This window comes from Schistocerca americana, chromosome 1 (assembly GCF_021461395.2).
Source record: "Schistocerca americana isolate TAMUIC-IGC-003095 chromosome 1, iqSchAmer2.1, whole genome shotgun sequence".
Classification (NCBI taxonomy): domain Eukaryota; kingdom Metazoa; phylum Arthropoda; class Insecta; order Orthoptera; family Acrididae; genus Schistocerca; species Schistocerca americana.
In genome coordinates this window covers 34,641,987-35,795,419 of record NC_060119.1, presented here as the reverse complement: position 1 = coordinate 35,795,419, position 1,153,433 = coordinate 34,641,987, and the positions used below count along the sequence as shown (strand labels likewise).

The window sequence follows — 1,153,433 nt, the reverse complement described above, 5'->3', positions numbered from 1 at the left end:
GGACTACCGCAAAGAATGACGAAAAGCGATGGGCCCAGTGTCCTGAGTAATCATCATGTTCAGACAGCGAAAGCATCGAAGTAAATTGTTGGTTTTTACTAATGAATCTTTCTTGTAAAATTTTAATGCATTTCCATGACAACATTTCCGAAAAGCATGACTGTATTTCTACAGTAATGTGTGAGAAATGGGGGCCAGTAATAATTCAGAAATTTGAATGGGTCGCTTGTGATTTCCCCTCCCCCCCTTTCCCCTCACCTCCTTATAATCATGATCTCACGCTCACTCACAAACATTTCTCCTACCATCTCAAAAGTTCTGTAAATATTACGAGCAAGTGAGGAATCGAAAAACTTTGGTTTATTTCTGGCAAGAATTTTATGTAAAAGTTCGCATAATACCAACAAGTTCTGGAATGAACTCGTGATTATGTGGGAAAAGAAACTAAACATCTAAATTTTTGTAACCATTAATAACAATTTTTTTTCTCTCATTGCCTTGTAAAAGATCTGTGTCTGAATCTCTGCCCTTAGGGCACATCACTGCATAGAAGGGAGACATGGACAGAATGACAGAGAACATATTTAAAATGTGGTGCTACATAGCAATACTAAGACGTAACTAATAACAGAAAATGTGCTACGGAAGAATACCAGAGTCTGGGTCGACAAATACAATAGGATATGTGGTGTTTCAGAAATATGCTGCTAATACACACATCAAAAAAAGTTTTTCATCACCTCGGTTCCGAGAGTTCCGGAAACTGTATACAATACTGGAATAGAGATCAACATAAACATCATTTCCGCCCCTTTTATTGCTCATGAAAACCATACATTGCATGTTGTACCAACATACAGCGAGACCTTCACAGGTGGTGCAGATTGCTGTACATACCGGTACCTCTAATACCCAGTAGCACGTCCTCTTGCATTGATGCATGCCTGTATTCGTCGTGGCATACTATCCACTACGTTCATCAAGGCACTGTTGGTCTAGATTGTCCCACTCCTCAACGGCGATTCGGAGTAGATTTCTCAGAGTGGTTGGCGGGTCACATCGTCATTAAACACCCCTTTTCAATCCATCCCAGGCATGGCCGATAGGGTTCATGTCTGGATGACATGCTGGCCACTCTAGTCGACCGAGGTTGTTGTCCTGAAGGAAGTCATTCACAAGATGTGCACGATGGGGGCGCGAATTGTCGTCCATGAAGATGAATGCCTCGTCAATATGCTACCGATATGGTTGTACTATCTGTCGGAGCATGGCATTCACGTATCGTACAGCCGTTACTGCGCCACCCCAAAACAGCATCGAACCTCCACCCTGCTGCACCTGCTGGACAGTGTGTCTGAGCCGTTCAGCCTGACCGGGTTGCCTCCAGACGCCCCTCAGACGATTGTCTGGTCGGAGGCATATGCGACACTCATCGGTGAAGACAACGTGATGCCAGCCCTGAGCGGTCCATTCGGCATGTTGTTGGGCACATCTGTACCGCGCTGCATGATGTCGTGGTTGCAAAGATGGACCTCACCATGGACGTCGGGAGTGAAGTTGCGCATCAAGCAGCCTATTGCGCACTGTTTGAGTCGTAACACGACGTCCTGTGGCTGCACAAAAAGCATTATACAACATGGTGACGTTGCTGTCAGGGTTCCTCTGAGCCATAATCCGTAGGTAGCGATGATCCACTGCAGTAGTAGCCCCTGAGCAGCTTGACCGAGGCATGCCATCGACTGTTCCTGTCTCTCTATATCTCCTCCATGTCCGAACAACATCGCTTTGGTTCGCTACAAGACGCCTGGATACTTGCCTTGGTGAGAGCCATTTCTAACACAAAGTAACAATGCGGACGCAATGGAACCGCGGTATTGACCGTCTAGGCATGGTTGCACTACAGGCAACAGGAGCCGTGCACCTCCTTCCTGGTCGAATGACTGGAACTGATCGGCTGTCGGACCCCGTCCGTCAAATAGGCGATGCTCATGCATGGTGGTTTACATCTTTGGGCAGGTTTAGTGACATTTCTGAATAGTCAGAGGGACTGTGTCTGTGATACAATATCCACAGTCAACGTCTATCTTCAGGAGTTTTGGGAAGTGGGCTGATACAAAACTTTTTTTGATGTGTGTAGGTAAGTTGATAAATGCAATAGGACGTGTGACACTACTTGTGACGCTACATACGAATGTTATAAATTAAATGGGCAAAATGCAATACGATATATAACTAAGCGGACAAATATAGTGGGAATTATGGTGCTACAAATCCTAATGTCAGTGGACAAATGTAGCACCACAGAACGTATGGCGCTACAGAAAGATGCTATACAGTAAATGGGCAAATTTAATAGGAAATGTGGTACTTCGAAAGTATACTACAAAGAAACTTGAGAAATTTGTGGCGCTACAGAAGAATGCAATGAAGTTAATGGACTAATAAAATAAGGAGTATGGTGCTGAAGAATAATGCCACAGGGTGATCAATAAGTAAACGCAACTGCCTGGGGGGAATTTTTTTCCGCCTCCAGATGGCTGCCCGCGGCAGCAGGGGCGGGGAATATACCGTATTTCTCTTTATTACAAAGCCACTGTTTGAGTATAACTCTTGTGCAGGTAGCACGTGGTTGTTAGGCGTGGCGAAATACAAGCATTCTACTCCCCAAAGGGTATTCATGTCTGATTCATAAGTACATAGAGAATTAGGGCATGCAGTAAGGAGACTATTTCAAGAGGGAAAAAAATGGCTCTGAGCACTATAGGACTCAACTTCTGAGGTCATCAGTCCCCTAGAACTTAGAACTACTTAAACCTAACTAACCTAAGGACATCACACACGTCCATGCCCGAGGCAGGATTCGAACCTGCGACCGTAGCGGTCTCGCGGTTCCAGACTGTAGCGCCTAGAACCGCACGGCCACTCCGGCCGGCTTCAAGAGGAATTTCTTGATGTTCATGTTCTTGTTTAGAGTACGATTCCTTGATTTCCAAATAAATTTCGTTAAATGGGAAGTTTTTTTTGACAGGAAACGTAGAAACCACATATACACTGAAGCGCCAAAGTACATGGTATAAGCATGCGTATTCAAACACAGAGAGAGCCATGTAAACAGGCAGAATACGGCGCTGCGGTCGGCAACGCCTACATAAGACAACAAGTGACGCTGTTGTTAGATCGGTTACTACTGCTACAATGGCAGATTATCAAGGTTTAGTGAGTTTGAACGTGGCGTTATAGTCGGCGCACGAGCGATGGAACACAGCAGCTCTGAGATAGCGATGAAGTGGGGATTTTGCCGTACGGCCATTTCACGACTGTACCGTGAATATCAGGAATCCGGTAAAAAATCAAATCTCCGACATCCCTTCGGTCGGAAGACGATCCTGCAAGGAGGGGGCCAACGACGAGCGAAGAGAATCTTTCAAGGTGACAGAAGTTCAACCCTTCCGAAAACTGCTGCAGATTTCAATGCTGGGCTATCAACAAGTGTCAGCGTGCGAGTCATTCAACGAAACATCATCGATATGGGCTTTCGGAGCCAAAGGCCCATTCGTGTAATGACAGTACGACACAAAGCTTTATGCCTCGCCTGGGCCCCTCAGCACCGACATTGGACAGTTGTTGACAGGAAACGTGTTGCCTGGTCGGACGAGTGCCGTTTCAAACTGTATTGAAAGGATGGACGTGTATGGCTACGGAGACAACCTCATGAATCCACGGGCGCTGCTTCTCAGCAGGGGCTGCTCGAGCTGACGGAGACTGGGGCATGTCCAGCTCGAGTGTTATGGGACCCCTGATACGTCTAGATACGACTCTGACAGGTGACACGTACGTAAGCATCCTGTCTGATCACCTGCATCCATTCGTCATGACCATTGTGCATTCCGACAAACTTGCGTAATTCCAGCAGGGCAATGCGACATCCCATACGTCCATAATTGCTACAGAGTGGCTCCAGGAACACTCTTCTGAATTTAAACGCTTCCGCTGAATACCAAACTCCCCACACATGAATATCATTGAGCATATCGGGCACGCCTCGCAACGTGCCGTTCAGAAGAGATCTCGACCCCCTCGTACTCTTACGGATTTACGGACAGCCCTGCAGGATTCATGCTGTCAGTTCCCTCTAGTACTACTTCAGGCGTTAGTAGAGTCCATGTCACGTCGTGTTGCGGCACTTCCGTGCGCTCGCGGAGACCCTACAGCTGTACCAGTTGCTTTGGCTCTTCGGTGCAGTACTCAAAGAAGAAACTCCGGATAACAATGGGCATGCTCCTGGCAGGTCTCCTAGAAAATCATTTCGACGTCTTTCTCAGCAAATAGGAATTTACCATTGCTCTGTTCCAACAGCTACAAAGTTACTGAAGTTGCAGACCTATGAAACAACTGCACTGCGAGAATCCACATCGGATAACCCTGCAGAAAGATAGCAGTTTTGTGAAAGATTTTTAGTAGGATTCATGACAGAGAGATTGATCCTTACCTAACTTTCTTATCGAACGAATCATGTTTCACGTAAGGGGATACGTTAATTCACCAAATAACCGCTGCTGAATTTCTGAAGAAATTGGCGGTTCACGTAAGTGGATACGTTAATTCACAAAATAACCGTTATTGAATTTCTGAAGAACTTGACGTGATACACGAGGCACCGCTGCATAATCAAAGAAATAGGAATGTTGTTTGCTATTAGCGGAGAGAGAATAATAGGCCCTGTTTTCTTCCAGGAAACAAAAGTGAGAGATACGTGGGGAACATTTTACGGCTTTATTTTATCCAATTAACAGAGAGAGAACACGCTTTTGCGACTTTTCAGAAGTACTCTGCGATGGCACATATAGCTAGGTAACTTCTGATTACAGGAAATTCAAAATGTATCCCAAGATAACTTATCTATAGGGAACAGATTTTTGTATAAATAAGTATTTTTTGGTTATAGTTAAAAAAAACTTTAATTAGGACAGAAATTCCCAAAACAACACACTTCAATCGTAAACGAAATTCTTGTAATATTTTATGTAAATAAATATTTTGGACAATTTTACTAAAACACGTAATTTGTTACTTTTCTTTGTTGTAATTTTTAATTTTAACCAAATTCTCGTTCATTGTCACTTTATGAGAACGCAGAGAAATATCAGAGCAGAACGTGAAAATGTGCCGAGTACGCACATACCAAAACACACGCGATCGGCGCACGCATAGAGGCGTCAGACGGAAACGTTCCCTACTTTCTGAATAGCTGTCGTATATTTGTAAACGTATCCCATTGTGAGTGACCTCCACTAAACATGCTGCCTCGCTTTCTGAAAGGGGAATCTCTTATTTATAATGCGGATGGCTGAGGCAGTGTACACAGCAGTCTTCAGTCATTGGCCACGCCTTCTTTATAGCAGACCGTTTATACACTACGGTATCTAAAGTAAAGCGACTGGCAATATAGTGGCCAAAAGTAAAGTCGAGTATTCGGTCTCGTTTTCAACAATATGCTGCTGAATTTAGTAACACCTTTACACGTAATGGAAGAATTCTATTCCGTCAAAAATGTGGAAAATCAGTAAATGAAGACAAGCGATCTCAAGTTTTGAGGCATGTAGCAGGTAATAAACTTCATGTACAAACGCTACAAAGTTGTTTTACGTGAAGCAGTTCCTCTTCACATAGCTTACTTGCAAAACGTACCGAATGCTATGCAGATGTATGAAACACTTCTCTGTCACCTGATATTCCTTTATATAAATCGAGAAGCCCAGCGCTCACAAATTTTTGTACAAATACTCAAATTTTGCAATACCAGAAGAATCAATATTAAGGAAACTTTAAGAGCCTGCCTGTTACGAAGAAACGCCAAGAAAGATGTGAAAATAAAAACCAAAAACACCAGACTCTGGCGGTAGGAACGTGGGAAATTGTGGTAGGTGTGCTAAAAATGACGAAATATTTTCCAAGCGGCGTTTTCTATTAACATGTAACAAATATCGGCATCGAATTACATAGCAACGACTCGCTTATTGAATGAATCTCTGCAGTAGTTATGGCCGAATGGAGTGAAATTTGATAGTGTTTTACCCTTACTTCTGGACGCTGCTCCATATATGAAGCAGGCAGCCGAAGCCCTTTCTGTAAGTTACACACACATGACATACGCACCTTCTATAGTACATGATTGACGCAGAGCATGTGAGCTGTTATGTTCATTCTTCCTAACGTGGACAAATTGATCTCGTATCACAAAGAGGTGCTTTGTTCAGACCCAAAAATTGAGATCTTTCACTTTCACAGACACCCTTAATTACTAGTTGAGAGACGTGGTTCGAAGCAGCAGTGTATTATGCAAACAATTTTCAAACTTTTAAATCAGTGACTGATGAATTAAATAAGGATGACACTTCTCCAACTGAATTTCTTCAGAACTTACTCAACGAGAGCAAACTAGATAATGTATCGCCAACTTCGATTTTTTCTTTCACTCTATCAAAAAATTAAAAACAACATCTAACTCGTTAAATGAGACGGTTAATGAAGTGCATGACACTGAGAAAAAAAAATAATTCACTCAAAGATTCAGAAGTGGAAGCTATTAAATAGAAATGAAAAAGTGTGTTGGAAGAAATGATGGATTTCATGCCATGTGTAAAATTGCCAAGGTTTTGGAAGAGGAAGTATATGGTTAAATAGAAAATGTGTGTGCCAATGACATTCCTTTGATGAAATATGTAAGATATCATCATGTGATGTTGAAAGGCGTTCAGTACTTGGTGGTTTTAGAGTAGAGGGAGCACTCGAGAAAAGGGAGGGACGGTAAAGTGTGCAGTATTGGATGTTGAGAATCTTAGATGCTGTTGGATTCGAGAGATCTAGAGATTGTCACCAGCTGAAAAATAAAGGTAGATGGTATCAAGCAGTTAACAGACGAATGACTAAAAATGAAAGAAATGTTGATATCAAATCTTAACCAGTGATCAAGTAGTTTGTGGTGGCTTTACAATGAGGTTATGAGGACAAGTGCTAAGTTTTTCTGAGTCGCTGCCCATCAGGCACATTCCAGTAACGTACTGCTCGGCCATAAAACGTTCAGGGTCCCAGGAGTATGTGATGTTTATTTTCTCTGTTCCCTGATGGTTCTTGGATTTTAATAGGAAAAAATCACTACTGAACGCCTTATTCACCCATGACCATGTTTTCGTAACATACCCTTGTCAGGAAAGTTCCAGGAGAGGTTTTTTAAAAATAAAAAATTGTGCTTACCAAGTAATGATCGTAGCTCTTACCGAAGTAGTCCCCTTGGCTATCTGGCTATCTGTGCATGGTTTACAATATTTCAGGAGGTCTTGGAAGCAAGCAGACAAATTGTCAACTGCGATGCTTGTTAGATCATTTGTCACAGGCCGTTGGTTGTCTTCGATATCTTGAAACTTTCCTCTCGGTCGCCTTTCCACTCGCAGAAAAAAAATCGCAAGGCGAGAGGTGAACAAATATTGCTGATGTGGGAAGGCAATGGCTAAATGTCTGGCCAGATACTCGCTAAGATATAAAGCAGTATGGGGTCTTGCATTGTCATGCAGTAAAAACCAGTCATCAGACTGCAACAAATCAGGGCGGGAACGTCCAAGTGTTTGTCGCAAACGTTTCAAGATTTCGATGTAAAGAGTACGGTTCACTGTTTGACCTGGAGGAACATATTCATGGTGAGCTAGTCCTTTACTGTTAAAGAATGCGATCAACAATGTATTTGTTCTCGAAGGTAGTCGTTTGACTCTTTTGGAGGCTGGTGATCCAGGATTCCGCCATTCAGCGCTTAGGTGCTTCACGTGAGGGTCACACTTGTAACATCATCTTTTATTCCCAACAGTAATCTTTGACAGAAATGTGAGACCACATATGGCTCCATCGAGTAGTTCAGCAGCACTTCTTTGTCTTTCCTCTTTCTCTTCGTCTTTTAGTATATGACGAACGAGTTTTACATGTAGTTTCTGTTTCCTAAAATATCCACGAAAAACTTAATGACACAAATCACGATTGAAATTAAGTTTTTCTGATATCTTACACACAGTGACACGACGGTCTTCTTGCAGTAGCTGCCTTACATACCCCACGTTTGCATCGGCATGTACTGAAGACGGATGATCAGCTCTGGGATGTTCTTGCACTGAATCTCTGCCTTTTCAAAATCTTTTGTGTCACTCGAAAACACGACTTCTCCAAAGTGCCTCGCCTGCATATGCTTCCTTGGTCATTGTCCATGTTTCACGGGGCGTTTTCCCGAGGTTAACACAGAACTTAATGTTCACTCTTTGCTCACACTCAGCACACATTGTTGCCGTAACTAACGCGCCAATGCCACAGCCCTGCCACCTAGTGAGTTTTTTTACAGAAAGGTTGCCAAGGTTGTTTCAAAGACGCACACGTATCAGGTAACATAAAAAAAACATTTGTTCCTTTTTAGTATTGCAAACTCAGAAATAAAAAAACCTATCCTAGAACGTTTCTGACAAAAACTTTAATTGAGCTTTATATTAGCATATATTATAAATCATTATGTAAATGTCTTTAATTCCTCAAAGAAAATCACCCAGAGTACTTGATTCTTGCTTCATTGAGTGTGTTCCTCATTCTCTCTTTGTACATGTCCTAACTATTACGTTTCTCTGCTTTGGAGGAAAGGAAGATTAATGTTTAACGTACTATCAACAATTAAAGTCACTAGAGTTAGAGTTGCAGGGGGGCCCAGACGTGAAACCCATCTGTGCCCTGTCTGAGGTGCTGGGAACCTGTGAACTATAATAAAACATTATTAAAGTTTAGACATGTGTTCACAGTGCTTCGAACTCGTTGATCTCCCACTCCAGCCTCGGCTGAAGCTTCGTTCAGCTCTGTGCTGGATTCTAGCTGGCATCTGCACAGTCAGCTCAGCGTCTGCACGCCCATGCGCTGGTGCTACTGACCTCAGCGCCACAGCAGGTTGTCAGCTGGCGGGCAGTGGATGTGGCCGGTGCTGAAGTTTGGTCTCGTGCTGGCTGTTGGAATGTCTTCCGTTCCACTCTGAATTCTATGATGACCCTTGATGACCGATCAGTGATGTAACTGGTGTTGGTAGTGGTGTGGTCGGTTGATCTCTTACACAATGGGTTGGTAGGTTCCATCACCCACAGGCCCCTGGGCACTGAACAGGAGCATGGACACCAAGAGGCATGAGAGAATGTGATACATCTATCTGGGAAATTGCTGCTCATATAGGACGAAGTGTTTCAGTAGTCCAATGGGTGTGCGCAGAATGGTTCACAGAAAGCTGCAAAACATGATGAGATGGGTCAGGACACACCACCCGGACCGCCCCCCAAGAAGATCGATACCTCGTCCTAATGGCATATCACCCCCCAAGAAGATCGACAACTCATGCTGGACAGATCTGCATCCTCATCAGCTCTGGCACAACAGTGGAACAGTGTATCATATCGTACACTATTTGGGGTGACAGTCCACAGCCATTCATTATGGCACAGGTTATGTGCATGTCATCTACATCTCCATCTACCTTTGAAAAATATTCAGAACCATGCTAGACAGCAATGGTGTATGGAACTACGTCACTGTGGACAGGAATGGCATTAGATAGTGTTTTTGGACGAATACGGGTTCTGTTTGTTTGGAAATGATGGCCGCATTTTGGTTCACCATGCACAGGGCCGGGGGTGGCACTGTAACTGCATCTGCACGAGACATACAGCACGAACTCGAGACCTTATGGTGCATGGTCCTATTGGGTACAACCACAAATCACAGTTGGTGCTTGTCCAGGGAACTGTGACCAATGTGGCCTACTTGAATGACATCCTGCAACCTGTACCCATACACTTTCTGCACAAAACACCCGACAGCATTTTTCATCAAACCAATGCACAAACACATGTTGCTGCATGAACATGTGTCTTCTTGGTGTCACAGAAAGACAGCTTTTTGCCCTGGCCCACCAGATCACAAGACTTGTCGTCAATCGAAAATGTATGAGATGTGGTGAAACTATGGGTGCAGCACTACGATCTAATTCCAGCCACCACAGTTAAACTTTGGAACCAAGTGAATGCAGCATGGATGGCTATATCACAGGACACCATTTGTACCTTACACATGATGATGCCATCATGCATGGAACAAGTTATCAGGACCCATGGCGAACCCTGTGCCTACTAGGCAACAGGACACATGCTGGACTGAGGTAACTGAAATGCTAATCATTCCTGCAGACACGTACTGATGTACATGTCCTGTGAACATGAATGTATTACCTCTAGTCATTGAAGGTGCTCTTTTTCACTGAACATGAATGTAGATCACTACATATCGTAATCATAGGATCACATGCTATTAATGTGAATACCATCAGTTCCAATGATGAACTGATGAGAGCTGGAAAACTGGAGTATTTAAATGGAGGTAGCACAAGGCTGTGATATGAGGCTCCATTTGTAATGACCGCATCTGTCTTCCTCATTGGCCCGCAGCTCGTGGTCGTGCGGTAGCGTTCTCGCTTTCCACGCCCGGGTTCCCGGGTTCGATTCCCGGCGGGGTCAGGGATTTTCTCTGCCTCGTGATGGCTGGGTGTTATGTGCTGTCCTTAGGTTAGTTAGGTTTAAGTAGTTCTAAGTTCTAGGGGACTTATGACCACAGCAGTTGAGTCCCATAGTGCTCAGAGCCATTTGAACCATTTCTTCCTCATTGGGCTATATTCACTTCAGTTGGTTAATTGCTCTATTGCATCCTTGCTACACGTTCTTGCGTAAGAGATAGAGTTTCTTGCACCATACCTTACAAGTTAATGAATATGCTCATCTCACTTCCCATGGTTTCCTATCACAGCCATATTTTTACTGAACACATATTTCTCATTTGGCAGATCATGTTCGAATGTGTGTAAGGCCTGCTCGACTTGCGGCGTACCAGTAAGCTTCCTGCTTCATCCTTTGTCCCTCGCTTAACTTGATATTGCCTGTGGCAGTGCAAATGAGTTTTCAAAAAAATTTCTAATTTATTACCCCTTACTATTCTGTGCCATAACACAGTAAAAACTTGAATTGGACGAGGGATAGTGCGGAAATATGCTGTGACATTCAACTCAACATTCACCTAACTCGATTTAGGGAAATGACATAAACCTATATCTAGATGGCGGCAGGGGTTGAAGGTATGGGATACAAGTTCACTACCCTCCAAACCATACAGGCTGTCTCCAGCGCATTGTGTCTTGCTGTATTATGGGCTTTAAAATGTTGGTTTGCTAAAACAGAGGAAAAGTCAGTTTACAGCATGATTTCATTTCAGATTTTTCAGAAACAGACAATAAGCACAAGCAGTCATATTTTATTATTTACAAACATACTATTTATAGACTTAATAAATATTATAATGCTGTAGTCTTGATATAAAATCAAGTGAACCTGAATAGTTGGTGAACGGCGATTTGGGTTTGCCCAAATCATTACAGTCATATGTTGCTAAGATTCTCATTAATAGACCACGGTCAACAACTTCCCCATTTCCTTGACCAGATTCTTATGCTGTAAGTTTATTAATGTTTTTATTATTACTGTTGTCAGTGTTTTTAACTGTGGATTTTTGAAGTTTTGTACTTTATGTTACATTTGTTCCAATAAGTTTTGATTTATTATGATCTGTTTTATGATTTTCTGCTATGCACACAGGTAATCTGATTAAGATCAATAAAATAAAGAAAGTGCAAGTGTTATTGTGGTTAGTTTTTTAGGCAATACATGCCAACAATCAGAGGCTAGTTATGCAACAGTCATTTTCTGGAGGTCTTTAGCTGAATGTCGGATGTTCGAATAAAATGTTGATTAAATACGTGTACAAGAGTATGGTGGCTGATACTTAAATACAACAAAAATTAGCACCACAGTAATGGAAGTATCATACGTTGTGAATATTCTTATTTCGCATGAGTCATCAACTTTAGGTCACGACAAAGTATACTGACTACAAATTTCAGAACACCACAGCCTTTGACACATTACTTTTACATTTAGAAACTTGATATTTTCTTACGAGTTCCTGGGAATTTTTTCTATTTCTTAAGTCTTCCATGTGTATCAGAGAAACTCATAACAAGAACAGGCTGGCAGTTACTCTTCTATGTTGTGTCCTAGTTCCTTTTAATACAAGGCTGGAAAGGGGGGGGGGGGGGGAGAGGGGTGCTACCAGCCCAGCGCCACAGTAGAAACATGGTATGAACAAGCAGTCACGGTGAGTCAGCAACAGTAAGAGGGGCGTTTGAAAAGTCCGTGCAAAAATAAATGCACTTACATGTTTGGGATAAACCTTCTTTATTTTTCGACATAGTCTCTTTTTACCTCCCTCCATGAACCATGGACCTTGCGGTTGGTGGGGAGGCTTGCGTGCCTCAGCAGTACAGACAGCCGTACCGTAGGTGCAACCACAACGAAGGGGTATCTGTTGAGAGGCCAGACAAACGTGTGGTTCCTGAAGAGGGGCAGCAGCCTTTTCAGTAGTTGCAGGAGCAACAGTCTGGATGATGGACTGATCTGGTCTTGTAACACTAAACAAAATGGCCTTGCTGTGCTGGTACTGCGAACGGCTGAAAGCAAGGGGAAACTACAGCCCTAATTTTTCCCGAGGGCATGCAGTTTTACTGTACGATCAAATGATGATGGCGCCCTCTTGAGTAAAATATTCCGGAGGTAAAATAGTCCCCCATACGGATCTCCGGGCGGGGACTACCCAAGAGGACGTCGTTATCAGGAGAAAGAAAACTGGCGTTCTGTGGATCAGAGCGTGGAATGTCAGATCCCCTAATCGGGCAGGTAGGTTAGAAAATTTAAAAAGGGAAATGGATAGGTTAAAGTTAGATATAGTGGGATTTAGTGAAGTTCGGTGGCAGGAGGAACAAGACTTTTGGTCAGGTGAATACATAGTTATAAATACAAAATCAAATAGGGGTAATGCAGGAGTAGGTTTAATAATGAATTAAAAAATAGAAGTATGGGTAAGCTACTACAAACAGCATAGTCAACGCATTGTTGTGGCCAAGATAGACACGAAGCCCACGCCTACTACAGTAGTACAAGTTTATATGCCAACTAGCTCTGCAGATGACGAAGAAATTGATGAAATGTATGATGAAATAAAAGAAATTATTAAGATAGTGAAGGTAGACGAAAATTTAATAATCATGGGTGACTGGAATTCAAGAGTAGGAAAAGGGAGAGAAGGAAACGTAGTAGGTGAATATGGATTGGGGCTAAGAAATGAAAGAGAAAGCCACCTGGTAGAATTTTGCACAGAGCTCAAAACTTATTCATAGCTAACACTTGGTTCAAGAATCATAAAAGAAGGTTGTATGCATGGAAGAAGCCTGGAGATACTGACAGGTTTCAGATAGATTATATAATGGTAAGACAGAGGTTTAAGAACGAGGTTTTAAATTGTAAGACATCTCCAGGGGCAGATGTGGACTCTACCCACAATCTATTGGTTATGAGCTGTAGATTAAAACTGAAGAAACTGCCAAAAGGTGAGAATTTAAGGAGATGGGACCTGGATAAACTGAAAGAACCAGAGGTTGTACAGAGTTTCAGGGAGAGCATAAGGGAACAATTGACAGGAATGGGGGAAAGAAATACAGTAGAAGAAGAGTGGGTAGCTTTGAGGGATAAAGTATAAGATCGACAGGAAGTGCAAAATGGCTAAGCAGGGATGGCTAGAGGACAAATGTAAGGATGTAGAGGCTTGTCTCACCAGGGGTATGATAGATGCTGCCTACAGTAAAATTAAAGAGACCTTTGGACAAAAGAGAACCACTTGCATGAATATCAAGAGCTCAGATGGAAACCCAGTTCTAAGCAAAGAAGGGAAAGCAGAAAGGGTCTATACAGGGGCGATGTACTTGTTCTTGAGGACAATATTAAGGAAATGGAAGAGGATGTAGATGAAGATGAAATGGGAGATATGATACTGCGTGAAGAATTTGACAGAGCACTGAAAGACCTGAGTCGAAACAAGGCCCTGGGAGTACACAACATCCCATTAGAACTACTGACAGCCCTGGGAGAGCCAGTCCTGACAAAAATCTACAATCTGGTGAGCAAGATATATGAGACAGGCGAAATAACCTCAGACTTCAAGAAGAATATAATAATTCCAATCCCAAAGAAAGCAGGTGTTGACAGATGCGAAAATTACCGAACTATCAGTTTAATAAGTCACAGCTGCAAAATACTAACGCGAATTCTTTACAGACGAATGGAAAAACTAGTAGAAACCAACCTCGGGGAAGATCAGTTTGGATTCCGTAGAAATATTGGTACACGTGAGGCAATACTGACCCTACGACTTATCTTAGAAGCTACATTAAGGAAAGGCAAACCTACGTTTCTACCATTTGTCGACTTAGAGAAAGCTTTTGACAATGTTGACTGGAATACTCTCTTTCAAATTCTGAAGGTGGCAGGGGTAAAATACAGGGAGCGAAAGGCTATCTACAATTTGTACAGAAACCAGATGGCAGTTATAAGAGTCGAGGGTCATTAAAGGGAAGCAGTGGTTGGGAAGGGAGTGAGACAGGGTTGTAGCCTCTCCCCGATGTTATTCAATCTGTATATTCAGCAAGCAGTAAAGTAAACAAAAGAAAAGTTTGGAGTAGGTATTAAAATCCATGGAGAAGAGTTAAAAACTTTGAGGTTCGCCGATGACATTGTAATTCTGTCAGAGACAGCAAAGGACTTGGAAGATCAGTTGAACGGAATGGACAGTCTTGAAAGGAGGGTATAAGATGAACATCAACAAAAGCAAAACGAGGGTAATGGAATGTAGTCGAATTAAGTCGGGTGATTCTGAGGGAATTAGATTAGGAAATGAGACACTTCAAGTAGTGAAGGAGTTTTGCTATTTGGGAAGCAAAATAGCTGATGAAGGTCGAAGTAGAGAGGATATAAAATGTAGACTGGCAATGGGAAGGAAAGCGTTTCTGAAGAAGAGAAATTTGTTAACATCGAGTGTAGCGTCAGGAAGTCGTTTCTGAAAGTATTTGTATGGAGTGTAACCATGTATGGAGGTGAGACATGGACGATTAATAGTTTAGACAAGAAGAGAATAGATGTTTTCGAAATGTGGTGCTACAGAAGAATGCTGAAGATTGGATGGGTAGATCACATAACTAATGAGGAGGCATTGAATAGAATTGTGGAGAAGAGGAGTTTGTAGCAAAACTTGACTAGAGGAAGGGATCAGTTGGTAGGACATGTTCTGAGGCATCAAGGGATCACCAGTTTAGTACTGGAGGGCAGGGTGGAGGGTAAAAATTGTAGAGGGAGACCAAGAGATGAATACACTAAGCAGATTCAGAAGGATGTAGGCTGCAGTAGGTAGTGGGAAATGAAGAAGCTTGCACAGGACAGAGTAGCATGGAGAGCTGCATCAAACCAGTCACAGGACTGAAGACGACAACAAGAACAACAATAACAGTCTCTTTTTAGGTTTATACACTTCGTCCAACGCTGTTCTAGTTTGTTGATCCCTTCCGAATAATAGGAACTGTCCAAGTCTGCAAAATAGCTATTAGTTGCTGCAATCACCTTCTTGTCTGAACAAAATCTTTGTCCCGCCTGCTATTTCTTCAAATTGGGGGACAAATAGCAGTCCGAGGAAGCCAAGTCTGGAGAATAGGGGGGGATGTGAAACGAGTTGGAATCCTATCTCCAATAATTTTGCGACCACAACTGCTAAGGTGTGTGCTGGTGCATTGTCATGATGGAAAAGGACTTTTTTGCGGTCAAATCGTCGGCGATATTCTTGCAGCTCGGTTTTCAAACGGTCCAGTAATGATGAATAATATGCACCTGTAATAGTTTTACCCTTTTCCAGACAGTCGATGAGGATTATCCTTTCTGAATCCGAAAAGACAGTCACCATAACCTTTCCGGGCGAAGGAATGGTCTTCGCGTTTTTAAGTGCACATTCTCCCATGGTAACCCATTGTTTAGATTGTTGTTTGGTCTCAGCAGTATAGTAATGTATCCATGTTCCATCCACAGTGAAGAAACGACGTTTTAAGTCCTGCGGATTCTTCCTGAACAGCTGCAAACCATCCTTGCAACACTTCACACGATTCCGTTTTTTGTCAAGCGTGAGCAATCGTGGAACCCATCTTGCGGATAGCTTTCTCATGTCCAAATGTTTATGCAAAATGTTATGTACCCGTTCATTCGAGATGCCCACAGCACTAGCAATCTCACGCATCTTAAGTCTTCTGTCATCCGTCACCATATCATGGATTTTATCAATGATTTCTGGAGTCGTAACCTCCACAGGGTGTCCAGAACTTTCAGCATTACTTGTGCCCGTATGGCCACTCCAAAAATTTTGAAACCGCTTAAAAACTGTTCTAATCGAAGGTGCAGAGTCACCGTAATGTTTATCAAGCTTCTCTTTAGTCGCCTTAGGCGTTTTGCCTTTCATAAAGTAATGTTTAATCACCACACGAAATTCTTTTTCGCCCATTTTTTGACAATCGCTCGACTTCCTTGATTCACAAGAATGCCAAACACAAAGAAATAGACCAATATGGCTGAAACTTGGTGTGCGTTCTTTCCAAAGATGCTACTAACTAAACATGATCTCGATACGCGGCAGTGGTGCCATCTCTAGGACACTGCACGGACTTTTCAAACACCCCATATAACCACACAGCTTTACCTCGTGCCACAGCTGCCAGTTGCATTTAGCAGTAGACCTCTCGTCACCATTCGTGATGTGTCAAGCAAAATTCGTCAACCAGAAGTCCTGGGCCCAAGTGCCAGCACAGGAGTCTATGGTAGAATTTTTCACCAGGATGTATTAGTCAGAAATATTTCGCTAGTGGCTGCTACCTATGCAAATAAAGTGTCAAAAAGTTCATCTCTTCGAGGCCTAGATATTTTTCATATAAAAGATACACTAGTGTAGTATTTTACTGTCGAAAGAGCTAGCCTTCGAATCAAGTACCAAGTTTATGATATTTCGAGAACAGAAGATGCTAGGAAGGCAAATGAGATGTCAGTAAGATCATGACTTTTAAATAAAACTTGAAACAGGAAGAAACAAATTTTAATAATTGTTGAGAAATTTTGTGAAATGATTCGTCTAAAAGTAAGAAATAAAACAGCTTAGAGAAACATTTTAACATTTTATGTGCCACTGGAAGAAGTTCGAAATAATGTACAGAAAATGAGGTTCATCAAATATTTCGCTAATCAATTTTACTTCTTACTTTTAGCCAAAATACACTCCTGGAAATTGAAATAAGAACACCGTGAATTCATTGTCCCAGGAAGGGGAAACTTTATTGACACATTCCTGGGGTCAGATACATCACATGATCACACTGACAGAACCACAGGCACATAGACACAGGCAACAGAGCATGCACAATGTCGGCACTAGTACAGTGTATATCCACCTTTCGCAGCAATGCAGGCTGCTATTCTCCCATGGAGACGATCGTAGAGATGCTGGATGTAGTCCTGTGGAACGACTTGCCATGCCATTTCCACCTGGCGCCTCAGTTGGACCAGCGTTCGTGCTGGACGTGCAGACCGCGTGAGACGACGCTTCATCCAGTCCCAAACATGCTCAATGGGGGACAGATCCGGAGATCTTGCTGGCCAGGGTAGTTGACTTACACCTTCTAGAGCACGTTGGGTGGCACGGGACACATGCGGACGTGCATTGTCCTGTTGGAACAGCAAGTTCCCTTGCCGGTCTAGGAATGGTAGAACGATGGGTTCGATGACGGTTTGGATGTACCGTGCACTATTCAGTGTCCCCTCGACGATCACCAGTGGTGTACGGCCAGTGTAGGAGATCGCTACCCACACCATGATGCCGGGTGTTGGCCCTGTGTGCCTCGGTCGTATGCAGTCCTGATTGTGGCGCTCACCTGCACGGCGCCAAACACGCATACGACCATCATTGGCACCAAGGCAGAAGCGACTCTCATCGCTGAAGACGACACGTCTCCATTCGTCCCTCCATTCACGCCTGTCGCGACACCACTGGAGGCGGGCTGCACGATGTTGGGGCGTGAGTGGAAGACGGCCTAACGGTGTGCGGGACCGTAGCCCAGCTTCATGGAGACGGTTGCGAATGGTCCTCGCCGATACCCCAGGAGCAACAGTGTCCCTAATTTGCTGGGAAGTGGCGGTGCGGTCCCCTACGGCACTGCGTAGGATCCTACGGTCTTGGCGTGCATCCATGCGTCGCTGCGGTCCGGTCCCTGGTCGACGGGCACGTGCACCTTCCGCCGACCACTGGCGACAACATCGATGTACTGTGGAAACCTCACGCCCCACGTGTTGAGCAATTCTGCGGTACGTCCACCCGGCCTCCCGCATGCCCACTATACGCCCTCGCTCAAAGTCCGTCAACTGCACATACGGTTCACGTCCACGCTGTCGCGGCATGCTACCAGTGTTAAAGACTGCGATGGAGCTCCGTATGCCACGGCAAACTGGCTGACACTGACGGCGGCGGTGCACAAATGCTGCGCAGCTAGCGCCATTCGACGGCCAACACCGCGGTTCCTGGTGTGTCCGCTGTGCCGTGCGTGTGATCATTGCTTGTACAGCCCTCTCGCAGTGTCCGGAGCAAGTATGGTGGGTCTGACACACCGGTGTCAATGTGTTCTTTTTTCCATTTCCAGGAGTGTATTTCACAAAACATTTGGCCTTTTTTTTTAACTTTTATGCTCTATGTATGCTGACTATTTACGTTTATTGAAAAACTTGGCATTAAAACTGATTACTGTAATATGTTCCCAACAATCAAATATCAGTAAAAAATTTTGGTTAGTCATTGTGTTTTATTAGAAATATAATGCTTGTGATGTACTGGGATAGCTGTGTGTACACTTAAAGTACTTTGGAAACACGTTAAAAATATACATTAAGATGACATGTAAACAGTATAGATAAAACTTAATACACAGAACACATGACACGATTTTAGCTGAGTCTGTTAAAATTTAAGAAGTAGCCAGCTCTGAACTCGGGAGCAACAACGATTTAGATTATTACCCAAAGACGTTACCGCTGCCACTGACACGTCAATGAAAGGATGACTTTTTCTTCTGTTCTTGTAATGGTCCGTTTTTCTTCCAAAGTTATCAGCTGCTGAAAGTTCGTGGTCACATTCGAAACACTCGTCTTTAAATTACTGATGAGACAGTCGAACATGCCTGTGCTCATATATTTGAAGAAGGTGGCTGGTGATCTTCGTAGGTGATGATATAAATGATGAAATTCTCCACGAGGAGACCTCCCTTAGCCCACAGTGCTCCTTTTTTGCCTTATTTTCCTAAGTAAAGCTAACTCTGCTGATTTATTTTTCGAGCTACAGCGTCCTACAGTTTACGGACGCAATTTTTTAGAAACAGCTGGACGGTTCTTGTAGTCACATTGTAACGGGAGTTCATCACTCGCATGTGGGACAGCTGAGCATCTAGCCCGATGCTGCTGCTCATAGGGGGAAAGTCGCGCATCCAGAGTCGCTCAAGTAGGACACGGGCTTAAGTCTGTCCAAGTCTCCACGAGTGCAGTGACTTAACGGTACAATTGACCTGATGATGCAGCATAGATCAGCTGAAACCCTTAGGCGGTCTGTACCTCTGCCATACACTCTTGTACATTACATATCGCGGTGAACAATTATTTAGCCACGCACTGAGAACGTTCTTTACATATTGTACTTCCCGTAGCACACTGTAGCAGAGCATTTATGTGGTGGTACACTATGTAGTCAAAAGTGTCTGGACACCCTCAAAACATACGTTTTTCATATTAGGTGGATTGTGCTGCCACCTACTGCCAGGTACTCCATATCAGCGACCTCAGTAGTCATTAGACATCGTGTGAGAGCAGAACGGGGCGCTCCGCGAAACTCCCGGACTTCGAACGTGGTCAGGTGATTGGATGTCTTTTGTGACACACCTCTGTGCGCGAGATTTCCACACTCCTAAACATCCCTAGGTCCACTGTTTCCGATGTCATAATGAAGTGGAAACGTGAAGCGACATGTACAGCACAAAAGCGTACAGGCCGACCTCATCTGTTGACTCACAGAGACCGCCGGCAGTTGAAGAGGGTTGTAATGTGTAATAGGCACTCATCTATCCCGACCATCACACAGAAATTCCATACTGCATCAGGATTCACTGCAAGTACTATGACAGGTGGACGGAGGTGAGAAAACGGATTTCATGGTCGAGCGGCTGCTCATAAGCCACAGATCACGCCAAAGGACGCCTCACGATTGAACAGTGGAAAAACGTTGTGTGGAGTGACGAATGACGGTACACAATGTGGCGATCCGATGGCAGGGTGTGGGTATGACGAATGGTTGGTGAACGTCATCTGCCAGCGTGTGTAGTGCCAACAGTAAAATTCGGAGGCGGTGGTGTTATCGTGTGGTGGTGTTTTTCATGGATTGGGCTTGCATCCCTTGTTGTTTTGCGTAGCACTATCACAGCACAGACCTACATTGATGTTTTAAGCACCTTCTTGCTTCCCACTGTTGAAGAGCAATTCAAGGATGGCGACTGCATCTTTCACCACAATCGAGCACCTGTTCCTAATGCACATCCTGTGGCGGAGTGGTTGACGACAATAACATCCCTGTAATGGACTGGCCTGCACAGAGTCCTGACCTGACTCCCATAGAACACCGCTGAGATGGTTTGGAACGCCGAGTTCGTGCCAGGCCTCACCGACCGACATCGATACCTCTCCTCAGTGCAGCACTTCGTGAAGAATTGGCTGTCATTCCCCAAGAAACCTTCCAGCAGCTGATTGAGCGTATGCCTGTGAAACTGGAAGCTTTCATCAAGGCTAAGGGTGGGCCAACACCATGTTGAATTCCAGAATTACCCATGGAGGGCGCCATGAACGTGTAAGTCATTTTCAGCCAGGTGTCCGAATACTTTTGATCATATAGTGTATTTTTATAATGCTGTACAACTTGTAGATCTAGTTAATGGTAATTACAGTAGTAATTACAAATAATAAACTGATGTGTGTCAGTTTTCAATTATAAATGCTAATTAAGGTAATTTTCATTCGATGAATAATTAAGAGTTGTAGAACGTATTTAAACTACATGATCTTTGCTTTTATTTCCACACAAATAATTCAGTTTGGTCCTACCTCTAACGTGTTTAAGCCAAAACCTACCTATACCAGACTAAGATTTAAAAGTGATAACAAACCTCAATGAGAGGTTAACGGATTATTGGCAGGATACTTGTATTGGGCTGCTTTAGAGCATATCCACATTAGGCAGTGTATGCACTCAGCCATTGTGTTGCATGAATTTTTTTTCTGTTTTTCACTTAAAAATTGTTATGTACAAAAATGATGTATTCGAATCTACAAGTCGTACTCCCAGAAGTAATGAAGGGCTTTCGAACATCTTCTTGACTAAAAAAGCTGACTGCTTATCTGGTGCCATAAACATGGCTAACAGTCCTTTTTTTAAAAACAAATTGATAAAGGCTTTATCTTCTGAATAACAAATTTTACATACATATACTCTAAATGACTGCTTACTTTTTGCTCACAGCTAAACTCCTAGTTTCCCCATATACTTTAATCACAGCTTAATCTCCTGGGTTGATAAGAGCACCAGGCAATTCTTCATTTCTGTCCAATTCTTGATCTTCTTCTGATTAAGCGCTGATGATTACTTTTTCCATTCACACCACAAGTATCGAGAAGACAACCGTCCATTTTCAGTCAGCTGGAACACAAGTCAGATTGAAGTACACTTTAAGAAAGAACCTTTTGTTAATGAAACGGAATTGTACATTTGATTACCATGTACTTAAAACAACACAATTTCGATTGATATTTAACAGATAAATTTCGAAGTATGCAAATTCAACACGTCCTATGTTGTCATAGTGTGAACAAAACACCATCTAAGAGCGTCACCAATTTTGAAACTCATAATTTCCATGTTGTATTGGTTTACTACCATCCTGGACAAACAAATGTTGGACAAACAAATCTTTGAAAGATATTCCCATTTCTCTTTCGACACGATGGGACGGAACTTTTTTGGAAGTTTCGTTTCTGTTCATCTTATTGTTTCTATTCATTCCATTTTACGGTATCTTAATTTATTGGCATGTTCCTGGAGCACATCACTGTCTTTTTTTGTTTATCGAGACGATTTTCTCGATCAAGGCCCATGTTGTTGTTGTTGTTGTTGTGGTCTTCAGTCCTGAGACTGGTTTGATGCAGCTCTCCATGCTACTCTATCCCGTGCAAGCTTCTTCATCTCCCAGTAACTACTGCAACCTACATCCTTCTGAATCTGCTTAGTGTATTCGTCTCTTGGTCTCCGTCTACGATTTTTACCCTCCACGCTGCCCTCCAATACTAAATTGGTGATCCCTTGATGCCTCAGAACATGTCCTACCAACCGATCCCTTCTTCTAGTCAAGTTGTGCCACAAGCTCCTCTTCTCCCCAATCCTATTCAATGCCTCCTCATTAGTTATGTGATCTACCCATCTAATCTTCAGCATTCTTCTGTAGTACCACGATTTCGAAAGCTTCTATTCCCTTCTTGTCCAAACTATTTACCGTCCATGTTTCACTTCCATACGTGGCTACACTCCATACAAATACTTTCAGAAACGACTTCCTGACACTTAAATCTATACTCGATGTTAACAAATTTCTCTTCTTCAGAAACGCTTTCCTTCCCATTGCCAGTCTACATTTTATACCCTCTCTAGTTCGAACATCATCAGTTATTTTGCTCCCCAAATAGCAAAACACCTTCACTACTTTAAGTGTCTCATTTCCTAATCTAATTCCCTCAGCATCACCTGACTTAATTCGACTACATTCCATTATGCTCGTTTTGCTTTTGTTGATGTTCATCTTATATCCTCCTTTCAAGACACTGTCCATTCCGTTCAACTGATCTTCCAAGTCCTTTACTGTCTCTGACAGAATTACAATGTCATCGTCGAACCTCAAAGTTTTTATTTCTTCTCCATGGATTTTAATACCTACTCCGAATTTTTCTTTTGTTCCCTTCACTGTTTGCTCAATATACAGAATGAACCAACCACTGCTTCCCTTTCATGTCCCTCGACTCTTACAACTGCCATCTGGTTTCTGTACAAATTGTAAATAGCCTTTCGCTCCCTGTATTTTACCCCTGCCAACTTCAGAATTTGAAAGAGAGTATTCCAGTCAACACTGTCAAAAGCTTTCTCTAAGTCTACAAATACTAGAAATGTAGGTTTGCCTTTCCTTGATCTTTCTTCTAAGATAAGTCGTAGGGTCAGTATTGCCTCACGTGTTCCAAATTTCTACAGAATCCAAACTGATCTTCCCCGAGGTAGGCTTCTACCACTTTTTACATTCGTCTGTAGAGAATTCGCGTTAGTATTTTGCAGCTGTGGCTTATTAAACTGATAATTCGGTAATTTTCACATCTGTCAACACCTGCTTTCTTTGGGATTGGAATTATTATATTCTTCTTGAAGTCTGAGGTTATTTCGCCTGTCACATATATCTTGCTCACCAGATGGTAGAGTTTTGTCATGACTGGCTCTCCCAAGGCTGTCAGTAGTTCTAATGGAATGTTGTGTACTCCCAGGGCCTTGTTTCGACTCAGATCTTTCAGTGCTCAAGGCCCATATTAAGTTAGAAATCATAAAAAAGCGTATACCAGTTTCTCAGGTCTGCAGAAAAATGTTCGGAGACGTCTCGCTGACACTCCAAGCAATAACAATGTGTGGGAGTCCAGCTTAGCCAGAGCGTAGGGGTTATTTCTAGAACAAAAATTTCCCCCTGCGTAGCTTAATAATACTGTGCCATTTGAGGACAGAGTACTCAGCAGATTGCACTGTGTTGTGTTGTGACAGCTGGTGGTGATGGTGAGCGTGCGGCTGCTGCAGACATCGACTTCACAGGCGATCAAGGACGGCGACCTGACGGACCCGGCGCCTGGATGGGTTCTCTTCCCACCGAGGTAACCAGCCCACTGATTTCAAACGCTGTTCTTGTATTGTGTTCACATGTGCTAATTCTGTAGCCTGCAGAAACCATCAGACCTTGCATGATATGCTTTGCACTGTTCAAACACAACTGATCCCACACATATTCCTTCACATGTGTGCCCCGTCACACAAAGGACATACACAGCACTCTGCACATAGTACATCCAACAACATCAGCAAGAACAAATAAAAACGCCAAGGTTCCTCCTAGGTTCCCAAGCCAGAAAAAACAAAGCGAAGTCGGAATGAAACTGTTTCTATTACAATTGTCACACAGTACCATTCATAAATTTTGTGTTACAGTTATGAGTACATGCTGCAAAATGATGCCTCTGAATTTTCTATGTAAAAACAAACAACTTTCTGGGAAGGGCAACCACAGCTCAGAGACATTATGAATAACGGTAACAACACTCAACACTCAATAATCATTCAAGTTATCATAAAAATTACAACAATTAAAAAGTCAAGAATGATGAGGTGTTTCCAAAAGCCGCATAGTTATCCTATGCCACTATCATTTTTATGATAATTTGAATGATTATTGAGTGTTAGTGTTTTTGTTATTCATTATGTGAAGACACTAAAACCTTTTTATTAGCGTTATTATTTATTTTATGGCTTTCATCACACCACTCCAGTAAGTTATACAAACATTTATACAAGTTGTTATTAGTGAGTAATACAATTCAGATCAATAATAATTCACTAAGGCAAATCGATAGTGGAGTGGTTACCCAAGGATGACTATAATTTATTATTAAATGAAGGGTGTTTTGCTCTTTGGCCTGGCCTATACTTCATTTTATCAGATATTTTCTTTCTTTCTTCATGTGAGATCACTCTCCTTGTAGTACTTTTGACTGGCACTTATCGAATTTATGCATCGAATTACTAATACTGCCAATATCAAAGCACTGACCACCTTTTTTCCTTCTACAGACGAGACTTTCAACGGTTATTTTTCACAGATCGCCATATTGCACTGACAATTAAATCATACAAACTACCATCATATCGTCAAATACCGAAAGTCTCTCATGATAGGACATACAGTTATCCTCTCTTGTCATGCCATAACATAAACCATACTAACTTTACAATGCAATATATACACATTTTACATAACGTAACCCACAGTAACTTTGCCATCCAATATATACACATTTTACACAAACAGTGTAGTTATCTTTTATATTTGTACAGCGCCCGAAAAATTTATCTTATGCCTACACTCACACCGGCTTTATGTCATGATGTTCCTCAATCCTAGGGAAGCACCTTCCACCTTTTCTTTCTTTCTACAGACGTGAGATTCAGTGGCAATAAAATATTTTTCTCTGATCCCCATATTCCACCGAGAGCTAAATCTTGCAAAGTGCCAACACATCGTCAAATATGGAAAGACGCCTACTCAAATACACTGTCCTCCCACTGGGGCCAGGAGCTTGAATATTAGTGCGTGGAACCGATCTCCAACTCAGCAATATATCAACACGTACCGTGTCGATGTAGTAAACATACAATTCCTATCCTACGCCATATAAAATCACCCCCTTTACATCAGAAAGCCCTCAGCGGGCTGAAGTCACACTCAGAACTGATGTGCAAAGACAGGCTCGTTTCCCCCTAGGTAGAAATGCGTGACTGTTTCTAATCCGAACCTGCTTCCCAGCATACTCCCTTTTCTACACGCATTTCCAGACTCGGGGATTACAAGACCACAGCTATTTTCACCATAATATTATACCATTTTCACGGTACATCTCGATATCAAGCACTAGATCACTAGCGCAACATAATTCCCAAGATATAGACTGGAAATTATTTCTCTACAAACCCGAAACTTTAGCTAGGTGGAACGTGCTGTAAACCACTGAGTAACTAGAAACAAATAGACGAAAGTGATATGTCCACGCTCGAATACCGAAGTTGGCCATGTAACAGATTGCAAATTATTGCTATAATTTACAAGCCAACTAAGATCTTTCCCATATCTAGAGAACATGCAGTGGTGTCTTCCACACGCCACAATCGATCTTCTCTCAACTAAATAAATGCGCGAAATGTGCAGAAGCAGTCAATGGAACAATTTACATGGGAGGGAATAACGGTCCAGCGCGAACGGACCATCTTCTCAAATTTCCACTTGATCACGACAGCCGCCCAACACATACTAAGTATTAGTTCGCTATTCGGTCGTCTAGAGGACGGCAAAGTTAACTCAGATACATTCCTACACTCCAACAGGCCTCTGCATTCGGACAGCTGCTGCCATTAACGGGAAACGTGAATCATTCCCACCACAGGCCATGCATGCACGGAATCATTCTAGAAAACTGGTCACATACACGTTTTATTATTACACTTACAATTAAATGATACGATCGCGCTTTCACTGAACGGCATTCGACAATGAGCCAAATATCAGAAATACATCCTGCTGTCGGCGGTGGCTCTGGAAATAGAAATATCACTACCTTTCTTATCACTTGACATACTCTTCCGCTTTTGCTGTCATAGTACTCCAAGTCAAATGCATACCCTCCTTACGACTGGACATAGTCATTTCTTTCCCACAAACACGTACTTTATAAATCTGATACTCAAATGCGAACATATTACACATTCCCTACTACTACTACTAAGTATAATACCTAGTCAATAGCTGATTGCGTATGATACGAAATAATACTGACCGAAAATCAACGATGCATGGACATGTCTCTTAGGTTTTTTCTTGCGAGTCCCACCACCGTGTGCTAGAAAGAGAGACTTAAGTGACCAGATGTTAAAAAAAAACTCGATCTCAGCAAGTACTGCGTGTTACTGTCACAAGAGGTCTTCGTTCTGCAAGTGCACACAATTATACATGTTAAAAGGTATAACCACTTTACAAATCAAGGTACAACATTAACTCTGAATGAGGGTTTTTTTTCTGGACAAATACTGTGACGGTGATCGTAGGAACCTCTATTATCAGACCACAATGCAGCCTAGTGATAAAATTTCCGCATTTTGAAAGTGATTCGGCTAAGGAACGTGGTATGTAAGCGGTATTTGCCACTCCCTCAAACCGATAATTGTACAGTATTTGTAAAGCATTCTTTCTCGAGACCATATCAGAGGTTCCACGATATACCCAGTGAGCTATAGGCGGTGACTGATTGAGATGGAACACAAACAGTAGTAGTATATGATGATATTGAGGTCGTAACAAAATATACACTAGCTTCTCACATCTCTAGTGTTACGCTATCCGCTAGAAATGATGTCTGGGATTTGGAAACAGCTCGTTTCATTCAAGCACATACTAGCGCTGGATTCTATTGACAATTCCTTAGTAAAATTACATCCTGGTTCTAGCCAGTCCCTACACATCCTGCAGCTACGTCCATTTCCACAGCTTCGCGCATGTGTTCGTTCCATTTTAAGTCGGAACTGAGCAGAAGTCGGAGAAGACCATACCCAGCACCTTCTGCAACGCGTGTAGAAACAGAGCGACCTGAGTTAGTGCGACAGGAGCATGTTTTGACCATTCGATGGAAATGCATACAATGTGATACATCTCCAAACTACTTACAAGTACTACCTGTCCTCGTTCATTCAAATCAATCATCCCACCATGCTATCATCGTTATTCTCTACCCCTAAACAGAGAAACATTAAGAACTATAAAAGTTCGACCGATTTAGAAGTCACCTAGGCACCGATGCTGACGTAATTACGCAAAACCGCGGCGGGGCTCCAGCTCGAAGAAAGAGATTTCGCAATGCTCCCCCTGAATACCGCTGCGTGCAGGCATCCAGGCATTCCTAACTGTTTAGCAAATCCGTCACCGGATTTACACCTCAAACTGCTACTGCTACTGCAGCCTATTAAATATGCAGGCACCGCAGCTTCAAAGTTTGTTCACCTATACTCTAGGCGAATGATCCTATCCCGCAGACTACACTAAGTCGCAAGAGACTCTCCCTCTGGTCCTGGTTCAAACACTGTTTGCTAACACGCTTTTGTGCAATGTCAAACATTTCCTTTTTCTGCCACGACTTTGAGGCCAGTGTCAGGTTCTAAACTGGTATTAAGAAGTTCTGATCCACGGCATTTCGCAGGAAACTAGACGCTGCATGGTCTAAATCATATTCTTACAGCGGATAGCATAACACACGACACATGGGTTGATTTTAAATAAAAAACAATTACAAGATATTACAATGAAATGAACACCCGTAGCTGCTTACAGGCGTTGACATACGTCAACGGGGATAGATGAAAATGTGTACCCCGACCGGGACTCGAACAAGGAATCTCCTACTTACATGGCACACGCTCAATCCGTCTGAGCCACCGAGGACACAGAGGATAGCGCAACTGCAGGGATTTATCTCTGGCACGCCTCCCGCGAAACCCACATTCTCAACGTATTGTCCCGCACTACATTCGTAGTACCCCCGCCCATTATACTCTTTACTCGGGGCGCGTTGCCGATTACCGTTAGAGTTCGGGCACTGTTTGTGGATTCGCACTGAAGAAGAAGATGGTCAAGTGGCCGGTGAGCCTTAGTATATACGAGGGTTATTCCAAAAGTAAGGTCCGATCGGTCGCGAAATGGAAACGACTATGAAAATCCGATAAAGCTTTGCACAGATGTGTTGGGTAGTGTCTCTAGTATAACCCCAGTTAGCATCACGTCGCTCTTCTCATTTCTGAGCTCGCAGTGAGTGCGTAAAGATGTCTAGAAAATAGTGTCTGCCACCAAGTACGAGGGCCTGGTGAGAAATTTCGCCTGAAGCTATGCAGCCAACATTACATAACTGTCGTGCTGTTTCGTCTTCACGACAATTCTCAGCCGCATTCTGCAGGGGCAATGAAGATGCTCCTGCATCGTTTTCAAATGGAAATGTGAGATTACCCACAATACAGTCCGCAATTGTCTCCCCCTGAGTTTCATCTCTGGTCACATGAACCGCTGTCTTTGAAGACAACATTTTGACACAGACAACGAGGTGTAGGCCAGCGTGGAGAATTGGCGGAAAGCACTGGCGGCTGCCTTCTATGATGAGGCTATTGAAAAGTTGGTACAACGCTATGACAAAAGTCTAAGTCAGAACGGCGACTACGTAGAGAAGTAGCTGAAAGGTGTAGCTAATTGTTACAAGTAAAACATTTCTGATGTTCACTGTGGTTTCAATTTGGCAATCAGTCGGACCTTACTTTTGGAATAACCCTCGTATATAATTACAAGATAAGCAAAGTGGAAGAGTTTTGCTGCGTTGGCATAGGTCTTCAAACTACAGTCCGAAGGTGATTCACGAGCTCTATATTTATAGACTTCGTGTCTCACACTGACGGAATAGCTGATGATTCTGCGTTCCCTTTGGACTGATTCCTCATATTGCACTCATGTGTGCGATCAGTGTTTCGGTGCTATTCACCCCAGAAGTAGCTGTCCATCGACCAAAACTTTTTCCCCAACTCATACAAGCAATATCAGTCAATCATTATGCCGTAACCAGTGCATGGATGGGATGCAAAAGACAACATCGATGTACTCTAATAATAAGCATCACAGTTGATAGCGTGAACAATTTTACAGTAACTTCAACACCGGCCAGTAATGTGACACCATGCTTCACCAATTTCAGTATCATATCTAAACCACCCCTTCTCCACTTTGCGAGTATCAGTGCGAACATGGATAACTTAGTGTGCAGAGCATCCATTCAGTGTTAATTCTTGAACACATTTTTTTTAAAAGTGCATAAATGAGTAGCTCGCACTAGCTATACGAAATGGCACCACGAAAAGGAGATGTTGGGTGCACGACACTAATTGCAAGAGAGAAAGCTTAGGAGAATACCATCGTCTGTGTATTGATCTAGAGTCTGACGAAGATAGGTTCTTCAAATATTTTCTATGTCGCGAGAATGTTTCGAGGAACTGCATCGCCTGATAAAAAGGTAGCACCGAGAATTGCACAACGAACTGGAGAAAGCCAGTTGATACAAAGCACAGAGTAGCCATTTGTTTGAGGTAAGTTTTACCATTTGTGGCCTCTTTGTGCTTGAAACGGAAGTCATATAATTTATTCCATTTCAGTTTTGCTGTATCATACGAAAGGTTCGGCGGAAGAAAGTGCTATCCCACAACGTAGTTACGAGTGGAGTGATAAATTTATCTTCAGTGTTTACGAATACAGCAAACGATAGTAACATGTAGTTCCGTATATCCCGCTAGAGAGATCTTTCTACTTAATAGATTGTTTTGTTTCATTGTATTCATAACATTGTCATTGAATTTAACCAAACATATCTTTGGTCGTTAACTTATCTATTCGTTCTATCGGCATAATTTATTTTAATCTTTTCCAGATACTTGACTACAGGCGACAGTCACCAGACCATAGCTTTTTCTTTTCGGTTAGGACTTTCAACAGTCTCAGAAACTGTGAAACAAGTGTGCCAGACAATATGGACTGTTCTGCAACCCAAGTATTTACCTACTCCTACAACAGAGATGTGGAAGAAATCTGAAGAAAGATTTCTAGAACTTTGGGGGTTTCCGAACTGCCTTGGAAGCACAGACGGAAAGCATATCAGGTTAAAATGCCCGAAGGATAGTGGATCCCAGTTCTTCTGTTACAAACAATTCTTTTCGCTGGTTCCCCTGGCGATCGTTGATCCATACTACGAAGTTTACAGTAGTTGATATTGGAAATTATGGACGTCAGAGTGACAACACTATTTCTGAGAATTCAGCTTTCTATCTAGAGTATATCGAGGGCAAAAGTATTCTACCTCCAAATCAGGATCGCGTGTATCATACAAAAAGCTGTATTTTCTCACCTCGTCTATAAGTCTCTCCGTGTCCATGATGCATGCACTACGAGCTGCAAGACAAAAACCGCCTGACGCCGTCTTCCAGTGTGACAGCAGAGCAGTTGAGCGCACCAACAGAGGCAAGCAGCCGCTCCGGCTTGCGGCGGCCTGTGCGGCAGGCAGCATGCCGGTGCGTCGGAGGCGCTCCCCGTGTGACGGCCGCCGTACAGTGACGAGCGATTCGACAGTGCGGCCCGCCGGCTGCGGCTCAAGGCCACAGGCCGCGTTCTGTCTGGCCAGGCCTTTGAGACAGCACACCAAGTCAGCGGTGGCACAACACCAGGAGTGCGGCAAACAGATTGATTTTGGTAAAACACGCGTGCTATGCTAGCGAAACAGCTTCTTACTTTCAGGAGGAATATTAGAGAGGCAATAGAAATAGCCAAGCGACCGGCCAACGTGAACAGAGAAGACGGATACCGACTTCCGACGTCTTGCCTGCCACCAACAACAGCGCTACGGGACGACACCTCACGCGCGCTGGGGACCGCAGCTGCCGCAGGTACATTGAGTACTGGCGCGCCTCAGCCGGCGCTAGAAGGCAGGAAAACAACGCCACGTCACAGCTGCCGCCTGCTTTTCCATTCGCCGATTTCCACCAATCACAAGCAATAATGCAAACACAAATAACAGCCTCGGATTTTCACCACTGAAAAGAAATAATGAAAACATCAATAAAGACTTCTAACATCCCTCCACTTCATCCTAAAAAGCCTATCTGAATTACATAACAGCTATGTCTGTAAGTAAATAAGAAACAAAGTTTTCTCATTCAGCACTAAACAAAAGCACCCTGAAAAGTCGCTTGCAACAGGGACCGAAATGTCGGTAGTTTTATATATATATATTGACAATGCTGTCACAAACCCAGAAAAATTTTATTGAATTCAGTCTGTACATTGGGTAAGCTGACAACAAAACGAAAGAAAGATTTAAGAAGAGATTCAAAGTTCAAGGAAAAGAAATAAAAACTGTGAGGTAGTCATTCCGTCAAGAGATGGCAAGAACGTTGCAGGAGCTGTTGGAAAGAGGTTATAAGATGAATATCAACACAAGTAAAGAAACAAGCTAATCGTATGTAGCCAGAATAAACCAGGAAAGCCCAAGATGCAAACATTAACATGGGTACAGAAACAACGGAATTGCATACTCAAAGGATAGAAAATGTCACCAGTACAGATAATTCAAAATGTTCAAATGTGTGTGAAATCTCATGGGACTTAACTGCTAAGGTCATCAGTTCCTAAGCTTACACACTACTTAACCTAAATTATCCTAAGGACAAACACACTCACACCCATGCTCGAGGGAGGACTCGAACCTCCGCCGGGACCAGCCTCACAATCCATGACTGTAGTGCCTGAGGCCGCTCGACTTATCCCGCGCGGCAACAGATAATTCTCAGTGCGTGTTGATACATGCCGATGGCTGATACATACCACTTGCCAATAGGGCACACTTCACGGGAATGCTGAAAGTGTCCAGTTATGGAAGTTGTTGACACAGTAGGATTAAATGGGGCTAATTATACGTCTACCATTGTCTCTTATGAGGAAACTTCTGTCTAATCAGGTTGGTTAGTTCGTGGGGGTTGAAGGGACCAGACTACATGTCTAATCATCTCCACCTGTTTTCACCTACTGTCTCAAAACAGTAACTTCAGAAACACAATGAACTACACGATCGTATTGTTCTGATTTGTGCGACAGCTGTTTGAGGAGCACCATACTCGTATAATGAGGTTAAAGTGACTCCACCATCATCCCGCCACCCTCTGGGTCACTTTCTCTCAGGGGAATTGCTTAGCATGTCAGGACAATCACCTAGCTGAATGTACATACCAATCATACAGATACATGCAATCTCTGTGAACTGTCTGAAGCGACGATGGATGCCTTTCCTAGATGTTCGGCATGTTTTTGCATTCATGTCATGACATAACACTGTCATCAGCAAGGCTAGGGGAGTGTTCCAAACTTCTAGGCAGCTGAATCTCTGAATCTTCATTCCCTAGTTGGTCGCAAATTAAAGACAGTATTGTCAGGTATCGAACTGGAACACTAACTATCTAGGACTAATTCTTGATAGATATTTTACTTTCATAAAACACTGCATGGGCAAGTCAAAAGTTTCCACCAGGAACAATCTTCTACGGAAACTGGACAGATCACATTTGGGGTAGTCAACCTGAAATTCTATGGCGCTATACTGTTAGGCAGTAGAATATGCATATCCTGTTTGGTATAAGCCAACACATGCCAAACAGGTGGACATAGTTCCCAGTGAGACCAGCAGAATCATAACAGATTACATGAAATCAAATGGCTTTACCACATTGCAAGAATAGCACTGCCTTCTGTTCAAAGAGAAAGCTGAAAATGAGAAAAGAAAAACAGTGGTGCAGTAGAGAACGCATCCTCTCTATGGATATGAATTGCACCTGCAAAGACTAAAGAAAGGTCGAGTTCCCTTAGAATATCGATGCACTTAGAAACCGCTACTGAAAAGTCTAGGTTGCAGCTATGGAGGGCTATGACCTACCTTTCTCCCTGGCTGGAAAATAGTTTCAGAAACTCTGCCTCCTGCTTATGACGAGAAATGGACGACTTGTAAGTCTCTGAATAAACTGAGATCTGGACTTGGCTGGTCAGAGGTTAATTTGGCAAGGCATGGCTGCATCGATCAAGATGATATTCAGTGTTAGCGTGGCGTACTCCAGACTGTTCATCGTATGCTTCAGTGGCAACTGTGCCCAGCTTCCCGCAGGGAAAATGATGTCCATCAGGGAAAATAAATGCAGTGTGTGTGGCCAAGGATTTGGGAAAAGTAATATAACTGTGAATAAAATATGAGAGTGAATACATCTTCATTTCGTAACTCTTCTGTGATGATATTAAGCAGTGGGAGTGAATTTCTATGTAACCTCTGGATGATTCATCCACATAAAGCAACAATAAGCCGAGCACTCTTCATGAGGCAGGTATTACAAAGGCCAAAAGAAGCAGCACTGGTACGCCAATGGCACAAACTGGTAAGTCATACACCTCAGAATGCGAATCTTATGTTCCACAAAGCTTCACTGTCACTCCATACATCACATGAGGCACTTCTCGCCCCTGTACCTGAGAGCACCAGCATTGGGGAACATAAAGGCGCCCTTCTAAGAGGTAATTATTCAAACCCTAGTGAGAACTGAAATTTTCATCATGAATACTTGGCAATAAAATGAGGTGAGGGATATTTTTGTCTTATAGTTCCTAATCGCTTTGTAATTTTGACCAGGCACCAACTTCCGGATGAAACTTCAAATTTCTCTGTAATGTCACAATGAATGAGGGCATGTGACACTGTTTCTTATCTGTCAATCAAGTAGGAATGTTAAGTTCTAGGCCCTTCGATGTTTCTACTTAGGTGTACACTATGTTATAGCAGCATCTCTCGGTCCTCCCCTTCCTTCATCATCAATGTCAACAATAAAAACATGATACTTGTAGTGATTATTTTGCACGTAGCCCAACTGATGTAGCTACGGCTAACAAATGTAGCTGAATTTTATTTTTGACTGTGTAGTGCTAAACATGTGCTCTACCATTTATTTAAAAGTTTAAGCGTTTCCTGGTTCACCTCTCTTGAGATGGAATAAAGTATAAAAATGTTAATTCTTCAGGTCAAAATTATTGTCTGAAGTAGTCATAAATTTATTTGATGATTGTCCATGTTGCTTAGACAAAAATGGTTCAAATGGCTCTGAGCACTATGGGATTTAACATCTGAGGTCATCAGTCCCTTAGAACTTAGAACTACTTAAACCTAACTAACCTAAGGACATCACACACATCCATGCCCGAGGCAGGATTCGAACCTGTGACCGTAGCGGTCGAGCGGTTCCAGACCGAAGCGCCTAGAACAGCTCGGCCACAGCGGCCGGCATTGCTTAGACAACTAACGATAACACTGAACATTGCGTTCTGCTGAGTTCAGTGAATTTCTAGTATTTATTCAAACACTCAACTACAATTTTAAATATTTTGATATACATTCATTCAGTTAACAGCTCACGCCATTTTGTTTTTTAAACATGAGACACTGTTTATAGAAGTATATCTCGATGAACTATTTTAAATGCAGAGCTATTTCTCATCTTTCCTCGCTACTTTATTTTAAATCCTTCTTTCTGCGTAACTTAGCAGTTAACTTCAATCTGAATCAATACACAACTGAAGATAAATTTCTTTATAATGTAAAACTCAGTTATGACTTTTTTATCTTCAGATCACCTCCACTTGGTTTATTAAACATCAGAAAATACAATCCAACAGTATGTGTTAAGACTTTAGCTAATAACATACATACAGGGTTATTACAAATGATTGAAGCGATTTCACAGCTCTACAATAACTTTATTATTTGAAATATTTTCACAATGCTTTGCACACACATACAAAAACTCAAAAAGTTTTTTAGGCATTCACAAATGTTCGATATGTGCCCCTTTAGTGATTCGGCAGACATCTAGCCGATAATCAAGTTCCTCCCACACTCGGCGCAGCATGTCCCCATCAATGAGTTCGAAAGCATCGTTGATGCGAGCTCGCAGTTCTGGCACGTTTTTTGGTAGAGGAGGTTTAAACACTGAATCTTTCACATAACCCCACAGAAAGAAATCGCATGGGGTTAAGTCGGGAGAGCGTGGAGCCCATGACATGAATTGCTGATCATGATCTCCACCACGACCGAGCCATCGGTTTTCCAATCTCCTGTTTAAGAAATGCCGAACATCATGATGGAAGTGTGGTGGAGCACCATCCTGTTGAAAGATGAAGTCGGCGCTGTCGGTCTCCAGTTGTGGCATGAGCCAATTTTCCAGCATGTCCAGATACACGTGTCCTGTAACGTTTTTTTCGCAGAAGAAAAAGGGGCCGTAAACTTTAAACCGTGAGATTGCACAAAACACATTAACTTTTGGTGAATTACGAATTTGCTGCACAAATGCGTGAGGATTCTCTAACGCCCAGATTCGCACATTGTGTCTGTTCACTTCACCATCAAGAAGAAATGTTGCTTCATCACTGAAAACAAGTCTCGCACTGAACGCATCCTCTTCCATGAGCTATTGCAACCGCGCCGAAAATTCAAAGCGTTTGACTTTGTCATCGGGTGTCAGGGCTTGTAGCAATTGTAAACGGTAAGGCTTCTGCTTTAGCCTTTTCCGGAAGATTTTCCAAACCGTCGGCTGTGGTACGTTTAGCTCCCTGCTTGCTTTACTCGTCGACTTCCGCGGGCTACGCGTGAAACTTGCACGCACGCGTTCAACCGTTTCTTCGCTCACTGCAGGCCGACCCGTTGATTTCCCCTTACAGAGGCATCCAGAAGCTTTAAACTGCGCATACCATCGCCGAATGGAGTTAGCAGTTGGTGGATCTTTGTTGAACTTCGTCCTGAAGTGTCATTGCACTGTTATGACTGACTGATGTGAGTGCATTTCAAGCACGACATACGCTTTCTCGGTACCTGTAGCCATTTTGTCTCACTACGCTCTCGAGCGCTCTGGCGGCAGAAACCTGAAGTGCGGCTTCAGCCGAACAAAACTTTATGAATTTTTCTACGTATGTGTAGTGTGTCATGACCATATGTCAATGAATGGAGCTACAGTGAATTTATGAAATCACTTCAATCATTTGTAATAGCCCTGTATTAAATAGATCATGGCCAAAACAAGAACTAATTTCAATATCAAAATTCAACCATTAATTTTTGTTGAGTTTTTATTAATTAATAATCACTACAGGAGATTTTTCGTTGTCTTGGACTCCTTGTTAAAGTGAGAGACTGTTGACAAGATGAAATTCGAATCCGGCGATTTCAGTATTCCGTACCCAGCCAAGAACAGCTGTCAGCATTCAATCCCCCATGACGTCTGTGTAACAAAGAAAAACGCACAAATAACTCTATATTCTTATTTTGAACACTTGTTACTGTGCAAAATTATTAACAGACTATGAAACATGTGGTACACCATTTAGGAGGACAGTTCTTCAGTGTTACAGCACAGAAAACTGTATCACTACAGAAGGCCCGGGGAGTAGACAACATTCCATTAGAACTACTGACATCCTTGGGAGAGCCAGTCCTGACAAAACTCTACCATCTGGTAAGAAAGATGTATGAGACGAGCAGAATATCCTCAGACTTCAAGAAGAATATAATAATTCCAATCCCAAAGAAAGCAGGAGTTGACAGATGTGAAAATTACCGAACTATCACTTTAATAAGTCACAGCTGCAAAATACTAACGCGAATTCTTTACAGACGAATGTAAAAACTGATAGAAGCCTACCTCGGGGAAGATCAGTTTGGATTCCGTAGAAATATTGGAACACGTGAGGCATTACTGACCCTACGACTTATATTAGAAGATGGATTAAGGAAAGGCAAACCTACGTTTCTAGCATTTGTAGACTTAGAGAAAGCTTTTGACAATGTTGACTGGAATACTCTCTTTCAAATTCTAAAGGTGGCAGGGGTAAAACACAGGGAGCGAAAGGCTATTTACAATTTGTACAGAAACCAGATGGCAGTTATAAGAGTCGAGGGGCATGAAAGGGAAGCAGTGGTTGGGAAAGGAGTGAGACAGGGTTGTAGCCTATCCCAGATGTTATTCAATCTGTATATTGAGCAAGCAATAAAGGAAACAAAAGAAAAATTTGGAGTAGGTATTAAAATCCATGGAGAAGAAATAAAAAGTTTGAGGTTCGCCGATGACATTGTAATTCTGTCAGAGACAGCAAAGGACTTGGAAGAGCAGTTGAACGGAATGGACAGTGTCTTGAAAGGAGGATATAAGATGAACATCAACAAAAGCAAAACGAGGATAATGGAATGTAGTCGAGTTAACTCGGGTGATGCTGAGGGAATTACATTAGGAAATTAGACACTTAAAGTAGTGAAGGAGTTTTGCTATTTGGGGTGCAAAATAATTGATGATGGACGAAGCAGAGAGGATATAAAATGTAGACTGACAATGGGAAGGAAAGCGTTTCTGAAGAAGAGAAATTTGTTAACATCGAGTATTGATTTAAGGGTCAGGAAGACGTTTCTGAAAGTATTTGTATGGAGTGTAGCCATGTATGGAAGTGAAACATGGACGATAAATAGTTTAGACAAGAAGAGAATAGAAGCTTTCGAAATGTGGTGCTACAGAAGAATGCTGAAGATTAGATGGGTAGATCACATAACTAACGAGGAGGTATTGAATAGAACTGGGGAGAAGAGGAGTTTGTGGCACAACTAGAAGAAGGGATCGGTTGGTAGGACATGTTCTGAGACATCAAGGGATCACCAGTTTAGTATTGGGGGGCAGCGTGGAGGGTAAAAATCGTAGAGGGAGACCAAGAGATGAATACACTAAACAGATTCAGAAGGATGTAGGCTGCAGTAGGTACTGGGAGATGAAGAAGCTTGCACAGGATAGAGTAGCATGGAGAGCTGCATCAAACCAGTCTCAGGACTGAAGACCACAACAACAACACACTCCACTCCACATGCATTCCTCACTCACCTACCTACAAGAAAGGCTCAGAAGAAAGGCTCGTGATACGCGAGTGGTCGGAGTGGCTTCACGTGAGTACGTGCAGTGAGTCGACAGCGACGGCCGCCGCCTGGAGCCTGCAGGTGGCTGTGACGTGCCCGCAGGTCTGCGCTGTCCGAGGCGACAGTGGCGGGCGACGAGTGGTCGCCGCAGCGGCCGAGCAGGCGCACCGCCGCCGGCCAGCCCGGCTCCCCCTCCTCCTCCTCGGAGTCGTCCAAGTCCCAGGACTCCGCCGTCATCGAGCCGTCCGACCACAGGGAGATGCGGCTCACCCGCCAGTCCAACGGAGCGCCTCTCTCACCGCGCCAGGTACAAACCTGTTACTGTCGGCGAACAACTTATTTGCAAGTGATGACACGATTTCCCCTCTACCCTCCATTACTGTCCGGACTATCTGCTGTTGACCCTAACTGACCGTGACTCTGTTGAGCCGAAGGTCAGTAGCTTAACAATTTTGCAGTGTCTGACTTATTCCCCAAAATTTTTGGGTGACGTTTCTAATGTGTTGTCAGTGTGGTTGCTCATCCCTGTGTTTTGTAACTGATCAGCCAGACACATATTCCTGTGAATCTACTTTAGCTTTCTTCTTGTCTTAATTAGATTTACTTCACAGTCCATTTTAACGTTATCTTCCATGATGTGAGCTATTATAAATGTGCGGATGGTCACGAGTAAGACTGGAGAAGTGTGAATGCGATTTTATCACAGATTGATTTTTATCTCATTGTAAGCACATTCGTTTCTACCTTCTTCGAATGGACGCTGATAACCTTGTCGTTACACACACACACACACACACACACACACACATTAGCATGGATATCAATGTTGCCACTTTAAACTGGGCCTTGAAAAACGTATTACGTACGAAATGGAAGACTCGTAAATATTCCCCAATATCTGATCAAGAAAACTGAACAGTACACAGGATTCACATCAAGAACTGGTTCAAATCCCAGTATAACAATTCTGATTAATTTTTTTTTTTCAAAGAGGCCATTTGGGATTTGTATGTTGGAGGGCCTTGAGATACTACAGGTGGATGGAATTAAGGTCCACAGTAGTGGAGTGGGAGGATCGCCCTAGCTACTAAAGAGGCCTAGGTTAATTTTTTGAATTGAGTGAGTACACGGAGAATTGTACAACAGATTCTATTTTAAAACGAAGTTTTACATTTTAAATCGCCACCCAATTGCATTAGTGTCCCCACTGATCGTTCTAAGAAGTGGTACTTTATTGGCCGCTCAGTCCTGTTCCCAAGTATGTCCTTAGGATGAAGCTTCCAGAGCATTTTTCAATTTACTATCTTGAGGCCACTGGAGCAGCCGAGGCAGCGAAGTGGCAAGAAATTCATCATCTTCTCTGATTCCCGAAGTACACTTACTGCTATTAGCCAGATGTACCCAGTGGATAATACGGCGCAAGAAGTTTAGGATGCCCTCCTTCTCCTGCAAAAGGACCAGAAGGAAATAATTATCTGTCGGGTTCCAGGACATATAGAAATCCGGCGAAATGACCTTGCTGATCAGACGTCTGCAGACCGGGGACTTTGCTCGCTCATATTTTCCCGAGAGCGGCCTTTGGCTCTGCACTCCATGGTCGGCCACCAACAGAACTTAAATATGAACCACCTACCGTCCAGTTGCACACTTCATTTAGTTTGTTCGACTTCCTAGACTGGCCTACGCCTGGAACCTCCTCCCTAGGCGTGCCCCTATGTTGTCTTTATTTGACTGTTCTGTCATTTAACGTCATCCCTGGGCGCCGACCTGATGAATCCCAATAGCACGACTTCTTATACATTGTCGCCATAACCGGAATGCAACAACCTTCTGTCTCCGCACTAGTACAGAACTACACTCAATCAGTTTAGCTACGCTGTACACGTGTATTCCTGCGTAGTAGCGTCTGATGCTTTAGGCAATAAAGACAATTTTGAAACAGCTAAATGTCTCACTGACTACGGTAGTTGTTCTGTAAAACCGCCACGTCAGCACATTTTCGCAAGCGATTGTATTCGACACAAACTCAGTTTCAACCTCTTAAAACTTTTGCAGGTATCTATTCATTATTCTTTCATACAGTAGCTGTGTTTACGAATAGTTTTCCCTCTACAACGCCATGTTAGAGTAATCTTAGCTCTCAGAATATGTTTAGTTTCAATAGCTACTATGTTTCGTCGTTTTATGATTAACCTAAAAATTATATCAATTTAATGGTCTTTTAATTTGGGCTATTACGTGCGATCTAAATTGGGACTATATCCAGAGATTGGGCCAGCTGTCACTATGATTGACCTGTGAAGTTTTCGTTCTAGAATGCCGAGAACAAAGCCAAAACACAGCCCAGAGAGAAAAGACAATAAATGGAACGCAACAATGAGCAACGCGAATCGTGAAGTCAGCAATAAACTTACAAAGACACTGAAGGCTGCTAAAATATTTAACGTGCCCTGATCCATGTTAAAAGCATTTAGCAAGGCTGATGTTTCTCCTTAAAAATTAGGATCACGTAAAATTGAAAGAAAAGTTGTGTTAGGTGGAGAGCTGAAAGAAGAACTAGTGTCTTCCCTACTTCGCACAGAAGAAAAATTTTAAGGCCTCACATGTGGTGACCTACATCGAATGAATTACTAGTTAGTGACAAGCAATGGTCTACAATATCATATAAAATATTGGGAATGAGATTTTAGTGTGTTGTAGAGTGGTTTGATCACCAACCATATATGAGTAGTCACCTAACCACAGTAATCTCGCCCCCTTTCAGTTGTACCTGCACTGATATTTTGTAGTTGATTTTGTCTCCAGTTATTCTGCTGTTATTTATTTGTATTTTATGGATGGGCTTTTATGACACTGCCGGTGTCATTGTTATATTTCAAATTCATGTTTGTTAGAATAGCGTGGTTTTAGAATTTATTACTTTTAATAGATCTTAATTACCCTCATCTCTACTTACTTCAAGTAAGAGAGTTGATGACCTCGCCATTTAGCGCCCTGAAACACTAAACACTATCTACCTAACTTCGACTGAATGTTTTCGTGGTTTTAATAAGCCACTTTAGGCTAAGACTAAAATGATTCCGTCAACGAGGCTACAATGGATTTCCTCCAACATCGTTGACTAACTCAGCTAGCACAGCTTCCCTGATAACTTTGAAATTGATGGAACGTTGACCTCTAACTTTCTTCCTTGTGTGGCTCTGGTCATGACCAAATATTCTTGAAGTTTTTGTCTCGCCTGGGGCCTTTACTCAAACTGCCAGTGCAAAATCTAATGGCGTCACAGCAACATACCAACAAACAGAAGGGTGTGCTGTACTCTGCAGGTTTCTTTTTCAACAAGCTTGAGGCGGGAATAGGAAATGTGAGTGATAAACCTCGTATGTTCCTGTCCAGTACGGAAGACTTTGTTGCAGAACATTCGTGTCGTTCTGCATAGAATTTCACCACAGTGGTTTGTAAACTTTACTGTAATGCAGTAGTCGTAAATGTAGGGGGCGGACAAAACTCTGGAAACACCGAAAACGCTCTCCATAGCTGAGTAGTCAGAGCACCTGACTGCCATGCAGAGGGTCGAGGTTCGATTCCCAGTACTGCCAGGGATTTTTCCTTAACGGAAGGAATGGAATGGGGAGCACTCAGGGTTTTGAGGCCAACTGAGGAGCTGCTCGACCGATTAGCATCGGTTCCAAGCTCAAGAAATCCGACGCCGACCGCCAGAGCGGTGTCCTGGCCACACGCCCCTCCATCTGATGACGTCATTGGCAGAGAATGACACAGCGGCTGGTCGGTCAGGCCCAGTCGGAACCAAAAACACAACACTTTACTACGTCTGATACGGTGTAGGACAACTATTGATATTCAAAACAGTTTCCAATCGTCTCGGAATGGAAAAATACAGATCCTGTATGATTTTCCAGGGATTCTTGTAGCACTCTTCCTGAAAATGTAATGATGATAGAGGTCGACAGCCACCACGTACCCTTCTCTGCACAGCAGACCACAAAGGCTCAATTAATATTTAATACTGACATCTAGCGACTGTGATGTCACGGGAGATGCTACAGTTCATTCTTGTACTCACAAAAGCAGTCCTGGACGATGTGAGCTGCCTGAAGACGACCCCTGTAATGTTAGAACACAGCATCATCATTGGGGAACAAACATTGTACCAGGGGATGTACCTGATCAGCCAAAATGGTTACACAACTGTTGAATGTAACGCGATTTGCAGGGTAACCATGGGACTCATGGAATACCACAATACAACTGCCCAAATCATAAAAAAAACCTGCCATGTTTTACTCTTGGGATAATTTGGTAACAGTGTAAAACAAGACTCATCTGACCAAATGTCTTTCTTCCACTGCTGGACAGTCCAGGTTTTATGGCTTCAGCACGAAGTTTCCCTGTTAAGGCCATTTGCATCACTGATGAGTGGTTTTCAGATTCCATCTGATCCTCCAATTCCCAGCTCATTGAGCACCCTTAATGTTGGTTCACTGCTGACAGGGTTTGTGATGCGACATTCAGCTCTGCAATGACTTGAAAAGCGGTAGGCAGTTTTTCAGGCATTATTCATTTAATTTGAGGATGATTTAATAATTGGAGGTTGATAACGAAATGCAATCCAATAGCAATGTTTTTCTTGATATATATCAGGGCACAGTGACTGTTGATACTGAGCTCTTTTGAGCTTCTTTCCCGTTCATTTAACACTGTGCTGGACCCTCGTGTTTTCTGAATGGTTTCTGTGTGCGCGTGGAAGGCACATAACGCTGTATTTGGGACAGGGGGGGGGGGGGGGGGCGGGCAGTAAATGTAGCGCAAAAGGCGGTCCTTTGTGCCGTCAGCGCAGCCTGGAGCCTCAGCTGTTTGTTTCGACGGAAGTCGGGGCTACGGTGCCAGTTGAGGGGGACAGTAGAGCACTGTGGGTTTTACAGCTGGGGCCTGGCCACTGGCCACACTGAAGATGCACGACGACTCCAGCAGCAGGAGCGCGCTGCTTTCTCTTGTTTTATAGAGAGACTATTGAAGAAAGGCAACTTACAGTTTTCGAAAGAAACTAATGCCCTAACCCTGTGAGCAGCTTTCTAATTTCACAGGAGGTCTGTTGCAAGGATTTATGGATCTATGGAGCGAAAAACTAATCTAATGTAATCTAAGGCTAGTTGATGGGCACAAAAAAGCACCATTGGCAAATTCGTCAGTGATGTCATGGAGAGACGGAACTGAAATGCCAGTTTTGAGATATAGACTGGACTTGTGAAATGTTGGCATTTTATAGCGACGTACTGTCATGGCAGGATTTTGCATGCTTCAGGGAACCCCAGTATTGGGCTGCCGTGTATGCATTTTCCGCTTTTGGCTGTATGTACGGTCTGGTGGGGAGAAATAGCCGGGCGTAAGATTCTGTAAAAATATTTAAAAATTGGTGGCTAGACACCAATTTGCTGGTTCAAGTAACTCTGAAAATCGACATGCTCGTAAGTTGGAGTTCCCATAAAGAATTTTTAGAGCATTTCACATTCCATTCATGATCTCTGTGAATTATTATGGCCTTATTGAGTAAATTACTATGTTAATCTAGAGACTGTTCTTGGTAAACACCTATGATTCATATTAAATAATTTATAAGTGCAAATCTCCACTTCAAGGTCTGCAAGTAGAGCCTTAAATAACTCGCGTTGTACATTTAAAATTGTGCGCAATAATTTGTAGCTTAGATCTTATAGGGTTGCCTGGCTCTCGATTAGTTTTCTGGGTCAGAGTAACTTTACACACGCAGCGAGTTTCACAGACTTTTGCAGATGTCATCGTCTTATCTTTCGTCACAAACCTCTTCAATGACCATCCGTCACCATCCCTCGACACACACTTTCGAGCGCGTAGTGACTTAGTGGATGATGTCTTTCCTCTTTTTCTTTCGACATAGTGTCTCCTGAAATGCCAAACAACTCGGCTAACTTAGTCCAACTACACACAAAACTGTTCTGTCCTTGCAACGTATTGATGATATTAGATAGCTGCCATTGTAGTCAAACACAAGAACACAACCTGCAGACTTGGCCACTCCCTGTATATATAGTGTCAAGTTGTTATTTATTAATTTCTTATTCAGCTTACTGTGAAATATATACAGTATGTACCGACTAACTTATGGAGCGTATTTTTTCATTCAGTTGGTATAGAAGATTTACTTGGTTATTGGTTTAGATTTTGCAAGATAATTAATAAAAGGAATTTCTGCTGCATCCCAGGAAACGCTGCTCGTAACTTTTCCAGGAGAATACTTGTATATTTAGGAACAGTACGTCCGACTAACTGTCATTTGTATACAGAAGCAACCACCGAAAGGTACCAGAGTGCCTGTTATGAGGGCTGCTATCGAAGTAGCCACACTGCAACAACTTCTTCCATAACTCTCTGCAAATTCTTCTACAGGCGTGTCCATATCATCTGATAAGCAACTTGGGCAGTTCATCTCGCCAATTGAATTATTTAATGACAACTTTCGTAGCTGTTCCATAATATCCTCTTTTCACATGCTAAAAAGACACGTACACTGACGATGCAGCGCCTCTCTGAAAGAATTGTTCGATTTTCATACACGCCATATTTCCTTCAAGGTCCATGTCTGGTACAGCTGACCATTCAGCTGCCTTAAAAAAGTGCCTTTGTTCTGCAAATTGTGTGTGCGCCTGTCTCGCGACAAAACATTGGCTGGGTGTACAACTGTCTCTTTTGGTCAGACGATAGCACTTTCACCCTAACTCCAGGCTGCTGTCTCCCCTCTCTTCCCTCCCTTCCTCTTCCATATCTTGAGGTGGCAAACATCCAGTCTGACTCACATAACATGTTGTCCCTGCTGCCATGAAATGAAGTCTAGCTGATTTTATTGACTGTTATATGGCTAATATATGACACGATACTGGATATGTGTAATTGAAACTATGGAACTGACGAAGTTGCAGTCACAAATAATTAACGTACTTGCAGCTGTAAGTGGTGTCTAACAGAAAAATTTAAAAAATCTTTGTAATAATGTGGCTTCTGCAGACATTAGTCTCAGAGTGAGTAGCCCATATTCTGTTTCAGAATGAACATTGTTTTCTATGCCTCATCAAAGAACAAGGTCAAGTAAAATAACATTTCATCCTTTTCTACTCTAAATATGTAATGTCTGTGGCAGCAACAAAGGGATAGTACAAAAGGTACACCCTCTGACTTTAAGACATTTAAATTTTCTGCATCTTATGACTTTCTGGGACACCAGTATTGTCTCCACTTTTGTCAATGGGTTCATATAAAGTGACTGGTATTAAGTGATACGTCCCTCTCGCTCTCTCATACCTAATTCACTATTTCTGTTTCTAGGTCTCTGATCTCTCTGACCAGTGGGACGACGAAGCTGCACATGTCACTGAGTGGAGGCTGCCCTCGGAACGGTCATGAAGTTCATGTAATGAGTGTCAGAAAGCTTATCGTTGTTTCCTGCTGCAGCCTGACAAAAAAGAGTGGCCTCAGGTTACTGATGTCTCCACAAGGCTGACGTTCTAAGCGCCAGTTTGTCGCTGGCACTGTGTTGTTATAAAGTGGTTCACACCAGCTTTCGGAGGAGGCAGTGTTGTGATACTACTGGAAAACTATGTAAACTGAATATCTTGAGACTGAACATACCCTTATTAAGAAACTCATTTTCATCACACATCGTATTCAGCTGTGATTCGAAGTTTCTACAGTGACTCTTCTCCATAAAAACAATGTACTTGCAAAATCTCAACATTAATACCTTGGCTGCGTGTGTGTGTGTGTGTGTGTGTGTGTGTGTGTGTGTGTGTTGTTTGTTTATTTGTGTGCAAGTGGAGTCATACGTGACAAACAGTTTCAATTGACAATTGAAGATGACTTGTTTCAGCATCCACTGCACATGTAACAGTGCAGCCATTTCTGGCAGTAGGTGTGATGCTTTTTACCAAGATATGATTTGTAGCACACTTCCATTGCCTCAACCATATTGCGACTAGCAGTTGGGATTTTCTTCGACATGCTTCAAAGTGTCAACTGCAGTCTAGGCAGTATCCTTCTAGTACTTCCTCACGAACAATACAAAGTCACATGTTCAGTGTCATAAACATTGTTATGGTTTTAGACATTTCACTGTCCCACAAACTATGAACTACAAATCAATAAAATATTTGCAAATATTTTTCTAGAAGGTAATGCTGTATTTTAATGGTTTTCGCATTTCATGTTTGTCATACTTCATAATCAAACAAGTTAACACTATACAAAGTAATTTTTAAGAAACTGGCAAACGTTATTATGTTCAGCTCTCCAAATGCAGATTAGATTTATTTCATAGCAATATACCTTACATGATCAAGAGAAGTACTGGGAAACTCGTCATATGCCACCCTCAGAGACAATTTTGTATACTGGAGTGAGTGAGTGTGTGTGTGTGTGTGTGTGTGTGTGTGTGTGTGTGTGTGTGTTTGAGAAAGAGAGGTGGAGAGAGAGAGAGAGATTCTTGTTGGTGTACTGAGTGTGTGTCAGGCTACCAGTCCTAATATCTGGCGTTTGATCCTCAGTCAATCTTGAATTTTGTGTGGCAATGATTTATTAATGTGAAAAATGCCAAGTTGGACCATGTATTAGTGTCCCAATTAAACTGTTGCTACCCCTACAGCCATCAGCGTAACTCGTTTCAAAGGTCAGAAGAAAGCATTATCATTCTACCCCAACAGGATGCACCTGGGGAGGTGGCACAACCGTTGAGCCACAGGATTCGCATCGAAGGAGACTGGGGTTAAATTACCTATCGGACCATCCATATTTAGGCTTTTCTGTGGCGTTCGTAAATCGAATAAGGTTCCATGACAAAAGATGTGGCTACTTGCAACCTCATCCTTCCCCTACACAAGCTTCTGCTTCGTTGGTATTACCCTCATCATCGACAAGTTTTTGTAACTGAAATCTTCTTCCTAACAGTGCCATTCTAAATCAAGCACTCTGGTCCTTAAGCCTTTCTACCGATTGGCGACTGCATAATGTTAACTTATACATATTTCATAGCATCTCACAGGAATGATGAGGATTGAAAGGATTCACTTAGTACAGAAGAGTATCACAATATGTCATGCATAAGACTTTTTTTAGATAGATCAGATAAAGTATGTTATAGACAGCAGTTCTTCACCTTTTAACTTTCGCTTTCAAGTTATCCTAGATACAACTGTTAATAAAGATCTCGCTTTCTTAGAAGTAGCCATCTTCACACAATTAATTTCACTTCTGTGTCCGAACTCTATTGTTGTCCACCCATAAGTTTCTAATTGAACCAGACAAATGAAAGTTTTCCAGTGAGTTGTATACCGTATGTGTCCCTAAAATTTAAAACTTTCGCTGACAATAATACTGCAGAAATGGCTCCTTGTGCTACTTATTTGTCGACCATAACAGAACTTTGAGTGTAATGTGGCTAACAAGTGGTTCTGTGTGCAAATATATTCTTCATGATGTTCATATTACATCATACCCCCAGTTTCACAGTAATTTCTTCTACTGTTGAAATGTATTTAGTTTCACTCATAGTGGATTTTACATTTTGGTCATTCAGAATATAATTATGAGCACTAGGAGTCACACCTTTGGTTACCTGAATAATTTACTTTAACACTGTAAAAGTTTCATGGTCATTCAGGTAAATATATTTAGAAAGTATTTTTTTACATTGTATGGAGAAAAAATTAATTATATCTATTTTTAAGATTTATCATATAAATTTTTCCTTGATCATTTGAGAGATTGCAGGGCACTCTCACTTCTGATTCGGTGTAGGGAATACAATACGATCTACGACGATTTGACTTCATGCATTGTGATGAAAAGGTGGGCAGCAGTTTATGGTCTTGTTTGCGTGCTCTAGGGAAAGAAATACGGTAAGCTTTACCTGCGTTCAAAGGAATAGAGTGCTGACGTAAACGACAACAGTAAAAGCACTGCGTTGGTGGCTGTGACAAAGCGCGTTTTTTCTGGAGAACGATGAAGAGACATTTCCAGACGGCCCCGTGCCGCAGTCGTATTGTGCAGAAACACATTAATCTTGGCGCCACAGACTGGGGCAGACGTCCAGGTATATGGCCTAGTGCCGAAAAGTCGCTGACAGCGCATTGTAGGCCTTGTTAGCGAGCAAGCTGCCAAAAGAAATGTAAAAGTTCAGCAAATGTCCGTGGGACAGGAAAACTGGCGCCCAGACGTGCAAACTCTGTTTCAAAACATGCTTTGTCAATGCAAGTTTATGGCCGTTCTTTGCAAACTTTGAAATGGACGCAACAGGGGAGATAACAAGCTGTTTATGGAGGGCTGTGGTTCCCCCCTGTATTGTGTTAGCAAAAGACACGGCAAACGTGTGGGAAAGAGGCCTCGAAGCTGAATTTTTTTCCGTTTTCTGCCAATTAACTTTAAGTCTCTGATTGGTCAAATCGGTTTGCAGTGCAAAGACCATTCGCTGAGCTTAGAATGCCGAGCACCAGCTTGTAATTGGCTTGTGCGAAATTGGGGGAAGTCAATAAAGAGAAATGTGCTTTTGGAACCAAGCTAAGGAGGCAATACAGAGAAAGGGAGATCGTCACTCTAGTACAAGTCTCTGGTACTGGCGCTTCGCTAGTAAAGAACTGCAGGACTCTACCTAAAAGGTGAGACTTGAGTCCTATGCTAGGGCGCGACTTAGAGCCTGTGCCAGTCACCTTCTGAACCGTCAGAGGTACTGCTTACATCATCACGGTCACAACGAGTGACGCGTGTGTGTACTTATTTGTCTTGAGTCGGCCATTTAAACATTTGATGTATTCTGACACGCACAGTTGAGGTTCGGAGTGAAATTGGTTTGGCAGACCAGCATACTGGTCCACATGCATACTGGAATCCGTCGTGGTTTCAGAGGCTCTTAGGGAAGTACCTGCATTCTGAATGAACCGAACGCGAGACCACGTACTGGCATTTTTCGGGAATGCGCATTTAATAATAGATTTCTGGCGTCCATGACTTCAGTCGCCGAATGCATCATAGTGTGCCGCCTTGGCCAGTAGGATGGTAAAGTATACACTGCTGCAACGTAGGGCTATAATATCTATTTCTAAGCACCCTGTTCTTTCGAACCATATTTTTCCTTTTTTTGTATGGTAGAATAAAGATGCTTGGTAGTGGCATAGTTTGAGGCCATAACATGGATTCTCGTGTATGAAGTGAGATAGACCGAGTAGTGTTCTGGTTAGTGTCGTGTGTCAATCCCCAGCAGATCCCTTTGTCCACCATAGATCCCATTTTAGTAAGGCTTTGTTAAATAAATATCTTTTGTATGATGTTTATTTAATAATTTTGTTGTCTTGTCTTGTTTAAGATCAATAAAATGATTGTGAATTAGACTACAACTTCTCCCTGAGCTCTGATTAACAGTTCCTTCGCAGTTTTATGGCAGTATAGATCAGAAACATAAGGAGTAGCTTTTTTCATTTGGTATCCACTGTGTGGATCTTTTACTTCATTAACTGTAATCGTCTTTCACATTTCCACGTGAATGTTATGGCTCACTGATTTTTCCTGTCATTGGAGGAAGTATTAAGTACAATGTGTCTTTTTGTGCAAATTCTAAATTATTACAATTTATAATATATATAATAAATAGTAATAATTTAGAATTTTACGCATGACACATTGAAAATCATCAGGACGGTGGAACTGGCGAAAGAGGCAGGCTTTTGTATAAAAGCACAAGACTGTAGCGTCTGCCCCCATAGTGGGTGGCTAGAAAACGCGTCTGGCCGCCTCACTTATAGCTCAATGCTTGAATTTTTGTCATGGATAGTTTCAACTACCCTTCCCCAAACCAAACTTTAACCTAAGCCACGCTGGTAAATTTCAAAAGGAAAACTACTCTAGGAAATAACCAATCTTCCATCGCCATCCATGGCGCTGCAACTAGGCCTTTGGATTTTGGAGAGACTAGAACATCATGTAAGGAAGTATCGTCAGTTATTTTCTCTGTACAGTTGATCACAGTTCTCTGAGGTTCTTCTTGTGGTGATTTGGCAGTTTATCAGCAAGTGGGCAACTGTCATGCTCTGCTAGCTTGAGGCCAGCTAAGTGTGTGTGTCCATGAGTCAGGGGAGAATGTCGACACCAACTGAAAGTGAGTGTGAAGAGTTTTACTGTAATCTTGTCAAGTCTGCGTCCAGTTTAGCGCATCCACTCCTTGACCAGTGCCAGACTGACTCTTCTAGTGATCCGGTTGGTGGGTGGAGTTCCGATACATTGAATGATCTTTGCAAACGATGGTACGATTCGGTCCTCACGCATCTCATCAGAAAGACAAGGGAGGCTAGAGGGCACTCCTTTCCATTCCAGTCCTTGTCAGCCTTCTTAATTTGCTGTACATCTCCGCCCTGTAGAGGTCCTTGATGTATGATTTTAGGTTTCCCATTGTACGAAAATTTTGAATATTTCTCGGGTATTCAGCCAGGTGGCACTGTCCAGAATGCGCGATATTTCGGCAAGCCGACTTCTTGGCATCTTCAGGCGTTCCTGGTAACTCACTGTCTTCTGCTGGATACCACCTTTACATGCCCCCCCCCCCTTCCCCACCTGCAACCTCCAGCCAGCTGGCTCTGTGTGCAGATCTGATGGATTGCTGAGGAAAGTGCGACGTCGGGGCTCGATTCAGTGTCCTCATTCACACTGCAGGTGACGCCGGAGGTCTCTTTCAGCGTGGCGACATTCTTTCCTCATCCACTTCAACTGACACGACAGGAACGGATTTCCACATAGATTGCCGCTGTGCTTTGCGCTTGCTGAAGGTAGTGTACCAGGCCTTGCTTAATTGAAAGACGCTGTCCTTATTCGTTAGTTAGACATTTAGTCAAATCTTTACATCCTCTTTTAATGTACAATCCCAGAATACAACTTTGCAAGGATAGAAAATTTTTATGACTGAGAGAAATGACAAATGGAGTCCTACAGGGTTCAATTTGAGGTCCATTCATTATACAGGGTCTTACAAAAAGGTGCGGCCAAACTTTCAGGAAACATTCCTCACACACAAAGAAAGAAAATATGTTATGTGGACATGTGTCTGGAAACGCTTACTTTTCATGTTAGAGCTCATTTTATTACTTTTCTTCAAGTCACATTAATCATGGAATGGAAACACACAGCTGCAGAACGTACCAGCGTGACTTCAAACACTTTGTTACAGGAAATGTTCAAAATGTCCTCCGTTAGCGAGGATACATGCATCCACAATCCGTCGCATGGAATCCCTGAATCGCTGATGCAGCCCTGGAGAATGGCGTATTGTATCACAGCCGTCCACAATACGAGCACGAAGAGTCTCTACATTTGGTACCGGGGTTGCGAAACAAGAGCTTTCAAATGCCCCCATAAATGAAAGTCAAGAGGGTTGAGGTCAGGAGAGCGTGGAGGCCATGGAATTGGTCCGCCTCTACCAATCGATGGAATTGGTCCGCCTCTGCCAATCCATCGGTCACCGAATCTGTTGTTGAGAAGCGTACGAACACTTCGACTGAAATGTGCAGGAGCTCCATCGTGCATGAACCACATGTTGTGTCGTACTTGTAAAGGCACATGTTCTAGCAGCACAGGTAGAGTATCCCGTATGAAATCATGGCGGTGAATCGAGGAAATACTGTACATACTGACGAAACTAAAATGAGCTCTAACATGGAAATTAAGCGTTTCCGGACACATGTCCACACAACATATTTTCTTTCTTTGTGTGTGAGGAATGTTTCCTGAAAGTTTGGCCGTACCTTTTTGTAACACCCTGTATATGTGAACGACCTTCCACTTAACATTCAACAAGCAAAATGGGCACATTTTGCAGACGAAAATAGTGCCCAAATAAATCCTATTAGAGATAAGGTAACAGAAGTAATTGTAAATGACATTTTCCAAAGAATTATTAAGTGGTTCTCAGAAAATGGACTCTTCCTAAATTTTGAAACAACACACTACATTCAGTTCTGTAGAACAAATAGAGTCATGCCAAGAACTGAACAGGAGTCAGTAAGTAGGACAGAATGCTCCAAATTTTTGAATGTACATACTGATAAAAACTTGAACTGGAAGAAGCATATTATTGATCCTCTCAAACAATTAAGTTCAGCTACTTTTGCTCTTTGTGTAATTGTTAATCTTGGAAAGAAACGATTTATCCTCCTGATATATTTTGTATATTTCCACTCGATATAATGTCTTATGGAATAATTTTCTGGGATAGTTCACCAGGATAGCTCACCACTTAGAAAGAAAGTACTGACTGCACAAAAGCAACAAGTAAGAATAATATGATGTGTTCAGCCACAAATATCATTTGGGTACCTCTTCAAGGAGCTAGTTATTTTAACTGTGCCGTCACAATACATGTATTCGTTAACGAATGTCGTCAAAAATAATCTATCACAATTTGAGGAGAACAATGAATTCCACACCCACAATAACAGAGGGAAAAATGACTTTTATTACCCATTATTAAAGCTGTCAGTGGCTCAAAATAGTTTAATATTCAGTAACAAAAATACTTTATCGTTTTCCCTTTAAAGTAAACTGTCTGGTAAGTAGCAAATCAAATTTTAGATCTAACCTAAACTCATTTCACCTATGTAACTCCTTCTATTCCACGAACAAATTTCTGTTTAAGAACCAATAGCCCATAAAAAAGTCAAATAACTTATTTTTAAGAGTAGTTACATCAGTAGGGCTCAAAAATAATGTATACATATCCTGTGAACCGAGTCGTTCCACGGATTTTGATAGAAGAATCGTTCAACTGATCTAGGGAACATGTAGCTAACTAACGAAGTTGGCAACAATTTGTTGGCGTCGCAATTCACGGCATGTGTGTGAGAAACGTAGTGCCGCGCCACAGCCAACTCTGTCGGCTGGTTGTCGTCTGTGTAGCTTTTATGCTCACAGCATCGATCCTGTACCATGTAATATTCGTATCTGTTTCGATAGCTTAAATAAACTTATATTCGATAATCTAACCATGCAGGCTCATAAAAGCCATACAATTTGCGTAAAAATTTCTTAGATCGTCGCTGAGCAGCGACCACCTGATATTTCAAAGAATACCTTACGCGCCATTGACGTCATAAGCAAAGGACAGACGAACCGCGTAGCAGACCACTTGTAGCTGACGTAATACTGTTGACAAACAGACACCGCGAGGTGGTGGAGGGTAAACAGAAATTAATCCCGACAGCAGGTGACACTGACGATATGAACAGCACTCAGTATTCGTTGCGCTCACGTGGAGGCGGTGATATGATTGACACAGACCAAACAATTCAAACGATTCCCGCGGGTAGCAACCCAACTGTAGAGACGAATGCAATGCTCCTTCAAATCCAAAAATTGGATGGAAAATAATGATAGGGAAAAGGAACAATTGCGGTTGGAAAAGGAACGAAAAGCAAGAGAGAGAACTGAACGAGAGGAGGAAAACAAAAAAGAACTAATGCGAGCTGTTACCGATTTAAATGAAAAATTTGAAGTGGTAATAACTCAAAATAACTACCGATTTGAAAACTGATCTGAATACCCAATTGAGCGAGGTCAAGTCGGAAATAAGTGGGCAAATCAAAGTAGTAAAAACTGAGATCCGTAAACAGGTTGAGGCTGAGATCAAGCAGGTATCTAGTAAATTTGATGCAGCACTAGGAGCTGCCAAGGGTGAAATCAATGCCACGGTAAAAGCATACCATAACGAAACTGTAGCATTAAAGGGTAATTGTGATACCATGTCAAAGGAGATCAGCGCCGTGAAACTGATCACTAGATAATTTGACGAAACAAGTAGGATCACTTGACATAGAGGAGCAGATAAAATTACAGTAAAGGCTCACGCCGAAGCGTTATCTGACCACTACACAGAGTGGATAAAAACCAAAGACCGTCTGATAGAAAAAAAGGTAAAGACAGAACTGAAGGGAGTAGTAAGGGAATAACTTATGATCATTTGGCAGAACCAGGAAAATCGGGACACACCGTGTTGTCTGAGCTAGGACAGATAAGGCGAACTTTGGCACAAGACCTTCCTCAATGGAAGCAGCATTGAAGAGGTGCAGACACTAAAGAACAAAGTGGAAAGTCCCTTACTTCCGCTGGGTAGCGAATGGAATCACTTCCCATATCGAAATTACAGTAGGCAGATTCATTACAGCACTCCACTTGATCCGTCATACAACAGTCCGACAGACACAGTGCATAACCACGCTGAAGAGAACAGTCCACCAACACTCATAACCCAAATGCAGGAAGAAAGTGTACTGAAACACAAAACATTTCTAACCTTTCACGCGCAAAAACGTGACATACACCCGATCGTATTTTTGCGAAACTTCTCTGGAATATTTCCGAACAGTTGGACAGACAAGCAAAGAATACAGTTTGTAACGGGGTATATAACAGGAGATGCCGCCTTATAGGGAATAGGAATGACAGACAAGTGCAGGACCTATGATGAATTCGAGCGGATGTTTCTGAACAAATTTTGGAGTGATGGTGTTCAGCAGCGCTTAAGAAAAGAAGTGTTCAATGCCGAAACGTTCAATTCTAAACACGGCAGTCTCAGAAGATATTTCGAAAAATATTTAGCAAAAATTAAATTCTGGGACTCTCCAATTACAAATAAAGACGCGATCATCATTTTGAAAACTAAATTGCCCATCTCTATTAGGGAGATATTAGTTAATGTTTCCGAAGACGATACCGAAGCATTTCTTTCAATACTGGACTCACTGGATTTGATTCGCAAAGACGCGGTAGCAAATGTTGGTAGCGCTCCGAATGAAGTGAGCAGACCAAACAGTGGAGGTTACGCGGTCAACAATGGCAATGATAGAACAGCGCGCGGTAGCGACGCTTACTACCGCCGGACGGGCGGAGCCAACAGAAATCAACAGGTGTCGTACGGAAATGGACAGTTTCGACCGAAGGATAATAATAAACAACCGTGCAATCCAATGGTTAGTACACAACGGCCACAGTATGGAAACTCAGTCTGGAACCGCGCGACCGCTACGGTCGCAGGTTCGAAGACCGCTACGGTCGCAGGTTCGAATCCTGCCTCGGGCATGGATGTGTGTGATGTCATTAGGTTAGTTAGGTTTAAGTAGTTCTAAGTTCTAGGGGATTGATGACCTCAGCAGTTAAGTCCCACAGTGCTCAGAGCAATTTGAACCATTTTTTGAACGGAAGCTCAAAACACAATTATCAGCAAAATCAGTACGGAAACAAACCACCACAACAAGGAAATTATCAGAGCGGACCAGCCTTTAACAGGACGCGTGAGTGGAAATCACATAAATGACATGGGACAAGTGGAGGACAACAACATTTTGCTAATAATGACAACACAACACATTACATGGCCCAGAATACATTCCGACCTCCGACAAATACAAATTTTCCAGGTCACTCAAATGATAATGCAAGAAATCCGAAGCCGAAACGGCAAAGGACTACACAAATCTATTATGCGCAGAGTGGATCGTACACGGGACATGAAACTTGTCCACAACCCTCCGTGCCACAGTCACAACACCAACACGAAACGGAGGAGACGTTAAGGGCCATAGCCGATAGGGAGAACCACCACAATCAGGAAAACTAGAAACAGCATTTTTTAGCCTCCGCAAGAATGCTGCAGAACGCGATGGGGGCACGGAATCTATCAGCTCATTTCAAGTAGATGCAATAGGGTACAACAAAGGCACCGACTTACGTGATGACTTATTGGAAGAGACTGACAATAATGACAGTGACGACATATGGGACGAACAAGTTTAGGCTTCTACGAAGATTTCAGTAGTCAACATGCCCTTAATTGCTATCATTGATACGGGAGTCAGTGTTAATGTTTTATCTTCATGTTTGTTCAAGCAAATTTCTGTAGCGAGTATAGTTTTATCGCTCCCTATACAAGGCTGTACAGTGTCTGTAGCAATAGGGCCTATGACACAGCGTGTAATCTTGCAAGCGCAGCTTCAAGTAAATATTGACTCTATTTCTGTTATGTGCAATTTTCTTATAGTAAACAACTTATCGGTACCATGCCTCCTTGGAATGGAGTTCGTCAGACCGACAAAAGCAAAAATTGACATTGAAAATGGGACTTGTAGATTAACGGTGAACCAGCAAGAGGTAACAATAACATTGTTACGCAACAAGGTAAAACCAGTGCTTAACAAATGTCGGTTTAAGGTGCGGTACTTCACTGACAGACAAAGTTACGGACGGGCAGATAATGAAACCAATTCTGTAGATATTTGTGAGGACGAATATGTTGACTTACTACCTGACAAGACTGAGCTGGATAACAAAGCTTTTGAAGCGACTGGTTTGACCAAGTATCAAAGACGTGAACTTTTTGCCTTGCTAGTTAGTCATGTGGAGATATTCTCCAACAAACCTGGAGTAATAAAGGGATATGAGTATCGTATGCACGTGCTTCCCCATAAGACCTACTGCAAAACGAGCTACACAGTTCCCCAATCACGCCGTGAAGCTGTCAAACGTGACATTAGGAAAACGTTACTCTGGAATGTGATTGAGCCGTCACTTTCTCCGATTCGAGCCCCTTGTTATCAGTTTTAAAAACTGATCGAAGTGTGAGATTAGTTTTAGACGCAATGCTGATAAACAAAATAATAGTGCCGATTCGAACGAGACCCGAAGCCCTGGAAGAGCACTTGCAGAAGTGTAATTGAGTTAAATTCCTCAGCACAATTGACTTAAAAAACAGTTATTGGCAGGTGAGATTAGCGCCAGAGTCAAGAAAATACACGGCATTCATATTTGCAGTCCGATCTTATCACTTTACAGTCATGACCTTTGGACTGAATGTGAGTTCGGGAGTTTTTATTTCAGCGTTAGACTATGTTTTAGGACCGGAGTTATTGGATGAAGTAATTGTGTATGTGGATGACGTCCTAATAGCTTCGAAAACGTGGGAAGACCATGTGATGACACTGCAGAAAATATTTAAAAGATTTATAAATTATGGAGTCACGGCCAATCTTCAAAACTCAAAATTCGGTAAGAGTGAGATCAAGTTCTTAGGAAATATCATCACAGCAAAAGGGTTTAGGCCCGATCCTGAGAGGTTGGCAGCGATTAAGAATTTTCCCACACCCACAACAAAAAGACAGCTGAAAGGTTTTCTCTTCATAATGTTAAGAAAGAATGTGTGTATTGGAATTGGGATTCTGAGGGCCAGAAATGGTTTGAACAAATTAAAAATAGTCTTGTTAACAGCAATATTCTTAATTATCCTAAGATGGATAAAGAATTTTGTATTATGTCCGATGCTTCGTCTGTGGGCATTAGGTCCTGTTTGTTCCAAATCGACATCGTTGATGGACGTGAGCAAGTTCAAGTAATCAGCTTCGCTAGTCGAGTCTTATCAGAATGTGACAAGTTGTATTCCGTTACGGAGCTCGAAGTCCTTGCCATCATCTGGGCATTTAAAACATTTAACTACTACCTCTATGGTAAGAAGATCAAAGTCTTTTCTGATCATCAGGCACTCTCTTTTCTTCAAACGTACAAGCTTCAACATCCCCGCTTAACCAGGTGGTGCAAGTTTCTACAGGAATATTATTTTCAAATAGTATATATTAAAGGAAAAGACAATATCATTGCCGACGCTTTATCCCGATCACCGGAAGGATTGCCTGAAACCAGCAAGTTAGTGGAACAAATGTCTAATTACCGGATACTCTTAATGAAAGACCCGATCCACAGATAATATTTTCTTCAGTTGTGTAAAGATATCCGAGCCCTCCAAGATATCCAAAAATGGAGAAAAGCTAAGCGGATCCTCACAGAAAAGCCTAATCATAAAGTGTCGAGATTTTATAAATTGCATAATCAGGTGCTATTTCACAAAACTTCCGGACCGATCAAAAGATGGTGCGTATGTATTCCAAAAGGTTTTGTTGAACATCTTTTGTGGCGCACACACATTTCTTGGGGTCACTATGGCCCGGAGAAATGTAAAAGAAAAATTTCTTCATATCGTCATGTTCCAAATCTGCATCACGAAGTACAAAAGTTGCTAAGAGGTTGTATCATCTGCCAGAAGGCAAAAGCACTAAATTTTTCCACGTTGATTCCCCTCAGTCCTGTTCTTCCGAAAAAAACAAACAAACTCCTGAGTACTGATTTGGCTGGACCGTTCCCGACTGGTCGGGGAGGTGCAAAGTATCTAATATATAGCCATTCTCGACAATTTCACAAAACACATTAGACTGTCTGCAGCAAAATCTTCTTGCGCCAGGTCAATTGTCCGACAATGTTCCCTTGGCGTGAATTCCTCGCTCTCCACGACATTCAGCAAATTTTAATATCCTATTATCGAGCTCAACCGAATCCGAATGAGAGAATATTCAAGGAATTAAATCGATTCATTAGGACCTATGTTCCTAACAGGCAGACTAAGTGGGTCGAGTTTGTTACTCCGTTTGAAAAGATTATTAATAATCTCCCACACTTGTCAAAAGGTTTCACACCGCATGAACTCATGTCAGCCAACAAAGAGCGAAATGAATGAATCAATCCTCTTCCTAAGGTGGAAGACCAAGAAACTAGTTTAGACACCAAAATCAGGCAGGCGCTGATTTCTCTGACAACGTATGCAAACCTCCGTAAGAAGGCATTTGACAAAAAGGTAAATAAGGTTATTGAATATAGAGAAGGCGAGAGAATCGTACTAAGGACTCATTTTAAACCATCGAAGCTACGAAAGAAAAATCGTAAGTAGCAGCGCGTCTATGAAGGCCCGTATGTTATTGTCAGGAGGCCGCACGCAGGCAGTTACGTGCTAGCCGACCCCGTCACTGGAAGGATTATAGGTCTGTTCCACCGTAGTGACTTAAGAAAATTCCACAATGGTAACACAAGAAACTTACAAGTGTTAATAGTACGAGGCAATTACAAAGCATTATCAGAGAACGAGGTAAGTCGTCGACGTCGAATGATAACTCAAGAAAAATGACAAGCCAGCAGTTAATAAGTCTGGAGGTCTTCATACAGTGCTGACCGTATGAGGAAAGTTTGTACCGATCTGTTAATTGAATACAGGTAAAGGAAAATGTCAAAGAGAGAACTTGGTACTAGTCTTAAGTTACCTATATGATGCATTCTCGTCACATTACCTTAAAAAAAAGGAGTAAATTATAATATACTAAAGAACATGTGTAAGATCCGATGCTTAGAAGAAGTAATGTATGTGGATAACTTAATTAGGAACAGAGTTTTAAAGTCTATGGCAGATAAGTTACGTTGACGCAAATTCGAAGGTGTAGAAAGTAAAAGAAGGGATAGAGATAACGCTATATTATAATTTCCATGGAAATATTATCCTTAGGAAATGCCAGCCGCAAGACTAAATGTAGCGATTAATAACAGGAGTCCGCAATGCTCTACAGAGTGAGCCGCAGGAAAAAAATAAATAAATAAATAAAATAAAATAAAATGAATGGATGACAGCTTCTTGTAGAAGACTAAAGAGTCAAGTAACCAAGTAAACAATTTCAAGATTTTAAACAGGGCTGCAACAGCAACTGTTGAAATTCTTCATGATAAAGGATGACAGCCAAAAACAGTTGCAGGATAAAAATTTATTAAAATTCTTGACCAAGGTTTCGGTACATATAAATATACCTTCATCAGAAGTAAAAAATCCTGAACAGGAAGACACTTTCATTAGAACAGCCTTAGCATCGGAAGTGATTTTTTTTTCCTTTATTGTAATTTTAAACACCTATACAGGCGGGCTGTCAGCAGCATAGTACGCTGCTCTTCAGCCTTAAGTGGAACAATAAACATAACAGAGAGGTGATATATACAATACAAAAAACGGCGGGCAAAAAATGGAGATACAAAAAAAACAAGAAACACGAAGCCGTTCACGTTGGACGAAAAAAACACTAACACTTGGAGACACGGCGCACAAAACACGGAGAACGGCGACGGCACATGTGAACAGTTGAGTTGTAACTGCACGAAACACAAAACGATACACACACACTAAACACTGATGGCGATGATCTCCGGCGTGCGAATGTTCACTGAGCGTGTACGAGTCCGGGGACCTGCCAGGAGAGGAGGTGGAGGAGGAGGAAGGGGAAATGGGAGAGGGGAGAGCAGAGATGCCATGGGCAAAGGAGAGAGGGGGAGGGAGGAAGGGGGAGGGGAAGCCCGGGGGAGAGGGTGGGAGGAAGGGGGGAAGGGAAAGAGAAGGGAAGGGAAAGGGGGGGGAGGGAGGGTGCCTAAAGGAAAGGACACAGGAGGGGGGGGGGAGGATCAAAGTTGATAGGAGGGGTAGATGCAGGGGAGGAGGACATCTTCAGGGAGGGGGAGCTGGCGGAAGCCACCTTGGGAGAGGGTAAGGAGGGTTGAGAGATGGAGACCGGGTGGGACATGGAAATATGGGCGCGGCAGCGGGCGGGGGTGGGTGAGGATCGGGGAGACGAGCGGGTGAGGACGGTCGAGTTTACGGGAGGTGTACAGGATCCGTATCCTTTCAAGGAAAAGGAGGGGAAGGGGGAAGGGGATGAGATCATACAGGATCCGCGTGGGGGAGGGGAGACGGATGCGATAGGCGAGGCAGAGAGCATGGTGTTCAAGGATTTGGAGGGATTTATAAAAGGGAGGGGGGGCAGAGATCCAAGCCGGATGGGCATAACAAAGGATAGGGCGGATGAGGGATTTATAGGTGTGGAGGATGGTGGAGGGGTCCAGACCCCACGTACGGTCGGAGAGGAGCTTGAGGAGACCGAGTCGGGAGCGTGCCTTGGCTTGGATTGTCCGGAGGTGGGGAGTCCAGGAGAGGCGATGGTCGAGGGTGACGCCAAGGTACTTAAGGGTGGGAGTGAGGGCGATAGGACGGCCATAGATGGTGATGTAGAAATCAAGGAGGCGGAAGGAAGGGGTGGTTTTGCCTACAATGATCGCCTGGGTTTTGGAGGGATTGACCTTGAGCAACCACTGGTTGCACCAAGCGGAGAACCGGTCAAGATGGGATTGGAGAAGGTGTTGGGAGCGCTGTAGGGTGGGGGCAAGGGCAAGGAAGGCGGTGTCATCGGCAAACTGGAGAAGGTGGACGGGGGCTGACGGCGGCAGCATGTCCGCCGTGTACAAAAGGTACAGAAGGGGGGAGAGGACTGAGCCTTGGGGCACACCGGCAGAGGGGAAAAAGGTGTAGGAATCTGAGTTACGGACGGTGACATAGGAAGGACGGCGGGAGAGAAAGGAGCCGATCAGACGGACGTAGGTAATGGGAAGAGCGAAGGTTTGGAGCTTGAAGAGGAGACCGGAATGCCATACGCGGTCATAGGCACGTTCGAGGTCCAGGGAGAGGAAGATTGCGGAGCGACGGGAATTAAGCTGTTCGGAAAGGAGATGAGTGAGGTGAAGGAGAAGGTCGTCGGAAGAGAAGGATGGCCGAAAGCCACACTGGGTGACGGGAAGGAGGCGGTGCTGGCGGAGATGCTGGTGGATGCGGCGGGTGAGGATAGATTCCAGGACCTTGCTGAAGACCGAGGTAAGGCTGATGGGGCGGTAGGAGGAGACGGCGGACGGTGGTTTGCCGGGTTTAAGGAACATGAGGATACGGGAGGTTTTCCACAGGTCGGGGTAGTAACCGGTGGACAGGACTACATTGTAGAGCCTGGCCAGGGTGGAGAGGAAAGAGACAGGAGCTTTACGAAGGTGATGGTAGGTGACACGATCGTGACCAGGAGCGGTGTTGCGTTTTGTGCGGAGTGTAGCAATGAGATCCTGTGTAGGGGCATTGAGTTCCGTGTGTGCAATGTTGTCCAAGTACTGGAAACCAGGAGCGAGGGGAGGGGAAGACGTGTCAGTTCGATCGCGGATATCCGGGAAGAGGGAGAAATCGAACTGGGGATCATCGGGGATGGAAAATACATCGGAGAGGTAGGAGGCAAAGTGATTGGCCTTACTAAGGGAGTCAGGGAAAGGGTGATCATCATGGAGAAGAGGATAATAGGGGGAGGGTTTAGCTCCGGTAAGGCGACGGAAGGCCGACCAGAACTTGGACGAGTTGATTGGTAGGGTAGCATTTAAACGGGTGCATGTCTGTCGCCAGTCCCGGCGTTTCTTAGCCACGAGCAAAAGACGAATGTGTCTCTGGAGTTGCCAGTGGCGTCGTAGTGTGTCCGGGTCACGCGTGCGGAGGAAGGCACGGTAGGGACGACGGGATTCACGGAGGAGGAGAACGGCCTGTGGGGGTAAGGTAGGACGGTGGGGGTGGATGGCGACAGTAGGGACGTGGGCCTCCACGGCCTCAGACAAGGTCTGCTGGAGAAAGGAGGCGGCGTGGGTGACATCGTCAGGGTGGTGGTAGGTGAGAGGGTGGCTATCGACCTGGGTGGAAAGGGTATCCCGGTAGGCATTCCAGTCGGCTCGGGAATAGTCGTGGACATACTTAGGTGGAGGGTCAGTACGAGGGTCGGGGCGAGGGCGACGACCGTCTGAAACGGTGAGGAGGACAGGGAGATGGTCGCTACCAATAGGCTCCAGGACATCCACCGTTATGCGGCCAAGGAGGTTGGGGGAGGAGAGGATAACATCAGGAGTGGAGTTGGATTCGGGACGGGTGTGCTGGGGGATGGGAATGAGGTCGCCTTGAAGGGAGGAGAGGAACCGATGCCACCGCCGTAACTGGGCGGCGGAACGACTATGGATGTTGAGGTCGGCGGCGATCACGTAGGAGGAGAAGGTACGGTCAATGTGGGAGAGGAAGTCGAAGGGAATAGGGGCGTTAGGGCGGACATAGATGGTGGCGCAGGTAACGGTAAGGCCAGGGAAGAAGAGACTAAGGATCAGGTGTTCGGTGGGGTCGGGAAAGAGAGGTTGGAGCCGAACGGGGATCTGGCGACGGTGCCCAATGGCAACTCCGCCACGCGCAATTGGGAGGGGATTATCGGAGCGGTGGAGGAGGTAGGGCGAAGTGTGGACGGTGTGGTGGGGTTGGAGGAAGGTTTCATTAAGGAGGAAGGCGTCCACGCGGTGGGTGGCAAGGGTATGGAGAAAGAGGTTCTTGTTGGCGGGAAGGGAGCGGATGTTGTTGAAAAGTCGGAAGTGAGAAACACAAAAGCTTAAGTAATAGTGAAATTACCAGAGTAATACAGGCATAAAATCTTTAGTTACTTACTAAAATTACATCATGCAATGGAAATTAATGAAACAATTGTGCCAAAGGCGTCGTCAATAATTAAGACATCTTCTCCATTTGTACAACGTTTCATATAAGATAAGAAGACTTTTACAGAAACAATACGGTTACAGAGTGGCATTTTCCGTAAATAATAGCCTGAAACAAAGAGTAATTCATACCATTGGAACACGGGAAGAACTCGGCACTAAGTCCGATGTATACAAAATTACTTGTAACGACTGCCCAAACTATTACATTGGACAGACAGGTAGACCCATTAAGGTTGGGTATAAAGAACACATGTTACGTAAAAATGGGGAAAACGTACATAATTCCACGTTTGCTGAACATCTATGGCTCTTACAGCACACGCCACGTGAACTGGGCGACGTAGAGTTGCTTCATGAAGCTAATAAAGGTTACAAACTCGACTTGCTCGAAGAATTAGAGATTTTCAAGCATCTGTCTCTAAAAGATGGTTTTGCTCTTAATGAACAGGTGCAGCTTAGAAACAAAAATTTTTTAGATAGTTTCAAACCCCTCTTTGTCTTAATATAATATAGTCTGGCTGATGCTGGTGAAATGCGCTTTTCTTGTCTTGTTGGGATTTTACGTATCTATTTTTAATGTTTGTTGTTTGTGATTTTCGATGTGTATGTGTGGTTAATCGACTAGTATGTTTTTATTCACAACGACAGATGGTTTTGTTTTATTATAACATTTTGGTTGTTTTCGCTAGTATGTATTTCACCGCCTACTTTACGCGAGATTCTCGCGCATTACACTAGTGCCCTCTCTCGTTAGATGTTCCATAGCGCAAGCTTTATCTGTTTGACACTAGGACACAGGTAAATTGTTTCTATATTTTATATTTTACATAAATGTTTTTAAATGGTCTGATATGTTTTATTTATTAAGACAGAAAGTTTGAATTAACACAACTTTTAATAATTTTTGATGCGCTTATGTATGTATTCATGGATTTTAATATGCGTGAGTGTCTGGCACATACAAGTGCCCTCTCTCGGCGAAACCATCTGCCCTAGTGCTTTCACAGTCTTGTCTCGATAGTTCATAGGCGAAGTAATGGTGCTAAACTGTTCGCTTTGACCCTGTGCCCATAGTCATGTTGTACAAATGGAGAAGATGTCTTAATAATTGACGACGCCTTTGGCACAATTGTTTTATTAATTTCCATTGCATGATGTAATTTTAGTAAGTAACTAAAGATTTTATGCCTGTATTACACTGGTAATTTCACTATTACTTAGGCTTTTGTGTTTCTCACTTCCGATGCTAAGGCTGTTCTAATGGAAGTGTCTTCCTGTTCAGGATTTTTTACTTCTGATGAAGGTATATTTATATGTACCGAAGCCTTGGTCAAGAATTTTAATAAATTTTTATCCTGCAACTGTTTTTGGCTGTCATCCTTTATCGTGAAGTAAATAATTGGTCGAACAAGCACATGCATAGTGGCATGTAAATGAATCAACTCTATTTTCTAAGTAAATGTCACGCAAAAAGCAATTGCAGCAGCATGAGCGCTCACATACAAATGTTTCTTGTTTAGTATGATAATTTTCATAATGTCCAGATTATTTAAATACTTATTTTTGTGTTCCTTTACAAAATGTTATCCAAGATACCGTCCCCTGATAATCCTTCAAACATCCTATTCCAAGGATTAGTTCGTAGAGATTTACTTGTGCTGTCTGGACGAAGCAACTCATGACAAGCGTGTAGGTTCGCGACGAGATCAGTTAAATTTTGCCTGTTGAAGCCAATTAGTCAAGCCACTTGTTTCGCATGCAATTGAGTTTTTTGTCTTTGTAACACGCGATTAGTTAGTCATCGCCCGTATATTTTTAAGTAAATAGTATTCCGCATGGAAAAAGAGGCAGTCTCTCTGTCTGGAGGCTGTCCTCAATTCAAATAACACATTAAATACAAGTTAATGGACACACAAAGGAAAAGAGTGATAAAAAGAGGTGCGTTCTCAAAGAGAAAGTCAATTAGTTTGTCTTTGAGACAATTAAAATATGTAATAAGAATTTGACGGTAAAGAATAAGGTAGCTTGGTTTATAAGAGGAGAATGAAAAATAGTCTTAAGTGGAAGACGTAAATTTTAAGTGGTAGGCGAGAGAGAGCCATAAAGACAATGATCGACAGCAGTTCAGTACCGGACATGACCATTAGACTAAGAATATATATGTATATGTAAACAAACTATGTAAATATTATTAGTCCAGGTATCTTGCTATCCTTCTGTGAAAGTGTTCTTTTTCCAAAGAGAAAGTGAGATGAAGGACGACGTTATTTCACGAACGCCTATCAAAGTGAAAGTGAAAATTTGTGCGTCGAAAAGTGAGTCTGTGTCACGACTCTTTGTACCACACCTTGTGTGTATTAGTTTTATTTTTAACGTGTGCAACGGTCAGTGAATAAGTATCGTTCGCCATGCAGCCCTCGCAAGCCAGCAGAATAACTTCTTTTCACTCACCTGTGAGTCCTTTACGGACAGTTGACGAGTGGTACCACGAGATGACTTAGTGCAGGCTTCCTCGGTGAAGCAACAGCAGCGATCCTCAAACAACGTGCTTTAAACGCAGCACGTTGTCGGCGGACAACACAGCACACACCCAACCTACGATTGCGCGCGTGATACTGGCCGGTGTTGGTCTGTCAACATTGCCGCGCAGCGGCGTATGACGGAATAATGGATATTTGAAACTTTAATGGCCGGGTCCGCGTGGCTCACTCCGGCAATAATTGAGACTTCATACTACGTTGAAGGACATTGTTCTATATGTACACAGCAAACATTATATTTTAGAGACTGCCTCGTGATGACTGGGTGTTGTGTGATGTCCTTACGTTAGTTAGGCTTAAGTAGTTCTAAGTTCTAGGGGACTGATGACCATAGATGTTAAGTCCCATAGTGCTCAGAGCCATTTGAACCATTTGCCTTAACCGCTGGCCGGCCGAAGTGGCCGTGCGGTTAAAGGCGCTACAGTCTGGAACCGCGTGACCGCTGCGGTCGCAGGTTCGAATCCTGCCTCGGGCATGGATGTTTGTGATGTCCTTAGGTTAGTTAGGTTTAATTAGTTCTAAGTTCTAGGGGACTAATGACCTCAGCAGTTGAGTCCCATAGTGCTCAGAGCCATTTGAACCATTTGAACCTTAACCGCTGTCATAAACAAGAGCAGAAATCAGTGCGAAATGAAAGAAAGAAATGACCTTTACGCATCCTGAACGCATTGTAATTAAACCGATATTTTTAGGTAATACTTATGCAGAGTATTCTCTATTTATGTTCCATATTCCATGAGTTGACGGAGACTGGTAAATTCCATTCAGTGAAGTGGTAGAAAAAGGACTCCCATCGTGAGCGATTCTTGACAAACAATTTGACAGGACAGTGTGATCCACGAACAAATCTACAATGTGTGTAAAATAAAAAAGAATATTACGATGAAATAAACACGAGCCTATCGAGCTTGTAGAGACATTGAAAATTTGGAAAAAGTGTGAAACAATAATGAAAATGTCATGCCAATTTCATAGTTTGTAAGCATTTTGGGATTTTATAGGTACTTCTATGTGTATGTATTTTTTTCTCTGCGACAGTGCCTGTCATCTTCACTTAATGTATATAGCTCTTTATTGTGAATAGTAATACTTTCCATGTTGCTGTAGATGTTAAGAAACCCAATGACCATAACACAGATGCAGATGAACCGCACGAAGACAGTTTGTACTAACGATCTTAACAATGAATGTTTTCTCTAGTATGGTAACTTTATGAAACGTCAAGTGTATAGTACTACATGACTACTCAATTTCAGCAATAGACATGTATCAAAAGCCACTAATATTACGAGTGACATGAGGACAGAAGTAATACCTTCGGTATTCCTCCCCTCCTCATGGGAGGCAGTGTAATATTAGTATATGTTTCGATAGCTTAAATAAACTTACATTCGATAATCTAACCATGCAGGCTCATAAAAGCCATGCAATTTGTGTAAAAATTTCTTAGATCGTCGCTGAGCAGCGACCACCTGATATTTCAAAGAATACCTTACGCGCGGAATTCGAATTGTACATAAATTGTATTGATATTTTGTGTTTCTTATTATTTTACAGCTGAAGAATGGTAATCCTCTTCTGTTTCCACAGTCGTCATATTTTTTAAAGACGGCGGACGTGTACATGGCGTGGTCCGCAATCACTAATTAGTTATTATAAAATATTATTATTGTGCTGTGCTATGTAAGAATTTATGTGTGCAGCTAAGATGAAATGTCGACAATGTTAAAGGACTTCATTTAAAGAAACAGCCAGCAAGATATAAAATTGAAATGTACGGAACCTATTGTTAGAAATACTGGTTCAAAAAAATGGCTCTGAGCACTATGGGACTCAACTGCTGTGGTCATTAGTCCCCTAGAACTTAGAACTAGTTAAACCTAACTAACCTAAGGACATCACAAACATCCATGCCCGAGGCAGGATTCGAACCTGCGACCGTAGCGGTCTTGCGGTTCCAGACTGCAGCGCCTTTAACCGCACGGCCACTTCGGCCGGCTAGAAATACTGGCTAAGGTAATTAAATTGGTTATTGTGTTCTCAAATGCTGTAGTGCCTGCTTATTACTTAAAGTATTTCTAAGCTATCCATCTCCTATTAATGCCAACAGAAATAGCTGTGTTTCTATAGTTTTCATACAGCTACCATGGACCGACTGCATGTCGGCAAACGTCGTAGTTAAGGCAGAAGGCGCATTGCTATTTTACCCTGTTTGTGATTTAAATCAAACTTCCTTTAATGTGTGGTGTAGTATAGCAAAGAAAATTTCCAACTCTATCTGGTGCCTTAGGTTTCTCTATTCGTAGTTGCTATGTCTCATATACGGTCTTGATCGAATATGATCACGACACAAATACATTGAGTGGCAATGCGAACTCTGTTCTTGATCTTGTGAACGCTCCGCCTTCTGCAAACGATTTCAGGAAACAATCACACACAGTACTTAAGTTTTTTGAAAAGTCCTTGCCCTTCCCTCCAAGAAGTGGTGCAAAACTCACAACAGATATTTGAATCTTCACAAGAGAATAATAATTTGGTCAAAAGATAAATATTTTTTTACAAAAAACAAGAAAAAAAAGGAACATCACAACCACACAGGTAGTATGGCCTACAAATATTTCGCCGCATCGATTTCTGGAGTCGTATCTCGTCCTCGACTGATCCCAAGAAGGCTTGCGTCTTAGCTAATGAGCATTAGACGCACTTCACGTTATGTTTCCGGAGTACTCTTCATATTTTTGCTCATGTCTTCATGACATATGCGATAATCGCCGTCGTAGAATTTTTCTCTTCCTCCTCAGCAGACTGTGGTCTTGGCGTCTTCTGTCTTAAGGCATGTTGTATCTGGCGATGGCTGTAACCACTCGTATGGATCATGGAGCAGTTCGACTGCTAAACTGTCATGATCTCAGGTTTCGCGCTCCGTGTACACTAGTGTGTTTAGGACACCTTCTCGTCGTGGTTAGACACATCTGTTTCGAGTTCCGTTAGAAAAACCTTCGATAGTGCTTGATAGAATACCATTACGCGGGATAAGCTACACCCATCCTGTCAGAAAGTAGAAATTATTTAGGACAGGTAGTTATGGCAATGCACAGATAAAAAAATCGCAACACCTTGAAATAATTAATGTAGAGTAATGAAATTTCGAGAATGCATTTGTGTGGGTAATATATTTTACTGATTAACATTGCGAGATCACACGTTAATGTAAGCGGGAGATGAGCCATTGTAAATGAGAAATGCTGGTGGATTAATAACGGGTGTCGCCGCGACAACGTTGAATGGCAGCCTACAAACGTGCATGAATTGTTTTGTAAAGGTGTGGGATGTCAGTTTGTGGGATGGAGTTCCACGCGTGCTACACTTGATCAGTCAATACAGGGACGGTTATTGCTGCTTGTGGATGACTTTGCAGCTGTCGTTCGATGGTATCACATAGTGCTCGATTGCAGACAGATCTCGTGACCGAGCAGACCAAAACAACATGTTAACAGTTTGTAGAGCATGGTGGATTACAACAGCGGTATGCTGACGAGCCTTATCCTGGTGAAAAACACTCCCTCGAATGCTGCTCACGACTTCCAGCACAACAGCTCGAAACTGGTGTACAAATTTTCAGTCACGGCGCGTGGGATAGCCACGAGAGTGCTTCTATGTCGTACGAAATCGCACTCCAGGTCATAACTCCAGGTGCATCTGCAGTGTGTCCAGCATGCAGACAAGTTGGTTGCAGGCACTCAACTGGCCTCCTCCTACCCAACACACAGCCATCACTGGCGCTGTGGCAGAGCCAGCTTTCATCAGAAAACACAGCAGACCTCCATCCTGTCCTCCAACGAGCTCTCGCTTGACACCACTGAGGTCGCAGATGACGTTGTTTTGGGGTCAGTGGAATGCACACTACGGTGGGCCTGGATCGGTGCCAACTGCTGCTCAAATACCTGCTACAGATGCAGTACGATGCGGCAGCGCCGCATGTCAAACACAACGGTCTACCCTCGCGGTAGTGCCACATGGCCGTCCACAGCCCGCTCTTCTTGCGACCGTACATTCTTGTGTCCACCACCGCCAGCAATCATATACAGTGGCTAAATTCCTGTTATGTCTTTCTGCATTATCGAAGAAGGAACACCCAGCTTCTCGTAGTCCTATTATATAACACTGTCCAAACGCAGTGAGGAGTTGACAATGGCGTCTTCTTCGACATAAAGGCATTTTTGACTGACATCAGCTCATCACGTCACATCTCAAACGTAACTAACACTGATGACAGTTACGGTGCGTATTTAAAGCAAACCTGATTTGCATCTTCATAGTGGCGCTACTAGCTTAACTCTGATGCGAATGGTGCTGAATTTGAACAGCACATCGCCTTTCAGATGTAGAAACATGCCAACCAACTTTCGTTTCCGTCTCGGTCTTCTGATTTTTTCCCCCAGTGCAGAACACGCATCGCTTCACAAAACACAATTCTCGACAGTAACTTATAAATGTGGACATCAGTAACATACCTATGCTGCTTCCGATACATTTTGTTTACATCTGTGACATGACGTGAGTAGGTCAGTGTCCTAGCCACGACATTACAAGCCATGTGCCTCCTTATCTATGATGTCATCACCTGTATCAGTAACGTCGACACCCATATCAACCACGACATCATCATTACGTGACAGGCTACGTACTTCCCCTCTCCCTCCTCCCCCCCCCCTTTTCCCTTCCCCATCTCTACCCTCCCCACTACAGCCAATCGCAGCGTGGTATTTTAGAGGTCATTAAATCGAAATAGCCAGTTACGCTGTAGCTGTCAAATACATAAGCTTCACTTCAATTGCGTAAAAATGCCGCCGTGTTCAAAGATAGACAGTGGTCATGATGTGTTGGCAGAAGAGGCAACACTTTGTTGCTAGAGGAGGCCGAAATGCACGCGTTTAATTACACGCTGACTGGCGCGAGGTCTGGAACAGGTAAGGGAATTAATAGTAGCAAATAAAGTACATAGTTGATATAATACTGAACTTTAATCCATAATTGGTGTACATCGCTCTTGACGGTCCGTACATGTTCTAATCTCAATATCAAATGCTATGGCGCCTTGCTAGGTCGTAGCAAATGACGTAGCTGAAGGCTATGCTAACTATCGTCTCGGCAAATGAGAGCGTAGTTGTCAGTGATCGATCCCTGGCTAAGTCGGCTGTACAACTGGGGCGAGTGCTAGTAAGTCTCTCTAGACCTGCCGTGTGGTGGCGCTCGGTCTGCAATCACTGACAGTGGCGACACGCGGGTCCGACGTATACTAATGGACCGCGGCCGATTTAAAGGCTACCACCTAGCAAGTGTGGTGTCTGGCGGTGACACCACAGGTCAGCGAGAAAAATATGACCACTGACATACTATCGATATAAAGCCGTCCAGGCGATAGCTTTGTCACCTGGCGAGTAACGACTGGTAGTCAGTTATAAGCATGGTGCATGTAATATCAGCGAGTGTCCTGTCCACTTGAAGAATGGGGAAAGCGCGCGGTCTATCTCAATTTAACCGACGACAGATTGTGATGGCCCAGAGGCTTAGCACAAGCATTTCGGTAACTGCACGACTTGTCGGGTGTTCGAGGAGTGCTGTGGTGTCTTCAACATGTCGGGAAACCGAGGTGAAACCACATACAGACGTCGTGGGGTTAGGCTGCCACCCCTCATTACGGATGTAGGACATCGTAGGCGGGGCACACTGGAAAAACGAGACAGGCGGCGAACTGCAGCCGACGACCCGTACACATGTCAATGTCAACACCACGACAGCGGCAACTCTGAATGCAATGGATGCACGACCAGTACCTTCTTCATCATGCCGACTGGAGGGAGCAAATGCGTCGTCTTCCAAGGGAACGGCTCCTCGACACCTGTACTGAGCGACAGAGACAAACTGGTGGTGACTCCATTATGCTCTGGGGAACATCCACGTGGCCATCCATGGGTGCAGTGGAGCTCGCGCAAGGCACCATGACGGCCTAGGTGTATGGTTCAGTGGTTGCACACCACGTATATCCCATCATGACGATTCTGTTTCCGAATGGCAGTGGCATTTTTCAGCACAATGATGCACCATGTTACAAGAGCAGGAGTGCGATGTAGAAGTTCGACGAACACAGTGGCGAGTTCCAATTGCTGTGCTGCCCCCCCCCCCCCCACACACACCACCCCATCTTGCCATGTCTGTACCCGTTCGAATATATCTAGGATGTGATTGAAAATGGCGACAGAGCTCATTGCCCCTGTGGTGTCACCGCCAGACACCACACTTGCTAGGTGGTAGCCTTTAAATCGGCCGCGGTCCGGTAGTATACGTCCGACCCGCGTGTCGCCACTGTCAGTGATTGCAGACCAAGCGCCGCCACACGGCAGGTCTAGACAGACTTACTAGCACTCGCCCCAGTTGTACAGCCGACTTTGCTAGGAAAGGTTCACTGACAAATACGCTCTCATTTGCCGAGACGATAGTTAGCATAGCCTTCAGCTACGTCATTTGCTACGACCTAGCAAGATTATCAATAGATATTTAACTTGTGATGCCTGTACCGTCAGACCGATGTTCTCCAATTATGGATTAAAGTTAAGTATTGTACCAGTTACCTCCTGTTTTGCTAGTCTTATTTCTCTGACCTGTTCCAGACCTCACGCCAGCCTGCGTGAGCTTAAACGCGTGCCTTTCGGCTACCAGTCATAGTGGACTGGCTGTCGGGCCAGTCCACTACAGCCCCCTTCCACCAATTTATGGAAATTACTTGACTTGTGTGTGGTATTCAAACCGATGGGATCATCAAAGTCGGTGGAGAAGACCTGAAGGAAGTGGAGCGATTCAAATATCTTGGCTCTGTCATATGCAGTGATGGTGAAAGTCTACCGGATGTCCGTGTCCATGTTAACACAGCCTGGATGAGATTGCGCCAGGTGACTGGCGTCTTGTGTGATTGCTGTATGCCTTTACGCCTTAAGTCAAAGGTTTATAGGACTGTAGTACATCCAGTCGAACGTCATGGGTCGCAGTGTTGACCAACAACAACTAAGCATGAGCAGGCTCTCCATGTGACGGAAATGCACATGCTCTGATGGTCCCTTGGGATTACCCGATTTGACCGTGCTACAAACGTCGACGCTCGACGGTGACTTGGAGTTGCACTCATCTCAGGCAAACTATGGGGAAGCAGATTAAGATGGTATGGATACGTCAGGCGCGGTAAAGCAGACTCGGCGGCAAGGACAGCTCTGCACACGGATATAAATGACCGAAGACCTCGTGACAGGATTGACCATATCAAGAAGAACACGCAATTCATCACTGGAACCTATCAAGATGCCCTTGACAGACCCAGATGGAGGTAGATGTGTCAAAAAGCGGGATCATGCTACGAAGGAGAAGAAGACGTGACTCGTGTGTGCAGATTTGGAGGTAGCTCCCTCCAGCGACCTACCAACACCTCATTGCTTCCGTGCTGTTATGCGTTGTCGCTGTCGTCTGTGCCAAAGGTGGACGTATCGGCTATTAGGTAAGTGGCCATAATGTTCTGGCTGATCAGTGAATATTTCAGCTTTCATACTGATCACAGTGAAGTCTGTAAAGCGAGCAGATTGCTGGTGGAATGAGGTATCAACAATGAAATATTTCCTTATATAATATGTTACAAACTTTAAAACTTTACATTTATTTCATTGCTCAAGAAGATACATTCTGCTCATTAGCATCAAGCTATAAATTTTATTATAAAATGCTTTACATGTATTTCATTGTTTAACAACAAGATCCGTTCCACTCATTGGCATCAAATTAACATTACATTTCCTTCATAGTTCAACAACAAGATCTATCCACTCATTGACGTCAAATGAGAAATATTTCAAGTGACAATCACGCCATCTCTGATTCAATAACTCCACATTTAATTCTGCAGCCGCTGGTTCGTATTTGTCAACACACGTTTTCCATCACAACGTAAGAAATGAGGGGCTGTCCTTGTCCTCAGAACTAATTACGTCATATTCTGCCAACACGTTCTTAACCCATTTTACTTTCTCCAGATCTCTCATTCAGACACGTAACTAGGGCATTCTACTCTCCCGCTTTTCTCTACGGTCGCAGGGTCGAATCCTGCCTCGGGCCTAGATGTGTGTGACGTCCTTAGGTTAGTTAGGTTTAAGTAGTTCTAAGTTGTAGGGAACTGATGACCTCAGCAGTTAAGTCCTATACTGCTCAGAGCCATTTCTCCCGCTTTTCCCATGTTCTCTCGTGTTACAGCAACTTTTCCTTAATCCTCCCGGTTTCCTTACTGACCGCCTCTTTCTCCCGTGTATTTCGTCAGTGACAGCTATTATAAATATTAGTCCCACGAAGTACTATCGATAGTTCTAAATCCCTGACCGACAGATCTCAGAAAGTTTTCCTTTAATAATCGATGTATTATCGACTTAGACATTCTGGGTGAAGGCAATATGAGGGGTGGAAGAAGAATGCCATAGCCTTGGCGACTAGAGAGGTTGTGACAGGGGAATGTTTACTTGTTTGTCTTCAGTCAGTACTGGCAACCAACAAATGCGCGCGCCTCTTACCGATCGGAGGCTATGGTATAAATAAGGCACAGAAGTAACAAAGCCTTGAGGAAACGGATTGTAGAGGCAGTCATGTTTAAGCACACTCGTGTTATTTACTTCTCAACTAACTCACACAAGCTTATTGTGTGCTGCGTTAGATCACAGGAGAAATACCTACTGCATCCAACATAATTTTATAGAATTTCATAATCGTAATGAAAAAGAACTGAAGATGTCCTCAAAGTTACTGAAATATTTTGGTAATGGCAGTAAGATCATTAAAAACGTTGCAGGTGATGGGGTTGTGGAAATAAATTATGGAAGTATGCTTTCCATGATTTCTGTTTGACTAAGAAGATAACATGCGGTCGAACGAAGGCAGAATCAATTGTCCGAAAGATTTTGGTCCCAATGTTCAGAATTTCATTGGAGTCTCGAAAGATCCAGCTAAATCAAGCAGCTTTTTCTCTACTGCAGTTAATGCATCCGACCACAAAAACGTAAAGATGTTCCCTCTAGTTGCAAGGCATTTTGAGCCTGAAAAGATAATAAGAAATAGACTTATGGACTCCATGGAACAGACTGATGAAGCAACTATTGTGTCCACAGTCTGATCAAGTCTTCACTTAATTTTCATAATTCAGATGTAAGGAACCTCGTTGTGCACTGTGGAGATAATACAAACATAAATCACAGGAAGCATAATTTTATGTTTAAACTATACTAAGAAGACAACAAGCATTTTATGAAACCAAATGCTAAGAACACACACTGCATAATGCAACAAAGCGTACACGTGATGCATTAAATTCGGATACTGAAATAACTGTCTTGAAAATATACGGACATTTGTCTTTGTCACACCTTCAAAGAAAATGCGATGTAGTTGTGCAGGTGAAATTTATTGCTATTGAATCTTCCTTAAACCTCCCTTAACATCATGGTCAGATGTTGGTCATCTTCCTTAACACCACGATCAAATGTTGGTCGTCCTGCACGTGACTCAGGTGGATGACTGAGTGTGAGGCACTCGACGCTGTCTCCAGTCTCCATTAACACACCAGATGAGCCAATACTGTGGGGATGGCGATTTTAGATTAACCATTTTGCTGAAAGTATAACCAACACATAGCAGGTCATTGTCCACTGTGGAATGAAATCACCAGAAGGAACCATGCTACTTCAGGCACCACGCAACATCCGAAATGCATGTTCCTTTGGAACTAATTGATTGTCTGTTGTGTGAAATACTTGGCACTCAAAGAAGATATCGTATTCATACCTGGTTCTGGAAAAAAAGCAAACATAGAAATGAGCAAATTCATGATAGAAAAAAAAATCCTCAACATGAGAGGTTTCCCCTTTTGATGAGTAAGATATCCGCCATGTGCACACAAACGAGAACTAATTTGTGATTTGCACACAGTTCATTCGTTCATTCCTAACGAGCTCTCTGGGCCAAGCGCCGGCCGCACTAGTGGTTCGTCAATCAGACTCGCCAAGGAACCAACAGGGTCTTCAGCGCCGTATTACAACCAGCAACATTCTCTGCATGATGCAGCTAGTGCTGTCAACCAAACTTTGCTAAGATTTGACCTCTGTACTGGGACATATATGGGCTTTGTTTTTGGCCATCGTAGTGCTTCACATTATTCACATTTTCATACTAAAGTGAACTAAGCAATTAACTTTCTTCTTGGACCGACATCCCGACAGACAGTTATTGTGCTATTCAAGTGCAACTCTGACTTAACCATATATTGTCAATGTAAAAACATACTCTAAGGAGGATATTTGAGTTCATGCGCTTGCTAGTAAACCTGTTCTGTATTAACTAAGTGAAACCACACAGTTCCAGAGACATTTTCAAGTCTCTAACATCTATGACGTAAATATGCTGAGTGAAGCAATGAATAAAAATTTGTACTGAGGCTGGGATTTGAACCCAGCTCTGCTGCCCACTAGGCAGATATGCTAGATGTGAGTTTAGGTGGAATGCCAAGTGGGCTGAAGTGTGAATGAGAATTTGGATTTTTGGGGGGGGGGGGGGAGGGGACAGACATACTAATGTACCCCCTGCAATTGTGAAAAGTCACGGTGCTATAGTGGCATACTGGTTAGCGCATCTGCCTAGTGAGCAAGAGACCTGGTTTCGAATCCCAGCATTGGTACAAATTTTCATTTATCGCTTTTTCTATGTTGTTTACCTGGCCTATGTTCTCACTGCACCTCCAGCGGTGTGATACATATCAAATGGCAGTGAGGCGTTTTTTGTGGAACTCAGTTTTTCATGCATGTGCTATGTTCAAGGTAGAGGGTGGTTTTATTTTGTATGACTTCCAAGTACCGAGTGACCTGACATGTATTTTGCGTTGCAGCATGGCTCAGTCAGCGGATGTTAGTGCCCCAGTGTTACTACTTCTCCAAAATATGTAACAAACTCAACAACTGCTGTTGGAATAGATGGCTATCATCGGCACATCACTGCTAGGAATCTCCAGCAACCTGCCACACATCGATATACTGGTGGAAGGATTCCAAACGCCCTCGCCTTTCTGTTCATTTGACAAAAAGGTCGAGACATGGGCAAACTACACACGCTACATCGAGAAATAAACTGATATAGGGATGTGTATTCAAGTACAGAGATATGTAAACAGGCAGAATACGGCGCTGCGGTCAGCAACGCCTATATAGAACAAGTGTCTGGCACAGTTGTTAGATCGGTTACTGGTGCTACAATGGCAGGTTTTCAAGATTTAAGTGAGTTTGAATGTGGTGTTATAGTGGGCGCATGAGCGATGAGACACAGCATCTCCGAGGTAGCGATGAAGTGGAGATTTTCATTACGACCATTAAACGAGTGTACCGTGAATGTCAGGAATCCGGTAAAATATTAATCTCTGACATCGCTGTGGCAGGAAAAAGATCCTGAAAGGACGGGATCAACAAAGACTGAAGAGAATCGTGTGCCAGAAGTGCAACCCTTCCGCAAATCTCTGAAGATTTCAATCCTGGTCCATCAACAAGTGTCAGCGTGCGAACCATTTAACAAAAGATCATCAATATGGGTTTTCGGAGCTGTCGGCCCGGCCCACTCGTATACCCTTTACGACAAAAAGCTTTACGCCTCGCCTGGGCCCGTCAACACCGACATTGTACTGTTGATGACTGGAAACATGTTGCCTGGTTAGACGAGTCTCGTTTCAGACTGTATTGAGTGGATGGACGTGTACGGGTATGGTGACAACCTCATGAATCCATGGTCCCTGCATGTCAGCAGGGGCTCTTCAAGCTGGTAGCGGCTCTGTTATGGTGTTAAGTGTATGCAGTTGGAATGATATGGGACCCCTGATACGTCTAGATATGACTCTGATATGTGACACATACGTAAGCATCTTGTCTGATCACCTGCATCCATTCATGTCCATTGTGCATTCTGACGGACTTGGGCAATTCCAGCAGGACACTTCTATAGTTGCTACAGAGTGGTTCCACGAACCCTCCGCTGACTTTAAACACTTCTGCTGGCCACCAAACGCCCCAAACACGAACATTATTGAGCATATCTAGAATGCCCAGCAACGTGTTGTTCAGAAGAGATCTCCACCCCTTCGTACTCTTACGGATTGATGGACAGCCCTTCAGGATTCGTGGTGTCAGTTCCCTCTAGTACTCCTTCAGACATCAGTCCAGTCCATGCCAAGTCGTGTTGCGGTACTTCTGGGTGCTCGTGGACGGCGAGGGGGAGGGGGGGGAGGGGCAGGTGATGTTCACCGGCAAGTTTTCTTTTTGTCCTATGAAGGCTCTGAAATGTACCATTTACTGCAGCAGCTCAACCCAGATGTTGAGTCGTATGTCCTTCTGTTTGGACGATTCAATGCATGCTTACTAGACTATTGTGACTCTTAAATGCATATCACAGCTGCCTGTCAAAAGTTTTTCAGCTCCTGTAGGCTCTGTCGGTAAGGTGTATATGGAGTAGATAGCTACGTTACGGCGTATGTACAGAGACTGCCGTTTTCAGTGGGCAAACCCCAGCGCAAACAATTGTTCGCCATGTCGTTAGTCCAGGATATCCTCATTTGTCTGCCTGATGGAGTACTCCACTGCGATCTCCTTCAGCATAAGGACTCGTCAATGGATACGTGTCTTCCCGTCATTAGATCCTCGGCAGCACTGCAGGACCCCCATCTGGTTTTTGCCACCCACGTACTTCTCTGAACCCAGACCCAGTCTCAGCCTCCATATTAGCCCCAGTCGCTTGCCACAGGCAAAGACGCTGTGGACAGGTCCCCACAGCTGCACTCCTGCAGTGATTGTTTCGTGACACATCAGCATCAACAGTACTATTATCGCTGAGCCAAATACTCAGCCAGTGGAAAACGGGTCACAAGGCTGAAGTCTGTCAGTCATCTCTGTAAATGAATGTTTATTATACTCGCCTGGACTCTCTAGATACCGGATCAAATGAGGTGTCTAGAGTTTTCCCTCCTGATGTACTCCATGTTCAGCCCCTTCTCCCTTTCTCCAATAGGTTCTTAATGCTGACAGTGGCTGTCAATGCCATTCCAGTGGTTTACCAAATCGAGACAAGTGTGTCAACAGCCACTATAGATTGGGAAACATACAGCTGTCAGAGCTCTCCACCACTTCAGATGTTCTACAAACAACTCAATAACACCATCGTGATCAAGAGCCAGTTTAATGCTCAATTCCCGTACCAGGCAGCCTGATTATAGCACACCTCATGGTCGATGCAACAGGGGCTACAAACAGTCTGGGTTTAAGCCGTTTTCATGCCCTGAGGTGGAAGTACGTGATTCTACTAACAGTATCGAACCGTTAGTGGCTAGCTCACATCTGCAGGATCTTTGCGCCAAATATGAACAAGTTTTTTCACTTCTCTCTACCATCGTCACAAGAGGCAAACGTCGCACTCCTTCCCTCAGACACGCCCTGTTTCTTTAAAGCGCACATTGTTCCCTTTTTGTTCTGGGATATGCTTCAGAGAGACCTCAAACGCCTGCAGGATGACAGCATCTTGACCCAACTCATCAACAGTCAATTAGCCATTCCCATTGTCATTGTGGGAGAACCGAATTGTTCGCTAAGGACGTGTGGAGACTTCAAAACCACATTTAATGCACATCTTGCATTCCTCCTCTCATATACGCCCTGCTTCTTCAAAGCACACATTGTTCCCTTTGTTTTCTGGGATATGCTTCAGAGCGAGCTCAAACGCCTCCAGGATGAGAGCATCTTGACCTGCCTTATCAATAGTCAGTGAGTCACTCCCATTGTCAATGTGGAAAAACCGAAGGGTCCGCTAAGGATGTGTGGAGACTTCAAAACCACGATCAATGTCCAGTTCATCATTGATTCCTACCTTGCACCTAATGTAGCAGATATTATATCTTGCCAGTTGCAAGATCTATAGAAAAATTTATTTGTGCAGTGCATGTATCCAACTCATGCTAGACGAAGCATCAATGAACATCTTGGTCATCAACAATCCATTTGGTCTTTGTCAGTACAATCGGTTTCTATCAAATATCTTTCACTGTTACTTACAGCATTTTACATGTGACGTGCCAGGGATGGCCAGCTACTTAGATGACATTGTACTTACTGGTAAGAACGCTCAAAATGTAACTGTCAACCTCGACTCATTTGATTTGCTCCAGCTGACCAACGTGTGTAAGAACGACAAATGTTGTTTTTTGTTTTTACCACAAGTAGAATATTTGGGACATATGTTAAGTGTATCAGGGATACAGACCGCACCTCACTACATGCAGGCTATCCAGAAACCCCTAATTACTAACGATGCCAAACAAATAAAATCCGTACATGGTGTAATGGTCGCCTAGTCGTAGATATTTGCTGTAATCGCACTATTTCACTCCCATTTACGGAGCTTGTTATCACTTGATGTTAGGTTGGCGCCATTAAAATGCATTGTGGTAATCGCTGCTGCTTGCTGGATCGCTGCTGTGTCTCGATGCTGATGCTGGCTCTATATCTGGTTGTCTAGGGATAAAAAGATGAGGTCCCGTGTTTTTGATGTGCTTTTGATGATAAATAACGAGCGAAACCAACAAATATTTAAACTTCAAATATTTATACTCCGGTGGCCATCTTAATTCCACTGTCCACCAAAGACAATGACACAACACAAAGTAGTACTTCTTTTACATGTTCTTTGCATTGTTTATCCACCTCGAACAATATCACACAAACACACTTTACCAAAGTGACATTCCGACTACGCTCCCGACCCTTCTTGCTGCTTGTATTTATAACCTTGTCAAAGAACTACTAAAAAGAGATATAGTTTATAAGTCACATGTACATCTGTTATCGTAATTTGTGCAGAAAAGTTATTAATTTATATCAAGTGGCATAATTTAACAGGTTATTAAAATGACAGACAGATTTTTTGGCTTGACAGAATAATTCTTTGTTACAAAAAGGCCGTTTTTTAGAAGTTTGTCAATTGACTTCTCTAATTTGTATAAATAAGGAAATAACATGAATTATTAAGAATTATATTGGTTTTTGTCTAAAATAGGAGTGTTTACGTGAATACTGAGTGAAAACGCTCCTAGTGAACAAATAGGTTTCACTGGGTGATTTTTATTTAAGGAGATCCAAAATACGTGAGTTGGCCACTATTTTTCGTACTTCATATTAATTATTTAAGAAGAACATAGTGTTTTTACATGATGACATTTGCTGTATCAGTGATCAAGTGATATTAACTTTTGTGTGGGTCAGTTAATCAGTATAATTTAATGAGTTGACTGTTTATGGAGACATGTTACGCAATCATTGTTAACATACACAATAACTTTTCTATAATTATAAATACTCGTTAAACTGGTTGCATTTGGAGGGTATCGCATACTTCGGTAAAGTAAAGCCTTTAATAGGTTCCATTAGAATGGACAACTCAACTAGTACAGAAAATTCATTCTTCACATGGGGTGACCATCGCAGAACCACTCCCTCAGCTGATGCTGAAAAACGTTAAATGGAATTGTACTCCCACATGTGACAAAGCTTTCCAGGATTTCTAAAGAGTTCTTCTTCATCCAGAATGTCTCAAGGCCTTCAACCCTTTCAAGACCTTAATTGTCGCAGCAGATACATTGAATTAAGGCTTGGATGAAGTTGATGGGGTGGAACACACTATGGCATTCATCTCCAAGACACAAACACAAACACAACGTAATTACTACTAAATAGAGAAGGAGTCAGGCAGTAGTAGCCGAACGAGACAGAAGCAGCAACAGGGAAGTAACCGCTTTTGTGGCATTTACGAGTTCCTAACCAGAAGCGAATTTTATTATATCATATGTGTGCTTTAATAGTTTAGTTTCTTGAGTTTCAGCGTGTAAATTTAACATCTAATAGCCACAGTTCTAGCGTTTTCGGTTGCAAAGTAAACCGATTTTGTGGCGTATTACAAGTTCCTAATCAGGGACTAAATAATGAGTGCTTTGGTAGTTATGTTTTTGAATATCTGCCTATTACTATACACAGTTCGTGCCTTTTCCTCAGGGTCTACAGTAGAGTTGTGCAGCACATGTCGATAGTCCGTTTATCTGCATAGTTGAGTTTTCCACAGTCTTTAGTATGGACAGGGACTGCGATTGTCGTGTGCGGATGCGAGCCGAGTTGGTGACACTTCGCTCTCAGCTTCAGGCTATGATGGCTTCAGTTACACAGCTTGAGGCTGCAGTGGGTGGACACCACTGTTGTGGGCCGGCTGTGGGGATCCAACGGACGTCCAGCACGTCAGAGTCCTCCGATCGGTCCTCACCGCTGGCCAGCCGAGTTACTGCTGGCACTGAGGCTGACCCCTCACCTGTGGTCGAGTGGGAGGTCGCCCCGGGGCGACGCAGGAGGCGAAAGACTTCCCAGGCGGCCGCACGTAAGGCCTCCCCAGTTTGTCTGACAAACAAGTTCCAGGTGCTGTCTGTGGCTGACACTGTCGCTGAGCCAGACGCTGTCACCTGTCGTGTTTCAGAGGAAACCACTCAGTCTGCAAGATCCGGGCAATCACAGAGGGTAGGATTATTGGTAGTTGGGAGCTCCAACGTAAGGCGCGTTATGGGGCCCCTTAGGGACTTGGCTGATAAGAAGGTTAAGAAAACCAATGTGCACTCGTGTGCATACTGTGTGGAGTCATTCCAGATGTGAAAAGGGTCCTCCCGGATGGGCCGGCAGGAGTGGCCAAGCGGTTCTAGGCGCTTCAGTCTGGAACCGCGCGACTGCTACAGTCGCAGGTTCGAATCGTGTTTCGGGCATCGATATGTGTGATGTCCTTAGGTTAGTTAGGTTTAAGTAGTTCTAAGTTCTAGGGGAATGATGACCTCAGATGTTAAGTCCCATAGTGCTCAGAGCCATTTGAATTTGAACCTCCCAGATGCCATGAAGAGCACAGGGTGCAGCCAGCTGCAGGTGGTTGCTCACGTCGCTTCCAGTGATGTGTGTCACTTTGGATCAGAAGAGATTCTCTCTGGTTTCGAGCGGCTAACAGGAGTGGTGAAGGCTGCCAGTCTTGCTTGCAAGATGAAAGCAGAGTTGACCATTTGCACATAGTCGACAGTACCGATTGCGAACCTCTGGTACAGAGCCGAGTGGAGGGTCTGAATCAGCGGCTCAGACGGTTCTACGACCGTGCAGGCTGCAGATTCCTCGACTTGCGCCAAAGGGTGGTTGGGTTTCGGGTTCCGCTTAATAGATCAGGTGTCCACTATATGCAGGAGGCGGCTACACGAGTAGCAAGGGCTGTGTGGCGTGGACTGGGCGGTTTTTTAGGTTGGGGCCTCGCCAAAACACAAAAAGGGCTACAGTCACAAAGGGTGCAGGCTGAACACAGGAAGAACATAGATACAGGAACCATTGGTATAACAGTTGTAAATTGTCGTAGCTGTGTTGGGAAAGTATCAGAGCTCCAAGCTCCAATAGAAAGCACTATTGCTCAAATCGTTATGGGCACTGAAAGCTGGCTAAAGCCGGATATAAGCTCAGCCGAAATTTTTGCGAAAAACCTAACGGTGTTCCGAAAGGATAGGCTAAACACGGTTGGCGATGGCGTGTTTGTTGCTGTCAGAAGTAGTTTAACTTGTCGCGAATTGAAGTACATAATTCCTTTGAGTTAGTATGGGTAGAGGTCATTGTTGGCAATCAGAATAAAATAATAATTGGATCTCTTTACCGACCTCCCAATTCAGATGATACAGTTGCTGAAAGACTCAAAGAAAACTTGAGTTTGATTTCAAACACGTACCCGATTCATGCTATAATAGTTGATGATGACTTTAATTTACCCTCGATATGTTGGCGAAAATATATGTTTAATTCCGGAGGTACGCATAAAATATCATCCGAAATTTTGTTAGACGCATTCTCTGAAAATTGTTTCGAGCAGTTAGTTCATGAGCCCACGCGACAAATAATCCTGACTTAATAACGAGCATCACAACCGATTCAGGGATTAATGAACACAGGGTTGTCGTAGGGAGATTGAATATTGTAATCCCCAAATCCTCGAAAAATATACCTATTCAAAAAAGCAGTTAAAAATTCACTTGACGCCTTCCTGAGAGACAATCTCCACTCATTCCAAATTAATAATATAAGTGTAGACCAGATGTGGCTTAAATTCAAAGAAACAGTATCGGCAGCAATTGAGAGATTTATACCAAATAAATTAACAAACGGCGCAGCTGATCCTCCTTCGTACACAAAACGCATTTGAACACTGTTGCAGAAACAACGAAACAAACATACCAAATTTAAGCAGACGCAAAATCCCCAAGACTCGCAATATTTTACAGAAGCTCGAAATTTAGCGCGGACTTCAATGCGAGATGCTTACAACAATTTGCACAACGAAACTTTGTCTCGAAACCTGGCAGAAAATCCAAAGAGATTCTGGTCGTATGTGAAGTATGTTAGCGGCAAGAAACAACCAATGCCTTCTCTGCGTGATAGCAATGGAGATACTATCAAAGACAGTGCTGCCAAAGCAGAGTTGCTAAACACAGCCTTCCGAAATGTCTTTACAATAGAAGACGAAGTAAATATTCCAGAATTCGAATCGAGAACAGCTGCCAACATGAGTAAACATCCTCGGAGTAGTGAAGCAACTTAAATCATTTAATAAATGCAAGTCTTCTGGTCCAGATTGTATACCAATTAAGCTCCTTTTGGAGTATGCTGATGCATTAGCTCCATACTTAAGAATCATATACAACCGTTCGCCCTACGAAAGATTCGTACCCAAGGACTGGAAAGTTGCACAGGTCACACTTATATTCAAGAAAGGTAGTAGGAGTAATCCACTAAATTACAGGCCCATATCGTTAACGTCGATATGCAGCAGGATTTTGGAACACATATTGTGTTCGAGTATTATGAATTACCTCGAGGAAAACGGTCTATTTACACACAGTCAACATGGTTCAAATGGCTCTGAGCACTATGGGATTTAACATCTGCGGTCATCAGTCCCCTAGAACTTAGAACTACTTAAACCTAACTAACCTAAGGACATCACTCACATTCATGCCCGAGCCAGGATTCTAACCTGCGACCGTAGGGGGTCTCGCGGTTCAGACTGAAGCGCCTAGAACCGCACGGCCACAACGGTCGGCCACACAGTCAACATGGGTTTAGAAAACATCGTTCCTGTGAAACATAACTAGCTGTTTATTCACATGAAGTGTTGGGTGCTATTGACAAGGGATTTCAGATCGATTCCGTATTTCTGGGTTTCCGGATGGCTTTTTGACACTGTACCACACAAGCGGCTCGTAGTGAAATTGCGTGCTTATGGAATATTGTCTCAGTTACGTGACTGGATTTGTGATTTTCTGTCGTAGTAATTGACGGAAAATCATCGAGTAAAACAAAAGTGATTTCTGGCGTTCCCCAAGGTAGTGTTATTGGCCCTTTGCTGTTCCTTATCTATATAAACGATTAGGGAGAAAATCTGAGCAGCTGTCTTCGATTGTTTGCAGATGACGCTGTCGTTTATCGACTAATAAAGTCATCAGAAGATCAAAACAAACTGCAAAACGATTTAGAAAAGATATCTGAATAGTGCGAAAAGTGGCAGTTGACCCTAAATAACGAAAAGTGTGAGGTCCTCCACATGAGTGCTAAAAGGAACTCGTTAAACTTCGGTTACGCGATAAATCAGTCTAATCTAAAAGCCGTGAATTCAACCAAATACTTAGGCATTACAATTACGAACAACTTAAATTGGAAGGAACACATAGAAAATGTTGTGGGGAAGGCTAACCAAAGACTGCGTTTTTTTGGCGGGACACTTAGAAAATGTAACAGACCTACTAAGCAGACTGCCTACACTACGCTTGTCCGCTCTCTTTTAGAATACTGCTGCGCGATGTCGTATCCTTACCAGACAGGACTGACAGAGTACATCGAAAAAGTTCAAATAAAGGCAGCACGTTTTGTACTATCGCGAAATATGGGAGAGAGTGTCTCTGAAATGATACAGGATTTGGGCTGGACATCATTAAATGAAAGACGTTTTTCGTTGCGACGGAATCTTCTCACGAAATTCCAATCACCAACTTTCTCCTCCGAATGCGAAAATATTTTGTTGACACCGACCTACATAGGGAGGAACGATCACCACGATAAAATAAGGGAAATCAGAGCTGGTACGGAAATATATAGGTGTTCATTCTTTCCGCGCGCTATACGAGATTGGAATAATAGGGAATTGTGAAGGTGATTCGACGAACTCTCTACCAGGCACTTAAATGTGATTTGGAGAGTATCCATGTAGAGGTAGATGTAGATGAAGGAAGCCCTGACTTATCTTCTCCCTGAAAGAGTTCCACAATTGTGTGTACAGCTTACATTTTACTCCATTAACTGATCATAAACCTCTTTTGCCACTGTTCAAGGCCAGCTGCAACATGCCTACCAACAAGGTGTGTCATCTCCAGTGATGGCCATTGTTCCTATCATGGTACAACAAGAACATACTATATAGGTCAATAAAGCAACATCCCTGCAGATATCCTCTGAAGCCTGGCCCTTGGACAAGACCCAGAGTTCTACTCAGCGCCAGGGCGCTGTTTCCATACAGATACTGAATCTGAAGAAGTGATGGCCAACTTCTACTTGCGTTCAGCAATCATTGCCCGCCAATCTTTAGGTGACCCAGTCATTTGGCAAGTAATTCGATTAGTGGATCATGGTTGCCCAGTGGACAGAAAACAACTACACCACCCACAGCTGTAAACGTACTGGTAATGTCGAAACGAACTATCAGTTCTTAACGATGTCCTATGCCTTCAGCGGGACAACAGTTACATGCAAGTGGTGATTCCACAAACCCTCAGACAATGCACAGTGATGCTCCTCTACAAAGCTCCTTGACCAAATGACTGGCTCAGCGACATATAGGTATTGACAACGATTTTGCACCATGCACCACCTGTCAGAGTAAACAGGCAGATCCAACACGGTGATGTTTTCCCTTGCCAGACACATCATCAACATGGACTCGACTCCATTTAGACTTTGCAGGCCTTTTCTTGGAATACTTCTGGTTAATCCTCACTGATGTGTGTTTTGAATGTCTTCAGCATCATTGGCGAAAACACTCCAAGCACTGGCCCATACCTTTTCCATCAAGGGTCTCCCAGAAACCATCATGACAGATAGTACCTCCCCCCTCCCACAGTTTACATCCCCTGAATTTGGAACTTTTTGTTCAGAAAATGGCGTCGCCTAGTTGCCTGTGGCACCGACTACAACAGCGGTTCACCAATCATAGCCTCGGTAAGGAGCCAAGAGGATGTTCAACGCTGTGTGCCAACTATCAATATGATCTACATGGAACAGCCAGTGCTGTCAGCAGACTTCGCTAAGATGTCTCCTTCTCCTTTGCACCAGCAACACGTGTGAACTCCGGTTTTGCTTTATGCTACTAACTTTTTCACTCCAAAGTCAACTGAGCAATTAACTTTGACATTTTCTGGAGCCGTCATCCCAACAAAAAGTTATTGTGCCACTCAAGTGAAAGAAAGAAAGTATAGCAATGAGCATCTCACGCAAAATAAAACTGTCTTCCTAAGCATTATAGTTTTTCTCTTACTTTGAGCAATATGCCTATGTGGCTCTCATGGATTATTAAACATTTTAAAGATACAAGATGGCTGTACTTCCAATCACATGATCATGACGTCACATCTGGTTTTGAAATTACGAGACTCTTTTCTTAAGTACAGCATTGAATGTCCCATGTATGGGTAGGCCTTGTTCCCCAGCTAGTTGAAGGAATAAATGGAATAACGGAATTGTGAATATCATGACAGCATGCTACCACGTTTTTCGGGAACGGTGTTTTTATTTGCATCTCGATTCTCATATCAGTGACAGGAGATTTCAACGTTTCTCCTTCTTAACGCGAACAATCGACAAAATATATGGGACACTTCTGGAACTGTCTACGACTCATCAGCAGATTTCTGGTTAGACCTCTGTCTCCTCAAAACAGCGACTGGATTTTGCAGTACATTTCATACACTTGCGCAGTATTCCTTGTGCTGAATCTGAATTAATAGTTCTCCTCAGCATATTTACGTGAATTCAGATGTATCATCTGTTATGTTAAGTGTATTGCAACGAATATTCTGCAATCACAGGAAATCGAATTTCTTTTTATACGAAAGACTAAAATTACTTATATTTTGAGAGTTGATTTGAGCTCAACTTGCTACGCCCACGTACTATAATTTATGGTGTAACACATTCGATTAAATCCGAATAAAGGAAGCTAGAGCTAGGTTTTATAATTTCATAAAATGTTACGTGATGATATTTGCTCTTTCTTAGACATTCATATTTCTGTCATTTCCCAGTACATTTTGTAGAGTACAATTTTCGACTTGGTGCCTGCGTTATCGGAGACAATACGTTTAGAGTCTTGTCTGGCGAGAATCAGAACAAGTTCGTGGCGGGCGTTGAAAATAATCCTTCTTTAATCCTCTGCGATCCCCAGCACCATACTGAGTGGGAAACAGAAACTGAACTTCCATTGTCAACAAATTCCTTTAGTTCATTTCTCGTTCCCAACCAGCATTCTGCAATGATAACACGTTATTTAGGGTAAAAATACATGTCCTTCCATTAGCGTTGGAGTTCCTGGATTATACACATGAACAATAATTTGGTTTTTCAAGCGATATTGAATTACCGAAAATAAGTGAAGTGTGCAATTTTTGTTTATGTCAATGTCAGTAGCGTATAAAATGCATGTTTCACCTCAGTCACTTTTATTTTAAACGCAAATATCGACTGGTTTCAGTCAAGGACCATCTTCACGGATAAGGGTTAAAATGGTTTAAGCCACGACATTACATTCGACATTACTTAAATAGTGTGTAGAGCATGTGATGAATATCAGTATGCGACACTAGACTTTTAGAAGCAAACATACTAATAACAAGTGGGTGCATTGTACAGTGCAATACTTACAGTCCTGAACTTCTGTTCAGTGCTGCTCTGTGTACACTTGTTATTAGTATGTTTGCTTCTAAAAGTCCTGTGTCGTATATCGATATTCATCACATGCTCTTCACATTATTTAAGTAATGACGAATGTAATGTTGTGGCTTAAACCATTTTTACCCTTATCCGTGAAGATGGTCCATGAATGAAACCGGTTGATATTTGGATTTAAAATAAAAGGAGCTGATGGTCAGACATGCATTTTACACATTACTTGACGGCTGTTGATAGTCAACTTCCAAAAATGTCAATGTCAGTAGCTTTCTATTGTCCTGATTCATCAACAACTCTTTCTTAAACACAGACATCTCTCGAATAGAATAGTTGTGAGCTAAAAGTGGTTGGCGGACTAGTTTAACTAATGATATTCGAAGAGAGTAATAAAGATGTTAACGAGAACTTTTCCTCTCACATTCAGGATATGACTCATCTTCTTCGTGTTCTTCCTCTCCACTCAGCACAATGTTGAATGAGAGCTCGCAGAAAATGTCAATATTTATACCACTGTATACCCTAGTGATTCACTTCCTTAATCTTCTTCACCTCATTCTTCTTCTTTGTATCCGTTTTCTTTTTTTCTTTCCAGACACGTCATGCTGCCTGTACGCAGTGCCCATTTCGATTCCTTAAGTGTATTCGAACAGTTCTCTCTTCACCATTGGAATCCACAAGATTTATGTCTTGATCTCTAAGTGGTATAGTTAATTCTGAAATATATTTTACGATAGTTGCCATGTAAATGGGTAGGTTTAATGGTCTTACATCCAGGTGGTACTGCAGGTCAGAACTGACGTAATGTGTGTGTAGGGGCAGAATTGGGGAATGAACCTACATGCATGTTAACAGTAAATGCACGGGACATTAACATTCTGGATATTTACTGGAAGATTGACTGTCTTTATGGCTTATTTTTCAATTACTTCTCCCTCAAAACCTAAAACTGAGCCTTTATTATCATCCAGCTTAAAATAAACATATGCATTAATCTTCATATCGCTTCGTTCGAGACTTTTATTTTACCTGATGTCCAGTTTGGTGTTGTTTTTCTTTCTTTTTTCTGTGTCACCTTCGTAGTCGTTCTTAATGTACGATTCTGTCTCCCTCAGCTAGGTGAAAATAATGTCATCGAGTTCATAAGTTCCACGATTTAAAGAAACTCTGTCCGGAATTTCCTGATCCCCTCTCTGATTATAACCATTTGGCGACAAAAGAGGTTAATAGATTATGTAAAAACTCACTGTTTCGGTTTGGAGTTACATAAGAGAAGACATTTCATGTTTATTCTCACACTAGAAAATTCTGTTTTCAATAGCTGTGCAAGACACTTAAAAAAATTACAGTACTGGACTGAAAAAATAAAATAAAAACCATAGCTTCTGCTATATCGGCACAGATATGAAAGCTCCGTAAGTTAACCATATAGCAGAGACTCTCTTCTTGTGTTCTGTCACCTGCTAAATCCCGTACCGACATCTCGAACGGTTTAGGATATTCATGAGGGATGTTATGAATGTTTCAGCCTCGAGCGCATGCGGTGGGAAGCGAATGTGCTATATAAATTCCATTTCCTTGAGCCTGGAGACAGATAGAGACCTCCTCCCAAGTTTACAGAAAAATCCAACATCTTAGCTAAATTTCATTCCAAACAAAGTATGTTGTAATATGCACTAAACGCAGAATCATAGCGGCCACTATTTTTCATTGCAAACTTTATTGAATATCGCGCAGTGTCGTACTTATATGCGAATATCACCTTAAGTATAACCACTATCGAAATTTTGAGTAGTTCACCATGAAGCTGACATACAAAGCTATCAATAACATGAAAATAATTTTCTTATGTACTAGTTTCTGTAAAACCGTTTGAGAAACTCGATTCCGTCAGCACAGCGCGTCGCCAACTGGCACACCGAAAGCCAGCAAACTATGTCTCGTTCACTGTGGTTCACCATCTAGGCGCGGGGCCGCGCTAGTCTGCGCCGCCACCCAGCTCCATTGAGTGCCGCCTCATTACATAACAAGGGGGGGACTTTCCACGTTGGGTCAAGCTGCCTCGCACTGGGCCCACCTAGGCTCTCTGTCCGTGCGCGCCCTAAGTCAAGAAATTAACAGAACAACGAAGACAATCACACATGCAATACATTCAGTCGACTCACAACTGAGACTAATATATGACTGGAACTAACTGCTATCTACATTCAGTAGAGTTCTCAAGTACAAAGGCAAAACTTGGACCGGCAGTGCAACCATGGACTTACGTAGTCAGATTCACAGTCTCCCAACTAGGCTCCAGACTAAGTCACTCTCTGACTGTCACACCCCTGGTCTGTGTGAAGTCTGACCTGCCCTTTACCACATCATGAGATGTTCATAGTTGATGTTCCAGCGAACATCTTATGGGATCCAGAAAGTCACTGGCTTACACCACATACCACATCTGTCAATGATGGCCTCTGCCTTTGACAACATTATCTTATTTTCCAAGTCTGTGAACACATAAGTAGAGTTTCTGTCGATAACAGTAGCTAAAATACAGTCTAATTCTGAGTTTATTCTAGAAAACTCAATAAATGTCGACAACCGTTTGGTGGTGTCTTAGAGGGGATGGCTCTAGCCAGCGTCTGCACTGGTACTAACTAATGCTTGCCATTATTAATTTCAGAGGTTTGATTATGTTGCGCATACATGACATCTCCATCCATCTCTCCACATTCCTGTGAATGCAAATTTTCCAAGGCCACAGTCCATCAGTTAAGTCTCTTGTCCTACTATGTAAGACAACAAGCCAGTTCCTATCACTATCATCATTACATTTCTGTTGTATGAAAAAGATACTGTTTACATTGCATTACGTCACTCCTATCAGTGACTACAATACTTATACTGAAAACAGTGGATTATATCAATCCTACCAGCAATTAAAATCCTTTAACTGAAAACGAACGCATATCACATTTAATAAGCAATTTCAAATGTCTGCTGAAAAGATTCGCTTTTCATTCTACATACATATACTGGATACCATGAATACAATACTCATATTCGGTTACTATTTTCCTGTGAGCCACTATGCATTTACAACATATTCTGATAGTTTGTTGGCTCTATCAAGGGACACACTTTCTTCAGTTTCTTCTGATTCATTTTTTAGTGTTATGCTTTTCAGTTTCTGACAGCTTTCATATGATATTAACTCTTGCTCATTAATCCTGTTCACAACAATAGTTCGGCACATAATTTTTCGACAATAGTCACCCGTTATTATTCTAGATAGAAATCGGTGACAGTCTCTGTAACATCTGCAGTGCTGACACATGCATCCAAGGTATTTGTGGTAAGAAATGTCTCTTCGGTATTTCAGTTCATCTCCTGGCTCTCTTAATTTGTGTCCAGTGATCTTTATATCTCTAAATGCCTATTCACGTGGCCTGGAGGAATACCTAGCTTTAATTTCGTTAAATTCATTTTTTCATTGATAATCATGCAGCAATCAGACTCCATCTGGAGTGCAAGCGGAATCTCATTCCTTGTGACACTAGCGCTTATTACATTTTCTAATCGTCATCACGATATATTGTGATTTTATCATTATGGAGGTGAATCGTATCTCTGTTTGCGCCTTATGGCTACATTTTTAACTTACCTCCACAACATTATGTAAGCAGTACGTGTAAAAATTCTTTTTAAGTCAGTGATTTGTTGTCACTTTTACTTTATACGTATATTTTAACATGTAAATAATGTTAACCATTACAGGTGTCAATCATTAATCCTTCTGAAAAGGACGTTTTTAAAGACGTCGCTAACCTAGATCAAGGGGGTTTTAATGAGCGTTTTTACTATTGCAATTGATTTGGCTTTTTGTCACCTCTTCTTCGCGATGATTTCCTAGTTGAATCAATATTTGGGCATCATAACCTCGGCATTTCCTATGAAATTTCAATTTATCGCCCCCTTTCTTAGAGTGTCTGTGGGTGTGGCTTTACATTATTACACGAAACAGTTAATTCTTCCTCCTCAGGAGCGACAAATAATCATTCATTGGTTCTATGTTGATAGGGGACGTGGATGTGGGTAGCGGAGCATCCTGGTAGTTTAACTGGACATCATTACAGTTATCATTTATAGTTAAACACACAATCAATGTACTACATGTCATAATATCGTAACAATCGTCGACAATAACACAGTTTAATAAACAATCCATAGTTAATCATCTACATCTACGTACATACTCCGCAAACCACTGTATGTTGCATGGCGGAGGGTACGTTGTACCACTACTATCATTTCCTTTTCTGTTCTGTTCCTAAATACTGTGAGGGTAAAATGACTATCTGTATGTCTTCATATGAGCCCTAATTTTTCCTACCTTACTTATGTTGGCGGCAGTAGAATCATTCTGCAGTCAGCTTCATTTTCAAGTTCATTAAATTTTCTCAACAGTTTTTCACAAAAGGAACATCCTCTTCCCAGAGATTCGCACTGAAGTTAACGAAGAATGTCCATAACACTCACATATTGATCAGTACTACCAGCAACAAATCTAGCAGCCCACTTCTGAGTTGTTTTGATGCCTTTCTAAACACTCGAGCAGTGCTCAAGAACAGGTCTTACTAGTGTTCTGTATGTGGTTTCCTTTTCAGATGCACAATATTTTCATAAAATTCTTCCAGTAACCAGAATACGACAATTTATCTTCCCTACTGGCATTCTTACACGCTCGTTTCATTTCACATCCCTCTGCCCAGATAGTTAACTGATGTGACCGTGTCGACCAGGACACTACTAATGCTATCTATATCTGGGCATTATAAATTTATTTTTCCTACTTAGCTGCGTTAACTTATTTTTCTACATTTAAAGCAAGCTGCCACTCACCACATTCATTTGCCAACAGGAAAAATAAACCTTACATCTTGCACAAAAGTAAGTGATGTCGTCATACATTTCATTGATATCTAGTCTTTGCCTCCCACCTTTAATACTTTCGCATTTTGATTCTGGTTGTAATGCACCTTATTGTTATTTTACATTTCTTGTTGAACTCTTCTGTACACTGGTGCATTTGATGCGTTTTCTTTGAGCTCCAGTACATACACATCATAATCGTACATTAATCTGGTGCGATCTTTTAGCTATGTCCCAAATATATTACAACTTTCTGCCATAAAACATTTCATGAGGTCCATACCCTGTCGCACTGTGTGGTGTTGCATTGAAAACAAGTACTGGAGAGGGTTTCCATGAATCCCAATCTGTCTGACTCCTATTTACAAAGTGCCTCAGAAACTCAGTTAATGTATGGTGTAATCATTCTAATGGACCATTACTCTCAGGACAATAGCTTTTTGTCTGAATCTTTTCAATTCCCATCATCTACATCCTCATTTAAACATGTCACTGTCAGAATCGTTTCCCATGTCGCTGAGAAGAACTCACAGTATTCCAAACTTCAAAATTATTATCTGTGCTAGTATTCTTGTTATTGCCTTGGCGTATTGTCTTTCTATCGGCTCTGCCACTCTACATTTTTTCAAGGCATCTTTGAACATTATTATGTGTCCTTTTCCTATTTTCTGTCTCCACTAATACATTGTCAATAGCACATTTCTTGAATACGCTTTCTGATGTTTTCATTATTTCTAGCAGCATCTTTATTTTATTCTGCGTAATTTTGTTCCTTTGCTAACTTACACGTGTTCCTGCGTACTCATTTATATCTTTTCTCATACCATCCCAGGTGAGATACTTTTAATCCATTCAATGGTTCTCCCAATCCCTTGATGACCTTCAATAGGTGCATCATATGTTGCTTTAAAATTATTTTTACTTCTTCAGGACTCACCCTTGGATTTTCTCTTTTTCTGGTGAAGATAGTAGATACTCTCTCATCCTCTGTGTCTCCTGCTATCTTGGCCAGTGTGTCAGTTGCCTCTAGCACTGCAGTTATATTTTTGACTTCATGGTTCCTCGATAGTGCATCTGTGTCCTGACTGTTTTTACTGCTTTTATGCCGAATTTCATGTTCATACTCATGTAGCTTCAGTCTAAATTTCATTAATCTTGAGAAGACATCCAGAATATTTCTGACCCACATTAGCTGCTTATGATCACAAATCTACGTCCAAAAACATATGGTCTGTAATGAATATGCTACAGGAAGGTCCTCTGTTAGCTCTCTCTTTGACTTAGTACCACACCAGTATCATCTTGGCTTGCATCGGTTATGATTATGAATTCCTTTATGAAATCCAGGTATGACTGGGGGAATCACCAGCTTTTCACTTAATTCCAGAAACGCGTTTTTGTGCTTCAAGTCCAAGTATATGTAACATGTTTCTTTAATAACACATGCAGGGATCGCGCTGTCTTATTGAATCTATCAGTCTGTCATATCCTACCAGATCTAAATATGTATTCAGTTGTTTCGGTGTTTTTTGGTGCCAGATATTCTTTAATGGCTGCTCTTTTATTCTGTTCTCGTTTTAGTCCTTCTGATGTGTCCTAGCTAAGTCACTTCTTTTTGGAGGAATTTGCACTTATCTGCACCTAGTTTGAGATGGCGTTGCCCTAATTTTTCAAGAACTTCCATGTGTCAGATAATGTGATCGTCTAATGATAATCCAAAAATTAGTATATCATCTAGGTATGTAAATAATTTTTCTCCTTGTAGTCCCATTAATAAGGAATTCATAAAGTTTTGGATTTGCCGTTCATAATGACCATGTCATGTACTGAACACAGTCTTCTCATAGTTCTCACCAGTCAATGCTTGATAATTCCGACTGGACAAATCCAATGTCGAAAAGCAATTGACTTTCCCCAGCCCATCGAGAATCTCGACTGTCTTATTTCTTGGTAAAGAAAACATTGAATTGCATGATATGTCGTTGAGTTTGCAGCAGTCTGCTGCCACTCTCCATTCCTTCTTTTCACTAGTGTCCATCTTCTTTGCAACATTTGTAACACTTCCTTCTGGGAGTGCGGAATTTGATATAGTCTACAATTTATTACTTGACCCCCTGCTTCCGGCAGAAGGATAATTTTACTCTTTACACTCTCGGTGTATGATACTGTATCACCTGGCAAGTGAAATGTGTCATAGCAAGCTGCACACAGTTCTAATATCACATTTCTTTCTTCACAGCTTAAATGCTTTGTTCACATCTTCTCTTTAAGGACAATGATTCTTGCTTTCCCTCCTTTACTTGCTGCATCTGTCTTTGGAATTCTCCTTGTGTCCTGTACTCCTCTTGATACACTCTCTTATTCAGGCCATACAAATTCTACGTGCTTGTTGGTTGGTCCACTGATTAGACATGTATGATTTTCTGCGAATACCAGTGGCTCTCGTAGAAGTATTCCTTCATTGCTTTCTTGCCTTGGCACATCTGCTCCATTTAATCCTTTGTGTCAGTTTTTACTCTAAAAGCTCTTTCTTGTCATGGAAGTGTGATAATTTTTAACTTTCCTTTTCTTCACATCTTTGCATACTGCAGCTAATGTTATTTCTTACACATTCTTCGCCTGCTCCAATTATTTCTTAAACATTCTTTACCTGCTTCAGCGGATTCAAAATTTTCCTCCTTTCTTTGTTTAATGCAACTAACATTATTCCATGGTAATGTTTCGCCTGTTCCTGCAGGTTCGTAGTTTCCCTTGCTTATTGCGACTAGTATGATTTCTGCTTCCCTACATTTCCCTACAATTCTAGTGTGTTTCCATCTGTGTGTTATTCTCCACAGGACTCGTTTTTCCATGAGTTCTATTGATCCTTTAATCCTTGGTTTCATTTTCAATGTTTCGAGGTATTATCGTGATTCCTATGTTATGGCGAGCTACCTTTCGGGCTGTTTTCATTTTCATATTTCTTCCAAGAATTTATGTTGTCTGAGCAGTGTAGTCTATCACTGAGTCTAGTAAAGAAATTTCTACCCACTAGAACTACAAATGTAAGATCCAACACTTTCCCTATAATGTGAAATTCATCTTTCACCAGCATGTTGTCACCTGTTGCCAACTCAAGGTTTACTGTACCTTCCATACTTATTTTATCTTATGGGAGCCTTTATATTTTATGAAGTAACAGCTTTTTCATGAGATGAGAAAACATTTTATTTTCCAAGCACAGATCAAAAACTAACAAGAATAAACAACTCGTAACCAAGCCGACTACGGCAAAGATAAATATCTATCAGCTGCAGCTTTCACCCGCTGTTTTTGGCGCAGTGGATAAATGACGTCGCCACATCAGCCCCCCTCCTTTTGAAACCGGGTGCACCAGGTATGTCGGGAAACTTGCACTTGATTTTTCTACCAGCTCTCATGAAAACATCTGGTGCAGGCAATGGCTGCTCCTGTTCTGCACTTGCTGCTTCGTTGTCCTCTTCTGAAACCGAGGGCTCGGCGAGACTATCGGCTGTTTCTTTGGCCTCCACGTTTGAGGGTGATTTTGCAGACCGAGGAAGGAGTGTACCCTCTTCGGTGTTAGCAGGTTTAAGCCGCTCAATTGAGACTGTCTCTTCTTTACCAACCTTATCGATTTTGAAGCTGTGTCTTCCTCTTGTGATTACCCTGTATGGTCCAGAGTAAGGCGAAACAAGCGGCGGGCGCACCGTATCATCTCTAAGCCACACGTGGGACGTTGCTTGCAGGTCTTTACGTACAAACACTCTCCGGTCTCCATGTCTGACAGGGTTAGTGGGTTTGATGTTTCTCATTCTAACGCTGAGTTGTCTCGCGAATTGGGTGCATAGCTCAGGGGCGAACGGCTGTGTAGATGCTGGAACGATAAATTCTCCAGGAACCCTCAATTGCTCGCCATAAACCAATTCTGCGGAAGAGCATTGTAAATCCTCCTTCACGGCCGTTCTCAATCCGAGTAGGACCAGCGGTAGTGCTTCAGGACATGAAGTGGAACTACACATTAATGCAGCTTTGAGCGTGCGGTGTAGTCGTTCCACCATTCCATTACTAGATGGATGATAGCTTGTGGTGCGTAGGTGGTTGCACCCGCACAGTAGTAAAAGTTCATTGAAAAGTTGGCTTTCAAACTGCCTTCCGCGATCTGTTGTTATGTTTTGTGGAACGCCAAACCTGGAGAACCATGAATGCAACAGTGCTTTTGCAACCGACTCCGCAGAAATGTCTTGTATTACAACTACTTCTGGCCACCTGGTAAAACGATCAATGATTGTGAGCAAATAGCGTTGTTCTGAAGAGCATGATAGCGGGCCCACAATGTCCACATGCATATGTGAAAATCTTGCAGATGGCGTCGGGAAGTCAGCAATAGGTGCAAAGACATGTCTGCTGATTTTATTACGCTGGCATGTTAGGCATGCACGCGCCCATGCACGACAATCTTTTTGTATTCCAGGCCACACTACTTTGGAGGAAACTGACTTGGCTGTAGCTCATACTCCTGGATGTGATAGGTTATGTAGTGCACTATAAATCTCGCGACGATATTGTTCTGGTATGTAAGGTCGCTCCTTTCCTTTTGCTACATCACACCAAATTCCGTCTGGAACATCTGGGACAGACACACGTCTGAGCTGCAGCGCAGGTCTCTGTTCCTCTATTAGACGGGGCAAGAAAGGATCTGCTCGTTGTTTAGACGCTAACTCGGTCCAACGAATTGAATTTAAACTGGCACAATTCCTAGACAGGCAATCTGCGACCAGGTTGTCTTTTTCTGAAATGTGACGCACGTCAGTTGTGAACTGTGCAATGTACTCGACTTGCCTGCACTGACGTGGTGAATTGAGCTCTGTGTCTCGTTGAAATATAGCTACTAACGGCTTGTGATCGGTAAAAATTGCCAAGTGCCTCCCTTTGACAGACGTGCGAAAATGCTTTATGGCTAAGTAAATAGCAAGCAACTCACGGTCAATAGCACTCCATTTTTGCTGCTGTCGAGTCAGGTTTTTAGAGAAAAATGCGAGCGGCTGCCATCTGCCATCTGCCATCAACTTCTTGCTGTAGCGCTGCACCCGCTGCCGTTTGGCTCGCATCAACCATGAGCGCTAAAGGAGCGCTCAATCTTGGATGTCCCAGTAGTGTTGCCCGAGAAAGACATTTCTTTAAGTCATGGAAAGCTGCTTCAGCATCTGGACTCCATGGAATTTTACGATTTCCTGTTGTAGTTTTACCTGCAAGTAACGTTGTGAGTGGCTCTTGGGCGGCAGCTAATTTAGATAAGTGACGTCTGTAATAGTTGAGCATGCCTAAAAATCTGCGAAGTCCTTTGTAAGTTGTGGGAAGGGGCATCTGTTGTACTGCTTCAACCTGCTCAGGCAAAGGCGACAGGCCTGCTGCTGAAACCAAATATCCCAGGAGCTTAACCTCGCGTTTTCCAAACGTGCACTTTGTTTCGTTAATAATTATGACATACTCTGTCAGACGGCGGAAAAGCTGCCGCAGATGTTCGACATGCTGATATACAGAACCAGAGAATACTAAAATGTCGTCCACATAACAAAATACGAATGGTAATTCTCGAAGCACCTAATGCATGAATCTTTGCCATGTTTGGGCTACGTTTCTGAGGCCAAATGGCATAAAATTGTACTCAAACAAACCGAATGGCGTGGTAACTGCTGTTTTTTTTATGTCAGATGGAGCCATGGGAATCTGGGAAAATGCTTTGGCGCAATCAATCACACTAAATATTTTGGCATTGCTAATCGTACTGTTAAAATGAGTCACATTGGGTACTGGGTAGCGGTCGGGAATTGTGCGGGCATTGAGCGCCCTGTAGTCTCCACATACTCTCCATGAATTGTCTTTTTTACGGACCATGTGAATTGGAGATGCCCATGAACTATCAGACCTACTTACAATACCTGTTTTTAGAAGTCTGTCGAACTCAGCTCGCGCCGCGAGCAGCTTCTCTGGAGGCAGACGCCGCGGGCGGAAGGCAACGGGTTGACCTTGTGTCGTGCTGATGTGGTGTTGAGTATTGTGTCTGCAAAAATGGTTCAAATGGCTCTGAGCACTATGGGACTCAACATCTTAGGTCATCAGTCCCCTAGAACTTGGAACTACTTAAACCTAACTAATGTAAGGACATCACACACATCCATGCCCGAGGCAGGATTCGAACCTGCGACCGTAGCAGTCCCGCGGTTCCGGACTGCAGCGCCTAGAACGGCCAAGACCACCGCGGCCGGCATATTGTGTCTGCATTTCCTGGTTGCGTTGACGGGTTCGGTAAGTGCTGGAAAGTCTTGAAGTAGTTAAAGAAAAAGTGATTCCTCCGACAGTGCTCTGATATTGCCTACAGTATACGAATCGTTACGACTGTCGGGTGTCTTCTTGCGTGACGCACACGTGTGCGCCCCGCTTAGTTGCGGGTACGAAATCGTATCACAATATCCCGACGCGGATGACGCGGTAGAGGAGCCGGAAATCTTCGTGCGGAAGACACGGGCACATCGCACTGCACTTGAACCGGCGCGGAAGACGCAGTAGGCAATATCCCTTGTGTGGGAACTGTCACCAAACGACGATTAACCAGGTCGGGCATAAGTCGGTAGTTCCGTAAAAAGATCGCTCTAATTATAGGACTCGGCACATCAGCGACCACAAAAGTCCATTTTGGATGGAAGTTGGAATTCATATGTAATGCCAACTGTTTCTCACCATAGGTAGATATTCTGGAATTGTTTGCCGCAGTCAGCACACGTTGCGTTGTTGTCGTGAGTATATCACCTCTCTTTCTTGGATAAACACTGACTTCTGAACCTGTGTCAATCAGAAACTTCTCACCTGAAGAGAGGTCCAACACGAACAATCGGTGTGATTGGTTGACTGCAGATAACGTGGCGTTTTCACCTCTTTGAATCACGCTATGACTCGGGCGCCTATGTTGTTGTTGACGAACGTTAGAGCCCTTTAACGCCCGCCTTTTAAGTTTGGGTAGCTGCAGGGTTGAATACATTGACGGGCAGTGTTACCGAAGCGTCTGTGGTACCAGCACCATTGATCTGTCAAATCCTGTTGGATAGCATTTCTTCGTCTTTTCCAACTGCGACTTCGTAGCTGCTGGTGGTGTGACGTTACTTGCACGTTGAGTTTTGCCACTTGAGCTGCCAGTTGCTGTATGGTGGGTTCGGTTGATGAGCACTGCTGTTGGGAAGTATTATTGCATGTTCCTGACTCACTGACGTCAGATTCCATCACACTACACGTTCTTGGGCCTCTATCCTGGCTGTAGTTGAATTCGAAACACGCAGAAACTTCGGTTAAGGTGTTTGCGATGGTGTCTGCCTTTTTTGCTAGGACTTGCAATGGTAAGTCTGTTTCTGCTGCAATGACGGCACGGATGTTGGCAGGAAGTTTACGAAGCCATATTAGACGCAAAGACTCTTCAGGTAGGAGTTCCGGGCCGGCTAATGTACGTAAGGCTTTGAGTACTTGTGACGGAGTCTTGTCGCCCAAATCTTCGTATGCGAAAATTTTTTGTAGTCGCAAATCTGGTGACAACGTATAATGCTGTATGAGAGCTTCCTTTAGCACAAAGTAATTTTGTTGCGACAAGGTTTCTTCTACTTGCTCTATCACTTCTAAATTTAGATGTGAAACCACTATATTAAATTTGTCAATGTTGTTAGACACCCCACGCTGCCGAAATATGCATTCAGCCTGCGTAAACCAAAGCTGGGGGCGCGTCGGCCAGAACGCGGAAAGCTTAACACTTCCGTGTCGCGCGTAGGTACTCCCATCTTTTGCGTTAACATCTGTCGTTCCGTTTTGTGGCGAATCAAAGGGCGTGGACCGCGATCCTTGGTCGAACAGACTGTAGTCTTCAATCTTGATTCCACTGCCCCATGCTTTTGTCTCTGAATTCATTATTCTCGTCGGTATATATATTTTCTTTATGCTTCTGCTACGATTTTTCGGGGTCACCACTATGGGAGCCTTTATATTTTAGGAAGTAACAGCTTTTTCATGAGATGAGAAAACGTTTTATTTTCCAAGCACAGATCAAAAACTAACAAGAATAAACAACTCGTAACCAAGCCGACTACGGCAAAGATAAATATCTATCAGCTGCAGCTTTCACCCGCTGTTTTTGGCGCAGTGGATAAATGACGTCGCCACAAACTCTTACCACTTTCTTATTGTTGTGTGCATTCTTCTTAGCAGGAAACATCCAGTCAGGCTCTACCCTTTGTTGTTGCTAAAGCTTTAGGGCTACAGAATTTCATTTAGTTCATGATTCATAATATGGGTAATTTTATAACAAACATCTGATGCAGTCAGCTGTTTTACTTGAAGTGCTAAAAGGTGTTCCTTCACAATAATAATATGTTGGCTGGTGCTGGTATTCCGTGGTATGTCTGATCATCTTCTAACATATCCAAAGAATCTAAATGAGAAGAATGTTCTAGTATTTTTGTCAAGTATTGTTAAGAGTTTCCCTGTGATCTCTATGGAGTGCTGGTTCTTTAAAATTTTTGTGCAGTTATCTAGTACTACGTGAGCTTCACTGCTTTTTAGGAGAGCTTTAAGTGCTGGAACTTTGTTGTGAATACTCTGACTGTTAACCACTAGGATTTTAATGCTCTCACCTGTGAGGGCTATTTCTTTCGTTCTTACACTGATACTTTCAGGCCTCGTACACCTAGCGTTATCTGGAATTGATGGGGTGTCGCATAATGTAAAGAATTCTCGTGTAAACCACACCCACAATCAGCTGAGGGCACCCATCCCCAGAGGTAATGGTGGAGGGGGGGGAGGGGGCACACTCCATACCCCCACCCCACACCTAGCTCTCAAATAAATGGAAAGTAAATAATGTACAATGGTGTTTTTACTTCAAGAAAATGATTTTAAAATCGGTATTTCATGAGTTTTTAACAGGATGAGGACTAGAGGTTTTTTTATGGTTACTTACAAGTCGCCATTCGTCTTTCAAAATATTAAAAATACTCCATACCCCTGGTGTCGCCCTCGCCCCCACCTTCCCCTCAAACTGTCGTATGGATGCCCTTGCAGTCTGCTACATGGATAGCAGCGTCTGGGGTGTAGTGCACACCTGACTCATTTCGGGGGAACCTACAGTTCTCAGTCCTATGGCGCAAGTCTCAGAAGTCATAGACTAGTTTGTCACAGAACCTTTGTGGTATCTGGTTCAAGCCTTCCACTCAACTCAGATCCAGAGGGGCCACGATCTGTTTTGGGGATAATGCTGCAAATAGCGAGCTTCGTTGAAAATCCATGACAAGACTGGTATTCTCAGTCTTCTCTGCCAGTGTGACTTCGTAGACCTGATGGCACGCATCGTTCGTCTCAACGTGTGTTACAATCTGCAGTTGGTTCCCGCAGTGACTTATGGAATAGCCTTTTCAACATTGATTTCCTGCACACTGAATGCACTTGGTGTTCCTTCCTATCCCTTGCTACCATTTCCGTAACGGGTACCATTATTTGCCATACACTTGAACCACCATTGATTAATAGACACGTATGTTTTGTGTTTGTCTCCCCTTAACATGGGACGCAGCACATTTCCAAGCAGGTGAAGTGAGTCTCACTGTCTCAGTTTTGGTTTCAGTGGAAGGCAGTTTTAGTTTGGATGGATGGGTGTAACATACAGAGTTCGCCCTGGTCCCTGGTTCCACTGTATGCTACGTTCAGACCTACCACTTACACGCCACTCACAGTTAAATGCACAAGTAGTCATAGATATTATACTTCCTGCAGAAGGGACAGTTTCATTTCCTGCAGAAGGAATAGTTTCCACAGAACAAGAATTCAATTGAAATGTTACGTTCTCAAAACACTGTTGTGACTGAACTCGCACATTGTCAAATCCTAGCAACTTACGACCCAATTTGGAAACAATTTCTCAGAGTGATAAAGAAATACTAACCGTGAGCTTTGCATAGCGACCGTCTACAATGCGTCTTTTATATGTTAACGAAGGATGTGTGTGCTCTGTAGGTCAGAGAGGAGTGGGATTCAAATCCCCGCCTGGCCGCACAGTTCTCTTCAGCTTTTTTCAAACTTAATTACAGCGAATTCCGAGATGGCCTTTTCAATTACACCACAGCTGATTTCTTTCTCGATTCCAGCTAATCTAATGCTCGACGTCTAGTAAGATTCGTTCTTTCTTTTTCGAAATGTGGAGAAACGGTAGACTAAGAATTATTTACAAAAAGTCCGTTGAACAACAGCAGCACACATGACATAAGGAAAAAAATTGATAAATTAAGTGTCGGTGGCTATCACCATTTTCCTACTTATCACTGATCGCTGAATACAGATTATCACAGCCTGCTCAGATTATCTAAGTAGTACGCCTTATGAGGAGCGTATGAACTTTTCGTTGCCCAAATGTGCATTTTCAAGCGTCGTTCAACCAAGGCGGCACTACATATATTTATCGGTACGCCAGGAGAAACGATAAATATCATAGCGTGGCATGTCTGAATCAGAAAGATATATTTCACGTCTGTACTCACTACTGGATCGCAACTCTGAGAGGCAGTGACTGAAAAAAAATCTTGCGGTTTGGAAATGTAAAATTACCTTTATAAAAACTTATTATCATACACGGTTATGCCTATCCGAATAGCAACGGACGAAGCGCGTTGATGCCAGCAGAGTTTCAGACACTTGTTGTAGTTATGTCTTTCAGAAAATCACCACTTTTCCCTTAGTAACCCTGTAACAATCTTCAGTTAATTGAGTTGTTTTACACTGCGTATGATCTAGCGTGTCTATGGATTGGATTGCGCTGAGTCACAACAGGTGTATTAATTATTGCCGCTTTATGTAAAATGCAATAACAGCAGCAACGCGTAAGAAATTTCACAGGAGAAAGTTTGTTGCACATCATATACATATATATGTATATGTATTTCGGTTTAAATATTTTATTTTCCAGTTAAGTGGGATATATCAATCATACGCCTATTAATTATAAACATTATAACAGATAGCTTAATCAGGTGTACCATACGCCTATTAATTATAAACATTATATCAGATAGCTTAATCAAGTGTACTATATTTCATTTGTTGTAGAACAGCGTTGGGGGTATAGCTCAGTGGTAGAGCATTCGACTGCAGATCGAGAGGTCCCCGGTTCAAACCCGGGTGCCCCCTTAATTTTGATGTTTTTTTTCTCGATTAGTTCATTTATAGTTATAATGGTGAATTGGATGCACACTATAGTGTATTTAACGACTGTACACTAACGGAGACAAAAACAATTTCACCATGTCCTCTGCATACCATATGTCAGATGTCTTCGAAACATGTTGTTCGTTAGTGTTTTGTTTTGCGTGTTGGAAGCGGTGAGTGTGTGGCCGTGTGTAATGTGAGTGTGCAGTGTAATTTCAAAAGTGTTAACTGGTAGCCACAGAACTCATAGATAGAAACAACAGATTTCAGTAAATATAGGGCACTGAAATGAACTATAACGCTTCAGCAGGAGCAAGACATCGTAAGTGTAGGTGGTCTCACTTAAATCAGATGTGGTGAACAACTGGTTAATCAAATCTGTCGTTCGCTAGAAGCATTTTGGGTAGATTTGCACGAAAAGTATCTGCACAGTAGTCAGCAAAGTAATATGTATAGTATACAAAAATTAAATGTTGACTGTAACGTAAATTGTAGCTTTGGAGGTTAATTGTAGTGCTCTTTTGCCATTAGAATCTTGATGTTTAAGTGCAGTTGGACTACTTGACAACTTTTTGGTTTTCTTTAGTTAACGTGGCGTTGACAGTTGATAGTAGTTTGTGATCACCACACCTAGTTTATTTGTGACCAAAACAGTTAGTGTAGAACTATTGGTTTTGGGTGCTTACAGCAAATGTGCAGCTTACACTTAAATTTTTGCATCGTCATAGTGATTTGTTTTCATATCATTTACCACTGAAAAAAAGTTTGTGTGTAGTTATGCAACATAGTGCACGTAAGTATCGTGTGTGTGCCGTTGTACTTTAATCATTTGTAGTTGATAGTTGTAGCTATTCACTTACGGGCAATTTACGTAATAGTTACGCGAATAATACATAACATATCGGTAGATGTTTAATTAAAACATTTTCCCATGGGCTGCATACTTAACAGCACACTTAAATGCAAATTAATGGATAAACATTAAATGTCATGCGTTAAGCTCATTCTCGCCATCTCATTTCATGGCAAACATACTTTGCAGTACATGTGTTTTCGGTAGTCTTTGCTCAAAAATTGCTTTTTAAAATTTATGATTGGTAAAATTTGATGTCCAATAACTTTCTCACTACTTTCATTATAAAATAAGAGTGCAAGAGTTTCATTTCCAGACAAGTGAAAGAAGAAAAGGAAACTGTGACCATCATGGGATGTAAATATAATCCAAGGTCTTAACATTTTATTGCAGTGGTCATAATATTACTTCTCTGGTTAACATGTAATGTATTGTGCCACCAGTGGATCCTTTACTAGGGGCATGGAATGTGTGGAGTTTCACCCTTACATGTACTCTGTGGAAAGTAATTTATTGTTCATTTATGCAAATGGAAGGAACTGGATCTACGTTTTTGATATTCCTTTATCTGTACAAATTTATATGTAGAGCTTATCCGTGCAATTAATGACTTGAGAATAGGAATAGTGATTATTTAATAGATTTCATACTTGCTACATTAAATTGAACGCATTTTCATAACTGCTGTGTTTTCAGTAGGCCTACATTCTTGCTTTTCATAGTGGGATCCAAATATGAAATTTTAAAAGAAATTTCTTTTCTTTTACATTCCTAAAATTTTGCTTCTGCATTAATCAGCGATGTTTGCCAGCATGGACCACTGCTGTTCTCCAAAGTGTTGCCCAGTAATACAATCGCATATGTATTACTCTAGAGAAATTTGAAGAAATGTTTTTAGGCAATTTATCCTCAAGCACCAGTGTGTGAGTCACATACAATACACAGTTTCTAGGGCTCTGTCTATGCTGTCAGATGTGTCCTTATTACTGTAGCTCCCTGTTTTGTTGTTGTGGTCTTCAGTCCTAATGTATGTTTTATTCTAGTTTTACCTACTGTAACCTACATCCACTAAATCTGCTACTTGCGCTTAAGCCTTGGTCTCCCCTCCTCTCCCTTCCTTTCATTAACAATCTAAAGATGGCGTGATGCCATGTGATGTGTCCTATCAAATAATTTGGTCATGTTGTGCCATTAATTCATGTTGTCCGCAGCTCGATTCAGTTCCTCCTCAGTGTTTTGCTCTACCCATCTAATCTTCAGTGTTCTTCCGTAGCATCACATTTTCAAAGTAGTTGTTTTTTTTCCCCTCTGACCTGTTTATTGACCTCATTTTACTTCCTTATAAGGCTACACTCCAGATTTACTAACACTTATTTTTTTTAACTTCCTTTTTCAGACAAACTTTTAATGTTATTGTCAGCCTGCATTTTATAACCTTTCTGTTTAATCAGTCCTCAGGTATTTTGATGCACAAACAACAACAGCTTGTAGATTCCTTTTTTAGTGTCTCATTGCCAATCTAATTTCCTCAGCATCACAAGATTTATTCTGCTATATTCCATTACACCCGATGTAGTGTTGTTAATACTCATCTTGTGTCCTCTTTTCAAGGCAGTAGCCATTGTGCTCAACTGCTCTTTCAAGTCCTTTTTTATTACTGACAGAATTGCAATGTCATTAGCAAATCTCAGTGTTCTTATTTCTTCTCTTTGTACTTTATTCATCATTTCAAATTTCTCCTCAGTTTCCTTTACTTTTGGCTCAATGTACATGCTGAAGAACTCCCTTCTCAACTATTGTTTCCCTTTCATGCACTTCAGCTCGTAACTGCAATTGAAAATAAGTCATGGGGTCAGTGTTGCCTTGCATGTTTATAATCAAACTGACCTTCCCTAACATAGCCCTCTACCAAGTTTTCTCTTCTCTTTTTCTCTTCTCATTATTTTCTGAGAATAACTTAGTGAACTGATAGTTCAGTACTATTCACACCTGTCAGCACCTGCCTTCTTTGCAGTTGGAATTACTTATTACATTCTTCTTTAAATCTGAAAGTATTTCATCTGTCTTATACACCATATAAAATGTTTCATCGTGGCTGGCTCTCTCGAGGGTCTCAGTAATTTTGAGGGGAAGGTGTCAACTCTGGAGGTTTTTTTTTTTTATTTAGATCTTTCAGAGCTTTGTCAAATTCTTCTTGTAGTGCAATATCTCACTTTTATCTACTTTCTTTTTCCCCTTCTGTTATCACATATGATTTACCTAAATGGGAAGAGAGGGAATTAACCGCAAGCCTTGTGAAGACACCATCTGAGCAATCAGCTGAAGAGACATCGCCTAACCGTGTGAAACGTAAATGGTCAAATGTATGAAACTTCCTGGATTAAACCTGTGTGCTGGTCTGAGACCTGAACTCGGGACCTTTGTCTTTCACAGGAAAAGTGCTCTACCGACTGAGTTACCCGAGCACGACTCGTGATCTACGCTCACAATTTTACTTCTGCCAGTACCTTGTCACCTACCTTCCAAACTTCACAGATGTTCTCCTCGAAACTTGCGGGTCTAGCACTTCTGGAAGAAAGGATGTTGTGGAGATGGCTTAGCCACAACCTGGGGGATGTTTTCTGAATGAAATTTTCACACTGCAGCAGAGTGTGCACCAACATGAAACTTCCTGGCAGATTAAAACTGTGTGACAGACCGAGACTCTAACTTGGGACCTTTGCCTTTTGTGAGCAAGTTCTCTACTGACTGAGCTACTCAAGCCATGTGTCCACAATATCATTTTTTCCAGAAGTGCTAGTCACCCAGGTTTCATGGGAGAACTTCTGTGAAGTTTCAAAAACAGGATACAAGGTACTGGCAGAAGTAAAATTATGAAGGCAGGTCATGAGCCATGCTTGGGTAGCTCAGTCAGAAGAGCACTTGCCTGCGAAAGGTAGAGTTTGAGTCTTGGTCCAGCACACAGTTTCGATCTACCAGGATGTTTCATATCAGGGCATACTCCACTGCAGAGTGAAAATTTCATTCTGGTCAGATGTGTATTTTAACCACAGTCCACCTTAATATGACATAGTCCATGTCCATTGAGGTAGGCTAGGACCTTCATAGTCTCAGATGTTACTGAATTTAGGATATGTTAAAATGAAGGATTAAGTAAGCAACACTTTTTTTCCCCCTCTAAAAAAGTTTCTGCTCAGAGATACAGCCCTTCAAAGATGAAGGTGTGCATACCATTTTCGAGATGTGAATTTTGGGAAAAAATATTGAAATGGTGTATCTCTGGAATAGTTCTAGATATTCTATGTGCTTTTTTTCATTTCTAAGATAATTGCTTTATAATGGCAAAGAAATCCACCATTTGGACTTATCTGTCATAGTTCTTTTACTATAGCTTTCTGAACTTTTTTAAATTTCTGGAATGTTTTTTCCTTCCAAAATGCCGATCCATAAATTTTTCTTTTTTTAACTGAGCGAGGTGGCGCAGTGGTTAGCACACTGGACTCACATTCGGGAGGACGACGGTTCAATCCCGTCTCCGGCCATCCTGATTTAGGTTTTCCGTGATTTCCCTAAATCGCTTCAGGCAAATGCCGGGATGTTTCCTTTGTAAGGGCACGGCCGGTTTCCTTCCCCATCCTTCCCTCATCCGAGCTTGCGCTCCGTCTCTAATGACCTCGTTGTCGACGGGACGTTAAACACTAATGTCCTCCTCCTCCTTTTTTTTCTGTTGATTATTACCATATAGCTCTAATTCCCTGAAAAGGAGAGCTTCCACTTTTAGGTTCAACAAATTTTATAAACAGTTGAAATTTTTGCCATACATAAAACCTGTTTTATTACCACATTATCACATAACAGGCTAATAAAAATCAAAATCTAGCCTTATTTAACATAATTTTAGTTTTGAAAGATGAGTAAGAGACTCATTTTTCAAACATTTTAAATTATTCCAAAATAGCCTATATGCGAAAGACTTAAAGGTTTCAGTTTATGCAAGAGTGATGCCTTCCTGTTGAACGAATAGGAACTGGAGCACTTACAATAATTAAAACATTGTGAACAGGAAGTGAGCACTGATGACGTTGTTGCTGCCCTTCAGCTGGAAACCTATATATCCAACAGCTGGCCCATGTGGGAGCACAAAGTTCGCTGCAGTTTCATTTAACTCATAACTAGTGTCTATAATCTCTGCAATCCACCAGTCACAGTCATACGCCACAAACATCCCCCTTCTCATGTTGTGAATTTGAATATTATCCTGCTGTTTCTGAGATGTTGGCCGAATGAACGAAATTTCTTCTTTTTTGCTCTCTAAAGTGCGTGCAATACGAGTTCGCCCATCACTTTGAGTCCAAAAATGTGTCTTCTGAATTTCTTTCAGCATTCTGAATCACAGCTGTATGTATTTGGTCTGGTAAGATGATGTTTTGTAGCATGGTGTTTCAGGAGGCCTCCTACACCATCACAAGGCCCCTACCCGTGGCCAGTAGCGCTGTATACCCAGTCAGTTGGCACAAGCGACTTGCTCAATTCAAACAGCTGGTACGATTTTTAAAATGACTAAGAGCACCATCAGCAATAATGATGATCTTCTCTGCCCCTGTTTGCAGTTGAAGAATTTTGCGTGTTGTTAGGAAAGCATGTGCTGTGTCATGTCGTGTGTCATCACTTATAACTGCAACACTTGTGGTCTTGTTTTGAAAATATGTCACTCCTGTTAAAATTGAAACCTGTTCATTACTCCAATGATATCCTTGTACTTCTTGTGGGAGAATTACAGACCAGTTCTCAGCAAAATCACAGTGAAGCACTAAACATAGTTCTTCAGCCTGTAGACACCCTTTCACTTTTGCAATCTGTTATTGTTGCAATTTCTTCAGATACTGGCGTATTACTGCTTTCACTGACCATTTACCAAGTTCATCAATGAAACTGTCAAAGGCAACAGTTTTCTTAGTTTATTTTCATCCCATGCCACATATATAATTTCTGCAGGTTTTATCTGCTACGTCTTCCAGGCCAGTTGTCTGTAAAGACAGTCCTCCCTTTCCAGGGCAGTCACCACATTCTTGAAACAAATAAGTCTTTCGCCTTACGTCACAGATTACTAATGACTTCACGTGCCCAACCAAGATGTCATATGTCACGTGCTTCAGTAATTTCTTCAGAGTTACCACACAAAGTTCAAAATTTGCACAGTACACACATAAACAAACATCTCTAGATGGGTGTGGAAATACCATCTTAGGTCATAGTGTATAAAATTTTGATCTTCCAATATGTGAAGTTGTATAGTTGCTCTTATAAATTGCAAAAGTTTAAGACTGCAAGTCATGTACCTCTTCACTTTCACAACTTTTTAACCTTCAGCTGTTACAGTTATACCGCCTTTTTTGTTGGCACTCTGGCGAGAACAGTTCCATTTATCTTCCAAATAAAATGACTGCACTGTTTGAATTTGAGCTGCTTCTACATGACAATAATAGGAATCTTGCCTTCCAAAGATTCCTTTTACAGACCTCATATTTCTTGATTTGTTTGCCGTGTACTTTGATACTGATGGAATGTGGTTCAGAATTGTTTTGTTTGAAAATGTCTCTGGAATAATAGTTAAAACTTGAATCTTTTCTCTGTAGGATGCACAATATTCAACAGCTGAATTGATATTTGTGAAAAATTCCTGGCAAGAGATGCAAGAATACTTTGGTTCATTTTCTTCTGAAGATGTAATTTCTACTTTAAAGAGTGTGGTCAGTTTTGCTGTAGTGTAATCATCCATAGCTTTAGTAATTTGTCTGCACTTTCTTGATGCATAGAGCTTATGACTAGACTTCCTCTTTAATCGAGATGAAAATAGTCAGCACACTTCACTCTTCAGTGGCCCCAGTCAGGAGACATATCAAACAATCCTTTTTACAAAATGCTCTGCAACTGTGTCAACTGGCAGATTCCTCACGAAAATACAGAACTCACTGGATGGTCTCAAATTTGTTGAAAGCCTCTTCAGTAAGCAAATTAGCACTGAACAACTACAATACAGAAATCTGTGATGAACAACCATGACAAAGAAACTACAACAAAGGGTAAGAAATATCTGCAACAAAGAAAGTGAAAAGAAATAACTGCAACAAAGACAATAGAAATAAACATTGTAACAAAGAAATGAGTAAGAAACAATTTCCGTGAAGACTTACATTACCCATAAAGGTTTAAAAAAATGATTTTTTGAAATAAAACCTGTCCAACTTAAAAGTGGTAGCTCTCCTTTGCAGAGAATATGTACAGAGTACATAGTGCTAATCAACAGTAAAAATCTAACTTTTCTGGATTGGCATTTAAAAAAATTCTGTAAATTATAAAAAAAATTCAAAAGGTGACAGTGAAAGAACTTTCACAGTTATGACCAAACGAAGGATACCATTGAATCATAAAACAATTATCTTTCAAATAAAGAAAACTCTAACAAATGATCTAGAACTGTTACCGAGGTACAGCATTTTAAAAAAATTTCCAAATTTCACATCTTCAAGATGGTGTTTGCAGAGTAGTCTTTGCAGGCCTGTGTCTCGGGGCAGGAATTTTTTGGGAGAATACAAAAAATATGTGATTCTTACTTACTCCTGAATTTTAACATATTCAAAATTCAATAACATCTGGGACTATGAAGGTAACCCCCCCTGCCTGAAGTGACACGGATTATGCCAGATGCTATGTTTTTGTGTTATTTCATAATTTATTTGATTTGCTGTATGCTCCTGCCTGAACTGTAAAAACTGTGTCTTTATTGTTTATAAAGAAAACGTGTCATCTGCTACAGTTAGTTAACTCGTTAATTTTTCAAGCATAAAATTACCCAGTGGAACATTTCATCGCATACTGTTCCCTGTTGAATGCAAGCTCATTTCCTGCTTTGTAACACTTTAAGGGTCTGCTTCCTACAGCGAAAATAGTTCAGTGGTGGTCTAATGTTATTGATTTAAGAAAATACTGTCTGTTAAAAGCAGTAGTCAAGTTACAGTAAATAAACAGTGGCTGCAGTGAGTATCTTCTATTACTGTGCTGTATGAAAAGCACCTGGTCAACAAGTAAGACATTCATAAAACCAGACTGCAAATCTATTAGTAAATTGTGCTCAGAAAGGAAACTACTCTGCCGTGTATTGTCTATGGCTGTAGTTATCAATTTTTGTTTTGGAGAAGAAATTAATGAACAAATATGTTATGCACATGCTGCACAAATGTTCATTATATAATTTGGTTTTTCAGTGGAGTCATCTGAATTCTTACACTTGAGAAGCTTACTGTTTGCTTGTCTCTCCAGACTATTTGCCTTCAATGGGTTCCACTCAGGCTATTCTCTTTAAAAAATGTGTGTAAAAATACGTAACTGGTATGTACAATAAATTTTGATGTAGGCTACCACAAGAGGTAAATAAAAATAGGGATAAAGAGGAATATTCAGTATGATTTGTGAGCTTTTCCAGTAATGTAGAAAATGTGAAAAATACCAGTGGCGATTTTTTGAAATGGTCTAATGTACAGATCAGTCTGTCACAACAACAATTCTTTTACTTCCACGTTCGTTGGCTTCATCAAGTAACAATCAGACTATGAATATACGCACCAAAAGATGACATCACAGCAGCCATTAACATTACATCAGTAGTCAAAGCTGATATATCATATCAAATATCCCTTTTGACTCAAAAATAGTAGTTAATTTTGTTTGTCTCAGTGTTAGTAATTATTCTCTCACTTCAGTGATTTTGAGTTTTTTGGTTAGGCTCCATGACACTACTATCTTCACTATAACAACATATCTTAAGTTGTTAAAGTATACGGTCGCAGGTTCGAATCCTGCCTCGGGCATGGATGTTTGTGATGTCCTTAGGTTAGTTAGGTTTAACTAGTTCTAAGTTCTAGGGGACTAATGACCTCAGCAGTTGAGTCCCATAGTGCTCAGAGCCATTTGAACCATTTTTTTGTTAAAGTATTTTCTGTTGTAAGCTACTCACCCTAATGCTTCTCCTTTTATCTTTGTCTGCCCTCGTTGCCACTATAAAGGTGGGCTCCCACATCCTGGGGTCAAGTGCCCTGCCCTTCCTCTTTAATCTCCCCCAACCTACCACTCTCTCCTCTTGGAGAGATTTTAATATACATTTGGTTTGCTGCTCACCTCCTAGCATTCTGGTCCTTGATTCCCATGCAACTGACCAACCTACAAGGTGTATAACTTTGCTTCCACCATTTTTCCCCAACATTTGAGGCTTTAATGAAACATGTTGGTTACACGTGTATCATTCAAAGTATTTTCCTTCACTGGCCACTACTTTCTCCCACCTTTCGGGCAGTGTATGAATCCCGTGTCGAAAAAATTGTTCATCTTTTGAAGCGATCCACGAATCAATCCAATGTGTGACTTCTTCATAAGATTGTAAGTGTTGGTCAGCCAGGCCATGCACCATTGATCTAAACAGGTGATAGTCAGAGGGAGCAATGTCTGGAGAATACAGCGGGTGGGTTAGGACTTCCCATTTTAATGTTTCCAAGTACGTTTTGACCTCTTTTGCAACGTGGGGTCTAGCATTGTCGTGCTGCAAGATCACTTTATTGCGCCTCTTGCTGTATTGCAGCCGTTTGTGTTTTAATGCTCTGCTCAAATGCATTAATTGCAACATTCGATAACGAGCACCTGTGATTGTTTCACTTTGTTTTAACGCCTCATAGTACATGACACCAAGCTAGTCCCACCAAATGCAGAGCATGATCTTGGAGTCATGAATATTCGGTTTGGCCGTCGACGTGGAAGCATGGCCAGGATATCCCCATGATTTTTTGCATTTAGAGTTATCATAATGAACCCATTTTTCGTCCCCGGTCATAATATGATGCAGAAATCCCTTCTGTTTTTGCCCCTAAAGCAACTGTTCACAAAACCCACAAATGCTGTTCAACATCTCTTGGTTTCTGCTCACACAGGACCCAAGTTCCTTCTTCCTGAATGATGCCCATAGCCTTGAGATGTTTTGGAAATGGCTTGCTGTGTCACTCCCACTAATCATGCCAATTCTTCTTGAGTTTGACACGAGTTTTCACTCATCAATGTCTCCAATTCTGCATCTTCAAGAACATTCTCTCTTCCACCACCATGCCAGTCTACGACATTAAAATCACCGTTCTTGAATCATTGAAACCTTCACAACACATTCTTTCACTATTAGCATCCTTACCATACGTATCTGAGAGCATCTGGTGAGACTCAGCCGCTGTTTTCATCATATTGAAACAAAACAGTAACATCTCCCACAAATGACAAGAATTAGGCTCGTAAACTGACATTTTCAGTCATGAACAATGTTATGATGCAGACACAAATCAACTAATGTTTGAATGAGGTTATGTTGACTGAGATCCAAGCTAACTGCCTGACGTCTACAATCTCTCTCTTTTGACCGCTACTTACCGTTGTCGCCACCTATTGGCAAACGGCAGAAGCAAAGTTGGACACCTTGTAGTATTTCCTGTAACTGACAGCTTACACCAGACCATGGCCGGTGCATAGTTGTGGTACTTGCTTCTTCTTAACATCCCACAATATGTTAAAGTTTCTCAGTATTGTTATGTCTGCTCTACTCTCATACAGTTACACTTTATGCACCTATACACCCCACTCTTGACAACTGACTACCCTGTTTTCCATCTGAGCCAATTCTATTTCCTCCATCTGTTGTGCCAACTTCTGACCAGTTTCCGGCCCTCACCATCTACCTGCAACACTAAGCAACCCCCTTCCCTTGTCACTTAAAATGTGTATAAAGAGTGGAAGTCTCCGTGTGTCCAACAACGTGAGAAGTCTGAATTATTGGGAAAGGGTATCACTTTTTCTTTTAATTTGTTCCTCTATCTTTTTGTTTTACAATTTTTTCCACAGATTTTCTGTTTTCTGCTGTTTTGTATGAATTGCTCAAGTTTTTCACTTGCATCTCACTTCTTGCAGTTACTATCTTTTGTTTTTACCAATTGCTTGCCTGCTGCCTTAAACTATTTTTACAATGTTGAATCTGTACTGTACTCTTATTTTTCAGTCAAGTAATAATAAGATAATTTATTGTGATTATTATATATATATATATGTGTCTGTTGTTTAATGTGGTCTGTTGTCTTTCTATGTCATTTCATATATTTTCTTTTATTACTGGTTTCAGCTGCAAGCAGGAAAAAGCACTATGTTAGTGACAGTTCTGTTACTAGCTCACCGGCACCGAACTATCCACCACCGTACAATCCGTATGCTGCAAGTCCTCAAGGGCCAGTCCTGCAACCTGGTGTCAGTCCGTACATTGACACAAGAGCTTCCCCTCCTCCATATGGGGCACCACCAGGTTAGTGACACTCCCTTCTTCTTTGTTTAGAATACTATTTTCTGCTTTTTTGTGATCACACATTTCAGTTGGTTAATAAAATTGATCTGTGATCGTTCTCAGTGAGAATTCTTTGGATGGCACAGAACAGGGAAGAAGCATGTTTATGTGTTGACTAGGGCACATTCACCCAAGAGACCTGAGGACTGCTCTTTATTCACCCAGGGTGGATCCTGACTTTGTTATCTTACCCACAAACAAGGATAATCCTACAGTGATGCATAAGTAGACCATAATATAATATGTGGCAAAATTTCAACTTGTTATTGCAAGGCATTTGTGTACAATAAAAGTTGACAGAGATGTATTTGGTTACGTTTCTTTTAACACTATTTAGCAAGTAATAGTGATGATGCAGACAACTTGTTTCACATAAAGCTGCAGCAATTGTGGGGAACCATTAAGCAACAGAAAGTTAAACAGTGGTAGTTTTCAGGGACAGAATGAGTCATTGTTAGGCAGGAACAACAAAGGAAACAAGCAACAATTACAGGTTACTCATGTTTTTAAGATTATAGTTTAGACTGGTCAGTACTGTTGTGGAAAGTCAGTATGGAGGCAGGAGAGTGTACTAGTGGTGCTTTTGTTCAAACAAGTTTCAGTATTGGTAGAGCACAAGCATCTGAATGTCATAAAACAACACATGGAACAAAATGTGGCATTTGCTTTGTACAGTATGATCTGGATGAATCGGACCAAGATTTGTTGCTATGGAGATCCGGGATACACCCTGTGGGCACAAGAAGTACAGTTCCAGGAAACTTTAGTGTTTGTTATCATCATATGAAAGTGTTTCTGGATAAGTATTCTTTTCTACAAAGATGTTGTTTTGATCCATTTCGGATTCATAAGAAGACAGTGAAGTGTAGCCTCAGAGAAATTGATATAAAATCAGTATTGAAAGTGAATCAGTGCATGGGACTTAACATGAAACCAGGACAAAAGCTATGTTCCAGGTGTGTTACACTGCTAAAATATGAAGAATATTCAGATAATTTACATGACAGTGATGAAGAGTATCAGCTACCTACAACCACAGCGGATGAGCAATTAAATACATGACTGCTCTTGGTTTGTCTCCCATGAAGATACACAAAGTTGGAAAAAGAGACAGGCCCAGCTGTGGTAGAAGAAAACTACAAGAAGCTCAAATGGAATTAAAACACAAAAAAGCTGACACATTAATGGTGGAAGAGGAAGAACTATCTGCTCCAAAGGAACAGAAATCATGCCAGAAATGCTCTGATTTGGACAAAATTGTGCATGATTTGAAAGAAAAATGTGCCATATCCACACGCCAGAAAAAGGTAGCTATTCTTACCTTTGTACCTTCCAGCTGGTCTATTGACTACACTGCAAAGGAATTCAGTGTTTCTACATATATGGTAAAGCAAGCTAGGAAAATAAAATCAACCCAAGGAGTGCTTCCACAACTTCAGCAGGCTCAGGGTAAGCAATTGAGTTAAGAAATAAAGGTGCTAGTGTCGGAGTTTTATGAAAATAATGACTACAGCTGAATAATCCCTGGGAAAAAAGACTAACAAGGGAACCTCCCCATCGCACCCCCCTCAGATTTAGTTATAAGTTGGCACAGTGGATAGGCCTTGAAAAACTGAACACAGATCAATTGAGAAAACAGGAAGAAGTTGTGTGGAACTATGAAAAAAATAAGCAAAATATACAAACTGAGTAATCCATGCGCAAGATAGGCAACATCAAGGACAGTGTGAGCTCAGGGGCACCGTGGTCCCGTGGTTAGCGTGAGCAGCTGAGGCACGAGAGGTCCTTGGTTCAAGTCTTCCCTTGAGTGAAAAGTTTACTTTCTTTATTTTCACAAATTTATTATCTGTCCGTTCGTTCATTGTTCACTGTAGTAAGTTTAGTGTCTGTGTTTTGCGACTGCATCGCAAAACCGTGCGATTAGTAGACGAAAGGACGTGCCTCTCCAATGGGAACCGAAAACATTTGATCGCAGGGTCATAGGTCAACCGATTCCTCCACAGGAAAACACGTCTGATATAATCTATACGACACTGGTGACGGCATGTGCGTCACACGACAGGAATATGTTGTCATCCCACCTAATTTGTACACTTGGCGAATGGGTAAAAAGATTCTTCTACCTTGCCCGATTTAGATTTTCGTGTGGATGTGATAATCACTCCCCAAAGAAGTGTTTAGGTGTAGCGTCCCCATACTACGGCGCAGTTACCTCGCATCAGACAGACAGATAATAATTGTCTGAAAATAAAAAATTAAACTTTTTCACGCGAGGGAAGACTTGAACCCCGACGGACGGACGGACAGATAATAATTGTCTGAAAATAAAAATTTAAACTTTTTCATGCGAGGGAAGACTTGAACCAAGGACCTCTCGTTCCGCAGCTGCTTACGCTAACCACGGGACCACAGCACTCCTGAGCTCACACTGTCCTTGATGTTGCATATCTTGCGCATGGACTACTCAGATTTTATATTTTGCTTATTTTTTTCATAGTCTCACACAACTTCTTCCTGTTTTCTCGATTGATCTGTGTTCAGCTTTTCAAGGCCTATCCACTGTGCCAACTTATAAGTAAATCTGAGGGAGGTGCGATGGGGAGGTTCCCTTGTAAGTAATGGTGAAAATGGGAAATGTATATGTACAGATGCAAAAAAGACTTTTGCTATGCAACATATCAGAGCTATATGTAGAATTCAAGGAAAAGTATCCCAATACTAAAGTAGGTTTATCATCTTTTTTCAATCTTTGGCCAAAATGGGTTGTGCCTGTAAGTGCAAGGGGCACACACAATGTTTGTGTATGTGAGACCCATCAAAATGCTAAGCTGATGTTTGCTGCTATAAAGGATTCTGGTCTGGATTACAAAGGTGCAATGAAGCTGCTAGTGTGTGACATGAGTTCCTACCAGTGCGTGATACACAGGTGTGAAAAGTGTCCTGGTAAGGCAAGTCTTGCAGAACACATGAATAACAAACTGTATGGTGAACTTATGGATGACGATGAACTTGTTTCTTATAAACAATGGATACACATGGATCGCACAAGTCTTGAAACAAAGCAAAATACAGTGGAAGATTTTGTTGAAATGTGTTGTCAAAAAACGGACAATCTGACCACACACAGCTTCACAACAACAGCACAATCGGCTTATCTCCAGTTTTGTAAGGATAATTTGAAACAAGATGAAATTAGAGTAATACTAGACTTTTCTGAAAATTATGCATTTATAGTTCAAGGTACCATCCAAGGATATCCTTGGGACGACAGTCAAGCAACTCTCCAGCCATTTGCGATTTACTATAGAGGTGAATCAGGTGATGTGTCTGTCATGAACCTGTGCATTTTTAGTGACTGTTTAATTCATGATGCCATTGCAGTTCATGTCCACATTCGCACTGTCATGGCATATGTGAAAAACAAGCTGCCTCACATACATTTTGCGAAATACTTCAGTGATGGGGCAGCTAGTCAGTACAAAATCTGTAAAAATCTCAAAAATTTATGCATGCATTACCATGATTTTCAAATTCATGCAGAATGGAATTTTTTCACAAGTCATGGTAAAAATGTATGTGATGGTATTGGTGCTACCATTAAGTGCATGGCACCAGCAGGACCAGCAAGATCATTTCATTGACCGTGTTTGGCAGACAGGTGTTGGATTCCTTTTGAACATATTCTTATAACAGTTCCAGTTCCTACTACAGTGTCCGGAATACAGTACGATTTCCACTCAATGTACAGAGTACAGTAGCTAAAGTGTGGGAGAACTTCTGTTCGAAGCACAATCGACTGGTTGTTAGCAGTTAAGGTGCAGTAAACATTAATGATAGGTTAAGTTAATCTGTCTGTATGTTGTTGCTTAGTGATTAAACAGTTGTGGGAGAGTATAAGAAGAGGCAGAACAGTTTACGATATGTTTTTACAAAATTGTGTTGTGGAACAATGGCCACATCACCAAATACATCTATCGACTAGATTGTACACAAATGTCTTGCAATGACATGCTGAAATTTTGAGATAAATATAATTATGGTCTACCTATGCAGTGTGTGAAATTTGGCTTGGATACCATTTGTCCCTTTTCAGCTACCACACTTTGAAAATCCATGTTTTTTTCAGGTAATTTTTCAAATTTTTCTATTTTTGTGTGCATGTAACTCTGTTTTTGTGACTGATATAGGCATGATGAGTTCTGTGTGTGTTTAGGCCACATTAAGCTTACCACAAAAAAATTTATACACTTTTTGAGTGAATTATATTTGGCATAGAGGGCACCTACAATATGTACCTTTTAATGTATTACATTTGTAATCACATTTTGGAATTTTTTATTTTCCCTCAGAAATATGTTGTTGGTATTTTGATTCATGGAGTGTGTTCTCTAAATGGCTGTTACTGGGTTCTAAAAATTTCACTGGACTATGTGGAATAGTTCCAAAATAATTAAGACCTGAAGTTGGGTCTGAAGATAGATTGCCAGATGCGGGTTGCAATTTCCGGGTCACGCCACTTCCGTTCACAAGTCATAATTCTGGAACTAATTTGCAGGGGAAACTAACACTTTGTACACAAGTGTTCCACACATGGTAGAATTAGTGTACCGAATTTCAGTCAAATCTGAGACTATGAGCTGGAGCCCCTGGTTGACTGACATGGAATGACCCAATAGTAACCTCACACTTTTTGCAGATGATGCAGATATCTAGGCTAAATTCTAGATCAGGGCCAGTGAAAGTCAAGGCGGTGCTTATCTGCTGCTAATAGGTTGGCAACATGTCAGTTTTACGTAGCCAATAGGATGATTCTTTGACATAACCAATGAGAGGCAAAAACTGAGACAATGTATTTCTAGCACTGAAATGGAAACCATTGTCTGGTTTGTTAGTGTGTTTTGAGAAATATGTTTTGTGATTATGGCTGCGACTGCTATAAAGTGGATCAATTTAAGGGATTTAGCTGTGCACGACAATGGCATCTGTTGGTGCATGTCTAATGAAGTAAATTGCAAAGGCGCAAAAAGGTTTCAGATGTGGTGGTGAAATGACTCAAGAGTCAAGGGGTTGTGTGGAGGAAATGACCTGGAAGTGCATCAAAAGCTGCCACTTTGAATAAGTGGATTAATGTTTTATTAATTCAGTCATGGGAGAACGTAGGTGGATCAGTTTTTATTAATAAATAGATACACTTTTAATATATTGATAAGCATTGATCCACCTACCTTCTCCCATGATTTAATTAAATACATCAATCAACCTATCTCTTCCCATAATTCAATTAAAAAATGTTGATCAACTTACTCAGTATGCTTGCACAGATCTATTGTGTAGTATCAAAGAGCAGAGAAATATTCCACTGCTTTTTTAAAAATATTCTGGGTTGCTATTCTGTCCTTAATTTGCAGATACTAGCTAGCAGAGTTTAGAGAGTTGTGACTCAAACAAACAGCAGTTAATTTCTAATCATTTACAGCAATATTTCACCCTTTCTTCCAAATGTATTACTTTGAAATACGTTATCTGCCTACTGCTCTCTCACTGGCTGTGTAACACAAACAGCTGACACACCTTCATTTGTTCCCATCATACCTCACGGCAGGTGCTGACAACATTCCTGCAAGAAACATGTAAGTAGGCCATTGGCCCTATTCTAGACCTTTGCGAACTGTAATGAAATAATGACAAAAAAAATTATACAATTATTCAGTAAGATCTTGATAAGATTTCAAAGTGTAGCAAAGATTGCCATTCATTTAAATGTTCAGAAATGTCAAATTATGCACATCACAAAATGAAAAACAATAGTATCCTACGACTGCAATATCAATTAGTCATAATTTGAGTCAGCCAACTCACACATTTGTTATTGGTCGGAAACGGGGAAAATGCAGTCTGCAAAGGAAACATATACACAAATAATCTGACAGATAGGGTGAGCAGTGTTCTGTCACTCTGCTAATGACACGGTAGTGTATGGGAAAGTGTTCATCATTGAGTGACTGTAGAAAAATACACAGTGACTTAAGACAGAGTTTATGTTTGGTGTGATGAATGGCAGCTTGTTTTAAAAGTAGAAAAATATGAGTTAATGCAGATGAGTAAGAAAACCAATCCTGTAATATTCAAGTACAGTGTTGGTGGTGTGCTGCTTGACACAGACATGACTATTTAATATCTAGGCGTAACAGTGCAGAACAGTATGAAATGAAACTAGCACCTAATGTCAGTAGTAGGGAAGGCAAATGGTTGACTTTGGTTTGTTCAGAACAATACAGAAGTGTGGCTCATTTGTGAAGGAGACCACATGTAGAACACTAGTTCAACCCATTGTTGAGTACTGCTAGAGTGTGAGAGATCCCCACCAGGTCAGATTAAGGGAAGGTTTACCATCTGTGGCCTGAAAAAAGCACGTTCTTTGAGAGAATTTTTTTCTCGGGATATTTTATAGATACCAATGTCAAATTTTGTCAAAATGTTTATTGATATTTCCTTTACAAACTGGAATTTTGTCGACTGGAAATCTCGAAGAGCAAATGCGGAAGTACCGTCAGAACGAAACAAAATTTCGATGTAGACCTCCACGTGCGGTATGTCACAGGTCAGCTGGCCCGTCTGAAATCAAAATTGAGTTGACGTTAGCGAAGTATATAAGATTCTTTAGGAGTTGTATCTCGCTTAAGTTATTTGGACCTTGGGAAACAAAATGGCGGGCATTTGAAACAAAATAAAGTTTTTTCATCAATTTTTCAATTTCGTTGGCCAAATAAAAATATTTATAGTTGATGGATCGGAATAAGAGTGGTACAACTCCTACACGATTTAGTTAGCTTCATCGGAAACAAAGAATCATGCCAGTTGGTTCAGTAGATTTGAAGTTTCCACATCGCGCGATAAAAAAAAAGTCATTTCGAGAAAAACGCGTTTGAAGTTTTGACTACATGTAAATGCAATATTATGCAACTTACGTTCAATCTGATATTCTGGGTCCATAAACTGGTCCTTCCTCTTCCTCATAGAGGGCGTTCTGCTCAATCTGGGCCATCCTGCGCTGCTCCAGAGGTGCTCATACGGCCGGTGACAGGCGGTTTTCGGCTGCGTGGATCTGGTGGTGGTCCAAATGCTTGGTGAACTGCGTCGAATAGGGTCCCAGGGTGATGTCCTCCATTGTCATTGGTCTTTAGAATTGTGGGATACCCTTAGTTGAAGCCGCTCGCTGCCAGAAAAGTTGCAGTCTCCCGTCTTCGCACCAGAATGCAAATGCTTGGGGGCTAACTTCCAGACACAAGCGTTCAAACTTTCATTTGAATTTTGTGTGTTTCCACCCAAGCACCGGTACAATAACTCGTCCTCCGAAAGGGCCTCATAGATCGAATGAATCACCTTTTGAACTTCTTTGGAGAGCAGCTGGCCGTGTTGATATTCGTCCAAATGTTCGGTAGCCTCTGCAATGCGCCACTTGCACCAACTAGTTTCCCCAGCCAGACAATTTTGGTGTTGTGGGCGGTCATCCGTCGAACACTTGTGGAAATACGTTGCCCAAATTGCCTTCTTCATCTGTTCCACTGAATTGGAATGCCGTCGGACTGCCAAGCTGTAGTACGTCATAATCTCCTTGATCACTTGATCCTTGGGCAAGCACATAGAATAATTTTTCCCAGCTACAAAGTCGAAATTCCCAAAAAAACTTGTGTGAAAAAGGCCGATTTCAGGCAGGTGCATTTTTTGTTCAGCCGCGAATAACAAACATTTCCATTCCGTATTTGGGAAAACCGTTTCAGGGGTGGATTCTAAACACTTTTACAGATCCAAAAATGCAATTTACAAAAAAAAAAAATCGAATTTTTGAACCAAAAGATAGTAAACCGCCCTTTAAAGGAAGACATCAAAGCAGTGCAGGGGTGTGCTGTGAGATTTGTTTCCAACAGGTTTGATGAAGATGCGAATATTAAAGAGATGCTTCCTGAACTCAAATGAAAGGAGACAGTGTTCTTTTCTGAAGCATTGTTGAGAAAATTTAGAGAGCCGGCAATTGTGGTTGACTCAATAATGCTTCTACTGCCAACAACATACATTTTGCGAAAGGACCATGAAGACAAGATGAGAGAAATTAAGGCCTGTACTGAAAGATATAGACACCAGTGTTTTCCGCAACTCATTTGTGAGTGGAACAGAAAAGGGAGTGGTACAGTGTATCCTCTGCTTTGCACTGTATGGTGGCTTGTAGTGTACATATGTTGATGCAGGTGTAAATGAAACTGCTTACAAATCACGTGTGATGTGGGACCCGTACCAAATTCGACTAATCTGCCTGCAATCCACACACAATCAGAATGAGAAGAAACAGTAAAATGTACCTGGCTAAGTATATTGCACCATTCACTTCTAGTGATTTGCAGAAGAAGTATGTACACGTAGAAGACATGAAAGCGGCTGAAAAATGCTATTAGTTGCAGGTCGTGTGATATATTGTCACCTGCTAAAGTGCATTTCCCAGCCACACACTTTCTTAGTTGCACGTAACTCTAGCTTTGCCTGATTGCATCTCCTTGTGATGGTTTTAGTATCCACATGGTATGTATAATTTTACATGTTCATTGTCCTTTCAGTTTGATGTTTCCATTTAGAATAAATATTTGTCTGATATGATTAGGTCATGAACATCATATTATTCACTACACATGAATTCAATTTTTGGAAGTGAATAAAATTATTTGGATTTTATCTAGCCTTTCAGGAGAACAAAGAAATGCCTTGATTTGAGGTTCCTGGTAACCACCCTGTCTTTTGACAAACATTTGAGCCAGCCCATTGTCATGATGGGACAAGATACTACACAGGCCTATTTTGTAGTGACTCTCTCGAATTTGTTTCAGTTTTTGGTTACAAACCTACTTTCCTCTGTGGTTACGGAAATATGTCCTTTTCTGCCAAGTAAATACATAGCTTTTATTTCCTTCCTCCCTTTCTTTGTTGAACATCATCAGAGTAGAATTAAACACAACTAATGCTTTATCTAGAAATCAGGATTGTACAGTTATGATTTCTCCTCAGTTACAATGTTGAATAACAGTTTTAACTTGTGAGAATCAAACCATCAGTTGCTTGTTGTGGAACTCAAACTGTCTGCCCTCTATCTCGTGTGTGGCATCCACTAACTACAAACTTTACCTACAAAAATGTTCTGAAGTATGTAGTGACGAGACAGTTGTTGATGTAATCTTGAATGGAAACTGAATGTGTTAGTAGGCATCACCTTCAATACGTTTCTGGCAGCTAAAAGTGTTATCTTCAGAGGGAAGAGTATCTGTGTGCTCATATCATCTCAAATTTTCGAGATAATTTGCTTTATCTCAGAGTTCATTTGAACCATTGAAATATTGTGAAAACAGAGCGATTCTCAACTGCAAATACAGTGAACAAAGGCACTAATTTACCCAGAAACTCACTTTGAAGAACTAAGAAACCTTTTGATGGAAATACCAGTGTTAAAAACCTTCAGCTGATAGCAAATGAATGCTGTGAAGAGCACAGTAATATAAGTACTTCTAATAGGCACACAGCTCTCAACGTTTTATCGCTGGATGAAGTAGGCTGCTTCAGCCATGTGCTTTTTGGAATGTGCTGCAGTTATGATAATCCAATCAGTCTCAAAATGTTCACAATATGCCTTGCATACCCTCTGAAAACAAGTACTGTTGTATTTGACTTTTTCGTTGTGTTTCCCACAGGTTACAGTCAGCGGCCCAGTTATTCACCAATGGATGTGGATCAAGGGTACTCTATACCTAGCCAGTTTCTTAATGAACCACTGGTTGCAAATGTTGCTATGCAATATGGGCAGGCATTGGTTGGATCAGGAAAGCAAATTGTTGATAGAGAGCTGGAGAAATATGTGCCTGTTACAAGACTGAAGTATTATTTTGCTGTAAACACAGCTTATGTAACAAAGAAGCTTGGATTGCTGTTATTCCCCTTCTCACATGGGGTAAGATTCTATAAAAATTCTTCACATTACTGATGTTAATCTATGTGTGTAGAAAATTTTTGAGGTAAGATTTATTAAAATAATGAGTTACATACACTGTAAAAACATTTACAAGATGTGACTGCTCTCATTATTTAGAAACTATTTGTCACACACACACACACACACACACACCCACACACCCACACCCACACCTCTTGTCTGTTTTATGTTGGATCTGTAAGTGATATTTTCCAGCCTACTTTAAAAACACAACCTTAAGAAACTGCTCATCCACTGTGACTAAGATGAAACTTACCACAGCATAAGGAATTGCTTATGTTGAAAAACACTCTCACAATAGTTACAACAGTAAATAGTTTCTTGGTGAAGTGGCTGTGTCATTCCACTTTACAGAACTCATACAGTAATTAATGGAAGAAATTTATTATTGTTGTTGTTATTATTATTATTATTATTATTATTATTATATAAGATTAATTTGTACAAAAGGTCACTTAATAACAACATTTTGCTGTATTCCTGTTATCTTATGCCAAGCATCCTTATTCATCGTGTCATTCTTGTGTGCACCATGATGCTTCACTGTTTTGTTGATACGGTCTTTCCAAGAATGTTGTCGTCTGCCGCATTTCTATCTGTGAGGTGATTTCCATTCAAAAATTTTCTTTGTCTGCTGGTGACATGGCATTTTTCATAAATGCCCATACCAGTTTAATAATATTTTTAGTCCTTTCTTTCACTGCTTCATTTGTCCTCCTTCTAGCTCTTTGTCATCAATTTTTTTCTCGGTTCTTGATATTCTGGTACTCCTTTGAAAATAATTCATTTCCACATGTATCAGTCATCTTGTAAAGTCAGCATTTAAAATCCATAATTCTGATGCATAGCATAGGATAGATTTAACTATTAGTTTGCCCACTCATTTCTTACCATTATTGGAAATGTTATTGTTAAAAAAAAAGAATTCATTCATATGGCCTATTACTTTTCTGCTTTGTTGTATTCTGTATTTTACTTCTGTATTACCCAACCCACTGCTGCCAATATGTGCCCCTAGATATTTAAATTTTTCTGACGTTCAGATATAGAAGCTACTCTTTCAGCCTAGTAAATTAGTTGGACATTAGCTCACATCCTATTGAATCTCGTTTTCTGGAATATCTGTTAGTTTGATGGACAAAAACTGAAATTTCTTGATTATATTCTACATTTAACTGTAATAAAAATAATAACTATATCTAAGGTTTGGTTTCTATTTCTACAACATTTTGTTGTCGTCGTCGTCGTTGTTGGCAGTCCAAAGACTAGTTTGATGCAGCTCTCCCTGCTGTCCTGTCCTGTGTGTGCATCTCCATCTCTGAATAATTGCTGCAACCTACATCCTTCTGTATCTGTGTGCTGTTTTCATCTCTTAGTCTCACTCCACAATTTTTATGTCTCGCACTTCCCTCCAATACTAAATTGATGATTCGTTGGTGTCTCAGCATGTGTCCTGTCAACAAATGCCTTATTTTAGTCAAGTTGTGCTATAAATTGCTTTCCTCCACAATTCAATTCAGTGTCTCCTCATTAGTTATTTGGTCTACCCATGTAATCTTCAGCATTCTTCTGTAGCATCACATTTCAAAAGCTTCTGTTCTCTTTTTGTGTGAACTGGTTATCGCCCTCATACTATTTCTGTAGATTGCTTATCTCCAGACAAATGTCATATAAAAAAAATTCCTAACACTGAAATTTTGTATTTGATGTTAACAAATTTCTCTTTTCCAGAAATGCTTTTCTTGTCATTGCCAATCTAAGTTTCCTATCCTCTCTTCTGTGGCCACCATTAGTAATTTAGCTGTACAAATAGCAAAACTACTTTTAGTGTCACGTTTCCGAATCTAATTCCCTCAGCATCACTTGATTTAATTTTACTACATTCCATTATCCTTGTTCGTGTCTGTCTTCCAGTTCTTTTCAAGACGCTGTTCAGTATGCTCATCTGCTCTTCCAAGTCTTTCGCTGTCTGACACAATTGCAGTGTCATTGGCAAACAGCAAAAGCTTTATTTCCTCTTCGTAAACATTTATTCTCTTTCCATATTTCTCCTTGGTTTCCTTTACTGCTTGCTGAGTTTACAGATTGAATAACATTGGGGATTGGCTACAGTCCTATCACACTTCCCTATTTCTTATATTTCACCACACTTTATCCCTTCCTCCAAAGAAATGGTGTTTCTGTATGTAACGATTTTCCTTTACCTCATCACAAGTGTAGGTCCTCCTCCTTCGGTACGTGTACCATATTTCCTACCATACTGCACACATTAGGGCAGAGCACCTGTTTGAAAACCCTACCTCCTTCTTTGTGCATTGAGAAAGTTTTATCCCTCGTAGTTTCCTGATTTATCTCTATATACTATGTACCCATCTAGACTACTTGAGCTGGCAATCTTTGTAAATAATTTAAAGGTTTTTTATTCTAGCTAGCACTCCTTGCCTTTAAGTTAGTCATTATAAAATTATATTAGTCTTCCACAGTTGTTTTTGCAGGTACAAAGGCGCATAATTATTGTTAATTTTGATACTGATGATAGCACATTATAAATAATAGCAAATGGGGAGGGGGCCAAAGGAGACATCTGTAATAGCAAATGCATAATTGTGGCTATTAAATCCAAAAATTGGAAATTGAAATTGTAACAGAGAAAAAGGGGACTCACAGTGAGTACCTGTCAATGTGCAATATGAAATCAGTACCCAAAAGAGGGAAGAAAATGATCTAGTATTTTGAGATCAAAGAAGGAAAGAAGATAGCTCTGACACCACCAGCATCAACCCCATAGGCCCTGAAAAGTGTTCTCAGCATCCTGCTATTGCAGACCTGTAAGGATTACATATTCTCTATTAAAGAAAATGATCCTGATTGCACCCTGCCCTTTCCACCCGATTACGTACTCCCATCACAATAGTTAGAGAAAATGTAACCAAAGTATACAGTAGGAGAGAAGAATTGTTGTACTAAAACAAATATAAGTAAATAAACTGACTGACTCAGGACTTTGTAAGCATCAGCCCAGAAATTCACAAAGAACATGAATCCCCTGAAAGCTATCATTTGAATTATGAATGTTTTAACTATATCTGTATTATATAATTCCTTATCTTTTGCACTCAATGACTATGGGAAATGCTACTTCTGGTTGTGGAATGTCTGCCACCCTATAAGGACCTTCATACCTATGGAAAAACTTACTAGTCCCTTTCCATATAATGGAGATTTTGAGACACAGAGAAGCCCATTCTGGATTTTCCATTGTTTGTTTTTATGAGTCCCTTTCTTTATAAAGTAACTTAGATGATACTTCTTGACTAATGCTAAGGCATCCTCCTTCAAATCAAGAGTTATGATTAAGCTGGTTTGCTCTGTTGTGCACCTTTTTATTTGATTTGTTTTTTGTTGAATTATACTGTCTAGCCATTTAAGTAATTTCAGTAATGGTTTTCCAATAAACTTCCTGTTTGAAACATGCAAAGGCAAAATCCTGTAGTTAGATGAGGTAACTTGTTTAAAATACTTAGAATTCAGGTACCAGCTGTATCTAGGTTGTATGTCAACTCATACAATTACAACAAAGTCATCCAGTTTCCTTCGTTACTCTTTTGGATGGATAAGATTATATGTGTGGTGTCTAAAATTGTAATATGATGTACCCATTCCCAAGATAAAAATTCCTTAAAGTTTTTTCTTATAAACTGTGTACCATTATACATAAATAATTTTCTAGTCAAATGCTTTGAACTTTCGTCTACTCTCCAAAATAAAATCTCTTCTCATAACAACCGCTTACTTTTATCCTTTTTAGAAAATGTTCCATCGTTCCAAGATGTAACAATAGGGCCGAAATATGCTTCAGATCTTAAACTTTATTTTATTCCTCATGCTAACAATCTTACTTTGTTGTTAAAATAATGTGTTGACCTAAAATTAACTCTGTATTCATTATTCATACCTAATGATAAATGAGAAAGTATATCAAAAACCATATTTAGTGAACCTGTAATGTAATCAATTTCTAATTTCATTTCCTGTACAAATAATAGCCATACCACCAATTCACTATGTAATTATCTACTTTCCATGAAGAATTCAACATTGGATTGTCTGTACATATTATTATTTTAGAGCCCCATATTATTAGAGTCGGACATTTTTGTAGACGTCAAATGAGAGGCAGAATTTCCTCATCACTCACTGAGTAATTCAGCTAGTGCTTACTAAGACTGCGACTAGTAAAAGAGAGAGAGTTCATTGTTCACGCTGGAGCAATTCATAATCACAACCAGACTGTGACTCTTTTGTGGTCCATTTAAATGCTTGATTCATTTTAGGATGATGCAAAATTTTAGCTTCAAGTAGTGCTTGCTTGATATTACCAAAAGCTTCATATGTGCCATCATCCAATGCCCACTTAGCTTCTTATTTTAGTAGGTTTAATCATCTTTGATCATTTGTAGCCTGTCCCTTTATAAATTTTCTGTAGCAACCAGCCAAACCTAAAAGTGAACATGATTGTTCACATTCTTTTCGGCTCCAGACAGCCCTTGACAGACAGGGGAGGGGAGGGGGTTGAATAAATGATTTTCTGGATATCCGATCTTTTTAAAAAAAAAAAAAAAAAAAAAAAAAAAAAAAAAAAGGTACCATTGTCATGGGAAACAATATGAAACAAAGAAACAGCTATGTGTATTAAGCACAAAGCTGCCTATATTTTTTTTATTAGAATTAAAGGAAACCACTGACCAAAAGGCAGAAGCATTGAGTTGTTGATTGTATATATGGACTGGAGTGGAGTGTGTATCAGCCCAAAGGGAGGCAGCCGGTTTGCTGTCTATGAATGTGGTACGGAGGGTTGGCAGGTACATGAGCTGGCACAATTGTAGTGGCTGCTGGGAAGCAGCACATGCTGAAGGCAACTTGGGAATGTGAATTGGGAGGAGGTGACGGGACATAGCAAGGGGAAACACTGAAGGCAGCGTGGGGACTTGAATTGGGAGGATGTTGGAGGAACGTAACAAGGGGGAAACTGTTGGGTGTAGAATGCAGGGACAGTGGGTTACCTGAGATTGAGGCTAAGAGGATTACGGGAGTGCAGGATGTGTTGTAAGGATAACTTCTGTTTGCAAGGTTCAAGAGAAGCTGGTGGTGGACAGAAGAATCCATATGGCACAGTCTGTGAAGCAGCCATTGAGATTTAGCATGTTGTGCTCAGATGTCTTTATGCCACCAGGTGGTCAACTTTGTCCTAGACAACAGTTTGGCAGTGGCCATTCATCCTGATGGACAGCTGGCTAGTAGTCATACCCAACATAAAAGGCTTTTGAAGTGTTTGCAGCAGAGCTGGTATATGACATAGCTGCTTTCACAAGTAGCCCAGCCTCTGATGGGGTAGGATAAACCTGTTACAGAACAGGAGTAGGAGATGCTGGCTGGGTGGATTGGGAAGGTCTTGCACCTTTGTCTTCCACAGGGACATGATCCTCCTGACAAAGGGTTAGGAGTGGGAGTGGCATAGGGATGGACTAGAATGTTATGTAGGTAGGCTAGGCGATGGGACACTACTTTAGGTGATCTTGGGTAGGATGTCCCTCATTTCAGGCCAGGATGAGATATAATCAAAGCTTTGGTGAAGAATGTGGTGCAGCTGTTCCAGTACGGGGTAACATTGAGTGACAGAGACACTGCTTTGTAGCTCCCCCAGGGGGTCCACAACTCTTTTGTGGATACGTGCGTAGCGAGCACGGGACCCCGAGCTAATGTGGCCTTCCTTCCTTTCCAGGCTGCATACCTTCCCTTTCTGCATCCTTCCTCATCCCTCATCTTTGCCCCCCCCCCCCTCAACTCCGCCTCTTTCCTTCCCTTTCTCCCCCTCTGGGAGTATGTTTTGTGCCTACATCTGGAGACGGATGCTCGAAACTGTAACAAATTCTTTGCTTTCTCTGCTTGCAAGTCTTCATCCTTCCCTTGTCCTTCTCTTTTCCTTACCTCTTCTCTTTGCCCTTTTCTCCGCTGCGGCGTTTGAGACCTCTCTTCTCTCCTTTCCCTTTCTCTTTTTTCCTCCCTGTGCGTGTCCGAAGGCCGACCCACGCATTTCCATGCGTAGCCGGTGAGGGGGTAACGCGTAATTCCCTGCCCCGGGTAGACAGGTAGGACACATACGTACCCCCTGGTAATGGCCAGGCCCAGGGAGGGGTGCTTACCCGAACTGATACCTTCCGAAAGTGCCGATTGGTCCCTCCGTCCGTTTGTCGGGAGGTGTGACCTGAGGTGTGAACAATCACCTAAGGCGGGAGTGCCCTCAGAGAGGGCCCCCACAAGGAAGGAGCACGCCATCGGAGACGCCGGTAATCATGGGGGATACTTTCGCAATGGTTCCCTCATCTTCTACTATGTCAGCTCACAAGCGTAAGTTCAATGAGTCTCAGCGACAGACAGTCCTTCCATCGTTGCCACAGTTCCTTGTTGTTTCTCGGTCTGATGAAGGTCACGACTTCTCCACAGTCAACCCTTTCATTATTCAGAAAGGTGTCGACGCAATTGCAGGTCCGGTAAAGTCTTGTTCCAGATTACAAAATGGCACCTTGTTGTTAGACACAGTCAGTGCCCTCCAGGCACAAAAATTGCTGCGTAGTTCACTGCTACACACCTTCCCTGTCCGGGTGGAACCGCACCGTACTTTAAATTCATCATGTGGGGTCATTTATACACGCTCCCTCGACGGATTGTCAGACGAGGAAATTCAACACTACCTGTCTGACCAGGGTGTAATGGCTGTTCATAGAGTCATGAAAAGGGTTGACACGAACATCATTCCAACCCGTACTGTCTTCTTGACATTTGACAAAGTTCAACTCCCATCGAAAATCAAAGCAGGCTATGAGATAATTTCCATTCACTCTTACATCCCAAACCCTATGCGTTGCTATCGGTGTTAGCGGTTCAATCACACCAGCCAGTGCTGTTCCAATCCGGCCAAATGTGTTACGTGTGGTAAGGATGCCCATGAGGGTGCTTTCCCACCTCCATCCCCTCGTTGCATCAACTGTATGGGTGACCACGCTGCTTCCTCTCGAGATTGCCCCATTTTTAAAGACGAAAAGCTCATTCAGGATATCAGAGTGAAGGAAAAGATGTCGACCTTTGCTGCTCGAAAATTATTCGCCAGTCGACAGCCCACTGTGCCTCAGACAGGAAAATACAGCACTGTCCTTGCCTCTCCTCGGCCAACAAAGGAGGCGGCCACGCAGACTTGTGACCTTACCTTTAGTGCCACGGTCGTCAGATCGGCCAGCGCAAAGATCGCCCGTTCAACCTCCCCCCCTTTCGCCTGCCCACTCTATGGCTCACCCTTCATCGGGTTCTGCTAAATCTCGATCCCAAAAGTCAGACACCAAGACTTCGTAAAAAGAGCATACTCGTGAAGATTTTTTACGTACCCCAACTTCACAACCATAGGTTCCTCCTTCATCTAAACATCATGTTTCCAAAAAGGCTAGTAAGAAACCCAGTTCATTTCCTTCTCCGCCAAGGCGTGTCTCATCTACAGCACCACCTGGCGGTAATCGCCCTCGGCCGTCTTCTGTGTCGCCGAGGCGCGCTGCTGGCGGCCGATCAACCGGCCGGTCGCTGGTGGCAGGAGCTGCCCCTGAACAACCTATGTATCAGGATCTTCTGCCTTCGGCTGAATGCCATTCCATGCTGTCGGTCCCAAGCTCTGAGCAGTCGCTGAGTTGACGGCAACCTTGGTCACATTCCTCCATTTTCTGTTCACCCTATGTCCATTATCCACTGCAATATCCGCGGCCTTCGAACCAATCAGGATGAATTGTCGTTCCTCTTATGATCCTATTCGCCGGTCATCTTCTGTCTTCGGGAAACAAAGCTGCGTCCCCATGACCGCTTTGTCTCACCCATTTTCAGTCCGTCTGATTTGATCTCTCCTCTGTTGAAGGCACTCCAGCACATGGAGGACTCATGATTCTTCTCCATGATACTCTCCATTATCACCCAATCCCCTTAAACACTTCCTTCCGAGCTGTCGCTGTCCGTCTTTCCCGTTCTGGATATACCTTTTCTCTTTGTACTGTATACATTCCATCGTCCACATCAATGGCACCAGCTGATCTCCTTCATCTTCTTGGTCAGCTTCCACCCCCGTATTTGCTGGTTGGGGACTTCAATGCCCACCACCCGCTTTGGGGATCTCCACATCCTTGTCCGCATGGCTCACTATTGCTAGACGTCTTCCACCAAGCGGATCTAGTTTGCCTCAACACTGGGGACCCTACATTTTTGTCTGCCCCCACAACAAATTTCTCTCATTTGGACCTTTCGGTCGGTACTGTTCCGCTAGCTCGGTGCTTCGAATGGTTTGCCCTTGATGATACACACTCGAGTGACCACTTTCCATGTGTCCTTAGATTGCAGCCTCAACAGTCATATATGCGCCCGCGACGCTGGAAGTTTGGCCAAGCCGATTGGACACTTTTTTCGTCTCTAGCGACATTCGATGACCGTCACTTTCTTAGCATTGACAATGAGGTCACACGTATTACAGACGTTATTCTTACAGCTGCGGAATGTTCAGTACCACGCACCTCCGCATTGCCCTGGCGCCCCCCAGTTCCTTGGTGGAACGCGGCATGCCGTGACGCAATACGTGAGCGGCGATGTGCTCTTCGTATTTTCCGCCACCATCCTACTTTGGACACCTGTATCCGCTATAAGCAGTTCCGAGCGCGATGCCGTCACATCATCCGCGATAGCAAGAAGGAAGGCTGGAAATTCTTTACTAGCTCATTTAACACCTTCACTCACTCCTCGGAAGTTTGAAGTCGGATTCGACGGTTCTCAGGCGCGGCTAGTTTCTCCCCGGTCTCTGGGCTCACTGTCGCGCATGATACCTTAGTGGACCCCATCGCCATTTCTAACTCGTTGGGTCAACACTTTGCTGAGATTTCGAGCTCTTCAAATTACCCGCCAGCGTTTCTCCCAAAGAAATGTGCAGCGGAAGTGCGACCTCTTGCTTTCTCCTCTCAAAATCGCGAAAGCTACAATACTGTTTTCTCCATGCGGGAACTCCAACATGCACTTTCTTCTTCTCGCTCCTCCGCCCCAGGACCGGATGGTATCCACATCCAAATGTTGTTGCATTTATCAACCCATAGACTGCGTTACCTCCTTCGCCTTTATAATCGAATTTGGACCGACAGTACTTTTCCCAGATGATGGCGGGAAGCTATCGTCGTTCCTGTTCCACAACCTGGAAAGGACAAACATCTCCCCTCTAGCTATCGCCCCATTTCTCTCACGAGTAGTGTATGTAAGGTTTTGGAGCGTATGGTGAATTGCCGTTTAGCCTGGTGGCTGCAGTCCCGAAGTCTAACACCTGCCCAATGCGGTTTCCGAAAGCATCGTTCTGCAGTTGACCATCTTGTTGCTCTCTCCACTTATATCATGAACAATTTTCTCCGGAAACACCAAAAAGTAGCAATATTTTTTGATCTGGAGAGAGCATACGATACCTGTTGGAGGACAGGCATCCTCCGCACACTGTTCTCTTGGGGCTTTCGAGGTCGGCTGCCTCTTTTTCTTCACGAATTTATGGCAGAGATCACATTTAGAGTGCAGGTGAACACCACTCTCTCCCGTACTTTCTCCCAAGAGAACGGGATACCCCAGGGCTCCGTGCTGAGTGTTGTACTGTTTGCCATTGCCATAAATCCGATTATGATTGTCTCCTTCCTGATGTCTCGGGCTCCCTCTTTGTGGACGATTTTACGATCTACTAGAGCTCTCAACAGACCAGCCTTCTTGAACGACGTCTTCAAGGATGTCTCGATCGCCTCCACTCTTGGAGCATCGAAACCGGCTTCCGTTTTTCTCCCAGTAAGACCGTTTGTGTTAATTTTTGGTGACGTAAGGAGTTTCTTCCACCCTCCTTACATCTAGGACCAGTCAACCTTCCGTTTTCGGACATCGCTAAATTCTTGGATCTTATGTTTGACAGAAAACTGTGCTGGTCCTCCCACATTTCCTATCTTTCGACTCGCTGTCTGCGATCCCTCAACACCCTCCGTGTCCTGAATGGTACCTCCTGGGGAGCGGACCGAGTGGTCCTTCTCCGCCTCTATCGCGCCTTAGTGCGCTCGAAATTGGACTATGGTAGCATAGTTTACTCCTCTGCCCGGCCGTCTATTCTTCGGCATCTCGACTCTATCCACCACCGTGGATTACGTTTAGTGTCTGGAGCTTTTTACACCAGCCCTGTGGAAAGCCTTTATGCTGAGACTGCTGAACCTCCGCTGTCCAATCGGCGGGCAGTCCTTCTGAGTCGTTATGCTAGCCATCTGTCTTCCATGCCTGCAAATCCAGCCCATGACATTTTTTTCGACGCCTCCTTGGATGTAGGGTATGCAGGCCGCTCCTCCTCCCTACTACCACCGGGAGTCCGCTTCCATCAACTGCTCCAGTCTCTTTCCTTCTGCTTTCCTAAAACCTTCTTGACAACTTGGGGTACAGCACCGCCTTGGCTCCGTCTACGGATCCTCCTGCTCCTTGACCTATGTCAATTTCCCAAGGATGGTACCCCTTCACTTGTTTATCGTCAGGCATTTGCTGCTCTATGTGCACAAATGAAGGAAGCCACATTTATTTACACTGATGGCTCGAAAACATCGTTAGGTGTAGGGAGTGCCTATATTGTTGACGACACCCAAATCGATTTCGGCTTCCCGACCAGTGTTTGGTTTATACTGCGGAGCTTTAAGCTGTTCTCCAGGCTGTCCACTAAATCCGCCGCCATCAGCGGATACAGTATGTTATCTGTTCAGATTCTCTCAGCTCTCTCCTCAGTCTCCAAGCTCTGTACCCTGTCCACCCACTGGTCCACCGAATTCAGGACTGCCTGCACTTGCTCCATTTGGGGGGCATCTCTGTGGTATTCCTGTGGATCCCAGGACACGTTGGTATCTGTGGCAATGAGGCGGCCGATATAGCGGCCAAGGCTGCAGTCTCTCTTCTTCGACCAGCTATTCGATCGATTCCCTTCGCCGATCTACGGAGCGTTTTATGTCGTCATGTTGTTCTTTTATGGCACGCACATTGGTCGACACTTCCTCATAATAAATTGCGGGATGTGAAAACTCTTCCATGTGTTTGGACGTCTTCCTCCCGAATGCGTCGTCGGGAGGAGGAAATTTTAACTAGACTCCGGATAGGGCACTGTCTTTTTAGCCATCGACATCTTTTAAGCGGCGATCCTCCCCCACTCTGTCCCCACTGCTCTCAGCTGTGGACGGTAAGACACCTTTTAATTGAGTGCCCCTATTTTACTCCGTTACACGCCCGTCTACAGCTATCGCCTGATATATCGTCCATTTTAGCATTTTAGCAGATGACACGCGCTCGGCTGATCACGTTCTCGAGTTTATTAGTGCCAGTGAGATGACGTCAGTCATTTGAAGCTCTTTTTGGGGACAACCGACCCCTTTCTGTAGTGGATTTGTAAGCATTCCTTCTGCTTTTAGTTTCTCCAATTTTTTAGTTTCGTTCCCATTGCTGCTGCCTTCCATTTTTGTTTTTTACCGTTTCCTAAGTCACAGACCGGGCGCTAATGACCATAGCAGTTTTGCGGGGGGGGAAAAAAAAGACTGCTTTGTAGCTTATTCTTGGGGGGGGATTGGAGGTGTATGAGAATATGGTGTGGGAAATTTGTTTGTGTACTATGTTTGGGGGTTATTGCCATTCTGTGAAGACCTTCAGCATACTGGGCAGGGAAGTTCTTGCACTGCAGATACGTCATCCACCTTGCAACTGCAGATAGGTCATCCACGCATGGCTAGGCTGTACGGGAGGGATTTTTTGGTGTGGCCTTCACCACAGTCAGGCAATTTCCCCTCACCCCTCCTTCAAAACATAATCCACAAACAGATTTCTCATGCCATGTTCTTACACGCCAGAACCAGTTAGAAAGGAGTGCCCCCTTTGTTATGCAATACCACCTTGGAGTGGAGCAACTGAAGCATATTCTTCGCCAGGGCTTCCATTATCTCTCATCCTGCCCTGTAATGAGGGACATCCTATGCAGCATCCTTCCCACAACCTCCTAAAGTAATATCCCATTGCCCACGCAATCTACACAACATCCTAGTCCATCCCTATGCCACTCACACTCCCTACCCCTTGCCACAGGGATCATAACCCTGATGCTGAGCAATGTGCAAGACCTGTCCAATCTACCCACCAAGCACTTCCTATTCTAGTTCTATCACAGGCTTTGGGCCACCTTGAAAGCATCCAAGTCATGTTCCAACTCTGCTGTAAACATTGCACAGCCTTTTATGTTCGTATGACTACCAACCAGCTGTCCACGAACACTGCTGAACTATTGTCAAGAACAAAGTTGACCACCTGGTAGCATTATGTGCAGCTGATCCCCACATGCTCATTTCAGTGGCTGCTTCACAGCCCAAGCCATCTGGATCCTTCACTCCAACACCAGCTTCTCTGAACTACACAGATGAAAATTACCCTTGCAACACATCCTCCACTCCCCCCAGGGGGCTCGCCACTCTTTGGCAGGTTTGTGCTTGGCTACCACAGGGCCCCAGCCATTGCAGCATTTTTTCCCTTCCGTGCTGCATGTCTATCCTCTTGCTATTCTTTTTCCCTTCCCTTGGGGAACATGTATGGGGTGTTATTGGGAATGTTCTGCATTGTCTGTCGCTGACGTAAGAACAGTCTTACCTTTGTTTGTCACTCCCTTTTCCTTTCTTTGTTTCCCTTCTCGTCTCGTTGCTCTGCTTCAGGTTTTGAGGTTCCTCTTTTTCTACTTCCACCCAGTGCGTTCCTGATGGCTGGCCCATGCATCTGATATGTTACAGGTGGTTGGGTAATGGTTAATTCACAGCCCCAGGTCGACAGGTAGGGTTCGCATGTACCTCCTGGTACAGGCCAGGCCCATGGAGGGGTGATTGCCTGAGCTGCAACCTTCCAAAATTGCTGATTGGTCCCTCTGTCGGGTGTTCGGGAGGTGTGACCTGAGGTGTGAACAATAACCTAAGGCGGGTGTGCCCCCTTGTGAAGGGGTCCCCCAGTTGGAAGCAGCACGCCATCGGAGACGCTGTCAATCGTGGGGGATTTTCTCACAATGAGTCAATCATCTACCCATTCAACGTCTACGAAACGTAAATGTAAAGAGGCTAATGATTCAAAGACCCTTCCCGCTGCACCATGGTTCCTCGTGGTCTCACATACTGAAGACGGTCAGTCCTTCGCCACGGTAAATCCGTTTATTATTCAGGAAGGTGTTGATGCAATTGCTGGTCCTGTGAAATCCTGCTCTCATTTACGGAATGGCACTTTGCTTTTGGAGACTACTTCTGATTCTCAAGCAACCCAATGCGCTGCTACTAGTGTCATCGTTTCAACCACACTAGAACGTCTTGTCGACACCCAGCCAAATGTGTAACTTGTAGTAGGGATGCGCACGAGGGCGATTGTCCGCCTCCTCCTCCCCGCTGTATCAACTGCGATGGCGCCCATACTGCCTCCTCTCGGGATTGCCCCGTGTATCTTGATGAGCGGGCTATCCAAGAGATTTGGGTGAAGGAAAAAGTGCCTAACCCAGTCACTCGCAAGTTACTGGCTAGTCGCAAACCCTGCATTCCCCCATCTGGCACCTATAGTTCGTTTCTTGTTACCCCTCGCTCCATGAAGGACATGACCATGCAGACGTGCAACTTCCAATTCAGCTCTAAGGTTGTGACATTGCCTAGTGTCAAGGTGGCATTGCCATCCCCCCATCCAGCTGTGCAACAAGCCAGCAAACTCTCTCCTCAAAGGGCGACGCCACCAGCTATACAGCCGATGGGCTGGGAAGTACATAAGGAGTACTCCTGTGAAGACTTCCTCCATCTCTCCAGCCAAACAAAACCTGAGTCTTCCTCTAACCGGAAAGGCTCAAAGAAATCCACCAAAGGCAAACGGTTTCTCCTTCACCAACTCGATGGTCCTCTTCAATGATGTCGCCACATGATACCTTAGCCTGGCCAGGCTCCGTGTCCCCCCCAGGGGGGTCCACAACTCTTCTTTTGTGGACACGTGGGTAGCGAGCACGGGACCCCGAGCTAATGTGGCCCTCCTTCCTTTCCGGGCTGCATACCTTCCCTTCCCTTTCCGCATCCTTCCCCGTCCCCCATCTTCGCCCCCCCCCCCCCCCTCACCTCTGGCTCTTCCCTCCCTTTCTCCCCCTCTGGGAGTATGGTTTGTGCCAACGTCCGGAGACGGACGCTCGAAACTGTTCCAAATTCCTTGCTTTCTACACTTGCAAGTCCTCGTCCTTCCTCTGTCCTTCTCTTTTCCTTCCCTCTTCTCCTTGCCCTTTTCTCCGCTGCAGCGTTTGAGACCCCCTCTTCTTTCCTTTCCCTTTCTCTTTTTTCCTCCCTGTGCGTGTCCGAAGGCCGACCCACGCATTTCCATGCGTAGCCGGTGAGGGGGTAACGCGTAATTCCCTGCCCCGGGTAGACAGGTAGGACACGTACGTACCCCCTGGTAACGGCCAGGCCCAGGGAGGGGTGATTACCCGAGCTGATACCTTCCAAAAGTGCCGATTGGTCCCTCCGTCCGTTTGTCGGGAGGTGTGACCTGAGGTGTGAACAATCACCTAAGGCGGGTGTGCCCTCGGTGAGGGTCCCCACAAGGGAGGAGCGCGCCATCGGAGATGCCGGTAATCATGGGGGATTCTTCCGCAATGGTTTCCTCACCTTCCACTATGTCTGCTCACAAACGTAAGTTCACTGAGTCTCAGCCACAGACGGTTCTTCCATCGTTGCCACAGTTCCTTGTTGTTTCTCGGTCTGACGAAGGTCACAACTTCTCCACGGTCAACCCTTTCATTATTCAGAAAGGTGTCGACGCAATTGCGGGTCCTGTAAAGTCTTGTTCCAGATTACGGAATGGCACCCTGTTGTTAGAAACACACAGTGCCCTCCAGGCTCAAAAATTGCTGCGTAGTTCACTGCTCCACACCTTCCCTGTCCGGGTGGAACCGCATCGTACCTTAAATTCCTCGGGTGGAGTCGTTTATACCCGCTCCCTCGATGGATTGTCTGACGAAGAAATTCAGCACTACCTGTCTGACCAGGGCGTCACGGCTGTTCATCGGGTTATGAAAAGGGTTGACACGAACATCATTCCAACCCGCACTGTCTTCTTGACATTTGACAAAGTTCAACTCCCATCGAAAATCAAAGCAGGCTATGAGATAATTTCCGTTCGCCCTTACGTCCCAAACCCTACACGTTGCTATCGATGTCAGCGGTTCAATCACACCAGCCAGTCCTGTTCCAATCCGGCCAAACGTGTTACGTGTGGCAAGGATGCCCATGAGGGTGCTTATCCACCTCCATCCCCTCGCTGCATCAACTGTATGGGTGACCACGCTGCTTCCTCTCGAGATTGTCCCGTTTTTAAGGACGAAAAGCTCATCCAGGAAATAAGAGTGAAGGAAAAGGTGTCGACCTTTGCTGCTCGAAAATTATTCGCCAGTCGTCAGCCCACCGTGCCTCAGACGGGAAAATACAGCACTGTCCTTGCTTCTCCTCGGCCAACAAAGGAGGCGGCCACGCACACTTGCGACCTCACCTTTAGTACCACGGTCGTCAGATCGGCCAGCGCAAAGATCGCCCGTTCAACCTCACCACTTTCGCCTGCCCACTCTATGGCTCACCCTTCGTCGGGTTCTGCTAAATCTCGAGCCCAAAAGTCAGACGCCAAATCTTCGAAAAAAGAGCATACTCGTGAAGAGTTTTTACGTACCGCAACTTCACAACCATTGGTTCCTCCTTCATCTAAACATCATACTTCCAAGAAGGCTACGAAGAAACACAGTTCCTCTCCTTCTCCGCCAAGGCGTGTCCCATCTACAGCACCACCTGGCGGAAATCGCCCTCGGCCGTCTTCTGTGTCGCCGAGGCGCACTGCTGGTGGCCGGTCAACCGGCTGATCGCTGGTGGCAGGAGCTGCTCCTGACCAACCTATGGATCAGGATCTTCGGCCTTCGACTGAATGCCATTCCATGCTGTCGGTCGCAAGCTCTGAGCAGTCGTTGAGTTGACAGCACCCTTGGTCACGTTCCTCCATTTTATGTTCACCCTATGTCCATTATCCACTGGAATATCAGTGGCATTCGAGCCAATCGGGATGAATTGTCGATCCTCTTACGATCCTACTCGCCGGTCATCTTTTGTCTTCAGGAAACAAAGCTGCGTCCCCATAACCGCTTTGTTCTCCCTCATTTTCAGTCCATCCGATATGACCTCCCCTCTGTTGAAGGCACTCCAGCCCATGGAGGACTCATGATTCTTCTCCATGATACTCTCCATTATCACCCAATCCCCTTAAACAGTTCCTTCCAAGCTGTCGCCGTTCGTCTTTCCCTTTCTGGATACACGTTCTCTCTTTGTACGGTATACATTCCATCGTCCACACCAATGGCACGAGTTGATCTCCTTCATCTTCTTGGTCAGCTTCCACCCCCCTATTTGCTGGTTGGGGACTTAAATGCCCACCACCTGCTTTGGGGATCTCCACATCCTTGTCCACGTGGCTCACTATTGCTAGACATCTTCCACCAAGCGGATCTAGTTTGCCTCAACACTGGGGTCCCCAAATTTTTGTTTGCCTCCACGACAAATTTATCTCATTTGGACCTTGCGGTCGGTACTGTTCTGCTAGCTCGGCGCTTCGAATGGTTCGCCCTTGATGATACACGCTCGAGTGACCACTTTCCATGTGTTCTTAGACTGCAGCCTCAACTGCCATATATGCGCTCGCGACGCTGGAAGTTTGCCCAAGCCGATTGGACACTTTTTTCGTCTCTAGCGACATTCGATGACCATCGTTTTCCCAGCGTCGACGATGAGGTCACACATATTACCACCGTTATTCTTACAGCTGCGGAACGTTCAGTACCACGCACCTCCGAATTGCCCCGGCGCCCCCCAGTTCCTTGGTGGAATGAGGCATGCCGTGACGCAATACGTGAGCGGTGACGTGCTCTTCGCATTTTCCGTCACCATCCAACTTTGGCCAACTGTATCCGCTATAAGCAGCTCCGTGCGCGATGCCGTCGCGTCATCCGCGGTAGCAAGAAGGCAAACTGGAAATTCTTTATTAGCTCATTTAACACCTTCACTCCCTCCTCGGAAGTTTGGAGTCGGCTTCGACGGTTCTCAGGCGCGCCTAGTTTCTCCCCGGTCTCTGGGCTCACTGTCGCGCATGATACCTTAGTGGACCCCGTCGCAATTTCTAACTCATTGCGTCAGCACTTTGCTGAGATTTCGAGCTCTTCAAATTACCCGCCAGCGTTTCTCCCGAAGAAACGTGCAGCGGAAGTGCGACATCTTGCTTTCTCCTCTCAAAATCACGAAAGCTACAATACTGTTTTCTCCATGCGGGAACTCCAACATGCCCTCTCTTCTTCTCGCTCCTCCGCCCCAGGACCGGATGGTATCCATGTCCAAATGTTGCTGCATTTATCAACCCATAGTCTGCGTTACCTCCTTCGCCCTTTACAATCGAATTTGGACCGACAGTACCTTTCCCAGACGATGGCGGGAAGCTATTGTCGTTCCCGTTCCGAAACCTGGAAAGGACAAACATCTCCCCTCTAGCTATCGCCCCATTTCTCTCACGAGTAGTGTCTGTAAGGTTTTGGAGCGTATGGTGAATTACCGTTTAGCTTGGTGGCTGGAATCCCGCAGTCTTTTAACACCAGCCCAATGCGGATTCCGAAAGCATTGTTCTACAGTTGACCATCTTGTTGCTCTCTCCACTTATATCATGAACAATTTTCTCCGGAAACGCCAAACGGTAGCAATATTTTTTGGTCTGGAGAGAGCATACGATACCTGTTGGAGGACAGGCATCCTCCGCACACTGTTCTCTTGGGGCTTTCGAGGCCGGCTTCCCCTTTTTCTTCGCGAATTTATGGCAGAGCGCACATTTAAGGTGCGGCTGAACACTACTCTCTCCCGTACTTTCTCCCAAGAAAACGGGGTACCCCAGGGCTCCGTGCTGAGTGTTGTACTGTTTGCCATCGCCATAAATCCAATTATGGATTGTCTCCTTCCTGATGTCTCGGGCTCCCTCTTTGTGGACGATTTTGCGATCTGCTACAGCTCTCACTGGACCAGCCTTCTTGAAAGACGTCTACAAGGATGTCTCGATCGCCTCCACTCGTGGAGCATCGAAACCGGCTTCCGTTTCTCACCCAGTAAGACCGTTTGTGTTAATTTTTGGCGACGTAAGGAGTTTCTTCCACCCTCCTTACATCTAGGTCCTGTCAACCTTCCGTTTTCCGACGTCGCTAAATTCTTGGGACTTATGTTTGACAGAAAACTGTGCTGGTCCTCCCACATTTCCTATCTTTCGGCTCGCTGTCTGCGTTCCCTTAACACCCTCCGTGTCCTGAATGGTACCTCCTGGGGAGCGGACCGAGTGGTCCTTCTCCGCCTCTATCGCGCCTTAGTGCGCTCGAAATTGGATTATGGAAGCATAGTCTACTCCTCTGCTCGGCCGTCTATTCTTCGGCATCTCGACTCTATCCACCACCGTGGATTACGTTTAGTGTCTGGAGCTTTTTACACCAGCCCTGTGGAAAGCCTTTATGCTGAGACTGCTGAACCTCCGCTGTCCAATCGGCGGGCAGTCCTTCTGAGTCTTTATGCTAGCCATCTGTCTTCCATGCCTGCTAATCCAGCCCATGACCTTTTTTTCGACGCCTCCTTTGATGTAGGGTATGCAGGCCGCTCCTCCTCCCTACTACCCCCGGGAGTCCGCTTCCGTCAACTGCTCCATTCTCTTTCCTTCCGCTTTCCTAAAACCTTCTTGACAACTTGGGGTACAGCACCGCCTTGGCTCCGTTCCCGGATCTACTTGCTCCGTGACCTATGTCAATTTCCCAAGGATGGTACCCCTACACTTGTTTACCGTCGGGCATTTGCTGCTCTATGTGCACAAATGACGGACGCCACATTTATTTACACCGACGGCTCGAAAACATTGTTAGGTGTAGGGAGTGCCTATATTGTTGGCGACACCCCAAATCACTTTCGGCTTCCTGACCAGTGTTCGGTTTATACTGCGGATCTTTACGCTGTTCTCCAGGCTGTCCACTACATCCGCCGCCATCAGCGGATACAGTATGTTATCTGCTCAGATTCTCTCAGCTCTCTTTTCAGTCTCCAAGCTCTTTACCCTGTGCACCCTCTGGTCCACCGGATTCAGGACTGTCTGCGCTTGCTCCACCTTGGGGGCGTCTCGGTGGCATTCCTCTGGCTCCCGGGACACGCTGGTATCTGTGGGTATGAGGCGGCCGATATAGCGGCCAAGGCTGCAGTCTCTCTTCCTCGGCCAGCTATTCAGTCGCTTCCCTGCACCGATCTACGGAGCGGTTTATGTCGCCAAGTTGCTCATTTATGGCATGCGCATTGGTCAACACTTCCCCATAATAAATTGTGGGAAGTGAAAGCCCTTCCTTGCACTTGGACCTCTTCCTCCCGAACGCGTCGTCGGGAGGAGGTAATTTTAGCTAGACTCCGGATAGGGCACTGTCTTTTTAGCCATCAACATCTTTTAAGCAGCGATCCTCCCCCACTCTGTTCCCACTGCTCTCAGCTGTGGACGGTCAGACACCTTTTAATTGAATGCCCCTATTTTAATCCGTTATGCTCCCGTCTACAGCTATCGCCTGATCTATCGTCGATTTTAGCAGATGACACGCGCTCAGCCGACCGCGTTCTCCAGTTTATTAGTGACAGTGAAATGACGTCAGTCATTTGAAGCTTTTTTTGGGGACAACCAACCCCTTTCTGTTGTGGATTTGTAAGCATTCCTTCTGCTTTTAGTTTCTCAAATTTTATGACTTTGTTCCCATTGCTGCTGGTTTTAAATTTCGGTGTTTTTCCTGTTTCCTAAGTCACGGGCTGGGCGCTAATGACCATAGAAGTTTTGCGCCCTAAAACCACAAAAAAAAAAAAAAAAAAAAAAAAAAAAAACAGGCTCCGTGTCGCTGGTGCCCACCACCAACCGTTTTTCAGTGTTGGACTCAACGGACCCACCGCACAAGCAAGCCAATCCTTCCGTGGACCCCATGGAGCAGGATTCTCCTGCATCTGTGCCCTATAGTAGCAACTTTTCACCAGCTGTCATTCGGCAGCTGCCGAGGTGACACCCCTACATCTCTTCCTCATTGTGACTCTCCTCCAATGGAACGTTCATGGCCTTTGGTCCCACAAAGAGGATTTACGGCTGCTTTTAGCATCACAGCTTGCCTTTGTACTCTGCCTTCAAGAAATGAAATTGCGCCCTCATGACTGCTTTGAGCTTTCACATTTCTTACCAATTCGTTTTGACCTTCCCCCTGAGGTCGGAATTCCAACTCATGAGGGTGTCATGCTGCTCATACAGGACGACATTCATAGTCAGCCCATCTCCTGACAACCCATCTTCAGACTGTTGCAGTTCGCCTTTTCCTTCCCCTCCTGACTTTTTCCCACTGTACCATTTATGTCTCTCTGTCATTCGATGTCACCACGGCAGAATTCCTCCAGCTTATTGGGCAGCTACCTCCCCCATTTTTGCTACTCAGTGACTTTAATGGGCATTATCCCCTGTGGGTTTCTCCCAGGACCTGTCGGAGAGGTGCCCTCTTGAATGACCTTCTTAACCAACTTAACCCCTTTGAAACTTCCTGGCAGATTAAAACTGTGTGCCCGACCGAGACTCAAACTCGGGACCTTTGCCTTTCGCGGGCAAGTGCTCTACCATCTGAGCTACCGAAGCACAACTCACGCCCGGTACTCACAGCTTTACTTCTGCCAGTACCTCGTCTCCTACCTTCCAAACTTTACAGAAGCTCTCCTGCGAACCAGGAGAGCTTCTGTAAAGTTTGGAAGGTAGGAGACGAGGTACTGGCAGAAGTAAAGCTGTGAGTACCGGGCGTGAGTTGTGCTTCGGTAGCTCAGATGGTAGAGCACTTGCCCGCGAAAGGCAAAGGTCCCGAGTTTGAGTCTCGGTCGGGCACACAGTTTTAATCTGCCAGTAAGTTTCATATCAGCGCACACTCCGCTGCAGAGTAAAAATCTCATTCTGTTAACCCCTTTGCCTTAAATCTGGAGCACCCACTTTCCTTTCCAACTCCTCGCACACCTGTTCCCATTTGGACCTATCCTTCTGCACTACCCAGCTTGCCCATTGTCTATAGTAGTCCGTTCTTTCTGATACCCACTCGATCGACCATTTCCCGTGTGCTATCCATTTGCTAAATCCTACCCCATCTGCGTGCATGCCCAAATGGCAGCTTATTAAGGCTTACTGGCAGCTTTACTCCTCCCTGGCGACCTTCGAAGAACAAAATTTCCCCAGTTGTGATGACCAGGAGGAATATCTCACAAAAATTATCCTTACTGCTGCAGTATGTTCCATTCCTCGCACTTCCTCTTTACTACGTTGTGTCCCAGTCGCTTGGTGGACTGAGACATGCTGCGATGCAATTTTTGCACAGAGACGTGCTCTCTGTGTTTTTAACCCTCATCCTACAATGGCAAACTGCTTTTGGATTTCATTCACTAGTTCTTTTAACAGTTCCACCCCTTCCTCTGTCGTGCGGGGCACCTCTGACAGCTTTCTGGGACGAAGATCCATTCCCCAATTTCCTGCCTGGAAGTAGCAGACGATGTTATCATGGACCGTATTGCTATCTCTAACACCTTGGTCCACCATTTTGTGGGAGTTTCGAGCTCGTCCCACTATCACCCTGCCTTCCTCCATCGGAAACGAGTGGAGGCGGTTTACGCGATACCCTTCTCTTCTCCGAATCATGAGTGCTACAATGCCACCTTTACTATGAAGGATGTAGATCATGCTCTCAGTTCATCCGAATCCTCCGCCCTTGGGCCAGACACCATCCACATTCAGATGTTGTAGCACCTTTCCCTTGCGGGCAGGCAGTTTCTCCTTAACACGGTACAACTGCATCCAGGCAGAGGGCACATTTCCTGGATGCTGGCATGAAGCCACCACCGTACCCGTACCTATATCTGGTAAGGACAGAAACCTTCCTTTTAGCTACTGCCCCATGTCTCTTACCAGCTGCATTTGCAGGGTGATGGAACATATGATTCATGCCCAGCTGGTATGGTGGCTCCAGTCTCGCAATTTACTGATGAATGCACAGTGTGGATTTCGAGCGCGGTGTTCTGCAGTTGACCATCTCGTTATTTGGTCCACCCATGTCAAGAATGGTTTTCTGCGGAAGTCCCAGACTGTGGCTGTGTTTTTCAATTTGGAGAAAGCCTATGACACCTGCTGGAAAACTGGTATCCTCCATACTCTTTACAGGTGGAGCTGGGTGACCGCCTGCCCTGTTTCCTTCAGACATTTTTAAGAGACCGAGTTTTCATGGTGTGTGTGTGTGTGTGGGTTCTGCCTTGTCAGACACCTTTATTCAGGAAAACAGTGTGCCTCAGGGTTCAGTCCTGAATTTCACCCTCTTTGCTGTTGCCATTAACCCTATAATGGCCGTCTCCCGCCAGGCATCTCCGGCTGCCTTTTTGTTGGCAATTTTGCCATCTATTGCAGTTCTCTATGGACTTGTCTCACTGAGCGGCGTCTTCAGCGATGTCTAGATCGTATTTACTCCTGGAGCATTGACAATTGGTTTTGCTATTCCACTGACAAAACCGTCTGTATGAATTTCTTGTGACACAATTGGTTTTTCCCACCATCTTTACATCTTGGACCTGTTGCCCTTCGGTTCGTTTAAACTATGCCATTCTTGGGGCTCATGTTCGATAGGAAACACTCTTTGTCTTCCCATGTGTCTTACCTTCAGCTTACTGTACTTGGTCCCTCAATGTCCTACATGTCCTCAATTGTACTTCCCAGTGTGTTGAACGAACCACCCTCCTCTGTTTATACTGGTCTTTTGTCCATTCGGAACTCAACTATAGGTGTATTTTTTTATGCGTCTGCACGTCCATCCCTCTTACGCTGTCTCAACACTATCCACCATCATGGCATCCATTTGGCTATGGCTGCTTTTTACTCTAGCCCAGTTGAGAGTGTGTATGCTGAAGCTGCTGAACTACCCCTGTCCTACTGCCATGACTTTCTCCTCGGCAGGTATGCATGCCGTTTGTCTGCCTTGCATGCTGTGTATTGGTCACTGCCTTTTTAGTCATCATCATTTGCTAAGTGGCGCTGCCCCACCACTTTCTACACATTGCCGCCCAAGTTTTAACTGTCTGTCACTTCCTGATGAAATGCTCATTTTTTAACCGTTTACGTTGCCGCTTGGGTTTTCCATCTGATTTATCTGCCATTTTAGCAAATGACACACGGGCTGTTTACTGTGTTTTTATCTGCCAAAGCAGTATGGCGATGGCGATTTAATTTTTAGTTTTGGACCTCATTTTTTGTATGGTGTCTTTTTTAGCCCTTTTTCCATGTGCCTGTTTTTAGCTGTCTTCTATTATGTCAATTGGGACTTATGTATAGTTGTTTTTTAACTCGTCTCTGTCTTTGTGTTCTGTAGTTTTGACTTGGGCACATATGACCCCAGTTGTTTTTGTATCCTCTCACTGGTCTGTTAGACTTCATCTTTTGTCTCTCTGTGCTTCTGTTACCCTTACAACACATCCTCCACTCTTGTAATTGTCGTGACCTCAGTATCAGGTAACCCACTGTCTTCGCACCCTGCACCCAACAGTTTCCCCTTGCTCTGCCCTGCCATCCCCTCCTAATTCATGTCCCCATGTTGCCTTCGGGGTGTGCTGCTTCCCACCACCAACTACAATTGTGCCAGCCCATTGTCATTCCTTCCTTCTGCATTACTAGGCTGAAAATCGGACACCTCTCCCTGCCTCCCCCCTCCCTCTCCACCACTTACCCTACCCGGCACTGCTCCCTTCAGAACCAGTTCGCTTACCAAAAATGAGCACTGGCACTGTCAGTCTAGTGGGTACCTCGTGTGTGTGTGTGTGTGTGTGTGTGTGTGTGTGTGTGTGTGTGTGTGTGTCTGATGAAAAGAAGTCCAAAATTGACTTTTGCTGCAGAACTGAGACATGCTTTTTTGCCAACAAAGCTCATATATGTCTTAAACACTGCAACTGGAAATCACTCTCTTCTTGTTTTTCGAATGGTTTAACAGCCATCTCAAGGCAGTGAAAAGTTTCCTCACTGGGTGGTACTTTTACGGTACATTTTTAAATATCCAATATTATAAGATGCCCAACTCCATATTCCCTAGATAAACTTCATCCACTAGCACCGTTCTTCAATCGGTCTATTACTTTAAGTTTATCGTATACACTGAGTACAAAATGCTTGCAGTTACATGCCAGGCTAATGACACAACTCCAGCACGACATCAAAAGCAAAGACTCACGCGCTGCTGATAGTGACTTCTTGAGGCTCAAGGCGAGGCACGTCATTGTTCAATGATTGCAGGAGAGGGAAAGAGCATCAGCGCCAAAGAACTAGCAGAAGTGTATGGCACACGGATTTAAATTTGCTGATTGGAACCCTTTTGGTTGATCGATATTAGGATAATTGATTCTCTGTTGCAACTTACAGTAACCATCACAAGACTCAGAAAACTAGAAATAAATCATCTATATATGAGGTGCTATCCAAAATTTTCAGGACTGGTTCTGCCATCTGTTGTAAACCTTACCTTTGCGCTAATTGTCACCATCACCCTCGAAGTAGTTCCCATCCGCACGTACACACCAGTCCCTGTTCTTCTGCCACTGGTCAAACGTTTTCTGGAAGTCCTGTTCTTTGAGGGTTGATCACCGCCAGCAATGCTTCTTGAATCCTCTCTAGAGTGTCGAACCGACGGCCTTTCAACTTGAGTTTCAGTTTAGGGAATAGCGCGAAGTCGCAAGGTGCCAAATCTGGTGAGTACGGTGGGTGGCCACCATGTTGTTTTTTGCCAAAAAGGTCCATATGAGCGAAGACGTATGACAGGGTGCGTTGTCATGATGCAGCAGCCAGTTCCCTTGACGCCAAAGTTTGGGCCATTGTCTCCATACGTTTTCACGGAGCCAACGCAAAACATCACAGTAGTATGCGGAATTCACTGTTTGGCTGGGTGGGACAAATTCTTTGTGCACAATTCCCTTGCTATCAAAGAAAATGATGAACATGCTCTTCACCTGTCTTGCGTTTTTTGGTCTTGGAGGGCCCGGTCTCTTCTACTGGGACAGCTCATGCTCTGTAGCACTTTTCCCGAGATTCCCACAGAATTTGATACACATGTGCTGTTCTGTTCGCAGATCCATCGTAAAATCGCCACACACCAAACACAGAGTATTATGGATATCACTGTGGACATGCAACACATCCTCCCAGCACACATTGACTCATCAGATATGTAGCTCTCGCCACCTAGCGGTGCAAAGATCTACTACTCCTACTTTCCAGATGGCAGCACCCGTCCTGAAAATTTTGGATTCCACCTCGTACATTGTTAGATTTTACACTAAGTCGTTTCCCAACGATTTGTGTAAACCTGGAATAAAAACTACAACTGAGATATTTATTGCAAAGGGTAATACTTTAAATGGATAAGATATACCTCCAATCAAGAAACCATATGATCTTTATTCTTCAACTGATTTAGGGGCAGCCAAGAATTCTGACCCCAAGTGCAGAGCTCCCGCACGTGTGTGGGTCTCTGTCACCTGACTGCACATGTTCTCCAGTACCACACCACCCTCTCACAGCAAGAAGAGGGGAAACATCTTTCATTCTCGAAGCGCCCCTGGCCTCAACTTTCACTAGTTCCGATCCTCCAGTTGCCTATCCCTTTCTGTGTTCCCACTTCAGCAATACACATGGCTTCTATACTGCCAAAGTGCCTACTAGTTCTTTCCCTTTTTCTACTTCCCTTCTCTCTGCTCTTCCTTTCTGCCCTCCCCCACCACCACCCCACCACCCCTACCCCCATCCTCTCCCCCAGCACAGCCAGCCTCTCAACACTGCACCTAGCAGTCCTATCTTTTGTATTTATTGACCATGAACATATACAACATCAGTTGGATAACATAACAAATCTGTCAAATTGTATTGTCCGACATGAGACCTCAGCATAGAAGTCCATCCAAAGAAAGACCATGAATAATTTTAAGCATGCAAGAACAAAAGCTGTTTGCAGAATCCCCTTAAAGAAACAGTTGACCGTTTGATTCCTTTGGAAAATGAAGTATTAGACGTAATTATTGTTGGATCTAACAGATATGAATAGCAAGTTATCTGTAGTGCCAGAATATCAAGCCACAGCAGAATCAGTAAGGGGATCCCGATATGTATGGAAGTGATAAAGAAGTTTTTGAGAATAGTTATGCAACTGGCTTGAACGAATGTTGTGTTATCAAATCCTACTGTTCAACCAAACCAGTATGCCAGAATACTGTTCCAGCAAACGTTATGTCTCACAACATATACGAACTTCTCTTGCACCTGATTTACTCCACACATAATTAAAACATAGTGGTGTATAACAAGTTGTGGAAAATAATTCCACTCATAGATGTACTGCACAAGGAGTTCCAGGAAGTATTTTATCCACAGGAAAACATTTTGAAAATAACACTTAAATAAGATGATATTGAACTCAATCACGCGTAACTTATCAGTATTTATTCACTCCATATGTCAGTTTTCATTTTGTAAATGCACGAAACACTGTATTACCTGCTTGGTAAGGTTGCTGTCTATTGGCAAGCGGACTGTAGCAATCACTCTCATTTGACTTTTATCAATTCAGCAACTCCCAACAGCCAACTCTCTATGTGTAAATCTATCGTGTGCACATACTGATGTGTCGTTTTCCTCATGTAATCATGACTGATGAAAAACATCTGTACATGGTTTATATTGCAATTATTTTGCAGTAATTCTGTAGCCCTCTCCTCACTTGTCTTTCATTGTGGCCTTTAGTGATGAAACGGTTTCGATATCAGTTAATTATACACCTGGCGCAGGGCTTGTAGACTTTCTGCTCTTCCTATATCGTCTCTAGTACTGACATTGCCAGACTCTTAAACTGTAATATTGAATTTTAGCCATTTTGTGTATTGCTGTTTGGATAACAGTTACATCACTATTGTGTATTTTAGGATTGGTCTATAAAATACGAGCATGAAGAACCAGTTGCACCAAGGTATGAAGTTAATGCTCCAGATTTGTACATACCAACTATGGCATACTTGACATATGTTGTTGTTGCTGGTTTGATGCTGGGCACACAGAACAGGTAAATGAATTTGTGTGTCCTCTCATTTTGTAATGTTACAGATTAAAATGTTCAGAAGTTATATCTTGAATTAGAAACTAAATTTATGTACTTATTATTATGAAATTGCAGACAAGCATGTAGAAGAGATTGATTTCTATTAGAACTTTTTGACAAAATATTTACTTCATCAGTGATATATAAAAACCATTTCTTGAAGTTTTCTAAATTTGTCATTTTGATAATGACTGAGTGTTATTTCATGGTTAAATATTAATAATGTGTTTGTCATGAATATATTATTGTAACAGATATGCTTAACAATAGATCATTTCACATTCAAAACCATTGCTAAAAAGTCTTTGCTCTTAATATCATTCCATGGTAATATAATATTCCTTATAATATTTTTGTACTTCTGAATGGCTGGTAAATATTACCATCATTTCACACAAAGGGCTTCCTTTACCTTTAGTAATTTTGACTTATTTACCATTTTGCTGCAGCTAAATCTTAAGCCACTTATAACATTTTGTAGAGTGCAGCAGATGCCCAGAAGACTTGTCAGCTTTAAAGGGGAAGCAGTGTTCTCATTGTTGGGTGTTCATAATTCATTGTATGGGAATCATAATTATCTGTCAAATTACACATTATTGAAATAACTTATTTCCTTTTTTAGCTTCTTACTGAAATGTTTCTAATTTGGCATGCTGAATGATCCAATTTTACTGTCTGTCCTTTTATTCTTATTCACTGTGCACTAAGAGCTACTCTCAAATATAACCCTAGCCTGACCAACACGTCACTAAATACTTTTGATCTTGATTGGATGGTATGGATCAACCTCATTCTTCAGCAACTTGTATACATTGTACACAGTTTCACAGCTCAGACTATGCACAATTTCCTTACTACTTACTTTTATCAGTCTATGATTCAGTTATTGTTTTCTGAACATAGTCAAACAAACAAAGTGAGAATTGAAACAGTCACTACAGGAATGAGCTAGTTCATTCACTACACAAGCACATAGCTAATGTGCCTGGTGATGTCATTGCTCATGCTACATCTTGCTGACTCTGCACCTCTCATATGCAAGCTTTAAAGAGAAAATAAAATTCAGAGACAAATTAAATCAGAATTAATTCAGTTGGAGAACTGTACGCTAGGCATGAATTGTATGACGTGCAACAAACAGGTACAAACAGGAGCTTTGGGTATGCGGAAGACTTATCGTTTAGAGCAGTGTGAGGAAAATCCTCAGACTAGTTTTGACAATTGTCAGCCATCCTTGGCCAGTTCGGAGCTGTCACTCAAACAGCTTGTTGCTCACCAAGGACAAGTGGAAGAAGTCAGTTGTGCTGCTCGAATGCTGTTTTCACATTGTGCATGCATGTGACTCTTTTGGAATGCTGCTTGAACAGACCTATTTTTATAATGTACACTGGTGTAAATATTAATTGTGTGTGTTTTTTTTTTTTTTTAATTTTTATAGTCTTACTTTTTCATTTTGAAACTGGTAATATCAACTTTCTGTGAATTATTTAGTGACATGTTCCATGAACAAGAAGATTTTGTTCTAATGATTCCACAGGATCTGATGAAATTGAATTAAATTTAGTTATACCCTCCATATTTCATTAACATTTCTTGTTTTATCTATTACGTAAAGATGAGTGAGAATTCAGTGCTTTCTTCTGTTATTATTATTATTATTATTACTACTACTACTACTACTACTACTACTACTGTTACTGTTATCATTGTCATCATTATTTGAATTTTTAATTTCTTGCTTAATTGTCATTAAGAAAAGTACTCATTATAAACTTGTGTTTTTTTCTAAGACCATGGCTCATTTTCAGGTTCAGTCCAGAAATGATTGGTATTCATGCAAGCTCTGCATTGGCGTGGTTAGTTGTTGAGATTGTGGTTGAGATGATAACACTTTATGTAACCAGCATACAAACAAAACTCAAAACTTTAGACCTGGTTGCATTTGGAGGGTACAAGTATGTTGGGTAAGTGATGTGATAAAACTGGTAATTGGAACTGCCTCATTGCTTTGACTGATTTTGCCACAGAGATGTTGTGAACTCTTGCAAAAAGTTTACCAGTGTTCAAGTGCATGGGAAACCAACACAAGTTATGACAAAAATTCACATAGCTTACAAGATTGTTTTGTGGTTAAAATGCAGAAATTGTTTTTTGGAGTAGTTTATTTCTAATCCAAATTTAGGTACTTCATGCATTTCCCAAAACTCATTTTGGGCAAACGTTGGAGCGCTTTCCTGAAATAACACGTAACTATTGTCCAATTAAAATTACTGGACAGTTGATGGTTCAAAATGGTTCAAAAGGCTCTGAGCACTATGGGACTCAACATCTGTGGTCATCAGTTCCCTAGAACTTAGAACTACTTAAACCTAACTAACCTAAGGCCACCACACACATCCATGCCCGAGGCAGGATTCGAACCTGCGACCGTAGCAGCCTCGCGGTTCCGGACTGAGCACCTAGAACCGCTAGACCACCGCGGCCACGGCAGTTGATGTTTGTCACTTCCCGCGGCAGTGGCTGCTGACTGCTGCTCAGCTACTCTGGCTACACACAAACGTGGCGGGTCACCTCACAGTTGTTGTTAGTGTGTAATGCGGAGCAGTGTTGTTGGTTGTAGTCCTGAATTTAAACAGCTGTCCTAATCTAACGACAACCTCTTGATGTGCAAAGTATTGAGAAAACTGCAGTGGACAGTCTGCGGCAGAAAAAAAGTCACAGTCACTTTGTTCATAGTAATTAAAGCAAACCTCTGCGAACAAACTTGAGACAGAAAATTTTAAGTTTCAATTTTTCACTATCGTTGGTTCCCTGAAACTATCATCACAGTGGCTGCACAAGTTGCCACATTACCAACTGGTGAGCAGTGCTGGTTGGCCGTTGCTTGCAGGTTATGGGTGACACAGGAATATTCCAGGCGAAAAAAGGATGATAGAAAAGAAAGTAAGCACAAATAAAATAAAGTCAAGACAATGGGCAAAGTGATATGGCAAAGTATTGTGAATTTAAAATAATCACACATTGAACCAATTAACTGATTAAAAATAATAATCAAAGTATTTTGATTATATTTAGAAATAAAAAAATTTCACTGCATTTGACAATATTTGAACCTACAACCTCCTACATGACAAGTTTATATGCTAACCACTGTACTCCACCACTGTGTTGCATTACGATGTTTTATTTGTGACTCTGGAGATCCAGTCACACGAATGAATAGCAGCCTACAAAAATTTGGTTTCACATAATGTGCGAAGCTTATCTAATGTAACATTTGTGCATGTGTGTGTGTTGGGGGGGGGGGGGGGGGGGGGTTATTGTGTGTGATGAAATATAAAATAAAAAGGCCAAGATTTGGGATCCAGTCGCATCAAGAAAGAAAGCCAGGCAAAAAATTTGAAATTAACTGACCAATCGTTGTTCAGCTACAGCAAACGGTTTGGCATGATGAGCAGTTTGATAGGAGGAAACCAGCTCCAACACATGAAGCGTCAACATCAAGTAATTTTAATTGAACTGTAGTTAGTCCTCACACACCCCACCAATCAATTAGCATAGAAAAAAATTGTCAAAAACTTTACTTTTAAGTGTGGTCTTACATTTCTGTAAAAGCTGGACACTGTTGAAGATAGACAGAAGTAATCAGAAACAGTAACTTTGAAAAGGCTAATGATAAGCAGCTGGACAAAAAGAAAATCCAATGAATATATTCTGGAAGAGATTAGCAGCTATCCAAGAAAGTAAAACAAAATGTTTTGAAGCTTTTTAGACATCCTAAGTTTTTAGCAGACAATGGAAGGGAAAATTTTGGGATTGAAAACAAAGAGGAAATCAAGAAATAAAATTGTGGAAGATATATTTGAGGTAACAAAGTGTCAGAATTATCAAGAAATGAAGAGGGCAGCATAAAATAAACAGTGCAGCAGTGACAAGGCATAGCCATTAGAAGACAATGATGATGAACATAGCCAACAGAGAATACCTTTTATCAGAGGTGTATTGTGCTACGATGGGAATTATGATTTGCTTGCCTCACAAAGCACATGTTCTAATATGAATGGGGAATATGAGGCAATGTCAAAATGAATAACACTGCTTCATTACTATAAAATGGCATCTAATGAGAGGCAGCAATATTTTAACATTAGTGTGATTTTTAGTGTCTACTCAACAAGAGTTGACGAACTACATCAGTCCAATCCATCTCTCATAACTCTTTCAATGGCTAGCGGCATCTCTGATTTTCAGTACTATGTAGTTCTCCCTCTCCCCCTCTCCCTCTCCCTCTCCCTCTCCCTCTCCCTCTCCCCACCTCTCTCTCCCCCCTCTCCCCCCCTCCTCTCCCCCCCTCTCCCCCCCCTCCCCCTCCTCCTCTCCCCCCCTCCTCACCCCGTTTCTACTATATTTCGTACACAAACCTAGTTGCATTACTGTAAGAGCAAGAAAAATTCTGCACATGTTCATTTTATTGGTGTCTCAGTTTCGAGTATTTCAATGGTGTTGCTTAATGTAATACTTAATTAAGAAAGTGGAATCATGTTACACACCTTCAGCATTGGTTGCCATGTAATACTATAGTCTCTCAATGTATAAAGAAAATTGTATTTTCATTATTTTTATGTCATACATATTGAAATGCATGATTGTTTAGTTTGTACCTCAAAATTTCTCCATATTACATTCAGCCCAAAACTATTCTTTCTGTGCTTGGTTAGGGCAAGAGAAATGCTGTGATTTGTTTGAAGTACGCTTAATTTCGTCAGATGTGTGTCATTTGGGAGTTACATTACTTTCTACAATTTTCTAATAGATAAAGTGATGTACATATTTGCTTCACCCACCATTTATATGACCTGTGCTAATCTTTTTGCAAATGCCTGTAACAGTGCCATCTGTCACATGTTAAGGATCTCCACATTGTGATTGTCCTGAGTTTTATATCTGTTTTTTGCAGAAATGGGTCGCTGTAAGAAGTACTACAATGAATGACACAAACTTTATTTTGATAAGTTTATTTGTTGTAAGATCTTTGAAATTCCAGTATCAGCTGTTACAGTTCGTCCCCCATTTATTTCTCTCCTAATGCAGAGTTGAGACTGGCCTTTTTTCTCTCCTTAAATTTTTACATTTGTTGTTTATTTTGTTCTCCTGTTGATGAAACAGTTGCTAGACATTTCAGAAAGCTCAAAATGTAGTAGCTGGGTGTTACGACCTGGGAGATCCGGGCAAAACCCAGAAATTTTGTCATCCGGGAAAAACCCAGGAATTTTTTTTAATTCTGGGAATTTTTCATTGTTTTTGTTCTCAGTTGCATTTTTGTAATTTTGACTGGTAGGAACCAATACTCTAACAAAGTATATTACTGTATCCTGCTACTGCAGAATAATACTGCACCAATAAAACGTGAACGAGAGAAAATACGAAAATAAAACTTAAATGCGCCATATACAACAACAAAACACAGTGCTCATACAGGCACCTGCCAACAGCAAAATGTTTCAAAAGCTTTAGGAGGACTATGCTGTTCCAGAGGTTGCCCCTCAGTCTGCAAGATCCGGGCAGTCGCAGAGGGTGGGCTTACTGGTAGTTGGGAGCTCCAACGTCAGGCGCGTAATGGGGCCCCTTAGGGAAATGGCAGCAAGAGAGGGGAAGAAAACCAATGTGCACTCCGTGTGCATACCGGGGGGAGTCATTCCAGATGTGGAAAGGGTCCTTCCGGATGCCATGAAGGGTACAGGGTGCACCCATCTGCAGGTGGTCGCTCATGTCGGCACCAATGATGTGTGTCGCTATGGATCGGAGGAAATCCTCTCTGGCTTCCGGCGGCTATCTGATTTGGTGAAGACTGCCAGTCTCGCTAGCGGGATGAAAGCAGAGCTCACCATCTGCAGCATCGTCGACAGGACTGACTGCGGACCTTTGGTACAGAGCCGAGTGGAGGGTCTGAATCAGAGGCTGAGACGGTTCTGCGACCGTGTGGGCTGCAGATTCCTCGACTTGCGCCATAGGGTGGTGGAGTTTCGGGTTCCGCTGGATAGGTCAGGAGTCCACTACACGCAACAAGCGGCTACACGGGTAGCAGGGGTTGTGTGGCGTGGGCTGGGCGGTTTTTTAGGTTAGATGGCCTTGGGCAAGTACAGAAAGGGCAACAGCCTCAACGGGTGCGGGGCAAAGTCAGGACATGCAGGGACCAAGCAGCAATCGGTATTGTAATTGTCAACTGTCGAAGCTGCGTTGGTAAAGTACCGGTACTTCAAGCGCTGATAGAAAGCACCGAAGCTGAAATCGTTATAGGTACAGAAAGCTGGCTTAAGCCAGAGATAAATTCTGCCGAAATTTTTACAAAGGTACAGACGGTGTTTAGAAAGGATAGATTGCATGCAACCGGTGGTGGAGTGTTCATCGCTGTTAGTAGTATTTTATCCTGTAGTGAAGTAGAAGTGGATAGTTCCTGTGAATTATTATGGGTGGAGGTTACACTAAACAACCGAACTAGGTTAATAATTGGCTCCTTTTACTGACCTCCCGACTCAGCAGCATTAGTGGCAGAACAACTGAGAGAAAATTTGGAATACATTTCACATAAATTTTCTCAGCATGTTATAGTCTTAGGTGGAGATTTCAATTTACCAGATATAGACTGGGACACTCAGATGTTTAGGACGGGTGGTAGGGACAGAGCATCGAGTGACATTATACTGAGTGCACTATCCGAAAATTACCTCGAGCAATTAAACAGAGAACCGACTCGTGGAGATAACATATTGGACCTACTGATAACAAACAGACCCGAACTTTTCGAATCTGTATGTACAGAACAGGGAATCAGTGATCATAAGGCCGTTGCAGCATCCCTGAATATGGAAGTTAATAGGAATATAGAAAAAGGGACGAAGGTTTATCTGTTTAGCAAGAGTAATAGAAGGCAGATTTCAGACTACCTAACAGATCAAAACGAAAATTTCTGTTCCGACACTGACAATGTTGAGTGTTTATGGAAAAAGTTCAAGGCAATCGTAAAATGCGTTTTAGACAGGTACATGCCAAGTAAAACTGTGAGGGACGGGAAAAACCCACCGTGGTACAACAACAAAGTTAGGAAACTACTGCGAAAGCAAAGAGAGCTCCACTCCAAGTTTAAACGCAGCCAAAACCTCTCAGACAAACAGAAGCTAAACGATGTCAAAGTTAGCGTAAGGAGGGCTATGTGTGAAGCGTTCATTGAATTCGAAAGTAAAATTCTATGTACCGACTTGACAGAAAATCCTAGGAAGTTCTGGTCTTACGTTAAATCAGTAAGTGGCTCGAAACAGCATATCCAGACACTACGGGATGATGATGGCATTGAAACAGAGGATGACACGCGTAAAGCTGAAATACTAAACACCTTTTTCCAAAGCTGTTTCACAGAGGAAGACCGCACTGCAGTTCCTTCTCTAAATCCTCGCACAAACGAAAAAATGGCTGACATCGAAATAAGTGTCCAAGGAATAGAAAAGCAACTGGAGTCACTCAATAGAGGAAAGTCCACTGGACCTGACGGGATACCAATTCGATTCTACACAGAGTACACGAAAGAACTTGCCCCCCTTCTAACAGCCGTGTACCGCAAGTCTCTAGAGGAACGGAGGGTTCCAAATGATTGGAAAAGAGCACAGATAGTCCCAGTCTTCAAGAAGGGTCGTCGAGCAGATGCGCAAAACTATAGACCTATATCTCTTACGTCGATCTCTTGTAGAATTTTAGAACATGTTTTTTGCTCGCGTATCATGTCATTTCTGGAAACCCAGAATCTACTATGTAGGAATCAACATGGATTCCGGAAACAGCGATCGTGTGAGACCCAACTCGCCTTATTTGTTCATGAGACCCAGAAAATATTAGATACAGGCTCCCAGGTAGATGCTATTTTTCTTGACTTCCGGAAGGCGTTCGATACAGTTCCGCACTGTCGCCTGATAAACAAAGTAAGAGCCTACGGAATATCAGACCAGCTGTGTGGCTGGATTGAAGAGTTTTTAGCAAACAGAACACAGCATGTTGTTATCAATGGAGAGACGTCTACAGACGTTAAAGTAACCTCTGGCGTGCCACAGGGGAGTGTTATGGGACCATTGCTTTTCACAATATATATAAATGACTTAGTAGATAGTGTCGGAAGTTCCATGCGGCTTTTCGCGGATGATGCTGTAGTATACAGAGAAGTTGCTGCATTAGAAAATTGTAGCGAAATACAGGAAGATCTGCAGCGGATAGGCACTTGGTGCAGGGAGTGGCAACTGACCCTTAACATAGACAAATGTAATGTATTGCGAATACATAGAGAGAAGGATCCTTTATTGTATGATTATATGATAGCAGAACAAACACTGGTAGCAGTTACTTCTGTAAAATATCTGGGAGTATGCGTACGGAACGATTTGAAGTGGAATGATCATATAAAATTAATTGTTGGTAAGGCGGGGTACCAGGTTGAGATTCATTGGGAGAGTGCTTAGAAAATGTAGTCCATCAACAAAGGAGGTGGCTTACAAAACACTCGTTCGACCTATACTTGAGTATTGCTCATCAGTGTGGGATCCGTACCTCCGTACCAGGTCGGTTTGACGGAGGAGATAGAGAAGATCCAAAGAAGAGCGGCGTGTTTCGTCACTGGGTTATTTGGTAACCGTGATAGCGTTACGGAGATGTTTAATAAACTCAAGTGGCAGACTCTGCAAGAGAGGCGCTCTGCATCGCGGTGTAGATTGCTCGCCAGGTTTCGAGAGGGTGCGTTTCTGGATGAGGTATCGAATATATTGCTTCCCCCTACTTATACTTCCCGAGGAGATCACGAATGTAAAATTAGAGAGATTAGAGCGCGCACGGAGGCTTTCAGACAGTCGTTCTTCCCGCGAACCATACGCGACTGGAACAGGAAAGGGAGGTAATGACAGTGGCACGTAAAGTGCCCTCCGCCACACACCGTTGGGTGGCTTGCGGAGTATCAATGTAGATGTAGATGTAGATGCTTCGTAACAACAAATTGCCTCCGATGAACATGACATCACAACTGTTAACATTAGATTTGTTTCAGCAATTACAAGTGGAATCATGCGCATACGCAGTTGAGTAGTATCTTCTTCCGCTTCTGGCTACAGAAATGTGGCTGTTGGCTCACAGCCTGGGGGGGGGGGGGGGGGGAGGCTAGGTGCTACTGGCAGAAATGTTACTGGCGCGCCCAAGCTGGCAGATTCATGCACGTGCAGCAGCCCTGGATCTAGGAGTTGAGGGGGAGTGGGGGGGCAAATTCATATTCTTGAGGAAAAAACCTTGTTTCACAAAGCACCTAGCATCCAACGCACGTTGGTCTATTGATTATTCGTATGACTTTGAAACTTCTCCCTGTCGGTTTCTGAACATTGCTGAACACATTCTAAGTTGATTTCTGAATGAATCATAAGTTGATTTGTGAATGCGTGCATAGTGTATGTCATGTCTCTGTCAGTGGAATCCTGGTCACATCTAGAAATAAACTTTACTGCAGACAAAAGTGGCTATACGAGCTGAGCGGAGTATAGCTGAACGAAAGAAAGCCACCCACTGTCTGATTATGTGGTTGATTGGATTTGCGAATGATGAGCATTGTTATGATTACCAGCGAAATCCATAGATTCAAACTACCAGAGTGCGAATAAACGACTAACAGGAATAACATAAAGATTACGCATTATCTTCTCGGTGTATCCAAGAAAATGAAATTTTGTCAGAAAATTTTTGGTCAGATCGCTATGCTAGTAAGGGCCAGTTGTATGGTCCCTGGCTAGCAGCTGCCTTAAGGTCTATTCTGGAAGTAACACGGAAAACGCGTTGTACGAACATGTAACAGTGCCTAACCGGAGAATGAAAGCAGGATAACTAAACCGGTGATTCTGGAGGGGTTAGTGAAGTTAACCGGCGAATAAGTTTAGGCAATGGCAGGAATAGAAACAGAATTAGTGATGACATCATTGTTTGTTAGAACGAGGAAGGAGAAGAAACTGGGACATCACTTAAATTATGGAAGAATATGACGATTCCAAATTTATATAAAAATTTCGCACTACTACTTTTCGATCTCATGCTTGAGAAACTGGAGCTATGAATGAAGTGTAAAACTATTTCTTAACGTAAAGCTTTTTGCTTGTAGTAGGCCTAACAGGTATTTGATATTGGTACTTTGTGAATTATATTCTGCTGTGTTATAAAAATGACCATTTGTGCCAAAACAGTCTCGTTTATTTGGCGTGTGTTACAATTGCTGCAGTATTAGAAAGGCCTATTTTGCTTTATGTAGCAGACAGTGACAAAATATACGTAATCAGGTCGAGAAACCACACCAGTCTTGGGTCCTATTTGTATTAACAGCTTTTTCAGTATTAGACAACGACATTTCGATTTTTCGTGCAGCAAAACGTTCGACGAACTTTGATGAGGTTACAGATTTTTTCGCAGAAAGGAAAGCATGCCGTGTAAAGCTATAGCAAGATTAGAGAGAAAAAGAATCTAGGAACTAAGGATTGAAGAAATGTATACTGTCTTGCTTGCCTCTTGTCTTTACTGGTTTTATGTATTCTATACTAAATTTTATGTCACACAAAGCAGCAAGTTAGCTAAAAGGGAATAAAGAGTGTAAATTTTCTGAAGAGTTTAAAAAAAAAAAGAGGGGCAGATGTCAAACCGGCCGACTGGAGGCACTATAGGACATTTTAATTTCCACTGTCCTGAATATAGTTTGATGGCATCCATTACAAAATATACACGTTTCATTTCCACAGAGTGAAATACACTTAAATGCGATAGAAGAATGCTGTGTGAAGAGGTTTAGCAGTGCACTTTGGCACATTTAAGATCAAATAATATGTCTTACGATTCTTCGGACACATATGTTTCTCAGACTCTTCAGAAAGATGTGCACTACAAAACGAACATATTTTTGAAAGTTCAATTTTTTAAATTTTTGGCGTCCTATCTCAAACGCTCGAGGGACGCCACTATCTACTATTGCCCCGGTTCGGAAATAACGTAGATACGGGGCTGATGCACAGAGCAGTCCAAGTTATAATAGGGAAGCGGGTAGTATCCACGTGACCCGTGTTTACATTTTAGTAATTTTGCTGTTTCCTCTTTGTCTACTGCGCTCATGTCAAATGAAAACAAAATTGATTTCTGTGGCCGGGAATTATCATGTGAATTACAATACATTCACATAATTACGGAAGGCTAAAATACATTATTAGTTCAGATTTTATTTCCACCTTTCTGACAGTCAAGCATTAATTGCCATGCAGAACAGTGAAGTTATTTTTATCGGTTTGCTGAAGAAATTTTCTTTTATTAATCTTTTCCGTTGAGGCAGTCAATATATTTGAAATGAAGTGTTTAATTCCACACTATTGGCTAGTTTCAACTGTTCGGTGCATTTCAAATGTACCTTTCCATCTTTTAGCACGTATGGCATTATGCCATAACAAAGAACCAAACATGAGATAACAAAGTACTGGTACTCAAGGAAATTTACAGCCCAAAAACCACATTGAAAAGCTTAATATCAGGTCAAGGCCTACTTCACTTGGAATCTGCGACTCATTTAAAAATCAGCTCTTTGATGATGAGTCATTTAGAAGAATTTAGAGCCCAGAAGATCACACATTTATGTCATTATTAAAAAATTTACTGGCACATTTTTGTGATATATCTTAAAATGTAATATGTGCATAAAAGACCAACATTATATGTGAAAGCTTTGCTTCTCTTGTAGCAACATTATATATATTAATTTAAAACATTAACTTTTCCTGTTCATGTGTTCGCGCTACATCTACATGATTACTCTGCAATTCACATTTAAGTGCTTGGCAGAGGGTTCATTGAACCGCAATCATACTATCTCCCTACCATTCCACTCCCGAACAGCGCGCGGGAAAAACGAACACCTAAACCTTTCTGTTCGAGCTCTGATTTCTCTTATTTTATTTTGATGATCATTCCTACCTATGTAGGTTGGGCTCAACAAAATATTTTCGCATTCGGAAGAGAAAGTTGGTGGCTGAAATTTCGTAAATAGATCTCACCGCGACGAAAAACGTCTTTGCTTTAATCACTTCCATCCCAACTCGCGTATCATATCTGCCACACTCTCTCCCCTATTATGTGATAATACAAAACGAGCTGCCCTTTTTTGTACCCTTTTAATGTCCTCCGTCAATCCCACCTGGTAAGGATCCCACACCGCGCAGCAATATTTTAACAGAGGACGAACGAGTGTAGTATAATCTGTCTCTTTAGTGGACTTGTTGCATCTTCTAAGTGTCCTGCCAATGAAATGCAACCTTTGGCTCGCCTTCCCCACAATATTATCTATGTGGTCTTTTCAACTGAAGTTGTTCATAATTTTTACACCCAGGTACTTAGTTGAATTAACAGCCTTGAGAATTGTAATATTTATTGAGTAATCGAATTCCAATGGATTTCTTTTTGAACTCATGTGGATCACCTCACACTTTTCATTATTTAGTGTCAACTGCCACCTGCCACACCATACAGCAATCTTTTCTAAATCGCTTTGCAACTGATACTGGTCTTCGGATGACCTTACTAGACGGTAAATTACAGCATCATCTGCGAACAACCTAAGAGAACTGCTCAGATTGTCACCCAGGTCAGTTATATAGATCAGAAACAGCAGAGGCCCCAGGACGCTTCCCTGGCGAACACCTGATATCACTTCAATTTCACTCGATGATTTGCCGTCTATTACTACGAACTGCGACCTTCCTGACAGGAAATCACGAATCCAGTCGCACAACTGAGACGATACCCCATAGGCCTGCAGCTTGATTAGAAGTCGCTTGTGAGGAACGGTGTCAAAAGCTTTCCGGAAATCTAGAAATACGGAATCAACTTGAGATCCCCTGTCAGTAGCGGCCATTACTTTGTGCGAATAAAGAGCTAGCTGCATTGCACAAGAACGATGTTTTCTGAAACCATGCTGATTACGTATCAATAGATCATTCCCTTCGAGGTGATTCATAATGTTTGAATACAGTATATGCTCCAAAACCCTACTGCAAACTGACGTCAATGATACAGGTCTGTAGTTCGATGGGTTACTACTACTACTACTACTCTTCTTAAACACTGGTGCGACCTGCGCAATTTTCCAATCTGCAGGTACAGATCTATCGGTGAGCGAGCGGTTGTATATGATTGCTAAGTAGGGAGCTATTGCATCAGCGTAATCTGAAAGGAACCTAATCGGTATACAATCTGGACCTGAAGACGTGCCTGTATCAAGCGATTTGAGTTGCTTCGCAACCCCTAAGGTATCTACTTCTAAGAAACTCATGCTAGCAGCTGTTCATGTTTCAAATTCTGGAATATTCCATTCGTCTTCCCTGGTGAAGGAATTTCGGAAAACTGCGTTCAATAACTCCGCTTTAGCAGCACAGTTGTTGGTAACAGTACCATCTGCAGCGAAGGTATTGACTGCGTCTTGCCACTTATGTACTTTACATATGACCAGAATTTCTTTGGATTTTCTACCAAATTTCGAGACAATGTTTCATTGTGGAACCTATTAAAGGCATCTCGCATTAACAGTGATGTTGCTATTGGCTGACTACACCATATGTCCGAAAGCTCTGAATATCCGCTGTCATTGGCTGGCAAGATCACGTGACATGAGCTGTGACTGGCTTACAAATCGCATTGCAATCTCGATTTCAATGCTTCGGAAAGTAACATGCGATGTTTGGTGGAATTCGAATATATACTTTCGTAATACGAAAATATGCAGCGTACATGTTGCTGCACATCAAACATCTTTCCAAAAGATGTTTTTTCCCCTGAGTTTCGTTTTCTAAAGCGCTGGGAAATTCTACACCCGTGTATAGGACCATAACCATTCAAAGGATTGATAAGTTATACAGTTCTGAGAGAAAATATACTGTCAGTTAATAGAGAAAAACTATGTTTCCACCCAGGAGAAAGTGTTTTTTTAACCGGGAAATCAGGAAGAAATCTGGGAATTGTTTTTCCTTGTCCACGTATAGACCCTGAGTACTGAGTTGTCAAATTGCTACCATTGTTCTTGGTTTAGCACTAATCATCCATTTCTCTATAATGGAATCTGTTTTGTTCATATGTAAGATTATTATTTGGAAGAATTGTGTAATTTTCAAACTGTACAGAGAAGACTTTACCCAAGTGAAACATTATATGGGGTTGCCTATTATGCATACTAGGTGTTGGTATGTTGTTGTTGTTGTTGTTGTTGTTGTGGTCTTCATTCCTGAGACTGGTTTGATGCAGCTCTCCATGCTACTCTATCCTGTGCAAGCATCTTCATCTCCCAGTACCTACTGCAACCTACATCCTTCTGAATCTGCTTAGTGTATTCATGTCTTGGTCTCCCTCTACGATTTTTACCCTCCACGCTGCCCTCCAATGCTAAATTTGTGATCCCTTGATGCCTCAGGACATGTCCTACCAACCGATCCTTTCTTCTAGTCAAGTTAAGCCATAAACTTCTCTTCTCCCCAATCCTATTCAATACCTCCTCATTAGTTATATGATCTAATCTTCAGCATTCTTCTGTAGCACCACATTTCGAAAGCTTGTATTCTCTTCTTGTCTAAACTATTTATCGTCGATGTTTCACTTCCATACATGGCTACAATCCATACAAATACTTTCAAAAACGACTTCCTGACACTTAAATCTATACTCGATGTTAACAAATTTCTCTTCTTCAGAAACGCTTTCCTTGCCATTGCCAGTCTACATTTTATATCCCCTCTGCTTCGACCATCATCAGTTATTTTGCTCCCCAAATAGCAAAACTCCTTTACTACTTTAACCCTTTGTTTCCTGACATAAGAAAAAATTTGCTTTTTAACATTTTCTTTGCAGAATTTGTGCTATTGTGGCCTCAAATGATGGTAGGATTTTTTGTAAAATTTTATTTTATTTTGCACAACTTTTTTCTCTCCTGAAACTCAGAAGTACCGTCAGACTCCATGGACAGAATCACAACATGCGCAGAAAAATGCTCCAATTTTTATAACTTGTATTTTATTCCACATAAATATTAAATATTTTTACATTAGTAAATTAATTAACAGAAATATGATATTTCTGAATTTTTTTTTTAAATTTCGCATAAATTTATTCTAGAGCAACTTCACAATGCATAGTAACTTAGCTATACATTTTTGACAGTGTATACATATCACATATTTAGTGATACCTCATGAAATTGTAGGAAACAGTTCTTTTTTTCATTGCAGCACAAATACACTTTACATGTACTACATTGTGAATGTGGTCTCGACTGAATTTTATTTTTCGCACACATTTCGCATCGTCCTCTTTTACAACTGAACTCTACAAAATGGTTTCCTCGGTTGGCAAGATGTACATCCTTTGGAACAGAAAAATTATCCTTCGTTCTCTTTGGGAGAGTTATTTCATATTTACCAGAGTTTCTCTTTTTGAGATTTGGCACTTGCTGTTCATTCATTAGCCCTAGTGCCACAGCACGCCTGAATTTCAGCAGTGGCAGTGCCCCATGTAGATCACTGAAAATGACGTAAGCATTGACAAAAGCAATTTCTATTGCTCCACAGAAGAGACGGTGCCACCATTTCTTTCATCGCTTGTCAAAACCATAAGTTGAACGTAATCTGTCTGCATGATCCACACCACCCATGTTTTTATTGTAATCACATACAATAACTGGAAATGGTATAGTCATCTTAGTTCCATCTTTCTGATTTTTTGTCACTACGCTCTGTTCAGTGCCATAGAAGTTTGACGCTAAATACACTACTTTATTTTCCTTCCATTGAAATACTGTTAGGTCTAAAGATGACTCTCTGTGATTTGATTTAGACATTTTTCTTTAGGTAAATTCCCTGCCAAACCTTTCCTGTTTGTTCTAATTGTTCCAAAGGCAAATGTATTTACCGATTTCTGTGTGAGAAAAAGTGGACAGAACAACTAGTGAGAGGTAATGCATTGTTGCTGCAATAAAGTGTTCACACAACCTGACGGTACTAATAAGTCCGCCTTATATTTTCCACTTTATCTCGTTCACATGTAACGTAATTCTTCAAACTATTATAAAAAAACAAAGAAGGTAAGTACGTACAATGGAAAACTCAACGGAAGTTTCAATAAATTGCGCACAAATTCAGGCAACGCCATGGAAACAAGCACATACAATCTTCTGCTTTCACAGCAGCGCGCGAAAAACAATTTCAAGCTCTGACCGCCAGAGAGGTCTATGTATTGCACAATAACATCTATGAAACAGTAGAGCAGAGTTACTGTTACGTACCGACAGGCTCTCAGATCACGAAACTGCACCAGGAGAAAATAATGAAAGTCAAAACTTACTGGTACTTTTAAGTACCGTCAGGCAACAAAGGGTTAAGTGCCTCATTTCCTAATCTAATTCTCTCAGCATCACCCGACTTAATTCGACTACATTCCATTATCCTCGTTTTGCTTTTGTTGATGTTCATCTTATATCCTCCTTTCAAGACACTGTCCATTCCGTTCAACTGCTCTTCCAAGTCCTTTGCTGTCTCTGACAGAATTACAATGTCATCGGCGAACCTCAAAGTTTTTATTTCTTCTCCATGGATTTTAATACCTACTCCGAATTTTCCTTTTGTTTCCTTTACTGCTTGCTCAATATACAGATTGAATAACATCGGGGAGAGGCTACAACCCTGTCTCACTCCCTTCCCAACCACTGTTTCCCTTTCATCTCCCTCTACTCTTATAACTGCCATCTGGTTTCTGTACAAATTGTAAATAGCCTTTCGCTCCCTGTATTTTACCTCTGCCACCTTTAGAATTTGAAAGAGAGTATTCCAGTTAGCACTGTCAAAAGCTTTCTCTAAGTCTACAAATGCTAGAAACGTAGGTTTGCCTTTTCTTAATCTTTCTTCTAAGATAAGTCGTAAGGTTAGTATTGCCTCACGTGTTCCAACATTTCTACGGAATCCAAACTGATCTTCCCCGAGGTCGGCTTCTACCAGTTTTTCCATTCGTCTGCAAAGAATTCGCGTTAGTATTTTGCAGCTGTGACTTATTAAACTGATAGTTCGGTAATTTTCACATCTGTCAACACCTGCTTTCTTTGGGATTGGAATTATTATATTCTTCTTGAAGTCTGAGGGTATTTCGCCTGTCTCATGCATCGTGCTCACCAGATGGTAGAGTTTTGTCATGACTGGCTCTCCCGAGGCCATCAGTAGTTCTAATGGAATGTTGTCTACTCCCGGGGCCTTGTTTCGACTCAGGTCTTTCAGTGCTCTGTCAAACTCTTCATGCAGTATCGTATCTCCCATTTCATCTTCATCTACATCCTCTTCCATTTCCATAATATTGTCCTCAAGTACATCGCCCTTGTATAGACCCTCTATATACTCCTTCCACCTTTCTGCTTTCCCCTCTTTGCTTAGAATTGAGTTTCCTTCTCCGCTCTTGATATTCATACAAGTGGTTCTCTTTTCTCCAAAGGTCTCTTTAATTTTCCTGTAGGCTGTATCTATCTTACTCCTAGTGAGATAAGCCTCTACATCCTTACATTTGTCCTCTAGCCATGCCTGCTTAGCTATTTTGCACTTCCTGTCGATCTCATTTTTGAGACGTTTGTATTCCTTTTTGCCTGCTTCATTTACTGCATTTTTATATTTTCTCCTTTCATCAATTAAATTCAATATTTCTTCTGTTACCCAAGGATTTCTACTAGCCCTCGTCTTTTTACCTACTTGATCCTCTGCTGCCTTCACTACTTCATCCCTCAGTGCTACCCATTCTTCTTCTACTGTATCTCTTTCCACCATTCCTGTCAATTATTCCCTCTGTACAACCTCTGGTTTAGTCAGTTTATTCAGGTCCCATCTCCTTAAATTCCCACCGTTTTGCAATTTCTTCAGTTTTAATCTACAGTTCATAACCAATAGATTGTGGTCAGAGTCCACATCTGCCCCTGGAAATGTCCCACAGTTTAAGACCTGGTTCCTAAATCTCTGTCTTACCATTATATAATCTATCTGATACCTTTTAGTACCTCCAGGATTCTTCCATGTATACAACCTTCTTTTATGATTCTTGAACCAAGTGTTGGCTATGATTAAGTTATGCTCTGTGCAAAATTCTAACAGACGGCTTCCTCTTTCATTTCTGAGCCGCAATCCATATTCACCTACTACGTTTTCTTCTCTCCCTTTTCCTACACTCGAATTCCAGTCACCCATGACTATTAAATTTTCGTCTCCCTTCACTACCTGAATAATTTCTTTTATCTCATCATACATTTCTTCAATTTCTTCGTCATCTGCAGAGCTAGTTGGCATATAAACTTGTACTACTGTAGTAGGCATGTGCTTCGTGTCTATCTTGGCCACTATAATATGTTTACTATGCTGTTTGTAGTAGCTTATCCGCACTCCTATTTTTTTATTCATTATTAAACCTACTCCCGCATTACCCCTATTTGATTTTGTATTTATAACCCTGTATTCACCTGACCAGAAGTCTTGTTCCTCCTGCCACCGAACTTCACTAATTCACACTATATCTAACTTTAACCTATCCATTTCCCTTTTTAAATTTTCTAACCTACCTGCCCGATTAAGGGATCTGACATTCCACGCTCCGAACCATAGAATACCAGTTTTCTTTCTCCTGATAACGACATCCTCCTGAGTAGTCCCGCCCGGAGATCCGGATGGGGGACTATTTTACCTCCGGAATATTTTACCCAAGAGGACGCCATCATCATTTAACCATTCAGTAAAGCTGCATGCCCTTGGGAAAAATTACGGCTGTAGTTTCCCCTTGCTATCAGTCGAATACACCCATAAATACTGAAGGCAAAGGAAGAGGGGTGAAAAAAAAAAGGACTTGCGAGATTCCCCTTCAACCTTTCTGCCAGAAGAATGAGCAACTGACTCCAGAAGCTTACAAATTCATTAACCTTTGTGTACATTTTCTCCTGCCACCACTTGATGAATAATTTTTTTTATTTTTCATGCTATATTACACTAGGTGTTAAGTATTTTAGCATCACACTGAGAAAACTGAATCTAAAAATGTATTTGTAAATGTTTAAGCTAATATTTTAATTGTTAATTTGATATTCTAATAAACAAGCATGATGAAGGAATAGGAGATGAATGCTATCAGTGTAACCAAACTGGTTCAGTAACATTTTCTTTTACCCTTATCACTACCTGGTATTTAAATTCTTAGCTGTTACATGTAAAATTACTTGTGAAATACTTTAACACACAATTCCTTACATGTTTCTTTCCTTGCATTTCAGGATGATTTTTGCAATGCTCCTCAGTTTGGTATTTCAGAAAACTGGTTATTATGCTGGACTGCTATATTTTGGCTTATCATTGGCATTTTTCTTGGTAAGTTCTCAGGAATGTAGTGACTTGTAAAAAATGTAGTAGTTTAGCTTTTTTATTCTTAGGATCTAAAATACTTCTTTTTTTTTTTTTTTTAGGTCCGTACTTTAAAGGTTCAAGTGCTACCTGAAGTAAATGGACCTCAGCATGATCCATATAGGACCACAACAGGAAACAAACGAAGAATATATTTTTTGTTATTTATGGCTGGTATTCAGCCTGTATTAATGTGGTGGCTTTCTCATCATCTTGTTGCACCACCTGCTCCAAAACTGTAACACCCATCTTTTTGATCAGAAACAGCACTTCCAAATATTGTGTTTCTTGATAAATAACTATGGCAGCAGGGGAAGGAAACATATTTATTATGTGATGGCAAAGGAAGTGGAAAAAATGAGTTGAAGGTGTGGCTGTGATACTGATAACAGAGTTGTGAGAAAACAGCAGCTTGTGCAGTTCACTGTTAATGAGCAACTTGTGTTTCCTGTAAAATGTGTGCAAGTTGACATTCGTTAAATTTTGCTACAGTATATTACTAAGTTTCTGAATACAGTGATAAAAGAGAATTAATATTCAGATGAAACAAACAAAATAACTAAAAGGGTGCTCAAAAAATATATTATTTATGAATTGGAGAATACTGTCCTTGGTATCTTCCTCCTGTGTATAGGAGCACCATTTGGATTTTCTAGAGACAATGTACATCTGACAGCTTTTATTTCATCTAATCTAGTGTTTATAAAATTTCTCATTATGTGCTGAAAGCAGCCCAATTCACAGCAGTAAATAACTGAATAAAATGTACTTAGCCCTAAAAATGCAAGTCAGAGTACCTATTTTTGAATACAGTTTTTATGTAACTAAGGACACTTGAGCTAAATACAGGTATATGTGTTACTGCAAAGCAATAACTTATTATGATTGTCTTGTTAACAGGGGGCAGATAATTTGAGGATAAAACATTTTTTGAAAAAGATTCATTATGCAACACAGTTTAAGTGACTAATTTTAACAGTGTCTGCAGTTGCTATTAGCTAAAATTTTGTACTTGTTAGGTCAGTTATGTGAAAAATTATTTTTGTATACAATTTTAGTGTGGTTACTTACAAACATAATGAGAAAGAACACTTCTTGTCCAACAATTATGTTTATTTGTATTCAGTTTCAATAAAAGCAAGTACATTTTCCATTTTGAATAAAAACTAAAGATACAAACCAATATTTTTATCATTTTGTTACGAATTATCTTCTAAATATGGTTTGACATTATACATACATTTGCATCTTTCTTTGTAGCAGAACTCTCGTACTCGACTGCTTCTTGCTCCAATGTTAGTTTGTTCAGACTCCTGTGGTACGGTAAGTTCTAATCTGTGGCATTTAGTCACATACGTAAACAAAATAGTAGCATTACACTTACTACACCTCGTGAGCAGTGAAAGTGGCAGCTGGAGAACCAAGTACGGAAGATTATCACTGTTCCCTCCTCCTTTTACCACCTTTTTTTGGATGCTTTCAGGACTGTTACACTCTTACTCACGTCCACAGTCATTAGAAATTCCTTGTAAATAAATCTGCTTCAGCTCCCATCAACCTTTGTGATTAAACTGTTCTATACAGAAGTAGCAACCAAAGCTATTGTTAAATCATTAAATTTTTAATTTACTACTTCTTATTTTGCAAGATCTACAATGCACATTGTCATTATAAATGTTAAAGAGTATGTACCTGTATGGGCGGGTTAGTTTGTTTGTTACCCCTTCACACTGAAACGGCTGGGTGGATTATACACCTATCAAAGTGTTGGGAGTGAAAAAGAGATGTAGCCCACACCTGAATATCCATAATTTATTGATCTAGTATTTGAGAATGAGAGCACTTAGTGACTTGTAATAAACTGTATACATAATTTCAAACCTCTTTATAAAAGACTTTCTCACTGACAAGCCTCGTAAAATGATGAAAGGAAAAAGTTTATGGCAGAGAGCTGCATCAAACCAGTCTCTGGACTGAAGACCACCACAACAACAACAACAACAACAACAACAACATTTTCGCTATACGTGCAGTAAAACTGCCGCATGAAGCACGATGTTTTAATTTATTACTTCTTTACTAGTAACTGTATTTGTGACACATTTTTGCAGACAGTATTCAGATATGCCGCTGAATGTACAAACAAAATTACGTCACTGTACGACAGTTGAGGATATATGATGATGTCAAACACTGAGACGTGCTGCATCATTAACTTTATCACTCCTTTGATGATAACTATGTTGACAACATGTTTCACAGAGAGTATCTGCATGATTGAATGTACCTACAAAAAATATATTGTGTGACACATAGTTCAGGAGGTATGACGTCAAATATTGAGATGTGTGAAAAATTGTCACATCCTGTGTGATGTTTCGATTTATTGCTTCTTTACTGTTAACTTTATTCACAACACATTTTGCCAACAGTAGCTACACATACCACTGGATGTATCCGCAAAATTACATCATTGTATGACTCATAGTTCAGGAGATACGACATCATAAACATTGTGCTGTGTGAAAATGAAACTGCAGGGCAAAATTCACTAGAGATACAGGTAAAATATGTGTACAGATACACGTGAAATTTGTCACAAACATGTGAAATAAATTTGACACATGCATATGCGACCATAGCTGTGGGTAAAAAGCTAATCGTAAACCCCTGGAATGATTTCAACCAGATTTGGTACACACATTAGTTGCGACCTGGAAAGAAAACTGTGCGTGTAAGAACCACCAGCCTCATATGGGAGTAGGGGGAAGGGGAGTGATAATGTGGAAAGAGGAGGAGGAGATGGACAGAGAGAGGCTGGAGGAGAAGGTGAACAGTGAGAGTGGAGGTGAGGAGATGGACAGGGAGAGGAGACTACGAAATTGACTGTATGTGGGTGATGGGGAGGTACCGTATTTACTCGAATCTAAGCCCCACCTGAAAAATGAGACTCGAAATCAAGGAAAAAAAATTTTCCCGAATCTAAGCTGCACCTGAAATTTGAGACTAGAAATTCGAGGGGAGAGAAAAGTTTTAGGCCACACCTCCAAATCGAAACAAAGTTGGTCCATTGTAATATGAGACACAATTTAGGTTGAATGAATTATGATACAGCTACAGTAGTTCGGTTCGAGTCGTAAGCTTAGCAGTTAAGCTTTACCAGGTAGCCATTGCTATGCGTCAGGCACTCTGATCATATTTATACGGGTACCCTTCGTTTTTCACGTGCTTTGTCTGGTTTGAATTGATTGCTTATTTTTCTTTGATCTGATAAGTGCCGTTCTCTTTGTTTTAGGTGTTTACGTCACTCTAAGCTGAAAATGCATTACTGCACTGTGTCATGCATTGTTTGTCACATTCTGATAATGTGTGTTTACGACCTGTCGCCACTCGCGGCATGGCTTGCTTTTGTGCACGCTACCGTCGCTTACAATTAAAAAACAAAAGAGAGAAATCGTCTCATTAGTGAAACAATGGCAAGAGACTGCTATTTGTTGTTACTTACACTGCTGCTTTCTTCCATAATGATCAACAAGAACCAAATAATAGACTGTGTATGATAGAAGATGTTCTGAATGAGAGTTTAGCGAAAATTTTTCTCCGTTTGAAAATCTTTGCAGACACCTCTTTAGTACATTACATTCTGCACAGAAATTAGAATCATCTTAGATTTAAAAATCTAGTCAATTGCCGCGCTTCATTTCTGACTGTACCACTATTAGGCATAAGAATAATACAAATATAAACATGAAATGATATGTATATTCTTCCGCGTTTGCTGTTGTATCACTCAAGTTTCGTAGACAGAATTTAAATGAGATAGCAGCAAACACGAAACAATACATGGCAAAATGTTTATATTCGTATTATTCTTATGGTGAAGAGAATGCTGTATGTGATTCACAATACATAAAAGTTCCTATTAGCAACCATCTCTTCTCACAGGTAGGAAAAAATTGAGAACGTTGAGTTGGCCATATTGACAAACATCCCAAACAGTCTTGCCAGTCGGATTTACAAAGTACATTGAAATGCTGCTACATTCGAAGATGAACAACGCGGAATTTGTATTTACTTCGTTGGATAATGTATGAAAATGCAGTGGTCGAAACTCGGGGAGCAGAAAAAAGCTCATCTTCCACCTTTTTTTTTTTTTTTTTTAATTTATTTACTGACGCAGATGTTTTGGCATGCCTGTGTAGCGCTACATATATTCGACGGCAGAACTTAGTTGTAGCGGCACCTACCAACATTTTTCAGAACTTGCGCTTACTTTGCACTCGATTATAAGCCGCAGGCGGTTTTTTGGATTACAAAAACCGGAAAAAAAGTGTGGCTTAGATTCGAGTAAATATGGTAGACAGAGAGTGTAAGGAAGAGATGGACTAATAGAAGACTGGAATAAATACATTCACGGGCATTTTTTAGACGTAACTGTTTAACTGTGGGGCACAACTAGTATCAGAATATATTACTGGTCAGCTGTTGACTGGTAAAGCAATTTCAGCTTTATTAATGCATTCATTAGTTTCCCTTCTCTGTTTTAACTTTGGTCTAAAGCACGAAATATGAGTTCTATTTCTTTTGTTGGGGACTTGAGTGAGGGAGGCATGCCAGCAGTAGCTATGCAAATCCAACACAGTATTGCTACATAATCATCATCATCAGATATCTGTTTTATAACCATTTTCGTGTGATGCTGCTTGAACAATGTCACAAGTAAAAATTACATCATGACTGCAACAGGTGTTTACAGCCATTGGTCAATATAAAAGCTTCTCATTGGTACTCTCAAGAGGGAACTAGGGATGACAGTTATTGCTGAAACAACCTCTTTTGAGTATCAGTTTAATCTAACTGTTAAACCAATCAAAATAAAGCTTTCTGAAATAACCAGTTTGTGATTATTTAATCCTATTATTTCCTGTAATAAACATAAAAATAGAACAAAGATTGAAAAATTTGGACACTCAGTTTCAAGAGGCATAATATCAAAATATTAAGTTAATAGGCAAGTAAAAGAAAACTTAATCCAGCCACAATTCACTGCTTTTCTCAAAAGTGAAAAGTGGTTGAATTCTACAAAAAAATGCCAGTGTTTTCCTATTGATTCTAATCTTTTGAAACTCACTCAAAAATCATACGAGGGCAGTTCAGTAAGTAATGCAACACATTTTTTTTCTGAAACAGGGGTTGTTTTATTCAGCATTGAAATACACCAGGTTATTCCCCAATCTTTTAGCTACACAACACTATTTTTCAACGTAATCTCCATTCAATGCTACGGCCTTACACCACCTTGAAATGAGGGCCTGTATGCCTGCACGGTACCATTCCACTGGTCGATGTCGGAGCCAACGTCGTACTGCATCAATAACTTCTTCATCATCCGCGTAGTGCCTCCCACGGATTGCGTCCTTCATTGGGCCAAACATATGGAAATCCGACGGTGCGAGATCGGGGCTGTAGGGTGCATGAGGAAGAACAGTCCACTGAAGTTTTGTGAGCTCCTCTCGGGTGCGAAGACTTGTGTGAGGTCTTGTGTTGTCATGAAGAAGGAGAAGTTCGTTCAGATTTTTGTGCCTACGAACACGCTGAAGTCGTTTCTTCAATTTCTGACGAGTAGCACAATACACTTCAGAGTTGATCATTTGACCATGGGGAAGGACATCGAACAGAATAACCCCTTCAGCGTCCGAGAAGACTGTAACCATGACTTTACCGGCTGAGGGTATGGCTTTAAACTTTTTCTTGGTAGGGGAGTGGGTGTGGCGCCACTCCATTGATTGCCGTTTTGTTTCAGGTTGGAAGTGATGAACCCATGTTTCATCGCCTGTAACAATCTTTGACAAGAAATTGTCACCCTCAGCCACATGACGAGCAAGCAATTCCGCACAGATGGTTCTCCTTTGCTCTTTATGGTGTTCGGTTAGACAACGAGGGACCCAGCGGGAACAAACCTTTGAATATCCCAACTGGTGAACAATTGTGACAGCACTACCAACAGAGATGTCAAGTTGAGCACTGAGTTGTTTGATGGTGATCCGTCGATCATCTCGAACGAGTGTGTTCGCACGCTCCGCCATTGCAGGAGTCACAGCTGTGCACGGCCGGCCCGCACGCGGGAGATCAGACAGTCTTGCTTGACCTTGCGTCGATGATGACACACGCTTTGCCCAACGACTCACCGTGCTTTTGTCCACTGCCAGATCACCGTAGACATTCTGCAAGCGCCTATGAATATCTGAGATGCCCTGGTTTTCCGCCAAAAGAAACTCGATCACTGCCCGTTGTTTGCAACGCACATCCGTTACAGACGCCATTTTAACAGCTCCGTACAGCGCTGCCACCTGTCGGAAGTCAATGAAACTATACGAGACGAAGCGGGAATGTTTGAAAATATTCCACAAGAAATTTCCGGTTTTTTCAACCAAAATTGGCCGAGAAAAAAAATGTGTTGCATTACTTATTGAATTGCCCTCGTATTATAATTGGGGCTCATAACACTATTTGGGCATTACGAATAGTCATTGCTGAAGGTTCTGTTTTTCAGGTTAATTCATACATTTTCAAGGACTACAAGCAGATAGAGACAAATTATGTAGACACAGGTGACAAATCAGCTACTTTCTACTTTTAATGTACACACTGAATTAATTCTTAAGTTTCAATTTATTATTATTATTACCATAATTTCCTTCCTCTTTTATTATTTTGTAGAAATGCAGACAAACCTTTACTCTTTTAAAGCAAAGGAAGCATTGTACTTCATTGCTATGTAACTTCATAAAAATATTTCCAGATTGGTGCCATTTTGCAATATAACGGATGGCCGGCAACGACAGAGAGAAACTACCGTACAGATTAGATGGGAGCAAGTTTTGAAAATGGCAAATATAGACATACCTTAAGTCACGGCACATGGCAACTGGGAAATTATTTTTTCAGCAGTGCTGTACCAATTCTTATGCCATGTGTTGGTTGCTCATTTCTGTCAGCATTGTTATTAAATTAAAACTGATTGCTTTTACTATTTTCTGTAATAATGCAATATTTCAAACCAATGCAAATTTTATGAATAAAAATTTCTCTTTTTCTAAAAAAGATTTGCTTAAAAATGAAAAATTTCAATGCTGCTGCTATGACTAATAGATATTTCAGTTTTTTTACTTGGTTATTAGTAAAAAATTAAAATTACATGTTGTAACTGAGACCAAACAAAACCAGTTACTGTATTCAGAACTAAAATAATGGGTTCGCATTTTAACCAGTTGATTTTTCCCATCCCTAAAGAGAACACAGTTTGTGGAAGAGCTGATTTTTTCCTTTCCTGCCACAGTTTAAGCTTTCCTATAGCATAGCTGAAATTCTGCATCATAACTCACAGTAAAATTCCAGCAATTTAACACAGGAGATTAAAATTAAGCTATATGTCGAAGAGCAAATAGTCTTCATGATGTTAAAGTTGATCATTTGGGTTCCAAATGTACTACTCATCACTGTTATTACGCTACACTTGGTGATGAATGTATCTTTTGTTTACATTGTCCAAATGCACATCTGATACTGATTGAAGCAGTCAAAGAAGACAATACAAACCATCTCCATTTGAACATGCTTTTACAGTGTGGGAGCAAACATAACCTAATGTATTAGTCACCTGTTACTGTGCGCAATGAATAAATGAATACGTGGATGAGCAAAGATGTACCCAAAACTGCCTAGAATAGTGCTGCCTTGGATGGAGCTTGGGTACTGTGCACTTCTCCTACTGGGGTGTGCTATACCTTTCCTTCCTAGTTCACTAATGCCTGTAGTATCTCCCACGAAGTTTTTTTTCTGCATTTTGTGAATTTTTTCATTACAACTGTTTTGCTCACTTCTTTTTCTAAGCAACCAAACTGAAGTGAAAAACATACGACTATGAAGTTTTCTTGCTTGGGGAAAACACCACACTTTTTGAAGCTGGATACAGCTTACTTTGGGAGATTCTAGGGTATGCATGGTTTTCTCATTTAAAAACATACTGATTCGCAACTGCCTGAACAGTTGAAAATGTTGAACAGAAACTTCAAATTTGTGCTGGAAGTTGAGCAACGGGCCACTGAGCATATGTGGAATTAACAGGAGTATCTTGTAGCTCAGTTCAATTGTAACTGAAGATTTGGGAATGCCAAATTGATGCCTCACGTTTTGATGGACCACCAAAAAGTGGAAATATGCCATGTTTTGAAGTAACAGCTACAGACTAACGTAATTGACGGTCGGAAATAAGGTTTATCTAAAGCGAAAAGTAGGATACCCGTAGTAAAGAACTGAAGTAATTGTATTATGTTGCCAGAAAACGTGCTTAATTTATTAATTTAATTATGAATATGTTCTTTTGTAATAAATAATGAACTTGTTTAAGATGTTAATGCTATATATATCTTTGGAGTGTACAAGGTCCGTAGACCAAAGAAGCTAAGAAGTGGGAATATCTGCAACTTCCGGACACATGTTGGCTTGCCTGCTACTTTTTTTCAGTCTTGGAGGAAGACAGTCATCCTTTTGTAACCACTGATGTATAACGGAGTCAGATAATCAATGATGATAGTAAAAATGTTAAGAAGTGGAAACTTATATTGCAAACAGTGTAGTTCGGAATGAAAAGTTTGAACAAATATAAGTATTTCCAATCCGGTGGAGTTTATTTGAACAGAAGAAAACCCAGGCCATGCTTGATTTTGGAATGATCATTTTGCAGGCAAAGAAAACAATGAAATCTCCTAGACCAACGAGATTAGCAGTTATTGGGTATGTGATCTTTCAGCAACTACTAACAAATTCGTGCTGAAATTGTGCTGGGACTGGACTTATTATTCCCATTCAAATAGCATATTGAATGGAAATGAATAACACATGGTGAGAGTGCTGTCCTACCACACTATACCGTGTAAGGTTCCATAAACAATTTTTCAGTTATTTAAGAAACCAGTAAGGTAACAATCAGTACAAGACTGACCCAGAATTTTTTCCAAAATCATTGCAGATGATAATGATGGCGCTATGGTGAAGACTCAAAAACCAAACAACACTCGAGACAATGCAAGACACCTGTGTCTCCCCACAGAAATAAATAAAAGCTCATTGAGTGAGGCCTAGCATCAAAAGACAATCATTATAGTTCATCCCAACAGATCAGTGTGTTAGTAAAATTTTCTGTGTGAAGGTTCTGACAAGAGTACAGAACCATATAAAAAATAAATAAATAAAGGACCAGTTTGTGGCTGATGGGTGACTGATTTTCCCATTATGCCATACTCATACTGAATCATCTTGCAAAATATTTACACATACAGGATATGTAAATTATGTATCTAATCTTAAAACAAAATAAAGTACCGGGTGATCAAAAAGTCAGTATAAATTTGAAAATTGAATAAATCATGGAATAATGCAGATAGAGAGGCACAAATTGACACACATGCTTGGAAAGACGGGCTTTTATTAGGAAAAAAAAAAAATACAAAAGTTCAAAAAATGTCCTACAGATGGCGCTTCATCTGATCAGAATAGCAATAATTAGCATAACAAAGTAAGACAAAGCAAAGATGATGTTCTTTACAGGAAATGCTCAATATGTCCACCATCATTCCTCAACAATAGCTGTAGTTGAGGAATAATGTTGTGAACAGCACTGTAAAGCATGTCTGGAGTTATGGTGAGCATTGGCGTCGGACGTTGTCTTTCAGCATCCCTGGAGATGTCGGTCGATCACGATACACTTGCGACTTCAGGTAACCCCAAAGCCAATAATCGCACGGACTAAGGTCTGGGGACCTGGGAGGCCAAGCATGACGAAAGTGGCAGCTGAGCACACGATCATCACCAAACGACGCGCGCAAGAGATCTTTCACGCGTCTAGCAATATGAGGTGGAATGCCATCCTGCATAAACATCGTATGTTCCAGCAGGTGTTTATCAGCCACGCTGGGAATGATACGATTCTGTAACATATCGGCGTACCTCTCACCCGTCACGGTAGCTGCTACAAAACCAGTATCACGCATTTCCTCGAAGAAAAAAGGCCCGATAACGGTAGATGTGGTAAATCCAACCCATACTGTGACTTTCTTGTCATGCAATGGACTTTCCACGACAGTTCTAGGATTTTCGGTAGCCCAAATTCTGCAGTTGTGGACATTGACAGACCCTCGGAGTGTGAAATGAGCTTCGTCAGTCTACAACACGTTACTCAACCAATCATCATCTTCCGCCATCTTTTGAAATGCCCTCTGCCTCACTAAATTGCCAGGTAACAGTTCACGATGCCAATGGATTTTGTATGGATAGCATCGGAAGGTACGCCCCAGTGCCAACCAAACAGTAGTGTATGGAATACCAGTGTCATGTTCAACTGCACGAGCGCTGAATTCCCCATGCATAGACGAACCCGCTACAGTATCCATTTCTTCCTGAACTGCCTCAGCAGCATTACGCCTTCTGCTCGGTCAGCCACTACGGGGTCTATCGTGTAAACAACCCGTGGCTTCGAACTTCGAAATCATTCTCGCCACAGCTGCATTTGTCAACGAACCTTTACCCGTTCGAACCCCCTTCCTACGGCGATAGGGACGTAACACTGAACTAGCACATCCCCATTCTGATAATACAGCTTCACTAAAAGCACCTTTTCAAGTAACGTCAACATGCTGCGAGTGCTGGTGCATCTGATTCTCTCTCTCATTACAGCTCCTTTTATACACGATTGTCATGCGCAGTCACTGACGTTTTGCTATCCAGCGCCATCTGTTGGACATTTTGTGAACTTTTTTTTTAAAAAAAAATAATAAACCCCCATGTCATTCCAAGCATGTGTGTCAATTTTTACCTCTCTATCTACATTATTCTGTGGTTTATTAAGTTTTCAAATTTATACTGACTTTTTGATCACCTGGTACTCTAAAAGGGGCCCATAAAAAAAAAAGTCAACAGTTCAGTACGCGTATATCCAATGCTGCCAAGCTTTGCCAAAAACTAAAGAGACATAGTCAGTAAATATATTGGCTAAATTAGACTGCACAAGAAATAACTACACAGCATAGGCACTGTTCTATTCACACACTGATTCCACTTAGCAGAAAATGAGAACACTTACAGAGACTCAATAACCCACTAGGTAGGTGGCCATGGAGATAATGGTATCACTTCTGGTTTCAATCAAAATTAAATACAAAAGGCCAAATATCAGTACGAGAATAATAATGCATCTGAATAGGGTGAGACAGAAGCAAAATGGATAAAGTAGTACAGACAAGCAAATATAAACTTCCACTCCTGTGTTTTCAATAACTGTGAAGGTTAAACCAGAGCCCAGAATGCTGGAGAAAATAAAATATCTGGTATCTGGCCCGACAAGTTTGAAAGTCCACCAGAATGTGTGGACCTAGATGACAGCCACTAGATGGCACTCCTAATATTTGCGAGTACCGCTGTCACTGCCTCGGTGATAGGCGCAGGCCACGCCCCATCTGTGCTATAAAGCTAGCAGTCCAGGGCCCGGACCTCTGTCATGTTCTGACTGTGCTCTTATATTCATCATTGCACTCATTGTTGTTTTGGTTCCTGATATTGCTATGTCTAGGCTCTCGGTTTGGTGCATTCTCCAGACTGGTCATTCTGCCTTGTTGTCCACCCATTGCTGATGTCTTTCTGTGTGTATCTATAACTCACTGTTGATGCCTTCAGCCAATTGGCCAGTGTCACCTGGTCATGTCCGATTCCAATTACTGTAATTGGTGACAAGCAAAAAAGTTAAAAATGTCTTATGGATGTAAAACTCGTGCAACTTGATCAGCAACAACAACAGCTGCTCCTGCAGCAGCAGCTCCAATAGCAGTTGTCGCAGCAAACAGACTTGTCAAGTCAAGAAATTCAGCTTTTATCTGAATGCTTCCAAGTCCAGGGTCACAACACATCCAGGCTGTGGTCGCTTCCCAGGCAGAGTCCTGCCTACCCGCGTTTCTGACATTTAATTACTCCTAAGAAGATTAGGACATGTATTTGCAGTGGCTGAACTAGCACTTCACCACTTTTTGGATTTCTGATGATGCTCTCCAGTGGTCATTCTTCCTTTCTTGGGCATCCATGGAGACATTTTTCTTACTAAAGAAGTTGATTCCCCCCCTCAAATCTGGTTGCACTCACATTCAGTACAATGTATACGCTGCTGTCGAACTATTGTTCCCAACAATTCCAAGTGGTCACGTCACGCCTTTAGTTCGTCTATACCACAAACAACCACATCAGTTATAATGCTTGTGGGTGATAGATTTGCAAGGACTGAGTCGACATTGTGATTTCACTTGCACAAACCGCTCTTGCAAAATCTCATATTTGTAGATCGAGATGTGGTGGTCCAATTGGCTCCTGATCCAGAAGTACACAATGCAGCCCTCAAACTGGACAATCCCTTCCCATCTTGTACTGACTGCTTCATGATGCAACAACGTGCAAACTGTCGAGATTGCTGGTCACGTTGCACCCATTGTGGAAAGGTTGGGCATCTCTGAACTGTCTGCCATCGAGAATCAGGACAGTCGAACCCAATTCCACATTTGCGTCAAGGGTCGGTGCACGAACTCCATCAGTTTACAACTACAGCAGCATATGAGAAGGTTACATGATCAACAACACTCTTTGTTGTCAATGAAATGAAATGAAATGATTGTATGACATTGTTGGCTGGGAGGCCCCCTGCGGGGAAGTTCAGCCGCCGTATTGCAAGTCCTTTTGAGTTGACGCCACTTTGGCAACTTGCGAGTCAATGGTGATGAAATGATGATGAAGGACACACAACACCCAGTCATCTCGAGGTACAGAAAATCCCTGACCCCACTGGGAATCGAACCTGGGACCCCGTGCGCAGGAAGCGAGAACGCTACCGCAAGACCACAAGCTGCGGACTTTGTTGTCAATAGTCACCTTGCTGGCAACATTTTCGGCCTGGATGCCTTCTCACTATTTGGGTTCTCCATCACAGACGAAATTCGATCATATTGGACACAGTTCCTTTCCAGGAACTTGGCAACCTTTGTGCTTCCTTCACGTCCCTGTTTGAACCTGGCCTAGGGTGTGCCACCAATTTTGAGGCAAATATTTCTCAGTGTCCAGATTTAGTACCCCGTTTCTATCAGGCACGTCAGCTTCTGGTCTGCCTACGGAGTGAGCTCTGTTTCCTTCATGATGGTGGGGTAATTGAACCTGTCAAAACTAGTGCTTGGGTCATATCCCTGGTAGTGATTAAGAAACCAAATGGCTCCATCCTGTTCTGGTGAGATTTTGGGTCAACAATTAATGCCCAGGCACACGTGGAGAACTACTCCATACCACATCAAGAAGAATTCCTCACAAAGGTTGTCGGTGGTGAAAATTTTTCTGAGATAGACCTTGGCAATGCTTATTTATAGATCCCACTAGATGATGAATTGCAGTGCATTATGGTCACCAGTACATCCTTTCTCTTGTACAAGTACAAATGTTTGCCCTTTGAGATCTCGTCTGCTCCAGCTATCTTTCAGAGATACCTGGAACAGTTAACTATGTCCACTCCTACTTGTACCAATTACCTAGATGACTTATAGTTAAAGGTGCTACACGCCAAGACCACCTGCGTAACCCCTGCACCATCTTTACAACATTGCATGATGCAGGGCTTACGTGCCTTCTACACAAATGTTGGTTTTTTCAGGAGCAAGTGGAACACTTTGAACGCCTGCTCAACAAAGATGGGATTCAGCCCACTGAACTCAGCTTTGCGGCTGTTGACACTCTCCCACATCTTCAAAATCTTAAGGGATGCAGGCCTTTCTGAATAAAGTGAATTATTATTATAAGTTCTTCCCACAAGCAGCAAGCATTAATGAACCCATTCAACCTGTTGTGGATAAAGGGCATTCAGTTCTAGTGGTCAGCTGCCTTGTGATCTGCTTTCACCCACCTTGAAGCATACGCTATTCTCAGTGCCCAGCCTTATGCCCTTTTCTTCATCACATCCCTTGTTTTGGCTACAGACACTTTCCTGTTATGGCACTGGTGCAGAGCTGGTACACCGTAATGGTGATGGCACTGGGCAGCCCGTCGCCTGTGCTACTGACACAGACTACTGGCTCAGTGAAATTACTCGCAGATCGAGAAAGAGGCTTTGGTGATCATCTTTGCCATTAAGAAAATCTGTGTGTGCATTTCTGGAACTAAGTTTACACTCATTACTGACAGCAAACCTCTGTTTTGATTCTTTGGGCCACACTCTTTGATTCCACAGTGGACAGCTCAAAGACTTCATCATTGGGCTCTTTTCCTTAGTTCTTACAATTATACCATTAAGTACAAGCCCACTGTGCACACACAGATGCAGATGTACTTTCTTGCCTACATTCAGGACCAGACCCATCATTTGACCAACAGGAGATCTCCTGTTTTCACAGTGTCATAGAACGACAATGCACTTTGGATGGGTTCCCCATCACTTCTACTCAAATGTCTGTAGACACGCACCATAACTCTGTCTTGTGGCATGGTGTGCACTATGTTCTACAAGGGTGGCCTTATTTTTAAAAATGTGCTGACCACAACTCCAGGCCTTGGCTCACCTTTCTCATTGTTTGTCTGTTGTCTTTGATGTTCTGCTGCTGGATATGCAGGTACCCACCATGTTGTTATCCCAACTACCTTGTCCTCTAATGTCTTGGAACTCCTTCATCATGGACATTGGGGTATGTTACAGGTGAGATCCCTTGCTAGGCAACATGCCTACTGGCCAAAACTGAACAAAGATGTAGGGGTTATAGTGCACACCTGTTTTCTGTATGTATGCAACGTCAGGCTGCTCCACCTCAGTCTTTCACGCCCTGGCCCACTCCCCATCATCCCTGGGACTGTGTTCATCTGGACTTTGCTTGTCCCTTTCTGGGTTCTATGTGAATCATTGTTATAGACGCTTATTTCAATTACTCATAAGTGGTTAGCATGGCATCCACCGCTACATCCACCTCACTCAATGCACTTATTCAGATTCTCACTACCGAAGGGCTTCCCCACACCCTTGTGTCAGATAATGGACCCTAATTCATGGTGGCGGCCTTTGAACAGTACTGCAACACTAACGGCATAAACAACACACCGCAGAATCCAACTCCTCAACAGCCATCTCCCACACCGTAGTTTCCCAGCATATTGCACGACATCCTTCATTCCTTCTCACCACTGACAGGCTCCTCCATGAGGACACTAATTGTACCATCAGTTCACCTTCTGAAATATCATCCAGGGCACTTTCGGCCCTACGTGCCCATTTGGGGGGGGGGGGGGGGGGGGGGGACAGTGAGGGATATTGTATCCCAGCCCAATGAGTTCAAAAGACTGCCAGAATGCGTGGACCTAGAAGACAGCCGCAAGGCAGCATTCCTAATGTTTCAGCCACTAGGCACAGACCATGCCCCAGGCACCGGCCTGTCAATACCCGCAGCCATGCTATGAAGCTAGGAATACAGGAGCCTGGACCTCAGTCATGTCCTGACTACACTCTCATATTCATCATTGCACTTTTGATGCCCACAGCCAGTCGGCCAGTGTCTCCTGTCCATGTCTGGTTCTGGTTAATGTAACCCTGTAACTGATACTAAAAGTTGATCATTTGTTTAATTTTTGACATCTCTAAAAAGAACATAAAGTGTTACAGATCCTCGGTTTTTTCTCTCAGTTTGAAAACTTGCCATTTCTTGAACAGGTGGCTGTGTTGCATCGAAACTGCACAGCACATATTACTTGCCGTACACAATGCATGGAGCAATTTCACAAGAAGCTGTACTACTAGGTTGTATTTTATCAATCTCTCATCAGTGCAAGACATTTTCCATTACTGTACAATAGCTCATGAAATAGAAGTACATATTCACTAAAAAAGGCTTTACAAATATAGTAAACACATTACCGCACAACCAGAGTATCATCATTGAAATCAACGAAAGAAAAATCCAATGGCGACATCAAATGAATGGCCTTGATCAACTTAATATACTGTATTCTCTCTGATGGACCAAACAAAGTGACCATTCATGCCACCCTTCTTTGTATATTTCCAGTATCTCTTGTTGGTCCTACAACGTAAGTGGTTTGAAACCTTATCAAGATACGAATGGATATTTGTGCAGCTTTTTTTCAGATTTTCTCATTTAGATAAGTATATTATCTTCAAGAAATCTGAGGTTAAAGTTAATACTGTTGCCAGCTCACTAATGTACAACATGAACAGCAAAGATCCAACACAAATCCCTGGGCTATGCCTGAAGTTAATTCAACACCTGATTCTTCATCCAAGATAACATCCTCCCTAAAAAGAAGTCATCAGTTCAGTCACAAACTTCTTTTGATTTTTGAGAGGGAACATGTAGAGGAATTGTAGCTAAAATTTAAAAGAATAACTGACCGTCACTGGAGAGATTTGTACCAACTAGAAAAATTTGTGATGGGAGGGCCACTCCATGGTATACAGTATCTGTAAAAATGTAAATGAACTTTTAAAGAAATAGCAGTTGCTGTACAATAGATGTAAAACAAAGTATAAGGTTACTCATCCTAAAGAAAATGTTTATCCATCACAAGGGCAATGCATGAAGTTTTTAATGACTATCAAAGCAGAATCTTATCAAGAGACCTCTCCCAAAACGCAAATAAATTCTGATCATATGTAGAGGATGTTTCAGACTCTCGTGGATGACATGATAATCGAAATACAGGGTAACAAAGCAAAAGAAGAAATATGAACTCAACTTACAAATATTCCTTTACAAAGCAATTCCTAGAATTAATGCCCCAGTTTAATCAGCACACCACTGCTACAATGAGTTATATAGATATTACAGCTCACATCATGTTGGAAGGTGGACCTGTTTTCAGCAATTCTGCGCATCCCCCACCATTAACTGCTAGTCATCAACAGTGTTCTGCCTAAAGGCAGGTTTTCACATGGTAGTTCTCCAGGCTGTCCGGTCTTCTGCCATCCTCTTCAGGTCTGCATAATTTCCTCTACCCTTTTGTCGTCTATCATCTTGTATCTCCTTCTTCCTCTCAGTCTTCTCCCACAAACCAATCCTTCCAAAGCATCTGCTAGCAAGCACTCCCTCTCAATGAATGTCCCAATCAGTTCTTTTTCCTTTCTCCTATAACCTTCAGCAGACATCTGTCACCAAACCTTTCCAATACTCTTTCATTACTCACTCTTTCCATCCAGCTTATTCTCTCCATTCTCCTCCACATCCACATCTCAAATGCTTCTAACCTTTTTTCAATCCTCTCATCTCAGCATCCATGTTTCTGCCCCATATAGTACCACACTCCAGACAAAACATTTGCCAAGCCTATTCCTTAGTCCTTTATCTAATTTGTCACATAAGAGTCTCCTCTTTCTGTTGAATGCCTCCCTCGCTATGGCAATTCGAGTTTTCACCTCCTGGTGACATCTCAAGTCTTCAGTTATTGTGCTTCCAAGATATTTAAATGTACTTACTTGGCTAATGGTAGATTGTCCTATTTTAATATTGGACAGTCTGCGTCTTGTACTGAAGACCATACTCTTTGTTTTTGCTGTGTTTATTTGCATACCATATTCCACACAAGCTTCATTCAGATCTTTCAGCATGCTATTCACTGTCTGCTCACTTTCTGCCACTAATACCATGTCATCAGCAAATCTTATAGATTATATTCTCTTTCCACCAATACATATTCCTCTTTTCCCATCTAAGCTTTTCGCAATAATCTCTTCAAGGTATACATTAATCAACAGCGGGAAAAGGCAACAATCTTGTCTAATACCTCATCGAATGCTGCTTCCTTCTGACATTTCATTTCCAATCATTATTCTTACTTTCTGGTGTAAATGTAGATTCTGTATCAATCATCCCTCTTTCCAATCTACTACTTTCCTCTTCAAAATATCCATCAGGTTGTTCCACTGAACTCTGTCAAAAGCCTTTTCTAAATCTATAAAAACAGCAAAGATTTCTCTACCTTTTTCCATATATCTTTTCCCTATAGTTCTTAACAGGCCAATAGCATCTCTTGTTCCTTTTCCTCTTCTAAATCCGAACTGCTCCTCTACAATCCCTCTATCCAGCTTGCCATATAACCTTCTATTCAACAATCTCAGCAAGACTTTAGCTGCATGAGAAATTAGACTGATGGTCCAGTGCTCTTCACATTTTTTAGTGTTTTACTTTTTCTCTATTGGTACCATAACTGTTGCAAGGAAGTCCTCTGGCCATTCCCCTTTGTCATATATCTCGTTACAGAGGTAGACTATTTCTTTTCGTGCCTTGTTTCCCAGACTCTTCAACAGTTCTGCTGGCAAATCATCAATTCCACATGCCTTCTTATTCTTCATCTCCTTCAGTGCCTTTTCTACTTCTGCTTCCAAGATGGTAAATCCCTTTCCATCTTCTGGCACATATTGCTCCTCTTTAACCTTAATTTCGCTTTGCATTTCATCCCCCTTATACAGACATTCAATATGTTCTTGCCATCTGTTCAAAACCTCCAGTGGTTCTTCTGCTAGAGTACCATCTATTTCTATGTTATTCCTCTTTCTTTTATGTTCAAAAACTACCTCACTAGCCAGTCTATACATCATTTCACACTTTTCTTCTTTCTCCATTTTCTCTATTTCGTCGCATTTCTGTTTCATCCATTTTTCTCTTGCTTCTTCAGTTTCTCTTCTTAATTCATTATTCAGTTTCTAGTACCTCTTTTTGCCTTCTTCAGTTTCCACACTTTTCCACTTTCTCCGCTCTTCCATCTTTTTCAATATGTTTTCTGTTATCCATTCTTTCCTGGTGCTTTGGGATACTCTAATTCCTAGTAATTCTTTGCCAGAATCCACGAGTCCTTCCCTCATTTTTTATCCATTTATCGTTAGCACTTTCATCAACACCACCTCTTTGCCATTTTTCCATAAACCTGTTCTCCAAATCTGATGCCTTTCTTACCTCTTGGAGTCCTTCTATGTTTATTCTTTCCTTTAATTTACCTCTACAGACTTTTTTCAACTTCACTTGTATTTCTCCCATTATTAGGTTGTAGTCCGAATTTATATCCGCTCCTGGATAAGCTTTAGCATTCTTCAAACAGTTCCTAAACCTTTTTTGTATCAGGATGTAGTCCAACTGATATCTTTCCCTATTCAAATTTTATATCCATGTGTAACATCTCCTTTTGTGGTGTTCAAATAATGGTTACCCACTGCTAATGAATTTTCTTTCAGGAACTAATTAGTTGTTCACCTCTCTCATTTCTTATTCCTAATCCAAATTTTCCTACTGTATCTTCATCTCTTCCTTCACCCACCAGTGCATTATAGTCCCCCGTGATGGTAACGCAGACATTTCTATTTTCTTTCTTGATGAGTTCTTGTACTTTCTCATAATATTCTTCCACTTCCTCCTCTCTATGCTGGCTGATTGGCATATATACCTGTATTAATACCAAATCTTTTGAACTACCTTTCAGTCGTATCATCATCAGTCTTTCATCAATATATTGTACCTTCATTAACTTATTTTTCAACTTTTGCCCTATCAATACTCCTACTCCGTTTTCACCACTCTTGCTTTCCCCGGAGTAAAAGAGCTTATAATCTCCACTTTCTATCTCCTCATTCTCTCCCCATCTCATTTCACATAAACTGAGGGCATCTAATCTGTTCCTTTTCATCTCCTGTTTTGCATTCTCTAGCTTTCCTGCTTGCAGTAGTGTCCTCACATTCCATGTTCCAATCCTTAACTGCTAGTAGCCAATAAGAAACATTCTCTTTCTGAGTGGCTAGCCGTGAGTTACAAACTGGACTGCGAGAGTCTCTCTCCTGCATACTGCACTGTTGCCGTATTGTGTGACAATGTAGTGTCATTCACAGAGCGACAGAATTATTCATTCAGATGTCGATGTTACTTTCTTGCAGCTGTGAATGTGTATCCATAAATGTTTTAGTGTGATTTCCAAATAAAAATGTCATGTGACGGCAATAAACGTGAAGTTCCTCACAAGCAACTTTAATTAAATTGTGAGCCTATGGAGTATCGTCTTAGTCATGTGACTGGCTCCATGATTTACTGTCAGAAAGATCACTGTATGTAGTAATTGACAGAAAATCATTAACTAAAATTAAAGTGATAGAAGTGATATCTGGCATTTGCAAGGAAGTGTTATAGGCGCTCCTCTGTTCCTGATCTAATAAACAATTTAGGAGACATCTGGGCAGCATTCTTAGACTGTTTGCAGATGATGCTGTGATTTACCATCTTCAGTCATCATAAATTAAAACAAATTAGAAAACGACTTAGGCAAGATATCTGTATGGTGAGAAAAGTGGCAATTGACTCTAAATAATGAAAAGTCGACTGGGAGATGAAGAAGCTTGCACAGGATAGAGTAGCATGGAGAGCTGCATCAAGCCAGTCTCAGGACTGAAGACCACAACAACAACAACAATGAAAAGTCTGAAATCATCCACATGGTTACTAAAAGGAATTCACTAAATTCAGTTTACAGGATGAAACACACAATTCTAAAGACTGTAAATTCAACTAAACACTTAAGGGTTACAACTACAAGTAACTTAAAATGCAACTATCACATGGATAATGTTGTGCGGAAAGCAAACAAAAGACAACGATTTATTGGTAGAACACTTAGAAAATGCAACAGGTTGTCTAAAGAGACTACTTACACCATGCCTTTCTGCCTTCTACTGGAGTATTGCTGTCAGGTGTGGGATCCACAGCAGATAGAATTGATCAAAAAAGTTCAAAGAAGGGTAGTTCGTTTCGTATTTTTACGAAATAGGGGAGAGACTGCCATGGATATGATATGTGAATTGGGGTGGCAACCATTGAAACAATGGCATTTTTCATTGTGGCAGGATTTTCTCATGAAATTGCAGTCACCTACTTTCTCCTCAGAGTGTTGGCGCCCACCTATATAGGAAGGAATGTTCATCATAATACAATAAGAGAAATTAGAGTTCACAAGGAAAGATAAAAGTGTTCTTGTTTCCTGCACACTGTTCAAGAGAACAATGATAGAGAAACAGCTTGAAGGTGATTCTATGAACGCTCCACCAGGCACTTAATTGTCAATTGCAGAGTAATCAAGTAGATGTAGATGCTTCACAAGCAGCCGAGGAGGTTTATGTCCCGCATTTATAACTTCTACAAATTTGAATCTGAAACAGATACTTCTGTTTTTGATGTTTTCAAGACTCAAGAACGAACTGCGGAAGCACATGTCAGCAAAGGAACTATATAGAGAATAGTAAACAAAAGTGTTGGAGCTGTATAGAGAATAATGAACAAAAATGTCGGAGCTGTAGAAAACTCAAGAAATTTTAACAGAATCTTCCATCGGTTCTTGGTAGAACAAAATTATAATAAATGAAAAGCACCAGTTAGCTTTCGTTCTACAATATTTCATCAATCAGGAAATTTTGTTTTCGTGTCATCTGAAAATCATCGAAATCGCAAGAAACCTGTAACACAAACAAGTGGTTTGGACAACAATATTTTAATGCACTCCATGTTTGAAATATGTATAAGAAGGGAACACCCAATATCACAAAAACTTGTTACAATTATGTCTGAGAAAATTGACTTCAAAGGTAGCGCTACGTCAATGTAAAGAATTTTAAGATTCAATTGTTTTTAACATGTTAAGAAGAAAGTTTTTAATTGAAAGAAGTGAAATAGAAGCAGTACGAAGCACATTCTTTATAAAGTTGTACAATACAAGAGGAGGAGGTAGTTCCACAGTGCATTATGTTGATGAAATTCGCTCAGCTGTCCGCGCGGTCTAACGCGCTGCTTCCCGAGCAGGAAGGCATGACAGGTCCCCGGCACGAATCTGCCCGGCGGGTTAGTGTCGAGGTCCGGTGTGCCAGCCAGCCTGTAGATGGTTTTTAAGGCAGTTTTCCATCTGCCTTGGCAAATGCGGATTGGTTTCGCTTATTCCACCTCAGTTACACTATGTCGGCGATTGCTGCGCAAACACTGTCTCTACGTACGCATACACCATTATTGCTCTACCACGCAAACAATGGGGTTACACATGCCTGGTATGTGATGTTCCCAGGAGGTCCACCAGGGGCTGAACTGCACAATACCCGGCTTTAAAGTTCCTTTAGCAAAAGTTTCTCGAATACTGATTCTGCATGCTGGCTCTTCTTCTGATTTGGTTCCTGAGAGTAAACTTGTATTTAGATGTAAGAAAGACAATAATGACTACCATTCAGAAATGAAAGCTTCAAAGTCAGTCATTGTAATTGCAATGCCAGTTATCATTCAGCTGTTACAGAGAAATGACCAAGTACAAGCACCAGGAAAGGGGCTATTGTGCTCTGGCTGAAAAATAAAAATATTCTAATATAAGCCAGACTCGTGCTGAGCTCTTGCAGCTCATTAATTTATAAAAGACACATGACAGAATGTACAAACTGGACTTTCTTGCATGTGAATGTAGTAATACAGTTTTGTGTTTACTCACATATTACTGTCAGTATAATATGACAGAATTAATTTGTGCACAGGTTACAACCTATGTGAGGAAATAAGACAGACACTGAAAGGCTTATGCATGAAGCAATAGACAACATCCACCTTCAGCATGGGTACGCTGTGTGTGTCACACTGAAAAGTTTCAAAAATAAGTCTTTCACAGGGAGGTGAAGATGGATAAAAACTTACATGTATCATCCTAAATTTACAATCAGATGGACTCAGATAGTGTATAGTATTACACTGTAGACTTTGAGAGAAAGTAATGATCTTTCTTGGTTTTAAAGACTCATGGTTTAATGTTTTTGTCAACATATCAATTGCATACACTGTACGTGAGAACTGCCTAGATTTATTGGTTAGGAATATGTAGCCTGTGAAGTATCAGATTATAATGTTCAACACACTGCCCAAGGAGAAGTTGAACTTTTCCCAGCCTGTTGTATGCAAGAATGTGGCTGGATAAATTTGTCAAAAACTCCAACTGCCATTTTCATAGCACAAATTGGAAAATGCCTTAAAATGAAAGGGAGGGTTACCTGTCGAGATATCGGTGGTTTTCGACGTTATCAGTCAGCATTCCGTCGAGTTATTCACAGAAGATGGTTAACTGTTCACTTGTTCAATAGATCATAAATGCATTCTCCCACTTTAATGTCAAATGAGTTAGTTTCAACTCATAATGCCTGTTGACACTGAAAAATACGATAACATACTGACAATTTTTACAATCATCTTTTGCACTAATGTTTGCAATCAGTAATTCTTTTTTATACGTAGTGGTTTACACTGAACAGCAGTGAAACACAACCACATGCGCGCATTATTCACATTTTAAAAAATTATGGAGTAGAGGCAGTTGTCAAACAAATGTAATGATTTCAGTTTGAGTTTGAAGTTTATTTTGTTGCGTATTACATTTTTACTTATAATACAGTCCAAATAGAAATAAATGGCAGGCAACACTCCTCAGCAACAGGGACTTTGTTTGCCCGCTCTCTGCTGCCACGCATGCGCAAACCTCATCCCCTCCACCCCTCCCTATTCCATCATATCCTACACAGAATTTTCATCTTGAGTTACCCCCTTTCTTAACCATAATAAACTGAAGAAATTTGTGATTGGGTTGAGGGATTCTTGGGCAGCATGCCATATATTATATTGAATAGTGAGTCATTGACTGTTACAGAAGTATTTTTATTAGTTGGTCCCCACAGCATACAGATATTTACTGAAAACCTACTGTGTAAATTCTTTATTCTTGTTATCATTTTCGATTGTTACCAATCTGCATTAGACACAAGAAGATTTTCAATTGCAGAATCTGTTTAGATATGTATACAACAACCCACTCCGCATTAGATAACATCAAAAACATGACCTGGATGACAGAAGTCAATGCAGTGGATTTGGACATTGTTCAGCAGACCCAGTGTGTCAATAATTCATACAAAAAAGGTCATCATTAATTGTCACAAGTTTGTTTGAATTATAGAAAAGCACCACAGATAACCTGAATTAGCAGAGGACTGAACATAGGCACCAACTATTTCGTGAGCACCTACTTACAAAGTTTCAAGAATTAGTGTTAAGTTATTAATCTATAAATATACTACTGCCCCCTTGATGATGTTGTTGTTGTGGTCTTCAGTCCTGAGACTGGTTTGATGCAGCTCTCCATGCTACTCCATCCTGTACAAGCCTCTTCATCTCCCAGTATCTACTGCAACCTACATCCTTCTGAATCTGCTTGGTGGATTCATCTCTTGGTCTCCCTCTACGATTTTTACCCTCCACGCTGCCCTCCAATATTAAATTGGTGATCCCTTGATGCCTCAGAACATGTCCTACCAACCGATCCCTTCTTCTAGTCAAGTTGTGCCACAAACTTCTCTTCTCCCCAATCCTATTCGACACCTCCTCATTAGTTACGTGATCTACCCATCTAATCTTCAGCATTCTTCTGTAGCACCACATTTCGAAAGTTTCTATTCTCTTCTTGTTCAAACTATTTATCGTCCATGTTTCACTTCCATACATGGCTACACTCCATACAAATACTTTCAGAAATGACTTCCTAACACTTAAATCAATACTCGATGCTAACAAATTTCTCTTCTTCAGAAACGCTTTCCTTCCCATTGTCAGTCTCCATTTTATATCATCTCTACTTCGACCATCATCAGTTATTTTGCTCCCCAAATAGTAAAACTCCTTTACTACTTTAAGTGTCTCATTTCCTAATCTAATACCCTCAACATCACCTTACTTAATTCGACTACATTCCATTATCCTTGTTTTGCTTTTGTTGATGTTCATCTTATATCCTCCCTTCAAGACACCATTCATTCCGTTCAATTGCTCTTCCAAGTCCTTTGCTGTCCCTGACAGAATTACAATGTCATCGACGAACCTCAAAGTTTTTATTTCTTCTCCATGGACTTTAATACCTACTCCGAATTTTTCTTTTGTTTCCTTCACTGCTTGCTCAATATACAGATTGAATAACATCGGGGAGAGGCTACAACCCTGTCTCACTCCCTTCCCAACCACTGCTTCCCTTTCATGCCCCTCAACTCTGCCATTTGGTTTCTGTAAATAGCCTTTCACTCCCTATATTTTACCCCTGCCACCTTCAGAATTTGAAAGAGAGTATTCCAGTCAACATTCTAAAAAGCTTTCTCTAAGTCTACAAATGCTAGAAACGTAGGTTTGCCTTTCCTTAATCTAGCTTCTAAGATAAGCCGTAGGGTCAGTAGTGCCTCACGTGTTCCAATATTTCTACGGAATCCAAACTGATCTTCCCCAAGGTCGGCTTCTACTAGTTTTTCCATTCGTCTGTAAAGAATTCGCATTAGTATTTTGTAGCCATGACTTATTAAACTGATAGTTCGATAATTTTCACATCTGTCAACACCTGCTTTCTTTGGGATTGGGATTATTATATTCTTCTGAAAGACCTTTCAGTGCTCTGTCGAACTCTTCATGCAGTATCATATCTCCCATTTCATCTTCATCTACATCCTCCTCCATTTCCATAATATTGTCCTCAAGTACATCGCCCTTGTATAGACCCTCTATATACTCCTTCCACCTTTCTGCTTTCCCTTCTTTGCGTAGAACTGGGTTTCCATCTGAGCTCTTGATATTCATACAAGTGGTTCTCTTCTCTCCAAAGGTCTCTTTAATTTTCCTGTAGGCAGTATCTATCTTACCCCTAGTGAGATAAGCCTCTACATCCTTACATTTGTCCTCTAGCCATCCCTGCCTGCTTAGCCATTTTGCACTTCCTGTCGATCTCATTTTTGAGACGTTTGTATTCCTTTTTGCCTGCTTCATTTACTGCATTTTTATATTTTCTCCTTTCATCATTTAAATTCAATATTTCTTCTGTTACCCAAGGATTTCTACTAGCCCTCGTCTTTTTTACCTATATGATCCTCTGCTGCCTTCACTATTTCACCCCTCAAAGCTACCCATTCTTCTTCTACTGTATTTCTTTCCCCCATTCCTGCCATTTGTTCCCTTACGCTCTCCCTGAAACTCTGTACAACCTCTGGTTCTTTCAGTTTATCCAGGTCCCATCTCCTTAAATTCCCACCTTTTCCCCTTAATAACAACTTTTTTGGGACTGAAAAGACAAGATTAGACCAATTACAGTGCACACAGAAACATTTTAGCAGTTATTATTTCCGCAGTTCTAATGCAAATATACCACGAAGAAACATTAATATGTGGTACAAGTACCCTTGCCATGCATGTCACAGTGTTTTACACAGTATGAATGTAGATGCAGAAACCATTTTAGTTTCACTAGTAGAATTTTATGATCTACACAAAGGCATTGACAAAATCACAGAAAATGCCAAATGAACAATTGTTTGTGATTTGTGCTACCAGAAATGGAAAGCTCTCAGGTTTCCAGCTGGGTGGCAGTGTTCAACGTTTCAATGAGTGTCATACTCACCATCTTCTTTGCCAGAAGATGATGATATGCACTCGTCAAAACATTGCAGCATTTTAACACTGCCACCCCGTTGGAGACCCGAGAACATTTCATCAAGATCACACATTTCTTTCTCAGTAGAGAAGCCCATCAGAGCTGCTGTTAAAAGGTTATTGTTGGAAAAGGAATTTAATACTATGTTGTAAACTTTTCAAAAATCAAATCAGTAAATCACATCAAATCCACTAAAATTAAAGTTTTTGGACTTCCACTGATGTCATTGAAAGAAAAGTAGTGGACCCAGTTCTGAACCTTACATAAATCTTTATATAGAATGTTACGAAGCACATAATCCAATGGCTTGGCCAGGACACAGAATATATCAACAAAGGAATTTTTGTTCTGCAGCTTTGTCAAAACCTCATCTTTGTGACTGCATACAGTCTCTCTCTGTATACACTCCCTTATGAAAGCCAAATCAAGGAACAGTCAGCATGTAATACTGTGGGCACAAGGGCAGTATTTGTAGACCACTTTTATTTATTTATGTAGGCATTTGATGTATTTCAGTTGATACACTTTGTACTAATACATATGTTTGTGAAAAGACTGGAAGGACTGAAATAGCTCTGTAAATACAGGTGATTTGCTTATCTGCATTTTTATGAAGAGGTTGTAGAAGCTGTTTCTGGCTTTGGAGACGAATCCGTGAAAAAGTGTTTTTTTTTGCAATATGTTGCACAAAATTATAGTTTGGGAATGTCATTGGATTTCTCGATCTTCTTCTTTCTGTTGTCTGTCATCTTGTTTCAACAAGTGAACTCCAAGTGATGTAAATACATGCTACATGTTGTGATCTTGTACCATAACACGCTTGTGCTCTTCAAAATATTTCCAAGAGCTGAAGCTTAGTGCTTGAAACTACTACTAACAGGTCTTGTGCCATTGCTGAGTTCAACATAGAGAAATTATCAAAGAAGTCAGTCGCCACTTTTGTGCTGGAGAAAAGATATGGTACATTCAAATTATGTAAAACAATGTCACTAATTCTCATTTTTAAACAGTTGTACCAAACATCAGTTTCAAAAATCCCTTACATGTTATCTTCCTTTGAAAAAAGCTTTTACAATGAACACCATGACTCAATAAAATCTTCTTGGTTTATGAGCAGCATGGTTTTGAATAAAATACTTGAACTTTCAATAGCCATCACTGTCATCATCATCATCATCATCATCAGGAGTTAAAATCACTGACTGCAATGGCTGGCAGGGTGTTCTGCTTATACAGAGGTAATGGCATCATCTGGAACATTTCACCAAGGGCCAGAGTGATGCACGCATGGAAGGCAAGGTGAGGAGCCCCTAGCAGCTTCATCTCGCCATGGAACCAAGTGACATCACATGGTGCAAGGAGCCAGTACCACATTTGAAATTTCCACTCCCTCATCCCTATAAGCATCAAGCCTCCATCTTTGCTTTTGCTCAATGTCCAACACTGACATAAATAAGCAGAATGCCATATCAGCCCCGGCAGTCACTGATTTTAACTCCTGATGAGGATAGTGGACAGCTATCAAAAGTTCAAGTCTTTTATTCAAAATGTCACAGCTTGTAAATGGAGATGTTATTGGATCATCCCACCACAAAAGACTACGAGGACAAATACAATGGATATGCAGTGACTGATACACACTGTATGATTTTTCCTGTAAAAGGAGTTCTGCTGTCAACACAGAATGTTAATTGTTCTGAGACAAGATGACTCACAAAGGCTACAGTGGCAGTAAAACTGCTCAAATTTAATTTAAAGTTAGTGGTAGATTCAAACAAAACTTCTCACTTAGCCAGAATATGTTACCTTAGGATATTCTATTCTGATGAAACCAGGTGCAGAAATCGCTGTAGAAGATCAATGGTTGACAGTGTTAAAATGTAACACAGTGAGATGAAATATGTCCCAGTGCCCAACAAAATTGATTACACGTTGTATTACAAACAATACTATGCTGCAGGTTCTGAAAGAGAGAATGCAGATATTCATCTGATAATATGCAGATGGTGTGTAATCATCACGTCACCAACATTTGCTTACCTGCAGAAATTATCAGCTGAAACATAAAATTTTGCTAATATAGATAATAAATGATAATTAATGTCTTCATTGAATCAAACAGTAAATCTATTAAGTCTTAATTAACATCATTATTCATAATTAAATGAAAACTATGAATATGAAGTCCTTGCATGTATCATGACGGAAGAAAGTGTGGAAGTCAAGTGAATTGCAAGAAGGATTGACTCTTAGTGAGCCTCTATGGGCTTTTACCAAAAAAATCAAAAATACTCTATTGACTTTAGCATATTGAGTGTAACAATAGGCATACTTTTTCATTACATTGCATAAATAAGTGACATAATTTAAAATATTACTACCGCCCCCTCAAATGGCTGCAAAAAAGTCTGGAGCAACTAGGAGTAGTCATTCAACCATATTATCAGGGAGTTAGGCATGGACTGTTGACATATTATTTGCAATATTATGGCTACACATTAGTTACTGTTTTATGGTTACAATTAAATGGAGTTGTATTGTTCATCAAGAGTTTACTAATGGATGGTTATAATGGTTACATCTTTGTACTATCACTTCAAGTAATAGAGGTTCACTTTGCTATGCTATACCATAGTCAGTTTTTAAATAGCCATTACATTTGGTTTAACCATCTTTCAGGCAAGAGTTCTGCAGGCAGTAAGTGTATAAAAAATTTATGTCAATGATCAGAGATAAAGTTTTAAAACATCAATGATGACATACCACAGTCTACTGCACATCGCAGGTTAAAGTTCAAACTATCAGTTTGCAAGGCATGAGTGATTCGAGTCTCCTTGTTGTGCTGACCATAGTCATTTGAGTTTTTCAAGTGCAGGATGTCAGGAATGGATATTTGTTGTGGTAGACAATGATGGGGAATGTTGGGACCAAAGGAATGGCACACGCAATGTTACTGTGTTGGGACCCATCCTGTTTCTCAGCCTGTTGATAAAAGGTCATCAGCTGGCATAATAGGTAGCGAACATCTGTCCAATTTGCCATGCATCTAAAGGTTACCTCAGTCAGTCCAGTGCATGAAACAATTGCACAACTTAATAACCAACACATAGGGGATGACCCATGCAGGACATACTAACGAGAGTCATTGTTGGTACACAAATGGCATTTCACAAAGACAGGAAAATGATACATATGTTGTTGTTGTTGTGGTCTTCAGTCCTGAGACTGGTTTGATGCAGCTCTCCATGCTACTCTATCCTGTGCAAGCTTTTTCATCTCCCAGTACCTACTGCAACCTACATCCATCTGAATCTGCTTAGTGTATTCATCTCTTGGTCTCCCTCTACGATTTTTACCCTCCATGCTGCCCTCCAATACTAAATTGGTGATCCCTTGATGCCTCAGAACATGTCCTACCAACCGATCCCTTCTTCTGGTCAAGTTGTGCCACAAACTTCTCTTCTCCCCAACCCTATTCAATACTTCCTCATTAGTTATGTGATCTACCCATCTAATCTTCAGCATTCTTCTGTAGCACCACATTTCAAAAGATTCTATTCTCTTCTTGTCCAAACTATTTATCGTCCATGTTTCACTTCCATACATGGCTACACTCCATACGAATACTTTCAGAAATGACTTCCTGACACTTAAATCAATACTGGATGTTAACAAATTTCTTTTCTTCAGAAACGATTTCCTTGCCATTGCCAGCCTACATTTTATATCCTCTCTACTTCGACCATCATCAGTTATTTTACTCCCTAAATAGCAAAACTCCTTTACTACTTTAAGTGTCTCATTCCCTAATCTAATTCCCTCAGCACCACCCGACTTCATTCGACTACATTCCATTATCCTTGTTTTGCTTTTGTTGATGTTCATCTTATATCCTCCTTTCAAGACACTGTCCATTCCATTCAACTGCTCTTCCAAGTCCTTTGCTGTCTCTGACAGAATTACAATGTCATCGGCAAACCTCAAAGTTTTTATTTCTTCTCCATGAATTTTAATACCTACTCCGAATTTTTCTTTTGTTTCCTTTACTGCTTGCTCAATATACAGATTGAACAACATTGGGGAGAGGCTACAACCCTGTCTCACTCCTTTCCCAACCACTGCTTCCCTTTCATGTCCCTCGACTCTTATAACTGCCATCTGGTTTCTGTACAAATTGTAAATAGCCTTTCGCTCCCTGTATTTTACCCCTGCCACCTTTAGAATTTGAAAGAGAGTATTCCATATATGATACATATATGTATGTACATTTATTACACTTAGGTGACAAAAGTCATGGGATACCTCTTAATATCATGTTGGACCTGCTTCTGCCCAAGGTAGTGCAGCAACGTGACATGGCATGGACTCAACAAGTTGTGCCATGCTGCCTCTACAGCCATCCATAATTATGAAAGTTTTGCCAGTGCAGGATTTTGTACATGAACTGACATCTCAATCTTGACCCATAAATATTCAATTGGATGCATATCGGCCAATCTTGGTGGCCAAAGCATTCACTTGAATTGTCCAGATTGATATTGTGCATTGTCATCCATAAAAATTCCATTGTTGTTTGTAAACATGAAGTCCATGAATGGCTGCAAATCGTCCCCAAGTAGCCAAAGATCCAGAGGACCCATTCTGCTCTGTGTAAACACAGCCTACACCATTATGGAGCCAGCTTACACAGTGCCTTGTTGACAACTTGGGCCCATGGATTTGTGGTGTCTATACCACATTTGAACCCTACCATCAGCTCTTCCCAACTGATATTGAGACTCATCTGACTAGGCCACAGTTTCCCAGTTGTCTAGCATCCAACCAAAATCGTCACAAGCCCAGGAGAAGTACTGCAGGTAATATTATACTATTAGCAAAGACAATAGTGCCTGTCATCTGGTGCCATAGGCCGTTAATGCCAAATTTTGCCACACTGCCCTAATGGATATGTTCATTTTACATCCCTCATTGATTTCTGTGGTTGTTTCATGAAGTGTTGTTTGTCTGTTAGCACTGACAAATTTATGCAAACACTGCTGTTCTTAGTCATTAAGTGAAGGCTGTCAACCACTGTATTGTCTGTCGTAAGAGGTAATGCCTGAAATGTGGTATTCTCGGCACACTCTTGACACTGTGGGCTGCGGAATATTGAATTGCCTAAGAATTTCCAAAACTGAATGTTCCATATGTCTAGCTCCAACTATCACCCCAAATTCATTGTCTGTTAATTCCCTTTGTGCAGCCATAATCACTTAGAAATCTCTTCACATGAATCACTTGAGTACAAATGACGACTCTACCAAGGCATTTCCCTTCTATACCTTGTGCACACGATCCTACTGCCATTTGTATATGTGCATATTGTGATCCCACTACTTTTGTCACCTCAGTGTGTATTAAATGGATCCTTGTTTAGTGTGGGAAACATACGAATTTTTACAGTTAGTGTGTTAGTGCATTGTTTTTTTTTTTTTTCTGTCACAACCGGTCACAAACGAGTTCATCTACTCAAGGTCATATTTTTTTTCTTAATGCCGTAGCATACAGAATGTGAGTGTCTCTGCTAAACTATCCAGAAGGTTCAATTCATAATTCAAGTCAATAATGATGGCATGCCAAGTAGAGACACCAACAATCTGAACTGAAATCACAACTTGCAGAGCAGTTAGCTCAAGCTCGGTATACAGCTGACTCTTTCTCGACAGCAGCATGTAATTCATGTCTGAGTGCTTGTGACATGGTTGATTACAGGTGCAACTCACACAGAGTCCAGCTTCCATTATTCTGCATTACACCACAAGTAATCAGCAAGTCACTAAGTCCATCTCAAGGTAAGTGCATAGCCAACATTTCAGTTTGTCATCTGTAATAACATACTCTACCGTCAATGTTCACTTGGTATGTGTCCAACACTGTCCTATCTTCTATCATATTTACTATTACAGTAAGCCTTTGAAGCTCTGTTTCACTATAACACAGTTTATCATTGTATCATTTATGGTCCATGCTCTCGCGTTTCCTACACAGATTTCAAGATTTTTCAATATAACATAATTAGGTAATTTGTTTACTTGATAAACGTGTACATACATCTTCTTTTAGGAACCTTGCTTATTGATTTTACATAGATATATTTGCTTACACTCATTTATTGGCTTCCTATCTGTGACTCATCAAATGTTGTTTCGGGAAGGTAACATAATTACATAGGACATGCCAATATTGCCTGTCACTGGGTAAAATTAAATTTCTCATAAGAGTGTCAGACCCAATAAATGGTAAAATTTGAATAAAACAAGAAATAGAATAAAATAAATGATTAAAACTGAGCACAACTGATACTCATAGCTCATGAAAACTCAAAATACAGTAACGATTCAAAACCTGCTTACTCTCTCATTCCAATATCTCGAGAGCTTTGACATGAGTAACACTAATAACATTTTGCACACACAAATTTGTGCAGTCATAGCACCTGACGTTCTTATTGCATCTAGAATAGTGACCTCATAAGTGATGATCCTTAAAACTACTCAAATACCTAAATATCGGTCTCTTACTTAATAGTATCTTTCCATAATGTCATCAGGGCACCTCCCTTTCCAATTTGATACATAATTCCTGTAGACATTATGGGTTAACTAGTTATAAATCACCTTTAATAAATACACTTAAACATAAATATTATATATGCAAAAATAAGATCAATTACTAATGAAAATGCTCTTTCAAATCTTGATGGGAATATAATGCCTTTATTTTATCACTTTTGGGATAAAACAGAAGACAACTTCCAGGATGGTGTATTTTTGCAAATCCTATAAGGACCATTACATAAAAATTGTGACTTACAATTTTCCTTGTGCAGAAGTGATGACTTCAGGTGAGGTCTTAAAAGAATGTAGTCTCCCACTTTCTATTTTTGTACCTGTCATAGCTTCCTATTGTGTTGCAACATACACAAGTGTGCCTGTTAGTGTGTCTGTGTAACTAATACTTTCCTGATATTTTCCTGCATACTCTCAGCAGTGGATTTAGCAATTATTCTTCTCTTTGGATTTACTTATCAGCTGGAGTGAACTATGTCTTATACAAAGGAAGACTGTTTACCACCTGTTCAAACAATTCCAAGTACTCGGCCCACTTGGTTTGACAACTGTGTGCATATGTCTTGATGACTCTATTGCACTCTCTAAATATAAGTTCACAATGATTTTCTTCCAAATGAAAAAAAAATGAGATTTATATCTGTTTAATGTAGTGTTCACACAGAAATGTTTCCCAAGCTTGAGAGGTAAAGTTAGATACATTGCCACATAGCAGCACAACAGGATTGCCAACTGCTGAAATGTAATTGCTCACTGTTCTCTTGCTGATTGGAGCTGCTGCTGTCACCTCTGTTGCATATAACTTAACATACTTGGTGAATATATCATATAAGGCTACAACGTATTTAACTCCACCCCTTGCAGAGGGGAGAAGACCAACACTCTCTATGCAAAATATTTGAATGGTTGCCTTGGTATAATAGGATGTAATTCTATATGATGTAATTTAGTGACTGGTTTGGTTGTTGACAAATAGAACATGTTTTTAGTAGTTATTGTGTTTGTTTTTTGGAAAGTACCAGTATAAGTTAATTTTCTATCCATACTTAGATGCACAATAATGGTGTGAAGCATTGTGTGTATATGAGATTAATACACGCAAACACACCAGGTGTTGGAATTAGAATTTTGTTTAGAATAGGACATCATTCAGTCCCATGCATGCTGGTTCAGTCTGTCTAATAGATTTTGCAAAAGTAGTGTCTTTATCTTCTGACAATGATTGTCTGCATTCTGTAACCGAGCCATTTCCTTTAACAGTGCTTGATAGTCAGTGGTTTGTTCAATTATTTCAGAGTATTCAAGAAAACCTCATAGTAATCATGATAGTGTATCTGCTACAATGTTTACTCTTCCAGATATGTAAATGACCACAAAATTGTGCTCCTGGAGGATCAAAGACCAGTGTGTTAAGTGGGTGTACAGTAATTTGCATGATATGAAGAAGCACAATGCTTACTTATGACACAAAGTTCTCATTTCCCTCTTCCCCATTGTAATAATAATAATAGTAATAATAGACAATAATTAAATAAATAATTTATTAAAAGGAAATCTACTAAATAAAAAGTAAAATGAACCTAAATATTTTGACGCACGCACATGCCACTTTCTTAGTCTCTATAATGAAAATTATTTTTTGTCAGAAAATGCACACAATATTATCAACTACATAAAAAAAAATCACTTCACTCCTTAGTTAAGTCTACTCTTTTTTACCTTTTTTATTGTTTGAAGTGAAGGTTGGTAGACTCGTGCCATGCTGAAAAATGGATAATTTGAGTTTCTATAATCTTAGGGAAATTACTAACTGTCTTCTCACCTCGCGAGGAAATTCAGAATAGTTTAATTTAATTTCATGGGTATCGTATAGGCAATGTAAGAAAAAATGTAGTAAAAAAAAGTCTATAACATTTATAAATTGGGGATTAATGATTGTTTCTACGAAATGAAAGCAGAAATGCCAAATTAAACAATTATTATTTAATGAAAGAAGCTTTTAATACAGACATCTGACATCTCATGCATTAATCTCACAGTTTTGAACATAACAGAATTTTTGCCATGTTCCGGCGAAATAGTAGAAATTACAATATCTTAGCACATTTCTGGAGCAGTAGTAGTAGTAGTAGTAGTAGTAGTTTATTCATCCAGTGACAATGTACATTGTATGGATTTTGTCAGAGAACACAGTATAACAAAAAATAAAATTACAGTTTCCTACATAATACAATGGTTCATTGTACCCATCACAATATTTTTAGGCAATACAGCTTTGATTACTGTAATAATATAAAAATATGAGAAGGATCTTTTACATGAAATACATTACAAGTAAATAATTGATTTAACACTTTTGTTCAGGGCCTTTTACATGAAATACATTACAAGTAAATAATTGATTTAACACTTTTGTTCAGAAAACTTAACATTGAGGCTGTGGCAAGCATTTGATTTATGGTACTATTAACATATAGTAAATGAATGTAGTTACTGGCTACAAGGTTACTGCAAATCTTCATTTATACTATAATAGCAGCTGGACATTAAGAATTTAAATATTGCTTCCTTGAATGTAGACAATTTTAGCTTTTGGTTGAGTTGGAAGTTTGTTCTACAACATAGTACCCTGAATGTTAGTTTGTTTTCATGTTAAAGCCTTGTTTACTCTTTTTATGTGGATGTCATTGCACATTCATGCATTGTACGAGTGAAGATCTGAGTCGGTTTTATAATTACCAATGTGCATTTTTATATTAACAACATTTTTTTATATAGAGGCATGGTAAGGGTAGAATATTTAAGTGCTGAAATAACTGTTTGTAAGGTGTTAGCCTTTTACTGTTTGAAATTATTCTAACAGCTCGTTTTTGTACGGTGAAGATGGTTTTCATGTTTGCCTAATTATGACCCCAGAGGGTTAGGCCATATGTGATAGCAGAATGGATGTAAGCAAAGTAGACAGTTTTGCTACACTCTCTACTACACACAGTACTAATTATGTGTAATGCAAAACAAGCAGAGCTTAACTTGTTAGTGAGGTAGAGAATGTGGGCTTTCCAGTCTAAATTTCATCAATTTACACACCTAAGAATTTTGTGGCAGCTACACTTTGATTTGTTTATTTTGAATTTTGAGGTTCACATCATGATGAGACTTTGTTTTCCTGTAATGTATATAATTAGTTTTTCAAATATTTAAAGTTAGCTTGTTCTGTTCAAACCAGTTTTGTATGTATTCCAAAACGCTGGTTGCAGATGTTGGCAATAACCTATTTATGTCTGTTACAACAATATTTGTGTCATCAGCAAACAAAGTTATGTACATACCACTTATTGGGATCTTGATATCATTAATTTATATAAGAAGTAAGAGAGGTCCTAGAATGCTGCCCTGAGGTACTCCGATTGGTGCAGTCTGCATATCCGATCTGTACACAATGCTTTGGTTTTTATTGTTTGTTGAGGTAATTTCTACTACCTGTTTTCTATTTTGGAGATACGACTGAAACCATTTTAATGCAACTCCTCGTATACCTATAGCTTCTAGTTTATCTATCATGATATCTTGATCAACTGTATTGAATGCCTTCGAGAAGTCCAAGTTTATTCCTACTGTACTGTTATTACTTTCAAGTACTATTACAGTGTTTTTGATGAATTGGGTAATTGCTGTTTCTGTACTCATGCCTTTGCGAAAACCGTGTTGGTTTACAGACAAGAGATTGAGTTTTTCGAGGCAATTTCTAATTATATTTTTCATTACAGTCTCTATTATTTTTGAAAATACAGATAACAAAGCTACTGGTCTATTGTTTCCCACATCATATATATTACCCTTTTTATACAATGGTTTTATTTTTGAAATTTTTAATCTTTGTGGGAATGTCCCTTCTGTTAATGATATGTTTATGATATGTGAGAGTGGTTCTGCTATGACACTAGCACATTTAATTATGACTGTACTTCGTACCTTGTCAGTTCTAGTGGACATTTTATTCTTCATTGTTTTTATTATCTTAAGAACTTCTAATTTATTTGTGGATCATATCAATATTGAATTACCACTTTTCTCTCTTTGAACTGTGGTATTAATATTATTAGCAAAATTTTTACTCCGATTAACTGGAGGGTTTATGAAATATTCATTTATGTAATTTTCTTGAGTACGATTTCTGAGTAACATACCCCGATCATCTATAATACAATGTCATCTTGCTTTTTAACACTTTTGTTTGTTTCCTTTTTTATTATATTCCATATTGCTTTCAACTTGTTTGCTGTCTTTATGATTACTTTGTCATTGTCCATTGTATTGGCTGTTGTAATTATTTTCTTATAAATCTTCTTATATGTCTTAACATATTTTGCAAAGTGACTATCTTGGTTGTCTTTCCTCAGTTGATTGAGAAGTTTTATCTTCTGACTGAATACTATGATAGCAGGTGTTATCCACTGGCTGCTGTTTCGTGGCATGACATTAATTCTTGTCAGATTTTTGTAAAACACATCTCAAATATGGACATGAAAGTATTAGAAAATGCCTTGAATGATTCATCAGTTGATGATTTTGAGTACACATCTTCCCAGGTTTCATTTGCTAATGATTGGATAAAAATATTACCCTTCTCTGCGTAGAAGTGCCTTTTATATTCCCACTTATACTTAACCACCTCAGGTACAGAAGAATTTATGCATGTTGGTAGTGTGTTGTGGTCTGAAAGTCCTAAGTTTACGTTTTGTGCCTCAGTAACATCATTTTAGATATTTGTAAAGATATTGTCTAATAGGGATGAATATGATTCTGTTACTCTGGTGGGGTCTGTGAAAAAAGTATTCATAGTAAAGTCATATCAGTAATCACAATTAGCGATAATAATGGCACATTTAAACAAATTCCTAACAGTAATACAGTTTCAGTTCATTTGAACAAAATGGAAAAAAATAAAAGACTGATAGCGTAAGATGCTGTCAGAAAGGTGCGAGACTGAAGAAGAGAAAGAAAAGACAAGTGCGGATTCTTATTTAGAACAAAATACAGATGATAATGCTACGCTGCTCTCATTATCCTGGGTGAACATATTCGTTGACTTGCAGCAAAGTTCATTGACTCAGTGGTTAAATAATATCTTTAACTCTTGATATTTCGATAGGAAAGGAAAATAGTATGTTATTACGTCACAGGCAGAGCACAATATTACATCATGTATTGGAAATTGGCAAGCTACTAATCCATAAAATCATGTGTCAATAACTAAACAAAAATCTTTACTCGTATCAGGATTATGCAGAATGTTGGAATTTAGTAAAGCCTCTCTATTTCATTAAAATCATTCTCACAATCACTTGTCAAATTCCATGGTGCATTTTTTTTTATTTTTTTATTTATTTATTTTTTTTTTCAGTTCAAATTCGAACTGTTTAAAAGTTGGGTTGGTACAAATTGACAAAATGGGAGCAAAAGTCCAAGAATGCTTTGAGTTGTTCCATAGCACATGAGTGAGGAAAATTTTTGATGCCACTAATCTTACTGGGGTTATGTTTTATTTCAATAGAGGGAACGATGTGACCAAGAAACTTAACCTTCTCTCTGACATATTCACACTTTTACAACTTTGCTGTCACTTCTGGCTTGGAGAATTCGTCTAGTGTTTTTTCTGCTAGTTGCACATGCTCTTCCCACATGTGTGTAGCTATTAACATACACCTACATGGAATGTAACTTGGTCAATCAGTTCAGGTCCTAGGACAGCATGCAGGGCCATGATAAATACTTGTGAATTCACATTTAAGCCACATAGCAGTATACAGAACTGATAGCTTCATCGACTGAAAATAAAGACAGTGTATTTCCTAGATTCTTTGGTGAGTTTTATTTGCCATTACAAATTCCATAAATTGATACCAGTGAGGAATTGGACACCAAGAAATTTCTGTAACTGTTCTTCCAAAGCCTCCAGACGAGTTCATACAGGGACAAATTGTTTTTTTTTTTTTAATTACTCTTGCGTCCAAGACCAAATGAACATCATTGCCAGGTTTTATAACAAACAGCAAAAGACTGTAATAGTGCAACATAGACTGTTCTATTACATGCCACTTGAGCATTTTTTATTACCTTATTTACTGCTGCTTTCATAGACCATGGGATGGGGTAGGTATTGTAGCAATGAATCTCATGGGGGTGGACTTTCATATGATAATGATAAATGTTTATGATATCAGGTTTTTTACTAAATAATGTACACAATTTAATAATAAATTTTTTGACTCAGTTGTTTGTGATGAATGAATAGTTGTAGACTCCTTTACTTTGATCATTATCTGGTTCTCAATAGCTTTATCTTGATAACTTTGTGCAGATATTTTGCAGGTAGGTATTGTCTTGGTTTTAATTAACTTTACTTTTGGTAATTGTCAGTACTTATCATTGTTAACTCTCATATTTACCAGATCTATTATTGACATTCAAATGGCATTTAACCAAAAAGAAGTTGATTTTTTCCTCCTCCTTTCAGAAATTGTCTAAGTCCAGAATACATTCAACTATCAATACATTTGTGATTAAGAATGGATGTTTTATTAATCAATTTCCAAACCTTACATCTACTTATACCTAGATCCTAACATTTAACATTTTAACACTGACAGTGCCCACATTGTACAGTTCTGGACAGGATAAGTAGCTGCCTCTGCAACTTTGCATATTTTGTGTTACAAATTAGTTGACGTAATCCTTACCATGGCATCTGTATCAATCACATCAGTTGTTATACCTCTTACCATTACCTGCATGGCAGCCTGCGAAATGTCTTTGGTCTGCTCATTGCATTTAAACTGATTTGTGGCTAATTATTCCCTGATATTGATATCATCATTATAACATAACACCTTTACTGAATTTTCCATGTCCCACAGTCAGTATTTGGGGGCTTAATGAGATGACCCCTCCCCCCCCCCCCATGAACCATGGACCTTGCCGTTGGTGGGGAGGCTTGCGTGCCTCAGCGATACAAATGGCCGTACCGTAGGTGCAACCACAACGGAGGGGTATCTGTTGAGAGGCCAGACAAACGTGTGGTTCCTGAAGAGGGGCAGCGGTCTTTTCAGTAGTTGCAGGGGCAACAGTCTGGATGATTGACTGATCTGGCCTTGTAACATTAACCAAAACGGCCTTGCTGTGCTGGTACAGCGAACAGCTGAAAGCAAGAGGAAACTACAGCCGTAAATTTTCTGGAGGGCATGCAGCTGTACTGTATGATTAAATGATAATGGCGTCCTCTTCGGTAAAATATTCCAGAGGTAAAATAGTCCCCCATCCGGATCTCCGGGCGGGGACTACCCAAGAGGACGTCGTTATCAGGAGAAAGAAAACTGGCATTCTACGGATCGGAGCGTGGAATGTCAGATCCCTTAATCAGGCAGGTAGGTTAGAAAATTTAAAAAGGGAAATGGATAGGTTACAGTTAGATATAGTGGGAATTAGTGAAGTTCGGTGGCAGGAGGAACAAGACTTTTGGTCAGGTGATTACAGGGTTATAAATACAAAATCAAATAGGGGTAATGCAGGAGTAGGTTTAATAATGAATAAAAAAAATAGGAGTGCGGGTTAGCTACTACAAACAGCATAGTGAACGCATTATTGTGGCCAAGATAGACACAAAGCCCATGCCTACTACAGTAGTACAAGTTTATATGCCAACTAGCTCTGCAGAAAATGAAGAAATTGATGAAATGTATGACAAGATAAAAGAAATTATTCAGGTAGTGAAGGGAGACGAAAATTTAATAGTCATGGGTGACTGGAATTCGTCAGTAGGAAAAGGGAGAGAAGGAAACATAGTAGGTGAATATGGATTGGGGGGAAGAAACGAAAGAGGAAGCCGCCTTGTAGAATTTTGCACAGAGCATAACTTAATCATAGCTAACACTTGGTTCAAGAATCATGAAAGAAGGTTGTATACCTGGAAGAATCCTGGAGATACTAAAAGGTATCAGATAGATTACATAATGGTAAGACAGAGATTTAGGAACCAGGTTTTAAATTGTAAGACATTTCCAGGGGCAGATGTGGATTCTGACCACAATATATTGGTTATGAACTGCAGATTGAAACTGAAGAAACTGCAAAAAGGTGAAAATTTAAGGAGATGGGACCTGGATAAACTGAAAGAACCAGAGGTTGTACAGAGTTTCAGGGAAAGCATAAGGGAACAATTGACAGGAATGGGGGAAAGAAATACAGTAGAAGAAGAATGGGTAGCTCTGAGCGATGAAGTAGTGAAGGCAGCAGAGGATCAAGTAGGTAAAAAGACAAGGGCTAGTAGAAATCCTTGGGTAACAGAAGAAATATTGAATTTAATTGATGAAAGGAGTAAATATAAAAATGCAGTAAATTAAGCAGGCAAAAAGGAATACAAAAGTCTCAAAAATGAGATCAACAGGAAGTGCAAAATGGCTAAGCAGGGATGGCTAGAGGACAAATGTAAGGATGTAGAGGCTTGTCTCACTAGGGGTAAGATAGATACTGCCTACAGGAAAATTAAAGAGACCTTTGGAGAGAAGAGAACCACTTGTATGAATATCAAGAGCTCAGATGGCAACCCAGTTCTAAGCAAAGAAGGGGAGGCAGAAAGGTGGAAGGAGTATATAGAGGGTTTATACAAGGGCGATGTACTTGAGGACAAAATTATGGAAATGGAAGAGGATGTCGATGAAGATGACATGGGAGATAAGATACAGTGTGAAGAGTTTGACAGAGCACTGAAAGACCTGAGTCGAAACAAGGCCCCGGGAGTAGACAACATTCCATTAGAACTACTGATGGCCTTGGAAGAGCCAGTCATGACAAAACTCTACCATCTGGTGAGCAAGATGTATGAGACAGGCGAAATACCCACAGACTTCAAGAAGAATATAATAATTCCAATCCCGAAGAAAGCAGGTGTTGACAGATGTGAAAATTACCGAACTATCAGTTTAATAAGTCACAGCTGCAAAATACTAACGCGAATTCTTTCCAGACGAATGGAAAAACTGGTAGAAGCGGACCTCAGGGAAGATCAGTTTGGATTCCATAGAAATGTTGGAACACGTGAGGCAATACTAACCTTACGACTTATCTTAGAAGAAAGACTAAGAAAAGGCAAACCTACGTTTCTAGCATTTGTAGACTTAGAGAAAGCTTTTGACAACGTTAACTGGAATACTCTCTTTCAAATTCTGAAGGTGGCAGGGGTAAAATACAGGGAGCGAAAGGCTATTTACAATTTGTACAGAAACCAGATGGCAGTTATAAGAGTCGAGGGGCATGAAAGGGAAGCAGTGGTTGGGAAAGGAGTGAGACAGGGTTGTAGCCTCTCCCCGATGTTATTCAATCTGTATATTGAGCAAGCAATAAAGGAAACAAAAGAAAAATTCGGAGTAGGTATTAAAATCCATGGAGATGAAGTAAAAACTTTGAGGTTCGCCGATGACATTGTAATTCTGTCAGAGACAGCAAAGGACTTGGAAGAGCAGTTGAACGGAATGGACAGTTTCTTGAAAGGGGGATATAAGATGAACATCAACAAAAGCAAAACAAGGATAATGGAATGTAATCAAATTAAATCGGGTGATGCTGAGGGGATTAGATTAGGAAATGAGACACTTAAAGTAGTAAAGGAGTTTTGCTATTTAGGGAGTAAAATAACTGATGATGGTCGAAGTAGAGAGGATATAAAATGTAGACTGGCAATGGCAAGGAAATCGTTTCTGAAGAAGAGAAATTTGTTAACATCGAGTATAGATTTAAGTGTCAGGAAGTCGTTTCTGAAAGTATTTGTATGGAGTGTAGCCATGTATGGAAGTGAAACATGGACGATAACCAGTTTGGACAAAAAGAGAATAGAAGCTTTCGAAATGTGGTGCTACAGAAGAATGCTGAAGATTAGATGGGTAGATCACATAACTAATGAGGAAGTATTGAATAGGGTTGGGGAGAAGAGAAGTTTGTGGCACAACTTGACTAGAAGAAGGGATCGGTTGGTAGGACATGTTTTGAGGCATCAAGGGATCACAAATTTAGCATTGGAGGGCAGCGTGGAGGGTAAAAATCGTAGAGGGAGACCAAGAGATCAATACACTACGCAGATTCAGAAGGATGTAGGTTGCAGTAGGTACGGGGAGATGAAGAAGCTTGCACAGGATAGAGTAGCATGGAGAGCTGCATCAAACCAGTCTCAGGACTGAAGACCACAACAACAACAACATGTGATGACCGTGTTTAGTTTGTAGACTCTGTATTGGATGGTTGTAGCTCATGAGCCACTTCAATTAAATTCAATTAAATTCACCAGTCATCTTTAATAGTACAAGTGTATACTGGCACCACATAGTCTTACTGCTGTTAATATGATCATGGGTTTGCTGTTGTATCTGATCTCTTGTAGCTGAATTCCATCTGTTTTTGTTGTTGTTGTTGCTGTTGTTGTTGTCATGTTGATTATGGTGTTTTTGCCAGTGGCCATTTTCATTTCCATATTATTCCAGAGAATACTGATTGTCATCTTGCTTTCTTTTATTACTACTAGGTGTTCTGCGACCTACCTAGCGCAGATTCCGCAAGCAAAGTGACCTCAACTGCATTACACACTGTATTCTATTAACCTTTAGGCCACTTTGGATGTACCACTGCCCCCACAGCAAAGAAGGTTGTGCTGCATTGTTATTGTTGTGACTTTTTGCTCTTGAATCCTCTTGTATGAGATCAAGATAATTCAAGACCAACATAAAGTGTCCTCTCCGGCGGACACCACCTTGACAAAGCACTGTCCGTGCAGGTGGAGAGGCTTGCATATCCTCAGGAAGCTGAGGATATGCAAGGACCTACTGCCGGAAAGGCCTCAGCCGATGGATCAGACTAAAAGTGTCCCACAACGTACCATCTTCCGTGTCCACTCCTAGTCCTACCCTATTCGCTTGCCGAGGTGTGCGTGGCACATGGGGAGATGTGTCGCAAATGGAGCCTCAGGGATACCGGCCGACCTCCCTGAGTAATTAGCCTTACTCCGCGCGGGGTATTCATGGTGTGGACCTTCTAGATCTCCAAATATCGTGGGACCAACATGGACACGACTATAGAAAATAAAGAAAAAGAAACTGAAGGGCAAATTGAGATCTCAGATACCCAAACATCGGGGACAGAACCGATGGAAGGCATTTCCACTACTGAATCAGGGTCTAGACCTGAGCCAGAAGTGGGAACTGTTACCAAGAAGCTATACCAGATTAAGATCAAAGGCTTGTCTGGGGCCCAGAGGAGGAAGCTACTCAGGGAACAGAAGAAAAAGGAAAGAAAAGAATGGCTTCCTAAAAACAAGTGGAGGGAAGTAAAGGGACTAGAACCGAAGACCCACAGTAAAAAACTATCTCAGGTTGAAGGGGACACGCAGACCCCCACAACGTCAAAGACAGGTGTAAGCAGATAAGGGAGGATCCAAACGCTCCTCCCTGGATAAGTGAGTCCAGAACAAACCAAGGCAAGAAATAGGGAAACAGACCTATAGTACTGCATTCTCGGTTTTTAGGATGGCGGTTTTCCAGGAAGGTTATCCACTGGTGACCATCGCCTCACAGCAGGAGGAACTAGTACAGATGGCCCTCTTTGAAAAGATTGGGAAAGGGGGGGAGGGGGGGGGGAACCGGCACAGGTCCCAACTTCAGGAGGGTCTATCTAGATCGTGGTGCACTCATTTTTGTCTGTGAGGGGGTGCACACAGTAGAATGGTTCAAGGACAAGGTGCCCATGATATCCCTGTGGGAAGATACGAAGCTGCTGGTCAAGACAGCAGCGGAGCTTCTTAAGACCACAAAGATGTCATTACGGGTACCTAAGATCCTTAAGGAAGTCTCTCCCAAGACTCTGTTGGGGAAAATAGGGGCCCAGAACCCAAAAGTCCTGACAGAAGACTGGAGAGTGATTAATCAGAAGGTTGCTCCAGAAGGACGAACCCTGGTGGTGGAGTTTGGTGAGAAGTCCCTGAAGGCCATGCGGGAGCAGGTCCTGAAACTGTTTTTAGGGTTCTCACAGGTCACCATCAGGGTTCTCAAAGCCCTCAAAGATGGCTGTAAGATGGAGCCTGGAGATGCTGCAGATTAATCTGCAGCACAGTAAAGGGGCCTCTGCCGCCCTGAGTCGCTGCCTGGGGAGACAGGAAGTGGACGTGGCCCTGACACAAGAACCCTATTTATACAAAGGGGGTGTATCGGGCCTCAGAGGCACTGGAGGTAAGCTGATCTATGCTAGGAATCTAAGAAACACCAGAACATGCATCTATGTTAGAAATGGCATTTCTTTCATGCCAATGATGGATTTCTGCTCTAGGGACTTAGTGACCATCAAAATGCAGCAATGTGAGGAAGGTATCATGAGGGAAATTATTTTGGCCTCAGCATACCTTCCTTATGAAGACAGTTCTCCCCCTTCCTTGGAGGTGAGGAGACTGGTAGAGACCTGCCATCGGCAAGGTGACCAACTGCTGGTGGGATACAATGCCAATGCCCACAACTTAGTGTGCAGCAGCAAGGACACCAACAGTAGAGGTGAGTACCTTCTTGAATTTCTCTTAGCTAACAACTTAGAGGTCCTGAATAGGAGCAATGAACCTACATTCAGGAATAGCAGAAGGGAAGAAGTAATTGACATAACATTTGGTTGCATGACGATGGGTAGCTGTGTCAAACAATGGCATGTGGTGTTGGAGTCATCCTCATCGGATCGCATGTACATTAAATTCAAGGTTGAAATGGGAATCAGACAGACCATGACTTATATGAATCCCAGGAAAACAGACTGGGAGACACATAAGAGGGACCTTGACTTAGGCTTATTGGAAATTAAAACCATGATAAGGAAGCCAGTAGAATTTGAGGAAGTAGCAGAGGCTGTTGTTATCTCTGCCATAGTGACCTCGTATCAGGACAACTGCACAGTCACCAGGAAGTGCACAAATAAGAGTGTTCCTTGGTGGAATAACAAACTGGAAATGCAAAGAAAACAGGTACAGAGACTGTTTAATATTGCGAGACGTAAAGGACAATAGGCTAAATATTGTGAGGCCCTTGTCAATTGCAACCTTGCAAGAAGACAAGCAAAGGAGGCATCCTGGAAGGCATTCTGTGAGGAAGTGGAGGGCACGGCTGCACAAGCCAGATTTCACAAGTTTCTCACTAGAGTACCAACGAATTCAGGAGGTACATTGAGGAAGGAGGATGGGGAATATACAAAGACAGCACATGAGACGCTGGAATTGCTCCTCAAAACTCATTTTCCTCAATATGCTCTGCTGGATAACACAGACCAGTATGTGACCCCAGAGAAACAACAGTTCTCAGGCACTCTGAGAGAGGACTGGGAATTGGCCAAGGAGTGTGTGAACTTCAACAAAATCCAGTGGGCAGTGGAAACATTCCAACCATTCAAGTCACCTGGCCCAGATGGAATTATTCCAGCTCTCCTGCAACAGGCAGGAGGGAAGCTTATAAGAGTCCTATGCATGCTATTCAGGGTTAGCTTAGCAGTAGGAGTCTTTCCCAATGCTTGGAGGGCAGTGAAGGTTGTCTTCATCTCAAAGCCAAGGAGAATTGATCATACCAAAGCCAATGATATGAGACCAATCAGTCTGTCCTCCTTCGTTCTCAAAACATTGGAAAAACTGGTTAATGTATATGTTGGGGAGAGGAGGCTAAGTAGTGTCCCTCTTCACCTGAACCAACACACATACCAACCAGGTAAATCATGTGAGACAGCTCTCCTCCAACTCATTGGGAAGGTGGAAAAAGCACTTCACTTCCAAGAAATAGCCCTCTGCATCTTCCTGGATATCGAGGGGGGCTTCAGTAACATGACCTTTGATTCCATGGTAAGGGCAGCAGAGGTGCATGACCTGGGGACCACTACATGTAGGTTGGTTCAAATGGCTCTGAGCACTATGGGACTTAACTTCTGAGGTCATCAGTCCCCTAGAACTTAGAACTGCTTAAACCTAACTAACCCTAAGGACAGCATACACATCCATGCCCTAGGCAGGATTCGAACCTGTGACCATAGCGGTCACGCGGTACCAGACTGAAGCGCCTAGAACCACTCGGCTACACCGGCCGGCCTACATGTAGGTGGACCAGGGCCATGCTTAGTGGAAGGAAGGTAGAGGCTACCATGATGAATGAAAAGATGCTAATTAAGACCACTAGAGGCTGCCCACAAGGAGGCGTTTTGTCTCCTCTATTGTGGAATCTAGTGGTGAACAAACTCATTGAGAAACTAAATTCCGGACAATGCTTCAGCCTAGGATACGCAGATGACCTTGTCAAAGTAATACTTGGCAAATTCACTGACACAGTCAGGAATATGGCACAAGGAGGGTTGGACATAGTGCAAAAATGGTGCATTAAACAGGATCTGAGAGTTAATCCTAAGAAGACTGTTGTGGTGCCATTTATGAAGAGACATATTCAGCATGCAAGTTGGAATCTAAAGCTCTTCAATGAAACTTTACCTGTGAAGGGGACAGTGAAATATCTAGGGGTACATCTACATCTACATCTACATTGATACTCTGCAAGCCACCCAACGGTGTGTGGCGGAGGGCACTTTACGTGCCACTGTCATTACCTCCCTTTCCTGTTCCAGTCGCGTATGGTTCGCGGGAAGAACGACTGTCTGAAAGCCTCCGTGCGCGCTCTAATCTCTCTCATTTTACATTCGTGATCTCCTCGGGAGGTATAAGTAGGGGGAAGCAATATATTCGATACCTCATCCAGAAACGCACCCTCTCGAAACCTGGCAAGCAATCTACACCACGATGCAGAGCGCCTCTCTTGCAGTCTGCCACTTGAGTTTATTAAACATCTCCGTAACGCTTTCACGGTTACCAAATAACCCTGTGACGAAACGCGCCGCTCTTCTTTGGATCTTCTCTATCTCCTCCGTCAGACCGATCTGGTACGGATCCCACACTGATGAGCAATACTCAAGTATAGGTCGAACGAGTGTTTTGTAAGCCACCTCCTTTGTTGATGGACTACATTTTCTAAGCACTCTCCCAATGAATCTCAACCTGGTACCCGCCTTACCAACAATTAATTTTATATGATCATTCCACTTCAAATCGTTCCGTACGCATACTCCCAGATATTTTACAGAAGTAACTGCTACTAGTGTTTGTTCCGCTATCATATAATCATACAATAAAGGCTCCTTCTTTCTATGTATTCGCAATACATTACATTTGTCTATGTTAAGGGTCAGTTGCCACTCCCTGCACCAAGTGCCTATCCGCTGCAGATCTTCCTGTATTTCGCTACAATTTTCTAATGCAGCAACTTCTCTGTATACTACAGCATCATCCGCGAAAAGCCGCATGGAACTTCCGACACTATCTACTAAGTCATTTATATATATTGTGAAAAGCAATGGTCCCATAACACTCCCCTGTGGCACGCCAGAGGTTACTTTAACGTCTGTAGACGTCTCTCCATTGATAACAACATGCTGTGTTCTGTTTGCTAAAAACTCTTCAATCCAGCCACACAGCTGGTCTGATATTCCGTAGGCTCTTACTTTGTTTATCAGGCGACAGTGCGGAACTGTATCGAACGCCTTCCGGAAGTCAAGAAAAATAGCATCTACCTGGGAGCCTGTATCTAATATTTTCTGGGTCTCATGAACAAATAAGGCGAGTTGGGTCTCACACGATCGCTGTTTCCGGAATCCATGTTGATTCCTACATAGTAGATTCTGGGTTTCCAGAAATGACATGATACGCGAGCAAAAAACATGTTCTAAAATTCTACAAGAGATCGACGTAAGAGATATAGGTCTATAGTTTTGCGCATCTGCTCGACGACCCTTCTTGAAGACTGGGACTATCTGTGCTCTTTTCCAATCATTTGGAACTCTCCGTTCCTCTAGAGACTTGCGGTACACGGCTGTTAGAAGGGGGGCAAGTTCTTTCGCGTACTCTGTGTAGAATCGAATTGGTATCACGTCAGGTCCAGTGGACTTTCCTCTATTGAGTGATTCCAGTTGCTTTTCTATTCCTTGGACACTTATTTCGATGTCAGCCATTTTTTCGTTTGTGCGAGGATTTAGAGAAGGAACTGCAGTGTGGTCTTCCTCTGTGAAACAGCTTTGGAAAAAGGTGTTTAGTATTTCAGCTTTACGCGTGTCATCCTCTGTTTCAATGCCATCATCATCCCGTAGTGTCTGGATATGCTGTTTCGAGCCACTTACTGATTTAACGTAAGACCAGAACTTCCTAGGATTTTCTGTCAAGTCGGTACATAGAATTTTACTTTCGAATTCAATGAACGCTTCACGCATAGCCCTCCTTACGCTAACTTTGACATCGTTTAGCTTCTGTTTGTCTGAGAGGTTTTGGCTGCGTTTAAACTTGGAGTGGAGCTCTCTTTGCTTTCGCAGTAGTTTCCTAACATTGTTGTTGTACCACGGTGGGTTTTTCCCGTCCCTCGCAGTTTTACTCGGCACATACCTGTGTAAAACGCATTTTACGATTGCCTTGAACTTTTTCCATAAACACTCAACATTGTCAGTGTCGGAACAGAAATTTTCGTTTTGATCTGTTTGGTAGTCTGAAATCTGCCTTCTATTACTCTTGCTAAACAGATAAACCTTCCTCCCTTTTTTTATATTCCTATTAACTTCCATATTCAGGGATGCTGCAACGGCCTTATGATCACTGATTCCCTGTTCTGTACATACAGAGTCGAAAAGTTCGGGTCTGTTTGTTATCAGTAGGTCCAAGATGTTATCTCCACGAGTCGGTTCTCTGTTTAATTGCTCGAGGTAATTTTCGGATAGTGCACTCAGTATAATGTCACTCGATGCTCTGTCCCTACCACCCGTCCTAAACATCTGAGTGTCCCAGTCTATATCTGGTAAATTGAAATCTCCACCTAAGACTATAACATGCTGGGAAAATTTATGTGAAATGTATTCCAAATTTTCTCTCAGTTGTTCTGCCACTAATGCTGCTGAGTCGGGAGGTCGGTAAAAGGAGCCAATTATTAACCTAGTTCGGTTGTTTAGTGTAACCTCCACCCATAATAATTCACAGGAACTATCCACTTCTACTTCACTACAGGATAAACTACTACTAACAGCGACGAACACTCCACCACCGGTTGCATGCAATCTATCCTTTCTAAACACCGTCTGTACCTTTGTAAAAATTTCGGCAGAATTTATCTCTGGCTTAAGCCAGCTTTCTGTACCTATAACGATTTCAGCTTCGGTGCTTTCTATCAGCGCTTGAAGTTCCGGTACTTTACCAACGCAGCTTCGACAGTTGACAATTACAATACCGATTGCTGCTTGGTCCCCGCATGTCCTGACTTTGCCCCGCACCCGTTGAGGCTGTTGCCCTTTCTGTACTTGCCCAAGGCCATCTAACCTAAAAAACCGCCCAGCCCACGCCACACAACCCCTGCTACCCGTGTAGCCGCTTGTTGTGTGTAGTGGACTCCTGATCTATCCAGCGGAACCCGAAACCCCACCACCCTATGGCGCAAGTCGAGGAATCTGCAGCCCACACGGTCGCAGAACCGTCTCAGCCTCTGATTCAGACCCTCAACTCGGCTCTGTACCAAAGGTCCGCAGTCAGTCCTGTCGACGATGCTGCAGATGGTGAGCTCTGCTTTCATCCTGCTAGCGAGACTGGCAGTCTTCACCAAATCAGATAGCCGCCGGAAGCCAGAGAGGATTTCCTCCGATCCATAGCGACACACATCATTGGTGCCGACATGAGCGACCACCTGCAGATGGGTGCACCCTGTACCCTTCATGGCATCCGGAAGCATCCTTTCCACATCTGGAATGACTCCCCCTGGTATGCACACGGAGTGCACATTGGTTTTCTTCCCCTCTCTTGCTGCCATTTCCCTAAGATGAGATGGATGAGAAGCTAACTTGGACCCCTCATATTAAGAGTATCAGCTCCAAGGCAAAAAGTACTTTAGTGAGTACTAGGAGGGCAAAAACTGGGGCCTAAGCCCCAGGAGTATGCACTGGATATACACCACAGTGGTTAGACCTAGGATTTGCTATGGGGCCATAGTGTGGTGGAAGAAGGCAGAACAGCGGGTTGCTGCTAAAGAGTTTGCTAAGGTGCAGAGATTGGCCTGCTTAGCCATAACGGGTGGAATTAGCAGTACACCAACCACTGGAATGGAAGCCATGCTGGATATGCCTCCACTTCACCTTTGGGTTAAAATGGAGGCAGCAACTAGGGCACACAAACTTAAAACTTGCCAAAACTGGGTGTCATTCGGATATCCAGAATCACACACTAACATAGTGAGTGAGGTAAATATTGGTACGGCTGGGGAAATGCCTGCTGACTATATAACAACTCCCAACTGCTTCAACAAGCCTTACAACATAATAATTGGAAGTAGGGAGCAGTGTGAGAAAATAGTTCGATACTGTACGAGGGACATCATTTGGTTCACCGATGGGTCGAAAACAGACCAAGGCACTGGGGCAGGGTTGTATGGGGTTCAGCCAAGACTGGAGAGCATCATCTCTCTAGGGAAACTGGCCTCTGTACTCCAAGCTGAAATTACTGCAATCAGGGCATGTGTGGAGGAGAATATGTGTAGGTGCTACAATGACCGTAGCATCTACATCTATTCAGACAGCCAGGCAGCCCTGAAATCATTGACAGCTCCTGCAACAAGATCTAAGATTGTTGCAGATTGCCACAGGGCTCTGGTGGAGCTAGGGGGTTACCTGGCCACTCAGGGATCCGTGGCAGTGAACAAGTTGATAGATTGGCTAGGATAGGGGCAACAACCCCATTTATTAGACCGGAACCTGTCTTGACAATCACCAAGGCTATGATCAAATTAGAACTATGGAACTGGCTTAGGAAACAGAACATAGGATATTGGACCAAGGTCCATTAACAAAAACATGGTAAGGTAATGATGCCCAAGCCATGTTTTAAAAGAAGCTCTATAATCCTGCGATTGAACAGGAAAGAGATCAAACTCATGACTGGACTGATGACCGGCCATGGGAACTTAGAAAAACACCAACACACAGTGGGTATAATGGAAGAGGATCCTAAATGTAGGATTTGAGATGAGGGTGAAGAAACTGACTGACACCTAATCTTCGAATGCATGGCATTGGAGAGTAAAAGGTACGGAATCGTCGAGACAACGACACCTGAATAAATTGTGTCTAACAAAAAACTGGTAGAGGGACTCCTTGCGCTATCTAAGGGCACTGGTTGGCTTTACAGAGTGATACCACACAATAAATCTAGTTTCGGTGTGGGCAGTGGCGGGTCAGACCTAAGCTGTTTTAGCTCTCCTATTAAAATCAATCAACATGAAGTGTTCAGTGTCAGTTTCCAGTACTTGTACTAATTTATGCTGGAGAACCATCAGCAATTTGGCCTTCAACATTCTGAATATGTCCTGGTTAGAAACAAGCACATCCCAGTATCAGATCTTTTTTGTATAAGGAGGCTATCCAGAAAGTAACAGACATTTCGAAATAAAAAATTAACACTGTGGAAAAACCAAATTTTATTATATACATTTTAAAGGTACACTCTTAAGCTATTTTTCTACATAATCACCATTCAAATTGAGGCATTTATTATTCTGTGGCACAAGTTTTTGATACTGTCTCTGTAGAAATGTGCCACCTTTGATTGCAACCAGTGTGCATTGCATACCAGTGTGCAGTTCAGTGTAAGTATCAAAATTGCTGGGAAGAGGTGGTAGTTGCTTTGCACAATGGTCATGATGGGAAGACCAAACACCTCCAATCCAAAACCCTGTAAGAGCTCTCAGGTACGATTGGCCATACGTGGATGTGCATTCTAGTGAAAAAACAAAATTTTTGTGCTAAGTTTTCCCCAACGCTTGTTTTGTATCACTCTCCTTAACTTTGTTAGTGTTTGGCAATATATCTATGAGTTAATTGTTGTGCCTGTGGAAGGAAATCAAAGAGACTCAGTCCCTTAGAATCCCAAAACATAGTTGCTATGATCTTTCTTGCCGACAGCATTTGCAAACAGTTCCTTGGGTTCTTGGGAGAATTTGTGCATTCTCATTCCACCGACTGCCTTTCTGTCTCGCTACTGATATGCTTTAGCCAGTCTTGTCCCTAGTTTTGACAAGATCAATAACTTTTTTACGATTTTTCTATAACCTTTGGGGAAGGTCAGGACTGTAGCCAGTTTCTGTTTTCTGTGGTCTTCCGTTACAATTTTGGGAATCCACTTAACACAAAATTTGTAGTAACCAAGCTTCTCCACCACAGTTTTATGCAACAAACTCTGTGAAATTTGGGTAAAATGTTGCAATAGTTGTATAATCATGAAATGATGATTTTCATAAATTTTGTTGTTGATTTTCATCACCAGTTCATCAGTCGCAAGGCGATGCGTATCATTGCGGTCCTCATCATGAACACTGGTACAGCCATTTTTAAAATCACTGCCTCACTTGGATTTCACTCATTGTTCCTTTTCTGAACACACAACAAATGTTGAAGTAAATTTCAATTGGCTTGCCGTTTTTTTGCCAACAAACGCCTAATCACATAATGCACCTCACAAGTGGCAGGATTTTCTATTGCACCACACATTTCAACACATCACAGAAAGCAAAATAGCAGGGACGTAGACCACATTGTAATCTTACCCTTCCACACATTGCCATTACATTCTTCTTTGTCTGTTCATTATTTTCATGAAGCCTCAAGAGGCATAAGATATACAAAAGAAAATCTTTTTTACATCTCTTCATTACCTCGTTGTTGTTGTCGTTGCCAGCTCCAAGTCTTGTTGTGTCTAGGGGTACATTCTTGCAGCTGAAATTTTGGTTTTGTACGTTCTTGATGACTAAATAACTGATGAAGATGTGTCTGTTGCTATGAATATCTTTTTATTTTATCCTATGAATTAATAGAGGGAAACATTCCACATGGGAAAAATATATCTAGAAACAAATATGATGTGACTTACCAAACGAAAGCGCTGGCACGTCGATAGACACACAAACAAACACAAACATACACACAAAATTCAAGCTTTCGCAACAAACTGTTGCCTCATCAGGAAAGAGGGAAGGAGAGGGAAAGACGAAAGGAAGTGGGTTTTAAGGGAGAGTGTAAGGAGTCATTCCAATCCCGGGAGCGGAAAGATTTACCTTAGGGGGAAAAAAGGACGGGTATACACTCGCACACACACACATACCCATCCACACATATACAGACACAAGCAGACATATTTAAAGACAAAGAGTTTGGGCAGAGATGTCAGTCAAGGCGGAAGTGCAGAGGCAAAGATGATGTGAGGTGTGAGTGGCGGCAACTTGAAATGAGGTTGAGGCCTGGTGGGTAACGGGAAGAGAGGATATATTGAAGAGCAAGTTCCCATCTCCGGAGTTCAGATAGGTTGGTGTTGGTGGGAAGTATCCAGATAACCCGGACGGTGTAACATTGTGCCAAGATGTGCTGGCCGTGCACCAAGGCATGTTTAGCCACAGGGTGATCCTCATTACCAACAAACACTGTCTGCCTGTGTCCATTCATGCAAATGGACAGTTTGTTGCTAGTCATTCCCACATAGAATGCATCACAGTGTAGGCAGGTCAGTTGGTAAATCACGGGGGTGCTTTCAAGCGTGGCTCTGCCTTTGATCATGTACACCTTCCGGGTTACAGGACTGGAGGAGGTGGTGGTAGGAGGGTGCATGGGACAGGTTTTACACTGGGGGCGGTTACAAGGATAGGAGCCAGAGGGTAGGGAAGGTGGTTTGGGGATTTCATAGGGATGAACTAACAGGTTACGAAGGTAAGGTGGACGGCGGAAAGACACTCTTGGTGGAGTGGGGAGGATTTCATGAAGGATGGATCTCATTTCAGGGCAGGATTTGAGGAAGTCGTATCCCTGCTGGAGAGCCACATTCAGAGTCTGGTCCAGTCCCGGGCCAACGTGCCAGAGCTTTCGTTTGGTAAGTCACATCATCTTTGTTTCTAGATATATTTTTCCCATGTGGAATGTTTCCCTCTATTAATTCATATCATTAATTTGAACCCAACAACTACGTTTGTTATTGTCACTGTTGCATTTCGAAATCTTTCCTGTCATCTCATTTTCTCTTTTTGTTTTTGCCTGTAGTTTCACTTTGTATTCACCTTCTCCTTTTTACCGTAATCTACTATACAATTTTATCCCGCCTATATATACTCAATAATACGTCACCCACTTCCAAACCATAACCAAAAAATTTTTTCCGCTTTCAACACTACCGCTGCTATAAAATCCACCGTTTCTAGTCCATAAACAGTTCCTTTCACCTATTAAACAACCATTTCGTCTAGTTCTGACAACTTTCGCTTTATTTCCATTTCCGTTTTTCCCACATCACTGATAATTTTTAGCCGCTTCCCACAGGTTTTAACGTCATTATTTCTTCGCCAGACAATTGTTAGCCTCATTTTCATAATCTGCCACCACAAAACCACTCTTTTTAATACATTTACACGCCGTTTTTTCGAAATTTTCCCGAATCTCTCCATCCTTTAACGTGTTTTGGCGGCAACACAACCACCTAACCTTTGTGCACATCATTGTCTACCAACCCAAGTTCACCACAGGATCAACATAGCCCAGCTTTATCCAACACTTTTTCGCCTTTTTTCACAACAGATCTCCAGTTACTTTCTCCAGTTATTTTCATTTTTATTTCAACCTCATGTTACACTTTGCACCTTCTAATACCATGTCACCCTCACAACATCCCCACAACAACCCCATTAAGTTTTATTCACATTCCCTCCGCAAACATGCCTTCACCCTAGCCAGATTACGCTCGCATATTTTATTTTCTCAGGCTTGTCTGACATTTGGCATTACCCCCAAAGGCCTCACACTTAAAGTTCCCATCTCTGGCTGCAACCCTTATTTCCATCAGTCCCTATACCAGTTCCAAACTGAACAATCCATTGCCCTCACCCACCTAATCCTTCACCTACACATCAACTCAGCCAATGAACACACCCATCAACTCCTATCCTTAATAAAAGTCCTCAATCTTTCCTCTCCCACATCCACACCGGCTGTTCAGAGCATCCTCCTACAGGCCAACCGCAAATTAGAACAGCATGCCACCCTTCACCTCAAAAAACTATCCAATCTCCTGGTTTCCCACCTCCGGAAAGGCAACTCACTCACCCTTCACAACCTTTCCAGCAAACCTCAACCTCCTCTCATTGCACACAAACCCAGTCTCTCCCATCTACTCAATCTCCCACTTCCAGCTCCACTCCCTCTAAAACCTCAAAATTCCAATCAACACAATCTGGAACCACAACACCCTAATTCAGTAGTTAACCTTTCCTCCAAACCTCTCCCCCAATCCGAAACCTCTGTCCTATCCAAAGGCCTCACCTTCAGCCCCACTACGAGATTCAACCAAACAGCCCTCGTCAAAGATTTACTGTCCTACACTCGTACTCTCTGCTGGAAGTATCACTTTGCCATGAAGAAAAATGATCCTAATCCTACTCCTAATGATCCAACTCCCCAAGACACTATCCAAATTGAACCCTGCCTGGAACAGTTCCGTCCTCCGTCACAGCGGGACCCACCTCCTCTTCCTCAAAATCACCCTCTCCAAACCTTCCAGGAATTTCTGACTTCCAGCCTTGCCTCTCAATCCTTCTTAAAAAACCTTAATCCTACTCCCAACATCACCACTGCTGAAGACCAGGCTATCCGTGATCTGAGGGCTGACCGGTCCATCGTCATTCTTCCAGCGGACAAGGGTTCCACGACCGTGGTACTTGATCGTTGGGAGTATGTGGCTGAGGGACTGCGTCAGCTTTCAGACACCACCACATACAAAGTTTGCCAAGGTAATCCCATTCCTGATGTCCAGGTGCAGCCTCAAGCAATCCTCAGAACCTTAGGCCCCCTACAAAACCTTTCACCTGACTCCATCAACCTCCTGACCCCACCGACACCCCGCACCCCTACCTTCTACCTTCTTCCTAAATTTCACAAACCCAATCATCCCGGCTGCCCCATTTTAGCTGGTTACCAAGCCCCCACAGAACGTATCTCTGCCTACGTAGATCAACACCTTCAACCCATTACATGCAGTCTCCCATCCTTCATCAAAGACACCAACCACTTTCTCGAACGCCTGGAATCCTTACCCAATCCGTTACCCCCGGAAACCATCCTTGTAACCATTGATGCCACTTCCTTATATACAAATATCCCGCACGTCCAGGGCCTCGCTGCGATGGAGCACTTCCTTTCACGCCGATCACCTGCCACCCTACCTAAAACCTCTTTCCTCATTACCTTAGCCAGCTTCATCCTGACCCACAACTTCTTCACTTTTGAAGGCCAGACATACCAACAATTAAAGGGAACAGCCATGGGTACCAGGATGGCCCCCTCGTACGCCAACCTATTCATGGGTCGCTTAGAGGAAGCCTTCTTGGTTACCCAAGCCTGCCAACCCAAAGTTTGGTACAGATTTATTGATGACATCTTCATGATCTGGACTCACAGTGAAGAAGAACTCCAGATTTTCCTCTCCAACCTCAACTTCTTTGGTTCCATCAGATTCACCTGGTCCTACTCCAAATCCCATGCCACTTTCCTTGATGTTGACCTCCACCTGTCCAATGGCCAGCTTCACACGTCCGTCCACATCAAACCCACCTCTATTATGACAGCTGCCACCCATTCCACATCAAACGGTCCCTTCCCTACAGCCTAGGTCTTCGTGGCAAACGAATCTGCTCCAGTCCGGAATCCCTGAACCATTACACCAACAACCTGACAACAGCTTTCGCATCCCGCAACTACCCTTCCGACCTGGTACAGAAGCAAATAACCAGAGCCACTTCCTCATCCCCTTAAACCCAGAATCCCCCACAGAAGAACCACAAAAGTGCCCCACTTGTGACAGGATACTTTCCAGGATTGGACCAGACTCTGAATGTGGCTCTCCAGCAGGGATACGACTTCCTCAAATCCTGCCCTGAAATGAGATCCATCCTTCATGAAATCCTCCCCACTCCACCAAGAGTGTCTTTAAGCCATCCACCTAACCTTCGTAACCTGTTAGTTCATCCCTATGAAATCCCCAAACCACCTTCCCTACCCTCTGGCTCCTATCCTTGTAACCGCCCCCCGGTGTAAAACCTGTCCCATGCACCCTCCTACCACCACCTACTCCAGTCCTGTAACCCGGAAGGTGTACATGATCAAAGGCAGAGCCACGTGTGAAAGCACCCACGTGATTTACCAACTGACCTGCCTACACTGTGATGCATTCTATGTGGGAATGACCAGCAACAAACTGTCCATTCGCATGAATGGACACAGGCAGACAGTGTTTGTTGGTAATGAGGATCACCCTGTGGCTAAACATGCCTTGGTGCACACCCAGCACATCTTGGCACAGTGTTACACCGTCCGGGTTATCTGGATACTTATCACCAACACCAACCTATCCGAACTCCGGAGATGGGAACTTGCTCTCCAATATATCCTCTCTTCCCGTTACCCACCAGGCCTCAATCTCTGCTAATTTCAAGTTGCCGCCACTCACACCTCACCTGTCATTCAACATCATCTTTGCCTCTGCACTTCCGCCTCGACTGACATCTCTGCCCAAACTCTTTGTCTTTAAATATGTCTGCTTGTGTCTGTATATGTGTGGATGGATATGTGTGTGTGTGCGCGAGTGTATACCCGTCCTTTTTTCCCCCTAAGGCAAGTCTTTCTGCTCCCGGGATTGGAATGACTCCTTACCCTCTCCCTTAAAACCCACTTCTTTTCGTCTTTCCCTCTCCTTCCCTCTTTCCTGATGAGGCAACAGTTTGTTGCGAAAGCTTGAATTTTGTGTGTATGTTTGTGTTTGTTTGTGTGTCTATCGACGTGCCAGCGCTTTCGTTTGGTAAGTCACATCATCTTTGTTTCTAGATATATTTTTATTTTATCCCATTCTTATATATTACATTGACTTCACAACCTCCATTTCAGAAAACTAATTCACATTGTTGAAGACAAAATTAGAAATATACATGTGTTTCCATCAGAAGCATGATCACTACTCTTACATTCTGTGGTTCTAACAATATTCCAAAGAGTTTACAAAGCAAAAGAGTTTACAAACTTTCTTGACACAGAAGAATCTTTGCTAAAATATATCATTATTTTGTAAATGAGTCCATAAGTAAATTTAATAATTGTCATTAGAGTGTGCAATTAATAATATGCATTTTAAGTATGCCAGAAATTTCATAATTCCAAATATATTTAAAAGAAGAGTAATTTTACATTAGTACATATCTATTGTAATGAATTAATTTCCTTTTATACATTTTAGCCTGAAACATAACACATCATATCCCAAATCATATGAAATTCATTCAGTTACACAGCGGATATAATGTTCATCTATACAAGAATGATACTATACATGGTACCAGTTATTTCTATTTTAAAAAAATGATAATGTTAGAGGAGGGTGACCCATTATAACATGCTACCACTGCTGGATGTGTACTGAGCATTGTACTGAGCATAGTAATGTATGGCATCAAGATGGCAGTTATAGCCCTACCCAATGCCACAACAGACAAAAGTATCTGTTACTTTCTGGATAGCCCTTGCATTTTTCAAAATACTTGTGGAGGCTACACTGTTTGCTGTTAAAAGGCCTCACATTAGGTACATCCTTTCTGAGTCTTTATTGTACAGGTCAAGACCAGTACTTTGCTAAAAATGCCCTCTCAAATTCAGTATAATCTTGGCAATTATCAGCCCTCTCAGTGACCCAAAGGGCAGTTTCTGCTTGGATAAAACTAGTGATGCCTTGAAATCTTTGTTTTCCAGTCCAGGACATGGGTAGCATATTTTTAAAAGTTTCAATGAACACAACAGAATGTATACTTTTTTCCTAAGGAATGAATACTTTAAGCTACCTATGTTTAAGTAAGCTTTCATCCACTAGGACAGATGTCAATTGTGGCGCTGCCAGTATGGTCAGATGACATACCAGTCTGATTCAGTTCATTTCCATTCCCTTGCCCACAAGACATAGGACCAATATTACCTTCCATCTGTTCTAAGAGCAGTAAGTGACTAACCACTGATGCACTGCTTAACATTAGCTGAATTTCTTTGACCTATGATACTACATTCTCTCACCACTGTGGCAAATTTTGATTCACTGTGGTCTTCAACAGTTTTAATTCTGTGCTAACAACTTCTTTTAGACTAACTCTGTGTGACAATATTTCATTAACAGATTTCTGAACCACCTACATCAGTTCAGAATCCAAACATTCATTTACAAATTTACCTTTAAAGGCTTTCGTCAAGGTTCTCTACCTGAGCATCTAATTGCAGTTTAATATTAGCTTGTTCTTCTGTAGTGAAATTATCTACATTAAGATCTAATTTACGTACAGATTCTGCAATAAGTGTATGTTCCTCAGATAACTTTCATTTTGGTAGGCAAACGTTTATTTGCATCTTTTAATGCAACTATCTCAGGATTTATGGTAGTTTATTGCAAAGACAAATTTGCTATGGCACACTTTCAGAGCCAGTGGCTCCTTATTCAGGCAGAAGGGTTGAAGGGGAAGGAACAAGGGTGAAGGAAAAGGACTGGAGAAGTCTAAGAAAGGAGGTATTTGGTACCACGTGCCCCAGATTTGGAATACAAGCCAGACGGCATGGAAGGCAAAGACCACTATAGGTCTCTGCACCATCATGCCATAAGCCATGGCAGCGCGCGCCTCCTGGCCCACGTTTAATGTGAGGGCACCACAATGGAACATGTGGCCCCAGTGGCCAATAGCAGCGCCCCAATCATGTATTTAAGCACCTGCCTCTCGCTCAGCCAATGAGTCTAATCATTGAGTGCGTCTTGACACATCGCCTTGACAACAGACAGTGTCTTTACCGTCCTTTGTTTTCATTACTAGTGGATGTCTTGGATTTGTTTGGTAGTCTCTGTCACCCTGTTGCTTCTTGCGTGTTCGTTGTAAGGTCTCTCTCGATCGTCCATTGTTGTTTCGTGTTCGCCCTTTCTGTTCATTTGTTTGTTCAAGGGCGGCTCTCTGTTTGGTCCCGCCACACATTCGCTGCCACCCCTCGACCATTCCGGTTGTGACTACAACATTTCTGGCGGTGAAGTAAACGGAGGTAGTTGTTAGCATGGAGGTGAAGTTGGTCTGTCTTCTGGAGCAAGAACAGCAGCTCATGCAGCAGCAGCAGCTCCAGTTAGACATCTTACAACAGCCGCTGTGGTTGCTAATGGACAAAGTTGATGCCCGGGACGGATTACCACAACAGCTTCCGAGTCCTCGGGTGTCCAATGCTTTCCCACATCTGCCACTGTTCCCACCTTTTAATGATGCTAAAGAGGACTTGGAAACCTACTTACATCAGCTGAAACAACATTTCACAGCTTTTCAAAAAAGTCACAGACAACTTTTTGCAGTGGTCGTTGTTTTTGCCTTTGGTCTCTCCAGACACGTTCTTTCTTCTCCGCAAGTTGGCACCGTTGTCTGATCCTGTGGCTCTCTCTTTCCAGGAGATGTGCCTTTTGCTGACAAACTATTATTCCCAATGCTACCATGTGGTCGCCTCTCGGCCGGAGTTCCACCAATACCATAAACAGCCTGGTCAATCATATCGTTCCTGGGTCATGGATTTGCAGGGTGCACCAATCAGCAGTGTAAGGCTTTGTATGTGGATTCCATGATCCGGGATGTGGTGGCTCAGCTGGCTCCCGATCCTGAGATCCATACTGCGGCGTTGATACTCGATAACCCCTCTTTGGAAGAGATTCTCCGCATTGCCCACTCCTTTGAAATTGCTCAAGTGGCTAACAAGCGTCTTATGGTGTGGCTGCCGATGGCGGCGATCGAGGCATCATGGTGGGTTCAGCCCTTGCAACGTCAACATGGCCCGGCCAACAGAGGCCAGTGCCATTGGCACTCCTCTTTGATGTCTCTATGGCATTGGCGCCTCCAGTCACCCGTCGTTGCCAGTCATGCAGCCCACTTCCATCTTGCCCACAGTGCTTTACTGCACATTCTTGAGCCGATTGTCCCCACCGCTGGAAAACGTGCACGCTGTGTAACAAGGAGGGCCACATCCGATTGGTTTGTCATAGTCGCTCGACTCGCTCCATTCCTGCCTCTCCTGGGCCTCAAGATACCGTCCATGCTCTGCAACCGGTCGTCCCACAGGACGACCCATCAGTGCGGAAGCTTTTCTTCACACTCCAACTTTTCACTGAGGATGTCAGTTTTCAGGTCAACACTGGGGCCACCGTGTCTCTGATTAATATGGCGACATGTACCCGGGCGGGCTCTCCTAAGTTATCACCTCCCTCTTGCCATTTGGTCACCTACAGAGACAGTTCCTTCCCCTTTGTGGGCAGTGCGTCGTCCAGGCGACGTACAAGCATGTTCCCTGGCTCCTTACCCTCTTTCTCATTGACTAACTGTCGGTTTCGAATATTTATGGTATGGATGCATTTCAACTGTTTGGCTTTTCAATTTCTGATGAAGTTAAGGTCATTTCCATGGCTGTTCCTATTCAGGACTTGGATGATCTGTACTCCACTTTTGCGTTGTCATTTGCAATGGATCTCAGATGTGCTTCCGGTTTTCAGGCACACATCGGCCTACGGCCGGACGTGCAGCCTCGCTTTTCCCGGCTCCTTCCAGTGGCCTTATAGCAGGGCCGGAGCAAGCCCAAGTGCCGCCCCGTGTGAGCTGCTAAATTGCTGTCTCCCCCTCCCCTCCCCCTCTTTTTTTTTTTTAACAAATCTGTAGGAAATGTCAGCATTCAATCGCAATTTTTGTTTTTACTTTTCAGATCTACCTAGGTTTTGGCCACTGAGTGGCCAGTCTCAAAGCTTTTAATATATGCTTACACCTGAACCATCATGTTGACAGTTACATTCAGCATGATGGTATAGATGTAAACATAACTCAAAGCATTGATAGTAACCACACTTTCCCAAAATCTATGTAGATCTGGAAAATAAAAACAAAAATTGTGACTGATTGGTAACATTCTCTACACATTTGTACAGAACAGTCGCTGGGCACCAGCTCAAAAATGGAGTCAAACCTGATTGAAGAAATCTAGCTAATTTTAATAAGCCCTGATAATTAACAAAATGCTCAAATGTGTGTGAAATCTTATGGGACTCAACTGCTAAGGTCATCAGTCCCTAAGCTTACACACAACTTAACCTAAATTATCCTAAGGACAAACACACACACCCATGCCCAAGGGAGGACTCGAACCTCTGCCGGGAACAGCCGCACAGTCCATGACTGCAGCGCCTTAGACCGCTCAGCTAATCCCGCGTGGCATGAACTTACAGTTAACATAAATAAACATTTTTCAGTGTTTGTGAACAGAAAATGTATTCAACGGAAAACAAAATATATTTACAATTTAACAATAATTTGGTTTGCACAATAATATTTACAATAACTGTTTAATGTTGCACAAAAGAAGAAACAAGACAGTAAATAATCAAGTCACTGATCATAATACAAAAATTTAAAACAATACTAGACAAATCGAATTCCTGGCTTTTGCTTGTGCAAACTCTTTCACACGATCTGTGTAACTTAAGCCCTCTGCAAGATCATTCAAATGAGTTTGGCTCATCATTGATTGGAGGTATGTCTTTATAAATTTCAGTTGTGAGAAACCCCTCTCTCCACTCGCAACTGTCACTGGGAGTGTTAGGTAAATTCTCAGAGCAATGTTAACATTAGGGCAAAACTTATGTCTTCCTATAAACTTCAGAGTCTCTTTTGGACCTGTTCCATGTTTCAACAATGTTGGAGCACTTTTAGTTCTTCCCTCAACTCCAGTGCATCAATGTCGCTTGACTCATGACCTTGCAAAATCGCTGCGAGGTTTCTACACTTTGTGTACAGGCTGTCAGGAGGTGCATTCTTCAGCTCGCCAATGTCGTAGAGAAAATAAAAATAATCACAATGAGATTTCAGTTGATTGAATCTCTCATCCAAAGATGTGGTTACTATATATAGTAGAATTCAATATATATAGTAGAATTCAATATATATAGTAGAATTCAATATATATAGTAGAATTCAATCTTGTAATGTTTTGTTGGGTCATCTATTGTCTCATCCCTTCCTTCATAGGTAACGTATATTGACTTCTTACTTCATCACTGGGAAATGGTTATCCATGGTAACATTGGATCTACTAGCTGTAATTCTGTAGCCAGTTCTTTGGAATCCGTTAAGAAAGACAAAAACTTTTCTCCTGTTCTGCAGGTCTCAAAATATGCTTTCGTTTTTTCAAGCATTTCCACGGTCTCAGAAACAGTTATGTCAATGGTCTGGAGTGTCTTACTGACTACACTGATGTGAAGCAGAACGTCATACCAGATTACCAGAGGAGTGAGAAAGGTGTAATTTTTTATTTGATTTGCAAGTGATGTTGCTTCACGAGTGGTCATGCCATCGAATTCTTCTGATATCTGAACCAGTGCATCATAAACGCCTCCAATTTGAAACCTCAGGGGAGTAAGTGCATCGATGTGACTTTTCCACCTTCTATCGCTCAGTGGCTTCAGCGACAGCTTAGACAGATACTTCTTCAAGACATCTCAACGTCGAACGGAGGACGAGAAGAAGTCATACAAGCTTTTCACTGTCGAAAACATGGAAACAACATACTTAGAAGACATAGCAGCATTGTTTACAACAAGATTCAATGAGTGACTGCTATATGGTACATAAAATGCTCTCTTGTTCATAGCTGAAATTCTTTTCTGGAGACCAGACTTCTTTCCTTTCATGTTTGCTCCATTGTCGTATCCTTGCCCTCTCATATTACACAATAGGATTTTTTATCTTCCAATAACTTGAATACGACCTGTGTCAAAGTGGAGCTTGAAGAATCAGGCACTGGAAGAAATCCCAGGAAATGCTCCCAAATTTGGACATCGTATACCCCGTCGAGTCTTGTCTCCTGGACAAAACGTACCACAACTGTCATCTGTTCAACTTTTGAAACATCTGGTGTGCAGTCCAGAATTATACTGTAATACTTTGTGGATTTCACCATTAATAGAATGTTGTTGGTTATGGATGATCTGATAGGATGAATTATTTCATTCTGTGTTTCTTTCCAAGATAATCATGATCCTTGTTCTTACCTTGCTGTGTTCTGTGCAGGTGCTCCATCATCACAGTGTCAAACTTTCCGAATAATTCAATGAGTTTCAAGAAGTTTCCATTGTCAGGTTGAAAGAGTGTATCTGTATTTCCTCTCAAAGGCAGACATTGCTGACCCAGGAAATGAATTATTGCTATTAAGCGCTCAAGAACATTTTTACAATGTTTGCTTTCAGTATTCAGAAGCCTTTGATGATGGGTGTCGACAGTTCATGACTTTTTCAGTTCCTCGGAAAATATGATCCACTTTTTATGTGAATTCAAATGCTCGGTAGACTTCCCGTGACTTTTGAGATATGAAGCAAGCTGCCGCCAGTCGCTTATACTGTTCTTTACAATTTTTACTGTAGATGATGAAAAAAGTTTGCAACAAAAGCAGAACACAGCATCCTTTTTCTTTGAGTACACCAACCAATCTCTATCTGCTTCTTGTAAATTCTTCAAAGAATAGCTGTAGTGCACAGGGCTGAAACGCCGGTTGTCTGTATTTTTAGAACATCCTTCAGCTTCCTTAATGCACTCGGGAGGACATCACATGACCAAAGTCATTCGAATGCTGTCAGTAATAATTTCCGGCCATCTTCCGGGATCTAAGTAAATTGCGTCTTCCAGTTTAGGCTCACCTTCAATCCCTCCTCCGGTGGTGAGTATCTCGGCTGATGTTCTTCCAGTATTTTCCAAATTGGGTTGCCCAATTTCAGTTCTGCCTGATGTTTCAATCTTGGAGCTTTCGTCACAAAGCATATCTTGAGTCCAGACGAGGTCTTTTGAACATGTTGTGGATGGTCCACTGTCAGCATTGTTACTGTATGCGGTCATCGGGGTACTGTGTTTGTCAACTTTCTGGTCATGTCCTGAAGATAGAGATGTAGCTGCAGTAGCTCCACTAGTTTCTGTACTTTCAGGATCTACTTTTCCACCCTCGCCGCTGCAAGGTCGTTCTCTCATTGGCTTGAGATATTGTTGTAGTGCATCCTTTAGCTTCGTATTGTCATCTTCCTTCAGCACCCATCTTTTCCCATATTCACTGCCAGGCAGTCTTTTTCTACCAACGGACATGTTTCGATCCAGCCTATAAAGAACAATTATGTGAAACTAATTGTTGATGTCGGTGTACTAACTTTATTTGCAACACACTTCGCAGACAGTTTCCTGATATTCCACTGTACGTAAACAGAAAATTATATAACTGTAGGATACACTGTTCAGGAGATGAAGTCATAAGAACTGTGCCACGTGAAATTGAATTTCAGGCCGAATTTCACTACAGACGCAGGTGAAATGGTCAAAGAGTGGGGCGGAAGACAATGGAGAGAGGAAGAACAAGGAGATGGAGTTACATAATAATGCAATAAATACACACCCGGGCATCAACGGGTACTAATGCTGGTCGAAATATATTAACTCACAGCACTGCGGTTGTTCATTTCAAAGAACTGACACTCGTCATCTGTCATAATTTCCATACGTCACTTCTTTTGTGTCTGATTATGGATTAAGGGGTAACAAATTAGTCATCACCATATCACTTCACTTTTCTTCAATTTATTTTCATTCTAGCTATTGGGACGACGCATGCTTATTTGCCGACTTGCCAATTTTTGAAGTAACAGATCATAAGAAAAATAAATTTTCCTATTCTGCAATCTTGAAATAGAAAAATTCTAACTTATGAGTAACGTGCATGCACAATACTAATTGTACATTATATGAAAAGCGCTTACCTATTACATCCCAAGTTGGAAGAAATTCGGACACACGAATTCTTCTGTTCTTACGAAATGCAATGAAAGTGCTTCTGGCCAATCTCGACTCCCTCGGCCAACCACAGAAATGAATTCTGTAGTTTTCGTTGTAGAAAATGCAACTATACCTATTGCCTCAAAAGGCGAAGTGGTGACGCGGCAGTGCCAGGAACTAGGTCACGTGACGAGGTACAGCGAGGCTATGGTTAAACTAGCGCCCAAAAAAAGGAAGCAAGAAGCTCACAATAAGTATGTGACTGATGACACAGATAAATGTATTATCAGGCAGTAATTTCTATGGCATTACAGACAGTAGAAAGAAATACAACTTTGCAAAAACTGCACAACTTTTGTCAAACAGAAATCAGCTTCAAAGCTAGTAAGGAAACCCTTAGAAGCAATGTTCTGTCTATGGATTTTCGTTTTAGAAGGTGTCACAATTAACGTTTTGTTTTTTGGGCCGGCCGTTGTGACCGAGCAGTGCTAGGTGCTTCAGTCTGGAACCACGTGACCGCTACAGTCACAGGTTCGAATCCTGACTCGGGCATGGATGTATGTGATGTCCTTAGGTTAGTTAGGTTTAAGTAGTTCTTAAGTTCTAGGGGACTGATGACCTCAGATGTTAATTTCCACTGTGCTCAGAGCCATTTGAACCATTTTGGTTTGTGTGGATGAGAGGTCATTGTTGCTAGAAGTCCATGCTTTCTCAGATTTTCATCAGAATCAAAGTGACCAGTAGTTTACTAAGATGAAACATGGATTCGCACGCATTATACAGCAAATAAATGTCCTACACTGGATGATGTACTTAAGATCCAGATAGTCATCTCATACGCCCTACACCTGCCCTTAATGCAACCTCAGAATGATTTGACATGGTTATACGTCATACCCTTAGTCTTAGGGATTGTATACATTTCATTTTGAGATTTATCTTCATACATATAGGTGGCCTCCTATATTCATCTTTTTCTTACTTTCCTTTTCATTCAATCAATTCCAATTGGTATAATCCTGCATACTTGTATAAGACTTATACGTAGGGAGACAGACATTCCTTGATATACAGAGATTGAGAAACTTCTTTGTAACCATGACTGCATGAGGCAGCTACTGGCATTGCATTAATCCACTCAGCACAGTGTGGGGTTGTCCTACGTAAGGGCCCTAATGAAGCACCTATGATGACCAGGTGTTTGATGATTTTATAGTACGATTGCATTGGTTTACTCCGGGAATGCAATTGGGTTTTAAGACAAACTCTTTTATGCTTTTTATCGTTAATATTGCAGCAGCTGTTTGTCATACCACACATAAAATGACCTAAACCACACATAAGTAACTATGTATTCTGACATGGTTGTCACATTTTCTTATATTTTAACTTATTTTATTGTTATTTATATTAGTTAATTTTTATTAAAAAAAATTCTTCCACTGGGCATACAAATACATGCAGGACATCTGATGTGTTGCATGGCCTATTACAACTGTGAGTTACAGTTTTATGAATAATAGTACACACATATGTTCATATATCATGTGTTATTTGAGTAAAACAGGGAAAACTATTAATAGCAGCATGACACAGGCAGAAGCATATGTTCCCTAATGATACATATAGTTTTAATGATATACAATATATCTCTTTGAGCCACTTACATAGTTAACATGATACCTGTCAATTGTTAACACATGTTCTATATTTTTTATAATAGCACATTTCTTCTACTCATTGTACAGGGGCCTGAAGACGGTATCAATGTAATGCTGAAACTGGTAGCACATAGAAGTTTATAAAATAAAATAAATTTCTACGATACATACGGCTGTTGGTAAATTATTGCATCAAGAAGTTCATGCCAGCCATCGTCCCACGATCCATAATGGATCAACAAAGATGATATTTGGAAGTATCTCAAGACTTTTTTCACCTCACTGTATACATAATATTCATACAATTTTTTACAATGTCCTGCCTCAAGGGAGCCAATGTGATTCTTTCCACAGACAAGTTCTGAAGTCAAGATAGAAAGTTAATTGTTCCAAGATAGGACTAAAAATGTTCAAGTTTAATTTAAAGTTAATAGTAGATTCAAACAAAACGTCTCACTTTTCCAGAATATGCACCCTGTTACCTTAGAGTTTTCCTATTCTGGTGAAATCAGGTGCAGAAATCACTGTAGGAGAGTGATAAGTTTGGTGATAGTTGGCCATGTTACAAAGTGGCACAATGCAATGAAATATGTCTCAGTGCCCAACAAAATTAATCAGACTCTGTATGACAAACAGCGTTAGACTCCAGGTTCTGGAAGGAAGGAGCCCAACATTCATCTGATAGCATGTGAATGGTGTGTAATTGTCACATCACCAAACTTTCACCTTGCAGAGGAAACTTTTAGCTCCAACATAAAATTTGCTAATATAGATTATAAATGAAAATTAAGGTCTGTTTTGAATCAAACAGTAAGTCATTTATTATTATTATTTCTTTCCTTTCTCAGACGTTATGTCTAGTTAAAAATGGAAAGTGACGCGGACCTTGATCAAGCGTGACTTCCTTTTAACTGTACGGTATGTGTTACATTGCATTTAGGAACTTTCGGGTAGTTGAGCATGTATCAATAATTACAGATTTCTGTAGTTGTATATATAAGTTTGGATGTAGCTGTATTGCATTGATGTACTGGTGGATATTGTGTGGTATGACTCTGTAGTTGATAGTATAATTGGTATAATGTCAACTTTATCCTGTTGCCACATGTCGTTGACTTCCTCAGCCAGTTGGATGTATTTTTCAATTTTTTCTCCTGTTTTCTTCCCTATATTTGTTGTATTGGGTATGGATATTTCGATTAGTTGCGTTAATTTCTTCTTTTTATTGGTGAGTATGATGTCAGGTTTGTTATGTGGTGTTGTTTTATCTGTTATAATGGTTCTGTTCCAGTATAATTTGTATTCATCATTCTCCAGTACATTTTGTGGTGCATATTTGTATGTGGGAACGTGTTGTTTTATTAGTTTATGTTGTATGGCAAGTTGTTGATGTATTGTTTTTGCTACATTGTCATGTCTTCTGGGGTATTCTGTATTTGCTAGTATTGTACATCCGCTTGTGATGTGATCTACTGTTTCTATTTGTTGTTTGCAAAGTCTGCATTTATCAGTTGTGGTATTGGGATCTTTAATCATATGCTTGCTGTAATACCTGGTGTTTATTGTTTGATCCTGTATTGCAATCATGAATCCTTCTGTCTCACTGTATATATTGCCTTTTCTTAGCCATGTGTTGGATGCGTCTTGATCGATGTGTGGCCGTGTTAGATGATACGGGTGCTTGCCATGAAGTGTTTTCTTTTTCCAATTTACTTTCTTCGTATCTGTTGATGTTATGTGTTCTAAAGGGTTGTAGAAGTGGTTATGAAATTGCAGTGGTGTAGCCGATGTATTTATATGAGTGATTGCCTTGTGTATTTTGCTAGTTTCTGCTCGTTCTAGAAAGAATTTTCTTAAATTGTCTACCTGTCCATAATGTAGGTTTTTTATGTCGATAAATCCCCTGCCTCCTTCCTTTCTGCTTAATGTGAATCTTTCTGTTGCTGAATGTATGTGATGTATTCTATATTTGTGGCATTGTGATCGTGTAAGTGTATTGAGTGCTTCTAGGTCTGTGTTACTCCATTTCACTACTCCAAATGAGTAGGTCAATATTGGTATGGCATAAGTATTTATAGCTTTTGTCTTGTTTCTTGCTGTCAATTCTGTTTTCAGTATTTTTGTTAGTCTTTGTCTATATTTTTCTTTTAGTTCTTCTTTAATATTTGTATTATCTATTCCTATTTTTTGTCTGTATCCTAGATATTTAGAGGCATCTGTTTTTTCCATCGATTCTATGCAGTCGCTGTGGTTATCCAATAAGTAATCTTCTTGTTTAGTGTGTTTTCCCTTGACTATGCTATTTTTCATACATTTGTCTGTTCCAAAAGCCATACTTATATCATTGCTGAATCCTTCTGTTATCTTTAGTAATTGGTTGAGTTGTTGATTTGTTGCTGCCAGTAGTTTTAGATCATCCATGTAGAGCAAATGTGTGATTTTGTGTGGGTATGTTCCAGTAATATTGTATCCATAATTTGTATTATTTAGGATGTTGGATAGTGGGTTCAGAGCAAGGCAGAACTAGAAAGGACTTAATGAGTCTCCTTGGTATATTCCAAGATTAATCTGTATTGGCTGTGATGTGATATTATTTGAATTTGTTTAGATATTAAGTGTGGTTTTCCAATTTTCCATTACTATGTTTAGGAATTGTATCAATTTAGGATCTACTTTGTATATTTCCAATATTTGTAGTAACCATGAGTGGGGTACACTATCAAAACCATTTGGTAATTAATGTATGCGTAGTGTAGCAACCTTTGTTTGGTTTTAGTTTGATATGTCACCTCCGCATCTTATCAGTTGCTCTTTACATCCTCGTGCTCCTTTGCAACAACCTTTTTGTTCTTCATTTATAATTTTGTTCTGTGTTGTATGTGTCATTAATTTCTGTGTAATGACTGAAGTTAATATTTTGTATATTGTTGGTAGGCATGCTATGGGGCGATATTTTGCTGGGCTTGCTGTGTCTGCTTAATCTTTGTGTTTCAGATAAGTTGTTCCATGTGTAAGTGTATCAGGGAATGTGTATGGGTCTGCAATGTAACTGTTAAATAATTTAGTTAGATGTGAATGTGTTGAGGTGAACTTCTTTAGCCAGAAATTTGCTATTTTATCTTTTCCAGGGGCTTTCCAATTTTAAGTAGAATTAATTGCTTGGGTGACTTCATGTTGCAACATTATCACTTCAGGCATTTGTGAATCATCTTGTGTGTGTCTGTTTCTGCTTGTATCCACTGTGCATGTCTTATGTCGTACTGTGTTTGACCATATGTTGCTCCAGAAGTGCTCCATGTCTCTTATGTTTGGTGGATTGTCTATTTTAATGTGTGTGTTATCTATTGTCTGGTAAAATTTCTTTTGGTTTGTGTTGAATGTTTGGTTTTGTTTCCTTCTATTTTCACTTTTTTGTATCTTCTAAGTCGTTTGGCCAATGCTTGTAATTTCTGCTTCTTTTCATCTAATTGCTCTATCGCTTCTTGTTGTGAGATGTTACCTAACCTTTTTCGTTTTTTGTCTGATATTTCATTTCTTATAAATTGTGTTAGCTGTCCGATGTCTTTTCTCAGTTTTTCTATTCTGATCTGTAGCCTGTGTTGCCATGCTGGTTTTGTGGGTTTCTTCTGAGTGTTTGTTGGTTCTCATCTCTGCCTAGTGTGTATATTTAGTGTAGTGAGTGCTCCTTTATAAACCAGTAGTTGTAACTCTTCCATAGTTGTATTTTCATTTATTTTGTTGTGTATGATTGTGATGATAGTTGTTACTGTTGTTTTGACTTGTGGGTTATTTGGTGGTCTATGCAAGAATGGTCTAATGTCTGTATTTGTGTCTTTGTATTCTATATATGTCAGCTGAAATTTCTCTTCTATATCTAACACGTGTCTCTCTTCGTGTTCTATTTGTGCTTGTTCTGGTGGCTGTCTTAAGATTTTGTTTTCCTCTGATTGTTTAACTGATGCGTGTTGGTCTTTGTTTGTTTGCTCTGGGATGTTTGAGTCCATTACTGTATTTTCTTCTTCTTCTGATTGCACATTATTTTGTTCCAGTATTTGTTGTACTTGTTGTTTGATGTTTTCTAATTCTGACTGGGGTATCCTGTTATTTTTTATTATTACACGGATCTGATCAGCTAGTCGTTGTTCTGTTAATAATTTTAATTCTGGGTATCTAGTAATAAATGTTGTGTATACTTGTGATCTGTATCCAGTTGTGTTGGTTCCTAGGTTTGTTGCTTGGTAATAACAGAACATGAGGTGTCGATTAACTTCATCTGACCATCTCATCCTCTGTCTTTGTTTTCCTTCTAGGGTGGTTGCAGGAAGCATATCCTGCAAAACACCTCTATTTGGATTTAAATCATTTTCCAGTTGGCTAGCAGTGTCGTTACCATTGTGGACGGGCATAGGGTTCAAGCGTCGTCCCCGACCATGACGGCGCTTGTCCGAGGCTTCTTTAGTTCTGTCCTGAACCAACTAATCACACTAAAAGGGGGGTTAGCCCTATTAGTGGTTTGTTCTTTTCGTCGCCTTTTACGACAGGCAGAACATACCAGAGGCCTATTCTTTTCCCGGGCCTCCACGGGGATTATTATTATTATTATTATTATTATTATTATTATTATTATTATTATTATTATTTCCTTCACTTTCTCATACGTTAAGTCCGGTTAAAAATGGAGTGACGCGGATCTTGATCAAGCGTCACTTCCTTTTAACTGTACGGTATGTGTTATATTGCATTTAGCAACTTTCGGGTAATTGAACATGTATCAATAATTACGGATTTCTGTTGTTGTATATATATGTTTGGATGTAGCTGTATTGCATTGATGTACTGGTGGATATTGTGTGGTATGACTCCTGTAGTTGATAGTATGATTGGTATGATGTCAACTTTATCCTGATGCCACATGTCTTTGACTTCCTCAGCCAGTTGGATGTATTTTTCAATTTTTTCTCCTGTTTTCTTTTGTATATTTGTTGTATTGGGTATGGATATTTCGATTAGTTGTGTTAATTTCTTCTTTTTATTGGTGAGTATGATGTCAGGTTTGTTATGTGGCGTTGTTTTATCTGTTATAATGGTTCTGTTCCAGTATAATTTGTATTCATCATTCTCCAGTACATTTTGTGGTGTATACTAGTATGTAGGAACGTGTTGCTTTAAAAGTTTATGTTGTAAGGCAAGCTGTTGATGTATTATTTTTGCGACATTGTCATGTCTTCTGGGGTATTCTGTATTTGCTAGTATTGTACATCCGCTTGTGATGTGATCTACTGTTTCTGTTTGTTGTTTACAAAGTCTGCATTTATCCGTTGTGGTATTGGGATCTTTAATAATATGCTTGCTGTAATACCTGGTGTTTATTGTTTGATCCTGTATTGCAATCATGAATCCTTCTGTCTCACTGTATATATTGCCTTTTCTTAGCCATGTGTTGGATGCGTCTTGATCGATGTGTGGCCGTGTTAGATGATACGGGTGCTTGCCATGAAGTGTTTTCTTTTTCCAATTTACTTTCTTCGTATCTGTTGATGTTATGTGTTCTAAAGGGTTGTAGAAGTGGTTATGAAATTGCAGTGGTGTAGCCGATGTATTTATATGAGTGATTGCCTTGTGTATTTTGCTAGTTTCTGCTCGTTCTAGAAAGAATTTTCTTAAATTGTCTACCTGTCCATAATGTAGGTTTTTTATGTCGATAAATCCCCTGCCTCCTTCCTTTCTGCTTAATGTGAATCTTTCTGTTGCTGAATGTATGTGATGTATTCTATATTTGTGGCATTGTGATCGTGTAAGTGTATTGAGTGCTTCTAGGTCTGTGTTACTCCATTTCACTACTCCAAATGAGTAGGTCAATATTGGTATGGCATAAGTATTTATAGCTTTTGTCTTGTTTCTTGCTGTCAATTCTGTTTTCAGTATTTTTGTTAGTCTTTGTCTATATTTTTCTTTTAGTTCTTCTTTAATATTTGTATTATCTATTCCTATTTTTTGTCTGTATCCTAGATATTTAGAGGCATCTGTTTTTTCCATCGATTCTATGCAGTCGCTGTGGTTATCCAATAAGTAATCTTCTTGTTTAGTGTGTTTTCCCTTGACTATGCTATTTTTCATACATTTGTCTGTTCCAAAAGCCATACTTATATCATTGCTGAATCCTTCTGTTATCTTTAGTAATTGGTTGAGTTGTTGATTTGTTGCTGCCAGTAGTTTTAGATCATCCATGTAGAGCAAATGTGTGATTTTGTGTGGGTATGTTCCAGTAATATTGTATCCATAATTTGTATTATTTAGGATGTTGGATAGTGGGTTCAGAGCAAGGCAGAACTAGAAAGGACTTAATGAGTCTCCTTGGTATATTCCAAGATTAATCTGTATTGGCTGTGATGTGATATTATTTGAATTTGTTTAGATATTAAGTGTGGTTTTCCAATTTTCCATTACTATGTTTAGGAATTGTATCAATTTAGGATCTACTTTGTATATTTCCAATATTTGTAGTAACCATGAGTGGGGTACACTATCAAAACCATTTGGTAATTAATGTATGCGTAGTGTAGCAACCTTTGTTTGGTTTTAGTTTGATATGTCACCTCCGCATCTTATCAGTTGCTCTTTACATCCTCGTGCTCCTTTGCAACAACCTTTTTGTTCTTCATTTATAATTTTGTTCTGTGTTGTATGTGTCATTAATTTCTGTGTAATGACTGAAGTTAATATTTTGTATATTGTTGGTAGGCATGCTATGGGGCGATATTTTGCTGGGCTTGCTGTGTCTGCTTAATCTTTGTGTTTCAGATAAGTTGTTCCATGTGTAAGTGTATCAGGGAATGTGTATGGGTCTGCAATGTAACTGTTAAATAATTTAGTTAGATGTGAATGTGTTGAGGTGAACTTCTTTAGCCAGAAATTTGCTATTTTATCTTTTCCAGGGGCTTTCCAATTTTAAGTAGAATTAATTGCTTGGGTGACTTCATGTTGCAACATTATCACTTCAGGCATTTGTGAATCATCTTGTGTGTGTCTGTTTCTGCTTGTATCCACTGTGCATGTCTTATGTCGTACTGTGTTTGACCATATGTTGCTCCAGAAGTGCTCCATGTCTCTTATGTTTGGTGGATTGTCTATTTTAATGTGTGTGTTATCTATTGTCTGGTAAAATTTCTTTTGGTTTGTGTTGAATGTTTGGTTTTGTTTCCTTCTATTTTCACTTTTTTGTATCTTCTAAGTCGTTTGGCCAATGCTTGTAATTTCTGCTTCTTTTCATCTAATTGCTCTATCGCTTCTTGTTGTGAGATGTTACCTAACCTTTTTCGTTTTTTGTCTGATATTTCATTTCTTATAAATTGTGTTAGCTGTCCGATGTCTTTTCTCAGTTTTTCTATTCTGATCTGTAGCCTGTGTTGCCATGCTGGTTTTGTGGGTTTCTTCTGAGTGTTTGTTGGTTCTCATCTCTGCCTAGTGTGTATATTTAGTGTAGTGAGTGCTCCTTTATAAACCAGTAGTTGTAACTCTTCCATAGTTGTATTTTCATTTATTTTGTTGTGTATGATTGTGATGATAGTTGTTACTGTTGTTTTGACTTGTGGGTTATTTGGTGGTCTATGCAAGAATGGTCTAATGTCTGTATTTGTGTCTTTGTATTCTATATATGTCAGCTGAAATTTCTCTTCTATATCTAACACGTGTCTCTCTTCGTGTTCTATTTGTGCTTGTTCTGGTGGCTGTCTTAAGATTTTGTTTTCCTCTGATTGTTTAACTGATGCGTGTTGGTCTTTGTTTGTTTGCTCTGGGATGTTTGAGTCCATTACTGTATTTTCTTCTTCTTCTGATTGCACATTATTTTGTTCCAGTATTTGTTGTACTTGTTGTTTGATGTTTTCTAATTCTGACTGGGGTATCCTGTTATTTTTTATTATTACACGGATCTGATCAGCTAGTCGTTGTTCTGTTAATAATTTTAATTCTGGGTATCTAGTAATAAATGTTGTGTATACTTGTGATCTGTATCCAGTTGTGTTGGTTCCTAGGTTTGTTGCTTGGTAATAACAGAACATGAGGTGTCGATTAACTTCATCTGACCATCTCATCCTCTGTCTTTGTTTTCCTTCTAGGGTGGTTGCAGGAAGCATATCCTGCAAAACACCTCTATTTGGATTTAAATCATTTTCCAGTTGGCTAGCAGTGTCGTTACCATTGTGGACGGGCATAGGGTTCAAGCGTCGTCCCCGACCATGACGGCGCTTGTCCGAGGCTTCTTTAGTTCTGTCCTGAACCAACTAATCACACTAAAAGGGGGGTTAGCCCTATTAGTGGTTTGTTCTTTTCGTCGCCTTTTACGACAGGCAGAACATACCAGAGGCCTATTCTTTTCCCGGGCCTCCACGGGGATTATTATTATTATTATTATTATTATTATTATTATTATTATTATTATTATTTCCTTCACTTTCTCATACGTTAAGTCCGGTTAAAAATGGAGTGACGCGGATCTTGATCAAGCGTCACTTCCTTTTAACTGTACGGTATGTGTTATATTGCATTTAGCAACTTTCGGGTAATTGAACATGTATCAATAATTACGGATTTCTGTTGTTGTATATATATGTTTGGATGTAGCTGTATTGCATTGATGTACTGGTGGATATTGTGTGGTATGACTCCTGTAGTTGATAGTATGATTGGTATGATGTCAACTTTATCCTGATGCCACATGTCTTTGACTTCCTCAGCCAGTTGGATGTATTTTTCAATTGTTTCTCCTGTTTTCTTTTGTATATTTGTTGTATTGGGTATGGATATTTCGATTAGTTGTGTTAATTTCTTCTTTTTATTGGTGAGTATGATGTCAGGTTTGTTATGTGGCGTTGTTTTATCTGTTATAATGGTTCTGTTCCAGTATAATTTGTATTCATCATTCTCCAGTACATTTTGTGGTGTATACTAGTATGTAGGAACGTGTTGCTTTAAAAGTTTATGTTGTAAGGCAAGCTGTTGATGTATTATTTTTGCGACATTGTCATGTCTTCTGGGGTATTCTGTATTTGCTAGTATTGTACATCCGCTTGTGATGTGATCTACTGTTTCTGTTTGTTGTTTACAAAGTCTGCATTTATCCGTTGTGGTATTGGGATCTTTAATAATATGCTTGCTGTAATACCTGGTGTTTATTGTTTGATCCTGTATTGCAATCATGAATCCTTCTGTCTCACTGTATATATTGCCTTTTCTTAGCCATGTGTTGGATGCGTCTTGATCGATGTGTGGCCGTGTTAGATGATACGGGTGCTTGCCATGAAGTGTTTTCTTTTTCCAATTTACTTTCTTCGTATCTGTTGATGTTATGTGTTCTAAAGGGTTGTAGAAGTGGTTATGAAATTGCAGTGGTGTAGCCGATGTATTTATATGAGTGATTGCCTTGTGTATTTTGCTAGTTTCTGCTCGTTCTAGAAAGAATTTTCTTAAATTGTCTACCTGTCCATAATGTAGGTTTTTTATGTCGATAAATCCCCTGCCTCCTTCCTTTCTGCTTAATGTGAATCTTTCTGTTGCTGAATGTATGTGATGTATTCTATATTTGTGGCATTGTGATCGTGTAAGTGTATTGAGTGCTTCTAGGTCTGTGTTACTCCATTTCACTACTCCAAATGAGTAGGTCAATATTGGTATGGCATAAGTATTTATAGCTTTTGTCTTGTTTCTTGCTGTCAATTCTGTTTTCAGTATTTTTGTTAGTCTTTGTCTATATTTTTCTTTTAGTTCTTCTTTAATATTTGTATTATCTATTCCTATTTTTTGTCTGTATCCTAGATATTTAGAGGCATCTGTTTTTTCCATCGATTCTATGCAGTCGCTGTGGTTATCCAATAAGTAATCTTCTTGTTTAGTGTGTTTTCCCTTGACTATGCTATTTTTCATACATTTGTCTGTTCCAAAAGCCATACTTATATCATTGCTGAATCCTTCTGTTATCTTTAGTAATTGGTTGAGTTGTTGATTTGTTGCTGCCAGTAGTTTTAGATCATCCATGTAGAGCAAATGTGTGATTTTGTGTGGGTATGTTCCAGTAATATTGTATCCATAATTTGTATTATTTAGCATGTTGGATAGTGGGTTCAGAGCAAGGCAGAACCAGAAAGGACTTAATGAGTCTCCTTGGTATATTCCAAGATTAATCTGTATTGGCTGTGATGTGATATTATTTGAATTTGTTTAGATATTAAGTGTGGTTTTCCAATTTTCCATTACTATGTTTAGGAATTGTATCAATTTAGGATCTACTTTGTATATTTCCAATATTTGTAGTAACCTTGAGTGGGGTACACTATTAAAAGCTTTTTGGTAATCAATGTATGCGTAGTGTAGCAACCTTTGTTTAGTTTTAGCTTGATATGTCACCTCTGCATCTATTATCAGTTGCTCTTTACATCCTCGTGCTCCTTTGCAACAGCCTTTTTGTTCTTCATTTATAATATTGTTCTGTGTTGTATGTGTCATTAATTTCTGTTTAATGACTGAAGTTAATATTTTGTATATTGTTGGTAGGCATGTTATGGGGCGATATTTAGCTGGGTTCGCTGTGTCTGCTTGATCTTTAGGTTTCAGATATGTTATTCCGTGTGTAAGTGTATCAGGGAATGTGTATAGGTCTGCAATGTAACTGTTAAATAATTTAGTTAGATGTGAATGTGTTGAGGTGAACTTCTTTAGCCAGAAATTTGCTATTTTATCATTTCCAGGGGCTTTCCAATTGTGCGTAGAATTAATTGCTCGGGTGACTTCATGTTGCAAAATTATCACTTCAGGCATTTGTGGTATCATCTTGTGTGTGTCTGTTTCTGCTTGTATCCATCGTGCATGCCTGTTATGTTGTACCGGGTTTGACCATACGTTGCTCCAGAAGTGTTCCATGTCTGTTATGTTTGGTGGATTGTTTATTTTAATGAGTGTGTTATCTATTGTCTGGTAAAATTTCTTTTGGTTTGTGTTGAATGTTTGGTTTGGTTTCCTTCTATTTTCACTTTTTTTGTATCTTCTGAGTCGTTTGGCTAATGCTTGTAATTTCTGCTTCTTTTCGTCTAATTGCTCTGTCGCTTCTTGTTGTGAGATTTTACCTAACCTTTTTCGTTTTTTTTCCGAGATTTCATTTCTTATAAATTGTGTTAGCTGTCCGATGTCTTTTCTCAGTTTTTCTATTCTGATCTGTAGCCTGTGTTGCCATGCTGGTTTTGTGGGTTTCTTCTGTGTGTTGGCTGGTTCTGATCTCTGCCTAGTGTGTATATTTAGTGTAGTGAGTGCTCCTATATAAACCAGTAGTTGTAACTCTTCCATAGTTGTGTTTTCATTTATTTTGTTGTGTATGATTGTGTTGATAGTTTTTATTGTTGTTTCGACTTGTGGGTTATTTGGTGGTCTATGCAAGAATGGTCTAATGTCTGTATTTGTGTCTTTGTATTCTATATATGTTAGCTGAAATTTTTCTTCTATATCTAACATCTGTGTCACTTCGTGTTCTATTTGTGCTTGTTCTGGTGGCTGTCTTAAGATTTCGTTTTCCTCTGATTGTTTAATTGGTGCGTGTTGTTCTTTGTTTGTTTGCTCTGGGATGTTTGAGTCCATTACTGTATTTTCTTCTTCTTCTGATTGCACATTATTTTGTTCCAGTATTTGTTGTACTTGTTGTTTGATGTTTTCTAATTCTGACTGGGGTATCCTGTTATTTTTTATTATTACACGGATCTGATCAGCTAGTCGTCGTTCTGTTAAAAATTTTAATTCTGGGTATCTGGTAATAAATGTTGTGTATACTTGTGATCTGTATCCAGTTGTGTTGGTTCCTAGGTTTGTTGCTTGGTAATAACAGAACATGAGGTGTCGATTAACTTCATCTGACCATCTCATCCTCTGTCTTTGTTTTCCTTCTAGGGTGGTTGCAGGAAGCATATCCTGCAAAACACCTCTATTTGGATTTAAATCATTTTCTAGTTGGCTAGCAGTGTCGTTACCATTGTGGGCGGGCATAGGGTTCAAGCGTCGTCCCCGACCATGACGGCGCTTGTCCGAGGCTTCTTTAGTTCTGTCCTGAACCAACTAATCACACTAAAAGGGGGGTTAGCCCTTTTAGTGGTTTGTTCTTTTCGTCGCCTTTTACGACTGGCAGAACATACCGGAGGCCTATTCTTTTCCCGGGCCTCCACGGGGATTATTATTATTATTATTATTTATTCAGAATTAATGGAATCTTTAGAAGTATTGTGACAGAAGGAAGAGAAGAAGTCAAGTGAATTCCATGAAGGAGTCTTAGTGAGCCTCCCTTGCGTTTTTACAAAAGAAGATTGGAAACAGTCCACCGATTTTAGCATACCGAGTCTAGTGATATACATACTTTTTTTGACATTGGTTAAATAATTATAATTTAATGTATTGTAACTGCTGCTACACAATACTAAAAAAGGAACTTGGAGCTGACTTGGCAGTAGCACAAGGGCAGTCAGCAGTTTTGCATGCTACAGTCTGCAGTAGTAATATTAGGTGTAGATCAGAAGTCGGAATTACAGTCAAGCCTCCCTCATGAGTAAAAAGAGTGAGGAAAAGTTGCAAGTTTGATTACTTTAGTCACACTGCTTTCTGTAGCTTCAGTTCTTCAGAGACTGAAGACAGAAGCATTCATGCACCCCAAGAAGTTCCAAAGCACTCGAACAGTACAGGGAATAAGGTGCAAAGTAAGTCTAGGGAGAAAAGCTTTAACAAAACCAAGGTCTTATTGCAGGGTAGTCTAAGAGTAGGGGAAAGTGAGAAATGGTTCAGAACTCTTTGGGATATTATTGCTCAATTTATTTTATGGACATAAGACTGTTGTCCACAGTATACACTGGCATGACTCTGCGATCTTAGACAATGATCTGATGATGTCATGAACCGACTGTTCTGTAGGAACAAACAAATAGTTCATCTTATTGAACTTGCTTGAGTCTGCAACAGCTTTATAAGTCATTAAAGCCTCTGATGTTGTCTCCAGCATTAGAAGACGAAATGTTAATCAAAGAATCATGCCTTGAGCAATATCCTTATCCCTTAAAACAAGTATCTGCAATAACATAAATACTGGCTATGAAAGCCTGCATGCTTTGGGAAATATTTCGCAGGTACCCATTATTTTTAAGTCGAGTGCAGGCCTCAGTTACTGTTACTTGTGATTTATGTTCCATGAGAAAGTATCTTAGAAAAGGAGATCTTGTAATATTGGTAGAGGGTGCAAGTGATAGTTTGGGCTGTAACCATAATCATACAATTGAGTACAACATCAGGCATATTGCTGAGAATGCTCCACATGTTAGTGCAAAGATTGTGTCATCCTTTGAGCAATACAATAAGCCTTGGATGAAACATTCTGTAGAAGACACTATGCAGAGCTTGGAAAATTGCTCAGGGGAAAGGGCTGTTCACACAGAAGTGTAGTTGATTCATCAAGCCTCACCCAGTTGCATCATGAATGATATAGTTTGGATCTGAAAGCTGCAGTTGAAACATCTACTACTACAACAAAATACTACTGCTTGAAGAAAACCAAGGATGATTGAAGAAAATGCATTTAGTGTCCTCCATCAAAACATCGGGAACTTCATAAATAAAAAGGACAAACTTTTCATATGCATTCAGGATACTGAAGGATAGACAAAACTCAGCTTACTTGTGAATATCAGAAAATCAAGTGGAACACTGAAATAAAAAAAGATTCAGCTTTACAGACACAAGATGATATCATACTATTGTTGAAACAGAAGAATAAAAAGCGACTAGATACACAAGAAATGGAATTAAGTCCCAAGCCCTTCAGATTAACGAATTTGTGTTGAACAGCTTTTTGAATGAGATTTTCACTCTGCAGCGGAGTGTGCGCTGATATGAAACTTCCTGGCAGATTAAAACTGTGTGCCCAACCGAGACTCGAACTCAGGACCTTTGCCTTTCGCGGGCAAGTGCTCTACCATCTGAGCTACCGAAGCACGACTCACGCCCGGTCCTCACAGCTTCACTTCTGCCAGTATCTCGTCTCCTACCTTCCAAACTTTACAGAAGCTCTCCTGCAAACCTTGCAGAACTAGCACTCCTGAAAGAAAGGATACTGCGGAGACATGGCTTAGCCACAGCCTGGGGGATGTTTCCAGAATGAGATTTTCACTCTGCAGCGGAGTGTGCGCTGATATGAAACTTCCTGGCAGATTAAAACTGTGTGCCTGACCGAGACTCGAACTTGGGACCCTTGCCTTTCGCGGGCAAGTGCTCTACCATCTGCGTGAGTCGTGCTTTGGTAGCTCAGATGGTAGAGCACTTGCCTGCGAAAGGCAAAGGTCCCGAGTTCGAGTCTTGGTCAGGCACACAGTTTTAATCTCCCAGGAAGTTTCAGCTTTTTGAATGCTATGCACACATGAGCTTGTTGCACTGACAGTTTACAGGTCACCAGCAGGAACTATCTTAAGCTTCACAAAGCAGCTAGAAACAGTTTTAATAAGATCATGCTGATTTAACTGTAAAATCATAGTTTGTGAAGATTTTAATGTTAATTTTGCTGTCAGACAATGTTGACCAAGGGCACCTAGAGTTGTTGATATTCAGCTTTGGAATATTATACATAATAAAATTTCCTGTGAGAATTGAAGGGCATAACACAACAGCTACTGACACTGTTTTGAGAGCCAACAACCTGCAGTGATTTAGCTATAAAACCAAACAGTCAATAATTTATCTGGCCATATCCACAAAATATTAACATCAAAAATTAAATGACTGACTGAACTAATCATAGAAGAAAATTACTGTATCACAAAATGATAACAATGACTTGGTCATAGTGTTTAGAGAGAGAATATGAGAAGGGCACTGGATAGCAATTTATAGAGCAATGTTGATGGAAAATATCACTCTTCCTCAAATATATTCCTGTAGCACTTTGTGTCTTTTACTCCTCTAGAACAAACAAACACAAAACTGAGCAGAAGCAAAGATAAGTGGTGGATAACTATTGGGATTAAACTGTTTTATGCTTAGTAAAGAAAACTCTACACACTTCAGAAAACAAGCAATGGTCAAGGTTCAAAAGTTCATTATCACCAGTATTGTAAAATACTCCAATCTGCTGGCAAAAAAGGAAGACTTTTGTAGTATGCTCAAAAAATAAAACACTCCAAGAATAAGGCAAAAAATACCTGGAACATTAGTAAACTAGAAAAAAAAACAAATATTGTGATCTATGAGGTCTGTTCAAAATATTTCAGAACATTCGTAAATTTCGCACCAATGGCATGCTGGAGCGAAACGCGGTTGATGTCTACATCTACATCGATACTCCGCAAGCCATCCAACGGTGTGTGGTGGAGGGCACTTTACGTGCCACTGTCATTACCTCCCTTTCCTGTTCCAGTCGCGTATGGTTCGCGGGAAGAACGACTGTCTGAAAGCCTCCGTGCGCGCTCTAATCTCTCTAATTTTACATTCGTGATCTCCTCGGGAGGTATAAGTAGGGGGAAGCAATATATTCGATACCTCATCCAGAAACGCACCCTCTCGAAACCTGGCGAGCAAGCTACACCGCGATGCAGAGCGCCTCTCTTGCAGAGTCTGCCACTTGAGTTTATTAAACATCTCTGTAACGCTATCACAGTTACCAAATAACCCAGTGACGAAACGCGCCGCTCTTCTTTGGATCTTCTCTATCTCCTCCGTCAGACCGATCTGGTACGGATCCCACACTGATGAGCAATACTCAAGTATAGGTCGAACGAGTGTTTTGTAAGCCACCTCCTTTGTTGATGGACTACATTTTCTAAGCACTCTCCCAATGAATCTCAACCTGGTACCCGCCTTACCAACAATTAATTTTATATGATCATTCCACTTCAAATCGTTCCGCACGCATACTCCCAGATATTTTACAGAAGTAACTGCTACCAGTGTTTGTTCCGCTATCATATAATCAGATGGCTGTGTTTAATGTGTAACTGTGGGAAGTTTCATTGTTGTATGTCTATTAGCTATTGTTCAGTACTGTATTGAGTAGAATGTTGTGTCACATAGATTGTGAATCTCGAGATGGCAGTGTTAGAGGAGCGATGCATCTGCATTAAATTTCACATGAAACTCAAGAAAACTACACAGAGACACCAAATGATACAGAAAGCCTATGGTGATGAGTGCTTAAACCATACTTGATGTTGCAAATGGTTCACACAGTTTAAAAATGACCTGATGGAAGTTCAAGATGATCCTCATTCAGGACACCCTTTGACATCTACCAATGACACTCATGTCAGGAACGTCAACAAAATTGCGCATGCCAATCAAAGACAGACTGTCAGAGATTGCAGATGAATTTAACATATCAGTTGGATCATGTCATGAAATCCTGACACAACATCTCGTAATGCATCATGTTGCCACCAAGTTCATCCTACAGCTCATGAGTCACGACCAGGAAGACCTCCGCCTCGCAATTTGTGAAGAGTCTAGATCAGAAAAGCATTCACCTCACAATCTGATAAGAGCTTTTGTATCATACAAATGAGAATTAGATGTTCCTTAAGAGAATCATAACTGGTGATGAGATGTGGGCCTATGGTTATGATGTTGCTACCATGGCTCTATCTTCACAATGGGTCGGAAAAGGTTCTCCAATACCAAAAAAGTTCATCAGGTCAGTCAAATGTCAAAGCCACGCTGATAGTTTTCATTGTCTTTGAAGGACTAGTTCATCATGAATTCATGCCACAGGGCATGGTACAATCAGGATGTGTTGCAATGTCTGTGAGAAAATATGAGAAAGGAATGGTCTGAAATGTGGGGAGACAATTCATGGCTCTTGCATCATGATAAAGCACCCACACATTCATCCCTGTTGGTGTATAACTATTCCATAAAAAACAAAATCACTGTACTGCCTCATCCTCCATACTCTCCAGCATTGGCCACTGCAGATTTTTTTTCCAAAGTTGAAAACTCCATTCAAAGGATGAAGTTTTGTAACAGTAGATGAGATAAAAGAAAATTCACACATGGTGCTTCATGTAATCCAGTAAGAGTCATACCGAGGCTGATTCTGGAAGTGGAATTGCACCTTAAATTTTCTAAGGAATTTATGCATTTTATTTTTGATGATGCATATGTGCATAATATGTTTCTCATTGATTGTGTGGAGGATAACGTTACTAGTTCTCATGTCAAGAAACTGGAAAGATTAGGTGTGAGGTTTGACTGTTTTAGAAGCAGCTTCAAAATGTAATTTTAGTTTCTACCATATGGTTGAGAACCAAACTAACATCATTTTTAATTGTGAGGAAATGTGTTTTTTTAAGTAAAGAGCTACCCCATTGTGTGGGCTCCCCATTTAATCAAAATATGGCCTCTCTGTTGGTGGTCCATACTACTGTTCCCCTGGAGCAGGCTAAATCAGATAACCCCACAAAAACTTAATCTATTAAAAACTGAATAAAGTCATTGCACTACAACTTGGCACAGTAAATCATAAAAATCAGAAACATTGCAATCCCCATAAGAAGTATGTCCATGCACAGGACCAATCCATTTTGCACAACATTAATATGAAGCTTCAGGAAAATCAAGCCATAAGTGTGCGGGTGGACAAAGGCAACACATCAATAGTTTCATACGGGGCCAACTGTGTACAGAAAGCACAAGACTTCCTCTCAAGTCTTATTTTCAAAACATACTCATTTAACCCCACAGCTAAGTTTGTTGCAGAAATTAAGAAAGCACTTAAAGAAACAGATGCATTATTCACCTCTTTTCTTAAAAAAACCTTAATACCGGTGAATCCGAGATTCTCACTTTCAGGGGAATTGTGAAACTCCGCAAGTCACAGGTTCCTCTAAGGCCAATTATCAATGCTATTAATGCCCCAGATTACTTACTGGCTAAGGAATTGTGAAGTTCCGTAGTAAGCATTATTTTTTCCATGATGATCATGCCATTAAGGATAGAGAGGAGTTAATTACACACCTCAAACATGTAACTGTAACCAGTGACACAAATCTTGCAAGACTTGACATTGTAAGCATGTACACAAATATTGCCATTAAAGAGGTGCATCCTATTACTGAATCCAACTTACAGCTGTTCTCTCATCTAGATTCACAAAAAATTAATGAATTTCTTCATTTGCTCAGAATTGTTCTGTACCATAATTTCTTTGCCTTCAAAGACATCATATATAGACAAACTGATGGGTTAGACATGGGATCCCTCATTGCCAGTGTAATAGTTAATATTTACATGAATCACACTGACCATCAGTTTTTTGAGCCCACTCACACCACCTTCAAAGGGTAGTATGTTACAAAAGATACATCGATGACATTATAGTTTTGTATAACAGGACCAATGCCCAGCTGCAACTTTTTCAGCATGACTTTAACAAAATGCACCCCAAAATTCAGTGTACAATAGAATACCTCTCTAGCTTTACACTCCTGTTTTTAGATCTGGAAATTTCGTTACAAGACAGTAAATTTCACTTTAAAGTATTTAGGAAACCAACTGCAACTAGTTCTATTATTCATTGCTCTTCAGTTCATCCTAAACAGCAAAAAATGGCAGCTCTCTGTGCCTTGCTTTACCGCATGGCTAGAGTCCCCTTCTCAAAACATGAGTTGGATACCATTGAATTCATAGCACATGCTAATGGATACCAGCCAAATGATGATGATGTCCTTCACCAGCAAATGCAATCAAAAACCGCTTCCAACGATGAATACTGTACTATCCTGTAATCTACAAGTAATGATAACTCTAAAAACATTTTTGCAGGATCCCATCTGTAGATGTTATATTTGACAGCATTGGCAAATGGCTTAGAAAAGAGGGAGTTATACCCACCATCTACTGCCCCCATAAGGTCAGACACCTGTTGAAGCATCACGAAACCGGAGAAGACAATCGCTATGCACAATCAGATGTCTATTGCATCCAGTGTAGTGAGTGTCCTTCCACATACATAGATCAAACTGGTCACTCTTTAACATACGGTTCAGAGAGCATCAGGATCTTAGCAATTCCAAATCCACTCTCACTAACCACCTGAAGGATCATAACCATTCCATTTCAAATACAAACACAAATTGCAGCATTCTGCATATTCAACAGAAGGGCCCAGTTTTAACCATTTTAGAAGAAATATAAATCAACTGCAGCATTTGCCATGACAAGGCCATCAGAATCCAGCATAGCGTTCCGTATTACCCTCCTGAACCCGCCAATTCCATATTCTGCTAACAGTCATTGGATCTCGACCAACGCGAGCAGCAATGTCGTGATACAATAAATCGCAATCATGACAGGCTACAATCCGACCATTATCAAAGTCTGAAACTAGATGGTACGCATTTCTCCTCCTTACACGAGGCATCACAACAATGTTTCACCAGGCAACGCCGGTCAACCGCTGTTTGTGTATGAGAAATTGGTTGGAAACTTTCGTCATGTCAGCACGTTGTAGGTGGCGCCACCGGCACCAACCTTGTGTGAATGCTCTGTAAAGCTAATCGTTTGCATGTCATAGCATCTTCTTCCTGTTGGTGAAATTGCACATCTGTAGCATGTCATCTTCGTGGTGTAGAAATTTTAATGGCCAGTAGTGTATATAGGAGTGGCCCACGTGTATGTTCTTTTAACTGATGACTGTGGTGTGTTGTTCCACATTGCCTCATATATTATATACCCACTAAATTAAAAACCTGTATGCTGCCCGAGTAAAGGGAAAGTTTCACTGTGTTTTATGGTTTACACATAAATTTCATGTCGCAGCTTCTTGTGTATCACCTTGTTCAACATGCATAATGCACTTTCAATGTTTTTCATGTAAGTTTTTATGTATTGTCTCCTTTTTTTTTAAGTCTTCATTTTAAATTAAATCACTACTTCGAATTGAAAACGGCCAGACTAGTGGCCCCGCATTCTTTGTCCCACCAACAGATGGCAGCACTTTTGCCACTCTGGTTTATCAGTTTGCTTCTTTGTTCACGTCTGCTACTACACGCTCTGCCCTCATCGATAGCACATTGTGTCTGGTACTCATCCACCACAGGGCTCGGAGTCACAGCACTAAGCGTAAGTGTCCTGGTATTCTTTGCATATTTATTCACCCAGTCAGTCATCCATAGTACTGTCTGGTGTCACTTTGGCATTGACTTGGTTTCACAGCACCTAGACTGTCTGGAGGTTTTAAGTGTTTCTAAATTTTTCACAGATTTTTTTGTTTTTGTTTTTTTATGTGTATTGCTGCAAGTAAAAATTATCTCCCATCTCTTGCTATTTTTAGTATGACACTTGAAGATGGGCATATAAGAGCCCAAAACCAGCCGTGTGTTAAATAAAAGAGCCTTACAACTGTAGCTGTATTTTCAACCTCTGGTATAGCATTCACTTGTGGATGTTGCTCTGACAGGATTGTTTGTAATAAATACAGAGTTTGAACAGAAGTACGTAGCTAAGGCAGAATATTGCAAATTTTTGGATGTGTGTCTTGATGAGAGATTGAATTGGAATAAACATACTGATGATCTGCTGAAACATTTGACTTCAGCTACTTATGCTATTAGGGTTATTGCAAAATTTTGGTGATAAACATATAAGTAAATTAGTTTACTATGCCTATATTCATTCACTGCTTTCATATGACATAATTTGGGGTAATTCATCATTCAGGAAAATGTATTCATTGCACAAAATCAGAATAATAGCTGGAGCCCAGCCAAGATCATCTTCCAGATATTTATTTGAGGAACTAGAAATATTCCCAGTAGCTTCACTGTATGAAATTTGTTGTTAATAATCCATCCCAATTCAAAAGCAATTTTATTTTATTTTACATGTCTAGTTCTGTAGGACCAAATTGAGGAGCAAATCTCCAAGGTCATGGAATGCATCAGTACATGAAATTACAACATAAAAGTAATAACAGATAGAATAAAATGTGTATGAACCCAAAACAAAAAAAAAAACAAAAAAATCATAAGTTTATGTAAATGAAATCAACAATATAACACAGGAATCAGCTTAATTTTTCAAACAGCTCCTCAACAGAATAGAAGGAGTGACCCATGAGGAAACTCTTCAGTTTCAATTTGAAAGCACATGGATTACTGCTAAGATTTTGGAATTCTAGTGGTAGCTTATTGAAAATGGATGCAGCAGTATACTGCATGCCTTTCTGCACAAGGTCAAGGAAGTACAATCCAAATGCAGACTGGATTTCTGCCTAGTATTAACTGAGTGAAAGCTGCTAATTCTTGGGATTAAGCTGATATTGTTAACAAGACACCATAGTAAAGAATATGTATATTGAGAGGCCTATGTCAAAATACCCAGACTCGTGAACAGGGGTCGACACAACTTATTGCCTGAATTGCCCATTTCTGAGTCAAAAAATATCCTTTGGGAATACGAAGAGTTACCCCAAAAAACGAGATGTGTTTTTTAAGTAAGGTCCATTTGAACATAAATACACAATGAAAGGTTATGTCAAAAAAGTAAATTTATTTTCAGAAAGTACATACTTCACTCTATTTTCAACATAGTTGCAAAGTTTGTTCAAACACGTATCATACCCTCTCAACCAATTTTAAAATACCCTCTTCATAAAAACTTGCCACCTGCTCCGATAACCAAGAGTTCACTGCCACTTTCACATCATCATCATCATCATCATCATCATCATCATCATCATCATCATCGTAACGGTTGCCGCTGAGGTGTTGTTCGAGGTGGAGGAACAGATGGTAATTGCTCGGCACAAGAACAGGACTGCAGGGTGGGTCATCTAAAACTTCCCAGCCATAACTGTCCAATAAATCGTGGGTCTGACCTGCAGTGTGAGGTCTTGCATTGTCAGGGAGAAGGACAATTCCCTTTGTCAGCATGCCATGTCTTTTGTTTTGAATTGCTCTGCATAACTTTCTCAGGGTTTGGCAGTATGCTTCTGCATTGATAGTGGTTCCACATTGCATGAAGTCGACCAACACAACACCATGTGTATCCCAAAATACTGACACCACGATTTTGTGCTGGAACAGAGTCTGTTGCCCTTCATCTTTACAGGTGAGTGTGTGTGTCTCCATTCCATGCTCTCTTGACTCGATTCGGGCATGATATGTGAAATTCATGTTTCATCTCCAGTTATGATCCGACTCAAGAAGCAGTCACCTTCTTTGTAATAATGAGTCAAGAACTTCATCACACACTCAAATCTTTGGTTTTTGTGGTCCTCTGTTAGGAGTTTTGGGACCCAATGGGAGCACAGTTTCCTAAACTTTCTGTTCAGAAACAATGTTGTAAAGCACTGATCTTGGCACGTCAGGAAATATGTTTGAGAGACCTGTTATTGTGAAGCACCTGTTATCACAAATCCTCGATTTGACTGAAGCCACCACATTGTCTGTAATCAAAGAAGGGCAACCAGAGCAGTCCTCATTATGGACACTGTCATGGCCATCTTTGAATTCTCGTAGCACTTATGCACTTTGCTTTCACTCATAACAGTATCACCGTACACTTCGCAAATCTGTTGACGAATTTCTGCAGTAGACAGGTTCCTTGCTGACAAAAACTGTATCAATGAGCGAACCTAACATACGGCGGGTGAGTTGATAGCCTTAAACATTTTGAAAGCACAGAACAGAACCATACAGGTTAGCTACAGAGCTGAAACTGAGAACAGTTGTTCTCGAGGCATGCCGGTACAAGATGCACATGCTCATTGCGGTATGCGCGTGAACTACTAGTGTCCACAACAAAACGGACGTTACTTAAAAAACATGCCTCTTATAATAACATATGTCATAAGCGAATGAAAATAGCGTTGACCTCCATCTGTCCAATGGCCAGCTTCACACATCTGTCCACATCAAACCCACCAACAAGCAACAGTACCTCCATTATGACAGCTGCCACCCATTCCATATCAAACGGTCCCTTCCCTACAGCCTAGGCCTTCGTGGCCAACGAATCTGCTCCAGTCCGGAATCCCTGAACCATTACACCAACAACATGAAGACAGCTTTCGCATCCCGCAACTACCCTCCGGACCTTGTACAGAAGCAAATAACCAGAGCCACTTCCTCATCCCCTCAAACCCAGAACCTCTCACAGAAGAACCCCAAAACTGCCCCACTTGTGACAGGATACTTTCCGGGACTGGATCAGACTCTGAATGTGGCTCTCCAGCAGGGATACGACTTACTCAAATCCTGCCCTGAAATGAGATCCATCCTTCATGAAATCCTCCCCACTCCACCAAGAGTGTCTTTCCGCCGTCCACCTAACCTTCGTAACCTCTTGGTTCATCCCTACAAAATCCCCAAACCACCTTCCCTATCCTCTGGCTCCTACCCTTGTAACCACCCCCAGCATAAAACCTGTCCCATGCACCCTCCCACCACCACCTACTCCAGTCCTGTAACCCGGAAGGTGTACACGACCAAAGGCAGAGCCACGCTTGAAAGCACCCACGTGATTTACCAACTGACCTGCCTACACTGTGAAGCTTTCTATGTGGGAATGACCAGCAACAAACTGTCCATTCACATGAATGGACACAGGCAGACAGTGTTTGTTGGTAATGAGGATCACCTTGTGGCTAAACATGCCTTAGTGCATGGCCAGCACATCTTGGCACAGTGTTACACCATCTGGGTTATCTGGATACTTCCCACTAACACCAACCTGTCAGAACTCCGGAGATGGGAACTTGCCCTTCAGTATATCCTCTCTTCTCGTTACCCACCAGGCCTCAACTTCCGCTAATTTCAAGTTGCCGCCGCTCATACCTCACCTGTCATTCAACAACATCTTTACCTCTGTACTTCCACCTCGACTGACATCTCTGCCCAAACTCTTTGCCTTTACAAATGGCTGCTTGTGTCTGTGTCTGTGTCTGTGTGTGTGTGTCTGTGTCTGTGTGTGTGTGTGTGTGTGTGTGTGTGTGTGTGTGTGTGTGTGTGTGTGTGTGTCCACTCCCGGGACTGGAATGACTCCTTACCCTCTCCCTTAAAACCCACATCCTTTCGTCTTTCCCTCTCCTTCCCTCTTTCCTGACGAAGAAACCGTTGGTTGTGAAAGCTTGAATTTTGTGTGTATGTTTGGGTTTGTTTGTGTGTCTATCGACATGCCAGTGCTTTCGTTTGGTAAGTCACATCATCTTTGTTTTTAGATATATTTTGAAGACATGTGTCAATAGTTAGCACCAGTCTCCACCAATAGCTGAACACGTCATGAAGAACGGACTCAGTCAATTCAACTTATGCCACTACCAACAGACAGAGAACAACACTCAGGTCTGTTTCCACTGTGGATGCCTTGGACACATTGTATGTTACTGCAGAGAAAGAAGGCAAGTTTCTAATGACTACTATGCTACCCCATGTCAACCATCACAACAGTTCCATTCACACCAGCCAACTGCAGATGACTATAGTTGACCTGTGGGATGAAGCTTATCACTATACCCTGTATGAAGTCACTCCACCATAAACCACAGCAATTCCACATCGCTGTTCAGAGACACCAACCATTCACCTACTCACCAATTTAAAGAAAACTAAGTGAGGCAACCATCTATGAAAGTGAGGCAACCATAGAAGGAAATTCACAATGGCAGTCAATCACCAAAATGTCAGGAAATCTCATTGGCATCATCAGGAATGGCCAACCTGCCTGGGAGCTAGTTGACTTAGGGGCTTCCTTTTCTGTAAAGTCAGATGCTTATCACTATCAGATAAAGAAGCTTATTCTCAGATGGGGCTTCTTGCAGGCATCACATGTAGTCACAGACTGTGGAAGATGAGAGCTCCAGACTGATGAAGCTATTTCAAAGACCGTTCTGCGAAGTTGATTGCCACTAAAGATCTTGTTATCCTACCATCATCAATTAAATGATTACCATTCATTAGTCGAGATGCTCAGTTAAACTGTGTAGCTTTTGTTGATTACAAAAAGCTACTCAGTTCATGAAAGAAATCTACATGCCAGCAACAATCATAAGCATTGTAGGTGGTCAAGGAGAACTTTGGATCACTAACTGTCATGAGCAGCCACAACTCGTCCCCAAATGTGCGTGCATAGGGACAGCGGGATCAGTCCAGGAAGGGCAATTTACTGTCATTAACAAAGAATCGTGCTCCGCTACTGCTGGAGACAACACGGGGGAAGGGAGCACTATCAAACTGCCAATAGGATCTGGCCTGTCTGAGGAACAACATTAGTGGATGATAGCCATTCTGCATGAGTTTTTGGATGCTTTCAAATCTGGAGTGTAGAAAAGATGTGTAGTAACCACAACCAACAGCGGCAACGCCTTGGGCTGCGGATCGGAGCCGCCAGGCAGGGAAGCCGCCGGCGGTGGAGCACGCACCACCGGGTAAACACAGGACGAGTTGGACGACAGACCAACAACAACTGACAACAACCGACCATGACCAACTATGAGCGACACAATGAGGAAGAAATAAACAACGGAGGCTTGTGAAAACCACAACAGCAAACACCAAACGTAAATCAACTCGGAACCAGAGCCAGGCAAATGTCAACAACGAGCAATGACCAGAACGCAGTACCGCCAAGATAGAAACGAAATCCAGAGTGAGTACCAGACTGGCTGGACTAGGGCAGAGCAGGTCCCTATATACGAAACCGGAGGGAGCGGCTATTGGCCGCTGTCTGCACATGGCTTAGCGGTGGCGCCCTCGCTGCGCGAGAGCCGCTGCGCGGAATAACTGCCGCGGAGGCGGAGCCCTCTATGGGCTGACCACGTCCATTTGTAAAGCCGCGTGTTCGACTTCCGCGGCGGAAGGTACTAGAAGATGGACTGGCAGCACATGTAAAGCATCATATCAACACTGGGGATCATCCACCAGTTACTTAGTGCTCATGTAGTGTCACCAGCTGAATAATGGATAGTTTATTTATTTATTTATCCATCTTTAAGCATTTACATGAAACCGATGTTGTCATGAGTAATGAACAGTTTACATATTAAGAAATATAGCTATTGATTAATGGAAAATCTCATATAAGATGTGAAACAAATACTAACAAAGAGATAGAGGGGCTGGCCAGTACTTACCTCAGCTCAGTACAGCCGATAGATACACATAAAACAGAACTGAAAATTTACATTCCTAGCTTTCGGAACTTTGTTCCTTCATCAGGGAGGAGAGAGGGGAAAAAAGGGAAGAAGGGAAAGTGGATTCAGTTACTCACAACCCAGGTTATGAAGCAACAGGGGAAGGTAAACAGGGAGGGTAGCAAGGATGGAGGCATGGTTGTCAGAGGGAAGCCAAAGATATTCTACTGTAAGTACTGTGCCAGCTTCAAACCAAAGAGGATGCATACAGAAGTAAAGTATAAAGATAAACACAACTATGTAGGATGAAAAGATGTGTGAATGGCTAAAGAGGAAAGGGAAAGAGGAGAAGACTGAAGAGTGAATGGGAGTGAGGTTGTTTAACGTAGGTTCAGTCCAGGGGGATGGCAGGATGAAAGGATGTGTTGGAGTGCAAGTTCCCATCTCCGCAGTTCAGAGGGACTGGTGTTGGGTGGGAGAAGCCAAATGGCACATACGGTGTAGCAGGTTCCTAGGTCCCTAGAATTATGCTGGAGGGCATGCTCCGCTACTGGGTATTGGGCATCTCCTAGGCGGACAGTTCGTCTGTGTCCGTTCATTCGCTCAGCCAGTTTGGTTGTTGTCATGCCGATGTAAAAGGCTGTGCAGTGCAGGCACGTCAGTTGATAAATGACATGTGTAGTTTCACACGTAGCCCTGCCTTGAATTCTGTATGTTTTACCAGTAGCGGGGCTGGAGTAGGTGGTTGTGGGCGGATGCATGGGGCAGGTTTTGCAGCGGGGTCGGTTACAGGGGTAGGAACCGCTGGGTAGAGAAGGTAGTCTGGGAATATTGTAGGGTTTAACAAGGATGTTACAGAGGTTAGGGGGGCGACAAAAGGCAACTCTGGGTGGTGTGGGGAGAATTTTGTCAAGGGATGATCTCATTTCAGGGGTTGACATGAGAAAGTCATATCCCTGGCGGAGTAATTTGTTGATGTTTTCGAGGCCAGGATAATATTGGGTGACAAGGGGGATGCTTCTGTGTGGTCTGGGGGTAGGAACATTGTTGTTGGACGGGGAGGAATGTATTGCTCGGGAAATCTGTTTGTGGACAAGGTCTGCAGGATAGTTGCGGGAGAGGAAAGCACTGGTCAGGTTATTGGTGTAGTTGTTGAGGGATTCGTCACTGGAGCAGATACGTTTGCCACGAATACCTAGGCTGTAGGGAAGGGAGCGTTTGATGTGGAAAGGATGGCAGCTATCAAAGTGAAGGTACTGTTGTTTGTTTGTGGGTTTGATATGGACAGAGGTGTGGATGTGAGCTTCAACAAGATGAAGGTCAACATCCAGGAAGGTGGCTTGGGTTTTGGAGAAGGACCAGGTGAAATTCAGATTCGAAAAGGAGTTGAGGTTATGGAGGAAATTAAGGAGTGTTTCTTCACCATGAGTCCAGACCACAAAGATGTCATCTATAAACCTATACCAGGCCAGGGGAAGCAGCTGTTGGGTCTTCAGGAAAGCCTCCTCCATGCGGCCCATGAAGAGGTTGGCATAGGAGGGAGCCATCCTGGTTCCCATGGCCGTTCCCCTGATTTGTTTGTAGGTCTGGCCTTCAAAAGTGAAGTAATTATGGGTGAGGATGAAGTTGGTAAGTGTGATAAGGAACGAGGTTTTTGGAAGATCTTCGGGTGGGCGTTGGGAGAGGTAGTGCTCAAGGGCAGAGAGACCATGGGTATGTGGGATGTTTGTGTAAAGGGATGTAGCATCTATGGTGACAAGAAAGGTTTCAGGTGGGAGAGGAGTGGGAATGGATTTGAGGCATTCTAGGAAGTGGTTTGTGTCTTTGATGTAGGATGGGAGTCTGCGGGTGATAGGTTGTAGGTGCTGGTCTACCAGAGCTGAGATACGTTCGGTTGGGGATTTGAAGCCTGCTACAATGGGACGGCCAGGATGGTTCTCTTTGTGGATTTTGGGTAATAGGTAGAAGGTAGGGGTACGTGGCTCAGGTGGAGTGAGTAAGTCTATGGAAGCCGTTGTGAGGCCTTGTGAGGGACCTTGGATTTTTAGGATTTTTTGCAGCTCAGTCTGGATGGAGGGAATGGGATCCTGGGTAACAGCTTTGTAGGTTGAGGTGTCAGAGAGTTGACGCAGTCCTTCTGCCACATACTCCACACGGTCAAGTACGACAGTTGTGGAGCCTTTATCCGCCGGGAGGATGACAATAGAGTGGTCTATTTTCAGCTCTTTAATGGCACTGTAGCCAAACTGCAATCCCACATACTTTTCCTCCAGTCCTGCTTAACCTTTGGAATTACCCCTAAAGGGCTTACCTTAAAAGTTCCCATCTCTGGGTGCAATTCCTCCTTCCACCAGTCTCTCCTGGGCTTCCAGAACCTTCAATCCTTAGCCCTTACCCAACTTGTCCTGAATCTCTACACTACTTCATGTAACCACCACTCCCAACAGCTCCTATCTCTCTTCAAAGTCCTCCACCTCTCAAACCCTTGCTTGGAGAACACACTGAGGAACATCATCCTAGAAGCCAGCTGCAAACTTGAGTTCCATGCCACACAACACCTGAAAAAACTATCCACAGTGCTAGTGCAACACCTAAGAAGTGGGGTCCCTCTCCCTATCCCTCACAAACACCAACCACAACAGAACCTTCAACAAACCCCCCTCATAGCCAACAAACCTAGCCTAGCCACCCTACTCAATCTCCCCATCCCAGCACATACCCCACACAGACCAAATCTCAACTATAACCACAGTCAAATGCCACATATCACCAGTCCCAATTCAGTCCTAAACCTCTCATCCAGATCCCTCTCTCCTCCAGAGACATCTGTTCTATCAAAAGGCTTAGCCTTTAGCCCCACACCTAAATTCAACCACACTGCCCTGGTTAAAGATCTCCTCTCATTCACCCGGAACCTCAACTGGAAATATCACTTCACTACCCAAACACAGCCCCCAAGTACTAGACCCAGTGTTGAACCCTGTCTAGAACAGTTTCGACTGCCTTCTCAAAGGGATCCTCCTCCCCTCCCCCAAAACCATCCCTTGCAGACATTTCAGGAATTCTTCACATCCAGTGTTGCCTCCCAGTCCTTCTTGAAGAACATCCCGACAACCCCCAACATCACCCCAGCTGAATCCCGTGCCATTAAAGAGCTGAAAATAGACCACTCTATTGTCATCCTCCCGGCGGATAAAGGCTCCACAACTGTCGTACTTGACCGTGTGGAGTATGTGGCAGAAGGACTGCGTCAACTCTCTGACACCTCAACCTACAAAGCTGTTACCCAGGATCCCATTCCCTCCATCCAGACTGAGCTGCAAAAAATCCTAAAAATCCAAGGTCCCTCACAAGGCCTCACAACGGCTTCCATAGACTTACTCACTCCACCTGAGCCACGTACCCCTACCTTCTACCTATTACCCAAAATCCACAAAGAGAACCATCCTGGCCGTCCCATTGTAGCAGGCTTCAAATCCCCAACCGAACGTATCTCAGCTCTGGTAGACCAGCACCTACAACCTATCACCCGCAGACTCCCATCCTACATCAAAGACACAAACCACTTCCTAGAACGCCTCAAATCCATTCCCACTCCTCTCCCACCTGAAACCTTTCTTGTCACCATAGATGCTACATCCCTTTACACAAACATCCCACATACCCATGGTCTCTCTGCCCTTGAGCACTACCTCTCCCAACGCCCACCCGAAGATCTTCCAAAAACCTCGTTCCTTATCACACTTACCAACTTCATCCTCACCCATAATTACTTCACTTTTGAAGGCCAGACCTACAAACAAATCAGGGGAACGGCCATGGGAACCAGGATGGCTCCCTCCTATGCCAACCTCTTCATGGGCCGCATGGAGGAGGCTTTCCTGAAGACCCAACAGCTGCTTCCCCTGGCCTGGTATAGGTTTATAGATGACATCTTTGTGGTCTGGACTCATGGTGAAGAAACACTCCTTAATTTCCTCCATAACCTCAACTCCTTTTCGAATCTGAATTTCACCTGGTCCTTCTCCAAAACCCAAGCCACCTTCCTGGATGTTGACCTTCATCTTGTTGAAGCTCACATCCACACCTCTGTCCATATCAAACCCACAAACAAACAATAGTACCTTCACTTTGATAGCTGCCATCCTTTCTACATCAAACGCTCCCTTCCCTACAGCCTAGGTATTCGTGGCAAACGTATCTGCTCCAGTGACGAATCCCTCAACAACTACACCAATAACCTGACCAGTGCTTTCCTCTCCCGCAACTATCCTGCAGACCTTGTCCACAAACAGATTTCCCGAGCAATACATTCCTCCCCGTCCAACAACAATGTTCCTACCCCCAGACCACACAGAAGCATCCCCCTTGTCACCCAATATTATCCTGGCCTCGAAAACATCAACAAATTACTCCGCCAGGGATATGACTTTCTCAAGTCAACCCCTGAAATGAGATCATCCCTTGACAAAATTCTCCCCACACCACCCAGAGTTGCCTTTCGTCGCCCCCCTAACCTCTGTAACATCCTTGTTAAACCCTACAATATTCCCAGACTACCTTCTCTACCCAGCGGTTCCTACCCCTGTAACCGACCCCGCTGCAAAACCTGCCCCATGCATCCGCCCACAACCACCTACTCCAGCCCCGCTACTGGTAAAACATACAGAATTCAAGGCAGGGCTACGTGTGAAACTACACGTCATTTATCAACTGACGTGCCTGCACTGCACAGCCTTTTACATCGGCATGACAACAACCAAACTGGCTGAGCGAATGAACGGACACAGACGAACTGTCCGCCTAGGAGATGCCCAATACCCAGTAGCGGAGCATGCCCTCCAGCATAATTCTAGGGACCTAGGAACCTGCTACACCGTATGTGCCATTTGGCTTCTCCCACCCAACACCAGTCCCTCTGAACTGCGGAGATGGGAACTTGCACTCCAACACATCCTTTCATCCCGCCATCCCCCTGGACTGAACCTACGTTAAACAACCTCACTCCCATTCACTCTTCAGTCTTCTCCTCTTTCCCTTTCCTCTTTAGCCATTCACGCATCTTTTCATCCTACATAGTTGTGTTTATCTTTATACTTTACTTCTGTATGCATCCTCTTTGGTTTGAAGCTGGCACAGTACTTACAGTAGAATATCTTTGGCTTCCCTCTGACAACCATGCCTCCATCCTTGCTACCCTCCCTGTTTACCTTTCCCTGTTGCTTCATAACCTGGGTTGTGAGTAACTGAATCCACTTTCCCTTCTTCCCTTTTTTTCCCTCTCTCCTCCCTGATGAAGGAACAAAGTTCCGAAAGCTAGGAATGTAAATTTTCAGTTCTGTTTTATGTGTATCTATCGGCTGTACTGAGCTGAGGTAAGTACTGGCCAGCCCCTCTATCTCTTTGTTAGTATTTGTTTCGAAATATAGCTATTGTGAGGTATCACACAAAGCTAAAGTATACATTTTAAAAGAAATAACATAATAAAGGAATACATTTGATACATAAAGATATCCCACATAACTAATGTGTGCATTTTAAAGAATGTGCATAATAAAAGAATACATTTCATTCATAAGGATTTCTCCACATGTTTAACAGTTAAATGTGGAACTATAGAGACAAAAAAAGCTTAGGAAGATGTACAAATAGAGTTGCAAGTTGTTTTGTAAGTCAGGTCTATTTTTGAAGAGTTTTCAAATTCTTTAACACTGTAAAAAGCTTTGTCTTTCAGCCATTTTTTAGTCTTACTTTTAAATGCATTAAGAGAGAGACACAACGTGCCTGCACAGGTAATGGTTGAAAAGCCAATAAAGTAGAGAATATGCTGCTAAATGACATCATTGAATCTTCAGAGTCCTTGGTCCTCTCCTGTGGTGCTCGTGAAGAAGGACAGTACATGGTGTTTCTGCATCAACTGCCAATTATTGAACAAAATCATAAAGGAAGATGCCTACCAATTGCTGTGCATTGATGAGACCCTAGACTGCTTGAAATGAGCAAAGTATTTCTCAGTTATGGATATGTAGGCAGGCTACTGGCAAACATAAAATTACTTCTGATACTAGTCTGGATTGCAAAACGTTTCCATGACCAGAGATCATGATACAAGTTGCTCCATGCTTCAAAATGATGTCTAGTGCAACAAACTTTCCAATTTCTGGTGCTTTGGCAGTCAGCACAACTTTGGTTATAGCATAGCAGGTGAGGCAGTCAGTGCATACTATTATCCATCGATTCCCATTTGTTGACTTGGGTAATTCATTCATTCATTCATTCATTCATTTAATCATAAATTACAAGTGACAAATATAGCAATTTGATTACTCCCCCAAGAAGTCAATAACAGTTCAGTGGAATGGCACTGCTGCAGGCAGAATCAGTACCAGATGTCCTGGAGGCAATTTTGTCACTTCCACCGCTGTCATTCCTTGCAGTGACTCACATAATGTCTAACAGATTGATAGAGACCTGGCCAGTGATACCAGCCAGGAAAAAACTGTCTTAGTAATTCCTGATGGCCTCTATGAGTTTGGATTGTGTAATGCTCCAGCCACTGTTGAATGTCGAGTATGACGGAGAATCTGCTTTAACATCTTAAATGGATGATGTGTGTTTGCTATCCAGATGACATTTGAGGAATATCTAAGCTGCCTGACAACCACAGTGCCATCAGACTGTGGGCCTCTAACTGGATCTGAAAAAATGTAATGGTGATGGATTCCACCCCAATCCAGAGGAAATAAGAGCAACCAAATATGTTCTGCCTCTTTAGAACATTTGTGCTGTGAGGAATTTTCTCAGGATATGCTTATACCACTAGTGATTGATAAAGGACTTCTGTACCATAGCATGTCTCTTGCAAGAACTACTGCTGGGAGTGTCAAATTTTCCTGGAATGAGGCACAAGAAGGATATTTCTTTTGTCCTTAAGGAGTTGCTACTGTTCTCTCCAGTTCTGGCATGGAACAACAAGAATGAAAAAACAGATCTTCACAGTAATGCTAGCAGTTGTGGGGTGTGTGCAGTTCTTATGCAAATTCAGGAAGGTGCTGAAGAGTTGGTAGCTTATGCTTCCACAGTACTCTCCAAATCTAAATAAACTACTCTACAAACAAGAAAGGTCTGGCCATATTTATTTGGCAAACCATTCACCATTGTGATGGACCACATTCTATACACTGGCTGAAGGACCTGTCTCATTGAATGGCGAGATGGGCACTGAGGCATCAGGAGTATGAGATCACAGTGGTATATGAAAGCAGATGCAAACCCAAGGATGCTCACTTCTTTTCAAGAAATCCTTTGGTGGAACACAAAAGCATGGATGGAATCTCAGTCATTGCTGCATTAAATGCTGGAAATCATAGAAGTCTCGAAAGAGGGGAACTGACTAAGAGAGAATTCTAGTTACAATATAGAGCAATATATAAAGGAACTATGATTTAGTGTGGAGGAAATGGTTGCTCGTCACCCCAGCTCATCTACACCCAGCTGTCCTTACATATTTCCATGGCATGCCAACGTATAGGTACCGGGTATTCAAGAAGACTCTAGGCAGCATGAGAGACAGATACCGGTGGCCAGGTCTCTACCAGTCCATTTGATATTATGTAAATTACTGTAAGGAATGCCAGTGATGGAAACTCTGGGACATGTGGTACCAATTCCGCCTACAGCAGCACCATTCCACTGAACTGGTATCAAGTTCTTGGGAAGATTCCCAAAGCCAACAAATGGGACTCAATGGATAATACTCTGCATTGACTGCCTCACACGCTATGCTATAGACAAAACTGTGCTGACTGCCAAAGCACTAAAAATTGTAAAGTTTGTTGCATAGGACATCATTTTGAAGCATGGAGCATCTCATATGATGATCTCTGGTTATGGACACGTTTTGAAGTCCAGACTAGTACCAGAGGTAATTTCACATTGACACATCACTGACAGGATTGCAACCACTTACCAACCACAGATGAATGGCCGCACATAATGCTTTAATAAGACATTGACAAATATGCTCTCAATGTATATTGATATTGAACAGAGAAATTGGTATACAATACACTGCATTGACACATTTGCATACAATACAGTGAAATAAGACTCTACAAGTTTCACACAGTTCTTTCTGCTCCATAGCTGTGAGGCCAAAATGACAATGGATACACTGTTCCCATTCCAACCAAACAACACTAAGGATTACTACCCGAAACACCTCACCGCCAGAACTGAAGAGGCTGGGTAGCTGGCTCACATACAGGGTGTGGAAGCTCAAGAGAAACACTGAGAGCACCGTAACACCATGCCTCATCCAGTGAGACACAGCCCAGGAGACTGGATATGTATTTCTAAATCTGTGTGGAAAGTCACACTATCAGAAAACTTTACTTTCAGCTATATTGTATTCTCTGTCAGTGAGACGTCACGTGTCTAGTCGAGCATTGTGAACCTTCATCAAGAACATAAAAGCGCAGAAATGTTGGCTATGACATCTGTATGAAGCCCATTGAAAGTCCAGAGGTGCAGATCTATGACAGGAGGTTCAAGGAAACAGAAGATCTACTCTTCACCTAAAACCTCCAGGCTCTCCCCTGACATTTTCTCTCCGACTGCAGGAGACATCCTCCAAGATAAAGTGGCAAATGCAGTTGGGTTGGGTGTTAACTGATGATCCAGAGCATGCCAGTTCACCGCTTTATGTCAGAGGATGTATCCCACAGTCAGAGACGAAACATCAGGGAAGAGTGTTACACATCGACCACAGCCTATCAGCCCGGAAGTTTTAAGTGAAGACAATACCGGCCATGAAAGCCTACATTGTACAGTCAGAAGTTCTATCTGATGCTCACAAAGCTTCAATGGGAGAGGCTACCTTTGCTGCTCATTATAGTGAAGATTATCTAACAACACTGCCAGACTGTGAAGATCCTCCAGTGCCACCATGAAGAAGACCCTTGACAAGATCTAGATCCAGGGTGCAGTAGTCAGCTCCAGTGGAGAACTGTTTCTCCAGCAGAGGGGGCAATGCCACGAGCTGTGGTGCATGCAGTTAATATCACTGGCTGGCATGCTATGGATCATCAGTTCAAACCCAACCACCACCAAAAAGTGCCATTAGCATTTGCACTGGACCAACTGCTCAGATGGCAGCTGAAAAGACTATAAATGGTTCACAACTGTTCTTCAAGTCTTAACCTACAGAGACTTGCGTTACACTCTTTCAAACCATAAATACTGACCTGTTAGCATGGAAGTACCGGTAGATATCAATGGTCATAAAATGAATGAAACACACTAAGATTCTTTAGAATCCATCTGGTTAATATGTTAAAATGGAGTCAACATGTTACAATGGAGTCAACCCAAAGATAAACTCATCAAGAAGCTCACTTCAGCTTTAGGAGCATCTCTCAATGTATTCACCCAAAGACAAGATCGGTGGCTTATTCTCCATATCTTCACTCCCTGTTGTCCTATAGAATACTATTCTGGGGATTGCACCTAAAGTAAATAAAGTGTTTATTTGGCAGAAGCAAGCAGTAAGAATATTTTGTAAAAGTAGCCTTTTTAAGGACTTTGGAATTCTTAGACTTACTTCCCAATACTCTTATTCCTTAATGGTTTTTGCTGACAATAATAAAGATCGGTTTCAGCTGAAGTTTGATATACACAGTCACAATACAATACACAAGATTAATTTTCATGTTGACTTTACCTCTTTGTCTAGGATTCAGCTTGGAGTTACGTACTCTAGTAGGAAGGTATTACATAAGCTACAATCTGACATATAGCACGAAAGTGAGAATTTCTAACAAAAAAATTACTAACACACCTCAATGGCCATTCTTTCTACAAATTATCTGAATGCCTCGATTCAGGGATTGAAAGGTTCTGTTAGCTACTTGGCAAGTAGTGGTGATTGTTACAACATGTATGACTGGTAATATTGCACTGTAAGTAGGGCACAGTATTTACAGGCACAAGAAAATATTTCCTTTGGAAAATACCACTAGGACAAAGTAAATATTAAGCTACTAGTAGCAAATAAATAACACAGTAACTGCCTTATAACTAATTTACTCAATTAAATTTAGATGGAATAAGCACGAATAGCATTAAGCTGTGTAGTAGTAATTTTTGTTACAGCAGAATAGAACTTCAGTTTCTATGATTTCTTTGCCTTGAGTCATTCCACATCCCTGAATGTTCATGTCCTTGATGGGATCTTTGGGACAGAATGGATGACCAAATGAATGAATGAATGAATGAATGAATGGAACTGGGGACTAACATTGGTAGTTGGTGACTTGCATAAAGTTCATCAATGGCCTCATAAAAACTGATATTGGCAAAGGAGCATTCCCATTTGATCTTCAGAACTGGCATAAGATACATCAGGTAAAACTGTTTCAGTTTCTTGATGTCATAACAGTAAAGAACACAGGTTTCCTATTCATACAAGGTACGTTCAAAAAATTCCGGAACATTTGTAATTTCACACCTATGGTGTGTTGGAGTGAAATGCGGTTGGCATCCCTGTACCTGCCTATGCTTAATGTGTAACTGCAGGAAGTTTCATTGTTGTATGTCTGTTAGTTATTGTTCAGTGATATATTGAGTAGAACATTGTGTTACACGATTTGCAAATTTATCGATGGCAGAGTTAGAGGAGCAACACATCTGCATTAAATTGTGTGTGAAACTCAAGAAAACCTTTATAGAGACACATCAGATGATGCAGGAAGCCTACAGTGATGAGTGCTTAAGCCGTACTTGATGCTACAAGTGGTTCACATGGTTTAAAAATGGCCAGATTGAAGTTAAAGATGACCCTCCTTCAGGACGCCCTTCTACCTCTACCAACGATGCACTTGTCAGGAACGTCAATGAAACTGTGTATGCCAATTTAAGACTGACTTTCTGAAAAAGATAGCAGAGGAGTAACATTTCAGTTGGATCATGTCATGAAATCCTGAATCATCATCTTGGAATGCATCATGTTGCCACCAAGTTCATCACACAGCTCATGAGTCGAGACCAGAAAGACCTCCGGCATGCATTTTGTGAAGAGTTTTTGGATCGTGCAAAGGAGAATGAAATGTTCCTTAACAGAATCATAACTGGTGATGAGATGTGGGTCTATGGTTATTATGCTGAGACAAAGGTTCAGTCTTCACAATGGGTTGGCAATGTTTCTCCACAGCAAAAAAAAACTCGTCTGTTCAAAAGTCAAAGCCATGCTGATAGTTATCTTTGACTTTCAAGGATGAGTTCATCATGAATTCATGCCACAGGGGCAAACTTTTATTAATTGATTGTACTATTGGGATGTGTTGCGATGCCTGCAAGAAAATGTGAGAAGGAAATGGCCTGAAATGTGGTGAGACAATTCATGGCTCTTGCATCATGATAGTGCACCTGCACACTTATCCCTATTGATGCATGATTACTGAACAAAAACGAAATCACTGTGCTGCCTCAAACTCCATACTTGGCCCCTGCAGACTTTTTTTTCCAAAGTTGACAGCCCCATTGAAAGGACAAAGATTTGCAATGATAGATGAGATAAAAGGAAATTTGCAGATGGCACTTTGCATAATCTAGCAAGAGGCTTACCAAGACTGATTCCAGAAGTGGAAACAGCATTGGGAGTGGTGTACCAATTATGGGGGTTAGTACTCCACACGGAGGCACTAAGTTGTTGGATGTCTACACCTTGACACAGCACATGTAGGTTGGACCCTTGCCCACTCTTCAAATCTGGATAGGTAGTGACCTGTGGTAGATCTAATGACTGAGTACAGTCCAGGAATAGACACAAGTGTTCCAGAGCACATCATTCAGTACACATTTTTGAACATAGGCCTCTGCAGCAGATTACATCTATTATTGTATTGACCCAGCATCCTCATCAGTTATGATTGCAGAGGGCACAGGATGGTTCAGACTGGACTGTGAGTCAATGGGAATGTGTCACCTGGTCATTTCTTGTTACACCAGGTTGATGGTTCTGTCCGTAAACACTGTCATCCAGGTGTGCAGCTGCTCAAAATGTGCACCGCACCACAGACGCACGCCTCTGAGGGCAGTATTATGCTATGGGGGAGATTCATCTGGGCTTCTGTGGGACCTGCGGTAGTAACAGTAGGAACCCTGACAGCTGTGGACTATGTAAACCACCTGTATACCTTCATGCTTAGTGTCTACCCAATGGCGATGGCACATTCCAGTAGAATAACTGCTATGTCACAAGCAGGCAGTAGTCATGCTACAGTGGTTTGAGGAGCACAGTTCTGAACTCATGTTGTGTCTTTGACACTAAATTGCCTCACCTGAACCTGATGATACACATCAGGGATGCTATTGCATCCTGGCTCTGCACTCACAAACCATAGGAATTGCTGACATGTGCATAGACTCCTGGTGCCACATACCTCTGGAAGCCTTCCAATGACTCATTGAATCTGTGTCATACAAAATCAGTGCTGTAGCCAGTTTCAGAGCTGGACTAACACTTATGAAGCAGGCAGTCATAATGTGTTTGCTCACCAGGTTCTATTTTTAATGTTATCCTTGGCAACTGATAAAAGTCACTTCGAATGGACTGTGAATAGTTTATTGCCATAGTTGCTAGTCTGTTGACTGATTTGGTCCATATTTCTATGCTAATTTATCCTACGCATATCTTTTCATACCTGCAAAACTATTGCACTTGCAAAGAAGCAGAATAGGAGAGCACTTAATGGAAACTGTGATTCATGAACAAACATTTTCAATAAATTGCCAGCAGTCATTAAAACCTTGGTTTCATATGAAGCACAGTTTAAACAGAGTTTGAAAGACTTTTTGATAGGCACATCCATATAATCTATAGATGAATATCTTAACGGGACTGTTAGACCAGCTTAACTAAAAATGTCTGTTAGATTTCAGTTTTGTCAGCACTTGATCACAACAGGCAAGATTAGGTAATAAGAGTGTGATGAAGTTATTAAAAGTATCTAACTATGTTCCATTCTGGTAGTGTAGTAATTCTGAAAATATTATAAATTCCTGTTTACTGTAATGCATTTACATATTTTGACACTCTCCTGGCAAATGATCAGGGAGTTGACTACTATATTCAAATTTTTTTATGGTTTTATGTCATACTTTCTTTTTTGCTCCACTCCTGTGAGAATCATATCAGTTTTGGGTCTACGGAACAAAACAATCTAATCTAATCTAATTCCTGGCCAATAGACTTGCATGCTACCATCCTATCAGTAACTCAACAGACTGGTTGCAAGCCCAATGTTGATGAAGCTGAAACTCTTTGTCAAGCAGTATATTCAAATACAATTTCAGAAATGCACCTTAATCCTGTCGCTGTAGAAGAAATTCAAAAAATCATCATGTCCCTAAATAGTAAGAACTCTGCAGGGGTTGATAATATATCTAGTAACTTATTGAAATATTCTTATGTATGGATAAGAGACATTCTCTGTCATATTTTCAATGCTTCCCTTCAGAAAGGTGTTGTTCCCAGTAGACTTAAGGATGCCATTATGAAGCCCCTGCACAAGAAGGGCAATAAAGCTGAACTAACTAATTATTGACCTTTCTCTTTGCTGACAGCTTTCTCCAAAATTCTAGAAAAGCTAATACATGTAAGAATTACTAATCATCTCATGAAGAATGGAGTTCTCAGCAAGAGCCAATTTGGCTTTCAAAAGGGCTGTTCAACAGAAGACGCAGTCTATGCACTTGCAAATGAAGTCCTGGAAACCCTTACTGAAAAAATGCTGGCACTTGGTGGCTTCTGTGATTTATCCGAAGTGTTTGACTGTGTTGATCATCAGATTCTCTTGCAAAAAGCGAAATTAGTAGGAATAAGTGGTGTTGCAGGCAATTGGCTACAGTTGTACCTCCAAGACAGAAAACAAAAAGTTTTCTTGAATAGCTCAGGTGGAGTATGTGACCTTTCCTCATATTCTGAATGGAGTTCTATTACATGTGGAGTGCCTCAGGGCTCAATTCTTGGGCCACTATTATTCCTGATTTTTATAAATGATCTACCATCACGTACAAGCCTGCCGCGTAAATTTACATTATTTGCTGATGATACCAGAATTTTTATGAGCAGTAGAACAGATAGTAATCTTGAGGAACTCATTAATCACATACTCTCAGATGTGGTTATTGGTTCAAGGTGAATGGTCTCTCATTAAATTCCAGTAAGACCAGCTTTATTCAGTTCTGTACAAAAACAGAAAAAGAGAGAGAGATAAGTGTGACATGTGGTAATCAGCCAATACAAAGAATGGAAACAACAAAATTTCTTGGAGAGCACATTGACAAGAAAATAAACTGGTCTTCACATATTATAGATCTCTGTAAGAGGCCTAGCTCTGCTACATATGCTTTATGGGTTGTCACTACATGTGTTGAACCTAACGCTGCAAAAGTGGCATACTATGGCTATTTTCACTCACTCGTTGAATACGGCTCTATTTTTTGGGGCAACCAGCCATTAGCAAGGAAAGTGTTCATTGCACAGAAGCGAGCTTTCAGAATTATATGTGGATTGTGCCCAAGAGACTTGTGTAGAAATAGCTTTTGAAAACTTAAAATATACACAACTACATGTCAATATATTTTTTCTTTCATGTATTTTGTTTGTAAAAATATAGAGATATTTCAACCAAACAGTAATTATCATAAGCATAACACACGAAGGAAGAATGACATATACAGCGAGCATAGAAATTTGAGCTTGGCGCAAAAGTGTGTCTGGAACGAAACTTTTCAATGCTCTTCCTCCTGAAATAAAGACAGAGATTCATAACGAGAATAAGTTTAGGGAAGCACTAAAAATATTTCTGCTAGAAAAAGCTTTTTACAGTCTAGATGAATTTTTTAACTAAATAAATTGTAAAATTTTAATATTATATAATACAAGTTGACATAATGCCACTAAGAATGTTATTTAACTTGAGCTCTGTATCTGTGTGTGCCCTGTATCTGTTTTCTGTGTGCTTTAATGATTCTAAGGTAATATGTATTTTCTTTTTTCTGTATTGCTACTCAAAGAATTTACTGTATAAATTTTTATATAATTATGTACTCAAATGTCTGTATGTGCTATAAGATTATCATATTGTATTTGTAAAAAATTGACTTGTTCCATATCCTTGTGAACCCAACACAGTTGTACCGACACCCCCGGGATAACAAGGCCGTCCAGCAGTGTTAGCGACGTCACACTAAGCGGCCCATAGCCGACGCAGCAGTCCACGGACACCTCCGTACAGACGCGCCTGATGCTAACGATCTTCTGTCCGTCATACAGAAAGGAGCGAACTATAATTCAAACCAAAGACCAAATTATATATATTCTTGTAAACAGCATAAAGGTTCATAACGAAATACCGATTACATATACGGGCAGGAATAAATTTAATCGATTGAGGAACTTTGCCACTATTTTATAATTGTCAGAACACTATTTAGCATTAAAACTCACATACAGGTGGTGACAAATGCCAACTGACAGCAGGACTTAACATTTTCAAGCTATTACACTGAAAGTAAATTATCTTAAACACTGTCATACATAGCAAAACCCTCACAACTTTCGTTTACAATAAGGTAACAAGAGTTCGCTTTAACTCATAAAACACATGACTATTGTGAATTTACTCATATGTTCACGGTGACAGCTCTTTTCAAGAATTTTTACAAGTGTATCCCCAGTAATAAAGAATGGAAACAAAAGATAGATATCAAATATTCTCCTTTTAACATAGACATCACTGAACACAAGATACTGTCTTGCACTGTGATACTAAGGTACTACTCTTTCCTTTAAGAAAGGCCTGACAATTTGAAGTTCACTCTGCTATTGAAGATACACTTCTTGAAACGATATTAAAAATGTTATGAAAGGTAAGGAAATGAAAAACAACCAAGTGCATTACATGTAAGAATGTGAGCAAAAGACTGAGGCTCTCTTTACTTACCATTTTCAATCTCTCTACAGCTTATTTCCTTTTCCACGTAGAAATCACCAACTGCAAGTCTCATTATTGCTGTCTGTTACTAACAAAGTGCTTTTCTATTTAGAAAACCTGACAATTTGATGTTCATTCTGGTACTGAAGATAAACACTTTTCAGAGGAGTTCTAGAACCTATTCCTGCCCGTATATGTAATCGGTATTTCGTTATGAACCTTTATGCTGTTTACAAGAATATATATAATTTGGTCTTTGGTTCGAATTATAGTTCGCTCCTTTCTGTATGACGGACAGAAGATCGTTAGCATCAGGCGCGTCTGCACGGAGGTGTCCGTGGACTGCTGCGTCGGCTATGGGCCGCTTAGTGTGACGTCACTAACACTGCTGGACGGCCTTGTTATCCCGGGGGTGTCGGTTGTACCTATAAAACACGAAATCAAATCAAATCAAATCAAATCTTATGTGAAGCTATGTAATTAAATGAACATATCGTAATGATATTAGTCTACTGTATTGATGAAGATCAGTAATCTGAATCATATTTAAGATGAAATATAATTAATACATCATGATATCTACTCATTAACTGAAAATATGTGTCAACTGCTACAAACAAATTTCGAAACTAGTACTTACAAAATTCGTACATATAAAAGTGACAAACTTTTTTTCAGCTAATTGTAAAGACAAATGTTAGTACAAAAATCAAACCTGTGTTTAATATTACAGTATGGTATTTTATGTAATTTAACTACAATGACCATGATTTTTCAGCCTGTTAACTAATTTACAAATTATGTAATAAGTAGTAGAACCAAATTCTGTAACTTGTTTTGCAAAACTAATTACATTTTAGTTGCAAACTTCAAAAGATCTGTTTATAGCAGTGTATGTTCTTGCTAAAACCAGCACCAGCAGCAGTAGCCATGGTATGGCTAGTTTTGTCTCAGATTTGGTAGGTTCAACATTATGTCATCTTTGTGGTGCAATAAGTAAGTTTTCAAAGCAGTAAACTGCTTCAGCAATATCATTTTAATTTTATTACCTCGATGAGTTGTTCTTCAATACTAAGTGCCCAGACTTACTACAGGTGGAGATTAATGCCACAAAGATACACCTATCCTATTTCAACATCAATGATAATAAAGATGATATGTTGCTGTGGTCTTCAGTCCTGAGACTGGTTTGATGCAGCTCTCCATGCTACCCTATCCTGTGCAAGTTTCTTCATCTCCCAGTACTTACTGCAATCTACATCCTTCTGAATCTGCTTCGTGTATTCATCTCCTGCTCTCCCTCTATGATTTTTACCCTCCACACTGCCCTCCAATGCTAAATTTATGATCCCTTGATGCCTCAGAACATGTCCTACCAACCGGTCGATTCTTCTTGTCAAGTTGTGCCACAAACTCCTCTTCTCCCCAATTCTGTTCAATACCTCCTCATTAGTTATGTGATCTACCCATCTAATCTTCAGCATTCTTCTGTAGCACCACATTTCGAAAGCTTCTATTCTCTTCTTGTCCAAACTATTTATCATCAATGTTTCACTTCCATACATGGCTACACTCCATACAAATACTTTCAGAAACGACTTCCTGACACGTCTATACTCGATGTTAACAAATTTCTCTTCTTCAGAAATGCTTTCCTTGCCATTGCCCGTCTACACTTTATATCTTTTCTACTTCGACCATCATCAGTTATTTTACTCCCCAAATAGCAAAACTCAGTTACTACTTTAAGCGTCTCACTTCCTAATCTAATTCCCTCAGCATCACACGACTTAATTTGAATGCATTCCATTATCCTCTTTTTGCTTTTGTTGATGTTCATCTTATATCCTCCTTTCAAGACACTATCCATTCCGTTCAACTGCTCTTCCAAGTCCTTTGCTGTCTCTGACAGAATTACAACGTCATCGGCGAACCTCAAAGTTTTTATTTCTTCTCCATGGATTTTAATACCTTACCTGAATTTTTCTTTTATTTCCTTTATTGCTTGCTCAATATACAGATTGAATAACATCAGGGAGAGGCTACAACCCTGTCTCACTTCCTTCCCAACCACTGCTTCCCTTTTGTGACCCTCGAGTCTTATAACTGCCATCTGGTTTCTGTACAAATTGTAAATAGCCTTTCGCTCCCTGTATTTTACCCCTGCCACGTTTAGAATTTGAAAGAGTATTCCAGTCAACATTGTCCAAAGCTTTCTCTAAGTCTACAAATGCTAGAAATGTAGGTTTGCCTTTCCTTAATCTTTCTTCTAAGATAAGTCGTAAGGTCAGTATTGCCTCACATGTTCCAATATTTCTATGGAATCCAAACTGATCTTCCCCGAGGTCGGCTTCTAACAGTTTTTCCATTCGTCTGTAAAAAATTCGTGTTAGTATTTTGCAGCCGTGACTTATTAAACTGATAGTTCGGTAATTTTCACATCTGTCAACACCTGCTTTCTTTGGGGTTGGAATTATTATATTCTTCTTAAAGTCTGAGGGTATTTCACCTGTCTCATACATCTTGCTCACCAAATGGAGTTTTGTCAGGACTGGTTCTCCCAAGGCTATCAGTAGTTCTAATGGAATGTTGTCTACTCCCGGGGCCTTGTTTCACCTTAGGTCTTTCAGTGCTCTGTCAAACTCTTCACGCAGTATCGTATCTCCCATTTCATCTTCATCTACATCCTCTTCCATTTCCATAATATTGTCCTCAAGAACATCGCCCTTGTATAGACCCCTCTATATACTCCTTCCACCTTTCTGCTTTCCCTTCTTTGTTTAGAACTGGGTTTCCATCTGAGCTCTTGATATTCATACAAGTGGTTCTCTTCTCTCCAAAGGTCTCTTTAATTTTCCTGTAGGCAGTATCTATCTTACCCCTAGTGAGATAAGCCTCTACATCCTTACATTTGTCCTGTAGCCATCCCTGCTTAGCAGTTTTCCACTTCCTGTTGATCTCATTTTTGAGACGTTTGTATTCCTTTTTGCCTGCTTCATTTACTGCATTTTTATATTTTCTCCTTTCATCAATTAAATTCAATATTTCTTCTGTTACCCAAGGATTTCTACTAGCCCTTGTCTTTTTACCTACTTGATCCTCTGCTGCCTTCACTACTTCATCCCTCAGAGCTACCCATTCTTCTTCTACTGTATTTCTTTCCCCCATTCCTGTCCATTGTTCCCTTATGCTCTCCCTGAAACTCTGTACAGCCTCTGGTTTAGTCAGTTTATCCAGGTGACATCTCCTTGAATTCCCACCTTTTTGCAGTTTCTTCAGTTTTAATCTACAATTCATAACCAATAGATTGTGGTCAGAGTCCACATCTGCCCCTGGAAATGTCTTACAATTTAAAAGCTGGTTCCTAAATCTCTGTCTTACCATTATATAATCTATCTGATATCTTTTAGTACCTCCAGGATTCTTCCATGTATACAACCTTCTTTTATGATTCTTGAACCAAGTGTTAGCTATGATTAAGTTATGCTCTGTGCAAAATTCTACCAGACGGCTTCCTCTTTCATTTCTTACCCCCAATCCATATTCACCTACTATGTTTCCTTCTCTCCCTTTTCCTACTCTCAAATTCCAGTCACCCATGACTATTAAATTTTCGCCTCCCTTCACTATTTGAATAATTTCTTTTATCTCATCATACATTTCATCAATTTCTTCATCATCTGCAGAGCTAGTTGGCATATAAACTTGTACTACTGTAGTAGGCGTGGGCTTCGTGTCTATCTTGGCCACAATAATGCGTTCACTATGCTGTTTGTAGTAGGTTACCCGCACTCCTATTTTCCTATTCATTATTAAACCTATTCCTGCATTACCCCTATTTGATTTTGTATTTATAACCCTGTATTCACCTGACCAAAAGTCTTGTTCCTCCTGACACCGAACTTCACTAATTCCCACTATATCTAACATTAACCTATCCATTTCCCTTTTTAAATTTTCTAACCTACCTGCCCGATTAAGGGATCTGACATTCCACGCTCCGTTCCGTAGAACGCCAGTTTTCTTCCTCCTGATAACGACGTCCTCTTGAGTAGTCCCTGCCCGGAGATCCGAATGGGGGACTATTTTACCTCCGGAATATTTTACCCAAGAGGACGCCATCATCATTTAACCATACAGTAAAGCTACATGCCCTCAGGATAAATTATGACTGTAGTTTCCCCTTGCTTTCAGCTGTTTGCAGTACCAGCACAGCAAGGCCATTTTGGTTATTGTTACAAGGCCAGATCAGTCAATCATCCACACGTTTGTCTGGCCTCTCAACAGATACCCCTCCATTGTAGGTGCACCTACGGGATGGCCATCTGTATCGCTGAGGTACGCAAGCCTCCCCACCAACGGCAAGGTCCATGGTTCATAGGGGGAGGAAAGATGTTAAGTAAACAGTTTTGTAGCCACAAAAAAATAGTTAAGGTTTACACCCTACATTCATTTCTACTGGTAACTGTACCCAAACCTTTCCATACAATACCCCCTTACCCCACCCTCCCCTGCCCACTTATGTTCATGCAGACCACCTCTATTACCAAATTAACTGTTCCTTGATGCCTCCGGATGTCCTACCAAAATATCCATTTTTTAGCCAACTTATGCCATATAGTCCTTTCCTCAACAGTTTGTTATCTCTTCAGTAGTTAACAGATCTATTAATATAATCTTAGGCATTCTTCTGTAGCACCACATATATTTTCTTGTCTGTGCTGCTTATCATCCACATTTCATTTCCATATAAGGCTACACTGCAAACAAATGCTTTAGCATATTCCCCATTATCTGGTTATTGTCTGTCTATACTCTGTATATGTGCTTCATTTGTGTCATTTTGGTTACTTTCACTGCCCAAATAGCAATCCTCATCTACTACTTTTGGCATCTCATTTACTAAACTAACTCTCTCAACACTGCCTGACTTAATTCAGTTATGCTCCATTAGTCTTGTTTTATTTACAATCATATTGTAACCCCACTTCAAGATACTACCCATTCCATTCAACTGACCTTCCAATTCCTTTGCCATCTCAGAGAAAATTACAATATCATCAGCAAACCTCAAAATTTTTATTTATTCTCCTTTTCCATTTACTGGTATATCATCTACTGGGTTACAAAATCCTTAACACTGCAGAAGATAATGCACATGAAAACAATACTCAATTTATACTGTACATACCAGCAACTGTTTTTATCAAAGGTATCTATAAATCAATATACCAACGGAATAGTATAAGTGGAAAAGTAGAAACTGTTTTTAAGTGGAAATAGTGAATCATATGCACACTTGATAACTGTAATAAGCAGGTTACAATTAATGTCAGTCAAATGTTGATATAGTCAACAGAAGCAGTTTATCATATATGCTCATATGTGGTGATGTATATTATTACTCATTTCAGATCGTTGAGTGTTCTCCCTCAAGACAGGATCTACTCACACAAATTTGAGAATGAATTAACCATCAACAAAGGAATTGTTTATTTTAACTTATCTACCACACTGTCATTCTCATCCAAAGTGTACATGTACATACATCATCATAAATTGCTTCAGGCATCCCAAGTATCATGAAGACCAAATTACAGATGAAATAAGATAGTTCATGGATAAAAGAAGATTAAAGATTCATGATGTAGTAAGTGCTGTAGAGTTTACTAAGGTAAGCAATACCACTCAGAAATATTTGTTAGAGGTCAGAAAATGTAATGAGAACATACAAACAATTGAGGCACCTCCCATGGATCGACACTTTTCTACTTACGAAGACATCAGAATGTATCATTTCGACAAATGGAGAGATCATATTATAGGTGTTTGAAGATTTCCCTAAAGTCCCATACAGTTTATAGATTGAAATGGAAAGAAGGAAGATGTGTTATTCAATTCAAGAATAATTACTAATTCCATAAACTGGAGATCATTTTGGACATCACATAAAATCTACAGTATTCGTATAAATGTCCGGACATACAAAAATTATGTTTCAGCACATAAACAGACATGATATACTGATTATATTCTTGTTGTTGTTGTTGTTGATGATGCAGTTCTCCATACTACTCTATCCTGCACAAGCTGCTTCATCTCCGAGTAACTACTGCAACCTACATTCTTCTGACTCTGCTTATGGTATCCATATCTTTGTCTCCCTCTACAATTTTTAACCCACATACTTCCATCCAGTACTAAATTGACGACCCCTTGATGTCTCAGAATGTGTCCTAACAACAAATTCCTTCTTCTATTCAGGTTGAATGACATATTTCTTTTCTCCCTCTTTCTATTCAGTACCTCCCCATTAGTTACGAGATATACCCATGTAATCTTCAGCATTCTTTTGTAGCACCACATTTCAAAAGCTTCTATTCCCTTCTTGTCAAAATTGTTTGTCACCCATGTTTCACTTCCACACATGGCTACACTCCATACAAATAATTTCAGAAAAGACTTTCTGACTCAAATCTGTGCTCAATGTTAGCAAATTTCTCTTCTTCAGAAATGATTTTTTTGCCATTGCCATCCTCTCTACTTTGACCATCATCAGTTATTTGTTTCCCAAATAGCAAAACTCATCTACTATTTTACTATCTCATTTCCTAATGTAATTCCCTCAGAATCAACTGATTTATTTAGACTACATTCCATTATCCTCGTATTGCTTTTGTTGGTGTTCATCTTATATGCTTCTTTCAAGACACTGTCCATTCGATTTAACTGCTCTTCCAAGTCCTTTGCTGTCTCTGACAGAATTACAATGTCACTGGCAGACCTTAAAGTTTTCATTTCTTCTTCCTGGACTTTAACTCCTACTCCAAATTTTTCTTTTGTTCCCCTTACTGCTTGCTCAATCTACAGATTGAATAACATCAGGGATAGGCTACAACCATGTCTTACTCCATTCTCAGCCACTACTTCCCTTTCATGCCCCTCAACTCTTATAACTGCCACCTGCTTTCTGTAGAAATTGTAAATAGCTTTTCTTTCCCTGTATTTTACCACTCGCATCCTTAGAATTAGAAAGAGATTATTCCAGTCAACGTTGTCACAAGCCTCCCCTAAGTCTAAAAATGCTATCAAAGTAGGTTTTCCTTTCCTTAACAATCTTCTATGAGAAGTCATAGGGTCAGTATTGCCATGCGTGTTCCTACATTTTTCCAGAATCCAAACGGATTTTCCCCAACGTCACCTTCTACAGTTTTTCCATTCTTCTGTAAAGAATTTGTATTAGTATTTTGGAACTGTGAGTTATTAAACTGACAGTTCAGTAATTTTCAGCACGAGCTTTCTTCGGAATTGGAATTATTATATCCTCCTTGTAGTATGAAGGTATTTTGCCTATCTCATACATCTTGCCTTTCTTACAAATCTTGTCATTGCTGGCTTTCCCAAGGCTATCAGTAGTTCTAATGGGATGTTATCTACTCCCTGGGCCTTGTTTTGATTTAGGTCTTTCAGTGTTCATAAATGGCTCTGAGCACTATGGGACTTAACTGCTGCGGTCATCAGTTCCCTAGAACTTAGAACTACTTAAACCTAACTAACCTAAGGACATCACACACATCCATGCCCGAGGCAGGATTTGAACCTGTGACTGTAGCGCCTAGAACCGCTCGGTCACTCCGGCCGGTTTTCAGTGTTCTGTCAAATTCTTCAAACACCTTCATATCTCCCATCTCACCTTCATCTACATCCTCCTCTGTTTCCATAAAATTGCCCTCAAGTACATCTCCCTTGTATAGACCCTCAATATACTCCTTCCACCTTTCTGCTTTCCCTTCTTTGCTTAGGACTGGTTTTCGATGTGAGCTATTGATATTCATACAGTTGGTTCTCTTTTCTCCAAGGTCTCTCTAATTTTCCTCTAGGCAGTATCTATCTTACCCCTAGTGACATATGCTTCTACATCCTTACATTTGTCCTCTAGCCATCCCTGCTTAATCAGTTTGCACTTACTGTCAATCTCATTTTTTAGACACTTTTATTTTCTTTTGCCTGCTTCATTCATTGCTTTTTATATTTTCCCCTTTCATCAATTAATTTCAATATCTCTTGTTTTACCAAGGGATTTCCAGCAGCTCTCTTCTTTTTACCTACTTGCTGCTCTGCTGCCTTCACTATTCAGCACTCAAAGTTGCCCATCCTTTGTCTACTGTATTCCTTTCCCCTGTTTTTGTCAGTCGTTCCCTAATGATCCCTCGAAACTCTACACAACCACTGATTCTTTCAGTTTATCCTGGTCCCATCTCCTTAAATTTCTACCTTTTTGCAATTTCTTCAGTTTTAATCTACAGTTCATAACCAGTAAATTTTGGTCAGATTCCACAGCTGCCCCTGGAAATGTGTTACGATTTAAAATCTGGTTTTGAAATCTCTGTCTTACCATTACATAATCAATGTGAACCCTTCTGGTGTCTACAGGTCTCTTCCACATACACAACCTTCTTTCTTGATTCTTACACCAAGTGTTAGCTGTGATCAAATTATGCTCTGTGCAAAATTCTACCCAGCAGCTTCCTCTTTCATTCCTTTCCCCTGTCTATATTCACCTAATATTTTTCCTTTTCTTCCTTTTCCTACTGTTGAATTCTAGTCCCCCATGTCTATTACATTTTCGTCTCTCTTAACTATCTGAATGATTTCTTTTATCTCATCATATATTTCTTCAGTTATATTATATGTTGTTAATGAAATGTTGCACAGTTCCTTGTATCCCTGTGTGAAAGTGTGGCACACTTTCTGTTCCCTAAAATAAACTAATGGTAAATATTATTTATTTTAAAAATACTTTGTATATGTACCATGTTTGCCTCTTGATCGTGTAACATGACAAACACACACATTTAACATGACTTAGAGGGTGCTCCAATGAAGATTCAAGATTCAAGATTCTTTATTAGCCATTGATCATGCAAGATGAAATAGGCTTCGTCAGTACATAAAATAATATTAATATTCCAGACACTATATATAAGGCATAGATATAATTAGCATATGAGTAACTTACAAATAACATAAACCTTAAGCAGGTGACTACAATGCTTAATACATATTCTTGTTTCAGATACATACAAAGGTACCAAAAATGAGTTACATTGTAGTAGCAAACACAGTAGTTACGTAACACATCATAACACTGGCAAATAAAGTAGTTACCTAACAAGTTGAAATACAAAGGTATTAGATATGAAATATTTTGTGACAGTATATATAGTAGTTAATTAAGTTAATTATGCAATTACAGGTTTATCTCTGTGCTACTCAGATCATAATATTCTTGCATAGAATAAAATGGATTGTCAGATAACCAATTGTACAAATTTTGTTTAAGAATTTTTGTGGGCATGTCCCGAGCAGATTGCGGTAGTTTGTTGAATATTTTTAAGGTATTCACTTTGTGTGAGTTACTACTTTTTGTTAGTCTGTGTCTTGGTATATCATAATCTGCCTTCCTTCTAGTGTTGTAGTTATGAATTTCTTCCCTGACAACACCTTCCATACCATTGTTTTTAATGTGTAACACACAGATATAAATATACAAGTTTACAATGGTCAACAGTCTTAGCCTTATAAAGAGAGGACGACAGTGCTCCGTGGGACCGACTTTACACATTATGCGCAGCATTCTTTTCTGCATCAACAAAATTTTGTTACTGTGAGAGCTGTGCCCCCATATGAGAAGGTCATATGTAATATGTGACTGGAAGAGTCCACAGTACATTGTTCTCAGAAAGTTCATGCTAATCATGTCCCTAAGTTTCCAAAGGAGATAGGAGACTCTTGAAAGCTTTTTGCAAACCTGATTTACGTGTTCTTCCCAATTAAGTTTGGAATCAATATGCATTCCTAATAGTTTTACAGTTTTGTTTTCTATGGTTTTGGGTAACCCTAAGAGAAGCTGTTGTGTTTTCTCTGAGTTACACAGTAATTTATTGGATGTGAACCAGTGGATGGCTGATTTGAGTGATTCCTGTGTGTTATTGTCCAAAGCTGAGATGTTCTGATGTGAGGTGAGGAGGGTTGTGTCATCTGCATAGCATATGGTAGTACTATTTATGTGATGAGGTAGGTCAGTGATGGCTATGATGAAGAAGAAGGGTCCCAGAACCGAGCCCTGTGGTACACCAGTACTAACTGCTGCTACAGGGGAGTAATTATTTTTAACTGAGACAAACTGTCTTCTATTATGAAGATATGACTCTATTACTGCTAATGCTGGGTTACATACACCATAAAATTCTAGTTTTGCAACCAGGGTGCCAAAGGGAATGCAGTCAAAAGCTTTGCTCAGATCACACAAGACCAGTGACACCATATTCCGGTCTTCAAAGGCTGTTAATGTCTGGTCAACAATTTCCAGGATGGCCGCAGTGGTATTTCTGCCCTGTCGGAATCCGAACTGACTATTGCTCAAAAGGTTGTGTGTCTCAAAATAGCTACTTAATTGAGTGTACATAAGTGACTCAAATACTTTAGAAAATATTGGCACAATTGAGATTGGGCGATAACTTTTAGGAAGATGTTTGTCACCCTTTTTAAACACTGGAATAACTTTGGAAATTTTGAGGGAGTCGGGAAACACTCCTGACTGTAAACATTTATTAAATATGAATGCCAATGGTTTAGCGATCGAGTCTACAGTTTTTTTTACTATGTAATTGGAGAGCCAGTAGCAGTCCATACTTTTAGAATTTGAAAATTTTGTGACTGTTCTTTTAATCTGAGCAGGTGTGATACTATACCAGTTAAAGACATGATCTACTGGTGGAAGGGCATTAAGTAAATCGCTTGCAGATGTATCTGTTTTTTCTATCTTACTTTCAATTTCTTTAATTGAGCTAATGAAGTAGTCATTTAGTTCCCTTGGAGTGAGCTGAGTTTCATGTGTGTGACGTGTGGGATTTTCTTGTGCTACAATCTGCCATGCTGCCTTGCACTTGTTTGTTGCACCTTCTATGTACCCTTCATAAGCAGCCTTTTTTGTCTGTATCAGCTTAAGTTTGTAGAATTTTTTACATTTTTGGTATGCTGCATAAAAGGTGCCCTCCTGCTCTGATCTTTGTTTACATGCATTTTTATATGCTGTGTATAGTACGAGCATGTTTTTTCTTATCTGGACCAGTTCGTCTGTGTACCATTCCAGCTTTTTATTTTTATATGTTCCAGAAGAGTTGGTTTTAATTAGTGGTGAGCATGAATACCATAATTCTGTATAATTTTTAAGGAAGTTTTCAAAGGTAGTTTCAACATCAGACTTCTCAGATGAACACTTATAGACAAAGTCCCAACTTGCATCCTCTAGTATACGAATAAATGACATAATGTATTCTTCTTTTTGTCTTCTTACCCATGTCATATTGTGCACACTAGTGGAATTTGGTTGCTTACTAAAGAGATTGAGAAGCAATGGGTCGTGGTCTGCAAAGCACCCATTTGCAAGGCTAACAGTGTAGCTGCCACGGGGAAAATTCACAATAATATTGTCTATGCATGAATTTTTACGTGTTGGACACTGGATGGTACAGTACAGATTAAGGGACCTTAATAAATTAAGAAAAGTTCTTGAGGGCTCATTACTTGTGTTTACCATTTCTATATTAAGATCACCACATATGGCAATCTTTGTTTTATGCATTAGTATTTTTCTAACCAGTAGTTCAAATCTTTCAAAAAATGTATCAATGTTGCCATTGGGAGATCTGTATAGGCTTACAATTATTAGATTTTCATCAGTCATTTTTATACAACTAAATTCTGCATCTAACTCTGTACAGTAAGATGATACATCTATTTTTGTAAAGTTGAAATTATCTCTGATAAAGATCCCAGCCCCACCATTTCGCCTCTGCTTTCTGCACATTATGTCTGCAGTGACGTATCCTTGAGGTACAAACATATCTACCTCATTTGCAACTAACCAATGCTCACATACACATATTACATCAACATTCTTAATCTTACAGAAATGTTCCAATTCTAACATCTTATTTCTAATACAACAAATATTAACTTGAAGTAATGTCAGCATATGATCTCCCTTTTTGTTTATCTGGATACAGTTTGACTTTGAATCACAGTTTATATTTTTTACATTACCTACGAGTGGTGTGCTTGTCAGATTGTTGATCCCCATGTCTGTTATGGTGTGCTGTTGCTGATCTGGGGCCAACAAAAATCCTGACTTCTCGCAGGTGGTTGCCTCTTGTGAATTGGTCGGCTGCTGCTGGCTTCATTGTATACAAAATCCTGGTCCTTTAGCTGTTTCTTTCTTCTCTCTCCTCTCCCATATCTTGGCTGCAGGATCTCTGAAGGTGGTGCTTCTTCTTCAGCTGGTGGTGTCACAACTTCTTCTTCTGGAGGTGACAACACTGGTTCTTCTGCTGGTAATAACACTGATTTTTCCTTTATAGGGCAAAGTGGTGACTCTTCCTTTTCTTCCTTCACTGGCAGTGTTATGGGTGGATGTATCTGTTCTTGTGGTTTGTCAATTTTTTCTAATATTTCTTTGCACAGAATTGTTTTACCAAAATTGTTTCTGTGCAACCCATGCTTTGTAAAATGATCTCTCTGAGAGCTTGTTGCATCAATAAATGTTACATTGGCGAAACTGCTACAGATCTTTCTAAATTTTCTATTTGTTCGAATAATTTCTTTATTTACGCATGAAGCTTCCATCAAGTCATGTCTTTGTGGAATGCTTACAACATATACATCTGAATGTGTAATTTTCCCTAAGGTTTCACGTAGAGCCCTTGTTGCATTGACACTTTCGTTTCTATAAACGTCGTTACCTCCTCCAATAATGACACATTTCGAACCTTTTGTTACTGATGTTTCACAGTTTTTTAGCACTTCTCGTAGAGGAGCCCCAGGCTTGGTGGTTCCACTTACTTTTCGTTTATTTTGCATAGTGGCCATTTTACCTGCTAAGCCTCTTCCGTGGCTAGCTGAAAAAATGTAAACATCGCCCTTACTCTCACTTCGTGAACCATTTTGCGAAAATTTAGTGTTTTCTTCACTCTTCAGAGTATGCCCTAGAGACGTGTATTCATTTCTCTTATGTCCCTGGTTGTTCGTCTCTTCATACGTGTCTAGCAGCTCATATTTATTCCTTGTTTTTAGTTCGAAACGATTTCCACTTTGTTTCACACGCCTGTTTATTTTAGGCCTAAGAAAAGGCTCGTTTTCCACTTTTTGTTTTTGTTTGAGATCACTAATCACTGTTTCCAAATTATGTATATACTCTTTAGCGTACAATAAATCCTGTTCTAATGTGGAAACAACGTTTTCTTCTCGCACAGTATCTTGTTTTGATAAGCACATCTATCGCAAACAACAGCCAATTACACCACAGTCACATTTTGCGCTTACCGCGGCAGAACTCGAGATGCATTTTGAATGAATCCATTTTTGACTCGCTGAACATAGTCTGAAACCATTAAAAAGTCTTTCACTGCATAAGATGCACTTTATATCGGCAGTATACATGTTTTTCACGGAGCCACTTACTAAAACTTCTATACAATTTGAGGTAGGGAACCTGGGGTCAGAGAAGCCAGCAACATCTGCTGTTACACTTGTCTGGTATGAGATAGCCATTCAGACGACCAGATAGAAGATATGGTTCAATGAGACTGTCACCTACAATGGCGGCCCAGATTTTCACAGCAAAACGTACTTAATGGTGAGACACTACTACAGCGTGTGGGTTTTCCTCGTTCCACACACGGCTATTCGTGCTGTTCGAAATACCATCACGATCAAAAGAGACCTCGTCAGTAAATTGCACGATTTGGAGGAAATCTTGTCGATTAATCCATTGTTTGAGCAACCACTGACACATTGCGACCCTTGGAGCAAAACCAGTCACAAGCACTGCATGGACTCGTGCGTGATATGGGTGCAATTGTTGTTTGTGGAGTACTCGACGCACGCTAGTATGTGCAGCGTCCATATCACGTTCAACACGACGAATAGTTGTTGTGGAACCCGCTGCAACGCCTTACAGTACCTCCGCTTCAAAATCGAGCGTGCGAGTGGTCCTAATGTTGCCGGATACCTCGTTTCTTCTTTCCAATGAACAAGTCTCCCGCATTCGTCGATCGAGAGAAATAAACACACGTCGTGATGGATGATGCCTGTTAGGAAATCGTTCCCTGCACACCCTTTCAGCAGCGAGAGCATTGTAACGTACTTTCTCAAACACAAGGTGCATATTTGGCTTGTCCTCCTTGTTTCCTTGCAGGAAATAAAGAATGTATATATAAATAAACAGCACAGTAGAGTTGTACGCAAGTTAGTTGCAAATAAACTGAAAAACAGTAGTGCGAGACAAAGCGGTAGAGAAGTTTACTTCCATATGTCCTTACGCTGGCTGCTCCGACCCCAGGATCCCATCTCAAATTGTTCAGTGGAATATTCTCTATGTCCTGTTACATTTTAGCACGCACTTACAGAAACACACTGTATAGCAGATCTTTTGAGTAAATTGTTTACGTTTCTTGCGTGTTAGTGGAGAATTATTTTATGCACATCAAATTAATTTAAATGTTTCGATATAACAAATACTCTGAAATGAGGATATATTTGAACGATGTAATATGACTGTTGAATACCCCATTACGTATCTAGTTCATTTCATAAGTTCCAAATAAATAAAATAAGAGTTGGAACTAAATTTATAAAGAAAACTAAATACCACTTGAATTATTTTACGTAAAAGGCTGTACGAACCAGTCGTAGGAAACAATGTAAAGGCAGATTAGCTGGTTAAATGTTTATACTGAAGGCAATCAGTTTAAATTCACACGGTAAGCCGCTAAAGCGTATTTGATATTAGCGGTCACCTGCAGTACTCCTCGTTGTGAATTGGCGCAGTCCGTAACAGATGGCACTACAAGCAGTCTACGGAGCTCCATCCGTTCAGCGCGCTCTGTACGAAGATTTGGAAACCAATGCTATAATCTCGCCCGGCCGGAATATCTTTGGTCAGTCGGCGTAAACATGGCGGAAAAGGCGAGTAAGCCGCCGCCAATCGTGGGGATGAAGCCCGTTCCTATGAAGCTTTTTGCCACATGGGAAGTGGATAGAACTCCCTCGAACTGCATTCCAAGGTAAGAGGCGCACAAAAATCAGATAGTCAAAGAAAATTACCGTTTATTTCGCCTGCTCCTCTCACTTCGATATTGGCACTGACGTTCGTTGACATTGTCAGTGAACCGTGTCTCGTGGAGTACTTTGCCGCCAAATATTGTTTGTAAATCCTTGTCAGCATCTTGTTGTGTTTGCCATTGGAGAAACAGTGAGAAAGGAATATTAATACGTCACGAAATGCATCGTAGACTCCCTCTTGTTGGCTTACAGCTTACATGTCAACAACGGCCGTTATTCTTACTGGATCGTGTTTTGTTTACTTTTTGATGATGCTGCTTGCAGTTTTTTGCTGAAGTCTTACTGTGCTTAGTGTGTTTAAACTCTATGCTCAGGGATTAATGAATCAAAGTTATATGCATACGTCTTCTGAACATTTATATTTTGAATGAATGATTCATGGAATGGTGTACTTGTTTATGTTTATATTATGTCAAAATATGGGAGTGAAGTACGTGTCTTACAGTTTAAACGTACAGAAGTTTATGCTAACTCTCTGGGTACTGTTTATAAAACGAAGCACTGTTATTTTACAACTTATGCTAATTCTGTTAAGCATAATGCTTTGTGCTATGCTTAGTTTGGTAAGACAGTGCAGTGTTTGAAACTCCACTGTAGTATACTTTGGAAGGCGTAAGCGCTGCAGTGTAGTAAGAATAGTATATACATAGCAGAGAAAGTCCGTTGCCTTTATCAAGTAATATATACGTTATTACGCTGTAAGGATCCGTTACTGAGTTTGCGCTTTTGCCATGAAATATATTTGGCTCCTACGAACAGCCAGCTGACTTGTCATTCGTGCTTGGAAAGCATACAGCACGGCGCAATGTAGATGTGAAATACCATTAATAAAATTATATTTGAAGGATATCTGAATTTTAGTGTTTTGTCGAGGTAAGCATCCAGTCTTTCCAAAAAAGGATAATGATTTTTTTGTCGGTTGTTTATTACCTTTTAAATTCGTCACAAACATGTGAAACAGAGAGCTAAGTTAACAATAGCAATTTCATTATGACAGCAGTTTTTATTATGAACAAAGGAACACAGTTATATAATAGTAGTATGCCGGTATACTTAGCGCTCTGAAGTAAACAGTAAGTGCGCGAAATCTGATACTGAGGGGCTTCCTGGTTTATGGTTGGATACCATATCGCTAAACTGTAATGACATCTGCTCATTCTCAAGGAACGTATTTGGAAGCTACTTGTGCAAGAGCTTTGCTTGTGACAGGTGCAATGTCAGTTGTCCATTATCTCTGTTTATACAGTAATATGAAAGTTATGCAGGAAATTGAAAACTACTAAGACCTTTAGATAAAAAGGCTGTTTTCTTAAGTTGGTTGTGGCTGAGTAATATTAAGGGTTGATATTTTGTACATGACTGTCTTTGACAGTAATTCCTGTGCTTCACGACATTTCTACACTTCCTACGATTCTGCAGAACGTGTTCTATACCTTGCGGGTGTCATTTGCAGCAGCATGGCAATAAGTACAATAGCTACTGAATCTGCGAGCACTTACATTAAAAAATCATCTGTAAGATTTTTAAAATGTTCATTTTCTGCTATGACTGGATTCTTTTGCCACTTGGTTTATAGATGCTGAATCATTTAAATTTTGTGCCGTCTTCGTCTTTCCTTGCTTAATTAAGTTCTGTTGACCGGTACAAAATGTAGACATTCGTGCACACCATTTTTTAGCTAAATGATCATACTCGCGGAATAAGTTGGTAAATATTTATTCTGTTCCAAACCTTTATGCGGCAAGTATCAGTAAGTCGTGCCTTCGGTAGCAGTGCATGAACTCGTATCGTGCCTCTGAAAGTGGGGTCATTGGTGGTTTACGAGTTTTAAAGCGTACAAGAGAGTTATTTTTTTTGACACGATGGTTCGACAACTTCCCTACTTGCCTTCAGCAGGTGTTGGTCGCAGTTTGGACTCTAGCGAAACTGTGAATGGGCGTATCTGTGCGTCTTCCTAGCGTGTTCTGAATGCTGTTACTGTTTCGGGTGCAACGAAAATAAATTCTGCAGGACTGTTTGCGAAATAACTACTGAACTGCCGTAAACGGCTCTGTCTTTCAACTTCCAGTAGGCCGTACTCACTCGAAGGGTCCATAGCGTCCGTGGTAGTAATGCGTTATCCATTGTTAACTGTTACGAGGCCCTCTCAATGTAGAGGACTGGATTGTTTCAGTCGCAAGTAAGTAATTAAAAAAGTTTCTTGACGACTGCCTATTTCTCGGGCCTTGCCGCTAATTTCCAGTACGTGTGGTAATTCTGCAGGGCTTGAGTCCTGTGCGAGCTTTTAGTTCAATCAGCCCTATCACTTAATTGCACTTAATACTTCAATAAATGGACGCCCAATGAAAACTGTAGTTTGGATAAGGAAATATACTACGCTGAACAAGCATAATTTAACTCGGTCCACGGAAAGTGGGACATATGTGTTACCTGTGCGAAGTGATATCAGGCGTTAGTAATTGGATGTTTCTGGGAAAGTGTTTGTACACCGTATAGTATGACACTTCGAAACTCGAACGTCACCAGAAATCAGATAATAGAATTGTAGCGAGACGTAAGGTTTACTGACCTGAACTATAATCCATACTGTTAGTACGTACGCATCGACCGTTAGATTTAAAAATTTATTCACATACGTCATTTACGCATTAGAACGTTGCTCACGAACCGAAACGCGGTCATTGGTGTAAATTGCCATTTGTGGCATAAATTACGGTAGCGTAAATACTGGAACGCGCCGTTGGTTGCGAAAATTACCGAGGAAAATCCTGCAGTAGAATTACGAATCGAGCGCAGCATCATTTCAGTTTTTTTTTTTTTTTTTTTTTTTTTTTCAGTGCAGACGGAGATAGATGGATTGTACATTACCAGAATGGAGCTACAATTTTATTGTAGTAATTTTCGTCGTTCAGTCCTGTGCAGATCATGCATGTCATTCATCTTAGCGCTCCATATTATTAGTGTATTTTATCTGGCAAGATTATGGTCGCGTGATTTTGTAGTCCGAATCAGGTAATCACCAAAATTTTGTTATACTCGAAACAACTTATGAAACGAGAGTTACGGTGCAGTATTACAAATTATGATTGTTGAAGTTATAGTTTATATGATTGATTGATGACAGCCACCACAGCTGTTTTATTGCACATTTATTGTCATTAGCGGTTTCCCACTTAGATCATGAGGTTGCCGAGTTGTGCCAATATCGTGATACAAAAGGTACGGTTTTCACATATATTATAGACAAAACTGGCATCAGAAGCCACAAATGCAGCTGTGGTGGGTTATATTGATAATTAATATTAGGTTGGTGCATAAGTTCGTTGCGTTTTTGTTTTGCATGTTGGTATCCCGGTTGCTTTGGGTTTATTTATCGACTGTTATTGTTTATTTATAGTTAACTTTTGCTGTTTTTTACACAATGTCATTTTATCATTTGGTCGTAGTGCGTGGAGCTGTGGACACTAGAAAATGGGGTGCCAAGTGGAGAAATCGGAACATTCTGACATATTCTTCTTTTTGAGTTCAGTAGAGGGGTGACAGCAGCGGGGGCATCCAGAAACATTTGCGCCGTGTATGGGGACAATGCCATTGGGTAGAACACGGCAGGGAAATGGCTTTCTCGTTTTGACATCAGTGACGCCACTTCCGGGAAGACCTTCGGGGTGTGATGACTATCATTTAAACGCATTAATCCATAATTATCCACAACAGTCTACAACGGTACTGGTAAATGTGATGAACTGTGATCATCCCACCATCGTGAGTCATTTACATGCAAGGTTAAAAAAATTGAGTGTTTGGATACAGAATGCTCCAAGCCAAAATCACAAAAATCAGCGGCTAGCCATATGTGCGTCTCTACTTGCTCGTCACCAACTGGCTCGTGAACGACGACGACCATTGCTATCTTGTGTCATTACGAGACATGGTTTCCTTATGTTAGGAAAGAAGGGAATTGCTGAGCCGAAACGAAGCAACAACTCTTGCACAAAGACCTGCGCACATGAGCAAAGGGTAATTTTTATGCATGCAACTGTGTGTTGTGTGGTGACGTTTTATTGCCAACAACTGAGAGGTCCTGCAGACGCAATCGAAGAGCGACGACCGCCATGACTGCGTGCATGTGACGCTACTGCACGATAACGCCCGCGCGCAGTACGCCAGATTGACAAAAAACACTGTACAGGAGTTGAGTTGAGAAGTCATTCCTCACACACCTTATTAAGCTGAGCTTGCGCCCTCAGATTCTCACCTTTCCCGCTCGCTATGGAACAACCTTCGAAGGAACTACCCTTCCAGATGAAAATGCTTTCCGAACATGGATGAGCGAGTTCTTCGCCTCAAAACCACTTGATTTCTACGGTCGCGGAATCGTTATAAATATTGCAGGAGAATATATAATTGATGACTGAAGTCTCGGTTATGTGTATCTGCTGTGTTTATTAAACTAATGGAAAAAAGCTACGAACTCGTGCAGCAGCTCAATATTAGTGTTAATCAGCTGTTGTCTACAACATGATAAAAGTTATTAAATTACTATTGCTCGAGAAAATACACTTACTGTTTTCATAGCTAGATAAATACTTATCATTTTAAAATACAGATACGTGTAACATTAGTTACGAAAATGTTGCCAAAATAATAGAATAACAAATGAAGTTTTCCATGTGGCTTGGCGCAGCAGTGGAAGTGACAAAGGAAACGAGTGTTACAAAACGCTAGAACACAGGTGAATGGGGGGGGGGGGGGGGGGGGGAAGGATACCTGGAAAGGACGGATGAGTAAAATAAAGTATACGGAGACGATGTACGGAAAAGAAATGTTGAGTTACGTCGCCGATAAGAAACGCCTTATTGTCAATACAAGAATGGTGGCAGAAACCCTATTACTATGTACACACACGGAGACAGAATTAACCACCAGATCTTGAAGAATCATATTCTCGTGTTCCATTAATACTCACAGCTAGCAGCCTCGCTGTGAGTCATCTGATGCATCATTACTACTTACATTTCATATTTTTTGTACCGCCATTTTTGTCCGGTATGTTATTTGGCACTCAAAACTGATGAGCCAGTTTAAGTTGCAAGGGACATGGAATTTCCGTAATCAAGAGCAATGCGAAGTCCAGAAAAAGGATCTGAAGATGGAAAGAAGGATAAACTCTGAAACATTCGCTTAGTAGGCTGATACCTTACCGAGCGGCGTTCAAATAGTGGAAGGGCAGCGAAGAACATGTTTTACCCGACCTAGGTAGATTGTATAGGCGAAGCGCTGCATGGAAAAGCTCAAAATTGTCACCCAGAAAGGTGCCCAGTCATGAGCATGATGATGTGTAACTGTTGGTTCTCGTGGTGTTAGGTTTTGCGTTTTCAATCTTTTCTCCTTCTCGACAGTTTTAGTAACTGGTTCAGGGAACTGAAATTCTCTTCGAAACTAGACGACGTTGCTACTGTAAAGCTTAAAATTTTTTTGTTTCAAACAGCTGGCATTACTCAGAACCAGCTATGTGAAACTGAAAATGGGAATACTCAAAAAATGACGAATTATCAATTTCTAACGCCTCGTTAATTTTTGCAGTTCGAACCTCACCGCATCAGAGGCCCGTTGCTAACTTGACTGCACAGGTCGACCGATTCATGACTCGCTTCGTAGCCAAGCTTTAAATCTCGAATCGCTTTACTACGGACAGCAATTGAAATTCCCTGTGTACGATTCACGGTGCATGATTCGGGAAATCACTGTGCAACATTTATCGATGCACTGCAGCTCTCAGCGGACATGCTTACTTGAGCGACTGCGTCCGCGATGTCTCGACTGTCTTTACTCGTGGATCATTGACGACGACTTCCACTTTTCCAGTGAAAAAGCTGTCTGAACTTTGGCGGCGTAAGGAGTTTCAAATCTCCGTACTGTTGCTCTTCAGTTTGTCAAAACCACGAAATTCTTGGGGCTCAAGCTCGATAGGCAACTATCGGTCCTTCCACGTACCTTATGTGGCAGCACGCTGTACCTGATCTTTAAATGTGCAACGCGTTTTAAACGGTACTTCATGAGGAGCAGATCGGGAAATCATCCTCCACTTATACCAATGCCTTGTCCGATTAAAAATGGACTGTGTGTCTCGTTTACTCATCCGCACGACCGTCTATTTTACACCACCTAGGCGTACATTTGGCTATTGGAGCTTTCTACACTAGGCCAGTTATGAGCCTCTACGCAAACGCTGATCATGGTCTAAGTAGAGATGATATAAAACGTAGACTGGCAGTGGCAAGGAAAGCGTTTCTGAAGAAAACGAATTTGTTAACTTCGAGTATAGATTTAAGTGTCAGGAAGTCGTTTCTGAAAGTATTTGTATGGAAGTGAAACGTTCACGATAAATAGTCTGGACAAGAAGAGAATAGAAGCTTTCGAAGTGTGGTGCTACAGAAGAATGCTGAAGATTAGATGGGTAGATCACATAAGTAATGAGGGGGTATTGAATAGAATTGGGGAGAAGAGGAGTTTGTGGCTCAACTTGACAACTAGAAGGGACCGGTTGGTACGACATGCTCTGAGGCATCGAGGGTTCACAAAGTTAGTACTGGTTGGCAGCGTGGAGGGTAAAAATCGTAGAGGGAGACAAAGAGATGAATACACTAAGCAGACTCAGAAGGATGTAGGTTGCAGTAAGTACTGGGAGATGAAGAAGCTTGCACGGGATAGAGTAGCATGGAGAGCTGCATCAAACCAGTCTCAGGATTGAAGACCACAACAACAACGCAGACGCTGCCGAACTACCGCTTTGATACCGACGTGATGTTTCTCTCAGCAGATACGCGCGCCGTCTGTCCTCTGTGCCCAGCCATCCATCCTATGCGTCCTTTTTTGATGACTGCCTTGACCGTCAATACGGGGTAAGCGCAACTTCTTTGTTGCCTCCCGGAGTTCGCTTGCGTATACTGCTTCGGAAGCTTAACCTTACGTTACCTGCCACGTTCCCAATTTGTGAGAGCCATTCACCTGCCTTGGTTTCGTGCAGAGGTCCACGTTCATCGTGGACATAGTTCGCTTCCTAAGGACACTTCTCAAGATTTGACCCGTCGCTGTTCTTCAACCTTTCACGCAACGCGCAGACAGCACCTTCGTCCACGCTGATATATCTAAGACCGTCCGGGAAATTAAACACCTCCCAACGGCTTGGACGACTGTCTCTCGTCCCACTCTTCACGAGGAGATACTTTCAGCTCGGCTGCGTACTGGACACTGTCGTTTTAGTCACCATCATTTGGAGACACCGTATCGCTCTGTGCTCATTGGAATCAACCATTGACAGTGCGCTATTTTCTGATCCAATGCCGATTTTATAACCGTTGACGTTTTAATTGTGTGTTTGCCATTTGATTTATCAGATATTGTAGCTGATACAGCACGAGCTACAGACCGCGTTTTACTTTTTATTCGTCGTAGTACTACGGCGAAGGATTTTTAATTTTTAACCGTTTGAGCAACTTCCTCAAAGATCGTTTTTAGCTGTCCCTCTACTCCATTCGATTAGGTTCTGAATACTAGCGAGTTCAAATTCATTCGTAATTGACCATTTTAATGTATGACACAGGCGCTTATAATTTCAGCTGTTTTGCGCCATTAGGTAACAACAAACAACAAAATTGTGTGGCATTGAGGCTGTGATTGAGTCATTAGAGTACGCGCCAACGCATATATCCTTGTCCACTGGGGACAAATTTCTATGCAATGTTTACCTTCTGCCGTCTCATGAAGGAAAAAAAAAATGCATCAAACTTTGTTTTCTAAGAAACAGTTGGTACTGTAAATTTTCGTGTTTCTTTCGGTGGGAGGGATAATTCTCCAGAACTTTCTTAGATTTTTTTTGTCTTGCTTGTGATAGAGCACTACCAGTCTCAAGTGCTTCACAATGGGCGGTTTTCTGTTGGAGTAACGATTTTTGTTTTTGGCGCGGTGTTTGCTATTCATCATTAAGATCGTACTGTCGGTATCTTTTCAGCACGGGTTGTTAGGAAAGTATGTTAGTGTCTTGTCTGATATCCGCCGCAGCATGCATTTAGTTGCAGACTTTTTTTTTCCCTCTCAATGTTTTTGTTCCGACTGTAAGAAATTTAAGTTCCCTGAATGTCAAGGAAGTTGCTCAATCTTCGTTTCCAAGAACCTGAATAGTGAAACTAGGGCTGAACAGTGCAAACATTGTTGGAATTGTTAGGTGCGTAGTTTAGATGTGAAACATGTTTCTAACTATTTTAACTTATTCGTAACCATATTCAATGCTGTCTTTACATATTTTCGTTTTTAAAAGTTTAATGTAGAGTAAATAGTTAAGTACGAAAAGAGAAAGATGATGGTAATGTCTGATATCTTTTTACCAAGCTAACCGGGGACGGGGAACATCAGTTTATCGTTGTTCTCATAAATCAATATAGCAGCATGCTCCTGAAAGATAGTAGCAAATTTTTCTTTCCGCGTCCCTTTTTTTTTTCTTTTTTTTCCCCACTCGACTTAGCAGTGGCGAGCTGGTCGGTAAATTTTAGGTGGAGAACACAGCTAGTACCTAAAACGAATTACGTTCTCGAATTAAAATACTACGGTGATGTGTTCGCCTTATTTATACTGCGTAAAAAGAAAAGCGTCTGTAAGTGAGAAGTGTAATCGACGTATTTAAATTTGCGTCTATACCTCCAAGTACATTAAAAGATTATTTTAAGCGTTAGAGGACTGGTTGTTCAATATTGTTATGTTACTCGGGTTATATTCTGTATTATACACTTAAATGACCGCAACTACCGCCGGGAGAATCCACAATTGTGGCGTACTCTAAAACCTATACTATAGGTTGGCTACCCCACATTACAGTCGTATTTGTTCTCGGAAGAAAAGCGCAGCTTTTTGTGTAGATCAAGACCTTGGCTATATCTTAAGTAACAAGATGAGCGTGGATGCGATCATAATGTTGCGTGTGTTGTCCGGGCGCATAAGCGAACTGTTGGTTAAGGTGTTTTAAATATGTCTGAGCGGTCCGTTCAGTGATTCAAGTGTTTCTTATTTCTTTCAGTTGCTCCATTAGCGGTACACCTATGTAATTGCTACAAATTCTTGTTTGTGCTTGCTTTTCAGACAAATTTTAACAAAAACTTGTTTTATGTTTATATAGCATTTGCTTAAGGAACCTGATTTGTGCATGTCGTTGCTTACATCGCCAGGCATAAGGCACAAAGTAAAAAAAAAAAAAAAAACTCTAATGACCCACCTGTGAGAACCCTCTAAAGACGAAATCATCATCTGGTGTTTGGGTCAAACCCTTCTAAATATGGCGCGAAATTAATTTTAACTCTATAGAAATGTGAATCCTACGCGCTTGTATGCAGTGACTTGTCTCAAGGATAGCCTCCATTGCACGCTGTATAGATACGAGAGAGAAAATTCGTCTTAATTCTTACTGAACTTCAAAATCACGAGAGATAAGCGTTGTAAGGTATCAGTGTCAAGAAATCAGCTGCTTTCATTTGGACGCTCTGTGGGATACATATTGTTCACAACTTTTGAAAGTTACGATTCATCTCGTGGAACCAAATACAGTCTCCATGGGATGATCGTCCACGTTTCAGGAGTCGGTGTCGCGCAGTAATGGAGGTTCTGCAGAAGCGCTTTTACGGCGTGGGTCGTTAAGCCCTGTCCTTGGTTCTCAGCAGTTTTCCTGCAGTTCTTCGTTATCTGTTACGACCTGTACCTTTCATTACTGGCATTCAGCACACGTGTAAGCTGCCACTAGTTGTTCTCGAAACGAGTGACCACCCCATTGTGGTTGGAGTGTTTCTCTTCACAACTCAAAGGTGCTTTGTGTGTGACACTCCCGTGGTTTCCCTTTGCTCCAGAGACTGTTCGAACTAGTTGTTATCGTCACTGTTTTGTTGTTGGAAGTGTAATACCGGATGCACACCGATGAGCCATGATATTGTGACCGCCGACTTAGGTGTTTGCCCACCTTTGGAACGCAATATAGCAACAATACTACGTGCCACGGAATCGACAGGCCAGTGTTAGGTTTCAGGGGGTATGTGGCCCAGATGTCTACGACCTGGTCAGGCAGTTCACGTAAATTACGGGCCTGTGGTTTGTGCGTGCGAAGTTGGCGCGCGGTGACGTCAGATGTTTTCCATCTGGTTGGGATCAGGTGACTTTGGTGTCAAAGACATCAACGTGAGTTCACTGTCACGCTGCTCAGATCACCGTAGCACGATTCTGGTCTTGTAATAGGGGGGTTATCCTGCTGGAAGGTAGGCACGTGGTCCGCAGATATGTTCATGTAGACCATAGCTGTCACGGTGCCTTCGCTTACTACGACAAATCTCGTGGAATAGCAGTTGACTGGCCCCCATAACCCGAGACTGCCACCACCAGAGTGGGGCATGTTCGTAACAACCGTTCACCTGGAAGACAACCATCTACCTGCTGCGGCAAGAAACGTGATTCACCCGAGCAGGTGACACGTTTCCACTGATCCAAGGTCTGATCTCTATTACCTCGTGCCCGCTGCTATCGTAATTGACGATGGCGTTGGGTTAACACGGGTGCCCCGAGCAGTCGTCTGCTGCTGCGGAGCGCGTGTTCAACGGTGTGCACTGGACGGTGTGCTCCGAAACACTTGCGCCAGCATTCCAGTCTGCCCAGCTTTACACGGCGGGCGATCTCCCAAGCGCTGCGTTCTGTGACGCTGCACGGATGTCACCAGACACCTCCCCGCTTACCCGTGGTTTCCCCGTTCCTCGGCCACTTTCCACGGATGCTCACAACAGCAGCACGGGAGCAGCCGACCAGCTTTGCTGTTTCCGAGATGCTACTTCCCGAGCATCGAGCCACAAGAATCTTCCCTCTGTTATGTCAGTGGATTTCCCCATTTCCGGTCTGTACCGTCGCTAGAATGGTTTCCAGTTCGCCTCTGCTTGTCTTATACGAAGAGTGTGAGGAAAGTAATGAGACTGACAACGCCGCGAACGCTCAGGCAGCGCTGTCTTGCTGTACTCGTCTAGACCGGTGTGTTCAGCCCTTCCAGACGCTCAGTCAGAATCTCAGCTCCGTGCAGCCGTCACGTGATTTTTTAGAGCGCCATCACTGAAGTTGAAGTTGCGTTTTTGTTGTGTGTTACGAAAATGGAATAGCGGAATTTAAAGCAACGTTATGCCATCGAGTTTTGTATTAAACTTGGGCCTTCCGCGAGTGTGACCTTTGAAAAGATGAAACAAGCCTATGCGGAACATTCCTTATCAAGAGCAAAAGTTTTGCTGGCGCAGATCTTTTTTTGGAAGGCTGAGAACACGTTGGAGTTGAATCTCGCTCAGGGAGACGCCCTGCATCTACGTGGCTATTCTACAAATTACATTTAAGTGTCTGGCAGAGGGTTCATCGAACCACCTTCACAATAGTTCTGTTATTCTAATTTCGAACAGCGCAAGGAAAAAAAGAACGCTTATATATATCTTTCCATGCGAGGTCTGATTTCTACACACATCAAAAAAAGTTTTGATTCACCTCGGTTTGGAGAGTTCTGGAACCTGTCTAGAAAACTGGAATAGAGATCAGCCTGAACATCATTTCCGCACTTTTTATTGCTCGTGAAAACCACATATTGCATATTGTACCGTCATACAGCGAGACCTTCACAGGTGGTGGTCCACATCGCTGTACACACCGCTACCTCTAATACCCCGTAGCACGTCCTCTTGCATTGATGCATGCCTGTATTCGTCGTCACATACTATCCAGAAGTTCATAAAGGCACTGTTGGTCCAGATTGACCCACTCCTCAACTGCGATTCGGCGTGGATCCCTCAGAGGGTCACGTCGTCCATAAACTGCCCTTTTCATTCTATCCCAGGCATCTTCGATAGGGTTCACGTTTGGAGAACATGCTGGACACGTTAGTCGAGCGATGTCGTTGTCCTGTAGGAAGTCATTCACAAACTGTGCACGATGTGGTCGCGAATTGTCGTCCATCAAGACAAATGCTTCGCCAATGTGCTGCCGATACGGTTGCACTGTCGGTCGGAGGATGGCATTCACGTATAGTACAGCCGTTACGGCTCCTTGAACGACCACCAGCGGGGTGTGTCAGCCCCACATAATGCCGCCCCAAAACAGCAGGGAACCTGCACCTTGCTGCACTCACTGGGACAGTGTGTCTAAGGCGTTCAGCCTGACCGGGTTGCCTCCGAACATGTCTCCAACGATAGTCTGGTTGCAGGCATATGCGACACTCATCGGTGGAAAGAATGTTGCCAATCCTTAGCGGTCCATTCGGCATGTTGTTGAGCCCATCTGTACCGCGCTGCATGGTGTCGTGGTTACAAAGATGGACCTCGCCATGGACGTCGGGAGTGAAGTTGCGCGTCATGCAGCCTATTGCGCACAGTTTGAGTCGCGACACGACGTCCTGTGGCTGCACGAAAAGCATTATTCATGGTGACCTTGTGAAGTTGCTTTCAGGGTTCCCCCGAGCCATAATCCATAAGTAGCGGTCATCCACTGCAGTAGTAGCCCTTGGGCGGCCTGAGCGAGGCATATCATCGACAGTTCCCGTCTCTCTGTATCTCCTTCACTCCGAAGCGCCTTGACAGTTCCCTTGTTGACAACACGAGTCGTATACCCCCTTCGTGGCGGAATGACTGGAACTGATCGGCTGTCGGACCGCCTCCGTCTAATAGACGCTGCTCATGCAAGTTTGTTTGCATCTTTGGGCGGGTTTAGTGACATCTCTGAACAGTCAAAGGGACTATGTGTGTGATACAGTATCGTTAGTCAACATCTATCTTCAAGAGTTCTGGGAACCGGGGTGATGCAAAACTTTTTTTGATGTGTGTATTTTATTAGGTGATCATTGTTGTATCCTGCCTACTCGTCTAATGTAGGGTGCCTAGGCAGCGGTTTTCTCGGATCACTAGACAAGAGTTCAAGCAAATCTTATTAATGGCGTTTATTACACTAAGTTAAATTGACAATCCTTAACTTTGCGTTTTCACAAAGAGGTGTCGCAAGTAATTGGCGACATGCAAATAATCAATGTCCTTTGGTATGTACAATGTCCGTGCAAGGAAACCACAACAGTTGACAAGTCACGGCTAAAGCGTTTGGGTGACGGCTCGTCTTCAGTGCGGCCGCAACTAGGCCGAGCGGCACTTGTATGTTGCCTTGGAACAGAGGCCGCTCCTGCCTTGGCGTCGTCGCAGTCAGCGTGCAGTTGGCTGGCGCTGCCCTCTTTGATCTTCCGTTCCTGATTGTCGTGCCGGCGCTTGAGCTTACACTGGAACAGACATTTGTCCCTGTGTAGGTGCAAGTGGGAGTCAACAAAATATTTTCGCATTGAGAGGAGAAAGTTGGTGATCGAAATTTCGTGAGGAGATCCTGCCGCAACGAGAAACTCCTTTGTTTTAATTATGTCCACCCCAAATCCTGTATCATGTCCGCAACACTCCCTCCCCAATTTCTCGATAGTACAAAACGTGCTGCCAGTCTCTGAACTTTCTTGATGTACTCCGCTAGTTCTATCTGGTAAGGATCTCACACCGCGCAGCAGTACACAGAAGCGTAGTGTAGGCAGTCTGTTTAGTGTACCTGTTGCATCTTCTAAGTGCTCTGCCAATAAAACGCAGTCTGTGGTTCGCATTCTCTGTGTGTTCTTTCCGATTTAAGTAGTTGGTAATTGTAATTCCTAGGTATTTAGTTGAATCTACGGCCTTCAGGCTTGATTGATTTTATTATGTAACCGAAGTTTAACGGATTCCTTTGAGCACTCATGTGGATGGCCTCACACTTTTCATTATTTAGGGCCAAGTGGCAGTTTTCGCACCACACGTATCTAAATCGTTTTGTAATTGGTTTAGATGTTCTGATAACTTAACAAGACGAAGAACGACAGCATCATCTGCAGACAACCTAAGACGGCTGCTCAGATTGTCTCCTAAATCGTTTATATACATAAGCAACAGCAAAGGGCCTATAACACTACATAGAGGAACGCCAGTTACTCGACGACTTACCATCAGTTACTGCGAGCTGTGAATTCTCTGACAGGAAATCCCGAATCCAGTTGCATAACTGAGACGATGTTCCATATGCACGCAGTTTGATAGCAAACCGGTTGTGAGGTACGGTATAAAAAGCCTTCTAGAACTCTATAAATACGGAATAAGTTTTAAATCCCTCGTGGATAGCACTCACCACGTAGAGTGCATAAAGAGCTAGTTGTTTCATAAAAACAATATTTTCAAAATCCGTGTGGACTGTGTGTCAATAGACCGTTCTCTTCGAGGTAATTCATTATTTCGAACGCAATATTTGCTCCAAAAGCCTGCTGCATACCATCGTTAATGAATGGGCCTTTAATTTAGTGGACTACTCCTACTCCCTTTCTTGAAAACTGGTGTGACCTGTACAACCTTCCAGTGTTTGGCTGCGGATCTTTCGTCGGGCGAGCGGCTATATATGATCTAAGTACGGGAGCTATTGCATCAACCTAAAAAACTGACGAAAACGTCGAACGTGTGCATGTTCCTGTGAGATAGTTCATTAAGGACAAAGGGTGAACCAAGTGTTACACAAAGATGTCCCTGGAAAGCTCAGGAAGAGGGTAGCTCGAGTGAGACCAGACATTGCAGGGAAGTGGATGCGATGCTGATCATGACAACGTGCCATGTCGCTCGGCCACTCCCATCACGGGATTTTTGACCTCAGAAGGTATTCCTTTTTGTTCCACAGCCCCCCCTATTCAAGTGATCTGAGTCATTGTGACATTTTTCTTCTCCCGAAATTGAAAAAAGTCTTAAAAGTAGTTATTTTTGGACTTTGGAGAACATTGAGTAGACTCTGACCGACGTGTTAAAGGTCGTGCCAGTCGAAGCCTTTCAGCACTGCTACCAAGACTGGGAACGACGACTCTGCTGGTGTACATTGAGGGGGACAGTGTTGCTGTTCAAAAAAAAATAATAATAATAATAATAATAATACAATAAATGTCTCTGCTTTTCTGGCACACCTAGTATAGTTTCCCTGCCGCGTCACGTGCCCTCAAAGCCACCAGACGACGTTTAGTCTCGCGGTGGGCAGTGATGATTGTGTTTTTGCGTACCAGAGTGTGAAGCACACATAAGAAATCTCTAACATTATTTGTCGAATAGTCCAAGTCAACAAAAGGAACAAATATTGTCAGTTAGCTTGAAGACACGAATGCAGACGCTAACCACTAAGAGTTAACTTCTCAACAGCGTTAGTGTGCAGAATCAGATCACCGATCTTTGCAATTCTTAAAGAGTCCGCAAATCTTATGGTCTCACATCTGTGGCTGTCAAATGCATCACGTCTCTCGCCAACGGTGTAGAGTATGCTGTAGCCCCCGTGCCTCAGTAAAGCAAAGCAGATTCTGCATTGGGAAGATCTGGTTGCGTTTGAGAAACTTAGTCATTTGATCCTCGAGAAGGTTAGCGGTTTGGCGTGATGTGCGAGTCAGTCGTTGCTGCGGTGTCAGGTCTGCACCCCTGTGCTCTCTCTAAGTACCACGTTGGAAGTAATTCCGTGAGGTCTTGTGCGTATGAGTAGTGTCTACTGTGCACGTACTGGCCGAAGTGTTTGCATACAAACTAATAATGTTCTCAATCCGAAGGTACGCCCTTAAAATCCTCGACCCTCGAAATGGTTTAGAAAGCCTGTTATACGGGAACCCGGAGTTAAACACGCGCACACGCACACTCGCACACCACCAGAGACGAAAGAAGCGTCAGCCGACAAGAAAAAGAACAAGTCCTAGCAACGACTGAGGATCGAACCCAGAGTTGTTGACTTTGTCTGCTTCTGATTTACTTAGACACTATGCTACACATTTCTTTACAGGGCGCCTGTAAATGTATTTGTACACAGGGTGATTCCTTGATGATACAAATTTTCTAGGATGATGGAGAAGAATGAACATATGTTTGAGGTAAGGGTCTCTCTACCGGAAAGGAACGAGTCGAAAGTTATAAGCGAAAACCGTTCTGATAACTCTGGCAGTAGAATACGTGTAGTTACTGTTGTTGTGAAGATTGTAGTGTAGGCAACTTTCAGAGGTGGTAGTCTGAACCAAACCATGGAAGAAAACGACAAGCAAACAAGACCTCCAAACTGCGAGCAGTTGTTCGTCTTCGCTACTGGTGAAACACATCTCCTCGATTGAACAAGTTCTCATCGTACTTAAGGTAAGCATTTTAGAGTCCATGTTTTCTAGACATTTTATTCGTGCTCGGGTCCATACTGCCACCTTCGAAAGTTGCCTACTCTACAGCCTTACCAACAACATTAGCAGTTTTCGCTTATAACTTCAGACTCGTTCGTTTCCGGTAAAGAAACCCTTACCTCAAATTGATACATGTATCCTTGTCCATCATCTTCATCATCGCGCTGAATATACATGCATTTACAGGCCCCGGCGCCTGTAGCTGTGATGTTCTGTAGCGTCGTTGGAGGACGCTTCCGGACAAGGGTTCCTGTGTAAAACCTGATCTGGTAAGAAGGGGAGTCCACACCGGCCGGCCTCACAGATTTCCTTCAAACGTTGTACATCTATAATAGGCCGTTAAAACAACTAGTAGGGTGCACTACTCTGGGAATTCCGAACACTTTTCACAACAGAAGTTTTACGTAATTGTTCGTAGGTGCCGGACGTTAGTCATGTTGGGCAAATGGTTAGCGTTCGAGCTAAGTAAGGCGGACGCGTATGAGGCTCCCGCTCAAACTTAATTTTTAATCTAATTTTTTCCACCACTGGTCACTTTACTTAATTTATGACATTTGAGAGGTAATATAATTTTCAAAAACCACTTGTATTTTCAGAAGTTTTGGTGAGTTTCATGTTGTTTGACTGCTTAACTATTTTTAATTAAATTTAATTATTAGATCAAACACATATAACTATCTACAAGTAAACGAAGATACGCATAGTGTTTCCTGAAAATGTGTGCCTGTCGTGATTTGCGAAATTCTTACACACTCAGTGCGGTAAGGTACCCGGAACTACTTTGCTCGCATCGAGCTGCAGACACCTGCGCAGCGGTGAGGCTTCGCTAATGTAGCAAGAACGAATATTGTAGGTTGCAAACTTTTTGAATATCACAGAATTTACACTTGTACTACAAAAATTAAGTTTGAGTGGGTGTCGAACGGTCGCCTCATACGCATCCGCCTTACGTAGCTCGAACGCTAACCACTGTACGATCGTGTGACGAGGGCCTCCCGTCGGGTAGACCGTTCGCCTGGTGCAGGTCTTTCGATTTGACGCCACTTCAGCGACTTGCGCGTCGGTGGGGATGAAATGATGATGATTAGGACAACACAACACCCAGTCCGTGAGCGAAGAAAATCTCCGACCCAGCCGGGAATCGAACCCGGGCCCTTAGGATTGTCATTCTGTCGCGCTGACCGCTTTTTTTTAGTCTCATTTTGTTTGTTTTTCGTTCGTTGTATCTGCTCGGGGCGGACGTCGCAAGACACCCGTTTCACTTCGTCGTTGATCCATTAACTCAGTTTTTTTATTACAGAGGGCAGCTAATCCTATGACCCAACACGCTGAGTTACCGTGCCGGCACCCACTCAGCTACCGGGGGCGGACGCTAAGCACTTAACCACCATGAATTCTTAAGTCGGGCACCTACGCACAGTTACATAAGCCACATAATAGACGCGTAAACCTTCTCTTGCGATTTTCTCGGAATTACCAGAGTAGTGCATCTTACTGTTTGCACATACTGTTGTTTTAATGGTCTACTAAAGGTGTACAGCCGGCCGCGGTGGTCTCGCGGTTCTAGGCGCGCAGTCCGGAACCGTGCGACTGCTACGGTCGCAGGTTCGAATCCTACCTCGGGCATGGATGTGTGTGATGTCCTTAGGTTAGTTAGGTTTAAGTAGTTCTAAGTTCTAGGGGACTGATGACCACAGCAGTTGAGTCCCATAGTGCTCAGAGCCATTTTTTAAAGGTGTACAAAGTTTGAAGTAAATCATTCATCCCAACGTCCTGACCTCCACTTGTAAGTCCCCTCTACAACCTCGAGAACCGTGTAACATGAATTGTGAAACACACTGTATAATTTCGTAAGTATGAATAAATTTTAGTACGACAACATAGTGTAGCGTATGAACCTCTGAAGTCAATTTTGGAGGAACGTGCATGGTAGGATAACGGGTTATACCCTGTATTTTCTTTCAGGCTACAGACGTGGACCCAGTAGCCATTTACGAGTTTGAAGTCCCTTTCAGCCGAAAGTTGTTCAGTTCGCCATGCATTCTCAGTTATTTCATATACTACTCAGTGGGTGTTTCTACTAAATTCTAGACGGAATACTCTGTGGTTCTCTGAAGCTTTTTTAGTACGTTACCGCGCGCCCACTCATTTTTTCTCGTTGTGTACTAGACATACGTAGGCTTTCCAATCAGTAGCACTTTTTGCAAAGTCTCATTTAGAGTACGTCAGATCTTCTGATCTCAGTCCTCGTATTTGAGTCTAAGAACAGCTCAACTTCTGTCGTGTTTAACGTACCTTTCGTCTGCAGCAAAACTGAAAGGACGTGAAAAAAACTGCGTATAGCACCACGACGGATTCTCACATTAAATTGCAGATCACTTCCTAACTGGCTGAGCGAGCTGGACAGCGATGCAGTGTTGCGTCCATAGTAAGGTCCTGGTTTATGACTGCTCTAATTTGAGTTCATGATAAGCAGTAGGCGCGCGGCGTGTTATATTTTTGGGTGGAAATCTTTGATTTCCTGAACAACATGATTACTTCTCGCTTATCAGACCTCGCCAAGGCAGGCTATCACTATCGGGGGCAACGAACGCAGCTATCACTACGCGCTGTGACGCTCGCAGGTTCATGCGTTGCCAGCTGTTAGCTCTGACACACCGATATGGGACTCAGCAAAAAGCTTTTAATCGTACCAGCGGGCAGCTACAGGGCAGCGCGTTATCCTCAGACCGACGCGGGGACGTAAATCGGCTAAAATAATTCACTGCCAGGTACTCCGTCAAATTTGGACGAGTTGTTTGCAGAACACGATTGGGTTATTCGCTGGAATTCAACAATACAGCACAGCCTAAACTATACAGACGCGACACTCACTGCTGTGAGAATTGTTACCGTCTTGACAGCCGGTGCGACACTAACGCCCTAAGCGGCGAGAAAGCAGCCCTAAAATCCAAATTTTTATTTCATTATTTTTCTAGATAATTAGGGAAATAGTTATTAAATTTTTGCGTTCCAAACATTAGTAAATTATCAAGAGACATGAATGATCCTCAAATAATGGAAAAACAATGACTTAAGCTGTAACTTAATGAAGATAAAATACTTGCGAATATGTGTATAATTGCAACTTATTCCACTGAAAACAGGAGAATATGAAATATTTCATGCGTCAGAATAATATATTTCCTTTTTGTCTGTTGTTATGAAAAGCACTTTCCTTGGCACGCATCAACTTTGTAGGGAGCATAATGTTTCGCACGATCTTATCACTTCACTCGACTTTCTAACACACAAATATTTTTATAAATGTAATTAACTTTGCTTCAAAGGCGAATGTGTTGAAGATTATTACTGTTTGCAACTCAGATGCAGCAGCAGTCGTGGCATTGGTTTCTTCTCAGTTGGGTAACAATTTTGTTGCTTTTATTCTTTTATTATCTGCTACGTTAAATAATGTAGGTACTGCATTCTGTACAAGTTCCCCATGTTCCACATTCACTGATTTGACTGGAAGTGTAGTGAAGAAAACTTTACGTTTCTGAATAGATATACGGCGCCACTCTGCTTAAAGTCAGGCCTTCTGCTGTTTATTAGCAGTATTTTTGTTCTTAGTGAACACGACAGTCTCCAGTAAATATCTGTACGTTACAATAAAATACAGTAAATATCTGTATGTTACAAGAAAATTGTAAATAAACTATTCTGTATGCAGCGGTTCACCCCTTGTAGAGTCATTAGGAAACCTTAAAAAAAGACGTGTGGTCTCTTATTTCTGTTGTTGTTGCAATTTATTGCGCTACATAAGCTCTTGTTTGTAAAAGCTATTCTACAATTCATTGTAAAACATTAGGATTCTCTTTCACAAGATCTCGTCGAAGTCAATAGTGTAGCTTCCTGGCCGCTTGACGCTATGCAGCCACAGTGGGTAACAAAAAAGAGACGGAGTCTCGTTGACTAGATTTTGATTAGTCGCACGCCAGAGATGTGAAACTTATTTAGTCTATTATTTGTCTTCTAAAACGAACATGAACACTTAGCGACAAACGTAAATTAAAGCACGCTTGAATAATTGAAATATTTACAGACTGTTTTGAACTTCACCTTGACCGATTGCGTTAAATAAAACAAACTGGGTAAGTCCAACATTCAAAATAAACTTGTGAAGCACTTAAGTGGATTATTTATAGTCCAGGTGGGGTGCCAGTTTCTTGCGATCCTAGCAAGGCAACAAAATCCGGTGTGGAGTGTTGTTTAACAGGACTGTCAAATAGTCGAGTGTTTCATTTAGTGAGGAGAAGAAAGTGTCAGGGATCACTCTTTCGACACTAGTTCAGTACATTGTCGTTCTGTTAACTATCTAACACGTGAGATGAAACATTTCTTTTGCGTTGGTGCCCAGCCATCAGGTTTTAAAATCTCTTTGTGCTTTCAGCGCTTTTAAGCACACCATGTGTCGCCGTCGGTCCTCTGCGTTATCCGTCACGAAACTGCCTCCTTACCGCTTTGTACAGTCCGCCCAGCGCAGCGCGCCGTAAAGGTTAACTCGCCGGAAGGGCTGGAATCGTTTATCTCGACTCTCTGATCTCTCATATCAAACCTCTCTTCTAATCTGCGCAGGATTGCCTCCTTTTATTCTTTATTTCTGAAGCTTCTATCCACCGGACAACTAGTGAAACACGTTTAGCATTAGAGTATTATTCAGTCGTTCACAGCCCACTGTAGTCGTGTTCTACCATTTTGTGGTGACGCAAATCTTCTTCCGCCTATCCGTACCCGATTGTACACTCTGCAGTAGAAATTGCAGCCACAATTAAAATCCGGTGCAGTACTGACGTGTATGAAATACAGCTTGCCGTATTTTTCTGTGTACCTTGAGGACACGCAGACGAGGTAATATTACTTCGATAATTACAGGAAACTGACCTTGTCAGTATTCCAGGTAAGATATGTTCCAAGGAAGCACGAAATCGGTTCTGCAAATTTAAGTCGGCCGTTGTGGCCGAGCGGTTCTAGGCGCTTCAGTCCGGACCCGCGCTGCTGCTACGATCGTAGGTTCGAATCCTACCTCGGACATGGATGTGTGTGATGCCCTTAGGTTAGTTAAGTTTAAGTAGTTCTAAGTATAGGAGACTGATGGCCTTAGATGTTAAGTCCCATAGTGCTTAGAGCCATTTGAACCATTTTGCAAATATAATATGCTGGTATTATCTATAAATATAAAGCATGTTATCAGATATAAGTTCGTAAATTATCACTGTAGCTGAATAAATACCGCGCAGCCTTTATATGTAAACTGCGTCATGTTCGAATTTATGTGAATTTTTGACCGCTTTAAGAGACACGTTCTTCTGATTCACAATTTGTGTATGAAGCCCTCCAGTGCTTTATATGAAACACATTTCGCTGATGTGTAGCTAATTTCCTCCAGAACAGGCGGCGGAATTTTGACTATAAAAGTCGCTTCTGGTGGTGAATGGCATTCCTGGAGTCGAAAACTTAAATTTAGTGCTGCCTCTGTTTGACATCATACTATAGAATTATTGACACAGTTTCACTGATATTACACGGTAATTGACTGACTGTTGCGACGAGTTAGATTTTCAAGCGCACCATTCGTTCTGCAATGGCGACGATGGTACACGAGAAACGTTGAATACCTTACCACGTCGCCTTCAGTCGACTTACATTATTCATGCGCTGTGCCTCACCGTCAACAGGCTATTCGTGACCGTATCATCCGCTCATGGGAAATTGACGGCCATGGATGCCGGGACACGGTATAGCGTTCCTGAACGCACTGCGCGGCAGTGGATAAGAAGTTATCGAGATACTAGAGAATCCGGTAAGCACGTAGGAACTTGATTTTAGCGTGTAACATCACCTGTCAGGGATACGGTAAAATATTTATTTTTTTTAAAAACGCGATGCAGTTCAAACGTACTCGGTCAGTGGATAAGGTTGCCAATCGTGACTGGCGGAATGTGATAGTTTCCGACGAATCGGTATTGTCCTTAGGTGAATGATGGTCCATTAACGGTATATAGGCCGTAAGGTGCTAGTTTCTACCCCAACTACATCCGTGAGTCGTCTCTCAGTGGCCGTGCTTACATGAAATTTTGAGGACGAATGTGTTCACGTGGACTTGGAATGCTTCAAAGGATTGATGGCCGACTTGGTGTTAAGAAGTATACCCCTGGTAAGATGAGTATTATGATTCCGCCAGTGTGACAACTACACCTGAGGGAGTAATATTTCCAACAGGCCCAGTCTCTTGTACAGTTGTTAGCTATGGTGCAGGAGTGGTTTTGCGTAACAGAAAGAGATTTCTTTCCTCGATTGGCCTCCTCCGGTATCAGATCTAAAAGGTGTCGAAATAGTGTGGGAAGAGACGAAACGGACTATGCGAGGAAGCTCTCCTTATTTGGCGCCAAAAACTCGTGATGACATTTGCTCTGGAACGCCGCCCTAGCTGCCTGACAGGAGGTGGCAGAAAATGAAAGATTTACGAGGGTTATTCCAAAAGTAAGGTCCGATCGGTCGCGAAATGGAAACGACTATGAAAATCCGATAAAGCTTTGCACAGATGTGTTGGGTAGTGTCTCTAGTATAACCCCAGTTAGCATCACGTCGCTCTTCTCATTTCTGAGCTCGCAGTGAGTGCGTACAGATGTCTAGAAAATAGTGTCTGCCGCCAAGTACGAGGGCCTGGTGAGAAATTTCGCCTGAAGCTATGCAGCCAACATTACATAACTGTCGTGCTGTTTCGTCTTCACGACAATTCTCAGCCGCATTCTGCAGGGGCAATGAAGATGCTCCTGTATCGTTTTCAAATGGAAATGTGAGATTACCCACAATACAGTCCGCAATTGTCTCCCCCTGAGTTTCATCTCTGGTCACATGAACCGCTGTCTTTGAAGACAACATTTTGACACAGACAACGAGGTGTAGGCCAGCGTGGAGAATTGGCGGAAAGCACTGGCGGCTGCCTTCTATGATGAGGCTATTGAAAAGTTGGTACAACGCTATGACAAAAGTCTAAGTCAGAACGGCGACTACGTAGAGAAGTAGCTGAAAGGTGTAGCTAATTGTTACAAGTAAAACATTTCTGAAGTTCACTGTGGTTTCAATTTGGCAATCAATCGGACCTTACTTTTGGAATAACCCTCGTATTACCCACTTCCTCGCAGATTGCAGTCAGTCATTAATGCTGTACTTCTTTGGACGGGATATTAAGTGTTAAAGAAGCCATATGCTGCGTCCTTTCTTTTGTGATAACACGTGCCGATACTACCCTGCCGGCGTCTTTCAGTTGGTAACAGAATAACAGGTTTACGTGAGAGGTCGACACCGACCGTGCGAGGTCCGGCGGACGCAGTGGTGCGCGCCCGCTGGGCCACGCCCGCCCTCTGCTGCCGCGGTACAGGGCGGCGGGCGATGGTGCGCAGGCGCCGACTACTCGCGGCTCTGCAGCCGTCATTCGTGCTTCAGTTCACAGAGCCTCATTCTTGACGTATCATGCATGATAGCTGGGCTCTAATTCCTCCCACAAGTTTTGTAATGAGTCTTTGTACACTTGGAGAAATACAAGCTGTGAGTAAATCTTCTTTTGACCGTGCTGCTTGTTTGCTAATCATTTCTCTAATCATTTCTGCTCCCGTCAGCTTTCCTAAGGCGACACTTGCCGCACCACACTGTAGCACACCTCTCCTTACAGTTGTGTAGTACGATGTTGTACGTAACACTTTTAAGGACTGAAAATATCTTTATAAGAACCATAAACTGCCTGTTCTATTAATTTCGTCCTTTTTTTTTTTTTTTTTTTGTTGCAGTGTTCTCAAAATCGAGTCAAATTTACAAATCACTTTGCAATATGAGCCCACTTGTCAGAATGGCGCTGTGCCCCCTCTAGCGTACGTGCTTGCTCCGGGAAGGCTGACATAAGGTCATTGTATCCTCTATGCATCTACATTTATACTCCGCAATCCATCCAATGGTGTGTGGCGGAGGGCACTTTACGTGCCACTGTCATTACCTCCCTTTCCTGTTCCAGTCGCGTACGGTTCGCGGGAAGAACGACTGCCGCAAAGCCTCCGTGCGCGCTCGTATCTCTCTAATTTTACATCTCCTAGGGAGGTATAAGTAGGGGGAAGCAATATATTCGGTACCCCATCCAGAAACGCACCCTCTCGAAACCTGGACAGCAAGCTACACCGCGGTGCAGAGCGCCTCTCTTGCAGAGTCTGCCACTTGAGTTTGCTAAACATCTCCGTAACGCTTACCAAATAACCCTGTGACGAAACGCGCCGCTCTTCTTTGGATCTTCTCTATCTCCTCTGTCAACCCGACGTGGTGGTACGGATCCCACACTAATGAGCAATACTCAAGTATAGGTCGAACGAGTGTTTTTGTAAGCCACCTCCTTTTCTAGGGACTCTCCCAATGAATCTCAACCTGGCACCCGCCTTGCCAACAATTAATTTTATATGATCATTCCACTTCCAATCGTTTCGTACGCATACTCCCACATATTTTACAGAAGTAACTGCTACCAGTGTTCCAGAGGCAATCTGTGCCACAACTGTTGTAGCTAGACCTCGATGTCCTAGATATTGGACAGGGGCAGAGATGACGTCAGAGCTCGTCCTACACGTGTTCTGTTGGGGGCAAATCTTGAGACCTTCGTATACACGTCAGTACCTCAACATCATGCTGATCACTAACATCACGCAGATAGATCGTGGCGGCACGCGCCGTGAAAAATGGTGTCTCGAACCTGTTCCATGAAAGCTAACACGCAAAGGTGCAGGATGTCTGTGATGTACTGTCGTGCAGTTCTCTCTCTGTCACTACCAGCCGTGACCTGAAGTCCCGCGTGATACCTCCCCACACAGTGACGCCACGAATAACACTACTGTGGCCCTCCAAGACATTCGAAGAAGGTCGCCGCATTAATCGCCGACGATGGTCATCCACAGCATTGCAGTCTCGTAATAGCATCCCGGTCACGGCGCCAATAGAAATGTAGCCGTTTAGTGTTGAAGTGTTACTGGCGGCACCAAGCTCATCGTAACTCCACATCCGCCCTGTCGTCCGTGAACAAGTAATGGACTACAGATTGAGATTTTCACTCTGCAGCGGAGTGTGCGCTGATATGAAACTTCCTGGCAGGTTAAAACTGTGTGTTTCATATCAGCGCACACTCCGCTGCAGAGTGAAAATCTCATTCTGGAAACATCCCCCAGGCTGTGGCTAAGCCATGTCTCCGCAATATCCTTTCTTTCAGGAGAGCTAGTTCTGTAAAGTTTGGAAGGTAGGAGACGAGTTACTGGCAGAAGTAAAGCTGTGAGACCGGGCGTGAGTCGTGCTTCGGTAGCTCAGATGGTAGAGCACTTGCCCGCGAAAGGCAAAGGTCCCGAGTTTGAGTCTCGGTCGGGCACACAGTTTTAATCTGCCAGGAAGTTTCATATCAGCGCACACTCCGCTGCAGAGTGAAAAGCTCATTCTGAATACCTGCGTGATGTTGATGTACTCCTGTGGCCGGGAAGATGTCAAGATCTGTCCCCTATATAAGATGTTGGATTACCTCGGACGTTACCTTAGTCTCAGCGCCCGTACCTGGGATATCAAGGATTAGTTTCAAAAAGCTGTATGACACCGTTCCAAAGTCAATTAGTGTATGCATTGAGGGTAAAAGGGTACGTTGCCATACTCACAACTGGTCTCATAAAGCCAAGTTATTTGTAAATTTTACTCGTGCTCGTAGTCACTGACATAATATTGCGTACCCTCTCAGTCATGTTTAATTTCGTTTCGAGGCCCACCCGCCCCTCATCGTTTTTTTTTTTTTTTTCCTCCGTGTACTTTTAGCAAGACCCCGATATGCGAGCACTGAACTGGAATATGTCCGACCCTAACAGTTCGTATACCACCGCCAACTGCCTACTAGCAACTTTCGCTGATAATCACAAAAGAAAAGAATGTACTTAAAGTCAAATATGGAAATAGTCACACAAAACCACCGCTCTCAGACTTGCGCAGAAACAAATTAAATTTGTTAGCAGTTTACCCTAGCCAAGTTCAAAGTCCGTCACTTTTAAACAGTACCACTTCCAGCTAGCTAATGGCTCGACGCTCTGCAGTGAGTCCTCTCTTTTTACCGTGCGAGTGCACGATCACTAATTAATCCGCAAGGCTCTTCGAAAAGTGCGTAAGCAGGATTAGACGCCCGCACATAGGAAGGCACTTTCGAATGCTTTTTAGGCTTTCCGTATCGGCAAAGTAACATCGTTGATGACGAAGGATCACTAACTAAAGACTTACGGAATGATAACTCTGCCCAGAGGCCCCATCACTTGCCACCACAAACTGACTTGGACTGCTAGATTTCGCGAGATCCCAACGACTCTGTGGAAACAGTTAACGTATTAGACCTTTCAGGAGCGGAATATAGGCATTCTGATACGATGTTTCATGCTCCTACTCACTGTAAATTACTGCCTGCTAGCAAGCCTCTTAAGAATTTTTTCTGCAAGTACATCGGCTAATGTACTGAGTATTGTGCTTCAGTACTGTGTAATAGCTGTCGTACCAGCCGGATCGATGTGCAGCTCAACACCACTATGTGCATGAGTACTGGTACAATGAGACCAACTCTTGTCTACGGTCTTCCACTGCTAAGCAGTATCCATCCACCACAGATACACAGAACTGAGACCCTTGGAAGGGATGACCACAATATACAAGAGAATGAGGAACTACCCATTCATCACGCCGTACCTGTCTTACGAGGAATTGGGCTTCGTTCGAGACACCCGCCACCAGTGCTGTACGCTTAACAGCTAGCAACACCAATGTAAGAGATCTCTGGAACAAGAACTGTGAACATATCGAAAAAAAAACGGGAATTTGAGAAATAGAACTGTGATACTGTGGGTGTCAAACTTTACGTGGAACTGTGGGTCAAATTAAATACAGTCAGCACTGGATATTGTCGGTGCTCTGACTCACTTTTTGTGGAGTCTCCGAGTTGCGTATGTGGTGCAATGAAATAATCTCTCAGACATACAAGAGACTAGTGCGTTCTACGATGCCATAAGGGCTCATGGAATGGTTTTATGAATGTGAATGCCACAGCGGTGGAGTGGGTTAGAAGCTTAAATATTTGTCTTTTTGCTTTGTGCGGTGACATTCATCAAATATTGTAAATATACTGCGTGTGTGTGTGTGTGTGTGTGTGTGTGTGTGTGTGTGTGTGTGTGTGTGTGTGTGTGCTATACGGACGATGATGACAACGACGATGATCATGATGATGAGCAGCCATCACGCGTAGACTACTCGCCTTTATGGTCAATCTAGTCGATTCCAACCGCCATTCATTTACGAGGCTGTTGCATCGCCGCGCCTTTCTTGTCCGTTGCAATCCCGCGTACATATATTCATTCATATACATGCGTAAGTTTAATGTTTCTCGTTAAAGCATTATTCGTGCGCCACGAGCCGTTTGTAGGTTTGCGCCGACGGTGCAGCCTGAACTACTAACGTTGGCCCACTTGTCACATTAACACAAATACGGCGTGTTTGCCTCAGAGACTTCGCTACGTGTGTTGAGCATGCCTTTCTTACGTCACCCACCACCCGCTGACAGCTCGTGGCGTGACAGTAGTATAGAGTCCGTGACGGCGACCTGTCAGTCAGTTACTGCGGCCTAAGAAGGCAGAGCGCAATGTGGACGTCTGGATTGAGCAGTGAGAGCCGGCGGTTGAACGGCCGCCCGCAGACAGACAGGCAAGCAGACTCAGACGCAGACGGAGAGGCCACGTGCGCGGCCTTGCTGCGGCTGGGCGGGACCAGGCCGCCAGCACGTGTGCACCTCGCTCCACTGTGCGTGCCGCGCCGCGCCGCGCCGGCTCCATCCAGCTGCTGCCTTTGTCTCTTCTGTCAGCCGAGAAGCTGCACGTCCTCACAGTACCGCCACCTAGCACACGTTTCTCGCTCTTACCGTCTACTGCAAACTCACCCGGAGTCAGTGACTTTTCTGAGGTGTCAGGTCAGAGGGGTGTTCTGAACACAATGTCGACCAAATCCGCTCAATAGGCTGTGGAGTGGAAGGGGTAGGCTAGCAATACAACAGTGCATCACCATTGACTAGACACTCATTTATTGAACACACAAGTCAGGTATTATCAAACATTTAAACAGGCAAATAGCAATCATTTAACTGAAAGCCTTTAAGAAAGCAAGACTAGAAAATTTGAATGATGAGTTAAAATCATATTTAAATAGGCTCTGACCGAGCACATATTTTTTTCATTTAAGGCGATCAAAATCAATTACATAATCCTCAACAACCATATTACATTCAAGACATTTAAGATTAAAAAGTGATCTATAACATCAGAGAACTGCAGTCCCAAGTTTTAAACAGCACGTTTCAGATGGACTGCACTGCAACAGTACAATACAAGTCCCTCAGAGGATCTCCCCACACAGGAAGTAATTGCCGCAATCGACAAAATATCAACATCATTCCATGTACAGACCTAAAACAAACTAAAAGCTCTCTTTAGTTTGGTACAGTTGATTCCCTTTCAACATAACATACATCACAAGTCTAGCGCTAGGGCGGCACCGACACCCCGCAATTTAGCACGCGAAAAACTACAGCGATGCACTCATCACGTACCCTTACAAAATCCAAGAACAGAGAGCCGGCTCCCCAATAGCGGAACATTTAACCACGCGCAGCGTGCGGGTTTGCGGGATGCTGATCTCGCACTTAACCTCAACACCAGTTCAAATACTAGTCAGCCTACAATCTTGAACCACCATACACATTCCTTCAGTTACTGCATAGAAAGCCAATGTGATAGGCCAGACTTAATGAAACCACCACAGTTTTCGCCTCTAAATTGTCACAGTACAAGTGAGACTCAATCACAAATGTAATTTTACATCACCAGTTCCCGTATAGTCAATACAAGCGCCTGATTTTCACCCGTTTATAACGGCAGGCAGCAACATCGTACGGAAAAGAGCGTAGACACAAGTTCTTACCAATTCTCTTCTCCGAAAGCAGCCACCGCAACTCTCGGGAACCACTGGGACTCCTTCACACAAATTACAGGACGCCCGCTTGCCGCTGCTTGCTACGGCGCCTTCCGTTCAGAGCCAACTTGTATATCTCCATGCGATAGGTCCGGTCCCACACTCGCTGCGTCAACCGACAACCGTCTTCCACCACGTCCCGGAGCACACCCTCACAGGACCTCGCCTCGTTACTCATCGCGTAGGCCCCAGAGGGCGCTGCTTACCGCCCTGACCGTGGCAGGAAAAATAAACCACCAGAGTGCCACTATCGATATGAGCCGCCACGGCTCAATTTCAATTCAAAAAAACCTTCTGTCCGTTGCGAGCCCGCCTCGTCCAACTTTTAAACTACTTTGCTAACCGACAGGAGCTACTACTCGACAGCTGCATCCTTTGCCCATGTGCGTAGTTAGAAGGCTTTACGGAGGCGCATGTGGTTACTACACCGGCCAGCCGCCTGTCAGTGTCAGCTCTGGAAACTGGAGCAACCACATCTGTACTAGCATTCGGGGGGAGGACAGTTAAACTCCCGCCCAGCCATCCAGATAGTTATTCGTGGTTTCGCTGATTCGCTTAAGGCAAATCTACGTACTGCCAGTCTGGCAGTCGTTTGTCCAGTTCGTTTGTTATGTTCTTCGGTGTGAATACTGCTGTGATGCACCCCTCTGTGCTAATCTGTATTGCGCATAACTCTTCAGATAATCGCAGCTACTGCAGCCTGTATCAGCTTAAAACTCCCTTCCCCCCCGTTTACAATTTTTACTCCTCGCACCTCCCTCTGCTGTGAAATAAACTATTTGTGAATGCCTCAGGATGCATCGTACCAAACGATACTTTAATTTTGTAAAGTTGTGCCGTAAATTGCGTTTCTCGTCTATTCAATTCAGAATTCAAACATTAGTTGTACAGACTACCCGTCTAATCATCAGAATTCACCTTGTCGACCTTTTAAAGTCTCCCAAAAAGTACGACTTCAAGACTTTACTACGAAGAGCAGAGTTTGATATCGTTAATCGCATTAAATCTTTCGGACCGGCAGAGAGGCAGTTAAGGAGCCAAACCGGAAGAAAGTTACAAATAACGTAGCATTTCGTAGCGAAGTTTGCCAGTGTTCGAATAGAAAATGCTCATAATCACACGCACCTGGGGAAGGTGGTTTTTAATAGTTTTTTTGGACAGATTACTCTTCACTTTTATTCAGTATCACTCATGACAAGAACTTTTCCAGATAATGGATAAGTATCGCTTCATCCGTAACCCCCCCCCCCCCCCCTCACCAAAGAAAAAAAAATCCCCAACCACCCGCTCCCCAAAAACTGGCTCCAAACGATCGAAGACGTTTCACAATCTTTGAAACACGTTCTCAAGGGGGAATTCACTACGCTGTTGCGTGCTGTCTGGTTGAAAGCAATTTAGACATGATCCAGCAAGCAGGCAGACATATGCAGCTATGACTTTATTGAGGACACTAGATTCCAGTGTCAATTGTAGAGCGAGAACTTTCTCGCCAGGGGAATCCAGCAACGCTTCCAATTGCTAAATATGTATGGGAATTGGATATACGTCGTAATCTCTTTCTCTGCTCTTTCTGTGTCGTCCTCCTCTTTCTCCCCATCTCCTGCTCGCCCTCTCCGCTCATATGCTCCTTCCCCCTCTGTCTGCCCATTTCCATCCTCTCTCTGTCCTTCTCCTCCCCTCTCTCTGTCCTAGAGCCTTGCTTACTGCTAGTGCAAACAAAACCTTGATTGGGAATTGAAGTCGCTTGAAATGAATGGGTAAATCGGTTGGGATCACCAGTAATATCGGGCAGATAATGAGAGAGACCTCTCCAGCTGCTTGATCTGTAAAGGTAACGGCTCCAGTCACAACATTTCGCATAGGTTTAGCCTGCGAATGGGTAAGATCATAAAGCTTTTGACGATTCTTGTTCCGTAATAGTATTCCAATCATGAGACAAAACTTCATAATACACTTCAATATTTTTTGTGAAACCGATGGTGAGTGAAAAAAAAACAGCAAATTGTTGTATATACAATCTTTGTGTGAAGTTGTTTATAAGGAGGAAGAACATATGTGGTAGAAACAGAAAACCTAATAGTTTATATTCCCTGATATCTCAGTTTTCTGACTACGAAAAAGAAAGTTCACTTTACGGCACACCGTTTTCTCTCTCGCAGACATTTGTAACGGAAAACCTGGACATTGTCAGGGTGGCGATTCTTCTGGCAAACGTGCAGTTTTCAGGTTATTACACTTTACCTGAAAAATCACGGGAATTACAGGAATTTCATAAAATCTCAGGTAATTCGATACTTTTAGGCTAGCTCTGGAATTTAATTTTATTCAGTTTTATAAATCACAAATTATAAGATACTCAATATTTCAAGAGTGTTAATTTTATGAATATTATTCCTTATAAATTATCGGTGTTTAAAAACTACGGTGTTCTCAGCCGAGAGGAAAGAAAAGTGTGAGGGGCAATTTTTTCCAGTTTGCGTAGCCACTCTGTTGTGTGTAAAAAAAAAAAAAAAAAAAAAAAAAGTGTCTCACGAAACACGATAGCGGGTCGCGCCGCGCGTTTGCCGGCCGTTGCTGCTGCCTCTGCGCCTGCCGTTGTCGCTCTGCGTAGTTCTCGGACGCCAATACTGCGCTCGGGCCCATACACTGTGCGACTGAGTACGCTGGTGTTTCCTTTTGACGTTTTTTGTGATGGTTTATCGCTACAAATATTCTTGCTAGTCGTCATTATTGCAAGTGCGCCGAGTCCGGGACATTCCCTGCCCCTATGTCGCTGGGCCCTGCCTTCAGACTGGAACGCCCTGCGCGTATCCTCTATACTGTGCGACATCCGGGTGTTTCGTTTTGAATTTCCTGCCTAGGCTCCATTCGGTACGGCATCCACAAAGAATCAGCGAATTTTTTGTGTTGAAATATGCAAAAACAAAATCGTCTGTGCAATGTCGTCTTGAATTCGTACAAAATTTGCCGGTATGCATGTTCCGAACAATTCGATGATACCCACATTAGTGAAGAAACTTCAAGAGACTGAATCTGTGTCGGACAAACGAAGGCCTAGATAACCTAGTGTTTTACCCGAAAATAATTTGGACGAGATAGGGGAGGCCTTGGAAAGAAGTCGGAGAAAATATCTGCGCCGTTTGGCACTTCAAACTGGTGCGTCAAGAGCATCTGTCCACAGAGCTATGGACAAACTGAATCTGACACCATCCGAAATAACGGTAGTGCGTCAACTAGCTCGACGTCGTTATTGCAACTGACTAGTAGAGTCTGTGCACGATGGGGAAGTTGATCCTGGGATGCTTTCCAGCCTGATGACGCATGGCTGCATTTGTCAGGGTACGTAAATTCTCAGAACAATTGACGTTAGAGCTCCGGCAGCCCTCATGAACTACATCAAGAACTTCTGCATCATATGAAAACAGGAGTATGGTGTGCAATTAGTGCAAGACTAAATATTGGACCAATCTTTTTCCACGAAACGATACGTTGTGACAGGCAAGTGAACAACATACTGCATCCTTTTTTTTCTGAGAACTAACACCTAACGGAAAGATATACCGTTATTTTATGCAAGACCACACATCGCCAGTGTTTCTATGAGAGCAATTAGGAGTGTTTTTGGCGATAGCATAGTTGACTGGCTTACTCGTTCACCAGACCTAAATCCGTGTGATTTTTGTCTTTGGGGCATGTTAAAAGGCAAAGTGTATGCAACGAATCCCTACACGCTCGAAGACTGGGAAGACAGAGTCGGCTAGTTGTTTCCCAGATTTCGGCAGCCGAAATTCGTCGAGTGTTTGCCAGTGTGTTCAGGAGATGGCAGGCTGGTCTTGCCACAAGAAACATCATGTTGAGCACCTACTGTAAAGGCGCGCGTGAAGCCAGCTCTGCAGACCAGTCTCGGACAGTCGGGCGTCTTCCGTGAGAAACCCTCTATATACGCCAGCCCGTCTGATGCATATTAGACTACTGTGTAAAAATTTATATATGATGGTTCTCTTCGCCGAACGAGTGAACGCTTAGTAAGCCGAGAAAAACGAGAAAATGCCTAAGCAAAATTCGACACCCCCACACAGCAAGGCACTTTCGAATTCTTTGTAGGCCTTCCACACGGGGAAAGCAATCTCGTTGGTCCAGAAGGATCACTAACTCCAGACTACAAAAACAGTAACCAATTTGAAAGAGAAACTCTGCCCCAGAAGACACACGACATGCCACGTCATACCAAAGAGCGCACCGAGCGAGGTGGCGCAGAGGCTAGCACACAGGACTCGCATTCGGGAGGACGACGGTTCAAACCCGCCACCGGCCATCCTGATTTGGGTTTCGCATGATTTCCCTTAATCGCTTCAGGCAAATGCCGGGATGGTTCCTTTTGAAGGGGCACGGCCGACTTCCTTCTTCGTCTTTCCCTAATCCAAAAAATTTTCAGATGTGTGTGAAATCTTATGAGACTTAACTGCTAAGGTCATCAGTCCCTATGCTTACACACTACTTACCCTAAATTATCCTAAGGACACACACACACACACACACACACACACACACACACACACACAGACACACACACACACACACACACATGCCCGAGGGAGGACTCGAACCTCCGCCGGGACCAGCCGCACAGTCCATGACTGTAGCGCCTCAGACCGCGCGGATTTCCCTAATCCGATGGGATCCGTGACCTCGCTGTTTGTCCCCTCCACCAAATCAACCAACCAACCAAAGAGGGCTGAGGACCGACTCCGGTTTCGCGACTTCCCAAACACTCCACGAAAATATTAAACATATTATATAACTTTCAGGACATATTATATACAAGGTTTGAAGTAAATCGGTCAACTGCTTTCCGAGAGTATTGGTATCAAGGTAATACGAAGTCTTGTGTTTATATGGCAGTGTGCATTGAGTGGAGCGTTGGAGGACACGGCAATTGCTTCTCGGTAGCAGAGCGAGCAGCCGCTCATGTATTTTTCTGTCCTCGGGCTGCTGACTGGCAGCAGTATTTCGCGGCCACGAGCGCGCCGACCCGTCCTATCGGATTCCGATCTCGACAGCCGGCCGGCGGAAATTCGGCAGGCCAGTGGCAGTAGCTGTGTACTGTGCTGTGCTGTGCTCTCGTGTAGCGGATGCGAGGCGCGTACCGGCTCTCGACGTGACATCCTGCGAGCGTCAAGGCCCCCAGGCGCTCTCTCCTCCAAAACAAGGCTCAGCGGCGGCGCGGGCCGTCCTTCACTGGTCTGCACTGGGCTGCTCGGAGTAGGTGTGCAGCGTGGCGGGCGCGGAGCCCTACTGTGTGTCGAAATATGGAGCTGCGCAGGGCACTCCTCAGGCTAAAAAGGCGTGTGCACGGCACCACTCTCCTCTGTGACACTATTGTCAGACCTAGAGGAAAACGAGCTCCTCACAGACGACTAGCCCGTACTCGGGGGAAAAAAACGGCGAGCTTTATTCGTAATCCACAGCTTGCAAACAGTAGATGCAGGTTAACTGGTAGATTCCATTTTCCTACTCTTCAAGCCGCTCGGCACTGAAGCACATCGTCGACTGCTAACAAGGGAACCTCCCCATCGCAACCCCCTCAGATTTAGTTATAAGTTGGCACAGTGGATAGGCCTTGAAAAACTGAACACAGATCAATCGAGAAAACAGGAAGAAGTTGTGTGGAACTATGAAAAAAAAAGTATACTGAGTAGTCCATGTGCAAGATAGGCAACATCAAGGACAGTCTGAGGTCAGGAGCGCCGTGGTCCCGTGGTTAGCGTGAGCATCTGCGGAACGAGAGGTCCTTGGTTCAAGTCTTCCCTCGAGTGAAAAGTTTACTTTCTTTATTTTCGCAAAGTTATGATCTGTCCGTTTGTTCATTGACGTCTCTGTTCACGGAAAAATTTGAGAACGTTAAAAATATACGTTTTGACAGAGCACAGGGAAAACTGTGAAACTGTTGCAGTTTATGTGACAAACTCTTATGTTTTCATCACTTTTTTGGGAGTGATTATCACATCCACAAGAAAACCTAAATCGGGCAAGGTAGAAGAATCTTTTTACCCATTCACCAAATGTACAAGTTAGGTGGGTCGACAGCATATTCCTGTCATGTGATGCACATGCCGCCACCAGTGTCGTATAGAATATATCGGACGTGTTTTCCTGTGGAGGAATCTGTTGACCTATGACCTTGCGATCAAATGTTTTCGGTTACCTTCGGAGAGGCACGTCCTTTCGTCTACTAATCGCACGGTTGTGCGGTGCGGTCGCAAAACACAGACACTAAACTTATTACACTAAATAGAGACGTCAATGAACGAACGGACAGATCATAATTTTGCGAAAATAAACTTTTCACTCGAGGGAAGGCGTGAACCAAGGACCTCTCGTGCCTCAGCTGCTCACGCTAACCACGGGACTACGGCTCCCCTAACCTCACACTGTCCTTGATGTTGCCTATCTTGCGCATGGACTAAAATGGCTTTGAGCACTATGGGACTTAACATCTATGGTCATCAGTCCCCTAGAACTTAGAACTTAGAACTCAACTAAACTAAGGGCAGCACACAACACCCAGTCATCACGAGGCAGAGAAAATCCCTGACTCCGCCGGGAATCGAACCCGGGCGTGGGAAGCGAGAACGCTACCGCACGACCACGAGCTTCGGACGCGCATGGACTACTGTTAGTATACTTTGCTTAATTTTTTTTTTCATAGTTCCACACAACTTCTTCCTGTTATCTCGATTGATCTGTGTTCAGTTTTTTTTTTAATCTGAGGGGGGTGCGATGGGGAGGTTCCCTTGTAAGCAGTAGATGACATGTGGGGTATCTACGTAAATATCTGATTCGCTGGTTGAATACATTTGACTATCAGAACTCGGTACCCTATAGTGGACTGCCAATGATTCACAGAATTGAAAAATGGTAAACATGCCCCCAAGGAAGCGTAATGGGACCTTTGATGTTTCTGAATACGTAAAAGGTTTGTCAAATGGAAACACCAGCACTAAGAGGTTGTTCGCTGACGACGCTGTCGTGTGCAGCAAAGCAGAAGAGCGTGTAGTCGTTAGGAGATCTCGTCCACTTGCTACAGTTAACTTCAATCGTTGGAATTATAACAAACAGAAAAAAACCGTGTAGTAGTTGATTACAAAATTGGTGGTGAAAATCTAGAGTACAGTGTCAATTCTAAAGAGCTGTATGGAGTGGGAGGATCACGTAAAATCACCAATAGTGAAGGCGAATGAAAGAATTGTTTTTAAGAGTTCTCGTAAAATGCAATGCGTCTGTAAAGGAAAACTCATACAGGACACAAATGCGACCAATTCTTGAGCAGCCCCTACTGTTCCAGCGCTTGGTGGGCGTGATAAGATTCAGAAACAAATCATCGGCGCGTTACTGTAGTCGTAACAGGTCGGTGTCACATACAAAAATCGGAATCATTGGAAGAAATACAAAGCTTTTCTCGCGATACGCTGTTGGGGAAGTTTAAAGAACCTGCATTCGAAGAGCACTGGAAGAAGGGGGAAAAAATCGATAATATTTGTACGATGCTCCATACACCATACACTGCACCGTGTATTGCGAGCATATAATACAAAGGACGTTCAAAAAAATTTACACAGTCGTCTCTAATTCTTTTATTTTTTGCGGGAGGAGATAAAACTTTTTGTGAACGTACTCGGAACATTTAGCTATACATTGAGCCTACTCAACGTAACCTGCATCCGCTCTGACGCATCTGACCAAACGTTCTTTCCATGATGTAAATGCACTTTGTAAAAATTCTGGGGATTGACTTTCACACAATAGCTTGCCACAGGAAATAAGGTCTTTCTCACTATCAAATGTTTTACCGCGCAGGTGGGCCTTCAGATGACCAAAGAGGTAAAACTCAAACGGAGCCGAATCCGGACTGTAGGAAGGATGAGGAACAATTTTCCAACCCATTTTCCCGATTTTCTCCTGCGTCATAGGGGCTGTATGGGGTTTGGCATTGTCATGGTGACCCTGAAGATGTTGTCTGCGGGTCTTCATCTCACGGCGCAGCTTGTCCAATGACAAACAGTAACGGTCCCGGTTAATTGTGGAGCCAGGTTCCAAAAAGTCAATGAAAATGACACCACACTGATCCCAGAAGGAGGAGGCCATCATCACCTTTCGGTCTGCTGTTCGTGAAAGTCTTGGTGTCTTCTTCCAAGGGAAACCAGGATGATGCGACTCCATGGATTGGGTTTTGCTCTCAGGTTCGGACAAAAACAACCATGTTTCATACTGGGTGATGACGCCGTCAAAACACTGTTTCCACACTTCAGTAAAGGTCTTCAGGAGACCCTCGCACACATTCTTCCTCATCATTTCATTTCTCTTGCCAGTATCGTAGGCACCCAACGTGAAAAGATTTTTATGTACTCTAGTGACTGTACCAGTGATACCGCACTATCCAATGACAAACGAGTCATTCCAGCAAGCTGTCGTGTCGTCACACATTGTCATTTTGGATGATTTGATCAATGGTCTCCTTATTCACATCACTCACTGCTGTCGATGGTCTACCTCGTCATGTATTGTCCAGTAGAGAGAAATCACCTTCTTCAGACCTCGGCAACCACTGCTGGAGACTGTTGCAATCTACTGTGCCCTCCCCATAAACAGGGAGCAATTTCCTGTGAATCGATGTGACGGAGTCATCGCCGGTCTTGAAGAGGAACTCCAACAGCGACTGTTGTCGCAACCTGACATCTACTTCACGGTCCATGGTGGCTCACCTGTAAATAAAAGAAAATACTTTTAATATACCAAATTATAGCTAAATGTTCCAAGCATGTTCACAAAAAATTTCATTTTCCTCCTGCAAAAAAAAAAAAAAAAAAAAAAAATACAGGGTGAGTCACCTAACGTTACTGCTGGATATGTTTCGTAAACCACATCAAATACTGACCAACCGATTCCACAGACCGAACGTGAGGAGAGGGGCTAGTGTAATTGTTTAATACAAACCATACAAAAAATGCACGGAAGTATGTTTTTTTAACACAAACCTACGTTTTTTTAAATGGAACCCCATTAGTTTTGTTAGCACATCTGAACATATAAACAAATACGTAATCAGTGCCGTTTGTTGCATTGTAAAATGTTAATCCGGAGATATTGTAACCTTAAGTTGACGCTTGAGTACCACTCCTCCGCTGTTAGATCGTGTGTATCGGAGAGCATCGAATTACGTAGGGATCCAAAGGGAACGGTGGTGGACCTTAGGTACAGAAGAGACTGGAACAGCACATTAGTCCACATTGGTCTTTTTCACTGGCGCACACGTACATTACCATGAGGGGTGAGGTACACGTACACACGTGGTTTCCGTTTCCAATTACGGAGTGGAATAGAGTGTGTCCCGACATGTCAGGCCAATAGATGTTCAATGTGGTGGCCATCATTTGCTGCACACAATTGCAATCTCTGGCGTAATGAATGTCGTACACGCCGCAGTACATCTGGTATAATGTCGCCGCAGGCTGCCACAATACGTTGTTTCATATCCTCTGGGGTTGTAGGCACATCACGGTACACATTCTCCTTTAACGTACCCCAAAGAAAGAAGTCCAGAGGTGTAAGATCAGGAGAACGGGCTAGCCAATTTATGCGTCCTTCACGTCCTATGAAGCGCCCGTCGAACATCCTGTCAAAGGTCAGCCTAGTGTTAATTGCGGAATGTGCAGGTGCACCATCATGCTGATACCACATACGTCGACGCGTTTCCAGTGGGACATTTTCGAGCAACGTTGGCAGATCATTCTGTAGAAACGCGATGTATGTTGCAGTGCTCTCCGATACACACGATCGAACAGCGGAGGAGTGGTACTCAAGCGTCAACTTTAGGTTACAATATCTCCGGATGTAATTAACATTTTACAATGTAACAAACGCCACTGATTACGTATTTGTTTATATGTTCAGATGTGCTAACAAAACTAACGTGGTTCCATTTAAAAAAACGTAGGTGTGTGTTAAAAAACATACTTCCGTGCATTTTTGTATGGTTTGTATTAAACAATTAGACTAGCCCCTCTCCTCACGTTCGGTCTGTGGAATCGGTTCGTCAGTATTTGATGTGGTTTACGAAATATATCCAGCGGTACGTTAGGTGACTCACCATATATATATATATATATATATATATATATATATATATATATATATATATATATATAAAAGAGAGATGACTGTGTAAAACTTTTTGAACGCCCTTTGTATATACAGGTAGATAACTTGGTGTCGTCAGTGGAGGTTTTTTACTCACAGTACTTGACGACGGACATTTTCTGCTTCAGCAACTTTTAGAGCTACAAGCTTCCAAAAATACTCAGGAAAAAGTTTTAGGATCCATTCGGCAGAGTAGTACTCCTTCTTCACGTAGCAAAATCATACACTCTCACTAGTAACACGGGAGGGACTACGCTCAACGTAATTATACTGCCACCCCTGTCCACATCAACTTTCCGTGCCTCCCTTTTACTTATTGTGCACGGTCTCCTTCGAAATACTCTCCTCAGCAATTGAGATACATCACTGCAAACGCCGTTTCTACTTCAGGAAGCAGCCTTCATATGCCTCTTGCTGGATCGCACAAAGCGCCGTCTGTGAATTTTCTTTTACCTCGTCTATCATTGCAAATCTTCGTCCTTTCAACGGGATTTTCAACTTTGGGGATAAAGAAAATCCCCAGGTCTGAGGAGTACGGTGGCTGAGGCAGCACAATGATTTCGTTTCTTGTGCAATAGTCGCGCACCAACAGGGATGAGTCTGCGGGTGCATTATCGTGGTGAAAGAGCCATGAGTTGCCTCGCCACATTTCAGGCCGTTTCCTTCTCACATTTTCTGGCAACCGTCACAACATGTCCCGATAGTGCCATCGATTAACAGTTTATCCTTGTGGCACTAATGCATGATGAACTAATCCTTCAAAGACAAAGAAGCATGGCTTTGACATTTGACCTGACCTGACGAGCTTTTTTTGATCTTGGAGAAACTTTTCCGACCCATTGTGAAGACTGAACCGTGATCTCAACATGATGACCGTTGACCCACGTGACATAACCAGTTATGATTCCCGGAAGAAACATCTCGTACACACTTGCGCAATCATAAAGCTTTCCACAGGTTGCGAGGCAGAGGTCTTTCTGGTCTTGACTCATGAGCCGTGGGACGATCTTGGCGCAGCACGACGCATTCAAAGATGCTGTGTCAGAATTTCATGACATACTGCAACTGAAATGTTACATTCTTCTGCAATCGCTCGGACAGTCAGCCCTCGACTGACACGATGACACGCACAATTTCGTTCACATTCCTGACGTGAGCGAAGGGCGTCCTGAACGAGTGTCATCTTTAACTACCGTCCGGTCGTATTTAAACCGTGTGACCCATTCGTAGCACAGAATACGGCTTAAGCACTCATTACCGTTGGCTTCCTGCATCATTTGGTATGTCTCTGTAAAGGTTTTCTTGAGTTTCATACAAAACTTAATGCAGACGTATTACTCTCGATATTCGCAAAATTGTGCGACACAACGCTCTACTCGGTAAAGTACCGAAGGATAACAGACATGCAACAATGAAACTTCCAGAAGTTACACATTAAACACAAGCGTGTCCAGGAATGCCAACCGCATTTCGATCCAACATTGGCGCGAAATTACGAATGTTCGGAAATTTTTTGAACGGACCTCGTACACTACACGTGTAATTTCAGTGCAGGTTTCGTAGAATATTCAAAATTAAGCATAAATACTTATTTATAAGGTGCATATGAAGATTTATTGCATTAAGTTTGTAACTGTGTTGCAAGAAAAGTATTTGGTGGTGTAAAACATCAAAAAATAAGAATTTATAGTAAAGAACATAACAATAGAATTAACTATTTACGCTGTTTCATGACTTAAGAATACTTATTAGATACATAAAAAGTGTCACAATTTTGTTAACGTGTCTGGGATGATCAGTAGGTTCTTAAGATGCAAAACACAATAACCAGAAGGAAATTCTGTAGAGTTGGAGCTGTACAAGTAGTATTATTTGAAAGTGACTCGTGGTTACAGATAGGACAGCTACGTTCAAATAGCATACACGAAAATTATATAGTGTAAGAATAAAATTGTAGATAATTGGAGACACTGAGTAACATCGATATTTGGCTAGACAAGTAAACTTCGATAGCCTAATAAATTAAAGACAACAGCACACAGTACGATGACGACACTACGAAAACGAGCAGCGACATCGTACTTACGGAAATGAAACGCTGTAGACGAGAAGGGGAGAAGTGTGGCAACACCGTGGGCATCTGAAGTGTACAGTTTTATGTGGCGTCTTTTCGGTCAAATAGTAGCCGTGCAGTTAAGTTTGACGAGTGTATCGTGTCTACATAAATGTACAGACTTCTTAATGGCATCGACAGGACTGCGCATGACGTATTGGAAGCAGGAATTTTAATCAATTTCCGAATATATCTTACTCTTAACCGGGTTTAATTAATCCAATAGAATACTTTCGTCCCAATTACAGTATTGGCATGATTATAGAGATTTCTCATAGTCCATTATAGAGATGATTCGTAGACGTAATATTGTAAATGGAGAACTGGGTCTCTTGGTTTATGTCCAGTTAGCTTCTTATCCCCCTCTCCCCCCCCCCCCCCTTTATAGGATGGCACAAACTTGGACCCACTTCCCAAAAACTGATAGAGTTTGAAGAAATTGTCATGTAATTAAAGCCACCAAAAGGTTAACTATGGGCGCAAAAGGAATCGTGCGTTATCGATCGTGAAGTATATACGTTTTATCATTACACATCGGAGAAGTATGCCCTTAATGTTTACTATCTTCTCTTACTCCGTTCGTATTTCATGTACACACAATGGCACAGTTGCTCCTCGTGCAGCCTAGTCTTTAAATTCAGTTAAGTTTCTATTAGATATTTCAGGCACGCCTAAGTGCAATGCGACAATTGTTAAGAAAATTAACACGAGGACTACTTGAAGAGAATTGAAGTAAGATACTCCCCCACTGCTGAGAACGTTTACTGTTCACTCAGGAAATAGCTAATTATGATTTACCACTGTGTTACCGCAAAGTTTTTAATATTCGCGAGGGATGGTAGCAGTTCAGACACACACAGACCTCAGTATTTCGGCAGTCACTGTTTTATATGATGCTTTATGTGCAGCAAAAATTGTGCGGGACATTATAGCCTGGAGCTTAAACTTTCACGGATCCAGGAGTTGGTGTGGCATCTGAAGCAATCGGGACGTAGGTACGACCGTGATATTACAAAAAAAGAAAAAAAAGTAGGAAATGAGAGACTGCGAATTTAAGTATTAGAAAGTCTGGCGTCTGGCTACACGTTTGGAGTGAAGGCTTAACGACAGTGAAGCGTGGACGATGCACAGTTCAGAAAAGAAGAGCTTGAAACGTAGTAGGCGGGAAGAGTACTGTACATTAAATGGCTCGATCGAATAACTAAATGAGCTGACAGTGGATGCTCCTGCGGAGACAATAAATTTGTGACTAAAAGAAAGGACCGCTCGACAGGATACATGTGTGGCCATCGTCAGTTTGGTAATGTGCAGGGGACGAAGAAAAGATTGTAGAGGGAGACCAAGGCACGAATACAGTAAAGCGGGTTGAAATGAATGTAGGCTGTAGTAGTTAGACGTAGCTGATGAGTCTTGCACAGGATGGACGAGCGTGGATATCTGTAACGAACCAGTCTTCAAAGAGCAGGAGACGGCGGTGATAAAAAAAACAACAAGCAAACGTGTTGGGCGAAAAAATGTAGGTACCGTGTACACTTCCGTGTAAAAGGAAAACAATGGCTGTCGTTACACAGAGCGAGCCGCGTCGTCCGCTGCAGACGCGTCCGGATAAGACCTCCGTTAACTGCGGAGGTCGCGGGGGCTGCGCCGTCGCCAGCCGACCGGTAACGACATCTCGAGGTCCCGTTAGCACTGCCGACAGGCCAACTCCTAGCGTAGAGCCGGTTATGGAGAACTGATGCGCGAAACAGCCATTAGCCCGGCACACGGCGCTGCAGGGTCAGGATCAGTGGCTATCATGAGGTAGAGGCACCACCTCGGATGCGGGCTGCAGTCGTCTGACACACTCCCTCCCTCCCTCCCTCCCTCTCCCCGTTCCCCCCCTCCCCCCTCTTCACAATCCCTTCATAGCCTCTCTTCCCTTCCTCTTTTCACTCTCACTGAAGATGCTTGTCTTTTGATATAGGATTGTCTTGAGCTTTTCTTCATGCTAACATTGTCGTACTGTGAATGAAAAAAAATGAATAAATGACTTTTAGACATTAGAAGAGTCAACCAGAGTTTAGAAGCCTTGCCTATGATCTTGTGTGACGGTCGTGTGTGGTGGACACCGACGCTCAAGAACCAGTAAAGCCCCAATTCTACAAAGAATCGAACTCGAATGTATAAGAAAGCTTCAAACTTCTGATTGCTTAACAAATTATTTAATGTTTTAGTAATTTGCCGTTAACCTTGTAAACGTGAAAAAGTTGAGGAAAGATTTGAAATTATGCTTAAAATTTGTCGAAAGTCGCAAAGTGATCTCATTATCAAACGCTAGTTGAATGTAAAGTGGGTCATTTGTGCTTCATTTTAAGCAGAAGAAAGTCTTTCGCGCATCTTAATGTTTATGGCGACATATCTCCTGAACTGTGTCTCGTACTTGCATTTAATTATGCTGGTACATTCGGCAGTGTACGTGGATACTCTGCAAGCTGTGTTGCGGACAGAGGTAGTGACAAAGAAGTAGTAAATTAAACCGACAGGCCTGATGCTGAAGTTCGACGGCATTAACAGCCTAAACGTAGTAAGCTATAAGCTTCCCGTCATCATTTTGTGTGTGTGTGTGTGTGTGTGTGTGGGTGGGTGGGGTGGGGATATTAAATCTCATAACGAGTATATTATTTTAAATTTTTGAGTTCGGTCAATAATTACGCGAAATATTGGAAATCGAATTGTTGTTACCCATAAGCTCCGTATGGTACTGGGTTCCAGTAAAGCTTCCTACTAATATAGGCGCTTTCCAGTGTCTGCTAGTTTTTTCATATTAGAATGTTAATGGGAGAGAGTATAAATGAGCGCATCGTTTGACTATAAAGTTCACTGCTGTCAGTAACCTGTTAACTCTCGTTGTCCGAGGGCTGTGCCATGGCGTGCTAGGAGCCAACCTTTTAATAAGGCTCCTGGAGTACTTCCTTTGACGCAGCTATCGGCTAAGTAGTATTCATGGGAAACTGATAACTAGTCAGTCGAAACCCTTAAAGCCATTAAACATTGTATGTCAGCATCGACTGAAATAAAACACACATACTTTTAACACAAAAAAAGGACACGCCACGGAGGAATTATCCGAATGGGACGGAAATCGGTCTATGTGATGTACATATACAGACAAATGACTAAAATTTCAGAAAAACTGGATTTATTGCCGAGAAATATCATCACAAACTGAGCAAGTCAATAACGCATTGGCTCACCTGTGGTTCTTATGCAAGCAATTACTTGACTAGGTATTGATTGATGGAGTTGGTTTGATGCCCTTCTGAGGGATATCGTGCCAGATTATGTCCATCTGGTGCCCTAGGTCGTTAAAATCCCAAGCTGTGTAGAGGGCCCTGCCCATATTGCTGCAAACGTTCCCTATTGGGCAGAGATTGGACGACTTCGCTGGCCAAGGTAGGGTTTGGCAAGCACGAAGACGAAGCAGTACAAACTGTCGCCGCGTGCGGCCGGGCATTATCTTGCTGAAATGTAGGCCCAGAATGACTTCCAAGAAGGTAACAAAACGAGGTGTAGAATATCGTCGACGTACCGCGGTGCTGTAAGGGTGCCAGAGGTCCTGCTGCCAAGTGAAATGGCGCCCCTGGTTGTCGGGCGCTGCAGCAAGCGACAGTGCGGTTGGTACACAACCGCTGTCTGTGGCATCTCAAGACGCGTTTTCGCTGGTCATCGAGGTGCAGCTCGAAGCGAGAGTCATCACTCGAGAGTCAATGAGATTCCTGGCCGAAGCCGTGTCTGGAGGCGTCCCGCACAGTAGAGATCAGAAAAGAGCTCCTCCGTGTGCTCGATGTAAAGTCGCCGGTGAGCCGTGTGACGTCATCTTCGAACTGGCCGTCTCCGTGTGTCCGTAGAATCGACCCATTCGCCACCTGAGTTTGTCCAGCGATTCAAGGCGACCCGACTCGCTCAGAAAGGAGAGCGAGTACACGGGTTCGCAAGTGTAATCCTGTACTCGCGGCATTCCCGCTACGCACACAACCGTTTTGAAAGAAGTTTCCGCCATTAAACTGTAAGTTACTATTCATTGTTTCACACAATCGTGATTTCAGCTTTATAGCCATTGTCAAGTGCAGCGTGAAATGTCACGGAATGTCCGACCTGCCTAAACGACAAAACAAGTTACTTGCCAGTACATCGACTGATCGGTTAGCAGCGAATATTACTCTATTTAGGCATACGTTTACCTATACAGGGTGTTACAAAAAGGTACGGCCAAACTTTCAGGAAACATTCCTCACACACGCACAAAAAAGAAAATATGTTACGTGGACACGTGTCTGGAAACGCTTACTTTCCGTGTTAGAGCTCATTTTATTACTTCTCTTCAAATCACATTAATCATGGAATGGAAACACACAGCAACAGAACGCACCAACGTGACTTCAAACACTTTGTTACAGGAAATGTTCAAAATGTCCTCCGTTAGCGAGGATACATGCATCCACCCTCCGTCGCGTGGAATCCCTGATGCGCTGATGCAGCCCTGGAGAATGGCGTATTGTATCACAGCCGTCCACAATACGAGCACGAAGAGTCACTACATTTGGTACCGGGGTTGCGTAGACAAGAGCTTTCAAATGCCCCCATAAATGAAAGTCAAGAGGGTTGAGGTCAGGAGCGCGTAGAGGCCATGGAATTGGTCCGCCTCTACCAATCCATCGGTCACCGAATCTGTTCTTGAGAAGCGTACGGACACTTCGACTGAAATGTGGAGGAGCTCCATCGTGCATGAACCACATGTTGTGTCGTACTTGTAAAGGCACATGTTCTAGCAGCACAGGTAGAGTATCCCGTACGAAATCATGACAACGTGCTCCATCGAGCGTAGGTGGAAGAACATGGGGCCCAATCGAGACATCACCAACAATGCCTGCCCAAACGTTCACAGAAAATCTGTGTTGATGACGTGATTGCACAATTGCGTGCGGATTCTCGTCAGCCCACACATGTTGATTGTGAAAATTTACAATTTGATCACGTAGGAATGAAGCCTCATCCGTAAAGAGAACATTTGCACTGAATTGAGGATTGACACGTTGTTGGATGAACCATTCGCAGAAGTGTACCCGTGGAGGCCAATCAGCTGCTGATAGTGCCTGCACACGCTGTACGTGGTACGGAAACAACTGGTTCTCCCGTAGCACTCTCCATACAGTGACGTGGTCAACGTTACCTTGTACAGCTGCAACTTCTCTGACGCTGACATTAGGGTTATCGTCAACTGCACGAAAAATTGCCTCGTCCATTGCAGGTGTCCTCGTCGTTCTAGGTCTTCCCCAGTCGCGAGTCATAGGCTGGAATGTTCCGCGCTCCCTAAGACGCCGATCAATTGCTTCGAACGTCCTCCTGTCGGGACACCTTCGTTCTGGAAATGTGTCTCGATGCAAACGTACCGCGCCCGGGCTATTGCCCCGTGCTAATCCATACATCAAATGGGCATCTGCCAACTCCGCATATGTAAACATTGCACTGACTGCAAAACCACGTTCGTGATGAACACTAACAAGCTAAACGATGTCAAAGTTAGCGTAAGGAGGGCTATGCGTGAAGCGTTCAGTGGAATCGAAAGTAAAATTCTATGTACTGACTTGACAGAAAATCCTAGGAAGTTCTGGTCTTACGTTAAATCAGTAAGTGGCTCGAAACAGCATATCCAGACACTCCGGGATGATGATGGCATTGAAACAGAGGATGACACGCGTAAAGCTGAAATACTAAACACCTTTTTCCAAAGCTGTTTCACAGAGGAAGACCGCACTGCAGTTCCTTCTCTAAATCCTCGCACAAACGAAAAAATGGCTGACATCGAAATAAGTGTCCAAGGAATACAAAAGCAACTGGAATCACTCAACAGAGGAAAGTCCACTGGACCTGACGGGATACCAATTCGATTCTACACAGAGTACGCGAAAGAACTTGCCCCCCTTCTAACAGCCGTGTACCGCAAGTCTCTAGAGGAACGGAAGGTTCCAAATGATTGGAAAAGAGCACAGGTAGTCCCAGTCTTCAAGAAAGGTCGTCGAGCAGATGTGCAAAACTATAGACCTATATCTCTGACGTCGATCTGTTGTAGAATTTTAGAACACGTTTTTTGCTCGAGTATCATGTCGTTTATGGAAACCCAGAATCTACTATGTAGGAATCAACATGGATTCCGGAAACAGCGATCGTGTGAGACCCAACTCGCTTTATTTGTTCATGAGACCCAGAAAATATTAGATACAGGCTCCCAGGTAGATGCTATTTTTCTTGACTTCCGGAAGGCGTTCGATACAGTTCCGCACTGTCGCCTGATAAACAAAGTAAAGAGCCTACGGAATATCAGACCAGCTGTGTGGCTGGATTGAAGAGTTTTTAGCAAACAGAACACAGCATGTTGTTATCAATGGAGAGACGTCTACAGGCGTTAAAGTAACCTCTGGCGTGCCACAGGGGAGTGTTATGGGACCATTGCTTTTCACAATATATGTAAATGACCTAGTAGATAGTGCCGAAAGTCCCATGCGGCTTTTCGCGGATGATGCTGTAGTATACAGAGAAGTTGCAGCATTAGAAAATTGTAGCGAAATGCAGGAAGATCCGCAGCGGATAGGCACTTGGTGCAGGGAGTGGCAACTGACCCTTAACATAGACAAATGTAATGTATTGCGAATACATAGAAAGAAGGATCCTTTATTGTATGATTATATGATAGCGGAACAAACACTGGTAGCAGTTACTTCTGTGAAATATCTGGGAGTATGCGTGCGGAACGATTTGAAGTGGAACGATCATATAAAATTAATTGTTGGTAAGGCGGGTACCAGGTTGAGATTCATTGGGAGAGTCCTTAGAAAATGTAGTCCATCAACAAAGGAGGTGGCTTACAAAACACTCGTTCGACCTATACTTGAGTATTGCTCATCAGTGTGGAATCTGTACCAGGTCGGGTTGATAGAGAAGATCCAAAGAAGAGCGGTGCGTTTCGTCACAGGGTTTTTTGGTGAGAGTGATAGCGTTACGGAGATGTTTAGCAAACTCAAGTGGCAGACTCTGCAAGAGAGGCGCTCTGCATCGCGGTGTAGCTTGCTGTCCAGGTTTCGAGAGGGTGTGTTTCTGGATGAGGTATCGAATATATTGCTTCCCCCTACTTATACCTCCCGAGGAGATCACGAATGTAAAATTAGAGAGATTAGAGCGCGCACGGAGGCTTTCAGACAGTCGTTCTTCCCGCGAACCATATGCGACTGGAACAGGAAAAGGAGGTAATGACAGTGGCACGTAAAGTGCCCTCCGCCACACACCGTCGGGTGGCTTGCGGAGTATAAATGTAGATGTAGATGTAACCTGTTGATGCTACGTGCTGATGTGCTTGATGATAGTACTGTAGAGCAATGAGTCGCATGTCGTCAACACAAGCACCGAAGTCAACATTACCTTCCTTCAATTGAGCCAACTGGCGGTGAATCGAGGAAGTACATTACATACTGACGAAACTAAAATGAGCTCTAACATGGAAATTAAGCGTTTCCGGACACATGTCCACACATCTTTTCTTTATTTGTGTGTGAGGAATGTTTCCTGAAAGTTTGGCCGTACCTTTTTGTAACATCCTGTATAAACGTTTTCGAAGTCTGATGTACATTTATTTTAATAATAATCATAAAATGTCTAACCATTACGCTCACATATACACACATTTGAGGCGTCACCGAATTTGTAACGACAGTACCACAAAATGTGATATGAGGATGAAATGCAATATGGGCAGTGCCCTGCGATCACCTGCCGCGACAGATGGACAGAATTTGGCATGGTATTCCTCACGAGGACATCCGTGACGCTCTTCCTCTTGAAAAATAACCCAATTTTTCTGAATTTGTAATCATTTGTTTGTGTGCACACACCCACCGATGATATCCGTCCCATTCGGATAATTCCTTCGTTTGTGCGCTGTTATTTTTTTCCCTTTAGAGTGTGCTTAAAATGCCGCGTTAGTTTGGTTGTGTTAGCAGCAGAAAGCAGCTTCAAAAGAGCGACCGCACTAAAATTACATATGACAGATGTTTACCAATTTCAAGTCCTGTCACCCGAAAAAATGCATTTATTGAAACCTGATAAAGGTGTCAGAAGGCCGAAAAGCGGGAAATGCGCGCGAACGAATACATACATTTTGGGTTTAACAACACTGTCAATAGACTTGCACTGCAGTTTGCGCCATCTTTATACCCAGTATACCACAATGAAACAGAAAAACCTGAAAACTCAAGATTAACAGGACCCGTGATCTGTGGAGATAAGTTAGAATACCACATTATTACAGCCATTGTGGACTACGAAACAGTCCGTGTAATATCGACATGACACTTTCCGGAAATCATTACGGGTGTTTATATACATGCTCACACAATTTGTAATTAAGAGACGCTACCTCGAGACCTATATTTGATGCATTGTCTTTTGGAGATCGCTCATGAAATAATAATTACAGCATTTGGTGCGACGAGCATCGACACCTTTTTCATCGGCAGTAGTAAGAAAACTACTGCATGACAAGTTGATGTGTCTTGTATCTACTGCTTAACTCGGACGTGTCACGTACATTACTTTTGAGTGGAATCTAATTTATTTGTGTTAATCTCTTTTATATGTCTTGTAATCGCCAGAGACCGAGCATATAATTCTTGGGATCTGTAGTGTAAACAGACAATTGTTTTTCTGCCGCATCCAAACAGTGCGGTAACTGTACTAGATGTCCGAAACATTTTGAAACGCCAGCGTTGTTTGGAAGGGACTTTACAATGAAAATTTGAAGTCTTGATCATGTCATACCGTTTCATACGCTGTCACCGTAATTAATCGTCCATAGAAGTTATTACGCTGGAAATCGTGAAGTGTCTGTGAGTGGCGGCGTTTAATATTTCGGTGATATTGGATGATGAGTCAAACGGAGTGTGTGTGTGTGTGTGTGTGTGTGTGTGTGTGTGTGTGTGTGTGTGTGCTTCGTCGCCGAACCGACGCGCAATTAATCTGCTTTAATTATGCTTGCTACAGCATCGCATAAACTAGCGGCTATGAGGCGCTAGTTAAATCACTCACACTTCGTAAGAACGGTGTCCTGTGCTTATTCAGCCTCCAGGAAAGACTGATAAAGAGTTTAGTGACCCGTCGACGGCGATATTAGAGACGGATCAGATCGTCATTTAAAGAGTGGATGGCGAAACAAAGCGACCGCTATCATTTTAAAAGCACTGTCCTGTCTTTTGCCTTCAGCGATTTAGGGAACCACGGACAGCCTAAACCTCGGTACACGGACGTGGATTTGAACCGCTGCCTTCCAGGGTTAGAGTATAGTACGTTAACCGCGGCGGCATTATGCTCGGTCAGCCTCAAGGCGAAGGGACGGTGTTCAAGCGGAATCTGCTTCGGTGGCAAATAGCTCTCAGAATGAAATGGAACTTCGTAGTTACTACATGGTGTGTTCCGGAAGGAATTACACATGTCGATACTCCAGCTGCTTTGTGTTTGTTTATTGTTTCTCATATATGTTTTGAAGTTTAAGCTGTGAAGTAATGCTTCAGTTAATATAATTGCATTTCTCAACAGTGACTATGACCGTGATTTGGTGATCAGTTCTACTGTATAGTTTGAGTATGCCCACTAATGTACAGGTGTTGAGTACGCCGATATTGTACTGTCTCTGTATACGCGTTTCGTAATGTTGCTTGCGACGTGTTGACTTTTATCGAACAATTACAGCCAAATAAAGGAAAAATGACTTCACGTAATAATTTTGTAAAAGTTGTGGAGTCTCTTTCGACAAAAGGAAACTAAAGATAAACACAAGACCAAACATCGGGAGGTCCAGTTGTCAACCGGCACTAGTATTCTCTGTCACTTCTTGTCCCATTCGGATCGATTGGTGTACATGCAGAATGGAAAAGGGAACTCCGTTGTTTTGTATACGCGTTAAACAGAGGTCTCCGCTATGACTGACTGGGTATGTCCATGCGTGAGAGGAAGTGAAGAGCATACCACATCCAACAGGACGTTTCTAGTCTAGCATTCAGGTGAGCTATTCGAAGCCAATTTTCGAATTTTCAGGGCATATTTACCTTACCATAGTCGTGGTGTATGTAAGCAGAGCAATAACATCCCGTAGAGGCATTTTTAGTCAGCTTGTCAGAAATTTCAAGGAAAGAGAGTGAGAATAATTGCAGTTATTCAGATCACGGATTAGTAAGGAGGATTCCAGTCCCTGTGTAGACTTGGCGATGTCCGCTGCAAAAATGATCAGTCAGTTCCAGCAACCACCCCAAATCAACAATTCTAGTGACAGAGGTGCCCAAGTAAGCTGATGCTTAATCTCAAGAACCTACATCGTCGGCAGGATGTTAAACACGCTCACAAAAGTAGAACTGACGGAGTTTTTACGTCTTTCCGTTTTAAAATGAATGTTATTCTATCTGTGTCCGACTTGAAAAGAAAAATGCTTGATATTGCTTGTACCAAGGCATTGGAAAAAAAACTGAATTACTGAAATTTGGTCAACCAGATAGACCCTGTGCTTATCCGAAGATGGCACGACTGTTTAGGTTAGGGGGAGGGGCAGATGTTGAGTCGGACCACTGTATTGTGGTGGCCAAGCATACGCGGAGGATAACAATCCATAACCATGTAGGAACGTGGGAAGTTTAATGTGCACCTATATCACCAATAAGAAGGAAAGAGCAGAATTTCAGAGAGGACGAAGGTATTAGAGCGAGTGTCGCTAAGGAGGTGCACTGACAACTATTGGAAAAAGCAATACAACAGACAGCGGAATCCAAGCTGTGACAGGAAAACAGACGGAGTGAGTGGTATAATAATGACTTTGAAAAGGGTATTTAGGAATGCAACAGGTCAAGGAAGATGGCACTCCAGCGAGAAGCACAGGCCGGTATACGAAGTGAAGTAGTAGTGAGACATAAAGCAGAAACTATTTTCAGAAGGGAAAAGAGGGAATTTGAGGAAGATAGGTTTATAGACATAAAGGAATATAAAGATGAAAAGGATGGGAGGAAAAGGTGTGTACTAAGTACTGTAATAGTTGCTGTATTCGTACCGCAGCTGCTACTAATTATTACTTGTCACCTTCGCTCCCAGCCATCAATCCTAGAGATATCTCAGCCTTCTTCTTTTCCAGTTAATGCGCCACATTTGGTTGAAATGCTCCTCTCATGCTGGAGATGAGTTTTTATTTCGTCCCCCCCCCCCCCCCCCCACCCTTCCCACTTCCAAATCTAAAGGAAAAGGAAATTAACCTGTCCATAGCTTTCCCTTACAGGCAGTAAGTTTACAAAGTTTGATTGAAATTAGTCGAAGAATACCAGAGATATACTGCAATCCACACGCAGATATTGTCATATACACGCGGACGGACTGTAATGAACTACAATTTCAGTATTTTGTACACGCTGATCTGCCAGCAGAGTGCTCCAGTTGTGCGTAGGTATGATGAAACAGGTTGCTGACGTCATATAATATTGCTGGGTTCCAAGCTTCTTTCGTATTTGTCGCATTTGGGCAAGGGATGATTTCTGTATTGCAAACTGTGCCTAACACCTGCCATCGTGTTCCATGTATTCCCAAAGGGCACAGGTCTATATCCCGATTAAAATTACTTGACATTCGACACTTCACGCGTCGGAGCTGGTTTCCTCCAGCCAGAGAGCCCGTCACGCCCTAACCGTTCGCCGTTACCAAACGGTTACAACAATTGGTGAGTTCACTTCCAGTTCCTTGTCTGGCTTTCTTTCGTGGTGTGTTTGTATGTCGGATACTGGGTCTGAACCTTCTATTTCGCATTTCATCACACACACACACACACACACACACACACACACACACACACATGATGCTAACAAATACACACGTTTCATACACAGCACTAACCAAACAATACATGATCGTCCAGCACAAGAGGCGAATCAAGGTGTCATTTACGGTTATTATATTCGCAGAGATCCGCCTACATTAGATAAGCTTCGCACGAAATTGCCTGAAGACGAACTTTATGAATGCTGCAACGAAGTTTTGCGACCAGGCCATAAGAGTCATAAATATAAAAACCTAACGTGATGTAGTGACATGGCTCAGTGCTTAATGTACCTGCCTGACGTTCAAAAGGTCGTAGGCTCGGATCTCGTCAATTGCTCTAATTTTTTTGTTTCTAAAGTTAGTCAAAAACTCAGGTGATTGTTTTTACTCAATTGATTTAAATGTAATTTTTTTATTTCTGGTACTTCGCCACGTCATTTTCATCATCCTATTGATTTTTGCCTGTTCTTATTTTTCTTCCTATCATTCTTTTTTGGAATCAGCCCGTGTCTTCCGTAATTTGTAATAAAGTGTCGGGCAGGACTGCTCATTGATTGGTAACGCTGCACCTCCTGTAGCCAGTGTGAGGGTAGTTTCTTGTAACCAATTAAAGCGAGAAATTGCAGTTTGCTTTTAGCGGTGAAACTGAGATTTTTCATTTTTCTGTCTTGAGTTCGCTCGTAGAGGTTAGCTTTAATGGCCGTGAGCAATGCGATTGTGATTCTAGTCCTGTCGCAGACTGCTGACCGCTGTTTTCTCTGATGCATTGCACATAAAGAAGTTATGGCTAGGTTCGGATATGAGTTTAAATTCAGTTACAAAACGCGTCGTCTACAGCAGTTCAGTCGATGGTCTCTTTTAAATCAGTTGCCGACGGAGCATTTCCGTCATACCTCGCACAAGCCCCTTCCAACATTGCTCAGCCTTACGCATTAACAGCATATGTGCAGCTACACGCTGTTTTTGTTGTCGCCTGTAACAGAGTGATTGCCGGCAGCCGATGTGGCAACGCTGTATTGGCAAGTGACAGACGTCAACTGTCAAGTAATTTTAATAGGGCTATAATTGTCGTGGTGGGCATTGTCCCAAGAACGACAACACAACAGGTTACGTGATTTTTCGGAAGATATTCAGCGTTGTTCAGTGTTCCCGCAAATGAGCTATCTTCGTTGATGGAGTGATGGTTGTTGACATGTCATGAAAAATGTGTGTTCCTTGGTAAGTGCATATTTTGAATGAATTAAAGTACCTTAGTGTAAACTACACTTCTCCGTAGTATTGATGTAGCCACCTATTGGTTGCAGAAATGGATGCAATCTTTACGATAAATTTCGTTTAGGAAGAAACGTGATGCAAATACTTAAAAGCAGTAGATAGTCTACACATTTCTTTGAAAAAGGTATTTTCATTGTGGGGAGGGAGGTGTCGCGGATGTCGTTTGCAGAGTTGGCCCTCTTGTCGGTTTAGTTTTGATTGTAAGCGGGTCGCAGTTCTGAATCTGGTGCGGACGCCGCTCAGGCGTGTCGCACTGGAGTATTGTGTAGGGTTGTGTTGTCGGGGCAGCCCAGCCCCCGCCGGCGCGCCTCTGCGCTGGACCGCACCACGCCCTCGTGCCCAGCTGCCGGCCGGGGCCGCGGCCCAGCCGCGTGGGAGGGTCGACAACCCGACGCCGATATCGATCACTCGCAGCAGCAGCAGCCGCTGCATGCGCGCACATCAGCCGGCGCACGCCTGCACCGCCGCCCGCCGGGATCCGCGGCGTCAACTCGGTGGCGCCTGCAGCCGGGCGGCCGACGCCGAAAGCGGCGTTCTACACCGAAGAGCCGAAGAAGCTGGCACACCTGTCTGATATCGTGTAGGGCCCGCGCGAGCCCGCAGATGTGCCGCGACTACTGTATGAAGTAATGCTGGAGGGAATTGGCACCGTGAATCCTGCAGGGCTGTCCATAAATCCGTAAGAGTGCAAGGGGTGCACATCTCGTCTGAACAGCATGTTGCAAGGCATCCCAGATACGCTCAATAATGTTGATGATCTTAGGACAGCAACCAGCCACAAATTTACTTTCACTTCCTTTATTCGAAGGGTATCGTTACCGATTTCGAATCGTTGTGATTCATCCTCAGACGGATTACACGGTTTCTTTATGACATGTGGTGTGTTTTTTACACATGAATTGTCCTAAAATATAAATAATACATAATTATAAACATGCCACACACATATGGTTGCGTTACAGATTTTTCGTTGCATGTGACACGTGAAACGTCGGTTTCAGTGAGAACAATTTACGTGTGCAACAATAAGAATGCAGTGGGAATGCATTTACATTTGTTGCACGAATGTTATGAAAACAAACACTCCAAACCGATGTTTCACGTAAATCACATGCAACGAAAATCTGTAACGGAACCATATGTGTGTGGCGTGTTTATAATTATGTATTATTTATATTTTAGGACAATTCATGTGTAAAAAGCACACCACATGTCATAAAGAAAGCGTGTAAACCGTCTGAGGATGAATCAGAACAATTCGAAACCGGTTACGGTACCCTTTCAATAAAGGAACTGAAAGAAAATTTGTAGCTGGTTGCTGTCCTAACACCATCAACATTTGTCTTCAAACAACAGCCACGGTCTCCATCATGTCATCATATGACAAAATTGCATCACGCTCAATAATGTTCGTGTCTGGGGAGTCTGGTGACCATCGGAAGTGTTTAAACTCAGAATTGTGTTCCCGGAGCCACTCTGTAGCAGTTCTGGCCGCGTGTGTTCTCGCATTGCCCTGCTGGAATTGCTCAACTCTGTGGGAATGCACAACGGACATGAATGGATGCAGGTGATCAGACAGGATCCTTACGAAGGTGTCAGTTGTCAGTCGTATCTAGACGTATCAAGGGTCCCATATCACTCCAGCTGCACTCGCCCCTACGCCATTACATAGCCTCTACGAGCTTCAACAGTTTCCTGTTGATATGCAGGTTCCACCAATTCATGAGGTTGTCGACACATCTTACACGTCCGTCCGCTCGACACAATTTGCAACGAGACTCGTTCCACCACTCAACATGGTTCCTGTCATCAACAGTCCAATGTCGGTGTTGACATGCCCAGGGGAGGCGTAAAACTTTGTGTCGTGCAGTCGTCAAGAGTACACGAGTGGGCCTTCGACTCCGAAAGCCCATATCGATGACGTTTCGCTGAATGGCTCGCACGCCGACAGTTATTGATGGTCCATCATTGAAATCTGCAGCAATTTGCGGAAGAGTTGAACGATTCTCTCCGGTCATCGTTGGTCTCGTTGTTGCAGGATCTTTTTCCAGCCGCAGCGATGTCGGAGATTTATTGTTTTACCGGATTCCTGATATACACTCGTGAAATGGCCGTACAGAAAAATCTCCACTTCATCGCTACCTCCGAGATGCTGTGTCCGATCGCCCGTGATCCGGCTATAACGCCACGTTCAGGCTCTCGTAAACCTTGATAACGTGCCACTGTAGCTGCAGTAACCGATATAACTGCCCCAGACACTTGTCTTGTACAGGCGCTGCCGACCACAGCGTCGCATTCTGCCTGTTTGCATATCTCTGTACTTGAAAAGGCGTCTATACCAGTTTCTTCTGCGCTTCAGTGTATACACATCGCCGTTTACCGTCTGTCGAGTGTGAGCACTGCCGCAGAATAACAGGCGGCGTCCTGCACCACCAACGTGATAGCGACGACATCGCTGCGAACATATAGCGGCGCTGGCTTGAAGCTGTTGAGTAATAAATTATTCTCATCTCGGATAAGAACGGAAACGTCTACTAATATATTTTTTGACATTTTATTATATTGCCACCAGTATCGGCGACTCGGTACGCCATCTTCAGTCCTGTATGCATGATCAGTAATGATAGCATCATAAAGTTACAAAGCAAGCAGATACAAAGACAGATTAGAAATAGAATAAAAATCAACGGCAATACTATGTAAGTGAATTTACAGTAATAGTTTGATAAAAACCAACAGGTACGTCCATTGCCACATACCTAAAACAAAATTGTGTGTAGTATACCATAACGAATTTCCAATCTACACGTTATACAAATGTACTATGTATTAATAAATCACTAATTAAATATTACATGATTAAAAACTGGTAGTTAGACAATAGCAAAAACTGCAAAATTGAGTCACGGAAACTGGTTCCAGTATAATAAAATAACATCAAGACGACGGCTGTACGTGTTTCATTTCATTAAGTGAACGTCCGTGGTCCCGCAGACCATCAGCCACAAGGCTGGACATACGGAGACTTGTCGATTTTATATAAGTGTCCAGAAAGTTGCATTTATGTAATTGCGGCTGCATCTCCTTTTCTCCGATGTTGTGTTTGTGTATAACTGAATGATATTCTGATTTCGGAAACTGTTGAAACTTCTACGTTCGTAAACACGTCAGACTTCATAAAATCGTCTCATGCTATAATAATACAGAACAATATTGTGTAATAAAAAGATTTTGCAAGTAAACAAAAACATAGCTGTGATGTGAACTTCTAAAATTTCGAAAGTAACTTATAAATACGAACCTGTAATATGGAAAGTTTAGTGGAAAAAATCGCTAAGAATTGCGTCTAAGTCACTGTGTTTTGATTCCGATGAACAACACTGCGCATTTCGGGAGTCAACATCAATTTTCAGGTTCCTTAGTTGTTAGATAAATACTCTAGTTTAAAATTTTTGCTCTGCAGCGGAGTGTGCAGTGATACGGAACTTGCTGGCAGATTAAAACTTTATGCCAGGCAGAGACTCGAACTCAGAATCTTGCTCGTGAAAGGCAAAGGTCCCGGTTCGAGTCTCAGTCCCGCACACAGTTTTAAACTGACAGTCGAGATAGGATGGCGGCAGTGGTAACTGTTGTGCAAATAAAGAAGACAACTTGCTGAATTTCACCATGTGAAAGGCCCTAATTAATAACCACGATACTTTCTATAGTTGTTTTACACTGACCCCGGCAGCGTTAGAGTGCATTATGACATGGAACCTCGATTATATTTCTGCCGTTGGAAGCTCTGGTTTCCTCTCCGTGGTGTTTTTGTATTAAATTTGGATTATTAAAACTTTGCCTCCTGCAAAACTAATTTTGTTCCATTTTTTGATTCTTGACCCAGGCATATTTGGACACCTAAGTGTAATCTTCGGTAGGTCTCGTTTTATTTGTACAGAATATTATTCAAATGTTTGGTTGATTTTTCTATTGTAGCCATCTAATCTGTATCTGCAAAATAATCTGAACAATATGTTTCTTAGATCTAAGAATAATTATTTTTGTTTATGAGCAGTCGTAACTAAATAAAAATGCAGGTTTTACAGCTTTTGAGACCTAAAATATCTTAGACAAGTTTGCCTGCGTAGCTGAGTGGTCTTCACTTTTGACTGCCATGTAGAGGTCTCGGGTTGAAATCCCGGCATTGCTAACGATTTTTTTCCCCCTGGTGCAGAATTGTAACACGGGACACTCATTCTTATGATTCCAATTGAGGAGCTACGTGAGTGCTGTGAGAAATAGTGACTCCAGTGTGTGGAGAGTCCGCAGAATGTCCGGCAGAGCTGTGCGCTATCCACGTGCCTCTTCGTGACGCATCCAAATGACCCGACAGGGCAGAACTCGACGCGGCGGCCCAGCGGCATCGCGCGGTACTCTGAATCTCGTCGTCTCGTCGCGGAGTTTAGTTTTTATTTTACAGGCATTAAACGAGGCCCACTGAAGATGGCATGCAGGTGTCGGACCATGTTTTGGTGAATAACAACAAAAAAATGAGAATATTGTGTTTAGCAGCACGTGGAGCATGTAAACGGCTGGTTAGTGTATTTACGTGACCCTAAGTAACAACTTTGTATTCAAGAAGCAACAAAAGAAGCAGCACAGGGCTGCTGAAAGTACATACAACGTTCGGAGCGAACTTAATATACCATGTTCATGTTGTAATGCGTTCTGATAAGCACAAGAGCATTCGTTGCTAGATGAACTGGACTATTTGCTTTAGACACTGCCTAGCGACGAAATAGCTGTCCAGTTCCTCCCTTGGAAGTGAGAGCAATGCTGTACCAACGACGTACTTCCTAGAATCGTGCTAGACGTAGGATAGTAATTAAAAACTGCACTTCGAAACCAGTTGCGTTGTCCTGACGATATGTAAGAGTCAGATCTTTTTCCATTATCTTTCGAACCGAGGTTTCTTTTTTCCTTGAGTTAATTTCTTTTCAAGTGACACCAATTTGTGTGTACGTGATTAATGCTGTTCTTGTTGAGGAGAAGTTGCGTTGTTTTGCTTCCTCGGTGAGAAACATTATTTCGCCTCTCGATGCATCACCGAACTTGGACGACGTGTATTTAATAAGTAAGAAACTAGTTCACTCTGTTGCTTGTGCATCACCGAAGCACCCTACTTAAGTGACGTCGACAGTACTTCTGAGTACACAGTTTGTAGAATGATGTTTACCTCATTTAGTTTTCGAGCTTTTCTTTTCTGAATGAAAAGTGTTTCTATTGCCAGCGATACATTGTGAAAGTGGGAAGGTCTCTACGGAAACATTTGAACTTTTGAGGCAGACCTTGGAGCAGATAATGCTCTGTGTCGAATGCAGTGTTACCAATGGTGCTTCCCATTCCAAAGTGGTCGCGGTCGCCAATCAATTGAAGCTGACCCCCGGTAGAGGAAGCCATTAACTTTTAACTGCTGGCGGTCGCGTTCAGGAAATAAAGTATCTGGTGCACGTAAAGGAGCACACGACGCTGGAATCTGTTCGTTCATGTAATTAGATTTCAACCGAAAAATCAAACGTACTGCAGAGCTCGAGCCAACTTTAATGGCAGTTGTTGCTCGAAGGAACATAGAGGGAGCGTTTTCAGAGAACTGTTTGACTGCAACTGACGACCACCATGTTACAGGGCCCCTACACCAAAGGGTTGCTAAGTGATGGTCACAATGTGTTTCGATGGCAATTGATTTACGCTTTTTTTATTTTTGCCTCAAGACAAACATTCAGCGGGCTTTAGAACGTATTTATTTTAAAAAAGTTGGCCCTATAAACTCCCAAAGAGAGGCCATAGTTGTTGCAAATTAAGTCGAAGTTCCTTCTATAACGAAAAGCTAGTTTCCACTTAGCTTTGTCAGTTCGAGAGTTTTCCATCAAAAATCGGACGACCGTTCTCCCCAGCCACCCAACTCCACCGATGTTGCTCTTTGGAAATTTTTCTTGTTTCCAAAACTAAAATCAGTGCCAAAGAAATGCCGTTTCGTGTCGCTGGGGACGTGGAAGAAAATTTGTCAAAGCACTGAAGGACATTGCGAAAAAGCTTTCCAGGGCTGCATTGATTTCACATCTGGGGTAGGTTAGCGAGGAGAGTAGGAGGTAATTCAGAGGAGACAAGGGGAAAACACCCGTATATTGAATAATGGAGTCCGATCACACTTTGAATGTAAACCCGCATCGAGTGATTTTCACGTAGCGTGAGCTCTTATTTGGTTACGTTCGTCTTGGGAATACCGATGCAGCGGCGTGCTTCTAGACTGAAAAATCATGCGGCTGTGTTTACGGTCTGCGTAGACCCTACCAGAGAAGCGTCAAGTGACTGGCTATGCCTATTTATAAACTGAGCGGTTCGTAGAAGCATGCTGGAAGTGAACAACACTAGTTTGCCGGACGTGCAAGATGATGCGTATGTATTTAATTTTAAAACAGAGACGCCTCATGGTAGGAGAAACCAACGTGTTCTTTCTAAGAGACTGAAGAGAATAACTTCGTCTACGGTTTCAGATCTCGTTACTCAGTTTGCAGTTGTGAAAAGTAAATCAAAACCTTTTTGTTTCCTCTAAAACAGGAAACAGTTACGCACAAACGAAACTTCTGGAAAAAGTTTTCAAGTTCTCTGTTTTGCGACGTTACATCACACGTAATTTATTTTTTTAGTACCGGCTGCAGATTTTCGATTATATTGATGGTTGCTGATTTGAAGAAACGAATTTATTTCTGAAATATTGTCCCTGTATTATTGACTATTTACGTATACGATTATCGTGCCATTTGGACAAAACCGCCGTTCAGATAAAATTCAGGTCACTTAAGAAAAAAAATATGGTGCTTGACGATACTTAAAATTTGTGAATGTTCGACAGTGTTTACAAACGATAGGCAGACAATTATTTTAATTAAATTGGGGTTCACAGCTACGACAAATTGTTAAACTATTACATCCTGCAAAAATATGAACATTTGTCGACGACTGTTTTTTCAAAAATATGGTTCAAATGGCTGTGAGCCCTATGCGACTTAACTTCTGAGGTCATGAGTCGCCTAGAACTTAGAACTACTTAAACCTAACTAACCTAAGGACATCACACACATCCATGCCCGAGGCAGGATTCGAACCTGCGACCGTAGCGGTCGCTCGGCTCCAGACTGTAGCGCCTAGAACCGCACGGCCACTCCGGCCGGCTTTCAAAAATATGTCGTGGCTCATTACGCCATTGTGTTCTGTTGCACATGTGTTTGAAGAGTGGCCCCTTGTGAGTGATTTTATACTGAAAGCCTGTACCTCCAGCACAATTAATATGAGTGAACGAACGTATTAACGGTGGTAGTGGTGCGCGCTTTTGTTATAAAATCACCCACCAGCACATTGGCTGTGAACACTCTCCAAATAGAAAATGTGCAAGACATTAGTATGACATAAAATGCAATCGGAGATTTTTGACAAATCAGTTGTCCACACATGTCCAGATACTTGGAAAATACTGAAACCTCAAACTGAACAAAAGCACAATAAACTGACAGTTGCAGCCGGGATGAAATCATTTAAAGGATAAGTAGACGACTAAGACACACATTCTCGACCCTTGCCTACAAAGCAGTCGACTTATTTTGTAAAGTAGAAAACTGAACGAAACATTGTATGTGTGTAAATGTACTTTCCCTTGAACTGCGCTTTGCATTCACAAAGAAGTCGTGGGAAATTTTTTATCCCGTAGACAAACCCACGATGGATCATTCTTAGTGAAAAGCAATTTAAACATTCTCAGAGTGGAGACAAAAATAAATAAAATAATTTTGATCTGTCTGTCGACGTGGAGAAAGAATTGTAGCATCTTGTCCGCCTTTGTTTCTTTCTAATCGATTCAATGTTTTGTGTTCCTCCCTCATTTTTCTCCGGTATTTTGTAGAATTGCGTAGGTTATCGTTTTCCTTAAACGTATAGTATTTTCTCCGTGCTGTAAAATAGGCTTTCAGTTGTCTTCTCCACTCTGCGAAATGCTACAGTAGAGGTTAATTGCGAGACCTTGGTCATCTTTGTTCCCGATGCGGAGGTAGCTTTTTGTCCAAAAGTTTTCAGAAAGTCAGTAACGACTGGGATATTTAAGGCGCAAGTTCGCTTTTTGGACTATAGTGAGAAAAATTGTAGCTAGCTGCGTGTATCTAAGTAGATTCGCTTCGCATAGGCAGTGTATGTTCAGAATTGAGAGCACGTCGCCACCAGTCGCCCAAAAGTTCGCCGTAAACGAGATGACATCCGCAGCCAAATAAATGAGATATCAAAGTAGTAGTTTCAGCAAACTGTATCTGTCCTTGCAACGTGAAATGGTTGACCTCGAAAACTACACTGACCATTTCTGCAAGTATGTAACGCATGTGGTATCAAAAATAACGTACCCCGCAGGAGACAGTAAACTCCTGCGGCGGACTGCGAGAAGGCGTCACGTACGTTTCCAGAACATCGTGTAATTGCTAGGCTGAAGGATGGTGTCGCTCATAGTAGTGGCAACGCTACGTCGCCAAGGCCATCAGAGCCGGTCGTTACGGGTTGTAAGCGAGTCAGAATTACACTACTATCAGCGATAACGGGCGCGGTGCTGGCTGGCTCCATCTCCGTGGCGCGCGCGCGTGGGTATGTGTGTGTGTGTGTGTGTGTGTGTGTGTGTGTGTGTGTGTGTGCGCGCACCAGCGACCAGTGTGATTAAGAAGCTGTTAAGGCGGTTTGGAGCGTCGGCCCAACTTTACGTGGCTGATAGTTTCTGTTCTTGGTGACGGTATTGTAACTGATTCTCGTCGGACTATACGTCATTGCAGGTGGTAAACAATTAGCAGCCATTGAATCAACAGACGAAGATGGTGTGCTTTTGTTAATGCAACACTAGCGTGGAGTGAATGCATATGAACAACGGAAAACTTTAATCTGGAACGGAGGGGTAGTATTTCAGTCGACTGCTTCCCGAAAAGAAGTCAATGTCTTCACCTCCAAACTTAAACAGACTTAAATCGGCAGATTATTCTGTTATCGTTGTGATCTTAGTTGTGCGAAACTAATCTTTAACCAATATCAATCACTATACATCCAGCACTTCCACGAAAATTGCAACTGAAAAATATCTTTCAGATTCTGATATATCAATTCTACAAATAGTGACTCATTTTCTGTTCGAAAGAAATTTGTTATAATGTATAAAGTGACCGATAAGCCTACGCTTCCATTTATAAGATCACACACAGTACCTTTTTTTTCTTCTTTTAAATAGAACCATTGTCCTTGGATACTGATTAATGGTGCCCCATATCTGCTGTGAACGAGTTACGGAGATAAGCGCAGACTTGACGAGAACACTCGCGATGTTACGTAACGGGCGCATAATCGATTCTGAGAAAGTGTTCTTATCGGCGGCTGTCGCCGTAAGAGGAAAACGCTCTGTGTGAAGTCGTTATCTCCGTACATTACTACAGCGTGTGCTCTGTTTTGTCGTGAATTGCGATCTGTGCGTCACATACTGCGCTTTGAACGCCATACGGGGGCTGAGTGAGGCAGCGAGGGTAGTTGTTTGGACAGACACGGGACACTTCCATGTGCTATGGGGTCCAGAAATGAAACTGCTAACCGATACACAGCTGTGCTGTAGCGTCAACAAATGGAAGTCTGCAACTTATTTAGGCGTATTAGAGGTGTCCTCACTTTTGCTAATGACACATGTAAACTATATGACCAGATACCCTTTTCAGACAACAATTTGTAATTCATACCAATCTGATGTGTTTCGACATATAAATAAGTTTTTGTACTTGAAAATGGCCTAAGGCCGAAATCTGGCTTGTGTAACAAGAAAATAAAAATTACTACAGTCAAATGGTGACAGCATCATTCAAAAACTTTATAAGGACTGTGACTCCATCTGAAATAAAAAAATAAAAGTGTGAGAACGATAGCGGTGTGATGGTTTCGTACTCATCGACTCGTTATCTCTTACTAAAGTACGCAAGAATGTGACTAGCCGTGACGTAAATAACTTAATTCCATCTTGCAATTAGGGTGTGTGTGGCTGCGGCTGGTGGATGAGTTGTAAAAATAATACTGCAACAGCCATTATTTTTGTAGCTTTTTATTCCGGCTACCAATTTCGACTCCTCAATAGAGTCATACTCAGGTTTTGTAGTCTGAATGACAAAAGGCATCCAGTCGTACATGTACATGACAGGGAACCAATATTAACGCCTGGTTTCCGTAGGCTGTTGGAGTATTACTTTGACAAGGTTGTGACATAGTGCAGGAGTTGAGTGCGTGATCATACTGCTGTAACGTACGTAGAACTAACAGAGCGAAATCATCGATTGGAATCGTGTGGCATTGTACTAAGTTGTGTTTTGTGAGGCTGTGGCGGGGGTAAGACGGAAATTAAGTAACGCTAGGTATACATTTGCAAATGTGCTTCACTAGAAGAAGGGTGATATCTGCAAAAAGTTCTGTCCTACAGGCCAGACATAAGATGGAAAACATACGAATTTCGTTCAGTGCAAACAAAATGGTTGTGTATCTTGCTTTCTCTCTCCTCCACCACAAGAAAACATATGTGCTTCATGAAACGAAAGCTGGACACAGAGCGTGCACGGGCAAGTGGCGACTAGTGTGGCTTATCATTCGTCTCTGTAACTTTTTCGAACACCGCTATACATTTATTTTAATAATTAATAAGACTACCATTCATCCTCGGTTCATTTTTTCTTGTATTGTTGTCACGGACTGAGTAGCGTGTCGAAACTGTATGTCAGTGTAAATATTAGACATTCTTTATTCGGGAGGATGACAGTCCGGCCATTTGGATTTAGGTTTTCAGTGATTTCGCATTTGCTCCATGCAAATCCCAGGACGATTCCTTTCAAAGGGCAAGGCCGATTCCCTTCCTGACCCTTGTCGCAGTTCGAGCTTGTGCTCCGTCTTTAATGACCTCGATGTAGACGGTACGTTAACTCGTAATCTTGCTTTTCGGTCATTCAGTAACTGTTAGGCACTCTCTGAGCAGAGATTGAATGTTAAAATAAATTTGCAACAGTGTTCATGCTAACAAATCACTCAGTCCATCGTCGTCGTCGTCGTCGTCGTCGTCGTCGTGTAGCCGGTCCTTTGAGTCTCCATTTGTGCCTTCTTAATGTTGCTATATGCTGTTGCAGTCCATCCCATCACCCAGGATCTGAAATCTCTTCTTCCTCGCCGCCTCTTTCTTTCTACATAACCTTCTATGTCTGTTTCTAGAAGCCCCTCCTTGTTTCTTAATATATGTCCAATCCAGTTTAGTTTCCTTCTTTTTATTACAATCAGTAATTGAATTTGCTCTTCCACTCATGTCCGTATCTCTTCACTTTTGTCTCTGTGCATCCAACTTATTCTTTCTCTCATTCGTCTTGCCCTAGTTTCAAAAGCCTCCAGCATTGCCCTATATTTCTTCCTCAACGTGGACGCTTCAGCACCTCACATGACACTCCATACGAAACATTTTAGCAGCCTTTTCCCCGAATCTGTGTCCATATTGCAGCAAGAAATTGTACTTGGGCTACAAAATGCTTCATTCGCGATTGGTGTTCTGGTGTTAATTTCTGTGCTGCTTTTTCATTCGGTTCATATCCTACTTCCGAGATACCTAAAGGTTTGCAGATGTTTTAATACTTCTCCATGCGGCATTGTCTTTACTTAGTCTCATTATTTTCGTTTCATAAATCTTTCCTTTAGCTTCAGTGGTATCCACTGTACCCTGTTTATTCCTTTTCACCTGCATTGGTATACAACAGTCGTAATTCAGTTGCGTCTGTACCAGGCATGCCCCAAGTCATCGGTTATACTTGCCTAGCGGCAATACCGCGAGTCCTTGGTTATAGTTCGCTGACCTGTCAGTGCTAGTCTAGTCCACTTGTAGCCGAAACAGAGTCAAGTACAGAGTTTTCAGTTAAATGGGCAGCGGAGGAGACCGTCTGCGAGCGTACGGAGACGGGGAGTTCCGAGATGACGTCAGAGGAGCCTCTGGCCAGTTTAAAGCGAATATGCGGAGCACGTTTCTGATCTCCGCCTCACACTACTCAACGCCGGCGACCATAACTACTACAAAAAAATGGCTCTGAGCACTGTGGGACTTAACATCTGTGGTCATCAGTCCCCTAGAACTTAGAACCACTTGAACCTAACTAACCTAAGGACATCACACAACACCCAGTCAACTACTACACAGCTGGATGTTACCACACGCCTTACACAGCGGCCGGCGGGAAAGAAGGTTGTAGGTAATCCTCTGTGTAGGAACGAGACTCTCTGATTTCATCCTCGTGGCCTTTTTAGCGAAATATTATGTAGGAAAAAGGAAAATGACTGCTAATTCTTACGCGAACGTGCACCCTCGGAATTTTATCATCTCATCACAACGTGATGCACTCCGTGCCTATTGTAAATTCCGTCACTGGAGTATGGCGAATATCTCCGTGATACTTTCGTGGCCACTGAACGAAACAGTGACGAAATAAGCCACTCTTCTTTGGCAGTCCTGTCTATCAATACTGTGTGGTAAGAAGCTCAGTCTGACGAGCAGTTGTCCAGTATACACCAACGAGGTTTTCGTAAGCTACGTCCTTCGTGGGTGGACTATACTTCGTGAACATCCATGCAGTGAATCTGTCTGACACCTACATTTTCTACCATTAGTTTTTCTAAGTCTCAATAGTTTCATCGCCATATTTAAGACACTTGTGCCACAGGGAGTGCTTTAGCATTTTTGACGGGATGTACGTCTATCGCTTCATATTGTAGCGTTGTTTGCCATAATCCTGCAGTACTTCATAAGTATGAAAATGTTGGCACGGCATACATTTCTTCGCCTGCAAGAAAAAGACGGAAATGAATAGAGGCAAAATCAGTGGAAATAATGACACGTGAAACATGTCCCAGCGCAACGGAAGCAGAAGACGTGTTGCGCGCGAAGCCGTTATGTGGGCGTTTATTGTCGTGGACGAGCGTCACACGGACTGAGCATTCCTCGCGTCGTGTTCTGAATGGCCAGCTACGATTTCCATCACCGGGATATCTGAGGGTTCCGTTATCGCGTAGCGAGCGGGCGCACCAGCTCCACGAGGTCGCCACTGAGAAATGAACGGCAGCCGGCTGCGCCCCCCCCCCCCCCCTCCACCTCGGTCTACCTGTGAGGTACAGTGGTGGGATGCTGTGCACGTGTCATTTAGTCACATTCCTAATAAATAACCTAAAAAACAACTATACGCAAGGTTGCTGTAGCTTTTCCACACTTTCTGTACTAAATCAGTTTAAATGAAAAGAAGACACAATGCAGTTTAATTGCTAATATGACAGAGATCTGATTGCAGACGTCTGCCTGTCCTATAGAATAATTATCCCCAGTGCTTAGGGAATTGTGCGCTCGAGGAGGAGAGGTTAATTGAATATGCATAAGGGGAAATAATCGCCACTTTAATTACGAGCCAGTTTCCGTTAGGAAATTAGAATATTGAAAATTATGACAGGCGATCAAAACGTCTACAACCGAGGCCATTGCTGCAGCCCATATGCAGTGCAGCGCAACTCCGATGCGGGTATATAAGGACCGACGTGTGGCAAGTAGTGTGATGTGCGTGCGGTAAATGCGGAAGCGTCAACTGGGCTACGTCACTACCAAATATGCCCAAACAAGAGCAATGTCTTGGCTACCGAAGGACAAGCACCGAAAGACGTCTATCGGAGAATGAAGAATGTGTAGAGAGGGCAGCATGTCTGCCGAAAACCAACAGTGTGGAATGGTGCGACGAGTTGGTGCTTGTCGCGATAACACGCGTCACTACGTCGCAGTTGTCGTAACGCACAAGTCACGCCATCTGGAAAATTGCGAGATACTCGAGCGCCCGTCCTGTAGTCCCGATCTCTCCCCATCATCATCATCATCACGCGATGAGGCCCAGAGGACCGCGCGCCACCACAGTTAGAGCTCTCCATCCGTCTCTGTCTTCTGCTATCTGTCTCCAGTTTTCCGTGACTCCCAGCTGCAACAGCTCTTCTCTCACTCCATCGATCCACCTCTTTCTAGGTCTTCCCGCTGGTCTGCTCCCTGACGGGATCCAGTCCATTGTGATTTTGGGCCATCTTGTTGCCTCCATTCTAACAACATGTCCAGCCCATTGCAGTCTTTTGCTTCTCATCACTCCCAAGATCTTAGGCTCCTTGTACAGCTCTTCTAATTCAGTGTTATGGCGTCTTCTCCATTCTCCAGTAGTCTGATCTCTGACTGGTCCAAATATTTTCCTGAGGACTTTCCTTTCAAATGTTAGCAGTCGCTTAAGGTCTTGTTTTCGAGTGCTCCAGGTTTGAGAATCATAAAGTACTACTGGCATTATTAATGTCTTATACAACCGTAGCTTTAGTTGTTGCGAGACACTTCTACATTTTAATATAGGGTCTAGAGAGTGATAGTATCTGTTTCCCGCCTGCAGTCGTGCTTTTATCTCTGCTTCAGTTGATGTTACTTCTGTAAAAAATGATCCGAAGTATTTGAACTCTTTCACATGTTTATACCTGGTGTTGTTCACAATTAAATCTTGAGAGTTCTGGATCTTTCTTCCTATGGTCATATACTCTGTCTTTTCAGAGCTAATTTGTAGACCGATCCTAGCTGCCAATAACTCCAAGGTCTGGATACTTCTCTTCAGATCTTCTTTGTGTGCATGCTAATAGTGGAATGTCGTCTGCATAGGCCAGATATGTAATGTGTTCATTACCAATTTGAATGCCCTTGATGTTTTCTTTGTTGAAATCCCGCATTATCTTCTCAAGTGCCAGGTTGAAGAGGACAGGTGATAGCCCATCTCCTTGGCGTAATCCTGTTACAACTTGGAAGCTTTCTGTCATTTGATTGCCTACCTTAACCTTAAGTTTTGTGTCATTTAGGCATACCTGTACCAGTTTGACCAACCTCTTTGGTATACCAAACTCTGTCATAGTTCTAATCGGGCTAGGTCTATGTATACTGTCGTAAGCCTTCTTGAAGCCTACAAACAGGAGATGTATCTCTCGTCCGGGTGATCATTATTGCTTGGGACCCTTCGAAGACTCGACGATTCCTGTCTGATCAGGACGTGCAGCAGCAGCAGCGACGGACTTCTTCACGCAGCAGGACACGGTGCTCTACCAAATGCTATCTTCGACCTGGTGCGTCGGTTGGATTGCAGGCTCAATGGTCACGGCTAGTTTGCGCGATTGGAATACCGATTATGGACTGTACGGTCTTCGATTGAGACTTTCGATCGCCTCCGTATTCTAAACAGTACAATGGAATGTGTAATCGCTTTTATTTTCACATTTCGTTATTTTTTGGTAACTTCATTTCTCGGGTAAGCAATCGTCGCTGTCAGTCTTGGTGGTGCTTTCCCCAGTACGTGCAGCGCGATTCCAAGTAGGGCACCCACACGTCTGTACAGATGTACAATGATCCTCATCTCTAACTACTTCTCCTCAGAAGACAACCGGATGCATTAGATTCTTTACTGCGTCTACGTACTGATTTCAGTTCAACAGTGTACATGTTATCGTAATCAGCGTCATCGTCTTCATGACAAATGCTAGAAACATCATATATCTCCGATGCCTCCTTATCCTCATTACTCCTGTTTTCTTTTTCTTCATTAATGGCTGTTCACTAAAGCACCCATGTATGCTTTTCCCATTCTTGGCCTTAAGCCTAGTCTGTCGTTTCCCTTCATTTCTTACTTTTTTTGTCATTTCAGCCTCTTTTTTACAGAGTGCGCACCTATTGTACTTCATCTAACCGTTACCCCAGTCTGTCGTTAGGTACTAACGCGATCAGGTTCTGTCTGTTAAAGTGTTATATGTACATAGTAAATCTATGCATGGATTCGAGGAATAACAGGTTTTAAATCATATATTCAGATAAAAGTAAATCAGTAGTAACTGTAAGCTTACCTTACTGCTGAGTTTAGCAAGAAACTGGCCTATTTTATTTACCTCATACTCATGTATTCCACAGCTTAAGTGGCACTTTCTCCTCGTTCTGTCTGATAATAATCTGAAGGATGCACCAGTAGTCAGATATCGACTTAGTCGTAAACTTCAAAAATTGAAATTGTGGGATTACATGTTGTGCACAGTTACTCGACTCTTCCATGCTACTGGATGCTCTCCACTTCCCTTTGCCCTGTGATTCTTCCTTAATCTGCTGAGAATTTCGTCCTTTCTTAATATTAGCCAGCATTCCCCCTCCGTCTCTTTTACCTGCAGTTAGTCCTTCAGTAACTCTCCTTACAGGCTATTTCTTCGTGGTGTGTGTGTCCGAGCCATGATGTTTTCCGTATTATTAATACTTCAAGTTTTTTTTTTTTTTTACACTCTTATTCTTAGAAATACATCATTTGTCTTTATGTAAGTCCATTTCACTTTCAGAATTTTTATCCACAGTCAGATTACAAAACTATGCAATGATTTTCCTTCTTTGTTTTGGTTAAGATTCGCTGCCATATGATACTACGCTATTGATAAAACACTTCGCAGAACTCTTCCTTAATTCTGTGGGAAATCTTGTTGCTGCTCACAAATCTTTTAGCTTTTCAAAAGCTGGCTCTCAACTTTCTACCTGTTATTTCTTCCACACATCTTCCTACATTCATCCTCATTCCACGCCTTTTTTCACGTTCTAAGATCCTCTGTCATTAAATGGAGTTGTCTTCTCATTCCAAGAACGCGACTTACCTGCCTAATTAATTGTCTTTACCTTTTTTCCTCCTCCTGTCTCTTAGTTTCTCAGCATACATGGTGAAAATGCATGTTTGGCAAACAGCTTTGTCTAACACCCCGTCCGATGCTTGCCTCATGTGTTCGTCGAGCGCCGGTATTTACCACCAATTTGTCTTGTTGACTTCCTTTACAAGTCTGCTGTCCTCCTAGTGTACGCCAGCAAGGTAGGTTTCTTGACAACCTTTGGGAAATCAGGTACTACATCAACGCAAACTGCTGTCTCTTGATATCCAGCCCATATAGTGCACTAGTATGACGGTAAATTTACATCGACGCTTCTTTCTGTGTAAAGCCGTATCGGAGACGTAGTCTCACATGTAACGGAAAAAAGTAGTACAATTTTTATTTCTTTAATTTTTGTTATCTCCACGGAAACAACGGATTCTTACTTCGATACGATTTGGACTGTATTTGCCTGTATTTGCTTGTATTTGCTTATGGGTGCGTTGGTTATTGTGTACGGATTGTCTCGCTGGAGACTTTCCCATTGGAACTACCTCGCCTCATTGTGCACAACCTGGCTGTACGGCAACGTTCACCAAAGTATCGGTCAGTGTTTGTGCTTTCGACTGCAGCTGTGCAGAACTCACTGTCGACACACACACAAAGATTTGTGTTAGTATCTACAGAGATAAAAAAACAGCGGTACATTGAATGTCGGCATGTGATCGCCCCACTCGCATTTCGCAATACACCAACTGGAAAACCTTTACACTTCGTAGACGGTGTCTATTGCGGTCGCACCGGTTAAAACATAATTTGCATCTGGTTCGCTCAGTTGTAGCGGTAGTTGCATAAGGTGCGAACTCTGTTTAAGATGGCGTTGGTATCTCATTCTCTCCATTTTTGCTTGTCAATTTATATATTTAAAGTTGAAAATATTGTATTTTATTGTAATATATTCATTACTGACCGATTTTCATTTTATTGGGACACGATCATGTCACAATTGAATATCGTCCACATAGACAAGAAATCAAGCCTTTGAAGATAAATGCAAGGGGTATTCGGAAGGTAAGTTCCGATCGGCCGCGAAAGGGAAACCACTGTGAAAATCGCAAATATGTTAATTGCTGTTGTAGTTAGCTACTCCTTACAGCTACTTCTTCACAATGTCACCTTTCCAATTTAGACAGTTGTCGTAGCGTTGTACCGACTTTCCAACACCCTCGTCCTAGAAAGCAGCCAGCAGTAACAAAATTCTAATCAAATTAGGACTAATAATTAAAAAACCTATAGAAAGAATAAATATTAAAACAAATAAAACGATTGAAACGATTTATATTCTTCTCGCCAAATATGTAATGCTTTCAGCCAGTTATCTGCACTGGTCTACAGCTTGTTGACTGTGGCAAAATGTTGTGTTCATAGCCAGCGGTTCTAGTGAGCAGAGATGAAATTCAGAGAGGGCTATTTACGGGTTGTATTGTGGGTGATCAAACACTTCGCATAGAAGACGGTGCAGGAGCATCTTCATTGCCCCTATAGAGTGCCGCTGAGAATTGTCTTGAAGAAGGAAACGCATCACAGTTATGTTGTGTAGGCTGCATAGCTTCAGGCGAAGTTTCTCGCCAAGCCCTCGTACTTGGCGGGAGACATTATTTTCCAGGCATCTTTACGTGCTCACTGTGCGCTCACAACAGAAAAGAGTGACGTGGCGCGATCGACGGACATTCGAGAGACACATCAGTACAAAGCTTCATGGGATTTACGCAGTGGTTTCCATTTCGCGACCGATCGGAACTTACTTTCCGAATAGCCCTCGTATATTAATAACAGCACAGAAAAATTGGTCTGAAATTAGGCAGGAATTGTCAAAAAGTGTTCGTCTTGTGTTGCACGTCAGTTATAGTACTGCATTGTAGTGGCTCGAGACTGTATAAGTAAAAGTGTAAAAATGGTCATCGAACGAGGTGCACACACATAAGTATAAACATCAAGTTTGCACTAATTCATAGTGCAAAGAACGCACTGACACGGAATTATTATTTGGGCTTGGGGGAACAGGTAGGTACGCACTGTAGTGGATTACGGCGACCTAATGGTTGTGTTTTAAGCTGAATGTGCAGTAAGACAGTGTGAAGCTACCTCCAGTAGTACGTCGCCGGCCTGCATACAGCTCGCCTACTCTCGCAGTAGTGTGTTGGACCAGTGATACGTCTCGCTACACCCACTGGACGCACTCCGCTCCCGCAAAGTTTCTTTTACTGAGACATTGCTCGAAGAGACTTGACAGGTCAAGAAGACGTATGGGTCACAATTTTTGCTTTCGTTTCGCGCCGTCAGGGTTTCTCTCAGTGCTCCGGCAGCTTTTGATGTGAAATGTCGCACGACATACAGTGTGATATCTTCCTCTTTACGCGGAAATAACTAAATGTACGTCAGATCTGAACGAAAGTCATCTCGAACAGATCAATGATGATGCTTTTATTCCAAGTAAGAGTCGTGTCGCTCAGTGGGCAAGTGGCCGAGCGGTTCTAGGCGCCTGCTGGCGGTCGCATGTTCGAATCATGCTACGAGCATGGATGTGTGTGATGTCCTTAGGTTAGGTAGGTTTAAGTAGTTCTAGGGGACTGATGATCATAGATGTTAAGTCCCATAGTGCTCAGAGGCATTTCATAAAAAATTAAGTACATCTTAAAAGTACTTTTGTTTGTTACTGATAAATAGTACAATTCTCAAGGCTGTCAATTCAACTAAGTACCTGGGCGTAAAAATTACGAACAACTTGAGTTGGAAAGACCACATAGATAATACTGTGGGGAAGGCGAGCCCAAGGTTGCGTTTCATTGGCGGGACATTTAGAAGATGCAACAAGTCCACTAAAGAGACAGCTTACACTACACTCGTTCGTCCTCTGTTAGAATATTGCTGCGCGGTGTGGGGTCGTTACCTGGTGGGATTGACGGAGGACACCGAAAGGGTGCAAAAAAGGGCAGCTCGTTTTGTATTATCACGTAGTAGGGGGGAGAGTGTGGCAGATATGATACGCGAGTTGGGATGGAAGTCATTAAAGCAAAGACGTTTTCCGTCGCGGCGAGATCTATTTACGAAATTTCAGTCACCAACTTTCTCTTCCGAATGCGAGAATATTTTGTTGAGCCCAACCTACATAGGTAGGAGTGATCATCAAAATAAAATAAGAGAAATCAGAGCTCGAACAGAAAGGTTTAGGTGTTCGTTTTTCCCGCGCGCTGTTCGGGAGTGGAATGGTACAGAGATAGTATGATTGTGGTTCGATGAACCCTCTGCCAAGCACTTAAATGTGAATTGCAGAGTAATCATGTAGATGTAGATGTAGAAGAACAGTACTCTCTTGACGTCAGATGACGTTTTCGGATTCGGCTGTTATTTGCTAGGTACGTGTTCTTATAAAATAATGCTGAGGACCGCGGGCCGTACTAATAATTGAATCGGGCCGCATGCGTCCGCGGGGCCGCAGTTTGACGATCACTCCCGTAAAGTGTATACCGACTCGTTTCACGAGCAAGTTGATTTGGATAACGTGGTGCTACAGAACGTGATAACTGTAGGCTGTTAATAAAAAAACAAATAAAGGAAGGTGTTCGCAAAAGATACGGTTTGCCGAATAGCTTACCATTGGCTTAAGCTGCGCGGAGGTTCGTGAAAAATACACACGGGTAGCGCATCCCTCGCAGCCGGGTCGATTGCCTTTGTGGCTGGAACGTGGTGGAATTACTGATGTCGGTAGTGGGCGGCCCTGGCAATCCGTCCCGATTTGCCGGCCGATCGAATAGTTTTCTCGATTGTCCCTCCGTGGGCTGTGCCGCGGGAAGTGGAAGCGGGCGCAACAGGGCGGTGTGGGGGAGGTGACAGGGCTGTAGTGTGGTCGATGCCGGCTGGCGGCGCGTGAGTGGCAGGCGCGTTGCGTGCCGCGGCAGCCGGCCGCCTTTCAGCGGCGCTCAATATTTAAACGGCGGTTATCGACTGCGCGCCAGATAATAAAGCGGGTCGGCCGGCGCCGGCGCCAGGTGGCTCGTCCCCGATTCCCACGAGGCGCCTTCGCCGCCGCCGCCGCCGCCGCCTGCGCTGGCTCGCCGTCGATAACACGGGGCGTCTCACCTCCCCATCCTCCACTGTCACCACTGTCCTGTTTTCTCGGCGCTTACCCACTGTGTCCAGAAGCCGGGGCTCGGTTCGCCGCTGTTTATCCTACCGAGGAGCGAGCAGTGCTAAACCATCGCGGCTTATCCGCACGTCCCAATCTTCATCGGCTTGCTTACGGTACACCATACGCTCTGTTTGTTCTGATAGAAGAGAGAAAAAAAAGGGGGGGCATAGTTGGCGAGAGGCGTGCCATATTCACAGCTGACGCTCGTTTTTGTATGCGCAGGCGCTGTCATCTCGGATCTGTAGGCGTAATGTCGGATCCGCTACGCAAAAAAATCATTTCCGCCTGAGATAAGCAACATCTGATCGCTATGGACCACACTGAGGTAGCAATACGTTCAGATGGCGACTGTACCGCGCACGCATGAGCTGTCATTTCTACTCAAATGATTCGTATGAAAAGGTTTACCACGTGATTGTGGCTGCATGACGGGAATTAAGACTTTGCACTCGGGCTGGTACTTGAGGGCTAGATGCAAGGGACATTCCATTTCGGAAATCGTTAGGGAATTCAGTATTCCACCGGTCGGGGTGGCCGAGCGGTTCTAGGCGCTACGGTCTGGAACCGCGCTACCGCTACGGTCGCAGGTTCGAACACTGCCTCAGGCATGTATGTTTGTTACTTTTGAATGTATTATGGGAACAGCAGTGATCACTACTAGTGATTCTCCAACAAAGAGGTTCCTACTCAATGGTCTGAAGATGACCACAGTAGTGGTCGAAACCGGTCACCTTGTTAAATAAATCGTGATCAAGACTGTTTTTAATAGTAATTATGGATGTGTGTGATGTCGTTAGTTTAGTTAGCTTTAGGTAGTTCTAACTTCTAGGGGACTGATCACCTTAGAAGTTGAGTCCCATACTGCTCAGAACCAATTCAGTATTCCGAGATCTACAGTGTCAAGAGTGCGCCGAGAACACAAAATTCCAGGCATTAATTCACACCACGGACAACGCAGTGGTCGACGGCCTTCACGTAACGACCGAAAGCACCGGCGTTTGCGCAGTGCCAACAGATAGGTTGGCCTGAAATAACCGCAGAAATCAATGTGAGACGTACAACAGATGTATCCGTTAGTACAGTGCGGCAAAATTTGGCGCTAATGGGCCATGGCAGCAGACGACCGATGCGAGTGCCTCCGCTAACACCACGACATTGTCTACAGTGCCCCTCCTGTGCTCGTGACCATATCCGTTGCACCCTAGACGACTGGAAACCGTGGGCTGGTCGGAGGAGACCCGATTTCAGTTGGTAACAGATCATTGTAGGGTTGGAATGCAGCGCAGACCGGACGAACCCATCGACCCAAATTGTCACAACGCAGTGTGCCAGGTGGTGTTGCGTGCGTAATGGTGTTGGCTGTGTTCGCACTGGTCTAACTGAACCGACCATTGACTGGAAACACACATGTTCGGGTAGTTAGACACCATTCGCAGCCATCGTGGACTTCATGTTCCCGAACAGCGATGGAATTTTTGTGAACAGTGCGCCATGTCAACGGACAACAGATGTTGAGATTGCTTTCAACAACATTCTGGACAGTTCGGACAAATCATTTTGCCGCCCAGATCGCCCGACATGAATCACATCTAACTTTAATGGGACACAACCGACAGGTCACTTCGTGCACAAAATGCTGCACCAGAGAAACTTTCGCAAATATGGCCGGCTATAGAGGCAACATGGCTCTATATTTCTACATGGGACTTCCACTACTTGCTGAGTCCACGCCACATTGAACTGCTGAACTTCGCCGGAAACAGGAGGTCCGACATGACATTAGGAGGTACCTCATAACTTTCGTCAACTGACTGTACGTACCGAGGTGCAGCCGACTCTTACGAGGCGGAGCCCAGGCCTGTTGAAAGCCGAGGACTCGGCAGTCAGCTGTGGCAGCAGCAGCACCCACAACTGTAACATATCCAGGTACACGGGCTCTGTCACCATTAGACCGCCGAAGGAAAAGGGACCGTACACCCTTCTTCTCCGATATGGTGCAGAAGACGTTTACGTTCGGCGAATTCCTTTCCAACTGCAGACGGACGTGAAGCAATTCAGTACCCGACACTCTTGTATTCTACTTTCCCAACAGATAGGAAAGTCGCCTCGTCGTTGAGTATCAGTGTCCCCGCACAAACTCACCATCTTCCATAGCTTGCTGCATTCGGCTACAAAACTCCAATCGGCGGGCATAATCATCTGGAGTCAGTCGCCGTAACAGTTGGTAATCGTTGGGCTTGAAATACAAACGCCGCTGCAAAACGTTCCATACTGTTTTCTGCGCGGAATGCCCGCTTCACGGCTTGCACGGACGGTTCATTTTTGTGGGGGCTGCGTACAGAGCTCTGATTCACGCGCGCCACAGTTTCCTCTGAGGCGCGCGGTCGCCCCACGCGATTCCCTTTACACAGACAATCAGTATCGTGAAACTGGCGAAACCGCCGCAAAATGATCTGGTGGCCAGGTGCAGCTTTCCTGTATTTGCGCTGAAGTGTCCTAACGCATCTTCTAACGGTTTCTCCTGCATTGCCGCCATATTGTAGAGCGACGCCACAGGCCGGCCGCCTAGTGTGAATGCGAAACACGAGGCAGACTTTTTACATTTGGTGAGTGTGTGTGTCTCTTCGTGTACCACCCATCGTTGCACATCGGATACTTGTCAGTAAACAGTGCTTTGAAACCCAAAGAGTCATTCAGGCTAACCCTGAATAGCACAGTCCCTGAACGATTGTATAAACTTTTGATTTTGGTAGACGCGTTGCTTTTTTTTTTTTTTTTTTTTTTTTTTTACGTCAACTGTATATCATTAACAACATGGTATAGTGTCGGGCGAAAGGTCACTGGTTTGATTCTTGCACTGTGAGTAGCAGTCTTACAAGCTGTCAGTTACCATACGCTAATTGCATAAAGACCGGTTTCTCAAAAGAACAAGACTACTCTTAATCAGACACTGATGTAATTAACGTTTCGACAGACACCATCGATTACATTTCGTTCTTTAGAAGTGCACTGCATAATTGTCCTGCAGACGAAATGTATAGTATATTCGTTGGGAGATAGATCGCCTCGTTATGCTGCTCAGCCTGGTTTACTGTGCAGTATCTTAGAGGGAATCTTTTTTAATTTGTGCGCTGTGGTTGTGAATACTCGATGACGTCCTTCTTGCACGCATATTAGGCCGCGATTTAACGAACATCCACGAACCCACTCAAACCACGGAACAGTGGGCAACCTACTCTTACCTTAGTGCCACACTCCCCCTCCCCATTTTGTGTAAACTTGCCGTCAGGGCAGAAAGGTTAACAGACAGAGCATCGTAATTGTTATGTTGCTGAAGTAAGGAAAAGTAATGTTATTCGATAAATAAGACCAGAAAGACAAACCTCCGTTCATAGCGTTTGACAGTGTTGACTGGAATACTTCCAAATTTTATTTGCCTATTTACAACTTGTACAGAAGCCAGATGGCACTTAAGACTCGAGAGGCACAAAAGGGAAGCAGTGGTTGAGAAAGGAGACAGACAAGGTTGTAGCCTATGCTCGATGTTATTCAAAGTATATTGAGCAAGTAGTAAAGGAAACACAAGAAAAATTTGTTGTAGGAATTAAAGTCCAGGTTGTTGTTGTTGTTGTGGTCTTCACTACAGAGACTGGTTTGATGCAGCTCTCCGTGCTACTCTATCCTGTGCAAGCTTCTTCATCTCCCAGTACCTACTGCAACCTACATCCTTCTGAATCTGCTTAATGTATTCATCTCTTGGTCTCCCTCTACGATTTTTACCCTCCACGCTGCCCTCCAATACTAAATTGGTGATCCCTTGATGCCTCAGAACATGTCCTACCAACCGATCCCTTCTTCTAGTCAAGTTGTGCCACAAACTCCTCCCCAATTCTATTCAATACCTCCTCAGGGAGAAGACATAAAGACTTTGAGGTTTGCCGATGACGTTGTAATTATGTCAGAGACAGCAAAGGACATGAAAGAGCAGTTGAACGGAATGGACAGTGTCTTGCAAGGAGGATATAAGATGAACATCAACAAAAACAAGACGAGGATAATGGAATGTAGTCGAATTAAGTCGGGTGATGCTGAGGGAATTAGATTAGAAAATGAGACACTTAAAGTAGTAAAGGAGGTTTGCTATTTGGGGAGCAAAATAACTGATGATGGTCGAAGTAGAGAGGATATAAAATGTAGACTGGCAATGGCAAGGAAAGCGGTTCTGAAGAAGAGAAATTTGTTAACATCGAGTATAGATTTAAATGTCAGGAAGTCGTTTCTGAAAGTATTTGTATGGAGTGTAGCCATGTATGGATTGAAAAATGGACGATAAATAGTTTAGACAAGAAGAGAATAGAAGCTTTTGAAATGTGGTGCTGCAGAAGAATGTTCCAGATTAGATGGGTAGATCGCTTAACTAATGAGGACGTACTGGGTATAATTGGGGAGAAGAGAGATTTGTGGCACAACCTGACTAGAAGAAGAGATCCGTTGGTAGGACAAATTTTGAGATATCAAGGGGTCACCAATTTAGTACTGGAGGGAAGCGTCAGGGGTAAAAATCGTAGAGGTGAATACAGTAAGCAGATTCAGAAGGCTGTTGGTTGCAGTAGGTACTCGGAGGTGAAGAGGCTTGCTTATTATAGGATAACATGGAGACCTGCATCAAACCAATCTTTATACTGAAGACAACAACAAGACAAGGAAATTACGTGTCGATGATATGCCAGTGTTCGAAATTATTGCGCCTTCGTTGATTTAGTCTCCATCGAGTCATTCACTTCATTTCACTGTATTTAATTCATTTCACTTACAGTGGGTCACCGGTGATAGAACGCTCAGCTACAAACAATAGCTATTAACAAAAGCCGCCAAAATCAAAATTCAAACTCCAGAAACGCTGTGGCACATCATGGGGATCAACTGCGTAAACACTCCGTACTTCGATTCTGAGACTGGTTTACCCTGTTGCGGAATGTTGCTCACCAACGTGGGTGAATGGTACTCACATAAAACTTTTTCATACACAGCGCAGCCATCAGACCCACACCCACTTTCAGGTTACCCGTACATAGCCACATGAAAACTGACTATAAAATGGCATGAGCCAAATCATATAGAAAATCCAAGTAGGCAGGTTTCCCCACTGAAACTAATAAACAGCGCCCCAACAGCATCAAACAACCCCAGGCTGAGAAGGACCCTAGTCCTCAGCAGCCGCCACTACCCGAAAGGGTATGGCAATCCTTAAAAATACCACCTCCATTTCTGTGGCGGTAAAGTGCACTTGTACGGGAGTACAAAAGACTACAGAACATCGGAACCTCCCTGTTGACACAGACATTCCAGGCATCAGCAGAGATGCCCTTCACTCTCGTCACCCACCGCTGGAAAATGCAAGAATGTTACTTGGGACAGTTTTACTACTGATGACTGCTGCAGACACACGTGGCAGATTAATGCTACGACAGAACAATTTAAGACGCCATGCATATTGATGAAGCCATCTGGCTTTGGATTGCCACTCAGGATCTTGTCGATTCTTAAACTAATAAGGACCAACACTGGAAGATGTGGCGACTCTTTGCGCAAGTGGTAGAAAATAACTTCGACAAGTTGTCACAGTCAAGCACACTGTTCGCCATGTAATTCAAGAATGTCCTCAGAGAGCTTTTCGTGGTGATGCAACATAGTTCCTGATGATGACGCAGGGATGGATCTGTTATGTATAAATGGAAATGTTTTGAATGGCTGGCTCATTGTCGCGCAGCCCAAACCGATAGGCATAGAAACTTGAAACGTGGAGGAAAGCACAAGAGATTGTTCGAAATTCCACCTCTTAAGAGGGGGAAGTAGGGAATGAAAGGTGTTCCGAAGATGTGTCGCTATTAAGACATTTTTGAAGCTAGAACTACGAAAACTAGTATTCGATTTCTTCTCTAGAGAGTAAAAAAATATGTGCTCCAGCATTTTTGGAAATTCAGTCACTATGGAGGTAAAATAGTGGATAAAAGTGTATTTACATACAACGTTATTGAAGTACTAATAATGTATTATGAAAACTACATCTGAGAAAATTGGTGTTTGGCTTCTCGGCTGGAAATTAAAAAAAAAAATACTTGTTTGTTTTCGGAAATTCGACCCCGAAGGTCCTGAAATAGGGGATGAAAATTTTTATGAAAGTATTTCGTTGTATTAAAAAATTTTTAAAGTTAACTCTATCAGACTTGGTATTTGGCTTGTATGAAAATCAGTTAGAAGTTGAAAGATTCTATGGAAATATCACCACAATAACTCAGAAGACAGGATTAACAAAGACCTCAGAGTCCAGCTGGCATAGTCGCTTTTTAACAGAAGTACATCCGGAAAAGGACAAGCTTCTATGGCCTCAATTAGCGTGAAAAAGTTTAGGGATGTTACTTTTGTGAACAACATAAAAATTGTACTAAAGAAAAATAAAAAGAGAGCAAAAAATCTGTGCGGACCGTACAGTCTACGCAAGCGAAGGAGCCAACTCTAAACTAGTAGATTACATTCGTGGCCTGGGTATTAGTTTGTAGTTTGAGGTAATTGTAGTATTATTTGTTTGTAGTGTAACCATAGGCTAAATAAATTTACGCTTTGTGGTTTGCCACATTACTGTTGTGGATTGCATAATCAAGTAGCGTCATTTTCATGTCTTCTAAGTCAACGCGCACACTGAAGAGAGCTTCCAAAGGGCAGTAATAATACCTGATTAAGACTGAAAATACCAACTTTGGGGCTTGTCTTGTTTTGCCTTTCGCTAAATAGAGAAACTGATAACTGTTAGGTAGTGGTCTTTAGTGATTTAAAGTTATTTGAAGAAGAGATGTATTATAACGGTCGTGTACATGCAACTAACCAACATTACCTTTCTTGTTGTAGGTAAGCTGGTGGTGCGCAACAAGAGAATCAAGAGAGTACAAATGACACGAGTAAGTAACTTAGAACTGCAGATTTTCATTTTATATTTTGAACGAGACCGTATAATTGTGAGAACAGTGCGGTAACTTGAGTTACCGCAGTGTAATTGTCTGGGGTATGATATTCAACCGAAGAAATTACTGAGTGAGTTCATAGCGACCAGTAGACCCACATTGGCGCACAATTTACCGCCTTTCTTTTTTTTCCTAGCTGTTATTTGTACTGGGTTTACGACCTTCAAGTCGGAATACATACTTACGTGTAATTGCAGTAGGGGTAGCTGATACATTAGAGTTGTTTGTGTGTCTTGGGGGGGGGGGGGAGAGAGAGAGAGAGAGAGAGAGAGAGAGAGAGAGAGAGAGAGAGAGAGGCGCCATTTCAGCGAACGTGCTCGTGGTTGCTCGACCCGTGGCGACGCTGCCATCTGTCAACACTGCACAGCTCTCGACTCACCACATGCAGTGTCAGGCCGATCGGGGAATCGACAGACCCAGGCGACGTGGCGGACGGCGCATTGCTGGGGACATGGGTTGCCACTACACTGCACCAGATGACCCGTCCATTCTGCCCTGAACAGTCGGTGAGCAGTATATTATCCAGAAGCTCGTACACGCTGTGGCGAACAGAAGCCGCCGTCGGACACACAGATTGGACATTCGAAGCACGGCAGAAGATAACCTCGACCGATGAGTCCCATTATGCGTTGGCAAACACCGACTATGGGGTGCGAATACATGGAAAGGCAGGCGAGACAGTGGGTTCCACAGGCCAACAGAACGTCGTTCTGGCAACTGACGGAACTTTTCTCGTGTGCTGGGATATTGCCGTGGGGTGAGGTATGAATCCTGAACGTTTCTAATGTCGTCTCTGGCAGGCGAACAATACGGGATATTTAACTGATGATTTCAATCAGTTTTTTCGCCTGCAGCGCCCCACAGCAAGGTAGAGGTAGCAATTGATGGATTCACATTTGTGTAAATAAGCGTTTGAGAGCACACAACAGACGTGAAGTTCTTTATGGGCCAAACGGGTCGTTGTGGCAGCGTGCCCTCAGTCATGCGAGCACACATGGGAGTGCCGTAGAACGAGATGTGCGTGCGGGGGAGGCCACGTCGTAGTGGACCGCGGATCTACGTCCAACTTTGTACACCTCTGTTAGGCCACTAAAACAACATTATGTGCAAGTAGTAAGGTGCACTAAACCGGCAATACCGAGAACATGCCAAGAGAAGCTTTACACGTCTGTTATGTAAGTGATCTATCTCTGTGTAGGTGCCGGACCTTAAAGTTCGTGGTAGCCAGGTGGTTAGCGTTCGACTCCTGCTCAAACTTTTATTTTTGTAGAACAAGTGTAGGTTCTGTGATGTTAAAAAAAATTGCACCTCACTATTCGTTCTTGGTACATTAGCAACGTTTCACCGCTACGCAGGTTAACTGCCAATTGGAATGTGTCTCTGTCTGCATCTCGCGGCGTCGAGGTGCAAAGTAGTTCCGGGTACCTTACCAGATTCCATGTGTAAGGGACTTCGCAAATCACGACAGGCATACATTTTCAGGAAACACTACGCGTGTCTTCATTTACTTGTCGTCAGTTATAAATATGTTTGTTCTAATAATTAAATTTATTTAAAAATAATAAGTAGTCAAATAACACGAAATTCACTAAAATTGACGCAAGTGCGTGTGTTTTTCGAATTATATTACCTCTCAAATGTCATATAAATTAAATGATATGACCAGTGATGAAAAAAATATAGATTAAAAATTGAGTTAGAGCAGGAGGGGAACCGTCGCTTCATACACGTTCGTTTTATAACGTCAAACACTAACCACTTGACGACCACGAGAAATTCGTACGTCTGGCACCTACGGACAGATACATCAGGTACGTAATAGACGCGTAAAATTTCTTTTGCGATTTTCTCGGAGTTGATAGAGTAGTGCACCTTACTGCTTGCACATTATGTTGTACGGGTGGCCTACTAAAGGCGTAAAAGATCTGTGATCCGAACATTGTGGCCTTGTTCGATTTGGCGACCAGACTCTTGTTGTGGAGCGGAGCTTGGGCGGTCGTGGACATGAATGCTCCACAAGCGCCCACGGTGTGTGAACCGAGCACGTCTCGAGACGCTGCGATGCTGTCGTCAGGTCCTGAGGAGCTGCTGCGTAGACAGAGGTTTCTAATTCAGTTCCTGGAGATTGTATTTGCGTGCTAACTCCGTGTCGGTAGTCTCCCGCGTACCCTTCGCAGCTCCCGCGGCGCCAGCGGCCACAGGGAGCGCGGCAGGTGTGTGGTGGCCGCTATGCGGGCCAGCGGTTCGCGTAATGAAGGCAGCACGTACCAACGACCCGCAGGCGCGGGCGCAGGTGAGAGAGACGCTGCGGCGCCCAGGGACGAAGGCGCGCGCCGCGGATTCTCGCCAGGTGACACCCACCACCGTTCTCCAGCCGCCGCGTCTGCCCGCACATTCCGCCAGCGCCGTCGCCTGATAAATTAACTCGGCACGTCTCACACAAGCGTCTTTCCACTTTGCACTGTGTTGTAATTGTTAGGTGTGCGTGTCTGGTGCAGCTGTCCGTGCTACACTGTCTTGTGCAGACTTCATCTCTGCACGACTACTCCAGTCTACATCCATTTGACCCTGCTTTCTGTAGTCGAATTGTGAAATTTAAAAATTTTCGCTCCCGGCGAACTAAATGTTCAAAAAGATTTCGGGCTTGCAGCCGGTCGTCGTTAGCTTCCATCCACGATATTTCGACTTGATAAATGCCATCCATCCTCAGGTGAGCCATCGAAGACTGACGAAGACGCCCTCCGTTCCGCAATGTATAGCGTGCAGCGAGTATTCCGCGCATGCGTCAAAATCATATCGACAGGCGAACCACAGCGCCCACCGGCAGCGCCCTCGCTGGTGGAACTGCAGAACTCAGCTGTCTTCGGCGTTGTCAATTGCCGCGGCCATCGGAGTACTCTGACGTCTTCGTCTGGAGCAGATCTTAGAGATGTCGGGGTTCCACGCATTGAGTGACTGGACACTCAATGGAGTATGACAAGACAACAATTTTGGCCACAGCAACATCCTTTTGGGACTCCGTCATAAAAGAATTAGTGGAAATTCGCATGACAGACTATCTTATGAACCGTGACAGTGGCTACCAGGTAGATAATGCGTGGAACCCCGTCATCTCTAAGATCTGCTCCAGACGAAGACGTCAGAGTACTCCGATGGCCGCGGCAATTGACAACGCCGAAGACAGCTGAGTTCTGCAGTTCCACCAGCGAGGGCGCTGCCGGCGGGCGCTGTGGTTCGCCTGTCGATATGATTTTGACGCATGCGCGGAATATTCGCTGCACGTTATATAATGCGGAACGGAGGGCGTCTTCGTCAGTTTTCGATGGCTCACCTGAGGATGGCTGGCAGTCGTCCAGTCGAAATATCGTGGATGGAAGCTAACGACGACCGGCTGCAAGCCCCAAATCTTTTTGAATACATAGTCGAGTTTTCCCCTCCCTCAACAATTTCACTCCCCATACTTCCCTCCACAACCAAAGGATGTATCCTATCCACTGACCTTGGCCTTTAGTCAAGCTGTACCGTTTATATGTTTTCTCTCTTGACTCCATTCTGTAGCACTTCATTCGTTATCCTTTCCGCTCATCCAATCTGCAACATTCTTCTGTAATATCGTTTTTCAAAAGCTGCTGCGAGGAACGTTTTATAAATAAGGCACACTATTTTTTTTTATTTACACGTTTATTTTTTTTCTTCAATATCTCTTCACACTCCTTCAATATAGCCTCCCTGCTTCTCTACGACCGAACCCGAACGTCCCACAAGCTCTATTAGTCCATTCAGGACGTCACTTCTATTCCTCTGTCGAATGGCTCGGGTAAAGATGGTAGAAAGCTCTTCAAGGGAAAAATAACTACGTCCACGCGTATAGATTTTTAACTTCGGGAGCGAGTTGAAGTCTGGTAGACTCATGTCCGGGCTGTAGGGAGGATGCGCCAACTTGTCCCATCACTATTCGCGCAGTTTTTGGGCTAAAACATGGCCGATATGCGGACAAGCATTGTCGTGGAGGAGCAGTGGCCCAGCCTCCAGCAACTGAGGTCGGCTTCTGTGCATTTTTCTGCACAGGTTTTGCGTGAAGTTACGATAAAACACTTCTGTGACGCTTGTTCCGCGTGGTACTCTCTAATGGATGATCATAAGCAAAAATCATGATCTGATTGAGCGCTTAGAATTTTTTTTGCACGTGGAGAATCTGAAGCTGTCCACTCATTGGACTGTGATCTTTACTCCAGTTCAAAGTCTGTAATACACATTCCAACAATATAGACAGTTCGACGCAAGAATCCTTGACCTTCACGGTCTAATCGATGTCTGAGCAAGGTTGCAGTGTCCAGGTGTTTTCTGCTTCTCTTCAGCAGTCAAACAGTGTGGGACCCATTCCGCAGAAATATTGCTCTTCTTCAAATCATTTGTCAGAACACGGAATACTGATGTTGGGGGAGTTCCCTGGCGTCAGAGAGTTCCTCAAAAGTCGTACTACGATCTTCTTCAGGAATATCTGCCACGAGTTTCACACTTTTTTGATTGTCACCTATGCTCTTACGATCACCATGAAAACGATTAACACCACGTGAGACCATTCTACGACCATCTGTAAACTTACCGCAAACTTAAGTCAACGAACTGTGGATTTCTGTTGGGTTTTTGCCGCGTAAAGCATAGAGCTTGATGTACGTCCTCTGGTCTCCAACAGTCTCAGTACCCGAGTCCCTTGAAGGGTCCATTCCTACCTGTCGCCAATTTTATGTTAGAGTACCCAGCGAACAAACAAGAATAGTGGTTCTTCCTCAAGCTCTGAACTACATCTGACGTAATTGTCATTGTTGTGACAATCAATCCACAGTAATACGAACCTGTACATTATTTATGAAATGCCTCTCGCATTTTGTTCTTGCTCCTACTGCTCACCGTCCTAGGTAATTCCATATGTTGTCGGACTCCACAAATACTCTCTAAAAAGACTTCCTAATACGTAAAATTATTTTCAGTGTTAAATAATTTTCTCGCTATAGCCAATACGCCTTTTTCATTCTCTTTACTTGTGCCATCGTTTGTTATTTTGCCGCCCAAATAACAGGCCTCATCTGCTACTTTTAATAGCTCATTTCCTGATCCAGTTGCGTCTGCATCATCTCATTTAATTCGTTTATACAGTAAAAATCCGCTTCAGTCGCCAGTAATTTTCTTAATTTGTTCCACGACCGATTCCGAACCTTAAAGATTCATCTTTAGTTGCCACCAAATAATTACGGAAACACAAATGTGTGACAGTCATGGGGGACCACACCAGCGTCAAACAAATGCTCGGGAGCTTAGTACCACAACCTCCGTGTATTTCCTTCTGTAGCAAACGAGGCTCAGCCTGTTTTGTTTCCAGTGCTCTCGGGTGTCCAGGCGGATGCGATCGTTGAAGTCCCAAGATATTTCGGCGAATAACCCGAGAGCCCTGGAAACAACACATACGCCGGGAAAGCCTCCGATCACATATGAGGCTCACCCTTCTCATCACGCTTCATATTCAGTAGCGTAGATTCTTGTATCACACTACCGATACCATCCGAAAATGGAGGAAGCCGTATCTCCCACTCAGCGGGCTATTTTCTTGTTGCGTAGTGTCAGTCTTTGATTTAGGGCGAAATATGAGAAACTCTTAACAAAACAGCACTGAATTTCGAAAGTACGAGATATGAGATTCATACTACAAGAAATGCGGTAAGCACAAACCCTTCTTTCCATACCTTTTCACACACCTCGTGCCACTGCTTCAGGAAGTTCGCAACTTGAAAGTGCTTCTTTCCATAACTTTCCTGTAAAGCAACAGATCAGTGGTTCAAAGTCTGTGAATGAGATCACTCAAGTTTCTTCCGTGTCAGGTTGTTATCTCATTCCTTTTATCTTAAAATAGCATATTTGTTTACAAGAAGCCGATACCTGTTGATCTCGTTCTCAGAGCTCAGAAATCTGATTACTTCGAGATTATTTCAGTTTCAGAAGCTGCTCAATAGATTACGTTGACCAACCGGCACAAAAAAAAACGAGACCTCGTTTTTTTTTGTGCCATACAGCGTTAAAAAATGTTATTGCTCTGCGTAAGGAAGAACAAAACTGTTCATCTTGTCGCAGCGAATTTCATTCATTTTCAGGGATATATAAGCAGCTCTGAACTGAGAATAGCTTGTATCGGTTACTTGTTTTCAAATGGTAATTCTGTGTTCGTTGATAGAAATATGTATTTGACATCCTGCCCAAGCGAAGTTTCTATGTTTCAAAATAGGACAATGAAAATTATAATGGCTTGTTTTATTATTAACCTTTAGGTGCCCCTTGCGATAACAGAATCTGTTGGTGTTCATAACAACATCTAAACACAGTTTCATACTGGAATAAACCCTTAGATCCTGTCAAGATCATTCTTCCCTTACATGTTTCATACAAGGAGTGAATTCTATTCCAGAAACTTATTCAGGAGAGTTATTGTGCAGTTGGGAAGGATAGAAGTACTGTAAGTGGAACCTGTGGACGTAGCGTTGCCTTCCACTTCAATTCTTGTTATTTGCTGATGCCATTCCGCGAAAGATGGCTGATCTTTCACCTTAAAGTAATATTGCATCCAAATGTAAAAATGCAATGTCGCACTTCGTTTCGGACTTCACGGTAATCTGTTAGCTCACTTGTTCATTTACAGGATCATTGGTTCTCAAGTCGGCAGAAAACAGTGTCCGACATGATCGTGCCTACTAAATCATTGTGGTCGTCCAACACGCTTTCGGTTTCATATGTGTTGTGTGTCTTTCCCTTGGCGACTGCAGGGACATTTTCATTATCAGTACCATTACTTTTTTTTTCATTTTGTTTGCACTTGCTTTCCTCATTCCCTAATTATTTCCACATGTGCAGTAAACAACGGAGCAGCAAAATATGTAATACCACATCTCTCGCGGTATCTAGTGTCAACTGATGTTAGTGCATACAATTACAGAAACCCAGAAATCTGTGTAGTGTAACCTCCATACACAACACAGCTCATTACAGTCTGAAAATTGGCGTACTGGGTGTTCCGCATGTTGTTAAGACAACTTGCTCAACATCGTGACCTGCATTTAAAAATATATGACGTGTGCGCCAAGTATGAAATCGTTAAAATATTAAAATTGATGTGGATCTCTGCGGGTTACAGGCTGTGGTGTGTAAATGAAATACATCGAAGAGCCAAAGAAACTGGTACGGACTGATGACCTCAACAGCTGAGGTCATCCATAGTGCTCAGAGCCATTTTTGAAACTGGTACGCCTGCTTAATATCGTGTAGGGACCCCGCAAGCACACAAAAGTGCCGCAACACGACGTGGCATGGACTCGACTAATGTCTGAAGTAGTGCTGGAGGGAACTGACACCACGAATCCTGCACGGTTGTCCATAAATCCGTAAGAGTACGAGGGGGTGGACATCTCTTCTGAACAGCACGCCGCAGGGCATCCCAGATATGCTCAATAATGTTCGTGTCCGGGGAGACTGGTGGCCAGCGGACGTGTTTAAACTCAGAAGAGAGTTCCTGGAACCACTCTGTAGCAATTCTGGACGCGTATGGCGTCCCATTGTTCTGATGGAGTTGCCCAAGTCCGTCGGAATACACAATGGACATGAATGGGTGTAGGTGATCAGACAGGATGCTTGCGTACTTGTCTGAAGCATGCGGTCAGAGGAGAGCAGAGAGAGCCTGACTGTCAACACACGCAGGCGAGAGCTGTGCGTGACGGCCGCGGCCGCTGCCAGGGCGATAGCTCGTCTGTAGGCGCAGCCGGGCGGCGGAGGTGGCGGGCGTGGAGCTGGTGGCGAGTCTGCCGTCTCAGAATCATTTTCTACCGAGGTTGGACGTTTTCAGAAATTAGGAAGACTTCAGACAGCACGAGGGGAAAGCAGCGCTGCTGGAGGAAATGAGTAGATGAGTGACCAGTGCACGGGACCAAGAAGCCGTCGCGGTCACCACCGACGTGGCGTGATTACCAGGAAGCCGGTAGCACGGCAGCCAGGTCGCCGGGAGCAGTCAGTGTAGAGTGACACTTTGATACTCACGCAGTAGAAGCTACACTGAAGCGCCAAAGAGGCTGGCACAGGCACGCATATCCAGATACAGAGATTTGTAAAAGGTAGAATACGGCGCTGCGGCCGGCAACACCTATACGGGGTGAAAAGTATTTAAACCGACAAACTCTGGGAGGTTGTAGGGGATATCAAAACAAATGTTTTTCCCTCATGTCATTTTTTCCTATGAGGATTATTTAAACCGGTGGAGGCCGTATTACGCTCTTCAGCTGTAGACAACTGTTGTCTACCAGTGTAGTAGTGCACTGACTCTGTTTACTAATGGAGCGATGCACCTGGAGTGAGTACACTGATATGGTTGGTGCGTACCACGTAGCGCACCACAACGGACGAGCTGCACAGCGGGTTTATCAACAACAATATCCTAATCGCCGTATCCCGCATCATACGACCTTTGCTGCTGTGTACCAACGTCTGCGTGAGACCGGGCCATTTAGCAGATTACCTGGACAGGGACGCCGTCGCACGGTAAGAACGCTGCAATTTGAGGAAGCTGTCATGCAGCATATGGAGCGGGATCCTTCAATCAGCACTCGTGCAAAGAACAGTCCGAGAGCAAGTGTTACGTCCATTTCACTCACAGCGTGTCCACAACCTGGAACCAGTTGAATATCCACCCAGAGCACAAGTTTTCGCAGTGGTACCTGGGACACTGTGAAATGCATCCTACATTTCCATCCACTGTTTCGTTTACCGATGAAGCAATGTTCGGGCGTGATGGAGTCTTCAACATGCACAATTCGCATGTTTGGAGTGAAGATAACCCACATGCCACAGTTACTAGCGCTCATCAAGTGCGGTTCTTCGTTAATGTGTGGGTCGGTGTTGTTGGGGACTGTTTAATTGGGCCGTATCTGCTACCTAGGCCATTAAATGGCAGGCACTATTGCAATTTTCTCCCCAGAGCATTGTGGGAATTGCTGGAAAACGTCCCGCTCCCTGCAAGACAACGCAAGTGGTTCCGACATCGCCGGCACATTTCAGTCGTCGTGTGCCTCGATTCCTGGACCGACGGTTCCCAGAAACGTGGATTGGCGGAGGTGGTCCTTTACCATGGCCTGCTCGATTCCCAGATATGTCCCCTCTGGACATTTTTGTTGGTTTAACTAGTTACCAGAGAAATCTCCCTCTACCGGTTTAAATACTCCTCACAGAAAATAATGACATTAGGAAAAAATATTTGTTTTGATGCCCCCTACAAACTCCCAGAGTTTGTCGGTTTAAATACTCTTCACCCTGTATAAGACAACAAGTGTCTGGCGCTATTGTTAGATCGGTTGGTTCTGCTAAAATGGTAGGTTATCAAGATTTAAGTCAGTTTGAACGTGGTATTGCAGTCGGCGCACGAGCGATGGGACACAGCGTTAGGTAGCGATGAAGCGGGAATTTTTCCGTACGACCATTTGATGAGTGTACCGTGAATATCAGGAATCCGGTAAAACAGCAAATCTCCGACATCGCTGCGGTCAGAAAAAGATCCTGCAAGAAAGGGACCAACGACGACTGAAGAGAATCGTTGAACGTGACAGAAGTGCAACCCTTCCGCAAATTGCTGCAGATTTCAGTGCTGGGCAATCAACAAGTGTCAGCTTGCGAACCATTCAACGAAACATGATCGATATGGGCTTTCGGAGGCAAAGGCCCACTCGTCTACCTTGATGACTGCACGACACAAAGCTTTACGCCTCTCCTGCGTCCGCCTACGCCGACACTGGACCATTGATGACTGCAAACATGTTGCGTGGTCGGACGAGTCTCGTTTCAGATTGTATCGAGCAGATGGACGCGTACGGCTGTGGAGACAACCTCACGAATCCATGGACCCTGCGTGTTTTGTGGTGAGTTCCTATGAGACCAAACTGCTGAGGTCATCGGTCCCTAGACGGTGCATCTCAGCAGGACACTGTTGAAGCAGGTGGAGGCTCTGTAATGGTGTGGGGCGTCTGCAGTTGGAGTGATATGGGACCCCTGATACGTCTAGATACGACTTTCACAGGTGACACGTACGTAAGCATCCTGTCTGATCACCTATATCCATTCACGTCGATTGTGCATTCCGACAGACTTGGGCAATTCCAGCAGGATAGTGCGACACCCCACCCGTCCAGAATTGCTACACAGTGGCTCCAGGAACACTCTTCTAAGTTTAAATGCTTCCGCTGGACACCACACTCCCCAGACACGAGCATATCTGGGATGCCTTGCAACGTGCTGCTCAGAAGAGATCTCTACCCCCTCGTGCTGTTACGGATTTATGGAGAGCCCCGCAGGATTCATGTGTCGGCTGCCTCCAACATTACTTCCGACATTAGTCGAGTCCATGCCCCGTTTTGCTGCGGCACTTTTGTGCTCTCGGGGACGCTGCACGATATGAGGCAGGTGTACCAGTTTCTTTGGCTCTTCAGTGTATGAGAAGTCTGTACACCTCGGAGGAAGGACAGTGTTGAGTTTCCGGTAAGTATCCAGCAACAGTTATCTCTAGTTTTTTGTGTGTTAGTAAACAACGAGCTCTACAGTATTGGTGTCCAGTAGGAGCGACGAGTAATAGTTGTCCTGTCACCATATAGTAAGGGATGAGCGCTGTGTCGTACTTGTCTCGTCTTGTGAAACATTGTGTGAGTCCGTGTGTCAGAACGTACAGAGGAACAAGTGGTGTCTTGCACTTGCCTTCTGGTGTCAATAAAGTATGTGATTGTGTGTCTCCTCATTCTGCTACCAGTAGGATGCTTGTAGCATACCGCCTCTGTATATCCTGTGTTACATTTTCGTCTTGTTTACTCGTTTCAGCATACTGTGGACGTAACATTTGTTTAAAGTCGGAATCTGCCTTTTGTTAAGCCTATGTAACTTCGTACCAGGATGCGATTTAAACTAATGTACACTTTGCATTGTCGAAACGAACTGTAGTATCATATTTCCACTGTTGACATGACTACATGGGCACGTACCGAAAGCCAGTAACTTAAAAATGAAGTCGTTGCGAGTCGCAGCGTGTGATAATTTTGTATTTTCTGTGTGTCAGAATATAGAGAAGGTGATGCGCTATGTGGTAGTGGTGTCCTATTTTGATTAGACTATGTAATCGTTGATGTGTATAGGCATTTATGCATTGGAAGACGCTACTCCGAATAGAGTTGAACTATTGGCAAGCCGGCCGGTGTGGCCGTGCGGTTCTAGGCGCTTCAGTCTGGAACCGCGTGACCGCTACGGTCGCAGGTTCGAATCCTGCCTTGGGCATGGATGTGTGTGAGGTTCTTAGGTTAGTTAGGTTTAAGTTGTTCTAAGTTCTAGGGGACTGATGACCACAGATGTTGAGTCCCATAGTGCTCAGAGCCATTTTTTTTTTTTAACTATTGGCAAATAAATTAATCATAAATTGTGCCAGTAGTGTTTTGCACCTTCATTCACTTCCTACAAAGCCAGCACTTTCTCCATTCCAAAATCACCTGTGCTAACTGTCTTAACAGATTTACTGCCTGTCACACCGTTGAAGGCGACATAGTAGACTTCAGCGTCGTGATAGCGGGCATGCAGCACAGATCTTCGCTCGAAGCTGGTGATAAGAGTAGAAACGTAGGAGGGACGCGACAGTGTTTCCGAGAAGCAATGACTTCTTATAAGACCCTTTGTGAACAGTATTTAGTTTAATTTTATCTCCACGGTCTCTACGTTCGCTACATATAAGAGCTGAAGAATATTCAGATGCCAACCTGAAAAGAGGTTGTTGGACGTTTTATGTCCACATTTTGTGAGCTGCGCTGCGCGCCTCAGGCGAGATATTTCTTCGCTTCCTACTGCCTCAGCGTATAGTCTTTGTATACGCGCCGACGATTGGATCACATATTGTTGAACAGCATTCCACTGTGAACTGTAAAAGTGGTTTTTGAGCCAATGAATTTTCGCATAAAGCTCTTCGTAATCGCTACACACTCCCATTACGAAAAAAACTGATAAGTAGAAAGTGATGCGGTTTGGCTTCCCAAACATTCGTCATACTTCTTGCATGCCTGTTATATCCCTTATTTTAGAAGACTGTATAGAATGACTTATCGTTCTACAGCCGTGTGTCCTCTGATTTGAAACTTCTGAGTAGAGTAAAACTATATGTCGGACCGGCAGTCCAACCTGGGACGTTGCCTTTCGCAGACAAGTGCCCAAACGACTGAAATATCCAAGTACGACTCAGGGCCCGCCGTCACTGCTTTAGTTCAGGTAGTACGTCATGTGCTGCCTTACAGACATGACAAGACCTTCTCGTGAGTCGTGCTCTGATAACTCAGTAGAAAGAGCACTTGTCCGCGAAGTCCGCAGCTCGTGGTCTTGCGGTAGCGTTCTCGCTTCCCGCGCACGGGGTCCCGGTTTGGATTCCCGGTGGGGTCAGGGATTCTATCTGCCTCGTGATGACTAGGTGTTGTCTGTTCTTCTTCATCATCATTGACCCGCAAGTCGTCGAAGTGGCGTCAACTAAAAAGGAGTTGCAATAAGGCGGCCGAACTTCCACGTATGGGGCCTCCCGACCAACAATGCCAACCGATCTTTTCTTCTTCTTTTTTTTTTTTTTTTCCGCAAAAGGCAGAGGTCTCAGGTTCGAATCCTAGTCCGGCGCATAGTTTTCCTCTGCCACTAAGCTTCTTCGCTGCATAGTTTGCCATATTTTTACTGTTCACAGTAATTAACGTAGCGGATAGCATAAACCAGAAAATGAGCGAGTGACACTAAGCTGGGAATAATTGCACTTTCTTCTCTCCGTTCATAAACGAAGGATACACGTTTGAACAGTTTAGGATATTGTTCACTGCTAACACGGGCGGGTAAGTGAAGTGAGGAAATAATGAAACATAATGTAGAAGTGAACGAGAAGTCAAGTGGCCTCTGTAAACGCCGGCCGCTGCGGCCGAGCGGTTCTAGGCGCTTTAGTGTGGAACTGCGCTGCTGCTACGGTCGGAGGTTCGAATCCTGCCTCGGGCATGGATATATGTGATGTCCTTAGGTTAGTTAGGTTTAAGTAGTTCTAAGTGTAGGGGACTCGTGACTTCAGGTGTTAAGTCCCATAGTGCTTAGAGCCATTTGGACCTCTGTAAACGTAGTTTGTTGCTTTGACACGTGCCGTACGCACTAGTGGAAACAAAGAGTGAGGGAAGAGCAGAGTGAGTGTTGGCAAGGATATAGAGGGTTTCACTTTTACATTGTCTCAGTAAGTACTTCTAGGGAAGCAGGAATACAGGTGGACGCAATAGACTTGAATGCGGAAGTGGCTGTGAACGGTGTGGGTGGTGCAGTAAATGTACGGAAACGAAGCGTTAGCATGGGAAAGGGAGTTGGTAGCGGCCGCATCAAAGAAGTCTACGACAGTGCCACCGTTTTGATTGAGACTGGTTTTTTGTAAGCTGTAATGTTTATGCAGCCAGCAAAGCAAACAGAGTTGGCTCCGGCTGTGTCAACAGTATCGCGTTGCCGGAGTGTAAACTCTGCGCTTAGCACGGCACTTCGTGACACGTGGACATCGTCGGCTCGCAAGTTCTTTCGCCGACAAATGATGGGAAAGGAAGGGCGGCTGCGGGCAGCGGCGCGACGCTCGACACGCGAGACGGCGCGCCGTGCTGCAGCGCGGGGGAGGGGCCGGCGCTCGGCCCGCCGCGCCGCGCCACCCGGGCGAGATTCCCCAATCGATACCCGCCGCCGCCGCCGCCGCCGCCGCCGGATCCTCTGGCGGCAGCAGCAGCAGCAGCAGCAGGGCGCCGCGCCGCGCCGCGCCGCGCCGTGCGGAGAACCACCCGCAGCCTGTCTCTAGCCGGAGGGTACTCTCGTACTTCTCTCTCTTCCGTGTTACGCTCTGGGCCACTGTCGGTTACGCCGGTATTACACTGTCAAATTTATTTGATGGTGTAATAGGGAACTTCGTCAAATGTCGTCCAATATTTGATCAAATCTAGGGCCTCGCTGTAGATTTGATCAAAGAAGTCGCTTGTCTTCTGTTCACAGCAATGTGACATGTTACCACATGGAGCGCTAGCATCGCTGCAGCGTTCTGTCGTCTGTAGTGCTTTTATAAACATTGCTGGTAAATACGAGTGGTGTGTGCCGACAACTACAAAATTAATAGAGACGTATGAAGCTGATGAGGCGCTTTACAGCGTGAGGCACCCTGAATACAAAAATAGATTAAGAAGATTGGAGACCTGGCCTAATCTAACCTAACCCAACCCTCTCCTGTAGCAAGGAATCGGAGTGTTACAGTGAGCCTGTCTTCTGGAGGTGAAGCAGTTCTTAAGTGAATATTGTGCTTTGTGATATGAGGATACACTTCACTGAGCACGTACAGAAATGTATGCTCATCCATTCTTAAGTAATTGATGTACGACTTGAAGTTCTCCACTACAAGCTCACGTAACAAGTTTTGTTGAATGCTTTTATCGTGTCGTCATAAAACCCACGGCTTCATCCAGGTATATTTCCTTTTTCACCCCGCTTCTCTTCCGCATGTGCACACAGTGCAATTGTGGTACATGCAACTGCTGCGGTTAATAACAAGTTGTTGTTGTCAGCCATCTTGAACTTTGACGAAAAATATGATGAGTCTAATACCCCTTCTAGCGCCAAGTCAAAGATCTTTGTAAAATATATTTGACGGAATATTTTATCACATCTTCGATCAAATCTTTGACAAAGAAATTTGATAGTGTAATACCGGCCTTAGCCACATGAGCTCTGTTTTCTCTGATTGCCACGTCGTGATTATTTCGCGACGCCTACGTGAGTGGAAGCAATACGTTGCCCGACTCTTCTGAAAACGTATGCTTTCTCAGTTTCGACGGTAAGCCTCTCCTTGACGCAAAACGCCTCTCTGGTAGCGTACGTCGCTGGACTTTGTTGTTTAGCTCCATTACTTTTTCGCGGCTGCTAGACGGCCGCGGGAAGAAACGTGACTTTGACCTCCTGTATCATCTTTACCTCAGCAACCTGGAAGTGGTTCTAGATCCATGGGCAGTATTCGAGAATCGCCCGAATAAATGTTTTGTGAGCCACTTCTTTCGTGGATGAATTACATTTTCTTAAGATAACCAGTGAATCTTAGCCCGGCGGCCCGTTTCCCTACGATTTGTTTTCCGTGGTCATTCCACTATAGGTCTTTCCAGACTGTTATTCCTGGAATTTTTCGATTCAAATTCGAATGGTTCTGAGCACTATGGGACTTAACATCTGAGGTCATCAGTCCCCTAGAGCCACGCGGGATTACCCGAGCGGTCTAGGGCGCTGCAGTCATGGACTGTGCGGCTGATCCGGGCGGAGATTCGAGTCCTCCCTCGGGCATGGGTGTGTGTGTGTTTGTCCTTCAGTTAATTTAGGTTAAGTAGTGTGTAAGCTTAGGGACTGATGACCTTAGCAGTTAAGTCCCGTACGATTTCACACACATTTGAACTTTTTTTTTCGGTTCTGAGGCGTGTCAAAGAATTTGCTCTGGTAACTTCATTCTTCGTACCTCGGATGTGTCTTTCGGGGTAATCGGAGTGTATGGAGTATTTTTAATATTTTTGAAGACGAATGGCGTAAAAACGTCAGAGTTCCGGTCCTGTTATAAACCTGTGCACTGCGGACTTTAAAGTTATTTTCTTGAAAGAAAAACGGCTAACTACACTGTATTTTTTTTCCTTTCCCTGAGAGCTAGGGAAAGGGGGCTTCCTCTCGGGTATTGGGGCAAGTGGGAGGAGCAGGGGGAGGGGGAGGGGATGATAGGAGAGAACGAAACGACTGAGTGGGAAGTTCTCTCTCTCTCTCTCTCTCTCTCTCTCTCTCTCTCTCTCTCTCTCTCTCTAGTGCGCATGCGCTCAAGCAAAACGGCTCACAGAGGTTGCATCAATTGTTAGTCTGAGGGATGTAATAAAGGGAGGTTGTGTGAAGTAATTTGAACGAGGGCAGTTTAAAGAGTCCGCGAAGAAAGTGCTAAGAGCGCGTTTCACGTTCAGCGAAAACTAAATCTCGCGGTAAGACAATGAGAATGTAAGTCTCTGGATTACAGAAAAAATTGACGACTGGTAGGGTATAGCATTTGAGAGAGTGTTTTTCAAAGAGATAGAAAGACAGCGCTGTCGTAAACACTGTTAGTATAGTTGGTTCTGCGAGAAGTGCTGTTAGTATCAGTGTGCATCCAAGGTTGACAGTATGGGACTAGGGTTACAGGCGATTATGCTTCGTTTAGGTAGCGATAGTATTGGCGCGGGACACGCGGTAACCAAGTTGTGACAATCTTACAAAGTGGAGAAGTTTCACCGGAAATACTGGAATGAGCCTGAGGGTTGCTCCAAGATTTCACTTGTAAAGGCAATTGCAGTTTTGTCCGGTTCGTACCTCATTCTAGATACATTTATATACAGCTGGAATTCTTCCTGGCGTAAGTGCTGGTTCCTCAAAATGGTACTCGTGCTGTTGAAGTGATGCAGGCAACCGGGACATTGGTTTCATTGCAACAGAGCGTCGCTTTGCTTGGATCTTGGTATTGCTTATGAACTGTCTAGCAACGTAACTACTTAACAACCGTAGGCCTGCTATAAGACGTGTTTTAGCACCGGGCAACTATGCTACACCTGAATAGTATTTACTGTACTTTGTTCTCTTTATGAATCCTGCATTAACTGAAAACTTAAGGTAGTCAGGTTTTTAAGGAAAGCTGTAGCGCAGCATATGAAATGATTCTCAAGTTTTCAAACATCAGTTTGTCTTCAAAAGTTATAAAAAAGAAGAGAGGATGACTGTAATCTAATGTTCCATCGTGTCCTTTTCAGTTGCAACAGCCCAGCGTTCACTTTAAGCGATTTGGGGAAAATCACCTAAGGATGCGTGATACTTCGGAATGCGATTGCTTCACCGACTCTGTCAAAAATTGTAGTTACCGTCACTATAGTTGGATTTAATATTAATAGTAACGTTCGTTACTCAAAACGCGTGCTTTATGGAGGACGGCTGAACATTAATGATATTTTGACACACGGGAAAACTTATTACCATAGAATACAAATTTGAGGCAAACTGGCTGCAATTAGATTATGCAAAATCTCTCCCCATTGTAGTGCGTACTTCTTTCTTGCGCTTGCTGTGTTAAGGGAACAGTCACGTATTTTATGTTGCACAGGAATACATTCATTTATCGCAAGACTGCCCTACTGCACTGCCTGTGTGTTGTCACGTCCCACACGGACAAAGGCCGGGGTCTGTTGTGTAGTCACTATTACTCACGACCGCGGCCGGAAGACAACGGAACTTATCGCATAGGCAGCGGACAGAGTATATCGAGACGCCATTCGGACCAAGAGCCAGCCACAGTAAAGCATGCATAACTGTCCAGACGGTGAACGTTGGTGTATCGGAAGCAATAAAAGAAGGGAGAGGACGCCAGAAACATTTGAAAACGCGCCGCGAAACTGGTACCGATCTGTACCCGGAGATTTGAGAACCAAATAAAGGTTGCGCAAACTGTAATAAACAGTGGGAATATGAAATCTGTAACGGACACACGAAATCAAGATCAAACGTTATACGTTATGTAGCAACAGTGACGAACGTGTTGTTACATACGATTTCGACGATGTCACGAAGGATACGTGGACTGGCGGACAGGGAGGGGGAGCGATAGATATATAGGAGGTTGGAGTTATGTCCTCTCATAGATATCAAGCTCAAACATTATATGTTCAATTCAAAGGTAATGTACGAAAGCGCGGAGACATAACGCTGAGGTGACAAAAGTCAGGGGAAACCAGTATGCATATGCGTAGATGGAGATAGTATCGCCTATGCAAGATATAAAAGGACACTGCATTGGCGGAGCTGTCATTTGCACTCAGGCGATCCATTTAGTAGGTTTACCGACGTGATTATGCACGTACGACGGGAATTAATAGACTCTGAGCGCGGAATGGAAGCTGGAGCTAGGCGCATGGGATATTCTATTTCGTAAATCGTTAGAGGATTCGGTTCTGTGAGATCTACAGCGTCAAGAGTGTGCCGAAAACACCATATTTCAAGCGTTAACTCTCATTACGGACAACGCAACTCTGCGTGAAATAACCGCATAAATCAGTGTGGGACGTGCGACAAACATATGTGTTTGGACAAGCCGGCGAACTTTGGCAGTAGCGGGCTGTAGCAGCCGACGGCCGACGCGAGAGCCTTTGCTGACAGTACCTGCAGCGCCTCTTCTGGGCCTGTGACCACATCGGTTAGACCCTTAGATGACTGGAAGACCGTGGCCTTGTCACATGAGTCCCGTTTTCAGTTGGTAAGAGCTGATGGTAGAGTTGGAGTGTGGTGCAGACCCCACGAAATCGTGGACCCAAGTTGTCAACAAGGCGCTGTGCTAGTTGGTGGCGGCCCCATAATTGTGTGGTCTGTGTTTACATGGAACGGGACTGAGCTGGACCCTCTGCCCCAGCTGAAGCGATCACTGAGTGCAAATTGTAACGTTCGGCTTCTTGGAGACCATTTCCAGCCATTCATGGACATCATTTCTTTGGATGGCAATGCGCCTTACCATCAGGCCAAAATTTTCGCTATTGGTTTGAAGAACATTCTGGACAATTCGAGCGAATGATTTGGCCGCCTGGAACCGAGCGACCGCTACAGTCGTAGGTTCGAATACTGCCTCGGGCATGGATGTGTGTGATGTCCTTAGGTAAGTTAGGTTTAATTAGTTCTAAGTTCTAGGCGACTGATGACCTCAGAAGTTAAGTCACATAGTGCTCACAGCCATTTGAACCATTTGATTTGGCCGTGCAGATCGCCCAACATGAATGCCATCTAACATTTATGGGACATAACTGAGAGGTCAGTTCGTGCACAAAATCTTGCACTGGAAACACTTTCGCAAACATGGACGGCTATAGAGGCAGCACGCCTAAATATTTCTGCAGGGGACTTCCAACGACTTGCGTCGATGCCACCTCGAGTAGGCAAAAGGAGGTACGACACGATGTTACGAGATATCCCATGACTTTTGTCACCTCATTGTATAGGGATGAAGAATAAATTGGGCAAGATTTGCTGGTCGTGTGATCAGAATATAAGACACTGAACGAGCGCAGACAGGAACTACGAGAGATGTGGATCAACGTAAAAAGGACGTTTAGGAGAACTGGAGAAATTAGAATATTGCAATCGACGTACCAGAGATCAACGGCAGAAGAATATAGAAAATGCTCAGGATCATACTAATGGATGTTGTTGTTGTGGTCTTCAGTCCTGAGACTGGTTTGGTGCAGCTCTCCATGCTACTCTATCCTGTGCAAGCTTCTTCATCTCCCAATACGTACTGCAGCCTACATCCTTCTGAATCTGTTTAGTGTATTCCTCTCTTGGTCTCCCTCTACGATTTTTACCCTCCACGCTGCCCTCCAATACTAAATTGGTGATCCCTTGATGCCTCAGAACATGTCCTACCAACCGATCCGTTCTTCTTGTCAAGTTGTGATCTACCCATCTGATCTTCAACATTCTTCTGTAGCACCACATTTCAAAGGCTTCTATTCTCTTGTTGTCCAAACTATTTATCGTCCATGTTTCACTTCCATACATGGCTACACTCGATACAAATACTTTCAGAAACGACTTCCTGACATTTAAATCTATACTCGATGTTAACAAATTTCTCTTCTTCAGAAACGCTTTCCTTGCCATTTAATGGATATAAGAGAGAATATCATTGTAGAGCACGAATGGAAGAAAGTGTGAAGAGATAAGGAGTTTTCGCGTGATCTATCAGAAGACTGTAACGAAAGAAAAATTACAGGAAGAAACTGCAAATAGGAGGAATTGTTAGTGAATAAATATAACACATCCGTTTCCATACGTGCGCACCTTACATTGACTATACCGTTAGATAAGCTGTCTGAGAGAAGTCTTTCAGACATAGTGTAGCTCATGCCTCCCCCACGCACACCCCACCCTCACCGCCACCCAGTCATTGTCCTCCATCACGGCAACGCTTTGTTTCGTACAGTGTCAAGGAGTGCAGCGAAGTAGACTTCAACGAGCTACCGTTAAACGTCCCGGTCCGTCTCACAGTTTACATCTACCGTGTCGAGTCCGCTGTGGAGTGAAGGATTCATACCGGAAAACGCTGTGCAGTTCTATGCTGAAAAACCGGCCACGTTCCGTCTTCGTGCCACGTACCGCGGCTACAGTACGCTCGGTTTCGCGAACGTACGGTATAGCTGCCGGGTCGGGTTAGGTTAGGGCAGCGCGAGCTGACACGCGAACCGCACCGCTGTAATTAAACGCCGGCGCGCTGTAAATCACACAGCGAAACGTCGCAATTAATTCTCGCGGGGCTTGTTTTGTTTTGTCGGGAATAGTTTTTCGCTTTGAATTTCAGCCGAGTCGCCGGCGTCCCGTTTCGCGGCGCGCAGCCTTAATGGCACTTACGCCATGTTGAAATTTAATTTGGTCGTCGACGCTCCGTTTATTAAAGCCGTCGCCGCCACCACCGTCACGTCCGGCACATCCTACACACGGGTAAGTTGACACACGAAGAAAAGAGAAGATACTTCTGAGTGTTTTATTTCGTTTGAGGCTAGTTTGGCGGTGTAACGGTGTGTCCTTCAAAATAATCTCCAGTTCAATTCGTTCCGAAAGGAATTTTGTTTTTCAGGAGTTATCGCTTGGAACTCCGACAATAAACACTGCTCTGAACATTGAAGCTTAATGGAGTCGTTTGCTCCACAGTGATGGGACACCTCGTAGTATAGTATCGGTCCACCTTCTGTCCGACGTAGTTCAGCAACTCGTCGCGGCACAGACTCAACAAGTCGTTGGAAGTCCCCTCCAGAAACAGTGGACCATGTTGCCTTTGTAGCTCTCCATAATTGTGAAAGTGTTCCCGGTGCAGGATTTTTCAGCCCTCGATTACGTCCCATAAACGTTCGATGGGATTCCTCTCGTGCTATCTGGATGGCCAGATCTTTCGCTCGAATTGTCCAGAACGTTCTTCAAACCAATTGCGAATAATTTCGATGTGGTGACATGGCGTATTGTCATCCAAAAATATTATGTCCACGAGTGGCTCCAGATGGTCTCCAAGTAGCCGAGCGTAACCATTTCCTGTCAGTGATCGGTTTAATTGGACCAGAGGGCCCAGTCAATTCCAACCCTACACAGCTCACAGTGTTACGGACCCACCACCATCTTCCACGATTGTCAACTCGGGTTCGTGGCTTCGTGGCATCTGCGCCATACTGGAATCCTACCAATTGAAGTCGGGATCCATGTGACTGGGCCACGGCTTTCCAGTCGTCTGAGGGTCTAACCGGTGTAGCCACGAGCCCCAGGAGAGGCTCTGCACGCGATGACGTGGTGGTAGCTGCCATAGCCCATTAATGCCAAATTTCGCCGTCTTGTTCAAACGAATATGTTCGTCGTAGTTCCCACATTGATTTCTGCTATTTCTTGACGCAGTGTTGCTTGTCTGTTAACACTGACAAGTTTACGCAAACGCCGCATTCCGCATTCCGCGTTCAGAGGCTTTTAATTCCCGTCGTGCGGCCATAATAACGTCGGAAACATTTTGACACGAATGACGTCAGTCCAGATGACGGCTCCGCCAGTGCACCGCCCTTTTATACCTTACGTACACGACACTGTCGCCACCTGTGTGTGTGTGTGTGTGTGTGTGTGTGTGTGTGTGTGTGTGTGTGTGTGTGTGCGCGCGCGCCCATATCGCTGTCGCATGACTTCTGTGACCCCAGCGTAGAATGAGTACAAATCCGTAGCAGATGTCTTGAGGCTGTATTTTTGTCAGCACTAGAGACAGAGAACACGTATTATCTTACCGCCATCGCTGAGAGGGAAGCGTGAAGTTTTTACATCAACCTCGGATGCACCCCCTGTAAGCATAGTGTGTGACGTAGAAGTTCAGGCGGCAGTTCCGTTACCGCCGAGCATTTTCAGAGATTTAAAGAGCGGCACCGCCGAAAGAACCAGAGGCAGGCTAATGTCTCTTTGTCCACGGACGACCAATTTCGGTCAAACGAGCCCATCTTCAAGTCACCGATGTGCATGACATCAGATTACAGGAAGATCCTTTTGTGAGAAATACGTAATTACATCAGCTGCGTTATTAGATAATAAAATACACTCAGAGTGAGTCGGGAGGAAAGTACATGCTTTGACGTATGATTGAGATTCTCAACGAAATTCGTCATATGAACATGTGTCCCGTTCTGAACAGTTTGCGAGGAAACAAAAGAAAACAATGGCGCACAGGGCAAATGAAAATGATAGTAAATGAAACATTGTGATCTAATTTTTGTTCAATTGTGTATGTTTTATCACAAAAGTTGTTCAAAAAGTCCACGGTCAACTGCAGTGCCTTTTGCAGCTCTTGTAGCTGGCTGATCTGAGTTCATTTGTACGGTCACCTACTTGAGCATATGCACGCAAAATACTATCGAGAATTTGCTCCTTTGCGTTCACTCTACGCTTGTAAACTTTGCTCTTAAGCCAACCCCATGGACTGGACTAATGGACTAAGATCGGCTGACCTTGGTGTCCAAGAAATTACTTCACGGCGACCGATCCAACGAACAGTATAAGTTTCAGTGAGTTACTGTTTCACTGAATATGTAGGGAATCCGTCAAGTACATACGGGGTAGCTTAATGTCACTTTGGTTGTATACGCATGTGAGTGCTGGTCAGGGAGGACTTGTACCTGGCGACGGTGAATTTCAAACAACTTTATGTCGGATATGGCTAATTGAAAGGGTATGTGTTCATTTGAAGCTTTTTGTTCAGAATCGTCAGTACCATCACCCCTCAAAGCATGTACCTCTCTGCCAGACTCGGTGTACTTGACGCCATGAAAACATCATTTGATCTGATGTAGTGCTCTGACTTGACAAGGCCTACCTTGGCCAATACTCGTTGTCCGTCGATAAATATACATGACGGCTACTTTTGGTGGTATCCGTGACGTCGTGCATTAAATATGTTGAAGTTGTGGCTCACTGTTTACCTTCCCAAATACACCTGATTTGGTTTTCTCGGTAATGCGCCGCCTCAGTTCTGTCAACTTCGGAAAGAATCGCACGCAGAGTCGGCCAACTGTGCAGACGTGCGCTGAAGGTGTTGCCCCAAGTTAGTGGGCGATCGTCACCTGTTCAAATAGATTCTAGTATTCGCGGATGTTTGGGCAACAAAGAGGTGGTGACTAGAGCTCTGTCCTTCCCCACTTCTGTCCTGAGTTAACTAATATTCCAACATGCCCAGCGACCGCGAAGAAATGTGACCTACATACGTGTCATTTAGGACATTGTGACTACTGCTCTTTCAGGATAGTGTCGGTTCATCAGCCAATTAATTTATTATGACAAACGTTCGTCGTGATTAATAACGACAAGGAAGCTCTCACGTGACGACTAGGCCGCAGTTTCTGCTGCAGACGCTTCGACAGCCTCGGCATCACTGTTGATGGCGACTGGGAGCGTGGGCAGGCGCACCGCTCGGATTTACGCTGCCGCCAACAGAACCTCTCAGATGCTCCGGTGGTCTGTCTCCACGTATGTACCTCCAGCGCGATCGTTTGATGGGCGGTACGTGCAGTCCCTGTAGCGAAAATGTTGGTACTGTCTTGAGATTGGCGCCGTACAAGCAACACGGCGTCCAAGTCTGCGCACGAATTTAAACATACACAGCAGTTTCTCTGTGTCGGCTACTGAGCCTGGTTTTCCAAAAATATAAAATCTAATGACGACGTCGAAACATGAGACTTGTGTCTGTGAGATGATTGTGAAATGAAGTATGTGGGTTCAGTTTCGGTTAAAGTGTAAGAAACAGTCAGGTATTAACTTTTAGTCGCTGTTTCGCTGTACTTTATGCTTCAAAACAATGACTGTCGATTGTCGTGCTTTGTGGGAGTTTCGGATGTAAACGGCCTGGCGTATCTTCGAAAGGCATAATAGGACGCGGGGACCAAGCGAGGGCTAAATTGTGCTCGCTGAGCTTCGGAGAGGCAACGCTTAATCGCCTACATTTATTTAGCATATGGTAATAAGACACCAATGACAATACAGTTAGTTAAAACTGAAATAATTATAGTTATAAACAAATATGTTACATATTTTTACAAGGTACTGCTTGTGGAGGCGCCATCAGGAAGTCTTCAGGTTTCCCTTCATAAGTTGTCCGAAGGCACTCTTCTGTGATGTGTTTTTCGATTTGGATTTCACAACATTCGTAGAAGGGCGTCGATTTCTTGCCTCATTTATGCAGGAAACGCATGCTGGGTCCGTATGTTGTTCAGAGTTGACCAGGTTTTACGTGGTAACTCAAAACCCGGAGGATTTTGGGTAATACAAAAAATTTCATTAATCTGCTTTGTGTTCCATTGTTGATCCCAGGCTTTAGTCAAGCTGAATTTTTCCTCTGTGATTGTTATTGCCGTTTTGATTTGGGGCTTTCTGGATCGAAGGCGGCTATGGGTGTCGTTTTCAGTGTCCTTGTGTAATGTTAAGATCTTTTTGTACTGTCTCGTGACTGTGCTCATACGACGCAAGTTTCGCGGAGGTATATGTATCATTATTGAGTCATTCCGTAGGAGTAGATTTGATGACTCCTGCGATCATTCTGATTGTGTTATTGAGCTGAGCGTCAATTTTATGAGTTTGGGGACTGTTAAGCCGTACTGGTGCACAATGTCGAGCAGGTGAGAAGACAAGGCTCAGAGCAGATGAGTCTAGGACAGAGGCTGATGCTCCCCATGTTGTCCCACAGAGTCTTTTTTTGTATAATATTGTTCCTAGATTTTAATTTCTCTCCTATTTTTGTCTTTAAATGTGAGAGTTCTTGCGAACGTCGCACGCAGATATATTGGTGTTTTATTGTGCGCAAGCCAAACTGTATTGTAAGCTCCCTTTTTGCAAATTTGTGCAGAGCTAGTTCACCTGCGCGCGATGCACCCTGGGTGGCGCTAAATGAACTAGCAATTACTGGTGGTAAGATAGACGAAGAAAGGGTCTCCTGACCACGCAAGACACAAAACTTTAAATCGGCTACGATTACAGCCGTACCATTTCGCCATCCTACGTGCGTGCAACATTGATCGCTTACTGGTAGCCGGACTCTACACAGCCATCGGCTTGAAGTACTTGTATTCTTTTGATGGATGTGTATGCTGTACAATATGTTTCAGTAAGCATTACAGGTTTTACATGTGACATAATGGATCTGGCTCTGTTACTACTAAAGTTCGTATTCTGAGAAGCAAGGCTGATCTTGGAATTTGTTTCTGGCATTTGTGGCGACTTTTGCCTCCACTAAAGAAACGACTGACACACGTCAGCACAGGGAGGATTACAGCTGAACGCGTCTCCTACTCCTGTCCCTTCCTGTACTATAACGACCTGCTCTGCTAGTTCTCAAGTCGGAGTAAGGAAATGGCAGACAACCTCCAATACCATGATACGCAGTGAAGCACAGTGGTTTTCGCATCAGCCTTCCTGTTAATGACTGTTTCTCTTTGTTTCACGTGATATTCAGTGGTTTCGCGTTTCAAAATAGAACGCAGCAGCAGAGTGTCTTAAATGACCGTGTTGTCCAAAGAGTATTATAGAGCGTGTAGCGTGTGTCTGTCGGTGTGAGCCACGGAGCAGTGGATGTTATTAGGCCAGGGACACGCGGGCAGACTCGCAGAGTTGGGGGAAACGTGGCGCGGCTCCGCTGAATCACCGTGGATGCTGTCTGCCATATTAATAGCGGCCAGATCAATGCCGGCAGGCAGCATTTGCTGGCGCCGCCCGCTGCCTCGAGCACAGCGCCGCCGCCCGCAAACTCCCGACCGACGGCTGCGGTGCCGTCTCTTCCGTCGCAGCTCTTTCTGTAGCGTGTCGCAGCTAGACCAGCTTATTTTCGCGAAACTTCTTTTTCAGCTGCCATGTGTCAATACACTCAATTTCTTACACGACGTTGTCCGTAGATTTGCTGTGGTAAAAAGAGGAAGCAAGCACTGCCCTCAGAGGCGAGATTCCAGGATCGAGTTCCGATGCGACTCAGTAAGTTTTAGAACAGCGCACACTCCCTGCAGAGTGAAATAATCACTACAGGGGTTTCTACAATTTTCTGCTGCACATGTATAGAATTGATGTACTCTGGCTGTGACCTCCTGCCCTCTTATAAAAAACACTGCCGGGGAAAAAATAGTACACCCTCGACACCAAGATAGTTTTAGTGACAAGTGAGGTGACTGGTAGTTCATCACTGTAGAAGTCTGATGACAAATTTAGACCAAATGAAACACACATGTGACAGTAATGGCTGTCCAGGCGATCGAATCAACAGACAGTGAACTCTTCTGTGGCGGCAACGCAGGCCTGTATTGTCGCGTGCAGACGATTGTAAAGGTGCCGAATGAAATCCTGCGGTAGACTGACCTGCCGCGCGCGGTGGCCGTGCTGTCTTAGGCGCCTTGTCACGGTTCGCACAGCTGCTCCCGTTGGAGGTTAGAGTCCTTCCTCGGGCATGGGTGGATGTGTTGTCTTTAGCGTAAGTTAGTTTAAGTTACATTAAGTAGTGTGTAAGCTTAGGAACCGATGACCTCAGCAGTTCGGTCCCATAGGAACTTACCACAAATTTCCATTTCCGGTAGACTGACCCAAATGTCTTGTGCCTTTTGTTGGAATTCGTTATTGGTTCTTCCAGTCCCTTGGAGAATGCGCAAGTTCCCGCTTCATCATGTCCCATACGTGTTCAGTTGGCGAGAGATCTGGTGGTCTTGTTGGCCAGGGCAGTTGTTGTGCACTGTAAAGAGCCCGTCGTGTCGCGTGCGTACGTGCTGAAGAAGCACATCACCTCCCTGTCGAAGAAACAACAGTAGCACTGGGGTGATAACACCCTGTGGAATGTAACGACCTCTGGCTACTTTATCCTGCAGGAACACCAAATGTGACCGTGAGTTGTATCTGATACCGCCGCGCCCTCCCACACCATGAAGCCTCGTGTATAGTGGGGAATACACCGTGGAATAGGCAGCTCATCTGCTCTACACGTATCCGTCCATCACTAGCATATAGACAGAACGTAGTCTCGTCACTCAAGACAATAGAATGCCATTCCACTCTCCAGAAGACTCTTTCAAGACGCCAGATTTCGTCCCTGGATGATGATCGGTCGGCCACCGATGCTCGCACAATGAATCTACATCTATGTGCGGCGGGTGTACGACACGGACATCCAGAACCTGATCTACAGGTGTGTGGATGTTCCACAGATCACTGATGAAAGGGGAGACACACCACTGGCATAATGTACCCAACCTGTGCTGCAATCGGTCGATACGTCCATCCAGCTTTGAGCAGGCCACAGTGCCACACCGTCCAGATGGCCAAAACTCTCCAGCAGGAGTACGTACTTACAGTCAGGACATGCTGCACACTAGAATGAAAGTTGCAACCACTATTCACCTCTAAATTCAGGACAGTCACTGCTCGCAGAGTCAGAACAGAAGGTGCAAAGACAGGCCTCCTGTCATGACTGTGACAAATGACTCACTAACACTAGAACCCGTCACTAAACACGTATTGTATTCCGTAGTGCCACTGAATATGCTCCTTGAAGATGTTATATTTTTTTTCTGCCAGTGTGTTATTCTATTCGGAAAGCAGAGCAGCTTTGAATATTAACACGTTTGGTTTAAAATTCAGTGTGGTGACAGAAGCCTTGTGCCGGTACCTAGGGAGCGACGCACCATTAAGGCGTCAGCTGCCGACTACTGTCGTAATACGATGCTTCCTTTGTCATCGGCGGCGTTGCACGGAAAGGTTACCTCGCGTTGTGCAAGTCTTCCGCCTCGCTCCGTCGTCGCGCGTCAGAGCGTTAGCTTTGTAATTCTGTGACTGGTGCGCTGTTAGCCGTGAGCGAGCCGGCCATTAGCGACGCGGCTGTCGGGAAAAGTGGAGCGCCGGTCCACGTCACCTGTCTCCACCGCGCCGTACCTCGACGGTGCGTCAGCATCCTCAGGCGATGAGTCAGGCGCGCGCTCCTCCGAGCACGCGTCCATTGCGGCACTCAGCTCGGCGGAATTCTAACGTCGTCAAGTCTCTGCTGAGAGACATTCCGTACGTCACAATGCAATACCGTACCTCGTCTAGAGTAAGGAAACGGTTGTGAGATTGTTATGACATTTCCTATAGCTGTGACGATGTGGAGTAGGAAAACTGCGAGCAATCTCGAGATACTTTTCGAAAAATAAAGCGACGTGACCCACTACAGACCTCCCGCGGATTGGGTGCTGCCTTTTGAATCTACATCCACTAGATAGCAAATGAAATGGACGCCTGAAAGACAACGAATCTTTCAAAAATATTTATGAGTCCAAGTAGAACCTCAGAAAAAAGGTATTATCTGGTTTTCCAGCGGGCAGCTACAGTTGTGCCATATACACGGTGTCTGAGTCTTTGCATCAAACGTGTAGGGCATATAGATAAAGTCATGCGACTGACCCTCAACATAGACAAATGTAATGTATTGCGAATACATAGAAAGAAGGATAAAAAAAATGGTTCAAATGGCTCTGAGCACTATGGGACTCAACTGCTGAGGTCATAAGTCCCCTAGAACTTAGAACTACTTAAACCTAACTAACCTAAGGAAATCACACACATCCATGCCCGAGGCAGGATTCGAACCTGCGACCGTAGCGGTCATGCGGCTCCGGACTGAAGCGCCTAGAAGCGCACGGCCACTCCGGCCGGCAAAGAAGGATCCTTTATTGTATGATTATATGCTAGCAGAACAAACACTGGTAGCAGTTACTTCTGTAAAATATCTGGGAACATGCGTACGGAACGATTTGAAGTGGAATGATCATATAAAATTAATTGTTGGTCAGGCGGGTGCCAGGTTGAGATTCATTGGGCGAGTCCTTAGGAAATGTAGTCCATCAACAAAGGAGGTGGCTTACAAAACACTCGTTCGACCTGTACTAGAGTATTGCTCATCATTGTGGGATCCGTACCGGGTCGGGTTGACGGAGAATATAGAGAAGATCCAAAGAAGAACGGCGCGTTTCGTCACATGGTTAATTGGTAAACTTGATGCCGTTACGGAGATGTTTAGCAAACTCAAGTGGCAGACTCTGCAAGAGAGGCGCACTGCTTCGCGGTGTAGCTTGCTGTCCAGGTTTCGAGAGGGTGCGTTTCTGGATGAGCTATCGAATATCTTGCTTCTCCCTATTTATACCTCCCGAGGAGATCACGAATGTAAAATCCGAGAGATTCGAGCGCGCACGGAGGCTTTCCGGCAGTCGTTCTTCCCGCGAACCATATGCGACTGGAACAGGAAAGGGAGGTAATAACAGTGGCACGTAAAGTGCCCTCCGCCGCACACCGTTGAGTGACTTGCGGAGTATAAATGTAGATTTAGATGAACCTTCGTTACATATAAGGGGCGTTCAAAAAGAAACAAGCCGGAGGCATACTTACAGAAAGCAGTACCTCTGTGTTAGAAGTGTTGACCCTGGCTGTTGAGACACAAGGCGGTGAATAGCTGTCTCATAAAATTCCCGTGGCTGCGATGTTAACCAATTCCGCTCGTACAGCGGGACGTCGTCGGCAGAGGTGAGTCGTTTGCCCCCTCAGAGCCTTCATAAGGGGACTAAAATTGGCGTAATCACAGGGAGAGAGGTCCGGACCGTATGGAGGGTGGCCGAGAGCATCCTATTTGAATTTCTGCAAGAGTGCCGCGACTGTGTTGGCCGTATGAAGCTTTGCATTGTCGTGGAGCAGAATGACACTAGAGGTGAGATTGCCTGGACGTTTTGATTTGATCGCTTGGTGAAGGGTGTTCAAGGTTTGCGAGTAACGCTGGGCATTCACTCCTGTCCCGTGCTGCAGGAAGTGAAGAAGAAGGGGGCTATCTTGGTCAAAAAAGAACGTCAGCATAACCTTTCCTGCACTCGTGTGCATGGATGGCTTTTTTTTTTTTTGTGGTGATGACCGTGGATGCTTCTACTGGAGACTTTGTCGTTTTGATTCTGGTTCGAAGCCACCACTGGTGCCAGGAACGCCTTCTCTTCCCGAGCATAGAGCGGCAGATGAGCAAGACAGTGGGCCATTCGACATGCTTCCTGGTGTGGCTGAAGACTGTGAAACACCCATTGGGCAAACACTTTGCGCATGTGCAGTCGTTCCTTCATGATGGTGTGAACCCTTCCGACACTCAATACGACCACGGCGGCTATGGCTTTCACTGTCTCTCGGTGGTCCTTGGTAATGAGTGCATCCACCAGCTGGGCGATGTCATCGGTAATGCAGTGTGGTAGTCCAGACCGTGCATCATGGAGTAGCGACACCTCTCCTTCCCCGAAGGGTTTGTGCCACGCCTTGACCCTTGCAAGGGACACGCAGTGTTCGCCGCACACTTGCGACATTCGTCGATGAATGTCCGTTACTCCTACTCCTTCCGCTGTCAAAAAACGAACAACACCTCTTTGCTCTTCTGTTGACGCCTCCATGTCACTGTTTGCAATGCGACTGCCAGCGTTGGACGCTTGGTGCACGCTGCTGTAGCTCTGAATAGTCACGTGACGTGCACGCGTGCCCTCTAGTGAAGTGCTGTGAACTTCCACGCTCTGGTCGTAACCACACCTCGTTACACACGCCACGATATTACCCTCCTGTCACTCGTTTGCATATTCCAGACTCCGGCTCGTTTCTTTTTGAATGCCCCTTACACGAAACGTTCGCTGGTACTGCCCGGCGACACTATACATCATTCAGTGTTTTCCAGCCGATAGACGGCGAGATTTCACAGAACTGGCAGGTTCTACTGACCACGTGTGCTGCATACTACCTGCCCCAGTAAATTCGTAGGGATTTTCAACATGAACACCTTAAGAATAGGCATTCCTCTGCGGAGAAAGATATTTTAGAAGCTAAATACGAACTTCAATTTTGTTTGGCCTACCTCCTTTTCATACGGAACAGGTGACTGGATTATAGGAACACTGTCGCCACGGACTGCCTATGCCCTGCCGTCTCTCGGGGATATGATCAATACAAAGGGACACCTAGTGTCGGCGAACTTCTCACCTCTAACAAAAGTTGTCCCCCATGACACGGTGTGCCACCACTAGCCTTTGATGCAAACCCTGTACATATATGAATGACGGGCAACTACTGTTGACTGTTTCCGAGATGATTTCATTTTTGACACAATACTTATATGACCTTCTAACATTCTGTATGCTGCAATATTTCTGTTCTCTCCCGTTAAATAATAACTGCAGTTTAATTACAGTATGTATAAATAATAAAGTGGCAGATGTTGCACTGTCCAGCAATGTTAATGTGACCACCTGACAGAAGTTTGTGTAACCAACTTTTGCAGCGCGGACCGCCGCGAGACGTGTAGGAAGTGTGTCTGTGAGATTCCGGAAGGCACCTACAGGGACGTGGGGCGTACCGACTCCACTGCCGTGGACAGTGGCGGTTGAGGACCCGCGGCACCAACAGCCCGTCGACGGCCAGCTCTTCGCTTGTGCTCTTCGAACCACCCATACACTACGGGCGATGTGCCGTGTTGCATTGTCCTCCTGGTAGATGCCGTCGTGCCGACGAAAACCAGTCTGCATGTAGAGGTGGACATGATCCACAAGGAGAGATGCGTACTTCCGTTGATTCATTGTGTTCTCTAAAATGACGCGAAAACGTTCGCCAGGCAATAACGGGTCTCTGGCCTGGACCCTTCAATGATTGTCGCAGGACGGTACACGCCAGCGACCATCTGTCCGACGGAACATGGAACGTGATTCGTGTGAAAAGACCACTTGTCACTCACTGGACGTTCAGTTGCGGTGTCGGCGTACATCCTCCTGCTTTCTTCGCCGGTGGAGAGCACTGACCGTGGCTGCATTAACCGGGTGCCTGCTGCGGAGGCGCATTCGGAGACACTTTTGGTAGCCCCTTGGTTCATCTGGGCGATAAGTCGTTCAGCAGCTGCACATCTACTCGCGCGTACGTATCTCTAGTCGTCGTTCAGCCTTGCCCTACGTGGCCTGTGGTTCACCACAGTTGCCTCGGGGCTGTGTCGGATAGCGCCATTTTGACATGCACGGTATGCTTTAAGCACGACGGCACGTCAAATGTTTTCAGACTTAGCCTTTTCTGAAATGCTTCCACTCTTGGCCCAAAAGGCAGTGATCGTTTCCTTCTGGACGTCAAATAAGTCGCTCCGTTTCCTCTTCACGACATTGACTTCACTGTCTTCCGCGCCCACCCGACACGCTTCATAAATCCTCCAGTGCTAGTGCTGCTACCTGACGCAGGTGAGTTGTTATTCCACGTTGTCGTCAGACATGGGCGGTGGTCACGTTAATGTTACTGCACCGTGTATTTCTACGTAGCTCATACAGTTACATTAGGCAGGCAATTGGAGGCAATGGGCAGCTGCTCGCCTCAGGGTTGTCCCTTCAGCCGACAAGTGGTGATGTTGAACGCTCATCTGTCGCACTGCATGAAGGCGTATTTCGTTATTCCGAAGCTGGGCTAACTGTGTGTCAGACCTATTTCAGATTAAATCCACTTTCTCTACTGATGCGGGTTGAAATTGCAGGAAACACTGAACCCGAAATCTGGCTGGTCTAATCTCCTTTTTCTACTTCTATTACTCTCTTTCGATGTAACACACGTTTAGTTCCTGTGTTAACATTGGTTTAATTTTTCATAATGTTCCTTCCTTCCCCTCGGAAGAAATGTGTAATTAGCAGATTACTATTAGTTGCGGAGGGAAGAGAACTATTTCTTGTGTTCCTGGTTTCGATGATACTACTGGGGGAGAACATTCATATGTAGTTCTTTTCAGAATATTTGTGCTTGTTATATTTCAGTCGACACTCGAAATAGTGTTTGCATTCTCTTGAATACCACAGACCACTGATCACAGACAGGTTGCGCGATGTTGGAAACACGTGACTCATTTTGGAGATGAAACAGCGAGGGTTACAGGTTTTTTTGGAGCTTCCCTAAATCTCTTCGCGCGAGTTCTAAAATGATTCGCTAAAAGTTGACACGCTCGACTTCCTCCTTCATCCATATACCATCTGAGCTGCTCTTGCATCTCCGATTACATGGACGTCAGACGGACGATAAAGGCCGCGCGGGATCAGCCGAGCGGTCTGAGGCGCTGGAGTCAAGGTCTGTGCGGCTGGTCCCGGCGGAGGTTCGAGTCCTCCCTCGGGCATGTGTGTGTGTGTGTGTGTGTGTGTGTGTGTGTGTGTGTGTGTGTGTGTGTGTATGTGTGTGTGTATGTGTGTGTGTGTGTTTGTCCTTAGGATAATTTAGGTTAAGTAGAAAAATGTTCAAATGTGTGTGAAATCTTACGGGACTTAACTGCTAAGGTCATCACTCCCTAAGCTTACACACTACTTAACCTACATTATCCTAAGGACAAACACACACACCCAAGCCCGAGGGAGGACTCGAACCTCCGCCGGGATCATCCGCACAGTCTATGACTGCAGCGCCTTATACCGCTTGGCTAATCCCGCGCGGCAGGTTAAGTAGTGTGTAAGCTTAGGGACTGATGACCGTAGCAGTGAACTCCCGTAAGATTTCACACACATTTGAACATTTTTGACGATAAAGTCAGAGTCCCTTTCTTTCGATAACATACCATTATCGCTGGTATCAACAAGACAACATTTGCTCACGTAATTCGTTGTGATGTCGCTGATTGTATAGTGAGTTTGAGCATGCACCTTGCTACAAAGCTGACCCTACATTTTCTCAATTAATTCTAACTCCACTTGCGTCTGTGACTACACGTTGCACTGATTCGTAAACAACAAACTATTATATGCAAATTGTTAGTCTATTTATGCAACGCCTGGCATATTATGGGAGAGAAAAAAATAAACGTCGTTGTGGGAGTTTAAAACAGTACTTTGCAAATACTAAAGGTTCTCTCACATATCCGTGGTTTCGACTGTATCACTGAGACACTGGTGGGTCATTTCCGTTAACTATTCGCTTTATTTGCAGAATACAGGAAACCTGTCATATGTTAGTGGAAATAAATTCGCCTAGGAAATTGGTGATAACTGAGCCTCCACAAAGTAATCAGAAGGTCATGATTCACATGTCCTTAGTTTATTTAGATCCAACATCACACTCACAAGGGAACCTCCCCATCGCACCCCCCTCAGATTTAGTTATAAGTTGGCAGAGTGGATAGGCCTTGAAAAACTGAACACAGATCGTTCGAGAAAACAGGAAGAAGTTGTGTGGAACTATGAAAAAATAAGCAAAATATACAAACTGAATAGTCCATGAGCAAGATACGCAACATCAAGGAGAATCTGAGCTCAGGAGCGCCGTGGTCCCGTGGTTAGCGTGAGCAGCTGCGGAACGAGAGGTCCTTGGTTCAAGTCTTCCCTCGAGTGAAAAGTTAAATTTTTTATTTTCAGACAATTATCAAAGTTCAGGCACTCACACGTAATCAACTTCGCTCTCCAAAATTCCAGGACATGTTCAGATTTGCTTGGACATATGCAGGATTTGACGGTCTACACACGGAAAAATTTGAATACGTTAAAAACATATGTTTTGACAGAGTACAGGAAAAACTGCGACTGTGAAACTGTTGCATTCATTTGTTGCAGTTTATGTGACAAACTCTTATGTTTTCATCACTTTTTTGGGAGTGATTATCATATCCACAAGAAAACCTAAATGGAGCAAGGTAGAATAATCTTTTTACCCATTCGCCAAGCGTACAAGTTAGGTAGGTCGACAACATATTCCTGTCATGTGACGCACATACCGTCACCAGTGTCGTATAGAATATATCAGACGTGTTTTCCCGTGGAGGAATCGGTTGACCTATGACCTTGCGATCAAATGTTTTCGGTTCCCATTGGAGAGGCACGTCCTTTCGTCTACTAATCGCACGGTTTTGCGGTGCGGTCGCAAAACACAGACACTAAACTTGTTACAGTGAACAGAGACGTCAATGAATGAACGGACAGATCATAACTTAGCGAAAATAAACTTTTCACTCGAGGGAAGGCGTGAACCAAGGACCTCTCGTTCCGCAGCTGCTCACGCTAACCATGGGACTACGGCGCTCCTGGGCTCACATTCTTCTTGATGTTGCCTATCTTGCGCATGGACTACTCAGTTTGTATATTTTGCTTATTTTTTTCATAGTTCCACACAACTTCTTCCTGGTTTCTCGATTGATCTGTGTTCAGTTTTTCAAGGCCTATCCACTGTGCCAACTTATAATTAAAACTGAGGGGGGTGCGATGGATAGGTTCCCTTGTCAGAACGAATCATTAAAGCGCTTCTGCACAGCAGACTCGGACTCCACAGACGTTATGTTAGGCAGTATCGTCGTGTTAATATGGGCTGAGCAGCAGCGAGGAGGACGGTGCAGTCAGCTGCTCGCTGGAGCTGGGACAGCGCAGTGCATTAGGCGCTAGGACTTGCCCGGCGAGTTCTCTTCTGCCGCTGGTGGCGTGGGAGTGCAGGCGCGGTGCATCGCGGCGCGGCGCGGCTCCCCTTACCCAGGCGCCGTGACGTCACTGGCCAGGAATGGGGCTCCCCGAGACAGCGCTATCCACTTACGGCGTGCAGCCGGCTGCGTCTGCCGCCGCCGCCGCGCGCAGATTCCAGTCCCCGCCACCTGCGTCCGTCCCCCGCAGCCGGGGCGACGTCTTGCATCTTGCATTGCGTTCTGACGCTCTGCAGCAAGTAGCGGCACCGTGGCTTGACGTCTATATCTTTTTCACGAGCTCCTCTCTCCCTGGCTGTCTGTCCTCTTCCTCTGTATGCTCACGGCTTCTTGTTCATTCTTGAGTGAACCGCTTATCCCTTTCAGATGTTGTGATTCCGTTTGAAGCTTCCTAGGATTCTCTCTTTTTTGGCATATGCACAGTAGCTACATCTGTAGTCACCCTTCAACTCTCCAGTAGGTGCTGCCCTCTAGCCGCTTCAGATACTTCGTCTGTTAAAATCTTAGGAGTTACACTACCCAAACGTAGGAGCCATTATTGTATGCCGTGCACGATTCTCTTTGTTTTCATTTGTGATTGAATTTGCCTCTGTAAGTCATGGGAAGACCACGACTCCGATAGGTTGATCAGGTCAGAGAGGATATGAGTACGCTGGCGCTGTCTGAAGAAGAATACGTGGACCGAGGACGCTGGAGGAGGCTGATTGGTGAGGCCAAAGACCGACTGCGGTTTGTGTGGCCAACGCAGTCGTGTTTTGCGCACGGGTTAGCTGCAGAAATTTGTACTGTTCCAGTTTATACTCTGAGTGTTGCGATGATAATTAAAATTGTGTGTTTATTTTCGTAATATTTGTGGTGGTTCCTTTTGGAGCCAATGCGGCTGTAAGGGCAACATGGCTAGCTGTGACAGGTTGTTGTATTTCCATTTTCACAAGATGTACTCTAGCAGAATGAAGGAAGAGGAGATTCTACCGTTCTTTTCGGAAGAGATTTCTTTTCATATCGTATCATATTGACTGTAGCAGTGAAAGTGGAGATGTGTTAACTGACGACAGTGATCTCGATTTGGCGACAGTACGCTGTAGCAAATAGTTTTTCGTACTGATCAGAAACTCCTGGGCGTCCAAGAATATCTGAACCATTAGCAAAAAAAAAAGTAATACTGTTGCTACAGTTGAAAAACATACAAAAGAAGCAAAGCATCCACCAATACATGGCATCTGAAAGCACTGTGTAGGCTGTAGCACAAAGAAGGAACCTCCGAAAATCAGAAGGAAACGTGATCTCTGCCAAGTAGCACTATTACTAGCTGCAGAAAGGAACTGAATTTTGCCTTACCACCGAATGTAACGTCATACATGCGGCAGTACCACCATTTGAAACCGCTCCGTGCGTGCTCACCTAGTGTATGTAACACTTGTTTTTTCACGTTGTTATCTCTTAGTGTATACCAATAATGTAATAAAAACAAGAAAATTCAAAAAAATTTAATTTTTAATATTTCGAGTCTGAAAGCATTAATAATACACTTGACTCGCACGTGCAGGTAACAGCCGCGCGTGGTCGCGGCGAGATCGTAGCTCGTAGCATCAGAACTAGTTTCAGTGCCTAGACACACGGCAGCGTCGCAGCGATAATGGCGCAGCAGTACTGTATATATAAAAATAGGTTAGAAGCCAACCAGTATGGACGTAGGCAGAAGAAAGCAGACAGCGTTTGCTTATTTCGTTTACGAATACAATACGAAAGGCAACAGGAGGTTTTGCACTCGTGCAGTGGTCAGTTCACGAATCCTTTGCAGTGCACCTGCAGGTGTTCCTTGTTGCCTCGAGTGGCAAGCACTTGAGAGTAATTACACCAGGACTCAGTAGCTCTCTGTTCTTCAGCTGTAAGAAACTGTTCTGTGCTAGTGATACGGGGTGCACTAAGCCCTTGTAAGGCAAACTGAGGAGTTACTTGATTGAGAAATAGCGGCTCTGGTCTCGTAAACTGACATACAGCCAGGAGAGCGGTGTGCTGACCACATGCCCCTCCATATCCGCATCCATTGATTCCTGTAGGTTGAGGATGACACGACGCCCGGTCGGTACAGTTGGGCCTTCCAAGGCCTGTTCGGACGGGGTTTAGTTTAGTTTGTGCTTGTGATAAACGCTATTATAGAGCCGGTGCTGTCCGTGGAAGCCATATCTGCATTCTCTGCTTCGAAAAGTCCCACTGCGTCTGTTACGAGCGGTTACATTTGTTTGTTTGCATCGTTTTACGAACTCATCCAAGCAATTTTTCCGAAAATGCATTTAGTACAGAGTCGCAGCAATCTTTGTGCTTGCATCTCATTTTAAACGTGTGCGTCTTGTAGTCAACCTTGCAATTTGAAGCATTCTCCTATTGAGCATGATCAAGAGATTTACGGGAGATACTCTCAAAGCTGTCTCTGAAGCGTTCCACCACTTCTATACTTTCAGCGAGGGCAATGGAAACGTCCGATTACTATTTTTGCCCATTACAGAAACTTTCCTACACCAAGATCATCTCGGGAGGGGGGGGGGGGGGGGGACCGTTTTATCGTTTACATCGATATGATTGCTTACAACGAATTTCATCGTGGACTGTTAAGACTAACTGTTTCGGTTGAAGTCAAGGTTTTATAAGACCTGAAAAGTTTATTTAGGGTTCCATGACAAAACAAGTTTGTGGGCCACTAGTCTAGACGGTAGATAAGCTGTATCGGACTTCCCCAGAAGGTGATAACCAGTATCCCGTGCGTCGCACGGCACCTCGCAGGCCAGCGAGCATTTAGGACAATGGAAAACACTGTACTAGTACAAAAACAGAAAAGTAGGTATGTGTTTTAGCAATGTTTGATTCCGAGAACAACTCAAATCAGCACATCAGCATTTTTTCAGTATCCTTTTTTCCTACGAGGCCGCGCTGAAAAGTAATGTCTCCTAATGTTTGATGCGAAAACTCTTAAACCTTTTAAATAAAGCAATCGTTATTAACATTCTGCATCTTTATTCTTCATGCCTACAGATTTGCAGCGCTGTGCCGCAACGAAACAAACTGCAAAACGATCTAGAAAGAATACCTATATGGTGTGAAAATTGGCAATTGATCCTAAATGACGAAAAGTGTGAGGTCATCCACATGGGTGGTAAAAGGAATCCGTTGAACTTCGGTTATACGATAAATCAGTCAAATCTAGAGGGGAATTAAAATCACGAACAACTTAAACTGGAAGGAACACACAGAAAATGTTGTGGGGAAGGCTAACCAAAGACTGCGGTTTACTGGCAGGACACTTAGGAAATATAACAGCCCTACTAAGGAGACCGCTTACACTACGCTTGTCCGTCCTCTTTTCAAATACTGCTGCGCGCTGTGGGATGCTTACCAGATAGGATTGACGGAGTACATCGAAAAAGTTCCAAGAAGGAGAGCACGTTTTGTATTATCGCAAAATAGGGAAGAAAGTGTCACTGAAATGATACAAGATTTGGGATGAACATCACTAAAACAAGGGCTTTTTTCGTTGAGGAGGAATCTTCTCACAAAATTCCAATCATCAACTTTCTCCTCTGAAAGCGAAAAGTTTTCTTTACGCCGACCTACCTAGGTAGAAAAGATCACCACGATATAATAAGGGAAATCAGAGCTTACACGAAAAGATACAGGTGTTCGTTCTTTCTGCGCGCTACACGAGATTTGAATAATAGAGAATTGTAAAGGTGGTTCGATGAACCCTATGCCAAGCACTTAAATGTGATCTGCAGAGTATCCATGTAGATGTAGATAAAGCTCCGAATTGTAGCGCGTAACGCAACTACACTATGTGATCAAAAGTACCCGGACACCCCCAAAAACATACGTTTTTCATATTAGGTGCATTGTGCTGCCACCTACTGCCAGGTACTCCATATCAGCGACCTCAGTGGTCATTAGACATCGTGAGAGAGCAGAATGGGGCGCTCCGCGGAACTCACGGGCTTCGAACGTGGTCAGGTGATTGGGTGTCACTCATGTCATAATTCTGTACGCGAGATTTCCTGTCATACGTCTGTACGCGAGATTTCCACACTCCCAAACAATCCTAGGTCCACTGTTTCCTATGTGATAGTGAAGGGTCACATATAGCACAAAAGCGTACAGAACAACCTAGTCTGTTGACTGACAGAGACCGCCGATAGTTGAAGAGGGTCGTAGTGTGTAACAGGCAGATATCTATCCAGACCATCACACATGATTCCAAACTGCAAGTACTGTGACAACTAGGCGGGAGGCGAGAAAACTTGGATTTCATGGTCGAGAGGCTGCCCATAAGTCACACATCACGCCAGTAAATGCCAAACAGCGCCTCGCTTGATGTAAGGAGCGCAAACATTGGACGACTGAACAGTGGAAAAACGTTGTGTACAGTGACGAATCACGGTACACAGTGTGGCGATCTTATGGCAGTGTCTGGGTATGTCGTAATCGCGGTGAACGCCATCTGCCAGCGTGTGTAGGGCCAACAGTAAAATTCGGAGGCAGTAGTGTTATGGTGTGGTCGTATTTTTCAAGGAGGCAGCTTGCACCCCTTGTTGTTTTGCATGGCACTATCACATCACAGGCCTACATTGATGTTTTAAGCACCTTCCTGCTTCCCACTGTTGAAGAGCAATTCGGGGATAGCGATTGCATCTTTCAGTAGGGTCGAGCACCTGTTTATAATGCACGGCCTGTGGCGGAGTGGTTACACGACAATAACGTCCCTGGAATGGACTGGCCTGCACGGAGTCCTGACCTGTATCCTATAGAAAACCTTTGGCATGTTTTGGAACGCCGATTTCGTGCCAGGCCTCACCTACCGACATGGATACCTCCCCTCAGTGCAGTAGTCCGTGAAGAATGGGCTGCCATTCCCCAAGAAACTTTCCAGCACCTGCTTGAACATATGCCTGCGAGAGTGGAATCTGTCATCAAGGCTAAGGGTGGGCCAGCACCATATTGAATTCTATCATTACCGATGGAGGGCGCCACGAATTTGTTAAATCATTTTCAGCCAGGTGTCCGGATACTTGTGTTCACAAAGTGTATGTAGGTGGGTGATAAACATCGTATTGTAATATTGTTTTGGATTCGAAGAGATCGCCCACACATAGAGCATCCTGTCCTCGAGACTGACAACGCCAGACCAAGCGCACGGGCGGTGTGAAATCTGCAACAGTCAGACGCCCTGGTCTCTTTGTCATCGATCATTCCCCACTCCCCATTCAGTACCGACTTGACCCCGTCCGAATTTCATCTGTTTACAAAAGTTAAAGAACACCTTCGGGGACTTAACTTTGACAGAGACGAAGCGGTACAAGCGAGGTAAGGTTGTGGCTCCGTCAACAGAGTCAAACATTCTGCAGCGATCGTATCAACAAAGCGGTATCTCGTTAGGAGAAATTTATTCGTCGCCAGGGTGACTACATAGATAAATAGATACGTACACATGAAGAATAAAGTTGTAGAATGTTAAGAACGTTTGTTTTACTTAAAATGCTTTAACATTTGTCACATAAAAATTCGGAGGAATTGCTTTTATACGTTATTTAGGACCAACAGTTTTTAATATATATTAACTAAGTAAAGAATGCTTTCTACCTCTGTATGTTCCCTTTCAAGTGAAAACCATCGACGGCTTCCAAATTATAACGTCTATTATATGTTCTTTTAAGGAAGTAGGCGGGCTGTTTGAATCCCACTACTTAGCATAGCATTAGGAGTGCTTAAAGGAGGGTATAAAATACAGTGGCGTTAAACTAAAACTGTATTTATTATAACTTTAAGTAAAATGAAAAGCGTGTCACGAAAAGCGCAGTCAGTGGTAGTTACGAGAAAATATCTTCCACTACGTAACGAAGGCCAGTTTTAACTGGCGGCGCATCTTCGCTCACTACTGGGCAAACAATGGCTGCAATGGGACAGTTCAAATGATCGCTAACCATGTCTACTGTGATTTGATGACGTTCACTAGCTTCCAGGATTACTGGATTTATCCTCTCGTGATGGTACTTGCGGGGCTCCCGTGCAAGAGTGTTCTGCACGACTCGTCCAAGGGCACTGGACGAATTAGGGCAGTGAACTGAAGACGAAAAGTGCTGCAGCGAGCAATGTCAACTACGCCATCTATTCCAGGTGTGGTGAGTTTTTCAAAGTGAGCCAACTATATGAAGGGGGAAGAAGTAAAACAGCATAAAATTTTATTCTTTCAACGCGTCTAGCTTTGGTGTAACATACAATTATTTCATCTCGTTTTTCCGAGCATTACGAGAAGGTCGATACAGTAATGATTGGCAGCATTAGCTGAATGGATACCGAACAGAAAAAACGCTGACCTTGAAAGGAATTGTCAAAAGAAGTAGGGGTGAGGAATGTCCGCTGGAAATACCGCTCATTGTTGTTGAATTGGCAGTTTCTGCCGAAAGTTGGGGCGGTCACCAGATAACATTGGCGCAAAGCGAACGCCTGCTCCTAAGCGGCGGTGTTCCGCGAAGGGCGGGCCGCAGGTTTAATTAAAAAAACCGTTCCGGCGCTGGCGAGTCTGGAGGGCCTGCTTAGGGAAGCAGCGAAAGCCTTAAATTAGGCCCTCGCCAGCAGCGGCGCAGCCCGGCGTCGTTAGCGAGCACACCGGACCACTCCGCCCACCAGCTGCAGCAGACAGAGGCGGGCCGTTAAGCGGAGTGGTAACCCCGTCAGTGTTTCTAGCCAGACATGGAACTCTCAAGATTTCCCGTAGATGTTCTATGCCATCCTGAAACGGTCCAGTTTTTGCGAAAAAATAAAATTATTTCCGTGGTGTTCACTGACTACTTTTCGTTAACCTAAACCACACTACCAGTACATTTCCGAGCAGTGGTTGAGCCATTGTAAACTGTAACCTCCTTAGCACTTTAAGTTATTGATATTCCATCTTGCCTTGCGTCAGTCAACTGTTTTTTCCTTTTTTCATTAGACTGACGCCGGGAGCTGTTTATTTTGCTATATGCCAACGCCGCCGCCACCTTATTATTGTGCACGACTTCGTACACGGTGGTAAGGAGAGGCGGGATACAGAGTGGTGTGGCAACTGTCGTCTCGGGAAAGCTGGACAGGAGCAGAAACGATTAGCGAACAGATTAACACAAGAAACGTAAGGTTTATTTAAGTAGTCTCCCCCTGAGCGAATGAAGAGTTACAAATACGACAAAAAGAAATGGCCTAGTTGTCACAGTGGCAGCTAGGATGAGGCTCACTGTAGTAAGCGCCTTGTAGCAAAATGGCTCCAGTCGCGAGTGGGCTGAGTCGCTGCTGCCAGCCAACCTACATCACAGCGCAAGAGGGCGTTCGTCGTACGGAGTGAGTGCAAGCGTGGCTGAGCGGGCGCCGCAGGCCGGATCCCGCGCGACCTCTGCCGCCGTTGGCCAGCAACACTACCACACTTTCGTCCATCTTTTGCTCGATTGGTTAATCCGCATCTTACTGCCCCTCCGCTATTTTGTGCCTCTGGTTCGTACTCGACAGATACCTTTGACGAAAATATCACAAAGTAAACTCAGCAAAATGGTTTGAATCCATGGTTGGTTATTATCTTCGTATCTGTCATTGTTGTTCGATCGTGTTAATTGTTATGCAATCGGTGCACTTACAAGCCAGTTGTAACACCCAAATTAAACGGATATTTATCGCTATACTATTACCCTGTGTTGTTGTCACGAAGTCGTAGAACGCTAATTTTGCAAACATGATGGTTCCTAAAAACACTGAAGTAATTCATTTATTGCCTTACTGCTCTGAAGTAGAACTCTTCCAAAGTTTTCGCCGAATCCCAAGGTTCGTGAAAATTAAGTTTGGCTGCTGCTGTTTTATAGTTGTTTATCTACATCTACATTTATACTCCGCAAGCCACCCAACGGTGTGTCGCGGAGAGCACTTTACGTGCCACTGTCATTACCTCCCTTTCCTGTTCCAGTCGAGTATGGTTCGCGGGAAGAACGACTGCCGGAAAGCCTCCGTGCGCGCTCGAATCTCTCTAATTTTACATTAGAGGTCTCTTCAGGATGTATAAGTAGGGGGAAGCAATATAATTCGATACCTCATCCAGAAGCGCGCCCTCTAGAAACCTGGACAGCAAGCTATACCGCGATGCAGAGCGCCTCTCTTGCAGAGCCTGCCACTTGAGTTTGCTAAACATCTCCGTAACGCTATCACGCTTACCAAATAACCCTGTGACGAAACGCGCCGCTCTTCTTTGGATCTTCTCTATCTCCTCTGTCAACCCGACGTGGTGGTACGGATCCCACATTAATGAGCAATACTCAAGTATAGGTTGAACGAGTGTTTTGTAAGCCACCTCCTTTTTGATGGACTGCATTTTCTAAGGACTCTCCCAATGAATCTCAACCTGGTACCCGCCTGACCAACAATTAGTTTTATATGATCATTCCACTTCAAATCGTTCCGTACGCATACTGCCAGATATTTTACAGAAGTAACTGCTACCAGTGTTTGTTCCGCTATCATATAATCATACAATAAAGGATCCTTCTTTCTATGTATTCGCAATACATTACATTTGTCTATGTTAAGGGTCAGTTGCCACTCCCTGCACCAAGTGCCTATCAGCTGCAGATCTTCCTTCATTTCGCTGCAATTTTCTAATGCTGCAACTTCTCTGTATACTACAGCATCATCTGCGAAAAGCCGCATGGAACTTCCGACACTATCTACTAGGTCATTTATATATATTGTGAAAAGCAATGGTCCCATAACACTCCCCTGTGGCACGCCAGATGTTACTTTAACGTCTGTAGACGTTCCATTGGGAACAACATGCTGTGTTCTGTTTGCTAAAAACTCTTCAATCCAGCCACACAGCTGGTCTGATATTCCGTAGGTTCTTACTTTGTTTATCAGGCGACAGTGCGGAACTGTATCGAACGCCTTCCGGAAGTCAAGGAAAATGGCATCTACCTGGGAGCCTGTATCTAATATTTTCTGGGTCTCATGAACAAATATAGCGAGTTGGGTCTCACACGATCGCTGTTTCCGGAATCCATGTTGATTCCTACAGATTAGATTCTGAATTTCCAGAAATGACATGATACGCGAGCAAAAAACATGTTCTAAAATTCTACAACAGATCGATATTAGAGATATAGGTCTATAGTTTTGCGCATGTGCTCGACGGCCCTTCTTGAAAACTGGAACTACCTGTGCTCTTTTCCAATGATTTGGAACCTTCTGTTCCTCTAGAGGCTTGCGGTACACCGGTGTTAGAAGGGGGGCAAGTTCATTCGCGTACTCTGTGTAGAATCGAATTGGTATCCCGTCAGGTCCAGTGGACTTTCCTTTGTTGAGTGATTCCAGTTGCTTTTCTATTCCTTGGACACTTATTTCGATGTCAGCCATTTTTTCGTTTGTGCGAGGATGTAGAGAAGGAACTGCAGTGCTGTCTTCCTCTGTGAAACAGCTTTGGAAAAAGGCGTTTATAATTTCAGGTTTACCGTGTCATCCTCTGTTTCAATGCCATCTTCATCCCGGAGTGTCTGGATATGCTGTTTCGAGCCACTTACTGATTTAACGTAAGACCAGAACTTCCTAGGATTTTCTGTCAAGTCGGTACATAGAATTTTACTTTCGAATTCACTGAACGCTTCGCGCATAGCCCTCCTTATGCTAACTTTGACTTGACATCGTTTAGCTTCTGTTTGTCTGAGAAGTGTTGGCTGCGTTTAAATTTGCAGTGAAGCTATCTTTGCTTTCGCAGTAGTTTCCTAACTTTGTTGTTGAACCACGTTGGGTTTTTCCCGTCCCTCACAGTTTTACTCGGCACGTACCTGTGTGAAACGCATTTTACGATTGCCTTGAACTTTTTCCATAAACACTCAGCATTGTTAGTGTCGGAACAGAAATTTTCGTTTTGATCTGTTATTTATCTTAGTTTATCTTTTCTTTCACAAAACAGGTAACAAGTCAGTGTAGATATTAACGCACTCAGAATCGGAGAGTGCTAGAGGTAGTGCCTTTTTTGCCGTGGTTATCTCGGGGGCTGGGGCAGTGAAGTGTAACGTATGTGTTATTAAGTGAGACAAATTGGTGTTATGTAATGGATGACCCAAGCACATCACATAACCGTTCTTTTTTGTTCCGTCTCCCTCGCACAAATTGTTTCATCGTTAACAAATACAGTGACTTTGAAGCTGGACATGTAAAATATAGATTTCTACAGTGATCATAAGCGTACAATTGTTTTGCATTGGAGATTTCTGTTGAGCGTTCTCCAGAAAGAGGAACGGTTACAATGTAATTCCGGGAAACAGGAAATATTACATATACAGCGTTTGATGTTGTCAGCGAAGACAACATATAAATACAAGCGTGGAAGTCTGCCATGTTCGCGAACATTACCCTGCTCGAAAAGACACCAGTAGAAACTCAAGTGACGAAGTTACAGCGATCGATGAGAATGCGGCGTTGACTCATAAAGAGCATCCTACAGTACAGTACAGGACAAATTGAATATTACACCCTTCCTCCAGGAGAAGCAAATGGAGCAGATCGGTTGGTTCTTTTTGCATTAGATATGGTATTTGGCGTGCCTTAAGGGGCTTTTGAAGGCACTATTTAGTGCGTGCGGTTCCTGAGAAAACCCGAAAAATGGCGTTTTTTGGGTAACAAGATTCCGAGATGGATACACAGCAAATGGCTGAAACTCTTTGCGAGACACTCCTAATATCCCGCTCTCGAGCATCTCTGAAAATTTCCGTTAATATCTTCATCCGTTTGTCAAACATAGAGATTCGAATTTACCGTACTTTACGCTTATAATGTCCCGAGTGAGGCGATGGCGTAGTTTATAAAGTGATGTAGCACGGAGAAACACGCTGTAAAGTGTCTCCGTTATCAACAGAGGGGTTCTGGAAACCACATGTTGTTGTACTGAAGCACATGCAATGTTTTTGTCCCGGTAAAATCGGGTCTGACCGGTGAAACTAGTTTTACGTTGTTTCAGTTTCGTATAAACTATCAAAATTTTATTGACCCATAAAGTTCTTTTCATGTGAGTGACATGCGCTACCAGAAGCAGGAACAAGGAGGGATCCAGCGGAAAAATACGCCTATCGGGGCACAGAAAATGCTGAGATATTGCTGCTGACCGAGACTGTTACGGAAAAATGGTGTACGGGATGTCTCGTTCTGCCCTCCTCAACACCTTCAGTAATCATACCCGTGGCAGTGAGAAAGTGACGGGAAAGTAATAAATACTGGAAGCTCTAGAATGTGGTTGTGGTGTAGAAAACCGAAGGAGACAAAGAGGAAGAGAGGGACACACTGTCAGTGTAACATAGCTGACAGTGGCAGCATGTTAAAAAAGCCCCAATATGTTAACTTGCCCCAATTTGTGGGAAAAAATTGTAAAGGTCATGAGGAAGATACAATGTGGCAGCTGGGACTCCTCTTTTCAGCGAGTCTTTTAAAACATGATCATATTAGCCTTTTTTGAACTCCAATAGCATTTTTCCTGTAGTTAGACAATGAATGTATATCAATAAACCTTTGTGATGTCAAAATGCATTAACTTATCGAGTTGCGATAACTCTTACAATACTGTTTCTCGGGTACATCAATCAAATAAGTTAATTACATTATTAGTCACATTTGTTACATAAAAGAATGACTTATCTGACACGGAAGAGAGGCTTCAGGCGTATAAGGAACTGTCAGAAGCCAGCTAACATACTATCCCAAGCAGTAACATCTGTGTTATTTTTCAGCTGCACGTCTAACGACATTATGCTCCAGAGCTCCATTATATCATAACCGAAGCCTTTTCTCAATTTCAATTGTTTTGTGTAGATATTTGGAAAAGTTCTCTCAGAAAAGAGCAAAGTTCTGTTTCGGCGTGTGAACTGAGATTTTGTGCATTACTGTGCGAAGTCTTAAGTAAGTTGCCCACTAACTCTTCCGGGGGTGTCGTTGTGTGTAGACTATTTATTGGTCACACAAGCACTGTAAAGGAGATGAAGTTACTGAGAGTACAGTTTCTCAAAGGCGCTGATGAAAACGCAGGACGGAGTTCATACCTATAACTAAAGCTACTTACTTAGCCTGGCTCAGCTCTAAAACAATGAATTTTAAATTAGTTTTCGGGAAACCTAAATCGCGTCGGTCAGACGGAGAGTTGAACAGCCATCGTGACGAATAAGAATCCAGTGGGCTAACCACTGCGCCACGTCACTCCATGCGAGTATGGAAGAGGAAAGCAGATCAAGCGAGAGCTAATACAGTCAGTACTGCGAAGAAACGAAGTCGAAAGAGATGTGGTATAAGTCTACACCCAGGGCTGGTCTTCAGTGAAAGGACGCCCTCTACACCGCCACCTCCTTTTTTTCCGTCCTCAGAAACAGAAGTGGACCGTCTCAGATTTGAGGTAACAAAAGGGTGTATAACCGTCAGATGGGCTGTGGCTAGTCGTACAGCGTGGCTTTCAAATAGCTCTCACCTGCGTTTAAGAGCGCTGCACTTGTCGTTTGTTAACGTGGCCTCATGGAGGCCCTAAAGCAGGATCCAGCTCGGGGGCCAGAACTGCGCGCTGTGACTCTGCTGTCCGTCCCCGGCCGGAGCCCACGGCGCCACGCCGCTCTTATCTGTGTGTGTGTGTGTGTGTGTGTGTGTGTGTGTGTGTGTGTGTGTGTCACGCTCTGTGGCTGCCTCCTCCTCCTCCTCCATGGCTGTGTGGCGCCGCAGCAAACACAACGCTGCCCGACTTGCTAGCACAGCGCCCGGCCTGCAGCAATATAAGCAAGTAAATGTGGGGAAAAACACTAAACAGTTTTACTTCTCGAGACTTACACCGGCACAGGAGCTCCGTCTTTGGCTTACAACATTGGCGTTTACCTCATCAGCAACCCATCGCAAGTGGAGCTTTTGTACTTTTGATGCAGAACTTATCGGGTAATAGGGACAAAACTGCGAAACGTCTACAATGTCGTACGTTCCCGCAAGCTATGCTGAAGGATTAAAATTAAATATCGTCGGCTGGAGATACGGTGTCGAAATCGTCGTGGTCAGTAAATGTAAATTTTGCTGGCCGATTGTAGAGTCTTTTCTTGCTTGGTCACAAACGCATCACTCGCAAACGAGGCTCTGCGTAACTTGCTACATGGAGCACTTCAGTTGTACAAAATTGTTTCCGCTAGCAGAAAAGTGTACTGTGATCTACTAATCCGAAGTATTTGCGAAACGAGGTGAATCAAAACTTTTTTTTTTCAAATTTAAATCATCATTGTTGCTCTACGAATCACACTTTTCTGTTTGATTGATACTGCAGAGTAACATTTTTCTCACACACACTCTCTACCGTTCCAGTTTTGAATAGCACGTGGGGTAAAATGAACACTTAAACCTCTGTGTGTGAGCTATGCTTTCTGAAGATTATATCACGATGGACATGTCTTCCTGTTTACGTAGGAATCGGGGTGATATTTTGGTAGTCTGAAGAGAAAATCGATGATTGAAGTTACACGAGAAAATCTCGCTGCAACGGAAAACTTTTTTGTAACAGTCACGACACGCACTCGCTTATTAAAAATGGCTCTGAGCACTATGGGACTCAACTGCTGAGGTCATTAGTCCCCTAGAACTTAGAACTAGTTAAACCTAACTAACCTAAGGACATCACACACATCCATGCCCAAGGCAGGATTCGAACCTGCGACCGTAGCGGTCTCGCGGTTCCAGACTGCAGCGCCAGAACCGCGCGGCCACTTCGGCCGGCCTCGCTTATTATACCCGTGACGTAAAGCCCACTAAATTCGTTATAATATCGTAGAACCTGACCTCCCTTGAACTTATTCAATGTCCTCCGTTAGTCCTATCTATTAAGCGTCCCATACCACGCAGCAGTAGTGCAGAAGACGGCGGACAGGTGTGGCGTAGATTGTCATCCCCAAAACGTGTTGTGTGCGGCGGTTTCAATTTAAGTTATTTGTAATTGTAATCCATAGGTTTTCAGTTCAATCGACGACCTTTAAAATTGTGTGATTTATCATGTAAGCGAGATTTAACGGGCCTTTTCCGTACTAATGTAGCCAAACGATCGATAGTTCGGCAGCTACTTACAATCAAGGAATGCATCTTGGATGCCAATATCTGATATCGAGATCATCTTTTTTCTGTCTGCAGGCAAAACAGAGCTAGGGTGCTCACTTTTGAGGGAAATGTGAGGAACAGATGAGAACATTTACAGGGTCATTTGGGGGGGGGGGGGGGGGGGGACGGCCACCGCACGGGTTCATGAGGCGACCAATCTCCAGCAATGAAAGAGTGGTGTTTCTCTCTCTCTCTCTCTCTCTGCTTTTTTTTTTTAAAAAAGCCACTTAGCCGTGTGGTGATCGCGGCGGCCGGAATTCGTCTGGGATGCTCTAGAGCGATACATGTATCCACAGTTCTGGAAAAAGTACAGGTAACTTCTGTTTGATGGGTATTTAATTACAGAAGTGACACTTTTCTTTGCTGCAATTGTTTTTCACTCGTGTGATAAGTACGTCGTAACGCGATAACAGTTTTCTTTGTCTTGCACCGGAGGCTGTCTATCTCAAGGCATAAAAGATACTTCTAGCGCGTCGTCAGATTAATGAAAAATGAGTCAGTGGAAAGCATATTTCTTCCATATTTTATGAAAAATTTGAGAGGAGGGAAGATTACAATAAAGTTTCTAGCTTATTTAGCTTTTCGTGTAGGGTTGGCTCCAGTTCTTCTTGTCGAGGGGTCTGGTTCTTGAAGCTGAAATTCTCACTTTTAGGTCCTCAAGATTGAATTGATCTAAATAAACTTGATCGTTGTAGCAGAATTTTTTTGTTACCTTAATATATTTTGTCACATTTTAATATATCATACACTCTTCTGTATTTTCACATTAACGAAGCCGAAATTACGTTGTTCGCCTAAAATACAAAAATATGCCCAGTCACATCAGAGGCATGCTACTTCACTCCACAGCAATAACCATATTCCAAAGGGTTTACAATTTTTTTGACAAATAAATTTCTATTAATTTAAATTATTACTTCATTAATAAATCCAGAAAGAAACATAGTAAAGAGTACTAGATTGCGTGATTAATAATAGAAATTTTAAGTGAGCCAAATAATTCGTAATGTCAAATTTTTATAAAAGAAATAATTTTAACTGTACGTTCAGAGTTGGTACGTATCGATTGTAACATGGAAAAAAAGTAATTCCGTTTCATATAATTTTATATACAATATGTTATATTTCAAGCTAAAATTTATGAAAGTTTTCAGAAAAGCACCTGAGATGATATTGACCCGTCCATAATCTGACAACTACTGTCAAGGAAAATTAATGCTAGAGGAAAATGTCCCGTTAGTCTTACGCAGCAGACCGTTGAAGACTTGGTTATTGGTAATACTAAATGGGTTACAAGAGTGTTAGCGGTCTAACCGTGTGTTGATTAGAAATCGACGCACGAGTTTATTAAAATTATCTATAATGAAAACTTCATTTTTCAACAGTCATAATACTTACCATGCAGCCACTCAATAAGAACTTTTCTATTATTATTATTATTATTATTATTATTACGGCTATGCATTAGTAGCTCCCAAATTTCGGTCAGTAACTCTCTCTCACGTAGTCAGCCGAAGGCTCGTTTTACAGTTGCTTCTGGCGTTCTCCATGGAGGGATTTCTGCTCCGACGCACCTCTTCTTCTTCATGCTGATGTCCGACCTTCGGCTGCGGATGTGCTTTGTTCCAAACGCTAGCTTGTTTCCTGCCCGAAGGAAAACGTCGGGCAGTGGCCTCAGAAACAGTAGTAAATTGGATATTTAGCAGAGACTTTGAACATCAATCCTTACGCGTGATCTGGTGACCAGCGCTCCAGTGTGTGTGTGTGTGTGTGTGTGTGTGTGTGTGTGTGTGTGTGTGTGTGTTTTCCCACCGCTACTTTATCGAAACTCAACAGACGCTAACTTATACACACACAAAAAAAAGTTCTGCATCACCTCGGCTCCGAGAGTTCCGGAACCTGTACAGAAAATTGAAATTGAGATCAACGTAAACATTATTTCTGGCCTTTTTATTACTCGTGAAAACGGCACATTGCGTGTTGTACCACCATACAGCGAGAACTTCTGAGGTGGAGGTCCAGACGGCTGTACACACCAGTATCTGTAATACCCAGTGGTACGTCCTGTTGCATTGATGCATGCGTGTATTTGTCGTGGCATATTATCCCCAAGTTCATCAAGGCACTGTTGGTACAGATTGTCCCATTCCTCAACGGCGATTCGGCGTAGATCCCTCATAGTGGTTGGTGGGACACGTCGTCCATAAACAGTCCTTTTCCATCTATGCCAGGCATGTTCGATAGGTATTTACTATATTAAAAACAGTCTTGATCACGATTTATTTATTAAGGTGGCCGGTTTCGACCACTACTGTGGTCATCTTCGGACCATTGAGTAGGAACCTCTTTCTGCTGGAGTATTGATTGTCCAGCAGAAAGAGGTTCCTACTCAATGGTTTGAAGATGATCACAGTAATGGTCGAAACCGGCCACCTTAATAAATAAATCGTGATCAAGACTGTTTTTAATAGTAAATATTTGTATCACATTGATCACTGTCACTGCCATAATGTATTCGAAAGTAATGTCGATAGGGTTCGTGTCTGGAGAACTTGCTGGCCGCTCTAGTCGAACAATGTCGTTATGCTGAAGGAAGTCATTCACAAGACGTGCACGATGGGGGCGCGAACTGTCGTCCATGAAGACAAAAGCCTCGTCAATATGCTGCCAATATGGTTGCATTATCGGTCGGAGGACGGCATTCACGTACCGTACAGCTGTTGTCGCGCCTTCCATGACCACCAGTGGCGTACTTTAGCCCCACATAATGCCATCCCAAAAGAGCAAGTGACATCCGTCTTTCTGCACTCGCTGGACAATGTGTCTAACGCGTTCAGCCTGATCGGGTTGCCCTCAAACACGTCTCCGACGATTGTCTGGTTGAAGGCATATGCGATACTCATGGGTGAAGAGAACGTGATGCCAATCCTGAACGGTCCATTCGGCATGTTGCTGAGCCCATCTGTACCGCATTGCACGGTGTCGTGGTTGCAGAGATGGACCTCGCTGTGGACGTCGGGAGTGAAGTTGCGCATCATGCAGCCTATTGCGCACAGTTTGAATCGTAACACGACTTCCTGTGGCTGCACGAAAAGCATTATTCAACATGGTGGCGTTGCTGACAGGGTTCCTCCGAGCCATAATACGTAGGTAGCGGTCATCCACTGCAGTAGTAGCCCTCGGGCGGCCTGAGCGAGGCATGCCATCGACAGTTCCCATCTCTCTGTATCTACTCCGTGTCCGAACTACATAACTTGGGTTCACTCGGGGACGCCTGTACACTTCCCTTGTTGAGAGCCCTTCCTGGCACAGAGTAACAGTGCGGGCGCGATCGGACCGCGGTACTGACCGTGTAGGCATGATTGAATTGCAGACAACACGAGCCGTGTACCTCGGCTGCACTTGCACTGTGCCGGCCGCTCTGTGTGCAGACGCTAATAGCCGGCGCTGCCAGAGTCCGCCAGGCGGCCGCGCTCCCGCCGTGGCCCGGGCGGCCAGCAGCTCGGGGAGCGGCGCGCCCGTTGCGTAACGCCGGCGCGGCGCGGCGCGGCCGTGACTCAGCTGGGCGACACCGTCTCCTCTTCCACGGCTCGGCTCGCCACAGCCGGCACTCTGCACCACTGCGCGCCGCCTCACCACGCTCTGCGCTGGCATCTAAAGCCATCGCTCATTCGACTCGAGGTCGCCCCACCCACAGCAAAATAAACTCCAACTCTTTTTTTTTTTTTCCTAGTCATCAGTCTTCCGACGGGTGGCCGACTGGTTTCGTGCGGCCCGCCACAAATTCCTCTTTTGTGCTACCCCTTCATCTCGGAGTAAAACTTCCGACCTACGTACTCAACTATTTGCTGTACATATTCCAATCTCTGTCTTCCTCTACAGATTTCACCCTCTACAGCTCTCCATAGTACCATCGAAGCTGTTCTACCTTGTCTTAACAGATGTCGTATCATCCTGTCCTTTCTCATTGTCAGTGTTTTCCACATATTCCTTTCCTCTCCGATTCTGCGCAGAACCTCCTCGTTCCTTACCTTATCTTCTTCAACATTCGTCTGTAGCACCACATCTGAAATGTTTCGGTTGTCTTCTGTTCCGGTTTTCCCACAACGCAGTACTTCTGACATACATTCTCAGAAGTTTCTTCCTCAAATTAAGGCCTATATTTGATACTAGTAGACTTCTCTCGGCCAGGAATGCCCTTTTTGGTCTGCTTTTGATGTCGTCCTTGCACCGTCCGTCACTGCTTATTCTGCTATCTAGGAAGCAGAATTCCTCAAATTGATCTACTTCGTGATTACCAATTTTGATACGTTTTTCGTTGTTCCCACTTCTGCTACTTCTCACTACTTTCATCTCTCTTAGATTCACTCTCACTCCATATTCTGTACTCATGGGAATGTTCATTCCATTCAGCAGATCCCGTAATTTTTCTTCACTTTCACCGAGGATAGCAATATCATCAGCGAATTGTATCATTGATATCCTTTCACCTTGAATTTTAATTCCACTCCTGAACCTTTCTTTTATTCCCATCACTGCTTCCTCGATGTACAGATAGAACAGGAGGGGCGAAAGGCTACAACCCTGTCTTACGCCCTTTTTAATCCGAGCATTTCGTTCTTGGTCGTCCACTCTTATTATTCCCTCGTGGCTCTTGTACATATTGTATAGCCGGCCGCGGTGGCCGAGCGGTTCTAGGCGCTTCAGTCCGGAACCGCGCGACTGCTACGGTCGCACGTTCGAATCCTGCGTCTGGCATGGATGTGTGTGATGTCCTTAGGTTAGTTAGGTTTAAGTAGTTCAAAGTCTAGGGGACTGATGACCTCACAAGTTAAGTCCCATAGTGCTCACAGCCATTTGAACCGTATTGTATATTACCCATCTTTTCCTATAGCTTACTCCTATTTTTCTCAGAATTTCGAACATCTTGCACCATTTTACATTGTAGAACGCTTTTTCCAGGTCGACAAATGCTATGAACGTGTCTTTATTTTACTTTAGTCTTGCTTCCATTATAAACCTCAACGTCACAGTGGCCTCTCTTCTGCCTTTACCTTTCCTAAAACCAAACTGATTGTCATCTAACAGATTCTCTCTTTTCTTTCCCATTCTTCTGTGTATTATTCTTGTCAACAACTTGGATGCGTGAGCTGTTACGCTGATCGCGCGATAATTCTCGCACTTGTCAGCTCTTGCAGTCTTCCAGATTGTCTGCGGTATGTTATTCCGAAAGTCAGATGGAATATCGCCAGTGAATAGTCATTTGGCTGCCACTTATCCCAATGATTTTTTAGAAATTATGATGGAATGTTCTTTATCCCGTCTGCCTTATTTGATTGAAAGTCTCACAAAGCTCTTTTAAATTCTGATTCTAACACTGGATCGCCTATCTCTTCTATATCGACACCTGTACCTTCTCATATCAGGTAATCAGACAAGTATCCCCACTCATTGAGGCCTTCAGTGTACTCTTTCCACCTATCAGCTCTTTCTTCTGCATTTAACAGTGGAACTCCCACCGCACTCCTAATGTTACCACCCTTGGTTTAAAGTCCGCCGACGGTTATATGGATCTTCCTATACGCTAAGTCACGGTCATTTCTTTTCCAATTTCTTCACATTTTTCCTGCAGAAATTTCGCCGTAGTTTCCTTGCCCTTTCTGTTTATTTCATTCCCAAGTGACTTGCATTTCTCTGTTCTGAATTTCCCTGAACATTTTTGTACTTCCTTCTCTTTCATCGATCAACTGAAGTATTCCTTATGTTGCCCATGATCTTATTCGCAGTTACCATCTTTGTACCTACGTTTTTCTTTGTAACTTCTGTGACTGCCCTTTTTAGAGACGTCTATCCACCTTCTACTGAACTGCCTGCTGAGCTATTCCTTATTGCTGCAGCTATAGCCCTAGAGAACTTCAAGCGTATCTCTTCATTCCACAGTACTTCCGTATCCCACTTCTTGTAAAATCTCGTAATCTTACCCTCTTCTTCATCACTACTAATTGTGAACTGAGTATATTTGCTCCGGGGTACGCCATACAATCTAGTATATGATTTCGGAGTCTTTTCCTGACCTTGATGTAATCTAATCTTCCCGGCCTTTTCCAAGTATACCTCCTCGTCTTATAATTCTTGAAGAAAATATTCGCTATTACTAGCTGAAATTTATTACAGAACTGAGTCTTTCTCCTCTCTCATTCCTAGTACGAAGCCCACCCCTTCGCCTACAGCCGCACCCCCCTCTACATACTGAATTACTCGTTCTGTATTATCATATACCTTCACAATTTCTTCATCTTCGGCTTCCGACGTCGGCATGTATTCCTGAGCTATAGTTGTCGATTCTGATGAGAGCAACCCTGTCACTGAACCGATTCATAACGAATCTTACGCATGTTGCTCCATTTCTGCCCCTATTGTTATTACCCCATATTCTTCTGATAATAAATTGTCTTCTTTCTATTTCAATTCACTGACGGCCACTATTAATATTTCCCTTTTCAGCTTTCCTACCACGTTTAAACTTCTGGCATTCCATGTTCCGATTGGCAGTGCCCTCACGAAGATCCGAACTAGAGACTAGTCCGCAATCTTTTGCCAATGGAAAGATCATCACCTCACTTCTCTAATTACAGGCCACATGTCCTGTGGATACACGTTATGCCTCTTTAATGCAGTGGTTTCCATTGCCTTCTGCATCCTCACGCCGTTGATCATTACTGATTCTTCCGCCTTTAGGGGCAGTTTCTCACCCCCAAGGACAAGAGTGTCCTGAACCTGTCTCTGCTCTTCCACACTCTTTGACAAGGCCGTTGCAAAAAGAGGATGATTTCTTTTGTTGGAAGTCTTCGGCCGCCATGGCTGATGATTTTTATTTAAAACTTAAGCGATGGTGGCGTTCGAACCCGGGACCGAGGACGTTTTCATTAGTAATCAGAGACGTTAAGTTTCTTTGTTTTTTTTCCTTTTTGTTCGGTATTGTTCGTTGTTTGATCTGGCCGAACGTTACAGAAGGTCGATCATTGATTCCGTTCCTCTTTTTAATTGCAGAGAGCAATCAGCCCTCTGACCGAGTACGCTGAGTTACCGTGCCGACAGTCCTTAGGCCACGAGTGCATAGAAACTGCAGTTACGGTGGAATAAAGATCCAGGACCACGTCATGCTTAGTTCGCTACGTTCAGAGTAATTGGGTACACGACTCAACACATTGTTTAAAAAGGGGGAAAAATCGACTGATGTAAAAGTAATATTGCGGTCGCATCAAAGTAGTGTTATGGGGTTGTACTGTTCGCAGTTCATATAAATCATCTGATGGAAAATGTCGGAAGCTCCGTAAGGCTGTGTGCAAACGGTACTGCTGTCTGCAGGAAGGTGGCGACTGCAAAAGACTAGCGAAATGTTGGAAGGCCTGCAGAGGATGGTGACTGGTGTATAGTAAATGATAATAGCTCTCCTAAGAACGTAGAGAGGAATCTGTAGGGGCACGACGGGGTGGGATGTGTTCAAGCTTGTTGTAACCAACAGGTACACAGTGGGAAGTCCATGGTTATCAGCCTTGGAACTGTTCCAGTGTTTCCGCAGTACAGAACAGAGCTGGGACATCTCTTTTGATTAGGAACACTGTCTGTAGCGGAAATTTCCTCGTCATTTTTATTCATTGAATTTATTTCTATTCTTAGACATTGAAAATTGGCATAATAAAGCATAAATTTTACAGTAACTTATATTGTTAGCCCAGTGTGGATTTTTCAGGGCATCAGCTGACTGTGGAAATAGGTTCATAGTGAATTTTAAACGAAGAACTGCACAAAATTGACGCTTGAGCCTATAGCGAATTTTTAAACTTATTGTGTACCTGAGTACTTTGCTTCTTCTTGCCCATGACAAAACAGTGTATATTCTTCCTCATGTTGCATATTTAATTAATATATAAAATTTTATTATTTGCTGAAAACGTGTTACTAAATAGGTTGTATGGTTTTAAAAGGAGTACATACAAAAATGTCGCGTAACAATTCGACACGTAGTAACTCTTCATCGAGAGCCCCATGTAGGAGGCAGGGAGAACATAGAAGTATCTCGATTTCTGCTGTGAAAAGCAGCACACAAATTGAATTTCCTGGTGTAAGTCTTAATTTAAAATTGAATTGTTGTGTATTAAATGTAAATGCAGCAGTAAAAACAGAATATTGAAAAAAGTTTCCGCCGGCCGAAAGCAAACATAGGCTATTAAAAACTTTTTCATTTCGTCAAAGTTTTGTTCTTTTCTTAGCGCATGAAAGATGAGAGAGAGAGAGAGAGAGAGAGAGAGAGAGAGAGAGAGAGAGAGAGAGAGGAGGAGGCGGGAGAAAGAGAGGGGCAGCGAAACTGAGAGAGAGAGAGAGAGAGAGAGAGAGAGAGAGAGAGAGAGAGAGAGAGAGAGAAATGTCTGGAGTCACATCGAGCGCTTGACAGAAAGCCGGAGCAGCTATGTACTTTTGGGCGAGAGATCTGTGCCAGTATTTTCTTTATTCATCATAGGAGGATAAAAATATAAATAAAAGTTGTTTGTCGATCTTCAGTACTACATAAATCTCACTGATTACCAAATATACGGACGTGACAACAACAATAGATTTGCAGAGAGCCATGCGGAAATGACATGAAAGCTGATGAGGCGCTGGATTTAAGCGCAGACTCATTCCAAAAAAATTACAGCGTCCCTCTCCGAGGTGGAGTAGTGAATGATGTATAGGAATAGGGGCCTATGGCGTTTTGTGTAGAAGGTGTTGTAGGAATGAGGAACAGCAGGTTAACGCTTTTAGAAGATCAGAGGAAAATATTGTTGAAGAGGTGCAACATCTGTGTCAGAATGTCGTTCTACGATCTAAGTTCACAGTCGAATGGAGTAAAACTTACTATTGAAGGTACTATTTCGGCACATAACGTGAATAGAATTGTTCCTTATTTTGCTGTCGATAATTGGTTTGAGATGAGATGATTTAGTCGAATTGATAGGACACGTACTGGTGTAGGGAAGATCGGTGGAAGCAGTTTGGTGCTTCTTGTCCCAGCTTGATGGACCATTGCTTAAGACTCTTGAGTTCATAGTTCAAGGAGGACTGGATTCAAATCCTCGTTCGTCGAATTTTGTTTAATATCGCCGCTGTTTCTGCAAACTACTCCAAACGAATGATGGGGTAGTCAGTTGGACAATGCCACGGGTGGCATTCATTTTTATTGCAACTGGAGCTGTCTCGAATGCTTCCGTTATACCTTCCTTTGTTCGCCTCTGCCGTCTTCTTCACCAGTCCCCGATAGATCTAACAGCTTTATTCGGTTTTTATGCACCTATATTTGCCCATTACAGTTCCCTCTAGTTGCATGGAAGCTATTGTCTGATGTCTTAACACATTCTATCGCTCCTCAGTCAGTGTATTCACATTTTCATTTCCCCTCTGATTATGCGGAGGACCACTTCGTTTATTATGAGACCAGTTAATTTTCAGTATGCTTCAGTAACTCAGTAACTCCACAACTCAGTCTCCGTTTTTCTTCTTTTTCACATTTACCGCGGACTGTGGTTCACCTCAAGACGTACGTTCTCAGAAATTTCAACCCCCAATGAAGACCTGTGAATAACAGCAGGAATGCTTTCGGGAAGAGTGGCGTCTTTCCTTGCCTGCTTTCTATGTGCTCCTTGCGTCTTCCGCCATTTGCTATTTTGGTTTTAAAGCGGCGGAATTCCTTCACTTCATGTACTTCAAGGTACCCAATTTTGAAAAGCTTATCCGTAGTCTCTTTTGTGTTACACCTTATTACTTTTCTTCTTCTTCTTCGGATTACTCTCAATCGATACTCTGACAACTGATAGCATGTGATGGCATCCAATCAAATGGGGAACAGTCTATCGTGAAGTTTATCATGAAACTGGCATAGGTGCAGATATTGCGATAGTATGTTTCATAGATAGGGAAAATACAAACATCCAGAGGCTGAATCTGCCCAGTGGTTGCAGTTGGTGTGAACTGCAATGTGACATTTCAGGAGGAATAGTTGGCTCTAACCCTTTCAGACCTGAATTTTTTCTAGAGGAAGGAAATTTTTGTTTATACTGCAACGCTCTTACACGATTTTTTAATGATTTTACATACAAGATTTAAAAAAATATATACCAGTTTTCAAAATATACTTTGCACACTTTGGTTTTTTTTGTTTTGAAGTAATCACTGTTGTAATGAATAAACTGATCATTCGGTAATTACCATGCAAAAAACAAGTAACTTACCAAATACTTCCGTGTATCGTAGCGGTCAAAAGGTGCTGCGCACCTCTGCATTGATTTGTTGATACTTTTACAGTGAAGCCCAACAGTTGGCTGCGCTTGTACATAAAAGAAAAAGGATTGAACATTCACAAATACGTACAGGACGTTTCCACTGGGGAACAATATTTTTATTGCAACTAAGAGACAGTAAAATTTAATGTTCACAATTATACACTGTGTGCCTGAAGGGGTTAAAGGAGTGTGGTTTTTATATGCGGACCAGGAATCAAGCAAAAGTAAGTTATTTTTTACGAGGTATTGGCCAGTAGCAGTGCTCATACCATAGCTGTAGTTATCTTGTGCCCATTTCCGCACTCTTGCTTGCTGTAATGTAAATACTCCCTACTGCCCTTACAGGATCACGCACGCGAGAAAGAATCGGAAGGGGCAGAGCACCTCAACTTCTCACAGCACAGTAACTTTCCAGCCAATTTACCATTTCTCTGCCTCGTGATGACTGGGTGTTGTGTGATGTCCTTAGGTTAGCTAGGTTTAAGTAGTTCTAAGTTCTAGGGGACTGATGATCTCAGACGTTAAGTCCCATAGGGCTCAGAGCCATTTGAACCAACCAGTTTACCATCAAAATTAACTGTCGGCATAACTGTGTAAGAATGCGTTAAGGCACCGGTGATACAACTATCTCCGTACCTCTAAATTTCCAGCGTCCCCTTCAAATGCATTTCCTCTCCAAATCCTAGTTGGTCTGAGTTGGAAACAACCTCCTTACTGAACGTTGGGATAAGTTTGCGTATCTCATTTACAAATTTTCTGGCCAATTACGCAGTTTGCTGTGCATCGGCAAGTTGACGCTTTGTTTAAAATTCAGTGATATTTCTTCTTCCAGTGCTGTAGCACTGTTTGAAGTTAAGCAACTACCCACTGCTTCTCTCGAGTCAGTGTAATCTATGTCGCACGCAATTTGATGTGCAGAGCGTAGTAGGGTCACTGTCACGCACACCCTGTAAATTATATCGAGCATCCTCGAAACGCGTAAACATCTGTTTTTGTAACAAGTGCGCATTGTTCTTCCTTGTATATCCTTAGTTTTTCTCATGCGCAACACTGTCATATTGCTGTTGATTTATTCTCTAAATCTGATTCTTTTACTATGCTGCGGATGATGTTCCGTGTACGTTCGTGTACGTAACTATTTTTTAATACCCGCTCCTTGGACAACGATTGTCGTTTACTACGTTTCACTGGAGATGGGATTTGTGGCTGTCTGCCCGACAAGGACGATATACTACATGACTCGACATCTCTTTCAATATAACTTTCACTTGTTAAGCACGTATCGTCGTCATTGTACACGTCATGTACGTTGTCGGCACAGTCGTGCGTATTACGATAATACACATTCCACGGACTCATCTTGGATAAACACTAACATTTAATCTGCCACTTTTCTCTCACTGTGCGAACTTCCTTGGGTTGCTTTCTGACAAAACGTGAACTTCGGCAACTGTTGTTGTAGATATGATGCAACGTTTGCATTGTTTACTGTTGCCACTGCTGTGCTTTGTATCGACGCCACTAGTAGTGCAGTACTGATGTGAGTTACTCGTCGACTAAGCTGCGTTGGACAGCTTCATGCTGTGGTCACCCTTAGATACCTCGAGGCCCGCCCCTGTTGCCATTAGCAGTCAATATTGTGGTTGCCTGGTAAACAATATTTGGGGCGTCGAATGCCGTAAACATCATTCGCCTTTCGCGACCTCCTTGTTAGACCTAATGTAATATGTAATACAGCGAAACCAGTAAACATAATGTAAACTGTGTACATGCGACTGGCCATAGTATATGGGACACAAGAACTGGCTAGCGACAGGAGACCGACGCACCACACAGCGTGGGCCGGCTGGGCCTGGTGTGGTGTGGTGTGGTGGGCGGCAGCGGCCGGTGTCGTGTGAGACGGAACGCGGGGGCGTAAGGAGAACGGGCCGCTCGGGTTTCCGCGGCGTCGCTGCCGGTGCTGGACCCCTGTACGACAAGCCGGCTACAGCTGCGGCGTCCACCACAGAGAGAGCGGTTAATCAGGTTCACGGTCCGGCACGAGGGAGGGCTTCCGGCGCCCTCATCGATCGCAGTGCTTTACTAGCTGTCGTCCTATTGCAGATGTATGCCGTTGCACTCCTTCGACCTTTGAACGGACTTACCAGCCAGTTACAGGGGGAACTGTAGTTGAACGTGCATTCCGCACAACAGTGGTATTAGGATTTGGCACATTAACGAACATTCCCAGAGGTGAAAGGAGTGGAAAGAGACAGGTAGAGGAATAACGGGGGATCGAACAGCCAGACACTTCTACATCTACATGATTACTCTGCAGTTCACATTTAAGTGCTTGGCAGAGGGTTCATCGAACGACAATCATACTATCTCTCTACCATTCCACTCCCGAACAGCGCGCGGGAAAAAACGAACACCTAAACCTTTCTGTTCGAGCTCTGATTTCTCTTATTTTATTTTGATGATTATTCCTACCTATGTAGGTTGGGCTCAACAAAATATTTTCGCATTCGGAAGAGAAAGTTGGGGACTGAAATTTCGTAAATAGATCTCGCAGCGACGAAAAACGTCTTTGCTTTAATGACTTCCATCCCAACTCGCGTATCATATCTGCCACACTCTCTCCCCTACTACGTGATAATACAAAACGAGCTGCCCTTTTTTGCACCCTTCCGATGCCCTCCGTCAATCCCACCTGGTAACGATCCCACACCGCGCAGCAATATTCTAACAGAGGACGAACGAGTGTAGTATAATCTGTCTCTCTAGTGGACTTGTTGCATCTTCTAAATGTCCTGCCAATGAAACGCAACCTTTGGCACGCCTTCCCCACAATATTATCTATGTGGTCTTTCCAACTGAAGTTGTTCGTAATTTTTACACCCAGGTACTTAGTTGATTTGACAGCCTTGAGAATTGTACTATTTCTTGAGTAATCGAATTCCAATGGATTTCTTTTGGAACTCATGTGGATCACCTCACACTTTTCGTTACTTAGCGTCAACTGCCACCTCCCACACCACACAGCAATCTTTTCTAAATCGCTTTGCAACTGATACTGGTCTTCGGATGACCTTACTAGACGGTAAATTACAGCATCATCTGCGAACAACCTAAGAGAACTGCTCAGATTGTCACCCAGGTCATTTATATAGATCAGAAACAGCAGAGGTCCCAGGACGCTTCCCTGGCGAACACCTGATGTCACTTCAATTTCACTCGATGATTTGCCGTCTATTACTACGAACTGCGACCTTCCTGACAGGAAATCACGAATCCAGTCGCACAACTGAGACGATACCCCATAGGCCCGCAACTTGATTAGAAGTCGCTTGTGAGGAACGGTGTCAAAAGCTTTCCGGAAATCTAGAAATACGGAATCAACTTGAGATCCCCTATCGATAGCGTCCATTACTTCGTGCTGGCACTGACCCACCAAGCAACACAGTGTTTTTGTGATCGTCAGTCCCGAGACTGGTCTTATGCGTCTAGTGTCTCTTGTGGAAGCCTATTCATACCTGAAATAACTATAGCAACCTACATCCATTTTAAACTGCTTTCTGTATTCACGCCTTGGTTCCCGTCTACAATCCAACGCCCCTCCTTCACACTTCCCCCTTTATCAACGATTCGTTAATAACTCAGGATGTCTCCTACGAACCGATCCCTTCTTTTAATCAGTTTGTGCCGTAAATTTCTTTTTTACGCAATTTTATTCAGTACCTCACTAATTACTTGATCCACCCACTTAATGTTCTTCATTCTTCTGTGGTACTACATGTCAAAAGGTTTTCTTTTCTTCTCTCCGTGTCTGAACTCACTATAGTCCACCTTTCACTATCATACAAAACTCCTCTCGAAGCATACACCTTCAGAAAATACTTTCCAACACTACTTTAGAGTGAGGAGCCAAAGAAACTGCTACACCTGCGTAACATCGTGTAGCGCCCCCGCGAGCACGCAGAAGTGCCGCACACGACTAATGTCTGAAGCAGTGCTCGAGGGCACTGACAACATGAATTCTGCAGGGCTGTCCATAAATCCATAAGAGTACGCGGACGTGGAGATCTGAACACCACGTTACAAGGTATCCCACATGTTGTTGTTGTTGTTGTTGTGGTCTTCAGTCCTGAGACTGGTTTGATGCAGCTCTCCATGCTACTCTATCCTGTGCAAGCTTTTTCATCTCCCAGTACCTACTGCAACCTACATCCTTCTGAATCTGTTTAGTGTATTCATCTCTTGGTCTCCCTCTACGATTTTTACCCTCCACGCTGCCCTCCAATACTAAATTGGTGATCCCTTGATGCCTCAGAACATGTCCTACCAACCGATCCCTTCTTCTGGTCAAGTTGTGCCACAAACTTCTCTCCTCCCCAATCCTATTCAATACCTCCTCATTAGTTATGTGATCTACCCATCTAATCTTCAGCATTCTTCTGTAGCACCACATTTCGAAAGCTTCTATTCTCTTCTTGTCCAAACTATTTATCGTCCATGTTTCACTTCCATACATGGCTACACTCCATACGAATACTTTCAGTAATGACTTCCTGACACTTAAATCAATACTGGATGTTAACAAATTTCTCTTCTTCAGAAACGCTTTCCTTGCCATTGCCAGCCTACATTTTATATCCTCTCTACTTCGACCATCATCAGTTATTTTGCTCCCCAAATAGCAAAACTCCTTTACTACTTTAAGTGCGTCATTTCCTAATCTAATTCCCTCAGCATCACTGGACTTAATTAGACTACATTCCATTATCCTTGTTTTGCTTTTGTTGATGTTCATCTTATATCCTCCTTTCAAGACACTGTCCATTCCATTCAACTGCTCTTCCAAGTCCTTTGCTGTCTCTGACAGAATTACAATGTCATCGGCGAACCTCAAAGTTTTTATTTCTTCTCCATGAATTTTAATACCTACCCCGAATTTTTCTTTTGTTTCCTTTACTGCTTGCTCAATATACAGATTGAACAACATCGGGAAGAGGCTACAACCCTGTCTTACTCCCTTCCCAACCACTGCTTCCCTTTATGTCCCTCGACTCTTATAACTGCCATCTGGTTTCTGTACAAATTGTAAATAGCCTTTCGCTCCCTGTATTTTACCCTTGCCACCTTTAGAATTTGAAAGAGAGTATTCCAGTCAACATTGTCAAAAGCTTTCTCTAAGTCTACAAATGCTAGAAACGTAGGTTTGCCTTTCCTTAGTCTTTCTTCTAAGATAAGTCGTAAGGTCAGTATTGCCTCACGTGTTCAAGTGTTTCTACGGAATCCGAACTGATCTTCCCCGAGGTTGGCTTCTACTAGTTTTTCCATTCGTCTGTAAAGAATTCGTGTTAGTATTTTGCAGCTGTGACTTATTAAGCTGATAGTTCGGTAATTTTCACATATGTCAACACCTGCTTTCTTTGGGATTGGAATTATTATATTCTTCTCGAATTCTGAGGGTATTTCACCTGTCTCATACATCTTGCTCACCAGATGGTAGAGTTTTGTCAGGACTGGCTCTCCCACGGCCGTCAGTAGTTCCAATGGAATATTGTCTACTCCGGGGGCCTTGTTTCGACTCAGGTCTTTCAGTGCTCTGTCAAACTCTTCACGCAGTATCGTATCTCCCATTTCATCTTCATCTACATCCTCTTCCATTTCCATAATATTGTCCTCAAGTACATCGCCCTTGTATAGACCCTCTATATACTCCTTCCACCTTTCTGCTTTCCATTCTTTGCTTAGAACTGGGTTTCCATCTGAGCTCTTGATATTCATACAAGTCGTTCTCTTATCTCCAAAGGTCTCTTTAATTTTCCTGTAGGCGGTATCTATCTTACCCCTAGTGAGATAGGCCTCTACATCCTTACATTTGTCCTCTAACCATCCCTGCTTAGCCATTTTGCACTTCCTGTCGATCTAATTTTTGAGACGTTTGTATTCCTTTTTGCCTGTTTCACTTACTGCATTTTTATATTTTCTCCTTTCATCAATTAAATTCAATATTTCTTCTGTTACCCAAGGATTTCTACTAGCCCTCGTCTTTTTACCTACTTGATCCTCTGCTGCCTTCACTACTTCATCCCTCAAAGCTACCCATTCTTCTTCTACTGTATTTATTTCCCCCATTCCTGTCAATTGCTCCCTTATGCTCTCCCTGAATCTCTGTACAACCTCTGGTTCTTTTAGTTTATCCAGGTCCCATCTCCTTAAATTCCCACCTTTTTGCAGTTTCTTCAGTTTTAATCTACAGGTCATAACCAATAGATTGTGGTCAGAGTCCACATCTGCCCCTGGAAATGTCTTACAATTTAAAACCTGGTTCCTAAATCTCTGTCTTATCATTATATAATCTATCTGATACCTTTTAGTATCTCCAGGGTTCTTCCATGTATACAACCTTCTTTCATGATTCTTAAACCAAGTGTTAGTTATGATTATGTTGTGCTCTGTGCAAAATTCTACCAGGCGGCTTCCTCTTTCATTTCTGTCCCCCAATCCATATTCACCTACTATGTTTCCTTCTCTCCCTTTTCCTACACTCGAATTCCAGTCACCCATGACTATTAAATTTTCGTCTCCCTTCACAATCTGAATAATTTCTTTTATTTCATCATACATTTCTTCAATTTCTTCGTCATCTGCAGAGCTAGTTGGCATATAAACTTGTACTACTGTAGTAGGTGTGGGCTTCGTGTCTATCTTGGCCACAATAATGCGTTCACTATGCTGTTTGTAGTAGCTTACCCGCATTCCTATTTTCCTATTCATTATTAAACCTACTCCTGCATTACCCCTATTTGATTTTGTGTTTATAACCCTGTAGTCACCTGACCAGAAGTCTTGTTCCTCCTGCCACCGAACTTCACTAATTCCCACTATATCTAACTTCAACCTATCCATTTCCCTTTTTAAATTTTCTAACCTACCTGCCCGATTAAGGGATCTGACATTCCACGCTCCGATCCGTAGAACGCCAGTTTTCTTTCTCCTGATAACGACATCCTCTTGAGTAGTCCCCGCCCGGAGATCCGAATGGGGGACTATTTTACCTCCGGAATATTTTACCCAAGAGGACGCCATCATCATGTAATCATACAGTAAAGCTGCATGCCCTCGGGAAAAATTACGGCTGTAGTTTCCCCTTGCTTTCAGCCGTTCGCAGTACCAGCACAGCAAGGCCGTTTTGGTTATTGTTATAAGGCCAGATCAGTCAATCATCCAGACTGTTGCCATTGCAACTACTGAAAAGGCTGCTGCCCCTCTTCAGGCCTCTCAACAGATACCCCTCCGTTGTGGTTGCACCTACGGTACGGCTATCTGTATCGCTGAGGCACGCAAGCCTCCCCACCAACGGCAAGGTCCATGGTTCATGGGGGGGGTATCCCACATATCATCAATGTTCATGTCTGGGGAGTTTGGTGGCCAGCGGATGTGCTTAAACTCGGAAGAGTGTTCCTGGAGCCACTCTGTAGCAGTTCTGGACCTGTGGGGTGTCGCATCGTCCTGCTGGAATTACCGAAGTCTGTCGAAATGCACAATGGACTTGAATGGCTGCAGGTGATCAGACAGGATGCTTACGTACGTGTCATCTGTCAGAGTTCTATCTAAGCGTGTCAGGGGTCCCACATCACTTCAACTGCACATGCCCCACACCATTACAGAGCCTCCACAAGCTTGAACTGTCTCCTGCTGACATGCAGGGTCCACGGGTTCATGAGATCGTCTCCATACCGGTACACGTCCATTTGCTCGATACAGTTTGAAACGAGACTCGTCCGACCAGGTTACATGTTTCCAATCATCAACAGTCCAATGTCGGTGTTGACGGGTCTAGGCGAGACTTAAAAGCTTTGTGTCGTACTGTCATCAAGGGTACGTGAGTGAGCCTTTGGCTCCGAAACCCCAAATCGATGATGGTTCGTTGAGTGTTAGCACGCTGAGACTTGCTGATGGCCGAGCATTGAAATCTGCAGCAATTTGCGGAAAAGTCGCACTATTGTCACGCTGAACGATTCTCTTGAGTCGTCGTTGGTGCCGTTCTTGCAGGGTCTTTTTGCGGCCTCATCGATGTCGGAGATTTGACGTTTTACGGGATTGCTGATATTCACGGTACACTCGTGAAGTGGTAGTACGGGAAAATGTCCACTTCATCGCTACCTCGAAGATGCTGAGTCCTCTCGTTCGAGCGCCGACTGTAACACCACGTTCAAACTCACTTAAATCTTGATAGCCTGCCACTGTAGCAGCAGTGACCGATCTAACAACTGTGCCAGGCACTTGTTGCCTTATATAGGTGTTGCCGGCCGCAGCGCCGTGTTCTACCTGTTTACATATCTCTATATTCGAATACTCACGTCTATACTAATTTCTTTGGCACTCAGTGTATATTAGTTGTTAACAAATTTCGCTTTTTTAGAAATGCTTTCGTAGCTATTTCCAGCCTCCATTGTATATCCTCTTTATTTCGACCATCATGAGCTTTTTTTTCCCCTCTTGCGAAGAGAATTACAATGTCCTCGGCACACTTCAAACTTTCTATTCCTTCTCCTCCAACTTCAGTTCACTTACCAGGATATGTCCTTGGTTCTCTTGACATCTTGCTTAATGTATAGATTCAATAACGTCAATATCTGGCACAGACTACAACCCTGTCTCATTTGCTTTTCAGCCACCACTGTCCCTTCAAGTCTTTCGAGTAATAACTGCACTCTAGTTTCTGTGCAAAATAAGCTTTCGCTTCTTGTATTTTATCCTTGGTACGATTAGGATTTAAAAGAGCGTAATCCAGTTCAAATTGTCAAACGCTTTCTCTAAATCTACAAACGCTGTCAATCTAGGTTTGCCTTTCTTCAAATTATCTTCTAAGGAGTTTGATTAGTTCTGTGTGAAATAGAAAAACTGTCTATATAGCACTTTAGTTAATCACTCGACACTGTCAATTACGCGTTTCGATAGCCTGCCATGTACAGACTGTGTAGTAAAAAAAGACCAAAAAGGTATGAACGTAATTTTTAAACATTAAATAAAGATGTAAGACTTCATAGCAAAATATTAGAAAACACCGAATCAGTAAGCACAAAGATGAGAGAAATGACCGATACAGGATATTTCGTCAAATTTTGTGCTGACTTACGTAGGTTGCAAATACCGATTTGATCTTCGTACTAAAAAGGCAGAATTATCAACCCACCACTAAGTGACGTTCACGGCACATAGGAACTTCCCTCTACATTGAAAAAATACGCGATCAGAATTAAATCTGTTGGTACTTGTTATGTGTCTGACACAGCATGGCGAAGCGCATTTTTTATGATTGATGTGTGGATCAAATGAGATACAGAGTGTCCGAAGACTGGTTTTATACAGTGCGCAACGATCGCTGCTCTTTATGAACACTTTGTCATTTATAAGGGATTAATTAGTGAAGCAGCAGCTTACGTATGAGCTATTGTTCATATCACTTAGTTCCAGTTTCACCAAGAGGTGCAAAGGCCTTGTACTCACGAGTGAAAAAGTTACCGAATATATGAACTCTCAGAGAAGGAAGCGCGCATCAGAACAAAGACGAAGCGTACGCCCCATAACGAAACCGATGAACGGAGGGATGTTGTTACCAAAAACAGTTTCGTAATAGCCAGCGCATTTACGCAGTGCTCTGACAGTTGGAAATGTCAATCGTTATATATCCCTTTTATAATGACAGGTGAGAACGCAGCTTTGTGAAGCGTCTCTCCTGGCCGGAAGCCAGAGCATAGAACAGACAGTAAAATCGTGCGCTAGAGATAGTTAAAATCACTTTTGAGAAAATCAAAATGAAAGGCGTGATGCAGAAAGAACGGGCGAAGTAAGAGGCAGAACGGCACAGCCGTGGTCACCCGGCGATCGGATACACATTCCTTCGCCCTAAGGAAGACAGTCAGGAAGTTGGGCTTGAGAGCTTCTGGGGTGATTTCACTCTTGCCGACCGCAACGTCTCGTATAGTTTTAGTTGCTGGTTCTCTTCTGCAAACAGAAGTTAAGCGTCTCATCGAATTAGGGAAGGAAGTCGGCCGTGCCCTTTCAAAGGAACCATCCCGGCATATGCCTGGAGTGACTTAGGGAAATCAAGGAAAACCGAAATCAGAATGGCCGGACGCGGTATCGAACCGTCGTCCTCCCAAATGCGAGTCCAGTGTGCTAACCATTGAGTCACCTCGCTTCGGTCGCGACGCGGTGAAGGGGCGGCTTGTAAACCCGGACCGCGAGTCACTCCGCGGCGATCGCCACTGACAGAGTGCCCTGGATTTTCTTAAAGACGACTTGAATATCAGTGCCCGAACATCAGTTTCCTACACCCGTACGAGGCAATAAAAATATTTAAAGAAATCTGAAACAACTGTCTTTGAAGATTGGATGATTTCTGAGCGCTGTTCAGTACAAAACTTCTCCACTACGTTAAAAGAAGAGCTGGTAGCGGAGCGCGCGTTAAATCTTGCATTCGCGATCCCTGTCGTCCGATTCCCGGTAGTGGCATTTTTTTAGTAATATCTAAATTTAAATATCTTCAACATTTTGCGGCCCTGTCAGCAACTTATAAATATTAATTTTAATAATCAACAGCCTCAGTTGCACCGTTTACCTAGAATTTACCTAGGTTTCAGTCGGGATAACCCAACCCTCTTCAGAATAACAGTAACCACTATGGACAAACGGTAGTTACTGTTATTCTGAAGAGGGTTGGGTTATCCCGACTAAAACATAGGTAAATTCTAGGTAAACGGTGCAACTGAGGCTGTTGATTATTAAAATTGAAATTAATATCTAAATTCTTTGTTTATTATCGGATGTAAATGTTTATTAACAAATACGGTCTCATATTTATGTTCAATAGTCATAACATTTTTTAAATTTTTAGTTAGAAATTGCACGTGAAAAAGAATATTCGGAATAAATTAAAGTTTGGTACAAAATACAGAAGATCAAATTGAAATTAAATCCTTTTTTAAATTTCTACCGGCTGAACAGAATTATTGTTGCGTATAATTTTTTTCATTTAACAAAAAGGTGTTTCGCGTACCGCATCTGTATCAAATTTTTTCGTTGGATTACTGATTAAAAATAAAGGTATATTTATTAAAATTATGATTTCGGTTTTCATTAACATTTCAGTTGGATTATAGATATAGGATTTAAATAAAAGTAAAAAAAAAAAAAAAAAAAAAGATTGCCACTAGCAAATGGAGCCGGGGAATTTGCGAATATAAGACTTGATTCTACGCGATCTGCCGCCAGCGTTTCTTTCAAAATCCTGGGAGTTACCTCTACTTAACAGGGCTCTAAAACCTAATCTTCAAATGATATATGTACTCCTATATTAGAATTGCGTCATACTGGTTTAGGCACTAACCTTGATCCTTAAAGTGTGAAAAAAATCGAGGAGGGCCAGTCCGTAAGACACTCCCCCCACTGCTACCCCCCAGAAAGTTCTCGCTTTCTTACGCTCGTGGCCGGCTGCCACGTCAACCGTTCGCACTTCCTTATTTTCATTTCCTGGTCCATACTGAACGCAGTGTGGGAAATCAGGAACGTCTGCACAAGCTGCACGCGGAGAATGCACGCGCCTGGTGTATCTTCCTTACGAAGTAAGTTAACATACTGACGTAAACTTCCATGTGAGCTGTATTGTACTCTCCAATTGGATTCTACTTTTTGTCAGGGTATCACATTTCCACATCGCTGCGACTGTTCCAAAACGCCATTCACAACCATCGATGACTTCAGATCTCTCTTTCATAAACTTTTTATTTTGGCTCGTACAGCGCAGTACATCGTAGTAATGTGTCTGGCGGATGTCGTAATGGCAGTCTGTGAAACTCGACAGAATGGTTATCGTGGTTGGACAGAGATGATTTTGCCATGAAAACATCAAAGTGGTCAGAATATAATTTCCCCTGCAGACGGAGGCTGTGTAACTGTTACGCTGAACACACGCGAGTCTGTTCTGCGTGACACCTCTGCGAGGTAAACATAATCAGCCTGGCCAGTGACAGGTTGGGACTCTTCATTCGTACACAGTATTCCATGAACTGTGTACAAAGCCAGACCAACAGGCATTACATGCATTGACCAAAAATGGATAGTGCATTGAGAATGGCTAGTTGCTAGCCGAAATCTAGATCAGCCAATAAATATTCCAAAGGGCTACTGATAGCTGAAATCTATTATTTGCAAATCAAAATAACGGTCGCTGCGCCGGCGGAAGTGGCCGTGCGGTTTAAGGCGCTGCAGTCTGGAACCGCAAGACCGCTACGGTCGCAGGTTCGAATCCTGCCTCGTGCATGGATGTTTGTGATGTCCTTAGGTTAGTTAGGTTTAGCTAGTTCTAAGTTCTAGGGGACTAATGACCTCAGCAGTTGAGTCCCATAGTGCTCAGAGCCATTTGAACCATTTGAACGGTCGCTGCCTGCAACTGCCTCTGTATGGGGGATAACCTGACCTAGTGAGTGAACGCTTGTATTGTTACTTTCATGTACATATATTTCAGAATTGTGTATTTGTGTTAAGTACAGTTCGAGGACTGATTTATATAACCGTCTTTTGATACTAATTCCTGGGTCATCTATAAAGAATGAGTTGATCTTTCGTACCTCTTCATTGTATTTCCTCTTTTGATACAGACAGTAGAGAACCCTAAACATAAAAAAATGAGATCGAAAATCCAGTGGTGTCCAGCGATACGGATACGGTCCATTGTAGTGCTTGCGTGAGACTGCAGGTCGTCACTTTGACCAGTTGCTGTGTAAGTAAGTAGCTGTCGTAATGTGGAATTTCTTTGCGTGAATCAGATAGTATTCACTCACGATCATTAGTTCCGTATATTTTGACCTCAAAGTCGTGTGATACAATGTACTGCTAGAAGGATGTCACCTGTTTTAATATTCGTCCCTAATAGCTGCGACGTCGACAGGACGCTAAATCTTAATTCCGCTTCCTTTCTTCTACTTAATATAAAGAGGCGCAGAAAAAATGACGTAACATGCGCAGAATTCCTAGCCAGCTTAAAATGGCTTGCTAGACCAGGACTCGATTTCGGACGTTTGATGGCACCGTCGGATGGCGCTGTTAGCAAGAGCAAAGATCTGAATGATGTCACCAGGAACTTTCATTGTGCTTGGTGCTTAAATGTATGTATCGTCCTGTAAGGTATGTGCCGTTATATATTTCATACAGGAAATCTGACGCAGTCTTTGTCATTGTGCCAGGGGTTCCGAGAAGCGCTTCACCGCGATGATTTGTCTGTGCTATTTTTGCGGTATTGATTCGCCAGAGGTCAGCCCAGGTGGCTTCTAAAACTGCTCCTAACTGCCTATGGAAATATGCATAACCATCGACCTCGAGTCCAAGAAGAGAAGACACGGTTGCGTTCTGCTTTCCAGGAACACAAATTACAGCGCTGCGTCGCTGTTGTGAATGGAGTTATCACGATGAATTAAGGACTGTTCGTGCACTGTTTCGTTGCTGTCATACTTGTCCCGCAGAGAAACTTGAGAGATAACAACGTAGTTACTGAAGCTATGTTAAATAGTGTGGTTTCTCTGTATGTCTGTCTGGTGTGTGTGTGTGTGTGTGTGTGTGTGTGTGTGTGTGTGAGTAAGTAAGTAATGAAGCCGAATGGGGTGGTGGTTAGAGACAATTAGCAAGACTGGTAAGACGTAGAAAATACGCAAAACCGTGGGTGATAGCGGTCGGTGCGTTGACTGTAGTGCAGCTTAAGAACTCGCAAATAAAATTGGCTCACGGCTGGGGTCGTAGTCGGACGCTTACCGTCGTGCGTGCGTGTGCACCGTCTATCACTCTCTTAAGAACCATCGTATGAATTACTGCCTGTAATAAACGAGTAGATCAAAAGATTTGATTTTTTCCGTACCACTACTTCTGTCCCAGGTAAAATGTCTCGTTAACAACAGACGGCAATTCTCACGGCGGTGAGGCCTTCACACTACACTCAAGGAGTTCCCGCCATCCTTCTTCACGCTTCCCTAACAGTACGAGCGCTTGTTTTGTAATTACCTAGACGGTGACACAGCTCGACACCCCTCTCCCCGACTCTTTCGTCCCCCTTCCTTAATTTTTAAAACGAAACAAGCCAAAGACATACAACCGCCGGCGGCCTAAGTTCGGTGCGTTGCTGTAATAACCAGAGTTGCATTTCCATTGGCTTCTTTAATTTTGATTTACTGCTAGAAAAACTTTTTTGTGAAATAGATTGTATATGCCTGCGTATGAAACCTTACAAAGTTCTCGTGTCCTAAACTGGAATTTTGTACTCCTCCATGAATGCGAGACATGAGTCTCTTTGAAGCAGTAAGACTGACAGAATCCGCTTTATATTTATGTGCGTTGCAGAAGTAAGCCGTAAAGAGGCGTTATCAGACGAACAAGATTGTTTAAAGGTTGCATAATGGCGATTTTCCAAGGTATTTATATTTGCGATTGCTTGGTAACGCCATTTCACGTCCTCGAGATGCTTCTTTCATCTCAAACGGAGAGTGGTGAAATCAAGCAACATTGATAAGGCTGATCCTATTGGGTGTGTAACTAAGCAGAATTGGATAAATCTTGTCGAAATACTATCCTACTTCCTTTACTGTACAGCATATAAACATGTGCTATAGGTCAGTATTCTAAGAACACTGCTATTCGAGTTTCAAAGAATTGTTCTTAACATTGAACTTTTTGTTACAGGTAAGCAACCAGTATGCGGCATGAAATTGCAGTTGACGTTAGTAAGTTCCTAAAATTAAGCATGGTTTTTTTGTACTTGACGTATATTTTGTAGTACAGTCAGCACGTTGCGTTACCATTCTGTAATTAGGACAACGTTAGCTGAGGAAAAACACGTGACCGCAGAAACCACCGCCAGAGATTGTGGAGAGCGACGTCGTCGCTATGAGGAACGGTATACACACACACGCATTAAGTACACGTACTGTGAACCTTACTTATCTTTCTCCTTGTACTCACTTCGGCACAATCAATCTTCCTAACGTTGTGACCATTATCGTAAACCATTTATAGTCTGAACTTCGTCCTATTTGTCGAGGTCTGAGGATAGTGGATAGTGAAGTATACCATTGGTTGGTAGTGGACATTACATCCGTTATGATGTTCACTGCTTATTTATTGTACTTTTTCCGCAGTCGGAACTCTGACATTGGTATATTCTGGCAGGTGGCGTATCGGTTGCGCTCGCTCTCTCTCTCTCTCTCTCTCTCTCTCTCTCTCTCTCTCTCTCTCTCTCTCCTCTTTTTTTTTTGGGGGGGGGGGGGGGGGAGAGGGAGACCAACCCACCTTGAAAAGAAGTCCCAGGAAAAATTGCGCCATTTAATAATCAGCCTATGATCAAACACACATCGCCGTACTGTCGTGACTGTGTACTCTTGCTTTGTTGTAATTTTTCGTTAGTTGCTAGTTGCAGTATATTGTTCTCATAACTATCAGAAGTTATGCATTGCTGGGAAAACAGCTGTCCAGTAATTGGTGTTGCCCTAATAGCGCACCACACTCCTGTTTTCCCGTCATGCAAAGGCTCTGGATGCGACGAATGAGGATTTTGAGAACTCCAACGCTGATTGTTCTGCGAGTCGACGTGCAGCCGTGCTTCTGCCAGAGCAGGACATTTCAGGATGAACCTGTCCAAGAGTGCAATGGCGGAATGAATCTGCGGTGCTGACGTCGAGCACAGAATCTGAAGTGGTTATTCGATGCACCACCGTTACTTTGTCACGTTTCAACTTTAGTCTCCACAGAGCTGTGACCAGATTCCGCTGACACACCACTCTGAAACGCTAAGTGGTGCAACGATTTTCTCGGACTCTTCTAAGGCCGCGCTCCTAACCCGTGCTCGGCTATAAGCGATACGGCAGTGCCTAAGCGTCGTCGGCGATTGCAGCCGGCCTGCCCGGTATTGTTTGCCGGACACGTAAAGCACTCTGCAGCACTAAAAAATGTCGTACAGGCTGCGTAGTGTTGGCGACAAAATAACTGAGGTATAGCGAACGGTGCGGAAGGGTGTGTAGAGCGTCTCGTACTCTTGAGAACAAGTTCGCCACAAACGAGGTAGAATTACTGTCTGAAAGGCTGCTGCACAACAGTTCTGAAACGAACGAAGTGACGCGGTCTGGTTCCTGCAGGGGCCCCTGACTGAGAGCCCCGAGTCTGTTTTCCACAGAGCCATTGTTTCGCGTCAGGCTAAGATCCTGAATGAGAAGAATTACTTACTCCGGTCAGAGCGAATGCGCGAGGCTTTTACCTCTTTCTGTCGAGGGTCTCCAAAAGCTAATAATACAGGAGAAAGTTTCATGTCAAGCTGGGCCCGCCTCGGGATCCTAGCGCCGGTTAAATAACGACTTGATCATCCCGACCGTACTAGCAGCTGTCGATCTTGACGAGCTGATAGCTTAATAAACTCCCATACTAACACATTTCAGGACTCTACTTATAGCAAAGTACTATAGATCTCAGTTCTTAACAGATCCATATCTGCAAAACATTTGAGAGAATACTGACACGTCTTCTCACTTTCCTGATTTAAATGAAAGTAACCATCGAAACAATAACGTTGCCGGCTGTGCAAAGACATCCACTGCTCGTGTTCTCTGCCCAACTCTGTTGTGCGACTGAACCACGTAATGTCCATGAATTGAATTGCGTCAGCTAGTGGGAGACTTTTAGCCAAGCGAACGCGTTTATTTGAACTCAGGTACTGTCCGGAAACACACGTTACCAAAAAGGCACAAGAAACGGACAGACCAGGGGAGCGTCCTACTCTCACTTTCATTCACCGCCTACACGCACGAGTAACGGGCCACTCCACTTTTACTGTGTATGATAGCGGCCTTGCAGTGACATAGCTAGCGAAAATAAATAAAATGGACAATATGCATCTTGGTTTTTGTGAAAACATTTCGGAGCAAAAAGTTCCAGACCAGTAATCCAGTTAACTACAGTTACCAGTCCCATGGAATAAAAGGAGAGAAATTACGCATTTCCTTCCATGTCAGACACAATCATTACACCACTCGTCATTGATACGTTGGCCATCTTCAGGTTATATGCGTCTAGGCAGCATTTGGCGAACAAAGGAACTGTGACTCATAGAATCTGAAGATGGCCAACGTATGGCTGAGCCCGGTTATGGTGTGTTCTTAAAAGATTGTATGATACTGTCTAAAATAAAAAGTATCTAGTACGTCAACAGACTTCTCCATAGCCAGAATGTCACTTTTTCCAAATACTTCACTTATTTTTGGATAATTATTTTCAGAAATATCGAAACATGACTCAAGTTCGTAATTTCAGCTTAAAATTTAAAAACACTGTTGTGACCACGAAACAATGTCGGGCCGCCACAAGCACAATCTGTCGAGGGATGGCTGAGCACGGTACGAATATCTTCCAAAAATCCGCACACGAAAATGCGTTTTTACGGGAGTTCACATCTCGCGTTCTGTTGTTTCACAGAAATAAGGGATCAAGTGTTTTGGATAGCCCTTGCCCTAACGATCATTTGTATAGCTATCGGATGAACGGGCTCCCTGTAGCTATCCTAGGGTCGAAAAGTAGACAGTACTCACTTCCACCAGCCCTGGGAAATTCAGCAAGTTGGTTCGTTCTTGTGCATTAACTTTGGTGTAGGATCGACCTTAGTCGGCTTATAAAAGCACCATTTTCTCGTGCGCGGTTCCTAAGATATCTTCGGAAAACTATAATTTTTTTGGGTACGAAAAGTACCAGTTGTGGGGAGGGTCAGTCCTATAATTTCTATACATGGCAAATCGTCGAAATTTTTACCATATGTTTTTCAGATGATGATCTTGGTGTACCTTGAAACTTTTTTCGATATCATTTTCGTTACCGAGATCCAGAGGTTCAGAGCTACCACACTTACGCACGTAATATCCGGTCTGAGGCATAAATAAAGTTTTAGCTGAATTAGTGAACACATGACAGTGCTTCTGGGGTCATCGCAAGGGTTCCGAGGCCACCAAAGTGTGGTTTAGACAACACTTTTTCACCAGTAAAACTTTATGACGCGTTGTCTCTGTATAATTAGCACTTGACAGCTGTACAAATATGCCTAAAGTGGTACTGCAGTGACAAAAATGGCCTAAGAAGGGTGTTAAAAGAGTGTCCAAATTACGTAAAAATGAAAATTCAGTAAAATATTCGTTTTATATGCACAGCGCATCCTGCTGTAGCAGCAAAAAAAGAAGGGAACCAGCGGAAAATACTATCGGAGCACAAAAAAGTCGAATATGTACCTCTTCTAAAGACTCACAAAAAAGTGGGGAACTAACTCTCTCATTTCGCCTTACTCACCAAAACTTTTGATATGCGAACGTCACTTTTCTATGCTGAAAGAGAGTAGCGGAGGGTCAATGACGTTGGAAGAGAGGGGAGACAGTGGCAGTCGGAAGAAAGAGAGAGAGAGAGAGAGAGAGAGAGAGAGAGAGAGAGAGAGAGAGAGAGGGGGGGGGGTGGCAGTGAAAGATAAAGAAATGAAAAATACGGATGAGTAGTAACCGTAAGTAGGTTTGGGGGGAAGAGGAGGAGGGTGTGTGGACCCTTCCAGGCCGGCGTACTTCAACACGTAGGAATACGGGACCGTGCTATTTGGAATGAAATTTTGAACACGTAGGTAACAGCGGAAACTGTAACTTTGAGCCCCAAAATATCTGAGCTGCTGGAGTATGGTGGATACAGTGGGAGTGTGAAAGGAAACGGAAGGAGAAAATGTAAGTGAGAGACGAGACAGTCGCAGTGGGACGTATTGTAAATAAATGGTAGAGAAAAAAAGGAGACATTGGGAGAGTGACATATACAGGCAGTGGAAGTGAGAGGGAGATGCCGAGTATGAAGGCTCAACTCCAAAGAGTCTTGGTTAAAGGATCTACACTTGCGCTAAAAGAGCGCGGATATATTCGCATGCCACAATTTTGGATGGGGAGGCGGAATGAGGATTGAGCCAGCTGATTCCCACCTTTCTGTCAAGAGTCTTTTACAGAGGAACATATTGTCTTTTTTGTGCTCCGACAGGAGCATTTTTCCGCTGTTATGAGTTTTGTACGTGTATCTGCAGTGCTTTAGAACTGAGCAACATCGTGCGAGCCGCACTCGTCCCAGCCGGCGCTGTTCTCTTTCGGTGAGTAGCAGAAGCACATCTTGCGAGAGTGGCGCATCGCCGCTGTCTAGCGGTTCCCGCTTATTATCGATCGGCAACGCGAAAACCGGGTCGAATTATCGAACGGCGCGACACTGCTGAACCACACTTACCGACAGCTAACGACACGCACGACGTAGGCACGTGACACTAGCATTTCCCAGTTAATTGCTTACTCTCCACTGCGCTCTTCGGGACTACCACCTGGTCACAGCCATTTTTTTTTCTAAACTACGACACTGTTGTGTTCTGCGATCGAAGGACAGCGGTTACTACTGCTGACGAACGAGAAGACTGTGAGTAAGAAACACATATATGGACGTGGAACACCCTTTTTTGCTGATTGCTTGACCACTTTCCCAAGAACGATCTGTTTCTTCACTTTATCTAAAACATAGAAAAAGATAATGAATGAAAGTTGTGTGAAATATGAAATGAAAGTAAACGAATGATGTTCTCAAGGTGAATTGTAAAGTAAACATTAAAAATCTGTAAGATCATTAAAGACATACAGAGAAAAAGTAAGCGGAACATCGGGAGTTGGCAGCTGTTTCGTGGGCAGTATGGACGAATGACAAATGTAATATAGAACAAAAATGTGTGTTTCAAAGCGGAGTATTTGCGAGAAGCTGTATTTTAAGATGTTTTATGTCGTCTCGTTGTGTCTGTAGAGCTGTACCATGGGAAGGAAGGAGAGGATGTTCTTTGGTGGCCGGTACCCTCTTTCCATAACATAAACTGCACACATTTATTAACTGGGTTCTTTATTCACAAGAATAGATAGTTACTTATCTGGCAATAATTGTTGTGGTACAAGCTCTGTGTTTAGTCCACGTCCGCCTCACTGCTGGTGAAGTACAAAGTCCGCTATGTACGCTTTTATGGTTACTACTTGTTGCCAGTCTCTGAGTTAGCGGCGGAGCTAACTGCTGCTGCGATTCCCGCTGGGGTGCGACTGATGACAGACTGGAGCCTAAAACGGTGCGACAGACTCGTCGTCCTGTCAGCGGCGGCGACTCTAAATACTGGCGGCCGACGGGGGCGTTGGCGGCCAGTTTCCTACCAGTCTGTTGTAGGCCTCATAATCTTGCGTCTCGCAGCTTCTTTGCCCCATGGTGTGCTGGCGCCAGCTTATGCCAGCACAAGTTGGTTGGTTGTAGAATCTGAATACTTGTTGCAAGTTTGCCTTAAAGAGTGGAACCCAAGCCCAGCATGAAGTCCATGGAGCAGTTGCTTAGTACAGTATACAAGCATGTTGGGACGCTCAGGAGCAATAGCTTGTCGTGTTTCAAAATAGAGATATTTTCGTGTTGTTAATGGTAATAAAAATTAAAGAGTTGCTTAATGATTTTGGAAGTCGCCGTAATATTAGTGGGGACTGTGCATTTTGTTGAACTGTTTTATTTCGGTGTGACTGAGTTTCCAGAATGTTCTACCTGAACGTGCAAAGTACTTTTGTAGCAATTTGAATTTATTGTGCGGTTTCTACAGGTGCAATTGATATGGAGCTATAAACGAAACACGATGGAACAGGGCTACGACGAAATTACGTTATACCGCAGCTAAAGGTACTTTCGCTGTTTTCAGGTGGGATTTTACTCTTTCCATAGTAGTAGCACAAAAATCAAGTTCAGGTTGGAGGGAAATGTGCTCATTGTAAGTTAGAATGAAATTACAACCCTTAGCTGCTTACAGACGTTGACATATGTCAACGGGGACAGATGAAAATGTGCGCCCCGGCCGGGACTCGAACCCGGGATCTCCTGCTTACATGGCAGACGCTCTACCCATCTGAGCCACCGAGGACACAGAGGATAGTGCGACTGCAGGGATTTACCTCTGGCACGCCTCCCTCGAGACTCACATTCTCAACGTATTGCCCCACACTACATTCGTAGTTAGAATGTCTGCTGTACAGCGAGTTTTAAAGGTGGAGAAACAGCGAAGCGGTGTGTGCCGCTGGTGAGTGAGTGAGGGTAGGGGCTGTGCGCTATGCTTGCGGTTTGTGCCGTGGCGACAGCCCGGCGAGTCCCCTCCGGCCGCAGCACAATCAGCCCCTCTGTTCCGGCCCTGGCGGTTCTTGCGCACGGACGGCGCGCTCTCGTGTTTTCCTCCGTCGACTCGCCTTTTTTGTAATTCCATAGCTGCCCACTGCCGCAGACACATTCCAGAGATGCTAGTCTCGTACCCGTATCCGGTTACGTGTCCGCACTGCGTGACACACACACACACACACACACACACACACACACACACACACTTCTTTCTCCTCTCTCTCTGATGTGTAGCCTACACACGCACTTATATACGCATCATACATCATGTATTGCATTGTGGTATTGGTTTTGGACTTACGGCAAATGGTATTCTTGACGTCGTGTATGATCTATGTTCGATGTACGCAGTCATTTCGAAGCTACCACCGGATTTGAAAGAAAACTATTTGTGGCAAGAAATACCAATTATCAAATGGCTTATAGAGGCAGCGAATATACGTGTCCGCTACGTATCACACTGCACCCCAGAAACTGTCCAAGTTGGAAGTTTGCTTTAATGCGCGGTTTTTACATCTGAACCGATTAGTTTTCCTTTGGTATTCACGTTTATCATAAGCGCTTTTACAGTGACTAGTTTCAACACTGAAGTGGTGTATCAAGTATATCTCAAAGTTTTGATTTATGATGAGATAAAGATTAATCACCGGGAGAAACCTGAGACTGTAATTGACGAGAACGTTCAAACGACAGTTAATCCACAGCTACTGAAAACCTTTATTTTCAGCTGTCGCTATTACTGTATAATTTCTTTCACATATGTTCGTGTGCGGGAGGTGCGCGAAATTAGGCTTTTCTTTTCTTTTTCGACCAGTACAGAGGAGGACGTTTGAGCAGTTGTAAAGGCTAGTGAGGCGAACTTCTCGCTACTGCATTTCTGTATTTACTACCTTAAAATCAGTCAGTGCTTCATGTCGCCAAGTTTCGAAATGCTAGCCTTAAAATTAATGGAGTCTTGCTGTTAGATTTCTCATGCACCGTTTCACGTTTAATACATGGTTTCAACAGTAATATGTATCTCATTAATGAATGCTAAAAGTTTTTTTTGTCCTCTAAACACATTTTCTAGACAGTTTCTGTGTCATTTGGAGAAATCACCTGTCGTAGCAGCCGCCCGGTGTGGCCGTGCGGTTCTACGCGCTTCAGTCTGGAACCGCGTGACCGCTACGGTCGCAGGTTCGAATCCTGCCTCGGGCATGGATGTGTGTGATGTCCTTAGGTTAGTTAGGTTTAATTAGTTCAAAGTTCTAGGGGACTGATGACCACCGATGTTAAGTCCCATAGTGCTCAGACCCATTTTTTGAACCTGTCGTAGCACAAATTCGAGACGTACTGATACTCTTCGCATGCAAATTTACACTTGTTAAGGAATTGTTTCTACATCTGAAGCCGGTGTCTACTTTGGTAGTTGTTTTATAGAGCAGTCGGTCACATAAATCGGAGAAATGGATTTGTTGTATATATTTGCCTTTCCTACGCGTACCAATTCGTGCCTTCCTCCGAAAGCGATCGCGCGATACAGCAAGACAGAAAGCAACTACTGGCTTCAGAGCCTTACAAGCACTAGTAGATGACGAACGTCTCAGCGCATCGGGTTTTCCGATATCTCTTGAATACGCACTGACGAACATTTAACGTAGATTGTGGCGTAAACTTAAACCTCGTGACTTGTATCGATTGGCGTACTGCAAACCTGGTGCCCGTTGGAGAAACGTTCCTATTGTTGTATAGTGCAGGCAACATAATATGCTTTAACAGACAGTCTGGTGACATGAAACTCGGGAGAAGCAACTGGGAAAGCGCCCAAACATCATACGATCCACAAGCCAGAATAGTGGCAACACAGTGATTTAATCTGCCAACGGCCTTGCCGCAGTGATAACACCGGTTCCCGTCAGACCACGGAAGTGTTACGCACTGTCGGGCTGGGCTAGCACTTGGATGGGTGACCATCCGGTCTGCCGAGCGCTGTTGGCAAGCGGGGTGCACTCAGCCCTTGCGAGGCAAAACTGGGGAGCGGCTCCGGTCTCGGAAACTGACACACGGCCGGAAGAGCGGCGTGCTGACCACGTGCCCCTCCATATTCGCATCCAGTGACGCCTGTGGGCTGAGGATGACACGGCGGCCGGCCGGTACCGTTGGGCCTTCATGGCCTGTTCGGGAGAAGTTTTAGTTCAGTGATTTAATCTGTGGAACTCTTATTCAGAACGCCCGAATTACACACGTACAATAAGCGCGCGGTGTGCTTGATGTAACAGTGCTTGATTATCTATTTACCTTCTTGTACGCGGGTCCTTGACCGTGGACTCTTCTCCCGCTAGCGTTCACACAACACCTGTTACGCAGGGACTGCCTCTCACTCGGCATGTCGAGGGCCAGAGCGACGATCGACACAAACTCACAGTGGATGCTGGGAAGCGTGGAACCGACCAAGTCACGACCAGCTCCTTTGTCGACGTACCGTTAGGGGACTCACGAAGTAAGGGTGTTGTAAATACGTTTGCCTTCAGAAATGGGCACTGTGGTGGCAGTACAGTTTCTGGGTTGACCGAAAAATGTGCGGTCTTTTTCCTGGATATCAAGACGGAGACGTCGGAAAATGGAGACACTACCAGGAGACGGCACCAAGTGAGAACGTAAAATTTTTACAACAGCCGGGCGAAATCGACGGGACGCCTACCGTTGATGGGAGAGCTAGTCAATTTGGAGTCAGAGCGCTGGATGGTGAACTCTTGCGTTCAAACGTTTCCCTGTTTTCTTTGGCGTCAGAGGACCTTTTAGTTCTTTTCAGACACGTGAGCAATTTTGCGTCCTGCAGCAAATAATTATCGCCAGTTCTGATTCACGTGAGTACGAGGTACGTTTGAGCAACATGCCGAAATTACTTTTTGAAAGGATGCACCGCCATTTAACTGTGTTCCTGTAGTTTTCTTCCGTACAATCTAGATTTCAGCTTTCACGTCATTTTCGAGTACAATATTCTTAAACCATTCACATCATTTTCCTGTGTACTGTGCAGGATGATGAATATACAGTTAAACACACTTGCTCAACAGTTGTACTAATCGTTAAGCAAATATGTTGAGCTTTGTATTTATCATTCTGCAGAATACACAGCAAAATGATGTTAATGGTCTAAGAACATTGAAAATAGCGTGAAAGTCTAAATCTAGATTGTACAGAAGAAAAATACAGAAATATACAGTCAAATGGTGGAGATGTATCCTTTAAAGAAAAATTTTATGTCTTTGGCTCAGGACCATCGAAAAGTTCTCAGCCCTAGATTAGGCTGTAGGGGTAGTTGGACATTCTGTGCGAACTATAGGGACTGACGATACAGTTTTAATCTTGGGTTTCGTTCATTTTGTCTGGCGATTCTTGCCAAAATAATTCAGGAAACACAGAAGCGTGGGATACTAGTGTTGATCAGCCAATAAAAAGTTTCTCGGTGGACGGTGGAGTAATAATGAAATTTGTATCTCAAGGCGTGTGTGACGGCAATAAATTTTTGCGAATAGAAGGAACGTCTTAATTAATTGCAGTGTCTCTGTCTCGTTGAAGTATTTTGTCATTCCAGCACTAGTATTCCCCATCGTAGAAGACGTTTTTTCTTATGAGGATTCACCAGGAATGACTAGTTCTCTCTCTCGTTCTCTCTCTCTCTCTCTCTCTCTCTCTCTCTCTCTCTCTCTCTCTCTCTCTCCCTCTCTCTCTCTCCCTCTCCCTCTCCCTCTCTCTCTCTCTCTCTCCCTCCCTCTCTCTCTCTCTCTCTCTCTCTGCTTTCCCAGAGCATACTGTGAAGTTGAAGATGGCAATTGGCAATTAATCAATTTAGTATGTCCGTAATAAAAATTAATTTAAATGGAGGTGGGCGGAACATTTACCCACGCGAATGGATGATAGAAGGAGCAAGGTAACTCTTCTCTAGAATCAGAGGTAGGAGAAGACTGTGACAGTGAAGTGATGGAAGATGGGTGGACGGCATTAGAAAAATGCTGGGGTAACATGGATATGGATGCGTATACACTGATGGAAAAAAATCGCCAAAACCAAAAAATGACTAATGTGGATTAATCAAATTTCGGGAATACGTTTGTCTAGGTAACGTATTTGATTAATACCGTAAGACCACAGGTTAATGTAAGGACGAGATAAGTCACTGCAAATGTGAGCTGCTGGCACATTAATAACTGGTTTAACCGCCACTATGTTGAATACAAGCATGCAGCCGTGCATGTGTTATGTTGTACAGCTGCCATATGTCAGTTTCTGGGATGGAGATCCATGCCTGTCGCACTTGGTCCGCCTATGCAGGGACAGGTGTGTGGATGACGCTCGAATGGAAACAGATCTGATGGTCGAGCAGGCCGAGGAATATGTCGCCATCTGTAGAATATGTTGGGTTACAAGAGCGGTATGTGGAGGACCGGTGCCTACTGTTGCTGAAGTAGCTGCAGCAGATGCGGTACGATGTTCCAGAGCCAAACGTCGAAGACGATGGTCTTCCCTCTCGGTAGTGCCCCGTGACCATCCGGAGCTCTGTCTCCTCGCGACCGTACGTTACCGTGGCCACCGCTGTCGTCAGACATGTACAGTGGCTACATTCCCGTCTTGCTGAAATATCGCAGGAGAAACGTCCAGACTCTCCTAGTACTATCATACGATCTCGTGTGATGTTGACAATTTCGTCTTCGTCACGTTATAGGCATTCTTGAGTACATCAACTCACGACGTCCGATCTCAAAGATAAGTAACGCTGACGACCGTAACAGCGTGTGTTTGAAGCAAACGTGATTTGCATCCTCATAGTGGCTACTAGCGCCATTCTTCTACATCTACATGATTACTCTGCAGTTCACATTTAAGTGCTTGGCAGAGGGCTCATGGAACCACAATCATACTATCTCTCTACCATTCCACTCCCGATGAGCGCGCGGGAAAAAACGAACACCTAAACCTTTCTGTTCGAGCTCTGATTTCTCTTATTTTATTTTGATGATCATTCCTACCTATGTAGGTTGGGCTCAACAAAATATTTTCGCATTCGGAAGAGAAAGTTGGGGACTGAAATTTCGTAAATAGATCTCGCTGCGACGAAAAACGTCTTTGCTGTAATGACTTCCATGTCAATTCGCGTATCATATCTGCCACACTCTCTCCCCTACTACGTGATAATACAAAACGAGCTAAAATGTAAACTTTCAAGGCCGGAAATATCATGTCCATTATAATTATCCGGGCTGTTATGCCGTGGTCGGTTGATGAATTCTGTGGTGATTCCCAACGTTTCGTCTCCGACTGCGGGAGACATCTTCAAGGGGGTCCGTAGCTTAATGGAAGGTCAGTAGCGAGCCAGTGTGTGTGTTGGACCTTCCATCAAGCTACGGACCCCCTTGAAGATGTCTCCCGCAGTCGGAGACGAAACGTTGGGAATCACCACAGAATTCATCAACCGACCACGGCATAACAGCCCGGATAATTATAATGGACAAAACGAGCTGCCCTTTTTTTGCACCTTTTCGATGTCCTCCGTCAATCCCACCTGGTAACGATCCCACACCGCGTCTTCTAAGTGTCCTGCCAATGAAACGCAAACTTTGGCTCGCCTTCCCCACAATATTATCTATGTGGTCTTTCCAACTGAAGTTGTTCGTAATTTTAACACCCAGGTACTTAGTTGATTTGACAGCCTTGAGAATTGTACTATTTATCGAGTAATCGAATTCCAACGGATTTCTTTTGGAACTCATGTGAATCACCTGACACTTTTCGTTATTTAGCGTCAACTGCCACCTCCCACACCACACAGCAATCTTTTCTAAATCGCTTTGCAACTGATACTGGTCTTCGGATGACCTTACTAGACGGTAAATTACAGCATCATCTGCGAACAACCTAAGAGAACTGCACAGATTGTCACCCAGGTCATTTATATAGATCAGAAACAGCAGAGGTCCCAGGACGCTTCCCTGGCGAACACCTGATATCACTTCAGTTTTGCTTATACTTACTTATACATCTGACGCAAAATCTGAATAGACACCATCATCTTTCAGATGTAGAAACACGCGTAGCAATTTCATTTATGTCCCGCAACTCCTCATTGGTGTTGCTATTTTTTTCGATCACTGTAGATAAAAAGTGTAAAGCGTGGAAGAGCGTAGAATATCTTGGTGGTGGTGGTCGTCGTCGTCGTCGTCGTCGTCGTGAATGCACAGACACGATATTTTACAAGGTGCGATGTTGGATTTTCAGCCCTTGCATCGGGCCAGACAGCTGACAACCTGCTGCTCGAATCGTGTCGTGTTGAAGTGTGCCGCCTGCTTTAGGCGCCCCCGCGGCGCATGACGCCCGCTATCGGACTCGCTATTAGTGGCGGCGGCGGCAGAGGCAGACGAGTCGGCGGGATCGATGCGGATCGCCAGCGCGAGTTGGCGGGCGGGTTTAGCGGGCGCCCCCGCCACGCCGCCAGCCGAGTTTCCATTAGCACCCGCCTCCCCGGCGCGCCCGCTCGTGGCTTTTTAATGAGCGGCCGTAACGCGGACCGGGAGCCGTGGTCTGGCGCGCCGCGACAGTTCAGTCGCTCAAAGTGATTCGCCGGCGTGGAATCGCGCTTTACAACTTACTGCAGTTAAACAGATTTACAGCCCGCGTTACTCTCATTTGTGTAAACTCTTAACCACTTGTGAGCGCGCCAACATAATACGAAAGCAGCTCTGCCAGTCTCACTGACGCAGTTAGTCTCTCTCGCGGACTGCTGCAGTCTCGGAGTACTGCTGTTGGCTATACCGCTCGTCCGTCTGCTTCCTTCAAGCACTGATTAGCCAGAATATTATGCCTACCGACCTACGATCGATATGGACCCGTCGAGGCGATAGCTGTGTCACATGGCGAGGAATGGCTGCTAATGGGACACGCGCAAAGTACATGTAGTATCGCGCTGTCGTTGTGTAGAATGAGGAAGGCGCGCGATCAGTCTGAGTTTGACTGAGGGCAGATTGTGATGGCATGGGGCTTCGGCACGAGCATTTCGGAAACTGCACGATTTATCGGGAGTTGTAGGAGTGCTGTGGTGATTTTTCAAATCGTGGAGAAACCAAGGTGAAACCACGTCTAGACGTCATGGGGCTTGCGGCCACCCCACATTACAAATGTCTGACGTCGTAGGCAGGGCAGTTTGGTAAAACACGACAGGCAGCTATCTGTGGCAGAACTAACATCAGCCTTTAATGCTGGGCAGAGTAAAAGTGTGCCTGAACACGCAGTGCACCAACACTCCCAACGATTGGCCTCTACAGCTGATGACCCATGCATGTGCCAATATTAATACCACGACATCGGCAGCTACGACTGAAACGGGCACGTGATCTTTGGCACTGGACGTTGGCGTAGTGGCAGAGCTTCATATGGTCTGATCATCATGCCGAAGGGAGGGAGCGAATCGGTGGTCTTCCAGAAGAACGGATCCTCGACACTTATACTGCGGGACGGAGACAAGCCGGCGTCGGCTCCATTATGCGCTTGGACACATTTACGTGGGCATCCACGGGTCCAGTGGAGCTCGTGCAAGGCACCGTGACGGCCGAGGAGCACCGTACACTTGTTGCCGACCGCGTGCGCCACTCCCCGACGATCGTCTTTCCCGACGGCAGTGGCATTTTTCAACAAGATAACTGATCATGTCAGAAGGCCAGGAGTGTGATGAAATGGTTCGAGGAATACTGTGACGAGTTCAAATTGATATGCTGCCCCCCCCCCCCCCCCCAACTCGCCAGATCTGAACTCGATCGAACTCTTCTGGGATGTGACGGAATATGACGTCAAAGCTCATCGCCCCTGTACCCAGAATTTACGGGAATTAGGAGGCCTGTGTGTGCAGATGCGGTGCCAACTACCTCCATCGACCTTCCAAGGCATCATTCCTTCCATGCCGCGACTCGTCGCCGCTGTTACATATGCCATAGGTGGACATACCTGCTATTAGGTAGGTTTCACAATATTCTGGCTGATCATTCTACATTCTGTGAAGTTTGGAAGGTAGGAGACGAGGTAGTGGCAGGATTGAAGCTGTGAGGACGGGTCGTCAGTCGTGCTTGGGTAGCTCAGATGGTAGAGCACTTCCCCGCGAACGGCAAAGGTCCCGAGTTCGGGTCTCGGTCCGGCACACAGTTTTAATTTGCCACGAAGTTTCATTCTACATCTAAATTTGTACTTTGCAAGCTCCCCTTCTCCCTCTTCCCGGCATGCCCACCGTGTTCTGTTCTATTCGCGAATACTGTCCACACACGAGCGGATTTTAGCGATAGGCCACAGCGACGGATTCTACAAAATTTGCGCGCCCCGGGTTACTGGAGACGCTACCTGCAAGCCGTTGCGTACAGTTCTCGAAATCGACGATCACGCCTACCCTACTGGCCACACACGAAGGAACACGGGATTCCTTCGACGGGCCTAGTTCAGAAAGACCGCGAGTTTGGCTGTGATTTTGAGGTGGCAGCAAGCCACAATTGTAATGGAGTAGACCAATGACAACATCTAAATATGTTACACAATTGCACCTCTAAGTACCTTGTATGCGGGAACTGACACATGGCCATATCACGAAAAAGAATGCCAAAAATAGAGCGTACAAAGAGATGGTTGAGCATTTTCTGACGGTATTCCAACAGTGGACTAAAATGTAATAAAATCTAACCTACAGAATTTGAAAAAAAGTTTCATAACAGAGGTCAGAAAGGCACAAAGCGTCTGACAGGAGCAGAAGAAAGGGAGGCTGAATTGTTTAAACGAGAACTGCAATGAATGACCATAAAAAGTCACGTGTCTCATGTTCGTTGTTCTGCCACCCACAGCTGCGTTACCTCTGTTATTTTACAGGTAATGAATTCTTCTCGGGTTATCAGCCGAGTGGTGGCGTAGTCTTGTCGTAACGTTTCAATGAGTTTCGTACCCATCATCTTCTCGCGAAGACGCCACCACTCGGCTGATAACCCGTGAAGAATTCATCAGTGGAATACGCCCAGAAGGTTCAAAATGGTTCAAATGGCTCTGAGCACTGTGGGACTTATCTTAGGTCATCAGTCCCCTAAAAGTTAGAACTACTTAAACCTAATTAACCTAAGGACATCACACACATCCATGCCCGAGGCAGGATTCAAACCTACTACCGTAGCAGTCCCGCGGTTCCGGACTGCAGCGCCTAGAACCGCACGGCCACCGCGGCCGGCCGCCCAGAAGGACTGCAATCGCATATATTTCACAGGTGTTACATATTACTGTACATTGCAAAGGATCAATAACATCCACTTCCTACCATATCGTACATTCACGAGGCTCAGAGAGATGGGGACGACTCTGGTTTAGATACATTATTTTGGAATCTTCCCGTTCGTCAACCCATTTTGACCCTTTTTGTGCTGTTCTTTCCGATAAATATTATGAGTACATAGCGTACAAATAATCGGCAGCTGCCACAATTTTCGTCTTACTGTCGCCCATGCTAACTTCGTGTCGACGATGTAAGCGTGTTTCGAAAACGAAAAACATCGTACAATAAAATAGAGCGTTCATATTTCGTTCTTCAGAAAGTACTTTCGGCGATAGGAAGTCGCAATTACTTAAATCAGTCGCAATTACGTAAATGAATCGCCTCTAACACAACAGCCTTGGGTCCGCGAATTAGTCAATCCCACATAAGAACGGTCGTAGCTTCTGGGCGGATCTGAGAGACAAGAACCGACGGGCTGGGCCTGCACGTTGGCGGAAAACGAAGGACCTCAGATCGGCTGGCAGGATCCGTCAAAAATACCTTGGGAACTGGCCCGCGGCTCTGTGGTCCGTCGCAGGAAATCCGATCGTGTGTGGTCACTCCGTGGTGCGCGGTTGGAAGAGACTGTCGCTAAGCTATCGTACGAGCTCGAATAGCCCTCTCAGTTTTCCCGCCATTTTTATTTCGCGAGATTTATGTGGGAGGAGTTAGTATGTCTCCCTTTCTTTAGACGTGCGTACTCAGAATTTTAACATTACATCCCTTCGTCATATACAACTTCACTCTTGCAGCGCCTGCGTGTTGAGTTTGATAATTCTCTGTAACGCTGACTAAACGAATCCGCTATGGAACGTGCTGCTCTTCGTCTCTTCCCTATCTTCTCTATTAACCCTTCTGGATAAAGGTACCAGAGTCGACTGAGGATTTTGCAAGCTACGCTTTTCACGGATGAATTACAGGCACCAATGAATCTCTGCGTGACGTCTGCTTTTCCTACAAGTACTTTTACGTTATCGTTGCGGTCACATATTCCAAGATATTATATGATTACTATTGTCTCCAGTGATTGATCGACGCTCTTGCAATCGAACAGTATGCGCAGTCCTTAAAAACTGTTTTTGTTGATGTTCAACGTTTACTCCCTGCAACAAGTCTCGATCTAGTGTTGGTATTTCCTACACTTCTCTACAACTTTCTGTCCTAGCGACTTCCCTGTGTGCAAGATAATCAACCGCGAATAGTCTCACGGAACTTCCTACGTTAACCACTGTGCCACAAGCAGTAACGGCCGGTCTTTGCGCCTGGCAAGACTCCATGTTCTCGAGAACCTGCGTATACTGGGTCCTTATTTGTTTTTCGTCGTAACTATAGGTTTGACCTTTTCCACTAACATAAGAGCAAATAGTGTTCCTTTCTACATGGCACTGAAGTTACAGGGTTTAGTGTCAATTGAATACTGTCAGAGAGGGAGGGTGGAATGGGAGAGGGGGTTACGATTGTGCATGGACATGTTTGTCTTACAGGGAAGGGAAGTAAGAGTTACGATAAGTGCTTACAGGAGGTGCTTTTAACGTTTATCTTGTGCATTGTCAGAATTTAGACTGTCTCATGATCCGCTACAGCTCACCACAATTTTCAGACTGCAGTGGCTCCAAACACTGCTGTACGAAGTTAGTGACGCGCACCACACTTTGACACCCCATTTCTCTGACCTTGCCGCCATGGTGATTCTTCTTCTGAAGTACCGTGAAGTGCTCGTATAATTTAATTTCCTCACTTATGACAGTGGCAGCAGAATCCTTGTTTGTTTCGTGAGACGGTGAACGGCACGCGCCCGGTGTCTTCTCCGTTGTCACCTCGTTGCCTTCACCTTACGCTACTCTATTGCATTTTCGTAAGTGACAACGAGAGTGCTAACTCACTTCACCGTAGTAACGTGACCAGTTTACTGTGACTCACCTGCTCCCTTAAATACCTAGGTAACGCTTCCTAAGGCTGTAAACGCCACAAATTTCTGATCAGGGCGGATCCTTTGAAAGAAAACAGCCTGTTTCCTTCCCCATTCTTGCCCTCCGTCGCTAATGACCTCGATTTCGACGGGATTTTTCTTCCTTTTCTCTTGCGATTGTACCATTTTATGAAACAGTCAAAATATTGTGGAATAATAGAGATACCAGGTTCTTGGTTTTTAGCTTAAATGCATGACAGACAACAGTTTGTCAGTTTTACGTCGAGCAGGTGGAAATACACGGAATTCGAAACAATCGGACATGGTATGGCACAGGCTTTCCTTTCTTGTCTGTTTATATTTGCTACATAGCCTACATAAGTAACCTGGCTGAAGCGTTAACATAATATGCAAACTTTACCCTTTGTGCAGGCATAGGAATAAAAAACAGCACCAATCGTTCCCTAGTAAAAAGGCAGCTATTCAAATTTTTTTGAAAACAGATGCTTCAACGCAAATGGATTAAATTTTGACAAGAGTCAGTACATACGGTTATCACTTTTCATACAACTCCACAAGATATAAAAATAGCTTTTTCAAGCTATAAAATACAAGTAGGTAGCGGTGCTTCTGAGATAAAAGCTTAACAGGAAGACTCAGGCCCTAGATTTAGAGAATACCCTTAGTTCAGTTCCATTTGTAGCGTCCATTATTCGTGCCATATATGACATAAATTTTAAGAAAACACTTTGTCGTAGATATTTCCGCTCATGAACTGGGGAATCCATTTTTGTTGAAATTCGATTTGCAGGTATAATATTCTGGGAATACAAGAACTATCACTTGGGTTAGTCTTAGAAAACTATTAAGAAATTTCTATAATGAGAGGTATTCTGTCAGCTGCTTACCAAAAATATACATTCGTTAATGGTCTTTGTCATTTATTGATATATCTCTTTTATTAAAAAAATATTGCGATAGCCAATACGATAATGAGACAGGAAACAACCTCTAAAAAGACTTGAAGTGTTGGACATTAACACAGAAAGGAGCCAGACACATTGGTACAGAATCTGCCAGAGCACATCGCGATGTGTTCGAATTTGAGACAGCAAAATCTTCCTATTGAGAACTTTCTTGTGCTCCATCGAGGAGTATCTTACATTTAATTAACTAATTTATTTATAGCAGAATTAGTATTACTTTTATCGCTCGTAGAGTTATCTCATTGCATTACACTGCAATGAAACGTACTTCATTGACGCTTACATGTCCTATATACCTCTCTTCTCGGGAAACATACTATAAGGTCGATGTAAAGTAGTGTAAAAACTCTTAATGGTTGTCTTCGATCTACCGTCTAACTCAGAACCTGTCAGCTACAGAGTATTCTTTCGTATTCTTTGAGTGCGATCAAGCATCTGAAACATGTTTTTTTGACTTACAATGGACTGCAAGAACTCGTGAAGGAATCACAGGAAGTGAAAAACGACTGTCCGCAGACTACCAGTTTTCGATATTTCCAGAAGCAGCAGCAGCATAGACTGTATCTGTGGGCTTACACAAAAGGCAGGATTACACTTTCGTTCGTGGTTTTCCCTGTAGTAACGGTATAGCAGTACTTCTACTTACGGGACGTTCAGTAATTTCGGTTCTGTGTAATTTTCTACTACTTATGGTGTAGAGACTTCGTCATTGTGCAAAACAACAAAAATGGAAAACTGCCCATGGTAATCGTTACAGAAATGTGCCATATAAATTCGACGGACGTAGCGTTTTCGATGATTCCAGCACCTTGTTTCCTTATATGTCTTCAGAATCGTAACTTTCGATACTGGTGAGTGGGCTCTCTTAAGGAAATTGTTGACGATACACTAACGTGTCTGAAGACAGCATTCGTGGCGTTCACCCTGGACTGAAGTATAATTTCAACACACACAGTAATATTCTGAACTCCTAGTTTTCACATTTCGGCGGCATGTGTTCTTCGATGGCACTTCCGTCGGATACAGTGCGCTGGCCTATCCTTAGTTTCCTACCTAAAGCAGACTACCTAACATAGACAACTTAGTGTAAATGTCCATAGCCGCCGCATACAGCAGTCATTCTGCCTTTTATTGCTCTTCGCTGCTTTCTTTAATTTGTTCAAATTTTGTGGTGGAACGAGATCCAAGTAACTGAGTGCTGGTTTGACTGTTATTCGAGTTATTCTTGACTCTTGCTGCAATATTGGTGGTATTTTCAGTTTTAGTTCTCCTAAAGTGAGATAACGTAATGTATCGATCGTCTGTTGAACGCCTTTCATTCATAAATATAACACAATGTATAGTGAGAGCGTACTCAGATGTTATATCGCTTTCCGTAATCTATTGGAGTTAACAGTTACAGTCTCCTACCAGCCATTTACAAATGTTCCAGTGATACAATCGCCCTTTGAGCAAAATTACTTGCGGAGACGCTTGGCTTGAGTTGTTTCATAGGTCGTAAAAAGTCTTCACCGATAACTGTATGCAAGTAGGAAACTATTACACAAAAGCCGCGCAAACATTCGCGCTTCACAGCGTACTAACATTTTCATGCAGTCCCAAGATTCTTCTTCACGTCTGTGTGTAGTTACATTGTAATACAAGTGGAAGAAAAGTGGTCACTTTGTAATAGTAACATTGATTCAATTTTTTCAATGTTAAGATCTATTTACGCATTTTCAATGAGTGGAGGAATACAGAAACGCGTAATCTATCTCTAAAGCTCTCTCTTTGCATTTTGATTGAGCGGCGAAGAAAAAAGTGTTGTAGGATCAGTTTGATATTGGAAGTGTTGACCGTCCTTTGAAATAAGTGAATGAACGTAGGTGCTCACGTAATCCACGAGGACGTTCACCGATATGGCAAATTTTAACGAAAATTGCGAGATTCCATTTTTTAGTTACCAGAAAAATTGTACGAAGTCAAAGAAATGGCAAACCTTCATCGTACTGACTCTTCCCACGTGTCTCGGATAGATACTGTACAGTGAAAAATGAACGAGTGGCAAGTTCCTGCTATGGCGCAGAGATTGTGTCCGTATTCATGAAATTTTCATTTCACTGTGTTAATACGTGTTGCACAAAACACACGTCTAATTTCTACATGATCTACGGAATAGTATTGTTTCTTCGACTTTTTAAAGAAGTTTTATTGCGTCTACTTCATTCCAGTTGATAACCTGCAATACGACGCCGTCATATTTATCACGAACGGAATTTCTTCCACGGTTGGTGAAGATCGGTAAATAATCTGTTTTTATTTTCAACAGTTATTAAGTGGCAAGTTGCCGTCTTTACTTAAAGGTGATCCCGCAAATTTGCTTTCCTGCTTTGGCCGTAGAAGCTCTAAAGGAATTTGAAGTACGAATTATTGGATCGTCCTCCCTATGCACCAGATATGGCACTCTGTTACTTCTACCAATTTCCACTGATTAAAGAAATTCGTGGCTAAAAAATGTTTAATGTGTGCGAACCATGGACTGGCCTGAAAGAGGGTTAGATTGAAAATGGCGAATCTTTTTACTTGATAAGTTTCCTTTCACTGCCTGGGTGAGAACGTCTCACCTTGCTCCCGAATGCGCGTGCCATAAGCTGTATTAGCGTTAGAGGGAACTTGAGTTCCGCAGTAATTAGTGTCGTGCGATATAACCATTGCAACTCATCAGAATCTGTGCTAGTGATTCCAGAGCATTCATTCAGTTGAATAATGTGCCAATATGCCCCTCCAGATACTATCCTATTACGTGTGGATTTTATATTTATATCGAACTTCTTGAGAGAGTACATAAAATTCCTTAAAATGTATGTGCTATATAATTGTGGAACGTCGATCAGAAAGACTCGCGTACAATCTAAGCGTTAAGTAAGTCTGCAGTTGTCTGTCATAGGACAATTACTTTTACATTCGCAATCTGAGGTTACTTTGAACAGTACGAAGAAAATAGTCAAGTGTGGGTCACAGTAGCTGGAAGAAATATTATAAATTGATGCACTACTTAAGGATGAACATAAAATCAGTTCTGATAGTGTTTCAGAGGTAGAAGGATAAAACAATGTAATAATTTTGAGTGGGTAAATGTTGCTTATAATACCAAATGACTGGTCAATGGGCAAAAACAGTTACAAAAGAAAAGTTAGAAAAACGGTGCAGAATTTGCGTACGGTGCACACAAAGTTCACAAATGCTAATGTCAGCACGTATCTGATTAATAATTGCAGTGCATTAATATCACAGTTGTTGAGAGTTAAACTAGAATACGAAAGTGTGTGAGTAATGGCATATTATTTGTAGCGCCTGCCGGCATTTTTTAAAACTTGTAAAAAATGGTGTCATGTTACGTTTCTATAGCGTAACTATTCTGATAAACCCCAGGATAATGTCAAGACCATGCTGATGAAAGTTAGTTGGAATAGAAAAGCTGAAAACAGAAATCGGAGTAACAGAAATGGTAGTGAAGAAGTCGCCGATGTAGGAAGCAATGTTACATGTGTGTAAATGTATATATGCGACGGAAGAGACGAATCAAAATTTGTTCCAAGGCCGGGCTTCGATCGGAGTCTCCTGCTCACTGGACACGTACGTCATCCAGTACGCCACGCTGGCAGAGCGGCTTTCCACAATTGCACGGGTTACCCTAGCGCTCCCCTCTCCTCAATCCAAATTCCCGTCCACGCCCCAGTCCGTTTGGTATTATCTCTCAACTCGAACAGCTTTGCAGAGGCTTTCCAACTGTGTTAGAACAGGACCTCAGCATCGAAAGGAATAGGGGACCCTGCCTGAAACTCAAGACATGGGTGCTTTTTGGTCCGGTGAAACTGTATGGTTCCAGAGACCTTTTCAAATCTCAATCATGTGTGGTGAATGAGTAGTTTCGTTTGACTAAAGAATCTTTGCCTAGGTTTCGGGCAGGATCCGGCGTTTCGGTCGACGCTGAAGTGCTACTGCAATACAGCTGGAGAGCCTCTGTAATACTCTGCCAGAGCTCAGAGTTAATGCCGAGCAGGCCGAGGCGTGAGTGGGAGTTTGGGTTGAGGGGGCTGGCGTGCAAGGTTAGTCCGTGCAGTTCTGCAAAGGCAGTGTGCCAGGGTGGCGTAGTGACTAGCGCATCTGTCCTATGAGGAGGAAACACATTTCCAATCCTGGCCCTAGTAAAATTTTTCGTTTGTCACTTCATTCTGCATATGGTCTATACATCATAGATGTTTGAGATTTGAAAACGTCTCTGGAACCGTATAGTTTCGTTTGATGTGTGTAAATGTAGATTTAGAAAAGCCAAAGCGAAGATGTCAGCAACAGTAAATTAGTATAATCAGTGAAGAAAGCTTTCCGTTGTGGAAGATAATAATACATATAATCGAGACGGGAGTTGTTAAAAGTCTACACCTGGGCGCGGAATTGTGTGTAAGGTGTAACTCGACGGACAGAGGCGGCAAGTTATGGGAAGGCGTGAGCTGGCGCTCAAACACCTGCCGCCTGGAGGAGAAACAGTGAGCGGGCTGCCCGGCAGTGGCACTGTGCGATCCAAGGCGGCCGCCTCATTCAGAGTCTGACATTTGCGTGCCGAGATGGGCAAGAAGCCGCAGCCAGTGAAAAGGCTCGTCCAGCGAGAATCGAGTTGTGTTACCCACTTTAATACGGAAAAGGTGTGCACTCGTTTCCGCAACAGTGAATCAAACTCATCGACGCTTCAGAACAGCCTGTACTCTGAAAACTCGCAAAGGTATGCCGAGTAAACTGAACATCGCATTGCTCTAATGAATAAAACTATACTTCCTGCTGCAGTACGTCAAACGATAGCTGATATCGACAGCTACAGCGGACCAGGATATATCGGTGATTTATGAAGCCCTTCAGGTGCTACAGCACACTTTAAAAGTAAGCATTATGGAAGTTTGGCGAGAACGCTGTGATTTAGCCGTGAAGACGTAACAAGGCAACAGCATGGTGTAAGCTCAGAAATTTCCTCTCATCTAGTAGTGTACTGTCATAAGATAAGGTATAAGACTGAAACAGCGATTAATAAAACTGATTGTAATTTAAAACTTGTGTAAAATGTGTAAAGCTAGATACTAGATGTGAATGGCGCGAAAAAGATCGCTTCAAAATAACATGTTATGTTAATCACTAAAATAATGTTTGCGAGGGTACTTCAATGAAGTGTCCCACAATTTTTGCCTGAGAATATTTTTGTTTTTAAAAGGTACAGTTTGGTGGTAGTATCAGTCAATATTTCTTTTACATGCCCTATTTTTTTTACGTAGTCCCCTGCACTTTGTATGAGCTTACGTCACAATTGTTTAAGATCATATGCTGCTTGTTGGTGAAACCTTTTGCTCTGTGCTCGTAGCCATGTTTTCAGTGGAAGAATTACGCTCTCGTAATCTTGAAAATGTGCGCACGTAGAGGAAACCTAAGTGGCCCAAACAGGTGGAATTCAGAGGGCGCAAGGACTGGGCTAAAGGATGGATGAGGCAGTGGCGTCCAACACGGTTAGGCAATGTGTCACTGGGTTCTGGGAATTGCGCGTGATGTTGCAGCAAGATTTCTTTTGGATTCTTGCCACGCTGATAGCTGCAGGACACGAATAATCCGCGCGATTCACCGTGTCGGGAGCAGCGGCTGTGGCAGGACGTCCCGAACATGGCCCTTCATGGAGCTCACTCTCTGTAGTTCCTGACGCCTTGACTCTCTTAATACATAGTCCAACAGTACTCCCGTCATTGCTTCATTACCATACACACACGTACGTTTGTGGATGTTGACCACGGTTTCTTTTTCCTCACCCAAGAATTCAGTTACAGCTCGTTGCTTGTAACTACGGTAGTGTCTTGCTTAGACTCCATTCTGATGGTTCAGTACGGCTCTGCCATCGTCGGAATTGTTCGAAACTTCGTACACGTGCAGAAGGGACAGCAAATTTAAAGCAGTTACAAGCATGTTTTCCCGTTTACACTCGTATTAACGGCTGTAAATAAAAAAAAAATATTGAGGCTTTATTTATTGAATGAACTTCGTTGATACCTTTTCGTTGTTTGATATACACTCCTGGAAATGGAAAAAAGAACACATTGACACCGGTGTGTCAGACCCACCATACTTGCTCCGGACACTGCGAGAGGGCTGTACAAGCAATGATCACACGCACGGCACAGCGGACACACCAGGAACCGCGGTGTTGGCCGTCGAATGGCGCTAGCTGCGCAGCATTTGTGCACCGCCGCCGTCAGTGTCAGCCAGTTTGCCGTGGCATACGGAGCTCCATCGCAGTCTTTAACACTGGTAGCATGCCGCGACAGCGTGGACGTGAACCGTATGTGCAGTTGACGGACTTTGAGCGAGGGCGTATAGTGGGCATGCGGGAGGCCGGGTGGACGTACCGCCGAATTGCTCAACACGTGGGGCGTGAGGTCTCCACAGTACATCGATGTTGTCGCCAGTGGTCGGCGGAAGGTGCACGTGCCCGTCGACCTGGGACCGGACCGCAGCGACGCACGGATGCACGCCAAGACCGTAGGATCCTACGCAGTGCCGTAGGGGACCGCACCGCCACTTCCTAGCAAATTAGGGACACTGTTGCTCCTGGGGTATCGGCGAGGACCATTCGCAACCGTCTCCATGAAGCTGGGCTACGGTCCCGCACACCGTTAGGCCGTCTTCCGCTCACGCCCCAACATCGTGCAGCCCGCCGCCAGTGGTGTCGCGACAGGCGTGAATGGAGGGACGAATGGAGACGTGTCGTCTTCAGCGATGAGAGTCGCTTCTGCCTTGGTGCCAATGATGGTCGTATGCGTGTTTGGCGCCGTGCAGGTGAGCGCCACAATCAGGACTGCATACGACCGAGGCACACAGGGCCAACACCCGGCATCATGGTGTGGGGACCGATCTCCTACACTGGCCGTACACCACTGGTGATCGTCGAGGGGACACTGAATAGTGCACGGTACATCCAAACCGTCATCGAACCCATCGTTCTACCATTCCTAGACCGGCAAGGGAACTTGCTGTTGCAACAGGACAATGCACGTCCGCATGTATCCCGTGCCACCCAACGTGCTCTAGAAGGTGTAAGTCAACTACCCTGGCCAGCAAGATCTCCGGATCTGTCCCCCATTGAGCATGTTTGGGACTTGATGAAGCGTCGTCTCACGCGGTCTGCACGTCCAGCACGAACGCTGGTCCAACTGAGGCGCCAGGTGGAAATGGCATGGCAAGCCGTTCCACAGGACTACATCCAGCATCTCTACGATCGTCTCCATGGGAGAATAGCAGCCTGCATTGCTGCGAAAGGTGGATATACACTGTACTAGTGCCGACATTGTGCATGCTCTGTTGCCTGTATCTATGTGCCTGTGGTTCTGTCAGTGTGATCATGTGACGTATCTGACCCCAGGAATGTGTCAATAAAGTTTCCCCTTCCTGGGACAATGAATTCACGGTGTTCTTATTTCAATTTCCAGGAGTCTATTTTGTATGTGTTTGTACATTTACCATACTTGTAATTAAAAGAGAACTAGTAGACGTAGAACCGACTGGAAAGTCTCAGAATAATCAACGTGGAAAGATAAAGTATTCTAGTCCACACATAATTTATGTGGTCTTTCTCGGAAATTTTACGGAGTTCGCAGGAAAGCAAGACAGTAATGGGGAGAGGGGAGCTCGGCTCTAGGTGTACCTCGCCATTGCGCCTGTCAGTGGTGGCAACACAGGCGTTCACGAGCCGCCACAATTCTGTTTTGAAACGGATGCAGTACAGGTCAGCTTGAAAAACACGGCAAGTAATGTGAGATTTTGTATTATGAACTGAGTTTCAGTTTCTGGCAGTACTCGAACATTCCGGGAGTCAGGGTGAGTAGTGGTTCACGTCAACGTGGTTAGGCGCTAGTGTGTGTCACTGAATAACCTGTTGTGGATGTGAACGTGTACGATTAGACTGTTAATCTCTGGTCCGTGACTACATCATCAATAACTTTATGCAGCGATATAAATTTTATCCTGGTTAGATATTTTAGAATCAGTTTGGATAATCGAAACGTGACGTAATCCTATCCAACTACCCTGAGGACTTGTAACTGGTAGTAATTAATAACGTTGATTTAGTCTCTATTGATTACTACTATCCATTTAATGAATAATACAGCAGCGGAAATCAGTTGTTGTTGTTGTTGTTGTTGTTGTTGTGGTCTTCACTACAGAGACTGGTTTGATGCAGCTCTCCGTGCTACTCTATCCTGTGCAAGCTTCTTCATCTCCCAGTACCTACTGCAACCTACATCCTTCTGAATGTGCTTGGTGTATTCATCTCTTGGTCTCCCTCTACGATTTTTACCCTCCACGCTGCCCTCCAATACTAAATTGGTGATCCCTTGATGCCTCAGAATATGCCCTACCAACCGATCCCTTCTTCTAATCAAGTCATGCCACAAACTCCTCTCCAATTCTATTCAATACCTCCTCATTAGTTATGTGATCTACCCATCTAATCTTCAGCGTTCTTCTGTAGCACCACATTTCGAAAGCGTCTATTCTCTTCTTGTCCAAACTATTTATCGTCCATGTTTCACTTCCATACATGGCTACGCTCCATAAAAATACTTTCAGAAACGACTTCCTGACACTTAAATTTATACTCGATGTTAACAAATTTCTCTTCTTCAGAAACGTTTTCCTTGCCATTGCCAGTCTACATTTTATATCCTTTCTACTTCGACCATCATCAGTTATTTTGCTCCCCAAATAGGAAAACTCCTTTACTACTGTAAGTGTCTCACTTCCTAATCTAATTCCCTCAGCATCACCCGACTTAATTCGACTACATTCAATTATCCTCGTCTTGCTTTTGTTGATGTTCATCTTATATCCTCCTTTCAAGACACTGTCCATTCCGTTCAGCTGCTGTTCCAAGTCCTTTGCTGTCTCTGACAGAATTACAATGTCATCGGCGAACCTCAAAGATTTTATTTCTTCTCCATGGACTTTAATACCTACTCCGAATTTTTCTTTTGTTTCCTTCACTGCTTGCTCAATATACAGATTGAATAACATCGGGGAGAGGCTACAACCCTGTGTCACTCCCTTCCCAACCACTGCTTCCCTTTCATCTCCCTCTACTCTTATAACTGCCATCTGGTTTCTGCACAAATTGTAAATAGCTCCCTGTATTTTAACACTGCCACGTTGAGAATTTGAAAGAGTGTATTCCAGTCAACATTGTCAAAAGCTTTCTCTAAGTCTACAAATGCTAGAAACGTAGGTTTGCCTTTCCTTAATCTAGCTTCTAAAGGCAGAAATATGTGCAGGAAAGTTAACAGCGTTGGCTGGAATAGTTGTGTGGAACGTATATGCAAATAGTATGAGACCCAGTATACCGACAAATCCAGTAAAATGGTATCGCATTTGATGCGAGTAGTACATATGTAACTAGATATCAACGATTCAGGCGGTAGAAAGAGGAACTCCGTAAAAAGGCACTCGGCTCCGTGCTGTGTTAGTGTTTGCATACGTGCCTTTACTGTAGATAGGAAACAGACACCATTAGTAACAATGTTTTGTAGCTTCATAAACCTCGATTGTGACAATGGCACGCGGAAAACTGTCATCATGTGAAGATAAAGCAAAAATCTGTGCGTACAAGGAAATGGGACACACTAATCGTTAAGTCGCCAAGATATTGAACCGTTCAAGTACATTGATTGATAATGTCGGCAGATTGAGCACACGATATGGACATAATGGAAAATATGGCCCAGAAGAAACTTATGATGACTCAGAACGCAACTTTTGCGCAAAGAAAGGGCCACTAACGGTTATTCTTCTCAACTTGTTGTTGATTTACAGTTGTCAAATATCTTTCAACCAAGAAACGACTGCAGAAGACTGGTCTCATAGCCAAACATAGACAAACCGGATTCTAGTTTGCTGAAAAACACAGATCACGTATTTTAGGGTGGGGTAAAATGAATGAGTGAGGAGAAGTAGTTTAATATCGGTGAGCCGGATGGATTTCGATATTACTGGCATTTGAGTAGAGTGCAGCAGGTAAGAATGGGCAGAAATTTTGGTAGTGGGAGTGTTGTGATCCGAACAGCATTATGCACTGAAGATAATTCATAGATTGCTTTGGTGAAGTCGATAATGAACTCTGATATGTGTACTGACGTGCTAGCGACAGAATGGATTGGAATGTGTCAGGACCTAGAGGACGAAAGTCGAACGTTTCAACAAGACAACGCATCTGTTTATGTTTCCGCTTCTGCCAAAAAGTGGTTCGAAGATATTGATGTCGTGGGCTGGCCTTCTCGTGGTCCGGACTCGGACCACATGAAAAACGTTCGGGGAATAATTGCAAGGCGTGTTTATCGCAATGGATGGCAATTTGAGGCCGTATGTGACCTGAAAAGAGCGGTAAGAGAACTACGAACACTACCAAAATAGATAGCGAAGAGAATTTTTGAGGTAATTAGGAAGAACGGAGGTTGGACAAAGTACCAGCAGTGCAGTAACAAAACAGGACTTTAGTGCCGTCATACCACGTGCCATTCAGGAAATGCAAGCGCCTTACTTTGTTACTCGTATTGGGAGGCTAACTGTGTAATTCTGTCATGATTGTCTGTCTTGTATGTATCTACTACTTTCATAGTAAGTTCGATACAGGTATGCTTCAGACCTTTTACTATTACTTTAGTAGGAAACCTCCCCTTTTACTGATTTCCACTACTGAATTCACGTTGTGTCGCGTACCCTTACGTGTAGTGCGCTCTTATTTGTAGAACACGTCCTATCAAGCAGGTACATTAACTTGCAAACTGTATGGATCTGCTGGCAAAAACACACACACATTTAAGCGTTAGTAACCAGTGCCTACGCCCACAGTTGCGAACCATCGCTAGTCATTTGAGAAACACCCATTTTAGCCCAGCAGACTACATGTGAACTTAGAACATCAAATGTAGGCCATAATAATTCGGAGTCGGAGAAACTGAAAGCATTTAATGTGTGGTGTCCCAAGACGTGAAATTTTAGTGGACAGGGAAGACGTCAAATGACGAAATGCAAGCATGCAAGCAAGCAAGCAAGAAAGCATAGACGAGCGACGACCTTTCCATGAGAAGGAAGTCGTTTAGTCGATCATATGCTATGGCATCCATATGCAGATAGCTTGGCACTGTAAGGTCAGGGACACTAAAGGAAAAACAGTAGAAGGGCAGAAACTGGAATATGATAGATTTGATGATTGCAGGCCTGTAGAGGTGAAAATACTAGTGCAAATAGTGAATAGGGAAGGATAGACCAGCAAACCAATTCGTGGATTAACGGTTGAAACTAGGACGCTTTAAATACAAGCCGCGCGGTCTTAGGCGTCTTGTCACGGTCCGCGCGGCTCCCCCCCCCCCCCCCCCCCCCCGCGCCTCACCGTTGGAGGTTCGAGTCCTCCTTCCGGCATGGGTGTATGTGTCGTCCTTAGTGTAAGTTAGTTTAAATTAGATTAAGTAATGTGTAAGCTTACTGAGCGATGACAAATTTTCATTTAAATGCAAAAATAAGAACGCAGGGAAAGATCAGATAGCGTGGTGAAGCAGTATGAAGTACAGTGTACGTTGGAGTGTGAAAATTAGTTAAATATTTCTGCCACATTCTAAGCAAGTGTTCCTACCGCCTCCTATACAAGTAACAATCGCTCCAACTTGCCTCAGCTCTGTGAAGTTCGTTGATAATACGAAGTGTAAGAACTAGACAGCACAGCGCTGAGCGGCACGCTTGGAGACGATGCGTACAGTAGGATCGTTCCCAGGGGCAGTGCCATTCGGTGGCGGAGCGTGGCGTCAAGCGCTCTCCCGCTTTCCTCGGCGTGGAACCGGAAGGCGCGCTCGCACCATTGTGCCAGCCAGCAGGTGCCCCCTTCCCCATCGCGCTTGAGATTACAGTCGTGGCGCGCAGTTTCTCACGGGCGGCGGTCCTGCGCCGCAGGTAATTGTCCGTGTCGCTGTCGTTTTCCAACGCTAGCCATTATGCTTCCTTACGCTGAAACATAGAATTCTCTCCTTTTCAGTACTGCTCTGTTTACGCACGTTATTACTATGTTTGCCTCTAAAAGCCCTGTACGTTATACTGGAACGCATGGGATGCTCTACTTATGAGACGTGGCCAGTACTTCAGTAATGACAGGTGTGATGATGTGGCCTAAACTGTTTCAACCCTAATCGGTGAAGATGGTCTGTGACTGAAACCGGTCGATATATGAGTTTCAAATAAAAAAAAGCAGATGATGGTCAAACATGCATTTTATACTGATATTTCTGCTGAGTTAGATACGGATACTGCACTCGTAAAAGCAACATTCTGAGAGAATGTCCTTGTTTTGATACGGTTGCCGCCTCCTCTCCAGTTCCTCTGGTTTAAGTAGCACTATGTGTTGAAACATTACCGGTCATTCGGTGGTTATGTAGCTTCTCGATGTACTTGTGGCGGTATCTGATAGATAACGTATGCATGTTAACCAAAGAATGTAATGAGTTGTGCAGCTGCTGTGCGACAGGTGTTTCTAATACATATTTCATTTTGACGTATGTCTCACAACAGCTGGACTCATTCCGTGTATTTTAACTATGCACAGTTGCAGGAAGAAACACCTCTCTGCTAGTGGTTCACTCTATTTTTCCGCGTCGCATCCGTAAGCAGCACCCGACTGAAATCCAACGTTAGTACGCAGCTATACCTCCAGCCAGAAGAAAAGGTGGGTAAGCCTCGATCATTCCTGTTGGAAAAGTTGTGTCCTGAATCAGTGGGCGTTATGAGCTGGATATTGATCCAGGAGTTCTCTCAACTACGTAATGCTACGTACTGAAGCTGAATATTTTAATTTGCGACTAATTCGTTGGTAAAAAAAATGTAAGAGGAAAGAATTTTGATCTACACATTGTTTGTAGTTCGTGCAAGCAACTTTTACGAACGCACCGAAGAGTTATCCTGATATACTGTGTTATTCATTGATAGGGTCTGACTTACTTTACTATTAGTTTGTCATGCAGTTCACTTGGAGTCTCCCCAGAAGAGATAATAGCCATACAGTTACTTACATCCTTTAATTATTCTAATTTCACCTGTGAGCCCAGAATAAAAAATACGCCTCATTCCTTAACATAGCAGTAGCTTCCTTAGATGTAGACTACATCGTACACCAATCGTGCCATTAAAGAGTATCGACTGAAATTTTGATTCTCGTGATCCGGTACGTTTTTCTATTAGTTCTGCGAGCCACAGTGGATTTCGTACTCAACAAAAAATAAAAAACTTCCTGGCGGATTAAAACTGTGTGCCGAACTGAGAGTGGAATTCGGGACGTTTGCCTTCCACGGTTAAGTGCTCTACCAACTGAGCTACCCAAGCACGACTCACGCCCCGTCCTCACAGCTTTACTTCCGCCAGTACCTCGTCTCCTACCTTCCAAACTTACAGAAGCTCTCCTGCGAACCTTACAGAACTGGCACTCGTGGAAGAAAGGTTAATGCGAAGACATAGCCACAGCCTGGGGGACGTTTCCAGAATGAAATTTTCACTCTGCAGCGGAGTGTGTGCGATCTGAAACTTCCTGGCGGATTAAAACTGTGTGCTGCTTCCGAGTTCGAGTCTCAGTGCGGCACACTGTTTTCATCCGCCAGGAAGTTTCATATCAGCGCACAATCCGCTGTAGAGTGAAAATTTCATTCTGAAAAAATAAAAAAAGTTTGTTTTCTAACAATCGTCGGTCTGCTACATCCGCACCTTCAGTGACAAATGTCGGTGGACTCACAGTGTCGTCTCTGGTACGTCAGTAATTTGCCGCAGATTTCGTCCTATGCAGTGTCGTTATTTTGTCTTCTGTCTCAAGTGTTAGTAATCAGACGTCACTGACAGCCTCTGTCTACAAAAAAATGTTCAAATGTGTGTGAAATCTTATGGGACTTAACTGCTAAGGTCATCAGTCCCTAAGCTTACACACTACTTAACCTAAATCATCCTAAGGACAAACACACACACACACACACACACACACACACACACACACACACACACACACACACACACACACACACACCCATGCCCGGGGGAGGACTCGAACCTCCGCCGGGAGCAGCCGCACAGTCCATGACTGCAGCGCCTGAGACCGCTCGGCTAATCCCGCGCGGCGGACACTGTCTACCACTGCTTTGTTCACGATGGACTGTAATTGTCCCGGGGAAGTGGCCTCAACAGAGAAAAACTGAATTTGTCATCTGATTCCGCTTTCGTAGTTCCGCAAGTCACGTCATGCAACTGCAATCGCGGAGCAAGTCGTTTCATAACTCACATAGGAGTGCAGCTGGAGGAACTGATAACGCTCCGGCTATTGAGACACCTTCCACGCGATCCGAGCATCAGTTAGCTGTTTGAAAAGTGCCGCATCGTGGTTTGTGGCACTTCAAACAGGGATTCGTATATACGAATGGTGCCCATAAATTGTGAGGGTGGTGTTCTAAGATGACGCTCTGTGTGCTGGAGGCGCTGCGCAGCGGGCAGTCACTTGTGCGGGGGCTGGTCATTTGCCGGGCAGAGGGAAGCAATTGAGCGGCCGGCGGGAGGTAGTGGCGGCACGAGAGCGTCTGAGAGAGGGCGCGCGCGTCAGCGCGAGAGGGAGAGCCGCCCCGGGGGCAGCGCTAGCGAGCGAGCGAGGGGCGGGCAAGTTACACGGCCGTTAAGTCCCCACAACAGCGCCGCCGCTTCGTTGTGCGCTGGGAGTGAGCTACAGGTCGCGTCTTTTCTTCCCTCTGTCTGCTGTTCGTCGCGACAAATTCAACACGAAGAGCGTAATATACGTTACGTACACTTCCGGTGAATAGTCTGCTCTGCAGTATGCCTCACGTCACTTCTGGACAATTCTTCAACATGCCTACGTCGATGGCTGACGGCGTGGAATTTTATTCGCTATGGGAAATTACTTCATTTCAAATGTACCGTTGGTGACCTGAATGTTATCGTCTTGGATCCATCATGGACTCGGGACAGCGTCTGATCAAAATGTGTGTAGAACAAGGCGCACAAAACAGCCTTATTTCAATCAGTTCTTACTTGAAACTTCCTGGCAGATTAAAACTGTGTGCCGGACCGAGACTCGAACTCGGGATCTTTGTCTTTCGGGGGCAAGTGCTCTACCATCCGAGCTACCCAAGCCCGACTCATGCCCCTTCCTCAGAGCTTTACTTCTTCAGGAGTGCTAGTTCTGCGCCGGCCGGTGTGGCCGAGCGGTTCTAGGCGCTTCAGTCTGGAACCGCGTGACCGCTACGGTCGCAGGTTCGAATCCTGCCTCGGGCATGGATGTGTGTGATGTCCTTAGGTTAGTTAGGTTTAACTAGTTCTAAGTTCTAGGCGACTGATGACCTCAGCAGTTGAATCGCATAGTGCTCAGAGCCATTTGAACCATTTTTTTTGCTAGTTCTGCAAGGTTCGCAGGAAAGCTTCTGTTAAGTTTGGAAGGTAGGAGACGAGGTACTGGCGGAATTAAAACTGTGAGGACGGGGCATGAGTCGTGATTGGGTAGCTCAGTTGGTAGAGCACTTGCCCGCGAAAGACAAAGGTCCCGAGTTCGATTCTCGGTCCGGCACACAGTTTTAATCTGCCAGGAAGTTTCATATCAGCGCACACTTAGATGCAGAGTCAAAATCTCATTCTGCAGTTCTTACTTATTTTTCTATAATCCACCAGTTTCGGCACTTCCCTGGTCCCATCCTTAGGGCCCCTATGCAACACTGTGAACGGATATACAAGAAACCTAGGTGCAAATACAACAGGGCCCATCAAATAAATCTGGATTCCGATAATATTTTTCTGAATTCAATACCCCATTGGTTAGAGAACAGGTGGACTTATTTGATGGCTCCTGCTGTATTTGCACCAAGCTTTGTGGTAGATCCGTTCAGCCTGCAAAATGGTTCAAATGGCTCTGAGCACTATGGGACTTAACATCTCACGTCCCCTAGAACTTAGAACTTCTTAAACCTAACTAACCTAAGTACATCACACACATCCATGCCCAAGGCAGGATTCGAACCTGCGACTGTAGCGGTCGCGCGGTTGTAGACTGAAGCGCCTAGAACCGCTCGCCCACAACGGCCGGTTTCAGCGTGTATAGGGGCCTGACAGGGCACCAGTGAAGTGCAGAAACTGGTAGCTTAAAGAAAAATAGGTAAGAACTAATTGATATGCGGCTGTTTAGTTTTTGTTCTACATACTGAATATTGCAGTGGTTTCATTCATATAATGCAGCTCATACACAGGTTTTTCTTGTGGCAGTAACGTACTTAATGGATTTTATTGCATTTACGTGAAGTTTAACTTGTAGATCATATATAAAACAGCCTATTCGGCCTAAATTGGCCACTCGCCGCATGTGTTATACTTCAGTTGTATTATATGGAAGTTAGTCACTGGTACTTCTGGAGTGCGGAATCAAATCAGGTGGCACGGGCCTCTTCTGCAAGAGGTCGCTGTTACTAGTGTGTCACCTACATCTACAGCCTCACAGAGTAAACTGAGGTGACAGAAATCATGGGATACCTCCTAATATCGTGTCGGAACTGCTTTTCCCGGCTTAGTGTTTTCGATGAAATTCGTGTGGTGATTCGTACTCATTTACAAGCGCTAGTTTTAGTAAGAGTGATCCATTAAGCGTGATTTGCCTCGAAATTATTGCCAACAAGTGAAATTTTCAGCGATATTAACGACGTTTCTTTCCCGAGTGATGTTCATACAAAGAAATGTGGCTGTGGGAAACCTGCCTTCGTGCGATGCTCGTGGCGTTCGGAATGTCTGTGTTGCGAAAGTTTCTGCGATCAGTATCATTCAACGATTTGCTGCAAATCTTCCTGAAAAATAAACATAATACAATATAAGAATAAAGAACTGATACAAAAATGAAATATAAGAATGCGAGAATTTAAAAAGATAGTAGCCGCTGGAAACACCTCACACATACATATATATAATGATTGTGACAGTTATGGTGAAACCCACTTGTAATTTTGCTATTAATATGATGCCCTTGTATCCCCTGACATGATATCAAACATTCGTGTAGTAATCTCCTATGGACATGGGTAGATAAATGGAAAAGAAAAAAATGAGCAGTACTGGGGTTTCGAAGTCGGTGTGCAAAACCGAGAGACCGCGGCGCTAGGCACTATGCCACGATCAGCGCGCGCTAAAAAGTGTCTACATTTTACGAGAAACGGTCGAGTATCTACGGATAAGGCGAGACGCGTGTTCACTTATTTTGGCTCCTCTTGCACTGCGCAAAGTTCCTGGGCGATCGTGTTATGGCACTTGCCGTGTTGTTGTCATTCTTTCATCGTCGGATGCGGCATGGAGGGGCATTTGGTCGCCACGCCGTACTCCCGGCCGTTGTCGACGTTTCGACCTTGAAAGCGCTACCTTTGCATTAGGTAATTCCTCAGTTGGCCTCACGAGACCGAGTGCACGTCGGTCCAGTACTTCCGCCAACGAAGAATATCAGGCAGCACCGGGAATCGAACGCGGGTCCGCCGCACGAGGATCTGTCACTTTGGCCACTCGGCTTTAGAGGTGGAACCAGTGTTTAGCATGGACTGGAAATTTCAAACGAGCTTGCTCATTATAGTTATTTTGTGTGCAGCTATAAAATGCGGAAAAGGAAGTGAAACGGGGGGCAAATACGCTTTTCCGTAGACTGCATATAGGAGCTGATTACGAATCACGCTGTTGTGAATAGAAGCAAATCTGCAAGACGGACTGGTGGAACAGCAGATCATCTTGAAACGGTAGCCTGTATACTGCGCCACGCCTCCTTGGAATTTTACTTACCTTGGCGACGTCCAGTTGCCGTTTTTGCAGTCAACTGGTGGGCAGTTGGAGGATGCCTGTGTTTGTTCCGATTAGCAAGTTGTCCTAAGGCTAGCCGCGAGGTGGTCAGCAGCGGATTTGTAGTTGGCGTGCGGCTCAGATGGTGACGGCGGTTAATCCTGCAAGGGGGCAATCGCGGGCGCTGTAATCCGATAAAGGCGAGCGAGCAGGATGCCGTGTGGCAATCCGATGCGGTGGCGTGGAGGAGGAGGAGGGGGGGGGGGGGGCTCTACCTGTGTACGGATCGCAACTACTCCAGCCCCTTGGTGGTGGTGCTGCTGCTGCTGCTGCTGCTGCTCAGCGCCTCACTCGACCGCTGCAAATTATTTTATTGTTTATTTTAATTGGCATTATCTCGCTCGCCCGCCAATAAAGTACAATTCCAAACCCAAAAAACCGGTGGATGTGCTTAGCTTGTAATCGTTTGTTGCCCAAAGGGCACGTCCACGGATTGATATGGATGTTTGAGGCGATCTTCAACCTTTATATAAATAACTAGCTGTTCCCAGATACGCGTTGCTGCGGCTCTGCCCCGTTAAGTGGTACACTCTTCTCGTCCAGCACCTCCTACTTCCTCCCCACTCTCTGTCCATCTGCTCACTAAACCCCCCCCCCCCTCGCTCTCTCTCTCTCTCTCTCTCTCTCTCTCTCTCTCTCTCTCTGTCCGCCCCGATAGCAGAGTGGTCAGCGTAGCGGATTGCCGTCTTACGGGTCCGAGTTCGATTCCCGGCTGGGTCTGGGATTTTCTCCGCTCAGGGACTGGGTGTTGTGTTGTTTTCATCATCGTTTATCCCTATCCGGCGCGCAGGTCGCCCAATGTGGCGTCGAATATAATAAGACCTGCACCAAGGCGGCCGACCCTACCCCGCAAGGGGCCTCCCGGTTAATGACGCCAAACGCTCATTTCCACTTTTCTGTCTCCCCCCTCCCCTCCCTTCCCCCTACCTCCCGCCACGGTTCTTCCTTTTACTGGCCTTGCCTTCTTTTCACGGGATCGGTATCGCCGTATTATTCAGGATTTGGTTTTCGTTAATGGTAGAGGGTGTCCGGTGGGCTGCAGGTGAATCCCGTGTAGAACCAACTGTGGTGCGTGTGGGGTAATACGCAAGAGGACAAACAGGAAAGTACTGCAATAAAGTCTGTGCAAGCTGAACAGCGTCGAGGTGCTCTTATCTCGCTTAACGGCCGAGCCGGCTTTGTACTCGTACGTGTGGCTGCAGGCGATTTACGTGGGTGACAGAGGGTCGTTCCGCAAGCGGCGAGACGGCTGTAAGGCCAGGTGATTGAATTACGTTCTTGTCGCGTATCTCTTTTATTGCAGCACGGACAGCAAGTAGTCCACAGCGCATTTACGACTGTTTGTAACCGCGACGTGTGCATCTGGCACATCTTTCGCCGCAGGTGAAATGCTAATCTCGGGGGTAGGGGGCAGGGAAGACAGGATACAGCGACGTCGTATTATTTCTGCTGGTTTAACGAGACTGCCTTTTGCTGTCGCATCTCAGCAGTTTAGCAATGGCACCGTTAATGTCTTATAGTACTGTGTGTCTCCCAGATTTGGGGTTAAGTCAAAGATCTCTGTTCTGCGTTTGAAGGAGTCATTGAATTGAAATATGGGAGCATATGGTGGTCTTCTCTGGCCACATTCGATGCACATGAAGCATCCTTGGTAGGCGCTTCTGTTGTACAACTGCTGCGATACCACTGCACCGGGCCTTTCACAGAACGCTTTTGTTGCTGTTCGTGTCTGTCTGCGATACTTGTAGAATATCCCAGAGGCATCGCGTGTAGATAGGTCGCTGTGGTGTGTTTGTAGGAAAGTACGTAGCTGCCTCTCGAACAAATGTAACTGATCCTTACAAGTTATCGCCAAAGACGCTAATAAGAGGTAGTAGCGTACCTGCACGCTCAACTTTGTGCAGAAAGAGAGGTAACAAAGAAGAATCCAGAGAGTTTTTGAACTGTCTACGGTGAGTTGATAGTTCCTAATGAACTTGAAGCATTAGAAATCAACCAGTCCGACTATCATTTGTTTCCTGGTGTCCTCATTGTGCTTACAATGGCGTCTCAACTTTCTGGAACAAACTTCATCGTGACTGACCAGTACCCTTCTCCAGGTATATAGATTCACGTTTTCCGTGGTTTCCCTAGGTTACCCTAGTGCCTGTGGAAAAAGAGAGAGAGAGAGAGAGAGAGAGAGAGAGAGAGAGAGAGAGAACAGCCGACTCTCTTCCCCTTCTTTGGTCAGTCCGATTTCGTATTCTGTCTCAAATTTCGTCACTGTTAAGCGTAATGGGCGCTCTAATGTTCTCAGTGCAGGTAAACGATTTATCAGACGACAGTATCAGCTACACTACGAGGTTGTTGGTTGACGACGCACTTGTGTGCGGGAACGTGTCGTCGTCGAATGGTCGTGGGGAACTGCAGGAAGGCTAGGACAGAATTATCGCTTGGCGCAACGGATGATAGCTCTCCTTTAATGTGGACAAGTGTTAAGGTAAGAAACCGGTGGTATCTGACTGCAAGATGAGTAGTGTTCATCTTGAGCACGTGACCTCGTGTGAGTATTTAGAGATTATACTGAGAAGCGGTATGAAATGGGACGTTCGCTCATAATCAGTATTAGAGGAGGCGAGTGGAAGTCTCGTATTTGATGGGAGGGTTCTGGGAAAATGGTGTGCGCCTGTTAAGGAGATAGCGCACGAAACCCGAGTGCAGTCAGTTGCAGAACATTTTTTCCACTGTTTGAGGAGCCCTTATCGAGAAGGCACGACAACAGACGTGAAACTAATTCAGAGATGCGCTGGTAGGATCGTAACAGGTTGTTATATCGCATACCGAAGCATAATAGAAATGCTCGGCGAACTTAAAACGGAAATCCGCGGAAAAAGACGGCTCAGGATTCGCGAACGCTGTTGGATAAATTTAGAGAACCGCTACTAGAAGATGACTGTAACGTGCATCTGCCGTAAGAATCCTGAGAAAAAAGACGAGATAATTTGGTGCCCGTATACAGGCATTTCCACAGTCTTTTTTCCCCTCGCTTAACACGTGACTGCGATAGGGAAGAAAACGACGTTTGTAATAGTGGTACTACAGTGTACCCTCCGCCATGCGCTGAACTGTCCGCAGTTGAGGAGGATGCGTGCGACAGGAATGCTACTTGTCGTGAATGTAATTACGAGGACATTATAACAGAAGATTAGACCGACGTAGCTAAATTGTAGCGTCTGACCTCATGCAGGACACGGACACATCCGCGGTAGCACCCGCTAAGTTTTTCACTTCGGTGCACACGGTTATCAGTAGCTGTTGCAACATTAGGTTTTTTAAAATATTGGTTCTGTACATGCAATTTATAAAGTGCTTTTTTCGCCACCCGATATGTTCCGTTAATTCAGCTAAAAGCATATCGCCGATGGATTTTATCGTCCATTTTCTTGCGTAAAATGTGGGTGGCATGTCTGCATTTCACTACATATTTTATCTTTCTCACTGGTATTGTAGTATAAAAAATACAAGAAAATTGGAGCCCACAAATGACGAACAGTGAGACAGGACGAGACTGGCTGACAGTGTAACGTACCGGTAGGGTAATATTTTTCTTAAGGACAATCGTGCAGACGTTAGGCAGCCGCAGGGCGGAAGGGAAAGAGAGGAAGGGCTATTTCCGCCCCACACATGCCTGCTGCCCAGTGGCTTGCGGAGTATTTGTGTAGCGTATACGATACGTTTAACACGTAATCGTCATTGTTACTGTCGTTGTTACGCCATTTCTAATATGATGTTTGTTAACGACATTGCATGTTTGGAGATGGTGCAGCGGTAAGACATTGGGCTTATATTAGAGAGGAGGGTAGTTCTAATCGCCTGACTACCGATCGTATGCAGGTTTTTTCGTGATTTCCCAACACTGATTGGGGGGCGTGCTGGGGTGGTTCCTGTGAAAGGGCACAGTAGGTTTCCGGCCGCAATCCGGGCTTGTGCTGCGTCTCTAATAAGGCCGTCGTCGACGGAACATTAAATGCTGACCTCCCTTCCCCTTCGGACAGTTGAAGACGAGCTGTTGAAAGGGAGTGGTGTTCAAATCGCCGCGCAACCATTCTGATTTACGGTCCGTGATCTACCTATACAAATACCGGGATGGCGCTTGTCCAGTTGAGTTAGTTCGCTGTCTGTAAATTGCTGGGGTGGCAGGTTAAAGAGTTGTATAAGTCACAGCGCAAAATGAAACTGATTGTTACTCGTCGTGCGAGATTGTTCTTATATTCTACATTGTTCATTGCGCAATGAATTTCTTTTTTCGGACAATGCCAGAATGCCCCGTACAGATAGTGTTTTGAGCTAATCGCGCTTTGTCCCTTCACGTACAGAATGACCTCGGCACTTGTGGAATACGCCCCTGAAGCGATGTACGAGCTCCGCTCGAGAGCGGCAGCCACGCCACGCCCCGCCCCGCCGTGTCTTCGAGACACTGCCTCGCCTCGCCTCGCGTTGGGTCGGGTTTGGAGGGCGTGTAGGAGGAGGCGGCTGCCGCCCTCGTGTGGGAAGGCGGCCGCAGTGAATGGGGGGCGCCGGTGCTGCGGTCCCCTGAGGCCGCCCGGACCGAACAAAGGGCGGCAGGAAAAATAAATCGCGGGAGGCGGGCCGCGTGCCGCGTCTGCCGGCGGCGACGCAGCCAGCCTGCTTGTTAGTCCGAGACCAGCTGTCAACACTGAACGCTTCCTCTGCACTCTAAATAAATCGCGGACTTTCGTGGGACGTACTGTGTACCCAAGGAGTGAGCCAGAGGTCTCACATCTCTTACAGCTGCTGTTTGCGTTCCGCCGGCTTTTCGTTCGTGCGGAGAAAGATGCACGCGAGGCGCCAATAGAATCTGTCGAGAGTAGTTGCACTGCCGCTCTCGCAACAGAGACGTATGTCCAATGCTGGGTTCACCCCCCCCCCCCCCCCCGCCCCCCCAAACGAGACAAGTTTTTCGTATCACTCGAAGCGATTTATGTGTCAGTTGTTATTAACGTACCGTACACTGAGGCGAGGAAAGTCATCGGATGCGATATGCTCATATAGACATGGCGGTGTATTCTTGTACAGAAGGTATAAAAGAGCAGGTGGAGCTGTCATTTGTGCTCAAGTGATTCGTGTGAAAATCTATCCGGCGTGATTACGAACGCACGCTGCAATTAGCAGACCTTGAACGCCGAATGCTAGTTGGTAGTAGACGCACGGGACATTCCATTTCGGAAATCGTCGAGAGAATTCATTATTCCGAGATCCAGTGCGTGAAGAGTATGCCGAGAATACCAAACTTCAGGCATTTCCTCTCACCATGGACGACGTAGTGGCCGACGGCGCCGGCCGCTGTGGCCGTGCGGTTCTAGGCGCGTCACTCTGGAACCGCGTGACCGCTACGGTCGCAGGTTCGAATCCTGCTCGGGCATGGATGTGTGTGATGTCCTTAGGTTAGTTAGGTTTAAGTAGTTCTAAGTTCTAGGGGACTGATGACCTCAGAAGTTAAGTCCCAGTCATTTGAACCATTTTTTTTATAATCTTGTAGATGTGCTACTTTTAAACATTCGCTCGCCCTTGTTTCTTGTAGATGTGCTACTTTTAAACATTCGCTCGCCCTTGTTGTTCGTCACTTGCTGCGCCCACCCCCCCACCCCCCCCCCCCGCCCCCCAATTCCCCCACTGGAGCCGCCCAGTTCCCGGCCGCGAAGTACTGTACGGCGGAGTGACAACTAGAGCCCTCTCGCCTCATCAGATGTGCAAGGCGAGAGATGACAAATACGAAGAGGTAACGTCTGCAGAACGTGGTTTGAAATCTTGTTCGAGAATGCATTATTTTACGTGAAATGAGTACGTAAAATGTCAACTAGCTGCACATAAATATGTTCAGTATTATTCCAACAACTACATAGAGCCTCAGAATTAAAATGAATATAGCTAAGCAACTGAAGAATTATTAGGAAAGCAAGTGAATCATTTCGATTAACAATGTCATCTTGTCAGTCACGTTGTAGAACAGCGCAACTCCTCCAAGTATATTTCATTTTAAAAGTTTCCTATTTTCAATCCATAATAAATAATCCTGAACAGCGATCTTGATATTAAAAAATCTGTACGATACTGCGTTAATGACACACCTACTCATTTCATTCGTTCACCTTGCATTTCTTGAATTGTAACATAAAAATGTTCCAATTAAAGAGATCTCTGTCCCCAGCTACAGATTAGAAACAGCGCACTTCGACACAATGAACAAAGCAACGTACAGTAGGTCGCCCTCAGTGAGGCGCAGCTAGTGACTGGCCACCAACGCGCGCCCGCGTTTGAAAGCTGCACTTACACCAGGTCCTAACTGCGTACTACCAGAATAATGGCCCAAATTTTTAGGCGGTATCGATTGCTATGGATGATAGCTTGCAACTGTGCTTTTTTTAAACTTAAAATATGAGGTCAAGTTCTGATGTCTCCTTGTTAGTGTGGTAATAGCTTCCTTTTCCCTTCGTGTACCATTTAATTGTGGTGCGCAGGACCAACAACAGTCGGTAATCATATCAGAATAGAACTTCATCCTATTTTCCGTCGTGATCATTTCGGAGAACGTATTGTGTTAACTTTATGGAACGCGAATTCTGAGAATTGTACCTGTAATACTCCTCTCTCTCTCTCTCTCTCTCTCTCTCTCTCTCTCTCTCTCTCTCTCTCTCTCTCTCTGTGTGTGTGTGTGTGTGTGTGTGTGTGTGTGTGTGTGTGTGTGTGTGTGTGTCCCACCTCCTTATAAACCGTCTGGAACGCACCGTCCTTATTTGGATTTTCTCCACCTCCCGTATTTCTCTTCTTTGGTAAGGGGCCAACACCGACGAGCAGTACTAGAGTATTGTTCGTACGTGGATTTCGCAAGCTACCGCCTTCGTAGCTTTATCACATTTCGATAAGACTGCTTCTGTGGATCCCCTTACTGTAACTTGTTTTATGTCGTCATTCCACTTCAGATCACCCCGAAAGCGTACTCCAAGATACTTCTCAGTTCTGTCTATACTGAGTGATTGCTCTAGCCTGTTGTGTTATAGAATACTAATGAGGCTTTCCGCTAATCCCTGCAACAGGTGTCGATCTTGTGGATTCCCCTACATTGTTCTAGCTTTGTGACATTTCAGTATAAAACGGTAACATCAGCGAACATGCTCGTACAGGTTTCGACTTCACCAGCTTTCATATGTTTCCGTAGTAGAAGAAGAGCGTGCGCAAAACGTACCCGTTCGGTACCGCCGAGTCACTAGTATGAGAACTGCTGGTGTTCAGGAAGCCGAGTTCGAAGAAACTATTACCACACGTGTCTTACGCGATCCCTCGCCTGTGCACGTGGCGATCATGGCGATACCAACCACGTTTCGTTGCCTGACGACTCTAACAACGGAACTACTGTAGTAGTAGTAGTAGTAGTAGTAGTAGTACAAAGCTTGCAGTCGTTTACACCGATTTTAGTTAACTTGGTAATATACCTTTAATGTGAAGCTAACTGTGAAGCACATGGATGCTACAGACTGTTCGCTTGATTTCTTTGTAGTAGTACTTACCAATTAATATAAATGCGTTGGCTGTAAAAGATATTCTCAGACAGTGATTTTAGAAACACATACTTGAAAGAAACCTTGTCGTGTATGACGAGTCGTTCTCTCTCTAGCCATACATCTTCAGTGGTTACCCCACAAGGCGACACTACATTTGACAGTAGCAGCTTTCAGATCGTGACCCAGTCAAGATAAACACTGAACTGGCTCCCCCAGCATGGCAACTCTCTCTTTCATTTATCTCCTCCAGGTGAGTTAGCACTGCATCTGTCTGCAATGAGATTGTGTGTCTCTGTACGTGCGCGTCGGTGAAAACCGGAAACGAGTAACGTCGTCCAAACAGAGCAAGCTCGAAGGAACCATGTCCTTTGCCGTACCGACACCGCGTGGGACTCGGTGCGCTGAGCGACGCTGTTTTACGTCCACACGCGCCGAACTTCTTTTATTGGTTTTGCGCTGCGCAGCCGATGTGGAAGCGACTTCACGTGCTCGCCACTAATTTGGTTTGGGTGATGCGAGACCTCCTAGGCTTTCCAAGGCTATGACCGCACCAAACTGCTGTGGTTTAGCCAGTTGCGTGTTGACTGGGTCGTTATCACGATATTTTGTAATGAGTTCGAACGATCTAGTTTAGAGGCTTCTAACGTAACCCGTATTTAAATATATCTGCGTGCTAACCTTCTGCGTTTATTCTAAGGGCGTACCATGTATTTACTTAAGTACCAGTTACTAATTATGTAGTCGTTTCGCACAGCATTCCTAGAACGCTGCTCTTCGGCAAGTGCAGATACCACAAAATAATTAGTAGTTGCACCATCGTTAATTCTCACAACGTTTTAAAATTCCGAAATAGTGGAGCTACGATGCACTTTTTCTGACGTTGTTCGGTAAGTCTAGAAAGCAGCTACACAGCAGTATACGAGTTGTCCATGTTTAACTGTAAACTCCGTGAACTTTTCGCAAAAGTAACTCAGAAATGTTCTGAATGGTTGCCAGAAATCGGCAGTGCAGAGTTTTTCCTCACCATTCCTCCTGGCGAAAGAGGCGAAACTGCACTGTGCTGGCAGGCTTCATACACAGACTGGAAATGCAGTGTTTATACGTGCAGCAAGCAGTAGCGTATAATTTATTGGCCCTGTTCCGTTGATTGGTTTTCGCCAGCCACCTCTGCATTTTCCTAATTTTCTCGCAGTGCTGCTAGAGCTATGCGGCAGGAGGTTATTTGTTGCTTGATGGTGCAACGCACGCTCTCTGAAATCTGTCCGCGATGCTTAACACGTCTGTTATAGCGTTTGCCACCAAAGTCTCGTGTTCGTCACGGTGCAGTTTTTCTGGAGCTGGAGCAGTCGCATCACTTTGCCCTCCAGTGGTTCCGCTTCAGTAGAGCGCGAGGAATTTCAGAGAGCCGGTCTCCGTTGCCTCGGATTAGCGTCACTTCCTCGTCGAATCCCACGTGTGGAGTGAAGCTTCTGTTACAGTTTACTATTTGATACGCTGAAGGTATTGATAATCTACTTTCACTTCCACAAACAGTCACTGTCGCCTCATGAAGTAGCAAACAGCGGGGTTATCGCTGCCTTGTCAAGTACCGCAATGCCGGTTTCAAATTCGTTTCGCCATGAGAGATTATGCGCTCGTTTGGTTCCAGAACAGTAGTTCTAAATCAGTTCTGCTTAATTTTTTGCAGTCTCCATAATTTAGTACGTTGTTACCTATGTATTAATTACCAGAATTTCTGCAGACCTAGAACACATTTACAAACAATAACCTTAACACACGTAGTATTTTACGAGTAGCATACATTAGATGAGGTGCGGCATATGGCATAAAGTATTCGACCACCAGTGTTATGTTTTATTTTTACTACATTATATACTGGCATCACATGTTACAGGAGTAGTCTCGGCACAGAATGGTATAGGACTGTGTAATAAATAACAGAACAGCATTTTCTTATTTGCATACTTCACTCAAACAAGATTAACAATAATTCATAAAGAATGCCCTTTGTCACAGCCACAAAAGTTTTCTGGCGGTAAGTATAACATTCACAACCTTGTACATTTTAATACCTTGTGTGAAGTCCGTTTTGCTTAATCACTTGTTCCTCCAAGCGTTTAGGCGTGCTGTGAACGAGCTTTCGCGTATAATCAGGACTTATTTGTCGCCATTCTTCCAGTATTTGTTCCTTTAAAGCTTGTTTTGATGTCACTGGCGTTTGTTGCACTTTTCGCTTCAATTCACTCCAAAGATTTTCTACTGGGTTCAAGTCTGGACTCTGAGGAGGGGTATCCAAAACCTTAGGGCAATTATACAGCGTCCAAAGTCTCACAATATCCACATTGTTCTTCGGATCATTGTCATGATACAATTTGAACATCCTTGAAAGCCCGAAACTTGAAGCACTTAGCGGTAAGTTCTCTTTTAGGATGTTCATATACTTACGCTTGTCCATTGTACCTCCAGTGAATGCTAATTCGCTTACCCCAGACGACGACATGGAACCACAAGTCATGAAACCTCCACCTTCGTGTTTAACTGTGGGTTGCAGATGCTTCGATTGAAATTCTTCACGTGGTTTTGTCTAATTCATAGGTCTTCCGTTTGAGGAGAACATGTGCACTTGACATTCATCGACAAAAATTACTTCGTCCCACCAACTGACAATTTTCTTCACGTGCTGCTTCGCGAAGTCCAGTCGTTTCTTTGTATTGCTCTCATTTATCGTAGGCTTCTTCCATTATACCCCTCTCGTCTGGTAATCCGTCGGACTGTTTCAGGCTGCACGTCCTACCCATATTCCTGCTGCACTGCAGCAGCAATTTTCGTTGCCGGCAACCTTGGATTTGTTTTAATTTTTCTTATTACTCCGGTTTCCTCTCATCTTCTCAGCTTCTTTGGTCGCCCTGTTTTTGGTTTATCTTCAATTCTATCTTCTCTGTTGAATCTTCGTATAATGTCACCTAAAGTACTCTTACTCATTTGTAAGAATGCGGGAATCTGCTTTTCGGAACGTCCTTTAGCGCGATGGAGAATACCAAGTTGTTTCTTTTCAAATGACGTATTGTTTCCTTCCCGCCCCATCATACTATGCACCACGCGTGTTAACAGTACGGAAACGCAGCACAGAACGGGCCTGCTCGGTGTACAGCTACGACATGTGCCCGAATAATAAAGTGACTGCATGTTGTGGTCTACAGCTCAGTCTACAGCTACGACATGTGCGCGAATAATAAAGTGACTGCATGTTGTGGTGTCTTGTAATGAAAGTATACATTGCACGTAGTTTATATTATAGAGTGACCTGCTTGAGGTACATTGCCAGACAATATTCACAGTACAGAATGCACCGGGAGTTGCTCCTCGTGGGCTCCAAATGTTCGAAGAGAACTTCACATTTCAAGAACAGTGAGGGTGGTCGAGTACTTTTGTGATGCACTGTACGTAGATTATGTTGCTACTGTGTTTCACCTAATTCTTCAGAAGAGTAGTACACAACAAATAGAATATCTGCCATATTGTCCAAGCATTTTGTTGCCGAGAGAAGCTAAAATTCTGGGTTGTGCCTATTCATCATACCACTGTTATTTTGTAGTGTCGTAAATGATTTGTGAACGTTGAATATTGCTCCACCTGTCGGGTGGGACCATGGACACGGATCGTCGACAGCTTCGAGAACTGCCACACATCGGATCTCCTTTCTGATATATTGAAATAATATTTGTTTTCCGATTACTAATGTAATATCAAATAAAGGAATTTGTGAACGTGTGTAGTCCAGTGTACCTGTTTATCTGTGTAACGTGTAAAATGTGTTAGACACACTATCGGGCCTCTCTGTTGCTGTCTTTCGTCGAATGACCACCTCCTTTCTTTCCTTGTGTGCTGCTCTGGTAGCACTGTAGATAACCGTAGGGGATGCACCAGTCGGAATTCCCAATTTACTGTCCCGTATTCCGGTCCATTGACGGACGCTTCGCTTCTCGTTGGTTCCTACCGTAGTACCGGGAGCAGCGCATCACTCGGAACTCGGAGACAGACTTGGGTGTGCCTATTCATCGTACCATTTCTGTAGTAGTCTTGTCCTTGTTAATCGAACCCGTGAGGAAACACGCCACGCTTTGATATGTCTGCTGTCTCCTTCACTAATCCTGCGTGCTGACGTACCCCGACTGACGAGCGACGCTGAATACTCGTTGTTGTTTCAACAGGGGTTCAGTCTTAATGGGACAACTGCGGTGGCAAGGCAGTAGAGAGGCACGGCGTACAAAAAACGTGAAGAGATGTAGATGGTAATGTAGCGGTGCGGTTAGCAGTGGCACGAGAGACTAGTGGAGCTTCGATTTTGCAAACCAGGGGCGGCAGCAGTGTTCGGGGGCAAGCGCCGGCCCCGTGGGCTGCCCCAGCCCCAGCCGCAGCCTGTGCCGCCTCCGCTGTTGCCCGTAGTGCCGCAGGCGCGCCGCCGTGCCGACGTACGCGCTGGTCCTGTTTACAAACAGGAAGGCCTTCCGCCGCCGCGCCAGAAGGCCTCACCACGTGCGCTCTTCTCTGCGGCCAGGAATCTCTTCCATTCAGCGCTACGGGTTTTTGCTGCTGCTTCCGTGCTAACATGCCTCAAGTTAATGTTTTAATATCTCTCTCCCTCTCTCTTGTCATACACACACACACACACACACATACAAGCACACAAGCAGTCACAAAAAATTAGCTGGAATTCCATTCATTGTTCTGCATCCTGTGTTGAAATATTTTCGTCGCTGGGATGTGTGTTGCGACGAATACCAACGTGAGCATAAGCTCAACCTACCCGACGTGTACATTGCATCTTCCGTAAAACCCGAGTGCCTTGGAAAATCTGCCGCAGTCAGGGGAAGATGGGGGCCCAGCAAGGGAAGTGAGCAACATGTGCTACTGTAACACCCTACGAGGAGGAGGAGGAGGAGGAAGAGGAAGATGATGATAGATAACTTCCGTTCGTCGTAGAAAGAATGAGTGTCTCCGTAAGTGGTGATTGGACGACCACGATTGCCGAGAGGACTACGAGAAGTGGCAAAACGGAACGTTCCTTTTCAGATAAGGAAGCTTATACTTAAGATATATTCTCTCAGTCCATTAACACACAGAGGAATGAGAAACATTGCCTGCCAGCAAGCATCGATTGAAATCAACGGGGAATGTTGAAAACTTGTGTCGAACGGAGGTCTGCTGCTAACTAAACAGAAACGCTGACTAGTAAACCATCCGGACTCAGTGGTCATTGCAACGCGCCTCCCGTCGGACCCAAATTCTCAACTCATCCACATACAACTGACGTGGTGTCCTTTGCCAATTGTCCTCATTACTGGTGGCATTTTGCCGATTCCCTTAAGAGGAGTTCGATCCTGGTGTGTGTGTGTGTGGTGTGTGTGTGTGTGTGTGTGTGTGTGTGTGTGTGTGTGTGTGTGTGTGTGTGTGTGTGTCACCACACGCACGTAAAAATCGTTAATGCCTTTTTTTCCTGGGCAGCAGGTCAGATGATTAAGTGTGAACGCATTGACGCAAAATGGTTCTTCTATACTGGCAGGTACAGTCCACTTGGTGGTGCACAGTATAACCGTGCACAAAACATAAAGTTTGCAAAGTTTGTGACGTTTTTGTGGGAACACCGTTTGACGCAGAGAAAAACAACCAACGCACACTGTATTAAGGTACCACATGAAAATATCTGCACTCGCACCTGTTACACCATGCATATATAATAACGTGCAGATGTCACTCCAGTGTTATGACAGGGGTGGAGGTGCTGAATACTGTCAGGTCCATTGCGATGAGTTCTGCTTACGGTCGAGTCAGCGCTACCTCAGGTCCGCGATTGCTGTCAAAGGGGCAGGCAAGCGTGTGGCGTTTTTACCTCTACGACTTACTCGAAAATGTCACTGGAAACGGCAGCCGCTGTGTTTATCGCAAACGCGTTTCGTGTCTGAAAGCAACTCTGGCGGGTCACGCAAAGACTGTAGCGCGTGCGCCGCTACACGAAATTTCTTTTTTGCGTAACAGCTTCCGCGGCTCCAAAAGAAGTAGGGAGCGTAATGAGAGCAACTGCACGCCGCTCGCGCTTTTTTTCCTCGTAAGGCGATGAATGGGAACGTAATTTGGGTAAAAGTGTGGGTGCGGCAGGCGAGGAATGGGAGACGCGGAACGGAACGGAGCCCAGCATTTGCGCGGAGTGCGAGCTGGCTGGCTGGCTTTTTGAGCGCGCCTTCGCCCCGGAGCGGCGGCAGATAACGCGCCACTGGCAGCAGGGGCGGCTGCTGTATTTACAGTGGCTCCTGATTACGTCGCGGCGCCAGCCGGCTGCTGCACACCGTTTCTCCTCGCGTCTGTGTCTGCCCGTGTCAAGGGTGCGTAAATACCGGGACGGTGTCAGCAGTCGCTCTGAGCGACATTGAGGATCCTCTGATGAGGCAAGCCTGGAGCCGTCCATTGCCAACGGGGTCGGTATTTTGCGCCACGGTACCTGTCCAGTGCCGCGACTTTCTAGAGCCGAGGACGCGCGCAAACGTCTGTTGTGTGCCTCGTCCCTTTAACTGATTTTGGTGTGGACATGATTCTGTAAGTGCCGTTCTCACTATTGGTCTGATGCATCCAGCACATCGGACGGTGTAAGAAATGCTGGTCGCTCGCCTTCTGTGGCAAAGGCAGGATAAGCAAATAATTTTATTCTGAGCTCCAGGACTCATAGGGACCGGCTGCCGAGGAGTCTTGCTCCCTTCCACCTTCAACCGTGATTTATTTTCAAAGAATATTCTTAAGAATTTATTTTATTTACTAGCGATTCATCAAGAACATTAACACATTTAATCACACTATGTAAGCATGGAAGTACTTGCCAGGGAGTAACTGATGAAACCATAACCAAATTCCTTTTAACGAATGGGAATTTTATTCACTTTAATAGTGCCTAAAGCATTTTTTAAAAGAAACAGATTTAAAATTATAAACAGAATGTACCCTCTAAATATCAAAGTTACAATTTATTCAGAGGCAGAAAGAAACAAGTTTGACTGTACGAGCTCTCGGGCAGAGAACCTTGCCTCTCCCTTTTGACACGGCCGTAGTTACGACCGCTCACAACAGCCTCTGAAAGACTACACTGGTGCAAATCTGCAACACACCAGATAACTTTAAACTAAGAGCTTTAACAATTTACACAACCACACCAACTATGCAACTCCTGCAGGAGGGATGTAAATAGTACAAAACAATTAAAATATTAACCTTGCCACCGAAGGTGCAACTTGATTTTAACTTCTAAGAAAAGGGTGGTAACTTTATATACTAAAATAAAAGCCCATGAAATGCAATCTTCTGTAAAATTCTAAAAGGTTGGCCAAACAATAGTTAAGATGCTCTACAGTACACAGACACCACCTCCCAAGATCATAGGCAATAATATCAAAGTTTCCAAAGATCAAAACATATTTCAGGTATTAGGCAGTTACACTCCAAGCAATGAATTCGCTAACACACCAAATGCGACAAACATGACAGAGCCAGCTACTAATGTACGATAGATTCATAGGGAGATTACCAAGCAACCCGAACCGCAGGTTGCACAACCCCCCCCCCCCCCCCCCCCCCCCCCCCCCCCCGGGTTTCCGGGTTCGATTCCCGGCGGGGTCAGGGATTTTCTCTGCCTCGTGATGACTGGGTGTTGTGTGCTGTCCTTAGGTTAGTTAGGTTTAAGTAGTTCTAAGTTCTAGGGGACTGATGACCATAGATGTTGAGTCCCATAGTGCTCAGAGCCATTTGAACCCTCCTCCCCCCCCTGCCCCCTACTCCACAAGGGAAAAACGAACCACCCAATTCATAAATAACCACAGTGGGATGACCCCAAAGCAAAACGGTGACCTCACCAAGATAACAAGTAGAATTTAACAAGAGTGAATCAAACAACATATCACCAATCACTTAACTTCTAATAAACTGCGATTTCTCTAGAAGACCTGGCGCAGCACCCCCAAATCGCTCTCCCGGAACCGTCCGCTGCCAGCCGCTTCAACGGACGCAGGAAGGCGCGCCGATCTCCCGTCTCACGGCGTCGCAGCTCGCACCGGTCAGACCGATGTCGTGGGTTGACTCCTGTTGCTCTCGTGTCGACCGCGAAGCCACTACCCCTCGCTATACGCCGCGGCCCACTGGAGTTACGTGGCGACCTCACATGCGCCGACGCTCAAGGCGGACAAGTCATCTTGTGTCTCAGTGGCGACCGACAAACTGATCGATCCAGCCGCCAATGACTATTGCCTGAGCAAACTCGAGCAGACAGGCGGCGTAACGCGCAGACTCAGGTGCAGGAACTAAGTAAGCCCCGACCGGGCGACCACTCGCTGAGTTCTCTTACTGGCGGAGTGGAAAGACTCATTTTGCCGGCTTTAAAGGTTGATCCGAACGACAGACATACTAGCACTCCGAACGACAGACGAGAGACTGACCCAGACTCACCGACCTCATACATAGCGCCTCTTAAATGCACGTGAACAGGCAACCTTTGCCCTTTCCCACCAGAGGGAGACACCAAAGCTGCGGTTTCCATAGCGGCGTCACCGCCAAAAACGGAGGGCGATTGCTTCACACTACGCGCTGCGGCGCGCTCTTCAAAACGGCAATTTTTACCACGGCTCACACCTCTTGCTCGCTGTTCAGTCCCCCCGCAGCCCGTCGCCTCGTATGTGACCATGTGTTGATCGGAGCCTCAGTGCCTGGAAATGAGGAATAACAAACTGCGTCCAGTAAAACCTTCGGTGCGACCATGGCTTACCTACTTCCCCCCGCGACGAGCTGAAGTAGTGGTCCTTACACGGCCTAAAGCGGGAGACTGCCCTGTGACATACGACTTTCTTTTACGCCGCGAGCAGCTCCCAGTACGTCGCAGATGTGGAACACAGCTGTCAGTGCGACAAATTGTAATTGGCCGTGTTCTATAGCACGACCTGAGGGTTGAACTGGGGCTACCACAGGTTCTGCCCTCTATTTTAGATGATAATGAGGCGAGTTTTTAAGTTTCTGTGTGACGTTCAGAATTCTTCCCAAAACATTGGCTGTGAGATTTTGTCACGGAGTGGCTCGGTCACCCACTGTTTCTAAGTAATCTTCCAGCCACAGTCATCTCTTCACTTTTTAACCGTGTTTATACTGATATTTTACCCTTAATTTTATCTAGTAGTTCTGCAGTGTTTCATCGAATTTTAGTAAGTGCTTTTCTGATACTCTTACTTTTCAATTCTTCTGGGAGAATGCAACTTAGTTTTCCGATTTATTGTTATTTTTCACCTCGGTCGTCTGTATATCATCCATCCAAGGTCTCTCATGGCGTTGCTGTTTAGCATCCTCAGCCACAAATCATCATCATCATCATCATCATCATCATCATCATTATTGCGTGTAGGTATTCTGCATATGTGGTTCGCCAGACAAACAACCAAACAACTAAACAACTCGTATTAATGAGTTTTATTATAACAAGAGAAGTACAGTTACTTAACTTTGATAGAGGTGTCGCAATCAAAGGGCGAGATATTCGTACAAATAATCAATCTTCTTCAGAATAGACAAACACAAGTCTGTGCTACGTAGAGGTTGCTAATGAAGAGGCTACGATGGGTCGACTAACGGAGTGGCCAACGTTGGAACTGCTATCGAAGTGGTCTGCCACCAGTCCAGCGCGGCACTTACGTCGTTTTCACACAGAGGCCGTTGCCGTCGCGTCGTCGTCTTGGACGGAGGTCTGTCAGCGTGCGATTGGCTGACCTCTTCTCACAGGCTTCTCCTCTCTGTCGTTCCCGGCTGGCGTGCCGGCGCTGACTGTACACTGTAACAATAATCATCATCGTTTTGGCATGTATGGGGAAACAATTGGCAAGTATGAGGAGAGAATGCGCCTTGGAGGTGCACTTGAAACGCAGCTCGTTGTTGCACTAGCCGTACACACACTCCCTCCGCAGTGGTTCGCTCAGGCAGTACTGGATGCGACACTCTTTTCTGACCGAGAAAATACGAGACGACTGCGAACCAATGCCAATCGCGTCATGCTGATTTCCAAATTCCCAGATGAGAATCAACCAACTGTGAGGAACAAGAAGCACTCTGACAAACTGTGGGAGAAGTGAGAAGCTGTAACGAACAGTAGTAGCTTGTAACGTAGGTGGAATAACGTATTACATGTAGCCAACATAGCAAAAATTGACGAGCAAGTGATTCCCAGCTGTAGACTTACAGTTGAAAGCGAGCAAGATTGGGCCCTGATAAAACTCTGGACACAGAGTGCTAACGACGCAGTGTCATTGTGTGTGTGTGTGTGTGTGTGTGTGTGTGTGTGTGTGTGTGTAGCAGTAATGGGATTATGACGATGAACCGCTCCCGTCGCCTCCGCACAAAAAAATAGTAGAAGTGTTTAAATTTTTTTCATGTGTCAATTTCCAGGCTTTACAGCTAACATTATGACGGTTTGCCTTCAGTCGTCTAAAATACCATGAGCACAGCAGCTTTTAACCACTCGTTACAGCCGAGTGGACAGAGTTGCAACTGGCGAGAGTGTTTTATTCGTGCTAATGGGCGGGATGATGATGTTGCGCAAGTTCAATATACGCACGAGCTTCGCGGTCCTGTATAAGTCTAGCAGAAAGAAAAGTAGCTGGCAAGCAACAGTGCGCCACACGGCAGTATGCCGGCAGCCGAGCTGCGCCCAAGTGTCTCTGCTGGGGAGACAAGGTGCAGTTCTTGAAATATCCGCTCTTGAAATATCGTCGTTAGAGTTGTGTTCTCGAATGATGTGTGGTCCACACCGAGGTCCAAATGTATTTATTCATTTCAATTCAAGATGTAGCGCTGTTTAAGGAGTATTAAGGCACATTCACTGTTCTGTGTGGATATAGTGAGAATTGGCTTCAGCATGTTGTGATGCGCTAAAGTGGAAGGACGTAGTTCTATTAATTTTATCATCATTTTGAAGTGGAAAGATTTACTCGAAAGTGTTGGATAAGTATTCTTGGGAACAGCTAGAAGTTCGGGGAGTGTTAAATTTTCTCATGTTGGCAGGCACGAACTTCAACAGGCTCTGTCAGCTGGCACTGCAACTGGGTCGTGTCTTAGAACCTTTCCGCGTCGAGATTCGGGAGGGTGGAAAGAGAACAGACTCGTCGATTGTAGCATCCTCGCCGGCCGTGGTGGCCGTGCGGTTCTAGGCGCTGCAGTCCGGAACCGCGCGACCGCTACGGTTGCAGGTTCGAATCCTGCCTCGGGCATGGATGTGTGTGATGTCCTTAGGTTAGTTAGGTTTAAGTAGTTCTAGGTTCTAGGCGACTGATGACCTAAGATGTCTGTAATGCTTTTTTTTTAAAACTACATGTGCATTTGCCATCCTCAGTCCCACCTTCTGGACTGTCTCCAGTGGCGTCATCTTTATCTTCCTCCGTTACAAACCATTAGCTCGCTAGTGACTGATGTAATGACATCTATCACGCAGTTCGCCGACAGACTTGCTACTGTGATCGGCAAGCAGGCATCGCATGCACTCACTCACCAACACCTACCCTCCGTCTGCTACAGTACGACTCACACCAGACCGGTTGGCGAGGAAGTCTCGCGTTTCACTCAGTCGACATTCTTCAGTTAGCTGATTGATCAACATTTTGTCGTATATATTGCTTGTACATTCAGGGGTCGACGTGGAATAATTAATCTATTACAAATCTTCTAATTAGACTAGTGCAGTGAGATGTACCTCGTTACATTGCAAATTACAATTAATAATGCATTTGTTTGAAAGTATTGCCTGCTTGTTAGCTGCCTTTGCTTAGTATAAACTCGTCTCAGTAAATTTTATGAGTATTTGTTTTCTTTCAAAGATGTGGCTCTCAGCTATGATCATTAAACTGGCTGATAGCACAGGATCGATATTCTAGTGGCGACCCTCCTCCCTACCTCCTCTGCTGAGTGTGGTGCCAGGAGATTTTTTTTCTCGCAGTGAGATTCAATTCATTAGCAGAGTTGGATCTTCCGTATTCTCAACGCAGGCCAGATACGTAATAGTGTACCAGTGGTGTTCAGTGTGACGCTGAAATGATTCTAAAGCTTCGATGAACATTTGTGACAAGCTATCAGTTAAGAACTGTGAGTGAAACATCGGTCTCTAAATTTTCAGTATTACTTTTCAAAGCTACGTTATCTTCTGGAATCACTCTTAAGGTTGTAGGATAGTCAGCTAATTGACTCTTTGAGTGTCCACACCAAACCACTATTGTAGTCTTGCCTGAAGCTACACTTAATCTGTTGCATCTACGAAGCCATTCCAGAATCGATATGTCCTTTTCATTTCGGACACTACGCCCGTTCTGACATCGACGATTTCTTTGTCGAGGAAAATCGGAGAGAAGTCAAACGGCCATGTCATAAAACTAAGGTTATATCCGATAACGCAGACTCCGAAGCAACACACAGTAAATACGTTTTATGCCCAGAGGGGAACGCTCAGCGCAGACGTGATTTGCCTACATCTGGGAAGAGCCATTACTGTCCGGATCGGTTACAGACACACGGAGGCACGTCGGAAGAGCCGTAGTTTACGGCGGGACCTCAAAAGGCCATATACCCGCCCGACCTGTCACTAGACGGGACTGGACTAGGCGGGGCAGCGGTAACGGCGGGCCGTTAACGGCTTGATTGAAACTCGCAGGAGGACACGGTAGCCGGGCAGCACGCCAGGTGCCTCCTCGGATGCCGCTTGGCGTGGCGTGGCGTGGCGTGGCCCTCTGGAATGCCCGGGGGATGGCGACAGGCAGAGAGATACGGTGTACACAGGGGCGGGCGGAGGCCGTGGGTGGCACTGGCTGGGGGCTACCGGGGCTGGCTGGCTCGCTCTGCGCTGCCGCTGCACTCGCCACTGTGTGCGGATGGCCGTTCCTAGTTACGCACTAGTAGGGCAATACGTGGGGTTCTGAACATACATGTTTAAATGAGTGTGGCTCAGGAAACCATTAATTTCTTCTCATCAGCGAGACTGTCAGCTTTGCAAACGGTGACTGACGTCAGTCGCGCGACACGTTACTCCATTGAATGAATGTCCGAAGTACTGCTGGCACCTCGTCGAGGGATATGCTCTACTCGCTGTGGCGCCTCTGCGCGTTCTGGTCTGTGCCCAAGCTCACCCTATTCCAGATCAATTTTTTGCCGTCGTCGTCCACTACCGCTTTTCGAGGTGTCGTCTTAAACTGACTCTCCACGCAATACTTGTCATTGTTGTGGAAGCATTTGAGCCTACACACTGTGCCGTCTGTATTCGTAACTCACAGTGGCAGTGAGCTAAACCCAACATTCAGGGAGAAAGTGGATTCTTCCTACGAGTCAAACGTTCGTGCCATTCGTAAAATAGAGCGAATGGTAAGTGTAATGAACAGGTGCTGCTAGATACTATACGTGATTCCGTATACCCTGTACAGTGGCACAATTGTCTTGACCTCTTGGTGCATTGCCGGCCGCTGTGGCCGAGCGGTTCTAGGCGCTTCGGTCCGGAACCGCGCTGCTGCTACGGTCGCAGGTTCGAATCCTGCCTCGGGCATGGATGTGTGTGACGTCCTTAGGTTAGTTCCAAGTCTAGGGGACTGATGACCTCAGATGTTAAGTCCCATAGTGCTCGGAGCCATTTGTTGGGGCATCTCTGGTGAAGCCTAGCGTATCTGTGAATGGAGGACGATAACGGGTGCCCTAGTGACACTGTACGTGTGTGAAGCGTTTCATAATGAAATAAATGTTAAAAAGTTTTCGAAGAGCTCAGAGATTTGGGGGATGTATTTGGCGTTATAAATATATGCAGCAGACTGGTGTGGGATGTGCTATCAGTGTTCAGATGAGACTCGCCTGCGGCAACAAGCGGGTGGTACATCTACCTGTGTGTCGACTGCGCGAGGAGCATGGCCGTAACTGAGCGTACAGTTTAGCAAGGATGTTCTAGAACGATTGTTCAGCAACTACAGGCGCCTCGGACTCCAACGAGAACGTGTGCGCAGTCCCTGAGATACTGAGTAGCGTACTGCTGTTGCAGCGCTACTAGTCTGTAGCCTTTACATGTTCTAAAACAGGGGCTCCAGCCCTATCTGTACCCGTGGGCGACAAAGCGACCCATTGCACGTGTCAGCACCTGTCTTCGCCTCGATAAAGAGCACTAAGTTTCAGTAGAATGTTACGGAAAGGTGTGCAAAGAGCGCACATCGTGTGAGATCTTGAGAATTACATCGTACTGAAATCCAGATGATAACACATCAGGTATGGCTGACAGATACAAATTTGCATTCTTGAAAAGGAGTAAAGGAAATGTGGCAACTAAATATGGTAACCATTCCACATACTTGAATGACTATCATAAAATGAAACTTCATGTCGTAGCTTATTGATGAATGTCTTAATAATTAGTTACGATCAAAATATCGTCATACTTCCCTAACTATGAAGGGACGACAAAATACAGTATAAGTAATTATACTGAATTAGTAATTTAAATTTCTTACAAAGAATTTCTATACTAGGCTAACTTTTATGTGTATTATTTAATAGTTACTCATTTTACAGAACAATGTAAACAGGAATTTTATGTTGTTGTAACATTGTAGTTACATTTTCTTCATAAGTTAAATACAGGCAAAAAGGTTTGGAGGGCTCCTTTGTTACACAAGTCGCCATATATATATATATATATGCGTGTTTGACGGTACTGGGGTGACGTAACTGAAATATTGTGAGTCTGTCGTGTAGGACATTTGCTGCCGATCTTACTTATTGAGGGTAAAGGCAGCAGTAGCCACACTGGACGGTTTGGAACCCTTCCTTCAGACAACTCCGCATGGCGTATTTCAGCACAACTGTGTCCAGTCACACTTAAGGAGGAACGAGCGTTTCGTCTTTTTGCACAGAGATGGCGCCTACCGACTGGTTAGCTTGACTTCATTTCTTGCGTGGGCTTTCCGGAGTATGGCCAGCCGGCATCTCGATCTTTACGAACCCTCACCAACCAATGTTCATAATTTGTAAACTTCCGCACGAATCGTGGGAAGAAAGTCAGCGGGAGGAAACCCGCACCCTCTTCGTTTCAATGTCAGAGGTTGTAGAGGCTTCGATTGCAACACGTGCCTAATTGACACTATAGTGAATTCTCAGATTAGGAATTCACATGCAGTTGCACAATCCTAACCGTTTGTGTATAGGTAAGTACATAATCTGTACTGCAAAACTGGTCACAGCTACAATTTTTTGTGCAGCTAGAGTTTTGCAAACGGTAGGGTATTTTTGTCTTCGCTCAGCAAATCAGAGGCATTGTTGGATATTTGCACTGTCTCACCATTTTTAATTCGACCCGCTAAGAAAGAGGCTTATAAGAGAAAAGCTGTAGTGTGCACAGCCGTGGCAGGGAGGAGGCAGGCTGGCAAGGGGACGGACGTATCCCGTTTTAGTAGGAGAGGCCTGCCAGCCCGAAGGCAACCATGGTGCGGTGCTGCAGCGGCTGCCTGAGCCGAAGTCGGAGGGGGGTAGGGGGGGGGGGATGGGATGTTTCAAGTGTATCTGGCAGCCAGAGAGTACAAGGCAAGGGAAGGCACCACTGTAGGGACGCTGCATCGATCGGCCGGAGCTGCGGCATGACCTACCTGTGGCGCCGCGCCTCGAGCTCTGTGGCTGACTGCGCGCAAAATACGGCGTCACGCTGATTCACACCCTGCTGCTGCTGCCGCCGCCGGGCACCTGCGGCGAAACAGGCCGTCCTAGGCATATCAGTGCGGGTCTCATCCAAACATGCGGCGCGGTTTCGGGCTAGGAACAGAGACCCCGCAGGCAGATTTCCATCACCGCACGACGCTCTGGCAGTTGGCCGTACAGTCCGGCAGGTGGAGTATCGGTTTCAGACATGCGGCCTTGGAAGGAATTCCGAAAAAAATCGCTGCAGCGTTTAGGAATCATCCTATCAGCGTAAACATCTCGTAACTGTGTCATAACCTGATGGCGGAGTATGCTCTTACATTGTCCTTCATGAAAATAGCTGAACGAAATACGCAGACATGCGTATCTTGTCTGTCCTGCTCTCGACTATCGGCATATACACTGAAGCGTCAAAGAAACTGCTATAGACATGCGTATTCACATACAGAGATACGTAAACAGGCACAATACGGTGCTGCGGTCGGCAACGCCTGTGTGTCTGCCGCAGTTGTCAGATCGGTAACTGCTGCTACAGTGGCAGGTTATCAAGATTTAAGTGAGTTTGAACGTGGTGTTGTAGTCGGCGCACGAGCGAAGGGACACAGGATCTCAGAGGTAGCGATGAAGTGGGGATTTTCCCGTACGACCATTTCACGAGTGTACCGTGAATATCAGGAATCCGATAAAAATAACAAATCTCCGACGTCGTTGCGGCCGGAAAAATTTCCTCCAAGAACAGGCCCAACGACGACTGAAGATAATTGTTGGACATCACAGAAGTGCAATCGTTTTGCAAATTGCTGTAGATTCCAGTGCTGGGCCATCAACAAGTGTCAGCGTGCGAACCATTCAACGAAACAACACCGATATGGGCTTTCGGAGCCGAAGGCGCACTCGTGTACCGTTGACGAGTGCACGACACAAGCTTTACCCCACGCTTGGGCCCGTCAACACCGACATTGGACTGTTGATGACTGGAAACATGTTGTATGGTCGAACGAGTCTCGTTTCAAATTGTATCGGGCGGATGGACGTCTACGGGTACGGAGACAACCTCACGAACCCATGGAAACTGCATGTCAGCAGAGAGCTGTTCAAGCTGGTGGAGGCTCTGTAATGGTGTGGGGCGCGTGCAGTTGAAGCGCTATGTTACCCCGGATGCGTCTGAGCCACACTTACATAACCATCCTGTCTGATCACAATTCATGTCCATTGTGCATTTAGACGGACTCGGAGCAATTCCAACAGTACAGTGCGACACCCCACACGTCCAGAGTGGTTCCAGGAACACTCTTCCGAGTTTAAACACATCCGCTGTCCACCAAACTCTCCAGACATGAACATTATTGAGTATGTCTGGGATGCCTTTCAACGTGCTGTCCAGAAGGGATCTACACCCCCTCGTACTGTTACGGGTTTATTGACAGCCCTGCAGGGTTGATGGTGTCACTTCCCTCGAGCACTACTTCAGACGTTAGTCGAGTCCGTGCCACGTCGTGTTGCGCCACTTCTGCGTGCTCGCGTGGGCCCTACACGATATAAGACACTGTACCAGTTTCTTTGGCTCTTCAGTGTATATATCAATCATCATCCAGTAAATAATTCCCCACAGTTTTTTTCTCGAAACATGTTTATTTTTAAGGGTTAGATCTTGGTGACAATGTCAGTAACGATTTCTTTTACTTCTACTATTGTTCTACATAGTCTCCACCAGGTTTTATGGCCCTAGGACAGCTTTTTGTAATACCGTGTACTCCTTGAGGGCGAAAACTCTTTCCGTGCGTGTTCGTCGATAAGTTTTCGAAGCATGAATTACGTTCTCATTGTCTTCAATCTGTATCCTACGGAGAGTATTTTCTGTTAGATAACAGTCCGAAGGCATCAAGTTTCGTCTGCAGCCATGATTACCCTGCAATTCACAATTATATATCTGGCAGAGGGTTCATCGAGCCGCCGTCAAGCAGTTTCTCTATCCAGAATGTGATTTTCCTCTACAGCGGAGTGTGCGCTGGTACGAAACTTCCTGGCAGATTAAAACTGTATGCCGGACCGAGACTCGAACTCGGGAACTTTGCCTTTCGCAGGCAAGTGCACTACCTTTCTATCAGGAGTTCTGCAAGGTTCGCAGGAGAGCTTCTGTAAAGTTTGGAAGGTAGGAGGCGAGGTACTGGCGGAAGTAAAGCTGTGAGGACGGGGCGTGAGTCGTGCTTGGGTAACTCAGTTGGTAGAGCACTTGCCCACGAAAGGCAAAGGTCCCGAGTTCGAGTATCGGTCCGACACACAGTTTTAATCTGCCAGGAAGTTTCAGTTTCTCTATCATTTGTCTCGAAAGGCGCGTGCTGGAAGCGAACACAAATCTTTCCGTGCTAGATCTGATTTGTCATAATTCATTATTATGATCATTCCTCCCTATCCAGGTGGGCACCCGTAAGATATTTTCACACTCTGGCGAGAACGTTGGTGATTTAAATTTCGTGAGAAGATCGTGCCGCAACGAAACACGTTTTTGTTTCAGTGATTGCCACCCCAGTTCGTGTATCATATCCGTGGCACTCTCTCCCCTGTTTCGCGATAATACAAAACAAAAAGTACAGCAAAAACGTTAATTTTTGACGATGACATGTATACATCTCGGAAGATTTTAAAGTCTGAGACGTGTTGCAGCAAAATCAGTTGCAGTACCACTTGAAAATGGCCCAAAGGCCGAAATTGCAATTGTGAAATAAATAATTCTTACAGTAAACGGCGAATATGATGTCCTTTAAAAAGTTTACATAACTGTGATTCCCTACTATGTAAAGTTAATTATTTTCTTGAGCAAGTTTTCGCCAATATGGGCACGCAAAAAATTGGAGCATACTACACTGTTCCCTCATTCCTATTCATGTGCTACATCAGTTGCTGGTATGACTCAGTTTGTTGTACAGAACTGTATAGTCTTTTTTCCAAAGTTTAGGGTGAGTGCATTTTATGACAACCGCTAACTAATTATTTGAAAAATGTCAACAACAATCTCCTCTGTTGCTTTCTAATTACATTTATTATAACACCAGTATCATCTGCAAAGAATGCTAATTATGCTTGATGAATGTAAGGTCACTTACATATGTAACGAATATGGGAGGGGACCGAAAATTGAACTTTATGGGGCTTCCTTCGTGATTTGTCCCCAGTCATTAAAATTCTGTATCCTTCCGGAATGGTTTCAATTATTCAGAAGAACGTTGTACATTCTGTATAAGAATGATTCCAACCAGTTGTGTGTAAAGCCATCAATTCCATAAAACATTAAGTTTTTCTTAGAGCGTAATGTGGTCTACGCTACGAAACACCTTGAAAATGTCACAAAAAATATCAGCTGGTGGTATTTTATTATTTACGGCTTGTACTATTTGGTTAGTAAATATATAAATAGCGCAGAGGTCGCACTACCGCCCTGCGGAGGCCGGATGGTCCCTCCAGAGAACTGCTCCGTAGGACTGTGTTGAAAGTGAGATGTATGTGAGCTTTGTATATCTACATCGGGGCCGGTAGTCCAGAGCACCCGTGTTCCACATGGCAGCGGCGTAATACAGGTTCATTCCTGCACAACTAATTGGGATCAGTGTTGGCGGTGAGTTACGATGAACGATGAGTTATCGTTTGATGGAAGCGGTTCTAAATTCCCCCCCGATAAGCTTGCTTTCTCATCTTAATCGCTTTATAAACAGCTTCCAGTCGCACAGATGAAGGCGCAACTGAAGAGACGCGTAGGGAATAGTTATGTCTGCCTAAACGTCAGTAATGTTGGTCATTTGTCAATGCGGCGCCACTAGCGAAGCGGCAGGTACCGCAACAACACGTAAGTCGCGCTTCCCGGGCTTCATTGCCTGCATTGCGTCTGGTATTTGTTTTGGAAACTCTGAACAGCCCTGCTACCGTTCATAATGCTCCAGGGGGACTGTGCCCGTTCACACTTTTCTAACCCAATGCTGCGTTGCGCAAGAGATGGAAATGTCGCCCGAGGCACCGTCCACGAGAGCATGCTTCGTGGGTTGTGGTCACGTACAATGAACAGCCTGTGTAATATTGAAACGTAACTTCAGTCTCGTGATTCCACGGATTAAAAGTGTTCGAAATTTCATTTACATTCGTAATTCCGAGGACTCTCTTCAGTAATAGCGGTCACTGATGTATGCTTATGCTTGTTTACAGCTTGCATTAAATTATTTGCAGCCTGACAGCAATACAGAATGCTCATGTATCTGTATGACACTATTACCTTCCCTTTAGTGTATTAATAGATTGTTTACTTTTGTTACAGGTAAGCATTCGTCTGCCGACCCAGTTCACGGTGGCTGCTGCGTGAGACTAGTGGGTGATATGCAGGTGAAAGAATACGCCATCCTGCTTGTTTATCATTTACACATTCTGTTAAAGTGATCAGTTCATAATGTTATCACTCACGAACTGTTGGCTTCAGTAAACAAGTTTTACTTTTGGTCGGTTGCATCATGGTTCAGTCAAGCTATCGAAACGCGGACAGTGAAAGTTCAGCAGGGTTCAAAGCAGAACTCTCACTACGGGTCCGTGATAGACAATATAGATAGTTGACTCGTATGAGTTTGTGGGATATGGCATGAAAAGTTGGCAGAGTTTGCGTTACTGTGGTTTTACTGCTAGAACTGTCTAAAAAAATCCAGATGCGTATTTTTCAACTTTCCATATGCAATGAAAGAGGAGTAGGCAGTATGATAGCTCATGGGTGTTTTTGTGTAGAGAAAAACGAAGTTTCACAGGCACCTGTACGGCTTACGTGCGCTGTAACGGATTGGGCTGTTCTCTCATTCAGGCGGTCGACAACGCCTATATAAGACAAAAAGTGTGTGGCGCAGTTGTTAGATCGGTTACTGTTGCTGCAATGGCAGGTTATCAAGATTTAAGTGAGTTTGAACGTGGTGTTACAGTCGGCGCGCGAGCGATGGGACACAGCATCTCCGAGGTGGCGATGAAGTGGGGATTTTCCCGTACGACCATTTCACCAGTGTACCTTGAATATCAGAAAGCTTTCGAAGGCACCTCTTTCCCACCTCCTCCTTGGATAAATAAAAGTTCTTTAGTATTCTTCCAGTGAATGTACTTACCTTCCCTGCAGCTGTAAGTGACACTCAAATTAAAACGATACAGATGCAAATCGTTTATTATTTCACAAGTAATCGCTATAGCTGTTAATACATATATCCGACTGTGGGACAAGACGCCCAATGTCTTCATAGAAAAAATTTTGCGTTTACATACGGCACCATGATCGTAACTAGGCGTGCGCACCTTTCTCCGAAGCCAATCGACTGCAACAATACTCTTGCTGCAGGGCTCCAAAATTAAAGAAGTCACATTGGGAGAGAACGAGGCTGCATGAAGGGTATGTGAGACTTCTTCCCAGCAAAACTTCTGTAGCGCAGTGGAAAGAACCTTGGCAGAATGTAGGCGGGAATTATCCTGCAGCAGAGTGACATCGGCTGTCAACATTCCTCGACGTTTGGACTTGATGGCGCGCTTCAGTGTTTGCAGACTGTCCACGTACCACTGTGCTTTAATTGTGGCGCCGTGTTCCAGAAAGTCAATGAGCAGCGGGCCCTTGCAGTCAAAGAAAAAGATGATCATGAGTTTCACGGAGCTGGCGTCCCTCTTGTTTCGACTACGCTGCGACAGTTTTGCTGGGAAGTACCGTCCATAGAGTCCTGATATCTCCCCATGCGATTTCTGTATCTTTTGTGGAGGACACGAAGTAAGATATTCGTGACTGTCGATTTGCTTCGGACTAGGAAGTGCACCCCTGGATTCCGTAGGCAAACGCAAACATTTTTCGATGAAGACATTGACCGTCTTGTCTGATATTGGGATAAATGTATCAACAGTGATGGCGAGTGCTTTCAAGATAACAAACAGATTACTTACTTTTTACATCTGTATCGTTTCCATTTGACTGCGCCTTATAGTTTTATGCAGTTGTTTCACTTTAAATATCTCCAGACTCAATGTCTGAGATATTTTATATTTTTACTGCATCAAGTGATTGATAACTCATCGTTTAATGCATATTTTCACGTACCCATGCGCAATTCGCCACATTTGTGTATGTTGCGTGTCATATGCCAGTCCCTGCGCTACTCTTCGATTCTCTGCAGGTGTGAGATATTATGACGATGAGGTGTTCCTGCATGCAACAGCATCGCCTGCGAGCAGCCTCACAGAGCTTCCTGCGTCATCCATCAGGTAGTTTATATACGTCGCGAACTGCAGCAGCCCTGGTGTTCTTCTTTACTGCTACTTTCATGTCACACGATTTCTACTCGTTGAGAACGACCTGCTGGTTTCTGGTCCAGTCACAAAGCTGGTTCGGCATTCAGTAAGCTCGTATTTTGTAGACCAGTCGACAGTGCGAAATGTTGCTGAACGTTTTCGGTTCTAGGTAAATGACTTCGAGCTAATTGTGGCGTGGTATCTTTGAAGAAATAATGGACTGTTTCTACTGCTGCCACCCTTCTCCATCAGAACCTTTCACGATATTTCTTGTGCAGGGTAATCAATAGTAGGTGAGTTAATGATAGGATGTACGAACCGCAATTTTACTGGTGTTCCACATGATTCAAGTGTTAATACCGCTTTGAAATTGCGGTGTACCGTTCTACGTCTGAGAAAATCCCGCTGACAAGTGATTATCCCACTTCCCGTCGTAGGGCAATTCTAAGATTAAATGCTCGTCCAAGTGATTAATGCTGAACAAGAATGCGAGCTCGCGGTATTGGGAAGTTAGAAAGCAGTCCATTTTCTTGATTAAAACCGCTGCAGAGGAGCCGCGCCGAACGGTACAGACAAAGGTGGAACAGGACAGGACAGGAGCGCTGGCCGATCCCCTTTTATGAAGATTGTGGGCGGCCCTCGCAGGCGCGGGCCCGGCTAATGGGCCGGCGGTAATTTGGCGCTGTTACCGACGAATTACCTGCTGCTCTGCGCGCGCGGCCCGCACTTCGGCTGGCTGCGGTCGCCAAATCTGCCTGTCGCGGCGAGTGACGTCTCTCACGGTGCAGGCCACTAAAAAGGGGCGGAGAGGCGAGCGGTTCGTGAGAATATAGAAAGTCTGCGAAAGGAGTGATTGGGGGCGCGTGGAGCTTGCTGTGACATTTGGTAATCGCGAAACTGGCGCAAAAAACTCTTGGTTCTGTCAGCTGGAAATGATTGTCATCTGGAAGGGAGAGCGATTAGGGTTCAACGTGCCGTAAACGAGACGTCATTCGCGTCGAGGCATTGTCGGTTAATGAGCAAGATACGATCTTACCGGCCTCTGGACCGGACTGGTGACTGGATTCGGGACTTCTAGCACTCACAACTCGACAAGATGTTCTTAACGGGATGAAATAGACCCTTGTAAAAGTAGCTTATGTATGACTGTATAGTGTCTGTAATAACGTAGTTTAGTGTATAACTTGCGAAACTCGAAGAGGCTTTTCGCGGACAGTGCTGTTGTCCACAGGGGGGCCGCCAAGCCAGAAGAATGTAGCGAAATGGAGAAATACCTGCAGAGGATCACGGTTGATTCTGAACGAAAGTACTGCGCATTGCTAGGCGAAGGGCTCCATTAGTGTTCGATTAGTGACTGGAAATGCTAACAGTGGTAAAATACTTCGGAGTAACTCTCTCGAGCGACCCCACATCGTAATGACCGCCCGTAACTAATTATAGGAAAAGCAGGAGGAGGAAATGTAAGTCATGCAAGCATGAGGTGGCTTACAAAAATATTCGAGATGTCATGCTACATGTTTCAAATGTGACTGTCGTTGTGTTTGCTGACCACTGACCAGCATTGTTTTATCGACCTGGCTGCAGCGGACGAGCCCGTGTCTACTCTGTGTAACATCAGCACGATTCATTACATTTGTTGTAAGACGTTCAGCTGCTGTTTTGATCTGATTTCAGTATTGTACTGAGTCTCATTCCAGATCGATCCTTTTTCAAAAAGGAGAGCAAGAGCACTTTGTCAGTAATGTTAAAGATAGGGCAAAAAGTTGACACATTTGTTTTATAGGACACGTCGGCTGCGGAATAATAAATAAGTTGATCCTGAGGCTTAAGGAAACTCTTGTCTTTGCGCTTTGTTGACTTCTTTGTTGACTTCTTTGTATGGCTAACAATACAATATTTTCAGGGTTTCACTTTGAGGAAAGAAACACATTTTATTGTTTTTCACTTCGAAAAGAGCATGTTTCTGTCCCGTTCCACCATTATGAGTGGAGTTATTTACAGGAAGAGTGAAGGTCTATTGGAAACCAAGTAGATGCTGGCATGGTTGTCATAACTTTCACTGTACGTTTTCCGAACAGCTGTGTTTCGACTCCTCATTTGTTGGTTTCTGTACCTGTCGCCCTTCACTGGTAAGCGTTGTTTCTTTATAGTACGCATTCAGTAACTGTTACTGTGTTGAAACTTAGGCACTGTATTATCGAAAAAAGTACTAATAATCCGTAAAATCAGTGTCGCAAATAATTGTCATTGCCATTATGGATGAACGAAGTATGAGCGCATTTAGTATAGTATAAACTAATATTGAAATGTTCCAGCATACCTACTATCAGCCCAAAGCGAGCCACATTTTTAGATATGTGACGCGATACATTGCCTGCTAATCTTTATGTTGGTACTCGTTCTGATAGACTCACATATTACAAATGGGACAGTGTATTTCGCAACAGGAAAATTTGGGAGGATTATGTTCACTTATCAGTACTAAAAATGGTATATTTTTTACAACTTGACTAACAGTGCATTTCGGGGAAAGTGTCGCAAATGCTTGTCTTTCCGTTATAGGATATGTACAGTGAAGATACACAGCACATGAAATATTTATGGAACGCCAAAATTTCAGTTATAATTTGCGGGAACAATACACGAGATAGACCGTGAAAGTTGTAGCTTATATGAAGGAATGAATTGTTGTGGTTATGTGGGCATCTTCTAGTGCAATATTGCGCTCTTGTGCTGACGTAATCGTTCTGTTTCAGTAACTGTTGCAGTCAACTGCATAAAGATTATAACAACATGGCGGACGGTGCAGAGTACGAGAATTTGTAGCCACGTGTAGACCAGTGTTTTTCGTTCACGTAATGCTTACGACTGAAGAATATCATCTCGGTGTTCTTGGGATGAGTCACAGACCTAGCTAGTTATTACTTTTTTTTGATGGAGTAGGTGACTTTGGCCTCGATTGCGAACGTATTGGCTTAGGTTCACAATTTGGGCACTTGCATTGAGGAACTTGGCGCTCGCAGACATTCATGCAGGCTGTGGCGGATGGATGGCGGCTGGACGCTTCCGGGTGGGCGGGCGTGGCTGCCGCTCATATTGATGTGGCAGCCGGCGTCCGGTCCGGGGCGCACACAGGTTTACGAGCCTCCGGCTGCCGGCGTATTCCGGCCGTAAAGAGCAGAAAGTAGGTAACGCTGGGGCGAGAGAAGAATAGCCGGCGGGCGACGCGGATGTGACCAGTGCCCGCGGATAAAGCTGTCGGCGTAAACTCCGTTTTACTCGCGCCTCGCCAGTACCGCGTGCCACACCTCAGTTACTGCTGTTAGGGCGGTCGGTCACAGTTCGGTGCCGCAGAGGAAAGCCAGCAGGGTTCGAGTCCCGGTGACAACTTGTGAGGTCGGAGGTCTGGAACGGAATCCTTTCCGGATGATGGGCTCATTGAACAGACAGTAGCGGAATTGGCACTTAAGCAGTCGAAGTGACGTCAACTCCACGATATCCCTAGACTTCTCACAGAAATTCTGTTCCTGGTTGTTGTCCAGGGTATGGATTCTTCTGGAAAACCTAAAATTCTGAGGGAATTACACTTTACCTGGAAAAAATTAGGAAAACCTCAGGGAATTTCAGGAATTTTGTAGACTCTCGGGGAATTCTGTGTTTTTAATCTAACATTGAAATTTAATTTTGTTGAGCGTTATAAATCACAAATTTTAAAGTACTGAATATTTTAAACTGTGCTACTTATTTTAATATTAGTCCATAAAAATTATCGATGTTTAAAAACTACGGGTAAACTACAGCCGAGAGTAAAGAAAAGTCGTTATAGTGTGATACGCTCAATCAACCCCCCCCCCCCCCCCCCTCCCGCCATTTCTGCGATATGTGGCGTCCTGTTTGCATGTGCCCAAAGAGAGATGGACATGGCACATTTCTTCTACGTGTGATCTTTTGCTGTCTGAAAAATGTTGATGCCTGTGCGACTTACAAGGAAGAAGAGAGTGGCAAGCAAATTACTGTTATCACAAGGTGTTGAGAGTTACTGTTGCGACAAACATTTGCTTTCATTCACTGCAAAAGGGACGCACCACATTATCAAAGTAACACGAGGAGGTTGTGAATGTTGGATTTTGTTGAAATTTCGCCCACACGTTGATGTCAGAAGAAAATGAACACGTATTTTGGCTTTTCCCTGGACACTTCATAGCTTTAAGGAAATCGACGCGTAAGTGTTCAGACTGGCGCAACTGCCTGTGATTATTGCAGATTGTTGAATTTGTCCATGCGGAAAGCGCAGAAGGCGTTTGTGAAAATTCTCGCCGTTTCAGTGTCATAGTTTTATTCTTCAGACACAGACGAACTGCGAGTACGCATTGTGCCATTCCTCTGCTGCGCTCCATGCAACAAACTCTTGTGTTGCCCATTTTACTACAAAACTCTACCCTGATATAGCTACTACTCCATAGCTGCATGGTGGAATAATGCTTTAATATTTGTTCTGGTAAGCAATTCAGCTTCATATTGTTTCATGATCACGATAAGAAATACTTGTTGATTGCTAATGAAACAAACATGCGAAGTTTGGTGATTTTCACAATGTCTTCAGTATAAAATCAGTAGCACTAGTTTTTACGGTGGATGAAATGCTGAGAGTTTTGCGAAAAAGTGTATGTTACAGATCAGAAGCATAATGCGTTCACCACTCGCCCTCGCTTGTCATCTGATTGTAGTCGGAAAGACGTAGACGACAGAGAGAACGCGCTAGACGCCTCAGTTGGCGACGTTTATTTATTTGTCAGTGACAAACATACGAGAGGAATTGCATCGACGTGTCGGCCTTCGCTTTGACTGCGGCTTCCATTCGCCGATCTGTATCCGTAATACTGCGTTGTACTACGGTCAGCGACGCTGCGCATGCGGTTCGCCCAGGGTCACAGAGCAGCGGCCGCGGCGACAAACAAACTCCCGAACCTCAGTGCCGCCGAGCGCGGTAGGTGGTGATGGTTCTCTAGGTCTAAGGGAAGAGTTGCTATCGATGGGCTGAAGAAAATGTGTAATAAAATCCTCTGATAGTGTATCAAATGTTTCATTTTCAATGCAACTTGAACATTGTCTTCTGTATTTTACTCTAGTAGACACAAAAATCACAAATACTCATGTTCAGTAAAACATTTGAAAAATAAAAACACGTGTCATCGTCTCTGTCAAGGGGACTGATTTCCTCCATTGGGCCTGGCAGTTGCCGTGAATGGGCCGTAGTGTAGTAGCTATTAAATACTACGCACATCTAAATAAGTGTCAATACAGTTAAAGTTTTTTTCTTCTTTTTAGGAGTTTTGGTTTGCATGTGAAACTGAATAACATGTGTTAGAAACATAGGAGGCTAAAAGTAGAAGTGTCGGCTTCGGATATTTGAGGAAAAGAAACGCATTTGACACATTATCAAAACACTTAAAAACAAGTAGAAAACATATAATGGAAACCATTGCCTAAATTTTGTTCATTTGTGGTAAGACAAAGTTCCAGGCGGCTGATTCAAGGCTTGCGGTCTGGTGTCCCACCAGAACACGTAGCTTTATATCGTGCGTATGAAAAGAATGGTGTGAACTACTCGTATTTTCCAGTAATGGCTGCGGAAATGTAATCACTATTACCATACCGCCACGACGATTCAATCATTAATACTAGTCAGTTACAAGAACATTGTGCAAATCTTACCTCTTTTCACTCTTGCTTTGCGTCTTCTTAGAACAACTCGCCACTTGGACGGCGAATCTTTTGCAGCACAGGGTAAACTTAATGCCTAGCACGCCTGTTGTCAGTATCCTCAGAGAAATCGATAGCAACCGCACATTTTCAGCAACGGTGGATGAGCTGGCGGAGACCTCGGTGGTAGGACTCTGCACTTTGGCTGTTCAGGAAATTTTCCAGCTCGCCGCCATTCTGGAAGTGCCTGCGGTGCAGTGACTTATTTCTCTGGGGAAACAGGAAGATCTCATTGGGCGACAGTGTCTGGAGAATACGGGGATGAGGCACAATGTGGTAACCCAAAAGAAAGGGCACGTGTGAGTGTCTGTGGTGTACAGGATGTTGTTGTGGAGCAAGAAAGCGCCCTCTTGGCGAACCTCCCACAACGCTTCGCCTCGACGCCCTCCCGTAACCTCGTCAGGAGGTTTCGGCGTACGCTCCTGTGACGAGCGCAGCCTGTTAGCGCACCACATCACGGCAGTCCAAAAAGCTCCTTGACCGACGATGGTGGGGTGTTTGTCTTTTTGCGGCGGTTGTCAATCTAAATGTCTACACCGCTCGCTGTGCTTCCCTGTGTAGCAGACACAGTGAACCAGCGCGTGTTGATTACGTGGCCAAGAAGTAATTTAGATTGGCCTGAGGCAGCTCCAACAATTCCGACGCTGCCTCAGTACCGCGGGCTTTTTAAAGGGCTGTGAGCAATCGCGAAACCCAGCGGGCGGCGACTTACGTCATCTTCAATATGTCCTATACGATGTTGAAAACTGACCCATGGTTGATTTTCAGTTTTTACACCGCCTTCTCGGTTGTATGAAGTCGGTCTTTGAATATCGAGGCCTCCACTTCTGTTGCGGATCCCCGGTTCTTCACGGAGACATGATGTGCCTCGTAGTTCTTCGTCATTCAGACTAGGGTTGACGGCTATAGCTGAAACAACCGGTTTTCGGCTATATCGGTTTTTTCGTCACCAGTTTAACCTGACCGTCAAAACCAAAGAAGTGAACCGGTATGTCAGACAACCGATTTTAGTATTTTTATTTATATTATTTACTGTAATAAACGTAGAAATCGAACACATTTAAAAACGTTACTCTCCCATTGTCAAGATACATAGAATCAAAATAGTGAATTAAATAGGCAAATAAAAGAAAGCTTAGTCCATCCACAATCCGGTGCTTTTCCGGAAAGTGGTAAGTGGTTGAATACTGAAAAAAAAATCACCAGCATTCTCCTCTAATTCAAATTTTTTGAAACTGTTCAGAAACGATGTTGTAATCGGGGATCATGCCATTGTTTGGGCATTACGAATAGTCGGTTCTAAATGCTGAAAACGGACAAATTAACACGAGAACAGAGTTCTTTAGCCTCAAAGGGCTACAAGCAGGTAAAGGCACATCATAGAGAGACACGCAGCAAATCAGCCACTTTCTATTTTCAGTGAACTGTTCTTAAGTTTTGAATTTATTACTAGTATTGCTAGTATTGTAATTTCCAACCTCACTATTGTTTGATAGAAATGGCAGAAAAATCTTTTAAAGCGAATGAAGCATTGTACTTAATTGTACTTCGTAAAAATATTTCCACACCATCATTGATGCCAGTCTGGAATACTACGGATGTCCGGCAACGACAGCGGGTAACTGCCCTATGGACCAAGTGGGGACGAGTCTTGTACATCGCTTGTAGACTCGTGTCTTATGCCAAGATACACGGCAACAGGGACGTTATCGTGTCACCAGTGCTGTACAAATTCGTATTCCGGGTGTTCGTTGCTCGTTTCTGTCGCCATTGTTATTAAAATAGCACTGATCGCTTCTCACATTTTCTACTATAACGCAATATTTAAAAAATGCAATTTTAGGAATAAAAATTGCTCCTTTTTTTTGAATGTTTGATTAAAAACGAAAAATTTTAGCACTGCTGCTATGTGTAACTCATACTTTGTATTTTTTATTTTTTTATTTTTTTTACTCAGCCATTAGTAAAAATAAAGAAACACCTGTTACAACCGAGACTAAACAAATCACGAAAAATATCGTTATTCAAAACTAAAGTACCGGTATCGGTTTTTCCCATCCGTGATTCGGACGCGTTCGACCACACTGGAAGCGTCTGCAGCAGCTGAGACTGTGTCGTATGATGATACATTGCTGGCACGAACTTCCAGCAACATAGCCTGGGTTGTTGCGGCGTTGTTCCCTGCAAATGCGGAGAACTAATCACCGGGCGGTACTTGTTTCCGCTCCTCTAGTGGTGTGCTACGGTACTGTGGCGAGAGGATTTCATTGTGTACCAGCAATGCAAACAGACAGAAAATTTAGTTCGTAAATTCATGTTTTGGATGTGACAGTAAAAATTTTGAGTACCGCTAGTATGTACAAAATGGTAAAAAGATGTTCTCGTCTCTAGTTAGACAGGCACGACTCGCAGTGACGCCCTTCGAGGAGGAAGCGCCGAAGACGAACCGGCAAACGGAATAGCAGTGTTCAGAAAACCAGCTCGGAAGTTCGATCGATGTCGCACAGTGTGGCAGCGACTGCGGAGTTCCGCAGGAAAGCGATCTGTGGCCACCGTGCCGAGAATCTGGGAGTTATTCTGGCAACAGTCCCGAGGGTTGCGGGAGCAGCAGGAGGCGGTTCCGTGAAACGGTCAGGGGTCGGGGAGTCCACGGTAGCGGTATTTATGGCGGCCGTTTGTCAGTGGGGCTGCGGCCCGTATAGGCAGGCGGCGCTACCAACTCCGTCCACCTGGCGGGTCGCCAGCGCGGGTCGGGCCGAGCAGACCGACACGGAAACTTCGTCTGTCTGCGTGCTGTTCCTTCGCCCACTTGACTAAACTGCTGTCCGCGATGAGCCAAGGTCAAGACAGTTGTCGTACGCACCTGCGGAGCATATTTATGAAATACTCCAGCTTCTGATATGCGTTTCCGTGCATTGCTGGTGTTACCAGCCCTGCCCAAACACTTTCGTAAGCTGCCCAGTCAGTGTGTAACACTGGCAAGAGGTATGTGACACACTTGTTTTTAAAACAACATCCGCAGTAGGAAATGTACAGTAGTATCAAGTCGCCGTCTGCCAGGGCTCATCCTATGAAACGTCTCATTCTACAAGGAACGCACAGTGTTGGCGTATCGCCGCGCGGGATTAGCCGAGCGGTCTCTTGCGCTGCCGTCATGGACTGTGGGGCTGGTCCCGGCGGAGGTTCGAGTCCTCCCTCGGGCATGGATGTGTGTGTTTGTCCTTAGGATAATTTAGGTTAAGTGGTATGTAAGCTCTGGGACCGATGACCTTAGCAGTTAAGTCCCATAATATTTCACACACATTTTTTTGTTGGCGTATCATTTAAGCGGCACAATTCTGATGACAACTGATTACCACTGGCAACTGTGCAGCGGTGTCATTTTGCAGCGTATCTAAACGCAGGACAGAGGTTGCTGTGGTCTGAATAGAAGTTCTCCACTTACGTCTGTTCTAATCACACACACTTGCAGATAGACGACGGCGGAAGGAGCTGTTCACTAAATTCCAAAATACGGTCTTCGCCGAGGATGTAGAACATATATTATTACCACCAACTTTCATATCGCGCTACAGTCTGGAACCGCGCGAGCGCTACGGTCGCAGGTTCGAATCCTGCCTCGGGCATGGATGTGTGTGATGTCCTTAGGTTAGTTAGGTTTAATAGTTCTAAGTTCTAGGGGACTGATGACCTCAGATGTTAAGTCCCATAGTGCTCAGAGCCATTTGAACCATTTTTCATATCGCGCAATGATCGCCATTCAGAGATAAGGGAAATTAGAGTTCGTACTGAGGCGTTCAGACAGTCGTTTCTCCCTCGCGCGGTCCGCGAGTGGAACACAGGGGGAAGGGGGGAGCAAATATGACTTTGGCGCGAATAGTGCCGTCCGCCACACGCCGCTTCGTGGCTAGCGGAGTATATATGTAGAAATAGATAGGACAGAGCGAGGGGGGGGGGGGGGCAGTGCAGAGTCACTGGACCCCCATTCAGGAAGGCGGTGGTTCATATCATCGGACGACATTCTAAGTTTACTGTTGGTTTTTCCCTTATGACAAACAGTGTTGTAGGGATAATATGTTCGACAATGTTCCTGTGTGCATTACGTGTTGGCACTTGCATTCAGAATCAGTACTCAGACCGAATCTGCTCTCGTCTGAGAAAAGAGTTTGCGACCCCACTCCCCGCATTTCTAGACATTGTGCTCTTCACACAATCAAAGACGGTGTTCCTGTGGGCTGGTGCCAACGGACGATCACCATGCATTCGCCGTGCAACTGGGGAGCGGAGATTGCTTTCCTTGGCGTCCTATGAAATGTGGTTCCAATTGCTCCCGCTCTTTTATATGGATCCTTTCTTGCCTGTTGCACAATGGAGCGATCGTCTGCTTCTGTAGTTAACCTGGTCGGCCACCACCTGGTACGCGGGGCAAGGGGTGGTCGCCACCCCACCCCCCCCATCCCCGAGCAAAGATGAAGCAGATGAATCGTATAAAGACTGGAGGAAAGTTCGGTAAAACTGTTTGAAACACTATGAGAAGCCGTAATCTGTATCTCAGTAAATGCACTGCTACTTCAGCAGATGGAGGCTCTGTCATGAGCTTCGAGGCTGTGTGAGCAATCATTGCAGTAAAGAAATAATGTAGTAATGCTGGAGGAGCCCTTGTTTTAATCATTCTTTATCTTGTAAATTTTTAAGTGCTCTGACGTGCAATTAGTGCTAAACTCAGCAGTGTTGTAAGGAGATTGAATCATTTACTACAGCTGCGCCAAAAATAAATGCTGTACTCATAAAGCATGTAAGAAATTAGCTAGTCCCCATGTGTGAAAAACGTTGAGTAGAAAGGAATCTGTCGGTAGCATCTCTCCGGCAAACATTGAATGACACAATCAGACGCCATGCCTTGGGTAAATTTTGCAGCGCTCACATTTCTCAAGTGTCGCCTCTAGCGTGACAGCTGGGGCCCTTTTATATGCAATCAGCAATGGAGAATTCATCGTAACTGTAGTGTGCCGTGCTGATGTACTCAGCCAAACATTAACTCTCAGCAGGTTTCTTCAAAAAGAGAATATTCATAATAGCAATGCACCTGTGACCAATCGGTTCTAGGCGCTTCAGTCCAGAACCACGCTGCTGCTACGGTCGCAGATTCGAATCCTGCCTCGGGCATGGATGTGTGTGATGTCCTTAGGTTAGTTAGGTTTAATTAATTCTAAGTCTAGGGGACTGATGACCTCAGATGTTAAGTCCCATAGTGCTAGAGCCAGGAAGCGCCATTCAAACACTTAGGATCACATTTCGACAAGTTGACAGTTCTAACGATGCTCAGTCAAGTAGGGAAAGTTATTTAAGGGAGGACGTCTTTAACGCTGTTCTTCACACAATAAACACGATTTCTGGAAAACAGATTCTGTAAAGACGCTCTCAGTATCTACAATCTCAACACACTTCTACCAAACCTCCGCTCAGCGTCAACAATATGCGTGGAGTCGGTTTTGTCAGATTTTAATCCACGAGTGTATTAAAAAAATACAATGTTACATTCAGTTATGGATTTATACAACTTATGTAAGCTGTCGAGTTAACTGTGACGATGTAATTTCATTCTCAGTGTTTACATTATAGATTTGGAGCTATTAGTCTCTGTTACATTGTTTCACTAATATAATAAGTGTGGATATTAAATTTTTGTTCATACTATGTTCGTTTCACGATGAGTATCATTGTAAACTGTATTGAAAATAAAAATTAGAAAAAATATTTAAATATCTACTCGAGAATTTATTAATGTTTATTATTATTATTATTATTATTATTATTATTTTATTATTATTGTGTCCGATTATACCCTGTTGGATCACGCAAAGCTTCTTGATTCTTTTTCTTTTTTTCCCACACTGTTCGCATTTTTTCTGCATGGGCTCTCTTCCTTTCCTCTGTCCATTTTGTTTCTGCTATCTTCGAAGCTTCGTTCTCTGACTTAACTTCTCATGTGTCAACTTTCTGCTTAAATACCTTTCTGTCCATATCTGAATAATTTATCTGAAGTTTTTGTAGGTCCTTTTCGACCTCTTGTATCCAAGGTATAGGTTTAAGTTCTTTTATGTATGTAAGAATTTTTGTGTGAAAGTCTTGTTGTCCTTGTATTTATCTAAGAAATTTTGTACGTAAAGTCTTGTTTTGGGAAGCCTGGAGGCACGCCCATAAAATTTTAATCGGCTTTTTCTAATGTCTACTGCAGGGTTGGACAATTTCTCAGTTGTTCGATGAGGTTGTAGTCTATAACCCTCTTCTCTTTTCTTTCACTCTAGTAGCTTTCTGATGATTTTACGTTCTTCCTTTAATAAGTTTTATGTGGACTGTCGGGGTTTCACTGGCATACAGGACTTCAGGTTTTAATACTGTTTTATAGTGCCTAATTTTAGTGTTTGTGGACAAACATGTTGTTATTGTACACCCTGTAGGTTCTTCCATAGACACTTTAGTTTTTGGAGGCGAATATTTTGTGTTATTTTGTCACGCTCCGTAGGTTCAAGGACTTCACTTAAGTATTTAAAATACGGGACTCTATTGATATGACCGTATATTGTAGTCAAGTATTGGGTGTCAGATGTTGTGGCAATGAATTCAGACTTTAGGAAAGATACGTGCAGCCCAATTATCTCTGCACATTATTTAAGGGTTTCATTCTGTTCGATTGCTGTTATCTCATAATATGCCAGTAAGGCTAACTCTTCAGCAAAAGCTAAACATGAAATTCTGATGTCATCCTTGACTCGCCCCATCTGCGTAGGTTTCCAGCAGTTTTTATTATTCGGTTCCTTGTCCCATCCACGGATGACCTGGTTTAGCACAAGGTTGAATAGGAGAGGACGCAGACCATCACCTTGTCGGACGCCTTTTGATCAGGAATGGCTCTGATATTTCACACATGAATTTCACCTTGGAGGTAGTATCGGTCGATGTTTCTCTGATGACGCGAAGGGTTTTTGGATGTAACATTTATTCTTCGGGGATATCAATAAGTGCTTGTCGGTCAACGTAGTCGTATGCCTTTTTAAAGTCAACAAACGTGCAAATTATGAGACTGTCTCTGACTACTTTCTATTTTAGCACGGTCTTCAGATTGAAAAGTTGTTCTGTGCAGGATCTACTGGGGCGAAAGCCACCTTGGTATTCACCAATTTTGTTTTCCAGTTGCTCTTGTGCTCTTTGAAGAAGACAGGCTGATGGAACTTTGTATGCGACCTGGAGTACGGCTATGCCTCGATAATTATTTACATCGCATTTGTCTCCTTTTTTCTGTAATGGATGAATAAGCGTACATTTCCATTCCTGGGGTAATTTTTCTGTCTCCCAAATATCTGCAATGATTTGGGTTAACTCTGTGAGAGAATTTGGTCCTAGAGCTTTCAGTAGCTCAGCAAGAATCCCATCTTCACCAGATGTTCTGCTGTTTTTTAAATTTAATAATGTGTTCGTGAATTTCTTCTTGTGTTGGTGAGGATGATTTAGGGTGCGTGTAAGTAGGCCTTTCTTTAGGAATCTCAAAGGTGGTTCCGGACAATTAAGGCGTGTTGAAAAATGATATGGCAGTTCCCTACAGCTTTTCTGGATAGTGAGTGCAAGTTTTCCCTCTGATTTCTTAAAACATAAATTTTTATTTGCTGTATCCGCGAATTTTTCTGCAAAAATTCTGTAAAAATCTTGTGAATTGTAGTTGCGGAAGTTTTGTTCGATTAAGTTCAGTTGGTTTTCCTGGAATTTCCTGTTAGTCTGCTTAATGATTTCCGCCTTTTGTTTCCTAGTTTCATAAAAATATTGAAGATTTTCCGGTGTTCTCTTTCTGTTGTAGTTAAGAAAAGCTTTGTTTCCGTTTTTCCAAAGCTTTATCACGCTCTGTAACTCACCATGGATGTTTCGTTTTTCTCTTCAGGAGGACTAAATCTGTGGCATTCTGGATTATTTTACTGTGAAATTTTTCCCAAGTATCTGCCAGGACTTTTTCCAATTCTTGTCCAAGTTTAGTTTCTTTGATTCCTCTGGCGTCAAATTTATGCTGGTGCGCTTTCTTGCGGTGGACACTCTTTGAAGTAAATTACATTTTTATCCGTGTTAGATAGTGGTCTGAATCTATGTTTGCACCTCTACGGACATGAACTTCGTTCTGTAGAGGATACGAGATGGCAACATGATCAATCTGATATTCACAGAGTTCTTTTATTGGGGATCTCCAGGTCTTTTATTTTCGGGGATTCTTCCTCAATGATGTTGACGTGATTTTACGGTTGTTTTGTTTGCCTATTTCGCTAAGCCTTTCTCCTTTTTTTGGGGGGGGGGGGGGGGGATTTATGGGCGGGATATTTTCCGTCAGTTTTCCAGTATTGTATTTCTTTGCCTGTCTGAGCATTGAAATCGCTCAATAAGATTTTGATGTCCTGTTTTGGAATTTTAGCCATTACTTTCTCAAGATCGGTCCGGAATTTCTCCACAGACTGTCGATCCTTTGTTACCAATGTTGGTGGGGGGCTTGAACATTAATGAAGGTATATTTCTTGTTAGCACACTGCATGCGCATTGTCACAAGGCGGTTATTTATGCGACCCACATCTCTTATGGAGTCTGTTTTATTTTTATGTATGACAACAGCCATTCCCAGAAGCGGAGCACCTTTACATTTTCTGTTTCACAGTTAAAGATGCGGTAATTTCCGTAATCTACTGTGGCTTCATCTGTGAATCGTGCTTCTTGAAGGGCTAAAATCTGAATTTTTGTCGAACTAACTCCTGTAGCAGGTTACGCAATTTTCCCGGTTGAATTAGTGTGTTGATATTAATTGTGGTGGAAGTCTGCAAGAGAACTCTGACTTTCTGTGTGTTCGTGACAGCTCAGGTCCCACAGACTCCGAGAACCCGGTTGCTGCCTGTTGGCGGGTGGATTGAGTACCACCTGGGGTAACATTGTCATTACTTTCACGAATCGTGATAGCTTGTAATTGTTTGTCCAGTGTTCCTACTGGGTTATTAGAACCGGTGATTGTCAGTTCCTGGAGCAATTATTGCAGTCGCCGCCTCTAACAAGGGGAACAAACGCCGACCAGAAAGCTGCCCATTATGGGCTCAGACGCGTCCGGGTCTGCTGTCTTAGCTTTTGTATCAACCCTAAAACCCCCTTCCGCCAGATCCGCCCTACTGATGATCCTCATCTCGATCTTCACTGACGTCGAGGTCTGTTTTTAAGTATAGATATGTATATTAATGAACTAAACTGGAAAAAATGTATCTGTCAACAAATTAAAGAATTCTGTTGTAAAAAGTATTTTATTCTGATATCAGTTTATTATCTTTTGATTTCCTTAGCAGCTCAGTGTTGACAAGAGACTTATGGAGCTCGTGATTTTTATGTTAACAGTTATATAAATGAAGCTACTTAGAAAAAGGCTTTGAGTGCTATAATAAAGCACATGTTTATACTTCTTTGTTACTTTTAAGTAACAAAACAGCCTAAATTAGTAGCTTTTGAAGGTTTTTTCCCCCTTACCTTTCAAGAGTAAACCTCGATCTCGTTTCTATTCCAGGCAAACGCTCCCACCCACACAGTTTCGTTAGTTCGCCACAGACTTAATTGGAAGAATAATGGTTGTTTTATATTTGTACGAAGTTTTATACGAATTATTCTAACATGAAAAATAAAATCGTTTACCATGATAAGAGACCGTGTCATCTGTCACCTTGGCTGTGTTCGAAGCAGTACCGCTGTGTCAAAGACACAAGGCCTGGATATTGAAAAGGAATTTTTGAACAGAGGTAGCCCACCAGCCCCAGACTCACTGAGGTCTTTTGACCCGAATGATGACGTTGTGAGAAACAGGTAACAGTTAGTCTCTCGTCACCATTTGGTCAGAACTTTGTAGTATCAAATACAACTGCGTGAACTTCTCGTTGAGCGCTTGGACGCCGAAGAAAAGTAATGCGTCTTCTGAAAAGTGTGGACCCAAGGATGCAAACATAATGACATTACAGATTAAGCAGTTCAAAATCTGGAACGTGCTGAATGATTGAATCGCTGGACAATCGTCTGACAACCAAGAAAAGCTGTTTCCTGTTTTAAAAAAGACTATTTTTTTAAATATTAGATCGAATGGAAAATTCAGTCCGTTAAATCGAGCTGTAATTTTCATGATAGTTTAAATAATGCCTCCATTCCATAACTATAAGCGCTTTCACAGTAATCGAAGCGTGTTTCGCAAGAGCCCGGGCGCTGCAGCGAGCGTTTCTGGTATATTTGGCGCCTGCTGACTTCATAAGCCTGGCGAGACATTTCGGTGCGCACCGAAGTACTTGAAGGGACAAATCGCCGTTTCTTTCTTTCTTGTTGGAGCGTGTTCGTGGCATTGCGAAGTTTGCCAAACATTGTTACTCGAAGGCATTCGCCTTCTATTTTTGAAAGCGCTGGTATGTTTTTTTCCGTTATGTAACTGCGAGGCCTGTTAGCACACGGGCGCGACGCATTTAGATTTGCTTAATAGCGCGCATTCTTCGAGAGGCGGCTGCCAGGAGCTGAGGCCATATTGTCATTGTGGCAGGCACCTGCTGTCATGACAACTGCTGCAGCTCTCTCTCTCTCTCTCTCTCTCTCTCTCTCTCTCTCTCTCTCTCCATCTCTCGTGGTGGTCAGGTGTAGTGCTCGATAGGGGAACAGACGGCCTTCTCACGTGCAACACTTGATGGCCCAAAGGAATTTAACTGAGTCGCTCCGTCAGAGTAGTCCAAGGACCACACAGAAGGAATCGGCAGAAGCCGAAAGGATCTACATAAATGTGGAGGTCGAAACATCTGTGCGAAATCGCTAGGCTTTGGTCTCTGAATGTGGCAGTAAGACATAGAAGTGACTTCAGGCGCGCTTCAGGGAAGTGTGTTAGGACCTTTGTTGGTCACGTGTATATTAATGACCTTACGGACAATGTTAATAGCAACCGCAGACTTGTTGCAAATGATGCAGTTATCTATGACGAAGTACTGTCTGAAAGAAGCTTAAATATACAGTCAGATTTTGATAAGGTTTCAAAAATGGTGCAAAGATAGGCAACCTGATTTAAATGTTCAGAAATGTACACTGGTGCGCTTCACAAAGCGAAAAAATCGTAGTATCTCATGATTATAACGTCTGTGAGTCATAGTTGGAATCGGCCAACTCATACAAATAACTGTTTGTAACACTTTGTAGGGATATGAAGTGGAGCTATCCCTTAGGCTCAGTCGGGGGTGGAGCAGGTGGTAGACTCCTGTTGGTGGGTAGAATACTAAGGACAATGCAATCAGTCTACAAAGGAGATTGCTTGCAGGTCACTCGTGCGACCCATCGCAGAATATTGCTCAAGCGTGTTGGACCCGTACCGAACGGGACTGACAGAGTATATTCAACGGTTACAGAGTAGGGCAGAGCGAACGGTCACAGGTTTGCTTGATCCATGGTGAAATGTCACGGAAGTACTCAAGCAACTGAACTTGAAGACTCTTGAAGATAGACATCAACTATCCCGAGAACGCCTGCCTGCGAAGTTTCAAGAACCCGCTTTAAATGATTACTCTAGGGATATACGAAAGCCACCTACATATCGCTCCCATGGATATTGTAAGGACAATGTAAGATTAATTACAGCAGCAACAGAGGCATTCAATCAATCCATTCTTCCAGAGCTCCATGTGTGAATAACTGGCACAGTAGGCTGTACAGTCTGCCTTGCATCTCACAGTGGTTTGCAGATTATGGACATAGATGTGTGTGAATCGCCTTCATTGGCCGGATCCATGTACGCTGTAACTCACAAGGAACATTAATAATCTACTTGTTTAACGAATGTCTGTCTATTTACGTATTTTTACTCACAGAAGACCGATATGAATTTTACATGGGTCACTGACGAAAAAGAAGCCTTTCTTAGCAAGGAATTTACTGCGACTGGGCATAATACTGATATCCCCCAAGTAATTCCATTGACAGTCATCGGTTTAAAACAACAGTTTATTAACTGATAAAACTGTTGTAGCAAGAAAATAAAACATAAAATTGCAGCAGCGCTTCTAGAGTAACAATTTTACACTGAAGAGCCAGAGAAACTGGTACACGTTCCTAATGTCGTGTACGGCTCCCCCGAGCACCCAGAAGTGCCACAACATGACATGGCACTGACTCGACTAATGTCTGAAGTAGTGCTGGAGGGAACTGACACCATGAATCCTGCAGAGCTGTCCACAAATCCGTAAAGAGTACGAGGGGGTGGAGATCTCTTCTCAACAGGACGCCGCAAGGCATCCCAGATATGCTCAATAATGTTCATGTCTGCGGAGTTTGGTCGCCAGCGGAAGTGTTTAAACTCAGAAGAGTGTTCCTCCAGCCACTCTGTAGCAATTCTGGACGTGTGGGATGTCGCATTGACCTGCTGGAATTGCCCAGGTCCGTCGAAATACACAAGGGACACGAATGGATGCAGGTGATCATACAGGATGCTTACGAACATGTCAGCTGTCAGTCGTATCTGGACGTATCAGGGGTCCCATATCACTCGAGCTGCACACGGCCCACTCCATTACAGAGCCGCCTCCACCTTGAACAGTCCACTGCTGACATGCAGGGTCCATGGATTTAGGAGGTTGTCTCCATACCTGTACACATCCGTCCGCTCGATACAATTTGAAACGAGACTCGTCAAACCAGGCAACATGTTTCCAGCCATCAACAGTCCAATGTCGGTGTTGACAGGCCCAGGCGAGGCGTAAAGCTTCCTATCGTGCAGTCATCAAGGGTACACGAGTGGGCCTTCGGCTCCGAAAGCCCATATCGATTATGTTTCGTTGAATGGTTCGCACGCTGACACATTTTGATGGCCCAGCATTGAAATCTGCAGCAATTTGCGGAAGGGTTGCACTTCTGTGATGTCCAACGATTCTCTTCAGTCGTCCTTGGCCCCGTTCTTGCAGGAACTTTTTCCGGTCGCAGCGCTGTCGGAGACTTGATGTTTTACCGGATTCCTGATATTCACGTGAAATCGCTACCTCGGAGTTGTTGTCCCATTGCTCGTGCGCTGACTATAACACCACGTTGAAACTCACATCTCGATATCCTGTCTTTGTAGCAGCAGTAACCGATCTAACAACTGCGCGAATGCTTGTTGTTGTACGAGTACGAGGAGCGTTTGAGAAGTTCGAGAGATGGCACCACAGACGCTTATCGACGTTATGTTTAGTTAGTAGCATCTTTGGAAAGAACGCTCACCAAGTTTCAGCCATATTGGTCTATTTGGTTGTGTTTGGCATTCGTGTGAATCAAGGAAGTGATTGTTAAAAAATGGATGAAAAAGATTTTCGTGTGGTGATTAAACATTACTTTATGAAAGGCAAAACGCCTCAGGAGACTAGAGAGAAGGTTCATAAACATTATGGTGACTCTGCTCCTTTGATTAGAACGGTTTATAAGTGGTTTCAAAATTGTCGGAGTGGCCATATGGGCACAAGTGATGCTGAAAGTTCTGGACGCCCTGTGCAGGTCACAACTTCAGAAATGATTGATAAAATCCGTGATATCGTGATTGATGACAGAAAAGTAAAGGTGCGTGAGATTGCTAGTGATATGGGCATCTCGAATGAATGGGTACATAATACTTTGCATAAACATTTGGACATGAGAAAGCTATCCGCAAGATGGGTTCCGTGAATGCTCACGCTTGACCAAAAACGGAACCATGTGAAGTGCTGGAAGGATGGTTTGCAGCTGTTCAGGAAGAATCCGCAGGACTTTAAGCGTCGTTTCGTCACTGTGGATGAAACATGGATACATTTCTATAGTCCTGAGACCGACCAAAAATCTAAACAATGGGTTACCAAAGGAGAATCTGAACTAAAAAAGGCGAAGACCATTCCTTCGGCCGGGAAGGTAATGGCGACTGTCTTTTGGCATCTGGGAAAGGGTAAAACTATTACAGGTAAATATTATTCATCGTTATTCGACCGTTTGAAAACCGAGCAGCAAGAAAAACGCCGGCGATTGGACCGCAAGAAGACCTTTCCCATCACGACAATGCACCAGCACACACCTCAGCACTTGTGATCGCAAAATTAAAGGAAATAGGATTCCAACTCGTTTCACATCGCCCGCTGTTCTCCAGACTTGGCTTCCTCGGTTACTATTTGTTCCCCAATTTGAAGAAATGGCTGGCGGGACAAAGATTTTATTCGAACGAGGTGGTGATTGCAGCAACTAATAGCTATTTTGCAGACTCGGACAATTCCTATTATTAGCAAGGGATCAACAAATTAGAACAGCCTTGGACGAAGTGTATAAGTCTGAAAGGAGACTATGTTGAAAAATAAAAAAGGTGTACCCCAAACACGCAAGTAGTTTTTATTTTTGTACGGACTTTTCAAACGGCCCTTGTATATAGGCGTTGCCGACCGCAGCGCCGTATTCTGTCTGTTTACATGTCTCTGTATTTGAAGACGCATGCCAATACCAGTTTCTTTGGCGCTTCAGCGTACTTTGTCACCAACAGTCGTGTTTCAAAACAACCGAATAATGTCCAAATGTTCGTAACACGGTCGTAAGAAGTATCGTCTGAGTGTCCACGCACAGCCAAAGATCGTGCAGATAGACAACGCACGATGGTTTCTCAGACATTTCCATTTCAAGAATTGCTGAGTGACATCCGTTGGGTTAAGTGCTGTCGGAAGCCATAGCGAGTCTTAGGATTTCTATGGCCAGTGTACAGGGCCCTTTCATGCGAGGTGACTGGTTATTCCCTCTCCAATCTCTTTACTACAAAATCTGTACTAGTATCCGTTGATGAATAAGGCACTGATCCAATCTACAGTGGGGACATACTCATACACAGAAATGCCTCAGCTACAGTTGGACTTCATCTGAATAATGATAAATTCAGGATTGAAAAGAAGACTCTTTTGGTCAGTATAATAAGTTTTGGATAAGGTGCCACTGAAAAGAACTGTTGCATGGATCGCTGTAGCGACAAAGATGAGAGAAATATTACCTCGAGTGGTTTCAGTAAACTAAATGGAGTCTTCAGAACGATGCTTCCCGGGTATCTAAAACCAAAGTTTAAAGGAAGTTACATATAGCGCCTTTATGAGGTGCTGATAACACAGATCTTTTCTTGGTACCAGTTTCGGTGGAAACGATCTTCCGACAACCTTTATACCTACAGAAGTGCCTGGTAAGCATTTCGATTATCGGCTGATGGCAAATAAAGGTTTGTTTTATCAGCAGCTCATAATCGTACTAAATACGACTCTCTAAATATTTTACAGCTGTGGGGCACCATCTGCGCAAAATATTTCCGGAAGTTTACAGTCAATTTATTCACCAGTTTTTATTTATGGCCGTAAGACTTTTCAGAAAGCTGGGATTTACTAGGAGACACAGAAAGACAAACAAATGCTTCAGGGGAACGTTCTGTATTGGAAGACGTAGTTGTGACAGTAGTAAAGTTAAGTGGTATTGAACGGAACGTGTAGCTAGGACAATTGGTGCTAGGTGGAGCAAGCAAGTTATTTGCTAGACGTTAGCCTGCAAGACACAAGAGGAGACAGCGACAGTAGCCTACTGAAAGATATGTAGACGGACAGGAAGAAACATGCAGGAGCAACATGACCGCAGTGCGTGATGATGAAATCTAAAGATGAGGATTTTATCCAACACATGAGTTGCCTAGTTGCAGCAGGCAGTTTTTCTAAGTGCACTGCGTTGAACGGCACCCAAAACTGCGTATTCGTCAACTTTGTACTTTCTCCGCGCTCTCTGCCTTGGTTTGCCGTGTCTTTGGGTGGTATTCGTAATGCATTGCGATAAGCGTTGTCGTTTGTATGGCAGCGCACAGTGCAGCAGTCAGCGGCGTTTTACTGCCGATGAGAGTAGCGTTCCTGCAGCACTTCCCTGGCACGTTTTTGCAACGTTTTAGTGCCTGGCCGCCTAACGCAAGAGTTGCCGGAAAAAGTCTTCCACGAACGGGGGACGTCGTTCCTTTCCTGATCTTCGTGCAAACCAAATAAATGCTGAAAATGTTGGAGAGAGCTTCAGTTAACTCCCGCCGTAGACTGGAATGTCAGAATCCGTCCCGTGTTCTGGCTCTGTACCAAACTGGCTGTTATAGTCCAGTTACTTTTAACTAGGCGGCGTATAACTAGACTGTGAAAATGGCATCGATAACGTAGACGAGGACCGCTAATACCTGCTGAAATGCAGCAAGTGTAAAAGCATGAAATCAGCGGATAGCCAAAAATAATCGAGTTTTAAATTAATGGAAATATGTTTCCACGTGAAAAGTGTCGCCTGGAATTTTAGCAGTACAAAAAACCTTCCATAATCATCTACTCTATAAATGAAATGCCTGGTTAAACCTGCAGGACAGAGCAGGTAGTTGGAATTGAGGAAAGCGGCAAAAATGAGCGGCCGTCACTTACACTCGAAGACATATAATTTTATTTAGTTGCCTAAACATTACAGCGCAAATTTCCGAGCTTAACTATCGACTGAATATCTCACACAATCCTATGGCGTAAGGGCACAACCTCTTTAATTTTTAAAATGGCTGAAGGCCCATGATTTAAAACCCAACTAAAAGCATACAAATTCAAACCTTCGGCTGTGAGCCTTTAAAATACACAAACACCAATAAGAAAAGGCAGTACAGCCAGCGGCGCTCAGAAGTTTCGGGGGTCGGTCTGCACTTGAAATATTAATGTTCGCTTAGGAGAGACAGGTAGTCGGCCCAACTATATCCGATCTACTGGCAACCCAACCAAGATACAGTCAACGGACCCACCGACAAGACGACTTGCTTTCCACCCGACCAGTACGCAAGTAACCCCAATGCCAAAACGTAAAAGGCGTAGCCGCCCACAACCAAGTATGCATAAGCTGTCAAAACTACACACACGTGTTGGACAGCGACAACACGGTGAGTAAAGGACACTGCCTGAATTTTACGTCAGTGGCCAGGGCAGGCAACCGGAACGCTAACGGCTATTAGGCAGAAAATTCCGCTGGTGCACTTGGACATCAAATAACCAAAATACAGTTAAGCGTGGGTCTAGTCGGTTGCATAATAACTCTGGTGCCTCAATTTTTCGCGTTAAATCATTTTAATTTGAACCTCGTGACTGGGATTTTGTGCCGGTGTACAGGCAGCGTCGATAATGGACTGCCCTAAGGGCTGACACACACACACACACACACACACACACACACACACACACACACACACACACCGCTGCTGCTATTTCCGTTGCACACGTGCCGTTGGCTCACACGCGGGAATGCTATAATTTCCGATACGTTCCTCTAGAAATTTAAGTTGGCCAGTTAACCTATTTCGCAACCGTTAACAAGTGTCAGGGTTACAAACTGCATCACATTCATGGGCAAGTAGCGTGTGTAGCACGTATGCGTGCACTTTTTTCTAAAAGTATAGTGACCGCTATTCTGGGCACTTTGGTTTTTTGCGTAAAGTTCTCTGAAGTCAAAAAATTACGAGGAGCGGCTCGTATTAAAATTAGTTTTGTGAGATATTGTCACACAGCCTCTTGCCACTGTTGAAGGAGGTCTCTGTAGAGCGCTTACAAATGAGCTTCGGTTCTTGCCGTATTCTGACAGGTATTTATTGATAGCTGAATTGACTCGAACTTGAGACATCAGGACAATTTTGCTCATCGATCTTCGCTTGCGGACTGTGCATTGTTTGGGAAGTACTTCGCCGAATGAAAGCATTTGTTAGTGGCTGAAGCTGTCTGGCGTGGACACTGATAGATTTCAGAGAAAACCATTTATCTCGACAATCCTTGCCGCTGTTAGTTGCCTTCTGCCTAGCGAAGAAATGTGAGAGGCTTCCTTTGCTTTAGTCTTTTCATACAAACAAAGATAGCACTAGACATTTACATGCATTGTTGACAAACTACGCTCAATGGCTACGTGTGCCTACCGGACATAGTACATATTTCCCCCACCCTTCCGCCCACTGTTAGGAAAACTTTTGCGTCAGATGAGAGAATGACGGTCACGTGGATCGCACGGTGTACACATTCATCCATGCGCAGTTGAGAGTTCTATTGGAATGACTTGTCTAAAACACATTATACGAAGTTATAAATGTTTCACTGTTCGTTTGAGACCACGTTGGAGGGAAAAAGCTTTTTGTTGTTACTGTTTTATTTTTTAATGATCTAGACACAACAGGCATGCGTAACTTCATTACGGAACTACCCTCATATATGCTTATCATGATGGGGTGGGCAAAGTGGTGAGACTGATTTCTCAAATCGATCTCAAAAATTAAAACGCTTCTTTCTTGATATATATTAGTAGCTAAGCTTCAACTGTAACAGATAACTCTACGGGGCAGGTACGTGCAGTTTTTGCACATGAGCGTCAAAGGGCGCGGCTAGAGCTTTATTTCGGACTACTTGAGAACTAACAGCAGGCCAGTAGGAAGCTAGATTGCAGCTGTGGCACTCTGTAACACACGTTAAGCAATATCTCCGTGATATGCGGATGTAGACTAGAAAAGCTGTATGACACCGGCAGATTCAGGTGTGTCGCTTGAAGATGCGATAGAATCTTCAGAAGGTGAGCCATGTGAGTGCGGAAAAACATAATCAAGTTATGCTCGTCAAATAATACTGCAGATCTAATATAGTGTCAGATGACGGCCATTGGCGTAACCCGTTATTAGGCTGTACACTAATGAACTTTCTTACTTTCTGTTATCATCTAATGGTTAAATATGTCATTATTATGTAGTGTTTTTAATTTCTCGTAATTGTATTATAATTTATTATCTGAATATCTTTCTTCTTATTTTCAGTAATGCCTACTCATCTTTATTTCTTCTTCGTTATACCTTCTTCTTAGTGTTTACTCTGAACAGAGAAAGCTGTATTCCAGTAAAATTTTTGTGTGATGTGACATGTTCTGTGGCTGTTTTCACAGACACGGTTTTCAAGTAACAAATAGATAATTAAAAATGTAAAAGGGAACCGAGCGAGGTGGCGCAGTGATTAGCACATTAGCACATTCGGAAGGACGACGGTTCAAACCGGCCTCTGACCCAGATTTAGGTTTTCCTTGATTTTCCTAAACTCGCTTCAGGCAAATGCTGGGATGGTTCCTTTGAAGGGACACGGTGAACTTCTTGTTTGGTCCCCTCCCTCGAATCAACCTGTAACACCATAGCTGTACTGATTTATTTTGCCTTTTGTTTTGTTTAGTGTTACATCGTTGAGTTTCTGTAAATGTTTTTTGATTGAATCGATAACACAAAATTGTATACTCCTTTCTTTGTAAAATAGAACTTTGATGTCTTTTAGAGTGTAGGAAGTGTAATCTCTGTAATATGTACAATATGAGCAAATTATATATGTTGTCTTTGTCATATAAACTCTTTGGTTAGCTTTAAAATTAAATAATTTTATTTAAATAATTTTGTGTGGAACTACCAACATATGCAAATGTTCTGTTTTATTTAAAATGTTTGCTTGCTGTTATGTAAACTGCTGACCTTGACTTAGGGCTCTTAATTATTTTGTATGTAAAAGCTGTTGTGGTTCCCCTCGGGAACGGAACTGTGTAGCGCGCTAATTGTGGTTGGCCTAGGTAGAAAAGGTGGAACAAAGGATCAGTCGGGGACGAGCTACCAAACTATCAACTACTCACGTAAAAGTTGTGTATTGTGCTGGTTCCGAGAGAGGCTCTTCCTGACGCTTTCCAATGCCTCGGATGGATGGATAAAGAGCTGGAACTATTCTGGAATTGGTATCTATCATCGCCACCAAGGAATGACACAGTCCAGCAATTCTACCTACCAACATGCAATAGCCACCACATTGCGCAATCACTCTAATGGAACACTATAATAATGTACAGTGAAGGGACAGCTCATTGGATGCGTTAGTGTGCTCAAATATAACCTCTCAGGTTCCTCTCCGTTTGAACTAAAGTGCTTACCGAGTGTCCTTTATTGAAAGCATATTAAAATTAATATGGCAATAGAGTGTGGTAAATTTAAAATTGTTTGTTGAAAGGATCTTACAAGTATCTCAAATTTGTGTTTCACTGTAGTAAAAGTTTAGAACTGCAACTGTTGAGAGTTATATGTTAATGCTTGCTAAGTACTTGTTTCTCTAGTGTATTGATAGTGTGTTTAGTTTGCTCTGCTACAGTGGTCATGATTAACGGACTCCCTTCATTGAAAGTAGTTCAGATGCAGAAAGTAAATTAAGTATAGCAAGTTTCAATTACTCTTGCTATTCAAGTGAAATTCTATACAATATTGGGTTCCTCTTGTGTATTAAAAGAGCGTATTAATGGTGTAATAGGATCAACAGTTTATCTATTGTGCTCATGCTAGATAACGATTAATAGCCGGCCGGAGTGGCCGTGCGGTTCTAGGCGCTACAGTCTGGAGCCGAGCGACCGCTACGGTCGCACGTTCGAATCCTGCCTCGGGCATGGATGTGTGTGATGTCCTTAGGTTAGTTAGGTTTAATTAGTTCTAAGTTCTAGGCGACTGATGACCTCAGAAGTTAAGTCGCATAGTGCTCAGAGCCATTTGAACCATTTGAACGATTAATAGAAAGACCACTATCTATGAAAACAATAGTTTCTTTATTCAAAACACAGTGAGAAGTAATTTGTTACTGAAATCCATTTAGTTTTCATTCTAAGTGGCAAGGTGTTTAGTAGTGAGAGACTTAATCTATGCATAATAATTAATTTTGCTGTGAACCATATCCATATTTTATGCCAGACAGGAATATGTTTCAAAAGGTAATATTGAACCTATGTCCAGTTTGTGATTCTAAAGTGCACTGTAACAGTTATATTATTGAGACTATTCAGTTTGACTAAGTCCTCAAGGTAATAGTGTGTTTCGTTATCTGTTATATTTATGCAAATAGTTTGTTTTGATCTGGTATCTCCAACCTTAACGTGAACATACTGTATTCAGGTGCCAGAGTTCATTGCACTCGCGTGTGACAAACTATAGGTTGTGTTTGTCCGTTAAAATTGCTCATATCTATTTTCTTGAACAAGAATGTTAACCATTCTCTTGCCTAATTAGGCTGGCGACCGTTTTTCTTATTCTTTGAACAGTGTGGATGGGTGAAATATTGTCTGTTACTGTTTAAATATTTACGTAATTCTGACTTCACTTCCGATAAGCCACCTCCGTTAGGTACAACACGGTCAACAAACGAAATTCCTCTCAGAGGTTAACACTGCTCTGTTGCTTTATACCATAATTGCTTGAATAAAAATGTCATTGTACGAACTTCTTCCAACTTTAAGGTTATGGTATAGCAGCGGACAGTAGTGTTATAAACCCAGGGAACTGAAGGCTCCCAGTAAGAGAAAAGAATTAAGAGACATGTTGGAATCAGAACGGACGAAATGCACCTCCAAAAGCAATCCTGAATTGCGTACACTAGTGTGTAATAAACGAACTTCGGTTAGCCGAATTTGCCTTCCTTCAGGGAGGCATAAAATTTTTAGTGTCGACGTCTTCGAGAGCTGGACGGAAAATGAATGAATGGCGCGCGAGGGGAAGCGAGCAGCGAATCATCGTGCCGTGGGACGTCCCAGGCCGCCGGCGAATGAATTCGGCCTTGCCCGTGTATCCCGTAATTGGGCGGACGTTGGCGAGGGGGGTCTTGGGTCTGCCGAGCGGCGGCCGGTGCGCCGTGCGTCCACAGCTGCCGTCTCTGAGAGAGCCGTGTGTGTGTGTGTGTGTGTGTGTGTGTGTGTGTGTGTGTGTGTACTCGAACAAAAGCTATGAAGTCACATAATGGTCACGACATTACTGACTATACTTCACTGTTGAAGATGTTTACAATGTCGTACATCGGCAGCAATGCAGCATCGGCACTGATGTGTCACGGTTGCCGTTAAGAGTCGCCCCAGAGCCAGTCACAAACCGCCTCTGTCGTGTCATTTAGCGTACGAGACTTTACGGCGCAGGCGGCGTCCTTCACCACAGAAAGAAGTCTAACGGCGTTAGGTCGGCAGATTTTGGTGATGAATATATATATGTATATATATTCAACTCGGTTTAGTTGGTGAACGGATGGTGCAATAACATGGTAAAGTCCTTTACCACTGTCACTGTTCCTTCAAAAGAAGAATGCCCCTACAAGTCCTCTGACAAACATATCACACCACACTGATAACCCAGGAAGGTTAACAACTCGTTCTTCCGTAACCTGGGGATTATATCTTGTCCGCTACGCACTGATACGGTGATTGATGGCTCCATTCAATTTAAACATCGCTTCATCAGAGCAGACATTAGCCAACTATTCACTATCGTTATTCCATTCACAAAATTCCTAGTCGCCTATGTAGGTCGTCCTTATTCACCCCCAGAAGCAGCCTTTGAAATCATATTTTTGCCTCGCTTGGTTTAAAATGCGGTGAACGCTTGATTTGCTTAGACCTGATTCATGCGCAGCTTGCGTATGGAATTCTTTGGGGATCGTGAGAAAGCTTGTACCGCCGCGTACACCCCTCCTCCGCCTGTTACTGCTTTCTTCCTGGCACACCGTCCCTTCCTCAGATCACGCACACTTCCCTCCTTCTCATATTTGTTACGTAATTTCGTTATTTTTACGTGTGACACTGGCGCAGTATCAGACTCTGTCCGCCATCTTCTGTGCACTTCTTTCACGTTTTCACATTTCCAATAACAGTCCACTTTCTTCGCTACAATGACAAGTTTCCAGCCATCTTCCTATTTACATGCGGCAACTGAAAATAAACAATAGAAAAAGAAATTAATGGGTACACACGTCACAGTATCATCACATTTGGATCAGGATATGATTAATACCTCTTCAGTTTTTAAAGCCCGAATAGTATAGACCCTTTTCTGAGACACGAAGTTTCAACGTTTGATACCAAAAGTCAGCGCTTTGCTGTATGTCCAGTTTTAGATTTCCTGAATGAGATTTTCACTCTGCAGCGGAGTGTGCGCTGATATGAAACTTCCTGGCAGATTAAAACTGTGTGCCGGGCCGAGACTCGAACTCGGGACCTTTGCCTTTCGCGTGCTTGGGTAGCTGTTTGTAGAGCACTTGCCTGCGAAAGGCAAATGTCCCGAGTTCGAGTCTCGGCCCGGCACACAGTTTTAATCTGCCAGGAAGTTTGTTTTATGATAGACCATGTGTACTGCGGCCTAACTGTGGTAATTGGCACCCAGGGCTGATTTCAAGTTTGCACACCACAGGTATTCGTGAAATTTTTGGACAAACGCTTTTCAGATGATATAAGAACAGCAATTTCTTAGACGTTATGTTGAAGCAGTGTACTAAGCACCATTGTAAACAAATCATATAATATTCTTAACAGAGTGATACTAATATACTGTTAATTTTAAAAAACCTTGGGTGTCTACGATTCTTTAAACACCATGGTGACGGTAAACTTCATTTACGGGGGGGGGGGGGGAGGGGCACTAACAGAGTGTGAACCACTCACTTCCCCTTCCCTTCCCATCGCAGAACCGAACGCTGTTTCCGCGCCTGCTGGACGTCGGTCTCGTTTCAAAGACGTGTACGTACGGTGGACAGTGATAGAGAGGCCCATGTTGGTCCTACCGTAGTGAGGCAGGCACGACGCGTCGGCCCGGCCACTAGTGGCGGATATCCCGTGGCCTGTAACTGTACTCCGCCGCCGCCGCCGCCGCCGCCGCCGCCGCCGCCGTCCCTCTTTACGCGCAGCTTGTCGCTGAGCCAGCCTTGGCGGTCACACGCTGGTGGACGTCTGGCGTGCCTCCCCCACTTCCACACCGGCGCCGCCGCTGTTTCCATATCCGAGCCGCCAACCCTTTCCATCGGCAATGCACCTGCTGTGAGGGATTCGCGGTGCGACGGGAACTGTGAAACTCTTTGTGAATCCTGCTTTCACTGCCTCTCACTTGCCTAGTCTAGTACTATTTCGTGAACTCTTTCAGATGTCGGGTCGCCCTTTTCACCTGAAACCGAGTATTCGACCGTCACTCGTACTAACTGAAGATACGAACAGTATCATGCAGGCAATTTCGTCGGTGACCCAGGAGTACGATGTGTTAGCCAGTTTGGCGCTTTCAGGTGCGGCAAACGTATCTCGGCCCAAAAGGGAGGTTCGTCAAACTCACTTGTCTACACGCTAATTTCGTAGTCAACTTGTTGAGCCACGTGCCTTGCTGGAAGTAGCTGCCATCCGTAACGAGGTTGCTCCATCTGGTGCGGTCTTCGAGGAACTCTTCCCATTTGCCGCAGTCTGTATTAAGTGCGTTCGTACATCGCTTGACGTAATCTTCCACGGGGTCTCCTAGCAAGTGGTGTGTCACTAAATAGTGCGCGTCGGGACAGACGGGAGTTGTCCGTGCGAAGTTAGTGTCCTAGCCACCACAGGCAACGTTCTTTCAGAGCGGCTGTGATGCCGGGCACATTCGCAATATTCAGGACAATATCATTTGTCACTTAGTCCCCCCACTTTGTGCCTAGAATATGTCGTAAGCACTGCAGAAGAAAGATGTGTAGCCTACGTTCTAGTTTAGCGTACGATATTTAGGTTTCCACATCATACGAGAGTACTCGGCACACTTGCTCGATAGATGAGCATTTTTGTGGCTCCTGTAAAGTGTTCGTTGTCCCATGCCTCTTGTATGAAGCTTCCCGAAAGCATTCGCCACCTTGCCAGTTTTCGCATTTATTTCGTCGTCTAGATAAATATATTTTGACACTAGCGGGTCGAGGTAACAGAATCAGTCGACTGTATTCAGCAGCGAGCCGTCTAATATCATAGCAAACATATCCCTGTATGTCTGCGCCGTAATCAGTTTTCTTTACATCCACAGACATAGAGAAGAGCTTGTATCCAGCATCAGGTTTATTGCCTCTGTATTTGTTTTTTTGAGCAAAGCGTTTCCATTTTCATCATCGATATTATTTGTGGCCGTCATGATTCGTTGCTTAATACACTGATCATCCGAAACATTATGACTCCTGCCAACCGCGACGTTGGATGCCGCCTGTGGCGTTGCGAGCGCGTGACGCGGTAGCAAAAGCAGGTAAGCGGAGCAGACACGAACGGAGGACCACCGTAGCGAAGATGTCGGCTGCAAATGAGCGAATCCGTTGAGACCAACGACTTTGACAAAGGGCAGAGTATTATTATTGAGGAGAGCCCGTGAACGAGTATCTCGAAAACGGCGAAGCTGACGAATGCGCACTTCCTACTGTGCTGGGCATCTCCAGAAAGAGGCAGGAGGACAGCGATCCTACCACTAGGCAGTGCTGAGCGGTTGGACGTTCACAACTGTGCACAGAACGTGCGGTTCGGAGGCTTGTCTGCTCTCTAAAGGAGGCTGGATGATGATCTTTGGCATCTCAACCGAAAGAGCACAATGCTGGTGCACGCACAAGTGTTTCGGAGCACATCGTTCATCGTACATTGTTGAACGTGGAGCTCTGCAGCGTATCAGCCGTACGTGTTCACAAGTGGACCCACCACCATCATCATCAGTTACGGTTGCAGAGACAACAGGAGCATAGGGATCCGACCGTCGATTAATGGGAAAGTGTCGGCTCTTCGGGTGAATCACATCTTTGCTATATTACGCCGCTCGTCGTCTCCACAAACGTCTTCACGGAGAGGTGAACGGAGGCTCAGTAGGTGCAGCGCGCCGCGGACGCGGGCTGGCGGCGGCAGCAGCGCGTGCCACAGGAGACCACTCCCTGCGCTCGCGTGGGACTTGGGGGTAGTAATCGTAGACACGCTGACAACTGCGAACCACCTGAATGCCTTCACGCTTGCTGTCTTCCCAGACAGCGATGTCCTCTTTCAGCAGTGTAATTGTCCTTGTCTCGCAGCCAGAACCGTCCTACTGTGGTTTGAGGAGCATTATAGTGAACCCAACGTTGATGTCTCGGCGAGCAAATTTGCTCAATTCGCCTGGTGTAAATCCTGTGGAACTCTTGTGGATCGCTATGACCCGCAATGACCGCGGCCCGTTATTTGCACGAACTACGTCGGCTGTGCGTAGACATCTAGCGCCACATACCTCCCACAACCAACTAACTGTCGGATCTCTGATACGCACAGTCAGCGATATATTTCGTTCCAAAGACAGACAAACATGCTATTAAGCAGACTGTCATAATGTTTTGCCTTATCAGTGTATCTTCTCTGCTGCTTCATACTTTAATTTCTATTGGGATACGAGTCGAATGCCGGACATTGAAGAGGTTTACGTCGCTGTACACATCGTCTGATAGGCGCTCGGGGTTTGATTCAACAATTTACCATCAACGCCTACATTGCCTCCTCACTGCTCCATTATTACTAAGAACTTGACGCTCGGTATTCTCCGTTATTCCTCTGATGGGAGTGCCACACTGACGAACGACACTGGCACTCGGGAGGACGGCGGTCCAAATCCCACATTCAGCTCTTCCCCGAATTCCCCGAGCCTCTTCACGTGAGCGCCGTCGTGTTCCGTGGGACAGGCCAGCACCCTTCCCCAGTGAGGGCTTGTGCGCTCACCCTGATGACCTCGCCGTCGACGTAACGTCAAACTGCAGCCTTCCTCTCTTCGCACATGTGCAGCTGCTTCCTTTAGTTGCCCGGTGGATTAGCAACGACTGATGTCCTTTGGTACGTAGGCTTTTAGTCTTACAAGAGAATGGAAATCCTTCGACTCACTAGCAGTTGTACACTCCTTTCCTATTTAACAGGCACTTGTCAAAGAAATTATTATTATTAGTGGTAGGGGTGGATGTGGTGATAGTAATAATAGTAGGTACCAAGTCACAGTTCCAAATACAATGGGGAAGAAATTTATATGATGGGAAACGCTACCGTATGCTGTTGAAACGGTTAATGAGCGTGTCGAGTATGAATATAGCAAAACATGTGTCATCAGTATGAAGCAACATTTGTGTTATAGTTATGAAGCGCTTTTTCGTTTTACGACTTTAGTAATAAGGTCTCAATCGATTGCTGCGCAATGTGCAACGCGTTTCGAACAGTGATGCGTATTACGATAAATGGGAGAGTGCGTTATTGACGCATACAGGCTCCATTACCTCATTTCACTAAAAAAGAAGGAAAATGTAGTTACAAAGTGACATCTACTTCATTTGATTACTTACAGGCTATAACATGGAAATTCTTTTTTCTGGAAGATCTCACATGCAAAATGAATGTCAATACAGCGATTAACGTAATACAAGAAAACTACGTTGTATTCAAGCTATTAATGATGTAAGCCAAGTACTCATCCTCCTGAACAGTCATGTACTCGATGTCATGGAAGAATCAGAAATCTTCATAGGCCTAAATCAAAATTAACTAACCCCATTGACCAATAATTTTTATACACTTGTGTATTGGATAATGAAATAAAAAAAGGGATGTAAGCGTCGTAAATGTGTTTATACATTATTGTATGAGTATAACGTTATTACTAGAAGTGGAAATATATCTGTGCGCTACCGAGCGAGGTGGCGCAGTGGTTAGCACACTGGACTCGCATTCGGGAGGACGACGGTTCAATCCCGCGTCCGGCCATCCTGATTTAGGTTTTCCGTGATTTCCCTAAATCGCTCCAGGCAAATGCCGGGATGGTTCCTTTCAAAGGGCACGGCCGACTTCCTTCCCCATCCGCCCCTAATCCGATGAGACCGATGACCTCGCTGTCTGGTCTCCTCCCCCAAAAACCAACCAACCATATCTGTGCGCTGAGGGAATTATATTAGGAAATGAGAGTCTTAAAGTAGTAGAAGAGTTTTGCTATTTGGGCAGCAAAATAACTGATGATGGTAGGATTCGAGAGGACATAAAATGCAGACTCGCTATAGTAAGATAAACAATTATCAAAAAGCGGAATGTATTAACATCTAATACAAAATGAAATATTATGAAATCTATTCTGACTGTATTTGTCTGGAGTGTATACCCTCGTACGAAAATGAAATGTGGACGATAAACATTTCAGCCCAGAAGAGAATAGAAACTTTCTAAATGTGGTGCTACGGAAGAACACTGAATATTAGTTGGGTGGATCCAATAATTAGTGAGGTACTGAATAGAATTTGGTAGAAAAGAAATTTTTTTGATGACTAGACGTACAGAAGGGGTCGGTTGTAGGACAGATGCTGAAACATCGGGGAAGTAATTTAGTGTTGGAGAGAAGTATGGGAGGTAAAAATTTTAGAGGGAGACTAAAAGATGACTGCAGTAAGCAGGTTCGCATGGTTGCAGGTTGCAGTGCTTATTCGAAGACGAAGAGGCTTGCACAGGATAGAGTACCGTGGAGAGTTGCATCAAACGAGCCTTCGGATTGAAGACCCCAACAACAATAAATACGAGGCTGTGGTGAAAAGTAATGCCTCCGGATGTTTTACGTGACAACTCTTAGAGCTTTTAAATACAACAAATTTTACTGACATTCTGCATCTTTATTCTTCGTGTCTGTATATTTATTTCTCAACATAAGGCGACGAATGCATTCTTCCCAAACAGAGACCAGTATGTGGATACCGTACTGGAGAATGTTTGTTTACGGAGCCACAGCCTCTCCTCTGCCTGCGGTGCTACATCACTATCACAGTGAAGTCCCCCAATGTGTTCTTTAACTTTTGGACTCAGATGAAAATCGAATGGGGCCAAGTCTGGACTGTGTGGAGGCTGATCAGTGAGAGTGAACCTAAGGCTTCGGATTGTTGCAGATGTAGCAGGGTTCATGTTCAAGGAGAGGGTGCTGTGTGGACGAACTCATGAATTCGAAACACGGTTACAACACACTCTGTCTTACGAACCGGCATAGTTACTGGCATGTTACGCACTATGATTCGGAGCCCTCTTGCGACAGAGGGCTGCAGCTTGGGTCAGCGAAGTGGCAAAGTCGACCGAATATAATGCTTGAAGCGGGCCGGTGTGGCCGAGCAGTTCTAGGCGCTTCAGTCTGGAACCGCGCGACCGCTACGGTCGCAGGTTCGAATCTTGCCTCGGGCATGGATGTGTGTGATGTCTTTAGGTTAGTTAGGTTTAAGTAGTTCTTTTAAGTTCTAGGGGACTGATGACCTCAGATGTTAAGTCCCATAGTGGTCAGAGCCATTTGAACCATATAATGCCTAACACGTAACACCTGCCGATATTGAGAACAAAAACAAAATTCGCAGCATTACTTTTCAGCACGCCCTCGTATCTGTATAACCTTTGCCTCAGTCTTTTAAATTAAATGCCCATAGTTTTCTTTCGACTTTCAAGTAAAAAGTTTGTGAGAAAGGTACTAAATGTGCGAGTCTCTAAATACTGGTGAATGCTAGACAGTTTCGTGTTTTACAGTGTAATCTGTGTACAGTCAATTCAGCGTGGGGGCAAGGAATGGGATGAGGCCACACCAACGTGAATGCACGGACCCGTCTCCGTGTAGCCGAAAAAAGAAAAACGTGATGATACCTACAATCACTCGAAACTCGTCTTTTATGTGAGATAATGAAAATATAGGCAATTCTAATTTTGTTGGAATTACATCGCACAGCTGCAAATGATCCATTTGCAACGAACAACAAAGTTTTTTTATCAAGACATATTTGAAACGGTATAGCCGGTGTGTGTTATCACAATTTGCAGAGTGAGGAAATGCTAGTCATTGCAGAACCCAGTACTAATTTCGAAAACATGCCTTCTCGTTCTGGTTGGAGTCCTCCATCACGCTCCCGCCATTAAAGACTCTCAAACTGTCCTTCTTCACGTGTCGACGTAGGATTTTCACGTAACAATGGCTGTGGTCATATCTCTTGTTCTCTTCGCCGTATGTGTAACCGGTCACAGTTCAGTACTGACTACACACAAGGCCATGCACTGTTTGTCAGGAAGTGCTGTTGAGTCAGAACGTCAGCGAGACTTGTTCCAGATAAGGTCCCTTTATCGCGTTAACAATTGTAGGGGCTGTATGAGGAACGCGCCAAGTGTAAGCGAGCGCTGTCCATCTGGAGAACAAAGGCGAGAAGTACTGTCTGCTGTCGCCGAGATCCGAGGTTTGTGGATTTTCTTCCACTAGTTTCGTTTATTTGCTGCTCGCCGAAACCCTGCTTTCAGGCGAAATAACACCGTGCAGTGGAAGCACATAAATAAGTTAACGTTTTTTTTATAAACGTATTAGCTGTTCCCGGCCACGAAATGACGGGAAAGAAAGAAAAGAGATACTGATACGCATGGGAATCGAGTATACATCCTAACCTCCCTCTCCCCCTGTTTCTATCTATCTCCCCCTCCCTCCTCCTCTTCTTTATCCATCTCCTCCTCCTCCCCCCTCCCTCTGTCTGTCCATCTCTTCCACCTCCCCCCCCCCTCCCTCTGTCTGTCCATGTTCTCCACACAACTATCTCCCTCTGTATCCTGCCCCCCCCCCCCCCCCGCTCCCGTCCATTTCCGCCTTGTACGCCCACTTCCTCCCACCCCTACATCCATCTCCAACCCCCGACAGATAGCGTTACTGCTGAACAGTTTCAAAGTGGCGTCTGTAGATGATGTATGGTACAAGCAACATGCAGTCATTCAATATCTTACTGCAGGGAAAGAAACTGTGGGGAATATTCACAGACGCCCGTGCAAAGTCATTGGAGCATCTGCTGTCGACAGAAGTAAAGTTAGTCCCTGGACACGGAGGGTGAGGTTCGACGGAGCTCCACGATTTGCAGCGGTCGGGGACACCATCCACGGCTGTCACACCTGACCTAGCCCCCTCGGACTTCCACTTGTTTGTACCATTAAAGGATGCCATTCGCGGAAGACATTTTGAGGACGATGAGGAGGTGATTCACACAGTGAAGCGCTGGATCCGCCACCACGACAAGGATTGGTACACGTTGTTTCGCACTGGAGGAAGGCCATAAACGGGACAGAGATTACATCGCAAAATACGGTGTGTAGATAAAAAACCATTGTTTCGTGTGTGTAATTCTCTTTATGTTCAATAAAGAATTGTTGAAGAAAAAATGTGGTGCATTACTTTCTGGGCAACCCTCATACTTGTATAGTTTAAAGAAGAAACCACCGGCCGCTGTGGCCGAGCGGTTCTAGGCGCTTCAGTCCTTAAACGCACTGCTGCTATGATCGCAGGTTCGAATCCTGCTTCGGGCATGGATGTGTGTGATGTCCTTAGGTTAGTTAGGTTTAAGTAGTTCTAAGTTCCAGGGGACTGATGACCTCAGATGTTAAGTCCCATAGTACTCAGAGCCATTTGAACCATTTTGAAAGGAGAAACCACCGCGCAAACCATCAGTTAATACTACATGAAAATTATTTTTTTTTTTAAACTGCTGTCTGTGTTGTGATGTGTAGGGATGGGGATGTAAGACTCGGGTGTGAAATATAATTTGGATGACTCGTTTTTCAAGAAAATTTGCCGTTATCGGCTGATGATAGAACCTACCTGTGCAGAATCTGTACATGTTGTGAACAAAGGTTCTGAACAAGGAAACAGCGTTTGTCTTCTCTGGTGAATGAGTGCCTGGAGCATCCACAAGTGGTTGCAGTTTATGACTTGCTGGTCAGTTGAGCTTCACCTCTGGTAAGAACGAGAGGAGATACGTGCAGATCCCAGGCTGCGAAAATCTTAATGGAGTTGCATTCGTGACCCCTGCACCAGGGTTGGGGTTCCTCGAATATAGGGCCATAGACGGACTGTGTCAGGCTTAAGGAGGCGCTGCGGCGGTGGATCCCCGACAGACGCCTCACAGAATCCAGGGAGTTCGGTCGCTCCCACCTGCCTAAGTCCTTTAATAAATCAGTCATGCTCTGGTGGGTAACAGACATAAGAGTAGAGATTAAATTCCATCGTACAAACAGACGACAGGTTTACGTAGTTGGTATCTTTAGAGCAACCGGTTGCGCTGTCGACGGGTTGTGTAAGGAAGGAGGAACACGCATGCCCTCGGCCAAATATTTATTGACAGTGATATTCTAAAACACGACTTTGAAGAAAAAATATTGAGTGGGAGAAAAACGGCTTTGAGACACCATTTACACCGAAAGTGTACTAGTTACAAACTGTATTGTGGATTCGCCAAGAAAAGTTAGATTGCTACTAATTGCGAAAAGGCACGTTGCTGTACTAGTATATGGAAAATATAAGTCTCGCAAAATCGGAATGAAACTTGCTCCTAGAGCTGCAGAACTGAACACATTTTAGTGCGAACTGTATCTATTAAAATTAGCAAGCACTTGCTAAAATGAGTAGCTCTTTGCCTCTCGGTCTTGATGGACCGCTATAGCCTATATACTCGTCCGGAGAGTATCAGCAACTGTCCTGATGTTTAGAACAATTCTCATTTATTCTTCACTCTCAGCTGCAAATTTTTAATTACACGACATTTTCCATTTCTCTCTGGATCTTGTCCAAATGTACATATATGCTTCACCAAATCATTTTGTGTGTGTCAGAACCTTGTAGGAGAGAATTATCCCAAGAAAATAGTCTAATGGAAGGTGGATAGATGACATTAAGAAACGTGTAGAATCATAGAATAAGTATGGATACGTAATGCATGGAGAATTGCGGAAAGAGGCGTAAACCCAGGAGTGGAGGAGGATGTGTAAGAGTAATTGTGTGACTGGAAAATGTGTGGCCTAAATTACCAAATAGCAAATAATTTATCAAACGTAAGAAGGGTAAAGATGTCACGGAGAGCTTGCTGCAGCTGCCTTCTGCGCTCGCAAGTGCCACACCTGGCGCTGCAGCGGCCACGTCGACACGGCGATCGTATATCCCAGATTTAGCGAACCTGGGTGCACGAATGGTATTTTTTCGGATGAATCCAGGTTCTGTTTGCAGAATCATGATGGTCGGATCCGTGTTTGGCGACATCGCGGTGAACGCACATTGGAAGTGTGTATTCGTTATCGCCATACTGGCGTATCACCTGGTGTGATGGTATGGGGTGCCATTGGTTACACATCTCGGTCACCTCTTGATCGCGTTGACGGCACTTTGAACTGTGGACGTTACATGTCAGATGTGTTACGACCCATGGCTCTACCCTTCATTCGACCCCTGCGAAACCCAACATTCCAGCAGGATAATGCACGACTGCATGTTTCAGGTCCTGTACGGGCCTTTCTGGATACAGAAAATGTTAGACTGCTGCCCTGGCGACCGCATTCCTCAGATCTCTCGCCAATTGAAAGCGTCTGGTCAATGGTGGTCGAGCAACTGGCTCGGCACAACACGCCAGTCACGTCTCTTGATGAACTGTGGTATCGTGTTGAAGCTGCATGGGCAACTGTACCTGTAAACGCCATCCAAGCTCTGTTTGACTCAATGCCCAGACGTATCAAGGCCGTATTACTGCCAGAGGTGGTTGTTCTGGGTAGTAATTTCTCAGGATCTATGCACCCAAATTGCGTGAAAATGTAATCACATGTCAGTTCTAGTATAATATATTTGTCCAATGAATACCCGTTTATCATCTGCACTTCTTCTTGGTGTAGCAATTTTAATGGCCAGTAGTGTAGTTCAGTAATTGTCACCACGCAGTTTCAACGTTCCTCTAGTCGTCTGCTGGTCGCGCAGGATCTTCAGTAGTCGTAGGATACAGTGCTGTGTAGGCTGTTTACAAGGAAACTACCCACCAGACGCATTCATCGGCCAGCACGGAATTCAACTTGCGTGCAGTTCTTACGCTGCAAACATATTGCTAGTTTAAATTTGCGAGAATGGCGCCCGTCTGAGGCGGCGGTGGTGCCGCGTCGCAGCCCAGCCGGCTCCGGCTCGGATACGACCTTCCAGGCAGAGGATTTGCATCCAGACTGGTCGGCCGCCTGCACCCTGCTCCCTGCACCCCGTCCAGTTTGGCGGCGCGCGGTCGATGCCGTATCGCCGCGCCGTCCCAGCCACGCCTTTGTCTGGCCACCCAGTCGTACCCACACGGGCGACCGTCTTAAAACGCTGTGCCACTTTCTCCTTTGTTGTACGCTTGTCATTCATAACTGGAAGGATTGCCGCCCCCCCAGTTCAGGGCAAGAACTTGTTTGTAAATGCTTTAGGGTACATTCACGTTGGGGAAGAAAAATAATGAACTGAACGTCGGCATGTTCTCGTATGTAGCAACAATCCTCTTCATTTCAGCAAAGTTGTTGCATTCTACGCGATCAGTGATCTGCCTTACGGAATAGTGTCTAGAGCACGTCGTTCGCTTCCTTTCCTACACGGTCCCTTCAACTACAGCCTTGGTCACGTGCTTGTCATATGTACGCAAAATTTTCTCTCTGCTGTTTGTTACGCTTCCAGAACTACACTACAACGCTAAGACACTTTTTCAGTTATTGTACAGACATTTAGTGGTAATGCTGGGTTCGAGTGAGTTTCGTAAATAACGGGCTTTTGAATTGTGTAATCTTCAAATAGAGAGAAGGAATTTTTTGTCTTTAGTTTAGATGAGAATTCTTGAGTCAAATCTTAGTGGCGATGCAGTTGTGTTTGAAGCAAGTTGGTCGACGAAAGTAATTAGTAGTCTGAGCGTTTGAATACGCTGATGTGAAATTTCAATGTGATCGAAACCCACAAACATTTGAAAATTTCGTGATAAATACTGATCCGTTGTGTAATTCCACGATATGCTATCCTTGAAGGAAGACTGGGTTACTGAGTAGATCGAACATGGAACTACGATGTCGGAAATGATAGTGGAGATGCCCTTCTGGTTGACTGTTGGAATATGGAAGAGAGAAGGAGAGCCAGTTCCTTGTTGCACGAACGGTAACTACAGTAGACGCTACACAAAAAGGTGATGGATATGATTAGGCGACTCAGTCATCGCGGATGTACGCTATAGCAAGTGTTCATTTCATTAGTAGCTAGTCCGTGGTGTCAAGTCACGAATTTCCCGGTCCCCTCCGCAGACATCCCCTACCCTCTCTCTTTCACTCCTCTCTCTGAAAACCGTGGCAGACTGAGCCGAAACGTGGAGTTTTGAGAGAACCCATGCGACTGTGACGTAAAAGTCTGGAACTGTAATACGTTTAATAGATCGACTCAAGAAAGTTTGAATTTAACGATCACTTAGGTCGGTGACGATATAACTTATTTGTACGAGACGTTACACTCGAAACTTTCCGCTTGCCCAAAGAAATTTCGCATCTACGATTTTGAGAACTGATGTCTTCCGTCGTACAGATAACGTGTTGGAAATCAGCGCCATATATGTTCGAGACAGCATGGATGACGTAAGAGAAGACTTGCCCAGAATATAGCGCCGACTACTGTAACTTGAAACTTTCTGGCAGATTAAAACTACGTGTCGGACCGAGGCTCTTTGCAATCGGGACCTTTGTCTTTCGCGGGCAAGTGATCTACCGACTGAACTACCCAAGCAGGACTTGCAGTTCTGCAAGTTTCGAGGGAGAGCTCTTATGAGGTTTGGAAGGTAGGAGACGAGGTGCTGACGGAATTAAAGCTGTGACGAGGAGTCGTGAGTCGTGCTTGGGTACCTCAGTTGGTAGAGCACTTACTTACGCGCGAAAGGCAAAGTCCCGAGTTCGAGTCTCGGTCCAACACATATTTTAAGTCTGCCAGGAAGTTTATCAGCGCACGCTCCGCCGCTCAGTGAAAATTTCATTCTCCTCTAACTTGTTCGACAAAAGTGGCGAGTGCGGAGCACACATTTGATCGGTACGTCAGCAACTATTGAGAAAGCCACGGGACGTGTACTTTGGCCATTAAGAAGGGCTGCTTTTCTCGCCGCTTCCAGGACGTGGCCGGATATGTCGTTAGGGAGAACGAGCTATCAGCACTGCGGGAGCGCGGCACTGTTTGGACATGGTGCCCGCTGCCCGCGGTAGGCGTGTGGCGGATGGCGGATGGCTCGTCGCTTGTCAGCGGGGTAGAGCCGCGGTGTCGGCGTGTCGCAAACACACGGGGACAGCCAAGCGCGGTTATTCTGGGACAATGGCGCGCTAAATCAGGCGGTCGCGCGCTGCTGCAGGCGCGCACGTATCGGCGGCGGAGGCTGGTCCGGCTCGGAGCGGGCGGCGTCTCTGCCGGGAAAACGACCAACTGTGCTCATTCATACTGTCAGGTCGTTGTTAAGGCGTGTCGTGGTCTAGGCTACATCCAGAAAGATTCGTCGAAAAAGGTCTCTCTCAAGCGCCCACAGTTCATTCTTACGCGTGTGAGTAGTTTGACGTGGCGCCCGATAAGGGAGGCAACACATCGCCGTACAGCCCTACAGGACACTCCGGAAACATATTGGGTAGCCGTTCTTCTCCATGACCGCTTTGCCATCGCCCACGACTCTGAGGTTGGTAAGAATTACGTCCAAGTGTCGCACATCTGGCTCGATGTTCAGGCTGAGGTGACTAGAGGCAGGGGGCAAAGGTGGTGCATTGTCTGAAACTGTAGGTCGTACACTGTCTGCTGTATGCCGACAAACGGATGCACGCGATTATACAGCAACGCTCCTGTGTCGTCGTCGGTGGGAGACGATGACAGACGAATAGGATACCGCATTTCATCCCGAGTAAAGATACCGTGCCCCCGTCCCTTTTCTACGCGATAACCCTTGGGCCACCTGAGTCGTGTGTTTTTTAGATGTACTCCTACACTGCCATTGTTCACCAGCGTGTTCGTTAGTTTATGCGGTCTTCTCACGGCGCTGTTCTTGCTCCCATACTTGTCTCAGTGCCGTCTAAATGTCCGGTGAACAGATAAGCACGTCTGGAACGGTGACTTTTACGTGCCCTATGGTGAGGTTGTGGATTCCTATGATGTGTGTGCTCGCTGGTTGTTGGTGTCCAGCATCGAATTGGCGAGTGATCAGCTGCATTGTGACCAATGTGTCCGCTCTTCAGTACATCATAAACGACAAGGCCCATTCCATAAACACGTTATTCTGGCGGCGGCGATTTCCCCTGAATCGACGTATTCGCGGTAAACCCTTGACACCGTGGCCATGAAAAAGCTATATCTCGGAGATAGAATGTTCCAGGATGTCCGACACCAATGATCTAACGTAACTACTACTACTACTACTACTAATAATACTACCAGAGCTGGTGTTTTCTACGATGCAAAAGGGATTATTCTTATTGATTGTCTTCTAAGTATAAAACAGTACTTCGTGAATAATACTCAGTCTTCTGGTCCAACTAGAAAAATTACTAATCAGATGAGGCCTGGATCCCGAAAGAAAAATGGATATTCACAGCAGGCAGTACATGTCGTGAAGGATGCATAGATGGTGTGAAAAGAAAATTACTTGTTGGATGGTCCAAATGGCTCTGAGCACTATGGGACTTAACATCTGAGGTCATCATTCCCCAACTTAGAACTACTTAAACCTATCTAACCTAAGGACATCAGACACATACATGCCCGGGGCAGAATTCGAACCCGCGACCGTAGCGGTCGCGTCGTTCCAGACTGTAGCGCCTAGAACCGCTCCGTCACACCGGCCGGCTTACTTGTTGGGATAACTTTTCTATTTACCAGATATGAAACCCCCATAGCTTCCGTATATTTTCGAACGTAACGCAATTTGTGCGTGGAAACCTTCAGAATCCAATGAAGAAGTTCCAACATTTGTAGAGGGCTGTTTTGCGGACCTTCCAGATCGCCCATATGACTTTGAATACGTCGGGCTCGTCGACTAATGAAATACAGCACCAAGAAGGAGGCCGCCAAACTCGGAGACTGCATAGTCTGGTGAAGAATTCCCTCCTAGGTGAGGAGTGCAAAGTGTGATGATGAACTCCCTTCGCCGGCAACAAACTGGCACAAAAAATGTTTCTGCTGCCAGCGTTTGAAGTGACTGCGTCGCAGACAAACGCCGCCAGACTAGCATTCGTAGACGACTGTGGCCATGGACGCGTGGTGCAGTTTCTCTTTGATCACGTGACACGGATCCAAACTGATCAGCGGACATCCAACCCCGGTACGTCAGAGCCGTCAGATTAGCCTGCGCAAACGGCTGGGACACAGTGGGCGAGCGCTGGCAGAGGCGTTGGCAGCGGCCTGGCCACCTGGCGACCGCCGCCGCCTCCTCCTTCTCCTCCTCCTCCTGCAGCGTTAAATTCTACAGTTCTGCTAGAAAGAGGAATTCAGACAAGCGCCGGTACCACTACTTTTCACCTTATCCCATCCAATCACTGTCACACGGGCGTTTCTAAGTTGCCATTACACTGTTTCAGAACCGAGTCGGTTTTATTTTGAAGACGAACTTATTTTCAGTTTAATGCAAGATTTCCGAGTGGCAGTTTGCATTTAGTGTTTTATATTCCGCTCCTCCGCATCTCCTGAGCGAGCGAGTGGCAGTAATTTAGTACCCGTCTTGCGACGATAAGGTACTTAGCCGACTAAGTAATGTGGTCACAGTGCGCTGCACGACTGCCTCCGTGTAGCCACTGTGACTGCTAGTCCACTAATTTTTAATAGCGACACAAAGTCAAGCATGAAGAATGCGACGATTTTGTAAATGGAGTACTGCGCAATTGGAGTACTGGTCGCTAAATAAGAAGCCACCAGATGACAAACCAATGACTTTATTTGACGCGTTTCGGGTAGAACCCATCCTCAGATTGCCTGTAAACCAGAAATACATAGCAAATAACAGAAAATGTAACGATACACAAAATATAAGAGTGTGTGAAATTACTAATACCTTCAACATTAAACAGGTGAAATACACACTTCAAGCATTGTAGTGATCAGATATATGAAGACAGTACGTAACAAAGAAAGCTGACGTGCCAGACGAACTGATTAGTTGCAAAGCGATAACCAGGAAGAAAATTTAAGCCACCAGAGGACGGTGATGAATAAAAGAAGTAGCGCCACATAGCGACAGAACCAGACCTTTCCCTTCTTTTTCCTAAGAAATTTACTAAGCGATTTAACCATTTACTAAAGTGTACAAAGTGTTAATTATAAAACGAACGAAGAATAGAAGTTAACAGTTACGTAAAAAATACCATCGATAAAAAAGACATAGATGTTAAGTGAAAGATACGCAGAATACAAAATCCAGAACTGTTAACATAAATACAAACCCTCATACAAAACTACATATATAAAACAACTGGAGAGAAACAAATAATGTACAATAAAATAAACAATAAAAACAATCGTAAGATAGGGCAAGCACTCAAATCTTCGCATATTACGTGAGGCAGATCGTGGAGGTAAAATCTGTTACAGATGTAATAGCAAAAAAAGGTAATAACAAAAGACCATTCCAACGCGAAGGAAAATAGAGGGCGTAATATAATTTCCGTAAGCACTAGGCCAAGTGGTACAACAACCTACACAGTACATGATCATTAATTATAATATTAGATGTCAAGAATGACAGCGACTCCAATCAGGCCGGCCACGGTGGTCTCGCGGTTCTAGGCGCTCAGTCCGGAACCGCGCGACTGCTACGGTCGCAGGTTCGAATCCTGCCTCGGGCATGGATGTGTGTGCTGTCCGTAGGTTAGTTAGGTTTAAGTAGTTCTAAGTTCTAGGGGATTAATGACGACAGATGTTAAGTCCCATAGTGCTCAGAGCCATTTGAACCATCCAATCCTCAGGAAATACGTATAACAAATGGTTCAAATGGCTCTAAGCACTGTAGGACTCAACATCTGAGACAGGGGGGCGCAGAAAGCTATGCGCAGAAAGCAACGTGCTTTCTCAGTTGTGCGCATGACGTCACGGTGGAAGCAGCTGTGCCAAACAGTACACAGTTCGAATTGTGATTGTTTTTCTTGTGTTGTTTTGTGTTTGAAGGAGTATTTTGATTGAGTTCTTTCTTCTGAGGTACTCAGTCAACAGCGGAAACATTCTGAATTCGGAAGTGTTAACGGTTTTTGCTGTAATTAATATTTGATTCGGAACTGAAATAGTTAGCGATAGTGGACAGCGGGATCAACATTGTGTTCGCCAGCTCTGCAGTTTATGGTTCGTCCTGTGAAATTCTTATTGGAGAATCTACAAGTGAGTGAGAAAATTAATTTTTACAATTCCAGGCTGTGCTGTTACGCGCTGTTTTTCTTACAACCGGAGCACAAAGGGAACTGACGTAATGTATCACAGTTTCCCGCGTAATGAAACATTACAAAAACTATGGTTGTCGAAATGTTGTAGGAAAGACAATGTAAATGTTGCGCATGCACGAATATGTTCTCGCCATTTCGCAGAAACAGATTACTTAAGGGATTTACAGTCTGAATTGCTTAATTTGCCCCGAAAAAGAATGCTCAAGCCAGATGCAGTTCCTTCGTGCAATTTGCCGTGCAGTAGTGCGACTGTCAATGTGTCACCCGCAACAGAAGACAGAACCAAACGGTATAAGAAACGAGAACTACATAAGAGATCTCTGGAAACTCTGGAAAAGCTGTCACCAAATAAGAAACATCGTAATAAGAGCACATTTACCGATGACAGTTTTTTTTTCAGACACATAAAGTTACTTTGATGAATACTATAGCGGCTTTAGAAAGAAGGAATGCTGTCCTTACAAACAAGTGTGTGCAACTTCGAGCTCTTAAGTAAATTCATTTCAATGCGATTAAATGAATAGTTTCTGATTTATTTGAGCCGAGGTTTCGAATTTCAAGTTGTGTCAGTGTGGTTGTGATCTGATATTTTACCGATGTGTGAGGCATAAGCTGCGAAAGAATATAACTCATCAGTTTTAACTGTAATATTTTAGCAGCAGAAAAACAGTTTAGACATCTCAATTTTGGTATAAAAACTTGACTTGACTTAAACGCGCATGCCGTGTCGTCTGCTTGTGAGCGCTTGCTTCCACGCTGACGTCACTAGGCCAGCGAATGGCAGAGCAGAGCGCTTACTGCCCAACCTTATTATTTAGTAACCTTGATCTGAGATCATCAGTCCCCTACAGTTAGAACTACTTAAACCTAACTAACCTAAGGACATCACACACATCCATGGCCGAGGCAGGATTCGAACCTGCGACCGTAGCAGTCGCGCGGTTCCGGATTAAAGCGCCTAGAACCGCTCGGCCACCGCGGACGGCTGTGTCTAGCCTTAAAATAAGTGATTGCGAATAATGTAACACCAGTAACGTATTATTTCAGATACACGATGATCCTCGTAAGAAACACGCAATAATGGGAAAATAAATGCATAAATTTCCGACACAGAGTTAGCTAAGTTGCGTAGGGCAATTTCGTTTAGGGTTTGCCTAGATCAGGGGTCTCCAAACAACGGCCCGCGGGCCGAAACCGGCCCGCGTTAGCTGGCCGGACATTCCCGGTATCCGGCCCGCCAAATATTTGAAGTCGTACCTATACTGCCGACTATAGAGTTTCGAGGCCTATCGCGACCAATACACCGCGACAATGGCTCTGCTACTCGCTAAAAGACTACATAACTAAACTTATTGTTGCGCCGCTTGAAGTAACAATGCGTTGACATACTCTACCGCTGTTACGTCTTGCAGTAATAGTGTTGCTAACAATGATTTTGAGATTTCGTTAACTTTACAGGACGCTTTCGTGAAGAATGTGCAGTGACATACTTTTTTGTCGGTGGAATTCGCCAGAATAAAATACGCCAGAATTTCGGTCAGGTACGTCCACCAATCAAAATTATGTAATTAAATAAAAATCGTAGTTCGTCTCAGTGCTAGCTATTCCCACAACCTTAGATATTTGCGATTTCATCTTTCCGTTAGCCTTACATTACGGTGATAGTGGAGTGCTAGGGTGCTTTAATCCCACAAGGTAGATCTTGGCCCTTATGACTTCGTGGAGGAGTCAACGTGGCCCGCGGACTAAAAAGTTTGGAGACTCCTGGCCTAGATCATAGGTAGTCAACCTTTTTTACCTGTCCCCCACTTTTGTTTCTGCTTCAGAGTAAGCTTTTGTAACCACTCACCGGTTCAGAGCAATGGGGATTTATGAAGTAGCAAAGTAACTTAGAGAAAGCGTAGATACAGCAAGCTAAAGCATATAATAATAGTAATTGCTTACCATACGCTTTATGTAAAACTTTTATGAAATCGTTATCAAAATGTTTTTAAAACCCCTACCATGACAGCTGGAATGCTCGCTAGTGGTCGGTAGGGACCTGGTTTACTACCACTGGCGTGGTCAGTGATACCTACACTTTGACCTGAATGGATACTGGCCCCCCTTCCCCGTCCAAAGAGTGCCCCCCCCCCCCCCCCCCCACACACACGTATTTTGTGTCCCATTGTACGAAAGTGTAAGAGAGAGCGCTCTATTCGATCACTCAATCATAACTCAACATAGTTCGTAAATGAAATATCTGGTACGTATTAAAGTGTTTACGAGCTTGTAATAAGTTGTATTTTCAGTTTTGCCTGAACCTTTTGTTGTTTACACGCTCTTCGACGTGGCTTCAAAATGTATAGTTTTACATTTTCCATTACCTGTAATGACAAAATTTTCATCTTAAGAATTACATTGTGTAACGGGTTTACTGGTTCTTTTGTTTCAGGTACTTTTGATGACTACTACTACTACAAGCTGATCGTAGTTGGTTCCTGCTTTCCAGGCGGCACGGCTCTACATTTCGCTGGTATTTTAATTGCTCGAAGTGTAGTTTACACGTATTCTATGTACATCAAGAATTAGTTCACAGTATTTCATTATGCTTGAGGGTGTCTTGTCATTACCTAAAACAGCGCCACCTACCTTCACACTTGAAGACTAGGCCACTTTACCGTCCCGTTGATCTTTCAGGTAATTGACGAAAGGCTATGTGGAGCAGATGTAAAAATGACTAGGATGCGTCTACACGTCTGAAAATGTTGAGACGATTGCTCCCTCTATTAACTACGAAATACTCAAGTTCTGTTTGATTTTTCTGGTATCTTCCAGCCCTTGTTTCCGGTGTGTTCCCTGTAGGTAGGTGTAGTTATTGTTTTGCGTTAACGCTAGTGGAGTCCCACAGATTCAAGCGACCGAAGGGCTTTTCACTGAATTCTAATGAGATTCCAGTTCCGCTTGTCGCAGGGGTGCGTGCGACACGAAACGGCGGTACGGCAGTGTTGTTTTCGAGTGATACGGAGGCACTCATTCGTCCATATGCAGATTAATATCACTCTGAGTAATGGATTAGACACGCAAAGCGAAAGTGTATTTGAATTACAGTAGGTTTCACTCGTATAGAGCTTAACGCCCATTTACAGAAAAAGTAGATGTGTTCATAAAATGAGAGCCGAATCTCTGCGTACCTCATTGTTAGTAGACCGTGCGGGACAGAAAAGTAATTGGCGTTTTACATCATACGGGCAGTTAAAGCATCACATACGAGTTTCCGGAAGACATTCGCCAAGTTTCCTCTTCGTCGACTGCTGTTTGAGTCGCGTGTTTTGTTGCGCGATGTGCTGTCGTGAAGGCGTTCTCATTCCTCTACACCTCCTACCCTCGGACGATTTTTTCTTTTGATTGTTGCTGTTGCAGTGATTCATTTTGTAATGTCGCGTATGAATTAAATGAACCTCGACAGTTACACAAAACTTGGCGCACATGAACTTGGTGAGTACGCTAATGAAATTTCTAAGTACTGTTCGGAGTGCAGAAAGATGATTTTGTCCTTTACGAATCAGTATTTAAGGCAATACCCTTCGACTTACGAGTAAGTCCATTTGTTACTCGCAAGATGGTGTTCCCAGCACTGGGATCGACTTTTCGAAATCATCTACACGGTGATGTACCTAGATGTCGCAGGTGTAAAATTCTGCCGCCATTCACCTTGGTGGGCCCTCGATTGCGAGCAATCGACGAAAAAGATTCGGAACTTCGCGTGAGGCCCTTTTGCTTTCATTAAGAAACATCTGGCAGCGTAACTCTTAACGTACAGGTCTCATTTACAAGGGAGTGTTGGTTCGAATCTCGCCAGGTGCTTTGAAATTTTCGGTTTTTAAATCTTTATCGAAACGCCTGTAATCATTGTTTTTTATTTTCAATTAATTTGGTTAAATGTATCTTTTATTTCTGTTCCTTTGTCAGATCATTTTGATCATTTTTTTTTTCAAACTGATCTCATTTTTTCTTCTTATCCTGCTTTTTTTTCGCATGAGATCTTTGTGCAGCTGAATTTAATTAGTTTTATTTATCTATCATAATATTTAAGAATTTCAAACTGCCGATATATACGTTGAATACAAAAGACGAAATAAACTACTTAGATTGAAGGTGCAATTGTCTCAAAAATGTACTTTTCGTTGCAAGATGTTCATTTTTTTAGGTGGTTAGTTAACGTACTGAAAACATTTAAAACTGTAATAATTATTCCACTGTGGACAAAGAAAAGCATTTGAAGATTTCGGCGTGAGAAAGGATTATAAATAAAACGAAACTGAAACTAAATGAGGAACGGAAATAATGAATGGAACACCATGGACAAAAATATAGGATGATAAAACGGAGGAAATTAAATAGAAGTTATTACATTAAAAACAATTAAAATCGCATCCAGGAAGTTTCTAAGCAGAAAAGGTATGATAAGAAAAAATGAAAGCAATTCGAAGAAATTAATATGTTGATTGAAATGGTGACGTAGGAATAGAAATAAAAAAATTACATTGAACTCAGTTAATCGAAAATTTTCCTGACTTTTGTGTTTCATTAAGGACATTAGTGACCGCGTAAGAAAAATTTTAAAAAGAAACAAAAAAGAACATTACCGCAATCTGAAAAGCCACCTGAAAGACACAAGCACTCCTGAAATTGGCAAGGATGCTCGCGAACCGCCGGAAAAACCAGGAATTCATAGGAAAATGTTGAAATGTTTATGAATTCCTAAGGGACCCAACTGCTGAGGTTATCGCTCCCTAGACTTACATACTGCTTAAAAATTTAAACCAAGAACAGCACACACACCCATGTCCGAGGGAGGAGTCGAACCTCCGGCGGCAGCGGCCGCGCAGTCCGTTACATGGCGCCTCGAACCACGGGGCCACTCCGCGCGACGAATTTATAGGATTCCGTGAAGTTGTGGAGAGGTGTACGTGGTTACTACAAAAAGAACGGACAAAAAACAAGTAGAAGAGCACAAGGCAATTGCAGAAGGATAGATGTTGACAGATCAGCTATCGCGGAACATGCTTTGTAGCCAGGAGACTTTTATTCTTTTTATTTTCTTAATATTTTCATTCCCTTCCCTGAAGGGGATAGGACGGGCCGCCTCAGAGCTTCTTCATGCTCTATTCGGCCTTAGGTTTACACGTAATCATTTAAGTTTATTTCTTACAATTCTAAGGTACAATAATTTTTTATTGGTTATTCTAGGTTAGAATTATAAGTTGGGTGCTTAAAACTGGTTTATGCTAAGTATATATGGTTGTTCTATTCTTATATTTAATTACAGATCCCACTGCTGTGTGCAGTGACTGCCTAATACAATGCTTGTTGTGGAGCGAAGGTCCCCTTGCCGTTTGCTGTGTTCTGGTTCTTCTACGTGTGGTGGTGTGTCTTCGTCCTCGGTGAGGGACGCCTTTGTTGGCGCTAGTTATGGGAATTCTTTGGTAGTATTTTGGGCCACTGTCCTATTTGGGTGAATGCATTTGAATTTTGATTTTCTTGTTTTGTTGATTTTGGTAGTTACGATGTGCTCTAAATCTGGGCGATTCTGTAGTGTTCTTTTGCCGTATTTGACTCTTAGTTTTGCTAGACGTGTTTGTAGTGGTGTCATTTTGGTGATCCTGTAAACATCATTGCTTGGTGTAGTGTTTTGCAGTTTGAGGAAACTCCGTAGGAGACGTCTTCCTGTTGAATACATTTTATTTGCTATTGTGGCTGGCATTCCTCCTAGTGCTGGGGCCCCATACTCTAGTAGTGGTATTATAAAAATTTTGTATGTGTGTATTGCTGTACGTGTGCTGCATCCTTCGAATCTTCCTTGTACTTGTCTGACAAGTCCTTGTCTTTTCCTGATCCTGTTGCGTAATTCATGTTGGTGAGTGTGCCAGTTCAGATATTTGTCGTAGTGGATGCCTAGATATTTGGCAGTGTTCCCTAGTTGGAGTGGCATACCCCATAGTGTGAGTCTTATGTCTCTTTCATTTTGACGTCTTTTTTTGATTAGATCTCAAAGTCGAAAAAGTACCATTTGAGTCTTGCTGGCGTTCGGTTTGAGCTTATTTTTTGCCATCCATTTTTGTAGTTTATTTAGATATGCACTTGCACTGTGATAGGTCTGTACGAGTTGGGGTTTGTTTTCGCTTTGTTCGGTGTTCGTAGCATGATTATTTTCCCTTTCTTCCATGCGTGTGGTGTCGTTTTCCTGGTTACACAGTAGTTAAATACTGTTGTTAGTATTGGTGCTACTGTTTCTAGGGGGGCTTTCCTGAGGTGTAGTCTTCGAATTCCGTCTTCTCCCGTTGCCGTGTCCCTGCCTCTCATTATAGCTTCTATTCTTCGTTTTCGGTAATTTGTGTTGTGAGGGTTTCTTCTTCCTCCTCCTGTACAGTGGATGTGTTTAGTATTCCGTGTATGGCCTGTTTCCTCGCTCACCGATGGTTTTCGTCTAATCTCGGGTCTTAACGGTTTGAGTGTATTACTTCTAGATTGTTTTTGAACTCCTGCGTTATTTTCCTGGTATCAGTGGTTGGCTCGTCGATTAACAGACACGGTGCGTTTGACTGTTTTTGGCCTGTGAGTGTTTTAAACCTGTGCCAAAAACTGCCTCCGTCCCTGTAGTCTAGTTTTTTGCATGCAGTCCATTTGTTTTGCCTGTAGTCGGATATTATTCGCTTTATCCTCGCGTTTAGTCTCTTGCAGACTGGTTTTAGTGTGAGGTCATTGGTTCTTTTGATTTCCCTGTAGACCCTTTACTCTTATGAGCTCTAGTGCTGTCTGTGGGATGATGGGTTTCCAATTTTGTTTAACTTTTTTGTGGATGTTTCCTTCGATTGCGGTTTGGATTGTTGATTCTGTTTTGTTAGTGACCGTTTCTAGGTCCAGGTTGTTTGTAATCGTTACTTGGTCGGCTAGCTCGTCCCTTGTTTTTTGCTGGCATCCCTCCCAGTCTGCTGCTCTGTATTTTCTAATCGTTCGTGTTTCGGGTGTGGGTGGTGGTGGTGGTGAATAGTATTGGTAGGTGGTCGCTTGTTATTGTTGGGCTTATTTCTTGGTGTGTTACGGCTTGTTGTAAGCATGGGCTGTATGTGATGTGGTCTGGAGTGGAGTGGCCTGCGTAACCTATACATATGTCGGCTGATTGATTGGAAGTCTACTCCACGGCTCTGTTGTCAGCAGATCGAATAGGAGTTGTCCGTTGTTATTTTCGGTGGTATCTCCTAAATTCCTATGTCTTGCGTTGGCGTCCGTCATTATGATTACATTCCGGAAAGTCTGTAGGTATTGAAAGAAGTCCGTTGGGAGGGGTTGCCTGGGGTGTGTGTAGAGGCACGCTACTGTTAGTCCCCCCCCCCAAAATTGGTATTTGTATTACTATTACTTCTAGATCTTGGTGTTGTTGTGGCAAGCTTAGTTCTATTACTGGTATCTTCTTGTCGGTGTATATGGCTACTCCACCTCTGCCACTATCGTCTGCCCTGTGTTTTATGTGGCAGTTATATCCTGGGAATTCTATGTTGTCAGTTTTCTTCGACCAGGTCTCTGCCACCCCCATTATGTGAATTTTATTTTGGTGAAGTGTATAGTTGACTATGGCCTTTTTGTTTTTTAATCCATTCGCATTTTCGTACAGGAAGTTTAGTTGGGCGGCTCTTCTGTCTGCTTCTGCCATGTTCGTTTTGCTTGGGTTCGCTGTCTTTTGTTCTTAAGTGCTGGTGTGGGTTGGTTCTTCTTGTCTTTTTCTTTCGTGATCTATTGTGCTAATTGTAATGTGTACCCCGTTGCCCACTTGACTTATTTTTACTATTCTCCCGAAGATCTTTTTGGAGATTTCTTCTACTGTCTGTGCTATCTCTTGTTTTATGTCCTGGAATAGGTTCCCTAGTACAGTTGTTGTGAACGCAATGACGTGATCTTTTAGTGTGATTTTTTTTTTCTTTGAGTTCTTCGTTTTGCGGGATCTGGGTTGGGCAATAGAGAGACCTCACTGGTACTTTCGCGTAGCTTGGCCCGTCTTCTTTTGGCCTTTCTGCGCATTTTGCTGAAAAGGCCATGTCGTTGCCATTGCAGTTGGCATATTCCGGGGCTTTTGTGTCACTTTTGTAGTTTTTCGTGTCGTGACTTTCACTGCATTTGCCGCATTTTGCCGTTCTCTCTCCGCAGCTCTCGGTTGGACGTCCGAATTTTAGACATTTCCTGCATTGTATTGCTTGCGGACGCGGGGGGTTCTATGGTTCGGTCCGGTGCCACTTGTCGTAGATGTGTGCCCCCTTGGAGGGCAGCTTATCTAGTGTTTCTGCGCAGTGTGTGGGGTTACCTTTCTGGGCCTATCTACGATGCGTCGCGCCGTTATTATGTCGGAATATTGCGCTTTGAGCTTTTCTATGACCTCTTCATCGCTTATTTCATGGTCAGTACCTTTAATGACACGGCTGCAGCTGGGGCGTTGCCTGTCCAGTGGACGCTTCTGACCTCTGTTCTTGTACGTGGACTGTACGGTGTAGGCATTGCCTTAATCTGTCTCCTATTAGTTTCGCAGCGTTTTCTTCAGTTATCCTAACATACATGACACTCCTGTGTGTGTTTACGTTGATTGACAGTACCTTGAAGCCCAGCAGGTATTGTCTGAGGGCTAGGTATATGCTTCGCTGTGTGATATCTTTCGGCAAGTTGTTAATTATGTACGTCCGTTCGCGGTATTCTTTTGTTTCGGAATTCTTTCTAGTTCCGTGTGATCTTGCGCCCTTGCTGGGAATCGTCCTGAACCCTTGTTCTGCTTCCTGAGTGGGGTGCGGGTCGGGGGCGATTCCTGCCTGTAGGTAATTTTGTGTTGGGTGTAGTGTCGTGTTGTGGCCACAGAGGTGAATCTGGTTTTCGGCTTAGGTGCCACCTCTGTTGGCAAACCTTGTGGAGTGCAGAGGTAGCCACGGAATTCACCAGCCTATGCTACACCAACGCGGGTTACGGAGCAGTGCTAGCGGCCCTGGTACGGATTTGTCCCTATTCTCTGGGAGGGGGGGGGGGGGGGGGAGACAGAGTCTGCTCCGTCGTGTGGCTTTGGTGTGTCAACGATTTTGCTTTTTGATGCTTCGCCCTGTCTGCGAAGCTACGCGACAATTTTGCTCTTATGGATCACTCGCTACAGTGTAGCGAGGTGACACAGCTTTGCTTCTTGCGTCGCGGCACGTGATGGTGTCGCTTCGTTCCGCCAGTCTTCTTTGTCGTCTTCTTCTTCTTCTTCTTCTTCTTCGGCGGCTGCTGCTCCCTCTCGACTTGTGCACGGTTCGGAGGCTGCGGCGGGAGTGTGTCAGGAGACCACCACGTTCCTTTTTTATGGTACTCGAGTACTGGCGCCCACAAGCAGATACCATGAAAGGCTGTACAGGGGCCGTAGAGATTGTAAAACATCCCTGGAATTTAATTAGAGAGGAGGAGAGGGTGAAATTGAATGATATTTGGATTCCGGTGCTGAAGATAATGCGTACCAGACTTCCACCATGGCGTGATAGCAACAGCGGACGAGGGCTGTGTACAGCATCCACTTGCGCTCGGGTATTCAAACACGTGACATCATGCCGCTTCGCTGAAGTACGCGTAAACGAAATTTTGCTGCAGTCACTAGCGAGCCAGTGTGTGAATCGGACACTCAAAAAAGCTGCGATCCCCTTCGAGAACGATGGGGCCGAAACGTTGCGTTTAAATGTGAAATCCATTCGACTATGTCATAATAGAACGGAACATTTCATTAATTGTGATACTTCCTGCCGTTAAAATTTACGTTTTCGAAATACACCTGATGACTGTTCTGTGTAGAAATATGTCTGGAAAATTTGGAACTGCCTCCCACACACTGGTGAAACTGTACTTCTGTACTACGCTTCTATATAGTGATGAGGCATTGTATTGTGACCACCGACGGGTACTGTCGATGTAAGACCGTCCAGGCGATAGCAGTGCCACCTGGTGACGGATGTCTGGCAGTCAGACACACGCACTGTGCGTGTATTGTCAGTGAGCGTGGTGCCCGTGTGCGGAGTGGGGAAGGCGCGCTGTCTGTCTGAGTCTGACCGAGGCCACATTGTGATGGCGTGGTGGCTAGCCACGAGCATTTCGGAAACTGCCCGACTTGTTGGGTGTTCCAGAAGTGCTGTGGTGAATATGTTCAAGTCGTGTCGAAAACAAGGTCCACACGACGTGGGGCTAGACAGCCACCCCTCATTACAGATGTCAGACGTCGTAGGCTGGTCTGACTCGTAAAACAGTACGGGAGGCGAAGTGTGGCGGAACTAACATCAGACTTTAAGGCTGGGCAGCCGGCCAGTGTGGCCGAGCGGTTCTAGGGCTTCAGTATGGAATCGCGTGACCGCTACGGTTGCAGGTTCGAATCCTGCCCCGGGCATGGGTGTGTGATGTCCTTAGGTTAGTTAGGTTTAAGTAGCTGTAAGTTCTAGGGGACTGATGATCTTAGAAGTTAAGTCCCATAGTGTTCAGAGCCATTTGAACCATTTTTTTAAGGTTGGGGAGAGTACAAGTGTGTCTGAACACACCTAACGATGGATCTGCGTAGCCGACGACTCGGGCAGGTGACATTGTTAACATCACGACAACGGCAATGTGACCGAAATGGGCACGTGACCATTGGCACTGGACGAGGGCAGAGGCAGAGAGTTGGTGAACTCCGGTACCTTCCTTATCATGCCGAGAAGAGGGGGCGAATCCGTCATCTTCCAGGTGTACAGCTCCTTGGCACCTATACTGCGGGACGGAGACTAGCTGGCGGCGACTCCATTATGCTCTGGGAACATTATTGTGGGCATCCACGCGTCTAATAGAGCTCGTACGAGGCACCATGATGGCCGACGAGTATTGTATACTGTTTGCAGACCACGTACTGCTCTTCGTGACGATCATGTTTCCCGACAGCAGTGGCATTTTTCAACAAAACAATGCGCCACGTCACGAGGCCAGGACTGTGATGGAGTGCTTCGAGAAACACAGTGGCTAATTCCAGTTTGTGTATTGCTACTCGCCACATCTGAACCCGATCGAACGTATCTAGGATGTGTGACTAAACGTGGTGGCGTCAGAGGTCGTCGCCTCCCTTGCCTGAGCTTACGGGAATTGACTTGTTTGCGCAAATGTGGTCCCGACTACTGTCCAGCGACCTCACTGATTACATGCCCTGAGGCGTCGCCGCTGTTACCCGTACCGCTATTAGGAGGGTAGCCATAATGTTCTGGCTGATGAGTGTAGTTCCGTGAGCGTAGGTGCTGCAGAGCGAGACCGGGAAGCTTGCCGCGCCGCGTTCGGCTCCCCACGTACCGGCGTCCGCTGCTGCTGCGGAAGCGGCCCGCCAGACGGACGGCCGCGTCGTTAATTGGCGCGGCTGGCGCGCGCTAATGGCCGCCGCTTCTCACGCCGCCGCCGCCGCCGCTTTCCCATCAGCCGTGCCGTGCCGTGCTGCGCTGCGCCGCGCCGACAATTAACAATCACTCCCGCCGCGGCCGCTGTTGTTGTTCAGGGGCGCACTGTGCCCCATCTCCAGGCAGCCGCTCCCGGAGAAGTGGCCCTGCCCGAGGTCGCGGCCGCGCTGTGACAGCTCTGTCTGCGCACTCTCTCTTCCCTCTGGCCAACTCCGAGGGTACTGGTATTCACGGCGCCGCTGCGATGGCAGCAGTAATGAATGCTAACGAGCTACCTGAACAGCTCAAACAAACGTCTATATCCGCCCTCGTGACTGACATAGCTGCTTTCCCTGTTGACACGAAACCTCTTCCGGAGTGCCATTTTCACTGCGTCAAGTGGCTACGTACAGCCCTCTGTGCAGGACGAAAAAGAAATCATCCGTCGGCACAATGGTTGGTTCTTAGATTACTTCTGTAGGACGCCGAGTTGATACTATAACACAGTAGTTCACTTTTCCATGATCTTATGTGTAACACATAATATTCATCAGCCTAGAAGAATTTTATGTGTTACACATTAGATCATGGAAAATGCCACCAGCAATTTTTCTCATTCAGCTGTCCAAAGCTAAGTCCATGTGATCACATAACGCATGCTCGCTAGAAATAAGTGTACAGCTACACTCAGTTCTTCTAGGCTGATGAACGAGTATAGATTTAAGTGTCAGGAAGTCGTTTCTGAAACTATTTGTATTCACTGTAGCCATGTATTGAAGTGAAACGTTGGACGATAAATAGTTTGGACAAGAAGAGAACAGAAGCTTTTGAAATGTGGTGCTACAGAAGAATGCTGAAGATTAGATGGGTAAATCATATAAATAATGAGGAGGTGTTGAAGAGGATTGGGGAGAAGAGATGTTTGTGGCACAACTTGACTAGAAGAAGGGATCGGTTGGTAGGACATGTTCTGAGGCATCAAGGGATCACCAATTTAGTATTGGAGGGCAGCGTGGAGCATAAAAACCGTAGAGGAGACCAAGAGATGAATACACAAAACAGATTCAGAAGGATGTAGGTTGCAGTAGGTACTGGGAGATGAAGAAGCTTGCACAGGATAGAGTAGCATGGAGAGCTGCATCAAGCCAGTCTCAGAACTGAAGACCACGACCACAACAACAACAGTTCACTTTATTATAACTAGAACAAGCTGAAGTTCTTAACTTTGTAACAATGCATGCCTGCATCAATGTCATGTATATTTGTTATGTCACTGAACACTATTACATGATAATGTAGAAGATAGTCTCCTCTCTGAACGTACAGTTGACTAGAACTTTGCTGCATTCAGCTGCCGAGAATTCTTCCGGGTTGTGTGGCCGCGGTCCTTGGAACTCTTCTATCCCTGACATTTCGTCCAAAGCTACGTTGGACATCTTCGGAGGTGCTCCTGGTTGTGCTGAGTCTTGCCACACAACCCGGAAGAATTCTCGGCAGCTGAAATATGCGGTCGTGAAAGCCTTCTTTGCTGCATTCTTCTGTCTGATATAAGTGTCGCACTGTTGGCTCTGCGGTGAGACGACGCGGTGGTGCAGAGTGGGGCTGAGGTTAGTGTACGGCTAGGTCCACGACGACGGCGAGGAGAGGTGGGCAACAGAGTGGTGCGGCAACTGTCGTCGCATGCAAGCTGGACAGCAGCAGAAATCATTATCACACAAGAAAACAGATTTACGTAAATTGTGTTTCTCAAAGCGTACGATGACTTATTACAAATAATGCAGCAAGAATTAGAGTCCATTGTGCGGCTGGTCCCGGCGGAGGTTCGAGTCCTCCCTCGGGCATGGGTGTGTGTGTTTGTCCTTAGGATAATTTCGGTTAAGTAGTGTGTAAGCTTAGGGACTGATGACCGTAGCAGTTCAGTCCCATAAGATTCCACACACATTTTAACGATTAGATTCCAGCTCATACAATAGCAACTAGGATGAGGCTCCTGTGCCAAGCACGAACAATTTTCTCATATCGATAAGGCTCCGGGAGCAGGTGGGCGGAGTCGATGCCGCCTGCCGTCCTGAATAACGGCCAGCAGAGGATGTACGTGCGACCGAAGCCTCTGGAGGCACGGGCGCACCATCGTGTCCACCAGATGACGAGCCGCCACTATCGGCGTATAACGGAAACTTGCAATTCCGTTGGCAACGTATGTAAGTAAGCGTGCTGCAACGGTGGCATATGGAACTCCTGAGGGCATCTCTACGCCGACTTCGTTCATTCATCACTCCACCTGGCAGCGACTATTCTCACGTGTGCTTCCGTCGCGAGGTTCCAATTTTGCCTCCGAATCCAGTTCTTCAGCCGACACAACAAAGCTATCTGTGTAATAGTTATAAAAGTAAACCCGCAGGTCAGCAAAGCGCGCCGTTTATCCAGTCGGGAACACGACAGTTCTACTTGCTTGGAAGGATCATTTGAGGCTTACCGTTTACACGGGGCGCGGTGTCACTTTACGGCAACGTGTGTCGTTAGCATGTCAATCTGTGAGCCGATTAGGCGTGGTGAACTGCGCCTCCAGGTAGTTGCGCCGGCTGGCGGCCGCCACCGACAAGTTAAGGCTCGCGCGTACCTGAAGGAGAGTGCAGCTGCCTTCCTGGGCGGCAGCTGGGAGGTCTGTGTTGATCCAGACAGCACGTAACGGTCTGCACGCGAAGCCCACCGTCTGAAGTCTTAACAGGCCTCTCTAACGACGTCAGGACCACCTTGTAGGCCGCGTGCCGGGGGAAGAGCCGAGCCCGCTGCAGTGCACGACTTCCACCGACACCAGGTTGCCCAGAGATCGCTGCCTGCCGCAAATTGCTCTTAGCCCAATCACGTTCTCAAGTAAGTTAACGCCAGTACAAATTACCCACTGGTGTCAGTTCTTCTGAGTCTTGCCATTTGCGGAGAAAGAGCAGGATAACCTAGAATGAGGGATCATTCACTTCAGTTGTTAGTCTGCTGTTCACGTAATTCTTTTTTAATGATTGCTCACTTCGTTCTATCAAATGGCAGTCTTCGTATGTTGTGCTCAAAAAATGGTTCAAATGGCTCTGAACACTATGGGACTTAACATCTGAGGTCATCAGTCCCCTAGAACTTAGAACTACTTAAACCTAACTAACCTAAGGACAGCACACACATCCATGCTCGAGGCAGGATTCGAACCTGCTACCGTAGCAGTCGCGCGATTCCAGACTGTAGCGCCTAGAACCGCTCGGCCACACCGGCCGGCTGTTGTGCTCAGTTACATCCATTGCTATACTCGTTGAATCTTGTTAACCAGCTCTCATAAACTTGCAAAGGACACTTAAAAGACGCCGTCACAATCATCTCTGCTGTGCGTAGAAACAGAACAGCGGTCGAAACAAACCCTTTTTTTTCTGTTTAACTGTCGATATGTCTATCGTAGTGTTGCCTTCTGCGTACCATGTTGAAAAAATATAAGGGAGACTGTGACTGTTTGATTTTAACGACAGTACTATAAAAATTATGTTAAAGAATTACGAAGATATTGCTAGTCGAACGTATTCTCATAAATACCCAATAGGAACATATTTTATATTTTAACAGTTGGTGAAGAAAAGAGAGTTCTTGAAATCTGAAATTCCGTTTAGGACCTCGTTTTTCCACTTTTGCTCTTGGTCGAATAACTGAACTTCTTCAAAGGTGTCCACTTTACAGCTGTTGTCGAAAGAGTGCATTACTTTAAGGTAATTATTTATTGTAAAATGTGTCATTGTTCGTTAAATGTTTCACTATAGCTGATTTCTTAGCTTGTCAACTCTGCAACAGACATCGTCGATTGTCAGCATGGCTCTAAACTGTATAACATTGACTGCAACCCTTAAGCACATTTAGTTTCACAAACGTCCGAAGGAAGGCATTTCCGAAAATACTTCCTTTATTTTGAAACTCCAGGGAGGAACATCAACAGTGTAGGAAAAGACAGATTGCTACCTACCGTAAAGAACACACGTCAAGTTCGACAGGTGCAGATGCTGGAGTTGGGGATCGCGTGTACGTGAGGTGTGCTTTCCTTGTGTGAGTGTGTGTGTGTGTGTGTGTGTGTGTGTGTGTGAATGGTTTGTGTCTCTCTTTCGCCAATGAAGGCTGTGGCGGAAAGCTTTATGTAATTGTCTTTTAATTAAGCCTGCCTCCAACTTCACGTGTCTTCTTTACGGTAAGTAGCAATCTGTCTCTTCCTACTTCCTTCATTTTCGTTATTGTTTCATTTATTTTCTTTACTCTTTAGTTTCAGCTGCGTGTTATTTACATCAGTGTGTGTGTGTGTGTGTGTGTGTGTGTGTGTGTGTGTGTGTGTGTGTTTTTTTTTTTTTTTTGTGGTTTTAGGGCGCAAAACTTCTATGGTCATTAGCGCCCGTGTGTGTGTGTGTGTGTGTGTGTGTGTGTGTGTGTGTGTGTGAGAGAGAGAGAGAGAGAGAGAGAGAGAGAGAGAGAGAGAGAGAGAGAGAGAGGGGGGGGGGCTTACTGTGCTCGCAAGATACCTTCATTTCTAGCACTCATAACCTTAAATTGTTAGCCTCCTGTAGTTGCTAAAGTGCTTCACTTTTGTGGAAACACTTCTCGCAGTCCACTGATTGGTTGGTGGCGAGGAAAAACTGCATCACCAATAGCGCTGGCTGCTGCCTCAGCCTGTTATCGTGGCAGAATTACTATTCTTTGTTGCCATTGGGCCGCCCGTTGTGACCGAGCGGTTGTAGGCGCTTCAGTCCGGAACCGCGCGACCGCTACGGTCGCAGGTTCCAATCCTGCCTCGGGCATGGATGTGTGTGATGTCCTTAGGTTAGTTAGGTTCAAGTAGTTCTAAGTTCTAGGGGACTGATGACCTCAGAAGTTAAGTCCCATAGTGCTCAGAGCCATTTTGAACACCAGTGGCGTGTTATGTACCGACGCAAACGCAATTGCCGAGCACTTTGCTGGGCACTATGCTCGAGCCTCCGCGTCAGAGAATTATCCCGCACCGTTTCGCACCCTCAAATGTTGGTTGGAAAGGAAGCCCTCTCGTTCACTACATGCCACAGTGAACCCTATAACGCCCCATTTACAGAGTGGTAGGTCCTCAGCCTCCTTGCGCATTGCCCCGACACAGCTCCTGGGCCAGATCGGATCCACACTCAGACGATTAAACATCTCTCGTCCGATTACAAGGGACATCTCCTCGTCATCTTCAACCGAATTTGGTGCGATGGCGTCTTTCCATTACAATGGCGGGAGAGCACCATTATTCCGGTGCTCAAACCCGGTAAAAACCTGCTTGATGTGGATAGTAATAGGCCCATCAGCCTCAGCAACGTTCTTTGTAAGCTGTTGCAACGTAGAGTAAGTCGGCGGTTGTGTTGGGTCCTCGAGTCACGTGGCCTACTGGCTTCATGTCAGGGCGGTTTCCGCCAGGGTCGCTCTACCATTGATAGCCTAGTTTCCCTCGAGTCTGTCATCCGAACAGCCTTTTCCTGACGCCAACACCTGGTTGCCGTCTTTTTTGATTTACGAGAAGCTTACTACACGACCTGGCGACATCACATCCTTGCCACATTGTATGAATGGGGTCTCCGGGGGCCGCTCCCGATTTTTATACAGTATTTTCTGTCGCTTCGTACTTTCGTGTCCAAGTTGTGCCTCCCATAGTTCCCTCCCATGTCCAGGAGAATGTAGTCCCGCAGGGTATTGAGTGTATCTCTATTTTTATTGGTCATTAACGGTCTAGCAGCAGCTGTCGGGCCGTCGGTCTCACCTTCTCTGTATGCAGAAGACTTCTGCGTTTCGTACTGCTGGCATCACCTCAGTGCCCTCCGCTGCCTGATCAACACCAACTGGGGTGCAGATAGCTCTACGCTGCTGCAGCTGTACAGAGCTGTTGTTCAATCCCGCTTTGACTATGGGAGTCTGGTTTATGGTTCGGCGGCTCCCTCAGCGTTGCTTTACTCGACCTAGTACACCACTGTGGCGTTCGCCTAGCGGCAGAAGCTTTTAGGAGGATCCAGTTGACCAGCATCCTGGTGGAGGCCAGAGACCCTCCCTTGCAGGTTAGGCGTGCACGACTGCTCGCCTGTTACGTTGCACACATTCACAGTTCTCCTGAGCATCCGAATTACCCTCCCGTCCACGGCGGTTCATCTCCTGCATCGGAGGCCCAGGTCAGGGCTTAAGATTGCGGTTCGCGTCCGATCTCTTCTGTCTGAAGTGGAGTCCTTGTCTTTACCACCTACACTCGAGCTCCATTCACGTACACCTCCCTGGTGTACACCTAGGCCGAACCTTCGCCTGGCCCTTTCTCATGGTCCTAAGGACTCAGTTAACCGCGCGGCTCTCCGCTGTCACTTCCTCTCGGTTCTTGATGTGTACCGGCACCATGAAGTGGTTTACGCCGATGGCACGATGGCTAATGGTCAGTTAGGCTTTGCGTAAGTTCATGGAGGACATGTTGACAGCACTCCTTGCCAGATGGCTGCAGTGTTTTCACCGCAGAACTGGCGGTCGTACCTCGTGCTCTTGAGCACGTCTGCCCGTGCCCTGGCGAGTCCTTTCTTATGTGAACTGACTCCTTGAGCAGCCTGCGAGCTATCGACCAGTGCTACCACCACCATCTTTTGCGTAGCGACCATCCAGGAGTCCATCTATGCCCTGGAACGGTTCAGTCGTTCCGCGGTGTTTGTGTGGACCCTAGCCGACGTCGGAATCCATGCAACGAACTTGCCGACAGCCTGGCCAAACAGGCTACACGGAAACCGCTTCTGGAAATTGGCATCCCTGTAAATGACCTGCGATCATCATTACGCCGCAAGATTTTTCAGCCTCGGTAGACGGAACGGCAAAATCTCAGTACGCACAACAAAGTGCGCGCACTTAAGGTGACGACGAACGTGTGGAAGACCTCCGTGCGGGCCTCTCGCAGGGACTCTTCGGTTCCCTGCCGGCTCCACATTGACCATACGTGGCTAACACATGGCTAGCTCCTCCGTCGCGGTGACCCACCTCGGTGTCACTGTGGCTCACATACAGGGTGTCCAGAAAAGGGCTCCCTGATTTCAAAATTAAATATCTCGAAAAGATCGATAGAGGAATGCAGTAAACGGTATGTTTATTGTGAAAGCTGTGAGAACTTTATACAGCAGTTTGAAATAATAGTTACAAAAGCTGCTAACAGATGACGCTGTACACTGTACAGCTCATATCAGCATACATAAGTGAAGTAATCGTATGAAAACAATCTTTGCAAACAATCACATCACAATGTTTTCAAAATGTTCACCATTGGGCACTACAGAGGTGGTGCAAACGAAGAATGAAATTCGCCATCACATTTCGTAGTGTCTCAACCGAAATGGATTCACATGCCACAGAGATCGCCGATTCAAGCTCGTCCAGCGTGGCGGGATGCTTCGGGTAGACCATGTCTTTCACTATGCCCCACAAAAAACAGTCACAGGGAGTCAAATCCGGCGAATATGGAGGCCAACCCATGCCTGCACCAGTAAATTTGGGATATTCCAAAGCAATGACTCGATTCCCGAAGTATTCCTCAAGAAAGCGAAACACTTGTTCGGTCCGATGTGGTCGGGCTCCATCTTGCATAAACCATTCAGTACCTGGTCGATCCTCTAACGCTTGCTGTGTGGCGACAAATTGTTCCAAAATTGCAACGTAACGTGCACCAGTAACCGTTTCTCGAATGAAAAAAGGGCCAATAATGCCTCTGCTGCATACTGCAGCCCACACAGTAACTTTAGGAGAATACAGGGGTTTCGCTTCACACCAGCATGGCTTTTCGGAACCCCAAAATCGCCAGTTCTCCTTATTCACGTATCCATTCAGGTGGAAGTGTGCTTCATCTGTAAACCAGATGCAGCCAACATCAAATCCTTCATTATCAATCATTGTGAGCATCTGATTAGCAAAGGCAACCCTTTGTTGCACAGCTCGTACGGGTATGGCCTGGTGCGTTTGAATTTTGAATGGAAACATGTGTAGGCTCTTTCTCAGTATTTGCTGCGTGCTGGAACGCTTCAAACCAGTCTCAGATGCAATTCTACGGACGGATGACATTGGATTTCGCTGAATAATTCCAGAAACTGAGGCGATATTTTCAAGCGTAACTGCGGTTTGCTTGCGGCCAGCATGCCCCACTAGATCATCAGTTACGCTGCCTGTTCGTTGAAATTTTGCGAAGAGCGTACGAATGGTTTTCGCATCGGGTCCTTTTGGAACATTAAATCGTGCTTGAAAACTTCGCCTTGTTGCCGTAGGGCTCTCTTCTAACCTGTGGTACTCTAGCACCAGAAAAACGCGTTGTTCAATGGAGTACATGGTTTTAATCTCTTCCTTCGGTACGCTAACCTCCTTTCACGTTTCAACAGTGGAACTGATCGCTCTTGGCTTTGGATCACTATTTACACTAGGCATTACGTATGGCGATTACAGCGCCATCTGTTAGCAGCTTTTGTAACTATTATTTCAAACTGCTGTATACACTTCTTACAGCTTTCACAATAAACATACCGTTTACTGCATTCCTCTATGGATCTTTGTTTTCGAGATATTTAATTTTGAAATCAGGGAGTCCTTTTCTGGACACCCTGTATGACTGTCGTCCAGATCTTGCTGGACTGCCCACTTTTAGCCGCCATATGGCGGACTTTTAACCTTCCCAGCACGCTATTTTCGGTGTTGGGCGACAGTGCTTCAACAAGAGATTTAGTTTTACGTTTTATGCGTGAGGGTTTTTTTTATCGTACCATCGAAGGGTGGGCGTTTAGCCTTCTCCTTGAGGTCGCGGCCCTACTTCCATTTTAACTCTGTCGCACTTTCTTTGCGTCTGTGTTTGTAGTCGTCTTTTCCCTACATGTTTTCATCTCGCCGTGCTTTTTGGGTGGACATTTTAATGTGTTGCAGAGTGGCTGGCTCATCCTCTTTTTATTATTGTGATCAGCCAGCCCAGACCGTATGCTCTATGGTTTTACTACCTTCTTCTACTTTTCGTTGTGGTGTATGTTTTCCCCGTTTTTGGCTCCTTCCGTTCGTTTTATTTTTGGGTGTGGTGTTGGGTGTTTTTGTAACTTGAGCATTGCTTGCGTCAGGAAAAAGGGACTGATGACCCTGTTCTTTGGTCCCTTTATACCCGAAACCAACCAGCGAACCAACCAAACAAATTTCCGGGATGGTTCCTTGGAAAGGGCACGGCCGACTTCCTTCGCTAATCCGATGGGACCGATGACCTCGCCGTTTCGTCACCTCTCGCGAACCAACCAACCAACCATCAGTTGCACTTCTATTCGCACGTACACATCTCCGCAGCCGTTGTTCATCCCTCTCATCTATGGCCCCTGGGGCACCACAATAGCCTCGGCGGCAGGTTTGGATATCCGTCATTTTGCCATGCACGGTATACTTAAATCACGGCGGAAGTTTCCAACCTTGGCCCCAAAGCGAATGATCGTACCCTTTTGGACGTCAGACAAACCGCTCCATTTCCGCAAAATGGCGACGACTGCACTGTTTCCCGCATTCTCCCAACACGCTTTATATACCCTCCACTGCTAGTGCTGGTACCTGCCGTGTGAGTGGTTATATGACGTTGGCGACGAACATAGGTGCTGGTCACGTTATTGAGACTGGACTGCGTATGTATATGTTTATTTGTCTGTTCTTTCGGACATATCCGAAAGAACACACACATACAGACATAAATAATCGTCAGCACGGGTGATTTTTATGTGGCCAGTGAGTTCGCGTCAAAGTTGCTGCAGAAGAGAGACTCGCACATTTTCATGCATCGCTCTCAAATTTTGAAAGTCGATAAAAAACGAAGCGAGAGAAGTTAACGTTTTGTTATTTTGTCCAGCATTTGTCTTGTATTTCTATGAAACACGTATGATGCTATTACTTTACTTTCTTTTCTTTGTCTTGAGCGAAACGGAGGACTTGGTCGTCCTTTTGCTTTCTGTAATTATTCGCAAAGAACGCGCCTGCTAAAAGCTGCTCTTGCATTGCCATCTTTGTTGATTGATTTTAATAAAATGTGACGCGACGTAAGAACACGGTTAATGATCGAGAGAGAGAGAGAGAGAGAGTCGCGCAGCAATGGACCACAACAAACAGTAATGCGAAAGTAGTACTACGCCCTAGAACAACATTAAGCAGAAACTGAAGTGTCTCAAGTGTGTAGAATTTTGATTTCTCTAAATGCAGTTCGCGTTTCCTCCTTCGCTTGAAATTCTATGTAAGACGACGACTAAGAAAATGCTCCCAAGAAAACGTGCAGCAGTAGAAACGTAACTTCTGGGAAGTCAGCGCAGAACGAGAGCTGCACCTGCGCCATAATGGAAAACTTGAGATCACAGCTCATCGTCCAGTTCTGCGAACGACACACACACACACACACACACACACACACACACACACACACACACACATGCGCTCGGGCTCGTCCGGGCGCGTCATGTCCGTTTTAAAACCGTCCTGTTTGGTCCATTGCCAGTGGCTGTACTCGGTGCATCGTTTTAAGCAAGTGATTGTAGTGCAATGTGTTTATATAAGACAGCTGTCTTTCCTTTCACCACAGATATTTTTATTGAAGCACTTCTCCTTACGCACTTGGGACATATCTTTGAAGGGCTGACAGTAACGAAGATACGGATTAGAAAAAGAATTATGCTTATGAACCGTACGAACATTCACAAGTACAAACCTGATAAGCGCGAATTGAACGAATTGGGCGAGCAGTGTCCAATAAGAAAACCGTTCTGTTCGTTAGATGAAATTGTAGAATACTCGACTGAAACCACATTGGTATCAACGTAATTGATAAACATTAGTGCTCTTTTCGACGTGTCATACATTCCAAAGGCTTAAACTGCATGTGACAATGAGTTACGCAGGGTTTTTAAAGCCACTAAAGGGACTCATATGACGATGTACCACATAAAGGTCGTCGAGCCTATGTGCAGTCTTAAATTGTGCAATAAAACAGGTACAATCACAATTATTGTAAACATATTAATTTCGCTAATACGAAAATCATCACACAATACAGAAGCAATTAAGAGTTGTGCATTAACCTAGAGTAACAAGCATAATGTATAGACATACTAAAAATCGTGCTCTACCGTTTTATTTGGCATACAAAATTGTTTTCTTGTTGGACTCTGCTCACGTTCTTCTTTCATTTCGCGCTTATGGTTAAGAAGAAGTGGACCTGTGACGATCTACTTTTGTACCGATTCGTTTTGTTTGTTTGAACTTGTATCATTATGATTCGTATGTATACTTTTTCTCCGTAATACTTTTATTCTAGTTGTTGGCAGTCCTTTAAATATGGCCAGTGGTCGAAACGCATAAGGTGAATTGGTTCGATAAATAATGTTCGCCGTCAAGAGAAGACAACAGAAGCACATAGGTTGAACCACGAGCTCTGCATCGCACGTCGCTTTTATGCAATATATGTTCACTGCAATGTGAGACTGCCGTTTTGCACGACCAAGACATGCTTTTTTGGCAGGATGCTAGAAACTATTTGCTGAAGAATTTTTTCTGGAGCCGATCAGTGCATTCCTGACAGACGGCTGTGTAGGTCGAGTGATGCACACCGGTTCTGCCGTGGTGGTTGCCTACTCTGCTCGAGATGGAACCGGTCTCGCCCACAGGTATGAATGAAATCTCGGGTAATTTTCATCGCTGTTACATTCTGATCATCACGCAATTTCTTCGACCCTCTAAATGTTTTTAATCCGATGGGATCAACACACTCCTTTCTCATGGCAAACTGCTCCGCTATCTTTCACAACTGATACCGCTACATGTTGTTTGCCCTTAATGTTGTGTATCTGCCCAGTCGGATGTTGCACATGATCAACCGTCTGAATATGACACGAACATACTTTCAGCCATATGCCTCTTCGGCCAGTATCGCGTGAGCTTATCTCCTGTGTCTAAGCGTTGCTTCATTGCATTGGGCAACGAATCTTTCACAATCACTGCGTTGGCCTGGTTGCGAAAGACGTATTCGCAGTTACAAATGTGGAGAAGTGTCAGTTATTTAATGGAATGACAACACTCAAAACTTGTGCCGGGCCGGAACTCGAACCCGAATTTAGCGCTTATCGCGAGTGCTCGCCTTGCCATCAGGCTATCCGAGCACGACTCGCGGCCAGACGCAAACTTCCGTATGTCATCGACCACGTGTCTGCGATCCTTACTCGTTCGTCCATTATGTGTGTTCCCGTAGACGGGAGACACTGTAACTGAAAGTCACCTGCCTGATGTCGGCAGTGGCTGTGTCGTGGTGAGTTGCGATGCAGCGTTCTTCCGGACATGCACGCATGCTCAGAGGGACAGGCTCTGTGGGGACTGCAGCCGTTATGAAATGCATTCACAGTTGCTAATACGGACAAGCATCAGCTGGATTCCTTGTGCGGCAATATACATAATGGATGTACAAGTTCTAGACACTTGGTAGACGACATACGGAAGTTTTGAGTCGTACTCGGGTAGCATAATGAAAGGGCGACGCTCGCGAAAGCGGAAATGCAGGTTCGAGCCCCGATCGGTCACAAATTTTCTTCGTAGTCATTCCATTCTACAGCTGATGGTTTTCCATATTCGCAACCGACAATCCATTTCATTTCTCTCTATACTCGTCGTAGTGTCTATGCGATAATGTACGATGGAGTATTACATCGTACTTTGGAACAACACAGGCGCTGCAATATCGTATAAACCTGATTTTCGTTTAGTGTATTGTACGGGGCAAGACGTTTGTCGGTACCTCTCTTCATATCAGCATTTGCATCATATCGTTTCATTTACCGAACTTCCCAGTAGTGGATTTATTATTATTATTATTATTATTATTATTATTATTATCATCGTTAAGTCCGCCCTTTGAAGTTTATAATGGCCTGATGGATCTGTTACATTACTCGGCTTCAGAAACTAAATTGAACTAACCACATTTATTAGTAGCACAAATTGAACTTTAGTGCGGCATTTGCAGTTAGCATCAGATAAAAGGATTAGATGCACCAGCTGTAGGAAGGCAATAATGTTTTAGAGGGTTTAATTTCGCAAAACTGGCCTTGCCAGCTTGTAGGTGAGCCGGATCGATTGTGCCCATCTGCTTGACGACTGTCAAGTCTGCTGCACTGGCCAACTTGAGTGTGGTTTTTATGGGATTTCCCACGGTCATTTTGAAAAATGGTGCGTTGACTTGCAGTTCTACCCCAGAAAATATTATGCCGAAACAATGAATGAATGAATGAATGGCGTGTGGCTAGGGCCTCCCGTCAGGTAGACCGTTCGCCTGGTGCTGGTCTTTCGTTTTGATGCCACTTCGGCGACTTGCGCGTCGATAGGAATGAAATGATGATGATTAGGACAACACAACACCCACTCCCTGAGCGGAGAAAATATCCGACCCAGCCGGGAATCGAACCCGAGCCCTTAGGTTTGACATTCCGTCACACTGATCACTCAGCTACCGGAGGCGGACACCGAAACAATGAAAATACGATAACAAACACCACAAAGTTTACAGGATTCACGAGCAAGAGGCGCGCACGACTTGTCCCCTTTGGTTACTTCGATACCTGTGGTGTTAGCAAGAGCATCCGCCGATACAGTTGAAATGAAAATTTGACGGATTATGGACACGGTAGACGCCACCCTTTCGTGCGACAACCTATTCCGTTGGAATAGAGATCCATGGATAAATTAATGAAACAAGTGACGACTTTACACGATGCTCTGAGAGATTGAAGGTAAAAGAAAATTGGACATTGTGTTGAGAATTATCTCAGCGTTCCCTCGCTGGGTGTCAGCTGTGACTTGAGAACAAACTGGGCGTAAGCAGATGGACATTGATGGTAGCGGAGTTGTGATCTCGGCTAGCAGGTTACGATCGGTCTGTAGGTGGCGGCCACCAGGTGTTCACAGCTGCGGTTCAGCTCTGCGGCGTTGGAATTGCCACTGAAAGTCTTCGCATATGCCCGCGGCCCGAGCTGTGGACGAGCTCTCGCTAGATATTCAAGAGACCCATTCCCCCACCACTATCTACAAAAGTTCGCTCTCTGCTACTCCTTTTATCGTGTTTCCCCAGTTCGGATGCACTGTGTCGTCACTCCAGCTATGCGTTAGCAATTCTCGTCTCTATTGCATAGCGTCCTCTGTAATACCCGCAAGCGGAAGCACAAGCAACTGTGCCCCCCCCCCCCCCCCCCCACACACACACACACTCCTCGTATACTGTTGTGTCGTAAATGCTATCAGGTAGTTTTGATTGGTGTCTCCACTGGATTATTATCAGTGGGCCTTTAGGCCAACGAAGTCGTGGACCGTCCTGTCCATCCTGAAACTAGAGCATCGTTCCTGTTCTCCAGAGTGTCATTGGCAGGAGAAAGCTGCTGTCTCCAGGCTGATCTTCTTCTCGAACGGAAGCAGTACAGCGTTTTAGAGGCACCGAGCTCTTTTAAACTCCCGGCATGACAGAATATAATAGGGATACCGTGCAAGATTTCGGTTCTAAGACGGAGAAAATGCCGCAACTGTTGGGGGTGGTGAACAGTGCACGTGGCGGAGAGACAGTATCGGAACACGGTGGAGGGAGGGAGGGCTGGTAGGGGGAGCAACAGGTTCTGGTGGCGGGCGGGGTTAATTAGGCCGCATTCAGCGCGAGAAGCGGCGCACAATGAGCCGCCCGCGGCTGATCTCGGGCCGGGCCGGGCCGGGCCGGGCCGGGCCGGGCCGGGCCGGGCCGGGCCGCGCGGAGCAGCTCGCCGTGGCCGCAGTTAAACTCCTCCGGAACACTGCGCGCCGCCTCTGCGAGCGCAGAGCGGAAACTGCTGGGTCCGTGGTGGCGTACCAGGCATGTGCTGTACAGTGACTTGACTTCCCACCAACTGCCACTGTCTGTGGTCTAATAGTGTAAAGCGACGCGAAGGGAGCCCACTCAGCGTTACTAGTTAATGATTGATTCACATACGTACTTATTTTACTCTCGAATCAGAAACATACAAATTTACAGTAGCCATACACATAAATAAATATGTACATATATATATACACAAATTGTATTTATATTACATATGCCCAGTACTTTGCAACCTCCAAGGCGCTTGGAGTGGCTTGCAGGAGATCAATCTTCGTGCAGGATGTAGGGCACAAAAGGCACTGGAGCACGTGGCTTGTGGTTTGTTCTTGTCCACAATCACAGGACATATCTTCTGTTATGAAGCCCCATCTCTTCAGGTTGTCTCTGGATCGTCCAACTCCTGATCGTAATCTGTCTAAAGATTTCCATACCAGCCAGCTCTCGTTGCGTCCAGGTGGTAGTTCTTCAGCTTCTGGCGTCTGCGGGTGAGGCGTCGACTTCTTCCATAAATCCAGCCTTGCCTTCTCTGGTCAAATGGTGAGCTTCTCGGACGTTCTCAGGAAGCTCTTTCGCGATCTCAGCCGTTGCTGTGGTGGATTATGTCCGTGCAGTGGATGGGCACCGCCCTGTTCCACTTTAGAGTCTCTCCTTGTTGGCAGCCACTGTTCTGCGTACCCAAGGTGGCGCTATTCCAGCCAGGCAGTAGAGCTTATCAGTTGGGGTAGGTCTTAAGCAACCTGTGATCAATTTGCAGGTTTCGTTGAGAGCAATGTCTACTTGTCTGGCATGAGATGACCTGTACCAGACTGGAGAAGCATATTTGGCAGCAGAAAAGCACACTGCCATTGCAGAACAGCGAATAGTTTGCGGATGTGATCCCCACTGTGTCCCCGCTAGTTTGCGAATTAGGTTGTTTCGAGCGGAGATTTTCATGTTGGTGTTCTTGTAGTGAGTTTTGAATGTCCGAGTTCTATCGACAGTAACTCCCAAGTATTTAGGTGCGTGATGATGCTGCAGTTGGATGCCTGACCGTGCAATATGTAGCTCACGATTAGCTTCCCTGTTCCTTAAATGAAAGGCACACACTTGTACATACGTATTGATCGCAAATAAATTTTTATCATTCGTAAATTTACATTAAGAGACTACGAAACGAGCAACTCTTAACATTCCGAGACAATTTTTACTGAGCGGCCCACTCTAAACGGCGGGTAATTTATTTTTAGTATTTCAGTCCTACTAGTTTCGGCTTTTGCCATCATCAAGTCTGTCTGACTGAAACAGTATTTACTTTTAAAATATGAGATACAAAAAATTTAGAAATAGCAAGAACACAGAAGAACAGCGGCGCATAACACACCATATACGCAGGTCCTCTGTAATTATGAACGCCCTATATTGAAATGCGCCAGCCAGAGACGTTAGGCGAGGACGTATTACGCACCGGTATACAAATACATAACAGGCACAAAGTTCAGGGAGCGACAGGTTGTGTACAGCTTCCACAGAAGCCAGAGTGCAGTTTAACAGTCGACGGACATGAAAGGCAAGTTGTGGTTCAGAAGGGAGTAAAACGGGGTTGTAGCCTATCTATATCCATACTGTGCAAACCACTGTGAAGTTCTTGGCAGAGGGTATGTCCCATTGTACCAGTTATTAGGGTTTGTCAGCGTCCCATTCACGTGTGGAACCCGAGAAGAATGAGTGTTTAAATGCCTCCGTGAGTGTCATAATGAATTTGATCGTCTCCTCACTATCCCTATGTGACTTACATGACATGCGTTGTAGTATATTCCAACAGTCGTCATTTAAAGCCGGTTCTTGAAACTTCGATAGTACTCTTTCTCGTGATAGTTAAACGTCTAGCTTCAAGAGATCCCCAGTTCAGTTCTTTGAACACTTCTGTGACTCTCTCCCGCAGGTTAGACAAACCTGTAACCTTTGGTGCTGCCGTCGTGTATATACGTCCAGTATCCCGCGTCAGTCCTACCTGCTACGGGTCCCACATATCTAGGGAATCTCCTTTGTAGACTGATTGCATCTTTGTAGCATTCTACCAATAAACCGAAGTTTGTTTACATGCTTCACCCAACACTGAGCGTACACCGTCGTTCCATTTCATGTCCCTGCGAAGTGTCAAACCCTACGTTATTTACTTTGTATGTTGAGCAGGCAGTAAAGGAAACAAAAGACAAATTTGGGAAAGGAATCGAAGTTCAGGGAGAAGAAATAAAAATTTTGAGGTTTTTCGGCAAGAGCAGTTGGTCGGAATGGATAATGTCTTGAATACAAATTGTGTGCCGAACAACAACAAAAATGAAACAGAGGAAATGGAACGCAGCCGAATATAATCAGATGAGTCTCAGGGAATTGCACCAGGAAACGAGATACTGAAACTAGTACTCGAATTTCATTACTTGGGCAGCAAAATAACGGATAGCCGAAGTAGAAGGATAGAAAAGTTAGATCGGTAATAAAAAGAGAAGCGTGTCTGGAAATCAGAAATTTGTTAACATCAAATATGAATTTCAGCTTGCGGAGTTCCTTTTATGTGGAATTTGTTTGGAGACTGCCCTTATACAGGAGTGGTATATTGACAATAAACGGTTCAGACAAGGAGGATGTAGAAGCTTTTGAAATGTGGGTGCAACAGAAGAACGCCTAAAACTATGTGTGTGGATCGGACAGTAATGAGGATGTACTGAATCGAGTTGTGAAGGAAAGAATTTTATTGCACAATTTCACTAAAATGAGGGATGGGTTAGCTAGACAAATCCTGGCGTGGCGTATCGAGGAATCGTCAATTTGGTAGTGGAAGTAAGTGTAGGCGGCAAACATTGTAGAGTCAGACGAAGACTGGATTAGTGACCAGTTTAAAAGGGATGCGTGTTGCAGTAGCTGTCAGGCAGACTAGGCCAAAGAAGGGCATCAGTTTAGTCTTCTGACTGAAGGTTACGACGACGACAAGAATGGAGATCACCACCACTACCAACAACAACAACAACAACAACAACAACATGTTTGTGGGCTTCTCTATTTGTGAACATATGACGATATGAAACGCCGTCGCCTGTATATGTTAACTGTAAAAAATAAATAGATTGCTTACCTCCACTGTTACCAAAGAGTGGCTGCCTCTTTCCAAACTCGGTCTCGTTCTGATTACTGAGAAACTAGCCAGTGCTTCTGCCTGTATCTGTCAGGTAGCTGCACCAGTACTTATAGCTCAGCAGTTGGCTCGAAGTTCGCCTGTGCTTGTCACTACAAGTAATGTACATACGTATGCCGTATTTATCACGCATCTTCAAAACCTTGATCTCATGTTAGTCAAAAAAAGGAGAAGAAAAGAATTTAAACACATGGCAACGTGGAGTTACTCTGTTTATCTCTACCAGTTGGCCAGTTTGCCATCCTTGACCTGTCACAGCGAGAACGCCGTCTCTCACGACGTCATTGTCGGCGGAAAGTAAAACATCAGTTCAGTTACTTTTCCCTTACTGCCACTACGAGCATCGCGAAACACTTTTTTATCTATTGGCACGACAAAACCTGTATGAGTAACGGAAAAGCTCGCTACAGTTGCCGTGTAAGACTTTATTTGGCCCACTGCCGGTTTCAGCCTTCATAGTAGGCCATTTTCCAGTGGTTCTGGAAAATTTCGCTGCAGAGAAGCAACGTCCAAATGATAAACCAGCTGATTTTAAAATTTGGACGTTGCTTCTCTACAGCCTAACTTTTCAGAACCACTGGAAAATGGCCTACTATGAAGGCCGAAACCGGTAGTGGACTAAACAAAGTTTTGCACGGCAACTGTAGCGAGTTTCCATTATTTGAACAGTTACGGAAGCAGCACATGGGGAAACTGTATGGTTACTGTGCAGAATATGCAAAGCTTCTTTCAGCTTCTTCCTGTTTCCACAGTAGTATGCTTATCACAAGCACTGCCTTCTGTTTGTGGCGTTTAGGAATTTGTTTACATTCATGCAATTCCGTCATAATGAATGCATTATTCGTTACTTCATGCAGATAGTCGTGTTAATCGTCCACGACTATATCAAGACGACCTTCGAAAGTTTCTCTCTAAAGGTTTACAACATTTGACAACTCCGAATGTGCACAAAGTGCACGAAGATCTCGTGTGCTTATGAAGAATTCATCTTGTGCTTATCTGCCACACGCTAGCGATATTCCCTTACTTGGACCCAAAGTCTTCCGTTTCAGGCATTTTTGTTTAGGGTCTCCTTTGCGTTTTGAAAAGTAATTAAACGAGACAAGTTAACCTTATTTTATTGGAAATCTGATGGCATCATAACGCGTCCCGGACGTAAATGTAAACATTAACTCGACGCAGCATGTTTCAAAGCATCCTGTAAGGCAGTCATTATGTACCTACCAGTGTTTGCTTCCATCGCATCGGCAGTCAACGATTTTTTTTGCGTAAACTTTTTCTTTCGCAGTTCTCTGTACTTGTTCGAATCGAATCACGACCGTAATTCCGATGCGTCTTTATAGGCATCATGCGAAGTAACCTTTGAAGATGCCAAGATTGTTGGGAAACAGGACTCAGTAAGTCTAGGGTAACAGTTAAATTCCCGTCAGCACTTTCGTCGGTAAAACGACACAAAAGTTTTTCACAGTTCATTTAATTTCACGCGTGACATCACAATCGTACGGAGCGCCCAAGCCAGCGGTAGCTACTTCGAATCTTGATGAAGACAGACAGTTTCGTCGTCAGTGTTAGAACAGTGAGAGAGAGAGAGAGAGAGAGAGAGAGAGAGAGAGAGAGAGAGACGTATACGTCTTTGATGCTGGGCCCATATGAAATACGAGCGCCTCAAGCAGTGGAGATGAGGGGAAGGCGCACTGTTTTTAATAGATTTTATTTTCCTTAATTACTTTTAGCTTTTTCCGTTTTTATGACATGTACATACTATTTTCGTTTTGCAGCTAACCTCGGTTGTGCGAATATGATTGCTGTCAACAGTAGGTTTATAAAGTTAGTCATTTTTAATTACACGTAACAGACTTCGAATAAAAATGTTTTCCACGATGTCAGTGTCAGGCACATCATTCGATTATGAATAAAGTAGAATTTTTTAACTTTTTCTGCTGTCAGTGTTAACCTCTCATGTCACAAATTTCTTAGTCGCAAAGTACTTAGAGATTTCACATCAGTAAAGTGTAGTCGATACGCTTCAGCTGTCCTGTATCAACGGTTTAAACTTGTGTGCGATGTAATTCGGGCCTTCAGTTAATTATCACGTCTTCACTGTGTTGCTTCAGCCATTTCTTACAGCATGTGCAGAGAATCTCATTTTTGAAGAAGTTAACATGTAACTGCCAGTAAGCTCGATAGTCACTGCCAATAATTTGTGGCAAATTGCTGTTCATCTTTTCTTGCAGCACATACTGATCCTGCACTAAGACACTATGCGTGATACCTGTTTTTGTACATCTCGGCAGCACAGTAAACTTCACACGCGGTTTCTTCCGGTCCTGGTGGCAGCTTTCTCATAGTAATTTTTCGGAATTGATCGCTTGAGAGTTTACTTATATTCGAAACCGTGTTTGTCAGAAAGTTTTTTCTGTACTTTGCGACAATGTATATAATTCCACGTGTTGTCATTATACACTTCCACAGTTCCCGTAACACGTTGTTTCTACTTCTCTCCGGGGTCCCGGGTTCGATTCCCGGCGGGGTCAGGGGTTTTCACTTGCCTCGAGATGACTGGGTGTTTGTGTTGTCCTCATCATTTCATCATCATTCATGAAAGTGTCAAGATTGGACTGAGCAAAGGTTGGGAATTTGTACTAGCGCTGATAACCGCGCAGTTGAGCGCATCACAAACCAATCATCATCATCATCATCATCATCATCATCATCATCATCTACTTCTCTCTGACCCCCCGCCCTTCCTTTCAACCCACTTCAAATCTCTCTTACTACTTTTGTGAACAATGTTCCTCATTGTGTAGAATTCCCGACAATATATGCATTTGAATGCGATATTTATAGGTTGCAGGGGCATACTTCTGTACACGTTCTCATATTCTGTACAATTTACAAGCAGCGTGATCTGTAAAAGCCTATCGCGATTTAACTTTATATAAGGGCAGCTCTGTTCGCCATTGTCGAGATTAGGAAGACGGTATCTGCTAGTACAAGGGAAAGACAAGCGGTCTTACACCCGGCTAACGGTGTTCCGTACGGAGAGTATCTCTTGTGTGGCACACCCCAGAGTTGCCTTTATGCGAATTCCTGGCCGTCTGGGGAAAGATGAGGACGCAGTTGGTCAGATCTCTGGCTGGGTGCACCGAAGGTGACAGCGTGTTGGTAGCACCTGGGGCACGTCTCTGTCAGGATCCCTCGACCATACCTGTATCGCCGTATATCGGTGTACAACCCGTAAGACGCCAGGCGATGCACAGCCAGAGAAAAGCAGGAAAATGCCCCTTCTTTGGTTGTGTACCTCAGTCCTCTAGACACGGGTCAGACAACGGAACCCACTCCATTATCTCGGATGTACTGAACTGAACACACGTAGAGGAATTCTCCGCTAACCGCGCTTGAGGCCGTAGGGTGACATCATACAAGTAAGACCTCGAGCCCGGAGGGGGCTAAATGAGCAGAGGGACGATTCGCGAATTTGGTGAACTACAAGAAGCGGCACACCTTCTTGTCTGCAGGAAGGTGAAAGAATCCCATGTGGGCGAGCTGTAAAAAGCTGATGAACAAGCTATGGAAGGTGCAGAATTTTGTATATTTGATCTTGCTAACAACTGCAATTAATTACTTTGTAATGTGGTGCCCTGGACTTTTTATTGCTATTATTTTTATTATATCGTCTTCGTCGTCGTCCTCATTGTTGATAGTAATAACGTTAACTTTTTAAAATAAAAAGTGAAAATCTCATTCTAGAAACAAGTTATAGCTAAATCCAAAAAGGAAACTCCAGTTGAAATATCATCAGTGTTATGAAAAGGATACATTGCTACTCACCGTAGAGATGACTCATTGAGTCTCAGACAGGCGCAACGAAGAGACTGTTACACATTTAACTTTCGGCCAAAGCCTTCTTCAGTAAAGAAAACATGCACACACATTGATATGTCACGCACACATGACCGCCGTCCCCGGCAACTCGGACCGGAATGGTGGTAAGTTTCTGCTGATACAAACAGCGCGAATGGTGGAGTTTTAATTCCTCTAGGGCATTATTATTTGAGACAAGATGTGTACACATTTCTATTTCCACGTGGCTTTTACCTTATCTGCCAGATACTTTTATTTGGTCGTCTCGTTTGCAAGCGGTTTACAAGTAGCGGGTGTGGATACAGTGATGGCTGTGGGGAAGGTGACTTGCTCATTTACCACTGTTACTTCAGATCGTTTGCAACGGATTGCTTTATCGATTATTGTGCTGTGTTTTATCGATTATTGTGCTGCGATTCAAGCAGTTTTCTGAATTTTTCTGCAACAATGGGAGGATCACGTAAGTAGTATGGAGGAAAATCTTTCATTAATTGACGGTGCTGTACTAACCTTTGGGGGGGGGGGGGGTATTCATGTCTCTTCAAGTATTCTGTTGGTGTGAGGGATTAATATCCAAATGAAATTTGTGATATGATCTTCTTTCGATCCCCACACTTCCTGCATCTATCAATAGCCCTTGCTCTGTAATGTTATACTTCCGGCAGTTCATCTCGTATCGCTGTCAAAAATCCCTTGGTTTCTGCGTGCAAACCTGCAAGCGTCAGCCAGGCATACGCACTTCAAAATAGACATTATCGTCGTTGAGGGTGTTCTCATCCTTCCCGTGCATTTCTTTTCTAAGCCAGCCTATTACCTTGATACACTATGTGATCAAAAGTATCCGGACACCTGGCAGAAAATGACTTACAAGTTTGTGGCGCCCTCCATAGGTTATGCTGGAATTCAGTGTGGTGTTGGCCCACCCGTAGCCTAGATGGCAGCTTCCACTCTCGCAGGCATACGTTCAGTCATGTGCTAGAAGGTTTTTTGGGGAATGGCAGCCCATCCTTCACGGAGTGCTGCTCTGAGGAGAGGTATCGATGTCGGTCGGTGAGGCCTGGCACGAAATCGGCGTTCCAAAACATCCCATAGGTGTTTTATAGGATTCAGATCACGACTCTGTGCAGGCCAGTCCATTAGAGGGATGTTATTTTCGTGTAACCACTCCGCCACAGGCCGTGCATTATGAACAGGTGCTCGACCCTGTTGAAAGATGTAACCGCTATCCCCGAATCGCTCTTCAACAGTGGGAAGCAAGAAGGTGCTTAAAACATCATTTTAAGCCTGTGATGTGATAGTGCCACGCAAAACAACAAGAGTTGCAAGCTCCGTCCATGAAAAACACGACCACACTACGAAGTGCATTCAAGTTCTAAGGCCTCCGATTTTTTTTCTGATTAACTACTCACCCGAAATCGATGAAACTGGCGTTACTTCTCGACGTAATCGCCCTGCAGACGTACACATTTTTCACAACGCTGACGCCATGATTCCATGGCAGCGGCGAAGGCTTCTTTAGGAGTCTGTTTTGACCACTGGAAAATCGCTGAGGCAATAGCAGCACGGCTGGTGAATGTGCGGCCACGGAGAGAGTCTTTCATCGTTGGAAAAGGTCAAAAGTCACTAGGAGCCAGGTCAGGTGAGTAGGGAGCATGAGGAATCACTTCAAAGTTATCACGAAGAAACTGTTGCGTAACGTTAGCTCGATGTGCGGGTGCGTTGTCTTGGTGAAACAGCACACGCGCAGCCCTTCCCGGACGTTCTTGTTGCAGTGCAGGAAGGAATTTGTTCTTCAAAACATTTTCGTTGGATGCACCTGTTACCGTAGTGCCCTTTGGAACGCAATGGGTAAGGATTTCGCCCTCGCTGTCCCAGAACATGGACACCATCATTTTTTCAGCACTGGCGGTTACCCGAAATTTTTTTGGTGGCGGTGAATCTGTGTGCTTCCATTGAGCTGACTGGCGCTTTGTTTCTGGATTGAAAAATGGCATCCACGTCTCATCCATTGTCACAACCGATGAAAAGAAAGTCCCTTTCATGCTGTCGTTGCGTGTCAACATTGCTTGGCAACGTGCCACACGGGCAGCCATGTGGTCGTCCGTCAGCATTCGTGGCACCCACCTGGATGACACTTTTCGCATTTTCAGGTCGTCATGCAGAGAACCCACAGAAATGCCAACTCTGGAGGCGATCTGTTCAACAGTTATTCGGCGATCCCCCAAAACAATTCTCTCCACTTTCTCGATCATGTCGTCAGACCGGCTCGTGCGAGCCCGAGGTTGTTTCGGTTTGTTTTCACACGATGTTGTGCCTTCATTAAACTGTCGCACCCACGAACGCACTTTCGACACATCCATAACTCCATCACCACATGTTTCCTTCAACTGTCGATGAATTTCAATTGGTTTCACACCACGCAAATTCAGAAAACGAATGATTGCGCGCTGTTCAAGTAAGGAAAACGTCGCCATTTTATGTATTTAAAGCAGTTCTCCATTCTCACCGCTGGCGGTAAAATTCCATCTGCCGTACGGTGCTGCCATCTCTGGGACGTATTGACAATGAACGCGGACTCATTTTAAAACAATGCGCATGTTTCTATCTCTTTCCAGTCCGGAGAAAAAAAATCGGAGGCCTTAGAACTTGAATGCACCTCGTATAAGACCACCGCCCCCGAATTTTATTGTTGCCACTACAGACGTTGGCAGGTAAGGTTACCGGGCATCACACTGCCACATTGTGTACCGTGATTCGTCACTCTACACGACGTTTTTCCACCGTTCAATCGTCCAATGTTTACGCTCCTTACATCAAGCGAGGCGTCGTTTGGTATTTACCGGCGTGATGTGTGGCTTATGAGCAGCCGCTCGACCATGGAATCCAAGTTTTCTCACCTCCCGCCTAACTTTCACAGTACTTACCTTGGATCCTGATTTAGTTTGAAATTCCTGTGTGATGATCTCAATAGATGTACGCCTATTACACATTACGACCCTCTTCAACTCTCGGCGGTCTCTGCCAGTTGACAGACGAGGTCGGCCTGTGCGCTTTTGTGCTGTACGTGTCCCTTCACGTTTCCACTTCACGATCACATTGGAAACAGTGGACCTAGAGATGTTTAGGAGTGTGGAAATCTCGCGTACAGACGTATGACACATTTGACACGCAATCACCTGACCACGTTCGAAGTCCGTGAGTTCCGCGGAGCGCCTTATTCTGGTCTCTCAGGATGTCTAATGACTACTGATGTCGCTGATATGGAGTACCTGGGAGTAGGTGGCAGCACAATGCAGCTGATATGAAAAACATATGCTTTTGGGGTTGTCTGGATACTTTTGATCACGCAGTGTGTGTCATTTCTGTCTAAGACTTTAGGAATGTTCCGGGTGTTTCTGTAAGACTAAGACGTGTGTCATTGTGTCTGTGGCTAATTTGCTTTATGGTTGATGAGCTGCTGTTACGAAAATACATTTTTCCATTTATTATTACTATTATTATTATTATTATTATTATTATTATTATTTAGTTCCAACAATCAGAGCTTACGTTCTGTTGCTAACAGTCACAGGCCGTTAGAACATAATCTTGCTGCACTCCTCAATGCGAACGTATATTCTCTGCTCCACGGAACAGACTTGTCACCGACTCACCTCTGACATGGTTGTTGCCATTAGCGATTATCGTCTTGCAGACACACCATGAATGCGTGAAAGAGTGTTCCAGACTATGACGAAGTCGTGGCCGTCTTTTGTTGAGTCAGCGCGTTACGCTGTGATTCTCGCGCTTGAAAATAAATGCAGCCGTAGTTACGGCTACGTGAATCTAAATAATAGCCTACATGTGCGTCAGCGAAATCAGTAAACGAAAAAAAATGGAACAGCTTTTATGATCAGTCACAACATGTAGTGTCAGGAGACGTGTTTCAGTCCACATACCTTTAACGGATTTCATTTCACGATTGCCGTCGTCTGTTTCTATCAGTATATCGTAAATTTTCTGTTGAATGTTTTCATGCTTTTACAGCATCACGGTTCACAAAGAATCTACACGTGTTAGTATGGCTGCTAATCTGTATTCTGTTCGAGTTTTGTGTTTCGACGTCTGAACAAGAGAGGAGGAGCATAAAACGCGGTGTGCTGTTGCGGCGGCGCTGTACGTGTCCTTTTTGTACGCTGTGGCTATTGACATTCTGCTGTTGTAGAAAGGGACAATAGGCTCCATCATCGACAGCGCAACAGGACAATTCCGACTGCATTGTTCGACGTGGTATTCGCAAAACACGTACCTCCAAGTCCGTGCCAATAGCGCGAGGCAGGGCCATTACAGTGTGTGTTACCCGAAGTCGTTGAATGATGCTGGCGATTATGTCATGCCATTAATCTATCTGCGGCTAACTATATAACGCAAGATGTTCAGAACTTTCGTATTACTTTTTTAATAAGCTGTTCTTAGCGGAATGTTACATCCGATCGCACTGATTTGGAGAAATAGTGTATTTTGTACTTAGTTGTGCATGTATACTTTCCATTGGGTCGAAATTGCAATTCATAACACCACGCAGATGACGGACATGTTTAAGCGTAACACAGGCTGTCCAGAATTGTATACAAATTTATAAACCGGTGGTTATAATTAAACCTTCCCTATTTAACACGTTATAACAACGAAACTAATTACCGTACAGTATCAAACTCGGTAGCATTAATACCAAGGACATGCGGAAGAGAAATAATACAGAATCAATTCAAGTGGAACACTTTTAATGTGCTGCTGCGGTACATCGTACCATTACATACCGGAGCCGTTACTGCTACAACAGGGGCTCAGTATAGCGCCCATCAGTGTCCAGAAGAGTCTGAAAGCGCAGGATTGCATTCTGCACAGCATAACGAAGCACGTCCTACGTGTGCTGGCTACCGCTCGTGATATGCTGCTCTTCAGATCAGCGCATGTGTGAATGTTCCCCTGGTAAACCCTGTCCTGCACGTAGCCCCACAACCAGAAATCATAGGGAGTGAGACACAGGTGGTCGTGCCGGCCAAGAATTTGAAAACAATCGGCTGACAATTCGATCGTTTCCAAATGTGTTTCGGAGAAGCAGGTGAACTTCACGACCGACGTGCGCAGGGAGCTCATCTTGCATTAACACCTAGTTCAATGCGTCTCTCTACATCTACATCTACATTTATACTCCGCAAGCCACCCAACGGTGTGTGGCGGAGGGCTTTTTACGTGCCACTGTCATTACCTCCCTTTCCTGTTCCAGTCGCGTATGGTTCGCGGGAAGAACGACTGCCGGAAAGCCTCCGTGTGCGCTCGAATCTCTCTAATTTTACATTCGTGATCTCCTCGGGAGGTTTAAGTAGGGGGAAGTAATATATTCGATACCTCATCCAGAAACGCACCCTCTCGAAACCTGGCGAGCAAGCTACACCGCGATGCAGAGCGCCTCTCTTGCAGAGTCTGCCACTTGAGTTTGCTAAACATCTCCGTAACGCTATCTCAGTTACCAAATAACCCTGTGACGAAACGCGCTGCTCTTCTTTGGATCTTCTCTATCTCCTCCGTCAGACCGATCTGGTACGGATCCCACACTGATGAGCAATACTCAAGTATAGGTCGAATGAGTGTTTTGTAAGCCACCCCCTTTGTTGATGGACTACATTTTCTAAGGACTCTCCCAATGAATCTCAACCTGGTACCCGCCTCACCAACAATTAATTTTATGTGATCAATCCACTTCATATCGTTCCGTACGCATACTCCCAGATGTTTTACAGAAGTAACTGCTACCAGTGTTTGTTCCGCTGTCATATAACCATACAATAAAGGATCCTTCTTTCTATGTATTCGCAATACATTACATTTGTCTATGTCAAGGATCAGTTGCCACTCCCTGCACCAAGTGCCTATCCGCTGCAGATCTTCCTGCATTTCGCTGCAATTTTCTAATGCTGCAACTTCTCTGTATACTACAGCATCATCCGCGAAAAGCCGCATGGGACTTCCGACACTATCTACTAGGTCATTTATATATATTGTGAAAAGCAATGGTCCCATAACACTCCCCTGTGGCACGCCAGAGGTTACTTTAACGTCTGTAGACGTCTCTCCATTGATAACAACATGCTGTGTTCTGTTTGCTAAAAACTCTTCAATCCAGCCACACAGCTGGTCTGATATGCCATAGGCTCTTACTTTGTTTATCAGGCGACAGTGCGGAACTGTATCGAACGCCTTCCGGAAGTCAAGGAAAATGGCATCTACCTGGGAGCCTGTATCTAATATTTTCTGGGTCTCATGAACAAATAAAGCGAGTTGGGTCTCACACGATCGCTGTTTCCGGAATCCATGTTGACTCCTACAGAGTAGATTCTGGGTTTCCAAAAACCGCATGATACTGGAGCAAAAAACATGTTCTAAAATTCTACAACAAATCGACGCCAGAGAGAGTTCTGCGCATCTGCTCGACGACACTTCTTGACGACTGGGACTACCTGTGCTGTCTCGTGTAGGGCGGGTATGACGTGCTTGGGAAGCGTATCGCAGTAACGCTGGCCGGTCACACTGCACGCCTCTGGCCGTGGCGCGCCAGCCTGTCCAAAGCAGAAGGTGCCGGGGATGGACGTAGCCGAGAAGCCGCGCCACACGGCGACTCCTCCACCGTGCATAGGAACTTCATGCTCAGTGGCTGGGGGCTGGAGATAGACGCACTCGTCAATTCTGTGTGTTTTCACCTCGCCCGTCAGAGAAAAATGAGCTTCACCTGTCCATAGGATGCTCCAGGACCAACTTCAATCCATGCGAGAAACTGGAGAGCGAAGTCAACACGTCGTTATGCCTCCTATGATGCAAGCTGCTATAGGATATGGATCTTGTAAGGATAAGATACGGGAATGGTTCGGAGCACCATCCGTACAGTGGATTACGGGATGTCCAGCTGTCGTGACACGGCACGCGCGCTGCCTGACGACCGGGAATTGCGCGCAACGTTGTCTGGCATGACAATAGCGATTTCATCGACGACCTGTGGTGCAACCCGTCATTGGCCCCTTCAGGCAGCGACGCCCAGTTCTCCAGCTGATTCGAACTCCTGAATCGTGCTCCGCACAGCAGGTGGAAAAAGAAGATCCTTCCGTAATCCTTCCAGCCGGCCATATTCTCGGAAGTGCAGCTGCAGCAGTAGTGTTGTTTTGATAATAGAGCTTCACCAATAACGCCCTGTTCCTTCTGTCCAAGCTCACGTTGCTACGTCAACAAGTGCACTGCGACTGCTCAGGTGTGTGAGAGTGTCAGTCACGATGACCGGTCACCGCACCTGGTGGCCATAGCTAGAACTGGACGGTGGCGCTGTGAGACACGGAAATCGTGCACCCCATACTCTGGACGTTAATGCTACGAAATTTGCTACTCGTACGGCAATTAGTTTCCGTGTTATAAAGTGTTTAATAGGGAAAGTTCAATTATAACCACCCGGTATTTTCCGTCGTAACATTGTCTCAACTTAAGCATTTCCGCGGCCCGTGTGCCCGCCTCGAAGATTGTTTTACGCTTAAGTAGAATATTCTCACTTCAGCGTCTGTTCTTGGGCGTTTAAAATCCTAACACACTAAAAGTATGGTAACACGTTTTATATTTTGTTACACTTGGCTCCAACTTCTATCCGTTCGATATCAGCAACAGTTATGCCTTGTAAATCCCCATTCAGGACTTGATAAGAGCTGGAAAGGGACAGTAGCAGCCAAGAAGTTCTCCATAGAGCTGCACAGTAATTCTTGTGGATACGGCCTCTACTCTGTATCCTATCTGCACTCCCGGACTGTACGTAGAAAGATTGCTAGTTAGCACTTTTTGTGAGCGTTTATTTTATATGTTGGTCATTTGGGGAGATGTGTGTTGGGGAAGGTAATAATATTTTGTCGGAACGTAGTTCATATCTCTTTCCTACACTTCATTTGTAGATTTTACCATAGTTCCACCAAATAAGACGCCTTGAAAGTTGGGCTGGTTCTGTTGAAAAGGCCGTGGCGGTTGCGGTACGCACATGTTTCGTATAGTCACAGCTTCGTATCTAATGATCACACCGTTGTCTGGACATTAAATCGCAATCTTCATCCCTTCTAGTGAGTGTCGGGGCGGTGTCAGGGCCGGTAATTCTCTACTCTGACCGCTGCTAGTGTCGCATCGGCTGTGCGGATTGACGTAGAATACTCGTATTGCCGAGACTCCAGTATTTGTTCTCGGACGGCAGGCGCAGATGTGAAGGGTTTCCGAGTGCTTGGTGCGCGAAACGGCGGACTCCACTTTTGGTGGGCAGACGTTCTCCGTCGGAACGTTGACGAGAGTGCCAGGCCTGTCATTCCCATACACTCCAACATCGGCTCACTGTCGTATCTAAATGCCCCACAAAAGTGGATATTGCACGATTCGACCAGCCGGCGGAATGGAGACCCACAGAAAAGTGCTTTTGAAGCTGTGTCAGGTGCTGGTAGCGCTGTCTCACACGGGTGTGTGTCCGTCACAGGGTTTAAGCCTCGGTGACAGCACTAAACAAGAACAACACTAACGCACTCTGCGGCGTCTTCCACCCCTGCACCTCTAATCAGTTAAACACCCGCCCATGGGCTGTATGCTGAAGAAGCACGTGTGTCCATATCTTCTGGGTAATTCAGTGTTTTTCGTCTTGCAGTGTAATTTAATTGGGCTTCCTAAACTGTGCTGATTTTTATCCCAATCTTTGAGTAACTGAAGTTAGAATTACTTTTCGAATTGCAGTCTGGTGTATTTAGAAGACATGCAAACTGCAGGCACATTTAAAAGCTGATGTCCATTCAATACGGAAGATTGTAACCGAAGAGCACCACGCTGTGAGGCAGCGAAGGTGCTAAAAACATCCGCGCCGCGGCCAGGGGACAGGAAGGCGGAGGTCCAGAGTGTTGTTGATCCATTGGTAGGATGAAAACGTTCAGTGTCCTGTGCACCTCATTCCAGAAGACACCGTGCAGGGGATCGGAATGTACTCCAGCCTGGACTGGGAACTGTGTGACGACACCTGCCCTCCCTCCTTGTCATCCAAAAACCCGGCTACGACATTTTTTCATTTGCCGGGGTTTGACCACCACTGGCAACCTAAGCCGTCTAGAATCCCGCCGTCATTGGATCCAGTCAGTCATAGGTAGCGGCTGCTCTGTACGGGTTTTCTCTCTGCACCAGTCGTGTGACGCCTTCCTTGCGCCTGAGCGAATGAAAGCAGACATTAGCAAACGGACATTCGCAGCCAATTCGCCACTGTTCACTGCCATTAGCTTTTACCTGTGATCAAGCGTTTACAGTAGAGGGAGTGGAAGAGAACGACCGTAGCGTAGCAGCCGTAGGAACGCTAATAATCACATGTTTGTTTCGAGGCAACACTCGATGTAGCAATTATGCGAAACTCTGCTACTGAGATAGGATTAGGTTGCATGGCGAGAGCGTTGATTTTGATGAAGCAAGCAAAATGGAATGTAGGCCTAGGTATCCGAATTTGTACGCAAATGTGAAACGCTTGCAGATAGTGAGCTTAACGCTGAACTATAACTTCAGCCTTAGAATGATTCTGAAACCGAACACATATCTTGACTGACGTTTTTCGGTGGTTTCTCATTACAGTTGATGGGGAAATTTAAAAGCAGAACTCCAATAACCGAAGACAAACATAACATGAAGATACGCTTCCATTTACGCTCACTCAGGTTATTATCAGCTGCAGACGTTCAAGTTGAAATTTTCGCATTTTAAGAGCTGCTATGTTTGAGATACTTCCTGATGTCCGAAGCGGCTTATGGGGGAAAAAATGGTTCAAATGGCTCTGAGCACTATGGGACTTAACATCTTAGGTCATCAGCCCCCTACAACTTGGAGCTACTTAAACCTAACTAACCTAAGGACATGACACACATCCATGCCCGAGGCAGGATTCGAACCTGCGACCGTAGCGGTCGCGCGGTTCCAGACTGTAGTGCCTAGAACAGCTCGGCCACACCGGCCGCCGCCGTATGGGAAACACTTGGAGGTTATTATGAAAGTACATATAAAGAAGATAACAAAGTATGATTAACGAATTATGAATATGCATACAATCTATCGCATAAGATACTAGATAAACTCTGCTATTAAATTTGTTAGAGGGCAGGCAGTGTGATAACGTTAAAATGATATTTCCGTATTCGTTTGTTACATAAAAACCCATAAAATAGCAGGGATAAATCAGCCATATACATACAGCTACCATGAACATAAACAAGAAGAATGATCAGATCCTCCGCATCTCTTTAATTTTAATAAGCATAAAAGATTATATATTCGTATTCGTTTATTTTCAAGAAAATTTATTGCGTTGTAACTTTTTAATAAAAATGGATACAAAGCTTGTTGTTATACACTCTGTTCCTGTCTGATTGTAACATATAATCAGGTTATCGTCTTTCTCTTGTCCACAGTTGTACCTTTGAATGCTTCGACAATTTTCTAGCAGTCACATTTCTTTCTGTTCCGCATATACTGTGAACTCTTGCATCTGACAAGTAGCTGTGATGGTTATATTCCGATCTAGAAACATTACTTTCTCTTCAGTCCACTCCATCACTCACGTAATGTACGTCGCAGGTTCGAATCCTGCCTCGGGCATGGATGTGTGTGATGTCCTTAGGTTAGTTAGGTTTAAGTTGTTCTAAGTTCTAGGGGACTGATGACCTCAGCAGTTAAGTCCCATAGTGCTCAGAGCCATTTTTTTAATTTTTTTAACGTACGTCAACAACCGCAGTTCATTCGCGTATACTTGTAAACAGCAGCCAAATACGCTCTGTGGTGCTATCACCAAGCGGAGACGACGCGAATGGTTGGCAGAAAGACCGACAACCAACAGACAACTCTGGTAATCCATCAGGGAAGCGGATTCCGTACCTTCCGCGACAGTAAGAAGCCCAGCATGGTGAGACGACAACTCTTGATTTATCTTGTCTCGGCTTGTTATTGTCACGAAAGGTACGGAATCCAGTTAATTTGTGCCCACTTCATACTATTCTGTTCATTGCACATAAAAATGGTTGTGAATGGCACGTTACGTTCGGGGCCAGAAGATGACACCATGTTGTGTCGAAACTGGTCGCGTATGTTAAAAAGAATAAACGACGTTAGATTCAAATACAGCCGACGGTTTTGTTATCGTTATTCAAGTACCAACAGCAGAGGAGCGAGAGCACCTGCAAATGTGAACCGAACACGACGGCTCGGCTACCGTTTACACCAGAGAGAATTCTCGTTCACTCCGGTGTGAAGCGGGCTTTGCTGCGCTGCGCCGCGCTGTGCAGTGCTGCGCCGGGCGAGGACAGGTAGCGCGGCGCGGCGCAGCGGCGCTCTTATCTGATTGGAGAGCGGCGGCCGGCCGGAGGCTGACGAACCCGGCAGGTGGCTGTGGCTGTGCGCATGCGCGCGCGCCAGGACGGCCGCCCAGTGCCCACACCGCCCACGCAGCGCCGCAACCCTCCCCCCTCCCACCTCTCCCTCCTTGCAGTTACCGTTCGTGTTGTGCCGGGTCACACCACGTCGCCTCCTCCCCTGTCCGCACGCCACATTCTCCTGTGGCGCAAATCACCTGCTTTGACGGCTGCTCTGGAAACGCCACACGATACGTCACTGGTGAAACCACTGGCCCTGTGCTACAGTTTACGTCTCTGCAGCATAAAAAGATCGCGTGAACTTCTATCGCTTGCTTGTCGTCGACCTGGTAGTGTAACAGTCTTATCATAAATTCCGTCCTCCGGAGGACAATAACATTTGAACGAATGTTGTTTACATAGATGTACGAACTGAAAGTTATAAACAATAGTTTTGTTTATTTATTGACTAGCGGACATAACCCATACAGCTAGGCACCACATGTTTTATTTACGAATACACGTATTGTAGCCGGCCGAAGTAGCCGAGCGGTTCTAGGCGCTACAGTCTGGAACCGCGAGACCTCTACGGTCGCAGGTTCGAATCCTGCCTCGGGCATGGATGTGTGTGATGTCCTTAGGTTAGTTAGGTTTAAGTAGTTCTAAGTTCTAGGGGACTGATGACCACAGATGTTAAGTCCCATTGTGCTCAGAGCCATTTGAACCATTTTTTTGTATTGTAATAAGGAAATGTGATTATGTCTTGAAGAAACACAATTTTTCTTCTTTTTCCATCCATAAGTGTTGCAGAGAAGCTTCTTTCTCCAGCTTCAGTGGGTTTTATTTATTATCATTACGTATTGGTGTTCACAATTCTTGTCTGGTATTTGCAGCACAGCTAGAATTATTGCGTTCCATTGTGTCCTTTTTTTATATATAGATCTTGCGTTTTCGTGCTTGTACGTGGTGTTTTGAGTGGAGTACCACGTACATTCCATGTGGAATCACGAAAATGCGAGATATACAAAAAATGACATACTGGAAGGCAATAATTGTAGCTGTGCTGCAGATAGCAGTGAGACTTGTCAACACCAATATGTGATTATAATACTCCATCTGAACAGTCCTCCGAAGGCACCGACCGCCCGCCGTGTCATCCTCAGGCGATAGGCGTCACTGGATGCGTATATGGAGGGGTATGTGGTCAGCACACCGCTCTCCCGGTCCTTGTCAGCTTTCGAGGCCGGAGCCGTCACTTCTCAGTGAGGTAGCTGCTGAGCTGGCCTCACGAGGGCTGAGTGCAGCCCGCAGCCCGCCTACCAACAGCGCTCGCCAGACCCTGACGATCGGCCAGACAGGTGCTAGCCAGGCCCGAGTGCGCTTAGCTTCGGTGTTCTGTCGGGAATCGGCATTACTACTCCGGCAAGGCCGTTGGTTTCAATATTTAATAACAAGATAATCAACGTACTAAAGCTGGAGAAACATCACCTAAACAGATACGGCTAGTAAAACAAGAAAAATTGTTTTCTTAAGGCGGAACCACAGTTCTTGTTAAATACTAGGAAGCAAACGCGGCCCAGGAAAGACCTTAGATCATAAAATGATTAGTACATGTTGGAGACGCGTAACATAACACAGAACAAATTAACATTACATAATTACACGCAAAGCAATTTTTATGTAACAACGTGATGATATTGAAGATTATTTTCTGATATGATCACTTGTTAATTCATCTATCATTGACTTTCTAATAAGAAATTGTGTGGTTGTCCTTATATGGTTATATTGTTTGTCGCTAAAAATTTTCCCTCGTTCGTTGGTAGCTTGTTTTCCGACAACACCACTTCCTGTAACGATTTCGTGGTCTTACGCTGTATTTGAGGGCATCTGAAGAAAATAAGGTTGAGGTCTTCTTCAGACCCGCAGTTACAGTAGGAAAATTGGACCACATTGAGTCGGAATAGATGTTCGCGGAACCTGCCGTGATTAAATGTGAAAAGTAATATTGTCACCAAGTTTCTGCTGCGATTAATTTCGTCATACTAAAGATGTTTTCGCAGACTGGGGACCACAGTTGCATAATCTCTTTCCTTTGCTTTTATATGACAAAGGTAGCGTGTCATTCTACTGATTCCAAAGTTTGACGGTTATGCTACGTAGAAAGTCATGAGCTGATAGTTTGTCGCGTTTCATTGATCCAGAGTACGCTGCTTCCTTAGCCCAGCCGACTACTTCTTCCGACTGTTTAATTCCGCTTTGACCCTTAACCCATAACGTGATGTTGGTTTCATTCCTGCTTGTGAAAGTTCCTGAGCTGCTTGTGAGGTGAAGTGCACAAAACAGTTACTTGTGTTGTTCTTATGATGGTTGAAAAAAGTAGTCACATTCCAAATGAAAGTGATCCATGTCGATAGCTTTGAAACTCTTCTAGAGAAATATTGACAGATTTTTTATTGTGAAGAACGTGGCCCTTGAAATCGTACTAAAGTAACACATTCTTTCAGTTGCCCCTTATGTTACTTTTCTTTGGCTTCCTCAAAACCTCATAGTGCTATTAAAATATATTTTTTTACCGTTCACTAACTGTATCACTAGTAACGTATATTACAATCCAGGAGAGGAAAGAAAAATTTTCAGGTTTGATGATGACATTATACTTCTGTAGGACACGAAAGAGCAGTTGAACGGAGTGGATAGCGTCTTCAAAAGAGATTACAATATGAACATCGAAAAAGAAGGGTAATGGGATGTAGTGGTGTCGTGTCATGATATAGGTCGGAGAGGGAGAAAAGGTGTTTCGAAATGGTTGTTTATTCCAGACAGGACTAACTAATACAGTGGAGGCTAGTTCTAGGGTTAGAAAAAGCGTGAATAACACTGTTACGACAGAAGCCAGGGCAAAAGTCCCAGGAGTGGATGCTAACCACAGTAGCAAACACTAGCAGCATCTTAAGGCAACAACTTAGTTGCAAAACAAAACATACTGAATGTGACACTGTTCACTGACGCACTGCAAGCGAGAAAGCAGACGTTCGCGGAGCTGGACCGAGGCTGGAATCGACGGATGAGGATTCGGCGCCCAGATCGTCTGACTGAGAACTCTGCCAAAATGCGGAATCTAGGGGTTTTAAAGAGTCGCGTGGGGGCACTGTTTTTCCCACTTAAAGTAACCCAGACACTCCAGTAGGTCTCTTGTAGGTGCCTGCCAATCACGGTTTAGTTAGGTCCCCTCTACTGCTCCTAAGGCGGGAATGTTAATGCAGCTACACTAACTAAGTCCGCATTTGGTATCAACATTGTTCAGCTGAAAGCTAAACGTAACTGTTCTGCCAGATAAGGCTTGCAACATTATTGCTATACGTCGTTTAGCCCCGCCCCTCGGGCTCCCCCAAGTAGGGACTGCTGGGTCAACAGTTTTTGGCGTTTTCGCTCTCTTTCTAACCCTTGTGGATCCACTGACTTTGCTGTTCTCAGGGCTGGTATCAAGCTGGCTTTATACGCTAGGACGTGCCTGTTGGTTACAAAGTTCTACGGTGACAACCTACCACAGCGTCTAGACGACATATGAAGTTACATGTTAATTGGTTGAAGAGTAACTAGCGCCCTGGGACCGCGTCTGGGGGCGTCTGCATTTTCGCAGGGCCCTCCCCTTACAGTTTACTTCATGTAACAATATCTCTCCTAGTTTCGTCTGCCCTCAGCATCTTCTCTGCTTCCGCGCCTTGGAGCGCCTGTCCTCCTTTCTCACAGCTTCAAGGTAACACTGCAGTAGCAAGGAATAATCAGTATGTAACAGTGTAATTAAATCAGGCGACGCTGAGGGGAATGGATTAGGAAATGTGAGACACTGAAAGCAGTTGAGCTTCGCTATTTGCGCAGCAAAATAACTGGCGATGGGGAAGTAGGAAGGATATAAAATGCAGATTGGCAATAGCAACAGGAATTTGTTGACGTTAAATGTAGAGTTAAGTGTTAGGAACTCTCTTGCGAAAGTATTTGGCTGGAGTGTAGTCTTTTACGGAAGTGAAACGACTAGAGGTTCTCATAAGAAGAGAATAAAAGCTTGTAAAATGTAGTCCGATAGGAGAATGCTGAAAATCACATGGGTAGATCGCGTAAGTATAATAGGTAAGTTCTGAAATGAATTACGGAAAAGAGAATTTTATGGAATAACTAGACTAAAAGAAAGGAGTGGTTGATAGGACACATCCTCAGGCATGAATGAATCGTTGAAGTGATAATGTAGGTTATTGTAGACGGTAAAAATTGTAGGAGGAGACCAAAAAACCGAATACAATAAGCAGATTCAGAAGAGTGTAGGTTGCAGTAGTTAACGCAGAGATGAAAAGGCTCGTACGGGATGGATTAGCGTGGAGAGCTGTGTTTGGACCGAAGAAGAAGAAGAAGAATAATAATAAGAAGAAGAAAACATAGTTACGTACATAAAAGTAGGTAACATCTTGATAGATGAGTGTTTGCCTCTGATCTGGCGTGAGGATGGCACTTTACAAGTATTAACTCGTCCACACCGCACATAACTTTGTATGCAGAGTTCATATTTCCTTGACGCTGTAATCCATCAGTAGGCCTAATAGGGATGCGAAATCATCATGGGTGTTGTCATTGACACCTCCATAGCATCTAAGTCTTAACCTCTTTCTGTATGGAGAGTATGACCATTCATAACTCTTTAATCTGAAGCACCTGTTGGTAAGGCTAGGCTGGGAATTATTATACCAAAAATTCCCGCTAATCCTGCTCGACATATTTGTACAAATCGCAAAATATTTTCAAGATATTGATGGTAATGGAATGTAGTCGAATTAATTAGGGAATTAGATTAGGAAATGAGACACTTAAAGTAGTAAAGGGGTTTTGCTATTTGGGGAGCAAAATGACTGATGATGGTCAAAGTAGAGAGGATATAAAATGTAGACTGGCAATGGCAAGAAAAACGTTTCTGAAGAAGAGAAATTTGTTAACATCGAGTATAGATTTAAGTGTCAGGAAGTCGTTTCTGAAAGTATTCGTACGGAATGTAGCCATGTATGGAAATGAAACGTGGACGATAAATAGTTTGGACAAGAAGAGAATAGAAGCTTTCGAAATGTGGTGCTACAGAAGAATGCTGAAGATTAGATGGGTAGATCACGTAAGTAATGAGGACGTATTGAATAGGATTGGGGAGAAGAGGAGTTTGTGTCACAACTTGACCTGAAGAATGGATCGGTTGGTAGGACATGTTCTGAGGCATCAAGGGATCACCAATTTAGCATTGGAGGGCAGCGTGGAGGATAAAAATCATACAGGGAGGCCAAGAGATGAATACACTAAGCAGATTCAGAAGGATGTAGGCTGCAGTAAGTACTGGGAGATGAAGAAGCTTGCACAGGATAGAGTAGCATGGAGAGCTGCATCAAACCAGTCTCAGGACTGAAGACAACAACAACAACAACAATAGTCTTCAAAGGAATCTTGCACCATTGTTCGTACAAAATAGTGGTAACTTCAGGTAACGACGATGGAGGTGGATAGCAATCACGCACTAGTCTCTCCAAAGTAGGCCCCAAAGGCACAAAAATATTGAGATCTGGTGACTCTGGAGGCCAGGGGAAATTCGACAGTTGATCATGGTGCTCACAAAAGCAGTCCCGGATGATGCGAGCTGTATGAACAGGGGGCGCTGTCGTCTTGGGATACATCGTCACCACCAGGGAACAAACATTGTACTATGGGATGAAACTGATCTGCCAGAATGATCACATAACCCTTGGCATCAACATGACCTTGTATAGTGGAACACCACGATATGGCTGCCCAAATTATCACCGAACCCCCGCCATGTTTCACTCTTGTCACGTAGACTTGGCCAGAATTTGGAAACCGTGTGCAATCATCAAATTGCAGGCTTGGCTAGCGTTTGCATTTGTGTTCAACTGTGAATTACTAACGCTGTTTCCATATTTTTTCTCAACCACTGTATGTAGTTAACTTAAAGGCAGTCTTACACTGGCCAACGGGTGCCGGAAGAATATATTGCTTACAGTCAATTACTCAGTAACAGGGTATCCGTTACTACAGTCAATGCTGGGATGGTTCCTTTGAAGAAGTTCCCTCCTTCGTCCTTCCTCCCGTCCCATCTGTGCCCTTTCCGAGGTGGTGCCTCGTTTTATGTTTCTTTTTTTTTCGGCCACGGCTTGTATGAGAAAAATGTCGAGAGTAAGTAGCGTTTTGCTTTATTCATTTTGGAATGTGGGTTCACGGAATTTTGTGATAATTTCTGCCTTGCACATCGTCTCTCTTGTAACGTCTTGTTGAGCTTTGCTGTGACGCATGCACGGCCAATAAACAAACCTCTGATGAATCGTGCAACTCATCTTTGACTGTTTTCTATCTGTTCCATGAATCCAAATAAGGAAGGATCCCAAATGGACGGACTGTACCCCAGAGTTGAATTCGTCGATCTCACGTGATTTTCTCTTGGCTGGGGTTCTTGCAATAGGTCTGAGTCTGACGAGCGCCTACCCAACGGCTGAATTAACGCGATCGTCCCACCTTACGTCGTTACGGGCAGAAAATCCTAAGGTGCCTGAAGACTGTCACTGATTCCAGTGATTGTTGTTCGCCACTTACCGCTAAGCTGAAAGTCACCGGAAATAATGTTCGTGTATTTATGCGCATCAAGTTTCTTTCTGAAACTTCCTGGCAGATTAAAACTGTGTGCCGGACCGAGACTCGAACTCGGGACCTTTGCCTTTCGCGGGCAAGTGCTCTACCAACTGAGCTACCCAAGCACGACTCCCGCCCCGTCCCCACAGCTCTACTTCTGCCAGTACCTCGTCTCCTACCAAGCTTTACAGAAGCTCTCCTGCAAGTTCGAGTCTCGATCCGGCACACAGTTTTAATCTGCCAGGAAGTTTCATATCAGCGCACACTCCGCTGCAGGGTGAAAATCTCATTCTGGAAGTTTCTTTCTGTTTACAATTAGCTACCAATAACCTGATGGAAACTATGTCAAATCATAAGTATCAATATTCTAATTCACCCACGGGTTGATACTGGCATGGTTTAATACAATTACTTATGCATCTGTATTGATCTAGACTTGGGCTCTTTCAGCATATTTAGATTATGTTTATTTATGTGTTTCTTCTTCAATGCGTTGCATAAATAAGGGAACAGCACGAATGTGTCTGTTACATAGTGCATAACAGAAGTTGATGTGAAATACGCTAAGCTCTGCGACTTTTCTTTCTTTTCGTGTAACGGATTAAAAGGCGTTGGAATGCCAACAGACATAAAACAGGACTCAGCTCACCAAGGGCCAGACCCGTTGTCAGGAATAAATTACCGTCCGTGGATGTTGCGATGAACTCAGCGGTGGCCTCGCAGCAGTGGGCGCTGTTTCCTTCCCTCCCCTCCCCCCCCCCCCTCCCCTCCCTATACACACACACACACCACACACACACACTCCGTGCAGTTCTTTTTCCTGGGTTTATTGCTTAAATCTTCTGGAGTGATCGTAGGCTACGTAATACATGCACTAGGTACATCAACAATATTACTACACGTTTTGGAGTTATCTTGAATGTTAGTATAGTCGCAGTAAGCACAGTGAACCATGTACGGCTTCCGATTAGGAATTTCCTCCTCTCTCTTCGTCCCCTTGATGACTGATAGTAGTATCTGGTCGAAACGTTTCTAGATCTTGTTCTGATTTAGTCATTTCTTTTGCCGTGAGATGGATTTTTAACTTGCGAATACGGCGGTTGGTGTCTGTTTCTTTCCATTTACACATGTAGTGTGTTACTTTTAAGCTAAACGAACCTCACTTTCAGAACATTTTTTCGATGTTTGCTGTAAAGTATTCATACGAGAAAAAGCTGATTTTACAGTTTTAGAGCCATCTGAAACTGTCTTAACTGCATGTTGCCTTTCAGTATGTGTTGCTCTTACGTTGGAAGCGTCAGCTAGTTAGGAATTTCTACAGTTCGTGTGGGACGCTTCGGAAAACGTAATTGCGGGACGCAGGTCAAAATACATCTGTTTCCATGTAAGTTAAATGTCCTGGGTTCAGTCCTCGCTTGGTCCTATGATTTTTTTCCACGTTCAGCCGTAGGTTCCCCTGCAACTTGCTAACGTACGTAGGCAGCGGTCACCGGCTCTGTAGACCATGCACTGCGTCACGAATCAGTCTCCACTGCATTGTGTCTGTCTGTCTGTCGTTTCCTGACAATTGACTGCATTCAAAGTTTCCGGCTCTTTCTTTACGTTCTCTTCCTACCTCTTTATTGACCTACCCTGGGTTTTTTTAAAATGTGGTCAATGAAAGCTTGTTTATGAAGTCGAATCTCTGGCATACAGATTACGTGATCTGTCCGCTGGAATCCTCTGTTCTTTGGGTATTGTAAAACGTCGGACTGGTTCATGATTTTATAATCTGTTATCATAGTTTCTTGCTCTCTAAGTACCTCCGTCTCTCACCGGGCTCCAGATTCTTCTCATCGCCATTCTTTTGTATGTCGGAACCATTTGTATCTCCCTGTTAGTTAGTGTCCAGCTTTCGGAACTGTAGAGGACAGTGAGGCGTTAAGCGGTATTGTAGATCGCCATTTCCGCAGAATTTGATATGACCTTAGACTTGAACGTATCTCTTAGGGCATATATGCATCGGACCCAGCAGGGATTCTTTCATTTACACCTATTGGTATTTGATTATAGCAGTTGTACCCATTTCCAAGGTACCTAAAGTGATAAACAGACTTGAACATTTGCCTGTCAACTGTGAAGTTCTCTTGAACATATTTGGTCCTCCCTACTTGCATATGTTCTGCTTTTTGTTTATTGATCAATAATACTGCCTTACTATGGTTACACTTTCGTACATTTACCGGAGATCTTGTTCACTCTCACTCACTAATACTCTGTCGTCTGCGCAAGCAAATGTCTGAAACATGTCACAGTCCATTCGCAGCCCATTACACTCTTCAACTTTGCTCTTATCTTACGACTTTCTCCATGATAGGACTAAGCAGTACGCGTGAGAGGCCTCTTCCAGTTCTTAACGTCGCTTTTGATTCACTCATACAAGCTCAATCTCTTCTGTGAATTTGACATTCCGAACTCCTTCAAGATTTTGTAGAGACCATGTCAATGGATACTTTCGTAAGCTCTTTGAAAATCTATGAACACTCCGAGTATTTCACAGCGTTTCTAAGGAATTCGCTTAAGAGCAAACACGTTGTCGGTAGTTTAAGGTTTGCATGGAATCCATTCTGATAGTCTCCCTTGATATTTTCTGCAAATGGTTTTAGTTTCTCGGAAATAATTGCATAAACGGGCTAAGGGGAAGACAAATCCGGAAGGCAGGAAAAGGAAAGCTATTTCCAACAGAACTATGCCTAGTGAAGCAGTGCGATGGCTTCAGGACAGCTTTTCATGTTAAAATAATGCTTTGGAAGAGCCGGGCACTGTCAACATTAAATGAACTGTGCCATTGCTACCTCATATAGCGCTAGGTATACGTGGTTCCCAAAATGTCACCTGACTAAGTAAACGATGCAGTATCTTTTCATTGTAAGCAGATACTCGTAACGCACCTGCTGATACGTTGAGTGTGAGGAAGCGAAGATCGTTGCGCTGCTTATAACAGACCCAGTAATATCCGACTAGCCTTGTTATTCTCACCACGAACCACAGTAGCTCAGTCGGTTAGTCTGCTCATGCGCAGTGCGCGGGAGGGCTCTGTCCGAATCGCTGCCAGTGCTGAGTCTTGTATTGTCTTCTCTGTTCTCCTTTGTTAAAACGTGTCATTCGGCGCGTATCACCTGAGTTGTATTTGCAGCCTAAAACAAAACGAAGCATGGCAAGGTGACGTCGGTGATTTGCCACCGTAGACCGAACGTAAACCAGACTATGAGCGTGCTGCGTGTCGTTTGCTGAACAGAGTTCTTCAGATTAGCGATTCCGCTGCTGGGTGTGATCATAGTTCTCGATCATCGGAAATTGCTTTACTAAACGTTGGTTCAGTGAATAGCTCTATCCGTGCTTCCATAGTGATTTTAGGACATTTTATTAAGAGTGCCTAGGTATTGCTGGATAGATAGGGCATGTTCTGAGGCATCAGTGGATCACCAATTTGCTATTGGAAGGCAGCGTGGAGTGTAAAAATCATAAAGGGAGACCAAGAGATGAATATATTGAGCGGATTCAGAACGATGTAGGTTGCAGTGCGTATTTGGAGATGAAGAAGCTTGCACAGGATACAGTAGCACGGAGAACTGCATCAAACGAGTCGCTGGACTGAAGAGCACAACGCAAGAAGGTATGCAAGAAGTGAGAAATAAGGGAAGAGAATAATTTTCTGCACTCTTAAAGGACTTAAGCTGTGGAGATCACTGCCTTCAGAATGCACCTCCTGCATCGTGGTGGCTATCTCAGTGAACGGAAAATGTAACCGCTTTAAACGTAAACGTGTGTCTGTCTTCTACGAAGAGCGCTCAGGTAGGCCATCCACGTCGAAAATGGACAGTTACATCGAGACAGCTGAGTGAATGATTATAGATAATCGTCGTGGGAGGACAGATGATATTCACCATTTGCAGCCGTCCACAAATTTCTGATCTATCGCAGGGTTTAGTACATCGCCAACTGAGAGGGAGACAGTAGAAACAGGAACGGTTGCAAATGTCAAAATCGAATTCCAGGAATTTCGAAGAGGAAGGAGAAGACCGTCTGAGCCGTATAGTAACCGTCGATGAGACTTGGGTCTGTCACAGGCTAGGGCCGGCCGGTGTGGCTGTGCGGTTCTAGGCGCTTCACTCCGGAATCCCGGGACTGCTACGGTCGCAGGTTCGAATCCTGCCTCGGGCATGGATGTGTGTGATGTCCTTAGGTTAGTTAGGTTTAAGTAGTTCTAACTTCTAGGGGACTGATGACCTCAGATGTTAAGTCCCATAGTGCTCAGAGCCATTTGAACTATTTTGTCACAGGCTAAGCGGCGGAACGCGGTTTGACAACATCCGTCTCCGTCTCCTCCAGAAAAGCCCAGGAGCAGAGATTCTGCAGGAGTATTAATGAAGACCGTGTTTTGGTATCTGAATGGCCCAGTGTAGATTCGTGACAAGTCTAAATGTCAAACACGCGATAGTGAGCGAGATCTGAAATCCAGAAGCAAGAGGGTAAAAGAGAGAGAGAGAGAGAGAGAGAGAGAGAGAGAGAGAGAGAGAGAGACGGAAGCTGTCGGAAGTGTGAAATTTCTTTTTTGTCAGTATAATGCTAATACGCACACAGCTCCGCAAACAATTCAGTGAGTTCAGAATGTTGACTTTGTGCTGCTGGAGGCTCCATCGTATGGTTGTGACGTAGCTCCAAGTGATTTACATCTTTTTGGTCCAAATGAAGGAACTGCTACGTGAATGAAAGTTTCCATCTGATGACGAGGTTGTGGTGGCGATGCGAGAGTGCACCTGCACGATTCCTCGGAAATGCCTCCAGGGCGGAACTGGGAAACTTGTCGAGAGGTGGACCAAGTGCAGAGAGTTTGAGGGGAAAATTGTGGAGGAATGATGTTACCTGCAAAGAAGTTTCTCTCTAAAAATATTTGTCTTCACTTTTTAACTTGCCCTCGTCACGCGAAGTCACGCCAGACAACGCATGCGATGCTCTTTAGCGCGAAGCACGTACTACGCGGGCAGATGGGTCTTAAATCCGTGACGTCACACATCGCTGCCGTGGTGGACTGAAGTGACGTCAGCGGTGGACTCTGGCGTCCGTCCAGCTCGGGCGAGTGAGTGCGGGATTTATTTGTTTGGGGGCCGCCAGTTCTCACGAGCGGCGGCGTGAATTACCACGAGAAGGCGAGCTCGGCTACGCTGAATCACGGCAACAAACACCATTACTTAGGTACTGCTGGCGGAGAATTGCAGCTACTCAGCGACGGCCTTCAACTTCGCCAAGTCCGCTGCTGCAGCTTGTCCGGTTAAGTGGTACTAACTTGGCTGAGCAGTGACTCGGCAAACTACTGCCATCACATCGGTTTTCTGACTTGGCTTGCCGGTCCATTTCCTCGTTTTACGGTGGAGCAGATAGCAGCTGTTCGCCTACAGCGTTTCTGTATAAGGAAGGTAACATTTTTCTACGTTGTCCTCAAGACGTCAGTGGCGGTTGTTAGTTGTAACACTAAATGTAGGAGGAAAGGAAGATTAGACCGTCTAATCGTCACCGAGGTATTTAAGCGTGGGGTGTTGCTCTGATGAACAAAAACGAGTGTTTGAGAAAAATACGAACAGCGTAAATGTCAATAAGCACACGCTGATTTGAACCCCCCTCTCTTTGGAGAACTAATCAAGTGTGATTAACCAGCGTTCCACATGCAGCTAAAGCGACCCCACAGCTAATGGTGAAACTGAGGTATCTTGGGGGGAGGGGGGGGGGGGGGGCTGCGATCAAATTTCCAGTGGCATATCTCTCAATACGCCAGCGAATGAAATAATTCAGTGATTCAGATATGAAAGCGACACAGAGAACTAAATAATAGAAAATAAAACGTGTTCGAGGTCCGGCAAATTTGCAGATAAAGTTATTTTGTTGCTATATTTGAGATATGGTACTTACTGTACGTTCATTTAGTACGTTATTCAGTGAACTTTCAAATGCAGTTTGTGTGCTTCCATATAATTGTAATAGGCCAAATGGAATTCTTCTTCCTCTAGAAATCTTCGTCAAAAGCCTTGGTTTGATTTAATTGTTTAGCCCTTTAAAGGCATTTATGACCATTTGATGCTATCAAGAGTTGACTCAATATACTGCCAGTACTGCAGCATATACTCTCAATAACCCGGGATCCTTTCTTGAACGAAGTGATCTGCAGGCAACTATAAGTAGAGTTCTGTTTTTAGTTGATTACTACTACTAGATAGTATGAGATATATTGTGAAATGTTTACAGTAGGTATGATACAACTGATAACCGTCAGCATGTTTGTAAAAATTACGTGGAATGATGGTACAGTCGTAATAATAAGTACAATAACAGCATCTGATTGACTCCGTTGCTTAAATTTGATGGTGTTGAACAGACATTTGTGGGAGGATATCTGGTGAGTGCACGACTGTGGTTTGTGGCCCTGCAATCTTGTAACTATTGAGTTGATTCAAAACTTCTTAGCGTTTTTGTTTCGCTTGTTGGTATTCCGGTTGCCGTGGGTTTGTTTATCGATTGTCCTTTTTTTGTTTGTAGTTCAGTGTTACTATTTGAGTTTACATATTGTCAGTTTGTGAAATGGAGATAGTGAGCGGAGCTGCGGCCGCTTGAAAATGAAGTGGTGAAATCCGAACATTTCCCACATATTCTTCACTTACAGTTCAGTAGACGGCAACCAGAAACATTTGCACCGTGTATGGGGATAATGCCAGTGGACAGAACACGGCAAGAAAATGGTTTTCTCGTTTTAAGGAAGATCATTTCGATATTAGTGACTCTCCACGTTCTGGAAGACCTTCGAGGTTTGACGAAGATCGTTTTAGGACATTAAACGAAAGTGATACACGTCAGTGTACGCGAGAACTGGCAAATGTGATGAACTGCGCTACATTTACGTGCCATGGGGAAGGTTCAAAAATCGGGTCTCGCATGCTCGAAACCAAAATCACAGAAATCAGCACGTGACCAGATGTGCATCACTGGTTGCTGGTCATCAGTTGGCTCGTGAACAACACCGGCCTTCCTGTACCGTATCGTTACTGGTGACGAGAAATGGTGTAAGGAAAAGAGGGGAGTGGTCGAGTCCAAACTCCCCATACAGAGACCTGCGCGCATCCACAAAAGATAATGTCCGTGGAAAAACGGCAGTGTGGTGTGCTACAATCAGATCAGCCGTCTCAGGTTGTTTGCAGATGACGCTGTCGTTTATCGACTAGTAAAGTCATCAGATCAAAACAAATCACAAAACGATGTAGAAAAGATACATGTGTGGTGCGAAAATTGGCAATTGAACCTAAATAACGAAAAGTGCGAGATCATCCGTATGAGTGCTAAAAGGAATTCGTTAAACTTCAGTTACACGATAAATCAGTCAACTAAATACCTAGGAATTTCAGTTGGGAACAGCTTAAATTGGAAGGAAGACGCAGGAAATGTTGTGGGGAAGGCTAACCAAAGACTGCGTTTTACTGGCAGGACAGTTAGGAAATGTAACAGATCTCGTAAGGAGACTGCCTACACTACGCTTGTCGATCGGTCCTCTTTTCGAATACTGCAGCGCGGTGTATTATCCTTACCAGATAGGATGGACGGAGAACATCGGGTTTTGTATCATCGCGAAATAGGGGAGAGAGAGTCACTTAAATGATACACGATTTGGAATGGGCATCATTAAAACAAAGTCGTTTTTCATTGCGGAGGAATCGTCTCACGAAATTTCAATCACCAACTTTCTCCTCCGAATGTGCAAATATTTTGTTGGCGGCAACCTACATAGGTAGAAACGATCACCACGATAAAATAAGGGAAATCAGAGCTCGTACGGAAAGATATAAGTGTTCATTCTTTCTGCGCGCTGTACGAGACTGGAATAATAGAGAATTGTGAAGGTGGTTCGATGAATCCTCTGCCAGACAGTTAAATGTGATTTGCAGAGTATCGATGTAGATGTAAAACCTTCAGGGAGCTTCTTTTCAGGATGAAAATGCGCTCCGTACGTGGTTCGCCGAGGTCTTCTCCTCAAAACGACGTTATTTCTGCAGTCGCGGAATCGAAACGCTACCCCACTATTGGGAGACTCTTGTAAATAGTGAAGCAGAATATATCATTAATGACTGAAGTCTCCGTTATGTGTATTTGTTAACTAATGGCAAAAAAAGAAAAAGCTTCGAACTTGTGCACCAACGCAGTAGTTGAACAAGTTCCACGCATGTTATCTCAATGAAGTCCTCATTCCAGTGCCACAGAAACAGTATACACTATTAGAAAAAAAGTGTATATCGCATAACTAGGCAGCTATAAGAGTCAAAAACTATTAGCATGCGTTAGAAAATTCACCATGTACTCGCTGTGGACGTATTTCGGTTGCCCTGTCTTGCTGACACACCCTTCATAGAGGAGATAGCAGCTTTTTACGGTACACAATAGCAGATTACACGTGACGAAACCTCCTGAACGTTTGTGTTTGCACACCCAACTTCGATGACGTGATCTGTTGGGTTGCGTGTGGAAACCCTGCTTCAAACCACCGCTCCGCCTCGCTAGGTGAATGCCGCGTAACCCAGAGCGTAATCTCGGCGAGCTTTGAACCCGCGCTCCGGCGCGACATTAACTGTTGTTTGCCAGGCTTGTTGCAGCGGGAACCGGTGTGGCGTGCTGCAGTCCGTAGGAAACTACGGTACCGTGTTAGAGCATCGTCGTCGTATTTCACTGGCAAACTGCGACCTCGCCACTGGCTAACCCGTGGCGGTCAGAGCGTGCGGAGGCAAACTGCGTGCTCAGCGGAGCGCAAGGCTGGGCGCACAGCAACGCATGCATGGCTCGCTGACGCGTTGCCAAGGCGTCCGGTTACCGAGAGAGAGGGGCTGTTGCGTGCGGAACCTTCCCTGCCACTCTTGTCTCCCGACTCCAGAACTGCAGTGCGCGCTCCCCGAGCCGATTCCGACCCGAATTCTTGTCTGTTGCGTAGCACGCTCGAGAAGCAACCTCGATACAGGAAAATGCTCGCAGAGGTGGGGCCCACCAACTGGCGGTCACAGACGGTCTCAGTTGAAAGGCGCCTCCGTCTTCTTCGACTGGTTCCGTAAAGAATTTTCTGAGATAGTGAACATAGTGGCTTCGTACATTGCTAAAGTTCTAATGACTGAAATCATCTGGCAAGCTGATCTTGTGGAGAACTCGGTCGAGGCCGTAGCCCTGATTTCATGTGTACTCGTAAAGTTAACACTACGAATTTGACGAGTTTTGCGTTATATTTCATCGCCAGGTGCATACGAAAGAGAGAACTGTATGATATGGCAGAATCGTTCGCAGTTCATGTGCCTTCCATATTATGTGCTGCGCGGAAGCATGACGTCAATCAGGACTGTTTGTTACACGCGATATTCTGATACTGTCAATTCGGGTCAGCACTTTCCTTTTTACTGCTGCTGCCGGGTTTATAAATGCAAATTCAGGTTTATTTTAATGTTTGATGACGAAATGGACTGTTAATACTAAGAAGTAAAGCAGTGACCAATCCGAAGTTTCTTTCGAATACCACAGTGCTTTCCTAGACATGGTCGTCGTGGATAGAGATGGTATGCCGTTGCAGTTCGCTTGGTTCCTTGCTCCAGTTAGCTTTTCGTCTGTGTTGCGCTGAAAGTGTTGTACATGTATGTGGACGGTGTGCGCAGTCTATCTTATTTGGTAACAGACTTGTTTGGCCGTCACTCGCAGCTCTTGTGGCTGATAACAGTAATACACATTTCACTCTTCGTCCTCAACCTTACACATAGTACATCGGTTCTGTCTCAGGTTTGTTTTTCTCAGCAGTATTAGTTGTTCGTTAGCAGTGATGGCACTACGAATAGATTTACTGGCGAAGAGGTGAGTGATAGTAACCTCGTGTATGGATTTACTCATAGACACAGAAGAGCGACACGACGACGCAATACTGCGCTGTTACCATAGCGACGGAAACCCCGTCACATCTAAGAGCTGTTACTTTGCTCTCTGTTTTCTTTTGCACATGGTACGTCTGAAATGTTCGGTGAACGGTCTCAGAAAATAAAGGAAACGAGAGTTACGAACAAAATACGCTTACTGGTCTGCAGAGTAATCACCGTCAGCTGAAACGCGCGTCTGACATCTGGCGTAAAGCTGTCGTAAACTGTAGGCAGGCGCTTCTTGCGGAATCTGTCGAAGCACCGCGCTCACGCAACGTCTGCGTGCTCAGTGCGAGGTGACTGTTCTTCACCACGCTCCTTCCACTTCACAGACGTCGCGCCTGACCACGGCGCTACGAGCGAATCCACAGGAATCCTTTCCTGACAGTCCCAGGCAACTTTACAGCCGATGTCAGAAGCGCATTGTAGCTGATGGTGATTACCTTGAAGGCCAACAAAGGTAATGTGTTTCTAACTCTTGTTTACTTTATTTTCAGAGACTATTCACCGAACTTTTCAGGCGGATCTTGTACATAAAGGAAAAACGACTTGTACGGGGAACGTTTGGTACGCCGTTAGACAGAAACAAAGTAGTTAATCAGTATGAACCGTCTGTGTAACACAGCAAGCTCGTAAAGCAGCCGCCATAATGGTTCGCCACACGTCCCGTAATGCCTACATCTTTTCGGTGTGAGTGTAGTATTTTGCACACCACGACTCCCAGTGTGTTTGGTAAACGTGCGTCACAGACCATTAGACATTCTCTCTCTCTCTCTCTCTCTCTCTCTCTCTCTCTCTCTCTCTCTCACTCACACACACACACACACACACACACACACACACACACACACACACTCCCTCTCCCTAGTACCGAAGAAAAGTGTTGTAGAGACTGTTTCTGTAGGATGAAAATTAATAAGGAAAAAATCGTGAGGATGAAGATTTAAGCGGCAGTGTAGCCATCGGTTGTATTTCATCTTGTCCTCAAAGTATTCACATTTTGTACAAGTGAGTTTATTAACTGTCACTTATTGCTGGAGAAGCTATTCAGTAATACGTAACGTAATTTATTAATCAATTAATTTTGCTCTCTGTAAATGAGTTTTGTGTAATATTGTTTGTATTTAATTACTGATTGTCGTCACTGAGATTGAATTGGCAGTTATGATTGTGCGACATTATGTATGTTGCAGACTGAACAAATATTTCGTTTGCAGATAAATGAATGGATTGGCCAACAGATTATGTAAACATGTGCCACATGGAGAGAATAAATTTTCAATTTCTGTTGGCGGCGCTAAATGTCAGTTTTGCGAGTGTCTGGGCGCGTTGTATCAGTACAATAAAATGAGACAGTCCCGTATTAAAATATAATTTGCTTAACTTAGCCTTCCAGCGTGAGCCACCAGTGATGAAGAGAGAGACAAGAAGCATGTTACAGAAAACGCTTTACCTGTTTATGAAGCACAGTCAGATATCATTGATGCCTCAGGGTGTGTCCTATCAACCGATCCCTTCTTTTTCCATTAGTTGTCAGATTTGTTCTCCGGTAACAACTTTTGTCCTCTTCTGTCTGTACTGTTCATCGTCCCCATCTTACTTCCGTACAGTTCTACATATACTTTCAGAAAGCGCTTTATATTACATGTAAACATATCTGTATTTTTCGAGACTGCTTTTCTTCTATTAACTGGTATGCATTTTATATTTTCTTTATTTCGGCAATTCCGTTATTTTAATATTACTACTACTACTACTACTACTACATATTTTTAGTGCCTCATTTCCTAACCTAATGCCCTCAGGATCACCTGATTTAATTCGACTGCATTCCAATTGGTGTTAAAAGTCCTTTAGCCGTCTGACAGAATTACGTCATCTACAAACCTTAAAGTTTCTATTTCTTCTCCCAGGACTTTAATTACCTTTTCTAAATTTCTCTTTGGTTTCCTGTAATGCGTGCTCAGTATAGAGATTAACATGGAGGGTAGGCTACAACCCTGTGTCATTCCCTTCCCAATCAGGACAACGAAGTACATTGTTTTAAAAAGTTAGTACAGATGAGTAGAAAAACAAACCAGTAATGTTTCAATACAACATTAGTAGGGTTCTGATTGACATAGTAATTTCGTTCAAATATCTGGGCGTAACGTTGCAAAGCATGTGAGGGTTGTGGTGGGGTAGGTGAATGGCCGACTTCGGTTTACTGGGAGAATTCTACAAAGCATGGTTCATCTGTATGGGAGGCAGCATATACTACGCTGGTGCGATCCATTCTTGATCACTGCTAGAGTGTTTTGGATACGTACCAGAACGGATTGAAGGAAGACATCGAAGCAATTTGGAGGCAGGCTGCTAGATTTGTTACCGGTAGGTTCGAACAACACGTGTTACGGAGATGGTTCGGGAACTCAAATGGGAAACCCTGCAGGGAAGGCGACATTCTTTTCGGGGAACACTACTGAGAAAATTTACAGAACCTGCATTTCAAGCTGACTGCCGAAGAATTATACTACCGCAACCATACACTGCGCGTAAGGACCAAGAGGATAAGATACTAGAAATCTGGGCTCATACGGATGCGCATAGACAATCGTTTTTCCGTCGCCCAGTTTGCAAGTGGAACAGAACAGGAAAGGAAATGAGTGGTAGTGCTACGGAGGACGCTCCGCCCTAACGTCGTGTGGTGGGTTGCAGAGTATAGAGGTAGACGTAGAAAACTCTTGAAAATGTGAATGTAAGTTTTTGGTTATGTTGTAGACCATACTTTAGAAAACTCAAAAAAGAACAGCGGTCTTAATTTTCTCACGTTATCTTAGGTAGTGATCCGTACAAATGTCTTCTTCTTTCTGCGTTCCCCGGTTTTCTCAGTATCAACACATTACCTGCATTGTTTATTCCTACAGCAATCACTGCCATAAACCTTCATAGGGCACCAATCCTTTGCAAGTAAACAGTGATTTGTGAAACATGTTTCGACTAGCACCGTCTACCAATGACAAACCATTCTCTCACCAGTAACGAGAACACACCCAAAGCGTCGAGATAGTCGATTAAATGCTTACTTGGGAAGACACTCCCAAAATATTGTTATAACGTCGTGTTTGTAGAATTGTATGTGGCAACTGCAATCAAATGGTAAGATCGGAGAGAGAAAGAAAAGACTTCGTTTGAGCAGGGCGTTCCCTTCAGCGGATGGTGGTAACGGTTTCATCTTGAACGGCAGCATTGCCTTGGAGAGCGACGTACATTGGAATACATTTCAGACTTCAGCCTCTATCCAGGCCCGTAACTGAAGTTTTACATGTTTTCTTCTTCCATTTTTAAATTATGTTTTATGTGCTGCCGTCTTTATTTGAAATTTCAAAAATCATCCCGCAAAATTAAGGCTTTTTTTTCACACTTTAAAACGTGGTCTGAGGTACAACGCGGTCATGTACCTAGGAACAAATATTCAGCTGGAATTTGAAAGCGTTTCGATCTAAATAGCTTCTCATTACTGTATTTAATAGTCAATCTGTTACACTATTTCTGTACTGCATACCAATAATCGGCGAGTGAAATAAAATTAATCGGGAGTGTTATCGAGAACAAGTTACAACTTAAATACATTTTGAAACTGAAGCTATGGGTAACTAATACAAATTGCCATTTTGAAGACAGGTAAAACTGCTAAGACATCACATAAACTCACAGTCAGTTCATTTGCAAGTATTACATGTTCGATGGTATAAGACCTTCTTGTACACGACCGACGAAGTAAGGTTTGACTGGCCACAAGTTGTATACAGGGTGCTTGTTTTAACTTGAGACGACTAAATATCTCAAAAGCGACACATCGTACGAAAAAAAAAGTTGTAGGTTAACGTTAATATTAGCAAAGGGGACCTTTGTCTGTACTAAAACTGGTCACCCCTTAACCATCCCTCCTGCGTGGACGGGCTCAACTTTGTATTTTCATATGGGAACCCCCCTGCCCCCCCCCCCCTATTTTTACTGCATATTCGGATTCTACGCCAAAAAATACGTACGGTTTACTAAAACCATTATATTCCATTCGTGACAGATGTGCTGTAATAACAAATATCAAATGTGTCTGCTTTTGCAATTAAGAACCGACGCATTTGATCCTACATTTCATTTGCGATGCAAATGGAAACCTTCGTCTTCCCGTGGTTGATACTGATGTTCAAACGTTACTTGAGTGTTTAGATTGTCCATTACAAATAAAATAACTAGACACTGACATTTCTGGTAAATAAGCTACTTCTGTGTAACGTAGTATTCTGTTCCCCAAGGGGTTGATTGTAGTGAGTTCCCAAAGCATCGGACTTCTTGATTTTGGTGACGGCCTTCGAAACCCGATGCCAGGATGATAGATGTCGATGCGTGTTTCCATACAACTGCCGAGCTCTCGTGCTGTTGGCTACCGGCGAAATGCAAACCACAAGCGTTGTAATAAAAAATTTCCGTAGGTGATGGTGACAGGCGTACCTGCCATGGGTATTCACCCAAATGCTGAGAGGCGATGGAACTCGCCGAAACGAATCATACCAGTGGGGACAGAAAGCTTTTACATCCACGTCGTTGTACCTAGGTCACGCTGAACATATTTTCTGAGCAGAAGTTGAAGCGGCTAACCTTATTGTGGTGTATAATCAAATTTACAACACTAAAGTAAATTACGAACATAAATATCGACCATTTAGAATACAAAGGTTTACTTTTACACCGTAAATGAAATGTAGAATCAGATGGGTCGCTTCTGAATTGCAAAAACAGACATAAACCGGATATTTGTCGTTATTCCTTTGGCATAGAATCGGAACATGCAGTAAAAATAGGAGGGGTGGGTCTCATTTGAAAAAACAAAGTTGACCCCACCCTCGCGGTATGGGTGGCGAGGTGGTGGCCAGTTGTAGCACAAAAGAATGTCCCCTTTACTAAGATGTAAGTCCCACCTACAACATGTTTTTCGTACGATGCGTCGTTTTCGAGATGATTAGTTGTCTCAAAATATAAAATGCTAAAAATATATAGCATTTTACTCACCGTAAGATTCTGTACCTAAATAATTAACAGTATTTTTCGACGAATAGATGTAATATATTACAAAGCACATAAATGTGTAGAACGCGAAATCGTACTTAAAAATGCTATGCAAAACGCAACCCTGTGTCTAACAACAAGAAAAACTGTAGAAAATGGCAGAAATTGCGTATAGCGGTCGCTAGTGCGCATACCTTCGTGTGATCCGAAAATCAGTCACTAGGGTGAAGTAGCAACCAAACACCACCGTGTCCTCTAGGTACAGCACTGCCCTCCGTTGACTTTCTCCTCAGAAATTCTTATATTTCAATATTCCGTTAGATTTCAAAAATAGTTATTGGAATTCACAGTTCCTATTTTCAGCAGTTGATGGTATTACTAAGCCATTACGGAATCCAAAACGAACAAATTTTTCACGTTCGTCAGCAGAAAATAAAAACAAAATGTCTCCTATGCAGACTCGATAGATACACAGGAAACTAGCTATTGACCAGTAACGCAATAAAGCAGCGAACATTGGAGAGCGATGTACTTATTAAATTCCTTCATTAAGGTATGATACGCTAGTTCTAATGGTAACTGTTTGTCAAATAAATCGTAGAATATAAGTTTCTTCTGACGAAAGACAAAAAAAGACCACATCTACGTTTTGAAACGTGCGCAAATCAACAAAGCTACATTCTTCAAATCGTCTGTCTCCTGGACTTATTGTTAGTGGTGGTACTGGTTTTGGTGTTGGTTTGATGCCCTTCTTCACGCTAGTCTATTCTGTGTGAGCCTCTTCATCTTTAAAGAACATTGGAAGATGCATGAGGAGAGAAAATTAAAAATATAGTATTCAGAAGGTTGTCTGTAATTTCGCCAGACATTACTGTTTCGGAACTTCCTGAAAGATGGAGTCAGGTTTTGAGAGCTGGGTAATAGTTTAGTTTCGTCTAGTATGCGATATTAGACTGCGCCGTGTTTCTTGAGCACGAAATTCCGGGTCATGTGCCTGCAAAAGATGTAAAAGAAAGAGAAATAAAAAAAAAAAAAAAATAATTCGCTGTAACTAGTCAGTATAGAGAGTGAAACAGGACTGTAAATGGCAACATCGTGACAGGAATACGAAGGATGCAATGATGACAAAACAGCTGGTAAACGTGTGTATGCGATCAAATAATTTCCGAATGGGAAAGTAGATTTTGGACAAAGGTGTGCTAAAGCCAGGGAGAGCAGGCAATGAAGGACTGTTTGTCATTTGAGAAAGCACAGTAAGTGACAGAACTGGACTTCACGTTTTTAATTGAGTGGTTGCTCATGTAGAATATTTTCTTTTCGTCATGATCGTTGAAGAAAGATTTGTGTGACAAATTTAGGATGTTGTTTAACCATGTTTGACAGGACTTGCTGCGATGGATGACGGCCGTGAAAGCCACTGCCATCTGTCGTCGGCAGGCTGAACTACTGCGTAGCCGGTCTAACAGAGCGCTGCTATGTAGAGGGCAGTGGCGGCGGCCAACATGCCGGCTGTTTTCTAGCTATTGTGGAAGACGTTAGCGTTAACTGACACCATAATTGCGTGGTAGCTTTTCAGATGCGTGTTTTATTCGTCATGTTTGTGAGGAAGCACAACATTTTTTTCTGTGGACTTTAAAGCTTAAAGAGGTTAGCCGGAAAACAAAAGCACAGACAAACCGATAAAACCACATATTCAAAACTATTTTTGCACAAATTTCTCGGATTCCGCAGCGCTTTGTTGAGCCGATGTAAACGGCATCCCAGTGATTCGGATCAATAACAGTCTTAATCTGACTAATTAAGAAATCTTGTTGATTAAACTGCGTCCGATTTTCCAGCTTTCACTCAATCCTAGTTTTGTCTCATCCCTGCACAGAGGCTGAGAATTGGAGCTTAAGACGCAGCAGCCAAGCCAGCGGTGCAGCATAATTATTTGCGTTAAGGTCATTGACTAAGCCGCTAAGGGAGCGTGCACACGATCAGTATTATTTGACGACACTAGTTTATCAAACGTTCGGTATGTTGAAGCGACTCTCGTACCATCAATTATTTGGTCAATATTGTCAGAAATCAGTTCGCAGCGCGATTTTATGAGGTTAAGATGTCGAACAGTGAAAAGACAGAGTGTGCCACAATTATATAAGCTAGAAAAAAAATATAGAAAGTAACGAAAAAGAGTAAATGAATCCGAGAAAAGCTGAAAAAAAGATGCGACGTGTGGCACGGTAATTTACTAGCTGAAATCATGGACCTGGAAGATTTGATAAACTATTTTCAGATGTGTCGTGCATCGTACGACAATTATTAATGTTGATATGATATAAAAGTGACTTTGATATTTTTGGCGTCTCGTAGGTAATTCGAATGATTGAAATTTAGTGCAGTAATACCAGCAAACACAATTAACAAAATTTTTGTAGAAACCTATTAATTGATTATATTCAGCACTGGAAGGATATATTCGCTCAACTAACGTAAGACTTTTTTTTTGCATTTTGTATTAATTTAGCGAGACTGACATTTCGCAGATCTCTTATTTGTCATTACATAAATAAGATGTCCTTTCCGAAGCAGAATCGTTATCTACACCTGCTGTGTAATTTGACAAGAAAATGCTATGTTTTCGAATAAAAAAGAAATGCTTTTATTGGCATATTAAAACCGTTGCGTGTTAAAAGGCTACATGAAAAATTGAATCTTGAGATATAATATGGACAAAAAACGGAATATTTACTAATGCTGTGTGGCTGGTACTTGAAGCTCTGTCAACATGTGAATGGCTAATATTGTCAGACAGTCAATAGTCGACTTCAGACGATCAGGCGTATTGACAGTACTAAGAATATTTTTGGGGCTTTCAGTTCTACACGTAAGTATTTCTGGTACTGACAATAAGTCAATACACGTGGATGCATTGACGGTTTGACAGTATTATTGAAAATGAAAATGTGAGGGCCTCATTAACATATTTCGTTAACACCTAATGTCAGGAGAGCTAACACATCACACATTAGGATCTTAAACCACCGTCTCGTATCTACAGTTCTGCAGTGTTTGTAAAAATATCGTATGTTTATACTTAAAATACTGTGTACATCTGAAATCTCTCTCTTTCGTATCCACATGTTTCGGTGGGAGCTAGAAATTATGTTTAGCTACGAGACGTTATTATTCTTGCTATTTTGTTCTTAATATTAATCATAACTTCAGTCCCTAATTTAAATATTGTAAATTATTCTGCACTCGCAACTTATCTGTTAATATATTTATTTCTAAATATCAAATTCCATTAAAGTTTTGTGAGTGTTGACCTGTTAGAGATCCACAAGATAACAGCTGTCGATAAAATGCCTAAAAATGAAATGATGTGACAGAACTCAAAACATTGAAAGAGACTCTTCAGTAAGATATTTTAGCTATTCAAATGTACTTACTGTTGCACTTTCACGTTACAAGGGTAATTACTTTCGGTTGAGAACAGTCGGGGTCACACATAATGAGACTGCGAAAGAGGAGGCCGTGCAGAAGCGTTCGTGTACTTTCGTCCGTGCGTCAGCGGCTTCATTGTTACGCACCTGTTCACGTAATCGGGTCTGCATCATCAACAAGGGCGGAAAACAAAGGGAAGTTGTGCCTCCTGCGCTACGAAGCACCGGCCTCGTTACCGCGGACGTATCTGTAAGATTAATGGCGCGCCTTGTGTAAGGAGAGGCCTGCTGTTGTAAGCACCAGAACGAGTGGCGTCGTCTTCGGCGCGCCCTCCTGTTACGCACAAAAAGACCAGCGGCAGAAGGCTGTGCCAGATTTCCGCGTTGCTACCGGCAGTTTGCGCGCACTTAGTGATGTGTGCACCGGCGCATTTTCCTCGTACTGTAGCTGTGAGTTTTCGGTTCCTAGGAGAATTGAGGGGTCTACTCCCAGATGGACTTATGCTATGCCCTCAACGTATTGCAGATAATAAATACGGGCCGAAGCAATGAATTGAAATTTGGATTCGAAAGCGTTTCTCCTGCTGACAACTAGGCAGACGCGCTGACCGACGCGCCTCCCTGGCTCTGCGGCTGACACAGCTGCCAAAAGGTCTGAATACCAGCCTCGGTACAACTTTTGATTCATTGTTTCGGCCTGCATTATTGTCATAGATAAAGTCTATATAATTCTTCTACTTGTTTCACCAGTGACTCGTTTTGAAAAAGAGTAAAATTTCAAACCATAATCATAACAAGTTTTGAAAGTTCGGAAAACACAGATAATCCATCCAATATTGAAGTTCTTTGTGATGTTCATTGGAACCTGCACTCATTCGTGGTGTTAAATGAGTGATGGAATAGTTGAATGGAACTTTCATTGGATGTGGATATCATAGTTTGTGCGACGACGTTTCTTCATTCAGATAAGTTTTGATCGTAGCCATCGGTGTAGTACACCCCATACATGGTAGTCAGGTACAGGCTGAAAAAGCTTGTAAGGGTGTTGCACGGTAGATTGCGATGAGAAATAAGTGTTAACAAAAGAATGCGATACGTTGCTGCGTTTCCGAGTTAATGAGGCTTGAACTTCGCCCATCAGGCAGCTGCGTGCCCAAATCCAAGCGGCCCGCCAGTCACAGTCAGTGTCAGTTGTTTGCCTAGCGCAGGTCATAGCGCTCGGGGCTCCTCAGTCTTTGGCTCCGGTTCGATCCTCGGCAACGTCTCGTGTCCAATTTTTGTATCGCTCTCTTGTTCTGTTTTAGGAAGCGCCAAACGAACACGTTTGGCGACTCAGTCTTTGGCCGGCGGTTCGAATTTGCGCGCGCAAGTGACTTCGATGCTAATTAACAAGGAAGCGTCGCAACGTATCGAATCTTTTATTAACAATTATTTCTCAGCGCAACCAACCCTGAAATACCGTTACAAACTTTTCAGACTGTTTCTGACCAACCTGTATAAGAAGGTGCAACTGTAGAGTCGTTATATACGGATATCTTCTTCCAGACTTTCTTGACTAATTCCACTCCCCCCTCCCCCTTTTTTTTGTCTTCCGTTACCCGATTTGGTACTTCCGTAAAATAGTGCTAAGCTTCTATTTTTCGGAGACTGTTCCTTATGTTTTCGATTACTGCCAACACTAGCCGTACCCAGAATGAATTTTCAGTCTGCAGCGGAGTCACTTCCTGGCAGATAAAAATTGTATGACGGACCGAGACTCGAGCTGAGACCCTTATGTTTCGCGGGGAAGTCTACCGAAACAAGTCTATTAGTGTGCCAGCAAGTCTACTGAACTATCGAAGCATGACTCACGACTCGCCCTTACAGCTCCCCTTTCTTTAGTGCCTCCCTCCTACAGGTCGTAAGTCGTGCTGGGATAGCTCAGTCGGTGGAGCTTTTGCTCACGAAATTTAAAGGTCGCAGGTTCAAGTCTCGCTCCGGCACATAATTTTAATGTGCCAGCAAGTTTCACTAACTATAGCACTTAGTTGCATTTTCTATTCAAGTAATGGTTAACTTCGTGCGTTCTGACGCTTGTGTATTCCAACTTCCGTTAATTTGATAAGGGCGAGAGTGGGGGTGCATTGGTTTCGTATTCACCGCACCGAACAAACAAAAAATATTCACCTCCAGGTGATGTCACGGTAACAAACACCGTGTAAAACGGTCTCTAGCCGTGATAGTGCGATATCCACCCGAAGCCATTTACTGATGATTAGATCCCGTGGCGCTGCCATATTGCGGTGATGTTGATTGCTGAGTTTCACTCGAATTTCGAAACAGTCGCAAATATTTTCTGCTATTTGAGATCATACGAGTTAACGGACTAGTCGAGGAGCGAAAGGGCGAGTGTTGGTCAGACCCACTCAACTCGGATGTCGTCACCGTTGATCATGGCCATGCCCACCATCCAGGAGTACGAGGAATGGAAACACTTTCGCACGAGAGAATTGAAATAAATTTCCTAATGCGTGTCCGTAGTAACGTGAAACGGTGGGGAGACGTAGCACGAAAGACACACACAGTATAAAACCGCGCGCGGGCTGCTGCTGCCAGGCACAAAGATAGAAAATCGGGACTCGGCGTTATATTTTGCCGGACATTTTGCCACGAAAGTCGGACTACCTATCTAGCAAATAGAAATAGTCACTTCGGTACTACCCTTCGTTTATTAAGAATCAGTAACCATAGACACGCATAAACTAGAGAAACAATCAGTTAATGGCCTGATAACAGCTAAATGTTCAGTCTTCTTGCTAAGATACTGTTATGTCAAAATGAATTAAAGTTTTTCATTAAACGAAATAAACAAGTATCTATTCTTCTGGGATGGAAAGCTGGAAGATATTAGACAACTTTGCTCATTTGAATGCGAATTATGGAGAAATAACATTTTGAAGTTACGTATTAATATTACCTATTTGCACTGACTTTATTAACAACGTAATTTTTCTATAAAATCATTCGTGGAATTCTTGACAGGCTTATCTTTAATTACAGGAGAACAATCTTACTGATTCTGTCGGTTTGCAGTTTATAGCATTCTTTCGTCCGTTAAGCGCGTATGTAAGATAACCTCTTTTTGACTTTGGCATTATGACCTGCAATTGCAAAGTAATATTGTGCCGATTTCAGTAATTCCCAATAATATTTAATTAAGCCGACCACTTTTCACGAACCAAAATTGTTTTGAAGTCAGAGACGTCTTCTTTTACCTGCAAATTTCCTGAAATTTTGCCACTGAACAAAGAATTTACTGTCGTTCGAGTTTCCCTTTTTCCTGGAATATCATCGGTTGGTACATGTGTATATCCTTACAGAGTATTTCCTTATTCCTCATACTTCTTCCTCGTATCAAGAACGTTAGCTTGGAACGGACCCCAGTTCCACGTTCTCTTGCTCATCGCTAAAAAGCTTAGCAAAGACCAGACGGGCCAGACTTGTACGGATTTACGAGAATTTTAGAACTCAGAACCGTCAGCCGCCTACAGATACTGAAGTAAATCAGTGGAGAAGGTTGAAAATTTATGCCGCTCTGCGACTGGAGGCCAGATCCTCCGCTTCGGTCGCGCGGACACGAGTGCCGCCCGTCCAAATTCTCTACTTGGTACGCGCCAGGTAGCACCCCTGTCCCTTATCACCACCGTTCGTAGCGTTGCGCTAAGTTTCGCAGGAGTTGACAAATTAAGGTGCATCCGCACAGAAAGTAGCAAGAGCCATCCTTGGCTACAGGTACGCCCGACAGAACACACATACACCGATTGTATATTGTATGTACTTGACCGGACGCGACCGTAAGTAGTCGAATACCCAGGCTTATTAGCCGGATACCTGGCAACCCTACTCCGCACACTGCGGGTGAAACACGCCTCATTTGACGGTTGACCTTGTGAAACACGGATATAATTGCAGAATCAAGACAGTGCAACGTATAGACTTTTCCACAAGTCAACAGATGGCAACCATTGACAGGATACTCCCAGAAACACGATTTTTTTCTTGTGTGTGGGAATGCCGCTTCTGACACTCCTCTCAGATCCTAGTAACAAAGTGAGTGACATATGGTTGGTTTCAGTTATAATAGAGCTACCACAGCAACAACCGACAAGAGAACAAGCGTGACCGCTCTTTGTGTTTCGTTCGCCGTTGCTGTATCGCTCTGCGGTCGACAATTATGGCCTCTTAACTTTACTCTTGCCATTCGTTTGCATCGTATGATTTCTTTCTTTGTGCTCGTTCTGTCTTATGATAAGCAGAAGAAAATCCGAAGCTAATAGTGAAAGTGAGTGGAAAAGTGATACGGCTATTACGATCCCGCAAGGTGAACTCAGTATTGCAGATTAACAGAAAACATACGAAAAAAATCAGTATTAAACTGAACAGCTGTTACTGCCGCAGCCATGTTGGATGTGCGTGTGGGAGCAGATAACGAACAACATCGACCCTTTCACCGTCAATCACGTTGTTCGTGTATAAGCGCCTTAGTTCTGAACTACGTTAGCGCGCGACTACGGCTTATGAAAATAACATGTCGTTGGTAATTATTAGTATGCTTAGAGTGTGTCATGGGTAACAGACAGAAGAGAATGACAAATTAAATTCTTGGAATTACGACTTCATAGTAAATTTTGTATGGAGAAGCATACCTCAGAACTGCATAACCGTCAGTAACTGATCATTGCTTTCGAAGCTAATATTGTTTGACACGGATGACGTAATATAAAAAACTTTCATATTTAACTTACTTGCCTCCCATACGCGTAATTTTTTGGGATTCCTTGTCAACCCGAGCTAATGTTTTCAGAGCTAGAAAGTGTTTGATACGGTTTGTTCCGCATGAATTAAAGAACGTTCTGCGGAACCGGTTATCCTATTTCTCAGTGACATTTGTCGTAAATAACTTATCCATTTTTGTAACCAACAGCGCAGTTCACAAATTCAGTACGAAGCTGAACAGCACAACACTTTACATTATGACCTACAGGCCAGAATGTGTGTCCATTATTCAGCCACACAGATTTAATTAACTTTCCACAACCCATAGTATTTAAATACTAATAAACTGCAAGTGAAGAGTAATTTAGAGGATTTACTGTTAGGAAACAATTTCTACTTCATTGACGAATTTCGTAGGAGGACCGACTGATGTTCATATCATTAACATTATCACATAATGAGTGATACGTAGTACCGGACTTTCGCCTCTTAATTAACCATTGTATTTTTTTTTCTTTTTGAGTATGACAGCATATATATTATGTTAAGGACTTAAGTATATGTATATTTATATCTTTCTGGATAGTTTTGTATTAATTTTCAAATGAAAATGTTCAAACTTTTTGTCTCATCACGTATCATTTTGGGTTATTTTGCTTAGTATCTGTGTAACGAAGGTTATCGTGTCAGTCATTTTGTAAATATGTATTGCATGCACCTTTTCTAACACGCTCCCTATCTCTGTAATTCTTCTAACTAGGCGTCTGCGGAATGATCAGCGTTTCTCATGTAATTCAATCCGTTTTCCAAGCCTAGCTTACACATTAGTTACAGGTTTTCCTTCTCTCGCCAGAAAACACAATTTGCTAATTAACTTCGTACCTCGAGTTTCATACTTCGCCTAATTAAGACGGTTCCTCGCCAGTCCAAGGTGCGTATACTACTTCAGAATTTCCTCGAAGAACAATTTAAACTAGTTAGTATGAGGAACGCTTCGGTTCTCAAGCATCACATACAGTTTTTACGTTGAAAGAAAACTTAGGTTTCTCCTTTGAGGTCGTCGGGAATATTGATCTATTAGTTACGCAATTGTGTACTGGAGTTCATCAGGACGCAATCCATTGCTGCGGTTTTCTCCATTCTACATGTAGTTCCGCGTATTCTGTGTCACTTCCCGAAAGACTGAGAATTGTCGTAAATCACGGTGTGACAGACTCTAAAAACGACCGCGACTGTATAGTTTGGCGATTCTTTCCCTCTTTGAGCAGACAAAAAAAATTGTGTACCGTGCGCCTCCGTATGTGTGCTTAACTATTGTGTTATTGATATCCAGTGTCACTAGATTCTGTTGTTCCCTCGTTTCTTCTTTTGTTGTTGTGGAACTGTACATAATACTCATTTCACAAAGGATCAAATTTAAAATTTCGTTTATAAGCAGAGATCTACAGGCTCGTACAGTTTTTTCGTGTTTCGAAAATTTGGTTGCAATCATGCAGTGTAGGGTGAAATTAGTTGGATAGTAAATGGCAGGCTGATGAGGTAGCGGGAGACTGGAGTACTATTTACGTCCCTTACCCAGCACAGGCACAGAGACATTGCTCCGTAGAAGATCCTAGTTACGGGGGTGGTCAGATGTGCGCCGACATTGTCCCTTCTCCTCTTGCCGGCCAAATACTGGCAATGGAACTTGTTGCCATCCCCAGGATCCGACCCATCTACCTTCGCGTGGAGTGCCACCGCTGAAGAATGCGACAGCGACCTCGGTTACAGGGGACGGTTCCTGCTATTAAGAGTGCGACTGAGAAGTTCAAATGGCTCTGAGCACTATGGGACTCAACATCTGTGGTCATCAGCCCCCTAGACTCAGAATTGCTTAAACCTAACTAACCTAAGGACATCACACACATACATGCCCGAGGCAGGATTCGAACCTGCGACTGAGGAGTACCGGACTGTTCAAGACAGATATCATTGATAATGTAAGTTGGTGTTACCGTCGTGTCCCATCGCTTGTTGAACGTCGTCAAAACAAAAAACAAACAAACAAAAAAAACAGAAAAACCTAATTCATGGGGTATTTCACGTTTGGCGACCATATCAGTAGAATTGTGCTATATTGTTTTCACGGAGATGAATAAAATATAGCACTTTTTTTTAAACGTGTAACGTGATTCAAACGAAATAGGGACCCTTTGCTATCGGTGGCAACAGGTGTGGTGTGGTCAAACAAACGTTTTTGATGAGAACGTCCGGGACTGTGGACTGATATGGTAATCAGATAAACAGCTGCACACCATCCACCCAAAAATTTCAGAGATTGGCGTTATTCCTCGCGTGTGAGCAACTTCAACGCAATAACTACGATGGCGGCTTGAGCTAACGACTGTAAACAACAGATGCTCATCGGACCAGTCAGTTGTGAGCAGGCAGCAAGTAGTGTACGTGCGGCCCAAGTGTGCACTGCAGTGTCACATACCAGTATGAGGCAACATCTCTAAACAGTGTGTTCAAGGCGTTCTCCAGAACGTTGGGAGGAAGAGAAAAGTGTGCAAAGTCTGTCTCCCGAACAAAAGCCACGGCGCATTGCCGCCTCACACGACTTGATTGAAGTGCAATACGCGGACAATTATTCCCTCGAAATAATCATCACGGGTGACGAGACTTGGTGTTATCAACATGAACTCCCCCTGCGGGTTCGGGGGTTAGAATAGGCCCGCGGTATTCCTGCCTGTCGTAAGAGGCGACTAAAAGGAGTCTCAAACGTTTCGTCCTTATGTGATGGTCCCCTCTCGGGTTTGACCTCCATCTATCCAAATTATTCCGAAGAGCGAGCCAATTGGGGAAGGGCACCTTACATGGTGCACTGTATCCTTCGTGCAATTAGACCTATTGCCGTCTTTCTCGTCGTTGCGATGGTGTCCCGCTCGTTTTCGATCTCATGGGCGATTACCACGCTGCACTCTGCAGTGTTTCTTTTAACTGTGACGACGACCTTGGCCATTTTTGCACCTAAGATCCAGCACGGTAGCCAGTCCGTTGTGGTGGGGTCGCCATGTACCCTCTTGGTTGTAGCCCCCTGACAACACAGGGATCGCTCTACTGATGCCTGCGCCGTTCACTCCCCACGTATGCCAAGGAGTAGATGCCCATCTCCCTGGGGCATCGGGACTCCCGGCAATGGCCATCCTGCCAGGTGGCCTTTGCTGTGGCTGGGTGGCGCCCGTGGGGAGGGCCCTTGGTCGGAGTAGTGGCATCAGGGCGGATGACCCGCAATGAAGCGTGGTACATCATCTCTTGCTGGCGGCCAGCCGTCAGCAGTCTCTAAGCGTTCCAAGGCTCAATTCAAGGCTAATGTGTATGACCCCAAATCGTTCCCCTCCCTGGCCACACCATGGGAGGAACGAAGGGCTATGAATGAGAGCGAAAGATACTCGCCGCGGTATCTCGTCTGTACCAGAGCTGACGGGGAATCTTTTATGTCCGTGAAGCCTCAGTTCTTTGTAGAGCATTTAGAGGACAAGTTTGGGGAGGTGGAGGGCTTGTCTAAAATGCGCTCTGGATCAGTACTGATACAAACGGCATCCTCCGCCCAGTCCCGCAGGTTACTTGCTTGTGACAAGTTGGGGGATGTTAACGTTTCTATTACGCCACATAAGAGTTTAAATATGGTCCAGGGTGTTATTTTCCATAGGGATCTCCTTTTGCAGTCTGATGACGAGCTGCGCGCCAACTTAGAACGTAGAGGTGTTCATTTCGTCCGGCGCGTTCATCGGGGTCCGAGGGACAATCGGGTTGCTACCGGTGCCTTCATCTTGGCCTTCGAGGGTGATACGTTACCGGAAAAGGTCAAGGTGATGGTCTACCGATGTGACGTCAAGCCCTATATCCCTCCCCCGATGCGGTGCTTCAAGTGCTGGAAGTTCGGCCATATGTCTTCCCGCTGCACTTCCAGCCTCACATGTCGAGATTGCGGACGCCCGTCTCATCCCGATACTCCATGTGCCCCGCCTCCCATCTGCGTCAACTGCGGGGAGCACCATTCACCTTGCTCGCCTGACTGCACAGTCTTTCAGAAAGAGCGCAAAATCATGGAATATAAGACCCTGGACCGGCTGACCTATACTGAGGCCAAACGGAAATATGACAGACTCCATCCTGTGAGAATGACATCTTCGTATGCAGCTGCTACAACAACTGTGCTAGCTCCATCCGTTGCGAGACTTCCAGCCAGCTCGATAAGCAGTACGACTCCTTCTGCCCCCTTGCCCGTGGGGGGCTCTCCCCAACCGGTTGCTCCTGCACCACCTACCTCAGGAGCAACCTCCTCCCACCCGTCGGGGACGTCCGTCCCCGCTTCTCAGCCGGAGAAGCGCCTAACTTCTTCGGCTACTCTCGCCCGTAAGAGTTCCCTTGGGACGCTCCCTTCCCAGGGTTCCCCCAGCGGGAAGGATGACGGCCACCAGTGGCATAAGTCCTCACCAGCAGCCGGGCGTAGGGCTTCACGATCCTCCTCTGTCCCGGAGACTGAATCGGTGAAGCCTTCCCAGCCGGTGAAACCCAAGGTTCAGCGAGAGAAGTCCAAGAGAAAGACCTCTAAGGCTAAAGAACTTGCGGTGGCACCAACCCCACCGCACCTTTCGCGCTCTGCGTCTGAGGATGAAGTCGAGATTCTAGCGTCCGCTGAGGACCTTGATCTCGCTGGTCCCTCAGACGCCATGGATGCCTCTCGTCCGGGTACTGAATCGGTGGCAGTGAGTGAACAAGCGGCGTAAATTGCCTTCCCAGTCCTTTCACGCCTTTCTCAGCCATGGACAATACCATCCTCCAGTGGAACTGCGGCGGTTTTTTCCACCATTTAGCTGAGCTCCGCCAACTTCTCAGCCTTCGCCCTTTCTTCTGCATTGCTCTCCAGGAAACTTGGTTTCCGGCGATGCGAACCCCCGCCCTCCGTGGCTATCGGGGTTATTACAAGAACCGAGCAGCTTATGAAAGGGTGTCTGGTGGCGTCTGCATTTATGTCCTTCACACTCTGCACAGCGAGTCTGTCCCTCTCCAGACGCCTTTAGAGGCTGTCGCTGTACGCGTGTGGACGCCACAGGCTGTTACCGTCTGCAGTCTTTACATTCCACCGGATGGTGATGTCTCGCAGCATGTCCTGGCTGCACTGGTCGCCCAATTGCCGCCACCTTTCTTGCTATTGGGCGACTTCAACGCTCATAACCCTCTGTGGGGTGGGTCAGTGGCAACAGGTCGAGGCGCCATCATTGAGCATTTATTGTCGCAGCTCGATCTCTCGCTGTTAAATGATGGTGCCTTCACACACTTCAGTGTGGCGCATGGCACCTACTCCGCCATTGACCTTTCAATCTGTAGCCATAGCCTCTTACCGTCTGTCCAATGGAGTGTGCATGACGACCTGTGTGGTAGTGACCATTTTCCGATCTTTTTGTCACTACCACAGCGCCACTCTTCTGGGCGCCCTAGCAGATGGGCTATGAATAAGGCTGACTGGGACTTGTTCTCCTCCACTGCCGCTTTTGAGCCTCTCTCTACCGATGACATTGATGCGGTGGTTCAATCGGTCACCACCGGCATCGTTACTGCCGCCGAATCTGCCATTCCCCATTCCTGTGGGTCCCCTCGGCGGAAGGCTGTGCCTTGGTGGTCGCCTGAGATCGCTGAAGCGATTAAAGATCGCCGGCGGGCGCTCCAGCGTCACAAGCGACACCCCTCCCTCGACCACCTTATCGCCTTCAAACGGCTGCGTGCGCGGGCCCGCCTCCTTATCCGCCAAGGCAAGAAGGAGTGCTGGGAGCGGTATGTGTCCACCATTGGCCTCCATGTCACTCCCTCGCAGGTCTGGGCCAAGATTCGACGCGTCTACGGCTATCGGCCACCTGCCAGCGTCCCTGCGCTCTCACTGAATGGAGCAGTTTGTACTGACTCCGACGTCATTGCCAATCGCTTAGCAGAGCATTTTGCTATGAGTTCCGCTTCTGCGAATTACCCCCAGGCCTTCCGCTCCATTAAAGAGCGGATGGAACGTCGGAGCCTTTCGTTTCGCACCAACCACCCAGAATCTTACAATGCTCCATTTAGTGAGTGGGAATTTCGCAGTGCCCTCGCTGCTTGCCCTGATACCGCTCCTGGGCCAGATGGCATCCACTGTCAGATGCTGAAACACCTTTCAGTGGACTGCCAGCGGCGCCTTCTCGATCTTTACAACCGTCTTTGGGTCGAGGGGGAGTTTCCGTCGCAATGGCGGGAAGGCATTGTCATCCCCGTTTTGAAACCTGGAAAGAACCCTCTGGAGGTGGACAGCTACCGTCCCATTAGCCTCACCAACGTTCTTTGCAAGTTGCTTGAACGGATGGTGAGCCGGCGCTTGCATTGGGTACTGGAGTCTCGGGGCCTTCTGGCTCCGTCTCAGGGTGGGTTCCGTAAAGGCCGCTCCGCCACCGACAATCTGGTGAGCCTGGAGTCGGCCATCCGTACTGCCTTTTCCCGCCGTCAGCACCTGGTCGCTGTCTTTTTCGACATGCGGAAGGCGTACGATACGACGTGGCGTCATCACATTCTTTCTACGCTCCATGGATGGGGTCTTCGGGGTCCTCTGCCGATTTTTATCCGCAATTTTCTGTCGTGTCGTACCTTCCGCGTGCAAGTCGCGGCCTCGTATAGTTCCTCGCACGTCCAGGAGAACGGTGTGCCACAGGGCTCTGTTTTAAGTGTCTGTCTGTTTTTAATAGCCATTAACGGGCTTGCTGCGGCCGTGGGAAATTCTGTCTCCGCTTCCCTGTATGCTGACGACTTCTGCCTTTATTACAGCTCTACTGGCATTGCAGCTGTTGAACGTCAGCTACAGGGCGCTATCCGTAAGGCGCAGTCTTGGGCTCTAGCGCATGGGTTTCAGTTTTCGGCAGCCAAGACCTGCGTTATGCATTTCTGCCGGTGCCGAACAGTCCATCCTGAGCCGCGGCTTTATCTTGCCGACGAACTCCTTGCTGTGGTGGAGACCCACAGGTTTTTGGGGGTGGTTTTCGATGCCCGGTTGACTTGGCTGCCTCATATCCGGCAGCTGAAACAGACGTGTTGGCGGCATCTAAACGCTCTGCGATGCTTGAGCAACACCCACTGGGGCGCCGACCGCTCTACCCTGTTGCGGCTCTACCAGGCGTTAATCCAGTCCCGTCTGGATTATGGGAGCCTGGCTTATGGCTCAGCATCCCCATCTGCGTTACGGGTGCTGGACCCGATTCTCCACAGCGGGATACGCCTTGCCACTGGTGCTTTCCGCACCAGCCCTGTGGACAGCGTACTAGTGGAGGCAGGTGTACCTCCGCTGCGGTTCCGACGCCAACGTTTGCTGGCCGCTTATGCTGCCCATGTTCTAAGCTCGCCCGGGCATCCAAACTATCGTCTCCTGTTCCCGCGGTCGGTCGTCCGTATGCCAGAACGTCGGCCCCGGTCTGGTTGTACAATAGCGGTCCGCGTCAAGGAGCTTCTCTCTGGGCTCCAGGGTTTCACTGTTCCACCTCCTTTCCGGGCTACTTTGCATACACCCCCATGGTGTGTTCGTCGCCCTAGCCTTCGGCTCGACTTGGCACAGGGCCCTAAGGACTCAGTCCCTCCAGAGGCCTTCCGCCGCCGCTTTTATTCTATCCTGGCCACGTATCAGGGCTCTGGTGTTGTTTACACTGACGGTTCGATGGTTGCTGGTCGTGTCGGATATGCGCTCACTCTAGGGGACCTTTCCGAACAACGTTCCTTGCCGGATGGCTGCAGCGTTTACACTGCTGAACTGGTCGCCATCTTTCGTGCCCTAGAGTATATCCGCTCCTGCTGAGGCGAGTCCATCGTTATCTGTAGCGATTCCCTGAGCGGTTTACGAGCTCTCGACCAGTGTTTCCCTCGTTCTCGTTTGGTAATGGCTATCCACGAGTCTCTGCATACTCTCGCCTGTTGCGGCCGCTCTGTGGTCTTTGTGTGGACCCCCGGTCATGTCGGTATCCCGGGTAACGAACATGTTGACCGCCTGGCGAAAGAGGCCACCAGTCAGCCATCTCTGGACGTTGGCCTCCCAGAGACTGATTTGCGGGCAGTCTTCCGCCGCAAAATCTTGGCTCTATGGGACGATGAATGGCGCGAACTGCCAATGCGCAATAAACTCCGTGCTGTCAAGGAGACGACGGCTGTGTGGCGGTCATCTCTGCGAGCCACTCGCAGGGACTCAGTAGTTCTTTGCCGGCTCCGCATTGGCCACTCCCGGCTGACACACAGTTATTTACTGCGCCGGGAGGACCCTCCTCTCTGTCGCTGTGGGGCAGCTTTGACAGTGGCCCACATTTTGCTGGCCTGCCCCCTTTTAGCAGTGGTCAGGCAGACATTTGCGCTGCCTGCTACGCTCCCTGCCCTTTTAACAGACGACTCCACTATGGCTGACTTAGTTTTACGTTTTCTTCGGGCAGGGGGATTTTATCATTTAATCTGAGTGTTTCTGTTTTATTTTATTGTTTTGTGTTGACTCTGGCCTTTGGCCTATGATTTTCCACTAGTTTTTTCATGTGTTTCTAAGTGGTTGGCTTTTCCTTATTTATTTCTATGGTCGGCCAACCACCGTCACACTCTGTGTGGTTTTAGTTCGTTTTGTCTTGTCCTTGTCTCCGTCTCTCTTGTTCTGTATCGTCTGTGATCTCTTCTGTTCCTCTTTTTTTTATTCTCTGTGGGTGTTCTTTGTCTTTGGAAAAAGGGACCGATGACCATGGCAGTCTGGTCCCTTTCATCCCCCAAACCAACCAACCAATCAACATGAACGTACCACAAAACGACAAGTGCAGAAATTAGCCAAGGAATTTTCTGACAGTTTCGCATGGCTGTATAAATTGTCTGAGTGTTGTACCCTAGTGCGGGTGGACGATGTAGAAAACTTTTAATATTAAAACCACCATCTTAACTTTCTGTATTTTTTATTAACCCAGTATCGAAACTTTTGCGGCTGGTCGTCGAACGAAACTGCGCGAAGTAACAGTCGCCATAGTTTCTCAGACGGGAACGCGAATTAATATTTTACTTGATAAATTGGCATACAGAAAAATAATGTAGAGACAAAACGCCGATTGACATAGCAACGGTACCAAGAGCCTTAACACACATTAGGTCACCTGATTCCGACTTCAGTTGCATACAATGGAACCGCAGTCCGCAGCATCTTACTAGACAGATCTGAGATGTTTTAAACGAAGAGCAACAGCCAGAAGAAATCGACCCTCAGATAAACTGGAATATTATCTGGAGGGATTTACACCGTAGCTTTCTGTCATCAAAGTTCGAACCATCTCAACGTGGCCGACAGCGAAACAATTGCAACCAACCAAGAAATGAGCAGTACTTTGACTGGTGAAACATGGGGTCGTATAGTTGATGGAAACTTGCAATCAGGGATCGCACAACCCCTAATTGACATAACAGAAATAATGCCACAAAAGCTGTCATACGCAAGAGCCAAAAACAAGACGACAATTTGGATGTTCGTACATATGGCTACTTAAATAATTAATAATGATTCAGCTGTTTTCAGCTAATATGACTCATAGCTCAGCATACAAATAGAACATCAAACAGTAAGGTTCCATAAGCATTTGGGTAAACACAATGATCAGAGCACCTCCACTAAGAAGAAGAGAACGGAGGAGAAGAAGCGAAAAAAGGCAGGAGGAGGAAAAGGAGGAGGAGGAGACTGTTGTAACGGTTGGTTTCATTCACGTGACGAAAGAAACCCCAGATATACCGCAAGGTAAAATCTGTATTGTACTGTTGAATGTTAATTTTTGTTGTAATTCACTATGCAGTGCATCGTGTAAAATTATTATTAATAGTTTTCATTAAAAAATTCGCGTTTCGCTGATCAGAGCCGCGCAGCGAAGCGGTGCTTCAAAACGCTAACGCGTGGCCGTCACAGCAGTGAATATTCGAGGATGGTCAAGTCTGAAGCAATAAGTCCAACAGTAGGCGACCTCGAGAGCTTTGGTTTTACGTCAATTGGAACGGTCGCCGCGTCGCCCGAGGATGATGTCCGCGTTCGCTTAATGCTGAAAAAATTGTCCGGCCAGTGGGCGCCGCGTCTGCTGACGGTGAACAGGAAGGGGGTGCGCCTCTCAAAATCGAAGCTGTATATCTGCAGCAATGAAAACGAGATCCGAAAGACTTTTTGCATCCACGTGTCACCATTTGTGAGACCTTGCTCGATGATTATGCCCTGAAGAAAACAATAGGTTGCTTTGAGTGAGGAAATCTGCTCTATAGAAGGCGCAGACTGTCGGATCTACCGGAAAAAGTATAGCGATGGCATTTCAACGCGCGAAGGGCATCGTAATTATAGACTGCTTAGAAAAAGGAGAAGCCATTACTGCACGATGCCACGGTGACATATTCGACCGCTTCGATACCAAGTTCTGCGAAACACGAGACCATCCCGCGAAGAACGAAGTGCTATTGTAACGCGCCAGCGCATTCCCCTGCAGTTGTCGCCGCGTAACTAATTGCATCGCTTGAAGGAAGGCATTTTTCCTCCGTCAGACTGTTTTCTTGAAAGTAGCACTTCTTTCGTTATTTAAGATTAGCTCATTTCATCCCCTGGGAACGATATGGTTGTGCTGAATACTTATTACGGACGTCTAACACGTCACGAGCATTACGTATTTTTTCATGTAGTGAGGTAATCCGTAATAAAGAAAGAAGTGGTGTTTGACATTTAATGAAAGTGTCGTGCATGTAATGCCTATTTTCAAGCAGTTTACTCTGACGTGGTAAAAAGTCGTGGGATACCACTAGACATCTCGCCGGACCTCATTTTGCTCGGTGTAGTGGAGCAACTCGATGTGGTGTGGACTCAACAAGTCGTTGGAAGACCCCTGCAGAAATATGGAGCCACGCTGCCTCTACAGCCGTCTGCAATAGGGAAAATGTTGCCGGTGCAGGATTTTGTTCGCAAACTGACTTCACCATTACGTCCCATGAATGTTCGATGAGATTCATGTGGGGCTATCTGCGTGGCCAAACCATTCGCTCGAATTATCTCGATTGTTGTTCAAACCAATCGTGAACAGGTGTGGCCCGGTGACAGGGCGTATTTTCGTCCATAAAAATTCCATGGTTGTATGAGAACATAAAGTCCATTAATGGATGAAAATGGTCTTCAAGAAGCCGAACATAACCGTTTCGAGTCGGTCATCACTTGAGTTTGACCACGGGACCCAGTCCATTCCATCTAAACACAGCCCACGCCATTATGGAGCCATCATCAGCTTGCACAGTCTCTTGTTGACAACTTAGGTCCATGGCTTCGTGTGCCACATTCGAACTATACCACCAGCTCTTATCAGCTGAAATCGGGACTCATGTGACCAGGCCACGGTTTTCCAGTCGTGTAGGGCCCAACCCATGTGGTCACGAGTCCAGGAGAGGCGCTGCAGGCGGCGTCGTCATATTGGAAAGGCATTCGCGCCGGTCGTATGCTGGCACATCCCACTAACGCGAAATTTCGCCACAGATACGTTCGCCGCACGTCTCACATTGATTCCTGTGAGTATTTCACTCAGTGTTGCGTGTCTGTTAGCACTGACAACCCTACGCAAACGCCGGTGTTCTCGGTCGTTAACTGAAGGCCGTCGGCCACTGCATTGCGCCTGGTGAGAGGTAACTCGTGAAACGTGGTGTTCTCGACTTTGTGAGTCTCGGAATATTGAAGTGCCCAACAATTTCGGAAATGGAATATCCCGTGCGTCTGGTTCCAACTACTAGTTCAGAGTGTCACGCAGCCATAATGAGGTCGGAATATGTTTCATGTGAATGAACTGAGTACAGATGACAGTTCCGCCAATCATTGTGTTTTTATTTATACCTTATTTCGCTATACTACTGTCATCTGTATATGGTCACATCGCTGCCTCACGACTTTCGTCACCTCAGTGTGTCCATATATATTATATATATATATATATATATATATATAATCTCGGGAATTTTGAAGCTAAAGTGCATCAAAAAATATCCGTGGAAGATTTGATCTACACGGTACTGGCCTACGGATTAAGAATTGAACGCAATCATAGTCGATACGGGTACAGTACATCTATCGCAATGTGAAATTCAGTATGTAGAATGAAAAAAGTGCAACCCAGTTGCAGGTTTTATCAGAGTGCCAGATTGCAGGTTGTATCAGTGGCAGAAAATGTGAGACACTGAAATAGGTCCACATAACTCATGACCACGTCATCTGTGTTTTGTAGTGTAGAGTTGCTGACCTGTGTGAATATTTTACATTTTCTGAAACGATGATAAATTCCGCGTAGGAGTTGTACTTTTTTTGCATTCCATGCATTCAAGTTCACTATGTGATAATTGTGTCCGTTCACTATGGTTGTGCTGAGTTGTTATTGCAGGCATCACATATTGTAAGCATGAAGTAGTTTTTCATGTACTGTAGATTGAAAGCACCTAAGGGACCGAAATGACCAAAGTGGTTTACGAAATAAAAAAAAAAGCCTTATGCAATTTACAGCTATAGTAGAACTTTACATAGGACAGAGTGCTCGAATTACGTATAACCTGCTGCCACACTTCTCGCGGTAGCGTTCTCGCTTCCCGAGCCCTGGGTCCCGGGTTCGATTCCCGGCAGGGTCACGGATGTTCACCTGCCCCGAGATGACTGGGTGTTGTTGTGTCATCATCATCATCATCATTCATCCCCATTACGGTCGGAGGAAAGCAACGGCAAACCAGCTCCATTAGAACCTTGCTAGTACGGCGGTGCGCGTCTCCCGCATCGTTCCCCTACGCCCTCTCAAGAAGCATGGGACTTGATTTCCATTCCGCTGCCACACTCCCGATATTCACCCGTGCAGGGTTACTGCGATTTTTTTTCTTGTTCGGGAACATAAAAAAAGATAGCGTCGCAGAGAAAAGCAGTTCTCATCATTTGAGGTCATCTTAGTGGAACAGGCGCGTCGTAGAGAAGTCGACGGCTGCAACGTTTTGAGGGGTTACAAAAATGACTGGGACCTTTTAAAAAGTGTATATCAGTGAAAAATTAAAAGTAGTGTTCATTTCCAAAGACGAGAAAGTAAACACGAGCCATCGAGGGAGGCCGACGTAGCTAGCGAATGTGACTGTCGTGGGCAGACGTGAAGAGAAGAGGGCAGCGCGAAGCTAGTCAGGTTTTGTGTGTGGGGGGGGGGGGGGGGGGGGGGGGTGCTGCTGCTGCTGCGATGCGGCGCAACGTGCCGGCGCTGACACGGCCACGGCCGGGTCGTCAGTCGCCGGGCGTGACGGCGCGTAGCGGCCGGCTGCAGCTGACGCTCCGCAAATTACGGCTGCCCAGTGCGCGCCCAGCCACCCACTCATGTATCCACCCACCCACTCTGACCGCCGCTCCAGTAGCGTCACCTCGTCCCGCGCGGAAGCGCGCTCCTGCCTGCGGCCGAGCGAAGTGGAACCTACCATCTCTCTCGTACGTCGCTCCGCCGGCTGGCTTACGTGACACGAATACCGCGCTATAAGCATTTCATTGCAGCGCTATACTTTGCAACTGTCACCTGCAAAGCCGGCTCCACGCCGCACACCGCAGCCGACCGGAGCGCCTACAGCCCAGAGTGTGCTCTGCCGGCTGTAAACATCGGGCGGTCGCTAGCGGAACGGCACTCGGTCGCTCCCGCGTCGCGTTCGCAGGTGCTGCCGTCTCGCGTTGCGCCGGCTGCCGGCCTTTAGGCGAATCGCCAGAGCGAGCTGGTCCCGCGCCAGCTTCGCCGTCGGCGTGTGCCGCTATTTTACGTGTATTTTGTCAGCGATGGGGTACTCTGACGAAATGATTTGTTGTACGTTGTTCGAAAAAGTGAGACGCGCAGTTGCTTCGAGAACCCGACAGATCCCAAGTACATAAAAATAAATGCTTGACAGGAAATTACCTCTCTGTAACTGACGTTGCTCGTTTGTCAATATGTAATCAGCTTTGCATTTTTCCTCTCGATTGCAGTGAGCAGCTAGCGGAAACCGTCTGGCGTCGTACACGTAAAGTCTCCAAAGCAACGTAAGGAAAGCTAGAGGTGCAGTTCTGAGAAAAGTCATTTGTTACGTTCTATTTGACACATTACTTTCACTTAGCGTACGTCTCGTTATATGCCCCGCTATTACCAACAGCGTCCCCGCCACACGTGATAGTTTTCTTTCGCTATTGCACATAACGACTTACTCAAAATGGCTCAAATGGCTCTAAGCACTATGTGACTTAACATCTGAGCTCATCAGTCCCCTAGACTTAGAACTACTTAAACCTAACTAACCTAAGGACGTCACATACATCCACGCCCGAGGCAGGATTCGAACCTGCGACCGTAGCAGCAGCGCGGTGTCGGACTGAAGCGCCTAGAACCACTCGGCCACAGCGGCCGGCCATAGCGACTTACTACTGTAGTGGGAAATGAAATTTGCGAGACAACAGCATGTGTAGAATAACTAGAACAAAATGTACGTAATCACCAATGTTTATTTGCCGTCCTGTTTTCCGTCCATTTAGGTCTAAATCAGGAGTCACGCACTGACGTACTTTTATTTTCTACTTTTATGCTATAATCTCCGAAAAGTCAGAATTTGCCTCTGGTAAGTCTATACTCGATGCCGGGTTATGTTAGTTTACCTACATGTCAGGCCCCGAACAATAGTATCAGGGATGCTCCTGTGTTGACAGCCTGGGAAAATATTACCTTCTGAAACAGTCTTCTTCTTCTGTAGTGGTCAATCCAAGGATTGTTTTGCAACAGCTACAATGGCAGCTTGTCTCCATTCTGTGCGTCTTTCAGCTTTTCTCTTCATTTCTTTATAGGTGTTGCATCCCACATCTCTAACGATTTGATCCATGTACCTCAGTCGTGGTCTTCCTCTCGGTCGACATATCCCTCTATGATTGGGTTCAGCAGTCCTTTATGTCTTAATAGATGGCCTGTAAATTGCACTCTTCTTTTAACAATGAAACTCCAGAAGCTTCTATTCTCACCTGCTCTTTCCAGAACCACTTCGTTTGTGACCTTGTCGATACATTTTATTTTGAGCATGCGTCTATAGCACCACATTTCAAAAGAATTTAGCTTCTGGTCTTCCTCTGTCCCGAGAGTCCATGTTTCACACCCATAGCATGCCACACTCCACACATATGATTTCAAAAATCTTTTCCTGATTTCAAGGCTGATGCTCTTAGATGTTAAGATGTTTTTCTTCTTGTTAAAAGCAGCCTTCGCTTGAGCAATTCTACTTCTCACTTCTGCCTTGCTCCTTCCATCCCTGGTAATATTACTGCCCAGATAAGTAAATTTATCAACTTGTTCAAACAGTTTATTGCCTACATGAACTTGGACTTTCACTTGATCTTTTTTGTCGCGTGCCATTACTTTTGTTTTTGCTTTATTAATTCTCATATTATATTCTTTCCCCATAACTTTATCCATTCTATTCAGTAGGACTACAAGATCTTCTTCACTTTCAGCCAGGACAGCCATATCATCGGCATATCTTATCATACCTATTCGTTGGCCATGAATTACTACACCTGTCTGTGAATTTTCCCTTACTTTTTTCAGCGCCTCTTCAACGTATAGGTTAAACATAACAGGGGATAGTGCGCAACCTTGTCGGACACCTTTCCGTATCTGCGCCTCTTCTTGTTTTGTCCGTCCACGGATAACTGCTGTCTCGTTTTTGTACAGGTTCCATATCATTTTTCTATTTTTATAGTCTATTCCTACTTTTTTGACTACCTCAAACATCTTATCCCATTTAACATTATCAAAGGCTTTCTCTACATCTACGAAAGCTATGTATGTTGTCAGTTTCTTATCTAGTCGTTTCTGTGTTATTAGTTTTAGACCAAATATTGCTTCTCTGGTTCCTCTATCTTTCCGGAATCCAAACCGGTCTTCGGAGAGTGTAGCTTCGACTTTTTGTTCTGTGCGTTTCAGGATAATTGAGGTTACAATTTTAGAGGCGTGAGTAACTAGGTTGAGCGTCCACAATTTTCACATCTTCTATCATTTGCGTTCTTTGGAATGGGGATCATAATGTTTTCCCAAAGTCTGTAGGAATTTTACCCTGCTCGTACATCTTGAAAACAAGATTATACAACTCCTGATTCAGTTTTGCTCGTCCAGATTTCAGAAGTTCGGCTGGGATATTCTCTATACCACGCGATTTGTTGTTTTTCACTTTTTTCAGAGCTAGTTCAAACTCTGAAACAGTACTGGAGATAAATCTGATATTTCTAACAAAAATGGTAGGAAATCATATTGTTCATTTTTAATATGTCGATTGGTGCCAGTAAGATGACTGATGGACTTAATTCGCGTGTGTCGAACAGGGACAACGAAGCTACCAAGACCACCGCTGAAGAGAGAAAGAAAGAGAGAGAGAGAGAGAGAGAGAGAGAGAGAGAGAGAGGGGAGAAAAAAAAGAACTTTATGGTAGAGGACCAAATGCCATTTAAACATGTTGAATGCGAGGGAGACGCTCTACTTTTCGGGCGAGGGAACAGCTTGCTTGACTGACCAATGGGAACATAGATTTGCGCTTAACAACTACTGTACGTCTCCACCGTTCACTCCCGTAGCACGTGTTTACGTATACCGAGTGTTACGATAAGCCAAAAATCGTGACCTGACTTCTTCCAACTACGAAGCAAGGAGTAGGTGTTCTCGTGATTTGGGTGGTCGTATCATGGCTTTGGTAACCGCTGCGGCTACGTTGAACGTAGGGCTCATTTTAAGTTACCCTGCTCATGTAACCCGCAGGCGATGTTTCCCTTTGACAAAATCTAGATCGACGTGAGGAACGCATATATGAATCTCCTACATCTCGGGTGGGCCCCTGCTGCACCTCGCTCTGTAATACTGTCCATAACACAAGAGTATCGAAGAAATTATACACTTTACACATGCGATGTAAACATTTCAGTAAAGTGATTCCTCTGCTGGCAGAATGTGTTGTCTTAAACTTTTTTTTATTGACAATTGGATCGTAACGTAATTTCGTTGCGACGTTAATGGTTGCGTGGACTGCTTTCAGTGGTGAGTTGCGGGCTACTGTCACCGGTGAAGACCTTTTAGATCCTCGGACAGTGAATTGAGCTGCTCTCCCACGTATGAAATTAAAAAGTTAATATCGGAATAATGCTAGCGGCGCTATATTAGCCGTCGCGTGTGATTTGGACCGAACTCGTTCGTCTCTAACGCTTCGAACACCGGGAATTAAAGGGTCTCACGAACAATTAGTTTTCTGAATGAGAAATTATATCTGCAATTTAAGGTTGTTAGTTGATAGCGTTCCCGTTTAAACCAGATGAATTACTAGTTGCGTGCATTAAGAAATTTCTGTCAAAAACTTTGCGGTTATCCGAGCTCAGCATGGAGAGGCCGAAAAAATTCATCAACGCCCGCATTTTGAAAGCTTTGTTTCCTTCCTTGGTCGTCGCATAAAAATTCCAACTTCTTGTGACTGCTGCTTCTTGCTCGATTGGCAACATCTTTCTGTTCCCATTCATAAACATAATTTTAATCTGTAAACTTGGATTGCGAGACACGTCAAAATCCACTGGATTTTCATTGCCAATAACAGTGTAGGAGGAAGCATTTCCACTGCATGCAGCCATCCTTGGGTGGTCAAATGCTGCTAATATGCAGTACGCGCATCTTTGCTGCACGGATTTCGCTGTGTGTGCTCGTTAAGTTATGTGGCGAAGTACTTCTGTCCTCCGTTATCTAAGTATGTGATCTATTTGTGGCATTCTGAGCACTAAACTAAAAGACAAAACACCGATGTTTGTTTCTGCTTGATATACTTTTATTTTTATTTTTGTTGAAAGTGTGGCAGAAATTGATAACGTACTTGTGAAACAGGACTCAGTCTGGCCATAGCATATAGTGACCTAAAGGTAATGAATGCTGCCGAAACGCATCGTGCCAAACGATTATTGGTAGTAGGAGGACATGAGAAAAGGAAACGAATGCAGTTCGTAACAGAGACGTGGACGCCAGCCGCGGTACTCATCGCACTGCGAACAAGTGAGCGACCTTACTCGTATAAATATGCAGATACGCACAAGAGTTGTACTAAAAATACGAATTTTATACAAAGCTCTGTCCCAGCCGCACTTCACGACATGGTTTTCTTAGTTATAACGAAAATTCCGGAACCAGGATCCCCTTTCTAAGGCTCGCCAAAAGGGAAGCCAAATTGCACTTTCAGGAAAACTTGCGCCTCCGCCCTACAGTGGTTCCCATTCTTTGAGACGATTTCCCCTTAATGTAATGAGATTTTACTCAGCAGCCCCCCCCCCCCCCCCCCCACACACACACACCGAGCTTCACCAGCACCAGCAAGCAAACTTAAGAACGAAGTCTTCCTTTGAAGACTTATTGTTAAAACGATCAAAGACAAATGGTATTTAGTTTTTGTAGCTGTTTTGTTAAATCATTAAGTAATGAGTTAACGAGGCAATTGATAGTGCTTATTTCTAACAACCTTTATCTTATGGAGTGATGAAGTAATTCTCGGTGCATCGCGAATGCTACACTTACAACTCTTCCTCATAAAAGAAAGCTAAATATCCACACTCAGGGTTACAGGTACTCTCTGTAAATCACTTTATTGCTGGGCACCTTAGCACTTTAGGCTGCCAATGCTTTGTGTCTGACCATTGCGACCGATGATGATGATGATGATGATGATGATGATGATGATGATGATGATGATGATGATGATAATAATAATAATATTGTGTAGGGTCTACAGCAGTGAAATAGTTACTGCATACTTAATGCTGTGTTGTGCTATCACGTAGTTCGTTTATTATTGCGACGTGGATAATGAAGAAATTTCTCGTCCATTGCGGGAACTACCTGCAGGTCGGAGAAGACATTGTCATGAGATATTTAAATCTATGTTGCATGTGTTTTAATTTTACTGTCGTAGATGCATGGAACAAAGTATGTGTGTAGTGGATGCACTGTGTACAAGAACCGTTTCCAACCACTTGCTGTTCATTTCGCGTTTGTCGCACGGAAAGCAGGGTTTCACCATCGCTGTGTGTGTGTGTTTGGGAGGGGGGGGGGGAGGGGGGGGAGTGGAACACACTTTACTAGAATTTCTCCTGTCACTATCTATCTAACATCTTTCACATTACTTGATTGTGTGGTCATTGAGCCCTGACTACCTGTGGAAATGTACTCTTAAGTACTCGAATACTGTGCCGTATTTCAGATTTTCAATGAAACAGTACCTGATATTGTCGCCTATATTCGAGTATCTTGATAGTCAGCTACCATTCTTTCCATTAAGCCTGTCTTACAATATTGTAACTGTCGTAAAAATGTTCTGAGTGCGTGACCTCCCCCTACGTTGTCCGGAAATAGCAATGACAAGCTACCACAGTGTAGTGGGTGATGTGTAGTTCAAGCAAGGCCATAAGTAATGCCTCCCGCTAGATGTTTGCATGCTGAATCTACGCTTGACAACGGCGACTGATTTGTCGGATGCAGAGCGGCATATATGTCCGGCAGTGCTAACGATTAGACGGTCGGTTACGGGAGCATGTACTACTCGTAAAACGTTTGATGACCACTGGCAGGGCGTTCAAGAGTCGACAGTCCGAAAGCTTGTATTTGATGGCAGTCCGGTGGCAACGTTAGCGCTCTAGCTTTGCTGTGTGCAGCGCTGCAGTGGGGGAAGCAGCGAGCGCAGGTGTTTGGCCGGCAGTGGCTGTGGAGGCAGGGCTTTGCGGCCCGGTGCTCTGATCTGCTCTGCTCTGAAGCCCGCCCGCTTCACCCTACACGCCAGTCTTTTAGCAGCCAAGAAGCAGCTCACAAATAGCACGTCGCATGCAGTGTTAGCTGGTAGATAACGAGCAACGGGCGCGGGAAAGGTCAGCTATTTCCGGGCCCAGGAAGCCGAGGAGGCGGTCGATGTTGTCTTCAATTGCAGCAGCCCCTGCGTGTCTCGCGCTCATGATTACTGATTGTGACGTCACCCAAGTCAACAGCCGCGCCTCTGAAAAGCTGTGCGCGGCTATTCCTGTTACTTCCGGGAAGCCGACTCGGCGGAATGCACCATGCCGTGATATACTGGAGGCAGCCGTGGTGGCCTCAGTAGCAGTGACTTTTACTGTGCCGGTAATTGGGGGGTACAAATCGCACTAACTGGAATGAAAAGTGTAAATCGGGGCATTTGGAGGCAACTCCACATAATTCTCAGCCGATAAAACAGAACAGTTATAAGATAATTTTGTTTTCCGTCTGTCTCTGTGTCCATCTTTGGGGTAAGAATCCTTTCTCTCAGGAACGGTTGAAGGTGTCAAGTTGAGATTTATGCCACATAGTAAAGTCTATGGTCCCTTGGCCGTGTAAAAAATTTAATCTTGTAACTCTGCGGTAGTCCAACTTTTTCGCTCAACATCCAAAACTGACATTGTGGAGCGGCACCTCGCGCTACATACGTCAAGATTTTATTATTAATTGGTAATGTACACAATTGTGTATGTTACGAGGCCCATTCGACTGACAGTACTAAGGACACGATAAGTTGGTTTCCAGCCTCCTAGTACCAATTGTTGAAATTCGGCATCATTCGGAGCACTTCGTGTCGACTGTTCTGTTTCAGATTGCCGCCATACTTAGTATCCCCACAGTTGTGACAGTGTAATTGTTAGTAAGACAGGTATTAAATTTGGAAACTGTGTATGTCTTGAGGGAGTGTAAATCATTGTGTGCAAATACCCAGACTATATTCACCCAGTATTCGTGAATGAGAGCACATAGGGACTTCCAGCAAACTTCACACACAGTTTCGTGCCTTCGCGGGATTTTTTCTCGCTGATACCTCCGTAAAATGACGTAGCGAAGTAGTTTATCGTTTACTACATGTTCGCTTTTCATGCAGTAAAACTTCAGCAGCACGCATGATGGATTAGTTTATCACTTCTTTAGTATTAACTCTATTCGCAACACATTCTGTAGAGTCTATCAACACATACCGCTGAACGCACCTACAAAATTGTGTCATTGTATGATCCTCACTTCAGGAGATGCGACGTCATAAACATTGAGGTTCGTGAAAAACTAGCTTTCGCTTAAAATAGAGTGAGAATTACTAATACCGTACTCACCCAGTGTTTGACAATGAGAGCACGTAGCGGATTCGACAAACTTTGTGTAGGATTTCAGTCCTGTTATAAAGTTTTTCTTGCTTGCATGCTTAACGTCAAATAGTTAACACATACAATTATTGGTGAAGTAATCAAAAGTCGGAAGCTGGTTTATACATGCGAGTTAATTTCCTTACAGAATCAGGGGTTTACGGGCTGTTTGAAAATACGGCTCAGAACCGCGGGTAGCAACAATACCCGGGTTCGTGCCTCATGCGGTCCGCGAGCTGCGATTTGACGGCCACTGATCTAACGCCATGCGATGGAAAGATACAGCTGTTTATGTCACATATTTTGATCCTCGCAGACTCACTCATCAAACCCTACAGACGAACTACCTGTGTACACATTTAAGTTCATGCGGAACGCCCAGAGCACGATTCCTTGTGTTTCATTTTATTCCATGAATACGTAAGAATTCAGCAGCTGTTTTGTTCGTAACGTTACAAGGGAAGAGCGAAAGTGAGGAAAGAAAAATCGCTTGCTTGTATAAAAGCTTTCAGACTGCTTGCTTCATAAGTTAAGATTGATCCCATACCCAGCCGTCCCAGTGTTAGGAACAATGCTGAAATTTCCTACCGCTTCCACGGGCGAACTCGTAGGGGAAGTAGTTGGCCCCTGTGAACCGTTAAGTGCGCAAGAAAGGAAGACAGGCTCGTTTTGGGGAACGGATGGGGATAGGAATTGGCAGTACCTCTTCCATAAGTACGATTCCAGCATTTACTTCGAATATTTAGGGAACCACCTAAATCCTGTACCTGGTTCCCGGACGGGGGTTTGAACTATCGTCCTCGAGAACGCGAAAGCCGTGTACGCTGAACGTTGCGCCACGTCTCCCGGTAAGCGCGTGGGATTATCGTGTGGATCACTGTGGGTGCTGTCTGTGCCGCGATACACTGCGGTCGCGCTGGCCACAGGCGAGTGTGAAAGGAATGCCGACACACGGAGACGCGGGCGAGTGGGGAACCGGCACTCCGTAGTCTGGAACGCCTGCAAGGTAGGCTGACGGGCGTGATGTGTCCGTCAGACGGGCGGTTCACACGCATTCCTTCTACGACGCTCTGCGGATATATTTCGAATTTTATTCAGAATAGTGGCGCAGTGCTTTGGTCGGTGAATTGGCGCCATCACATACCCTTCACCTGTAGGCCAAACGTATGAGTTTACTAATTACTAATGAAAACGTCATCCATCACAAAGATACGGACAGGTTACCTCCACCTCAAGCCCCCATGGGACTAGTATGTGTTGTGTGTTACCGCTTCGTATACGGAAATGCCATAGATTACAATGTACAAAAATTTTCTTTCGCGAACTATAGGCGACTCAGCCTTTATTGGTGTCATGTCTTTGAAACGTCCGTGAATTTGCCGACGGCCATTTTTTTTTGTACTTGAACGTTGGTGTACCTTCCCGCTGTGGTGCTGGCTTCCGTGCAATTCGCTCTGTTCGACGTTCAGTAAATGCACGATAAAATGGTCACTACTTCTCGTAGACGTACGATTCCTGTTCCGAGAAACGTGTTTATCAACATTTTGTGTTTACTATGAACTAACGTATTGTCTTAATTACTATCTGCGCTACGTAATGGATTGGTCTTACATGGAGCCACGACCAGGCTCATTTCGACACTCTACAGACAGTGTGTTTTGCCGCTGCATTAATATCACTCCTCAGATGGTTTGGACACGCCAGTACATTACCATAAATAGCCCTCCTGTGGTGTGGTGGATCCATTAAAAAATTTGAACCCAAGGTCTAAGCTAAGGTTTTTCTGCACGTAGTTCTTCAACTCGGGTGATCCCTTAGTTAGGGACCTAAAATAAAAAAAAACCCTTAAAAGAGTAATTTACTAGCGTGAGAAGCATGACTAGGACCGTGGAATACGCATCTGACTCTGATAAAAATATTCCGGGCTTCGTTCAGCTCGAAAGAATGCTAAACGGCAAAAATTAAAAGTAATCAATCGTATGAATTCCGCGCTGCATTTTATTATATGAAAAAAAGAAGAAACTGATGACTCTGCAAACTAATTTAAAATAAGTTATCACGCTGTCTCATATATTCCCTTTCTAACACAAATGATTCATTTTTGAACTGAAAACCTGAATACATTGCCGGCCGCGGTGGCCGAGCGGTTCTAGGCGCTACAGTCTGGAGCCGAGCGACCGCTACGGTCGCAGGTTCGAATTCTGCCTCGGGCATGCATGTGTGTGATGTCCTTAGGTTAGTTAGGTTTAAGTAGTTCTAAGTTCTCGGGGACTGATGACCTCAGAAGTTAAGTCCCATAGTGCTCAGAGCCATTTGAACCTGAATACATTCTGCAAGGTTTTATTTACCGTGTGGCATGCATGAAGAGGTTTTGAATTACAAAATACTAATAAACTACCGGGTGTTTCATAAACAATATCGGGGCTTTAAGGCTGTGTTGCATTTGTTACATTCAGCTTACAATTAGAAATAATACATGAAAATAGTGCAAGTGTGGCTCAGTTTTGTTTGTATACCTATGCGACCGCGCACGCACTGTTTCCCGTCCCTTCCGTTAGAAAGCGCTAGTAGCAAAGATGGCGACTAGTGAACAGAAATCTTTCTCCATATACAGCTCGCAAGGATCGAATCTGTTTTTACAGTGTATTCTGCTTTCCGTATTAAGTCCCACTGTAATCTTCCAAGTGATGACAGCGTCCGTAGATGGTGTCATCAGCTTGAAGACACCGCCCATCTTTGCAGAGGGAAGAATATGGGACGAGCAAGAGCGACTGAAGGGTATGTCTCTGGTGTTTCTTGTTGCATCCGCTACAACTGTGGATCTTTCCTCAAGTGGAAGAAGCTGAACCAGCGAACTTTATTCGGCATCAAGCTGTTGCACCGTCTCACTGGCATAACTCAATACATTGGTTAGTCGACGTTGTACCCGACGGAAGGATTAGCCGCAAGTCGTTGGAAGACAGAATTTGTTTCGCGTGGCTTCCACGTTCGTCGTGTGTCGAATGGTGCTCAAATTGAATGCTTGTAAGAAAAACAATTTGTGTTGCTCTTTCATTTGATGCATTATTTCTACGTTAAATGTAATAGAGGCTACAAAGTCTTAAAACCCCGATATTGATTTTCAGACACCCTGTACTACATATCGACGTTTCAATAAAACTCTCCAGTATAATATAATACAGGAGGCAACAGCTATAGTCGAATATCTGTGGCTGTTCGACACCACTTGTCAGTGTCGGGAAATGTTCTAAAGGTGCCTTGCAAGCGCGTGGGAATAGGAAAACGTATGTAACTGGACTATCACAGAGAGAGTGCTAATTTTCCATTGTCAGAACTCTGAACGGACATACCCAACCCTACGCTCTGACGTGAACCCCGGACCATGGAGCGACGTAACATTTTGAACATTAACAAATGATTGACAGAGATGAAATTATCGACAAGTGATGAAAAACATCCTAGGCGCTTCCCTTCTACATTTTGAAAATGTTGCAAGATAATTTATAACAAAAAAAACATCGGCATATTATTCGACTAGGAAAATTGTGGACTGTAGCAAACTAAAATTTTGAATACGATATTGCAGTTGCTGTGGTGTTCAGATGTACGATGCAACTACAGCCATTGTGAAACACATGAAATGTATTTGCAGTTGCGAAAATGGACAGCGACCAAGTGTGTAACGAAGTAATGACGGTCAAGATATGTACCTCATCGGGACTCACTGACAGGCACAAATTCCCATACACGGCAATGAAGTGAATGTACGAGTGCGAGTTGTAGACTCGTTGTCGACGACATGCGGAAATTTGCGTCTGTCCGTGAGCGACGCTCGGATAGCCTAATGGTAGCCAGCACGGTAGCTCAGCGTGTTCGGTCGGAGGGGTAGCTGCCGTCTGTAATAATAATAAAAGAAAAACTGAGTTAATGGATCAACGATGAACTGAAATCGGTGTCTTGCGACGTCCGCCCCGAGCAGATACAATGAACGAAAACGAGAAAAATGGCGAGCACGGTAGCTCAGCGTGTTCGGTCAGAGGGTTAGCTACCCTCTGTAATAAAAAACTGAGTGAACGGATCAACAAAGAACATGAACGGCTGTCATCGGACGTCCGCCACGAACAAATTCATTGACCAATGTTGAGCAAAATGAGATTTTTTTTAAAAAAAGGTAAGGCGAGCGCTAGCGATGACAAGGAAATCCGGGTTCGAGTCCCGGCGCGTCACAGATTTTGATTGTCATTATTCCATTATAAAGCTCTCCGCGGCTCGTGGTCTTGCGGTAGTGTTCTCGCTTCCCGCGCACGGGGTCCCGGGTTCGATTCCCGGCGGGGTCAGGGATTTTGTCTGCCTCGAGATGACTGGTTGTTGTGTGTCTTTCGTCATCATTTCATCCTCATTCACTCGCAAGTCGCCGTAGTGGCGTTCAAAGAACTTGTGGAGGGCGGCCCCTCGAGGGGTCTGCCGGCCACCAATGCCATACGCTCATTATTATTATAAAGCTAATGGCTGTTCATATTCGGAACGGCGAATACATTTCATGTATAAAGTTTAAAAGCTCGAAACTATGCAGTACAATTTCCACTAATTTTGTATCTTTTTGTCATTGTAGTTTTTTTTTAAAATTAATACAGGGATAGTATGGGGGATTAATTAGAAGTTTTGATTTTTGAAAAAAATAGTTTCACTTCTCCTAATTTTACTTTTTTGTCGGTGTTAATATGTTTGTAAATACGCATTTGAAATAATCGAGATCGACAAATAACAAATAAATGCGAGAAAACGTTTGGGGACGGCTGGTAGGTTACGAAATCGCACGGTGGTGTGAGGTTGAGGGATGAGCGGAGTGACTAGCGTTACTGACACCGCCACCGGCCACGTACAGCGTGAAGGCTGGCCCGCGTCGGTGGGGCCCGTCAAACGGCCGCAGAGGGCGGCGTAGTAACGGCCGCAGAGCGCCGCTCCTGCCCGTGTCGTGTCGTGTGTCGCTGCTGTAAATCTGTCTGTCGGCAGCCAACAGCGGCAGCGGCGCCCACTCACCTTTACGACTTGCTGCCCGCCGCGGCGCCGTCATCAGCGCCAGCAACTGGTGTCCGGTGCCGGACACGTCACCGCCCATCGGCCGGATCTCGGGCGCCCGCCGTCACGCCGCTTGTGTCGCGACGCAATCGGGGAGTCATTCAAATGGCTCTGAGCACTGTGGGACTTAACATCTATGGTCATCAGTCCCCTAGAACTTAGAACTACTTAAACCTAACTAACCTAAGGACATCACACAACACCCAGTCATCACGAGGCAGAGAAAATCCCTCACCCCGCGGAGCGTCATTACTTCGCCGCCAAAGAAGACATCTCATGAGCAGATAAGAGGTCGGCATTTGATATACTAAACAGTGATACTCTCGTCGAGCCGACGGCTGCTTTCGACGGGACAGTCCTTTATTACGCGTTGTCCTGCTGAAGGTAGGATGCTCTGCAAAATAAATGGACGACAACGAAAGGAGAGCGACCCTGGAGAAGCAGAGCTCCGTGGAACCGATAACAGGGCCGGCGGCGGCAGCGGTCGACACGGCGTGCGGTCGGCCTAGCGCAGACGTCGCCGCGGAGTGGCGGCAGGCCGCGTTTCCCCTCCGGCGTCCGCAACAGACGACACCTGACAGCCGAGCAGGAGAGTTTCCGTTGTGGCGATACAGAACAGAATAGAGAGAGAGTCACGCGTTTTGTGGACTATTCCGTAATTGTTGTGATTCTTGAGTTTCTTCCGGCGTATTTGATAATCAAAATGTCCACGGCTGTACTGCCGGTCTACAGTGTCCAACGGGAACAATATTTCGGCAATCATACATGTCGCCATCATCAGGTCAACTGACGGACAGAGCTCCTGTGAACGTGCCGGCACGGAGTTCCGTACGCTATGGCTGCTCAGGGGGAACTGGGTTCGGTCGCGGCGGCGGCCGATTTAAATACCCTCCGCCCGCGGCGCGCTCCCTCCCTCCGCCGTCCGCGCCCCGCGCCACGGTCGCGCGGTGGAACAGATTGCGACGGCGTCTGAGATGACGTCGGTGTGATGGCTCTGTCCGCCGTGGTCGTCACAACTATACGTTTGCTCGATTTACTCTTGATTAACCCAGTCGCTGTTTCCCAAGCCTTGCTAAGATTATAGCCACAGTCACGGTTTATGAGGTCGTCATTGGTGCGAATTTCGATGGCCTCTCTAACAACGCTGTCCCAGTATCTCGACGTCTGTACCAGAAGCCTCGTGCGGTCATACTCCATAGCGTGATTTTCCGACAAACAATGTTCAGCGACCGCCGACTTGCTCGGATACATCAGTCGAGTGTGCCTCTGGTGTTCACGGCATCGGTCCTCGACGGTACGCATCGTCTGATCAATATACGACTTGCCACATTGACACGGAATCTGGTACAGGCCGGCCTTCCTCAAACCGAGGTCATCTTTGGCGCTCTCCACCAGTGCACGAGTTTTATTCGGAGGACAAAACACAGCTCCGATCCGGTGTTTCTTCAAAATGCGGGCGATTTTCCCCGAGAGTTCACCTGATGATGGCGACATTTATGATCGCCGAAATATTGTGCCCGTTGGACACTGTGCACCGGCAGTACACCCGTGGAGATTTTGATTCCATTATTGTTGTTGGTAGTTTTGATTAAATCATAGTTGTGTTGGATTACACTTTCAGATTCCGCAGCTTGTGGTTAGTGTTGTCGCCTCTAGATCGTGGGGCCCCTGGTTCGATTCCTGACCAGGTCGGGGATTTTATCTGCTCAGGTCTTGTGTTGCCCTGACCCCTACTTCACCATCATCATCGATGCACAAATCGCCGAAGTGGCGTCAAATAAAGTCTTGCACCTGGCGGTCAAACCACCCCGGGCGAGGTCTCCTGGGCGGTACTGACAAACCGTCATGTCATTTCGTATTTGCACAACGAGTGTTTTACTTTGTTATTAAATTCAACAAATCGGTGAGGCCGTCGTCAGAGAACTGGTTTCTTTTAGTGTTATGCCCTTTTACCCCTAATTGCTTTCATATGCACTTCATTACGAATTCTGTAGTAGGATGTATATCCATGTAGATTGTGTTCTCCTATATATTTCCTGTCCACAGTATCGTTCATTTCTTGTAGGTAGTTGGCTGTAGATTATTGCAGTGAGCTATTCTCTTTCTTGTACCCTTGCAAAGTCATTCATCGGCAGAAGCAGTATTATTTTTATATGTATTATGAATATACCTTATAAGTTTTTATTTTATGTTTTTATTGTATGTTTTTATTGCTCCTTGTAGAAACTTCACTATTTTATTATCATTATTAGCATTTTCGAATACGTCATTTCTTATCTGAAGTCAATTGTCTTAGGGGGTTGAGTGGAAGGACTAGATGTGATCATCTGTGCATGCGGTCTACTATTGCGGATTGTTGTTTAACAAACCGTAGCTTTATTAAAAGATCACGCTTACACAAAGCCCAGCCAAACCGCACTCTCGCCCAAGTCCTGTGCCACAGTCATAAACAAAAACCACCTGTCATTATGCGTTTCAGCCAGTCGACGCTGCAGTAGGAGGTCGGATAGCTTGTGCGTGAGTAAGTAGTTTCCCCGTTGCCTGTGCCGCGTCTTTCGCAAACTGAACTCCTGTTTAATGTTTTCTCCCGCCAGGAACTGTTTCTATAATTATTTACATCCCGTCCTTTCAGAACAGTTCTATATCTGCGTGATTAGTCCGCAATTCACAGTTGAGTTCCTGCTAGAAGGTTCATCGAACCATCTTCGACCTACTTCTCTGCCATTAGACTCTCGAACAGCTCGCAGGAGATGCAATTTTGTGAGAACTTCCTGTCGCAGGGAGAGACCCCTCTGTTTTTATCACTGCCACCCCATTTCGTGTACGTTATCCGTGGTACTTTCTCCACTATTTCGCAATAATACAAAGAGCCATGGTAAGGCAGCAATGAGACGCCTACAAGAGAATTCTGTGGAATAGTTTATAAACTCCAGTCTACCTGATGCTATGACGTGCACTAATGTTGAAGGTTTCACTGGATGGTAAGACAGTGCACGTTTACTCTTGCCAGCAGTGCACTTGTGAGCGATCGTAAATATTAGAGAGGCTCAAACACTCCGCTTCTGCCCAGTTTCATTTTCGCATCGTGGTGCGTATCTTTAAAGTAGTACTATTTTATGCATTCCATGCGCGACCTGAGCCTTACCTAAATACTACTGCGTACGAACTAGTTTCTGACATAAAACGTGCCGACCAGCATTGTGACTTGGAATCAACGGGAATATGGTAATAGGTAGGCCACAACTGTTAAAAATAATTATAGTTTTGATTTCTTCGAGTACTAGGTGTTTGGAGACGTAGGACAAGCTGGTACTGGGAAGGTCACAGGCCATTTCCTTTTCGAGGGAATCTTCCCAGAACTTGCTTTACTCGATTTAGAGAAACCACGGAAAATCGAAACCAGCACGTAGCGGTGTAACGATGACTACGCCTCCTTTGCCACGCATTGCAATCCCAGCAGCACGCCACCTCACTCTGTGATGTAACAATTGAGTTTGCGGTTTGATGAGGTAATCAGTTACATTCCAGCAAGAAGAAAAATGTTCCTTCAGGGCATCTACGCCAGTGTGGCCTAAGAATGTATCTAACGTTGTCTGGATGAGAATACCAGCTGGTTTTATCTGACCTGCAACAGTAACGGAGAAGACATATTGTGTAATTCTGGCACTTGTAAACAATCCTTGAGCAGAAAATGTTACAAGTGACCTTGTTTATTTTTGTATGCCTATTTCGGATATTAATATTGCTCCAATTATTTGAAAGTACTGCTCTATTCGTGAAAAGTGTCAAATATGATGTTTTTTATTTCTCAGAGTATAGATTCAAAGAGTTACGGATGAGAACAAATACAGAGGATTCCGAGGACTACACTCTGTAACGAAATCATCACCTGTCCCTCGCAACTTTGAGCTGTACAGGACGCTGTTACGCTTTAATTAGCGTGTCCCTGATTACATGGGGCATCTGCAAGTGTCTTTCATTTTGTGTTCTGATCTCTGTGAAAGGTCATGGAAAGCAACGAATGACATTCAGTGTAGCTTCAAAGTGCTTTGAGGTGGCTGCAATTACGAACTTATTTTAGAAGAGATGAAAAATTAAGTAGCATTACGTTGACTATGAAGTGATGGCTCTTTTCTGACTCGGCAGCGAGCAAGAGCCTGAGAGAGAGAGAGAGAGAGAGAGAGAGAGAGAGAGAGAGAGAGAGAGAGAGAATGCTACTCTGTTGGCGGCATGGGAATGAGTTCTTCCAGCAGAGCCTCTGTGGGTGCTCGAAACTTCACAGCGTAGTTCAATCATACTTGGTCTTAAATTGGATCGAAACGTAACACAAACCATGTCAGTACCGAACTCTTGTACCTATTCGAACATCCATCCAAGTAAGGGCTAACAGATGGCAGCTCTTCGTTATCGTACGCATGGGTTTCAGAATTTGTGTATGTCTTCACATATGCTATAATACCGCAGTAGCGCTGTCATCTTACATCTTCCGTCTGTGAAGACAGCGAGAGAATTTCAGACAGCCGCCTCCGTGGTCTCAGCGTAACCATCATTTCCTAGTAAAACTCGTACATAGGGTGAGATTTATTTTTCCTTTCTGACAGTGTGTTCATAAAATAACAAGCTGCATATTTTCGTAATCTTTTTAACTGCCGACTTGTGATATTTTTTTGTTTAAAGAATGATGGTTGTAGATGAGTCTGAATGGTCTTCATGCATTTCGTGAAATTCATCATAAGGTAGTATAGTGCCAGGCAATTATTCTTAGTAAAAATTGTTGTAGACCTTAAAAACTTGTAGAAACAAAAAACGATCCAATGCTAAAAATACATTTTCGAGCAGCATAAATAAGATGAAGTTCGTCATATCTCTCAAATCCCCACATCAGCAGCCCAGAAATAATCTTATCTCGGCAAAGCATTTTACTCTTCTCACACTCTCACACTTTGTGCAATGCCGCAGACGCTTGAGCTGAAAGCTTGCGCCTGGTTGCTAGCGCTTGCGGCGGCGCGGTTTCTTTTCGTCCTTTTTACCTGCACCTTCCTGTGAACTCGTTGCAGCAGATCGCCGGTAGGGAAGCCGGGCAGAAACCTACCGCACCGCAACTCGCACCAGGCTGCATACAACGTCACCGTTCTAAATATCGGGAAAAGGTCTTAGTTTTGAATGAAATGTGGAAATACTGGCAAAACTTGGGTATATTCTGAAGTCCACAATTACACGTTCACTGCCAAGCCGGTGCTAATCATAACACAGTCATGCACAAACCCTTTCGTTCACGTTAGCAGTTTATGGTGACGTATTTCCCGAAATGTGAACAGCTACTAAGCACGGATTGCTCTTAAATGAAAATGCTTGCCAAACTATCAAGTTTATCGGTCTCTAATGCACTCAAGTTTTCAGTCATCGATCTGCTCAATATGACACGAGGAAGTGTCTTTTGTCGTACCCAAAATTACTTAAAAAAATTCATATTTTCTAAAGAAAAAGACGCCGGAATAAATGTAGCTTCAGTTCAAAGCACTTTTGGAACATACAGCACGACTAAAAGCGCCAAATTGTAGCTTCCTTCGGAGCTCATACTACATACGATCGTACCATTGAAAAACTGGGCTCCTACTCCTTTAAACTGCTGTAAGCATTCTATATCGCCAAAAGAAAAGCCGCGTGAAGACTACACCGTTCTGATCGATGAATTTTCTTTAAGGCCAGTAGAAAAACATTATTCTCCCGCGTTAGTCCGCCCATTTCATGGGTAACCAATCAACAAAAGCCACAATTTCGAACTGTACTTTTTCCCGAAATAAATATTTAACATTCAGATATTTTGTTTATACTTTAAGTTATTAACTATTTTCATTTGTACACGAATTTGCTTTCTTGTACCATAAACTTTACTTATATTATGATACAAAATTCTCCGTCCTCTGCATTCACACTGTCTTAAAATTTTCTGTCGCTAGTTGGTACAGCGTTTGTCACTATAACAGTGATGTACATATTTACTTTAGATCACATTGACGATCATTCACATTGCTAAAACATATTAAAAACTGTACAAACATAAATAAACAAATCTGCAACAAATAAACAGAACAAATCACAGAAACATTCTCTTGACCTGTTTCTTGAATGTCTCCGTCCGCTACTGTACTCTGGTGGATGGAAATTAGAACTACGTACTCGACTGACCCCGCTTCAGACCATCTGTCACTGTGCACGCAGGAGTCACTCTCCCGATACACAGGCTCCAGACAGGAGCGACATAAGGCCTCAGGATCCGTGCCACCTCCTACCTCCTTCGTCCCCCGTCACCCGCCACCACAGAGACAGAGAGAGAGAGAGAGAGAGAGAGAGAGAGAGAGAGAGAGAGAATTATTTACTGCTGACAGTGATTATAACTGTTTATGTAGCTGCGTTTATGTGATTATTTACAACATTTTTATATCTTTTGTTTCAGGTAGTTTTCATGGCTGTTACCGGCACCCTGTCCGTAAGTTGTTCCTGTTTTCCTGGTGACACAGTTCGACATTTTGTTGATATCCTAATGCTAGGGAACATAGTTAAAATGTTTCATTCCGGTTACTAAATTCGTAAGGTTTTCATAAAATTTCTCTCTTTATTAGTTGCTTTAATTACGACAGCGATGCAGTGTCATTGCACATCAGGCGACTCCTATTGTACAACTTCAGGGTTGCTCTTCGTGATGTTCACACACTAGACAACCCTATGAGTTTTAAAAAAGGGTTGACGGAAAGGGGGGGGGGATGGTGGAGGAGAACAAATGCAGTACAGGCTAGAACGAATATTTCACTCACATGTGTCGAACTAATATTTAAGCATATTTCGCTTTCAGGCTATAGAAGTGCTGCCAGGTGGTGATAAAATTTCGGTGGTATTCCCAATGCTCCACCCTCTCCCAACTGTCAGCCTGATTGCTGGATCGACTTCTATCACGCCTCCCACAAGATATCGGGTCTGTTAGGGGGGTACGGTACGTTGATTGGTGAATCAACAACAACAACGGTATAGTCAAGGTACCTCGCAGCAGAGACCGAGGCGCACATTCCCCCCCCCCCCCCTCCCCCCCTTCCCATATCTCCGTTTTTCCCCTGCTGCCAGCATATACTCAATAGGATTGATAGAGGTGGTTATGTGGGTCACACAAGGACTTCCTTACCTCTGAAGCGTTTACCTATCACTCCGCAACAGCTGGAGAATGTTCTTTTTGATCGTACTTGTCTAATTCCGAACGGTATAAGCCAAAGATAGTGACACTCCTCGCATGATGGTGCTGTTGGTGGTGAACGGTGGAAGGTAAGTGCTGTACGATGCATTCGTATGCTACGTGTGCTTCGAATGCAGCAGAAGGAATGAGAAATGCCCGACAGAACTACCGCCGTATTGCCGTCACTTCTGTTTCAAGCGGAATACTGAAACATACTCAGAGATGAAGATTGTTACGTACGTGGTACAAAACCATCTTCACGGTTAAAACCAGCATTGGTCCAGGAAACATAGATCACGCGAAACTCAGCTCGAGCTCCTCACAAGTGATATCGTCAGTGCTGTGGGCAGCTGTAATCAGATTGAATCGGTGTGTCTAGACTTTTTCGAAACATTTTAATTCAGTCTCACACTGACGACATCTAACGAAGATACTACTTTGCTATCTGGTCTGTAACCAGGTTTTCGACTGAAGGCAAAACGCAGCGCGCTATCCGGGGCGGAGAGTCGTGTACAGACAGTGGAGTAATATCTGGTGCGCCCCAGGGGCTGTAATGGGACTGTTGCTTGTCATATTATACATTAAAGACTTATCGGGCAGTAATAGTCTCAGTCTTTTTTGCAGGTGATGCACTTCACCAAATGTAAAAGAGCCCCTTGACTCTCGGATTAATGAGCGACAACTGGGCGAGTCACGTTATACAAATCTTTGGGAGTAGTATTGCGCAGAGGCAAGAGGTTGTGCGATAACATAGTCTCTAGCTGGTTAAGAAAGTGACAGGCCGCAGTTCATTGGTAGGACACTCGGAAACAGTTTGTGTAGAGGAGGAAGAGGTTACTTAACTTCCCGTCGACAACCAGGTCATTACAGGCGTCGCAGAAGCTCTGATTGTGGAAGAGTGGAGAAGGGAATCGGACGTGCCCTTTCAAAACAACCATCCCGACATTTGCCTTAAGCGAGTTAGGGAAATCACGGGAAACCTAAATCTGGATGGCCGGACGGGGATTTGAACCGTCTTTCTCCCGGATGAGAGTCCAGTGTGCTGTCAGCCGCGTCACCTCGCTAGGTAGTTTGTAAAGCAGTTGCGCGCGCTATGCTTGAAAACTGTTGTATCTGTTGTATCTACATGTACGTACGTAGCCCGCAAGCCACAATACGGCGCATGGCGGAGGGGACGTTGTGCCGCTAGTAGTCATTCCCCCTTCCTTTTCCAATCGAAAATGGAGTAAGGGCAAAAAGAGTGGCCGCCTCCGTGCAAGCCCTAATTTGTCTTGTCTTCCTGGACCTTGCACTAAACGTACGTTGGCGGCCGTAAAATGGTTCTGCAGTCAGCCTTAAATGCCGGTTCTCTAAATTTTCTCAATAGTATTTCTTTAGTGATTCACATTTGAGTTCACGAAGCATCTATGTAATACGTTGATCAAACCTACTGGTAACGAATGTATCAGCACGCTTCTGAATTGCTTCGGTGTCTTCCTTTACTCAGAGTTGGTAAGGGTCCCAAACAATCGAGCAGTACTGAAGAATGGGTCGCACTAGTGTTCTCGACGCGGTCTCCTTTATAGACGAGCTGCATTTCTCTAGAATTCCCTCGATACACTGAAGTCGACTATTCCCCTTCCCTACTTCAGTAGCCGCATGATCAATACGTTTCATATCGTTCTGCGACGTTACGCCTGGACATTTAATCGACATAACTGTATCAACCAGCACACCAGTGGCACTTTATTCGAACACTGTAGTATTCTTTTTCCCACTGATTTTCATTAACTTAAATGTTTCTACATTTAGGGCAAGCTGCAATTCCTCAAAGAAAATAGAAAATCGTTGGTAGTCATCTTGTGTCGCGCTACAGCCACTCAACTTCGAGGCTTTGCTGTGCACTACGGCGTCATCAGCAAACAGTCACTGGTTGCTGCTTACCCTGTCCGTCAGATAATTTATGTGTATAGAGAAGAAAAGCGCTCCCATCACACTTCCTTGAGGCACTCCCGACTATACCGTCTTCGTCATGCACATTCCCCATCCAGGGCAACGTGCGGGGTTCTATTACAGATCTGAGAACCTATTCCCCGTGCTCAGAGCTTCGTTAACAGCCTGCACTGGGGCACTGCGTCAAACACTTTCCGAAGTCTAGGAGCTTGAAACGTTGCTGCTGCGCTTCGTGCACGGCCCAGGATTTCGTACGAGAAAAAAATGTTCAAATGTGTGTGAAATCTTATGGGACTTAACTTCTAAGGCCATCACTCCCTAAGCTTACACGTTGCTTAAGGGGAGCCGGAGGTGCATATGCTGCCCATGTTAAAATCACTAAGTTTGAGGAACATTATGAATAAACTACCAAATAGAAAAATTTGAATTTTATTTTTTTACATATAGAGTGGTTTAGTATTGCAGTTATGACAGAGGGATTTTGGAGTATCTTTTCTAGTTTCCTTCCAATTATTTTTTTATTAATGGCCCAATTTTTTTACAAATAATTGCTTTATAATTAAACTGAAATGAAACTACTGAACATATTGCCAAATGGCTGTGTTACAATGTAAGTTTGACCACTAGGAGTGCTGTATAAAAATTTCATTAAAAAAAATGGTTCAAATGGCATTATGGGACTCAACTGCTGAGGTCATTAGTCCCCTAGAAGTTAGAACTACTTAAACCTAACTAACCTAAGGACATCACAAACATCCATGCCCGAGGCAGGATTCGAACCTGCGACCGTAGCGGTCTTGCGGTTCCAGACTGCAGCGCCTTTAACCGCACGGCCACTTCGGCCGGCAAAATTTCATCCCTCTAGCTTGAGTGGATTTTGAGAAAATGTTCCTTATATTCGAAAAATTCTAATTTACGGGAAATGGCTATCAAAGTTTCTCAATACATTCCTGCACTATAGGATGGATTATCAGGGTCTTCTTCTTCATCCTCCAAAAGCTTCCTCTTCTGTCTTCTTTTCTGGCCTGTTGTTCCATCATACTTCATATGCCTTTCTCTTCTTTCTGCTCCTCTTATCCTTTCTCTGTCAATATTTCTTAGTGCTCGTACAGTGTTCACCCCAGCTGTAAATCCTAATGCCTTCAGAACTTCACACTTCACACTGTTCCCTTGGTTGTAGGTTGCTATTGCATCATAAATGCCAAAGTGCAGTGTTTTTATGCTTACAAACACCCTTTTAGGAATCACTTTCCAAATCAAATTGTTTACGCTCTCATTAGGAGTATGCGTCTTTCCGTGTAGACATTTGTGTAACAATTCTGGCTGTGCTAAGTCATGAAAAATTGGTTTTATTGCATTTATCACAGCTGCTGGCAAACCATGTTTGTGATCATAGTCCTTTTTTGCACTATATTTGCACCAGGAATCTCTTGGGCACAGGCTGTGTAGGGGGTATTCACTGGAAGAGGCAGTATGAAGGAACTATGCCCACACTGCTTTTCGCATGTCACTAACATTACTAGTATTTTGCCTTATAGCATACCCATAGTATCTCCGTAGACGTTCAATCACCTCATCAGTAAGCCTGCCTCTCCCTCCTATTGTCTTTCCATCACTGAGCTTTGTTTTAGCCTTCGAAGCCGTGAACCCATATGCTTTTGCACATGCCCAATGCATTCCAACTTTTCAACTACAAATTCATTTCCATATGGTTTCAGTTCCTCTATAGTCTTGAAACCTTTGGAGTCACCATCCCCAAGGTAGTATTTGTACCTAACGTTGTATCTGGGAACTGAACGTTCAAAAATTTGTTTCACTCCATCCACTTCCATTGCTCCACTTGATCCACTAAAATTTGCCTCACAGGTTCCACTGTGCTCTCCTTTGATTTAATTTTTGCACCTACAATGTTTAATAATATTGCAACATCTATCACTTTTGCACTATCACCACAAGTAGCAGTTACAACCCCATTCAGGGATTTATGACCCCTCTTTTGCCAGGAACCATCTAATGCCACTACCAAATCCCTAGAACCATCGTTCATTTCTACAGATTCCTCCACTGCTTCCTTCATGGTTTTCAAAGCCACATCCTCAACAGAAGATCCTACCAGTTCACAGTAGTACCCAAATTTGCTTGGAGGCGATGGCAAGTTCATACTACCACAAAACAGTTTACCAGCAGCAGACCCTTTTCCAATGGATCGAAGACCATACACAAGTCGAACATTCACATCAAACACTCTAGATCGTCCATTTTCACCAAAGAGACTGGCATGTGAATTGTAGAAAGTCACTTGATACTTGCAACATGCACAGATTATCTTCATCTCACAAGCTAAACCAAAGTGCTTTGTTATCTCTAGTCCCACTCCTACACTTGAACAAATTTTGCACAGAACACTTTCTTTCAGCACAGACGATAATAATCCAATATTCAGTACTTCGTTAATATCATCACTGTCACTAACATATTCACGAAATCTGTCACTTCCACCAGTCAGCTTCTTGCTAGAAGATGTCACAGGGCTATGGCCGGCCATGTGTTGCTTAGCAGAAGAACGCACTGTTTCAGTAATTGTAGTATCGCAACTTGGTATTAGTGTTAATTTTCTTTTCCCTACGTTCTTCCTCTTCTTATATAGACGGTTACTAAAACGTGGCATCGTAACCAGAACAACGCTTTACACAAGAAGTATAATACTACCAACAACAGGCGCAACACTGAACTAATTCGAAACGGTAAACAGCAAAGAGACGATGTTCCGCGCTCTTAGCGCTTCATTTGTCACAGAAAACAATGTAGCCAACCCTTACACACTCGCTGTATGCGTAACATAAGGCGCTGTATGCGTAACAGGCCAAGAAAATCCCAAGTAGTTCGCCAGGAAGTCACGAGAAGGTGTTAGATGCATTCAGCGGCCGCCTATTTCCTCTGCAGGCGCGGGGGAAAATGGTAATAACTCCACTTCTAGGGCGAGTAGAACAATAATTCAAAGTTTACATTAAAGAGGAATGTTCCAATTAATTTTCGGTAGCAAAAAAAAAATCGTAATTTTTTGGATTTGACCACCTCCGGCTCCCGTTAACCTAAATTATTCTAAGGACAGACACACACACGCATGCCCGAGGGAGGACTCGAAACTCTGTCGGGACCAGCCGCACATCGTACGAGAAAGGGGCAAAGTGAGTTTCGCACGAGAGATGCTGGCTACACCCGTGCTGATTTGTGGGCAGAGGCTTTTCTCTCTCAAGGAGATTTGGTATACTTGAGCTTAGAAGTCTGCAACAAACTGACGTTAAGAATATTGGGTTGTAATTACGCTAGCCGTATGTCAGGCACGACTAGTAGGGGGAGCGGTGTACGCATAAAGGAGCCCGGCACGTGTTACTGCGGAGAGAGTAAAGTGTACCAGCAGTGCAGAGACGAGACACGAGCACTCAAAGAAAGAAGCCGAACATCTCGCGAGAACCTGCTTAGAAAAATTAATAAACCGTCTGTCAGGACTGAGACTAAAGTTAGGAGTATTCTTCAGCGTCCAGTAGCAGCGTGCATACAGGTATATTTCCCAAGCCTCACCTATGAAGGAAGAAGGAGAACTCTACATGTATGGTACGAGTAGTAATACCCCCTGCGACGCACTTAATAGTGATTCGCAGTGTGTAGACGTAGGTAGACTTTCACCGTAGAAGGCACCATCAGGGTTTAACAGGCACTCTGGATGGCGCAATTTAGATGCGACGTTACTACTGTTTTGAAATGCCTCATTTGCTTTTGTTAAAACCGTGGGAGCCCAGAAAGTGGACGAGTTGTTTGTTTATAGTGAGTGGTCTGCGAAGAAATCAAACTTTTACATGAAGGTGTTTCTTGAATGCTTTATTACGACTTTCATAAAGATCCAATTCAACAACCTTGCCTGGAATCGCTTCATTCAAACTTTGGGAATCAGTCTCTTTTCGATAAGGCTGTTTCCAGTTGGTTTCAAGTTCCGTCATGTTCTTACTACCGTTAGCGATGAATATCGTGAAGTTCGCCCAGTATCTGTTGTTGTTGTTGTTGTTGCTGCTGCAAAAACCACTGATGCTGTGCGCGTCGTTACTAAAGAGGACCAACATGTGGCTTTACCGTGAGAACGTGTCGCCATTAGGCACATCGATGTCTGCAGTACATTCGTCTTTGTACCAACATTTTGCCGTGAAGTGGATGAGGAATTCCACCTATTCGTAACAAGCACAGAAATAACCACACACCACAACATGATTATTTTGATGCCAAGATTGTCTGTACCCCCTGAATTCCGCGCTGTTCTATCGGAGCATAAAAAACGGGCTGCTGCCAATTAATGTACGCAAATGTTGAAAAATTAGACCAAAAATTTGCAAAATCCATGCGTCCTCGAAGTTGATTGTCTTCTTGATCTTCCTGCATCGGCGACCCTCTCCGTTCTTAGTAATTTGGAATTGCAATTTTTAGCTGTTTTTGCATCCAGTGTTGCACGGGTGCGTCGTTCAGCTATCCACCACATTTCTACCCGGACGACGGATCCCCAGACCTCATAACGAGATGCTTTTTTTGGCAGTTTGTTCCACAGTAAAGATAGCCGGCATTTTCGAATTGAAACAAAAGAAAAATTATGTTAAGCACAAGTTGAAACGGCGCTATTTAAAACAAAAGTAGTTACAAGAAAATTGGCTCATAAAAAAAGAAATTATAACAGTTCGAAAATAGGGAGCGACTTATCAGACACCTTGTATATAAAACGAATCGTACAAAAGATATTTTTCTTTCATTGTTTTTGTAGAAACCCAAAATGAAGCCTTCATGATAGTTTCACTACGCTTGAGTTGAATTTTAGATCAGTTCTCCGAAGGGCTGCGTGTTTGCCACCACATACACTACTGGCCATTAAAATTGCTACACCACGAAGATGACGTGCTACAGACGCAAAATTTAACCGACAGGAAGAATATGCTGTGATATGCAAATGATAAGCTTTTCAGAGCATTCACACAAGCTTGGCGCCGGTGGCGACACCTACAACGTGCTGACATGTGGAAAGTTTCCAATCGATTTCTCATACGCAAACAGCAGTTGACCGGCGTTGCCTGGTGAAACGTTGTTGTCATGCCTCGTGTAAGGAGGAGAAATGCGTACCATCAGGTTTCCGACTTTGATAAAAGTCGGATTGTAGCCTATCGCGATTGCGGTTTATCGTATCGCGACATTGCTTCTCGCGTTGGTCGAGATCCAGTGACTATTAGCAGAATATGGAATCGGTGGGTTCAGGAGGGTAACACGGAACGCCGTGCTGGATCCCAGCGGCCTCGTATCACTAGCAGTCGAGGTGACAGGCATCTTATCCGCAGGGCTGTAACGGATCGCGGAGCCACGTCTCGATCCCTGAATCAACAGATGGGGACGTTTGCAAGACAACAACCATCTGCACGAACAGTTCGAAGACGTTTGCAGCAGCATGGACTATCAGCTCGGAGACCGTGGCTGCGATTACCCTTGACGCTGCATCACAGACAGGAGCGCCTGCGATTGTGTACTCAACGACGAACCTGGGTGCACAAATGGCAAAACGTCATATTTTCGGATGTATCCAGTTTCTGTTTACAGCATCATGATGGTCGCATCCGTATTTGGCGACATCACGGTGAACGCACATTGGAAGCGTGTATTCGTGATTGCCATACTGGCGTATCACCCGGCGTGATGGTATGGAGTGCCATTGGTTACACGTCTCGGTCACCTCTTGTACGCATTGACGACTCTTTAAACAGTGGACGTTACATTTCAGATGTGTTACGAACCGAGGCTCTACCCTGCGAAACCTTACATTTCAGCAGGATAATGCAAGACCGCATGTTGGAGGTAATGTACGGGTCTTTCTGGATACAGAAAATGTTCGACTGCTGCCTTGGCACATTTTCCAGACCTCTCACCAACTGAAAACGTCTGGTCAATGGTGGCCGAGCAACTAGCTCGTCACAATACGCCAGTCACTACTCTTGATGAACTGTGGTATCGTGTTGAAGCTGCATGTGCAGCTGTACCTGTAAACGCCATCCAAGCTCTGTTTGACTGAATGCCCAGGCGTATCAAGGCCGTTATTAGGGCCAGAGGTGGTTGTTCTGGGTACTGATTTCTCAGGATCTGTGCACCGAAATTGCGTGAAAATGTAATCACATGTCTGTTCTAGTATAATATATTTGTCCAATGAATACCCGCTTATCATCTGCATGTCATCTTGGTGTAGCAATTTTAATGGCTACACAAAATAAATTGCTGTGAGTGATTAATGAGGACATATTAAGTACAGTAATGTTGTTCGTTGATTACGTACGTCAGAACAGAGGAGACATGGTCCGGGCCGGCCGCGGTGGCCGTGCGGTTTTGGCGCTGCAGTCCGGAACCGCGAGGCTGCTACGGTCGCAGGCTCGAATCCTGCCTCGGTCATGGGTGTGTGTGATGTCCTTAGGTTAGTTAGGTTTAAGTAGTTCTAAGTTCTAGGGGACTTATGACCTACGATGTTGAGTCCCATAGTGCTCAGAGCCATTTGAACATGGTCCGGGTAGACGCACAGATGAAATGTCTCTGTATGCCTGTCTGGACATCCTGTTTCCTGATGTGATGTAAGCAGAGGAGTGAACACACAGTATTACGATATTACTTGGTAGAGTTTGGTTGCGCTTCGCTAAAGTAATCAGGTGGTCGTTTTTCCGACGTGGAGTAGAGGCGTCGACCACGGTCTGGCGCCCAGATAGTAGCGGCCGGCCGGAGGATCATCGACGCCGGGTCGAGTGGAGCTCGTGGAGCGGCGGGCGCCGCGCGGCGAGATAAGGCAGGCCGGCGGGCGTGCGGGGGAAGCCGGGCCAGCGCCGCCGCGCCGCTAATGGAAAACCGCAGGTGGCCCGAATATTAATTCCGGCCGACCGGCTGCCCGGCTGGCCGCCGGTCGATGCGCCTCCGCAGCGGAACGCGATTTGCCGGCGACGGCGACGGCGACGGGCCCGCGGCGCGGACAGATTGCCCCTCCGCTGCTGCTGGTGGACCTCTCTGGCAGGCCGTCCATTTCGCGCTCCACTTCCCTTCGGGGAACCTGCCCTCAGCCCCTACGATTCCCTGTACGTTGCGACTGTGCAAAACAACCGACAGTCTGTCGTTTTTCACGTCATCCTTCCCATTTCGGGCAGTTCTAAACGTAAAAAGAGCTATCAAAATCATTCTCTATTGACTTTCGAGACGAGTTTCGAAGTTAAAAGGGACAAATCGTAAGATGCACTGGTCAACAGTAAAATCTCCGTTGCGGACCCCATAGTGCCGAGATTACGAGTACCCGAGGTGTTATTAGAGCTGTTCTGCGATGTTCGCGAGGTAAATTTCTTGGCTGGTTAATGAAATACGATAGAATCCCACATAACTATCTACTACATATCCTAACGACTGCAAGTAGGGTCCGAAAGAACGAAAAGTGCACCGGTCTCACGGAATTGAACGGAGATGCTATGTCTGAGTAGTATCACACTAGGTGGCGCTACTCTGCAAGTCGTAGATAACTTCTGCTATCTTGGATCTACTATAGAATCAAACATGTCTGTTTGCAAGGATGCTCGCGTTGGAGGAGCTGCGACAACTTTTGGCAAACTCTCTACACGTGTTTGGAAAAACAACAAACTCTCTTTGACCACCAAAATTCTTGTATATCAAACTTGCGTCCTCAGCATCCTTTTGTATGCATCGGAAACAAGGACTACCCATGCCAGACAAGAACGTCGTCTTAATGCTTTCCACGTGCGGTGCCAGAGATCCATCCTCGGAGTAACGTGGAAGGACCGAGTGACCAACGAAGCAGTGCTACCTAAAACTAACTGCAACAGTATTTCTGCTATCTTGAAGCTGAGACGACTCCGCTGGCTGGGACACGTCCACCGTATGGATCCTGACAGATTACCACGTGAGGTGATGCTTGGAAAGATCTATCTAGCCAAAAGACCTGTAGGACGTCCTGTATTGAGGTTCAAGGACTCCTGTAAACGAGATATGGAGAGCTTTGGAATCGACACAAACAGATGGGAGGCACGGGCTAGCATGAGACCAGAGTGGCGTGATGATATATCATCTTGAATGTCGAAGCATGATGAAGGCTTGTTATATTAAGGTAGAAAAAGCTTCGCAGTGCTACTACTGCTCCTGCCTCAGCAACCAGATACACTTGTGACAATTGCGGCTAGAGATGCCGTGCTGCCATATGAAAAAAATGCAACTCATAAACACACAGACACTGCAACAATCATCTACCAAGATGTCGTGGCCATTGTTAATTGTTGTCCTGCGCCGGCCTTGGTGGCCGAACGGTTCTAGGTGCAACAGTCTGGAACCGCGCCTTCGCAGGTTCGAATCCTGCCTCGGGCATGGATGTTTGTGATGTCATTAGGTTAGTTGGGTTTAAGTAGTTGTCAGTTCTAGGGGACTGATGACCTCAGAAGTTAAGTCCCATAATGGTCAGAGCCATTTGAACCATTTCTGTTGTCCTGCTGCAGAATCGTTTTGGACTTTACACACTTTTGAGTCTGCGCCGTAAAAAAAAAATTCAATGTACGTTGGTAATGGATCGCAGACGACAGTGTCTTGACTACTTATGTCTCAGCCCAAGAAAACTGGGTTAACATCTTCCAGGCTGCCGCATTCACATGGAGAAGATGGGGGTCATGCTGAGATGGTACAGAATCTCCAGCATTGAAATCTAAGGCGTGCGATTTGTGCTGGCGTACGCTGTTGTCAGCACACAGGTCGGCGAAGCTGAAGCGCAAAGATCGATAGTAGGCGCTGGATGGAGCGCGCCTACCAGGAGAGAGGCCGGGGACGCTCCGAGTAACAACACGTCGCCAACGCCGTCTCGACAGCATGACCGGAGTGTCTCACTGACTCACCCATCCAGTTGGCGTCTGCCAGTCCACTGGCACTGGGCGTACAGTCCATTGCAGGTTACCACAGTACACAGCGACCAGGTTAGTGTTTATTGCGGAACTAGCAGTCAGACTAAAGTTTGTAATAGCGAGATTACCGATATTATACGCAAGAGGACTATTGCTGAAGTGCTTGTACAACAAAACATGGGCTCTATTCACGTTAAGTTTCCAGTTCACGTAAATATAGAACCGTATTCTTCCACGTGTGCATTTGTGTAGTAGAAAGAAGATACTGGCCACCCATAACATCCTCTTCCTTGCGGTACAAAACTCTACACGGCTGTCGCTGTGAAATTTCTGTTGTATTTACAATTTTCCAACCAAGGAGTATGGGAGATTATATATTGGCCACGACATCTTGGTAGATGATTGTTGCAGTGTCTGTGTATTTATGGGTTGCATTTTTTCATATAGCAGCACGGCATCTCTTGCCGCAATTGTCACAAGTGTATCTGGCTGCTGAGGCAGGAGAAGTGGTAGCATTGCGAAACTTTTCCTGCCTTAATCTGTCTAACAAGCCTTCATTGTAATGGTACATGTATCGCAAGTTCCCTTTGAATGGTTTCTACTTTTACTTATTTAATGATTAAAAAATCATTTTAAGGCTTGCTGCATAGATCTTGTTCGAAAACCATAAATATTTTTTTTAAAAATCTGTCGCAATGTAAGCAACAAGCTGTTTATTTACGAACGGCAAATACACGGACTCTTTAAAAACGAGACGTTACTGCACACATCCTATACGCGTGGAACACGCCTCCGTGTATTTCCGTCTGTCATATGCGGCTTCGTACACAATGGTAAGCGGATGTAGGCTATTGAGTGGGACGGTAACTGTCGTCGTAGGCAAGAAATGATTAATGTGCAAGATAGCACAATAAGTAGAAGATTTACTTAACATGTATTTCCCAAGCACACGAAGACTCGTTATAGATAATGCAGCTAGAAATAGAGTCCAAATGTCGACAGAGATGAGGCTCTTTAAAGTCGAGGACGAACGATGGAGCCGGAGCCGCGACTAGGCGGTGTTTGCGTAGCGTACCATTGCGAAGAGGCTCAGAGTGCGAGCAGGATGTGTGGCTGCCAATGGCCGTCCCATATCACCGCGACAGAGGGCGCTCGTGGTACAGAACCACTGGAGGTGCGCCTCGGCGGGCGCGCACCATTGGGTCCACCACCGTCGTCGGCGTCTGATGGGAGCTTCAAATTCCGTTGCCAGCTTAAAGATATCGATACGTGATACCACACCATCATTATTGTTCGAGTAGCTACGTAAACAGAGCGAACCCACACTCCCCTCGATTAAATCTTTCAGAGCTTTCGCAGATATCCCGAGCATTTTGGTGCAAGGGAGCCGGGATCTCCGATAGCTCGTTACACAGTTATTGCATGTTCGTTTGCTTTCTTACCCCCATTTATCTTCGCATCTGTACTGCACTGAAAGTATCTGCACGACAGTGGAAATGTAGATGATAACACATGGCTGTGTCCTGCTCGGAAAGCAACTTGGTTCAAATGGCTCTGAGCACTATGGGACTTAACTTCTGAGGTCATCAGTCCCCTAGAACTTAGAACTACTTAAACCTAACTAAACTAATGGCACCACACACATCCATGCCCGAGGCAGGATTCGAACCTGCGACCGTAGCGGCCGCGCGGTTCCAGACTGAAGCGCCTAGAACCGTTCGGCCAATCTGGCCGGCAAAGCAACTTGTTCTGTTCACTCGCACTTCTTGTACTGACTACAGTATTCTATTGACTTTTGGTGCTCAACCTTGCATTCAGTACTGCACACTTCTGTCTCACACTTTCTTTCCCGACAGCTGTAGTTGTGCACTGACAGTGATACACAGCATTACTGCAGATAGAGTGACTGTGTCTCGCATGTGAGTTCACTGAACGCTACGGAACAGCAGCACGTTGATGCTACGCTAAACTGTTCAGTCAACCACAGCAACCACATCGTGCTACTTTTGCAAATGTTGGTTGCTTCATTACTGTGTGTTGTACGTTTTCGTGACAGCATGTGGCAGGCTTTTTGACTGTTGTGAAGGTATTTACATAGAAACGAAGGTAACTGGCAATAACAAACCAAATAAGTCGTAATTACTTTGTTACTCTGTTGCAAACCACCGGAGATCAATGCTCCCTTGCACCAAAATATTCGGAAAAATATCCTAGAAGAATCGACGAATTTTTTTTGCAGTTGAGTTTGTGTTCACCCGGTATGTCTAGGGCTCTCAAATGCATACCTTAAGAGCTGTGAGCATTTATTCATGTTCGCTACTATGAAAGACATCTCTTCTACTGCAAGCTCTTTGCTTTGCATATTTTGGAAGGAGGTCGTAAAGACCAAAAAGAGAAAAAGAGTGTCCATTAAATGCGGGTTCTCAAGAGCTAGGAGTACTTGGTGAGTGGAAGAGATGTGTTTCACAGCTCTTAAATATGCATTTCAGAGCCCTTGTTTACTAAACATTTTGTTGTTTTAGTTCATAATAGAACCTACGAAAGTCTGAGTTCTGGTTCACCCCGTGTAAGTGCCTGTTATTACTTTCTGGTGGTTTTTCTACCAATTCTACGTACAGAAATGCGTTGGCGTCTGAATACTAAAGATTTGAAGAAAATTTAATGTCGGGGAAGATGGGAACTGGTGCTTACATATTAAAATACAATAAAAGTGAGTGAGTGAAACACGACATATGGAAATCTGTGGCTTAATTTTTTTGATGGTTTACGGTATTTTTACGGAATACCATAGGGTGGAAGGCAACAGCTAGCAACTTGTTAAATTGAAGCACCTGAGGGCGACGGACACTTTCCTTGATACTGTCCCCTTCGTATTATAGTATATTTTTTGTCTTTATGTTGATCAGATGCTGTGCCCCTCACATTTGGGCTCCTTACTCCATTGTTCGACACTAAAACTGAAACAATATGAGCAGGTGTGCAACAAACGTCAAATTGGTATGACTTTAAAACTGTGTGCCACAATGGGATAAAAACGGAGAACCTTGGGTTTCCCCTGTCAGTGCTCAAGTAGCATATCACGCGGGAGATACAGGCATGCTAAAACTGTCCAGAGAGCCAGACGGATGACTCTATAGCTCTGTCTGTAGTAACACCGCTCGCGACAGCTGCTGCTCCGCGTTCGAATGGCGGTCAGGCTTACGGTCTTAATCCGTCAGGAGCTCGAGCAACACATTCTGACTGCGTCGTTCAGCTGTTGTTGCATTCGTCAATCCTCTGTGATGTGTGTTAAGAAGTTTGCACCTCAGTGTTACGTCTCGTGCGACACTGTAGCCACTACGTCGTTTTCGGGCGTTCCGTCGCACATTTGTCGCCGCCGGTAGAACACTGCGGGGCGCAGTCGTCACTGAGGAGGTGGGAAACCACCCATTGTGGAAGAGGTCGCGCGACACCCGTGTTCCCACAGGGCCGATCCGACGGCCAACGAGACACAACGGGCGGCTGTAGCGTCTCACGTGGGGCGTCGCTGCCAGCCTGGTCCCGCACAACTTCCACATCTGTCACGTATTTAATCCAAGCTGGAAATGAATGTGGCAGTCCTTCCAGCATTAAAACCAATCTCGATGTGTTAGCCACATTTGGTACGCAGTATTGTATGGACTAAAATGGACCAAATCTTAAACTGAGGAGCAGCTACATTTGTACTGGAAGCTTTTTAAAATACTCGCTGTGTTGTATTTAATTTCCAAGTATCAAAATAATTATAGGCAATAGAGAAAAGAAAACCACTTCATTATCCAGTTGTTATAAAAAAACTTAGTTTTCTTACCGAATAGTTTCTGCAAAATCGAATGAAATTGCAAAGCGGGAACGCGTGCGAATTCCAAAATAGTGGTTTTTAATTAGAAACACTACGTTTTTACGCGCGCCAGAGATGCGGGTTGCTTTTGCGTCGTATCGTATCAGTGAGAACCGCGCCTAGGTGTGTGACGCCTCCAAACCTATACATGTTAGACACTCAGATCTGTACCAAAGTCTGTACGTCCATAGAGTATCAACGAAAACTCCGATTTAGTTCGTACTGTGTTCTGTGATACAACAGAACGGGCGTAAACGTTAATTAAAAGCAACACCAGAGCTACGGAGCACATCAAAAGCACAACTATAAGAGTAACTACAGTATACTGCTTCCGTGGGGAAGTTGATGGAGCGATAATCGCCGTACCACGCGTCCTTAGTTCAAACTCCCATGTTCCCAATTTTTTTTACTATGGAAGTGGGATATGGGACAACATGTTTCTGACAGGTAGAGGGCTGTTGGAGTTTGCAGCAGTGCTCTCTCGGCAGTCTGGTTTCGCTTCGTTTCTTTGAAGGTAGTAAACCTGCAGAGTACATTTGTAGTTTCACAGAATATAGAATGAGAACAGAAAAGTAAAGAAACAATTGTGTCACATGTGCGGAAGTAATTGTAACAAAAATACACTCAATAGCGAAAAAGCTGGTAAACCTGCCGAATACCATGTAGGACCTCCGCGAGGACGCAGAAGCGCCACAGGACGACGTGGCATGGACCCGACTAATGTCTGAACTAGCGCTGGAGGGAACTGACACATTGAATCCTGCAGGGCTGTCATTAATCCGTAAGATACGAGGGGTGGAGATCTCTGTACAGTATGTCGAAAGGCATCCAAGATACGTTCAATAATAATCATGTCCGCGGCGTCTGGTGGACAGCACAACTGTTTAAACTCAGAAGAGTGTACCTGGAGCCACTCTGTAGCAATTGTGGATGTGTGGGGTGTCACATTGTCCTGCTGCAATTGCCCAAGTCCGTCGGAATGCACAATGGACGTGAATGGATGTATGTGGTCATCCTTACGAATGTGTCACCTCTCAGTCATTTCTAGACGTATCACGGGTCCAATATCACTCAAACTGCACACGCCCCACGCCATTAGAGAGTCTCCACCAGTTTGAACTGTCCCATGCTGACGTGCAGTTTCCATGGATTCATGAGGTTGCTCCACACACGTATACGTTCATCCGCCCCATACAATTTGAAACAAGACTCGTCTGACCAGGGAACATTCTCTTCAGTCGTCGTCGGACCTGTTCTTGGAGGATCTTTTTGCAGCTGCAGCGCCGTCGGAGATTTGATGTTCTGCCAGATTCCTGATATTCATGGTACACTCGTGAAATGATCGTACGGGAAAATGCCCAGTTCATCGCTACCTCGGAGATGCTGTGTGCCATCGGTCTTCCGCCGAGTATAACACCTCGTTGAAATTCACTTAAATCTTGATAACCTGCAATTGTAGCAGCAGTAACCGATCTAACAACTGTGTCAGACACTTGTCTCATATAGGCGTTGCCGAACGCAGCGCCGTATTCTCCCTGTATCTGAATACGCGCGCCTACGCCAGTTCTTTGGCGCTTTATTGTAATAATTATCATTAAACAAGATAGTAAGATCAATAATAAGTACATAATATTCAACTGACTAGAAGAAGGGATCGGTTGGTAGGATATGTTCTGAGGCATCAAGGGATCACCAGTTTAGTATTGGAGGGCAGCGTGGAGGGTAAAATTCGTAGAGGGAGACCAATGCACTAAGCTGATTCAGAAGGATGTAGGCTGCAGTAGGTACTGGGAGATGAAGAATCTTGCACAGGATAGATTAGCATGGAGAGCTGAATTAAATCAGTCTCTGGATTGAAGACCACAACAACAACAATAATATTCAACTAACGAAATGAAAGCAGACTGTCAAAAGAACATTGCTACAAGCTCCGCAGAGTCCTTTTACATATCAGGAAAATGTTCTTCCGTGTGTAACAGTTTCACGCGTAAACAATTCAAAAAATTATCATCATTGACGACTGAAGTCGGGACCTTTGTTTGGTACGACTACCGAACGCTATTGCTTCTCACCCGTGGGAGATCACTCACAGATACGCTTTTCCTGCGCTCCACAGCTCTGGTGGTACTTTTAATTACAGTTTTCGCATCTTCTGCTGGACCACAGTACAGACCACGAACAATATCGGTGTCTGGGTTGATACTCTATCAACATACAACGTCCGGTACCGATCTGAGCGTCTGACACCAGGGGGCTTGGGTTTAATAAGACGACTGAAATGCGCCTCGTGATGATTGATAGGTTTGCACAGGCCGCAGTTGCTAGTGTGGCAGTAAAACCAGGGTTCCGTGACTGCTCGTTCGTTAGTGGGCACAGGAGGCAGGAAGAGCTTTGACGCGCCACGTGTCAGCCATGTCGGGATGTGCCTGTGGCTGCTTACCCTCCCAGCGACGCGCACGTCCTCCCAGCAAAGTCGCCAGGCGTGCCCTGGCCCGTGCCTGTGCCTGCCTCTACTGGCCTGCCCTCGCCTCGCCTGCTGCCTAGCCCCCCGTCTCGCGGGCCGCCTTCCTGTAATTTGCGCGCTGCGCGGCCACCGCCTGCCGGCCTGCAATCAGCGCGGCTTGTGCGCACCTCCGCGCCCTGCACTCTGCGCCACGACAGACCTTTCATTAACGCCAGGGGCGGCGATCACCAGGGTCGCTCCCCCCCCCCACCCCTCTCTCTCTCTCTCTAGCCGTTCGTAATCCGCTGGCTTGGAAACTGCTTCTGCCATGCCCTCTCTCTTCGCTCTCTGTCTTTATACTTCTGAGACCATGCCAGACAGTGAAGGCACAAATAATGTGTTCATTACATTGACGATAATAATTGTGTGGCCCAAAGAACGAGGTCCCGTGTCAAAGTTGGTACATCACGATGGAACCAGAAATAACCAATGCGAGACGTCATCGTGTGCCCCCACTGCCGGAGGAGTGCTTTTCGGCGCTCAGCCCTCGCTGCAACCGTCGCTTACCGACTGCACTGTCGTCTCACTTCAGATCCAGCAGCGCGAGGCCTGTTGAAAGTCAGAAGAGCACCGCTGTGTGTAGTCAGTTGTACCCTGAGGTGGGACAACACCGACTCAAAGGAAGGCTTCGGCGCTTGTTCTTGACGTGACGTGACGTGACGTCAGCTAGGCACGGCGAACGCCAGGTCTGTTGCAGGCATGCTCATAATGGTGGTGTCTCCCTCTCTCACACAGGAAAATGTGAAACTATTGGCGGCAGTTGACCAACACACATTGTTCTGAGAGATTTCTGCAGTCAATTAATTGTGCAATTCATTACATTTCTTAACAAATAGTGTACTCCTGAACTTAAATTTCCACCTGCTTTAAGGACTGACATACAAAAACAAATTCATGGTCCAGCAGCAACAGAATTCGTGCTTCTTTACCTTATTTGTAAATCTGAGGAAGTTACGTTTGTACTGGGTTGCTTTTACAACAAAACTGTGAACATATTGGTGCTCTTCTTTAGGTATCTTGGTTGACTATGGGGTGACGAGCACTGAATGTTAATGAAATATCTTGCGATTGTACACGTTGGCGGAGGGGGTGGGGGACAGAAGAAGAGGCAAAAGAGAGATACTTGTTTTATCAAATAAAATTTTTTTATCTTATAAAGTTTCTCGTTTCAGTTGCAAGAGGGGAGTATTTATTTTTCCTAATGTGCATGTTTAAAAAAGTTTAAGCTCAGCAGTATTTTCGATGTATGAAGCTATTTTGTTACCTGTTTAAAATTCGTTTCGGTGAAAACGACTGTAATCTAATGACTGGCAACAGTTGGACATTTACACATGTAAATTAGTTCACATTTCCAGTGACGATGTCAAACGAAAATAAATAAATAAAAGAAACGAGTTCATTGTAAGGGGGTTGGGGTAAGTTTCCATAACAAAATGGATCAAGCAAATATACTTACTTGAATGTAAAATTTCCGAAGCTTGCAATGCGGCAATGCATCTTCTCATATTGATATACATTTGTTTCGACAGGATTCAGTAATACAGTACTATGATCTTCATTTGTAGCTTTACGATAGTAAGAAAATCTTTCACTTAAATAAAATTGCAGAATCCAAAACAATACCAAACATTTTGTCCAAAAATAACAGATTTATAGTGATAAGCACGCCCAGGCTTTTCTGCCTGCAACAGACCTGGCGTTCGCCGTGCCTAGCTGACGTGACGTCACCAACAAGTGCCGAGGCCTTCCTTTGAGTCGGTGTTGGGTGAGACTGTCATTCTGTATTGTATCAAGTGATACGTCGTGTGTTCAGCGACAGTAACAAATACCGGTACACAGACATTCTTGTGGACTTGGATTGTTTCCGCGTTAAGTGTTCATCTTGTTCAAGTTTTAATAAAGTGATCTAATATTTTGTGTGTTTGTGGCATTATCCGTTCGATCTCCTCCAGAAGTAAATCTAGACTTTCTACAGCCCACTACAGTGCCGACACAAATCTCTCAAGTGTATTTTCATCCGGCGCTAAAATACTCATGTCAACATATCCTGTAAACTAGCTCTTTCTATATCATTTCGCTAAAACAGTCATTCAGATAATCTATGGGACATCTAACCAACATAGTGCCGACCCTGGAATGGCTGCACCATGCGAAATCCATACAGAACCTTATTCCATTTCGTATCAGACATATGTGAGACAGGACAAAGTCCCTCAATTTGAAGAAGGATGTAATCATTCCAATTCCAAAGAACGCAGGTGCTGAGAATATGAATACAATAGAATCATCAGTTTAATAAGTCGTGGTCGCACAATTCTGCAGCGAAATATAATAGAAGGCTGTAAAAACTGACAGAAATCGATCTCCGGAAAGATCAGTTTGCGTTAAGAAGAAATGTAGGAACACACGAGGCAGTACTTGATCATACGACTTACCTTATAAGTTAGGTTGCAGGTACAACATAGCCTGCAGAAAGGCAAACCTACTTTCGTAACATCTATTGATATAGAGAAAGCTTTTGAGGATGTGCACGGGACAATACTCCTTGAATGAATGTAGCAGCGGTATAATACAGGGACTGGAAGGTTATTGAGAACTTTTGCAAGAACAAGACTGCAGTTAGAAAAGTTGAACATGAAAGAGAAGTCTTGTTCAGAATGGAAGAGGTACGGTTGCAGCATGTCCCCGATCTCATTCAATCTCTACATTGAGCAAGCTGTGAAGGAAATCAAAAATGCAAGCACTTGGAAAAGCGGCTGAACGGATTTGATAGTCTAATGTAAAGAGGTCGTAAGATGAAAATGAACGAAAGTAAAACAAGGGTAACGCAATCTAGCAGAATTTAACCGAACAGTGCTGAGCAAATTACACTGGGAGAAGCTAAACTAAAAGTAGTTCACGAGTTTTTCAGACAAAAAGAGAACATAACCTTCGTGGTATGGAAGAATATTGAAGATCAGATAACTAACGAAGACACGCGAAATGTAATTGGAAGGAACAGATATTCGTGGCACAATTTGACTAAAAGAAGGGCTCGATTGATAGGACAGTTCTAAAAGCATGAAGGAATCTTGAATTTGATAATGTAGGAAAGTGTGGGACGGAAAACTTGTAGAGTGAGATCAAGAGATGAACAAACTAAGTAGGTCCAAATGGATTTAGGTTCCAGTACTGATTCGGATTTGAAGATGCCTGCACGGAATAGACACGTGGAGAACTGCATTAAACCAGTCATCGGACTAACAACAACAGCAACAAGTGTGTCTATGAAAACTGCAACACCACTTAGAAAACGAGAAGTGTGTTCAGAGCAGGGTACACGATGGAAACGACGAGAACACACAGCACTTATACGAGCTGGTGATGAGTCAGCCGATGTTCGAACGGTACTTGATGTACAGTTCACACCTGATCACGGGGATTTCACATGGATCTATGCGTTCACATCGATTAGAGAATTTGCGGGCGGCCAAAGTAGAGCGCATTTTTGATTGTGCTCTTTGTGCGTTTTGCACTCCTCCCTAGACATAAAGTACCATTTCAACTCACTGAAAGTCATGTATGAAAATGGATCCCAAACGAAAACTGGCAAGAGTTCTTCCTCGAGGATTAACAGCCGTAGATAACGCGACGGAAACATGTTGGTATCGCCTTGTTTTCCTCCAGCTGTGATTGCTAGGTGGTTGTTACATACTGGCAAGTTACGCCGATATCCCTCCGTCCGTCCTCTGACGCGAAAACGTGACTCATCGAAGACAGCGGCTGCGCTTCTTCGTAAGTGTTCGCTCGAACTGCGTTTACTGCAGGATTCCCGGAATTGTCGCTGAAGACGAAACACTGATTTCCCTGGTTTATTTGGACGATAAACTGCTTCATCGTAACGTCTCGGTTAGCCTCGATACACCGTTAACATCGTTACCAGAGACTCTCGCGAACAATTCTGAAACTTTTTCCCACCCCTCCCCCGACACTCCCAATTACCACTCCGACCACAGGCCCGGAATCTGATGAGTACCTGTTTTCGGCTTCCTTTGCCCATAGTGGCTGCAAACGAAATGCTGAGCGATACTTCTGCAGCTCCCATGGTACGCATAATACGCAGTGTATAAGGATGGCATCTGTGCCACCACAGAGGTACCGGCTAACCAGTGCATTTACGTTGATGGGTGTCGTCTTCGCTGCCCGCTAACGCATTGAAAAATACCGCAAGAAATCTGCACCATTGCTTTGTTTTGCTAGACTTTGCGAACGATTTGACCGTCCTCCGCAGCAACTAATTTGTGAACATCTTTCCATGTCGGAAATGGGTATTTGGTGAAGCTGACTCGCTCTGCGAATACGTGCATGACCTAAACAGAGATGATCTAATTGACAAAGATAGGAATATTGTCGTTTTTCTCTCGAGACACGAGAGTGAGAGACAGAGAATGAGTTCGAAGTTCGCAACAGTGCTGATGCGTTAAAACCATAATATGGAAAAGAATAAGAAAATGTGTAAATATACACACAAAAAGGACCATCGAACTTTTTATCTTAAGAGGAGGAGTTAAAATCAAAAGGTAGATCACTATGACTGATTCACATCAAAGAACGCTATCTCAACAAGCTCTGCACGTGAACGGATACGAATGGCTGGCCTTTGTGAAAGTGGTACCGCGTATCATGAACAGGAAGCCTATGATGGGGGGTAATTCTGTAGAGAGATACGCTAGTCGAGGACATGGATAGAAGACTGCAGCGAGTGTCACACCACTGGCAAGTGGAACGCGGAAGTCGGCATCTGCATGCAGTGGAGGTTCAGACAATTTTTCCTGCGCAGTCCGGCAGCAGTTTCAGTAACAGACTTAACACTGATGACCAATATGAGTTAGGTGCTATACAGATATTTCTCGGACTACATTGTCTTTCGTCGGAACAGTCGAACGCATAGCGTGATGGTTTGAGCGTCATTGCATGACCGTGGGTGATTCCAGCCGCCATGAATGTTTTGTTGTACAGTCCGATGTGCGCTCTTCATTCGGGCTGTGAAGAGCAGTGTTGTTCCAACCGTAGAGAGGCGGTCCAAGTGCCGCGAGGAATGTACTGAGACTTTCTCTGCCGGACAAGTGCCGTTTCTTCGCACCGCGTGTCCGGTCTGGTTGCATATCGACGCTCCAGTAGCTTCTACAGTGGAACTTCCATCTGCAACAGAAGCTGATCACTACTTTATTCCTGTGATACACGTCCGTAGGCTGCTGTTATCAGTACTACAACGCTTACTAAACGGTGTGGCCCTGTGGTGAGACACGGGCTTTGCACTCTGAGGAATCTCCGTCCTCCCATCCTGATTTAGGTTTTTCTTGGCTCCCTAAATCGTTTAAACCACATACCAGGATCGTTACTTTGAGATACTACTGCCCTACTTGCTTCTACAGCCACAACTTCTACTCCCGTCTGCAGTAATAACGTCGTCGACGAGACGTTAAAGCCTAGACTTCATTTCTTTTTTTCTGCGACGATTGATGACAGAGCGGGACAGCTTCGCAGAATGCTCACTGCTCCACCTTAAACCGTTTCTTTAGTTACTGGTCAGATATTAACTGATATCTTCCATTTACATGATTACTGCTATGTGTTTAGTATTGTAACTGTTTATGAGAATTTTGAGTATACGAGGGCGTCCTGAAAAGTAATGCCTCCGAATTTTTTATGTGAAAACTGTTAAAGTTTTTTAAATAAAACAAAGCTGTTAACATTTTACATCTTTGATCTTCATGTCTACGTATTTATTTCTCAACATAGTCACCTTGGCACCGAACAACGCATTTCTCTCCACAAGAGACCGATTTGTCGATACAGTCACTTTAGAATGTCTGACTTTACTGTCGCAGCCGCAACCTCGGCTCTGCTTGCACTGCTGAATCAGTATCTAAGTGAAGTCCCCGAAGGCGTTCTTAAGTTTTGGATACAGGTGAAAGTCGGATGGGACCGAGGCGGGACTTTATGGAAGATGATCGATGGTGGCGAATCCAGGGCGGCGGACTGTTGCAGACGTCGCAGCGCTCGTGTGTGGTGAGGCGTTGGCGTGCTGAACGAGAGGCTGCTCCGTGTGTGAACCAACTCCTCGAATTCGGAACTCAGTTGCAGCACGGTTTTTTCGCGCTCTCTGACACAGTTACGTTACACGCCGCCATGTTACACTCTACAATTCGGAGCCGTCTAGCGGCATAGGACTGCAAATATGTAGACACGAAGAATAATAATGTAGCCGGCCGGGGTGGCCGAGCGGTTCTAGGCGCTACAGTCTGGAACCGCGCGACCGCTACGGTCGCAGGTTCGAATCCTGCCTCGGGCATGGATGTGTGTGATGTCCTTAGGTTAGTTAGGTTTAAGTATTTCTAAGTTCTAGTGAACTGATGACCTTAGAAGTTAAGTCCCATAGTGCTCAGGGCCATTTGAACCAATAATGATGTAGAATATTAATAACGTTTATTTTATGTATAGGGCTTTAAGGGGCACACTAAAATTTCGGAGGCACTACTCACGCGGAGGAGCGTGTTTGTAATTAATTGATCCCTCGTTGCAGAAACTTACCATACCCACTTACGTTTAAGATCATTTTTTCATTAAAAAATCCTTTAGCTTTCTGGTGACTTTCCCTCGACAACATACTAAAGTGTCTGTCGAAGCGTAGCGTGAAAACTTCTGTGCAGCGGCTTCTACACTGTAACGATTCCACTGGACAGGTACAGCATACACGTTAAGAATTCGTCCAGTTTTTATTTTTTTAAATTTTGTTGCGCCATCTCTAAATTATTTGTGCCCAGCAGTACGAACAGGATGAAGTGGCCGTTTGTGTTTACGAAAGATAACCAGTTATGACTACTTCCTTGACTTGATAGGTTATCCCACACCTGCCAACAGATGTTGGTGCGCTGAACAGATGCGGGCGGGAGATGCATGTTAGTCACTCCACAAAGATTTCTCGTCACGTTCGACACAGATGTGATTGACTGATACGTAGCTATGGCTGAAATATGTGTACACCGGCGAAAGACTTCGGTTTCACTTTAACGGGGCTGCAAATCAGCGCCGAAGTTGGTTTCCGATACACAATATTATTGCTGTGAGTTGATAAATAATTAAGTGTCGTGGCCTGTGTGCCAGACAGCGTTCTGAAGTAAAAGTGTTCCTGCAGATTGTGTCTACCAATTGTGCACGAGCGTCCACGACATCCTCTCATGTCCGCTCCGTCACTCGACGAACAGCGACGAGCACGTTATGACGCTGGGAAACAGTCGGAACACAGCCTGCCACAAAGGGGAACACGTGACCGTTTCTTTTCTGCTTGATAAGAAAGGCTATTGTTACACACAGCTGTGACGTGCGTTGCTGGCTGTCCTCCACTGATAACCTCTACGGCCACAGACGTGTTATCACATACCACGCTTCAGCCGTTTCCATTTTCACAACGTAAATTCTTCAGTTCTGTGGATAAACTTCAGAGAAAATGAGTTGCAAAATTGTGCAGTGTCATAAAATTAGCAGTTAAGATACACGTAACGATGGCTTCATACCGAAATCTGCAACATATATCCTGCTGTGAAGCTAACGTGACAGCGCAAAACAGTCCGTACAAGTATAATTTCAAGAATAATACGCCCACGGTGCGTTACCTAAACTACTGCAAACTCTTAGCCTTCCATCACATTATGACCTACATACTTGGAATTCCAACGACGTTGCCAACACAATTCGTCATACATAGAGGTTTTTTCATGCATTCATTTCTCACCGTAAGTATACATAAAACGGCACGTGGAATGCCCAGTCACACATGGCACAGTCGTCAACGGGTGTAACCGAAAATATAACAGGCATTCAATGTATATTAGGTAAGGAACAACGGTAATTATGAGGAATATAAAAACCAAAAGTCAGCACTGACAACCAGTAGGTAAATCTCGAAATTAACTGCTAAAACCAAGCATGTACGGATTAACAGTCCAGCTACGTGTGTAAGACTATTGTCAAGGAGAAACTGCTGGGTAATAGAATCCAGGCCTGTTGATAAACCAGTGTCACGGACGGACTCCGGCACCAAAAGTAGCGTAAGTTAATGTTTTTATACCTAAAGTACGATTAATGATCTTTACGTACTATATACTCCGTGCCTTTTATATTTTAGAATGTATCCGTCGACGACCATGCCATGTGAATATGAGGAGTCGTGTTCAGAACCTTTTTAAGCAGACTTTCTACGCATTTGTTAGAACGTTACATTCATGTCAGTTGAAGCCTTTCCCATTTTTTACTTCTGGTCTGGTCTGTTCTGGTGTGTTGTTACACTATCCACTCACATTAATGTGACCACCTGTCAAGAGCCTGGATAACCATCTTTTGGAGCTTGACCGCTACGGGACGTGCAGGGAGAGAGTTGGTGAGGTTGTGGAAGGTACCGACACGGCAGTTGTGGAGCCACGCAGACCCCAGTGCCATGACGAACTGCGCTGGGTTTGTCAGTTGAGGATCCATGGAGTGAACAACCGGATAGAGGTGGTCCCACAGACTCTCGATTGGGTTTAAGTCGGGGGAATTTGGTGGCCAGAGGAGTACGGTAAACTCCCCCTGGTGCCCTTCGAACTACACACGTTCACTGCGAGCTGTGTGACACGGAGCACTGCCCTGCTGGTAGATATCATTGTGCCGAGGAACCACACGCTGCTTGTAGTAGGGCTGACATGGTCCCCAATGATACGAACATACTTGTGTTCATCCATTGTGCCTTCTAGAATGACGAGATCGCCCAGGGAGTGCCACGAAAACATTCCCCAGACCACAGCGCTCCCTCTTCCGGCCTGGAATCTTCCGATCGTTGGTGCAGTGTGTCTGCTTTCAGACGTCCCACGCCGTATACGACAACGGCCAACTGTCCCACTGGTCAGAAAACGTGATTAACCTGAAAAGACCGTCTGTCGGCACTCAAATTCTGTGCAAATTCCAGCCTTCGTCGCTGATGAACAGCAGTCGGCATGGGTGCGTGAACTGGGTGCCTGTCCGTAGCGCTCTGGTTCATCTGACGGTCAGTTGCTCAACAGTTGTACGACTATTCGCCCGTACCTTCAGCCCTGTCACTTAATGGCCCGCGGTGCAGTACAGTTCCCTCGGCGCCGGCTTTGCCCAGCGCCATTATGCCATGCACGGTGTACTTAACCACGGCCGTAGGGCGAACAGTTCACACACGTAGCCGTTCCGGAAATGCTTCCACCCCTGGCCCGGAAGACAATGATCATTCCCTCTTTGAGGTGGGATAAATCTTTCCCTTTTCGCATTACAACAACGACTGCACTGTTCTCCGTGTCTCCCCCCACCCCACCCCGCTCCGCTCGACACGCTTTGTATACCCTCCACTGCCAGTGCTGCCGTCTGTGAGTGGTTGTCTCAGTAATGCGACTGCACCGTGTACGTTACAGATGCTCCCGAAAATGAGGACTAATGCTAAATAAAGTACCAAGCACCTGGAGTTTCCATTGTTTGCTAAATAAAGTACTTATTTTAACAGAACAGCGTGGTGGAAATTACACGAGTCTTGGTATTTCTCGAGGCTGTAGTGTCGAAAAAGAAGAAAGTAAATATTTTAGTAGTATATGGTTATCGATCAATGTGAATTATAAAATACAACAACAAGAACTCGGTTAATTTTCCAAATGTGCTTTACAGTTTCGGAAAATAATAGAAGCCATAATTAGCCAGTAGCTATATGTTAGGCTCCTGTATCTTTTATTCCCGGCGGGGTCAGGGATTTTCTCTGCCTCGTGATGACTGGGCGTTGTGTGATGTCCTTAGGTTAGTTAGGTTTAAGTAGTTCTAAGTTCTAGGGGACTGATGACCGTAGATGTTAAGTCCCATAGTGCTCAGAGCCATTTGAACCTGTATCTTTTTTTACAGCTTTTATTTACCTACAGAAATTCGTACAAGCCCTCAATATAGGGGAATCACATTCAGGAGAATCGTGGATCGTGAGAGCAATCCTGACTTAAGTTTCCCGCGATTTCCCTAACCACGAGCGAACGCTTGGACTATTCCTTAAATACTGCGTATTTCCTTCACGCTTCCTTACTCCGTCTCAGCTCTACACTTCATCGTACCTTGATTTAAGCCGTAACAGTCTCTGTTGTTGTTGTTGTTGTTCTCTTCAGTCCGAAGAGTGATTTGATGCGGCTCTTCAGGGTACTCTGCCCTGTGCAAGCCTCGTCCTCTCTGAGTAGCTGCCGCAGCCTGCATCCATTTGAACCTGCCGACTGCGTTCTATCCTTGGACTCCCACACCTGTCTCATTTACCGAATTGACGAATCCTTGATGGCTCAGGATGCATGCTATCAACCGATTCCTCCTTGTAAAGTTGTGGTATAAAATTTTTTTACAAATTCGATTCAGTGCCTCTTCGTAGGCAATCTCGAGCATCCTTCTTTGGTACGACATTTCCATAGCTACAGTTCTTGTTGTGTCTACGAATCCTGCACACTCGGTTCGCTATACAAACAATCAAACAACTCCTATTAATGAGTTTTATTACAACAAGACAAGTACAAATACTTAACTTTGATCTGAGAATTGTTATAGTCGTTTATACATGATCGTTCACAAGTGCAATTGCACAGACGTGTCGCAAGCTAAGGGCGACATACAAAATAATCAGTCTTCTTCAGAACAGACAAACACTTCTGGTCGTAGCGAGCGCCTCTAACACAAGTCAGTCAGCTGAACTGCAGTGACTGCCGAACTCTAACTGTGCTACGTGGATCGCTAATGAAGAAACTACGATGAGTCGGCTAACGAAGTGGCTAACGGTGAAGCTGCTAACGAAGTGGGCTGCCACCAGTCGGGCGCGGCGCTTATGTAGTCTTCACCTAGGGGCGCTGCTGTCGCGTTGTTGTCCTGGAGGGAGGACGGTCAGCGTGCAATTGGCTGACGTCTATCTCACAGCCTTCTGTTCTCTGTCGTTCCCGACTGGCGTGCTGGCGCTGACTTTACGACGTAACAGTTCTCTTCTTGTCTGAACTATTTATCTTTCACAAGGCTATACACGAGACAAATAGCTTCATATAAGACTCGCTCACATTCATATTTACGTTCAATGTTGGCAAATTTCTCATTATTTAAGTTATCAATTACGTACTTGCACCAAAGACGGAAGAGGAAATAAGGTCCGTTGCTCAGCAACGCTGTCGGCGGATGGTTGTGTTGTGTTCTTCGGAAATATCGACTTTACCCTAAGGTGCGTGTTCCCTGGCCGGAAGTAGATTCCTTCGGTGTTGTTATAGGACGGGGTGCCTATAAGTGTAAAGTAACGAGTAACAGCAGGTCGCGGCGAACGTTTCCCGATCACAACGAGGCGTAAGCGTTTGCCTCGATGGAAAGCTGTGCTGTGCTCCGCTGGATTAAAGCAAATTTTAATTAGATTGTAGGCAGGGGCTGGCTAGGTCGTAGCCGGTAAGCGCCGAGCCAGCCGGGCGCGTTCGCGTTCCGAACGAAGCGCCCCCCCCCCCCCCCCCCCCACCAGCCTGCTGCGTCGCTCTTGTTTGTACTTTCGTGCACGGTGTTTACGGCCTTTTTCGCCCTGTCTCCTTTAACGAGTCGCTGCCGGTAAGGCGCTCTGGGAGGAACGGAAATAGCCGGGGAAAACCGGTAGGCGAACGCGGGAGAAGCGGAGGAGGATAAAAGAGGCAGAGCGCGTGATCGATAGCGGGATCGCGCGGTGCCAGTTGCACCTCGCTCTGGTCTGCTCACCACTGCATTGCGACCTGCGGCGCGGCGCGGCGCGGCGCGGTGCGGCTGCCGCAGAAGGCACCTGGTCGGCCGCCGGCGCCAGTTACACTCCTGGAAATTGAAATAAGAACACCGTGAATTAATTGTCCCAGGAAGGGGAAACTTTATTGACACATTCCTGGGGTCAGATACATCACATGATCACACTGACAGAACCACAGGCACATAGACACAGGCAACAGAGCATGCACAATGTCGGCACTAGTACAGTGTATATCCACCTTTCGCAGCAATGCAGGCTGCTATTCTCCCATGGAGACGATCGTAGAGATGCTGGATGTAGTCCTGTGGGACGGCTTGCCATGCCATTTCCACCTGGCGCCTCAGTTGGACCAGCGTTCGTGCTGGACGTGCAGACCGCGTTAGACGACGCTTCATCCAGTCCCAAACATGCTCAATGGGGGACAGATCCGGAGATCTTGCTGGCCAGGGTAGTTGACTTACACCTTCTAGAGCACGTTGGGTGGCACGGGATACATGCGGACGTGCATTGTCCTGTTGGAACAGCAAGTTCCCTTGCCGGTCTAGGAATGGTAGAACGATGGGTTCGATGACGGTTTGGATGTACCGTGCACTATTCAGTGTCCCCTCGACGATCACCAGTGGTGTACGGCCAGTGTAGGAGATCGCTCCCCACACCATGATGCCGGGTGTTGGCCCTGTGTGCCTCGGTCGTATGCAGTCCTGATTGTGGCGCTCACCTGCACGGCGCCAAACACGCATACGACCATCATTGGCACCAAGGCAGAAGCGACTCTCATTGCTGAAGACGACACGTCTCCATTCGTCCCTCCATTCACGCCTGTCGCGACACCACTGGAGGCGGGCTGCACGATGTTGGGGCGTGAGCGGAAGACGGCCTAACGGTGTGCGGGACCGTAGCCCAGCTTCATGGAGACGGTTGCGAATGGTCCTCGCCGATACCCCAGGAGGAACAGTGTCCCTAATTTGCTGGGAAGTGGCGGCGCGGTCCCCTACGGCACTGCGTAGGATCCTACGGTCTTGGCGTGCATCCGTGCGTCGCTGCGGTCCAGTCCCAGGTCGACGGGCACGTGCACCTTCCGCCGACCACTGGCGACAACATCGATGTACTGTGGAGACCTCACGCCCCACGTGTTGAGCAATTCGGCGGTATGTCCACCCGGCCTCCCGCATGCCCACTATACGCCCTCGCTCAAAGTCCGTCAACTGCACATACGGTTCACGTCCACGCTGTCGCGGCATGCTACCAGTGTTAAAGACTGCGATGGAGCTCCGTATGCCACGGCAAACTGGCTGACACTGACGGCGGCGGTGCACAAATGCTGCGCAGCTAGCGCCATTCGACGGCCAACACCGCGGTTCCTGGTGTGTCCGCTGTGCCGTGCGTGTGATCATTGCTTGTACAGCCCTCTCGCAGTGTCCGGAGCAAGTATGGTGGGTCTGACACACCGGTGTCAATGTGTTCTTATTTCCATTTCCAGGAGTGTACTTGAGAAAAGGCACGCGACAGTTCATTCCTTTGTCACTGCTTTCGCACTAATGTTGCTGTATGCTATACAGTATCCAGTAAAGCGCTATCGAGCCTACACTTTCTCCCCGTCCCCACACCTGTTCTGTATAGTGTGCGACAATATTCACCGCACTGTGAATTTTGGAGGAGCTACATTATTCGTGGAAGACATCGGCACAGACACGGGTCCTGCAAACCGTAGTTGCTTTATCGTTACGCCGAGGAAACGTTAATTGCCTTGGCATATGAACGTAAAAAGGTGGAGGAATCCGTGAACCACATCTAGTACATTCGTGTCAATACAGAGTTTACGATGAAGATAGAGATGGATGGTACTTTGCTGTTCCTTGACGTGTTCTTCCGTCAAGAAGCAAATGGTTCCCTCATTGTCAGTCACAGTGTTTACCGAAAATCCACCCGCACTGACCGTTATCTGCACACTGCGAGGTACCACCACCCATCGCAGAAACTTTCTATTCTGAGGACCTAGGTGCATCGAGCTGAAGCCGTTTCAGACGGTGAAAATCTACCGAAGGAATTGAGCCACTTACGGAAGGTATTAGAGAGCAACGCCTACGACAACCGACAGATTTCGCAAGCCATCTTTCCGAAGACACGTAAGCGGAAGGTACCCGTGAGAACACGAATGTGCTTGCGTTTCTGCCGTTCTGTGACTCAGTAAAAGGAAAGATTAGCCGGCTCTTAGAGGCATAAAATCGATTCTGTGTCCAGGGCTCCAGAATTCGACGACCCGTGTCGTCTGTGAATGAAGGCATAGGTCTCAGAAGACCGGGAGTACATAAGGTGCTGTGTGGTTGTGGACTGTTCTATGTCGAACACACTGTGCGTGCAATTGAACAGCTCCGTGTAGAACAGGAGAAGTGATCTGCCTACGGCATTTCGTGAAATCAGCTGTAGCAGAATGTGCTCCAGAAAACGTATACCGGACTACATTCGACGACACATTTGTTATTGAACGGGCAATTGGTTTCTGCGATATAGCATCATAAAAGAAGCGATCGAGATGAAAAGCCTCAATAAACCGCGGCCTGCATCTGAGCACAACTTGGGGGCCGGCCATCGGAAGATAGAAGCGGGCGCGGCGAGTGCGCGATGAAAACATTACCATACGAGTATATGTCGCTGGAGCGAACTCCAGTGACGTCACAGAAGGCACTTTGAATGGTCCAGGAGCACTCGGCCGAATAATACTTCGTGTACGTTTAATCACCTAACGCGGCCCCACCGTAAGTTCGCCACGGCTTCCCCGTGTGTGCTCAAGTGAACGTCAAGATGGTTTTATTACAAAGGTCACAGCCACTGTCCTGCCCATCCTCATCCAGAGCGATTGTCCTCCAGTTCTCTCTCATTTCTTATTAAAAAAAAAAAAAAAAAAAGTGAAATGGATCACTGAAACGAAAGCAACTCTTGTACCCGTTCCATAATAACATTGAACCGTAAATTTATTCTCGCTCTTCGCCCTAGCTAGGGGGCCCAGTGGTTACTGCAAACGGGACTCGCATTCGGTAGAGGGGCAGTTCAAAACCCCGTGCAAATATCCAGGTTTAAATTTTCACTAGTTTCCTTAAATAGCTTAATGCAAATGTCAGGATGTTTTCTAGATAAATAACGCGGCCGATTCTTTCCATATTGGTGTGAGTGGATGGTTCCTTCTCGAATGACTTGGTCGACGGGCGAGAGGTTAAACCCGTACCCTTCTCCTTTTGCACTTCGAGTCACCGCGCGCCATACGTTTTTGTGTATAATTATGACGAAGAAACAATATTAAATCAGTGTGTTTGCTAAAGTCTCGTGTGAAGAGTTAGGAAGGTAGATAAGCCGAAAATCGAAAATAATGTTCCGTAATAATGTGAGATAGAAAAAAACGTATATACGTCCCGAGTTGACGAACGCAGAGTTAGATAATGCATAAGACCCGTTCGTTGGACGGAATTGGAAGCAGATACATGCGGAAAAAACGCTGAACACATAACAACATTACTTGGCTTAGTGCATTTGTGTCCTGTTGTTTTGAGTGTAGTATTTGATTTGTAAGCATTGTAGACAGGCCGATACACCGAAAACGAACACAGCAGTTGGTTAAGGGGACCACACCCTGCCTGTCTAACCCATGTTAATTTACGCAAGTATTTGACCTATTTCTGAAAAAACTATTTGATGCAGGACCTTAATATTTTTACTGTATGTTACATGATGCTAATACAGTCAACTACTAAAATCTACTTTATCCAATTTATAGTTTTTAAGAAATACTTTTTTAAATTTATTTACAAAAATATTAAGTTTTTTCTGCAGAAAATATTTTTTTGTGAACTTCCTAATGGGGGAATGTTAATGAATGTAGTACCAGAGATGGCTTTTTATGTTAAGCAGGGTCTCTGAAAATTTCATTAGTTTATCTATGATGGTTTCTGATATAATGGGGCATATCTACTGAAAATTTTAGTTTGCGGGAAATTGGCTTAAAAAAAACTTTTGAAATTTGTTAATTAATTAAAATTGTCCTGCTGCATATGTTGGCCCTTCTTTGGCCTCTAGTGGGTCTTCCAGCTTCTTTTTCACCTTCCTGGATGTTTGTCTTGCCATATCAGATGCAGTCCCGCCTGCTTCGGCTATCCTTATTTTCTCGCACTTTTGCAGCCCCGTGATCATATTTTCACCAGGATTAATTCCCAACTTTTTCAGTACCCAACACTTTCCAATATTACCACAATTGAATGTAATAACAGCATCATGAACTCCTAGTTTCATTGTATGCTTCCTACAAATACAGTTTTAGGAAGGCGGTTCAAAATTATGCTGTTGAAACATTCATTTGGGTTCTGTGTCTGACCATGCAGACATTTCCTTAGAAGGTCAAGATGCGCCAAGTCTCTGAAAATAGTAACAGCAGCAGGAGGAGAATGCTGGTGAGAATAAGATTCTCCAGTTGCGTGAGCCCTCTTGTATTTGGACCACGAATTTTCTCCTGATGGACACAATCCATGACATGGTTATCATCAGTAGAGGACTTATGGAAGAATATGGCCCAAATATCTCTCTTCATTGCGTCAAGATTTTCTTTATTTCTCGTAATTGCTTGCCCATAGTACACCCGCAAGTTTTCTATTTCAGTATTATTAACCGACCCTGTCCGGTCAACAATTTTCCATCTTCTAATTTTTTTCCCTCTCATATCAACAGTTAGTTTTCTCAGCCTTGTTCTCAAACGTTTTTGAACATGGCCTACACATTCTATTTGCTAATAATGGCATCTCCATATGGCTTAGAGTTCACCACATTGTTGTTTGCATTACTGTCACGATAGCCCAAATATTTGGTGTACTGTACGCCTGTTGTCTACGGAGCGATGAAATATTTGTTGCACTCCATGAACTTCCATACCACCACTTGTTCCTCTAAAATTAGCCACGCACTTGTGTTCTTTATGTTCATTGACTTTACAACATTTGCAATATTTAGACATTATATCCACATCTAACACTTTACCGGTGTCTATACTCATGGCAGTTACTACTCCATTCAGAGAAGTATGTCCTCTTTTCTGCCAACTTCCATCAAGTGCAACTGCAATATCCGAACATCCATCATTTTCTTCCACGGCTACCCTAGCACCCAGTTTCATGTTTTTCTCGCTGACGTCACATACAGCTTTCTCTAATATTGCAGTCAGTTTTTCAAATTTATTTGGTGGTTGATGTAAGTTCATCACTGGACAAAACGTTCTCCCTGCAGCCATGCCCTTGCCAATGGATCGTAAGGCATAAACTAATCTATATTGATTTCACAAGGGCCACTTGCATCTGGTTTTGAAGAACTCATAAATGAAATCAAAGCTGAGCATTTAGTGAAGTTAAATCAAAAGCAATTGCCAGGCCTTTTTTCCCACTGGCACTGTCACAAATTTTCACACTCTGTGACTCACCACACTGTCTACATTGTACAAATTTAGAAATTACATCTGATAATATTCTCAAATTTATAATAATGTTACTGCACCCCTTGTCACTTACAGTAAATTAACTAACTCTTTTGAAATGGTGAGAGCTTCTTTGATGATGCACTTGTTGAAGATTTACAATTAGAAACATCGTTGCCAAGCGACATAACTTCTTGTACAGAAAGCTTTCTAAACTTGTTTCCTCTAAATTGTCGTTTCTTGAAAATGCCTTTACGTTTCGTCATCTTCAATAAGTACGACAAAACATACGTAAACAAGCACTGCAAACGTAAGTATGACAAGTACTCGCAATCACACTTGAACAAAATTAACCGCGTGTTTGAAAGCGTGTTGTTCACAAACAGCAGAAACAAAAGAATACCGACCGTTGGATTCCAAGGATAGCCAACACACGTAAAAAAAAAAATCCCTAACGTGCAATGTAGGGGATATAAAGATCTAAAATATATGCAGAAAAGTGGGTGACTGAAAAGTGGGCGTTGCACATAAACACTCGTGGTAGGAAAATGCTCTTTAAATGCTCGAAAATATTTTACTCAGCAAAGTCCTTTTCAGAGCACTTCAATAAAATCTTAATCTATCGAAATATGATGAAAACAGAAAATCGATTTTTTTCGACCTGAACCACGATGTGGTCTCCTTAGGTAATTGTCAGTATCAATGAAATTCACAAACGCCCGTGTAACTGAGATGTTATTTTATTTTATTTTGACTATCAGTTTCGGCATTCCACTATGCCATCGTCATGTCCCATGTGCATCTCTCAAAGTAAACGATATTGTCCTACAGTGCCATATATCCCTGGACGTCGTGAATTCAAACCGTTTCACAAGTGCTTCATTCGAAGACTAGATAGCAACTGTTGAGAAGAAAAGTTGGTAATCATATAGTTAACTCCGTCTTGGACGAATTGTACATGACAGTTTTACCAGCACTGTTTTGCTAATCATAAAAGCAAATTGACCCCCAAATTAGAGGATATCGACGGAGCTTCTGCGAAAACAGGTTTTTATGCTGAATAAATTTGGAGTTAGAAGTAGATCATACATAATTAATGGATAAAATAGGTGGATTATAATAACGTCAGCGTACTCCAGTGGTGTTGGAGTGTAGAAAGTTGGCAGACTTGGCTGTCTTGCGTGTCTCATCATCTCTGCTACAAACCCATTTATATTGCACTCTTTCCTAATTATTCATTTCTATGCTAGTAATATATGTGTGTTGCTATCTCTGTCTGGTAATTAAAAATTGGTCATGAGAAGCAAGCTGCATATTAGTTAACACAATATACTCGTATCCGAGAGAAGATGGCTTCAGACTGCGTCAACCCTTGCAGATTTATAACGGGGCAGTCAAATGAAAGCGAAAGAGATGAAAAAAAGCAAGTAAGTTTCTCATTATTTCAGAAGTAGTCGCCATACCTGTTCATACATTTATCCCACTGTGAAACAAGGCTGTCAATGCATTCATGGAAAAAGGTTTGCGGTTGCCTACCGAACTATGATCGTACTATTTATCCGAAGTAAATCAACGGCAGCGACTGTCTTTCTTCAGGGCTCAAAAATATGGAAGTCGTATTGGGTGAGAATGGAACTGTGTGCAGATTGTGCAACGGGGTTCCTAGAGAAACTTCTGCAACGTAGTGGAAACAGCCTTGGTAGCACGTGGGCGGGCGTTATCCTCCTAGAGAGTGACACCGTCCGATAACATTCCTGGGATTTTGGACGTGATGACGCTCTTCAATTTCTGTAAAGTGTGCACGTGCCGCCATGTTTCATAAAGTCAATGAGCAGCGGGCCGTTTCAGTCAAATAAAAGGTCATCATGACTTTACCGGAGTTGGTGTGGCTGTTGTTTCGACTAGACTGTAGAAGCCTCTACACATCGTCCATACGGTCCCGATTCCGCTCGAGCGATTTCCATATTTCTGGAGTCCTGAAGAAAGACATTTGTGGCCGTCGATTTGCTACGGAGGAAGAGGTGCACTCCTGGGTACGGTCGTGGTTCCGTAGGCAACCGCAGTTTTCTATGAAGGCGTTGACCATCCAGTCTCACTGTGGCATACATGAACTAACAGTTGTGACGACTACTTTTGAAATGATGAACAGTTTACTTACTTTTTTTTGACATGTGTCTCGTTTTCATTCGATTGCTCCTTATACATTGCGCCCGGTTTCAAATGGTTCAAATGGCTCTGAGCACTATGGGACTTAACAGCTATGGCCATGAGTCCCCTAGAACTTAGAACTACTTAAACCTAACTAACCTAAGGACATCACACAACACCCAGTCATCACGAGGCAGAGAAAATCCCTGACCCTGCGCCCGGTTTCACTAAACCGATTAAGGCGATTGGTCTGATGATTCCATATGAAATCGCATTGCCGATCGTTGCGCCATCGTTGTCCACGTCTAACACCCCGTCGTCGATGGGGTATTGGACCCTGATCGTCCTCGTTCACTTTGCTGATACAGGGAAATCGCCTTAGAGAGCCCTGGTTAGCTTTCCGTGGTCACACACACTCTGTGAAAGACTAGTCTTCTGTAATGAGATCTGTGATTCCTCCGGAGTGTATGGCCTGCCCGCTCAAGTCCGAGTGTGAATAGTTTTGAAACTATGTTCGAATGGAAAGTGGCGAAACGTGGGTGAACCCAGACAGAGCCCCTCGTGCCTTATTACGCCTAATAAAAGTGGCGGGGAAGGTTACAGATTAACGCGTCGCCTGCTGCTAGGTCGTTTGATGTAAAGAGCACTGGCTCCCCAGCGCGCCGACGGAGTAGGAAATCTGTAGTGGTGTAGTTGAAGGTGTCGTACCCGAGTTCGCTTCGAGTACACGGGAATTCCATAAGCTCTGCGACGCTTGGCTCGGTAAACAGAATCCAGACGCTGCGCGCTGAACAATGTTTCTATCGATACTCATTGACCACCTCGTACGTTGCTCATTTAGTGAGGCTTTCGTTTTCTTCGCAGCACTTCAACATAAAGGAAATTCTACAACTGTCATTACTGAATAACGGTTTGTTGCGTGTTATTGCAAGATTTTTTTTTTTTTCTCCACCTCCTTCGAGTGAATATGTCGTAAGACCGAACGAAAGAAATTTGTCCAATGTGTAAAATTTTTGTACTTAACATCTATGATGGGCGCCTTCAAAGTAGGATGTGTATTTCTACATTCGTTGCTTCCCCAACTACAAACACTCTTGCATGACTTTGCACAATGCTCCTGCCACTTCAGTTGGCTGAGGATCTCCTTGACGCTTTCTCCCATACTAAATGAACTCGCGACACAAGCGCCTCTCTTCCTTATGTCTTTTCTGTTTCTTCTTTGTCTTATGTGATAACGATTCCACACTCTCGAGCAGTACTCAAGTATTAATGGAACGAATGCTTACTCTGTTACTCGCTCCTGTGAACGGGAACGCGTTATGCAGATCTTGGTGCCTCTCGCGTCCATCTAGAAAAGATAACCTGAAGATGCCTAAATAAGGCGAAACGCGTCGTTGAAAAATAAAAAAAAACTAAAATTGCAACCAAGACTGTTTTTTTAACTAATACTAAGAACGAATGTTTTGTATGTTACGGCCTTTGTGGATGAACTGCACTGTCTGAGGACTCCGCCAGTGAACTTGTCTGGCATCAGCCTTTCCTGCAATTAGTTTTATGTGGCCATTCCGCTTTAAACAACCCGTGTGCGTAATCCCAGAGTTTAACGGAGGTGACTTCTTTCAGTGTTTCTTCGGAAATTATTTAATCTTGCAGTAATTGCCTTTCTGTCCATTTATGCGTAATACATTTTTTATGTTAAGAGACAACTCACGGATCTTGAACCAATCTTCGATCCCGAGCAGGTCTTCCTGTATCGCTACAGTTTTCTATCGTTGAGACTTCTCTGCACTCGACGGCATCGCCCTTGAACCACCTCATGGAGGTTCCGGCGGTACCCACACAACCTCGGAGAGATGGATGACACGTAGTGTGCCTTACACTACATTTATTCACCACCGATTTCGATGATGGAACATCTTCACAGTGGACAAATATCTACTGTAACAGTCTGAAGATGGTCCATGATGGAAACTGGTAGTGTGTCATGCATTTCTACAACTATATCGATGTTTTTGACAATTGCCTGAAAAAATTGTTATCCACTACGCCACGTATATTATTTTCTTTTGTAACTCGTGGTTGAGGAACGCCTGATGTTAGTTTTACGTTTGAAGATTGTCTCCGTTAAGAATGACATGCCTAAGAAGGCGACAGTGCCAAACTGTATCGAATGCCTTCCGTTAAGTCAATGAATACGGCATCAACCTGGGCGGCGCCTGCATCTTCTGCCCTCTGGGTCTGGAGTAGTGTCGGCCAATTTGTGTCGATGTGCGCTAACATTCGACAGTGTTCGACGAAGAGTCCACGGATGTTAAGAGCACTGGCGCCGCTGAGCATCCCCAGCTCTGGAGTCGCACTGCCTGGTCGCTTTTTGTCTCGCGCTCTTCTGCCGACGTTCAAGTCAATGCAAGTGACTGGCACGTCATAGATTGAACCTCCATTGCTGGTTGCGAACCAGTAAACAAATCTGTGACGGTGCCAGCCGCTCACGCTGATTTAAACGTCGGCCGAAGGCCCCGAGACAAAAGTCAACAGGACAGTACATAAAGGAGAGACCTCAAAAGCCTAAAAAAATTTGTAAACTCATACTCAGCCTCAGAAAAAAAACCAGGTAACCATGGTTAAGATTAGTAAATTACTGATGTTCAGCATGGAAAGTTCCATAAAATTGTACAGAGCGCTTAAAAAAATCAGAAAAGTGTCAAAAATAGCTTTCATATGATACGAATGTTTGTCAGGTGTCAAGTCCTGGGCTTGCGTAGGATGGACAGTAGAACCAAGCCTCAGCCTTGATGATGATTAGTGACATCGTCACCATGAAGACACAGTGGAATTGTGGCCTTTGATCGCATCCCTTTCATTCAACTAACTGATAACACAACGTAAGGGACCACTTGTTGGGACTGTGGCAGTTTATTTTGTAAGCCAACCCTGCTACCTGCTCACTTGGAGACGGTCTTTGGTAAAGAGACAGCTGAGAGTGCAGCCGTGGTCCGACATGAGAGAAGTCCTACTTTTAGTCGTTGTGAGCAATGTGTTGCAGAAAGCCCCGTTCTGTGTGGGGTCTCCCTGAATCTCGAAGCACTCGGGTCTCCTCGGGCCAGAAGGTTGATCGAACAACTGCACCCGTGGAACACAAGCCTGTGTGACGTGTGTGTCCTGTAGCCTAGTGTCCCTCGTGTGCAATTGTTCCATCAACCGACTGGACTCAGGAAATCTCAGTGTTTTGAGAAGTAGTAACCCACTCGTGGAGAAGCCACACAAAACGAGGCTTTAGTAGAAATCCGAGTAATTATTACGATCCTACTGTCGGTATTAAGCACTGGATTGTTGTTGTTGTGGCCTTCAGTCCTGAGACTGGTTTGATGCAGCTCTCCATGCTAATCTATCTTGTGCAAGCTTCTTCATCTCCCAGTACCTACTGCAACCTACATCCTTCTGAATCTGTTCAGTGTATTCATCTCTTGGTCTCCCTCTACTATTTTTACCCTCCACGCTGCCCTCCAATACAAAATTAGTGATCCCTTGATGCCTCAGAACATGTCCTACCAACCGATCCCTTCTTCTAGTCAAGTTGTGCCACAAACTTCTTTTCTCCCCAATCCTATTCAATACCTCCTCATTAGTTATATGATCTACCCACCTAATCTTCAGCATTCTTCTGTAGCACCACATTTCGAAAGCTTCTATTCTCTTCTTGTCCAAACTATTTATTGTCAATGCTTCACTTCCATACATGGCTACACTCCATACAAATACTTTCAGAAACGAATTCCGGACACTTAAGTCTATACCCGATGTCAACAAATTTCTCTTCTTCAGAAACGCTTTCCTTGCCATTGCCAGTCTACATTTTATATCCTCTCTACTTCGACCATCATCAGTTATTTTGCTCCCCAAAACGCAAAACTCCTTTACTACTTTAAGCGTCTCATTTCCTAATCTAATTCCCTCAGCATCATCCTACTTAATTCGACTACATTCCATTATCCTCATTTTGCTTTTGTTGATGCTCATCTTATACCCTCCTCTCAAGACACTGTCCATTCCGTTCAACTGCTCTTCCAAGTCCTTTGCTGTCTCTGACAGAATTACAATGTCATCGGCGAACCTCAGAGTTTTTATTTCTTCCCCATGGATTTAAATACCTACTCCGAACTTTTCTTTCGTTTCCTTTAGTGCTTGCTCAATATATAGATTGAATAGCATCGGGGAGAGGCTACAACCCTGTCTCACTCCCTCCCCAACCACTGCTTCCTATTCATGCCCCTCGACTCTTACAACTGCCGTCTGGTTTCTGTACAAATTGTAAATGGCCTTTCGCTCTTTGTATTGTTCCCCTGCCACCTTCAGAATTTGAAAGAGTATTCCAGTCAACATTGTCAAAAGCTTTCTCTAAGTCTACAAATGCAATAAACGTAGGTTTGCCTTTCCTTAATCTTTCTTCTAAGATAAGTCGTAGGGCCAGTATTGCCTCACGTGTTCCAACATTTCTACAGAGTCCAAACTGATCTTCCCCGAGGTCGGCTTCTACCAGTTTTTCCATTCGTCTGTAAGGAATTCGCGTTAGTATTTTGCATCCGTGACTTATTAAACTGATAGTTCGGTAATTTTCACATCTGTCAACGCCTGCTTTCTTTGGGATTCGAATTATTATATTCTTCTTGAAGTCTGAGGGTATTTCGCCTGTCTCATACATCTCGCTCACCAGATGGTAGAGTTTTGTCAGGACTGGCTCTCCCAAGGATGTCAGTAGTTCTAATGGAATGTTGTCTACACCCGGGGCCTTGTTTCGACTCAGGTCTTTCAGTGCTCTGTCAAACTCTTCACGCAGTATCGTATCTCCCATTTCATCTTCATCTACATCCTCTTCCATTTCCATAATATTGTCTTCAAGTACATTGCCCTTGTATAGACCCTCTATATACTCCCTCCACCTTTCTGCTTTCCCTTCTTTGCTTAGAACTGGGTTTCCATCTGAGCTCTTGATATTCATGCAAGTGGTTCTCTTATCTCCAAAGGTCTCTTTAATTTTCCTGTAGGCAGTATCTATCTTACCCCTAGTGAGATAAGCCTCTACATCCTTGCATTTGTCCTCTAGCCATCCCTGCTTAGCCATTTTGCACTTCCTGTCGATCTCATTTTTGAGACGTTTGTATTCCTTTTTGCCTGTTTCATTTATTGCATTGCCCTGGATTGTATCACTGAAATCTGACAAACCAGGAGAGGTCGAGGGGAAACATTCGTAACTATGACGGTGCGTAAAAACTCACCAAAGTCGAAGAGTAATCTCACTACCACTAATTAAACTGTCACTAGTATAAATTGCTGTCAATTCTGTAAGAAGACTATTTCGGTTAAGCTCGACTCCAAATCACGACAGCATACTTCGGAACCGTTCAGCAGATGGAGTAGTCCGCGACCAAAGTACTGATCACTCCAGCAAAACTAGAAATAAGAACCTCGATTTTTTTAGTAACTTATATATCAATGTGCCACTTAAAATCCGCAACTATTTCTCAATTCAACACAGTGGTTAAGAATAAATCCACAATTGTAGCTTGGTGCTGTATGGATTAGTATATGACCACGTCCAGCATATCATTGTTCTTTATTTTTTAGTGTTTTGTAACATTTAAATCTACACAGTCTCTGCGAGCCACCGTACGGTGCGTGGCGGAGGGTACCCTGTACCACTACTAGTCATTTCCATTCCTGTTCCACTTGCAAAGAGAGCGAGGGAAAAACGACTACCTGTATGCCACCGTATGAACCCTAATTTCTCGTATCTTATCTTCGTGGTCCTTATGCGCAATGTATGCTGGCGGCAGTAGAATGATACAGCAGCCAGCTTCAAATGCTGGTTCTCTAAATTTTCTCAATAGCGTTTCTCGAAAAGAACGTCGCTTTCCCTCCAGGGATTCCCATTTGAGCTCGCGAAGCATCTCCGTATTGTCGGCTATAGCCTGCGGTCTTTAATGTTTACACTGACTTCATTTTTTTTAATGGAAATGTAATGTAAAGAAAGAAATGAAGATAGAAAATTCTGAGTATTTGAATGTGCTGCTATTTGCAGATGATGTCGCTATTCAAAAGACTGAAGATGAGCTCCAAGGATCAATATACCAGCTCAACGAAATGTGCAAGGGATACAATTTAAAAGTTTGTCGTACTGAAACGAGAATGGTAGCATTCCGAGAAAAATGTCCAGTCAGATCAAAAACTGATTTAGGTAACTGATGGCACCTCAGTGCTTGTGTTGTTAAGTAGTGTTCCTTCTTAACAACACAGGTACTGCGGTACCGTAATATCCCGGTACCAGGCAGTGGCTATCAATTAAAGTGTCTTCGACTGTGCGATAACTGCATAATGTGTGTACGAGTACGGGTTGTGAAATGTGAACGACGACGTACGGGAGTAGGTGGTGTCTGGCCGTAAGTGGTGTGCGGATAGACAAAGGGGCTAAGGCGAGAGGTCGCGTAAAGAGGCGAATTCTGGTTTGAGTCCCGGTCCGGCACAAATTTTCATTATAGAGCTGACAGTTGTCCGTAGTTCGTGTATTAGATAACTGAGTTGTAGCACAAGTCTCTCAAATCTCTAACTTAGACTCTGGTATAAGTTTTGATTTTTACTCCGATACTGGAGATAAATTACACAAATTTCAAGCTGTCTGTGGCATTATTATCACAATAGCGGATTATATGAGTACCAAACGATGCCACGTTGAAACTCTATATAACGGTGGTGGCTCGTGTTTTATCAAATGGAAGCGAAAACTGTGTTAACGCAAAGAAATAAACGAAACAAGCAGCAGAGGTGAGGCGCCTGAGGAGGACGAACGACTGGATAAGAAGAGACACGATTTGAAATGAAGCTGTTGGCATTTAACTAAGTAATTTCGTCATAAATGAAAAAAATAATGAAAATTGGAGAAGACTCGTCGTGAGAATGTCAAAAAATGGTTCAAATGGCTCTGAGTACTATGGGACTCAACTTCTGAGGTCATTAGTCCCCTAGAACTTAGAACTAGTTAAACCTAACTAACCTAAGGACATCACACACATCCATGCCCGAGGCAGGATTCGAACCTAGGACCGTAGCGGTGACGCGGTTCCAGACTGCAGCGCCTAGAACCGCACGGCCAATCCGGCCGGCCTGAGAATGTCAGGCCATAGAATTCCCCATATGCATCTGAGCTAAAAGGTTGAATGGGGAAAGAGGTAATGGAAGACCTCGGAAAAGATGGGACTGGTGGCGACGACTCTGAGACCGTGAGTGACCCTTTACAGGTCGCAAAACCTCTGCGATTTTCTTAGGCAGCCGAAAAACGTTTGTCCGATTTAACGCGATTTTGCTGTGGAAATCAAAATGTGTGTGAACAACTTTTGTAGGTGTACGGGGTTCGGCCTCAGTAGTGCGCGGGACTCCGTACCGAAAGACCGAGCACGATAATGAGGGGCGCTCAAAAGAGAAGGTGCGAAACAACACTGTGGGTTCAATTGGAAGTCGTTACTCAAAAGAATCGCCAGAGGCCCGAGCACAGCTATATGACCGTTTCACGAGCGGAAGGATTCGCTGTTCCCAGAATTCCTGTGGCTGTGACAGGAACCAGTCCTCCACTGTGTCCTTCAGTTCGTCCTCAGCGTTGAGGCACTTCACTAAAGACATGGAAGTCTCAGGGCGACATGTCCGGGCTTCAGGGCGGATGCTAAAGCCGCTCCAACTTGAACTGGGCCATTGCGCTACGGAGACGTGCTGCCGCGCGTAGTCTTGGAGCAGAGTCACTCCCTCCGTGAGCTGCCCCAGCCCCAGCCCAGGCCATTTGCTCCTGACAGAGTGAGTGTCTCGCAGTACACATCAGTGTTAATGGTTTTCCCGTGCTCGACGAGTATCGGACCTCGGACGACGGGCAGAGACGGTGAGCGTCGCCTTGCTTGCTGAATATTCCAGGGGGAAGTGGCGACACATGCTTCGCGTCCGTAGGTGTCTCGCTACGTTACCGCAAAGCGACATAAGCAAATTTTCGTTGTTACGACGTTTTGTATGTTTTCATTGGAACATTGCTTACGCACCGCGTTGGAAGCAAGGACGCCGCGAATTATGTTTAATCGTCTGCTCGCAGTGACGACTACTGTGTGAGATATATATGTGAGCGAGGTTTCTACGGCTGCCGGCGCCTCTCGCATCCCAATCTCCATCGTTCACGGTCATTCCAGTCTCCTTCATTAAGACCTCTCGCCGCCATTGCTTCTTTGACGTCGTCTTTCCAGCATCTCGCAGGTCTACCGCGCTTTCTTCTTTGATGTGGAGTCCATTGCTATATCCGTTTTGGCCATCTTGTATCTGGCATACGCTGTAAGTGACCATACCAGAGTAGGCGCTTCCTTTCTGTGTAATCTAGGATTGTGCTTCTGACATTCATAACCTCTCTGATCGTATCATTTCTAATATGGTCAAGTCTGGAGTATCCACAACTCCGTCTCTAGAAATCCATTTCGACAGCCAGCAGGCGATCTTTCTGCCTCTGAGTTAGTTCCCACAACTCTGCACCATGTGTTGTGATACTTTCAATAATTGTGTGGTAGACGGTATGTTTTGTTCTGCGCGTTATGTTTTTGTTCCAGAGAATACCATTTAATTGTTTTATGGCTCGCTTGCCCTGGCCTATTTTATTGTTTACATCATCCATACTTCTATCATTAGACGACAGTGTCACTCCCAAGCACTTAAAATTATGACAGCCTTTAAACAGTGTCAGAACCGAGCTGTAAGTCATTAACAGTATTTTCTCCCACTTTAAGATATTCTGTTTTGGATACCTTTATGACAAGACCCCATTTTTCATATTCTTCTTTCAGTTTGCGGAGCATGTAATTTGCATCTTCATCTCCAGCTACTAACACTTGGTCGTCAGCAAAAAATGAGTGAACAAGATTTCGTCGTCTGTAGGGACACCTATTCCTCCGCATTTCCTTTTCCATGATTTTAGTGCCTCCTCTAGGTAGATTTTAAAGAGCGTAGGACTATCTTCAGATAGTTGATTTCTCTATGTGAGATACACCCGTTCAATTCATGTGGTTTTACGACGGTCAGTTACTTTCCTCTCGGTGACACTGGCGGATATTGTCAAAAGCTCGGGTTTTCATTGAGAATTAACGCAGCAGATGCACCGAGAACATGCAGTAACTGTACAGACGTGTTACCGGTTGCCACGCGAGCACCTCGCCCGTAATTATGATGCTCTGGCTGGGAGCGAGCAGCAGCAGCAGACGACGGGCATTGTTCGTCGTCCCCGGCGTCACAGCCCGCGGGCCGCGCGTCGCCTCCTCCGCCCCCGCTTTCCACTTTCATTTCTGCGCCGTTGCCGCCGCCGCCACCGCTAGCCCTCTTCCTCTGGTCAGCGCGCCCCCAATGCCTCACCGGTCGCTGCTCGCGACGGGGACTCTGGGGCTGTGACGTGCTGTGACCTGTACGACACACGCCTGCCACGTCTACGTAAGCACTAGTACGCCGGAAGCCACCTTGTGCCGTGTGGCGGAGGGATTCTGTCCACTGCTATCAGTCGCTCCGTTTCCTGCTCCAGTCTCTAATGGTTTGCGCGAAAAATAGCAATGTCTGCCACTGGAGGCAACTTAGCAGCTCCGTGACGTTTTCGCGCTTGCTGAATGAACTTGTAACGAAACGTACTATTATTCCTTAGATCTTCCCCGTCTCCGCGATCAGTCCCGCCTGATATGGATCCCGGACGTTAACGAGCAATATTTAAGCACTCGTGTACCATGGATTTTGTGCGTGCCCGACACTTCCTGAGGATTCTCCCAGTGAATCTGTCTGCCTTCGCCATTACATTTATGTGTCGTTCCACTTTCAGGCCCTCCGTACACATACTCCTAGATATTTTATGGATTTGACAACTTTGAGTGACCTTTTTGCAAACGTTCAATCATACAATAATGGTCTCTCTGCCTAATCACGCGACGTACGAGGGCGTGCTGACAACTAATGTCTCCGAATTTTTTGTCTAAACACCTTTAAACGTTTTTAAATAAAACGTATTAACAGATTAAGCTTCATGTCTACATATTTATTTCTCCACACGTCACTCTGGCGACGAACACATTTCTTCCAACGAGATACCAGTTACTTGGTACCGTCGCGATACAATCTCCAACATTGTTGTCGGAGCCGCAACCTTGTTCCTGCTTGCCCGTCTTCATCACTACCAAAGTGGACTCGTGAAAGCGATTCTTCAAGTTTTGGAAACAGACGAAAATGGTGGGGACTTAGTCGGGACCGCACGGAAGATGATAGACGACAGAGAACCAAAGGTGTCGGATAGTTGCAGATGTCGCAGCGCTCCTGTTTTCATGCTGAGGGAGAGAGTCCTCCGTGTGTAGATGAACTTTCCAATTTGAAATACACACGCTGTTTCTCAGACACCGATGTAGTTACTTCACACATGGCCATGTTACACGCTACTGTCAGGCGCCCTCTAGCGCCACAGTGTCAAAACTTACGTCATGGAAGCGTGGAAGTCGAGTGAGCAGTGTGCGTGACATGTAACGTCTCAACAGATTTTGAGAACAGAATAAAAAATTCGGGGGCATTACGTTTCAGCACGCCGTTGTACAGGTGAACTGTAGTTCCTACACTAGGCGTCGGTCCTGTGGAGGTCTCCCTTTATTTCCCTACATCTGTGTGCCATTGCAACTTCTCTGCATAAAACAGTGTCACGGAGATTGCAATGTAGTCCACGAGATCGTTTTCGTATGCAATGGACGGCATGGGCCTGAGACATCCTTTTGGGGTACGGCCGAAGATGGTTTTACGTCTTAAGATTTCTTTCCGTTGACAGCGACGCGCTGTACGCTGTTTCCTAAAAACTCTTCATTTCAGTGGCACAATTGGTCCGACTTCGTGTGCTCTTATTTTCTCGATTAGGCGGCAATGCCGAACTGTATTCGACACCTTCGAGAAGTCAAGCAACACAGCATCCATCTGGGTGCCACCACAAGTCTCATACGATCGTCATTACAGATTACTGCAAAATTTTCTCGAGCTCGCAGTCGCAACACGCGGTATTCAATAGGACCTGACACGCACTCTTGAACTAGATTACTTCATTCCCGGAATGAAGTAATTCCTCCATCTTCGCTGCAACAGACTTTCGTTACGTTTTTCGCTGAACACGTTGCATGCTGTTAACAAACTCGTGTAATTTCAATAAAATGCCATTGGATGCGCGGCCGCGACGCGATGCCACTAAACTACCGACGCCCAGGTGTCAGTTGCAGGGTGACGACCCGTGGCAGTCCGGACGTGGGTTTTATCTCCGCTCCACCAGAATATACGCCCACTGTCTTAAGGCGCGCGCGTTCACACTAGGCCAACAAACGACAGCCAGTGAATTCTGGATTCGGCCGAACGTTTGTTATCAACGCATTGGCGCTTTCGGCCTCGCATCCTCACCAAACCAAGGGATGGGGCCGACGGATTCGGCCACTTGCAGTCGCAGTTGAGTCTGATAACTTTTGGAGGTTGCTCCAATTTTGTTATTGTTATCGGATATTATGAGGGACGAAGAGGATTGAGAAGTAGTCGCAAGTGAAGCGTTTACTTTACTACAGGAAGGTGATCACCCCAAAAAGGAGGGGGGGGGGAGGGGGAGGAGGAGTAGAAACAACACTGGTGAACGACCTTTCTTTTCAAAAGTAGGGAGCAGTGTGGTGTGACAGAATTGTCTGACCATAAAGCTAAATTGGAATATTGCCTGTTTCAAATTTTTGTCCGAATGACAGTTACAGATTTCTAACTGTTGTTGAGTTGTGTAGGCCGTAAAATTTCCAAGGATGACACCTCTTTTAGGAGAGCTGTACTTGAAGCAGGAACATTGTCATTCTGTAAATGGAAAAGTATTTTCTATTGAGTTCGAGAAGGCTTTTTACGTTTAATAACATGATTTTTGAACCCATTAATAACAAAGCGTGAAGTAAAATATAAGAAGTAAAATAAAACTTTTTCACTCACTTCCGTGTACAATTTTCTTCCTTCGAATTTATTCTGCAGGCAACTCGTACTGCTATGTCGATTTATAGACTCCGTCAGCACCAGTCCCAGCTTTGCTTGTTTGTGTTCGTTGTTCACGGTCAAAAGTTTTCGATAAATGCAGCATTTTTCTTTTTTCACTTCGTGCACTTTACTTTCTAAGAGCGCATTCATTTCCCTCCAAGCATCTAATCTTTCAAATTTGTTCGTGTGACCCCCGTGAACATTCCCGTTCACGATAAAATGCTGTCTTCGTATTCCACTCGATACTCAAGTATTTTTAAACACAGTAAATACACACCAGTTCAACAGGCACAGCAAATCGCTACTGAACGGACGAACGTTAGACCCGGCGTCCACACTAGGAGAGCAGTCCCTAGGCCAACCCACGGCCAACGGGATTTGGTGTTAACGCTGGCATGCCCAATCGCAACCGAGGCCAACCGCTGCCTTGGGCTCAGATTTGCCGCCCATACACACTAAGCAAATGACGGCCAACGAAGCGCTCGCTTGACGTCCGCCGGCCTCTTGTGTACCCGCCTTACCGCTCTCTGAATTATGCGAAGTCGTGCCGACTTAGGGAACTCCGGCCACGTGTGTTGTACATAAAGCGTGGCGCATCTCCAAGCCAACGTGTTAGTTATTTAATTCGTTTCAGTCGAGGCTCTCCACATCGTATGGACTACAGCGTGAACTTGATACGGTCCTCCACGATAACTAATTATTTGAAAGAATAAGAATAAGCAACTGAAGATGAGCTGCATGTCCGTAACCACTGTACTAAATGTAATTGTCAATATATGACTGGTTGCAGTCATTACTACGTCACGTAATTCGTGGAAGATCACACATTAACGCAGATATTTATGTGTACCACGTTGTTAAAGATACGTGTTAAAGGAACGATACTAATCTCGTTATTGGGGATATTTCTACCGTGGCATATTTGTGAGCGTCTGTTTCTCGACCTTAAATTCTGCTCTTAAGTTGTGACAAATGTCATCGAAGTTTCTCGTGTCCGTAATAGTTGGCGAGGAGCTTGCTGTTGGTCAAACTTCTAATCGCTGGGCAGTGTAGTTATGAGTTCGTAGTAGTCCGATGTAGTCTCATTTCTTAACACTTCTACCGTTTTGTGTCTGGCCATTGCTAACATTCCAGATCTCTGTGACACTACAATACGTGTACCACTGTAGTACGTAGCGAGAGTCGTGTTGCGCTGTCCGACTTGTCTGTGTCAAAACTTTAAACGAGGTAGTTAAAAGAACGTCACGTGAGCTACCTACGCGTACGCGGTTGTTTCTTAGTATATCAAAAGCCATTCAACAGCAAAGATCGCGTTAAACATTTTTTTTTTATTTAAGACAACCGGTTTCAACAGACGATGGTGTCATCTTCAGGTCTTCAAATCATTTGTTGTAAAACATTCATTTTACGCTAACCTCACGCACAAGATGTCAAGTGGATAGAAATAGCGCATTATAAAAGTTTTGTCATCGCTAAAACATTTAAGAACATTAAGCACAGGTGGCGATGACAAACATTTTATAATATTTTTTTTTTCTTTTAATCCACTTGACATCTTCTAGGTGAGGTCAGCGTAAAACAAACATGTTTTACAGCAAAAGTCTTAAGACTTGCAGGTGACAGTGTAGTTTGTTGAAATCAGTTTTTTTTAAATAAAATTATTTTATACGACCTTGGCTGTTGAACGGTTTTTAACTGTTAAACAGACGCCCTTCATTTCTCTCAAAATGAGAAAGTTCAGTTTCTTAGAATACGTAGTGAAAAGAGGAAAACAGAAAACGGTGTCCCCAAAAGTGATGTGGAATTTGTAGCAACAAAAATCAGAACTTTATGAAGCTGTCAGTGAAACCCTTTCACTGAACATTTAAGCATTCAATCTATGGGATTGTCACTTCTAATTTCGTACAGATGCTCAGCAAGCAGACGCAGGGGTGGACCAGCAGCACAGAGCGAATGTAGGAGAGTGAGTGAGTGCTCTAGCCACGTTATGTGTACTAGTAACCGGTGCCATTTGTATGCACAAAGCAGAATTTGCGTCATCTATTGAGAGGAATTTGAACAAAGCAGGTTGGTATGCAGAAGTGAATGCGCCCTCACTCGCTGACTGAACGCACCTACTGGATATCTCCAGTTATCGGACTCCTCCGTCGACACGCGCGCGACACTGGCTAGACGTGGCTGCTTTCCACTGGCACGCAGCCCGAGTAATCAGGGGAGGCATCGGCCCCTCTATTAGCAAGAGACGCGACAGCCACCTGTCAGTTGCCCCAAACGTAAAGTAGCCTCACGATGACGTTTACTTGTGTGTGTGTGTGTGTGTGTGTGTGTGTGTGTGTTGTGTTATGTCCCGAAACGTAAGCGCAAATCGACTGTAACTTTTTCAGTTGAACTTGCTCAAGGGGTTGAATGTCTTAAATCCTAAGCGGCTCCTCAGTCGCGCTGAATAGGCAAACTTCCTGTGCCAAGTACAGGGTGGCGCACGAAATGTGTTACCATTTTTGTTTTTGAATATTAACTTTATTGTCAATACAATCTGAAAGGAACATATACTACAATGAAGAGCCGTCCATGGTGATTCGTTCTAACTCAGCACATGCTCAACATGTCCACCATTTCTTCCTTCAAACAAACACTGAAGTTACTGATTACCCTACGGCACATGTCTTCCGTAATTTCACTGCAAGCTTGAAGAATAAGTCTTCTGAGCTCCATTAAATCACGTGGACGCTTCGGTAAAATTTTTTCCTTTAGCGACCCCCAAAGAAAAAAGTCACACGGATTGAGGTCTGGACTATTGGGGGGCCAATTTTGTCCGTCATTGAAGCGACCTGGAAACCTGAGTGAAATGATCCGCATGTCGAAATGCTCGTGTAAAAACTCCAACACAATGTTTACAGTATGTGGGCTTGCTCCATCTTGCATGAACCACTGCGTGTTGAAGGGCAAGGCAGTAGCAAGAAGCTGTGGAATGAAGCTATTGCGAAGCATGCTCAAATAACGCTCGCTGTTCACAGTTTCTTCAAAGGAAAAGGGTCTAGTAAGTCCGTGACTAGAAATTGCTGCCCACGCTGTAATCCTCGGAGCACAATGTTGTCGTTCATGAAGCACTTGTGCGTTTTCAGTGGCCCAAAAGCGTACATTTTGTTTGTTAACCACACCGTCTAAATGAAAATGCGCCTCGTCTGAAAACCAAACGTTGTTGAGAGTTTCTTCCCTATCCTCCGCCCACTGAGCAAACAGTAGTCTCTGCTGCTTGTGTTCTTCAGTGAGCTTCTGTGCACAGGTCATCTTGTATGGGTACATATGGAAGTCACTTTCAAGAATGCGTTGAACGGAACGTCTGGATATTCCCAGTTGCACTGCTGCCTTTGTACACGATTTCCAGGGACTTCTCTGTACAGCAACTCGTACCGCTTCAATATTCTCCGGCGAACAAACAGGCTCATGCCGAGGTCGCTTCGCTTGCAATACTGTTCCTTCCTGTACAAATTTATCGTACAACCTGTGGATGGTCTTCTTGCAAGGGACCCATCGTGTGTTAAACTGGTCGAAAACGCCTCTCAGTCACAACAAGGCTTTTCGTTTCATGAAAATGTAACACAATTGCCGATCGTTGCCGTGTCGTCAGTCTTCCATTGTCAGCCATTGCTGCTTACTAGTCTCCTAGCGGTAGTATCGTGAATTACACGTCATTCCCTCATTAGCATCCCTTCATTACTGTGCTAGGACGTACAAAGACGCGGTAGTAATCCAAAACAGCTTCAGCAGAAAAGCGTAACTGAATTAGAAAAGTGTGCATGTTAATCCTAAATAAAGCAAACAGCGGCAACTCTTCCCCACTACGAGATTCGTTAAGACACATCGGCGCGACGGCGCGCTCTCCCGATGTGTCGAATCGACCGTTGACAGAAACGTGCGAACAGTTCGCCTTTCTAAGCTTTTTTGACACAGTAACTTTTTTCTGAGTCGTTAGTGTCTCACGTAGTCTACAGTATTGGAAGACGGAACATTATGCACGGAGATATGCCTTGAACCGCTGCGTAATGCCCACAAAACAAAAATCACCAATAACCCGGTACAATGACGCAGAGCCTTGTGATCAGAGACTTCACCCCAGATATTCGTGATGAAAATATATTCCAATGGCAACATTCGAATTGGGAAGCTTTCAGTCAAGCACCCGCAAGCGACTGTGTGCTCGCATGCTGTGGACACATACTATTTCACACGACCAAGCTGTTAATTGAAAGGTAGCGTGCTCCAGAAATGTATAGATCAAGTAGCTCAGAGTTGCCGCATCGGCATCTACGCCGGTTCATTTGGAAACTGCGCTCTAAGGACAGTCGGCTTGTACATTCGTGCTTGGGTACCGAGCAGCACCTCTATTAGTGCCGCGGCGGTAGACACTGTTGCGAGATAGGGTAAGAGTTTGCACTGAGGTACCAATATTTACTGCTGCTTGCACCAAGCACATTAGTCAGCTTTCCGACATTACTTCGAATGGCTGCAGGTAACGGTTAGTGTGCAGAGTATGACAGAACGTGTATTAATTCGTTCTTTTCCTTCGTAACACAGTATGAAAAACCTCTATTTCATAAAAGGGTAGTTACTCCACAAATTGCAAGTTTGCCACCTTTAGAAGTAGATGTACTCTTGGAGACGCTGTGAACTTTCACCTTACCTTGTACTGCTTCTGTTTCTTCTGTTACTGCTGTTACTGTTCCTGCCTACATTTCCAGGTCTGTGATTTACCAAATGCCTTATTCCTTGTGATGCAGAAAAGGAATATAATTATAAAACTTGACGAATCCTGTACATACATCAGTGTTTTTATCGCAGGCAAGGTCCATACGTTTTCTTCCGTTGTGATTCACTTGCTTATTTCCTAAGTAAACGAGCGCGACTTTCTAAATTTTCCACAGTGAAGTTTCCACTTTAATTGTTGTCTTGACTGAGATCACCGTCGTATTTGCGAGCGAACAATCGCTAGCAAAACCACCAACAACGAAGAGCTGCGATGTACAGCTAAGTGCAGAGAAAAGCCACTGAGATGAGAGCGGACCAACCTGGCGGTTAGCAGAAACGTCTCATTTTCGTTGTTAGTGTTGGCGTAAGTACTGTCCACGGATGTGTAGCGGGCTGCCGTGACCACGGGAGCGTTCGCCGCAGTCACACGGGGCACGGGCCTGCTCCTTTCTGGCCGGCTCACTGCCGCGTACTATCCCACTTTGACGAAGGTTAGGGCGTAGCCGTGTACTATTTTACTAACAAAACTCGCATTCGCCTCAAGTTCTGCCCCAAACCATATAGAATTTATGTCGAATAAGTTACAAATCATAAGCATTGGGCGACCTCTCTCCTGTTGATCGTATAGGCGCTCTGTTGCGCTTCACTTACAGGTGAGGAGTTCGACCTTTCTTGCAGGGCAATGCTGGCAGAGCAGGCTGTGGCTGTGGCTGTCGGTAAACGGCACGGCGCGCTGGCCCGCAACACTACAGAGCGGGGCCACACCTGGATCGAAGTGGCGCGCCGCACAGACTGACGGCCGTTGTTGGCCTGCTGGGCCGACATCGACCAACCTGCGTGTCGCCTTTAGGCGGTTCCCCTCACTCGACTAGACCAGTGCGGACTGGTTTCCGCGTCACGCGCACCCTGCACGGAAAATATGAATACATTCGAAGCAAAATTTGTACGATTAACAAATGATGCACAAGAATTTCCGGTCCTTATTGGCGCATCATTGGGAGATTCGTCCGCGAACACAAACAGAAAACCGTCCAGCAGATTTATTTATCTCCACTATCCTCCATAAAAAGAAAAAAAAAAGATCTTACATCACCAGTGACGGAAGTTAATGGCGCATACATTCATAACGGCGACGAAATGGCTGCGCTAGTATAGTGCGATCGTTATCACTGGGCGGGACACCCAGTAAGTTCCGTGAAGCTTACACCGACTGGGAGGGTGGAGGCTGCGTAAGGGGGTTTCCCGCCAGCTGGGTAAACAAGATGTGACTCACCGACTCTGCTTTCCTAGAAACGAAGTGCGAGAAAATTGGATGCTTTACGATAGCCACTCTGCACCAGTGGGTGCTGACGCAGTGCAAAGCCGTGTCTGAACAGAAACAATGTATCGTCGAAACTGGTAGCGTAAAAATAAAAAGAAAACCTAAATAACGGCGACTGGTATTGCAGTACTGGATGTTAACGAGTTGTTGCCCCCACACTCCGCCCAGAGGATGGAGTTACATTTATAGAAACATGAGGAGTTGACACGTGTGAAGTTCACTGTGGTGCCGATCATGCTTATGAAAACGGGGCAGCTTACCGTCTTTCACATAGATTTCTGTCTATACAGATATCCTACCTTCTGATTTTCTCTTTATAACAAACCGTTTCCCGCGACTGCAGTCACACAGGCGTTCGACAGATATTTTGCACACATCTGCTTCTCCCCCTCTACCTTTTCCACCTGTGCATACGCTCCTATACCTTCCACGTGCGTCTCCGTCTCCTCCCCCTCTCTGCCCATCCCTTCCTCGCCCCTCTCTGTCCATCCATCCTCGCCCCTCCTTTTCCACCCCTCTCTGCCCATCCCCTAGCCCCTTCTTTGCACATCCCCCCTTCTCCCTCCGTGTCCCCCCCCCCCCCCCATACCTTTTCTGTCCATCTCATCCTCTCGCCTGTCTGTTCACCTGTGTCCATTCCAACACGTAACCCCTGCAAGACATACATATATTACGTGCACAAGTCGCCTGTCGTGCAGGGCAGCCTGTAGTTTTGATTGTATCTGCGCTCCTAATAGAGCTAGGAGGTTCTAACCCCCACAGCGATGAGTCTCATGTACAGTACCAAGCAGTATGCAAATTTGGTTAAAATCGAACCAGTGGTTTACGACGAGACGCTGTACGTACGTATGTACCTACGTACGTACCATATGTACATACATACGCATATGGCAGCCATACTGGTTAATGGTAACGAAGTAGTGGAGGTTTAGATGCTGATTGATGCGTCGGGAGATGCTGGATTAGAGACCTTGCTGAATACTGAGGTGAGGCAGATGGGCAGTAGGAGGAGATATCAGTAGGTGGTTTGAGCAGTTTGAGGAAAAGTAGGATTTTGGAGGTTTTCCACAGCTTAGGATAGTAACCTGCGGAGAGGATAGTGATGTAAAATGTTGCAAGGGTGATTAGAAAGGAGACAGGGCATTCTCTAAGGTGTTGACAGCTAATGCGTATGTAACAAGGGGATGTGTCGCATTTTCTATGAAGTACTTACATATTTTATTTTTTATATTTATTTATTGCCAAATTGTAGACTTTTTACCTGATGTTTAAAACAGGTCGTACATCTTAAAATTTTCGTTTTTAATCTTTTTGCAGTTTTCTTTTCTTTTGTTTTATCTACAACATTTACAAAGAATAATACTTTTCAAAAGAACAGTAATTTAAGGTTTAACTATAAATAAAATTTTGTTGTTTTTTAAGAATATAAAAGGATGATAGGATAGAGGAGAGATTTGTTAGTACCATCTCCGAACGTGACTGACGGCGAATACCTCGGAATCATTTCCTCGAGCCATTGGCCGGCAGACACACACACACACACACACACACACACACACACACACACACATATATATATATATATATATATATATGTTGTTAGTAGAGAAATGGTATTGCTTATCCTGTTTATTACTAATCCTGTGTATTAACTTTAAGTGCCCATCCGTGTACAGCATTTGGTGATTTCTTGTCTAGATCGCCAGCGCCTTACGTTTATTTACTGTCACATCTCGGCTTCCTCCTCGTGATCCACCTCATTGTCACTGTGGGTATCACTGTCCACCCACTGGAGATTTCTATTACGCTGCACATAGGCATGTCTGTTATGTCGTTTCCGCATGTACTCTTCATGTGTTGTTTTTGAAATACTCTGTCCATTGTTCTTCGTCTCTTATTTGTGTGTGTACCTATATCTGTATCTGTGTAGCCTAAGTGTAGTGTGTGTCTATTGTTCGCGTATTGCCTGCAGAAAAAGACAGTGTGTTCTGGGGAACCTTGTTCCCCGCATGTGCATGGAGGTGTCTGCCTCAAACTCGCGTGGGATAAAGTCCGTGCCGGTTAAGAAATGTACCATACCGCGGCTGGGATCGATCTGTTTTCATTCTCAACCGCTCCCTTCTGTCAGGAAGGAAATCGTGCAGTCTACCTCCCTTATCACTTACATCCCACTCACCTTGCCATGTATCCAAACGCCAACTGTAGGTGAAGTATCGTCTCTACCGGCACACCAGTTAGTGTGTGTACCTTATCCAGTCTCTATATCTTTAACCAGTAAATTGGAGCTCTGTATTTGATCGTGATATCCGTGGGGCATATTCCGAGCACCACACACAGTGCATCCGCTGAGATGGTGCCGAAGGCTCCAGATAGCCTAATTAGGACACTTCTCTGCCGTCGTCTGACCGATGCTTTGTTGTTGACCACGTTCGGTCTATGTGCCCACGCGCTAGCTGCGAAGCGGGGTGCTAATTCGAAGAGCGCACAGTGGTATGTCCGTAAGACTGGTAGAGGTAATCTGTACTGTTCTGAATGTAGCCTCACCAGCTTGTGTACTATTTTTTGTGCTTTGTCTGTTGTTAGCCTTATGTACTCGTGGAAATCCAATTTTTCATCTATGTGTGCCCCAAGATAGCGCGTAAGGTATGCTCGTATGATCTTTGTGTCCCCAATTTTACTTATATATCATGTATGTATGTATGTATGTATTTATTAAACCGGGTACCTGGAAACGACGGACAGGCTTCGTCCCGACGTAGCCCTCATTGGTTCGCAGCAGGCCACACACCCCACCACCATCGCACACCGAACCTAGGGTTATTGTGCGGTTCAGCCCACAGTGGAGACCCCCCACCCCCGCCGGGAACGTCTCATACCAGACGAGTGTAACCACAAAGGTTTGAGTGGTAGAATAATTATTGTAGTGTTGGCAGAAGAGCCAACACCGTGTTGCTAGAGGGGGCCGAAAAGCACGCGTTTAATTACACGCTGACTGGCGTGACGTCTGGAACAGTTAAGGAAATGTATAGTAGCAAATAAAGTACGTAGTGGATGTACTACTTAACTTTAATCCACAATTGTAGAACATGCAAAGGATTATGGCGCCTTGCTAGGTCGTAGCAAATGACTTAGCTGAAGGCTATGCTAACTATCGTCTCGGCAAATGAGAGCGTAATTTGTCAGTGAACCATCGCTAGCAAAGTCGGCCGTACAACTGGGGCGAGTGCCAGGACGTCTCTCTAGACCTGCCGTGTGGCGGCGCTCGGTCTGCAATCACTGACAGTGGCGACACGCGGGTCCGACGTATACTAACGGACCGCGGCCGATTTAAAGGCTACCACCTAGCAAGTGTGGTGTCTGGCGGTGACACCACAATTATGGTGTATGCATACGTGGAAACGGTGTTTGATTTGTGCAGCAATCGCCGACAAAGTGTAACTGAGGCGGAATAAGGGGAACCATCCCGCATTCGCCGAGGCAGATGGAAAATTGTCTGAAAAACCATCCACAGGCTGGCTGGCATACCGGTATGCCGGACACTAATCTGCCGGGCGGATTCATGCCGGGGACCGGCACTAGAGATGGGTAGTTCGCGAACGAACGGGTGCAAAGGAACGGTTCACCAAGATGAACAAAAGGACCGAGGAACGAATTCCAAGGAACGATCCGTTCATAGTTCACTTAGGTCGCGGCGGTCACTTCGGCATTTCTCGTTCCAGCCTCGGTCGCGTGCTCGTCTCAGTCCTGGTCTCCCTCGGCCGCACTCGTCGTTCTTCGCATGACCATCGGTCACAGTTCCACTGCCGACTACTCCTAGTTAGTCTAGTATCCAGTTGTTCGTTTCGTTCACTGCGCTCGCCCATTTTATGTGTGTTCCAAACTGTTCTTGCACTTGGTTCTGGCTATTCAGCGTCCACGACCGGTAATCAAAAAGTATTTTATACTTACGTAAATTAGATAAAAATTACGTTGTATGTAATAGGTACGTTTTTTCAGGTAACAGAAGGGCATATCAGCTCACTTCATTATATCGATGAACAGCAGAAGAGATACTTATAACGAGGCAAGTTTTTTTTTTTTTTTTTGTTATTCATATATTTTTTGGTTTCATCGACTTGATATAGCAGCTAACTTTCAATAATTTGCTTAATTTTTAGTGTGAGAAAATTCATATAAAACGATTTTCGTGTATCTTTCACATACAAAACATATTTTGGAAGGCTCTACTTATTTTTAAGTTTGGTTGTTTCTAATTTGCATTACCTGCTAGTTTGGTTTCTTTGAGGGAAAAAAGTGGGTTGTGGGTCATTTTGGGTCAGTAGGAAAAGCGGTGCGTCTCCATTTGAAAAGACATAGATTGCCACAAAATCGTATTTACTTATCATCTCAAAAACATTTGTTCAGAAGGAGCTTTCAAACCAAAAACTTTATTACTGTGAACTTTATTATTATTATTATTATTATTATTGGTGCATTAACTTTAATAATGCAACATAGACCTAATTTTTACTAAGCGTTTGACGCAAGTATGAGAAAACCACATTTTATTTTATGCTTCCATAAAGTCTCTACTTCGCCTACGAACTCAGAGACAACGTGAAGTATATATAGGGTGTAAACGATTATTGTTTACAACGTTGCACAGCTATGTAGTGGAAGTCGAAACGAGGAATTTATACAAGACATTTGTGGTCTATAAAGTTGGGAAAGAGCGACCAACAGGTTTACAACACTACATGAACTATAGCCCATGCGCGTCGCGTGAGATTTTCATGTTCTCTTCTCCAGCTCTCTACACATCGTCATCGATTGTTTCACAATTGTTGCTTGCATTAGCTTGTGATTTCTTCACTGCCTAATTATTACATGTATGTCTGTTTGTTGTATCTGGTCGTAACGGGTAACACATCGTCCGTAATTGGCGACCAGTCTGTACTCGGACCGGTTTTCCGTGCGCCACCCTATATTAATTCCCTGCGATCAGTCACACAAGGCTACGGTTGGCTAAACGAGAGGTTCTGCAGAATCACAGAAATTACTTCTAAAAGTGTGTAAGAATTCTGTAATGAATAAAAACTCTATACTCGAGGGGGGAGGCAAGTGCCCCCTTTTGGTCCCTCCATCCTTCAGTCACCTACACTACTAGCTTTCAGCTTTTCATATGAACCATATACCAAACACAAATGAACGGTGAACGAGTAAAAACTGAACGGTTCCCAAAAAAGAACGATCAGCAGTGAAATAGTTCCCAAAGATGAACGAGTTTGCCCATCTCTAACCGGCACGCCTTCCCGCGCGGGAAGTAGCGAACTAGACCGCGCGGCTATCGTGGCGGGCTACGTATCACTTACTGTGATTGGGATTTAATTCCGTTTGTGGTACGTTGTCCACGTACTGGAAGTTGAGAGCCCACGGTGTGGCAGTGGTATTTGTGGTTTCGTAAATGGTAGGCAAGAAGGGGTAATCAAAGTGGTATCGTCGGGGACGGAGAAGATGTCCGGGAGAGAGGATGCAAAGTGGACAGTTTTGTTCAGGTTGTCAGGTAAGGGATGGTTATTGTGGGGGAGCGGCCAGTGAGCCGGTGGAATGTTTTTCAGTCTGGTGCAAGTATGGTATCACCCCCGGCGTTTTTTAGCGGCGAGTAAATTTCTGATGTGTCTCCGTATTTGCTGGTGCCGTGTGAGAGTAAAGGCGGGGTGTAAGCGACAGGACTCTCGGTAGTAGTAGGCCCCGGTCGCTGCCTCCCGCGTTCGCCGGAACTGGGTACAGGAAGAGTTGCAAACTGTGGCCGGCTGGTTGCGGGCCCACCCCAGCGGCGCTAGGTAGGCGGTGGTAGGCGGTAGGCGGCGGCGTGTCTGGCGCGCGTGGCGCCACGTATCGACTGGCGGGTGAATCAGCGGCAGCGGCCAGCTGTGGGGCAGGCAGGCAGGCAGGCAGGCAGGCAGGCAAGCCGCCGCTGAGGCTCAGTGCCGCCGCGTCTGGTAGCGCACGCGGCCGACGGCGACGGCGACGACGCGAATCGATGCCAGTGGGCTGCTGCCATGTTCTGCCCCAGCCGCCTCGGGTCGCCGCGACGCTACCAGCGCGTCCACGACGACGCCGACAGCGACGTCGCCACCAGGTACGGCACCGCAGGCGGACCACGTGTCTGCCGGCTGCGAGGGCTGGCCGACACACTTTGTCAGCCGTTTCAGCTCTCCGCTTGGCACTAGGCGTTTCGACCTCACACCCTCGTCGTCAGGCGCCTTTAATTTTACGTGCACCGCGTGGCCGTTTTTGTTTTCGAGTGCCACTCGACTTCGAACAGTGTCGTTCTTTCAAGTGAATGAAAATGTTTGCTGTAACAGTCACCACGTGCACGAAATTTAAAAGCTCCTAATGGTGGAGATGAGAGCATAACTTCTCAACTTGCAGAGCTAACACCAGTTATGCGTCGAACAGTTATCTTAGACTGGCAGTAATATATCACACGTGCTTATTTTTTGTACTGATTTTGCATTCGTTGTGCTCCGAGTGTTAGGGCAAATCGTTGTGCAACGCAAAATGCTTTGAAACTAAACAAACTAAACCTCCCGACGCCTATCTCCACTCGTTACTATTTATATTCGCAACAGAAAGGATCCAGAACTTGCTTTGATTATTCAGGGTGTGTGTGTTTGTTTTCTTCATACTTATCGCTAGCAGACACAATGAAGTATATAACCAAAAAAAAAAAGTTGTTAGTGGTTTTACTAAATTTGACGCCAGTACATCTAAGCTCAGAGCAACACTTTCCTGGGACCTTAGACGAGATGTCAAATCAAGGAATTGATTGTAATAGCCGGCCGGGGTGGCTGAGCGGTTCTAGGCGCTACAGTCTGGAACCGCGCTACCGCTACGGTCACAGGTTCGACTCCTGCCTTGGGCATGGATCTGTGTGATGTCCTTAGGTTAGTTAGGTTTAAGTAGTTCTAACTTCTAGGGGACTGATGACCTCAGAAGTTAAGTCGCATAGTGCTCAGAGCCATTTTTTGAGTATAATATGCATCGTTACGTTCCTCTTGCAATATAGAAATTACGGGTGTTAGCAATGTGAAATGAGGGCCAATGTTTCTGCAGTGTGTTCGTATGTACAGTAATTGACTGGAACACTTAGCCGTCCTGCCGATTTCGTATTCTTAATGTCGCATTCAAATAAAATGCGACTCGAGCATTGTAACCGAAGTATCTATTAGCGACCTTTTTTGCGTACCTTCTCGCACGTGCTGGCTTCAGATACTGCGAGTAGCAGTGCACGCAGAGGAGTTTACAAACAATTCCTCCGCCAGTATACACTCGGGTCACGCAATATCGAACAGGAGAGAAGTCCAATCCGAGTGCCGTAAGCCCCCGTGTCAACAGCGTCTCCCGGTATTTGGAGCATTGAGCGGCGGTTCCGTGGCGCTTTCTGGCGGAAATGGCGGTCACCAGCCGTCACGTGCTTCTCCTCTGGCGAACCGTATCCAGTACCCCTCTGTGCGCGTACAGGCATTTGAGTTATGTCATATTGTTGGCTTATCGTTTGTTATTGCTCTGACTGCTGAAGTTACGTGTGTGTGCACACTGTGCTGCAGTGGTGCGCTAGCAGGTACTTTGCTGTCGGAGCGGGAGCTTAGCGGCCCGTGGGCGGAGAGGTCAGTGGTGTAAGTGCGCTGACTCTGCAGGAGAGCCACTGGACGAGAACGCGAACGCTCCTGACACCCGCAGCAAATAGTTTAGATAACTCTCGGAAAACCTGAAGTAGATTCGGCGATGGTATCTCTTATGACTTCTCCCGGTCATTATCACGTAGACTGAGGGAGGAATGACTGCTTGAATTTGTCTATGCACGCTGTAATTAGTCTTTTGTCCTGGCGCTCCCTATGGGAGCGAAATGTAGATTCCTAGATGCCTCCTAACCTAGATTTTCTACACGTCTGGGACACACTCTTGTGATCTAAACAAATCCTTTATCATTCGTGCTGACTTTAATTATCTGCGTTTAACGTTGCTTTTATCGCACGCACGCACATGCGCGCGCACACTTGAACACTTTTCTAGCACTGGTCGCACAAATATTTTGTAAGCAATCTCCTTTGGAGACTGATACCATTTTCGCAGTATTCTACCAATTAACCTGCTCTACATATGGTTGAGCATATGTGACCACTACAAACTTTTGTATATTGTCGGTTAACTATCGAATTTAAATGTTTCAGCAATCAATTTCATACAGATTAATCTACTTTATGATTGCACTTAGTCATTTAAAGAGTTCAGGAATTTTTGTTAGCGAAGCGTAAAATCAGCTCCAGAAATCGGCGAGCCCTGAGCACGAAGAGAATATACTCCTTAGGTATAATTAATATTATCAGTTGAGAGTACTTTTTTGATATTCGACCCGTTCTTGAAAAACGCAGCGTATCCTATAATTACATTAACTTGTCGAGACATCACTGACGTACTGTTCAGGTGTTATCGTAAAACATTTTACAGAAACAATTTTTTTTTCTATCGAGTTGAGCCTCTAAGGACAATATCATTTTAGTGTCTAGGTCTTGTTCTTTTTCCAGCTTTGACTTCCTGCCAGTATCTTCTGAGCCCACCAAGAAGTGCCTGTCTGTGTTCTTCGGATAATGGTCCTCTCCGTCTTTTGGACGTTGATACCATTTTAAAACCTTGGTAGTTGTTCACCAATCTTCTAAATTTGTGCCTGTCAGGAATTTCTCTCTCTGAGATACCAATCTGCCTAATGTCTTTCACAGAAACAATATTTATTCAGATTTTTTATTTTAAAAACAGTACTACAGAAAAGTGTACAGTGAGTTAAAAACATTTTAGTAGCTCTGTAATCGCTGGTAACGCTAGACTGGGAGTTAAAAGTACTGCCTATCAGTCTATAGCGTGCGTGTTTCGCAAACGGTAGATTTTTCTAGCAGTATCAGAGCGGATTTTAGATTCTTGTGAAGTTTCAGTAAAATTCAGTGCTTTACCTCTAATATCCACTTTTTCGTAAATATTCTAGATGACATTTGTTTTCCTTCATGGAAAACTGTTTTGCTCATTTTACATGAAATGTCGTGTTAGCATCGAGGAAAAAATCCTAAACAGTTGGGTTTTTGAAGGAAACCCAACAGAGGGCAGCGTGAAAAAGCGTGTTGCCAACGAGCCATATTCCTCGATAAACCCGTTGCGACATGTTCTCGTGTCGTGCCACTCCGCAGTGCACGAACGTGTACTTCTCGTTTACCGATTTGTCCGCCGGTTGGTGCATCAGTTGGCAAAGCAATGGAAATCCGGCGTCATAAGCTGACTTGGATTCACGCTCAAAGAATTCAACATTTCAGTGAATTACTGTATTAGACTTACACATTGACGAACAGATTATACTAACGTGGTCATCAAGAGACACGACATTTCGCTGTTTGATGAGTTCTCAGTGAAGATCCGTCTTCCAAGATGAAAAGGAACGACAAATAACGAAGGCCCAACATGCGACCACGGTACCTTCAGGTACGAAACTGTGACAGACCATCGCTTTGAGGGGCACTGCTTACCCCAAGTTTCTGCGTCTTGGACTTTGAAAGAGTCTGAAGTTGAAGGAAAGTTCTTATAAAGCAGCATGATAACGCAGTAACTCACACAGCCGCCTCAACTCATACAGGATAGGTGAGTGTTCTGTGGACAAGACTGTTCTGGGAAGACTTCTTGTTCCCAAATACGAAGTAAAGGATTTGGGGGACAGCGCTTTCCTTACAGTAAAGGAGTACACCATTGTGTTGATGCCAAGCAGAGTGTAGTCAGCAGTGGCGGAGTCGTACAGGATGTCAAAACAAGGAAATAACGCCAGTCAAGGTTAGGGTTGGCTCACGGAGGAGGAGGAGGAAATTACAGAAGTGAGAGGCCGCCTGGCTGTAGGCAGTGAGCACCTACAGGAAACGAGCTTTTGACGATTCGCCGATAACAGCAGAGTTCGTCGAAAGTGAGCAGGATTAGAGTTGAATCGTTTGTGGAGTAGAAACTGCACTACCAGATGCCTGTAATATCCACGAAAACAAAAAGAAAGGTAAGGTAATGGTGTGTGTGTGTAGCAGGTTGACATGTTGGGTGGCTACATCTTGAAGTTGGACAAGATACACTTGAAGAGCTGAACGAATTTTGCTCTCAGAAGTACAATTGATGGCAGCAAGAGAGATGTAATAGCAAGAGTTAGGCAAGGCCAAAGTCTTTCTGTAAAATTTTCATGGAAAAGCTATGTTTTGCACGCAGCTCCTTGTGGGGTGCGAAACAAGGACATCATGAAAGACGGAAATGAAACCATTAAAGCCTTTAAAAATCTGAGATTCATTGGGAGAATCCTAAGGAAATGCAATCTGAAAACAAAGGAAGCAGGTTACAGTACAGTTGTTCGCCCACTGCTTGAATACTGCTCACCGGTGTGGGATCCGTACCAGATAGGGTTAATAGAAGAGATAGAGAAGATCCAACGGAGAGCAGCGCGCTTCGTTACAGGATCATTCAGTAATCGCGAAAGCGTTACGGAGATGATAGATAAACTCCAGTAGAAGACTCTGCAGGAGAGACGCTCAGTAGCTCGGTACGGGCTTTTGTTGAAGTTTCGAGAACATACCTTCACCAAGGAGTGAAGCAGTATATTGCTCCCTCCTACGTATATCTCGCGAAGAGACCATGTGGATAAAATCAGAGAGATTAGAGCCCACACAGAGGCATACCGACAATCTTTCTTTCCACGAACAACACGAGAGTGGAATAGAAGGAAGAACCGTTAGAGGTGCTCACAGTCAGGTGGCTTGCGGAGTATGGATGTAGACGTAGAATGTGCTGGAGAATGTTGAAAAACCGAGGGATCGTTCGACTAAGGAGAAAGGACGTCCTGGAAGGATCCCACGATCGAAAAAAATCATGCCTAATGAAAAAACGCAACTCATCTAAGAGAGTGGGCGCACACGACGACACTAGTCGTAACTGGAAACTGTATTTGAATTGGTAGTGGAAGACAAGAATCACTGGAGCACGCGAGACAGAGGGTCGATGACGTGAGGCGCAGTACTTAAACTGAGATGAAGATGGTGGCGATCAAGCAACGGGAACGGAGGGGAGAGACGCGTCCAACGAAACGTGGTGGAGATGGCCGAAACATCATTCTAGTGATTTGTGTGCCGAAACGGGTTCGCGGGTGGTTCCAACAAATAGAGTAAAATTATTCGTGGGGAACGATCCGAAAAGATTGTACCCTGATGTTGAATAACTTCATCGATTAATTCCGCTAAGCAGTTTCGGGATAGTCACGATCCCTGCACTCTTTGTGCGCGAAACACAAGGGAAAAATTACTCCGAAGATTCACTACTAAAACCAGTCTTGACTCGCGAGAAAGTATTATTAACCGATTCAAATCCAATGATTATTTCGCTGTAGCTGTTTGTCTACATTAAGAAAGCTTTCGAGACTCGACTGCTGGGCTGGAAAACTTATGCCGACAATCTTCACAGAGACAAAGCAGCATAACTCTTCATTGATGCAGATCTGAAACTACGCCAGAACAAACGACTTTGATTGGCTTCGGTGAGACCCCGCCAAGTACAATCACCACCTACGAGCCGGCGGCTCGCCGCTGTGATATCAGCGCACTCCTTACCCGTCAGGCGTGCATTCATTAAATAGCACCACTCGCCTACAAAAACTGGAAACTGACTAAACAGAATCCCAAGCCCTCGAATGGGAATGCACTGTGTAGTTTGATTAGACGTTCTGTATTGAATAACTAGCTCTGTAGATAGCAAAGGACCATTAACCATCGACTTCTGAGATGTTAAACAGTAACATACCCAGACCACCACAGGTGACAACAGAACTTTTCTCCTGGACACGCATCAGCTGCCAGCAGGCTACCAGATTTCGCAAGCGGCAAGAAGATCCACGTGACTGAGTTAACATTCAGGCTTTTCTACCCACCTCCTGTAGGAACAGAAACCCAGACATTTCCATCGATAATTTTCTGCTCCTGCTACCGGTACGCCCTGGAAAGCTGCACTTCCTGCCACGACTTTTCTAAAGTTTGTTTACAACAGGTGCCATTCTGGCAGAGCCACTACACCATGAACAGTCATGGTAGGCTCTGGCTGCAGACAACTTTTGACAGGTCAGGGAAAGACCGATCGAACGTCTGCAGGTTGGTTAAAGTCACCTTCTGCCGGATGTCGGAAACCGAGCCTGGCGTCGCGAACAGCCAAGAGGAGGGCAACACGGCGAGGCGAGAAGTACCAGTACGGAATGACATAAGGCGTTCGCTACGGAAACTTAGTTGCGTAGAATGTACCGTGCAGACGTTCCACAAGGTAGCGCGAAGCGATGAAAGTCTTGTTGCAGTGCACGTCACTTCTGTGTGTCCACGAAACTCGAGTTGTCCCTACGGATACGGACATTGTGCCTCTATATATATATATATATATATATATATATATATATATATATATATATATATATATAATCACTTGTAGCGAAGTTACTTACAGTATAGTATAGTTGAAATAAAAGCGTGCCAGAATACGGGAACACTGGTGCGCGCAGACGGTAACGTGCGAGTCGTCCCCTTCGCTAGCTGCGGCGCGCCGGCACAGTTCGGGCTGCCGGTTTCACTCTCGCGCGCAGAGTTCCGGCGCGATTCGCGCCGCTGGCTGCTTTCCGCGGAAACGGCTCTGCATCACCACCGTGACAAACCGGATCCCACTCCACTCCACTATCACGGCCTCCCCGCCGCCAGGTGAAAACTGCGACGGGCGCTGCTCGCTCAGCACCAGCTGCGCCCGTCTGACACCTCCACTCCCGCGAGGCTAAAATCGTTTGAACACGGATCGTGCATTGGAACGTCAACGTTGCGCGTGCCGAGTTCGTGACGGCATAACGTAGAAGCAGCACGTTGCTCAGTCTTTCCGAACGTGCCCACCAATATCTGGTACGTCAGATATTCTGAACGTAGATCTGAACGTAGACCCATGAAATGGAAGAACGCCGCCTCTCTACAGTACACAGATGGAAGACGCTTTCACTTGCAACCAATATTTGGTGGATATTATATACACATGGCGGTAATATCGCATACGTAAGGTATCAAACGACAGTGCGTTGGCGGAGCAGTCATTTGTACTCAGGTGGTTCATGTGGAAAGGTTTCTGACGTCATTATGGTCTCACGGCGGGGATTAACGCACTTTAGACGTGGAAAGGTAGTTGGAGCTACACACACGGGACATTGTTTCTAAAATCGCTAGGGAAATTAATATTTCGAGATACACAGCGTCAAGAGCGTCCCGAGAATACCAGATTTCTGGCATTACCTCTCACCGCAGACAACGCACTGACCGACGGTCGTCACTTAACGAGCGAGAGCGGCGGCGGTTGCATTGAGCTATCAGTGCTAACAGACAAGAAACACTGCGTGAAATAACCACAGAAATCAATGTGGGACGTGCGACGAACGTATCCGTTACGACACTGCGGTGACATTTGGCGTTAATGGGCTATGGCAGCAGACGACCGACTCGGTTGCCTTTGCTAAGAGCACGATATCACCTGAAGTGCCTCTCCTGGGCTCGTGACCATATAAGTTAGAGCCTAGACGAGTGGAAAATCTTGGTCTGATCAGATGACTTCCTATTTCAGGAGATAAGAGCTGACGGTAGGATTTGAGTGTAGCGCAGACCCCACGAAACCATGGACTCAAGTTGTCAGCAACGTACTGTGCAAGCTGGTGGCGGTTCCATAATGGCATGGGCAGTGTTTACATGGAATGGACTTGGTGCTCTAGTCCAACTGTACCGACCATGGACTGTAAATGGTTGTGTTCGGCTACTTGGAGACCATTTGCAGCCATTCATTGACTTCATATTCCCAAACAACGGTGTCACGTCACCAGGGCACAGTTGTTCGCGATTGGTTTGAAGAACATTCTGGAACGAACGATTTGGCCGCGCAGATCGCCCGACACAAATCCCGTAGAACGTTTATGGGGCGTAATCCAGAGGTAATTTCGTACACAAACTCCTGCACTGACAACACTGTCGCAGTTATGGACGGCTCAATATTTTTTCAGGGTACATCGAACGACTTGTTGAGTGCATGCCACATCGAGACGCTGCACTAAGCCGAAAAAAAGGAGGTCCGAGACGATATTAGGAGGTACGCAATGACTCCTCACCTCAGTGTGTACATGCCGTTTCTCAAAAATCCCGAAAAATTGATCATCTCTCGAAAACTCGTCTTTAATTGTACGGTCTTTTGTAATAAAATAACGCGAAGCAACATATTGTTAGTTAAAAATTTATTGTATCTTGCGTGTTATGAAAGCATGCCGTTTCGAGTCGGTGGCGCATTGAGGATCCCTCTTCGTACAACCTGCTATAATTATAGGTCAGTTAATATCTCTACGATTAAAGCAGATGTTAATATTTTTATTAATTATTAAAGGGGATGTTAATATGCAATGTATATACGTATATCATTTATGGCCGGAGTAGCATAATCAGTAGAGACGCACGTTAGAAATGTAAACATGGGTTGCTGATTCTCGGACCTACTGGATCCAAATATTTTTTACTAACTTCCGCGTTTTCCAATATGTTTTGATGCTTTCTGATTAGTTTGATAAAAGAATATTTTATAATATTCGATATTATGTAAATAAAAGCGCCCTATTTGTCAGAAGTGAGTTTGTTTGATTGTCTTTATCTGCAAGACAGCTTGCACTACTTCCAGGAAAATGTTCTGCACTTTCTTGTTTCAGGGTTTGTATTTCATATGACGTAAAGATTCTGCTACTGAATAGAAATAGTGGTCAAGTAACAATCACCTAAGGGCGTTACTAAAACGTGAGAATGATGAAATAATGTTTTATCTTATGATTCAAATGGCTCTGAGCACTATGGGACTCAAGTTCTGAGGTCATCAGTCCCCTAGAACTTAGAACTACGTAAACCTAACTAACCTAAGGCCACCATACACATCCATGCCTGAGGCAGGATTCGAACCTGCGACCGTAGCGGTCGCGCGGTTCCAGACTGAAGCGCCTTGAATCGCTCGGCCACACTCCGGCCGGCTTGTGAACAGTCTTCACACGTGATGGATTGCCGAAATCTTTCATGTGATTTCGAACACCTACCACGTCACCATGCGAGCCTCGTCACGATTATTTAGAGCTGATATATGTAAAGGATCCATTTATTGTGCTTCGTTATTAGGCATGCTCGTTTGCGAATGTGAAAAATGTAACAACGGATTAGACAGTGCATTTTTCAATTAATACGGCAGACCTTCGGGAATGGAGCTTAACAAAAGCTTAAGTAACGTTTATTTAACACATTATTACTCTACATCCGTCCCTAGCCGGCAAGAACCGTAGTTCGTGCGAGATTTGCGGTGGATCTTCTAGAGGCTAGAAGATGAGGCAGCTCTGATCTCAGAGGACTCCCCGGTGTTGAGGGGCTGTCGGCCCCGTCGCCAACGTGCCTGGCAAGGCGGACGCAGTGCTCGTCTCGCGAGCAGCACACTCAGAGCGAGCAGAGGCCCGTCGTTTGCGGAAGAGCGGCTCGTGTCGGTGTGGCTTCATTTACGCCGCTGCTTATTGGCTTGGCGTGGAATGGAACTGCGGTTCAGCGACAAGTCAATGGCTTCCCAAGTCCACGCTACCCACGACTGTGGTGCGACGCCAGTTGTGGACTAGCAGCTTGCGTTTCAGGAAAAACAGCTCCACTGCCTAATTGCAAAGATATTCCAATACCTAGGGACTCTTCCACTTTTGATTTTCCAGGAGCATGGTAAATCAGTTGCTCATCATGTGTCTCACATACAGCCTTCTGCGCAGTATCGTATTGTTGCGTAGTGAGAGATTTTTCACATTTTAGTTCCACCCAGAAGAGGCAGGTCTTGGGACTTCTTGTGGAAACGGCTCCTTAAAGTTGTTTATTGAGGCCTGCTGTACCAAACGCAGCCATATTGACACTGATGTTCGTCACAGTTCTGTTTCAATTGATCGCACCTGCAGTTCAAAACCATTATTTCTGTTAGTGACATCCGCGATAATTTGTTTTAGTGCCCGACGGATAGAAATTAAAGTTTCAAACAAAACATCCTGTACACATTCATTGAGTAATATCTGCTCGTTGCACTTGGGGTTTGGAGAGTTTTTTACTGCTTAAATCTCAGCGGACAGTCTTACAACATTATGGAAGTGTTGTTGAATTTTTTGCTCATTTCCACGAAGTGTTGCGTGTTTCTCGTAACAAATATTACATAAAAATTACTGTTAGTTGTAGAGACGACTTATTTTATGCATGTTAACGCTTACTTGTCCGACGGGAGCTAAAAGTTCCCTCCACTTCCTCGAGTCATAAAACAGCGTTGAGTTGAACTCGTACGCAGATCTCCTGTCGGAAAGCCTGTGTACCTCTGCTGTAGCACAGGAAACTCTGTGGCTGCGATAGTTGAATGTCTCTACCCACGTAGGATAGTAAAAGACACTGTCGTACCCATGCAGGTATAATAGGGGGAGTTGTCATAACGTCACAAACTTGAAGTTGACGTCCGCCACGTTAGTAGAGCCAAACATTAGCATCTGGTGGAAGTGTTTTGATAAAAAAAATATCAGGTTGCATCATTTACAGGTGTACAAATCGTTCTGATTATAGTCTGAAGTGTAAAGCAATCACTTTTCATTCGTAAGTGGAGTCGTGAAAGCGATTTTTTTTTATACTAATGACTTTTCGTTGCGCTGTTCACTTTTAATGTACCTGTTTTATTTCTGTCATCTGACTTTAGATTTCCTGTCATTATAACTCGTAAGAGCGCTCTGGTTGAAGGCTGTGCATAGCAAAATGTGTTCTCAGCATTTTCGGAGTAGACGGAACGTCAGTTTTGTCATTCCGTCTGAAGAAAAATGCTGGATTATGAAAGCAGCCTTTTCATATTACATTCTTCTTGATTATTCGAAACGTATAGCAAAAACAAAGTTACAATAACGAAGCGATATGCGTCATATTATTAGGTCAAGTTGGCACTTAAGAGCAGAAAATCGTTTGACAATGCCTCCGTGTTGCTATATTACCCACAAAAGCCCTGTAACATTTACTGTTTAAAACAGCACTTGCCTGCACAAGACAGAAATTAAGAGCAAGAGCAGGCTGGCCAAACAGGCTACGCGGAAACCGCTTCTGGAGATGGGCATCTCTGAACCTGACCTGCGCTCTGACTTGGGCCGTAGGGTTTGTCGGCTTTGTGAGATGGAATTGTATAACAGTACACAGAACAAACAGCGTGTCATTAAGGAGACTACGAATGTGTGGAAGACTTCGATGCGGGCCTCTCGCAGGGAATCAGTTGTCCTCTGCCGGCTCCGCATCGGCCACGGTTTGGCGACCCACGGTTACCTCCTGCCCCGTGTCGGTGCGGCGCTCGGTAGACAGTGGCCCACATTCTGGTGCACTGTCCCACTTTGACTGCCCAGCGGCGAAATCTTGGGTTACCGGACTTGTTGCCGCTAATTTTATCTGACAACGCCTCACCGGCTGATTTAGTTTTACCTTTTATTTGTGAGGGTGGGTTTTATCATTTGATCTAAGTTTTAGCGCATGCCCTTTGTCCCTTTGTGTGTCAGCAGCTCGTGGCCTCGCGGTCGCGTTCTCGCTTCCCGAGCACGGGGTCCCGGGTTCGATTCCCGGCGGGTCAGGGATTTTCACCTGCCTCGAGATGACTGGGTGTTTGTGTTGTCCTCATCATTTCATCATCAATCCTGAAAGTGGCGAGTTGGGACTGAGCAAACGTTGGGACTTTGTACGGGCGCTGACGAACGCGCAGTTGGCCCGCATCTCGTGGTCGTGCGGTAGCGTTCTCGCTTCCCACGCCCGGGTTCCCGGGTTCGATTCCCGGCGGGGTCAGGGATTTTCTCTGCCTCGTGATGGCTGGGTGTTGTGTTCTGTCCTTAGGTTAGTTAGGTTTAATTAGTTCTAAGTTCTAGGCGACTGATGACCTCAGCAGTTGAGTCGCATAGTGCTCAGAGCCATTTGAACCATTTTTGAACGCGCAGTTGAGCACCCCACAAACCAAACACCATCATTGTCCTCCCCAGTGCTTCTAGGGTGGAGGTTTTCATACGTTGGAGAGTGGCTGGCTTCTCCTTTTTTATTCTCATGGTCAGCCAGCCATGGTAATCTGCTTTGTTGTTTTAATCTCTTCATCCCGTTTATTGCGTTTCTGTCGTTTTCTTGTCCCCTTTTCTCCATTTACATGTTTGTTGCCGTTCCTCGTTTTAATTTTTCCTTTTATTCCGTTTTGAGTTGTCAGCCTCGTTTATTTTATTCCCACACTTGAGGCATTGTTTTATTCGGGACAAAGGACTGATGACCTCGTAGTTTGGTCCCTTTCCCCCTGTTTTAATCTAACCAACCAATCTACTCACCTGGAGATGGCCGGACGTCTCTGGGCCGAAATGTCGTGGGAGAAGGTCGACGGGATCCGGCTGCACGCCCGGAAGTTATTAGAAGATGCAATTATATGCCGATGGCACAGTCCCAGTTGCGTTTTGTACACAGAAGACAAAACTATATGTATTGCTGTCAACTACTCCGTTTTTAGTACCTTTCGTAATATTCTCCTGAAATATTAAATCCGTTGGTACAGTTTTTTATAGTTTGCGGGTGGGAAGCTAATGTTGTTTGTGGTGTGCCTCAGTCCACCGAACATATTATCAGATAGCTGAATTGATTTTTATGCGTCTGTACACTATATTAACATGTCTTATAAAAGCAACCAACTACTCAGTTCATGTGATTTTTGGAACATTTTGTCTCTTGTCATTGGTGCTATCGAACATTTTGGTCATGGGATTTCTGCGGTGCAGTTAACCATCAGCTCTTGGAAGTTTTGAACTGAGATATATTCGAAATGGAAATGAAAATCGATGATGATGTCAAGTTAAGAACAACAGGCTAAACGTGCGTTCATGTACCGGGTGATCAAAAAGTCAGTATAAATTTGAAAACTTAATAAACCATGGAACAATGAAGATAGAGGTAAAAATTGACAAACCTGCTTGGAATGACATGGGGATTTATTAGGACAAAAAAAAACAAAGTTCACAAAATGTCCGACAGATGGCGCTGGACAGCAAAACGTCAGTGACTGCGCATGACAATTGTGTATAAAAGCAGCTGTAATGAGAGAGAGAATGAGATGCGCCAGCAGTCGCAGCATTTTGACGTTTCCTGAAAAGGCGCTTTTAGTGAAGCTGTATTATCAGAATGGGGAATGTGCTAGTTCAGCTTTACGATCCTATCGGCACAGGAAGGGGATTCGAACGGTTGACAAATGCAGCTGTGGCTAGAATGATTTCGAAGTTCGAAGCCACGGGTTGTTTCGACGGTAGACCCCATAGTCGCCGACCGAGCACAGGGCGTAATGCTGCTGAGACAGTTCAGGAAGAAATGGAGACTGTAGCGGGTTCGTCTATGCACGGGGTAGTCAGCGCTCGTACAGTCGCACGTCGCACCGGCATTCCATAGACCACTGTTTGGTTGTCACTGAGGCGTACCCTCCGATGCTATTTGTACAAAATCCATCGGCATCACGAACTGTTACCTGGCGATTTAGTGAAGCGGAGGGCATTTGCGGTTTTGGCGTTTCAAAAGATGGCGGAAGATGACGATTGGTTGAGTAACGTGTTGTGGACCCATGAAGCTCATTTCACGCTGCGAGGGTCTGTCACCGCCCACAACTGCGGAATTTAGGGTACCGAAAATCCTAGAATTGTCGTGGAAACTCCATTGCACGATGAGAAATTCACAGTATGGGTTGGATTTAGCACATCTACCGTTATCGGGTCTTTTTTCTTCGAGGAAATGCGTGATTCTGGTTTTGTAACTGCTACCGTGACGGGTAAGAGGTACGCCTATATGTTACAGAAGCGCATCATCCCCAGCCTGGCTGATAAACACCTGCTGGAACGTACGATGTTTATGCAGGATGGCGCTCCACCCCATATTTGGTAGACGCGTGTAAGATCTCTTGCGCGCGTCGTTTGGTGATGATCGTGTGCTCAGCCGCCACTTTCGTCATGCTTGGCCTCTCAGGTCCACAGACCTCAGTCCGTGCAACTATTGGCTTTGGGGTTACGTGAAGTCGCAAGTGTATCGTGATCAACCGACATCTCTAGGGACGCTGAAAGACAAAATCCGACGCCAATGCCTCACCATAACTCCGGACATGCTTTACAGTACTGTTCACAACATTATCCCTCGGCTACAACTATTGTTGAGGAATGATGGTGGACATATTGAGCATTTCCTGTAAAGAACATCATCTTTGATTTGTGTTACTTTGTTGTGCTAATTATTGGTATCCTTATAAGATGAAGCGCCATCTGTCGGACATTTTTTGACCTTTTGTATTTTTTTGCTTCTAATAAAACCCCATGTCATTCCAAGCATGTGTGCCAATTTGTACCTCTCTGTCTACATTATTCCGTGATTTATTCAATTTTCAAATTTATACTGACTTTTTGATCACCCGGTACTTAGGGTAAGAATATGGCAGTTGTTTCCAAAAATTTGCATATCGTTTGTATTGTGAAATGTTGCGGTAGTACATCAACGCCAGACTTCAGCTAAAAGTGTTAAACGACTCATCGTGTAGCTGATAATTGTGATGTACGCAGCGTATTTAATTTGTCAATCATTTTTTACAGTTGGCGCTGCTTTGGTTAGATTTTTGCGTGTCACTAAATATATCTCCCTTTGATAAATGGGATTTCGTAACCCCCTTTGTGGCGGGCGAGGCCAATCCAGCGCACGGTTGGATGCTGCGTCCTTTCGATCTGCTACTAAGTGTCTTTTAAGGAAAGACAAGGGAAAAAAAAGTTTCAAATGGCTCTGAGCACTATGGGACTTAACTTCTGAGGTCATCAGTCCCCTAGAACTTAGAACTACTTAAACCTAACTAACCTAAGGGCATCACACACACCCATGCCCGAGGCAGGATTCGAACCTGCGACCGTAGCGGTCGCGCGGTACCAGACTGTAGCACCTAGAACCGCTCGGCCACTCCGGCTGGCAAGGAAAGACATGTTGCGTTATAATAGACTGTGGCAGTAATAAATAACAGGCGAAAATGTGCCGCTATAAGAAGGCTGTGCGTCTAAAAATAGCGTCCTGGACAGGTGTGCTCCCCGGTAGAGCGCAGTGTGTCCTGTTCCAAGTGCAAGGTGGTTGGCCGGCTGGCTGGCTGGCTGGCCGGCTGGCTGGCTGGTGGAGTGGATGATGCTTAGAGGCGGCCGCCTCCCCGGTTCCGCCGCTGAGGGTTTCCCCCGGCCGTATTGGCCGTGGCGCTTTTTTAAATGATACATGAGCTACCAGCCCGCGGACTCGTGACGCACGAAGGCGAAAATCGATGTCTCGCTCGCTCCCCGAGGGAAATGACACGAAGGTGCGTGGCGTGCAGTCTAGGGCTGCGCCGTCAGGGGCTGTTAGCCCGCGCGCCAGAGAGCCCTGTTTACGGAAGTCTTGCAGGCCGGAAATAACACGGAGCGGGTCTGAACAGGTGGTCCGCTACTTGGCGGTAGAGAGAGCGCTAGCCGAGACGCGAAGAGTACACTGAAATCAGCCGTGCGGCGTCGGAGGAATGTCGTAGCGTGCGGCGGAAGTGATTTAGGGCAACCACGAAAAAATTTGTAAGTTGTGATGATCGGTCGAACACTCTAATCAAGAATCAAGCCTCGTGTGTTGGACGCTGGATGTCTGCTTGAACGTCCTGACGTGTGTAGTGAGTGGGTATGCATTCACCGTCGCCACTGCCCTTCGTTTCAGTGTTACTGAAAGAAATTGGGTTTGAGAATAGATGGGATTTTCCAAACTGTATTGGCGCTATGGATGGGAAACATATAGTCATACAGGTTCCGAAGAAAGAAGGCAGTGTGTACTTTACTTATAAAGGGAACCACAGTATTGTGCTACTGGCACTGATTGGACCTGACTACAGAGTTATATACTTCGATGTGGGCAGTAATGGTCGAATATTTTTGGAGTGTTTAATAATTGTAGACTGTCAGAATGTCTCGAGTCTAATGCATTGAATGTACCAGTTCCTCGAAATTTACCTGGGAGAATTGTACAGATACCTTACGTCATTGTTGCTGATGATGCATTTGCTCTAAAAAATTATATTACGAAGCCCTACCCTTCTAGAGGCCAACCAGTGCAAAATCGTGTGTTTAACTATCGGCTCTCTAGAGCAAGAAATACGTCTGAAAACTTTTTTGGGCTTTATGCACACTTTTTCGAGTATTACGAACGCAAATTCTTCTAAACCCAGAGAAATCGACGCAAATTGTCAAAGCTATTTGTGCTCTTCACAACTTTTTACTCACAGAAAAGAGTAGAAATTCCGCTTATGCCCCACACGGCACATTTGATTCTCAAGATTTACAGACCCAAGGAGAATGGCGCAAAGACATATGGACAGAAACGAATATACCGCTGGAACCAATAAACATACGCAATTGGCCACAGATGTCCAAGGAAGTCAGAAATGAATTCGCAAACTACTTTGTTTCACTAGAAGGGGAAGTAGCCTGGCAATAGAGACGCCTTTAAATTTCAATTGATATCTGATGAGAGTGTAAACATAAATATATCTGCAATAAAAGTAATAAATACCTTATGCAGAACATTAAAATTGTTTCACTTCCGATATTATCTTCGGTTTCTTTTGGTGTGTAGGAACGAAACATAAAATTCATGGAATCAAAGAACAGCCATTTATTTTTTTGTTAGTCGTTTGGACTTTGTCCACATTTTCTTTTCTTGGATTTATTAGTTCTTAATTATACTGCGTACGCAAATTGTGGATTTTTTTCCGCATTTTTGGCTCTGTAGTGTCGAATTCCGACGCAATAATTTCCGATGCGTCTTGTTGTTTTAACCGATTTTTAAAGTTCATGTGTTGTGTGTCCCACAACACGGGAAAACACTCCACTCGCTGAATAAGTCATTGTGTTTTTTCCCTCGTCCACACGAACTTAAAGAGTGACATTTCGTACTGTATACACTTCTGCAAGTTCCGAAAAAACTTCCTGCAACTGGCAAGTCCAGAAAGTAATTGCAGCAAGCTATGGAGAACCGTTAACACTAGCTTGCGGAAGCTACTTCTCCAAGTGGACGAAACTTGAGGAAGTCGTCCGCAGCTCGTGGTCGTGCGGTAGCGTTCTCGCTTCCCGCGCCCGGGGGTCCCGGGTTCGATTCCCGGCGGGGTCAGGGATTTTCTCTGCCTCGCGATGACTGGGTGTTGTGTGATGTCCTTAGGTTAGTTAGGTTTAAGTAGTTCTAAGTTCTAGGGGACTGATGACCATAGATGTTAAGTCCCATAGTGGTCAGAGCCATTTGAACCATTTGAGGAACTCAGCTTGCTGCAGGTGTTTCCACATGCAAAGAACTTGCAGAAGTGGCTTCTGCAAGCAACTTGCGGAAGTTTACTTGCTAGTGGACACGCGCCGTAACGACATTACTGCACTCGAACGTTTCGACTTCTTGCCTGTTTAACTATTAGCGTGTCCTATTTCGTTCTACGCGCCGAGTTTTGCTTTTTTATCACACGATAATTGTTTTCCGCGTGGCATTGTCACCGTCGTGGTTTACGTACACAATAAGCGGTGTCACTAATGGTGTCTGTTTCGTATCTGCAAGAAACAACGTACGCACACACTAACACCGCATAGAGCTGACTGACTTTATACAGAGTTCCACGCTCTACCACTTGAATCGTTCACCTCTTCTTACATACTGTACTAAAAGTGCGATACCATTTGTCTGCATTTGTCAGTATACTGGATCTCATACTATTGCGTATACACTGTGCACAACTTTTCCAACCGACAGTGTCAATTTTCCTACAAACGACAATGCGTTTATACTGATTTCCGCTACTGTATGGCTGTTAAGAGCGGTAATAAGCAAAGGAACCGGGCCGCCTCCTCCCCTTTCCTCCCGAGGCTCGATCGTGAATCCCACTGGGGAGGTTGCCGCCATCAAAGAGCACGCATCAAGTAGAGATACAGCGGTGCGAAGGCGCTGAGTCGTCAACTTGCGGTGCGCAGCTCAGGCTGTCGCCTGCTGCTACTGGAGGCCAAGTCCCCCCCCGGTATGTGACTGGTCACTTCATCTGACAGTGCAGTGATCTGCACCTCGAAGTCACCAGCTGGTGAAGACAGTGCTGTTCGGCGTCACATGCAATCCCCGGTGTGGTCGGGTACAGAGAATACCGGCGAAGGTCTGAGAACATGAGAGGGTGAGGGGTCTGACACAAGATGTATTTATGAGCGTGCGCTGGCCCAGCACTTCTGCAACAGCAGCACCCCATCCCCGGAAGATACAAAGTGGTGTAGCGACCGGATGTCGCCATTGGGTGGCGATGGCTTCATTGGTTCACAACTTCTCGTGTGTAGTCGGCTCTTGTAGGAGCCCGGCCGGAGCTGCCGTCTTGCCTACATTTACCCTTAAGAGGCGCTGACTTGCTGCTTCTGCTTCCTCACCTTCCCGAGTGAGAGCTCTTCGCTCTGAACACACCTTCTCGTAGAAATGTGTCTCGGCTGTAGGCCGACGGTAGCTTCCCTCTGTGCGATATTTTGCTCAGCGTCGCAGCAGCCGCTCGTCGCACACGATGTCGTGGTGCTAAATGCTCCTGGTGCAGCAGCTGTGATATTGCACATAGTGCTAATCTTGTACTTCTAGTGTGGTGGCTAAGTACGTTGCCCATATGTGTAAAGCCGAGCTTGCCCAATCTATATTTGTTTCTGTTGACAATATCTGGCTGCGCGGGATTAGCCGAGCGGTCTAAGGCGCTGCAGTCGTGGACTGTGCGGCTGGTCCCGGCGGAGGTTAGAGTCCTCCCGCGGGCATCTGTGTGTGTGTGTGTGTGTGTGTGTGTGTGTGTGTGTGTGTGTGTGTGTGTGTCCTTAGGATAATTTAGGTTAAGTAGTGTCTAAGCTTAGAGACTGATGACCTTAGCAGTTAAGTCCCATAAGATTTCACACACATTTGACAATAACTGTTGATCATATTTTTAAACTCGGATCCAGTAAAATTTAGCCTGTTCTCATATATTCGCTAAACTCTGAGTCAAAATAAACGTCAACCGTACCGAAGGGGGTAGTAGAGAAACGGCAAGGCCATCTCTGTCGGCAAATCTTGAATTTCGCATGCCCCCTACTGGAAGGAGCAGTTTTCACGCACTGAATGCGCTTAGAGGCTAAAATATCGGCGCATCAGATTGAAACTGACGGATGGAGGTCAAGACAGGAAACCCCATCAGAAAACGAGGCAGTAGGGCAAGTCGGAAGACCGTTAAGTGGCATTAGTACAATGCTTGCCTATAAGGATGCCTCGATAGACTCACAGTGCTAATGAAACACCGCTAGCAATCATTAAAACAACTTTGATCGTCGGAACGAGCCCCAGAGATCGTGTTGTCCGTTAGGAAAGTAATCCCTAATACCGTATGGAATTAGCATATTGGAAATACGGAACGAACAGAATAATTCTCTTTAAGCTAGTATTGATTCCTAACGACAGTTGTTACTGTATTATTTACTGTATTATCATATCTCTCTGTAGTGCACGTAGCAGCATCTCTCAGGTTCTCGTTTGCGGAACATTTATAGTAAGTGTTGTAGGAAAAAAAAGCAGGCAATGTAAGGTTTTTGTAGTGAACGTTGCTTTGTTGTCGCAACAGGCCTGGACGTGGGGGAGGGGGGGGGGGGGGGGAGGCGGCTAACCGGGGTATCTGACCCGGTCGGAAGTTTCAGGAGGTGCGAAATTCAAATACTTAAAAAAAAAAAGCCCCTGTTTTGCAAAACGTCCAGCATCCAGCGCACGTGGTCTATCGATGATTCATATGATTTTCAAACGCATCCCTGTTGGTTTTTTAACACATTTTAAGTTAGTTCCTGAAGGAATCGTAAGTTTATTTTTTATTGCGCGCACAATGTACGTGTTGTCTCTGCCATGGGAATCCCCATCACATGTACAAACAAAAACTTTCCCACAGACGAAAGGGGACCGGGATATGCAAACTGAGTCGGATAAACCCGAACGGCTGACTGCCAATCGCTGTTTATGTGGTTGATTCGGTGTGCGAATGATCAGCGTTATTATAATTATTAGCGAATCCATAGATACAGCCTACCAGAGTTGAAATAAACGACTAACAGGTAAGAAAGATTAAAATATAATTTCCTCTTCGTATTCAAGAAAACGAAATTTTTACAGAAAATTTTTACCGATCGCTTAAGTTCTATTCACGGAATAACGCGGAAAACACGTTGTACAAGCACATAATAGCGCCTAACCGGAGAATAAACGAGGGATAACAAAACTGGTGATTCTGGCAGGGTTAGGGAAGTTAACTGGAGAATAAGTTATGACAATGGCAAGAATAGTTACTGAATTAGTGATGACGGGATTGTTTGATAGAACGAGGAAGGAGAAGAAACGAGGACACCAAGCAAACTATATGAAAGAATATGACGATTCCAAATTTATATAGAAATTTCGTACTACTACTTTTCAGTCTCATGCTGGAGAAATTGGAGCCTACGAATAAAATGTGAAACTATTTCCTAATATAAAACTTTTTGCCTGTAGTGGACTTAATACGCTTTTGATATTGCTACTTCGCGAATCATATTCTGTCTTATTATTTATGTGAGTTACATAAAAATGACCATTTGTGGCAAAAGTCTCGCTTATTTGGCGTGTGTTGCAATTGCTGCAATATTAGAAAGGCCTGTTACCATTTATCTATCAGACACTGACAGAATAGACATAATCAAATCGGGAAACCTCACCAGTCTTGGTTACTATTCATATAAACGTTCTTTCAGTATTTCCTGTAGCAAAACGTCTGATGAAGTTTGATGAGGTAACAGATTCTTTCACAGAAAGGAAAACACGCAGTGTAAAGTTGTAGCAAGGTTAGAGAGGGATAAACGCTGGGACCTAAGGACTGAAGAAATCTGTATTGTCTTGCTTGTCTCTTGTCTTTACTGGTTTTATGTTTCCATTATTTAATTTTATGTCACACCAAAGACAAAGTTATTAGCTAATATGCAATAAATGTTGCTAATTTTCGGAAGAGTTACAAATAATCCCACCGAGTATTGGTGAGTTGTGGTTTTTTTTTTTTTTTTTTTTTTTTTTTTTTTTTTTTTTTTAAAGGGAGTTGGATGTAAAACCGGCCTACTGGGAGCAGGAGAGAGACCACAGGATATTTTAATTTCCAATGCCCTGAATATAGATTTAATGGCTTCCATTACAAAATATAAATGTTTGAATTCCATGCAGCGAAATACAGTGACGTGCGATAGAAGAATGCTGTGTGAAGAGGCGCGGCACTGCGGTTTGGCACACATAAGATCAAATAACATGACTTACATTTCCTCGACCATATGTGTTTTACATATCAAACTCTTCAGAAAGATGTGCGCTACAAAATTAATATATTTTTGGAAAATTATCGTTTTTAAATTTTTGACGACCTATCTCAAACGCTCGAGGGAGGGGGGAGGGGGCATGTTATTAAACGTATCAAGAGAAAGAGCGTCTACATTTTGAGGAATGTCACGAACCTTATGAGCAAAAGGGTTTCATCAAAGACCTCGGCAAAAGCTGCATAACCTGAAGTCTCGAATACGTTCCTTTGTACAAACTGCATATGAAAAATTGTTGAAGCTGCCACATTGCCTTTCTGTGTATCGTTTTCAACACATAGCAAGACTTCACGGAGCAGTTTACTTGATTTCCTATTAGATGCATAGTGTACCGATTCCATGCGAGTAGCAGGTTTTAGTCAATCTCTTGTGCGTTATAGAATGTTCTGGTTTTATCAGTGGACGAAAGTGTAATCAGCTCGGGATTAGTATAACCGTATTCTGTGTACCGATTTCCAGTTTCCTGGGGCAGTGATATAACGTTTATAGTCTTGGTGAAAGACTCATTATCCCAGACGAGGTGTAGTAACACTTAACCGGGGCTGCAGAACATGACAGCCAACTCTGTCTTCCTGGCTCATTCAACCGTTCCAACTAATTAATAATGACCGCTTTCTCTTCAGTTTAAAAACGAAATAGAACATTAGAAAAACTGACCAAAAATCGAATAAGATTCATTTTGAGATTGTTAATGATATATACAGGGTCATCCAGTTGGTCTTACTTGTAGGGTCTATGCAAATTCCTTCAAACACTACGCGCAAGATTTTCATATACTCTTACTCGCTACGCGCAAACTAGTAGTCCTACAGGAAAATTAATAGGGTCTTTTTAAAGGAAATTTAATGTAGTTAGATTTTGTACTGGGATTTTTTCACTAAGGGCCGTAGTTTTCTAATTATTCAGAAAAAACCTACAAAAGTGACCTACAAATGTGTTTTTCTTGAATAACTCTAAAACCTTGCTTGTCAGCGAAGACTTATCCTAGTACAGAATGTAAATTAAATTTCCTAAAAAAGGTCGTGCTCATTTTTTTCTGTAGAGCTAATAGTTTGCACATAGAGAGGGAGAGAAAATGACAATATCGCACGTTGTCTTTGAAGGTCTACATCTACATTTATACTTCGCAAGCCACCCAACGGTGTGCGGCGGAGGTCACTTTACGTGCCACTGTCATTACCTCCCTTTTCTGTTCCAGTCGCGTATGGTTCGCGGGAAGAACGACTGTCTGAAACCCTCCGTGCGCGCTCGAATCTCTCTAATTTTGCATTCTTGATCTCCTCGGGAGGTATAAATAGGGGGAAGCAATATATTCGATACCTCATCCAGAAACGCACCCTCTTCGAACCTGGCGAGCAAGCTACACCGCGATGCAGAGCGCCTATGTTGCAGAGTCTGCCACTTGAGTTTGCTAAACATCTCCGTAACGCTATCACGGTTACCAAATAACCCTGTGACGAAACGCGCCGCTCTTCTTTGGATCTTCTCTATCTCCTCTGTCAACCCGACGTGGTGGTACGGATCCCACACTGATGAGCAGTACTCAAGTATAGGCCGAGCGAGTGTTTTGTAAGCCACCTCCTTTGTTGATGGACTACATTTTCTAACGACTCTCCCAATGAATCTCAACCTGGTACCCGCCTTACTAACAATTAATTTTATATGATCATTCCACTTCAAATCGTTCCGTACGCATACTCCCACATATTTTACAGAAGTAACTGCTACCAGTGTTTGTTCCGCTATCATATAATCATATATTAAAGGATCCTTCTTTCTATGTATTCGCAATACATTACATTTGTCTATGTTAAGGGTCAGTTGCCACTCCCTGCACCAAGTGCCTATCTGCTGCAGATCTTCCTGCATTTCGCTACAATTTTCTAATGCTGCAACTTCTCTGTATAGTACCGCATCATCCGCGAAAAGCTGCATGGAACTTCCGTCACTATCTACTAGGTCATTTATATATATTGTGAAAAGCAATGGTCCCATAACACTCCCCTGTGGCACGCCAGAGGTTACTTTAACGTCTGTAGACGTCTCTCCATTGAGAACAACATGCTGTGTTCTGTTTGCTAAAAACTCTTCAATCCAGCCACACAGCTGGTCTGATATTCCGTAGGCTCTTACTTTGTTTATCAGGCGACAGTGCGGAACTGTATCGAACGCCTTCCGGAAGTCATGGAAAATGGCATCTACCGGGGAGCCTGTATCTAATATTTTCTGGGTCTCATGAACAAATAAAGCGAGTTGGGTCTCACACGATCGCTGTTTCCGCAATCCATGTTGACTCGTACAGAGTAGATTCTGGGTTTCCAAAAACCGCATGATACGCGAGCAAAAAACATGTTCTAAAATTCTACAACAGATCGACGTCAGAGATGTAGGCCTATAGTTCTGCGCATCTGCTCGACGACCCTTCTTGAAAACTGGGACTACCTGTGCTCTTTTCCAATCATTTGGAACCTTCCGTTCCTCTACATCTACATCTACATCTATACTCCGCGAGCCACCTTACGGTGTGTGGCGGAGGGTACTTATTGTACCACTATCTGATCCCCCCTTCCCTGTTCCATTCACGAATTGTGCGTGGAAAGAACGACTGCTTGTAAGTCTCCGTATTTGCTCTAATTTCTCGGATCTTTTCGTTGTGATCATTACGCGAGATATATGTGGGCGGTAGTAATACGTTGCCCATCTCTTCCCGGAATGTGCTCTCTCGTAATTTCGATAATAAACCTCTCCGTATTGCGTAACGCCTTTCTTGAAGTGTCCGCCACTGGAGCTTGTTCAGCATCTCCGTAACGCTCTCGCGCTGACTAAATGTCCCTATGACGAATCGCGCTGCTTTTCGCTGGATCATGTCTATCTCTTCTATTAATCCAACCTGGTAAGGGTCCCATACTGATGAGCAATACTCAAGAATCGGACGAACAAGCGTTTTGTAAGCTACTTCTTTCGTCGATGAGTCACATTTTCTTAGAATTCTTCCTATGAATCTCAACCTGGCGCCTGCTTTTCCCACTATTTGTTTTATGTGATCATTCCACTTCAGATCGCTCCGGATAGTAACTCCTAAGTATTTTACGGTTGTTACCGCTTCCAATGATTTACCACCTATGGCATAATCGTACTGGAATGGATTTCTGCCCCTATGTATGCGCATTATATTACATTTATCTACGTTTAGGGAAAGCTGCCAGCTGTCGCACCATGCATTAATCCTCTGCAGGTCCTCCTGGAGTACGTACGAGTCTTCTGATGTTGTTACTTTCTTGTAGACAACCGTGTCATCTGCAAATAGCCTCACGGAGCTACCGATGTTGTCAACTAAGTCATTTATGTATATTGTAAACAATAAAGGTCCTATCACGCTTCCCTGCGGTACTCCCGAAATTACCTCTACATCTGCAGATTTTGAACCGTTAAGAATGACATGTTGTGTTCTTTCTTCTAGGAAATCCTGAATCCAGTCACAAACCTGGTCCGATATTCCGTAGGCTCGTATTTTTTTCACTAAACGTAAGTGCGGAACCGTATCAAATGCCTTCCTGAAGTCCAGGAATACGGCATCAATCTGCTCGCCAGTGTCTACGGCACTGTGAATTTCTTGGGCAAATAGGGCGAGCTGAGTTTCACATGATCTCTGTTTGCGGAATCCATGTTGGTTATGATGAAGGAGATTTGTATTATCTAAGAACGTCATAATACGAGAACACAAAACATGTTCCATTATTCTACAACAGATTGACGTAAGCGAAATAGGCCTATAATTATTCGCATCTGATTTATGACCCTTCTTGAAAATGGGAACGACCTGCGCTTTCTTCCAGTCGCTAGGTACTTTACGTTCTTCCAGCGATCTACGATAAATTGCTGATAGAAAGGGGGCAAGTTCTTTAGCATAATCACTGTAGAATCTTAAGGGTATCTCGTCTGGTCCGGATGCTTTTCCGCTACTAAGTGATAGCAGTTGTTTTTCAATTCCGATATCGTTTATTTCAATATTTTCCATTTTGGCGTCCGTGCGACGGCTGAAGTCAGGGACCGTGTTACGATTTTCCGCAGTGAAACAGTTTCGGAACACTGAATTCAGTATTTCTGCCTTTCTTCGGTCGTCCTCTGTTTCGGTGCCATCGTGGTCAACGAGTGACTGAATAGGGGATTTAGATCCGCTTACCGATTTTACATATGACCAAAACTTTTTAGGGTTCTTGTTTAGATTGTTTGCCAATGTTTTATGTTCGAATTCGTTGAATGCTTCTCTCATTGCTCTCTTTACGCTCTTTTTCGCTTCGTTCAGCTTTTCCTTATCTGCTATGATTCGACTACTCTTAAACCTATGATGAAGCTTTCTTTGTTTCCGTAGTACCTTTCGTACATGATTGTTATACCACGGTGGATCTTTCCCCTCGCTTTGGACCTTAGTCGGTACGAACTTATCTAAGGCGTACTGGACGATGTTTCTGAATTTTTTCCATTTATGTTCCACATCCTCTTCCTCAGAAATGAACGTTTGATGGTGGTCACTCAGATATTCTGCGATTTGTGCCCTATCACTCTTGTTAAGCAAATATATTTTCCTTCCTTTCTTGGCATTTCTTATTACACTTGTAGTCATTGATGCAACCACTGACTTATGATCACTGATACCCTCTTCTACATTCACGGAGTCGAAAAGTTCCGGTCTATTTGTTGCTATGAGGTCTAAAACGTTAGCTTCACGAGTTGGTTCTCTAACTATCTGCTCGAAGTAATTCTCGGACAAGGCAGTCAGGATAGTTGCGGTACACGGCTGTTAGAAGGGGGGCAAGTTCTTTCGCGTATTGTGGATTGCATAAAACTATCGCAAAGGTGAGCTGAATGACGCTGTCGATGATGCAAGTTGTAATAAAGACTCTTCGTGCCCGTCATGAGAGGGAAATATCTACCGTGTTGAGTCAGTTGCAGTGACTTGTCAACGGAGTGGTATAAGTCTAAAGACACGTTTTTGTAGCTTTGCACTGTTGTCTGCTGGTTTATTGAAGAGGGATATGACCTCGTCGTCAGTGCGATCAAAAAAATGTCGTAGGTGTGGAAAAACATTGCGACTGTACCTCTCCGTCTGTCAGTTATAGGTGTTGGGCAAGGTGGAGGAGGAGGAGGTGGGACGGGAAGAGAGGGGAGGGGTTATTGATGTCAAGTGTACCTACACTTGGTGGCTCATCAGCGACGACGATTGAAAATGTATGGCGGACCATGATTAGAACCCGGGATCTCCTCGCACCGGGAAGATAGGGTTAACCACTGCGCCACTCGGACCCAGCGTCTATCACACCTGCGTAGACTATCTCGGCCGACCACACATTCCCGCCTAGCGCCACCTGTCCGCAGTGTCTGTCCGTGTCCTTCGTGCCCGCTAGTCAGAGATTCCCGCAGGAGGCCGAACATCATAATATTGTTCATCCGCAGTGAGTGTGGCGGATCCATTGGCCATCCAGGAGAATCGATTATATATAAATCCGTGGTGTCTGCTCTGTCGGGCATTTCCAGAAGAACGGACGACATGCATTCATATATGATTACTAAGAGTACCTGTGTAGTTGGGAGTAAGGCGGTGCCCTACATGTAGTCCTCTTTTGTTGCAGACTGTGCTCGCTGACGCTTACGAGGCTGGTGGTGCTGAAGCCCCTGGGGGCCGACCTCAACTCCATCATCATCGCCGTCAAGATGCAGGTACGTGAGGTGGTCGCAGAAAACGTCCACGTACTCTTACCGCGTTTTATTATACTCCTTCATACGTTTCTTATAGCACGAAAGCTGATAATCTGGAGAAACCACTATCGACCGTCCTGAACGAGCATTGCAACCGATTGTCCTTTAAACAACTCGCACGTATATTACATCTGGGCGCCTGCCACGCTTCTTCAGGTGCGCCTTCGGAAACTACCGTCTGCTTCCCGTGTTGCACAATTTATTAGCGCGCTGCGTGAAATTACGCACGTGCTGAATTCAGGGTCGTAATAGCAGGACTGATGGAACTGCCAAGGGGCAGCTTTCCCGATGGCAGACGAACGAACCTCAGCCGTCTGGTGGATTGGCTCTATACGTGGCCCTCTGCGTATTGTCGCCTTCTGGAAACAAAGAGGTTCTGCGCGTTATGTTTTCCGCCATTTCTAAAGTCAACGAGCTCTTTCATAGTAAAATCCCGAGCCGACGCTGCAGTACCGGAATTTTCGTCTTATCATATTGCGTGGAATGCCCGGTCAGCAGTGGGTTGGACAAGTCGAGTGTATCTTTCGTATTCTACACAATATTTCACCGTGCCTGTGGTCTTGATATACGAAAGCCGTGCCACATTGCCGAGGTGTTTTGTCGACTTCAGCCTCACTTAATACTTTTCCTATATTAATCCAAGGTGGTCTGCAATCAGAGAGGCATGCGGCATACTGATTAATTGTGCGACGTGAGGCGTCGATGTCGATCTTAGACCGCTCACCTGGACGTGTCTGGCAGGTGCGCAGGTGAAATCACGTGCGTGGAGGTGAACGACGGCGGCAGACTGCAGGTCCGGAACAGTGGTCGTGTAGTCGTATTTCTATTTGCCACGTGATTGGTTTGTTGCGATGGCTTGTGTGGAATGTGTTTCCATAGAAGGCAAACCCTTCAAAAACTGAGCACCTAATATGTCTACAATATTCAATAAGGGGCGATCGTGTACAGAACAGAAGACGACGCTAAGGGTCGGCTGACGTACCAGTACAGTTGCCACCTTTGTGGGTTTCAAGACGACCTGTCACTCCGTCGACAGATCCTTGTGGACACTGTAGAGAGAGCGAAGAGCAGAGAGGAGCACTATAGAACTAAGCTGCCAGATTCGTACAAATCCATCTTCAAAATTAAAATCTCTTGTTGAAATCTCAGGCTTTTGGGATGCATACGTGTGTTCGAGAAGGAGAACCTTTGTCACCCATGTGTTTAATTTAATTTTGGACAAAGCTAAAAGAGAACGGCAAAAATACTGCAGAGGTATATACTTGGGAAATTCTGAATGCAAAATCAGTGTAGGTGTTTAGACTTCGTTGACGATTGAACATTTGTCACTAAGACTAGAGAAGAAAGAAAATGTCAGAAAAAAACTAAGTCAGTTGCGGTAAAGGTGGACCTCCAAATATCTTACGAGAAAACATATTAAACGAAAAATCTGCATCAAAACTGCAGGAAAGTACTACTAAGACGAAGTGTGGGGTTTCAACTACCTGGGAGACATAGTACGATGCTCAGAGTTGGACTGTACTACAAACTCAGACACCAAATGCCAAGAGAAATCTCTTGAACCACTTCAACAAAAAGCAATATCGCACAGTGCGAACTTATAAGACGGTTCTTTTACAGAAAGTAGTCCATACATGAGCATTGCGAGGGCACTTTAATGCTGTGGAAATTGAGAAACTGGAGCGGAAAATTCTGTGAGAAGTGCATGGTGCCTCAAAAGAATGTGGAATTTGGGTGGAAAGAAGATCTGACCTCTGCATGTGCTAATAGAAAAGTTGAGTAATGTTGTGCGGAAGAGATGCTTGCAGTTCTACGACTGTACTTTTAGAATGCACACTGCTCTGCAAAAGGCTGGTCATTGTTAATTGAAAGAGGCTAAAATCGTCAGGTTAACAGAAATGAAGGGAGATTTACAAGATTTGGACATCACAGAAGAAAGCATAGTAAAACATCTATGGTTGGAACAATGGTAACTAGCCATAGATTCTCGGAGAAGCTTAAGAAGAGGACTGAGAAAAATGGTTAGAGGAACGGAAGGACAAGTGTACAGAATTCATGAATTGATTGTGGGAGGATAATAAGACTAAAAGTTTAAACGTGCTCTTAAAGTGATCAAAATGAAGAAAGGGGGAGAATTCTATGCAATAAGAGAGAAATCGTTATAACGTCTATAGGTGTGCGAGTCGCCAGCCTCGCTTTGCCCGCGACGCAAGCTCTGACAGCTGCTCCTGCTCAAAACTGAGCCACGTGCTACACTCCTACGCGGTAAACCGCCGGAAGCGCCGCACTAGCCGCCTGATGATAGTACGAGTCTGTGTGTGTGTGTGTCTCAGTTCTCCCACTGTCTCGATGAGTTAGCAGTAGTCGCGGAGAAATTGCCGCACCGCGTCTGTTGCACGCAGAGCCGGGCTGCGTCGATCTGCCAGGGTTTGCTCGCCTTGTGCGCGTGACTGCCTCTGGGGGGGCCAGCGGCCACAGAGCCGCGCGCCGGGCGCCGCGTGTGACGTACGGCACTGTGCCTGCCTGCCTGCGGCCGCCCCGGCCTGTAGCAGCCAGTCCGCACCTGTCTGTCGCCGCGCAGGCGCCCACCTGCGTACCCAGCTGGGTGAGAGCACTCGTCCCCCACCTCTCCAGCCTCGCACTCTGTCATTTCCTGCTGCACTCGGCCACATCCCCCACATCGACGGTTATTGTGTTACGGTCGAGGACAACGTGAAATGAATGCCTGTGACAAAAAACTGAAGACCCAAAGAAACTGGTACAGCTACCTAATATCGTTTAGGGCCCGCGCGAGCACGCAGAAGTGCCGCAATACGACGTGGCATGAATTCGACTAATGTCTGAAGTAGTGCTGGAGGGAACTGACACCACGAATCCTGCACGGCTGTCCATAAATCCGTAAGAAAAAATGGCTCTATGGGACTTAACATCTGAGGTCATCAGTCCCCTAGAACTCAGAACCACTTAAACCTAAGGACATCACACACATCCACGCCCGAGGCAGGATTCGAACCTGCGACCGTAGCGGTTCCGCAGTTCCAGACTGAAGCGCCTAGAACCGCTCGGCCACACCGGCCGGCTAAATCCGTAAGAGTACGAGGGGGGTGGAGATCTCTTCTGAACAGCACTTTGCAAGGCGCCTAAGATATACTCTGTAATGTTCATGCCTGGGGAATTTGGTGGCCAACAGAAGTGTCTGGAGTCACTCTGTAGAAATTCTGGACGTGTGGGGTGTCGCATTGTCCTGCTGGAATTGCCCAAGTCCGTCGGAACGCACAATGGACACGAATGGATGCAGGTGATCAGACAGGATACTTACGTGCGTCTCCCCTGTCAGAGTCGTATCTAGACGTATCAAGGGTGTCATATCGCTCCACATTCACACGCCCCACGTCATTACAGAGTCTCAACCAGCGTGAACAGTCCCCTGTTGACATGCAGGGTCCATGGATTTATGAGATTGTCTCCATACCCGTACACGTTCATCCGCTCGATACAGTTTGAATCGAGACTCGTCCGACCAGTCATCAACAGTCCAATGCCGGTGTTGACGGGCCCAGGCGAGGCGTAAACCTTTGTGTCGGGCACTCATCAGAAGTACACCAGAGGCCCTTCGGCTCCGAAAGCCCATATCCATGATGTTTCGTTGAATGGTTCGCACGCCGACACTTGTTGATGGCAGAACTGAAATCTGCAACAATTTGCAGGGTTTCACTTCTGTCACTTTGAACGATTGTCTTCAGTCGTCGTTTGTCCCGTTCTTGCAGGATCTTTTTCCGGCCGCAGCGATGTCGGAGATTTGATGTTTTAACGAATTCCTGATATTCACGGTACACTCGTGAAATGATCGTACGGGAAAATCTCCACTCTATCGCAACCTCGAGGATGCTGTGTCCCACCGTTCGTGCGCTTACTAAAACACTTAAAATCGTGATAACTTGCCACTGTAGAAGCAGTAACTGACCTAACAACTGTGTCAGACACTTGTCTTAGATAGGCCTTGCCGACCGCACCGGCGTATTCTCCCTGTTTTCCTACCTCTGTATTTGAATACGCATGCCTATACCAGTTTCTTTGGTGCTTGAGTAAAGTTACGAAATGAACGGCCGAATACAGACGGTGCCCCATTTATCTGGAATGTGATCCAAGAGGAAGACATCCCAAGACCACCTAGAAAGCCTCAAAATCAGCTGTAGAAGTGAATAAAAAAAATCTGACACCAAGGGCGTATGAGAAGAACGGCCGCAACGGCTTCGGAACATCTTAACTATTCCCGGAAGTATCACTCAGGAGAGAAACAGCAAGCTGCCACATTTTGTGAATGAATAACTGAATTTTACTGTTAACTAGTTTCGGGCTTAGGCACACAGCGAGGAACTGTCCTACAACTTTCATATTTGTATACTACAGAAGCTTGTCTACAGAAGCTTGTACGTTTTAAGGTAGGTCTACACGTCTTACTTTAGGAAAAGTTTTAATTTATACATTGCATCATTTGTATCTTCAGTACCATGTGTGCAGTGATGGAATATTTCTGCTGGTACTGTTTCTTACTATGTAAAGCAAAGATTATTTTCTTAACCCAGAGCCATGAATAAGAATCTGCAATATACAGGAAGATATATAGAAAATATGTAACTGTTCCATCAGTGTACCATCCTGTTCTTCGATAACCCAAGTATATCACTTAGCTGACGTAACGGCAGATGTAAATATAACAGAGCTAAACACCTCTGTCCGCCATGTTGTTGAACAATAACTGGCTATTACCTCACAAGTCTTCTGGACTAACTGAGCGAAAAATTGGTGGGAGTAAGCTCGCTTTGGAGAATAAATTTCGTGAACAATCCATTTATCTACAAAGGTGCTCTGTCATTGTTTGAGGATTATTTGGAGTATGCACAACTTCATCTATTCTCAAATCCAAAGAAATTTACTACTGCAAAAGGTTTGTGTGTTCGGTAGAGGTTTCGACAGTTGCAGACACGTTTTATGCCGAACTTCCAGGATAGTTGTTCGGTACGGAGTCTGTTCACTTGAAAAAAAAAAGGGCGAAAAACCTTCGTCTTTTGCAATACATTTCTCCTTATTATTATTGTTTATCCGTGATAGTTTGGCCATATTGTCGCCTTCTGTGGATCTGTTGTTACGCAATTTAAGAATTGACAGCATATGATCTTTCCTTTCTTTTGCAAGCAGGAACTTTCGAACAAAACACGTTGATTGAAAGAGGTACTATGTAAAAGTAAGAGATTTTTAAATTTAAAAACAACGATCTGTTCTCTTCAGCCGTGCAATAACAATTTGTACCCAATGGATCGTAGCAGTTGCCAGTGTGATATGCCTCCCTGCATATTTTGCTCAGTAGCTACGAATTCAAATGCTTTACCGGCAACGCTTTTTCACGTTGCGTTGGACACGTTTATAGTTAACGTCAACTAATAGAGATGGTACGCCAAACGGTACTTAACGTGTTTCGAAGAAAATATTCCGCAAACGAACCTAGCTGACTACGACCTTTGTGCGCTGATTCATTATGTACAGCGCAACACGAAACAAGGAGTGGAAAATGAATAATTTTGTGTGAGCGTGGTACGGCTTTCATAAAAGTAGAGAATGTCCTTTTAAAGTGTGATCTACATGTACATCAACGTTGATACTACGCAAGCCACCGTGTGGTTCGTGGCGGAGGGTGCCCTATACCACTACTTGTAATTTCCTTATCTATTACACTCGGCAAATAGGGCGATGGAAAAACGACTGTCTGTATGCTTCCATACGCAAAATGTACGTTGGCGGCAGTAGAATTGTTCTGCACTCAGCGTCCATTGCCGGTTCTCTGAATGCCCTGAGTAGTGCTCCTCGAAAAGAACGTCGCCTTCCGTCCAGTGATTCCCAAAGCATCTGCGATATACTTGCGTGTTGATCGAACCTACCGCTAACAAGTGTAGCAGTCCGCCTCTGAACTGCTTCGATGTCTTCCTTTGATACGACCTGGTGCGGATCGCAAACATTCGAACAGCACCCAACAGTGGGTCGCACTAGTGTCCTATATGCGGTCCCCTATACAAATGAATCACACTTTCCAAAAATTTTGTTACTAAACCGGAGTCGACTATTCGCATTCCCTACCACAGTTGTCACATGCTCCTTCCATGTAACCCGCTTGGAGGGCGGCGCGTGGGTCTGCTCCTGAAAACTGGAAGGTTGGCAGAATGAAGGAAGTGAGTAGGAGCAGGAAAAGGTAATACACGTCGGTACTGCGGTACGGGGCATACATAGCTTTGTAATGATGATCAAGCCTTAAACCCGTCGTAAGTAGAGGGAAGTATGTGAAGCGATGTTTCCAGGCCGTCTGCTCTTGATCAAATGAGCTGAATCTGGAGCGGAGCCCGTAGAGGTCCACAGCACCGGCTAGAGGGCGCAGTTTGTCGGTGTCTCCTAGTAGTGCCAACCTAGCAGAGCGCACCTACGTTGTGGCATCGTAGCTATCGATACCACACACATCGCTTTGCGACGCTACGCCTGTACATTCAATCGACGTGAATGTGTCAAGCACCACACTACTAATGCTGTACTCTACCATTATGAGTTCGTTTTTCCTACTTGTCTGTATTAAATTACGTTTATCGCATTTAGAGCCGGTTGCCATTCATTACACCAACTGGAACCGTCGTCTTGTATCATCCTACACTCAGTCAACGACGTCGGCCTCCCACACACCACAGACAGCGTCATCAGCAAACAGCCACAGACTGCTGCAGGAGTTACCTTTTTCGTCGGCGTTTGTCGCTCTATCTTTCCCCGTCGCAATAACGGAGACAGTGCGAGACTGTTTCGGCGTCCGGTAGGCAGGCGACGCGCAATGCACGGTGCTGTCTGCGCGAGAGTAACTCGAATATAGTACGGGGCGAGGCAAAAACGACTTGACAGTTTTGGAACGATATAAAGATTTGTTGAGATTACTTACAGAATCTTAGATGTGTCATTTTATAGCAAACAGCTTAAAGTCTGATTCAAGTAGTGCATCGGTACCCCATTCCGCCAGCAGCTTAGTGCACTGCTAAAATGGTTACTTTCACTGCTGCGGAGCGTGCTCGCTGTGCGTTTTGGTTTTAATGAAACGAACTCTGCAAGAGCTGTTGGCGTAAGACGTAGAAACAGGCCTACAATTTACTCTCGGCACAAGAACTTTGGCGAGACGGGTTGTTCACCGCGACATGTCAAATCACCAGGTCGCCCGTGTATGTTGATAATTATGTCGAATGGGTCAGGGAGAGCTTTGCCAACAGTCCACAGACATCAACGCGACGTGCGTCTCGCGAGACGGCCTTCCACAAAAGACTTGTTTGGCGAGTACTGCGTAGACGTTTACACCTGCAACCATACAGATGCACGATGGCACAGAACATTATTGGTACTCTTGAGGAAGTATGTGTGGAAATGTTGCATCGGATAGAGGACGACGAGAAATTCCTGAACACAATTATCTTCTGCGATGAGTCAACATTTCATATCAACGGCATGGTGAACACCCACAACTGCAGAATTTGGAGCGGCGGAAATCCATATGCAACCCTGGAACACGTTCGTCAGAGCCCCAAAGCTAATGTTTTTGTACCCTTAGCAAACTGATAGTGTACGCCCCTTTCTTCTTCATAGAGAAAATTGTTACTGGTATTTTGTTTTTGGATGTGCTTGAAATCCTTTTCATTCCATAGAGCGATGAAAGTTACAGAGGCGGTATGGTATACTACAAGCAAGACGTTGCACTACCTCATTTCCTCGCGGAAGTTGGAGGTTTCCCCGATGATCGCTTTCCAGGTCTGCGGATTGGCTGTGGAGTGCCAATCGCATGGACGCCTCGCTTCCCAGACTTGGCACTACTGCGTTTCTTTCTCTGGAGGTTTCATTGAAGATCTCCCCTAGCAAACAATTTAGCCGACCTGAAAACTCTAATTACGCTGCCGTTCCACAAGTTACCCCCGGTTTGCTGCAACCAGTGTGGGAAGAAATTGATTGCCGGTGGGATGTTTGCTGCATCACAAATTGTAGTCACAACGAACCAAAATTATATATCATTCCAATGTTGTAAAGCCCTTTTTGACTCACTCTGTCTTGTGGAAACGTTTTTTATCAGCTGTAGGCGACTTTAAAGATGTCAGCTACATTAATTGTGGGTCACTATATTTTTCGAAAAATTACGTAATTTTTTTTTCTGGCATTTATTTCCAGAAATTAGCTGATAGCTACGGATCCACACACGAAATAGTCCTGTTAATGTAATGGGGATCGCAGTGAAAAACTACTACATCCGCTTAATTGATGTGCGACGTGTTGCACGTTACGCTGAACATCTTTAATCGAACTTGTGTTGTGAAAACTTTACTGTACTATTATACTAGCTGATCACGCGATGATGAATATTTTTTAGACTGTTAAAACCCATTCAATGCCTTGCTGTATACTTCTGCATTTTGCTAGCGTTAATACATTCGGTAACAATGTTTCCACTTCATACGTTCATTTCCTTCATCGTGAACAGTACACCGCGTGGCAATTCTCTGGAACAAAGGAGATATTACGAAACATTCCTGTTGTGACCTGCCCGTAACGACATATGGCGCATGTCAAGCTTCCAGACACTTCAGATATTTTGAAAGAGAGTAACCTTTCCACTGAAATATAGCGAGCAAATGTCAAAAGCTTGTGAAAATAAATTAAGAATCTTTATCATCTTGATGGCAGTTGTCTAGAGCACCATGCATATCCAAAGTGGGGATACCGATGAACATTTCTCTGTGCGACAACCGCCGAAATCAGTGCTACGTTTAATTGAAGAGAGACATTTGGTTAATAAATGGTGCCATATTTGAATACATATTCTTGACTTTAAAGGAAAACCACAGCAGCCTGCAAGTAACATAGATTCCCGAACGTCCCGTATTTTCCCGTTAGTTTCCAGTTTCTGCCGTACAACTGCTACTAAAGGTTGGCGTGCGGTATTGTGTAATCAGTATGGAATATTAATCTGTCTAATCCGGGAAGCGCAGCTTAATCACGGGAACTTTGTCTTCAATAAAGCAGAAAACTTTGTTACGACGTCGACGTCGTCGTCGTCGTCGTATACGGTCTCATGCGCAACGAAATTCGTTCTCATTTAGGTAACAATTGTTTACTTCTAACGAGCAATTATGACTCTTGCGGACTGCCATGTAGATATTCTTTACCTACATTAAAATAATGTGTGTTATAAAAGCTACATTGGAAATCACTGAAAATTGATGTAAAGTCGTTATTTGTGCAATTATTTTATTTGTGTATGGATATGGTTATGAAATCAGAAAAATGTCTGCTTGCTTGTATTGTGGTTGTTTTATTGTAAACAGTTTGTGGTGAAGCGTTTAGTTTAATGACGCTTTCATTGTTGTTGAGCATCTTAAAAAAAAAGGCTGTTAAATTAGTATTTCGTTATTCTCCTTCAGCTCGCAGAAACTTGAAAAATTTAACTTCCAGAGAACTGAATATCTTTCTTAGATTCCTCTCGATGTGCAACCAGATTGTTCTATTGAACGTCGATGGTATTCACCATACCACTTTCCTAGCGACATCATACGAGATCTGTTCAAAAAATTCCGAACGTTTTCCCACATATTTCTTCTACACTTACCTTTTCTTATTGTGCATGGTCTCCTTCGAAATACTCTCCCCCACAATTGATATAACGCTCCCAACTTCGTTTCCACTGCCAGAAGCAGTCGAGGTACGCCTCTTGGTGGATCGCGCGAAGCATTGTTTGCGAATTTTCTTTTATCTTGTCTGTCGTTGCAAATCTTCGTCCTTCCAAGGGGGTTTTCAACTTTGGAAGTAAAAGAAAGTTCCAAAAGCCTTTCACAGGTTGAGAGGCGAAGGTGTTTCTGGTCTTAACTCGTGTGTGCTGTTGGACGAACTTGGCGGCAACACGAAGCATCCCAAGATGCTGTGTCATAACTTAATGACATGATCCGACTGAAATGTTACATTCTTGTGCAATCTCTCGGACACTGTCTTCGTTGGCAAGCACAATTTCGCTGTCGTTCCTGACGTGAGCATCGTCGGTAGACGTCGGAGGACGTGCTGAACGAGGGCCATCATTAACATCCGTCCGGCCATTTTTAAACCGTGTGAACCACTCTTAACACCGAGTACGGGTTAAGCGCCCATCGGCGTGGGCTTCGCGCATCATTTGGTGCGTCTTTGTAAAGGTTTGGTTGAACTTCACGCAAAATGTAATGCAGACGCATTGCTCCTCTAACTCTGCCAACTCGAAATTCGCAAACTGTGCGAAACAACGTTCTGCTCAATACAGCACTGAACAATAACTAATAGACGTAAAACTGAAACTTGGAGCAGTTACGCATTAAACAGGGGCGTGTGCAGGGATGCCAACCGCATTTCGCTGCAACACACCATTGGCGCGAAATTACAAATGTTCCGTCATTTTTTGAACAGACCTTGTATAATCAGTTATGTTGAAGACTTTTGCACTTATATTACACAGTATGCTTCGCTCTCGGCGTAAGCGCTGTCAGTGGCGCTACGCGGGAACCAATAGACGCGTTGCTGAGATCGTGTGCCAGGTAGCCGCGAACAGAATACGGGAGCTGCGCGCGGCCTTGGAAAGAAATCTGAGAGAATCGTTGAGCCATTTACGAGCAGCAGCGTCTGCTCACGTAACTCTGCACAAACTGGCACTTCACAAAATATTTGCAGTGCGTCGACTGACCAATCCAGATACTTTTGCTGAACATCAGGTTACCGCAGTCTGTGCCCAGTGGAGAGGCCTATTCTCTGCAGTTTGTTGCGCACTAAGTATAACACGTATTGTTGGACTGATCGTGTCCAACAACCTGTAACCTCTGCTAGGTGAGCGAACAATATACTGCCAATTTCGTCAGAGAACTAACAATTACGGAAAAGATCAGCGGATATGGGGGATAGTGCAACTGTACAGAGCTTGAGTGACAGTAGCTGTCCCGTCCCCGCCCTTTTATGGTTTCAGTTGGAACGCGTGGGCAGACGGCGCTGACACAGCAGCCTGAAGTGCCAAATGGCGCAACGGTTTTGACGGGACTCCTTTCCAAGGGACCTCCAAATTCGGTTGAAATAAGTTACGCACAGTCGCAGCAACGGGCCAGACTGACTGTCATGCGGAGTTCCCATCCTTCTTAGGGAAATAACTACTGGTTCCCCAAAAGCCAGAAACCCGTAAACGAGCAAACTTTTTCAGCAAAGTCGCCCTTGTCTGCTCGCGAATTCGTCAAACAAGCCCATACACGTACAACGTTTGTCAGTTTAACCTCACTTTGAAGCAGACGCTGTTCGTGTTCGTGAGTATTTTGACAGTAGTGAGAACGGCCACAAATACAGACAAAGCAAGTCTGGCATTGACTTCGGCAATCTGTTCGAACAAGAAGAAGAAAAGGAAGAAGAAGAAGAAGAAGAAGAAGAAAGAAAAGACGCTGGTTCAGGGAGTGTCTTTAATGAGACAAATGGAGTTACTCGACCCTAAATACGATAACGTCGAAACATATAGTCCACAGCGTTCGTGCAAGAAACGGAGAAATTAGACTTTTTTTTTAATTTCATTATTCTCCCGCTTGAACGAGGGTTGCCCAGAAAGTAATGCACCGCATTTTTTTTTTTCAACACTTCATTATTGAACATAATGAGAATTACACACACGAAAGAATGCTGTTTTATTTACACGCTGTATTTTTCCACGTTATCTCCATCCCGTCCTCTGGCGTTCCTCCAGTGCGAAACTAGGGCGTGTATTCGCCGTCGGTATCAATTGTTGTCGCGGTGGCGGAGCTAGTGCTCCGCTCTATGAATCACCTCCCCATCGACCTTGAAACGTCTTCGACGAATGCCACCATTCAGTGCGTCTGTCCTCCCGATTGACAACATCAGCTCGCTGCAACGTGTCATGTGACAGACGTGGATGGTCTCCCCGACCACTGCAAATCGTGGAGCTCCGTGGAACCGCGAAAGCAAAGAGAGCTCCACTCCAAGTTTAAACGCAGCCAAAACCTCTCAGACAAACAGAAGCTAAACGATGTCAAAGTTAGCGTAAGGAGGGTTATGCGTGAAGCGTTCATTGAATTCGAAAGTAAAATTCTATGTACCGACTTGACAGAAAATCCTAGGAAGTTCTGGTCTTACGTTAAATCAGTAAGTGGCTCGAAACAGCATATCCAGACACTACGGGATGATGATGGCATTGAAACAGAGGATGACACGCGTAAAGCTGAAATACTAAACACCTTTTTCCAAAGCTGTTTCACAGAGGAAGACCGCACTGCAGTTCCTTCTCTAAATCCTCGCACAAACGAAAAAATGGCTGACATCGAAATAAGTGTCCAAGGAATAGAAAAGCAACTGGAATCACTCAGTAGAGGAAAGTTCACTGGACCTGACGGGATACCAATTCGATTCTACACAGAGTACGCGAAAGAACTTGCCCCCTTTCTAACAGCCGTGTACCGCAAGTCTCTAGAGGAACGGAGGGTTCCAAATGATTGGAAAAGAGCACAGGTAGTCCCAGTCTTCAAGAAAGGTCGTCGAGCAGATGTGCAAAACTATAGACCTATATCTCTTACGTCGATCTCTTGTAGAATTTTAGAACATGTTTTTTGCTCGCGTATCATGTCATTTCTGGAAACCCAGAATCTACTATGTAGGAATCAACATGGATTCCGGAAACAGCGATCGTGTGAGACCCAACTCGCCTTATTTGTTCATGAGACCCAGAAAATATTAGATACAGGCTCCCAGGTAGATGCTATTTTTCTTGACTTCCGGAAGGCGTTCGATACAGTTCCGCACTGTCGCCTGATAAACAAAGTAAGAGCCTACGGAATATAAGACCAGCTGTGTGGCTGGATTGAAGAGTTTTTAGCAAACAGAACACAGCATGTTGTTATCAATGGAGAGACGTCTACAGACGTTAAAGTAACCTCTGGCGTGCCACAGGGGAGTGTTATGGGACCATTGCTTTTCACAATATATATAAATGACTTAGTAAATAGTGTCGGAAGTTCCATGCGGCTTTTCGCGGATGATGCTGTAGTATACAGAGAAGTTGCTGCATTAGAAAATTGTAGCGAAATACAGGAAGATCTGCAGCGGATAGGCACTTGGTGCAGGGAGTGGCAACTGACCCTTAACATAGACAAATGTAATGTATTGCGAATACATAGAAAGAAGGATCCTTTATTGTATGATTATATGATAGCGGAACAAACACTGGTAGCAGTTACTTCTGTAAAATATCTGGGAGTATGCGTGCGGAACGATTTGAAGTGGAATGATCATATAAAACTAATTGTTAGTAAGGCGGGTACCAGGTTGAGATTCATTGGGAGAGTGCTTAGAAAATGTAGTCCATCAACAAAGGAGGTGGCTTACAAAACACTCGTTCTACCTATACTTGAGTATTGCTCATCAGTGTGGGATCCGTACCAGGTCGGGTTGACGGAGGAGATAGAGAAGATCCAAAGAAGAGCGGCGCGTTTCGTCACTGGGTTATTTGGTAACCGTGATAGCGTTACGGAGATGTTTAATAAACTCAAGTGGCAGATTCTGCAAGAGAGGCGCTCTGCATCGCGGTGTAGCTTGCTCGCCAGGTTTCGAGAGGGTGCGTTTCTGGATGAGGTATCGAATATATTGCTTCCCCCTACTTATACTTCCCGAGGAGATCACGAATGTAAAATTAGAGAGATTAGAGCGCGCACGGAGGCTTTCAGACAGTCGTTCTTCCCGCGAACCATACGCGACTGGAACAGGAAAGGGAGGTAATGACAGTGGCACGTAAAGTGCCCTCCGCCACACACCGTTGGGTGGCTTGCGGAGTATCAATGTAGATGTAGATGTAGATGAACCGCCTTCTGATAGCGTTTGTGAATATTCTCCACAGTTTCTTCCTCTGCAGTGAGAAATTCAGTGACGGCAGGTTGCCTGTAACGTACATCACTTACAGACTCTATCTGTCGGAAGTGACGGAAAGTCAGGAGACTTTAAATAATACATAGGTAACGTTTCGCATTCTTAACATCGCTTTCGGCTGAGAAAAAAAATGCAGTGCATTACTTTCTGGGCAACCCTGGTGTGTTATGCGCAGAATTTTGATATCTCCTTAACCTCTTCCTACGTAATGTATCCTTCGGAAAGATTAGGTACGCTATCATTTTGGTAATTGCCATCGTTGTTTGTTTCCATTCTTTTGTCGTATTTCCCATTGTTGCAGAATCTCACGGTATATGCGGCGAAACGTCGACACGAACCACGTTCGCCACCGTGCCAAATTTTCCGTTAGTCAGAATTTCTCGCACACACTTCAAACACAAAACACGTCAAACATAGTACAGTTTGACAAATTAGTTGATTGTGTACGGTGGCCTTTAGACGAGACAGTCTGTATTTCTAGGGAATACGAATGCTATGGTAGTTACTCACTATGCATTGCAGAAATTCTGTTTTGAGTCGGTGATTTTCCGTAGACCAGTATATACCAGAGAATTCTCATTTTTTATATAACTAAACGTAATATCAAAATTTTTTCGAATAAATGCCGTCGCCCAGCCGCCCCCGCCGTAATGTACCTTGCTCTAGTTAGTAAACTGAAGGGCGACTCCACCGACGCACTCGTCACTTACCTGGTGGAGGGAGCCCGGGTGCGGCCCCTGTCGCTGAGTTGCGTGAACTTTGCTCTGCGTGTTGCCGGTGCACCACGCTCGTTCATCCGCCGTACGCGCGTAGCTCACAATCCAGTCCCGCGAGGTGGCGTGTTGTGCGGAACTCTACACGACCAGGTACACAGGCACTGCACTAATATTGAAAAGATGCGCAAGATCAGGTTCCTAACATCTCTCTTATTAACAAGATTTGGTGGGTGCGACATTCGCAACAGGCGAGGCATAGTAATTCGTTTAGAGAGATCCGCTTCAGTTGTAGTTGTATTTATTGAAAACCACGACCGGTTTTGAGATTTTAAAATCCCGTCCTCAGGTGTATGAACTTACAGTATTTGGTAATAACCTGACGCGCCAATGAAACTGGTATAGGCATGCGTATTCAAATACAGGGATATATAAACAGGCAGAATACGGCGCTGCGGACGGCAACGCCTATATAAGAAAACAAGTATCTGGCGCACTTGTTAGCTCGGTTACTGCTGCTACAGTGGCAGGTTATCAAGATTTAAGTGAGTTTGAACTTGGTGTTACAGTCGGCGCACGAGCGATGGGACACAGCATCTCCGAGGTAGCGATGAAGTGGGGATTTTTCCGTACGGCCATTTCACCAGTGTATATCAGGAATCCGGTAAAACAATAAATCTCCGACATCGCTGCGGCCGGAAAAAGATCCTGCAACAACGAGACCAACGATGACCGGAGAGAATCGTTCAACTCTTCCGCAAATTGCTGCAGATCTCAATGCTAGGCCATCAACAAGAGTCCGCGTGCGAACCATTCAACGAAACATCATCGATGTGGGCTTTCGGAGCCGAAGGCCCACTCGTGTTCACTTGACGACTGCACGACTCAAAGCTTTACGCCTCGCCTGGGCTCGTCAACACCGAAATTGGACTGTTGATGACCGGAAAAATGTGGGCTTGTCGGACGAGTCTCGTTTCAAATTGTGTCGAGCGGATGGACGTGTACGGGTATGGAGACAACCTCATGAATCCATGTACACTGCGTATCAGCAGGGGACTGTTCAAACGGTGGAGCCTCTATAATGGTGTGGGGCGTGTGAATCTGGAGCGATATGGGACCCTTGATACGTCTAGATGCGATTCTGACAGGAGACACGTACGTAAGCATCCTGTCTGATCACCTGCATCCATTCATGTCCATTGTGCATTCCGACGGACTTGGGCAAATCCAGCAGTACAATGCGACACTCCACACGTTCAGAATTGCTAGAGAGTGCATCCAGGAACACTTCTGAGTTTATACACTTGTGCTGGCCACGAAACTCCCCAGTCATTTGCATTATTCAGCATACCTGGGACGCCTTGCAACGTGCTGTTCAGAAGAGATCTCCGCCCCCTCGTACTCCTACGGATTTATGGACAGCCGTGCAAGATTCGTGGTGTCAAATTCTCTCCAGCACTACTTCAGACATTAGTGCATGCCACGTCGTGTTGCGGCACTTCTGGGTGGTCGCGAGGGTCCTACACGGTGTACCAGTTTCTTGGGCTCTTCAGTTTACATAACACGCGGTAGGACCAGTTAGTTTCCGCCGACATGCAATGACTGCAACTCTTGGACTGACTGGCCCGACCGCATGTTGTGTGTTCACAAATACTATAATTTCATACACCTGAAGGTGGGATTTTAGAATCTCTCTATATTAATTATCTTGCATTAACACTCAGTTGGTATTTCTGTTTCCGCCTCTCACAGTTTCTCTAAGGGCCTTGACGTCCCAGAATTCTTAACATTTTTTGTGCCATCTTAAAATAACTCGTCGCGCGGTCCGTCGATTTGCCTGTTCAGCTGGAGCCACGGTGACTCACCGGCTGTATGATTCATTCCGCGCCGCATCCAAGGTCAGACAGCGAGGCACCAGCCTGTACTACACGAGTACATTATAAAGCGGATGTAGTGGCGATTACGGTGCAGATCCGATAAAGAGCGAATCGACGGCAATCAGAAGGTCGCACGCTAGTCATACGAAACGGCTCTCATTTACCCCTGAGATGCTGTACTGCTGCATCAGGTCGTTCTCTGTTAAAATAAATGCTCAAGCTGCAGCAGCAGTTGTGGCGTATAACTCTCTGTTTTGGGGAGGGAGGGTTCGAATGTTATCCGTCCCTGCTGATACTGGTTGTGGCTTGACGCAAATACCTAAGCTGACAATTTTGTCGTTGATCGTCATCAGGCACCTGGAACGAGATTTTCCACTAATTGATTTCACGAAGAAACAGGGTTGTTTGTCAGAACTTTGCATAAATAACTCAATTTTTTTTCTCTAGAGTAAGCACAACAGTGGCGTTCTTTTTCCGGAAATCATTTTGTCGATAAACTATATTTTAAGTTTCTGTGGACTCGTCGTCGGAAAGTAACATTTACAATGTATTACATAATTCTTTAAGATGCAATTCCCGGGCAAGCCCCAATTACGTACGAGTCGTGTGCAATAATCAGTGCACCTCCAAACTCTCGGTAAATTGTTTACGATATTATTTATTGTAAACGTCATTATAGAATGGTGAACCTGCGGATATTAATGGACAAAATAATTTCCTAAAAATCATGTGCCTGAAATATTTGTAAATAAAGCGATGTACAAATGCAGTTTTGTAACTTAATAAAAATACCTGTCCGCCAGCAGATTCTCAAAACCTCTAAGCAAAAAAGACACAAAATACTTGTAAAATCTTGAGCACATTGTTTAAACATGAGGAAATCTGAAACTGTTTTCGATAACAAAACGCAGTGGTGATGGAAATTAACTACAGCTATTTAACCATTTTCTAAGAAGTGTGTTGTTTTGGTAACCCACCAAAATGTTTTGTAATTAGATAAACTTGTTTACTTCGGAGTTGCTGACATCTGATTCCCGAGAACAATATCCCTGAAGTAAAAAGTTAAATTGTCACTGACCATACTGCAAAGACTTAAACGCATTGCAAATGTAGTCAGTAGGTTAGGACTCGTTGTTACTGTTACATCACGGTATTTGTGCAGCAGTTTTCTTAAGAAAAGGAAGTTTCGTAGATGAATGTTTTTATTGAATAATGCAATCCCCACGCCTCCGCAGCAACTTTTTTTACTTAACAGGATACAAACGATCTTCGAATCAGCTGTTAGCCCTGATGATGATGATGATGATGATGATGATGCGATACCTATAGTCGACACGTGGACATGTAAACGTTTGCGTACGTCGTTGTTTTCTGTGTAATGTGCGCTGTGTAAAACACCGCATATAAGGTAATCAGATTTTAGGATGACGTGTGTAAGAGATGTAATTAAGTATTATCGGTGACTATACCGATTCTTAATTTGATGTATATTCTCCTATCATTCCAGTTCAAGTTGTATAACCGGATGTCATGACTATTGTGTGAAATAGAGGTTGTGTGATGCACATTATTACTTCTGTAGACGTTAAGTTTGCTGTTAATGTTATCATAGTTTGAACTTGTATACGTACTGTGATTCTTTGTCGTGGGATTGTTAAGGAAACTTGTGCTGTAAGTTAAAGCAAAAGCACAGTGATGGAAATAGTCTTACCTCATGAAACACCAGGCCGATATTTACCAAAGTTTGTCGAGATTGGCAACACCTGACGGGGTATTAATGATAAACGTCTATTCCACTCACAACTGATGTCCCTGATCATCAGTGTGGTGTCTCTCCCTCACTCCCTCTCCCTCCCTCTCTCTTTTTCTCTCTCACACGCGGGCGCTATACAACATTGTATCCGTTGAGGTCTGGGAGCAAACTGTCTCCGAATATCATAATGAGGAATTTATTGCCATGTCTTACACATACTGTGTCCAGAATGAGGTTTTCACTCTGCAGTGGAGTGTGCTTTGAAGTTTGGAAGGTAGGAGATGTACTGGCGGAAGTGAAGCTGTGAGGACGCGTCGTGAGTCGTGCTTGGATAGCTCAGTTGGTAAGGCAGTTGCCAGCAAAAGGAAAAGACCCAGGGGTCGAGTCTCGGTGTAGCATACAGTTTTAATTTGCCAGGAAGTTTCACATACTGAGTCAGTTGATGAATACTGCCGGCTGTAGGCTGGTGTGAAATCCGTCGCATCCCAGACATGGTCGATTAGCAACAAATCAAGGAATGGGGCAGTCCAATCAAAGACACGTTTGTGGTGTGACCTGTAATCTGGGCTGGTACATTATCCGCTGGAATGTATTACACTTGGTATACTGGCCAGTGGAGGCTGTGGTGACGTCGTGGCATCTCGACATCTTAACAGTTGATGATGCCTGGATGTAGCTGTTATTCATCTGTTCGACAGGCAGTCGAAGAGTCCCTCGACATTCTCATGGTTTAGTCGTCCTGGAAGGACGTGAGGCTACTCTCGTTAGGGCTCATTTGTCCAGCGTCCGTCTCGGCACTGCCGTTGCGTAGCAACTGCGCTACGGCCAACACTCTGTGCGACGTGTCTGTACGATGCTGCCATATCCCTCGTGCCAATGATCGGGTCTTTCTTGAGGCGCGGAAGACGGGGGTAAGCTGCACAGTACCAGTAGCCATCTTCTCCCCACACTGTTCTTCATCAGTAGGAATGGCTTTACTCTGTGTTGAAAATTCTAAAACTTAGCTCGAATGAAGATGAAATCTTAATGACCGCATCGCACTGCCGTCCTCGGTTGTGTTCACTCAAGGTGTTTGCGGTGCGACACTTTCCATTTCTGTTAGTGTGATTACAGCGCAGCCCATTGGCATAGTCGGTGGTGTTACTGAATGTTCGGCCTCTATCGTGCGTAGAAGTTAGATCCAACATTGCTAAGCGCCTGGGGCCGTGTAAATTGCACAACAGACCCGATGTTCGCATCTTTCAGTATTGACCTACTTAACGAGCCCTCGCCGATCATATGCATTGGTCCTTGCTAATATCTACCTTCGACGTTTTCCGCTGCCAGTTCACACTTGAGCGAGCAAAAACTACTTGTTAATGAGGTGATGGACCCCCATATAGGAGGAGAGCACCGTCGAGCGCCGAGCTCGTGCCTGCTGCTCACCTCTGGCACTACCAAGTCTCACGCCAGCAGGCACCTCAGACGATTGCCGTCGGACACTCTTGCTTTGTATTATTCGTCGGAAAAAATTCACTTATTGCGAAAAGTTCGAACAATGTTGCGTTCCTGAGACCTACGTTGACAAGCGACCTCATCTGAAGACAGTACCGGAGCAGTAAAATGCAACCCCTCTAACCTCAAGCGCAGTGCCCCAAGAAACGAGCCGCTTTCCAGGCCCTTCTCCATAGCGGAAGTAGAAAGTGCCGTCAAGCAACTGAAAGTCGGTAAGGCTGCTGGCCCCGACAACATCTATAATGAATTTATTAAGAACATGGGCCCACACTAGATACGCTGGCTCGCTTCGCTCTTCACTTACATACTCAAAGAGAACGAGCTTCCCAGACAATTCAAACTGTCGAAAGTTATAGCCACTCTCAAACCTGGCAAGCCTGAAGACAGCCCTGAAAGCTACCGCCTTATAGCACTGCTCAGTTGTACATTAAAACTTTTGGTACGAGTCCTCCTAACCAGAATAGCACCGTTCGTCGAGGCTGCTACCGCTCCTGAACAAGCTGGCTTCAGACGAGGACGCAGCTGCACCGATGAAGTTCTTGCCCTAACTACCCACATTGAAGCAGGTTTTCAAGGCCATCTGAAATCAACAGCTGTCTTCATCGACCTTACAGCCGCGTATGACACTGTCTGGCGACAGGGACTGATCTACGTGTTACTGCAAGTCGTACCGGGAAATTGTGGATCTAATATCCAGCATGCTTTGTGAAAGGCAGTTTGAAGTGTTTCTAGGCAGCTCTAAAAGCCACAAACGGAAACTAAGTAATGGACTACCACAGGGATCTATTTTAGCCCCATCAGTATTCAATTTATACATTAATGATTTACCAACCACAATATCAACTAAATTCGTCTATGCTGATGACATTGCACTGGTAGCACAGAGCACTAATTTCGAAGATGGTGAACGAATTCTTACGGAGGATCTGGAGAAGATGTCAACTTTCTTTAAGACCTGGAGACTGGTCCCAAGCACATCAAAAACTGAAATCTGTTTCCATCTACCGAACCGTGCTGCGAACTGCAAACCAAGAGTTCTGCTCAATGGACAGACGTTGAGGTACAATCCTCTCCCAAAATATCTCGGAATCACTCTAGATAGGACCCTGAGCTACAAAGAGCACATCACCAAGCTTTCTCATAAAGTTGCTGCAAGGAACAACATGCTACATAAGCTCAGTGGTACAACCTGGGGAACCTCTGCTGGCTGTCTCTGCGTTTAACTGGCATCAGTCTTGTGCGCTCTGCCGCTGAGTTCTGTGGACCTGTCTGGTTGGAAAGTGTGCATGTGAAGGAGGTAGACACAAAACTTAACGACACAATGCGCTGTATTACTGGTTCCATCAAATCAACCCCATGCCACTGGTTACCTGTACTGAGTCACATCCCTCCACCTCAATTAAAGCAGAAGCAAGTTCTACTGAGGGTGGCCGAGGAAATCTCTGCATCACCCTCTCTACCACTGCACCAGGAGTTCTGTCATCCGCCACAGCAACGATTGAGATCAAGAAGACCAGCAAGTGTTACTGCAGGACAACTCATTGCGGATGGTTTTGATCTAAATGAAAGCTGGAAGCATGAATGGACAACAAAAACATTGGGAACAAGAGCCCATCGCCTTGATCCCACAAAGAAACCAAAAGGTTTTGACCTACCGTGGAACCTCTGGTGCCGCCTCAACAGGTTAAGGACTGGACATGGGTGTTTTAGCTACTTCAGGTAGAAATGGAGCTGGATCAGTTCACCAATGTGTGAATGCAATCAAGAGCAGCAGACAATTGAACATTTAGCCCAACGCCGTCCACTTCATTCATACCCTGGAATTCCCGACGACTCGTTCACTCTCACACCCAGCTTAATTAATTGGTTCAAAAACACGGACTTTAAGGTTGAATCTTGTCTTATATGTATGTTGTATAAAATCATTTGCATTATATCAACTGTATATTGTATAAAATCATCATAGGATTAAATTAAATAAATCTGAAGACAGACGAGTATGCGATACTGATCGTGCTTAATAGATACATTATAAAGCTGTTTTCATATCGAGGATCGCAGTATAGTGAGGTGCTAAATTTTTGAAAACACGACCTCTGCTTTCGGCATTGCACTGTATCCTGTAATGCCAAGTCAGTCGTCCGCATCGAATGTCGTGCGTTATCGCGGCGGCGAGACGACGTGACGGGGATGGTGGAGGGGGAAGTGGGAGGGGAGGGGAGGGGAGCAGGCGTCGTAACAGCAGGTGCGGCGCGCGCGCGCGCCTGCGCCCTGTCTTGCTGCGGCTGCGGCTGGCGCCGCACTGCGCCGCGCCGCGCTGCCTCCGATCTGTTGGCGGCGCGTCGCGTGATTGACAAGCCGCGCGCACGCCGCCAGATAGGCCGCACGCGACGCGACGCGCACATCTCGGCCTGGCATCGCCAGCGCCCCGGGCCGTGCGACGCCGCCAGCTATAACACAAACTGGCACGAGGACTCGCGTCAAACAAACCTTTTGCTTCATAAAACTGGTGTTTTTGTACAAGAGGGGAGGTGCTGACAGAATTATTAAATCACTCTGTGAGCTCCATTTCTGACACGCACTACGTCCGGAAGATAGCCACCGGCTCGTAGCCATTACTAGTTGGGTCGGTCCAGACTCCGTGAACCCGACACGCAAATTTACGATACCGACTGCACGATTGCGGCACACATCTCGTTTTCTTTAACGAATCCCAACGAAAAAGTACCCAGTAAGCGCCAACGTCTACGATCGATCTGAACGTGACGTACATTCCTATCGCTGAATATACCTGTCATGACCAAAGGAGTGCTTGTCACCTTTTTGCAATGTTGTGCGAACCCTGTCACGAAATGTCGGTTTCTGGTGGCAGTTGGAGAAGTACACGAGTTTTTACATATTCGTGGCACATGCTACTGCGGATACGATGACAAGTGATGCTCCAGTGACGCCATTTCTCATCAGATAGCACCACACATCATCCTTCGTGCTGAAGCACTTATATTTTTTCATGGGAAGCGGGTTTTCATTTCGTTAGACAGTTGCGTGGTTCGCTATATATTGACATTTATTATGGTATCATCTGAAAATTGTATGGTAGGCAAGACCTGTACATATATTGCAGGGTAACTTCAAAACAAGATTTTCGAGCTGCGAAGTTTATCGGACTGTATTACGAACGCTTCACAGATATCTCAGTTGTCGAACGGTCTCTAAGGTAGTGGGATTTGCCACCGCTTTTATACGTTACAGAAAGTAGCTTCGCCGTCGCACTAAAGTGCATCATTCCAGTATGTGATTTTAGGTGAATGATCTGTGCCTTCAGTTGGTTGAATAGAGGGAACATACCCATACCTCCACGAAAAGCATTACCTTTGGAATATTTCCATAACAAAGACAAAAATCAAGTAGTTCTTAGAAACCATTCAGTAGAATAGATCAAAAATGCTTTTATTTGAGACATTAATAACTGGTCAAGTAACTTGATGTTGTAATCAACAGCACCTTTAGACAGGCAGGGGCAACTAACTAATGACTAAGTTAATAAACAAACAAACAGGGCAGAAGCTTATTCATGGATGTATCTGTTGGACTCAAAGGAAGACAGGCGGAAGAGAAGTGAGATGTAAAGCTGTTTAATCTGAATGAAGGAAAAATACTGTATAGAAACAAGTGTTTCACATAGTAAAAAGTTGAATGCCGAGATTACTGCCCTACTAAAATCCAAAATACGGGCGTTCACGGCATGGCGAGGAGCTTGTTTCGTTAATTAGATTATAAATATTGTGACCAAAACTCTGGAGACAAGAAGAACAAATAAATCATTTTAGCAATGACGACGACAAAAAACATAAATTTCCATGGAATTAGTCAAAGTGAAGAGTTTGAGTTCGTTCTAGCAACATGTTGTTGTTGTTGTGGTCCTCAGTCCTGAGACTGGTTTGATGCAGCTCTCCATGCTACTCTATCCTGTGCAGGCTTCTTCATCTCCCGGTACCTACTGCAACCTACATCCTTCTGAATCTGCTTAGTGTATTCATCTCTTGGTCTCCCTCTACGATTTTTACCCTCCACGCTGCCCTCCAATACTAAATTGGTGATCCCTTGATGCCTCAGAACATGTCCTACCAACCGATCCCTTCTTCTGGTCAAGTTGTGCCACAAACTTCTCTTCTCCCCAATCCTATTCAATACCTCCTCATTAGTTATGTGATCTACCCATCTAATCTTCAGCATTTTTCTGTAGCACCACATTTCGAAAGCTTCTATTCTCTTCTAGCAACATATTATGTAGGGAATTGTTGCTAGAAGTCGATTCCATCTTGACTATTCGGTCCGTCTGTAATGCCCCCGTTGCTGACGGGGCTTTATAAACTCTAATCTTTCTTGGGCATTCGGCTGGACTGGTATCGGAAAACCCCTTTTCCTATCGTTTATTGAACTTGGGTTAGCAGTGAAGAAATGATAGTTTACCCATCAGTTACCGCGAGAAGACGAGCTAAGTCTTTCTTCCACCACATAATGAAATTATAACGATAACGTGTTAGGCATGTAACAGAAAATTCAGATGCGAATACTGCATTCATGTGGAGGTGGCCTGTCTAGGTAGGTACTTCGGCAAAGCCAAGTCATTCGTGGCACATTCCAAGCGCCAGCATGGCTGTTAATTTGAACGATTAGCTCTACTTCTGTTCTTGTCACATCTAGGTAGCTCTGAAAAAACAAAATTGGTGACGCTTAACTTCTGACACGTGTTGTTACTACTGTTATACTCGTATTATCTCGTTTCGGTGGCAGCAACAACATTACACACGGTAGCCATCGATGTTACCTCAGTTTACGCCGTAGTAACTGACGAAGATTCGTCGTGTCGCGGTCTCCAACAGTTACGCGAAACGTTGGTGAATTATACTCATCTGTGTAGGAAGGTGGCTGCCCGCAGACTTACGCAGGCTAAAAGTTGAGCTTGTGACCTCGAGTGCCACTCAGATACCTCACGTCCTTGTGGTGTTCATCTGACTACTCGGTCACTATTCGAGAGTGCCCGGATACTGCCCTACTTTGCGGAGCGTACAGGTCACTAGTAAGCTCTGTAAGCGGACATAGTTGGAAATGATTCTCTATCACGTAGGTTCTTGTATCGTCCTCTTAGGTTTAATAGTAGGCGCACCAGCATTTCATTTCTTTGCGCGTAACACTTCCCCGTACGAGAACACTTCTGCAGACCGTAACCGCTCGACGCATTCGTACGCTGTCGTTGGTATGTCGAGTTAATCATCAGGCAGGACATAATCTTTCAGAGCTTATATGGAAAACAGGTGACACTCGTACTCACATGACACTGGTTTGTGTATCGCACAACAAAATGGTTCAAATGGCTCTGAGCACTATGCGACTTAACTTATAAGGTCATCAGTCGCCTAGAACTTAGAACTACTTAAACCTAACTAACCTAAGGACATTACACACACCCTTGGCCGGGGCAGGATTCGAACGTGCGACCGTAGCGGTCGCTCGGTGCCAGACTGTAGCGCCCAGAACCGCTCGGCCACTCCGGCCGGCATCGCACAACAGGTAGCTCGGGTAGTACGACTGTTGTTCTGTCAAGTTGGTTGGTGATTCGTCGTCCGTACTCCAACTGTTGCGGGCTCGTTGTTGACAAAGGCAGCGGCAGTTTTACCCGATCTTGTTAGTCAAATCATACTGTGGCGCTGTGGCCAGCGGAAAGCCCAGTTGTCGCTAGACGTCTGTTTCTGAGAGGCTGGTCCGATGGCGTGACCTTTCTCCAATTGCAGTACAAAGTCATTGAACATATTCTCAGTTCGAATATTATAAACTTTCTTGAGACTGAGAAGCTTCTGCAAAACTCAGCTTGCACTTTTCTCACGTGATATATGGGAGCTATGGACGAAGGGCAACAGGCAGACTCCTTATTTCTAGATTTCCAGGGAGCATTTGACACGGTGTCCCATTGCAGGATGTTAACGAAGATACGAGCATGTGAAATAAGTTCAAAGATATGTGGGTGGCTCGAAGACTTCTTAAGTAATACAACTCAGTATGTGTGTTCATCAGAGACAAGGATATCGTCACGAGTGCCCCAGGGAAGTGTGACAGGACCGCTGCTGTTCTCTGTATACGTAAATGATTTGGCTGACAGGGTGGGCAGCAGTGTGCGGCTGTTTGCTGATGATGCCGTGGTGTACGGTAAGGTGTCGAAGTTGAGTGGCTGTAATTGGCGTGATGAATGGCAGCTAGCCCTAAATGTGGAAAAATGTAAGTCAATGCGCATGAGTAGGAGGAACAAACCTGTAATGTTCGGTTACAGTGTTACTAGTGTCCTGCTTGACACATTAAAGTCGTTTAGACACCTTGGCATAACGTTGCAAATCGATATGAAATGGAACGAGCATGTGTGGTAGGGAAGACGAGTGGTCGACTTAGTTTATTGGGAGAATTTTAGGAAAGAGTGGTTCACCTGTGGAGGTGACTGCTACATTACACTAGTGAGACATAGTCCCGAGTATTGCTCGAGTGTTCGGGATACGTACCGGGTCGAACTGGAAGAAGACATCGAAGCAATTCAGAGGCGGGTTGCTAGATTTGTTACTGGTAGGTTTGAACAAGGCGTAAGAGTTTCGGAGATGCTTCAGGAACTCAAATGGGAATCACTATAGGGAAGGTGACGTTCTTTTCCAGAAACACTATAGAGAAAACTTGGAGAACCCGCATTTAAGGCTGACTGCCGAACGATTCTACTGCCGCCAACATACATTGCGCGTGTGGACGACGACGATAAGGTACGAGAAATTAGGGCTCACGCGGAGGCTTATAGGTAGTTGCTTTTCCCCTCGTTCTGCTTGCGAGTGGAACAGAAAGGGGAGTGACAAGTAGTGGTACAGGGTGCCCTCAGCCACGCACCGTACAGTGGCTTGCGGAATACCTACGCAGATGTAGAAAGTGTGTGTCAGGTTCGAACAATACCACCACTTGCAAAGTAGGTTAGAAATCAGATTAATGATGTTGATCACGCAGCATATGTTCGCTTTATCGGACAACAACAAAGTTCTTGACGGTGGATGGTATCGTCAGAATGGAAATAATGAAGTCACTGTAAAAAAGTCATTAATTTTGGCAGTTATCTTGAACGGATTCCCACGTAGATTTCATCGAAGTTGTTATGGCTCATCTTGTTGATTCTAGGGTGATTCCACTTTGACTTCTACAAGGTCCAGATCTGTATTTTAGCAATATTTGAAGACCTAACGAATGCGTTTTTCAGGAAATTTTTAATGATCAAACAGTCCCAGATCAGAACAATGGTATGGTAGAAATAATTTTTGACTTGGTGTTCACGATCCATATTTTTATTAAACTTCTTGTAAATTCACATATACTTCTTCTTAGTTCTCACATCATCAAGAAAACAGTTTTGTATCAATCTTCATATATTTCATTTCCACTTTAACCAAACACCAGACTTGACTGTTCTTTTACAAAGCAAAATAACAACTTAACTTCTGCAAAGTGAAACAGACTGCTCTGTGCCCATTCGCGCCAAAACGGTTACAAGTAAGTCAAAGATTATGACAGTCTCACAGAAATGAATACACACAAGAACCATATCACTGTAATATATCGCCGGCCGGTGTGGCCGTGCGGTTCTAGGCGCTACAGTCTGGAGCCGAGCGACAGCTTCGGTCGCAGGTTCGAATCCTGCCTCGGGCATGGACGTGTGTGATGTCCTTAGGTTAGTTAGGTTTTCAGGCCGTCGAGTAACGTGTGGAATGGATAAACGTGCAGCAGCGGCGACAGTGCAACAGTGAGAGGCGCCGGACTACAAATCTGTCCGTATTGTGCTGCTCTCGTTGTTTACATTTCTTATCATCTTTCACAAAACACTCGTATCGTATGATGATTCTCCAGTTGCTGTTGCAGTCTCTGATAACTGCCCATTTAAAAAAAACGGCACTTTGCGGTGAAGTGAAGCAAACAAGCGTCCTGAGCCGTTACGAAGTGCTGGCAAACTGGATCACCTCTTGTGTCATTATCACCAAACGGCTGAAGCGGTGAAGTTCCAGTAGCAGTTTGGCCGTCTATCGGCTTCCAGGGGCGGCAAAAATTTAATTTTCAGTATTTCGTATAATTAATGATCGAATTTAAAAACTGAAAATGCTGTCATGATCTATTCACTTAGACATCTAATTTTACGTTAAAGGTTTAACACAGTAAGACAAGTATTACGCTTAGTAAGTGTGTGTATATTGAGACAATTTAACAAATGATGTAGAAATTACCCAGACTATATTCATCCATTGCTAGAGAATGAGGGCACTCAGCGACTTGCAACAAACTTTGTACACAACTTCAAACCGTTACAAAACTTTTTCTCCTTGACGTCCCACCCAAAATAATGATAGGAAAAGAGTTTATCGTTACCTAAAGTTTCGCTGCTCAGGCAGTAGAACTTCAGCTTCAGGCGTGACTTAATTTATTTCTTCTTTAAAAAAATGGTTCGAATGGCTCTGAGCACTATGGGACTCAACATTGTAGGTCATAAGTCCCCTAGAACTTAGAACTACTTAAACCTAACTAACCTAAGGACATTACACACACCCATGCCCGAGGCAGGATTCGAACTTGCGACCGTAGATTTCTTCTTAACTAGCAACTCTATTCGCAAGACGTTTTGCACACAGTATTTAAATATAACACTGAATGTACTAGGAAAATTAGATCATTGCACGACACACAGTGTCGGCGAGAAGCCAGTTTTTCAAAAATATTTTAATAGTTATCAGTATCGGTTTGCGTCTTCAGTCATGGAGGTTTTACTTGCTGAACGTCATATATTTAACACTCTCTTTTCTGTAAAGCAATGAGACGTTTGAAGCTCTTTGATTCACGGGAGTTCTTTTCTTTAAAGAATCGGGCGTTGGAGGGTTCCCAGCAGAAACAAGCAGTATGGTACACAGGAGATAGCAAAGCAGGGCAGCCGGAGATAACAAAGCAGGGCAGCCGCTTTCTGTTGATGCTGTGGATGCAATATAAGCACATTGTACGTTGTTCTAACAACTCATAGTGCAGTAAGAGTTCACTGCGATAAACGTTTCAGAGAATCGATGGATGAATGTTCATTTCATCATGATTCTTTATTACACCTCGATTATATCTAGCGTCGAATGTAACAATATGTTGACTATCGTTATTCTTCGTTTCTGAAAGAACACTGTTCGTCGTCGCGATACATGTTTTTACACAAGATTAGAACAACAATGAATAAATAGAAAATGAATAATGGATGGACTTGCTTGACGGCGGAGACTCTCGTATGGTATTCAACACGCTCGTAAAACTTCGGGCGTCGATTCTCGGGAAAGAAAAAAAAGCGATCATTCTGCTACAGCAGCAGTCGCTCCTTGTATGTGTGTAGAGTCGTGCGAAGGTTGGTCGAAATCGGTGACTCAGTGGGCGTATACGACGCTTGTAAGTTTCCACCACCGCACGTACATTGTCTCGTGTACACTGGTGACCCAGAACACTGGCCACTTACTTAGCGCCGTACTGGTCCAACTTTGGTTCGCAGTACAGCGGCGATTCTGCACGGCACGGTTCGACAAGTGCCGTGAGACCTTCTTGCTGTCCTGTGCAAGTTTCTTCATCTCCCAGTACCTACTGCAACCTACATCCTTCTGAATCTGTTTAGTGTATTCATCTCTTGGTCTCCCTCTACTATTTTTACCCTCCACGCTGCCCTCCAATACAAAATTAGTGATCCCTTGATGCCTCAGAACATGTCCTACCAACCGATCCCTTCTTCTAGTCAAGTTGTACCATAAACTCCTCCCCAATTCTATTCAGTACCTCGTCATTAGTTATGTGATCTACCCATCTAATCTTCAGGATTCTTCTGTAGCACCACATTTCAAGAAGTTTCTATTCTCTTCTTGTCCAAACTATTTATCGTCCATGTTTCACTTCCATACATGGCTACACTCGATACAAATACTTTCAGAAACGACTTCCTGACACTTAAATCAATACTCGATGTTAACAAATTTCTCTTCTTCAGAAACGCTTCCCTTGCCATTGCCAGTCTACATTTTATATCCTCTCTACTTCGACCATCATCAGTCATTTTGCTCCCCAAATAGCAAAACTCCTTTACTGCTTTAAGTGTCTCATTTCCTAATCTAATACCCTAAGCATCACCCGACTTAATTCGACTACATTCCATTATCCTCGTTTTGCTTTTGTTGATGTTCATCTTATATCCTCCTTTCAAGACAGGGGAACTGTGGTAGGGAAAGTGAAAAGTCAACTTCGGTTTATTGGGAGAATTAGGGGAAAGCGTGATTCATTTGTAAAGTAGAGCGCTCGTGCGACCCACTGTTGAGTACTGGTCGATTGTTTGCGATCCGCACTAGGTCGGATGAAGGAAGACATCGAAGCTGCTAGATTCGTTACCGGTAGGTTGGAAGAACATGAAGGGATGTCGGAAATTGCTTCGGAAACTAAAATGGGAGTGACTGGAAAGAAGACCACGCGTGTTCTTTTCCCAGAACGTTTTTTTTCAGAAAATTTATAGAGCTGAAGAAAAACAACGTACATTTCTTTGGAACCCTAAATATTAACTCGCTCTTGAAACCGGGAAAACTGAAGCAGCTCACCAAAGTCTTGAAGGTATATAAAATCCAAATATGTGCGCTGCAGGAAACCAGATTTACAGATGAAGATTTAATGGATTATGAAGGATACAGGATATTTAAAGGAAAGAAAGGCTGGAACCCATGTGGAAGAGGCCTTCCCCACCTTGGAACAGGCTTCATCGTGAAATCTAACTGGGTAAACTCAATAACCGACTTCCAGTCACCTAATGGACGCTTGTCTTTTCTCACATTCCGCGCCCTAAATAAAACCTATACACTTATTAATTGCCACGCACCCATCAACAATGACAATAAGAAAAACCCTCATAAAGTAGATACATATTGGGAATCTCTAGACCACGAACTTTCTAAAATCCCCACATCAAATGTGAAAATACTATTTGGGGACTTCAATGCACAAATAGGCCAAGAAAAAAAATACAAAAAAACAGTAGGAAACTACCCGGCTCACAAAAGGACAAACAGAAATGGAGAAAGATTAATAGAACTATGCAAGGGTCATAACTTAAAATTAATGTCTACAAATTTCAAAAAACCTCCTAAGAAACAAAAAACATGGAAATCACCAAACACAAGTATTGGAGAGTTCCAGATAGATCACATAGCCATCACACACTATAATCAAAAAGAAATAATGAATGTGAGAGTTCGGAAAGGGGCAAAAATTGTAACTGACCACTACTTATCGACAATCAAATTAAATTTCACACCACAAAGAAAGAAACAAATACAAAGCAGGAAAACTCAAAAGATAGACGCAAACATGTTGAAAGAGAAAAGAGAAGAATTCTGTCAAAACATAGTTATATGTTCGGATAAATGGGAAGATATAAAAGAAGGAATGATAAGATCTGCTCAAGAAGTCGCAAAAATGAAAAAGAGAAAGAAACACGAATGGTGGGATGAGATATGTGAGGAAGCAATAGAACAAAGGATGAAGGCATGGAAGAAATGGCACTCAACCAAAAGTGATAAGGACTACCTGGAGTCCAAACAGCAAAGATCTTCTACAGCAAAACTCATTAGATCAGTAAAAAGACTATTTGAAAAGAACTAACTTACACAAATGGATAAAGATTTTAAGAGAAACAATAACAGATCCTTTTACAGCACATTCAGACAGAAACTACAAAAATATGTAGCACTAAATCTGTGTTTTAAAGATACCAGTGGAAAACTGGCAATGAATAATGAAGAAAATTGTGAAATATTAGCAAAATATTTTGAACAACTCCTCAACTGTCAGGAACCTATTGAAAAATTACCAGCCAACACCCCAAACACAGTAAACAATAATTCTGAACCTCCATGCCTCATAGAAATCAGAGAAATCATTAAAAACCTTAAGAACAATAAAGCACCAGGGGAAGACATGATAATTGCAGAAATGTGGAAAAGTGTGGATAATACAACTCAAGAAAAACTACTGGGAATAATCAATGAGATTTGGAGAACGGAACGTATACCGGAAGAATGGAAAACTGCATTAATCCACCCCATCTTCAAGAAAGGGGATCTAACCGATGCAAATAACTACAGAGGGATATCTTTACTTCCGGTAACGTATAAAATTCTATCTAAGGCCCTACAAAACAGATTGGAGAAACAACTTGATCAAGAAATTGGTGAATACCAAGCAGGCTTTAGGAAGGGAAGATCTTGTGTGGAGCAAATTTTAAACTTGAAGTTAATTATTAAATATAGACGATTAAGAGGAAAAGACATCTTTATCACGTTTGTTGACTTCAAGAAGGCGTACGACTCCGTTGACAGAACAACCTTGGTTAACATCCTTAGTGAGTTTGGAGCAGACAAGAAAACAGTCGCAATCGTCAAAGAAACACGGATACCTATGCAAAAGTCAAGTTCCGTGGTGAGGTATCCAGACCATTCAAAATCAGAACAGGATTAAGACAAGGAGATGGGTTGTCACCTACCCTATTCAACTGTGTGTTAGAAAAAGTTATTAGAGAGTGGAGGAAGAAAACGACTGAAGAAGGAATACAAAAAATCAGATTAGGAAGAATAAAGGATGGATTAGAAATAGATTGCCTCGCTTTTGCTGATGACTTAGCGATTCTGGCAGGAAGTTTGGAAGAAGCAGTCAAACAGATCAATATTCTGAATGAAACAGCAGAAAAAGCAGGACTGAAAATCTCCTTTGAAAAGACAGAGTACCTAACCAATGTAAAAGAGGCACCGAACAATATGATTACAAAGTATGGCCAGATAAAGAAGGTTTCTAATTTCAGATATTTAGGGGAAATCATCCAGCCCAATGCTTCAGATAAAGAAGGAAATAAAACAAGAACAACAAAAATGGAAATGGCATTCCAGCTAACAAAGAATGTGTACAACAAGAAGTCAGTATCAGTTAACGCAAAAATAAGGCACTACAACACTGTGATTAAGCCAGAGTGTCTGTATGCATCTGAATGTTTAGCAATGAACACTAACAAGGAAATGGAAGCTATAGCAAAAAAAGGAGCGAAAAATCATTAGAAGAGTACTTGGGCCGAGGTTTGAGAATGGGACTTGGAAGCTTAGAAGTAATAGAGAAGTGTGTGACAAAATTGAGAAAGTGGGAGATACTATGAGGAAGAAAAGAATGAATGATGAAGGGCTGACAAAGAAAATATTCATGTTTTTTGACAAGAACCCCAGAACCCAAATTACCTGGTTCAAAGAAGTCAAAGCAGACTTAGAGGAGATGGGTATAGGAGAAGATGATATAACCAACAGAGACTTAATGAGAGACAAAATTCAACATTTTGAAGGATTTGAAGTGAAGAAGAGGAGAACTGGAGGAACAGTGTGGACAGAAGACCGAAGGGAGTAGCACAGAGAGAGGATGAAGACATATTGGCAGAAGAGAAAAGAGGAGGAGCGCAATAGGAGAAATGTACATTGAAAAATAGTTGTTTAACGCGGTCCCTAGACGGCCAAAATCGGAATAAAAAAAAGTAGAGCTGTCATTTAAAGTTGACTGCAGAAGGAATTCACTGCTGCCAACGTACATTTCGCGTCAGGACCACGAGGATAACATGCCTCGTATGCAGGCACATAGATAGTCGTTTTTCGCACACTCTGTTTGCAAGTGGAACGTGGAAGATGTAGACGTAGACCACTAGCTGTGGTATGTCCATTATAATTATCCGGGCTGTTATGCCGTGGTCGGTTAATGAATTCTGTTTCAGTTCCCAGCGTTTCGTCCCCGTCTGCGGAGGACATCTTCAAGGGCGTCTGTAGCTCGATGGAAGGTCCTACACACCCACTGGCTCGCTACTGAAGTAGATACAGACCCCCTTGATGATGTGCTCCGCAGACGGGGGCGAAACGTTGAGAATTGAAACAGAATTGATCAACCGACCACGGCATAACAGCCCGTATAATTATAATGGACAAGACATTTCCGGCCGTGAAAGTCAACATTTTAATATTAGCTGTGGTATGCATCAGTGTATAGTTTGCCTTGTAAGTTTGCTGAGTCGATGTCAGTATTGCGTCTAGAGTGGCAGGTACCTACAACTTACTCGCTGGCCAGAGTAGAGACCGGTACTCCGTGGTCTGCAGCGGTAGGTGTCTGTGTCGCTCTCCTTGAGCGGCGGACCGTGGCTGTGCGTTGGTGGAGGAGTAGCAGCAGCCATCAAAGGCCGTCGCGCCGCGACGTCACTCTTCATCTCGCCGCTGCCCGCGTAAGCGGGAAGCTCGTTAAGGCGGGGCTGGCCGGGGGCCACCGTCTTGGGCCTCGCACTGTCGCCGCTCGCTCCCAGCTGTCGGTCGTGCCGTTCTGCAAGGTGTCTGCGACGGCACCGTGACGGCCAGTGGCTGGCCGTGTCTCTTAGTCCGTCAACTACTCGCCGGGTATCTTTTGGCCCCGGATAACTTGGGTGCAGTGGGGCAGGATGTTGTTTAACTGGAACGTTGTGCGTTCTTACGTGGTGCAGACAATTCCCATCGATCATACAACATACATACAAAAAAATTGAGCCTTTGTGGAGGTTGGCAAAGTGGTTGTTTCATCAGTGGAACAATCCGTCAGTGTAACTGGCTTTGTGTTCAAGAACCAGCCATTTCTGCTGTCAATAGTCTGAAAGAAACCGGACGTGTTAAAACTTAACCAAACGCTGTCAAACTAAAACTCTAGTATTTACCTACTGCATTGATATTCAATCGTTATACGATCTTATTTTCGAGTATTCTCAGTACTGAAAAAAAGCTACTCCTACATAAATGAAGAATGGTATGAGTACATGTTGACCTTCGGGAGTGTGTGACGTTACTGGAGATTTTCGTCTCGAGATCGCAACACAACACAACACAACACAGCACGGCAAGAGGACGTGCACGTGCAGCTTCGCGACGTCCTTCGGTTTCTGGAGGAGGTCGGATCAGTGGCACGGGGGATACGGCAGCAGCGTACCGACACTTGTCAGACATCTGCCTGTAGTGCGGTAGCCGCAGGAGGAGTAGTGACGAGGTGGACTCGGGACAGCCTGGCAGGATAAGTAGGCGAGAGCTGTCCTAGACGGACGAGACCAGCAAAACGCTGTAGAAGTATTCTACTGGCAAATGGGCGAATGACAGTAGCTGAAATCCGGGCAGGGCTTACAGTGGGTACGGCTCACCGTGCGGTGGTGCTGGTGTTTTTAATGGTCGGTTTTCCACCCTGACCAGTTCGCACTCCGTGAACCCCTGTGATAGCAGACGCAGGTGACGTACGAGCTCCGTTTTCACTAATAGCGGCGCGGTTGGAGAGGCCGTAAAGTGGTGAATGGCAGCGTGGCGACAGAAAGCGGGGCGGACGTAATTACCGGCGGTCGCGAGCGGGCTCGATAATGCGGCGGTAATGAGCGCACCGCGCCGCGCCGGTGGGGGCAGTTAGCCGGCGCCCCCGCCGCCGCCCCCGCTCGCGACGCCGTATCGACCACGGAGGGCCGGCAGCGGCGGCGGCGGGCGGCGGCGGCGCCGGCGCCGGGTCACTAACCCACGGACCGCCGCGCCCGGGGACTCCCCGCGGCTCTGCCACCGCCACCACCTGCCCACCTCGCACACCGCGCGGCTACACGTCTTCCTCATTTCTTTCGCGACATCACTCGCAGCATCCTTCACCGAGTGCTCTGGTCCACCGAATGTATTTCGCAGAAAAGCGTCTAATCGACAGCCAGAGCTCACTCGTGTTCCTCCAAAAGCTCGCTACAGAGGTATCTTTCTGTTGGAATCCACAGTATTATACTGGCTGCTGCAGCGACTAAGAAGGCCTGTGTCGAAAGCACTGTTAAGGAGCGTACACACCAGCCCAACCGCGGCAAACGATCAGCAGTCAGTGCAGTTGACCGAACGCTCGTCCCCAACGCACTGAGGTTCGGCCTGTCCTCGTCACGAAACAGAGGGGTTGGGACCACGGCATTTTGCCCGCCGTGCGTAATCGCAGTTGCCTCTGCTAACTTGTCGAGGTTGCCCCCATTTTCTTATTGTAATAAAGCAGCGTTTTCATAGGGTTCACGGGTCGACATTATGAGGGAAGAAGAGGATTTATTATACTGCAAGAAGGTGATCATCAGAAGAAGAAACGACGCCAGTGGACGATCTGTGTTTAAAAGTAGACAGCATTGTGGTGGTACAAAATTGTCTTACCTTAAAGCTCAATTGATATGTGGGCTATTTCATTTTTTTTGTGAATAAAAGCTACAGATTTCGAATTCTTTCTGAATTGTATAGCCCCTAAAATTTCCGAAGGTGGTACCACTTTTAAGATACCTGTACGTGCAGTAAAGATATATCCATAAAGATTCTTCTTTTTTCACGTCGTGCGCGTTATTTTCTAACAGCTCACTTACTTGCCCCCCAGACTCACTTACTTCCCCCCCCAGACGCCTCATCTTTTTGTTTTTCAGAGTCGCAGTTTGTAGGTTTCCATAAACATTCTCCTTCGCGACAAAAACTGTCATCTTTCATGCTTTCTGCATATTCGACTCAATACTCCAATATTTTTAGAGACAATAAATAATTACCCGTTCAACAGACACAGCAAATTGGTATTGAACCAAAGATCTTTCGACGCGGCATGTAGACTGGGATGTGGGTCCTGAGGCCAGATCTTCGCCAATGCTTTGATTTTACCGCCAGCACTCCGGACCGCAGCCGGGGCCAACCGCTAGGATAGCTTCGATTTGTCGTCCGTACAGACTAAGCAAAGTTCGGCCAACGAAAGCGTTTGGTTGTCGTTCGTTGGCCTAATTTGTACCCGCCTTCGCTGGATGCCACATAGCGTGCATTCCGTGATTTGATGTTCAATAGTGTGGATATTCGTTATTTTTAAAAGAGTAGCCTCACAACACGAAAAAAAGTGTGAAACATTTGGCGTTATTGAGGAGAATATGAAAAAGGTACGGCCCCAGGAGAGGATCGAATGATATCAGAGATGATCATGCAAGCAGGTGAAGATGTCGTTTAGGAGTTGACCACCCTAATAAAAATATCGAAAAAGCAATACATACCAACAGAGTGGAAGCTACCTGTCGTTGTATGAACTCAAGAAAAGAAAAGCGAGAGAGAGACCGTAATAACTATACACGATTCTCACTGCTGAATACGAGGTACGTGGTCTTGATACTGGAAAAAAATTTAAGTCGTACGTCGAGAAAATATTAGGGAAAGTACTTAGCAGGTTTCAGGTTAGAAATATCTAAGAGGGCGTGCTGAAAATTAATGCCTCCAAATTTATCATTCAATTGTCCATATTGGTTGAGGTAGTACTTGCCACTCCTGTTACTCGGTCGTCTTTCCCACTTCTCTGATGCAAATTCCAACCCTCTGTCGCTAGAGCGCTCCGAATTGTACCGTGTAACGTGGTGGTGTGTAATGAAGCTATCTCGGTGCTTGAGAAGCAGCGTGCTGTAATAGTGTTTCTAACCGCACAAACCCGAAAGAATAGTTTAGAAGAGTTGTCCACACCAGGAGCGCGCTCTCCCTCAGCACGACAGCGCCAAGACTTCAAACGAGCGCCGTGACGTCTTCAACAGTCCGACGGCTTATGCTCACTGACACAGGTGATCCCCCATACAGTACCGACTCGGCCCCATCCGAAAACTTAAAACACCTTCGAGGACTTCACTTGGATAGTAATGAAGCGTTGCAAGCAGAGGTGAGGTTGTGACTTCGTCAACAAAGTGAAACATTCAGCATTATGGTATCTCTGTCGTTGGGAGAAATGTTCGTAGTCAGGGACAATATGTTGAGAAATAAATGTGTAAACACCAAGAATAAAGATGTAGAACGTTCAACCTCTTGAACTAAACTTTATTAAAAGTTTTCACGTAAAAAATTTGCAGGGATTACTTTTCAGCACGCCCACGTACAATTGACTATATATTACTACCAATGGCACCCGTGTGGGCATATGAAAAACTAATCTTCGTCACACAAGTATATTTTTCAAAAGCATACTTTAGTATCCGTAGAGTTGACCTTGTGCAACAACCTGTGGGAGGCTGAAATGAAGCAACTTTATAAAAGCCTGTAAAACAGAGACGAAAGCTAAAGTAAGATACGAAAGGGGAATGTCAAAGGAGGTGGAAGTACGAACTACTGGACGACGAGGTAACGCGTTGTCTCTCATATTATGTAACCTTGCCCACGAAAAAGTCGTACGTGAGATGAAAAGAGTAGGAAAGGGCAGAAGTATAAACAAAAATCTGCAAATGACAGCGTATGCAGAAGATATGACAGCTATATCAGAGTCAAGAGAAGAAGTGAGGAAAAACTGTGGAGGAACTAAGCAGTGCTACAGGGAAGGTGGACTAGAAGAGACAGAAGTGAAACTGACCAGGCAGCTGAACCACAGTGTACATGGGGATTTACGGGTGGAAAAGATGTACGATTGTTGAGAACTTTAAATGCTTTGGATCTACTTTAACAGGAGGAATAATTCACTGCTAGAAGTGAACTAGCTAATTGTCAATACTTCCAGATCCTATAACAGCCTAAAACCAATTATGACATCAACAGTAATGTCAACGAAAGTTAAAATGAAGGCATATAATAGAGTAACCCGGCCTGAATGGCCGACCGGTTCTAGGCGCTACAGTCTGAAACCGCGCGACCGCTATGGTCGCAGGTTCGAATCCTGCCCCGGACATGGATGTGTGTGATGTCCTTACGTTGGTTAGGTTTAAGTAGTTCTAAGTTCTAACGGAGTGATGACCTTAGCAGTTAAGTACCATAGTGCTCAGAGCCATTTGAACCATTTAATACAGTAACTGCTCCAGTGCGATGGAGAATGATGATGTTTGCGAGAGAAACGTACGCTATGGTGAACCAGCCAAATATTTTACAGAAAACAAAGGTTAATTGACTTCAATGGGCTGGACAAGTTGCAGTGATGTCAGATGCTGGTATTCCAAAAGTAGTGTTGATAGGAAGGCAAGAGGGGGCACCACGAACAACGTGGGATGGACTGTGGAAAGACTTGCAACAACTAGGATTCACAGGAGACCGGCTGGAAACTGCACAGGACAGGGTCTGCCGGAGGCAGGTTGTACGGTTGGCTGGAACGTGGTCTGCCAGGTCCCAGTTAAAATTATGACACGTCACCTCCATCGTAATTGTCGGATTTACCTGAAAACATCTTACACTTGTTTACAGGTCAATGATGTCACTGTCACTGGAATCGTCCTCAGAACCGTAAGAACGCTCATTAACGCAGCCATCCGGATCTTCATTCTCACTAGGAACATCGGAATAATCCTCGTCAAAAACCTCCGAAAATATTTCAGATCCGTTCGTTTCCTTCCGTTTTTTGAATGGGGACGTTTCTGAACCCATGAGGAGACGAAAATACTAGCTGTGTGAAATATCAAAATACAATCAGAACGATATACAAGCAAAAATACGTGAAGTCAATTAAGTTTGACACATTGGCTCCTAGTAGAAACGCCTAAATAGAAGTATTAGTTAAAATGCATCTGCAGAGAGGTTGTAGAAATTCGCGTGAAACACGAATAAACTCTGAATCCGTCCACAGTGTGTTGTTTAACTTCAGCTTACGTAATGCAGCCGCCCAATCCTCGTGCACAGGGCCGGACACTTGCTGCCGTGACAGTTTTCGCTATTAACTGCGCCACGCACTGTACACGAATCTTGCACCTAGGGGTCCCTCTCGGCTTCGGCCTTGATACCGACCCTGGTCGAGCATCTCCTTCCAGTCACTCGGACGAAACCAAGTGATGCTAACGAGCGCCTCTGTGGCACACGCCACGAGGAGCCATCAGTGCTGGCTGCGAGTCCGCCATAACAATACACCAAAAACAGAGTGCAGTTCACGTTGCTAGCGGAAGACATCAAATGGATCGACGATGAATTTAACGTTTATTGCGGATCGGTATCTTGTCAGTGCTAAAGGCCTCTGTACATCCTGTGCGGGGAAACAAATTTACACCGAAACTACTCCGGAAGTGACCACAGGACCTCACCAAATCCGTTTTAATCGTTTGATCACCAGTGCCTTTACAGTGTGTCTCAAAAGTTTTACTGTCAGTATAATATGCATGACGAAGAACTGACTGCATTGAAGTGAGAAACTAAATGCATGAATTAAGTGTTAAGTTATTTATTGACATAACTTCCACAATATAACTACAACTTCAGCCCATAACAAATGTTCAGACTAACCTCTCTGTCTTTCTTAGTGCATGCGTTACAGAGTCGCACAAAGTTTTGCCCCCCCCCCCCCCGTCCCTCCCTCCCTCTCTCTCTCTCTCTCTCTCTCTCTCTCTCTCTCTCTCTCTCTCTCTCTCTCTCTCTCAAAAACCAAGACACTATTGGCCACTACATCTTCAGTTTTTAGTGTGTTTCGTATACCGACTACATGTGTGGACACGTCGGAGTTCTATAACCCTCTCCCCCCCCCCCCCCCTCCCATCTCTAATGTATTGCCACCAACGCCTTTTCAGGAACATAAGCAGTGTAAATACTCAACATTTCGTATCTCCCGAAGTATTCATTTCTGGCCGTTGATTTCTTATCTCAAAATACAAAAATGGTTCAAATGGCTCTGAGCACTATGGGACTTAACATCTGAGGTCGTCAGACCCCTAGAACTTAGAACTACTTAAACCTAACTAACCCAAGAATATCACACACATCCATGCCCGAGGCAGCATTCGAACCTGCGACCGTAGCGGTCGCGCGGTTCCAGACTGTGAACCGCCTAGAACCGCTCGGCCACACCGGCCGGCTCTCAAAATACATTAGGACCCCATACGATATGTATAATTTTGACGCTGGAGGTTTGGGACATACCTCGGGAGTTGTAAGACAGCAATTGCCGACTGGTATTCAGGAATATGTCTCCGTAAGGGGTAAATTGCGAGTTTGTTTGGAATTCTGTTGGACCACAGTATGCTACTCGCACGGCCGGAAGAGTTCAGAGCTGTACAATTCCGCTTCCACCTACGGTTCGAGTGAGCGAGGTGGCTCAGTGATTGGCACACTGGACTCGCATTCGGGAGGACGATAGTTCAAATCTACCCATGACCATCTTTAATTACGTTTTCCGTGAGTATCCTAACTCGCTCGAGCCAAGTGCTGCTTCCTTCCTTCCTATACAGGCGTGGGTCCATGTGATTTGACAGAACCCCCTATTGCAGTAGGGAAGGGGGCAGTAGGGGAGGGGGTGGGAGGTGATAAACCGGCCGACAAAGAAGCAATAGCGCAATTGCAGTTCCTGCGGTGTGACTGTGCTTAACAGATTGCGTCACAACTCCGACATGCGCAGAAAGTGTGTGCGATGGCTCATTCGATTTGTAGGTGCCTGAAGCAATTTATAGGTGCCTGGGCACACGTATCACGTGCTTCTTGGAAAGAAATCACCCTGACAGATAGCCCCGCGTCCTTCCCTTGCACACCTACTGCTGGGGGCGGATGCGAAAAGGAGTGATATAAAAGCATAATTCAGGGACGCCTGGAGAAATTTCAACCAAATTCGATGTATTATGACTTATTTTACAACGTTTACTCGTACGTTAACTCTCTCTTGTCTGTCTTTGTCTACGCTGTACAGATTCTGCAGTTGATTGTGAACTGACTTCCCGACGAGTTAGGCACCTCAAGATTTTCAACATAGCTCAGAATTGGACGACAATGCAATATTAACTGGCTTTCTTGCCTGGTGTGTGACGGAGAGTACTTTCTATAGGCCTACCACTTCCCTTTTGTGTTCGAGTCGCGAGTGGTTTACTGGAAGAATGGTTGCTGGTAAGTCTGTGTGAGATTTCGAATCTACATAGTTTTCACACTCACGGTCCCTTCGCAAGATATTCTAAGGAGGAAGCAATATATTGGTTGACTCAGGAGAAGCGAAACCGAAATACTCGTGAATTTTCGTGTCTCTGTTGTGACCTTCTCGAGATGTTGTATATAGTTTAAAAAATTTCACACATGCAAGACTAAAAAAGTAAAAAAGTACATAACATTGTAATATAATTTTTTAAATCTAGCTAAAAAGTAAATTCTGCTTGCCCCAAACAGGTAACTCGGAAAAATTCTGATTTTGGATTACGTGGAACGAAACACGTGGGGCTCATGCTATGCATAATAGATGCATGAATAGTTCACCTCCTACCTATTATCCGTTTCGTGCGCCTCACGAGTTTCGTTCTAAATGTTAAGAGGCTCTCCATAGCTGTTAAAAACTCATAAATACAAGTTTGTCGGAACTAACGTAATGGGGTTTGGAATGTGTATGGTCCAAGGAGAAATTTTTATACTTTTAGGTCAGATTTAAAGACGTGTTATACTAATTTGTTTTTATTTAAGTAATTGTTCTTCTGGCGTCATTGTTCCTCTTCTGCAAACTGATAGTAACTTTTGCTGTGGAAACTGTACTGCGTGGTGTTCCTCTAATACCACACCTCCAAATTTGAGCGAGTAGTTTGGAAAGGTAAACTGTGGAGATCAGTATCACACCCTTGGACGACCCACGAAGTTAAGTAGGAGCAGCCTGGCTTGTTGGGATGCCCTGCTTAATGCCGCTCCTTCGGCCTGTAATTACCTCCTCTGTTTCCTCTGTGGGGCCCGTACATCGGCCTACGGTTGCCTGTTTGCAAACTATTAGATAACGTCACCAAGTTCTCCAGAGCAGCGCGCTAACACGGAGGACGGCTGAAGGCTGCGGCAGGTTGCAGGGACGCACACGCCGCTTCTGCGCTAAGCGGTTTGCGAGTGCTTTCACCGGTCGAGGTTGGAGGGTATCGCAGCAGATACAGTGGTCCGTTGTGTGCCGATAGTGACTGATTTAGCCATTTGTTCGAGTAATTCCCTTTCCGATAGATATTTTGCTGCCTTACTCGGTTGTGAACAATTTTTAAGGGTCGTTCCATGTTGCGGAGCGCGCAGCTTTCCCCACTTGCTTGCCAGTAGCGAAGAACGTGTTGGGCAGCCACTTGTTTTCGGATCGTTCATGGTGTACCTGTACAGTCAGCGTTTAGTAAAGTGTTAACTGTTTGCTTTGTTTCCCGGTTTGTTTTTCAGACAGACTTGGAAGATGAAATGCAGAAGCAAACATTGTGCCGATGAAAACCAAAATAATAATAATAAAAAATTTCATTTCTTATTTATTCGCAAATTTAAGATTGGGCGTAAAAATAGCATACACAATTTAGTTTTTTTCCTCTGTTCATTAAATTTAACGATTAGTTTCAGTTGCGTGAAAAATATACAATTAAAATAGTGGAACCAACTGTAAAATTCTTTTTGTACGAAACGTGTATTCAATGTAAACTTCAAATTTGTAAACGACGTAACGTTGGTAATAAAAGTATCCGCCTCTGTCCCGTGGTTACTTCAGCTGCAGTTGTATCATCCAGTTGTCACCTGTTTATAGGGAAGCACTAAAAAGACGAAAACCGGTCTGTTAATAAACAAAAATTGCTGCAGAACGTGCAAGTATGATTTTAATTTTATTTTATAATATAGTATCACGTCCTGCCAGTTCAAGAATTGTGTTTCCAGAGTGAGAGCAAGATAGGAAGCAGATCTGTACGACCGTGTAGCACGTTCGGGAAGTGTGCTGTAAACCGACAATTGGAAGAAAAATATTCTCCGTGAAAGAAGACTTTTTGCCATTAACAGAACTGTGACACTGAATGTTCTGCTCGGTCACACATCGTAATACGTGCTGAGGAGTTACGCGAAGAAAAAGCGCGGCGGTAATGTCCAGAGTCACGTACTGGAATAGGAAAAGAAAAGTTGGTCATCTGGATCTAGGTAATAAAAACCTGCAGAGACTGGCATTGCCACAGAATATTTCTCTTTGTAACTGTTGGGAAATAAAGGCCCTAATTGTCGAGATGGTTTTAGTCATAGACTAGAATTCGGTGCGAATCGGGTTTATTTTGTAAGAATGCTGGCTAAGGGATAGAGATTGTGGTGGTATGCGAAATTTTAAATAAAATGGTTCACATAAACACCGATCCTGTTAATTAGCGATGACATAGACCAATGTTATGAAATTATTTGCTTACTGTGTTAACTTCAAGAAGACAGATCAGTCTGAAGATATTCGTAATTATTGAAACCGGCAATTGAATAAACAAATATTTGCGATCAGGGACTGTTGTGGTAACTGCATAACTTCATGCGTCCAACTGAGGTCTGGTTTGGAGTTGCACTTTCCAGTTACAGACAAGTCTTGTAACTTCGCTAAAGGCATAGTCAGGGATGTGTAGTTTAAAATAAACGATAATTTTATGTAGAATACTCCGTTAAATGTGAAAGAGGATGTAAAGGAGCCGACCGCCGTGGACGAGCGGTTCTAGGCTCTTCAGTCTGGAACCGCGCGACCGCTACGATCGCAGGTTCGAATCCTGCCTCGGGCATGAATGTGTGTGATGTCCTTAGGTTAGTTAGGTTTAAGTAGTTCTAAGTTATAAGGGACTGATGACCTCAGATGTTAGGTTCCATAGTGCTCAGAGCCATTTGAACCAGGATGTAAAGATCCTGTTATCAGTAACGTTAACGGATGAATCAGTAAAACTGCTAATGGTTGCGTTGATATGGCCTACTGGTGAATGTACTTGGCTCTGTGTGGTCATCTGTGTAATTCACCACCGGCAATCAGATTATAATTGTAGACTTTATCGTCGAGATTAGTTTTTAGCTTATTATGTGCCGATCTGCTTGCACTGAACGAAGTATTCAGTTAATTCATTAAAATTGTTGTCTTCCTTAACTCTTTTTCTGAGATAGTGTCCATACTATTAACTTCATGCAATAGACGTAAGTTGACCTCATGGAAGCTATACGCACTACATGTCGAACGTTGATAAATGCATACGTTATAAACGGGAAGCAATTTCATAAAGATAGCTTCCTCGAACTTCTGCAACGCAGATAGTCGAAACAACCTTGGCAGCATGTTGGCCGACATTATCCTGTGAAGAACGATAGAGTCTGTCAACATTCTATCGACTTGATGGCGCTTTTCAATTTTTGCAAATTGTCTACGTGCCGCTGTGCGTTAATTGTGGCACCGTGTTCCAGAAAGACAGAGTCAAAGAACAAGGTGGTTGCTGCTTTCACGGAGCTGGCGTGCCTCTCGTTTCGACTACGCAGCGGAAGCTCCACAGGGAAGCCTTTACACGTCCGCCACAGAACTCTGATCTCTGCCCATTCGATTTTCATGTTTTTTCGAGCCCCGAAGGAAGACATTTGTTGCCGTCGATGTGCTTTGGACGAAGAAGTGCACGACGGGGTACAGTCATGGTTCCACAGGCAACCACAAACATTTCTCCAATGAAGACATTGGCCATCTTCTCTCACAATGCGATAACTGTGTTAATAGTTATGGCGATTATTTTTGAAGTAATAAAATGTACTTACTTTTTTCGCTCTGGCTCGTTTTCATTTGATTACCTTCCATAGGTAATATTTGCAAGGACATTTATAGCTAAGGTAGTTTCAATTCATGTCACATCCTTCGGGTGGCTTGGTGCATTGCATGTCAGTGTAACCTTCACCTGTTCTTCATAAATGCTTTTGTACCTATGTTGCAAAAATGCCGCATCTGGTTTATTTATAAACTAGCTGGGACCTGCCGCGCGTTGCCGTGGTTCTGTGTGGTTCAATGGAAAACAAAGAAAAAAGAAAGCACACGTTTCAAGTATTTATGGGAACTGGATATGCGTCCTGGTCTCCTGCTTTCCTTTTTCTGTGAAATACGTCTACGAGGACGAAAACAAAACACGTAATTGTTGTGTATTTAATTTATGTGTAAAAATATATGTACAATTATAAACAATATATATGGGTGAAACAATTTGGCTAATGATTTACATGTCCCACTATCGCACTTAAAAGTGGCTGCGACAAAGGGAATAAAACCGCACATTTATACAGCAGAGCATTTTCTTTCTCTCAGTCTGTTTGAACAGAAAACCTTTACATTCTTTAAAACAATAATTAGTTTTATGTACGTTTGAGTGTTTAATACAGTGGGTTTAAAATTTGAAGTAAATCGGTCGTTACTTTTTGAGATTTTTGGTAGCAACGTTTCCCCCATATACATCGCGTATTTATTTATACGTAGTATATGTCTTTTAAAATAGGGACATAAAAACACCGTGTATTTGCAAGAAATTATGTGTTTCAAGTCAATCAACAGACTGCTTTTCGACTTTCGAGAGCACAAACGTACGCAGGCTGAATTTTAATACATAAAGACGCTTTCGCAAATAGGCGATGTGACAGGTTCTGCATTTGTTTCTTAATAGTGTGGCTACAATTTCCGGCGGCTGTGCTGATATAGGTTTAACTTTGTTTTATAAAAATTTTGCATATATATATATTCGTCAGTGTGTACGTCGTAAGACATTGCAGTCATTTTGTTTCAGAGTTCCAAACGGACGCTGCGTTCCAACGAAATGCTGCTGCCGCCCAACGGCCTTCTGGACACGGAACTGGAGCTCAACTTCTCGCTTCAGGTAAGGGAGGGTGGCGAGGCGAGGGCGCTGCCGCCACTGTCCAAACTGAAAGTACACATGTAACGCAATGCAAGTTGTTGCAGTATATGAAATGTGTACTCCGCTTACTCGCCACACTACGTCGATAACCTCGTTAAGTACTCACGCGTAAAAAGGCGTTTGCCTGATTCTTCTAGAAACGGTAGCCTAAAAGGTCTTAAGAAAACAAGAGAATGGCTTAGAGGTCTCACATTTAGAATACCTCTTCAGAAATCGTGGCGCAAGGGGAGGAAAAGAGAGTAATGTTAGTTGAATGCACATAGTATCAGGTAAAGTTTGCAGTATGTTTCTTGGGCCTCTATGTGACATTTAGTTTACATTATTCCATCATTATACAGAAGATAATCCCTGCTAAACATTTAAACAACAAATTACGTAATCACATTGCATCAGCACGTCTTTCTACCGAGGTTTACATACTGAGGGATCATTATAACAAATATCACAAACTCACTATAGAATTAAAATTAAACTTCACAATATCGTAAAAAAATAACCTGTCAACACAAATTAATGCAACTAAGGTGATTTACAGGGATGTAATGGTTCGGTTGATCATCCCAGTTACTTTGTAGGATTGGAAATCGGATAAGACCGTGAAACTAAAGAACTGTTCATCTGTCAAGGGAGCTACATTAGTCGCTTTTTCAAAAATTTCAACGTGAACAACTGGAAGTTACATGCAACATCTACTGATTGCAATTTATAGTTGCACTTTGGATGTCGCCCTGCTAATTAAGGCAAGAAATCCATGGAAAATATTACAGTCCACAAGGCTGTAGGTGGGTTGATGTTTGCTGGCACAGTGAAGACTTGTTATGTGCTGTCAGTCAAGTAAGCTAGTTTCTCAACAACCCATAGCCTGAATTCTGGACTGCTGTTAAATGCATCCTTCAGTATGTTAAAGTTACTGTAGGCAAAGCTAATGAGTAAAGTGATGTTAAAGTGAAGCCTGTGGCATAAACCGGTGAGACTGGACTATTGACCTCACTGAAGGTAGAGTGTAGCCTTTCTTCGCCACGGCTGTAGGAGGGGGCGGTTGGCGAGCCCAGCGTCCTGGCCGCATTTATCCCAGGAAAGACATCCGGTAAATACAGTGGTAGCAGCCGTAAACCTCACGTGCACCCAGATCCCAATTGTGATGCAGATATTGATGCTCGTCATCAACATGGTTTGTGTTAGTATGTTACTCAGTGGGCCTATTATATGGGCATGTTATGTCGCTAGATATACAACGGACCTCCCAGGGGCGCTCGCATTTCTTTTGTGAGTACGTGCCTTGGCAACTCCGTACCCTGATTCTTGTAGTGCTACTTCCCCTTCTGTGCCAACGCTTTTACTATTCCTTTTCCCTACTGCCTTTCCATTGCACGGTGTTTTTGGTGGCGGCCATGCTTGGATTTCGTTTATTATTTTCGACACTCGTTTTTCTTCCTACACTTCATACAGCTTTTTATCCTAAACTTGATGCTCCGTATTGTTAGGTTTGACCTACCATTCCTCTTCCAAATTTTACAGAAGTGCGGATTGTGCAGGGAAAGTCTCCCAATGCAATGTACAGTCCATCTTTTTTCCTTCCTATCTTTGGACCCTTACTTTTTTTTTTTTTTTTTGCAAAAGTGATACACCCAAAACACAGCACAGTAAAGATTCCATTATGAGGGGGCTGGTCAGGTACCTGCATGCTGGTAGGCCCTCTGATCATGTAGAGAACAGACTGTTGGTGCCTAAGTTGGATACCTGCCGCTTATGCCAAAGAGTAGTAGCCCGTTGTGAACTGGGGACTCCGGGCAATGGTTACTGGCCAGGTGGCGTCTGTGGGGAGACAAGAGGAGAGATAAGAGTTTGATCTAGGACCGACAAGGATTCGTTTTTGGCCACAAAAAAGCCATCATACTTCGTTCAACATCTTAAGGACAGGTTTGGGGGAGTAGCAGCGATTTCAAAAATAAAGTGTTCAGTTCTGATTAAAATAGCTTCCCCAACTCAGTCGCGAGCGCTGCTCGCCTGCGGCAAGCTGGGTGAGTGACACTCCCTGTGACTATAACCCCCCCCCCCCCCCCCAATCTCTCAATATCGTACACGATATCATAATACACTGCGATTACGAATATGATCTAGAATATTGCCGTCTGGAGAGTAAAGCCGGTTGTTCAGCGTCTCTGAAATGAAATGCCGCTGTCGGATGAGACGGCGATTGGTACACAATAGCGCTAAAGCTGTTACGGCTGGCCAGAACGCTGTCGAGGCGGTTCGGCGCGTATCCCGAGGTATGTCGCTCAGCATGGAACCGCTGAACATGTGTAAACGGTTCAGCGGCGACTTGGAGCTGCAGTCATCGTAAACTGCTATCGGATGGCAGCAAGCGCAAACGCGCATCCGCCCATACATTTTACATCTCAGCGATTCTTTGGGGTTGTGGCATTTGGTTATTCGTAACAGCCGCCCGTCAGCGACGAAGCTTAATTTCGCGAGAAACTCTAATTACAGTTCTTCCCGCGTTTCCAAAGTGCTCCATTCTGACCTCTTCAGAGAGCGCTGCGACGCGAATGAGCATATTTTCGTTAGGCGTCATGTTTAAGATGATATAAGGAGAGCAAAAGTTGACGAGGATAAAAAGACGTTAAGCATTTGAGTTGTAGACGGTAAGCAGAGATTCCAGTTTTGCTTTGACGCTTACCTGGACTGTCGAAAACTTCCATAACTTAAATGAAACTTGAATAAAGCCTACACAACCACATAGTTTAAAATATAAACACATTGATTAGTTGTAACTTGGCTCTGTGTGAATAGAACTGGCAACTTGGATTTGTTGCAACTCGTTTAAGTCACAGGCGAAAGTTAATGCTGCAGCTGATCAAAAGTATCCGTACTCCCGTTAGCGGACATCAATACCAAGTGTGTCCACACTACGCCTTAGTGACAGCACGAGCTGTGCTAGGGACACTTCCAGTGGGTTGTCTCAACGTATGACAGTCTGTTTTCTCCTCGAGAGCCGAAACCAGAGAAGGCAGTGTGCTGGGCGCCTGTATCTGGAGCGAAGTCAACCTTCCAACTCATCCGAAAGGTGCTCCGCTGGATTCAGGTGGGGACTGTGTGTAGGCCAGTTCATTTCAGGAATGTTACTGTCCACAAACCGTTCCCTCACAGGGGCCGCTTTGTCACGGTGATACAATCACCGTCTCCTGACTGTACCTCTACTGTGCGGAGGACACAGTGCTGTAGTATGTGTTGAGCGCTTCCAAACTACACCCTAATCACCTCATACCACGTCCTCCTTACTTTGCTGTTAGCCAAACGCAAATCCTCGCGCAGAGCCGTTGTGCTGGCTGGACTGCTGCTAGCACTCTGCAACTCAGAAGCCATTCCTCCTCCTTTATTTATTTATTTTTACTACCATCACCAATCCTGGACGGTCGCTGTCTGTCAGTACATAAGGTCTGCCTTGTTTCGGTTTAGCTTTGGTTGTTCCTTCGCGTTTCCACATCACAAATCAGTCACCAACAGTCGACCTGGGTGCCTTTAGAAAGGTCGTGAAATGTCCCTGATGGACTTGTTACTCAGGTGACATCCAGTGACTAGTTCACTTTCAAAGTCACTGAACCGTCTTGACCGACTCATTCTGCTCTCACTCCTTCTCTACTGATAACACACTGCTTCCTTTTGTACTGACGGGCCCACCGATCGCCACATCTAGTGGACAATTTCGAACGGCACAGCGGTGTCCGCATACTTTCCATCAGATATTGTATTCTCAAATAGGCTTCTCAGTTGTATTTTGTACTAGGTAAAGAGCTTCATCTTGTTAGCAGTTGCAATGGCGTACCAATAAAAGGCCATCGTGCTACTGCATGCCGTCCACCTCCCTCTCCATGGAAAATAAATGTTGTTTTTTCAGCACCTCTCTCTGTCTATCTATCCTGTGCAAGCTTCTTCATCTCGAACTACCAACTGCAACCTAAATCCTTCTGAATCTGCTTACTGTATTCATCTCTTGCTCTCCCTCTACGATTTTTACCCTCCATGCTTCCGTCCAGTATTAAATTGGTGATCCCTTGATGCCTCAGAATGTTTTCTACCAACCGATCCCTTCTTCTAGTCAAGTTGTGCCACAAATGTTTCTTCTTCCCAATTCTATTCAGTACCTCCTTATTAGTTACGTGATATACTCACCTAATCTTCAGCATTCTTCTGTAGCACCACGTTTCGAAAGTTTCTTTTCTCTTCTTGTCTAAACTATTTATTGTCCATGTTTCACTTCCATACATGGCTACACTCCATACAAATACTTTCAGAAATGATTTCCTGACACTTAAATCTATACTCGATGTTAATAAATTTCTCTTCTTCAGAAACGCGTTCCTTGTCATTGCCAGTCTTCATTTTATATCCTCTCTACTTCGAACATTATCAGTTATTTTGCTCCCCAAATAGCAAAACTTATCTAGTACTTTGTCTCATTTCCTAATCTTATTATCTCACCATCACCTCATTTCATTCGACTACATTCTATTATCCTCGATTTGTTTGACAAAAAGCGAGATCGTATAACGAATACTCACTAGTAGCAGGTGTATCGAGAGCCAGTCTATTTCATCGTGATTCTCTTTGCAACTAAAAATGCCGGATGTTTATAGGTTCTAAAATTTTACGGTAACGTCGTATCTTCAGTTCGTGATGTTTTTTTCCTTCGTGTGACCACCCAGTGCCAAATGCTAAGTATGTGAATATAGACTGTATCCACATGTGCCTGGGCTTTATCTGCCTGCTAACAAAATATCATGTACAAATCTCATATAACCTATACCGTACAAGTTGTTTCGTTGTCGATAGTAAGTACTTACTTTAAGTAAGTTTGTAAGTTGATAAACATAATTATTGTGTAATTTTGAGCTTTATTTCGTAAGAAATTGTGCTCGGTTTCCTTCACCCCTCTTAGTCTAGTCGGCAGGTACACTGTAACTTACGAAAAGAATTTTTTGGGCAACTTTTAGTATGTTTTATGTAGGTGGTGTATACTGTAGAATCCAAGTTTTCGACCTCGAAAACCTCGCCGTAACTTAGAACGAGCCGAGAAACCAAAATTATATATGAAGCCATTGTGTGTGTTGCAATTTGTGTGTGCGCGCGACGAAATAGTAACGTCATCGTTGGCTGAATAGATTACGTCTGCTATGGTCACTGTAATAGGCTAACTGGATAACGTGTCCAGTGCTCTGATTGCGTAACAAAAGCACATCGTATAGCGAAATCTAGATTTCAGTTTCCGAAGCTCTTTTGCCGTATATGGAGGTTTTCGTATTTATACTTGCTTATTCCGCAAATATGTCCTTTGTCTTACAGCGCACTGAAGATCTATCCAAGAGAGTATTTGTCTTCTCCGTTTTTTGTGCTACAGTGCCTGGAGTTGCGATACCGACGTATAAAAATTTAACCAAGTTTTAATAGTCGACTATCTCCTTTTTGTTTACACAGAAATGAGATAAATACACTTTTGAAACAGGTGTAAGATTAATGTTTGTAGCTTCCAGCTGACTTGTTGGACCACATATTCATGCGCAAATTACTCTGTTTTTCAGTACCCACATTTCCTGAAGCAAGATGGGAACAAATTGCACGTTATGCTGCAGCGGCGGAAACGCTACAAAAACCGGACCATCTTGGGCTACAAAACTCTAGCAGAGGGCATCATCAATATGTCGCAGGTACCAAAACCACTGTTCACTATTGTTGCAGTATTGCTGTTGGTTACACCTAAAAAAACTGTAACGCAGGCAGTGACAAAGAATTGTTCTAGAGCTAGTTTTGTGTGTGTGTGTGTGTGTGTGTGTGTGTGTGTGTGTGTGTGTGTGTGTGTGAACGAGGGGGGAGGGATCAGTCCTTGCCGTCTTGGCATTGACCTACAGAAAACATGGAAAAAATAAATTGGTATGGGACTTTTCTAACTTCGTGTTCGACAATATATGAGGCTTTTATTACCAGTATTTCAGCAAAGGTTTGTCGATTAGCTTGTTACATAAGGTTTATAACTTCTGTTTAGGAGAAAGGGATGGCGAAAAGACTTTCATGTAAGTTTCTGGAACCATTACAAAACTTCCTCTAATAAGCATAAAGTGACAGCACGCATATACAATTTCGCTTACGTGCAAAACTAACAAACACATTACGATGCGAGTCGGCAACCGCTATGTTCTGAGGAACCAAATGTTATGTCCTCATTGCTAATAATAAATGGGTGGAAAGTGGCCACAAGGATCTGTCGTTGTAGGAATCTGGACAAAAGCAAAAGATTATTTGATACTAGTGCACTTTAAGGAAAGATATTTTACTCATCTTGTTGATGAAGCGCTGCAACACCATTGACAATTTGTGGCAGCCGTGGCTAGCTATAAGCAGAAGCCCGACACGGGTGTGTACTGAACTTATGTATCCTGAATGTTTGCCGATACAGCTTGCTATCAACAGCTCGGTGTAACGTTGGGCATCAAGTAGCAACAATGAACTAATCTCGAACTAGAAGTAGGTGCCCGCCATTTATAACACCGTAGTGGGGATTTTCGTTGGTCGGCGGCATGGAGGTTCTTCATTGGTCAGGTCATCCTGTTGGTGGTGGTGTTCAAAGCTCCGCTCGCGATGCGTGCAGGAATTTTCAAGGCGTCAGCTCCGGCAGTATCGATAAGCTACAATACTACAAAATGTTTCCTCATTGCTTAATTTCCTGCAAGTTTACTAAACAGATGTGTTCTCACATCCCGAAACTTTTATTCAAGGTTTGTTACATAGCAAAATTTGTTTTGGGTAATGGCATTTTTTGTGGTGCAATTTGAGAGTTAAGGAATTCCATGTTTCATCCTAAAGAAATCACATATTATTATTTTCGTTATGTGACATATGTATGTAATAGTCTTCTCATTCGAACTCTAGAAGAGAAAAACGAAACAAAATCAGCCGATCATTTTGAGGCACTAAAATATTTTAAATATTTTCATAGTGTTTTTTAAAAATTGACCGATTGTCTTCTTTCAATTCAATAGGTTTTGCAACGGCAGATGGACCTGGAACTCGATCTAGTGAGTGAAAGTAAGGACAAATCTGTCCTCAGCAGTATTGTTGCCCGTGTTTCCGTGCAAGCAGTCTGCAGTCAACCTGTTGACCACGAGGATTCAGCTAAACATGCAGAGGCACCAGGTATACATGGAGAATGGTGTAATTTTGATAACTATTTTATTTTTTCAGAGTTCGATTTAGTCTTCTGATTTATTATAAGATAACACATTAGTGTATTAAAAAGGGAAACAATTCCTGAGCCTGTGACCTTTAAAATAATACCCTCTTGATCATGTAACACTATGTTTTTATTTACCCTGTTAGTGACATGTTTTGGATACTGCCATCATCAAATCCTGTAATTAAGATCAAAATGCCACAGCAGTAAAATATGTGTGTTACTGTACACATGTCAGGGGCCTTACCAATCATATGCCTACAGCAAGAGCCTCTTCCAATTTTCAGTACATTAATTGTCCATTTGATATTAGTGTTCATCCATAGCAACCCATACCTGGAAATGTCGTTCCCGTTCTATAGCGTTTCAGTTCAGATGTGTAACACACTCATGTCTGCTAAAGGAAAGAGAAAAGCCTGAGTTGGTTGTCCTGGTGTGCAATAGGATATTCAGGATGACATGTACTACGTCAGACGGTCACCTGATGTTACTTAATGTCTGCCTTGCTGTGAGGCCTATTCAATGACTGTCATCTCCTATACAGTAAACATGGTTCAGTACACCTTTTTGGAATATGCTCCTTATGTATGGCAAAACTCGAGGTAACTGAACAGTTGGGAGTCGGCTGTACCACGAACATTTTTCATTCAATAGTATGCCATCGCACAAAATTTTTTGCCCAAGTCACGCAGCGACTCAGAGGAACAGGTACCTACACTAAAAACATGCAGGACTGTGGTGTTCCATGGCAATGCTACGCACCCGAATTTGAAGATATACTGCATTGCATTGAAGAGAACTGGCAACGAGTACTCGAACAATTGTGCTTGCAGTGGGTATTAGCCACAGTATCATCTGCTAACTTCCGTGTGAGCAAAAATTATATCTGTACCACTTACAGAGTGTACACACTGTGGATCCAGCTAATTTTCCACAATATGGTGTGTACTGCACGTGGTTCCTGGCTCCACTGCATCGACACACCCCTGTTTCTGCATAGGCTTCTGTTCACAGACGAATGTATGTTCACTAGTGACTGTGTTCTGAATTCACAAAACAGCCGTGCCTGGGTGGATGAAAATCCTTGTGCCACACATGTTAGTGGATTTCAGCATTGGTTCAGCATTAACGTGTGGCCAGGTTTTCTGGATGGTCATCTGATTAGGCCATGCCTCTTTTCACTCAAGCTAATTGGTCATGCATAATTGATCTTTCTACAAAATGTATTGGACCCATTCTTGGAAGCTGTACCAGTGAATGTCCATCAAGAAATGTGTTTTCCGCATGATGATGCGTCACCTCACTTCTCAAGGACAGTTCAGAAACATCTAAACAGTCGATATGGTGTAAGATGGATAGGCCGAGCGGTCCAACTGTGTAGCTGCCGTGGTCAGCGGATTTGATTCCTATAGATTACTCCTTGTGGGTTTGTATGCAAAATTTAATTTACGAGACTCGTGTAGAGACAGAGGAAGAGCTGATGGCACAAATTCTGGCCACAGCACTAGAAACTGAAGAGACACGAGATGAGGTGGAGAAGGTTTACCAGACATGCTCCAAAGGTACATTATTTGTAACAATGTTAGTGGTCCCCACATCAAGCGCCTGGTGATGTACCAGTACTGTAATGTTTAGGTATTAATACGAACAAATGCACTTCAGTGACAAACAGATGTTCTGTTGTTACCTAGTAATTGTACTGCATCACGCCTAATTCAAGTCCTCAAGCAGAAGTGGAGGAGTTAAATACCTGAACTGAAAAAAATTATAGAACGAAAACTGTAAATTTTCAGACGTTGGTTCCTATTCAAAATATTATGCACTCTCCCTCGCACCTCACCTCCTCATGCACTGTCGAATATCCAATGGTACCTCTTCTTGAAGAATCAGCAGAATGAAGTTCAGAAAGTGTGGATACAAATGTCCATTTAGAACTCCATTTAGAAGTAAGGCCCCACAGTGTAGTTTCGTATGGTGCTGCACCATTCACTTATCCTCCACAGCTGTTGATGTTGCACCTCATGAGGCCAGTGTGGATTTTCAGCTGTTCAGTAGCGCATGTTATGCAGATTTATGTTACCGTGGATGGCAAATGTTGCTTCATCGGTAAAGGGCACATGTTAAAAAAGCTTAAGGTAGTCTCTCAGTTGCTGAAGTGTAAACTGACAAAGTTCTGTATGACATTCAAAAATTATGGTTGCTGAGTGCCTGATGTAGTGACAGATGATAGGGATGGAAATTCTGTCAATGCCGGATGGAAATGGCACTCATCTGGCTGATTCCACATTCCTTGGCAATATGTCTTGTACCACTGTGCGGATTCATTAGCATCATAGCCAGAACAGCTTCTTCATGTCCTATGTCAGTTGCAGTCTTCCTTCTTGCCCTCTTTTTGACATTAAAGCAGCCTGTCCGCACTAAGGTCTTAATAATTTGTGCAGTTACTTGACGCGTCAGACATTGGTGATCCAGATAGATAGCCTTATACCACGGTACTGTTTTTACAGCATTTCTTTTATATTCAACATACAGAAGTAGTGTATCCAACTTCTCCTCATTGATGTACAAGTGCACATGCAGTGAATGTTGAAGCACAAATGAGCATCCTGCAGTGCAGACAAGTAAACAGGCAGATGTGTTGACATTCTGACATGTAGAACAAGAGCTTGGAAGTGTTTGCACTGCTAATACTAATTCTGGCCACCATGCTGTCACACTCTAAGGCATTTCTGTATTATTTTTTTTTATTTATTTTTTATTTTTTTATTTTTTTATTTTGACAGGTTTCAATGCCAATATTAACAAATGCCATATCACTGTAATTGTCTTCTCAAGAGCTATCAAATGTAGTTATGAAAAGGATACAGTTCCATTTAGAAAAAAGAACTTACTTCAATGTCCCCACTGATACCAGCACTATAAAAATTAATCAAACAAAATAGTTTGTAGCCTTCAATACGCTAACGTTTGCCGAAAACTGCGTTTTGGTATGTGTACTATTCACGAAATAAAAGGGGTGTTACACCTTACAGTCAACAACAGTAAAAAATCACCCACAAAACACTGAATTGACATTTGGCTTTGTTTTGATGTAATTTATAATTCAAGGTTTTGAACACAACATTACATTATGATTACAAAAGGAAAATTGTGTAATTTATTCCAGAACGTGGTGTGGCAGACTTTTCTGATGAGGAAGATGACTTCAGTAGTAATGAAGATGATGCCTCAGATTCTGAACCAACAGCTGAAGATGCAATGGCAAGAAGGGCTCGTAAAGCAGCTAGAGCAAAAATTCCAGCAAATGCCAGGGTTAGTACATGTATCACATTACAGTACCACAGAAATCATTCTCGGCCAGGTTGGGGATTTTGTTCACCCTGGGACTGGGTATTTGTGTTGTCCTCATCATTTAATAATCATTCATGAAAGTGGCGATATTGAACGGAGTTAAGATAGGGACTGTATATGGGCTCTGATAACCACGCAGTTCAGTGCCCCACAAACCAAACATCACCACCTCAGAAATGAGTTTTAACTTACTTGCTTTTAAAATAAGTATTATAAAGCCTAAAAATAACCCTTGTATATAGATGAACGTGCTGATAAAAAATAAAAGCTTCTACATTTCTTGTGGCTCAGTCTAAAAAATATAACCATCAATGCAGTTTATATGCAATAAACCTTTTTCGATAGCATGGATCAAATGGCTTGCTTTTTTTTAGATTAATGGTAATTAGGAAGCTTCTTAAAATTTTAACATCTGAAATTACAAAGACACACAACAGTTGAGTAGTGATTACCTTCAGGAGGAGAAATTCCAGTACTGTTGTTACAAACGCATAAAAATGAGAACACTAATCCTAATGTTCAGATCTGTTAGTTCATGCCTCAGGGAGGAAAGATAAGTGAGATTGGAAAGGGTAGGAGTGCACTCAGACCTCAGGATGAGAGGCACACACATGCTGTGATGGAGGGGAAGGCTGAGCACATCTTTCTCCCCTGCCCCCCTCCTCATCATGAAGTTGGATGACCTTCCACCACTTTTTAACCTTCCAATCCCACTTTCCTCCCTGAGGAGGGAATTAATAGTTTCAAAACCTAAGATTAGTGTTTCCACTGTCATGTGTGTCTTTGACAGTACTTTCTGTTTCCTTGTAATTTTATGGTTTTCCCTAATGAATTTTTCTTTTGATCAGTGTATATCACTTTGTAGTTAACCCACAGTGTGTATCCTGACACTGCTGCCACTGTCTGGTGTGCATTTTTGTGTTATCTCTGGAGGATGACTTCATCCAAAAGCGAAGTACCTGTCCGCTGCCAAGCATTTTTCCTATTTCATGTACGATGAGCATTTGAAAAATCTGTGCAAAGTCCGAGAGATGGCACCACCAGCACGTATCGAAGTCATGTTTAGTTAGTAGCATCTTTGGAAAGAAAGCTCACAAAGTTTGACATATTGGTCTATTTCTTTGTGTTTGGCATCTGTGTGAATCAAGGAAGTCGAGTGGTTGTCAAAAAAAGGATGAAAAAGAATTTCCTGTGATGATTAAGCATTACTTTATGTAAGGCAAAACGCCTCAGGCGACTAAAGAGAAGCTTGATAAAAATTATGGTGACTCTGCACCTTCGATTAGAATGGTTTATAAGTGGTTTCAAAATTTTTGGAGTGGCCATATGGTCACAAGTGATGCTGAACATTCTGGACGCCTTGTGGAGATTAAGACTCCAGAAATCATTGATAAAATCGATGATATGGCAATGGATGACACAAGAGTTAAGGTACATGAGTTTGCTAGTGCTGTGGGCATCTGGAATGAACAGGCACATATTATTTTGCATAAACATATGGACATGAGAAACCTGTTCGTAAGATGGGTTCCGTGATTGCTCACGCTTTCCCAGAAATGGAATCGTGTGAAGGGTTGCAAGTATGGTTTGCAGCAGTACAGGAAGAATCTGCAGCACTTTAAGCATTGTTTTGTCACTGTGGATGAAACATGGATACATTACTATACTGAGACCAAAGAACCATCTAAACAATGGGTTACCAAGGGAGAATCTGCACCAAAAAAAGGTGAAGACCATACCTTAGACGGAAAGGTTATGGCGACTGTCTTTTGGGATTCACAAGGAATAATTCTCATCGAACAATCTGGAAATGGGTAAAACTATTACAGGTGAATATTATTCATCGTTATTGGACGGTTTGAAAGCCGAGCTGCAAGAAAAATGCCGGCAATTGGACTGCAAAAAAGTCCTTTTCCATCACGACAATGCACCAGCACACACCTCAGCAGTTGTGGTCGCAAAATTAATGGAAATAGGATTCCAACTTGGTTCACATCCCCCCTATTCTACAGACGTGGTTCCCTCGGGCTACTGTTTGTTCCCCAATTTGAAGAAATTGCTGGTGGGACAAAGATTTTATTCAAATGAGGAGGTGATTACAGCAACTAATAGCTATTTTGCAGACTTGGACAATTCCCATTCTTCTGAAGGGATCAACAAATTAGAACAGCGTTGGACGAAGTGTTCAAGTCTAAAAGGAGACTATGTCGAAAAATAGAAAAGGTTTACCCCAAGCACGTAAGTAGTTTTTATTTTTGCACGGACTTTTCAAACGCCCCTCATACATGTTATATTACATTCTGGACTTCCCGTTGATGGACAACCTGTATTATAATGAGTGAACAATCTACAGAATATTGGATACTAAACTGTACTAGCAGGGTGAGAAATGACTGTGTATGTGAAAATAGTGTATTTGGGGGAAATAGCGATAATGTGAAGATGATCACCAATAGAACATGTAAATCACAGTGGCATTGTAATATTACCCTTCATTTGCAGCAGTAGATCTCTTGAGTCATGAACATATGCCATTAAGGATGTACACAGCATGGAGACACTTTGTAGAATTTGTGAAGGGGATTGAGACGTTGATGGCAGATCGGGGGTTTACGTTGGTGTGTGAATAGTGCTGGATTGGAATGTGGAAGAAGGGGAAAGCATAAAAGACAGAGTTATTGTAGAATATTGGCTCGGTAGTAGGAATGAGAGGGTGTAAGAGTAATTCAGTTCTGCAATAAATTTCAGCTAGTGATAGAGATCGTGCTGTCCAAAAATCACAAGAGTTGGTGGTATACTTGGAAGAGGCTCAGAGACCCTGGAAGATTTCAGCTGGGTTATATAATGGTCAGATTGATTCAGAGATCAGATACTGATTGTAAGGTGTGCCCAGAAGCAGATTTAGACTTGGATCACAATTTAGCAAATATGAAGAGTACACTGAAGTTCAAAGGATTTGTACTGAAGTACTGTAGAATAATGATGTATCTGAAATTCCCTAAAGTGATAAGAATACCGTTACATAAGGATACTGTGATAATACCAAAGTAGGCAGTTCAATTGTAGAATTGACATCTCTGAAAGGGCAGTCACACAAGATGGACGACAAATATATGTGCAAGGATGGTAACTGCAAAGAACTCATGAGTAATAAAAGAAATACTTCAAATATTTGTTGAAAGATGGAAGTGCAAAAATATTCAGTTAAAGATATGAATAAAACACTATTGACACATCGAGACCCTGATCGATGCATGTCTGTAGGCAGGGTGGTCAATGAAGTAAAACACTTAGCACCTGAGAGCACATTGATTACTGACACAAACATGCAATCTGAGCTGAACTGAAATCCTGGACAGAGAACCATCCTCTTCACTATGATGAGTCGTAATGGTAGCCACTTGCATCAAAACTTCTTGCTCGTCAAATGAGTCATGATATCTGTGTGCTTTTGTCTTTTTAATAAAGGGTCATAATTCTAGACTTTATATGTGATGTCTGGCAAGTGACAAAGGATACAATACGGCCCAAATTTGTGTTTTACTGACTTTATCGATAGTCCTTCTTTCTGCACAGCTGTAAAGATCCAAACAAAGTCTCCTGTGCTGTATTTCACTGATCAGTGCTTGGCATTTTAGTGTTCTCGGTCTTTCTCTGCAGCACTGTGACCGAGCTGCCTTGCTTCTTTGGTGCTGGTGATGAGGTGTTTCACAGCCATGATGGATGACAGTGTGTCCTTGTCATTTAGGCCTCATGACCATGCAGCAGAAGGAAAACTGTGAAGCCTGTAGTGTCTAGCGTTGCTGAATTGTATGTGAATGTCACTATGGGCAGTATTGTATGCAAATCTCTCTGTTTGACACCAATGTTTATTGAGAGCATATCTGCAAAACATGCAGTGGGTAATGCCACAGCTAGAAATTACTTCTCATATTAGTCCAGAGTGCGAAACTTTTCCACAGTCACGGATCATCACATGCAGTGCTCCTTGCCTCAGAATGACGTCTTCTACAAGAAACTTTCAATTTCCAGATCTTAAACAGTCCGCACAGTTTTGGTAACAGCATAGCAGGTGAAACATTGCACACTGTTATCCATAGATTCCCATTTTTCAACTTTGGAAACATCCCCAAGAGGTTGATACCAACTTGGTGGAGTGACGCTACTGCAGAGGTAATTGAAGCACTTGCTTGTATCGTTGACGTTCCTCAGGGTGACTCTCAGTGTCTACTGGATCAATAGAGACATGACCAGTGAGACCTGTGTCTGATTATGTCAAGAGACTTCACAAATCCAAGGTGACTAGTTGTTGGAGGGTCAAGGAAATACAGGGTAGTTATAATTAAATTTCTGCTACTTGAGCCAGTGTAGATGGAAAAACTATTTACTGTATGGATACCGAATTTTATAGGAATGATGGTCAGACTGTGTGCTGCAAGATTGTGTCATTAGAAGTTTTGGCGTCATTAGATTGTATTAGGCGCCAATATGGTATGGTGATACAGGGTCGAAACCCAAGTATCAGTGTGCATTACAGTTGCGGAAAGTTAAGATGGGTGTGGGAAAGGTGAGTAGGGCTTTATTCATAAAGCTATTTTATAAAAACAATGGGAATAGTGCTGCCGCTCATTTAGAGCATGAATTCATTAAAGGAGTGCGGAGAGGTCCTGTTTCCCCACCAGGGCTGAAGAACATGATTCGGATGTTCAGAGTAAGTGACAATTTGGGAATTCAGCAAATTGCAAATTCAGCAAAAAGCAATTTGGGAATTGCTCACAGGAGTAGCCAGCAGCCAATTGTGTCACAAATTGGTGAAGTTACTGTTGCTACAGATGAGAATGCTGGATACAGTGTTTGATGTTCAAGCAATGCATAAGCTGTGCACAACAGTGGAATGTTCTGTGGTCCACCATTTGAAAAGTACTGTGAACAATTTTGAAATGATATCAGTACAAACTTGCAGGCTGTTATGGATGCAGGTGGTCATCACATTGAGAAATGTTTTGTAAGCTGGAATGGAAACATGGTACACATTTAACACACACTACCCTCTCATGAAAATAAAAATGTGTTTCTTCCAACAGTTACTCTTCTGCATGTCCTTAAAAATGTTTCCACAAAATTTAATTGCTCTACGATCACTCATTTTTCATATGGGCCCCCTCAAGTAGCAAAAGTTTAATTATAACCACCCTGTACTTCAGGATAGCTGGCTGTGGATGGGATGGGGTTACAAACAACCATTTCTTCCCATTGGGTCATAGTTCCTATTATAAATAGCTCTGTTAATTGACTGGAATGCTCCTGTGGTCGGTTTCTCCTCCTCCTCCTAGGCTACTATGGTTTTCAGCAGTGCTGGATCTTCCCTCTGTTCAGCAACAACGTCCTTTAATTCAGTGTGACTGAGATTTAGTGCACCGTGCTGTGTTCTGTCAAAGGATTCCACGAAAGGCAGTTGGTATTCTCGTGTCTGCATCGGACTCCTCAAACCTCGGTGCCCATCTCGCCAGTTGACATGACAGATCCTTCAGGCCAGTCAGGCAGCATATTAGAGAATGGTGGTCTGTCAAAGTACGGTGGAAACTTGATGGCCCAAATAACTGCTAGGCACTTTTTCTTAGGTGTACGGTAGTTCTTCTCAGATTTGGAGAGTACTCCGGAAGCATAAGTTACCGCTTTTTCAGCACCTTCCTGAATTTATGTTAAAACTTCCCATATCTCAATACTGTTTGCGTCAGTGTGAAGTTGTGTGTCAGTATTCTTATCACACAGTGCTAGAACTGGAGATGTTAGCACCTCTTTAAGAACAAGGAAAGATCTTTCTTGTGTTTCATTTCAGGAAAATTTGACATCTCCTTGCAGTAGTCCTTGCAAGACATATGCCTTGGTACAAAAGTCCTTTACGAATTGCCTCTTGTATGAGCACATTCTGAGAAAAATTATCACGTGATGAAAGTGCCGAGGAGTCAGAAAATGTTTAAGTAGTCTTAATTTCTGTGAACTGAGATGGACTCCATTGCTATTCATTAGATGCCAAAGATTTTTATTTCTTAGGAAATGGCAAGGCGCTTTTTCGGGCTTGTGTGAGACTTCATGTCTGAATGCATTTCAACATGGTTGTCAGTAAGCTTAGATGTTCTTCAGATCTCTTAAAAAATGCTCATTGAGATGATGAAGCATGTTGGGCATCATACGTTCATAGGTGGCTGGAGTGTTACATAGTCCAAATGACATAAACTTGAACTTAGATGATGATAGGAGTTATGAAGGCAGTGATTTCCCTGTGAGCCTTGTCAGCCTCAGTTTGCCAGTAGCCTGCATACATGTCCATAGTTGCGAAATACTTTGCGGCTTTCAAGCAGTCCAGGGTGTCCTTAGTACACAGCAATAGATATACACCTGTGATTTTACTCAGTCATCGGTAGTAGACACAGGAAAACCAAGTGCTGTCCTTCACGAGGACCACCGGAGAGGGCCGATGGCACTTCGATGGTTCAGCGATGTCATCTTGCAGCATCACTCCACTTCTTTGTGGATTATCCTTTGGTCAGCTGGCAACACACTACACAAGCACTCGTTAATTGGTGTATAATCTCTTGTCTTGATACAATATTTTATCATGGACCGCTTTTCACCACTCTTGGTCTCCAAGCATCCAAAAACCAGTGTAGTATGTCTAGCGTAAATTGACGGTCAGGTCAGGTCAGATCAGATCCTAGTAACTTCCTCCCCTGCATTGTCTGTAGTGGTAAAGCAGAGCCTTTGTAGAGGCAGTAAAGCCCTTACTAGACTGATTTGGCTGCCCCTATGCACTTACCTGTGGGGAAGAGTTGTGGATGCTCATGAATCAGGACATTTAGTGCTATCAAAGTTCTCCTTGACCTCTTACAATGCTTATAATCTTTGCTGGTATGTAGATTTCTATTGTGAACTGAGTAGCTTTTTGCAGTTGACCAAACTTTCACAGTTTAACTGAGCATCTTGATTAATGATTGGAAGTGGTCTCATTGATGACGACCAAATAACAGTGTCTGCAGTGACAAATGGTAGACCAGAGCTATGTCTTTGCTATGTATGCCTTTTGGAATAGCTTTTTGGAGTCTGATCGTGCATTTGCTTGTGATGTTTGCAAGAAGTCTCATCTGAAAATAACGTCATGACGTAGTATGTTAAAAGAAATTGAAGGTGTGTGTTCCGTAAGCGATAATTACTCTTGCAACACATGTTGCTGTCAGCTGAATGTACTTCCCATTTGAGACTTTCAGTACAGTTGCATCTACGTCACAAAACAGTCTTCTTTAGCTGGACAATATGATGGAATGGATCGATGTTCCTTCTTTTCCTAACAAGACTTTGACCAAAGATTATCAGTCTATCCTTTTCATAATTTTGTTGATATTCCAACCTGGAATCTTCTTTAACTGATGAAGATAAGCATCCAACATTACAAGAAAGAAAGCCACTGAGTCAACTAGTGCCCCGACAGGTGGGCTGTCGATGACAGTCTTGATGAGATTTCCTGTCATCGCAGTAACTGTCGTTCGTGGAGGGTTTGCATCTGTGGTGGTCTCACCTCCTTAGATGGTCCCCTCACTTAGTTTTCTTGAAGTTGGTGGTTAAGCAAGTGGTTAGTACCTCTTATGGTGACAGGCAGTTGCTGCACCGTGTTTGGGATTGAACTCGTCCAGGGTGTAGTGTCCTGCTTTAATTGTCTGCAGTTGACTTAAAGTGTTGCGATAGTTGACATCTTATGACACAATAGTCATCAAACACTTGTTTTTTCTATCTGCAGTAGCATAGGGGTACAGGGAGTGTACATTGAAAATATTCTAGCACATCTCCAGAATGAATTTTTCACTCTGCAGCAGAGTCTGCATCGATATGAAACTTCCTGGCACAGTAAAACCGTGTACCAGACTGAGACTCGAACTCAGGACTTTTGCCTTTTGCAGGCAAGAGCTCTACCAACTGAGCTACCCAAGCAGGACACATGACCCATCCTCACAGCTTTACTTCCACCAGAACCTTGTCTCCTACCTTCCAAACTTCACAGAAGCTCTCCTGCAAAACCACCAGGAGCGCTTCTGCGAAGTTTGGAAGGTAGGAGATGAGGTACTAGTGGAAGTATAGCTGTGAGGCCGGGTCGTGAGTCTTGCTTGGGTAGCTCAGTTGGTAGAGAACTTGCCAGTGAAAGGCAAAGGTCTCAAGTTCGACTCTTGGACCGGCACATTGTTTTAATCTGCCAGGAAGCTTCATTCTAGCACTTTGTCCTCTGTGCTCCAAGTGACTGGTCTTCGGTAGGATGTGGTGCTTAGCGGAGGAGTTAGGATAATACTTGTGTTGGTCAGATATTGGGTTCTTGTTTGACAGTTGCAGTAAAAGTTTGAGGTGGCAGAATCCATTCTTAATGGTGCTTTTGACTGGTTGTGAACAGAGCATGTGAGACATGGTGCTATGGAAATATGTTGAAGGTTAAGTGGACTGTAAAAATATGGAATGGCGAGGTTCTCCACAGAACATCAAAGAAAGAAACATATGTAAAACATTAACAAGGAGAAGAGATAGTATGATAAAACACGCATTAAGATATCAGCTAATAACTTGCACAGCACTAATGAAGCTGGAGAATAAAAAGTGTCGTGGAAGGCTGAGACTGGAATACACCCAATAAATAAAAGCAGATGTAGGGTGCAATTGCTATTCAGAGATAAAGAGGTTGGCACAGGAGAGGAATTCGTGGTGGGTCACCTCAAACCAGTCAGATGACTGATGACAAAAAACTAACCAACTATACATAGTTAGTGTGGTTCTTGCCTCGGTATAGAATGAAGTTTTTCAGCTGCTATGAAAAAGTATTGAACTTAGTTACTGTTAGAGACCATATTGAGCTGGAACAGTGGCATAGCGCAAACATCTTTTACATGTTTCATTGGCTCGGGAGGTCTTGTGTTGATGAGTGAGAGAATATCAAGAAAAACAAGTCAGATTTAAGACATCCTGTCAGACATAATACTCAAATTGATAATTTATTATGAACTAGCCAATATTCTCAAAACAGTGGTATAAATATCAAAGTAAGATAAATGTGATGGAGCAGCTCTTCTGCCACACCACCTGTCTATGAACAGGGCTAATTGTTTCTGCCAACATACATGGAAAACAAAGTGTGTAAAACTACTATTGTGAAATAAACTGAAATGTACAGTAGTCAGTAGAGAGATCATCTTAAACTTTGCCAGTTCTGCATTTGTCGTCCATTAAAGTGTGTGTACTTGACCTAACATAGGAAAGATCTACGGTTTAAAAGTTCTTATCTAACATTAAAAAGTGTAATTTGCATGGAAATGTCAAAAGAACTTAATTAATTGGGAAGTAAGTTTTCAAGTTTCATCTTTTGAGTGTGAACGCTTGCACTTAGGTTATGCTAGAAATGCATTAAAAAAGAAATAAATATGTCACAGATGGCTGAAGTATTTTCAGATAATTTGCAAAATGTAATATTGTGTGACAAACTCCTAATTGATGCAACTCTTGAGAACATGACTACAAAATTCAGTAGTATGTGTTGTATACTGAGAGACTTGATATTGTCCAACAATATGTAAACAGTAGCAAATGCTAATTAGGGTTGCATCCAGTCCCACTTTTAATTTTAAATTCTTGTTCTTTGAGAGAGAGAGAGAGAGAGAGAGAGAGAGAGGGGGGGGGGGGGGGGAATATAAAAACGACCATAAGATTATGATCAGACATACAGTAAAGAGTTCGTTAAAAATGTTTTCAGTCTTCCTGTGCCTTATTTATAAAACTAAAATGATCCTCAAAATTGAGATATAGTTAAATTTTTTGATCATCACAACAAAAGTGACAAGATTAAATAAGGGTCTTCACATAATTCACACGAAACCGGATGTGCCCGAAGGACACGTTTCACGTTGACTTCAGGTTACTCAACAAACTCTTGACAGTGTAAAATGAATCAGTGGCATATTAAATAAAACAATAAAATTCACAGTACCATAGATTTTATAAAGTAAGATAATTCAAGGAGCTGTAAATTTCTGTCTGTATATGTTGTTCATATTGATGTTTGTCTTTTAGATAAATAAACTGCTGTTTGTTTTGTGTGTAGTTTATGTATGTGCAAGATTAAGAGTGTAATGCATTTGAAAATAGAAACTATATTTGATGACTGAATACACAGTAAAACTAACCATCAGTTGTCCAATATTTGTAGGATGTATGCTATTTGAATATAAAAATGATCAGCAAGTTAATTACAGAGGAATTGTTTTGTTTCTGATCTGTGTCAAGGAAATTGTAGAGATAAGCAGTATTTAATATTGCTGGAAGTCTACAAAGCATTAAAAAAAAAATGCTATTCCACATACACTTTATCTTTTATAGTAAAGTACTGATACGTGTTCCTATCAAATCTTTTGAATTTTTGTTTCAGCAACGTAACTTGAAGCAGAAATTTATTGCTCTGTTGAAGAGGTTCAGAGTTACTGAAGACCTTCAAGGCCTTGACAATGACCAAGTGGAAATAGGACAGAAGCTACATGGTGCGTATTTTAAACTGTGTAAATTTTTAAACTATGTAAATCTCTACGTATCTCAGCATCTAGCAGTTGCACAGGAAAGGTAATGAACTAGTTTTGCAGTATGATTTAGTGCAAAATTGATTAAGAGAGCATTTATGAAAATATAATCTTTTGACTATTTGCAATATACAAAATGGATCCCGTAATAGAAAGAAATGTCTCACTGTGCTGAACTGAAACAAAAGGGTTACAACAATTCTGTCAAGGCATTATAGTGTAGAAGTGTATGTGCTTTTAACATAAATGGGTAATATCATGGTTCTCATGCATATAATGGCAGTAAATGTGGATTGGACACCATAATGACATTATCTTCAGCATAAGAATGTGTCATCTCATTTAATGCACAATTGTTGCAGAGCTAGATGACAGTTATTCACAAGCATATGAGAGAAAATACTAACACGAATTCTTTACAGACGAATGGAAAAACTAGTAGAAGCCAACCTTGGGGAAGATCAGTTTGGATTCCGTAGAAACACTGGAACACATGAGGCAATGCTGACCTTACGACTTATCTTAGAAGAAAGATTAAGGAAACGCAAACCTACGTTTCTAGCATTTGTAGACTTAGAGAAAGCTTTTGACAATGTTGACTGGAATACTCTCTTTCGAATTCTAAAGGTGGCAGGGGTGAAATACAGGGAGCGAAAGGCTATTTACAATTTGTACAGAAACCAGATGGTAGTTATAAGAGTCGAGGGCCATGAAAGGGAAGCGGTGGTTGGGAAGGGAGTAAGACAAGGTTGTAGCCTCTCCCCGATGTTGTTCAATCTGTATATTGAGCAAGCAGTAAAGGACACAAAAGAAAAATTCGGAGTAGGTATTAAAATTCATGGAGAAGAAATAAAAACTTTGAGGTTCGCCGATGACATTGTAATTCTGTCAGAGACAGCAAAGGACTTGGAAGAGCAGTTGAATGGAATGGACAGTGTCTTGAAAGGAGGATATAAGATGAACATCAACAAAAGCAAAACAAGGATAATGGAATGTAGTCTAATTAAGTCGGGTGATGCTGAGGGAATTGGATTAGGAAATGAGGCAGTTAAAGTAGTAAAGGAGTTTTGCTATTTGGGGAGCAAAATAACTGATGATGGTCGAAGTAGAGAGGATATAAAATGTAGACTGACAATGGCAAGGAAAGCGTTTCTGAAGAAGAGAAATTTATTAACATCGAGTATAGATAAAGTGTCAGGAAGTCATTTCTGAAAGTATTTGTATGGAGTGTAGCCATGTATGGAAGTGAAACATGGACGATAAATAGTTTGGACAAGAAGAGACTAGAAGCTTTCAAAATGTGGTGCTACAGAAGAATGCTGAAGATTAGATGGGTAGATCACATAACTAATAAGGAAGTATTGAATAGGATTGGGGAGAAGAGAAGTTTGTGGCACAACTTGACCAGAAGAAGGGATCGGTTGGTAGGACATCTCCAATTTAGTATTGGAGGGCAGCGTGGAGGGTAAAATTCGTAGAGGGAGACCAAGAGATGAATACACTAAGCAGATTCAGAAGGATGTAGGTTGCAGTAGGTACTGGGAGATGAGAAAGCTTGCACAGGATAGAGTAGCATGGAGAGCTGCATCAAACCAGTCTCAGGACTGAAGACCACAACAACAACAACAACAACAACAACAACAATGAGAGAACAGCAGCAATTCATTGCATCATAACTGCTTAAGGTTAGAATAATATTGGCATTACAAGATATTTAGGAAGGGGGGGAAAAAACAAATGATTTACAGTATAAGCTGAAAATTTTAAGTGGGAAAATCTGCAAACATTACTTCAAGCTAACTCATACTTGCTCTCATTCGGTGATTGTCATCAGTCCGAAGACTGGTTCATTTCTTCCGAGTTTGATTCTGTCCCTCCTCATTCGTTGTTCGATCTACCCATCTAATCTTCAGCATCTTCTGTAACAACACATTTCAAAAGATTCTATGTTCTCATTGTCGAAATTGTCTGTTGTTCGCTTGTAACTGCCATACAAGCCTACACTCAAGACAAATACTTTCAGAAAAGACTTCCTAACATTTAAATCGAGTATGGATTGACATCGAGTATAAATTTAGGTGTCAGGAAGTTGTTTCTGGAAGTATTTGTATGGAGTGTAGCCATGTATGGAAGTGAAACATGGACGATAAATAATAGAAACTTTCGAAATGTGGTGCTACAGAAGAATGCTGAAGATCAGATGGGCAGATCACATAACAATGAGGAGGTATTCAATAGAATTGGGGAGAAGAGGAGTTTGTGGCACAACTTGACGAGAAGAAGGGACCGGTTGGTAGGACATGTTCTGAGGCATCAAGGGATCACAAATTTAGCATTGGAGGGCAGCGTGGAGGGTAAAAATCGTAGAGGGAGACCAAGAGATGAATACACTAAGCAGATTCAGAAGGATGTAGGTTGCAGTAGGTACTGGGAGATGAAGAAACTTGCACAGGATAGGGTAGCATGGAGAGCTGCATCAAACCAGTCTCAGGACTGAAGACCACAACAACAACAACAACATTTAAATCAATATTTAGTGTCTTGCTTCTTAATATAATTCACTCAGTATCACCTGGTTTAATTAGACTACATTCCATTACCCTTGTTTTATTTCTGTCGATGTCCATCTTATATTCTCTTTCCAAGACACTACCCATTCCCTTGAACAGCTCTTCAAAGTCTTTTGCTGTATCTGACAAAATTACAATGTCATGGGGAAACACCAAAGTTGTTATTTCTTCCTGAATTTTAAGCCCCTCTCCAAATTTTACTTTTTGCTTTACTGCTTGCCCAGTGCACTGATTGAATAACATTAATTAAGATAGACTACAACCCTGTCTTTACTCCCATTTCAACTGTGGCTTCCCTCTCATGTCTTTAGACTCCAATGCAATAGAGTTTCTGTACGAGTTGTACTTAAACTTCTGCTCCCTGTATTTTATCCCTGATACCCTGAAAATTTCAAAGAGTGTAGTCCTGTCCATATTTCCAAAAGCTTTCTCTGAATCTACAGTGTCACAAACTTTAGTTTGCCTTTCTTCACCCAATCTTCAGTGATAAGTTGTAGGATCAGTATGCTTTTAGATTTCTCCAGAACCCAAACTGATATTCCCCGAGGTTGACTTCTACCAGTTTTTGCATTTTTATCTAAGTAATTTGTCAATATTCTGCAGCCATAACTTATTATCCTTTTAACCCCAACAATTTGAAAACAAATATAATTTTAAAAATTTTCACAAAAATAACCTGTATCATCATTGGCAGTGTCCACCCACTGTTTCATGTGATATATTTGAAAACAAATTCACATTTTTCCTAGACTCAATCTCACACCTCAAAATAACCATGAACTCAAATTGCATAAAACAAATTATACTTTGAGGTGACAAAGGTTATGGGGTGCCATTTAACATCATGTTGGAACTCCTTTTGCCCTGCATAGCGTAGCGACTCAACAGAGCTTGGAGTCAACAAGTCACTGGAGCCCCCCCTGCAGAAATATTGAGCCATGCTGCTTATATAGCTGTCCATAATTGCAAACGTGTTTTCAGTGCAGGATTTTGTGCACAAACTGACCTCTTGCTTATGGCCGACAGGTATTCGTCGAGATTCATGTTGGCTGAATTGTCCAGAATGTTCCTCGAAGCAATTGCTAACGACTGTGGCCTGGTGGCATGGCACATTGTCATCCATAAAAATTCCATTGTTGTTCGGAAACATGATGAACGTAAATGGTTGAAGGAGGTCTCCAAGCAGCCAAACATAACCATTTCCAGTCAATGATTGGTTCAGTTGGACCAGAGGATCCAGTTCATTCCATATAAACACAGCCCACACCATTATGGAGCCCCCATTAGCTTGCACAGTGTGTTGTTGAAAACTTGGCTCAATGGGTCCACGGGGTCTCCGCCACACTTGAACCCTACCATCAACTCTTACCTACTCGTACAAATGAGTGTTCCATCAAAGCACTGCCATTTTATACCATGTGTACATGATTCTACCAGCATCTGTATATGTACATATTGCCATCCCATGATGTTTGTCACCTCATTGTTGTCCTAATTAACAAGCAAAAATGGGCCTAAATTTTTTTAATAAATCTTCTATCACAATTACATAGTGTCCCAGTGGTTTCATTTCCACAGTACTCAAATTTACTTTACAGTAACTTAAGATATTTCACAGTCCATGATCACAACTGTATGACCATTAAAAAAAAAATAAAAAAACCCCTCACATGTCAGTATCTCCTATAATCACATTGTAATATCTCTACACTGACTGTGGGCTTGAGTACAGTGATACTGCTACAGTGTACTGCGTTCATAGAACTATCTTATTGTACCACTAGATATGTCTGTCTTGCAACAGCACCGGTGGTTTCATGCTAAAGTCTATAGTACTTTAAAAAATTAATAAAATGGTGATGTCAGCCAGAAACCAATGGTACTTGGGGTTAAACTGATGGTTTGGTAGTGCCATCACCTGTAAGCACACCTACCTTCTTTACGATTGGGATTGTGAAGAGGGTAGGCTGGAAAGTAATGCACATATGCTTGTAGAATGTAAGCAAAAACTAGTAGAAAGATCGGGAAAAAAGTATGTTAGAGTACAGTTCTTTAAAGCTTCATAATTGTATATTAATATTTCTCTCAATGTGCAACAAGTGTTTTCATGGTCTCACTGAAAAATTCTCTCGGCATTTCTCGAATCCAGGACTTGACATCTGCCTTCACTTCATCGGCCGAGGTGTACTGATTAGCCTTGAAGTCTCTCTTGAGTAGAGGCAATAAATAAATAAATAAATAAATAAATAAATAAATGCAAGGTGCAAGATCGGGGAACTAAGCAGGGTTTTCGAACTGTTTGCCTGAGGAGAAGACAGAGGTCAATATTCGGCACTCTTATCTTTCCTCTTCTGGGGCGTAATGATGGATCCATGTCTCATCCTTCATAACGATATTCAGATGGAAATCGTCTCCTTCATCACGGTAGCGCTGCAAAGTTGCCCACAGCATTCTAATTGGTGCTGTTTGTTCTTATCTGTGAGACAGCATTATACCTATTGTGCATAGATTTTACAGTTTCCTGATTGTTCAGTAATGAGGCCGACACATTCCTTGGATATTCCAATATGATTTTCAATACACTTTAGTGTGTTTTGCTGCTCATTTTGAATCAGATCGTCAACAAGTGTGTGATTTATCACCTGTGGCAGTGATTGGATGTGTGCTGTGTGTTTCAACAACAATTACGGTTTTTCCAGGCTCGCAACCACATAATTTTATTAGCCATCAACTTACTTCCTGATATCTGAGGGTTTTTGTCTGTCTTGCATATCTTGCTTGCTCCGTTGATGAATAATTTTGTCATGGATGGGTCTCCCAAGGAACTCAATAATTCTGAGGGAATGTTGTGAACTTAGATCTTTGTGTTCTGTCATGTTTTTCTGACAGTGTCATCTCTCCCAATTCAGCTCCCCCCCCCCCCCTCCCCCCCTCCCCCCTCCCCCCTCCCCCCCTCCCTTTCCCAATTAGTCTTCTCTTTCTATAATATTGTTCTCAAGTTCATTCCCCTTATATAGATCCTTTACATATTCCTCCCACTTTTCAGCTGTCCCATATTTGCTTAATACTGGCTTGCCATCTGAGCTCTCAATACTTGTGCAGGTGCTTCTCTCTTTTCCAAAGGTCTCTCTAATTTTCTTATTGTCAGCATGTGTCTTTCCTCTAGTTACACTTGCTTCTACAGCCTTGCATTTGCCCTCTAGGCATTCCTGTTTAGCCATTTTGCACTCCCTGTCAGTCTCACTTTTACATGACGATATTCTCCTTGCCTGCTTCATTTGTTGCATTTTTTGTATTTTCCCCTTTTGTCAAATTCAGTATTTCCTAAATTATCCAAGGATTTTTCCTAGGTTTTGTTTTTTCACCTTTGTGATCTTCTACTTCCTTAATTATTTCATCTCTTGAAGCTACCCATTTGTTTCCTGTGCTATTCCTTGCCCATGTTTAAGTCCACTGTTGCCCCCTCTGAAATTCTTCCTGATCTCTGATTCCTTCAATTTATCAGGGTCCTAGCTCCTTAATTTTCTATCTTTTTGCAAATTTTTTCAGTTTAGTCTGCAGTTAGTAGTCAAATTATGGTCAGAGTTCACATCTGTCCCTGGAATTGTCTTGCAGTTCAAAGTCTGTTTAGAAATCTCTGTTTTTACCATCATATAATCAAACTCAATCATTCTGGTGTCTCCAGGTCTTTTTGACATAGCCAACCTTCTTTCATGATTCAAAAACAGATGATTGGTTATGATTAAATTATGCTCTGTGCAAAGTTATGCCATGTGGCTTCCTCTTTCATTCCCTTCCCCTTATCCATGTTATCCTACAATTTTTCCTTCTCTTCCTTTTCCTACTACTCATTTGTCACCTGTCACAGTTAAATTTTCATGTTTTGAGTATCTGAACAATTTCCTTTATCTCATCCCATTTTTTTTTCAATCTCTTCATCTGTAATGATGTAGCAATTGTTAATTTTTATAAAAACTGTTGAAGAAGAAAGTTCTTCTTTGCTCCTCCACTTACAGGACCGAATGCATATTTTTTATATTCATGACTAAGCTCAAAACAGTTATTGAAACACTTTAGATATTCAACTCCAGAAACAACGGTACCTGTAAGATGAAAAGTGTGCAGAAAACTACTTATCTAATGTTTATTTGATTGCAACATTTTCTATTGCGCGTGCTGTTAATACTAACTTGCACCGTATTCATCATTTACGGTATCTTTGGGTTTGTTCCTTTGTTATTTGCTTTTCTTTACTCTGCATCTGCTTTCAGGTTAGTGTGCATGCATCTCTACTGTATAAATTCTGACCCAGTCAGTATTTCATAATACATGTGTTGCATGGTCCTAGGCTGACTTGGACTACCTTCAGGAACTAACCTGCATGCTCTTAAGTCTCAAAGCATACAAATGTAATTTTTGATTAAAAAAGGAATTCAAACCTTGGAGAAACTGCATCTTGCAAAGTAAAAATTCCCTTAAGAGTACAGTATGAAGGGTCCCTGAAGGTCAAACAATGGAAAGTCCAGAATGTAAAAACTGCTGTATATTTAAGTTTTCGAGCCAGAAGGCCTTCTGCGGAGTCAGAAAACGCACGCGCGCACGCACATGCACATGCACATGCACATGCACATGCACACGCACACACACACACACACACACACACACACACACACACACACACACACACACACACACACAGCCTCTGGCTGTTGCGGCCTAACTCATTAGTCAGAGATGGTGGCCTTTGAGTGTGAGTGTGAGTGTGAGTGTGTGTGAGAGAGAGAGAGAGAGAGAGAGAGAGAGAGAGAGAGAGAGAGAGAGAGATTGTGTGAAATGTGTGTGTTCTCTAATTGAGAAGAGGAAAGCTTAAATTCGTAGCAATCACTCCTTGTGCCCTGTCTGTGACTCAATGTCTCGTCTGTATCATGAGTAGCAACTGTCCTTACCATAACAGAGCCCTGATGATCACATTTATGACAATTTTAGCTGTCTGTGGAGGGTATTGACAATTTTCATAGTTTTTGCCCAAACAAAATAACTACAAAACAACTATTAAATCTAATGGGGAAGGTCTAATAATCCACAAACAATTTTATGAGAAATGTTTGGTCCACTCATTAGCTTAGCTTTTACATTTTGCAAATATTCTTTCTTTTGACTAATCCATAACTAATTTAGAGCCACAGAAATCTTCAGAAATTGATAGATAGCAGTTTCTTCAATTATTTTCTCCCATGTTATGATTTACTTTGGATGTTTCCCACCCTAATCCTTGTCAGTCATTAAATATGACTGTTTTGGATGTTATGGTGTTACTGCTTATCGACACTCAAATGACAAAAGAAAATAATTTCATTGTTGCAGGTGGTGACATGGATCCAACAGAGATTGAGGATTTATTCGAAGAACTGGAAGATCTCAGTGACTCTGGTCCTGAAATGGACACAATGAGTATTTCTTCCACACCAAAACCTTCTCTTCGCCCTTTCTTCTCAAGCAGCCGCTCACTGTTGCAAGACACACTGCACGTTCCAGGTGAGGAGTTGAATGATAGATCAAGAATGAACTGAGCTGTAATGCTATAAACTTCAGTTGTGCACTCGGTTCTCAGAGCAAGAGGAGTAATATATTGGTGGAAAAAAGTTAAGACTGCTCAAATAACACTGCTTCTGCTCAACACACACATTCGCTGCACAGCTCAATATTTAGTCACTTTTTTTATTACTCTGTATTTGTTCCTAGAAAATGAAGACTGTTTATTTCATTGACGTGCATGACAAACGTAAATGTTTTTCCAGGTTTATTTATGGAGTACAATGTATAGAGTTAATCATAGTCAACAATTTTAAGATCTTGTTCCATTGTTTAAAAGTGCTTTGTTGTTGATGACTTGTGTGCGCTGTAGTAATTATCTGCGAATAGATAACAGCTGCATACTCATTCGTAAACATAGTGAAATTGATCCAAGGTTCATCATGCTCAGAAATTATTTCTGAAGTCTTGGCAGAATCAGAATGTGCTTCAGAAATAATTTTCAAATAGATATGATCATAGAACTAAATTTTTCATTTTGCAAAGAGTAAAAAAATTCTGATGCTATTTTCAGTAGTACATTAACCTTAATTCGTAAATTAGGCTTAGAAACAATGGGCAGACAAAGACTGAATTTTCTGAGGTAACACACTTCACTGTTTTAAATCCCACTACTGAACTGCTGCTCAGTATTATGCTGCAATTAATTGACATTATCATACACAGTATTAGTACTGTGCCAGTACTGAGGCATGTATCAGTATTATGTTTGTTGTCTTATCTTGTATTGTGAGAGATATAACTCTTTACTGCATGGCTTTGTGTGCTGCAATTGTAAGAAAGGCAGTAGCTGTCCATAATGTGATATGGAAACAAGCAGCTGCTTTATTGCAATACTTTTTACTTAAAACTCAAAAAAATTGTGTATCCATTTTAACAATCTGTCTATTGTTCATTAATTTGCATGTTGCTGCATGTAAAGTGTGGCATTTAGCAACTTGATATGTTATAATTAAACTGTGTTTAAATTAATTATTTGTGTAATGTATTATGGAAAGGAATTCAACCACAGAGACTGGCAAATTCAGAATAGAAACTTTGCAGTCAGGTGATTTTTCCCCCTCTTAGGAAAAAATATGTTTTTATTTTTCATTGACTTTACGTCTATCATGTGATCTTGTTAGGGAGTTCTCAGACTTGGTTATCGTAATGCAGTGTCCTGCGTGTGAGAACTTCTATAAATAATGCAGGAATGTGTACAATATAGATTTGTAGAAATATTGAGCAAGATAACAAGATTCACAAACAATTTACAGTAATTTTAACAAATTTATTTCACTGAATCTGACATTATGCCACTATGTGTAGATGTAGCTTTCAGATTAAGTTACTGTTGAAAAAACACCTCAGTGATAGCACACAATTTTCCTGTTCTCTCAGTTTACAGATACAAATTCAGTTCAAACTGATCTTACAGGCAATGTTATTTTTTAAAGAGGTACTAATATCATTTTTTCCTTCAGTTGCAAATGGTTTGGATAACTAATACACTCATTGGTCCTAGATTTTGTAGACAGCTGACTAAGAAATGGCTTTTTCTAATTATATGTCAGTGATTTATTGTCCTAACATTTCAAAAAGATTTAACTGCTAGTTAGGTGCTTTCATACTGGGATGTTGGCAAACCTTTGTTTGGCTTGTATCGTCATCACGGAATTGTGTTTGTCCAGCCCAGTCTGTCATTCCATACTGAATTAGTACGCATAAAGACCCATATTGGACTAACAGGTGTCGGATGTGTCATCCTTTGTATTGGCATTTGCATATGAACTGGAGGCTAACTTCATTGTTGAAAGTTTTGTGTGTTTTAAAACAGTGTTTGCAAGAATGGAACTCAATTAAATATTTGATGGAACAGTAGAGCTAAGGCTAAGAAATAAGCTTAAACAAAGAAAAGTAAACAAAATTTTCAGTTGTAATCATTACATTATGTAAATTTTTTACTGGGAAAATTTACTTTGGTGCTATTTGCAAACCTTCATTTAACATTCTGTTGGTAAATTTCAGGGTTTAGAGTAGCTTGATTCATACATGGGTTTATTTAGCAGCAACAAATGTGGTTCCAGTGGCACCAAAACAGTGCTGTTTTGTGATGTATATGCTTTCAGTTGCACTGGAAAGTGAAGACTAAGTAGACAATCTTCTGTATAGTTTCCATGTCATTCTCTCCTCCCTATGATTAGGTAGGCTTCTAAGATTATGGACATCTTTTTCCAGTGCATTATGTTTCAACTGTGAGAAACCATAATTCTCTTTTTAACTGTCCTATAAAATTTTTGTTGGGAATAACATCCGTATTGGTGAAAAGTATAAATGAATTGTTATTCTTCTCTGGATCTGGGAAAACTGAACTTTGTTAAGACACCGCAGTTAACACATTTCTGATGCTAAAGATGAACCAAATTTTTTGTCTTGTTTAGGATATGTGATTTTTTTTCACTGCGGTATGATATAGGGTGGCTGGTATTTAGAAGCTGAATGTGGAACTACATTGTTCATTGTAATCTGTCATGACAGAATAGTTTGTACAAATTGTCACATACTTCCCTCATGGAAATTGCTGGAACTTGACTACCTACATTTAAGTCATTAACTTTATTTTTGCTGAGATAATTAGATGATGATGATACATAGCTGAAAAGAAAAGGTTTGCCTTCATTTCAGCTCTAGATCTTCTGATGATACAGGTTTGAAATTTGTTTGAAAGTTTCATAAAAATAAATCATTGATTGAAATGGCCGTAGAACATCTTGCTTGTGTCATACTTCATGTACCAAACACAAGAACAGTAATGAAATATTGTGCAATTGCTCTGGTCCTCCGCAGTAAAAATGATTATGACTACAAATTATTGGATAATTAAAAAAAGAAATTGATTATTCTTTAAATTTATCAAAGACAAATGTAATATATAATTGAATAGATAATTGGCCATGTAGTAGAAAGTTAATTGAAATTTGCTATTTCCTATTTCCTATGCTTTCTCCCTTGCTTCTTATTTATTGATTGTGGTATTGTCTGTGTGATATGTGTTGTAATATAAGAATGAATGAGCCTGTAGACATTTTTCAGTTATAATATGGAAAACCTTTTGTAATATATGATTTAGAAACCAACCAATTGAAATTTTGTTGAGATTGTTAAGATCCTGTAGAAGCGTTAGTAGCAAACCATTACTTTAGCTGATTTACAGTATTATGTAGATTTTGTATAAAAATAATTCTAAGTGTATATTTAAATGCTTTCAACCCTTTTTTATCATATCGTATGCTTGCGCTGAGTAGTGGATTTATGGAAAGTGGTGTATTTCATGTTATGAAATTAATATTATGAAGATTCATAACAAATGTTTATAACTTTTCAAATTATATTACATAAAGTACGGAGATGAAAATAAATACTTTCCAAATCAATTACATGTTTTGTTTTTAGGTATTCCTTTATACCACTTGCTGAAGACACTTTTACGAAACTATTTCCTGTATGTAGGCTCACTGAAACTAAAGACCCATAACTGGATGTCATATGTACACCATTTCTATTGTTTTAAATACCTCATCTCCTAAAATTCATATTGAAAAATGTGTATAATTCTGTATACCATTGGAAAGCATTTCGGAGCAAATTAAACCATAATTGTTAGGTAGTCCAGGTGTATGTATTCACTATTGTCTCTGTGTGGTGGTAATGGGCAGATGAGGTGTTACGTTTGGCTTTACAGCCTGCATAGTTACAAATGTAAGATTTCCTGACTACAGTAGTTCAGACTGTAGTAATGGTATTGTATCACAAGATGTGTGCAAGTTATCAGGAACAATATTAGATGAAGATTTAAGCCCAAGACGGTGCAACAAGAAATGTAGAACACAACAGAGCTGTATTTATCCAACTATTTTTTTAAACAAAGGCAAAACATTACTATGCAGAATTAAGACAATTTCAGAGCAATAGGAAGTACATTTTGGTTTTTATGTGCAGCTCTTGTTGAACATTTGGGGGCTTGTGAAATGTTCTGATTAGTTGACACAATGGAAGAAGGCAAACTGCCTAGCAACACAGTGAAACTGGATGAGAGATGGTCAGGTTTAAACATCTGAAATGGAAGCACATGTTGTACCAGATTGTAAACTATACCTCGGTCAACATAACATACTGATTGACGATAGAGCATGGGAGGGGCTGATGTTGATTCACCTTTCTGTGCACACACAGTATGGCTGTGGCAGCAGCTGCTGGATGTTTCTGTTTTGGATACTTTCATTCACTACTTATTAACATACAATATTTGGTATTGTTAGCAAGATGGGAATTATTGTATTGCTTTTCTGTGTACTTTGCAACTAGTTTTGGGCATTGTTGCTTAAAATAAACATGCCTCACACAGAAACAATGCAACCAATGAAGACAGATCTTGTTGTTACATGACTGGCCACTAGTTTCATCTGTGACTGGCAACTTGCATGTAAGCTAGCGAAGCAATATGACAATGGTGAACAGAACAGAGTAGAAGGTGTGATGAAACTCATTCTCTGGTTAGTTGTTGGTGTTGTGCTTATCTTGTAAAAAAACTATCTGTAAATCATGTTGTTATTCTGATCCAGTATACTTACCCAAGGACTGATCCATGCTATATGTAGTATAATAACAAGGCTTGTTTCAAGTTAAATTACAAAAAACTGCAGAAATCAGACATCAATGTTTGGCAACTGGTCTATGCAAATAAAATTGTTCTGAAGAATCTGAAAGTGGATGTTGCAAAATGAATGAAAATCCAGGAACATCAGTGTGGGAACAAAAATGTTATTGGAAACACTGCTGACTTTTCTTAATTGTGGTGACCAAAGTTTTATTTTGTAACTCTTCTGCTGAAGATCCTTGCTTAAAACAGGCATTTAAAGGTATCAGAAGCTTGTGTGCACATTGTCTCATAGACAGATTGACATCTAAATCTACATTTACACCGTGCAAACTGCTGTAAAGTGCATGACAGAGAGAGTGACTACCTAAAAGACCCAGTACACATTGTAACTAGTCTAATCATAATCACTACATGGGTGATACTAAGAGGTTTGTGTTGTATTTCTATGTTCCTCCCTTAATACTGCTTCTTGAAACTTTGTGAATAGGCTTTTATGGGATGTCTTCAGCAGTCTGACAGTTCAGGTTTTTCAGCATCTCTATGCCACTTCCTTATGGAACAACCCTGTGATCATTCTTGCTGGCCTTCTTTTTATACATTCAGAACCCCACATGAAATCTGTTTGTGCTTGTGCACCATCAGCAGGTTCAGTTGCCTCTTACAAATATCCCCCAACATATTGATAAGGCAAGGATTATGTTCCTTCATAAAGCTATATCAGGTTCTCTGCAGAACAACATATGCTAAAGTGAGGGGCCAATAGATGACTCGAGAACATTATTGTTATTTTATTGTGGATTAGTTTTAGTTCTAATGATCATCTAATGAATTTGTTGTGGAAATCTGTTATTAGCAGAAAGATAAAAGAAAATGTGAATTTTATTGGGACTTCCATAGCTGCACTGTGGGACTTTTCTGGGACTTTTCTGGGACTCATTAGTGAAACAATCAATTGAAATTTGGTTGGCGATGCATTTAATTAATAGAGATAGCAGCTTCAGCTTGGACAAATCATGGAATCTGGCAATTTCTGTTATTATATCACAAAGACGTCACGATGGTGCAGCTCTCTGCGACACATCGATATCACCGTGTGGAACAACTGCGCAGCCATAGATTTAATTTCCATGCATATGTTACACCTCTTTGCCGCCTGGCACTTTGTGTATCTTTGGCCGCGTACACTGTGGTTCGGTCATCGGGTGTAAAAGGACGGAGCAAGTGCTGGAGCGTTAGTCACCTCAGCCCACTCTGAAGACAGCTGCAAGGTATTCAGCTGAAATATTAGGAGGAGCTGAATTTATGTGGCTGCAGGTCCAAAATTTTATGGAACAGTCTTTACATCGTGAAAGCCTGAAGATTCAAACCAATTAACATGATTATAAATGTGTTCAGCAACCACCCAGATGTTTCGTACATACTTAGGCAGTTTATATTACTAGACACAATAAATTTAGCTTGATCACTAAGCACTAGAACTAACATCCAAAGCAGTTCTTCTCTAGATACTATTGGAAGTCTGTAGAAAACAATAGCAATAGCAAAATGAATCTTGCTCGGGATTTGGTACCTGTGATGATTGCACTGCACTGTTTCATGGAAATCTGAGGTTTCAACAGTTTTCAAGAATCCTAGCTTTCCACACATGTTATACATTCTATGCCAAATGTCGTAGATGCCCAGCTCTCTCTCTGTCTCTCTGTCTGTCTGTCTCTCTCTCTCTCTCTCTCTCTCTCTCTCTCTCTCTCTCTCTCTCTCTAGTGAATTAAAAGATGCATAAAGCACACAAAGCTCTTTAGTTTGCCGTTTTGCCATTTTCTGATGCCCTTGCCTCCTATTGATGCTCTCAGTAATAATGCTATGTTGGTGGTTTGGAGTCAAAACATGGAGATATTCTTTGTTAACTGATGTTTGTCTGTGATTAGAGGTTATGCACTGACTAGCACAATGGACTTGTTTACGAGAGAAGCGGAGTTCGAATCTTTATCTGGTCATCCTAATTTAAATTTTCCTTGGCTTACACTAATTTATTAAGTTGAATATTCAATGATTTCTTTGGAAAGTACACGCCTAACATTCTTCCTAATCTCAGTTTGTACTCCATTTATAATGATCTCATTGTTACAAAACCCTACTGTTATATCACAGATCAGAATAACCACATAAATCGTACTGTGGAGAAGGCATATTACAGGTTGGGATTTGTCTGAAACTTCCTAAGAAAGTGTAATTCACATATAAAAGAGGTAGGCTTACCATAAGTAAATGAAAATAATATATTTATGAAAAATTAATGTTATAGGATAGATAAAATATCTACAAGCAGCGGTAAGTGAACACACATATAAAGATATTTAAATTTGTAAGCTTTTGTAGCCAGTGGCTCCTTCTTTTGGCAGAAAGATTGAGGGGGAGGGGAGAGGGCTGAATGAGAAGTGTAGCTGTTTCCTCGGATCGATAGACAACAATTCAAACAAATTGTATTAATGGAGTTTATTACAGTAAGTTACATTGATAAAACTTAACTTTGTGTATTCACAAAGAGGTGTTGCAAGCAAATGGCAACATCCAGATACCAAAGTCCTTCAGTATATACAATTTCTATGCAAGCAAAACAATCCAGTTCATAAGTCACTGCTGTAGCGTTTCAGCCCGACGGCTCGCCATCCACCCCTGTGGCTAGGCAGAGCAGTGCTTGTATTTTCTTGGCCTAGATGCCACTCGTGTCGTGCTGTTGTCGTAGTTAGAGTGCTGTTGTTTGACGTCGTCTCACAGCCCTCTCTGCTCTTCTGTTCTTCATTATGCCTGAACAAAAAGGACTGGTGAGGTTTAGGAAATGGGGAGTGTTCGGAAAAATTACCCGGAATGCCAGGTCATGGGAGACTTATTGGATAACATGGGAATGAAAGAGTGTTTCCTAGGAAATTCACTGAACGAGATTTGAAAACCTGAGCACTTAAAGCGGGAAGATGGGTAATACACAAGGCAGAGATTACTGCCTGACAAAACACTGTGCAAGAGTTGACAAGAGCGGAAAGCTAAGTGCATTATATGTGGTAGTAGTTGGAGGTAGGAGGGTGCATATAGCAAGTCTTGCAGTGGGGACAGTCTCAGGGGTAGGAGCCATATGGTAGGGGGATGGGTGCAGAAGGAGCTTAGGGTCTGACGTGGATATTGCAGAGATTGGGAAGATGATGAAAAGCTGTTCTAGGTCTGGTGGGCAAAATGTTCTACAGAATGGACTTCATTTCAGGCCATGATTTTAGGAAGACAAGTCAACAAGACTATGACTTCCTAAAATCATGTCCTGAAATGAGATCCATTCTGTAGAACATTTTGCTCACCACACCTAGAATAGCTTTTTGTCACCCTCTCATTCACCACAATGTTGTTGTCAGACCCTATGTCCCTTCTGCACCTTACCCTGTGGCTCCTACCCCCTCTGGAAGGCATGCCCTATGCACCCTCTACCACCACCTATACCAGCTCTGTATCTGGAAAAAATATAAACTATCAAAGGGAGGGCCACCTGCAAAATGGCACACGTCTGATACCAGGTGTTACGTAAACACTGTATGGCCATTTACATTGGCATGACTACTACTAAGTTACCAGTTAGGATGAATGGGCATAAGTAGTGGATGTATAATGGCAACACAGAGTATCACGTTGAGGAGAAAGCTCTACAACATGACAGTTATGGTGTCAGTGCTTGTTTCACAACACATGCTATGTGCATTCCTCCCCCAGACACCAGTTTGAAGTGTTGTTACAAAGTGTCCTTGGTTCTTGCCATCCACATGGCCTTAATTTACATTAATTTCTTTGGTCTCAGCATTTCTTCACGTTAACTATTTCTTTCACCTTCCCTTTTACTTTTACTTTTCTGACCAGTCTGTTCCCTTCCCTCTACTGCCACTACCACATAAAATGCACTTAGATTTTAATCCTTATTAACTCGTGCACAATGTTGTGACAGTGATCCCTGCTTTGTGCATTATTCTATCTTCCAGCTTTAACTCTCCGGTTTTCAAATATCGTCCAGTGCAGTCCCCAACAACCAGTCTTTCCTTCTCATGGTGCCCAGCAAGTCTCCCCTGACCCAGGGTTCTGCTTGACTTTACCAAACTCTCTCCGTATCCAAAACCTCATCAGTCCTTATTGTTCACCCCTCTTCCTTCCCCTTCAGCCTTTCTGCCGGGAGGAGCCACTGGCTCCAAAAGCTTGCAGATTCAAATATGAGTGTTCTACTGCTGAACCTTGGCGAGGAGATATTTTTAATCTATCCAATTACATTACCGTAAGGAAAGATGATGTGAACCAGGTGAATATTATTCCTGAGCAAAATAAATTCACAAACACAAGATTTAAGGGAAGTAATAGATTCATTAAAGTACACTATACACTAATTGGACAATGGTGAAACACTGTTTAACTCAATCAGTCAGTGGAACTCTTAGTGCAGTTGTTCACAGAGACAGATATTATCAAGTCTTTGATGCGCTGTTGTAAGACACCGTCATTATTCTGTGCTTTCTGTATAATTCATTTCACTTGCTTCACTGCCTTTTGCCAGTCTTCTGGCATAACTTTTTCAGTTCTCTCCATCAAAAGCTGTTCCACTGTCAATGTATTTTTTTTATTTACTGCAGTAGTAAGATGTTTAACCTGAGCCGTCATGAGTTCTATTGCATTGAAATGGCAATAGTTCAGAGGCCGTCTGATAACTTCGTGCCCATATTTATTTGCTACTTTATTTGCGATGTAAACTGGATTCTATGACTTGTGTTGGCAACATAAGTTCTAATAATTCTGCCCTTGACAAGTTACTGTCAAATGGTATCTTACATTTCTCTATCTAGCAGACAGTGTATTTTCTTTCATTGTCTTTGGGGGCCCCTCATCTTCTATAATTGAGTCATCATCATCATCATCATCATCATCATTTAAGACTAATTATGCCTTTCAGCGTTCAGTCTGGAGCATAGCCCCCTTATAAAATTCCTCCACGATCCCCTATTCAGTGCTAACATTGGTGCCTCTTCTGATGTGAAACCTATTACTTCAAAATCATTCTTAACCGAATCCAGGTACCTTCTCCTTGGTCTGCCCTGACTCCTCCTACCCTCTACTGCTGAACCCATGAGTCTCTTGGGTAACCTTGCTTCTCCCATGCGTGTAACATGACCCCACCATCTAAGCCTGTTCGCCCTGACTGCTACATCTATAGAGTTCATTTCCAGTTTTTCTTTGATTTCCTCATTGTGGACACCCTCCTGCCATTGTTCCCATCTACTAGTACCTGCAATCATCCTAGCTACTTTCATATCCGTAACCTCAACCTTGTTGATAAGGTAACCTGAATCCACCCCGCTTTCGCTCCCATACAACAAAGTTGGTCGAAAGATTGAACGGTGCACAGATAACTTAGTCTTGGTACTGACTTCCTTCTTGCAGAAGAGAGTAGATCATAGCTGAGCGCTCACTGCATTAGCTTTGCTACACCTCGTTTCCAGTTCTTTCACCATGTTGCCATCCTGTGAGAATATGCATCCTAAGTACTTGAAACCGTCCACCTGTTCTAACTTAGTTCCTCCTATTTGGCTCTCAATCCGTTTATATTTCTTTTCCACTGACATTACTTTCGTTTTGGAGATGCTAATCTTCATACCATAGTCCTTACATTTCTGATCTAGCTCTGAAATATTACTTTGCTAACTTTCAATCGAATCTGCCATAACAACTAAGTCATCCGCATATGCAAGACTGCTTATTTTGTGTTCACATATCTTAATCTCACCCAGCCAGTCTATTGTTTTCAACATATGATCCATAAATAATATGAACAACAGTGGAGACAGGTTGCAGCCTTGTCTTACCCCTGAAACTACTCTGAACCATGAACTCAATTTACCGTCAACTCTAACTGCTGCCTGACTATCCATGTAAAGACCTTTAATTGCTTGCAAAAGTTTGCCTCCTATTCCATAATCTCGTAGAACAGACAAAAACTTCCTCCTAGGAACCCGGTCATATGCCTTTTCTAGATCTATAAAGCATAGATACAATTCCCTGTTCCACTCGTAACACTTCTCCATTATTTGCCGTAAGCTAAAGATCTGGTCCTGACAACTTCTAAGAGGCCTAAACCCACACTGATTTCCATCCAATTGGTCCTCAACTAATACTCGCACTTTCCTTTCAACAATACCTGAGAAGATTTTACCCACAAAGCTGATTAAAGAGATACCTCTGTAGTTGTTACAATCTTTTCTGTTTCCATGTTTAAAGATTGGTGTGATTACTGCTTTTGTCCAGTCTGATGGAACCTGTCCCGACTCCCAGGCCATTTCAATTATCCTGTGTAGCCATTTACGACCTGACATTCCACTGTATTTGATGAGTTCCGACTTAATTTCATCCACCCCAGCTGCTTTATTGCACCGCAATCTATTGACCATTTTCTCCACTTCCTCAAATGTGATCCTATTTCCATCATCATTCCTATCCCATTCTACCTCAAAATCTGAAACATTACTGATCGTATTTTCACCTACATTGAGCAACTCTTCAAAATATTCCCTCCATCTGCCCAAGGCATCCACAGGATTCACCAGCAGTTTTCCTGACCTGTCCAAAATACTTGTCATTTCCTTCTTACCTCCCTTTCGAAGACTGCTAATTACACTCCAGAATGGTTTTCCAGCAGCTTGACCCATAGTCTCCAACCTGTTTTCAAAGTCTTCCCAAGATTTCTTCTTGGATGCTGCAATTATCTGTTTGGCTTTGTTTCTTTCTTCAACATAACTTTCTCTGTCTGCCTGAGTTCTAGTATGTAGCCATTTTTGATACGCCTTCTTTTTCCTTTTGCAGGCTGCCTTGACTGTGTCATTCCACCAGGCTGTTTGCTTCATCCTACTTTTACACACTACTGTCCAAGACATTCTTTAGCCACTTCTAGTACTGTGTCCCTGTACCTTGTCCATTCCTTTTCCAATGACTGTAATTGACTACATTCAACTAACTGGTACCTTTCTGAGATCGCTGTTATGTACTTGTGCCTGATTTCCTTATCCTGAAGTTTCTCCACTCTTATCCTCCTACATATGGACTTGACCTCCTGCACTTTCGGCCTCACAATCCCAATTTCACTGCAGATTAAATAATGATCAGTGTCATCAAAGAATCCCCTGAATACACGTGTGTCCCTCACAGCCTTCCTGAATTCCTGATCTGTTATTATAATGTCAATGACAGATCTGGTTCCCCTACCTTCCCAAGTGATGTGTTGGCAAATGTGCCAACACCTTGTAGATAGAGGAGGCCGAAAGGCACGCTATCTAACGCAGACGGGCGTGAATTCTGGAACAGGATAAGTAGTGAATTCTAATAAGAAAAGTATGCAGCTCCACGAATACTTATCTTTTAATTCTTGTTGTATACATCATTCATGATGAGACATTTCATACGATAACTATCAAACTATGTAAGGCTAATGGCGCCTTGCTAGGTCGTAGCCATTGACTTAGCTGAACGGTATTCTAACTGTCTCTCGGCAAATGAGAGAAAGGCTTCGTCAGTGTAGTCGCTAGCAAAGTCGTCGTACAACTGGGGCGAGTGCTAGTCCGTATCTCGAGACCTGCCTTGTGGTGGCGCTCGGTCTGCGATCACACAGTGGCGACACGCGGGTCCGACATGTACTAAATGGACCGCGGCCGATTTAAGCTACCACCTAGCAAGTGTGGTGTCTGGCAGTGACACCACACCAAGTATACCGGTGAATGTTCTTATGTTTAAAAAAGGAGTTTGTGATTACTAAGCCCATACTGGCACAGAAATCCAAGAGTTGTTTCCCGTTTCTGTTGGCCTTCATATCCTCTCCAAATTTACCCATAATCTTTTCATACCCTTCTGTTCGATTTCCAATCCTGGCGTTAAAATCACCCATGAGCAGAACACTGTCCTTGTCCTTTACGCCGGCCGCGGTGGTCTAGTGGTTCTAGGCGCGCAGTCTGGAACCGCGGGACTGCTACGGTCACAGGTTCAAATCCTGCCTCGGGCATGGATGTGTGTGATGTCTTTAGGTTAGTTAGGTTTAAGTAGTTCTAAGTTCTAGGGGACTGATGACCACAGAAGTTAAGTCCCATAGTGCTCAGAGCCATTGTCCTTTACTTTAACAACTACATCACTGAGTGCCTCATAAAAACTATCATCTTATCTTGATCTGTCCCTTCACAATGCGAATATACTGACACAATCCTAATTTTCTTGCTAGACACTGTCAAATCTATCCACATCAGTCGTTCGTTTACATACCTTATTGTAACTACGCTGGGTTCAATTTCTTTCCTGATGTAAAGCCCTACACCCCATTGTGCTATTCCTGCTTTGACTCCTGACAGGTAGACCTTGTATTCTCCCACTTCCTCTTCTTTCTCACCCCTTACCCAAATGTCACTAACAGCTAAAACGTCCAGCCCCATCTTACTTGCAGCCTCTGCCAGCTCTACCTTCTTCCCAGAGTAGCCCCCATTGATATTAATAGCTCCCCACCTCATTACCATTTGTTTGCCAAGTCGTATCTTAGGAGTTCCTGGTTTGTCAGTTAGAGGTGGGACTCCGTCACCTCCAAAGGTCCGAGGCATTTTGCTCTGATTGTTGCCAGCATCATATTTAAAGTACCAGGGAAGCAGGTTGCTAGCCTTACTTGCCCCAAGTCCCATTGGGTATTACCCCTAACAGTTGAGGGACTAACCGGTGGATTTGGTAGTCTTTGCCGTATGCGCACAAAGGTGACCACGACTCAGAATATGTCCGAGATGCCCTGCCTTATTCCAAAGTAACTGGTATCCCGACTGTCGGGACCACTTACTTGGCCACTCATACGTTGCCCGTGGTTCATGAACTAGGACATGACTACAGGAACCCACACCATGAACCGCCTATAATTGAGTGGTATGGATAATTATTCATAACAGTTACAGAGTTTCTCATCTAGTTTTGAAACACACAGTCTTCAATCCATTTCATTACAGTATTGTGGTTCATCTTTTTGCTGTAGTCAGAGGTCTTGTTTAAAATGAATAACAGCAGACAATAAGGAATGAAACCTTTTCAATTTCTGGCATGTGCTACAAGTGTTCTTTCTTCATGGTGACTGGAGCTGCCATACTACCGTACTACTGCTGATGGTATACGTGCAGCCTTTTGTTTTAAATTGTGTCCTGTATTCACCCATGTTTCATAAAGTCAAAATTTATTGCTACTAATACCTTAAGAAAGTGGCATCGCCAGGCCGCAATATCTTGGCATTCTGTTAGTAACTTGCAGCCAGAAATTTAAAGCAGAATACTAATTTTTTCACAGCTCATATTGAGGACAGTTTATTATCCTAAAACAAATCCACTGCTACAAAAGTAGCATATAGCTTTTTGAGTGTCGAATGCTCCTTCCTTGAATAATATGCACATCTCTCACGACAAACCACATCTTCCTGAAAAGAGTAAAGTTTTGTGACCCTCTTCTCGAGGTGCCTCTTCTTCCCAGGTTAGAGTAATTTAGATGAGTCACCTGATTCTTCATTCATTAATTTCTCCTTGCTGATTTGTAGAGCAGCTGCAATTCGCTCCACCACTTTATCCAAAGTAAGATTCAATGTTGTCTCACTCTTCTCCAGGGTCCCCATTATGGATTCGTTGTCACTCATCAGCAGTAAGTTCCAAGCCAATATGACAGCACTATTTCATCATGCCCTTTTCTCAACCTACTTTTTATTCAAAAATGAATATTTTGAGCAAGTTGACAGTGTTGCCATGGGTAGTCTCCCCCCACCTCTGGCAGCAAACTTTTTTTGTGGCGAAATGTAGGTGATACTTTAGTATTTTGACCCTATGGTGAAGAAGAACTGCCACACTTTTTGTAGCATCTGAATTTAATCCACAAGAAAATCCAATTTACAATGGAAGTGGGGAAGGGTGCTTATTTGCTATTTCTGCATGACTTGGTCAGTTTTAAAGTGGATGAATACTTGGGGCATTCTGTCTCCTGTAAGCCCACATGTACAGACCCATATTTGCAGGCATCTGGCTACCATCACATATCACAAACTGTGCTTGTCCTTTAAACATTGGTGCATCGGGGACATTTTGTGTCTAACAGAGACAGCCTTCTAAAGAAGATGGAAAACCTACAGTCTTTGTTCAGAGATAATGAATATACACCACATCAGATAAGCTCAGTTTTAAGGAGGAAGAAACATGACCACCAACGTGAGCACGAGGAGCAGTAATCTGGGCCATGATGGGAGCCTTTGTAGATTCAGTTATTAAGGAATTGGTAGAAATATGTTGTGGCAAAAGATCTTACTAATCATGCAACTAAATAATGTGTGGACCCAATGATTTCTTTAACATATACAGAAAGAAAACATTTTATGACTAGTGACATGTCTAGCAGCAATTGATTTTATTAACATGAATTTTTAGCTCTGCGAGGCTGCACTCCTACAGGACACGCATGTAACTCATATGTGCCCGCATGTCATTGATGGAGCAATATTTGAAGGGGGTGCTAAACTTGACAGACCTCACTCATGTAGCGGCTGCCTTTGCACATGTGTCTCTGCTCCAACTTCTGGAATATAGTTAGCAATGTGAACTAGCAGTCTCACTTGAAGATGGCTGAATGGTTGTCAGGCAAAATATTGTTGCAAGATGTACACATCTTCCAGCCGTAATCCTGAAACTTCATGGAATAAGTTATAGCTAGTTTAAATCAGATTGTAGGGGTGCGCAAGGAATCAAGTAAATGTTACAAATTACAATGATTGAGAAGTCCCACTGTTCACCATAACACCTTTGCAGTATCTGGCTGCGATTTCAGTCACAACTGGAAATCACAAGTAGCAACTAAAAGCAGCATTTAACATTCAAGACTGTGTGCAGTTTGTTGCCAGACATTCATACTTAATTCTAAGACTCTTGTGTGTCACGTTGTGGATGTATAACCTGTGTTTGAAGAAACAGATCAAGAAGCTAATTTGTTTTGAGAAAAATTCAACTGTTGGTGTGTTACCATGCCACAGCAATGCTGCATTTGGCTAGTGTGATAGTTAATCCCCTCCCTCCTCCCCCCTCACCACCTTATTGGTTACAATAGTCAATCAAATTGCTTGGTAGGTGACACTTCACTGTGTGGAGCTGGTTTCCACCAATCTCAGTGCTTAGTGTCATGCCCGAACTGTTTGCCATTGCCAAACTGCTGCAATAATTGGTCAGCTCACTTCCAATTCCTTATTTGGCATTCTTTCTTGATGTGTTTGGATCCTGAATCATGGGTCTAGCACTTTTATTTCATATTTAAACATACATGATAACCACACCTCAAACAAGGTGCGCGCACACACACACACACACACACACACACACACACACACACACACACACACACACACACAAGGATGCTAATGAAATACACATGTTTCATTCACAGCACTAACTAAACACTACTGGATACTTCTGCACAAGATGTGATTTCAACATCTCTTATGCGATTATCATAGCCAGAGAGATTGGCTTACATTAGGCAAGCTTCTCACATCATCATGTGAAGCAGAGTTTTTGAAGGGTGCAATTCATCATTGCGACTAGGAGATCACAGTCAAAAATATGACAACTTCACTTTCTGTTATACTTTAGCGCAGTGGTTAGCTTATTAACATGTTGAAGATCGTGGGTTCGGACCTCATCAAATGCTGTGTAAATTTTTATTTCTAAATCTTATCAAAAGAGTTTATCATTTTTATTTAATTAATTGGTTAAATGTAATGTTTTTATTTCTAATTCTTTGCTACATCATTTTCATTATCGTATTGACTTTTTTATTTGTTCTTATTTTTTTACCTATCATTCTTATTTCATCTAGAATCTGCCTGTATCATCTATAATCTGCAAACACTGGCCAACGAGGACTGCTCATTTGTTGGTAACGTGGCACCTCATGTAGCCAGTGAGAGAATAGTTTCAGGTAATCAATGACGGCAAGAAAGTACAGTTTGCTTTTAGCACTGAAACTGAACTTTTCTGTCTTGAGTTTGCTCATAAAGGGTACCTTTAATAGCCATGAACAAAGTGATTGTGATTTTAGTTCTGCCACAGATCACTGACCACTTCTTTCTTGGATACATTACATATCATGAGTTGAAATCCAGAGCCGCGGAACACGTCTCCTGCTGCAGTTCAGTCATTGGTCACTTAAAATTGGCTGTGGATAGAGCATCTCTCATTTCTAACATACTTTGCCGTGGCCATTTCCAAATTACACATTAACGGCATTTAGACCATCCCTGCTTGTAACATTGGCATGACTGAACTTGTGCTTATGGTTTCCAGACCTATTCTTACTACTATTATTTGTTTGTTTTGTTGTCCCCTACTTGCCTCTTTCATTTGTACTTAAAATAGTCAAATGTCTAGTGTATTTGCAGGGTACTTATGCAAACAGTGAGCTACACATACATTTATGACCATATTTACACAAAGGGCACACTCTTATCAGCTGCTCCTAATGTCAGTATCACCACCACCACCACCACCACCAGAAGAAGAAGAAGAACTGCAAAATGGATCATGATTGCTAAATGATTTTGCCAACTTCTGCTGATCCCTTAGTCTTAACTTCACTACCTAAGTATATTATTTGAATGTTTAGAATTAGTAGAAATTAACAGAAAGTAAATGTTTAGTTTTCATATTTAAAAAAGTGTTTGTACATATGGCCTAGGTTTTTGTTGTGTCTGTGTATCAATTCACTCCTTGTGGTATATTATTTTCTGACATTTATCATTACATATTCCTGACTTTCCTTGTAAAATTGATATTGAAAGAAGCAAGGTGAGCGGTTTATAGCTTGAAAAGCTAGCTGTAGTGAATAAAGTAGCTGAGAAACTTGACACTTCCCAGTTATTTATTTATAGTTGTGCCGGAGACTTTGTATATGTGCAGTTTATTTTTTACTTCTACAGTTTGTTTGTGTACAACATCTGAAGTAGTTTGATTGGGGATGTGAACTAAAGATCTTGTTTGCTTCACTGACATGGGGGAGCTGGCTGTGGGGAAAGTCAACTGACTGGAGGTCCACGTCCACAGCATGCGGCATTTGGCGTTGTGCTTTGTTTATGGTTGTGTCATAAAATAAGATCACCGCGAATTATACACAAAGCAAAACGGTGAACTGTTAGGAATAAGCAGGATTCATGGTACAAAAATTTGCTTAGGACAGGAAGATCTTAGCTGAGATTGATATAAAAAACTTTATTGTAGATAGCCAGTTTCAGTAAAACTAGTTTACCATCTTCAGATCTTCATGAAGGTTATTATAGACATTGAGTGCTACACACAAAATCTTTTTACATAGAATTTCCAGGTCGCCACAAGACTAACTGTTAGTCTCGTTGTCTCTTGGTAGGCATGATGCGTTATGTTAGGGGAACGATGCTTTGGCCAAGTTGTGATGTACATAGTAATTTTAATTTTCTGGCCAAGTTGTGATGTACATAGTAATTTTAATTTTCAAGTGCCAGCTCATCACTCATTTCATGTTTTATTCAATGGAAAGATTTTGTGTGTGGCTGGCACAAGATGTTTGTAATAATCTTCATGAAGCCCTGAAGCCAGTTATCCTTATAACATATTCTCTGCTTCCGTAATGATCCCAGCCTCAACCCATGGTAATATACTGTACCCACACCCTCCACCCAACATTTTCCACCCCCTCTGCCCTATCATCTCCTCCCCATTCTCATCTCCCGCAGTTTATTTGCAGCCCTCTGCCAATGCATCCGCCTGTCTTCCTCCACTCCTCTCATTTTTTGCTCCTTTTTTTCCCCACCTCCCTGCCCCACAGCCCCCTGATGCTGCGCCTGTTGGCATTCTAGCCCTTGCACACTCCACCAGACAGTGTTTGTCTCTTTCCACCCCTACACTACTATGCCTTCCCCTTCCTCACCCCGTCCAGACTGCTGCTTGCATCCCATGTTATAGTTGCATTTCGGCCCGGCATGCCGGGGTTGGTGGTCGTGTGTGCATGAGGTGTGCTTGCTCGTGTGTGTGAGTGGTGTGTGTCTCCTTTTATTGATGAAGAGTGTGGCCGAAACCTTTAAAAGTATCTTTCAATTGTGCCTGTCTGCAACTTGACATGTCTTCTTTACAGTAGATAACAATCTGTCTTTTCCTACATTGTTGATATATCTACAATAAAGTTTTTTGTAGTGATCACGGCTAAGATTATCTTCTCTTAATTAATCAGTACAGATTGCCCCTTTGAGGTCAAAATGAGTAAACTAATATAAAAATGTGCCCACATCTGCCATTTTCTTTCAAAATTTCTGCTTCTATAATGTTACATTGGAGAGAATTAACCATAAGCCTCTACGAGTTAAGGGTTCTGTGGAGTGAGATAGAGCATAATTCTCTCAATCAGAGTTACATCGGACCTCGCTTTCAGGAGGAGTTTTCAAAGAGCGAGTTAAAGCCTTATCTTCTCGAACCACAGCAAGTCTTGCCTCACAATCTTCAGTGGATTCTTGAGACCACATAGTCCTCCATCTTTTAGCCTGAAGACTTGACTGCTTTTTATGTATGTTTCCTATTAAACAAAATGTAATGAGCAGGCTCCCAAATCACAAAGAAAATATAAGAATTTCATTTTTGCTATCAAAGAACATAAATAAAATATCATTTCATTTTTCCTAGGTAAGAATATAAATAAAACATATCAAAAGAACCAAAGCAATGTTGTTAATTTTTTAAAACAAAAAGCCAAATCAGTAAATTTGTATATTTGTAAAGATAAGATTGTGCTGTTGAACTCTGCCAACTTGTGTAACCTTCCAAAACTACATCTGTTACTGAGTTAAAAACTAACAGTGCCATCTATTTGTTCCATGGTGTACTACACTCTGACAGTTAAACATCTGAAGCCCTAAGCTGGGCAGATGATTTTAGGTAAAACTTCACGTTGAAATATCTTTTTTCCGTGTTTTGATTTTGTTGAAATAAAAGCTGTATGTTGCCCCAAGCTATGCTCAAGTTGCCTTTGGGGGGGGGGGGGGGGGGAGGAGGATATCAAAATTTGTCCAGTTGTTTTGGAGATAAGCATGTGCAGACCAACAAACAGATAGTCAGTCACAGTGATTTTACAGTTCTATTATTAGTATAGATTAGGATTAAGACTTTATAAATGGATTTTCAGAGGTTGGAAACTTTTACAAATCATCTTCAAAGTTAACATTCAACTGCAGATTCAAATGTAGAAGCAGAGTGCAAACGTTTTTTTGGCACAGGAGTTAAGACATTGGGCCTCCATTCAAGAAAACTGAGGTTCAGATCACACACAGACATCCAGATTTAGGTTTCCGTTGTTTTTCCAATTCACTAAAGGCAATTCTACATCTACATCCATACTCCACAAGCCACCTGATGGCGTGTGGCGGAGGGTACTTTGAGTACCTCTATCTGTTCTCCCTTCTATTCCAGTCTCGTATTGTTTGTGGAAAGGAAGATTGTCAATATGCCTTTGTGTAGGCTCTAATCTCTCTGATTTTATCCTCATGGTCTCTTTGTGAGATATATGTAGGAGGGAGCAATATACTGCTCGACTCCTCAGTGAAGGCATGTTCTCAAAACGTCAACAAAAGTCCGTACTGAGCTACTGAGCTTCTCCCTTGCAGAGTCTTCCACTGAAGTTTATCTATCATCTCCGTAACGCTTTCGCGGTTACTAAACGATTCTGTTACGAAGTGCGCTGCTCTCTGTTGGATCTTCTCTATCTCTTCTATCAACCCTATCTGGTACGGATCTGACACCGGTGAGCAGTATTCAAGCAGTGGGCAAACAAGTGTACTGTAACCTACCTACTTTGTTTTCGGACTGCATTCCCTAAGGATTATCCCAATGAATCTCAGTCTGGCATCTGCTTTACCGCCGATCAACTTTATATGGTCATTCCATTTTAAATCACTCCTAATGCCTAATCCCAGATAATTTATGGAATTAACTGCTTCCAGTTGCTGACCTGCTGTTTTGTAGCTAAATGATAAGGGGTCTTTCTTTCTATGTATTCGCAGCACATTACACGTGTCTACATTGAGATTCAATTGCCATTCCCTGCACCTTGCGTCAATTCGTTGCAGATCCTCCTGCATTTCAGTACAATTTTCCATTGTTACAACCTCTTGATATACTACAGCATCATCTGCAAAAAGGCTCAGTGAACTTCCGATGTTATCCACAAGGTCATATATACTTTATTCATTAAACGACTATGGGGAACTGTATCAAACGCCTTGCGGAAGTCAAGAAACACGGCATCTACCTGGGAACCCATGTCTATAGCCCTCTGAGTCTCGTGGACGAATAGCGTGAGCTGGGTTTCACATGATCGTCTTTTTCGGAACCCATGCTGATTCCTACAGAGTAGATTTCTAGTCTCCAGAAAAGTCATTATACTCGAACACAATACGTGCTGCAAAACTCTACAACTGATGGACATTAGATATATAGGTCTATAGTTTTGCACATCTGTTCGACATCCCTCCTTGAAAAAGGGGATGACCTGTGCCCTTTTCCAATCCTTTGGAACGCTACGCTCTTCTAGAGACCTACGGTACACCGCTGCAATAAGGGGGGCAAGTTCCTTCACAAACTCTGTGTAAAATCGAACTGGTATGCCATCAGGTCCAGTGGCCTTTCCTCTTTTGAGCACTTTTAATTGTTTTTCTATCCCTCTGACATATATTTTGATATCTACCATTTTGTCATCTGTGCGACAATCTAGAGAAGAAACAACAGTGCAGTCTTCCTCTGTGAAACAGCTTCGGAAAAAGACATTTAGTATTTCAGCCTTTAGTCTGTCATCCTCTGTTTCAGTACCATTTTGGTCACAGAGTGTCTGGACATTTTGTTTTGATCCACCTACCGCTTTGACATAAGACCAAAATTTCTTAGGATTTTCTGCCAAGTCAGTACATAGAACTTTACTTTCGAATTCATTGAATGCATCTCGCATAGCCCTCCTCACACTACATTTCGCTTCGCGTAATTTTTGTTTGTCTATAAGGCTTTGGCTATGTTTATGTTTGCTGTGAAGTTCCCTTTGCTCCCGCAGCAGTTTCCTAACTCGGTTGTTGTACCACGGTGGCTCTTTTCCATCTCTTACGATCTTGCTTGGCACATACCCATCTAATGCATATTGTACAATGGTTTTGAACTTTGTACACTGATCCTCAACACTGCCTGTACTTGAGACAGTGTTGAGCTGTCAAGTACTCGGAAATCTGTTTTTTGTCACTCTTGCTAAACAGAAAAATCTTCCTACCTTTTTTAATATTTCTATTTACAGATGAAATCATCGATGCAGTAACCACTTTATGATCACTGATTCCCTGTTCTGTTTTAACTGTTTCAAATATTTTGGGTCTGTTTGTCACCAGAAGGTCTAATATGTTATCGCCACGAGTCAGTTCTCTATTTAACTGCTCAAGGTAGTTTTCAGACAATGCACTTAAAAAAATTTCACCGGATTATTTGTCCCTGCCACCCATTATAAATGTTTGAGTCTCCCAGTCTATATCCGGCAAATTAAAATTTCCACCCAGAACTATAACATGGTCGGGAAATCTACTCGAAATATTTTCCAAATTTTCCTTCAGGTGCTCTGCCACAACAGCTTCTGAGCCAGGGGGCCTATAGAGACATCCAATTACCATGTTTGATGATGGGTCATTTCATTTATCTAAATACAGATAGCTTCAATCTCCTTCCTAGCTTATGCTTTGTCTCTAATGACCTTGTTGACAAAAGGATATTAAGCCTAGTATTCATTCCTTTAGAGACATGACGCTTGATGTCAGTTTAACCATGCCCAGAGAATTTACTACATCTGCTTGACACAAACATCTTGTAAAGAATTTCAATACCTTATATTATGCAGAAATTTGTTTTACATGAGTTAATTCGTAGCTGGTAACCTGGCCCAATTGTCATCAATTATGGCATAGCTTGTAGTTTACAGTAAGAATTTATTAAATTTTTTCACAAATCTGCGTAAATGTGTAAGAATTTTTCAAGCCACTAATACTTTTAAAGTATGCTGGATGTCTTTTTCCATGGGTATGGTATGTTTTGTATTAGAAGGACGCTACTGTATACCTGTGAACACTTTTGTAAGGCAACGTATTTATCAAAGTTCACTATAGAGACTTGGGAATAGGAGTATGTGAAATGTTTCCAGTGATTCAGCTTGTTTTATGTGATGTCTTTCGAGCCCAAGCTTTAATACCAATGTCAGGTTTTCTACAGTTCTTATCCAGAGATTTTCCACAAGATGTTGGGCTGTTAAAGATCCAAATGGTGTCTTCTTCCAGTGTGTGGAGAAAAAGTTAATAGCTTGAATCTTATTAAGTTTCCAAAGTATTTGCATGAGATCTGCGTTGATTGTATGTGTTTTAAAGTCATCTGTAGTCCTTACAACAGTTTAAAACATCAAATTCATGGTGTTTAGCACACCACTGAGAATGAGCAGCAACCTACTTGTTGATATGCTCAAGCAGCACTCACTTTTTGTCAGCTTTCTCAATAACTGTAATCAGATTTGTCACAGATAGAATCATTCCTATCTGTTAAAGACCCTACAGTGTGATCTAACATCCATTGGAGGACATGACATTTGTTGTAGTTGTGGTCTTCAGTCCTGAGACTGGTTTGATGCAGCTCTCCATGCTAATCTATCCTGTGCAAGCCTATTCATCTCCCAGTACCTACTGCAACCTACGTCCTTCTGAAGCTGTTTAGTGTATTCATCTCTTGGTCTCCTTCTACGATTTTTACCCTCCATGCTGCCCTCCAATACTAAACTGGCGATCCCCTGATGCCTCAGAACGTGTCCTACCAACCGGTCCCTTCTTCTAGTCAAGTTGTGCCACAAACTCCTCTTCTCCCCAATTCTATTCAATACCTCCTCATTAGTTATGTGATCTACCCATCTAATCTTCAGTATTCTTCTGTAGCACCACATTTTGAAAGCTTCTATTGTCTTCTTGTCCAAATAATTTATCGTCCGCATTTCACTTCCATACATGGCTACACTCCATACACTTAACACTTAAATCAATACTCGATGTTAACAAATTTCCCTTCTTCAGAAACACTTTCCTTGCCATTGCCAGTCTACATTTTATATCCTCTCTACTTCGACCATCATCAGTTATTTTGCTCCCCAAATACCAAAACTCCTTTACTATTTTAAGTGTCTCATTTCCTAATCTAACTCCCTCAGCATCACCCGACTTAATTCAACTACATTCCATTATCCTCATTTTGCTTTTTTTGAGGTTCATCTTATACCCTCCTTTCATGACACTGTGCATTCCGTTCAACTGCTCTTGCAAGTCCTTTGCTGTCTCTGACAGAATTACAATGTCATCGGCGAACGTCAAAATTTTTATATCATCTCCATGTATTTTAACACCTACTCCGAATTTTTCTTTTGTTTCCTTCACTGCTTGCTCAATATACAGATTGAATAACATCGGGGATAGGCTACAACCCTGTCTCACTCCCTTCCTAACCACTGCTTCCCTTTTATGCCCCTCGACTCTTATAACTGCCATCTGGTTTCTGTACAAATTGTAAATAGCCTTTCGCTCCCTGTATTTTACCCCTGCCACCTTCAGAATTTGAAAGAGAGTATTCCAGTCAACATTGTCAAAAGCTTTCTCTAAGTCTACAAATGCTAGAAACGTAGGTTTGCCTTTCCTTAATCTAGCTTCTAAGATAAGTCGTAAGGTCAGTATTGCCTCACGTGTTCCAACATTTCTACGGAATCCAAACTGATCTTCTACCAGTTTTTCCATTCGTCTGTAAAGAATTTGCGTTAGTATTTTGCATCCGTGACTTATTAAACTGATTGTTCGGTAATTTTCGCATCTGTCAACACCTGCTTTCTTTGGGATTGGAATTATTATGTTCGGTAATTTTCACATCTGTCAGCACCTGCTTTCTTTGGGATTGGAATTATTATGTTCGGTAATTTTCACATCTGTCAGCACCTGCTTTCTTTGGGATTGGAATTATTATATTCTCCTTGAAGTCTGAGGGTATTTCGCCTGTGTCATACATCTTGCTCACCAGATGGTAGAGTTTTGTCAGGACTGGCTCTCCCAAGGCCGTCAGTAGTTTTAATGGAATGTTGTCTACTCCCAGAGCCTTGTTTCGTCTCAGGCCTTTCAGCGCTCTGTCAAACTCTTGACGCAGTATCGTATCTCCCATTTCATCTTCATCTACATCCTCTTCCGTTTCCATAATATTGTCCTCAAGTACATTGCCCTTGTATAGACCCTCTATGTACTCCTTCCACCTTTCTGCTTTCCCTTCTTTGCTTAGAACTGGGTTTCCATCTGAGCTCTTGATATTCATACAAGTGGTTCTCTTTTCTCCAAAGGTCTCTCTAATTTTCCTGTAGACAGTGTCTATTTTACCCCTAGTGAGATAAGCCTGTACATCCTTACATTTGTCCTCTAACCATCCCTGCTTAGCCATTTTGCACTTCCTGTCGATCTCATTTTTGAGACGTTTGTATTCCTTTTTGCCTGCTTCATTTACTGCATTTTTATATTTTGTCCTTTCATCAGTTAAATTCAATATTTCTTCTGTTAGCTAAGGATTTCTACTAGCCCTAGTCTTTTTACCTACTAGATCCTCTGCTGCCTTCACTACTTCATCTCTCAAAGCTACCCATTCTTCTTCTACTGTATTTCTTTCCCCCATTCCTGTCCATTGTTCCCTTATGCTGTCCCTGAAACTCTGTACAACCTCTGGTTTAGTCAGTTTACCCAGGTCCCATCTCCTTAAATTCCCACCGTTTTGCAATTTCTTCAGTTTTAATCTACAGTTCATAACCAATAGATTGTGGTCAGAGTCCACATCTGCCCCTGGAAATGTTTTACAATTTAAAACCTGGTTCCTAAATCTCTGTCTTACCATTATATAATGTATCTGATACCTTTTAGTATCTCCGGGATTCTTCCATGTATGCAACCTTCTTTTATGACTCTTGAACCAAGTGTTAGCTATGATTAAGTTATGCTCTGCGCAAAATTCTACCAGACGGCTTCCTCTTTCATTTCTTAGCCCCAATCCATATTCACCTACTATGTTTCCTTCTCTCCCTTTTCCTACACTCGAATTCCAGTCACCCATGACTATTAAATTTTCATCTCCCGTCACTATCTGAATAATTTCTTTTATCTCATCATACATTTCTTCAATTTCTTTGTCATCTGCAGAGCTAGTTGGCATATAAACTTGTACTACTGTAGTAGGCATGGGCTTCGTGTCTATCTTGGCCACAATAATGCGTTCACTATGCTGTTTGTAGTAGCTTACCCGCACTCCTATTTTTTTATTCATTATTAAACTGACTTCTGCATTACCCCTATTTGATTTTGTACTTATAACCCTGTATTCACCTGACCAAAAGTCTTGTTCCTCCTGCCACCGAACTTCACTAATTCCCACTATATCTAACTTTAACCTATCCATTTCCCTTTTTAAATTTTCTAACCTACCTGCTCGATTAAGGGATCTGATATTCCACCCTCCGATCTGTAGAACGCCAGTTTTCTTTCTCCTGATAACGACATCCTCTTGAGTAGTCCCCGTCGGGAGATCTGAATTGGGGACTATTTTACCTCCGGAATATTTTATCCAAGAGAATGCCATCATCATTTAACCATACAGTAAAGCTGCATGCCCTCGGGAAAAATTATGGCTGTAGTTTCCCCTTGCTTTCAGCCGTTCACAGTACCAGCACAGCAAGGCCGTTTTGGTTAGTGTTACAAGGCCAGATCAGTCAATCATACAGACTGTTGCCCCTGCAACTACTGAAAAGGCTGCTGCCCCTCTTCAGGAACTACACGGTTATCTGGCCTCTCAACAGATACCCCTCCGTTGTGGTTGCACCTACGGTATGGCTATCTGTATCGTTGAGGCACACAAGCCTCCCCACCAACGACAAGGTCCATGGTTCTTGGGGGGGGCATGACACTTAGCTGTAGGAAAAACTGGTCAAATTTTATATTACTATACGTACAGGAAAAAACTGTAGAACAGTTGTGACATCTCTTTGTGGAAAGGGAAAAAGTCTAAAGTAGCTTGTTATCACCATGTATAGAAGAGACTTTGCGATATCTGAACATTTTTGTGACAGAGAGATTGTGCTATTTGTGTGGAGAAAACAGCACTCTAACATGACAATGCAGATCAACAAACTATCTTACAGCATGTGGCTTTTCCTTTCAGCAAAGTAACACTTTACTAAGTGCTGTATGTGCCATGGAAACTTGCTTGTTGTTTACATGAAGTTGTGTCTTCCATTTCAATCTTCAAGATTAGTATAAAGTTTACTTGTGCATGTCAGTTTATTTTTCCTCATTTCCCTTACGTCTTGTAGTTAAAGTCTGATAATGTATAATTCCTGCTTTGTTTTGGTATCAGGTGGAATGGGCTACAAAAATGGGATGTATTAACATCATTCCACAAAGTTAAAAAGATTAAAAATATTGTCAGTTCTGTTGAAATTCTTCCAGTCTATTACTCTGTCGAATAATTTCATAATGGACATTTTTGGTTCCAACTTTCTTAAACGATATACCATCTGCATAAGCATAATAGATGCATACTCTGTGAATGTAAATGCTTGTGCATAAAAGTCAGGCTAGTTCAGGTTACATGTGTGTCCTGAATGTGAAGTAAACTACTAAAAACAGCTGTTTGTAATAATAGTGAGAAGGGGATTTTAAACTTGCCCATTGTCTACACTAACATTATTTTTCAATATTTCTTTATTCACATGAACAACTCCCAGACACCTGATAGGGTTTATTATCGTAATTAATTCTATGTAAATCTTCTACATTTGATGTTGATTTTATAATTGTACATTTAGTACAAAAGTAGAAAGTATTCAGTATTTAGAAGGAGCCTGGTGAGTAATAAATTGATAGGAGATAAGAGAAGTAGTATATGGGGCAGTATTAACATGTAGACATAAATTGTGGTGTAGAATAGAGGTTATGGTATAGGAAATGTTTTATGATAGGGTAGAATGAATACCATGCAGAAAGAGTAATTTGGGAAGCGAAAGTTTGAAATGAAGGTATGTGGGAGGTGAGCAGAATGACATATGAACAACTGCAGTGAAATAATCATAGTTAATAAATTTAAGATGAAAGTAGTAGAGATATTATGAGATGAATGCAAAAGGAACCACATGTATTATTAGAATGCATTGAGATAAGCTGTAAGACAGAAATATGCAAAGATAGGAAAGTGGGTTGTTAATTTTACCATTTCGGTATCTAAGAAAGGAGGAGGAAGGCATCTTTGCACAGAGAATTTGACCCTCAGATGCAGACAAGAGGACATCAGGTCATAAGCATTGGTGGCTTTGAAGTATTTTTCTCTAGGATGAATATATTATGTACTTTAAAACAGATTTTTCCCTCCTTCCCTAAAGTGGGTTGTTAATGTGTGTTCATGCCGAAAATACATTATTTATGTCACATGGAAAAAACTGAACTGCAGTGTGACTGGTAAGTAGTGCAACACTGTGTGTTAGCTTTACATTCCTCACAGAAGAAATTCAGTTTTTTTTGATTTTGAAATTAGTGCCACTATGTCAAGGACATGGTGGTGTACAGTTTTGAATGCTGCATGCCTTACACTGAAGAGTGTTTTTATTCCAACTTAAGACTGACAATAATGAAGGGTGAATATAATCATGCTTCTCCATTACTGTAGTGAGTGCACAGTTCTGTTGCTGTTGATAGACTTACCAGCTATTAAAAAAGCTACCTTAAAAAAGGAGAGATGGTAGGGAGAGGGTTTATAAGGGTAAATGAGTGAAATAAGTGTGGTAGAAGCTTGTCGCACTACAAGTTTTTATTGCTACTGGTGTATTGTCTTATATTGCCATGGAATGTGTTCATCACTAGAGCACAATTTCTCTCATAACAGGTCGTTGTCTGCATAGTTTTTTTTTTAATGTAAGATCTAGATCTTCACTGACAACAGCACATACCATTGCAGGATCTCCACACTTCTAGTTAAATTTTTTATGAATATAATTGTTATTTAAGGAACATTTTAGGGTTCATTTTTTTATGCATGCAGAAAGCAAAATTTCGTTATTTTAAATAGAATTATACATGTGTCATTAGTGATACATTACAAAATAACAGCCATTAACTGCATATTTTGTTTAGTAGTGTGAAAATGATGAAGATTTTCGCAGGTAGCTCCAGGTGTGCCCATCATATTCACCCAATTTTGGCCTTACACCAAAGATAACAAAATTCAGTAATTTAGCAACCACAATAACATTGTCTTGAAATGACTGAATCTATTTTCAACAGCAAAAGATAAAATGTGATATACAGTATTAATTCATATATGAATGAATGTTTCAAGAATATAGGAATCCTGACACAAACAGATTAGGTACTTGGGAGTACCCAAATGGTGGTATTGTGGTGTATGTAAAATGTACTTTTTGTCACTGTCAGGTGTTCTGAATTGATTTTAACAGCTTTAGCTGTTTGCAAAGAATTCAAAACAGTGAAAGGTGGTAAAATAGCTGTACACTTCAAAATGTATGCTGCTGCTGAGCCCAAGGACAAAGAAACTGACCTTGTGATTTTGTTCTCTCAGGGTTGGGTTACATTGTGTCGGGTATTTATTTTTGATAATGTTTCACTGTTCTTGTTTGAACTAAAGTAATTTTGTGAAACAATAAGAGTAAAATTTTAGGTTCTCACCTCCTGCACCATTTTCCCTCCATTTTCAGAGGAAATGAAATAGGGAAAATTAATTTCTGAACGAAAATTATTGATATGTTCTGAGTTATGTGTTGTATGGTTGCACAGAAATGTATCTAGTGTTCGCTTGTTCCATATATGGTTTCATGCAAAAAAAAAAAAAAAAAAAAACTGAAGAAAATTAATCTTTGAGAATGTTGTGCTTTCTGCTGTGTTTCATAGTACTTGTCAGGCAATAAAAAGTGTCATTAATGTAGCTGATACTTTGCAATGTAAAACAGCTGGTATCTCGAGAAATGGAGTAATGAAAAATGCCAGATTTGATAGATGCCTATGATCCGTAATGGCACAAGAGACATTGATATAAACATTAGTGAAAAATTAGTGTTTGTACTGAAAAATATTATGTAAGCCAAACAATAATGAATAGATGATGATATACACAAAACATAATTAAAAATTTGAAATTTATTTTTGATTTCAAAAGTTCTCAGGTTTTGATACATTACTGTAAGTCCTGCCATCAGAGGCAACAGATTCTATTAAGCAATGAGCTTCTTTAAGCCATTAGCTGATGCTTTGGCTTAAAAATTTTATTATTATTGAATTAAAAATGAGTTTTTCTGTTTTGTGGTACTTGATGTACGTAAATTTTCGAATTCTCTTCCCTTTTTCTTTTGCTTTATTATTTGAAATTCAGTCTCTGTTGTGGGAAGTTCTAGTACATAATATTTTGTTCATATAATAGTGGTAGGAAACTACTTTGTAATTTGAAACAATTACACTGATTTAAAGAGTAACAGAATAATTGAGACATTGAGTCTTCAGCTGGCATATAAACAAGACTGAGAACGATGCTCCCTCCCTCCCTCCCTCCCTCCCTCTCACTTTCTTTGTTTTCATCTAAAAACTAACAATCTTTTCAGTCTGTCGATGGCTTAACACCTCAACTATTTGGTGATTTTTTTATCTTTACTTCTAAGATTATTTATATTCCACCAAGTAGATTCCATTATCAACACTGTTTCACTCTTTAAGTTTGTAACAGATTGCAGTATTGTTTATAACACAGAATAGTCCATATTTGTTTCTCAATTATTATCATGTAGTTTGGCTTGTATCATCATTTCTCCACACACACACACAAATTTGTAATCATATGCAGGTTAATGCAAGATGAATGCCTTATATTCAGTAAACTCTGAGAGATCATTTGCACTTCAGGCATTCTTTCAGATGATTTCTAATATTGGACTGTAACAAAGAAAGTATACCTTTTAGTTGTAAGTTTTTGAAATAAAACCATCCAACATACTTTAAGTATGTTTGCTAGACCTGGACTACTAGCCTACACAGAAAATGTTCTTATTGACTGAGCTGGCCAGACATATTTTCATGGCTCAACACAAAGAAGGTTGTCTGTCAGTACATCTCTCCGGCATATGCAACTCCACAAGCACTGTGTACACCTTGCTGTACTAACAGGCCCAGAAGTACAACAGAGACAGCATGTGTCCCAATGTCTATATTATTGCTTGAATAAGATTTCCAGTCTGCACAGGAGTGTCCACATTAATGAGACACCCTCAGAATGGCGATTCTTCTGGAAAACCTGGAATTCTCAGGGAATTAAATTTTGCCTGAAAATATTAGGGAAATCTCGGGGAATTTCAGGAATTTCATAAATTTCATAAAATCTCAAGGAATTCTCGGTTTTTAATGTAGCACTGAAATTTAATTTTATTGAGTTTTATAAATTACAAATTTTAAAATACTTTGTTTCAAAGTGTGTTAATTATATGAATATTATTCTATATAAACTATCGATGTTTAAAAACTGCATTTAAGCCACTGTTTATGGCTGGTATATAGGTCAGGTGAGAGGAAAGAAAAGTCATTATTGTGGTATGCTGGCCCCCCTCTCCCTGCCACCATTAATTTAACATGAACTTCTTGACAACCACCTTCCTCCTCACACCTGGAATTCTCAGGCTTTTTTCCCCAAGTTTGAGTAGCCACCCAGATCCTGTTAAGAAATGTCTTTTTTTCTGCTTCCGAACCTTCTCTTCCTTCTGTTGAAGAAACTGTTTGTGAAAGCCTCAGAGTTAAATGAAAATAAAACTTTTTCATTTTCTCTCTCTCTCCTTCTTCTTCTTCTTCTTCTTCTTCTTGATTCTATTTGGGATCAATTTTTTTTAAATAGATTCCCTTAAAAATGATATGGTGTCTTAAGGCAACTGAGAGTTTATTTGTTGGATACACTCAGCAATTTACGTCCTGATAATATTTCTTGGGACTGTAGAATCTCCTGCTCATGACAGTGTATTTAAGAATTCAATTCAATTTACTTCTTAATAAAAGCTTTAAAAATTGTCAAATGAAACTACATGGTTCCAGAGACCTCTCCAAGTGTGCAACATCTATGATGTATAAGTGCAGACTAAAGCGATGAATGAATGTATTTACCAAGCCTGGCGACCTGAGTTTGAATCTTGACCTTAGTACAAATGGTCATTAGTCGCTTCAGTCTGCATATATAATCATTGATGTCTGAGACTTGAAAAGGTCTTTGAATCCATATAGTTTCATTTGATTAAGGCACCTGTACCTGGGTTTCAGTAGGATGCCCTTTTCGTCCGATGCTGAGGTGCTATACCAATACAGTTGGAGAGACTCTGCAGTGCTGTTCAAGTTTAGGGCGAGTACCAGTGAGCTGAGACGTGAATGGGAATTTTTACTGAGAAGGGAGGCGTGCTAGGATAGTCAGTGCAGTTATGCAAAGCAACTGTGCCTGGGTGGTGTAGTGGTTATCACATCTCCCTAGTGAGCAGGAGACCATGTGTGAATCCCAGCTTGGTACAAATTTTCATTTGTCACTTCAGTCTGCATACATACATCATTTAAAAAGTGTCTCACTTTTTCGTTCCTCCTTCCTTATACCCAGTTTACTTTTTAAATGGTGCTGTTACTTGTCAATCTCTCCATGTAGTCTGACAGTGATACTCAATTTTTTCTTGTTTCATTTATAAAGCTATTGTTTTTCCCTTTATTTAGAACCTAATAACCGAACATTTCAAATGTGCCAGCTTAATCTCAAATTGGTCATTAGTTGGAGAGTCTTATAGCTTTTATTTAAGATCAGTTTCTCTCACATTAATCAGAAGCTTTTGATCTAAATCAATTCCTTTAGCCTGCACCTCCATCATTGAATAAAATTAACATATAAGAAAAGTAACTTGAAGAGAAAAATGCCCTTGGAACAAAGACTGAAAGGAACGGAAAAACTGGCATGGCAGTACCATTCAGACTCATAGGAAAGTTTGCTTGCTAGAGCAACTTGTTACTTACCATCACTTGGCCAAGGAATAGTTTTACTTATCTGTATTTGTTTCAGATTTCATCTTCCAGGTAGATGAGAATCCCAGTGTTTGCATACAGTTCTCTGGAGAAAGTTGTGAAAACTTTACTTTACAATGTATTATGAAAATCGGAAATGTTTTGTTTTTGTCTTCTACAAGAATGTATGAACCATACAAGCAATTTCATGAGAGTAATTGTTTAATGATGACCCAAGCATGAACGTAGCACCACTAGTAGTGTAGGAAAGTGTGAGAAATATATGCAAGATGTTTTTCAACAGTACTTACATATAATATACTGACTGACAGTGGAGAAATTCACATCAACAAAATTATTGTTGGCCCCCTATTTTTGTGCAAAGGTGGGGAGAAGTGTGCACAAAACTTTTGTCTGGTTTTATCGCCTGGAAACAGAAAGAACTGTGAATGAATACACACACAAATTTCAGCAGTCATCATATCTTTAATGGAGAAAGAAGTGGCTTCTGCTACATGACAGCGTGCCAGCACATGCCCAGATGATTATGACTAGTTTCTGATCTAAAATCAAGTGACATCTATACCCTTCGTTCACCCATTTGGCATCAGCAAACTCACTATTTTGTAAAAATTGAAGAGACCTTTGAAAGGAATTGAATATGGGTCTCATTAATGAGATACGAAAGGTAGGGATAGCAACCCGAAAGATGTCTCAAAAGAAGACTTTTCTAATGCATACCACAGACTTCTTGGGCAAAGCAAAGCATGTATAGCCAGGGTGGGGGTTAGAAAGTTGAGTAATTGAAAGTTTTTGTATACATTTTTGTTGACCTGTTGTGGAAACTTCCCAAACAGATTGTATATGGTCCAGCCAGAGCTGTAGTTTGCTTTTTACATACTGTTGGCCCTTATTTTTGAAGTAAGCTTTGTGGGTTAAGGCTCTGTGTTCTTCAGTGGCAGAAAGTTACCAGGATGACTTGTCACTATTAGCTGCAGAGAATACTGGTTAATATTGTTTCAGAATGTCAGCAGTTATTTTAATAATTTACTTTTCTACTTTCTTGTCTTTATTTTTGTAATAGATTTTGGCCTTAATGTGGACTTGGCACATCCATAGTGAATATTTTGAGATTTGGGTTAACCCCTCCTCTTTCTCTACCAGCTATTATTTTCTTTTTTCATCATCTTGGTTGATAAGTTAAGTTATTGTTTTAAAGTATCACCAGATGTTGTAGTTAAATATGTTCTCCAAAAGGGATTGCAGTAGATAATGTAACAGTTTTTATCTCAGCTTTAACAGAAAGTATTTCTCTTGGAGGTATAGTGTTGGAAGGCATGCTTAAATATAAATAGCTTTTTAATTAATTTTTGTGCTTTGTTTAGAAATTGTGACAGGAGCCTCTTAAGGGAGAAGGTAGTTCTAATACTGGTAGTAAATTTCTTTTAAGTTGTATGATTTGCTGTTTGTTTTATGTTGCTGACATGCAATTATTGTTATACACAGGTGGCCAACAAGGCTACTCTCGCATCAGGACCCACGCACAACCACCTTACCGCACAGGTCAGAACAATGATTGATTGGTTTGTTATGTCTCATGCTTTCTCTCACTTTGCACACTCACATTTTGTGCAGAATCACTAGACATTTAACTTGCACTCTGTAAATGCACTTTAGGTGGACACATGGTTTACACTGAGGCCGTGTGTCTTATTACGAACATTGCTGTATCTCTGTCCAACTAAATGTTTTAACTTCATAGTTTAAACTTTTTGTAAAAAAAAATCATTGCTGAATCACTAACACTTATTCCTTCTTTTAAATTTATATAAAAATTACACATGTGAAAATAATATTAATATATATGTCTTGTTGATTTTTATTCCCAAAATAAAGACATAGATATGAGAACTTCATGTTACGGCCAAGACATTTATTTTCCTTCTTGCAGAGAAAGGGCAGGATCGCATGAGTGATGAAAGTTCCAAGAAAGCAGATTCAGATTCACATCCTGAGAATTGGACAGATCATGAACAAAGTGATCCACAACAGATGGCATCCTCTCCTCCCAAAGGATCAGATGAAAATAAAAAGGTGAAAACATTAGTAGAGGCCATTTTAAATTAGAGTCTTATATTCAATAAATACGTTGCGCAAATTCTCCAAGATTTAGAAACTGAGAGTTTACAACAGAACATAAAATGTTGACTTACAGGATGGAGCTGAGAGAGAGAGGAAAACACGTTTATTTGCTCGTGATCGGAATTCGTCTGGAGGTAAAAACAAAAAGTCTCTTAGTCTTGAACAACGATCTGCTACAGCTACTACCCCTAGTCCTGTTCAAGGTGACAGTACTCTTCATGAGGTAAATCAAAAATATTTCACTGTACAGCATTTTGCTCCCCAATTTTATATGTATCACCAAAATTGATTTCATACAATTTTGCAATTTCTACAGTAGAGGCTTCCAGACTATTGTATGAGTTGGTAAACCAAAAGTGTTGTTGTACATCTGTTAACCCACAAGGAATCTGTTGAGAAAGGTAAATCACAGTGAGAGATCTAAAGAAACTAATGTTCTAGCTGTAAGTTTTTCTTAAAAATAATTTGGTGTGTGTGTATCGGGTGGGGGGGCATGCAAGCACACGCACATGTGTGTGTGTGTGTGTGTGTGTGTGTGTGTGTGTGTGTTTTGCCAACTTCAATTGCTATCTATGGAGTAACTTTCATGTCATCACTAATAGCCATATACACAGTCCAGTCGCATTAACGTTGCCAGTGAACACCGCCTATGATCGCTGTCAACATTCAATACCCACTCACAAAAGGCAAGTGGCAGTTCTAGCAGTGGAGGAGGGTATATATAAAGTGTGTTGGGTCCTTGTTTTAATGCTGGAACGGAGTAATTTCTCTGATGTCCAAAAGATCACAGTCATTAGCTTTCGCACCAAGGGTGGAAGCATATCCAAAACAGCTAAATTTATAGTTTGCGTGTTGCAGTGGTTAAATTATTCAGTGCATAGCAAACTGGTGCTATACAAAACTGGGTCTGAGGGAACTGTCGACCACGAGCCAAGGGTGACACGGGTGAACAATGGCTGCGGAGATGTGTATGGGTGAATAGATATGCAACTGTTGAGCAAGCTCTTGCCCTGATGAGCCAGGGGGCTACCAACAGTGTCTCCTCAGCCATCGTTGCTGCATATGGGCCTCCACAGCAGATGCCTAGTTGACGCATCCATGCTGATTACTGTTCATCAGTCATGAAGGATGGAATTTACATGCCAGTACCACAGCTGGATGTCCACTGAGGGATGTCCACTGAGGAGCCTTTACAGATGAATCATGTTGTATGTTCCATTGGACAGATGACCATTGTTGTGTCTGTAAGCAAAGGGTCCAAGCAGGAGGGGGGGCATTATGATTTGGGGAATATTTTTGTGGATTTTCTGGGTGATCTCATCATTCTGGAAGGCACAATGGACCAACATGAGCAAGCATCTATCCTTGGGCACCATGTCCACCCCTACATGCAGTTTGTTTTTCCTTGGTGTGATGGCATCTACTGGCAGGACAATGCAGCATGTCACACAAGTCACAGTACACATGCATGATTCAGGGAGTACTAGGATGAGTTTACCATACTCTCATGGGTACCAAACTCCACAGATTTAAATGCAATCAAGAATCTGTGGGACCAACTCGAACGTGCTGTTTGCACCGTGAATCCTCATCCAAGAAATCTATCACAGCTGACCACAGCACTGGAGTCAGCATGGATCTACATCCCTCTCGGTACTTTCCAAACCTCATTGATCTCTTCCTCCACATCTTGCACTGGTTGCTGCAGAAGATGATTATTCAGGATTTTGACAGGCGGTCACATTAATGTTACTGTACTGCGTGTAATTCAAAATAGGAACACAACAATATGGCGGGATATGTTGCTACTCAGCACTTAGATCAGTCACAGACAGTTGTAATAAAAAGTAATGCTGGAAAAATTTAAACTTTCGGACAAAGTCCATCTTCAGACATAGAAAACACAGACATTCACACAAGTACAACTCCCACATACATGGCCACTGTTATCTGTGTTTTTTTTTTTTTTCTTTTGGACAACAACTATGTTCAAACATGATAATTCAGTGCCTCCGTTGTTAAGAAGAGTGAGTTGCGAATACGGAGAACATCAGCTGTACAGGGGAATAATGAAAATGAACATTTGTGCCAGACCAGGACTCGAATGTGGATTTCCAGCTTTACGTGAGAGTTCACCTTAACTTCTTTGGCTATCCATACATGACTCGTGGCTAGACCCAAACTTCCACGTATCATCATTCCTGCATCACAACCTGTGCTTGTACACACATTGTGTAATTCCCACATACGGGAGAACATTTTTATTTGAAAGTCTCTGCCTGGTATCGGCAGATAAACATAGGCACTGCAGTATCATATTTATCTGCCGATACCAGGCAACGACTTTCAATTAAAAATGTCCTCCCATATATGGGTATTACATAATGTATGTAAGAGTACAGGATGTGTCGCAAGAACGGGCGACACCGAAGTTTGGATCTGGGCAAGAGTTAATGCACAGAAAGCCAAAGCAGTTAAGGCAATCACTTGCGTAAAGTGGGAAATATGGGTTCAGTTCCTGGTCTGCCACAAATTTTCATTGTTGTCATGCCCTTATACAGTTGATGGTTTTTTTTTCCGCAACTGCAAATAAATTTCATGTACTTAGTCTAAAAGCTCAAATTTCTTCCTGTCTATGACCCAGTGCCTCCTCGTAATGCTCAATAGCAATCTGTCATTTCCATATTGTTGTTGTTCCGCCCTGGACTTCCCATTCTTTGAGAATAGGAATCCGCTAAGTAAAAAAATAATGAAATCAAATAATAAGTACAACTTGAAATTTGTGGAATTTGTACAAGAGTTGTTTCTTTTCTTTCCATCTTGTATAGATTCAGAAATTAAAGCAAGTGTTAATATTAGAAATTACTACATACATGAACGGACTACTTTTCAATATTTTTCAACCTCTCTTATCTTCTCTGTGAAATGGCTATCATCTAACTTCACATGCCTGCAGCTCCTCATTTTTGATGTAATGTCACCAACACAACCATTTGTACACATCCAGACAAAAACAGAAGCCAGTTGGTGCCAAATCCATACTGTAGTGATGGTGTGATAAATCACCAGTCCTTTGAATTGTTGTTGAGATGATGTTTTTGTGAACTGCAAGCATCTTTGTTTTGGCCTTCACAATGTCTCACAACATGTGGCTGCCTTGACTGAGGTCACTAAAAGCACAAAGTTGTGAGCTCTACTCTGACTAATGCACTGCAGGGAGCCAAAAGGCAGCAGACTTTTTTTGCGGAGTTGATAGTGAAGCTGGAACACTGGTATGACAAATGCCTCAACTATCTTTCCAGTAATGTGAGAAACAGCCAATTCATGGATATAGTAGTCATACATGATCCATTTCTGAAAAATCAAAATAGCTGTGGTATTTGAATGTCATTGTTCACTGCAGTTACATTCAATATTTAATATTTGCGAGGAAACCTTAAAGAATTGTATTGTTCAGTTGTTCAACTACCTGATGTCATGCGATGGCTGCTCCAAGTCCATTAATGAAACTACAACCATACACAGTTATAGATATCCTCATCCATTGCAAAACAGTATCAACAAGTGTCTCAATAAAATGAAAGCAAGACAGTGAAAGTTATATGTTTTGGGGGAGGGATATTTAAGCACATATCACTTACCATCGTCAAAATATGCAGGTAATCCATAAACTGAAGGACAATACCATTCAGTACCATTTCAGGGCATTTTGATTCGACATCTGTTGTAAAGACCACATCCTCTGTCATGTGAATATCAAATTTTTAATGCCATTAAGTGACAGATTTGTGGATACTGGTATTGTTTTACAATACATGAAAATATGTTTGCTGGGTATGAAGTTAAATCAACAGCCTTAAAACTTTACATGGGATTGCCTTTGGCCATATTGTTTCCAAGGAAATAAATGGCTTAAAGGCTTTTGGAATTACTTTTGAAATAATAACTAACAACAACACTTTTCGGTGAGTTGCTTGTTTCTATTTGCATGTAATACATTTTACAATTTATAAATATATCATGTATGAACCACTGTTCATCAGTGTTCACATTCTCTTGGTATATTTTTATTTGTGAACACTGCACATTTACAGCTTCTTATATGAGCTCCAATATACTTTGTTTCCCATTGGTCTACCTTTCTTTGTAGTAGACTGATAGCTATAACCTTAGGACTTCTAAGAAAGCTATCTTTTTGTGTTATTGATTGAGGCAGTACAGTGGTCAATGCAGTTGACTCGTATTTGGGAGGATGACAATTCAGATCCATATTTCACTATCCAGGTTAAGTTTTCCATGGTTTCCCTAAATTGCTGGCATGGTTTCTTTGAAAATCAAGAGATAAATTTGGTTGAGTGCACTACAACCTTATCTTTTGTGCCCAGGTTCATTTGAAAAGGACACAAGGACTTCTTTACCTTTCCTCCATCCCTAGCTTCTGCTCTACCTCTAGTGACCTTAAGTCATTAGGGAATAACACATCCTTATTGCCCTACATTTTGTATTCTAATTTTATCATTTAAACTGTTCCTATTGCATTAATTTTCAGCATCCATTATCTTTGTGGCTTTTAGCTTCTCTGTACAGCTGCGTACATATGATAGTAGCAAAGATAATATAATGTTATGTACCAGAATGAATTTTTCATTCTGCAGTGGAGTGCGCACTGATATGAAGCTTCCTGGCAGATTAAAAATTACATTCTGTAAACATCTCCCAGGCTGTGGCTAAGCCATGTCTCCGCAATATCCTTTTTTTCCAGGAGTGCTAGTTCTGCAAGGTTCGCAGGAAAGCTTCTGTGAAGTCTGGAAGGTAGGAGACAAGGTACTGGCAGAATTGAAGCTGTGAGGACGGGTCGTGAGTTACGCTTGGGTAGCTCAACGGTAGAGCACTTCCCCACGAAAGGCAAAGGTCCCGTCCGAGTTTGAACCTTGGTCTGGCACACAGTTTTAATCTGCCATGAAGTTTCATAATGTAATGTAACTGGATAGATAAAAAATCCACTCACCAAGTAGCAGCAGAACACACACGTAAAACAAGATTATACTAAGGCAAGCTTCCGGAGCCAGTGGCTCCTTCTTCTGACAGAAGGGGAAGGAAGAAGGGTGGAGGAAAAGGATGGGAGAGATGTGGGGAAAGGGGTACAGTTTAGAAAAGTTGCCCAGAACCCCAATTCATGGGAGACTTACCTGACAGGATGAAAAGGAAAGAGTGATTGATGGGGATCGCAGCAGATGAGATTTGAAAACCTCAGAGCTTAAAGGTGGAAGACAGGGTAATATACAAGACAGAGGTTATTGCTAAAACATCATGCATGAGTTAATAAGAATGAAAAACTAAGTGCATTGTCCGTAACAGAGGTGGGAGGGGGACAGTGAAAAAAATAGACAGGTCAGAAAATGAAAGATGTAGAAAACTAAAATGGAGTGATGAAAGGAGTAGCTACTGTGAAGAAATGATGAGACTCAGAAATTACATAATTTAAGACCAGGTGGGTGGCAAAAACCAAAGACATGTCGTAGCGCTAGTTCCCGACTGCGGAATTCTGAAAAACTGGTGTCTGAGGAAAGAATGAAGATGGCCCGTGTGGTGGAACAGGCACTGAGGTCACAAGCATGTTCTGCAGCAGGATATTGTGTGTTGCCAGCATACACCTTCTGCCTATGCTCATTGATCCTAATTGATAATTTGGTGATAGTCATGCTGATGTAAAAGGCCAATCATAGTTTACATAACAGCTGGCATATGACGTGTCATTTCACAGGTGGCTCTCCCTCTGATAGCATATGTTTTGCCAGTTACAGGGCTGGTATAGGTGGTAGTAGGAGAGCGCTTAGGGCAAGTCTTGCAATGTGGACAGTCACAGGGGTAGGAGCCATAGGGTAGGGAGAAGGGAGCAGAAGGAGTATAAAGTCTGAGAAGGGTATTGCAGAGATTGGGAGGGTGTGGTGGGTAAAATCTTAGACAGAATGGATCTCATTTCAGCATGATGTTATGAAGTCATGGCAGTGTTGAAGTAGATGATTAATACATTCCAGATCAGGATTATACTGAGTGACAAATGATGTGCTCCGAAGTTGTTTTTTGGAGGGATTATCAGTACTAGGATTGGATGTGATGGCCTGGAAAATCTGCTTTTTTAACTAGGCTGGTGGGGTAATAACATCCAGTGAAGGCTGAAGTGAGAATGGTAGTGTATTGATGTGGAGAGTCTTCATCCAAACAAATAAATTTGCCTCGAACACTAAGGCTGTATGGGAGGGAACAATTGACATGGAAAGGCTGGCAACTGTCAAAATGTTATTAGTGTTGTTTGTTAGTAGGTTTAATGTGGACAGTAGTGTGTAGCTGACCTTCAGTGCAGACAAGATCAAAATAAAGGAAAGTGGCATGGGATTCGGAATATGACCATGTGAAATTTTATTGGGAGAAGGTATTTAGAGATCCTAGGAATTTTAAGAGATCAGCCTCACATATGGCAAATATATCATCAATATGTCCAAACCAAACCAGGACCTGAAGACATAGATCCCAGAAAAAAACCCTCTAAGTGACCCATGAAATGGTTGGTAAAGGAAGAAGCTATCCTGGTTCCTATGGCTGTATCCCTGACCTGTTTTCTTGTCTGCCTCTCCAAGTTGAAGTAGTTGTTCCTAAGTATAAAGTTGATTAAGGTGAGCAGAAAGGATGTAATAGATTTGGAATCAGGTGGGTACTGACTGAGGAAATATTCAGCAGCAGACAGACCATGTACATGGAAGATGTTGGTATTGAGGGAAGTGGCATCAATGGTGACAAGCAAGGTGTGGGGTGGGAGTGGGACGGGCATGGATTTCAGACAATCTAGGAAATGGTTGGTATCTTTAATATGGGGAGGGGGGGATATGTCTTTCTACTGTTGGTTGCAGGTGCTGATCAACCAATGCAAATATATATATGGTGGCTGCTTTGAAGCCAGCAACTATAGAACTGCCAGAATGATTGGGTTTGTGGTTCTTAGGAAGAAGGTAAAAGATGGTGGTGCATGGTTTGAGTGGGGTGAGAGGTTCTATGGGTTGAGATGTTAGTCCTTGTGAGGAACGTGAGGTTTTAAGGAGGGATTGCAGGTCGCTTTGAATCACAGAGATGAGATCTTGATACCAAATGCTGTATGTAGAGGTGTCATCAGCTTTTAGGAAATGCAGAGCCTGGAGTTCTGCAGAGGACAGGTTAGCATCATGTTGTAGGGACGTGAGGGAGGGTTGTGAAGCAATGCTGGATGTGAGGAATTCTTTTAAGACTTGCAAGGGATGATTTGGAGGTAGTAGTGGTGGACGAAGTTGGGATCATGGTCAGAACTGTTTGAGGCACTACAATATGTCCTTAGTTCTCACCTCCCACGTAGCCTTAATGTACGTTAATTCCTTCCATCTCAGCATTTGTTCATAGTAACTACCCCTTTCTTCACTCCATTTCAGTTTTCCATATTTTTCATTTTCTTACCTGTCTATTTTTCACCATCCCCCTCCCACCTCTGTTGTGTTCAATGCACTTAGCTTTTCACTCTCATTAACTCATGTATGATGTTTTAGTAGTAATCTCTGTCTTGCATATTACCCTGTCTTCCACCTTTAATCTGTCAGGTTTTCAAATCTTGTCTGGTGCAATCCTCAACGAACATCCTTCCTTCTCATTCCATCCGGTAAGTGTCCCCTGACCCACAGTTCTGGGTGACTTGTGAAACATACCCCTTTTCCTAAACCTCTCCAGTCCTTTTCCTTCACCCCACTTCGTTCCCCTTCTGCCAGAAGAAGGACCCACTGGCTCTGAAAGCTTGCAAAAGTATAACCTTCTTTTACACGCGTGTTCTGCTGCTGCTTGCTGAGTAGATTTTTTATGTATCCATTTACATTACATTCTAAAAAACTGATTATTTTCAAGGATAATATAATGTGATACATACTGTCAAACTGTTAAATTGCTGGGAAGTGCTGCACCTTTTGTTCCTTTCCCTTAAGCTGTAGCTTCCTCCATTCTGTTGTTCCCCTTTCCTCAACCCTTTTGGTTCATATAGCAGTCTCATCCCCACTAATTTCCATGGTATATTTAAACAGCATTCATGTTTGAAATCACTTTGAATGTATTTTTCAGAGTCTCTTAACAGGCATATAAATATGTAGTATTGTTTATAAAGGCTGTCTGTTTTCAGTTCTAATGATGATTCTCTCGTTACTTCTTTCTCTTTTCCCATTTCTTCTACAAGGTACTAATTACACGACTAAGACTTTTTTCATACTCCCATTTGATCTCATTTGTTTCATTTAGCTATAAGTTCAGTTTATCTACTTTTCTCCCTCTAATTTCACTATCATATTTAAACTTCTCAGACTCTGCACTGTGATTCTCTTTCTATAGTGTATTTTATTATCTTTGAGTAGGAGAACAGATGGAATGATTAAAATTGCTTTGAAAAGAAAAATCCGTGATTGGTAAATAAATCAATGAAATGTGGAATATCAGCAATATAAGGAAAAATATAAATTGCTACTCACCATGAAGATGACATGTTGAGTTGAAGACAGGAACAACAAAAGACATTTAGCTTTCAACCAAAGCCTTCCATAGAAAAAGAAATAAGTATACATTCGTTCACACAAGCAAGTGCACCTCATGTGCACAGGACTGCCATCTCCAGCAGCTCGGACCAGAATGCAACCGTTACTGGAACGAAGCAGCAGTCTGGAGGGGGCGGGGATGGGGAATGGATAGCAGGGTACTGATGGGTGGAGAGGAGAGCACTGTCAGGTGGAGCGTGCAGGGTCTAGAAGCAGGCATGACGAGACTGCCACCAGGCGCAGTGTTGAGAAGCTGTGGGACAAGGGGGTGTGGAGGGTTGGGGGGAATGTAAATGGAGAGGAGCAGGCAAGGGAACAGACGGGGTGCGGGTGCGTTGGCCGAGGTGAGGTGGCACACGGTGAGGGTGAGGGGACGTGGCAGGGAGGAGCTGATGGGACAGAGGGAACAGAAACTGTTGGCTGGAGGGCATGGGGACAGTAGGTTACTGTAGGTTAAGGTGGGAATAATGTCAGGAGTGAAGAATGTATTGTAATTTTAATGCCCATCTGTGCAGTTCAAAAAACCTGGTAGTGGAGGAGAGGTTCCACATGGCCCGGGATGTGAAGCAGCCATTGAAATCAAGCATGTTATGTTCAGCTGCATGTTGTGCCACAGGGTGGTCTACATTGCTCTTGCTGACTGTTTGGCAGTCGCCATTCATCCTGTTGGTAGTCATACTAATATAAAAAGCTGTGCAATGAATGCAGTGGAGATGGTGCAACACATTCTTCACTCCCAAAATTATCCTGGCCTCAACCTATGGTACCTCCACATGCTCCAGCCAACAGTTTCCACCCCCTTCTGTCCTGTCGTCTCTTTCCTATTCGTGTACCGTCTTACTCTTTGTGTGCCACCCTCTGCCAAAGCAGCTGCCCAACTTCCCCTTCCCCTTCCCTGCTCCTCTCCTTTTCTGATCCATGCTTCCTTCCCCCTGCTCCCCTCCTCTCTGCTTCACAGCCTCTCAACACTGCACATGGTGGCAGTCTTGTCATGCTTCCATCTAGATGCTGCACTCTCCACCAGACAGCACTCTTCTCCCCCCCCCCCCCCCCCCCTGTACTCTGCTGTCCCTCCCCTTCCCCCTTCCCCCTCCCCTCCGCCTTCCCCTCTAGATTGCTGCTTTCATTCACATGACAGTTTCATTTCAATCTAAGTTGCACAAGATGACAGTCCCGTGTGTGCGAGATGTGCTTGCTTGTGTGAATGAATGAATATGCGTGTGTGTGTTTCCCCTTTCCTGAGGAAGGCTTTGGCTAAAAGCTAAATGTATAGCAGTTTTTTCATTTTGTCTGTCTGCAACTTAACGTGTAATCTTTATGGTGAGTAGCAATCTATACTTTTCCTTATATTGTTGGTTGCTAAATAAGTATTTCAGTGGACATAGATTCAAAAACCTTTTATTACTTGATGTGTAGCTGAATTCTGAAATAATATAAATTCTGTTATTTCACTTTTATATTTTCTCAAATTTTTGTTTACTTATCAAAGAAATGTTGCTGGTAGAAAATATCACAATTCTCCACCCATAGGGCATTATTTCTACTTTGTGATTCTCTAATTCTGCGAGTTATGAACAAAACATGAAATCTCTACTTCAACCATATTATTATTATGTCTTTTGAGGTGTGTTGATACAGACCAGTGGAGTAAAGCTTTATAAAATTTACCTTGCTGTCATGCTTAAGTTCTGTTTTAAGTTTACCAACTCAGGATCAATCAATCATTATTCGTGTATGCTATGTTATAGTTAGGTTACACATTTTTGTGATCCTTTCTTGTATTAATATTCTGTTTAGTGTGCATTTAGTATGAAGGTTGACCAAATATAAACAAGACTTAGCATTCTGAGTGCCAATTTCTGAAGACAGTGGGTAGCGCCTTCTACAAGGCACAGTGTGAGGAATATCAGGAGTGTGGCTGGAAGGCTGTTGACCTCTGCAAACCCATGTAGTAGTACTGCTCACTTGAGCAACAGGCTCATATTATGACAGTGCAATGCATCATCATCATCATCATCATCATCATCATCATCATGTTTCTTAGTCGTGAAGTGACAGAAATGTTATGGAGCTGAAAGCATAGTTTGATTAGGAAACACTTCAAGGCCTCATGTGTTTTCTTTGAATAAGGAGCTTAGGAAAGAGTGTAAACATGTTTGTAATGAGACCCATGAGTGTCATCCACAGACACATACTGCATTCGAGAAAATAAATGCCATTCATAATGCCACTGAAGGTGATATCTGTGGTCTCCTGAAATTGCTTCTCAGTTATGGGACCTGTCAAGCCATCCTTACATGACAACTAGTCCACCATGGAGTGTGTGTTCTGCTTGGGTCCCTTAACTTTTGACCGTAGGAAAGAAGTTATAAGTTCTGCAAGTTACTGATGAGAATGTTTGCCGATTAAAGGAAGGCATTTTTGAATGGCATTGTGTGTGATGAAACTTGCTTACATAACTCTGTGCTCAAGCCATGCCATAGCATTTTGTGTGTTGAGTTTTTTGCTCATACATTGTACTATCAGCACAGGATACTGACATGACCTTTTGAATGAGATTAGATTTTCTTACCACAGAAAAGATACAACCAACAAATAAGACTAATCATTTTCCTTTACAACATGCACTCCGCCATTTAGTAGCTCTCACTTATCCAAAGTGGGGAGAAATGTAATGGACACCATTTGACCGCCCTCCATATAGAAAAACCTATCATCCTTCCATTTTCATCTTTTTGGATCACTCAAAGAGTCATTATGAGGCAAACAATATGAGGGTGATGCAACTGTGAAAGGCTTTGTGTGCAATTTGCTGGTGATGTGGCTACCACTCCTTTTAGAATGAGGGCATCAAAAAGTTGCATATAAACTGAACTAAGTGCATTTCCAAAGTAAGAGGTTACACAGAACAGTAGTTTATATTTGATTATATTATAACAGCAAATGAAAAAATGAAAAACAAAAAAATAGTCTGTGTTATATTTGATCCAACCTTGTACTAATATTCAACAATGTTTATGTAGTGATGAAAAATAACAAGAAACTGTCAGTAATTACAGTAAGTTGTGTAGTTAGGACTTCATTTGCATTTTTTTTTTTATTACAGCCACGGAAGCTGTTACTAGAGCAGTTGTCACGTGTTTTACCGCCTGATGATACAATACCAGATACTGTGGCTCTTGTTAATGGCTGTGATCCTCAGGGTACCTTGCTTGCTTCCCGTCTTCAGGAACTGCGTCAACAGAAAGTTGTTAGCACGATGGGACCAGCAGATGTTCGTGCTACTGTTACATGCCTCGTCAGCAAAATTCAAAAGTTGTGAGTTTCAATATATTTGTATTTAATACAATCTAGATTGTTATTTTCTGGAGTTGTGTGACAGGGTTGAGAACTGCAGGGCCTGCCTAAGTGAGTCAGGAGGGCATTATGCATCGGAGGCTGTCCAGATAATGATGGCTGTATGAGACCTCAAAGTATTAATGTAAGATCCAAAGAAATTTCCTGCACAGAAATTCTAGTGATCAGCTGCTGAAGCATTCATAACAATGTCCAAGAGTTTGAAGCACTCTTAAAGAGCAGTGGAGTTCACCAGATACTAGGAACAGAAATCTGGGCAAGAGCCAAATTCAATTTCAGTGAGATTTTTAAAGTTTTAAATGTATTTCAAAAGAATGGGCTAATGGGGAAATGCAGGTGATGTATTTGTCACAGTAGATAAGAAACTCAGATCCACCAAGACTGAAACTGGAGGTGCATACAAGAGTGGTTCTGTAAGACTCATTTTCAAGGGTGGGCATGGACTTATCTACATCTGCATCTATACCCTAGAAACCACCATGAGGTGCATATCAGAGGTATGTCCCATTGTACCAGTTATTAGGTTTCTTCCCATTCCCTTCACACATGGAGCATGGGAGAATGATTGTTTGAATGCCTCTGTGCATGCAGTAATTTTTCTAACCTTATCTTCATGATGTCTATGTGAGCAATACATAGAGATTGTAGTATATTCCTAGGGTTATCATTTAAAGCCAGTTCTTGAAACTTTATTAAAAGACTTTCTCGAGATAGTTTACGTCTATCTTCAAGAGTTTGCGTGTTCAGTTTGTTCAGTATGTCTGTGACACTCTCCAATGGATTGAACAAACCTGTGACCATTCCTGCTGCCCTTCTCTGTATACGTTCAATATCCCCTGTTAGTCCTATTTGGTACAGGTTCCACCCACTTGAGCAATATTCTAGAACTGGTCACACAAGTGATTTATAAGCAATCTCCTTTGTAGACTGATTGCACTTCTCCAGTATTCTACTAATAAACCAAAGTCTACCACCTGTAATAATCCAGTCTGCCACCTGCTATTGCCAAGACTGAGCCTTTGGGATCATTCCATTTCATATCCCTAAAAAGTGTTACACACAGGTATTTGTTTGAGTTGGCCGATCCCAATGGTGACTCATTGATATTATTGTCATAGGGTACTACATTTTTTCATTTTATGAAGTGCACAGTTTTACATTTCTGAACATTTAAAGCAAGTTGCCAGTCTTCGCACCACTTTGAAATCTTATCAAGATCAGACTGAATGTTTATGCCGCTTTCATTATAGAAAACTACATCATCTGCAAAAAGTCTGAGGTTACTGTTAATATCATCTGCAAGGTCATTAAGACACAACATGAACGCAAGGGTCCAAACACACTTTCCTGGGTACCCCTGAAGTTACTTCTACATCTGATGATGACTGCCCATTCAGGATAACATGCTATGTCCTTGCTACCAAAAAGTCCTCAGTCAAGTCACAAATTTCCCTTTAACCCCATATGATCGAACCTTTGACAACAAGCATAGGTGTGGCACTGAGTCAAATGCTTTTCAGAAGTCAAGAAACACTGTGTCTACCTGACTGTCTTGATCCAAAGCTTTCAGTATGTCATGTGAGAAAAATGCAACTTGAGTTTCAGGTGACTGATGTTTTTGGAATCCCTGCTGGTTGGCATGGAGGAGGTCATTCTGTTCAAGATACCTCATTATGTTTGAGGTCAGATTATGTTCTAAGATTAAACAACAAATTGATATCAAGGCTATTGCATGGTAGTTTTGTGGATGTACTATCCTTCTTGTAGACATGTGTGACCTGTGCTTTTTTCCAAGACTGGGCACAATTTTTTGTTCAAGGGATCTACAATAGATGATAGTATGAAGAGGGCCTAACTCACTCACAAATTCAGTGTAGAATCTGACAGGGATTCCATGGGGCACTGGAGCTTGGTCAGTTTTAATGATTTCAGCTATTTCTCAACACCACTGACACTAATATTTCATTCATCTTTTCAGTGGTACATGATTGAATTGGGGCAATTCTCCTGGGTTTTCCTTTGTAAAGGAACATTTGAAAACAGAGTTAAACATTTCACTTTTGCTTTGTTGTCCTCAATCTCAGTTCCTGTCTCATTTTCTGAACACTAACTTTGATGCCACTAACAGCCTTTACATACAGTCATAATTTATTTTGGGTTTTGTGAAATATCATTAGACAATATTCTGTTATGGTAGTCACTGAAGGCATCATGCCTTATTCTTTTGACAGGCAACTGTGTTTATACAACATCTCTCTACCTGTAGTCCTACACTTTGTTTTACATCTCTTATGTAGTAGTTTTTGTTTCTTTAGAATTTCTTTACAGTGAATGTTCCACGAGAGTTCCCTCCCATTATGAACTGTCTACTGGGTACATATCTATCCAGTGAGTGGTCAACTATTCTTTTAAACTTGAGTCACAGTTCCTCTACATGCTCCCGCTCTGTGCTGAAAGTTTCAAGTTTCTCATTGAGATATGACACTACTGATTTTTTATCTAGTTTACTCAACATACATATCTTTCGGCTTGTTTTAGTTGTCCTTTGTACTTTGGTAATCATTGTTACCACAATCATGTCATGGTCACGGGCATCAGTTTCAGTGTGGACATCGACCAGATTTACCACCTGATGTATCCAAAACTTTCAAGAACATTTCAGCTCACATCAGGAGATTGTAGTCAGCTATCCATCAGTTGGGATATTTACGTTTTTTTAAGTGGTGGGCATAACTGGGCAACTTTGAAATCAATTTAAAAAAAATTGCTTGCTCTGAATACTACTTTTAGCTGATAGTTCAGAAATCAACTCATGAAGGAAATGTGTTAGATGTAATGGAAAAAAATAGAATTAGTTCTTCCTTAAGGACACACACACACACACACACACACACACACACACACACACAGTTACAAGCATATCTCACACACACATGACCACAGTAGTCATGTCTTTGAGTTGTGGTGGTGTGAATATTTGTGTGTGTCGCTTACTTTAGAAGAAGGCCTTTTGGATGAAAGTTCATATCTGTAAGTCCATCTTTATACAGATGGTTGCAAGACCTCTGCTGTTCAATATATAATTTTGAATAAAAACAACTTTCAGCCATATAAATTTCAAATTGTAATTTTATTTGAGTAACCACCATCTTCAGGCCCTCTGACCGACATGTAGGAAGATTTCCATCTATCTAGAATGAAATTTTCACTCTACAGTGGAGTGTGCATTGATATGAAACTTCCTGGCAGATTAAAACTGTGTGCCGGACCAAGACTCGAACTCGAGACCTTTGCCTTTCGCGGGCAAGTGCTCTACCAGGAAGTTTCATACCAGCGCGCACTCCACTCTAGAGTGAAAATTTCATTCTAGAAACATCCCCCAGGCTGTGGTTAAGCCGTGTCTCCGCAATATCCTTTCTTCCAGGAATGTTAGTTCTGCAAGGTTCGCAGGATAGCTTCTGTGATGTTTGGAAGGTAGGAGATGAGGTACTGGCAGAAGTAAAGCTGTGAGTACCGGGCGTGAGTCGTGCTTGGGTAGCTCAGTTGGTAGAGCATTGGCCCGTGAAAGGCAAAGGTCCCGAGTTCGAGTCTGGGTCCGGCACACAGTTTTAATCTGCCAGGAAGTTTCATTCCCATCTCTCGTCCAGTTGAAACAGGGGCGAGCATTCAGGCCTAGTATCAGTAGATTTTTGGTACCTGGTAATGGGGCAGTCTCACAGATTCATTGCTAATAAAATCAAGTTAATGGAACAGTCGGCAAAATCTACAGATACCAGTCACTGAATGCTGGCTCCTATTTTGACTGGACCAGAGGTGGGAATCTTCCTACTCTTTGGACAGGGGGCCTGAAGATGGCATAATGTAGCACTTAAACTGCTTGTTGAAATAAAATTACAATTTGAAATTTAGACACCTGTCCTCTATACGGTGAGTAGCAGTCTGTCTTTTTCATAATATTATCATTAAATGTTCTGTGAGGCAGTTACAGAGGGAATAGCCCGCTCTCAAGGAATAACTGAAATCCTTTATATCTGTGATTAGGCATACAGAGAACCTGTAGCTCAAGTTTAGAAAAATGGCTGATCAATCACTGTACAGATTTGTACCTAATTGAACAGTTCGTGATGGGAGGAACCTTTCTTGGTATGTAGTCTCTGTAAAAAAGCAGAGACTACTGCATAATACCGTATTTACTCGAATCTAAGCCGCACTTTTTTTCCGGTTTTTGTAATCCAGAAAACCGCCTGCGGCTTAGAATCGAGTGCAAAGCAAGCGGAAGTTCTTAAAAATGTCGGTGGGTGCCCCCACAACTTAGTTCTGCCATCGAATATATGTAGCGCTACACAGGCATGCTTTGTAGGTATAAAGATAAATACTGGCGCCAAAACCTCTGCGTCAGTAAATAAATTTAAAAAAAAAAGGTGGAAGACAAGCTTTTTTTCTCCACGCCGAGTTTCGACCACTGCATTTTCATACATTATCCAACAAAGTAAATACAAATTCCGTATTGTTCATCTTCGAATGTAGCAGCATTTCAATGTACTACAAAAACCCGACTGGCAAGAATGTTTAGGATGTTTGTCAATATGGTCAACTCTCCATTCTGAATTTTTTCCTATCTGTGAGAAGAGATGGTTGCTAATAGGAACTTTTATAAATTGTGAATCACATGCAGTATTCTCGTCACCATAAGAATAATACGAATATAAACATTTTGCCATGTATTGTTTCGTGTTTGCTGCTATCTCATTTAAATCCTGTCTGCGTAATAAACCACAAAACTAGAGTGAGACAACAGCCAACGCGGAGGAATATACATATCATGTCATGTTTATATTCGTATTATTCTTATGCTAAACAGTGATACAGTCAGAAATGAAGCGAGGCAATTGACTAGATTTTTAAATCTAAGATTACTCTAATTTCTGTGCAGAATATAATGTACTAAAGAGGCGCCTGCAAAGATTTTCAAACGGAGAAAAATTTTCACTAAACTCTCGTTCAGAACATCTTCTATCATACGCAGTCTATTATTAGGTTCTTGTTGATCATTATGAAAGGAGGCAGCAGTGTAAGTAACAAGAAGTAGCAGTCTCTTGACATTGTTTCGCTAATGAGACGATTCCTCTCTCTCTCTTTTTCTTTTTTTTTTTATTTGTAAGCGGCGGTAGCACGCACAAAAGCAAGCCATGCCGCGATCGGCGACAGGCCGTAAATACGCAGTATCAGAGTACGACAAACAATGCATGACACAGTACAGTAATGCATTTTCAGCGTAGAGTGACGTAAACACCTATAACAAAGAAAACTGCGCTTATCAGATCAAAGAAAAATAAGCAATCAATTCAAACCAGACGAAGCACGTGAAAAAGAAAGGGTACCCGTATAAATACAGACGGAGCGCCTGACGCATAGCAATGGCTACCTGGTAAAGCTTAACTGCTAAGCTTACGACTCGAACCAAACTACTGTAGCTGTATCGTCATTCATTCGACCTAAATTGTCTCATATTACAGTGGACCAACTTTGTTTCGATTTGGAGATGCGGCCTAAAACTTTTCTCTCCCCTTGAATGTCGAGTCTCAAATTTCAGGTGCGGCTTCGATTCGGGAAATTTTTTTTCCTTGATTTCGAGTCTCATTTTTCAGGTGCGGCTTAGATTCGAGTGCGGCTTAGACTCGAGTAAACACGGTAGGTGGAAAACAAAGCAGAGGTTAAAAGATAGAATGAAGCTTCTAGAAACTGCCAGAAAGTTTCAGAGAGATGCTGAACGAAATACATTTGGTTGTAGAAAGGCCAGTGCATGAATCTTCAGCAACTGTCATAACAGAATCTACTTGAAAGATCTCTTACAAAATATAAAGTAATACATAAAATAAGGAAATGGCAACCACTCGCATATAGTGAATTGATGCGTGACGTACAGAAACAGATAACAGAAAACAGCATGTACACTACCTTTTTTTCTAGCCAAAGAACACACATTTCCACACAAAACCACAGAGACACCCAAATGCGCACTCCTGTGGCCACAACAAGACTGATTATTAATACTTGATTATTGAAAGCAATTGTGTGAGCTGATGGAGATGAGGAGGGCTGTAGGGAAGGACTCAAGAAGGGGTAGCATAGAGAGGCAGCTTTTTGAAGGGATGAATCTGCGGCTGCACAACAAGATGTAAAGAGCACAGGGAATAGAGCAAAAAGAGATGTGAAAAGTGGGAGTGGGAGGAAAATTGGAGAAAGGTGAAGATGAAGAGAAGAGGAGATGGGAGATGGGTTAGAGAGAGAGAGAGAGAGAGAGAGAGAGAGAGAGAAAGAACCTGGGAAGCAGAGGGAGAAGTGGTAGGACGAGGCAGTGCATGATCTGGACAGAGAAGGAATGGTGTGGACAGAAGATGGAAGGGAAAAAGTAACATGAGACATTGGGAACTGGTTAGTGGAGCGTTAGGCCAGGAGAACTGTGAAAGATCAGAAAAACCTGTGTTGGAAGGGAGTATCCAAATGACCTGTGTAGTGAAGCAGCTGTTGAAGTCATTTGTGTTGTTGTGTGCAGCATGTTGTATTTGCAGTTTGCCACACTTTGGCCATGCCCATTTGTGCAAATAGGCAGTTGATTATTTGTCATGCCCACACAGAATGCTGAATAGTAATTGCAGCATAGCTGGTATATAACACAGGTGCTTTCACACAGGGCCCTTCCTTTCATTGGGTAAGAAATCCCTCTGATAGATACTGTAGTAGGTTGTGGATGGGTGTATGGGACAGATCTCCAAGGAGTGCAGGATGACAAGGAACACCGCTTTGGAGGATGTGGGTAAGATATCCTTCACCTCTGAGCATAGTGAGAGGTGTTCAGAGCACTGGTGGAGGACGTGATTGAGCTTTTCAAGGTCACAGTGATGCTGGGTAATCAGAGGAATGCTAGTTGGTGGCTGGTTAATGGGTTTACTGGTTTTAGAGGAGTAAATGAAACAGAAGATTTGTTTATGGATGGGCAGGGTAGAATATTGTCTTAGTAAAGGCTCTGGTAAAACTGTCAATATATTTTGGCAACTCCTGCTTTTCGCTGCAGATGTGGCTTTCACTGCAGATGCGGTGTCCATGGATGTCGAGGCTGTAAGGAAGAGACTTTCTGACATGGAACAGGTGACATGTCAAAGTGGAGGTACAGTTAGTGGTTGGTGCATTTGATATGGATAGACTTATTTATGGAGCCATCTGAGAGGAGACTGACTTTTAGGAAGGTGGATCGATGAGTTGAGAAGGACCAGGTGAAGCAGTTTTGGGAACAGATGTAGAGGTTATGAAGAAAAGAGCAAAGGTTGTCCTTATTGTGGGAACGGATCATGGAAGTCTAATCAGTGAATCTGAATCAGACAAGAGGTTTTAGGTGATGATTGGATAGGAAGTATTTGTCCAGATGGCCCATAGATCTAAATAAGTTGGCATAGGGCAGTGCCATGTGAGTACCCTTGGCAGTACCATTTTCTTTCTTCTTCTTCTTCTCCTTCTTTTTTAAAGATCTGGCCTGGAATAACTGTGGGGCAGGATGTGGTTGGCTAGGAGGAATAGGAAAGAGGTGGTGGGTTTGGGAACAGCAGTAGTGCTTCATGGCCACAAGGATGGTCTACAAGGATGTCATATCCTTAGTGACCAATGAGGAGTCTTGGGGTAACAGGACAGAAACTGTGGAGAGGTGGTCAAGGAAGTGAGCAGTGTCTTGAATGTAGGATGGGAGATTACAGACAATAGTTTGGTGTTGGACAACAAAGGAGTTCATTCTGTCAGAGCATTATACCCAGCCACAATGGGTTAACCAGCCAGGAGACTTGTGGGACTGGGCTTGTGGAGTAGGTAAAAGGAAGGAGTGTGCAGAATTTCTGGTGTGAGGAGCTGCTTGAGATCATGTTGGTCTTTGGTGATAGGATCATTGTAGTAAGATTTGTATACAGTGGAATCAGAAAGTTGGCAGAGATCCTCAGCCACTTAGTCACTATGATTCATGACCACTGTGATGAAACCTTTCTCTTCAGGATGGATAGTATGGTATGGATTGTTGTTTTTCAGGTTAGAGCAAGCAGGGTGTTCCATAGGAGTGATGTTGGAGTCTCTCGGGAGAGGTTTAGGAATGGAAGGTGAGACCCTGTTAGAAATTGCAAATTCCTGAAAGCTGGAAGTGGATCACTGTTAGAAGGAGGTTGGGACTGTCTTAAATATGCTTCCATACGTGGATTTGGTTGTCTGTTGTCAGTGAGGTGAGGGGTGAAGAAATATATCCAATTCAAAGAATGAGTAAAGGAAAGGACATCTTTTACAAGTCCAGTGTGGTTGAAATTAGGTTTGGGGCTAAAGATGAGGCCTTAGAAAGGGCTGACAGTTCTGCAGGGGTTAGAGAGTTTTGACAAAAAGTTTGACAACAGTCTCACAGGATATGTGTTCAGGTGTAGTGCATTTTGCGGAAGGTGGGTGAAGTTTTTGGGGATGTGGAAGACGGACTAAGTCTGGAAGGCATGGACATGGAGATACAAGAGGTTGACAGGGGTTGGGGGAAGAGTTGGATCAGAATGATAGGCTTTATTCGTAGTTAAAGGTAGTTCCATGCAGGCATAAAACAGAAGTAGCTGGGACAGTTTCATCAGATGGTGCTGGGAATGCTGTTCCAGCTGTTGAAGGGTAAAAGATTCTATTGCAGTGATGGGATTCGGAAAGTTAGGGTCACAGAGTACAAGGATCTTGCAAAATGTAAACAGGGTGTCAAATAGTGTTCGAGCTTGAATTTTACATTTGCGAAGGTCCAGATAGGTGATAGTGAGACACTGGTGTAAATGGAAGAGGTGAAGGTTCTTGTGGTAGGGTGGGTGACAGCCTGAGATGCCAGTTTTAATGTTAAGTCCATTAGGTGCAGTACCAGGTACCAGACTGGAGTTTAAGAAGAGTATGTGTGATGGGAGTTTTGCAAGGTCAATACACTATGTTCAAGACACTGCTCACTTCCTTCACTGCCTGTCTACAGTTCCTGTCACATCATCACCAGAATCTTTGTTACTTACGGTGGACATGACATCCTTGTACACCAAATCTCTTGTACTCTCTTTTAAGAGCAGTCTTAGGGTCAATATTGCCTCATTCATATGTTTGTCCATATCAACCACCAACACTACCTCCACTCTGACAGCTGTCACATGTTCCACTTCCAAAAGTCTCTTCCTTACAGCTTTGCCATCTGTGAACATTGCACCTGCAGTGGAAAGCAGGAATTGTCAAAATATACTGGTAACCTTACTGATAAAATTCTATCCAGTACATCCATAAACAAATCTCCTATACCATTTGCTCCTTTGATACCAGTAAACCTGTGATTATGCAGTATCACCCTAGCCTTGAAAAACTCAATCACATTCTCCACCATGGCTTCGAATTCTCTCACCATGCTCTGAGATGAGGGATATGCTACCCCTCCTTGTCTCAATAAACAATATTAGCCCATTGCATACACTTCCATATACCACTCTTAATTGAGCATGTTGGACCTAGGGATCACTATATGTGATGCACTACATAGATTCAGTGTTTCCCCACAGTCACGAACATTGCTGCTATTAGTTGAAGGAAACCTCATTCTATCAGTGTGTCTTTGATTATAATCTATCCCAGTCTGAGCCACTTGATAATCTCATCATCACTCTTGCATGCCACCTGATAGCTTTCTTGGAGACAGGATCAATCCCTGGGGGTTGTATGAGTGTACAGCAGATTTTTTCTCCTGGGCTGTTCTGGGTGTGGTGGTGATTTCCCCAGCAGTACTGTGAGACCATTTCTAGCACATCTCCTTTGACCTCTTTGGGGATGCATTAGTGGCCCTATTCCACACAGTACTTATTAGTCGTCTGCAGAATTGAGGCATAGCGAATGTTTCACAATACAGCTGGTGAGTTAACTGCTACGTCAACTTGTTTGGTACGTACTGTGTGTTTCAAGCTCAGGTTTGTTTATTCTGCAATAGCACAGTGTCAGAGTGGTCGTCTGCAGTGCAGAAGGATGTGCACCATATTAGGAAAGAAAACAAAGGATATCGTGTAGGTGCCGCAGTCCATTTATCCACTGTATCTTACATTTGCAGGGGAATGATGAGTGAATTTGTATCCTTCATTATTATTATTATTTTTTATTTTTTTTTTTTTGTGCACTAGTTGAATGTAATCCTGTACTCATGCATTGCTGCATGTGTTCCAAAGTGATGACTGATAACTTTTTTGAAAACATTCAACTTTCAGTGTTGTTAAAACACCTATTCAAACAGAAGGTATAGTATTACCAAAAAAAAAAATTAAATAATTGAAATACACATTATACCATTAAATCTGAGTAAAGTTAATTACAGTTTTTGTAACTCTTTTACTGGAAAGCCAACATTTTTAACATTTGAATGCACTGTATTATAAATTTTAAAAATTTAAATGCTGGTATGATACAATAAAATAAATGACACTACACTGACAAACCAAATTCTTCCCACAGCTGTAACAGCAATGCAAAACCACCACCTCCTATTAAAGTTTTGCTTGCTGGTTCTGACAGTTTTGTGAATTCAGTATTAAGGCTGTATGTGGACCAGCTGTCCTTGAAGCCGCCTGACTGGCAGAACTACATCAAATTCCTCATAGTTCCTTTAGGTAAAGTATTTATATAGCTGACAGATTTTATTATATCACAAGTAGAAACATAGTTTCTTAACAGGGATGCTACAAACATTAATTGTATAATAGTTTAGTTGGATCATATAACAATGTAATCATTGTGTAACATAATTTTATTAATATTTTATGATGATTATGATAGCTTTATTAATATTCATTGCTAAATGATTGCTCTCCCAGAAGCCTTCACTTAGCACTCTCCCAGAAGCCTTCACTTAGCAGACAGGATGAGAAAATCCAGCCGGCCGGTGTGGCCGAGCGGTTCTAGGTGCTTCAGTCTGGAACCACACGACCGCTACGGTCGCAGGTTCGAATCCTGCCTCGGGCATGGATGTGTGTGATGTCTTTAGGTTAGTTAGGTTTAAGTAGTTCTAAGTTCTAGGGGACTGATGACCTCAGATTTTAAGTCCCATAGTGCTCAGAGCCATTTGAACCATTTTTTGATAAAATCCATTTTTCATTTCATCCTGTCTGGTAAGTCTTCCTTGACACAATATTGAGGTGACTTTCCCTGTATATGCAAGCCTTTCCAGTCTCTTTTCCTCCAATATTTTCTTGTTTTTTGCCAGAAAAAATGGACACCTGGTTCCAAAAGCTAGCAATTTTACATTTCTTTGTGTATCTGTCAACTATCAGTTTATGAGTAGACACACTGTCTTTTTGCCTTCTTCTCATTTTTACCTTTGAGTCCACCAATTCAGCATTGGCTTTGCATCCTGTTTCTTTTCATACTCACATATCTTTCTTATTTATCATTTACATATTTATCGTTTACATGTCCCCCCCCTCCCCCTCCACATTTCACCTAATTTTTTTTGCATGTATGTTTTGCTTCACCGCTTCATCCCCATTTTATTGTTAATTTATGTATGGCTTACCAACCGCTTTTTCTGCCATTTATCATCACTCATATTGTAGATTTAGCATTACATTGTTAGTTTCTCAGTTATTCTCACCTTCTGTGTGTGCTGTCTGTGATATAGCTTCTTAGATGACTTTGAGGAATTACTTCTTACCTTTTTTTCTCTTAACACTCTTGTTCTCTTCCTGACTGGTGTACGGCGATCTCATTCCAAAAACTTAATCCATTTGAATTTTTGCGTTTTACTCTGGAGTTGCTACTTTCTTACATGTTACTAAGTAGGCATTTTATCTCTCTCTATTCATTTGACGTTTCATATTGGCATGTTCTCTCCTGAATAAATAAATTTAACTTCTCATTAGGATATCTTGCATTACTGATTATAGTTATGAGGTATTAACACTTATAGCATACCATTTCTACATAGAACAAGATTTAATAACTAGCAGTTATGATTTCCCACAGGACAATAGTGAAACTGAAACGCCAATTTGCTTATTTTTGAAGTCTGCACAGCTTTATTTTTGTAGGCAACAACACATTAGCTCGGTATCTTGGATCTTTGGATGCCGTATATGCCTCTGCATTCACAGTGGATAGCTGGAAGGAACTTTTAGAACATGCAGAGCTACAAAAGACTGACTGCCAAGAAATGCTCAATAGGGTTCATCGTTATCTGCATAATGCGAGTGCCATTCTTCAACTGCCAATTGCTGAAGCGATGATAACTTATAAAGAGAAAAGGTACTTTTATAGTCTTTTCTATGTTGTATATTATTATCGTGTTGATTTTATTAGTTACTAAAATACAGATTAACATACTAGTAAGCCCTGCACATTTGAACTAATTTAAAGTACTAAAAAGATGCACGTTTTATGAATTACTACTATAAGTATATCACATTTTAATCCACCGACATTCATGACGATTTTTATTTTTAACAGCTCAGACGATGAATCTTCTCAAATATTTATACCTTTCATCAACGTAAGTATGCATAATTTACTACGTAAATTAATCTGTTTTCGACAGCCTTACATGATTTGTATAAGTGTTTCAAGCATTAGTTATCAATGAAATAATTTTTAAGAGAATTCTCTCTCTGACCAACAAAGATATTTTCCTTCATGGAAATCAGCAATAGTCTACACGAAAATACAATTTCAGCTTAATATTTTAATATCTATTAGTGCTTCGTATTTGAAAACAGTGTGCAGTCAATGTTATAATATCATTGTTGTGGAGGTGGTGATGGGGTGGTAGTTGTTGTCATTGTTGTTGTGTTCTTCACTCCAGAGACTGGTTTGGTACATCTCTATAAGCTAGTTTATTGTGTGCCAGCCTCTTCATCTCTGAACAACTACTACAACCTACATATATTTGAACCTGCATTATGTAGTCAAGCCTTGACCACTCTCTACAGTTTTTATCGCAAAACTTCCCTCAAATTCCTTGTTGCTGCAGAATGTATCCTATCATCCAACCCCTTCTTTCTTGCTTGCTCCATAAATTTCTATTTTTCCCAATTCAGTACAGTGACTCCTCGTTATCTACTCAATCTACCCATCTAATCTTCAGCATTCTCCTGTAGCACCCTGAAAAGCTTCTATTCTCTTTTTGTTTGCTACTCTCCAGACAAATACATTCAGAAAAACTTCGTAACACTTTAATCAGTATCAGATGATAACAAATTCCTCCTTTTCAGTAATGCATTTCTCTATCTTATATCCTTTCTACTCCAGCCATCATCAGTTACATTGCTGCCCAAATAGCAAAACTCATTTACTACTTGTACTGTCTCATTTCCTTATGTAAGTCTCTCAGCATCACCTGATTTAATCCAACTACTTTCTGTGACCCTTTTTTCACTTTTGTCGATGTTCATTGTATAATCTCTTTTCGCAACACTACCCATTTCATTCGACTGATCATGCGAGTCCTTTACTGTCTCTGACAGAATTGCAAATCTCAAAGTTCTTATTTCTTCCCTGTGAATCTTAATTCTTTCTCTTAATTTTTCTTTGGTTTTCTTTTCTGCTCCCCAATGTACAGATGGAATAGCATCGAAGATAGGCAATGACCCTGTCTCACTTTCTTCTCGAATATTGCTTCCCTTTCATGTCCTTTGAGCTCTTTATAACTGCATTCTGGTTTCTTTACAAGTTATAAATAACTTTTTGCTTCTTGTATTTTACCCGTGCAGCATTTCTCCAGAACCCAAACTGATCTACCCCAAAGGTGGCTTCTGCAAGCTTATCGATTTTCATGTAAATAATTTGTGTCAGTATTTTACAAATATGACTTGTTAAACTGATAGTTCAGAAATATCCGTACCTGTCACCAACTGCTTTCTTTGGAATTGGAATTATTACATTACTATTAAAGTACTTCACATGTCTCATACAGTACCTGGCACATCAGGCTCCAGCTCTCGGTGGAGAATCTTGTGCATCGTATGAGACATTCTTGGGGATGTTTTGCCCACAGGCTCTATTTCAAGGAGCCTCCTAGTGCACCCAACGTGGTGGGTCCACCCTCACAGCAGGGTGAGTGGCATGTTGTAACGCATTCACGTCCGCTTGAGGCAGAGGGCCAGTGTGGACACTGGCTGCCTGGCCTCGCCCATTCACACTGCGAGTGGACAGGTGGCTGCTCCTACAGCAGGATCTGAGCAGGCACGGGCGAGGGGGTTAGTAGTTATTGGGAGCTCCAGTGTTATGTGCTTTATGGAGCCTCTTATGCAGATAGCATTCAGGGTGGAAAGAAAGCCAGTGTGCACTCATTTAGTCTGCTGGAGGACCTCATCCGAGATGTGGAGGTGGCCTCGCCTGTGGCTGTCGAGCGTGGAGGATGCAGTCGTCTGATAGTTGTGGCTCACGTCAGCACCGACGGTGCCTGTCATGTGGGTTCTGAGGCCGTCCTCAGTCCGTACAGGCAGCTGATGGAGGTGGTGAACACTGTTGGCCTCACATGCAGGGTGCAGGCAGAGCTCACAATTTGCAGTGTTGTTTCCTGGGTTGATCGAGGTCCTTTGGCTTGGAGCCGAGTGGAGGGTCTCGACCGAAGGCTTCATCAACTCTGTGATCATCTTGGCTGCAGATTTCTAGATCTGTGTTATCGTGTTAGGATTTGTAGGACTGCCCTTGATAGGTCAGGGGTGCAGTACACAGAGGAAGCAGCTACTCGGGTAGCAGAGTACTTGTGGAATGCACGTGAGGGTTTTTAGGCTAGGCAATAGTATGAGGTGCTCTGATGAACACTTGGCAGTTGATATGCAGTAAGGGAAGTCAAATGGTGTTCAGAATAAAATCACTTCAACTTTCATAATTTTATCAGCAAACTGTCACAGTAGTCGTAATCAAGTTTCCGAATTTTCTGCCCTCCAGGAGAGTTCTCACGCTAAAATTATTCTTGGAACCGAGAGTGGGCTGAAACCCGAAGTGGAAAGCTCTGAGATATTTAGTGGGCACTAGAACATATATTGGAAAGACAGATTAAAGGCCGTAGGAGAGGGACTGTTCATTGCAGTTGACAAAAATAGTCTCTCTGTTGAGGCCAAAGTTGAGTGTAACAGTGGAGTTACCTGGTCATGTATAACAGGTGTAGGTGAAACTAAATTAATTGTTGGATGTTTTTACCAGCCACCCGATTTTGCTGTGACAGTTCTAGAGTCATTCAAAGGAAGCCTGTAGTCAATATCGCATAAAAACCCAGATTGTGCAGTGCTAGTTGGAGGTGACTAACCTACTCTACTGAGTATAGACTGGGATGTCTGGGGTTCATTGCTGGGGATACAGGCAGACAGTCATGTGAAATACTTTTGAACACGTTTTCTGATGAAAACTCTCTTGAGCAGCTAGTTTGGCAGCCTGCATGCAGTGGAAATATGTTAGATCTGGTAGCTACAAATAGGCTGGACCCTACAGACAATATCAATTAGAAATGGGGGATTAGCGATCATGATGTCATTATAACAACTATGATTACAAAATTTAATAAATCAGTCAAGAAGGCTAGGAGAATGTGTCTGCTAGATAGAGCAGTTGTTAGCATCTTACTTAGATAGTGAACTGGCATCAGTTAGTTCCAGTAAGATGGATGTAAAGGAATTATAGGTTTTAGTGTAAGGAGATTGTAAACTGTGGTCTGGGGAGTTATGTGGTTAGTAAGTGGACAAAGGATGGAAAAGAGCACCATGCTTTAATAATGAAATTCAGAGGATGCTGAGGAAGCAGAGGCTGTTGCATTCTTGGCTGAAAAGGGACTACACAAATGACAACTATGGAAAGATCTATGTATGAAGCATACGGCTACCACTGTCACATCTCTACAAAAGACCTGGCAGAGAACCCAAGAAAATTCTGGTCTTATGTAAAATCGCTAAGCGGGTCTACGGCTTCCATTCAGTCCCTTGTTGATCTGTCTGGTGTGGCAGTTGAAGACAGCAAAACGAAAGCTAAAGTTTTAAATTTCATGTTCAAGAAATCGGTCACAGAGGAGAACCATAGAAACATACATCATTTGACCATTAGACAGGCTCCCATATGGATGACATAGTAATAAGCATACCTTGTGTAGAGAAACAGTTGAAAGATTTGAAAGCAAATAAATAACCACGACTGGATGGAATCCCAGTTCTGTATTTGAGAGAGTACTCTGTGGCATAGGCCCCTTACGTCTACAGACGTTAAAGTAACCTCTGGCGTGCCACAGGGGAGTGTTATGGGACCATTGCTTTTCACAATATATATAAATGACCTAGTAGATAGTGTCGGAAGTTCCATGCGGCTTTTTGCGGATGATGCTGTAGTATACAGAGAAGTTGCAGCATTAGAAAATTGTAGCGAAATGCAGGAAGATCTGCAGCGTATAGGCACTTGGTGCAGGGAGTGGCAACTGACCCTTAACATAGACAAATGTAATGTATTGCGAATACATAGAAAGAAGAATCCTTTATTGTATGATTATATGATAGCGGAACAAACACTGGTAGCAGTTACTTCTGTAAAATATCTGTGAGTATGAGTGCGGAACGATTTGAAGTGGAATGATCATATAAAATTAATTGTTGGTAAGGCGGGTACCAGGTTGAGATTCATTGGGAGAGTGCTTAGAAAATGTAGTCCATCAACAAAGGAGGTGGCTTACAAAACACTCGTTCGACCTATACTTGAGTATTGCTCATCAGTGTGGGATCCGTACCAGATCGGTCTGACGGAGGAGATAGAGAAGATCCAAAGAAGAGCGGCGCGTTTCGTCACAGGGTTATTTGGTAACCGTGATAGCGTTACGGAGATGTTTAATAAACTCAAGTGGCAGACTCTGCAAGAGAGGCGCTCTGCATCGCGGTGTAGCTTGCTCGCCAGGTTTCGAGAGGTTGCGTTTCTGGATGAGGTACCGAATATATTGCTTCCCCCTACTTATACCTCCCGAGGAGATCACGAATGTAAAATTAGAGATTAGAGCGCGCACGGAGGCTTTCAGACAGTCGTTCTTCCCGCGAACCATACGCGACTGGAACAGGAAAGGGAGGTAATGACAGTGGCACGTAAAGTGTCCTCCGCCACACACCGTTGGGTGGCTTGCGGAGTATCGATGTAGATGTAGATGTAGACCTAGCTTGCATTTATTGTGACCGTATCACCAGCACAAGTGACGCCAGTGTACTAGAAGGGTAGACGAACAGACCCGCAAAATTATGGACCAATATATCTTACTTCTGTTTGCTGCAGAGTCTTTGAACATAATCTCAGTTCAAATATAATAAACTTTCTTGAGACTGAGATCCTTACGTCCATGAATCAGCATCATGTAAGGAAGCATCGCTTGTGCAAAACTCGTGAAGCATCACTTGTGCAAAACTCAGCTTGCTCTTTTTTCAGATGATATACTGCGAGCAATGGATGAAAGGAAACAGGCAGATTCCATATTTCTAGAAAGTATTTTACAAGGTGCCCCATTGCAGGCTGTTAAGCAAGGTACAAGCTTATGGGACAAGTTCACAGATATGAGAGTGGCTCGAAGACTTCTCAAGTTATAGAACCCAGTATGTTGTCCGTGACGGCAAGTATTCATCAGAGGCAAGGGTATTGTCAGCAGTGCCCCAGGGAAGTGTGATAGGACCACCGTTGTTCTCTATATACATAAATGATTTGGCGGACAGGGTGGACAGCAATCTGCGGTTGTTTGATGATGATGCTGTGGTGTACGGTAAGGTGGTGAAGTTGAGTGGCTGTAGGAAGATACAAGATGACTTAGACAAAATTTACAGTTGGTACGATGAACGGCAGCTAGCTCTAAATGTGGAAAAATGTAAGCTAATGTAGATGAGCAGGAAGATCAAACCTGTACTGTTTGGATACAGTATTGCTAGTGTCCTGCTTGATACAGTCAATTCCTTTAAATATCTGGGTGTAACATCGAAAAATGATATGAAATGTAATGAACATGTGAGAACTGTGGTAGGGAAGGAGATTGGTTGACTTTGGTTTATTGGGAGATTTTAAAGGAAGAGTGGTTCACCTGTAAAGGAGACAGCATATAGGATGCTGGTGCAATGTATTCTTGAGTACTGCTCGAGTGTTTAGTATCCGTACAAGGTTGGACTGAAGGAAGACATTGAAGCATTTCAGAGGTGGGTTGCTAAATTTGTTACCGGTAGGTTCGAACAACATGTAAGTGTTATGGAGATCCTTTGCGAACTCGAACAGGTATTGCTGGAGGGAAGGTGATGTTCTTTTTGAGAAACTCTATTGAAAAAATTTTGTGAACCAACATTTGAAGCTGACTGCCAAATGAGTCTGCTGCTGCCAACATACACAAGGACCACAGAGATAAGATACAAGAAATTAGGGCTTATATGGAGGCACATAGACTAATTTTTCCTGCACCCTATTTGTGAGTGGAATTCGAAAGGAGATTACTAGTAGTGTTACAGTGTATCTATATAGATGTAGATGTAGAACAGTTTTTTCGTGGCTTTTTCTCCCAAGGATATCAACAATTGTGAAGTAATGTCATCTACTCCAGATGCTTTGTTTTTTATTTAGATCCTTCTGTGATCTATCAAATTCTTCTTGCAAATATATATCTACCATCTCATCTTCATCTACTTCCCTCCCCCTTCCGCCTCTATAATATGGCTTTGCAGTTCAGTTTCCCTGTATAACCCTCTATATATTCCTTCTGCCTTTGAGGTTTCCCCTCTTAGCATAGTATTGGCTTTCCATCTGAGCTCTTGATATTCATGCAGATGGCTCGCTTTTCCTCAAAGGGCTCTTTGATTTTCCTGTAGGTGGCATCTGTCTTTCCCCTATTTATACCTGAATCTACAGCCTTGTATTTGCCCTCTAGCCACTCCTACTTAGCCATTTTGCATTTTCAGTCTTTTTTTTTTAGGTGTCTGTATTTCCTTTTGCTTGCTTTGTTTGCTGCATGTTTATATAGTCATCTTTCATCAATTAAACTGAACATTTCCCGTGACATCCAAGGGTTTCTACTAGCCATTGCCTTCTTACCTTTCTGATCCTTTGCTACCTTCACTATTTCATCTCTCAAAGTTACCCATTCATCTTTTACTCCAGTACTTTCCCTCGTTTCAGTCAAATATTGCTATTGCTCCCTTTGAAAGTTTCAACACCCCTGGTTCTGTTAACTCATCCAGATCCCATCTCCTTAATTTCCTACATTTTTGCTGTTTCTTCAGTTTTCACTCTCACTTCATAACCAATAAATTGTTATCAGAGTCCACATCTGCCCCCCAAAAATGTCATACAATTTAAAATTTGGTTTCTAAATCAGTCTTACCTACAATCTTTTTACATGATTGTTAAACCACTTCCTGGCTCTGATAATATTAAGGTTTGTGCTAAATTTTGTCAGGCGTGTTTCTCTTTCATTTCTTTCTCACAATCCATATTCTCCAACTATTTTTTCTTTCTTCCTCCTCCTCCTCCTCCTCCTCCTCCTCCTCCTCCTCCTTCTTCTTCTTCCTACTACCAATTTCCAGTCCCCCATCATAATAAAATTTTCCTTCTCTTAACTGTCAAAATAATTTCTTTTATTTCATCATACATTTCCTCAGTCTGTTCATTGTCTACAGAGCTAGTGGTATATAAACTTTTACTGCTGTGGTGAGGTGTGTTGGCTTCGTAATGATGTTGGCTACAATAATGCATGCACTACAGTGCCCAGAGTACTTTATCCTCATTCCTATTTTCTTATTCATTATTTTGCCTTCTCCTGTATTACCATTATTGGATTTTGTGTTTATATCCCTACGGCCATTTGGGCAGAAGTCTGTTCCTCCTGCCTCTCCATGTCACTAATTTCCACCATATTCAGTCTATTCAATTCCCTCTTGTAAATTTGCCAACCTGACTATCCAATTAGGGTGCCTACCAGTACATCAAAATCCAATTTAAATCACAGACACAAAATCAGACCAAAATAGACTTTTAAAATGGGAACCATAAACATACAATGATGAAGGTGGGCAAGCTAAAGCAAGCTCTTGATAGTATGAGAGAACTTGGGATTGGAATACTGGCACTACAGGAAACAAGATTCAGGGATGAAAGCTTTATCGAATCAGAGGGATATGTACGAGGGTTGTCTCAAAAGTAAGGTTCCCAACTCTGTGTCCTTACCGTATATGGTGCAATGTGAAATCTGGCAATGCCACTGTGTTCACCGGATCCCCCACCACCGATTCCAACAACCAGTGTGGCTCTGCAATGGTCAGTACCTGCCTGACAGCCATAGGTGATGGAGCCTGTCATCACCGTCACCACCAGGTGTGAAATTCGTGCGGTCATCTGATTTCTGCACACAAGAAAGTTACCACCTGTAGAAATTCATTGGCAATTGATTGAAGTGTATGAGGAAATGTGTATAAGCATTCAACACATCCACAAATGGTGTAGGGAGTTTGCCAATGGCTGTACGGACGTCCACGATGAACAACGAAAGTCAGAGGCCGTCAATTTCCGACAAAGTTGTGGCGAAAGTTGAGCCAAATCACCATCCGGCAACTGGTTGCTCAAATTCCTGAGGCTTCTGAAGCTTCAATTGACAGGATATTGAATGAAAAGCTAGGCTACCACAAGGTGTGCACACACTGGGTGCCGCACATGCTTTCAGAAGTCCACAAACAGCTGCGCGTCGACTGTGCTCGGAAGTTCTGGAGTGAATGCAACAAGAATAAGGAAGACTTCCTTGATTACATTGTTACGGGGGATGAATCATGGTACCATTACGTTACTCTGGAAATGAAACAACAATCACGCCAATGGAAACACACTGGATCACCACCACCAAAGAAGTTTAAGCAGCAGCTGTCAGCAGGAAAAATCATGGTATTGGTGTTTTGGGACCGGCATGGTGTACTGTTCATTGATTTTATGCCTAGAGGGACCACCAAAAACTCGAGAGGTTATTCTGAGACCTTGAAAAAGCCCAGACGGGTAATCCCAAAAAGCTCAGACGGGCAATCCAAAATCGTCATAGGGGACAAATCAGCAAAGGCGTAAGGCTGCACCACGACAATGCCCGTCCACATGTGTTGCAACAAACAAAGGAGTCAATCGACAAATTTGGCTGGGATGTAATTGACACCACCCTCCCACCCACCCCCTTTACAGCCCCAATTTGGCACCCAGCGATTTCCATCTGTTTTCAAAATTGAAGGAGCACCTAGGCGGTCTACGATTCCAGATGGATGAGGAGTTACAAGAAGAAGTTTCCAATTTCTCAACGGGTTGGCGGCAGACTTCTTTGAGATGGGAATGCAAAAGTGGGTTACTCGACAGAAAAAATGCGTAGAAAAAAATGGGGACTGTGTGAAAAAATAGCTTAAAGATCAACATCTCCAATGGTGTAATCATTTTTTCGAATAACAAATTCCTTGTGTCTAAAAAGAAATGTGGGAAACTTATTTTTGAAACAACCCTCATAATTCTGAAAGGGAAACCCAGTGTTGGGGGGCCAAAGCAACCCTTTGTTTGGCGCAGCCTTTGTAGTAGACCGTAGGTACCTGGATAATGTCACTGGGCGGAAGGGCCTAAAAGAGAGTCTGTCATATCTGACAATGAAAATAGGAAACAAAACCCATACAATAGTAAATGCACATGCACCAACAAATGATAAGAACAAAAAAGACAACGCAGAAACTGAACATCTTTGGTCCACTTTGCATATGGTAGTGACAGATGTGGACAAAAGAGGTGTCACTATTTTGCTAGGAGATTTTAATGCCCAAATAGGCATGAAAAGGAAGTTTAGAGGTCCTGTGGGAGATTATCCAGGCCACAAGAGAACAAACAAGAATGGTGAGAGATTAGTGGACCTGTGTAGGAGACACAAGATGAGAATAATGACCACCCATTACAAAGCTTAGGTAAGAAAACAACATGGGCAGCCCTGGAAACAGGATTGGGGATAAACAGCTAGACCATGTAGCAATCCGTGACAAGAATCACAGATAGATTATGAACACGGAAGTGAGGAAAAATAGCATGATGGAATCAGATCACTACCTGATCGAAATAAAATTCAGAAGGATACCCAACAGTGCAAGGAAACATAGGACCATAAACACTCCCAGAATTTACCTAGATCTTCTGAAAAAACACAGTGCAGAGTATGCAAACAGAATGGTAGTTCAGAGTGATTGGAAGAGAGAGAAAGATATGATGCTAGAAGAGGCAGTGCACTTGGCTACTAACAACAAGAAAAGGAAGTATGAATGGTGGATGGATGAATGTGAGAATGCAGTCAAGACCAGAAGGAAAGCATGGATGAAATGACAATCCTGTAAAAAGCAGGAAGAATGGCCGAACTTCCAGTATGCGAGATAAATTGCTATCAAAACGATCAGTAATGCCAAGAGAAGTAGATAGAATGAGAAACTCGAAGAAGCAAACACAGCCTTCAAAAAACACAGATCACGAGTATTTTTCAGAGAAATGAAGAGCAGAATTAAGGACTTTGAGGCAAAAGAACCCTTCGTAATAGACACAATAAAAATTGGGAGAAAGAGATGTGTGAGGAAATGACAAGGTATTTTAGGGATTTGCATAACGCTGAAGCACTGACAGTAAAGTGGACACACTTACACTCTAGGGATGAAAGTCAGGATAGTATACACAATGCACCCACCAGGGCAGAAGTAGCAGAGGCAATTAAAAACCTCAAAAACAACATGGCATCAGGCAATAATGGTATCTGTGCTGAAGAGATCAAGTGGGGTGGGGCTGAAATAGAAAGAAGTATGTACAATATAATAATGGATATATGGAGAAATAAGAAAATACCCATAGACTGGAAAGAAGCCATTATAATACCACTACACAAGAAAGGGGACAAGAAAGTAGTGGGTAACTACAGGGACACCTCTCTCTTAAACACAGGGTACAAGTTTTTGTCGAGAATCTTGCTGAACAGAGTTGAAGAACAACTTGGGCTGACAATAAGAGAGTACCAGTGTGGCTTTAAAAAAGGGAGTAACTGTACAGAACAGATATTTGGAATAAAAATGATAATAGAACACAGACGTAGGAAAGGAAAAAAGATAATAGTGACATTTGTGGACTTCCAAAAGGCCTACGATAAAGTTGACAGAATAACCTCTGTTTGATGTGTTAGGAGATAGATGACTGGATGCTATAATGCATACAATAATAAAGGAAACATTAAGTGACACTACTGCCAGGATCAGGCATCGCAGTACGCTTTCAGACAGCTTCGAAATAAAAAGAGGAGTCCGGCAAGGGGATGGACTGCCACCAGTTTTATTTAACCTGGTTTTGGACGTAGTAGTGAGACAATGGAGGCAACTAAATAGTAACATGAAGATCAAAGGTGTGCAAATATGGTACAATGTCAAACATAATGCAACAGTGAACTGCCTGGCATTCGCGGATGACATGGCACTCTTAAATGAGGCAGAAGAAGAGGAAAAGACAGCACTAAAAATCTAGCAGAAAAGGTTGGACTGGAGATTCTATATAAGAAGACCAAGACATTGAACACTGAGTCTGACTGAAGATAGCTGGCCAAGAGGTTGAGAAAGTCAACAGTTTTCTTATTTGGGGGAGAAGATAACAGAGCAACAGCAGCACAGTAGACAGGGCAAAGCTTTTGCAGAAACTTTGGTATGTGGTGAAAACAACATATGGCAAGAAAAATCTGTCGCGGAATGCCAAATTGCAACATTACACAGCAACTGTAAGAAGTGCTGCTCTTTATGCATCAGAAACGACCACACTCAGCAAGAGAGCTTGTATACAGTTGGAGGAGGAGGAGCAGAAAATCTTGAGAGACATATGGGGCAACAAAAACCATGAGTATATCTGGATACACAGAACATGATAGGAACTTTATGAAAATATTGAACCCATATCGAATGAGATACGGAAGAGGAGGCTATGATTTGTTGGACACATCATGAGGATGGACGGACGAGGAGAGGTTGACTAAGAAGATATCGAATGCAGCGTGTCATACAGGAAACAACTGAGTGAAGGAAGTCATAGATGACTGGAAGGCTGTAGGAATAAAATAGAGTAATCTGCAGGCAGTACTACAGGACAGGGAGAAGTATAAAGGGTTGGTGGACACCAAAATCAAAGTTGTCAAAACAGAAGAAGAAAGAAGACGTGCAAAACAAGCCACACATGAACCTGGAGGCTCCCCGTAAGACTGCCAATTTTGTTTTTCCTAATGACAATATACTGCTGAATAGTCCCCACTCAGAGATACAAATGGGGGAGTATTTAACTTCCCGAATATTTTATCCACATGGATGCTATCATTATTTAATCATGCAACAGAGCTGCATGCCCTTGGGAGAAATAACAGCTGTAGTTTCCCCTTGCTTTCAGACATTCACACTACCAGCCCATTGGCTAATGTTACAAGGCCACATCTATCAGTAATCATGATTGCTGGCACTGCAACTACTGAAAAGGCTACTTGCCCTTTTTCAGGAACCACTGAGTCGTGCAAACCACCTCTCCTTGGCAAGGTCCATGATAAAATGACCATTGTCAGTAGACCTACTTGTCCATCTACTATGCTCATATTTGTGACCAATAATTAGTTCAGTGTTATGAAATGGCAATCCAGTGAAAAGGAGCTGTGATGAAAGCAGAGGAGTATTATTTACCGGAGTTATATGCAGGTATCTACATGGATTGTTGCTACATTGCGGATTTTTAAAAATCACTTTCTCATGTCATTCACCTGAAATTCACCACTAAAGGTTACCACAATGTTTAGTCTCTAGCAGCATATGCTTAATCTTGTTCAGCAGCTATCTACAACCAGTATAAATGTGCCATTATCAGTGCTTACTATGTTTCTTCTTGTTTCGAATGGGCCTACTTTGGACCACACTTGTTCGACTGTTGGGCTTTGATCTTTGCCAATGTAACTCCTTCCTTTCTTCTGTCCAGGGGTTATCTTTCCTTTGGGCCTTTTCCTGAAACCCTCGGAGTTCCTTCAGGGCACGTTTCACAGACTGTCTGTTCTGTGGATCTGTTATTCCCAGTTCTTTAACGTCCTTTTCAGTTTCTGTCAACCAAGTGGTGTGAACCTTCTTGTTTTGCCTGAAGGTGAACAGATGGTAGGTCAATCTGTTTGGAAGCAATCTTGCAGCATGGCTATAGAAAGCTACCCTTCTTTTTCTTGCACAGTCAGAGAGCCTCTCAATATGTTTGTAGAGCTTCAAGCTATGTCACCTTCTGAATTCTCCATCTCCTTCTACCATGCCTAGGATCTTTCTGAGGATTCTCCTCTCTCTGACTTCCAATTTGTCCACCAGACCTCTTCAGACATTCCCATGGCATACAGGGCACCACTGATGTGTGTTGCTTAAGTTTCAGGTTGCTTGACAGCCATTTTTTGTTGCAGGTGTTCGTAGTCAGTCGATAGGCTAGTTCCAACTTATTGACTCTCATGGATAATGACGTTTTTCTGATAAGTTGGGTTCAATCCATTCACCGAGATACTTAAACTTCTGAGTCCTTTTGATGTTTCCCTGGTCTAGTAACATCGTTCTGTTAGTTTCTTTGATGTTGGCAAAGAACTCTGTTTTCTCCAATAACACTTGAAGATCCACTTTTCTGAGACAGTTTACCTGCATTGTTGCCATTTCAAGTGAATCAGCAATCAGTGCCATGTCATCTGCAAAAGCCAGGCAATCTACAATCAGTCCTTCGTTCTTATGGCCCAGGTAGATAAACACCCAAATTGGTCCGTTCCTTGTGCCATTCTCTCACAACCTTTTCAAGGACACAGTTGAAGAGAAGTGGGGAGAGTCCATCCCCTTGTCTCACTCCAGTTTTTATCTCAAAGCTTTCTGAGATCTCACCTCTAAATTTGACCTTGGAATAGGTGTTGGTCAAGGTTTCTAGAATGAGTCTGTGGGTTTTGTTGTCTAGTCCTAGTTCCTGGAGTATTTTGTTAAGCAATTCTCTATCAACGGAGTCATAGGCCTTCCTAAAATCAACAAAGGTGACGACCACCTTGTGGTTTCTCATCTTGGAGTATACCAGCACAGTTTTAAGGTTGAGAATCTGTTCAGCACAGGATCAGGTCTTGCTGAAGCCTCCCTGATACCCTCCCAGTTGGTCATCCAGTTGATCTTCTGCCCTTGTTAGTAACGCCTTGGAGAGAATCTTGTATGTTACCAGAACAAGAGAAATTCCATGATAGTTGTTCAGATCAGTAAAATCTCCCTTTTTGTGAAGTGGATGGATCAGAGCCATGTTCCAATCAGGTGGTAATTCTTCTGTTTTCCATATGTCCTGGATGATCTCAGTGAGCTTGCCCATGACATTGCTTCCAATAAATTTCCAGAGCTCAGAAATGATTGAGTCCTCTCTAGCTGCCTCATTATTCTTTAGAAGTTGAATGATTTGTCCAACTTCTCCCAGTGAAGGAGACAGTGAGTCCAGGTTTGGTGTGGTTTGTTCGTAGTCGAGGTCTTCGCTGGGTGGATCACAGTTGAGTAGGTTTTTAAAGTACTGTGCTAATGTGTGGTAGTTGTCCTTGTCATTAAAAACCATTTTGCCGTGAGAGTCTCTAAAGTGGAGGCTTGGCGGATTGTATTTTCTGAGTGTCTGCTTGAGGTTCTGTAGAAAACTCTGGAGTTATTCTTAGCGAAGCTCTCTTTGATTTGGGTTAGTTGGTTTTGTCCGAAGGTCCGTTTGGTTCCTGTGCTTAGCTGTAAGCCTTCTTTGTTCCAAAAAGTTCTTCCAATTGTTCTTGGTTTTCTTACAATTCCACTTCTGCCAGAGTGTCTGTCTTTGGGCTATTGCATTGGCACAGTCTTCATTACACCACGGATGCTTCCTTCTTCTCGTGAGGGGGGGCAAGTTCGTTGGCCAGCTTCACAAGTGTCTCCTTCAGTTGTTCCCAGCTGTTGAAATCTGTACTGTTCAGTCTCTGGCTTACTTCTTGTTTGTTCTCAAGTCACTCTACATCAAATGTTACCATCTTGGAGGTCCTGTGTACTCTAATGTTTCTAGGCTGGAGCCTCATTTTGATCTTCGAGATGTAGTGGTCCGAGTCCAGATTGGCACTTCTTAATACCTTCATGTTTTGTATTTTCTTTTGTGATTTTCTTGGAATGGGCATATGATCTATCTGGAGTTCACCCAAGTTGGTGTTAGGTGAAATCCAAGTCTTCTGCTTCCTTGGCAGGTGTTTGAAACATTACCAACCCAAAAGTCCTACACAGATTCACCAATCATTCCCCATTGCAGTTGGTTCTCATATGTGCCAGTTGCCCACTATATTTCTCTACTTTTTCTCTCTTCCCAGTTGAGCATTGAAGTCACCCAGCAGTATGACAGCGTGTGTGTCTCTGGGACTTTAGAGAAAATGTCTTTTAAGTCTTCCCAGAATTTGTCAGTTCTGTGTGGATTGCATCTGTTGTCCTGGTTGGTTGGGGCATGTACGTTGACTACACTGTAACTCTTGTTAGCAGATTTGAGGGAGAGGATGGATACACAACTGCTTGGGAAATGAAGTCAATCACTGAATCCAGTATCTTCTGACTGATTATAAATCCTGTACCTAAGTGGGGTAGTTCTTCATTACCCACTGACCCATTTTTCCTTTGAGGATTCTGTATCCTTGGGACTCGAAGACACGATCATCTGTGAATCTGGTTTCCTGTGCTGCTCTTAGTTCTATGTTGTGTTGTGTTAATGAATCGCTCAGATGTTTCAATTTACCCACTTTGATCAATGAATTTGCGTTGAATGTTGCGAAGGAGCTTTGCCATATTAGTCTGAGTTTACGTCCGGTGATTTCCAGGTGCTCTGACTCATCCTCAAAGCATGTTGGTGCAGACTCCCCAGAATCTGAAGGTCCGCTAACGTCACCTTGGGTGAAAGTGGATTGGTTACCACCTGGGGTAGTGCATTCAGCAAAATTTCCCTCCATGCTCAGTTGAAGATTATTCTTCACGGGAGAATGGCGAGCCACTGTCCAAGATACTACCCAAGTTGTTAACTTGAGAGGCTTATTATTCGGGGTTTTCACCCGTGGACAGGTTGCCTTCACTATGGCTAAGGAGCCCTGTCCACCCCACTCTTTACTTATGACAAGGGATGGTAGGAAAAACGGTAAGACAGGGAAAGGATGAGGATAGGAAAATGGTGACAGATACTATGTTTAGTTTATAGTGAGTTACTAAATTGTGAATGCTTGTTTAAAAAAATAAGCTGTTATGACACATAAATTACCAGTATCCAATGCTTATTTATGGAGTGCTACCAATATCACGAAAATGTTTAAATTTGGAAGAGGTTAATACGTTTTGGCATAACATAACTAGATCCATGTCATGTCCACCTGACAAAAAAACATATTTCTTCCCCGTTTCATGATGGATCAAGAACAATTTGCCCTTTCAGAGTTACACACACCACATAGTGTCTGCAGAATTTGTTGGATAAACTATTAATTATGTAGGAAATTAGCATATTGTAGTAACATATTTGCTTGTTACTGAAAAGGAAATAAGCTGCGATTGACTTGATTTGATGTTATTTATTCATCTAGGAATCATCTCACAATGATATAGGATTTGTCACTATCAAGCAATGAAAATAAATAGCTAAAAATATACATACACACAAATACATAATTGTGCTTTTATGAGGATAGGACAGATGGTTGGCCGTGGCCTTGGTGGGGGAATTATCCAGTACCTGCACGAAATGTTTTAGGAAAGCCACGGAAAACCTAAACCTAGATGTTTGAACAGAGCAAGCTCCATCCTCCTGAATATGAGGTCAGTGTCGTATCGTCTGCACTGACTTAAGTGCTGGTCCCTGTTTTACAATGTTTTTCTGAACTTGCATAGTTTGTACCAGAGTACTCATAATATAGGACATAGTTTGCCACTGTGCACGCTGCGGACACTAGTGACTCTTGGACAGCCATGAACATGCTGGTATGCTCCTTGCACTCCCTTCTTTTTGAAAAACTGACTCCAGGCTGTACATGTAATACTTCTCCATATCCTCAAATAGAGACATAGAACTCAGGAGAATGACAAGACATTACTATCACACACTGTACATCTTGCCACATTATTTTCCTGTAAAAGCATTATATTCTGACCATGTATTGTAATATGGTGGAGTGTTGTAATTATCCTCCCTTTCATTATTAACTAATTCTGTGAGTATTCTACGTAATATGCATTATCTGTGAAGAATGTTTTAGCTGTATTTTTAAACAAATGTACAGGGTGAGCACAAAGTCTTGCTCTGATTATAAAAATTTATAACAATAACCATTTGACATAATAAGTTACATTTGATGCCTTTACATAGGTTAGTGTTACTAGTTTGTTTTGTTTTTAAGACAACTTACGTTAGTAAGTGCCACAGGGGAGTGTTATGGGACCATTGCTTTTCACAATACATATAAATGACCTAGTAGATAGTGTCAGAAGTTCCATGCAGCTTTTCGCGGATAATGCTGTACTATACAGAGAAGTTGCAGCATTAGAAAATTGTAGCGAAATGCAGGAAGATCTTCAGCGGATAGGCACTTGGTGCAGGGAGTGGCAACTGACCCTTAACATAGACAAATGTAATGTATTGTGAATACATAGAAAGAAGGATCCTTTATTGTATGATTATATGATAGCGGAACAAACACTGGTAGCAGTTACTTCTGTAAAATATCTGTGAGTATGAGTGCGGAACGATTTGAAGTGGAATGATCATATAAAATTAATTGTTGGTAAGGCAGGTGCCAGGTTGAGATTCATTGGGAGAGCCCTTAGAAAATGTAGTCCATCAACAAAGGAGGTGGCTTACAAAACACTTGTTCGACCTATACTTGAGTATTGCTCATCAGTGTGGGATCCGTACCAGATCGGGTTGACGGAGAAGATAGAGAAGATCCAAAGAAGAGCGGCGCGTTTCGTCGCAGGGTTATTTGGTAACTGTGATAGCGTTACGGAGATGTTTAGCAAACTCAAGTGGCAGACTCTGCAAGAGAGGCGCTCTGCATCGTGGTGTAGCTTGCTCGCCAGGTTTCGAGAGGATGCGTTTCTGGATGAGGTATCGAATATATTGCTTCCCCCTACTTATACCCCCCGAGGAGATAACGAATGTAAAATTAGAGATATTTGAGCGCGTACGGAGGCTTCCAGACAGTCATTCTTCCCGCTAACCATACGCGACTGGAACAGAAAAGGGAGGTAATGACTGTGGCACATAAAGTGCCCTCCGCCACACACCGTTGGATGGCTTGCAGAGTATAAATGTAGATGTCGATGAAACCTCAATGTGTGCTCCCTTGGTAGCTCGGAGAATGTTGAGGCAGTATTCCATGTCCTGCCAGGTGTTTCGTAACATGTGTTCTGTCATAGTACCTACAGCAGCTTGTATCCTAGCCTTCATTTCATCAATGTCAGCAACTGGTGTGACGAAGACACTGTCCTTGGAATAGCATCGGTGGATTGGAAGGAATGGTCCAACACCCTGACCACTCTGCTCTCCATACAGTACGCCCCTTGACTTTTTTTTTCTGGGGCTATATCAAGGACAGAGTCTTCGCCACACCAGTTGCTGATGTCGACGAACTGAAGGCTAGGATACAAGCTGCTGTGGGTACTGTGACAGAACACATGTTACGAAACACCTGGCAGGAACTGGAATACCGCCTCGACATTCTCCGAGCTACCAAGGGAGCACTATGTTGAGATTTACTAACATAAGTGGCCTTTAAAGAAACTAGTAACACTAACCTATGTAATGACATCAAATGTAACTTATTATGTCAAACAGTTATTCTGTGACAAATTGTTATAATCAGGGCAAGACTTTGTGCTCACCCTGTATTTTAATAATCTTTTTCATCTCCTTGGGCAGTTTATCATCCAATTTTATTTCCTGATAGAAAATACTATTTTCAGTTTTATCAGTTTTTCCTTGGTTAAATGTAAATCCAAATGATGCTTGTTCCACAATTATATACATAATTATTAGCAATGTTTTCCCTGATTTGCACAGCAGATTGGTAGATGTTCTCACTTGGTGCAGAAAGGATATCCAGTTTTTTAAATAGTTGTTTACAATGAGCCCAACTACTATTTTCAGTTATTATTCTTGTGGCTCTGTTCTTAACTTCAAAAATTGTGTCCATGTTTTGTGTGTTTGATCACCAGAAAAGAATCCCATAGCTAATAACTGAGTGAGTGTATGTGGGAATAGTAAGTAACCACAAGACATTGGTTGTAACAAATTGGTGATAGAACCTTGAGAGTATAACATGCCGAAGACAAACTTTTAGCCAGTATCTCTGTGTATTCTTTCCATGTTAACTGGTAATCAACATTCATCCCTACAAACTTTGCAATGTTAACTCATTACGTATTGACCAATTGTAAACACCCTTGAGGGTTTCATTTACTTTCTCTAATAGTAGTTTCTGGTGTTTTATTAGTGACCATGTCTTATACTCTCTGGAAAGTCACTGATATTTATTAAGGACAGAATTGGACTTAATGCACTACCCTGAGGAAAACCTATGTTTATATTTTTCTTGTCTGACAACTGTTGTCCTGAAAGTTTATCATCAGTAGACGTGTAAACTATCTCCACTTGTTGCCTTTTATTTTCTTTCTAATAATGGAACCACTCATTTGCTATTTCTCTTATACCTAGTGCTTCTAGCTGGATTAGAAGTATTTTATAGCCAACAGTATTGAAGGCCTTGGACAAACCTAAAACTGAAACAGAGACAGTAAGCTTTCTCTTCCATTTCCATCTACCTAGCTTACTGAAAAGACAAATTTATATAGATTTGATTATTTAGAGGACTTACTTATTAAGAAAACAGTGTCTGATGAATCTTTATTTTCACATGTCTATACTCTGCAAACAAAGAAGACTATAATCAAACAATGGAAAATACAGAATGGAATTAACAGTATTATGAGAAGGAAAGTTGCTACTCACCCTATAGCGAAGATGCTGAGTCGCACATAGGTACAACAAAAAGACTTTCACAATTTCAGAAATTTGTCTTTTCAGTAAGATAGGTAGATGCAATTTCACAATTGTAAAAGTCTTTTTGTTGTGCCTATCTGTGACTCAGCATCTCCGCAATATCGTGAGTAAGAACTTTCCTTCTCATAATAAAGAAGACTGTAAAGTACATTTGCAGGTGGTATTTCTGATTGCACTTGAAATTAGGATTTCTTGCTATTGCTGTCACATATATGGCTTTCATAAAGGTAGGAAATTAAGGAGTTGATACCTGGATGAATTGAAAGAACTAGTGTAAGAGGGAAGATGAAGTAATAATTGACTGAAATGGAAGGAATATAATAGGAGATAAATGGGTAGCTTTGAGAGATGATATAGTGAAGGAAGCAGGTGGGCAAACAGGCAAAACAGCAAGACCCACGAGAAATCCTTGGATAAGATATAGGATTTAATTCATGAAAGGAGAACATATGAAAGTGCAGCAGATGAATCGGGCACAAGAGAATACATACATCTAAAAAATGTGATTGACAGGATGTGCAAAAGAACAAAGCAGGAGTGGCTAGAGGTGAAATACAATGCTGTAGGAGAATACAGGACTATGAGGAAGATGGATGTTGAATACAGCAAAAATGAACAAAACTCTAGAGAAAATAGATAACTATGAAGAGTTCAGAAGACAAGCCAGTGACAATCAAAGAAGGAATGTTTGAAACCTGAAAGGAATGTATAGAAAGAATAATATTAGGAATAGGATAGATAGTTACTCATCAGAAAGATGACCCATTGAGTTGCAGATATGCACAACGAAAAGACTGCTGCACGTGCAGCTATCGGCCAAAGCCTTCCTCAGCAAAGAAAACATACACACGCTCACACAGCCAAGTGCACTTCACGCACACTCGGCTGCCACCACAAGCACCTTCGACCATAATGCGACTGTCATGTGAAAAGCAATTGCAGCTTTCCAAATAAAACAAATGTTGTTAACACGCTACATATTTATTCTTCATGTGTAGACATTTGCAGCCCTCAGCCACTAAAAGGCTCCGAATTGTAGCATGTAACATGATGGTGTGTAATGTAACTATGTCAGTGTGTTAGAAACAGTACGCTGTAATTGAGTTTTGAAGTTGAAGAGTTCGTCCACACATGGAGCACCCTCTCGTTTGGCATGACAATGCCACACCTCATACGAATGCTGTGACATCTGCAACAATCCGATGCCTTGGGGTTACTTTCATCAGTCATCCTCCCTACAGCTCTGACTTGGTCCCATCCGATTTTGATCTGTTTCCAAAACTTTAAGAATGCCTTTGAGGACTTCACTTTGATAATGATGTAGTGGAGCAATCAGAGGGGAAGTTATGGCTCCATCAACAAAGTCGAACATTCTACTGTAGCGGTCTCAACAAAATGGTCTCCCATTTGAAAAAGATGTTGGTTGACTGGTACGAGCACTGCGGGCTTTGAATCCACGCCAGATGGCATGGACCTCAGTTACTACTAGAGGTCTCTGCAGCCTTCGTGCTGTAAGCTGTGGCTGCACGCGCTCCTGGCCCGCGTATAACGTGAGGGTGCCACGGTGGAGCACGTGGTCCCAGCAGCCAATAGCGACGTACCCTGTCCTGTATTTAAGGGCCTGCCTCTCGCTCAGCGAGGCAGTCTGATATTCGTGTGAGTCTATTGACATTTTCCCTACAGACAGTGTGTTTACTTTGCTTGTTTCCATGTATGAGTGGACGTTGTTGATTTGTGAGGTTTTTTGCTTGTGCCTTGTCGCTTCTTGCTTCTTGTTGTTCGTAGGGTCTTGCCCAGTCGTCAGTCGTGTCTGTCCTTCCCCATTCGTCCATTTTGTTTGTTCACGGGTTGCTCCCGTTCAATCCTGCCGCGCTTTCGTTCTCTGCAACCCCGCGACCGGAACGGTCAGAGTTAAAAGAGGTTGCTAGTGTGATGACATGAAGAATAAAGGCTTAAAGTTTGTTTTATTTAAACAGCTTTAAGAGTTCTCACATAAAAATTCAGAGGCATTACTTTTCAGCACGTTCCTACAGATGACAAATTTTGTCTTTTTATGGATGATACAAGTATAGGAATAGAAAATAGCACCAGGAAACTAATGAAATATTAGAAAACAGCAACAGGTGGTTGTATTTTTTGGTTGTTGTTGTAGTCTTCAGTCCAGAGACTGGTTTGATGCAGCTCTCCATGCTACTCTATCCTGTGCAAGGCTCTTCATCTCCCAGTACCTACTGCAACCTACATCCTTCTTAATCTGTTTTGTGTATTCATCTCTTGGTCTCCCTCTACGATTTTTACCCTTCACGCTGTCATCCAATACTAAATTGGTGATCCCTTGATGCCTCAGAATATGTCCTACCAACCAATCCCTTCTTCTAGTTGTCTTTTGTTATTACCAGTATTTCTCTTTTCTCAAAAAATAGCGAAAGTCATGAATATAACATTAGGACAGAAAACAACCTCTACAAATACTTCAAGGGGCCAACATCAGTATAGAAAAGAGTTGGACACATGCATATCACATATATTCAACACCTACCAGAGCACATCAAACATCATGTAAATAATGTGGTATTGAATTAAAAAACTTTCTGTGGCGGAACTCCTTTTACTGCATTAAAGAGTATCTTCACATAGACTCTTAAAATCTAATGTTTCAGTTTATAACTAGAAACAGCACTGTAATACAATAATGTTAAGTCCTTACATTGTATTGCACTTAAATGAAGAAGAATGTACATCTTTTACTCTTTTCACATCCCAGTGGTCTCAATAGAATATAACTAATGTCCTGTATGAAACCAGAATTCGGATGAGGGTGAATTGTGTTTTAATGTTGGCTGGGGAGATGATGGAACACTACTTTCAAAGGGTACACCAATAATTAATGGTAGGATATTCCTTACTTCAGTTCAGATTTAAGTGATATTTTAGGGTACAAATAGACCTATTCATGCTTAAGATAGTGTTATTTGACAAGGGAAGTGCCTCTTTACGTATAGTTAGTATTGTTGATGCTAAAGGTATGAAAATGTGGCAAGATATACTACTCATATCATGGAGATGCTGAGTCACAGTTAGGCACAGGAAGAAGACTGTCAGAAAGTGGGGTTTCAGCCAATAAGACCTTCATCAGAAATAGACAAAACACACACATACACACAAACATAACTCACACACACATGACCGCAGCCTCTGGCTGCTGAGGCCAGAGTGTAAGCAGCAGTGCATGATGGGAGAAGCAACCAGATGTTGGGGGTAGGTAGGAGTGGGGGACAGTAAAGTGCTGCCTGTGGGGTGTACATGTATGAGGTGGAGAGAGTGTAGGGTAGCTAGGTACAGATGAGAGGTTAGACGGGGGGAAGGGCTATATGGGTGACGACAATGAGTAACAAAGGTTGAGGCCAGGAGGGTTACGTGAATGTAGGATATACTTCAGGGACAGTTCCCAGCTATGCAATTCTGAAAAGCCTGTGCCTGTGGGAAGGATCCAGGTGGAACAGGCTTTGAAGCAGACATTGAAATGAAGAATGTCATGTTGGATGGTGTACTCAGCAACAGGGTGGTCCAGCTGTTGCTTGGCCACAGTATGTCGGTGGCTATTCATGTGGACAGAGGGGGTGTTGGTTGTCATGTCCACGTAAAATGCAGCACAGTGGTTGCAGCTTAGCTTGTAGATCATATGACTAGTTTCACACATTCATAGTAGGTGGTGGTGGGAGGATGTATGGGACAGGTTTGGCATATAGTTATGTTAGAGGGATATGAGCCATGAGACAAAGGGTTGGGAGCAGAGGTTGTGTAGGGGTGGAAAAGGATATAGTGTAAGTTCATTGGGCAGCAGAATACCACTGTGGGAAGGATGGGAAGGATAGTGGATAGGACATTCATCATTTCAAGGCATGATGAGAGGTAGTTGAAACCCTGAAAGATAATGTGATTCAGCTGCTCCAGTTCTGGGTGGTACTGAGTCATGAGGGGAATGCTCCCCTGTGGCCAGACAGTGGGACTTTGGGAGATGGTGGGTGATTGGAGAGAGAACGCACAGAGGATCTGTTTTTGCACGACGTTAGAAGGATAATTCCAGTCTGTGAAGGCCTCAGTATGTTTCGAGACGGACGGCTTGTCACTACAGATGTGACAGTCACAGGTGGCCAGGCTGTATGGGAGGGACTTCTAGTATCGAATGGGTGACAGTTGTCAAAGTCAAGGTATTGCTGGCAGTTGGTAGGTTAGATGTGAACAGAGGTACTTATGCAGCCATCTTTGAGGTGAAGGTCAACATCGAGAAAGGTGGCTTGTTGGAATGAGTAGGATCAGGTGAAGCAAATGTGGGAGAAGGTGTTGAGATTCTGGAGGAATGTGGATAGGGTGTCTTCACCCTCGATCCAGACCACGAAGATGTCATCAATGATTCTGAACCAGATGAGGGGTTTGGGATTGTGGGTGTTTAGGAAGGATTCCTCTATATGGCCCATTAATAGGTTTGCACAGGATATTGCCACGCGGATCCCCATAGCTGTACGCCAGATTTGTTTGTAGGTAATCCCTTCATAGGATAAGTAATTGTGGGTGAGGATATCGTTGGTCATGGCGACTGGGAAGGAGGTCGAAGGCTTAGAGTCCATTGAGCATTGGGAAAGGTAGTGTTCAATAAAGGTAAGGCCATGTGTAGGTGTTAGGGATTTTAGTGTAAAGGGAGGCAGCATCAGTAGTGACAAGAAGGGCACCATGTGGTAAAGGAACAGAAACTGTGGGGAGTCAGTGGAGGTAATGATTTGCGTCTCTTTTATAGGAGGGCAGGTTGCAGGGAATAAGCTGAAGGTGTCAGTCTACAAGAGCAGAGCTTCTCTCAGTGGGGCGCAGCAACTGGCCGCAATGAGGCATCTTGGGAGTGGTGTCCTGCCCACTTGTTTCTTATAGAGTGCCTAAAGGATGCTGCTTTCTTGGATAGCTATACAACAGTTCAAGAAAATCACTTTAATGGTTTTTATTACAATAAAGGAGACTGACAATACTCACTTTGGGTTGCAAGCAAATGGCAACATGCAAAGAATCAATGTCCTTTGCAATAAACAATATCCATACAAGCAATTAATATAAGGCACAAGTCTCAGTATGACAGTTAGGATGACGGCTCTTGTAGTGCTCTCTTCACGGCCGGGTCTACTAGTGTGCGCCTTCTACTGTCCAGCCAATGCTGGCAGGAGCGGCACTTGTATTCTCTTCTTACAGAGGCCGCTCCCGTCGTGGTGCGGTCCTAGTCCGCGAACTATTGGCTGATGTCATCTCACAGCCTTCTCTGCTCTTGTGTTCTTCATCTTCATGCCGGCACTTGCTGTTATTCCGCAACACTGGGCGGTTGGTTTTATGGATTTTAGGTAGCATGTGGAAGTTACATTTCATACTAGATTTTCCGCTGTTTGATTTTTCAAGATGTACCAAAGAAGATTGGTTTGTGGGCCAAATGGAGAAGATACTTACAATTCATAATGAACTGGTGAGACCTCCAGAACATTTAGACAGGGGCTACCTATCACTTTTTTAACATTGTCCAGTGTTGCCCAGACTACAGGGGAGAAAGTTATAAAGCAGACGCTAACATTAGTTAGGTGAAATGAGTATTTGTCTCTTCTGTACACAGTCAAAAATATTGTTACTTATTTATGGCATCCGACACCCCACATATTGTCTATCGTGGAAACACAATATTGGCTGCTATTGGCTACAGGAAGTGGGTATCCAATGGTGAGCACAGTATAAGGCTATGGCTTAGAGTCTGCTTAGTTGACAAGTAACTTTCAACAGTGCTACAGTGCTAGTTGTGTTGATATTAAGCAGAGCAATGGCAATTATATAAAAGCAAACACTGAATTATATCCACAACAACAGTTGCCAATGCTGACACTTAGGAAGAAAGGAACCCAAGGAACTATACAGAGAGAGAAAGAAGTGGCAGATGAAATATCAGTGTTTCTGCAAGATGGGTCAGTGGAATGTTTGGTGTCTTATATGGTCGACTGTGCAGACAGTGCACATGAGTAAAATGATGATGATACATGCTTGCAGGTGAATATGATATCGGAACAAGTACCGAGCAATGTAGTACATTGGTGGAATAGAGTGCTGTGTGTAGTGCTGGAATGGGAACACGGAAGGGCTTCGTGAATAAGGACAGTGACTAACAAAGCTTAAGGCCAGAAGGGTTATGGGAACGTAAGGTATACTGCAGGGAGAGTTTCCACCTGTGCAATTCAGAAAAGCTGGCTGGTGTTGGTGGGAAGGATTCAGATGGCACATGCTGTGAAGCAGCCATTGAAATGAAGGATGTCACCCAGTATTCAACCAATAAACCAAAGTCTACTGTTTGCTCTACTCACAACTGAGGCTATGTGATCATTGCATTTCAATTTCAAGTATTGCATCCAGTCATACGTTTGAGTTGGCCGATTCCAACAGTAACTCAGTGATATTATAGTCATAGGATACAACGTTTTTTTCATTTTGTGAATTGCACAACTTTACATTTCTGAACGTTTAAAGCAAATTGCCTATCTTTGTAGCACTTTGAAATCTGGCAGCTGAATATTTATGCAGTCTGGCAGCTGAATATTTATGCAGCATTTTGATAAACACAATCAAGGTCCCTCAGCTCACTGCCATTAAAGAAAACATGAGGTTTGAAGAATTCATTGTAGCCCTGAAGTAATTATAAAGATAGTGGTGGACAAGTTGTTTCTATGCCACAGTTTGACGGTGGCCGTTAATGTGGACAAACAGCTTGTTGATCGTCATGCACAACTAGAATGCAGCACAGTAGTTACAACCTATCTTGTAGGTCATATTACTGGTTTCACAGGTAACACTGCCTTTGATGGGATAGGTGATGTTTGTGACAGGACTGGAGTAGGTGGTGGTGGGAAGATTTATAGGACATGTCTTGCATATGGGTCTATTGCAGGGATATGAGCCATGAGGCAAGTGGTTGGGAGCAGGGGTTGTGTAGGGATGGATGAGTATGTTGTGTATGTTCGGTGTGCAGCAGAATACCACTGTGGGAGGAGTGGGAAGGACATTTCTCATATCAGGGCATGACGAGAGGTAATCAAAACCCTGGCAGATAATGTAATTGAGCTGCTCCAGTCCTGGGTGGTACTGAGTCATGAGGGGAATGCTCCCATGTGACCGGATGGCGGGACTTTGGGAGGTGCTGAGTGACTAGAAAGATAAGGCATGGGAGATCTATTTTTGTACATGGTTGGGAGGATAATTACGATCTGCAAAGACCTCAGTGAGCACCCTCGGTATATTTCGAGAGGGAATGCTTGTCACTACAGATGTGATGGCCATGGGTGGACTTCTTGGTATGGAATTAGTGACAGCTGTCAAAGTGGATATATTGCTGGTGGTTTGTAGGTTTGATATGGACAGAGCTACTGACATAGCCATCTTTGAGGTGGAGGTCAATATCAAAGAAGGTGGCTTGATGGGTTGAGTAGGACCAGGTGAAGCAAGTGGGAGAGAAGGTGTTGAGTTCTGGAGGAATGTGGATGGGGTGCCCTCACTCTAGATCCATATCATGGAGATGTTATCAATGAATCTGAACCAGATGAGGGTATGGGATTCTGGGCATTTAGGAAGGATCCCCCTAGATGGCCCATGAATAGATTGGCATAGGATGGTGCCATGCGTGTGCCCACAGTTGTAGGATTTGTTTGCAGCTAATGCCTTTAAAGGAGAAGTAATTGTTGGTGAGGATATAGTTGGACATGGTGACTAGTAAGGAGGTGTCAGGTTTGTAATCTGTTGGTCATTGGGAAAGATAGTGTTCAATAGTGGTAATGTCATGGGTATTAGGTATGTTAGTGTAAAGGGAGGTGGCATCAGTAGTGGCGAGCAGGGAACCATGTGGTAAAGGAAGGAACTGTGGACAGTCAGTGGAGGAAATGGTTGGTATTTTTCATATAGGGTTTGTGGGTAATAAGCTGAAGGTGTTGGTCTATGAGAGAAAAAATTCCGTGATCTGAGGTTTTTCCGACACACAGAAATCTTTAAAATTTCTTGGGTATTCAGCCTGATGACATCGTCCAATAGGTATGATATTTTGCCAAGGTGTTTTCTTGTCATCTTCAGGCGTTCCTGGAATCTGTATGATATCTGATGGATACCGACTGTGTATAACCTCTACCCCCTTACTGCAGCCACAGCCTTGTGCTTCCATCTGGTCCATGTCCGATGGCAGGGGAACCGCGGTGCCAGGTGGCGTGGAAAGGGCGGCACCCTGCAACAGATCATGGAGCGCAGTTCTTGGGAACTTGACTTTTAATGGTTTATAATATTTATTACATTAAACTTAGAGTTATAAATGATATGTCAAATGAAAGAGCTACTCAAACAGTTTTACCAAGAACCTTATAAATGTTCAATGTGAGCACCATTTGTCACATTGGTTGAACTTCACTGTGCCCAAGCGCTGTATAGGCCGCAAGGGGTCCAATGACAAAGCTTGCTTTGCATGGCCTCCACATTCACCCGACCTAAAGCCATGTGATTTTTTCCTTTGGGCTTCATCAAGGGTCATGTGTACGTGCCTCCACTACCAGTAGGAGCAGGTACTAAACATGATTACATACATCATCCATAGCATAGTAAAAATACAATCAGGAACTGATTTTGAATAAGTCTACAGCAGTATGACTGTATAGTGCAGGGGTGGCCGAGATTGTGGCTCGTGGGCAATGCACTGGTATGAGCGCCATACTGCTCAGCTTTGTTGCACATTTCCCCCACCGCCATGCCTCTCTGTCTGATCGTGGGAAGGGGTGAAGAGTGGGAAACTGTGAACGCACCGAACAATGGCAGTGCAGCTATGCTGCATACGACTTGGTTTTATACTTCATATTTCTCAACAATGTAGACCACAAACAAAACAAGTTTTCAGTATTATTTATTTTTGGCACATTGAAGACGTAATTTTTATTTTGTACAAACTGTTAGTGTACAGACAGGTACAGACAATTTCACAGATTTTCGCATTCAAGTTGCCATGTAATCATGACTTATTTAGTTTCACTATAAGAAAAAGGTTTTCTCACACAAGCATGTTGATCGAAATATTGTAGCATTTTTGCAACCTCATTATGGAGATGTGGAAACTCACCTGAGGAAAGCAATATACATGTCATTAAAATAGAAATTACTTTGCAGATCTATCAGTTACATCTGCCCATGCACTGGCACTGGGTCACTTTAAACTGAATTGGTAAATGGTCTCTAAAACATCTCCTCCCCCCCTCCCCCAAGAAAAAGATAAAGAAGATGTAAGACGTACAGTTCGGGAAACTATCTTTATAATTACTTCAGGGCTACAATGAATTCTTCAAACCTCATGTTTTCTTTAATGGCAGTGAGCTGAGGGAACTTGATTGTGTTTATCAAAATGCTGCATAAATATTCAGCTGCCAGACTGCATAAATATTCAGCTGCCAGATTTCAAAGTGCTACAAAGATCGGCAACTTGCTTTAAACGTTCAGAAATGTAAAGTTGTGCAATTCACAAAATGAAAAAAACGTTGTATCCTATGACTATAATATCACTGAGTTACTGTTGGAATCGACCAACTCAAATGTATGACTGGGTGTAATACTTGAAATTGAAATGCAATGATCACATAGACTCAGTTGTGAGTAGAGCAAATGGTAGACTTCGGTTTATTGGTGGAATACTGGGTGAAGTGCAATCAGTCTAGTAAAGAGATTGGTTAAAAATCACTCGTGCAACTGGTTCTAGAATACTGCTCAAGTGTGTGGGACTCACACCAGATAGAACTAACAGGGGATATTGAATGTATACAGAGAAGGGCAGCATGAACGGTCACAGGTTTGTTTGATCTGTCGGAGAGTACTGAAGGACCTGAACTGGCAGACTCTTGAAGACAGACGTAAACTATTCTGAGAAAGTCTATTAACAAAGTTTCAAGAACTGACTTTAAATGATGACTCCAGGAATATGCTACAATCCCCTGTGTTTCACTCACACAGGGACTGTGAGGATAAGATTAGAATAATTACTGCACACCCAGACATCCTCCACACGTGACTGGAACGGGAACAAATCGTAATAAGTGGCACAGTGGGACATACCCTGTGCCATGCACCCCACTGTGGTTTGCAGAGTAAAGATGTAGATGTGTCCCTTCTGTAATGTGATCTGCTTTTTAAATGCATCTCCATCAGATCAGGAAGAAGTTGTTTCTCACCTTCCAGTGTCTTACTGTGGGCAATATGCAGTCAAGTCCACTTAAAATGCCAGTTCTTCATCCATTTTGGATGTTCTAATTTTCATTACTGCACTCCTCTTTTTCTTTCATAAATTCAACAACAGTAAGTTTTAAATTGAAAAATTGTTCCAGACTTGCCCCTTGACTTAACCAACATATGTCATTAATACAGGGTGTTTATAAATGAATATTGGGCTTTTAATGGTTTATAATATTTATTACATTAAACTTACAGTTATAAATGATATGTCAAATGAAAGAGCTACTCAAACAGTTTTACCAAGAACCTTATAACAATTCAATGTGAGCACCATTTGTCACATTGGTTGAACTTCACCGTACCCAAGCGCTGGATAGGCCGCAAGGGGCCCAATGACAAGGCTTGCTTTGCATGGCCTCCACGTTCACCCGACCTAAAGCGATGTGATTTTTTCCTTTGGGCTTCATCAAGGGTCATGTGTATGTGCCTCTGCTACCAGTAGACATCCTGAATTAAGAAATCGACAGCTGTTGCTACAATCATTGAAGACACACTATCAACATTTAGGAAGAACTCGGCTATAGACTTGATGTGTGCCGTGTTACAAATGGCGCTCACATTGAACATTTATAAGGTTCTTGGTAAAACTGTTTGAGTTGCTCTTTCATTTGACATGTCATTTATAACTGTAAGTTTAATATAATAAATAATATAAAGCATTAAAACCCTGATATTCATTTATAAACACCCTGTATATAGAGTCCCCATACTCTTCATTCAGTTCCATTGAATTTAGTTGCAACTGATGGAGGAATAATGCTTGCAACATCAGAAATCTTTTTATTCATGCCACCAATATCTTCAAGTGCTGCATGCCTACAAATTTAGCATAAAGTGCTTCTTGACGTACTGAACAATGAATCCCATTTGTCTGTCATTGTAATTCTTTGTTCTTTTATTGTCAACTAAATTTTTAAATTATTTCGGCACACTACTATAATACTGTTTCCTCACAAATTTGCAATACCCATCACTTGTGCAACTGCACAGTAAATATTGGAAATTCTCATCCCTCTCTTCTGTCATTCCCATTCATTTTCAAATGAATCACTAGACTGCCTCTTTCTGTGCAAACATCCACTGGACGTTTGAGTATCCTTCACACTAAGAACAAATAGCAAATGGTAAACAGTGCTGACAACATTATTCAGCCGAGCTGAAGAGATTTGTGCCATCTAGAAAATGTCACACCACAATACTAAATTAAATGTCATGCTGTACTGAGCCCTTAAAGGAAGGAATGAACAAAGGAGCCTTGGCCCACAAATTCGTCCCATGTGAAATTTGGGACACCACAACCAGGTGTGCAAAAGAAAAACTATGGATATTCAAGGAAGGACAATGTTCACTTGTTACAAAAACTGGTGCTGATACATGCCAAATATGCTCGCTACAGTTTGCAGGATGATTTTCATAATGACCTACTTTGTTATACACATTGAATTGCCTGCAACATAGATTACAGTGATTTCAAGAGAAGCAATGGATGGTTGCACAACTTCAAATAGTGCTACTGAATCGGAAGACATAAGACATTGAAATTTCAGACAAAGCGTCAACTTGACAATGCACAGCAAACTGCAGAATCGGCACGAAAATTTGTCGATGAGATAAACAGACTTATCTCATCATTCAATAAGGAATTTGCTTGCAACCCTGTCTAAGAAGAAATGCATATTAAAGGAACCATGGAAATCACAGACATGAAGAGAATGTTATCAAGATCAATTAATGCCTTAACACATTTGCATACAATTATGCTGACTGTTAATTTGGATCATAAATTGGCTGAAAAGTTATTTGTTGTGCTCTGTCCCCTACAATTCTTTCTGATGAGCATGATCATGCATTGGTAGCAGGAATACTTAGATCACAGCAAGCAAGAGTGAAAAAATGGGCATTAGAAAACTACAACTATGATATGAGCACTGCCTTTGACCAATAGCTGGTCAAAATAACTTGCCTTTGCTTGATTCCTGGACTGTGTATAAAAATCATACTCCTTTAGAGCAAACTATCCCACCTGAAAAGAGAGTGACATTGCAATTTGTACCATCTGGAACCACTGGACAAATTCAGCCTCTGGATGTCTGTTTTTTTCCTTGTCTGTAAAACATACTATCACACTATCTGCAGCTAAACCTTAAAATAGCCAGTTTCATGATAAGCATTTGGTTGCAAGCGATCACATTCCATTAGTTCTCGTGACCCCATTATACCAACACGATTCTTTAAGAGAGGATACCTAGCTGAATGCCCTGTGTGGTTTGTAACTCCCAAGGAATTCACCTTTATCTTGATGGTGCAAACTTTTGTGATCATTGTAGTGCACCATTTTTAATTTGGTATTCATGGTGCAAGTTAATGGTTTGTTCTGAACATTTCTTGAATGTCAACGAGGCCCATTTCGTGAAATGTAATACATGCATCCCATGCACCTCCTGGACTCTCATTTTCTGTTGCCCTTCTGATCCACATGGTAGTTGTCGCAGCTAATATTTTTCCTGATGTAGTTGTTAACACAGAACTTTTAAATCAGCCTTACTTATGATTGAACTTGTAACTTCACACTCAAGGGATTCCTTGTTATACTGGCCTCTACATTCTTTCACTCTTCTTGTAGGTGTGATATTTAAATAATGGCTCTTCTGATCTGCAACCCTAATGTACATGACATGGATGTAATTACACATCTCTCTCTTTCTTAGTGCTTCACAAAGCTGTTGTATTGCCTCTGCTTTCATGAAGATGTGTCATGGATTTCCATATTATCTTTTTTCTTGTTACTATTAATAACATTTTGTAGTTTATCATATTGTGAAGCAACTGTTGCACATGTTTAACAGAATTGAGATGTTGATAGGATGTGCGACTGGGACCAATGGATGGAACATCATCTGCTTCGATGGACTTGGATGAAAATATGCAGCCACAAGTAGTGTCTGGCTCGCCCCCTTCGCTCGCTTCAGTACCTGAAAAGAAAGAGCGCATCACCCCTCCTAGCTCACCTAACATCAACAACTTCTCCATGGGGCAATCCAAGTACGTAAAAAACACTTCCGTGATGAAAAATTATTTATTAAAGGTGCTTATACACGTTTGACTTTTGTTGAATATCAATACATATCTTAGCCCTATGTAATATATACTAGTTTTTAGACTATATAACACATCTTGTTGCTGTTTTGTGAATAACATTGTATTGTTGTGATGCTAAAAGCACAGTGAAATGACAACACTTCACAAACAAATTTAATATTGCTAACAGCTACACTGCTACACTAATAGTGGCACTCTATTATTATTTTTATTTATTTTTTTCTCTGCATGTTTTCTAAAATGTCATCCACTGACCATCCATTAAATCGTCAGCTCGGCCATTTCTTATCACTGCTACTCCACCCTGTTCTTGATATATTCATTTGTTTTCTTAGCTCTCCTAAAAATTCAGACTATGCATCTCAACATTTATCACTCAGCACCTTCACTTTTAAATACATTAAAAGTCTATGTCTTACTGCAATGGGCAAAACAGATAATACGCATGCATTGTAAATTTGCGTTTCAGATATATCAGAAGCTTAGTTTTAAAAATAGTATTTAGTTTACCAAATGCACTCCAGGCCATGTTAATTTTCCTGTTTATTTCTTCTTCTGTCCATTGAGCTGTTTTCTTCAACTACCCTGAATACAAAAAGTTTTCAACAACTTCTATGATCCCACTGTTAACATCTACTATTTCATTTTTTATGTGTTTATTGTTGATTATTTTAGATTTATTGGAGTTTATTTTCAGGCCTACTTTCAAACATTCTTTGTCAGGTTATTCTGTTTGTTGATGAAGTTTATCTGCCTGCACTATGTGAGAACAGTAGAATGTTCTCAGAAAAATGAAGATAGCTCAGATATGTTTCATTAAGATGTATCCCTTCTTTGTTTTCGCAGTTTACAAATCTGAAACCTGTATCTAGAACTACTGACAATGAGAATAGTTTTACCGGTATTGAATCTCCATCTGTAACACCTCCTTCATTTCTAAATTTAGTTAAATACTTGTCAGATAATATGAAACATAAATTTTGGAATTGCCATTAGAGTCCATAGCATTGACATCCAAACAGAGCACAAAATAACACAACTGACGAATGCCCAGAGAGAATCACCAGGTTCATCATGTGTCTGATGTAAAAGGGATTGTATTAAGAAGAGGGAATGTGTCATTCCACTAAAGGTAAATGAGGGGAGCTTTTCCATGGTTGCAGACTCTTAACTGTCTTTGATGGAAAGCAGCTCTACTAACAAAATGGCATAGTGCCTGGACTGGCACTGTCAATGTAAGCATGGCAGTGTCGGCTTGTGATGTGTTGTCCTTGGTTTTTGGTGGGCAGTTTGAATTCCTGATGCCCACCTGGGATATCAAAGCTCTCCCTTCTGTATTCAACATGAAGGCCCAAAGTCATTTAAGATTGTGGTTGCTGCACCATGGGGGCATGTACTAGTTTTGAATGAGGCAACAGCGAGTTGTTGGATTTAGCTAAGTCATCCTCAACTGGACACATGATACTTATGTTGACATTAGTAGAGGTGGAGGTGGTAGCAGCAGCAGCAACAGCAGTTAGTGTTGAATCATGTGGTACCTGCCCCATGATAAAGCCTGTTGCCTTCTTGTGGGATTCTGGTCAGTGTCTGATAGTGGCTACAGGTAAGCATCACAAGTAGGTAAGCATCACAAGTCATGTGCTGCTGAAGTTGGCTCTGTGAGGAGTGACACTCTGATAACATTACTAGATGGAAGTCAGGGGGGAATGAAACACGCCTGCTTCTGAAATTATTAAAGATTGGCTACTGCTTTGGTGAGTTTACAAAGTTTCTTTTCCTCCTGGGAAACCATGGCACCCAATGTCTAACCTAGATAATCCCTTAAGGTATAGACTGACATTCCTTGCTGGAAACAGGCCACACATGGCATGTCTATGAATTGCTGTGTTGGGTATTAGGGTTTACTGGGGTTTTGAGACTGAGGAAGAATTCTACATGGCCACAATCATTGACCAATGCTGTTCTGCAGGTACTAAGAAGCAGGGTTAACAGTTCCTCTATCATAGTCAGCTGTTATATGTGCATTTGCCTTTTTAATGTCGGCACCAAGCATGTTGTCTCATTGTTTGTCTGTAGATAGAACAGTGCAGATATCAAGCAACAGGTCTACAAGATCATGTTCCTGTTCCAGGAGATGTGGAACAGCTAGTATATTAGTTGAAGACCATAGTTGATGCCTTTGGTTGTCATAATCTCTTACGTTGCCAATATTTATCTGTGCACCATGACTGGTTTTGACAGCTGTGAAATGCAATATTACTATGTGTGACTAGTACTTCATCTGGTACATTGTGGAAAAGTACAGTTCCATTAAACTGAAATTTATTCTTTGGCACAGGGCTTGTTGTGGACCAATGTGTGAATAATTATTGTTTTGTGGTCCGACATTCACCACACAGCTTGCATGCCGGAATTAGGTTTTCGACATCTTTGTTAATCTGTGGGCAGTAGGCATGGTGCCATTCAAACTGTGTCGTGAATGTCATTGTCCAACAGTTCCTGTGTAGCAACTGTAGCAGTTGTTCCTGGCAAGCCTGGAGGATGAATAGGCATGTTTCTTCATATCATGTGATTAGTAGGATCATAGCTGCATTTGGTGAGCACCTGAGTCTCAGTTAGAAGAATAAACGCAAGCTGAAATTTTGTGTCACAGATGGATGTGCAAGCCAACCTCTGTAAAGGTAGTTTAGAACTACTTGAAACATGGTGTCTGGCTTGCCAAGAGCCGACAAATGATTAAAGACAGTAAGAAGAAGTCATGAGAAGTATTCCTTGACTAAATAAATGTTCCACTAGCTCAACATAAGTACAGGGAAGTACAAGAAGGCTTTCCGGGAAATGCTGTTGGCCACAAATACTAACCATTCTGAAAGAGAGATATCTCCAAAACAAACTACTGGAAATTTCACAATATGTCACCCCAGTATTTCAGTAAGACATCCACCACTGTCAAGTCAGTCTCTGCACCTGATCATTACTGTTCAACAATAGAGAGCTATAGGCTGGACATCATACCTATCTGTACTGAATCCTATTGTTGCTGTTTCTCCTTAGGTAATCTGGATACAGCTCTGTTTGAGGCATGTGATACTGTACTCGATCATTGTTAAATCAACTGCAATATATTCCAACACCTTAACAATAAACCTGTAGAAATCATTCTACAATTTTTAAATACAATGTGGCAAACAAGACAGATTCATAACTGGGGAGGGAGGCAGTTGTAGTGATCCCCTCCCTTCAGACTACAGAAGAAGCAAGTGTACCTCAGGAGTTGTCAAAGTATTGTGTTAATGTGCATCAATAATGGACTGCTCTTTATTTGTTGATGATTTAGTTTTTTATCCTTCTCTAACTCTGCAGCAGCAACATGTCAGACTCAACTCAAAATTTAAAAAAAAGGTTGGCCGAATGGATTGTACATACTAGTGTTAGATTTTATGCATATGTGTGTGTGTGTGACAGAGAGCTTATTTTAATTATTTTTTTAATTTCCCTGTTTTGCAAATAAATGATACCAGTCCTAAGTTTCAAGGATTTTGTGAAGTTCCTGGCTCTCATGATTCAAAGCTCTCATGGCTATCACACCTTCTACTGACCCCCAGACTCCGATGATTTAGTTGCTGAACAGTTCAGAGAAAATTTGAGTCTCTAAATTATTTCAAGCAGTTAGTCCACGAACCCACGCGAATTGTAAATGGTTGCAAAAACACACTTGACCTCTTAGCCACAAACAATCCAGAGCTAATAGAGAGCATCATGACTGATACAGGGATTAGTGATCACAAGATCGTTATAGCTAGGCTCCATACTGTTTCTTCCAAATCCACCAGAAACAAACGCAAAATAATTTTTATTTAAAAAAGCGGATAAAGTGTCACTAGAAGCCTTCCTAAGAGACAATCTCCATTCTTTCCGAACTGACTATGCAAATGTAGACGAGATGTGGCTCAAATTCAAAGATATTGTAGCAACAGAAATTGAGAGATTCATACCTCATAAATTGGTAAGAGATGGAACTGATCCCCCATGGTACACAAAACAGGTCCGAATGCTGTTGCAGAGGCAACGGAAAAAGCATGCGAAGTTCAGGAGAACGCGAAATCCTGAAGATTGGCTAAAATTTACAGACGCGCAAAATTTGGCACGGACTTCAATGCGAGATGCCTTTAATAGGTTCCACAATGAAACATTGTCTCGAAATTTGGTAGAAAATCCGAAGAAATTCTGGTCCTATGTAAAGTACACAAGCGGCAAGACGCAGTCAAATACCTTCGCTGCGCAGTGCCGATGGTACTGTTACTGACGACTGTGCCGCTAAAGCGGAGTTATTGAACGCAGTTTTCCGAAATTCCTTCACCAGGGAAGACGAATGGAATATTCCAGAATTTGAAACACGAACAGCTGCTAGCATTAGTTTCTTAGAAGTAGATACCTTAGGGGTTGCGAAGAAACTCAAATCGCTTGATACGGGCAAGTCTTCAGGTCCAGATTGTATACCGATTAGGTTCCTTTCAGATTACGCTGATACAATAGCTCCCACCGATAGATCTGTACCTGCAGATTGGAAAATTGTGCAGGTCGCACCAGTGTTTAAGAAGGGTAGTAGGAGTAATCCATCGAACTACAGACCTATATCATTGACGTCGGTTTGCAGTAGGGGTTTGGAGCATATACTGTATTCAAACATTATGAATCACCTCGAAGGGAACGATCTATTGACAAGTAATCAGCATGGTTTCAGAAAACATCGTTCTTGTGCAACGCAACTAGCTCTTTATTTGCACGAAGTAATGGCCGCTATCGACAGGGGATCTCAAGTGGATTCCATATTTCTAGATTTCCGGAAAGCTTTTGACACCGTTTCTCACAAGCGACTTCTAATCAAGCTGCGGGCCTATGGGGTATCGTCTCAGTTGTACGACTGGATTCGTGATTTCCTGTCAGGAAGGTCGCAGTTCGTAGTAATAGACGGCAAATCATCGAGTAAAACTGAAGTGATATCAGGTGTTCCCCAGGGAAGCGCCCTGGGACCTCTGCTGTTCCTGATCTATATAAATGACCTGGGTGACAATCTGAGCAGTTGTCTTAGGGTGTTCGCGCGTGTGTGTGTGTGTGTGTGTGTGTGTGTGTGTGTGTGTGTGTATGTGTGTGTGTGTGTGTGTGTATGACCGAGTGGCCTATGGCATGAAGCATAAGCCAGCATTAAGTCAGGATTGCAGGCAAGGACCTCGCTGATTACTGAACAAGTCCCAAATTATTTTAGAGTTACTGAGATATAAGGAAAACTACAACCCTCCACATGTTTCTTATTTTATGGTTCATGAACTTTTCAGGTGAGCATAAAAACTGTGTGCAGTATTCACAGATAGAATTAGGGGAGGGAGGGAACTATTTTAACTTCTGTGTAATGTATCCTGGCTGTGACCTGTGGATTTATTTACTAAATGGCTGTACAGTATTTTGAACTGCAGTTACAGGTGATCTCAAAGACACTGGAGCAGACAAGATGCATTTAAGATGTAAAAGTCATCTGCAACTACATCTTTAATGCCCTTCAGTCTACACAGTGCACCCAATCTGATTAATGTGTTTCATTTATTTGACTCTGTTCTCAACATGGAAGGGTTGATTAAGAAGGTATCATTCTGCTGAATACCAGAGCATATGGAATTTCTGGAAAACAAACTGGCCAACATGGCAGCCAGGATGCATGTAGCACATATGCTGTGGTTCAGTATGTCATCCTCATGCTTGCTATCTCCTAGATGTTAATGTGTCTATGAGAAGATGTGTGGCTAGGAGTACCGAACAGTAAGCAGTTGCTAGTAAGGTCAGCTACTTGAACACCAAGTGTTTTCTTCCACCCTTGTAGACAGTAACTCCTTCTCGCTCAACTACAAATAGTATAAAGTACAAGAGCACATGACTTTCCACTAGAACATGAGGATCTTGGAGTGTGCAATACTTGTGGCATATGCATTTCAGTAGATTGTATTTTACTGTTCAGCAAGAGCATGGAAACTGGCTTGTCCAATTATTTGCTCACTCATTTTATTCTGATCTACTTCCCATGTTATTTCAATGGTGTTGTCAGGGTGATTGGCTCATATATGCTTTTTTTGTAAATTATAAGCTTGTCAGACTTTTTTGAGTTCTTATTTTAGCCTACTTGTTGTTCTGCCCAGATTTTTAGTATGTTTTAGAAGACAGATTATGCTTATACATTTTCAGTTTGAGTTGCAGTTTGTCATTATTCAGGTGAATGTGGAAAATGGGAGAAAGTGAGTGTGGTTTTAACTGAGTTTAAAATCAAACAGTGGAAAATCCAGGATGGAATTTTGACAATCCCAGAAAGGATAGATTGCTACTCACCATACAGAGGAGATGTTGATTTGCAAACAGGCACAACAAAAAGACTGCTATACATTTGAATTTTCAGCCACAAGACTCTTATCTGAAGTAGAAAACATGCACACACTTTCACAAGCACAACTCACACACACATGAATACTGTCTCTGGCCGCTGAGGCCTCAGTATGTGCTTGTGTGAATGTGTTTTCTACTTCAGAAGAAGGCCTTATGGCTGAAACCTCAAACTCAGAGCAGTCTTTTTGTTGTGCCTGTCTTTAACTGAGTTAGTATATTATGCCCATTAAATCTTACACCTTTGAACGTCATTTGACTGGGATTATTTTTGTGAGGGACTGACAACCCCTATGTATAATTTCCTAAATCCCACACACGCAATCATTTTTATGTTGGTTCTGGATTATAATAATGAATGACCATAAAACTGCTGTTATGTTGGTTCACAATTTCCTGTACTTGGAATACCTTTTTCACTGATCTTTCTACAGCTTTCCTGTGAAATCTTTATACGAGGGTGATTCGAACGAAAACCTTAAAAGTGCTATAATATTTCTAATTGTAACAATCAACAAAAAACTTAGAAGTCATTTTTTGACATAGTCTCCCTGACGCTGAATGCATGTATTCCACAGCTTTAGGAGTGCATACACACCACGATGAAAGAATTCTTTTGGTCGCATGTATAACCAGTCGTGCACCGTGGTTTTCACCTCTTTGTCGCTTCTGAAATGCCTCCCTCCCATTGCTTCTTTGAGTGCACTGAACAGATGAAAGTCACTAGGAGCAAGGTCTGGTGAATAAGGACGATGTTCCAGACATTTTGATTTAATTTCCTGAATAGTCTCAACAGTCTTATCGACTGTACATGTTCAGGTGTTGTCATGATGTAGAAATACTCCTGAAGTCACAAGTCCTTTGTTTACTCCTGACTGTAGGGCGAAGTTGACTTTTCAGCATGTCTGAATAATAAGTGCTGGTTACCAGCACTCCCTCATCCATATCAAGCTTCGAAATCATGCCAGTTCCATCAAAGAAGAGAATAAGATGTTTCAGCAGAAGGGGGAGTGTGGAATTTTTTTGGTTTCAGTGATGAACTGTGGCACCATTCCTTGCTTGACCTTTTCTTTTCTGGCTGGTGTCACTGGACCCTAATATCATCACCTGTAACAATTTTCCCCTGAAATGAATCACCTTTGATGTGGAAACAATGCAAAAGTTCTTCACAGGCACATCAACTTGACGGTCTTTCAGTTCAGCAATCAATTGATGTGGCACCCATCCTGCAGAGGTCTCATTGAAGTGCTGTGCATTGTGAACAATATTCTGCTTTATACCAACACTGAACTTCAAACTTTTAGCTGTTTCATTCAGAGTTACATGTCTGTTCTCCTTCTCAAGCTTCTCCACTAGTGCAATGTCCTCATCTGCCACTATGTGTTGAGCCTGTCTTGCTCTTGGGGCATCCTCCACAGAAGTTACACTGCTTTTAAACTTAAAAACAACAACAACAACGCATTACAGATTGCTGCTCAATCGCAGTGCATGTTGACAAGGGGGAAGCCATCTTTTTGTGGATGTTGCTGCCATTACCTGTGTTGCAACATCACTCTGCCACCTGTCAGTCACTTTAAGGAACATTACTGCCATTTACCAACTACATCACATGACTTTTCGAAATTTTACAGAACTTTCAAGGTTTTGATTTGAATTACCCTTGTAATATGTCAATCAGGTGACCAGTTATACATTGTTGCAGTTTCTGTATTTAATTGTCAGACATGATTTATATTGATTAGCTACTATATTACAGCCACAAACCCAGTAGAATAAATAGTGCCATTGATTCTGATCTGTGTAACCCTAACTCCATATTAAGAACTTCTGTACACTTTTGTTTATGATTTGTTTATTGTCTTTTTTAGGGATCAGCAGCTGTTGCTGCAGACACAGCAACAGCAGCCACAAACCCAGCAACAAACACAGCAGCAGTTTCTAGTGCAGCAACAACAGCAGCAGCAGCAACAACAACAGCAGCAGCAGCAACAACAACAACAACAACAACAGTTGCAACAGCAGCAGCAGCAACAGCAGCAGCAGCAGCAGCAATCATCAGTATTACAACAACAACTGCCTCAGCAACAACTACTTCAGCAGACACTTCAGGAACCAATGGAACTGCAGTTAGATTTCTGGCTGGGTGCTGTCTTAAGTGGGAAAGCTGCAGATTTTACACAGCCCCAAGGTAAAGGAAAGGGTGACTCAACAAAATCAACACTGAAGATGACGTTTCGTAATCTTCAAGTTCAGCGACTTCCATCAGCTGGCGAACATCCAAACCAGTACTTCATTATGAGCTATTCCACCAAAGAGAAGAAACAAAAAAGTGAGTCCTAGTGGTACTTTATGAGAAATACCCATCATGTGTCTTATAACAAGAGAAGTGCACTGTTATTTACAGTTTTGTAATTATAGACAGCAGCTCTGATATTTTGCAGTAACCTTGCAGTTTTCTCTCTTCCATAATCATGATGATGTAATAATTTTGCAAATCAATTTTCTCTTAAGAGAATACAAAAAGCTGTGAATAAGGTCTCACAGTAGAGACCCAAAGTAATTTGTAGGAAGATATAAAACCAGGTGATATAAAATACCTGTTCAATGAGGATCATGAATCATGAAGTCGTCCATACACAGAAAACCTTACAAGACAAAGGAGTTATACCAAGATTTCTGCTCCCACCCCTTTTTGCCATTGGTAGAATTTTTCTTTGAGATGCAATTGTATCTTTACAAACTAAATGTACTAACAAACAATTGAATTACAGGCACAGCAGGTAGAACTATTTTTCATCCTGTCAATACTGACAACTCATTATGACAATAACTCCACGAGACGCAATGAACACTGAGTAATCATCATGACCTGTGACTGCTCATGTGCTCCCCATGACTCACAAATATTGGTCTGGATCCAAGGTGCACACGTCTCTCTCAGTAGCATCCCAGATGTTCTGAGTATGATTGAGGCTGGATGGCCTGAGGAACCACACAGATACCTACATCTTTGGAGAGTTTCTCAATTAGTCAGATACAGTTCCAAAGGGATGGGATGCCACATAGCCCTATTGAAGACACAGGTTGGCTGTGGGGTGGTGTAGGTGAACAAACTGATGCACATGATTGGGCAGTAGGTTCCTGTATCCTTCAGCACTGTGTGACCATGGCAGATGTAACAAGGGCCCCACTGTATTCCTTGTAAACATACCGAACTTGATAATACCTCCACAATCCTCGCAAAACATTATTTGTGCCCTGCCATCAACAAATACAGGGTCAGCCAAAAAGGACTTTACAACTTTGGACTGATACAGAAGTTTATTGAGATAACTTACAGAATCAGTAGATGTGTCATTCCTCGCACACAGTTTTAATCTGCCAGGAAGTTTCATATCAGCGCACACTCCGCTGCAGAGTGAAAATCTCATTCTGGAAACATCCCCCAGGCTGTGGCTAAGCCATGTCTCCGCAATATCCTTTCTTTCAGGAGTGCTAGTTCTGCAAGGTTCGCAGGAGAGCTTCTGTAAAGTTTGGAAGGTGGGAGACGAGGTACTGGCAGAAGTAAAGCCGTGAGTACCGGGCGTGAGTCGTGCTTCGGTAGCTCAGTTGGTAGAGCACTTGCCCGCGAAAGGCAAAGGTCCCGAGTTCGAGTCTCGGTCGGGCACACAGTTTTAATCTGCCAGGAAGTTTCATATCAGCGCACACTCCGCTGCAGAGTGAAAATCTCATTCTGGAAACCTCAAGTTTGACTCACATAGTGCATCAGTACCCCATCCTGTCACCAGGAGTGCCTGCATAGTGCATGGTTAAAAATGGCTTCTTTCACTGGTGTGGGATGTGCTCACTATGTCTTTTGGTTTCATGAAACAAACTCTGCAATATGTGTTCAGTGTAAATTTCATACCGAAAATGCTAAACAACATCCACCCAGGCCTACAATTTACTTTTGCCATAAGAACTTTGTTGAGACAGGTTGTTCATTGCAGCATGACAAATCACCAGGTCACCTGCATGTTTATGATTATGTCAAACAGGTTAGGGAGAGCTTTGTTCACAGTCCACAAAAATCAATACGATTTGCATCTTGCAAAACCGCCATTCCACAAAAGCCTGTTAGGCAAGTACCGTGTAGATGTTTATGAACCATACAGGTTCACAATGGCACAGCACATTAGTGATGCAGATGTTATTCATGAGGAATTCTGTATGGAAATCTTGCATCGGATATAGGACGACGAGACATTCATGAACACAGTTGTCTTAAGCTTTGAGTCAACATTTCATATCAGTGACATGGTGAATATCCACGGCTGCAGAACATGGGACAGTGAAACTCCACATGCAACCCAGGAACATGTGTATGACAGCCCCAAAGTTACTGTGTTTTGTGAACTGAAAGTGTATGGCCCTTTCTTCTTCATGAAGAGAACTGTCACTGGTATTGTGTACCTGGATACACTTGAAAACTTTTTAATTCAGCAGATTGATGAAGATGACTGAGATGGAATGGTTTACTACCAGCAAGACAGTGCACTACCTCACTTCCTCATGAAAGTTTGAGATTTCCTCCATAATCGCTTCCTAGTTTGTTGGATTGGGCATGAAGGGCCAATCGCATGGCTGCCTCACTCCCCAGATGTGACACCACTGGATTTCTTTCTCTAGGGTTTCATTAAAGCCCGTGTGTACGTTTTACCTTACCAGACAATTTAGCTGACCTTAGAAACTGAATCTATGCTGCCATTGCATGACTTACACCTTATTTGCCACCATGAGCACGGGGTGAAATTGATTATCAGTGGGATGTTTGCCACATTACAAATGGCAGTCACATTGAACCAAAATGACGCTTTTCTGTGAAACTTGAGGTGGTTATTACAAAATGACACATCAACCAATTCCGTAAGTTATCTCAATAAATATCTATATGATTATAAAGTTGTAAGGTCCCTTTTGACTCACCCTGCACTAATGCATATGCAGTTGATCGCTCAATGAAGTCCTTTTCCTTGCTTATATCTGTGCTCTGTGACATGTGGTGAGCAGAGGTAAACATGTCCGGTGGTACTTTTGTATCCCATGGCAAGGAGGTGGTTTCGGATGGTGTGGCAGCTCATATGGTGAAGGAGTCCATTACTGAATTACCGGATGCTTTGCTATAACAGTCTGTGATTTTGAACAGCATCCTCTCTCAAAACCTTACTGCCCATGGCAGTTGACTAAAAGAGAGGTGCGCTCAAGATTGTGGCAAGTAAAAACTCCAGGGCTTTTCACGACTTTCGAGATAGAGGCATTCACAGTGTGGCTGTGATCACATGTGATGATACTGTGTACCTTGTCCATCCTGCATTCAACTGTCATGCCGATGGCCACATAAGGTCTGACAAATCTTGAGTACTCTCTCTCTCTCTCTCTCTCTCTCTCTCTCTCTCTCTCTCTCTCTCTCTCTCACACACACACACACACACACACACACACACACACACACCACCCTCCCTTTATCCAATGCAGCAGGTGTATTTAATTCAATTTTTAGGAGTATATTTGGAAAATGATAGATTTGCTGTTATATAGTTAAGTTTGCAAATACAAAGACACACACATATGGACAGTTATCCAGCACCTTCATATCTGTATTATTATATGTTGTATTTTGCCTCCAAACAAGCACAAAGTATTCTCTCTCTTCTATTTCTGTATTGTTCAAGTCTTCCTCTCTACCCTTTATAGTCTGCCACACTTGTTACAAGGCTTCTTCTTGTTATTGTATGTCAAAGTTACAAGTTATGCATATCATGGTAAACTCAAACAATGGGATGCTCAGGATGGAATAACAACAATGTGCAGCCACAGCAGCAGAGACACTGGTCGTGTATGCGAGTTGTTCTTGTGTGAAGGCCTTTTGGCTGAAAGGTTAAAATGTGTAGCAGTCTTTTTTGTTGTGCCTGTCTGCGACTTAATGTCTTCTCTATATGGTGAGGACGTATCGTGGTAATCTATTTGTTTCCGCCATCTGTGTGTGTCTGACAACTCAGGAAGCAACTAAGACATCTGTTGTTACTGTAAAAGTGAGTTCTGTCATCTGTTTTTATGTTATTCATTTTGTAACACTTTTATTGCTTTTTTTTTTTAATAGCAGAATTTGGCCAATTTCAAAACCACCTACAGAACCTCAAACCATGGTACTTTTTTTTTCTTCTCGTCTTCCCATAACTTCTTCACAGGTTGGCTGATGGCCTGCCTCTGTTCATTTCCTGTCACTCTCCCATATTGTGGGTTTTTTTTTCTGGAAAGGAAATTTTGCTGTATTTTGAGAAGCCTGAAATTTTCCCTGTCCTATAAGGTGTCTTCTGTGATGTGTAGTCTTTTCAGATCCCTTTGTCTCTCTTCCAGCCATGTGAAGGTTCTTAAGTTGGAAATGTAATTGAAACTTGTCTTGTTAGCCTACTGTCATTCGATGAAAGAGGTATTTTTTTGTACATAAGCTGTTATTTATTTAATCTTTTTTTACACCACCAATTTTGATTTATGGAGTAATTTTCTAGTGATTAACTGTATGGAAAATCATATTACATTACTTATACCATTAGGGGAAAAATAATTACCTTTAAATTTGCAAAACGTCTAAATTGGCAGCATCTTCACAGTGTGTCTCCATTCATATCGGTTTACAAACTGCAACTGTACCTGATGTGCTGACATCTGGTTTGTGCACATGAGATGAGAAATGTGCAGAGATATTATTTATTTATTTATCTTGACAAGAGTGAGAGAGTGGGTATCTAATAACCTCACAAGAGAATGGTCCAATCAAACTTGTCAAAACCTACCCTGAAATTTTTCACGCATGTAGAGTATGCTGAAAGAAATGCAGTTCAAAATGTTAGTTGCTAAATTGCACTGCAAGTATTTTAAAAAACTATTAGTTACCCATTTTTGCTATACAAAGAACTGCGTATTATAGCAGTTTGTACAGCCCCTCTCTGCCTAGCACTCGAGTCTGCAAATAAGCAGATCTAGCCCTGACAAGTGCAACGTCCAGAGTGCACACACATGAATTCTAAGCACTTAAACCATACAAAAATGACTCACTTCATTAATTCTTTTGAATAACTAACAGTTCATATTCATAGCTAAACTGTTGCAGATGAAATTGTTACACAAGTGACTGGCAGAGGAAAGAAAATCAAGGTAGTGTATGATGTTACAATACAGAAGACTTTCATTAGTTGGCACATTAATTTGTTGACCTTAAGTATTTTATTAATTTGTTGACCTTAAGTATTTTATAACAGTTATTGTATCACAGTTCGTATGATAATTTTGAATAATGTATATTTTGCTAACAATGCAACACTTCATGCGGAGTGCCTACTGGGTGACAGAAACAAACATTCACCTTATACCAGGTACTCCTGATTAAAGAAAAATTAATGCATTCAGGCAAGTAGCAGTAATTACTAGTTTTATTTAGACAGAACAGGAATGGAGTGAGAAATGCTGATGCTGTAGGTCTGCATATTGTGCTGTGTACTAGGCATACTTGATCAAATTCGTAAATGTTGGTGATGCAAACTGAAGTTCAATAACACTTTACTGCTGATAAACCTGAAATGACCAAGAGCTATTGAAAATTATACTGTTCAACAATTATCTGAAAAGTGCTGTACCCTGATGAAAAACCTTTTTACAGAGGGTCTGAATCATATTATTAGTTGTGGGTGGAATGTGAATTATACTGACAGTTTTTTCATCATCCTCCTAAAATCAGAGGTGGTGTAATGGCGACTGGAACGGTTGCAGGGTAGTAGTGACGGAAATGCAGCGGGACCCGCGGAGCGGCCCGTGAACAACAACATAACAGGAGAGGACGGACACGACCAATGGAGGACGTTACGACACAACAAGAACAGACAACAGAGTAACAAACCAAACAAGACAACCATGTCCACTGGAATAGAAACACTAAAGTCAATACACTGTCTGAGGCGATATGTCCTGAGATGCACATGATGCTGGCTGAGTGCAAGGCAGGCGCTTAAGTATGCTATTGGCCGCTGGGACCACGTGTTCCACGGTGGCGCCCTCACACTAAAAACGAGCCAGGAGACGCATGCCGCCACAGCTTACAGTGCAATGGTGCAGATACCTCTCTGGGTCTTCGACGTCCATGACGTCTGGCGCGGATTCAAATGCCGTGGCGTGCAGTACCAGAAGAGGTGTCATTAAGACCAGGCCATAAGTCCAACAAATGGATTATTCTCTGCAAATGATAAGACTACGTTTCAGATATATCATTGAAAATTATTCTCTCCCATTTTCTTCAGATTACGAGACTTTTGCAAGCAATCAGTCCTTTTTTTGTCATAATTTGCCGTGAATTTCCTGAAGACAGAGATAAAGTTGCGGAAACAGTAATCCACTGATACTTATCACTGACATTGTAGTATATGAAGGAAGGAAAGAAGATTGGGTTTAATGTCCTGTAGACATTGAGGTCATTAGAGATGGAGCGCAAGCTTGGATTGTGTCATGATAACAAAGCAAATCAGCCGTGCCCTTTCAAAGAAACCATTCTGACATTTGCCTGAAGTGATTTAGGGAAATCACAGAAAACCTAAACCTGGATGGCTGGATGCAGTTTTGAACTATCATCCTTCCGAATGTGAAATGAGTGTGCTAGCCACTACGCCTCACTTGGTATTGTTGTATACAAACGTGTCATAGCAGTCACTGCCTACACAAGCACACTCAAAATGTTAAATTATGGTTTGAAGAAAACCTGACTGATTGGCTGTATATGCAGCTTTTAGGGGATAACGAGAAGCTTCATCTTCAGGTCAGCGATGAATTTCTCTATTTCCTATTAATGACATCTCACGTACTTGTTTACTGGAGCTAAACTTCATAATTTTGTAACTTCCTTTTCCATATATTCTCATGAATCTGTTTAACCATATCAAAGAAGCCTGGAAATCAGTATTTTTCATGTCACTTACAGTTCAGAGCACCCAGTCTCGTAGATTTTCATTGGTAACAGTGCACTGACTCTCTTAAGCAGTTCTAAATCTTTTGAACAGTTTTTCTTTCACACTTTTGCAAGTTTCATTTTGGTGCATACTTTGTACTTCATGTAAACCTTTCTGCTATCTATACAATTCATGTTCAGATTTTCTGAAATGAAATCGGCTTTGCACACTGCTTAAGTTTAAGCGTTTTCTCTTTCCTTCATTTAACCAAAAAGTTTACAGCCTTTTCTTTGTCACTGAAAGCTATTATTGTACATATTTCCTGTGGACTTGGAAGGTACTCTGTTATTGTTCTGGACTTCAATTAGCACAACAATAATCGTTTGAATCACAATTCAAAGAATTGCCCAAGTTATTTCCTGTTTCTTCTAATGTTACCACAATTTCTAATGAAATGTTGACATCATTTGAATGGATTCCAAGAAGTTCATACTAAATAACACACACATAGGTCTTCAGGAGAAGTTGGTGACTTTGACTGCGTACCACCTTCTTCATATTTTATCTTTGCAAGACTGAAAACATTAACTGGATTCCACATTACTGTGAAACTCTGGAACTTGTACAAAGACAGAAGCTATTAGCAGGCATATGTGAAGAACTCACAAAGAAAATCCGGTTTTATCTTCATTGTTAACATTTAGTGATACCGCAAAGGCAACTGCTAATTATTATGAATATTAAATGAGTTGCAAATTCAAGCAAATAGTAACTATAAACGATTGTGTCACAGAAAGTATCAACGGAAAGCGTAATTCACTTCACGATTAATGATTGTGTTGTGTCATGTTATCTGTTTAACGATATTCCATCATTCGAGGATACGTGCCCACTGGCTTGTGCATGCACTGTCTACTACAGCTGCAGCAGGATGCACAACTCTCAAGCTGCGTGGCAAGTCAGGAGTTTGGTAAATTGCAATATTTTTTCAAAGAAATACTTGCAGTGGGTCTTACCAGCTGCCGGTCGGTGTGGCCGAGCGGTTCTAGGCGCTTCAGTCTGGAACTGCCCGACCGATACGGTCGCAGGTTCGAATCCTGCCTCAGGCATGGATGTGTGTGATGTCCTTAGGTTAGTTAGGTTTAAGTAGTTCTAAGTTCTTGGGGACTGATGACCTCAGATGTTAAGTCCCTTAGTGCTCAGAGCCATTTGAATCATTTGTTACCAGCTAAAATTTTGAAATTGTTTCTTTTGGTGTACTCTTCCTACATTAAAAAAAAATCAGGGCAGGTTTGAACATGTTGGAGTGGTCAGTTCCCTCGTCAGTTGATATGTGCAGATAGCAACTAATAAAACAGTATGAAATAAAACTATTAAAAAAATCTTGTGAAATTAGGAGTTCAAAAATTTAAATTTCTCTTAGTATGTAGATACTAGTTAGATAGACATTCAGTGATCACAGGCCCTGCAGACCACGCGGCTGCTTCCACAAACTGCCTCCATTCCTTCCTGTTTTGTGCCCGGTTCCTCCAGGTGCCTTCAATTCCCAGGGCTGCTAGGTCCTTCACCAGGTCATCCATCCAGTGCTGCCTTGGTCGTCCAATGGGGCACTTGGTGTTTGCTTTCCCCGCTAGTGCCATCTTTGCCTGTCTTCAGTCTGGCATACGGGTTACATGGCCCACCCATTGTATTCTTTTGCTCTTTATCTTCTGTAGGATAGTTGGTTGTCACATCAGAAGGTAGATTTCCTTGTTTTTCCTCCTCCTCCATTCTCTGTTATCTAAAACTGGTCCCCATATCTTCCTCATTACTCTTCTTTCATATATTATTAGTTTTCCCCTTTATCGCTTAGTCGTGCTCCATGTTTCTGAACCATACATTACTGCTGGGAATATCACTGTATTGTAGATTTTCATCTTTGTGTTCACTGAGATCGATTTAGAGCCAAGCGTCTCTCCGAGGGAATGCATACATTTCGTTCCCACTGCTACTCTTTCCTTGATGTCCATTTTTATGTTGTTGTCCGTGGTAAACCAAGATCCCAAGTATTTGAACTGGTCTACTCTCTTGAACCTCTTGCCATCTATCTCAAGAAATTATACCTGCTCTTGTCTTCTTCCTAATTGCATGAACTCTGTTTTGTCTCGATTCACTTTGAGCCCTACCTTCTGTGCATTATTGTCCATTTTCTGGTACAGTTCTTTCAACTCGTGCTTTGATTCACTAAACAGTACTACGTCGTCTGCGTATGCGAGGCAATTGAAGTTACCGTCCATCTCTACTCCGGCCCACTCCTGTTGCCTACTCTCTTTTATTACTTTCTCTAAGGTGACATTGAACAGAACATATGAGAGAGCATCCCCTTGTCTGAGACCTGTTTCAATCTCGAATGTTTCTGATGTGGCTCCTTGGAAACGCACTGCTGCCTTTGACCCTTCCATACAAACTTGCACCATTCTCACTAGCTTCTCAGGTATTCTGAAGTCCCGCACTGCACTGTATAGGCTATTGCTGTGGATGCTGTCATATGCACATTGAAAATCGACGAACAGGCTGTAGATATCTTTATCATATTCCCAATGTCTTAGTGTGAAAATGTGATCTATTGTCAATTGGTTTGGTCGAAAGCCAGCTTGGTACTCCTGTATACTGTTCTCTATGAATGGTTGCAATTTTCTGAGGATGATGATGGACAGCACCTTATACGTTTCATTCAACAAGCTGATTCCTCTGTAGTTAACGCATTCCATTTTGCTTCCCTTCTTGTATATTGGGCATATTATAGCCAATTTCCATTCTTCTGGCAGTGTCTCCTTCTCCCATATCAACTGGATCAGTTTGTATATCTCTAAGTGTAAGATACTAGTAATATGACTAATTTTATCTGTCAGTGTGAAAATTATGTATGAGTAATCTTATCTGTTGGTGTGGGAATTATGAATGGAGACACAATTTTTTGTCTTGATTTTTAAGTGGAATTCCAGCAAAATCGTTGAGATGTCTTATGTTTTTCATTTCTTTCTTCTTCTTTTTTATTTTATTTTATGTGGATGACTTGTAAAATGACTAAAATACTCATTTTCTTCTGTTTCTTCATCTGATGTAGGGCTTCAAAGCTAAAGTTTTCAAAAATGTTTTGAAATGTATGTGTTGTGTAATGTTTTAGTGTTGTTTTCCATGCAAGATACAGTGTTGATTTTTGTATGGTTATAAGTTCTGGATATTTTGGCTGAAATAGTACAATGACAGAACAGCAAAATTAGTCTTATGTTTAGTCATTTCTGTATCTACAGTAATGTCATCAGTCAGTGACTTCTGTGCAATTTTCAACCTTTGCTTGTTCACTTCTTTTATCATTTTTAGATCAAAATCATTTACACTGGCTAGATTTGCAAGAACTGTTATATCTTTGTTAATTTCACCATCAACCAGTTGAAAATTTATCATTCTCCATAACATTGTGTGGAAGTATGCTTTTTTGTGGGTTGTTAGATGGCATGATCTGTTGCTGATTAATGAGCCTTTAGTTGCTGGTTTCAAAAAATTCTGAATTTGTGCACTGAATATGTTAGAAGGAGATATTTCAACAATTTTGCTGGTGTTTTACTTATGACTAATCAAGACCAAAGTAGTGATTCCACTCATAATTACCCACAAATAACAGATAAAATTAGCCATACATGATTTCCACACTGACACACACAATTATTCATATTACTGGTACCTACATACTAAGTCAAATTTAAATTTCCAAACTCCCCATTTCACAACACGTTTTAATAGTTTTATTGTATATTACATTTTTTAGTTCCTATCTGTATGTTTACACTGAGATTATTACACACACACACACACACACACACACACACACTTTTATTCTTTGGTCAATGTAATTAAATAAATTATATCTTTGTGCATTTTCCACCAAATGTCATAAAATGAAATACAGCTGCATTTTGTAAACCAATAAGGATGAAGACACAGATAGCAATTCAGATATTTGACAAAGTTAAAGGTAACAATTCATCAGCTAATTTACCATCACACCATTATGTTCTTATTTTGTATTGGTAACATAGCGATTTTCACTAGAAAATGGCTTCATGAGTCAAAATTGGGTGTAAGAAAAATTAAATAAATAACAGTATAAGCAGAAAAACTGCCTCAATGATTCAATAAATATCTGACTGTGGAACCTCCCATGAAGAAGATATTATCATTCATTCTATGAATATGGCCATAAAACATTAATCTCCTCTTCCTTGTCACGTCTGTTATTGTTTCTGTATTTCAACAATGTAGGAAAAGACAGATTGCTGCTTACCACAAACAAGACATGTTAAGGTGCAGACAGGCACAATCAAAAGACACTTACTTACAGCTTTCAGCCACTACCTTCATCAGTAAAAGAGAGTCACACCATTCATACGCACAAGCAAGCACATCCCATACACACGTGGCTGCCAACTCCAGCATTTCAGGCTGGAATGCAACTATCATGTGGTATGCAAGTCGCAGTCTGCAGGGGGAAGGGAAGAGGAAGGGGAAGGGATAGTAGTTTATGATGGTGAGAGAGACGAATGCTGTCTGGTGGAGTGTGGAGGGACTAGAATACCAACAGGCACAGCATCAGGAGGTTGTGGGACAAGGAGATGGGGAAAAAGGAGCAGAAAGGAGAGGAGCAGGGAAAGACAGGTGGATGTGTTGGCAGAGGGCTGCAAATAAACAGGGTGGGAGATGAGAATAGGAAGAAGAGGTAGGACAGAGGGGTGGAAACTTTTGGGAGGAGCGTGTGTGGATGGTAGCTGGTTTGAGGTTGGCATTAATCTACATTTCTCCTTTTCATCCATTGTTGTCTTTATTCTTTTGCAGTCCACAAAAATTTTCTGATTATTTTCCTTTCTTTCTTTTCCAGTTCTTTTTCTTCATCTTTATTCTTCAGTATAAGGCATTCGGATCTGTATAGTGCTTCCAGTTTAATTGCTGTTGTGTAGTGTCTAATTTTTGCCTAGAATGCTACAGATATTTTATTATATTTGTTTTATGTGAGTTTGTACACTAATTATTTTATTTACTTGTGGTGTCATCTGATCCATGTGATTGTATCCATTCTCCCAAATACTCGTTCGATGTTTCCATGTTGTGCTTGTCTATATTTTCCCCTACTGTTTTTGTATTCAATATATTCTATTTTCTCATATGATATCTGTAATCTGGTTTTAGCTGCAATTTTTTGAAGTGTTTCAGTTAGAGTAATTTGCTGGTAGTATCTGATTGCAACTATAATGTTTATTATACACGGTAACAAGTTAAACACTGTTACACTAACTTCACTGTCCACAGAATAAAGAAAAGTGTGCCAATAGCAATGCAGAAGATATTTACAGAAGTGAGGCATAGATTCTAAATTCACTTACCCCTACTAGAATCATGCCTCGGAAAAAAAAGCCCTACATTTTCAGCTCAAATTCTTGTAGGAGCAGATGATGCCAACGCTTTTCCATAGGTTTTGTCATCATGTCTGCTAGCATTTGGCCTGAAGGTATGTGCATCACAGTGACTTGGGCTGACTATTTTCTTTTCTTATAAAACAGTGCCTTGTGTCATCGTGTTTGGTTTCACTTTTGTAGACACTAGTCTTGGACGAGTCAGTTGCTTCTTTGCTGTCACATAATAGTTTGATAGGATCCTTCTTGAGGTCTGGAGATATTTCGCTGTCTAACCTCGGAAGTCACAGTGTGTCCTTATGTGCTAAGTTCTGGGGCATATATTCTGCCTCAGTCATGGATAAGGCTACAGTTGACTGTTTCTTACTTTGCCAGGATATTCCTTCTCTTTGAAACTTAAACAAATTTCCAGTTGTTGACTTCCTGTCTTCAGAATCTCCGGTCCAGTCTGCATACAGTAAACTATTATGTGACAGTCCTCTGTTGTAGAAAACAATAGCTTTATATTCTTCATACATTTAGATATTTAAAGATCCTTCTGACTGCTGCCAATGTGGTATGCCTGGATTGCAACAAAAACGGCTAACATTTCCTATCAAATAAGCTAGGCCAGGCCTTGTTCCTAACTGAGCTTACATTAAATTTGCAATAGGTTACGTTCTTCATATCTTCTTGATCTTGCCCTGTTTTTGACCCATGTTATGAGTGTGCTCTCCATTATTTTCCATTGGCATAGATATCAATTTACAGTCCGTCATATTAAATTAATTGAGAATTTGCTTCACATAGAAAGTCTGGTTTATCTATAAATAACTTTCTTTGTGATTCCTAGTAATTTGGACACCTGCACAGTTTGTGGTTTCACCAAGATCTTTCAGCTTAAATTGTTTGTGAAAACTTCTTTCTCTTGCAAATTGTTGCTGAAAATTAGCATACCACTCACATGAACAGTAGCTATTAAAATGTCTGAACTTTGATTTCTGTAATAGACACAAGAGTGAGTCTTGCTTTTGAGTGCCTTATTTTGAAATCTGTTATTTAAGTAGACTGCAGTGGAGACTGCTTTTGACCGAATTTATTTGCCCAATTTGCTTTGAAGAGTGGGCATCTCACTTTTGCTACGATTGTATATTTATAATGACCAGCTTCTCCATTTCATTCTGATGTATATGGCATATATGGTAGTCTGATGTCATATTTGCTCCTGTCCGAAAATGTTTTTCAGATTATTGTTCACATATTCAGTGCCATTATCTGTACACAGAGTGCAGATCCTTTCCCAGTTTGCCTTTTGACTAGTTTTTTAAAGTCTCAAATCAGCTGTTGTACTTAATTTTTATTTTGTGAGAGTATATACAGATACTTTCCTGGAATAGCCATCAATTAAAATAAAGAAGTATTTTGCTACTCCAATTACCTTGTTTGCCTCGGCCCACACAAATCTGAGTGAACTAGCTCAAAAATTTCTGTTGCTCTTGTGCCAGACCTTGAATAGGGAAGTCTTGTTCATTTGCCCTCTAAGCAAATTGCACATGGAGTATTAACTGCTCCCTCATATGCCTGTTGAATCTTTGAAGTCAAGTCAGGGCTCATCTGCTTGTACTTTGTCATTTCTTCTGTGAAAACTGTGTAAAAGATCCTAGAGGTTTTCTGTCTGAAATTTGTCATAATTTCATTTCTCTGTTCTAATAATTTGTTTGTCTGTTTTCAGACCTCAGCAATTGTGCTCCATTTTCTTTCCCCTGTAAGGATGTACATTTTTTCAAGCTGTTAGTCTATGTTCCATTGCTTCATCACATGTTCCACCATCAATTTTTGTCTTCTCAGTGGTTGCTCTAGTTCTTTTACCATGTCTATAATTGCTTCTCTGATCTCATCTCAATTTCCCATCTTCTTTGTGTCAACCTTTGTGACAAATTCATCCCCATTTTGCAAAAAAGTTTTGTATCAACTGAATGAACTTTGGGATTTGGTCTTCTAGGCTGAAATTTGGCTTGAATTCTGTTAAAAAGTGGTCAGAGATTATGCCTAGTCCTCTTCTGTCCTGTATGTTCATGATTCCTCTGTGGTTTTGTTTGGTTATTGCCTCATGAATCAGTTGATATGAGCCTAAATGTGTGTTAGGTCTTCTTTGTCCTTGGTGAATTTCTGAAAAAAGTTTTAAATTGAATTGTCTGTAAAAGGTGATGGGTCTTTCTTCATTGTTATTGTAGGATTTACGTGTGGGAAATATTCCTTCTATTCTCTTCCAGTTGTCTTCTGTGCTGACCTGTGCATTGAAACCTCCTACAAGTAGTTTTATGTGGTGCTTTGGTTTGTTTGATGTCTCATTTTCTGGTGTTTCCCAAAACTGTTCAACTCGTCCTGGATTTTTCTGCTCCTGGGTATTAGTCGACCAGGGTGCTTCTGTCGGCTCATGTGTTTGCTCTGCACTCGAAACTGATAAACTGATCAGACTATGCTCTGCTATTTTAACAACCAGACAACTTGCTCATGAAATTGTTAGGACTTCCACAGGGTATAAGACAGTCAAAAATATTAATGTGTGTGTGTTTATTGTAATGCCACTGCATGTTTCCAATAATGACTGCAGGAGGCAAAGTCGAGTAGTAGGTGTGTGTGCATTTACGGTGGTATATATGTTATTTGCTGACCTAATGAGAGAAGTGGTATTTGCTCTGATGTGAATGGATAATGTGTTACGGATTCTCTTGGATTCAAAACTGTTCCAAGAGTAGTGAATTTCTGTTCAGTCTTTATGGCTGGGTTTTCTTTATAAGGCCTCTGATTCAAATGTGCTCTGACCTCCACATGTAGTTTCATGAAGTGCTAACATGAGTATATTGTGTCTGTTTAATACAGCCATCTGTTGTTTAAGTTTACCTGCCTTCAGGGAAGTATTGATAGGCAGTGTGCATGGCAGATGTGTTTTTTTCTAGACCTTATCAGGAAATAGTAAGGAAACCCTGATTCTTCCTTATGTAGTGTTCTAGGCTCTTCAGAATTTGATGGCCAAATTGCATCAATCTTTCCAGTGATGGAAGATTGTTTACCTCCTAGAATATTTTTCTTTTCAGTGTTTACCTTCATGTCTTGGTTGAAAGTAAATGAGGAAAGGTGTTAATGCCTTCAGGGGATGTAATATCTGTGTTCACCAGATGGGTTTAAATGAGGAGTATGCAAACAGATGCCTTTTGTAGCTGACTACTTTAGTAACAGTATTATCATTACACTTCTATTAAAATTTTATTTCAGGAGTCTTAGTTTTGTGACTCTTTGGCCATGGCAATAGTTATTTAGTCATCTAGAAGATTGAACTACATCTGCATCCATAGTCTGCAAACCACTGTGAAGTGTATGGCAGAGGTTACTTTCCATTGTATCAGTTACTAGGGCTTTTTCCATTCCATTCGTGTATGGAGTGTAGGAAGAACAATAGTTTAAATGTAAACACCTGTGTGTGTGTTTTCTGTTATTAGTCTAATCTTGTCTTCCCGACCACAGCAGCGATACAGAGGGGTTTGAAGTATATTCCTAAATTCATCACTTAAAGTTGGTTCTTGAAACTTACTAAGTAGTTTGACCGGATAGTTTGCATCTCTCTTTATTTGTTTGCCACTTCAGTTCTTTCATTATCTACTTGACATTCTCCCATGGCTAAAAGAAACTTGTGAACATTCATATTGGCCTTCTTTGTATGTGTTCAGTATCCCCTGTTTGCTATGGGTTCCATACAATTGAGTAATGTTCTAAGACAGCTCATACAAGCATTTTGTAAGCAATCTCCTTTGTAGACTAATTGCATTTTCCCAGCATCCTACCAATGAACTGAATTCTTGTCATATGTTTTACCTATGATTGAGCCTAAGTAGTTGCTCCACTTCATATTCCTACAAAATGTTACACTCACGTATTTGTATGAGTTGATGGATTCCAACTTTGACACATTGACATTGTAGTCATCATTTTGTGACATGCAAAATTTTACATGTCTGAACATTTGAAGCAAGTTGCTAATCTTTGCACCAACTTTAAGTCTTATTAAGAAATGACTAAATTTTCGTGCAGCTTTTTTCAGGTAGCACCTCATTATAGGTAACTGCGTCAACTGAAAAACTTCTGAGGTTAGTATTAATATTGAGCCCATGCACATTAATATGCAACATGAACAGCAAGAGTCCCAACACACTTCTCTGAGGCACATCCAAAAGTTACTTCATTTGCTGATGACTTTCCATCCAAGATAATATAATGCATCTTCCCCAACAAGAAATCCTCAGTGCAGTCACAAATCTCGCTTGATATCCCGAACACTCGACTTTTGGTAATAAACATACATGTAGTACAGAGTCAAATGATTTACGATGTAAAGAAACAGTGATTCTATCTGATTCTGCCTTGACCCATGGATTTCAGAATGATGTGTGTGAAAAGTGCAAGTTGGATTTTGCATGAATGATGTTTTTTTGAATCCATGCTGGCTGTTGTGGAGGAGGTCATTCTGTTCAGCATACCTCATTATATTTGAGCTCAGGATATGTTCTAAGATTCTACAACAAATGGATGCTAAAGACATTGGATGTTAGTTTTGTGCATCACTTCTGCTGCCGTTCTGATAGATGGGTGCGTCATGCGCTTCCTTCCAACCACTGGGCTTGTTTCTTTGTTCAATTAATCTAAGGTATGTTAATGGTTAAAAGAGGGGCTACTTAGCTGAAAATTCAGTATAGAATCTGACAGGAATTCCATGAGCCCTGGAGATTTATTCAGTTTTAATGATTGCAGCTATGTCTCAATACCACTGACACTATTCTAGAATTACATTGGAGTAATACTCCTGGATTATCCTTTGCAAAGGAACATTTGAAAATGGAGTTCAGCATTTCTGCTTTTGCTTTGCTGCTCCCAGTTTCAGTTTGTGCCTCATCCATGAGTGTCTGGACATTAACTTTGGTGCCACTTAGAGCCTTCACATATGGCCAGGATTTCTTTGAGATTTGTGAAAGATATTTTGATAATATTCTGCCATGGTAGTCACTGAAGGCTTCACAATGCCCTCTTGACAGCCAAATGTGTTTCAGTCAACATCTCTACATATGTAGCCCTATACGTTGTTTTAAATCTGTTATGCAGTTGTCTCTGTTTATCTACAGTTGCTGTATACCATGGAGTGTCCCTCCCATTATGAATAGTTCTACTAGGCATACATTTGTCTACTTCATGGTCAACTATTCTCTCAAACTTCAGCACTACATCTGCCTGTCCAGAGCTAAATGTTTCTAGTTCCTCATTAAGATATGACACTAGCACCACTTTATCCTGTTTCATAAATATTTTCTACTTGTTTTAGTTACTCTTTGTAGTTCGGTAATCGTTGTTGCAATTGACTGCGGACAGGAGAAAGTAGAGCCATTTGAAAAATTGCAAAATGCTAAAAGTTGTGAAGCAGCAGACACTTGAAGAAATATATTTATCTAAACTATTCATTTAATCCTGTCCTGAAATTTTGAGTTACACCAAAAGAAAAATATTTTCAGTAAAACTAGTTTTTGCTTTGCTAACAGTGACATGTGTAACCGATAGTCCTCATTCGCAAGTATGATTAAAGAAAAGGAGAGTGGACACCACAACCACTAACCAGTTGATCACTCCTATAATTTTACATGAACCTTGCACAGCATGTTCTGTTGATTCATAAATACACACATAAAAAAAGTTTTGCATCACCTCGGTTCCGAGAGTTCTGGAACCTGTACAGAAAATTGGAATAGAGATCAATATAAACATCATTTCTGCCCTTTTCATTGCTCATAAAAGCCACACATTGCATGTTGTACCACCATACAGCGAGACCTTCAGAGGTGGAGGTCCAGATTGCTGTACACACTGGTACCTCTAATACCCAGTAGCACCTCCTCTTGCATTGATGCATGCCTGTATTCGTCATGGCATACTATCCACAAGTTCATCAAAGCACTGTTGGTCCAGATTGTCCCACTCCTCAACGGCGATTCGGCTTAGATCCCTCAGAGTGGTAGGTGGGTCATGTCATCCATAAACAGCCCTTTTCAGTCTATCCCAGGCATGTTCGATACGGTTCATGTCTGGAGAAATTGCTGGCCATTCTAGTTGACCAATGTTGTTATCCTGAAGGAAGTCATTCACAAGATGTGCACGATGGGGGCGCAATTTGTCATCAATGAAGACGAATGCCTCACCAATATGCTGCCGATATGGTTGCACTATCGGTCGGAGGATGGCATTCGTGTTTAGTGCAGCCGTTACGGCATCTTCCATGACCACCAGTGGCGTACGTTGGCCCCACACAATGCCACCCCGAAACTGCAGGGTAGCTCCACCTTGCTGCACTCGCTGGACAGTGTGTCTAAAGCATTCAACCTGACTGGGTTGCCTCCAAACACGTCTCCGATGAAAGTCAGGTTGAAGGCATATGCGACACTCATTGGTGAAGAGAATGTGATGCCAATCCTGAGTGGTCCATTCGGCATGTTGTTGGGTCCAACTGTATCACGCTGCATGGTGTTGTGGTTGGAAAGATGGAGCTCACCATGGATGTTGGGAGTGAAGTTGCACATCATGCAGCCTATTGCACACAGTTTGAGTCATAACACGACGTCCTGTGGCGGCGCAAAAAGCTTTATTCGACATGGTGGCATTGCTGTCAGGGCTCCTCCTAGCCATAATCCGTAGGTATCGGTCATCCTTTGCAGTAGTAGCCCTTGGGCGGCCTGAGCGAGGCGTGTCATTGACAGTTCCTTTTTCTCTGTATCTCCTCCATGGAATGACTGGAACTGATCATCTGTCGGACCCCCTCCATCTAATAGGCGCTGCTTGTGCATGGTTGCTTACATCTTTGGGTGGGTTTAGTGACATCTCTGAAAAGTCAAAGGGACTGTGTCTGTGCTGCAATATCCACAGTCAACGTCTATTTTCAGGAGTTCTGGGAACTGGGGTGTATTTTCAGGAGTTCTGGCAACTCTGGTGATGCAAAACTTTTTTAAATGTGTGTTTAAGTTCATTACAATACTCACTTTCCAGAGCCTTTGAGGATTTTTTTGTCCCACACATTGTGATCTCTTCTTGTAGGTCTTATGCCCATTAATTATATATATTAAAATAGAATCCAAATAAAATATATTCAAAGCCATCCCCTTTGTCATAGCACTTCAGACTTTTGATCTCTATTCTGTCTCTTAGGTTCCTTTCAAGGTAAAGTTGCTCTTTTATTTTATTCTTCCTGATTTTCTGAAGGCACAAGCAGAGGAACTTCATATCATTTGCCTGGAGAAGACTGCTGGCTGGTTGGGTCAGTGTCACTACTTCTAATCCATATGTCAATAATGGGACAAGGTATGTGCTGTGCAGTTTATCTTTGAAGGTAGTGGACAAAAATTCTGCCCTGCAGTATATGATAAACAGAGTGAGCTGTATAATTTGCAAGCTGCTTATATTCTTTTGCCAGTTTCCCAATTTGTGGTGGTGCCTGAAGAAACATAGTTCACTAAATATTTGACATTTTTCACAATATTAATTTCCTCATTTTCGGCATTCACACCAACCATCTCAGGATTGATACCTGTAACCAAGCCTGCTAATTCATTGTACTAATGCTTAGTACCATTTTTTTGAATTTCTTTGGTGGGAAATATTTCTGCTGAGCAAGGTCTGTTTTCCATGAGCCGTGTACACATCTACAATAGAACAAGAAACAAAAAATGTTTTCATATGACATCCTGTTCTATGGTACTATGTAGTATAAGTTTGTAACAAGTTACAAACATAAGGAACAAAATCAGGAATGCCAATTAGTTAAAAAATAAGTTAAAACTAAGGCTGTGTGTGTGTGTGTGTGTAGAGCTAGGTACACACTCTTTGTACAAATTACTTGGACTTCAAGAAAGCAAATTCCTATTATTGTTATAGAAGGGGACCTACTATATGCAAATGGAATATATATTGACTTGATGTTGAAGAGATTATCCTGCATCACTGTATATTATGATCACAAGTATCCATACCACTCATACACAGGAGAAGGCTAAAACAAGTGATTTTCAGGGGATGTTTGTCCATCTCATAAGAGCTTGTGCAACAGTATCTGACAATCATAGGTCACTGATCTGGATGAAAGAGAAATTTAGGAAAATTGTCCATAGCGAATGGGCATAGTCTGGAATTATACAAACTGTTCCAAGATGTATAACTACAAAGACCATCTTCTATGGAGATGAATGTGTGAATAACATTATTGTCTCTTGGTGTATCACTATACCTTGTAGATAAAGTATGCCTGCATGGAATGGAAACATCCAAGATCCTCAGTCAAGTAGTAGTTCAGTGTAACACCACCTTCTGGCAAGCTTGTGCTGACTGAGTTTTGATACGAAAAATGTTTTTTGTTGCTCAACTTACTTCATCAAGATTAACGATCAACAGTACTGACATCGGAACATTGCGGAGTGACCCTCTCTGATCTTCTTCATACTTAACAGAATTTGAAGGTCAGTGCTCAGACATCAGTTACCTAATGCAGTATGATAGAAGTCTTAAAAAAAAGCCTTTGAAGATTAGAAGGTTTTGAGTGCTGTTTAGTACTAAACATTTGTAGATTGTTAATAAATTCACCAATAGCATTTGTTCAGATCTCACTAGTTGCTTCCTTTTTTTTCTTTTTACATTTTGTAAAATTTCCTGAAACATTTGCAATAAAAAGTGCATATCAATAAATGCAAAAATAATATGTTACAAAAGAATAGTGAAACCAGAATGCCTCTACATGTGTATGCCTACCACTGAATTACAAATTAGACAAACTAGAAATATTAGAGTGTAGAATCCTGAGGAAAATTTTAGGTCCAATAAGTAGCACAGAAGACCGAAAAATTGGGGGTGATTAAATATGAAAAAATAACAGAAGAATACAGAAAAGATGACCAATATTTTTTTGGATATTTATAAAGGATGAATGGAAGTAGGCTGACAAATGAGTCATCAAGTATCTCTGGGAAGAAAATTAACTTCAACCTAGATCTGAGAAGACAAAAAAGATTAAAAATACACAACATAAGAGAAGGAGCAAAAAGAAAAAGATATTTTCAGAAGGAAAGTATTAAAATTAGAAGGATTCTGAGGTAGAAGCAATAACAGGACAGGTATAAAGTGATCTGAAGAAAGAAAAGGATGCAGTGAAAAGGTGAAAGAATACTGGAGGGAAATAAAAAGAGGATATGAGAACAATATAAAACTGTCACAAGGTTTTTTAAGTTGGTCAAAGCAGATTTTTTTTATAAGTTTAGCTGTGGGTCTTCTATTTTTAGAAGAATTCCTTTTTGGCCATGGATTCATACATAATATTCTCTTTCTAATGTAATGGAGATCATGAGAAATACTAAGCAAATGGAAAGAGTCTGGGGAATACCAGTGAAATTGAGCCTGAATGACCACATTTATGACCAGCTGAACCTCAGCAAACAGTGGCACTGTAGCCATTACTGAATGTTCTGTGTGCATTCTTATTTTAAAAGGACTGAAAAAGACATCCTCATCCATGATGGGATTTGAGTACATCCCTCACGACAGCAGAAGGAATTGATGATCCCTATGATCACAATGCCAGTTCTGCTTTCCCAGGAGCACAGAACATGGATGTAGGGTTCCAGCCCTGAGGGACGGAGGCAGGGCGCGTTCTTCCACTCTGCTCCTCGAACCTCGGCCAGACTGAGTTCTCGTTTGTTTATGCTCGCAACCGTCTTCCATGTTATAATGTTTGCACTTTACTGACATTATTATGTTCAAGGTGGTTGCAACATTTGTTGAATGTTGGCCATAAGCAAAATAAAAAACAAAACCTCATTAATGTCTGGGCTGTTAAAAAGAATCACCTGAGGGAAAGTCAACACAAACTATTTGGCCTGTACAAAAAAGCACAACACCTGCAGCCTACAAGTTGTTGTCACCCAACACAATGCAGTGGTATGTTGTGCTCGCTGGTTCTGTATGACAATTTGCTGGGTGAGCTTCAGCATCTGAGGATGGTTTTCCTACAAAATGACTATTCAGAGAAATAAATTCACTGAACATTCCAGCTCAAGTGAGACCAGTTAATTGAACAATATGAAGAGACACAAACTGCATCTACACTCTACAAACCACTGTGAATTGCATGGAAGAAAGTACTTCCCATTGTATCACATATCAAGATATCTTCCGCTTCCAATTACTTATGAGGAAGATGGTTTGCTTAAATACCTCTGTGCATGCTGTAGTTAGTCTAATCTGATCTTTGCAGTCCCTTTGGGAGCAGTATGTATGGGATTGTCGTGTATTTCTAGGTTCCTCACTCAATACAGTTTCATAAAACTTTGGAAGTAGGCTTTCCAGACATAACTGACACCTACCTTCAAGTGTCTGCCAGTTCATGTTTTTAGGTATCTAAGTGATGCTCTCCTGTGAGTCACACAAACTTGTGACCATTCACCCAGCCCTTGTTTGCACACATTCAATACCGCTATCAGTCCTATCTGATACGAGTCCCACACATTTTAGCAATACTCTCAGATAGGCTGCAAGACTGCTCTGTAAGCAATATCCCGTACAAACTCATAGTAGTTTTCCAGTATCCTATAGATGAACTGAAGTCCACCTCCTGCTTCACTGAGACTGAACCTATGTAATCATCCCATTTGGTATTCCTACAGACTGTTGCATGTATGTATTTGCTGATAAAGATTGTCACCGACTCATGTTGTAGTCATAGGATATTATGTTTTTATGAAGTGAAAAAATTTACTTTTCAGGTCATTTAAAACAAGTTGCCAATCTTTGTACCACTTTGGAATCTTATCAAGATCTGACTGAGTATTTGTGCTACTTTTTTCAGACAATAATTGATAACTGTGTCATGAGTGAAACTGCTGAGTTTGTACCCTTATCATCCAGATCATTAATATGCAACATTTACAGCAAGGGTCCCCCACTTCCCTGAGGCACGCCGGAAGCTACTTCTGTGTCAGTTGAGGACTCTCCATCTAAGATAATATGCCATCTCCTACCTGCCAAGAAACACTCATTCTAGTCACAAATTTGATTTGATACAACCTGTAATTGTACTTTTACTAATTAGTGTACATGTGATACTGGCACAGATGCTTTTTGCAAGTGAAGAATTACTGTAACTTCAGGGCTGTCTCGATGTACAATTTCAGTTCCTATGCCGTCCACCAGCATCTGGACACTTGACATGCTCTGCATACGACCAGACCTTTGTTAGTAATTATGAAAGCTCTTTTGATAAGATCCTCCTGTAGTAGTCACTGAATGTGTGACTCACTATCTTTCTGAAAGCCAAATACATTTCCTTTGGCTTGTATCAATAGCCCTATGCTTTGTTTTACTCTTATTATACAATAACTGCTGTATCTTTACAGAGACTGTGTACTGTGGAGATACCCTCTCATCATAAGCTGTTCAGCTAGGCACATACGCAGTGTCTGGCCAGTTACTGTTTTATGAATGAAACTATATGGTTACAGAAACCATTTCAAGTCTCGAAGACCTATGATGTGTACATGCAGATGGAAGTAATGAATGAAAATTTGCACAGAGGCCAGGGTTTGAACCTGGGTGTCCTGCACACTAGGCAGATGAGCTAACCACTACACCACCCTGGCACAGTGATTTTGCACAACTGCAAGGATGACCTTAGCACGCCACCCCCCTCAATCCAGGATGGTGTAGTGACCAGCATAACTACCCAGGAGATCTGTGTTTGAATCCCGGTCTTGGTATAGTCCACACACAGTACAGTGGCTGATGCATAGTGATAAGTTTTTATCTGAAGCACTGTTCCAGCTTCATGATGATGAGCCCATAATTTCATTACTGGTCATAGTTATTGCGATATTTGCACGTAAGTAAGACACTGGTCCAAATTCGAAAAAGTTTGCAATGAAAAATAGGGGTCACTATGATTTTGCATTTGATACATATACATAATATGTTGCTTTGTGCGAAATTTAGCTGAGATATTGAACTAGACTTTGTGGAGGTCTCTATCTGTTACAAATCTCGAGAAAGTTGATCTGATGTAGCACACTCATCTGCAATCACATGCACCGGTGATGTAGCCATTCCTCATATTTCGTAACTGGTTTGAGATATCAAAATGTGTTTTTGTCAAATGGTAGCATGCAGGAGAGTATTTTGCCAAACGATTATAGTGCAAAACTTCATTATCTACCGTGTTATTGCACTAATTACACACTTTTTTGATGAAAGAATGTAATTTTTAAGGCCCAACAATAGCTGATGAAACAACAAATGCTACAGGTTTTGGAACAACAGAAGTGAAGACATTACACATTTATTTTTGTACCGAGGATGTGCTTTTTCATAAGCTATTGATCTTACATCTCCGCAGTTAATAAACCATTGTTTCGAAATTCTCTTGCAGTGTCATCTGCACAGCACGTTAGTGAAGTAATACTGTGTAAACTCGACTGTGTTTTCACAAAAAGCTAATTTTAATATGGGAACAAGAGAAATGTGTAAGTTTTACTCAAGATTTACACTCATTCTCTGAAAGTTACAGATGATATAGAACTCAGGCGAAAATAAATCAGTATTTTTGTTGCATTTTCACTGGAATTCTTTTTAGATACTAACCAAATCAGAGATGATAGAACTTTTTGAATGGCACTACTTTTTAGATACTAACTGAAGCAGAGGTGACAGAACTTTCTGAATGGTCACCGTGCAAGTGTGGGCATGGAGGGGCTTCACTTAGTATTTGCAGAAAATGTTAGTGTAGGCTTCAGTTTAGAATGGCACTGCCCCTCCAGTGCTCGGCATTTCCCCTGCACTGCCTATCGGTAACCTCAACCATTATCACTCTCCCAACACGTGCCCTGCTGATTGCGCGTCTCGCGGCTACGTTATTCTGCGTGCATACTGCAAATTTTCATTTGTCTATTGTGTCTGTTTATATACATCATAGATGTGTGAGTCTTGGAAAGGTCTCTGGAACCATATAGTTTGATTTGATTAAGTCACCTACGCTCAGGTTTCAGGCAGGATCGCCATTTTGTTCAATGTTGAGATGATATTCCAATACAGTTGGAAAGCGTCTGTGATGCTGTTCAGATTTAGGGGAAGCGCAAAGTGGGCTGAGGTGTGAATGGGAATTTGGATTGAGGGGGAGGCGTGCTAGGATAGTCCATGTAGTTGCGAAGAACCACTGTGCCAGGGTGGCGTAGCAGTGAGCACATTGTCCAGTCAGCAGGACACCCGTGTTCAAATTCCAGCCTCGGCAGAAATTTTCATTTGTCACTTCAGTTTGCATGTATACACCATATTGTTTTATAATTGAGCCACAGTTACTTTATGTGCTTCTGCCTAAAGGCAAACACCAATCTTACTGTGCTTCAGTGCTGAATAAAATAAATGTTGTGTGTCTCTCAGTTTGGTGCTAGCCTTATATTCAGTGCCACTTCAGTAGCATTTCTGCCAGCTTTATAGCTTGTATTACAAAGCAGCTTTCCATTCAGTGTCACGAGGCTGAGTGAACCCCATTCCTTGTCTTTCCAATACAGAAAAAAACCTGAGATTATCTCTGAGAACTGAACTTGCCGAGTCATCAGTAGTCATTAATGTTGATACTTTAGTGACGTGATGCTTATTCAGGAAACAGAAGAATACTTAACAGACACAGCATTAAATGTATCTTTTGCCCATTTGCCAAACTGAGGAATTTGGTGGTACCTGTCACCTCAGGAAAAAAGTGTTTATCAGATTTTGTGTCAGTGTATCCATGTGACCCACAGCAACCTTGTCACGGAACAAGTCAGTATGTTGTTTACAGAATGCTGACAAGAAAAATTTATAAATTAAAGAATCAATAAAACATGAAAAAATTGTGGGGTAATATACAAACAAATAACACATTACAGAGAAAAAGTTCTCAACTACTGTGAGGGACTCCTGCACAGAATAGAAGAAGTGTGCTACAATGAAGCCTTTCACCTTGTCGTTTAATACTTCAGGTTATCACTCATTTTTTTCACTCCTGCTGGAACCTGCTAAATAGTAAACACCATTTAGTGCAGTGCCTAAGGAAGTATTAGCCAATTGCATATCATTTTTCTGTCTAGTGTTCACTGAATGAATGTCGCAGTTTCTTCTGAACTGAGACAGTACTGCCAACAGCAGTTCTGATAATGGAAGTATATGAACAGGAATGAGCTAGAATTCCTAGGCATCTGAACAACAGCCTACATGAAGTTCGCAAACTGTCACTGCAGATCAGTATGATCACCCTTTTCTAAGCTAATAATATTCTTGCTGAGTGCACAGAGTAAATGTAGGTGCACACGTGTGTTTGTTTTTGTACTCTAGCTCGTCAAAGGATTTCTCCTGAAAGGTAGTGAAGTTTTCATTCTCATTTTCGTGTGCCTCTCGACGACTCGATGCTCTGCTATTCTCCTTTACTTCTAAATAATATACTTCCGAGAAAGTGTTCCATCCTGCCCTCAGTCCTAACAATTTAAAATAGGTGACTTCACTGACTGACTGTCTTGGGACAATAAAATTTCTCTTTGACAAGAGTTCTATGTCAAAAGCTGTATGATTTTCATTTTGTTGCACTGAAGTATTAATTTGTTCTCTGACAGTTACATGCTTTTGTTACTGCTTACCATGCCAGTTACATCATTTATTATGTTTCTTGCCTTGCAAGATAACACATATCATCTGCTAAGAGGGAATGTCATGTCATGTCATGTTCAGTGGCAGATCACTGATGTATATCAAGAACAGCAACACACACTGTGGCTCACTCGCCCCTCATCCCACCGCTACTATACATGACCCATGTCAAATTCAAACCTCTTCCATTTTTATAGACACTGGACAACCTTCTGCTTTTATTCCAACTTATGCAGAAGTACTGAATGGTCCAATACCTTTGTTAAATCTACTGCCATCAACCCATTGTTTAGCTCTAATAGTGCCTGACACAAAGAAGACTAAATTGTGTTTTCTGTTAATACCCCTTTCCTGAAGCAAAACTGTGAGTCTAAAATCAAATTATGAGTACTGAGATGTGCCACTACTCTTGTATATGCTGCTTTCTAAACAACATTTGAAAACAATGGTAGCAAAGAAATTGGCCAGTAATTGTCTACTTTACCTCTTTCATCCATTTCATAAAATAAGTATAAAGTAAAAAGAGTATTTCAATTTGTGATGCAAGTTACCATACCTGAAAGACACACTGCGCAGGGGACTGAGTACAAAACTAATGTATGGTGCACTAATTTTCATAATCCTGCTTGAAATTTCACCATACCCATGGGGAGTCTCTACTATTTAATGATGTAATAATTGTTCCAGTTTCATCTTTGCTAGTTTCCTGTAATTTACTGTGATGTAGTTGTCTTGGAACATCAGACTTAATGAGTTCTGCATATTTGCCTGTACCAATAAAATTTTGATTTATTGGCCTAATGTGTCACACAGTAGAAGATTGTTGCAATGGACACCATGCCTTTGAAAACGAAATTAATCTGCAATAGCAGAGCATTGCCTTAGCATAAGTCATCACATAATGTAGGAAAAGACCACTTTTATATTCCCTGTTTTGTCTTTCTGGGACTGCAATATAAAGGAGGCAATATGTATTCAAATTGGAGACAACCTCACTGATTAGGCATCTGGTACTCCAGCTTAGTGCTGGTTGGAACCCTACGCTTTCTACCATTAGACCCCAACATTGAAGTGCACTCTAAAAGGGGACTATGGTAATACAGAAATGTATTTTTGATTATTTAGTCCTGACTCTGTCAGACCAAAAACTTCATTCCATACCAGTGTGCAGCAAAATATAGTGTTTCTCATCTGTTCAGCAAAGTCATAATTTTGTGTGAGTACAACGAAATAACATGTTGAATGTTACTACCATTAAAGCGAGTGACTTTTTGGACAGTGTGAATTTCAATTGGACAGAAAACTAAAATAATTTTGCACAAACCTGTCACTGGCAAACTCAGATATTAATTCTTTTCATTTTGACAAGCTGTGCCAAAAGTTTTATTTATATCAATATGAAATCAAATTCATTTAAAAACAAAGATGATGTGACTTACCATACGAAAGTGCTGGCAGGTCGATAGAAACACAGACACATGCATACACACAAAATTCTAGCTTTCGCAACCAACGGTTGCTTCGTTAGGAAAGAGGGAAGGAGAGGGAAAGACGAAAGGATGTGGGTTTTAAAGGAGAGGGTAAGGAGTCATTCCAATCCCGGGAGCGGAAAGACTTACCTTAGGGGGAAAAAAGGACGGGTATACACTTGCACACACACACATATCCATCCACACATATACAGACACAAGCAGACATATTAAACGGCAAAGAGTTTGGGCAGAGATGTCAGTCGAGGCGGAAGTGCAGAGGCAAAGATATTGTTGAATGACAGGTGAGGTATGAGTGGCGGCAACTTGAAATTAGCGGAGATTGAGGCCTGGTGGATAATGGGAAGAGAGGATATATTGAAGAGCAAGTTCCCATCTCCGGAGTTCAGATAGGTTGGTGTTAGTGGGAAGTACCCAGATAACCCGGAAGGTGTAACACTGTGCCAAGATGTGGTGGCCGTGCAACAAGGCATGTTTAGCCACAGGGTGATCCTCATTACCAACAAACACTGTCTGCCTGTGTGCATTCATGTGAATGGACAGTTTGTTGCTGGTCATTCCCACATAGAATGCGTCACAGTGTAGGCAGGTCAGTTGGTAAATCACGTGGGTGCTTTCACACGTGGCTCTGCCTTTGATCGTGTACACCTTCCGGGTTACAGGACTGGAGTAGGTGGTGGTGGGAGGGTGCATGGGACGGGTTTTACACCGGGGGCGGTTACAAGGGTAGGAGCCAGAGGGTAGGGAAGAAGGTTTGGGGATTTCATAGGGATGAACTAAGAGGTTACGAAGGTTAGGTGGACGGCGGGAAAGACACTCTTGGTGGAGTGGGGAGGATTTCATGAAGGAGGGATCTCATTTCAGGGCAGGATTTGAGGAAGTCGTATCCCTGCTGGAGAGCCACATTCAGAGTCTGATCCAGTCCCGGAAAGTATCCTGTCACAAGTGGGGCACTTTTGTGGTTCTTCTGTGGGAGGTTCTGGGTTTGAGAGGATGAGGAAGTGGCTCTGGTTATTTGCTTCTGTACCAGGTCGGGAGGGTAGTTGCGGGATGCGAAAGCTGTTGTCAGGTTGTTGGTGTAATGGTTCAGGGATTCCGGACTGGAGCAGATTCGTTTGCCACGAACACCTAGGCTGTAGGGAAGGGACCGTTTGATGTGGAATGGGTGGCAGCTGTCATAATGGAGGTACTGTTGCTTGTTGGTGGGTTTGATGTGGACGGACGTGTGAAGCTGGCCATTGGACAGGTGGAGGTCAACGTCAAGGAAAGTGGCATGGGATTTGGAGTAGGACCAGGTGAATCTGATGGAACCAAAGGAGTTGAGGTTGGAGAAGAAATTCTGGAGTTCTTCTTCACTGTGAGTCCAGATCATGAAGATGTCATCAATAAATCTGTACCAAACTTTGGGTTGGCAGGCCTGGGTAACCAAGAAGGCTTCCTCTAAGCGGCCCATGAATAGGTTGGCGTATGAGGGGGCCATCCTGGTACCCATGGCTGTTCCCTTTAATTGTTGGTATGTCTGGCCTTCAAAAGTGAAGAAGTTGAGGGTCAGGATGAAGCTGGCTAAGGTAATGAGGAAAGAGGTTTTAGGTAGGGTGGCAGGTGATCGGCGTGAGAGGAAGTGCTCCATCGCAGCGAGGCCCTCGACGTGCGGGATATTTGTGTATAAGGAAGTGGCATCAATGGTTACAAGGATGGTTTCCGGGGGTAACAGATTGGGTAAGGATTCCAGGCGTTCGAGAAAGTGGTTGGTGTCTTTAATGAAGGATGGGAGACTGCATGTAGTGGGTTGAAGGTGTTGATCTACGTAGGCAGAGATACGTTCTGTGGGGGCTTGGTAACCAGCTACAATGGGACGGCCGGGATGATTGGGTTTGTGAATTTTAGGAAGAAGATAGAAGGTAGTGGAGCGGGGTGTCGGTGGGGTTAGGAGGTTGATGGAGTCAGGTGAAAGGTTTTGTAGGGGGCCTAAGGTTCTGAGGAGTCCTTGAAGCTCTGCCTGGACATCAGGAATGGGATTACCTTGGCAAACTTTGTATGTGGTGTTGTCTGAAAGCTGACCCAGTCCCTCAGCCACATACTCCCGACGATCAAGTACCACGGTCGTGGAACCCTTGTCCGCCGGAAGAATGACGATGGATCGGTCAGCCTTCAGATCACAGATAGCCTGGGCTTTAGCAGTGGTGATGTTGGGAGTAGGATTAAGGTTTTTTAAGAAGGATTGAGAGGCAAGGCTGGAAGTCAGAAATTCCTGCCACCCTACCTAAAACCTCTTTCCTCATTACCTTAGCCAGCTTCATCCTGACCCACAACTTCTTCACTTTTGAAGGCACTGGTACTTCCCACTAACACCAACCTATCTGAACTCCAGGGATGGGAACTTGCTCTTCAATATATCCTCTCTTCCAGTTATCCACCAGGCCTCAATCTCCGCTAAGTTCAAGTTGCCGCCACTCATACCTCACCTGTCATTCAACAACAACTTTGCCTCTGCACTTTCGCCTCGACTGACATCTCTGCCCAAACTCTTTGCCGTTTAATATGTCTGCTTGTGTCTGTATATGTGTGGATGGATATGTGTGTGTGTGCGAGTATATACCTGTCCTTTTTTCCCCCTAAGGTAAGTCTTTCCACTCCCGGAATTGGAATGACTCCTTACCCTCTCCTTTAAAACCCACATCCTTTTGTCTTTCCCTCTCCTTCCCTCTTTCCTGACGAAGCAACCGTTGGTTGCGAAAGCTAGAATTTTGTGTGAATGTATGTGTCTGTCTGTGTTTCTATCGACCTGCCAGCGCTTTCGTATGGTAAGTTACATCATTTTTGTTTTTAAATATATTTTTCCCTATTATATTGAAATCAAATTCATTACTATTATAAAATAAATAAGAACAATTTTTGATGAAGTAAAGGACTTTACTCTATCAGAATATGTCATTTTAATAATTCAGTGAAAAGACACATTCTGATAGGTGAAACTGCTTTATGCACAAGTGACGCCTTAGGTTCAACTTCTAATTCATTTTGTATTTATGTTCCACTTTTTTATGCAGTTATGAGACTTGGGAAGAAGAAGGAGAAAGAAAAAGAAAGTGAAGCAAAGAGTCAGATGGTTGATGGTGTATCGAGACTCATCTGTTCAGCAAAAACGCACAACATTCCACTGAAAGGTATGTGACAAGTGGCAAATGAACAGTTTGTGTCCAGAGTTAATTCCCTTTACTCGTTAACATATTTAATTATTCACTGTATTACACTTAATCTGAAAAATCCTGGAAGCAGTGGAATGTACCATATGGTGGGGGCATTGATCAGAATTTATGTAAGGAGTCCATGGGAGTGAGGAGGTGAGCAAGTTGCCATTGAGTGGTGGTGTGCCTGCAGAGGTGTGTGTGTGTGTTCGTGTGTGTGTGTGTGTGTGTGTGTGTGTGTGTGTGTGTGTGAATGAATGAGACAGAGAGAGAGAGAGAGAGAGAGAGAGAGAGAGAGAGAGAGAGAACTTGCATTAGAAATGGTGCTTAAGTTCAAGAATAATAATTTTATGGCTTTTTTGGAGTGCCTGCTTGCTATCCATTGTAGAATTTACATTATACTAATATTAAAATTTGTCATTAGTGATAAAATATGATGCCTACAATATTTTAATGATATTTTTTCTTATGTTTCAGTATGTATTGATGGTACAGAATGGTCAGCAGTGAAATTTTTTCAACTGTCAGCACAGTGGCAAACGCACATCAAGCATTTTCCAGTTACTCTGTTTAACTTCCCAGAGCCCGCTCTGTAACATCACAGACACAAGGGCACAGGCAATATTGGTTCCTGTTTGTACCACATGTTTTGAATATATCACTTGTCTTTTGTGACTATTAATGGCAGGCTGTGTGTGTGTGTGTGTGTGTGTGTGTGAGAGAGAGAGAGAGAGAGAGAGAGAGAGAGGGAGAGACAGACAGAGAGTGTGCTACAGAGAGAGAGAGAGAGAGAGAGAGAGAGAGAGAGAGATTGCATGAGCATTTGCAATAATTTTGTGTTTCATAAGGCTTTCATTTGCATAATTGTGCTGTTTGTATAATGATGGGGATGAGAGTGTCAGAGTTCATATGTAAATCACTCATACACATCACTAAAACATTTGTCATGTGCCAATCAAATATAATACTATTCTCAGTATTTTACAAAGTGACTAAAGAATATCAATGACAATATTTCTTTTATCCACATTTTTTGAGGAATACATGGTGTATCATATACAGACTGCTAATAATACATAAACTAATACACATTTTGGTATATGTGGTACCAAAACATATTAGAACTGTTGTTACTATTGCACATTTGTCTTCGTGTATTGAAGTTTATAAACCAAAAAGATCTGATATTATTAGTTCTTTGGAAAAGTTAATATTCAAAACCGAGTTTCTGTGTTTGATTTCATTGTGGTGATTTGATCTGTGAATTGCTATTATTTATTACAAAAACTTTAACTGTGCAATACTGCAAGCCAGAATCATTGGTACACATTTTTATAAGGAGCACAGTCTGTGCGAATCTTTACTGTTGTGCACTTTGTCAGCTGAATGCTCTTACTGTATGTGTGTGTGCTCTTGAAGAGTTATCAGTGTGATGTTGATAATTATGTTGTCATTATTTATCTTCTCCCTTGTAAATATTTCATTTGATGTGATTAAGATTTGTAAATTGTAAATATAATTGTTGATACAACTGGTACAAACAGTGGAACATGAACTAGTCATGGGAGAAAATACAATAAACCTGTGCTTATTACACAAGTGAACCAACTTGTGTTCAGCAGAATCAAGACTTGCCAGTTCCTGACATAACTGTTGTGCAGTGCAGTCAAATGTTAGGAAATTATACTACTGTATTTATTACTCTGATGTGATTTTTTTATTGTAAAGCTACTTTGTATTTAATACACATGGATCTGATTTTGTCGCAAATAATTAAAGAATTGTGGTTTGTACATAAAAACCAAATAAATGTACTGAAGTATTATGTAACTATTGCAATGTGCCATATTGCTCTAAAAGTACAGTCATAATTAAATTATGTTAAGGAAGTGTGATATCTAAATATTATTATTATTATTATTTTGTTTATTTAATGCTATACCTGGCCTGTCCATTATTAAGGTGTGGAAACCAAAACCTTGAGTTAATGTATTCTATTGTGGCAAGAAATTTGTTCATGATTATTTACATGTTGTGCAAGATTGAAGCTGGCAGACTATATTAACAAATTTCAGTTTGTAGAATTACTTGTACAGTCCTGTTCTCTGAACCAAATTAATGTCCCATTTTTTTGTCACACTTTTTGATATCTTCATTCATTCTCTCTTCCCATAATCATTAATTCAGTTGTTGTTTAGGAGATATTGTTGGAGAAAGAATTTTGTAACAGCTATTTTCTTCAAATCTACAAGGTGTTTCAAAATGATTGTAGGGTTTTTAAGGCTTTGTAGCATTTATTACATTCAACTTACAATTATAAATAATACATCAAAGGAAAGAGAAACTCGAGTTTTTTTTTCTCTGTCTATCATTTGAAGTTGTTACAAACTCTAAAGCATACAGACTATGATTTACGCAGCAACTTGTTGCCTGATGAAAATTTTCTGGATTGTATCATCTTCAGTAATGAATTTCAGTAATGAATTGACCGTTCACCTAAGAGGAAATATGAACACACAATGTACACATCAGGCAGACAACAGCAGCTGATAAAGTTGCAATAAGACTCCTCTCAATAGAATATTCTTTTGTACCATACACTGGTGGAAAGTTTATGGGCCTTCTTTTTTCGTGAGGCATCTGTAGTTGTTTCTTATCTTGATGTGCTAAAACTGTGGCTCTTTTCTCAGTTGCGAAGGAGCTGAACACAGAACTTTATTTGGCATCAAGATGGTGCACTGCAGCATAACTCAGTATGCAACTGGTTAAATTACGTCATACCCAACTGCTGGCTAGGCTGCATGGGCTGGATGACAGAGCTTCTTTCATATGACATCCACACTCATCTGATCTGATGCCGTGCAATTTTTATCTTTCGTGGTTGATAAAGGATAATGTGAATGTGCTTCCGCCACTAGTTGATCTCTCCTACTTGATAAACAGTATTGAAGCAGTTGTTGCAACAAACGTACTGAGCATGGTCTGGGAAGAACTAGTCTACTGACAAGATCACTGTTGTTTGACAAATGGTGCTGACACCGAACACTTATAAGAGAAACTGTGTTGGTTGCTCTTCTGTTTAATGCATTATTTATAATTATAAGTTGAATGTAACAAGTGCAACAAAACTTTAAGACACCAAAATTAATTTTGAAACACACGGTATAAAGAAGTAATACTAACATCATGTGCCCTTGTTTCAGTACAAATTAAAAAAAATACGTACGTACCAGTTCTCATCTGAATTAAGGTAGATTATATACTATGAACAATGTTTCATTTATATTATTCTCAAGGAATCAAAAACAAGATGGTGTTTCCATTTTCTTCTGCGACAACACAATAAATGCTAATGCCTTGCTAATGACATATTAAACACCTTTATGACTTCGGGAAATCTTCCCTAAATACAACTGAGATACACAAGCTTGGACACATCTAAAATAATGTCTATTCCCTTCTACACAATGCTGGCATTCCTAGAAATTGAAGATTACTTAATTAGGGAAATTTACTGTAACCCAAAGGTCAGGGTTTTAATGCGTCACAAGTCCAATGAATCTTTCATAATCTTAATGTGGCTTACACTTTTGGACAGATTTTATTTATATGAAAACAAGTTAAGTTGTACCTTATTTGAGTATCAAGTTGTAGTCTCCAGTCCCAATTTTGGCTAATTAGGACTTTGGTTCTGTATGAAAATCTACACACTTGGTACAGAGCCAATATCTCCCTTATTAACTTACAACAGAATCTCATTGCAGAAAGGAAAATAAATGATATCATTTAAAAAATTTTTAAAAAATGAATCAAGTACTGTGTTTACAATTTTAATAACTGTAAAATATTACTTTCCTAATGAACTGAATAAACAATGGAAAGTCCTATGTACTGGATCCAGCGAGTCGACAGGTTGGTGAATTTAATGTGCCACAAGAGATGCGAGTGCCATCTGCAGATATAAATAAGAAACAGTGAGAGACATGTAATGAAGAGAACTGTTTAATACTTCCATTAGTGCTTCATAAACAATGTGCAACACTAAAATTTGCCATCAACAAAGCATTGAGCAAAGTAAATACTAAATATTCAATACCGTGATGCTGTAAAATTGAGGTATTCACCTACCACAGACTAAATAAATATTTTACACCAATTTCCATGAAAATAGATTGAAGACTGAATGTAATTGAGTACATGCCCTCATGAATTAAAACTTAAGTTGAGAAACAATAAATATGTGTGTGTGTGTGTGTGTGTGTGTGTGTGTGTGTGTGTGTGTGTGTGTGTGTGTGTGTGGAGGGGGGGGGGGGGGGGGGGGTGATAGAGTTCTTATGAGCACATGTGCATCAGTATATAAAATCCAACAAATGCCACATATTCACAGGCAGTTATTGCCTCACTGTCATCAATATCAAAATGTTTGTCACTCAAGATAGTCATTATTGGTAATACAGTAGAACATTGATTATCTGAACTAACTGGAGGACACAGGTGATTAGAAATCCAGTTTATTCAGATAATCGAACTGCATACTCTTATATACCAACAAAAGCTACACATGTTTATTCAAATTTATTCTTACACTGGCAAGTACGATAAGAGCGGTAAGAACGTATGTAGTACAGTGTAGTAAACAAAAAAATGTGTAATACATATGCATTTTGCATGTACAATACCTATATATAGAATTTACGCTAAAAAAAATCTTTAGTTTTGGTCTGTCTGAGCAAGCCTTCTGACTCACAAGTAGCTAATTTGCACACTTTTTTCACGAGAGATGTCTGATACTGGTCACTTTCATCTTGAGCTTCAAACCATTGCAAGGCACTATCTAAACATGTTAATGCTTCAGAAGCAGCCAGTGTATTTTCATCTTCATTTTCAGGACCACTACTTGATGAGATTCTGGTAGTGTCAACTTTATCAGTGACGAGGTGTACAATTTCGCTGTCCTGCATGATTTGGTGCTCTGGGTCTGCACTGTCATACATTATTAAATGTTCATCACGTTCATGGCAACTCTCTTTTTTTTTTTTTTTTTTTTTTTTTTTTTTTTTTTTTTTTTTTTTTTTTTTTTTTTTTGTAGACATATAATTCCGCTCATCATTTGTAATTAGACTCTGAGAAATTTCTGCCACACACTAAATTTTATTCCAGATTATTTTCAAATTCTGTCTTTTACACTATGCGCTCCTGCTCTGATTATGTAGGACACATCCTTCAAATCAATATTTTTATCATTTTGTAACAGACTTTCTTCTCCCTCCTCTTCTCTTTCCAACAATAACTTACATAACAATTCTTTACTCTAATAGTGTTTCAGAGTCTCAGTCATGCCTTGATCCACGAGCTATAATAAATGTGGTTATGTTAGGTGGAAGAAACATCACTTTCATGGACTTATCCTTTTCATTTAAGAAATCATGATGGATAAGCCGGTACTTTGTTAAGGAGCAATAATGTTTTCTCCCTTTTGCTATACTTTAACTGACAACCTTTTACAGAGGGTACAAAAACTTCTATAAATCAATCTGTGAAAATCTTACTATCCGATGACGAGTGTAGGCAATTGGTGGCTACCAGTAGCATTAGCAAAAGCTAAAGCAGTAATATGATATTTGCTTATTTTAGGATGAGGTGCTGCTAACCCATGGCATGAAATAAGTTTTTCTTAGCAAATCTTTCCACTGAGTCCAGTTTCATCAACACTGTTAACATTTTTGAGAGCATAATTTTCTTCCCTCAAAATGACCCCTATATTGATTTTGAAAAACTCAGTTGCTAAATAATAAGCAGACAGTTTTCCTCAGTGTATTTGAAGCTCATGAATGCCATATCTCGACTTGAAGCATTTTAACCAGCCCATGCTTGCTTTGAAATCTGTCAGCCCTCCACGATTTTCATTAAATTGAATTGCCTTGTCACACAGAATAGGACCAAAGGTATGTTATCCTTCTGATACTTTTGGTGTAAACTACTTGTAAACAGCATCTTCTAGATGTACGTTCATGATGATCTTCCTAGTTTTACAACTTTTCAATCCATCCATAGACTCAAGCTTTTAACTGTTCAGGTAAGCGGTCTTTCAGTTGACTTATATGTCAGACAATTGACACTACTTACTTGGCTATTCCTCCATAGAGCATAAATATTTTTGATGTGAAAAGGTCTATTTGCTCATCATCAAACTTTCTTGTGTGGCAAAATACTACCAGACTTGAACTGATAATAACTACAAGACAAATAATGGGTAAATAGTGGTTGAGTCCCCAACACAAGAGCACATCTGGATATATTTGACATACTGTATTTGTTTTGCCTCTGACCTCACTTTAGCAGTATAGGTGCACTTAAGTGATTGTTATGAATTAGTTTTGTGTAAAGTTTTAACTGGTGTAACATAAAAACAAGTTTATGAAAAGGATAGTTACTACTCGACCACATTGTGGAGAAGCTGAGTCGCAGATAGACACAACTGAACTTTCGACCTACAAGGTCTTCGTCAGAGATAGAAAACACACACACACACACACACACACACACATACACACACACACACACACACACACACACACACACACAAAAGCAACTTGACTGCACTTGATGGGAGCTGAACTGGGTGATGGGGATAGGGAGGATGCTGGGGTGGGGAGGGGGATGATAAAGTGTTGCTTGTCGAAGCATAGAGGGATGAAGTGAAGAGAGGGCAGAGCAGCTAGTTGCAGTCAGGAGGTTAGATGTAGGGCGAGGGGTTAACAGAAAAGGGGAGGTAACAAGACTTGGTGGAATACAGGACTGCATAGTGCAGAAATGGGAATAGGGAGGGGGCTAGAGGGTAAGGACTAATGAGGTTGAGGTCAGGAGGGTTACGGGAATGTGGGATATATTGCAGGGAGAGTTTCCACCTACACAATTCAGAAAATCTGAAGTTGGTGGGAAAAATCCAGATGGCACAGCCTGTGAAGCAGTCACTGAAATGAAAAATGTTGTGCTGGGCAGCATGCTCAGCAATGAGGTGGTCCAGCTGTTTCTTGGCCACAGTTTGTCGGTGGCTGTTCAATGTGGGCAGACAGCCTGTTAGTTGTCACGTCCACATAGAATGCAGCACAGTGGCTGCAGCTCAGCTTATACATCAGATGACTGGTTTTACAGGTAGCCCTGCCTTTGACAGGATAGGTAATGCTTGTGGCAAGACTGAAGTAGGTGGTGGTGCGAGGATGTATGGGACAGGCCTTGCATCTAGGTCTATTACAGGGATATGAGCCATGCAGCAAGGGGCTGGGAGTAGGAACTGTGGAGGGGTACACAAGGATGTTGTGTACGTTCAGTGGACAGACGAATACCATTGTGAGAAGGGTGAGAAGGATAGTGGGTAGGACATTCCTCATTTCAGCGCACGACAAGAGGTAGTCGAAACCTTGCGAAGAATGTGATTCAGTTGCTCCAGTCCTAGGTAGTACTGAATCACAAGAGGAATGCTCCTCTGTGGCCAGACAGTGGGACTTTGGGAGGTGGTGGGTGACTGGAGGAGAAGGCACGGGAGCTCTGTTTTTGTACAGTTGGAAGGATAATTACAGTCTGTAAAGACCTCAAGAGGGTCCACTCGTCACTACTGATGTGATGGTCATGGGTGGCTAGACTGGATGGTAGGGATTTCTTGGTATGGAATGGGTGGCAGCTGTCAAAGAGGAGGTATTGGTGGTTGCTGGTAGGTTTGATATGGAGAGAGGTACTGATGTAGCCATCTTTGAGGTGGAGGTCAACAGCAAGGATGGTTGCTTGTTGGTTTGAGTAGGACCAGGTGAAGCAAAAGGGGGAGAAGGTGTTGAGTTTCTGGAGGAATGTAAATAGGATGTCCTCAGCCTCGATCCAGATCATGAAGATGTCATCAATGAATCTGAACCAAGTGAGGCATTTGGGAATCTGGGCATTTAGAAAGGGTTCCTCTAGATCAGTGGTTCCCAACCTTGGGGTAATTACCCCCTGAGGTGAAAAATGAAATTTTCTGGGGAGGGGGTAAAAGCATGAATGATTAGTTCACGTTCAGTCATGTAACTTCACTGCTTCAAACATCTATTTCACTACCTCATTACACTAATAATGTTAATATAGGTTGCTAATTCTCTAGATGTCAAAAATTAGCAGTAACGAATGACGGTATGTGGCAGAGGTGACAGTGAATGTATTAACAACAGACATTACTGAACTTCACGCACAGTACGTGATGACAACTAGCTGCACTTGGCTACTTGCCTGTATTGCTGTAACAGCTCATTATTTACTTCAACAAGTTGCCAGCTTGCTGTTGCTCTCAGTTCTTGTTGCGTTAGTTGTTAACTCACCAACCTAGTCGACGGACACGAAGTGGGTGTGTGGTGTCCACCACAATTAATTCTCCGCACCAAGCAGTGGCATACTATTATGTGTGGCTCAGAAACGCATCATTCGCCACACTTCTCCATGCGCAGCCCGCTACTAGCATCACAGGCTGCCTTCGTGTACAAGTGCAGTGGCTACAAACCATAGCGATTGGCCGCCCATAACCCTCAGTGATTGGCCGCCAGAATATACAGCAACCCCAGCCACTGGCTCCATTAACTATGGAGCCTTATTTAATGCAGCTTCTGACATCTACAAGCCATTTCTCATCGCCACAACTAGGATGTGCTACATTGCAGTGGCTCTTCTTTTTGATATTGATTTGCCTGCGCTGTGTATTTAGAATCCGAATGCTTTACTGGAACTTGGACTTCAATGTTCACTAGGTTTAGTATGTCAACAATCTTGTTATTCCACTGGAATTCTGCATTTCACTTCACTTCCATGACACTGGTATAGCCACCATCAATTTATATAATTTTCCATACAGTATTCATCTACAGCTTCGCACTTGGCAACAGAATTCAGTGTTGTGTCAATCAACCGTAGAACAGTGATATATTTATTGTGTTATTTCTGGTTATAGCAGGGTGCCTCTAATCTCACTATCTTCTCAACATATTTTGGATTGAGACAAGAAAGAGAAACAGGTGAGTGAAGTTCTCCTGTTCAAGCGCTAACTGTTGTAATTCCTAATTATGAGCACTGCCTTCCCTTTAACTGGACATAAATTCCCGAGTCGATGATATTACATAGGCGTGTTTTTATCTGTAGCTCCATTGCCATGGAACAGCACTCCTAAAAATATCACTATAAATGACATACACAGCTAAAATCTAAAAATTCTTTCACAGTAAGGACAGAAATGGATTCAGCATGTGTCTCATGTCCACTTTTTCACTGCAAAATAAACATTGGAGACACAGGTGTACGATTTCAGACGTGGGCATCATTGTGGTGACAAGCTTCTGAAACGAGGAAAGACAGGCTGAGGAAAATCCTTGTAGAAGTCTGAGATATATGTTGTTACAATACTCTCATGAACATAAAAAGAGAAAGTAACCACAACCACCACAGTGTGGTGAATGGCTTTGCTTCTGATCTAGGCTACAACAGATTTAACATCTTCCTCCAAAAGAAAGTGTGCACTTTGCATTACATACCACTGTCTGTCCTCCCGATTTTATCACAATGCTTGTGCTCGCTAAGCTGCCTCTGGAAAACACCTGATCTCGGCCATGTATAAAAAAAGATGACAGCAATGATCCACTGTTAAACTGATTGTCACAGTTCCTTGTGGCAGACGTTTTTGCTCTGCCATGCAAAGAATCGTGTATGCACCTAGATTTGATTCAACAAAAGCATAAAGCTGAAAACTGAGCCATCTGCTGTGTCACTGAAAAAATTCTTTGTGTAAAAGAACAGAAGTTGAAAATGATTTACTTTTTGCCCAAAATGACAGATATTGTATTAGCATGTTTTTTCGCTAGGCAGTCATCGTCAAACAATTGCAGGGAAACTACTCAGAAAAGAATATTTGATTCTTTTGTTTCTTAGTCTCATATTGCAGACTGATGACAAAGTGACTGTATTTTCATTATTGGTCATATTTATCACGATTCTCCAAAGTTAATTAACTCACTTTCTCTTGTTTGATGAATATGCAGTGAATTACGAGTGCAAAGTACGACTGCTGATCTGAGGGAGGCAGAAATTGGAAGTTGTTTTTTTCAAAAAGCATCCCCCAACCATATCTACAAGTCTTTCTGAAACTTTTGCAGTCATCCACAAGTAATTTCTGAACTCCATTACATCCTCCATTTTTTAGCTGTCTAGAAGATTGTACCTTGTGTGTTTCTTACTTTAAGAATCTCATGTATCCACCAGTGTTTATAAGCAATGCTGCTACTTTTCAGTTGTTGCACTTTAGGCCATAACTAACATATTGAAATATTTTTTATGTTCATAATAGACCAAAATCAATTTCTTCTCAGTATAGATTTGTTTACCAGTCTTGTATATAATTTTAGAGTGTTCTAAAAAAATAATCTCAATACGTCAAAGTGTGTCCACACTGAGCGCTCCCTGTTGAGCACAATCTGTGTTCTCAATACGTCAAAGTGTGTCCACACTGAGCGCTCCCTGTTGAGCACAATCTGTGTGTTGTCGGTATGTCAAAGGAACATAAGGGTCCACGCTCACTCAATTTGGACAGAGCTGTGCCGTGCATAGTGGTTCAAGTCGTGGTGGCACAGTCTCTTAGCTGGAGCAAGTTAAGATTGCAAATGCCATATTTATTGTACAGTACCATTATCTGAAAAAGAGCTGTTGTCAGTGGTCAACACCAGCCTTAGAAAGTAGGGCAATGTATGGTGGAAATACTCTTTTCATTGAACTACTTGTTGGCAAGGCTGAACAGTTTGGATGATTATTATTACTATGATTTTAATTTTTTTAATCGAATGTCATTCAAAGACTTAACATCTGTTGTATATGAACCACGAATAATGAACACAGACTGTACAACTGCAGCATCAAGCAAACTTTTTGACAACAACAGATGGCTCTATGAGTTTCATGTACTTAATCAAGATATCAGAAACATATCAGCTATTGACACTGAAGTATGCATATTGTTCCTCGCTCCATTGGTTTCACATGCGACATCACTGGTGACTCACTGCCAGTAATCATTTAGTTTTGTTTTTATCTGATATTTTTTGTCCTTAGGATCCAACAATTCCTGCTTTTCTCTACAAAGAGCTGTAAGTTGTTAGTTTATTTGCAGTTACACTCCATATGTAGTGAGAGCACACTGTCACAATGCAAATATAAACATCACTGGGTCACGGCACAGTGCAGTACTCACCTGTCACTTGTCTCTGACTCACATCCGCACTGGAAATCTTCCGCAGTGCTGAGTCTGAGAATCCCATTTTTGGTAGAATTCAAAATGCCAGTGTAATACTGTTCTGCAAGCACCGGATTCAAACTCATATAAGTTGCTGTCCAGAAGCAGTCTTGGGACAATGAGTCACAGCTTTGCTGCTGATCAGAGGATACTACTGTTTAAGACTACTGCAGCATACACTTTTTTTTATGATTTCTGTCTCTTTCTTGGACGTAAACATGGTGCTGCTACTCTTGTCACATCTTCTCTCTCATTTACCAGCTAATCTACAGAGCTCAGTGGTAAACTGCAACTCTTAAAGTCTATGGTTCAATCCCTGATCAATCGTATGACTTTTCTCTCACTTATTCTTTCCCCTCTGACGATGTCTGTTGATGCAAAAAATGTCAAGTAAAACCGTGGTTTGGAACAGCATTAGACAGTAGTTTAACAGGCTGGGTAAGTCAGTTCAAAAGTCAGAGGAAGGCAAGGACATACCATCTCCAACAGGACAACGTGTAGTAAAACACTGTGGTGTTGAAAACGATCTTTGGATTGATGGAGCTTTTCTTTACCTACATAGAGCAGTGTTAACATTTGTGTTAAACTTATAATGAACAGAGTACAGCAAAAGTAATGCTGACACTCATGTTAAACTTATGATGAATAAAGTATAGCAACACTATATTGATGATTCTGAGATTATGTCGAAGAGCAGCTGAATAAATGGCAGGAGCAGTACACGAATATGTATACACTTCAGGCTGCTAAAAGTGCTTCATAATAAATTGAGGCAAAATGTTTATGGTAAAATATAAATTAAATTAATTTAGTTACAAATAGACATAAACAAAAACTCATCACCACCAGTTATATTATGTTTCTTTTACTGTTAATACATTTTCATGACCCTTTTTCTTTTCAAAAATGCATTATGGTGTGCTTCATTCTCTTAACTGCCCACACTTCAGAGAACTTTACTTTCTTCCATAATCCATGCCACCTGAAAACAAAGATCATACATAGCTTTCCGGCAGTTGGGTTTTACAATGATTGTTGATAAAGGTAACAAAAAGCCCGAGCATGTTCTGTGCAGTAAAGTGCTATCAGCAGAGAGTATGAAACCCAGCAAATTAAGACCACTTTGAAAGAAGTCACGCAGAGTTCGCCGGGAAAGACATCGAACTCTTCAAACGCAAAGATACTGCACTGAAAAGTTCATGCATGTATTCATCAGGCAATTCTATTTCAGTCAACAGAAGCTGGTCTTGAAGCTTCATACTGAATCGCTCCTCGTGCAATAGGAGATGATCTCATCAAACCTAGCTTACTAGATGCAGTGAAGTTAGTTCTAGGAAAGCTACATGTAGAATAGATAAAGTAAGTATATCTTTCTAACAACACAAACAGAAGTCGTATCGAGGATATGAGTTTAGACGTTTGGACAAAGCTCTCTCTGAAATAAAAGCAAGTAATTCTCTTTCACTGCAATTAGATGAAACAACTGACATTACATCTAGTTCCCAGCTGCTTGTCTATGTTTGATAAGTAAAAACATGATTGCCTGAAAGAAGAGTACTTCTACTTGGAATCATTGGACACTACTAAATGCTGCAGATGTTTTCACACCAGAAAAGAATTTTGCTGAAAGAAATACGTTGGTGGGTGTATGAACAGAGGGAGCACCTTCCATGCTGGGAGTTCACTGTGGACTCCACAGATTGGTAAAGAAGTTGCTCCAGATACAACATTCAACCACTGCATTCCACATTGCTATGCTTTGGCAGTGAAAACACTTCAACCTGATTTGCTGAATGTACTCACACAGGTAGTCAAGACTACATCTGAGGTAGTGCAACAAGCATAGGAGGTTTCAAGAGTTGTGCACACAGGTTGAAGCGAAATTCGAGGTGCTCTTGTCCCACACACAATTTCGATGGCTGCCATGTAGCAAGGTGTTGCATGGCATATTTGAACTCTGAGCACAAATTGCTTTGTTTCTGGGAAGGGTGAGGACGGAATATGAGACAGACATACATGCCAAAATAACAGATAATATATTTATTTCCAAAGTGGTGTATTTCGTGGATTCCTTTGTGGAAATCAGTTTGCTTAACTTCAGCTTGCAAGGAAATATGGTGAATATTTTGGCAGCACAAGATTAAGTTGCCAGTTTTCTTTGGAGGTTGGAGCTTTACCAACGCAGGGTGAAGTTCAAGACATTTCATTGTTCCCAGAATTGACAGTAATGCTTGATGCCAATAGTGAAAAATAAGTCAGCACTTAATTAGTAATAAATTCTATCAATAACTATTTTCCTGAACTGGAGATTTGACAAGTAAATGTTTGGGTTTTAAGATCATTTTCAGTGAATGAAGGAATATTTTCAGATAGTGAAATTGAAAGCAAAGCATAATTTCTTTAACTACATAAAGACAAGTATCCATTATTATCAGAAAAAGCATTAACAATACTGATTGCACTCACTGAAACGTATCGGTGTGAAAGTGGACTTGCGACTATTGAGGCAATGAAAACAAAGGCAAGGAACTGATTGAACTTGAGACACAATTTACCATGTGAACTGTTGTTGTTGTGGTCTTCAGTCCTGAGACTGGTTTGATGCAACTCTCTATGCTACTCTATCCTGTGCAAGCTTCTTCATCTCCCAGTACTTACTACAACCTACATCCTTCTGAATTTGCTTAGTGTATTCATCTCTTGGTCTCCCTCTATGAGTTTTACCCTCCACGCTGCCCTCCAATGCTAAATTTGTGATCCCTTGATGCCTCAGAACATGTCCTACCAACCGATCCCTTGTTCTGGTCAAGTTGTGCCACAAACTTCTCTTCTCCCCAATCCTATTAAATACCTCCTCATTAGTTACGTGATCTACCCACCTAATCTTCAGCATTCTTCTGTAGCACCACATTTCGAAAGCTTCTATTCTCTTCTTGTCCAAACTATTTATCGTCCATGTTTCACATCCATACATGGCTACACTCCATACAAATACTTTCAGAAACGACTTCCTGACACTTAAATCTATACTCGATGTTAACAAATTTCTCTTCTTGAGAAACGCTTTCCTTGCCATTGCCAGTCTACATTTTATATCTTCTCTACTTCGACCATCATCAGTTATTTTTCTCCCCAAATAGCAAAACTCCTTTACTACTTTAAGTGTCTCATTTCCTAATGTAATTCCCTCAGCATCACCCGACTTAATTCGACTATACTCCATTATCCTCGTTTTGCTTTTTTTGATGTTCATCTTATATCCTCCTTTCAAGACACTGTGCATTCCGTTCAACTGCTCTTCCAAGTCCTTTGCTGTCTCCGATAGAATTACAATGTTATCGGCGAACCTCAAAGTTTTTATTTCTTCTCCATGGATTTTAATACCTACTCCGAATTTTTCTTTTGTTTCCTTTACTGCTTGCTCAATATACATATTGAACAACATTGGGGAGAGGCTACAACCCTGTCTCACTCCCTTCCCAACCACAGCTTCCCTTTCATGTCCCTCGACTCTTATAACTGCCATCTGGTTTCTGTACAAACTGTAAATAGCCTTTCTTTCCCTGTATTTTACCCCTGCCACCTTCGGAATTTGAAAGAGAGTATTCCAGTCAACATTGTCAAAAGGTTTCTCCAAGTCTACAAATGCTAAAAACGTAGGTTTGCCTTTCCTTAATCTAGCCGAGACCAAATCAAATATAAAGAAAATTGTTAAAAATAAGGAATACCAACCATCTCATTGACTTTAATAATTTTTTTGTTTAATACAATACTTACAAACTATGTGCATTTTATTTGATGAACATTAATAAGTTTTAAAAATTGGAACATTCAAAATTTTTTGTTCCAATAATAATGAATTAAAAGTGTGGTGTCACCGCCAGACGCCACACTTGCTAGGTGGTAGCCTTTAAATCGGCCGCGGTCCGTTAGTATACGTCGGACCCGCGTGTCGCCACTATCAGTGATTGCAGACCGAGCGCCGCCACACGGCAGGTCTAGAGAGACGGCCTAGCACTCGCCCCAGTTGTACAGCCGACTTTGCTAGCGATGGTTCACTGACAAATTACGCTCTCATTTGCCGAGACGATAGTTAGCATAGCCTTCAGCTACATCATTTGCTACGACCTAGCAAGGCGCCATTATCAATTGCTATTTATCTTGTGAAGCATGTACTGTCAGACAGATGTTCACCAATTATGGATTAAAGTTAAGTATTCCCACAGCTACGTACGTTCTTTGCTACTATAACTTCCTTTACCTGTTCCAGACCTCACACCATCCTGCGTGAACTTAAACGCGTGCCTTTTGGCTTCACCTCCTAGTGGCTTGGCTGTCTTGCCAAGTCACAACAAAAAGAATGGGTCCACCTTTTGTTTTATTTCACTACCCACACGTTTCACCGCATTCGTTGCATTCCCAGTGGTTTTTTCTTTTATTGTTTATTGCAATTTACACTTAGTGAGTCCTGTGTTGCCAATGGAAATCATCCACAGGTCTAGTTTGGTAAATAATGTCATCTTACTGAATTTGGATTGACCTGAGCTCTGAGTGGGTTGTATTCTGTACCAAATGTGTTTTTGTTGTTTTTGTGTATTTGGAATTAAGTTTTCTCCCGCTCATTTGTGAGTAACTGTGCCCTGTTATTTTTTTCCACTCTCAACTTTAGTTAGACACTAAACTCTGTTGGGGTATTGGTTTCTATATGCTCTCATTTAGGGGTAATTGTCTCAAAAAGGACCACTGCTCTAGATGGCCCATGAATAGGCTAGCATTGGATGGTGCCGTGCGAGTGCCCATAGCTGCACCCCGGATTTGTTTGTAGGTAATGCCTTCAAAGGAGAAGTAAATGTGGGTGAGGATATAGTTGGTCATGGAGACCAGGAAGGAGTTTTCACGCTTGGAATCCTTTGGGCGTTGGAAAAGGTAGTGTTGAATAGTGGTAAGGCCATGGGCACTAGGGATGTCAGAGTAAAGGGAGGTGGCATCGGTAGTGATGAACAGGGCACTATGTGCTAGAGGAACAGGTACTGTGGAGAGTTGGTGGAGCAAACGGTTGGTATCTTTTATATGAGAGGATAGGTTGCGGGTAATAGACTGAAGGTGTTGATGTATGAGAACAGGGATTCTCTCAGTGGGGGCACAGTAACTGGCCACAATGGGGCATCCTGGGTGGTTGGGTTTATGGACTTTAGGAAGCATGTAGCAGGTAGGAGTACAGGGAGTGGTAGGGGCGAGCAGAGAGATGGACTCTGGGGAGAGGTGCTGGGATGGACATAAAGGATTAGAGGAGAGCCTGCTGGATTTCTGGAATGGGGTCACTGCAGCAGATTTTGTAGGTGGATGAATCTGACAACTGGCAAAGTTTTCCCACCAGATAATACTTGCAGTTCAAAACAACAGCAGTGTAGCCTTCGTCAGCACGCAGGATTATTAGGTTATGAGCCAAACTGTGTCAACCCTCTCAGCCATGCATAACAGACGGCTACAAGACTGCACTGATACCATTAATCCAATACCTTCAAATTGATTATACCCTTCCTGTGTCACTCTCATGTATTTTTGCATGTTATTTCCTGTAGCTTCCTGTGCTACACGAACCTGTATCTCACCCTTCTCCTCCATCCTTCTCCTCACTATTCTACTTTGCACATACTAACTTCACATCTGTCGCACACTTTCTTCACACTTATCTACCAACAATCCTCATTACAATCTTCTTATTTATTTTCTTTTGAAATCATTGTGTCTTCAGGTTAATTTCAGTTGATTTTCGCCTTTCATTATCGGCCTAGTCCCTCAGATTTCATCTTGTTTCCCCTTCATCTGTTTCATCCTTTTTGTGATTTCCCCCCGTGTTTGTGTGTATTTTTGCGAATTTTTTTTGGACATATTTCTATGTTATTTACGTAGTTTTATGCTTTCTGATCCTCCATCCTGGACCCTTGCTCCTACCATCTGCGTAAATACAGAAAAATTTCCTTATCCGTGGCCAGAACCCAGTCCGTCATACGTGCACAATGCCATCACAAGGAACTCTCCACCCTACCAGTAGCCACTACTTCTACAATCACCTCCAAACCTCCCCCATATCCCCTCATAGCTGACAAAACCTGCCTCACAGACCTGTAGCGACGCTGCCGCGTGCTAATTCAAGCTCGCCGGTGTGTGTGTGTGTGTGGTGTGTGCATGTGTGTCAGTGCAGTGCTGTGCGGTTGTAATTACTGTACACAACGTCTGTGTCGTTCCGCGCCCAACCTCTAGAGGCGCTGTGTTTTCTAGCTTTTATATACATTCTGTTAATTATTATTATTCCTTGTTTTTTGAGTTAATTGGTAGTTCCGTGCCTCCTGGGTTGTGTGAACAAGTACTGTTTTCTCTCCAATAACTACAGAAGTTTTCCCAGGATTAATGATCCTTCTTAGAGGCCGGAAGCAAATTTTGTAACTCTGATCAGTCCATGCATGCCGGGCGTCGTCAGATATGCGCTCGCAATAACGTTATTGTTGCTGAACTGAAGGTCTTTATTCTTCTGAATCACGTTAAGCAAAGGTCGGACAGCCACCAGTTTAGCTGAAGCCAACAACTGGCGTATTATTCCCACAAGCTTTCGCCTGCACAGAGAAAATGGAGCACATATGACCGTGAGCTTCTGGTGGTATACCAAGCAGTGAAATATTTCCGCCCCCAACTGGAAGTGCGAACTTTCACGATATATACAGACCACAAGCCCCTCACGTTCGCCTTCCATCGGAATAGTGTCAACTACTCCCCCCGTCAATTTCATCACCTTGAGTTCATGGCCCAGTTTACTATTGACATTAGACATATTTCTGGGATCGACGACATTTTTGCGGATTACCTATCACGGATCAGCAGTGTTTCCAGTACCATAGACTTTCCTGCACTGGCACAGGCACAGACAGACGACGAAGAACTCCTTGCCTATGTTAATGATATGGCTTCCACATTGCAACTGAAACTTTTTGATGTTCCAGCAGAAGATACACAGCTATACTGCGACGTTTCTCGCGGCTGACCTCTTCCCTTTCTGACGCCAGCTTTTAGAAGACAAGCCTTTGATACAGTACATGGATTGTGCCATCCAGGGGTACGCCCGACATTCCGCCTAGTATCGCAACGTTTTGTGTGGCCGGGCATACAAAAAGACTACCACAAGTGGGTCCGATCTTGTCTTCAGTGCCAATGCTGTAAGATTAAGCGCCATGTACACGCACTGATCGGCGATTTTCCTGGTACCACCGCCCGCTTTGCCCACGTTCATTTGGATGTAGTCGGGCCACTTCCACCTTTGAACGGACAAAGATATCTGTTTACAATGATCGACCGTTTAACACGTTGGCCGGAGGCAGTGCCAGTGGATAATATCACAGCAGACACATTAGCTTCCGCTTTTGCAATGACTTGGTTGGCAAGATTTGGGTACCCACTACATATTCCCACTGACCGCGGACGGAAATTTGAATCAGACCTGTTCTCACAGTTGGCCAAGTTCTGTGGTTACACCCACCATAAGACCACAAGTTATCACCCAGCAAGCAACGGAATGATCGAATGCTGGCACCATTGTTTGAAGGCCGCGCTGATGTGCCACGAAGAAACCTGGACAACCGCACTACCAGTGGTCTTGTTAGGCTTACGGATGACTTTCAAACCAGACCTGGGGTCGTCAGCGGCAGAAATGGTTTATGGAGAAACACTGCACCTTCCTGGTGACTTTGTAGACGCTGATGCCATAGAGACAGTTGCTACTGGGCAGCCAGATTTCTTGCGACACTTGAGGGACCATGTATCAAAGATTCGCTCTCCAAAAGCCACACGTCATGGCAAGCCGCCCACTTTCGGGTACCAGGACCTGGAACAATGTCGTCCTGTCATGCTCCGCACTGAGGGTGTTAAACTGCCTCTACAAGCTCCTTATTCTGGTCCATATGAAGTGCTACGGTGCAGTGCCCACACGATGGATATCCTAGTGAACGGCAAAACCATGACTGTTGCGTTGAATCGGGTTAAACCTGCGTATTTTTTTCCTGATACTCCACTAGCGGCAACTCATCGTAGGCATCCACCTACCACTGTTCCAGACACTGACGCCACATCTCCGGCGCCGGTCTTCAACATCTGTTGCCCAACGCAGCACAACATTCGCCTCCTGATGCTGTTCCTCCTCCTCTGAAGCGGACGACCCATTCTGGATGTCGGGTGCACTTTCCGATGCGGTATCTCAATGCTAATGCTCCGCTTCTGCCCGGGGGGCTGATGTAGTGACGCTGCCGCGCACTAATTCAAGCTCGCCGGTGTGTGTGTGTGTGTGTGTGTGTGTGTGTGTGTGTGTGTGTGTGTGTGGTGTGTGTGTGTAAGTCAGTGCAGTGCTGTGCGGTCGTAATTACTGTACACGACGTCTGTGTAGTTCCGCGCCCAACCTCTAGAGGCGCTGTGTTTTCTAGCTTTTATATACATTCTGTTTATTATTCCTTGTTTTTTGAGTTAATTGGTAGTTCCATGCCTCCTGGCTTGTGTGGACAAGTACTGTTTTCTCTCCAATAACTATGGAGGTTTTCCCACTATTAAGGATCCTTCTGTAGAGGCCAGAAGCAAATTTTGTAACTCCAATCAGTCCATGCATACCGGGCGTCATCAGATACGCGATCGCAATAAAGTTACTGTTGCTGAACACAAGGTCTTTATTCTTCTGAATCACGTTAAGCAAAGGTCAGACAGCCACCAGTTTAGCTGAACCCGACAGATGTATTACATTTACCTCACCCTCTAAAACTCCCTCCCACCAACATACAGAATCTAAACAGACCTGAAACACAGTCATGAACCTTTCCTCCAAAAACCTTAGCCCCACAGAAGCACCAGTCTTCTCCAAAGGCCTCACCTTTTGCCCCACCTCCAAATTCAAGCTTGCAGGGCTTGTTAAAGACCCTCTCGCCTTCTCCCAGTCACTACAGTGTAAACACTTTTTCACTAGCAACCCTACTAATCAGACTCAACCAAGGACCAATGTTGAACCCTGCCTGGATCAGTTCACTCTTCCATCCAACCATGTTCCATCCCCACTGCCCCCATATCACCCCCTGCTAACTTTCCGGAATTTCTTAACCTCAAACCTTGCCTCACCATGATTCCCCAAATCCCTCAACAAATTAACCAACCTTAAATCCGCTGCAAGAACGGCAATTCAGCACCTATAAACTGATCCCAACCTTATAATCCCACCTACTGACAAGGGCCTCACCACTGTAGTTTTGAACCACAAGGATTACTTGGTGGAAGGACTGTGTCAGATGTTACATTCATCCATCTACAAATCCTGCCACAGTGACCCCATTCCAGAAATCCAGCAGGATCTCCAGTCCTGCTCAAATCTTTAGGCTCATCCCACAACCTCTCCTAGGGCTCTCCTCACCCCTAGCACTCACTCCCTGCACTCATGCATTCTACATGCTTCCCAAAGTCCATAAACCCAACCACCCAGGATGCCCCATTGTGGCCGGTTACTGTGCCCCAACTGACAGAATCTCTGCTTTCATAGACCAGCACCTTCAGCCTATTACCCACAATCTATCCTCCTTTTCCACTACACCCTCCTTCCTCCTTAGGCTCCCCGTGTAACTACCCGGCTGCACCTGGCTGCCCTAGCCTCCCTCCACCTAGCCGCTGTACACTCCCACAAGCAGCCCTTTACCATCTCCCACCCCTACCTACTCCAGCCTCCTCCTTACCTCCACCACCCAGCTATGTTTCAAATTATGTACAGCTGCTTGCATTGTGGCCTCAGCAGCCAGGGACTGCAGTTCATGTGTGTGTGAGTTGCTTTTATGAGAATGTTCATCGGAGATAGAACACATACATGCACAACGCCATCGCAAAGGATTCTCCACCCTGTTCCCTTCCTACTCCATCGTTGGACTACTTTTTGTTGTGCCTACCTGCAACTCAACTTCTCTAGTATATGGTGAGTAGCAACTATACTTTCCATAATATTGGTACATTTCATCCTGGATTTGCCATTGTTGAATAAACAAAAGTTTAGCTTGGACATTGATTCTGATGTCCTTTCAAAGAGCTTGTGGAGCACTAGCAGGACGCAAAGTCAGACATTAAAAATATTCAGCTGAATATAAGTGAAAACCAGTGTTAAGTTAAAAATTATAAAATAATGAATTCAAATATGCTCTGAATTATAGAAAACACAAGACAGAGGGAAGCTCCTGTTGAAAGGAATCCAAAAAGACTAAAAAGTATGTTGCCGAGCAACCGTGAGAGCTATGACAGCATCAAAAATGAAATGGAATGAACGGCGCAAAGCTGTCCCATCTGGCATACAGTTGACAGCAACAGTTCACATGTCTACCACAATACTACTCTATGTAACCATTGTATTAAACAGATTGATACTTAAATTACAAACTAATACAAAACTCTTGTTATGGTTTTATCCCAAGTTTTTCATGAAAAATCTATGGCAAGGACCCAAACTGTGGGCACAAAATTTTTCATCTCTAGTACTGAAATGAGTTAATTCTGCTATTAAGCAGGCATTTCACAAGGGATAGTGTTCTTCCCTCTATTGTCATGAAAGATATAAGTTCCCAGCATTCTCTTTTGAAGTTGTATGACAAACAAAACTACAGACAGTTAGCGACTTTGATGAATATGTCTCAGTAAACATTTCACTAACAGACATTGAACCTTGTACCTTTGTAAGTAGACAAGTCATCTTTAAGATCTAGCGAGAAGAAGAAATGGAAACAAAGAAAGTGTCATTGAAAGGGTGGATTACTTCGTGTCAAAAATGAAATTCATTGTTCTCTCAGCAAAACTTTGAAATACATCTCAAAACTGGTATATAAGAAGATGACGAGCGTATGTATTATTGACCAAAACAAGAAAGGAGTAAAAAAACTTGTGGGACATATGGAGCATTATCATGGAGTCGAATATTTACATTTTAGAAAATCTCCATCTTGTGAAAAGCATAATATTTTTCCGTTGTATCTTGACTTAGTTTAGAACTTTATGGTGATGAGAGAGAGAGACAGACAGACAGACAGAGAGGGGAGGGGGGGGGGGGGGGAGGAAGAAGAACATGTTTAGCAGAAGGAAGAGTTTTCCTAAAAACCAAATGTAATTCACAAGAGTAGAAGAAAACAGCAACAGGAGCCTGAAGTCACAGCAAGATGATTACTGATGTTTACTTTTATTCAAGTATCCTTTGCTTGCTGCACTCTTTGATGCTGCCTGGCAGTGCTTGTTACTGAGGATGACATGGAGGCCACACATGCAATATATACAACTGACGTCCAGATCTTGTGCAGAATAATGGGAAAGATACACACACTTCAGGAATGATATACATTCAGTGGTGAATTGTGTTTTATTCATCTCATGACGTACATTTGCAATCCATTTGGTTTGTGGACAGGAGTTTTTTTTATAAAACAGTTACAATGATTTTCACATTAATAAATAATAGCACTATAATAAACAGTAACACTACAAGGATATTTCTTGTAATATGTAACACATTGTATCCAGCTCAAATTTGCAGTTTGTTCCACATGAATTCATCCACTGAGTAATAACACTTCAGTGTCAGTACCTCATATAGCTTTCTTTTAAGTGAACCTAAATTCACCTGCATCAACTTGTTCCCATTTAATTTATTACAAATTTTCAATCCCATGTATCGAGGTCCCTGAGCACACAATCTGAGATGGTGGATGGGGCGCATAAAATTTTATTTGTTTCTAGTATCATATAAATGGACAAGATGGTTTCCCTCAAATAATTCATGTCTGGTGTACAAAAGTATAAAATCTCATATGTGTATAAGGATGGCAGAGTTAACATTTTAAGTTTTGTAAATAATGGTCGACATGGTTCTTTGTGATTTGCAGTGCACATATTTCAAATGATTTTTTCTGTATTTTTAGTTACAATTATCAAAAGGCCATGTTTTCTCTTTAAACTTCTCACTAAATGTCAGCAAGTTTTCTTTGCTAAAGTTCCTGCTCATATGTGCTCTCATACGTGAAATGTTCCTGTCTGTCTGTGGCAGCTCAATGAACAATGCACAATGATCTGAAATATCTAGATCTAGACAAAATTTATACACATCTTCATATACATTATTAGTTAGAACATTGTCAATACATGTTGCTGACTGCCCATTGTCACTGGTAGATTCAAAGAAATTCGATTTGAAACCATATTTCTTTACTACATCCACATCTAAATGGTTACTCTGCAATTCACACTTAAGTCACTGGCAGAGGGTTCACTGAACTATTTTCATACTACTTCTCTACCATTCCACTCTCGAATGGCGCGTGGGAAAAAGGAACACCTAAATCTTTTCGTATGAGCTCTGATTTCTCTTATTTTATTATGATGATCATTTCTTCCTACGTAGGTGGGTGTCAACAAAATATTTTTGCATTCGCCAGAGAAAAATTTTGTAAACAGATCTCACCGCAAAGAAAACCACCTTTGTTTCAGTGACTGCCACCCCATCTCGCATATCATATTAGTGACACTCTCACCCCTATTGCGCAATAATACGAAATGAGCCGCCCTTCTTTGCACTTTTTCGATGATCTCTGTCAATCCTACCTGGTAAGGATCCCACTAAGTCAGTGAATCTTGAACCATGGCTACTATTGCATGTCATATCAATATTAAAATCAGCAGCTATTACAATTTTTTTTTCTTTTTTGTTCTACAAAGGTCTTCTAGCAATAGGTAAGAATAGTTCTGTTGCTGATGTCCCTGGAATTCTGTATATTGAGATTATTATAACATTTGGCAGTGAGTCCACTATTTCTACACAACAGCTCTCAAACACACATTCCTCATTTAAATAATTAAAACAGTTTCTGGTCTCATAATTTACATCACTATGTATAAGTACACATGAGCCTCCACATGACTTGTTTCTTCTGCAAAAGCTACTTGCTAATCGGAAGTTCCCTATTTTGTTTAGAATTTTAATTGTGTCCTCAGTAAACCAGTGCTCATTAAAAAAAAAAAAAAAAAAAAAAAACTCTAATATCTGCACATTCTGACAGAATGACTTCTCATTCATCTATTTTGGAGCTTTTATTGTGATAAGCATCAGTGTTTAAACCATTTATGTTCCAGTGGATAACATACCTACTTTGACTATTAGTTACGGGCTTTAGCACATTTCTTGCCAGATAATGATTTGGTTTTGTCTTTCTTAATGCTACACAAATTTTTTCACCCCCTTCACTACTTATCAGTTTCCCTTATTTTTTATGATCTAGGAAGTATCTATGAACATCTTACTGAATAATTTTGAGCCCAGCCTATTCAGATGTAGACCATGTTTGGCAAGACACTTTGCACTTAGAAATTTGTTGGGATAAATGAAAACGACTCCTAGTTTATTGCACTGTTCTTTAATATTGCTGTTTATTCTCTGCACATAGCTGTCACTCACCGATCTCCTGTACACAATCCAATTATTATTGTTCTGGAATTCGAGTAGAGTCTGGCCATTTGGATAAGGTTCCTTGCGTGGTTTACAATTCCTTCCTCACTGTTGTTTTGAAGGGAATCTGTTCCCACATGGATAAAAACACCTTTTGAATTTCTGCTATGCTTATCTGCTGCGTTCTCTGTACATTGTTTTTGTCATCACTTGTAGACTTTTTGGGCTGTGACATCAATGGTGAATGCCTTCTTCTTCCTCAGGTGAGCAATAGTAGCCTTCCTGTAGAAACATTTCCCAGAGTGGCAATGGTGGAAGGTGTGTTCCAAAAAACCTTTGTCTCCTTGTTGACAGGCCAGCACTGTGTTAAAGCCCATGCACAAATCAATTTCATAACAAGCAAACATTTGACTTTTGTCCCTAACATGGGTAGTTCCATTACTACACACTAGGTTTGTTATCTTCCTGGTTTTTCATATACAAGCTATTCTATACATACACACCAGCAAGTATGTCAATATCAAATGAATTTCAATTATGGATACCCTTAACCAGTTGCTATGAATTAGATATATTCAATGAGAGAGAGAATGGACACACTATATCAGAGTTAATACATGTCTTCTACATGCCTGTCATCACTCATAAATCACAAGTTTCAATAAACCACTCTTTCCATGAGGTGTTTACACATATTTTACATTTGATTTTGCAGAACTGTTTACGATAGAAACATTCTGCTTTGAATACCTTAAGTTTTCACATTTAAAAAAATTCTCTCAACATTTGACACTGTATCAATTATTTTGTCTGGATTGGAGACTGAATTAATAATTTTTATCTCAGAAATTTTAACTTTAAAACAAAATCCAACAATAGAAGCCTACTAGAGAAACTTATCACTTTAATGAAAATCAGTGATAATTCAAAGGAGGTCACAGCCCAAAAAATTTAAAGATATTTCACCCCCAACCTCTTGCAACTATCTTTGTTCTGGATTCCTACTGACTGACTTTTCCTTTGCCACTTTTTATTCCCTGCATTCCTTTATGTCCTGAATAAATACATCTTGTCTTTCTTTGGAGCTGGTCACTAGAGTGAGTGTTGTGTGTGTGAGTGCGTGTGTGTGTTTGAGGGGGAGGGAGGAGGAGATAAGTGTGTACTGTGTACTTTCGCATACAGTTTGTACCTGCAGGGTGACTGACACAAGGGGAGATCTAGGCTGGGAAATTGGAGACAGAAGCATGGATGAATTGTCAATAGGTGAACAGGAATCCAGGTTCACAATGGCAGTCAGGGGTAAAATCATGCATGTTTGTCAGACCATTTCGTATGGCCTCGGCAGCCAGAGAGTGTGGTGGTGCGCCTAATTCTGATGAAGCCCTTTTGGCCGAAAGCTTATTGGTCTGACAGTCTTTTTGTTGTGCCTATCTGCAACTCAACATCTCTGCTGTATGGTGAGTAGCACTCTAACCCTTTTATAATATTGTCATTATTCCATCCTGGATTTTGCATCTTTTTTATATATATATATATATATATATATATATATATATATATATATATATATATATATATATATATATATATATATATATATAAAAAAACTAGTGATATTTGCAAAAGGGCAAGTTTTGTATAGGCAATCTCCTAAATTTCCCAAATTATTCTCAGAAAAATACAACGCTTTTTTAAGCAATTAATACGTATCTCAAGGATGTCACAAAAGGCAGGTGAGTTTATAAAAATGTATTTGTGAACCAGTATCCAGAGCTTTTTTAGTTTTCTTTCCATTGGAATAAGATGGCCTCGAACAGGGCTTCCCAACCTTTTCAGCTGACGGACCCCTTCTTCAGTCGAAAATCCATGGCAAACCCCTAGTCAGTCAAGAGCACAATAACTTTAAACTTCAGAGCGAAATCCATCCCCCCCTCCGAAGTAACAATAGTCTTTGGTTTGGAGATGAATGAAAACAACTTGAAATTAACGATCAAATTTGAATTCCCACTGTATCCAGACACTTACAAGTGGATTTACTTCCTTTGTTCAACACACTATAGCCTCATTAAAATTACTTGGTAATGGACATTTCACACGTTGGAGCTGCCTTCCTCCAAGAGCAATCAACGTCACATCCAAACTGTTCACTGTTGACAAGCTGCGGCTTGTGGTCTGTTCACTTCCACTGTTTGGCTACTGTTGTGTAAGGAGCATGCATATTTCATAACAGTCATATGTGTGTGTGTGTGTGTGTGTGTGTGGTTTTTCATGAAATCTGAAGAAAAATGTTCAAATATATGAAAAGTCTATGGGACTTAACTGCTGAGGTCATCAGTAACTAGTCTTACACAATATTAACCTAAGTTTAACTTCCGCTAAGGACAAAGGTGGCAGGGGTAAAATATAGTGAGTGAAGGGCTATTTACAATTTGTACAGAAATCATGTGGCAGTTATACGAGTCAAGGGGCATGAAAGGGAAGCAGCGATTGGGAAGGGAGTGAGACAGGGTTGTAGCCTGTCCCCGATGTTATTCAATCTGTATATTGAGCAAGCAGTAAAGGAAACAAAAGAAAAATTCGGAGTAGGTATTAAAGTCCATGGAGAAGAAATAAAAACGTTGAATGGAATGGACAGTGTCTTGAAAGGAGGATATAAGAAGAACATCAACAAAAGCAAAACGAGGATAATGGAATGTAGTTGAATTAAGTCGGGTGATGCTGAGGGAATTAGATTAGGAAATGAGACACTTAGAGTAGTAAAGGAGATTTGCTATTTGGGGAGCAAAATAACTGAAGATGGTCGAAGTAGAGAGGATATAAAATGTAGACTGGCAATGGCAAGGAAAGTGTTTCTGAAGAAGAGAAATTTGTTAACATTAAGTATAGATTTAGGTGTCAGGAAGTCCTTTCTGAAAGTGTATGGAATGTAGCCATGTATGGAAGTTTATTATGGATGATAAAGTTTCGACAATAAGAGAATAGAAGACTTCGAAATGTGGTGCTACAGAAGAATGCTGAAGATTAGATGGGTAGATCACATGACTAATGAGGAGGTATTGAATAGGATTGGGGACACGAGAAGTTTGTGGCACAACTTGACTAGAAGAAGGGATCGGTTGGTAGGACATGTTGTGAGGCATCAAGGGATCACAAATTTAGCACTGGAGGAGGACTCGAACCTCTGGCGGGAGCAGCCGCGCAACCCATGATGACATGGTGACTTAGACTGCGCGGCCATTCTGTGCAGCTGTGAAGAAAAGAGGCAGACCCATGATTCGGGATACAAACACATAACGAAGGAAAAGAGGCCAAGGAATTGCCTTTAAAGGACTATTGTGACATCTGTTGTGCAATGTGTGGGAATACATTCACCCAGTTTACATGCATTTCTAAAACCGGATTTCGTAAGCTGATGTCCCAGTTCTGCTTATGGTTGGTCAGGTAAACACTTCAAAATCGATTCTGGAAATCTGCTTTTATAAAGCCATTTTCCAGTTCCACAATCAATTTTCGTGCGCATGTAAACAGCTCGAAAAGTCTAGTCATTTTTACGTCCTTGTATATCTACTGAATGGCAGCTGTCAGTCCATAGCCGGCAGCTAGCAGGCAGCGTTGCAACAGTGTATTGTCAGTTGGTAGCTGGCAACTGGCAGGCGGTGTGGCAACAGTTTAACCACAGCTGACAACTTCAACTACTACTTGGACACTATATCGTGGCAGTCAGCCTCGACTGTAAACAAATTAGGAAAACAAACAAACAGATTCTCTTATTTCTATATAAGAAGACAAAGCATTTCACAGAACATAAGACTTTTTTTCTCAAAGGAAACAATTTTGGCAGAGGAGGTTTACCTTTTACAAGGAGGCACGTGAAAAGTCCTCATTTGTTTATGTTCGCAGCCAGTTGCCACAATATAGTGTCAGAGTAATAGCAAGTAATTGTAATTGAAGTACAGGCAGGCCATATTTTTAACTGAGAGGACGGAATATATTATAAAGAAAAGAAATTAGCTTTAGAGATCATTTTAATTTTCGTAACAAAAATATCAATGCCAACAGAATTAAATTAGTAATTATTTTGTAAATGATAGAAGACAGAAACAAAATTCCTACAGAGTTATAGTTCAGGTATGTTCACTGAATATCTATGAAGAAAAATGCTGTCTTCTTTACTATAGATGAGTCTGTAGGAATAATAATGGAATCCTAATGTGATGATTGAGGGTGCTTCTGCTGACACAATTTTGAAAAGTTGGGTACAGTTCTTGACAACTGGAGACAGATGTCTGGTTCCACATCCAGACAGCTTCGGTACTTAAGTTTTGTGGCAACATAGATCAAGAATCTAGATTCACACATGTATGTTGTGGCAAACGGAAGAAGTACACGATTTGCCTTTTCAATTGGAGGGGGGGTTACTATGTAGTATTTCTTGTTATCCAAACGTATCCAAAAGTGTGAGTAACCATCTATGTCAAAACTTGATTTCAACGTAGGGTCTGTGGCAATTTCTATTAATAACTCATATTCATTTGATGATAGAATGTTCGGCTTTTTGGATACAGTGAATGGGTTGATCACTCATTCGTATTTCTGCAGCTTCTCATCTTCAGCTGTTGGGAATAATGCTCCAATAATGTCATCAAGCTTCGGAGATGTTCCAGGATTTGATGAAACAAATTCTTCCCCAGCGCCAATGTTTTATTTTTCAAAAACTCCTTGAGAAGAGGAAAACACTAGACCTCCCCCTCCTTGACACTCTCTGTCCAAAAATTGATTTTCCTCTTGAATGCTCGAACTTTGTTGATAGCAGTGACCTACGTTTCACTTTGCCCTTGGAGTGAAATATTCATTTTGTTCATTTTGGAGAAAATATCTGACAAATAGGCAAGTATACACTGCCAATATTCATCATTAATAAGGGATCTGGCTTCACAACCATGGAACAGCCGCATGTGGCACTGTTCGTAAGAACAGGCACAACATGCCAAAACTGCAGAAGAAATTAAAACGAGGAGAAACCGAGTTTAGGTCCACTGACAAGGTCCGTGCTATCAGGTGGTGCGATAAGAGAGAGATATACATGTTGACCACAAGTCACACAACACAAATGGTTGAAACAGAGAAGACTGACAGAAATACTGGCGAAAAAATAAAGAAACTGAAATGTATTGTAGATTACAGTTCAAGTATGGGTGCAGTTGACCATTGTGATATGTCACTGAGCTCCATGGGATTAGTGCGTAAGACTGGGAAATGGTTTAAGAAATATTTTTTTCACATTCTGTATTTGTGCATTCTAAATGCTCATGGTCTCCACCGGTCAGTAACAGGGCAAAAAATGGCACTTGCAGAGTTTCACCTTTCTCCCGTAAGGGAGACTGTAGAAAAATATGCTACAGAACAGAGAAAAGCTGGTACGAGAAGGTGCTACGATGACGAGAATCCTTTGCGATTCACAAGGAGACATTTTCTGGCTGTTATTGTGAGTGAACATTCGCAGAAAGGAGACGAGGTACTGGCAGAAGTAAAGCTGTGACGACGGGGCGTGAGTCGTGCTTGGGTAGCTGAGTTGGTAGAGCACTTGCCCACGAAAGGCAAAGGTCCCGAGTTTGAGTCTCGGTACGGCACACAGTTTCAATCTGCCAGGAAGTTTCATTCGCAGAAAAGTACGCTAATGCACAGATGCGTGGTTTGCACGAAACAGAAAGTGTGCCGGGAAACTAGATACCAATGCAAAACTTGCAACGTTCCATTATGTGTTGCACCCTGCTTTTGGGAACTAAATCTGAAAAAATTTATTGATGCTTCTGAACTAATTACTATAAAAAGGCAAAAATGTAAAAAAAATAAAAATCTCATTTTAACTTCGCCAGTGCCGGTCCAAAGCACGGATCAAAAAGGAGGATGGGACATAGATGCAACAGGTGTAAAATTATTCAAACGAAGCCCGACTTCTTCATATGTAGCTGTTTACTGGCAAATGAACAGACTTGGTGACTGAGATGGTGCAATATTTGTACTGTGGCAAATATAGTTACGCCGAGCACATTGCGCCAGTATAACAAAACCCATACATTAATCTGCGTACAATACATTAAATTTACTAACACATAACATGGACAGTTATATTCTTTAATCTTTAGTAGTACAGATGTAGGTCACACTCAGCCTACTTTTACAAAACATGCACGCGATTTAAATGCCTTTGATCAACGAGAAACAACATGCCAAAGTTAAAACTCTTTTCTTAGTGCGATTTTTCTTGCTACTTTGCCTCTGTTGTTAGCCAATATTGAAAATAAAACTCCTTGTTCTGGGGAGGATGAGGGGCTCAAAATTTGTTGTTCGAATGAGACTGGCTTTGAAGCATGAATAGAAAATGGTATTTGAAAAAGAAGTATGAAATACACCCTGCTTTCATTGATTTTTACGCCCAACTTTCATTCTAGTTGTACAGCTTGGTATGTTTTATGGAGCACAGTTTTCTAGGAAAATCAGAATGAAAATATCACATTTTTGACATTCTTACAAAATCTTCAATTTTGTGCTTAATTCATTCAGTTCTGAAAAATGGTATGGAAATGAAACTTTATATTTAAGAACCTTGTGTTGTTAGGTTACTACACGACAAGTTTCACGTTTGTCACAGCATTAGTTCAGGAGATGGAAGAAGCCAAACTTAGAAATTTTTTCGGCGCCTATTTTTTTGGCCAATTTACCTACAATTTTCTGGCTGAATATGGCTCATAAAATTCTTTTCATTATTATTCTTAAGAGAACACATAAAGTTGTACAAGATGGCCACATTTTATTTATTTACAAAAACTATCTCAAAGTCGCCAAAAATTCACGCTGGCTCTGCGTGAGTCGTATTCAGTCGAGTCGTATTTGGGGTGGATTGGGCAGCGTGGGCCAATCCGGTCCCGGCGGCGGCTCCAAGGGACAGGCACGCAGCACAGGTAGACGGATTATGCTGTAGGCCGCGGTGTCTCGGTGCGCCAAGCAGGTGGCGCGCCTTCAGCAGTGAAAGGGTTAAGTTCCAACCCTCATATATTAAACTCATATAATCTCACAAATATAGTGAACTCTTGGCACAAGAGTGACAGAGTCAAGCTCCAGTAAGATAGATTATGTAATAGTCAGCAAAAACGTAAAAGACAATATTAACTTTCAAAGTGTTCATTTTCATTACTCAAATCACTATTGTCAGGTTATATTTAAGGAAAAGTACATTCAAGCCAAAAAAACTTTTAAGACAGACCTTTTGCACTTGAGGAAACGGATAAACAATGATGCAATAGAGCATTCAGCCAACATAGGGAATGCATCCTGGAGACTAATCAATAAACATTGTAAAGCCACCAGCAAGGGACAGAGTGAACCCATTAGCATTGGACACGAGAGCCATTGAGTGAAAGATCCAATTGAAGTGTGTAATTTATTCAATGAGCATTTAATCTCTCCTTTTGACCAATCAGCCCCTATTATATGACATCACAGATGGTATAGACCTCGAATTTATAGAGGTGAATCAACAGGAAATATTTAACACAATACAAAAGCTAAAGAACAAGCATTCATCTGAATGGGATGGTATCTCAAGTGTGGTGTTAAAGAAATGTGCCAGTGAAATAACTAAGCTCCTTACCTATCTTATCAAGTGTAGTATTATTGAAAACATATACCCAAATGCCTTAAAAATAAGGGTAATTCAGCCAATCCATAAGTAGGGAAGTAAAGAAGTTTCAAATTACAGACCAATATCACTACTCCCTGCCTTCAGTAAAATATTTGAAACAGTTTTCCTATCACAATTCGCAACATTTTTCTCAAGACACAAAATGCTTACTGTATCGCAGCACGGGTTTAGGAAAGACCTAAGCACGGCCACTGGTGTTACCAGTTTCCTCCATGAAGTACATAGCAATACAGAATGGTATGCACACAGCTGGAATATTCCTTGACCTGAGCGAAACTTCTATCCACCTATCTGATGGATCAGAAACTGTGTACCAATCTTACACATCAAATTGACAATAAGATCTTAACTTTTAAATCCACAAGTGAGACAGGGAGTCCCTGAAGGCTCAATTCTTGGACCTTTCTTCTTTTTAGCATATATTAATGATGTACACCCCATAACTCGCACATTGTAAATTATGCTGATGAAACCTCAGATTTATTTGATGGTATAGATTGTGAGGAACTGCATTTTCAGCAAGTAATGGAATACTTGAAAAATTTTCAGTAAGTAATGGAATACTTGAATTAAGTTCATATTTTCATGCACAAAGATTAAAGATCAATGTAAATACATCCCAGATGCTTATATTTACAACTGGCAGCTCACACCACTCATGTGAAAATGAGATATGCGGCATAGTGGCATAGGAGGCAAACAAGTGTAAATTTCTAGGGGACCATCTGGCCTCAAACCTCCGGTGGATTAGCCACATTGATGCTGTGTGTAAAAAGGTCAGCAACGGGCTGTATCTTCTTAGCTAACTGTCCAAAACGGTGCCCACCCACACACTTAAAACTGCGCATTATGAAACAATCTACCCCCATCTTAGCTACTGCATATAAATATGGAGTTGTGCTGCAAACATTCACCTTAACAGAGTACTATTGCCACAAAAAAGAGGGTTAAGGATTATACAGTGACTAGGCTATAAAGACTCTTGCCGTGATGTTTTAAGACAACACGTGTACTTCAACATATACTCTTTGTATCTTTATAAATTAAACACTTTTTTGTCTCTCAGAAAACTGAATTAACTAAATGTAGTTATATACATGACCACAACACCAGGTCTAAAGAGAATTACTGCCGACAAAGAACAAGATTAAAAATGACAGACCAGAGCCCATATACTAATGGATTGATATGGTAAAACTGCCAGAGTCCATGAAAAACAGTAATATAAAGCAATTCAAATCAAAACTAAAAGAATTCTTAATTGAAAAGTGTCTTTGTTGACTCAATGAATTTTAAATGGTTAAGTTTAAGAGCTGTAAAATAATGTATAAAAAAACTGGCTGTATTAATATGTGTAAGATGTTAATGTATTTTGACAAGCATCAATTTACTGTTTAATTACTACCTGTAAGGCTAAGATATAAATGTATTTTATGTTTGTAACTGTACTTGACATTTGCAAAAGCCATTGTATTGATGACGCCATGCAAAAGAATCTAAATAAATAAATAAAAATAAATGTGTGGCCTACTGGCGATAATACACCATTGCCTTCCTCCAACCTTTCCCAGACAGTTTAATGCCAATTGCCAACCACAGTACAACTTGGCATTTTTCACATGTACTATCACTGCCAAAGATGAATGAAGAGATAATTGTCAGAAAAAGTTCTATGATTAACTGAGGACTAAATACTGTACTTTGGATCTGTAGCCTGGCCACTACACACTGTGCAAGGAATTAGCGATTTTAGCAAAACGAATGAGTGTTGCTTCAGCCACTTACCTCCTGTAAATGTAAGAACAAGGTGTTCTATCTTCACAGTCACTTTTCCTCAGCACAGATGATGTGTCGGACAAAGTAAAAATTCAAGCACCACCAACCTTCATACACTATTTCTGCTTCAAACACTGTCAAGAACATCTTCGGAATATATACTTGAAATCATTTTCTCACTACAGAGTTGTGACCAGTGCTCTTTTACATCAAAAGTGCAAGTCCCAACAATGTATAGTTATCAGCAGGTGGTAGCAATGGCAGAATAGAAAATTGTGTTGGCATGTTAATTTACCCATAGCATATATGGCAGACAATCCTTCAGACAAATTATCTTACCTGCAACAGTGACAGTGTCCAATTATGTTGCATGCTTCACAGATTTTACCTCCTTCCTCCACTGTCCCCTCTGTTCTTCATCAATTGTTTATGTGACTGCTCTCTCCCCGTTGTTTTTTATATGCAGTTAACTGTCACTAACCCTTCTTTTATACATCAAAATTAATCTCTGATACAGTAATTCCATTAAAATGTTTTTGTTATTCAGCCCATACAAGAACTACTTTTAGATGTTTTGCTTGCCACTTCTTCAGTAGAAGTGTGAACAACTGGACCTGGAAAATCTGGAAGGAGAATGGTGCACTATATTATTATTCACAATGGAAGAAACAGGACTCGTATAATTCTCCATAGCTGATATCTTTTTTTGATGTGTTACTCTCACCGAGAAAACATGAGATGTCCACACTATACATCATTGGAAGAAAATGATTTTGTTATGTTAATCATATATCTAAAAACAAAGATGATGCGACTTACCAAAAAAAAGCGCTGGCAGGTCGATAGACACACAAACAAACACAAACATACACACAAAATTCAAGCTTTCACAACCAACGGTTGCTTCGTCAGGAAAGAGGGAAGGAGAGGGAAAGATGAAGGATGTGGGTTTTAAGGGAGAGGGTAAGGAGTCATTCCAATCCCGGGAGTGGAAAGACTTACCTTAGGGGGAAAAAAGGACGGGTATACACTCGCACACACACACTTATCCATCCACACATATACAGACACAAGCAGACATATTCAACGGCAAAGAGTTTGGGCCTTTTTTTTTACGTGTGAAGCTGGCCATTGGACAGATGGAGGTCAACGTGAAGGAAAGTGGCATGGGATTTGGAGTAGGACCAGTTGAATCTGATGGAACCAAAGGAGTTGAGGTTGGAGAAGAAATTCTGGAGTTCTTCTTCACTGTGAGTCTCCAGATCATGTCGATGTCATCAATAAATCTGTACCAAACTTTGGGTTGGCAGGCCTGGGTAACAAAGAAGGCTTCCTCTAAGCAACCCATGAATAGGTTGGCGTATGAGGGGGCCATCCTGGTACCCATTGCTACTCCCTTTAATTGCTGGTATGTCTGGTCTTCAAAAGTGAAGAAGTTGTGGGTCAGGATGAAGCTGGCTAAGGTAATGAGGAAAGAGGTTTTAGATAGGGTGGCAGGTGATCGGCGTGAAAGGAAGTGCTCCATCGCAGCGAGGCCCTCGACGTGCGGAATATTTGTGTATAAGGAAGTGGCATCAATGGTTAGAAGGATGGTTGCCGGGGGTAACAGATTGGGTAAGGATTCCAGGCGTTCGAGAAAGTGGTTGGTGTCTTTGATGAACGATGGGAGACTACATGTAATGGGTTGAAGGTGTTGATCTACGTAGGCAGAGATACGTTCTGTGGGGGCTTGGTAACCAGCTACAATGGGGCGGCCGGGATGATTGGGTTTGTGAATTTTAGGAAGAAGGTAGAAGGTAGGGGTGCGGGGTGTCGGTGAGGTCAGGAGGTTGATGGAGTCAGGTGAAAGGTTTTGTAGGGGGCCTAAGGTTCTGAGGATTCCTTGAAGCTCCGCCTGGACATCAGGAATGGGATTACCTTGGCAAACTTTGTATGTGGTGTTGTCCGAAAGCTGACGCAGTCCCTCAGCCACATACTCCCGACGATCAAGTTCCAGGGTCATGGAATCCTTGTCCGCCGGAAGAGTGACGATGGATCGGTCAGCCTTCAGATCACGGATAGCCTGCTCATCAGCAGTGGTGATGTTGGGAGTAGGATTAAGGTTTTTTAAGAAGGATTGAGAGGCAAGGCTGGAAGTCAGAAATTGCTGGAAGGTTTGGAGAGGGTGATTTTGAGGAAGAGGAGGTGGGTCACGCTATGACGGAGGACGGAACTGTTCCAGGCAGGGTTCAATTTGGATAGTGTCTTGGGAAGTTGGATTATTAGGAGTAGGATTAGGATCATTTTTCTTCATGGCAAAGTGATATTTCCAGCAGAGAGTACGAGTGTAGGACAGTAAATCTTTGACGAGGGCTGTTTGGTTGAATCTGGGAGTGGGGCTGAAGGTGAGGCCTTTGGATAGGACTGAGGTTTCAGATTGGGAGAGAGGTTTGGAGGAAAGGTTAACTACTGAATTAGGGTGTTTTGGTTCCAGACTGTGTTGATTGGAATTTTGAGGTTTTGGAGGAAGTGAAGCTGGAATTGGGGGATTGAGTAGATGGGAGAGACTGGGTCTGTGTGCAATGAGAGGAGGTTTAGGTTTGCTGGAAAGGTTGTGAAGGGTGAGGGAGTTGCCTTTCCTGAGGTGGGAAACCAGGAGATTGGATAGTTTTTTGAGGTGGAGGGTGGCATGCTGTTCTAATTTGCGGTTGGCCTGTAGGAGGATGCTCTGAACAGCCAGTGTGGATGTGGGAGAGGAAAGATTGAGGACTTTTATTAAGGATACGGGTGTGTTCATTGGCTGAGTTGATGTGTAGGTGAAGGATTAGGTGGGTGAGGGCAATGGATTGTTCAGTTTGGAACTGGTATAGGGACTGATGGAAAGAAGGGTTGCAGCCAGAGATGGGAACTTTAAGTATGAGGCCTTTGGGGTAATGCCAAATGTCAGACAAGCCTGAGAAAATAAAATATGGGAGCATAATCCGGCTAGGGCGAAGGCATGTTTGCGGAAGGAATGTAAATAAAACTTAATGGGGTCGTTGTGAGGGTGACATGGTATTAGAAGGTGGAAACAGTAACATGAGGCTGAAGTGAAAATGAAAATAAAAATATATGGGGAGAGATAAAGGTGAACTAGAAAGCAACTGGAGATCTGGTGTGAAAAACGGTGTGAAAAAAGGTGAAAAAGTGTTGGTAAAAGCTGGGCTATGTTGATCCTGTGGTGAACTTGGGTTGGTAGACAATGATGGCACAAAGGTTAGGTGGTTGTGTTGCCGACAAAACACGTCAAAGGGTGGAGAAATTCGGGAAAATTTCGAAAAACTGTGTGTAAATGTATTAAAAGGAGTAGTTTTGTGGTGGCAGATTATGAAAATGAGGCTAACAATTGTCTGACGAAGAAATAATGACGTTAAAACATGTGGGGAGCGGCTGAAAATGATCAGTGATGTGGTAAAAACGGAAATGGAAATAAAGTGAAAGTTATTAGAACTAGCCGAAATGGTTGCTAAATAGGTGAAAGGAACTGTTTGTGAACTGGAAATGGTGAATTTTATAGCAGCGGTAGTGTTGAAAGCGGGAGGAGGGGGGGGGGGGGGGGGGGGAAATTCGGTTTGGGTTTGAAAGTGGGTTACGTATTATTGAGTATATGTAGGTTGCATAAAATTGTATGGTAGATTACGGTAAAAAGGAGAAGGTGAATACAAAGTGAAACTACTTGCAAAAACAGAAAGAGAAAATAAGATGACAGAAAAGATTTCGAAATGCAACAGTGACAATAAAAACCGTAATTGTTGGGTTCAAATTAATGATACAAACATAATTGAGGGAAACATTCCACATGGGAAAAATATATCTAAAAACAAAGATGATGTGACTTGCCAAGCGAAAGCGCTGGCAGGTTGATAGATACACAAACAAACACAAACATACACACAAAATTCAAGCTTTCGCAACAAACTGTTGCCTCATCAGGAAAGAGGGAAGGAGAGGGAAAGACGAAAGGATGTGGGCTTTAAGGGAGAGGGTAAGGAGTCATTCCAATCCCGGGAGCGGAAAGACTTACCTTAGGGAGAAAAAAGGACAGGTATACACTCGCACACACACTCATATCCATCCGCACATACACAGACACAAGCAGACATTTGTGCGGATGGATATGTGTGTGTTTGCGAGTGTATTCCTGTCCTTTTTTCCCCCTAATGTAAGTCTTTCCGCTCCCTGGACTGGAATGACTCCTTACCCTCTCCCTTAAAACCCACATCCTTTCGTCAGCAGAAAATGTCTGCTTGTGTCTGTGTATGTGCGGATGGATATGAGTGTGTGTGCGAGTGTATACCTGTCCAGTTCCAAACTGAACAATCTATTGCCCTCACCCACCTAATCCTTCACCTACACATCAACTCAGCCAATGAACACACCCGTCAACTCCTATCCATATTAAAAGTCCTCAATCTTTCCTCTCCCACATCCACACCGGCTGTTCAGAGCATCCTCCTACAGGCCAATCGCAAATTAGAACAGCATGCCACCCTCCACCTCAAAAAACTATCCAATCTGCTGGTTTCCCACCTCCGGAAAGGCAACTCACTCACCCTTCACAGCCTTTCCAGCAAACCTCAACCTCCTCTCATTGCACACAGACCCAGTCTCTCCCATCTACTCAATCTCCCACATCCAGATCCACTCCCCCCAAAACCTCAAAATTCCAATCAACACAATCTGGAACCAAAACACCCTAATTCAGTAGTTAACCTTTCCTCCGAACATCTCTCCCAATCCGAAACCTCTGTCCTATCCAAAGGCCTCACCTTCAGCCCCACTCCCAGATTCAACCAAACAGCCCTTGTCAAAGATTTACTGTCCTACACTCGTACTCTCTGCTGGAAATATCACTTTGCCACGAAGAAAAATGATCCTAATCCTACTCCTAATGGTCCAACTCCCCAAGACACTATCCAAATTGAATCCTGCCTGGAACAGTTCCGTCCTCCATCACAGCGGGACCCACCTCCTCTTCCTCAAAATCACCCTCTCCAAACCTTCCAGGAATTTCTGACTTCCAGCCATGCCTATCAATCCTTCTTAAAAAAACCTTAATCCTACTCCCAACATCACCAGTGCTGAAGCCCAGGCTATCCGTGATCTGAAGGCTGACCGATCCATCATCATTCTTCCGGCGGACAAGGGTTCCACAACCGTGGTACTTGATCATCGGGAGTATGTGGCTGAGGGACTGCGTCAGCTTTCAGGCAACACTACATACAAAGTTTGCCAAAGTAATCCCATTCCTGATGTCCAGGCGGAGCTTCAAGGAATCCTCAGAACCTTAGGCCCCCTACAAAACCTTTCACCTGACTCCATCAACCTCCTGACCCCACCAACACCCCGCACCCCTACCTTCTACCTTCTTCCTAAAATTCACAAACCCAATCATCCCGGCCGTCCCATTGTAGCTGGCTACCAAGCCCCCACAGAACGTATCTCTGCCTACGTACATCAACACCTTCAACCCAGTACATGCAGTCTCCCATCCTTCATCAAAGACACCAACCACTTTCTCGAACGCCTGGAATCCCTACCCAGTCTGTAACCCCCGGAAACCATCCTTCTAACCATTGATGCCACTTCCTTATACACAAATATTCTGCACGTCGAGGGCCTCACTGCGATGGAGCACTTCCTTTCACGCCGATCACCTGCCACCCTACCAAAAACCTCTTCCCTCTTTACCTTAGCCAGCTTCATCCTGACCCACAACTTCTTCACTTTTGAAGGCCAGACATACCAACAATTAAAGGGAACAGCCATGGGTACCAGGATGGCCCCCTCATATGCCAACCTATTCATGGGTCGCTTAGAGGAAGCCTTCTTGGTTACCCAGGCCTGCCAACCCAAAGTTTGGTACAGATTTATTGATGACATCTTCATTATCTGGACTCACAGTGAAGAAGAACTCCAGAATGTCCTCTCCAACCTCAACTCCTTTGGTTCCGTCAGATTCACCTGGTCCTACTCCAAATCCCATGCCATTTACACTTTAGTTAGTGAGTTCTTCGTAGTATGTCATATCTTTTTACTAGGTGAAAGTTCATAACCTCTCATTTATAACTGGCTTTTGATTATACAGGGTGTCCCAGAAATGTTATACTACACTTCAAGGTTTTACGGAAGGTGTGTCAAGGAAGAAATCGAGGACAGGAATACGTGTCTGGAAACGTCATCCAGCAACATTACAGAGCCTCTAAGTTACAGGTGCTGGCCTGCCACTAGGACCACTCCTTTGGCAGCAAATTTGACTTTGCACACTGACGGACCACAGGCAGAGTATCCAGCAATGTTGTTTGTTATTCAGTGATTGTGATCGACTGGCACGATTGCCAGAGAAGAAGATGGAGCTAGCTGATGCATAGATAGACTATCTCTCCTATGAATATGATGCTCTGCTGCCTCGGTTGACGATGCTTTCAGACACTGATATCCATCCACAGTTTATTTTTCCCCTGTATACCAAGAAACAATGAATATTTTAGGAGGTTCCAGGAAATAATACACACTGTGCATGGAAACCTGTTGTGAACCGTCATTCAATGACGCAAGAGAGCATCGCATTCATGGGAGACAAAGCCTTTCTACACAGAATCTAGCTCCATCTTCCCCACTGGCAGTCAGTTATGATAACTGAATAACATTCAACATTGTGAGCTGGTCTGCATAAAAAGTGTACAAAGTCACATTTTCTGCTGAAGGGATGGCCTAGTGGCAGACAGCAGTGCCTGTAACTTCCATGCTCTGTAGCAGCATTGAATGACACTTCTGGATACGAGTTCTTGTCCTCGATCTGTTATTCGAGACACCCTCTACAGCTCGAAGTTTGTAGCAACATTTCTGGGGCACCTCGTATAGTTTTATAGATCTTCTTAACATGGTGCTGATAGGGTCCACCAATGATAGACATTTAAGAGCAGGGATCTGAAAAGAGTGAATAATGAAGAGTACACAGGTGCAAACACTGAAACCAAAAGGGGATAAGTTGTTATGTAAGCATAATCTAGTCAAAAATTTTAAACAGAAAACCTGAGTGCAGAGGGTGCCATCTACATTTTAGATCTGTTTTTCTGTTCATTATTAACAGGTAGCAAATATTCCTGTGTTTTTATTAAGTTTCTCTTCTTGTATGCTAGTTTTCTACATGGCATAACAGGTTTTAAATACTCATTACGGCGTTGTATCTTTAACACTTGTCTTTATAATGGATAAAACACAAAACAATTGAATCTGGTAGTATACACATTTTTTTCAGATTAATGTGCTCTGAGATTATTTAGTAGTTCCTTGAACACCTGCCATGTAAAAAACAATAAAGCTAACAAGTAAATTTTAAAGCTTTTTATAATTTTATCATTTTTTTGCTATGTATATCACTAGTTGATAATGGGCAACATCAACACTTTTTGAATCATTGTCATAAGGCAATTTTATCTAATTTTTCTCTACAAATCAATTTCAATATCTTCACAGCAGGTTACAATAAACACCAGAATTGCAGTGAATTCCAAGTTTTATTGAGAGCCATTGTTCACTGATTCCTTATTTAATCTGTTTTGTCATATTTTGCTACAGTCATACATTTACTTATATATTTTGGAATGTACTTTGTCCATTATTTAAACAATGAATGAAATTTACACCTTGTTTAATTCTTTGTTTGTTGGACTTAATTCATGTGGAGCTAACATGTCAATAATGTTATATAGGAGAAAATTGTAACAAGCATTTATATTAAGAGTGTACATTCACCTTCTAGTATTAAAAAAATTCAGCTGTTGCACATTCTTGATGTAGCTCTTAAATAACTTCTGCAAAATTTCACTGTGTTGCATTGTTGATTGCAGCACATCCCTGTGAGACTGCAACATGATAAATGCGATCATCTCTAAATGGAATGTGTTGTAGTGTTAAACAAATTCCTATACAGAGGATAACAAAAAATATACCAACAAACTTCGAGGCATTGTGCAAGAAATTGAGAACAGAAACGTATATCTGGAAATATCATCCAATGGTGTTACAGAGTGCCACTATGCTTTACCAGAAAACAATTTAACACTAATGGACTGCAAGCAAGACCTGATAGTATTCAGAATGTCAGGCAGTGTCTAATACAGCAACACCTGCCGCCACAGTGACACTGCAGGACACTAGACGCGGTGACTTCAGTGTTACAATTTATGTTTGCTATTGAGAGGGTAGCCTACTGGCAGTGTTTTCACCTGTAGCTTCAACACTTTGTAGTTTCTTAAATGGTGTTTCTGAGCATAGATTCCTGTCATCAGTTCGTTCTTCAAGATGCCCTCTGAAACCCCATGAAGTTTGTCAGTCTATACCCTGTAATGTAATTATGTTATACAAGGCCGTGTACAAATGTTTCAAAATTTATTTATTTATTTATTTTTTTTTTTTTTTTTTTTTTTTTACACAATGGGGAACACTGAGCCGAATACTTTATATATTCATTGGAGTCCTCACAACTTAACCTGAGACTGTGTCATGTTTTTATGAAGATGGAGCTTAACTATAATTACCAAAATTTATCAACAGAGGCCTGTGAACAATACTTTCCACACACATCAATGGTGTGAAATTGCTGATGTTTTATTGTTAACATGCTTTTGACCAAAGATTTTAAATAAATATGTGATACTTTATCAGCAATATACAAATGTGTACATATATATCTGTAATAGTAGCTGATGTGACTTCTTGCCCTTATAATTTCTTTATATTGTAGTTATGAAAGCTGTCTGCAGTCATTAATATATTGTAGCCTTTTATATGTTTTGTACAGCTTCATCAACATGTAGGTATATGGCACTGAAAAAGAAGTAATACAAGATCAGTTCTGACAGCATCCGCATATGTTTGTTGAAACAATTTATCACAAGAGTACTGTCAATGTTTAAACAAACGAAATGTGTTAATCACAGTGATTACACAAACACAGCAGAAAACGGATCTTTCTTTACTGAAATCTTATTCATCCTCATAAAGACAATTTACCCTAGATGATAAATGTTAGGCTTAATAAGATCCTCTCATTTTCAAGTAATATCGAATTGTATAAAATTTTTGAGCTTTTGACGCCTGTCACTAAAGTCATCTTCAGAGGTGAAACAACTTACTTTAAAGATTAACACAGTGTCCAACTCTGTAGGCAAAGTAGTATAGTCCATAAATTTCCACAGGTAAGATGAAGTCACAATGTAGACAAGCAATGTACAACATATATGATTTGCCAATCCACACCAATCACTAACAGAACCCAAATAATTTTCATAATCCTGCTTTTAAAAAAAAAAGTTGTCTTGAACATATTAAAACAAAGGACTAAGATTATATCTCTCATGGCAAAGCACTTAAAACACATATTTAAGGTAAATAGTCATAACAAGAACAACACTGTGGACACTTTCAGATATAATTGCCAAATGATACTTCATAACTTCAATGGAAGAGACAGTATTTCACCAATATGGCAAGACAATGACCTTATTCTTTAAAAAAAAAAGGCGGGTGTTCCGTCCCGCTCTTAAGGTTCAGGAAATGTTACGAACCAACTACAGCCCAATACACGTTTCAGATTGCCAGGTGTATGCGGTATTCCCTGGGAACGTTACAATATTTATAGCTGCACCATCACAGAGCTATATGGGACAGTCACATGAAAACTCAAAACCCACCACAACAGGACTATGGAATGGTTCCATTCAAAAGTAATCACCACACAAATTAAGACATTTATCCTACTGGGAGACAAGACAATCAATTCCTATTACGTAGAATGCAGTCAGCCTATGATGGATTCACAACTGCACCCACTGTTGCACTTCCTCATCCGAATTAAACTGATGTCCACACATCTTTTCAAGGTTGGCAAAGATTTGAAAATCACATGGTGAAAGATGATGTAGTGTTCCCCAACCAAATTACTGAAGTGTAGTCTTTGACCAACTGACAGTGTGAGGGCAAGCATTATTGTGCAACAGGATGATTCTGTCTAACAACATTTCTGGACATTTTGACTTTATGGAGCATCACAGTTTCTGCAAAGTGTCTTCATAGTGCTGCACATTGATTGTTGTTCCTAGTGCTGCACACTGATTCTGGTTCCACACATGGTGAAGTCGTTGAACAGAGGGTCCACGCAGTCAAAGAAGTAGGTCATCATAACCTTAATGGGACTTGCGTGAACAGCTTTGGATTTCTCTAGTGGGGAGATGTAGGATGTTTCCACTGTTGGCTTTGCCGTTTGCCCTTGAGCTGTTGGACAGAATCATCCTGTTGCACAATAACGCCCATTCTCATCCTGTCATATGGATGAAGGCCAGGCCACACTTCAACGATCTGGTTGGAAAATGCTGCAACATCTTCTGTACAGCCCAGATATGTCACTGTATGATTTCCGCATATTTCGTGGCCTGGAGAATGATATGCATAGGTGTATGTTTGTCAGATGAGGAAGTGCAAGAGGGGGTGCAGGTGTGGGTCTGTCAGTGATTGACTGCATTCTACGAAACAGGAAATGGGCACCTCGTCCCCCAGTAGGTACATGTCATGCATATAGTGATTACTTTTGTATGTGCTGAATATACACACCACATGAAACACAGGAATCTGTGGAATTTAGTATGCAAAATGAACACAAAATATAGTTTGAAAAGATGAGAACCTTGTCTGATGTGACAATGTATTGTGATTAAATTATAAGAGAAAGAGCCGAGATTCGATTACAGTGCTATAGTTTCAACAGAGACATGTGTTTACACTTTGGGTGGTCTTTGGATACCAGCTGGCAACAAAGAATCATGTTTGCGCTTGCACGTGGAGGAAAGGAAGGTGTGAATTATCAATTCTGAAGGTAGCGCTGATGCATCATACTCTGAAAGTCACATGTATGCCGTGAGGAGCTGGATCTGCTGCGGACTCTGCTTGTTCATTCACATACGTAAAACACCATACCAATACCAGCAGTCAGCAGTTTCACTTCTGAAGACATTGCTCGTGGCCCCAGCCAAATGTTCAGTTTTAACTGAGTTTGAGACAGATTGATAACCAAGAAGATTTTATTCACTCACACTCCTGTGGACAAATGCTGGATTTCATAATGGTTAAAATACTGGCCTTATCCTTTGACTGGATTAAGCTCTACACCACCATTCCAATAAGGATTTCTTGTGATTTTTTCTTCATTCTTGTCTAATTTTCCTAGTGCCTCATCTCTGCTAACTATTTCAGTCATTGAGACAAGTTTCAGTTTTTAGAGAGGAATTAATAATATCAATCTAAGAACTTGATGAACTTAATCTGTTTAGTAAGACAGCTTAGGAAAATACAAAACTATGACTAAATGTACCATAATAGTGTACCAAAGATATTTCTTTTGAGGCACCTAAGAAGCAGGCAGTTTATTGAAGTGCATGAAACATGTTATAGTCTCAGCTCATTATGACTTCTCCTGATATGTCAAAAGGATGACACAGATGGGAAACTACCTTAAAAATGAAAGTGACATCCCACGCTGACTAATTCATCTACCTTTCTCTATTCCTCCTCATCTTTCTTTGATCTGATCCTGTCTTTCTGATACTGCAGATATCATCACTCATGTACAGGGTGCGTCAAAAAATTGTATACACACTTTGAACTGCCATAGACAATTTATTTCCCGTTCTACAAGGTTAAATATCTGTGAGAAAGTAATGTTATGTTTCTTCAGCAGGTGGCAGCAGTGGCAAGGAAGTAACTGCAACATGGCGGACGTGCGTTTGAGCTTTGAAGCGCGGAAGCAGATAAGTAAGTGGTACTGGAAGTTTGAGAATGTAGCTGAGGTTTGAAGACAGAGGAGAAGTGAGTATGGTACAGAACCGCCTTCAAGGTTAACAATTACACGTCTACGAGACAAATTCGAAATTCGTGGAACAGTGTGTGATGTGCATAAAGGTCGATCAGGGTGACCTCGTACAGCTACAAGTGATGATTCCACATCTGCGGTCTTGGATCTGTTTCAGCGTTCGCCTCAAAAATCTTCAAGGCAAGCGGCACGTGAGAGTAATGTAAGTGCTAGTAGTGTGCTACGCATTCTGAAGAAAGGCAAGTTTCGTGTGTACATTCCAAGGCTGGTCCAACAGCTAAGTGATGACGATCCAGATCAAAGGTTAGAATTTTGTGAATGAGTTCAGGAGATGGTAAGACGTGAACCGAGATTTATGGGTAGCATAATTTGGTCAGATGAAGCCCAATTCAAACTCAATGGAACTGTTAATAGGCACAATTGTGTGTACTGGGCTGAAGATAATCCTCACATTACAGTTGAAAAGGCTGTGAATTTACCTGGTGTAAATGTGTGGTGTGGTTTGTCTGCAAGGGCCTTTCCACTTTGAAGGTACTCTTACTGGATAAATGTACCTAACAATGCTTGCTGACTCCATATTCCCTGCCATTCGTGCATTATACAGTAATGATGAGTTTTATTTTCAACAAGATGGCGCCCCGCCGCACTGTCATAGGGACGTACGAGCATACCTGGAACAATGTGCCAGGCCAGTGGATAGGACACAGGGGACCAATCGAGTTTCCTGCATGCTGTCCAGATCTCACGCCACTGGATTTCTTCTTATGGGGCACAGTAAAAGATGAGGTGTACAAAAGTAAACCACGTAACCTGGACACACTTTGAAATGAGACTCAGGCAGTGTGCGCAGAAATCTCATTGGACACTTTGGTATGATGTACAGAATCAGTGGTGACTCGTACTCAGAAATGTATTGATGCTGAAGGCCACCAATTTGAACATTAATCACATTTGGAAAGTACATTTATTTTTCCAATTGGACTTTCAGCTTTCCATTTCCAGAAATTTAACATTTTAGAACAGGAAATAAATTTTCTATGCCGCTTCAAAGTGTGTATACAATTTTTTGACGCACCCTGTATATTAATTCAGTATGTACTCTTATGTACTCTACCTCTTGCTCATTCTGTTTTCCCCTTAAGCCTTCAGAATCTATTAAAATAAAACCACATAACTTTTGTCCTCTGTAGATTTCTCCAACTGATCTAGAATTATTTTGCCGTTAGAGGCACCTCCCCCCCCCCCCCCCCCCCCCCCCCCCCCCCCCCCGAAAAGTTATATAAGTCACATGTAAGTAGAGGGCATTTATCTTTTTTCACATACGAGGCAACTTATTACCATTTAATACTTTAGTGTCTAGGTACCATTCTAACCCACCATTCCCCTATTCGGGAAAAAGTGGTTAACTGAAAAATACTTATATTTTCTTCTCTTACTTTTCATTAACAATTATTGTTGCATGTCATTTTGCACTTTTCAAGAACCTGTCAGCCATCTATAACACTTTCTTATGCTCTTTCATGTTCACATCTTTGCTGACATTAAAAGCAAATGTAGTTTGTTCAGGCATGAGGTGTTTGATTACCTAAACTTTTACCCTCTTACTGGATGTCTATCCTTCTTACGTAGCACAAAGTAGTTGTTCATGATTTTTTGTGGTACGTTAATATGACTGTTATGTAATTTTGTACTCAAAAGCATGCACCAAACATATAGTGATATATTATGTGTAAATTTGTGGTAATCCAAAACCAAAACTTGTTGGAAAGAAAACTTTGCACAACTACCGAGCACAGAAAAAGATTTCAAAGATGTGAACTTTATCAAGAAAAGTGTCAAGTAGCAACTATATGTGAAAACAAGAACTGATAAAATTTTAATTGTGGATTTCTACGGCTTATAATGGGTAACGCTCAGACAACAGTCTGAATAGGAAAGTGTGTGGAGCAGAACATCAGTTTTCTCTTCTATGTGAAACAAAACAAAGTCCGGGAGTTCTGTCGATAAGAAAGTTGTTTACATAAAAAGAGACCCTGTTACCTTCTTTTTTTTTGTTACAAATGCTTGCCTCATGGGCAACTTAAGAAATGACACTTGATCCACTGTGCTGTCCAATATGGTACATGTGTTACAACCCCTATTACAGAGTCTTGTATTCGGACGTTATCTCAATGTGAGTAGTTGGCCTAGATGAACTCAAGTTAATTATCAGAGGTTTTTTTTATCAGTCACCTGATTCCATCATACAATTTTAGAATTATTCAAAGAAAGTCTATAATCAGTAGTGTGGAAATACCAAGAGCATGTAATGTTACATGGAGGCAAGTTTAACCTACCAAGTATAGACAGGGACATACACAGATTCTTTGCAGATAGTACGGACAGACAGTTTTGTGAAGTAGTGTTGAATATATTTTCCAAAAACTGCCTGGAGTAGCTAGTACGACAGCCCAAAACAATGGAAACATTTCAGACCTTGTAGCTCTAAACGGGCTTGAACTATTTACAGTGTCGGTATAGAGATGGCCATTACAGATTATGATGTTATTACAGTGAGACTGGTTAATAAATCCATCAAGAAGGATAGGAGAATACTGGTACTAGAAGGTGCAGATAAGCAGTTGTTAGCAGCCCACTTACATAATGAATGGACATCATTTTTTCCCATTATGACAGATGTAGACGAAATATGGGCAAAGTTTAAACTGATTGCAAATTGTGTTCTGGAGAAGTGAGTCCCAGCAGCACCAGGTGGATTGCGGACAGAAAAGACCCACCTTGCTTTAGCAACAAAATTCAGAAAATGGAGAGGAAGCAGAGATTGTAACATTCTAGGTTCAAAAAGAACTTGCAAATGATCAAAGGAAAAGTTAGTAAAATTTGAGCATCTGTAAAAAGATTGGTACACAAAGCACACAAAAACTTCCACCATTATCTTAGTGAAGGATCTCGCTGAGAACCTGAGCAAATTCTGGCCCTATGTAAAATTGTGAAGGCTTCTATGGAATCACTCACTGACCAGTTTGGTGTGGCAACAGAAGACATCAAAAGGAAAGCTTAAGTTTTAAATTTTGCATTTAAGAACTCATTAATGGAGAAGGATTGTATAAATATACAGCAATTTTACCATCCCATAGAGCCCCACATGGAGAACACAGTAACAGGCATCGCTGGAGTAGAGAAGCACCTGAAAGCATTGAAAATAAATAAGCCACCAGGACATTTCAGTTTTAGAGAGTACTCTACGGCACTGGTTCCTTAATTACATGGCATTTATCACAAATTTTTTGCCCAGTGAAAAGTTGCAACTGACTGGAAAAAACCACAGCTGACTCCTGTATATATAAAGGATGAAAGAATGGACCTGCAAAATTACACAACAATATCCTTAACATCGGTTAGCTGCAGTTCTGAGTTTGAATACAGTAAATTTCCTTGAGACAGAAAAGCTTCTGTCCAAAAATCAGCACAGGTTTAGAAAGCACTGCTCAAGTGATTCTCAGCTTGTTCTTTTCACATATGACGTCCTGCAAACCATGGATGAAGGCCAACACCCAGGTTCCATATTCCCATATTTCTAGTTTTCTGGAAAGTGTTTGACATGGTGCCCCACTGCAGACTGTTAATGAAGGGCCAAGTGTATGGATTAGATTCCCAGATATGTCAGTCATTCAAAAGACTTATTATGTGGTAGAACCCAGTACATTGTCCTCAATGGTGAGTGTTCATCAGTGACGAGGTATCATCTTAAGTGCCCCAGGGGAAGTGTGATAGGATTCCTCATATTCTCTAAATACATCTGATGGACAGGAGGAGCAGCAATCTGACTGTTTGCTGATGATGCCGTGGTGTACGAGGAAGTGTTGACATTGACTGACTGTGGGAGGATACGAGGCGACTCACACAAATTTTCAAGTTACTACGATGAATGGCAGCTTGCTATGAATGCACATGACTAGGGAAAAAAGGCCCAAATTTTTAAATGTGGTATTGGTAGTATACTGCTTGACACAGTCACATTGATTAAATATCCATGCAACAGAGCCAAGTGATACGAAATGGAATGAGCACATAAGGGCAGTAGCATGAAAGGTGAAAGGTCAACATCAGTTTATTGGAAGAATTTAGGAGAAGTGTAGCTCATTCATAAAGAGAACACTAGTGTGACGCATTCTTGAATATTGCTCCAATGTTTGGAATCTCCCTACCTCCCCATGTCGGATTAAAGGAAGACATTGAAGCAGTAAGGCAGTTAGCTGCTGGATTTGTTACCTGCAGGTTCAGTAAACAAATGAGTATTATGGAGATGCTTCGTGAACTTAAATGGGAATCCCTGGAGTGAAGACAATGTTATTTTCATGAAGTACCAGTGAAAAAATGTAGAGAACTGTGGCATCTGATACTGATTGCTGTTAATATATATTTTGCACATGTGGGGTATGAATGTAGATGTAGAAGGAAGGAGTCTTCCAGGGGACCTCATCCAAGATGTGGAGGCAGCTTGTCTGTGGCTGTGCAGGGTGCAGTTATCTGCATTTTGTGGCTCACATTGCACCAACGATGCCTGTAACATGGGTTCTGAGGCCATCCTCAGTCCAAACAGGTGGCTGGTGGAGGTGGTTAAGACTGCTAGCCACACACGTGAGGTGCAAGCAGAACTCACAGTTCACAGCGTTGTTCCCAGAGTTGATCGGGATCCTTTGGTTTGGAGCCGAGTGGAAGGTCTCAACCAAAGGCTTCATCAAGCCTGTGACGGTCTTGACTTCGGATTTCTAGGCCTGCATTATCGTGTGGGGATTTGTAGGACTCCCCTTGATAGGCCACAGGTGCACTACATGAAGGAAGCAGCTACTCCGGTAGCAGAGCACTTGTGGAGTGCACGTGAGGGTTTTACAGGTTAGACCGTGTTCTGAGGTACTCTTATGAACACTCGCCAGTCAATACACATTAATGGGAGTCAGATGGCGTTCAGAATAAAAACACTTCAACTGCCAAAATTTATCAGTAAACTCAACCCAGATTGAATACATGGGTTTAAAGCTTTGTAGCATTTATTACATTCAGCTTACAATTGTATACAACACATCAAATAAAAGAGCAGCTCAAACAATTTTGTTTGTGTACCTCTGTGCAAAGGGAGAGTACGAAATGATCAGGAGTGACTGAAGAACATGCTGAACGAGTGAGAGTCTCTCATGTATAGCCTCAAGAAATCAGTTCAAAATGCTAGTCCTGAATTAACAGTTCCAGTGACATTTGTGTAGAGACTTTAAAGGAGACGTTTACAACTACATACTTATCATTTCAACTTGTTACAAGCTGTAAAGCCTACAGACTATGGTTTACGTGCCAACTTTGCAAATGAAATATTGCTGCTTTTCTAGACCGTGTCTTGTCGTCTTGAGTGATGAATCGACATTTCACATAGTCGGAAATGTGAACACAAATAATCTGCACATCTGGGGGTCAGAAAATCCACACGAGATGGTACAGTTGCAACGATTCACCTAATTGAATGTTTTTTGAGTCATATACTGACAGAAAGCTTATGAACCTTTTTTTCATTGAAGCAACTGTGATTGGTATTTCTTAACTTTATGGGCTAGAACTATTGCTCTTATCTCTATTGGAAGATGCTGAATCACAGAACCTCACTGGAAGCAAGATGGTATGCTGCCTCACTGGCACAACTCAGTATGGGAGTCGTTAAACAACGCTGCACCCGACTGCTTGATGGTGAGCAAGGGGCCGGATAGCAGAGTGTGATTTGCATAGCCTCCACGTTCGCACATAATAACGAAGCCATGGACATTTTTGACATTTGGGGTTTCATAAAGGATCATGTTGCTGTTAGCTTATCCACCCCAGTTTGGGAGCAGCATTGTTGCAACAATTACTCTAGACACACTGATCAAGATTTGAAGAGAATGCGCTTCTTGACTTCACGTCTTATGAATGGCGCTCACATTGAACGTTAGTAAGAAAAACTGTTTGAGTTGCTCTTTCATTTGATGTACTATTTATAAGTTAAGTGTAATAAACGTTACAAAGCATTAAAATCAGTACACACATTTTGAAACACCCTGTATTTGTAACAAAGTTCCCAAATCTACTGCCCTCCAGAAAATGTCTGACACTCAAATTATTCTTGGGACCGAGAGCTGGCTAAAACCCAAAGTGAAAAGCTCTGAGATATTTTGTGAGTCATGGAATGTATATTGGAAAGGCAGATTAGAGGCCATAGGAGTGGGAGTGCTCAGCATTGTGGATGACAAAAATATTGCCTCCACTGATGTCAAAACTGAGGGTGACAGTAAAGTTATATGGTAACATATAACCAATTCCAATTGACAGTTCTAGAGTCATTCAAAGACAGTCTACCAGCAACAGTGTGTAAATACCCAGATCATGAATACCAGTTGCAGATGACTTTAACCTACCAAGTATAGGCTGGGATGTCTATGGATTCATTGTGGGGGCTACAGATAGACAGTCACGAGAAATACTCTTGAACACTTTTCTGAAAACTGTCTTGAGCAGTTAGCTTGGCAACCCACACATTAGTATTTGTAGCTACAAATACGTCAGACCTTATCGAAAATGTCATAACAGAAATGGAGATTAGCAATCATGATGTCATTATAGCAACTATAATTACGAAAAATAATAAATCAGGCAAGAAGGCTAGGAGAGTGTGTCTGCTAGATAGAGCAGATAAGCAGTTGTTATCATCTCACTTAGACAGTGAACTGACATCACTTAGTTTCAGTAAGATGGATGTAGAGGAATGATGTGCAAATTTTAAGGAGATTGTAAATTGTGGTTTGGCAAGTTATGTGCCTAGTAAATGGATAAAGAATGGAAAAGATCCACCATGGTTTAATAACAAATCTCGGACGATGCTGAGGAAGCAGAGGCTGTTGCACTCTCAGTTGAAGAAAGAATGTACAAATGATGATGATGGAAAGTTAATAGAAATTCATGCGTCTGTGAAGCATACAACAACTACCACCATCACACCTTACAAAAGATCTTACAGAGAACCCAAGAAAATTCTGGTCCTATGTAAAATCGCTAAGCAGATATAAGGCTTCCACTAAGTCCCTTGTTAACCAGTCTGGTGCAGTTGTTGGAGATAACAAAATGAAAGCCAAAGTTCTAAATTTCACATTCAAGAAATCGTTCACACAGGAGAATCATAAAAACATACTGTTATCTGACCATCGCATGCACCCCCCATCGATGGCATAGTAATAAGCATCCCTGGTGTAGAGAAACAGCTGAAAGCAAATAAATCACCAAGTCTGGATGGAATTCCAGTTCAGTATTACAAGAGTACTCTATGTCATTGGCATCTTACCTAGCTTGCATTTATCATGAATCTCTTGCCCAGCATAAGTGACTCCAGTATACAAGAAGGGTAAAAGAATGGACTCGCAAAATTACAGACCAATATCCCTAACTTCAGTTTACTGCAGAATCCTCAAACATATTCTCTCTTTGAATATATTAAACTTCCTTGAGACTGAGAAGCTTATGTCCATGAGTCAGCATGGTTTTAGAAAGCATCACTCATGCGAAACTCAGCTTGTTCTTTTCTCACCTGATGTACTGATAACTATGGATGAAGGGCAATAGGCAGATTCCATAATTCAAGATTTCTGGAGGGCATATCACATGCTGTCCCATTGCTGGCTGTTAACAAAGGTACGAGCATATGGAATAAGTTCGCAGATATGTGAATGGATCGAAGACTTATTAAGCCTTAGAACCCAGTGTGCTGTCCTTGATGGAAAGTGTTCATCAGACCCAATGGTAATGTCAGGAATGCCCCAAGGAAGTATGATACAACTGCTGTTGTTCTCTATATACATACATGTTTCGGCAGGCTGCAGCTGTTTCCTGATGATGCTGTGGTGTATGGTAAGGTGCCGAAGTTGTGTGACTGTAGGAAGATACTAGATGACTTAGACAAAATTTCTTGTTGGTGTTATTAATGGATGTTAGCTGTAAATGTGGAAAAATCTAAATTTTTGCAGATGAATAGAAAGAAAAACCTATCGTGTTTGGATACAGTACTACTAGTATCCTGCTCCCCCCCCCCCTCCCCCCCACGAACCATGGACCTTGCCGTTGGTGGGGAGGCTTGCGTGCCTCAGCGATAGAGATAGCAGTGCCGTAGGTGCAACCACAATGGAGGGGTATCTGTTGAGAGGCCAGACAAACATGTGGTTCCTGAAGAGGGGCAGCAGCCTTTTCAGTAGTTGCAGGGGGAACAGTCTGGATGATTGACTGATCTGGCCTTCTAACACTTACCAAAACGGCCTTGCTGTGCTGGTACTGCGAACGGCTGAAAGCAAGGGGAAACTACAGCCGTAATTTTTCCCGAGGGCATGCAGCTTTACTGTATGGTTAAATGATGATGGTGTCCTCTTGGGTAAAATATTCCGGAGGTACATTCGGATCTCCGGGCGGGGACTACTCAGGAGGATGTCATTATCAGGACAAAGAAAACTGGCGTTCTACGGATCGGAGTGTGGAATGTCAGATCCCTTAATCGGGTAGGTAGGTTAGAAAATTTAAAAAGGGAAATGGATAGGTTAAAGTTAGACATAGTGGGAATTAGTGAAGTTCGGTGGCAGGAGGAACAGGACTTCTGGTCAGGTGACTACAGGGTTATAAACACAAAATCAAATAGGGGTAATGCAGGAGTAGGTTTAATAATGAATAGGAAAATAGGAATGCAGGTACGCTACTACAAACAGCATAGAGAACGCATTATTGTGGCCAAGATAAATACAAAGCCCACGCCTACGACAGTAGTACAAGTTTATATGCCGACTAGCTCTGCAGATGATGAAGAAATTGAAGAAATGTATGACGAAATAAAAGAAATTATTCAGATAGTGAAGGGAGACGAAAATTTAATAGTCATGGGTGACTGGAATTCGTCAGTAGGAAAAGGGAGAGAAGGAAACGTAGTAGGTGAATATGGATTGGGGCTAAGAAATGAAAGGGGAAGCCGCCTGGTAGAATTTTGCAAAGAGCATAACTTAATCATAGCTAACACTTAGTTCAAGAATCGTGAAAGAGGGTTGTATACATGGAAGAAGCCTGGAGATACTGACAGGTTTCAGATAGATTATACAATGGTAAGACAGAGATTTAGGAGCCAGGTTTTAAATTGTAAGACATTTCCAGGGGCAGATGTGGACTCTGACCACAATCTGTTGGTTATGAACTGTAGATTAAAACTGAAGATACTACAAAAAGGTGGTAATTTAAGGAGATGGGACCTGGACAGCTTTACTGTATGATTAAATGATGATGGCATCCTCTTGGGTAAAATATTCCGGAGGTAAAATAGTCCCTCATTCGGATCTCCGGGCGAGGACTACTCAGGAGGACGTCGTTATCAGGAGAAAGAAAACTGGCGTTCTACAGATCGGAGCGTGGAATGTCAGATCCCTTAATCGGGCAGGTAGGTTAGAAAATTTAAAAAGCGAAATGGATAGGTTAAAGTTAGATATAGTGGGAATTAGTGAAGTTCGGTGGCAGGAGGAACAAGACTTTTGGTCAGGTGATTACAGGGTTATAAATACAAAATCAAATAGGGGTAATGCAGGAGTAGGTTTAATAATGAATAAAAAATAGGAGTGCAGGTTAGCTACTACAAACAGCATAGTGAACGCATTATTGTGGCCAAGATAGACACAAAGCCCATGCCTACTGCAGTAGTACAAGTTTATATGCCAACTAGCTCTGCAGATGATGAAGAAATAGATGAAATGTATGACGAGATAAAAGAAATTATTCAGGTAGTGAAGGGAGACGAAAATTTAATAGCCATGGGTGACTGGAATTCGTCAGTAGGAAAAGGGAGAGAAGGAAACATAGTAGGTGAATATGGTTTGGGGGGAAGGAATGAAAGAGGAAGCCGCCTTGTAGAATTTTGCACAGAGCATAACTTAATCATAGCTAACACTTGGTTCAAGAATCATAAAAGAAGGTTGTATACCTGGAAGAATCCTGGAGATACTAGAAGGTATCAGATAGATTATATAATGGTAAGACAGAGATTTAGGAACCAGGTTTTAAATTGTAAGACATTTCCAGGGGCAGATGTGGATTCTGACCACAATCTATTGGTTATGAACTGCAGACTGAAACTGAAGAAACTGCAAAAAGGTGGGAATTTAAGGAGATGGGACCTGGATAAACTGAAAGAACTAGAGGTTGTACAGAGTTTCAGGGAGAGCATAACGGAACAATTGACAGGAATGGGGGAAAGAAATACAATAGAAGAAGAATGGGTAGCTCTGAGGGATGAAGTAGTGAAGGCAGCAGACGATCAAGTAGGTAAAAAGACGAGGGCTAATAGAAATCTTTGGGTAACAGAAGAAATATTGAATTTAATTGATGAAAGGAGAAAATATAAAAATGCAGTAAATGAAGCAGGCAAAAAGGAATACAAACGTCTCAAAAATGAGATCGACAGGAAGTGCAAAATGGCTAAGCAGGGATGGCTAGAGGACAAATGTAAGGATGTAGAGGCTTGTCTCACTAGGGGTAAGATAGATACTGCCTACAGGAAAATTAAAGAGACCTTCGGAGAGAAGAGAACCACTTGTGTGAATATCAAGAGCTCAGATGGAAACCCAGTTCTAAGCAAAGAAGGGAAGGCAGAAAGGTGGAAGGAGTATATAGAGGGTTTATACAAGGGCGATGTACTTGAGGACAATATTATGGAAATGGAAGAGGATGTAGATGAAGACGAAATGGGAGATAAGATACTGCGTGAAGAGTTTGACAGAGCACTGAAAGACCTGAGTCAAAAGAAGGCCCCGGGAGTAGACAACATTCCATTAGAACTACTGATGGCCTCGGGAGAGCCAGTCATGACAAAACTCTACCATCTGGTGAGCACGATGTATGAGACAGGCGAAATACCCTCAGACTTCAAGAAGAATATAATAATTCCAATCCCAAAGAAAGCAGGTGTTGACAGATGTGAAAATTACCGAACTATCAGTTTAATAAGTCACAGCTGCAAAACACTAACGCGAATTCTTTACAGACGAAGGGAAAAACTGGTAGAAGCTGACCTCGGGGAAGATCAGTTTGGATTCCGTAGAAATGTTGGAACACGTGAGGCAATACTGACCTTACGACTTATCTTGGAAGAAAGATTAAGAAAAGGCAAACCTATGTTTCTAGCATTTGTAGACTTAGAGAAAGCTTTTGACAATGTTAACTGGAATACTCTCTTTCAAATTCTGAAGGTGGCAGGGGTAAAATACAGGGAGCGAAAGGCTATTTACAATTTGTACAGAAACCAGATGGCAGTTATAAGAGTCGAGGGCCATGAAAGGGAAGCAGTGGTTGGGAAAGGAGTGAGACAGGGTTGTAGCCTCTCCCCGATGTTATTCAATCTGTATATTGAGCAAGCAGTAAAGGAAACAAAAGAAAAATTCGGAGTAGGTATTAAAATTCATGGAGAAGAAGTAAAAACTTTGAGGTTCGCCGATGACATTGTAATTCTGTCAGAGACAGCAAAGGACTTGGAAGAGCAGTTGAACGGAATGGACAGTGTCTTGAAAGGAGGATATAAGATGAACATCAACAAAAGCAAAACGGGGATAATGGAATGTAGTCAAATTAAGTCGGGTGATGCTGAGGGAATTAGATTAGGAAATGAGACACTTAAAGCAGTAAAGGAGTTTTGCTATTTAGGGAGTAAAATAACTGATGATGGTCGAAGTAGAGAGGATATAAAATGTAGACTGGCAATGGCAAGGAAAGCGTTTCTGAAGAAGAGAAATTTGTTAACATCGAGTATAGATTTAAGTGTCAGGAAGTCGTTTCTGAAAGTATTTGTATGGAGTGTAGCCATGTATGGAAGTGAAACTTGGACGATAACTAGTTTGGACAAGAGGAGAATAGAAGCTTTCGAAATGTGGTGCTACAGAAGAATGCTGAAGATAAGGTGGGTAGATCACGTAACTAATGAGGAGGTATTGAATAGGATTGGGGAGAAGAGAAGTTTGTGGCACAACTTGACTAGAAGAAGGGATCGGTTGGTAGGACATGTTCTGAGGCATCAAGGGATCACCAATTTGGTATTGGAGGGCAGCATGGAGGGTAAAAATCGTAGAGGGAGACCAAGAGATGAACACACGAAACAGATACAGAAGGATGTAGGTTGCAGTAGCTACTGTGAGATGAAGAAGCTTGCACAGGATAGAGTAACATGGAGAGCTGCATCAAACCAGTCTCAGGACTGAAGAGCACAACAACAACAAGAGTACAACAGTATCCTGCTCACCACAGTCAACTCATTTAAATATCTGGGTGTAACGTTGCAGTGTGATATGAAATGGAACAGGCATGTGAGAACTGTTGTAGGGAAGGCAAATGGTCATCTTTGATTTCTTGGGAGAATTCTTCTCAAAGGACGATGCTAAAGCAATTCAGAGGCAGGCTGCTAGATTTGTTACTGGTAGGTTCAAACAACATGTTAGAGTTATGGAGATGCTCAAATGTGAATCCCTAGAGGGAAGGTGATATTCTTTTTGAGAAACACTACTGAGAAATTTAGAGAACTGGGATTTGAAGCTGACTGTCAAATGATTCTACTGCCGCCAAAATATACTGTGGGTAAGGACCATGAAGATAAGATATGAGAAATTAGGGCTCATACAGATAGTTGCTTTTCTCTTCATTCTTTGCACGTTGAACAGGACAGCAATTGACTAGTAGCGGTAAAGGGTACCCTCTGCCACGCATTATACAGTGGCTTGTGGAGTATCTATGTAGGGTGTAATACTAAAATTAAGTGGTGCTGGGCATACAATTGCAAATGTGTTCCACTGGAGAAACAGTGAAGTACGGAAAAAGTTTGATACAATATAGTCTACGCTCCAAACAATATAGTACAGAGTTCATTCAATGTAAACAAAATGATTGTGTTCTCATTTATCCCACTTCCACCTCATATGATCTGTAAAATGAGAACAGGGCACAGAACATTGTCACTGTTATGTCCATGTGGCCAAAAAGTGTGATGTCTGTGCATTCTTTTGGTCATGGCAACTTGTGTTCATAGGCTAATTGTGAGTTCTGTAGCCTATCATTCATTTCTGTAACTTTATTGAAGACAGCTATAAATTTATTTTAATAATTAATCACCAATTAAAGAATACACTTCATTCTCTGGTCCTGTTTTCTTGTACTATTACCACAGACTCGGTTACATGTCAAAAGTGTGTGTATGTCAACACACACATGGAGCAAGAGGATATGTGGCAAATGGACTGGCTTGGCTGTTCTTCCCACTTACATCCCATCGAGCGTGTGTGGGATGTATTGGAGAGATGTACTGCAGCATGTCCACAAGCACCAATGATCATCCAGCAGTTTCTGGCCTACCAGGAAGCTCCTCTTCAGTCACTGACATTCAATCCATCTACTTATTAAAAAAAAAAACACTTATAAAAATTCCTGCAGGTCATACAACTTCCACTACAATATAAAATCCTTCAAGAAAACATTGTAGCCAGCTTTTCATCTTCAGAAAGCAAAATATAGATCACTGAACATTGTTCAACTGATATGGAAACATACGCCATCATTACTTGCAGCACTGAAGTTATTCACAAAACGGTTTTTATCCTTCGGTTTTTCTCAGCTCATCCCAGTGATCGCAAATTAAAGTCATAAAAGTACAAAATTTTTCCTACAAACTGTTTCATTTCTACATCACTTTGTCTCTTTAATTATTGAATATCCCTCATATTTTAACATCTAGTATGTTTATTTATTTATTATAAGGCTTTTGGTACTTTTTAGAAGATGAAGATGGAAGGGGAAAAACGGCAAAGCACATAGAACACAGTATGCAATATAAAACCTTATAAACAAACATCTATGACATTTCCATAATCTGTCAACTTAGGAATCACCAGCAGGAAGCCTTCTGGTCCACCTTCATCTGATCTTAAGGGACATCCTTCCGTGATGTGTCTGATGGTCTGTGGTTCTCCACAATCACAAAATGGGGCTGGTGGTTACTGCATTTGTGTAAAAAATACACACATCTGCCATGTTGGAGCCTAATTCTATTTAGCAATGACCATGTTTTGTGTGTCAAGTCAAATCCTGGTGGGTTTTGGCTGATGCATATCATATTATTATTATTTTGTTACCCAGTCCACACATTGGTAAGGTTGGACTGATCTTCCACAGCAGCCCTTACAGTTTTTCTTGGTGGCTGTCTAGACCAGTTGGGGCACAATGTTCAGCAGTTGTGAAAACAAGGTCGTAAGTGGAAGACTGTAGGGCAGTTGCCGAAACTCAGGTAGTACCACATAGCTTTTGGATAGACATTTCTTGTTTTCGGTTTTTCAGCTCCTTTTGTTAGTAACTCTTGGAAAGATACGAAGTTCTGTCTGCCACTACCCCCAGATACTTTGCTATCTTACTGTACGTGCAGTGTTTTCAAACTGTATATTGAGTTTTCTTGCAGTGAGTTTATTATTTAGGTGGAAACAGAAACATCTCTTTCAGTTATATTTGGTTGGAGTCTCCATTTGCAAAAGTTTTCTTCCACTACACCTGGGCCCTCTGTTAGGATTTTTTCTAATATTATTATTTTGTTGCCCAGTCCATGAATTCTGTTAAATTGAGCTAAGTACTCAGTCATTGTGTAACCAAATTTCCTAGATTTCGTTTTTGACATGTTTGCAATGTACAAACTGAAGAGAAGCATAACAAGGACTGATCTATGTGGTAGACCATTCTTTAATTTACTTGGTGAGCTGGTTTCAGATCCCATAGTCGTGGGAACAGTAAGTCGTTTAGCATACTGTCAATTTGTCATGCTGTTGGTTTGCAAGGAATTACATGAACAAGCTTGTGCATCATGCCTTCTCTCCACACTGTATCATAGGTCACTGATATGTCAATGAATGTAGCTGTGATTGTAAGTTTTCTTTGAAATTCTGCCTCGATGTAAGTGGTGAGTGATAGAACACGACCTGCGTACTTTCGTTTTGGCTGGAAGTCTGCTGGTTCCTCCGGGTTTGCTTCAAGTAATCTTGTACTGATTCTATTATGGATAAGCTGTTGTAACAGTTTGTAGGTCGCAGATAGTAGGGCTATTGGCCTGTAGCTCTAAGGGTTCTCAGCTGGTTTGCCAGGTTTCCGTAAAGCGATTACATTCTAGTGCTTTAATTCCCGTAGTATAACTGCTGGTTTGCATAATGTCTGTGAAGAAATGAGCCACCATTGCTTTTGCATATTTCTTCTTTCCTGGCATTACCTATGAAGAGCCCCGGTCTTGTTGATCACCTGTCTCCTCCAGTCATCTCTTGATTTTTGAAAACTTCTCCAGTTCCACATTCCTAATCTTCTCAGATCTGTCTGTACATCATCCAGCCATCACAATCTTGGTCTCCCCACTGTCTTTGCAAATAGCACCTTCTTTGCTACTCACTGTTCTTCCATTCTCTACTCATGTCCCAGTCACTGTAACCTTTGTGCCTTTTCATCTGTGATGATTGCTTGATTCTAATAGAGTTCATACAGTTCTGGATTAGTCCTCTTCTCCAAGCGCCATAATCATATACTGCTCCGTATACTTTCCACAGTACTTTGCGATCCAATGCGTTTCTGACTTGTTATGTTATTGTCCATGTTTTAGATTCTTACTTCACACCAGGATTTATTTAATTGTCTTGTAAACTGCAAGCTTCAACTGCCTTGAAATGTTAAAGGATTGCAGCTTGTTAAGGAAGCTGTAACAGCAGCTAGGCTGGGTAGACTAATAAAATGGGACAGTTGGCAAACTGTGGTGGAACCAACATTGGACTTTAACACTGTGCAGAGTACAAGCATTTCTGAACACAAAGTTCACCGAACACTCCTAATGATCCACCTCTGCAGCCAACGATCCATATATGTGCCAATGTTAACCCTGCAACATCGGCAAATACAACTGAAATGGGCATTTGACCACAAGCACTGGAAGTTGGCATAGTGGCAGAGCATTGCACGGTCTGATGAATCGAGATACCTTCTTCATCATGCCCACGAAAGGGTGCAAATTCATCATCTTCCAGGGGAACAGCTGCTTGACACACATACTGTGGGATGGAGACAAGCTGGCAGCAGCTCCATTTTGCTTTGGGGAACATTCATGTGTGCATCCTTGGGTCCAGTGGAGTTTGTGCAAAGGAGTATCATACACTGGTTGCAGACCATGTACACCCCTTCATGACAATCATGTTTCCTGACAGCAGTGGCATTTCTCAACAAGGTAATAAGCCTCGTTACAAGGGCAGGAGTATGATGGGATAGTTCAAGGAACACAGTGGCAAGTTCTAATTGATGTTCTGGCCCACCAACCCAACAGATCTGAACCCAGTCGAATACATCTGGTATGCGACTGAACATAGCATCAGAGCTTATCGCCCCCTCCCCAGAATTTATGGGAATGAGGTGGTTTGTGTGTGCAGCTGTGGTGACAACTCCCTCCAGTGAACTACCAAGGCCTCGCTGCTTCCATGCTACAACACATCACCACTGTTATCCGTGCCAAAGGTGGGCATCCCGGCTATTAGGTAGGTGGTCATAATGTTCTGGCTCATCACAGTAGTACTATCTGTTTTGCTTGCCAGTTTTTGCATGATAGCCTACAGAGCCAGGTTAAATAACATGGGCAATACAGAATCTCCTTCTTTAATTCCTTGAAATATTGGTAAATTGTTGGAATATATGCCATTAATTTTCACTTCGCAGTTGGTGTCGCTTGGAGTTAATTTTGTGATTCTCATCAGCTTTTGTGGTGTCCCTAGCTCCCATAACACCTTGAAAAGCCCATTCTCTATTGACAATGTTGTAAGCTGCTTTAAAAGTCCACATACAGCTAATGCTCCATTATAGTGAACTCAAAACACTTTTCCATTATTAATCTAAGGGTGAACATCTGACCTGTTGCTGCACTTCCTTTGTAAACCCACACTGGTATTCTCCAACCGTGGTTTCTGCATATGGACGAAATTTTTTGTTCAGTATTGTACCAAGTGTTTCATAGGCAGCAACACGAATGCTATTGTCGGCCCCTGGTAGCTGAGTGGTCAGCATGACAGAATGTCAGTCCGAAGGGCCCGTGTTCGATTCCCGGCTGGGTCAGAGATTTTCTCCAACATACTCTTCATCTCTGCATTTCCCAATGTCTTTCAATCTATTTTTCTCAAATTCTCTCTTTTTCCTTATGCAAATAGTTTTTAATTTTGTATGTCAGCCCATGTTTCTTGCTGAAGCATCTCCTTCCTTGCACTAACCTGTTTCTCAATAGCTTTCTCACAGTCATCATACCACTCACTTTCTTTAACTTTGTTTTCCAGGTCCAGTTTGGACTTCATTGCCTGTTGTATTGTTCTTTAAATTAGTTGCCACTGCTCCTGGGGGAAACACTATCTTCTTCCTCAACAACAAACACTCTCATCTCTTCATGCATTTCTCTTTGGAATTCTGCTGTACCCTCTCATTGGCGATGACTGGGTTCACATTCTACTCCCTGTCCCTTTCTACATGATACTAAATTGTTGTTGTTATTCTGTGCCAGTACCTGATCATCTTCACATACTGGTCCAAATCAACATCTGCCAATTTCCTCACTTTAACATCCAAAATGTCTGAGCCATGCCTTGACCTATCTGGTTGACTGTTTCCCCATCTGGAAAGTTTCCATGTCCCTTTATTGATGTTCTTTTGTGGGAATATGGTGAGGTTTTTGCTTATGGCAAAATCAACCAGCCTCAGTTCATTGTGATAGCACTCTTCATGTAGACTGTACTTCCCCAAGTTTGGTTTACACACAGATTTCCTTCTAAACTCGGCATTCGTATCTTCCATAATCACTTTCACATCATTTTCAGCTATAGCACCAAACGTGCCATTAAGCAGTTCATAATGTCTCTTCAGCCTCATCATATGCTTCTTCTGTTGGAGCATGGGCACAATTCAGTGTCATATTGAAGAGTTCCTTTTTTATTCTGTGCATATCTTACCATTTACTGCCTCAAAATTGGATATTGCCACCTCAAAATTCGATATTGCCAACTTCAGTGTCTATTGCAGTTTATTAGGAATTTTGGGTGTATATCGTAAAATGCTGGAGCTTTTCCTGGACTGGCATGTCAGAGCATTATTGAGACTTATTTCTAAGTGAGGGATGGAATTGTTCAGTTTCTGTAGCTTTGACTTTGAGGGTTCTGGGTTTTCCCTTCACTTCGACTGTATGTGCTTTGCGTACTGGTGGTCTGAATATTGCTACTATTTGAGGCAATGGTATTCAGATTGACTGTTTTCTTATTACTTCATGTGGGGCTCCTGCTTCCTAGCTCCCTTAATAATATCCACACTTGTCCACTCGATGTATGAAATCAGCTTTTCTATGTTCCATCCACTTCTGCCATCTCACCACTTCTAGGCAGAGGAGTAGTCCATCAGATATTTCTTGATAATCATTTTTGGGGAAGTTTAAGCACAACTCCTCACTGTTTTTAGACCAGCCAGGGATGTATCCCTTTCACTAGCCTCTAGGTATACACTTTCTGGCAGAGCTAATTATGGCACTGGCAAAGCTTTCAATCAGCTTTCTTTGGATTCTGTTTTAGATGAGGGGTAGAAATGATTAGAGGGATTTGTGTCCCTACTTTTAGTATTACTGGTCAGGAAGTTACTGTGAGGGAACTCATTGAGAAATATTTGTGAGACTGCTAGGGAATAGCCACTGTTGTCAGGTAAAATAAAACATAAATTGGGATTGTATTTCTGTGTCCATGTTGCTGACTTAAAAGTAGGTCAGTCTTTAGCATGAAGCACAAGTTTCAGGTGTTCTTCTGTCACCCACTTTTCTAACATTTTACTATTATTGGTGAAATCCTTCTATTTCCGTTCCTCCTGGTGGCTGTAATAGCTATCCACATATCTAGCATGATGTGTTTGGATAACTTGGGCTGATCAGGATGTGGTTAGTGTTTTGTAAGTTCTGTAGACGGTAACACTTCAAATTTTAAGATTAAGGAGTTCATTATTGATAGATGCAAAATTTTCTATAGTTTTTTATGTACACTTCTATGCCATATGATTAATGATATAGAACACCTTGCAGTTCATAACCTAGCATTTTTTCCCCTTTTTTGTAATTGGTCTTCCATTCCACAATGAGTCTCCTGTATGGTGACTAGGTTACTGTGGTAATTTTTTTAAGTTTTGATAGATGTTAGTTTTTTAATAGCTTATGTTTTCTACATTTGTGTGAAATATTTGGACTGATGGACTAAATTTTCTAACCAATATAACACCAAATTTTAAGAGTTAGGACGTCTTTTCTGAAAATATTTGTTTGGACTGGAGTGCAGGCTTCTATGGAAGTGAAATATGGCTTATAAACACTACACACCAGAAGATACTAGAAATTTTTGAAAGGTGATCCTGCAGAAGAAAGCTGGAGATTATATGAGAAGATTAGGTAACTAACGAAGAGATACTGAATTGAACTGGGAAGGAAAGAAATTTATGACATGACTAAAAGAAGGAAATATTTGATAGGACACATCCAGAGACAACAAGGAATTACCATTTATGTAATGGAGGGAAGCTCTGTGAATCACTTTAAACTCGCCCCCAGGTCCTATGACATCATCTCTGAACTCACCGATTCTGTGTGCTCTGAGCCTCAACTCACCAGCATCCACCACTGCCCATTTAACAGAAAACTCATAACTTGAATCTGTTGTCAGATACAAGTGTACTATACCAGCATGGAAAGAAGAGCAAGAACATAAGTACAAGTGCAACCAAGGACTTGTGTTATTGCTGTTACATGTGCAACCATTGGGTATGATCTTTATTATGTAGCAACACAATGGCTGATCAGGTAGCAGTGAATGTTGTTCTGTTTATACATACATTTATACAGATGTATGTGTGTGTGAGAGTGTGTGAGTGAAATAACTTTTCAAAATGCATAGTGCCCTTAGTGAACAAAACTGAGTTTGATGTGAAGTCATCCGTTTCATGATCCTATAATACATATTACAGCAGCAAAACAAGATAATGTGCAGTATTAAATGTCAATGAATGTAAATACCATGTCAAAAGAACACCTTTTCACTCTCTTTTATTGTATGTGAAGCAAAAATGAATATCTGGACTCATGGGGAGAGGTGACAAATCATCCCTCTTCTGAAACTAAAGGACTACAAAAACTGAGATGGTTACCAAGATGTGGCTTCTCCTATCAACTACACTGGGAAAATATTTCAATGTCTATCAGTTTATACTTTCTATGGGTTATTGAGTCCAGGAAGCTACTACGCCAATTCCAATGTTAGTTTAGGAGATACCTTTCAACACTGAACAATGTGACCTTATTATAGGTCTTTGTACACTGTCAACAGTTAACACATGTATTTCTGATATTAAAATGGACTATGATATATCTGACAGTATAACAGCTTAAGACAAGTATTGGATGATTTTATGATTTTCTGTTCTGGCTCTAGTCTTTCGAGCAATACCTGTCAAACACAAATGATGACAAGGAGGCCAAAGGTTTGAGTAGAAGCCATAGCCTTCACATTCTCTGCTGGGAAAAGTGTGTGTGCTATTTTTAATCAAACATGTCATGTTTGTAATTAATGAAATTGCAACAGGGGAACACCAAATCCTAGATACCATATTTAATGAGAAACTTAACTGGTTGTGACACCACATGTTTTATATAAATAACTTTAAAAATTGTAAACATGTTGAAGTGTGTCAGTGACACAAATTGGGATGCAGACAGTCTTATCCCTTTTTTCAGTACTGTCTGGTCTATGGTCATATGATCCATGGATTAGGAAAACCAACATTACACAATGCTAATTACAGGCATCTATAGAACACATCTCATACACGACATATGAACCAAAACTGATGAGCCATCATTTCTAATCTACTGAAAGTTTTTCACAGTATGACATGTTATAAGGTTAAATCATTCTCCAGCCTCCATCTTTAATTTCATTGCTCAAACATCAGCTGAACAAAATTTTCCACAATCATAGAGTAGCAATGAGATATTTTGGCATTCAAGCCTCAAAAACCTAGGTGTGGCAGGCATTAATGTCCCAATCCAGAGAAAAGTATCTGGTTTGGTAATTAGTAAGTTTGAGGATGTTATCTTCTATTTTTAAATTTTTATTTTGACAGAATAGAAGCAACCTAGTATTACATATTATATTTCTAGATGAGTGTTCAATGAATTTTAAATGAACACTAATTTTAAACTGCTAACAGCCTTGCTACAGTGGTAACACTGATTCCCGTCATACTGCCGAAGTTAAGTGTTGTCGGCCTGCCAAGCACTGCTGGCAAACAGGGTCCCAGCCCTTGTGAGGCAAATTGAGGAGCTACTTGATTGAGAAGAAGTAGTTCTGGTCTCGTAAACTGACATAAGGCCGGGAGAGCAGTGTACTGACCACATGCCCCTCCATATCCACATCCAGTGATGCCTGTGGGCTGAGGATGACACGGCGGCCAGTCGGTACTGTTGGGCCTTTCAAGGTCTGTTCGGACGGAGTTTAGTTTTTTCAATTTTAAACTATTTTCATTAATGGCTCCAAGCAGTCAGAGGCACTTCGCTGCTCCACTGTTTACTTTGACAGTGTTCTCTAGCTTCATCAGGCAGATCTTTGATGCAGGAATGTATGCCATCCTTTAATGCTGTGAAATGAGGTTAAGGCAGGAAATGTTTCATATGCTCAGATTCTGTAAATGCCATTCAGAGTAATTAGCAAATGAACTCAGTAAGCAAAATAGTTCAAGACATTTAGGATAACTTTCCTCTTCTGCAGCATCAATTGATGGAGATTACATATCCTAACAATGATTACATTTTTAAGATCAACAGAACTCACAAAAAAATTAATTAATTAACTAGCTGCCAGAGCACACTGAATTCACAGGAAGAGAAAGCCGATAATATAGGAAGGAATGCCTTTGAGGAGCATTTGATAACACAGTGTGCTATTCCACTAGATGCTGTTAACTTGAAACTTAGAAAATCTGAATGGATGGAATGAGTGGCTGAAAGCACAAAACAAGTTATGTCAGGTGAAGCCTACTCCGAACCCATTGCAGATATTATTCCAGTTGCTGAAATGGAAAGGAACTGCATTAGCAAGAGTAAGAACTGGGCGCAATCCTTTGAAACATGACACCCTCCTAAGGGAGAAGGGGCACCAGTTTGTTGTGCTTGTGTTGTGCCAGTTGCTGTGCACCAAGTCTTAACTGATTCAACATTGTATTTAGAAAAGAAAAGCAGAAATTTGCCTGGATAAAAGCTATGGCCTATTTTAGGAAACAATGTGTTGAATGCACATTACGTTTTAAAGTTTCGTACACTGGCTGGACCCCTAATCAAACTATTACACACAAGGAAAATATTTTACAATATCTCAGAGCAGTCGGTTAAGCCATTCTTCTAAGTGATGAACCAGGCAGGTTTCTCAAAACCATAATTCACACTTCTATTTTTTTTACATTATTTTTGAAAGTGTTTGAAACAAGATACTTTTTATTATATGCACAACAAACTGTACATGTCTCTCATTTTATGTTACCTAACCATGCTCCTAAAAAAAAAAAGAAAAAAAAATACAAATATTAACTACCATGGGTAGTACAAAATCCTTATGAAACAAGATCATCTTCTGACTCTGTAAGTGTACCTAGAGAACACTTTCTGTTACCCGTCATCTGCGGAACTTGCTGTTGATGTACTATGACAAAGAATGAGTGAAATAGGATGTTGATATACAGTGGTATGTCTCCCCATTATTTGTACAGAAATATCTGCAAGAAAATCAAGTTAATGTGATACATAAGGCATGGCAGGCAAACATACAATAAGAAATTCTCTTCACTAACTGATCATTCCTATAATTCTCGGGACTGAAGCTATGGGGTTTCCTTGATGTCAAACATGGCTGTTGCTTAATGGAAAGGTAACTATCACCCAAAGAAAACTGCAACACCCGAAAGAATTTTTCAGAAAGTACGGGTACCGAGAAAAACAGAATGAGCATTCACTACAGCACATGTAAACACTGCCTGCAAAGGGACCTGAACAAAGAAGATACGTATGCCTTCTATATGCTGATGCCATTTCCAGGAACAGTGGACAAATACTTCGAAAATATAGTTTTCAGTATGCATTGTCAGTCTAAAAAATTTCAAGACACAATTAATGAAAAACAGAGAAAAGTTAAGATGGTGATTTTAATGCTTCAGGTATTATATGAGGGTGGTTTAAGAAGTTCTCGGAATCACTACAAGGGGTCAGTGGTAGTGCAACGAGTTGTTCACGGGATATTCATTGGGCTGTTACCTGCAAACACGTGCCAGCTGTGGCAATGACGTGGCTCAGTTCTTGTTCCTAGTGATTTGCAAGGATGGAAAAAAATCGAGATTCGAGCAGTGATTAATTACTTCATAAAGAAAGGTATAAAGCAAAGGATTTCCAGAATACATTGGGGACTCTGCTCCTTCATATTCAACTGTTGCCAAGTGGACAAAAAGATTTAAATTTGGTCAGGGGAGCTTAGATGATGATCCGTGCAGTGGTCAGCCAAGATGTGTCACTACTACAGAAATTATTGCAAAAGTGCACAAACTGGACATGGAGGATCACCGACTGAAAGTGTGTGAAACTGCTTATGCTTGCCAGATGTCATTTGAAAGGATATATCACATTTTAACTGAAGAATTAGAAGTGAAAAAATTATCTGCAAGACGGGTGCCGTAACTCTTGATGCTGGAGCAAAAACGCATGAGAATGGGCATATCGGAACAATGTTTGGTCCGGTTTTGGAGAAACGAACAAGGTTTTTTGTGCCTTTTGTGACTATAGATGGGATTTGGGTGCACTACTATACTCCAGAGACAAAACAACAATCAAAGCAGTGGGAATATGCTGATTCTCAGCCACTAAAGAAAGCAAAGACAATTCCTTTGGTGGGAAGGGTCATGGAATCAGTGTTCTGGGATGCGAAGGAGATTCTGTTTGAGTGAGAAACCGGCAAACAATTACTGGAGAATATTATGCTAACCTCCTGGACAAATTACAACAAGAGATACGCGAAAAAAGGCCAGTTTAGCAAGGAAGAAAGTCATCTTCCATTATGACAATGCGTGCCCGCATATGTGCCGTTGCCATGGCGTTAAGGCTCCATTAGACTTCCATCTCTTCCCAAAACTGAAAATTTTTCTTGGTGGACGAAGTTTCACTTCAAACGAAGAATTGACAGCCAGAGTTGACAACTACTTCGCAGGCCTGGAAGAAACTTATTTTCGAGTTGGGATCAAGGCACTGGGACACTGTTGGATCAAGTGCATTATCTACAAGGAGACTACATTGAAAAATAAAAAAGTTTCAGTGATGTAAGTACTTTTTTTCTATTCTGTTCCAAGAACTTTTCAAATCACCCTTGTACAGTCTTCCCCCAACTGAGTACAATGGACAGAACATTCATATAACCATGTAAAACTGTCAGAAAGTCCTACTTTGTGATGTTGTTCAATGTAGGCATCATGGTGATTTGACTGTCTGTTATGTCAACAAATCATTGACCTTTGATGTGAATTTCTGCTCTTTGCCATTTTGCAGTAGGTACATGTAGATAATAACAAGTTTTGTCACCCGTGGTAATTTTTTTCCAGAAAACAAGTCAACATTTTGCATTCCAATCAAGTCATGGCAGGCATACATGTGTTGTCTCCCTGTTGGGGAGTCAAGGTCTACGGGACAAATCTTGCACACCCTTTTTTCTTCTTCAAAACATTCTCGATTTGTGACAAGCCAACATTGACACACTACGGCTGCAAGTCAACTACTTAACACTACCTGCTCACAACAGACTCGCCAAACACACTTCTGTTGTTTACAGTTGTTAGCTCAAGCTGCTACCAAAGTTACTGTGCTAATGCCACTTATTACACCAGAAATAAAATCAGTCTCAGAACTTTTTGGGCAGGCTGTCTGTATTGGTGCCTCTTATGAAAGTGATAAATTTACTAGTACGCTGTGTTAAAGATAATCAAGGGATCCAAAAACTGGGTGTATACCACATACCTTTTGAATGTGGCATGTAGTATATTAAACAAGAAATATGGAGATATCGCCATTGTGGTGCAGGTGCCAAACCTCTGTGAGAATGTAATAAAGCAAGAAATGAAGAATAGAGTGTCAGACAATTTAATTTTGAATGAAGCATTGGGTCCTGTATTCTGTTTGCTTAAGCCATATCAGAAAACATATTAATGCCTTATTCCTACTCATACTTAAGAGCTGTTAACATTTTTGGTGACTTTTCATTATTTACAACTTTTTAAGGTTTCATATAGCCTTTAATTTGCCTTAAACTTCTCATAAGATTTATTTTATTCTTACACAGAACTGGAGGATATTCACCAAAGTGGTATGCAGCATACCCCATTCACAATTTGAATGGATTACGGTAATCAATGAACACTGCACTTGAGCCCTGACAATGAGAACTGATAAAGTCGTTGAAATATCATGTAAAGAAAATGACAGTATTAATTCAGAAGCAGACCCAAAAACTTGGAATTAATTAATTTAGCTGAAAAGGCATGAATGATCAAACTAACAATTTGTAATTGCTGCATCATCTTAGTCAACATAGAAAAGAACACAAGGATTTTAAAAGTATCAGCATCAGCCATTTGTCATTCACTGCTGAACGAAGGCCTCCTACAAACATTACAATGAATTACCATTTCTGCCATGTCACTACCACATTTTCTGTCATTTACGTTCTTTCCCGTAGGACACTGTTTCAGCCATTTTATACCTCTTGGAATCCAAAAAATAACCTCTTTGTTGCATCTACCACTCACTACCAGGTTCTATATCTTGCCCACTTCCATTCACTTTCATTATAGTCATAATTATTTCCTGTTATATATCTTTATTTTGCTCCTCCAGCAGCTCAGACTAGAATTGGCATTCTGGTCCGAGCTGACAGAGTGCCAGAGATGGCAGTCATGTGTGGATGAAGTCTGCTTGCTTGTGTGACGAATGTGTGGATGTGTGTGTGTGTTTCTCTTTCTTTTTCTGACAAAGGCTGTGGCTGAACGCTAATGTATAAGTGTCTTTTAACTGTGGATGTCTCGAACTTAACGTGTCATCTTTACGGTAACTAGCACTCTACCTTTCCCTTACATTGCTAATATTCCAACCTGGAGTTTCCATTGTTTGAATGTAGTGAGAGCCTCTTGCCAGTAGACCTAGCTGTTTAAAGAGCTGTCTGCAAGACGTTCTGGAGTGGACACCACACACAATCCTTATTACATGCTTCTGTGTAGTAAACACTTTGTTTCTCAATGATGAGTTACCCCAGAATACGATTCTCTAATACATTCGTGAATAGGAAAAGTACCCAATTTTTTTTCTACATTTTCAGCTCAAAATCTGATATTGTTAGTAACATAAAAGTTGCAGAGCTGAGACATTTAAGATCGGTATTGGGGACTTCCAGTTTAGGTTCTTATTAGTACAAAAATTTAAGAATTTAAAATATTCTTTTTCATTTATTATTCTACCCATATGCACTATTTCAAACTGTGTGGTTGGGCCTTGTGCAATACTAAACTGCATGTATCATGTTTTACCTGAATTCAGCAACAGTCCATTGACAGAGTACAAATTATTAATTTTCAAGAAAATATTATTTAATTTTAAGTCTCGAAGTTACTCCATAAGGCTTGATTATAGTACTTGCATCATCAGCAAAGAGAACTATTTTTGCTTTTTGGATTTATGATGGAAGATCATTTACATATAATAAGAACAAGAGTGGACCCCAATGTGCATCCCACCATTACTCTAGTCCTATACCTCACTATCATAAGTCAAAACTGGCAACATGTACTGATAGTAAACTTTCCATTTCAGACAAACTGGAAACTTACTGTTGAAAACTTTGTTTAGTTTCCCAAAAGCATTCTAAGCCGTTTTCACTCAGCTGTTTACTTCTTTTCCTACCCATTCAGTCATCATCTAAATACAAAATATCATCAACGGATTCAATGACGTCACTGTTTACTTGTACCATTTTCTTTTTGATGTGTTGATTATACAATAGTTTAGTCCTAATAAAATTGATTTTCAGGCCTATTTTCAATTTTTTTCCACTACCACATAGGCCTTCTTTGCTTTTCTGATAAGCTCTCCACTCATACGAAAAGCCACTACCAAACTGTGAACAAATATCATCCCATCACCATCGTAAAGTGTTCTGTCCACTGGCAGGTTCCTGACAATACTTCTGTCAACTAGACCATCCTACTGCTGAGCATGCCATGCGTGACTGATTTCAACTGCTCAACAACTTTTACTATGTGATTTCTTCCCATCAACAACACCTTTCCTGAATGGCATAGGTGGGAACTGTCCTTGTAACTTGTTCTTTGTTCTTGTAACAAACCTGGCCATAACCTCTGATAGTCCTTATACTGTACTGTTCCCTCTTCTCCTGTTCTTGTTCTCATAGCATTTCACCCTCTCAGTCCCAACATCAGACACATTTTCTCTCTCTCTTTTCTGCAAAATGCCAGGTCCATTCTTGGAACTTTTCCCTGTTTTCCCTCTCTTCCTCCTATACTGTATCCTTCCACTCAGTATTCTTTCTGCTTTTTCCCTTCCCAATGTTTCTCCCAGCCCATCTATCCTCTAATATGGCCCTGTACACAGCTACTTGTTCTGACCCTGCAGAGTCTTTCCTAACCCTCACCTGTCTCGTTCATCTGCATCTCTATCCTCTCCATTTCCTTGCCACCCGTACCATCTTAGACCACTACACACCACAGTCAAGCCACAATGAAGAATACAACAATGCGTGAGATGAATGTATGTAATAATGATGGATTCTCACTGAACTCTTAGCATTTTCTGCTATCTTTTGCATGTTCACTTATTGCTTTGCCATCTCCTCTCTTTCGTGATTTATCCTCTTATACATAAGACTGTCAAGTAAGAAATAGAATAGAAAATTGTTAAATTTCTAAACCTTATTTACATTATTAAAGCAAACAAACAGAACTTGTCTCACAGTTCAACAGGCTATGCAAAAATATAAAGGGAGGGGTGTGCAAGGGGAAATCAAAACAGAAGAGAGCATACGAAATTTTGGAGCAGAAAAGGACAGCCAGATAACTCTCATCATTTGCTTATATATACATATTTGAGATCTCTCATAAAACTTTTGATTGAAGACCCTCAGCATATGAGAAGTGTTCACAAGAAATTTGAAGGCAATTGCATAACACAGGCAAAACTGTAATGCGGTTCATGAGAAACTATTACATAAACCTACATAAATTGTCAAATTATTCGTAACAAAGTTCCTGAATACGCTCAAATTATTCTCAGGGCCAACAGCTGTCAGAAATCTGAAATGGAAGGCTCTGAGATTTTTAATGACTCACGGAAAGTATATCAGAAAGACAGATTAGAAGAGGAAGTGTTCATTACAAATGACAAAAATATTGTCTGTACTGAGGTCAAAGTTGACTGTGACAGTGAAGTTGTCTGGTCGCTTATAGCAGTTGCAGGTGAAACCAAGGTAACTGTTGGCCACCCGATTCCACTGTGACAGGTGTAGAGCCATTCAAAGAAAGTCTATGGTCAGTAGTATGTATGTACCACCAAGATCATGCAATACTGGTAGGACGCAATTTTAACCTACCAAGAATATACTGGGATGTTTATGGATTCATTGTGGAGGATACAGACAGGAAGTCATGCAAAACTTTTGGACATTTTTCTGAAAACTGCCTTGAGCAGCTAGCTTGGCAGCCCATAAGCAATGGAAATATCTCAGACCTTGTAGCTACAAACAGGCTGGACCTTGTCAAATACATCAGTACAGAAACCGGGATTAGTGATCATGATGTCATTATAGCAACTATGGTTACAAAAGTTAAATTGGTTAAGAAAGTTAGGAGAGTGTTTCTGTTAGAAAGAGCAGATAAACAGTTCTTAGCATCTCACTAAAAAAGTGAAGTGGCATTACTTAGTTCAAGTAAGATGGATGTAGAGGAATTATGGATAAAGTTTAAGCAGATTGTAAATCGTGGTCTGGAGAAGTATGTGCCTGGTAAGTGGATTAAGGACGGAAAAGACCCACCATGGTTTAATTATAAGATTCACAAAATTCTTTTCAAAAGGCAATGCACAAAAGACAAAAAGCAAAAGTTGATAGAGATTCGAGTGTCTGTCAACAGAGCTATGTGTGAAGCACACAACTACTACCACTGTCATACCATAGCAAAAGATCTGGCAGAGAACCCGAGGAAATTCTGGTCCTACGTAAAATTGCTAAGTTGGTCTAGGCTTACATCCAGTTTCTTGTTGACCAGTCTAGTGTGGCAGTTGAAGACAGAAAAACGAAAGCTGAAGCTCTGAATTTCACGTTCAAGAAACCATCCACACAGGAGAATTGTAAAAACATACCATCTTTTGACCAATGAACAGACTCCTGTATGAATGACATAGTAATAAACATCTCTGGCATAGAGAAACACTTGAAAGACTTGAAAGCAAATAAATTGCTAGGTCCGGATGGAATCCCACTTTGGTTTTACAGAGTACTAAACTACGTTGGCCCCTTACATAGCTTGCATTTATCGTGAATCTCTTGAACGGCACAAATGCCTCCAGCATATAAGAAGGGCAAAAGAAGCTTATGTCCACTAATCAGCATGGTTTTAGAAAGCATTGCATGCAAGAAACTCAGCTTGCCCTTTTCTCCCATGATATAATGTGAACTATGGTTGAAGGGCAGCAGGCAGAGTCCATACTTCAAGATTTCCAGAAAGCATTTGACACGATGCCCCATTGCAGGCTGTTAGCCAAGCTATGAGCATATGAAACAAGTTTGCAGATATGTGAGTGGCTCAAAAGACTTCTCAAGTAATAGAACCCAGTATGTTGTCTTCGACGGCGAGAATTCCTCAGAGACAAGGGCATCATCAGGAATGCCGTGATAAGACTGCTGTGGTTTTGACAGACAGGGTGGGCAGCAGTCTGTGGTGGTGGTGGTGGTTAGTGTTTAACGTCCCGTCGACAACGAGGTCATTAGAGACGGAGCGCAAGCTCGGGTTAGGGAAGGATTGGGAAGGAAATCGGCCGTGCCCTTTCAAAGGAACCATCCCGGCATTTGCCTGAAACGATTTAGGGAAATCACGGAAAACCTATATCAGGATGGCCGGAGACGGGATTGAACTGTCGTCCTCCCGGATGCGAGTCCAGTGTGCTAACCACTGCGCCACCTCGCTCGGTAATCTGTGGTGGTTTGCTGATGATGCTGTGGTGTACCATAAAGTGTTGAAGTCGAGTGACTGTATAAATACCCAAGATGACTTAGAAAAAATTTCTAGTTGGTATGATCAATGGCAGCTAGCTCTAAATGTAGAAAAATGTAAGTTAATGAGGATGAGTAGGAAGACCAAACATGTACTGCTTGGAGACTGTATTACAAGTGTCCTGCTTGATACAGTCAAGTCACTTAACTATCAGGGTGTAATGTTGCAAAGTGATATGAAATGGAATGAGGATATGAGAATTGTGTAGGACAGGTGAATAGTTAACTTCAGTTTATTGGGAGAATTTTAGGAGAGTGTGGTTCACCTGTAAAGGAGACAGCATATAGGAGGATAGTGTACCTATTCTTGAGTACTGCTCGATTGTTTGTGATCCATACCAGGTAGGATTAAAGGAAAACATCAAAGCATTACAGAGGTGGGCTGTTAGATTTGTTACTGATAGGTTCGAAAAACATGCAAGTGTTATGAATTGATCGGGAACTCAAATGGAAATCCCTGGAGGAACATTACTGAGAAAATTTAGAGAACCAGCATTTGAAGCTGACTGCAAAATGATTCTGTTGCCTCCAACATACATTGCGCATAAGGACCACGAAGAAAAGATATGAGAAATTAGGACTCATAGGGAGGCATATAGATAGTTGTTTTTCTCTTGTTCTGTTTTCGAGTGGGACAGGAAAGGAAATGCATAGTAGTGGTACAGGGTGACCTCTGTCATAAGTCTATGGTACCTTGTGAAGTATCGATGTAAGTATTTAATTGGATTGATAAAAAAACCTACTCACCCAGCAGTCACAGAACACACACATAAAAGACTGTTGTGATTGGCAAGCTTTCGGAGCCAGTGGCTCCTTCTTCAGGCAGAAGGGTTGAAGGGGAAGGAAGAAGGGTGAAGGAAAAGGACAAGAGAGGTCTAGGAAAATGAGTAGATTTTGGAAAGTTACTCAGAACTGCAGGTCAGGGGAGACTTACCGTATGAGATGAGAAGGAAAGACTGATTGCTGGGAACTGCAACAGACGAGATTTGAAAGCCAGACTTTTGATGTAGATGTAGATAGCCAGATTATGAGCTGAACCACTGCCTTCCCAATTGCAACTTCAATGTTGTAATCAATGTGCAATCTGTGTAACGCTGCCCACCCAGTATTGGAAAGTAAATTATCACAGTCATGTAGTGGCAGCCGTAAAATAAAAAATAGACACAGGAATATGGTATGTGTTGAAGAAATATTTGATTACTTACAACATGTCCTCAAGACAGTTCACAATTTTATCTATTAGACAATGCCACTACTGTTTAGTAGAATTTCTTCTAGATGAGCAAAACATTTCCAGCTAATGCACACAGTCTACTACATCAATCACTTATCTTTCTGTTTCCTACTTCCCTGATCTAAAGGTTTTAGCAAGTTTTCCTGAATCATCTGAGTGACACAGATAAAAGTATTCAAACTCCTTTCCTTATTTTTTTTAAAATCACTGCATCCTTATTTTCTAGAATCCTTATTTCTCTTCTAAGATGGCAAGCCTTTTGCCTTAACCAACACAACTGGTTACATTGGTGAAATACTGAGCTTAAGCTCAGAAGGAACTGCACTCAAAACCTTGCTAATATATCTTGATTCTGTCACTATGTTGTCTCCCTAAATCACTTCTGACAAATTGTGGATGGGACCTTTCTAGAAAATTATCACATTTTCCTTCAATCTAATGTCATTGTAATGTTAAGCTATAGAGGGAAAGGGATGATATGTAACTTTAGTGAGTCTGCTACATTAGAAATCAGTATTAGAGAAAAAAAAAAAAAAAAAAAAAAACGTATTTTGAATGTAGTGGAGAGGATGTCACAATTTTTCACTGACATATGCAGTTCTGTAGAAAGTTTTTACAAAATAAAAAAAACTTTTCTTTTTATACCAGTGCAGACTTTTGCAACTTCACTATTCACAATGAAGTAAATTCAGGTGTTATTCTAGACTGTAATGGGAGAATAACCTTAATGAGAATGTTAGATCAGACTTTCAAAGTTATATCTCAAATACAACAATGTCCACTGAAGAATATTCCAATATTGGGTTGAAAACAGTGATTTTTTATAGCTTGGTTATGAGGTAGGATAAAAGGAAAACAATCTTCATCATGAACAACAGAGATAAAGTCACCAGCCTATACAATAAAAGCCAAAGAGCAATGATAATTATCTTAATAAACTGATAAAATTAGAAATACACATGATCTTAACATCTCCTTTAACATCATACAGTGTTACAGAATAAGTTGTGGATTATTTATACACTTACACAACCACCACATCAGCATGATAAAAATCATAGGATGGATTGGCAGAATTGGTAAGCTGATTCCCAACAAAGAACACTCAAGTACAAGGAGCACAGTTGGCCACAGTTCTGCCTGAAACATATAAATGGTGCTGCAATACATCATCAAATAAAAGAAAATGTTCTACACTTTCGTACAGAATTAAATAATTATTTTATGAGTTGAAAATTACAAGGACTTACCTCAAAGTATGTATATATTGCTATCATAGCTCGATATACTTCATAAACACTTCTCAGCAGCAGTCCCAAAAGAAGGTACTGGAGAGCTAAAACATTAGTTATAAAACATTTAAAATGTGGTCCCAACTGACTATGCAACATATAGATACCTTTTAGTTGTATGAAAAAGAAACTATACAGTTTGATTCAATTATCGACATGTACAAATGATGTATTTGTGTATCCGCGAATATAAAATGTGAAATGAGTTGGTATCAATATAATAACTATATAGTAAATGTAACATAATATAATTCAATAGATAAAAATCTATTCACCAAATGGCAGCAGGCGGAAACACATTAAAAGTTATGGAAATGTGCAAGCTTTTGGGGCCAGTGGCTCCTCCTCCTGGCAGAATGGTTGAAGGGAAAGAAAGAAGGATGAAGGAAAAGGACTAGTGAAGTTTAGGAAATGGAAAAAAAATATGGAAAAGTCACCAAAGCCCCTGGGTCAGGGGAGGCTTTTCAGATGGGATGAGAAGGAAATGTTGATTGTTGGGGACTGCGCAGGACAAAATTTGAAAACCTGAGAGCTTAGGGATGGAAGACAGAAGGAGAGAAATTACTGACAAAACATTGTCGAAGAGTTAGTAAGATCGGCAAACTAAGTGGAAACCTGAAGTGGAAAACTAACATGGAAGACAGGTGAAGTGGGGGCGAGGAAAAATAGACAGATAAAAAAATAGAAGCAACAGAAAACTAAAAGGCAGTGAAGAAAAGGAGTAGCTACTGAAAATAAATACTGAGACTGGAGAAATTAATGTAAATTTAGACCAAGTGGGTGGTGAGAACTAAGGAGCCAGTTTCACATGTGCCATCTGGATCATCCCCCCCCCCCCCCCCCCAACACCAGTTTCTCAGAGTTATACAGGGAGAAACTGGCATTACAACATGTCCTTGATTCTTGCCTCCCACCAGTTCAAAATTTACGTTAATTTCTTTGGTCTCAGAATTTATTTTCAGTAACTATTCTTTTTCTTCGCCCCCTTTCACTTTTCTATATCTTTTATTTCCCAACCTTCCTATTTTTCCTAGCGCCCCCCCCCCCCCCCTCTCACCCGCTTCACCCCACCTCACCTATCTACCACATATAATGCACTTTGGTTCCTCCCTTTATTAAATCTTGTACAATGTTTTGTCAGTAATCTGTCTTGCTTATTACTCTATCTTATACCTTTAAGCTCTCAAGTTTTCAAATCTTATCCAGTGCAGTCTCTCAATTGTGGTATTTCCACCTGCTTTTTGTTGACAGGTGCACAGTTGCGTTTCACAGTACTTTAATTTTCACTTTGCACAACCCCCAATATTACACACTTATATGGCCAGTGCACTATTATGTAACCTACTATAAGCCTCATTAATATTTAGCAGGCAAAACTCCACATACTGCTACAATAGTTTCTTGCTGAACATCTACGAGCAGTAAAACCTAACCACAAAGTTCACAGTTTTTGAAGAATAATCACGTACACATTGAGCAGACACTGTCACTGTTTTTACACATAGCCTAATTGTTTAACACTTATTCCACAGTTAATTTGAAGCACTGTTGTTGTTCTAACCAGCACAGGTTACTCGTCAGAAACTCAGCCGTCGACTGACTGTCCCGTGACCAAAAATCGCGCCCTTATATATCTGTACGTACTGAAACTACACATTGTTTAAAGTTAAATTTACAGAAATTACAATTAAAACTTAACTCACTCAATTAACTAAATGCTTCGAAAAATTGACATCTTTTTAACAGTTTCTTCGACTATGTGGTTTAGGCTGAATTATTTGTTTAAATAATGAAATTAACAAATATAGTTATGCAAACAATACTTAAGACAAAACTTAATTTCTTTGGAATTAATGAAGGGCTGGTTTTACTAACATGTTTTTGAACAGAGCTAAATAGATACTTTAAGATTACTAATACTTCATCTTCCAAATGTTTAAAATTATTACAGAATTTATATTTGTTTATTTGTCAACAATAGAATTACGAAACAATCACTGACTTCATCTTATCACAAAAGATACCAACTACAAATAACCAAAATAAATTAGAAAATCAAATACATACATAAAACTAAGCACAAAATTAGATCTAGTGTTAAATCCTTTAGAACTGAGGGCCAACCTTTCTCTTTTACAAAAATACAGTTTATATTCACGTATGTTAATGGTGAATTGTAAAAAGTGAAAAAACAAATTTAAGGAGGCAGATGGCAAAACAAGAGGGGGAATTAAAATTACCCAGCTTGCTTCATCACACAATTAGTCTTTCCTCCTCATCCCATCTGGTAAGCTTCCACTGACCTGGGGTTCTAGGCAGATTTTCCATAACTCTCCTGATGTCCTACACATTACTCGTTCTTTTCCTTGATCCCTCTTCCATCCCCTTCAACATTTCTGCCACAAAAAGGAGCCACTGGCACAAGCAGCTTAAACATTTTCCAATGTTTTACATGTATTTATTTTTCTCATATTGCCACTTGGTAAGTAGATAGATTTTTTATCCACACAGTTATATTGTATTTTTAAAAAATGATTATTTTTTGCTCATATATTATCATAAAATAATGTTATTTTAAATATTTTAAGGGGTATCACAAAAATTGCAATTAATTCAGCAAACAGTGATTAAGAGGACAACAAAAGCTTAATACTAGAACAATAAACAGAGGAAAAAACCATATGTACAAAATTCCAAGGATTACCAACTGCTGTTTAACTATTCAAAACATAATACTGTAGCAAACAAACAAATAAAAGAGTATGCATAAAAACATTTATCTGCCTGTCTTAAGAAATCCAACAACGAACAAGAGACCTTACCAAATAAATACAACTTTATTTCGATTTCAAACAATACATTATCAATATACAAATCTCTAATGTTATTGATCAGTGAGTTGAAGATTTTGATGCTAGTTTATTGTTGATCTTTCTGTGCCAGTCTTTAGATAGCAATGTATGTCACCCCTCCTTCTTGTGTTGTGATCACAGCACATTTCCTTAGTTTCATAGTGCATAAGATTTTGAACTATGAAATTCAGTATGGAATAAGTAGACTGGAAGTGGTGGTCAGTAAACGACTTTTTAAAAAGCATATCACAGGAGATTATTGGAGTGTGTGTGTGTGTGTGTGTGTGTGTGTGTGTGTGTGTGGGTGTGAAGGGGAGCACTTTGCACAGAATATGAATGACTTTTTTTCTGAAGACAGAAATTTTCTTTTCTGCTGTGAAATTGTCAGACACTGTTCTTCCTGCCCATCCAACTGACTACTGCTCTGGTGCGGGCCAGACGGTGCAGCTGGCAGTGTAAGAGCTACAATAGTGCCACTACGAAGTGAGCTGACTTGTGTAATGAATTAAAGCTAGCCTGGTCTGCATCTGCTGCAGGCCAGTTAAAAAAAGGACAGTAAACAACATATCTTATTAAAAAATTATTAGCCAGTTATGAAGTTGTGTTAATCACTCCATAATTATGGAATAGGATTAGCTATCTTAAAATTCAAAGCCAATCTCCCAACAGCCCAAGCAAAATTAAAACAGTTGAAAAAGTTGAGAGCTGCTGATCACAACAGTAATATTAGGAATGGGGCAGATTATCAGACTGCAGTCAGACATACTGTATCAGGCAAGAGGCTTAAGAGATCTACATCTACATCCATACTCTGCAAACCATTGTGAAGTGCATGACAGAGAGTACATCCCATTGTACCAGTTATTATAGCTTTTTCCCACTCCGTCACATACTGAGCATGGGAATAATGATTGTTTAAATAACCCTGCATGTGCTCTAATTAATCTAATGTCCTCTCAACAATCCCTATGGGAGTGATTCTCCAATGGGTCTGACAAACCTGTGACCATTCCTGCTGCCCTTTTCTGTAAACATTGAATATCCCCTGTTGGTCCTATTTCATATGGGTTCTAGAATGGGTCACAATAGTGATTGTAAGCAATTTTCTTTGTAGACTGATTGCATTTCTCTAGTATTTAGCTATACACCAAAGTCTGCTACCTGCTTTATCCACAACTAAGCCTACATGGCTGTAGGTCAAGGGATTAGTCAGGAAGAATTAATACGCAAGGAAGTGGGATATGGAAGTACTAAGGAATCTCGAGATACACTTGAAGTTTTCTAAGGCTGTAGATACAGTAAAAAAGAGTAGCCCAGTAGGCTGTACAGTTGGAATGGCCATCTCTAAAAAGGGCAATCACAGAAATTGGAAAGAAAAACATAGGTACAAAGAAGGTAACTGTGAAGAAGCCATTGGTAACAGAAGAAATACTTCAGTTGATTGATGAAAGAATTAAGTACAAGAATGTTCAGGGAAATTCATGAATACAGAAATACAAGTCGTTGAGGAATGAAATAAATAGGAAATGCAGGGAAGCTAAGAAAAAATGGCTGCATGGGGGGAGGAAAAAAAAAAAAACATTGTCGAAAGGACTGACTCAGCATACACGGCAGTCAAATCAACCTTTGGTGAAACAAAAAGCAAGGGTGGTAACATTAAGAGTGCAGTGGGAACTCCACTGTTAAATACAATAGAGAGAGAAGATAGGTGCCTACGCCACCTCGTTCAACTGTGGACACAACAGACTTTCTGGCAATGAGGTCACAATCATTGTGGATCCATGGAACAGTCAAAATTATTTAATTTTACTCTTAGTCTTTCTATTACATTCATATTTTATTGAAACTCAAATAACTTCTTGTATGTAACGGCAACCACAGGAGAGCTATCACTCACTGCACATATTCAGTTTTGGATCCAACAAATACTAACATTTATCCTGACCATTACCAGACTGCTGGATGCATAGTTAGCCCGGTAGCAAGCTACAACTGAGGAAGTGAATTCTGACAGCCAGCTCCTTTCCATTTCATCGATGAAAAACAAGATGACTGTATGGAACACAAGTTACAGCTGGAACAACACTGTGCAGCATACAAAGTCACAGGTGACTCATGTTGTTCTTTTCTTGTGGGTAGGAGTCTCAATCCTTCAGTTGTATAGAAATTGTTCTCCAGTTAAAGCCCACAAACTCTACTGAATGTGGAAGTTGTCAGGAAGTTAGATGAATTTTTTGATGCACTGATTCATGTAACTGCTCCTCATTTCAGATTCTTTTGTATGTGCTGTCACTGTAGTAATTCTTACAAAGAATGGATCACTGAATACAAGGGCATAAAAGGGTACTGTTAATTTAACTATGCTTGTGGCGCTTCTTTATGCAGACAAGGCTTCTAGTATGTTTTCCTACAAGTTCACAGGTTCAAAAGTCTTGTGTGAAACGCCATGTAATATATTTATTTCTCTGTCAAGCAGAATCCCAACATTGCTGTCAGTCGAGACATACATGGATTTCTGTCAGACGAGACATACATGGCAAGTAGGCCTACAAAATTACTCAGAGAGTAAACTCTGTTCTGCATAAATCTAAAATTGATAAAATGGAACTAAATATGATTTCACATTCTGGATGCTCACCAACCCCTCCCGGCAGTACTCACAGAAACAGTAATGCAACTGCTGGTATAGCAACACTGTTGCACAGTGCAAAATTTTGTTCATTCAATCACCTCTCCTAAAATAGAGACGAAGACACTCTGGCACACACAAATCAGACAAAGGCAGTCTTCTGAAAGTCAGAACTGACAATCACATTCAGAGGATAAACTGCAAACTGTTCATATCTCTAAAGGTTTGCAATCAAACCATACCTTTTCAGTTAGAATCTAGTGCTTCTGCCAAATCAATTAATCAGAGTACACAGCAGCAATTGGGATCCCATAAGCTACAGAAGTCATGTCTGCACCTCACAGCCTAATGTGACACAAGTGTCTCTGTTCTTGGGACATGCACTTTGCAAGCAACAGATAAAAATATGACTGCATTAGTGCCAATCACGTTATAGTGCCAATATTTTTCGCATGGATGCATCTGATTTGTTTGGTTTCAATATTCCAGACAATGTGCATACCACTGGTGCTCAAGTGCCCAATGCCAGCATTCACAAAAACTGTGTGAGAAATCTGGACATTTGTACGATGACACATTGGGACATGCAAAGAATTTTCAACTGCACATTAGACTCAGGGCAAGGAATTGCCTATAAAATTAGAAATGATATTAATTCTGTAAGTGAGGAGAAACACATAGAAATATCAGCCATAGACATAAGTAAGACAGATGAGGCACAAAGGTTAACTATAATATGTATTTACCGTTCACCCAGTGGTAATATACCGTATTTACTCGAATCTAAGCTGCACTCGAATCTAAGCCGCACCTGAAAAATTAGACTCGAAATCAAGAAAAAAAAATTTTTCCCGAATCTAAGCCGCACCTGAAATTTGAGACTCGAAATTCAAGGGGAGAGAAAAGTTTTAGGCTGCACCTCCAAATCGAAATAAAGTTGGTCCATTGTAATATGAGACACAATTTAGGTCGAATGAATGACGATACAGCTACAGTAGGCTCGAGTCGTAAGCTTAGCAGTTAAGCTTTACTAGGTAGCCATTGCTATGCGTCACGCGCTCCGTCCATATATATACGGGTACCTTTCCTTTTTCATGTCCTTCATCTGGTTTGAATTAATTGCTTATTTTGCTTTGATCTGGTAAGTGCCGTTCTGTTTGTTATAGGTGTTTACGTCACTCTAAGCTGAAAATGCATTACTGTACTGTGTCATGAATTGTTTGTCGCATTCTGATAATGAGTGTTTACGGCCTGTCCCTGCTCGCGGCATGGCTTGTTTTCGTGCGCGCTACCGCCGCTTACAATTAAAAAAGAGAGGAATTGTTTCATTAGCAAAACAATGGCAAGAGACTGCTATATGTTGTTGCTTACACTGCTGCTTTCTTTGATAATGATCAACAAGAACCAAATAATATATTGCTTTTGATAGACGTTCTGAACGAGAGTTTAGCGAAAATTTTTCTCTGTTTGAAAATCTTTGCAGACGCCTCTTTAGTACATTACATTCTGCACAGAAATTAGTCATCTTAGATTTAAAAATCTAGTCAATTGTCGTGCTTCATTTCTGCCTGTATCACTATTAGTCATAAGAATAATACGAATATAAACATGAGATGATATGTATATTCTTCCGCGTTTGCTGTTGTCTCACCCTGGTTTCGTAGTTTATTCGGCAGATAGGATTTAAATGAGATAGCAGCAAACACGAAAGAATACACGGCAAAATGTTTATATTCATATTATTCTTATGGCGAAGAGAATACTGTATGTGATTCACAATTCATAAAAGTTCCTATTAGCAACCATCTCTTCTCACAGGTAGGAATAAATTCAGAACGTAGTGTTGGCCATATCCACAAACATCCCAAACAGTCTTGCCAGTCGGATTTTCGTACTACATTGAAATGCTGCTACATTCGAAGATGAACAATACGGAATTTGTATTTACTTCGTTGGATAATGTATAAAATGCAGTGGTCGAAACTCGGGGCGGAGAAGAAGGCTTGTCTTCCACCCTTTTTTTTTAAATTTATTTACTGACGCGGAGATTTTGGCGCTAGTATTTATCTTTGTGCCTGCAAAGCATGCCTATGCAGCGCTACATATATTCGACGGCAGAAGTCATTTGTGGCGGCACCTACCAACATTTTTCAGAACTTCGCTTACTTTGCACTCGATTCCAAGCCGCAGGCGGTTTTTTGGATTACAAAAACCGGAAAAAAAGTGCGGCTTAGATTCGAGTAAATACGGTAGATACTTTCACTGCAAAACTAATCCAGATTCTAGACATGGCTTCGAATCCTAAAGGGAAGGTTCTCATTTGTGGAGACTTAAATATAAACACACAAAACCCAGATAGATTCTGTAACTCATTCTTGAATGTATTGCGCTGTTATAAGTTATCACCATTAGTTAACAGAGCCACTAGGATAGCCAAAAACTCATCATCAACAATTGATCACATCATCACAGACATAGATAAAGAAAGTTGTGAAATTATTGTAGATAACCTTGGCCTTTCTGATCACTCCTGTCAAATCCTAAAATTAAACATAAGTATAGACAATACAACTAAAACATACACATACAGAAGGGTTTTCTCCAAACCAAACAGATCAGAATTTGCCAAGCAAATAAACAGTATCACTTGGGAAGAAGTGTATGCTGAAACTAGTGTAAATAATAAATTTTCTAAATTCATGTCACTATTTAAACTCAGATTTGATGAAGCATTCCCAAAGGTGCAAACTGCAGTACACTCATACAAAAGAAATACCTGGGTGACCAAAGGAATAAGGAAATCCTCTGCAACACTCAAACAACTGAACAGGTTAAAAAACTACCATAGTGATCCTGGTTTCCTAAACTACTACCACACATACAAAAGAATATATGGAAGAGTATTAAGAGATGCAAAAAAAAGCCCACAATGACAGTATTATAGAAAAGGCAGAAAATAAAATTAAAGCAGCCTGGACTGTTACCAAACAGGAAACAAACAGTAATAAATTAAAAACAGTAAACATTCAAATTAAACATAATGGTGCTATTATACATAACCCAAATACACTAGCAAATACTGTAAATGAGTACTTCAGCAGTGTTGCTACCAAGCTACAGCAAAAGTTTGGCAAAAAACAGCCTGAACAAAAATTGAACTATATGGCTAACTCAATGTTACTGTTACCGACTTCTACAGAAGAAGTAAGGATGGTTGTGAAGAATCTAAAAAATAAAACATCAGCAGGTTTAGATGAAGTGCCAGTGTGCTTACTGAAGGACTGCATTGACAGCATACAACATCCTTTGGCACACATCATAAATGAATCTTTCACTGCAGGCTGCTTCCCAGAATACTTAAAATGTGCAAAAGTCCTGCCTCTATTTAAGAACGGCGATCCAGAAAATATAGAAAACTCTAGGCCCATCTCATTACTCTCATCCTTTTCCAAGGTAATAGAAAATATAATGAAAAAGAGACTAATGGATTTCCTAAACAAGTACAACCTACTGTGTAAAGAACAGCTTGGTTTCAGGCCAGGGAGAAGCACAGGTTCAGCGGTAGCTCACTTCACAAATTTTGTCTTAGAAGCACTTGACGAAGGTGAACATGTAACAGGCATATTCCTTGACCTTAGCAAAGCATTTGACACGGTAGACCACAAAATACTACTAAACAAAATGGAGGCACTAGGAATAAGGGGAACAGTAAATAATTGGTTTCAATCGTACTTGGAAAATAGGGTACAGTGTGTAGAGATCTCACAAACGAAGTTCAGCAGATCGACAAAACACATTTCCAAACCAGAACATATTAACATAGGAGTCCCTCAGGGAAGTGTGTTAGGGCCAATACTCTTCCTAATATATATCAATGATTTTCCCCAGAGTGTCAAATACGGGGAAGCAATACTATTTGCAGATGATAGCAGCATCCTTATCAGTGATGAGTCACCAGACAAATTGAGAGACAAAGCTGAAGAAACTCTCGATCATGAATGCAAGTGGGTAGTAAGCAACAAATTAACCCTCAATATTAAAAAAACAAACAGTATTAATTTCCACATAAATAAAAAGCATAATAGCATAGGCCTAAAAGTTAAAGATGAACTTATAGATTGTGTCACAAACACAAAATTCCTAGGAATGCATGTTGACTCACAGCTTAACTGGACTGACCATATTGCAGCACTAGAAAAGAAAATTGCTACTGCTTGCTATGCACTCCGGATAATTATGTCAGTATGTAATAGTTCATGTGCTAAGACTACACACTTTGCATATGTGCATTCAATAATTAGTTATGGCATAACCTTTTGGGGTACAAATGTGCAGAACATACAAGCAATTTTCAAGCTGCAAAAGAGAGCTGTACGAATAATAACAAAAAGCAGCAAGAGAGCTCACTGTACTGATTTATTCAAAACCATGGGAATCTTGACAGTACCATGTGAATTCATCTTTCAGACTGTGATATATATAAAGAAACACATTGACCAGTACACACAAAACAGATCTATACACCAACACTGGACTAGATCCTGCCACCATTTGCACCTCATACGAAAAAACAAAACAAAAATCCAAAATAGTTTATTATTTAATGGAATAAAAATGTATAATAGACTTCCAGAGGAGATCAAAGCTGAAACTGGAATGCATGCCTTTAGGAAAGCTGCAAAAAGTTATTTAGCAGATAAATGTTACTATACTGTCAAAGAATACTGTAAATGACATGTGTTCACCTCAATTCATGCAAGAGTACCTTTGTAAATTTATATTTATCTGTAATTAAGATTGGTGTGTATTTGTTTTGTGTAACCCATGCAAGAATACATTTGTAAATTTATATTTATTTGTAACTAAGATTGGTGTGTATTTGTTTTGTGTACAAACGATTAAGTTGCACCATAGAAATATGTACTACCAGAAGCACTATTATGTATATACTCATTGCATGTATACAGTTGACGACATCCATACAACACAAGTTGTCTACGGATGAATAAATAAATAAATAAACAATGCACATCACAAGTTTTATCACACTCATCCATTCCCTCACACTATTCATGATGAAGTTGCTTCTGAACTCCACATATTGTAACAAACTGATGTTTTGAAACCCATTTCTGCAAGTCTATGGCCTTCTGTAGTTATCACAAGAAAATCAAACTGATAAACCAGACTCTGTGCATACTTTAAAGTTACAGTCGATGCTCAAACAGTTACTGATTCCTTCCTGCTTCCACATATCGGGTACCTTATGGACTGCCTAGCAGGTGGACAATTATTTTCCAAAATTGCCTCAGGTGGTGCTTCCCTTCAACTTTCCCTGGATGAAGAAATGAAAAAAAAAATTATGGTGTTCAACACACACATCAACTTGTAACAATAATGGCACCCTCCCTTCAGAAAGCTATCTGCTCTTCCACTGTTTAAACACTTTCTCAAACAAATGCTGTTTAAAGTTCCACCCCGTTCGAATTATTTGGATAACATCATTTTGTCTGGACAAACACTGGAACAGCTTTTTACAAATTTAGACTCTTTTTCAAGAGTAACTTACGCAGGACATTAACACAATCTACAAAAATGTTCATTTTTCAATAATGAAATTGAATATTTGGGACATCTCACTGATACCCATGGCATTCGTCCTCTGACTAAGTTTTTACATGTCATACAGAGATTACTTTCTCCTAAAAATATATGGGAACTACAAGCAGTTCTTGGAAAACTTTCATTCCAAATGCAGCATCACCTCCAGCATAAAAATGTTTCTTCCCTATGGACTGGAGAATGCGAACAATCATTCCGACAGTTGAAAAATGCAGTGCATAGTTGCCATATCCTATTCATTATGATCCACAGAAAACAGAAGTGCATGCAGTTGATGCATCACATGGAACAGGTGCAGTTTTCAATGTTCGAAATGCTGAACACTCATAGTATTTGTGTCTAAGATGTTGAACATGGGTCGAGTCAATTACAGTCACCTGAAAAAGAAAGCCTTAGTAATCATATATGTGAGTTTTAGATGGGGGGTTTTAATGGCTTCCCTGCTGAGAAGACTGCTTACATGTCAGAGAAGCTGAATGTTGGAAAGTAGTTTTGTGTGTTTACAGAGAAATAATATTCATGCAAAACACTCATTTGTTATTTGAGTTCTTTAGTTTATTTTGACAGTTCAATACTAAAGTTTGTAACTAGGAGATTAATAAATAATTCTTAGTGAAAACTGGAAACATTTTTCCTACAAATTTTGGAATCTCTGTCCAAAATCAACCAAATGAGTTACAATGCAGTTTTACCACCTAATATACAATGAACTTTTCTGAGCGCCATTTTGCCTATGGTGATGATGTGTAATTATGGTGATTTTGGATCTACAACAAGAATTGTCATTTTAATGATGATTAGCAGCAGCAGAGCAATGCAAGGAGAAATTTTAAATGTGATGAAAGAAGAAGTAGCCAATGAAAAAAATATAGAAATGGCAATGATAGGTGAAATTGGAAAAGTAAATAAAAATATATACTCTGCGCCAGTTAAAACCATCGTCTGTACATAAGTTAACTTTCGGAACAGTTCAACATGACAGAAGAAATTGGAAATGCTTGAGAGACTTTTCTGGTTGTACTTTTCAGTCATTAGCTGGATGAACCTGAAGTTAAGAAGTCATTCATTGATGCCTCATTTTCACAAGCAGAATTAGGAGCAATCTGCAACATATTGTGTATAGATAGTGGGACGAAGACTTAAATGACAACTGAGGTTTGTTATTATTAAACCAACATTGACAAACTTGGCGTGAAAACTGATGGCACAGAATGTGAAGAGGATGGTGATGATACAGGTGATGAAGAAGAGGAGGCAAACGAAATAGTTAACGATGAAATATTGAGTTTACTCAAAAAGAAGAGGGAAAAAGATTCCAATTTAGAAATAGGTGATAAAAGTGAAACTAAATTCTCACTACATTCATAAGATCAATTTAAGTTTTTTCTGTTCTTTTGTGTCAAGGGCGCTCTTAAGTCATTTAGTTGTGGCGATGGATATCCAGTTAAAAAGTGGACCCCGTGAACTTTGAGGAAACAGTGTTTCTGATGTGTTGGAATGGACTGCAAATGCTTGTTTTCACCAAAAAAAAAAGAGTTGTTGAAAGTTTGGCTGAGCTTTTTATTCAGGGTGAGAAGGGGCTTATATCGCAGGCTGAAATGAAAAAAGCTTTGCAGGAAGAACTTCATTTGAAAAAGTTGCTGTGGAGATCCACCACCTGCTGTCTCAATGAAAGAAGAAACAGAAAGAATCTCTTGAAGAATATTTTCTCATAATGAAGGAAATTGCCAGCTGTGCTGATATTGATAATGACTCACTATTTCACTATGTGATTAACATGATAGAAGTCAATTCAGACATGAAACTTCTACTTTATGGCACTGGAAGTGTGAAACAGTTTAAGGAGAAAATGAGCAATTACAAAAGAGCTGTGAAGTGACTGACAAAAAGAAATAACAAAATTTACAGCAACAAAAATTTAAACTCCAATAAGAAAGACACTAAAGACTCAAGTGATAGAAATATTACAAGCACAGCTTAGAATCCAAACAAAAACTGTTTCAATTGTGGTGCAATTGGTCACAACTCAACCACAAGAGCAAGGGAAAAAGATGTCTCAATTGCTACAAGTCTGGCCATATCTTATCTGAATGCATTAATGAGAATAATAATCAAAAGACGACTATGTGTGCAAACACTGTTAAGAGGGGTGTCAACAACTGTAAATTTAATAATGCACAAATAAGTAACTGAGGGTTGAAGGTGAAAGGGACTGTGGTATTCAATTTATTTCGACAGGACACTTATGAGACAGTGGATAGTTCTAGTTTGCAAAAAACAGATGTAGTCTTGACATGAAGAAGTGCCAGTAACACACAAACTGTGTTCAAAGTACAAAAAAGAGCCATAAGGATAATAACAAACAGCAACAACAGGGCCCATTGTCTAGAATTATTTAGAAAGCTAGGAATTCTAACTGTTTCTTGTGAGTATATCTTTCAGAACATAATGTTCATTAAGAAAAATCTCAACATGTACAACACAAACAGCCTAATACATGACCATGAAACAAGAGCTTGTCACCACCTCCATCTAGATAGACAGAACAAGGCAAAGAAGCAAAAAAGTATATTTCATAATGGGATAAAACTGTATAACAAATTACCACAAGAAATGAAAGAAATAAATGAGCCCCTCACTTTCAGACAAAAGCTTAAAACCTTTTTAGTAAGTAAAAGTTGTTATACTGTAAAAGAATATTTAACATAGATGTAGATTATTAGCAACATATGACATTATCACCAAAATATTATGTAATTATAAATGTGTGTATGACTAGTTATAAAAACTACACAAAATATGAGAAATCTGTTTCATTGTAAATGTAAATGTGTGCTCATGTGTTGTAAACTGACGACATCCATACAATATTTATTGTTCCACAGATGAATAAATAAATAAAATAAATAAATGATCTGGGAAAAACTTTGTCTCTCCACAGGGGTATTTTACAGGCACTGTTGAGACTGATGGTGTGAAAACTGAAACAGATATTTATGTGGTTTCTAGAGACACACTGAATTTAGAAATGGTAGTTGGAAATAGTTTGGACAAGAAGAGAATAGAAGCTTTCAAAATGTGTTGCTACAGAGGAATGCTGAAGATTAGATGGGTAGATCACATAACTAATGAGGAAGTATTGAATAGGATTGGGGAGAAGAGAAGTTTGTGGCACAACTTGACCAGGGGATCGGTTGGTAGGACATGTTCTGAGGCATCAAGGGATCACCAATTTAGTATTGGAGGGCAGCGTGGAGGGTAAAAATCGTAGAGGGAGACCAAGAGATGAATACACTAAGCAGATTCAGAAAGATGTAGGTTGCAGTAGGTACTGGGAGATGAAAAAGCTTGCACAGGTTAGAGTAGCATGGAGAGCTGCATCAAACCAGTCTCAGGACTGAAGACCACAACAACAACAACAAGTTGGAAATGATCTTCTAGATCAAACTGATGTTTTAATAAACAAGGGCGGAGTGACTATTAGGAAAACATAAGGGGAAGCTCATCTTATGGTATCCATGTAGCAGATAAACCAGAATTCAATACTGAAAGCTGCGTTAGTGATGAAACATAAGAACACATCAAAGATTTAGTGACTAATTACACTCCAACAAAGACAATGTCCAATTGTGTCAGAATGAAGATTATTATGAGAGAACAACAACCAATATATGACATACCCAGAAGACTGTCACCAGGACAGAAAGAAACTGTTGACAAACAAGTCCAGAAATGGCTTGATCAAGGAATAATAGAACCACATTCATCTGAATATGCTAATCAGGTTGTAGTAGTAAAAAAGAAAAATGGACATTATTGCATCTGTATAGCCTGCAGAAAATTAAACAAGCTCACAAACATTGTTACCCATTGCCCCTCACAGAAGATCTTTTACATTAACTACAAGATGCCTGCCTGTTTTCCATGCTAGAGCTCAAGAATTTTTTTCCCCCCCTTCACGTTAATGCTGAAGAATCAAGCCGAAAATATATCTCATATGCGACACACTAAAGACAGTTTCAGTTCAGGAAAGTTCCATTTGGCTTATTACATTCACCTGATGAGTTCCATCATTTTATAAACACTGTTTTTTTGCATTGGCTGGAGAAAATATCATAGGTATTTATTTATATGGACATATTATAAGACCACAACAACATAATACCAACAAAAAGTGGTGATGAGGCACTTAAACAGCTTGGTTTAGTGTTAGAAATTGCAGCAGAATAGAGTTTGGAATTAACTCTGCAAAATGCCAGTTCTTGAAGAGAAATGTTGAGTTTCTTTGGTATTTTATACAATGTAGACAAATCTGACCTTGTTCTGAGAAGACACTAGCTGTTCAAAGCTTTCCAGAACTCAAATCTATTGAAGTAATACGAAGTTTCTTAGGTCCAACAGGATACTTTAGGAAGTTTATCTCGCATTATTATGCAATTGACAAAACTCTCAGCAAGTTATTGGGGAATAATGAAGAAGAGTAGAGGCGAGCACTCAAGATATACTTTATTGGGTCCAGTTTTAAAAATCTACAGCGCAAAGCACAAAACTGAACTACACATGGACTCGAGCAAAGAAGGTTTTGGAGCTGTACTACTACAAAAATCTCCAGACGGTAATAATTTCCATCCAGTTTCACATAGGTGTATAAAAAGAGCACCTTCACAGGAAAAATACAGTAGTTATGAGCTTGAAGTTTTAGCTATTGTTAATGCCTTAATGAAATTCTTGGTGTTTTTGCTAGGAATGCATTTTAAAATTGTAACACACTGCACCAGAAGACTATGAAAAAGGAAGACTTGTTACCAACAGTGGCAAGATGATCTTTAGTCTTGGAAGAGTATTCCTAGTAGTCAGGCAGCTACAGGGAAGTAATTGATTTTGTGACTTTTACGAGTTCCTAACCAGGAACGAGTTATATAATTTCATCTGTGTGCTTTGATAGTTCAGTTTCTTGAGTTTCTGCATGTTAATTTAATATCTTCTTTGCATCAGAAAGTAAAAAGATTTTGTGACACATCACAAGTTCCTAATGAGGGGCGAATTACTTAGTCTCACCTGAGTGCTTCAGTAGCTAGGTTTTCGAATCTCTGCATATTAATCTAATTTATTAGTCACAGTTCCTGTGTTTTCATCAACGTCCACAGTAGAGTTCTGCAGCATGTGCTAATAGTCCGTTACTTGGGTAGTTTAGTTTTCCACGGTCATTAGTATGGATAGGGAGTGTGATTGTTGTGTGCAGATGAGAGACGAGTTGGTGACACTTTGCTCTCAGCTCCAGGCTGTGATGGCTTCGATTACACAGCTTAAAGCTGCAGTGGATGGGCACCACTGTTGTGGGCCAGCTGTGGAGATCCAAAAGTCGTCCAGCACATCCAAGTCCTCCAATAGGTCCAGCCCAGTTACTGCTTGCTATGAGATTGACCTCTCACCTGTGGTCGAGTGGCAGGTCGCCCTGGGGCATTGCAAGTGGCAAAAGACTTCCCAGGAAGCCGCAGGTAAGGCCTCTCCAGTTAGGCTGACAAATGGCTTCCAGGGGCTGTCTGTGGCTGACACTGGCGCCCAGCGAGATGCTGTCGCCTGTCCTGTTTCAGAGGAAACCTCTCCACCTGCAAGATCCGATCGATCACAGAGGGTGGGATTATTGATAGTTGCGAGCTCCAACATTAGGCGTGTTATGGGGCCCCTTAGGGACATGGCTGCCAAGGAGGGGAAGAAAGCCAATGTGCACTCCATATGCACACCGGGTGGAGTCATTCCAGACATGGTACGGGTCGTTCCAGATGCCATGAAGAGCACAGGGAGCAGCCAACTGCAAGTGGTGGCTCAGATAAATATCAATGATGTGTATCACTTTAGGTCGGCTTCTCTCTGGTTTTGAGCAGCTAACAGAACCTGTAATGGCTGCCAGTCTTGCCTGTGAGATGAAAGCAGAGCTGATCATTTGCAGCATAGTTGACAGGACCAACTGCGGACCTCTGCTACAGAGCCACGTGGAGGGCCTCAATTAGAGGCTCAGACAGTTCTGCGACCTTGTACGCTGCAGATTCCTCAACTTGCACCATAGGGTGGTTGGGTTTCGGGTTCTGCTGAATAGATCACGAGGCAGCTACACAGGTAGCAGGGGCTGTGTGGCATGGACTGGGAGGTTTTTTATGTTACAGGGTCTCGGCAAAACATGAAAAGGGTGTCAGTCACAAAGGGTGCAAGCCGAACACTGGAAGAACATAAATACACGAACCATCACTGTAACAGTTGTAAATTGTCGTAACTGTGTTGGGAAAGTAATAGAGCTGCAAGTGCTAATAGAAAGCACTGATGTTAAAACTTTATAGGCATTGAAAGCTGGCTAAAGCTGAAGATAAGTTCAGTCAAAATTTTTGCGATGAACCTCATGATGTTCCAAAAGGATAGGCTAAACACAGTTGGCAGTGGCGTGTTTGTTGCTGTTAGAAGTAGTTTACCTTGTCACAAAATTTAAGTACATAGTTCCTGTGAGTTAGTATGGGTGGAGGTGATTGTTGGCAACCTGAACAAAATAATAATTGGATCCTTTTACTGACCTCCCAATTCAGATGATACAATTGCTGAAAGGTTCAAAGAAAACTTGAGTTTAATACCAAATGTACCCGACTCATACAATTCTAGTTGGTGGTGGCATTAATTTACCCTTGATATGTTGGCAAAAATACATGTTTAATTATAAAGGTATGCATAAAACATTATCTGAAATTGTGCTAAAAGCATTCTTTGAAAATGATTTTGAGCAGTTAGTCCATAAGCCCATGCGAATAGTAAATGGTTGTGAAAACACACTTGACCTCTTAGCAACAAATAATCCTGAGTTAATAACAAGGATCCAAACAGATACATGGACTAGTTAACTGCTAGGGTTGTCATAGCAAGATTGAATATTGTAACCCCCAAATCCTCCAAAAATAAACAAAAAATATACCCATTCTAAAAAAGCAGATAAAATTTCACTTGGCGCCTTTCTATGAGACAATCTCCACTCCTTCCAAATTAACAATGTAAGTGTAGACCAGATGTGGCTTGAATTCAAAGAAATATTATCGGTAGCAATTGAGAGATTTATACCAAATAAATTAAGAAACAATGGAGCTGATACGCCTTGGTACATAAAACAGGTCAGAAAACTGTTGCAGAAACAACGAAAAAAATTTGAAATTTAAACAGACGCAAAATCTACAAGATTGGCGATCTTTTACAGAAGCTCAAAATTTAGCACTCAATGTGAGATGCTTATAATAGTTTCCACAATGAAACTTTGTCTTGAAACCTGGCAGGAGATCCACAGAGATGTTGATCGCGTGTGAAGTATGCTAGCAACATGACACAACCGATGCCTGCTCTGCGCAATAGCAATGGAGATACTATCAAAGACAGTGCTGCCAAAGCGGAATTACTAAACACTACCTTCTGAAATGCCTTCACAAAAGAAGATGAAGTAAATATTGCAGAATTTGAATCAAGAATAGCTGCCAACATGAGTAATATAGAAGTGGATATCCTTGGAGTAGTGAAGCAACTTAAATCACTTAATAAAAGCAAGTCTTTTGGTCCAGACTTTATACCAATTAGGTTCCTTTTGGAGTATGCTGATGCATTAGCTCCATACTTAACAACCATATAAAATTGTTTGCTCGATGAAAGATCCATACCCAAAGACTGGAAAGTTGCACAGGCCACACCACTATTCAAGAAAGGTAGTAGGAGCAGATTAAGATTGTACATAACAACCAAGAAGTAGAAGAAGTTGACTCAGTCAAATTCTTAGGTTTAAATGTAGATAAAAATTTGAGCTGGCAGGCACACATTGAATACCTAGCAAACAAACTGAACAGCTTTGCATTTGCATTCCAAATATTATCGACTGCATCTGACATCGACACACAAAAAGCAGCATATACAAGCTACTTCAAATCCATTATTAGGTATGGTATTGTTTTTTGGGGTAACTCGACATAGTGCAGATACTAAAACTACAGGAAAAAAATCATTCGAAATATGTGCACTGCAAATCACAAAGAGTCATGTCAACCATTATTTAGAAAACTTAAGATAGACACAAAGCCAATGCCTACTACAGTAGTACAAGTTTATATGCCAACTAGCTCTGCAGATGATGAAGAAATAGATGAAATGTATGACGAGATAAAAGAAATTATTCAGGTAGTGAAGGGAGACGAAAATTTAATAGTCATGGGTGACTGGAATTCGTCAGTAGGAAAAGGGAGAGAAGGAAACATAGTAGGTGAATATGGATTGGGGGGAAGAAATGAAAGAGGAAGCCGCCTTGTAGAATTTTGCACAGAGCATAACTTAATCATAGCTAACACTTGGTTCAAGAATCATAAAAGGAGGTTGTATACCTGGAAGAATCCTGGAGATACTAGAAGGTATCAGATAGATTATATAATGGTAAGACAGAGATTTAGGAACCAGGTTTTAAATTGTAAGACATTTCCAGGGGCAGATGTGGATTCTGACCACAATCTATTGGTTATGAACTGCAGACTGAAACTGAAGAAACTGCAAAAAGGTGGGAATTTAAGGAGATGGGACCTGGGTAAACTGAAAGAACCAGAGGTTGTACAGAGTTTCAGGGAGAGCATAAGGGAACAATTGACAGGAATGGGGGAAAGAAATACAGTAGAAGAAGAATGGGTAGCTCTGAGGGATGAAGTAGTGAAGGCAGCAGACGATCAAGTAGGTAAAAAGACGAGGGCTAATAGAAATCCTTGGGTAACAGAAGAAATATTGAATTTAATTGATGAAAGGAGAAAAAATAAAAATGCAGTAAATGAAGCAGGCAAAAAGGAATACAAACGTCTCAAAAATGAGATCGACAGGAAGTGCAAAATGGCTAAGCAGGGATGGCTAGAGGACAAATGTAAGGATGTAGAGGCTTGTCTCACTAGGGGTAAGATAGATACTGCCTACAGGAAAATTAAAGAGACCTTTGGAGACCTTTGTATGAATATCAAGAGCTCAGATGGAAACCCAGTTCTAAGCAAAGAAGGGAAGGCAGAAAGGTGGAAGGAGTATATAGAGGGTTTATACAAGGGCGATGTACTTGAGGACAATATTATGGAAATGGAAGAGGATGCAGATGAAGACGAAATGGGAGATAAGATACTGCGTGAAGAGTTTGACAGGGCACTGAAAGATCTGAGTCGAAACAAGGCCCTGGGAATAGACAACATTCCATTAGAACTACTGATGGCCTTGGGAGAGCCAGTCATGACAAAACTCTACCATCTGCTGAGCAAGATGTATGAGACAGGCGAAATACCCTCAGACTTCAAGAAGAATATAATAATTCCAATCCCAAAGAAAGCAGGTGTTGACAGATGTGAAAATTACCGAACTATCAGTTTAATAAGTCACAGCTGCAAAATACTAACGCGAATTCTTTACAGACGAATGGAAAAACTGGTAGAAGCTGACCTCGGGGAAGATCAGTTTGGATTCCGTAGAAATGTTGGAACACGTGAGGCAATACTGACCTTACGACTTATCTTAGAAGAAAGATTAAGAAAAGGCAAACCTACGTTTCTTGCATTTGTAGACTTAGAGAAAGCTTTTGACAATGTTAACTGGAATACTCTCTTTCAAATTCTGAAGGTGGCAGGGGTAAAATACAGGGAGCGAAAGGCTATTTACAATTTGTACAGAAACCAGATGGCAGTTATAAGAGTCGAGGGGCATGAAAGGGAAGCAGTTGTTGGGAAAGGAGTGAGACGGGGTTGTAGCCTGTCCACGATGTTATTCAATCTGTATATTGAGCAAGCAGTAAAGGAAACAAAAGAAAAATTAGGAGTAGGTATTAAAATTCATGGAGAAGAAGTAAAAACTTTGAGGTTCGCCGATGACATTGTAATTCTGTCAGAGACAGCAAAGGACTTGGAAGAGCAGTTGAACGGAATGGACAGTGTCTTGAAAGGAGGATATAAGATGAACATCAACAAAAGCAAAACAAGGATAATGGAATGTAGTCAAATTAAATCGGGTGATGCTGAGGGAATTAGATTAGGAAATGAGACACTTAAAGTAGTAAAGGAATTTTGCTACTTAGGGAGTAAAATAACTGATGATGGTCGAAGTAGAGAGGATACAAAATGTAGACTGGCAATGGCAAGGAAATCGTTTCTGAAGAAGAGAAATTTGTCAACACTGAGTATAGATTTAAGTGTCAGGAAGTCGTTTCTGAAAATATTTGTATGGAGTGTAGCCATGTATGGAAGTGAAACATGGACGATAACTAGTTTGGACAAGAAGAGAATAGAAGCTTTCGAAATGTGGTGCTACAGAAGAATGCTGAAGATAAGGTGGGTAGATCACGTAACTAATGAGGAGGTATTGAATAGGATTGGGGAGAAGAGAAGTTTGTGGCACAACTTGACCAGAAGAAGGGATCGGTTGGTAGGACATGTTTTGAGGCATCAAGGGATCACAAATTTAGCATTGGAGGGCAGCGTGGAGGGTAACAATCGTAGAGGGAGACCAAGAGATGAATACACTAAGCAGATTCAGAAGGATGTAGGTTGCAGTAGGTACTGGGAGATGAAGAAGCTTGCACAGGATAGAGTAACATGAGAGCTGCATCAAACCAGCCTCAGGACTGAAGACCACAACAACAACAACAAGATATTAACTCTGCCACCCTTATACATATATGAGATTATTATATTTTTGTATGATAGACATGAATTATTTGAGGGAAACCATTTTGTCCATTCACATGATACTAGAAACAAAGAAAATTTGATGCTTCCCATCCACCGCCTCGGACTATTATGCCCAGGGACCTCAGTACATGGGAATGAAAATTTGTAATAAATTAAACAGCAACAAGTTGATGCAGACGAATTTAGGTTCTCTTAAAAGAAAGCTATATGAAGTACTGACACTGAAGTGTTATTACTCAGTGGATAAATTCATGTAGGACAAACTGGAAATTCAAGCTGGATACAATGTGTCACATATTACAAGAAATATCCTTATAGTGTTATTATTTACTGTAGGGCTATTACTTGAAAATGTAAAAATCATTGTAGCTGTATTATAAATTTTTGACATGTCTTCTGTACGCAAACCAAACGGATTGCAAATGTACGTCATGAGATGAATAAAACACAATTCACAATCACAATCCCAAAGAAACCAGGTGTTGAAGGTGAGAAAATTACCGAACTATCAGTGTATTAAGCCATGGCTGCAAAATATTAATACAAATCCTTTACAGACACGTGGGAAAACTGTTAGAAGCTGACCACGGGGAAGATCAGTTTGGATTCTGTTGAAATGTTGGATCATGTGAGGCAATGAATAGGGTAGCATGGAGAGCTGCATCAATCTAGTCTCCGGACTGAAGAGCACAACAACTCTTTCATTCCCTCCTCCTCCAGATTATAAGCCCCCACCTCCATACAGATACACACACTGTGTAAAATGCTTTTTGAGTAGTTTGTAACAAAAACACCAAAAATGAACACAAGAAGATTTTTTGTGGCTTCTTTCTATAATAAAAGAAGAAGAAAACAACTAACTATAGTGGGTCGTTTCATGACCATTAAAAAGCTGTGTATAATGTTGCAGTTGCCAAAATTAAATTTGAAAATGTTCTTCTGGTGTAGTATTCTTCTTGTTACATTTGTTATTTTAACTGTCCCACAGACATGAACTTCACTGGTATGTTTTTTAATACAAAGGTACAATGTAAGCAGAAATGCAAATGAATAAATGTACATAAATATTTCACGTAAGGATTCAGCAATTCATTAAATAGCATGGAAATAAAATCACTGATATCTTACTGCTTATTATTTGACTGATGATGCCAGCTGTAGGAAGTGCTTGTTTCCTTGTAATTAAAAAATTTCATGAAGCTGCTGTAGCACCATAGGGAAACAATCAACGCAGAGCCCTGGAAATTCAGCCATATGAAAGGCAGTTCATTAATTGGTATGATAATAGATACAGATAATATAGGGGCTGAATGCTGTTGTGCAGCTATTCAGGTTGTGTTCTTGACTAGACCATCACACACACACACACATTCTGTCAGCTGAAGCTATTATTAATTAGACATACACATCAAAATGATTGACAAGAAAAAGTAACATAAGATGATAATGTTAACACTTTACAAAGGAAAATGCAATACAGAATATTCTTAAATTCACAAATAGACAAATTGTCTGGTTAGCGTTTTCCTTCAGATGTACCTTGCAGTGCTGTTATATACTCCTGGAAATGGAAAAAAGAACACATTGACACCGGTGTGTCAGACCCACCATACTTGCTCCGGACACTGCAAGAGGGCTGAACAAGCAATGATCACACGCACGGCACAGCGGACACACCAGGAACCGCGGTGTTGGCCGTCTAATGGCGCTAGCTGCGCAGCATTTGTGCACCGCCGCCGTCAGTGTCAGCCAGTTTGCCGTGGCATACGGAGCTCCATCGCAGTCTTTAACACTGGTAGCATGCCGCGACAGCATGGACGTGAACCGTATGTGCAGTTGACGGACTTTGAGCGAGGGCGTATAGTGGGCATGCGGGAGGCCGGGTGGACGTACCGCCGAATTGCTCAACACGTGGGGCGTGAGGTCTCCACAGTACATCGATGTTGTCGCCAGTGGTCGGCGGAAGGTGCACGTGCCCGTCGACCTGGGACCGGACCGCAGCGACGCACGGATGCACGCCAAGACCCTAGGATCCTACGCAGTGCCGTAGGGGACCGCACCGCCACTTCCCAGCAAATTAGGGACACTGTTGCTCCTGGGGTATCGGCGAGGACCATTCGCAACCGTCTCCATGAAGCTGGGCTACGGTCCCGCACACCGTTAGGCCGTCTTCCGCTCACGCCCCAACATCGTGCAGCCCGCCTCCAGTGGTGTCGCGACAGGCGTGAATGGAGGGACGAATGGAGACGTGTCGTCTTCAGCGATGAGAGTCGCTTCTGCCTTGGTGCCAATGATGGTCGTATGTGTGTTTGGCGCCGTGCAGGTGAGCGCCACAATCAGGACTGCATACGACCGAGGCACACAGGGCCAACACCCGGCATCATGGTGTGGGGAGCGATCTCCTACACTGGCCGTACACCACTGGTGATCATCGAGGGGACACTGAATAGTGCACGGTACATCCAAACCGTCATCGAACCCATCGTTCTACCATTCCTAGACCGGCAAGGGAACTTGCTGTTCCAACAGGACAATGCACGTCCGCATGTATCCCGTGCCACCCAACGTGCTCTAGAAGGTGTAAGTCAACTACCCTGGCCAGCAAGATCTCCGGATCTGTCCCCCATTGAGCATGTTTGGGACTGGATGAAGCGTCGTCTCACGCGGTCTGCACGTCCAGCACGAACGCTGGTCCAACTGAGGCGCCAGGTGGAAATGGCATGGCAAGCCGTTCCACAGGACTACATACAGCATCTCTACGATCGTCTCCATGGGAGAATAGCAGCCTGCATTGCTGCGAAAGGTGGATATACACTGTACTAGTGCCGACATTGTGCATGCTCTGTTGCCTGTGTCTATGTGCCTGCGGGTCTGTCAGTGTGATCATGTGATGTATCTGACCCCAGGAATGTGTCAATAAAGTTTCCCCTTCCTGGGACAATGAATTCACGGTGTTCTTATTTCAATTTCCAGGAGTGTATAAACAGACACAAAAAGCTAACAGCACACCTAGCTGTTGAATTCATCCATGCACAAGTCATGTTCTGTACATCCCATCATGGGAGAGGAGGCTCCCACGATGTGGAGAGGATCAAACTGAGCAGCCGCTATTGGCCACTTCTGTAACGAATCTAACAGCAGATTATTACAACCACTAATCTACTCATGGTGATAATTATGGTAATTACTTCTAGACTATTATACATATTAGGTGTAGTCATCCAGTTTTAATTATCACATCAAAAAATCAACTGAAAACCTGGAACTGGGTGATATTGTTTGACCTCCTATACAATTTCAGTCTTCAAAGCGACACGTTTTCCCCCACAATGGATGATGTGGTTGAGACATTGGTTGTAGAAGCCTGCATTGTGGCTGTCCAACAGACATTCTACCTCACAAGTCACCTTAGTGTCATTCTGGAAGTGCGTGCCACACAACAGTTTCTTCACTTGAGCAGAGAGGAAGAAATTAATGTGTGTCACATCAGAATACGGGGAGTGACGCAAAATCTGACAGCCCAAGGAAGTTGCTTGTATGACTGTGTGGTGCAGAGAATAAACTTCCGCACTGCAGTGGAGTAAAAACAATCCTCTGGACATTAACACAATGCTTCGCCTTGGCAGCTTCCTGTAACCTTGTCAGGAGATTTTCGTAGTATGCTCCTGTGATGTTTAGCTTCGTATGACCATACTCTGTTAGCACCACATTATGGCAGTCAAAAAGCACTCTATGTCACCATGTTCCCAAATCTTCACTTTTTCGGTCATTATTAGTCAACACATTTTCACAGCTTGCTTTGCTTCTTTGCCTTGGGGCTGATAGTAATACACACAGCACTTGTCCATGGTGATTAGGCAACTAAAGAAGTCATCTAGGTCAACATCTACTTCTACTGAGTGGTTATAATTAAAGTGCAGTGTGGGCTGTGATTTTCATATGACAGCAAAACTGGGTAGATATGCCAATACGTAAATGCAGAACAGATTTATATTGGGAAAAAATATTAGTTCGAACTGTGACCACCTGGTGCAAATCTTGCATTGTACACCATTTGTATGATAGTATGACATCCACACTATCATTTGACAATCCATAACATGAGTGAACAGTACGGTTATGGAGAAGAAAGCCCTTGCACTGTTAGTGAAAATGTTTTAAGTGAACGGCAGTAATTACAGTGCTGCACTGAGAAAGTATCAGTGAATGAAAGGTCTGGGGAGAAGCCTGATGTCATTAAATAGTTTAAAGAAGATGATAGTGAAATTCAAAAACAAAGGTGAGCTTGGCTGACTGTGCATCATGCGCCACAGTAGTGCCACTGCTCTTGTAGTGACACAAGAGTAGCCAGTCCCATGGTCAAGAGTATGGAAAGTTTTGTGATCTATTTTACACTGGTACCTGTACAAGATCCAGACAGTGCAGTAACTGAAACCTCATGATGTGCAGCATCATTCTGAATTTGCTCTTCAGTCTCTGGCATGGATTTAAGATGACATGGTGGCCAGGCTACATTCTATGGAGTGATGAGGCATATTTTACACTACTGGGTGCAGGCTGCCAAATTACGGATACTGTAAAACCGCACTTACCATACGCAACTGTGTCGTGTGGATTCACAAGAATTTTTATTCTTGGTCTGTTCTTCTTTGAAGGAAACACACCAGAGGGCCTGTCGGGTGTACTGTGACGTCTGGTCTGCATGCTATCGACACCACCTTGCACAGCATAAGATTTCTGCTTTGGAAGAGCACAACTGTATGGAAACCACTATTTTCATGCAAGATGGGGCAACACCTCGTATCACTCACCTAGTGAAAGATCTGCTTAATGCATCACCCACGAATGTGCTATCTCCAGAGGTTCCCAGATGCAAGGCCTGCACGACCACCTGTTCTGAATCCATGTGACTTTTGGCACTGGTAATACCCACAAGAATGTGTTTACCAGGTACACATTCGGTGTCTACCTGAGCTGCAGGTCAGTGTACAATAGCATGTTGCTCATATTCCACTGGAAATGCTGCAAGCAACTGCTGACCATGTCATTTTATGGATCCAGTATCTTGTCATTGTCTCCATTGTTCATATACTGAACAAACTGTGTAATTGGTGGTTACTAATCAACATTATGCCTTTCTCACTTCTTTGACCTTTTCTGCCCATGTCCTGTTCCTAATCCATTACATATGGAAATATTTCTATACATCTTTCTTGCATTCACAGCATCAGATTTGCATCTGGTGGTCAAAACTGGAACTGATTTTTTCCCTGCATAAATTGCTTCTGGATTAACACTTAAGAATATTTATCACGTTTTGCTGTCATACGATAACTACAGCCTACACCAGACCTCTGTGAGTAGCTGCACTGTAATTACAACCGACCGGTACATACATACTTCTCAAGCCACCACACGGAGGGTACCTTGTACCACTGTGTATTCCCTCTCCTTCTCCCCTCAAAAATGGAGCTAGGGAAAAACAACTGTCTATATGCCTAGAACTGTTCTGCAGCCTGTCATAAATGTCAGTTCTCTAAACTCTACCGACATTGTTGTGGAAAGAACATTCTCTTGCCTACAGGGATTCTCATTTGAGTCCACAGAGCATTTCCGTAATACTCACGTGTTGATCAAACCCAGATCTGAATTGCTTCTATGTCTGCCTTTACAAATGAGCTAAAGTTTGCAAGAATACTCATGTTAAACTAAAGACAACCATTTACCTTGCTGACAACTCATCTTACATGATTGTGCCATTTCATATCACTTTGCAACATTACACCTAGGTATTTATTTGACATGTGTCAAATAGCACATTATTAATAAAGTATTTATAAATCACAGCACTGTTTTTCCCACTCATCTGCATGTTTTAAAATACATTTAGATCATGCTGCCATTCATCACACTAAATACAAATTCCATGTATATCATCCCGTATCCTCTTACAGTCACTCAATGATGACACTTTCCTGTACACTACAATATCCTAGCAAACAGTTCACAGATTGCTGCTCACCCTATCCATCAAATGATTGATGTATATAGAGAACCAGAATGGTTCTTCCTCACTTCCCTGTGGTACTCTTGAAGGTACATTTGTCTCCAATAAACATTCACCGACCAGGACAACACACTTTCACTTTTGTAACTTAAAAAGTGTTCAAGCTATCCACATTTCTGAGAACCTATTCTATATGTGCAGACCTTCATTAAAAGTCTGCACTGGGGCACTGTGTCAAATGCTATTCGAAAATATGGTGGTCTATTGCCCTTCATCAATGATTCACAAGATATGGTGTGAGAAAAGGGCAATCTGAGCTTCGTGCAGACAATGCTTTCTAAATTCATGCTGACTTGTGGACAGAACCTTCACTGTCTTGAGGAAATTTATTATACTCAAACTTATAATATGGTCTTAAAATGTAAATGGCTTGATCAAAAAATCTGATCACCAAGTGGGAACACACAAACAAAAGGATTTAACTTTTACCAGCTTTCGGAGCCAGTGGCTCCTTCTTCTGTCAGAAGAGTTGAAGGAGAAGAAAGAGGGGTGAAGGAAAAGGACTGGAGAGGTTTAGAGAAAGGGGTAGAGTTTGGAAAAGTCACCCAGAACCACAGGTCAGGAGACACTTACCAGACGGGATGAGAAAAAATGACTGATTCTTGGGAAATGCACTAGACAAGATTTGAAAACCAGAGAGCTTAATGGTGGAAGACAGGATAATATGCATGACAGAGGTTACTACTAAAACATCATGGATGAGTTAATAAGAGTGAAAAGATAAAGTGCATTGTATATTACAGAGACGGCTGAGGGAACGGCGAAAAATAGACAAGTAAGACAATGAAAGATGTAGAAAACTAAAATAGAGTTAAGAAAAGAGTAGTTACTGTGAATAAATGCTGAGACTAAAGGAATTAATGTAAATTAAGGCCAGGTGGGTGGCGAGAACCAAGGACATTTGTAGTGCAATTCCCACCTGCAGAGTTCTGAGAAACTGGTGTCTGGGGGAAGAATCCAGATGGCGCATATGGTGAAACAGGTATCAAGGTTACGACTGTCATGTTGTACAGCATCCTCTGCAAGAGGATATTGTGTGTTCCTTATATACACCCTCTGCCTATTCTCATTCAACTGACTGATGACTGGGTTATAGTCATGCTGATGTAAAAGGCCAAACACTGTTTACATAACAACTGGTATATGACGTCGTTTCACAGGTGGCTCTTATTTAGATTTTGACAGTTGCCATCCTCTCCGTGTCAAACATTTCCTCCCATACAGCCTTGGCATTTGAGGCAAACATATTTGTTCGGATGCAGACTCTTTACAGTAATACACCCCCACTCTCATTTCGGCCTTCACTGGACATAATTATCCCAACAGCCTAGTTCAAAAGCAGATTCCCCGGACCATCACAACCAATCCTGGTACTGCTGGTTCCTCCAAAAAAGCAACTGTGGAGCACCCACTTGTCACCCAGTATTATCCTGGTCTTGGATGTATCAATCAGCTACTTCAAAAACGCCATGACTTCCTAAAATCATACCTGAAATGAGATCCATTTTGTCTGAGATTTTGCTGACTACACCTAGAGTAGCTTTTCATCACCCTCCCAATCTCCGCAATGTCCTTGTCAGACCCTATGCCCCTTCTGCAGCCATCTCCCTACCCTATGGCTCCTACCACCGTGACTGTCCCCACTGCAAGACCTGGACTATGCACCTCCTACCACCACCTATTCCAACCCTGTAACCAGCAAAGCATATACTATCAAAGAGAGAGCCACCTGTGAAATGACACATCATATCTCAGCTGGTGTGTAAGCATTGTTTGGCCTTTTACATCAGCGTGACAATCACCCAGTTATCAGTCAGGATGAATGGACATAGGCAGAGGGTGTTTACAGGGAACACACAATATCATGTTGCAGAATGCTGTACAACATGACAGTCGTAACCTCGGTGCCTGTTTCATCACACACACCATTTGGATTCTTCCCCCAAGATACTAGTTTCACAGAACTCCGCAGATGGCAAGTAGCACTACAAATGTCCTTGGTTCTCGCCATCTAGGTGGCCTTAATTTACGTTAATTCCTTCTGTCTCAGCGTTTATTCACAGTAACTGCTCCTTTCTTCAGTCCATTTTAGTTCTCTACATCTTTCATTGTCATACCTGTCTCTTTTTTGGCCATCCCTCCTGCCACTTCTGTAAAATACAATGCAGTTAGCTTTTCACTCTTATTAACTCGTGCATGATGTTTTACTAGTAATCTTTGTCTTGAATATTACCCTGTCTTCCACCTTTAAGCTCTCAGGTTTTCAAATCTCGTCTGTTACAGTCCCCAACAATCAGTCTTTCCTTCTCATCCCGTCCGGTAAGTCTCTCTTGACTCAGGGTTCTAAACTGTACTGCTTTCCCCAAACATCTTCAGTCATTTTCCTTCACCCCTCTTCCTTCCCCTTCAGCTCTTCTGCCAAAAGAAGGGGCCACTGGCTCAGAAAACTTGTAAAAGTGAAATCCTTTTGTGTGAGTAGATTTTTTTATCCGTCCATTTACGTCATATTCTCAATAATTGATTATTTTCGTTGTTATATTAGAATATGCTGAAGAAGTTTGCAACAAACCAATGTCAAAGATATTAGACTGTAATGTTGTGAGTCAATTCTTTTACTCTGTCATATGTGGCAGTCACATGGGACTGCGCACTGGACAAGAGATTAACAATAAATCTAACATAAGTAAATGGCCAGTGCCAACGGAACTGGAATTCGAAGAAGATCTGGTGACTTATTTCTTTCTACTCTTTCAGTTGCTTCTCAACACTAGGGATTCCTATTTTTACGTCCTACTTTTGGAAGTCTCTGGGTCATACGATGGTATGCCTGTGTGATCCTCCTGTCTGAATGATTTTTTAAATACTGAATTTCAAACTTGAGCATTCCTTCTGCTGTCTTCTATTGCCACACCAGACTGGTCAACAAGTGAGTGAACAGTAACCTTTGACCCACTCAATGATTTTATGTAGGACCAGAATCCTCTCACGTACTTGGCAAGCTCTTTCACCAATGTTTGACAATGGATGTCACTGTACATTTCATGCTTCACTATTTTTTTTTTATAGACGCGTAGATTTCTACTAACTTTTGCCTGTCAACATTTTTGCATTTGTTTTTGAACCAAGGGTGCAACGATCTCCATTTCCTCAGCATACTCCAAATTTTGTTATTTAACCACAGTGGGTTTTTTCCATCCTTAATCCAGTTACTCAGTACATACTTCTTCACAGCACTTGCCCATAATTTCTCTATGTCTACCATAGTCTAAGCAGGAAGCTAACAACTGCTTATCTGCTCTTTCCAGCACAAAAATTCCGCCTAGCATTCTTGATGGATTTATTAACTTTAGTAATCACTGTCACTATGGTGACATCACGATCAGTAATCCCTGTCTCTATACTGACAATGTCGATAAGGTCATATCTGTTTGTACATACAATTTCTAAAATATTCCCATTGCGTCTGAGTTGTCAAACAAGCTGCTTACAACAGTTTTTGGAAAACGTATTCAGAAATACTTCACCAGACTGCCCATCTGCACCACCTGTATTAATCTATAGACATCCCAGTCTACACTCATTAGGTTCAAGTGCTTCTAATACTGTACTAATGCTACTCAAACTTTTCTGAAGAATTCTACAACTACTACAGTGGAAATGGGCAGCTGGGTGGGGGAAAAAAAAAAAAAAAAAAAAAAAAAAAAAAAAAAAAAAAAAAAAAAAAAAAGAGTTTACCTAGCCCAGTTGCTCACCCCCTCATAACTATGCAGCCAGGGTCAGTTTAAACCATAACCGACATAATATTTTTTGAAATGATGAAGATGATCAGCTGTTTCCATCTATAAATAGTGGTTGGAGGATAGCAGAACTGTGAATAGGTGACAAGGTGTCAAACAACCATGACTTGCACGGAACATGGAGGTGGCCAAACCAGCCTGTAAAGCAATACAGACAGCGATCTGTGGTAGAATTGATGTCAAAGTACAATGCTGGTGCAGGTACAAGTGTTCCAGGGCACATGCTTCAGCACTTCTTGCTGAGCATAGGACTCTGCAGCGGATGACCCCCATACATTCCCACGTTAACCCAATGACATTGTCAGTTACCATTGCAGTGAGCATAGGAGCATGATGATTGGACCATGGATCAATGGAAACATGTTGCTTGGTCAGATGAATTCCCTTTCTTGCTACACCATGTCAACAGTTTTCAAATAACCTACAGGAATGCAGCTGGGTGACGTCACCGACATCTGCCGATATTTCGACAGGAGAACATCCTGCCATTTTCAAGGCAAAACTGCAGCAAATAAATGCTGTGCAAAAGAATTTAAAACCTCAGTTTTAAGAGAAACTCTGTAAAGTTCACTCACACACACACACACACACACACACACACACACACACACACACACACACACACAGAGAGAGAGAGAGAGAGAGAGAGAGAGAGTGTAAATATTAGCGCAATCGTAAATCAAAGATGACCGATGTCAGAAGTTATCGATACTGGAATTAATAGTCAACAGGGGAGGTTGCATAAACTCTGTCCCTCTGTTTTTTGACAAGTGGGAGACCAGGATTCCATACAGAATTAAAACAAAAACCACAATCTCTACTCATAAGGCTATTTGCTAATTTAATTTCAACAGCTTTCTTAATAACACTGTCACAATAGCTGGAGATGCATGCCAGAGTCTCCGTGTTGTTATATTCCACAAGATGACCCGTGCCAAGACAATGTTCCGGAATGGTGGATCTGCTCGTGCCACTTATGCTCTGTACACTGATCATCCACACTTCTGATAGACTGACCAATGTATGACACACCACAATTGCCAGGAATACAGTAGATACCCAACTTACACAAACCAAGATCATCTTTTATGGAACCTAAAAGGACCATGATCTTAGATGGTGATCGAAAAACACACTTCACCTCACATTCCCACAAAATATGACCAATCCTGTTCAAAATGCTCCCTGCATAAGGCAAAATGGCCATAGATTTTGGTGTCACCTTGGTATTATCATCACTCACTCAGTGCACAGTTAGTCAGTAGTGCAACATATGCCTGGCCTGTCTTTCACTATAACCATTCTGATGAAAGGTGATTCTGAGATGGGTTAACTCAACTGACAAAACCTCTCAGCTTCTGAGATTACATGGGCCCCATGAACTGAGGTACAAAGTACCCTTTCATGTTGAGCCAGATGGTGACATCTGTCAAACTGCAGAGACAAGTCAGTGTGAGGAGGCTTCCTACAAACAGTATGTCTCAATGTATCATCCACCTTTCTCCCGACCAAAACATCAAGCATGGGAAAACAGCCATGCTTTCCCACCTCTATCATGAAACAAATATTCAGGGAGACTAAACTCAGGTGTTCTAAGATGTCCTAGAAATTCTCACTGCCATGAGGCCAAACCAATGACAGTATTGTCTGCAAGTCTAAAAAAAACACACAGGTTTCAAAGCTGCTGACTCCGAGACACACTCCTCAAAATCCTTCATAAACAAATTGGCAAGAACAGGTGACAATGGGTTTCCCATCGCAACTCTGTCTGCTTATGGTACTGGTCATCAAATAAAAAGTAAGTATTATCAGGACTGTGAAGAACTGGAGTATAGAGCATAAGTGCCAAACATGTTTACAGCAGACAATCAAATCCATCAATACAGAACACCGTCTTGGCACCAGTCATCCTATAGAATGTAACAACAAGTAGATTCTTACATGCACTTCCAGCTAATGGGAGAGTGTTATTAAGGAAGCTGTTGAAATTAAATTAGCAAGTAACCTTATGAATAGAGATAGTGGTTTTTATTTAAATCCTGCATGGAATCCTGCTCTCTCGCTTGTCAAAAAATAGAGAGGCAGAGTTTATGCTACCTCGCCTGTTGATTATTTTCATTATTTCACTATTGGCAACTTCTGATGTTGGTTATCTTTGATTTGATTCATGAGGGCACTAGTGTTTGCAGTGTGTGTGTGTGTGTTATCTTATCTTTACAGACTTTCTCTGAAAATCGAGGTTTTAAATTCACTTGCACAGTGCTTACTTGCTTAAGTTCTGCCTTGAAAATTGTAGGGTGCGCTCTTGTTGAAATATTGGCAGTTGTTAACGACATCACCTGGCTGCATTCCTGTCAGTTATTTGAACATTATATATGCTAGGAGAAACTTGGGTCTTACAGGCCAACAGTTGTGTCTGAATACATTGTCATTCAGACAAATGGCAGTTCAAAACATGCACTGCAATACTGATTAAGATCAGTGGAGGAAGTATTATGCATTGAGGGACATTCATTTAGTCTTCCATGGGTTCTGTTGTAGTAACTGAACACACCATGACAGTTGTGGCCTACGTGCAAACATTACAGACAACCTGCATCCCTTCATGCTTGTTGTCTTTCCTGAAGACAATGCCACCCACCGAGCGAGGTGGCGCAGTGGTTAGTACACTGGACTCACATTCGGGAGGACGACGGTTCAATCCCGTCTCCAGCCATCCTGATTTAGGTTTTCCGTGATTTCCCTAAATCGTTTCACGCAAATGCCGGGATGGTTCCTTTGAAAGGGCACGGCCGATTTCCTTCTCTAACCCGAGCTTGTGCTCCGTCTCTAATGACCTCGTTGTCAACGGGACGTTAAACACTAACCACACCACCACCACCACCACCACCACAATGCCACCTTCCAGCAGGATAAATGTCTGTGTCACAAGACCATAATCGTGGTACAGTTGTTTGAGGAGCTTGATTGGTGCATTTGTGTTGGTGTCTTGACCACCAAATTCACTTTATCTGAACATAATGGGACCCTACTAGGTGACAGCTCTGCACTCACAAACCACAGGTCTGTAATTTACAGAAATTCTGTGGCCTGTGTGTAGACATCTGATGCAACACAATTTTGGTAACCTAATTGTTAAATCCATGCCATGCAGAATCGCTGTTGTACCGTGTTCCAGAACTGGAACAACATGCTATTAAGCACGTATTCATGAAGTTTTGCCTCTCAGTGAAAGTCTCCATTCATGCAAGAGGAACAGTTTTAATGCCACACTATTTTCATCAGCCTAGAAGAATTTTATGTGTTACACATAAGATCATGGAAAATGCCACCAGAAATTTTTCTCATTCAGCTGTACCAAGCTAAGTTCATGAAATCACATAATGCATGTTCGCTAGAAATAAGTGTACAGCTACACCTACTTTTTTTTCTTTTCTTTTTGGAACAAATGATGCCTGTCATTGGGGCTCCTAGGTCATTTTGGATCATTCCAGTGGCTGGCAGAGACAATACCAGCCTAGCATATGTAATTTCAATGAAGCTTGCAATTTGCAGTGGGCCTTTGGTTCTGAGTCGATTGAAAAACCTCAACCAGAGATTTCAAGGGTTCTGTAACAAGCTAGGCTGCACCTTCCTGGACTTGCGCCATAGGGTTGAGAACTGAAGCGCTCCACTAAATGGGTCATGCATACACAACACATCAGGGGCTAACACTCAGATAGCTGACTGTGTGTGGGATGCACACAATGGTTTTTTAGTTTAGGCAGCTCTCTGTCCAATCCAGATAATGATGGCTCTAGAAAATCCAGAAGTATCAGTGTAAGATCGAAAGAAATACCTCTCTCAGGAGAGAATTAAAAACCTAATGGTTAACTGCTGAAGCATTTGCAATAGAGTGCCACACTTTGGAGCACGCCTGAAAAGTAGTGAAGCTCACATTATACTAGGTATAGAAAGCTGCTTGAAACCTGAAATTTACAGCAGATTTGGGGAAATCTGAGTGTATATAAAAAGGATAGGCAAATGGGAAATGGAAAGCAAGGAAGGAAGATTGGGGTTAAAGTCTTGTTGACATCAAGGTCATTAAGAGACAAAGCGCAAGCTCAGATTGTATCAAGCATGGAGAAGAAAATTGGCAGTGCCACTTCAAAGGACCCATCCCAGCATTTGCTTGGAGTGATTTAGGGCAACCACGAAAAATGCAAATCTGGATGGCTGTATGCGGGTTTCAACTGTCATCCTCCTGAGTGCGAGTCTAGTGTGGTAACCACTGCGTCACCACGCTTGGTCTGGAAATGAAAGTGGTGTATTTGTTGCAGTAGACAAGAAACTCATATTCACCGAGATAGAAACTGAAGCTGCATGTGAGGCTGTTTGGTCAAGACTCAGCATCAGGGGTGGGCATAAAATGATAACTGGATCCTTCTACCGGCCATCAGATGCTTCTCTCAATGTAACTTTAGAGAAAGCTTCAGTTCACTTGTACATAAGTTTCCCAATGATACAGCATTCATTTGTGGACACTTTAATCATCCAACAACCAATTGCGAAAATTACAGTTTTGTTAGTGGTGGAAAAACATTCTCTGAAAACTATCTAGAACAAATAGTTAGGAACCCCACTCGTGACGGAAATATATTGGATCTTATGGTAAGCAACAGACCTGACGTCTTTGAGGATGTCCACAACGAAACCAGTAACAGTGATCATGACACGGTTGTGGCAACAGTGATTACCAAAGTACAACTAAAACAAGCATATTGAACATTCATTGGATAGATATGTGCCCAGTGGAACAGTTCATAATGGGAGGGGCCCTCCATGGAATACAGTCACTGGAAAGAAACTTCTAAAACAACAGAGACTACTGCATAATAGGTGTTAAACAGTAAATAGAACTATAGATAGAGAGATGGTGATGAAACATGCCTGGCTGTCAATGACTACCATATCAGAAAACCCAAAGAAATTCTGTTTGTATGTAAAGGCTCTTGGTGGCACCAAAGTTAGTGTCCAATCCCTAGCGAATGAGACAGGAACTGAAACTGAGGGTAGCAAAGCAAAAGCGAAATGCTTAACTCTGTTTTCAAATGTTCCTTTGCAAAGAAAAGCCCATGAGAACTGCCCAAATTTGATACTTGTACAACTGAAAAGATGAGTGAAATGAGTATTAGTGGTGCTGGTGTAGGGAAACGGCTGAAATCGTCAAAACTGAACAAAGCTTTAGGGCCTGATAGAATCCCAATCAGATCCTATACTGAATTTGCAGCTGGGTTAGTGCCTGTTCTAACTATAATCTATTGTAGATCCCCCCAACAAAAATCCATGGCCAGTTCTTGGAAAAAAAGCACTAGTCACACCCGTCTACAAGATGGGTAGTAGAAATGATCCACAAAACTATCCTCCGATATCCCTGACATTGATTTGTTGTAGAATCTTAGAACGTATTCTGAGCTCAAACGCAATGAGATATCTCAAACAGAATGATCTCCTCCATGCCAACCATCATGTGTTCTGAAAACATCGGCCCGGTGAAATCCAACTCACATTTTTCTCACATGACCTGCTGAAAGCTATGAATCGAGATAGTCAGGAAGATCCAGTATTTCCTGATTTCCAAAAAGTATTTAACTCAGTACCACACCCTATGCTTATTGTCAAAACTACAATCATATGGGGTGTCAAGTAAAATCAGTGACTTGACTGAGGTCTTTTTGACAGGGGGGACACAGGATGTTATCTTGGATGGAGAACCATCATCAGATGTAGAAGTAACTTAACTGTCAAAATTGCAACAAAAAAGGTCACATTGCTTCTGTTTATAGTGCAAAAATTCAGCACAATGATCCTGTTGTGAATATGGAGGTAAACATTATATTGGCCATTTCTGTTGTGCAAAACAAGCTTTTCACTGAGGCTATAATTTTTTATAAAGTTCTGCACAATCAAGTGGTTACAGGAGCTGCGGTAACCTTGTTAAGCTCACAAACTTATATGGACTTGGGCTCTGCTCCGCTTCATCCTGTGTCACAGATAAATTAAGTAAACAGAATATTCCTATTCTTGGCCAATTTTCTGCCCCAAGGACCTACAAGTCAACAGTCCAGCCACCTATATTTCTTGTCGTAGATAACACATTATGAAGATTCTTTCTGGGTTAGATGATTTAAGTTGTTTAGTTTTACCATTTCAGTGTCTGAACAAGTGCCATATCCACAGTTAGATGCATTATGTTCTGAATCTTCCTCTTTTTTTCTCATTTGGATTGGGGCGTGCCAACAATTTTCAAGCACACATTACCATGAAACCTTCTACTTGGCCTTGTTTTTTCCAGGCCCATCCAGCTCCACTGGCACTCAGAGAACAAGTTAAAGATGAATTAGATCACCTCACAGAATCTGGTGTTGTTTGGCCTACTGCATCAAGTGAATGATCTACCCCCTCAGTAAAGACACTGTCGGGGCAGTTATGTCTCTGCCGTGGTTTTAAAGTTTCTGTGAACGCACAATCTATAGTCAATCCATACACAATACAGTGCCCAGATGAACTCTTTGCAAAGTTATCAGGTGGTCAATATTTCTCAAAAACTGACTTGTCAGATGCCTATTTACAACTCCCTTTAGTTTCTGGTGCCTCCACTGGGGAACATTCACAAAATCTCCATACTCTTTTTTTTCTGTCCTCCCAGGAACATTTACAAACTCACCATACTCTTTTTCTCTGTCCTCCCAGGAATATTTACAAAATCTCTGTACTCTTTTCTTCTGTCCTCCAAAAGGCTGAGTTAAAGCACAATTTATAAAAATGTCAAGCATAATTTATAAAAATGTCAATTGTTTCAACCCTCTATGTTTTTCTTGGGTTTGAAATTTCTTGCAATGGTCTCAAACATGTTTCTGCTACTGTGTCACTTCCACGCGCTACATCAAAGAACTTCACATTTTTATAGACAAAGTCACCTACTACCAATCGCACAGCCATTACATGCGTTGCTGTGCAAAGAGTCTCAGTTTTACTGGTCACCGGCTAGTGAAACAGCATTTTCTACCCTTAAAACCCTGTTGTAGTCTGTGCCCTGCTTAATGATATACCAACCAGGCCTCCATTTGGTCCTTGCAATGGATGATTCACAGTACGGGTTGGGGGCAGTACTGGCTCGTAGATATCCCGATTGAGTCCAAGCAGCCTAATGCCTATGCCTCAAAAACGCTGCCTCCTGTTCAAACTAGGTACTCTCAGACAGGAAAGGAAGCTTTGGCAACCACATTTGCTGTGAAAAAATTCCATGTTCTTCTCTATGGCACCAAATTCCACCTGGTCACCAACCACAAACCATTGGCTTCCTTATATTCAGTCCTTCTGCATCATTATCAGATAAAGCAGCACATCACATTCGAAGTTGGGCTCTTTTCCACTCACTTCATTCTACAAATCAACATGCAAATACTGATGCTTTGTCCCTCCTACTGGCCGGTCCGCACCCAGGATTTGATCAGGATTCCACACAGATGTCGCCACACAGCAGCCTGTTGGTCGTTTTCCTGTAACTAGCACATGGATCGTAGCTTCAGAACCCATTTTTCAGAAGGTTGTAATATTCATAAGACTTGGTTGGGCAAATTCACCACCTTCTCGTCCCTCCAACCCCGCCCATGGTGTTCTGCTTTTAGACACACATCACATGGCCCATCTGATAGTGATCTTATCAGTGCTTCATTCGGAGGTTCTCCGGTTATTACATGCTGACCATACACCAAAGCATTGGCCAACCTACACGTGTTTTGACCTGGCTTGGACGGTGACAGTACCCACTTGGTTGCCTTCTGTTCACAGTGTGCGATGCACCAAGCAGGTCCCTAGGCATCACTGTCCCCTTGGCCAATGCCGTAGCATGCATGAAACCGTATAAATGTGGATTTTTTCTGGCCCCTTTCTGAACACTTACTGCTGGGCGTTGATGCATATTCTCATTTTCCGCATGTTGTTTGTTGTGTTTCCGTATCCACAACTGCCACTGTCGTAGCTTTGACCAAAATTTTTTCACTCGAAGGCTTGCCCCAATGCTAGTGTCCAATAATGGTCCACAATTTTCATCACAAGAGTTTGCGATTCCAGTGGTATCCTTTACATTCTCGCCCTGCCATTCCCTCTACAATCTAATGGTGGGGCGGAATGCCTAATGTGAACATTCAAAACTCAGATGAAAAAATATATTGCCAGCTCTTCCTCTGACCCTACCTTAGATTGGTTTCTCTCCTCATAATGTTCCATGCTATTCAGTGAGAAGAGCCCAGCAGAGCTACTCCACGAACACCAGCCAGAGGGCACGGCTACATGCTGTCTGGGTGTGTGGTTTTGGACATTACCCTAAATGGATTCCAGCTGTCATCACCAGATTTGTATTTTTCTTATTTATTCTTCATAATTACAGCCTTTTATCTGAAATGCTAAAATAGGCCATACAAATCACATTTCCTTGGATAGTAACAAATAATGTATTACCTATTTATTTCTGATACTTACTTTAAAAAAAACTACTTCTACTACCACAAAACCATATATAAATCTTTAACCATTTACCCAATTACTAATCTACTACAAGCACTACAGAATTTGTTCTCTGTTTGTTCATTTCTTTTGGTGCATTTAACTTGCAGATGGTTGTTTCCCCTACTGGATCCACCCTCATAGTACCCCAGTCAACAGCTATTGTCTGCTGGACTCCTTGGGCATAAGGCAGCATGTCAGCAGCTTTCCACTGTAGCAAGTAATTCCACACATCACTGTTACATCTTAAAGTCCACACTTCTGTGATCAATTGCACCAATGCAATGTAGATTCTTGGCACAGTATTTAATTTGGTGTTCGCCAACCTCAATTACCTCCTTTCCATTTACACAGTATGTTGTCTAGGCTGGATGGCTGCATGATGGCAGTATCGTCCAAGATGCACCACGTCGACTCGTCCCTAAGTGCTGCTTAGGGATCCAGCATCTTTCGTGACTGACATCCAATAATCACAGCATTTTCATAGAGTTTGCAGTCCCACAATGTGTGCTATGGAGTGCCCAAACTGCCAAAGGTGCAGCTATCATTCATGTGTTTTCTGATTTTGCATAGATACATAGCATACTGGCCAAGGCCATCAGATAATGTATAAATCCAATTGATAGGTAAAAAAATCTCATTTTTAATCCCTCCCTGATGTTAGAGAGATGTCCTCCTGCATATGACTGAAGTGTTCCATTCATTTTGCCACAGATGTAACACGAAATCTTTTATTGCCTTTTTCGAATTGTCCTCAGTTACAAGCACCCTTTGTACTTCCATTTGATTGCCTTTCTTTACCCAGTAAAAGGATCCATTTTTCCTAATCTCATATTCCTAGAATTACTAAAAGTATCATTCGGAGTAGTGCAGTAGAAACCCATTAATCCTAGTAGCACCACTCATTGAACTCTTTTCACTAATGAGGCTGGCGTCACTAGTTGCAGTCTATGATCCCAAACGCTCACACCAAATCCTACAACTGATGCTAATATAGATTGGTGGAATGCTCTGATAGTTTTCATGGGAAGCTGACATTGCCTATTTGCGATGGATATAATTTTATTCATCATGTTTGTAGCTTTTTGCCTGCTTCCTCTACATGATGTGCAAAGTCACAATTTCAGTCCACAAATATCCTCAGATACCTCGTTACTGCACTTCTCCTAATCATTACATCATTTAATTTTATTTTAGGGTTTCTTATTAGGTTCCCTTTCAGCAGGAGGTGTATTGTTTTGTTAGGTACTAGTGACAGTTATACACTTTGACAACAGCCCTGAAGTTCGTGGAGTGCGGCATTACATTTGTCTTCTATAATATTTCTGGAATCACCATATACAATGAACACATCACCTGCAAATGCCATGACTCTGCTTATGTTGCTGCCGTCATATAACTTCTGTAGTATGGGCTCCAGTGCTACATCCCAAAGCTCCACACGTTAATCCCTGCGGGCAGCCTTTTGTTACTGTCTTTGTTACTTTATTTCCTGGGCATGTTACAGAAGCATGTCAGCCATGGCAATAATCTCTTAGGCAGTTGTACAGCACTTCTGGACACTCCCAATCACTAAAGGGACCAAAGAAAGATGGCCACCATAAGTAATCAAAAGTGCCAGTAATATCAATTAACATCACAACAGCGTACATAGAATGAGTATCTGCCACTAGTGTAATGGCCTAATTTTTGTGTCTTTAGCTGACTTGCCTCTTCTAAACCCACACTGGTGAGGGTCCATCCCATGTAGCAGTCTGTGATCTCGTAATCTACTGCATAATAGTTTCTCAGATATCTTGCCGAGAATGTTCAAAAGACAAATTGGTCTGTAGCATTTTGGGTCTCATCGGATCCTGGCCTTGTCCTTTACTAAAATAACCACTTCAGCCCTCTTCCAGGGTGCAGGGACCGTTCCTTGCATGCAACACTCAAAGTACTGTTTGCACAAGTAACTATCTAACTGGTCAATATTATGAGAAGGAAAGTTGCTACTCACCATGTAGCAGAAATGCTGAGTTGCAGATAGGCGCAACAAAAAGACTCTCACAATTAAAGCTTTCAGCCATTAAGGCCTTCATCAACAATAGAGACAGACAGACACACACCGGCGCACACCCGTGCCCCCCCCCTCCCCCCCTCCTACACACACACAATTGCAGTCTCAGGCAACTGAAACCATGCAGCAGCACCAGTGCATGATGGGACTGGTGATTAAGTGGGGGTAAGGAGGAGGCTGGGGCGAAGTGGGGGAGAGATAGTATAGTGGGGGTGGCAGACAGAGAAGTCCTGCTGGTTAGATGGAGAGCAGGGGAAAGTTGGGGACAGGGGGGGGGGGGGGTAGTAGTGGAAAAGGAGAGAAATAAAATGGGTGCAGTGGTGGAATAATGGCTGTGCAGTGCTGGAATGGGAACAGGGAAAGGGCTGGATGGGTGAGGACAGTGACTAACAAAGGTTGAGGCCAGGAGGGTTATCGGAACGTAGGATGTATTGCAGGGAAAGTTCCCACCTGCGCAATTCAGAAACATTAGTGTTGGTGGGAAGGATCCATATGGCATAGGCTGTGAAGCAGTGATTGAAAAGAAGGATATCATGTTTGGCAGCGTGTTCAGCAACAGGGTGTCCACTTGTTTCTTGGCCACAATTTGTCAGAGGCCATTCATGTGGACAGACAGCTTATTGGTTGTCATGCCTACATAGAATGCAGCACAGTGGTTGCAGCTTAGCTCGTAGATCACATGACTGCTTTCACAGATAGCCTTGCTTTTGATGGGATAGGAGATGTTAGTGATGGGACTGGAGTAGGTGATGATGTAAGGGACAGGTCTTGCATCTAAGTCTATTACAGGAGTATGAGCCATGAGATCAGGGATTGGGAGCAGGGGTTGTTTAAGGATGGATGAGTATATTGTCTAGGTTCAGTGGACAGTGTAATATCACTGTGGGAGGGATGGGATGGATAGTGGGCACAACATTTCTCATTTCAGGGCACAATGAGAGGTAATTGAAACCATGGCGGAGAATTTAATTCACTTTCTCCAGTCCTGGGTGATACTGAGTTACGAGGTGAATGCTCCTCTGTGGCCAGACGGTGGGACTTTCGGAGGTAGTGGGAGATTGGAAAGATAAGGCACGGGAGATTTGTTTTTGTACAATGTTGCGAGGATAATTATGGTCAGTGAAGGCTTCCACTTGTTTCTTGGCTACAGTTTGATGGTGGCCATTCATGCGAAAAGACAGATTATTGACTTTCATGCCTACATAGAATGCAGCACAATGGTTGCAGCTTGGCCTGTAGATCACATGACTACTTTCACAGGTAGCCCTGCCTTTGATGGGATAGGAGATGTTAGTGATGGGGCTGGAGTAGGTGATGATGGGAGGATGTATGGGGCAGGTCTTGCATCTAAATCTATTACAGGGTTATGAGCCATGAGGTAAGGGATTGGGAGCAGGATGGACATGTATATCGTGTAGGTTCGGTGGATGGTGGAATACCACTGTGGAAGGGATGGGAAGGATAGTGGGCAGAACATTTCTCATTTCAGGGCACGACGACAGGTAATCAAAACCCTGGCGGAGAATGTAATTCAGCTGCTCCAGTCCCGGATCGTACTGAGTTACGAGGGGACTGCTCCTCTGTGGCCAGACGGTGGGACTTTGGGAGGTGTCGGGAGACTGGAAAGATAAGGCACGGGAGATTTGTCTTTGTACAAGGATGGGAGGATAATTACGGTCAGTGAAAGCTTCAGTGAGACCCTTGTTATATTTAGAGAGGGACTGCTCGTCACTGCAGATGCGACGACCGTGGGTGGCTAGGCTGTACGGAAGGGACTTCTTGGTATGGAATGAGTGGCAGTTGTCGAAGTTGAGGTATTGCTGGTGGTTAGTAGATCTGATATGGATGGAGGTACTGATGTAGCCATCTTTGAGGTGGAGGTCAACATCTAGGAAGGTAGCTTGTTGGGTTGAGTAGGACCAGGTAAAGCAATGTGGGAGAAGTTGTTGAGGTTCTGGAGGATGTCATCAATGAATCTGAACCATGTGAGGGGTTTAGGATTGTGCGTTTTTAGGAAAGATTCCTCTAGATGGTCCATGAATAGGTTGATCATAGGATGGTGCCATGTAGGTGCCCATAGCCATAACTCAGATTTGTTTGTAGGTAATACCTTCAAAGGAGAAGTAATTGTGGATGACAGTATAGTTGGTCATGGTGAATAGGAAGGAGGTTGTTAGTTTGGAATCCATCAGGCATTGGGAAAGGTGGTGTTCAATAGCAGTATGGCCATGGGCATTAGAAATATTAGTGTACAGGGAGGTGGCATCAATAGTGATGAGCAGGTACAGGACCTGTGGAGAATTGGTGGAGGAAATGGTTTCTACCTTTTATATAAGAGAGTAGGTTCTGGATAATAGTTTGACAGCGTTGGTCTACAAGAGCAGAGATTCTCTCTGTGGGGGCACAGAAACCAGCCACAATGAGGTGTGCTGGGTGGTTATGTTTATAGACTTTAGGGAGCATGTAGAAGGCAGGAGCGCAGTGAATGGTAGAGGTGAGGAGAGAGATGAACTCCAGGGAGAGGTTCCGGGATGGGCCTAAGGATTTGAGTAGTGACTGGAGATCCTGCTGGATTACTGGAATTGGGTCACTATGGCAAGGTTTGTTGGCGGAAGTATCTGACAGCTGGTGCAGTCCGTCCGCCAGGTAATCCTTGCAGTTCAAAATAGCACTGGTGGAGCCTTTGTCTGCCGCTACGACTATAAGGTCAGGATCAGTTTTTAGATGGTGGAAAAATGGTTCAAATGGCTCTGAGCACTATGGGACTTAACTTCTGAGGTCATCAGTCCCCTAGAACTTAGAACTACTTTAACCTAACTAACCTAAGGACATCACAAACATCCATGCCCGAGGCAGGATTCAAACCTGCAACCGTAGCAGTCGCGCAGTTCCAGACTGCAGCGCCTAGAACCGCTCGGCCACTCCGGCCGGCTTAGATGGTGGACTGTGGTTCTTTCCCCATATGTAGGCTTAGTTTGCATGTTTAGGGATTTGGGGAATGATGGGAGGCAATGTTTGAGATTAAGAAATTCTGGAATTAAACGGGGGGGGGGGGGGGGGGGAGGGGGGGGGGGGGAGGGGGGGGGGGGATCACGATCACGGTTGGATGGGGGAGTGAACTGGGTTAGCCAAGGTTCAGTAATGTCTGTGGCTGAGTTTTATTGGTAGGGTTGGTGCACTATTACTCTTTTGCCACTAGTTATCTTTTCTCATAAGGAAACGTAGTGAACACCACAAAAATAAAGACAATCATGGTGAACAGTGTGAAGTAAAAAGTTTGAAATATAAAAATGTGCTTACAGTTTGGAAATGAGGAGGCAGTACAATCTCCAGACCAGATGAGAGAAGATGCAGATGTCAACAAATTATCCCACTGTAAATGCCTTAGAATAAAAAAGGGTGAAACATGTCTGAAAGATAGAAATTACAGCGCAAAAAGAAAAGGCAATTTTTTTTTACAAAACAAATATTTGAAGAATCAGCTTTAAATGATAGCTGCAGAAATATACTACAACCCCCTATGTATCATTCACATACGAATCATGAGGATAAGATTAGAATAATTACAGCATGCAAAGAGCCATTCAAACAATCATTCTTCTTGGAGTCCATCCGTGAATGGAACAGGAAGAAACACTGGGATGTACCCTTTGCCATGCCCTTCACAGTGCTTTGCAGAGTATAGATATAGAATGATGGAGATGAGTCTATAATTAGAAATCACTTATTTTCTCTACATCTACATCTACATCCATACTCCGCAAGCCACCTGACGGCGTGTGGCGGAGGGTACCCTGAGTACCTCTATCGGTTCTCCCTTCTATTCCAGTCTCGTATTGTTCGTGGAAAGAAGGATTGTCGGTACGCTTCTGTGTGGGCTCTAATCTCTCTGATTTTATCCTCATGGTCTCTTCGTGAGATATACGTACGAGGGAGCAATATACTGCTTGACTCTTCGGTGAAGGTATGTTCTCGAAACTTTAACAAAAGCCCATACCGAGCTACTCAGCTACATTTTTATAAGAGTGTTTTTACCACATAATGAAGTCTTTTCCAAAATACACCTTGACCAATTACAAAGGTTACTCAGGAGGGACTGCTGCCAAGTCAGTACAAGATTTTAGTAATATGGCTGAGGTACCATCACAGCCAGAAGAGTCATTACTTTTTGGTGATTTGACATTTTTGTGATCTGTTTTACAGTTTGTTGTGTCAAATGTTGGCACATGCACTTGTGCACCCACCTTAGCCCTCAGACAAAAAACAAAGATATAGTAATAACAAAAAATCATGCTATCTGATTACAGATTCAAGACCCTTTGATAATGAACAACTGACCGGTGTACTGATTTATTTTAACATAACATTTTTTATATACCTCCTTTAACACTGAATTACGATTTAACCCACTAATAAAAATTCCAAGAAAAAAGAGGCATTATTATAATTATTCCTAAAATAATAAGAAGCCAAACTATGAAAAAGGATTTTGGTTGTGGCCGTTTTCATCCTAAATCTACAGACGTATTATAACATTCACTGATTTTCAATGTTATAAGGATGTAATGATTTTTATTCAAAATTCATTCACTGATTTTATATGATTTACTGAATCAATTAGGTTAAGCATATGGATACGTGTTGATAACGGCATACTTAGACTATGTACTAAGGATTACCTATTGAATACACTATGTAAGAGATAGCTAGACTCTGTACCACAAATTGTCCATTGATTGAACATTGTTTGTTGTATGGATGTCTGTATTTCATAATATAACGAAAAGGATAGCGGAGATCCTGAGTAGCAGGAAGGCACAACAAAAAGACTGTTGGACAGTTAGGTTTCGGCCAACAAGACCACTGTCAAAAGCGGAAAAGGTACACACACAAACACACACACACACACACACACTTACGCAAATGCAACTCACACACACATGATAAGTCTCTGGCAGCTAGAGCCAGACTCTTGAGTGGTCATGTGTGTGCAAGTTACATTTGCATGAGTGTGTGCATGTGTGTATGATGTCGCTTTTGACAAAGGCCTTGTTTGCCGAAAGCTAACTCTCCTACAGTCTTTCTACAGTCGACTCAGCATCTCCGCTATATGGTGAGTAGCAACTATCCTTTTCGTTATATTGTTACATTCCATCCAGAATTTTCCATTGCTGGATGTCTGTGTTTGTTATATACATGCTTACACATCTCCCATGTCTTTTACTCCATTTTCCTTAGTATTAACATCATACAATAAGGATCTTACAATCACTCTTTACTTTAAATCAATTTATGTTTTTCTATTTTTTGTTATTAATGGAGCAGTTCGCTGTTCAGATTTTATGTTCAGTAGGAAATTGTCTATAAATAATATCATCACAAAACTTCATTTAGACTCTCAGTTATATAAACTTGTGTGCCATCTACCAGCATCTTGGTCCTCATATAAAATGAGTGCATAATACCTTTAAGTTCTTCACTGTTTCAGTTAAGAAGTTATCTGTTTTCTAGTTTTATCTGTAATTACTATACTCCACTTAATGTCACTTAATATTTGTATTATAAACATAATATGCACTATTTAAAATATGTTTACCACAGTGCCACCTATCGACATGTAGATTTCCTGTGAGCCAGAACACATCTGAATTGGGCACACATCACTGTTATTGACGGTTCAGTGTTACAGCTGCAAGTCTGTCCATTGTTCTGAATGTTATTAGGTGGTACAATGCTACTGTACAGTAGTTTTAACGTTCTTATGTATCTGAATAAGCAAGGGTTGTTTTCTTAAGCTTGCGTAATGGCATATTATGTCATTTATATTATTACTTGGGGTAGTTAAATCTTTTAGGTACTACTTGTATAATGTTTCATCAATTCGTAATGTGCAAAATTTTTCCTGTGGCTCGCTTTCATGCGCAAAATGAATTATTTTGATGGCAATGTGTCTTCATCTGAACTAGTGATTATAGACAGTGCAATGATTTTATTAACCGATATGTATTTGCCTTCTTTTACCTCTTGTTAAATTTGACAATGTGCTTTACACTATTTTCCCCTTTATGTGCAGTTTTCTGTAACATTTCAGATCTGAAGACAGCTGACAGCTCACTCAAAACCAGCAATCAATGATTGTCAAAATATTGCAATCTGGATTATTAAAGAATTTTATATGTTTAAGATGTCATTAATTTACTCAAAATGGAGGCAATCATTAAAAATTCTTCAATTTTTAAATGCTTCCTTCTTTCTCCTATGGCAGCGTAGAAACACAGTGGACCACTTTTCTGACTGGGGAATGAGCCAGAATGTCTAACTTCTGCTGCCTAAATATGTGACTAGTTACCTACATACAGCACGCAGGCTTTGGCACTTGCCCTTCCATATAAGCTGGCAACAACCCTATTGTTTTGAGTCAGGACATGACTGGAGGGAGGCACATGTGAAGCCACAAAGCCATAAAAGGTCGGGCCCCACCACCTCAGCCCCTGTTCAACTGCTGCTCTGATGCTGGCCAACAGATGCAGCCTCGTCCCTACCACAGATGTGTTCTTCTATAGGCAGTTGCCATCATCCATTTAGTAGCAATTTAATTTGACTAGAATTCGGCAATGTATCTCACATACACACGCCGCTTCATTTGCACGGTTAGTGTGACATGTCACGCTATGGCCACAGACGAACAGCACCAGTGGCGTGGTAATATTCCATCATGACTGCCCCTTTACCCCCTTAATCTGTTTCTCATGGTTCACTACTCTCTCAGTTAAGCGAATTTCTGCCAACATTCTCCACATAGCAGATCACCAGTGTTTTTATAGCTCGTGTAAATTTGCTTAGAATTGTGTAGTTCGTGTGTACTTTAGGTAAGTTTTCCTAGTCATGTACTCTTCTTTAGTAATATTTTACGTTACTAATGCTTGCCCTCAGCTACATATTTTGAACGTATAACCTCTGGATACATCTATTTTCTCTTTTAAACCTGCTATTCTTTCCTTTTTTTATGACCTGTCCCCCTTATCTCCCTCAGTCTCCATATCATTCAAAGATCCACTCCAAATAGAAATATTTCCAATGCCTTACACTGTGGACTAAATAGATAATCATTATTAAAATCCCAACTGCTCATTGATCTTTACCACCTCTGCAAACTGGGGAAAGCTGCTTTCTCAAAAGCTGTCTGGGGCAACAGCACTAGTAACAAACAGCGAAGAGGACCAGAATAAAGCAGAGACTACTTACTATACCACTTAGAACCCATGAGCAAAAGATGAGGGGCGAAGTTGATGACTCTCTGCTAAATAATTTCTGTGAGGACTCAGACCCTGCTTTTAAGAACTGAAGCACGTAGCTGTGGAGACAGCACAATATTGTTTCCTGCTTGACACAACATAATTTTCAACCAATTGAGGTAATCATTCCTTGATGCCTTCACTACAAAATTCTGGAAAAGATAGAGGTATACACTGAGAGATCCATTGACCCAAAAGGAAAATTAAGATCCATGAGAGAAGTTTACCATGAGAGAAGTGTCACTGTCAAAGGGGGGCAGCACAAGTTGATTTAACATGGTGAGTGCTGTTACAGTATGCAATGTCTGACTAAGTGAGTCTAATGGATCTACTTTTCATGGTCAATTTTCTTCATGTATTTTCAGTTACTATTAGGAAAAATTCATTGATTCATAAGCCAATGATCAGACTTTAACCCATTCACCTACGATGATAACTACAGCTGTCTTGGCAGTTTTCTTTATTGCACTACAACGATGGATACAGTGCTACAGCTCTATCGATACATCTTCTGAAACTTGCTGCTTTCTGTAGTAGTACCATGACCAAATCATCAGATGACATTAATGGTATATTCATGAATTTTAGCTCACAATTTGAGCTTACAACCATTTAGTGCACATTCTGTGATCTCAGTAACAGCACGTGACTCACACAAAGAAGGAACTGTGAAAATTTAGCATTTTTGGAAGAAAATGATCTTAGTGATTCATGTGATGATGAACTCTATGCCAATGCAACTGATGTACCAGAAGCTGATGAAAACAGCAGTGTTTTTGATGATGGAGAAAGTGCATGTACACATCAAAACACACTGAGGCAAGAACAGCACTAATGTGACAAAAAATCATGCTGTAAGACTGCTCAAAAGGGTTAGAAGTGGGTACAAAAGGAAAGAGATATTTGTCTCAAATTTAAGCAAAGTTAAAAACTAGTTGGCAAACAAAAGCTGAACTAAACCAAGATGAGGAGAGCAATGCGCAATGTGTTCAATGAATTCAATCGTAAAATTTTGACAACTGATCTACTTCAATGCCACCATGAATACAAGAGTGAATTTATGCCTGAGGGAATCGATCCTCAGATGGACATCACTTCTGAATGGTATTAGAAGTTCAATGTCCATTATATGAATTTTGTCTTTTACACCCATTATGTAATGAACATCTCCACAAAAGTTTGATAAGTACTGGAATCTTGCTTCATGGGGAAACACTTTTCACTTCTGTCTGTGTAGCAGAGAATGTCTTAGTGACGGACAAGTATTCCAGGCGCAGTTTCTATCAGAAATTTTCTTAATAGTCCTTGCTGACATTACACATTATTCTCCTTGTAATGTCTCCCTTAACTCTCTCCATTTTCCTTCTCACTCATCTCACTTTTTCGTTTACACATTATTTGCCATTACCTTCTTTCCCAAACTCCCTTTATTTTTTCTTTCATATGACTGCATGCCAATCGTTCATGATTACTCAATTTAACTTGTCCGTGATTACTCAATTTAACTAAGCTGCATTGCCATTTTCAATACTTTTTATTTCCTTACTATGGTTTTGGTCTCTGGGTATTATCTTCCCGTTCATCTCCTCTAAGGACTGCCTATTTACTCTTCCAACAGGTTCTCTTTAAAATCCGCATTCATAACATGTGTCTCCTCTCCATTCATCTAAGCGAGAGAGAACTTTTTCTCTGTCTCCTTACCACTCAGAGACTCATACAGCTCCCAGTGCAACAATCTTTCAAGGATCCAAAATGTGTCCAAAAACATGCACTCATTGTTCTTTGCAACTGACCATGGATGTGAAAATTATTAATGTTACTCCCTGCTGCCCATCCATTCAATGCATCTTCTCTAAAAACATAAATTTATATTTTTTTAAATTACATTTTTTGGCTCTATCTCACAGGAGATATTTAAGACATGTAATACGCCAATATGTGGATTTTAACTATCGTTCCTGTTCTTCCTTCGTGTTTTGAGGTGATGAAAATGTCGAAAACTGGCAATTTATTTATCTATTTTTCTAATGTTACTGCAAAGGCCACAAGTACGTCACTTGAAAACAGTTACTACAATTTGCAATAAATAACAAGCAACAGACTGTTTATTAATACTGGGGTGTAAAATTCCAAAACGGACATACTTCATGTCTCTTTTAACAAATAAAGCAGTTTATAATATTTCTCACAACTCATTATTTCACAAAATATTGGAAAAATCATTAAAATTTTGCATGCAAATCTTTTGTTGTAAACAAATATCACTCACAAGATGTGCCAGATGCTTCAATAATGTCACTGTAGAAAACAGTCTTGAATCTCTTAGCATGTTATAATTAACAGCATTAAACTTTGGTCCTGTAAAATAAATTAAATTTTCATGAGTATGTTAACAACTTGAGTCTAGTCTTCTAAACTTGTTTCACAGTCAAAACTTAGATGAAATTTGTATGTAAAATGTATTGTGACATAATCAAGCAATTAATCAGTGCATGATGATGAGAATGACAAATTTGAAGTGAAAATACTCCCTAATGCAAGGCATATTTGTTTAAAGAGTGTTAGAAAAATAACTGACTTCCTTACAACCACAGAAACTGTAAAAAGTATAATTCCAAATGATGACAAAGCTGTGGAGATTACAATAATAGTTCGAGTACCAGGTAAACTGTTATTTCAGCACTGGTACACAGGTAGTACATGGCTTAATTAAAACATCATTAGTGTGAGAATGTTGAAAAATGAGCAAAAACATTTTAAAAATAAAGACAGCTTATCAGTAGCTCACTAAGATAGAAACCAGACCACTTAACAGCTTTAATACAAATGTAATAAGAATCAAAACTACACACAAAGTACACGAAATTCGACAACTCCATATTTATTACCAATGAGGTGATTTAGAAAGCTCTGTGTGCATATGGAATAATGAGCTGCAAGCTTTGCAGGAGAAATTGGGATCACATTAAATGAGGTCAAGACAGCTGACAGCTAGGGAAATTGGGGAATTTTGGGTACTGAAACCTTCTGAATGTCATATTCTGAGAAAGTACGGTGAAAGTAAAACACATTTTAAAACAGAAACATAAATCTTAAACTATGAGTATATGAGTCATTGGAAAATTACTAAGTGATAGTTAGATGATCAGTTACACAGTTAGTGTTCAGTTGGGCCCCTGTGACTTTTGTTGCCTGCTGAATACAGTTTAGTATGTCTTCAATCACTCACCACCTGACACAGTAATGTCACATAATGCTGTAATTATGCATCAGTTGCCAAATTCAAAAAGTTGAAGTCAGGTCTTTGATAATGCCTAGCCCACAGCACAGCAGGTCTTTTATTTACAACCATTTGACTATGTACTGTTTAACAGCTTCTGAAACTGACTTCTTCCTCCTTTTGCTTGCAAAGCAGCAGCATGCGTACTTATGCATTCAGTATCCATTTTGTATCACAGCATGCCTTCGAAAAGGTATTTAATCTCATAATGTCACTGCTACAAAAAATAAAATTCTCTGAAAAGTTACAAAGCCTGTAGTTTACCCTGTAGTTTTTAATAATCATTAGAAAGGTACTGCAGGTTATATGCCTGTGGTAGCATTAACCTAAATGTAAGTTTTTCACCACAAAACTGAGACATGGTAATTAGGAGAAAGAAAGATTTGCTTCAGGTGTACTAAAACTAACATTTTACACATTGTAGTGGCAAAGTACTGCATTTACCAAATAGATGAAAGGTCCAGGGAAGAAAAACATTTTTGTGTTCTCAGTTGTATCATTAAATTTTTCACAGCATTCATTATTGAATAACACATGTACAATGGCTGGTATTTGAGTTTTTACAAAAATAATGAAATAAGCAGATATTTTGTACAAATAATTTTGTTTCTTCTCAAGGTTCTTGCCTTTGAAAGTTATTCACTTTTGTCTGCATTTGAACCACTTTTTCTGCTCTGATGTATGTACATTGAAAACAAGGGTGTGGAAGGATTGAAGAGCTTCTCATGGTGATGTAAAATTGCTGTCCATGCATTTTTTGTTTGACATATGGGAACAAAGAAAAGATTTTAGGTGATTCAGCTACATACAGGAAATGAAGCATTAATTCAATGTTTTTCTCTGTCAAACAAACGTAACATGCAATCAGTGGCCCTGAAAGCCTCAAGAATTTTAAATAATCAATAGATTGACACACTATGTAATGTCGCTGGATTGTCCTGAAGAAAGATGCAATGTTTTTCCCAATTTAACTGATGACTTGAGGTAACTTTTCAACTATCTTCTAAAACAATAGTCTTGCCCTGTGACTCTCATAGTTTTATAGTTATTCACTCACTCAAGCCTAAATATTACTTCTGAACTGAAAAGCAGAATCTGTAAAAAGCTGGGCGATTTCCTGAGAGATTAGTGTTCACCAATAAGGCAGCATTCCACCATGGGACAAAAGTACACAGGACCAAGTAAGGACGAACTACACAGGAAAGTGCCACGTGTTTGAGGAATGTTTCTGTTACACACTAAAAATTTGTTTATTTAGCACACACACTAAGCAGCTGGGAAGTATATTCATCTTTTATTTTTAAAAATTTTTAAAAATAAGAGAAAGAGAGAGAGAGAGAGAGAGAAAGAGAAGGCGTCTGATTTCTAAGACATGAGCCATTCAGCACTTGCTCAAACAGGATGATTCCCCTTCACATTTTAACTTGCACATTCCTTGGTACCTATCAGAAAACACAATCAACAAAAAAACATCATATTTATGCTAGTGACTGTAACACTTTCTTTATTTCACGATTGCAATTTCGGCCTTAGGCCATTATAAAGTGCAGATTTTTGCGGATTTAAGCCATGTCAACTTAAAATGAGCTGACACATTTATATGTCATTGGCATTACTAGTAAATAATAATAATTGATAAGTGACTAGTGATGGGCTAACGAACATGAGTGTCTACAGACTATGTTGTTTTATGACACTTAGGGTATGTGTGCTCGCAATATGTAACAGCGTCACGAATGTATTTCATATAATGACGACGACATATAAATGTGTCAGCTCATTTTGACATGGCTTAAAGCCACAAAACCTGCACTTGATAATGGCCTAAGGCCGAAATTGCAATTGTGAAATAAGGGAAGTGTTGCAGTCACTGGCATAAATATGATGTCTTTTATGAAGTTCTACATGACTGTGAATCCCAGGTATAAAAAGTTTCCAATCAACAAAGGAAAGGTTAAGAACAAGGCTTGTTGCTGCTGTTATGGTTTCCTCAACTACCAAAAAACATAAACTTCTAGGAAAAAAGAACACCACAACTGTAGAGAGTAATCAAAGAAACATGTAATTGTTTTTTTTTTTTTACTCACTTTGTGAACAAGCTATTTTTGATGCTGCAGGACAATTATGAAAATTTTATAACTAATGATGAGGTACTGAATCAAATGGAGGGAACATGAAATTTATGGCATAATTTCAGTACAAGAAGGTATTGGTTGATGCGACACATCTTGAGGCACCCAGCAAAACTTCAAACTGGTAACAGAGGGAAGTGTGGGCGTAAAAATTGTGGAGAAAGACCAATGCTACCTTAAGATGCTTCAAATTGATGTAGAAGCTTTGCCCATCTCCACTCCATACATGAATGGAACGGGGAGAAACCCTAACAGCTGGTACAATGGGATGTACCTTCTGTCATGCATTTCACGGTGGTTGGCAGAGTATGGATTTAGATGTACACATAGGTATGCAGATGTGAACATTCCAAGGTCCTAGAATGGAGTTCTGTAAAATGATACTTAATAGGTTCTACACTCGATGGGCAAGTCCATTGCGAAGCATTAAAACTTCTGCTTACAACTTTGGAAGAAGTCATACCTTTAGCAAAAACATTTGAGGTTTAGTAAACAGCAATCTGCATATTCGGGCCCCATGCACAGATAGCCAAAGTGATTAAGGCAATCGCTTGTGATAAGCGGGAAATCAGTGTTCCAGTTCAGTACAAATTTCCTGTGTCACTAATAGGCAGTACTTTTACATGTAAAGACGTGTAGTGTACACACTAGACCATCTACCAATAACCAACTGCTTTGTTGGCTGAGATCTGCTTAGCATGTATGGGCAGTAATTCAGAACCAACCTTGGTTGCAGTTCGGACTGCCAACGGTAACATGAAGTGTTGGAGGTTGGATGGCCTTGGAACCCCCTCTTCTAGTGTGGATGCCGGGTCGAATGTTCGTTGATTCAGTAGCAATTTGCTGTATGTACCAGTGTGTATTTATTGCATTTGAAAGTGCTTGACTAAGGAGTGGAATATGAAGATAGCATTAAAGCTGAGAAATTTTTGTCGTGAACGTGAATGTTTGTGAGACCCTACGAACTGCGATTGTAAAAGGAAATTGAGATGATTAGAGGGTTGGAAGGAAATAAGTGAACTGTTAGTAAATAATGTGCATGATGTCCGTATTGACATCAGTAATGTTAAACTATCCCTCCTGAAAAGTGTGTGACATTGCAGTTCACATCACCTGGAACCAGTGGACAAATTCAGCCTCTGGATGTTTGTTTTTTCTGTGTCTATAAGACATACAATCACAGCATCTGCAGCCCAAGGGGTGGCTCTTTCAGGAAATCAAAACTCCTGGGTAATGGTCTCCCCCCAGGATCAGTGCTTGCGCCTCTGCTGTTCAATCTCTATGTAGCCAAACTACCAACTACCGCATCCAGAAAATTTATTTATGCAGATGACATCACTCTTGCATGCCAACATACTAATATGACTGCTCTTGAACATACTCTCACCAACATCTGGAATTGATGGCTGAATACTTCAGGAAATGGTGACTAATCCCAAGTGCACTTAAAATAGAGACCTCATGCTTCCACCTAAATGATAGGTTGGCTAGAACACCTCTACAGATAACTCTGAATGGTACTGCACTTCCTTACAATTCCCATTCAAAATATCTAGGTGTAACATTAGATCACACTCTTTCTTATAAAAAAAAAAAAAAAAAAACACCTATCAAACCTGGCCGCAAAACTGAAATCCCAAAACAACATCATCCACAAATCAGCGGGAACGACCTGGGGAGCTGGTGCAGAGACACTCTGTACCACCGCTCTTAGCTTGGTCTACTCAACAGCTGAATATTGTGCACTGGTGTGGCTAAACAGCCTGCATGTGGGAAAAGTAGATGTGGTGGTAAATCAGATGATGAGAATAATTGCTGGAGCTATTAAAACCATTCCACTCTACTGGCCACCAGTCCTCAGTAACATCGAGCCACCTTACATACGATGATGCAACATATTCAAAAGAGAGTTTAAAAAGATTTCCAGTAATACAGCCCTTCCAATCCACCAGGACTTTTACTGTATTTAGAAGACTCAAATTCAGAAATCCTCCTGTGAAAACTGCACAGCAACTTCTGAGCCAAAACTACAATGGCGTTGAAATCTGGTGAACAGACTGGAGAAACAGAGCCGATCCAAGATGGCATACTTTGTTTGAGACTCCCAATCATCCAGTGGGCTTCTACCTACCAAGGAAAACCTGGGTAACATAGGACAGAATACGGACAGGTCATGACTGATGCGGATCGTCAATGTACAGATGGAACTTGGTACCCCCTGGGTGGGACTGTGGTGCCAAAGAACAAACCATCCACCACATCAGCAGCAAACATCCACTGAGGGCGTTCACCAGCACTGATGACGACTTCCTGAGGGCAACACGACAAGCTGTGGAGTGGCTGCAAAACCGAAGTGTGGAATTGTGATTGCTGAAAATACTGGAATCTGAACTTTATACAATCTTATTGTTTTGTAATACAATTTTACATTTATTGTTACGTGCCAATGTTCAATTTAGATTATTTTATTATGTTTGTATCCTATATTTTAACAATGTATGTTCTCTTTTATGCTATTTCCAATGTAATGTGCATGCCATAAGCTAAATAAATAAATCTGCAGCTACACCTTAAAAGATAACCAATTTCATGATATGCCCCAAGACAGGGTATTTTGAATTCAGTTGCATGCCATCACATTCCATTAGTTCTCATCACCCCGTTATACCAATATGATTCTATATGCATTCATTAAGAGCGGATACCGAGCTGAATGTCCTGCATGATTTGTAGCTCCCAAGGAATTTGCCTTCAATCTTGATGGAGCGAACCATTGTGATCATTGTAGTGCACTATTTGTTCATTGTGCAAGTTAATGGTTTACATCACATTTCCTTACATTACACATCCCATAGAAAGTTGATCTATGCACAACCTGGACACTCATTTACAGTTGGCCTCCTGATGCACATGCTGAATCATTTGCAGCTAATATTTTTGCTGTCATAACTTTAAGCAGAAACTTTGAAAGTGATCTCGCAATTAAGGGTTTCTTGTCAGCTTTTTATACTGGTATGACTACCGACCAGCTGTCCACCAGGATGAATGGCTACCATAAAACTGTGACCAAGAGTAAAATGGAAAACCCTGTGGCACAACATGCAGCTGAACACAACATGCTTGATTTCAATGGCTCTTATCCTTACAACACATTCTCCACTCCCTAAATCATCCTTGCCTCAACCTACAGTAACCTACTGCCCCACACCTTCTACCCAACTGTTTCCACCCCTTCTGTCCTGCCACCTTCTGACAATTTGCTTCCAATCACCCTCTTTGTGCGCTGCTCTCTGCCAGTGCACCCATCAGTTTTTTCCATTCTCTCTCCTCCCCTCCTTTCAGCTGCCCATTCCCTCCCAGCTTCTCTCCCTCCTGATGCTGTGCTGACAATCCTGTTCTGCCACTTCTAGTTCTTGCACACTCCACCACGCAGTGCTGATTCCTCTTTCACCACCAGTACCCTGCTATCCCTCCTCCTTCCCTGTCTCACTCCACACTGTTGCTCCCATTCAATGTGTTTCAGTTGCATTCTGGTCAGAGTGGCCAGAGATAGCAGTCATGTGTGTGTGAGGTGTGCTCGCTTGTGCGAATATGTGTGCAATTTTCTTTTCTGAAGATGCCAAAGCATCTTCAGAAAAGAAAATTGCACACATATTCGCACAAGCGAGCACACCTCACACACACATGCTGCCAATGGGCATTGATTTATATCAGTGGGCCAAGTTGAAAATTTGTGCCAGACCAGGATGCGAACCCAGGTCTCACAATTACTAGGCAGATGCGCTGACTGCTACGCCATCCGGTCACAAAGGTCACTACACCCATACGGACTACCATACCACCTTTCCCGTCAAAACCACATTCTCAACTTATACCACACATTATTGCTTTAGTTCACCCTGCTCATTAGTCTCATTACTCGCAGCATCTTGCCAATTCCCATAAGAGTTTGATCTTGGTGCGTGTCTGCATTGAAGGAATTACTGGTTGTCATAATCTTTATTTGGTGTGTGTCTGCCACTAAAGGAATTACTGGTTGTCATCATCTTTATATATGTGCTTCTGTTCTTTTGGAAATGTCAGAAGGCATACTAGGGAAGTCCTTATAGTTGGGGCAACAACTGTGTTCAGATGAAATAGCAGTCAGTGCATCTGCCTAGAAAGCAGGAAATCCGGGTTTGAATCCCAGTCTGGCACAAATTATCAACTTGCCCCATTGATATAAATCAATGCCCACTGGCAGCTGATGTCCTTAATTCCATTGTGTCTTGATTCATAATGGCTGCCGTATCAAAATGGTGTTTTTCAATGTAACAGTCTTTTCGTCATATCTGTTTGCAGCTCAACATGTCATTTTTAAGGTGAGTAGCAATCTATTCTTGTCATAATACTGCACATCTATGCCAGTAGTGTTTGTCTCTTCACATACAGATTGCTTTAAACTCCACAAGATTCAGCTACCTTTACCATCAAGAAACACGTGTAACATGCGAGCAGCAAGAGAGCCATGCCTTTATGTGTCATCACACTTACTGCCAAGCACCACGAGCTATATGCACATGGAACTTGGACATAAACAGATTTATGCCGCAGAAACTGGAGCTACATCAATCCGCTATTGATCTTAATAAATTTAGCCACCAGTTTGTACCATGCTTGCTTTCAAAACAACATTGACATGTCAATTATTCAAATGAACCTTTTCATCTATAGATGTTAAAGACTCATCAGCATTGCCACTGTTCTCTAAGAGCTTATTTGTCAAGTAAACCATCAAATTTAATTAAAGGAATATTATAAGTGGATGACGCTTTCAAGTAATCACCACTGCAGCTTTATATCCAACATTGTAATTGGCTAATTATTTCTAGTTCACATTTCTTCTGCAGTTAATGAGAAAAAAAAATCTTTAGTCTACATTGAAAACACTTCTGCAGTCTTACATTTTATTTCAATGGCCACATTATCAAAGAATTTTATAGCTGCATTTTGCACTCCTTTCTGTGCCAAAGTTAGATTCATTACAGGGACATATAGTTCATCTTTCCTCTTAGTGTTGTATTGAAGAATATTTCTGTTACTCTCAAACTGCAATGAATTGTTTGCAATAAATTTCGTGAATTAATAAGTGTATCATGATTAATATTCCCAATTGTTTAAGCAGATGTATATGTGTGAACACCGAATATAATTCTAATAACTATCTTTTGAGCAATGGATACCCCAGAATATTATCCTGTAGGACACCAGTCAATTAAAATATGCAAAAACTTGTGATTTCTTTGTCCCCAAAGTTGGTAATTATTCTTTAGGCAAAATTATCTGAACCTAAATGTTTATTTGATTCCTTATCCCAAACATCTACTGCTGAGCTCTTCCATGGAAACCACTTCACAAAACTGAATCTGACAGAAGAGCATGTCTATGTGTGTCTACAGCTTGTAATCACAAAACTGGTCATAATAAACTTTACTTTCAGCCTTTACTATTCCAAACAATAATCTTTTAGGACAACATGTGCACCAGTCTTCCTTCAATAATATTTTGATATGCTTAAATGGTCAATGACTTAATGTGTAAACTAGTTGGGTGATATCAACATCACAGGTGCAAACCAACAACTACATCCTGTGCACCTATGCACTTTGTCCTAAAACCTACAAAATTGTAAATTACCTCAAATACAAGTAGGCTCTAATATCAAGTTCATGTGCCTGTGTTCATGACAGGCCTCCTAGCTAAATTGAACAATATGATGCAGTAGTAAATCCACTGCTAGTGCCTAATAATGTTAATAATTATGAAACTGTAGATATATGTGAGGAATATTTATAATGAATTATGACAGACTGCTACTTGCCACATACAGGTGTTGCTGAGCAGCAGAAAGGCAAATTTAAAAATAGACTAAGTTACTGGACAAAGTCCTTTGTCACATTTAGAAAAACACACACATATTTATGCACTCACGACTCTTGTGTACATGATCGCTGTCATCTCCATGTGCTGAGACAGTCATACCTCAACACCTGGAGACAACAGCTGTCACGTGTGTGAGCTCACTCAATTCATTCACACATCATGTTCCATCAATTCCACCATGAAGAAGATCCTTTAGGGATGTGGAGCAAGTCAAGTTATGTATTAACAAGCAGGAGGAGCCACTGCCAACTACTACTATTAAGTATAAGAGCAACAAATTATGACTAGGACCAATCTACTCAGAATAATAATTATGCTAATTACTTTTAGATTACTTTATATGTGTGTGTTATCAGAAAAACAGCTACTTAAAAAGAAAAAAAAAAAAAAAAAAAGAAAAAACTTCCTCCCATCCTCCCACTATACTACTATCAAGCTGCTGTTAATATATACAAGGGTAATAGTGCACGATTCATTGGGTTTTGATACCTTATTTCCTAGTTTCACTGTGATTCATCAGCAGCAATTTGCCAAACGATGGCTGATCAACAGGAAGAATATTGTGCGTTGCATTATGAGAAGGCGGAGCCCGTCACTACCAAAAAGCATGTGTTCCGAAGCATTACAACATACAGCTACCAACCCACGAAAACATATGGTAGTGGTACTGACAGTTAAAGGACACTGGTTGCCTCTATTAAGCAACAAGCTCTGGGCAATCAGGTGTTGCATTTGAAACAGAGCAAATGTGTCCAAAAGGTGTTCCTTCATAGCACAAAGAAATCTACGCATCATGCAAATCATGAACTGGTTGTTCTTCAGCCAACTGTGTGTAAGATACTGCACAAGCAGTTACATCAGAAACCATATTGCATACAGCAGTCACACTATTTACAGCCACGTACCGCACCATCACACGCAAATTTTGTGAACTTTTCCAGGAGGCAACAGAAGTTAAAAATTTACTCGCATCCCCCACCCTCCCCTGCGACTCATGTTCAGTGATGAGGCAAATACCACAAAAATGGTCAAGTGAATCATCACAAGTTCTGTATGTGGGGCACAGCAAATCCCATTGTTACGAAGGAGACTGAGAAAGATTCTCCAAAGGTGAACTCTTCTGTACTTTCACATAGCAAAGTGTATGGACCTTACTTACTTTAATTGTTGGACAACAGAGACAGGTGCAATACACCTACACTTGTTGCAAGACTGGTTGTTTCCTAAACTGATAGCTGTTATCCCATACGACATATTCCATAACCGAGCTGCCTCACCATCTGAATAAGGAACTTCCAAATCAGTGGACTGAGAGATGTGCTCAGGATGATTTGGCACTCTTCAGGTGGCCCCAATGTCTCCTGACATAAGAGTTAGGGATTTTTTTCTTTGGGGATGTGTGAATGACAATGTTTCTGTACCACCTTCGCCAACAAAACTGACTGTACTCCAGGATGGCATCACTGCTGCACTGGTGAACATTAACAGTGACGTGCTTGAATGCACATGGTCAAACTCCACTACCATAGATGCAAGGAGAGCACTCAGAACATCTGTAATGCCATATAAGAAAGCTGAAAATGTGTTTTTTCATACAATGTATCATTCACTATTTTTTACGTAATACTTTGTGAAATACATTCAATCAAAACCTTATGAATCATTTAGAATCATCCAGTATTTTACAAATGATTTCAACATTACACATACCACTGTTAGCTGTCTGTATGCTGGCAAAATAGAATTTACGATCATGAGTCTGTGTATTCATATACATTATAGAAGGCTTGTCTAATGAGGTATTCTTTGATTTCGTGTTTAAATACACTATGCGATCAAAAGTATCCAGACACCTGGCTGAAAATGATTTACTAGGTCGTGGTGCCCTTCATCGGTAATACTGGAATTCAATATGGTGTTGGCCCACCATTAGCCTTTATGACAGCTTCCACTCTCGCAGGCATATGTTCATTCAGGTGCTGGGAGGCTTCTTGGGGAATGGCAGCCCATTCTTCACGGAGTGCTGTACTGAGGAGAGGTATCAATGTCTGTCAGTGAGGCCTGGCACGAAATCGGTGTTCCATAACATCCCAAAAGTGTTCTATGGGATTCAGGTCAGGACTCTGTGCTGGCCAGTCCATTACAGGGATGTTATTGTTGTGTAACCACTCAGCCACAGGCCGTGCATTACGAACAGGTGCTCGATCATGTTGAAAGATGCAATAGCCATCCCCGAATTGCTCTTCAACAGTGGGAAGAAATAAGGTGCTTAAAACATCAATGTAGGCCTGTGCTGTGAAAGTGCCACAGAAAAAAACAAGGTGTGCAATCCCCCTTCATGAAAAACACGCCACACCATAACACCAATACCTCGGAATTTTACTGTTGGCACTACACATGCTGGCAGCTGTTCACCGGGCATTCACCATACCCACACCCTGCCATCAGATCGCTACATTGTGTAGCGTCATTTGTCACTCCACACAGCATTTTTACACTGTTCAGTCATCCAATGTTCATGCTCCTTACACCGAGCGAGGCATTTACCAGCATGATGCATGATTTATAAGCAGCCGCTCGACCATGAAATCCAAGTTTTCTCACCTCCTCCCTTTTAACTGTTGTAGTACTTGCAGTGCTTCTGCTCTCTCACAATGTCTAGTGACTACTGTGGTCGCTGATATGGAGTACCTGGCAGTAGGTAGCAGCACAATGCACCTAATATGAAAAACGTATGGTTTTGGGGGTGTCCAGATACTTTTGATCACAGAGTGTATTTGGGGATTTTCAGTTTCCTGCCAGAAGTCCACTGGAAACCTGTTAACAACAAGGATTTCAGGAAACATGCAGAAAAACTCAAATTAATTCTGCTCCTGGTGGGGTATTGGCTTAAGAGTGAAATTCTACTTTCAGAAAAAGGAGAGATGGCTATTTGCCTAGTGATTCAAACACCTTGTGTGTTCCTGCCTGATGTCCACTGGAACCCTGTTACAACTGTTGCACCAGAATGTCAAATTCCATTCTGAAACCTACAGAGGTAAATTATAATATGAAAATTATTTCTACTTCTAGTAATGTGGTTGTGAATTGCTGAGTTCATATTAAATTCACTCTGGTTATCTTGTTATTAACCACATATACCAAATACCGGCATGTAAATGTAAAAATCCTTAGATCTTGGAAAGACTTCTACAAGATGTTCAGTTAGCAACTTTATGCAATATTCTCATGGCACGCTTCTGTAGAATAAAGACTTGTTTCACCTTAACTAGACTGGCTCACAAGATTACACCACACCACAGAAGTACAATGTATGAATGTGTGTAATCCATTTGCCACACTGTTAATAAAATAGAAAAACATATAAGGAACACACAAGGTGTGTGAATCACTAGGCAAATAGTCATATCTCCCTTTTCTGAAAGTAGAATTTCACTCTTTAGCCAATACCTCACCAGGAGCAGAATTAATTTGAGTTTTTCTGCATGTTTCCTGAAATCCTTGTTGTTAACAGTGGTAGACATTCACTGATATTACCCCAAAATGATGAGCAGTTGTCCACCACTGGGGAAACCACATGAAGAATCCTGACAAAATATTAACAATTATGGTCTTTCCCATGCAAATTGCATCTGAGCTATTTATAGATTTCTGTAGCTGATGTGACATATCTCACCTCATGGCAACATCGTTCATCCTTTGTATCAAATGGTTAAGAGTATAGGCAATTTCACACTCTCAAGTAGCAGATAATAAGGCTAAGGGAGGGGAATCAATCAAGCAGGGGTTGCAATTCTGTCAGAACTGATTTTGAGATGTATGCCTCAAAATCAGTTGACAGTTACTGTCTCACAGGTATCTAGCACAGCCACTGACTGCAGATGATGCAATAATGCTTCATGGCCTTTGCAATTACACAATCTGCAGTCACCATACAACGTGCTTCCATAACATCACAATCACTGCTGCTAAACACCCACCAGGGTGAGCTTATTTCAAGACAGCCTGTGCTGGACACAGGCAAACAGGACATCAAATGCAAATTTTCTCAATTGGAACATGGCAACTGGTGCACCTTCACTATCCAGTTTCTTCCCAAGAGCCAATGCAGACATTGGCAACTCCACCATCCAGGTTTTAGCTGGAGCTCAGTCAACAATAGTCAAGAGAAGCCTACAGGCAGACTCTGATCACACCATGTCACAGCATTTGCTAACAACACTGGCCAGTGCTCCAGCTTTGCCACCTGGAAGCCACTGACTGCAGATGGTGCAATAATGCTTCATGGCCTCTGCAATTACCACCCCAAGAAAATCCTGCTGGATTGGAGTAATAACTCCAATTTTATTTTTGGGGCGCTGTTCATTGTCCCACAAAAATATAAAAAAAAATTGGTGTCAGTGTCAAGGTCATCTTGGAGTTAGCCTGTGCCCAGTCGCCATTAGCTGAGGTAGTGACAACAGCCCCAACTCTGGTGCCAACTCCTCCTCCACTTTCCTTGCTGGAACAGCACCAGCTCCCACATATTCCCTCAGGTGCAGTCACTACATGAAACAGTTTTTGGTTATACACACCAGAATGTAGTAATATGAAGAAAGGAACAGGTGGTTGAGATGAGGAAGGAAAAGGGTCAGAATAGGGGTAGAAATAAGTGTAGGCCATTGCTTAGCTAAGACAATGGAAAAAAGGATTGTGGCACCACTGAATATATTGCAGGTACAGTTTGAAACTGAGCAATTCAGAGAGCCTGTTTTTGAGAGAGAGGATCAAGTTGACACAGATACTTAAGTCATTACTGAAGCGACCCACATTGTTCTCGGTGGTATCCTCTACCACTGGGTGGTCAGTCTTGCCCTTGGCACAGTTTGGAGTATGCTGATCATGTTGGGCAGCTGGATCATGTGATATGTTATGTGATGTGGATGCCAATGAGTGTGACTCATGTGATAAAGGGTTGGAAGTAGGAGTGGTACATTGACTGACAAGTATTTTCATAGCTTCACCACATGGAAAAATATTCACTTAGATGAAGTTGGAATGATTTTGAGGAATCTATCAGTTCTTTAGATTACATAAAAAGTAGTAGAAGTTCTGGGGAAAGATACAGCCCAGATAAATAAATCACAATTGTTGTTGTTGTGGTCTTCAGTCCAGAGGCTGGTTTGATGCAGCTCTCCATGCAAATCACAATTAATAAGAGAAATATATAGTTAGTCACCTGTATAATTAATGATGTGGTAGCTCTAGATATGGCAGAATTTTGGGAAAGGTAGTATTTGATGGAGTCAAGGCCAGGGAAGGTTTTGGTTTATAACAAGGTGGTCTCACCAGTGACAAGATGGAAGTCAGATGATTGTGAGGTAGGAAATGTAGAGAGGCTACAAAGAAGCTGTTATCGTCTTTGATGTAGGGAAATAATCTGCAGGCACTCAGTTGGAGGCGATGGTCAACAAAGACGGAATTCCTTTATATGGGCCCGCAATATGCATGCACAATGGAGAATCCAGGGTGGTTATCTTTGTGAATTTTAGGAAACACATAAAAAGTGGGCAATGTGGAAAGGTGATGGAGATGAGGAAGGAATTGGATTCAGATGAAAGACTGGATTATAGGTCCAAGGAGGGCAGTAGTTGGGTTGGAGATCATGCTGGACTTCTGAAATGGTATGTCATCTCTTCATGTTGTCAACCACCCCCCCCCCCTCCCAATTCATCAAACTTATTACACCACATTACTTCTCTTTGGACTCTTCACTTTAGATCAGTTTTAATTAGGTCTACAAAACATCTTCTACACTGTTGTCTTTTTTATTTATTATTTTTTATCAATGTTACAGCTTTCTTTAAAATCCACTTGATAGTGACAGTCCATTGTTAACATTATACAGATAAGGTTCTATTAATTTCTTGTCTTTTGTTAATATATACCCCTAAGTTATTCTACATCCATGACTGTTCTCTTTCTTGATGTGATCTACAGAACATGATGAATGAATCTCCATTCTGTTTCTTGTCTACTCCGTTCCACCACAACCCTCACCCCTACATCAACATGTGCAGCACTCTAATGCCCCAGCCTGCACAATTGCAATCACCCTCTGGTGCTATATTCTTACTCTCTTCCCCAGCAGCCCTTCCCTCTCCTAGTGCTTGACTCTCCCATTCCTTCTATTCACCCTATTCTTTGTTCACCTCTCCAGCTCCAACCTACTCCCTGCCCTCCCTGGGACAGGAAAATGTAACACTGAGGATCCATGTGCTCTAAAGAAGAACACAACTTTTTAAGCTTGGCAACTATGTTGCAATTCCTGTTTGTCAGCCTATTTGTCAACCAAGGCTTCCATTATGCAGTGGGTGATTATCTTCACTTATCCTGCTCTTTCTTTTGTATGATTACACAAATCTTTACTAAATATGCATTTGTCACTGCCAGTACACGATCAGTGTTCCAATAGTGAGACAGTAAATTATAGTAGGAATGTAACAAACACTTCTGAGAAGTAGGTCAGAGTATTCGTGCAGCCAAATTACTGTTATCTTCTACCAAAGAAATAAAGTTGTAATTAAATATCTTGGAAGCAAAACAAGTAATATGTAATGTTAGCATCATAAGAAAATTAATAAACTATTTTAAGCCTATAATACTGTCACCTGTGTAACATATTATCAGCAAGTGTATTTTCAGACAAAGACACAATTCATCATTCTTTGGTCCCACAGAGATAAAGATTGTTACACAGTTAGTTATGCAGAGAGTCAAAGGATGAAAGTCAAGGATTGTGTCTATGTCAAGAATAAGCATATGCCTGACATTTAAATTCTTTTCTCAGTATATCTAATGGATTTTGTATCATATATTCACTATGTAAGCTGCAAACAAAAAGTTTCCATTCAAAGCCCATACAGTCCAGAATCAGTATGCCCATCGGTAAAAGTGCTGTGAGCACTGGGGCACACATTCCAGTGATGCATCATGCGGAAGATACCCATTTTTTACAATCTACGTCCTGCTGCATGGTGAAGTCCGTGACTGCGGAGAGATCAGGATTATAGGGTGTTACTCAAGTGTCTCCCACTTGAGTTTGCATAACTTCTGCATTATGACATTTGCAATGGGGGGAAGTGGGTTATCGTGACGCAGCAGCATGGAACTTGGCGCACAACTGCACAATGGTGGTTTTCCACAAACACGGGGTTTTCAACAAACATGCTGCCCCACACACATTCTTCATTCTGCGACAGATTGCCTACCAGTGTTTGTCCTTCAGCAGCCAAGAAAATAATAATAGCATCTTGGTCTTGTTTGGACGACTATGTTCAAATTACTGCATTTATTACACATACATCGGAAAGACATGAATGCCACACTAATCCCTTCCTTTAGTGCGGTGCTTATATACCCACATCAGACCTTACTACATTACATGTATGCTGCAGCAACACTCTCAAATGGAAACTTTTTGATTAACCTTTATATGTATTTTGAACATCACCATAACTACGGCAACTACTTTATTACATTAATCAGATAGGGAACTTATGCTCATTTAACATAATTACCTCAACAACACAAAACTATCTCCTGAGTGAAACTCAATCAGAAGTATTATGCCTTAGTGATGTGGGCTAAATGAAGCAGAACTCTGCACTCTAATAATACAAGACTATGATCTGATTAATCATTTCTGCAGATAAAAACATACAGATGGAAATGTTGTTGTATCCAAAAATAAATTGGCTGTCTACAAGGTACTATAACTGTACAAAATTTCCATCATGTATAAAGATTCTGAAATTACTGGCATAATGAGTGAAGAAGTAAGACTTTTCTGTGTATATACACACATCAAAAAAAGTTTTGCATCACCCCGGTTCCCACAACTCTCGAAGATAGACGTTGTCTGTGGATATTGTATCACAGACACAGTCCCTTTGACTGTTTAGAGATGTCACTAAATCCGCCCAAACATGTAAACAACCTAGCATGAGCAGTGCCTATTACATGGAGGGGATCCGACAGCTGATCAGTTCCAGTCATTCCACAGGGAAGGAGGTACACAGCTCGTGTTGTCTGTAGTTCAACCATGCCTAGACAGTCAATACCACGGTTCGATCGCATCCACATTGTTATTTTGTGCCAGGATGGGCTCTCAACAACGGAAGTGTCCAGGTGTCTCGGAGTGAAACAAAGCAATGTTGTTCGGACATGGAGGAGAAGCAGAGAGACTGGAACTGTCAATGATGTGCCTTGCTCAGGCCACCCAAGGGCTACTACTGCAGTGGATGACTGCTACGTACAGATTATGGCTCGCAGGAACCCTGACAGCAACGCCACCATGTTGAATAACGTTTTCATGCAGCCACAGGATGTCGTGTTATGACTCAAACTGTGTGCAATAGGCTGCATGATGCGCAAATTCACTCCCGATGACCATGGCGAGGTCCATCTTTGCAACCACGGCACCATGCAGCACGGTACAAATGGGCCCAATAACATGCCAAATGGACTGCTTGGGCTTGGCATCACGTTCTCTTCACCAATGAATGTCGCATATGCCTTCAACCAGACAATCGTCGGAGACGTGTTTGGAGGCAACTCGGTCAGACTGAACGCCTTAGTGAGGTGGAGGTTCCCTGCTATTTTGGGATGGCATTATGTGTGGCCGACATACACTGCTGGTGGCCATGGAAGGCACCATAATGGCTGTATGATATGTGAATGCCATCCTCCAACAAACAGTGCATGCATATCGGCAGCATATTGGCAAGGCATTCGTCTTCATGGACAACAACTCTCGCCCCCATCATGCACATCTTGTGAACGACTTTCTTCAGGATAACGACATTGCTCGACTAGAGTGGCCAGGATGTTCTCCAGACATGAACCCTATCGGACATGCGTGGGATAGATTGAAAAGGGCTGTTTATGGACGACATGACCCACCAACCATCCTGAGGGATCTACGCCGAATCGCCATTGAGGAATGGGACAATCTGGACCAACAGTGCCTTGATGAACTTGTGGATAGTATGCCATGACAAATACAGGCATGCATCAATGCAAGAGGATGTGCTACTTGGTATTAGAGGCAGCAGTGTGTACAGCAATCTGGACCATCACCTCTGAAGGTCTCACCGAATGTGATGGTGGTGGTACAACATGCAATGTGTGGTTTTCATGAGCAATAAAAAGGACAGAAATGATGTTTCTGTTGATCTCTATTCCAATTTTCTGTACAGGTTCCAGAACTCTCGGAACCGAGGTGATGCAAAACTCTTTTGATGTGTGTAAATCCCCAAGTGATAATACTGCAAAATTTATGGAAAAACTAGTGAAATTATGACCATAGTTATAAATGAAAACGACTACAACATACACATGGGTAACAAATCGAAAACAAAAGAAGAATTAAAACAAACATTTTATTAGAGTGTAATATGAAACTAATAAGAAATGTGTCTACAAAAGCGACTGGTCAAATACAGAAAATCATTGACAACATTACCACTAACACTGAAGGTAGTGAATGTAAAGCAAAAGTTTTGCAAACAGTGATCTCTGATTATCATAGGTTAATCTGTCCTTAATCTTTCCTCTCCCACATCCACACCAGCTGTTCAGAGCATCCTCCTACAGGCCAACCGTAAATTAGAACAGCATGCCACCCTTCACCTCAAAAAACTATCCAATCTCCTGGTTTCCCACCTCCGGAAAGGCAACTCACTCACCCTTCACAACCTTTCCAGCAAACCTCAACCTCCTCTCATTGCACACAAACCCAGTCTCTCCCATCTACTCAATCTCCCACTTCCACCTCCACTCCCTCCAAAACCTCAAAATTCCAATCAACACAATCTGGAACCACAACACCCTAATTCAGTAATTAACCTTTCCTCCAAACCTCTCTCCCAATTCGAAACCTCTGTCCTATCCAAAGGCCTCACCTTCAGCCCCACTCCCAGATTCAACCAAACAGCCCTTGTCAAAGACTTACTGTCCTACACTCGTACTCTCTGCTGGAAATATAACTTTGCCACGAAAAAAAAATGATCCTAATCCTACTCCTAATGATCCAACTCCCCAAGACACCATCCAAATTGAACCCTGCCTGGAACAGTTCCATCCTCCGTCTCTTCCACAAATCACCCTCTCCAAACCTTCCAGGAATTACTGACTTCCAGCCTTGCATCTCAATCCTTCTTAAAAAACCTTAATCCTACTCCCAACATCACAACTGCTGAAGCCCAGGCTATCCGTGATCTGAAGGCTGACCGATCCATCGTCATTCTTCCGGCGGACAAGGGTTCCACGACCGTGGTACTTGATCGTCGGGAGTATGTGGCTGAGGGACTGCGTCAGCTTTCACACAACACCACATACAAAGTTTGCCAAGGTAAGCCCATTCCCGATGTCCAGGCGGAGCTTCAAGGAATCCTCAGAACCTTAGGCCCCCTGCAAAACCTTTCACCTGACTCCATCAACCTCCTGACCCCACCGACACCCCGCACCCCTACCTTCTACCTTCTTCCTAAAATCCACAAACCCAATCATCCCGACCGCCCCATTGTAGCTGGTTACCAAGCCCCCACAGAACGTATCTCTGCCTACGTAGATCAACACCTTCAACCCATTACATGCAGTCTCCCATCCTTCATCAAAGACGCCAACCACTTTCTCAAACGCCTCGAATCCTTACCCAATGTGTTACCTCCGGAAACCATCCTTGTAACCATTGATGCCACTTCTTTATACACAAATATTCTGCATGTCCAGGGCCTCGCTGCGATGGAGCATTTCCTTTCACGCCGATCACCTGCCACCCTACCTAAAACCTCTTTCCTCATCACCTTAGCCAGCTTCATCCTGACCCACAACTTCTTCACTTTTGAAGACCAGACATACCAACAATTAAAGAGAACAGCCATGGGTACCAGGATGGCCCCCTCGTACGCCAACCTATTCATGGGTCGCTTAGAGGAAACCTTCTTGGTTACCCAGGTCTGCCAACCCAAAGTTTGGTACAGATTTATTGATGACATCTTCATGATCTGGACTCACAGTGAAGAAGAACTCCAGAATTTCCTCTCCAACCTCAACTCCTTTGGTTCCATCAGATTCACCTGGTCCTATTCCAAATCCCATGCCACTTTCCTTGACGTTGACCTCCACCTGTCCAATAGCCAGCTTCACACGTCCGTCCACATCAAACACACCAACAAGCAACAGTACCTCCATTATGACAGCTGCCACCCATTCCACATCAAACGGTCCCTTCCCTATAGCCTAGTTCTTCGTGGCAAACGAATCTGCTCCAGTCCGGAATCCCTGAACCATTACACCAACAACCTGACAACAGCTTTCGCATCCCACGACTACCCTTCCAACCTGGTAAGGAAGCAAATAACCAGAGCCACTTCCTCATCCCCTCAAACCCAGAATCCCCCACAGAAGAACCACAAAAGTGCCCCACTTGTGACAGGATACTTTCCGGGACTGGACCAGACTCTGAATTTGGCTCTCCAGCAGGGATACGACTTCCTCAAATCCTGCCCTGAAATGAGATCCATCCTTCATGAAATCCTCCCCACTCCACCAAGAGTGTCTTTCCGCCATCCACCTAACGTTCGTAACCTCTTAGTTCATCCCTATGAAATCCCCAAACCACCTTCCGTACCCTCTGGCTCCTACCCTTGTAACCGCCCCCGGTGTAAAACCTGTCCCATACACCCTCCTACCACCACCTACTCCAGTCCTGTAACCCGGAAGGTGTACACGATCAAAGGCAGAGCCACATGTGAAAGCACCCACGTGATTTATCAACTGACCTGCCTACACTGTGATGCATTCTATGTGGGAATGACCAGCAACAAACTGTCCATTCGCATGAATGGACACAGGCAGACAGCGTTTGTTGGTAATGAGGATCACCCTGTGGCTAAACATGCCTTGGTGCACGGCCAGCACATCTTGGCACATGTTACACCGTCCGGGTTATCTGGATACTTCCCACCAACACCAACCTATCCGAACTCCAGAGATGGGAACTTGCTCTTCAATATACCCTCTCTTCCCGTTACCCACCAGGCCTCAATCTCCGCTAATTTCAAGTTGCCGCCACTCACACCTCACCTGTCATTCAACATCATCTTTGCCTCTGCACTTCCGCCTCGACTGACATCTCTGCCCAAACTCTTTGTCTTTAAATATGTCTGCTTGTGTCTGTATATGCGTGGATGGATATGTGTGTGTGTGTGAGTGTATACCCGTCCTTTTTTCCCCCTAAGGTAAGTCTTCCCGCTCCCGGGATTGGAATGACTCCTTACCCTCTCCCTTAAAACACACATCCTTTCGTCTTTCCCTCTCCTTCCCTCTTTCCTGACGTAGCAACCGTTGGTTGAGAAAGCTAGAATTTTGTGTGTTTGTATGTGTGTCTATCGACCTGCCAACACTTTCGTTTGGTAAGTCACATCATCTTCGTTTTATATATATATATATATATATATATATATATATATATATATATATATATATAGAGGGAAACATTCCACATGGGAAAAATATCTATACCTAAAAACAAAGATGATGTGACTTACCAAATGAAAGTGCTGGCAGGTCGGTAGACACACAAACAAACACAAACATACACACAAAATTCAAGCTTTCGCAACAAACAGTTGCTTCATCAGAAAAGAGGGAAGGAGAGGGAAAGACGAAAGGAAGTGGGTTTTAAGGGAGAGGGTAAGGAGTTATTCCAATCCCGGGAGCGGAAAGACTTACCTTAGGGGGAAAAAAGGACAGGTATACACTCGCAGACACACAAATATCCACCCGCACATACACAGACACCAGCAGACATTTGTAAACGCAAAGAGTTTGGGCAGAGATGTCAGTCGAGGCGGAAGTACAGAGGCAAAGATGTTGTTGAAAGACAGGTGAGGTATGAGTGGCGGCAAATTGAAATTAGCGGAGATTGAGGCCTGGCAGATAACGAGAAGAGAGGACATACTGAAGGGCAAGTTCCCATCTCCGGAGTTCTGACAGGTTGGTGTTAGTGGGAAGTATCCAGATAACCCGGACGGTGTAACACTGTGCCAAGATGTGCTGGCTGTGCACCAAGGCATGTTTTGCCACAGGGTGATCCTCATTACCAACAAACACGGTCTGCCTGTGTCCATTCATGTGAATGGACAGTTTGTTGCTGGTCATTCCCACATAGAAAGCTTCACGGTGTAGGCAGGTCAGTTGGTAAATCACGTGGGTGCTTTCACATGTGGCTCTGCCTTTGATCGTGTACAGGACTGGAGTAGGTGGTGGTGGGAGGGTGCATGGGACAGGTTTTACACCGGGGCGGTTACAAGGGTAGGAGCCAGAGGGTAGGGAAGGTGGTTTGGGGATTTCATAGGGATGAACTAAGAGGTTACGAAGGTTAGGTGGACGGCGGAAAGACACTCTTGGTGGAGAGGGGAGGATTTCGTGAAGGATGGAACTCATTTCAGGGCAGGATTTGAGGAAGTCATATCCCTGCTGGAGAGCTACATTCAGAGTCTGATCCAGTCCCGGAAAGTATCCTGTCACAAGTGGGGCACTTTTGGGGTTCTTCTGTGGGAGGTTCTGGGTTTGAGGAGATGATGAAGTGGCTCTGGTTATTTGCTTCTGTACCAGGTCGGGAGGGTAGTTGCGGGATGCTCCTTTCACGCCGATCACCTGCCACCCTACCTAAAACCTCTTTCCTCATTACCTTAGCCAGCTTCATCCTGACCTATAACATCTTCACTTTCGAAGGCCAGACATACCAACAATTAAAGAGAACAGCCATGGGTACCAGGATGGCCCCCTCGTACGCCAACCTATTCATGGGTCGCTTAGAGGAAGCCATCTTGGTTACCCAGGCCTGCCAACCCAAAGTTTCGTACAGATTTATTGATGACATTTTCATGATCTGGACTCACAGTGAAGAAGAACTCCAGAATTTCCTCCCCAACCTCAACTCCTTTGGTTCCATCAGATTCACCTGGTCCTACTCCAAATCCCATGCCACTTTCCTCGACATTGACCTCCACCTGTCCAATGGCCAGCTTCACACGTCCGTCCACATCAAACCCACCAACAAGCAACGGTCCCTTCCCTAGAGCCTAGGTCTTCATGGCAAATGAATCTGCTCCAGTCCGGAATCCCTGAACCATTACACCAACAACCTGAAAGCAGCTTTCGCATCCCACAACTACCCTCCCGACCTGTGGCTCTCCAGCAGGGATACGACTTCCTCAAATCCTGCCTTGAAATGAGATCCATCCTTCATGAAATCCTCCCCACTCCACCAAGAGTGTCTTTCCGCCATCCACCTAACCTTCCTAACCTCTTAGTTCATCCCTATGAAATCCCCAAACCACCTTCCCTACCCTCTGGCTCCTACCCTTGTAACCGCCCCCGGTGTAAAATCTGTCCCATGCACCCTCCCACCACCACCTACTCCAGTCCTGTACCCCGGAAGGTGTACACGATCAAAGGCAGAGCCACGTGTGAAAGCACCCACGTGATTTACCAACTGACCTGCCTACACCGTGAAGCTTTCTATGTGGGAATGACCAGCAACAAACTGTCCATTCGCATGAATGGACACAGGCAGACAGTGTTTGTTGGTAATGAGGATCACCCTGTGGCTAAACATGCCTTGGTGCACGGCCAGCACATCTTGGCACAGTGTTACACCGTCCGGGTTATCTGGATACTTCCCACTAACACCAACCTGTCAGAACTCCGGAGATGGGAACTTGCCCTTCAGTATATCCTCTCTTCTCGTTATCCGCCAGGCCTCAATCTCCGCTAATTTCAATTTGCCGCCGCTCATACCTCACCTGTCTTTCAAGAACATCTTTGCCTCTGTACTTGTGCCTCGACTGACATCTCTGCTCAAACTCTTCGCCTTTACAAATGTCTGCTGGTGTCTGTGTACATGCGGATGGATATGTGTGTGTGTGCGAGTGTATACCTGTCCTTTTTTCCCCCTAAGCTAAGTCTTTCCGCTCCCGGGATTGGAATGACTTCTTTCCCTCTCCCTTAAAACCCACATCCTTTCATCTTTCCCTCTCCTTCCCTCTTTCCTGATGAAGCAACTGTTTGTTGCGAAAGCTTGAATCTTGTGTGTATGTTTGTGTGTCTATCGACCTGCCAGCACTTTCGTTTGGTAAGTCACATCATCTTTGTTTTTATTGTGAGTGGTATATGTGTGTGTGTCTACCAGCACATACAGGGTGAAGAAAAGGATTTTGAATACAGAAACTAGGGGTCGCAGTTGAATATTTATGGTGCCACATCAGTGTGAAAACAGTGGTCAGTTTGAACATCTGCTATGACATATTAACTAAATGGTGGCAAGTCTGTGTACAAGAGGATGCCCATTTTTCATTTACTCTGATCTTTCTAGGACATACTGAAACATGAAACATGGCCATGTAATTGTTTTTATTTCTAAAGAAGTGCTGTATGGTACATCAACTAAATACATGTGTATGTGATGATTTAAATTTTCTTTACACATCATCACAACTGGTTAGTCCAAACATTTCGTTTATCTATACCTTTTCTGCGAATTACATTTCATTTTCAGTGAAGACATTCTGTTGTACAAGGTATTTATTGATTTGCTGAATGTAACACGAAACATGGAACAATAAATGCTCTTTGAAAAAGCTATTTACTCTTTGACTTCTAATCCTTATCATATTTGTAAAAATGCTTTAATTGTTTGATACGTTCTACACAATACCTCCATGAACCATGGACCTTGCCGTTGGTGGGGAGGCTTGCGTGCCTCAGCGATACAGATGGCCGTACCGTAGGTGCAGCCACAACGGAGTAAGATACTACCAACAGCACAGTGAACGCATCATTGTGGCCAAGATAGACACGAAGCCCATGCCTACTACAGTAGTACAAGTTTATATGCCAACTAGCTCTGCAGATGATGAAGAAATTGATGAAATGTATGATGAGATAAAAGAAATTATTCAGTTAGTGAAGGGAGATGAAAATTTAATAGTCATGGGTGACTGGAATTCGAGAGTAGGAAAAGGGAGAGAAGGAAACATAGTGGGTGAATATGGATTGGGGGAGAGAAATGAAAGAGGAAGCCGCCTGGTAGAATTTTGCACAGAGCATAACTTAATCACAGCTAACACTTGGTTCAAGAATCATAAAAGAAGGTTGTATACATGGAAGAATCCTGGAGATACTAGAAGGTATCAGATAGATTATATAATGGTAAGACAGAGATTTAGGAACCAGGTTTTAAATTGTAAGACATTTCCAGGGGAAGATGTGGACTCTGACCACAATCTATAATGTAAGTTTATATGCCAACTAGCTCTGCAGATGATGAAGAAATTGATGAAATGTATGATGAGATAAAAGAAATTATTCAGTTAGTGAAGGGAGACGAAAATTTAATAGTCATGGGTGACTGGAATTCGAGAGTAGGAAAAGGGAGAGAAGGAAACATAGTGGGTGAATATGGATTGGGGGAGAGAAATGAAAGAGGAAGCCGCCTGGTAGAATTTTGCACAGAGCATAACTTAATCACAGCTAACACTTGGTTCAAGAATCATAAAAGAAGGTTGTATACATGGAAGAATCCTGGAGATACTAGAAGGTATCAGATAGATTATATAATGGTAAGACAGAGATTTAGGAACCAGGTTTTAAATTGTAAGACATTTCCAGGGGCAGATGTGGACTCTGACCACAATCTATTGGTTATGAACTGTAGATTAAAACTGAAGAAACTGCAAAAAGGTGGGAATTTAAGGAGATGGGACCTGGAGAAACTGACTAAACCAGAGGTGGTACAGAGTTTCAGGGAAAGCATAAGGGAACAATTGACAGGAATGGGGGAAAGAAATACAATAGAAGAAGAATGGGTAGCTCTGAGGAATGAAGTAGTGAAGGCATCAGAGGATCAAGTAGGTAAAAAGATGAGGGCTAGTAGAAATCCTTGGGTAACAGAAGAAATATTGAATTTAATTGATGAAAGGAGAAAATATAAAAATGCAGTAAATGAAGCAGGCAAAAAGGAATACAAACGTTTCAAAAATGAGATCGACAGGAAGTGCAAAATGGCTAAGCAGGGATGGTTAGAGGACAAATGTAAGGATGTAGAGGCTTATCTCACTAGGGGTAAGATAGATACTGCCTACAGGAAAATTAAAGAGACCTTTGGAGAAAAGAGAGCCGCTTGTATCAATATCAAGAGCTCAGATGGAAACCCAGTTCTACGCAAAGAAGGGAAAGCAGAAAGGTGGAAGGAGTATATAGAAGGTCTATACAAGGGCGATGTACTTGAGGACAATATAATGGAAACGGAAGAGGATGTAGATAAAGTTGAAATGGGAGATACAATACTGCATGAAGAGTTTGACAGAGCACTGAAAGAACTGAGTCGAAACAAGGCCCCGTGAGTAGACAAAATTCCATTGGAACTACTGACAGCCTTGGGAGAGCCAGTCCTGACAAAACTCTACCATCTGGTGAGCAACATGTATGAGCCAGGCGAAATACCCTCAGACTTCAAGAAGAATATAATAATTCCAATCCCAAAGAAAGCAGGTGTTGACAGATGTGAAAATTACGGAACTATCAGTTTAATAAGTCACAGCTGCAAAATACTAACGCGGATTCTTTACAGGCGAATGGAAAACCTGGTAGAAGCCGACCTCGGCGAAGATCAGTTTGGATTCCGCAGAAATGTTGGAACACGTGAGGCAATACTGACCTTGCGACTTATCTTAGAAAATAGATTAAGGAAAGGCAAACCTACATTTCTAGCATTTGTAGACTTAGAGAAAGCTTTTGACAATGTTGACTGGAATACTCTCTTTCAAATTCTAAAGGTGGCAGGGGTAAAATACAGGGAGCGAAAGGCTATTTACAATTTGTACAGAAACCAGATGGCAGTTATAAGAGTCGAGGGGCATGAAGGGAAGCAGCGGTTGGGAAGGGAGTGAGACAGGGTTGTGGCCTGTCCCCAATGTTATTCGATCTGTATATTGAGCAAGCAGTAAAGGAAATAAAAGAAAAATTCAGAGTAGGTATTAAAGTCCATGGAGAAGAAATAAAAATGTTGAGGTTCGCCAATGACATTGTAATTCTGTCAGAGACAGCAAAGGACTTGAAAGAGCAGTTGTGTCAGTGTCAGTTGGACAGTGTCTTGAAAGGAGGATATAGCATGACTTATTCACTTGATATCAAGTGAATAAGTCATAGTTGTCAGTGAATTAGCCTAGTACGTAAGTGTTCTCAGATTTATTTTTGATAAAATTGGTTTATATAACCAAAGATATATATTTTCATGATGAACAGTGTTCTTCTCAAGTCTAATGGTTTCTGATACTTGTGCATGGGAAAATGGCCCAACACTGAAATCTAGGTTGTGGAATAAAACCTGTTGTACAATCAAATGGCTGTTCTATCTTTCAAAAAACCAGACACATGATGGCTGCTAATGTTGCTGCATGTACAGTAGCTTACTTACCATCGCTCATCATAACAAAACTACTGATACGCCTGCGCAGCTGAGGGTACCAGCTTTTTGACTTTCATGTCCCTCACTTACCCCCAATCATCCAACTGGGGAAGAAGGATCTATAGTTTAATATGGAGTCTGAACTACACTCCTGGACATTGAAATAAGAACACCGTGAATTCATTGTCCCAGGAAGGGGAAACTTTATTGACACATTCCTGGGGTCAGATACATCACATGATCACACTGACAGAACCACAGGCACATAGACACAGGCAACAGAGCACGCACAATGTCGGCACTAGTACAGTGTATATCCACCTTTCGCAGCAATGCAGGCTGCTATTCTCCCATGGAGACGATCGTAGAGATGCTGGATGTAGTCCTGTGGAACGGCCTGCCATGCCATTTCCACCTGGCGCCTCAGTTGGACCAGCGTTCGTGCTGGACGTGCAGACCGCGTGAGACGACGCTTCATCCAGTCCCAAACATGCTCAATGGGGGACAGATCCGGAGATCTTGCTGGCCAGGGTAGTTGACTTACACCTTGTAGAGCACGTTGGGTGGCACGGGATACATGCGGACGTGCATTGTCCTGTTGGAACAGCAAGTTCCCTTGCCGGTCTAGGAATGTTAGAACGATGGGTTCGATGACGGTTTGGATGTACCGCGCACTATTCAGTGTCCCCTCGACGATCACCAGTGGTGTACGGCCAGTGTAGGAGATCGCTCCCCACACCATGATGCCGGGTGTTGGCCCTGTGTGCCTCGGTCGTATGCAGTCCTGATTGTGGCGCTCACCTGCACGGCGCCAAACACGCATACGACCATCATTGGCACCAAGGCAGATGCGACTCTCATCGCTGAAGACGACACGTCTCCATTCGTCCCTCCATTCACGCCTGTCGCGACACCACTGGAGGCGGGCTGCACGATGTTGGGGCGTGAGCGGAAGACGGCCTAACGGTGTGCGGGACCGTAGCCCAGCTTCATGGAGACGGTTGCGAATGGTCCTCGCCGATACCCCAGGAGCAACAGTGTCCCTAATTTGCTGGGAAGTGGCGGTGCGGTCCCCTACGGCACTGCGTAGGATCCTACGGTCTTGGCGTGCATCCGTGCGTCGCTGCGGTCCGGTCCCAGGTCAACGGGCACGTGCACCTTCCGCCGACCACTGGCGACAACATCGATGTACTGTGGAGACTTCACGACCCACGTGTTGATCAATTCGGCGGTACGTCCACCCGGCCTCCCGCATGCCCACTATACGCCCTCGCTCAAAGTCCGTCAACTGCACATACGGTTCACGTCCACGCTGTCGCGGCATGCTACCAGTGTTAAAGACTGCGATGGAGCTCCGTATGCCACGGCAAACTGGCTGACACTGACGGCGGCGGTGCACAAATGCTGCGCAGCTAGCGCCATTCGACGGCCAACACCGCGGTTCCTGGTGTGTCCGCTGTGCCGTGCGTGTGATCATTGCTTGTACAGCCCTCTCGCAGTGTCCGGAGCAAGTATGGTGGGTCTGACACACCGGTGTCAATGTGTTCTTTTTTCCATTTCCAGGAGTGTATGTGTTGTTTCTGTCAACTCCTTTCCCTTCAACCCTTCTGCCTGAAGAAAGAGCCACTGGCTCCGAAAGCTTGCCAATCACAACAGTCTTTCATGTGTGTGTTCTGCCGCTGCTTGAAGCGTAGATTTTTTATCTATCCAATTAAATAATATCATCAATAACTGATCATTTTCGGAATTGTATCAAAATATGTGACATAATAGCCATGTCTTGTGATTGCATTGACTTAGAAGCATGAATTTTTTACACTGCCAAGGGACCGTGGACCTTAGTACCCAAAATACCTATCCCCAGTCCTGAGAAACAGGTACCACCTTAATAGTTAATCAGACAGACAGACAGATGGACAATAAAGTGATCCAACGAGGGTTCCGTTTTTACAGACTAAGGTACAGAACCTTAACTCAGGACTAAAGCGAAGGAACTCAGGCACATAGGCAATATAGAGACATGTGAACTGTGTCAGAAAAAGCGCAGATAATTAAAAAGAGAAGCAAAAACCGGTTCAATTAACAGAGCCACAGCAAATTCAAATCACAAAAATAAAACAGCCTAGGACATAATCAACATGGAAAGATTTGGTGAAAAGAGCATAAATAAAAATTTTATTAAATCAATGAAGACTGAAAACACCATACTTACAGATAGAACAAAAATTGCTTATACACTCAGCATCAATTCTATAGAGAAGTGAGCAAAGCTCTGCATTCCGGCTCGAATGGGCCAATTGGGGCCGACCGACTGCCATGTCATCCTCTGCCAGTGGCATCACTGGAGTGTGGGGTCAGCACACTGCCCTCCCAGCTGTCATCAGCTCTGGTGCCACTACTACTCACTCAATCAGCATCACAAGGCTGAGTGAACATTATTCCAGTCCTCCCATAGGGAAAATCCCTGGCAGTACTGGGAATCGCACCTATGTCCTCAGAACGGCAGCCGGACACACTGATCAGAGCTACAGTTGTGGACTATTTTATAGATGCTGCACAAAATTAAAACCGACAGGAATCATTTGCAGTCAAAGCATTCTAGAATGCTTGACAACCATCCCACTTAATGTTCCTGGAACCAGTGGCCATTAACAAAACACCTCAAAAAATTAATTGATACATTAAAATCCAAAAAGTCTACAGATGATGATATATCAAAATATCTAATAAAGCACGTAAATGAAGAAATAACATAATCTTTTTTGGATATTGGAAACTGTTTATTTGGAGAAGCAGTATTTCCAGAAAAATTAAAAATAAGCAAAATAATACCAATACTTAAGAAACAACAAAGAAAACACGAGTAACTATAGACCATTATTTTTAATCTCAGATTTATCAAAAATTAAACAGATTCTTCAGTGAGATGATCACATTTCTAGAGACCCATAGTGGTTTCCAGAAAGGGAAAATGTATGGCGGCGACTATCTCAAGACAAATGGAACTGTTATAAATCCATTAAAGAAACTCTGTCTCTACTATATTGCAGTATACGTCTAACACTTTTTTCTAACACTATCATCCACACAGCACTAATTGAAAAACTAGAAAGCTATCCTGTGGAATACATGGACATGCAGTGCAGTAGATGAAACCATGGCAGTAACAGGATCTGAAATCAGAGATATTAACTATGATGTACCTCAAGGATCTGTACTTGGCTGCCTCTGTTCAACCTACTTATAAACAATAATGAAGTCACTGAGAAAAAACAAAAAAATATTGTATGCTGATTACACAACTTTAGTAAATGTAGAAGAAAATCTGGAGACAATGGAAAGAAGTACTAGCAAAGTATTGTGGCTCATACACAATGACTTAATGATAAATTTAAAAAAGTGTTCATGAATACAGAAAAGGAAGAACACATAGATGTATTCGTAGATGAAACAAAGAGTGGAAGAAGTTACCTCTATAAAAATTTTGGGATTGACACATTTGACAATAAGCTCCATTGGAGACAACATACAGAAAATGTCTGCAGTAAAAAAACATTCTAATATTTATTGTGAAACAGCTTGCACACTATGCTAGCAAACAACTTCTATATACAGTATACAATGCTCTTTTTGGAACACACGTAGAGTACGGAATCACATTTGGGGAAACTCCAGCAGCAATAACACTAAAAGAATTTTCCTATTATAAAAAAAAAGGTCATTAAGGCCATCCTGAACAGAAAACAAACTGACTCACAGAACTGCCTTCCATAATTTAAAAATATTGGACATTTCGATCCATGCACACGTACAGAACAATAATTTCATTAATCAAAGGCAAAACACTACTAGGCAAAATGGCAGATGTTCATTCATAAGACACAAGAAATAAAGGCCAGCTGAAAAGTCTACCACATAGACTCAGAGCTCCTGAAAAAGGTCCTCGCCACTTGTGTGTACAACTGGTAAATCAACTTTCCAAGACTATAGAGGACAGAATGAGTAAAAAGACATTCCACAAACTTCTAAAGAATTATTTAATGGAAAAAGAATTTTATAGTGTAGAGAGGTACATGTGTAAGGAATGAAGGCTGTATGTAATACTGTATGCATTATATGTTTTTGTATGTTGTTTCTATAGTTGTAAATAATAGTGTTAAATAATATATAAATAAATAATAGTGTTAAATAATAACCGAGAGAAGAATGTATGCAACATTACTACAATTATAAATCAAAACCTTTATATATATCACTATAATATGTACTGCCATGCTGTCTCCTTTTGTTTGATTTATTGTACAATTTGCTATCCTATACCTGAATCATCGGCCAGTCCAACACACACCCTGAATGTAAGCCTCTACTAGACTTCAGCTAAAAACCTCCATGTTTTCTAATGTCATCTATGTTGTTGTCTCAGTTTCTAATTGATCTTCTTTTTCCGCCCAGTTCCTCCTCATTGATCTCAACAAGAGCCTCTCCAATGAGCAACTGTTTACATTTTGAACAATTTTCATATTAGAAGACCGCGGCTTACTGGCATTGGTCAGAACTGGTAAGGAATGATGATTGTAAACTCTTCTTTTGAGACACATTAGTGATTTAAGGGTTGAAAACTCTATTCAGTCTACCAAAAGCATTTCATGCCAAGTTTTACTTTTTTTTAATCTATCACCCATCCCGTTGTCATCTTCAACTGACCCAAATACAAAAGCTTATCAATTAGTTCTATGACTTGCATTGTTCAATTATATTCTTTTTTGAGTGTCAGTTAAACATTTTTTTAATCTTGCAATAATTCATTTTCAGACCTACATTCAAATTTGTTGTATTAATTTCTTACATTCATTGTTCAATTTTATCTGTACTAGAGCCAAACAATACAAAGTCATCAGCAAACTGAAAGCGCTTCCAGCATGTTCCAATCACAGAGGAAAAAAATAATAATTCATTCATTAGTCATGTTCCATGTATCTCATAAAAAATGAAAGCTTTCAGGGATGTGGGACAAATCAAGGAATACATTAACAAAAGACAAACAAATTTTAGGAACCTAATCTGTAAATTGTACTAACAATGAAGTATCACAATAATGCTTTGAATAAAATATGCAGTTACACCTTAACTGTGGCTGTCATTTTAATATCATAACCGCTGACTACAAGAGCATGTGGGAACTCGGTGTCGACAAACATCATTGCTGGTGGCCAACCAGGACCTTATGACTTTGTTGATTTCAGCTGCTCCTGAAGTGTATGGTCTTTTCTTTAATAAAAGTGTGCCCTATTGTATTGACGCTGTGTGATTTCTCATTGACACTAATGCCTCTACCCGTAGCACCACACTGGTGACCCCAACGAACATATTCACATATAATTTGAACATTCCAATACTGCTGTCATGCCCTCATGCTGTGCAATTTATACAACTGGACAGCAGTTCTCCTGCCATTATGTCAGGTGCATCTCATGTGATAAAAAAGTGATCATGACACTCCTCCGGACAGTGCGCAGCACTACTGAACAATGTACTATGTGATCTCACATGGGACCCCATTTCGCTCACAAACCATGCTACTCCTAAGCCAACCAGCCAGATTCATGCCCACTCACTTTTGAAGAGTTATCAACCATGCCATGCATGAATCTTATTGCTCTACTGCCTACCGCACATCATTTCGGCCATGCACGGACAATATTCACTCAGCTATTCTTCCATTACAAACATCGCCTTGGCAACATAAAGCATGAACCTCTGTATGCACGCCTCAAACTCATCAATTGAAAATATTCTCTCATGCAGCACGGTAGAGGTGTAGTGGGCTAGCAGTTTCAGGAAGTGTTGGGAGGGAGTAGCAGGTCATCAGCATTGTGAAGCCTAGTGCAGGGGAGTTATGTAGGAATTTTACGAAGGAGGATCAGGTAGTGATAGTGGGTGGAGCAGGGAATAATCTTGATAGGGACAGGGAATATGATGTAGGTGGTGACCGGCTAAAGGTAACTACTCAAACTGGTGGCACTAATGTGCATTTCATGCAACTGTTTCAGTGTCGTGATCGGCCTCGTCTTAATGTAGCTGTTAGGCACATTAATGTGGGGCTGGAGAGGGCACTGACAACAAAGGGCATGGGTCACATTGCAGTGGTGCCAGTTGAGTCTATCAGCAGATCAGGTTTCACTAGGCATGGCCTGCACCTCAATAGGTATGAGAAGGGGAGGCTGGCACAGCTTATATGTGACAGTGTAGTGGTTGGTGATGGGATCACTTATGGAAAAATTCCTGTAATAGTTGGTGTTAGAGCTGCGTCTTTTTTAGATTGAAGTCAGCTGATACGTAACACCTGCTTAACGGAAGTCCCTCTAACTACGGGCTCACCTTCAGAGGACATCATGTTTCCAAGTAGAGAAGGAATTAGCATATTTCATCAAAATATAAGAGGTATTAGAGATAAAGTTAATGAACTGCTTATAGATGTTGACTCTGAAATTATTGGTATATTGTAACACGACATAAATAACTTGCCTATTCAGAGGCTTCCTTTACCAGGATACAGGCTAGCTGGCTGTTTTTCAAGGAGTTCCTTGCGGGGTGGGGGAGTGGCCATGTACATGAAACACAGTATTCCATTTAAGTCCACAGACATATCACGGCACTGCACTGAACAGATATTTGAATGTTGTGCACGGGCAGTTTCAATTTAGTGAAACTAAACTTCTAATTGTAGCTGTTTATAGGTCCCCTAACTCTGACTTCAGAGCATTTCTGCTCAACCAAGAGAGGGTTCTCGATTCACTTTATAGGAAATACCAGAAATTAGTTATATGTGGTGACTTCAATAATAATTTTGTATATGATGGTGCAAGAAAAAGGATGATGGTGGATCTTGTAAATTCATATGATCTGATATAGACTCTGTTTTTTCGAACTAGGGTGCAGGGGAACAGTAGCACAGCCATAGAAAATATTTTTATTCATTCTTCATTACTAGATGGGCATTCTGTTAGTAAAAGGGTGAATGGCCTTTCAGACCATGATGCACGAATTTTAACACTAAAAGGCTTTTGTGCTCAAACAAATGTCACATATAATTACAAACTATGTAGGAAAGTTAATCCAATAACAATAGGGAGTCCCAAGGAATAAGAGTGGCAGGGTGTTTATAGTGCCAATAAATATAATGCTTTCCTTAACACATTTCTCATGTTCTTTGAGAGTTGCTTTACATCAGAATATTCTAAACGGGGTACTAGCAGTGAAAGGCAGCCAGGGTGGCTGACTGGTGGGATAAGGATATCATTTAGAACAAAGTGGGGAGTATATCAAAACGTTAGAAGTAGTCACAATCAAGCTCCAGTAGCCCACAGTACTGTAAGGTGCTTAAACATGCCATTAGGAAGGAAAGAGTATGTGGTACGCAAATAGAATAGCTAATTCACAGGATAAAATTAAAACCATACGGTCAGTTGTGAATGTCAATGATATAAAGTCAATTTGTAGTAAAAATATTTCTGTTAAAAGTACTGTGCTGCGCATGTTAGTCCTGGATTTAGCCATATTTGTAATTTTTCCTTTAAGAACTGTCAGTTTCCTGGACGATTAAAGTACTCAGTAGTAAAACTACTTTATAAAAAATGGAGAAAGGGATACTGCAGACAATTTTAGACCTATTTCTATGCCATTAGTGTTTGCTAAAGTTATTGAAAAGGCTGTGTATGTGAGACTAATTGATCATTTTATATCACACGATTTGCTAAAAAATGTACAAATCGGTTTTAGAAGTCATTTAACAACTGAAAATGCTATTTTCTCTTTTCTCTGTGAGGTACTGGATGGGTTAAATAAAAGGATTTGAACGATAGGCATATTTTTTGATTTAACTACGACATTTGATTGTGTTGATCACAAAATATTGCTCCAGAAGTTGGACCATTACGGAATATGGGGAGTAGCTCACAATTGGTTCACCTCTTACTGTAGCAACAGACAGCAAAAGGTCATTATTCGCAGTGTTGAGAATGGCTGTGATGTGGGGCCTGAGTGGGGTACGGTCAAATGGGGGGTGCCCCAGAGATCAGTGTTGGGGCCACTCCTGTTCCTTATTCCTATAAATGATATGCCCTCTAGTATTACGGGTAACTCTAAAATATTTCCATTTGCTGATGAGACTAGCTTGGTAGTAAAGGATGTTGTGTGCAACACTGGCTGTGTTTCAAATAGTGCAGTTCATGACATAAGTTTATGGCCTGTAGAAAATAAACTAACACTAAATGACAATAAGACTCAGTTTTTACAGTTTCTAACACACAATTCAACAAAACCTGATATTTTAATTTCACAGAATGGGCATATGATTAGTGAAACTGAACACTGTCATGGAAAGCCCACATTCCGGATCTTGTTCAAAGACTCAGTGCTGCCAATTTTACTTTTCGAACCATATCTGAAGTAAGGGATTGTTCAACACGAAAATTATTCGACTTTGCCTATTTTCATTCACTTATGTCATATAGTATTACATTACTGGCGATTAAAATTGCTACACGACGAAGATGACATGCTACAGACCCGAAATTTAACCAACAGGAAGAAGATGCTGTGATATGCAAATGATTAGCTTTTCAGAGCATTCACACAAGGTTGGCGCTGGTGGCGACACCTACAATGTGCTGACATGAGGAAAGTTTCCAACCGATTTCTCATACACAGACATCAGTTGACCGGCGTTGTCTGGTGAAACATTGTTGTGATACCTCGTGTAAGGAGGAGAAATATGTACCATCACATTTCCGACTTTGATAAAGGTCGGATTGCAGCCTATCGCGATTGCGGTTTATCGTATTGCAACATTGCTGCTCGCGTTGGTCGAGATCCAATGACTGTTAGCAGAATTGGTGGGTTCAGGAGGGTAATACGGAGCGCCGTGCTGGATCCCAATGGCCTTGTATCACTAGCAGTTGAGATGACAGGCATCTTATCCCCATGGCTGTAATGGATCGTGCAGCCACGTCTCCATCCCTGAGTCAACAGATGGGGACGTTTGCAAGACAACAACCATCTGCAAGAACAGTTCGACGACATTTGCAGCAGCATGGGCTATCAGCTTGGAGACCATGGCTGCAGTTACCCTTGACGCTGCATCACAGACAGGAGCGCCTGCGTTGGTGTACTCAACGACGAACCTGGGTGCACGAATGGCAAAACATCATTTTTTCGAATGAATCCAGGTTCTCAGAATGAGATTTTAACTCTGCAGCGAAGTGTGCACTGATATGAAACTTCCTGGCAGATTAAAACAGTGTGCGGGACTGGGACTCGAACTCGGGACCTTTGCCTTTCGCGGGCAAGTGCTCTACCAACTGAGCTACCCAAGCACGACTCACGCCCCGTCCTCACAGCTTTACTTCTGCCAGTACCTCATCTCCTACCTTCCAAACTTTACAGAAGCTCTCCTGCGAACCTTGCAGAACTAACACTCCTGAAAGAAAGGATACTGCGGAGACATGGCTTAGCCACAGCCTGGGGGATGTTTCCAGAATGAGATTTTCACTCTGCAGCGGAGTGTGCGCCGATATGAAACTTCCTGGCAGATTAAAACAGTGTGCTGGACTGGGACTCGAACTCGGGACCTTTGCCTTTCGCGGGCAAGTGCTCTACCAACTGAGCTACCCAAGCACGACTCACGCCCTGTCCTCACAGCTTTACTTCTGCCAGTACCTCGTCTCCTACCTTCCAAACTTTACAGAAGCTCTCCTGCAAACCTTGCAGAACTAACACTCCGGAAAGAAAGGATACTGCGGAGACATGGCTTAGCCACAGCCTGGGGGATGTTTCCAGAATGAGATTTTCACTCTGCAGCGGAGTGTGCGCTGATATGAAACTTCCTGGCAGATTAAAACTGTGTGCTGGACCGAGACTTGAACTCAGGACCTTTGCCTTTCGCAGGCAAGAGCACTTGCCCGCGAAAGGCAAAGGTCCCGAGTTCGAGTCTCGGTCAGGCACACAGTTTTAATCTGCCAGGAAGTTTCGAATCCAGGTTCTGTTTACAGCATCACGATGGTCACATCCGTGTTTGGCGACATCGCGGTTAACGCATTGGAAGCGTGTATTTGTCATCGCCATACTGGCGTATCACCAAGCGTGATGGCATGGGGTGCCATTGGTTACAAGTCTCGGTCACCTCTTGTTCGCATTGACGACACTTTGAACAGTGGACATTACATTTCAAATGTGTTACGACCCGTGACTCTACCCTTCAATCGATCCCTGCAAAACCCTACATTTCAGCAGGATAATGCACGACCGCATTTTGCAGGTCCTGTACGGGCCTTTCTGGACACAGAAAATGTTCAACTGGTGCCCTGGCCAGCACATTCTCCAGATCTCTCACCAATTGAAAACGTCTGGTCAATGGTGGCCGAGCAACTGGCTTGTCACATTACGCCAGTCACTACTCTTGATGAACTGTGGTATCGTGTTGAAGCTGCATGGGCAGCTGTACCTGTACACACCATCCAAGCTCTGTTTGACTCAAATGCCCAGGTGTATCAAGGCCATTACTACGGCCAGAGGTGGTTATTCTGGGTACTGATTTCTCAGGATCTATGCACCCAAATTGTGTGAAAATGTAATCACATGTCAGTTCTATTTGTCCAATGAATACCCGTTTATCATCTGCATTTCTTCTTGGTGCAGCAATTTTAATTGCCAGTAGTGTATATTTTGGGGTAACTCTTCCCATTCTGAAAGGATATTTTTGGCACAGAAACGAGCAGTTCGGGCAATCAGTGGTGTAAGTCGACTCCTGTTCATGAGTCTGGGTATTCTGACATTGGCCTCTCAATATATATACTCCTTACTGTCATTCTTGTTAACACTATTAGCTTATTCCCAAGAATATGCAGCTTTCACTCAGTTATTACTTGGCAGAAATCAAACCTGCATTTCGATCAGACTTCCCAGAAAGGTGTGCAGTATACTGCTGCATCCATTTTCAATAAGCTACCACAAAGATTCAAAACTCTTAACAGTAACCCACGCGCTTTCAAATCAAAACTGAATAGTTTCCTCATTAGCCACACCTTCTACTCTGTTGAGGAATTCCTTAAAAAATTAAGCTAATTCTTGTTATATTGTCGACTGCATTTACTTAAACTTATGGATTGACTTTTTTCGAGTTCATAACCATTATATTTTTAACTGCTATTACTTTTACATTGTAATTTCATGTACTTACACATTCCATGACCTTGGAGATTTGCTCCTCAATTTGGTCCTACGGAACTTGACATGTAAATAAATAAATAACAGTACATAAATAATGTCGGCAATAATGACAACTAGTGTGACTTGCAACTACAACAGCTGTACAACAGACCTCTCACCTACCACGAGCTGAGCCGACTTCCACCGACTCCGATGGCACCACGCTCAGCCAGAGAAATGACATTCACACAGCCACTACAACCCCCACTTACCCACCATCCACGTAGCACCTGAGCAGAACACCGCTAACCGCATTGTACCTGTGCAACACACTGCTGATCACACTGAATCGCTTTCCCTGGCACCATGCACGATACACCAATTCCACTGTGAAATTTCCAAAACTTTATGCATGGTTCACAGCAGGCACACCAGACCATGCAGGATATTTAAATTGCCTGGACACTTACGAAAACAACGAACAGCACCTGATCCACTCTATTAACAACACACACTTTGTATGTGACCACATCAGCGGCCAACTAAACTTCACTGACACTGGCTCACAGGTCAGAACTTTACTGCCCTCTTCACCACATAAAACACAGCCCACAAACCTCTCCCACTCCATGCAGCAAATGATATACTATTTGAGTCTATGGAACATAGATAAGCACATTAGACATTGGCCTCGACATATTTACCTCAAATTTTATCATCGCAAATGTTGCCAAACCATTTATCGGTGCAGACTTTCTCCTTCACTTCCACCTGGTTCCAGACCTGCCACAGGCTTTTTGGCCACACAACCTTGGTGACTCAACATAACAGCACAGCCCACCTCATGCCCCAGCCCTCACCTCCTGCACATATGCCTGATGATCATCGGCTTCTTCATGAATGCCTCCACACCATGGACCATATTCAACACATTCAACAATTCTGCTTCGACACACATGAAACAAACTTTCACTTACAACATGACAACTATGTCATCTAACAGAGAATTCAAGATATCGAGCAGGAACTGCATGCAATACAGCAACATCTAACTAGCCATGTCGACTGTCTACACCCATTGCCACAACCAAGTTGACATCTCTACTCCATACTGACTTGGCAGCTCCAGCGCCATCCATTGAAATGCTAACAGCACTGCCTGCGTCTACCACTACAAACGTCAGTACTGCACCACTTGCTTGCCCATTCCCTACAGTGTCTCTGAACCTTTCCCAGCAAGAAGGATTCATACCATTTGTCATTAAGAATGAAACAGTTCACGATCATCACTACACCCGATCCCCCAGCATGTCACAGACCATGTTGACTACCACCACTTGATCTACGAAGGGCCACCAAAGTGGCAGCAGACAAAATCTTAATAGCTGGGATAGTTTGCTCTCCAACAGTTCCTGGGCTTCATCCATTACACTGGAACCCTCCCGGCAACCAAGAGGGAGGGGGAGAGACAGAGAGAAATGGATCTCTCAGGTTGTGCAGTGACTACAGAATCCAGGAATGATGCGTCGAACACCAGCGGTACACACGTCTTCTTCAATCCAACAAATCAGCAGTTGCCGAACATTGCATTTCTACTGGCCATGCCATGGATTATAAAGATGTTAAGATTTTAACTACTGCTTAATCTTTCTGGGACTCAGTTGTTGAGGAAGCTGCTGAAATACAACTAGCTGACAACCTGCTAAACCGTGACAAAGGTTTTCATCTTGACAATGCTTGGAAACCGCTTATTTCACACCTTCGTTCGTAAAGAATTTCTGCATCTTCACTTCCGACAGATGTTACCACTTTTAAAGATTAATTATTTATTTACAAGCACTGTGGATTTGCAGCAGCACTATTTTGTTTGCACTCTGCGCTTACATGTTTATCTTTGCTATATACATCTTATCTATGACTAGCGACTTTGATATCTTTGACGCATGCGCTTTCAATTCTCAGCATCTTTGTATCACGTGACTCTCCGTATAAATAGGCACGCGCAAACACTATGAACTCAGTCTCCGACTCGCCTTGAAGATGGCTGGGAGGTTTCTAGCCGAAATATCGCAAGAAGAATTGTCGCTGTCCCGGGTGCACGCCCGAAAGATGATGGAACATTATGTCCGCCGGGAAAACTTTAAGAATCACAGTGTAGCTTAATGTTTACATCTACACTATATTGAAAAATGCAAGGGAAGGCCTAGTATTTTTGCCCCTGAACAGATTGCCTGACAGAAAAAGAAAAATTTTATGGCTCGCACAGAGATATTTAAGCAGTCATTCATCCAGTACTCTCCATTCACATTCAGGAAAAAACCCTGACATTTGGTATAACAGCATTATTTCACAGTGGTTTGCAGAGTATGGATGTAAATAGTAAGTTAGAAGCTGTCTTTTCATTTGTACCAAATGAATAAATTTTTAGATAGGCTAAAAACGGTCATGCAATTGTGTTATCATTCTCAAATTGTTAATACTCCTCCACTTAAAAATTATTCTAGTTTCAATGCATTTCTTGTCCTTCATCTTCCACGTCATCTTCTATAAACTCTTTCCAGGAACTCAGTTTCAAAGCATTTTCATTCATCTTCCACCTCACCTATAAATTCTTTCCAGGAAGTCAAAATATCTATTAGCACTATTGCAATATTTTTCTCACTTAAATTTATGAGTTTCATGAAAACTAAAAAACTTTCAGTACACTTATAGATTTTACAAAATAAGTATACAGAATAATTGGCAGCATTTCATTACTTAATAAACTGTGAAGTATGTCACAAATAATTTCAAACAAGCTTAATCAAGATTGAATATTTTCAGTATTTATGAAATGACTAATTGAAAACTCTGTTTTCACAAATAGACCAACTTTATTACATATTGCATTACTTCCATGTTGCCTGGGGCACCTCATATTTTGATGTCTGAGGAACTAGAATGTGAAGTAGCACAAATTGCAAATTCCAGCACCTATATTTTCCAGGCGGGACTACCACAGAAACCATTTAGTATACCGTCAACTAAATCATCAGACTTTTCTGTACTACCTTTATTATAGCACAGTGAAATACATAGAAAGAGAGTGGTGCGTGGGGTGGGGGAGAAGCATGTCTCACGTTTTGTAATATTGCTGACAACTACTAGAAAGACATAACTGTACGCTGTAGGTGTTGTTCTGGCAAGTCTTCAATCTTATCTTGAAAACTGAATAGTCCATGAAGCAGTCTCCCATGAACAAAAGCTGGAGCACGGTGTATCACAGGGATCTGTCATAGCACTTCTCTTGTTTCTTATACAGGCCAATCATGAGGTTATAACAATTACACATTGCTGATGAGACCACCATCGCTGGCAAAGGAAAAACTGCTGCACAACCTTGACATGACAGATGTACTGCTTAAAAACATCAAATAGTGGTTCAACAAAATTAAAATGAAACTGAACGAGGAAAAAACACATCATCTGATATGCACTCTCTGCAACACTGAGTACCACGATAATATGGATGTTGTCAAACCACTGGGCTTCATGACTGACAGTAATGGTTCACAGTTACTGCTAAAGAACACACTGCCCTGAATTTCACGGTATATCAAGACAATGCAAATAAATATGCATTTCTGAGAATTTTTGGAAGTTATCATTGTCCTGCACATAATCTAATTTGTAGTAAATGGACATTTATGGTTTAATTACTGTAGCAGATATTCTAACTTATATACTGTGTCACATCTAGTTTGCACCGATCCCCCTTACCAACAAGTTTGGGGTGCTGTTTTTCACTGAAACTGAATCTGAGCCAGCGTGGGTCACTTCAGCTGTTTAGGGGAAACCTGTTTTGTCTGGTGTCGGGAGGAGGCAAACACAAAATGATAGTGTCTATTAATTGCCAGCAGTTCAAATGCACAGCGAGTGATGGTACCCCTTAGGGAAATGGCAGCAAAGGAGAGGTAAGGACACTAAGTGCACTCAGTGTATATGCCTGCAGGCCTCATTCAACATGTTGAAGAGGCTACTCCAGAAGCCATTGAGGGAACGATGTGCAACCAACTGCAGATTTTGGGGCATGCTGCAACAAATGAAGCCTGTCCTCTGGGCTCAGAGGTCATTCTTGTGCCATTTCAGTGACTGGCAGAGAAGACCAGCCTTGCACATGGAGTTTCAGTGAAGCTCACAATTTGCAGCACTGTCCTCATGACTGAGTCGAGTGGAAGGACTGAACCAGAGACTTCAAAAGGTCTCTGACAAGAGAGTATTAAAATCCTAATAGTAAACTGCTGAAGCATCCGCAACGAAGTGCCAGAGTTCAAAGCACTCTTGGAAATTAGTGAAACTCACATAATACTAGGTACAGAAAGCTGGTTGAAACCTGGAATTGATAGCAATGAGATTTTTGGTGAAAATTAAAATGTATATCAAAAGGATAGGCAAGTGGGAAATGGAGGTGGTGTACTTATCGCAGTAGACAAGAAACTCACAATCCACTGAGGTAGTAACTGAAGCTGCATGTGAGACTGGGCAAGACTCAGGATCAGGAATGGACATAAAAAATTGGATCCTTCTATTGCCCACCAGACTCATCTCCTAATGTCACCAAAAACTATAGAGATAACCTCAGTTCACCGGTATGTAAGTTCTCCTATCATACTACAATCATCGGTGGAGACTTTAATCATCCAACAATCGACTGGGGAAATTACAGTTGTGTTAGTTTCGGGCATTATAAGGTAGCCTGTGAAACTTTAGTAAATGCCTTCTCTTAAAACTACCTAGAACAGATAGGAACCTCACTCATGATGGAAATATACTGCATCTAATGGCAACAAACAGGCCTGACCTCTTTGGGATGTCTGCATCAAATCTGGTATCAGTGACCATGACATGGTTGTGGCAACAATGATTACCATAGAACAAAGGACAAACAAAGGAAGCAGAAAGATTTATATGTTCAGTAAACTAGATAAAAGTCAGTTGTGTCATACCTCAATGAGGAACTTGAAACTTTCAGCACAGGGCAGGAGCATGTAGGGGAATTCTGGCTCCAGTTTAAAAAATAGTTGACCATGTCCTAGACAGATAAGTACCCAGTAGAACAGTTCATAGCAGGAGGCACCCTCCATGCTACAGACTCACTGTCAAGAAACTTCTAAAGAAAAGAGACTACCGCATAATAGGTGTAAAACAAAGCATAGGACTGTAGACACGCAATGTTGAATAAAATGTGTTTGGCTGTCAAGAGAGCAATGCATGAAGCCTTCAGTGACTACCATAGCACAATACTGACAACTAATATTTCACAGAACCCAAAGAAATTCTGGTCATTTGTGAAGGCTGTTCATGGCACCAAAGTTTAGTGCCCAGTCCTGAGCAAATGAGACAGGAACTGAAACGGACAGTAGTAAAGCAAAAGCTGAAATGCTTAACTCTGTTTTTGAATGTTCCTTTACAAAGGAAAACCCAGGAAAATTGCCCCAATTTAATCCTCATATGACTGAAAAGATGAGTGAAATCAATATGAGTGTCAGTGGTGTTAAGCAACAGCTGAAATTGTTAAAACTGAACAAAACTCCAGAGTCTGATGAAATCCCTAGCAGATCCTATTATGAATTTTTCGCTGAGTTAGCCCCTCTTCTAACTATAATATATCATACATTCCTCGAACGAAAAACCATGCCTACAAGAAGGGCAGTAGAAGTGATCTAGAAAACTACCATCCAATGTCTCTGACATCAATTTGTGGTAGAATCTTAGAACATATTCTAAGCTCAAACATAAAGCTGTATCTTACACATAATGACCTCATCCATGCCAACCACAAAGGATTCCAAAACCATTGATCATGTGAAACCCAACCTGTACTTCTCACACATGATAGACTGAAAGTTTTGGATCGAGGCAGTCCAGTAGATGCAGTATCTCCTGATTTCCGAAAAGCTTTTGATCAGTACCACACTTACATTTATTGTTAAAAGTTTGGTCATATGGGGTATCAAGTGAAATTTATGACTGGATTGAGGACTTTCTGGTAGTGAGGACACAATGTATTATCTTTGGATCTAGAGCCATTGTCAGACGCTGAAGTAACTTCAAACATGCCCCAGAGCAGTGTGCTGAGACCATTGCTGTTAATGTCAAATATTAATGATCTAGTGGGCAATATCATCAGTAACTTCAGACTTTTTGCAGATGATGCAGTTATCTATATGAAGTACTGTCTGAAAGAAGCTGCATAAATTATCAGTCAGATCTTTAGAGGATTTCAAAGTGGTGCAAAGACTGACATCTTGCTTTAAATGTTCCGAAATGTAAAATGTTAAACATCTATTATTTTATGACAATAATGATCTCAATGAGCCCCAGCTGGAAATGGCCAACTTATACAAATACCCGCCTGCAACACTCTGTAAGGATATGAAATTGAATATCACATAGACTCAGTTGTGAGTAAAACAGGTGGCAGACTTTGGAAGTGCAATCAGTCTACAAAGAAGATTACTTACAAATCACTTGTGGAACCAATTCTAGAATATAGTCCAAGTTTGTGGGATCCACACCAAAAAGGACTAGCAGGGTAATTAAATGTATACAGAGAAGGGCAGCACGAATGGTCACAGGTCTATTTGATCCATGGGGGAGTGTTACAGTGATGCTGAAGAAACTGAACTGGCAGACTATTGGAAATAGACGTAAACTATCCCAAGAAAGTCGACTAACAAACGATCAAGAACCGACTTTTAAGTGATGACTTTAGTAATATAATACAACTCCATTAAGTATCACTCACATAGGGATCATGAGGACAAAATTAGAATAATTACAGCACACACAGAGGCACTCAATCAATCATTCTTCTCACACTCCATATGTGAATGGAATGGGAAGAACCCCTAATGACTGGTACAATGGATGTACCCTCTGCCATGCACAATTTGTGGTTTGTAGAGTATCGATGTAGATTGCAAACTATCAATGAATGCGCATACAGTGTATGTGTGCTCCATTCTTTTCCCAAGTGGTATAGCTTCTAATGAGACTGAAGGATATATTAAGTGAACAGTGCCTTATAACAGTGTATTATGCTGTGTCATAGCCCCATTAATTATGGCCTGCTATTATTGGGAGACTCTTAAGGTTGGAAGGAAGTGTTAATGCTACAAAGAAAGGGTGTCACGAACATCACTTCAAGCAAAATATGGGAGCACTGCAAGTCTATATTCAACTGGTTACTAACAATGACCATTTTCGGCCACAATATGTTTTATGGCTCATCATTGTAAAAGAAAACCAGGGAGCTTCCAGCGTGAGGCAAGAAAAACGTAATTATGGCACCACAAGAGGAACACTGAAATATCAAGCTGTCAAATGACTGGAAAATAAATATTTCAATGGTTACTCCGAAAATGTTCAGCAAACTTTAAAAAAAGCTACAAAGGATGTCAACCTCCACTCTACTCTACGGACGATTATTTATTTACTTTAATTAAATAAACAATAAATAATCCACGGAAGAATCTTTCAACAGCGACAAAAGTGACTGGAGAAAATGTTGTTTTCATCTGCATATATCTTCTTGTTGTCAACAATTTTCTTTGTATGTTATATGAAAAATTGTAAAAACTTCTGTGTGTGTGTGCAGGCCGTATCATCACGACTGATAGACGACGCAGATCTTGTAATGGTACTAACCCTTCAGCAGGAAGTTTCATAGCGATTATAAGGAGGGGTCCGAAAATGTTCCATAAATGGATGGTTTTAATTTAATTAATATTTGTTCAAATGACGAGTGTAAACCAGCTGGTGGAATACGAACTTCGCCCTTCAAACACATGTGAAAAGAACGGATGGCAAACCATTACTTTTGTTAACTTCGTTGCAGTCTCCCACATTAACTGTAACTTCTGTGATATTTACCTAGTTGAAAACCAATTAACTTACTCGTCCACATATTCTAAATACGGTACGTAATGTCAAACATGACGCGCTGAGAAAATTTAAATTCCCCTGTTAAAGAACAATTAGCAGTTCTGGGAAAAATGAAAAAAAATATCCTGTACATCTACGGTCTGAACACAAAAATATTTTACTTGCAACTTCAATGGAGCAATATTTTCTGTTATACATCGGGACATCAGGACTGAAGACAACAACAACATACATCGGGAAATTATGTTTCATGAAACCTAACTCATGGGCTAAGATCATTTTGCGAAGCGTAGTCAGTAACTTTTCCTTGTTTAGGCCTACTTCACAACGATCTGCTGAACATCAGCGTGGATGGTGCAATACCAGTAATAAGTAAGTAGATGCACCACTCTTTATGATCAGTCGTGTGGCCGTAACAATGCAATAACCCCTCGAGAGAGTACGACAGCTACAACATTCAAACAAGAAGAATCACATTTTTACCTAGGAACACATACAGTACAAACACAAACTGCAGCTACAGGGGGATTCCCCAGTAAACTCCAATTCTACGACGCGTCAGTTAGCGTTCCGTTGTTCTGAATATCTTGTTACTCCACACTACGCAATAGCTTTTGCATTTGTCGCCGTTTTCGCTCACACACAACAGAATAAATGCACGAAGAACAAAAACAGGAAAATGAGCTCTACCCTCACAGAAGGAACTCGTAAAACTGATTACTTCTGTCCTTCCGCAGCGGACTTCCGTAGTTCGGTTCCTTCCGCCTTTATATCAACATCCTTTATCGACAATGATAACGCCATCGCCTACATCTTTTAAACAACAATGAACACTTGTAATGACTATGCAAAGATGTTATTACCGTACCAATTACCAATAAATTTATTGCTATGCCGAAGGTTTGTATACTTAATAAATTTCTATTTTAAAATTAATTGAAACAAAAATATTAACTGTAAAGAGAAGAATCGATTTATATAAGTAGGCCTGTATATGTTTTTTCACTAAAAACGAGAAAACCCATGAAGTATTCAACATATATTTTATGTTTAACGATATAATCAACGAAGAATCAAACATACACACACAGATAACTAAGAGGAATATTATCGGATTGAAGGAAGATGAAATGAATTCCAGTATTAACATACAGGTTATA

The 1,153,433-nt window shown here is 42.8% G+C and overlaps 2 protein-coding genes, 1 long non-coding RNA gene and 2 other non-coding genes across 9 annotated transcripts; 3 read left to right on the top strand and 2 right to left on the bottom strand.

The window, feature by feature from the left end:
* Nucleotides 1–105,609: 105,609 nt before the first annotated feature.
* Nucleotides 105,610–105,681, top strand: Trnac-gca. The gene has a single exon. It is a non-coding gene; the product is annotated as a tRNA-Cys (tRNA).
* Nucleotides 105,682–105,792: 111 nt separating this feature from the next.
* Nucleotides 105,793–175,000, top strand: LOC124620325 (protein YIF1B). 2 transcript variants are annotated; one of them, XM_047147002.1, is made up of 7 exons: nt 105,793–106,021; nt 116,757–116,933; nt 126,704–126,960; nt 154,194–154,330; nt 156,175–156,330; nt 173,733–173,826; nt 173,922–174,997. In XM_047147002.1, exons 1-7 carry the CDS (start codon nt 105,988–105,990, stop codon nt 174,099–174,101), a joined length of 1,035 nt encoding a protein of 344 aa, XP_047002958.1. In that variant the 5' UTR covers nt 105,793–105,987; the 3' UTR covers nt 174,102–174,997. The 2 variants fall into 2 exon arrangements, with proteins under 2 accessions (XP_047002958.1, XP_047002964.1); XM_047147008.1 differs by lacking the exon at nt 105,793–106,021 and adding an exon at nt 106,350–106,492 and having other exon boundaries at nt 173,922–175,000.
* Nucleotides 175,001–299,893: 124,893 nt separating this feature from the next.
* On the top strand, nt 299,894–976,466 carry LOC124546611 (phosphofurin acidic cluster sorting protein 2-like). Of its 4 annotated transcripts, none has more exons than XM_047125049.1 (20): nt 299,894–300,005; nt 765,862–765,949; nt 812,372–812,461; nt 818,080–818,205; nt 819,535–819,688; nt 822,892–823,037; nt 833,530–833,638; nt 841,609–841,779; nt 876,189–876,245; nt 876,634–876,776; nt 876,898–877,047; nt 888,525–888,736; nt 899,297–899,451; nt 900,868–901,081; nt 901,283–901,325; nt 934,065–934,243; nt 942,595–943,055; nt 962,418–962,516; nt 974,407–974,523; nt 975,022–976,466. In XM_047125049.1, exons 1-20 carry the CDS (start codon nt 299,896–299,898, stop codon nt 975,138–975,140), a joined length of 2,943 nt encoding a protein of 980 aa, XP_046981005.1. In that variant the 5' UTR covers nt 299,894–299,895; the 3' UTR covers nt 975,141–976,466. The 4 variants fall into 4 exon arrangements, with proteins under 4 accessions (XP_046981005.1, XP_046981007.1, XP_046981008.1 ...); XM_047125052.1 differs by lacking the exon at nt 299,894–300,005 and adding an exon at nt 677,171–677,195; XM_047125050.1 differs by lacking the exon at nt 299,894–300,005 and adding an exon at nt 738,689–738,814.
* Trnat-ugu lies at nt 463,877–463,950 on the bottom strand. The gene has a single exon. It is a non-coding gene; the product is annotated as a tRNA-Thr (tRNA).
* Nucleotides 976,467–1,017,256: 40,790 nt separating the features above from the next.
* LOC124620886 lies at nt 1,017,257–1,152,965 on the bottom strand. Its single transcript, XR_006980403.1, has 6 exons — nt 1,152,757–1,152,965; nt 1,105,561–1,105,649; nt 1,076,658–1,076,767; nt 1,053,673–1,053,758; nt 1,053,451–1,053,562; nt 1,017,257–1,017,651 (listed from the first exon to the last, which is right to left on the bottom strand). It is a non-coding gene; the product is annotated as an uncharacterized LOC124620886 (long non-coding RNA).
* Between the last annotated feature and the right edge of the window lie 468 nt (nt 1,152,966–1,153,433).

What these genes read in the sequence shown, in the direction of transcription:
- LOC124620325 (XM_047147002.1), top strand. Translation starts at nt 105,988, where the DNA reads ATGAACTATAACGCTTCAGCAGGAGCAAGACATC. An exon ending in TCCATATGGGGCACCACCAG is followed by an intron (nt 116,934 to 126,703) that starts GTTAGTGACACT and finishes TGTTTCCCACAG; the next exon opens with GTTACAGTCAGCGGCCCAGT. An exon ending in ATGCTGGGCACACAGAACAG is followed by an intron (nt 154,331 to 156,174) that starts GTAAATGAATTT and finishes GCTCATTTTCAG; the next exon opens with GTTCAGTCCAGAAATGATTG.
- LOC124546611 (XM_047125049.1), top strand. Translation starts at nt 299,896, where the DNA reads ATGGCGGAAAAGGCGAGTAAGCCGCCGCCAATCGTGGGGATGAAGCCC. An exon ending in AGACACACTGCACGTTCCAG is followed by an intron (nt 841,780 to 876,188) that starts GTGAGGAGTTGA and finishes TGTTATACACAG; the next exon opens with GTGGCCAACAAGGCTACTCT. An exon ending in TATGTCAATAATGGGACAAG is followed by an intron (nt 962,517 to 974,406) that starts GTATGTGCTGTG and finishes TTTTTTATGCAG; the next exon opens with TTATGAGACTTGGGAAGAAG.